Here is a 1,153,433-nt window from a genome sequence, read left to right as displayed (position 1 = left end):
TTTTAAAATTTAATTCTGTGAGAGCCATACAAGAACCCATGTACGTTATGCATTATCCAATAAAAATTTGGTGTTGTCCCGGAGGACAGCTGTGATTGGCTCCAGCCACCCGCAACCATGAACATGAGCGGTAGGAAATGATTGGATTGTAATACATGAGAATGTTTTATATTTTAATGTTATTATTATTTTTTTTATTAAAGATTTGTCTGCGAGCCAGATGCAGCCATCAAAAGAGCCACATCTGGCTCGCGAGCCATAGGTTCCCAACCCCTGTACTAGAGCAAGAGGGTGATGATTCCAGAGAGGCTAGTCAGGATGATCTCATCACAGAGCTGATTCTTGAGCGATACTTGAAGGTAGTGAGGAAATATGTCTGGAGAGGATTTCAGGCAGGAGAATCATCCAGGCAAAGCCAAAGTGGAAGAGTACCTGGTGGGTGGAGACACAAAGCCAGTGTGGCCAAAGTGATGTGATGGAGAAAGAGTGGGGATAAGGTCAAAGCAGCCCATTACAGAAGTCCTCGGGGCCATTGGTGGGACTCTGGCTTTTTCTGCAGGAAAATGGAAAGCATTGAAAAGGGTTTGGAAGCGATACAATATGACTTATGTTTTAAAAGTATCACTTTGGCTGTTCTATTGATATTAGGCCAGAAGGAGGGAGACCAGTCTGAATCGAGCTAGTGGGAGGTTTTTACCAGCAGGCTTGGAGGAGGTGCATCTCACATTTGCTCAAATTATCTTGGCTAGAACTCAGTCACATGGCCAAAACTAACTGCCAGGGTGGCCAGAGAATGCAGTCTAGATGTGTCCCAGAAAGAAGAGAACAGCTGACCCATCTCTGCTACCAAGGGCTTGCCGTGACTTAGGCACAAACTGATGATGGGAAGAAGCAAAGTGTTAATAGTGAAAGTTCGGAGAAGTTGTTGAATTCAGACTATATTTTGATGGTAGAGACAGTAGAATTTCTTGTAAGACTGGCTGTGTATTGTGAAAGAAAGGGGAGTCAACAAGGTGGCCGGCTTGAGCGTGGGCTCATCCAGCTTGAGCTCAGGATAACTGGCTTGACCATGGAATAGATGTGATCCCATGATTACTGGCTTGAGCCGAAAAGTCACTGGCTTGAAGCCCAAGGTCACTGGATTGAGCAAGGTGGCTCTGCTGTAGCCCCCTGGTCAAGGCACAGAAGAGAAAGCAATCAATGAACAACGAAGGTGCCGCAACGAAGAATTGATGCTTCTCATCTCTCTCCCTTCCTGTCTGTCCTTATCTGTCTCTCTCTGTCTCTCTCTCTGTCTCTGTGTCACAAAAAAAGGAGTCACAATACTGAGCTTGTGCAGCTGTAAGAACAGGATTCCAACTATAATGGGTAAGGTTGCAGGAAGAAAGGCTTTTAGAAGAAAGCAAGACTTTAGCTTTCTATATGTAGTTCAGAAGGATTATTAGACACCCAATGGAGACAGTGAGTGGACAGTACACAAGTCTGGGATTCCAGAGGTCTGGGCTGGAGTGTAAAATTGGGAGACTCAGTATATGAGTAGATTTAGAGTCAAGAAAATGCCTAAACCAAAAAAAGGATAAAAAACTAAGCCCCAGTGAACCATGATGTTAAAAAGTTGTAGAGAAAGAAGAAATCAGCAAAGAAGGCTCAGAGAAGCAACAGTGAAGAGGCAATCCTGGGGAATCTGGAGTCCTGGGAGCCCAGAGGAGGTGCCTTGGAGAGGAGGGAGTAAGGGACTGCTGCTGGCAGACTTGTCCCTGGCTAGAGAAGAGTGCAGTCAGCGAGAATGGGATGGGAACAAGAAAAGGTGAGAGGAGAAGAATCAGATACATCAGATATTATAAGTAAGTTTTTCAAGGAGCTTTTCTATAAAAAGGGAGCTAAGAGATTTGGTAGAAGTTGGTGGAGACTTGGACTCAAGGAAAGGTATTCTTGATGAGATGTAATAAAGAGATTTTATGTTGATGCTGATCCCATGGAGCAAAAATAAATAAATAATAGAACAAAAGAATTTCTGGAATAATGTTTCTGGGTTTGCCAGAGGTGTTGTTTTGTGTGAAGGTGTGGGATTGGCTTTGATAAGCACATAGTAAGGGAATCCATGATCATGGGTAGAAAGGCAGAGTGAGTGATAAAAATGACTAGCTAGTGTGGGTACAGTTATTTCTACAAGGAAATCATTATTTGTCTGCCCCTCACTATTGCTATAGCTACCCTCTGGGGGAGGATAGAGTTGGAAGGCAGGCATTGGCATTAATTGTCATCCCACCTGGAAAGTCTTCTTAGTTGTGCTTAGCAGTCTGTAATGGAGTCTGGGCTAAGGTTGTAGGATAAAGCACATTTGTGAAGGATGTCACCTCCAAACTGCATTATACTATATTCACCATGGGAGTGTGTGTACAGATGTGTAGTGCTAAACCTAAACATTTAAAAAGGACCACAGAATGTGTGTACAATTTTGGCATTTCTTTATTTTATCTTATAATTATTTAGGGTCTCAAGCACTGGAACTGGCTTGGGCCTCTCTCATCCTCAGAAAGGTCCCACCTATCTTTTCTTGTTTTTTTGTTTCTTTCTTTTCTTTTCTTTTTAAAAAATTTTTTTAAATTTTTTATTCAGTGAGAGGAGAGGAGGCAGAGACAGATTCCTGCATGTGCCCCAACCAGGATCCATCCTGCAAGCCCACTAAGGAGAGATGCTGTGCCCATCTGGGGCATTGCTCCATTGCTCAGCAACCGAGCTCTTTTTAGTGCCTGAGGTAGAGGCCATGGAGCCATCCTCAGTGCCCTAGGCCAACTCACTCCTATCGAGCCATGGCTGCAGGAGGGGGGAGAGAGAAAGACTATATGGGGAGGGGTGGAGAAACAGATGGGAGCCACTCCTGTGTGTCCTGACTGGAAATCAAACCTGGGACGTCCAGACATCAGGTCAATGCTTCATCACTGAGCCAAACGGCCAGGGCCTGTCCCACCTGTCCTAAATGCTAACCCGACCAATGTTCACTTCAGGATTTTCATAGCCATCGATGATTGCTGCCTAGACTCATTATTTCTTTTTTTTTTAACACATTTAAAAAAAGATTTTATTTATTCATTTTAGAGAGAAAGGGGGGAGGAGCAAGAAGCACCAACTCTCATATGCGCCTTGACCAGGCAAGCCCAAGGTTTTGAACCAGTGACCTCAGCCTTCCAGGTTGATGCTTTATCCACTGCGCTACCACAGGTCAGGTGAGATTCATTATTTCAAGAAGAGTTGTAAATAGGTAATTTGTAATTCTAATGTTCCTGCCCTATTAATAATTACTGATAGTGATTTTTCTGTAAGAAAATCATTTCCTCATCAACAACCTCATTGCCTTAAAAGAATTAGTGCAGGAAAAGTAGGATAAATGCTTCCTTCTTTTCCTTTGCTTGTCGGTCCTCAGAGCAGAGTCAGTGCCACTGCAATTTCCAGGAGGAGATAACCAGGGACTTTCTGCTATTTTTGTTTTTGTTTCCAATTCCGTTTTATTTTTTAAGGGGGAAGAAGGGATGCTACATTATTACAAACTCACGGATTTTTATATACTTGACATATTTCCATTTCAATAATTAATTATTGCTTCTTATTGAAATTGTCTCACCACTAGCCAGGGGGAGATCTTCAAGTTGATGCCTGCGTCCTTTGACATGACCTCAGTGATCTGGTGTTTGATTATTTCTTTTCTTTTTTAAGATTTTATTTATTGATTTTAGAGAGAGGAGAGAGTGGTGGGGGGAAGAGCAGGAAGCATCAACTCATAGTAGTTGCTTCTCGTACGTGCCTTGCCCCTCCAAGCCCAGAGTTTTGAACCAGTGACCTCAGCATTCCAGGGTGATGCTTTATCCACTGCGCCACCACAGGTCAGATCATTGGTTTTTTTCTTTCTCTCTCAATTTTTGCCCCAGATCTGGAAATGGCCATTTTTCTAAGAACCCCTAGTTCTTTTTGGTAGTGAAAGGTATTTAGAAGTCAAAATCCGAGTACTTGTAGAGTCTTCCAACTCATCCTCTGGGTTCTGCTTGCTCCTTCATGATCCACCACAGGTGGTTTTCCAGGTACATCTTCCTGAGCCCTGGATGACACATGTCCTTCTTCTGTCACTACCTTTTAATGAACTGTTACTGCCGCTCAGGTTAGCCTGGACTCAAGGCTCTTGCACCAGGCCCTGCTCTCGCCTCTCACCACATCTTGTCATGAACACTAGAGCGCAGCCAAGCCTCCAGCAGGCTCCTGGAGAATGCCGCGCCCATCTCCACCCCCATGTGTCAACCTCGGGCTGAGCCAGGAGGCTGGCAGGAGTGCAAGTGGTTGGACAGGCAGTGCGAGGAGCCAGCCAACAAAGGTGCACAGTGTGCTTCCTACAAGCAGGCGCCAGCAAACGTCTCTCTCGACTGTTTGCCAGCTGGGTGATTCCATCCAGCATGTCATCTCTCCTTGCCACCTCCTCATTTATAAAAAGGAGATGACAACACCAACCTCCTCAGGTCATTATGAAAACTAAAACCAAAGACTTACATAGGATACCTAAACCAGGATGTATAAAAACAATAATTATTACCTGCCCTTCTTTGGATCACTTACCCTCAGTTATATAATCAGATGGTTCAGAATATAAAAATCCTGAGATCTTCCAAAAGTGTGTCTGCTATTTTTACCTGTCCTTTCACAAAAGGTTACAGCCTGGTCCTGTCGTAGGGGAGAGGACAACCCTGAGTCACTTCCTCCCTCCCCATGCTGGTCCTGCTGTGCCAAGTTGGATGGGACCAGGCTGTTCACAGATAGCTGCCCAGGCCATGAGGACTCATGCTCGTTGACATTCAGGAGGGTTTTTGTAAAACCATGGGCCTGGCAGGAGACCAGCTGACCTCCCACTTCCTGAATTGATCATGCATCTTTACTTCCCTGACAACTTTTTTTCTGAAATTGATCAATGTTTCTCCCAAAGTAAGCGATGATTAGCAGGGGGTTGATAATAGAATTTGAGGCTGACATATTTGGACTCCAAACAAGTAATAAGACTCCTTTTTTTTTAAAGATGAGAATGAAGTATAGCTGTGATCCACAACCTTGACTGCATATCAGCAGAGCCAGAGGAGCTAAAAATGCTGATGCCCAGGGACTGATACAATTGGTCTGGAGTGTGGCCTGGACACTGGGGTATTTTATAAACTTCCCATGTGACAATGTGGTGAACGATGAGTGATATATGGTAAATGCTTAGACAAATGCAGTTTCTCGGTCTCCAAGGAGGTGTCCATCAGCTGGGAGCACAAAGTGAAGCTTACCTTTCTCTGGCTTCCAGAATTCTCCAATATGCAGGTGAAGCAAGAGATGGAAGGACTTGCCAAGTCATGGAAGGCTTCTGGGCCATGCCAAGGAGTCTGGGGTGGTTCTCGCTAAAATCCTTGTCGAAAGGTTTTTAGCAGACTGGCAACTTGGTCAGGTTTCCATAGGAAATGTTGCCTGGTAGCATTGGGGAGAATGAATGGGAGTGGGAATGGTTGGAGGAGGCCAGGAGACCACTGAGGTCCCCATGTGAGATGATGAGAGCCTGAAACAAGGCAGGAGTGATAGCAGATAGAGAGAGCATGGAGAGCAAAAGGAGAGGCTCCACCTTCTCGAGTGGGTGCTGGCCCAGGATGCCTGGCCTTCCTGCACAAAGCTCACTCTACCCATTGCCACTGGTTTGTTGATGCTTTGTAGGCTGGTTTCAGTGTCTTCGCTGAGTTATCTCTTAACCACAGTAATGATCCACATTTATTATGCTTTGGCTTTGGGTTATGCAGGTGGCTACATCTGTCTCACTCTACCATTAACAAAACTGAGGCTTAGCAAGTTTGTGTCCTGCCCAAGGTCCCATAACCAGTAAGAAGTGGAGCTAGATAGAGTCAGGTTTCTCACTTAACCTTTAAAACTACTGCTGTCTCACACTTCCCATCTGTTGTGCTCAAATGCCCCTCCTCCTAGCTGAAGCCACATCCTTCTGAATGAAGTCCCAGAACTGGTTGGACCCACAGGCTTCATCTGACTGTCCATCTTGGTTGTTTCTGTCCAGCCCAGTCTTAGGGTCCTGGGGAGAATCTAATTTGTGGTTACATCCATTAGACTGGTCAGCCTCTCTATTGCCCTGTTTTATAGTATTTCAACTTGTACTTACTCAGAACTAAAATAAATCCCCTACTTCTTTATGTTTTCCATATGTTATGGCACAGAAGCACCATAATTTCTCTTTTTCTTTTCAGAAAAAAATTTAAAAATAATGTTACTAATGACGCTAACCATTGTAAACAGTCAAAAGTTTCTATGTAAGACTTTGAGTGCTGGTAGAACACCTAGAGAAATCCAGAAGACGGAAGACTTACACTTTAAAAACATCTATATCTACAATGTTGGAAATACCACCTGGTCTGATGGTCACAACAATTGAAACTAACTTCTTAAGGCTTTGTCAGTTGCAATCACTGACCATTTACTTAATCTACGTTACATATTTTGTGGCTAACATTCATTGGGTACATATTATAAGGCAGTGGTTCCCAACGCCTGGGCCGCAGACTGGTACCGGTCTGTGGGCCATTTGATACCGGTCCGCAGAGAAAGAATAAGTAACTTACATTATTTCCGTTTTATTTATATTTAAGTCTGAATGATGTTTTATTTTTTAAAAATGACCAGATTCCCTCTGTTACATCCATCTAAGACTTACTCTTGATGCTTGTCTTGGTCACGTGATACATTTATCTGTCCCACCCTAAGGGCCGGTCCGTGAAAATATTTTCTGACATTAAAATCAGGTTGGAGATCACTGTTATAAGGCAATACTGGGCTAAGTACTTTATGTAGATTATCTCTCATTATGACATATGACAGGGAGGTTAACTTGTTCAAATATCCAACTTGGTATGTAATAGAAACCATATCTGATGTTAAACCTGTCTAATCTGAACACTATGCTTGCTCATAACCCTTTAACTATCTTATTAAGCCCCTTAATAATAAAGAATTATAGACTAATCTGTGTATTAATTAACTATACACATTACAGCTATTACCAACATGTTCTTAGGCCCTGGCCAGGTAGCTTGGTTAATTAGAGCATTATCCCAATACCCCAAAGTTGTGGGTTTGATCCCCTGTACATACAAGAAACAACCAGTGAATGCATAAATAAGTAGAACAATAAATAGATATTTCTTTCTCTCTCTAAAATCAATTTTTAAAATTTTCTCTGAGCTTTGTTTTTAAAACTTGTTCATAGAAGTGGTTTTTTTCCTATTACTGTGTTGCAGTATTGCTGTTAGCTACCTCATCTGTAAAATGACATCACTGGTCTGTTTCAAACAGATTTGCAGTCAGTGATGGTGAATGAACATAGGGGTAATGACTGGGGACCTGTTTCTTCTTGAAATCTTTGAGCATTGGCCATGTCTCCTCACCATGTGGTGCTGCAGGGTGTCAGTCATTTGAGTGGCATGTAACCAGGACTCTACTCAGATATTAAGTAAGTATTTTCTTCTCTGCTTGATTTCCTGCTCTAAAATATAAGGTGTCTCACAGCTCTAAACATCTGTGGTTCTCTCTGGACACTGGTTGGTAGTACACAAACAACTCTCTGCAGTCTTCTGGCTCTATAATTTTACATGGTCATTGTTGGATATCATATCATCCTCTTTTTAAAATGGAAACTCATCTATATTCTGCAGAATTCAGCCTATTGCATTTATTAACATCAACCTCTTGTTAAAAAGTTGATTCAATAGGATGTTTCTGGGGGAAAAAAATCAAAACTCAGATATTTAAACCCTCTGAAAAATAGGGAATTCAGTCACCTGATCACCAGTTGCCCCTGAAAATCCAGGCAACTTGGAGGGACACCCAAGTGCATTCATTCTGACTAACTGCATTCAGTCATCCAGTTCACCAAATGGCTTTGCTGGAGCCACCTGCTGATGGTATCGCTTTCTCTACAAACTTGATGTAACTTTAGTTTTGGTAATTAAAATCTCATCCATCACCAGTTTGAAAGAATTCTTTGGCTATTTGGGGGGAAAAGCTAAGAATTATTTGGTGATATGGATTATTTCCTCTAACTCTGTTTGGAGATAGGAATTTTGTGAGCTCTGTGTTATGACGATTGAGTTCCTCTACCACACTAGGGCCACCCGAGGGGGCTCACCTGTGCACAGGGCAAAACTCAAACTGTGCTTGTTAAATAAATGAGCAAATAAATGAATGCTTATGTTCCAGGATCCAGGAGGGTTTAACGCAAATTTCTTAACTTTTACTTTTTAAGAATCATTGAATTTCCTTGGGGGTTATATATACATAATTATCTTCTTAATATATTATGAACATATTCTATGTTTTATAGATCCTTCCAATACTGAAAAGGATAGGATGAGAGCCATTGTTTATGGTTGTTAAGATTTTCCAATTGAAGTTATTATCAGTGCATGACTTTCTTTAGTATAAAACTAATCTGTGAACAAACCATATAGGAGAAAAATAAACAGCAGAAGAATTTTCCTCCTTCATTTAGGTAAAACTGAAGGAAGAGTCTCTCCAGGTTTTATCATAAAGAAGAGTCTTGTAAACACTTCAGTGTGATATTTTATTGCGTTCACTTAAAATAATATAAAATTTCAATACACTTTAAGTATGCATAGTATCCAAGGAAAACATCCCTTACCTAGTTAAATGAATATGTAAATGGATCTACAAGTTTTATATAAGTTATAGAACTAACATAACTATCTGGGTGATTTCTAAAATTATTATTTACTAATTTTGAGAGAGAGAAAGAGGAACATAGTAGATCTGTTCCTGTCTGTGCCCTGACTAGGGATCAAACTAGTGACCTGTAACCAACTGAGCTATCTGGCCAGGGCTCTGGATGATTTTTAAATCCTATGAGTACCTTTTTACTTGCATCATGTTGAGAAGAAGCATGGCATGGTGGTGGCTGCTGTTTGGGAGTTTAAATAAGGGAAAGAGTGTGATGGGTTTTCTGCACTGTCTGTGTTCACCCAGCATCATCTCTGCCCCTTCTGTGTTGTCTTTTCATTGTTGGAGAAAAGTCTGTGATTTCTTTGCCAGTGTGGTTCAGAGTTAAAGTTTTCCAATGACACATGGAATAGAATAACTCGGTCAGCCACCTGCAATCATTTGCTGTAGTTTTACAAGGGAAGGGAGGTCTCCCCAAGAATGCACTACAGCAGCAGTTCTCAACCTGTGGGTCACGACTCCGGCGGGGTCGCCTAAAACCATCAGAAAATACATAATGCATATCAAGTATTTACATTCTGAATCATAACTGTAGCAAAATTACAGTTATGAAGTAGCCACCAAAATTATTTTTTGGTTTGGGGTCGCCACAACATGAGGAACTGTATTGCGGGGTCACGCACGGCATTAGAAAGGTTGAGAACCACTGCACTACAGGAAGGCAACTGAAATGGTTGGTAGCAGCTGCCCTTGGCTTTGTGATGCTCTCTTGAGAACCAGCTGCTTGTGTGCTTCAGGCACCTGGAGTCTAGGTGGCAGCTTCCCCATGATTTTGGCTCTTCCAAAATTTCAGAAAGCAGATTCTCCAGCCCTCCCTACTCAATAGTCATGAAGTTCCTTGAACTAAAATCTCTTTCTATTTGAAGTATTTAGTGTCTACTTTTTTCCTGGATGAATCCTAACTATTAAACCATTTTCACCTTTCTGGATATTTTAGGGAAAAGTGGGATTTTTAGGTCTGCATTGTCCAACCTCACTTCCAGGTGACCCTGAGTCCCAGGATTCCGGCATTGTAGGGGGGAGTGGGGAAGCTGTTCAGCTCCGGTGGGATAACAAGAGTCCCAACTAGGCAGATCCAAAGCATGTGGTCCAAGGCAGTGGGAGGGAGAGCAGACTGAAACCAGAGGGTTATGTTGCCACAGGGAGAAGAGGTGGCATGTATAGGCAAAGCTCAGGAAGTTCATCAGAAACAGTGGCTAGAGGGGAGGGAAGATATTTTCAGAGAGTCTCTGGGGGGAGAGGCTGGCTGTTGGGGTTGCTGGGTCAGTTTCACAGACACTGGCCATTAGAGGGCATGTATAACAAGAAAACAAACCCCAAAGCTGAGTAAATATATTGTCTTTATGAATAACAACATGCACAGATTGAACTTGCTCTGACGGAACTAGATCCATCTCTTTTATATAATTAAAAATACTATACTGTAAACATTTGTGATAATTTGAATTATTTGTCCTGTTTCTTCAACCCTAGGTAGTAGTGCTAGACAGTCACATTTGGCCATGGCCTCATGGTGTTTGAAATGTACTTTCCTGCACCTTGATTTTGGCCTGGCCATGTAACTTGCTTTGCTCAATGGAATGTTAGCAAGTGTTAGTGCAAAGAGATGAGTAAAGTGCGTTTATGTCATTGGGTTTATTCTCTTGTGTATCTGCTGTTACTGTGAGAGGGAAGTACCCTTGAGACCTAATGTCTCTCCAGCCTGGGACCCAGAATGAGGCACATGGAGCAGAAAGGCTACAATAGACCCACAGGCACATGAGTAATAAACATATGCTTACTATTTGTTTCCATGGAGATTGTGGGGGTTGCTTGTTATGCAGTGAATCTGTGGCAACTGCTATCCCATACAGGTTGCATACATCACTATCATACATAGTTTTTTATGGAAAAATTAAAGATTTTTCAAAGATAACTTTGATCACTTTCAATTTTCACAATCAATACACTGACTTTCAACTGAAATTCACATGTAAGATGAGATTCCATTCTACTTTAAATTATAACTTTTTTTCAGTCTTATTTCATAAGTAAAAGTTGTGCAACTTTTTGGAGCTTATATTGTAGCTGATTTCTTTACACAATGAACAACAGGCCTAGAATTTATGTCGGCAAAAATATCTGCATTTACTGATCTATAGAAGTCTATTTTTTTTCTTTTTTTTTTTAATTTTAATTTTTTTTATTTTTTTATTTTATTGACTCATTTTTAGAGAGGACAGAGAGAGGGAGAGACAGAGACAGAGAGAGAGAAAGGGGGAGGAGCTGGAAGCATCAACTCCCATATGTGCCTTGACCAGGCAAGCCCAGGGTTTTAAACCGGCGACCTCAGCATTTCCAGGTCGACAGGTCCAGCTTTATCCACTGTGCCATCACAGGTCAGGCTATTTTTTTTTTCTTTTTATCAGCATTTAAAACCTGTACTTTTAAAGATAATTTTATAATTGATTTAACCTTCCTTTTTGCTTAGTGAAATTTATAAAGCAGAGAAGTATCTAAGAATGAACAAATTTTTAAAAAGGCACCAACAAACTAAGAAATATGCATGATCATTTATTTGACACCATCTTCTAAAATTTCACACATCAGAGATAAACAAAATTAGTGTAATTCATCTCTTAAATTGCCTACTAACATTGTAAGTGAGCCAGAGCAAGAGGAAGAAAATTGTCGCTTTCGACAGGATATGGCAAGGCAAGCCTTCAGGTATTCCAGTGAACTGAGTGGTGCTGACAGACACCAGACCTGCTGACCCACCCTGACGGCACCTGGTGGGAGACCTGCACTGTCCCTCTCCACCCCCACCCACGTTCACCTTTCCTTACAACTCCAGACTCTGCATGGTCAAGGGGCAGTATTTCAGTCACCAGATTTCTCCACTGGCTGCTTTTTTTTTTTTTTAATTTATTTATTAAATTTAATGCAGTGACATTGATAAATCAAGGTACATATTTTGAGAGAAAACATCTCTAGATTATTTTGACATTTGATTGTGCTATATACCCCTCCCCCAAAGTTAAATTGTCTTCTGTCACCTTCTATCTGGTTTTCTTTATGCCCCTCCCCTCCCCCAACCCCTCTCTCCTTCTTCACCCCATCCCCCCTCCCTCCAACCCCACCCCCCACCCCTGTTGCCATCACATTCTTGTTCATGTCTCTGAGTCTCATTTTTATGTCCCTTCTATGTATGGATTCAAGTAGTTCTTAGTTTTTTTTCTGATTTACTTATTTCACTCCGTATAATGTTATCAAGGTCCATCCATGTTATTGTAAATGATCCGATGTCATCATTTCTTATGGCTGAGTAGTACTCCATAGTATATATGTACCAAAGCTTTTTAATCCACTCATCCTCTGACAGACTCTCCACTGGCTTTTTGCTACCCAAGTTGAATGTTAAAAGCAATTTTTTTTAAGATAACATTCTTCTTCCCATGAGGTAGAGATTGAGACATAACACAGTTGCTATGGTTATAACGTCTTCCTTGGGTTTGGATAGTTTCCCATGAGAACCCTGTTTATGTGAGCCCTATATTCCAAACACTTGATCTGGGCTGAGGAGTTTCCCCAGTCAGATTTGGGTCAAGGACGAACAAGAGGTACCTCTGAACTGGTTTCCTCACCTGACCCAACTTGACTCCACATGGCCCTGCTTCCCGTTTCATTCCAGCTCTTGTGTGGACAAAGTATAGTGTGGCTAAAATCACAGGGCAGCCTGGCTCTGGGTCCCTACCTCAGTCCTGCCTATTAGTTGCATAAATGTGGGCAGGTTACTTAACAAATTTAGACCTTAATCATTTCATCTGGAAAGTGGAGACAATAACAGTACCCATCTTATAAGACTATTGTGAGAATTAACTCAGGAAATCCTACTAAGGGCCTGGCACAGTCCCTGGCATGCTAAACATTTTCAATAATGTTAGCTGCTGTCACATAATTGAGAGTTATTCTTATGAAGAGAAGGTGTACGGAGTTTTGAATCCAATGACAGCAAGCAAGAGAGTTCCTCTCGCACCATCTCACCCTTATGTCAATTCTCAGCAACTCCGGGTAAGATGGCCAGCTATATGAGGATGTGGAATCCTGCACCCCTACCCCCTCACCAGTCTCCAGGAGAACCTTTTCATATTCATCAGGACTAGCAGGTCACAGCCCAAAGGCCCTGTCTCTCTCAGCAGTTCTGTGGCCGGGGGAGGGGGACGCCAGCTGAGGTTCACATGGTACAGGCCCGGCTGATTGCTGAAGGTGTGAATGAGAAGGCAGACGGCATCCCCAGCTCCCAGGGCTGGTTCTGATGTCTTATTTCAGCTCTACTGATGCTGCCCCACACTCCCCCGGGCTACTCTCTGTTGTGGTTTGACATGCACATCTGTCATTGGATACATGCCATGTGGAGCCACCGTGTGACAGGCGGGACCATGTCACCCATGAGCCAAGCAGCGACACTCTCTGTTATGAACCGCACGGAAAGCACGCGCACAACTCGCCTTTCAGTGCTTGGCTGTGTTCAGTGCTTGGCTGTGTTCAGCACCTGCCTCACCTTTCTGAGCTTCTGACGTTGGGGTTTGGAAGAGGTACATCTGCTCTGCTCTCGGTCCCGCATGCTCTGCTTTGAGGCTTCTCATTTTCTTTCTAAAAGCACTGAAGAAACTTCCTGTCACATGGTGAGTAGACGAACTTCTCCAAGCTTGGTTTGGGGACCCTCACCACACAAACCTCAGTCAACTTGAAAAGTCTGGCTTTGACCTTCTCTGACCCTTATCTTCATTGTTTTCAGACTGAACTGTAAGTTGTGTTTACTGGCCCTTTAATTCAAAGTGCCTTTGCAAGCTATTGAGATATGTGTTAGGGCACAGAGCCCTGCTGAGAAGGGACTGGCAGCCTGCGAGTGGGGGGGGAGGAAGTGACTAGTTGTCATGCAGCATAATAAGTGTCATAATGTAACGAAAGAGTGGAAAAAGGGGGAAGAGCAGACCAGGAAGTGCCCGACTCTTCCTAATGGTCGGCGGTGGGGAGAAGGAGGATGAGAAAAGATTACCCAGGAACTGACAGATGAAAAGGTTCTGGAAAGAATTCCCAACATGGAGAAAAAAAATGAAATGAGCAGGTGAGGATGGGAGAAAGGCTATTTCAACCTGAAAAACAAGCATAAGAAAGTCTGGGGCCTGAGAGACCAGGCATGGCAGACACCACAGGTTCTCTGGAGTGACTGGAACTCAGGGTGTGAGGAAGCAATGGTATTCAAAGGCTGGTAGGGCCAAAATAATGAAGCACTTTACATACTAAACTAATATGTTCAGGGAACGTTTGTAAATATTCTTCTATATAATATCTTCAAGACACACCTGAAAACCAGTTAGTTGTAGCAATTTCACATGGCACCAGAAGGAAGAAAGAACAGGAAAAAATAATAAAGGTCCCCTTTTCCTCAAGATTAACCTTTTTGCTGCCCTAGATGAAGGTCAAAGGCAACTGAACCTAAGGTATTTGTTTTTGTAGATTAAAAACCCAACTGTTATTTTTATGGGAGAAAAAAGTGAAGTCAGAGAAGTGAAATGTCTCGCTCCAGTCAACGAGAGAACTTAGCTATGAGCATAAGATACCTCATTTCCAGTCCCACTCAACAGATTTACTTTTACAATGTTAGAAGATAAGTCAGCTTGGGGAGTCGCATTTTGTAGCAGAGAAAATTGAGATTCTTCAAGTGAAATGAGGTATACAGCCTTAAAGCTGCCAATGACAGAGGTGAACTTGAATTGAGAACTCCCTTTGTGGTGTTTATCTAGTTAACTACACAAATGCCTTACTCCTCATCACTGCAGGAGAGCTACTCACCTGCTTCTTAAAGGAGATTAGTGGCACCATATTTATGAAGAAGAGTGTTATTATATAGAAGCTTAGAAAGGTGGAGAGGAGATTGACCAGCAAGGACGTGTGCTCCCTGCTGAAGACCCCCTCCAAAGCACTCACTGGAGATCCAGACCCGAGAATGATGACTCTGGAGCAGGATTTTCCAGCTGCCATTCTGCCAGAAATTTCATGTTGATCCTCAAAAACAAAATCTTCATACAACATCAGGTAGTTAACTCCTTTGTACAATGCTCTAGAAGATATTTCTCAGCCTTCTGCCTAGAACTTGGCAGTCTCATATCTCTCAAGCCCCTGTGTGCCATGTTCTGTGCTGAGGACCATCCTAAGGAGTAAGACAAACTTACAGGGTTACCTTCTGGATCTCAGAAGGGGTGTGTGAATGGTTTGGGGGAATGAGGCTTCAATCTCCCCAGCCTGGCACAAGCAGACATTGTCACTGGCTTTGGGTGACCCAGATTTCCTTTCTCCACTGCCACTGAATTTATGTATATTTTATCTTGTTCCTGTGTGAGTTTAGCTGTCTGCTTTGGTCTCTCAGCTTTTTCATGATGTGACGTTAGCTTTGGAGGGGAACATCGGCTTTCAGGGAGCATGTAAGTGAAACACCAGGGCGATGTGGCCTTGTGCCACAGAGGCATGTCTCTGACACAAGCTCCACAGACAGCCTCTCTGTAGTCCACAGTGGGATCTCTGGGAACCCATGCTAGCCGGCTCTCAAAGAGAGAGAAACGTGTGAGAGAAGAAAGGATTAGAAATATGAAGGCAAAGAGAGTTGAGTGCCGCAGGCACAGGGAGTCATAAATAGCATACGTCAAATGTCATTATCAGGAAACTCAATCAACTCATGCATTATGTGTTCTACAAACATTTATTGATCACCTACTTTGTGCCACCACCATGCCAAATGACATGCCTAGCTGAGCTAAAATTGCTGGCACCCCACGATCCAAAATCCCATAATGGAGGGGAAAGAGGATCTAAAAAGCCAAATCTTTCCAAATGCCAACCCTGAGGGAAACAGACTGTCTAGCCACCTCAGTCAGCCTCTCCACACACTGGCCTGTCACTTCCTGGTGGCAGTGGCTGTCCCCAGACACCTCAATCCTATTCCTTTCAAGGCTGAGTGGGTCATCTCACTGGGCACTTCAAATAGGAAAGCAACCTCCTAAATGTGTGTGTGTTTAAGTAAACTTTCTATTTTAGAATAATTTTAGTTTTTCAGAAAAGTTGCAAAGATGGTACCCATAGTTTCTATCTATCCTGGCATCGTTTCCCTGATGGTAGCATCTTTAAATTATTACCATGATATTTTGGTACATTATGATGAACTCAACTCTAGACCGTGTTTAGATTTGCCTAGTTTTCCTACTAACGAGGCCCATCTTCTGTTCCAGAATCTTCTTCAGGATGCCACTTTGCATTTAACAGAATTTTGTTTGGAGGCCCATGGTCCCTTAGAGAAAATCACTGCATGTGAATGTAAGTGTTCAGAATTAGGAACAGTGGTGGGATTCAGCCAATTCACACCAGTTTGACAGAACCGACACTTAATTTTTTGTTGAATTCGGCAAACCAGTTGTTAAAATGGCTTTTGTAATCAGGGTTCTCTCTAAGGTGGTTGCCTGGGCAGCTGCCCAATGTGGAAATCGCAAAGTTACATTCCTTACTCCTTTTTAATGTTCACCTGTGCAACAGCGTATTCTAAGAACCTATAGTAAATTTCATTCTGTCCATAGGTAAAGGAATGAGATCCTACTCCTACAGTAAAAAGATGGTTAAGGATAGATCACACAGCCAATAATACTCGAAGAAGAGCAAAAATTGCAAGCGAGGACACCAATCAAGAAAAATATTGAAAATGTCTTAAATGACAGTTTTATCGTTTTTTGTCAGGTATTACTTGATATTTTTTCATTAATATTTTAAAACCTTTTCTTATAATATAATCTAGTTTTGTGTACCTCTTTTATTGATCTTATTTAAGTATTAAATGCATGAAATAATAAACTACCTTTCGGTATATCTTTTATTTTACTTAAAACAGTCATTAGGACAGAGAACTGATTGTTAAATTATTTGAATCTCACCACTGATTAAAGGACTGGTCCACATTTCCCCCTTTGTCTTGTGTTTGTACATACAGCCTAAATAATCAGCAAACTGCTATTTCTAAAAGAAGATTTTAAGATTTTTTTTAAATTTGCATTTTAAAATGCATTTCTACTCCTGGCTCCCATTTACCAAAAGCAGCAGTAACTAACCTGTCTTGGTGAATACACAGAGATTCCCAGCAGGGCCAGAATTCCTGGAGTTCTATTAGCCCTGCAGGGGAGGGGAGGGTGCATTTTATGGAAGGAGCATGGTGGGAGTTTCTGCCTTCTAGCAAATGCTAGAAATCTGGCTCCCTAAAAACTCACACCAAGATTGTGGGCTAAAGATAAGGCAGATTTCCAGTTAAGAGCTCGAGCCTACACTTCTACAAAGTGTTAGCATTCGTGTGGCATCTGTTCACACTGAGATTCTGGAGTGGGGTGGCCAGAGGCAAAGTTCTATGTTTGAATTCAGAGGTGGGCATGTTGCGACCTCCATATTGACGTGCCCAGGGGTCTGGGGCACCTGCCAAACCCTTCCTTTGAGCAGACAGGCGTAGAAATGCCCACACAGTTGGCACTCCTCTTCTGATGAAATTTGTTTATCCCCATCAGATTGTGTTATAGCTGACTCATGTTTGCCACGAATTCTGCTTTTCCCCCTTTAGCTAACATATTTGATTATTTATCTATTGAGCAGAGGGGAGGTTTCAGAAGGTGATGGTAGTGACAATTGTCATTCATAGCATTTCACACACAGTATATGTGCATAGTAATACTTGTTACTTAATTGATTAGTGGCCAGGATGGATGAAAAACAATCTTGAAAGAGCACCAAACTTAAAAGAGCCCCTGTGGGTGACAATCTGTGTTATGCTGGCTGTGAGCAGGGCATAGAAAAGGCAGAGGGTGGCGAGGAGGGGTGAAGGAGGACCCTCACTTCACATAGAAGACCATAGACACTCAGGTCTGGGCATCTCCCTTTCTCTCCTGCAGCAAGCACTTTTCTCTACACACTTTTATTTTTGATTCATTCATTGTTTTCCAAGAAAAATATAATCTCAGAAAAACTTCCTTTAAGATTTTAACATCACTTCATCATATATTTCCACAGAATAAGAAAAACTCATTTTAAGTTAAAAAAACCCACATTTTTAAAATAACTGAGTGCATTATATGATTTTAACTACAACCTTTAACTACTCTGTCTTTTAGTATTTAATAAATGACCTTCTGAGCTTTGTCTTTTAGATGAATTATGCAATTATTTGTTAGCAAATAAACTACAAAATTGCCTGCATTATGTCTTTTTAATGTTATGTATATATATCGATAACTAACCACATGTTATAGCCTTAAAGTAGACAACATAAGATTATTTATGTAATTTTTATCTTTGTTTCTGAATTATAAGAAAAAAAGAAAGTTCTTCACCACAAATAATTCATTGCATGGTAAATAGTAGATATCTATGTAAACAAAGGTCATGTGTTTTGGTTGTAAAGTTAACTATTATATCATATAAAAACAACTGGCTAGATTTTTACTATGTATAAAGGTATGTTTGGGGTAACATGACTTAAAATATAGGCTTATGGTATAGACAAAATTCCATTTGGGCACATAAGGAAAACTGATAGAGAGCAGTAGACATTCTCCTATGTAGCAGAAACGGGTCCAGTTCAAGGACCCCATGATCACCACTCAGAAGTGACCTACCATCGGTATTAGGATAAACTAACCTCAAAAACTAAAAATAGAACTACCATATGACATAGCGATCCCTCTACTGGGTATATACCCCCAACACTCAAATACACTGGTACCTAAAGACACATGCAGCCCCCATGTTCATTGCAGCATTGTTCACAGTGGCCAAGACATGGAAACAACCAAAAAGCCCTTCAATAGATGACTGGATAAAGAAGATGTGGTACATCTAGTGGTACATAGTATACTATGGAATACTATTCAGCCATAAGAAATGACGACATCATTTACAACAACATGGATGGAACTTGATAACATTATACTGAGTGAAATAAGTAAATCAGAAAAAACTAAGAACTGTATAATTCTATACATAGGTGGGACATAAAAATGAGACTAAGAGACATGGACGTGTGGTGGTTACGGGGTGGGGGAGGAGGGCGAGGGAGGGAGGGAGTTGGGGGAGGGGAGGGGCACAAAGAAAACCAGATAGAAGGTGATGGAAGACAATTTGACTTTGGGTGATGGGTATGCAACATAATTAAATGTCAAAATAACATGGAGATGTTTTCTCTGAACATATGTACCCTGATTTATTAATGTCACCCCATTAAAATTAATAAAAAAATAAAATTAAAAAAAGAAAGAAAAAAAAGATGTGGAATGGAATGGTACACAGCAGTAAAAATATACTATGAAGTGTTATGCTGCAATAAAAAAGAATGAAATCTTAAAAAAATAAATAAATAAATAAACTGCACTGTCAAAATGGAAAAGCAATGATTTCAGCAATTAGCCAGAAATTAAAAATTGACAGAACAGAGTCAGCCTATTGCCAAAGTTAATTTGCGATGAAGTTATTGATACTTCTCACCTGGGAGCCCCAGGGCTGCTATTATGTGATCAGTAATAGACATTTATTTATTTCATGAAGAATTCTACAGATTCTAATAAAATCTAATTCTTGTACAAATTTTTCTGTGCAATATGGTAAAGTCATCCAGGTCCCGATAATAATAATAGTAAAATCCCAGTTGGATAAGATCATCATTTACATGTTGTATGTTTAACATTGGTATTTCACTGAGGTTCTTAGACACATATTCAGGTGTTGTGAAGAATTCTGATCAGACGACTACAACTTCAGACCCAGTATAGATTCTCTTGAGGCAAATTTGTGAATTAAAACCATCTTTGTCCTCATTATTCTGTTGTATTTCTCCATTAGTTTTTTATGCTTTCTGTTTAGCTAGTGGCCCACTGTCTGAATCACTAAACAATATTTGACAAAAATTACAAACAAATAATACCATATGCTGGTCAAGAACCTCAAAGCTGCTAGATGTGTCAGCTGAGCAATAAACCAGCTGCCAGAGTCACGAGCAGACTCCTCCACACATGTCTCCATCGGCACTCACATTCTTACATGGTTCCATTAAAAATGTACATATTGCCTGACCAGGCAGTGGCACAGTGGATAGAGTGTCGGACTGGGATGCGGAGGACCCAGGTTCGAGACCCTGAGGTCGTCAGCTTGAGCACAGGCTCATCTGGTTTGAGCAAAAGCTCATCAGCTAGGACCCAAGGTCGCTGGTTTGAGCAAGGGATCACTTGGTCTGCTGTAGCCCCACAGTTAAGGCACATATGAGAAAAAAAAATCAATGAACAACTAAAAAATGCCACAATAAAGAATTGATGCTTCTCATCTCTCTCCGTTCCTGTCTGTCCCGATCTATCCCTCTCTGACTCTCTGTCTCTGTCAAAAAAAATGTACATATTTACTTAATTTTGAATAAGGAAAACATTTCACATGTTCCAACATTGTAAAGTAAAAACCATAAAAACCATGTCATAAAAATTTGCCTTCTGATTCTAATAGCCTAGTTCTCCTCTGCACAGATAGCTCCCAATGGCTTGGTCTCCTTTCGGAGACTTATTATGCACCTATAAAAATATATATGCATATATTCATTTATTCATTTTGCTTAACAAAGTACAAAAAGAGATGCCTCATTCTTCTTAATGTCTACATTCAATTTGATTGTACGAATGGCTCCATAATTTATTTAAATTCTTTCCTATTGATGGATATTTAAGCTGTTTGTGACCTCTTGCTATTACAAGCAATGCTCTAATAGTAAATAAACTTGTACATCAATCATTTCTTATATTTCCAAACTCCTAGAAACTCCTAGAACTCAGAATATGTAGAAAACTAGAACTCAGAATCACTGGCTCTAATAACTCATGCATTTGACTTGGGATAAATAACGCTAAATTGCCTTTGTTTAGGGATTGTACAAATTTAGACTTCAAACAGAAAGACATGGATCAATTTTAAAGGCTGGATATGTTTAAATAATTAATTTTTTTATTTTCTAAAAAAAAAGGTGGGGATACAGATGTCATGGCCACTTCAGACTTCACAAACTCTACTGAGGCAGCTCTGCTGAAGCCAACCCAAGCCAACCCCAGCCCTGCCAGTCATTAGGGATGTAACTTTGGACAGGTTGAAGTTCCATCTGCGAATGGACACATCAGTGGGTTTACGTGCCCTCTGGCTTTCAGTGAGGTTCAGCTGGTAGATGGCTTGTCTGACACTCAGGTGTCAGACCTAGATTGGTGACCAAGAGCAAGAATAAAACAGATCTGGGCCAAGCATAGAAAGTGACTAAGTCCAGAGAGTCCCCAGAAATAATAGAAACAGTTAACATATGTGTGATTCTTCCCATCAACCAGGCAGTGATACAATTGTTTTTTATATGTTAATTCATTTAATTCTCCAAACAACACTAAAAACATGTATAATAATTACCTCCCTTTTACAGGTGATAAAATTGAGGCTCAACAAGGTTGCTCAAGTAGTGAGTGGCAGAGCAAGTCTGACCTCAGAGTCTACATCTCTGAGAGCACCAAAGACAAAAATATTGTAGGTCTGGGAAGCATCGATATGTCCCCTGCCTGGGTAGGGACCCATCTCAGCAAGAGCTCAACTAAGAGGTGGGTGCTCCTGACAGGATGAAGAAAAGAGAGGGTGGACTGACAGACAGATGGATTTAAACACACTCTTCCTTACATGTTTACATTAACCTAATCTTCAACTTGCAGGCGAGGTCCCTGCCTTGTGGTCTGGCAGTTTGTAGTGATATAATTCCAATTGTGCATGCATGGGACCAAATACCAGGAAGTTGCTGCATGTTGTTCCACCTGCCAGCATCTGAGAGGTGAAAAACCAGGAGAGCCATACATTTCCCCAGCCAGGGTTCTTATTACTTAGGTAGCTATTAACAGTAAGGCTGTTTAAATACCTGTCCTGCCTCCACTGGGCCTTGGAGATCAAAGATTGCTAGAGTTAAACCCATCTACCCAAGGACTTTTACAGAATGTTTGCTGACAGGACAAACAATCCAAAATGCTCACCCTCTTTAACTGAAATCAGAAAAATGTAAATGCCAAGGACAAGGAAGAAATGAATAACCAAATTATTCTAGAATTGTTTCCTCTTTTTTAAAGACTATCAATAGATTTTAAAAAAGAAGAAGAAAAAGAAAAAAAAAAAACAATACTGCCTAGCCTGACCAGTGGTGGCTCACTGGTAGAGCATCAACTTGGGACACAGAGGACCCAGGTTCAAAACCCCAAGGTCATCGGTTTGAGGTGGGCTCATCTGGCTTGAGCATGGGCTCACCAGCTTGAGTGTGGGATTATAGACAGGACCCAATGGTTCTTGGTTTGAGCCCAAAGGTTGCTGGCTTGAACCCAAGGTCACTGGCTTGAGCAAGGGGTCACTGGCTCAGCTGGAGCTTGCTCCCCAATCAAGGCACCTATGAGAAACAATCAATGAACAACTAAGGTGCTGCTATAAAGAGTTGATGCTTCTCATCTCTCTCCCTTTCTGCTTGCCTGTCTTTCTGCGTGTCTCTCTTTCACAAAAATAAAGAGGGAGAGAAAGAGAGAAAGGGAGGAAGGGAGGAAGGGAGGAAGGGAGGGAGGGAGGGAAGGAGGGAGGGAGGGAGGGAGGAAGGAAGGAAGGAAGGAAGGAAGGAAGGAAGGAAGGAAGGAAGGAAGGAAGGAAGGAAGGAAGAAGGAAGAAGGAAGGAAGGAAGGAAGGAGGGAAGGAAGAAGGAAAGGAAGAAGGAAGGAAAAGAAAATACTGTCTAGTTTTCTTTTAAGCACAGCTTCAGTAGAGTTGCTTAAATATTTGGTGAACATTTTGGATGTGTCATCCAGGAGGGCAGCCTGTTGGTGAGAATATCCCATCGGCTACCCCAAAAGCAGTGGTTTTCTGCTGGGGGATGAACTGAGGGACTTAGAAGAGAGGTCTAGAGGTGGACCCCACAAAGGATCTATATGGTGAATGTTTCCCTTACAGGGACCTTCAATAATATTGCAATATGCACACCAAAATACTCAGCATTTTGATGTCTGATCTACTGAGGCCATTGTCTATAATGCGATTTAATTTTTTTTATTGATTGATTTTAGAGAAAGAGAAGGAGAGAGACATTGATTTGTTGTTCTGCTTCTTTACACATTCATTGGTTGATTCTTGTATGTGCCCTGACTGGGGACTGAACCTATACCCTTGGCATATTGGGATGACACTATAACCAACTAAGCTACCTGGACAGGGCTTGCCATTACAATTAGAGACACTTGTTTCTTTCTTTATCTCCATCAACTCCAGCCCAATACCATGGAAACCCAGAGGGGTGGGAAAGGTCCCAGAATCAGACCATATTCTGACATCTCTGTTCTAAGGTGAGACCACAAGCTTTCCCACGCTCCAAGACCTTTATGTTAAAACCCTGCTGCTGCTGAGGGGAAGGGAACTGAAATTATATTTGAGATTGGAGGTTTAAACTAGATAAAGTTTCTGAAAACAAAAACAAATTTAAGTAGTTATGGAATCTCCCCAACTTCTCAATGGGGAATAAGAAAGAGAAATTTAGTTTGTCTTAATTTGAAGAAACAAGGGGAAATCCATTTTGTTTTCACTTTTCTGAGTTCAGACTGCTCCATAAACTGATTGTGAGTGTGAGAATTGAAATAACAGAGGGAAAGGTGTCATGTAAGTGGAAGTGTGAAAGTCCAGAGAAATTGTGGCACCTTTCAGGGGCAGAAAGAAGCTCTGTGAGGTTGAAACTTAGAGGCAGGATGTGAGGGTTGTTAGCAATGTGAGTGGTAACCAAATCCTAAAGAACATTGGAAGTCATAATTAGGAAGCTGGCAATAGCCTAAAGAAAACAGGAGGCCTGACCTGTGGTGGCGCAGTGGATAGGGTGTCGACCTGGGAATGCTGAGGTCGCCGGTTCAAAACCCTGGGCTTGCCTGGTCAAGGCACATATGGGAGTTGATGCTTTCTGCTCCTCCCCCTTCTCTCTCTCTCTCTCTCTCTCTCTCTCTCTCTCAAAAAAAACAAACAAAACTAAATAAAGTAAAAAAAAAAAAACAGGAGGCCGTGGAAGTATTTTAAAGTTGGTGGAGTAGGGGAAGCAAGATGAGACGTGGGTCAGAAGGAGGCTGTTGTACTAATCCAAGCAAGAGATGATGATGAACTGGCCCAGGATTGTTGGCAATGAGAACAAAGAACCTTGGAAAGACCTGAGATGTATATAAGAAGCAGAATCAACAGGATACATAGACAATAAAAGGTTGGATGTGGATAGCAGACAAGATGGAATAGAGTGTTAAGAAAAAGATAATACCGCCTGACCAGGTGTTGGCACAGTAGATAGAGAATTGGACTGGGATGCAAAGGACCCAGGTTCAAAATCCCAAGGTCGCCAACTTGAGCGTGGGCTCACCAGCTTGAGCAAGGGGTCACTCGGTCTGCTGTAGCCCCCTGGTCAAGGCACATATGAGAAAGCAATCAATGAACAACTAAGGTACTGCAATGAAGAACTGATGCTTCCCATCTCTCTCCCTTCCTGTCTGTCTGTCCCTATCTCTCCCTCTCTTTGACTCTCTGTTTCTGTCAAAAAAAAAAAAAAAAAAAAGAAAGAAAGAAAGATGATACCCAGGTTCTACTTTACCTGATCTTTAATTGGTGGTGACAGATGGACCTTAAATATTTTGCATCAAAATAAACTCATAGCTGAACTTAGAGCCTCTGAACACTGTTCAGTTCTACCAGTCCTAAAAATATATACTACCCATAGCCTAAATAGAATGCTTACACTCTTGCTAAGCAAACCAATTGTACAGACAAATTAAAAGGCAATGATTAGCTTGAGAATAATGATGAATAACAACTCCACTCCCGCCAACCTCAGTTTCTTCAAAGAGCATTTACTTATGCTTTTGGATCTGGAGTTGGCTTCTGGCAGCTCAGGTCGGCTGGGCTCCCTTGGGCATATTGTTTTAACTGGATCTGGCTGGAGTGGCTCTGCTCCGTATGTGTTCATTCTGACCTTAAGAGACAGTAGTCACCTTGAGAAAGCATGCCTCACAAAGATGGCAGAAACAAGAAAACAAGCCCAATCACAGAAGTACTTTAAGCCTTTGGTCACATCATGTCTGTTAACGTTACATTGATTAAAACAAATCCCGAGGCAAGCCCAAAATCAAAGGTCAGGGAAAGTGTGCCCGTGAAGGTAAAGGTAAGGGGGGCAATGAATATTTCCGGACAATAATCTGACCCACCACAGGATATCATAGAAGTGTTTTCTTGCTCCATTTAACTCTAACATACATCATTATAACTTGTGATGCCAGATAAAGGAATGAATGTACTACCTCAAGCACGATTGCTGGGAGATGAAGCAATATTCAAACCCAGTAGAGTGTGGAAAGAAATTCCAGTCCAATGGAAAGTTCCCATTATTTTATAAAGTCAGAGGTTGCAAGCCTTATCCTAAAAGGGCTTGTTATTTCTCTCTAGATGTTATGTTCAAAATTTCAATAGCTGCTACCGATTGAGCCATGGTACCTGATTTATGATCATGTGGACCAAATTGTTAAGTATGCAAATCACAGAGAGACCAGACATAAAACACAAAATTCAGTCATTCATAAATTTTCTACCAGAGTATAACTTCTGATTCAAATAACAGCATAAATATTTCACCTCTAGCTGTGGAGAAGTGATTTCATATTCAGATTCAACTGTTATTAATCACTATTTAATATAACTCCGGTTTTAACTTACAGACTTGAGGTTAGAAACCTTCAGAGATATGCATCGTTTTTATGCTGTCGAGTTTTCTTATAAAAACCCTTGCTAGTGACTTGCAATTTGCCATTTCCTTCAAATAATAACATTGTTCTCTTCTTCCATTGCCTTAATAAAAACTTTTCATGTGTGACAGCAAAGTGCCCACCTCAGAAAAGTTCTTGGGACAATGTTTTAGTAAGGTTTTAGATGGGCTGCTGGCTATTTAAAGTAGGTGAGATTTCAGCGTTTTCCTGAGCTGTAGGGAGATGCGGCTGGGCTGTTCTGGGCCTGCATTTGTAGGTGGTGAGAAAGGGCTGTGGCTGAGCAGTGCTGCCCCCTGCAGGCTGGGATTGCACTCTTCAGTTGGACCCCTCCACTTCTCTTTTAAGAACTGGCTTGGCCACTGGAAGCTTCCGTTGTCACCCCACCTTCCAAGATGCACCATCTTTTCATGAATGATGGCCTCTCTCTAATTTTTCTCTGTGCACAGCTTCCTCTTCGCCAACAGAGAGGAAATTGATCTGTCTCACCTCTCCCCCTCATCTGCTGCTCATCTCATATATTGTTCCAGTTGAGAAGACTGCTTTCCTGAATCAGCTTAGTAAAAGCCTGTGGTGGCTGCTTTTTAATAAAAAAAATCTCCAACCATTTGACTGCCGACCCCACTCTTTTTTTTTTGTAGCTTCTAAGTCTCAGTCTTAGTTGAAGTGTTTTGCGTAGAACATCCACATTTCTAAAGGTTATTCTCTGCTCTAGTGCCTCTAATTTACATTAAACAAGTTCTTAAATACCATTTTTATTTTCTTTCTAAGACATTTATAAAACCATGACTTTTTTCAGAAAAATTACATAATTATTTTTTTCACACCTACTTCACAAGTTTTTTCCCCTTCTGAAAACGTCCAAAGAGTTCCCTACTGAACAAACACCGATGATGGCCCCTTTGTGACCTTTCATGGTTTCTTCAAGCTACAAAAATCTTTGTCTTCTTTTATTTAGTTTTCCCAAATAGTCCAGTTCTCTACCCAAAGATTTCAAGGTGGATTCAAGAACAGTGATAAATGTAAGAGCAGCACGTCTCAGCTGTTAACTAAATTTTCTCTTACAACAAAGTAAGAGACCAAATCAATATAATTTTGAGGTAGAATGAAACAGACAGTGGAAAGTTATCACTCTGCCTTAGAAATGGAGGCAATTGCTTTTTTCCTGCATTGCCTGTCAAAGAACTCATATGTGTATGTGGTTGCCCATTGCTGCACCCCCAAGGGAGCCTTGTGAGCAAACCAAAGGCAATTCTAGAAACCCACCAAGTCACACTGACATGGAAACCCCTAGAACCCTCTCAAGCAGAAGCATAATTTAAGCAGAATAGACTTAATCTAGCTGTTTAGACATATTCCATGCTCCTGAAGACTATTTCTGGCTCTAGGCTTCATTATAAATGTCAAGACATGATATATAGTTATGATTAAAAAAGGCACTTTCATTAGAAGTCCTTCTTCTCAGACACTTGCAGGTTTTTGAACAAATTACCTTTTGAGATGAAGTTTCTTCCCATTCTCAAGGTAAAGTAGCATGGAAAGCAGGACAATTCCAGATTCTACTTTCCTTTTGGTATGATATAATACCAGTGTATAGGAAATGAATAATAACATATTAGAATCTCAGGGGACCCCAGCCAGTTGGTTCAGTGGTAGAGTGTGGGCCTGGTGTGTGGGTGTCCAGGGTTTGATTCCCAGTCAGGGTACACAGGAGAAGCCACCATCTGCTTCTCCACCCTTCCCCTTTCCCTTTTTATCATTCTCTTTTCCCTTCCCGCAGCCATGGCTCAATTGGTTCAAGGGAGTTGGCCCCTGGTGCTGAGGATGGCTCTCAGGAGCCTCAGCCTCAAGCACTAAAAATAGCTAAGTTGCCAAGCAACCAGCAAGGTGGGGCAGATAGGTAGAGCATCAGAAAGGGCTTGCCAGGTGGATACTGGTTGGAGATCATGAGAGAGTCTGTCTCTTTATCTCCCCTCCTCTCACTTAAAAAGAAAAGAATCTCAAGGGCACTTATTGCCAGAATCAAGGTAGGACCGCCTATTTGGCTGGTCTTAGTATTTCTAGGCTCACTGTCTATTTTATTCTTAGTCTAGTAGTGGGTTTAAGAAAAGGGAGTGTCAAAGAGAAGAGAAAGATAGGGTCTGCCTCTGTTACCCTGGTATATACATAGTCACTGACCTCTCCTCATGAGCACTGAAATTGGACAGCTAAGGTCAAAGGTTGTTTTCTGTAGGGTCAGAATTAAAACAGGGTGTCCTTTACCTTTACAGGTAGCAAGGGATGCTGAATGTTGAAGGGTTAGTGCAAAGCAAAAGTATGCAGGAGGAAAAGTCAAACTTTAAACACCAACTCCAGGAGGGCAGAGAAAAAAAATAAAAATTGGGAGTTAACTGGGGATAAACTGGAATGAAATATAGATTCGGGCAGGTGTTGATTGGGTGGGAGGGGCTGTTGTGGGCAGTCCCCTCAGCTTGCCAGGAGATATAGAGCTCTATAATGCTTCCCAGAAGGGTCACCACCAAAGTAGAGAGTATGAAAAATTGGCCAGTGATCTCAAGGATGTTTCCATGACCCCACCATGTTAGTGAAGAACTGCGAATGCTTGGACATCGATGTTACTGATGAGTCCTGAACATCTTGTCTGTCCCATGAGTTGAAAGTCAGAGTGGATATATAGAGACAGGTGTTATGCCTTCTGCATAACTGCCTGATTATTGAACTGCTTTATATTTTTTGGTTTTGGATGACAAATAATTAGTAACCATGACTGTCTCATATAATTACAACCAGTGTTTTGAATTAAGGGTTTTGTTGAGAACTTGAACATTTAAAAAATCTTGGGCTGTGTCTTACTCCTCCCCACTGAGTGATTGTAGAGAGAGGGGTTGCAATAGCTCTCTCAACATTACTCCTGGCAGTGTGTGAAGGGCTCCTTACTGCCAAGCAAGAAAAATTCCTCCTTTCACCCTGGAGGGTCTAATTTCTTCTATATTTTTCCTCCTGCCTTCCCTGCATGTGTGGATAAGTGATAAGTACCTTTGACACTTTTGAATAGACCTGTGTTAGGAATGAATCTCTAAGGCTTTTAAAAACCACCCACTGAACAAATAAAGGTTGCCCTTCTCACCCTGATAGAGATTTTCTAACTTTTTAATAAGGTATCAAGATATAGAATGGGGTGTACTTGGAGCCACAACACTAGTAATGAACGACCAAGGAGTTTTCCTTGGCACCTTTACAGCACCAATAGACATTTTGGGTCTTCAAATATTGTAAAAAAAGTTGACTTATTGGATATTTGCAATCCTTAAAGGATGTGGAAAAGGCAGCCTTCATTAAGTCTGGGCCCCTCCAGGGTCCAAACATCAGTTAGAAGTTTCCATGGCTGAATTGAACCCAACAACAGTGATAACTGAGCACCTTGCCAAAGGAGCAGAGAAAGGGGTTAGTGGGCATGTACTCCCATAATTTCAGTAGAAATTCTCTTTGACATAGGGATGATTTGAGCTACACTTTTGTGAAAAGGGGCTAGTGATAGTGTTGGAAGCATTTCGAGTCTGTTTCTTTAAAAACCAGTCTAGAATAATTAGGGAGAAAATAATTTGCAATTCTTTTCTGCAAAGACAATGTATTACTTTGAGTATCAAGTTGCTGATATGGCCTTGCTATGGTTGGAATGTTTCCATCCTCCACAAATTTCTTTTCATTTTTAAAAAAATATATATATTTTATTGATTTGAGAGAGAGAGAGAAAGAGAGAGAGATATCACTGTTTCTGTATGTGTCTTGACCAGGGATCGAACTGGCAACTTCTGTGCATTGGGACAATGCTCTAATCAACTGAGCTATCCAGCCAGTTCCACAAATTTCATATGCTGAGATTCAAATTCTCAAAGGTGATAGTATTAGGAAGTGAGGCTTTTGGGAAATGCGTAAGAGTAAAGCTCTCACAAATGAGATCAGTGCCGTGTGATAGAGATCTCCACAGAAGTCCCTAGTCCTTTCCACCATGTGAGGATGCAAAGAGAAGGCTAAGACCCAGAGGAAAGCCCTCACACAACCATGCTGTCATCCTCATCTCAGATTTCGACTTCTGGAACTGTGAGAAATAAATTCCTGTCATTTATAAGCTACCCAGAGTAGGGCATTCTGTTACAGCAGACCAAGTGGAGGATACTGGTGTTGTTGAGCCATATTAATAAATTTTCCAGCGATGAGTCAGTATTCTTTTTTTTTTTTTTTTTTTTACAGAGACAGAGAGAGAGGGATAGATAGGGACAGAAGACAGACAGGAATGGAGAGAGATGAGAAGCATCAATCATCAGTTTTTCATTGCAACACCTTAGTTGTTCATTGATTGCTTTCTCCTATGTCTTGACCGTGGGCCTTCAGCAGACCGAGTAACCCCTTGCTCAAGCCAGCGACCTTGGATCTAAGCTGATGAGCCTTGCTCAAACCAGGTGAGCCCATGCTCAAGCTGGAGACCTCAGGGTCTCGAACCTGGGTCCTCTGCATCCCAGTCCGACACTCTATCTACTGCACCACTGCCTGGTCAGGTGCGATGAGTCAGTATTCTGCCACAGGGTGAAGTTTATTTAGGACCAAGGTCTCTTTAGCTACCACCCCACGCCCCCATGGCAACTCCTATCCAATAAGCACCAAGATCTAATGCTTTCACACCAAAAAGTGGTGACTCCTAGTACTGTGTTCTTCTGACTCTTCCACCATAGAAGGGCTGCTCCCGTTATCCTGGCCCCAACTCCAGGCACACTGAATTCCAGCTCTCCTGGAATTCCTGAGCTCTCTGCCAGTATGGAACCAGGGTGATTCTTGAAGACTGAGCTTGTTCTCTGTCCTCAGGCTTTCCTGCCCTGACTCTAGTTCTCATCGCAGTTCTACTTTTCTGTTAACTGATGCTTCACTGGCCCTGGTCATCTGTTGTGGAATATTTGATGAATATGAGCCACCTCAACCAGGCTTGGTCTTGACAAGTGACTGAGCTGACACTGTCTGAGGAGGGCACTGAGAGTCCCATGTCCACCACGGCTACAAGCCCAGAACTGAGGATCTGGAAAGAATGGTCTAGTCACAGTTTTTTCTATCCCTCTCCGTATGGGAGGGGTCTCATGACAGGGTTCCTGATTAGCACTCTTATCCCTTGCTAGAATACCCACGCTATCCTTTGAGTTCTAAAAGGCTCTTGGAGAGCAGACCCTGCTTAAGGAAGACCCCAGAGGAAAAGGCATTTGTATCTGCATTAATGTTGCTTTTATTCTTTGCCTTACTTCAAATAACCAAGGCGCTAAAAAAAGCTCGAAGCCTTTCAACAATCTTTTGCTGAGCTTGTGTATGTTAGAGCCCATCCATCAATAGTGGGGTGGGAACATGGAGTAGGGTGAAAAGAGGGAGTTCAGAAGTGACTGATTTGTGTTTTCTGCCTTTGTGGGACATATCATGGACTTGAGAAAAATCACATAAATAGCTTAAAAGAGATATAATAAAATTGTCATGGATCACAGGGTGGGGGGTAGGAGAAAGCCACTCTAACTGAGAGGACTACAAAAAGCTTCTTCATAAGATATCATTTTAATTGAGTGTTGAAGCGTGAAAAAAGGACAATAGGCAGAACTAGAAGTGAAGGAAGTAATGTAATGTGTAGGGCCACAGAAAGAAAAGGTATGAGGGCATCAACAAGGTATCCTTAGGTCTGAAACCTTAAGTTGCTAAAGGGAGAGAAGTGGGGATAAACAAGACTGGAAAGAGGGGCTGTAATTAAGAAGTGAGGAATTTTGTTAAGAGATGTGACCTTGTGCCTATAAACCAGCTGCCCCATCCTTAGACCCTATACCTGGCCTCGGAGCCCCAGCACCCTGCACTGTCTGAGACCTAACTCCTGACCCGGAAGCCACTCCAAGTCCGACCTTTGTCTCCTGCACATTTCTTGATTTCCCTGTTACCCCTCCTGCAGTATCCAAGAGCAAGAGCTATGTGTTTTTTTTTAAATCTGCTTTCCCTCCAACATTATTGAAGTTATGTTTTAAAACAATTTAAAATAATGAGAAAATTGATTTATTTTACTTTAATTTATCTTATTGATAGCACTCTGTATTTTTTTTTATTTTTAGAGGGAGGACGTTTGCCATACATGCCTTGACTAGGCAGTTCAAGTCAAACAAGCTACCCCTGGCTCACACCAGCAATCTTGAGCTCAAGCAAGCAAAGCAACCTTGAGCTTCAAGCCAGCAACCTTTGTGCTCAAGCCAGCGACCTTGGGATCATATTGATGATCCCACACTCAAGCCAGCGACCCCGCTCTCAAGCTGCTGAGCTTGCTCTCAAGTGCAAAACTTGTGCTCAAGCCAGCAACATCAGATTTTCAAAATGGGGACCTCAACATTCTGGGTCGACTTTCATCCACTGTGCCACCACCTGCCAGGCAATACTTTGTGTTGATCCATATTGCTGTCTGGCACCATGTTCTTCCTACTTCAAAAATTTTATTTCAAGATTTACTGTAGCTGCTATCTTCTGGTAATGAAATCTTTCTATTTTGGTTTGGTTGTGAAGGTATTTTTCTTGCACTTTTGGAATATATGTTCAGTGGATATAGAATTCTGGTGTCATTTCATTGGCTTTGGCTTTTATTGCTTCTGTTGAGAAGTCAACTCTGGTACTTATTTTTGTTCCTCTATTGGCAATGTGTTTTTTTTTCTATGTCTACCATCAAGAGGGTACTGTTTTCAGTAGCTTGAATATGATATTCCTAAGTGCGTGGCTGTTTTCCGTGATTTATGGATCTGTGCTTTGGTGTCCATTCTTGGGAAAACATTGATCATAATTTTCAATACTTTTAATTTTGGACATCAGGATAAAATTGGTTTCTCTCCTTGTTTACTATATTGGACTATCTCTGACTCAAGCTGCTCTGGTAATTTGCTACTTAACTCACTTTCAATATTTAGCAATGCTGCCAGTTTTTAATCCACATTTACTTGAGCCCTCAAAGGAGATGCAGATACATGCTAAGTAGCTAGAGCTGTACTTGTCCGGCAGCACAGGAGCCATGTATGCTTTTTGAATAGGAGGTAAACTGAACAGCTATAGTTTACAAGAATATGACTGAATGCAGAGAAAGAATGGGCCAAAATTGGTAGAAACTGAAAACAAGGATTATAAGTAAGGGGCTGGGGCAACGGTCTAGGTAAGAGGGAAAGCACAGAGGGAGGGCAACAGGCAACTCTGTTAGGCTACACTTCTAACAGAATTTTCCAAATTAGTAATGATCAATTTTTGTGTAAAATACTAACAGGAGTACTGAGAAATATTGTATGGTTGAAAGTGTGAAACATTCTGCATTTGATGAAATTAAAACAGATTTTTAAATTTGTATTTACATAGATTCAAGTGTCCCACCAAATATATCTCCCCCCACCCCCTTATTCCCCTCGACCCCCCCCATGCCCTCTATCCCCAATGCCTTCACCCCTTTCCTCCAAGATTTGCTGTCCTGTTCTCTATAATGCTGTGTTATGTACATATAATTTCATTAATTTCTTTCCCTTCTCTGATACCATCTTCTCTTCTACATTCCCTCTGTCTGCTTTCTCTCTGGTCCCTTTGATCTGCCTCTGCCTCTGTTCCGTTCCTCAGTTCACATTGTTCATTGGATTCCTCAAATGACTGAAATCATATGATACTTTTGTTTCTTTGCCTGGCTTATTTCACTTAGCATCATAGTTTCCAGGTCCATTCATGTTGTTGTAAAGGTAATATTTCCTTCTTCCTCACGGCCATGTATGATAGTATTCCACTCATTCACTGATGGACACTTGGGCTGTTTCCAGATCTTAGCTATTGTAAACAATGCTGCAGTAACATGGGGATGCATTTCTTCTTTTGAATTAGCGATTTGGTGTTCATAGTGGAATAGCTGGGTCAAAGGGGAGTTCCATTTTTAATTTTTTGAGGCATCTCCATACTGTTTTCCACAGTGGCTGCACCAGTCTGCATTCCCACCAGCAGTGCAGGAGGGTTCCCATTTCTCCACATCCTCTCCAGCACCTATCGTGTGTTGTTTTGTTAATGTGCGCCATTCTGACTGGTGTGAGGTGATAGCTCATTGTGGTTTAAATTTGCATTTCTCTAATGATTAGTGATGTTGAACATTTTTTCATCTGCCTATTGGCCATCATTATATCCTCTTTAGAGAAGTGTCTATTCATTTCTTTTGCCCATTTTTTGATTGATTATTTACCTTTCTGGTGTTGAGTTTTACAAGTTCTTTATAAATTTTGGTTATTAACCACTTATCAGATGTATCGGCGAATATTCTCCCATTGTGTGGGTTGTGTTTCTATTTTGTTAATGGTGTTTTTGCTGTGCAAAAGCTTTTTAGTTTGATATAGTCCCATTAGTTCATCCTGTCCTTTATTTCACTTGCCCATGGAGATAAATCAGCAAATATATTGCTGCAAGAGATAAAGGAGAATTTACTGCCTATGTTTTCTTCCAGGATGTTTATGGTTTCATGACTTAAATTTAAGTTTTTTATCCAGTTTGAGTTTATTTTTGTGAATGGTGTAAGTTGGTGATCCAGTTTCATATTTTTGCAAGTACCTGTCCAATTTTCCCAACACCATTTGTTAAAGAGACTTGTCTTTACTCCATTGTATGCTCTTACCCCCTTTGTCAAATATCAATTGTCTATATAGGTGTGGGTTTATTTCTAGGTTCTCTGTTCTGTTCCATTGATCTGTATGCCTGTTCTTATGCCAGTACCAAGCTGTTTTGAGTACAATGGCCTTATAGTATAACTTGATATCAGGAAGTGTGATACCTCCCACTTTATTCTTCCTTTTCAAGATTGCAGAGGCTTTTCGTGTTATTTTTTGGTTCCATATAAATTTTTGGAATATGTGTTCTACATTTTTGAAGTATGTCATTGGTATTTTAACAGGAAATGCATTGAATTTATAGATTGCTTTGGGTAATATAGACATTTAATGATGTTTAGTCTTCCTATCCATGAATACAGTATATGCTTCCACTTGTTTGTATCTTCCTTGATTTTCTTTATCCTTGTTTTATAATTTTCCAAAAATAAAATACAAGTCTTTAACCTTTTTGGTTAAATTTACTTCTAGATACTTTGTTGTTGTTGTTGTTGTTGTTGTTGCATTAGTGAAGGGCAGTGGTCCCCAAACTCCGGGCCGCAGACCAGTACTGGTCCGTGGGCCATTTGGTACCAGTCTGCGGGCCATTTGGTACCAGTCCGCAGAGAAAGAATAAATAACTTATATTATTTCCGTTTTATTTATATTTAAGTCTGAACGATGTTTTATTTTTTTTTAATGACCAGATTCCCTCTATTACATCCGTCTAAGACTTACTCTTGATGCTTGTCTCGGTCACGTGATACATTTATCCGTCCTACCCTAAAGGCCAGTCTGTGAAAATATTTTCTGACATTAAACCAGTCCGTGGGCCAAAAAAGGTTGGGGACCACTGGTGAAGGGGATTGTTTTCTTAATTTCTCTTTCAGACAGTTCATTGTTGGTGTATAAAAATGACTCTGATTTCTGAATATTGATTTTATATCCTGCCACTTTGCTGAATTCATTTATCAGGTCCAGTAGTTTTTTGACTGAGACTTTAGGGTTTTCTATGTACAGTATCATATCATCAGCAAATAATGATAGTTTTACTTCTTCTTTTCCAGTTTGGATGCCTTCTATCTCTTCTTCTTGTCTGATTGCTGTGGCTAGGATTTCCAGAACTATGTTGAATAAGGATGGTGAAAGGGGGCACCCCTGTCTTGTTCCTGATCTTAAGGGGATATCTTTTAATTTTTGCCCATTGATTATGATGTTGGCTGTGGGATTGTCATAAACGGCCTTTATCATGTTGAGGTATGATCCCTGTATCCACATTTTGCTGAGAGCTTTGATCATAAATGGGTGCTGGATTTTATCAAATGCTTTTTCTACATCTATTGATATTATCATGTGATTTTTATCCTTTATTTTGTTTATGTGCTGAATCACATTGATTGATTGGTGGATATTGTACCAGCCTTGTCTCCCTAGAATAAATCCCACCTAATCATGATGTATAATTTTTTTTTCATGTATTGCTGGACCTGGTTTGCTAATATTCTGTTGAGAATTTTAGCATCTAAGTTCATCAGGGATATTGGCCTATAGTTTTCTTTCTTTGTGTTGTCTTTGCCTTGTTTTGGAATCAGTATTATGCTTGCCTCATAAAAGGAATTTGGAGGTCTTCCCTCCTCTTGAATTTTTTGAAATAGCTTGAGAAGGATAGGAGTGAGTTCTTCTTTGAATATTTGGTAAAATTCTCCTGTGAAGCCATCTGGCCCAGGGTTTTTGTTTGTTGGGAGTTTTTTGATAAGTGTTTCAATCTCATTTGATCAAATCACTCTGTTTAGATTTTCTGATTCTTCTATATTGACTTTTGAAGATTATATATTTTGAGGAATTTGTCCATTTCGCCTAGATTGTCTAATTTTATGGCATCCAGTTCTTTATAGTATTTTCTTACAATCCTTTGTATTTCTGCTGTGTCAGTTGTTACTTCTCCTCTTTCATTTCTAATTTTATTTATTTGAGTTCTCTCTCTTTTCTCCTTGGTGAGTCTGGTTGAAGGTTCATCTATCTTGTTTACCTTTTTAAAGAACAAGCTTTTGGTTTCATTGATCCTCTGTATTGTTTTTATAGCTTCTGTGTCATTTATTTTCACTCTGATCTTTATTATTTCCTTCCTTTTATTTTTCCTGGGTTTTACTTGCTATTTTTTTTCTAATTCTTTTAGATGCAGGTATAAATTTTTTATTTGAGCTTTTTCTAGCTCCTTAAGATATGCCTGTAGTGCTATGAACTTACCTCTCAGGACTGCTTTTATTTTGTCCCAGAAATTTTGAGTTGTTTTATGTTTGTTTTTATTTGTTTCAAGAAAAATTTTTATTTTTTCCTTGATCTCATTGCTAACTATTCGTTATTTAATAACACGCTATTTAGTTTCCAAGTGTTTGAGTATTTCTTAGTTTTTCTATTGTGGTTGATTTCTAGTTTCATGCCATTGTGGTCAGAAAAGATGCTTGATATGATTTTAATCTTCTTAAATTTATTGAGACTCATTTTGTGTCCTAACATATGGTCTATCCTAGAGAATGTACCATGAGCACTTGAAAAGAATGTAAATTCTGCTGCTTTAGGGTGAAAGGTTCTGAAGATATCTATTAAGATCTAGTATGTCCTTTCAGTCTGCTGTTTCTTCATTAATTTTCTTTCTTGAGGATCTATCTAGTGATGTTAGTGGGGTACTGAAATCTCCTACTATTATAGTATTGCTGTTGATCTTGCCCTTTATGTCCATCAAAGTCTGCTTTATATATTTAGGTGCTCCTATTAGGTGCATAGATATTTATAATGGATATATCTTTCTGTTAGATTGCTCCCTTTATCATTATGTAGTGACTTTTTTTATCCCTTACAATAACCTTTGTTTTAAAGTCCATTTTGTCTGATATAAGTATTGCTACCCCAGCTTTTTTTTCATTTCCATTTGCATAAAATATTTTTTTCCATCCTTTTACATTCCATCTATGTGCATCTTTTGTTTTAAGGTGTGTCTCTTGTAGACAGCATATGTATGGGTCCTATTTTCTTATCCAAACAGCTACCTTATGTCTTTTGATTGGATCATTTAATCCATTTACGTTTAAGGTTATTATTGATATGTAGTTGTTTATTGCCACTTTATTCTTTAAATCTACATTTCTCTTTTACTAGATTTTTTTCCCTCTTTTTTTTTTCTGTTAACAGCAGGCCCCTTAACATTTCTTGTAGCATTATTTTGGTTGTAATAAATTCCTTGCGGTTTTCTTATCTAGGAAGCTTTTTATTTCTCCTTCAATTTTAAATGATAGCCTTGCTGGATAAAGACATCTTGGTTGTAAGTTCTTGTTTTGCATTACTTTGTATATTTCTTGCCATTCCCTTCTGACTTCTAATGTTTCTGTTGAGAAGTCAGATGTCATCCTTACGGGCACTCCTCTGTAGATAACAGACCGCTTTTCTCTTACATTTTTTAGTATTCTTTCTTTATTTCTTAATTTTTGTTTTTAAATTATGATGTGTCTTGGTGTTGGTCTCTTTGGATTCATCCTTAATGGAACTTTCTGTGCTTCTTGAACTTATGTGACTTTTTCTTTCATCAATTTAGGGAAGTTTTCAGCTATAATTTCTTCAGTCATATTCGCTATCCCTTGTTTTCTCTTCTCCTTCAGGCACCCTTATGATACAGATGTTATTTCTCTTCATATTGTCACAGAGCTCTCTTAGAGTTTCCTCAGACTTTTTGAGCCTCTTTTCTTTTTGCTGCTTTGCTTCCGTACTTTTGTTTATCTTGTCCTCAAATCGCTGGTTCAGTCCTCAACTTCATCCATTCTGCTTTTAATTCCTTCTAGTGTGGTCTTCATTTCTGATATTGTATTTGTCATTTCTGACTGATTCTTTATTATTATTTCAATGTTCTTTTTTATACTTACCATCTCATTATTTAGGTGCTCATTATGTCCATCCATTGTTGCTCTAAGATCTTTGAATATCCTAATAATCATTATTTTAAACTCTGCATCCAGTGATTTGGTTATTTCCATCTCATTCAGATCTTTTTCTGGGGATTTCTCTTGTTGATTCATTTGGGTTGTATTTCTCTGCCTTCCCAGTTTATCTGTGTATAAGAAGGGTGGAGCCATAGAAGTCCAATGGATGTGACCTCTGTTTTCCCTAGATGTGGTCTGTCTGCAGGCCTGCCATCGCCTCTGCCACTGCCTTGGGTGTTGAGGCACGGGCGTTGCTGGTGCCAGCCCACTGCTGCAGTTGCTGCAGCTTCCACCTCACCTCTATGTGTGGGACTGTGCTCATGCATCCAGGCTGCAAGCCTTGGCTGGCCCCAGCCTTCACCCTGACCCTGCAGGTGGAACTGCATTCATGCATTTGGGCTGCATGCCCTGGCTGGCCCCCTGTCTCTGCCTCGCCCCTGCGGGTGGAACTGCGCTCCTGGATTTGGGTTGCAAACCTTGGCCTGCCCCTGCGGACAAGACTGTGCTCCCACATTGGGTTCCGCAAGCCTCAGCCCTGCAGACAGGGCTGCACTCCTTGGCTCAATCGCAAATCTCAGCAGGTTTTCCAGCTTTTGCCTTGCCCCTTTGGGCAGGACTGCAAGTGGGACCTTTCTTACATGCCTGGCCTGCAGCCGTGGGTTGGACCACTTTTGTGTGCCCCTTCCACAGCTGTGGCCGGCCCCCAGCCTCTGCCCCTGCAGGACAGGACTGCGCTCATGCCCAGCTCTCAGTCGCTGTGGGCCCTGGCTTCCACCCCCGCTGATGGGATAATGCTCCCATGTCCCACTGCCACCTGCCCTCCAGCGAGTACTCAGCAATGTGAGGGTGGCAATGAAGCTCAGACCTTAGCACTCAATACTGTATCCCTGATGGCTCCCCGCTTCTAAGTGATTCTTTGCTCCTACTGCAGCAGGAGAGCTTCTGTTTGGCTGGTTACCTGCTTCCCTTTGCTGGTATTGCTGGTTCCAGGAAAAATATTCACTTAAGATTTGAGGAGTGACTCAACCCAGGGGTTAGGGTGGCTGTCCTTCAAAGTGTTTCTCCCTGTGCCTCCTAGATTACACTCTTTTCCTGCTACTGCAGTCCTCTTAGCTCTCCCTGTCCCCTGGGTGCCTGGGTCTCCCCATCCCCTGGAGCACTGGGTGAGTGGTTGTGAAAGAGTTTTTCTGCGTGGACCCTTTAAGATGAATCCTGTGTTGGAGAAATCTGTCTCTTTCTTGCAAAAAGTATCCTGGCTTGTTTCCAAGCTAAATACTGTTCATACACCTCTTCTAGGCTCTGGGGCTGCAGGCTGGGGCTTCATACCCTTCCCTCTCTGCTAAATTTCCCTCTAGCCACACAACTCCTTCTGAGCTGCTGCTTGCTCCTCAGAACTGGGCAGCCCTCTTCGTATTTCCGCATTTCCACATTTCTGCTTTTCCTTTACCAGTCTCAGTGTGGCTTCTTCAGTGATCCTTGGCTAAAGAGTCCTCTTATTTTAGTCCAAAGTTGTTTTTTCCAGATGATTGTTCTTAAAATTAAGTTGTAAGCCACTTTGGTTCTGGGAATTGGAAGTTGGTACATCCACCTACTCCCTCACCATCTTGCTGCTCCCTATCAAAATTTATTTAAAAATATAAAAAGAAAATCATCTGTGGCTCTGGCCAGTTGGCTCAGTGGTAGAGCATCAGCCTAGTGTGTGAAAGTCCTGGGTTTGATTCCTGGGCAGAGAACACAGGAGAAGTCAAAAAATATTTTTAAATTGCAGAACTTCTCAGTGCCTTTAATATGTTAATATTCTCTGAAAAATCTCTAAAAAGGGACTACAATATGTAAAGTTGTTAAACTTACTGACTGATGGGTATGAATACTGTTCTCATAATGTTTCCAATAATATCTTTTGTTCTTCATAGAACATCATTTTGGGAAATTTATCTGAACAAAACTGCAAGCATTTGAACACAATATTAAAGAATTGAGAAGGGTGAGGGAGAGAGAGGAAGATGTTGACCACAATTCTCAGACTTTCATCCTGGGTTATTAACTGAATGATGACATCAACACTGAGCTAGCAACATGAAAGTAGTAGCAGACCTGGAGTTAAAATAAGAAATTCACTTTGGGGCACGAAAACACAGATACTGAAAAAAGAGGATGATTCTTTGATATTTCTTGCAAAACTGATTCATCTGTGCATATAAAATTTCTAACTGACTTCATAAAAAATAAACCTTACATTCCTAAGGCCATTAACTAGTCCAAAAATGTACCCACAAGTGGAAAGCTGAATTCTAAAGACCCGGTTTCAGTCCCTAAAATTCCCTTCCCCTTGGGCCACTCCATATTACTGCAACCACCACATGATGACCTTAAGGAAGCACCCTGCTCACCCTGTAAAAGAAATATCCCTCTTCCAAATGACTAAATATGACATTCTCATTAATACCCAATATCATGGACAGACAAAAAAAAACTCAAGGAATTCACTGCAACCAAACCAAGGCTGCAAGAAATGCTAAGGGACCTGTTGTAAACAGATCAAAGGAAAAAAAGAATACAAGAGGAATACAGTTTTAAAGAAAATAAAATGGCAATAAACAATTACATATCAGTAATAACTTAAATGTTAATGGATTAAATGATCCGACCAAGAGACATAGGGTAGCTGCATGGATAAGAAAACAGGACCCATACATATGCTGTCTACAAGAGATACACCTTAAATCAAAAGATGCACACAGACTGAAGATAAAAGGATGGAAAAAAATATTTCATGCAAATGGTAATGAAAAAAAAGCTGGGGTAGCAATACTTATATCAGACAAAATGGACTTTAAAAGAAAGACCAGCTTGACCTGTGGTGGCGCAGTGGATAAAGTGTCGACCTGGAAATGCTGAGGTCGTCGGTTCGAAACCCTGGGCTTGCCTGGTCAAGGCACATATGGGAGTTGATGCTTCCTGCTCCTTCCCTTCTCTCTCTATCTCTCTCCTCTCTCTCTCTCTCCCTCTCTCTCTCCTTTCTAAAATGAATAAATAAAATTAAATTTAAATTTAAAAAAAAGAAATGATTTTTTTAAAAAAAGAAAGACCATAGTTAGAGATAAAGAAAGTCACTACATAATGATAAAGGGAGTAATCCAAAAGGAAGATATAACCATTATAAATATCTACGTGCCTAATATAGGAGCACCTAAATATATAAAGCAGACTTTGATGGACTTAAAGGGCAAGATTAATAGCAATACTATAATAGTAAGGGATTTCAATACCCCATTAACATCATTAGATAGATCCTCAAGAAAGAAAATTAACAAAGAAACAGCAGACTTAAAGGACATATTAGAACAACTTGATTTAATAGATATCTTCAGAACCTTTCACCCCAAAACAGCAGCATATACATTGTTTTCAAGTGCTCATGGTACATTCTCTAGAAAAGACCACATGTTAGGGCACAAAAGTGGTCTCAACAAATTTAAGAAGATTGAAATCATATCAAGCACTTTCTCTGATCACAATGGCATTAAACTAGAAATCAACCACAATAGAAAAATTGAAAAACATTCAAACACTTGGAAACTAAATAGCACGTTATTAAATAACGAATGGGTTAACATTGAGCTCAAAGAAGAAATTTAAAAATTCCTAGAAACAAATGATAATGAGCATACATCAACTCAAAATTTATGGGACACAGCAAAAGCAGTCCTGAGAGGGAACTTTATAGCATTACAGGCATACCTCAGGAAGCTAGAAAAAGCTCAAATAAACAACTTAACCCTGCATCTAAAAGAACTAGAAAAAGAACAGCAAGTAAAGCCCAGAGCTAGTAGAAGGAAGGAAATAATAAAGATCAGAGCAGAAATAAATGACATAGAGGCTAAAGAAACAATACAGAGGATCAATGAAACCAGGAGCTGGTTCTTTAAAAAGGTAAACAAGATCAATGAACCTTTAACGAGACTCATCAAGAAAAAAAGAGAGAGGACTCAAATAAATAAAAGTAGAAATGAGAGTGGAGAAATAACAACTGACAAAACCGAAATACAAAATATTGTAAGAAAATACTATGAAGAACTGTATGCCAAAAAACTAGACAACCTAGATGAAATGGACAAATTCCTTAAATCATATATTCTTCCAAAAATCAATCTGGAAGAATCAGAAAACCTAAACAGACCAATTACAACAAATGAGATTGAAAGAGCTATCAAAAAACTCCCAAAAAAGAAAAGTCCTGGGCCTGATGGCTTCACAAGTAAATTCTACCAAATATTTAAAGAAGAACTAACTCCTATCCTTCTCAAGCTATTTCAAAAAATTCAAGAGGAAGGAAGACTTCCAAACTCCTTTTATGAGGCAAGCATAATTCTGATTCCAAAACCAGGCAAAGACAACACAAATAAAGAAAATTACAGGCCAATATCCCTGATGAACTTAGATGCAAAAATCCTCAACAAAATATTAGCAAACCGGATCCAGCAATATATGAAAAAAATCATACACCATGATCAAGTGGGATTTATTCTTGGGAGGCAAGGCTGGTACAATATTCGCAAATCAATCAATGTGATTCATCACATAAACAAAAGAAAGCAGAAAAACCATATGATAATTTCAATAGATGTAGAAAAAGCATTTGATAAAATCCAGCACCCATTCATGATCAAAACTCTCAGCAAAGTGGGAATACAGGGAACATACCTCAACATGATAAAGGCCATCTATGACAAACCCACAGCCAACATCATAATCAATGGGCAAAAATTAAAAGCAATCCCCTTAAGATCAAGGCAGGGGTGCCCCCTTTCACCACTCTTATTCAACATAGTTCTAGAAGTCCTAGCCACAACAATCAGACAAGAAAAATAAATAAAAGGCATCCAAATTGGAAAAGAAGAAGTAAAACTATCATTATTTGCAGATGATATGTTATTGTACATAGAAAACCCTAAAGTCCAAGTCAAAAAACTACTAGACCTGATAAATGAATTTGGTAATGTGGCAGGATATAAAATCAATACTCAGAAATCAGAGGCATTTTTATATACTAATAATGAACTGTCAGAAAGAGAAATCAAGAAATCAATCCCCTTTACCATTGCAACCAAAAAAATAAAGTACCTAGGAATAAATCTAACCAAGGAGATTAAAGACTTGTACTCGGAAAATTATAATACATTGATAAAAGAAATCAGGGAAGATACAAATAAGTGGAGGCATATACCGTGTTCATGGTTAGGAAGAATAAACATCATTAAAATGTCTATATTACCCAAAGCAATTTATAAATTCAATGCAATACCGATTAAAATACCAATGACTTACTTCAAAGATATAGAACACATATTCCAAAATTTTATTGGAACCAAAAGAGAACACGAATAGCCTCAGCAATCTTGAAAAGGAAGAATAAAGCAGGAGGGATCACACTTCCGGATATCAAGTTATATTATAAGGCCATTGTACTCAAAACAGCATGATACTGGCAGAAGAACAGGCACATAGATCAATGGAACAGAACAGAGAACCCAGAAATAAACCCACAGCTCTATGGAAAACTGATACTTGACAAAGGAGGTAAGGAAATACAATGGAGTAAAGATAGCCTCTTCAACAAATGGTGTTGGGAAAATTGGACAGCTACCTGCAAAAAAATGAAACTAGACTACCAACTTACACCACTTACAAAAATAAACTCAAAATGGATAAAAGACTTAAATGTAAGCCATGAAACCATAAGCATCTTAGAAGAAAACATAGGCAGTAAGCTCTTTGACATCTCTCGCAGCAATATATTTGCTGATTTGTCTCCACAGGCAAGTGAAATAAAAGATAGGATAAACAAATGGGACTTTATCAAACTAAAAAGCTTCTGCACAGCTAAAGACAATAAGAACAGAATAAAAAGACAAACTACACAATGGGAGAACATATTTGACATTGCATCTCATAAAGGGTTAATAACCAAAATTTATAAAGAACTTGTAAAACTTAATACCAGAAAGACAAACAATCCAATCCAAAAATGGGCAAAAGAAATGAATAGACACTTCTCCAAAGAGGACACACAGATGGCCAAAAGGCATATGAAAAAATGTTCAACATCACTAATGATTAGAGAAATGCAAATTAAAACCACAATGAGATACCATCTCACACCTGTCAGAATGGCGCTCATCAATAAAACAACACAGAATAAGTGCTGGCGAGGATGTGGAGAAAAGGGAACCCTCCTGCACTGCTGGTGGGAATGCAGACTGGTGCAGTCACTGTGGAAAACAGTATGGAGATTCCTCAAGAAATGAAAAATCGAACTGCCTTTTGACCCAGCTATACCACTGTTAGGAATATACCCCAAGAACACCATAGCACTGATTGAAAAGAAGAAATGCACCCTCTTGTTTATGGCAGCATTGTTCACAATAGCAAAGATCTGGAAACAGCCCAAGTGTCCATCAGAGGACGAGTGGATTAAAAAGCTTTGGTATATATGTACTATGCAATACTACTCAGCCATAAGAAATGATGACATAGGATCTTTTACCACAACATGGATGGGCCTTGATATCATTATACTGAGCGAAAGAAGTAAATCAGAAAAAATGATTCCATACATAGGTGGGACATAAAGATGAGACTCAAAGACATGGACAACAGGGGTGAGGTTACAGGGTGGGGGGAGGAGAGAGAGGGGGTTTGGGGGTGGGGAGGGGCACAAAGATCATGGCTTTTCAGCATTTGCCATATTCCCCCTTTAATCTATAGACAGACAGCAAATATTTACTTACAGTGTTTCCACTATAAAGACTGCTGTCTTAGGGACAAATGCTGATGAACTATTTCAGCAGTTCCTCCTTCTCCAAAGACTTATATGTCAACATAGAGCTCAGACATACTCAAGCTTACTCTATGCTCCCTGGAGCTTTAACACAAAGGAATGTCCTTTTTTTTTTTTTTTACTCTTTTCTTTTTTTTTGTTTTTTGTTTTTTGTTGTATTTTTTCTTTTATTTATTTGTTTTTTGTATTTTTCTGAAGATGGAAATGGGGTGGCGGTCAGACAGACTCCCGCATGTGCCTGACTGGGATCCACCTGGCATGCCTACCGGGGGAGAATGCTCTGCCCATCTGATGTATTGCTCTGTTGCAACCAGGGCCATTCTGGCAACTGAGGCGGAGGCCATGGGGCCATCCTTAGTGCCCGGGGTGGCTTTGCTCCGGTGGAGCCTTGGCTGTGGGAGGGGAGGAGAGAGGCAAAGAGGAGGGAGAGGGGGAGGGGTGGAGAGGTAGATGGGCACTTCTCCTGTGTGCTGTGGCCCAGGAATCCTGCATGCCAGGCCGATGCTCTGCTGCTGAGCCAACCGGCCAGGGCCTAGAATGCCCTTGTTGTTCAAGCTACCCAAAAGAAAATTATATGGAGCAACCATGACAGACTGAGCAAGTCAGTCTTATACATTAAGGTATTATTAAAGTGTACTCAGCAAACATTTTAAGGTCAATTAAAAAAAAACAATTTAAAAGGGGGTAGTCATATCCTGGAACTCCTACGGGTCTACCATATCATGCTTTTTACTTAAAAAAAAAATTTTTTTTTACATTTCTTTTGAAGGCTGATGAACAGGAGACACCAAATCTTTTTCACCTGCAAACTACTACCTTCTTTATTAGATCCAGCTAATAACACTGTTTTGTCTTTTTCCAAATAGCTCCAGATATATGGAAAAGATTTATATAGGCAGATGGGGATCCTCAAACCCCTCAGCGAGATCTTCTGAGCATGGCTTTTAAGATACCTAGAGGCAGAAAAAGCCCAATAGAGATCAGGGGAACTACCAGCTTTTAGGATACGCCCTTAAAGGCTCCAATGCCCCAAAGGGGTCTCCTAGGATGCCATCTGGGTCCTGCTTCAATAGTGGAAAGGAAGGTCATTGAGCTAAAGCCTGCCAGGCTTACATGCCTCTACTGTGAGGAAACAGGGACACTGGAAGGTAGGCTTTCCCCTCACTCCTCTAAGGGAGGGTTCAGTCTCTTCCAGCACTGCTCCAGCCACCTATGACCTAACCTTGCCCAGAAAGCTGGGGTTTGCCACTGAAGGCTGAAGGTGCCCAGGGCCGTCGGCCCCATCTACGACACTGTAGATGAGCCCAGGGTATTTGTTCCAAGAAGCAAATAAACTGATCTCATTTGCACAAAGGCCACTTAACTATGTTTGGCCTGAATAGACAGGCTTTTTATTCTTTCCTCAAAGATCTCTGTTGTGGGTGTTGATAGCCCTATGTTCTGCTGCTTTTCTTAATATATAGTGTTTCCTTTATCCCTCCTATCTCAATGCCCCACTCATATTTCAGGCTGGGACCTACTCCTAATTTAGAGCTCTCTTTCCCCCTTTTGCCAACTTCTATTATGAATCTACTTTTGCCACCTAGCTTAGTGTATCCCAAGGTTCTCTTTACCATGCCACAGTCGCAGAGCTCCAGGGAAAAGCTACCTGGTCTCATCTCTCCAGGCAGAGGAGAACAGAAGCTCCATATCCACGCATGCTGCAAATGGCTTCGCCAATCTACCTGAAGCATTACCAGCTAGAAGCAGCGGTCACTGGGACTTGGACATGAGCTGCAAAGTATAGAATGGTGACAACAATTCCAGTGCCATGCGGACTTTTCCTGGATGTGGACTTTTCCTGGACTCCTGCTTCCTGTGACAGATCCTACAGACTGAACTGTGGTTGGGTTGGGTTGCATTTTTCAGGGATTTGACATGGTGATGGGGCCAACTTGGACTTGGAGAACATGTTAAGGACACTACTCTTTTATGGATTCTTGCTGTATTGGCCAAGAGTTTGCTTAAAGGCTTTTAATCACTGTAAAAAAAAATAAATAGAAGGCTGGATAAAGAAGATGGGGCACATATACACCATGGTATACTAGTCAGCTAGAAGAAATGATGACATTGGATCACTTACAGCAGATTGGTGGAATCTTGATAACATTATGCAGAGCGAAATAAGCGAATCAGAAAAAAACAAGAACTGCAGGATTCCATACATTGGTGGGACATAAAAGTGAGACTAAGAGACATGGACAGGACTGTGGTGGTTATGGGGGGGGTGGGGGGAGGGAAGGGGGGAGGGGTTCAAAGAAAACTGGATAGAGGGTGACAGAGGACGATCTCTCTTTGGGTGATGGGTATGCAACAGAACTAAATGACAAAATAACCTGGAAATGTTTTCTTTGAATATATGTACCCTGATTTATTGATGTCACCCCATTTAAATAAAAATTTATTTATAAAAAAATACCCAATATCATGGTTGAGACAGAGTTGTAATTTCACTAAAGATGTTGGCTTAACAAAATAAATGATGTATAGGCAGTCACGATCTGATAACTGTCTATAAACTATTATTTCTTCACCTTCTTCTGTTTTGGCTCCTCAGCTTTCCCCCCTTCTCTTGTGAAGGCCATCACTATCAAGAGCTACCTAAATGTCAAGTCCATCTCCAAATCTAAACTCAAGAATGTGATGGTCAATGGTGCATGGTCCTTGGTGCATGTTATAGGCATTCAATAAATAACTGTTGAATTTAAACAAAATTTAGTTTAGAGAGAATCAGATTTTCTTTTCGTGCTACCAGAGGCTTGTCTTCTCCATTCAGGTTTCCTGTACAAGGACCAGCCCTATCTTCATGTGACTGAAAACATGACAACATATCGGGATTCAAAACACAACATAAATTACAAAACACAAACACCTCAGCCTTGACTGAATGTGCCCAGTGATTACCTGAAGGCAGAGGGTTATTCTGTTGCATGACATGCCAACTTACTTTAAGGACTTCAGCCTTGAAAAGACTCTGTTTGTAAGCAGTCTTACTGTGGTGGTGGTGGTAGTGGTGGTGGTGGTGGTGGTGAGATAGAAAGGGTGGGGAGATGACTCAAGTGCTGCTGAAGATCTCTAGTGTGCATTCAGGACAAAGTGTGATGGGGCCCAGGGACATCCATTGGACTTGTTATTTCCTTTGGGTTTGTCCAATCAAGTTTGTCACATACTATTATACAATGCAGGTAATATGTTACCTCCCTGTTTAGAATGAGGTTTAGGAGAGTGAATCCTCAAATAGTGGAACCTTCTGTGACTGTGTGTGAATCTAAAATCCTGGATGAGTAACTCCATAGAAGCCCAGAACCACATTTTAAGCTATCTGGACTCCTTTTGAGTGTTTATTTTTCCTCTCCTTTAACCTAGAGGTTGCTATCTGGTAGATTGTGGTTGAATCAAACACTCCAAGTGCTTTTAGGTAGATAGAAAGATGTATTGTTTTTATTTACATTAGCTGTTAAACTTTAATTTTCCAAAGAGTTTATACAAACATCCAGATATCCAACTTTTCATGGAAAATCAGAAGCTATGGCTACTCAGACCCTGCAATCCCTTATCAGCTAAGGCAGGGGTCTCAAACTCAACTCAGCATGTGGGCCGCAGAGCAAGATCACAGTTGTTCGGTGGGCCGCACTAGGTCTACAAAAGGCAACTGTTATGCAACACTTTTCTCACTGCAGTTGAAAACAAAAAAAAATCAGTACAACAAGCACAATCGTACATGCAGTTTACTCAGTGTCACAAAATGACCAGAAACTGTAGTTCGCATCACAACTGCTGTTAACTAAGCTAAGCCCTTAAGAAGGTTTCTGTCCGCTCAGCTGAGTGCGTTTGGCAGACACCAGACCGTCGAAGTTAGGCCTGAAGTTGTGTGTAGTCGCAAATCGCAAAGTTGCTTTCAGATGTTCGTCAGTCAGTCTCGATCGCAATGCTGTTTTGTTGATCTTCATTGTAGAGAAGAATTGTTCACAAACATATGTACTGCCAAACATCGCCAGAATTCTAGCAGCTCTGCAGACTAATATTGGAAACTTTTCTCTCGGAACGGACTTGTAGAAATCTGGAACGCCAACATCAGCGTACTTCTGTTTCAGAATAGTGTCACACTGCAAGTCCAGTAGTTCCATCTGGACTTCTTCTGGAACGCTCTGCACATCAACTGCGAATGGAGTGGCAAAAAGTGCAAAATGCGGTTCCAGAGCCGTGAATTCCTGAAAGCGATGTTCAAAATCATCTCGTAATCTGGTCAACATATCTGCATAGTCTTTCAGGCGTTGTAAATCGACAGCACCTAACGACTTTAGAGCAGAGAAATGAGCCATGTTGCCACCTGTCAGCTGGCTTGCCCACAAGGTGAGCTTGCATCTGAACGACTTGATGCAGTCAAACATCACAGTAATCAACTGCTTTGAGCCCTGCAGTTCTGAATTCAGTGCATTGAGGTGTTGTGTGACATCTGTCAGAAAAGCTAGATCCGATAGAAATGTTGGCTCACACAGCTCAGGAACGTCTCTGTCTTTCATTGCCATGAACAATGCTATTTCCTGCCTCAGAGCAAAAAATCTCTGCAGCACTTTGCCACAACTCAACCATTTGACTTCAGTATGATACAGCAACTCTCCGTACTCTGCCTCTAAATCGGCTAGAAATGACACAAACTGCCTGTGGTTGAGACCCCTTGCATGTATGAAGTTTACTGTCTTCATAACAACATCCATGACTTCTTTCAGTTGTATATTTTTGGCACAGAGTGCTTCCTGGTGCAAAATGCAGTGTATGGCTGCAAAAGGTCTGCTCAAACTGAGCCGATTCTGTTTGTCCTTCAACAATCCGACAACACCAGCCTTCTGTGAACACATTGCTGGAGCACCATCTGTGGCCACTGAAACGAGTTTGTCCCATGGTAGTCCACATCTGTCAATACAAGCTTCCAGTTCTTGAAAAATATCCTGACCCTTCGTTGTTCCTGTCATCGGTAGCATGTCCAATAACTCTTAAAAGACGTTGAAGTTTGCGTCAACCCCTCAGATGAATATGGCACAATACACGGTATCTGTTACACCAGTGGACTCGTCCAGTACAATGGAATACGCTTCAAAATTCTTCGCAACTGCAATCAGTTGCTGTTGTACATCGTCGGCTGACTCTGTGATCCTGCTGGCAACTGTGTTTGCAGACAAACTTCTACCTTCGAAGAGCATCTTTTTCTCAGGACAAATAATTTCACACGCCTTTATCATACATTCTTTTACAAACTGGCCTTCAGTGAATGGTCGTGACGCCTTTGCTATCATCTCGCTAACAACAAAGCTTGCCTTCACGGAATCTTCGCTTGCTGTGTTAACACGTTTAAAAAAGTTTCTTTGGTTGGCAAACGATGCCTTCAAGTGACGGACTTTTTCCTCGTGAATTGTGCCAGTCAGTGCAGCAAACTGTTGTCCATGCAGTGTCTACGCATGTTGTACTCCTTGGGCACAGAGATACATTGCAGACAAATCAGACAGTTGATTTTGTTGCCTACTTGCGTAACAAAATATAAATTTTCCCACTTATCCTGAAACAGTCGTCTTTCATCCGCAATCTTTCGCTTTTTAGAACATGACGATGACATTATTAAACACGGGGTGGACGGGACCAAAGAAAAATAGACCAGGCCATTTACGGCAACAAACCGCACTCAGCTGCAGCAGCTGCTTTCAGGCATAGCTAGCTTTGCTTTGTCTCATTCCAGAGCAAAGCTATAAATAGGCTATCCGCTATCGCCAGGCTTTGGGCGGGGCATCCACGGGAAAGCACCATAGAAGTAAGTAAGATGAATAATACAGTTTATTATCTAGCTAGGATGCTAGAGAAATGAAAAATACAAGTAGGCCCCTAGGCTTACTTAATTTTATCCAAAATATTTTGAACTTCGTGGATTAGTCTGCGGGCCACACAAAATTGTTTGGCGGGCCCGGGCCGCGAGTTTGAGACCCCTGAGCTAAGGCTAAGTAGTGGCTGCCCCTAGCAGATAGGCCTGCTGCTCTCCCATCTACCATACTGGGCCCTTCTGGCCCAGTGTAGTGATGTGACTTCCCTGCCTGGTCCTGAGCATCTGACTGTGTGACCCCTGGTATAGACAAGGGACTGTTGGGAGATTAGGGCTACACTAGTAAAGCCCACCTGTAGCTTCAGCAGTTAATGAGGAATTCTGCAAGGAGCCGGTTATTTCTACAAATTGCTCTCATGGTATTTCAGCAAAGCATGCCAGATATAGTTATGGATTTCTTAATGCAAAGTAAGCTGTTCTTTTTTATTTTAATTTTATTTATTTATTTTTTAATTTGAGGGAGACAGAGACAGTAAGGAAGAGAGAGGGAGGAGAGAGATGAGCAACATCAACTTGTAGATGCATCACTTTAGTTGTTCAGTGATTGCTTCTCATAAGTACCTTGTTAGGTGGGGGGGACTCAAACCAAGCCAGTGACTCCTTTGCTCAAGCCAGTGACCTTGGGTTCAATCCAGCGACCTTGGGCTTCAAGCTAGCAACATTTGGGCTCAAGCCAGTAACCTTGGGGTTTTGAATAGGAGCCCTCATCGTCCTAGGACTATGCTCTATCTATTGCGCCATCACTGGTCAGGCTAAAGTAAGCTGTTCTTTCATTGTAGATTTTGGTTTTATTTACTTTTGATTGCTATCTAGGCAACTTCTGCAGAAGGCAAACATCATTTCTGTGTGGTTCCATTTAAGACAGCACCTCTGTGCCAAGGCATTTCGTTGACTTGTGGTTGACTCTAGTGTAGTTCCAGTGAATTTAGAAAAACAATTCAATGACTTATTTTTAACTTCACAAGCAATGTGAATGAGAGTTGGGGTGGAAACAAAGCCAGGTGACACCATCGGGACCTTTACACTGGAGCTCTGGGCCTACTTTCCCGGGGGCGTGGGGAGGGGACTTGGGCGAGGCTGGACCTAGGAGGGTGTAGAGAAGAACATGGGGAAGCAGGTTCAGAAGTCACAGGGAGGCCAGGAGAAGGGAGCAGGAAATAGTGAGAGACCTCTAGGAGAAAAATACGGAAGCAGTCAAGAGAGGGAACCTTGGGGAAAGTCCTTTTGCTGTAACATACCTTTACAGCAGAAGTCACAAACTAACCTTCATGGAACTGGGCCTACAGTTGTGTCATAGTGAGCTTGTGCACTGTTTGTTTTAAATTTGACCTAGTAAGAATATTGTATAAATTTTTAAAATTCAATTTCTAGTTTTTCTTGGGGAAAACAAAAACAGTACAATACTAGGTAGGCATACCCACATGGCAGAAAGCTGCTGCCACTAAGCAGAAGCTATCCTGGCCTGTGTGCACAGAGCGCAGTGCATGAGGCCCGCCCCTTCCATCATTCCCATCACTGGCCCGCTCCAGGCAAGCATTTGGGTTGAGACCTCTGCTTTATACCATGGAAAAGCCAGAAAAGCACCAGACTGCAACTCAATTCAATCCTACTTGAATACAATCCTGGCCGGGTCACCATAGTCACTCTGTTGCGACCATGAGCAAGGTACCTTGGCAAAACCTTGCTTCTGTTTTGTCATCATTTCAATGAGGAGGTTGTATAGAAAATCTCTGAGGTCCTTCTCACTTCTAGCAATGATGATCTGCACATCTGGATAGAGCTGGGAGGGGTGGGGGGAGGATAACATATTTAAAAGCCTAGCAAATGCAAGTAGCATTTGCCTTCTAAGGTGAATGAAGGGCGTATCAGGGTAATGAATCTCGGTGTTCTATGTTGCCCTTGCAGAGACCGGTGGGGGCAGAAAAGCGGCGTTCTAAAGCGTCAGGCCCATTTGATAAGTAAAGGGAGGCATGGAGCCCAGAAATGGCTGAGGTTATTAATAAAGTGGAGCTCAGTTTTCACTTCTTAGTCATGCAGTGTTGTAGGATCGTCCCACTAGCTCCCGGCACTTGAGAAATGGCTTTATGCGAATGGGGAGGGGGTAGAAGGAAAGAAATTGGGATCTTCTGGCTGTCTGGGTCCTTGTAGCACATGTGCTGTAGGAGCTGCTGGCACAGGCAAGGAAAACCCATAAATGGAACTAACTCAGGAGAGCAGGACCAGGTGCCAAGGTGGTGAAGAAAACGTGAGCCCCTCCACCCCCTGCTTCTCCGGCCAGGAGAGCTTGGGAAGACACAGGGCTTCACCACAGGTGATGTGGATTTGAGCTTAGTCATTTGAATTTCAGAGCTGGGGTCAGTCCTGCAACCTGGGATGCCCCATAAGTGCCTGCTATGCCGCTCCTTCCCTGGACTGACATTTCCGACTAAGGCTGCCAATGGGCACAGTTATGAGGACCTTCTCTTCTTCTCCACCCAAGAATGGAAAGCAGACAGACTGGCTGCTCCGTTTGCTTGGGGGCATCAGGAAGGGAGGGCTGTCAGCAGCCAGAGCTGTGGCTCTTGGGTAACCTCCACTCTCATCAGGGCTTTATAGCTGACCAGAGGCCAGGAGTGTCCCCAAGTCCTATCCAGTAGCCTTCACCAAGCCATTTAAGAACATGGTGTAGGGCATGTATGTAAGGGCTGCCATGCGGGAAGCCCTGGGTATGGCTTTCCAAAATGGGGCTCTTTATAAAGATTGTTTAAAGAGTAGAGGCTAGTGTTGGGGTGTGGGCATGTGCTTGTGTTGTGTTTGTCCCATTTTCAGTCACCTGCCATTCTCAGGCCCTAACTCCCAGAGGCAGGAATTGTGTCATTTAAGATGAATTGTGAGTGTACCCTGAAGTGAGAGCAGACCAGCACTATGAGGCCGGAGGGAGGTGGCGTGACCTGCCACTGGGTGTGAACACACTGCTGCTGCCCCTGACTGAGGCTCCTGTTCCCACAAGAGTTTTCATTGCTCTTCTGTGGGACTAGCAGCCTGGCCTCGCACAGCCTTGCTCCTCCCTGACCCGGTCTGTCTCCAAGCTCTGTGCCCTGGGCAGTCATAAAGAATTTTGGAAGAGCTGTCTATTTCTAGGCCACCTAAAGGAAGAGAGAACTGCCTTCATCAGACTCATGCAAACACATGTCTCTTGAGTAGCCTCTGCATGCTAGCTTCTGGGGTAAAGCAGGTGCTAGGAGTGATATAGTTCTTTCTCATATTGACCTTATGTTCCTACAGATTTTAAATAACTAATTAGATAATTTGCTATTTATTACAGTTCCTGTAGGTGATGTAAAGAGACTATGGAATATAAGAAGGTTCCAAAGGATGGCCTGATTTGGTGTCAGTGATGGCTGCTCTTAAGAACTACTGTATTTTGTCTGACCAGGCAGTGGCACAGTGGATAGAGTGTCAGACTGGGATGCAGAGGACCCAGGTTCGAGACCCCGAGGTCACCAGCTTGAGCGCGGGCTCACCTGGTTTGAGCAAAAGCTCACCCACCAGCTTGGACCCAAGGTAGCTGGCTCGAGCAAAGGGTTACTCGGTCTGCTGAAGGACCATGGTCAAGGCACATATGAGAAAGCAATCATTGAACAACTAAGGTGTCGCAATGCGCAATGAAAAACTAATGATTGATGCTTCTCATCTTCCATTCCTGTCTGTCTGTCCCTGTCTATCCCTCTCTCTGACTCCCTCTCTGTCCCTGAAAAAAAAAAAGAAAAAGAACTACTGTATTTTGCCTTAACATGGCAGTGGTACTGTGGATTGAGCATTGACCTGGGATGCTGAGGTCCCAGATTCGAAACCCTGAGGCTGCCGGCTTGAGCGCCAGCTCATCCATCTTGAGCACAGGCTCACCAGCTTGAGTGCAGGGTCGCCAGCTTGAGTGTGGGGTCATAGACATGACCCCATGGTTATGGGCTTGAGTCAAAGGGTTGCTGGATTGAAGCCCAAGGTTGCTAGCTTGAGCAAGGGGTGGGTCACTAGCTCAGCTGCAGCCCCCTGGTCAAGGCACATATGAGAAGCAATCAATGAACAACTAAAGTGTTGCAACTACAAGTTGATGCTTTTTCTTTCTCTCCCTTCCTGTCTGTCTGTCCCTCTCTATCCCCCACCCCCCATCTCTTGCTAAAAAAAAAGACCCAAAAAACTACTATATTTCATTAAATTTGAGATGCCACTAATTGTAAGACACATGATTATTCTATGCAGACTAAGAAAGGAAAATTATGTTTTCTATGAAATATGACATAGGCTTTCTTGCAACTTAGAATATTTGTTTTTTATTTGATATAGACTTTTATTACATTTCATTTTGTGCATGAAACCAAGTGAGAAAATATAAACAAAACAGGTTCTTAAGAAATTCCTAAAATTCTTTATATTCCATGTCTACCTCTTAAGCACGTCCCACCCAGAGATGCTACCTATCTATGCCTTTCCACACATTATCACTCCTTGTGTTATCGAGAGCATTGGTGAGATGATATTTCCCAAAACAACCTATAGAAGAACTAAAAGCTATTATTACTATGCTCTGAAGTCAAATTTGCAATAATGTAGAGCTAACATCATTTTAACTCCTATTTAGGGAGTGTAGTGCTAAACATGTGACCCACCATTCCCCACTTGCACACCACAGTCATTGGCTCCTAGTGGTTAAGAGAGCACCAGGCACCTAACCCCATTCTTCAAGTTTTGATGCCTATGCCTTTGATGTGTGCACATGCATGCGTCGCAACTTGATGGAGTGCACAACAGCGTCGCAACTGCTGCCACCTGCAGCCAAGGCTCCCCAATCTGATGCACCCCAACTTCAGAGATGGTAAATGTGGAATATAGGTTTTAAAATCAATGCAGTGTGGTAGTTTCTAAGATGAATGAAATCTTATGGATACACAAGAAACAGCTAAGCAAATAAGAGAGTTGGAGGTGGGGGATGAGGTGGTCCTCAATAGAGGGGAGGCTCAGAAGTGGAAAAAGTGCGCGATCCCAGAAATTAAAAATGTCAATGTGGCTGACACCCAGGACAGAGGAGAGGTGACAGGGATGAAATTAACTGATAGGCAGGGCTTGTCCTTTCCTATGCAAGTGCTTGCAAATTGTGTTAAGGATATGGAATTTCATCATAAAAGAGCGATGGAAAGATTTTGAAATGATTTTGTGGAAATTATTTGCACATACAGTAGGGTATTTATTGCAAATACAGGAGGGTGAGAGGTAGATGCATTAGAGGAACTACTTCAAAGGTACTTATAAGGCCCTGGGTGGGTAACTCAGTTGGTTAGATATGCCAAGGTTGTAGGTTCAATCCCCAGCCAAGTTTATTCTTATACGAATCAACCAATGAATGCATAAGTAGAATAACAAATCAATGTTTATCTCTCTCTCTCTTTCTCTCAAGTCAATAAATAAACAAACAAATATATAAAAGGTATTTCTATTTAGAGTCCAGAGAATAGACTGGGTAGGTGGGCCCTGAGGGTATGTGAAAGATTAAGGATAGGCCATGGCTATAGCACCATTAAAAAACATCTTAACCTTGGCTCTGGCCGGTTAGCTCAGTGGTAGAGCATCGGCCTGGCGTGCAGAAGTCCCAGGTTCGATTCCCGGCCAGGGCACACAGGAGAAGCGCCCATCTGCTTCTCCACCCCTCCCCCTCTCCTTCCTCTCTGTCTCTCTCTTCCCCTCCCGCAGCGGGGCTCCATTGGAGCAAGGATGGCCCGGGCGCTGGGGATGGCTCCTTGGCCTCTGCCCCAGGCGCTAGAGTGGCTCTGGTCGGACAGAGAGACGCCCCAGAGGGGCAGAGCATCGCCCCCTGGTGGGCAGAGCGTCGCCCCCTGGTGGGCATGCTGGGTGGATCCCGGTCAGGCACATGCAGGAGTCTGTATGACTGTCTCTCCCCGTTTCCAACTTCGGAAAAATACAAAAAAAAAAAAGCATCGTAACCTTGTTATTGGACTTTGTAATTGGATTTGTGATTGACCAGATACAAGGTGGTGAGAAGAAGGGAGGGAGGGAGCAATCAAGGATGACTCCCAGGCAACTTCCTGGATGCAGGCACACTCTCACACATGACAGTAGAACCAGCTTTGGGGATGAGAATAACTCTAGTTATTTTTGGCCAAGTTACCTCTGAGGTACCTCTGAGACATCTAAGTGGAAACATCATACAAGCAGAAGGATCTATGGGTCTAGAGCTCATGGCTGGACTGCGAGGCTGAAGAAGTGAATGTGAAAGTCATCAGCAAATACCTGGTAACTGAAGGGATATGCAGAAAGGTGACTGCATCAGAGAGGACGGAAAGTGAGACACGACAAAGGCCCAGGGCTGCTCTTGGGGAACTTCAGCATTGGAAGTTGGGTGGAGGAGGGTGAGCTGTCAAAGGAGCCTGAAAGAAACAACCAGCAGAGGAGAGAATCCAGGAGAGTGTATCACAGAGGCTGGGATATTGTTTCTAATGACTTTTCAGAACCGGTGCATCCATGTACCTCTCTAAAGAGTTGGCCTTCTTAGTATTTCTACAGTGACTTCAACATTTGCCTTTTGATAAGGTATTTGCTTCTGACAAGCTCAGTTTCATCTGCCTTGCATAGACTATACACCTACCCCTAACCTGTCCATCTGGGCCATTTAGCCCTGCTCCCCGCAAGTTTGTCAGTTTGAGTCCTGTCTAGGAAACTGAGTGTTCCTGCAAAGAGGGAAAGGAGGCAAAGAAAGGGAAAAATCAAAGGAAAAAAAGGAAGGCCAATGTTTATTGAGCACCTGCCCTGCATCGTTTCTTATGTCTTTTTCAAAATGCTGAAAATGAGAGTATTTTCATTTTAAAGAGTCAGAGGGGTTAAATAATTGAAGTAAAGTCACTAAGATACGTGTGATCCAGGGCCAAATCTCCAACTTATATCTGTTTACTTGAAAAATATTTTTCAAGGGGCAGTCCCTTATAGGAAGTTTGTATGTGCTAGTGAAATTCAAGCATGTTATTTCAGAGGCAAATGGTTCTAGTAGAGGAGTAGGACTCCAGTGTGAAAAATAATGAAAGTTGACAACAGAAGTCTAAACGTGACCATGGTGAGAGACCCTCCTCCAAGAATAAATTTGTTTGTTTTTCCTTGTTTAGCAATATTGATGAATTTGAGGTCAGTAGAAATAGGTGGTATGGTAGATTTCTTGGTGGCAATTACAAGTAGAAAGTCTCCTCCACTGGTCTACTGTAATGAGAAGCACATTATTTGGAGGAGGCGTTAGTGGGGATGAGCTTATTTATTTCTCTGCCTTACTGGTTAGCTCCTCTCAACTCACTAGGAAACTACAATCTAATACATCCCAGACTCCTTCATAATTCTAACAAGGTGCTTCTTGTAGAACCTGGGCAAGGAGGGCACCACTGGGCTGTGACCATCCATCTTAGTTTCCTTGAGGAGGTGCTGTTTTGTGCCAATAGTCTGGAAATTAATGAATAACAAATGTTCTTAAAAATTAGCCTAATCATGCTAACTCCTGTCTCTCGAGCCCACCAGACAGGGTGGTCACGTGTAAAGGGAGAATGGCTGTTATCCATGCAGCTGCTTCTGAGCAGGACAAGTAACAGCCTCGGCCACAGTGTGGGACAGAGGAGGATGAATGACAAAGTGGCTGCTTCACTGTGTTGCTTGTTCCATGATCATTATTGGCAGTGTCATACTGACTCTCAAGGACAGCGTCTGTGACAGGTAAGCTTAGTTATTTAAGTGGGCAAAGGTGTGTCAATCTCCAAAACAGGCTTCTGTGGTGGCACCTGAAACCACATGATTAAGGGGGCTGAAGTGCAAACTGGCATATTCAGAGATTCTTGTGTCCCTGTTCACCATAGGCCCTTCTAGACGGACCTTTCCAGGTGGGAGTGAGGGTATAGAATAAAACAGAAGTGGGAATCACCAGAAAGGTGTCCTGTCTGCCCAGGGAACACACATTTCAGGTGATTCTTCTTCTCCCTTTTTCTCACTCCTCCCCCTCCAACAAACCCAGATGGAAACAGCAAGAAATGTAAATGAAGAAGAGATGCTGCTGACCAAGTAGATGGACTTACAGCCAAATAAAGGCTAGAGTGCAGGCTGTCTCAGTGGTTACCGCACTGGTTTTCCCTTCCTGGGCACGCAACTGTTCTACACTTCCCAGCCCCCACAGAGTTAGATGAAACCAAAACACATATTTTTTAAAACTTTATTTAGAAAGTTAAATGTAACAGGGTGACATTGATCAATAAGAGTGAATAGATTTCAGATAAATATTTCTTTTTTTTTTTTTTTTTTTTTTTTTGAGTATATATTGCATCATTTTATTTTTTGGGGGGGGATTTATTTATTTATTTATTTTTTTAATAAATTTTTATTAATGGTAATGGGATGACATTAATAAATCAGGGTACATATATTCAAAGAAAACATATCTAGGTTATTTTGTCATCAAATTATGTTCCAAACCCCTCGCCCAAAGTCAGATTGTCCTCCGTCACCCTCTATCTAGTTCTCTGTGCCCCTCTCCCTCCCCCTAACTCTCTCCCTCCCTCCCTCCCATATCCTCCCTCCCCCACCCACCCCTGGTAACCACCACACTCTTGTCCATGTCTCTTAGTCTCGTTTTTATGTTCCACCAATGTATGGAATCATGTAGTTCTTGTTTTTTTCTGATTTACTTATTTCACTTCTTATAATGTTATCAAGATCCCACCATTTTGCTGTAAATGATCTGATGTCATCATTTCTTATGGCTGAGTAGTATTCCATAGTGTATATGTGCCACATCTTCTTTATCCAGTCTTCTATTGAAGGGCTTTTTGGTTGTTTCCATGTCTTGGCCACTGTGAACAGTGCTGCAATGAACATGGGGCTACATGTGTCTTCACGTATCAATGTTTCTGAGGTTTTGGGGTATATACCCAGTAGAGGGATTGCTGGGTCATAAGGTAGTTCTTTTTGCAGTTTTTTGAGGAACCACCATACTTTCCTCCATAATGGTTGTACTACTTTACAGTCCCACCAACAGTGAATGAGGGTTCCTTTTTCTCCACAGCCTCTCCAACATTTGCTATTACCCGTCTTGTTGATAATAGCTAATCTAACAGGAGTGAGGTGGTATCTCATTGTAGTTTTGATTTGCATTTCTCTAATAACTAATGAAGCTGAGCATCTTTTCATATATCTGTTGGCCATTTGTATCTCCTCCTGGGAGAAGTGTCTGTTCATGTCCTCTTCCCATTTTTTTATTGGATTGTTTGTTTGTTTGTTGTTGAGTTTTATGAGTTCTTTGTAAATTTTGGATATTAGGCCCTTATCTGAGCTGTCGTTTGAAAATATCAGTTCCCATATAGTTGGCTGTCTGTTTATTTTGATATCAGTTTCTCTTGCTGAGCAAAAACTTTTAATTCTGATGTAGTCCCATTCATTTATCTTTGCCTTCACTTCTCTTGCCTTTGGAGTCAAATTCATAAAATGCTCTTTTAAAACCCAGGTCCATGATTTTAGTACCTATGTCTTCTTCTATGTACTTTATTGTTTCAGGTCTTATATTTAGGTCTTTGATCCATTTTGAATTAATTTTAGTACACGGGGACAGGCTGTAGTTGAGTTTCATTCTTTTGCATGTGGCTTTCCAGTTTTCCCAACACCATTTGTTGAAGAGGCTTTCTTTTCTCCATTGTGTGTTGTTGGCCCCTTTATCAAAGATTATTTGACCATATATATGTGGTTTTATTTCTGGGCTTTCTATTCTGTTCCATTGGTCTGAGTGTCTATTTTTTTGCCAATACCATGCTGTTTTGATTATCGTGGCCCTATAATATAGTTTAAAGTCAGGTATTGTAATGCCCCCAGCTTCATTCTTTTTCCTTAGGATTGTTTTGGCTATTCGGGGTTTTTTATAGTTCCATATAAATCTGATGATTTTTGTTCCATTTCTTTAAAAAATCTCATAGGGATTTTGATGGGAATTGCATTAAATTTGTATATTGCTTTGGGTAATATGGCCATTTTGATTATATTTATTCTTCCTATCCAAGAACAAGGAATATTTTTCCATCTCATTGTATCTTTTTCGATTTCCCTTAACAATGCTTTGTAATTTTCATTATATAGGTCCTTTACGTTCTTTGTTATGTTTATTCCTAGGTATTTTATTCTTTTTGTTGCAATCGTGAAGGGGATTATTTTTTTGAGTTTGTTTTCTAATATTTCATTGTTGGCATATAGAAAGGCTATGGACTTTTGTATGTTAATTTTGTATCCTGCGACCTTACTGTATTGGTTTATTGTTTCTAATAATCTTTTTGTGGAGTCCTTCGGGTTTTCGATGTATAGGATCATATCATCAGCAAAAAGTGATAGCTTTACTTCTTCTTTTCCGATATGGATGCCTTTTATTTCTTTGTCTTGTCTGATTGCTCTGGCCAGAACTTCTAGCACCACGTTGAATAAGAGTGGAGAGAGTGGACAACCCTGTCTTGTTCCTGATTGAAGGTAGAAAGTCCTCAGTTTTATGCCGTTTAATAGGATGTTGGCTGATGGTTTATCATATATGGCCTTTATCATGTTGAGATATTTTCCTTCTATACCCATTTTGTTGAGAGTCTTAAACATAAAATTGTGTTGTATTTTATCAAAAGGCTTTTCTGCATCTATTGATAAGATCATGTGGTTTTTGTTCTTTGTTTTGTTGATATGGTGTATTACGTTAACCGTTTTGCGTATGTTGAACCATCCTTGAGATTCTGGGATGAATCCCACTTGATCATGATGTATTATTTTTTTAATATGTTGTTGTATTCGGTTTGCCAGTATTTTGTTTAGTATTTTAGCATTTGTATTCATTAGAGATATTGGTCTGTAGTTTTCTTTCTTTGTGCCATCCTTGCCAGGTTTTGGTATGAGGGTTATGTTGGCCTCATAAAATGTGTTTGGAAGTATTGCTTCTTCTTCAATTTTTTGGAAGACTTTGAGTAGAATAGGAACCAAGTCTTCTTTGAATGTTTGATAGAATTCACTAGTATAACCGTCTGGGCCTGGACTTTTATTTTTGGGGAGATTTTTAATAGTTTTTTCTATTTCCTCCCTGCTGATTGGTCTGTTTAGGCTTTCTGCTTCTTCATGACTCAGTCTAGGAAGGTTGTATTGTTCTAGGAATTTATCCATTTCTTCTAGATTGTTGTATTTGGTGGCATATAATTTTTCATAGTATTCTACAATAATTCTTTGTATATCTATGATGTCTGTGGTGATCTCTCCTCTTTCATTTTGGATTTTATTTATTTGAGTCCTGTGTCTTTTTTCCTTGGTGAGTCTTGCCAAGGATTTGTCAATTTTGTTGATCTTTTCAAAGAACCAGCTCCTTGTTTTATTGATTTTTTCTATAGTTTTTCTGTTCTCTATTTCATTTATTTCTGCTCTGATTTTTATTATCTCCTTTCTTCGGCTGGTTTTGGGTTGTCTTTGTTCTTCTTTTTCTAGTTCCTTAAGGTGTGAAGTTAAGTGGTTTACTTCGGCTCTCTCTTGTTTGTTCATATAGGCCTGAAGTGATATGAACTTTCCTCTTATTACTGCTTTTGCTGCATCCCAGAGATTCTGATATGTTGTATTTTCATTTTCATTTGTCTGTATATATCTTTTGATTTCTGTGCTTATTTCTTCTTTGACCCATTCATTTTTTAGAAGTATGTTGTTTAGTTTCCACATTTTTGTGGGTTTTTCCCCCTCTTTTTTGCAGTTGAATTCTAGTTTCAAGGCTTTATGATCAGAAAATATGCTTGGTACAATTTCAATTTTTCTAAATTTGCTGATATTGTCTTTATGGCCCAACATATGGTCAGTTCTTGAGAATGTTCCATGTACACTAGATAAAAATGTATACTCTGTCGCTTTGGGATGAAGTGTCCTGTAGATGTCTATCATATCCAGGTGTTCTAGTATTTCGTTTAAGGCCACTATATCTTTATTGATTCTCTGTTTGGATGACCGATCTAGAGCCGTCAGTGGTGTATTGAGGTCTCCAAGTATGATTGTATTTTTGTTAGTTTTTGTTTTAAGGTCAATAAGTAGCTGTCTTATATATTTTGGTGCTCCTTGGTTTGGTGCATATATATTAAGGATTGTTATGTCTTCTTGATTCAACTTCCCCTTAATCATTATGAAATGACCATTTTTGTCTCTGAGTACTTTTTCTGTCTTGTAGTCAGCATTATTAGATATGAGTATTCCTACGCCTGCTTTTTTTGGGGTGTTGTTTGCTTGGAGTATTGTTTTCCAGCCTTTCACTTTGAATTTGTTTTTATCCTTGTTGCTTAGATGTGTTTCTTGTAGGCAGCATATAGTTGGATTTTCTTTTTTAATCCATTCTGCTACTCTGTGTCTTTTTATTGGTAAGTTTAATCCATTTACATTTAGTGTAATTAGTGATACTTGTGGGTTCCCTACTGCCATTTTATAAATTGCTTTCTGTTAGTTTTGTATCTAGTTTGATTCTTCTCTTTTGTTTTTCTATCGTTTGTTTTTGTTTGTTTGTGTTCCATACTTCTTTCCTCTGTTGCTACCTTTTTTAAGTCAAGTGTTTTTGTGGTGGTTTTTTTAAGGGTGGTTACCATTAAGTAATGAAAAGGGTACCTACCATATTCATTGTAGTACCCTATCTTATAAGTATTTCTGCACTTCATCATCCTTTGCTACTGTTAATCTCCATCCTCTCCCCCCTTTTTTTCCTTTGTTGTCACAGTTTAAGTTTGATTTTATTGTGTTCTTGGTGGAGCTGTTACTTGTGGTGTTGTTTTCTTTTGTTCTTTGAATCTGGTTGGAAAACCCCCTTTAGTATTTCCTGGAGTGGGGGCTTTCTGTTGATAAATTCTCTCATCTTTTCTGTATTTGTGAATGTTTTTATATCTCCTTCATACTTGAAGGATAGCTTTGATGGGTATAGTATTCTTGGCTGAAAGTTCCTGTCTTTCAGGGCTTTAAATATTGGGGTCCACTCTCTTCTAGCTTGTAGAGTTTCTGCTGAGAAATCTGATGATAATCTAATAGGCCTTCCTTTATATGTTGTACTCTTCTTTTCCCTGGCTGCCTTGAGAATTTTTTCTTTGTCATTGGTTTGTGTCATCTTTATTATGATGTGCCTTGGAGTGGGTTTGTTGGGGTTAAGAAAACTTGGTGTTCTGTTTGCTTCTTGAATTTGAGGCTTTAGTTCCTTCCACAGGCTTGGGAAGTTCTCGTCTATTATTTGTTTGAGTATATTCTCCATTCCATTTTCTTTCTCTTCTCCCTCTGATATACCTATTATTCTTATGTTATTCTTTCTGATGGAGTCAGACAATTCCTGTAGGGCTTTCTCGTTTTTTATTATTTTTGAGTCTCTTTCTTCTTCTCTCTGTTGTGCCTCAAGTTGTTTGTCTTCTATTTCACTAATCCTATCTTCAATCTGGGCTGTTCTGTTAGCTAAGCTTGTTACCTCATTTTTCAGCTCGTGAATTGAGTTTTTCATTTGTTTGATTTGTTTTTATAGTTTCAATTTCCTTGGTAATATATTCTTTGTGTTCATTGAGTTGTTTTCTGATCTCCCTATATTGCCTTTCTGTGTTTTCTTGTATATCTCTGAGTATTTTTAAGATTTCTATTTTAAATTCTCTGTCATTTAGCTCCAAGGCTTCCAATATGTTAAGTCTTTTCTCCATAGATTTTTCCACATCTATTTGTGTTACCTCTCTTTCTTTTGTATCCATAATATTCGATTTCCTCTTTCTTATCGGCATCTGAGGGTGGTCTTATTGATAGCACTAATTAGAATTAATAAAGAGTAAAAAGTAAAAAAAAAAAAAAAAAATGTAAAACACCCCACAAAAAAAAACAGTAATAATTTATTATTTCCCCCTTTTTTTCTCTCTTCTCTTTCCCTCCTCTCCCCTCCTCAGGGAAATATTGTGCCTATAATGGAGGGCCTGATTTGGGGTGAAGAGTTCAAAGGGCAAAAAAAAGGGAGTAGGGACCTACTAAATGCAAAAAAAAAAAAAAAAGGAAGAAAATCTTAGACAAGGATAAGATGATTTGCTTGTAAGTGATGGTCAACTAAGAGATATAATGAGAGGGATAAGAGGGAACCAGAAAAAAGGACCAAAAAAGAATAATAAAGAAGAAAAAATAAAAATAATAAGTAAAAATCTGTTGTATTAAGTGGAGCGAAGACTAAATACAATGGAGACCTTGGGTTGGGAGGACCCAAAATGCCACAAAAATAAACAAACAAGAAAAAAAAATAAAACCAAAAGCAAAAAAGAGAAATAAAGCCAAAAAAAAGCCTTGGGTCCCAAATTAACTAATTTGTTCGTGATTGAGGATTATATGGGAGGAAAGTAAAATGAGAAAAGAAAAAACGAATAGAAAGGAAAAAATAAGAAAAAGAGAAAAACGAAGGAAGAGATAAAATAGGAAGAGAAAAAAACAAAATAAAGCAAGACAAAAAAAAAAAAAAAAAACAAAAGAGGAGAGAGTGAGAGTTAAGTGTTTTGGAGTATAACCTTAAAGGAGGGTGAGGATGAAGAAGAAAAATAAAATGCAACACTCATGGGTAGTGTAGTTCAAGAAAGGGGAAGCATAAGATGGGCAGAGAATAGAAGAACCGAGGTGGAGGAAATAAAGGCAAAAAGATAGAAGAAACAAACAACAACAACAACAAAAAAAAATTAGTGGATCAAGTTGTAAAGTCTGTGGGTTTTTCTTGATTTTGAGAGGTTAACTTCTTCCTTTTTCTTTTCTCACCCTCTTCCTGGTCGGTGACTCTGTACCCCAGGCTCTGCCCCTGTGTCACTCTTATGTAGGGATTTGCAGTTGATGGGATTCTATGGCAATGTCATATAATTGGCTTTAGTCTTGCTGGAAGTAAAGGCTTGTTGGCGTTTGCAGGGTCCAACGATGAGAGAGTTTGCTTTCCTGGATTCTCTCTCCTAGTCCCCCCTTTCTGAATTAGCAGCCTGGTGATCCAGCTATAAGGCTGCAACTGCTTCTGCCTGGGGAGTAAGAGGCTCAAAGAGCTGGGAAATCCCCACTCTATCCCCACTCAGTGCAAGGCTTTGGGAAAGGCTCTGACAGTCAGGGCCTCCAGTGTAATCAGGCGGGGGTGGGAGTCAATTGTTGTCAAGGTGACTGTTCAGCGCCTATCATTTAGTTGGACCTCTCAACCCAGGCTTTCCACACTTTGTAGCCTGTTTTTGCAGGGAAGAAGAGGCACTAGTCTCTGCTTACGACTAGTGTAGTATAGACCTTATTATCTGCCAAGTCCTTCTTGTTAGCGTTTATCCCTGAATATGGAGGCTCTATCAATCAGAAGTTGCCCCCGCCCCTTTAGCAAGAGGCACTAAAAAATATCACGCCTCTTGTCTTGGATCGCTTAACTGAGAGAGATCTTATCAATTAGAACCGAGGGTGCGCAGATTTCATGGGTTAAGCTAATTTCAGTGATTGGGTCGCAGCTGTGCTTCCGAAGGTATTTTAGGCTGCCTGCGCGCGCCCCTCCCCCAACGCTTGATTGTTAGCTTGAGTGACTGGGTGAGGTGCCCCGCCCACGGAGAGAATCTCCCAAGCCTCTCCCGCTCGCCCCGCCGCTGGCGGCTGGACCACACCAGGCGCAGGATAATGGAGCCCCCTGGGTGTGCGGGCCAGCAGGGCGCCCTGGGCGCGTGGAATGCCCAAGGCACACACGCGAATGGGGCGCTCTGGGCACTGGTGGCCGGCGACCCCCACTCGCTGTGTGCGGGCCGCTGGGAACGTCAGCGGTGCTCAACCGGACCGGGCGCGTGCGGCTGTTCACGGCCGCTCACGGTGGCGGTTCGCGGTGGCCACTCGCGGCGGAGGCCTGCGGGGGCTCGCAGCGGCTCGCGGTGGCGGCTTGCGTCGGCCGCTCACGGTGGCTCGCGGTTCCCAAGTATATGGGCTGACTCACCACAGGCGCACTTCCTTGCGGTTTGAAAGAACGTCCCTGTGGTAGATTCCTCCACACCCTTGTCTCTCAGATTCAAGTGATAACAGTCCTTTCACTATCAGTTTGTGTGGAACTCCGGAATGCTCCGAGGATAAATTTTTCTGTTTCTAGTTGATAAATTTGTTGTGATTTAGGGGAGAGCTGTCGGACGCGCTGCTCACGGCGCCATTTCCGTGACGTCACTCAGATAAATATTTCTATAGCGTTTGAGTTGTTGATTGTGTTGTGTGCCCATCACTCAAAGTCAAATTATTTTCCATCACTGTGTATTTGTCCTTCTCTGCTACCCCAAGATTCCCTCCCCCAAAGCCTCCTCCACATAATAATCACTTCACTTTTATCTGTGTCCATGAGTCTCATTTTTATATCCCACCTATGTGTGAAATCATATAATTCTTAGCTTTTTCTGATTTATTTACTTCACTTATGATAATGTTCTCAAGATGCATCCATGTTGTTGTAGATGGCAATATGTCATTTCTTTTATTTTATTATTTATGTTACCATGGATTCAAGTGTCCTATTCAATACAACACCCTCACCCCCAAAAAACATGCCCCCATTATACTCCCTTTGTACCCCTCCCCTTGTCTCTCTCTCCCTCTTCCCTCTGGGATTTGCTGTCCTGTTATCTGTATCTATGTGTTATATATATATAATTTCACTAAACCCTTCACCTTCTCTGATCCCATCCCCTCATCCTCTTTCTCTCTGACAGCTGTCCCTCTGCTCCCTGTGACCTCGCCTCTTCCTTTATTCCATTCTTCAGTTCACCTTGTTTATTAGATTTCACATATAAATGAGATCATATGATATTTGTCTTTCTCTGCCTGGCTTATTTCACTTAGCATAATAATCTCCAGGTCCATCCATGCCATTGCAAAAGGAAAGATTTCCTTCTTTTTCACGGCTGCGTAGTATTCCATTGTATATATGTACCACAGCTTTTTTAATCCACTCATCCACTGATGGGCACTTGGGCTGTTTCCCAATCTTGGCTATTGTAAACAATGCTGTAATAAACATGGGGGTGCATATCATCATTTCTTATGGCTGAGTACTACTCCATTGTATATGTGTACCACATCTTCTTTAACCAGTGGAAAGTGGGCAGTGATATGTCCTGCCAGGCTGTGGCAGTTGAGAACGGGAGTGCTTTCTCCATCTCTCTCTGCATTGACCCTTGTCTGCTGTATGATGACAGAGTTTTTATGAGGCTGCAGGTTGAAGATGGCTGTGCCTCAGCATAAAAAGAGGTTGGCTCCCAGAATGACTATGTGGAGTGAAGCCCACTACCCACATTGAACTGTGATAAAAGCAAACAATAAACTTGCATTGTGTCAAATCACCAAGATTTCGAGGTTAATCTGGTATAGCAGTCAGCATTACTGCCCTTTACTGATATAGTCACACAGCCCTGGGTCACGATGTTCTCAGTAAGCCACCTTCTTACTCACTGCCTGAAGTCTTTAACAGTTTTAAAAAGAGAAGGGTTGTTTTTTGTTTTGTTTTGGTTTGTTTTAAGCTTTAATAAATTTGTTGAGGCAAAGGATTTGGTCAAAATCATAATACAGACCAAACCAATTTAGTAACTTGGTAATTAATTAATCATTCAAAATGAAAAATTGAACATTCAGCACCTGATATGCCAATTAAATAAAATTATGGAGATTTGTTTCAAATAGCCATCTAACATCGTAGAGAGGAAAAGTGCTCTTTGTATTTCCTTCTGAGTCTCCTTTCAGTTCTTACACTGTCCAATATTCCACATTAAGTCTTTGGAATATGTGTGCCGTGTGTCCTTTTCTGATGAAATGTCATAAGCTGCCCTTTGACATTAGCATTTCCCAAACTTGGCACCACAAGAACTCTACCTTTGTTCATTGTTATACAACTGTATTTTTTGTTCTCCTCAGCCTCCCTAAACCCTCCTAAATCTGTAAGATTTGGTTAATTAATTCCCTTATAAGACTTATAAGGTTTCCTGCATGGACCCTGAGAAGGTTAAAATTTCCAGATGCACAAAGAACATACTAAGTTTGTTCTTCCTCATTCCCCAGCATCTGGCACTGTACCTGGAAATTTTCAGATGTTTAATAAATATATTCTGAGTGAATTGATGGGATTGGATGAAAGAATAAATTTTGGGTCCTTCATTCTTTTAAAGTAACTTTAAATCATCAAAAAGGTTCTGGCTGGTTGGCTCAGTGGTAGAGCATTGGCCTGGCATGTGGAAGTCCAGAGTTTGATTCCCAGTCAGGGCACACAGAAGTGCCCATTTGCTTCTCTACCCCTCCCTCTCTCTCTTCTTTCTCTTCCCCTCCAGCACCCATGTCAAACAAGTTGGCCCTTCACGCTGAAAATGACTCCATGGGCTCTGCCTCAGGCACTAAGAAGAGCTCAGTTGCTGAGCAATGGAGCAATGTCCCAGATGGGCAGAGCATCGCCCCCTAGTGGGTTTGCCAGGTGCATCTCAGGCAGGGCACATGCAGGAGTCTATCTCTTTGCCTTACCTCCTCTCATCGAATAAAAAAAAAAATCAAAAAGAGTGGAAAGGAAGAGAGTTTCAATCTTCTCAAAATACATTCTGTCTGTACCACAAAATTTAGCAATTTATGAATTTAATGCTTGCTGACCATACCCAGAACCAGTAGTATTTGTTGCTATGTCACTTTGACAGTACTTCTAATTCAAATGACTAATTTTGGGAAAATAATCACAAATGACAGTGTCCACAATGGCTTCTGCCCAAAAAATTTAAGTGGGTGATTGTGTTCTTATATTAATGAGCCTCGAAGTATGATAAGATTTTAATTTTCTTTCTCTTTTATTTTTTAAAATAGCAGTATTTGTTGGTTTACATGACATTTGGATGACATGAGATTCTGTGTAACATGTTGGGTTTGATAGGTAGAAAAATGCTACCCTCTCCCAAAGAAGTCCATGTCCTAATCCCCAGAATCCGTGAAAATGTGTTACATAGCAAGGAGGAATTAAGTTTGCAGATGGTATTTAGATTGCTAATCAGCTGACTTTAAAATATAGAATATTCTCTTGGATTATTCAGGCAGTCCAATGTAATAACAAGGGTCCTTTAAAAGTGGAAGAGGGAAACAGAAGGCCCAGTGTCATGGTGATGCAAGTAGAGAAAGATCCAACTAGCCATTGATGGCTTTGGAGACAGAAGGGGGACAAAAGCCATGGAATGCTAACAGCCTCTCTGAACTGGAAAATGAAAGAAAATAGATTCTCTCCTACAATCTCCAGAAGGAACGTGGCCCTGAATCACACTGATTTTAGCCTGCTGAGACCCTTTTTAGGATTCTGATCCCCAGAACCATAGGATGACAAAAATGTACAGCAGTGAGCTTCTGTGTCTGTGGTCATTTGTTACAGAAGCAGAAAGAAACTAATACACAAAAAGGTCTCAATAAAAATAGACAGAAGAGGTACAGAGGCCTTTTACAATTTATTTTAAAACATACAATAAAAGCATTTTCTTTTCTAATTTTGTTCATTTATGTTTAGTTTTTCTTTCCAAACATTTCCCATTGGAGAGCCTGAGGCTTGGGCTCTTCTTTCAGGATTCAACACAGAATGATACCATACTATAGAAGGTGGCCAGTAAGCAATGGTAGGTTAAACAGTGGATAAACAAACAGGGTCAGTTACTCAGTGAAATGAAACTAAATTGGTGTTTTTTGAGGAACTTATTTGATAAAGGAGAAGCTCATGATGCTAAATAAAATGGTAATATAAACAGCGCTGTCCTATTGCCTCATGGTTTGGAGACACTAGGTCTTAGAGGAAGCATCATGGGTCCACGGCAATAGGAATAGGCCGGGGTGCAGTGCCCTCGACAGGGCATCATGTTAGTTTCCAGCTCTTGGCCCACCTGGCCTTTAGCAGAGCTGGTAATTGGTAACTCCCTGACAAGTGTGAGTTTCTGCTCCTCTCCCTTCTGTTTGCCGGGGGACACATTTATGAATGGAGGAATATCAGAAGAAGAGCGGGAAGAGGGAAAAGATGTGATGAGTTCAGGCCATTTTAAAACTTTGGGAGATGACGTCAGAGTAATGGCTTGGTAGGAAGCGATACAGATAAATCTGCCCCAAAACTCAACAAGATCTTCAACCAGAAACAGAAAAACCTATCCTTGGAGCCTCCAGATGTTTCACAATACACCCGAAGGTATGGTTGAGCAAAAAATTGGCTAAATATATAATCAAACCCCGAAGGAAATAGGGAGTAAGAAATGCTCCGCCTTCCTCACTAACCTAAACAGGGCAGCTTTCACTGGGAACTGAGAATATAGAAACTGAGGCAGGCAAAGAGGGTGAATAGATCTAGGCCGCGGCACAAACAGCCGAACCAGGCTGTGGCACAGAGATCCAAGCTGAGGAAAAACTGTTCCTGTGACAACCCGGGCAACACAGCTAACACTCGTGCCAAACCCAGACAAAGAAAGACAAGTGGGGCAGCCATTTTCCCCAATCTCCGGGTCGGCACGCACAGATAGTGGGCGAGAGATTCCTTCCAAAGCCCCGAGAGTGTGCGCCCGTGTTGTCCCACAGAGAGGCAGAGTCAGAGGCCTTTGTGTGGGCTGAAAGCGGAATCTCCAGGCCACCCCAGCGCCCTGGGAAAGCCGCACACAGAGAGGGAGTGAGAACTAATTCCAATGCTGGAACTTTTCCGTGCGGGGGGGGGATTCACTCAGAGGGTGAGGCAGCTAGCCTGATATGCTGGTCTGTGCGCATGGAGAGTGAGCAAGAGATTCCTCCCAGCACCTCAGGAGTGGGTACCCGTGTTACCCCACAGAGGGGCAGAGTCAGAGGCCTCTGTGTGGGCCAAAAGTGGAATATCCGGGCTGCCCCAGCGCCTTGGGAAAGCCGCGCACAGGGACGGAGCAAGAGCCAATACCAATGCTGGAACTTTTCCATGCGGCAGGGGGTTTCACTCAAAAGGTGAGGCGGCCGGCCTGATATCCTGGTCTGCACACGCAGATAGTGAGCAAGAGATTCCTCCGAGTGCCTCAGCAGTGCCCGCCCATGTTATCCCACAGAGGGGCAGAGTCAGGGGCCTTTGTGTGGGCCAAATAGCGGAATCTCAGGCTGCCACAGTGCCTTGAAAAAGCCACGCCCGGGGACGGAGCGAGAGCCAATTCCAATGCTGGAACTTTTCCGTGCGGGTAGGGGTTTCACTCAGAGTGTGAGACTGCTGGCCTGATATCCTGATCTGCGCGCGCAGATAGTGGGCGAGAGATTCCTCCAAGTACCTCAGCAGTGCGCACCCGTGTTATCCCACATAGTGGCAGAGCCAGAGGTCTTTGAGTGGGCGGAAGCCTCGCCTGATTATGCTAGCAGCTATGACTGACTGAGCCTTACCCAGAGCTCTGTGCTGAGTGGGAATAGAGTGGGGAGTTGCCAGCTCTTTGAGCCTCTTACTATCCAGGCAGAGGCAGCAGCAACCCCATAGCTGGATTATCAGGCTACTAATTGAGGAAGGAAAGACTAGGAGAAAGGCTCCAGGAACACAGACTCTCTCACTGGCAGAGCCTATAAATGCTAATGAGCCTCAACTGCCAACGAGACTGAAGCACAATACACGACATCGCCATAGAGACTTATCAACTACAAACCTCTACCTGAGTGTGGCAAAGGGGCAGAACCCGAGGTACAGAGTCACCGACCAGGAAGAGGGAGAGAAAAGAAAAAGCAAGAAGATAACCTCTCAAAATCAAGAATAATACGCAGACTTTATAGCCTATCCCATTTTATTATATTTGTTCGTTTGTTTCTCTTATCTTCATTCTTGATATTTTTTATTCCTCCTCCAATTTGGTCATTTAACTCTCTGCCAGTCTTACTCTTTCCTCTCCTTGAACTACACTACCCATAAGTGTTACATCTCCCACTATCTTTTCTTTCCTCTTCCTTTCTCTCTGTGAGGGTTGCACTCCAAAACCATTAACTCTCTCTCTCTCTCTCTTTCCTCTTTTTTCTTTTTTCTTCTTTTAGTGGTTCCCTTTTTTTCTCTCTCTCTCTCTTTCTTTTCTCCCTCTATATTAGTTTCTTCCTTTCTCCTTTATGTCTCCTCTCATTCAAACCTCAATAATGAACAATATCTTATCTGGGACTCAAACTTATGTTTGTGGCATTTTGGGGTTTTTTTTACTTCACCTTTTTAACTCACTAGCAGTGCTCCCATCCCTGGCTCTCCACTTTATCTAGTCCTTGTTCCACTAAATACAATAGTAATTGTTGAATTTGTCCCCCCATTTTCCTGTTTCCCTCTTATTCCTCTCATCATAACTCTTAGTCAACCAACACCTAAAAGCAAATCATTTTATTTTTGAACCAATTTTTTTTCTTATTTGCTTTTTGTGGATCCATACACCTTTTTTTTTCTTTTTTTTTTGCCACTTTATTACTTCTCCCCAATTCAGGCCCTCCATTACAGGCATTGTTTGTTCTATTTAGTACAATATAATTCACAGTTCACCACAAGATTTTCTCAAGAAAGAGGGGAGAGGAGAGGAGATAAAAAAAAAGGAGGGGGGGGAATAATTTTCTTTTTTTTTAATTTTATTTTATTTTTCTTTATTTCATTATTAATTTTTTTTTAAAAAAACAACTCTTTGATTTTTCATTTTTTTTAACTTTTTATTCTTTATTAAATCTCATTAATACTATCAACAAAACCACCCTCAGATGCCATTAAGGAAGAGAAAATCGAATATCATGGATACAAAGGAAAGAGAGGTAACACAGCTAGATAAGGAAAAATCTATGGAGAAAAAAATTGTATATATTGAAAACCTTGGAGCTAAATGACAGAGAATTTAAGATGGAAATCCTAAAAATCCTCCAAGATATACAAGAAAACACAGAAAGGCAATATAGGGAGCTCAGAAAACAACTCAATGAACACAAAGAATATATTTCCAAGGAAATTGAAACTATAAAAACAAATCAGAGATAAAAAAACTCAATTCACGAGCTGAAAAACGAGGTAACAAGCTTAGCTAATAGAACAGACCAGATAGAAGAGAGGATTAGTGAAATAGAAGACAAGCAATTTGAGGCATAACAGAGAGAAGAAGAAAAAGACTCAAAAATTAAAAAAAATGAGATAGCCCTATAAGAATTATTTGACTCTATCAAAAAGAATAACATAAGAATAATAGGTATATCAGAGGGAGAAGAGAGAGAAAATGGAATGGAGAACATAAACAAATAATAGATGAGAACTTCCCAAGCCTGTGGAAAGAACTAAAGCCTCAAATTCAAGAAGCAAACAGAACTCCGAGTTTTCTTAACCCCAATAAACCTACTCCAAGGCATATCATAATGAAATTGTCACAAACCAATGGCAAAGAAAAAATTCTCAAGGCAGCTAGGGAAAAGAAGAGTACAACATATAAAGGAAGGCCCATTAAATTATCATCAGATTTCTCAGCAGAAACTCTACAAGCTAGAAGAGAGTGGACCCTAATATTTAAAGTCCTGAAAGAGAGGAACTTTTAGCCAAGAATACTATACCCATCAAAGCTATCCTTCAAATATGAAGGAGAAATAAAAACATTCACAGATACAGAAAAGATGAGGGAATTTATCATCAGAAAACCCCCACTCCAGGAATTACTAAAGGGGGTTCTCCAATCAGATACAAAGAACAAAAAAACAACAAAGCCACAAGTAAAAGCTCCAAGAAGAACACAATAAAACCAAATTTAAACTGTGACAACAACAAAAAGAAAGGGGGGGAGAGGATGGAGATTAACAGTAGCAAAGGATGATGGAGTGCAAAAGTACTCACAAAATAGTGCGCTACAATGAACAGAGTAGGAACCCTTTTCATTACTTAAAGGTAACCACCATTGAAAAAACCACCACAGAAGCACATGAGATAAAAAAGATAGCAACAGAGGAAAGATGTATGGAATACAACCAAATAAAACCAAAAGATAGAAAAACGAAAGAGAAGGATCAAACAAGACACAAAACTAACAGAATGCAAGATATAAAATGGCAATAGGGAACTCACAAGTGTCAATAATTACACTAAATGTAAATGGATTAAACTCACCAATAAAAAGGCACAGAGTAGCAGAATGGATTAAAAAAGAAAATCCAACTGTATGCTACCTACAGGAAACTCATCTAAGTAACAAGGATAAAAACAAATTCAAAGTGAAAGGCTAGAAAACAATACTCCAAACCAATAACATCCAAAAAAAAGCAGGTGTAGCAATACTTATATCTGATAATGCAGACTACAAGACAGCAAAAGTACTCAGAAACAAAAATGGCCATTTCATAATGGCTAAGGGGACACTGAATCAAGAAGACATAACAATTCTTAATATATATGCACCAAACCAAGGAGCACCAAAATATATAAGACAGCTACTTATTGACCTTAAAACAAAAACTGACAAAAATACAATCATACTTGGAGACCTCAATACACCGCTGACGGCTCTAGATCAGTCATCCAAACAGAATCAAAAAAGATATAGTGGCCTTAAACAAAACACTAGAGCACCTGGATATGATAGACATCTACAGGACATTTCATCCCAAAGTAACAAAGTATACATTTTTCTCCAGTGTACATGGATCATTCTCAAGAATTGACCATATGTTGGGCCACAAAAACAACATCAGCAAATTCAGAAAAATCGAAGTTGTACCAAGCATATTTTCTGATCATAAAGCCTTGAAACTAGAATTCAACTGCAAAAAAGAGGAAAAAAATTCCACAAAAATGTGGAAACTAAACAACACACTTTTACAAAATGAATGGGTCAAAGAAGAAATACGTGCAGAGATCAAAAGATATATACTTTCTAATGAAAATGACAATACGACATATCAGAATCTATGGGATGCAGCAAAAGCAGTGATAAGAGGGAAGTTCATATCACTTCAGGCATATATGAACAAACAAGAGAGAGCCCAAGTGAGCCACTTAACTTCACACCTTAAGGAACTAGAAAAAGAACAAAGACAACCCAAAAGCAGCTGAAGAAAGGAGATAATAAAAATCAGAGCAGAAATAAATGAAATAGAGAACAGAAAAACTATAGAAAAAATTAATAGAACAAGGAGCTGGTTCTTTGAAAAGATCAACAAAATTGACAAACCCTTGGCAAGACTTACCAAGGAAAAAAGAGAAAGAACTCATATAAACAAAATCCAAAATGAAAGAGGAGAAATTACCACAGACACCATAGATATACAAAGAATTATTGTAGAATACTATGAAAAACTTTATGCCACTAAATTCAACAACCTAGAAGAAATGGATAAATTCCTAGAACAATACAACCTTCCTAGACTGAGTCAAGAAGAAGCAGAAAGCCTAAACAAGCCTATTGGTAGAGAAGAATTAGAAAAACCATTAAAAACCTCCCCAAAAATAAAAGTCCAAGCCCTGATGGCTATACTAGCGAATTTTATCACACATTCAAAGAGGACTTGGTTCCTATTCTACTCAAAGTCTTCCAAAAAATTGAAGAAGAAGCAATACTTCCAAACACATTTTATGAGGCCAACATAACCTTCATACCAAAACCAGGCAAGGACTACACAAAAAAAGAAAACTACAGAGCAATATCTCTAATGAATACAGATGCTAAAATACTAGCAAATCGAATACAACAACATATTAAAAAATAATACATCATGATCAAGTAGGATTCATCCCAGAATCTCAAGGATGGTTCAACATACGTAAAACGGTTAACGTAATACACCATATCAACAAAACAAAGAACAAAAACCACATGATCTTATCAATAGACGCAGAAAAGGCTTTCGATAAAATACAACACAATTTTATGTTGAAGACTCTCAACAAAATGGGTATACAAGGAAAATATCTCAACATGATAAAGGCCATATATGATAAACCATCAGCTAACATCATATTAAATGGCACTAAACTGAAGGCTTTCCCCCTTAAATCAGGAACAAGACAGGGTTGTCCATTCTCTCCACTCTTATTTAATGTGGTACTAGAGGTTCTAGCCAGAGCAATACAGTAAGGTCGCAGGATACAAAATTAACATACAGAAGTCAATAGCCTTTCTATATGCCAACAATGAAACATTTGAGAATGAACTCAAAAGAATAATCCCCTTCACGATTACAACAAAAAATAAAATAAAATACTTAGGAATAAACATAACAAAGAATGTAAAGGACTTATATAATGAAAACTATAAACCATTGTTAAGAGAAATCGAAAAAGATATAATGAGATAGAAGAATATACCTTGTTCTTGGTTAGGAAGAATAAATATAATCAAGATGGCTATATTACCCAAAGCAATATACAAATTTAATGCAATTCCCATCAAAATTCCAATGACATTTTTTAAAGAAATGGAGCAAAAAATCATCAGATTTATATGGAACTATAAAAAACCCCGAATAGCCAAAGCAATCCTAAAGAAAAAGAGTGAAGCTGGGGGCATTACAATACCTGACTTCAAACTATATTATAGGGCCACGACAATCAAAACAGCATGGTATTAGCAGAAAAATAGACACTCAGACCAATGGAACAGAATAGAAAACCCAGAAATAAAACCACATATATATATATATAGTCAAATAATTTTTGATAAAGGGGCCAACAACACACAATGGAGAAAAGAAAGCCTCTTCAATAAATGGTGCTGGGAAAACTGGAAAGCCACATGCAAAAGAATGAAACTGGACTACAGTTTGTCCCCCTGTACTAAAATTAACTCAAAATGGATCAAAGATCTAAACATAAGACCTGAAACAATTAAGTGCATAGAAGAAGACATAGGTACTCAACTCATGGGCCTGGGTTTTAAAGAGCATTTTATGAATTTGACTCCAATGGCAAGAGAAGTGAAGGCAAAAATTAATGAATGGGACTACATCAGACTAAGAAGTTTTTGCTCAGCAAGAGAAACTGATAACAAAATAAACAGAAAGCCAACTAAATGGGAAATGATATTTTCAAACAACAGCTCAGATAAGGGCCTAATATCCAAAATATACAAAGAACTCATAAAACTCAACAACAAACAAACAATCCAATAAAAAAATGGGAAGAGGGCATGAACAGACACTTCTCCCAGGAAGAAATACAAATGGTCAACAGATATATGAAAAGATGCTCATCTTCATTAGTTATTAGAGAAGTGCAAATCAAAACGGCAATGAAATACCACCTCACACCTGTTAGATTAGCTATTATTAACAAGACAGGTAATAACAAATGTTGGAGAGGCTGTGGAGAAAAAGGAACCCTCATCCACTGTTGGTGGGAATGTAAAGTAGTACAACCATTATGGAAGAAAGTATGGTGGTTCCTCAAAAAACTGAAAATAGAATTACCTCATGACCCAGCAATCCCTCTACTGGGTATATACCCCCAAAACTCAGAAACATTGATATGTAAAGACACATGCAGCCCCATGTTCATTGCAGCATTGTTCACAGTGGCCAGGACATGAAAACAACCAAAAAGCCCGTCAATAGATGACTGGATAAAGAAGATGTGGCACATACACACTATGGAATACTACTCAGCCATAAGAAATGATGACATCGGATCATTTACAACGAAATGGTGGGATCTTGATAACATTATACGAAGTGAAATAAATAAATTAAAAAACCCCAGGAACTGCATTATTCCATACGTAGGTGGGACATAAAAGTGAAACTAAGAGACATTGATAAGAGTATGGTGGTTACAGGGGGAGGGGGGAGAGGGAGAGGGAAAGGGGGAGGGGGAGGGGCACAAAGAAAACTAGATAGAAGGTGACAGAGGACAATCTGACTTTGGGTGGTGGGTATGCAACATAATTGAACGACAAGATAACCTGGAGGTGTTATCTTTGAATATATGTATCCTGATTTATTGATGTCGCCCCATTAAAAATAAAATTATTAAAAAAACTTTGGTCAAGAATAAGCATATATGTTATATCATACCCATACCTAAAAGAGTTTACTTTTCAAAGGGAGAAAGAATGATTAGCAAATTCAGGGTTCCATGAAAACTTGAAAATGTTTTTCTTGTCCTTTCCAAGCATTGATTTGTGAGCCCAGGTCCCTTTTCTGGAGTGGAATCTGGATGCAACTCCAAAACATGGCTGTGGACATTTACCTGTTCATAACATTAATGCTCGCTACTGCCTGGGTTTGTTGGAGGTTTCACTGAATCAGTATTTGCAAAGTGTTCAATACTGCCAGGCACACAGTAAGTACTGTGTAGGTGTCATTGCTTGTCATTGCTAAATCACAGTAAACCATTTGAGAACAGTGGCACAAAAACAGCATGGTTCTTTTTGTCTCTTTCTTTCTCTGCAATGACACACAACTCCTTAAAAAATGAGTTGGTGGGTCCTAGTAGAGTTTATATAGCTTCCCAGCCTAGGAAGAATAAAAGGAGCTGAGCCAGGTGACCTCCTCATGGAGGTGGGACAGCACCAGTGTCAGGAGCAGCACGTCGCCCTCTGTCCAGAGAGTCTGACCAAGCAGCCCAGCTCAGGTGTGAGTCAAGTCCCGTTTGGGAGCCACAGAGCTATGCTGTGACTCTCCCTGCATCTGCTGGAACATTCTGCTCCAGCCCTGGTAAATGTCTGTGGACTGAATGAGTGAATAAGCTGGATGAGTCACACACACACACACACACACACACACACACACACACACACACGGCCTCCATGTCCCATTTCTAAAATAAAAAGAATGAACTTCAGTAATTTTTAGGTAGCATTCTAGTGCTGCCTTATTATTTTTTAAGGATCTATAATCTTTCAGAGGAAAGATTATTTGAAAACAATAGGGGGATTTGTGTTTACCAAACTCACCGGCACTTACTCAATTGTCTTTTCCTTTACTGTTCAGACTTTAGGGGACACTCATGACAATAAGTGATATATTAGAGAACACAGTTCTATTTTAGGTCAGGATCCATGGGAACTGGTCTGCAGTTTACAGTAGGAAGTAAGTCATGGCGTGGTCTCAGGGTCTATACCCTAGGCAAACAAAGAAGCAAGGTTAGAGTGAGGAGAGGTTGAACTGCCTTGCAGCCATAACAAAGGCCTCAGTCAGCCCCACGGAGAGAAGAGCTTGGGTCCAGGTCTCCAGAGGCTCCCAGCTGGTGGCCAGCAAGCTGTGCCCTCACATCTCCCTGCCCCTGCCCCACTGACCACTCACTGGATCTGGCTGCTCCTGAGGAGGAGGGGCCATGGCCCTCAGAGAAGTGGATCTCTTTGGTTGGGGATAGTTCCCAAGAGGGACAAACCACCTACATCACAGAAGGAAATGAAATCTCAGTCCTCATATTAGTTATCTGCTGCTGAGTAACAAATTGCTACTCACTTTGCCTTTTAAAACAACAAACATTTATTATCTCCCAGTGTCCATGGGTCAGCAGCCTGGGCCTGGTGTCACTGGGTCCTCTGGTCAGGGTCTCACAGGCTGCAACTAAGTTTGATTTGGTTGTGTCTTTATCTGGAGCCCCAGTGGGGAATAACCCACGTTCAAGGTCATTTGGGTTGGTGGCAGAACTCATTTCCTTGTGGCTGTATGCCTGTGGGCCTGGCTTTGTGCTGCCTGTTCCTGGGGCCATGCCAAGGTCACAGAGGTTACCTATAGTTTCTAGAAGCCATCCACTTTCTCTGCCACGTGGGCTTCTTCAACATACCTGATGACTTCATAATGTCCACAGGAAAGTCTGTCTCCTCAGAGAGGGCCAGTGCTTCTTCTAAGTGCTCTCACTTGATTAACCCAGGCTCACCCTTTTGATTAACCCCAAATCAACTGATTTGGGACCTTAATTATACCTAAAAATACCTTTATTTTTGCTTTATTCTATGGGCTAGAGGCAAGTCACAGGGTCCACCACCTCCAGGGGTGGGGATCACAGGGCAGGAGCATCAGGGGGATCGTGGAGCCAGTGCAAGTCTGTCTGGGCAGTCCGGGTGAGGAAACAGGGGTTATGTACACACACACATCCACTATAATAGCTCAAAATATAAAATTTGGTAAACAAGATTTTCCAGTGCCAAGTGGGCAAGCTGACCCATTTTGCTGGCATCTTCAACTCTCTGGGTACAAGAACCAAGGTTCCGTGGCAACAAGGGAAAGCTAAATTTGTAGCTATCATTAGGAAAGTGGCAACTGAAGTCCCCTAAATGTCCGTGGACTAAAATTTGTTGAGATCGAGAGCTGTGCTTTCTGCTACGAGGGAGCCATTGGTCTCTCTGGTCAAGATCTGCTGCTGAATGTCCAACCACCCATAAGTGGCCAGACTGTCTGGGGAAACAGTGACTAAGTTTGAGTGCCTGTAGAAATCAATAGGAAGAATTTCCTTTTCAAGTGAAAATGACAAGGGAACTCAGGGAAATAAATCTACCTGCTATATAAATTCACTTTTAATTTAAAATATGTATGTAAGTTTCAATTAAAACATATTTTTAATAGAAACAGAGTAGAGGGAAATATAATAATTGATCTGAAGATGTGAGACAGATCCTGCAGGGACCCCAAATGGCCAATGAGAGTCATGTGCCCTGGCATTTTGACATAAAGCCATCCCAGCCATTAAACCTGTGTGGCTGATGGACAAGCCGAAAGAGAGAAAATTGTCTCAAGCAGAAACGGAACTAGCTTCTGAATTCTTTATGTAGATCATTGCCAGTTAATGTTTCAAGGTGGGCACAAAACATACTCCCCCTCGTTTTACAGAAGAGGAAGCAGTCTTTGCCCCCATGTGGTTGGGGGCAGTGGAGTGGGCACTCTGAGGGAGGAGGTGCAGGGGCTCTGGGCAGAGAGGGGAGCCCTGCAGCCGATAAGTAAGCGAGGCTTCCCAGTGAAGAGGCTGAGCTGGTGTGCTGTCTTTCCCTCATGGGGCAATGGGGGAGGAGGATGCCATGCATAATAGGAAAAGCAGCAGAAGGGGAAGCCTGAGACTTTGACTCTGCAGCTTTGCCTGAGGCCAGACTACTCCAACTCTTGTAGGCAGAGAACCTACAAGCTGAAAAATCTCTGTGTCTTACATGGAAAAGGATGTTTTTGGCTAGTTCAACTCACAGACAGAGAGATGGGAACAGGCTAGACAAACAGACTTACCTTAGAAATCTCATAAGAAGCCCCACTTAGGAACACAAGCTAGCTTCCTTCCTTTTGTTGAAGGTAATTTATCCTAAACATGGTTTCTAACAAGTCAGATGTCTCCTTTGATGAGTTTTGCAAAATCAAGCCCAAGCCATTCGAAGCTAAGGCTTAATAGATCCCCTCTCCCCTGATCCCAATCGGATCACTCCTCTCAATTAACTGTCTTCATTTCTTCATCTGAACACTTGGCCCCTCTTAGAGTTGACACATAATTAGGGTGACCATATTGGTGGAAGGGGACATGGTAAAGAGTGGAAGGACCACAAATAGTAATTACGCCAGGACAACATGCACACACTGGGGCCACTCTGGGTCGACCATCCCACTACCCATGATGAACTCAGCCCTGCTGACACTAATTAGCTGTAAAGTGGAAACAGAACTTCCCCAGAATTCTCAGCAGCTCCCATCGCTGGGTCACAAAGAGGAGGGAGGCCATGCTTCCTTCCCATTTGAATTACATGAGAGTGTTCCATGCTCTGTCTCTGGAGAATATTGTTACTGAGCAGGACTTTTGATGTCCCATGTGTAGGGAGGTCTGTTCCTCTTACAATATGAAAGAATGAGAGAGGAACAGATAATACTTTAAATATTAAGCTTGTTAAATGCCAAGATTTCAAGGAATACAGGAATATTTATTTTTAGAAAGCTCACATTTACTCCCTCAAAAAAATCTCCCTGCCCCACTTCAGAACTGAGAAAACAGGATTTTAGAGAGATGACTCTGGTCACTGAAGTCATTGTGTAGGGAATTAGACTGGAGAGCCCCTCCATGCTTTGCAATGAAATTAGTGAAAACTGATGAGTAATGGATGAGAGTCACCCAGTTATAGGAAAAACACATTCTAAAATATGATTACAAAATGTATGATTGAGAAGGCCTAGGAACCATGTAAGCCCAACTGGAGAACCAAGGGATATCTTTTGGGTAGAATGGAACTGATAAAAACAAACAAACAAACAAAAAAACCTGTAGCCTAATCAATTCAGGTAATATCTTTTAAAAATTTTTTAAAGATTTTATTTCTTGATTTTACAGGAGTGGAGGATGAGAAGTATCAACTCATGGTTGCTTCACTTTAGTTGTTCATTGATTGCTTGCTGTATGTGCCTTGACCGAGCAAGCCCAGGGTTTTGAACCAGTGATCTCAGCATTCCAGGTTGACATTCTACCCATTGCACCACCACAGGCCAGGCATCTTTAATTTTTAATTGATTTTTGAAGGAGAGAGTGAGAAAAACATTGACTTGTTGTTCCACTTATTTATGCATTCATTGGTTGATCCTTGTATGTGACCTGACTGGGGATAGAATCCACAGCCTTGTTTATCAGGACAATGCTCTAACCAACTGAGCTACCTGACCAGTGCTTAAAACAGACTGTCTTTACCAAAGAAGATTCTCTACATAGAGTCTGAAAAGAGAATCGGATGACTATGCATATGGAGGTGCTCACCCATCAAGGCCCTGGGAGGGAGGCAGAATCTTTCAAATGGAGATACCATGGCTACAAAAGTGGCTTTCTTTGTTAAGAGGCAAGGAAAGCCCCTTAGATTCGATATAGCTTAATTAAAGGGAACCCCTTAAACCTCCTAAAACACTTCTCAACACCCACTTCCCTTTCTTCTAACTCTAAAATTTCTGAGTAACCTCACCTCTTGAAAGACATTCTTCAAGCCTCTAAATATACTAATTATTCATCAAGAGTGCCTTGTGAGAGACTTCCTTATCAATAGTCATATCCAGAATCTGAAATTCTCCTAAAACATTAAGATTAAAGATGACAGTTTTAAGATCTAACAGTTTACATATAAAGCATCACAAAGAAATTCTCACATTAATTTAAATTACTAGAATTCAAAGAAAGTAGAAAGAAAAACCCTGAAAATTTAATGTTATTAGACTCAAAATGTATGGCATTCAACCAAACTTTCTAGCCCTTAGATAACTAACTAGTAAGGTCTGGATAATGTCTAACAAATGAGATACAGTGGCCAAGACAAGATTAATAAGGCATCAATGAAATGGTGAACTCTAAATGGTTCAAGAACTACCTCTTTTGACTGACCAGGCAGTGGCACAGTGGATAGAGTGTCACACTATGATGCAGAGGACCCAGGTTCAAAACCCAAGGTTGCCAGCTTGAACATGGGCTCACCAGCTTGAGCACGGGGTCGCTGGCTTGAGCGTAAGATCATAGACATGACCCCATGGTCGCTGGCTTTAGCCCATAGGTCAATGGCTTGAAGCCCAAGGTCACTGGCTTGAGCAAGGGGTCACTCACTCTGCTGTAGCCCCCGGTCCTGGCACATATGAGAAAGCAATCAATGAAAAGGAGACTAAGAAGTCACAACAAAGAATTGATGCCTCTCATCTCTCTCCCATCCTGCTTGCCTGTCCCTATCTGTCTCTCTCTCTGTGTCTCTGTCACAAAAAAAAAAAAAAAAAAGAATTAACTCGCAATTTAACAGGTCTATAAGTTCAATCTAGTGACTGTATTTAAGTAGAATGAGTTTAAGAAGCCTCTGGTCACATTAGCCAAGGGAGAAAAGCAACATATAAGCCAAAATGATATTTCATTATTCAGGAGTGGCTCATTTCTCCAGTGACTGGAACCAGTGGACTATCCTGTCAGTCTTGTATGAAGCCACTTTTTCTATTTTGGGACAACTTCCATGCATTATTGCTTCTATCTCTGGGAGAGTAGCAATGTTTAATCTCTCATCAAAATGAGATTTTCAGATTTTTTGCAACCAACTCTTGTGTACTTCTTAAATTATTTCTTCTCCAAGCTGAACATTCACAAGTTTTTCAGTCCTACCTCATTTGATTGGATGTTCTGGACTTTTTAAAATTTGTTCCACTTTTCAATGTCTGTCTGAAAATGCGATTCTCAGAACTTAACATGACATTCTGATGTGGGCCTGACTAGTAAAGGATAAAGGACAACTGCTGGTCTCTTGATTGATCCAGTTAAGGTCACTTAAATCCATGATTCAGAACTGTCACCAAGTCAACTAAGAAATCCATGACTTCTGTGTGTATGTTAGATTTTTTTAGCTGGAATTCAGCTTTTTTATTTTCAGATCATTGAAGATTCACATGCAGTTGTAAGAAACAATAGAATTCCTGCATAATCTTTACCTAGTTTCCTCCATTGGTAACTTCTTACAAAACTATAGTACAGCATGACAACCAGGATATTGATTGCTACACCGATACAGTCAAGATACAGAACACTTCCATCACGGTAAGGATCCCTCATTTGCCCTTTTATAATCACACCTTTTCCCCTCCAATTAACCCCTGGTAGCCACCCCTCTTTTCTCCATTTCTATAATTTTGGCATTTCAGGAATGTTAGAGAAATGAAGTCACAGGGTAAGTAACTGGGGATTGGTTTTCCTCACTTGGTGAAGTTCTCTGGAGACTCACCCTGGTTGCCGTCTGCGTCAACAGTCAGTTTTTATTGCTGGTGTGGGTATAATCATCCACATTGAAGGACAGCTGGTCCTTTCCAGTTTGGGACTATTAGTAATAAAACTGTTATAAGCATTCATGTCAAGGTTTCTGTGTGAACATAAGCTTACATTTTATGGGATAAATGCTCAGGAGTGCAGATGCTGGGTTGTATGGTAGTTGTATGTTTAATTTTCAAAGAAACTTCTGAACCATTTTCCAAAAATGGTTTCTACCTATTTTTTTAGATATATCTCAAATATTTTGTATTTTAAATTAAGTATATTTGGGGAACATTTGTTAATAATATTATATAAGTTTCAGATTTAAAACTTTATAACATCTGTATCCTCCATTGTGTGCTCACCACCCAAAGTCTAGTCTCCTCCTGTCACCATGTGTTTGACCCTTTACCCTCTCCATTCTCCCCCACCCTCCTTTCTCTCTGGTAACCACCATTCTATGACTTTGCTTGTTTGTTCTGTTTGTTGGTTGGTTGCTTATTTTTTGTTTTACATCCCACATCTAAATTAAATCATACAGCACTGCTCAACCATTAAAAAAATGAAGTATTGCCATTTGGGAAAACATGGATAGAACTTAAGAGCATCATGCTAAGTGAAATAAGTCAAATGGGAAGTTTCCACTTACCTTTGATCAAGATTCATAGTGAGGCCAGCATGCCTTAGTCTGACACCATAAGTATTTTATGTTTGTGTGTGTGTTTGTGTCTGTACACTTTTAGTTTTGGACCCAAATGCTCCCATAAATATTTTGTAAATGTCATCCAATATTCTAAGTCTTAAGATCATTAATACCTAATTTCTCTCATCCAGCATATTGACTAGCTTTCTTGACTTCATTTTATCTGTGCATTGTATAACTAGGTTTATTGAAACTTCATTCAGAACTTAAGAAAATTGAACAGGACAAAACCCTAAAGTAACCCACTGGAAACAAACTCTCTAACTGTAATGTCAGCTAATCTTCATTTTCCCTCCTATTAGGATAATATCAGTAAATTTTCCCAAGGATTTGTGAAATTCATTTTTAAAATGTTTTATTTATGTATTTTAGTGAGGAAAGGGGGAGAGAGAGTGAGAAGGGGGAAGGAGCAGGAAGCATCAACTCCCATATGTGCCTTGACCAGGCAAGCCCAGGGTTTTGAACTAGCGACCTCAGCATTCCGGGTCAATGCTTTATCCACTGCACCACCACAGGTCAGGCGAATTTGTGAAATACAGATTCTCATGTACATCATATTTCCATTCCTAACAATCTACATCCAAGTTCAGGCAAGAAAAGTTTATTAGGGGGTCATCTTCAAGGCTGACTCCTAAGGTGGAGATCAGCAACTGGTTCTAACAGATAGGGTGAAATAGGGGATTTGAGGGTGGGGACTGGTAGTCATTATGGGGGAAAAAAGGATTAACCATAAGTAAGCTAGGGGACCTTCCACACCCGGGTGAGGCAATCCAGATGCCTGGGGGGAAGTAATCTGGAATGTCCAGTTTTTTAATGTCCCTTCATCTACTTAGGGAGGAGGGTCATGGCCCCCAACTGCAAATCTATCAAGAGAGAGGCAGGGAGAGAGAGAGAGAGACAGGAACATCCAGCTGCTCCTGTATGTGCTCTGACCCGGGAGTCAAACCAGAAACCTCCATGCTCTGGGACGACGCTCCAACCAACTGAACTTTCTGACCAGGGCTTAATTTGTATTGATTTTTAGAGAGACAGAGAGAGGAAGGGAGAGAGAGTGGAAATGGAAGGGAAGCATTTGTTCCACTCAGTCGTTCATTCATTGGTTACTTCCTGTGTGTGCCCTGAACCAATATCAAACCCATAACCTTGTTTTTGGATGACACTCTTGACTGAACTAACCTGCCAGGGCCTACACATTTTATTTTAAGAAAGAAAAAGTTGGCGTGGCTGGTGGCTCAGCAGATAGAGCGCTGGCCCTGCATTAGGATATCCCAGGTTCGATTTCCGGTCAGGGCACACAGGAGAAGCAACCATCTGCTTCTCTCCCCCTTCCTCTTTCTCTTCTTTCTCTCTTCACCTCCTGAAGCCAGTGGCTTGATTGGTTCAAGCATTGCCCCGAGCCATAGCTCAGTCAGTTTGAACATCAGCCCCAGACGGGTTTGTTGGTTGGCTCCCAGTTGGGGCACATGCGGGACCTGTCTCTGTGTCTCTCCTCTTCTCACTTGGGAAAGGGAAATAGGAAGAAAGGGAGGGGTGGAGGGAGGGAGGAAAGAAGGAAGGGACAAATTCAAGTTTCTAGGTTACACTGTTTCACTGTGAATACACTTTAGTTCTTAGATAGACATTTTCTTTTCTCAATTAATAGAGACCGAAGACTTTAATAACTTAACTTTCCACATGCTGGCTTGTTCTTTTAACCAAAGGCTACATTACTAACTTAGGGCACCAAGATTGTGGCATCATGATAATGATATGATAGTGATTAGTGGCAGTAGTGATTACAGAGGTAGCATGTTTACTTGGTGCCAAATAGTTCTGATAACTATGAGATTCTGTGTCACTTTTATAACTATCTGTTTTTCAAATAATTATGCCATTCATGGGGAAAGGCAAAATGGGTCCTCTTTTTATCTTTTATTATTATTTTTTTAATTTTTTAATTTTTTATTTTTTGTATTTTTCTGAAGCTGGAAACGGGGAGAGACAGTCAGCCAGACTCCCGCATGCGCCCGACCGGGATCCACCCGGCACGCCCACCAGGGGTGATGCTCTGCCCACCAGGGGGCGATGCTCTGCCCCTCTGGGGCGTCGCTCTGCCGTGACCAGAGCCACTCTGGCGCCTGGGGAGGAGGCCAAGGAGCCATCCCCAGTGCCCGGGCCATCTTTGCTCCAATGAAGCCTTGGCTGCAGGAGGGGAAGAAAGAGACAGAGAGGAAGGAGGGGGTGGAGAAGCAAATGGGTGCCTCTCCTATGTGCCCTGGCCGGGAATCGAACCCAGGTCTCCCACACGCCAGGCCGACGCTCTACCGCTGAGCCAACCGGCCAGGGCCGGGTCCTCTTTTTAGATACATTGTATAGCTTAGCTGCCAGACACTATATTTTTAAGGCTTAGTTGGGGTTGCCTTTGAATTCATAGTGGAAAAAAAATTAGGTACTATATCCATGTTAACACAATAAAATAAAATCAATAAAAGAAATAGCTACAGAGTGACGTCAGAGAAATGGTGCCGTGAGGAGCGTTCCCAATACCTCTCCCCAAAATTTCCAACAAGTTCTTCAACTAGAGACAGAAAAAACAATCCCAGGAGCATCTGTAAGCCCCACACACTGAACAAAAAGGTATGATTGGGCAAAAAAGTGGCTAAATATATAATCAACCCTGAAAGAAATAAGACAAAGAACGGAACACTCTGCCTTCCTCACTGACCTGAGCAAGGGCTGCTTTCACTTGGAACTGAGAGAGAGTGGGGGCTGGGGGCGTGGAGGGAGCTGGGCTGGGGCAGAGATGTTCAAGCTGAGGAAAGAGTGTGCCCATGGCAGCTCAGCCCACATGAGCTAATGCTGGCGCCAACCCCCAGCAAAGGCGGGCAAACGGCAGCCTCCATTATCCCCCAATATCCTGGCCGAGGAGTGCGGACAGTGTGCAAGTGCTTCCTCCTAGTGCCCCAGGTGTGAGTGCTGGCATTCCTGGACAGAGGGGCAGGGTCAGCGACTTCTGCATGGGCTGCAACCAGAGTCTAGGTGTAATCCCTGCTCCTCAAACAATAGTGTGCAGGGTGTACGCAAAAGCAGACTTCCCTGCACCTGGACCTCTAAGGGTAGGTGGGGCGCCTCTGCCAGCCATTCAGGCTAACAAAGAACATTCCCAGGGACGAAAAAATATAGAAGTGCTAGGGGGAGGGGCGCACAGGCAGCTTGCAGACAATCTCTGGAGCAGATCCACAGATCCAGTCACTGAAATTAGCTTAACCCACAGTCTGCTCACTGCCCAACTGGCTTACATGGCTCTGGCTGACAAGGTCTTCTTTCTCAGGTCAGTGATCTAAGACAAGAGACATGATATTTTTCAGTGCCTCTTGCTCTGCACATAGTGGCGGGGGCAACTTCCTGCCAGTCAGTACAGGGTGAAAAACACATTCCTACCAAACAGACTTCAGAGATCTGCAGAAGTTGGGCAGGCTAGGCTATAGGCTTTTTAACAAGGGAGAAGCCTGCAGAGAGCAATCCCATGGAACACTAAGGCAAATTTAACTAGATATACCTGGGGAACCTTAGAAAGGAGCCTGAACAGAAGTCAACACATCCCCCCTACCTGCTTAAGCTGGTGGCTTTGATTGGCAGAGCTTTCATACTCAGGGCTGTGTGCTAAAAACAGGGACTTGGCAGCTTTTAAGACCTCCTGTTCTGCAGGCAGCAACTAGGGCATCTCCTTCCCAGCCAATACAGGTTACAAACTGCAAAAAGCCTGGGGAGAGTGGTCCCACAGAGTGCTGAGGCATAATAGACACACCTGGAGGCTCATAGAAAGACATCTTGAGAACAATTGGCTCCCAGCCCTGCCTTATTACACTGGTGGCTCTGACTGACAGAGCCTTACCCAGAGCCCTGTGCTGAGTGGGGATAGAGTGGGGATTTTCCAGCTCTTTAAGCATCTTACTCTCCAGGTAGAGGCAGGGGCAACCTCATAGCTGGATGACTAGGCTGCTAATTCAGGAAGGAGAGACTAGGAGAGAGGCTCCGGGAAAACTAACTCTCCCATTGTTGGAGCCTGCAAATGCTAATAATCCCCGACTACCAACAAGACTGTGGCCTAGAATATGACATTGCCATAGCAACACATCAACTGCAAATCTCTACCTAAGTGTGAAACAGGGGTAGAGCCTGGGGTAAAGTGCCACCAACCAGGAAGAGAGAGAAGAAAGAAAAAGGAAGAAGATAACCTCTCAAAATCAAGAAAAATCCACAGTCTTTATAACTTTTTCCACTTTCTTTTGTTTCTTTCATTTTCTTATGTTTATTTATTTTTTCTTCTTCTTCCATTTTGGCCCTTTTAACCTCTAATCATCTAATTCTTTTCTCTTCATCTTGAAATATATTACCCATAAGTGTTACATTTTTCATTTTTTTCTTTTCTTTTTTTCTCTGTATGAGAGTTACACTCCAAAACCCTTAACTCTCTCCTTTTTTTCTTTTCTTCTTTTTTTTCTTCTTTTTAATTTTTCTCCCTCTCTCTTAGTTTCTTTTTTTCTCTTTTATCTCATTTGATCCTCACTCACAAATTATTTTATTTTGGATTCAAATTTTTTCTTTGTGGCATTTTGTGTGCTTTTTACTTCGCTTTTTAACTCATTAGCATTCCCCTAACCTCAGCTCTCCATTCTATGTAGTTTTTGTTCCACTTATTACAATAGCATTTTTTTTCTTTTTCTTGTTTCCTTCCTATCTCTTTCACTGTATCTCTCATTCGACCATCGTTTACAAGCAAATTATTTTATTCTTGATCCAAATTTTTTCCTTTTTTGCTTTTTGTGGGTCCCAACCTCATTTTTTTGCCCCTTTGTCACTTGTCCCCAACTCAGGCCCTCCATTAGAGGTAGTCCTTGTTCCATTTAGCACAATATAATTCTCAGTTTTTCATGATATTTTCTCAAAGAAAAAAATAATTTAAAAAATTATTTTATTGTCTATTTTTTACTTTTTATTCTTTATTAATTCTCATTAGTGTTATTAAGAAAACCACCCGAGATGCCATTAACAAAGAGGAAATCAAATATCATGGATACAAAAGACAGAGATGTAGCACAGATGGATGAGGAAAAATCAATAGAAAACAATTTTAATAGATTGGAAAACATGGAGTTAAATGACAGAAAATTTAAAATAGAAATCATAAAAATACTCAGAGATATACAAGAAAGCACAGAAAGGCAATTTAGGGAGCTCAAAAAACAACTCAACAAACACAAAGAATATATTGCTATGGAAATTGAAACTATGCAAACAAATCAGAGATGAAAAACTCAATTCGTGAACTAAAAAACAAAGTAACAAGTTTAGCTAATAGAACAGGCCAGATAGAAGAGAGGATTAGTGACATAGAAGACAGGCAACTTGAGGCACAACAGAGAGAAGAAGAGAGAGACTCACGAATTAAAAAAAAATGAGAAAGCCCTACAGGAATTGTCTGACTCCATCAAAAAGAGTAACATAAGAATAATAGGTATATCAAAAGGAGAAGAAAGAGCAAATGGAATGGAGAACATATGCAAACAAATAATAGATGAGAACTTCCCAAGCCTGTTGAAAGAACTAAAGCCCCAAATTCAAGAAGCAAACAGAATACCGAGTTATCTTAACCCCAACAAACCTACTCCAAGGCACATCATAATGAAATTGGCACAAACCAATGACAAAGAAAAAATTCTCAAGGCAGCCAGGGAAAAGAAGAATACAACATATAAAGGAAGGCCTATTAGATTATTATCAGATTTCTCAGCAGAAACTCTACAAGCAAGAAGAGAGTGGACCCAATATTTAAAGTTCTGAAAGAGAGAAACTTCCAGCCAAGAATACTATACCCATAAAAGCTATTCTTCAAACATGAAGGAGAAATAAAAACATTCACAGATACAGAAAAGATGAGGAAATTTATCATCAGAAAACCCCCACTTCAGGAAATACTAAAGGGGGTTTTCCAACCGGATACAAAGAACAAAACAAAAGAAAACCACAAGTAAAAGCTCCACCAAGAACACAATAAAAACACATTTAAACTGTGACAACAAAAAGAAAAAAGCAGAGAGGACGAAGATTAGCAATAGCAAAAGACGATGGAGTGCAGAAGCACTCAGAAGATATTGTACTACAATGAACATGGTAGGTACCCTTCCCATTACTTAATGGTAACCACCACTGAAAAAACCACCCCAGGAGCACATGACTTGAAAAAGAAAGTAACAGAGGAAAGAAGTATGGATTACAACCAAACAAAAACAAATGATAGGAAAAAAAAAAAAGAATCAAACAAGATACAAAACTAACAGAAAGCAATATATAAAATGGCAATAGGGAACCCTCAAGTGTCAATAATTACACTAAATGTAAATGGATTGAACTCACCAATAAAAAGACACAGAGTAGCAGAATGGATTAAAAAAGAAAATCCAACTCTATGTTGCCTACAAGAAACACATCTAAGCAACAAGGATAAAAACAAATTCAAAGTGAAATGTTAGAAAACAATACTTCAAGCAAATAACATCCAAAAAAAAGCAAGTCTAGCAATATTCATATCTTAAAATGCTGACAACAAGACAGCAAAAGTAATCAGAGACAAAAATGGTAATTTCATAATGATTAGGGGGACACTGAATCAAGAAGACATAACACTTCTTAATATATATGCACCAAACCAAGGAGCACCAAAATATATAAGACAGCTACTGACTCACCTAAAAGCAAAAGATGACAAAAATACAACCATACTTGGAGACCTCAATCCACCACTGATGGCTCTAGATCATTCATCCAAACAGAAAATCAATAAAGAAATATTGGCCTTAAATGAAACACTAGAGCAATTGAATATGATAGACATCTACAGGACATTACATCCCAAAGTGACAGAGTACACATTTTTCTCTGGTGTACATGGAACATTCTCAAGAATTGACCATATGTTGGACCACAAAAATAACATCAGCAAATTCAGAAAAATTGAAATTGTACCAAGCATATTTTCTGATCATAAAGCCTTGAAACTAGAATTCAACTGCAAAAAGGAGGTAAAAAAACCCACAAAAATATGGAAACTAAACAACATACTTTTAAAAAAATGAATGAGTCAAAGAAGAAATAAGCACAGAGATCAAAAGATATATACAGACAAATGAAAATAACAATGACATATCAGAATCTCTAGAATGCAGCAAAAGCAGTAATAAGAGGAAAGTTCCTATCACTTCAGGCATATACAAACAAACAAGAGAGAGCCACTTAACTTCACATCTTAAGGAACTAGAAAAAAAAGAACACAGACAACCCAAAACCAGCTGAAGAAAGGAAATAATAAAAATCAGAGCAGAAATAAATGAAATAGAGAACAGAAAAACTATAGAAAAAATTAATAAAACAAGGAGTTGGTTCTTTGAAAAAAATCAACAAAACTGAAAAGCCCTTGGCAAGACTCACTAAGGAAAAAAGAGAAAGAACTCATATACACAAAATCCAAAATGAAAAAGGAGAAATCACCACAGATATCATAGATTTAGAAAGAATTATTATAGAATACTATGAAAAACAATATGCCACCAAATTTAACAATCTAGAAGAAATGGATAAATTCCTAGAACAATACAATCTTCCTAGACTGAGTCATGAAGAAGCAGAAAGCCTAAACAGACCAATAAGCAGGGAGGAAATAGAAAAAACTATTAAAAACCACCCCAAAAATAAAAGTCCAGGACCAGACAGCTATACTAGTGAGTTCTATCAAACATTCAAAGAAGATTTGGTTCTTATTCTACTCAAAGTCTTCCAAAAATTTAAAGAAGAAGCAATACTTCCAAACACATTTTATGAGGCCAATATAACCCTCATACTAAAACTTAGCAAGGATGGCACAAAAAAGAAAACTACAGATCAATATCTCTAATGAATACAGATGCTAAAATAAGAAACAAAATACTAGCAAATTGAATACAACAACATATTAAAAAAATAATACATCATGATCAAGTGGGATTCATCCCAGAATCTCAAGGATGGTTCAATATACGTAAAACGGTTAACGTAATACACCATATCAACATAACAAGAACAAAAACCACATGATCTTATCAATAGATGCAGAAAAGGCATTTGATAAAATACAACACAATTTTATGTTTAAAACACTCAACAAAATGGGTATAGAAGGAAAATATCTCAACATGATAAAGGCCATTTATGATAAACCATCAGCTAACATCATATTAAATGACATAAAACTGAGGACTTTCCCTCTTAAATAAGGAACAAGACAGGGTTGTCCACTCTCTCCACTCTTATTTAATGTGGTGCTAGAAGTTCTAGCCAGAGCAATCAGACAAGATAAAGAAATAAAAGGCATTCATATCAAAAAAGAAGTAAAGGTTTCACTTTTTGCAGATGATATGATCCTATACATCGAAAACCCCAAAGAATCCACAAAAAGACTACTAGAAACAATAAGCCAATACAGTAAGGTCGCAGGATACAAAATTAACAATAGCCTTTCTATATGCCAACAATGAAACAATTCAGAACGAACTCAAAAAAATAATCTCTTTCACAGTTGCAACAAAAAAAATAAAATACCTAGGAATAAACATAACAAAGAATATAAAGAACCTATATAATGAAAACTACAAAGCATTGTTAAGGGAAATTGAAAAAGATACAATGAAATGGAAAAATATTCCTTGTTCTTGGATAGGTAGAATAAATATAATCAAAATGACTATATTACCCAAAGCAATATACAAATTTAATGCAATTCCCATCAAAATTCCAATGACTTTTTTAAAGAAATGGAACAAAAAATCATCAGATTTATATGGAACTATAAAAAACCCCGAATAGCCAAAGCAATCCTAAGGAAAAAGAACAAAGCTGGGGGCATTACAATACCTGACTTCAAATTATATATATTATAGAGCCACAACAATCAAAACAGCATGGTATTGGCAGAAAAATAGACACTCAGACCAATGGAACAGAATAGAAAGTCCAGGAATAAAACCACATATATATGGTTAAATAATTTTTGATACAGGAGCCAACAACACATAATGGAGAAAAGAAAGCCTCTTCAACAAATGGTGCTGGGAAAACTGGAAGGCCACATGTAAAAGGATGAAACTTGACTACAGTTTGTCCCCTTATACTAAAAATAAAATGAATTCAAAATGGATCAAAGACCTAAATATAAGACCTGAAACAACAAAGTGCACAGAAGAAAACATAGGTTCTAAACTCATGGACCTTGCTTTTAAAGAGCATTTTATGAATTTGACTCCAAAGGCAAGGGAAGTGAAGGCAAAGATAAATGAATGGGACTACATCAGACTAAGTTTTTGCACAGGAAGAGAAACTAACAACAAAATAAACAGACAGCCAACTAAATGGGAGATGATATTTTCAAACAACAGCTCAGATAAGGGCCTAATATCCAAAATATACAAAGAACTCATAAAACTCAACAACAAACAAACAAACAATGCAATTAAAAAAATAAGAAGAGGACATGAACAGACACTTCTCCCAGGAAGAAATACAAATGGCCAACAAATATATTAAAAGATGTTCATCTTCATTAGCTATTAGAGAAATGCAAATCAATACTACAATGAGACACCACCTCACACCTGTTAGATTAGCTATTGTCAACAAGACAGGTAATAACAAGTGTTGGAGAGGCTGTGGAGAAAAACGAACCCTCATCCACTGTTGGTGGGAATGCAAAGTAGTACAACCACTATAGAAGAAAGTATGGTGGTTCCTCAAAAAATTAAAAATAGAACTACTGCCTGACCAGGCGGTGGTGCAGTGGATAGAGCGTCAACTGAGATGCAGAAGACCCAGGTTCGAGACCCCGAGGTCATCAGCTTCAGCATGGCCTCATCTGGTTTGAGCAGGGTTCACCAGCTTGGACCCAAGGTTGCTGGCTCTAGCAAGGGGTTACTCAGTCTGCTGAAGGCCCGCAATCAAGGCTCGTGTGAGAGAGCAATCAATGAACAACTAAGGTGTCGCAACGAAAAACTGATGATTGATGCTTCTCATCTCTCTCCATTCCTGTCTGTCTGTTCCTATCTCTCTCTCTCTCTTTCTCTCTGTTTCTGAAAAAAAACCCACAAAAAACAAAAAGAAACACAGAACTACTATATGACAGTAATCCCTCTACTGGGAATATACCCCCATAACTCAAAAACACTGGTACGTAAAGACAAATGCAGCCCCATGTTCATTGCAGCATTGTTCACAGTGGCCAAGACATGGAAATAACCAAAAAGCCTTTCAATAGAAGATTGGATAAAGAAAATATGGTACATATATACTATGGAATACTACTCAGCCATAAGAAATGATGACATTGGATCATTTACCAAAAAATGGATGGATCTTGATAACATTATGAGTGAAATAAGTAAATCAGAAAAAACTAAGAACTGCATGATTCCATACTTAGGTGGGACATAAAAATGAGACTCAGAGACACGGACAAAAGTGTTTTGGTTACAGGGGGGGGTGGGCGGGTGAGGGAGGAAAAGCGGGGAAGGGAGGGGCACAAAGAAAACCAGATAGAAGGTGACAGAGGACAATTTGACTTTGAGTGACGGGTATGCAACATAATTGAATGACAAGATAACCTGGAGATTTTTTTTTGAACATATGTACCCTGATTTATTAATGTCACCCCATTAAAATAAAAGAAATAGCTACCATAAAATTCATAGCCAAAGAAAAATTTTGTTTAATTAACAAATTATTTTAGGCATAACAAGACTTGAAAAGTGTGGTTACCTTAATTTCAATCAGTATGTACTATATAGCTTTAGATCATTTCATAACTCTGCCCTTTTCTGTTTTAGCTAACAAAACATTATAATTTAAAGTGATTAAAATAAGTTCAGTGAACAATACAGTATCTTATATATTTTATTGTTTACTTATTTTTCTTCTGATTCTCAAAAAAATATCGGGTTAGTGATCAATGATACAACAAAGAATATGCAGTTTAAAGAAGTAATTATAGAATGCTAAGAGAAAATAAGATGTAATTTGATTTATAATGTTAAGGGAACAGAGAGAAACAGAAGCTACATAATACATTGAAGCTTCATAACAATTTTGCTAATTTAATTGTTTTATTCATAGGGAAAAAAAGGCAATAAAAATCTTTTAGAATATTGAAAATCAGCCTGGCCTAAGAATTCTTCTGTACCAATTCAAACAGCCACAGGATTGAAAACCTGTAAAAGCAACATGTTCTACTCACATGGAAGCATATGACATTAGTTAAAGGCAAGAGCTCATGCTGTCTCGCCCTATAATGATATTCCAGAGGCAGAACGAGGAGTCAGTCCCAAAATGGGGTTTCTTGAAAAACAAATCAGATTTCAAAGAAAGTCTTGGTTGATAATACTCATTTACTTTGTTAAATCCAAAGAGTATTGAGTTACAGCAATCTAGATCAAGTCAGTTATTACCCAGGCAACATTGTGCTGGGTTTTTGGTTTTTTTTGTTTTGTTTTTTTTAGAGAGGAGAGAGAGAGAGAGAGAGAGAGAGCAGGGGGAAGAGCAGGAAGCATCAACTCCCATATGTGCCTTGACCAGGGCAGCCAGGGCCTCGAACCGGCAACCTCAGAATTCCAGGTCTCCGCTTTATCCACTGCGCCACCACAGGTCAGGTTTTTTATGTAAACCCCAAGCAATTGAAATCAGTAAGTTTGATCATAACACTGAGCTACTGAGAGGGAAAAGGATCCTAGTAGCTGAAAGCCCCTAGGACATTTAGTTGTTGATTTATTATCACACTGAAGAGCTGTTTCCAGTCATGTGACTGTGGCTGAGTTCCACTTAGCATCTCTGAGACCATTTCTTATTAAAAATGGTAAATAAAATAGCTGCCTTGGAGTGCATATGGCAATGGGGGGAAAGCTACTATTCCAGTGCTTGTATAATAAAAAAAGTGCCAGTTTAAGTGTACAGTTTTGTGGCATTAAGCACATTCACAATACAGTGCAACCATCACCATCATTCTTCTCCAGAAATTTTTGATCTTCCAAAACTGCATCTCCACCTATTTAACAGTAACATTCTCCCAACCTCCCAGTTCCTAGCACCCACTATTCTACTTTCCATTTCTATGAATTTGACTGCTCTAGGTTCTTCGAATGAGTGAAATCAGACAGTATTTTTTACCTGACTGCCTTACTTCACTTAGGAGACTTACCTGAAGGTTCATCTATGTTGTAGTGCATGACAGGACTTCCCTTTTTTTTCAGGCTGAATAATATAACTATTGTAAGTATATACCACAGTTTGTTTATCCATTCACCTACTGATGACAAAAAAATTTTACTTTTGATAAAGACCAATTTATCTGTTTTCTTTTACTATTTGTGCTCTTGGTTTCATATGGAAGAAATCAATGCCTAACTCCAAATCATGAAAATTTACTTCTGAGTTTTCTTCCAAGAGTTTTACCCCTCACATTTCAGTCTAGGCTCCATTTCAAGTTAGTTTTTGCATACAGTATGGTTATCCAGTGGTATCCGTATCATTTGGGGATAGAGGTGGGGGGGACCAACAACGATTATTTCCCAATTGAATTGTCTTAATTCCTTTGTCAAAAATTTATTAACCATAAATGTAAGGTGTTTTGTTTTTTTTTTCTGGACTCGCAATTCTATTTTCATTTCCTTATGTTTAAATGAGCAATTTTATCTAGCTCATCCCACATCTTCCTAGTCAGACTCACCTCTAGTGCTTGTAAAAATAGAGACTCTCAGCGGGCTGGGGTGAGGCTGGAACCCGCCCTTCCTCCAGTCTTCCTGGACTCAGTTAACAGCAACACATTTCACCTGGTTGCTCAGACCAAACACTAGAACGCAGCTGTGCTAGTTAATAAGCTAGTAACTCTCATTCCCAAACTCACCCTTTTCTACTCTGCTCTGATGCTGGTGCTGGGGCTCTGAAAGCCACAGTTCCCCTTTGCAGTTGTTCTATCCTGTCCTATTCTATTCCACCAATAGGAGATGTGAGAGGGAGACTAAAAGACTGAGGGAGGAAGCAGGACTTGCCCCACCCACTGGGTTTCCTGTGGCTTCCTGTCCATTGACATCAGTTTTGTGGGCATTGCCCTAACAATGCTTTTCACCCCAACAGCAGCAATTCCTTTTCATTACCACCAGCAATTAAATCTAGTTTTCTGTTTTAAAAACATTTTCAGAAACAGCTTTATTTAACTCCCAGCACAGACACCAGCACCAACCTGCAGGCACCCTGTCCTCAGATGTCTCTGTTCTGGGCCCACAGCTCACTCCTCCGAGCTCAGTGACACTGTAATTCCCTTGGCCAAGGCCAGACAGGTCCACATTGAATTTGGGCAGCCAGTGGAGGAACTGCAGAGTCGGAAAGTGTTAGCCTGTTCCCATTTATTGGAGTCTCTCAACAGCAGGCAAGCAAACAGGAAAACCGCCCCTTGCAGTGGCAGGTCAGCAATCCACCCACAGGAAAGTACGCGCAGCCTTACATAAGCTCTACACACGTCTTTCTGCCACGTGCTCATGCACGAATCATACAAAGTGCAAGCGAGCAAGCCTAGCACAGCTGTTTTCCCTACAGACACCAACATCAAGCAACCAGCACTTCCGCAGATGGCTCAGTTTAGCTCTATAGGACTCCTCTTCTAAGTTCCAAGTTTAAATAATTTTACTCTTCCCTTTGTTCTATGGACCCTAGTGTTGGTGGCTGCTTCCTGTAGTTGCTCCCTCCATAATACTTTAGCCTTTGCTTTGCATTCCAGTTACCTATATAACAATTAGCTAATAATGTTATATATTAAACTCTCTCTTTTTGGACTTTTACTACATAAAAGAGTAACTTGCATGGGAATTGCTTATGAGACAAGAAGCAGCCACAAGGCTGTGGCCCTTGAGAGAAGAGAAAGAAACAAAGGGAACTCTACGACTGCCCCAGCTCTCTGCCTGTAGGTAAGCCCCATCCACAGCACAGAGAGGACTAACACAGCAGAGGTCAGAGCTCTCACTGAGTTGAGGAAGCAGAGACACATGCTTGGAGATTCTGAACCAACCAGAATTTGCAGAGGAGAGGGTTACACAGAGAAAAAAGTTCTACAAATCTTCATCATAGTCTATTTTAGTCTTTGGTTGTATACTAATCTGGGCACACCCCATAAGGCCAGGTAAAGAAGAACTGTCAGGGAGAGAAAGGATAAACATTCCCAGGGCTGGGAGAGGGTTGATTCCAAATAGCCTGTGCGGAGAGAACTACTGAAACACCTGGGCCATTCAGTAAAGACATCAAAAGGTCACACCTTAACAGTTTAAATTATCCCCAGAGTAAGTGTGACTCTAGACATACACGAATGAAGTTTGAGAACAAGCCCTGGCATGGCCAAGCGGAACTGCAAGTAACTTAACTGTTTGCCAAAAGGAACTTTGGCACTCTTTAAAAGAAGACAACATACTGGGAGAAAAATGAGTCAATAGAAATCATGGTAATCTAGATTCTCCAAGAAGCTATCAAAATGAGGTTAAATGGGCAAGGATTTCATTAGGGAAAACATGTGTGTGCAAGAAAATGGGGAAGGAGCCAGATAAGGCAGGAGAGCTGTCAGAACAAAACGAAGTCTGACCCTGAGTGAAGGAAAGAGGGAGAGACAGAAAAAAGGGACAAAACCTCTATGACCTCTGGGACAGTCTTGAGTGACCTAACACATGTACAATTGGAGTCCCAGAAGGCAGAGAGAAAGAGGAGGGGCCAGAACAAATATCTAAAGAAATAATGGCTGAAATTCTTATAAATTGGATGAAAACTATAAACATACAGACCAAAAAAAGCACAATAAACTTCAATCAGGAAAACATAAAGAAAACCACACCAAAGCAGATCAGAATCAAATTTCTGAAACACAGTGAAAAAGAGACATTTTTAAATGCACCTAAACAAAAAAGGATATTCTATATACATACAGTAACAAAGATGAGAATTAGAACAGACTTTTTTTGTCAGAAACCATGCATATCAGAAGACAATGGAATGGCATCTTTTAAATTCTGAAAGAAAAATCTATCAAACCAGAATTTTATATCTAATAAAACTATATATTTTTAAAAGACAGAATAAAGATTCCTCCGACAAATCAACAAAAAGACGGAAAGGCTGTCACCAGCAAACCTATACTACATGAAATGTTAGAGGAAGTTTCACTACAAGAAAAGAAAGTTTTTCAGGATGAAGAAAATCATAGCAGGAGGAAACCTGGATCTACAGAAAGACAGAAGAGTGCAGAAAATGGAAAACATGGGAAAATATAAGAAACTACTTATATTCTTCAGTTTCCCTAAATTCTTTCTGTTCAAGTAATTGATGTGATTTCTGCCTCCTGACTGAACTCTGAGGCAGCGGCCTTATTTTCCTTCTCAAATTGTCCTATCAGCCCGGAGGGCTCTGTGCACTACAAAGTCACTGCCTTCTCAGGACTTCCCATTATTCTTTAAAAACTACAAAATGAGAAGAAAACTACCTCTTGTTGACTGCCTACCATCACACAAGCACTGCTTTCTCAGCATTTTCCTTAAAATCCAACCGCCTCACCATCTCTGATCTGACCCTCTAAGCTTCCCCCACTTCGGCCAGCCTATAAGTCACACTAGCCTTCTGGGTTCCTCAAACACACCAATTTGTTTTCACACTTGCAGTCCTTCTACCAGATGCTCTTTCCCACCCCCCACCCCAAATATTTACTTAGCTCATTCCTTATCAACAGGATCAACTGTTTGAATACCACATCCTCAGAAAGATGGTCTCAACCCCATCACCATCACCACCATTAAGTTTTTATTCTGTCACCTTGTTTAAAAAATTTTTTTTTTTGAGTGAGAGAGTGGGAGAGAGAGAGGAGGGAGAGAGAGACAGAGAGGCAGAAAGAGAGAGAGATGAGAAGCATCAACTCATAGTTGTAGCACTTTAGTTGTTCATTGATTGCTTTCTCATATGTGCCTTGACCAGGGGACTCCAGCCAAGCCAGTGACCCCTTGCTTAAGACAGTGACCATGGGGTCATGTCTATGATCCCATGCTCAAGCCAGCAACCTCAGGGTTTCGAACCTGGGTCCTCAGTGTCCTAGGGCAACGCTCTCTCCACTGCAGCACTGCCTGGTCAGGCTGTAACCCTTTTTTATTTTCTTTGAAACACTATGATTGGAAATTAATAGATGTACCTATTTTTTTTCACTAGACTTTTGGGGTCTCTGCTAGGCTGCATATTGGTCTGGGATGCCTCTCTGATCTCTCCCCAATTATTCCACATCTTGCTCCCCTAATAAGCTATTTCATGAATATTTGATGAACACATGGCAGAATGGAGTTTGGAGGAGGTTGAGATCAATGAGGCTGATGGTAATCAGGGCAGTATATGTGGAGGAAGTGAGAGGTAAAGAATCATTAAGATGTGGATGAAGGAAGAATAAGAGAAAGAGACATTTTAGGTCATGGAAATGACCTAAGTAAAGGTGTAATTTTATGCCTGACCTGTGGTGGCGCAGTGGATAAACCGTCAACCTGGAACACTGAGGTCACCAGTTCGAAACCATGGGCTTGCCTGGTCAAGGCACATATGTGAGTTGATGCTTCTTGCTCCTCCCCCTTCTCTCTCTCTTTCTCTCTCTCTCTCCCTTCTCTCTAGAAATGAATAAGTAAAAAATCTAAAAGAAAAAAAGTGTAATTTCAAGGAAAATGATCCTAGCCTTGTCTGTCCATTTGCCACATCAGTGGTGGCCCCTTACTCTGCTCAGTCTTCTGTAAGCCACCTCTGTGGCTTTGAGCTTCAACAGCCCAGACCTGAAGAGTTTATGTAGTACCTGCACTGAATGACAGTTTCACAGTGTTAGACTTTTATTAATGTTATACTTTTATATGTTAACAAATACTAAAGATTTTTTTACTAACAGCAGGACTAAATTATTTTTCTTTGCTCAGTAATGTTATATTAAAGTTGGATGTGTCGGCGTCTCCTCCTTTAGACTCCGAGATCTTTGTGTCATATTCATCTAGTTAGCTGTCCTCACAGTAGAGCAGAGTGCAGCACACAGATGTGAACAATGTTTGTGTGGGGGAAACGGCTGTTTTAGGCTTGCCCACAGGTTTACCAGCTGCAAGCACTTTGCCTGATTGGTGTGTGGGTGCGTGACAGCACCACATGTCTATGTTCTATGTAAGGCTGTGGGTGCTTTCCTTCAGAGACGAGTCTCCCAGATTGCTTACCTTAAGGTGTGGTTTTCCTTGCTCCCAGAGGTGGATTAAGGCCAGTCGAGGCCCCAGGTGCAGAAGAAAATATTGGGCCCCTTAAAAAAATGAGGGAGACAGGGAAAATAAAACTACATGTTAACCATATTTTTAAATAAATAAAAATATTATGTACTATTAATGTTAAAATTGCACATATAAAACCAAACTTGGTGTCATTGGAAAAAAGTGTAAAGATGGGGTTTTGCAGGGCCCTTCAGAAGTCCAGGCCCAGGGCATGTGCCCGGTGCACCCGACATTAAATCTGCCTCAGCCTGCTCCTTTGCCCTTACTGTGAAAAGCAGGTTTTCCTTTGTGTATTAGCCCTTTTCCATTTGTTGTCTATTCACTCACCTGTCTTTGTTATCCTCCAGTAAATGGGTATGGCCCAACACTTTCCAGCTCTGCAGTTCCTTGACTGTCTTCCTGAATTCAGTGAGAACCTGTCTGGCCTCAATCACCAGCATTACATCTGACGTAGTGGGCAGAATTCAGAGCTAATCAGTATGGAGCCGCCGACACCCTTGAATGGTGGGGTAGAGGAGTGGTTACTGTTCTCCAGCATATAGTTCCCTGTGGCTGTCCTTTTGGGAGCTATGGGCTGGGTGTTTTTTACAGCCCTGCAAGAGGAATCTGAGAGCTCCGTGAGAGAGGTGGCCCAAGGTCAAGAGCTCCAGGGTGAGCTGCAGAATGAGCAGCAACAACAACATGAGCTGGAATGGTCACTGGAGAAAGAGCTGCAGATCCAAGAACTGCAGGTCAGGTTGCAGGCTGAGAACCAGTGACGGTGTGAACTTGAGCGAGTGCTGAAGAGGGAGGGTGACCGAGTTTAAGAGCTGCAGTGTGAGGCGCAGGCTGAAAACCAATGGTGCCTGGAAATGGAGCAGTCTCTGGAGAAGAAATTGTGGATTCGTGAGTTGCAATTTGCTCAGGAAGCTGAACATTGGCAGTGACAACTGCTGGAGAAACAACTGAGGGTTTAGGAGCTCAAGTTTCAGCTTCAGGCCAAGATTTGGCAGCCACAGGAGCCAAAGCAGGCACGGAAGATGGAGCTGCATTCCTGCCAGCAGAGTGGCTCTGAATCTGCAGGAGCAGGAATTTCCAACTCTACTGAGGGGGAACTTTGAGCTGCAACTGCTGTCTGCAGACTTATAGCCTGGCTGGGGTCACTAAGAAGGTAAAGACTCAGTAGCCAAGAGTCCCTCAGGGACAGGCACAATCCCCTCCCCAGGTAGTGGAGCACTCTGTGGTCTAGCCTTACACTCAGGCAGAGCTGATGGAATTGGGGGTGCAATTCAGGCAGAAAACCACCAAGTCCCTGGCAGCTTGATTGCTGCAGTTATGGGACATGGGGGTGAATGGCATCATGCTTTCCAGAACAGAGATGAAGAAATTGGCCGCGATTACCACACACTCCTCCTTGAGGCAGCATCTTCAGAACTACCATGACCACCCAGGAAACCATACCCTATTAGAATGGGTGATGGCCGCCATTTGTACAGTCTGGCAGAATGCTGGAGACTTGCTGGGGATAGTGAGTCAGTGGCAGTGCTACAGTGAGTTAGTAAAGATCCTTCAGGAACTAGGTATGAAGAACTCTGCTTTCAACCCAGGTTCTCATGAGCCAGATGAGGAAGTGTTTACAGCCGGGATGAGGGATCTTATCCTCTGCAGTGCCCCATCAGCCCTTTTTGGGTCACTAGTGGCTATCCTGGGCCCCTATGTTGGACAGCCCATCAATGCAGTTACACAGGTGGTAGCAGATTTGGGGGAGATGGAGGCAGCACGGAATCACAAAGCTGTGAGGGCTGCTGCCCATGCTGCCCCCCCCCCCCCACCGACTAGCAAGAGGAAAGGGCCTGTGAAAATTACCCAAACACAGATGTGGGTAGATTTTATTGTGGCTGGGGCAGATAGGGAGAAATTGGATGGCAAGCCTAATAAGGTTCTTTTGGAGCTTTGGCAGCAGCTTAAACCAGGACAGAGGTTCCAGCTGCTGAGACAAATGGCCCCAGCAGCTACCAATAAAATGGTTGGTGTGCAGGCAGCATGGTTAAGAATTATATGATGGAGACTGCTGAGGGAGAGGAGGACCCCCAAGACCTGCTGTTCCAGTTTGAATAGGGGGAAGGCTGAGGGACCCGTCTAACAGGGATGGGCAGAGACCAGAGGCCCCACGTGAAACTGGCTATCTACTGCTCCCGTTCTAATGTACAGTGGGTGTTAGCCTTGATGGATACAGGTGCAGAATGTTCCCTCCTTTATGGGAACTCAAAATGGCTTGCTGGGACCCCAGTGGCCACTGACGGTTGTGGGGGACAAACTGTTCAAGTGAAGCCAATAGCTTTCCATTGGGTATACAAAGACTGCCTCCTAAGCCATATGAGGTATATGTATTTCCTATTCCTGAATATATTTTGGGGTAGATGTCTTACAAGGACTGTGGTTGAAAACTATAGCTGGGAGTTCCTTTTGCGAGTCTAGGTGGTGAAGGCAGTGTTGTGGGGACACGCAGCACATTCCCCCTTGAAATTACCATCCCTCAGCGTGTAACTAGCATGAGGCAGTACTGCCTGCCAGGCAGCTAAGAAGAAATAACTGAGTCTAGTCACCTATGTGACCTTAGAGTCAGGTGCAGGTGGGGCTCAGGAGACAGAACCTGAAGTCAGTCCCTACCAAGAGGGGCAAATGCCCATCCTTGAGGATGCCTGGTATACTGATGGTTCTAGCAAGGGCAACCTGCCAAGTGGATAGCTATAGCTTTCCATCCGGCCACTGAGACTATTTGGATGGACACAGGTACAGGCCAAAGCAGCCAATGGGCAGAATTAAGAGCCATATGGCTAGTTGCCCATAATGAACCTTCACCTCTGGTGACCTGTACTGACAGCTGGGCTATCTATCGTGGACTGACCCTTTCGATTGTTACTTGGAACATTCAGCAGTGGATGGTAATGCACCATCTACTATGGGGTCAGGCCATGTAGCAGGACTTATGGGAAATAGGATTCCAGAAGCAGGTGACAGTGTATCATGTGACAGGGTATGTCCCTCTAGCCCATCCTGGGAATGATGAGGCAGACACCTTGGTGAAGATGCAATGGTTGGAGATTGTGCCCACAGGTGACGTGGCACAGTGGCTCCACCGGCGTCTGCTCCATGTAGGACAAAAAACTGTGGGCTACTGTTAAGGCATAGAACTTGCCTGTGTCATATGCAGAGGTACTTGTATCTTGTGAGCAATGTGCAGTGTGTTCCAAGGAGCACCAGTGGAGACAACTGGTGTCTCCTGGACAGATCCAGAGAGGTTGTATTCCACTGACACGGTGGCAGATAGACATCATTGGACCCTTACCAAAGTCAGATGGATACCAGTATGCAGTCACTTGTGTAGATACTGCCACCGGGCTGCTTGTTGCTTCCCCCGCCCGTAACCCAGACCAAAGGCTGTCATACAGGCTCTGGACCACCTGAGTACTGCATATGGGTGACTGCTGATCCTTGAAAGTGACAATGGTACCCACTTCACTGGATCAATGGTGAGGCAATGGGCTCAACAGCTGGGGGTGGACTAGAAGTACCATGTTCCCTACCACCCCCAGGCTACTGGTATCCTTGAGCGGTATAATGGACTCTTAAAGCAGGGACTGCAACAAGAGGGGGGGGGCACTAGCTCCCTTATGGATGGACACGCCGCTTGTGGACAGTACTCCAGATTTTGAATGAGAGACCTCGACAGGGGGCAGGGGAGCCCAGCTCCAGTGGAGGCCCTCCTGCACCGGGTGCTGCTCCCATCCAGTTGCAGATATGCACCAAGGACATTTTACTCAAACCAGGTTTTGGACAGCAGGGCAATGTCTCCTGCCTGCCCCAACAGCCCTCCTTAAAGGCCAATGGCTTCAATGGACTTGGCCCTGAACTGTACAAGCCCTCCCTCAATTACGATGGGTGGCCTTGTTGGCACCATGGGGTTGGGGGCTGGAGGTGGACCTCCAGTTAACTCCCTGGGCAACCAGCATCTAGCCACCTAAGGCAGAAGTGTATTATCCCTTGAGTGCTCAGGGAGACAGCATTATGAAGGGCTCTTTGTAATTTCTCTATGGCCCATAATGAGTTCTCCCATTCCGCTGCACACAGAACCAACAGATTCTGGTGAGCAGGACAATAAGGTTTGGAATGCCCCCCCCCCCCGGGGCAGCCTCTGGTACCTGCTACTGTGCCGTCTGCAGACAGAGCTCTGGCCTGGATTCTGCCAGAAGGGAAAGATTTGCCTCTCTTGGTGCCACTAACCACCCTCTCATTTCGCCCATAGTTGTGTTTGTAATTCTCTTGCTGTAGACTCTACTGTAGTTTCTGTTCATGTTATGTACCTCACTCCCTGCACAGGGGCTGTCACGGAAGATACCTGTCGTGTAGATTGTGAGGGAAGTAACCCTAAAGTGGCGGGATGTGGGGAAAACAGCTGTGTTAGGCGCTCGTGGGTTTACCAGCTGCAAGCACTTTGCCTGATTGGTGCGTGGGTGCATGTTAGCGCCCCGTGTGTGTGGTCTCTGTAAAACTGTGGGTGCTTCCCTGGGCAGCAATTCTCCCAGATCGCTCTACTGCCACCATGAGATGCGGTTTCCCCTGCTCCCTTGCCTTTTCCTGCAAAAAGTAGATTTTCCTTTGTTTATTAGCTCTTTTCTTTTTGTTGATTATTTGCTTGCCGGCATTTGCAAGCCTCCAATAAATAGGTATGACCAGACACTTTCTAGCTCCACAGTTTTTCTACCATCTGCCCAAATCCTATGTGAACCTGCGTGGCCTCAACCACAAGCATTACAGTTTGGTTGATGGATAAATGCATGAGTGCCCAGCTTCTGACCCATTAGGGCCCCTAGATTGTTTGCAGTCACATCATACAAAAATACACTCAACACATGCACACTCAATTCAAGGTTTTCTGCTACAAAGCACATACTGTGACAAGCCGTGGTAGAACTAAAAATGTGGGCTAGCTGTGTCAGGTATCATAACTCCAAAAACAAGTCAACAGTGACCACACTAACAATAGTTGTTAGTCAGGAATTGTTCTAAAGTGCCTTGTATATAATTTACTATTTAGTCTACAATAGTTTTATCCCAAGGAGGATAGTATTATTAATCTCAATCTATAGATAAGGAAACAGAAGCTCAAAGGGATAAGTGATTTAACCAGCCACCCAGCTGGGAGGTGCAGGCAGAATGTGAAACCAGGGCTGTGCTCCTGTGTGACTTCAGCTGACTCAGATAGAACTAGGTGCTCTAACCAGGTACCAGTGAAAGCCTCTCTGTCTCAGGGTTCCCCTACACTGGTGCTGTAGGACATACCTGGAGTGCTGGTTAAATGCAGATTGCTGGGCCTCTTGCCTAAAAATGTCTATTCAGCTTCTCTGACATGCCTAGGGATCTGCCATGAAGATTTAGGTGCACATTGAAGATCGACAGTCTGCACTGCTTAGTCAATAGAGCAAGAGTTTTTCTTTTCATTCAGCTATACAGGTGGAAATAGCACCTGGTAGATGGGCATGAATGAACCTGACTTTGAAAAAAAAATCTAAAACCAGAAAGATCAATTTATGCCTCCATATCAGTTCAGCTGAGCAGTTCTATGGGAGACAGTTTTAATTAACTGTATTATTATGGAGAAAGCCAAATAGTTAAGAAAAAATTACCACAATATCTTTTGTATTTACTATAAGGCACTGAAAGAAATCTTGGTTTTCCCAGCCTCTTCAGAGCACACTGATTCTCCCCAATCTTCTGTGCGCCCGGGTGCTGCAGACAATGGCAGGCACATTTATCAGTTGAGGTCAGGTCAGGCACAGGGATGACGTCCATTGGCATAAACAATTTACTTGGATGATTTCAGCCAGCGTTTTTAAACCACCAGTCCACGGACAAGCTGCCAGAAATTTTGTGCCAATCCACAAAAGAGTATAAACCACCCTGGAGTTGTATGAAGATTACAGACCCAATGATTTTTGTCAAATTCGCTTATGCTCAGGGTGATTTCTCCTGTTGTTTTCACTAGTCCCCAAGTGTAAAAAGATTGAAAACCACTGATCTCGGCCACTTAATCTCTCAGCAGCTCCGTTTTCTCATCTGTAAAATCTGACGAGTAAAAGTGACATACTTAGAAATGTCCCTGGCACAATCATGCTTGCCATTACAATCTTGAGGCATGAAACCTGCTTGCATCAGCCATGGTCCAGTGTCAGGCCTAGAAAATTACTTCAGCTATTTTAAGGAAAGAAAACATGATGCATTGGAAGGGCTGCAGGGATGGCTCTCAGAGCATCTCTGGAACACAACCACCTGAGTGGAGATGCAGAGACCAAGACGCTCTGCTGCCACCAGCAGGAAGCTGAGGCTGGACAGTGTGGGTTGAGGCACCACAGCTACCAGGTGCTTCTCAGCATCCATGCAGACAAGGCTGGACCTGCTGCAGTATATTTCTTCTTATTAACCTGCTTGTTAATGAGAGCTTCCGGGTAAGCAGGACAACAGCTCCCACCTAATTTCTGCCTTTAGAATCTCTAGTGCCCGTGTCTGTGATCACCAGCCTCCAGGATGGTCCCCAATGACCCCTGCCTCCTGGTGTTTCTGTCCTGGTGTAGACCCTCCACTGTGGCACCAGGGGTGGTCTGTGTGGCCAATGAAACACAACAGAAGTGATGGTGGGTTGCTTCCAAGACTGAGTTGTAGAAGACACTGAATTCTACCCTCATTACACTCTCTCATTCTCTTTCTCTCTCAGGTCCCTTGCTCTAGGGAAAACCAGTTGCCTTGTCTGGGGGACATTCCCACGGCCCTGTGGTGAAGCCCATGACGTGAGGTACTGAGTTCTCCTGCCAACTGTGTGAGGGGCATGGGAGAAATTCCTGTAGCCGCAGAGATGAGGGTCTCAGAGGAAATCAGGCTGTGTGAGTGACCCTGAGCCAGAACAGCCCCGCCAAGTGGCCCCAGACACCTGACCCTCCTAGGAGAAGGAATAAATGTTTCCTGTGTTAGTGGTTAGGTTTGGAGTAATTTGTTACTTAACTACAGATAACTAATGCAGCGGCTAACTTGGAAGACTTCATTTACCTCCCAAACCCTAGCTGTAGGGAATAGGAAATCAGCTGTTGTCTCCAAGCTGTGTGGTGCAGAGAAGTATGCAGGACAGGCCGGAGGCTGAAGGGTTCAGTCCACACAACATGCCGCACCACACACACGAGGACACTGATTCGATAGTGTTTGTGCGGAACAGGGGATGGGAGAACGAGCCTGCCTCAGAGAATTCCACCTCACCCAAATCCACCTTTATTCACCACTAGCAAATCAAGTCCTCCTTTTGTTATGATTATTGACATCCACTGACAGTGATTCTCCCTCTTTGCCTCAGTTACACAGAGAAAGCAGAGTGCTACCATGTGGAGCTTTTACTAAGAAAGTCTCATGATTCCCCACTACATGGAGCCCATCCCTAGTCTAGGGGTTTATAGTAAAGTGCAAATACCACAGTGACTAAATAAGCCTATGGAAGTCAGCAGGTTGGGACACGGAGCCACTTTGGCTATTGTTGACAGGCTGATGAGCGAATCATTTGAGCCACACACTGTGCTGTAGCTCCTACCTGGTGGCAGGGCAGCTGGAGGAAATCCAGGTTATCAGGCTTAAAGCCAAAGTGGTTCTCTGTGGTTTTCAGAATGCCTCAAGGAAAAGGTTCTAAACTTTATAATAAGGACTGAATTGTCTTAGAAGGGTCCTACAGCAACGTAGATGTTTGCATCTTTGTTTTCCAGGAGCCATGAGGGCCATTTAGCAGAGAAGTGATGTGCTAGGATGACCATGGCTGCCCGGGAAGGGGGGCTGTGCAGAAAAGCCGCACACAGAGGAAGCACGACAGGCAGTTCTCACGGGGTGATAGCAAGGGTGCAAATCATCAACCATCTCTGAGCAATGAGAGTGAGGCTCAAACAGAGGAACAAGAGACTGAAAATACCCCCAAGTAGATGCACAAGTGAGAGACCTGAACAATGGCTGATTAAGTTGCTTTGTGAGAGCTAAGCCGGGTGGCAAGAACATTTACTATTCACTAAGGACATGTATGTTTTCAATAAGGATTATTGGGAGATGGACTTATATTTTTGTAAAAAAGTATTTATTTGGGGGAAAAGCAAAGGCAAATAAATACTATCTTAATTTCCTAGCTTTCTTAGACTTTTTCAAATAAAAGCTAAAAAAAAAAAAACCAACCCCAAAACACACTGAACATCAGTAGGGATTTACCTAGTGGTCACTGCTCTGTTCCTAACTAATGTGTGGTCTAACGTTATGCAAACCACACACACCCCAGCACTCACATCAGCTTATGAACAGACTCGCTGATGTGCTGTGCCCTTTGGCTTTGCCTGCCAGTTCCAGTTCTAGGGTGCTGCCCTCTTAGGTAATGGTGAACTTTGGCAGGGGAGTATTCTATTGCATTTGGACCCCATTCTGTTCTAAATCTGGTGGAATATGAAAAAATTATCATTGTAAGCTTCCCAAACCTAATATATTTAAAGTAAAACTAAAAACTACTGCATGATACAAATATAGTGAATCCTAATATTCAATCAGACACCAATTATACCTAATCTGTATGATTCTCTGTTCCATTTTGGAGTAAAAGAACAATATTGTAGAATAGTATTAGAAGACTGTGTGTGAAAAGCAAGTGTTGAAGAATTTATAAGTTTTTGATTTCCAGGAATGGAGCATCGATAGTATTGTTAGACTCTCAGAGAACAACAGGAACACGTTCTATGCAAATCCTACGGACCACTATGCAAACAAACTCTCCAGGAGCAGTTTATTCATGACCTGGCACCAACTGAGCACCCCTATTTCTTTTCAAAGGATTAAGATGTGGAACTACTGAAATTAATAGCTATAATTTAGAGGGGACTTCCAAGGATTGTCCTCACGATGCCAATAACAAACAGACCTGGACATCTTTATATCGTCCCTTTCTTCCTACTTCCTTTCTCTTCCCTTTCCTTCCCCCCACCCCTGCTCTAAATTTCAAACATATACTTTCCAAAATACACACACCCTCACACATATAGATATATGAAGATATAGGTATAGACAGACATGTACATATACATTGTAAAGTCTTCTGCCCACCTCTGTTTCATTCTAATCAAACAAGTTATTTAATTGGTAAAAGTTTAGAAGCTGTATAATGATAGAAAAGCATAGCTTGTGGGGCTGAGATAGAGAAATTACATTGCAAACAATGTCGTGTCTAGGATGGGTTCCTTCTTCTCTTTCTTGGCTCAAAGTAAACAAAATTGGCATTCCTAAGATCTGCTAGCATTTGAAAGTGTGCCAGAGAGAACAGATATCTGAGAAGAGGACTCAGACACTAATACATCCTTACTCTGTATCTCCCATTAACTCTTGTCTTCATCATGAAAGGAAGTCAGTATTTCTGGCCTGTGATGCATAGTTTTGACTAAGGGAAAAATGCTACACACACACAGACACACACGAGGTTCAAGTCACAAAGATGTTCATCATAGCCTATTTATAATGGCCAATAACAATGGAAAAAAATGAATAACTTGAATAAAAGTAAAAAAAAAAAATTCCCCATATAGTTACAGCTAAGAAAATTATGATGCTTATCAATTATTCATAGTATTTAAGATACTTTCAGTTCTAAGATTAACTCAAATCAGTGCAGCTAGGAAAGCTAAATTAAAATGTTGTTGGGGCCCTGGCTGGTTTGCTCAATGGTAGAGCATTAGAAATCCCAGGTTCAATTCCCAGCCAGGGCACACAAGAGAGGTGCCCATTTGCTTCTCCACCCCTCCCCTTCTCCTTTCTCTTTATCTCTCTCTTCCTCTCCCACAGCCAAGGCTCCATTGGAGCAAGGTTGGCTCAGGCGCTGAAGACGGCTCCATGGCCTCTCCCTCAGGTGATAGAATGGCTCTGGTTGCAACAGAGCAACACCCCAGATGGGCTGAGCATCGCCTCCTAGTGGGCTTGCTGGTGGATCCCAGTCGGGCATGCAGAAGTCTGTCTCTCTGCCTCCCTGCTTCTCACTTCAGAATAAAAAGTGTTGTTGCAGTGACAGGGCTGACATGACTGGCAAAGAATAGAAGCTAGAGTGGCCAGGCCTTGTGAGAAAGCAGCTGGGTCCAAGGCAGTTCCAAGGCTTGAGGGGGATGAGGTCAAAGATCTTCACTACACTATTCTGTCATTCATCAGTTTCAGCTACTTTCCCCTGTGCTGTTCCATTCCCAGTTTGCTCAACAAATCCAGCTTCCTTACCTGTCACCCAGAATCTCTTCTATCTCACATCTTCTGCTTTCCTCTATAGTTTCAGTTTATTTGTGCCATTCGTAGTTTTTTGTTTTTTGGTTTTTTTTAAATAATTTTCTGGCTTTTTTTTTTTTTTTTTTTTTTTGTATTTTCCGGAGCTGGAAACGGGGAGAGACAGTCAGACAGACTCCCGCATGCGCCCGACCGGGATCTACCCGGCATGCCCACCAGGGGGTGATGCTCTGCCCCTCCGGGGCATTGCTCTGCCGCGAGCGACCAGAGCCACTCTAGTGCCTGGGGCAGAGGCCAAGGAGCCATCCCCAGCACCCGGGCCATCCCCGCTCCAATGGAGCCTTGGCTGCGGGAGGGGAAGAGAGAGACAGAGAGGAAGGGGGGGTGGAGAAGCAAATGGGAGCCTCTCCCATGTGCCCTAGCCAGGAATCAAACCCGGGTCCCCCACACGCCAGGCCGATGCTCCACCGCTGAGCCAACCGGCCAGGGCCCATTCGTAGTTTTTGATTCTTATAACTTTATCTTGCCATGACCCACCATGATGATATTGCATCTGTCATTTAAACTTTAACTTTCATTAATAAGTGACAAATTTTGAGTTTCAGTTTGATACTTCTGAGAAGTTGACCAGTCTGGTGAATAGCAGTCTCTCCATTAAGGTTGAGCCTCTAGCTGCCTGGCCTTCTCATAGGTGCTGCTAAGTCCACAGGTTGCCCACCTTGGCTGTTGTCTCCAGAGAGAGTTGGGTATTATGTTATAGAAGCATGGTTATGTAGGCAGCCTTTTCAAAAGTAACTGGGATAAGCAATTCTTCTTCTTAAAGACACCAGATGTGTGCAGACACCATAATTGACATTTCTGGTACAAACTTGACACAGTGCTATGAGAATGTGACAGTGCCCACAGGGAGCCTGCAGACACGTCTATAGGGAGTCAATTAGTCCAACTTTTTAAGGAGAGTAATTGGCAATACATATCAAATAACAATATTACAGACATATAATGCTGCATCTAAGGTCTTCTACCAAGGAAATGATCAGAGATGAACCTAGAGATTTACATATAAGGATCTTCATCAGGGGATTATTTATATAGAAAAACTATTCAAAAAGGATATTAATTAGCCTATGCTATATACAGGGTGGTTATATATAGATATATGCTATCTATATATAATATAAAAGAAGGTTTATATTTGTTCATATGGGAGATAATTCAATAATTAACAAATAATAATACAAGAATAAACTCTGTTTTGTGTACTCACAACCGTAAACCTACTTTTGCACCATCCTGTATAGATGTAGTAGAATATTATACATGTATTAAAAATGATGGTGTAGATAATGTGTAATACATAGGAAGAATTGTCTGGACGTAAAGTGATCAAAACATTTAAAACAGTAGTATGATAAGCTGGAGGTCTCTGTGACAAAAATTTAATTATGGTTATTTCTAAAGGGTGTTTCTCTTATAAAGAGTTATTATTTTTATAATCAGAAAAACTTTACCTTTAAAATCAATGTTTACACAGAGTTTATGGTAATGCTCATTTTATAATGTTAAGTGAAAGTGAGAATACAGAACCAAACGTTGTAACATAAATACAACTATGTTAAAAATATGGAGCAAAAAGACAGGAAAGACATTTCAGGGTAAAGATGTCTCTCTCTGAGTGGTGAGCCTACAGACGACTCTCTTTTTTTACACTTAAGGAAACTTGACAATCAGAAAGATTAGAAGATTTATCCAAGGCCACAGTGTCAGTCAACAAGCCAGGACTGGAGGCTGGACCATCTGACGAGGGTATAGTGGACACAGCAACATGCTGCCACCCAGGTCCCCTCAGGAACAGCTGCTGGGAGTACTACTACAGGAGAGATATCAAATGTCAAAGAGAGCCTAAGCTGAAAAGCATCACCTTGCCCAAAGTCACACACCCTTTCAAAGGTGGCTGACCCCCAGTGAAGAATGGTGACAAAGTTGGAACAACTCTACAGGGCCATTCCAACTCCTTAGGGGAGCCATCTCACAGCTTGACATCTTTCTCTGCCCACTTCTGCTTCCTTCATCTCCCTTTCCTGCGTGTGGCTCCTCAGAGCTCTCCCAGATAAACAAGCTACAGAGTAATCTCCACCTCAGAGTTACCTCCCCAGGGACCCCGACATATGGTGGTTGGTATCAGGAGGAGCTGGCAAAATCAGACACTAAAATGCTATGTGAGAGCTGGACCACCTGCCACCAGACTGATGAAAACCCCTGGTAGGGGGTGGAGTCCAGATGCTCCTGGCACAAGACTGCTAGAACTGCACCATGGTGACGTGGGCTGGGAGGTAGGTGGTCGGAAATACATTAGCTGGTGGGGAATGCAATGCATCACACAGATGAGGAACGCAGGGGCAATCATTGCTATAAGGACAACAGGATTGAGTGGCTACTGCTGAAGTTGATGGACTTCTAGAAAAGGATAAAAGCTGAGAGTGATTAATTGGCAATTAAAAGAGAATTCTGAAAGCCAAAGGGCCTTCTTGGAAGGACCTAAAGAGGTTTCCATGTCCTGTGGCGGGAGGGCAGACGGGGCTAAGGAGAGGGCACAGGACATCCTGAGCAGAGCAGGTTACACTTTCTAACTAGGCAGGCCTACGCCCCACCACCAGGGCCCCGGCTGGGAGAGAACAGGACCCAAATACATGGGTGGAGACACCTCTGTTGTTGCTGGTGAGAATCCAGAAAGCCCCGATTGGGCCGACAGAAGTGACCCTCCTCCCTGGCGTGTTGCTTGAAGACAGGCAGAGACCCCTTCCAAGTGAACTATGTGCTGCTCTCAGACTCTGACCCACCTCACTTTTTGGCTACAAGTCCTATATTGAGGCTTAAGTTACAACATAACCAGCCAGGGATATGCTGGGCCTGGGAAAGGGATGGGGTGGGACCCTGAGGGTGCTGGAGTGACCAGGCTGAACATGAGGTTTGATAAAAGAAATGTTATTGGTTTGGGAGCACTCTCTGAGTCTGCAAGATGGGATCACAGGTCAGGGCCCCAGGAGATGGTGACTGAGCTGTAACCTAGTACATGTCACCAGGAAGGCCTCTTCTGAGAAAAGGACAGATGCACTAAAAGAGACAGAAAGCCAGAATTTCAGTGGTATGTGGTGGAAGAGGCAATGAGACCACTCAGAGGAACGCGCATGCTTAGGGGTACACTGTTTGAGCTGGGCACTCCGCAGGGTAACATGCCCCACAGGAAGTCCAGGGGTCCCCTGATCCCAAAGAACTAAGAGCTCCAACAGCACTCGGGGTTCTGTGGTGGCCCTGCAGAGAGGCTGCCACAGCACTGGGCTCCCCACAGGAAAGGGAAGGAGAGGACCCGAGACATCAGGGACCACTTCTGGACACTTACCACCATCAGAGCCCAGGTCGGGGCAGTTATCACAGTGAGTGTCCAGGTCAAAGGGGCAGCCAAGGAAATTGTTAAGAAAACACGGAACCCTTAGAGGCAAAATAGGTGGGCACCAACATAGCGCTCCATCTGTGCAGTCAAAGAAATCAAGAAATAGGCTGGAGGCAGAGGGAAGTGCCTCAGGTTTGCTGTTTCTAAACCTGACTGAGATTAGGACCCAGAGCCCACAGACTGAAGAAAAGCCTGGGTCCCCAGGAAGGAGAGAGGGAGAAAAGGAAAGAGGCAGGCAGGCCAGCCCTACTGCACCATGGCCAGTTTACATAGTAAAGACTCAAATCTTCCCCCAAGGGACCTATGGTCTTCACTTGGATAACTGTGCTAGAGAAAGACAGATGCCCAAACATTCCAAGGACTATCGGACACAGGGTCCAAGTTGACATTGTGGAGCCACAATGCCATGCCCACCCACCTAAATGGGGAGCATAAGGGATCTAAATAATAAATGGAGTCCTAGCCATAGCTCAGCTGACTGGGCTCAGAGGGTCCACAGAGACTCCTCCCACATCATCACTTCCTGGTCCTTAATTGTCTAATGGGAGAGACATGCTTGAAAGTGAGAACAGCATCCACACCAGCGCCTGTGAAGTACTGGTGGAGCTGAAGTTACTGCCCCTCCCCAGCAAAGCAAGTACAGATGGGCTGGCAAACTTTATACTAAGGTTGGGTAGTAAATACTTGAGGTTTTCCAGCCAAGAAGCAATATCCTCAACTCCTTCCTTGAGCAACTGTTTCCCCCACAATGCTAATAGTCTTGTTTACATTTTACACTTAAAAATGTAAAAGCCATTCTTAGTTCTCAGGCTATGCAAAAGCAGACAGAAGGCTGGAGACTCTATAGTATGGTGTCTGTCAAGTTCACCGTTTTTAGATCAAGCCCCAGGGGACTGTGGGATCCTTGGGGAGGTGCAAGTGAAATACACTTGTCTTTTGGATCAGATAGTTTCTGGGACAGTGGATTGTTGAATCTGCACACATCTAAAATGATTTTGCTTTTTTCCAAAGCTAAGAAATTTGTCCCCAGAAGAATAAACTTAGATCAAAAATATTTAAGCTGGGGGTCTAGTTTCTCCAGTCAATTACATGCAGAGTTCTGTGTGCAGGTGTGTAATTTTCTGTGAGAAAGTCCATGCACTGCTTTGTTCATGTGTTCAGAGACTGTGAGAACCTCTGGTGTGGTGGTGCCAAGTGTCACCTCAGTTCTGGCCATGTCCCTTTGGGATGGCTGCCTGGCTTCCCCGGCAATGATTCACTATCAACAAACAGTCACTGGGTTACCACCAGAGCCGAGGGCTTTGGACATCTGAGGGATGCAGGGGGAAAGCTGCCCCAGTCGATAAACTGAATCATTCAATAACTCATTTTACTGCTGAGGCAGTAAAATAAATACATAAGAACCTGGTGGGAAGTTGAAACTGTCCGTGTACAGTGAATCATGGAGGCTGACTTGATGGGATTTAATAGATTCGGTCACCACAGGACACAGGCAGACTGTCCCAACAGTGTGACCTCTGTTTCCTAGGTAACTGAACTTTAAATAAAATGATGGCTGGAACTGGGTACCAAATCAATTTGTTGGAAGTACGACTGGGGTAATGCAAACTTCATATAAGACCACAGACTGCAGAGTTTACCGTTTACTACCATTCACTTCACGTGTAGCTATGCTCACATCCCTCCCACTCGGCTTAAGCAGCCCCTTCTACCCACCACAGAGCCCTATCCCAAGCCCCCCCCCAAAAAAAGAAAGATCTCAAGTTCCAGTTGCGCTGTTATGATCCATAGGATGCTTCTGTTAGGAAAACATCAGACAGAAAGAGCCAATGGCGGATGTCATGGGCAAAGCTTGTGTGTTACAGGCTGTAGCAGTGCTTGTGTGTTACAGGCTGTAGCAGTAGGTTCTGCCTGAAGCAAGGCTCTAGAAGTTGCTGTGCCTCTGGGTGTGAAGAAACTGTCCCAGGCAGAGGAAAATTCCCAAGTACTCCAGTGGGTGAATCACCAATTCTTAGCCTTTGCCTGGCTTCAGGGTCAGGGAGTTAATGACATCAGTTACCACCTTGGCTAGATCAAGGTGGGGTAGAGACAAGGAAGACCATTCCCAGGCAGCTTGTATCACTCCTGCACTAACACATCACATGACATTGTAACTCAGTGTTTCCCAACCTTTTTTGTGCCATGCCCCACCTTAACCTTTCTAAAATTTTTATGCCCCCCCCATGTAACATACATAATTTTTAACATTAAAAAATTGATTTGTTCACTTAATAAACATAAATGATAGGTTCTAGGAAGAAATCACTATGAAATTGTTAACAAAACACAGTAAGTAAAATTTCAAAACATATAATGAAAAACAGAAATTTAAATTCCAAATAATTTTAATACAGATTTTTCTATATTAATTTATTATTTTAATTTAGTGTGATCCTTGCGCTTGATGCTTGCTGCACAGAGATTTTATATTAGGTTCCAATTTGGTTAGCTTTAGTCTCAAGTCTCCACGTTGTGTTATATATTCAGCTGATTTCTTTTTTTTACCAGTAAATCATTTACAGCACTAAATCCACATTCAGCTAAAAATGAAGATGGAAAAGGTAGCAATAGTTTTCTTGCACATTTGGTTGAATTTGGGTATTTGATTTCTGTTTCCTCACAAAGCCATGCCATCGCTCCTTTGATATTAAATAAAGCTTTAACTGACTCATCATTTTGCAATTCTGCGAGTTCTTCTTGATACTGCATATTTGATATATCAGACAAATCCACTAACATTGGCTGCATCATCCATGTTGGGAAATCAATTTGTTTTAAATCAGAAAATCTTTCTTTTAAATCAGCCGATGAAATATTCAAATGATTGACAATAACAAGTAAAGTGGTATCAGTTACTTCACATTTTTGGAGCCAATGAAACTGTTTAAAGTTTTTGTTGTTAATATGTTTCTGACATAACTCAATATTGGTAATGAAACCAAATATCTTTGCTTTTGCATCAACAAGAGTTTTATTTGCTCCTTGAAGTTGCTTATTTAATATATTTAGTTTTTCAAAGATATCGGCTAAATAACTCACAAATGCTTTATCATCTATTGTTAACAGATACTTCATTTCAGGTTTGTCGCTTAAAAAATTACTAAGAGTATCAAACAGTTCCATAAATCTTTTCAAACAGTTTCCTTTAGATAGCCATCTTACTTCAGTATGAAGTAAAAGTCTCACATGGTCTTCATTTTGTTCTTCACAAAATAGCTTGAAAAGACGCTCACATTTGGCACTAGCTTTAATAGCATTAACACACTTTATTACTGTATGTAATATTTCATTCAGAACAGGCGAGATGTTTTTAGCTACCAAGTTTTCCCTATGAATAACACAATGCACAAGAATCATTTCTGGATTCGCATCTTTCATCAATTTTAAGCAGCCATTTTTCTTGCCCATCATATTGGGAGCACCATCTGCAGCACAAGATGTTATATTTTTCATTGGTATATCATTGACATCTAAGTAGTTTTTTAGCTTATTATATATATCTTTGGAGGTAGTGGTGCTTTCTAATCTTTTACAAAACAACATTTCTTCAGCAAAATGTCCTTTATCAATATATCTTACGTAAGTTATCAATACTGCCTCACTGTCTCTCAAAGTTGATTCATCCATTTGCAAGGAGAATTTTCTTGTTTTCAGCTTTTCAATAAGTTGTTTTTCAATATCCTCACTCATTTTGTCTATTCTTCTGCTAACAGTATTGTCACTGAGTGGCATAGCTTTTACATCTTTGTCATCTTTTTCAAGAACCGTTTTAAGAAATGCTGATATTGACGATTTTATTAAATCCTCTCCTATAGTGTGATTTTCTCCAGTTTTAGCGATGAATAAAGAAATTTGATAACTAGCCTCAAGAACACGATTATTAGTTGAAGTATGAGCAGTAAATAGAGACTTTAATGTTCTTTTTTCAAAATTTTTCTTTAAAGTTTTAAAGTAACTCAAATCTGAATTAATATGAGCACTATGTTTCGCCTTCAAATGCGCCTCAAGATGACCTTGTTTCATTGATTCGTTGGTCAAGCATTGCTGGCATAAAAGACAAAAAGGAATCCGCTCATCGTGAACAGCGGTTAATTTGTATAAACCCAAATTTTAAATATTCCTCCAAATATTGATGAGTTTTTTCTTGCTTGCACCACTCATTTTACTATGGGCTATAAGAAATAAAAATAAGATCAATTAAAAACTAATATTAAAATATGTGTTAAAATATATTCAGTGTGACATAGAGTAAACGTATGCTAAAAATTCATATTTATTTAAATGTATATAACACATTTACTACACTACCACCACAAATCAAAAGGTATCTATATTTTTTCCACTTGACAAAATTTTCTGGAAAGTTATGCTTCTAAAATTAAAATTGTCGTGCATGCACTATTATAGCCTCAATAATATTTATAAAATATTAATGCTTTCTAGCCCCGATGCAAGAAGTACTTAATAAAGAGTTTAATATTGATAAAAATAAAATCAAATACTTACCAATTATATCTATACAATATATATATGTATATTTATTAAATCAACGAGCTTTTACAACAGTTTTGACTGACACTTATTTCAAATTATCACCAACTGAATGATGTGAAACACTACTGAAGTTGCGATGGGCCAATTAGGTGAGAATAACTGCGTTGTTTAGCGAGTTTTTAAAACGTCTGGGGTTCCCCGCGGCAGACGGCACGCTCCGCGGTGAACCCAGGACGAAGTTTACTTGACGACGCCAATCATCCAGTTGATATTTTGGTCTCGTCAAATGAAATTATACTTAATAATTATTTACCACAATTATTTAAGAATTGCATTTTTGTTAAATTTGGCACCGATATCTAGCATTGCATTTAAATGGCCCAGGGCGAAAGAGTTAAAGTCGTGTGGAGTCGATTTTCAAATTGCCCCCCTTAACTATCGAATTGCCCCCCTGTGGGGTGTGGGCCCCACGTTGGGAAACACCGTTAACTGCTTAATAATTTCTCTGGGCCACTGATTTGGCTATGGACTTAGTAAATGGCAGCTTACAGTGTGTTTGATGAATGAATTCATGACTGAATTTTAATGGATAGTGATGAACAATCCCCCAGCCCAGGCAGACCCCTGGGGTTTTTATTCTCTTGTCACAGCCTCCTTTCTACCCTGAGTCCTCATTTCTCAAACAGTCCTGAACCCAGAAGGTCCCAGGAAGAAAACATTCTTCCCAAGGCTGATGCATAATAGCATTTTATAATGCTGACCAATTCAGCTACAGTAAGTATCATGTAAAATAATCTGACATTATTTAAGAACCAGTTTTGGGCTGCTACCTTTTATTTTAGCAAATTAATAATTCAAAAAGCTTTCACTGAGTGTATCAATCAGATAGGCAAGCAACAGCTAACCCTCTCTTTAAAAAGCCAGACATTTTCTGCTTTCCAGGCCATGTGGTCTCTGTCACAACAATTCACCACTATCACTACTACATGAAAGTAACTGTATGGGCATATAATGGGTGTACATAACTGAGTGTAGCTGTATTCAAATAAAACTTTATTTACAAACACAAATAGGGGACCAGATTTGGCCCATGGGCAATAGTTTGCCAACCCATAAACTAGGTTAGGTTATAGTAACAAAAACCACCAAATTTTCAAAGGTATAGAAAGTTTATTTCCCCCTCATGCTATATGCGGTTGGCATCCAACATGGTTGGTGATGCGGAGGGGGCTTTGCTCCACCATCTGCACCATCAACACCACTATCTCTAAATGAGGGGTCAGTGTTCCCCACAGTGAGAGACCAAAGGCCAACAAATCAGACTCTGGGAAATTAATATCTTAGCCTAGAAGGGACACATGTCACAACTACTTTCATGTCTTGGTTCAGAACTTATCACTTGGCCATTCCTAAATTCAAGGATGTACAAAATTATAATCCAAAATGAGAGGAGAGGTGAATATGAGTGAGTCACAGTATTATCCATCACTATCTACTAGCAGAAGAAAGTGACTAAAGGAGGCCTCTACCTAACACTAGATGAAACATGGCACAAAGGGCTGATGCCAGGCGACCGTGAGAGCGAGTAGAGTTTACAGTCCCTTGAGCCTCAAACTCTGTAACCCAATCTATGAATGATAAAAACACAGCACATGGTGAGAGTATCAGGATCAAAGCTCTGATTATTTCCACATTCAGGTGACCAGTAGTCAGGCAAAGGATTCTTCCTGCCCTGTCAGCACCTCTAGCCTAGGTCTGGAGGTATAAGGAGCAGAAGAGAAGTGAGTAGACAGCCCTCTAGCAGGCAAGAATCACAATGTAAGTCTCAAAATAATAAAATAATTACCTGGGAAACTGTAGGTTACAAGGACAGATGTTTAACCCAAGCAAATTTTACACTGTATCAGCAACTGATAGCAGGGATCTCCCCTATTGAACATCTAGATATAATGTTGGGAGATGGGTTTGAGGGAGTCCCAGTCAGATTCATTTCCTAAGTAAGGAAAAACCTGAACTTGGAGAAGCTTGGAGTGAGGCTATCAGTGAAAAGGAAGGAGAGAGACAATCAATGAAGCAACATGTGGCACATGGTGCCGGGAGCCATCCCTGCCTTCCCGCCGTGGGTGGCATGGCACGTGCCTCAGCCAGCCCAGGGCAAACACGCTCAGAAGGTGGATGTAGCTCAGTGTTTAAGGGCAAGGTTTACCTCCTTAATGAAACTATGCATTTTGCAGTTCCCAAGAATGCTGACCTTCTCCCCAGAGACTTCCAAGAATTAATTAATACTAAATGCTTGTCAGGTCCTTAGCCAATGGTAAGGATTTGCTTAATCAGAAAGGTCAGAGTAAGCACAAATAGAAGACTTGAACTTTATTTGATAAATACCTCATCTGATGGCAAACATAAATGACCTTGCCTTGTGGAAACACAAGGGAGAGAGGCTTTCCTACTTAAAAAAAAAAAATGTCATTTTTACACCACACTTGCATGCACATAGCCAAATACCCAGTATATCTGATCTGTTACAATAATGTATGAACTGTTAGATGTTCAGCTAAAGACAAGAACCCTGTCATGCCCTCCAAGAAACATCTTTGACTAGTGGTGATGCCTGGATAGAGCATCGACCTGGGATGCTGAGGTCCCAGGTTCAAAACCCCAAGGTCACCAGCTTGAGCGTGGGCTCACCAGTTTGAGCACAGGGTCGCCTGCTTGAGTGTGGGATCATAAACATGACCCCGTGGTCGCTGACTTGAAGCCCAAGTCACTGGCTTGAGAAAGGGATCATTGGCTCAGCTGGAGCCCCCTGGTTAAGACACACATGAGAAGCAATCAATGAACAACTAAAGTGCCTCAACTATGAGTTGATGCTTCTCATCTCTCTCCCTTCCGCGCTCTCTCTCTCTCTCTCTCTCTCTCTCTCTCCCTCCCTCCTTCCTTCCCTCTCACAAAAAAAGAAAAAAGAAAAGAAAGAAACATCTTTGATATCTACAATAAGCAATACCCGCACGTGGCTATTTCTTGGCACTACAGTGGAACAACTGAGACACAGAACAATTCAAAGTTGTCTGTTTCTAGAAAAGGCACAGAGGTGGGGGTGGGGGTTGGGAGGCTTACCCAAGAGTTAGTCAAGCTGCAGAATCTCAGGGGACAGTCTCTACGTCCACCCTTGTTTCTGATACCACCTGCAAGTTCAAGGGGTTTCCGAAACTACACCCAGTTTCAACAGTTCATAGGAAGGACTCACAGAACTAACTGAAAGCTGTTATACTCACTGCTGTTTTACTTATTTGTTATAGGGAAAATGTTAGAACCAGCTAAAGGAAGAAACACAGGGAACCGAGCCCAGGGGATTCCAAACACAAAGCTTCCTTTGACCTCAGGTCGAATCACCTTTTCAGCATCAATGTACTTGCATGGAGTATTGCCAACCAGGGAAACTCACTCAAGTTATCGGGGCCACTGTGGCTGAAGTGGAGTGAGCAAGAGAGAAAGAGGGGTAGATAAGGGGAGGCAGGTGCCATAAGGCATATTGGTCACAGTAAGAACTTCGAAGTGTACTCAGTGGAAGGAGGAGCCTACTGATGGTTCTGGCCAGAGGAACACATGACCTGACTCAGGTTTTCAAATGATGGCTCTGGCTGCTGTGCTGAGAACAGGCTTAAGGGGAAAAGGTCAGAAAGGGGAGCGCTGTTAGGAAGATACTGCAATATTATGAGGGTGCCTCGGACGCAGTGGCAAAATTCTGGCTCTCTTGTGAAGGTAGAGCCAACAAGATTTGTCATCATATTGAATCTGGGTGTGACAAAAAGAGGTCAGAGAAAATCAGTCATTCTGGATCATGTGCTGGAGAAAATGCAATGACATGAAAAGATATTTGGAATATATTTCTAAATGAAAGAGCATGTTATAAAACTGTTTAAAGTGATCCCACTTTTGGAAGAGGAAATACATATGTGTGTATAAAAATACAATAAGCTTGAAGGATATCAACCAAACTGGGAGCAGTGTTTGCCTCTGGAGTAGGGTTACCAATAATTTTTATTTTCTTCTTTTTGTCTATTTTTAACTTCTACTCTTCAACATAAATACATATTGCTTTTCAATTAAGAAAAATAAAACAAAGCTTTTAAATTTGATCTTCCTCCCCATCCTCCTAACCCTGGGTCTGTCCATACAGGACCCTTATCCAGGTCATTTCATGGTTTTCTCTGTTTTCCTAATTGTAATTACTTAAGACATTGTAGCTCCAAAGAGGACAGTAAAAATTTAGAACTCCTTGATTTGTTTCCCAGGATCAAATAGATGGGGGTCTGTGCCTCATGAACTTAGAGTAAGCCGATGCTTGGGAAAGTTGTAGTGGCAAAATAAAGCACACTAATATTTGAGTTTTAAATTTATATCAAACTATTTAGCATAAATAAAGTGTCCAAAATGGTCTCAAGAATTATTGGGGACACTTATTGGAAGCATGGCTCTATCTTGGTGTTGAGAATCTGTTTTATGTTGTATTAAAAGAGGCAAGACACATGTGGAAAAATAAAGAAATATGTTATGTGGCTCAGACCATCAGCAGTACAATGAGGAGGCGGCGACATGCTGGCCTATTCGGGGGCTGCTGCATGGAGCTTCTGGGAACTGACCTCAGTCCTAAAGAAAGAGAAGGGAAGAATGAGGATAGTCTCAGAAAAGAGAGAATGTTACAGATTAAAGTAAGGATTTGTTATTTCTACAGTCATTTAGTAAATGACAGTGCCTCTGGAGAATTCCCCTGAGAAAGGTCAAGTCTCCTCTTCATAATGAACCTTGTGATTTCTGGTACATGTTCACCTGGTCTCTTTGTCCATGGAAATTTTCCAAGTTCCCTAAAAGAAAACTCTGTTAAAGTTAGGGTTATTAACTTTTTTTTCTTTTAAGTGAACAGTTAAAACTGAACCTTTTAAATTATGTGCTGTGCCTGATGATATTTATGTGTCTAAGAAATGAATTTCTTCAGCACAATAATTTTTAACATTGTCAATCTCACAGTTAATGACTAAATAAACAATTCTCACTTTTGGTAAGTACTTCCTTCTCTATTAGCATTTATTCTCTTATGGGAGCCATAGGCTGCATCATAAACTCAGCATGGAGAATTGTTTTGAGTTTATTTTATGTGTGATATTTAGCAGAAACTTTCTATAACATCCATTAGGAGAGATAAAGTGTTTCTTCCCTTGGATATAAAGTCTGTGCTCCTACGATAGCCGTAAAAGGAGCATTAATGCACTCTGGACCTGGGTCTACCCAAGTTGTCAAGTTGTGCAGATTTAGAAATGGGCACGAAGGCAATATTCTGCCATTCTGTGAACAGCCAGCATTGCCACTGCCTTCGCTGGACAAGGAGAATATCTGCTGGTGTGTGGGCGCCTGTGTCTGGGAGTCAGCAGGTGAACTGAGTCAGTGGACAGTGCCATATGTGACACAGGCTCACATGGCAGCAAGTTTACACGTTGTCCCCTCTGTAGCAACAGCATCATCAGCAACCACCACAGACAAAATCCATGGAATGCCAGGCTGTGAAGTGGAGACATGCAGTCTGCTATGTGCTCCTTGAGGGCAGGCTTCGTGCCCCTGTCACCAAGGTCAAGATTCCCATCTTGGGAAGGTTTCAACATCCCTCTTCCCACCACCTTCCCCCACACTTCTCTAGCATCCTTCCCTCCTCTGGATTTCTTCCTGATGTTCATGTCACCATCTGACTAACTAAATATTTACTTACTGCATCTTGTTTTAATGTCTGCTCCCTCCCTTATTATGCAATCTCCCTGACTATTTCATACAATACAGTTCCTCCAGTTACTAGTACAGGGTGACACTTAAAAATATTTAGTGAAGAATGAATTGCTTGTCTCCAGTGCCTAGGAAAACACCTAGAACACGATAAGTATGCAATAAATAGTTTTGGAATGCATGAGAGGACCCATGGGCTTACACATCTATCATTTAATCCTACATGATTGGCATTATTATTCCTGTTTGACGGACAAGGAAACTGAGACACAATGGGACTCAGCATCTTGTTCAGGGTCATATGAGTGGTTAACAGTGGAGAAAGGATGCAAACTTAATTCTATTTAGTGCCAAAGCTCTTATAATTATGCTAGACTGAACAAGATTGTTTAACATGGAATTTGAAACAGATCCATTGAGAATGCTCAGATTTATTGATATATACATGTACATTTAATTATAGCTTATAAACATTAGTGGCTTAGAGACAAAAATCTAAGATCTGACTCAAGTTCTCTTTTACAGCTACTCATTTATTCTCAGATGGCTTCTCAGATCATTACAATGTATTAAAAAATATTTACTGAGCAGCTATTATGTGTCAAGCACTGCTCTATGTGCAGATACATCAGTGAACAAAAACCACCCTGTCCTCCTGAAGTTTACAATCTTGCAGCGGAGAAATATAATAAGTTATAAATAAATACAATGTATATTATGTTATAGAGTGATCAATACTATGGAGGAGGAAAAGCCTAGCAAGGTGTGTGTGTGGGGGGGAGCCAACAGTGCCTGAGACATGCTGGGTGAACACCGGGATAACCTGGAAGTCTGTGCCAGAAAGAGCCAGGCAGGCAAACAGCCAGGACAGAGGCCTACGGCAGAAAAGTGCCTGGCATGTTTCAGGGAAGCAGGAGGACAGTGTGGCTGCAATGAGGTGACTGGGGGGACAGTGGTGAGAAACAGAGTCAGGAACATAACAGGCTCAGATGCTGCAGGGAAGGACCTTCTTCGCCTTTATCCTGGGACAAGTGGAAAGCCCTTGGGGGTTTTAGGAAGACCAGGGATATGACTAATGTTAGTCTTAAAAGGATCCTCTGGTGACTGTGTTAAAAAAAAAAAAAAAGACTTCAAAAGAAACAGTGACAGCAGGGGGATGAGGTAAAAGGATATACATTAACCCAGACAAGGGAAGATGGTGGCTTGAAATAGAGGGATGGCAGTGGTGGTAGAAAAAAGTCATCCACACTTTATTATCCAACATACCAATTATTTCTACCTGTATCCTGTAGCCACTACAGCTGCTTCCCTATCTCTCTTTTTCAACTTTTATTGAGAAGTGCATAAATCTTAAGTGTGCAGCTTAATAAATCCTGAAGTGAACACAATGACCACCCAGATGAGAATCGCAGAAGCCTCACTGGTGTCTCCTCCTAGTGACCACTATACAGACACTTTGGTGCCTGGCTTTTTTTTTTTTTTAATGACAACACAGTGTACAGCAATGGTTGGTTCATTTCATCAAATTTCCAGAAATTTTGTCCATTATTTACTCTATTTTCTTTATTGTTAGTCACAGGCACTTAAAATCAATATCTGATAAACTGCCGTATCTGTTCACAGTGAGTGTTTCTATTGCTTGTGCTTTCTCCCTAGGTTGAACGTTGGCGTTGTGCATGCAAAGTTGTAAAGGTACTGAGCAGTGCTTCTTCCTTCTGCAAAGATTTATTTGTTGGCTGGAGGACAGAATCAGGCAGAATACCTCAATCTAATCTGCAACAGAGCCGACTGGGAACACGATTTTCACCTGACAGGGTTGGTTGTTCCTCACTCACCCTTACTTCTGGAATTCCAGGTCCTCCTTCCTGACAGTCCTTGAATCCAACGTCTTGTCTTCCCAGTGCTATGAGACTGTTGAAATCTCTCTTTGGCTCCTCGGGCTCATAGCTGCCACCTTCTGCTGGTCTTCTTAGCATCGCTGCTGCCAATCAACTGGCAAAGAATTCAAGAGAAACACAAGAGCACACACAAGCTCATCTCTCTGCTTCCTCTAGGGTCGGGAACCTATGGCTCACGAACCAGATGTGGCTCTTTTGATGGTTGTATCTGACTTGCAGACAAATCTTTAATAAAAATAATAATAACGTTAAAAATATAAAACATTCTTATATATTACAATCCATTCATTTCCTACCGCTCATGTTCATGGTTGTGGGTGGCTGTAGTTAATCACTGCTGTCCTCCGGGACAACACCAAATTTTTATTGGATAATGCGTAACGTACACGGGTCGTTGTATGGCTCTCACAGAATTACATTTTAAAATATGTGGTGTTCATGGCTCTTTCAGCCAAAAAAGTTCCCGACCCCTGCTTTGGTCCCAAACTCTTTCCTCCTTAAATTTTCATCGCCTTGGTATTCTTAAAACATACATTTCTTCTCCACAGTCCTGGGAAGTTCTGGCTGGCTTTGTCCAGCTTCTCTGCCTCTTAGCTGAGGCTTTCTTCTGAGTCTCTCACCTCTTAATCTCACACAAGTGTGGGTGTCATCAAACGCAGCAAGAGGAAAAGCGGGGAGGAATACTTGGCTCACATCAGCTGTTTCTTTCTCTCTGGGATCTTGGTCCCTCAAGTCCTGGCCTGTTTGGTATCTGTTTACACCTCCAAGGGGTTTGTTGTTGTTGTTGTTTTGTATTTTATTCCTTTTTTTCTAGGTATTGTTAGAAGGAAGGCTTATCTGCTGTCTGATATAAGTCAGACCATTACAACTAGAAGCAGAAACCTCCTGCTTCTTCAAAAGCAGGCCATGTGTGCACTGCACATGTGGGTATTTCCTCACGCTGGGCAGGAGCTCATTCCTACATCATCCATTCCACAGTCATGTGCCTTTATCATCACCTTTTCTCTATTAACCATTCTCATAACACTCTGTACTGACCACCTTTCCCACCCTGACCAGTAGTCACCTGTAATCCTGGTGGCCGAGGCCAGGCAGGTTCACACTGGATTCGGGCAGACGGTAGAGAAACTGCAGAGCCAGAAAGTGTTGGGTTATTCCATTTATTGGAGGCTCACAAAGACAGGTGAGCAAATAAACAACAAAAGGGAAAGAGCTAATAAACAAAGTAAAATCTGCTATTAGCAGTAAGGGCAAGGGAGCAAGAAAAACCGCACCTCACGGTGGCGGGGGAGTGATCTGGAAGAATCTCCACCCAGGGGAAGCACCCACAGCCTTATACAGGCTCTGCACACGGGCCTCTGCCATGTGCTCACACACTAATCAAGCAAAGTGTTTGCAGCTGGTAAAGCCGCGAGCAAACCTAACAGCTGCCACACACCACCAAAGCCATGATGGCCTAACTCAGGGGTCTCCAAACTTTTTACGGAGGGGGCCAGTTCACTGTCCCTCAGACCATTGGAGGGCCGGACTATAAAAAAAACTATGAACAAATCCCTATGCACACTGCACATATCTTATTTTAAAGTAAAAAAAACAAAACGGGAACAAATACAATATTTAAAATAAAGAACAAGTAAATTTAAATCAACAAACTGACCAGTATTTTAATGGGAACTATGGGCCTGCTTTTGGCTAATGAGATGGTCAATGTGCTCCTCTCACTGACCAGCAATGAAAGAGGTGCCCCTTCTGGAAGTGTGGCAGGGGGCCGGATAAATGGCCTCCGGGGGCCGGATGCAGCCCGCGGGCCGTAGTTTGGGGACCCCTGGCCTAACTTAAACTATTACATCTCCTCATTCCTCTTGGCTTTAAGTGGATGATCTTGGTAAACTTACTACATATCTAAAGTGAGGTAATGCCACCTTGAGCCACTGCTGCCAGGAGAAATCACCTCTTCCTACAAAAAGAGGTTTGAACATCATCCTCTGGCGTGGTGGAGGCCATTCTGGCAGAAACCTATAGAATCAACACGTGGACACTGAATGCTCCAGGTAAAGTGAAGTATCTTCACAGCTCCCCCTGGATGAATCTGGTCCCTCCCTTGCAAAAGTGTCTGTTACCTGAGTACCACAGAAAGTCCTCACCTGAGAGGGCGCTCACTAGACACTGCCTATCCTTCACAAGGTTCATCCTCAGCACCTCTCATCTCCTCCAGACCACGAAGTAGGACCAGCTATCAGCTGAGCCTCAGAGAGAGAAGATGCAGGCCATATTCCAGGAGGAATTGTTTAGTCACCAAAGACCTGAACGACCTGTATGTAGCAGCAGAAATCAGAGCAATGCACATGGGAGAGAATGTGGGGAGTGCTAGGTCAGGGAGCAGCCGCACAGAGGAATGAGCAGGAAAGGCAGATTGATATTGTCCTATCTGATTCATGCCCGCAGAAGGACAGCTGCCCCAGTTCCGGTATGCCGATCGAAAGTTCTGAAGCTTGGATACAATGACGGCGTATAGTAGATAAGGAAAAACACCATATCTGCCTTAATGTGCAATGTGGAAATGAAGGGTTACTGTGTGTGATCAGACACCCTGACTCTGGTTCCTGGGCAGAGAGACCTAGGACACAGCCTTATAAAGGAGATAAACATGATGCAGAGGGGGCCACAGCATACCAAGAGCATCAGTGGTGGTTGTTGTCCACAGTCCATGGTTCATGATGGGAAATGCTGCCATGGAAACGAGACCCCTCACATTAACAAAGACAATTTTGAAGTGGCAGAGGCCAGGTGCATCTACCCATCAGAGGCAAGGCGATAGTGATGACCACAGGCAGCAAGGCCAGAGTGACAAACAGGGTCCTCAGGCACAGATGTCTGTGGCAGAGGCTAATAGGCCATGGTGTTTCTACAGCGAAGATAGATGAGCAGCCAATAAGGACATTTCTTAACTTGTATCATCAGAAAAAAATATTAAGAGCAGCAAGCAGAGAGCTCCTGTGAGCTGCCGAAAAGAAAAGTGATCATTCTTTGCTGCGTTTGCAAAAGCGGAGCCAGCTCTCAGACCCAGTGGCGGGGGTTGGGGATGGGGTGGGGGGAGGAGCAGCTAGGACCCCTCGAGAAAAGACCCTACAGTGTCACAAATCTTCCCTAAAGGACCCGTGTAACGTTACACTAGCAAAAGGGAATGCTCAGATGTTTCAGTGTACAGACTCTGAGCTGGCATGGATAGCTGTGAAACCTCACCTGGCACGGAGCCTGCCAGTTAGAACGAGGCGGGCGGAGGACAGGTGGTGAATGGGGCGCTCATCAAGCCTGGCCCAGATGTGGTTCTGAGGGTCTGAGGACCCACCCTTCAGCCATTTCCTCTGTCCGAAGACACACAATTGAATGTACAGAAGCTTACAGAATCCACACGTTGGTTTCTTGACCTGCGGAGAAACCAGCAAGAAAACAGAAAGGAACAAGTGGAAACTCTAAGAGTACCCTCCCCCCAAAAGGTGGAATGGCAAATCAAGGTGGAATGGGTAATCAAGGTGGAATGGCTAAGATTGCGACCCCCCCACCCAGGCTTTAATAAATGGAGGGATGGAGGTCTCCACTGTATTCCTATTCGATTTATCTCTACAGTCTCTGCAAAGGTCTGATGGATTTTCAGGAATTATGCTAGACTGCCAGTGATTCAAATAACAGTCCCAATTGTGGCTGCTGAATTAGATGTGGCATCTTCACTTGAACAAATCCTTTGGAACTGGGCTCTGGCTATCCAATTGCAAGTGAGTTCTTGTCAGACTTCCTCAAGAAAGATAAAAGCAGTTCTGTTTTACATTGAAAAGATAAAAATACATATCACTGTCTTTTCCCAGGGCTACATTCTCCTGCTCTCCGTCATCCTGACAATTCTGGAACACCATGCTGGTCCACTACCTTGTTTACATTATGCTAATAAGACACGGTGAACAGGAAGTAGCAAATACTTTGGATAACAAAATAAAGCAAATATGTGTCCATGGTGGAATATAAACTTTTCAATTTCAGAGTTCTGTTATATTGGTGAAGATTCTCAGAGTTCAGTGGTCTGGGGCATACCCTCTAAGATAAAAGACTAGCCCTGTTAGAAAAGATCCATGACCTGGTGGGCACCTGGGATGTTTGGGGGCAGCCTATATTGCACTTGAGATTATTTCTTTGACCCTTTTCTTGAGCGGCAATTTTGAACAAACCCCAAAGTACAAGCAGGTTCTACAGAAATTATGGGATTCAGTGCAACCCATCCCACTATTGAGAGCATATAATTCATCAGATCCAATAGCACCTGGGGTGCCTATTATAGAAAGGGATGCTGTGGGAGTCTCTGACAAGCCCTGATAGGAGACTTGCAGTGCAGAATGTCTAGGACTCTGGAGCAAAGTCACATGCACTCCATTTAAGAGACTATTTATTGTGTAGTTTATACGTTGTATTAGCACCCAGTATTTAAAAACCAGCTTCTGATGTGACAACGGGATCAAGCTAAACATGAAGCATCAAATGATGGTGTGACTGGAGCTACTAATCATGAAGTGGCCATTGTCAGATCTACCAAGTCAGTCAGGCCTATGATAGAAATGGTACATGTGGGATTCGGCCTGAGCAAGTCCACAGGGCAAAGGGTGGCCCAGGTTTTCATGTCACCTGCCTCTGTTGTCTTGACACTTATCTCAGCTTACATCTATACCTATGAGGAGAGGGGATGGGGCCTCTATGATTGAATGATGGAGGAGGAAAAACATAGCTACTCTCTGGTTCATGGATGAATTGGTTACACAACGATGGACCAACAATGGCAACACATTAAAAGACTCAAACATCACCAGGTACCAGGTAAACAACTTGGGTATGACCAAGGGTAAGAGAAATCTAGAAAGGGGGACAGAGAGGGAGAGAAGAATATGATTACAGTCTCAGAACCAGATGTGCTAATTGGTAGTTTAGCTTGAGGCATCATTTTAAGAGAGCATAGTCTGTCATCACCTTGAAGACTCAATAACGGAGTGTGTTTAGTGTAGATCATGGATCTGAGCAGTGCGAGGGGTGGATGGTCAATGTCCTTGTTGCCCTGCTTCACATCCTTTTGACCCAGCCCTAACTCCTGCCACAGCTACAGAGATAGCTCCATGCAAAGTCAGGAGCTGATTCTACTTTCTGCCTCCAGGTCACCTCAGAAGACCGTTCAGCTCATTTAGTCCATGCATAACACAGCTGAGAAGTAGAGGGGTATTACTATGCCAGAGGCAACCCTCCACCAGCCAGAAAGAGGAACCCCTGAGTAAATACTCCACCTGCCATCTCTCAGAGGGGCAACACTGTACGGCACCCTGTATACTTCTCAGAGGTCCCATCAGAATCAACGCCCTGTGGCTTACAGCTGCGACCTCATCGGGCACAGCTGTTTTACTTCTCCTGTCCTGAATTGCCTCCTCGCTCACTCTCCCACGTCCCAGTTCATCTCCCACAGAAAGCGGCTGCTCCCAAGCCCCCATCCCGGGCTCTGCCTTTAGAACCTCCTGAACTAAAGCTAGAGCTGCAGCTGCAAGAAGAGACCATCTGCTTATTCCCGAGATCAGTCAGAAAAACAAGATTCCATCCAAAGTCAGAGAAGAATCACCCAGCACAGTAATTTGGGTGTGTGGGTATGCATGTGGGCGGGAAGAAAACTAACTACTTGTTGATTTCACACCTACGAAGTCCAGTATTCAATCAGCCAGTGTTACAGGGACTTAGAGCTGACAATGTGAGGTGCAGTATTCAGGCTTAGAAAGGTATGGGTAGCCATCTGCCTTTCTCCTGTGCTTTGAGACACATGCTTTTCTGGTCTGCATGTGTACACAAGCACACACTCACATACACAACATGCGCACTGGACTATAAGAAAGAAATCACTATATCCATACAGGGAAAGCTGGCTATGGGCCATAAACACATTATCAAGTCATCACAAGTGGGAGGTAGACTAGTTACAAGCCAAAGACTCAAGAGGAAAATGCCTCTGGAACAAAAACATATCCTGATGAACCTAAACCCGAACAGGAACTGCAAAAACACAGGACAGAATAAGTCTTTTTTTTTTTTTTTCATTTAGAGAGTGAGGGAATTTGCAAATATGAATCACGTGTGCTGCTGTTCACACTTCAAGAACCACACATATCCTTGTGTGGCTACAAGAGTTCTGTGAAATATCATTTAAAAACCTGTGCTAATCCCTGTTCTTCTAGAAATGTCGCCACTCGACCCATCTCTGACACACAAGAGCCCTCTGCTTCGCTACAACACCCCAGAGAAGGGGGCCAGCGCAGAAGCCCCGTGAAGATATTGCAGTGCTCACCACTGTAAACACACGAGCATTGCCGGGATCCTTCCACTGCAGCTGAATCCTCATGTTTCTTGGCCTAATCTCAGGGCAAACAGTGAGAGGTTGCCATCATTCTATGATACCCTTTCCACACCTCAAGGGATCTCATGGTTTTTATATTGGATAGGGTCTATAATGAGTGGGAATTAGAGGGTGCTGGAATGTGTAAAGCAATTCTTATCTGTAGTAAGTTGTTCATTAAATTTTTGCCTCCCTGAGTATAGGATGAAGTTAAAATAATTTTTACTTAATGATACAGGTTGAATCGTGTCCTTCCCCCCACCACCACCAAAAATAGGTATCTTGAAGGCTTAACCCCCAGTCCCTTGGATGTGCCTTTATTTAGGAAAAAGGTCACTGCTGATATAATTAGTTAAGATGAGGTCATATTGGAACAGGGTGAGCCCTAATACAGTATGACTGGTGTCTTTGGTTAAGTGATGACAAAAATGCACACAGGGAGAATGCCATGTGATGATGGAGGCAGAAATTGAAGTTACGTAGCTGCAAGCCAAGGAATGCCAAAGGTTGTCAACAGACCACTAGAAGCTGGGAACAGGACCCTGCTGCACCTTGAGTTTGAACTTCCAGCCTACAAAACTGTGAGACAATAATTTTCTGTTGTTTTAAGCCACCCAGTTTGTGGTACTTTGTTATAGCAGTCTCAGGAAACTAGACACCTATTTAAATGGTTTCTCTTTGGTCAAGTATCTAAACATGTATTAATTAGGATGAAAGTGTGTCTCCACATTCCTCCCATTTCCTCTATTTTTGAGAGATTGTGGAAGCTTCCAAATTAAGAGTTTATTTTTTTTTAAGATTATTTTTGGGATTAGTAATATAAGTTTCAATTTTGGATGTATTTAATTGTAATTTATAAATGAGTAGTACTCCTTCCAAAGAGATCTACTTTTAATCTTTCTGGAATTCAAAGAGGTATTGAACTCAAACAACTTTCTACTTCCACAGTCCTTAATAGATACATAATTTTCTCTAAGAATAGCAGAGCATTATTCTAAAATTAAAATAATCACTAAAGCTGGGTGACAGAATACCTTTCTGTCAGCCTCTGCAGGCCTGGCTATGCCAGATTTAATTAAAGAGTTTTATTTACATCAATAAATTACTATCCAAGGTGAAGTAAAAGTTATTTGATTTGTTCATACTCAATTTTGTTTAGGTGTACAATTAGTGGTTTAAGTCTTTTGCAAAATAATTCAGCCAAGAAATCAATTTTAGTACCTACCAAAAGCCCAACCAGGCTATAATTACAATCTTCTAAATGCTAACTTCATACAGTTTTGGATAGGAAATACACATATATATCATCTTACTGTTTACCACCAAAAAATTATACTTGCATAAAACATGGAAAAAATGATCTTCTTTATTTACAAATAAAATCCTTGAAAGGCTAGGATGTTCCTTTTAATGCCTTTTTTGGATTGCTCCACATTATTAATTATTATTTGCCTTGGCTGTATGTGTACCTTTTCTTTTTCTTGTGCACCCTGAACTAAAATAGGTTGAGGCCAAGAACCTCATAATTGGAGGCAGTAGGTACCAGAAATCAAAGCAGACACTGGGACCTCAGGAGCAGAGCCTGGGTTTCTGGGGACTTTTGCTTGTCTGTGGTATTCTCATCCATAAGAGCAAAGGTCACAGTTGAAGGGTGAGCAATTAATGGGGTCACTGATGAAAACGATGCCATATTCCAAATAAGAAATTAGATATATGCTCCAGGCCATGAGGTAACCATACTTGGTGAAGAAGAGTGAGAAGTAAGCAACCTTCAACATGTTGTGCTGAGACTGACTAGCTTCTAAAGCATTCTGTCTCTAAAAATTCTGGGCCAATCATTTGGAGAAATTTAAGAATGCCAAGGTAGCACACATCTGAGTTGGGTTTTTTCATTTTGACAATATTCTCTTGTTATCTACCAAAGCCACACTTAAAAGTGACAACAATATCCATGTTTGTATAACACGTCACTACTGACAAAGATGCAACATGTGTATTTCTCCCTGGGAGACGGGTTTGGGTGTGACTATATGGCCCTGTCCACATTGGAGCTGAGGAGGACGCTTAGTGAGCTGAAGGGGAAACTGAGGCTGGCAGGAGTTGGGTGATTTTGTCATGACTCCACAGCTTTACTGAGAACACATCTTGAGATTATGTATTTTTGACATTTGCTTTTGACAGGCAATGATGAACACTACCGTCGATGGAAATTCATATTTTTATTTATTGTAAAGAGTTAGTCTGTATGTTATTTATAAACCACACAGTATCTTCTGGGATTTCGGAGGGATATTTTTTAATGTGTTAACACATAAGGAACTGTTCTCCTGAGCAGTGGAGCACTTATCCAGTCACACAGTCCATTGTACCTCTGGAGGAATGGGTGCATGTTCTCTGGGGTCACCTTAACTCCTAATAACACATATAGTATGTGTCTCTTCCAAGTGCCCAGGTTTTGAAAGAGAAATGCAAAGACTGATGCAGAGAACAAGGATAGGAAACACAGGGGGGATTGGTATAAGTGAGGGGGACAGTGAGATGTCAGCTTCCTAACCCTGATTGGTGCACTCATGAAGAATGTTGCATGACTCTGGCACTAAGTTTGAGGAGAGAGGATGACATATGCAGTGGTGAGAAGTCAGGGAAGGATTCATGTGAAGAGCTGTTTAAGGAACTGAGAGCATTTAGTGGAAACTGGACAAGCCTTGAGAAGCCATCGTGCCTGCATTCTACAATGTGGAGGGCCAGCATATTGAAAGGCAGGAGACATTTTGGTGGATGAAGAGAGCAGGGTGAGGCCCTTGGGAAAGAGTACCAGGAATGAAAGTTCAACTTAATTTAAGAAAAGGTACTCTAAAAATTGTAGCAAAACAAACAGTGGTCTGGGTGTCCTGTAAAATCTCCCATTCTTAACTGAGATTACGCAAGCAAAGACTGGATAGCCATTCAAAAGAGCACCATTTGGTTCAGCCAAATGGCCCTGGAGCCTCTTCCAGCCTGATGACTCTAAGAATAAGTCTGCTTTGCTATTTGGTTTCATTATTCCTTGGTGTTTGCTAGAGACCTCCCTACAGGGCAGTAATCCTTTCTACTTTCTATAATCTTAGGGCCTTTTAAAAATATTAAAATTTTTCTTTGGCTGGCCCCTTCTCTTACTTCTTGGCTCTGAACAGTAGTGCAAATCCTGAAGGAATCATATAATGATGATGAGAAATCTCTCTTAATTGATGATGTACTTCTTATCCAACTCAGTAGATTTTTGTGTCCTCTCAGTACCTCATAGTTTGTAGACATTCAATGAAGTTTTAATGGGTGAATAAATAAACAAATGAATGAATGAATGAATGTGTGAGTTTGAATATTGGCATAAGAGTTAATTATGAAAATAATATTCCAAGCTTCAAGGAGAAAAGAAAAGGGAAAGAATTCAGAAAAATATTTGGACACTTTAAAGCAGGTATAAGTTAGAAATTATTCAACAACAATTGTTTATGATTTTTTAAATACTCTTAGCAAAATAGCAATATAAAATTTCCTTAAAATAATTTTAACCTATAAAAATATATAACATATATCATATTAAATGGTGAAATAGTAAAACATGTTCTTTAAAATCAAATAAGACAAGGACATTTTCCATTGACATTTCTAGTGAAGAGTTAACTGAAGCTTCTAAATTGTGCAATAAGACAAGGAAAAGAAATAAAAGGTATAAGAACTACAGAGTAAAAAACAAAGTTGGCAAAATTTCCAGATATGATTTGTTATCCCAAAAAACCAAATGAACCTGAATTTAGTAAGGTTGCTAGATATAAAATTAATGTACAAAAGTCAACTGCATGTTTATACACCAGCAATTAACAGTAAAAATTAAAATTTACAAAAGCAACAAGAATATCAAGTTCATAAGAATAAATATGACCAAAGATTAAAAAGCTATTCAGTAAATAATTTTAAACTTTCTCTTTTGATAGAAGTGCAAATTCTTATAACCATTTTTGGAGACATAACATTGTCTAATAAGTACAAACATATTCTATGATCTACCAATTCCATTCTCAGTAATATAACACAAATACTTTTCCATGTACATCAAAATATATATACAGAAAACTTCATAGCATTGTGTAATGGCAAAATTTAAAAACAATATTCATCAACAATAGATGTACATCAACATCAAATATTCATCAGCAATAAGATAGATAAATAAATTATGGTATGGTTATTTCATGAAATTCTATACAGCCATGAAAATGAGTAAACCACAGCTACACACATTAGAATTAATTAATCTCAGAGGTAACACATGGAATGAGAGAAGAAATGGATTAAAGAATATACACAGTGGCCCTGGTTGGGTAGTTCAGTGAATAAAGCACTTACCCAGAGCACCAGAGGTCATGGGTCCAAACCCCAGTCAGGGTATGTATGAGAAGCAATCAGTGAGTGCATAACTAAATGAAACAACTAAGTGAAACAAAAAGTTTGGTGTTTCTGTCTCTTTATTTTTCTCCCCCCTTCCATCCCCCCTCTCTCCTTCTCTCTCTCTCTCTCTCTCTCTCTCTCTCTCTCTCGTCAATGAAAACATTAAAAAATAAATAAAAAGAAGAAGTAACCCCTGTCCAGTTCCTTAAAAAAAAAAAAAAGAAGGCCTTGGCCGGTTGGCTCAGCGGTAGAGCGTCGGCCTAGCGCTTGGAGGACCCAGGTTCGATTCCCGGCCAGGGCACACAGGAGAAGCGCCCATTTGCTTCTCCACCCCTCCGCCACACCTTCCTCTCTGTCTCTCTCTTCCCCTCCTGCAGCCAAGGCTCCATTGGAGCAAAGATGGCCTGGGCGCTGGGGATGGCTCTGTGGCCTCTGCCTCAGGCGCTAGAGTGGCTCTGTTCGCGGCATGGCAACGCCCAGGATGGGCAGAGTATCACCCCCTGGTGGGCAGAGCTTCGCCCCTGGTGGGCGTGCCGGGTGGATCCCAGTCAGGCGCATGCGGGAGTCTGTCTGACTGTCTCTCCCTGTTTCCAGCTTCAGAAAAATGCAAAAAAAAAAAAAAAGGAAAAAAAAAACAAAACACACACATGTAAAAAAGGCAAAATTAAACAATTTGTTATTTGTGGATACATACATATATGTATATATCACTTTATGTTTTAAAAGTGAAGATTAAGAACTGATCTGAGTAGATTATTTAGAAAGCATGTTATCTCTCATATTTAATAATATTGTAAGGCCTAGAGAGATCTCAGGTGGCATCTAGATAGTATCACAATGATATCACTGGTACTAACTGATAATCAAATTAAGGAATTATTGGCAAAATAATTGAGATTAATAATGTTCAGAATATGCCATCTCTTTATATAGGGGCCATTAAATGAACTACTCAGGATTCTTAATTGCACACAACAGGAAAGGGATTTTTCAGAAGACTCTGAAATAACTCATGGAACTGGGGGGAAAGCCTAGAGAGCCAGGTTCAAACACTAGAAAATGACTGATGGAAGCTTGTGATGGTCAGGTCCCAGAAATCAACTGCTAGGGCACATCTGCTTCTGCCACCGCTGCCTCCATAGCCATAAATTCTAAACCACCCCCATGTCCTTGTCCCTCTATCTCCTGATTCCAGGTCTCTGCTAGGAATATGCCAGTTTTAAGCCACACATCGTTGCCTTTGCTGCCAGGGTTCAAGGTGCACAAATGTCTGGTCTGTTTGACTTGTGGATTCTGTAAACTTAGGAAAGGAACATGAATGTTAGGCACCACAAGTGAAAGAAGGAAAGAAAAAGAAAGAAAGAAAGAAAGAAAGAAAGAAAGAAAGAAAGAAAGAAGGGAGGGAGGGAGGGAGGGAGGGAGGGAGGGAGGGAGGGAGGGAGGGAGGGAGGAGGGAAAGAAGAGAGAGAGAGAGAGAGAGAGAGAGAGAGAGAGAGAGAGAAAGAAAGAAAGGAAGGAAGGAAGGAAGGAAGGAAGGAAAGAAGGAAGGAAGGAAGGAAGGAAGGAAGGAAGGAAGGAAGGAAGGAAGGAAGGAAGGAAGGAAGGAAGGAAGGAAGGAGGGAAGGAAGGAAGAATAAATGAGTAAAGGAATGAATGAATAGAAAAGGGGAGAAGAAGGAAGGAGGAAGGAGTAGGAAAGAAAACAATGCAAAGAGCGAAAGAGAAAGGTTAAATTTTTTCTTCAATGCTTGTTTAAAAAGTTAGCTTCTGAACCCCAATCTAAGATGCCTGCATCTAAATTTCTGAAGTTGCAGGGAAGGACTCAACAGAAATCTTCCATTTGTTTAACCGGCATGTCAGGTGATATTTTAATATTTGTCATCACTGGCATAAGTAGTTATAGGCCCATAAATCTACTCATTTTTTCTGTGACTTTCAGTGACCTTGATTTTGCTATTTAAAGGTTGAAATATGTCCTAACATAATTTCAAAATTCTTTTCTTCCTAATTTTTTCTTTACTAATTTATTTGTCTTCATGTACATTTCTTAAAGATGCATAGCAGTTATTTCAATTTAAGAGTGAACAACTTCAGGCTCTGGCTGGGTACCTGGGTGGTGAAAGCATCATCTGAATATGCCAGGGTTGAGGGTTCAGTCCCTGGTCAGGGCACCTACAGGAACAGATCAACATTTCTATCTCTTTCTCTCTCCCTTCCTCTCTCTCTAAAATCAAAAAATAAATTAAAAAAAAAAAAAGAGTGAACAACTTCAGGATTTGAATACTTAGAACCCCAAGGAAATATTACTTGAGTATTTAAAATAAACAACAATAGTTATCACCCAATCAGCAATGTTTATGTGCCAGGCATTGTTTCAAACATTCTGCACATCTTATCTAATTTGTTCCTTCCACCAAATCCCATGAAATAAATCCCTGCACTTTACAGATGATGAAACGAGGTATCAAGATGTTAAATAACTCACCCAAACTAATGAATGGAGTAGCAGGGGACTTGAATCTAGGTAATGCTCCAGAGTCTCAGCCATGATCAAATACTGCCTTGGTAAATGTTGATTTCATCAAAGCAAAACATAAATTTAAAAATTCACTTATTGGCCATGAATAAATTAAACAATAAAAATACAGCAAAATAAACAAATAAAGATTTAGAACCACTGAAATGATCTTTTCTTAACGTGGCCTTCCTAACACTGTTTTATCTGCCATCAGTGGCCAACCAGCATGTTAACAAAAGTGTCCCACTCATTAAGTCCCAGGTTTGAGGGACTGAGGACTTCTCATTTCTGAGCACAGCCGGCCTCTCCCAAGCTCAGCCCACTTCCAGGGAGTAGCTATCTTATCTCCATCCTCACAAAGCAGCCCTCCATGAGGAGCCCATGGCATAACTGCTCTTCCCTGCCATGTGTAAGTCTCTATAATCCTCCTGTTAAGTCCTCAACCTGGATGAATATGGTTGCCTCACTTAAAAGAAGAATTTAAATCAAACTGAGTTTTTTCACACACCCTACATATTAAGTAATTATGAATAAAAAAATATGTTATGGGGTCAGAACAGATATGAATAAGAAAACAGGCATATTGAGGTAGTGATGTGGCTGGGAAAGTTAGCCCCCTAAGTGCTCACTGTGTCCTTCCCACGTGTTTAACATGGTGACCCACAAAAGAAAAGCAGGCATGGCCTCTGCCCACAGAGGTATCTGCCACAGTCAGGCAAGGGACATCAGCTAGTGTAACAGGGCAAAAGTAGGTAATCCATGCTAAATAGCTAGATTGAATATTCCCATAAACAGATAGGAAAAAATCTGGGCTGGATGACAGAGTGTTGTTGGGTAATTCACACATAACTGGTTGAACAAACATCTCCAGTGGGGCAGATTCATGAAAAAATGTCAACATATAGTGAGAGCTCTGTTGGCTCACCCTCATCCCAGTCTTGGCCAACATCTTTAAAAGTGATTCGGGTAAGAAGAGGGATAGCACAATTGCTCAAATATGCACTATCTTAAAATTAGAAATGATGGTAAATACTTTAACTAACAGAATCAAAATCCTAAAAGTCTGAGTGTTGCTCCAATCAGCCAGCTCGGTCAGTGGTATGATGTGCCCAACAGGGAGGGGATGCACCAGTCATGCCCACTGTGTTTACCACATCTGTGGGGGCTCCTGGGGCAACAAATTCCAAAAAGGGATTTTAAAATAGGACGGATTGAAGGCAGAGTAACCGGGACAATGTGACTTGAAGCCAGTGTAACTGAGGGGAGACAGGAAACATGCATACAGAAGATAGCCTATGATTTCACAATAGCCATTTCCACACATTTAAAAAACTGTATATGAAATAAAATAGGAATTCAATTTATTCCATGCCTTATATAGACATAGATGTGAACAAAATCAACTCGACCTCTGTGTCCCAGATTTTAAGTGTCATGCTTGACCTCTGACAAACATGACTGCCCTTAGCAAGCATATCAAATCTTTCTAGCTGATAATAATTGGTGTTCTTTAAAATGCAGTCATAACCTGATCAGGTGGTGGCACAGTGGCTAGAGCGTTGGACTGGGACACAGAGGACCCAGATTTGAAACCTCAAGGTCACCCGCTTGAGCACAGGCTCATCCAGCTTGAACACGAGCTCACCAACTTGAGCGCAGGGTTACTGGCTTGTGCATGGGATCATAGACATGACCTCATGGTCACTGGATTGAGCCTGAAGGTCACTGGCTTGAAGCCCAAGGTTGCTGGCTTGAGCCCAAGATCACTGGTTTGTTGGGGATTTTTGTTTTTTGGGGTTTTGGTTTTTTTTTTGTATTTTTCTGAAGCTGAAAACAGGGAGAGACAGTCAGACAGATTCCCGCATGCGCCCGACCGGGATCCACCCGGCACGCCCACCAAGGGCGATGCTCTGCCCACCAGAAGGTGATGCTCTGCCCCTCCGGGGCGTCGCTCTGTCGCGACCAGAGCCACTCCAACGCCTGGGGCAGAGGCCAAGGAGCCATCCCCAGCGCCCAGGCCATCTTTGCTCCAATGGAGCCTCAGCTGCGGGAGGGGAAGAGAGAGACAGAGAGGAAGGAGAGGGGGAGGGGTGGAGAAGCAGATGGGCGCCTCTCCTGTGTGCCCTGGCCGGGAATCGAACCCGGGACTTCTGCACGCCAGGCCGACGCTCTACCACTGAGCCAACCGGCCAGGGCCAAGATCACTGGTTTGAACAGGGGGTCACTCACTCTGCTGTAGCCCCCCCAGTCAAGGCACATATGAGAAAGCAATCAGTGAACAACTAAAGTGACGCAACAAAGAATTGATGCTTCTCATCTCTCTTCCTTCCTGTCGGTCTGTCCCTATCTGTCCCTCTCTTTGTCCTCTCTCTCTCTGTCTGTGTCACACACACAAAAAAAATGCAGTCATAAATATTTTTGTTACCAACAAGAATGGCATGACAACTGAGATAATGATCAAACTGGCAATAGTATGGATTATAAGCAATTATCTATCACAGACCATCAGGAGATATCGTACCTGCTGCTACTGCATTCATCGTCCCTTTCCCTCATCAATTATTAGTACCTGAGTTATAGTATAAAGACAGTACTCTCACAGGGGTCTGTTAGTAGAGAATAATCTGCACAGACGGCTGGCTCAACTTTTCTGGTCAGACCTGACCTTTTCATAAGTAAATTACCCTCTAATAAATTCTATTATATTCTATGAAGTTGCCTACTTCAATTTTTGGTCTGAAGATACCTTCTTGTTAAGGTGGCGACAGTACTTTTGCTCCTCCATCAGATACTATTTCACAAGGCTGAACAAAGACAAGACAAATTTTGACTTTATAGTATAAACCAGTGTTTTTCAACCACTGGTTTATAATCTCCATATATCAGTGTGGTTAATTCTTTCGTGGACTGGTTGAGAATCATTGGTATAAGCTATATAAAGGGAAACAAAAGAATATTTCTTTAGTATCTATCCAATGCCAGATACTGTGCTTACTATTTTGTATTGTCTTACCAACAACAAAATATGTATTTTTATCCCATTTTAGAGATTGTTCTGCTTATTCATTTCTGCACAACAAACTACTACAAAGCTTAGTAGCTTAAAACAACAATTTATTATTTTTACATCTCACCATTGTGTGGGTCAGTAATTTAGATAGTCCAGAGACAGGGCAGTTAGCCTCTGCTCATGATGTCTGGGCCTCAGTTGGAACGACTTGAATGACTAGGAGCTGTTCAGGAATTTCTCTCTGTCTCTCCACCTAGACTCTTCATGTGTGGGCTTCCTCCCAACATGGCAGCCTCAGGATAGAAGATTCTCTTACCTGGGGCTCAAGGCTCAAAAAGAATGAGGCAGATGCTGCTGCTTCTTCCATCCTCTTAGGTCTAGACCTGGGCCCAGCAGAGCATCACCTTCTCTAGCTTCCACTGGTCAGGACTATCATACGGCCAGCACATATTTGGGAAGAGAAAACAGGAAGAACATCAAAAAGACCTATAATTCATCACGAAGGTGATCTAGTACAGCATGGTAGGAAGTGGAAGAGCCAGGACTCAAACCAGATCTAACCAATTATGACTCCCTTCCCTTCACTCATCACCCTCAGACCTTTGGGAATGCATCTATGCACGTGGATTTAAGGGTATCCTCCGCCTGACCGGGCAGTGACGCAGTGGATAGAGCATTGGACTGGGATGCAGAGGACCCAGGTTCAAGAGCCCGAGGTCACCAGCTTGAGCGCTGGCTCATCTGGTTTGAGCAAAGCTCACCAGCTTGGACCCAAGGTCACTGGCTTCAGCAAGGGGTTACTTGGTTTGCTGAAGGCCCCATGGTCAAGGCACTTATGAGAAAGCAATCAATGAAAAACTAATGTGTCGCAACGAAAACTAATGATTAATGCTTCTCATCTCTCTTCGTTCCTATCTGTCCCTATCTATCCCTCTCTCTGACTCTCTCTCTGTCTCTGTAATAAACTTAAATTAAAAATAAGGGTGTCCTCCAAGATGACCTCTAATTGTGTATTTTTCAGCCTCAGCCTCAGTTCTAAGCTCCGGACCTTTATCTTCAAATGTGAACACCACATCTCCATTTGAATTTGTGATAGCAGTGCAGACTCGGCAGGAGCAGACATGAATTCTGAACTCATCACAAGGTCTCTCCTCATCCCAAACTACGCAAAGCAGAGGCCCCTAAGACCCGCAAAGTATGGCTGGCTTAAGCACCTCATGGTGACGCTGTCCCTGCTCTCTTCCTCATCTCCTGCATCTTGTATCTGTCACCAAGGCCTATGGATTCATGTGACCACAGACTGCGAGCTTGCTCAAGGACCTGGCCCTCCTGCCTCTCAACCCTCCTGCCTCCCAGCCCACCCCCACCCCAGCCACACCACCCTCTCCCCTGCCTTCATGTCTCAGACTCCATGTCCTCAGAGAGACCACCCTAGCAAAAAATAGCAACTTTCATCAGTGCTTTCATCGCTTGAGCTTGCTCTGTTCGACTCAAGGGCGCACCTCAGTACCTAAAATGGTGTGTTCACTTATTAGCTTACTCATTATAGTCCCTGTCTCTCACTGGAACAGTGCTGTCTCATAGGAATAAAGCATGAGCCACATATACTACAGGGTGTCCTCGGGTTACGACACAGTTCCGTTTCTATGACAGTGACATAACCCGAATTTTGGTGTAAGTTGAAACACATCCTAGCCTAAGTCACTTAACTATTCTAATACTGTTGTAAAATCATAATTTAGAACATAAAAATACAAGTAAGCCACAGAAAGAGGAAAAGAACATAAATATACTATAATGTGTGCTGTACTGCATATTCTTGTGCCATGCACAACCAAACTAGTTCACCTACATAATCTTTAAGTACGCTAATGGCTTAAGCTGAAACACTCGTGTCTCAATTTTTTAAAGTTTTTATGGGAGTGAGCATCATAAACTCAAAACATTGTATGTCAAGACTATTGTAACCTGAGGACCCACTGTACTTTACATTTGACAGCAGTCACATATAAAAAGACAAAAAGAAATAAGTGAGATTAATTTCAACAACATATTTTATTTACCCCAAGATATCTAAACTATTAAGATTTCAACATGTAACCAATATAAAAGTATTAATAAGAGACTCCACATTTCCTGGTCTCCAGTGTGAGTTTTGCACTTCCGGCCCTTCCCATTAAGACCAGGCACATGTCAAGTGGTTTGCAGCACCTGAGTGGCTATCCTTGGACAGCGCAGATCTAAAATATAAGCTCCATGGTGACAGTGACTGTGTACTCCTATTCACCTCTCTCTTCTCGGTGCCAGGCACAGAGTCCAGAACTTAGCAAATGTTTGTTAATCACATTGTGTACAAATACAATAGATTAAATGCATCTTTTGCTTTTGATTCTCTGCCTCCCACACCTGCTTCCTCCTCACCTTGTGAGTGGCAGAAGCCTCTTACTAATCAGCACCTGCAGGTGTGGCCAATAGCCGTGGGATGCTCTACCCTCGTCCCTCATTCTAGAGGCCCCCAGAAAGAGGCTCTAAGGGAGTGGCCTGGGCATTGTGCCCACACCTGCCATGAGAACTTGCAAGATCAGAGCTGCGGAAGCTTTAAAATACACCTGGTCTGGGGGACCAACCAACGGGCACCTGCTTACAGCCTCCTCCCTTCTCAGCCGGCTTGTCTGTGACTCCCAGCTCCTTGCCCTTGATCCTGAGCTCCACTGGGGAGTCCCCTCAGGGACACAGAAAGATCTTCAGTGCAGTTCAGGTGAGAACAGTGATATCCGATCTCATGTTTTTTAAGCAAGGCCTGCCCGGCTTGGACTTGACACCTGCTCCCTGAGGGCCCACCTGCTCTGAGGGCCCACCTGCTCCCTGAGGGCCCGCCTGCTCCCTGAGGGCCAGCCTGCCTGCTCACAGCTGCTGCTTCTGCGACAGCTGGGTGCCCGCCGGCTATCCTGCTCTTGCCCTGGCTGACAGTCCAGATCCTCTCATACCTGGATGGCCCATCTTGTGTGGCACAGAGCTGTCTGCTGGCATTGAGTTCCTCTCCTACTAGCTCTTTACCATAGCTGTATTGAAATACAATTCACACTCCACACAATTTACTCCTTTAAAGAGTATAATTCAGTAGATTTTGTTACATTTACATTTTTGCTATGCTATAGGCAAACATCACTGCAGTTCATTTAATTTATTTATTTTTCACTAGAAAATGCTTTTTAAAAAAATTGAGTTTGCAGAACCATACAGGTTTCAAGTGTACAATTCAATAAAACATTATCTGCACACAGCCTCGTGCACCCATTGCCCCAAGTAAAGTCTCTTTCCATCCCGTTTTCTCCTCCCTTTGCCCACCGCCACCTACTCCCACCCTCTTTCCCTTTGGCTATCTCCACACTGTTGGCTGTGTCTATGTGTGTTTTTTTTATTCATTCCTTCACCTCCTTTCATCCAGTCTCCCAAACCTCCTCCCTCTGACAGCTATCAGTCTGTCCCATGTGACTCTGCCTCTGTTTCTATTTTGTTCACCCCTTTATTTTGCTCATTTGACCCCACATATAAGTGAGATTATATGGTATTTGTCTTCCTCTGCCAATATCTTCTCCAAGGGCAAATGAAACAAAAGAAAACATAAACAAATGAGATTACATCAAGCTGAAAAGCTTTTACACAGCAAAGGAAACCATCAGCAAAATGAAAAGGGAACTCAATGTATGGGAGAACATATTCACTGATACATCTGAGAAGGGGTTAATATCTAAAACATATATATATGTATGTGTATATATATATGAAAAACTTATACAACTGATAAGGGAGCCCAAAAGTGAGAAATCCGGCTTTAGTAATAGTAGCTTTTCATTGTAATGAATAGGAGATATGTAAGGGTTAGGAAATAGTTAATCTGCTTGCTCTTCTCTCTTAATGGCTCCTTGCCCTTTACTTTGAAATGTAGTGAAAAGTTTACCTTTGCAGGACTGTAGGGGAAAGCTTACATTGGGGAGGAACCTAATAATTAGGGGAGCTTAAATCATAATAATTGTTTATAAAAACCCAGCCACAGGATTTACTGTGAAAAGTCAAGGCCTATAAATTAATTAGAAACTTAATTCACCAATCTTTAACCTTTACTCTGTATCCTGAGAAAACAGGGAGTCTTTTCATGGACAGTTCTAAGGCACCAGGTCCCAGTTGTTCCTGGGAGACACCTGTCCCCACTGTCTTGAAGATTCACCAAAGACACCAAATAGGACCATGCTGATTGGGCCTGTGTTACATCAAAAGGACTTGCAGAGGATATGTTCCTGCAGCTGAACCCTCACCTCCTACATATTATCACATGACTAACTGCATGGACTTTTTCTTTTCTTTTTTTTTTCTTTTGCCCCTTACACCATCACTAAGAGCCCCGGAATTCTGTAAAGACCAGCAGCACCAAGAGAGTGTTAAGGCAGCTTTGTGGACAGAGTTCTCCTGCCTTCTCAGGGCTGCTACTGGTTTCTGTGATCAAGACACACCTGATACCTACTCAGTTCTCATCGCTCTTTAAATTGTCAAAAGGGGTGATGGCTAACCTCGAGTCTGGCTTTTTTTTTTCTTGTTACACAACCACAGTCCATTTTAGATCAGTTTTCATTGCTGTGAAAGAAAACCCATACCCTTTAGTTATCATTTCCCTTCTCCACTCCCCTGAAGCCTTAGGTAACCATTAATCTATTCTCTGTCTCCAAGGATTTCTCTGCTCTGGATACTTCATATAAATAGAATTAGCAACATGTGGTCTTTGTGACTGGCTTCTTTCACTTAGTATAACACTGCCAAGGTTTTATGTTGTAGCTTGGATCAGTACTCCATTCCTCTTTCTTGCTGCACAATATTTCATTGTATGGATATACCCGTTCATCAGCTGGTGGACATATAGACTGTTTTTACCTTTTGGCTATTACAAATAGTGCTTTATAAACAGTCATGTGCAACTCTTACTAATTCTTTATTCATCTTGCTGCTAGGTTAATCTTTGGAAAATATGGAAGAGCCTCTCATCAGTTGGGGAAGGGGACATGACAGTCTTCAATCATGCTCTGCATTACCACTGCAGTCACACACATCTGAATAGTATTATCTGTCTTACTGCTCAAGTACCCCCAGAGTGACTCTTTTCATCTGTAAATGAGTAGGTTACTATAATAGCTCCAATTGCCTAGGGTTCTTTAAAATATGTGTGTAAGAACTTAAACTAGGCTGAAGCAAGGCAAGTACTCTGTGCATGTTAGCATTTACTTCTTCCCAGGAAGAACTCTTTGCTCTAGGGAGACCTTACCTGCCTGCACTCATTCCTGATTTGTAGCCTGCATCTTGATACTCCACTTAACCAAGCTCTGACTGTATTAGTTTCCTATTGCTGCTATAACAAATAGCCACAAACTCACATGTAAGTGGTTTAGAAAAACACATAAATTTATTATCTTACAGTTTTGGAAGTCAGAAGGCCAAAACTGATATTCCTGAGCTAAAATCAAGGTGTCAGCAAGACTGTGTTTCTTCTGGAAATTCTGGAGGAAAATTCATTTCCTTGCCTTTTCCAGCTTCTACAAGCTGCTTGCATTACTTGGCTCGTGGCCCTTCCCCCATCCTCAAAGCAGCAATGGGTTGGTTGAGTCTTTGTCTAATCACATCACTCCAACTCTCTGAGCCTTGTCACATCTCCTACTACTCTCCTTCCTGCTTCCGTCCTGTGATCACATTGGGTCCACCTGGATAACCCTGGGTAATCTCCCCTTTTTAAGTTAGCTCATTAAAAACCTCAATTCTCTCTGCCACCAGATCCCCCCCCCCTTTCCATGTAATCTACACAGTCACAATTCCAGGATACCAAGCATGGATACCTCTGGGGAGCATTCTCCTGCCTACTACACTATTCTTTAATGTTTATTCTGGTCTCCCCTCTGCCATCTGGGTCTTCCACAAATGACCTAGTCCTCTGTCTCTTTTCCTGATTGCCCATAAAATTTATCATCTGTAACCTTCATTTTATACATCTTTTAAAATATTTATATACTGTTCCTTAAGTTAAATGTGAAGTCTAGAAAGGAGTGACTTATGACTCATCCCCTTGGGGGAGAGAGCATGGCATAGCAGGAAACCTTGGGCAATTTTCTGAACATCCATAATTCTCATTTCTCTCTCTGTAAAACAAGGTTTATCCATAATTCCAGCGCTACTCATTGTAAGAGTCAAGCAAGATAAAGCAACATAACAACAAAAACAAACAACTCAATTTAGAACAAACAAATAATTTAAAGGAAAAGGACTTGAATAGGTATTTCTCCAAAGAAGTTATATACAAATGGTCAACAAGCACAAGAAAAGATGCTCAAGATCACTAATAATTGGGAAAATAAAAATGAAAAACAATGAGATATCTCTTCATATTCATTAGAATGGCTATTATCAAAAAGACAAAACACAAGTGTTGTGAGGATGTGGAGAAATTGGAACTCTTGTGTACTGCTGGTGGGAATGTAAAATGGTGCAATTGCTGTAAAATGTGGTACAACAGTTCTTCAAAAAATTATACATAGAATTACCATATGACCTAGCAGTTTCACTTCTGGTTAAACACCCAAAAGAAGTAAAAGCAGAGACTTGAACAGCATTATTCACTGTAACCAAAAGGTGGAAGCAACCTAGGTCTCCATTGACAGATGAATGGATAAACAAAATGTGGCCCACACACACAGTGGAGTATTATTCAGGCTTAACAAGGAAGGAAATTCTGTAACAGGTGGATGAACCTTGAGGACATGATACTAAGTGAAATGAGTCAGTCATAAAAAACCTGTATTGTGTGATTTTACATGAGTTTCCTAAAATAGTCAAGTTCATAGAGATAGACACTAGAAGGGTAGTTGCCAGGGGCTGGAGGAAAGGGGAAGAGGGAGTTAGTGTTGGACGGGTACAGAGCTTTAGTTTGGGAAGATGGGACATTTCCGTGGATGACAGTGGTGATAGTTGCACAACAATTTGAATAGACTTAATTTCAGAGTTGTATACTTAACAATGAGTAAGCCTGACCAGGCGGTGGTGCAGTGGATAGAGCATCAGACTGGGATGCAGAGGACCCAAGTACAAAACCCCGAGGTCGCCAGCTTGAGCGTGGGCTCATCAGCTTGAGTGCAGGGTCTTTGGCTTGAGGATGGGATCATATACATGATCCCAAGGTTGTTGGCTTGAGCAAGGGGTCACTCACTCTGCTGTAGCCCCCCGATCAAAACACATATGAGAAAGCAATCAATGAACAACTAAGGAGCTGAAATGAAGAATTGATGCTTCTCATCTCTCTTCCTTCCTGTCTGTCGCTGTCTATACCCCTCTCTCTATCTCTCTCACAAAAAAAGGAGGAAGATGTTCATTGTTATGTATATTATACAACAAAAATAAAGCAATGGGCCTGACCTGTGGTGATGCAGTGGATAAAGCGTTGACCTGGAACACTGAGGTCACTGGTTTGAAACCCTGGGCTTGCCTGGTCAAGGCACATATGGGAGTTGGTGCTTCCTGCTCCTCCCCCCTTTCTCTCCCTCTCTCTCTCCTGTATCTCTAAAAATGAATAAATAAATTAAAAAAATAAAGCAATGTAAGTAAAAGTGCTCTGTTGGCTATAACATTTACACAAATTGGAGGTGACATTATTCCTGATATTCCATTACCTCTCCCCCTCATTTACTCACCTGTGCACAATCCCAATAAATAGTTGTTAAAGCAATGTGGTGAGTCTCCAAGGGAAGACATGCTCCTCTCTTCCTTCCCTGCCCACCCTGCAGACAGGCATAGCTGACCATCTGACCTAAATATGTCTTTCCAACCCACCATATTTCTCAGGTACATGTTGAAGGGATGGAGAAAGCGAGGTGGAGAGAGAGAGGTGTGTGCTGTGAATTCACAGATGTAGGTTTATAATCTGATGATGTGGTTTTCAAAGTCTGCTAAAGCTGGTCCCGCCTGCTGGTGTTTTTGGTGACCTGAATATATGTGTGCACTCTCTCTTGGCTTAGTAGGCAGCACAGGGAGCTGTGCTGGTTCCCTACCGCCTTTCTGCAGCAGCAGAAGGGGAACAATGCACAGCACGTAAACCAGGGAGCCCGAAATCCCACTCCGCTGCGCTGCACAGAGCTGAGGAAGCAGTAAGACCTAATAACCTCACCCATCCTTCTAATTGCTTTCTTCTCCTCACAAAGAGCCAGACCAGCAGCTCTGGTGGCCCTCAGGGAAATCTCTGCTTGTTATGAGGCCAGTGGGCGATCCTTTCATCACTGTGAAATGCTGGCAGTTTGTGTCAACAAATCCAATTTCAGTCAATCAATAGACAACACGCCTCCTGCCTCCCCACAAGGTCTTCCCAGCTTGCAAGCCCAGAGCTGCCTCCCCTCCTTCCCCTGGTCCACAGGAGTCCTGGGACCCAGAATGCTCAGGCAGTGGGCCATGCTGCATGGAGCACAGAGCCACTGACAAAGATGGTCCTACAGCAAAGGGTCATAGCCCGCCACAGAGACACTGTGGTGTGTGGGTTAGAGGTGCAGCTTTGCACAGAAAGACTTAGATACAAGACTTGGCTCCACCCCGTTGCTGTATGGCCTCACCTCTTTGACCCCAACTGTCTTATTTCTAAAGCAGGATGCTAATAGTGCCCTCTTTCGGGACTGTTGGGATAAGTGTCATCATGCACATTAGGCATTTTGTCAGTTTCTGAATCATAGTAAGTAAAAAGAGAGAGTCCTTGGTGATTTGCCAAATCTTAGAAGCCAAATCAGGCAGTAAATAGGAGCCATTGTGGATTTTACAATCATCATCATTACCAATCTTGAGAATTGTATGGGAAACAAGTCAAGACTCTGCTGATGGGCTAGGAACCAGCCTGTGTGGTCCTACCAATACTGGGAGAGAGGCTTGGCCACTAATTCATGAAGGTTAACTAGGCAGAGATGCTCACTGGGTGTCATCAATGTCTACAAAAAGAAATATCCAAACTGTATTGTCCTCACGAGAAACCTGGCACCTGGCCTCAGGAAGGTCAGGTAGACATGCCTAAGGAGGTTTGCTCTATTGCGTGGCCAAACACCAAGTTGGAACAAGTTTGTGCTTAAACACACCTAGTCCCAAGAGTTGGGCAAAAGGGGTCCAACAGTGGGTCCCTGAGATTTCTGCTGGGAAAGCTGAGAAACAAAGCCCTGCCCACAAAGCCGCCCTCTCATTTGTAGACGTGAGATCATGACTTCATGGACCGCATGCTGCTCCCCTTTGGTGCTAGAGGTCCCTGCTGGGCAGAGAGAGTTAACACAATTCTACTTCTTGCCTGGACCACATACCTCATAAATTTGGAGGAGGAGATACCACTGCATTAGCGTGTGAACTCCCCTGGGGACAGCATCAAAGCCGTTCAGAACTGGATGCCGCATAGGGCTTCACATGGGATCCAGCAGCGCCTGACACGGACGATACATGATGTGTAACTAACTGAGAATGTGGGCATTCCCAGCAGGAATGATTACAGGCATGTTGCTGTGTGGCTGCCTTTGCTGTTTTGCGTAATTGGGGAGAGAAAGAGAACAATCAGGGACAAGGTTTTTCCTGAAGTCCCTCTTCGGTTTATAGATGGTCACCTTTTCATTGTGCCTTCACATGGTCATCCCTCAGTGTATGTGCACCCTGGTGTCTCTTTGTGTGTCCTTTTCTCGTTTTCTCATAAGGACACCAGTCAGATTTGACTAAAACCCACACTAACAGTCTTATTTTAACTTAATTACTTCCTTAACGGTTTTGTCTCAAAGTACAATTACATTCCAAGGTACTGGGAGGTTAGGACCTCAGCATATGAATGGGGGGGGGGGGGCACAATTCATCCCATACATTCATAGTGTCCAATTTTAGGTCAAACACTAATCTAGATGTCATTGTGAGGCTATTTTTTTTATGTGATTAACATTTAAATCAGCAGACTTTGAGTAAAGCAGATTACTCTCTATAGTGTGGGTGAGCCTCATACAATCACTTGAAGGCCTTAAGAGAAAAGACTGAGGTCCCTTGAAGAAGAGGGAATGCTGCCTCCAGGCACCTTTAGACTCAAGCTGCAACATCAGCTCTTCCTTGGGTTTGCAGATTTTAGACTTGCCAGCCTCACAACTGTATGAGCCAAGCTATTAATCTCTCTTTATATAGACACACACACCACACTGGTACTGTTTCTCTGGAGAACCCTGACTAACAACTGTATATCCCAAAAGACACCTGAATCATCAATAATCAACAAACAACAAGTGCTGGCAAGGGTGGGGAGAAAAGGGAACCCTCCTGCACTGCTGGTGGGAATGCAGACTGGTGCAGCCACTGTGGAAAATAGTATGGAGATTCCTCAAAAAATTAGAAATGGGACCTGGTCGGTTTGCTCAGTGAATAGAGCGTTGACCCTGCAAATGGATATTCCAGGTTCGGTTCCTGGTCAGGGCACACAAGAGAAGTGACCATCTGCTTCTCTCCCCCTCTCTCTACCCCTTTTCTCCCTCTCTTCCTTACACAGCCAGTGGCTTGGTTGATTTGAGTGTTGATCCCAGGTGCTGAAAACAGCTCAGTTGGTCCCAGCATGTCAACCTCAGTCACTAAAAATAGCTCAATTGAGTTGAGCATCAGCCCTCAACAGAGGTTGCTGGGTGGATCGCAGTTGGGGTGCATGTGGAAGTCCCTTCCACTCACTTAAAAAAATTAGAAATGAAACTGCCTTTTGTCCCAACAATTCCACTTCTGGGAATATAGCCTAAGAATCCTAAAATACTCATTTGAAATAATATATAAACCTCTATGTTCATTGCAGCATTATTTACAATAGCCAAAATCTGGAAACAATCGGAGAGCCTATCAGTAGATGAATGGATAAAAAAGCTGTGGTACATTTACACAATGGAATACTATGTGGCCATAAAAAGAAAGAAATCTTATATTTGCTATAGCATGGATGGACCTGAGAGCATTATGCTAAGTGAAATAAGCCAGTCAGAGAAAGACAAGAACCATATGATTTCACTCATATGTGAAATCTAATGAACAATATTAACTAACAAGAAAAATAGAGACAGATTCACACATAGACAGCAGGCTGACAGCTATGGCGAGGATAGTAAGGGGTGCATAAAGGAGGTGGAGGAATAGAACCAAAAAGGACAAAAAAATAAATAAAAATTCATGGACATGGACAAGAATATGGTGATTGCCAGAAGTGGGGGAGACAGAGGAGAGTATGGGGAGATAAATGTTGATAAATGAAGACTTGACTTTGAGGGGGGAGTGAACACGCAACACGATGTACAGAGATGTGTTATAGAATTGGGTACCGGAAGCCTCTATAATAATGTTAACCAGTGTCACCTCAATAAATTCAATTAAGAACATACCTGATAATACATGCACATGTCTGTTTAGAAGTAAGAAGTCCGGGACTAGTGTGATGTGTCCGAAGTGATCAGGGACCCAGGCTACTTCCATCGTGCCGTTCCATAGTTCTTAATCTGCCACCTCAGGGTCCGAGCTAGCTGCTTGAGCTGCAGGTAGCATGTCCCATTCCTGCCAGCAGAGAGAGGAAGCATGAGAAGGGACACACCTCCTGCATTTAGAAACACTTTCTGAAAGTTGATTGAACATGAACATCCTGTTGGCCAGACCTTAGTCACCTCCAGTTGCCAAAGAGCTCAGGAATGTAGTCTGTATCTCAGAACACATGTGCTCAGCTGAAACCAGGATGGTAGAAAGGGAGAACAGATGTGGCACTGTACCACAAATACCAAGTGGTGGGTGCCAGTGAGAAATTAGTTCTTTAGAAATTAAGCAGAGGTTAACGATGGGGGCAGGCAGAGATAGCTCCATAGGGGAAAAGGAACCTGGGCTAACTCTGAAGGAAGTGTTAATTCATCCCAGCACACCTGCCCAGGCTGAATGAACATGACCGCCACTGTAATAGCATCAGGGCAGTGGGCAGTCAGTCCAGGATCTGGCAGGGTGAGGCTGCACTGGAAAGCAAGCTTGTTCTGCAACAGGCAGGCAGCAGCTGCCAGCCAAGGGTGGTCAGTATGACAGGCGAATGGGGCCCACTGCCAAGGGCATCCTGGCGCTCCAGCACCTCTCCAGTCCTCTCCGGAGCCCTGGGGAAGGCGGATACTTGCAAACATCTCCTCAGGGCAAACCAGCCAATAGACAGCCTCACCGATGCTGTAATGCCTCAGCTCAGTATTTCATTGGCTAGCTCTCTTCCTGGGCTCAAACTGTTTATTCATTGTTTTTAAGAAATTGCAATTAGGCATAAACAAAATACAGCGGAGAAGGACTGAACGGCCGGCCAAGCCTCGATGGGTGGGAGAACACACACCTGACATGCAGTGCGGTACTGAGGACAGAAGCGGTGACAGCTTCCAAAGCTGTGCACAGGCCCTGGGGAGCCCCAGCATTTCTGCCAGGCACCTGCTTAACTTCGGGGTCAGCAGAGGGATTACCCCCATTATTTACAGTTTTACAGGTCATGTTTCTTGTTATAGGGTTGCTCCAAGCCTTAAACACACCAAAATGCACTGTGAAGTAAGAAGCAGGTCCCAAACCTGGTGGAAGGCAGAGATGAGACACTTAGTGTTGAGGGTGCCTTGCTCTGCCTTCCAATCACCCCTTTTTACCCAAGTTTGGATTCCATCCAATCAACAATGACAGAAGCCCTTCTCACACCAGCATCCTTGAGCACCAGACAGACTCTGCCCTCAGGCTGGTATCTGAGAGCACCAGAGACAAAACTAAGCAAGTCACTGCAATACAGTGCACTGGGTTCAAGAGTAAAAAGTCACTCCTGGTACAGTGGTGACTCGAAAGAAGGGAGTGATTGCTTTGCTTTGGAGAAAAAGATGGGAGGAGGTGGGGCACCAAGGAGAAGGGGGGCAGGCGGTGCTATAGACAGAGGTCTACTTCTGAGTTCTCCAAATGAAAACCGCACGCAGCCCAGCAGCCTCACCACTGTTCCTGTCCCAGGGGACCAGGTCTGGAATCTGAGAATCAGGTTCCACCTCCATGGGACACGGCCAGGCTGGCCAGTGCACTGGGAGTGAAAGGAATGCCCAGTGCCTGTGCAGAGGGGCCGTAAACCTAGACTGGTAAATGCCCGGGCCATACCCCATTCCCAGTCTTCCTATTACAGCTCCCAAAGCTGCTTGGTGCCACAGAGGGCGCTTCGGCCGGATGACGAAGGCCAGCGAGCTCCCTTAGCTCCCAGCAGGGTTGAGCAAACTGTATGGTGATGGTGTAGGGCCATGGGGTTGGTGGTGCGATGATTGTCCTTACAGATGTGGCACAGCGCTGACATGGCAAGAAGAGGCTGGGGACAAGATGGAACAGAAACTAGGGGAGGGAGGGAGAAGAGAGAGAAGGACACAGAGAGAGACTGATACTCTGGGATTAGGAGCTCTGCAGGCCACCCCACCTCGCCTTCTTACTGCCTGTGTGACCTTGGACAGGCCAGCTCTGCTCAGGACCAGCTCCCTTATCTGTAATGGCAGGTGGGGAGAGGAGCTTTGATTTCCAGAACCCCCTTCTCCTCAAGGTCATAATAGTCTCTTTTCTGGACAGTCCTTTTCCAACTGCAGCTGTCATCACTGAACAGGGACGGGCAGAGGGGTGCAGATGACACAGTGATGCTGATCCTGGAGTGGCAGTGCAGGCAGCTGCTGACTCAAAAGTGGTGCAGCTGCAGTCCGCCCTCCCTCTTCCTCTTCGCCTCCTGCCCACTGAACCCCCAGGACCAGCGACTTCTGTGATCCTCTCCTCCATCACCCTAATGGTCCTGCAGCAGCTTCTGTAGGCTACGCCTCTCTCTGCTGACTGCCAGCTGTGAGTTCAGAGGGAGAAGAGCCCTCTGCTCTGGGAAAGGTGGAGTCAGGCTCCAGAGTCATCCTAGGAGAGCGGCCCAGCTGCAGTTCCTCTGGATGTGGGCCTGTCCACAGCAAAGCTCACTGTTCATTGGCCCCACTGAATCCAAACAGAAGCATAGGGTCCCTCTTTGCTGCTCATACAATGCAGTGCCCTCTCCTGCAGCTGTTTCAAATTGTGTTCAGCTAAGAATCCCTTCTTTAAATGCAATCTCATGTGGACACATCTTATAATGAACACATTATTCAACAATTATTTTTTGAAATACGTATGTACAGCCTTGAGAACTGGGTATGGGATGATGGCCCCAATAGACTTGCTCTCTGCCTTCACAGAGCTGGACTCATTGAGTGAGGCTGACCATTAGCAAATAAATACTTAATGAGCTTTTGTGATCAATGCAGTGAAGGAGAAGAATGTGTGGATGGCTTTAGGTTGAATTGTCAGGAAGGATTTCTTGGGAAGGGATGGCCCTGCCTCTGGCTGGGATCTGTCAGTGTAGAGCTGTGGAAAGGGCCAGGTAGAGCCCTTGGTGGTTGACTACACTCGGAAGGAACAAGAAGCCTCCACACACAGTTAGAACAGTGAGACCCCCTGTCAGTAGCAGGTGCTGATCTTCCTCACGGTGCAAGGCCAGGTGATAGCTCCCACCCATGCCCCCAGTGACCTGCCAAAACCTGAGTGTAGGTGTAACAAGATGTAGCAAATATGGATGAATAGCTTTGGAAGATGTGAGATATATACATATATATATTATACATATATTATATGTAATATGTAATATGCACAACGTCATACAACAGAAACATAAAAAAAGGGTGAAATCTTGCCATTTGTGACAACATAGATGGATCTTGAGAGTATTATACTGAGTGGAAAAAGTCAGACAAAAAAGAACAAAAACCATATGATTTTACTTACATGTGAAATATAAAACAAAAAAAGAACAAATGAACGAAGCACTCAGACAAAACAAAACAAACTCATTGATTCAGCCACAGATTAGTGGTTACCAGAGCAGAGGGGGTGGAGGGAGAGCCAAATGGGTAAAGGGGTCAAATACATGGTGATGGATGAAAACCAGGCTTTTGGCAGTCAGCATGCTGTAGTGTTTACAAATGTCAAATTATAATGTACACCTGAACTTATGTGAACCAATGCTGCCTCAATCAGAAAAAAAGAAAAAAGAAAAAGCAAAACGATTCCTCCTTCACAGAACGAGCAAATAAAGAATGTATGTACACACACATGAACATGCATGCACACATATGCACACACACACTAAGATGACCAACCCTGTAAAAGATCATTAACAAATTTAACAAAAGAAAGAACTTACAACTAAGAGACTTGAGCTACTAGTGTTATTGGAACAGAAATTTTAAAATCTATACATTTAATACTTTCAGAGAGATAAGGGGAGGTATCTATACATCAAATGAGAAAAGATGGTTATGAGCCAAGAGCTGGAAATCATGAAAAGAACCAAGGAGAGATCTTAGGGATCACTGACTATGGCATGAAGAATGAATTGCTAGAGGAATATTTGCAGACGGGGTAAGAAAGGGTCCAGCCGTGGCCAGGGTAGAGGCAGAAGAGAGGGAGAGGAGCAGGAGGACTTAAAACAGATTTTGAATGAAGTGCCTGGAGGGCCAGTTTGCTTCAGACTTGGGGTGAGGATGGAGAAGCGGGAGCAATCAGGACTGATGTTTGGAGAAAACTCAGCCCTGCGCTGGGTAAAGAGTGCTCAGGATTGGAATCCTGCCCCCGTATAGACTGCCAAAGTCCCCTCACCATCTGTGTACCTCAAAAAGAAGTATCCATGGCCTTTGCACAATCCTTGAACTGTACCCTTTGAAGCTTTCTCCTCTTGTCCTTGACCTGGGGGCTTGGAAACAAGGGAGCGCTGAGCACAGCATGACTGCAGCCACCACTTTCATCATCCTCGCTGCCTTTGGGGAGCGTCCTGGCTGCCGAGGGAGAGAAATGTGACTGTTCCAGCTTCATCATCAAAAGCAGGCTCTGAGATGAGAAGTCTTTTGTGCAGCATGTTGATTAAGTAGTCGATGCTTGTGTAAGGGAGGAGAAGAAAAGAGAAGAAGGCAGAGAAACCTCTCATTCTGCGTGGACACCTTGTGGCCTTCTGTTTTGCCATCCACCCATTTTCTTCTAAGAGAATCTATTTTTGTTCATTCTCATCCAAGTTTCTGAGTCCTTCACTGAAATCTAGGCAATCCCCCTAATCAAGGATGAGAATGTGATGAAATGATTTCCCTTGCTGAATGACTGGTTTAAACATGGGCATGGGATGCAATAATGGCCAAAAGGCCTATGCAGGAAATGTACTGTTTGAGAAATCTAGGAAGGCTCACTTTGCAAAAAAAAAAAAAAAAGGTATGAAGGTTTGCTTTGGGTTTGGGGTCTGTGTATTGTTCCTGAAACCAAAGCAGTCATCTTGGGTCCAACAGAAGAGCAATCTATGAGGATAAGCCAAAACATTTAGAATGACAAAGAGAAAGATGAAAATAACCTATCTCTTTGAGACATGGGTGAGTTGGCAAATTAACCAACCCTGGAGCTGCTATACCTCTGGACTTCATTTTTGTTTTTCTTTTTATTAAATTCGTTTACTGGCACTATTAACAAAATTATATAGGCTTCAGGGGTACATTCTACTATATACTTTCTGTACACTGGATTGTGTGTTCACCACCCCAAGTCAAGTCTGCATTCACCACCATTTATACCCCTATACACCTTCCTCACATAATATACCTTATTATGTGAAATAATAAACTGCTTTATTGTTCATGTCACCATGAATTAGTGTTTCAATTATTTGCAACCAAATGCATTGCAACTGATTCAACTGCGACTTTGTTATATGCTCTATCAAGCAGAGCACAGAACAGTTGCTTTCCTACCACCCCTAACTTAGTGGCTCAGTTGGCTTTCTAGGTAGATCCTTGGCTGACAATGAACTGTTTTCCATTTCTCTTAGTCATGATTCCATGCACCTTAGCCCCTTCCTCTTATAGCAGGTTTCCAATGAACTACCACACGACAAGTCCCCAAGCTTCCCATCGGGTGGCCAGCTGGTCACTCTTATGGTCACAAGCAGAAGGTGCTGTGAGCCATGAGTCTTGACAATGCTTTGTGATGGGATAACAAGTGTTTCCACAGGTAATAGACATAAAAAGAAAATAAGCTCATTTTTCTAACATTAATTAATTCATACAAGGTCACATTTTACATTATTTTAATTAACTTTATTGAGTTCATGTTCAGAACAAGAATAAAGATTCATTAAAGTAAGTCATGAGAACTCCAGGTATAACAGCATGGGGTATTTAAACAGGATAGAAAATTGGAAATCTCTTTATTCTGCTCTGATGCATACTGGGGTTTCATGAATTCCTAACTTCTCTCAAATGTCTCTCCTTTGCTGAGGACAGGGTGAAGCTGACATGAAGGTATTAACTCTTTCGGGAAACCTTTCTCAAGACTTCTCACCCATTTCCCCCTCTTCTCAGCCCTTGCCTAGGTCTCCTTCCCTTCTAACACTTGGCAAACCTATGGCTTACCGTGACTATTTTGACATTATTTACTTTTTCATTTCTCCCATAATATTGTGAGCCTCTTGAGAGAAAAGCCTTGTATTATTTGTTTTTTCATCTTCTAGGAAGATACCTGACATAGAGTAGATGCTCAGTATAAGTTTATTGAATAAATAAAAGTAAAGAAAAAATTTTCTGGATTCATTGTAATTTAACAAAGGACAAATGTCTATATTGCACTGTGTAAAATGAAAATTTTAAGGGCAAGTCCCTCTATAGTGGTATCAAAGGGATGCAAGATCTGCTGCATGTGACAGGGTGGCAGCTGGAACACAGCTGGTGGATGAGACATTCTCTGAAATGCGGACTTAAGAAGAGTGCTGGTCCTGTGCTCCACACCTAAGAGTATAGGGGGAGAGTCTTTTTTTGAATTTAGAAAATTAAATTTAATGGGGTGACATTGATCAATAAGAGTACATAAGCTCCAGGTAAACATCTCTATAGCACTTGAACTGTTGTTGACTGCATTGTGTGCCCATCACCCAGAGTCAAATCATTTTCCGTCACTGTATATTTGTCCCTCTTTATTCTCCTCCTCCCTCCCTCTGGTAACCACTGCACTTTTGTCTATGTGAAAAAGAGTCTTAAAACATGCCCAGTGGCATCTCTGCACTAACCTGGGGGCCACCAGAAGGACTTTTGTTCTATGTTTCAAAAGTTCAGATTATCTCCAAATTAAACGAAAGCATTTTCTTAGCTGAGCTGATATTAATTTTTCAAAAAACGTCCTACTAACTCATAAGCCCTCCACAATTCATTTTCCAATTCTCAATAAGCCCTGGTCAGAGGAAATTTCATCCCATGAGTTCTAGGTGAGCATATGGATGTGCCCAGTTATATAACAGTCAAAGTGGAGGACAACAGATTCTCCTTGGCTGCCCAATTAATGTCCTTCCTCACTGTTCAGCAGCGACTTTACTCACTGTCCTTTTTATTCCAACCCCCATACACTGCCTTGCCTGTCCCCACTTGCCAAACTAGCATGAAACAAAACAGAGGAAAAAGTAATTGTCTTCTTAATTTTCTAGAGGAGACATGTAGAAGGGAAGTTTGAGGCTGAAGTTTACTTCCCTGTTGAAATTTGTAAATACATGTGTGACTTACTTCTAAGAAAACCCAATATTTAGATTTCTAAATATAAATTCAAACACTATTCACACCACAAAAGGATTCTCCCATTTCCAAAAGAACTGTCTTCTTTGAACTCCTACAAATCAATAAGACTAAGACAAATACCCCAAAAAATATTTTTTAAAAATTAACAAAGTGTTTAACAAGCATTTCTTTTGAAAGTTTATCAAAATGGCCATTAACATAGAAAAATATGGTCAATTTTATTATTCATGAGGCAAATGCAAACTAAAACCATAATCATGGCCCTGGCCGGTTGGCTCAGCGGTAGAGCATCGGCCTGGCGTGCGGGGGACCCGGGTTCGATTCCTGGCCAGGGCACATAGGAGAGGCGCCCATTTGCTTCTCCACCCCCCCCCCCTCCTTCCTCTCTGTCTCTCTCTTCCCCTCCCGCAGCCAAGGCTCCATTGGAGCAAAGATGGCCCGGGCGCTGGGGATGGCTCCTTGGCCTCTGCCCCAGGCGCTAGAGTGGCTCTGGTCGTGGCAGAGCGACGCCCCGGAGGGGCAGAGCATCGCCCCCTGGTGGGCAGAGCGTCGCCCCTGGTGGGCATGCCAGGTGGATCCCGGCCGGGCGCATGCGGGAGTCTGTCTGACTGTCTCTCCCCATTTCCAGCTTCAGAAAAATACCAAAAACAACAACAACAAAAAAAAACCATAATCAAATACCAATAGACATCTATCATCATGGCTAAAATACAAAACAGAAAATAGTAAGTATTGAGAAAGTTGTGGAGCAAGTAGAATTCCCATATACCACTAATGAGAGAGGAAATTGGTACAGCCAACTGTAGAAATCTCTGACAATATTTATAAAGATGAAATACACATAACCTCTGACTCAAAGCTGCTACTTTTAGATACATACCCCAAAGAAACGCATATGCATATCCACTAATACACATGTTCTAGAATGTGCATATCAGCCCTTTTTGCTGTAGAATCAATCTGTTTATTATTCAAATTCCAATTGGTGGTAGAATGGATACAAATAAATTATAATGTATTCACACAATGAAATATTCTACAGCAATGAGAATTAATCCACATGACATGCAACAACATGGGTGACATTTACAAATATAACATTAAGCAAAAGAAGAGAAACACAAAAGAGGATAAACTATGCATATCCCTTTAAATAAAAGAAAACCTGGCAAAATTAACCTATGTTCCTTCAAGTCAGGATAGTGGCTATTCTAAGAGGGTCAGTGACTGAAAGGGAACATAGGGAGGCAGCTTCTAGAGTTTTGATCATGTTCTATTTCTTGATCTGGTTACTGGTCACATAGGTGTGTTCAGTTTCTGACATGTGCATTTCTCAGCATGTGTATTATACCTAAAAAAATGTTTTTTCTTAAGGTATTATTCAATTTACAAAATTTCCATGCCATAGGCAACTTTCTAAAACATATTTGCTGTCTGGCATGAAATGTGAACCTATTAGATTGAGTAATTTCCCTCCAATCCTATCTTCACTATTGACCAGTTCTGCAAGGATGAGGAATTGAGTTAGAATTCAGAATAACTGTAGGCATAGAATTGGGTCATGTGTGTTTTGGTATTATTCTCTAGTCACACCATGCTCATGAATTCCAGTTGAGACCAGAGGACAGGAACCACTGTCCTTTCTCCTTCCTCTTCACACCACCCCTTCCCCAGTGCCCAACTGACCAGATGATTCTACAGGTCACAGTGCCAGGCCACCGAGGATTCCTTATTCCTCTAACTCAGCCTTCAAACAAGCTCTGAAGCCTGTCCTTTGAAGGAGCGTTTATTTGCTCACCACCCCCGTGCACACACTCCTTACCCCATGCCCATGTTACAGAGAAAAAGAACTGAGAAACGTCACCCAAAAGGCCCCCGCCCCGGGCCAGCTAGCATCAGGACCCAGCTGGCCCTCATCACTACACTGTACGCCTGGTGTTTCCTAGAGAAGGCTTACTCTGGGATTATAGTTCCCCGAGGGGCTACCTTCCTTCTGCTAGTAACTGACTGCCCTCAAGGGGACATTCTGATATCCTCTCCTCCATCCCAAGACCTGGGGCTAATCAATCAGGACTTACCAGCTAGAGACTGACTTTCCCAGATCTCAGCATGGCCCAGGAGAGTGCCATCAGACTCTGAACCTTACTGTTCCTTTGCTGCTAGAGAAAGAGAAGGCCCCAGAGCTCTGCTGGCTTCAAGAGGAGCCTCATCAGTACCCGGGAAGGCTGCTGTGGACACAGACCCTGCAGACACTTTCAGGGCTGCCCTGTGTACAGACAATGGCTGGCAGCCTGAACTTCCCCCAGGCAGCTTGATTGCCTGCCTCACATCACAGCCGGTTGTGCAGAACTCTCCTTCTGTATTGATCACACTGGCTTACCACTGCAGACACAAAACTGTGCTGTAATATGCTGGGAAGGCACAGTGCTACCTGGTGATGTGATTACAGCTCAGCTCTGGGAAATGAGCTGTTGTTCTGAGCTCCATAAACAGCATTTCTGCCACTCCAAGGGAAGAGTTCCCCAAGCATGCTGATCTCTCTCTCCCCAGTGCTCCACTGTTGTCACAGAAATCACTAAAGTCACCCTTGCAGACAATGGCCAAACTAGTATGTGTTGGGAGAGAGCAGGATACCCGTGATCTCTGTGTCCAGGGTCCCCACACTCCAGTCATTGGCCAGCCTCCAGTGACACTTTATGCACTTCACACCTCCCTCCTCATTGGAAGAGAAACTGCGGCATGATCCCAGCCTTGCTTTAGCCAGGACCTTGGAGGCCATCTGGTACTCATTTTACTGATGAGGAAACAAGCCTAGAGAAGTTAAGTGACTTGCCCAAAGTCACACACCTGTGCAGGTAGAAGAAGTATGGAGAAAATCCAGGCCTCCTGATTTGATGACCTCACATATCCCCAGCTGGAGTCTTAGAACTGAAGGGACTCTGCTAAACCCTGCATGGATTCAGGTGGCAGCTTCAAGAGTGTCTGCAGTCCACCTCTTCTAACTGCAGAGGCTAGAGAGAGCTGTAAAGGGACCCACCAGGGACGAAGACACAGAAGATAGCATGCCTAGTGCCCAGGCCACTTGAAGAAAAGTTGACAGAAGCTCAGGCTGTGTTTGGGCAGCGGTAGGAAGCAGTAATAGCTAGAAGAGCTGCACCAGAGCCAGTGGTTGGCTGCCTTGCAGGTCACCCCCACACACCGTCCGAGGCTCTGCCATGGAGGAGCAGTGTGTGCTGGGTTCCCACAGCAGCTGATGCCGGGCAGTGACGTTCATGCCATTCCCGCTGTTCTGCTCAAAGTATCACTTGGACTAAGAACGCCTTTGCCCCTTCCACCCAGAGGCTTGACATATAGACAACTGAGACATTAAAGGCGGACACTGGGTCAGTGAGTAGCCATCGTTCAGCCTCTGTGGTCACTTGCACAATTCAAAGATGTCCCAAGAATAATTGCACAATGGCTAGATGGCCGGTCCTGAGCTGACATCTGCTGCAATTCCTTCCTCTCTTCCCACCAGCCCCAGGTAAGGCCCACAGCCAGTTCCCTTTAGCCATCCTCTTTGCTCAGTTTTCTGGAGTTTCTTTACTGTGAAGATTCTCTTCCAGGCAGAACACAGTTTCCCTCCTTCCACAATGTTGGGCTGGGCCTGAAGCAAACAGCACCTTTCTGCTTGGGCCTTTGTGTGCTGTGCTGCGGTGGGAGGGAACTGAGGGTCTCCAGGGGCAGCAGGGTAGGGGGAGGTCGAGTGTTCTCAGGTTCAGCAAGTCTCAAGGGCTCTCTTGCCACCTTCAGGCCTGTTCCCTCAGGGCCCTCACCTGCCTCCCCCCCCACCCCCAACCCAGGGCCCTGCCCTAATCCTCCGCATTTCTTCCTTGCTCTCCCCCCACCCAGACTCTCCAGGCCTGTGGCCACTTTCTCAGGCCTGTCTGTGAAATAATTGTCTGGGTAATTGGGCCAACACATGAGGCTGATAATGGTAGCTGGTGACTTTCATAGTTTCCCAATTCTCACATAACTCCCAAAGCCACTGTGCCACCAGTGTCCACGCCCCAGCCAGGCTGCTTGCCCTCGGACCTTTGTTTCTACAATTAAAGCTCTGGGTCTTTGTAAACAAGAGCCACCAGGCCTCCCGTTGGTTTACTGCTATTGGTTCTTAGAAATGTTCCCGCTTTAATATATTTGTGCTCTGAATTCAGACTGAACAGCCCCAAGCCCAGCCTTGCCCCGCCCTTACTGCCTGCGCTGTCGTCCTCAATGTCCTCATCTGTATCATGGGGACAATAACAACATCAACCTCAACCTCATGGTTTGTTTGGCAGATTGAGATGCTACACAGGAAGCACTAAACCCAGCACTTGGCCCTGTGTTGTCCCAGTAAATGTGATATGTATTAGCATCTTGTTCCTACCCTGTGAAGAAAGGTGAGCATGTTCTAGCACCAAAATGGTACAGGCGGAGATGGAAGCCTGGAGAACAACCTGTCTAGAGCCTGAGGGGTGCAGGCCACACTGAGATAGGAACGGTAGAGGCTTCCCAAAGCTGCCTCCTCTCCATCCTTACTGCTGATGGTTGGTCCTCCACTCTTCTTGGTGGGTTTGGAAGGTGCAGAGTGAGGCCTTCTCATCACTCACAGAGTCCTGGCTGTGTACAAAAATCCCAGAATAAAAGCTCAGAGTTTGCCTTAATGACTTAGCTTATAGATGAAGAGAGGCCCAGAGAGGTTAAGTGATATACCTGGAGTCACACAGCTTATTCTCCACACCCTCCATCTCCATGCTTGGATGTGCTGTTCCTTCTGCTGACTCAGGGTTTGAACTAGAATGTCCTTGGCTTATTCATTCACAGATCTGGAAGAGGGGTCTCAGAAACCTACAGGAGCAAGCAGCCCCTCTTGAGCCCTGCCTGACCCGGCCTCTTGCCTTCTCCCAAGTCAACAGTCTTCTTCCAGTCAGGTTTGCCTTATTTTACACACATCTGCTGTAGTCTGGTAGTTATTCCTCTGCTCAGGCCAAAACAGGCCTTTCTATCAACAACACCTGGTAAGTCTGGAGTTGGGAAGAGGCCCCAGAGAAGACCATGGGGAGAGCAAGTGGGACTAGGGACTGGGCTCATAAGTGGCACACAGAAGGCAAGGGGCCTTCTGAACCACAAGGAAGATGAACCCAAGAAGTGGCTCTGCAGTGAGCAAAGTCCGACCTTCCCTGTGGTCCAAGCAGGCGCAGAACCACAGCCAGCTCCCCTCCCCTGCCACTGTCTGCTGTGCTGGCCTCTCTCCAGACTCTAGCTCCAGGCTTGTGAGGGCAGGACAGTGTCCTAAGCATCCAGGTGAGCAGATGTCACAGAGCCCAGCTCCTGAAGTGGCAGCTTCAGGCAGAGAACGGAGTTTGCATTTGCAGGTATTTGAAGTTCACCTTCATTAAACCCAGTCTGGGAGGTTCATTTTCCTGTCTGGCCCCAGGGGGAGGGAGGCCAGGGCAGCAAACCAAGAGAGGGTTCTGCTCTCAGGACAAGGTTTGAGGCTTGATGACGAGGATTGGTCAGCCTTGCTTTTGATGATGTTGAGGGGATTTGGGGTCCAACTCCAGTTTTTAGGAAACAAACACACCTTCAGGCCTTAAATGAAGCAAGGTACGTGTCTCGGCTCAGAGGAATTCGCACAATGAACTTGTGAATTCATTCTTAACTTTCTAAGGGGAAACCGAGACACTCTGCCAGGACCGAGCCCAGCTCCAGTGCCTCCACTGTAGCAATCCCCATCACGGCTCTGTTTGCTGCCCAGAAATGGAGATGCTCTCGGAAGTTATAGATGCTGTTATTACCACCCCCAACCCGGGAAATGGAGGAATGGTGGCTATGGTTGCAAAGCCAGCAAAAGGCCACACACTGCCGTGCCTGAAGGATAGGGATCTGACCGGCCCAAGTGAGCAAGAGGGAGGTAGCCTGTCTGTGTTCCTGTTGCCCTGTCACTCAGCCCTCTCTCTCAAGCACTGGAGACTGCCAGGTGAGATGGGCCCAGACCACCTTGTCACCGTGAGTCCTTGATGCATAGACACTGCACATCACCTGAGAGTCACTTTGCTGCCAGTATCTGCAGCCCCAAGCCCACCATCCTCAGCTGTAGCAGCAGCTATACTGGATTCATTTGGGTTTTTTAATTTTTCTTTTCTTTTTCCCTTTTTTTCCTTCCTTTGAGAGGCAAATGTTCTAAAGATGTGATGCTGTAATAAGGCATTAATTTCAATACTCACTTAAAAGCGATTGCCTGGGAAATGTCTCATTTTGCCATTAAATGCTGCAGAATGGACCTCAGGTGGCTCTCCTTCCTGCCTTGCTCACCCCCTCCTCCTCCATGCTCCAACCCCCGCCCTTCCTCCAACTACTCATTATAACCTGCAGATTATTTTAACTTCCCGGCCTAAAATTAGGCCCTGGGTAGATAAATGATTCTGTTTGGCTAATATATTTATTAGCCTCTAGACAGCAAATGCCTGACAGGCAACTGATTCTAAAGGAATCACACTGACAGGGCTTCCCTGGCAGCACAGAGCAGGTGGCTAATCGCATTGCACTTCCTCAAGCAGTCCGTTCTGGGTGCCGGGGGACTGGTGGGCACACTGGAGGGGCAGGCTGCCCTCTGAGGTCTTCCCTGGGTAATGGTATGAGGCTATGTGAAGACAAAGATCCCAAAGAAGACATGCCTTTCAAGCCCTTCTCTGGAATGTATGATCAGTGGGTTGGAGCCGGACAGACCTGGCTGACTTGAAAAATTGATTGTGTGTCTTTCACTCCAGATTGCAAGAGAAGTGGCTGCCTTCCTCCCTCTCCAGGCAGATCCCAGGGCTTGCAGAACTAGAGTCTTAGAGAGATGGCACTGGTGTCCCTATCTCGCTCTGCCCCTCCCCAGCCTCCCACGCCCTGACTCCCACCGCTCATGGGTCTTTCCTACAGGCTCTCCCGGTTCTGCTATTGCAGGGCCTCCCTCTCAGCTGTCATCTAATCTCCTTCAGCAAATATCCACCATATGCTCCAACCAGCCGTGTGCTCTTTTACAGACATTCCAATTATTATTATTAAAAATAACAGCTGACTATTACAGAGCCCTTTCAAGTGTGACAGACGTCCATAGGCCCGACTCCATCTACTCCTCTCTGTGACTGTGTGTGTGGGAGGTACCATCAGCCCCAGTTTACAGAGGAAGCGCTGAGGCCCAGACAATTTCTGTCATGTCCCCTAAGGTTATAGGGCTGAGCTCTGAGGATTTGAGCCCAGATCCTTCTAGCTTTAAGGCCTGAGCACTTGATCTCATGGGTACACTGTCCATCTCGAGGAAATCCATCCCAGGAAGGGAGTTTCCAGCCCCAGCTGTGGCAGAGGTGAGCTCTGCGGCAGGGAACCACAACCTTCTTACAGTTCCTGAGCTCTGGCACCTGTGGCCACTAGACACCAAATGACGAAAGACCAGCGGCCTATAGCCACCACAGAAAACACTACAGAGGGTCCTCAAAAAACTTAAAATAGAACTACCATATGACCCAGCAACCTCACTTCTGGGTATGCATTCAAAGGAGACAACATCAGTATCTCAGAGAGCTGTTTGCACTCTCACACCCACTGCAGCATTATTCACAGTAGTCAAGACATGGAAGCAGCCTAAATGTCCTCTAAGGGATGAATGTATAAAGAAAAGTTCATATACACATGCAATGGAACATTACTCAGCCTTAAAAAGAAGGAAATTCTGCCCTTAGCAACAACATGGATGAACCTGGCGGACATTGTGCTAAGTGAAATAAGCCAGCCAGAGAAAGACAAATACTTCATGATACTTTTGAATACATGGAATCTAAAATAATCAAACTCATAGAAGCAGAGAATAGAGTGGTGGTTGCAAAGGTTAGGGGGAGGGGGAAATGGGAAGATGCTGCCAGAGATACAAAATTTCAGTTATGCAAGATGAGTGAGTTCTGGGCAAGTAGTCAACAGTACTGTATTGTATGCTTGACATTTGCCAAGAGGGTCGATCTTAAGTGTTCTCACCACAAAAAGAAAGAAAATAAAAAAGAAAGAAAGAAAGAAAGAAAGAAAGAAAGAAAGAAAGAAAGAAATTTAAGTGAAGTGATGGGTTTTTTAGTTTGATTGTAGTGATTATTTATGCATATATATATATAAAATGTCAGTTGTATATCTTGAAGATATATAAATTTTATTCATCAATTATACCTTAATAAAGCTGCAAGGGCGGGGGCAGGAGCCAGCAGCTTTGCATACATTCCTCATGAGTCTCAAAACAAATCGATTCTCACTTTAAGGATGAGAAGTTGAGGCTCAGGGGGGCTGATTTAAATGGCGAAGTCACACAGATTTAAGGTCTTTCCTCTGGGTTTTAATGTGGTGTTCTGTCCCTCTCTATTCTTTGAGACCTCCTGAGTTGCTCTTCCTGGGTTTGGTACAGCCAAGCTCTTGGGACAGGTTTTACTCAAGTGTGATCTCAGAACCATGAATGCTGTCATTCTTCTGTTCACACACAGTCTATCCTAGCACTGGGGTGTGAAATGGTGATAGAAAGGGCCTTAATGTCCTGGTTCACCTGGCCACATCTGCAGAAGGCCACATGTGAGGTCTGGACACTGCCCAGGGCTGCGCCACTGCACACACAGTGTGACGCTGGGTTCCTGAAGCCATGCACACATGGAAAGGCAGCTTCTCACTCCAGGAGCAGCCCTGCTGCCCAGAGGAGCCTACGCAGCTGCTAGTCTGCCTGGGTTCAGGTGGAGCCTCCAGGTCTAATGTGTCCTCCAGAGCAAAAATTCAAATCACACTTAAGAAAATCTCATGCAAGCAAACATTTTTTTTTCCTTGTAAGTGAGAGAGACAGAGACAGAGACAGAGACAGACAGGAAGGGAGAGAGATGAGATGCATCAACTCATAGTTGTGGCATCTTAGTTTTTCACTGATTGCTTCTCATACGTGCCTTGACCAAGGGGCTCTAGCAGAGCCAGTGACCTCTTGCTCAATTCAGCGACCCCACGCTCAAGCTGGTGAGCCTAAGCTCAAGCCAGATAAGCCCACGCTCAACCCAGTAACCTTGGGGTTTCAAACCTGGATCCTCAGCATTCCAGGTCGACCCTCTATCCACTGTGCCACCACCTGGTCAAGCTAAAGCAAACATTTTTCTCCTTCTAGTTCCTGGGGTTGATGTCTGGCAGGGTGTTTGAAAGACTGACTTTTAAACAATGTATCTAGCAAGAAGTGAGGGTTTCTTACCTTTCTGCTGCCTGGCCAGCAAATGCCAGCCTCCCTAGTGGAGTGGCCAGAAAGTGCAATTGAGCTCCGTGACTTAAGGGATCCCAGGCACCCCAGGACAGCAGAGAAACACACTGTTTGGAGAACCCAGTTTCGTGTCTTCCATGGCCTCTTCCTGCCAGCGCTGTGTGGCCTTGAGGTGGATAACACAGCAATAGTGTCCAGTGGCCAGCCCAGGGTAGGCAGCATGGGGCCACGTAGTCAGTGCAGGAGAGCAAGCAGGAGAAGCAGAGACCTGACTCCATTGCTGTGCTCCCTACCTTCTTAGGGAAAGTGGCTAAGCTTCTTGGAACCTCAGTTTGTTCACCTGTACAGTGGGACAAAAGTGTCAACCTTGCAGGGCTAGTGTGACACCTAAATGAGAATCATAACAGGAGCCTGGAAACATTGTATCATAATGATGGCAGTTCTGCTGACCAATGACTTGATATTTTCTGAGCACCAAGTGTAGACTGAGCTTTGTGCTGGGCGCTTTGTATTAATTACCCCAGTTAGTTGTCTTACAACTCTAATGAGATCATACCCCCATTTCACAGATGAGAAAACTGAGATTCAAAATGGCTAACTAGGTTGCCCAGACTACTGTGCAAGGGTCGCAGAAAGTGAGAGTGAGAAGCAGAGGCACTGAGTAACCACTGTTCTCTCCTCCCTTTTTCAACCACTTGCTCAGTTGGTGGCTGTTCTTTCAGTATGATGAATACATCTGTTGCTTTCAAGTCCACTGGCCATTCTGACGTCCCCAGCACGTTTCATCTGTACATACAGAGGCGGATTTAATGGCAGGTGCACCTGGCACGCACCTTGGGCCCTGACTTCTGAAGGGCCCCGCAAAATCCCAACTTTACATTTTTTTTAATGACACTAAGTTTGATTTCATATGTGCAATTTTAACATTAATAGTATATAATACTTTTATTTAAAAATATGGTTAACATGCATTTTTATTTTCCCCATCTCTCTCTTCTTCTTTAGGGGCCCAATATTTTCTTCTGCGCCTGGGTCCTCAACTGACCTTAATCTGCCTCTGTGTACATATGCTATGAAATATGACAAGCATCTTTTTTCCTTTTCAAAATGAGGAAACAGAGGCACTGGGTGGTTAAGTCACACACAGCTAGCGAGTGGCAGAGTTGGAGAAAGTCTTTCTGCGCACCGACTGGGTGCCTTTCTGGCACAATGCTCATTTCAGGTCCTCCAGTCACACAAGCTGCCAGGCAATGTCAGTTGATGCTGGAATTCCATCCACTTCCCATAACTATAAAGAAGTCTGATGGCTTAGTTTATTTTATAGACAAAGAAACTGAGGCCCGGCATTTAATTAGACTGCCAAACCTGTTCACAAGAAGGAGAGGGTCTCCCTCTGCTTTTAAAGAATGGTGTATGACAACTCTGGTTCCCTCCTGAGAGCCAGGTAGATGTGAGCTCTGTGTCCATCCCACTTACCACCCACCCCAAGTCCCACAGGTGAGGCAGGGGCAGCTCCTGAGGCACTGGCTTCCCCACAGGGGCATCAGAACTTTTGTGGGTAGCCAGTAGGATCCCAGCATACGTGCTCATTACTCCCTTCTCTAACCCTCCCATGCCACCAAGGACAGGAGACAGCTGCGACGTCGAATCCCAGTCTCCAGTGGTGAAGGGACTTCCTGCACTCTAGTCTCATAGCAGCAGTTTCTTTTCATAGAAATGCACAGAACTACTGGGAGGGTGCGTGCTGCGTGGGGCCTCCGAGGATCCTGGAGAAAACAGTCAATGGCCAGTGGAGGTGGAGGCCGCCTGTGGTGAGCGTCCGCCCTGACCCTGCAAGGCCCAGGGTGTGCCCTGGTCAGGATCTCCCACATTAGACCCCATCTTTGTGTTCACTGCCAATATCAGTAAAATAATTTAAGGTATGCACCCAAAATGTGAGTAATTATTGATTAATAAATTCTATAAATATGTTACAGAGCTAATAAAAGCCTCACAAAGCAGACACAAAGGTTGACATTTTAACTCTAACTAGAATTCCTTAAATTTTTTAAAATTGATTTTTAGAGAGAGAGGAAGGGAGAAAGAGAAATAGAGACAGAAAGAAACATTGATTTGTTGTTCCACTTATTTATGCATTCATTGGTTGCTTCTTGTATGTGCCCTGATTGGGGATCAAACTGCAACCTTGGCCTATTGGGACAGTGCTCCAACCAACTAAGCCACCCAGCCAGGACCTTCTAAAATTTCTGATCTTTTCTCCTGCATGTTCAACAGATCCCAGTGTGGCCCTAATGGCTGGAGGCCACTGCTTTTGAAGCTTGACAGAGAGCTCACTGGGGACCTCTTCCAGGGCCTGTGCTGCAGGGAGCCCCTTAGTGAGGCATTGGGGAGCACAGACTTTGGGGTCAAACAGAAGTGAATTCCGAGTCCAGCTCCACCCCCAAAGAGCCATGCGGTCTAGGAAGTGACTTTACTTTTCAGAAAAATAAGGGAGACCACCACTCCTGCAGTTGATTAGGCAGTAACATGGCATATGTGTATGGCACATAGTAGGGGTTAACCAGCTGTGTCCCCACCCCTACTGGGGAGGGACGTAAGTAGCCTGTGTACCTAAAGGCCAGTCCTGAGGATGGAGTCTAAATGGGGAGGCCTGATGGCCCAGGAGAAAAGTGCCCAAGGTCCCCCTGGCTCTTGGGCGAGCCTCCCACTGGGAAACCTGTTTGTGTCACTCCAGGCAGAATTCCTCAAACAGAAACACACACGAAATTTTGATTTAATCCTGCTTTTGATGTCTTTCCAGATTTACTCACAAATGCCTGCAAGTCCCTTTGGCAACTTAGGAAGAAGAGTAGAACCACAAAAATAATTCTGGAGCAACAGAAATTTATTTTTGGCCTGGAATAGCCCTGTGGGTGTGAGACCTGTCCTGTCCCAAAATGAAGGCTGAACCCCTCCCCCGGGCCATTCAGCAGGACCCACACCACTCTCATGAGGCCACCAAAGAGATGGGATGGGACACCTCTCAAACTCCGAGCTCAGGCCTGAGTGGGAACTGCACGCGCCCTCCCTCCCAGGCAGCAGCAAGCCTCCTCCTGAATTGGCAGCAGACTTTCTGGGCACAGAGCTATCAAAGCCTTTCTTCCTGGAGCAGGACTCATGAAGATGTGCTGACTGCCCTGACCCAGCCTGGAGCTGCTCCATGGGTCTCCTGTGGCCAGGGACATGGCGTTTCAAGGAATTTCATCAGTCCAAGGCCAGGCAGTCATAAGACATCTCCCCTGGAAAAACTGCTTTCAGACCGCCACCACATTAAAGTCGCATCTCAGCAGAGAAGGATTGTTGTGGAAGGGTAGAATTCAGGAGAATTCCAGGGGAGAAGACAGGCAGGAAAGGGCTGCACTGCTTCCTTCCAGGGGTGGCTCTATCTCCCCTGAGATCCAAAGCAGTGTTCTCTATCTCCCCCAGGACCCAAAGCAGTGTTTTTTTCCCCATGTCTGAGCTTATGTGCATGTCTTAGATTCTACTGCAGCTGTGCAGCAGTGTTGGTGGACAGCCCAGCTGGGCTTTAAGGACATGTGTGGGGGGGGTGTCCTAGATCCCCCTAATTGCCCACTCTCTCTACCATTTAGCCTCAGTGCCATTGGCCTGCCTTCCCTTCTGAGTGAAAGTACTCCTAGTACCCCTTACTGTCCTTACAGAGCATTTAACACAAAATTGCGTAATTCTGCTGGTCTCTGCTCCAGCCACTGTGAAGACAGGATGAATTCATTTGCAAAGGACCAACCAGCACAAACCTCTGGTGCAAAAACAAATGCAATATACCACAGTAAATGGGAGCAGCTTTTTTTTTTAAAAAAAAAGCACACAATCCATTGGGGACCCCGTTGCCATAGGAACTGGTGTTATAGCTTGCCTCTGATAATTAATGGAGGGCTTTGCTATTACAGTATTCTTGAAACTTCACTCTCCCCTATGCTGCACTGCAGAATGCATCATCCTCTCCCCATTCATAAATATTTCATCACCACCAACTGCTGCGTTCCATCACCGCTGATGGAGCTCAGCCTGATCCACTCCTTGCCCAACTCCGTTGTCCTGTCAGAGTGCAGCGTCCATTTACGCCCTTCCTTCTGCAGTCGCCATTTACCTGACCTGGAGTTCTTTCCTCCCCTAGCTTAGAAGGGTGGCTTTCATTGCGGCTTTGTTTCCAGATCCTAACGCCTATTCCCTGGGCCTCATCTTTCCCCCTGGAAGTCAGGCTGGTCTCCCCACCCACCAAGCCAGGGTCCTGCCCAGGTTCTGCAGGTTCTTTGTGTTCCCTTTGATGGAATCCCAGGAGGCTTTCAGATACTGGTTCCGCAGTGCACGGTTCCTTCACGGTCTACAGAGATTGTGCCGTCCTGCAGGGCTGGGGAGAGGGTGAAACGAGATGCACCCTGCAGAGCACCGGGCCCCTCTGGCCCTGAGTGTGCTCAGAGGCCAGTGCTCTGGTTACTGGCACTGCTGTGTTCTCAGATTTCCTGTTCTTAATCTAGATGAAATAATATCCACATATTTTTTTAACTTTAGAAAAGGAGTTTGTTCCTCCTTACTGCCCTAGCTGAGGAGCTGCTTCTGGAGAGCATGTGTGAACTCTGGCAAGGACAGTCCCAGGGAGGGCCCTTCCCAGGACACTGGAGAGAGGCGGCACCACCACCTCAGAAGCACATCTACATGGACAAGAGCTGGGGTTGGCACTGTCTAAGGTGTAGGAAGGGCTAGGAGCTGGAGTTGAGCAGCATGGGTGCAGAACCAGCCTCAGGCTCACCTCTTGCATTTCCTAAGAGTATTTTAAGCCTGGCTCAAAGAACAGGCACCACTGGTGGGAGTAGAACAGGGTCCACTGCTCCTTCTGTTCAGGCATCAACATTGGGAGAGGATGTTGGAGGCTCAGGAGCTCAGGGGCTACTGGGTGCTGAGCACTGTCCTGGACATACCAGGAAATTCCCTGCAGGCTCAGGGCTTGTTTCCTTCCTGCCTCCCATGAGAATATGAACACTGCCTTGGCCCCACCTCCGGCCTCACCTTGTACAGCCGCTGGGACTTTGATAAGACAGTGTGTATCCCCCCACTCCATATTATGCCTTGCACCCAGCCTGCTCTGAGTCAGTAGCGCCTCCTTTGCAAGGCTTCCACAGACTACAGGAGAGGCGGGGACACATGCCTGCAAGTTGCTTGAGCACCCATGCTCCCATGGGCTGCTTTTCTCTCTGTTGCCTTCACAGGGCACAGGACCTAGGCAGGTGCACATGGAGCCACATCCCGGGAGGTGGGGCCTAGGACAGGAAGACCCAGAGGGTCAAAACTGGGGAGATCAAATCCTGACATGAAGTCCCAGGAAAGAGCTCAGGGAAAAGACAAAAGATGAGGCCAAGTGAGTTAGAACTGGTGGGACTGCTGCACGAGACGGTGAATGGGAAGCACAGAGCCGGGTGGGGCGGAGCACAGAAGGGTCTGGCCAACAAGAGGCAGGAACCCTCTGAGATGCTTTACTGAGGCGATCTCCACTGTGGGGTGGGGGGAACTTGGGGAGCCCAAGCAAGCTCAGTCTGGGTAAAGGTGTGAATGTGGGATCATCTCAGCCACTGCAATTGCATTTCTCTGACTGCTTTGAACTCTTTCTTCAAATCCTGCTCTGGTCATAGCTGCTGGCTGGGTTGGTGCTGCTGAGACCCAGAAGCCCCTCACCCAGGACCTGCTGTCAAGCCAGTGTAGACATGGGCCTAGTGGCTACCCATGGAGACGCTCCCCACAAACCCCCCAAGCTTCCTCCTTGAGTTCGGGACCCTCTCTGATGGAACTTCCAGCTTTCTTCTCCCTTGGAGTGAGAAGCTGGTCCAAGCTGCTGTGCTCACTCTGAAAGCCCCAATGTGCTGGTATCCTCTGATATTTCTCCTGCGATCCCATAAGTGACAAGGACAGGGATGTTTGCTGGAATCTGGCCTGTTGTGGTCCTGCCTGGCTCCATTGTCCATGTGAGCTCACCCCAGCCTGGAGGAACCCAGACCCTCCGCACCCAGGCCAGGTCGGGGGAAAGGGGGCAGGGGGCTCTGCAGGGCCTCTCTGGCAGCTTTCCTCTGTAGGTTCTCCTACTCTTGACCCCTACTCTTAGCAGTTCAGTGGTATTAGGAACATTCATGTTGTCATGGAACTGTCACCTTCATCCATCTCCAGAGCTTTTTTGTTTTCCCAAACTGAAACTCTGCGCCCATTAAACACTAACTCCCCACCTCACCCCATCCCAGTCCTTGGCAATCACATTCTACCCTCTGTCTCTATGAATTTGACTACTCTAGCTACCTTGTGTAAGTAGAATCATACATATATATCCTTTGGTGACTGGCTTATGTCACTTGCATAATGTCTTCAAGATTCCTCCATTGTGCCATATGTCAGAATCTCCATCCTTGTTAAGACTGAATAATATTATATTGTATGGGCACAGCATGTTTTGTTTATTCATTCATCCACCATTGAACATTTGGGTTGCTTCTACCTTTTGGCTACTGGGAATAGTGTTGTTATGAACATGGGGGTACAAATATCTATTCAAGTCCCTGCTTTTACTTCTTTTGGCTAAAATTGCCAAGAACTAAAATTGCCGAGTCATAGGTAATTCTGTATTTAACTTTTTGAGGAACCACCACAATGTTTTCCATAGTGGCTGAACCGTTTTACATTCTCATCAATACTATACAAGGGTTCCAATTCTTCCACATCCTCGCCAACACTTATTTTCTGTTATTTTTTAAAAATAATAATATTCTCAATACAGGTGAAATGGTATTTGGTTGTGGTTTAATTCACATTATGCTAGTGATTAGGAATGCTGAGCCTTTTATTGTGTGCTTGATGGCTATTTGTATATCTTCTTTGGAGAAATGTCTAAGCTCTTTGCCCATTTTTTAAGTCAGGATGGTTTTATTTTTATTGCTCAGTTGTTGAAGCTCAGCCTACTCTGGGGTTCTTTGTGACAGGCACTTTTCCTCTAAATGAGCCACACACTTTTCAGAGCCCTTTTTGAGCCTAGTCTCTACAATGATGTCTCCTTAATCAAAATGATCCTTTTTCTTTCTTTTTTTTTTTTTTAGTTTTATTTAGAAAATTAACTTTAACAAGGTGACATTTATCAATAAGAGTGCATTAGTTTCAGGTGAACATTTTTATAGCATTTGAACAGTTGATTATGTTGTATACCCATCACCCCACATCAAACCCATCACCTTATATTTGTCCCTCATTACAGTCTTCTCCCCACTCTCTCCCCCTCCCCATTCCCCCATGTCCCCTTCTCCCTCTCTCACATTCTTTTCCCCCTAGTAACCACATCACTTTTATCTATGTACATAATTAAGTCTCAGTTTCATATTCCACCTATATGTGAAATCATACCATTCTTAGCTCTTTCTGATTTACTTGTTTCACTTAGTATAATGTTATCAAGGTCCATTCATGTTGTCATAAATGTCACTATGTCATCAGTTCTTATGGCTGAGTAGTATTCCATTGTATATATGTACCACAGCTTCTTTATCCAGTCATCTATTGAAGGGCTTTATTATTGTTTCCATGTCTTGGCCATTATGAATAATGCTGCGCTAAACATGGGGGTGCATGTGTCATTACGTACCAATGTTTTCGAGTTTTGGGGGTAGATACCTAGTAGAAGGATTGCTGGATCACATGGTAATTTTATTCTTAATTTTTTGAGGAACCACCATACTTTCTTCCATAATGGTTGTACTAATTTGCATTCTCACCAACAGTGGATGATGGTTCCTTTTTCTCCACAGCCTCTCCAACACTTGTTATTACCTACCTTGTTGATAATAGCTAATCTAATTTGTGTGAGGTGGTATCTCAGTGTAGTTTTGATTTGCATTTCTCTAATAGCTAGTGAAGATGAGCATCTTTTCATGTATCTGTTGGCCATCTGTATGTCCTCTTGGGAAAAATGTCTGTTCAGGTCCTCTCCCTGTTTTTTAATTGGATTGATTGTTAGTTTGTTGCTGAGCTTTGTAAGTTCTTTATATATTTTGGATATTAACCTCTTATCAGAGCTGTTGTTTGCAAATACCATCTCCCATTTAGTTGGCTGCCTATTTGTTTGGTTGTCAGTTTCTTTTGCTGTGCAGAAGCTTTTTAGTTTGATGTAGTCCCATGCATTTTTTGCCTTTACTTCCCTTGCCTTTGGAGTCAAATTTATAAATTGTTCTCTACGGCCAAGGTCCATGAGCTTAATATTTCTGTTTTTTTCTATTTAATTTATAGTTTCAGGTCTTATATTTAGGTCTTCGATCCATTTTGAATTAATTTTTGTGCAGAGAGACAAACTTTAGTCAAGTTTCATTCTTTTGCATGTGGCTTTCCAATTTTCCCAGTACTAGTTATTGAAGAGGCTTTCTTTTCTCCATTGTGTGTTTTTAGCTCCTTTGTTGAAGATGATTTGTCCATATATATGTGGTTTTATTTCTGGGCTCTTGATTCTGTTTCATTGGTTTGTATGTCTGTTTTTCTACCAATACCATGCTGTTTTGATTATTGTGGCTCTATAGTATAATTTGAAGTCAGATACTGTGATACCTCCAGCTTTATTCTTTTTCTCAGGATTGCTTTGTCTATTCAGGGTTTTTTATGGTTCCATACAAACCTGGTAATTTTTTGTTTTATTTCTTTAAAAAATGACGTTGGGATTTTGATGAAGATTGCATTAAATTGGTATATTGCTTTGGGTAAAATGGCCATTTTAACTATGTTGATTCTTCCAATTCTTGAACATGGTATATTTTTCCATTTCATTGTGTCTTTTTTAATTTTTCAATAATGTCTTATAGGCCCTGGCCAGTTGGCTCAGCAGTAGAGCGTCGGCCTAGCGTGCGGAGGACCCGGGTTCGATTCCTGGCCAGGGCACACAGGAGAAGCGCCCATTTGCTTCTCCACCCCTCCGCCGCGCCTTCCTCTCTGTCTCTCTCTTCCCCTCCCGCAGCCAAGGCTCCATTGGAGCAAAAATGGCCCGGGCGCTGGGGATGGCTCTGTGCCTCTGCCTCAGGCACTAGAGTGGCTCTGGTCGCAACATGGCGACGCCCAGGATGGGCAGAGCATCGCCCCCTGGTGGGCAGAGCGTTGCCCCATGGTGGGCGTGCCGGGTGGATCCTGGTCGGGCGCATGTGGGAGTCTGTCTGACTGTCTCTCCCTGTTTCCAGCTTCAGAAAAATGCAAAAAAAGAAAGAAAAAATAATAATGTTTTATAGTTTTCAGTATATAGGTCCCTCACATCTTTTGTTAAGTTTATTCCTAGGTACTTTATTTTTTTGTTGTTGTTGCAATTGTAAAAGAAATTATTTTTTAAGTTCATTTTCCGAAGCTTCATTGTTGGCATGTAGAAAAGCTGTAGACTTTTGTATATTGATTTAGTATCCTGCAGCTTTACTGTATTGGTTTATTGTTTCTAATAGTTTTTGGTGGAGTCTTCGGGGTTTTCTATATACAAAATCATTTCATCTGCAAAAAGTGATACCTTTACTTCTTCTTTCCCTATATAAATGCCTTTTATTTCATTCTCTTGCCTGATCGCTCTGGCTAAAACTTCCAAAACTACGTTGAATAAGAGTGGAGAGAGTTGGCAGCCTTGTCTTGTTCCTGATTTTAGAATAAAAGCCTTCATTTTTTCACGATTTAGTATGATATTAGCTGATGTTTGTCATAGATGGCCTTTATTACATTGAGATATTTTCCTTCTATTCCAATTTTATTGAGTGTTTTAAACATAAAATGATGTTTATCTTATCAAATGTCTTTTCTGCATCTATTGATAGAATCATATGATTTTTGTTTTTTGTTTTGTCATTGATCAATTTCCTTATGTTGAATTCCTTGAGCTCCTGGAATGAATTCCACTTGATTGTGATGTATTATTTTTTTAATGTGTTGTTGTATTCAATTTGGTATTTTGTTTAGGATTTTTTCATCTGTATTCATTAGAGATACTGGTCTGTAGTTTTCTTTTTTTGTGTTGTTGATGCCAGGTTTTGGCACGAGGGTTATGTTGACCTCATAAAGTGTATTGGGGATTATTGCTTCTTCTATTTTTTGGAAGACTTTGAGAAGGATATGTACCAAATCTTCTTTGAATGTTTGGTAGAATTCACTTTTGTAACCATCTGGTCCTGGACTTTTGTTTCTGGGGAGGTTTTTGATAGTTGTTTCTATAATAAGAATCATCTTAACTGCCCTCATGGGAGCATCTCTGAGTCTCCTCCTTTGCTGGCATGACTGAGAAGCACATGCTGCATTTTCAGGTTTGGGTTCACAGTGGTTCTGTATTTATTTCTGTGACTTTCTTCTTCCTGTTGGCACCAGGGCCTCGCTGGCCTCAGACCCTGCAGCATTCTCTGTTGGTGACTCCTGGAGCTGTCCGCAGGGTCCCTCTATTGCTTTTTCCTGGTCAGAGCAGAACGCTCAGAGCCAAACAGCTCCTAATTATCGCTTCAAAGGTTCTGCACCGCATGCACTTCAGGGAAGCTTCAGGAGCGAGGAGAGAGGAGGTGTACTGTATAGCCTTTCCCTTCAGCATTACTGCTGTTATAAATGGGCAAGTTCTCCCCTTTCACATCCACAGTGATCATTGCAGGAGCAGCTGTAAGGAGCAGCACAGGGAGCCCGGGCTGGTCCCCAGATGCCTCCCCTGGAAAACTTCAACTCATTCCAGGTAGGCACGAAGTGTGAGTAGATTCTAACTTCTTCTGGGAGCAGGTTTTGATAAGAGAGAGCAGCTAAAGGGAAAGTTAAAGAGCACAAGGCTAAGAAGAAGGGTGTCTGCTCACCCGCCCCTGCATGAGTATTCCCAGGGCCAGCTCTGCAGGGGGCTTGCTATAGGGACAGCCAGTGGTCTCCTGCCAGCCCAGCTCCCAGCCAGTATACAGAAGGCTTGGCAGGCCCTGCCTTTTCTGGCCAAATCCACATCAGTGTCCATCTCCTGGGAGAGAAGCTGAGTGTGTGAGCAAGAGTTCTTGAGATCACCAACCAACTGCTAGTGACTTCACACTTGTTAAGAGTAAGGAATAGAATCCCTGTGGAAATCCACACTGACCTTAGTCTCGATTCCTCACTCTTCATTCTGCTTTGGGAGCCTTAGTTCTTGGAGAAACGATGCTCTTTGGGCCCTACACCCAGACCTTTTATGTGTCCCTTATGAACTATTTCTAACAGGGCCCCTATTGGTCTGTTTGGTGGCAATGACCTAATGGTAGCAGTGCTCCCGCAGCCTAAGGCTGAATTGTCCTGTATGATATTTTTTGTTTGCTTGTTTGTTTGTTTTCTTCTTTTCCAAGTAAGAAGAGGGTAGATAGAGAGACAGACTCCTGCATGCACTCTGACCGGAATCTACCCAACAACCTCTATCTGGGGCCATGCTCACAACCGAGTTATTTTTAGCTCCTGAGGTGGAGGCTCCACAGAGCCATCCTCAGCACCTGGAGCTGAAGTGCTCAAACCAATCTAGCCATGGCTGCAGGAGGGGAAGAGAGAGAGAGAGAAAAGAAGAGAGAAGGGGATGGGTGGAGAAGCAGATGGTCGCCTCTCCTTTGTGCCCTGACTGGGAATCAAATCCAGGACATTCACACGCCAGTCCGACACTTTACCACTGAGCCAACCAGTCAGAGCCCCTTGTTGACTATTAATTCCATGCATGGCACATGTAAATTTCAGACCTCCATGTGCACAGCACAAGGGAACGTACTTTGAGACTCACAGTCCAGCTGTCACCCACATTCTTGGAGATGTCAGCAGGGGGCTGGGATGCAGGTGCCAGCTTGTGCTAGAAGTGATAGCCACTCTGGGAAGGAAATCTGGGCTGCTCCCCACTGCAGGGAGAATCTTGAAGTGTAGTGAGGAAAAGAGCTTCATGTTTGAAGTCAAGAGACCTTCCCTTTCCACCTCTATGGTTTTGTTTCCTTAGACCTCAGAGTCTTCATCTCTAAGCTTGTGAGAATGCCTGACATGCCAACCATCGTGGCGAACCGTAAAGATCAGGTGGGGTGGAAACCCCTTAAAATCATATAGTGCTTCCTGGATATAAGGAGGTTATTGTTTGCTTGATCTGCACTGGCCCTCTGGGTGTAGGGAATGTGGTCAGTGTTCAATTCAATGTAACTTGCAGAGAAGTCAAGACACAGCACAGGTCATTGATTATAAAGGCCACCTGTGCCCATCTCTCACATCACAGATGCAATGAGTCTTTGGAGTTGCACAATATGTGTCTCAGTGGCTCCCAAAACAACCAATCCTTTGATATTAAATTTAAATACCTATATTTTTAATTTCTCATCAGAGTTCCTTGGGAATAGAAAGGTTTTATGTATGTGTGTGTGTGTGTTTCATTTTGCAGAAGTCAATTAATAATAACAGAGCCTGACCAGATGGTGGCACAGTGGATAGAGCATCAACCTGGGATGTAGAGGACCCAGGTTTGAAACCCTCAGGCCACCAGCTTGAGCACAGGATCCCTGGTTTGAGCATGGGATCATAGACATGACCTCATGGTCATAGGCTTGATCCCAAAGGTTGCTGGTTTGAGTCCAAGGTTACTGGCTTGAGCCCAAGGTTGCTGGCTTGAGCAAGGGGTCACTGGCTCTGCTGGAGCCCTCCATCAAGGCACATATGAGAAAGCAATCAATGAACAAATAAGTTGCTGCAACAAAGAATTGATGTTTCTCATCTCTCTCCCTTCCTGTCTGTCTGTCCCTGTGTTGGGCAGATAAAATATATTATGCTCACTTTGTTAAAGATGGCGCTGCCCACATGGAAGCCATTGCCCAGGTGATATTAATGTGTGTTGGGGGCGGGCTGTGGGCAAGCAGGATCCTTGTCGCCTGGGGCTTGGTTTTAGGACTAAGCCTTTTCCACCCTTTTTGATGTGGGGTGGTACAATCCATCATGCCTCAGATAAGTGACTTTGTATTAGAGACTTCCCTATTTTGTATATGGATTAAAGGTTTTGATTTCTGTACTATAAAGTGGGGCAGACCAGGAGCTTGCTCTCTCGGTTCCTGAGATAAGCATTAGAGAGGAGAGCAGAGAAAGGCCACATGGAGGAGGCCAGGAGAGGCAGCCAAGATGGCGGAGTGCTGAAGGAGAAGCCAATTTGTGCAGAGTTTGTGCAGGGAGAAGGAAGGAGGTAGGGAACAGAGGTGAATAAGTCTGATGAGCTAGAAACCTTTGATTCTAGGAAACTCGGATAAGTTAGTAGCTTTGTGAACACTGAATGAGTGGGTTTTGGAGCCCAGTGTGTGTTTTTACTTGCCTGCCAGGTGCAAGCTAGGATTAAAGGTAATGCCTCACCAGTTCTTGGCTCCCTTGTTTTTTTACTGACTGTCCGAATCCAATGCAAACCTGCATGGGCTGGGCAGCTGTGATGGTGGCCCTGGCTTTACACCCTGTCTGTCCCTCTCTCTGCACCATTTTTCTGTCTCTCTCACTTGCTAAATAATAATAATAATAATAATAATAATAATAATAAAATAGTTTAAAGTTAAAAAAACTGGTTCTGTGGTTAGACCCATTGTGCCAGAATGATTTGGCATTGTAGGGCCTAAGGGGCTGCCTGAGGCTGGTGCCCTCAGGAGGGAGCCTGCCACATTTGACAGCTCCTAGCCTCTCCAGAGACCAGTGCCTGCTTGAGAAAAAAGAGGAGCCCAAAGGGGTTTGTCCCTCACAGTTCCAAGGGTCAGCTGTCCCCACCAGCTAGCTCCCTTTGCTGCTGCTCTACACAAAAGGCACAGGACAACAATGTGTCTTTATAAACATCTCCTGCAACTCACAGACTTAACAGTTTAAAGAAACTCATTGGAAGAAACAGCAGCATTGCAATTCTGGCAACATTCTAGGGATTTTTTTTCTTTCCCCATTTTAACTGTTAAATTCATCTCCAACACTGCACACATGAATGAAATCAATAGTCTTATCAGATCCCAAATCCGTCAGCCAATGTCTCCCCACCACCTGGAGCCAAAAGCCTCTTAGCGCATGTAAGGACCAAGAAAAGATCAGAATGTTTAAAATAATAGGATGCAGGCTAGGCACTAACAGAACAGGGAACTTAAGTGTTACAGGCAGGCCCTGCTCCTGACCGTTAGGAATGCCATGCCCAAGGTTGTTCAAGATGCTGACTCACTGACCACAAAATAACAGTATATGTGTTTAGACTTGCAGAATTTTGAAAAATTCCATTCCATATTTGGGTTGTTATGCCATAAGTATGAATTAGCCAATAGCTAACCGCCACATTTACTTCTATGAACTGCATGCTTGCTCAGCTTATATAAGGACTTAGTTGTAAGCGCCAGGCGCAATTTCCGTTTATAGCTCCTTGTGGGTATGGTGTCTCTGGACATCAGGGAATTCACTCCTGCACAGGTTAAACTGGCCAATAAAGAAACATCTATACTCCTGGAAGTCTCTGACGTCTGTTCTCACACCCGGTGCATGCTACAGCGCACATGTAATAATAAGGTCCACTCATGGGGCATCTACCATATGCCAAGCATTTTATATATATATCATCTTGTGGGTATGTTGGGCAGATAAAATGTATTATGCTCACTTTGTTAAAGATGGTGCTGCCCATGTGGAGGCTGTTGCCCAGGTGATATTAATGTGTGTCTCTGTGGGCTGTGGGCAGGCAGGACCATTGTAGCCTGGGGCTTGGTTTTAGGACTAAGCCTTTCCCACCCTTTTTGATGTGGGGTGGTACAATCCAATCATGCCTCAGAGAAGTGACTTTGTATTAGAGACTTCCCTATTTTGTATATTGGATTAAAGGTTTGGATTTCTACACTATAAAATAGGGGCAGAGCGGGAGCTTGCTCTTGGTTCCTGAGATTAGTATTAGAGAGAGCAGAGAGCAGAGAAAGGCCCCGTGGAAGAGGCCAGGAGAAGCAGCCAAGATGGCGGAGTGTTGAGTGAGAAGCTAGTTAGTGCAGAGTTTGTGCAGAGAGAAGGAAGGAGATGGGGAACAGAGGTGAATAAGTCTGGTGAGCTAGAAACTTTTGATTCTAGAAAACTTGGATAAGTCAGTAGCTTTATGAGCACTGAATGTGAGTGGGTTTTGGAGCCCAGTGTGTGTTTTTATTTGCCCACCAGGTACAAGCTAGAATTAAAGCTAATGGCCCACCAGTTCTTGGCTCTGTTGTTTCTTTACCGACTGTCCTAATCCAATGCGAACCTGCATAGGCCAGGCTGCTGTGATGGTGGCCCTGGCCATGGCTTCTGGCTTTATAGGGTACTAATATAATTTTAAATAGTTGAATGGAAAATGCTCAGAAGTGAAGAAAACTTCTTGAGGTAGCCAAAGCAGTGAAGCCCCTGAACATTTTCTCCTTGACTTTAATTTAATTATAATGTTTGCTCAATAAATGCATTGAATGGATTAATGAATAAGTAAATGAATGTGTGACTGAATGACTGACTCTCTTTTTCCCCATCTATTAATCAGTCTGTGTGTCTTTCTGTCTGAAGACAGGCAGAGACTATGACTAAAATGAGCCTGGGGCCCTGGCCGGTTGGCTCAGTGGTAGAGCGTCGGCCTGACGTGCAGGGGACCCAGGTTCGATTCCCGGCCAGGGCACATAGGAGAAGCGCCCATTTGCTTCTCCACCCCCACCCCCTCCTTCCTCTCTGTCTCTCTCTTCCCCTCCCACAGCCAAGGCTCCATTGGAGCAAAGATGGCCCGGGCGCTGGGGATGGCTCCTTGGCCTCTGCCCCAGGCGCTAGAGTGGCTCTGGTCGTGGCAGAGCGACGCCCCGGAGGGGCAGAGCATCACCCCCTGGTGGGCAGAGCATCGCCCCCGGTGGGCGTGCCGGGTGGATCCCGGTTGGGCGCATGCGGGAGTCTGTCTGACTGTCTCCCCCCATTTCCAGCTTCAGAAATAAATAAATAAATAAATAAATAAATAAATAAATAAATAAATAAAATGAGCCTGGTGTGTGTTTTTATTTGCCTGCTGGGTGCAAGCTAGGATTAAAGATGATGGCCCACCAGTTCTTGGCTCTGTTGTTTCATTACTGTCTGTCTGAATCCAATGCGAACCTGCATGGGCCAGGCTGCTGTGATGGTGGCCGTGGATTCTGGCTTTATAGACAGCAAGTTGGCGTGTTTGTCACTCTCTCTGCTGCTGGCATCCCACACAGATGGACACAGAGGCTGCCTCAAGGCACGGACCCAAGAGCTCCTGCGAAACAGTGCAGGAGAACTCACTCAGCCTCATCTACTGAGCTTTTACTGTGCATGCAGCCCTGTGAAGCTCTGAGAGGGTTTGAAAGGAGATGGGAAGAGTGGACTGAGGTTCCTCATTTGTGCAGAGTGTGTGACAAAGGTAGATGCCCAAATGAGGGCCAGGGTCTTCAGGTAAGGGAGGGGTGGGCTCAGACTCATGGGCAGTAAAGTCAGGAGCACCTCCTTCCTCTCCTGCAGCCTTCATGCCTGGATCCCAGCACTATGAGGGTGCATAGCCAGAGCAGAGATGTTTTGCCTTCTTGTAGCATCTTTGCCTCAATAAGGCAAACTTTCACAGCTGCCTGGATGTGATAGAATCTACATCAACTGATGCACAGGGAGAGCAGACGAGCAGAGGCTGGTATGTCTGCCCACCCAGCCTTTCCAGTGAGAGCACTTGGTCCTGAACCCTCTCCCCCTTCCTAGGTGGAAGGCATCGTGTCAGGAGCAGTTGGAAGGACGGAACCTAGACGCACTGCCCCTGCTTGCTCCTCCAACATCCTCCAACAACACGTCCTCCTCTTCCTGGGTCCCAGCCCTCTCCTTGTCCTCACCCTTAGCAAGCACAGCCCTGAGGCTGCCTCTGAGACAGACAGTGTTGAGCAGATAAAATATATTATGCTCACTTTGTTAAAGATGGTGCTGCCCACATAGAAGCTCATCACTCAGTATTGGTCAAATAAGTTTGTAAATATGATATATATGTTTGCTCACTTATAGTTTGCATTGGGTTTGGGGGACAGGCTGTAAGCAGGTAGGGATGTTATAGCCTAAGGCTTAGTTTTAAGACTAAGCCTTTCCCACCCTTTTTGATGTGGGTGGTGCAGTCTCATGAGAAATCCCATTATGCCTCAGATAAGTGAATTTTTATCAGAGACTTCCTTGTTCGTATATTGGATTAAAGGTTTTGAATCTACACCAGGGGTCAGGAACCTATGGCTCGTGAGCCAGACGTGGCTCTTTTGATGGCTGCATCTGGCTCACAGACAAATCTTTAATATAAAAAATAATAACGTTAGAAATAACACAACTGAAAACTGGAGGCAGACAACACCAAGCCTAGACTCAACCAACTCTACAAATAAAACACCATTATGAGAAGACAAAGGAGTGCAACCCAAATGAAACCACAAGAGACACCTTTGAGAGATGAGCTGAGTGATATGGAAATAATCAAACTTCCAGATGCAGAGTTCAAAATAATGATTGTAAGGATGCTTAGGGATCTTAGAACAACAATGGAGGGGCAGTTTGAAAACCTAAATAAAGAAATAGCAAGTATAAAAAAGGATATTGAAATATTAAAAAAGAATCAGTCAGAGATGACAAATACAATATCAGAAATGAAGACCACAATGGAAGGAATTAAAAACAGGATGGATACAGCTGAGGATCGAATCAGCGAGTTGGAGGACAACTGGAATGAAGGCATAAAAGCAGAGAAGAAAAGAGACTCAAAAAGTCAGAGGAAACACTTAGAGAGCTCTGTGACAACATAAAGAGAAATAACATCCGCATCATAGGGGTTCCTGAAGAAGAAGAAAAAGAACAAGAGATAGAGACTTTGTTCAATCATATCATAACTGAAAACTTCCCCAAATTAATGCAAGAGAAACTCTCACAAGTCCAAGAAGCACAGAGAACTCCATTAAAGAGAAACCCAAAGAAACCTACACCAAGACACATCATAATTAAAATACCAAAGCTAAGCGATAAAGAGAAAATATTAAAAGCTGCAAGAGAAAAAAAAGTTATCACCTACAAAGGAGCCCCCATAAGGATAACATCCGACTTCTCAACAGAAACACTTGAGGCCAGAAGGGAATGGCAAGAAATATTCAAAGTAATGCAGAACAAGAACCTACAACCAAGACTACTTTATCCAGCAAGGCTATCGTTTAAAATCGAAGGAGAAATAAAAAGCTTCCCAGACAAAAAACAACTCAAGGAATTCATTACAACCAAACCAATGCTGCAAGAAATGTTAAGGGGCCTGTTGTAAACAGATCAAAGTTGGAAAAGAATATAGCAAAAAAAGGAATACACCTTTAAAGAAGAAAATGGCAATAAACAACTACATATCAATAATAACCTTAAATGTAAATGGATTAAATGATCCAATCAAAAGACATAGGTAGCTGCGTGGATAAGAAAACAGGACCCATACATATGTTGTCTACAAGAGACACACCTTAGAACAAAAGACACACATAGATTGAAGGTAAAAGGATGGAAAAAAACATTTCATTCAAACGGAAATGAAAAAAAAGCTGGGGTAGCAATACTTATATCAGACAAATTGGACTTTAAAACAAAGGATATAGTAAGAGATAAAGAAGGCCACTACATAATGATAAAGGGAGTAATCCAACAGGAAGATATAACTATTATAAATATCTATGCACCTAATATAGGAGCACCCAAATATATAAAGCAGACTTTGATGGATTTAAAGGGCGAGATCAACAGCAATACTATAATAGTAGGAGATTTCAATACCCCACTAACATCACTAGATAGATCCTCAAGAAAGAAAATTAACAAAGAAACAGCAGACTTATTGGAAACACTAGATCAACTCGATTTAATAGATATCTTCAGATCCTTTCACCCTAAAGCAGCAGAATATACATTCTTTTCAAGTGCTCATGGTACATTCTCTAGGATAGACCACATGTTAGGGCACAAAAGTGCTCTCAACAAATTTAAGAAGACTGAAATCATATCAAGCACTTTCTCCGATCACAACAGCATGAAACTAGAAATGAACCACACAGAAAAGCTCAAAAATTCTCAAACACATGGAAACTAAATAGCAGGTTGTTAAATAATGAATGGATTAAGAATGAGATCAAAGAAGAAATAAAAAAATTCCTAGAAACGAATGACAATGAGCATACAACAACTCAAAATTTATGGGACACAGCGAAAGCAGTGCTGAGAGGGAAGTTCATAGCACTACAGGCACACTTTCAGAAGCTAGAAAAAGCTCAAATAAACAACTTAACCCTGCATCTAAAAGAATTAGAAAAAGAACAGCAAGTAAAGCCCAAATGTAGTAGAAGGAAGGAAATAATAAAGATCAGAGCAGAAATAAATGACATAGAGGCTAAAGAAACAATACAGAGGATCAATGAAACTAGGAGCTGGTTCTTTGAAAAGGTAAACAAGATTGATGAACCTTTAAGTAGACTCACCAAGAAAAAGAGAGAGAGGACTCAAATAAATAAAATTAGAAATGAGAGAGGAGAAATAACAACTGACACAACAGAAATACAAAATATTCTAAGAAAATACTATGAAGAACTGTATGCCAAAAAACTAGACAACCTAGATGAAATGGACAAATTCCTTGAAACGTACAATCTTCCAAAAATCAATCTGGAAGAATTGGAAAACCTAAACAGACTGATTACACCAAATGAGATCGAAAACAGTTATCAAAAAACTCCCAACAAAGAAAAGTCCAGGGCCCGATGGCTTCACAACGGAATTCTACCAAATATTCAAAGAAGAACTAACTCCTATCCTTCTCAAACTATTTCAAAAAATTCAAGAGGAAGAAAGACTTCCAAGCTCCTTTTATGAGGCGAGCATAATTCTGATTCCAAAACCAGGCAAAGACAACACAAATAAAGAAAATTATAGGCCAATATCTCTGATGAATATAGATTGAAAATCCTCAACAAAATATTAGCAAACCGGATCCAACAATATATGGAAAAAATCATACACCATGATCAAGTGGGATTTATTCTGGGGAGGCAAGGCTGGTACAATATTCACAAATCAATCAATGTGATTCATCACATAAACAAAAGAAAGGAGAAAAACCATATGATAATTTCAATAGATGCAGAAAAAGCATTTGATAAAATCCAGCACCCATTCATGATCAAAACTCTCAGCAAAGTGGGAATACAGGGAACATACCTCAACATGATAAAAGCCATCTATGACAAACCCACAGCCAACATCATACTCAATGGGCAAAAATTAAAAGCAATCCCCTTAAGATCAGGAACAAGGCAGGGGTGCCCCCTTTCACCACTCTTATTTAACATAGTCCTGGAAGTCCTAGCCACAGCAATCAGACAAGAAGAAGAAATAAAAGGCATTCAAGTTGGAAAAGAAGAAGTAAAACTATCATTATTTGCAGATGATATGATATTGTATATAGAAAACCCTAAAGTCTCAGTCAAAAAACTACTGGACCTGATAAATAAATTCAGCAAAGTGGCAGGATATAAAATCAATACTCAGAAATCAGAAGCATTTTTATACACCAACAATGAACAGTCAGAAAGAGAAATTAAGGAAACAATCCCCTTCACAATTACAACCAAAAAAATAAAGTACTGAGGAGTAAACTTAACCAAGGAGACTAAAGACTTGTACTCGGAAAATTACAAAGCATTGATAAAAGAAATCAAGGAAGATACAAACAAGAGGAAGCATATACCGTGCTCATGGTTAGGAAGAATAAACATCATTAAAATGTCTATATTACCCAAAGCAATCTATAAATTCAATGCAATACCAATTAAAATACCAATGACATACTTCAAAGATATAGAACACATATTCCAAAAATTTATATGGAACCAAAAGAGGACACGAATAGCCTCAGCAATCTTAAAAAAGAAGAATAAAGTGGGAGGTATCACACTTCCTGATATCAAGTTATACTACAAGGCCGTTGTACTCAAAACAGCCTGGTACTGGCATAAGAACAGGCATATAGATCAATGGAACAGAACAGAGAACCCAGAAATAAACCCACAGTTCTATGGACAACTGATATTTGACAAAGGAGGTAAGGAAATACAATGGAGTAAAGACAGCCTCTTTAACAAATAGTGTTGGGAAAATTGGACAGCTACCTGCAAAAAATGAAACTAGATCACCAGCTTACACCACTCATAAAAATAAACTCAAAATGGATAAAAGACTTAAATGTAGGCCGTGAAACCATAAACATCTTAGAAGAAAACATAGGCAGTAAGCTCTCCGACATCTCTCGGAGCAATATATTTGCTGATTTATCTCCACGGGGAAGTGAAATAAAAGACAGGATAAACAAATGGGACTATATCAAACTAAAAAGCTTTTGCACAGCTAAAGACAACAAGAACAGAATAAAAAGACAAACTACACAATGGGAGAACATATTTGACAATACGTTTGATAAGGGGTTAATAACCAAAATTTATAAAGAACTTGTAAAACTCAACACCAGGAAGACAAACAACCCAATCCAAAAATGGGCAAAAGAGATGAATAGACACTTCTCCAAAGAGGACATACAGATGGCCAATAGGCATATGAAAAAATGCTCAACATCACTAATCATTAGAGAAATGCAAATTAAAACCACAATGAGATATCACCTCACACCAGTCAGAATGGCGCTTATCAACAAAACAACACAGAATAAGTGCTGGCGAGGATGTGGAGAAAAGGGAACCCTCCTGCACTGCTGGTGGGAATGCAGACTGGTGCAGCCACTGTGCAAAACAGTATGGAGATTCCTCAACAAACTGAAAATTGAACTGCCTTTTGACCCAGCTATCCCACTTTTAGGAATATACCCCAAGGACACCATAGAACGGCTCGAAAAGGAGAAATGCACCCGCATGTTTGTGGCAGCATTGTTCACAATAGCGAAGATCTGGAAACAGCCCAAGTGTCCGTCAGAGGACGAGTGGATTAAAAAGCTTTGGTACATATATACTATGGAATACTACTCAGCCATAAGAAATGATGACATCGGATCATTTACAATAACATGGATGGACCTTGACAACATTATACGGAGTGAAATAAGTAAATCAGAAAAAAAAAAAAAAAACTAAGATGAATCCATACATAGAAGGGACATAAAAATGAGACTCAGAGACATGAACAAGAATGTGATGGCAACAGGGGCGGGAGGTTGGGGGAGGGGGGAGGGGGTGAAGAAGGAGAGGGGGGTTAAGGGAGGAGAGGAGCACAAAGAAAACCAGATAGAAGGTGACAGAAGACAATAAAAAAAAAAAGAAAAAAAAAAAAAATAATGTGCCTGACCAGGCAGTGGCGCAGTGGATAGAGCATCAGATTGGGATGCAGAAGGACCCAGGTTTGAGACCCCGAGGTCGCCAGCTTGAGTGCGGGCTCATCTGGTTTGAGCAAGGTTCACCAGCTTGGACCCAAGGTCACTGGCTCCAGCAAGGGGTTGCTCGGTCCACTGAAGGCCCGCGGTCAAGGCACATGTGAGAAAGCAATCAATGAACAACTAAGGTGTTGCAACGCGCAATGAAAAACAAATGAATGATGCTTCTCATCTCTCTCAGTTCCTGTCTGTCTGTCCCTGTCTATCCCTCTCTCTGACTCACTCTCTGTCTCTGTAATAAATAAATTAAAAAAAATTAAAAAGGGATTTAAAAAAAATAATAATAACTTTAAAAATATAAAACATTCTCATGTATTACAATCCATTCATTTCCTACCACTCATGTTCATGGTTGCGGGTAGCTGGAGCCAATCACAGCTGTCCTCCAGGACAACACCAAATTTTTATTGGATAATGCATAACGTCCACGGGTCGTTGTATGGCTCTCACGGAATTACATTTTAAAATATGTGGCATTCATGGCTCTCTCAGCCAAAAAGTTTCCCGACCCCTGATCTACACTATAAAGTGGGGCAGACCGGGAGCTTGCTCTTTCTCAGTTCCTGAGATTAGTATTAGAGGAGAGAAAAGAGAAAGGCCATGGGGAAGAGAGGAGAAGCAGCCAAGATGGCAGAGTGTTGAAGGAGAAGTCAGTTTGTACAGAGTTTATGCAAAGAGGAGATGGGGAACAGAGGTGGATGCGACTGGTGAGGTTAGAAACCTTTGATTCTAGGAAACTCGGATAAACCAGTGGTTTTGGAGCCCGGTGTGTGTTTTACTTGCCCGCTGGGTGCAAGCTAGGATTAAAGCTAATGGCCCACTAGTTCTTGGCTCTGTTGTTTCATTACCGTCTGTCTGAATCCAATGTGAACCTGCATGGGCCAGGCTGCTGTGATGGTGGCTGTGGATACTGGCTTTATAGACAGCAAGTTGGTGTGTTTGTCACTCTCTCTGCTGCTGGCATCCCACACAGATGGACACAGAGGCTGCCTCAAGGCATGGACCCAAGAGCTCCCGGGAAACAGTGCAGGAGAACTCACTCAGCCTCATCTACTGAGCTTTTACTGTGCATGCAGCCCTGTGAAGCTCTGAGAGGGTTTGAAAGGAGATGGTAAGAGTGGACTGAGGTTCCTTGTGAATGGATAAGCAACCAGTGTTTGTCTGCATTTGATGGGTACCAGGATGTGTTGTAATCAGGTACAATAAAACATGCAGCCACAAAAATGATCATCATGAGACACAAACAGGAGGCATGGAGCACATGCTGGGCCATACTGGGAAGCACCAGGGTTGGTCAGAAAGCAGAGGGAGTGAGAGAAATGCGGGCAAGAGCCTTTATTGTGGTTTTGTAGGAAGAAATAGGTGAAGCAGGTGAGCAGGCTTAGGATTGGCCAGGCTGAATACTTTCAGTGGGTGAGGCATGGGTGCTGGCCCAGTTATCTGACACTTGGCCCTGGGGGGATTGGCCTGAAGTGTGAGAGCACCACAGAGGAGGTGTGGGGGGTGGGCTCTGGATCTGTTGGCTTATGTATGAAAGGTGATTTCAAAGAGGAGTTTGCTGTCTCTAGAAATTGGCTAACCCTGGCAGGGACAATCCCTCTAGGCCAGGGGTCTCAAACTCAACTCAGCATGTGGGCCGCAGAGCAAGATCACAGCCATTGGGCGGGCTGCACTAGGTCTACAAAAGGCAACTGTTACGCAACACTTTTCTCACTGCAGTTGAAAACAAAAAAAAATCAGTACAACAAGCACAATCATACATGCAGTTTACTCAGTGTCACAAAACGACCAGAAACTGTAGTTCGCATCACAACTGCTGTTAACTAAGCTAATATCTAGCTAGGATGCTAGAGAAATGAAAAATACAAGTAGGCCCCTAGGCTTACTTAATTTTATCCAAAATATTTTGAACTTTGTGGATTAGTCTGCGGGCCGCACAAAATTGTTCGGCAGGCCGCAAGTTTGAGACCCCTGCTCTAGGCCAATGTAAAGCCAGTAGCTATGTGCTGTGTGGAAATCTAATGTAGAGGGGCATGATATATCTGTCACTTTCTAGAAACAAGAAGTCCTGGAAAAGGGAGGAGTAGGGGGAGGAAGGAAGAAGGGAAAGAAGGCAGAGGAAGGGGTGGGGGAGAAAAGGGAATTTTTGATATTTATTCAAAAGAGTCGAAAACTTACATCCACACAAGAACACATAGATGCACATGTGTAAAGCCAGAAGCCATGGCCAGGGCCACTATCACAGCAGCCCGGCCCATGCAGGTTCGCATTGGATTCGGACAGTCGGTAAAGAAACAGCAGAGCCAAAAACTGATGGGCCATAGTCTTTAATTCTAGCTTGCACCTGGCGGGCAAGTAAAAATACACACTGGGCTCCAAAACCCAGTCACATTCAGTGCTCACAAAGCCACTGACTTATCCGAGTTTCCTAGAATCAAAGGTTTCTAGATCACCAGACTTATTCACCTCTGTTCCCCATCTCCTTCCTTATCCCAAATACAAACTCTACACAAACTGGCATCTCACTCAGCACTCCACCATCTTGGCTGCTTCTCCTGGCCTCCTCCACGTGGCCTTTCTCTGCTCTCCTCTCTCTCTCTTCTAATCTCAGGAACCAAGAGCATAAGCTCCCACTCCGGCCCCATTTTATAGTGTAGAAATCCAAACTCTTAATCCAATATACAAAATAGGGAAGTCTCTAATACAAAGTCACTTCTCTGAGGCATGATTGGATTGTACCGCCCCACATCAAAAAGGGTGGGACAGGCTTAATCCCAAAACCAAGCCCCAGGTTACAAGGATTCTGCCTGCCTTTAGCCCACCCCAACACACATTAATATCACCTGGGCGACGGCCTCCTCGTGTTATCTTTAACAAAGTGAGCATAATACATTTTATCTTCCCAACAACATGGATGTTTATAACAGTTTTATTCACAATTTCCAATACCTGGAAGCAACCAAGATGTCCTTTAGTAAGTGAATGGATAAATATACTTTATCCTGCTGTATCCTGTTTGTACATCCAGACATGGAATATTAATTCAGCACTGAAAACAAACGAGCTATCAAACCAAAAAAAAAGACATGGAGGGAGCCTTAGATGAACATTACCAAGTAAAAAAGCCAATCTGAAAAAGAATGCAGACTGCATAACTCCAACATATCACATTACAGAGAAGGCAAAAACTATGACGAATAAAAATATCAGCGTTTGCCCAGGAGTTCAAGAAGAGGAAGGGATGATTAGGCAGAACACAGAGAATCTGGGGGGTACTGAGCCTGTCCTGTGTTATACATGTGTCCAAACCCACAGAATGTACAAGACCAAGAGTGAACCTTAGTGTAAACTATGGATTGTGGGTGAAAATGATGCCAATGTGGGTTCATCACTTGCAACAAATGTCCCACTCTGGGGGGGAGATGTTGATGGTGGGGGAAGCTGTGAGGAAAGAGGTATATGGGATACATCTGTACTTTCTTCTCAATTCTGCTGTGAATCTAAAACTGCTGTAAGAAATTGAAGTCTATTTTTTCAAAAAAAGAAGAAAAGGAAAAGAGGGAGGAAGGAAGGGTTCTGCAGAGGATTGAAGCCCTGTTTCTGAAATCTTTTCTCCCCTTTTTTAGAAATACAATGACATTTATACTAGCCACCAACTCCCTAGCCACCTCCTGGCCCCCGGTGATTGAGATGACAGCAGTCTGGGGTCTGTGCCCCCGACTCAGTCATCCTCCTGGGGTCTCTGCTCCCTGTCGTGCTGGAGTTACTCCCCAGGGCCCATGGGAAACAAAGGACCCCTTGGCCTCCATGAGCAGGTGCTGGGGCTTCCCTGTGCCTGTCTGCTCTGAGGGGTGTATGAGCCCCAGCTTCTCCCACATGTCAGCTTCCTCAGGGTTCAGGGTTTGTCTTTCTTTGCTCTCACCCTACATGTACCACCCCTCTTATTCTTCTTTTGATGACACTCCTGCCCCCACCTTCTGGAAAAGGCTTTATCAAAGTTAAGCTCAGCTCAGAGCCCCCAGGGTCGATCAGGACTTCAGATGACAGACCCTCCACTTCAGTGCGTTGGGAGGGACTGTATGTGGGCACATTGGTTCATTTTTACTGCTCTTGGACTTGAATTTGAATGTGATTATCTTCATCAGTGTGATTTTTATGTTCTTTCTCTTTTTTAAAGCTTTCCCCCCAAAGCCTAGGGTGTATGCATATATGCTTATCCCCAAACATCCTAAAATGACATTTCCCTTTCCACCAAAATTTTTACTGAATCTTCTTCATAAATCAAAAGTTAACCCAGATAGTAGTTCCTCTTATTGGTTCTTCTTTATGCTTTTCATTTTATAACTAATTAAAAATTAATTTGAGCTGCCACTGCCGCCACTGCGCCTCACTCCGTGTGGTGCAGGGCCTGGGAACAGCTCCGCTGCCAGCACCCCAGGCAGCATGTGGCAGGCTGCTGACAATGATGTCTGCCCTTGCCCAATACATCCCATTGTCCACACATTCAGTGGGAAGTCCCTCCAGGTATAAGGTGGGCACCATGGCTGAGAAGTGTGACCGACGCTACTGCAGGGACCCCCTGACAAGAAAGAAATCCAGGGAGAAGGATGGCACACTGCTGCCTGAAGTGCTTTGACAAGTTCTGTGCCAAGACCTGTGCAGAATGCCTCAAGCCTGTGGTGAGGACTTCAAGGAAGTGCACTAAAGGAACTGCCACTGGCACGGCACCTGCTTCCACTCTGCCAAGCGCCTGCACCCCTTGGCCAAAGAGACCTTGGTGGGCAAGGATAATAACATCCTGTGCAACAAGTGCAGCACATGGAAGGACTCTCACAAGTGCAAGGGTTGCTTAAAGCTAACTGTGTCCAGAGATCAGAGCATGGAGTACAAGGGGACCACCTGGCACAGACTGCTGCACCTCTGCAAGCAAGGCATCTGGACTGGAAATTTCTTGCCTACAGGGAAGGGCTGCTATTGCGGGACTTGCCATAAGGTCACATTTGCCAAGCACTGCATGACATGCACCAAGAGTCTGGTAAAGGCTCCAGTGTGGTGATCCATGAAGGACAATCCTGGCATGACAACTATTTCCACTTCAAAAACTGCTCCGTGGCCCTGGCAGGTTGGCTCAGTGGTAGAGCGTCGGCCTGGCGTGCAGGAGTCCTGGGTTCGATTCCCGGCCAGGGCACACAGGAGAAGTGCCCATCTACTTCTCCACCCCTCCCCCTCTCCTTCCTCTCTGTCTCTCTCTTCCCCTCCCACAGCTGAGGCTCCATTGGAGCAAAGTTGACCCAGGGCGCTGAGGATGGCTCTATGGCCTCTGCCTCAGGCGCTAGAATGGCTCTGGTCGCAACAGAGCAATGCCCCAGATGGGCAGAGCATCGCCCCCTAGTGGGCATGCCGGGTGGATCCCAGTCGGGCGCATGCGGGAGTCTGTCTGACTGCCTCCCCATTTCCAGCTTCGGAAAAATACAAAAAACAAAACAAACAAACAAAAAACTGCTCTGTGCATCTGGCCAGCTAGCGTTTGTTTTCCATCAGGAGAAAGTGTACTTTCCCGACTGTGCCAAAAAGCTGCAAAGTGACATGGGCTACTGTCCTATAAATAGAATTGAGCCTTGTTCTTTGTGCCCTCGCCCCCTGCCCTGTGCCATCCACAGGGAAAAAGTGGCCTTTCACCTCTTCAAAGTCACTCATCCATCTTCTCTCCCACTTTGCAGTGTTATTCATATAAGGATCCTAATAGGATTTAGCAAAAAGCAACCCCACAGCAAAGTTAATTTTGCAACGGCTGCACTTAAAAAACGAACATTTAGGTAGAGTGACTCTTCTGTGTGTTTATCACAGAGCAGAAAAATGCAAGCCATTTAGCTACTTCATGATGTGAGCTAGAAGCCTTAGAGATAAAGCCCCCACTGAGATGGCCTTCCTGGCTCAGTTGAGACCCACTGTGTCATTAAGTGACACGCAGGAGCTGGGGTGGCTGCTCTCACTCACTGCTCACCCTATTCTACAAGCAAAAAGAGAACCTCCTGAAACACCTGGTTTAACGTCCTCATCAAAACCTTCCTTCTGTTCTTTTGTGCTTTCCATCGACTAATATGAATTTCTAGAAAATTAACATTGAACCTTAGCTGTGATTCTACATTGACCTTTTCTCCGTACTAACATTTGAGTTCCCCGTGTATCCTGTCTTCACAGCGTTCCTACTTTCAAGCATGGCACGTGTGGGTGATCTGGAAAGTGTATAAGGGAAGCATGTGGTAGGGTCGACACCAGAATAAGTAACACTCTGGCTTTTTTATTTCGTAGGAAACTCTAAATACTTGGGGAAAGAGAAATGAGAGCACCTGGAAGAAAATATAAAGAAAGAAAAGATCACACAGATTTAAAAAAAATAATACCCTTGCCCTTTCTACCATCCTGCAAACACAGGCATGCTTCTCAGAGAGGAGAATAAACCTCAAAAAGGCAAGAGCCTCAGGGTTGTCTAGCCCAGTAAGCCCAAAGGCAGCTGCGTGGGGTGTCTCTGCCCTGGGGGTCCCGGAGCAACACTCCATGCCCTCCATGGTCCCCTCAGCAGCAGCCTGGGTGTGTGGATGCCCAGGACCAGATGGAACCCCCCTGCAATACAAACACACACACCTCAGCCTGGCCATGAGCATTTTGTTAATTAACCTCAGAGCTGGGACTAGAGAAACCTTGGGAACAAGCCTGTTACACTACCTATGGGCTCAAGAGGAAGCATAATAGAAAAGTGAATCAGTCTGTTTCTGCATATTCTATCTGTGAGCCACAAGTCACTCTTGACACAATTCATTAAATGGGGGATTGTGCCATTATGTCTCATTAATGCAAAGCTGCAGCTAAGGCTGGTACTAGTCATAGCTGCAAACTGAAGAAGATGCCTTTGGGAAGCAGCCCCATCCTGCCTTTTGATCTCACAACCTCGTTCCCAGTGACTGACAGCGCCCCACCTCAGGGACCAGCACTCAGGCTCATGAGGCTGGCTTGCAAGTCTGCGTAGAGCCACGGGGAAGAGTGTGGTGCAGGCTTCTGAACTTGCTGTGAGAAGTCAGGAGCAACGAGTCCCAGGTCCTGAGAATCCCCACATGACAAGTCTGGTAACAACTAGGTCTTGGTGGAGATCGGGCATGGGCGTTTGAAACCCCTTGCTTCTGGTTTCTCCCTGACCATAATCATCATCCTATCATGCCTCCATGCATGTCCCATTGAGGCCCCAGGGCACTTGTGTGGCAGGGACATTTGACACTCCACAGGCTGTATGTAACTAAATGGGATGGAACACACTGATGGTTCTATCTTATTAAAGGAAAATGGAAATAAATTCACTTCAGAGAAAAGATCAAGCCATGATGTCACACAGAAAAGGGAACAGACCAGAAGGTTCTCTGCATTGTGCTTGTTTCTGGTTTCTTGGGTTTACAGTTAGATTGTCTTTTAAAGCCATTTTCCTTTTTTCTCCCTGTTTTGAACTAATTCTATCCAACCATCCAGCACAGATTTAGAACCGTTAACCTGGAAAAGAGGAGAAATGGGAGGTCGTCTTGGTAACTAGTGTCTGTGGGTGGCCCAGCACTCACTGCCTCTGATGGGTGTGGAGAGAAGGTTCTGGCCAGCTCTGTGGCTCTGCTCTGCCCCTCTGCCAGGCGCTGTTGGGAGGGGTGGGAAACGGGGCGGCAACACCTGTCAGGCCACTGCCTCTGCCTGGGCAACAAAGCCCCTGTTTTTTCATCAGGATTTTTTGTTATGCTTTTTAAAAAACATTTATTAAATTAATTGAGGTGACACTGAATGGGTTTGACACTCATGCTTGAAAAGAATATGGGTTTCAAGCATATAATTCTATAATGCATTATCTGCATGTTATTCAATACATTGTGTGTTCTTTAGCGTGTGTTGCAAATATGCCTTTTTCCCCATTTTATCCTCAAGCCTCTGTTTAGATCACCAGAAACATTTTATGAATTAAAATAGTACCCTTTGGCCCAGAAATTCCCACCTGGGAATCTAACCAAACAAACTAATACACAGTACAGGAATAGCTGCCTGCCTGAAGATGTTCAGTGCCACAGTGTTACCCCGTGACAGATGAACAGCAGCTTACATAGAGACAGTAGGAGGATGACTATGTAACTTGTAGTATTTACAAAAAATGTATGATTATGCAGGCAAAAAAATTACAGCTAACACTATGTGGAAACAGAGAAAGACACATGTTACAGTCTTGAGTTTAAAAAGAATACATTATACATATAGTAGGTAAAAAATATATACACAGGACAAAGGACACAAGGGAATGAACAGAATAGTATCAGTTACTGTGTTAGGTTAGTAGCTAGAAGCATGATTTCCCACCAGCTTTTATAATTAATAAAATAAACAACATCCCTAATTTCAAACATAAACCAACATCCCCATTATGTACAAAGGTCTCTTACCATTTTTTTTTTAACTAAAATTATTAGGTATGGACCCAGTGAGTCAAGAAAGATTAAAAGTTGAGCATTTTCAAACTTGGAAAAAGACTTATTTTTACCGAAGCAGTAAAACTGTTCTTTTTACCCCATTTTATTTTTGTTTCATTAGGTAAAATGCTTACTTTTCATTATCTGTTGACCTTATTAACCTTATTTAACTTATGACCTCATGCAACCTTTGGATTTCCAGGTAACTGCTTCCAATTGACCCCAGTACCTTTGCTGTGTCACTGACAGCTCGTCTCGTCGCTGTAGGGACCAGGCGAGTGTCAGATACATCTCCTCAGAGTTCTCACATAGCCATCCGTTGGGGTGGGCAGGCACAGCATTTTGTTTTCACTTCTTTAGTTTACTGAGTCTATAATTGTATAATAAGCCTAAGGCATTTATACTTAGTTTTATAGTGATATATATTTAAGTATCATTTCAACAGAAATATTTTCACTCAACACTTAGGGAGTATTTCTTTATAAGGGGCCAGTCCTTATTAAGTCTTCAATTATTTTCAACTGATAAGAACCCCGAGTCTAAGGAAGAAGAGTGATTGGGTCTGCTCCCTCTGGGGAAGAGAGCCTCGAACCTGCTCTCATGCAGGGTTTAGAAGTCCATCAGATTCCACATCACATGTCTAAGAGCTCAGTAGCACTTGTGGCTTCCCAATACTGTCTGGATAATGATGATCACATTTTTCTAACAGACTCAGGCCTCTCCTCCAAGCTCCAGATTGACATCTCTTCTTGGACATCTCAGACTTAACAGAACCCTCCCACTGAGAAGGACTCCCTCCTTGACCAAAGCTTGGAAACTTCTCCTCCTCCTCCTCCTCCTCCTCCTCCTCCTCCTCCTCCTCCTCTTCCTTCTCCTCCTTCTCCTCCTCCTCCTCCTCCTCCTTCTCCTTCTTCTCCTTTTTTTTCTTTTTCTTCTCCTTTTTCTCCTTCTTCTGTCAGAGACACGCAGACAAGGACAGACAGGAAGCAGGAAGGGAGAGAGATGAGAAACATCAACTCATAGCTGTAGCACTTCAACTGTTCACTGATTGCTTTCTCAAACGTGCCTTGTCCCAGGGACTCCAGCTGAGCCAATGACCCCTTGCTCAAACCAGTGATCTTGAGTTATGTCTCAAGCCAGCGACCATGGGGTTATGTCTATGATTATACGCTCAAGCCAGCAACCCCGTGCTCAAGCTGGAAGAGCCCATGCTCAAGACAGTGATCTCAGGGTTTTGAACTTGGGTCTTTGGCATCCCAGGTCAATGCTATCCAAGGTGCCACCAGCTGGTCAAGCTCACTGGTCAGGCTCAGAGCCCTCTTCTTAACAAGGCCTTGTCCTTGGCCTGTTGTCCTTGGTTTGCAGCCCAGGCTGACAGAGAGCCTGCCAAACCGGTTTAACAAGCATCCCTCATCCTTTATACATAATCCAGTTCCTCTTTCCAATTTTCCACTCCTGACCCCCTCACTCTGCCTGTTGGCTATAAATCCTCAGCTGCCCTGTTGTATTGGAGTTAAACCTCTCTCCACTATTGCAATAGTCCTGAATAGAGTCTTCTTTGCCTGTCCAATGCAATTTTTCTTAGACACCCCACACTCTACCCAAGTCTCTGTACCAGTTTTCTCCACCAACTTGAGCCATAAAACCCATGAGCCATCCTTAACACCACCCCTCCTCTTATTCTTTGCATCCAACCACTCCGTCTTCAGTATGTCCTTTTCCTCCTCTCTCAATACCCTGGTCACCATGATCTCTAGCCTACATGACTGCAGGCTCATCCAGCTGGTCTCCCACTTCCACTTCAGTCCCCCTCCATCTATTCTACATCAAACAGTAAGAGTGAGCTTCCGATAGAATAAATCAGATCATGACACTCTCCTGCTTAAAGCCTCCAAGGGCTTCCTATTCCTCTGAGATTGAAATCCAGACTCCTTACTGGCTACCAATTCGTGTAAGATTGGCCCAAGCTCTTCTTCTCAGCCTCATCTCATTGTCATGATTTGTCTGTTTCTCTGTGCACATTTCCCTTCCACTCTAGAATACAAGCACTATGAGGGTGGGGCCACATCCTTAATTCACTGTCATCCTCACACACCTGTGACTGTGCCTGGCATGTATACATTCTCAACCACAATTTGTTAAATGACTCAATTTAATCTTGTGTTAACAATGACTTTCCATTGTTCCACATGACATTCACATGTAAGCCAAAGAGCCTGATCTTCCCACTGGTCTCTGCGTCTTGGCTGCTCCAAGCAGTTCCCGCACCTCCCCTTCACAACAGCCCAATGCAGGCTGGTTTGTAGCAGGGGAACATATATCTTCATGTTAGCCTGAACACATCACCAAGAGTCCTTACATTTTATGTCACAAAGTATGTGTTTGTGTGTGTGTGTGTGTGGGGTGGTGTTACACCACATTGATGATGTGTGGGCCATAGGTAGATGGCCTTGCTCCATAGTCCACTGCAACATGTGTTCTGAGAAGTTAAAATCCACCCAAAGTGACATTTGAGAAATCCGATCCCTTTTCAATTCAACAGCAGAGAATTCCTGTTTTATTTCCATTAAAAAAGGTCACTAGGAATAGAATTATATGCAGTCCCCAGGTTAGGAATAAGATAGGTTCTGTAACTTTGCTCTTAAATTGAATTTGTATGTAAGTTGGGACTGTACTTTCACCTAGTAAATGCAACTTAGATAGATGTTTGTCTTAACATAGAATTTATTTTTACCTTTCTGTGCATATACTTAAACATTGTCAAACCTATAGAACCTGCTTCATTTTACTGCCTGTAAATATAAAAAGGAGGATTTTTTCCAGTTGTAACCAAAAGGCTGTTTAGTAGGCAATGCTTTTTGCTGAAAGTGGTTGTTTCGCGTGTATCTGGTCTTTGGGATCCCCTATGTAATATTCCCTAGCAGACCCCACCAGAAGTGGAGTGCAGATCATCAGGCAAGTCTTATGGCCTCAAAGCATGGCCTTACCTTCTTTTGATTAAACAGTTTTAAAATGTGGACATATCAGGCTTCTTAAACTGATAATAAGAGACAGGGGACAAGGGCAGAATGGACTCCCTGAGTAGGTGAGAGAGCGAGCACAGGCTTAGTTGAGTGGACAGGTGAATGACTGTTCTCCACAATGGGAGGTGAGGCAGGTGGGGGTGCAGGGGCTGGACCGGCGATGTGAGCTTGAGGAGCTCTCCTCTGGATGCTTCCACATCCCAGGTGAGTTGAGAATTGAGGACAGCTCCTGCGTGTGCGTAGGAGCACAGGTCTGTCGGGGGTTTAAAGGGGAGAGAAGGTGGGCAGTGATCTAGGAAAGGGAGAAGCACACTCACTAACAGAGGTAGTAGGGTGGTTTGACAGATCAGAGGGGCTCTTGAGGTTTGTGGTCATGAGTTTAGAATGCTACCTTTACCTCTAGGAACAGAAAGTTATACCTGCAGAATAGGTGAACTGACCCCAGCAACCAGGGGAGCGATTTTGCCAAACGAGCATGGTGAAGGCAGGGTGGGCAGCCAGGTTATGAATATTTGCCAGGGACTGAGTAAAATGAGGACACATGGGGTCTTTTCATCACAAGTTTATTTTAGTGCCATTTGCTTAGTTACTATGTCCATAACTGCTAATATTTTTAATTAGTAAAAAAGAGAAAAGTAAATGTTGATCGGATTAAGAATGAACCAGTTCAAGGAAAAACATGGTGAGGTAGCTGCGAGTCCACCCTCCACACCTGTCAGGTGTGTCCTTCTCACTCCTCCTGGGGAGCGCACTGCACCCCAACATGGGACTGAGCAGCCTACCCCAGAGTCTGCAGGGCCTGTGAGTGGCTTTTCTCATCACAACGTATCTAGCTCTCTAGGGACTGGCCTCCTCTCCTTCTAAGGTCAAGTACACTCCACGTCACTCTTTGTAGGTAAGTATATGCTAATATACCAAAGGTAGGTGGGCTGAGGGGATTCTCTGTTCTAAGTTAAGTTGTGCTCACCCCAACCTCTGCTGATTCATATATTGAATCTTAGTCCCCAGTATCTCTGAATGCGACTGTATTTGGACCTAGGGCCTTTAAAGAAGTGATTAAGGTAAAATGAGGTCAATAGAGTAGACCCTAATCCATTATGACTGGTGTTCTTTTAAGGAGAGGACTTGAAAAGTCACAGAGAGAAGACAGCCATGTGTATGTAAGCCTCAGAAAAAACCAACCATGCCAGCACCTTGATCTTAAACTTCCAGCGTCCAGAAATATGTGAATTACATATCTGCTGTTTAAGTGGCCTCATCTGTGGCACTCCATCATGAAAGCCCTGGAGCCCTGGCCGGTTGGCTCAGCGGTAGAGCGTCGGCCTAGCGTGCGGAGGACCCGGGTTCGATTCCCGGCCAGGGCACACAGGAGAAGTGCCCATTTGCTTCTCCACCCCTCCGCCGCTTTCCTCTCTGTCTCTCTCTTCCCCTCCCGCAGCCGAGGCTCCATTGGAGCAAAGATGGCCCGGGCGCTGGGGATGGCTCTGTGGCCTCTGCCCCAGGCGCTAGAGTGGCTCTGGTCGCAACATGGCGACGCCCAGGATGGGCAGAGCATCGCCCCTGGTGGGCGTGCCGGGTGGATCCCGGTCGGGCGCATGCGGGAGTCTGTCTGACTGTCTCTCCCTGTTTCCAGCTTCAGAAAAATGAAAAAAAAAAAAAAAAAGCCCTGGAAAACTAACATACCATCCAAACTACATAGCTATGTTGCTAGACTATTACTAAACTGGGTCAAATATTTTAAAATATTCTTATAAAATACAAGCTGAAATGTTTCAGCAGTGCTTCTCCTGTGCACAAGTGGATCACTGGTCTATGTACTCAGAGGTTTAAGCATGTGGTATCTGTTTTATTTTAGATAAATAAAACACTGAATTCTCTCATTGTTATTTATATTAATTTCCCAAAGAACTTCATTGAAAGTTAAGGAGAGATTATTAAATAATTTCATCAGATAGAGAAATAATTAAGTCAGGTGAAGCCAACTGAAATTGGAAGTCGTCATGTTGGGGTTGTTTGTTCTATTCAGAGAGACAGGGTACATTGTGAAATGGAACATAAGGGAGAAGTCTTCCTAATGGTGTGTGTATGTGTATAAACTTGGGACAAATATTTGAATCATAAACAATCATTTGAAGGCCCTGGAGAGTGGATGTGAACTGGCAGAAACTGGAAGGACGCTGACTGTGGGGTGGGCATTGGTCTGGTCTTTGCCCCGGACACTCTTGGCTGGCAGCTGGGATGCTGGGGCTTGGGCAGAAAGCATAGTCAGAGGATGGAGAGGGGGTGTCTGAATGGCTGGGAAGTTAAGGGAAGACATAAAATAGGAGGAAGCCAGGCAGGCGAGCCGTAAAATCTGCATATAAGTCCCCCCAGGTCCATGACTGACCTCTGAACTGCACATGCCTGCAGGGAGCCCAGGGAACCCAGAAGGAGGAGGCAGTAGAGTGCCATGGGGAGGGACCATAACATAAGATGCAGGAAATTTCAGAAGGTTGACTTCTAACCACATGTTCTGTGACCATCATGCAATTAAACTAGAAATGAACATCTTGAAGACCGCCATGTAGCTATAATTGGCATTATTGGGACAAATGAACTTTGACCATGGACTGAAGATTAAGGCAATATCAATGTAAAATTTCAAGATTGTGACAATTATACTGAAGTGATATAAAAGATTGTCCTTCTTCCTAGGAAGTATATGTTGGGGTATTTATAGCTAACATGGAGCAGTCTAAGGGAGAGACGGAAGAGCAGAGGGGGGAGAGAGAGAGCAAGAGAGGGAAAGGGAGAGAATAATAAGGCAAATGGATACGTGAAGAAGTGGTGAGTCTGAGTAGAGCTCTATTTGAGTTCCTTGTATCATTTTTGTAACTATTCTGAAAGTTTAAAATGTTCCCCAAATATATAGAAATATTTTAAAAACCTAAGTCTGGTCCTAGCCATCTCCTTCTTGAGTGGTCTGTATCAGAGCTCTGAGGCAGGACTCCCACAGCACATCTTGTGTCCTCGTCACCATGGTGCGGTGGTGCCGAGGTGGGACTGCGCTCCAACAGCAGGTGTTTCTGTCACCGCGTGGAGGACAGACATGGTCCCCACCGCTGAACACCTTCTCACTGTCATTCATCTTCTAAGTGGCCAGGCCCTTGTGTTAACTGCAAAGTGAACACAGAAAGCCCACGGTGAGGATCAGTGTCCACTAGTGGCCAGCTGCTGTTGTCATCTTGTTCAAAGGGTAGAAATCTCTAGATAAGGAAAAGGAAAGAGCAGTGCCTGAAAAGTGACCAGTGGGGGTGGGGTGATAGGTGTGGAGAGGGGGATAAAGAGGGAAGGTAAGTTGACTTACACCATGAACCGTTTAAACAGCAACATGTACTTTGTGACATGCTTCTAACTGGTGCCCCACAGAATGAGGGACAGGAGTCCCGGTATTTCCTGCACGTCCACCGTGTCCTGGGCTCTTCCTACCTGTTCTTCTTGGGTTTGGGAAGTAGGCTTTGACTCCCTGACTTGTCATTCTTCCTTTTTTTCTTTTCCAAGTGAGAGGAGGGGAGATAAGAGAGACAGACTCCCTCATGCATCCTGACTGGGATCCACCTGGCAACCCCTGTCTGGGGTCAATGCTCTGTCCATCTGGGGCCATGTTCACAATCGAGCTGCTTGTTTTAGTGCCTGAGGCGCAGGCTCCATAGAGCCATCCTCAATGCCCAGGGCCCATGTGTTTGAACCAATCAAGCCATAGCTGCAGGAGGAGAAGAGAAAGAGAGAGAGAGAGAGAGAGAGAGAGAGAGAGAGAGAGAGAGAGAGAAGGGGGAGGGAGACGGGTGGAGAAGCAGATGGTAGCTTCTCTTTGTACCCTGACCAGAAATCACACCCAGAATATCCACATGCCAGGCTGACGCTCTACCACTGAGTCAACTGGCTAGGGCCTGGATTGTCATTCTAAACCATCTGTCACCTGCCTTCCTGTGTGTGGGGGGATATCACGTTGGTGTCTCAGTGGTCTGATTCTCAGCCTGGAACACAAGATGCCAGGGGCTCTCTTCCTAAGCTCACCTTACAGCGCTGGGATAGATGTGGTCCAGCCTCCCCCAGTCAGACACCCCTGGCTGCAGGAATCAAGGCCCTGGGCCACAGGGCAGGTGACCGTTGTAGTAGTTGTGGTTTTGGATGAGGCTGTGGGTGTGTCTCCCAGCACACCCAACCATCCTGAGACTTACCTAGCACCATTTTTTCCCATTTCACTGTATGTACATTTTTATATTGTGGTAAGAGATACACAATATAAAAATCACCATTTTAATCGTTTCAAGTGTACACCTCACAGCACTCAGTACTTTCCCAATATTGTGCAACCATCACCATTACCTAGTTCTAGAATGTTTTCATCACCTCAAATGGAAACTCCACACCCATTAAGCAATTACTTTCCACTCCTCACCTGCCCACCCCAATCCTGGCCAAGAACAATCTACATTCTGCTTAGTGGATTTGCCTGCTCTGGATGCTGCACATGAAAGGAATCACATGCTCCATGTCTCTGGTGTCTGGCTTCTTGTGCTCAGCAGGCTTTCAGGTTCATCCACACTGAAGACCAGTATCAGAGTGGGTCATTCCGCTGTGAGCAGGTTCCCCTTTTTGGCTATCCACTCACCTATTGATGGACATTTGGGTTGTTTCCAGTTTTTGTTACTACAGCTGTTGTGAATATCTGTGTACAAGTTTTTGTGTGGGTACCTGTTTTGAATTCTCTTGGATATATACCTGGGAATGGAATTGCTGGGTTATATGATACATCAGAGGTCCCCAAACTACGGCCTGTAGGCCGCATGCAGCCCCCTGAGGCCATTTATCCGCCCCGCCGCACTTCCGAAGGGGCACCTCTTCCATTGGTGGTCAGTGAGAGGAACATAGTTCCCATTGAAATACTGGTCAGTTTGTTGATTTAAATTTACTTGTTCTTTATTTTAAATATTGTATTTGTTCCCGTTTTGTTTTTTTACTTTAAAATAAGATATATGCAGTGTGCATAGGGATTTGTTCATAGTTTTTTTTTTATAGTCCAGCCCTCCAATGGTCTGAGGAACAGTGAACTGGGCCCCTGTGTAAAATGTTTGGGAACCCCTATGATACGTCTATGTTCAACTTACTGAGGAAGAGCCAAACTGTCTACCCAGCAAACTTTTAATATACTCTTCTCTGCTTTATGTGGGCGAAGTTTGTTTCTCTTGCATGCATCTAAGATCCCTAATGACCTCATTCCTGTGTTACTGATGGGAAAACTGAGGCCCAAGGAGATTGAATAGTTTGGCTAGGGCTCTGGTTAGTAGGAGCTTGGTCCAGGCTACAAATCCTTTAATAAGTTAGTGGTAGGACTCTGGGACAGGGAGGTTTCCTTTGCATTTCACTGCCGGAATGATATAGTGTTGTGGTTCCCATTTGGGGTCCCCCGAGGCTAAGGTCGCCATGAATTAGTGACAGCAGCCTGGGAGCTATTTTGAATATTTCACAAAGCTTAATGAAAAACTTCCACTTTCCCATAATGAGGCTGCTTAGGCTATCTAAAATGTCAAGTTTCTTTGCTTTTGGCAGGAATTAAATCAACCCAGGGTGGTAATAAGGGTTATCTTCTGCTGATCAGAGACTCTGGCTGGAAGTTATGTATATCTTTGATTAATTTAAAAAATGGGGAAATGAATAAATTATTACTTGATAAATGTAGTTGTTTAGCAGATGAAAATCTCTTAAAACATGGGGCCCTCGGGGGGGGGAAAATCACAAATGAGTTTCTTGGTGGTAAAAAAACAAACACACGTGGAAAGCTTGGCCTAGTGGCAGAGCACCCCGCACAGGAGGGGTCCTGGGTCCGGCAGCTTGGCTGCAGGCTGGTGACTGCCGTGAAGGCCTCAGTCTCCTCTCTGTCACAAGGGTGACTTATGGGGCAGCCTGTGGTTCTGACCACTGACAAGAGAAGGGGGCAGTGAAGAGCAGGAATTCATCTCTTCTAAAAAGCTCTAGAGCAGTCTGGCCTCCCAGGAAGCCAGAACCTGGGCACGGCCTCCCCCAGTGTTTCAACAGGAGCAGAGATGAGAGATCCTGCAAACAGTGAACATCCGAAGACAGAGGACGCCACCATCCCTCTGAACCCCTTCTCCTGCTGTGTCCTCTGTCTCGGTGGTGGGCACTTCCCTTCTGCCCACCCATCCATCCACAGACCTTAGTCTCTGCCTCCGGCCTCACCACTACGCTGTGTCCCATGGCGACCGTGCTGGCCCTCACAGCCATCCCCCACGCTTCTTCCCCACAGGTGTGCTCATGTCAGTGCTGGGCATCTACAGCAGCCACAACTCCTGCTCTCCCCAGTGCACGTCTCACCACCTGTCTTCCCAAACCTGGGCCCCAGCCACGAGGAGCTAAGCTGCACATGGCCCCAGAGGGGACTGACCGTCCCCCACCTCCAGACTTTTGGGTCATCCATAACCGCTTCCTTCACATTTAGCTCAAAAAAGTAACAAAGGGCTTAGCCTTCTGATTTCTGGTGATACCTACTACCCCTGACCACAACTACAGAAAGCCCCAGAGAATCAGGAGGTAGCTTTTGTGTGAGTTGAACCAGTCCCCTCACCTGTCTGGTCCTGATACTCTCATCACAGGGAAGGATGGATGCCATCTCCCTAACTACGGTATGGACATAAATAAATGACCATGTGTAAAGAGCTTAGAACTACTAGAATGAAAGGTACCCGGCAGCTAGTAAACACACTTCACACAGAGTCAGTTCCAGAGGGCAATCTTTCATGAGCTGAATAACAGTGCCCTTGACTGACCAACCCACAGACCCATGCCAGCCTCTCCCAGGACAAACGTTCTGGCAGACAGGTCTTGTGGGGTGACCTCATGGGAAGCCCATGGTGCTCTCAGCAATGGGGAAGCCCCACGGCCTCACCTGGCCTGGCCTCGAAGCACAGGCTGTTCAGTTTGGATTCCAGGTTTTGGTTTAATGAGTCCTCTGGCCAGGGACAAGTTCCCCTTTCCTCTGCCCATCACCACAGCCCATGGTTACAGCCTGCTCAGAAACGAGGCAGCAACACAGAGGAGGGAAGATCTGGGAACCACACGGGCATGGAACCAAGAGAAAGGGCGCCGGTCTGGTTGCTGCAGCTCCTGGTTGCCAAGCATCTGAGCAACTCGGGCCAAGACACGGTTGGCAGCCTATAAAACAGCACTCGCCACTGCCTACACTCTTCCTGGTAGAGACTTTTCCTGCACCAGAGGCTGGAAAGGCCAGAATAATACTCCCTCTTCCAGGTTTTTATTTTCATTTTATTATTTTTTCAGAGAAGAGTTTGGTTTATTACTTCAACAGCAAAGAGCTGAAAAAAATGTCAGGTCCCCAGATGACGTCAGAGTAATGGCGGGGTAGGAAGCGATACCGATAAATCTCCCCCAAAACTCAACAAGATCTTCAACCAGAAACAGAAAAACCTATACTTGGAGCTTCCAGATTCTTCGCAATACACCCAAAGGTATGATTGAGTGAAAAATTGGCTAAATATATAACCAAACCCCGAAGGAAATAGGGAGTAAGAAATGCTCCGCCTTCCTCACTAACCTAAACAGGGCGGATTTCTCTGGTAACTGTGAATATAGAAACTGAGGCGGGCAAAGGGGGTGAATAGATCCAGGCCACCGCAGCACAAACGGCCGAACCAGGCTGTGGCATGGAGATCCAAGCCGAGGAAAATCTGATCCTGTGGCAACCCGGGCAATACAAGCTAACACTCGCACCAAACCCAAACAAAGAAAGACAAGCGGAGCGGCCATTTTACCCGGTCTCCTGGTCGGTGCGCAGTTAGTGGGAGAGAGATTTCTTCCTAAGCCCCGGAAGTGGGTGCCCGTGTTGCCCCACGGAGAGGCAGGGTCAGAGGCCTTTCTGTGGGCTGAGGGCAGAGTCTCTGGGCAGCCCCAGCGCCCTGGGAAAGCCACGCACGGGAGCGAGTGAGAACTAATTCCAAAGGTGGAGATTTTCCGTGCTGGAGGGTGTTTCACTCAGAGGGAACCGCGGCCGGCCTCATATCCTGGCTTGCGCGCGCAGATAAGGAGTGAGCGATTCCTCCGAGTGCCTCGGCAGTGCGCGCCCGTGTTATCGCACAGAGGGGCAGAGTCAGGGGCCTTTGTGTGGGCCAAAGCGGAATCTCGGGCCGCCCCAGCGCCTTGCAAAAGCCGCGCACGGGGACGAAGCGAGACTCAATTCCAACGCTGCAACTTTTCCCTGCGGTTGGGGGTTTCACTCAGAGCGTGAGACTGCTGGCCAGATATCCTGGTTGCAGACAGTGAGTGAGAGTTTCCTCCAAGCGCCCCGGAAGTGGGCGCCCGCTTGTGTTACCGGATAGAGTGGCAGAGCCAGAGGTCTTCGAGTGGGCGGAAAGCCCGCCTGATTATGCTAGCAGCTCTGACTGACTGAGCCTTACCCAGAGCCCTGTGCTGAGTGGAAATAGAGTGGGGAGTTGCCAGCTCTTTGAGCCTCTTACTATCCAGGCAGAGGCAGCAGCAACCCCATAGCTGGATTATCAGGCTACTAATTGAGGAAGGAAAGACTAGGAGAAAGGCTCCAGGAACACGGACTCTCTCACTGTCGGAGCCTATAAATGCTAATGAGCCTCAACTCCCAACGAGACTAAAGCACAATACATGACATTGCCATAGAGACTTATCAACTGCAAACCTCTACCTGAGCGTGCCAAAGGGGCAGAACCCGGGGTACAGAGTCACCGACCAGGAAGAGGGAGAGAAAAGAAAAAGCAAGAAGATAACCTCTCAAAATCAAGAATAATCTGCAGACTTTATAACCTATCACATTTTATTATATTTGTTCGTTTGTTTCTCTTATCTTCATTCTTGAGACTTTTTTTTCCTCCTCCAATTTGGCCGATTAACTCTCTACCGGGCTTACTCTCTCCTCTCCTTGAACTACACTACCCATAAGTGTTACATCTCCCATTATCATTTCTCTTCTCTTCCTTTCTCTCTATGAGGGTTGCACTCCAAAACCCTTAACTCTCTCTCTCTCTCTCCTTTCTTTTTTCTTCTTTTAGTGGTTCCCTCTTTTTTTTTCTCTCTCTCTTTCTTTTCTCCCTCTATATTAGTTTCTTCCTTTCTCCTTTACATCTCCTCTCATTCAAACCTCAATAACAAACAAATTATCTTATCTGGGACTCAAACCTATGTTTGTGGCATTTTGGGGGGTTTTTACTTCACCTTTTTAACTCACTAGCAGTGCTCCCATCCCTGGCTCTCCATATTATCTAGTTCTTGTTCCACTAAATACAATAGTAAGTTTTTAATTTGTCCCCACATTTTTCCGTTTTCCTCTTATTCCTCTCATCATAACTCTTAGACAACCAACACCTAAAAGCAAATCATTTTATTCTTGACCCAAATTTTTTCCTTATTTGCTTTTTGTGGGTCCATACGCTCTTTTTTTTTTTTTCCTTTTTTTTTTTTTTTTCTTTCTCTCTTTTTTGCCCCTTTATTACTTTTCCCCAATTCAGGCCCTTCATCACAGGCATTGTTTGTTATAACTCACAGTCCACCACAAGATTTTCTCAAGAAAGAGGGGAGAGGAGAGGAGAGAAAAAAAGGAGGGGGGGAATAATTTCCTTTTTTTAAAATTTTTTATTTTATTTTATTTTTCTTTATTTCATTATTAATTTTTTTTAAAAAAAACAACTCTTTTCGATTTGTTATTTTTTTATTTTTTTTAACTTTTTATTCTTTATTAAATCTCATTAATACTATCAACAAAACCACCCTCAGATGCCATTAAGGAAGAGAAAATCGAATATCATGGATACAAAAGAAAGAGAGGTAACACAGCTAGATGAGGAAAAATCTATGGAGAAAAAATTTAATATATTGGAAACCTTGGAGCTAAATGACAGAGAATTCAAGATAGAAATACTAAAAATCCTCCGAGATATACAAGAAAACACAGAAAGGCAATATAGGGAGCTCAGAAAACAACTCCATGAACACAAAGAATATATGTCCAAGGAAATTGAAACTATAAAAACAAATCAAACAGAGATGAAAAACTCAATTCACGAGCTGAAAAACGAAGTAACAAGCTTAGCTAATAGAACAGGTCAGATAGAAGAGAGGATTAGTGAAATAGAAGACAAGCAACTTGAGGCACAACAGAGAAAAGAAGAAAGAGACTCAAAAATTAAAAAAAATGAGATAGCCCTACAAGAATTATCTGACTCCATCAAAAAGAATAAGATAAGAATAATAGGTATATCAGAGGGAGAAGAGAGAGAAAATGGAATGGAGAACATACTTAAACAAATAATTGATGAGAACTTCCCAAGCCTGTGGAAAGAACTAAAGCCTCAAGTTCAAGAAGCAAACAGAACTCCAAGTTTTCTTAACCCCAACAAACCTACTCCAAGGCATATCATAATGAAATTGACACAAACCAACAGCAAAGAAAAAATTCTCAAGGCAGCCAGGGAAAAGAAGAATACAACATATAAAGGAAGGCCCATTAGATTATCATCAGATTTCTCAGCAGAAACTCTACAAGCTAGAAGAGAGTGGACCCCAATATTTAAAGTCCTGAAAGAGAGGAACTTTCAGCCACGAATACTATACCCATCGAAGCTATCCTTCAAATACGAAGGAGAAATAAAAACATTCACAGATACAGAAAAGATGAGGGAATTTATCATGAGAAAACCCCCACTCCAGGAATTACTAAAGGGGGTTCTCCAATCAGATACAAAGAACAAAAAAAAACAGAGCCACAAGTAAAAGCTCCAAGAAGAACACAATAAAACCAAATTTAAACTGTGACAACAACAAAAAGAAAGAGGGGGAGAAGATGGAGATTAACAGTAGCAAAGGATGATGGAGTGCAAAAGTACTCACAAAATAGTTCGCTACAATGAACAGGGTAGGGACCCTTTTCATTACTCAAAGGTAACCACCATTGAAAAAACCACCACAGAAGCACATGAGATAAAAAAGATAGCAACAGAGGAAAGATGTATGGAATACAACCAAATAAAAACAAAAGATAGAAAAACGAAAGAGAAGGATCAAACAAGACACAAAACTAACAGAAAGCAAGATATAAAATGGCAATAGGGAACTCACAAGTATCAATAATTACACTAAATGTAAACGGATTAAACTCACCAATAAAAAGGCACAGAGTAGCAGAATGGATTAAAAAAGAAAATCCAACTGTATGCTGCCTACAGGAAACTCATCTAAGTAACAAGGATAAAAACAAATTCAAAGTGAAAAGCTGGAAAACAATACTCCAAGCAAATAACATCCAAAAAAAAGCAGGTGTAGCAATACTCATATCGGATAATGCTGACTACAAGACAGGAAAAGTACTCAGAGACAAAAATGGCCATTTCATAATGGCTAAGGGGACACTGAATCAAGAAGACATAACAATTCTTAATATATATGCACCAAACCAAGGAGCACCAAAATATATAAGACAGCTACTTATTGATCTTAAAACAAAAACTGACAAAAATACAATCATACTTGGAGACCTCAATACACCGCTGACAGCTCTAGATCGGTCATCCAAACAGAGAATCAACAAAGACATAGTGGCCTTAAACAAAACACTAGAGCACCTGGATATGATAGACATCTACAGGACATTTCATCCCAAAGTGACTGAGTATACATTTTTCTCCAGTGTACATGGATCATTCTCAAGAATTGACCATATGTTGAGCCACAAAAACAACATCAGCAAATTCAGAAAAACTGAAGTTGTACCAAGCATATTTTCTGATCATAAAGCCTTGAAACTAGAATTCAACTGCAAAAAAGAGGAAAAATATCCCACAAGAATGTGGAAACTAAACAACATACTTTTAAAAAATGAATGGGTCAAAGAAAAAATAAGTGCAGAGATCAAAAGATATATACAGACTAATGAAAATGACAATACGACATATCAGAATCTATGGGATGCAGCAAAAGCAGTGATAAGAGGGAAGTTCATATCGCTTCAGGCATATATGAACAAACAAGAGAGAGCCCAAGTGAACCACTTAACTTCCCACCTTAAGGAACTAGAAAAAGAAGAACAAAGACAACCCAAAACCAGCCGAAGAAAGGAGATAATAAAAATCAGAGCAGAAATAAATGAAATAGAGAACAGAAAAACTATAGAAAAAATTAATAGAACAAGGAGCTGGTTCTTTGAAAAGATCAACAAAATTGACAAACCCTTGGCAAGACTTACCAAGGAAAAAAGAGAAAGAACTCATATAAACAAAATCCAAAATGAAAGAGGAGAAATCACCACGGACACCGTAGATATACAAAGAATTATTGTAGAATACTATGAAAAACTTTATGCCACTAAATTCAACAACCTAGAAGAAATGGATAAATTCCTAGAACAATACAACCTTCCTAGACTGAGTCAAGAAGAAGCAGAAAGCCTAAACAGACCTATCAGTAGAGAAGAAATAGAAAAAACCATTAAAAACCTCCCCAAAAATAAAAGTCCAGGCCCTGACGGCTATACCAGCGAATTTTATCAAACATTCAAAGAAGACTTGGTTCCTATTCTACTCAAAGTCTTCCAAAAAATTGAAGAAGAAGCAATACTTCCAAACACATTTTATGAGGCCAACATAACCCTCATACCAAAACCAGGCAAGGATGGCACAAAAAAAGAAAACTACAGACCAATATCTCTAATGAATACAGATGCTAAAATACTAAACAAAATACTAGCAAATCGAATACAACAACATATTAAAAAAATAATACATCATGATCAAGTGGGATTCATCCCAGAATCTCAAGGATGGTTCAACATACGTAAAACGGTTAATGTAATACACCATATCAACAAAACAAAGAACAAAAACCACATGATCTTATCAATAGACGCAGAAAAGGCTTTCGATAAAATACAACACAATTTTATGTTTAAGACTCTCAACAAAATGGGTATAGAAGGAAAATATCTCAACATGATAAAGGCCATATATGATAAACCATCAGCTAACATCATATTAAATGGCACTAAACTGAAGGCTTTCCCCCTTAAATCAGGAACAAGACAGGGTTGTCCACTCTCTCCACTCTTATTTAATGTGGTACTAGAGGTTCTAGCCAGAGCAATCAGACAAGACAAAGAAATAAAAGGCATCCATATCGGAAAAGAAGAAGTAAAGGTATCACTTTTTGCAGATGATATGATCCTATACATCGAAAACCCCAAAGAATCCACAAAAAGACTACTAGAATCAATAAGCCAATACAGTAAGGTCGCAGGATACAAAATTAACATACAGAAGTCAATAGCCTTTCTATATGCCAACAATGAAACAACTGAGAAGGAACTCAAAAGAATAATCCCCTTCACGATTGCAACAAAAAAAATAAAATACTTAGGAATAAACATAACAAAGAATGTAAAGGACTTATATAATGAAAACTATAAACCATTGTTAAGGGAAATCGAAAAAGATATAATGAGATGGAAGAATATACCTTGTTCTTGGCTAGGAAGAATAAATATAATCAAGATGGCTATATTACCCAAAGCAATATACAAATTTAATGCAATTCCCATCAAAATTCCAATGACATTTTTTAAAGAAATGGAGCAAAAAATCATCAGATTTATATGGAACTATAAAAAACCCCGAATAGCCAAAGCAATCCTAAAGAAAAAGAATGAAGCTGGGGGCATAACAATACCTGACTTCAAACTCTATTATAGGGCCACGGCAATCAAAACAGCATGGTATTGGCAGAAAAATAGACACTCAGACCAATGGAACAGAATAGAAAGTCCAGAAATAAAACCACATATATATAGTCAAATAATTTTTGATAAAGGGGCCAACAACACACAATGGAGAAAAGAAAGCCTCTTCAATAAATGGTGCTGGGAAAACTGGAAAGCCACATGCAAAAGAATGATACTGGACTACAGTCTCTCCCCCTGTACAAAAATTAACTCAAAATGGATCAAAGATCTAAACATAAGACCTGAAACAATTAAGTACATAGAAGAAGACATAGGTACTCAACTCATGGACCTGGGTTTTAAAGAGCATTTTATGAATTTGACTCCAATGGCAAGAGAAGTGAAGGCAAAAATTAATGAATGGGACTACATCAGACTAAGAAGTTTTTGCTCAGCAAGAGAAACTGATAACAAAATAAACAGAAAGCCAACTAAATGGGAAATGATATTTTCAAACAACAGCTCAGATAAGGGCCTAATATCCAAAATATACAAAGAACTCATAAAACTCAACAACAAACAAACAAGCAATCCAATAAAAAAATGGGAAGAGGATATGAATAGACACTTCTCACAGGAAGAAATACAAATGTCCAACAGATATATGAAAAGATGCTCATCTTCTTTAGCTATTAGAGAAATGCAAATCAAAACGGCAATGAGATACCACCTCACACCTGTTCGATTAGCTGTTATTAGCAAGTCAGGTAATAGCAAATGTTGGAGAGGCTGTGGAGAAAAAGGAACCCTCATCCACTGTTGGTGGGAATGTAAAGTAGTACAACCATTATGGAAGAAAGTATGGTGGTTCCTCAAAAAACTGAAAATAGAACTACCTTATGACCCAGCAATCCCTCTACTGGGTATATATCCCCAAAACTCAGAAACATTGATACGTAAAGACACATGCAGCCCCATGTTTATTGCAGCATTGTTCACAGTGGCCAGGACATGGAAACAACCAAAAAGCCCATCAATAGATGAGTGGATAAAGAAGATGTGGCACATATACACTATGGAATACTACTCAGCCATAAGAAATGATGACATCGGAACATTTATAGCAAAATGGTGGGATCTTGATAACATGATACGAAGCGAAATAAGTAAATCAGAAAAAAACAGCAACTGTATTATTCCATACGTAGGTGGGACATAATAGTGAAACTAAGAGACATTGATAAGAGTGTGGTGGTTACGGGGGGGAGGGGGGAATGGGAGAGGGATAGGGGGTGTGGAGGGGCACAAAGAAAACAAGATAGAAGGTGACAGAGGACAATCTGACTTTGGGTGGTGGGTATGCAACATAATTGAACGACAAGATAACCTGGACTTGTTATCTTTGAATATATGTATCCTGATTTATTGATGTCACCCCATTAAAAAAATAAAATTATAAAAAAAAAAAAAAAAAAATGTCAGGTCCCACAAAGGTAAAGAACCTGCCCCAAGGCCTGTGACAAATATCATCCCCACACCTCTGGGGGTGTGGCTGTCCCAGGCAGCAGAGAGCGGGGCGGGGGGTGGGGGCTGCTCAGGACCTGCTGAGTGGCCAGAGTGGTCCCAGAAGGCTGAGGTGCAACCCCCAGCAAAGAGACTTAAAGGAAGGCTGAGAAATGCCTTCCTTATGATAAAAAGAAATCTGTGAAGAGAAGCACACCCCTGCCCTCTCGCTTCTGCTTCTGAGGTGTGTGGAGATGTCATCTCTGCACTGCAGCTGGCAGAGCACAGAGGCAAGAACCACCAAGCCCTGCCTCCTCCCAACTTCCTTGTTTTGAGGTAATTACGTCAGTCACTCTAGATAGGTGTTCTGCTTACAGGCGAAATCATTCAACTAACTCAGAAAGTCACTTCATCTGTCTGAGCCTCACCAAGTCATCTCTAAAATGAGGCCACTGCATAAATGATCTCTGAGGTTCCTATGTGTTCAGACTTCCAGGATACCTGGAAGTGTCACATTGTTCTGGACGGTTCCCAGATCTCATAAGCCCTCCAGCTGGGACTGTGGCCATCCCCGAACCCACAATGAGGCTTGCTTTCTCCTTCCATTGTTGCTCCCCAGGCCAGGGGCAGCTTTGCCCTATGCTGGGTCGCTTAACATTCACTAGCCGTGTCCCAGCCTGCGGCTGTGCTCAGTGAGGTCAGGGGTACAGACCTCAGGGCCCCGCATTTGGATTTGTATCTACCTGACTCCAAAGTCCAAGTTCGTAACCCCTTAACCAAAGTGCCTTTGTTATTTTGAAAACGTGTTTTAGGCAACTCTGTTCAACAGTACTCTTCAAGCCCTGAGGCCCACACACAGCATAAACCTCAAGAGTTGACAAACAGTCGTGGCCTTACCAGCCAACACCTCTGAGAGCCTGCTAGGGGGCCCGACCAGGACAGCTCTGAGGCGTGATGCAGGGCAGCCCGCGTGGTTTGGCTTCCTCCTTGCTGGAGTCTGTCGGTGGCCCCTGAGTGGGGCCAGAGAAGCTCAGTGAGCTTGTTCTCTTGGTGCTGCTGGGAGGCCCTGCTGCTGCACCCAGCCTGGGCAGGCGATTAACGCACAATAATGGGAGAATTGGCTGCTACCCTCCCTGGGAGCGGCAATCTGCCAGGCACTACTTCTCATCATAGGCAGTGAGCAGGTGGGCAGGTGAGCAGATGAGTAGGTGGGCAGGTGAGCAGGTGAGCAGGCATGCTGCGTACCCTTTGGTGTGAGCTGTGGCTTTATTCTCCTCATCCAGATCTGCATTAATCCAGACCAGAGTGGCCTTCTCTCCGTGGGTGGGGCAGAGGCAGATGGAGAGGGGAGGGAATGAGGGGCTTCCATCCTGTGGCCTGAGGCAAGGCTTTCTGCAGGGCGGAGGAGAAAAGGGTGGGGATGCTACTTGGATTATCCGGAATCCTATGCCACGACCAGGACTTCCTTTGCCTGGACAGACTTTGGGAAGCTATGGCTGTACCTGGCTGCAGGCACAGTGAAACCACCTCACAGAACCACGCGTGACCTCCTACCGTAGCCAGGGCTGCACCAGGGGCCCGTGCTGGGGCCCTGGCCGTCTGTGGCTCAGTCGGATTCCCGCTACTCCACTTCTCACTGAGGGCAGAGTCTTAGGGAACGCAGAAGACTGTCACGGAGAGTACAGAGAGTATTGCTCCCCCTCTTGTCATGGATGTATTGGGCACTCCATGGCCCCTCTATCTCTCATGCCCTGCTGGCTTTGGGCACTGAAATCACAGGTTGGTAGAACCCTGTGGTCTTAGTCCTCTCTGTGTGGACAGGTCCTCCTTAGATGGCTGGCTGGGAGACCCCTAAGTCTTGGGCATGAGTTCTGGGTTGTGAAGCCCACCTACTGGCTCTCAACTCAGGTGCCCTCCCAGTCCCCCCCCCCCCCCAAAGGGCCTGCAGGACACCAGAGTGCAAGGACACTGAGAGAAACTGAGCTGGGAAAGCTACAGTGATGACTGCCCTCCATCTAGACATACCACAGCCCTGTTACTAGCTGTGGTTATTCCCTTGGTAGATACGAGGCCTGCCTGTAAAGTCACCCTCCTTTCGGAGGCCTAACAGGAAGGGGGGGTGGTCCTTCTGCCTTGGGGATCTGTGTTAATTTCCTAAGGCTACTATGATGAAACACCACAGACTGAGTGGCTTCAACAACAGAAATGTGTTGTTTCACAGTTCTGGAGGCTAGCTGGGCCGTCCTCCCTCTGAAACCTGGCAGGGTATCCTTCCTGGCATCTTCCAACTTCTGCAGGACTGTCAACAGCTCTAGTGTTCTTGGCTTACAGCTGCGTCACTCTAATCTCTGTCTCTGCCATCACGCATTCTTTCCATGTCACTGTCCGCATGTGGCCATCTTCTGACCAGGACACCAAGCACGTCGGATAGGGCCCACCGCCTCCAGTATGACCTCATCTTAACTAAGTACATCTCCTTCGACTCTGTTGCCAAATAAGGTCATTCTCTGAGGTGCTGGGGATTAGGACTTCAACATCCCTTTCCTAAGTGGACTGCAGTTCAACTCATAAAAGGGCCCTCAGGGATCTGAGAGATGGACCTTTCACACATTCCTTCTGCATCCTGGGTTAGATTAATGAAGAGCAGTTTGATTTTCCTTGCTTTGAAAAGAACGTGTCACTCTGGCCCCAGGCTGCTCTCAGATAGCCGCACATACCACACAGCTGAACCTTGTTAAATGCAGGTCTGCGGCAGACCCGGGACTCTAACAATATCCTGAGCAACGCTCGTGCTTCTTGGTTGAATAGCCTTATGTTCCATAGCAAGGAAGAGGTCCATGGAGCCTTCCTGAGGAGGTCAAGTACCAGCCCCTTCTTCCCTGGGGAGAGGAAGGAGGCTGCACAATGGTATCCATGACAAACGTGTGGCCAGATCTCCTGCAAGCCTGCGCTGTAGCTTCTGCTGCATTCTTGGTGGCCAGTGTGGGGACGAGCAGAGCAAGCTGCCGCTTCCACAGCTGGCGCCTCACTCAGCTAGTCTCCATACTGGCCCCCCAATTCAGTAAAGTCCTATGTTTTTATTTCTCTTGGAAAACACCTTAGGAATGGGATTCCTGGGTCACATGCTAAATGCGGACTTAACATATTTTATAACAGCTTTACTGAGATATAACCAGAGAGTTCACTTTTTCAAAGCTTACAATTCAGTAGACTTTAGCATATATTCACATAGACAAGCAACCATCACCACTGTCTAATTCCAGAATATTTCCCAATGTGGTCTTTTAAGAAAAATACTAATTCATGTGTAACAACATACGGAGCTAAAAACTAAGAGCATCCCATGCCTTAGTGCATTTAATCATCATCACACTCTGTGAGTGTGGTCGGCATCCTTGTTTTGCCGATAAGAAAATGAGTCAGGCACTCCTCCAGGTCACCTGGCTCTAAGTGACAGAGCCACAGTCATATCCAATGCTCGAGGCGCCTCTGACACTCAGCAGGGCCTCAGGCTCCTCCCAGTGTGTGTGGCTGGTCATTGTCCAGTTCAGATGTGATACACAGGGAGGGAGGGGCGCTGCTGGGCACAGTCAGGCTCTGGTTCAAGAGTGGGTGCTGGTCTGCTTGCCCCACTCACCTGGAAGAAGGCTGGTGGCTGGTCCGGCAGGTGGCCTGAGAGCAGGAGGACAGTGTTGTGGGGTCTGATGTCTCACCAGGCCACACTTCTAACCTCCCCCGAGGTGGGAGAGAGCTGCTCTGTTGAGCCAGGAAGCCACGGGCAGCTGTCCTGGCTTCACTGTGTGATCACTGTGTGAGTCCCCCTGGGTGGGAGGTGGACACAAGATGTGCTTTGTCATAAGCCCGACACCCCCACCTGGAGCAGGAACAGCCTGGTGACGTCTGCCAAGCTGCTGTGGCTCAGAAGGATTTGGGGACTTTGGGAATAAGTTGTGTGAAAAGCAGAGGTTCCACCTGTAGCCCTAGGTCTTGCCTTTCCCCTTCGTCTGTGCTGTGGTGTCCACTGCAGCCTGTCCCCAGCATGCCCTGCTGTGCAGTGAGCAGAGCCCAAGGACAGCACTGTGGGTGGAAAGCTGGGGTCGGCAGGGCCCCCTTGTTCCCCTCCGTGTCCTTTGCTGGCCTGTGCCTGCACGGTTGCCCCTCCAGAGTCTCTGTCTCCCTTCCATGGGCCGCCACTGTCCAGGGGAGAGCTGCACACCCCGAGTGTGCCATGAGCTCAAGGACCATCTTGCCCCCAGGGCCCCACTAGACTCCTCTCCGCCTATCTCTCCTGCAATCCCTGCTCCCTCGGTGTTGAGCTGATGCCTCCACTTTGCAGCTGGAGTGCTCATTTGGTTGTGAGAGGCAGCCTGTGTGATTTTTCTCACTTTTATTGTGGTATCATTTACATGCAGAGGGAAGCATAGATCTTAAGTGCACAGTCTGATGGGTTTTGACAAATGCATTTGTCTTGTGAGCCACACTCATAATAGGTTTAAAACATCTCTATCACCTAACAATTCCTCATGTGCCATCTCCTCCTGGGCCAGGCAACCTCTGGCTTGCTTTTCCCCACTAGAGAGTAATGCTGTCTGCTCTATAACTTCGTACATGCATTTCTCTGATGACTAACATTGTTGAGGACTTTTTCTTCTTATTGGCCCTTTATAAATCTTTTATTTATTTATTTTTTGTGGTGTTTGTTCATGTCTTTGCCCATTTGTTTCAAAAAGGTTTGTTTTCTTTTTAATTATTATTGAATTGCAGGAATTCTTTGTATATTCTGAATAGAAATCCTTTGTCAAATATGTGTCACAAATATTGCCTAAAATCTATGGTTTGCCTATTCATTTTCTTAATGATGTGCTCCAAAGTACAAGTTTAAATCTTGAAAAAGTCTAATTTATCATTTTCTTTCTTTACTAATTCTTATTCTTGTGTCCCAAGAAATCTTCGCCTACCCACATTGTGAAGACTACTTTATACTTTCTTCTGTAAACCTTGTAATGTGTTTTTGGATCTTGTATCTAGGTCTGTGCTCCATCCCGAATGGGTCTTGTGAGGAGTGTGATGCAGGGGTTAGCCTCCTCTTCTCTCCCATGATATCCGGGTGTTCCAGCACTGTCTGCTGAGAACACTTCCCTTTCTCCACTGAAGGGGAAAAGTCACCCGAGTGACTTCTTATTACTGATCAAGTGTAGATGACTGCCAATGACTCACTCTTGACAGATTTGAAGCTGTTAAAAATAGATTTCAGGCCCTGGCTGGTTGGCTCAGTGGTAGAGCATCGGCCTGGCGTGCAGGAGTCCCGGGTTCGATTCCCAGCCAGGGCACACAGGAGAAGTGCCCATCTGCTTCTCCACCCCTCCCCCTCTCCTTCCTCTCTGTCTCTCTCTTCCCCTCCCGCAGCCGAGGCTCCATTGAGCAAAGTTGACCCAGGCTCTGAGGATGGCTCTATGGCCTCTGCCTCAGGCGCTAGAATGGCTCTGGTTGCAGCAGAGCAATGCCCCAGATGGGCAGAGAATCGCCCCCTGGTGGGCGTGCCGGGTGGATCCCGGTCAGGAGCATGCGGGAGTCTGTCTGACTGCCTCCCCGTTTCTAACTTCAGAAAAATACAAAAAAAAAAAAAATAGATTTCAAAGTTTCCTGTATAATAATGTCAGACTCATGTCCTTGTGTCCTGAAACCCTTTCTTGATTGGAGAGAAGGGGGTGATACTTCATAACCAGTGAGCCATGACTTGCACAGAGCCTTGGGTGCCCCTGGGTCCTGCCTATGAAATTCCAGAAGCCCAAGAGGTAGAAGGGAACACGGGCCAGACGTGCTGCTGTAGAGTTCACCAACTGGCTTTCCAAAGCAGTTGTGCATTGAAAGAGTCTCAAGTGCCCTTCTTGATGTCTCTGGTTTAACGCGCTGTGGCCAGGCCGCCCCTGTCATTTTGCTGTGTGAGAACGCCACGCCTTCTCCAAGGCTTCTGTGCGGAACACATGCAGACACACACCCGTGCTGGCCCTCCATTTGGGATAGCAGGTTGTGATGGGTGCTTCCTGGGTCACACCTGAGAATGCAGAGGACCGGGCACCGTCATCGTGTCTTCGTCAATCTTCATTAGCGGCAGACACCTAGAAAGGGTGGGGGTGGGGGGGAGACGAGGGCTATAGACTTGCAGAGAGGTGGCCTTAAATTCTAGCTTCACCAGCTGCTGACTATAGGGCCTTGGGCTCAGAGTCTGAGTTCTGGTCAGCTTTCCTAGAGCTTTTGTGAGGCTAACACGAGGTGCTTGAGAGTTTTACACATGATTTTCTCACTCTTTGCTGAGCCATTCATGCTCAATCTGAGGTAGGAAGGGCAAGGATCATCACCTCCATTTGAAAGCAAAGACAATGAAACTTCAGGGATCCCAAATGATTCATCTGTGGTGGAACTGAGTTTAGACTCTGACCTCAACTCAGTCTCGGGCTTGGCCCCAAGCTTCATGGGGCTTCCTGCTCTCCTCTCCTCCTGAGAACAGCCCCCAGGCCAGGAGTGGGCAAGGAAATGGACCAGAGGGCAGTCCTGCCTTTGAAGAAGGCACTGGCTTTTTTTGTTTGTGTGGTGTTGCTCCCCACTCCCTTTTAAAGCAGTGGGCCTTTTGGGGTACAGGAGCCACTGGAAAAGTCAGAGCCAACACCGCCAGGAGCACTGCTGCCAGGACACACCTTCTGGAACAGGGGTTGTCCTCGCCGGGCCCTAGACTGAGCAGTTTTTGACTTTCCCCCGTCACGCAGCAGCTGACTTGCCAGGCTGTGGCAGCTGGGGTCGCACGTGGACATCTCTTGCCTGCTCTGAGCATCAGAAGGTAAAGAAGAGTTTCCGATGGTTCTGACATGGAGCCTATCGTAGCCGGTCCTGAGGGCCCACATCTTGTGCCTCAGCTCCTTATTGAGAGGGTCCTGTGGCTTGTCTGTGGCTGCCTCTGCTGCCCTGCCGGCTGGAGCCCGTGCGGTTGATGTGGCTACAGTGGCCTTTGCCGCAGGAGGCACCATTCAGAGCACAGGCTTGCAATCGAAAGGACTTCCTCTTGCTCTGGCTTTGCACAGTTCTAGAAGCCTGTTGCTCTGACATGGAGATGATAGTGGGAACAGCCACAGGGCATTTGAAGGTGGGCTGAGATGACGGTGGTAAGCTCCGCAAGAGCTGCCTGGCCTGCTGCAGTCAGCACAGTGGCGGAGTGAAAGCACTTGAAGTGTCTGGGGCGCCAGGAGTGCCGGCCCCACTGCCCTGTGCTCCGCTTTACGACATCGCACGTTGCAATGATGGCTTTTCACCAACAGGGACAAAGACCCGCCCCCAGCACCAGCAAAAAAATGGACTCTCTGAGGGTTCAGAGGGTCATTAGCGTTTTTTAGCAATAAAGTACTTTACCTTGAATTATGCACTTTGTATTTTAGACATATACTCTTGCAGTCCTAATAGCAGTGGTCGGCAAACTCATTAGTCAACAGAAACAAATATCCACAGTACAATGATTGAAATTTCTTTTGAGAGCCAATTTTTTTTTTTTTTTGTATTTTTCTGATGTTGGAAACGAGGAGGCAGTCAGATAGACTCCCGCATGCGCCTGACCGGGATCCACCCAGCATGCCCACCAGGGGGCGATGCTCTGCCCATCTGGGCCATTGCTCTGTTGCAACCAGAGCTATTCTAGTGCCTGAGGTGGAGGCCATGGAGCCATCCTCAGCGCCCGGGCCAACTTTGCTCCAATGGAGCCTTAGAGAGCCATATTTTTTAAACTTAAACTATATAGGTAGGTACATTCCTTATCAAGGTAGCACGCGCATGTGATATTTTGTGGAAGAGTCACACTCAAGGGGCCAGAGAGCCGCAGTTTGCAGACCTACAGTGTAAACACGATTTTTATATGCTCTGAAAAGCCAAATGTTCCTGTAAATCACTTTATTGCGATATTTGCTTCATAGTGGTGGTCTGGAACTGAACCTGAAGTATCTCTGGGGTCTGCCTGTATGTGACCTGTGGACGGGGAGAGGCAGATGGCCCTGGCTGCTGGCTAAGTGCCAGTGGAGTGATTATGGTCAGTGTGGAGACTGGAGGACGCCTGTTGTGGGAACAGGACCTGATGTGGCCACTGAGGTGCCTGGGCAGGTGACACCTGCTGTGTGGACACTGTGAAGCTGCCATACAGTCTTGAGTTCACTCATTTCCAGTGTTGAAGGGTTTCTTTCTTTTTTCAGGTCTTATTGCTGGACCAGCACTGTTGGGCTGTCCTGACCAGTTCCAGAGCTGAGAAGCCAGAGAGCACAGCATAGAAATTGGTTTGACAGCAGGAAGACAGGCAGGCAGGGGACAAAGGCACAGTGGCTGCAGAGCCCCAACCCCGAGGCTACAGCTGCTCACAGACCTTACTGCCATGACATTGAGAGTAGCCAGTGCCCACTGACCGCAGTCTGGCCAGCATCCTGACAGGCCTGCTCTCAGAGACAGGTAATATACATGGTCTTCAGCTGCAGGACAGGGCTGCTACCCCAGCCCAAACAAACCTTCCTGACTCTTAGGAGTGACCCAGCTCTTGGTGGGTCTTACACTGGAGGACATCCTCAGGGAGTCCAGCCGATGTGCTGCTATGAGAAACAGCCCTGCAAAGCCTGTTCTAGGCTCAGCTCTGTCGTAGTTCGCTGTGTCCTCAGTAAGTCAGTCTGTCCCTTTGGACGCCAATGTCCTCACATACAGACAAGGGGAGACGTGGTTGCCCCCCCCGGACGTGTTCTCGCCCTGACATCTCATGCTCTGCCCTCCCTCCCCCGCCCTAAGTCAGAGTCAGGGCAGCCGTCACTGCCAGTTTGTTAGGTTCTGGCTTCTCTGCCAAGTGCAGCACACAAGAGGTATCATTCTGTCCTCACCACCACCCACTGGGCAGGTTTCATTATTGTGCCTGCTTTGCAAAGGCGGGGACCGAACCTCCCACAGGGTCACCATCCTCTACCTGAGTGGAACGGGACGTTCCTGAACTACAAAGTGCTGATCATATCATGATTCCATTACCTGTGTCATTTTCTCTTTTTCATTACTTATTCTCCTGTGGGAACAATGTTGGGAGCTGGATGTCCCAGCTCCCTAGTAAGACTGGCCTACTTTTGCCATGATTGCTAGCCAGAGTGAGCAGCGTGGGGAGCACCTATACAAGCTCCCCACCCCACAGCTGAAGTTCTTACGGAAACAGTACAAAGGCTCAGAGAAGCAGAGGGAGGTGCAGACCCTATAACCAGCCAATATCCACTGAGATAGAAGTTCTCAATTTGGAGGCAGCAGGCCTGAGTGTGAGGCCCGCCACCCACTGGCTGTGTACCTGGTCAAGTCCGTGGCTTCTTTACACTCAGTTGCTTCACCTGTAAATTTTCGGTAACAGTTGATTATAGAGCATGGAGTGTTAGCAATAATGCTCAGGAAAGCCTCCTGCAAACCCTCTGGAACGCCAGCCCTGCCCAGGACCTGGTATATATGGGTAGACACAGCATAGCGACTGGCAAACATTGGCTCAGGTTGTGAGCCCTGGGGTGGGGTCACGGCTTTCTCGGTGTTATCCCTGCCCAGCTCATTTGAGAATATTGATGACAGTCTAACTGGTCTTAGGGATAAAGGGTATCCGGACATGCAGCCCGAGGCTGGGTCAGGCATGGTCTGCTAGGCTGGAGAACACCGCAGAAGAAGAGATTACTAACCACACCGTGCAATTCCACTCAGACCTACCCACTTGAGAAGTTGCATCCAGTGGACTGTAAAGGCCAGACAATGATTTGGATCCAGGCATGGGTGTGGGACTTGGGGTACAGTTTCCTTAATCTCCTTGATAATTCAAGGGACAAGTCCAAATGTAGAATGCCCTGAAATGACAGAAAAGCCCACTCTTCCCTTTGGAAGCAGCTGCCCACCCCTCATCAAATACTGATCCTAGCACTGACAGCCTGCACTAGCCTCTGGCACATGCCAGGGACAGGGTCTAATTATCAAACTGGTCAGGAGTGCAGCCGGCAGAGTACAAAGAGCCTGGACAGAAAGGGGAACATCAAAGCCTCACATTCTTCCTTAAAGGTCGCCTCTGGAAGCAGGCACAGGCCCCCTGTGAAGAAGCAACACTCTCGTGGGTTAAGGCCCCGACACCTGTGTGCCTTACAAGCCTCTGGGGCAGTTCTCTCTCCTTTCTCTCTGCTCCATTGGATAGAAGGTGGCTAAACTCCAGCTCTGGGGCCAGAGGCAGGTGAACACCTCTCCCAGTGCAGAGCTGTGACTCCTTTGCTTCTGAGGAGAACCCTGAAATTTCATCAGTGCCCTGTTTGAAGCCTGCCTTTTGCTGGACAGAGAAGGAAGAGAGGTAAGAAAGGACTGGAAGCTGACTTTAAAAGCCAAGGGCCCTGGCCAGTTGGCTCAGTGGTAGAGCGTCAGCCCAGCATGTGGAAGTCCCTAGTGATTCCCGGCCAGGGCACACAGGAGAAGTGCTCATCTGCTTCTCCACCCTTCCCCCTCTCCTTCCTCTCTGTCTCTCTCTTCCCCTCCCACAGCCAAGGCTCCATTGGAGCAAAGTTGGCCCAGGTGCTGAGGACGGCTCCATGGTCTCTGCTTCAGGCCATAGAATGGCTCTGGCCACAATGGAGCAACGCCCCAGATGGGCTGAGCATCGCCCCCTAATGGGCATGCCAGGTGGATCCCAGTTGGGGACATGCAGGAGTCTGTCTGACTGCCTGCCTGCTTCTAACTTTGGCGGGGGGGAAGCTTCCAGTGTCTAGAGTCTCTGATATCCCTTTGTGTGGCCTCACTCATGACATGGGGGAAGGGGGGAGGGGGAGTCTGGCAGCAAGAAGTCATGCCTGTGTGTACACAGTGTGCAACCCAGGGCCCGATTAACCATACTAAGTACCAGCGGCCAAGCTTTTCTCAAAAGAAAGGAGAAAACTCAGACATGATTACCCCCTTTTCACCCCTTTCCCAAAATAAAAGACAAATGCTGTGTCAGCAGTTTCTCAAGAGTGAGCCTTTATTTTCAGAAAGTCCTAAAACTACTGACCCTGGCATCAAAATGTGACTGATGACCATTCCACAAACAACATCCTTTTCTTCCTTCAGCAAATCCCAGAGACCCGAGGGGCCGTGGCCTTGGCTGCCATGGTAACATCAAAACCTGCCCTCCACGGCCAGCAGCCGCACAGCTGCCTCCTGCACAGCCTGGTGGATGTCCGTCACCTCCCGCTGGGACAGGGTTCGCTCCATGTGGCGGTAGGTGATGCGGTAGCAGTGGCTGATCTTGTGTGTCCTAGAGAAGAGAAGAGAAAGGCAAGTGTGTGAGGGACACGCATGTTGGCCACCTGCAGGAGAAGTACCACCAGCTCTGGCTGGACCTCCCAGCCCCAGTGAAGAACTGAGGACAAGCTCTGGGGACCAGCAACATGGTACAGCAGAGCTGTGACTCCCGCCAACAGCTGCTTCTTTTGCAGACATCAGCGGAGGTGGTGGGCAGGGGATCACGGGCTCCCACTGGACCAGATGCATCCAATCCCCTGGGAAGGAAGCTGCTTACACATCTGATTTCCTGGGCCAAACTCTGGAGCTAGTAGTGTTTCAGCAGGTTGGAGGTGGCTCTGGGTTTCCTGGCTTTTCCTAGGCTGCCAGGGGCTTCTGAGAGGCAGATGGGGCTCGGGACCAATGCCAGCATCCCTCTACCTTCTCATGTCCTAGAAAATAACCATGTTTGGAAAGTACACTGCCGTGGCATTGAGGCCCAAGACTGGCCCCTGGCCCCAGCAGACCTGGCACCCAGAGAGCTCTGGTGTGCTACAGTAACTCTCCCAGTAGCCCTGTGGGACATGGGAAATGCATAGACAACCATAGATATGCTATGTAGACCATATGTGCCATCTCTGTGCCATGCAGATAAGCACATCAAACCTCTGCTTTCACCAGTGGTGGTGAGTGATGTTCATAGAACAGCTGGGGGACTCTGAACATGCAGACACAGAGCAGGAATGCCTCTGTTTGCATGATAGTTGTTAGGAAATGTTGGCAAGCAAGAGCTCAAAAAAAACCTCAGGGCAACAGCGGGCAGAGCCGGCCCTCTGGGAGCCCCTTAGTGGCTGTGTGGCTGGGGTCTGACACCGCCCCTCTGGGCGCTTCTGTTTCTCCTCTTCAGAGACACATATACTCCTCCTGCCCAGCACTGGCACAGGGGTCAGTCCCTGCCCCTCCCCACTGCAGACGAAGGGGCTGAGGCAAACCCTGTGCATCCAGGCAGAGTCCTCTGGATGACATCAGCCACGTGTCAGCCTGGCCATGTTCTCGCCCACAGGTGAGGCTGTGCTGGGCCTTCAGCAATGCAGACCCTTGAACAAATGGGCTTCTGGTGGGATCCCTCCTGGGCCACTCCCATGCTCCACTGGTCCCCATTGTTGCCCCCTGTATCCAGAACCTTCTCTCCAGAGGACTCCTGATGCTTCACAAACTGGCTCTCAGTGGGTCCCTGTCTCCTCTTTCCCCTCTCCTGCCTCTGCTTAGTGCCAGACTCCTTGCTGAGTAGAAGACACCAGATCACTGAAGCATGTGCCCCAGGCTGAGCTTCCCTAATGAGCTCCTTTACCTCCTCCCAGCGTTTACTAGAAGGAGGAGGCCCAGGTGGTCAGTGACCTGGTGACTGACCTGGTGACCAAGCAAAGTTGTGAAGATGCTTCCCTGCAGAGAAGGGCACTGCCCTAGGCACACTGCAGGGCTCTTCCCCCGCGGGACCAGGAGCATTTCCTCCCTGCCCAGTCCCTGGGGGGCCCCGCCCTCCCTCCCTCCCCACACAGGAGCGGCTGGGAGTTCACAGCCCGCAGTTCTGGCACAGGCTGTGTACACGTCTCATTGAGGCAACTGTTGTGTTTTTCCATTGGTTTGCTCTCAGTTGAAAAGTTTATAAGATGGCCACACTGCTGGTTCAGATTTCCAACCAAAGATGAATGGGGGAAAATTATACTCTTGTTTCAGTGTGTTTCAAAGACGGCTCCTGAAAGGATTCTCGGGATTCAAACCACTTTTACAAAACATTTTGATGAGTTAGGTGTAAATGAATCCTAAATATATGGATTAATTTTATAAATTGAGAGAGGAATATTTGGTGATAATCCAGTAAATTCAACTGATAATCAACCAGGTTTGCTTTTTCTGAACATCACTGAAAAGAAAAAGGAGACTTTTATTTGTTTTCTAGATGTTTCTGTTTGGAGCTTTCATATGGTGGGGTGTACGCCTGTCCTTCTGTTTGCTGGAAACTGGTCAGGAGGGGACCCAGGACTACCTGCTCCTGAGCAGTGGGCTGTCCATGAAGACCACAGAGCTGAGGGCTGCGGCTCATTGACAAACAAGAGGATGGATCCCTCAATGGGAGGGCCCCGGTCAGTGCCCAGCCACCTGCCCATGAGAGAGCTCTTATGATTCTTTTCTGTTACTTGTGCCACCTCTTGTCGACCACAAGCTTCTCACCTTTCCTCTGCCATGACCCCCACTGGCCCTCTATAACCATAGCAACAGCAGACGTTCATGTAGCTTATTACGTATGAGGGACCGTTCAAAGCCTTTGCACATGTCAGCTCATTTAAGTGTCACAACCTCACTTTATATATATATATATATATATATATATATATATATATATATATATATATATATATATATAGCTTTACTGTCCCTGTGAAACCAATAAGGAAACTGAGGCACAGAGAGCAGAAGTAATAGGACCAAGGTCATGCAGCTAGTGCACGGCAGGGCTGGATTCAACACAAGGCACTCTGGTAGGACCATACAATGGCACCACCGCTGTGGTAAAAGTTAAACGTTGAGTTACCATGTGACCCGGAAACTCCATGCCCGGGTATACACCCAGAAGAAGTGAAAGCGGGTGTTCAAGAAACCCTTGTTCAAGAGTGTTCACTGCAGCCCTGCTCATAACAGCCAAAGGTGGCAATGGCCATGAGTGGATGAATGGGTAAACAAAATACAGTACATCTGCACAGTGGGTCTGGAATATCCTTCAGTCATTCAATGAATGAAGCACCAATACATGCTGCAATGTCAGTAAGCTGCAGAGACAAGCTAGGTGAGAGAAGCCATCACCAGACGTAACACACCACATATTGTATGATTCCATTTATATGAAGTGTCCAGAATAAGGAAATCCGTAGAAATAGACAGGACATTGGTGGTTGCCAGGGGTTGGGGGAGGGGAGATTGGGGAGAAACTGTTCAATAGGTACAGGGTTTTCTTTTGGGGGTAAGAAAAATGTTTTGGAACTAGACAGAGGTAGTGGAGGCACAACATGTACTAAATGCCAATGAATCTTATACTTTAAAAAATGGTTAACTTTATGTTTGTGAATTTCACCTCAAAAATACACACACACACAGGCAATTTAGCTTCAGAGCTCAACTCTCGACTCCTCCACATTCCTCATTGCCTCCCTTTCTCAGTCCAACCTCCTTCTTCTGCCCCAACCCCCCCTGGGAAGCAGCAAGGTTTACAAACCAATGAGAAGGATGTAACTTCTTGTAATTGTTCTGCTCAAGAAAGAGATGAACTGGGCCATGTTCCTTTCTAGCCCTGCCCTTTGCTAAGGGGAGGCATGGTGGAGCGGAGGGTACCTTAGGTGGAGGGGGAGCACTGCACAGGGGGGCTTCAATCAAGTCTTTCCTGCTCTAAAGGCCTTTAAAAGTGGCTGGGAAGCTAAGTAGCTGGGGAAGCAAGAGGACTGCAGGGAGACCTGGGGGCTGGGCTGGGGGCTCTGTCCACTCCTGTCACCCCCAGTGGGCTGTAGCCCTCAGAAGCTACAACCTTCAGGACAAGAAGCCTTCCCTGAAGGAGATAACAGTCTGCATGACAATATGGGGTTTTTAAAGGCAAATAAAAGTTTTTTTTAATTAATTAATTTGTTTTAATGTACTTTACAACTTCTACTCATATGCAAAGTGAATGAGAATGCCCATACTGAGTGTGAGAAGCCAAATTTTATTACAATGCATTTGAAGAGAGATTCTAAACTTTATTTGGTGTTGGAATTTCATTACCTTGGGATATTGGCTAAAATGAATTGGTTGCTGGCAACTGCCTAAATTTTTTAAAAGTTTTCCATTGATGAGAGAGAGAGAAAGAGAGAGAGAGAGAGAGAGAGAGAGAGAGAGAGAAGCAACAACTTGTTCCACTTAGTTGTTCCATTTAGTTGTGCACTCATTGATTGTTTCTTATATAGGCCTTGACTGGGGATCGAACCTGTAACCAGCACACAGGATGACAGTTTAACCACGGAGCACCTGGCCAGACCCAGAACCTGAATTTCTAACAGAGACTCTAGTGTGAAAACCTTAGGATGGCTGGGTTTCCAGGGCTTCAACTGTCACTAGTTCATTCACAGGTTCATTTAGTTGTGTGACAAAGAGTAAGCGCCGGGCTCTGAGTAGACACCCAGAGCCAGCCAGCTCACCCTGCGGCCAGTGCAGCACTGGGGGACCTGCATGGAGGCCAATCCCAGTCCCCTCAGAGCCAAGACCGGGTCTGGCCAGCACGGCCACACCAACGCTGTCACAGTGACACCTCAGTGCCCACTCCAACCTCACACCCTCCTGAGGTTCTGCTCCTGCGGTAAATGCCTGTTCCCTCTGGTGCTCCCCCACACGCACTGACCTGGGGCTGTTTGTCTAGCACAGTGCTGGGTGCCAAGAGAATGCAAAAGGGACTTACTGTACTTCCCCAAGTTTAAGAAGCTCCCATGTATAAGATGCGCCTTAATTTTGGGGCCCAAAATTTGAAACAAAAGTATTACATAAACTTATTGAACTCAAGTTTTATTTATCATAAAATTCATGCAACTCCTCATCACTGTCAAAACTCCCATCCATTAGCTTTTCCTCATCTGTGTCTGATGACGAATCACTGTCTTCAACAATGAGCGCAAAAACATGCGCGAAAAAGTGGGAAATGCAAGTAAAAAATCTACAACCCCTGTATAAGATGCACCCAGTTTTTAGAACCCAAATTTTTGGGGAAAAAGATGCATCTTATACATGGAGAAACATGGTAGCTTATCCTTAGAGGTATCTTATCTCTAAGGAAGAGAAAACAGGACAACACAGCCCAGATTCACCATAAAGAGCTAGGCACGACTGACCACAGTGCACGGCTCTGCCCCTGCCCCTTCCTCACCTGCTTCCAGCCAGCTCTCGGTGTGAGCATGGCTCACAGCCTGGCTCAGGAGACTGGAAACCTAACTCAGACTCCTGAAATTTACTTCCATTTGGACCCTCTCCCCTGTTCTGTCTGGTGTGACCATCACATCCACCCAACCCTACCGTCATGTGTATGTCCAGCTGCTCAGGTCCTAACAGAGAGCCAGGGCCAGAGGGCGGCCCTGTGCGGGCAGATGAGGGAGCTAGGAGGGCGGTGGCCACAGCAGCGGCAGGATTCTGTATTTTGATGCCTCCTTCTCCCAAAGTCCCAATCCGAGGCCTTAAGAAAAGGGTGTATAGGGCTGCATGTAGTCAAGTCTGGATCAGTAAAGGGTTGCCAACAGTTTAAATGTTTAAAAGGGATCCTGTCCCAGGTATTTCTTTTTTTTCCTTAGCAACTAAGTGATAAAATTAACAAGTTTCATAGTATCACTGCTCTCCAGTTCAGTACACGAGGAGAGACTTTCTTTCTTTCTTTCTTTTTTTAAATAAATTTTTATTTTAATGGGTGACATCAATAAATCAGGGGAGGAGAGACTTTCTGAAAGAACTCGGGACTTTGGAAAGTGTCACTGGGCAGAAGGAACAGTGGTCAGACTGCTAGTGAGGGCTGGAAGACTTGTATTACACAACCACTTAGTTTACCCTGGCACCCACACAGGCTCTGAACTCAAAATCAAACCCTCCATGGGATGCAGCCAAAACCCAGCTCCTACAACAACCACAGTGATCTGCTTCTCCATCTGTGACAAGAGCAGCTACTTCATGTTCTTGGATGGTGTACTGGACGCCTCCCAGAATAGATGGGTTAGGACCAGCAGTTGTTGCAGATGCCAGCTATTCAGGCAGGGATTTCTCAACAGGAGGGAAAGTGCTATTGTGGGGCAAGTTCCATTTTCCGAGTAATGAAAACAGGATGTCCAACTCACTCTTAGTTTGTCTCCTGCTCGTGTGGTGGGAGCTAGTCAGAGCCTCATGAGGCCGACAATTGGTGTGCCCAGAGCTCCAGGAGGGTGAGACCTGCAATGCTTCCACAGGCAGGGTTTCTGGCAGCAAGAGGAATAGTGTGATGAGAAAGGGTGAGGGAAGGGAGCTCTTGCTCAGGGCCATCCCAGAAACTGCAGAAGGAGGCGTGGTGGAGTGGGGAAGAACCCAGAGGTTGCGTCAGAGCCCTGGGTTTCAATCCCCATGCTAACCTTCCACTGCATCCACTGTCTGTTTTCCTACCCCCGTGAAGTGAGGATGGGAACATCTGCCTCCTAGGGTTTGTGCTGCCTGAGGGAGGGTTGCTGAGGCTGAGCCTGGCGCCCAGGATGGGCCTGTCACATCTTCCCCTTTTACTTATGGGGCAAGGGTGGGGAACTTGTATTTCCCATGAGTTTCTTTTAACTGCCCTTAACAGGCTTGGTATCTGACTGAGTGTCCCTCCCTGAGGGCATGAGCACGGTCAGCTTCTGCTGGAAAGGGACGCGAGGCATGGAAGTCAGGGAGAGAGCTCAGGACCAACCACGACTTAAAGGAGAGCAGTCTGGAAGCTGAGCAAATTACCCTCCCCTCCATCCCCATACTGAAAAAAGGAAAACAAAAAGGAGAGAGTGAAACTCTGGTAAGACCTAGGCTCCAATGACTACACTGCTTCCCCTAGTGGCCCGCTTTGGGGTGTCCCACACAGAAGGCTCGCTGGTTTGATGGAAGGAAGGAACAGCCCGGGAGGCAGGAGACAGGCCCCAGTCCAGGCCCCAGCAGTGTCTCTGGGCAGGTCATTAACTTCACCCTTGGGAGGGCTGGACTAACTGGGCTCGGAGGCTCCTTCTGGCTCTCATGTCAGTCCGTGTCAGTGTGAGACGGGTTCTAAAGTGAGTGCCCCTCTGCAGAACGGCCAGCGGCCAGCCATCCTCTGCCAAGCCTGCACAGGTGAAGGAGGAGGGGCTGTGGTTCGGGGGAGTTTTCACACAGGCCAAAGCACAGATACAAGACGCACTAGTGACAAAAGCAAGAGGGTAATGGTCGGCCTAATGAGGGGGGTCACAGCTTGGCAGGGCCTGCCTGGGAAGCCCCCTGTGGAAGGCATCTCCAGCTATAACAGACGCTCTGGACATCTGTTAGTCCCTCTCCACCAGACTACTTTCACTCCAACCCCCGCCCTCGCCGCAAACACTCATTCTCTCTGAAACTGTGAGGTTTGCCTTCTCATCCTCAGAATGGCCTGTCTGAGGCCTGCAGTTCCCCGTGGGCATTCTGAGCACCCCTGTCTCCCCCCCCCCTTCACAGCAAGTGTTGGAGGCACCTCTCACTGCTGCTGTGAGAGTTGCCATCTCTTTCCAGAGGGACTTCTGCTCCTTGGAGTCAGTCACAAGACACCACACCAGATGGTTCTCTGACAGTTACTGCCTTGGGAAAGATGACTCCACTGTAGGCCATGATGGGGGGACGGAGAGGAGCCAGAGCTGGAAGGAGAGCTTGCCTAGTGCAGCTCAAGTAGTCTCATTTCCGAACCTGAACTCCCAGCCATCGGAACATTGGCAACTTCAGAGTCCTCAGAGACACATTTTGCAGGAAAGAAATGCCTCCTCACATCAGATGCTTGCCAAGACCTCTGCAAAGTTTCAAAGCCCACCCCCCCCGGGTCTTTGCCCATCAATCCCAGCAACTTTCCCGGTACTCCTGAGTTAGCGTCTCATGCTGCGCACCTCAAGAGGAAAGAGTTTGTGCTCTTGCCTCCTGGAAAGCGGCCACTGCTCCTGGTCTCCACACGCTGGTATACAGGAAATGACAGCTCTGGGGAAACCTTCCAACAGACTTTCCTACGGAGAGGTCTGGGGCACAGCTGCGCTGCTGCTGCTCCTTCTCGGCCTCAGCATCTTGGGCCTGATCTTATTCTCTGATCCCTGCTCTCATTCTAAGATACAGATAATAAACTCACAGGATTTCTGAAAGGACTGAATGGAAAAAAAAAATACATACAGGCAGTCCCTGGGTTATGAATGAGAGAGGTCCTGCAGGTTTGTTTCAGTTGAATTTGTATGTAAGTTAGAACAGGTACACTTACCTATTAAATGCAACTTGGATGTTTGTCTTCACATAGCATCTATTTTTACCTTTCTGTACACATAAATACTGAAACATTGGCAAACCCACAGAACCTGTCTTGTTCGTAACCCGGGAGCACTTGCAAAGTGTCTGTGTGGCTCAGGCTGACAGCAGACAGTTGGTATTATTATTTACATAGCTAGAGATTCAGGACCTGAATAACTTTAGACAAATTACCTGAACTTCATCTTCCTCATCTGTAAGAATGATTACTAACATAATATTATAACGTGGAGAAAACCTGAAGACATTATTAAATGAAATAGGCCAGGCATAAAAAAACAGTCAAACATTACAATTCCACTTATCTGAGCTACCTAGAGTATTCAGATCCATAGAGACAGACAGTAGAATGGTGGGTGCCAGGCAGGGGTTGGGGAGCTATTGTTTAATGAGAACTGAGTGTCAGTTTAGAAAGATGAAGAGTTCTGGAGATGGACAGTGTGACGGGACCCGAACAATGTGAATGACTTAATGCCATTCAACTGTACACTTAAAAATGGTTGATGTGGTACATTTTGTTATGTATTTCTTCATCACAGAAAAAATTTGAGGATTGCTGACCCAAAAACCTAGCTGACTATTACTAGAAATGAATGGAAACACACATTGATATTAAAATAAAACCAACAAAAACAACAGCTTCGCCCTCTCAGGTCACTGGTATGCATGTGGCCAGACTGCTGCTACAAGGGTGTAATGTGACTGGTTTCCATCCTCCCCAGGTAGCTGTCGCCCTGATTTCATTAAGTTAGCAACTAAGCTGCCCTGCAGTTTCTGCAAGCAATTTATTAAGACCCTTTGCTCATAATGTTGTAACAGGGGGTTTGACCAAATTTGAAACATTCTTTTCAACTATTCCATCATCTTCCCAACCACCCTTTTACATTTCTAACAAAGTTGAAGTCAAGTCTCATTTTGCACAGATTGCGAAGCTCTGTGCTTTTTGGTTGTGTAGAAAATTTGGAAGAAATGTTATTTTTCTCCCTGGCAGAGTGAACCAAGCCAAAGTCAACAGAACTAATGAACTCTGTATTGTTTGCGGGCAGTTTCCCCAGCATGCGGACCCTGGCGGGGAGTCAGGTCACAACAGGAGACTGTGATAGGAGAAGTGCTACATTTCCAGCCCTGTCAATTGATCAGCAATTATTTATTCTGTACTAAGGTAGGTTTTGTGAGGAATGCAAAACAGAATATGAGTTGTTTAATCAATACATAAATATTCATGAAGTGGCTGTTCTGTGCACAACACAGTGGCAGTGTGAGGGGGAAGTATCCCAAAATAGTACAAAGGAGGGTTAGGCTAAAGTACCACCTATTTGGGGGTTAAGACATTTATACATGAAAAGAGAGCTAACATGACAAAGCCATTAAGGCTAAATAGTAAATGGATTACAAAGACTGTAAATAACTGACTTATCAGAACAGACTGGTAAGGGAGATGAGATTAGATCTAGAGCTTAAAGCAGTGGTAGTCAACCTGGTCCCTACCGCCCACTAGTAGGCGTTCCAGCTTTCATGGTGGGTGGTAGTGGAGCAACCAAAGTATAAATAAAAAGATAGATTTAACTATAGTAAGTTGTTTTTATAAAGATTTATTCTGCCAAACTTAGCGAAAATCCGACATAAAGTACTTGGTAAGTAATTATTATTATATGCTTTAACTTGCTGTAACTCTGCTTTATAAATTTTATGAAGTAAAGTTACTTCCTTACTTTATAAATCATCGTTACTGTGGAACCTGTGGGAGGTTAGAAAATTTGATTATTAACAGATATATAAAAGTGGCCGGTAGGTATAAAAAGGTTGACTACCCCTGGCTTAAAGGATGTATAGGATTTCAGCAGTTGAAGGACATGCAGTGCCTTCGACTATGTTGGCAGTGCAGGGTGTTCATTGTGTTTTTTTTTTTCTCTTCTATTTCAACAAAGAACTGTTGAGTGAATGTCCTATAAATGGGTGCATGGACAGCTGTCCACAGGATGCAAGATCTTCCAGAGAGGGTCGTGTACAATTATATCTGGAAGTCGGCTTTGGTCATGGTGAGATCAGGAAGGACTGACTCTGCCTGGGGGAAACCAGAACAGTCTCACCATCCAGTGCCAATGGAACTGAGGCTCGGAGTGTGAGACATAGTTTGGCATGTGGATAAGTGGTACAGGGGCAAGGCCATTCTGCAAAGGCACAGACAGGATTGTGAGCACACACAGGAGGCTGAAAGAGGGGTGAGGAGTTCAGAGTGGCTGGTATGGGTGGGTAGAGAACAGAATAGAGAAATGGTGGGCAGGGGGCTATGGGCCGAGTGGGCTTACAGAGGCGGGCCTCAAATACCTGGTTCTAAGAACCCTCAGCTGAAAATCCATCATCAAGCACAGAGCTGAAGATCAGGTCCCTACAGCATCCTATGAAAGGCTGGCAGGGCCTTGCTTTAAAATAGCTGCATCTAGAGGCTAGTCCTCAGTTAATTTCACATCTCATTCCAAAATAATAGAGAGTTACTGAGATATTATGGTATCTGGTATGAACAGCCACCCAACGAAGGAGTATGTTGTATCTATCCTCTATTCATGAGTAGAATGACCCAGGATTGTTTTATGTTGTATAGCTTTTTCTTTAGCAAGTAATGAATGAAATAGGCTAATAACTCAGTGTCTAGTTAATTATGAATAAATTACATATTAATAAAGAGAAATTTATATACCTTTCCAATGACATCATTATTTTACATATACTTTTGAGGAGGGACTCTCTCTCTGGGTCTAATTAATAGCACCATCTCTTGACAAATAGTGAGAGAAAGTGACAAAATAGGGACTTGGCTGGCAGAATTTCCTTATCTACAATATTCGAGGCTGAAATACAGCAGTGATATCTTGATTAAGTATTCATCATACAAGCAACATATTTATGGAATCAATGAATTCCAAGATAAGGGACTCTAAAGATTTTCTGGTCCATGCTTGAGTATTTCTACAAAGCCTTACATTGGTTTACTTCTGGGGCCACTGCAGGCTGAGATGGAGCTCCCTTTCACATTGAGTTGACCTGTGCTTCCTGTCTACTTGTTGGTTCTGGGTCCAGTCCAGTCCTTCTCCCCCGTGGCAGCCCTTCAAATTCCTCAACTCACTATCAGAAGCAAAGCAGCATAGTGGCCTTCACTGGGGACTCCCAAGACCACTGCTGGTTAGAGTAGGAAGGGACCTTGGAGGCAGCACATGTCATTATTAACATCACTGCCTCCAAGTTTAGACAGCCATCTGTCTGTCCATCTGCCCATCACTCACCCATTCCATTCATTCATTTGTTCATTTCATTCAACAAATGAAGTGAACATCTATTATATGTCATGTATTCTGCTAGGTCTCTTTCTAGAAGAGAAAACAAAACAGAACAAAAACAAAAAATTGTGCCGACCTCATAAAGCTTGCAGTATAGCATAAGTGACGGGCATTAATGAAAGAATTATAAGGAAATCTAAATTGCAACTATGCTAAACGGTTGGAAGAAGAGGTACAAAGAGTACTGAGGCTATATAAAAGGGCAATAACTTAGATGAACAGGTCAGAGTAGGTTCCCTGTGTAGGTGTCAGTGAGCTGAGATCCACAGAGGGCAGGAATTAGCGAGGTAACAGGTGAGCGGGCTGGTGGTGGGCAGGATTCCTGGTCAAGGGAATGACATGGATAAAGGCTTGTGAGCTGAGCTCAAATCCTAATTTCTCCTCCTCTGAGCTGCATAATCTTGGTTAGACTGCTGATCTTCTCTCTAGGTCTCGGTCTCCTCATTTATAACATGGAGAAACCAATCCTGCATGTCCAGCAGGGGAAGCCATTCCCAGCTCAATTTAGGGTAGTCACTATGAGCACCGTCTCCTGAGGATCTCATGGTTTAGGTCTTTCTTTTCTTTTTAAGCAATAGAATACCAGTCTCTCTCCTATGTGACACCCTTCAAGTTCCCTCTAAATTCCACAGTATATATAGCATAGCTCAAAGCAAGGCTGCTTTAGTAGAGGATGATGTGAGGTCCTACCCACCAGCCTCGGCTTCCTGCCCACAGCCCCAGCCCAGCAGCTTCTCAGAATCCCCTGGCCTCTGAAGAAGGCAATTTCAAAACCACACCACCTTCTGCAATAAAAAAACGCAAAGCTCAGAGAGGCCATGAGTAGTTTGCCTGCATTCATCTCAAAATTTACAAATCCAAGTGAAATTTGTGTAAAATATGATTGGAGCTCATTTAGGGGAACACGTTCTTCTAAATAAAGAGAAATTCTTGCTCCCATGGTGCGTAAAGGCAGCAAGATACAGCAAAGAGTAAGCAGGCCGAGGAGATCAGAAACCTGGAATTTCACCCTAGAAATCCCTTTATAAAGCAAGTGACTTAGGACAAGTCCCTTAAGGGCTCTGAGCCTCAGTTTCTCTATTTTATAGAGGAGGTGATAATTGTCCTGCAGTGTTAATGAGAATTATCAAGTTTTTAAAGCACTTTGTAATTGTAAATGACTATTTAAATTTAACATGATAAAAGAGAGATTTTAATTTTATAATTTATTGTGGTGACACCGGTTAACAAAACTATACAGGTTTCATGTGTATAGTTCTACAACACACCGTCTGTACAGTGTTGTGCGTCCACCACCCCAAGTCAAGTCTCTAATCATGACCATTTTATAAACAGCCAAACAACATTTAGGGCTAAAATTGGTGAGGAAATGATCTAAGTGAATAATATTCCATATGTATTAAAAGAAGGTACAGCATAAAGTAATAAAATACATTTTCTGATGTGGCTTATTGTTGGTCTTATACAAAGTCTTAAAAAAAAAAAGGATGTCCAATCAGCATTTGAGAACAAAGCAGTATCACACAGCCTTCGACTCAGAAGCTGCTGGAATGACCACACTTACTACTTCTTAGTCAGACCAGAGTCACGGCTCAGTCCTAATGGTTCCGTCTACCACTGAGAGAAGCACACGGCTGTCCCACACCACCTCTTCCCCTGAAGAGCTAACACGAGGAGACCACACTTACAGAAACTTGTCCCAGAACCTTGTGCAACTTGTATACAGAAACAATGTTTAAATTCCAAATATGGATAAAATTTAAAGAAAGCTTTGGGCCTTGCCATCACATACTCATTGCAAATTAAAAATACTTTGTTAATAATAACTAGCAATGAGGGATGGGATGGGTGGAGGTGGAGGAGAGTATGGGGTGATAAATGGTCATGGTTGGAGACTTGACTTGGGGGGGGTGGACGCACAATACAGTGTACAGATATGTGTTAGAGTTGTGCACATGAAACCTGTATAGTTTTGTTAACCAGTGTTACACCAATCAATTCAATAAAAAGAAAAAAAGAACAACAGTAGTGACAATAAAGAGAATTAATGGTTATAAGTTATGCAGCTTCCAGAACACTGTACCCACACAGTCTTGTGGTTACGATCCACGGGGACATCCTGAGGCAGAAACTGTCACCTCCTTTTGCAGGGCAGGGAACAGGCTCAGGAAGATGAAGTGACTTAGTGAGGCCACAGCTAGAGTACGACCCAGCTGGGACTTTCTTCACTTCCTTCTCATTAAACTCTGCTCCTCTTTTTGTCCAAGGTACTCTGTTAGCTTATTAATGCCCACAGCAGTCACTGTTAATTGCTTTTAAACCAGGTGCCACAGTCAACAATCATTACTTACCAATTAAATTACAGAATATATTTAGAGATATGACTATGACTTGATTACACAAAGGGAAAAAAATAAGTTCACTAGCAAATATTTCTTAACGAACATGCAGAAAGTATAAGCAAAGCGAAGGTCAAAGAAGAGAGAAAAGGTACTTTAAAGGGAAGAAATGCACATTAAATGCTAGACACCTTACTGTATCTCATTTTATCCTCATCATTAGTAGAAAATAAGGGGAAGAAAAGCCAGGAAGAGCAAAAATATAAGGTTAATGAAGACAAAGTTAGAGCTGGGAAACAGAGAACACACATCTGCAGGTTGTGGGTTGAATGAGTGGGCTCAGAAGCTTGATTAAGAACTCATAACCACAGTGCAAAGAAACCTGGTCACCTCAGTGGTTTGCGTCGCCTCAGAAGAGAAGAGGCTGTAGCTCTCTAGGGCAGCAGAACTTACCCAAATATAATGTTCTAAAGGAAGTTCTCAGGTGGAGTTTCACACAGCAAACTTTAACAATGGCTGTGATTTATGGGTCACTTATGATGTGTCCAAGGTGCTGAGCTGAATTATATTCATCTCTCATTTAATTCTTATTATAATCTTATCAATAATGGGAATTACGTCCTATATTTTGCAGGTGAGAAAAACCATAGTTCAAACAGGATAACAGTGACTTGCCCAGGTCACTCAAGTAGCAAGTAATAGAGGTTGGATTCTAACTTAGGTGTCCAACTGCCTCCAAAACTATGCTTTTAATCCTGGGCTGGGGATATCACCTGGTATTCGAGGCCTTATCATTTAACTGTATCACTATTGTAAGGTAGTAGTGGGTTTCATAAGGCTGTTCCCTTGATGAAACTTGAGGGAATAGTCCTAAAATGTACTTCTATGAGAAAGCAATTTTGCTTGGGGCCAAGGGGATGGTTATTTCCAAGTACCCAGCTCCTTTGATGGTCTGGCTATCTTTGTTACTTGGATAAATCTGTTGACCTCTCCAGTTCTCAATAAAACAGAAGTAATGCTATTTGGTTTTAACTAGTCCCTCAGTTAGAAATATACTGAAGTCATATGAGCAAAGCATGGTCAGCAGCTTGGAAGAAAGTACTAATAAAGTAAAAGTCAGAGTCAATAAACCATTTCAAATATTATTGAATTGCTCGTGTCCATTTTCAAACTCAGTGAAAAGAACTGTTCTCTTTTTGGTATTTTCCAACTTCAAAAAAAAGATATCAAGTTTACATTTCTGGTATACTGGAGGAAACAATCAATTTTCTGAAGTTCAATCCTGCCCATTATAAATGCTTAGGCAAGATTCAATAAGACTGCCCATTAATTAACTTCAAAGGCAAAGTATCAAGACACCTCAATCACTGGATTGAGGGGCATTGTGACACACTGTCATGTCTTGAAGAAACTAGTGGTGTGGTCCAACACCTTCAGACTCTCTCACTTTATGCTAACTTTTTCACTGGGTAAAGGTATGACTGCAGAGTTAGGCACTGTGTTTTTAGGAATGATTGCTGGAACAGGTGATCAAAGGGCATGTCTGTCTCTTTCCCTACCATAAACTGTTCCATGTATGAAAATTAGCTCAGAATATGGTAGTAGTGAGCTAAGAAGGTTACAGAATTATGGAAGACTAAGATAAACAGAAGAGCCTACTGTTACATCGTCCCAGTTGTGCTGAATTACGTATAAGAACAATGCATTAAAAATGAATACATAATATGAAAGCAAGAGGACCTCTCCAGGTGAAAAAAAGTAAAGAAAAAATTGCAACCATAAGTGCTTGATGCTTTGGCTGCTTATTTCTTTAATTGTTCTTCTGTAGGAAGAAGCAGCATCAGTTACTATAACCTAAAATTTAGACTTTAACATCCACCTGAGACTAGAAGATGCAGACTTTGTTCCACCTGAAGCAAGGACTTGGAATTGAGATTCTTGCACAAAACTGGTACCCTAAAGAGCTGTATCCTTGCTGTTAACAGTAGACTAATATATACATATGTCACAGAGAAGAGAAAAGGAATCTTATTTTTTCCTGATTCTGAGAACATTGAAAAGGAGTCTACCTTGAGGGTCAAAATCCCAGGTCCATATTGCAGGTGGATTTGAGTTCCAATGTACAGTACCTCAGACTCTTAAGCTGAGAAATCAATGTAAAATTGGTCCTGGAATTGTGATTGCCCTAGGATATTTAGAATGCCTGGCGGAGGAAAATGTAGAACAGCCTTGGAGAGAAGGCTGGTCACATGGGGTCACCAATGAACACAATCTCACAGTCAAAAATTACAGAACACATGGAAAAAAATCCATTATATGCCAGAGTTATTTGACATAAAACACAGAAGAATTAGTACCCCTAGAATTTCAGATGGCAAGAATAATCTAAAAAGTGTTTAAAATTATTATATATTAATTTAAACATTCAAACATGTATAAATAGACATAAAAGCACCATATAGAATAACAAAATAAAAAAAAGCAGGTCTGAAAAAGACCTATTTAAAAAGTATAAAAATAAAGATATAATATAAAAATGAATGCAAAGTGTTATACAACAGATTAGATACAGCTGAATGGAGAATTAGTAAGTGGAAGACAGATCTGAGGAAATGTTTAGAATGCAGTAGAGAGAAGTACAGAAATGGAAAAATATGACAGAGGGTTAAGAAAAATAGGATAAAGTATGAGTACCAGAAGACTATAGAAAGAACTAAGAGAAGCATTATCTGAAAATATATAATGGATTAAAAATTTCCAGAATTAATGAAATGCTCACCCAGGAAAGCAAAATAAATTCCAAATGAGATAAAACTGCAGAACATCTAAGAAAAACAGATGATCCTGAAAACAACTAGAAATAGGAAAAATAGAGAACTAACAAAAGAATAATTAAAGAAATAGGTGACTTCTCGATATCTATAAAGAGGTCAGTAGGTAATGGAATAACACTGACATAATGTCTGCCTATAATAATTAAACTGAGCTAAACTGTTATTCTAGAATAATGGTAATATAAAAGCATTTTGAAACCAAGTAGACAAATGAGACAATTTATCACTCAACATCTTCAGTGAAGGACTGATAAAAGGTAGATTTCAGGAAAGAAAATGAACTCAAAAAGAAGGAGTGGCTCTAAGAAGCCAGCTACAATAATGTGAAGGCTTAGGTCGCAACCTGGTAAAGACTAGGTTTATGCTCCATCAGAACAGTTTTTAAAGCCATGGTTTCAGATACCCTGGTTTTCCAGAGATAGTCTTTATCTTAGATTATATTCCTGGAACTGCCCTTGGAGCAAATAGCTCAGGAAAACTGATCTGTCCTTGTCATTACCATCAGTCCCAGGCTTCCACGGAAACAGACTGTGAAGCATTGCTGTGGGGGGTGGAGGGAATGATACCCAGGCTCTGGGCATGCAGACCTGCTTTTGGCACACAGTAGGTCTGATTTCTTTCTGGCAAGTTACTCTCTCTCTCTCAACTTACTTTTTGACACCTTTAAGTGGGGCTAACACAACAAACATCAATGTAAGTGCTTAAGATCTGAACATAGTGCCTGGCACAAGATAAATATGCAACTAAAGTTAGCAGTTACCATTACAAGCTTTTGCTAATTAATTTGTCTAATGAGCAATGCATATATTTATTTAGAGTAAAAAAAGTTAATGTGTCCCCAGATTTACTTAAAAAGAAAAAAATAAACTAGAGCATAAACATGAACTGAAAACTTACAGAGTGGTAGTGCTAAGCGCCGTATACTCTCCTAACACTCCGTGGTCTGTGAGTACCACTACTGCATGACTTCTAACAGGTCCTCTGTTAGCAGCACATGGTTCTGGTCTAATGTGGGCTGCTGGTTTTCCTGAACACTGTAGGGAAGAGGCTGGTGAGTTTGTCGCTGCAACACTGTGTTGACTATACTTGATTGAAGACATAGCTGGTTAGTTTTGTTTTTTAAATCACTCTGCAGTTATCCCTGGCCACAGGATAAATCAAAATAGAGCAGAGAGAAAAGACAGATCTGCTGTTCACTTTTCAACAGCTGGACAAAGCCACAAACCTTACAAGCATTTTAACATGGGAGGTGATAGGTCGTGTTGGGAAAACAGCTGTGTTAGACTTGCTCATTTACACTTTGCATGATTAGTGCATGAGCACGTGGCAGGGCCACGTGTTTATAATCTATGTAAAGCTATGGCTGATTGGGTGGGGGGGTGGATTGCCTGCCTGCCACTGCGAGGGGCCGTTTTGCTATTTGTTCACCTGCTGCCGTGATTCCCGTGCTGGTTTTCTCGTCTGCCATTGTGAGACTCTATAAGCGAAATGGCCCAATGCTTTCTGGCTCCACAGTTTCTCTACCATCTGCCCGAATCCAATGTGAACCAGCCTGGCCTTGGCTGCTGGCATTATGGGTGGCAAAACAAAGACCTGGATTACCGACAGCTCTATGCTATAGTTGATCATTTTTACAATTCAATGAAAAAAAAAAAAAAGAAAAAAGAAAGTATTCACCTTAGCCGCTAGCTACAGATATCTGTATTCCAATGACAACAGCAACTCAAAAGACACTGGCAAGTGTCCAGGAGCAAAGCTACAGAGGGACCTAACAGCTTGTTGTAGATACTGGCAGAGTTCTACGGCCAGAATAGAGGTACAAGTATACATTCTGGTCCCTCAAGAGAATGCCAGAGAGGGTACCCATTCTCTCTGTTGTCAACAGAATGAACCGATGTCCACAGCAGGGTTCCCTCTGGCCTTCCTTTTTAGTGTTTGCAGGAGTGACTTGCTTCATACTATTCTCATATAACATGTGTTCTCTCCCTCTGTCTCCCTTTCCCTCCCTCTGCCTCAATGCCCCCAAATCAAGACTGAAGGGACTTTTGGTTGCTGAGTTTCTACTTTGTTTTGGGCACTTTTATTAAACTATCTTACATACTTCTCAAAACTCTTTTACATAGTATTCTTCCCATGGCAGCAATTAGGAAACTGAGAGCCAGAGGGACCTCTCCAGGACACACAATGGCCACCTCCTAAGATGTGGCTCTGGTAAGAGACGTGGGGGAGTATGGGGAAGGAGGGACATGTGGAGTGTCAGGAGGTTTGGGTTCCTGTGATGCTAGCCTTCCTCTAACCACGTGGGGAATTGTGAGTAAGCCCCCAGCACCACTGGCCTCCATTCCTTTATGTGGACTAGATGGTGCTAAGATCTCTGGCTCCTCCATTCTAAGAGTCTCCAAATGCCCCTGGCCGGTTGGCTCAGTGATAGAGCGTTGGCCTGGCATGCAGGTGTCTCGGGTTCAATTCCCAGCCAGGGCACACAGGAGAAGTGCCCATCTGCTCTCCACCCCTTCCCCTCTCCTTCCTCTCTGTCTCTCCCTTCCCCTCCCACAGCCAAGGCTCCATTGGAGCAAAGATGGCCCGGGCACTGAGGATGGCTCTATGGCTTCTGCCTCAGGTGCTAGAATGGCTCTGGTTGCAACAGAACAACACCCCAGATGGGCAGAGCATTGCCCCCTGGTGGGCATGCCGGGTGGATCCCGGTCGGGCGCATGCAGGGGTCTGTCTGTCTCCCTGTTTCCAACTTCAGAAAAATACAAAAAAAAATAATAATAAATAAGAGTCTCCAAATGCTTCTATGTCAATCACAGGTAAAGACAGATGAAAACCTGGGATTCAGAAGGAAATGTTTCTAACTCACTGGGGCACCCAGCATCTGCTCTGTCCACCCCAGCTATGTTATATACTGCTCACAAATATTATGGGATATTTCAAAAATGATTATGAAGTGATAAAAAAAGAAGCATTTAATTCTTTTTTATTAAATAAGAACATCAGGAAAGCAAACGACAATTCAAAGAAAGTCATTCGATTATGCAAATGAGATGCAAAACCAACTTGTATTTCATTGGTGAAAATGCACTATACAAAAGGCTGAAAGTACTGGAGCACGTTCCCTGATCCCCTAATTTTTGTGAGCAGTGTATAATTGCTGATAACAAGCAGATCATGGGCTGAGAGATTGGGCTGTTTGCAGCGTCTGAAGACAGATTTTACTAGAGCTGTTCAGAATAAGTAGCTACAAAACTGCTAATTGGATTTAGCAAGTTGCTGAGTCACTGTAGGTAAGATCAAGTTGCTCCACATTGATAATGAGGCCCATCCTGTCAGCAGCTGAGAACATGTTCTTTGTGATGAAAAAGAACAGGAATGTGCAAAGATGTGCCCTGGGTGGGCTTTCAAAATTACCATGAGTAATTAAAAACTAACAGACCACAATTAGAAAGCATCCACCCAACATTATTTTGCCATTTGTCTTTTAATTAAATATGTCTCATAATTTAGCTTTAACTCTAGGACCAGGGTGGAGGAGAAACAGAGCTCCTGGGGGACGTGATGGACTGGGTATGACATCTTCTTGGTGGATATAAAGCCAGTAGCTGCAGCCACCATCACAGCCGCCTGGACCGTTCAGGTTTGGATTCGCATTTAATTTGGATCGATCATAGAGAAACAACAGAGCTAAGAACTGGTGGGCCATTTTCCTTTATTCCTGCTCGCAACTGGCCAGCGAGAAAATACACACAGAGGGAAAACACTTCCCTTTCCATTCAGGGCTCCCAAAGCCACTGACTTTCTCCAGTTTTTGCTAGAATCAAAGGACTCACTTAGTCCCCTCTGCATATCTCCATTTTGGCTAGCTCTTCCACGTGGCCTCCCTGCCCTGCTACAACATGGTCTCCTTCTCTCTACAACAACTGGTTTCTCTTCCCCAAAATGGCCTCCTAGCTCCTCCTTTTAAAACTTTTTGGCAGGACAATCCCTCCCCCAGCACAAATTAGCATAACCAAGCCTCTTCCTAAGCAAGAAGGCAATCAGTCACCCCACGTGGGCAGCGGCCGTCTTTAGTAAAGTGAGCATAAAATTACACTTTACAAACTTATCTGCCCAACAGTGGAAGTGGGTGGAAAGAAGGCATACAAGGGTTTTATATAAATTACCAACCGTTCCCTTCTGGACATCTTTGCATATCACGACAGAGATAAAAGCAAGCCTGGCCCTTCCCAACATTACCCCTGGACACACAAAGGTTCAGGAGCACCCCGCCAAGAGGAAGAACTGGAGCAAGGACTTTTTTCCAGCACTGATAGGGCGATAAGTAGGGGAAATGTACCATCTTACCATAAAAAAAAGAAATGTCAGATAAAGTTCTTTGACACAAAATGGGGTAGATAAATAATTTTCCAATGGAAGAAATTTAGAGACAGTCCCTTTTTGTGACACCAAAGGCTTATCACAAATGAGCAGCAACTTGATGGAATCAACAAGGGCGTGGGGAGTGAGGGCCCTAGAGGTACAGATGGCCTTCCTGGGCACAGCGGGCAGAGCTCAAGGCCACGTCCAACCTCTACTGGGCTCAGCCTTGGGGCCTGAAACAGGGAAGGGAGACAAATTTATTCATCTGCCTTGTCCTCTGGAGCTGAGTCGGGAGATATTCTACTCTAGAAGCCTCAGAAAAATCCATGATGGAATTAGATTTACTGACTCTGTTAGAGCAGTGGTCCCCAACCCCAGGGCTGCAGACCGGTACCGGTCCATGGGCCATTTGGTAACGGTCCGCAGAGAAAGAATAAATAACTTACATTATTTCCATTTTGTTTATATTTAAGTCTGAACGATGTTTTATTTTAAAAAATGATCAGATTCCCTCTGTTACATCTGTCTAAGACTCACTCTTAACGCTTGTCTTGGTCACATGATACATTTATCCGTCCCATCCTAAAGGCCGGTCCGTGAAAATATTTTCTAACATTAAACCAGTCCGTGGCCCAAAAAAGGTTGGGGATCATTGTGTTAGAGGGTTTCTTACCAGAATGAATGCTGGTGAGACAGAGTTGCAGGCAGTTCACATAATGGATCATGAAGTTTTCTTTGCTGAATAGAAAATAATTGCCCATTTTTTGCTCAAAATTGCTGCATTTTATTATGCATCAACCATCAAGTGCCTAGGACTGTGGCACCTGGTCTCCAGGTGGGAAGATGCCATTTGCCTGGAAACTAGAGACTAGACAGCTCGTGTCTATTGGCCTGAGTCACGTCGTTAGCTACTCTTGGCTTTCTCCCTAGGTTGACCCACCAAGGAGGTTCAACTTCTTCCATGATTTCCTGAAATTGTTAAAATCAGTGAGGGAGGGTCCTTAATAGATAGTTAGGTTCCCAAATACCGTTTAGAAGATGACGAGCTTGTACCTAGAATGAATGCTCCAACCCAGAAACAACACCGAACGTGGTATTAGGTATCTAGCCTGGCTTCTCAAACTTTGTCTGACTTACCATGTTGGTGTGTGGGAGACTGCAAGTGGCAAAGCCCTTTGTAGTTCGAGGCTTATCAAAAGGCTAAGTTCTTCCCCCACCACCTCCATATTGGCTAAGAAGCTGAGTATTTGTACTCATCCCATCCCCCCACTTCTCTTGCTTGCTTAAGTTGCTAGAAGCAATTTACATGCCCTTCCTCTCACGCCTTGTTTGTTCTGATGTTGCTTGATTTCAGTTATTCAGGGTAGAGGGTTTCTGGAGGGTTGCTGCACTTGGGAGAATTCTTGGGTTGCCTTGGAGATGTGTGACTTTGTATCAGAGACTTCCTCATTTGTATAGGCTATATAATAAAGCAAACCCGGGACTGTTTTGCTCTGTTCTTGCCATTAGCTTGCAGAGGCCTCCCGATCCCATCCATTACTCTTTAAGTCTATTTTCTTCATTCAGTATTGTTCTCACTCAGGACCTGGAATTACTAGCCATGGGTTCGTGGCATAAGTGGAGTTTACCTTAGCATGGAAAAACACAGCAAAATGGTCTAGCTTCAGTTAATAGGGTATCTGGCAAACAATATCTAAATGGTGACTAAAAACTTGGAAATCCTCTAAGAATGGCTGACCAAGAGAGATACTAAGAGACGAGTTAGAAAGTTGAAAAAGCCTCTTTTGAGTCATCTTTCAAATGTTCTTGCCTTTCTTACCTGACAGAAATAAGAGGTCACCGAGAAACCCCCCCAATTTCCTGACTCCAAATCTACAACTGCACAGCATTCACAGCAGCCTTCCTCCTCTTGCTCCGTCCCTCCTCCTGCCTGTCCAAGGCTAACCCCACGTGGCCATGCACATTGCACTGCTTAGGGCCTATGTCCTCTCTGGATCTGCAACACCCCTCTTTGAGCCTCCCACCTCTGTTTAAGTGAGCCTAAGCCTACTCCATCTGAAAGAAACTTAAAAAAAAAACTCTCTTGACTGGCCTTCATTTCTGGTTACCATTTTCATCCTTCACAAACTTCTGGAAATATCTGTCTCACAGCTCCCTGCCCTCTCGCCCCACTCACTTTCCTGTCCACGGCATCTTGTCTGACCAAGGAGGGAAGCAGGGGAAGTCCAGCTGGCACTGAGTTCACCACATGCCTCCTGCGGGACAGAGGGAGATGGCCACCACCTCCCACGAGGGACTTCAGGGGCTGCCAAGATGCCCTTCTTTTCCGTCCCCTACATTCTGTCTCACGCCCAACTTTCCATTTCCGTCATCCCCACACACTCCTCAGGTTTCTGCTTGGAAGTCACTCCATTGGGAACTTTCCTCTGGTTTGCCTCATCTCCATGCAGCCCTGGCATCACTGTGCTGCTGGGCTGTGATGCTCTGTTGCTTGTTCGTGCTCCAACCCCTGGTCCCCACTAACTCTGAGCGGGCAGGGCCTAGTCTTTCCTTTCACTAGTAGATCCCGTGCACTCAGCATGATGCATGGCCCATAGGACAGGCTCAATAGATACATTATTTGACAATTAACTAAAGAACAAACTTGCTTACCATTGGAATGCTTGTAAGGGTTAATTGGGCCTATAGCAAAACTCACCATATACTTGAAACCCTCAGCCTTGGCCATGTTTATGGCAGCATTGAGGGGAGTCCACATGCCAGCGTAGGCCCTGGTGTCTCTCCTCAGCAACAATCCCACAGTCCCAGTGCAGGGGCAGATGAGCACGGGCAGCCTTCCAGCAGCACGCCCAGGCTATGGCTTTGTGATGGGAAGAGAGTCTCTCTATGGCCTTTTTGCTTCATAAACTCTAAAAATGCCAGAATGAAGAAGTCTGCATGCTGGTGATGAAGCTCAAAGAGAAAACCTTTCACAGAGGCCCACAGCTCACGGCACTCAGCGTATGGTAAGGACTGGCGCAGCCCGCTGGTGTTCTCATGGCTGATGCAGCCCCAGCTCCTGCTTCTCACAGTCTGCTGCATCTGCCCCAGCTGGTCAGCACAGTCCTGAGAAGGAAGCCAACAGAAAGAGGCAAGAGCAGAGGGCCCTCACTGGCTGCACTCTCACCAATACTCTGCCCTGTCTCCCTGTGACTGGTCCTCTCTCCACCACCCCATCATTTCCCATCACAGCTCGTGTGATTGCTTCAGAGTATAACCCTGGCCCTGCTTACAATGCTTACTCAGCCTGCTGCCACCCCTGGGCACTTCCCTCTTCTCACCCCTCCCCTTGCCCTTTCTTCTAGCTTGCTCGGTTTGTCTCCAAGGCCTGCCCCCAGGCTACCCCTGCCTGGCATAGTCCCACACAGGGGGGATTGGTCTGAAGGGGAGACAGCAGGGCTCGCCTTCCTGGGGTTCCCCTCTTGAATGGCCTTTCCTCCAGGTGTGTGCCCATCCACAAGGCAGGGAAGGTACATTAGGGGCCCGAATGTGCCTATAACGGGAGCCGTATCCTCTCATTTCCCTATATCAGTACCAGAATGTGTTTGATCTTCACCTGACTCCTATCTACTTCTCAATGACGTGTGAACTCAGTGGAGAAGAAGGATGCCATTTATGGGTCCATCTCAAAATGTGAACAAACCCAGTATGTCAGTGTTTCAGGCTGACCACAAGTAAGTTAAAAAGCAAAGCAGTCAGCTTCCCGTGTTGGCCCAAAGGCGAATTTGCACTTGCTGAATGGGTGAATGGAATGTATTCATACCGGTAACCAATAGCTGAACAGACTCATTGCTGGGCTACTGATCCAGGCTCTGTCACTGACAAGCAGTATGTCCTGGAATAAGTTACTCAACCTCCCTGAGCCCCAGTCGTGCTATTAAGACAGAATGATGGCAGTGTGGTGTGCAGAGCACATGGCAACCCGTCTGGCACACAATAATAATCATGGCTAGCTCTTTTTAATTTCAGCTTCACACTTCCTCCTGCCCCTGCCTGTGCCCATGATGGCAGGTGCAAGGCCTCTGCCTGGCCCTCACTATTCCTGGTGAGGAAAAGGCTCAAGCTCTCACAGCGTGAGTCTGAGGACTGTCACTCCCAAGCTCTCAGGGTTACCGTCCCTCTGTTTCCCGCATCTGCGCTGGCGGTGCCCTTTGTTCTAAGCATACCCTCCCTTCCACTGTAATGAGTCCTGAGCCACCCTTATTTCTTCCTTTCGCACAAAATGGGAGGTGTTGTTACCCCTCTTGGTTAACTATGAAAGAAAGGCTCCAGAATGTTGACAGTAAAGGTTTTTGGGGAGAAGGCCTAGCCTCTGGGAGGCTCAGGTCCCTGCTCCCACTCTAGGAGTGAGAATGGGAAGACAAAGGCAGGGCCGGGGGGGGGAGGGTAGGAAGGGTGAGGGAGGCAGAGAGGGTTCTAATGGGAGCTTTCTTGTAAAGCACAGAATATTAAAGAAAGAAATGAGCTTAGAGTAGGAGGAAACAGAGGCTTTAGATAATGATTTTAAGAATAAGCCATCTGTAAATTCGATAACTAAGAAAGAGTGGCATCTTAGGAGTATAAAATGAGATATAACCCAAATATTTTAATCATCAATGAGAAAAAATTATTCAGTGACAAAGTGAAGGCTGATAGGTCACTGCTGGCCCACTCTGTCCTGAACCTCAAGGTCATGTGTGCAGTTTTGGCAGGGACTTAACTCCTCTGAGCCTCACTGTAGGGGACACCGGTGGTGGCCTCTCTAGCACCCATTCCACCATCCCACACTGTGGTCGTCCAGCCTCTAAGATGGTCCCCAGTGACTCCTGCAGCCTGCATTCATGCCCTGTATAATACCCCCATCATTCCAGATTTGGCTTGTGTGACTATCAGAGTATGAAGACATGACAGGGGTCACTTACTTTCATACCCCACATCTAAACCAGAAGCAAATCCTACAGGCTCTCGCTTCAGAACACACCCAGAATCTGACCACTTCTCACTACCACCATCACTGCTCTCTCTTGTCTGAATTACTATGAAAATCTCACTGGTCTCCCTGCTTCCACCCCTACCTCTTTAGAGTAGTCAAAATAATGCTGTCAAAGCATAAGTCACATCATGTCACCTCTGCTCAGAACCTTCTAAAATCTGCCCACTTCATTCAGAGTAAAAGCCAATGTGCTTTCCAATGGCCTACCAGACTCCGTGTGACCCGGCTCCCGCTTGCTATGCAAGCTAATCTCCTGCAACTCTCATCACTCATGCTGCTGTAACTACTCCGGCCACTCTTGGCCAGTGTCCACTGTGCCACCCACTCCTCAAACTCACTTCCTTGCTTTTTCTCCACTTATTACAATCTAAAACCACAGCATATGTGATTCGCTTTATTGCCTCTCCCCACTAGAATATAAGCTGTATGAGGACAGGGCTTTCTCTTTAGTTTAGTTCACCACTGTAGTCTCTGAGCCTGACAAAGAGCAAGGTGTTAATGCACACTGGCACATCTCGGACACTGTGGGACTGGTCCAGACCACCACAATGAAGTGATCATCTCAATAAAGCGAGTCACATAAATATTCTGTTTCCCAGTGAACATGGAAGTTATGTTTGCCTTATATTGTAGTTTATGTGCAATAGCATTATGTCTAAAACAATGTACATACCCTAATTAAAAATACTTGATTGTCAACAAAGACATAGTGGCCTTAAACAAAACACTAGAGCACCTGGATATGATAGACATCTACAGGACATTTCATCCCAAAGTGACTGAGTATACATTTTTCTCCAGTGTACATGGATCATTCTCAAGAATTGACCATATGTTGGGCCACAAAAACAATATCAGCAAATTCAGAAAAATTGAAGTTGTACCAAGCATATTTTCTGATCATAAAGCCTTGAAACTAGAATTCAACTGCAAAAAACAGGAAAAAAATCCCACAAAAATGTGGAAACTAAACAACATACTTTTAAAAAATGAATGGGTCAAAGAAGAAATAAGTGCAGAGATCAAAAGATATATACAGACTAATGAAAATGACAATACGACATATCAGAATCTATGGGATGCAGCAAAAGCAGTGATAAGAGGGAAGTTCATATCGCTTCAGGCATATATGAACAAACAAGAGAGAGCCCAAGTGAACCACTTAACTTCACACCTTAAGGAACTAGAAAAAGAAGAACAAAGACAACCCAAAACCAGCCGAAGAAAGGAGATAATAAAAATCAGAGCAGAAATAAATGAATTAGAGAACAGAAAAACTATAGAAAAAATTAATAGAACAAGGAGCTGGTTCTTTGAAAAGATCAACAAAATTGACAAACCCTTGGCAAGACTTACCAAGGAAAAAAGAGAAAGAACTCATATAAACAAAATCCAAAATGAAAGAGGAGAAATCACCACGGACACCGTAGATATACAAAGAATTATTGTAGAATACTATGAAAAACTTTATGCCACTAAATTCAACAACCTAGAAGAAATGGATAAATTCCTAGAACAATACAACCTTCCTAGACTGAGTCAAGAAGAAGCAGAAAGCCTAAACAGACCTATCAGTAGAGAAGAAATAGAAAAAACCATTAAAAACCTCCCCAAAAATAAAAGTCCAGGCCCTGACGGCTATACCAGCAAATTTTATCAAACATTCAAAGAAGACTTGGTTCCTATTCTACTCAAAGTCTTCCAAAAAATTGAAGAAGAAGCAATACTTCCAAACACATTTTATGAGGCCAACATAACCCTCATACCAAAACCAGGCAAGGATGGCACAAAAAAAGAAAACTACAGACCAATATCTCTAATGAATACAGATGCTAAAATACTAAACAAAATACTAGCAAATCGAATACAACAACATATTAAAAAAATAATACATCATGATCAAGTGGGATTCATCCCAGAATCTCAAGGATGGTTCAACATACGTAAAACGGTTAATGTAATACACCATATCAACAAAACAAAGAACAAAAACCACATGATCTTATCAATAGATGCAGAAAAGGCTTTCGATAAAATACAACACAATTTTATGTTTAAGACTCTCAACAAAATGGGTATAGAAGGAAAATATCTCAACATGATAAAGGCCATATATGATAAACCATCAGCTAACATCATATTAAATGGCACTAAACTGAAGGCTTTCCCCCTTAAATCAGGAACAAGACAGGGTTGTCCACTCTCTCCACTCTTATTTAATGTGGTACTAGAGGTTCTAGCCAGAGCAATCAGACAAGACAAAGAAATAAAAGGCATCCATATCGGAAAAGAAGAAGTAAAGGTATCACTTTTTGCAGATGATATGATCCTATACATCGAAAACCCCAAAGAATCCACAAAAAGACTACTAGAAACAATAAGCCAATACAGTAAGGTCGCAGGATACAAAATTAACATACAGAAGTCAATAGCCTTTCTATATGCCAACAATGAAACAACTGAGAAGGAACTCAAAAGAATAATCCCCTTCACGATTGCAACAAAAAAAATAAAATACTTAGGAATAAACATAACAAAGAATGTAAAGGACTTATATAATGAAAACTATAAACCATTGTTAAGGGAAATCGAAAAAGATATAATGAGATGGAAGAATATACCTTGTTCTTGGCTAGGAAGAATAAATATAATCAAGATGGCTATATTACCCAAAGCAATATACAAATTTAATGCAATTCCCATCAAAATTCCAATGACATTTTTTAAAGAAATAGAGCAAAAAATCATCAGATTTATATGGAACTATAAAAAACCCCGAATAGCCAAAGCAATCCTAAAGAAAAAGAATGAAGCTGGGGGCATAACAATACCTGACTTCAAACTCTATTATAGGGCCACGACAATCAAAACAGCATGGTATTGGCAGAAAAATAGACACTCAGACCAATGGAACAGAATAGAAAGTCCAGAAATAAAACCACATATATATAGTCAAATAATTTTTGATAAAGGGGCCAACAACACACAATGGAGAAAAGAAAGCCTCTTCAATAAATGGTGCTGGGAAAACTGGAAAGCCACATGCAAAAGAATGAAACTGGACTACAGTCTCTCCCCCTGTACAAAAATTAACTCAAAATGGATCAAAGATCTAAACATAAGACCTGAAACAATTAAGTACATAGAAGAAGACATAGGTACTCAACTCATGGACCTGGGTTTTAAAGAGCATTTTATGAATTTGACTCCAATGGCAAGAGAAGTGAAGGCAAAAATTAATGAATGGGACTACATCAGACTAAGAAGTTTTTGCTCAGCAAGGGAAACTGATAACAAAATAAACAGAAAGCCAACTAAATGGGAAATGATATTTTCAAACAACAGCTCAGATAAGGGCCTAATATCCAAAATATACAAAGAACTCATAAAACTCAACAACAAACAAACAAACAATCCAATAAAAAAATGGGAAGAGGATATGAATAGACACTTCTCACAGGAAGAAATACAAATGGCCAACAGATATATGAAAAGATGCTCATCTTCTTTAGCTATTAGAGAAATGCAAATCAAAACGGCAATGAGATACCACCTCACACCTGTTCGATTAGCTGTTATTAGCAAGTCAGGTAATAGCAAATGTTGGAGAGGCTGTGGAGAAAAAGGAACCCTCATACACTGTTGGTGGGAATGTAAAGTAGTACAACCATTATGGAAGAAAGTATGGTGGTTCCTCAAAAAACTGCAAATAGAACTACCTTATGACCCAGCAATCCCTCTACTGGGTATATATCCCCAAAACTCAGAAACATTGATACGTAAAGACACATGCAGCCCCATGTTTATTGCAGCATTGTTCACAGTGGCCAGGACATGGAAACAACCAAAAAGCCCATCAATAGATGACTGGATAAAGAAGATGTGGCACATATACACTATGGAATACTACTCAGCCATAAGAAATGATGACATCGGAACATTTACAGCAAAATGGTGGGATCTTGATAACATGATACGAAGCAAAATAAGTAAATCAGAAAAAAACAGCAACTGTATTATTCCATACGTAGGTGGGACATAATAGTGAAACTAAGAGACATTGATAAGAGTGTGGTGGTTACGGGGGGGAGGGGGGAATGGGAGAGGGATAGGGGGTGGGAGGGGCACAAAGAAAACAAGATAGAAGGTGACAGAGGACAATCTGACTTGCGGTGGTGGGTATGCAACATAATTGAACGACAAGATAACCTGGACTTGTTATCTTTGAATATATGTATCCTGATTTATTGATGTCACCCCATTAAAAAAATAAAATTATAAAAAAAAAAAAAAAATACTTGATTGTGAAAACATGCTCTGAGCCCATTGGGGAAATGGCTCCAATAGACTCGCTGGGCACGTGGTTGCCACAAACCTTCAGTTTATAAAAATGCCGTATCTGCCAAGTGTAATAAAACAAAGCCCGGTGAAACAAGGTCTGCCTGTATTAACAGACACTGATATTGATTACTATTAAAAGATATGCACTGGACAGGATGAGTAAGACCTGACCCTGCTATGAGGACACCTCCGCACACCAGCCACTTGGCCAGCTTCCTCCTGCCCATGACACTGGTCTCTCCAGCCAATCTGGCTGCTGCCTGCAGGCTGGGTTGCTATTCACTGAAGCCTGGGGGCTGTGAACAAAGTAGGTGCTGCGTACAAAGAACTTTTGTTTGAGAAACTAAGAGCACTCTGCCACCCGGCTTGGCTGGGGGCTCTGAAGGACGGGAGCGCAGTGACAAGGGACACAATAAGCCACTGTCTGGTTTATAGGTACTCAGTGTGTGAATCAACACATAGCAAGCCGACAAGAACCTGCCCCTGTCCAACATGTACACTAGATACCATGGGTATGGAGGATGTGTGTGTGTGTGTGTGTGTCCTCTGCCACGTACCACCTCAGGACCACGTCCTTGTCCACAGGGCCGTCCCTAACTTCTAGAAGAAAGCTTGCTGGGCTTTGGGTCTCAGCTGTGTAAACAGATAATTAACTGCTGGCTGCCTGGGAAAGTACGATACCAAATAGATCACATTAGTAATTAAAGTAAGAAGGTAGTCATCAGGGCTAGAAGACATTTTTTGTCTTTTTACTTGAAGACTATGAATAAGGGTTAAAATGTGAATTGGAGAGGATTTTGTCCTCATTAATCCTTCTCATAACTAAAAGGCATGCCAATTGGAAGCTCATCTCCTCATCCTACACTTCTGGGTTCCTTTGAATAAGGGCTTTCCCGAGAGTTCTCCTCTGACTCTACCACATAGGGTCAGAGGGCGCATGTTGGCATAGAATGTAGCCAGAAAGGCCCATTGATCTATTCTCTTATTTGTAGCAATGAACCTTCTGAGCTTTCTTCAAACTGACCTTTTTATTCTACTGTCTTTGAGAAGAGGCAATAAAGAATCAATTACAAGAAATTGGTATTATTTAGGTGGGATAGCTGCTGAAAAATAAAAAAGGATCATTAAGCCACAGGTTTCCACAGTGAAATGTGTCACTTAAGATCACCCAACCGCTGCTCTCAAAGGGCACCCTGCTCTCAAAGGGGGGGCTCAGCCCTCACCAACAGGAAGGAAGCAGGGGAGGCCCTGGGGCGGGGGCATTGCTGTCTCCTCCCCAGAACCGTGGAAACCACTCTGTAACTTTGGGTTTCCAGGAAATCTCTTTAGAGGCCATTGTTTTCCCCTGAGAATTTGGCATCACAAGAGCTGGAAAGTGGAACAGGGCTAATAATTTTATTGCTGTGATAGTGGTAATTCAGAAACTCAAGTTTTATTTTTTTAATGGCTCTTTTCTAGGATATCATCTTGTGGGTATATTTGTGGATGTTAATTACAGCGTAAATGTTATTGACTGGCATGGGCACTATTACTTTTCCTAAAGAGTACCAAACACTACAGATAAAATTAATGATACGATTAGGCTGGGGAGAATGACTTTGATCATCATATCTACTTTCTTTGCTATCAACATTTAATTCAAATAGATCTTGATTGGGGTATTTTCTTTATGATTGTTCATTATACAGTGTATTTATGTTTTATGCACTTTTCAGCATGTGTTATATTTGGCAATAAAAGTACAGCAATTTAATATGCTGCCTACTAAGAGTTTTCTGTGGCTATGGCCTAATGGGACTTCCTCTTAGGGCTTGGAGGGGCATTGCAGAAGCCATTGAGCACTTGCCTTAGGCTCTGGCATTGATTCACTTTGGTTCGAAAGCAGAGAAGTGGTGTATTTCCTACTGTTCCCCAGAAAGTGAGTGCCTTCTGATGAAAAGCTGGTTAGGATATGGGAATGGAGGGAAACCATGGCAGGGAAGCACAGGCTTAGGAATTAGACAGAACTGGGTTTGTCTGCATCCTTGCCCTGCTACTTACTAGTCCTGTGACCTGGACAAGTCACTTACCCCCTCAAAGCTTCTGCCTCCTCATCTATATGACGAGATGCTCTAAGAGTACCAATCTCAGATCACTGTTGTAATAATTTGATAACATATGGACTCAATCAGGATACTGATGGCTGTGGGGTACAGAACCCCCAATTTGAACAGGCTCACGGAATTCAGAAACATGTTGGGTCACACTGTTCTTTTCCAAGTAGGGCAGATGACAGTCCTGTCTGTCCCACAGCAGGGGCTCTGACTCAGTTTCTCAGCCTCTCGCTCAGCTCTGCTCTCTACATATGCTAGGCTAGTGTCAACATGTCCAGACTTCTCATTCACACGGAAAATAACCTCCCCAAGTTTGTCCCTTAAGAATGAAGAAACACTCCCAGAAGCCTACAGATGTCTCACACCTCTCCCTCACAAAACACTGGTCCCAAGTGGGTTATCACCTGCTCCTTCCCCAACCCCTGTCACATGGGAAGTACCATGCACTGACTGGCTTAGAACAAAATGACCACCAGTAGCTGAGATCAGTTACAGACCTCCTCAGAGCTGGGGTCAGTGCCCCAGATGGAAGGGCTGCTAGATAACTTGTATGGGTGGAAAGATGCTGAGCAGAAACACACAGTGAGTATTACACAAACACAAATGTTCCTAACATGTAACTAGCCCTTGGTGAATGGAAACAATTATTGCAGCACTTGTTTCAATAACAGACATTTATTAAAGTCTTTTTGATAGAATACATGTGTTCTATACTTCCTCAAAGGAGATTGAAACAGATAACTTTAAACTCAGTGTTTTCAACGAATATGCTTTCTCAGCTGCCATTCGCCCATGCTTCCAACTCCCCCAGACCACCGTCCGTACCGGCAATGATCTCCTTCACGAAGCCACCCTAACAAGAAAGCAATTTCAGTGCAAGGGTGAGCCTTCAACAGCAGCATGATTTTGTTTTAAGCCGGGCTTGTTCCTGATCAAATAAAACTTTCATAAGGTTATTACAGAGCACGGCTTTCACCTTCTAATATTCAACTTGTTTTGTACAGCTGCAGAGACAATAAAACCAGGAGGACTGATTAAGTGCTTCTGTAGATCAATACAAACACTGTAGCCTTTTAACCACTGTAAGAAAGGTAATGTGTGATCTTGGCCTCATCTATTACCCTCCAAAGCTTATGGTCAGTGTCCCTACAAGAAGGACTACTGCTATGGATTTCAGTCTTAGGTTTGGGGAGACAAAGGGTTTCCATGTTTTGCAAGTGATGGATCAGTTTAAAAGATTAAGGTTGCCAGTTTAAGGCTGTCCCATGGAACGAATAATAGAGATTAAAAAAGTGAAAGTTTCAAAAGGGAGCATAAGTTGCCATTTAATAAGCTATGGGAATCCCTAAAGGATATTTTCCAAGGTTCTGAGGAAGGTGCAATTACAGCCAGGAGAACTCTCAAAGTGCAGACAACTAGTCATAGCCTCAGTTATAATGTTACTGATCTACTGGATTACCTATGTATACTCCCCTCCCGCCACACACACACACACACACACACACAAACACATATGCACCTGCTGACAACTTACTGGCTTTTAGGCAGAAGCATAATTTTCCTTAATGGTACTGTGAGCCCATTTCTCAGCAGGGCTGTGGGCTTCTGCTTCTTTCTTTCTATATCCAAGAATACTTTCAAAGCCCAAGACTTTTTTTTTTTCTTTTTCTGTTTAAAGAAACCCTTATGGAATAAGAAGTTTACCTGTTTAGAATAATATTACCAGATTTCTTTTCCTTGTTTTCAATACCCTCAAACATATATTTTCCCCTGCAGACATTCAAAAAGCAACAAGCAAGGGAGAAAGGGGAAGTGGTGGTAGAAGTTGTGAGGGTAACAAAAAGCAACCAGCCAATCAAGCTGGAAAATGAAACAAAACAAAATAACAAAAGAAAAATTCTGCCAGATAAAAAATAAGAGGAAACTTGGTATAGGTTAAAAAAAAATCTTCTAACTCTTCCAAAGGCTTTCCACTCAGCAAAATTCTCATTGAAGTTAATGCTTAGAAGGTACTACATAATAATGGGAAATAATAAAATATACTTCGTAAAAAAACCCAGCATTTTTCTCCTTCTCCTCACCCTCATCCCTTGGACAAAGTGACTTGGTTCTTTTGTAGAAACTATGTTCAGAATCAAAGAATAAGAAATCTGGGAAGAGTAGCAGTACAGGACGAAATAAGATGATGATTAAAAGCTAAATTGTGGGAGGGTAACAACCTGTATCCCAAATTGGATATGTGGGGAATGAGGCATCAGCAAACTCTCCACAGCAAACTCCCCATGAGCCTCACTGCATGGGGAGCATCTTGGTAACCAATTCTAAAAGAAGATTTGGGAACAAGCAAATTAATTTTAGTACACGGGGACAGGCTGTAGTCAAGTTTCACTCTTTTGCATGAGGCTTTCCAGTTTTCCCAAGACCATTTGTTGAAGAGGCTTTCTTTTCTCCATTGTGTGTTGTTGGCCCCTTTATCAAAGATTATTTGACCATATATATGTGGTTTTATTTCTGGGCTTTCTATTCTGTTCCATTGGTCTGAGTGTCTATTTTTTTGCCAATACCATGCTGTTTTGATTATCGTGGCCCTATAATATAGTTTAAAGTCAGGTATTGTAATGCCCCCAGCTTCATTCTTTTTCCTTAGGATTGTTTTGGCTATTCGGGTTTTTTATAGTTCCATATAAATCTGATGATTTTTTGTTCCATTTCTGTAAAAAATCTCATAGGGATTTTGATGGGAATTGCATTAAATTTGTATATTGCTTTGGGTAATATAGCCATTTTGATTATATTTATTCTTCCTATCCAAGAACAAGGAATATTTTTCCATCTCATTGTATCTTTTTCGATTTCCCTTAACAATGCTTTGTAATTTTCATTATATAGGTCCTTTACGTTCTTTGTTATGTTTATTCCTAGGTATTTTATTCTTTTTGTTGCAATCGTGAAGGGGATTATTTTTTTGAGTTCGTTTTCTAATATTTCATTGTTGGCATATAGAAAGGCTATGGACTTTTGTATGTTAATTTTGTATCCTGCGACCTTACTGTATTGGTTTATTGTTTCTAATAATCTTTTTGTGGAGTCCTTCGGGTTTTCGATGTATAGGATCATATCATCAGCAAAAAGTGATAACTTTACTTCTTCTTTTCCGATATGGATGCCTTTTATTTCTTTGTCTTGTCTGATTGCTCTGACCAGAACTTCTAGCACCACGTTGAATAAGAGTGGAGAGAGTGGACAACCCTGTCTTGTTCCTGATTGAAGGTAGAAAGTCCTCAGTTTTATGCCGTTTAATAGGATGTTGGCTGATGGTTTATCATATATGGCCTTTATCATGTTGAGATATTTTCCTTCTATACCCATTTTGTTGAGAGTCTTAAACATAAAATTGTGTTGTATTTTATCAAAAGGCTTTTCTGCATCTATTGATAAGATCATGTGGTTTTTGTTCTTTGTTTTGTTGATATGGTGTATTACGTTAACCGTTTTGCGTATGTTGAACCATCCTTGAGATTCTGGGATGAATCCCACTTGATCATGATGTATTATTTTTTTAATATGTTGTTGTATTCGGTTTGCCAGTATTTTGTTTAGTATTTTAGCATCTGTATTCATTAGAGATATTGGTCTGTAGTTTTCTTTCTTTGTGCCATCCTTGCCAGGTTTTGGTATGAGGGTTATGTTGGCCTCATAAAATGTGTTTGGAAGTATTGCTTCTTCTTCAATTTTTTGGAAGACTTTGAGTAGAATAGGAACCAAGTCTTCTTTGAATGTTTGATAGAATTCACTAGTATAACCGTCTGGGCCTGGACTTTTATTTTTGGGGAGATTTTTAATAGTTTTTTCTATTTCCTCCCTGCTGATTGGTCTGTTTAGGCTTTCTGCTTCTTCATGACTCAGTCTAGGAAGGTTGTATTGTTCTAGGAATTTATCCATTTCTTCTAGATTGTTGTATTTGGTGGCATATAATTTTTCATAGTATTCTACAATAATTCTTTGTATATATATGATGTTTGTGGTGATCTCTCCTCTTTCATTTTGGATTTTATTTATTTGAGTCCTGTGTCTTTTTTCCTTGGTGAGTCTTGCCAAGGGTTTGTCAATTTTGTTGATCTTTTCAAAGAACCAGCTCCTTGTTTTATTGATTTTTTCTATAGTTTTTCTGTTCTCTATTTCATTTATTTCTGCTCTGATTTTTATTATCTCCTTTCTTCGGCTGGTTTTGGGTTGTCTTTGTTCTTCTTTTTCTAGTTCCTTAAGGTGTGAAGTTAAGTGGTTTACTTCGGCTCTCTCTTGTTTGTTCATATAGGCCTGAAGTGATATGAACTTTCCTCTTATTATTGCTTTTGCTGCATCCCAGAGATTCTGATATGTCGTATTTTCATTTTCATTTGTCTGTATATATCTTTTGATTTCTGCGCTTATTTCTTCTTTGACCCATTCATTTTTTAGAAGTATGTTGTTTAGTTTCCACATTTTTGTGGGTTTTTCCCCCTCTTTTTTGCAGTTGAATTCTAGTTTCAAGGCTTTATGATCAGAAAATATGCTTGGTACAATTTCAATTTTTCTAAATTTGCTGATATTGTCTTTGTGGCCCAACATATGGTCAATTCTTGAGAATGTTCCATGTACACTAGAGAAAAATGTATACTCTGTCGCTTTGGGATGAAGTGTCCTGTAGATGTCTATCATATCCAGGTGTACTAGTATTTCGTTTAAGGCCACTATATCTTTATTGATTCTCTGTTTGGATGACCGATCTAGAGCCGTCAGCAGTGTATTGAGGTCTCCAAGTATGATTGTATTTTTGTCAGTTTTTGTTTTAAGGTCAATAAGTAGCTGTCTTATATATTTTGGTGCTCTTTGGTTTGGTGCATATATATTAAGGATTGTTATGTCTTCTTGATTCAACTTCCCCTTAATCATTATGAAATGACCATTTTTGTCTCTGAGTACTTTTTCTGTCTTGTAGTCAGCATTATTAGATATGAGTATTGCTACGCCTGCTTTTTTTTGGGTGTTGTTTGCTTGGAGCATTGTTTTCCAGCCTTTCACTTTGAATTTGTTTTTATCCTTGTTGCTTAGATGTGTTTCTTGTAGGCAGCATATAGTTGGATTTTCTTTTTTAATCCATTCTGCTACTCTGTGTCTTTTTATTGGTAAGTTTAATCCATTTACATTTAGTGTAATTATTGACACTTGTGGGTTCCCTACTGCCATTTTATAAATTGCTTTCTGTTAGTTTTGTATCTAGTTTGATTCTTCTCTTTTGTTTTTCTATCATTTGTTTTTGTTTGTTTGTGTTCCATACTTCTTTCCTCTGTTGCTACCTTTTTTAAGTCAAGTGTTTTTGTGGTGGTTTTTTTAAGGGTGGTTACCATTAAGTAATGAAAAGGGTACCTACCATATTCATTGTAGTACCCTATCTTATAAGTATTTCTGCACTTCATCATCCTTTGCTACTGTTAATCTCCATCCTCTCCCCCCTTTTTTTCCTTTGTTGTCACAGTTTAAGTTTGGTTTTATTGTGTTCTTGGTGGAGCTGTTACTTGTGGTGTTGTTTTCTTTTGTTCTTTGAATCTGGTTGGAAAACCCCCTTTAGTATTTCCTGGAGTGGGGGCTTTCTGTTGATAAATTCTCTCATCTTTTCTGTATTTGTGAATGTTTTTATATCTCCTTCATACTTGAAGGATAGCTTTGATGGGTATAGTATTCTTGGCTGAAAGTTCCTGTCTTTCAGGGCTTTAAATATTGGGGTCCACTCTCTTCTAGCTTGTAGAGTTTCTGCTGAGAAATCTGATGATAATCTAATAGGCCTTCCTTTATATGTTGTACTCTTCTTTTCCCTGGCTGCCTTGAGAATTTTTTCTTTGTCATTGGTTTGTGTCATCTTTATTATGATGTGCCTTGGAGTGGGTTTGTTGGGGTTAAGAAAACTCAGTGTTCTGTTTGCTTCTTGAATTTGAGGCTTTAGTTCCTTCCACAGGCTTGGGAAGTTCTCGTCTATTATTTGTTTGAGTATATTCTCCATTCTATTTTCTTTCTCTTCTCCCTCTGATATACCTATTATTCTTATGATATTCTTTCTTAGGGAGTCAGACAATTCCTGTAGGGCTTTCTCGTTTTTTATTATTTTTGAGTCTCTTTCTTCTTCTCTCTGTTGTGCCTCAAGTTGTTTGTCTTCTATTTCACTAATCCTATCTTCAATCTGGGCTGTTCTGTTAGCTAAGCTTGTTACCTCGTTTTTCAGCTCGTGAATTGAGTTTTTCATTTCTGTTTGATTTGTTTTTATAGTTTCAATTTCCTTGGTAATATATTCTTTGTGTTCATTGATTTGTTTTCTGATCTCCCTATATTGCCTTTCTGTGTTTTCTTGTATATCTCTGAGTATTTTTAAGATTTCTATTTTAAATTCTCTGTCATTTAGCTCCAAGGCTTCCAATATGTTAAGTCTTTTCTCCATAGATTTTTCCACATCTATTTGTGTTACCTCTCTTTCTTTTGTATCCATAATATTCGATTTCCTCTTTCTTATCGGCATCTGAGGGTGGTCTTATTGATAGCACTAATTAGAATTAATAAAGAGTAAAAAGTAAAAAAAAAAAAAAAAAAAGGTAAAACACCCCACAAAAAAAACCAGTAATAATTTATTATTTCCCTCTTTTTTTCTCTCTTCTCTTTCTTCCTCTCCCCTCCTCAGGGAAATATCGTGCCTATAATGGAGGGGCCTGATTTGGGGTGAAGAGTTCAAGGGGCAAAAAAAAGGGAGTAGGGTCCTACTAAATGCAAAAAAAAAAAAAAAAAAAAAAAGGAAGAAAATCTTAGACAAGCATAAGATGATTTGCTTGTATGTGATGGTCAACTAAGAGATATAATGAGAGGGATAAGAGGGAACCAGAAAAAAGGACCAAAAAAGAATAATAAAGAAGAAAAAATAAAAATAATAAGTAAAAATTTGTTGTATTAAGTGGAGCGAAGACTAAATACAATGGAGACCTTGGGTTGGGAGGACCCAAAATGCCACAAAAATAAACAAACAAGAAAAAAAAATAAAAACAAAAGCAAAAAAGAGAAATAAAGCCAAAAAAAGCCTTGAGTCCCAAATTAACTAATTTGTTCGTGATTGAGGATTATATGGGAGGAAAGTAAAATGAGAAAAGAAAAAACGAATAGAAAGGAAAAAATAAGAAAAAGAGAAAAACGAAGGAAGAAATAAAATAGGAAGAGAAAAAAACAAAATAAAGCAAGACAAAAAAAAAAAGAGGAGAGAGTGAGAGTTAAGTGTTTTGGAGTATAACCTTAAAGGAGGGTGAGGATGAAGAAGAAAAATAAAATGCAACACTCATGTGTAGTGTAGTTCAAGAAAGGGGAAGCATAAGATGGGCAGAGAATAGAAGAACCGAGGTGGAGGAAATAAAGGCAAAAAGATAGAAGAAACAAACAACAACAACAACAACAAAAAAAATAGTGGATCAACTTGTAAAGTCTGTGGGTTTTTCTTGATTTTGAGAGGTTAACTTCTTCCTTTTTCTTTTCTCTCCCTCTTCCTGGTCGGTGACTCTGTACCCCAGGCTCTGCCCCTGTGTCACTCTTATGTAGGGATTTGCAGTTGATGGGATTCTATGGCAATGTTATATAATTGGCTTTAGTCTTGCTGGAAGTAAAGGCTTGTTGGCGTTTGCAGGGTCCAACGATGAGAGAGTTTGCTTTCCTGGATTCTCTCTCCTAGTCCCCCCTTTCTGAATTAGCAGCCTGGTGATCCAGCTATAAGGCTGCAACTGCTTCTGCCTGGGGAGTAAGAGGCTCAAAGAGCTGGGAAATCCCCACTCTATCCCCACTCAGTGCAAGGCTTTGGGAAAGGCTCTGAGAGTCAGGGCCTCCAGTGTAATCAGGCGGGGGTGGGAGTCAATTGTTGTCAAGGTGACTGTTCAGCGCCTATCATTTAGTTGGACCTCTCAACCCAGGCTTTCCACACTTTGTAGCCTGTTTTTGCAGGGAAGAAGAGGCACTAGTCTCTGCTTACGACTAGTGTAGTATAGACCTTATTATCTGCCAAGTCCTTCTTGTTAGCATTTATCCCTAAATATGGAGGCTCTATTAATCAGAAGTTGCCCCCGCCCCTTTAGCGAGAGGCACTAAAAAATATCACGCCTCTTGTCTTGGAACGCTGAATTGAGAGAGATCTTATCAATTAGAACCGAGGGTGCGCAGATTTCATGGGTTAAGCTAATTTCAGTGATTGGGTCGCAGCTGTGCTTCCGAAGGTATTTTAGGCTGCCTGTGCGTGCCCCTCCCCCAACGCTTGATTGTTAGCTTGAATGGCTGGGTGAGGTGCCCCGCCCACGGAGAGAATCTCCCAAGCCTCTCCCGCTCGCCCCGCCGGCTGGCAGCTGGACCGCACCAGGCGCAGGATAATGGAGCCCCCTGGGTGTGCGGGCCAGCAGGGCGCCCTGGGCGTGTGGAATGCCCAAGGCACGCACGCGAATGGGGCGCTCCGGGCACCGGTGGTCGGCAACCCCCACTCGCAGTGTGCGGGCCGCTGGGAACGCCAGTGGTGCTCAACCGGACCGGGCGCGCGCGGCTGCTCGCGGCGGCTCGTGGCGGCCGCTTGCGGCGGCTCGCGGCGGCGGTTCGGGGTGGCCGCTCGCGGTGGCGGCTCGCGGTGGTGGCTCGCGGTTCCCAAGTATATGGGCTGACTCACCATAGGTGCACTTCCTTGCGGTTTGAAAGAACGTCCCTGTGGTAGATTCCTCCACACCCTCGTCTCTCAGATTCAAGTGATAACAGTCCTTTCGCTATCAGTTTGTGTGGAACTCCGGAATGCTCCGAGGATAAATTTTTCTGTTTCTAGTTGATAAATTTGTTGTGATTTAGGGGAGAGCTGTTGGACACGCTGCTCACGGCGCCATTTCCGTGACGTCACTCTTCAGAGCCACTGATTTTTAAACATATAGCTCAACTACCTGGTACTTAATTTTGATTAGAGATAACCGTGGCACAGGCTTCTGCTTCCATAGACTTAAGAAATCTCCATTGCTTACTTACTTCCTTGGGAAAACCCAGTATGGCTTCAAAGGTCCCAGGTGTTCCTTCCGAAACCACCAAGGCAGGTGGGAGCCCCACACCTGGAGCACCCCCCCCCCAAGCTTAGTGCTCAGTTTTTTTATTTTTAAAGAATAGCTTAAAGCAGGGATACCCAAACTTTTTACACAGGGGGTCAGTTCACTGTCCCTCAGACCGTTGGAGGGCCGGACTATAAAAAAAACTATGAACAAATCCCTATGCACACTGCACATATCTTATTTTAAAATAAAAAAACAAAACGGGAACAAATACAATATTTAAAATAAAGAACAAGTAAATTTAAATCAACAAACTGACCAGTATTTCAATGAGAACTATGCTCCTCTCACTGACCACCAATAAAAGAGGTGTCCCTTCCAGAAGTGCGGCGAGGGCCGGATAAATGGCCTCAGGGGGTCACATGCGGCCCGCGGACCATAGTTTGGGGACCCCTGGTTTAAAATTTCACTTGTGTATTTTATCACACCCATGATGTCGGGGGACCTTAAGACTTCTAGTGCCGCCCCAGGCCCATGTTCTCTGCCAGTACACGGAAGGCAGGCGCTGGTGTATGTCGGGGTGCCTGCTTCTCACTCTGACCAAAATAATTTGGTGATTAACAGCAAGAACTCTGGCATCTTTTAAACCTTAGTTCAAGTCCTGGGTTTGCTAGTTGACCTTAGAGAGTTATTTATTTTTCCTAAGCCTCAATTGCTTCAACCTGTAAAATGGGGTCAGCAGCAGTAGCTCTTGTGCAGAGTTGAGAGGATTAATGCACTTAGCAGAGCAGCTGGGACATCAGAGGCCCGAGAACAAAGAGATCAAGGTCTAGACCTAGCTCCCCTCCCTTGCTTTTGCTCCAAGGTACCTTGTGAGCATGTGGGTCACAGGGAGCCTCCTGTCCTGACCCGCTGTCTGGGCAGGACACTCACACCCTGCCCTCCTTGGTCTAAAACAAGGATTACAGAAGCAGACCTAGATGGGAGAGCTTTTTAAACAAATACTCTAGTTTTTTTGAGACCTGATGTGGTCAATTTAGCCAAGAAAAATGTGTCTGTTTTGTAGCTGTTATATACCGAGCTAGTTCCATCTCCTACACACAAGCTCAGGGACCCCAAGGGCCCAAGGCCAAGTTCTTCCTTCTAAGCAATTTATACTTGACTCTCAACGTAAACAGTAATGCTTTGGTTACTGCCTGCATGGGAGGGATCAAACAACAGGCCAGGGTTCCAGTTCTGCCCAAGCTGGAAATAACTGAGTTAGAAGTTAGGATTCTTGTTATTTTGATACATGCAAGAACTTGAAAGGGACTCTAGGGCATTATGCTGAGTGAAAAAAGCCAATCTCCAAAGGTCACATACTGTATGACTCCATTTATATAATATTCTTAAAATGACAGAATTTTTATCAAGATGGAAACTAGACTGGCGGTGGCTGGGGCTGGGGGTGGTGGGGAAGCAGAGTGCATGAGGTTATAAAGGAAAGTGCTTCTGCATCAGATGGTGGCGGGAGTCACAAAAATCTATACATGCACACCCACACCCTCATGCACACACATGCACATAGCTAACTCACTGCTTTGCCTCTCAGGGAGCTATCATACAGTTATCATGCAAACACAGGCCAGTGTCCAGATCTTCAGAGTTGGAAATTACTGAGCTAATGGTTAGTTATTTTGTTTTTGTTGTTGCTGTTTTTTGTGGGAGGGGTAGGGTGAGGCCATCTTCCAATGTATCTGAAATCAAGGCATTACCGTCCTTTAAAAACCAAACCAAACCAGGGCAGAGATAAAAACCACTCAATCTGATCCACCCCCTGGGAAATCAGCATTCTGCCAATTCCATGAAGACTAGATTGTAAGTCAGGGGTCCCCAAACTACGGCCCCCTGAGGCCATTTATCCGGCCCCCGCCACACTGCTGGAAGGGGCACCTCTTTCATTGCTGGTCAGTGAGAGGAGCACATTGACCATCTCATTAGCCAAAAGCATGTCCATAGTTCCCATTGAAATACTGGTCAGTTTGTTGATTTAAATTTACTTGTTCTTTATTTTAAATATTGTATTTGTTCCTGGTTTTTTTTTGTTTTTTTTTTACTTTAAAATAAGATATGTGCAGTATGCATAGGGATTTGTTCATAGTTTTTTTTATAGTCCGGCCCTCCAACGGTCTGAGGGAGGGGACCCCTGTTGTAAGTGATTATGAATAGGATGTGCATGATGAAAATACACATCAGCACACAGGGTCCCCTGTCCCGAGGTTTCCCAACGACTGACGTTCAAGACTTTGCACAAAGCACAACGCTTGTCGCTGTGGCCAATGTCTGTTTTGTCAGTATTCAGGCTGTACTGGCTGTTAAATATGTATTTTGAAAAGAAGTTGGTGACGTCACGAAGATGGCGCCGTGAGCAGCGCGACCGACAGATCTCCCCAAAATCTCAACAAATTTGTCAACTAGAAACAGAAAAATTTATCTTCGGAGCATCCTAGAATTCCACACACACACTGAAAGCAAAAGGACTGTTGCTGAGGAGGGAATACGCCTGTGGTGAGTCAACCCACGCGTGCAGCTGCCCGCGCCCCGTCCTGGGGAGTGCCAGCAAACACCAGCCTGCTCTGAGAAGCCGCACGCCCCCCGCACTTGCCGTGTCCCGGGGAGTGCCCACAGCCGCGGGCGTGCTCTGAGAGGCCACGCGCCCCCCCCCCCAACCGCGTTCTGAGGGGCCGCGCGCGCGCGCGCCCCGAGCGGCCACATCCGTGCCGGCGACCTCCGGAGTGCTCTGGGAAGCCGCGCGCGCGCCCCGAGCGGCCACATCCGTGCCGGCGACCTCCGGAGTGCTCTGGGAAGCCGCGCGCGCGCCCCGAGCGGCCACATCCGTGCCGGCGACCTCCGGAGTGCTCTGGGAAGCCGCGCGCGCGCCCCGAGCGGCCACATCCGTGCCGGCGACCTCCGGAGTGCTCTGGGAAGCCGCGCGCGCGCCCCGAGCGGCCACATCCGTGCCGGCGACCACCGGCGTGCTCTGAGAAGCCGCGGGCCCCGTGCCATAGTCTGGGAGGGGCGCCAAACCTGTCTTTCCTAGTCAGGAGATTCTCTCCGTGAACGGGGCACCTTACCCAGCCATTGGAGCTATCAATCAAGCGTTGGGCGAGGGGCGCGTAGGCAGCCTGAAATACTCTCTGGAGCACAGCGGCGACCCAATCACTGAAATTAGCTTAACCCATAAAATGTGCGCACCTTCGGTTCTAATTGATAAGATCTCTCTCAGTTCAGCGATCCAAGACAAGAGGCGTGATATTTTTTAAGTGCCTCTCGCTAAAGGGGCGGGGGCAAGTTCTGATTGATAGAGCCCCCATATTCAGGGATAAACGCTAACAAGAAGGACTTGGCAGATAATAAGGTCTATACTACACTAGTCGCAAGCAGAGACTAGTGCCTCCTCTTCCCTGCAAAAACAGGCTACAAAGTTTGGAAAGCCTGGGTTGAGAGGTCCAACTAAATGATAGGCGCTGAACAGTCACCTTGATAACAATTGACCCCCACCCCCGCCTGATTACACTGGAGGCCCTGACTGTCAGAGCCTTTCCCAAAGCCTTGCACTGAGTGGGGATAGAGTGGGGATTTCCCAGCTCTTTGAGCCTCTTACTCCCCAGGCAGAAGCAGTTGCAGCCTTATAGCTGGATCAAAAGGCTGCTAATTCAGAAAGGGGGGACCAGGAGGGAGAATCCAGGAAAGCAAACTCTCTCATCGTTGGACCCTGCAAACGCCAACAAGCCTTTACTTCCAGCAAGACTAAAGCCAATTATATGACATTGCCATAGAATCCCATCAACTGCAAATCCCTACCTAAGAGTGACACAGGGGCAGAGCCTGGGGTACAGAGTCACCGACTAGGAAGAGGGAGAGAAAAGAAAAAGGAAGAAGTTAACCTCTCAAAATCAAGAAAAACCCACAGACTTTACAACTTGATCCACTAATTTTTTTATTTTTTATTTTGTTGTTTGTTTCTTCTATCTTTTTGCCTTTATTTCCTCCACCTTGGTCCTTCTATTCTCTGCCCATCTTATGCTTCCCCTTTCTTGAACTCCAATACCCATGAGTGTTGCTTTTTTTTTTTTCTTCTTCATCCTCACCCTCCTTTAAGGTTATACTCCAAAACACTTAACTCTCACTCTCTCCTCTTTTGTTTTTTTTTGTTTTTTTGTTTGTTTGTTTTTTTTGTCTTGCTTTATTTTGTTTTTTTCTCCTCCTATTTTATTTCTTCCTTCGTTTTTCTCTTTTTCTTATTTTTTCCTTTCTATTCGTTTTTTTCTTTTCTCATTTTACTTTCCTCCCATGTAATCCTCAATCACGAACAAATTAGTTAATTTGGGACTCAAGGCTTTTTTTTTTTTTTTTTGGCTTTATTTCTCCTTTTTGCTTTTGTTTTTATTTTTTATTTTTTATTTTTTTTTCTCTTGGTTGTTTATTTTTGTGGCATTTTGGGTCCTCCCAACCCAAGGTCTCCATGGTATTTAGTCTTCGCTCCACTTAATACAACAGATTTTTACTTATTATTTTTATTTTTTCTTCTTTATTATTCTTTTTTGGTCCTTTTTTCTGATTCCCTCTTATCCCTCTCATTATATCTCTTAGTTGACCATCACTTACAAGCAAATCATCTTATGCTTGTCTAAGATTTTCTTTCTTTTTTTTTTTTTTGCATTTAGTAGGTCCCTACTCCCTTTTTTTTTTTTTTTTTTGCCCCTTGAACTCTCCACCCCAAATCAGGCCCTCCATTATAGGCATGATATTTCCCTGAGGAGGGGAGAGGAGGGAAAGAGAGGAGAGAAAAAAAGGGGGAAATAATAAATTATTACTGTTTTTTTTTTTTTTTTGTGGGGTGTTTTACCCTTTTTTTTTTTTTTTTTTTTCTCTTTATTAATTCTAATTAGTGCTATCAATAAGACCACCCTCAGATGCCGATAAGAAAGAGGAAATCGAATATTATGGATACAAAAGAAAGAGAGGTAACACAAATAGATGTGGAAAAATCTATGGAGAAAAGACTTAACATATTGGAAGCCTTGGAGCTAAATGACAGAGAATTTAAAATAGAAATCTTAAAAATACTCAGAGATATACAAGAAAACACAGAAAGGCAATATAGGGAGATCAGAAAACAACTCAATGAACACAAAGAATATATTACCAAGGAAATTGAAACTATAAAAACAAATCAAACAGAAATGAAAAACTCAATTCACGAGCTGAAAAACGAGGTAACAAGCTTAGCTAACAGAACAGCCCAGATTGAAGATAGGATTAGTGAAATAGAGGACAAACAACTTGAGGCACAACAGAGAGAAGAAGAAAGAGACTCAAAAATAATAAAAAATGAGAAAGCCCTACAGGAATTGTCTGACTCCATCAGAAAGAATAACATAAGAATAATAGGTATATCAGAGGGAGAAGAGAAAGAAAATGGAATGGAGATTATACTCAAACAAATAATAGACGAGAACTTCCCAAGCCTGTGGAAGGAACTAAAGCCTCAAATTCAAGAAGCAAACAGAACACCAAGTTTTCTTAACCCCAACAAACCCACTCCAAGGCACATCATAATGAAGATGACACAAACCAATGACAAAGAAAAAATTCTCAAGGCAGCCAGGGAAAAGAAGAGTACAACATATAAAGGAAGGCCTATTAGATTATCATCAGATTTCTCAGCAGAAACTCTACAAGCTAGAAGAGAGTGGACCCCAATATTTAAAGCCCTGAAAGAGAGGAACTTTCAGCCAAGAATACTATACCCATCAAAGCTATCCTTCAAGTATGAAGGAGATATAAAAACATTCACAAATACAGAAAAGATGAGAGAATTTATCAACAGAAAGCCCCCACTCCAGGAAATACTAAGGGGGGTTTTCCAACCAGATTCAAAGAACAAAAGAAAACAACACCACAAGTAACAGCTCCACCAAGAACACAATAAAACCAAACTTAAACTGTGACAACAAAGGAAAAAAAGGGGGGAGAAGATGGAGAGTAACAGTAGTGAAGGATGATGAAGTGCAGAAATACTTACAAGATGGGGTACTACAATGAATATGGTAGGTACCCTTTTCATTACTTAATGGTAACCACCCTTAAAAAAACCACCACAAAAACACTTGACTTAAAAAAGATAGCAACAGAGGAAAGAAGTATGGAACACAAACAAACAAAAACAAATGATAGAAAAACAAAAGAGAAGAATCAAACTAGATACAAAACTAACAGAAAGCAATTTATAAAATGGCAGTAGGGAACCCACAAGTGTCAATAATTACACTAAATGTAAATGGATTAAACTTACCAATAAAAAGACACAGAGTAGCAGAATGGATTAAAAAAGAAAATCCAACTATATGCTGCCTACAAGAAACACATCTAAGCAACAAGGATAAAAACAAATTCAAAGTGAAAGGCTGGAAAACAATACTCCAAGCAAACAACACCCAAAAAAAAGCAGGCGTAGCAATACTCATATCTAATAATGCTGACTACAAGACAGAAAAAGTACTCAGAGACAAAAATGGTCATTTCATAATGATTAAGGGGAAGTTGAATCAAGAAGACATAACAATCCTTAATATATATGCACCAAACCAAGGAGCACCAAAATATATAAGACAGCTACTTATTGACCTTAAAACAAAAACTAACAAAAATACAATCATACTTGGAGACCTCAATACACCGCTGACGCCTCTAGATCGGTCATCCAAACAGAGAATCAATAAAGATATAGTGGCCTTAAACGAAATACTAGAACACCTGGATATGATAGACATCTACAGGACACTTCATCCTAAAGCGACAGAGTATACATTTTTCTCTAGTGTACATGGAACATTCTCAAGAATTGACCATATGTTGGGCCACAAAGACAATATCAGCAAATTTAGAAAAATTGAAATTGTACCAAGCATATTTTCTGATCATAAAGCCTTGAAACTAGAATTCAACTGCAAAAAAGAGGGGGAAAAACCCACAAAAATGTGGAAACTAAACAACATACTTCTAAAAAATGAATGGGTCAAAGAAGAAATAAGCGCAGAAATCAAAAGATATATACAGACAAACGAAAATGAAAATACGACATATCAGAATCTCTGGGATGCAGCAAAAGCAGTAATAAGAGGAAAGTTCATATCACTTCAGGCCTATATGAACAAACAAGAGAGAGCCGAAGTAAACCACTTAACTTCACACCTCAAGGAACTAGAAAAAGAAGAACAAAGACAACCCAAAACCAGCCGAAGAAAGGAGATAATAAAAATCAGAGCAGAAATAAATGAAATAGAGAACAGAAAAACTATAGAAAAAATCAATAAAACAAGGAGCTGGTTCTTTGAAAAGATCAACAAAATTGACAAACCCTTGGCAAGACTCACCAAGGAAAAAAGACACAGGACTCAAATAAATAAAATCCAAAATGAAAGAGGAGAGATCACCACAGACATCATAGAAATACAAAGAATTATTGTAGAATACTATGAAAAATTATATGCCACCAAATACAACAATCTAGAAGAGATGGATAAATTCCTAGAACAATACAACCTTCCTAGACTGAGTCATGAAGAAGCAGAAAGCCTAAACAGACCAATCAGCAGGGAGGAAATAGAAAAAACTATTAAAAATCTCCCCAAAAATAAAAGTCCAGGCCCAGACGGTTATACTAGTGAATTCTATCAAACATTCAAAGAAGATTTGGTTCCTATTCTACTCAAAGTCTTCCAAAAAATTGAAGAAGAAGCAATACTTCCAAACACATTTTATGAGGCCAACATAACCCTCATACCAAAACCTGGCAAGGATGGCACAAAGAAAGAAAATTACAGACCAATATCGCTAATGAATACAGATGCTAAAATACTAAACAAAATACTGGCAAACCGAATACAACAACATATTAAAAAAATAATACATCATGATCAAGTGGGATTCATCCCAGAATCTCAAGGATGGTTCAACATACGCAAAACGGTTAACGTAATACACCATATCAACAAAACAAAGAACAAAAATCACATGATCTTATCAATAGATGCAGAAAAGGCTTTTGATAAAATACAACACAATTTTATGTTTAAGACTCTCAACAAAATGGGTATAGAAGGAAAATATCTCAACATGATAAAGGCCATATATGATAAACCATCAGCCAACATCCTATTAAACGGCATAAAACTGAGGACTTTCTACCTTAAATCAGGAACAAGACAGGGTTGTCCACTATCTCCACTCTTATTCAACGTGGTGCTAGAAGTTCTGGCCAGAGCAATCAGACAAGACAAAGAAATAAAAGGCATCCATATCGGAAAAGAAGAAGTAAAGCTATCACTTTTTGCTGATGATATGATCCTATACATCGAAAACCCGAAGGACTCCACAAAAAGATTATTAGAAACAATAAACCAATACAGTAAGGTCGCAGGATACAAAATTAACATACAAAAGTCCATAGCCTTTCTATATGCCAACAATGAAATATTAGAAAACGAACTCAAAAAAATAATCCCCTTCACGATTGCAACAAAAAAAATAAAATACCTAGGAATAAACATAACAAAGAACGTAAAGGACCTATATAATGAAAATTACAAAGCATTGTTAAGGGAAATCGAAAAAGATACAATGAGATGGAAAAATATTCCTTGTTCTTGGATAGGAAGAATAAATATAATCAAAATGGCCATATTACCCAAAGCAATATACAAATTTAATGCAATTCCCATCAAAATCCCTATGAGATTTTTTAAAGAAATGGAACAAAAAATCATCAGATTTATATGGAACTATAAAAAACCCCGAATAGCCAAAACAATCCTAAGGAAAAAGAATGAAGCTGGGGGCATTACAATACCTGACTTTAAACTATATTATAGGGCCACGATAATCAAAACAGCATGGTATTGGCAAAAAAATAGACACTCAGACCAATGGAACAGAATAGAAAGCCCAGAAATAAAACCACATATATATGGTCAAATAATCTTTGATAAAGGGGTCAACAACACACAATGGAGAAAAGAAAGCCTCTTCAACAAATGGTGTTGGGAAAACTGGAAAGCCACATGCAAAAGAATGAAACTCGACTACAGCCTGTCCCCATGTACCAAAATTAATTCAAAATGGATCAAAGACCTAAATATAAGACCTGAAACAATAAAGTACATAGAAGAAGACATAGGTACTAAAATCATGGACCTGGGTTTTAAAGAACATTTTATGAACTTGACTCCAATGGCAAGAGAAGTGAAGGCAAAGATAAATGAATGGGACTACATCAGAATTAAAAGTTTTTGCTCAGCAAGAGAAACTGATATCAAAATAAACAGACAGCCAACTATATGGGAACTGATATTTTCAAACGACAGCTCAGATAAGGGCCTAATATCCAAAATTTACAAAGAACTCATAAAACTCAACAACAAACAAACAAACAATCCAATAAAAAAATGGGAAGAGGACATGAACAGACACTTCTCCCAGGAAGAGATACAAATGGCCAACAGATATATGAAAAGATGCTCAGCTTCATTAGTTATTAGAGAAATGCAAATCAAAACTACAATGAGATACCACCTCACTCCTGTTAGATTAGCTATTATCAACAAGACGGGTAATAGCAAATGTTGGAGAGGCTGTGGAGAAAAAGGAACCCTCATTCACTGTTGGTGGGACTGTAAAGTAGTACAACCATTATGGAGGAAAGTATGGTGGTTCCTCAAAAAACTGCAAATAGAACTACCTTATGACCCAGCAATCCCTCTACTGGGTATATACCCCAAAAACTCAGAAACATTGATACGTGAAGACACATGTAGCCCCATGTTCATTGCAGCACTGTTCACAGTGGCCAAGACATGGAAACAGCCAAAAAGCCCTTCAATAGAAGACTGGATTAAGAAGATGTGGCACATATACACTATGGAATACTACTCAGCCATAAGAAATGATGACATCAGATCATTTACAGCAAAATGGTGGGATCTTGATAATATTATAAGGAGTGAAATAAGTAAATCAGAAAAAAACAAGAATTACATGATTCCATACATTGGTGGAACATAAAAATGAGACTAAGAGACATGGACAAGAGTGTGGTGGTTACCATGGGTGGGGGGGGAGGGAGGACATGGGAGGGAGGGAGGGAGAGAGTTAGGGGGAGGGGGAGGGGCACAGAGAACTAGATAGAGGGTGACGGAGGACAACCTGACTTTGGGCGAGGGGTTTGCAACATAATTTGATGACAAAATAACCTAGACATGTTTTCTTTGAATATATGTACTCTGATTTATTAATGTCATCCCATTACCATTAATAAAAAAAAAAAAAAAAAAAAAAAAAAAAAAAAAAAAAAAGAAAAGAAGTTGTAGATCTTATAAGACTTTATTTTGTAATCTAGAGGATAAAAAAGAAATGAAACAAATGCACAACTCTTTGATGAAAATTTTATACTTTTGGGAACTTGGAACTTGCAATTTTATTTTTTCTAAATGCAGGGTCTGTGATAAGTGTTTTGAATTTACTGTTGGAAAGAAATCTGTGACTAGCTTCGTGACTTGTAACTAACTCTTCTTGATGTTACCATATGGTGTTTCCTTTAATAAAAAACATTTTGCAGAAATAATGATAAAAATTACTTTAAGCTTTTATAAAAGTTGGATGTTTCTGGCAATAAAAACACTCTGAATAATTATGTAGATAACTTTGTATCTGGTAAACAGGAAACATTCTACTTTATTGCTAAGTAAAAATGATGCATTTTCCTGTGTCATTCATCCTTAGACATTTGCTGAATATCTTACTCAATGACCTCTCTTTAGATTGCAGAAATGTACATTCAGGAACCCTGTTCTATTTGTGTCTCTTTTAGGATCCCATTTCCTTTAACTATTTGCAACAGAACAATAGATTTTATCACCTCAGAGCTCTGAGCCAGAACTGTGTGTCCGTTCTGACGAGTTGAGCTACATGCAACCAAACAAGCAGACCTGTTGTAAACACATGAAATGACTTCTTGAGGTGTGCAGACCGGAGCATGACAGCATGCGGGATCTGGGCCCTTTCTTCTTTCCTTAAGGCCTCTGTACTTAGCCAACAGGCTCTGACTGCCTATGAGTTTCCTGATGGTTGCAAGATGGCTGCTCCATCTCTAAGCCTCACATCAGCATTGTAGACAGAGAGATGGAAGAAGGGCTGGATGGTAAAAGGCAAAAAGCCTTCAGGAAACCTCATCCAGAAATTTCTGCTTATTCTTTGGCCAGAGCTGGATTAGTCAGTGATTTCTAAACCAAGGATAAGAGAGCTATGGATGAGGGTTGGGTCAGTCAACCAGTACCATCTGCTGCTCACACTGCCGCAGAGCAGGAGGAGGGGCTTGCTTGCCTTCCCACAGGATCTTGTTTCTGAACTGTATTCTACTCCTCGTTTCCCCCACTACTCTTAGGATCCATCTGAGAGGTTCTGTGAGTACACAGGTAAGGTAATGGCTGCTCAATTTTACCTTCATAAGCATTAACTCTGTGATCTTCCCGTATGTGAACCTGATGTGTTGCTAATGTATGGTACCCGTGAAGTTTGATTTCCTTTCCTTACATCAATTCATAGGGGAAAGTAAAAGTAGAGAAAAGTTAAAATCAATGTGTGTACCCAAAATAATCTGGTTTAGTGTGGAGGGAGGGTATAACCTCATGTACTAATGGAGATGGTATGGACAGAAAAGAGATAAATGAGAGAGGAATGCAAATTTTTCTATGTTACAGAGGCTGCAGCAGTAAATGGTCTGCTATGGATTTAAACATCAGTCTGGCTAACTCTCCCCACAGGGGCTCTGGCTTAATTGCATAATATAAAAAAAAAATCAGATCAGAGTGCAGGGCAGACTCTCTACAGTTTTGACACCAAGTCCAGTGCTGGGCTACTACTCTTTCTATGTTGTTGGGCAAAAGTAGTTATATTAAAGATGGGGGAATCGAGGTGACTACTCAGATCAAGGTGTGGCAATGGGAAGAGGGAAAAGAAAAGGGATTATGACCCCACCTGGGTCTATGAAATGATTTTGGTATTTTAGAACAAGTATCAATGGTTAGGATAGGGGTAAGAAAAACCCATCCTTAAGGGTAAAAAAAAGAAATATGCTATTTAAGGCCATTGTATGACAAAGGTTAAAGACAATGTATCATGAGACTAGTCTCTGCTAGAATTTGAAATGATTCAGGACACATTCCACTGAGATTGAGAAATGAACACCATGTGACTGACAGAGCTTCAATTTCCTCTGCTGAAAAACCAAATCCTGTTTTCACTTGTAGGTATTCATTCATCTTTGCTTTTATAATTACATAGCAGAAAGTGCTACTGTAATATCTTCCCTGTGTAACGACAGCATTATTCATCAAAAAACTTTTAATTTTATACAACGATTACTTCTCTTCAAAAATATGATTTCAATCTCTTCAGAGGCAGAGGGTATGCATTTTGACCTTAGGGTTAATTATCTGCAAATAAGTTAAAATCACACAAAACCTCTTCCTGAGGAAGAGAACCCAGGCAGAGCCGTCCTGTTACCTGCCTGACTCTCAGCAGTGGTGCAGAAGGCCAGGGGGCGGGCAAGTCCTCCCTGCAGAGGTCCGGTCTGTTCCGCCAGACTGTGCCCCTCAAGACGGGTGGGTTGTCTTGCTCCCAGCTGTATTGTTAGAGTCTCATCTAGTATCTGGCATACAGGAAAACGTGATAAATATTTGAGAAGGGATTTGAATTGAAGGGAAGGTAAATGGAGAAATAGGCTTTGAAATATTCCTGATTAAAAAATAAAAAATAAAATGTATGAAAAGGTCCTATTTCTGGAGGAAAAAAAAGAAGGGAAGCAATGAGGAGACTCACTAGAGGCCAACAAGGGACAGTGGCTAAGGCGTGTGGAGTGTGGCCACACTGTGGGAAGGCAGAGTCATGTGCCCGTGGGATCCAGTCTCTTCTTCCCAGACTCCCCCTCCCAACAGCATACCAACAGCATCTGCTCTCTCTCCCACTTCTCTAGTTCTCTCTTGATGGGCCCAATGTCCACTGATTCATTTGCTTTATTTTAATCACGATTCATTTCTGAACACCATATGTATATATGGTTTGATATTGGAATTTGGGGAACTGGGCTGGAAGGGAGCACAGCCACTACGGTAAGAATGACAAACTAATCTGTGTTGAGTGCTCACCAAGTGCCAGGCTCAACTGCACGCATTTCTAAGCATTGACCCACCGAGTCGTCCCTGCACCCCTGAGAGCTGGACACAAGGGGTCCTGCCCTCTGAGTTGGCTGTCATGCATCACCACCACAGCCTCCATGATGCACCTCTTCCTTATACTCAGGTCTTATCACTACAGCCATTTATTAATATGTCTGTCACTTTTAAAAACTGTTCAATCACTTCTGCATCCCGACACTGAGCACAGTGGCTGGCATGGACAGGTGCCAAGCAATGTCAGCCGTATTATGTAAGTGAATTCTGATCCAGTGACAAAGAGGCACATTAGACCACCAACTTACACTACTCACAAAAATAAATTCAAAATAGATAAAAGACTTAAATGTAAGTTGTGAAACCATGAACAACTCAGTAAGCTCTCCGACATCTCTCGCAGCAATATATTTGCTGATTTATCTCCATGGGCAAGTGAAATAAAGGACAGGATGAACAAATGGGACTATATCAAACTAAAAAGCTTTTGCAGAGCTAAAGACAATATGAACAAAATAAAAGGACAAACCACACAATGAGAGAACATATTTGACAATACATCTGAAAAGGGGTTAATAACCAAAATTTATAAAGAACTTGTAAAACTCAACACCAGAAAGATTAATCCAATCAAAAATGGGCAAAAGAAATGAATAGACACTTCTCCAAAGGGGACATACAGGTGGCCAATAGGCAGATGAAAAAATGTTCAACATCACTAATCATTAGAGAAATGCAAATTAAAACCACAATGAGCTATCACCTCACACCAGTCAGAATGGCATTCATCAACAAAACAACACAGAATAAGTGCTGGCGAGGATGTGGAGAAAAGAGAACCCTCTTGCACTGCTGGTGGGAATGCAGACTGGTGCGCCACTGTGGAAAACAGTATGGAGATTCCTCAAAATCTTAAAAATGAAACTGCCTTTCGACCCAGCCACTCCACTTTTAGGAATATATCTAAGAATACCAAATCACTGATTCAAAAGAAAAAATGTACCCCCATGTTTATGGCAGCATTGTTTACAATAGCCAAGATCTGGAAACAGCCCAAGTGTCTGTCAGTGGATGAGTGGATTAAAAAGCAGTGGTACATATACACAATAGGATACTATGGGGCCACGAAAAAGAAGGAAACATTACCTTTTGTGACAACATGGATGGACCTGGAAACTATTATGTTAAGTGAAATAAGCCAGGCAGAGAAAGAAAAATATCATATGACCTCACTCATTTGAGGAATCCAATGAACAATGTGAACGGAGGAATGGAATAGAGGCAGAGGAGGGATTAAAGGGACCGGAGGGAAAGCAAACAGAGGGAAAGGTGGATGAAAGGATAGGATCAGAGAAGGGAAAGAGATTGGTTTAATTATATATACATAACACAGCGTTATAGAGAGCAGAAAAGCAAATCCTGGAGGGAAGGGGGGAGGGTGTTAGGGGGAGGGGGGCAAAGGGGATGTTGAGGGGAACACGGGGGTGGGGGGATGTATTCGGTGGAACACTTGAATCTATGTAAACACAATAAATTTAAATCAATAAATAAAGAAAACAAAAAGCAATGTAAAACTGTGTAGAGAGGGTGGCAGAAGGTAAAGCATGGGCAGGGGCCAGAACCAATGACACACACTGGTACTTCAAGAGTGGAGGCATAGCTCTGAAGTTCTGTCTTAGTGATGGGGTCAGGTCAGGAGGACCCCACTGGAGGACAGCAGGACAACAGGAGGAAAAGGGTGTGTGGGGACAGGTCTGACCTCCACCCAGAGGCGCTTGTAGCATGGGCTATGGGAGGGTCCAACATGGCCTGGTCACAGAGAAGCCCTCCTGCTGTCATCAGTCAGATTAGGAAATTGAAAAGGGAAAGTTCCCAGCCATGGCTAGCCAATGTAGAGTCCAGAGAGGGACCCAGGTGCCCTATTTTTATGATCTTCCATTTTTGATGGGAAAAATTATCTGACAAGATGGACATTAAAAGTGTGCCACAAACTGAAAGCCCTGCAGACATCAGGCGACACTCACTGTAAAGGGGTTCTGTACACACTACAGCCCAGCCCCCCGCCCCCCCCCCAGGGTGCAGCACTGCCCACAGGAACTGCTAGGGTGGGGCAGATTGTGTGTCATTCCTTGACAACCACACTCTTGTGTGTGGGCATGCTCTGCAGGTACGAGCTGTGGCTTCCCACCCGGGGCACAGGAGCACATGGCATGCGTGCAGAACGGAGGGCACCAGGAGGGTCAGGGAGCAGGGGCACCCAGGGTGTGTGGACACTTGCACCGCCAGAGCCAGGCTGCAGCCCAACAGAGATGCAGTCATGTTTTGAGGCTACAAAGGTTTGTTTTGAGGCTGTATGGAGGAAGGGGGGACCACAGGGAAGAAGAGGAGGGGAAAAGAGGAGGGAAGAAAGGATAAGGAGAAAAAAGGAAGGAAAGGGAAACGGAGTTATCTTCCTCTGAGTGGTGGTCCCTACTATCTGTCAGACCAATGCAGCCTCACATCCTGGCTTCTTCATGCCTTTAAAAGAAACCCAATTCCCAGGCTCTTTTAAATGCCCGTTTGTCACCATCTCAGATCAACAGAGATTCCAAAAGCCATCCCCTCATCTGGGTGGTGTGGTGTCACACTCCGTGCCCCAGGCTCAGTGTTCTCTTCAGACAATGAGCACCGGGTTGTAGGGCCTGTGCTCTCAGGTCCAGGTTGCAGGGTCTGCATTCCAGCCCTAGCATCCAGGACCTGTGTGACATGGGGCAAGTCATTTAACCTTGCTGTGCTTCAGTTTCCTCATCTTTAAATGACCTCTTAGAACATAATAAGTGCACAATAAAATTACTAATTCACAATGAGTAGGGGGAGTAGAATTACTACTAACAAGAGGACCATTTAATTAGAGTGAATAAGTGAAGACTTAGCTCATAATAACCTGTAGGATTGCCAACTCCTGTATAATCCATCCTTTGGGAAGAATCTTTCTGCCACCTGCTACTCCACATTTACCCATCCAGACCTTTTTGAGCCTGTCACATCGACCCCATCTTCCTCTCTGCCTTCTGCCACCCTGCACTCCTAGAAATCATAATAAGCTTTTAATTGCTGCCTTTTGGGCTCTGAATATGCTCCCTCTCTCCACCTCCTCACCCTTGCATTCAGAATCTCTGCTGCCAGTCTTTCCCCCACTCGAACCCATTGTCCTCTCCATGAAGCCCAGTCTAATCCCAGCCTTGCTCTGTTTCTCACGAGAGGGGAACTATTTTCTCCTCTTCTGTAGATGATAGGAGTGAGGCTCAAGGATGTTAAGTCTAACTAAGGTCATGTGGACAGTAAGTAGGACAGTCAGGACTTACATCCATGTATATCCAGCTACAAAGGCACGACTATTCTATGGATGGAAAGATGGTTGATTGGCTGGTTAGTTGGCTGCACAGATGGATGAATCAATGGGTAAATAGGTGAAAAATGAACAAATAATAAACAGTTTAATACTGAGGATGACCCACCATGCCATATGCGCTGGTATATGTTTAAAAGGGGTGGGCTGCTTTGGCACGAGTCCTACAGAGCAGTGGTTCTTAGCTGGGGAATTGTGCTCCTTGGGGGACCTTTGGCGATGTCTGGAGACATTTTTGACTGGCACAATTGGAAGGGGGGGTTGTATATTGCACTTGGGATCCAGTGGGTAGATCCTGGGACACAGTAAACATCCTACAAAGTGCAGGACAGCTCCACAATAAAGAAGGATCTGGCCCCAAGCATCAATAGTGCTGAGGTTGAGAAACCTGTTTGAGTGATTTCTTTCAGGTCAACCCCTGGGGGCACAGGCAGGTGTTTTGCAGGTAAATGAAGGCATAGTGAGTAATTTTATATTTGAAAAACATGTGCTTCAAAAAAAAAAGCAAAGGACCTGACCAGGCAGTGGCGCAGTGGATAGAGCATCGACTGGGACGTGGAGGACACAGGTTCAAAACTCAGAGGTCGCCAGCTTGAGCACGGACTCATCTGGCTTGAGCGCAGGCTCATCAGCTTGAGTGCAGGGTCGCTGGCTTGAGCATGGGACCATAGACATGACCCCATGGTCACTGGCTTGAAGCCCAAGGTGGCTGGCATGAGCCCAAGGTCACTGGCATGAGCCCAAGGTCGCTGGCTTGAGCAAGGGGTCATTTGCTTTACTGTAGCCCCATGGTCAAGGCACATATGAGAAAGCAATCAATGAACTAAGGAGACTAAGGAGCTGCAACAAAGAATTGATGCTTCTCATCTCTCCCTTCCTGTCTGTCCCTATCTGTGTCTCTCTCTGTCTCTGTCACACACAAAAAAAAGCAAAGAAAAAAACAAAACAAAGCAGGGAAGCCTGTGCTTCAGAGGATGAGGGCACAGGCACTTGTGGGTGAATGATAAGCCCGCCCCTCAGTAGGAAAGAAAGAGATAAGCTGAGGACAGAAACACAACTCTGAGGACAGAACTGAGAGAAATACCAAGTATTGTGATCCATCCTAAAAACTGCCAAAGAGGAAAAAAAACTGAGCATATACTTCATCTTTGGGAGATACACACAGTTGGATGCGTGTTGCCTTTTCTGAACAGCCTCCTCTGCTCTAAAACTGTGTGCCTACCTTGCTTCCTGTCCCCCCTTTTTGTTGACAATCCTCTCCAATCTGCCCATCTCCACACTCCCTGTGAAGACCAGCCCAGCCCCAGGGCAGGCTCTGAGCCCTCCTTGCCAGGCTGGAGCTCCAACTTGGCATGGGCTCAGGGTGCCTGGCCCAGGCAATGGACCCTCATTGGGCACTGCCAGAGACTGAGGGGTTCCGCGTACCCCTCATCACTAGCACAGCTAGTCATTCATCTCGGTTAATCCTGAGAGGGAACGGGGTCAACACACACTCAAACCAACTCCAAACACCCGCTGCACAGGGCCTGGCTCTTTCCTGAGGCAGGAAGATTGATTTTGCCTGGGACTAACTGCCTGCTTCACTTAAGTGCCCTTTTCAGTTAAGTTGTGAAAAATGGAAGAAACAGCCCTCTGTAGTACGAGTAGGCGCCACAGATGCTAAGAGCCGTAGGGACTTATCACCAGCTTCCTGGTGGCACGGTGTCCTCACAGGCTGCAGGGCAGGCCACTGTCACAAGTTAGGGACAAAGGACACTGCCCCCTTCTCGGCACCTTTCAGAGTTAATGAGAGGGGCGCTGGTGAGCCCAGGCTGGGTTGCAGGTGGGATAGCTCAAACACAGAAGGCTCCATGACCCCTACAATGCAGAGTCCCCGAGGGAGGGCCGGGTCACGGCAGAGAGGGGAAAATTTTACCTAAAAGCACAGCTCATGTTGGGCAAGTACCTAGTTATTTCCTGAGGAAGCCCAGCCACACGAGGCTCGGGTCTGGGCCTGACATGTCTACTGCTGCCAACGAGCCTCCATCTCTCTCTAGCGAGGTTCTCCGGTGATGTGCACATTGGGCTTTGTGATTTAAACCAGTTCACCTCAGTTATCGCTATCCACTGTGTGCAAGGCATTTTTACTGTCACTTACTGCAGGGGGAGAGTCATGTGAGCATGTTCCCAGCTTTACTAACAGCAAAGATCATTTTGAAGAAGGCATTCTTCCTAGATGAGTAGAATTATTATTCCTGATTCCTCCTCATCCCTTCTCCATCACAGAGAGTCATTTCAGCTTTAGCAAAACAGGCAATTAAAAGAAATGATAAAGCTATAATGCTCTAAAACCCATAACTCCCCTCAAAATGTCACAATGGAAAAGTACCTGAGCCCCTTCTAAGCAAATCAGCAGGCCACAGTGGGCCATTCCTAGCTTTAGGCTATTTTGAAATAATCCCAAATCATTGGGTAGAATGGTAGGTCAGGCATAATTCCTCTACTTAAGTTTGTCATGAAACTATAGCCCTGTAATGGGAAACCCTTGCTACCATTCAAAATTAACAAAAGATGCAGACACTGTTGATGAAACATAAATGACCAATTTGCAAATGTTCTAGGACCTCCTTAGTTCACCACGGGTTCTTCAGTGTAGCGTTCACCTGTCTCTTGCTTTATTCTTTCAATTATTTAGCATCCATTAACCACCCACAGTAATCTGAGCTCCAAACAACCTTTCACCCACGTTCTTCCCCCGACAGTTTCGTTCACTCTGCAGTCCTTTTAACTGCACAGCCAATTGACCTTTGCCTTAAGGCAGGAAGCTCATTTAGAAATCATTCTCTGGACACCCCTGCTTTATATTTCCAAGTGCTGAGGACACATAGCAATGACTGTGATAGGATAAGAGGCTCGAGGGACTCTTCTGGGTTCACCCAGTGCATCGGAGGGAAACGGACCTGAATATGAGATCCAGTGGTACCTCAGTCTGTGAATTCTTCAGACCTACCTTAACTGGGCGTTATTAATTCAGCCATTTAGTAAATACTTACTGAGTGCCACTGCCTCAGTGGGTGGCAGACCTGTAAGCAGATAAGAGTAATACAGAGTACTCACAGCTGCAATGAGGGGCTGATCATAGTTATGGAGTCACCACCATGGACACAGAATACAGAACCATGCAGGATGGAGGACTTGGGGGATATGGAAAGGCCCTCCTCCTTTCAAAGGACCCTTCCCCACAATGTCTGTTACTGACTCAAATGCATCCTGAGTTGCCAAACTTGAGTCTAGAAGTTTCTCTGAGTGCACTTTCCTCCGATTTCCTAAAACCAACTGGGGCAGGATTTCTGGTCTTTACTGAAGCAGCAAGTCTCTGCACTGGCCTTTCCTCCGTTCTGGCAACTCAGCACCTCTGAAAAGTGACAAAGACATAAAGAACACACTAGTGCCCCCATGTCACACTTCCCTCCCCCCCTAAGTTGAAGCCCATGCTGTATTTCTGACTGAACCTCAGAGTCTGGAAGGAGCAGTTCCGGAAGGGTATTCTTTTGCATCGCTTCCTGCTAGGGTCTCTGAGTTTTTGAAGGAATAGTGTGAGCATTTTTTCTCTTAGGTACAGTTTTTTAGAAATTATCCTTCTTGCAAGAATTAAAACAAACAGATACATATTTCCACTTCCCTTAGGCTCTGTCAGGCCTCATTTATTACTAAACCTACCCTATCTTTTGGGCTAGCGTGTACCCCAACCTGAAACGCAGGGAACAGATCAGGGGCCAGTTCTAAGAAGCCCTCTGAACAGAGGTAGGAAACTGCCAGGCTCCTTATCAACCTGTAAGGCTGGTGGCCATGGCCATGCAGGTTCCCACTGGATTCGGGAAGATGATGAAGGAACTGTGGAGCTGGAAAATGGCGGGCCATTCTGTTTATTAGTCTTCCAACGGTGGACAAGCAAGCAGGCAGGGAAAACTGCTTTCCTCTCTGGGGGCTGACGAGCAAACAGGCCAGGCAGGGGGAGCCCCTTCTCTGGCAAACAATAGCAAACAATGTCCCCTCTTAATGGTGGCAGGTAATCCACAATCTATAATCTGCCACCCTGAGGGCAAGCACCTGCAGCCTTACATAGACTATACACAAGTGGTACTGCCCTGTGCTCATGCACCAGTCAGGCAAAGTAGAAGCAAGCAAGCCTAACACACTTGTTTGCCCAACACAACCCCACCCAGGGCTTTGTACACTTAGGATCTGATCCCAACGGACTATGGCATGACTGGTACTTTTTACCTGGTATTCCTCTCATTTAGAAAAATATCTTATTAAGTTTCCAACATGGTCCTTAGCTTCTTAGAGGCTGACTTATACTTTACTTTTCTTTATATTTTCTTCAGTGCCTTGTATAGCATCTGCCACTTAATAGCTATTCAATAAATGTTTGATGAGTGAATAAATGAGTTTTCCCAACAGGACCAATATGATAAACATATGAAGAATAAATTAATATAAAAAAGAATACTCATTAGAAATGCTAGCCAGTGAAATAAGGCAAAAAAAAAAATGAGACATATGAATTGGAAAGAAATAAAATTGTTATACAGAGATGACATGATTTGCCTACATAAGACAACCCCAAGTAATCTATTTTAAAAGTATACTAAACTTAATAAGGTAGCAAAATACAAGGTCAATAGTCAAAAGGTAGCAAAATACAAGGTCAATAGTCAAAAATCAACTGTATTTCTATTAAAGTAGTAATGAATAATTGGAAACCTATATATAATAAAAATAATACCATTTGCAATAGTATCAAAAAATAAATCTTAGATAAGTGCCAGATATGTACGCTTAAAAGTACAAATATTGATGAAATAAATTAAAGAAGATGTAATTAATGGGTGAGATATACTATGGTCATGTATTGAAAGACTATATGATATCAAGTCATTCCAGACTAATCAATACATTCTGCACAACTCCAACCAAAATCTGAGCAGAAGTTTTTATAGAAATCAATAAGCTGAATTTACATTCTTGTATAAAAGCAAAGGAATAACCTAAACAATTCTGCAAAAGAACAAAGTTGAAGAGCTTGCACTACTGGTTTTCAGACTTACTATAAAGGAATAGTAACTAAGCCAGTGTAGTATTTCTTTTTTCTTTTTGTGACAGAGACAGAGAGAGACAGAGACAGGGACAGATAGGGACAGACAGACAGGAAGGGAGAGAGATGAGAAGCATCAATTCTTCATTGTGGCTCCTTAGTTGTTCATCAATTGCTTTCTCATATGTGCCTTGATGGGGGGGGGGCTACAGCAGACTGAGTGACCCCTTGCTCAAGCCAGTGATGTTGGGCTCAAGCCAGTGACCTTGGGCTTTAAGCTAGCGACCATGGGGTCATGTCTGTGATCCCACGCTCAAGCCAGCAACCCCACGCTCAAGCTGGTGAGCCCGCATTCAAGCCAACGACATCTGGGTTTCAAACCTGGGCCCTCCGCATCCCAGTCTGACACTCTATTGACTGTGCCACCACCTGGTCAGGCTAAATCAGTGTAATATTATAGAAAGAATATACATAGATAATATGAATAAATAGAAAATCCAAAATAGAAATCCAAAATATGACACATATGCATCAACTGATTTCTGAAACAGGTAAAAATGCTATTCTGTGGAGCAAAAGGAGTCTGATATTGAGCATGATGCTGGACCAGTTGGATATCCAGAAGCAAAAAGAGAAAAAGTAAACCTGCTTTACATCTTTCACCTGCTGAAACAATTAACTCAAACTGAATTTAAGTGTAAAACCTGAAACTATGAAACATTTAGAAGAAAATCATTGTGATTTCGAATTAGGTAAAGATTTCTTAGATAGAGCACCAAACATATGACCCATATGAAAAAATAATTGATAAAATGGACCTTAACAAAAAGGAAATAACTCAATTTTAGAAAACAGATAAAAGATATGAACAGAGAATTCAACAATACAGGTGGCAAATAAGCACGTAAAAAGATACTTAATATCACCTGCTAATTTCAAGTGATAATGGAAATTTAAAGCACAATAATATATCACTACATCTACTAGACAAGCTGAAAAACAAAACCAAGAGACAAAACATCTGTCACTACCAAGTGCTGATGAGGATGCCGAGCCACTGACACTGTCATACGTCGCTGGTGGGAAAGTAAAATGATTCAGCCACTTTCCAAGAGAGCATGGAAGCTTTTTATGAAGTTAAACATATACTTATCATATGACCCAGCAATCCCATTCTTGGTACCTACCCAAGTGAAATGAAAACTTGTGTTCACACAAACGCCTGCATGTAAATGTTTATAAAGCTGCTTTGTTTCTATTTGCCTCAAACTGAAACAACCCCAATATCTGTCACCTTGGAAATGGATGAACAAACTGTGGTTCATTCACACAGTGGAACATTACTCAGCAATAAAAAGGAACAAGCGACTGATACACACAACATGGATGAATCTCAAAGGCATCATGCTAAATGTAAAGGAATGAGGTTCAGAGAGTTATATGTCATTTGATTCTGATAATATGACATTCTGGCAAAGGTGTAGCAGCGGTCCCCAAACTTTTTACACAGGGGGCAGGCAGTTCACTGTCCTTCAGACCATTGGAGGGCCGCCACATACAGTGTTCCTCTCACTGACCACCAATGAAAGAGGTGCCCCTTCCGGAAGTGCGGTGGGGGCCAGATAAATGGCCTCAGGGGGCCAATGTGGCCTGCAGGCCGTAGTTTGGGGAGCCTGGTAGGGTTAGAAAACATTAGTGGATGCCACAGGCTGAGAATGGGATGCCATAGGCTGAGAATGGGAGGCAAGGTCACCTTAAGGGGCCATAAGGTGAAGGGGATTTTCGGGCAGATGGTGTGACTGCTCTATATCATGGTTGGTAGTGATTACATGACTGTGTGTGACTGTGAAAACTTGTAGAACTGTCTACAAAAGGATGATTTTTACTGTACATAAATATATCTCAATTTAAAAATATTAAAATATTACGTTAAAGGAAAATTTAAATTCACTGGATGCTTGAGACACAAGTCCAATTTGGCATTGGTCCACCTGATAATTTTAGAAAAATGTGTTTTGTTTTGTTTTTAGTCACTTAAACCCTACTTTGGCAGCATTTATGGAAATTACCCATGGAAATTCACTGAACTGGTGGTCTCTTTTGCTTGTCCACTGCTCACACTGACAAGTTTCCCACACTACCCTAGCTCTCTTCTTCCTCTCTGAAGACCCCAAACTCCTCCTTACATCCCGGATCCATAGCTGCAGCACGGGAAGCCTCCTGACCACGCAACTTGATGTGATTACTCAGCCGTGAATCGCCATGCACTGAGGCCTCGGGCATCACATTCTGCCTGATAAGCCTTGCTGGTCCCATCTTAAGGTACATGTGTACTAGTAATATTATAATAAGATTTCAGAAGACACATTACTGAACACCTACTACATGCCAAGTGCAGTGCAGGCACTTGACATCAGATTTGCCTGGCAGCAATCCAACGAGATGAGTAGGTAATATTCCCATTTTGTCAATGAGTACACTGGGGCTAAACCTGCCCAGGGTGGTCACAAAGTTCTTCACACTGGGCTTCACTGTCTGCACAGCTTCTACCACAGCACCTGCCAAAATGTGCTGCGTCAATGAATGTCTGAATTCCAAAAAGGGGCACATGTATCTTGTGTTAGTTTTGATCTACGGAAGTTCTGGGGACGCGGATTTCAACCAATATGAGAAGCAATGTTCCCTAACAACGAAGGCTGTTCTAAAATACAAGAGGCCACTGCGATTCAGGGTGCAGCCTGGAATGTCTTTGATGACCTCTAAAGTCCTTCCATCAAGGGCATTCTGGACGCTGACCTGTCACCTGGCAGGGCAGCACTCAGGTGCAAGATGAGCTGTGCTCCTGCTGGACAGCCTAGGGGCCCTCCCTCTCCACTGAGCTGTGGCCTCCCTCCCTCTCCCAAACCCTCTCCTCCTAGGAGTGGGGAGCAGCCCAGGGACTCCGAGTTCACCTTTCAGATGCAGCTGGTCTCGGGCAGTCCTGAGACCCACACCACGAAGGCATCACCGCTCCATGCTCATGTTTTTTTTTCTGATGACCACAAAGGGATGGCGTGATGGCTGCAGCAATGGAGTTCTGCATCATTTCCTGCATGTCAGTGCTGTGTCTGCTCTTTGCCCCTGGCAATAATGAGAGGGACTCTGCTGTAGCCCACACTGCAGATGAAGACAGAGGCTGGAGGCGGCAGTACTGTGTCCTTAAGGCTGCACAGTTGGTGTGCACAAGGCTAATGTTTGAACCCATACTCTTACCCAGGACCCAAGCTCTCAATAGGAGGCTACAGTGAATATGTGCATAGCTATGGTCACAATAAATTGAAGTTGCCTTTTGTTGGAGAAGAAACGAGAGAGCTGTGCTCCTGCTGTTAGATTTGCTTCTTTCTATATTAAACCCAGGTGCACACACCTGAGTCAGCCATGACCTGTGACTCCTGGCCGTATCACCTTTCATCTCTGCTCCATCCCCTCCCAGTCTCCATTGACTTTAGGATAAAGCCTAGCTCCTTTCCTTGGTCTCTGAGGACTAATTTGGTGTGGCCCTTGACTATCTTGCTGACTTCCTCTCTCACCATGTCCTGCTCACTCACAATGCTTAGCATGTGGTCCTCTTTCTGTTCTCTGAACATTCCCGCTTTAGAACCTGAGCTAGCTGTCCTACTCCATCTGTACTAAAGATTCAACTTAAATGTCACCTTCTCTGAAAGACCCTTCCTGACCACCCAGCATGAAACAGCCCCCAGCCACAGCGCCCTGTCTTCCCCTCTACTAGAAGAGAATCACGTGCAGGCCAAGCTGTGTACCTATGCAGACCACTGTGAAACAGAGATAACCATGGCTCTTGGGTGGCCATACAACACAGAACTACTAGAGCCCACATCCAGTTCTTCTTTCTTTTTTGATTGATTTTAATTTATTGTGCTTACATAGATTCAACTGTCCCACTGAATACATCCCCCCACCCTGTGTTCCCCTCAACATCCCCTTTGCCCCCCTCCCCCCAATGCCCTACCCCCTTCCCTCCAGGATTTGCTTTTCTGCTCTCTATAACGCTGTGCTGTGTATCTATAATTTCACCACACTCTTTCCCTTCTCTGATCCCATCCTCTCATCCCCTTTCCCTCTGTCCACTTTCCCTCTGGTCCCTTTGATCCCACCTCTGTCTCTATTTGATTCTTCACAGTACATATTGTTCATTGGATTCCTCAAATGAGTGAGGTCATATGATATTTTTCTTTCTCTGCTTGGCTTATTACACTTAACATAACAGTTTCCAGGTCCATCCATGTTGTCACAAAAGGTAATGTTTCCTCCTTTTTCGTGGCCCCATAGTATTCCATTGTATATATGTACCACTGCTTTTTAATCCACTCATCCACTGACAGTCACTGGGGCTGTTTCCAGATCTTGGCTATTGTAAACAATGTTGCCATAAACACGGGGTCCATTTCTTCTTTTGAATCAGTGATTTGGTGTTCTTAGGATATATTCCTCAAAGTGGGATGGCTGGGTGAAAAGGCAGTTCTATTTTTAATTTTTTGAGAAATGTCCATACTGTTTTCAACACTGGCTGCACCAGGCTGCATTCGCACCAGCAGTGTAGGAGGGTTCCCTTTTCTCCACATCCTCGCCAGCACTTATTCTGTGTTGTTTTGTTGATGAGCGCCATTCTGACTGGGGTGAGGTGATAGCTCATTGTGGTTTTAATTTGCATTTCTCTAATGATTAGTGATGTTGAACATTTTTTCACCTGCCTATTGGCCACCTGTATGTCCCCTTTTGAGAAGTGTCTATTCAATTCTTTTGCCCATTTTTTGATTGGATTGTTTATCTTACAGGTATTGAGTTTTACAAGTTCCTTATACATTTTGGTTATTAATACCTTATCAGATATACTGTCGAATACGTTCTCCCATTGTGTGGTTTGTCCTTTTATTTTGTTCTTATTGTCTTTAGCTGTGCAAAAGCTTTTTAGTTTGACATAGTCCCATTTATTTATCCTTCTTTTATTTCGCTTGCCTGTGGAAATAAATCAGCAAATATATTGCTGCGAGAGATGTCAGAGAGCTTACTGCCTATGTTTTCTTCTAAGATGCTTATGGTTTTACGGCTTACATTTAAGTCTTTTGTCCATTTTGAGTTTATTTTTGTGAATGGTGTAAGTTAGTGGTCTAGTTTCAGTTTTTTGCAGGTAGCTGTCCAGTTTTCCCAACACCATTTGTTAAAGAGACTGTCTTTACTCCATTGTATGCTCTTACCTCCTTTGTCAAATATCAGTTGTCCATAAAGGTGTGGGTTTATTTCTGGGTTCTCTGTTCTGTTCCATTACTCTATATGCCTGTTCTTATGCCAGTATCAAGCTGTTTTGAGTACAATGACCTTGTAGTATAAGTTGATATCAGGAAGTATGATACTTCCCACTTTATTCTTCTTTTTCAAGATTGCTGAGGCTATTCGTGTTATTTTTTGGTTCCATATAAATTTTTGGAATATGTGGTCTATATCTTTGAAGTATGTCATTGGTACTTTAATAGGAATTGCATTGAATTTATAGATTGCTTTGGGTAATATAGACATTTTAATGATGTTTATTTTACCTATCCATGAACATGGTACATGTTTCTACATGTTATAGCTTCCTTGATCTTCTTTTTTAAAGAGTTTTTACTATTTATTTATTGTTGTTATTAGCATTCCATGATTTTTTAAATTTAATTAATTGTGTTTACATATTCTAGTGTCGCCCTCAATGCAGCCTACCTCTCCCGTATTCCCCTCAACATCTCACTTGTCCCCTTCCCCATAGTGCCCTCCCCCCTTACCTTCAGGTTTATCCCATCCTATCATCCCCTTTCCCTCTGTCCTCTTTTCCTCTGGTCCCTTTGATCCCGCCTTTGTCTCTATTCTGTTTCTCAGTTCTCACTGTTCCTTGGATTCTTCAAATGAGTGAGGTCATATATTTTTCTTTCTCTGCTTGGCTTATTTCACTTAACATAATAGTTTCCAGGTCCATCCATGTTGTGGCAAAAGGTAATATTTCCTTCTTTTTCATGGCCCCATAATATTCCATTGTGTATATGTACCACTGCTTTTTAATCCACTTGTACACTGATGGACACTTGGACTGTTTCCAGATCATTGCTATTGTGAACAATGCTGCCATAAACATGGGATGCATTTCTTTTTTTCAGTCGGTGATATGGTGTTCTTGGGATATACTCCTAAAAGTGGGATGGCTGGGTCAAAAAGCAGATCAATTTATAATTTTTGGAGGAGTCTCCATATCTCCATACCGTTTTCCACAGTGACTCCACCGTCTGCATTCCCACCAGCAATGCAGGAGAGTTCTCCTGTCTCCACATCCTCACCAGCACCTATCATGTGTTGTTTTGTTAATGAGCACCATTCTGACTGGTGTGAGGTGATAGCTCATTGTGGTTTTAATTTGCATTTCTCTAATGATTAGTGATGTTGAATATTTTTTCATCTATCTGTATATCCTCTTTGGAGAAGTGTCTATTCATTTCTTTGGTCCATTTTTTGATTGGATTGTTTGTCTTCCTGGTGTTGAGTTTTACAAGTTCTTTATAAATTTTGGTTATTAACATTTTTAAAAAATATTTTATTTATTGATTTTTTAGAGAGAGAGGAGAGAGACAGAGAGAGAGAGAAGGGGGAGGAGCAGGAAGCATCAACTCCCATATGTGCCTTGACCAGGCAAGCCCAAGGTTTCGAACCGGCGACCTCAGTGTTCCAGGTCGACGCTTTATCCCACTGCACCACCACAGGTCCGGCCGGTTATTAACATCTTATCTGATGTTCATTATTAGTGCATAAAAATGCCACTGATTTCTGAATATTAATTTTATATCCTGCCACCTTGCTGAATTCATTTATCAGGTCCAGTAGTTTTTTGACTGAGACTTTAGGGTTTTCTATGTATAGTATCATGTCATCAGCAAATAATGATAGTTTTAATTCTTCTTTTGCAATTTGGATGCCTTTTATTTCTTCTTCTTGTCTGATTGCTGTGTCTAGGACTTCCAGAACTATGTTGAATAAGAGTGGTGAAAGGGGGCACCCTTGCCTTGTTCCTGATCTTAAGGAGATTGCTTTTAATTTTTGCCCATTGAGTATGATGTTGGCTGTGGGTTTGTCATAGATGGCCTTTATCATGTTGAGGTATGTTCCCTGTATTCCCACTTTGCTGAAAGTTCTGATCATAAATAGGTGCTGGATTTTATCAAATGCTTTTTCTGTATCTATTGATATATTATCATGTGATTTTTCTCCTTCCTTTTGTTTATGTGATGAATCACACTGATTGATTTGTGAATAGTATACTAGCCTTGTCTCCCCAGAATAAATCAATCATGATGTATGATTTTTTTTATGTATTGCTGGATCCGGTTTGCTAATATTTTGTCAAGAATTTTAGCATCTAAATTCATCAGGGATACTGGCCTATAGTTTTCTTTGTATTGTCTTCGTCTGGTTTAGGAATCAGAATTATACTTGCCTCATAAAAGGAGCTTGGAAGTCTTACCTCTTCTTGAATTTTTTGAAATAGCTTGAGAAGGATAGGAGTGAGTTCTTCTTTGAATATTTGGTAGAATTTGCCTGTGAAGCATTCTGGCCCAGGGCTTTTGTTTGTTGGGAGGTTTTTGATAACTGTTTCAATCTCATTTGTTGTTATCGGTCTGTTTAGGTTTTCTGATTTTTCCAGATTAATTCTTGAAATATTATGTTTCAAGGAATTTGTCCATTTTACCGAGGTTGTCTATTTTTTTTGGCATACAGTTCTTCATAGTATTTTCTTACAATCCTTTGTATTTCTGCTGTGTCAGTTGTTACTTCTCCACTCTCATTTCCAAGTTTATTTATTTAAGTCCTCTCTCTCTTTTTCTTGGTGAGTCTGGTTAAAGATTCATTGATCTTGTTTACCTTTTCAAAGAAGCAACTGTTGGTTTCATTGATCCTCTGTATTGTTTTTTTTAGCATCTATGTCATTTATTTCCACTCTGATCTTTATTACTTCCTTCCTCCTACTTCCTCTGGGCTATACTTGCTGTTCTTTTTCTAGTTGTTTTAGATGCATGGTTAAGTTCTTTATTTCATCTTTTTCTTGATTCTTAAGGTATGCTTGTAATGCTATGAACCTCCCTCTCAGGACTGCTTTTTCTGTGTACCATAAATTTTGAGTTGTTGTATGTTCATTTTATTTGTTTCAGTGAAATTCTTGATTTCTTCTTTGATCTCATTGTTAACCCATTCATTATTTAATAACATGCTACTTAGTTTCCCAGTGTTTGAGTGTTTTTCAGTTTTTCCATTGTAGTTGATTTCTAGTTTCATGCCACTGTGATCAGAGAAGATGCTTGATATGATTTCAATCTTAGATTTATTGAGACTTGTTTTAGGACATAACATGTGATCTGTCTTAGAGAATGTACCATGAGCACTTGAAAAGAATGTATATTCTGCTGCTTTAGGGTAAAAGGTTCTAAAGATCTCTATTAAATCGAGTTGATCTAGTGTGTCCTTTAAGTCTGCTGTTTCTTTGTTAATTTTCTTTCCTGAGGATCTATCCAGTGATGTTAGTGGGGTATTGAAATCCCCTACTATTATAGTATTGCTGTTGACCTCGCCCTTTATGTCCATCAAAACCTGCTTTATATATTTTAGTGTTCCTGTATAGGCACATAGATATTTATAATTGTTATATCTTCCTGTTGGATTCCTCCCTTTATCATTATGTAGTAACCTTCTTCATCCCTTACTATAGCCTTTGTTTTAAAGTCTATTTTGTCAGATATAAATATTGCTACCTCAGCTTTTATTTCATTTCCATTTGCATGAAATATTTTTTCCCATTCCTTTTCTTTCAGTCTATGTGTATCTTTTGTTTTGAGGTGGGTCTCCTGTAGACAGTATATGTACGGGTCCTGTTTTCTTATCCATTCAGCTACCCTATGTCTTTTTTTTTTTTTTACAGAGAGAGAGATAGAGAGAGAGAGAGATAGGGACAGACAGACAGGAATGAAGAGAGATGAGAAGCATCAATTATCAGTTTTTCATGTGGCACTTTAGTTGGTCATTGATTGCTTTCTCATATGTGTAACCCCTTCCTCAAGCCAGTGACCTTGGGTCCAGGCTGGTGGGCTTTTTGCTCAGACCAGATGAGCCTGTGCTCAAGCTGGCGACCTTGGGATCTCAAACCTGGGTCCTCCACATCCCAGTCTGACACTCTATCCACCACGCTCCTGCCTGGTCAGGCTACCGCATGTCTTTTGATTGGAACATTTAATCTATTTACATTTAAGGTTATTATTGATATGTAGTTGTTTATTGCCATTTTATTCTTTAAATCTACATTCCTCCTTTACTAGATTTTCCCCCCTTTGTTCTGTTTACAACAGGCCTCTTAACATTTCTTGCAGCATTGATTTGGTTGTAATGAATTCCTAATTTTTTTTTTTTTTGTCTAGGAAGCTTTTTATTTCTCCTTCAATTTTAAACAATAGCCTTGCTGGATAAGAAAGTATTGGTTGTATGCTCTTGTTCTGCATTACTTTGAATATTTCTTGCCATTCCCTTCGGGTCTGAAGTGTTCCTGTTGAGAAGTCATATGTTATCCTTATGGGGGCTCCCTTTTAGGTGATTGACTGCTTTTTTCTTGAAGCTTTTAGTATTTTTTTTTTTTTACCACTTAGTGTTGGTATTTTAATTATGATGTGTCTTGGTATAGGTCTCTTTGGGTTCCTCTTTAATGGGATTCTCCATGCTTCTTGAACTTGTGTGACTTTTTCTAGCATCAATTTAGGGAAGTTATTAGCTATGGTTTGTTTGAACAAGATCTCTATCCCTTGTTCATCTCTTCTCCTTCAGGAACCCCTAGTATATGGATTTTGTTTCTCTTCATGTTGTCTCAGAGCTCTCTTAGAGTTTCCTCAGACCTTTTGATCCTCTTTTTCTATTTGATATTCTGCTTCTGTGCTTTTGCTTATTTTGTCCTCTAAATCATTGATTCAGTCCTCTGCTTCATCCAGCTTGCTTTTAATTCCTTCTAGTGTAGTTTTCATTTCTGATATTGTGGTTGTCATTTCTGTCTGATTCTTTTTTATCATTTCAATGTCCTTTTTGATGCCTGCTTTCTTTGTTTAGGTGCTCATTTTGTCCATCTATTGTTGCTCTAAGATCCTTGAGCATCCTAACAATCATTATTCTAAACTCTGCATCCAGTATGTTGGCTAATTCCTTCTCATTCAGTTTTTTTTCTGGGGATTTCTGTTTTTGATTCACTTGAATTGCATTTCTCTGTCTTCTCATTTTGTCTGTACAGACTGCTCCTTTGCATGTGTTGTTTGTATAGCTAGCTGAGTATAGGGTTGGTGTTGTCTGCCTCCAGCTTTCAGTTGTGTTGTTTTGAGATCTTCTTAGGTTGGCTTCAGCTGTTTGTATTCCACTATGGCTACTTGTCTGCTGCTACTGCTCTTTTTGCTGTTTGTGACAGTATTTTCTATGACTTAGCTGAGGCAGATGTGAGGAACCTTTCCTTATGATACCACTCTAACTAGGTTGTTAGGTCCTGACCTGATGCTCTCCATATCTGGCCACTGGATGGATGTGCCAGCCCTGGACCTCCCTGGCTGGAACTTGGCGCAGATCAGTGGGGGTCACTGCTTTTGACTGGCCCTTAGCAAAATTCTTGAAGCTACAGGAAATCCAGAGTTTGTGGTTGCCTCTGCTGGGCCCTGATACTGTTGTAAATATCAGCTGCACACCTAGGCTGGCTTTTATCTACTCTTGGCCAGTGTGTGTGGCCTCTCTATTCCTGAAGTGAGGTCTTTCCGCTGGCACTCCCTTTCTGCCTCCGCTTCCTTGGGCACTCACCCCGGTGCGGAATCACAGGTCTCAGCTCGGGCAGTTCCGCAGGTGTGGGTGTCTCCTCCCCTCGCTGGGCTTCACACCCCGTGGTCTCAGAACCCCTCATGGGCATGAGGGATACCTGTTCGGGCTCTACCCCTTGCCTTCAGTGCACAGCCCGCTATGCTCTGCCACCTGTGGAGTGGGCTGCCTCTCTGGGCTCCACCCCGTAACAGCATGCGGGATGCCTCTCTGGGCTCTGCCCCTTGCCGTCCCCACACAGGCCACCTGGTTCTGAACCCCACAGGCATGTGAGACCCCTCACCAGACTGTGCCTCCTGCGGGCACCCAGGATGCCTCGCCTTTTAGGGGTCCGCCCAGCACTCCGGGGCAGTGGATGCCTTGCCCAGCAGGTTTTCGCACCCCAAGGTCAAGCAGGCTGCTCTCTGGGCTCCAGCCCCTGCCACTGCAGCAGGGGCTGCATCGCTTATCCAGCTCTTTTTTGTACTGAGTCCTGAGAGGATGCCCGCCTGTAAGTACTCTGACTGTGCATTCATAATTTGCTTTGCCTGGGTTTTCTGAGAAAGGGAATTTGATTTTCAAAATCTCACGTTAGCATTTAAGGTCTTTCCTTCAGCCAGAGGAGCCTTTTTCATCAGACAAGTAAAACTAAGCCAGTGGTGTGGGGATAGGAGTTGAGAGACAAATGTCAGAAATTGCACTTCTCTGACGATGACAGAAATGATGTGTTCTGATCTCTCCAGCTCCAATCAGCACAACAAGACACAGCTGAAAACAGGAAGTGGGGAGTAGGGGCAGTAACTCAGGTCTCCATAGGTCTCCTGTCTACAGAAGCAGAGAAAGCAGCCTGCCCACAGAGAGAGTAACTGGCACACCAGGACTTCAGAGTCTCAGGTTACACCCATTGCATTCCTGGATACAGTTTCAAATAAGCCCCCAGCTGAGATCAGTAAACAAGACTACTGAGTCCTGAGACCTAGATAAGATACCTGAGAAGAAAACAAAGAAATCAAGACTTCAAAGAGGCTCTACTAGAAAAGCCAAACCCGACAGTGGATTAAAAACAATAGCTGATGCCAACCCAAGAAGACGTAGAAATAACACAACTGAAAATTGGAGGCAGACAACACCAACCCTAGACTCAACCAGCTCTACAAACAACACACCCAAACACACAGACATAATAAGAAGACAGAGAAGTGCAATCCAAATGAAACTACCAGAAAAGGAACTGAGTGATATGGAAATAACCAAACTACCGGATGCAGAGTTTAAAATAATAATTGTTAGGATGCTTAGGGATCTTAGAACAACAATGGATGGTCATTATGAACACCTAAATAAAGAGATAGAAATTATAAAAATGACATTGAAATATTAAAAAAGAATCAATCGGAGGTGACAAATACAATATCGGAAATGATGACCACAATGGAAGGAATTAAAAGCAGGATGGATAGAGCTGAGAATCGAATCAGGGAGTTGGAAGACAAGATAAATGAAGGCATGGAAGCAGAGCAGAAAAAATAAAAGGGACTCAAAAAGTCTGAAGAAACACTAAGACAGCTCTGTGACAACATGAAGAGAAATAACATCCACATCATAGGGTTTCCTGAAGAAGAAGAGAAAGAACAAGGGATAAAGACTTTGTTTAATCATTTCATAGCTGAAAACTTCCCTAAATGGATACAAGGAAGGGTCTTATAAGTTCAAAAAGAACAGAGAACTCCAATAAATATAAACCCAAAGAAACCTACACCAAGACACATCATAATTAAAATACCAAAGCTAAGTGATAAAGAGAAAATGTTAAAAGCTGCTAGAGAAAAAAAGGCTATCACCTCAAAGGAGCCCCCATAATGTTGACATTTGACTTCTCAACAGAAACACGTGAGGCCAGAAGGGAATGGCAAGAAATATTCAAAGTAATACAGAACAAGAGCCTACAACCAAGACTACTTTATCCAGCAAGGTTATCATTTAAAATTGAAGGAGAAATGAAAAGCTTCCCAGACAAAAAAAAACTCAAGGAATTCATTACAACCAAACGAATGCTGCAAGAAATGTTAAGGAGCCTGTTGTAAACAGAACAAAGGGGGAAAAAATCTATTAAAGAAGGAATGTAGATTTAAAGAATAAAATGACAATAAACAATTACATATCAATAATAACCTTAAATGTAAATGGTTTAAATGATCCAATCAAAAGATATAGGGTAGCTGCTTGGATAAGAAAACAGGACCAGTACAAATGCTGTCTACAAGAGACACACCTTAAAACAAAAGATGCACATAGACTAAAGGTAAAGCGATGGAAAAAAAAATATTTCATGCAAATGAAAATGAAAAAAAAAGCTGGGGTAGCAATACTTATATCAGACAAAATGGACTTTAACACCAAGGCTATAGTAAGAGATAAAGAAGGTCACTACATAATGATAAAGGGAATAACCCAACAGGAAGATATAAACATCATAAATATCTATGCACCTAATATTGGGGCACGTAAATATATGAAGCAGACTTTAATGGATATAAAGGACGAGATCAACAGCAATACTATAATAGTAGGGGATTTCAATACCCCACTAACATCACTAGATAGATCCTCAAGAAAGAAAATTAACAAAGAAACAGCAGACTTAAAGGACACACTAGATCAACTCGATTTAATAAATCTCTTCAGAACCTTTTACCCTAAGGCAGCAGAATATACATTCTTTTCAAGTGCTCATGGTACATTCTTGAGGATAGACCACATGTTAGGACACATAAGCAGTCTCAACAAATTTAAGAAGACTGAAATCATATCAAGCATTTTCTCTGATCACAATGGCATGAAACTAGAAATCAACTACAACAGAAAAAGCGAAAAATATTCAAACACATGGAAACTAAATAGCATGTTATTAAATAACAAATGGGTAAACAATGACATCAAAGAAGAAATAAAAAAAATTTCTAGAAACGAATGATAATGAACATACAACAACTCAAAATTTATGGTTCACAGCAAAAGCAGTCCTGAGAGAAAAGTTCATAGCACTACAGGCATTCCTTATGAAACTTGAAAAAGCTCAAATAAACAACCTAACCTTTCATCTAAAAGAACTAGAAAAAGAACAGCAAGTAAGGTCCAGAGGTACTAGAAGGCAGGAAATAATAAAGATCAGAGTAGAAATAAATGATATAGAGTCTAAAGAAACAATACAGAGAATCAATGAAACCAAGAGCTGGTTCTATGTTAGGATAAACAAGATCAACGAACCTTTAATGAGACTCATCAAGAAAAGAAGAGAGAGGACTCAAATAAATAAAATTAGAAATGAGAGTGGAGAAATAACAACCAACACAAAATATTGTAAGAAAATACTATGAAGAACTCTATGCTTAAAAATTAAACCTAGGTGAAATGGACAAATTCCTTGAAAACATAATCTTCCAAATATCAATCTGGAAGAATCAGAAAACCTAAACAGACCAATTACAACAAAAGAGATCAAAACAGTTATCAAAAAGCTCCCAAAAAACAAAACCCCTGGGCCTGATGGCTTCACTGGTGAATTCTACCAAATATTCAAAGAAGAACTAACTCCTATCCTTCTCAAGCTATTTCAAAAAATTCAAGAGGAATGGACACTTCCAAGTTTCTTTTATGAGGTGAGCATAATTCTGATTCCAAAACCAGGCAAAGACAACTCAAAGAAAGAAAATTATAGGCCAATATCCTTGATGAATTCAGATGCTAAAATCCTCAACAAAATATTAGCAATCTGGACCCAGCAATACATGAAAAAAATCATACATCATGATCAAGTGGGATTTATTCTGAGGAGGCAAGGCTGGTACAATATTTGGAAATCAATCAATGTGATTCATCACATAAACAAAAGGAAGGAGAAAAACCACATAATAATTTCAATAGATGCAAAAAAAAGCATTTGATAAAATCCAGCACCCATTTATGATCAAAACTCTTAGCAAAGTGGGAATACAGGGAACATACCTAAATATGATAAAGGCCATCTATGAGAAACCCACAACCAACATCATAATTAATGGACAAAAATTAAAAGCAATTCCCCTAAAATCAGGAACATGGTAGAGGTGCCCCCTTTCACCACTCTTATTCAACATAGTACTGGAAGTCCTAGCTACAGCAATCAGACAAGAAGAAGAAATAAAAGGCACCCAAATTGGAAAAGAGAAAGTAAAACTATCATTATTTGCAGATGATATGATACTGTATATAGAAAACCCTAAAGTCTCAATAAAAAACTACTGGACCTAATAAAGGAATTCAGCAAGTTGGCAGGATATAAAATTAATACACAGAAATCAGTGGCATTTTTATATATGAACAATGAACTGTCAGACAGAGAAATTAAGGAAACAATCCCCTTCACTATTGCAACAACAACAAAAAAATAAAGTACCTAGGAGTAAATTTAACCAAGGAGGTTAAAGAATTGTACTCAAAAAATTATAAAACATTAATAAAAGAAATCAAGGAGGATACAAACAAATGGAAGCATATACTGTGCTCATGGTTAGGAAGAATAAACATCATTAAAATGTCTATATTACCCAAAGCAATTTATAAATTCAATGCAATACCAATTAAAATACCAATGACATACTTCAAAGATATAAAACACATATTCCAAAAATTTATATGGAACCAAAAAAGAACAGAAATAGCCTCAGCAATCTTGAAAAAGAAGAATAAAGTGGGAGGTATCACACTTCCTGATATCAAGTTATACTACAAAGCTATTGTACTCAAAACAGCGTGGTACTGGCATAAGAACAGGCATAGGCCCTGGCCGGTTGGCTCAGCGGTAGAGCGTCAGCCTGGCGTGCGGGGGACCCGGGTTTGATTCCTGGCCAGGGCACATAGGAGAAGCGCCCATTTGCTTCTCCACCCCTCCCCTCCTTCCTCTCTGTCTCTCTCTTCCCCTCCCGCAGCCAAGGCTCCATTGGAGCAAAGATGGCCCGGGCGCTGGGGATGGCTCCTTGGCCTCTGCCCCAGGCGCTAGAGTGGCTCTGGTCGCAGCAGAGCGACGCCCCGGAGGGGCAGAGCATTGCCCCCTGGTGGGCAGAGCGTCGCCCCTGGTGGGCGTGCCGGGTGGATCCCGGTCGGGCGCATGCGGGAGTCTGTCTGACTGTCTCTTCCCGTTTCCAGCTTCAGAAAAATAAATAAAAAAAAAAAAAAAAAAAAAAAAGGAAAAGAAAAAAGAACAGGCATATATATCAATGGAACAGAACAGAGAACCCAGAAATAAACCCACATCTTTATGGACAATAGATACTTGACAAAGGAGGTAAGAGCATACAGTGTAGTAAATACAGTCTCTTTCACAAATGGTGTTGGGAAAACTGGACAGCTACCTACAAAAAAATGAAACTAGACCACCAACTTACAATGGATAAAGAACTTAAATGTAAATCGTGAAATCATAAGCATCCTAGGAGAAAACACAGGCAGTAAGCTGACCGACATCTATCACAGCAATATATTTGCTGATTTATCTCCACAGGCCAATGTAATAAAAAACAGGATTAACAAATGGGACTATATCAAACTAAAAAGCTTTTGCACAGCTAAAGACAATATGAACAGAATAAAAAGACAAACCACACAATGGGAGAACATACTTGACAATACATCTAATAAGGGGTTAATAACCAAAATTTATAAAGAACTTGTAAAACTCAACACCAGGAAGACAAACAATCCAATCCAAAAATGGGTACAAGAAATGAACAGACACTTCTCCAAAGAGGATATACAGATGGCCAATAGACAGATGAAAAAATGTTCAATATCACTAATCATTAGAGAAATGCAAATTAAAACCACAATGAGATACCATCTCACATCAGTCATAACAGCACTCATCAACAGAACAACACAGAATAAGTGCTGGCGAGGATGTGGAGAAAAGGGAACCCTCCTGCACTGCTAGTGGGAATGCAGACTGATGCAGCCACTGTGGAAAACAATATGGAGATTCCTCAAAAAATTAAAAATGGAACTGTCTTTTGACCCAGCCACCCCACTTTTAGGAATATATCTAAGAACACTACATCACTGATTCAAAAGAAGAAATGCACCCCATGTTTATGGCAGCATTGTTCATAATAGCGAAGATCTGGAAGCAGCCCATGTGTGCATCAGTGGACGAGTGGATTAAAAAGCAGTGGTACATATACACAATGGAATACTATGGGGCCATGAAAAAGAAGGAAATCTTACCTTTTGCAACAATATGGAGGGACCTTGAAACTATTATGTTAAGTGAAATAAGCCAGGCAGAGAAAGAAAAATATCATATGACCTCACTCATTTGAGGAATCCAAGGAACAATGAGAACTGAGGGACAGATTAGAAACAGAGGAGGGATCAAAGGAACCAGAGGAAAAGAGGACAGAGGAAAGGGGATGATAGGATGGGATAAACCTGAAGGGAAGGGGGGGAGGGTGCTGTAGGGAGGTGGGCAAGGGAGATGTTGAGGGGAATATGAGGGAGGGAGGATGCATTCTGGGTGACCCTAGAATCTATGTAAACAGAAATGATTAAATCAAAAATATATAAATTAAAAAAAAAAAGAAATGATGTGTTCTGCACATATTGCAAGGGGTAAGGCTCCATGTGATGAGAGTGGGCAGGCTCCTGTGGTCTTCCAGAGGACGGTTGGGAGACATACTGGTTTAGAAGAACCAAAGATTCAATGTTTTAATAGTAAGATCCTAGATAAAATATCCCTGTGCTTGCAACACACAGACTTGAATGTAATAAACTAGAATTTAATTAAAACGTTTTATTTTTCAAATCCAAGAAAGAAGCCACATTGCCGTGGGCTAGTCAGATTTCACCAGCTGAGCAGGAATAGGCTCGAGAGTCATTAACTATTTGGTTAGGAGAGCAGAACCAGGGCCATGAACCAGGGAGCATTGGGGGTGGAGGGAAAATAACACATTTTTTGGTTCAATAAAATAAAAGAGGTTTTGGTTAAAAGAAAAATGCAGCAGCCCTGACCAGGTAGCTCAGTAGGTTAGAGCATTGTCTCAACATACTGGGATTACGGGTTTGATCCCTGGTCAGAGCACATACAAGAATCAACCAATGAGTGCATAAATAAGTGGAACAACAAATTGATGCTTGTTTTTCTCTCTCTCTCCCTTTCTCTTTTTTAAAAAATAAATGCATAGAAAAATTTAAATGCAGCTTACATTCTGAATTGGCATCCTTGAATATTCCAAATGTGTCAGATTGTATACCCACACATTACAGCCTGTTTCACCTGCTTTACAGTTCAAAAGTGGTATCATTTGAAATCTTCAGAAGAGGCTACATAACAGTGAGCACATAATATGCACCACTCACTCACTATCTACTCAGTAAGTGCCTCCCATAGGCCAGGCTGGGTGGGTGGGCACTGGGGACCCTGAGGACCCAGTGGTGGAAAACAAGACAGAACTGCCTGGTTCCTGCCCTCAGGAAGTTTTTTAGTCTAGCACAAATGAGTTGAGTAAAGTATTACACAGTTCATACGAAAAACAGAATGCCCCCTTAATTACCAGTATGTCCTCGTTTTCCTTCCTTTGCAATATACGGGAAATGGAATGTGGTAGAAAGAGTACTGTTGCATTCTTGGGAGGCATTTGACTGGAGAGATCAGGACAGCAAGTTTCCCTTCATGAATAATGGATCTAGGTGATGTTCACCAATGGCAAAAAGCATTAGGTAAAAAGTTGATGGGGGAACTGTATCATAGATATATTAAGCTGACAACACCTCAATCTACTGACTACTCGTAAAAGAAAAGAGAGGGAGAGACATACAGAAGTACAAAACACCACTCATGAAGGAGTTTTGTCTCCCTCCCAAAATCAAACTTAAATCTGAGTAAGCCTCTAGACTCAGTTACCAGTTGTAGGAAAAACAAAGAACAGTAAAAATTTTAAATGACACCACAGGGATACAACTGCAAATTTTTAGAATGTGGGCAACTGACAAACAACCCAATGTTTTCAACAAAAGAAGTTACCAAAGGAGAGGGGGAGAGAAACAGACTAAAAGGGACATCAGGGTAATATCAACAAAGTGCAAGTGTGAGCCCTGTTCGGATATGGATTCAACCAGTGGGAAAAGAAAGTATGAAGCACCAGGGAAAGCAAGAAAATATGCCCTGACTGCACATCTGATATCTAAATGTTTTTAAATAGTGATAAAAAACATTGTGGTTAAGTTTTGAAAAGTGCTTTCACTCAGTTATATGTAGGTAGATGAATGTTTATGGATGAAATGGAATCAGCTTCAAAAGAATAGGTGAGGAAATAAATACATAAAAAATGTTCTACATTATTGGCATTATTATTATTCAGCAATAAATGAAATTAAGTCCTAACACATGCTACGACATGGACGAACCCTGAAGATATTACATTAAGTAAAAGAAACCAGTCACAGGGGACCACATGTTATATGGCTCCATGTATATGAAATGTCCAGAACAGGCAAATCTACAGAAACAAGCAGATCAGAGGTTGCCTAGGGCTGGGGGTAGCAGAGAAAGATGATATTGGGGGGTGATAGCTAAGAGTTCTTGGGTTTCTTTATGGGCCGATGAAAATATTCTAAAATTGATTTGGTGAGAGACGCACAACTCTGTGATTATGCTAAAAGCAACTGAATTGTACATTTAAAAGTTAAATCTATGTAGGGAGGGAGTGGGTAAGGATATAGGTGAAATATAATAGAACATGTGTTGTAATGGTTTTAAATGTGTAGGTTCTGGTGTCAGACCCTCTGGGTCAAATGTTGGCTCTGCCAATTACTAGATATATGACCTAGGGTAAGATATTTAACTTATCTGAACCTCAGTTTCCTTACATGGAAAATGGTAGTAGTACAGGTTTGTACAGATTAAATGAGGTCGAGATATTTAAAGCACACAGTGTATGGCATATTTAAAATGCTCAATAAGCAGTAACTTTTATTATTCTTAACATATTTTCCCCCCTCATACCAGCTCCTTCAGGAGGAACATCTTTCTTCAGCATCTGCTTCAGAAATCACAGGAATTGTGACTAATCCTGAGGTTTGGTTGGCTTAGTCCTTTTGCATTTTTATGCTTTTCTTTAAGAAAGCATTGTTCTTCAAAGGCTCCATTTTGGTTTCAGGCTACAGACAAGGATTCAGGAGGAACAGCAAGAGATACAGGAGACCAACAGTAGCCACATCAGTCAACTGTGCTGAAAGGCCTGTTCCCCCCCCCCCCCCCCATCCCCAGTATGGCCACAAATGCTGGAGGAACAAAGGCTAAGTTTCACAGAGGAGGCTTTCAGACCCCTTTCCTTTGGTGGTGACTTTGGGATATGGTTGGTGCGACCCAGAAGTGGCCACTTTTCACTGCTGACATGATCAGACCTGCCAATTTTTCTTCTGGATTCCACCTCCGTTCAGCTCTTTCACCCCCACAATGGCCTCCTGAACTTGCAAAGTGCTTTGGCTCTTTTTCAATAACAGAGGCTCTACATGAACCTAAATCAGTGAGACTATGATAAATATTTTATAAATGGCACTCTGAAAGCACAGCTCAGACAAACATACACACACATTGGGATTTATACGCTCACACACGCTCACCACACAGAACTGCCGCATTTTCTTCCATTCAAGTTCACTTCAAAACAGAATTAAAACAATTTTTGTTTTGTTTTACTATACTATCAACTGCACAAGGCAATCAGTCAAGGAGAGATAGAAACATATGGACTAAATTTCATGGCGTTGAAAAATAGTAAACAAAAACAGCAATGTGCTCTTCCACTCTGCTCTCTGGGACCCTCACTCGGCAGCCACAGGCCCAGCTTGCATCAAATTCATCCCAGGGGGGCTCCCATCTTTGCAATGACTTGTTCAAACACTCAAAGGTTCTTTGAAGCAATGTCTCAGAGCAGTGCTAGTTAGCATTCTCTCCACCTTGGAAAATGCTTTTTTGCATGCCAGGCCTTCCCCACGGACACACTAGGACGTCCGAGACAAGCAACCATGCTGAGTACTGTGGGTGGGTGTGGTTATGAGTGTGCAAGACTGTCCTGCACACTGAAAAGCAATGGAAAGTGAAGGTAATAATCAAATTTGTTTTCCTAAGTATTGATTTTTCCAGACCTCCATTCCATCTTAAGGTGAGCAAGTATGCTCTACCAAAGAATGAGCCAAAAAAACCCCCCACCTTTATTTTATTGTTATAATATCTAGACTTGATACCTTTTAACGTTTGCTAAAATGAACAGTGTTCTTACAATTCACTGCATAATTTCTGGCTTCCTCTGGCTTGCTAATTGAAACAGAAATGTGTATTGGGTTATTTACTCACATACAACACTGACTGCGTGTCTTGTTATCAAAATGCTGCCACCTCTGAGAACACAATGTATTCTCATCTACCATGTATATAACTTGCCCTCTTCCTTGTCAAATTGTGTCCATTCCCAGGTAAAGGTGTAGAGAATAAAAGTAAAACAAAAACAAAAACACACAACCAGACAGTCGTACTATAATGGCAAACTGCAATGAGCACTTAAGTGTTGTGGTTGCTCACTAAATGTCAGGATACGATCAGGCGCAGATTATACACTATAGCCTGGCCCTTTCCCTTCCTTCCAGAAGGCTAACTGGAACAGAAGTATCACAGTGGTGACGGCAAGAGTTCCACGGTACACTGTTTACATGCCCCACTTCAGGGAGAGGTGCTGGAACGAGCACAGGCACGTGTCTGGAAGGCACGACCTTCGGGACCAAGATGGTGAATCCTAGCTTCCCCAGTGCCTGCCCATGTGTCTGTCTGGGACCAAGATGGTGAGTCCTAGCTTCCCCGGTGCCTGCCCAGGTGTCTGTCTGGGACCAAGATGGTGAGTCCTAGCTTCCCCGGTGCCTGCCCATGTGTCTGTCTGGGACCAAGATGGTGAGTCCTAGCTTCCCCGGTGCCTGCCCATGTGTCTGTCTGGGACCAAGATGGTGAGTCCTAGCTTCCCCGGTGCCTGCCCATGTGTCTGTCTGGGACCAAGATGGTGAGTCCTAGCTTCCCCGGGGCCTGCCCATGTGTCTGTCTGGCCACAGCTGCCATGGAGCCGTGATGCGGCAGCTATGCAGCAGCAGCTCCCCTGGCTCTTGTTCACCAGTTCAGGATCCCAAAGCACTGACGGGACTGGTGGCACGGCGAAGGGACAGGCAGGTGCCGCCGCAGAGGCAGTGGCCTTTACAGGCCAGCAGGTTTGCCTTGGTCTGAACTGTGGTGTTGGCACTTTCTAGCTGTGTGAGTGGGGGTGTGAACTCACTTCTCTGGGCCTCCAGTTTCTCATGTGAAAACCAGGGTTGTCCCGATTTCAGAGTTGTCGAAGAGATGGGAAGGAAGAGCAAGTGCTCAGCGGGGCCAGCAGCGAGGCGGGAGCAGAAGGTGGCCAGGGTGAGGGTGTGTGGCCTGCACAATTCCTGAAGGACCACTCAGCTGTGAACGTCCAGCCCTACTCTCCTCTGACCCTGCTGCCCCCACGCTGTCATGGTGGACAAGGAGGCTCGCAGACAGTAGGGCCCTCAGGGACTTATGGTTTATCTCAAGAGGTAATTCAAGCTGAAAGTATTGCTTGGCCTGGTTTGTTTTCATAATTAGGTGATTCAGGTTTTTATACCTAAATTTATCATATGATTTGAAATCTGTGGAGCCACAAACATCTCTTGCAATGTCAGGAATGGCTGTCATAGTAAGAACAGGAAGGAGGAGAAGGGACAGTTGCGTGCACTGTGCTGGACATTTTATTTTGATACTTTTTAATATTCCAAATGATGTTGGGAAGTAAATAAATGTTTTTGAATATTTATCGCCTTTATTTGAAATGTTATTTAGTTGTGAGTTTAATTGTTTTCATAAACTAAGAAGAGTTATTGTAATATTTGGGAGGATTGCAAAGATAGCAGAGTTCCCCTAGCTCTACACACCCCATCGCCCCCATTAACATCTTCTGTTAGTCTAATGCATTTGCCTCAACTAATGAGCCTATATTGACACATGAAGTGCACAATTTATTTGAATTTTCTTTGTTTTTGCCTCCTGCCCGTTCAATGTCCCAGGATTCCATCCAGGACCACACATACATTTAGCCGCCATCTCTCCGTAGGCTCCTGCAGGCAGTGCCTGTTTATTAGATTTTCCTTGTTCTTGAAGACCTTCACTGTTTTGACTAGTACTGGTCAAGTATTTTGCACAATGTCCCTCAACTGGGGTTTGTCTGATGCCCCCCGCCTCCTGTGATTAGACTGGGAGTATCATTTTGGGAGGAGGACCACAGAGGTAAAGTGCCATCGCATCACATGGCACCACCAAGGGCACATGCTATCAGCATGACCTTGACGACTGTGTGAGGCAGTGTCTGTCAGGCTGTTGCCTTCCTCCCCACTGTCCTCCGTGGAAGGCCCATACACCCTGCACACTCCAGGGGCGAGGAGATGCTCCACCTCTTTGACAGTGAAGTATCTACATATTGTATATTATTTGGGATTCTGCTGCATAGATTTTTCTGTTCTCTATTTATTTAAGTATTTTTATCTAATAATTTATTTACATTAACATAGAATCATGAATATTTATTTTATAGTTTAGGTTATAAGCGAACATTATTTATTTTGTTTCTTTAACTGTTCTGACTTGGGCCATTGAGAGCTTTCAGTTAGTGCCCAGGCCCCTTTGAACAGCCCACCCCGCCCCCAATACAGTGACCTTTTTTTAGCACTTACTCCTTTTCAGGCACTACAGGATCCTGCAAGCTCATCTCACATGTCCCCTGTCCAGTTCTACAGTCAGCCACTTCTCCAAAGAGCCCTGGAGACTTGTTTTTGAGCTCTTATCGGTTGGGCCAGGGCAGCCTGCCATCTGGAGCTGTTTTCCCTATGGCTGAGGTGCTGCCCTTCGTACTACTAGACCCGAGGTATGCCTACACTGGCTAGTGGGAGCACACTCTTTCCTGCCTGCATGGCCTCAGAGACTGCTCTGCTTGTTCCCTTATGGTGGTGCTTCCCTCAGCCACTGGAGTCTCCTCATTCAAAGTGCTGAGGACAGAGGGGACCCCCACAAGTCTTAGAGCTCACTGTCGGGGCACAGCCTTCTCGGGGACTCTGCCTTGTGGATTCCAGCGCTGTGGCTCCTCGGACCCCTAACTCTGTCTCCTCAGCTTAGATTCCTAGGCTCTGTCAGGTCCCCGTGCCTGCGCCGTGGCCTACGAACCTCTCCAGGCAGAGAGCTGGGAGAATAGCAGGGCTCACACCATTGCGTCCCCCCTGTGCTATTTATGTCCTAGGTCTGAATACCACTGTTCCAAATATTTTGTTTAGATTTTTACTTGTCTAAGGCGGGAAGGTAAATTCAGTTCCTATTATTCCATCTTGGCCTGAGTAGAAGTTCTGAAGTTCACTATATATTGGGTCTCATTTGGAAATGTGATTGAATTCCCTGGATATAAACAGTCTGCCATAGTCAGTGACTACAGTGAATCATCTCCCAGACAAGTGAGGGACTTTGACCGCACAGCATCGTGTGGCTGAAGTAATGGAGCAGGGTTAGTCTGTCTATATCACATGCGAGGTCGTTGGGGGCTCTGGAAGCCTCAGTGCCTTCCTGTGAACACTACTGGATGATCAGAGAGCTGCCTGGGGAGGGCACATCACCAGGTACACCTGCTCTTCTCAGGACACAAGTGACCAAGGATTTTAAATGAAGATAGCCCACATGAGTGAAATGCACATGTTGAAGCAGCCTTCAAAACCCACAGAATGTCTGAATTCACAGGACCTTCCTCATCCCAGGCAAGCCGAGAAGGGCTGGTTAATAGGCAAACTCACCAATAGCTTGAAAACGCTCTCAGTTAACATGGGTAGAAAGTGGAAGGTCATGGCTAAAAAGGCCCCCCTGGGGTTTATTTACTCCAAGCCTTCCGTACATCTCAACTGTTTCATAGGAGTCTCATAAACACACACACACACACCCTTGTGAAATATAAACTGAGTCATAATTTTCTTCTGGATCTCTCAATTTCACTGTTTTTGGTTGGATCTTAGAAACCTTACTCCCAAAACAATGAGGCAGGCTTTAATGATCTAAAACCAAATTTTTGAAATCTAGGAACCTTACATCTAAGGAGTGAACACTTTCAGCTGTGAGTGCCTCCATCACTGTAAATCAGAGATACTTCAGAGGGAACTTTCTTCACACAGCTCATCATGCACGTCTGTGTTCCTCAAGTGGTGCATCTCCCGCCATGCACTGCTGGCACACTCTGTGTGCTCCTTCAACCACAGGTGGGTAGTTGCATCTTTCCCTACTCTACTCGAAACCAAACGCCAGGCCTCCTGCATGTCCTTAGCGTGAGGCCAGCTCATGGCATCTCTAGCCTCACATCCATCTTCTGCCCCCCTCCATACCTCCCATCACCCACCCCTTCTGGCCCAGCAAAGCGCATGGGCACTTAGAAACATGAAAGTGTGTATCCTCATCAAAGACTAGAAGGCTCTTCATTACTGAAGGGGCCATAAGTGACCATAGAATTTTTTGCTCCATGGGTTTCCTAAAGAACTGCGAGTTAGGAAGTAAGGCAGAGGGGGTGAGTGACCTGGTTTCAGAGTAATTGATATGCTCATCTTCAAAAAATGAGGGGTGTGTGGGGTGCAAAAAGATGGAGAAGTACAACATCCACGTGCCCCACCATGTGAAGAGCTACGCTCTGTGGCTTGAGCAGAATGCCAAGTAGGTTATCTGCAAATGGCGCACAGAGTGAGTGCCCCTCCCAGTGAGCACGGTCCAGAGGGGCAGCCTCGGCACTGGCCCTGCGGAGGGATTTTGCTAGTATCATATCACTCTGCTTTTCTGCTGATCGTGTTAAGTTGAAACATGGGTTTTCTAATATTTAACATTTTGGACTTAAAAAGTGGCAATTTCCTGTTTTTGAAATACCTACTTCATGGTTTACCTGGCTAGACTGTAACTTATATAGACTTTTGCAGCCATGAGTGACACAGCTGCAGTTCTGGTCACTTTCCACCTCTACAATGCTGTACCGTAAGCACTACTATTTTCAGTTATTCTGGGAAAACTAAATTATCTTATAGAGACCGCTGCTATAACTTCATGTTAATAAGGATTTCAATAGTAACTATAACAATAACACAAATAGCACATAAGTATATACTTTAGGTATATACACTATATATACTGCTCACAAAAATTAGGGGATATTTCAAAACAAACATGAAGCAATAAAATATCCTCTAATTTCAGTGAGCACTATGCATTAACTCTTTTATTCCTCATAACAAACCTGAGGTATGTTCTGTTACTATTTCCATTTACAGGAGGAAAGCAGTTACCAGGATTCCACAACCTGCAATTACCAAGACCAGATTGAATGGTTCCCAGTGCAAACAAATTCAATGTATTCAGTGTTCATTATCATAGCTCCTATTTGTAGCCCCTGGATGTTTCCTTTCTGTCTGCTTTTGAAAAAAATCATTGCATTTGATACCAACAATCCATAGCACATTAGAAAACTGTTAACAATTATCATTTGCATTTTGAATCGAGTTCTAAGATTCATGTATTATTCTCCCTTTTCCTTGGATTTCACCAAGCCATCCGAACTATACATCCAACCACTGATGAAAAGGCATATTTCATATATGTAAATATTAACATGTAAATGAGACAAAAATACATTCGTAGATAATTATACCCTTTTAATTGAATGTTGGCTGAGAAGTAACCAAGACAGTCCTTATAGCACATGTTCAACATTTAATACCTTTTACTACTATGACATATTAAGAAAAATATCTGACCAGTGTTAAAATAATTTTTTAAATTCTGACCATCACCACCAACCATAGGAAACAGAACCTAGCATTGTTTCTAAAGGCCACCTAATGGAAATGACACAGGATTGCCCAGGGAAGGAAGCAGGTGGAAGGGAGGAGAAGTGCTGGATTAGGACAGATTCAGAGGCACAAACCCAGAAAGCACCAAGGGTTTGAGAATTCTGAATGAAGGGGAAGCTAGTGGCCGGAGCCTGCATAGCATCTCCTCGGGGTGGCAGGAGCTCTCTGGGAGAGCTCAGGGACACTGGGCAAACAAAGAACCCAGAGCTGGGAAAAGACCCTTGCCCAGCTCGCACAGAAGCAGAGGACCTGTCTGCCTTCCAGGGGCAGCAGGCTTGGACATGGAGCACATCTCAGATGTGGCCAGTGTGGGCAAGCTGAGTGCTCTTTCCTTAGCCTCAAGGCAGTCACCCAACCTGGGGTGTGTGTGTGGGGGGGGGGGCAGGGGAGAAAATAGCACGAGACAGAGTAAGCCAAATTTAAACAAATAAAGAAAGGTGTCACCCCTCACACTTAGAGCTGTGGGAGAAAATGTACACAGCTCTAATCCTATTTGAGAATCCAATAGGATATCTGTAAATATCTCAATTCATCTTCTATTTTACATTTCCTCTAAAATTCTCAACTGCCTATAGACCCACCAGTTTCCCCTCCAGAGACTGCAAGGGGTCCATGGACCTGTTTTACAGAACAGTGCACTCAATCTTAAGGTACATGAGGGCAGGGCTCTGTCAGCACCAATCAAACAACAAGCATACAACAAAATGAGTTGAACTGAATTGCTGTTGTTTGATTTTAGTGAAGTTTATGTCCTCAGAATCATTACGCATTATGAAAATCTCTCAGTCCAGGGGCTACCATAGGTTCACCATTCTTTGGAACCATAATATACAATCCAAGACTTGACAGTTATATGTATCCACTTTTGATTGACTGCGAATTATATTAAATGAGAATTAAAAAAAAAAATTTTCCTGTGCAACTGTTTTCTTCATGCCTCCTTCCCTCCTTCACTCCCTCTACCTTTAAAAAATTTTGCCGGCCCTGGCTGGTTGGCTCAGCAGTGGAGCATCAGCCCAGCATGTGGAAGTCTTGGGTTTGATTCCTAGTCAGAGCATACAGGAGAAGTGACCACCTGTTTCTCAATCCTTCCTTCTCTCTCTCTCTCTCTCTCTCTCTCTCTCTCTCTCTCTCTTCTCCTCCCACAGCCATGGCTCAAATGGTTTGAGTAAGTTGTCACTGGGTGCTAAGAATGGCTCCATGGCCTCGCCTCAGGCACTGAAATAGCTCAGTTGCCAAGCAATGGAGCAGTGGCCCCATAGGGGGCTTGCCGGGTGGATCCCAGTTGGAGCATATGCAGGAGTCTGTCTCTCTGCCTTCCTAACTCCCCACCTCTCATTTAATTAAAAAAAATTGCCTATGGATATTTTCAAGCTTGAGAAAATCCCATTTCACTTTGAAGCAGAAGGATTTCATAAATACTGAAAAGCCGATATCCATAAAACCAAACCAGTACATGTGGAAGTTCTGCCAAAGTCCCTCTATGTGAAATTTTCTGGTGTCCCAAGGGGTGACTGGGAGGATGCTGACATCCCAGAGGGTACAGGAGAAAGAAGCATATGTGGCCCTTCTTGAACTGCCACTCTGCTGTCGGAGGCTCCATGAGTCCTCCAGCTTAGGCCTCCCAAGCCCTCAGTTTATAGCCCTCATTATTTGGGGGCCTGACACTGTGTAGAAAAGAAGGGAAAACAAAAAAAAATTTCACCAAAACTCTTAATTAACTAAAATCCAAGTAAGCAAAATACTCAAAGCTTGTTTTGCTGTTTTAACTTTAGATGATTTAGACAAAGTATTTGATTTTGAACAAATAAAACAAAAACTTCTTAAATATGACTTAGGGACAGTCTAACTTTAGACTAGAACTCCCTTCTAGAGTTTTACAATAAGAATTGACCCACACAAATTCATTAAATTAGTGAATGGCCTTTCCTCCAAGTTCTAGGAATATTTGTAATCATAGCCCATTAGAAAAACATTTCAATTACCAAAGTGAGTTAAGCTAAATTTTACCTACTCTACACAATTAAGGCAGAAAGCACACATATCACTATAGAACGATAAATATAGGAATGGAAACTATAAGGACTGTCTAAATTAATTCTCATCCATAAAAATATTAAACTGACCAGAACATACACCTCATAGAACATTCTAGTTAATTGACGCTGATCAAAATGGATGCCATTATTTCTGCAGAAAATGCCCTCCCCCCAATTTACTTCTTTTTCCAACATTGAAGAAAAATGCCACCAGACATCTGGTTAAGTATATACTTTGCTATAAGAACATTATGAAATATTCACTTTCTGGTATGCCAATTAATCAACAGTTCAAATGGTATAGAGATGTTCACCTGAAACCTATGTACTCTTATTGACCAATGTCACCCCTTTAATTTAATTCTCTAAATAAAATTAAAAAAATAAACCCAAAATAAAATAAAACTAAAAGTATAAAGCACAGTTTCTCAAAGAGAAAAAAATGTTAAGAGTGTGTTTTTTTTCTTATTTGTTTGCTTACTCTGAACGAAACATTTAAAAAAGGACATATATTGCCTGACCAGGCGGTGACGCAGTGGATAGAGCATTGGACTGGGACACAGAGGACCCAGGTTCAAAACCCTAAGGTTGCCAGCTTGAGCGTGGACTCATCTGGCTTGAGTGCAGGATCACCAGCTTGAGAGCGGGGTCACTGACTTGAGTGTCCCCCATGACCCAATGGTCGCTGGCTTGAGCCCAAAGGTCGCTGGTTTGAGCCCAAGGTTGCTGGCTTGAACAAAGAGTGACTCACTCTGCTGTGGCCCCCCATTCAAGGAACATATGAGAAAGCAATCAGTGAACAACTAAGGTACTACAATGAAGAATGGATGCTTCTCATCTCTCTCCCTTCCTGTCTGTCTGTCCCTATCTGTCCCTCTCTCCGACTCTCTCTCTCTGTCTCTGTCAAAAATAAATAAATAAATAAATAAATAAATAAATAAATAAATGTATATATACCATTGGCTTTCAAAAGTTCCCAATTTCTGGATACATTTTGCAAGTTTTATGAAAATCCTAATTTTGGAGGGACATCAAGACAGCAGCAATAAAACAGAAATCAGTGAAAGGCTGGGTCAGACTGAAAAGGAGCCAACATGAAGGTGGAAATGGGGTAAGAACACATGTTCACACATACTATGGTATTTTGTATTTGACAAGTCTGTCATCAATTTTCCAGCTACTTTATTGCTCGCAAGATCTACTTTAATATTTATTGAATGTGGTATAAACATGGGCAATGAAGAGAACTGCACCTCCGTCACAAGTCATCAATCACCCATTAAGGCACAAAATGAACTACAAATGAAAAGTTCTTATTAGAACACTGAGAATTTCAATTAGCCTTTTTATTTACTAATATCATCTTAAAGTTGACATAAAGTTAACTGCTCCCTACTTTTAATTTATTTTATTTAATGATACTTCTATTATTGTTTTAGGAATGATGCCAGTGTAAATGGAAAACAGAATTGCCAGCTCTGTAACCATTGGTTCTTGGTATCAGCACTTAAAACTGTGCAGCTCTCTGTGCCGACAGCGCCTCCACTGGCAAACATGGCAAACACTCCTAAAACCCGCTGGAGTTTCTATAAGAACACAATGTAGCACAGTACAAGAAGGGTGAGGATTCTCTGCAGGCGCAGGGACCGTGGCATTATGACAGGATGCAGAGCAGCTACGGTGCGTAGACTAAGCCGGTTTTCCACAAAAAGGCTAATGCTACAAAGAAGACTGTGCTGAGGCTTGAATGCGTTAAGCCCAACAGCAGAGCTAAGGGAATGGTGGTTACTAAGAGATGCATGCATTTTGAAGTGGGTGGAGATAAGAAGAGAAAAGGCCAAGTGATCTGGTTCTAAGCTTCTTATTTGGTTTTAAATGACGATACAATCTTGAGAATAAAAAAAAGAAGTAAGAGAGAAGCTGCTATTCTGGTTTCTGAAGTGTCACTGGAGTCCTCTATTCTTCATCTGTCCAGTGGCTGCTGTGTGTGAAGTGTCCGGTCCCAATAGGAGCCCAGGAGGAAGGCCACGGTACAGGCTTCCATATTCACAGTCATCCTTTATATTCATATTAGGATACTATGAATCTTCATTGACATGCTTCCCCAAGTGGCGTGGGCCCAGGCCTCCAGGCTGTGCAGCACCCGGCCATGCAAAGAGTACAGTTCTGAGGGCAGTGTGTGGCAGCCCCAAGGGACAAGTGACTTATGGTGGCTCAGGCTGGCAGACAGCACTAATACCAGGTCTTTGTAGAGAGGGGTCACGTGGGGCTCTAACTCTCTAAGGGCCAGTAGGGGCAGAGCCCAGGTAATCCCGATGAATTAGAGAGGCCCCTGCCTCCCAACATCAGGGTCCACAGTGACCGCAAACCTGTCACAGCCTGGCAGCCCATCTGTCTGTCACCCACCAAATCCCACTTATCCTCTGAGCCCTGGTGGTAGGCTTTTGAGACCCTGAATCTTACTTAATGTCCACATGAAAAAGCGACTGCTGCTTGCTGAGCCCATAAATGTCTGGTTGAAAATTAACACCTTGCTCAAATAAAAGCACAAAGTAAAGTGTCCTCTTGTGGGGCCACTGGGAAGAAAACAACATAGCCATGAGCAAGGTTCTATGACAGGCATGTGGTGACAGGCATTCCTCCCAAAAGGTGGGACTCAAACATGTGAGCCACAGGCCTGTCAGGCACAGCCGTGTAGATGTCTGTGTGTCTGACATCCTCATTTTGTTCAGAAAGGTAACCAAAAGGTTTCTCAAATATGTGTCACCAACCACAAGTTAAGTGAGTTGGAGCAGTGAGCATAATTTGAAAATTACCACAGCTATTGCTACATGTATTTCTTAAAAGGCCTCTCAGTTTATGACCCTCAAAGTTAACAAAACAAAATGAAGCACAGTTTTCCCAGTATCTACTGCATTTTTATTGTTCGATAAAGAATAATACAAAAATAGAAAACATGATAACATAATAAGATATCCTTATGCTGTTGTCTGGGGTTGTCAAGTTTTAAAATCTACTAATCAGGGCCCTGGCCGGTTGGCTCAGTGGTAGAGCGTCGGCCTGGCGTGCAGGAATCCCGGGTTCGATTCCCGGCCAGGGCACACAGGAGAAGCGCCCATCTGCTTCTCCACCCCTTCCCCTCTCCTTTCTCTCTGTCTCTCTCTTCCCCTCCCGCAGCCGAGGCTCCACTGGAGCAAAGATGGCCCGGGCGCTGGGGATGGCTCCTCGGCCTCTGCCCCAGGCGCTAGAGTGGCTCTGGTTGCGGCAGAGCGACGCCCCGGAGGGGCAAAGTATCGCCCCCTGGTGGGCAGAGGCTCGCCCCCTGGTGGGCGTGCCAGGTGGATCCCGGTCGGGCGCATGCGGGAGTCTGTCTGACTGTCTCTCCCCGTTTCCAGCTTCAGAAAAATACAAAAATAAATAAATAAATAAATAAATAAAATCTACTAATCAGGAAAATGCTTTAAATGTAGTTTAGTAAATAACTGTGTTTGGACCTCTGTAAATTGTAGTCTGTAGCTGTGCTCACCTAAGACACATCCAGTCATTAGAAGAGATACCTATGATGCTTGGTGGTTGCTGGTAATGGACTAAAAGGGCACTTTCTATAAAAGACTAGAAAATATTTTGGGGTTGAGGGTCAGTCTGACATTTTTAGAAAATGGGAAGGTTGAGGGGCACACTAGAGGTGGCTGTGAATGTCACTTGGGTTCTCAAACTCTGCTGCACAATGGGAACACCAGGGAGCTTTTAAAAGTCTTGGTGTAAGGTCTCATTTCGGACCTGCAGACTGGGTATTAGCATTTTTTAAAAAAGATTTTATTTATTTATTTTAGGGAAGGGAGAAAGAGAAAAAGAGAGAGAGAAGAGGGGAGGGGCAGGAAGCATCAACTCCCATATGTGCCTTGACCAGGCAAGCTCAGGGTTTCAAACCAGCAACTTCAGCGTTCCAGGTCGACACTTTATCCACTGTGCCACCACAGGTCAGGCCTAAGCAATTTTTAAAGCTCGCCAGGCAATGCGCATGTGCTGCTACATTTGAGAACCAGAATCAGTGCTATGGACAGGTGCTTTTCAAGTTGTAATGTGCACACGAGTCCCTTGGCTCTCCTTAAGGTGCGGATTCCGGCTGCGGAGGTCAGCAGTGGGGCCCTGAAAGGCTGTATTTTAACAATACCCCCCACCCAGTGCTGCTGCTGCCACTGCTGCTGCTGGCCCATGAGCTAGTTTAACAACAAACCATAGACAATGAGAAACCACCAGAACTTTCCTGCATAAGCAGACTGAAAGGGAGGGAATGAAGTAGGAGATGAGTAAAGAAGCGACTGAAGGAGACGGAGTGGGTTAGAGAAGTCCAGAGGAATCCTGGCAGCAAACTCAGTGAGAAATGACCCTGTCATATTCAAGGCCACACCATAAGGGACTAGCAGTCGCTATGGGGTGGACTTGTAAAAAGCCCTAATAGGATCTAAAAGACCATACATATAAAACTATATTCTACTTTGGTATATGGCCCTTGCCAGCAGTCTGAGCAATAGCAGAGCACCTTTGCCTTCTCCTTCTGAAAAAGACTTTGCTGCCCCTACCACCTCTCTCTCCTTCCAGGCACCTGGGCAGATTGCCAGTACTTGTCTACGTGCAGCTGAAAGGACCCATCACTGGGTCTGAGCAGTGCTTACCCATGCCTCCCTCTATCCACTGCCCGGTAACAACTGAGAGACGCAGCCCAGCTTCCAATGGAAGAACGACATGGACAGTGCCCATTGACAGGCAGACAGAATGTGAAATACACTGTTGGGTTAAATGGCAGAGATTTTCAGGTTATTTGTCACCACAACGCTGGCCAGGCCAATCCCGGCTGATAGATCAAGTGCCTTTACCCCACCAGGGGCCAGTCCAGAAACCTGGCAGAGGTGACTGGAGGCTCCTAGTGGCCTGCAGAGTCTGCTGACCAACTGCCAGGATTCCATTTAGGATGAGGAATGTTGCTCGAGGACCCTGGCCCGAATGACTCCCATAACCCATAGGACCACCAGGGAAGCTCCACATATCTCAGAAGGGTTTCCTAAGCCCCCAAAGTTTTTTTTAGTAAATAAGATACTTCAGAAATGTGTTCATCCCTCCTCAGTTCCCCCACACCATGGCTAGAGAGACCCTGGTGTTGTTCGGGTCTCATCTCTTCTCTCTATTTCAATCCAGACTCCCTCGAAGCTCCTTCTATATTCAGAGTTTTAACTAAAGAGTGTAGCACAGTCCTTTTGTTAAAAAGATTCAAGTAATATTGGATGATTTTTTAAATAATAATAAAAAAATAAGTGCTGCTTTTAAGTTGAGGATTTAGCTTGCTCTGCTTCTCAGACCCTGTATTTCACACCAGACCAAAGACAGTTCAGAGGGTGCTAATGTCACCCAGCTAAACCTCATACTAAAATTAGATATCTGAAGTCTGTAAATGAATGTAAAACAGGCTCTGTGTGAACACAGTATTAAAATAATGTCCTAGAACCACCTCAAAGGCAAAGTATCAATTTTAGTTGTATCTCAAGATTCTGTCTTTGTTTACTGAAAGCAATACTTGTTTCCCAAGTGAATAATGAGCAATGTCCTAAGAAGGTATTTTTTGTATCACAGTACCAGAAAGTGGGAAGAGCATTATTAAATTGGGTATTTGATAAATATTTAAAAAATAAAATTAGTAAATAAACTGCACTCAAATCTCAATTATAAAATGGACTTAGATATCATCTTTTCATCTCCCAAGTTTCATGCAATGCTGGTATAGGATTTCCTTCACTGGGGAATGTGACCCTACCTTGGCTGGAAACTTGAGTGTTTCTCAAAGAATGCCTTCAGTTCTACTCTCAGACTCTTAAACACCCTCCAATTCTCCACCCATTAGTCTGTTTCCTTTACTTCTCATATAATTCAATTAAAACAAAATTCAAAATTCATTCTCACCAATCACCAGTCCAGTGATGAATTTGCTCTCTTTGCTTAGAAATAATCTTATTATTGTTATCCATGTCTACATGTACAACCCGTCAAAAGCCAAGCCCAGGCCCTGGCTGGTTAGCTCAGTTGGTAGAGCATCATTCCAAAACACCAAGATTGTGGGTTCGATCCCCGGTCAGAGCACATATAGGAAACAACCAATGAATGCACAGCCAAAATGGAACAAATGAATGCTTCTCTCTCTCTCCTCACTTCTCTCTGTCTCTCTCTCCCGTCCCCTCTATGTCTAAAATCAATCAATAAATAAAATTTAAGTAATCAAGCCCAAAAGCCCAAGTAAGATTTAAATTTTTTTTCTTTGACCTTATTGCTAGTTTCTAAATTTGACACTTTGGTAAATATGAAAAAAAATATTAAAATACTTTGGAGTTAAACAACATCTCAGAAAGTGTCCCTGCCCCCTCCTTTCCCTCCTATTTCAGTCAGTTTTGCTACAATTTTTATTGCATTGGTTGTTTATTAAATAACCGATATCTGTTCTCTTCGGTTGGGTAAATTATGTCTATCAATATGGGATGATCCACTTATACTGGCTGTTTCTTGCAAACTGAGCCCTAATTAATGAATGTCTTCCACACTGGATTTTAAAAAATTATTATTTTATTTAAAAATATATGCTCATAAGAAAATTATAAATTGTACAGAATGAGGTATGAACTGAAGAGTAGAAGATATCCCTTCTTTCAGTCCCTTGTTGCAGAGATAAGTTATTAACAATTTTCTTTTATCATTTTAGATATTTTTCATGCACCAAAAAGTCTGCATCCTTATAAAACCAGAAAATGAGATGATAATCTATATAAGATTGTACACGTTGGTTCTTTCAATATGTCCTGGGCATCTTTTCTTATTGGTCCATGTAATACTTTATAATGACTGCTAGTATTTCACAGTATGAACATTCTATAATTTATATAATCAATCTTTTATTGAAAAAGTTTTTGGCATAAAATGAAACACTGCAATGAACATACTGGTATGGTAATCTTTGAATACCTGAACTGAGATAGTTGTGGAATAAACAAAATCTGGGTCAAAGAGTATGTATATTTTAAATTCTAAACAACATTGTAAAACTGCCTTCCTGAAGAATCGTGCTGAATTGCATGTCCTCAAATAGTGCAGATAGATAATATGTTATTCCATACATTTGAATATTAGCACTAAAAAGATAATTTGTAGTACTCATTTGTACTTCTATAATCATGAGAACGATGAGCACCCTTTCCTAGATTTACCAGCAGACTATTTCTCACTCAGCTGATACAAGCTCTAGGTTACAGTAAGAAAACTGGTCTTTTATTATGGCATGGAACATTTTCCTCCCTATTCCCCTACTTTGTTAAATGTCCTTGATTCAATATTTTTTGGTACATTCTGATAAGCAGAAGCTTTAAATTTTTATGCAGATAAATTCATCATTCTTTTTCTTTATGACTACTGAGTTTCCTATTAGGTTAATTTTTCCAAGAAAGGAAGAACTGCTTCTAATTTAATCTCTCTAAACTGCTCAAAGTAGTCAGAGAGGCTGGCTCCATTAGTTACGTGTCGTGTAACCTTCCACAAGTTACTCATTCTCCCAGAATTTCAATTTCCCCATCTGTAAAATTAGGATAATAAAAACTACCTCCAAGGATTGTTGTTAAGACAAATAAAATAATGTAGGTATGTATGACTCAGTGCAAGCACATAGGAAGTGTTCAATAAATGGTAGCTTTGCTTCCCCCAGACTTGAGACATCAATCACTTAACCGCACCAGTGAATGAGCAATAAATAACCCTGTGGTGACCGCACACTTCCCTGGGAGGCAGACAGGCTGGGGATCCTAGCACATTGCTCACAGGCCCAGGCCCTGGCTGCCTGAGCTACTGTCACATATGCGTAGATTGAAATTCTTAGCACAGTTCTTAGAGTACTTTGGGGTCTAGAGTTTTTTTTTTGTTTGTTTTTTTATCATTTTGGGATCAGAGCTCACGAAAAAGGCCCAGAACTACTTACTGCCAGTGATATCTCCGTGGACACACGGCTTTTGGGTAAGTGCAGCATCTTCACCTTAACTTTGAAAAAACAAAAAGAAAAAATTGCTCCAAAGAACAGAATTGACAAGAATTTAAAAGTTTAAAAACTCTGACATTTCCCATCATCCTCTTCTGTTAAGTGAAAATTCATAAGCACTACACAGGTTGGCAACCTCAATGAGAAGAGAAACATTTATGCACATCTAATTGAAGGGAAATGCTACATATTCACATCAACCTCTTATCTGATTTCATCTATCATGGCTAAGTGGATTAAAAAATAAAAAATTCTTCAACAAAGTCAATTATTTTTAAAATATATTATTTTAAAAGTATGGAGTCAAATCTTAATCCATTTTCATATGAGGGAATCTACTTGTCCCGTGCATTCTCATTATAATAATACTATATTATTGTTGTTCAAGAAAAAAGGTAACCTTGATCTAAGGTGTCATAATAAAATTGTTCAGAGTGGCAGTAGCTCTTTGGTTACATTTTAAGTTTTGAGTACCTGATATATTCATGTTGGCTCTCCATTGTTAATTCAGCACTTGGGCCTATCATTCAGGTCCCAGGATGCTAGTCATATACTGCTTGCAAGAAAAACTACAGTAACCATAGTCCCATAAATACATTTTCAGCCGTGTTTAGCCAGCCCCCTACTCATTCATGACTTATGGCATTCTTCACACGGAATGTGGCACAGTCTCTTCCTCAAACCTGGAAGCAACGATATATCCCACCCTACACGCTTTTCCTCTGATCTGACCTTGACAATTCTACTTGAGAGGTGTGGGCTATGTCTTCTCCCCTAGCGAACAGAGTGGCTTTAATGTCTGCTCAAGCCCTAGCCACCACCAAGGTACACTTGTGAGTGAAGATGCCTCACTTCAGCCCCCATCAGGCCACTCCCAGTTTTTGTGTCTCCCCAGACAGGGCCCCAGCAACGCAGAACAGAGATAAGGGTGCCTGAGTCAGTGCTCTGTGTCACCAAGTTTTGGGGGCAGTTTGTTACACAGAAATAATTAGATTTTTACTCTAGGTTTATGTGAAAAAGACATTTTGCAACTGGTAAGGATGAATGGTTCCCCAAAGCACTGCAAAACTTCCGCAAGAACTATGCGAACATATTAGCCGCCCTGCCCATTAATATCCTGCTAAACAGCCACACACCGGGAAGCAGCCGTCCATGTCTCACTCCCTGCGTAACAGGCAAAGGATGGAGCCCCCATAAATCATCAGCTGCTCAAATATTAGTGGCAAAGGGGCAAATCTGGTGAGGGTTTTCCAAATAGAAAATAAAATATATAGATCATCTTGCTCTTCAGATGCTGCATTTTTCTCTTCCATTGATTCCAGCTGACAATGTTTGACAGTCATCTAAATGGCTGTTTAAGCTGAAAACCATCCATTCTAAGAACATTAAAATGAATTCCAGGTTGGATTTGCTGTATGCAAAAGTACACTAATAGAATGCTACTGTGTCCAAAGAGTACAATAACTTAGTATTATTGTTAGTATTTATTTTGCAAAACAGGTGAAATACAAATTTTCTGATAAAGAATCTAATGTAAAACTCTGGGCCTGACCTGTGGTGGCGCAGTGGATAAAGCATTGACCTGGAAATGCTGAGGTCGCCGGTTCGAAACTCTGGGCTTGCCTGGTCAAGGCACATATGGGAGTTGATGCTTCCAGCTTCTCCCCCCTTCTCTGTCTCTCTGACTCTCCTCTCTCTCTCTCTCTCTCTCTCTCTCTCTCTCTCTCTCCCTCTCTTCTCTAAAATGAATAAAAAAAAATTAAAAAAAAAAAACTCTGGATGGGGAACAGAATATACAGTATTAACTTGAATCTTTAAGAAGCCTCTTTTCTGGTGGCAAAGGGGGGTAGGCTGAGCTAAAGAGTTAGAAGATCACAAGGCCTGATAGCAGGGCCACTGACTTGGTGCTGATGACATGATCTAAATATACAATATACAAGGTATGAGTGCAAAAGAGCCATCCATATACCATATCTCACTGTTCACGTGTCGTAACTTCATTATATTAGTATACATATATTTTCATGTCAGCATCTATTATAGAGTTTCTTGGGTACATTATAAAAATAATTTAGCATTCTTCTTCCTAATGCTTGTTAGCAGTAAATAGGTTAAACTTACTAAACATTCAGTGTTAAATTTTTTAAGCCTGTTAGCTTCTGCATGTACATTTTACTTTCTCTAGGTTTTCAAAAATTTCAGTATCAAAGTAAATTCTTAACATGACTTCCCAGTGCCTAGCTTAGGGCGTGGTGCAAAGTTAGTGCTCAGCCAATAATATCTAATAGAAAAGAGGCCAAAAGAGTTCTCAAGGCTTGCCAAACTATATATATCAATGGCCAGTTAAAACATGAAAAGCTTTAGTTGAGATGAATTTTAAATAGCCTGAAAGGCTTATAGAAATAAAGATTTCTATCACCAACAGGATCAATCCTGCATGACTTCCACAGGCATCTGCTGAGCACCCACTACAGCAAGCTGTGCTTGCTGATGCAGGAGAAACAGATCAGTCTCCTTGCCTGTCACAGTCTTCCTTAGGTGTGCTTCCAGGTGCCACCAACTCAACCCAGGTGCCACTTTCACCATTTTATATGGGAATCCTGAGAAAGTGTTTTCAATGTCTACCACGTAGCACTGTGGAAACTGTATTTTAAAGTTTTTCAATCTAAATAAACTTCTTTTAAAATTACAGTCTATTCTTCTCGATAGGGCTTTTTCAGCTGAAAATATGAGAAAATAATATCAAGGCAACTAGACTTTCAAACAGGAAGTAAGAGACCCACTATGAGTCTCTTACAGGAAGCCTTGTGACCTCACTCTGGTCCTAAGCACGGCCTGTAGAGACCAGTCAAGGGACTGTGTGGCATACTCCTTTTACCCTTGGGTCCAGCCCCTACAGCCAAAATCTCAGACACACCACTCTCTATAAGTAGAATGTAAAATGCCTTCTCCAGTCCAGGGAGTCTCTCTACCTCAAACTGCTCCCAAATGAAGTGCTTCCTGTTCTCTGCACAGCAGAGTTGGACAGGTTGGCAGAAATGTCACTCTTTACACAGCACTCACCCATCTGGATCACTTACATTTGAATTAAAGCTACCCCGTTACAACAGTGACTTGCAGGATGTTGCAAAGAGGCCTGTTTACCTCAGTGCGTTCAATTGCAGCTGTATGAAGGGTTGGACAGGACAGTTTTGAAGACAGCCATTGGATCTATGAACCCTAATTGGATCAATACTTGGGTCTAGGGAATAGTAGGGGGAGGCATACAAGAAGCCAAGGGGGGACTCTCAGCTCCTGTACCTGGCTCAGGAACAATGAATCTTTTTTTTTTTAAATTTATTTATTTATTCATTTTTTTAGAGAAGTGAGAGAGAGACAGAGAGAGAGAAGGGGGGGAGGAGCTGGAAGCATCAACTCCCATATGTGCCCTGACCAGGCCAGCCCAGGGTTTCAAACCGGCAACCTCAGCATTTCCAGGTCGACGCTTTATCCACTGCACCACCACAGGTCAGGCAACAATGAATCTTTTTTGCAAAGTAATTATACATATGAGAGAAAAAATCTTCCCCCTGAATGGCAGAAATTAAGAAATTATTGATTGGTTTTGTTCTGAGACCACAGGCCCACTTCTCGTTTGCTTTCAGCCTGCACCCCGGGCGGGCCTGCTCCCTTCTGGGCAGTGAGGTGCCTTCCGAGCCAGCCTGCTTCCTTGCACACTCACATCTTTCTCTTTTTTTTTCTTTAAGTAATTTAAACCCCCCTTTCGAGTGGTGGGATTCAAATAATTCAACAATCAGTTCTCTGCCCTAATGACTGTTTTAAGTATAAAAAAATAATATATTGAAAGGTAGTTAATTATTTCATGCATTTAATACTTAAATAATAACAATAAAAGAGGCACACAAAACTAGATTATAAGTCTTAAAAATATTAAATAATACCTGACAAAAAACAATAAAACTGTTATTTAAAGTATTTCCATACTGCACCCTAGCCAGTTGGCTCAGTGGCAGAGCGTCAGCCCAACGTGTGGAAGTCCCAGGTTCAATTCCTGGTCAGGGCACACAGGAAAAGTGCCCATCTGCTTCTCCACCCCTCCCCCTCTCTTTCCTCTCTGTCTCTCTCTTCCCCTCCCGCAGCCGAGGCTCCATTGGAGCAAAGTTGGCCTGGGCGCTGAGGATGGCTCTATGGCCTCTGCCTCAGGCGCTAGAATGGCTCTGGTTGCAACAGAGCAATGCCCCAGATGGGCAGAGCATCGCCCCCTAATGGGTGTGCCAGGTGGATCCCAGTTGGGTGCATGCAGGAGTCTGTCTCTCTGCCTCCCTGCTTCTTACTTCAGAAAAATACAACAACAACAAAAAAGATATTTCCACATTGCTTCTTGATTGACATCCTCACTTGCAATTTTTTTCACCTATGGATGGAATGAACATTAAAACTGGCGCTTAGAATACACTATTGTGCAGATGAACGTTAAAAAACAGCAAGGAATGTAAATTTCTGATTTCCACACTGGGCAGCTGCCCAGGCACCCACCTTAGAGAGAACCCTGATTAAAAGTTTCATTTTAACAACCGGCTCCACAAACTCAACAAAAAATTAGGTATAGTTCTGCCGAAATGGTGCAAACTGGCTGAATCCCACCACTGCTCCTTTCCCTCTAGCTATCACTTCATTGTTGTTCACACATCTTTTGAAATGAGCTCTTGTCACTGTTGTAAGTTTCCATGAATGTCACAGTGTTTTGGTTGAAGGATCATTGAGGGTCTTCAAGAAATTATAAAAGGCTCCATTTAATTTTTTAAAAATTGCTATGGATGAAGATTGAAATATTTCCCCTCTAGCTGGTGAGCCAGCAATCTGAATGTCCTTAGAAATTTAAACTGAGTACTAGGAGCCAAAGAAACCAGTCTTAAAAGAGTGCTTTCGCAGATATAATGAAATTAGGCTCCTGTTAGCAAGAAAAACATCTCATGGTTTAGATAAGCTCTCTAAATTGTCCTTTCCAAATCTCCATTCTACTTCTCCATGCCATGTATTGATATAAGATGTCTCCTTTAGGTGATAGGTACTTTTAAAGATGGTATTTAAGAGGGTGAAAGAAAAAAATCTAGATGACTAGAACTATTAGGCAGAACTGGGAGGGAAGAAGTTAGCTTCTTGCTGTGATTTCTCATTTATACAGCTGGCTTATTCTAGGGAAGGCTGCTGGAAAGGTCCTCAGAAATAGAGCACAGCATGTGCTAACGCAGGAGGGCAGATAATAAAAACAGACCAACCATCCACGTGGGCAAGCATCTCAGAGAATGAAATGCAAATTTAATCTTCTGGACACTAAGCGATTCATCAGAATATGCCTTTGTGCTCTTGCTAAGCCATTTGTTTTGGGCTCCAGTGCCCAGTGATTGCTTGGCACATGATGGGTGCGCAGCACGTGCCGGGTGAGGGGCCAGAGTGACTCGGTGGGCTGCACTAATAGAGCCAGGACATGCGGGGAGATCCTCTAACGACCTGGCCTTTCACATATGGTTCATGTCACCATTCTAAATAGGAATGCTCTCTTACAGTAGTACTGATAACAATAAGGGCACCATTATGTATCTGTATTCAACTTTAACTGGTTTGCAATGCTCTGAAAGGCAGGTGGGGCAAATATTCAGGGAACTGCAACTCTGAGAGGTGAAATAGTTCTGTCCTGGACCAAACTGCTACTTTGTAACAAGTTTCCCAGCTCCTAGGCTGGCGGTCTCTCCACTGACCTATGGAAACCCTTTCCCTGCCCTAAAGATATAACAGTGGAATTCAGAGAATTAGAAAAACAGCTTCCAGCCTGACTCAGCACACTTAGGTCAGATCTAGGTAATTTTTTTCAAGAAATAATAAAACTTATTACTTCTCCCTCTCTGAAAAGTCATCCCCATTCACCTGGTGATTCAGTCCCAAACCTAGGAACTAGGCTTGTTTCCTGCCCACACCTGCACGTCCTGCATGCTCTGCCATCAGCAGAGCCCGAATCCACACCTATGCCTACCCTCCCAGGCCGAGCCACCTGGACCCTCATCTGGACTGCTGAACCTCTGTTTCTCCTCCTCTCCGACAGTCCATCGTCTATCAAGAAGTAGGAAAATCTGCTCACACCTTCAAACTTGTCATCCTACTTTGAATAGTTCCTTTCTTGTGGCCTACAGAGCCCTGTGTTTCTTGGCCCCACCCACTTCTTCAAACTCATTTTGTCTTACAAATATACCAAACTTATTTCTGCCTCGTGCCTTTGCACACTGTTCCCTCTACCTGCCCCAGACTTTGTATGGTTGTTTCTTCACTTTCCACTTTCTCAGTGGGGTTTTCCTTGACTCACCTTAAAATAAGCTACCACTTTCCACATTACTCTCTATTTTTGTACTTTATTCTCCACTGCAGGTATCACTACTTGAAATCCACTGCCAATGAACTTATTTCTGATTTAGTGTCTGTCCTTCCCAATAGCCTGGAAACCCAATGAGGTCCCTGTGTATTGCCTACACTTGAAGAGAACCTGGCACATAGCAGGCCTCAGTGCATTAAAGAGTAACATGCAATGGCAAGGGAGAAATCTAAATATAGGTCACTAAGAATTAAATAGACATATCGAGTCAGGCAGAATAAATTTTACATAGATTGAGTGTAGAAAAAAATGGCATATTAAGGGTCCCTTTTAGATACAGTCAACACTTTCCATAGTAACATCTTTGAAGATGAGTTCCGACAGCTCCACCCTACATTTCTTTAGAATTTAAAATATTCTACAACTACATTTTATGTTTATTTTTTGATTTTTTTTTCTTTGTTTGTTTTTAAGAGAGAGAGGAAGGGGAGAGGTGAGAAGTATCAACTTGTAGTTGCGGCACTTTAGTTGTTCATTGGTTGATTTTTCATATGTTCCTTGACCGGGGGGCTACAGCAGAGTGAGTGACTCCTTGCTCAAACCAGTGACCTTGAGCTCAAGCTAGTGACGTTTGGGCTCAAGCCAGTGAGCCTGCACTCAAGCCGGTGACCTTGGGAGTTAGAACCTGGGACCTCAGTGTCCCAGGTAGATGCTCTATCCACTGCACTACAACAGGTCAGGCTATACATTTTAAAAATAAATAAATAAAATGGGCTTAGCACAGTGTATGGCATAAAGTGAGTATTCAATACACATTTATTGCTGAGTTGAAAAAAGTATTTTATCATGTGACAGCAAATTATTTTCATTTTTTCCATGCTTCCTCTATTTCTTTTTAATACATTATTGTAAGCATATCTAGGTATTAATTTGTTTTACAACACTTTTTAATAATTTTCTTTTACAATACTTTTTGCTGTCACAGGCTTGTCTTTGTAATTTTTTAATTTTTTTTTTTGTATTTTTCCAAAGCTGGAAACGGGGAGGCAGTCAGACAGACTCCTGCATGCGCCCGACCGGGGTCCACCCGGCACGCCCACCAGGGGGCGATGCTCTGCCCCTCCGGGGCGTCGCTCTGTTGCGACCAGAGCCACTCTAGTGCCTGGGGCAGAGGCCAAGGAGTCATCCCCAGCGCCCGGGCTATCTTTGCTCCAATGGAGCCTCGGCTGCAGGAGGGGAAGAGAGAGACAGAGAGGAAGGAGAGGGGGAGGAGTGGAGAAGCAGATGGGCGCTTCTCCTGTGTGCCCTGGCTGGGAATCGAACCCGGGACTTCTGCACGCCAGGCCGACGCTCTACCACTGAGCTAACCGGCCAGGGCCTGTCTTTGTAATTTTTAATGGCTATGTAATGTTCCCTCAAGGTGATGTACTGTAATTTACTTATCCATTCTTCTCTTTGGGGGCATCAGGGTACTGAAAGTTCACTAAAAGTAAAAATGCCACACAGACTGAGGTAGTACTGGAAGGTCCCTTTAGCAGAACGAAACCATACTCTGACCAGGGTGGAGTGTGCATCATGGTCTGTCACCAAGCAGCCTTAATTCCGACTTTTATTCACATTAGTTTATTAGAGCAAACTGTAGGTTGTTGGAAAACTCAAATTGCTTCACAGATTATTTATGAAAGAATGACTTCAACCACTGATCAAATGTAGCCAGCCTCAACTAACAGTGTCAAAGGAGGGGGAGGAAGAGGAGGGAAAGTGACAGCTGTAAGAGACCTGAAAAGAATTTAGTAAAGGCAGTGTCAGAGCCTGTTTTATTTCTTTCATCTCTTGAGAAAATAGTTGGCAGCTTGTTAGCAGATGGACTGTTTAGTCAGAGAGGAGGAGGGGCTTGTGTGCCCCTGGGACTTCCCTATCTTGCTGTGTTAAATGCTTGATGAGCTGTTGCAAAGGAGCGAAGTGTTCTTTTTCTTCTTTATATAACTTTCCCCTCTTGTATGCAAGTGAAAGCTTCCCTCATTGAAAATAATTTGGGAGATAATGGAAAGTCTAAAGAAGAAAGTAAAAAGCACCTGTAGTCCTGTGATAACCATTGTTATGGCAGAATCTGTTCCACTCCTCCTTCTGGAAGCATATGTAAATGTTTATAAAATTAGAATTAGAACACATATTCTCCTCCTTACTCTTTAAACCTATTGCTTTATTATGAACATTTTTATTTCAATGACCATAACAGTTCTTTGGAATGTTTTAAATGTACCTAAAAGAGTTCATTGCTCAGATGATTAAAGCTTGATTCATTTGTTTCTTGATGGGTATCATTACATTGGTTTTCAAATTTTTACCTTTATAAATAAGTCTCTGAATTCTTCTCGGATAAATCCCTGAGCATGCATTTTAAAAGGAAGATTACTGGATCAGGGTATGGCACTCTCAGGCTGACCTATACAGCCCTGGGATACTCAGAGGGTCCCACTCACACCAGCCGTGGACAAGGGCTGTTATATTACTCCCTTCTCACCAGAAGGAGATATTATTGTTTTTATATTTTAAACTGGATGAAAATGAAATCATTATTTTAAATTGCATTTTTTTTACTGCTGCTGAGGTTAAACTTTGAAAATTTGTTTTCTGGCTATAAATTTAGATAGACTATTTAGTGAAGTGTTTTCTATTGAACTGCCCATTTTTCTATTTGAATAAGAAAATTTCTTCACTGACTGAGCCACTATAATAATATTACTTTGTAAGTGCCAACAAAAATTACATACATTTTAACTGACTTTGCAAAAGAAGAAACAAGATTAGAAGGAAATACACCAAATGTTCACCACGCATTATCTAGGAGTGCCTGCCGAATATTCTAGAGGAAGCATAATAAAAAGGTAACAAGAGATGGCTTCCATCTGGGCTGCCTGTGGTGATGGTGCCAGGAGAGAGGACAGATGTGTGTGAGCAGAGGGGAGTGTGTGGTGATACAGAGCGGTCTGCTTCTCTTTTTAGACTCCAGTTTCCCGTCATTGTCATTTAACACTTTCCCTAGTGTGGACGAAAAAGGGGCCACACACTAAACCTGACAAGCTTAGGGGAGGCCTGCATGGTGGCCTTCTAAACACAGACTGAACGTAACCACATAGAATAGTCTCAAAACTTCCTCACTAAAAGTGAGCCATGGTGGGTAGTCCTGTCCTAGGGCAGCATCTTCCTTGACAAAGGTCAATCTTTCCCTTAACTGAGCCTGTCTATTGTCTTTCTGCATCTACGATAACCTACCTTTGCAATGTAGGGGGGGGGTCACTCTGTCAGTGACCCCCTTTTCTGGACTCCCAGGGCACATCCTCGCACCAGGACACAGACCCCTCATTGCTTTCTTGTTCTTTGCATATCACACCTCTTCATTTTGCTTCTTACCCAATTGGAGATTCCCCACTTTGCTTTCTCCTGCCTCCCTAATCTATCAGCCTGGATTTCATGTCACCTCCTTACATCTCCCCCTATGACTGTGATGTGTAAAATAAGGTACAAAACTGCCATTCTCCGGAGCGTTTTCTTAATTTGTTGAGATTATGCTTCCCACAACTGTTGTCAGTTTGACTCAAATAAATTCATAAAAATTTTTAAAGGTTTGGACATTTATTATGTCGACTGATAGAGGTACCTGCCAGATATCCTTTTCTATCCGATTATGTGGATGAACACTGGCCGGTGATACCTGGACAAGCTGGAGGACGGGATGAGTGTGCACAGCCCGTGGCTACTTTTGCTGTTAGAGCTCTAGCCTTGTTTTTCTGTCAATTTGTACCCCCCTTGAAAGGGCACCTTTACTCAAGGCCACGGACTGAAACACAACTTGGCCTACATTTACACAATGTCCAAGCACAGCCCAAGTGCTCTGACCACACAGTGGTTCCTAATGAACTCATGAGCCTCAGTGCCAGAGCTACACTGTAATGGTGGCCACCAAAGAGTTGCTGGAATTAGATTTTCAATCTGTAGCAGAAAGAAAAAATTGCTATTAATCTGCACCTGAATGCAGCTATTTTCACACTGGGTTAGGAGGATAAAATCCAGTTTTAGAGGGAGAATGACTTTTTAGTTTGCAAAATCACTAAAATGAATTTTCTTTTTTATAATGAAAAGTAAGGCCTTCAGGAATGGGAAAGTTGAAATGGAGGAAGCTAAATTGCTCTACATATGATAGGTAAAAAGATGTTACGGAAGGAGATCATTATGAAGTAAACTGATTTGTGAGGGTTTTCTTGGGCCAGGCCAAAGAGATGGCAATTTTGGGAACAGTCACCCAGGAGAAGCTAAGAAATGAAAGAACTTTTCCTCTAAAGAGATAGCTGCTTCCTGTAACTTAGGAAAAGACAAACGATAACCAGTCAATGATTCATTGTGGTGACAAATCACTGATAAACTGTCACATCTGTGATGCAGAAACTCAGTTTTAGCTTCCTCTCCATTTCCAATCCCTTTAAAAATAGTAACATTATATATAGTTTCAGGAGTACAACATGTTTAAATATGTGTATATATTGAAAAATGATCACCACAATAAGTCTAGTTAACATCGTCACCATACATAGTTACAGAATTTTTTTCTTAGGATGAGAACTTTTAAAATTTACTCTTAGCAACTTTCAAATATGCAATACGACAATATTATTAACCATAGTCACCATGCTGTTTGTTACATCCCCATGACTTTTTTTTCTTTTTGTATTTTTCTGAAGTTGAAAATGGGGAGGCAGTCAGACAGACTCCCATATGCGCCTGACCGGGATCCACCTGGCATGCCCAGCAGGGGGCGATGCTCTGCCCATCTAGGGAGTTGCTCTGTTGCAACCAGGGCCATTCCAGCATCTGAGGCAGAGGCCATGGAGCCATTCTCAGTGCCCAGGCCAACTTTGCTCCAGTGGAGCCTTGGCTGCAGGAGGGGAAGAGAGAGACAGAGAGGAAGGAGAGGGGGAAGGGTGGAGAAGCAGATGGGCGCTTCTCCTGTGTGCCCTGGCCGGGAATTGAACCCAGGACTCCTGCATACCAGACTGACGTTCTACCACTGAGCCAACTGGCTCATATTTATGTAAATGTTTTGCTAATTTAAATATTTTTTTCTTTTGTGATTCCACATATATGGTATTTGTCTTTCTCTGTCAGACTTACTTCACTCAGTATAATGCTCTGGAGTTCCACCCATGTCACAAATGGCAAGATTGCCTTATGTTTTTATTGGTAAACAATATTCCATTGTGTGTACATTTGTGTGTGTGTGTGTGTGTGTGTGTTACAATTTCCTTATCCACTCACCCATCAATACACATCTAAGTGGCTTCCATATCTTGGCTGTTGTAAATAACGCTGTGATGAATGTGGGGGAGCGTATAGCTTTCAAGTTAGTGTTTTTGTCCTCTTCAGATAAATACCCAGAGGTGGAATTGCAGTGTCACAAGGTCATTTCATTTTTTATTTTTTTCAGAAACCACCACACTGTTTTCCATAGTGGTTGCTCCAATTTTATATTCCCACCAATCGTGCACAAGGGTTCCACTTTCTCCACATTCTTGCTAACAAGTTATTTCTTGTCATCTTGATAATAGCCATTATAATAGGTGTGAGGTGATATCTCATTGAGGTTTTGGTTTGCATTTCCCTGATGATTAAGAATGTTGACCATCTTTTCATGTGTCTGTTGGTCTTCTGTATTTGTTCTTTGGGAAAATGTCTATTTAAAACATCTGCTAATTTTAAGAATCAGATTGCTTTTTTGTTGTTGTTTTTTGCTATTGAGTTAAATGACTTCTTTATATATTTTGGATATTAACCTCTTATCAGATATATGATTTGCAAACATTTTCCATTCAGTAGGCTTTGTTTTCATTTTGTTGATGGCTTCCTTTGCTGTGCATTAGCTTTTTAGTTTGATGCAGTTCTAGTTGTTTATTTTTGCTTTTGTTATTTTTGGTGTCAGATTTTTAAAATCATCATCAAAACCGATGACAAGGAACTTACTGCCTATGTTTTTTTCTAGGGGTTTTATGATTTTAGGTCTCATGTTCAAGTCCCTAATCCATTTTGAGCTAATTTTGGGGTATGATGTAAGATGGTGGTCTAGTTTCATTCTTTTACATGTGGCTGTCCTGTTTTCCAAATAACATTTATTGACAAGACTGTCCTTTTCTGCATTGTATATTCTTGGCTCTTTTGTCATAAATTAATTGAGTATAAATGCATAGGTTTATTTCTGGGCGTTCAATTATGTTCCATTGATCTATGTGTCTACTTATATGCCAATACCATACTGTTTTAATTACTATAATTTTGCAATATATTTGAAACCAGAAAGTGTGATGTTTAGCTCTTCTTTCTCACAATTGGTTTGGCTATTTTTGTTGTTGTTGTTATGGTTCTATAAAAAAATTAAGAGTATTTGTTTTATTTCTTTGAAAAATGAAACTAAACTTTTGATGAGGATTGCATTAAATCAGTAGATTGCTTTGGGTAGCATGAACATTTTAATAATATTGACTCTTCCAATCCCTAGCATAAAATATCTTTTCATTTACTTGTATGTTCTTCAATTTCTTTCATTAATGTTTTGTAGTTTTCAGTATATAGTTTTTCACTTCCTTGGTAAACCCTTTGAGTAGTGAGTTTTTTTCATGCTTGCTGACCCCCGGGAGTGAGGTGTTTTTTTTTCAAAAAATGAAATTAGTTCCAGTTCCAGTTTTATTAACTTAAAATCATGTTTGTTTGATAACCAATTTATGAAAACAAGAAGAACACACCTTTGCTTTTTAATGTTGCCTTACACATTTTTAAAATAAAAATTTTTGTACAATTATACTCTGGATTTTCAGAAGAAATGAGGACATACATGAATGTTCGTACTATTCAAAGGGTTAAATTTATTCCTAGGTATTTTCTTTTATTTATTTGATGCATTTATAAGTGAGATTGTTTTCTTCTCTTTCTGCTAGTTCATTATTACTATATAGAAACACAATGGATTTTTTGTACGGATTTTGTTTCTTGCAACTTTATTGAATTTATTAGTTTTAACGGTTTTTGGGTAGAGTCTTTAGAGTTTTCCATATAAAGTATCATATAATCAGCAAACAGCAAAAATAGTTTAACTTCTTCCTTTCCAATTTGTATGCCTTTTATTTCTTTTTCTTGCCTAATTGTTCTGGCTAGAACTTCCAATACTATGTTGCATAGAAGTGGCAATTGTTGGACTCCTTGTCTTATTCCTTAAAACCTTAGAGGAAAGGCAATCAGTTTTTCACTGTTGAGTATGACGTTAGCTGTAGGAAATGTCATATATGACCTTTCTTATGTTGAGATGCATTCCCATTTGGTGAGAGCTTTTATCACAAATGAATGTTAAATTTTGTCAAATGTTTCTTTCTGCATCTACTGAAATGATCACATAATTCCAATTTTTCACAAGTCATTGCATGGTTTAGGGTGCCCTGGGGAATAACAGGGGTGAGACAATCAATGCTGTGGGGAGTCAACAACCTGCAAATTGTTGATAAAGCAGTAGGGGTGATGGAGAAAGTATCCAGGAACAAAAGTCTAGAACTAGAGGAAATAGTAGGACATAAATACCCCCCAAAAATCTGCAGAAACATTCAAAAGGGTATGCTGGTTAAGCAGAACTTAACCATTTTCTTTGGATTTTAGGGAAAGAATGAGAGAAAACTCATGACCTGAGGGTATATTTGGTTACAGTTATTTTTCAGAACCAGTGAGCACTCATTTTATGGGCCTAGTTTTACAGATAAGTCTCTAAGGTTAGAGAGGGTATCAGTACTTAAAAAAAAATAGCATAGCCTGAAGGAAATATTAGAAAATAAATGGTTCGCTGTGTCACCTCTGCTTCTGGGTTTCAGCAAAAGGTCAGTTGCAGCATGTCATCTCTTCACTAGCAAAAATACCTGTGAAATTCTTTCCTGAGGCCTCTGGCACAATGTAGCTAGAGCTTAGCTTACTATTCCAACCACAAATCAATGTGTCTCAGACATTCCTTCTGATCCAACGGGCACTACTTCTGGGTTAAGACAGGACTGCAGCCTCATCATTGAGATATCAGACAATGGACCAAAATCTCAAGGAAACACATGGTAGATATCTCTGCATTCTGTCATCTGGTAGGACTTTTAAAGAAATCCTTGGGAAATATAGAGTTCATTCTGATACTTTGAAGAATGTGGGACTAAAAATTGAAAATGAATTATTTATGATACTCTCCTTATAACTCACAGACTTGAACTAGCATCCATCAGGTTCTTTTCCTCCTAGCTTATGTACTACCAGCTACACAGCCCCTGATTCAGCATATCTAAAGGATATAGGAATGAGACATGGCTGTTTGATGTTCCAGAGGCTGTAAGACAACAGAAGCAGTGTCCAAGCAGCCCTCGTGCTACAGAGAGTAGCTGGGTATAAAATGAGGAAAATCTCCCTCAGAAATAATTTGTTTGGAAATTAAGAGGCTATCTACACTAGCGGCTCTGGGCACAGAATTTATAACACAAATTGTAAGAAAAAGTGTATCTTCTCTGTTGTGAACCTAGTCCCACTGAAGGTGCCAAGGCCTGAATGGCCAACCCTTCCTGGCAATTTGCCTCTTAAAGAATGGACTTCCATTGGTCTAGGGAAGCCTTCTCCTTGAGACAGGCTTTCCCTATCCTTCATCTCCTCTGCTCCTAAGTCTACAAAGGACAGTGACCTTCAACAATTGAGAGGAATGTTCTTTACAAGATGTACGCCTGCTAGGCCTATAGAATAGTTTTATTTTCCCCTCTGCTAACAAGTAATTTACCTGAAAACATATTTCCAGGAAACTGAATGAGGTTTGGTAAGGGAAGGAGATGTCAGAGGCCAGTAATGGTGGCACATTTTAGAGACTATTTTATTTTTCTTAAGTGAGTAGTGGGGAGGCAGAGTGAGAGACTCCTGCATGCACTCTGACTGGGATCCACCCGGCAAACCCCCTACTGGGCAATGCTCTGCCCATCTGGGGCCGTTGTTCTGTTGCTCAGCAATTGAGTTATTTTAGCGCCTGAAGTGAGGCCACAGAACTATCCTCAGTGCCAGGTGCTAACTTGCTCCAACCACGCCATGGCTGCTGGAGGAAAAGAGAAAAAGAGAGAGAGAGAGAGAGAGAGAGAGAGAGAGAGAGAGAGAAGGGAGAAGGGGAGGAAATGAGAAGCAGATGGCTGCTTCTCCTGGGTGCCCTGACAGGGAATCAAACTTGGGACATCATACGACAGGCTGATGCTCAACTGCTGAGCAAACGGGCCAAGGCCTAGAGCAGGGGTCGGGAACGTTTTTGGCTGAGAGAGCCATGAACGCCACATATTATAAAATGTAATTCCATGAGAGCCATACAATGACCCGTGTACATTATGCATCATCCAATAAAAATTTGGTGTTGTGCCGGAGGACAGCTCCAGCCACCCACAACCATGAACATGAGCGGAAGGAAATGAATGGATTGAATTTTGTCATTCATTCTACAGCCATTCACTACATGTCTCTCTGGTGTCAGGCATAAGACATAACTTCTGCCCCCAGGAATTTTACAATCATATGAATGAAACAGACATGTAAACAAACATTCCAAATACGTGCAAGGCAGAATGAGAAGTGTTAGAAATGTGCGTATACTCTATTATATAAGCACATGGGGAGAAAACATGACTCTGGGCTTTAGCAATCATCCCTTGGGAGCTCACACCTCTCTGTCCTACTCACTGAAGCCATGTTCATTTCCCAAAGCTGTGTTGCAGACTACTGTCACTAACAGGGATTCTCACCCAGTGCCTATAATAGTACTTCTTTTCACATAGGTACACTGAGTACTGAAGACAGCTGCTTGTGTCTTTGTGCTATGCTCCAATTACTAAAAAGTGTTTGTAACAGACCACTTAAATGTTCTGTCTTCAGAGAAGTCTGGCTAACAGAATTTTATTACATTGGCTCATTGATAAGTTCTTAACAGATATTATGGGATGAAAGGGCAAGGCACCTACCAGGCTATGCTCTGCCCATCTGGGGCACTGCTCTGTTGCTCAACAACTGAGCTATTTGTAGCACCTGAGGCGAGGCCATGGAGCCATCTTCAGTTTCCGGGGCCAACTTGCTCAAGCCATTTGAGCCATGGCTACAGGAAGAGAAGAGAGAGAAGAGAGAGAAAGAAAAGAGGGTAGGGGTGGAGAAGCAGATGGCCACTTCTCCTGAGTGCCCTGACTGGAAATCAAACCTAGGACTTCCACACACCAGGCCAATACTCAAGAGTTGAGCCAAGCTGCTAGGGCTATGGACCAGTCCTTTTTTTTTTTTTTTAATTATTTTATTTTATTTTTTGTACTTTTCTGAAGCTGGAAACGGGGAGAGACAGTCAGACAGACTCCCGCATGCACCCGACCGGGATCCACCCGGCACGCCCACCAGGGGCGACGCTCTGCCCACCAGGGGGCGATGCTCTGCCCCTCTGGGGCCTCGCTCTGCTGCGACCAGAGCCACTCTAGTGCCTGGGGCAGAGGCCAAGGAGCCATCCCCAGCACCCGGGCCATCTTTGCTCCAATGGAGCCTGGGCTGCGGGAGGGGAAGAGAGAGACAGAGAGGAAGGAGGGGGTGGGGTGGAGAAGCAAATGGGCGCTTCTCCTATGTGCCCTGGCCAGGAATCGAACCCGGGACCAGTCCTTTTTAATTACAGTTGCTTTGATTCTTAGCATTTATATTATGCTCATATAAAAAGAAAGCCAGACACATAGTTTGATAAAGATCTTGTTTTGATTCACAAATTTATATCAAAGCTTTATAAAGATACAAAATAATAGAGAAAAATCTTAGATGCGTGGGCATTTTAAATATACATATGCATCTATATTTAAAATAGATTTTCAAAGAACTATTTTGGTAACTCTTATTAAAGTAAAGCAGGGCAAATAATTCTTTCCAACAGTAATAACCATCTCTTGGTTGTTCCAGGAATGACTATACTTTGTGGTTTTCTCAAATAGAATTTTTTTTGTATGAGGTAAATATTGAAACAACATTTAAGTTGGCTCAAGTCTGTCTATATTGACTTCAGGAAACAGCGAATACCATGGGACAATGTAAGAAAGAGTAAGGGAGGAAATCTTTTAGTTATTACCACCAAGGCAAGACAGGGCACACACTCAAGAACTAAGATTTTCCCTTATGAATATAGAATAACAGCAAAGACTAAGCACTATTAAGTTTGTGAGCATTTAATAGATAATTAAATAAAATGAGACTTTTCACTCAGAGATACAGTTCCATATAGAATTTTTAACTGCTTTGAGCCTTTTATATAGAAAATCCTATTTGTAATCATTAAATATATTATTATAAGGCACATGGCACACAGTCTACCTTAATGTGACAAGGTAAATGTCCTTATGGCTCACTCAGCTCTTTGCAGTAGTTCTATTAGGATGTTATTGAGAATTTAAGCAAATCCCAAACTGAACAAGAGAGGCATATACAATAAAATATATTGTTAGTCTCATGATTTAAAAATGGGAGATAACGTAAATGCATATTTCTAAATATGTATCTAGTATAATATGTGTAATATAATTTGTATTTAATGAAGGCAAAATCCAATTGAATGCATAAGAGCCTAACAGGAGAATTGAGAATAGAAAACGAATCAAATAAATAAAATCATCAATAATAGATAAGCAGAGAAGCCCCAGGTTCACCTAATGTTCCACTCAAGTGAGTTTCCTTGATACTGAAGCTGACATCTTTAGGTACCGTTAAGAAAATCTTCTTCAGACTTAAATGGAACGTGTTAAATTAAAAATTTCTATACCAAACTTGAGTCAGATTGCTTTGACTGCTATTTTATTATTTTTTATATGAACCCAACCAAATTCAAGGGTAGTTATCTTTATTTTAATTTATACTAGAGATGCCTCCTTCATTCAATTAAAAAAATAGTGAATTTCCTTCAGGTGGGAGAAAAAAAATGATTTTCACCATAGTTTCAAAGTAGCATATGCCAAGATTATGACCAAGATGCTGCTCAATATGTAGTAAGGTGATTAAGATGACACATTCTATGAGTTAGAAAATAAAATAAAATTAACTTCCTGCTGGATCTGCCAACCAATGGAAAACAATGTGCCCTCTATAAGGTATCATGACTTAGTCCACATTTATTTTATTTACCTCTGAATTTTTCACTGTACTTTGGTGAAGATTAGATCTTTGGTTAATGTTTTATAAGTTACTCTTAAAAATAAGGAATGAGAAACTTGGAAATTCAAATCCAAGACAAAGATATTCTGTACAATGACTGGGTAATGTTCTTACTACACTTGCTCTGTTATTATCCTAATTTAACAAGTCTCCTGCCACTATATTTGGCCCATGTGAATGGGCAGGCAACATATCTAATCACTGAATAAAGAGTTACTGTAGGCAATACTTGAGTGGTATCAAAACACAAACATATAGGTATGTATGGCTTGCTCACCTTTGGCATTCTGCTAGGTTTTCACTGAAAAGAAGTATATTTTCTCTGTGTCCTATAACTCTTTATCATTCTTCTTCAGAGCTTCTTCCTCTGAAGAGAGACATGTACACTTGGGACACATCATAACTAAATCCTGGTGCTGACCGAGAACACACATGCTATTAACAGATACATGTTAGCCGGTACCTAATCTGTTTGTCCATCGACCTACGTACCAACCTGCCTGCCTACCAATCTACCAATTTATGTATGTAAATGTGCCATTTTTTATTTACTTAACATGTGAACATACGCAAGTATATCAAATACCGTTGTCACCAAGTATTTATTGACTACCTATGTTGAGCCAGGTGCTGTGTTTTTAAATTCCCCTCCCCCTAAAAAATGCAGATTAGAAAACATTGTTTTCTAATAATAGAAATTCCCCCAAATTGTGAACTCTTAGGTAAAAAGTACAAAACATTAGAAGTAGTAAAAAGAGAACTAGGCTCTGGCCTCAGGCTTGCCACTAGTTGGGACTTGGAGCATTTTCCTTTGACTGTGTTAGTCTCAACTTTTTCATTTATATCATGAAGGAACTGAACCATACAATCTCTTTAAAAATCCTTTTGAGTATAAAATGCCACAGTTCCAAATAGGGAAGTATTTTATACTGTTGGAAACTGGCAAGAATAGTACTTCTGGAAAAACTTATATATTGATCTCATTTAGGTTACAGGCATTCCAATGTGAGAAGGCAAATATTGTGCCCTCTTAATCCTGCTTAAGAATCTGAGCCTAGGCAAAAAGAAATTAGACATTCATAGAACTATTGTGAAGAACACAAATTTGAAAGACCATAAATATTTTACAAATGTAACATACCATAAAATACAATTATCAAATAAATCAATACTCCCTATCTACAGGCACTGGGGATGTGGAGTAGGAACAGGAAACAAGATGTCTCAACTTCTAGTTTCTTGCATTGGTGGTTTCTGTACCTTCCAGGGGTCAGCCACCAGGGTCTTCTGCATTTTGGTCAATTAGAAGTAACATCCGACCAATAGGCTTTTCTCTTAATATTCATATAAACACATCCTTAACAGGAAGTTAACTTTCTGAGAATATCTACAAATGGAGAAAGTTTGGGCTGTTACCTAATATTAAGTTTAGATGCAAAAAATGGTGTGAATTCATCAACATGCAGTAGTTTCTCTGATTTATGACATCTACTTTTCCATTTTTTTTTCTGAAAAAGCATTCACTGATGAAAATAGTCATTTTTAAACTGACAAAAAAAAGGAGGACATATATTCAGAACAAGTAGTTCCTAAGTCAGTGTTGGAATAGAATATATACATAAATTTTGGCTGGACCACCAAACCTTGGAAAGTCTAATTTCAACATTTTGGTTGGTATTTGGTTGATTTTAAAAAATCACATGATTAATTTATACAAGAAAATTAAAAATAAAACTTAACAAGTAAAATATATTAACTGCCATAACCCTATTTTTCAGAGATGAGCAGTTACCATTTTGTATAACCTTCTAGTCTTCCGAAATGCATATATACTATACTGCTCACAAAAATTAGGGGATATTTCAAAATGAATATGAAGTGATAAAATATCCCCTAATTTTTGTGAGCAGTATATATATCTATATATCAGCATACATTTGCTCCTCAACTGATGATAAGGTATGTCTGGATAAAACCACTGTACATTAAAAATACTGTTAAGTCAGAAATGCATTTAATATACCTGACGAACAAAAACATCATTGCTTAGGCTAGCTGGTTTCTACTAAATGCATATCTTTCATACCACCATTAAGTTGAATCAAAAGTTGGGGACCATCTGTATACAACCCACTCCATACTGCAGACATACCCGGATGTCCCAAGAACTCGAGACCATGCTGGTACAGGCACATGTGTGCATCTGTGTACTAAGGTGCACCTTCTGAGAACCTCTGTTCCACATTTCCCATAAGCTTGAGTTTATCTGAAACAAGCACTGTCAGCATCGCAGAGAAGCAGCTTTGTTTCCTGGAAAGTCCCCATGCTTCTTATAGTTGCCCCTCACTTCCAAAGAGCTGGCCCAAGTCCAACTAGTATAAGTTTAGCCAAATTCTGCACAAATGCAGGGACCATAGAATTCTTTACTGCCAAGTTCCACTTTTAAAATAAAACTATTATAATTACATTCTTGCTGACGCAGATCTCCTCTCCCTGTCCCAGACACTTGCATAGGCCGGGCATGCTCAAATGTGTGCCCTCTGAAGGGCATGGAGGAGTGGCGTGCCGGCCGAGTCTTATTATAGATGGAGGCCAGCAGGTGCCCGCAGGCAGTACCAGTTCACTCTGTCCCAGAAACATGACTGACCACCCCCCAAATATGTGCCAGACATTATGCACAAGACATGGCTTTTGCCCTCAAGGCACACCTGGTTTGAAACAGACACACACATGATTAGAGGCAACATGGGAACAACAGGCTGCTGCTTTCATTGGTTGTGCTTCCCCAAATTTCTTTAAGGCAGGGACCACATCCATTCGATCCTCTGCCTCTCTGGATGGGAAGCGCAGTATGGGGCACAGCTGGGCCACTTGCTGGTAGGCTGACTTGATATTAAGCTGCAATGGTAGATGAGATACATTTCTTGCCTGGCTATAGTCTCCATAGGTCTTTGGCTATGTTAATTACACATACCTTCCCTTAATAAGCGGCTAGGAGTTCTATGCATCACAGCAGGAAGGTCCAGAGGGTACACTCACTGCAGTGGCCCATCTCACCCATTACTACTGCCATGCAAAGGTATCTCTACTCCAAAGGCAAACTATGGTGTCAAAAAACTCCAGGGAAAGAACAGAAAGAAACATATGTTGTCAGTGGCAACCAAACTTAGCTTCCATCACGAACCACTGTGGCCTCATTCTGACAGATCCAGTTGCAGCCTAGCCCTAGATCACACCAAACAGTGGCAGCTACGATTAGACTTCAGATGCTTTCTTTAAGGGGGGGAGCAAGGAACAGCAGAGGTACTGAGAGGCTGTATTATGTCCTTCCGAATATGGATAGTCTAAACTAAACCTTCACTTTGGTACCAGAATTCCAGAAAAATTAACCTGCCCCTGACATTATGTAACTTATACAGCTTGTTTTTCATATCACAGCTTGCCTATTATAGTCAAACCATTCGCATGGCCAACATTTGTTTGATCAAAATGGAAAAGGGGAGTTTTCAGGAGAGTCTGGGCCCATGGGAAGCAACTGGGATACAGTGGAAGGAACACGGGTCTGGGAGGCAGAAAGCTCAGTCTTTGTAAGCTGAGTCACCCTGGGACTGAGTGGTCAGGAAATGACCAGGGTTAGTGAGGCTGGGCCAGCCGCACAGATGGAGTCATAGGGAGGGCCTCTGGGCACAAGTGGGCGTGCCTCCCCTACTATTTCTGCGCTTTAGACTTGAGGAAGAAAACTGTGCCCTGACCTGGTGAACCTGCATTGGATTCCACATCCTTGAATGCTATTGTCTTATTCCTGTCTTCCCACTGAGGGGCTTTGCCGGTTTCTAACTTCCACGCAGCCACCTACAGACTCATGTGTCCAGTCACTCATCCTTCTCCAGATGTCGTCCAGCTGCCACTTTTTCATGAGTTATTAGAATAGTGCATATAATTCCAAAGTAGATACAGGATGTTTTTATGGAAAAGTAGGACAACGTTTCCTTGAAATCCTTGTTCTTCATGACGATTGGAATTTTGTTTACTCTCCTGGCATTGCCCGTCTTGAGGAAAACAGTCTACCTGCAGTAATTCTTAACTTTCGTTCTTCAACAAAAGCTGATGGCTCACGCATCTTCGTGTCTTTCTCAGTGCCGGTCTGTCTTCTCCTGGGGAATCCCGCCAACATCTTTGGTAGAGTAAGCCACCTAACTCAGGAGAGCGCTCACAAAGTAAATTCTATTCTAAAAAGTTTTCATTCAGTGGAAATGTCTTTAAAAGGTTAAACTAACTTCTGGTTTGGTTCTTCAAGGAAGCTCTTCTCTTATATTTTTTCCCAAAGCAAACACTCTTCCAGACTGAAAGGCCCAGGAAAAAATAACCCTTGTGGCCTTAGGATTGTGAGAGGAAGGAGCCATGAAAGAAGGGAGCCCAACCAGCCCTGGCTGGTTGGCTCAGTGGTAGAGCATCGGCCTGGCGTGCAGAAGTCCCAGGTTCGATTCCCAGCCAGGGCACACAGGAGAAGCGCCCATCTGCTTCTCCACCCCTCCCCCTCTCCTTCCTCTCTGTCTCTCTCTTCCCCTCCTGCAGCCAGGGCTTCATTGGAGCAAAGATGGTCCAGGCACTGGGGATGGCTCCTTGGCCTCTGCCCCAGGCGCTAGAGTGGCTCTAGTCTCGACAGAGCGACGCCCCGGAGGGGCAGAGCATCGCCCCCTGGTGGGCAGAGTGTCGCCCCCTGGTGGGCGTGTCGGGTGGATCCTGGTCGGGCGCATGCAGGAGTCTGGCTGACTGTCTCTCCCCGTTTCCAGCTTCAAAGAAATACAAAAAAAAAAAAAAAAAAAAAGGGAGCCCAACCATTCACAGAGAAACTGCTGTCACTCACAGTGACTCTGGATATAAGGGTTTTCTGTCACTCTAAGTTCCAAATCCAAACAGAGAACTGCGCAGAACTGCACTTGCACGCTGAGATTTCCTCTAGCTGCACCACATTAAGCCAGTGCCTGACTCGCTCGTTACTGACCCATCCAACTCTGGGGACAGGAAGAATGGAGGCAGAGTCGGAGCAGCTCTGACATCACGTTCTGAAAGCTTGGGCATGGGCTTCATTTTTCCTTCTGAGGAACTCATGGACCCGGAAACTTCCTCCTCCTTAGCTGTTGGCCAGCTAAATTAGTTAAATTTAACTGTAATAAACATGAGGTAAATGAATTATATTTAACTGTAACAGCTACCTCAGGGTTCATCTTGAGATGGAATAATTTTAGCTTATTTTACTGTAAGTCCCCTAACTAAAACAGAAAGTAATTACCTAAGGATTTACCATAATGAGTTCACTGACACTCATTATTTATTTACTATGGTGTGTGAACATTCAAATCTTTTTTATAGTCAGGCACGGACTGCAGACTTCTGAATATATAGTCTAGGGTAGGCATAAGAAGGACCCTAAAAATAAAAATGTTTCAGGCAAATATAAATTCAGTAAAGCTACCTGACCTCAGTCTTTACTAAAAATTAGTAACAATTTGTGACGAGTCGTGGGTGCAACTTCACACTGACAATAGGCTGGGGCCTGCTAAGAGCATGAACAATGTAAATCAGATAATCAGCTTTTTGGGAGGATAAGCTGCAGAGAAATGCTTTAAAGTGTGTTTATATTTTAAAATGTATAATGGGGCTTCAGTGCAGTACATGCTAATGAGAAATCATGCTTATCTAGTAAAGTAGGATCTTACTCAGTAGCATTTGGTGAGGGGAACAGTTTGTGTTTCTGAAACCTACAAGTCATAACAATTTGTCCAAAATGCCATTCCTTGGTATACTCTGATACTCTGCATTTCATTTATTCTGAAAAATCCCCCCATTTAAAATGTTTTCATTTATCCATTCATCCCTTATGCATCTATTATGCACCAGTTGTGGGCCAAGTACCGTGAGTGTAAAGGACAATGAGCCATGGTGTCTGGTCTCTAGAAGCAGTGGGTTCAGTAGGAGATACAGCTGTGTGAGTAAACGGCTTCCTACAGTGTGTGATCTGCAGTGGTCAGTGAGGTCCACTACCTGTTCACCAATTAATTCGTCAGCACTGACTTATGTGATTTGAATATAAACATTTAAATATGACTTGACTAATGAACACACTGCCAACGGCTGGCCCCGGCCACTTAACACCCTTTTTGTATGTGCACATTTGGGAATGATCATCCATAGGTAGGTGCTACATTTAATTTATAGATATGTATATAGGTGCTTGTGCGTGTGTATATATACATATGTATTTGATCTGGAAGCTTTGTATTTTATTTATTATTTTTGTTTAGTTTTGTTTTTTTGTATTTTTCTGAAGCTGGAAACGGGGAGGCAGTCAGACAGACTCCTGCATGTGCCCGACCGGGATCCACCCGGCATGCCCACCAGGGGGCGATGCTCTGCCCATCTGGGGCATTGCTCTGTTGCAACCAGAGCCATTCTAGTGCCTAAGGCAGAGGCCATAGAGCCATGCTCAGCGCCTGGGCCAACTTTGCTCCAATGGAGCCTTGGCTGTGGGAGGGGAAGAGAGAGACAGAGAGGAAGGAGAGGGGGAGGGGTGGAGAAGCAGATGGGCGCTTCTCCTGTGTACCCTGGCCAGGAATCGAACCCGGGATTCCCGCACACCAGGCCAACGCTCTACCACTGAGCCAACTGACCAGGGCCGAAGCTTTGTATTTTTTTTTTACATCTTGCCTCAGTCTTTAAAGGATTTAAGGAGGCTTACAAAAGAAAGCACACAGTTAAATAATGTTTGAATGTGAATAATAATTAAGACTCAATAAGGGGTGGGATGTTACCGACACCTCTGTCAATACAGACTCATGTCTCCCCACCCCGCCCCATTCCCCTTCACAGTCCGGAAGCCATGCGAGGGGTCATAAAGTGATCTGAAGGCTGGACACAGAATGAGGTCTGAGTGTGCTTCAGGCAGCTCAGTCCCTCTTCTCCTTCACCAGTTCTGGACTGGGAGGTGCTCCGGAAGTTAACATAATGCTACCCTGGGAGCCCCTCGGCTATGTTTCACTCTCTGTTTGATATTTTCAGGAGCATGTGATGGGCAGGAGTGACTTGCAAGGTAGGATTGGAGAACTCTTGAGTGTGGCTGAGATACCATCAAGCAGCATCAAAAGACAGGACCATATGGGGAATATGAAGAGTGAAAGCACTGAGGTCAGGAAGAGGGCAGTGCACCAGCATGTTGCAAGGGCTCCAGTGTGCACGGCTGAGCTTCCAGTGAGGCTCTGAGCCTCTGTGAAAGGGAACACGGTGAGTTACACGACTCTTAAGATTAAATTTACCTGTACCTAGAGGCAAGCTAAGTTTCTCTTGGTAGTAAATTTTTTTTTTTTCCCTGAAGCTGGAAACGGGGAGAGACAGTCAGACAGACTCCCGCATGCGCCCGACCGGGATCCACCCGGCACGCCCACCAGGGGCAACGCTCTGCCCACCAGGGGGTGATGCTCTGCCCCTCTGGGCCGTCGCTCTGCAGCAACCAGAGCCACTCTAGCGCCTGGGGCAGAGGCCAAGGAGCCATCCCCAGCGCCCGGGCCATCTTTGCTCCAATGGAGCCCTGGCTACGGGAGGGGAAGAGAGAGACAGAGAGGAAGGAGGGGGGGAGTGGAGAAGCAAATGGGCGCTTCTCCTATGTGCCCTGGCCGGGAATCGAACCCGGGTCCCCCGCATGCCAGGCCGACGCTCCACCGCTGAGCCAACCGGCCAGGGCCGGTAGTAAATTTTTAAGACATTTCTCATGAAAGGTTTTAGAGAATGGTTGCTGTGAGATGTAATGGACAAGATCCTCAAAAATTTTCCAATCGTACATGCGAGGACCTACTTCACATGGCTGCTTCTTTTGGGAGCCAGTGGTGGATGCTAAGCACATCGCATCCCACTCACGTGCCCATCAGCGAAGGTGACAATCTGGGAGCCAGAATGACACGGTCCACCTGCTGTTATGAAATGACTCCCATTTATCCATCTGGGATTATTCTTTCTTAGGAAGACAGGAATGAACGTTTGTTTGCTTCTTAGGTACTGTGCTAGGTATACCTTTTAGTTATTATTAAAATAAATCACTCTTGAAAACACTCTGCAGTCATATTACCGTCCCCATTTTCACAAGTGCAAGGGCTGAAGCCCAGAGACGTTAAGTAACTTGCTCACGGAACACAGAACTGAGGAAATATCAGGATTCAAACTTATGGCTTTGAAGACATATGTCTTTGCTTCAGCTGTTTCTGCACCGAGAACAACAGACTGAATTTTTTGTATGAGTAAACAGAAAAACCCTCTAACAATCCATTTACTTAGTTAAGTTTTAGAAATGCTTTCTCCCCACTGGTTTCTGCTTGTCTGACTGAAATGATCAATCATTTAGCTCTTTCAGTACCAGACACACATTTGGGAAACCCTAACTGTGAGCTGGGCACCCACTGAGCTTTCCCACAGGCGGTTCCACACTGGATGCGGCACAACACCATTCACACTAGCTGTTGCTATCCACCAGTGTGAGAGTGAAAGGAACTTAAATGTTTGCTTATGTGGCTTCATAGGAAATACATGTAAAACAGAAAATAAAACTCACATCATATGCGAGTCTTCACTATTTACAAGTAAATTCAACATAACTGAAGCTACGAAACCCTACATTGTCCCTTGGGGGGAAAAGCCAATTTTAAAAACTTCTCATGTGTTTTCAGACCCACTATCCACTGTCAGTGCGCAGATACTTCTGAAGGAACTGAGATGACGACAAGTAGAGAGAAACTCTCTGATGATGGGCATTAAAGGAACGTGTGTTATGAAGGAATAAAGCAGGAGGTTGTGGCAAAGTTCAACAGCTCAGGAAACTCGCACACTACAGATCTATTTCCTCATCAATGCCAGAAAGTGTTCTCCTGCTCTAAGAGTTGGACATCAGCAGCCAAAACATTTGGAGAAGAGATAGCATTGGTCATCATCAACCCACTAAAGTTAAGGTATATGTAACCACTGTAAACGCACCCAGAAAGAAGTGTAAACTAAACAGGGCTGGTATCTTCACCTCCCTTTGCTGGGTCTCCAGTTCCCCATCTCTAAAATAGACTGGGACCGATTGTTCCAAGGGCTCACCTAGCTCTGACATTCTATACTTCTATGGATTCAGAATACAATGATGTTTATTTTTTTAAGGGGTTATTTTTAATGCAAAATAATACCTTTTTTTTCTCCCTGATTTTGATTTTGATGATGGTGATGATCTAAATCACATTTTCATTATTTTGTTTCTTTGTCTATTTTTGCATCTCCAGTGTCTAGCACTGCATATGCCTGGTACATGGCAAATCTGCATCGTGTACTAAATGCTGATCAAATTCCTCTCTTTCCTTTCAACTGTCAGGTCTCCTGGAGCTCCCAGCACCAGATAGGAGAGGACGATGCTGTTATGACACAGTCAGGCAGGCTGTTCTCCACTCAGAAGAGTCACTCACAGGGCATCAAGGTGGTACCACTTTCAACTCAAAACATTCTGGGATCTTCAGAGTTTACTGAGCACATTAACATGTCTTGCTCTGTATTGCTTTTTAATAGTGGCTCTTAGTTGTGCTCCTTTTCATTAGGAACTAAATTTCTAAGTTAGCTGAGGTAGTTTCTATATTCATCTTTATATAGCTTACCACTCCTATTACAGGGGCTACACATAGGCAGGTACCCAGCTTTTGGGGGTTAACTGAGTTCAGTGAACCAAAAAGCACCATAGCCTTTTCAAGCACGGCATCCTACCTTCTGTGACTATGAACCATCCTTTCTCCCTTCCAGATCTTACCACAGAGCCAGGTATACATTCCCTTTTCTTTTTTGGGTCCTTTCAATGCCAATGCCTCTACAATTATAGCCACCTCTTTTACAAATCCCTTGTGACACTCTGGATATCACCAACTCCTTCCATTCCGAAGAGTGGCATTGCCGTAGAGAGAAAGCAGGAAGCTGTCGTCTGCTGCTGACATGCTACCCATGAGCTGGCTGTTGACTGGATTTTCTCTTAACCTTTTTAGTTCTTTTAGAATCTGTTTTGTGAAAGAATTAAAAAGAGTAATACTATATAGTTAAATGTCAAAGGAAATAGTTAAAACAAAGAAAGTAGCACAATTTCCATTATCTTTCCAAATGGTTAAAAGTATTTCAATCCTTTATGTTTCCAGAAACTGTGTGTATATATTTCTGTATTCCAGGTCACTGAAATGCCTTCCTTAGCTACGTGCTTCTGGCTCAGATATCCTAATGTAGGTGAAAATGAAAACAATAGAAATATAAAACTTACAACCATACTGTCAAGCAGACAGAAACCACACACCTGTGCCTCTGTGCCTCCTTGACATTCTCATCTCAAACCCCCCAGGAATGAATGAGTACAAATCTCCATGACATTCTGTCTGTGCTGACAGCAGGGTGCGTTACTCCCGACATGCCACCCCATCAGCTCTCCACGTGTTCTCGCTGCTGTGCCCCAAAGCTCAAGCAACATGGTGAACTGTCACTCCATGCACCTGGAGAGGACCTGAGGAATCATGAACCCCTGTTCACCCACTACACTCCTCCAGTCCTATTTGTCAGCTGAGGTTCCAGACGTCCAGGCTGCAGGGGTCTCCCAGGTCAGTCATCGACCAACGCTTTGGCCAGCTGAGCCTTGGGGCAGGTAGGCATCCCCAGGACAACAGCTTTATGTTGACCACCAGCTTCTGTTTAAACACATTCAGTGAGAGGGGACTTGCTCCTTCACGAATAGGCCCCATTGTTAGGAAGCTCTTTGTGTGGAGTTGAAATAAATCTTTTATAATTTTCTCCCATTGGTCTTAGTCCTGCCCCTGAAACAAGGCGTAGTTCCCTTTTCATCATGAATTGTCTGTTTAAAACAATACATATAAAACAAAAGGCTTGCATCATCGTATGTGGAAGAATACAGAAAACCAGGTGAAGAGAACTTTAGGGTCAAATCGATAAAGAAAAGTATCTTTGTGAAGCCAGTTAAAGAGCAGTGAAAATGACACCTCATCTCTTTGGACCCACGGTCCTTCAACTACCGGGGGCAGACCCAGGTGCTCTCCAGAGGGCACAGATATAAAATTCAATGAGGGTATAATAAGTGCACACTCTGACGAAGCCTCCCCGTTTGTGCTGAAGGTAGAGATGGGGTTCCAGTCTCAGCATCTCATGTGCTAACAGCAGAACAGGTAGGTTTAGAACTAAATATAGTATTTGTCCTCATAGTCAAAGAATGTATGTATGGTCATGGAATTATGGGTTACTTTGTACTTACAAGATAACACTGTTTAAGAATTAATCATTCACTGACCAGGCGGTGGCGCAGTGGATAGAGCATCGGACTGGGATGTGGAAGGACCCAGGTTCGAGACCCCGAGGTTGCCAGCTTGAGCATGGGCTCGTCTGGCTTGAGCAAAACTCACCAGCTTGGACCCAAGGTCGCTGGCTCAAGCAAGGGGTTACTCGGTCTGCTGAAGGCCCGCAGTCAGGGCACATGAGAGAGCAATCAATGAACAACTAAGGTGTCGCAACAAAAAAACTGATGATTGATGCTTCTCATCTCTCCGTTCCTGTCTGTCTGTCCCTATCTATCCCTCTCTCTGACTCTCTCTCTCTCTCTGTAAAGTAAATAAATAAATAAATAAACTAACAACAACAAAAAAAAGAATCATTCATTTAAAACAGAAGTGGAGGAAACCAAAGGAAATCACTGGTTCATGACCAGGGAGAAACATGAAGACTCCAAGGGTCATAAAGCCATGTCTCAGGCTTGGGAGACAGCTTTGTGGGTGAGAGGTGATGCCCGTGGCTCCACTATGTGGACCTCAGCACAAGGCTGGCTATCCTGAGGGCCAGGTCAGCCCAAAGGACAATTTCTAAGTGGGACTGAATTGAGGGGGTTCATTTGGCTCTCAGCCACTCAGACAGTCTTTAATTTCTAGCCCTTTCTCTCCTCTCTACTGCAGAAGAGTTCCTATTTTCAGCACTAAATTAACATAGATATGAAACCCATTTCACGGGATATATAGTAAATTGACACAGGAGACATTAAGTTTTTTGTTTTGAAAATGAAAGTTTTCCTTTTTCTTTAAGATCCCAAGACTGGCACTTCATTTGTGCTCAGACTGTATTTCCACTACTGAGCTGCTCACAGGGCAGCAGAGCTGAGACAGGCAGAGGAGGCAGAGGAAGGCCTAGGGAGGCAGAGCAGGCGGAGGAAGGCTGAGGGAGGCAGAGGAGGCGGAGGAAGGCCGAGGGAGGCAGAGCAGGCGGAGGAAGGCCGAGGGAGGCAGAGGAGGTGGGGGAAGGCAGCAGCTAAGGCTGTGAAAAGAGCCATGTACCGTGGGGACATGTTAAGTGCCTGCAGGGCATGGTTCTGGGCAGCACATCCACAGTCCCTCCTTTGTGGCCCCAGGAGACACACTGACATGGCCCAGGAATGAACAACAGTGCTGAATAAATCTGTTTTTGAGATCTGTAGGCCCTGGCCCACCTTCACTTCAAGTCTGGCTTCCTTTCCATCATTTCAAAGACATCTTCCTTGTTCTTTAAAACAGGACTTCTCACCGTCTCTCTTCCCACAGGAAAACAATTTCTGAGTAGCCGGGCTGGGCTAAATGACCAACCTGCTGGGGAGCTAACCCGGCCCTGTCATCCACTCCAACATCTGTCTGTTTTTAGGTTTTCTCACACCCTTCCTCTTCCCTTTGTAAGCTCTCCAGCTCTCTCCATATTTTCTTCAGTGGATTGCTCCTGAGCTCTTCAGAAAACATTCTGAGTCCTTCACAACACAAGACGCTAAGGAAAACTGTCTTCTGGTGGCCCCAAAGCCAATCTCTCTTCAATGTCAATGTCAGGGCTCTTCAATTAAGGGAGCACAGGCGGCTCTTAGGAATATTGCATCTTTATAGCAAAAGACGCTATCCAAACAGACTTAGGAAGACTCTTTTCTTGAAAGGTCAGTCATCGGATTCCTGTTACATAGTTTTAAAGAGCTGAAAAAGAACGCTTTCATCTGTGCCAAGCTGGCTGAAGACATTCCCTGTATCTGAGAGCCATACAGTGTCCCAGGGGGAGGGCAGGTTGTTTTTAATGCAAGGGGAATAACTATTGTTTACTACATATATGGGAGACGATAAATCAACATTTATATAATAGAAAATATTATTGCTATGGCTCATATTAATTTAGACATTGTGAAAAATCAGACATACAATAACCTACTTTAGAACTGCATGTGACAAAAAACTAAGTATTATCTAAATGAAATTGCCAAATGGAGGCAATAGAAGATAACAGACTTCTGAAGTACCATTATAATACTTAAAATAATAGGATTTATTAAGTACTTATTATGTGGCAGGCATTGTTCTAACAGCTTTGTATGAATTAACTCTTTTAATCCTTATAATAATCCTATGAGATAACAGTATTAGCTTTATTTTATGGAGAAGTAAATTGGAGCACAAAGAAGTTACAACCGCGCCAGGCAATGACACAGTGGATAGAGCATTGGACTGGGACATGGAGGGCCTGGGTTCGAAATCCCAAGGTTGCTGGTTTGAGCATGGACTCATCTGGTTTGAGCAAAGCTCACCAGCTTGAACCCAAAGTCGCTGGCTTGAGCAAGGGGTTACTCAGTCTGCTGTAGCCCCCCGGTCAAGGCACATATGAGAAAGCAATCAATGAACAACTAAGGTGCTGCAACAAAGAATTGATGCTTCTCAACTTTCTCCATTCCTGTCTGTCTGTCTGTCTCAAAAAAAAGAAAAAAGAAAAAAACTTACAACCTGCCCAAGGTCACACATGGCCAGCAATGTTTCCAGGCAGTCTGACCTGAGACACTTCCCTATGAGGACTACACCACCAGTATTATGTCGCTAGTTTCTTGTGAAAGGACCTAAAAAATGACAAATTGACATTACTTCTTTTTCTCTCCTTTTTTCTAAGTGAGAGGAGGGGAGATAGAGAGACAGACTTCCACATGCACCCTAACTGGGATTCACCCGGCAACCCCTTTCTGGGGATGATTTGTGAATTAACCAAGCTATTCTCAGTGCCTGGGCCATTTGAGCCACTGACTGTGGGAGGGGAAGAGAGAGAGAAGCAGGAGAGGGAGGAGGTAGAGAAGCAGATGGTCACTTCTCCTGTGTGCCCTGATTAGGAATCAATCCTGGGACATCCATAAACTAGGCCAGTGGTCGGCAAACTCATTAGTCAACAGAGCCAAATATCAACAGTACAACAATTGAAATTTCTTTTGAGAGTCAAATTTTTTAAACTTAAACTATATAAGTAGGTACATTCCTTATCAAGGTAGTGCCCACACATGGTATTTTGTGGAAGAACCACACTCAAGGGGCCAAAGAGCCACATGTGGCTCACAAGCCGCAGTTTGCTGACCAGGGCACTAGGCCAATGCTCTATCCACTGAACCAACCGGCCAGGGTGGTATCACTTTCTTAGGTAATTATAATTTTAATTAACAAATTAAAGTAGAATTATGTATCTTTACATACATTTGAATTAATCTAGAGACATCAATCCCTGAGTTAGTTCAAACGGTAAATGGCAGAAGTGGAAATGGCCTCAGTAGGCAATACTCCCCTCCATGGCTCCATCCTGAGAACAGTCAGGGGAGGCTCCTTCTAAATACAAGAGGCAACAGGAAGCTTCAGAAGCTGACCGCATAGGTAACTACTTCTACGTTGCTGTTTGAGTGAGTTTAACATACAGCACAGACATGTTATGAGAATGATTGTCATATTTCAAATTGTGTTCTGCTATTCACAGGGAAGTCCCTGAGAAACTAAAGTAATAACAAGCACACAGAATGGCAGTAATAACACTGTAAGCAACAGAGTGTGAGAGTGGGGACAATATAATAAATGAAAAGCATGATCTGTAATAAAAGGAGGGGACAAAAAACTTGAAAAAAGGTTGTGAATTAAAAAACCCACTGAAGCAGAAATACCCATGGTAAGAAGTCAATATAAAGTACAGTGACCTAGATCAGTGTCCAAGAGAAACCCAAGCAGAAAATCTAAGCAAAACAACAAAAAGTGTTTTCCCTTTTCTTTTTCATTCAATGTAATATATCTTTCTGTCCAGTTGAACATACCAACTTCTCAAGAGATGACTTCAGACTAGGTTTCCCCACGAAGAAAGAAGGTAGGACTGTGTCAGCACAGTGGGACACTTAGGAAGGAGCTGTGCCTGAAGCCACACCACTGGGGGGCAGTCTTAGCGTCCTCCCCAGCACCCATGCCATGCAGTGTGGCTTCTCTCCTTTGCCTCCTTTCCCTCTCCACCATGTCATTTCAAATGTTCTCCATTATCCTCAAACTGCCCTGCTCTGACACCCTTTCATTGTCTTGGAAAAAAAGTAAAGAGAAGTCGCTCAGGTGGGAAATCCATTAGCTTCCAGTTGCTGAATTGAGAAGCACAGTTACATCTACCCACATCTCCATCTCTCCTCCTTTCTGTGGTCAAGTCCATCCACCCTCAGCTCTGGGTCCCACGGTGTCCTGCCTCCTCTCAGGAATATTGGACCATTGGGCACCCCTCCTCTCTGTTTCTGTTCTCTTGTATAGCCAATCTCTCCTCTACTGAATCCTTCTATTGACTTTTTATAAACAAACAAACAAACGTTATTTCCTAGAGCAGTTTTAGGCTGACTGCCAAACTAAGAGGCAGTACAAAGATCTCCCACACAGCTCCTCCCTCACACACAAACAGCCTCTTTCATTGTCAACATACCACTAACCTAACCACAGTGTCGACTGTCAATCAACCTACGCTGACACTCCAAAATCCAGCTACTACCTTGTCTTTCTCCTTCCTGTGAGTTATTTCTACTCACTAGTGCCATTTCCTCCTCCCCATTCTAGCCTTGCTTCATAAAGATAAATCTACACATCACTCAAACTGATCATTTCTCATGAAGATCACCAGTGATCCTCATGTAGCTGAATACAATGGCTCCTTATTAGTCATTAACAAAATTATTAGTCTTTCAATACATTGTAATATGTTGGCTTGAATGATTATTTTCTTGAACTCTATATATCCCTTGGCTCCCAAAGCTCAGCGCCTCCTGGCTCTCCCCAGTCCCATACAGCTTTCCTCTTTACCTGGCCACTTACTGACTGAGCTCCACAAGTTTACCGAAAGCCCCTGGTTCCTCTCACTCCACACTTCTGGTTAATCTTATCCATACCCTGTTTCAAAATCATCTTGAATGATGATGGTCCACACATCTCTACTCAGGTCTCTGGGTCTCCTGCATACTCCAGAATATTTCAAACTACCTAGACAACATTTTACCTCAGCATCTTAGGTAACAAGTCACATCCTTTTCAACAACAAACAGTGACACAGTCCATCCAGTTCCATAAGCCAGACACTTGGTGCTATCTCTTATAACTTCATATTCTTTGAAGTAGAAAGTTCTAGAAATTTTAGGTGCTATTAAATCTTGATATCTGTTCACTTACTTACATCATTCCCTTGACCACAGCCTCAGTGCCAGCTTCTATCCTCTCTGGTATAGCCACTGCAGTAAATGATGAGGCTACAGACCCACATACCTATACTTTGGCTCCACTTTCCCCATCCAATCTACTCTCCATAGAGCAGCCAGAGCAGCTCTTTCTGAAAACCAAATCTAACTATGCAACATGTTTTTTTCTGAAAACATTTCAGGGGCTCCCTGCTGCTCTTGAACAGAGTGAGAGGTCCTTACACGGTCTGGCCTCACCCCTCTCTGCCTCATTATCATTGACCCTTTTGTGCAGCCACACTGACTCTCTACTGGGTCCACGATTTACAACTTTCTTCCTGCCAGAGCCCTGCCTGTACTGCTCCTGAACTTCTAGTGGCTTTTCTCTCCCCCAGCTCACATTCTGCCTCGATTCCAGTGTCTAGCTGTCCTTAGTGCATCATGTTGATAACACATATTCCAGTTGTCATTTCACTTTTGTCTGTGTGATTATTTGATTAATATCAATTTCTCCAGCTAGTCTAGACCAGTGGTTTCACCCTTTTTACATTTGGGAGAGAGTGACCTAGCTTGCTGGAAATGCAAACATGCAACGAGTAACAGTTTCATCTTACTGTTCATAGCAATGCAATGCAGTACAAGCTGGTGCTTGATTCCAAACTCTACATGTCTGAAGCTTTGACTACTACATAAGTTTTCCTGAAAGCTTTCTGTCTACTGTGCATGATTTGCAAATGCTCTACACAGTGCAAAAAGTTGTTCAAACGAGCCTATATGTTCCAATGCTGTCTAAGACAACCTCAATAGTATTTTCATTAATACAGGCTGATAAGTGTCCATCCCTTGAGCACAAGTGAATGTGACTAAGATCATTAGGTCTATAATCTTCATACAACATCAGAGTGGTTAACTCTTCCACAGACCAGCACGAGATTTTTGGTGGACCAGCAGAGGTTTATGAACCAGAGGTTGAAAAACACTTGTCTAAATCCTAAGTTCTTTGAGAATGTCAGCCATGCCTGTCTTTGCTTCTCATCGTGCTGATGGTCCCACGCACTCAGTAGACATTCAGTTTAATAAATGAATGAATGAATGAATGAACTAATGAATGGAAGGAGTAACTAGATCATGGACCAGGGAGTGCATGATTGATGAATGGCATTCTCTTGCCACAGTGGGGTACAGATGGATGGTGATGCCTGGAGCACACTGCTAGGTCTGCAGGCAGGACCTCTTTCAGAAATGACATATTCTGGACACATTCCCCAACCCAAGAGAAAGGAAAGGGACAGAAAGAGGAAAGATGATAGAAAAGCAGGATTCCCAACCTGCTTTAAAATGTGAATGCCCTTGAGAGCATACATTCTAAAGTTCATTCCATTAACTACACATGAGATTCCTGTGAACCCTTAGGAGGGTTCGGCAGGACTGAAACTGTGCCTTTGATATACCTCGCCATATTTATATCACAGTTCTTTTTAACATATCTCTGTACTTTTTTCTTTGTGTGACTGTCTTCCTCAACTAGACTATAAATTACCTGCAGGTCAGGACCATGACTTTCTTTCCCTGGTATGTAGCATTAAAGTGACTGTGGGGTCCAGCACAGCTCAGACACTGATGAGTGTTTCTGATGAAAGACAGAAAAATAAATGGTTGGATACATTTATAGACAGGCATGAAAAACAAAGCTGACTTTACCATTGTACAGATGGACTAAAACAGTATTTACCACTAATTATACCACCCTGACACAAGCACACCAGAGTACAGGAATGACCATGGGCTGGAAATCGGAAGGCAATCCTGTAATTACTTACTCAATACATTGTCACCTTACTAAACTCCTAGTTCATCAAGGGATGGTGACTTTGTGCAGAGAAGTGTGAGTTTTCTTCTCAACCCCCTTAATTCAGTTACCAAATGAATCAAAGTCTAGTGATAGCTCTCAAACTAACTAGTAGGGTTAGTTTTGGCTGGAGAAGTTTTACCTCTCTGGGTTCAATAATATCAACAGTAAAATGACATAGGAGGACTATATGATCTTTGAGATCTTTCTCTCAGCTCTAACATTTGATCAATCCATAATTAACCATCTGCATAAGCAGAGAAGAGTTTGGGACAGCCAGGCCCTCAGCAGCTGTACCGATCACAATAAATCACATGTGACTTACAAAAAAACCCTCTGTATTGCTGCTAATCAGATCAGGCATTGCCACCAATGGTTGCAGTAAAGAAACGCCTGCAGCCCACTGTAGAAAATGTGCACTGAAGTCTCCAGATGCACTGCAGGGAGGACATCACTGCTGAGTAGCCTGGCAGCTCAGGGGGCAGTCATTCAAATAAAAAGTAATCCAATCTGAAACTGGATATGAGCACATATAAAATTTTACAATTGTTATCAATTGGTATCTACGGGAAGGATGATTAAGCAATTTGGCATGAATTTAAAATTATCTAATAACTTGGTTATATATTGGGGGAGAAGTACTTATTTTCTCCCAAAATTCATCTCCTTGAAAATTTCTGACAGAAACTCCTGTCATATAATTTATTAACAATGTATCTATCTCATTCTGGAAAAATTTAGTTGTTTAATGAAAAACTGTTGGCAATATCCTTCTAGTTTATACAATGAAGGTGCCATCTTGGCGATGACAATGATATGCTTTGCAATATGTATTTCTTAAAGAAGCCTCAGAAGGTTACATTTGCAAAGCTCAATGTTGACTCCCTTGAAGCAGCCACATGATTTTTTTGGTTTTAACTCTTGAGGATGAAAATTATTAAAAAACATGTTATGCTTCCAATCTCTTCAGAGTAAAAGTAATAAGTTAGTAAGGATAACAGACACCAATGTATACTGAGTACTTTGTACTAGTCACTGTCTCGAGTGCTTTTATGTGTTAACTTGTATAATCTTCACAACAACTCTGAGGAAGGCACGATATATTACTACTGTTTCCCACCTCACAAATGTGGAAACTGAGGCATAGAGAAGTTAAATAGCTCGCCAATAGCAATATGGATGGTAAGTGGTAAAGCCAAGACTGGAACCGAGGTGGCCCGTCTCCAAGCCCATATTCTTAAGCACAACTTGAGTCTGCACCTTTATAAACTATTGACTATAATGTACACTTTTATTACAAACTCAGGGTTATAATTCTGAACCTCAGCTTTTGAGAATTACTCTGTGTTCCCTTTCAGTATTTCCTACTTTGAAAAACCATAACTGCAATTCAGGTTGCATGCAGCTAAGTGCACATAAATCCCAGGGAGCACCAATAACCAAAGCCCCGTTGAGGCCGGACCTTGTTTGTAAGCATGGAGGACTCCAGAGCAGCCCAACTCCAGGACTGATTTTATCATTGCCCCTTCCGCATCTTAATGGTGGAAGCCTCTGGGTCCCAGAGCACGTGGATGTCAGTGAGCGCAATATCTAAGTGACTTCCCACATCTGATCTTCCATGCCATTTCCTGTTCTAAGCTTGACTGGGTAACCTGACCAGCACATCAAAGTGCAGGGGATGCCTGCCCTGAGCCGAGGGAGCCTTTATCTCTGCATGGCCAGCCGGGGGTTTTTAACCTCTTAGGCCCTCACTTGGATAATGGGTGTCTGACTAAAAAGATACAGGGACCAGTCTTCAAGCTGAGGGGGAGCTGGTACCTGAACAGTAATAAAGTGCTCTTCTGCCCTGGCCGGTTGGCTCAGCGGTAGAGTGTCGGCCTGGCGTGCGGGGTCCCGGGTTCAATTCCCAGCTAGGGCACATAGAAGAAGCGCCCATTTGCTTCTCCACCCTCCCCCCCCTTCCAAGGCTCCATTGGAGCAAAGATGGCCCGGGTGCTGGGGATGGCTCCTTGGCCTCTGCCCCAGGCACTAGAGTGGCTCTGGTCGCGGCAGAGTGACGCCCCGGAGGGGCAGAGCATCACCCCCTGGTGGGCGTGCTGGGTGGATCCCGGTAGGGCGCATGCGGGAGTCTGGGAGTCTGTTTGACTGTCTCTCCCCGTTTCTAGCTTCAGAAAAATACAAATAAATAAATAAATAAATAAAAATAAAGTGCTCTTCCACTTTTTAAAAATAAAATATGTCCTACAAAAATTAGAAGGAAAGCTGCCCAAACATCTCAAGTGCAGTGGTTGACAGCATCCAGTTTACAGGGTAGTACAGGGAGTATGTACACATCTTCCGCACAGTATTTACAATGGCTGGAATGCCACCCTCGCCATTTCAGGTCCAGTTCTCAAGACTGGTATTGTGGGCCTCCTTACAAGACCTTCAGTCAATCCTAAGGGGCAAGGCAGTAGTACCCCACCCTAGGCAAGTAATGCAGTCTGTTATTCACAAAGGATGTGTCAGTCTGACAACATCTTCCTTTGAAGGACAAATATTTTAAACAGCAACTCCAGGAAACCATTTTAAAATTCTGATTAAATCTCTCTGACATTATCAGCTAACACTGAAGAGAGCGAATGGGAAAGAGCTGGCTGACTCACGATCTGGCAGGAGGAAACACATGGGCGCAGCAGCAGGAATGTCCCAGAGAGGAGGCCATGGCCCATCAAAGCAGACCTGTACCCTACTATGACCCAGCTGGGCTGGGGCAGCCCTGGCTTTCACAGTCAGCCTGCTCCTGTCTTCCCCAGAGGGCTGGAGGGCTCTGATTCCATGGCAAAGGAGCCAAGGGAGGAGCTCTGCCTCTGATGGGCACTGCTCACTCCACTATGATGCTGTGAGTGCTCTCAGAGAACCAGGGCACTGCTGGTAGTGGACTTACATGTAGCATGTGTGTTACACCTAGCACCCTGAGACCACCAGGAACTGTCCAACCTTGCTGAAGGTTAATGTCCTGTGCTTCAGGAGGGACACTTCTGAACAGTCATGGAATGCTAGTGTGTCAGAGTAGAGGAGCTGCAACCTAGCCTTTTCCAACTTCTGAGGCAGAGGTTCCAGCTGTACCCTGCACTCCATGAAGAGGCTTTGTCTTGTTCACTGATGTACCCCCAGTGCCCAGAGGGGCATCTGACACACAGTATGCACTCATATTTGTGGAATGAATAAATGAATGAATAAAGGGAAGCTGTAGATGTGTTTATTTTATAATTACAATATGGAAAATCCCTAACTCAACTCATATTGCAACTATTCTCCAAAATAAATTATAAAAAGGCTCAGGACTGATCCTACCTCACCCATCTTTGTATCCACCACAGCCAGCCAATGCCTTCCATGAAGTAGGTGCTCAATGAATAGCAATAGATTGGAATCAGTAAAGCATTGTGTCTCCAGTTTTTTTTCGGAAAGAGAGGGTTGGCATGTAAAGGTCATCTGGATTACAGAGTAGAGGATCATAGCAATTCAATATACTTTAAAAAAACCTTCCTAATTTCTCTATAATAGGAAGAATACTATAAAAAAAGTGATCCTCCAACAAGAGGACCTAGATTTATCAATATTCAAGGTTTTGCCAGAAGTGAGAAGCATTTTAAAATCAATTAATACAAAAACCTTATTAAAATAGACATGTGCATACATATATATAGGATTTACTAATTCATAGGATTTATCTTTGAAGTGAGAAGAGATAAAAATAAAATGCATATTGCATTGAACAAGTGGCATATGGCATGATTTATAAATACATACTTTGTTTCTGCCTTTCAGGTACTGGCCTCTTGCCTTGGTTTGAGGAGCCCAGACAGAACCCTTTAGGATCTCTGATGCCATCCTTCCCTTACAGACTGACTAAGGGGGAGCCTGTCCTCCCCACCAGTCCGGAACCTCACTGGATGTCCGTTCCTCAGAGCGCAGTGAGATGCTCTTACTGCCCTTTCCCACTGAAGCGGGAGGTTTCTCTAACCACACAGGTGACATCTCAGATCTGGGTGGCTGAGCTGCCTTTTGTTCCACGTGCCCAGTAAGGGTCCAATGCTAACAAGCACTGGTCAAAGTCTATGCAAACAGAATCTCCTGCTTTTCTCTTCTTTGCTGGACAGTAGTGACTGAGAAATGAAAGGGCTGAAGGGTAGCTGGGCAGTTTTGAGAGAACAGTGGTCATCCAACATAGCCACAAGCCAGTCTTTGATTTCTGCAAGTGCCTTGAAAGGAAAAGGAAGGAGGAAAACTAATATTTATTGAGTTCCTAGCAAGATAAATATATTTATAACAGTACTGCAAGATATTCCTTTCTAAGATTTAGGGGTTTTTTTGTTTGTTTTTTTTACTTCTAGCAAAGTTATACTTGCATATATTTGAAAAGTCAAGTAATGGTAAGGCTTGTTCTGAAGTACAGCAACCCCCAGCCCCAATTCTGCCACAGTCAGGTCTCCAGGGGCAACCTGATTTCAACTCTTCTGGTCAATTCCTATAGTATTTATCCATGTATCTTCAAATAAGATAATTTTATAGCCACTTCTTGGGATTTTGTTTATTTTTTAAATTTTAGTTATTACGTATTAACTCTCCACGTTACAAGAAAAGCACTTGGGAGCCTGACCTGTGGTGGCGCAGTGGATAAAGCATCGACCTGGAAATGCTGAGGTCGCCGGTTCGAAACCCTGGGCTTGCCTGGTCAAGGAACATATGGGAGTTGATGCTTCCAGCTCCTCCCCCCTGTCTCTCTCTCCTCTCTGTCTCTCTTTCTCTCTCCTCTCTAAAATGAATAAATAAATAAATAAAAAGAAATAGTCTCTGAAATGAGAAACATTTAAAAAAAAAAGAAAGAAAAGCACTTGGCTCTCCGTTCCCATCTCACTCCCCCACACCACCCTTCTCTGCAATAGAAGTTCCATCATCATCCTAATAAAGGTAGGCTGAGATTTCGTCAGCTCACCCCTCAGTGTTCACACTGTAATGTGTGAATGCAGAGACTAGGAATATTTTTCCTTTTCTGTGCAAGTGTTTTTCTCCTGAACTGTAATAACTGCGTTGACTTTTCATCTGTGTTGTTTCCATAAATGTGTGCACCCCCACGCTCTTCTTCTGGCTAAGAGAGGAGGAAGGCACGGAGCAGTGCCACCTGTGTGTGCTGCCACTTACTAGATACATGACTTTGGACAAAGTACTTAACCACTGAGTGCCTTAATCCCCTCATTGGCACAAGGAAAATAATAATTGCCTATCTGATAGGGTTACTATTTGGATTTAATTGTTAATGCATGTATTCTCAGAACTGTGTCTGACACAGTGACTTCTCGGTATATAGAAATGGTGATGGTCAATATTAGATCTCCCCTGGAGCCTTCTGACCTGCTTCAGTCTAGCGAGGCCCTCTGCAAGGATGCACCACAGCTGAGGCGGGCACGGCAGTCTCCTTCATCCCGGAAATGCCTGTGCTTCTCCTTTATGTTGGATTTCCTGCTTGGGGATCTTGTTTTGGCTGACTTCTCTTTTTGGTGAACATGTCCTCTAGCAGTCTGAAAGTATCATTCTTCTACCCTCAGGTTTGATCGACAGTATGACTGAGCATTGGATTCTAGATGGAAAGTTATTCTTGTTCAAGCTTCTAAAGGTGTTACTCTTCTGACTTCTCATGCTCCTACAAGACATGACATCATTCTGACTCCTGATTCTCATTCTGTCCTCTCCCAGCTTTCAGGACTTTCTCTTTGTCTCCGTCACTCTGGCTGCCCCTGAATTCTGCTGTGGTTCTGGTTTTATTCAGCACACTGGGTACTTAGCGAGTCCTTTCAATGTGGAAATGTATGTCCTTTGGTTCTAGGGAATTTTCCTTCATTATTTCTTGGAATTCCTCTCTACCTTTCCTCCCTTCTCTCTTCCTAAAACACTTCTTATTTGGATGCCGGACTCACTGCACTGAACTCTGATTTCCTGATGTTTTCTCTAAAATTTCCTTTTTCTTTTCAGGAGAACTCAATGTTAGTTTTCAACCTTCTAACTTTTACATTTCTGCTATCAGATTTCTATTTTTCAAGAATCCTTTCTGGGCCCTGGATGGATAGCTCAGTGGTAGAGTGTCAGCCTGGCGTGTGGAAGTCTCGGGTTCAACTCCTGGCCAGGACACACAGGAGAAGTGTCCATCTGCTTCTCCATCCTTCCCCCTCTCCTTTTTTCTCTGTCTCTCTCTTCCGCTCCCGCAGCCAGGACTCCATTGGAGTAAAGTTGGCCTGAGAGCTGAGGATGGCTCCATGGCCTCTGCCTCAGGTGCTAGGATGGCTCTTGTTGCAGCAGAGCAACGCCGCAGATGGGCAGAACATCGCCCCCTAGTGGGCATGCTGGGTGGACTCTGGTTGGGCACATGTGGGAGTCTGTCTGCCTCCCTGCTTCTCACTTCAGAAAAAAAAATTCCTTTCTGTTCTCTGAATGTTCCATTTTTTTAAAATTTATTTATTAAATTTAATGCAGTGACACTGATAAATCAGGGTACATATGTTGAGAGAAAACATCTCTAGATTATTTTGACATTTGATCGTGCTATATACCCCTCCCCCAAAGTTAAATTGTCTTCTGTCACCTTCTATCTGGTATTCTGTGCCCCTCCCCTCCCCCAAACCCTCACTCCTTCTTTGCCCCATACCCCCTCCCCCCAACCCCCACCCCTCTTGCCATCACATTCTTGTTCATGTCTCTGAGTCTCATTTTTATGTCCCTTCTATGTATGGATTCATATAGTTCTTAGTTTTTTTTCTGATTTACTTATTTCACTCCGTATAATGTTATCAAGGTCCATCCATGTTATTGTAAATGATCCGATGTCATCATTTCTTATGGCTGAGTAGTATTCCATAGTATATATGTATCAAAGCTTTTTAATCCACTCGTCCTCTGACGGACACTTGGGCTGTTTCCAGATCTTCGCTATTGTGAACAATGCTGCCACAAACATGGGGGTGCATTTCTCCTTTTGGAGCCGTTCTATGGTGTCCTTGGGGTATATTCCTAAAAGTGGGATAGCCAGGTCAAAAGGCAGTTCGATTTTCAGTTTTTTGAGGAATTTCCATACTGTTTTCCACAGTGGCTGCACCAGTCTGCATTCCCACCAGCAGTGCAGGAGGGTTCCCTTTTTTCCACATCCTCGCCAGCACTTATTCTGTGTTGTTTTGTTGATGAGCGCCATTCTGGCTGGTGTGAGGTGATATCTCATTGTGGTTTTAATTTGCATTTCTCTAATGATTAGTGATGTTGAGCATTTTTTTATATGCCTATTGGCCATCTGTATGTCCTCTTTGGAGAAGTGTCTATTCATCTCTTTTGCCCATTTATGGATTGGATTGTTTGTCTTCCTGGTGTTGAGATTTACAAGTTCTTTATAAATTTTGGTTATTAACCCCTTATCAGACATATTGTCAAATATGTTCTCCCATTGGGCAGTTTGTCTTCTTATTCTGTTCTTGTTGTCTTTAGCTGTGCAAAAGCTTTTTAGTTTGATATAGTCCCATTTGTTTATCCTGTCTTTTATTTCACTTCCCCATGGAGATAAATCAGCAAATATATTGCTCCGAGAGATGTTGGAGAGCTTACTGCCTATGTTTTCTTCTAAGATGCTTATGGTTTCACACCTTACATTTAAGTCTTTAATCCATTTTGAGTTTATTTTTGTGAGTGGTGTAAGCTGGTGATCTAGTTTCATTTTTTTGCAGGTAGCTGTCCAATTTTCCCAACACCATTTGTTAAAGAGGCTGTCTTTACTCCATTGTATTTTCTTACCTCCTTTGTCAAATATCAGTTGTCCATAGATCTATGGGTTTATTTCTGGGTTCTATGTTCTGTTCCATTGATCTATATGCCTGTTCTTATGCCAGTACCAGGTTGTTTTGAATACAATGGCCTTGTAGTATAACTTGATCTCAGGAAGTGTGATACCTCCCACTTTATTCTTCTTTTTTAAGATTGCTGAGGCTATTCGTGTTCTTTTTCTGGTTCCATATAAATTTTTGGAATATGTGGTCTATATCTTTGAAGTATGTCATTGGTATTTTAATTGGTATTGCACTGAATTTATAGATTGCTTTGGGTAATATAGACATTTTAATGATGTTATTCTTCCTAACCATGAGCACGGTATATGCTTCCACTTGTTTGTATCTTCCTTGATTTCTTTTATCAATGCTTTGCAGTCTCCTTGGTTAAGTTTACTCCTAGGTACTTTATTTTTTTGGTTTTAATTGTGAAGGGGATTGCTTCCTTAATTTCTCTTTCTGACTGTTCATTGTTGGTGTATAAAAATGCCTCTGATTTCTGAGTATTGATTTTATATCCTGCCACTTTGATGAATTCATTTATCAGGTCCAGTAGTTTTTTGACTGAGACTTTAGGGTTTTCTATATATAATATCATATCATCTGCAAATAATGATAGTTTTACTTCTTCTTTTCCAACTTGAATGCCTTTTATTTCTTCTTCTTGTCTGATTGCTGTGGCTAGGACTTCCAGGGCTATGTTCAATAACAGTGGTGAAAGGGGGCACCCCTGCCTTGTTCCTGATCTTAAGGGGATTGCTTTTAATTTTTGCCCATTGAGTATGATGTTGGCTGTGGGTTTGTCATAGATGGCTTTTATCATGTTGAGGTATGTTCCCTGTATTCCCACTTTGCTGAGAGTTTTGATCATGAATGGTGCTGGATTTTATCAAATGCTTTTTCTGCATCTATTGAAATTATCATATGGTTTTTCTCCTTCTTTTGTTTATGTGATGAATCACATTGATTGATTTGCGAATATTGTACCATCCTTGCCTCCCCAGAATAAATCCCACTTGATCATGGTGTATGATTTTTTCCATATATTGTTGGATCCGGTTTGCTAATATTTTGTTGAGAATTTTAGCATCTATATTCATCAGAGATATTGGCCTATAATTTTCTTTCTCTGTGTTGTCTTTGCCTGGTTTTGGAATCAGAATTATGCTTGCCTCATAAAAGGAGCTTGTGAGTCTTCATTCCTCTTGAATTTTTTGAAATAGCTTGAGAAGGATAGGAGTTAGTTCTTCTTTGAATATTTGGTAGAATTCTGTTGTGAAGCCATCGGGCCCCGACTTTTCTTTGTTGGGAGTTTTTTGATAACTGTTTTGATATCATTTGGTGTAATCAGTCTGTTTAGGTTTTCTGATTCTTCCAGATTGATTTTTGGAAGATTGTATGTTTCAAGGAATTTGTCCATTTCATCTAGGTTGTCTAGTTTTTTGGCATACAGTTCTTCATAGTATTTTCTTACAATCCTTTGTATTTCTGTTGTGTTAGTTGTTATTTCTCCCCTCTCATTTCTAATTTTAGTTATTTGAGTCCTCTCCTTTTCTTGGTGAGTCTAGTTAAAGGTTCATCAATCTTGATTACCTTTTCAAAGAACTAGCTCCTAGTTTCATTGATCCTCTGTATTATTTCTTTAGCCTCTATGTCATTTATTTCTGCTCTGATCTTTATTATTTCCTTCCTTCTACTACATTTGGGCTTTACTTGCTGTTCTTTCTCTAGTTCTTTTAGATGCAGGGTTAAGTTGTTTATTTGAGCTTTTTCTAGCTTCTTGAAGTGTGCCTGTAGTGCTATGAACTTCCCTCTCAGCACTGCTTTTGCTGTGTCCCATAAATTTTGAGTTGTTGTATGCCCATTGTCAGTCGTTTCTAGGAATTTTTTTTATTTCTTCTTTGATTTCATTCTTAATCCATTCATTATTTAACAACCTGCTATTTAGTTTCCATGTGTTTGAGAATTTTTGAGCTTTTCTGTTGTGGTTCATTTCTAGTTTCATGCCGTTGTGATCAGAGAAAGTGTTTGATATGATTTCAGTCTTCTTAAATTTGTTGAGAGCACTTTTGTGCCCTAACATGTGGTCTATTCTAGAGAATGTACCATGAGCACTTGAAAAGAATGTATATTCTGCTGCTTTAGAGTGAAACGTTCTGAAGATATCTATTTTTTTTCTTTTTTTTGGGTATTTTTCTGAAGCTGGAAATGGGAAGAGACAATCAGACAGACTCCCGCATGCGCCTGACCAGGATCCACCCGGCATGCCCACCAGGGGCAACGCTCTGCCCACCAGGGGGCGATGCTCTGCCCCTCCGGGGTGTTGCTCTGCCGCGACCAGAGCCACTCTAGTGCCTAGGGCAGAGGCCAAGGAGCCATCCCCAGCGCCCGGGCCATCTTTGCTCCAATGGAGCCTTGGCTGCGGGAGGGGAAGAGAAAGACAGAGAGGAAGGAGGGGAGGGGGGTGGAGAAGCAAATGGGCACTTCTCCTATGTGCCCTGGCCGGGAATCAAACCCGGGTCCCCCGCACGCCAGGCCGACGCTCTACCACTGAGCCAACCGGCCAGGGCTGAAGATATCTATTAAATCCAGTTGATCTAGTGTGTCCAATAAGTCTGCTGTATCTTTGTTAATTTTCTTTCTTGAGGATCTATCTAGTGATGTTAGTGGGGTATTGAAATCCCCTACTATTATAGTATTACTGTTGATCTCACCCTTTAAATCCATCAAAGTCTGTTTTATATATTTGGGTGCTCCTATATTAGGTGCATAGATATTTATAATAGTTATATCTTCCTGTTGGATTACTCCCTTTATCATTATGTAGTGGCTTCTTTATCTCTTACTCTATCCTTTGTTTTAAAGTCCAATTTGTCTGATATAAGTATTGCTACCCCAGCGTTTTTTTCATTTCCATTTGCATGAAATGTTTTTTTCCATCCTTTTACGTTCAATCTATGTGTATCTTTTGTTCTAAGGTGTGTCTCTTGTAGACAGCATATGTATGCGTCCTGTTTTCTTATCCACGCAGCTACCCTATGTCTTTTGATTGGATCATTTAATCCGTTTACATTTAAGGTTATTATTGATATGTAGTTGTTTATTGCCATTTTCTTCTTTAAAGGTGTATTCCTTTTTTGCTATATTCTTTTCCCACTTTGATCTGTTTACAACAGGCCCCTTAACATTTCCTGCAGCATTGGTTTGGTTGTAATGAATTCCTTGAGTTGTTTTTGCTCTGGGAAGCTTTTTATTTCTCCTTCGATTTTAAACGATAGTCTTGCTGAATAAAGTAGTCTTGGTTGTAGGTTCTTGTTCTGCATTACTTTGAATATTTCTTGCCATTCTCTTCTGGCCTCAAGTGTTTCCGTTGAGAAGTCGGATGTCATCCTTATGGGGGCTTCTTTGTAGGAGATAACTTTTTTTCTCTTGCAGCTTTTAATATTTTCTCTTTATCGCTTAGCTTTGGTATTTTAATTATGATGTGTCTTGGTGTAGGTTTCTTTGGGTTTCTCTTAAATGGAGTCCTCTGTGCTTCTTGGACTTGTGAGAGTTTGTCTTGCATTAATTTAGGGAAGTTTTCAGCTATGATATGATTGAACAAAGTCTCTATCGCTTGTTCTTTTTCTTCTTCTTCAGGAACCCCTATGATGCGGATGTTATTTCTCTTCATGTTGTCACAGAGCTCTCTAAGAATTTCTTCTGTCTTTTTGACTCTCTTTTCTCTTTTCTTCTCTGCTTTCATGCCTTCATTCCAGTTGTCCTCCAACTCACTGATTCGATCCTCAGCTCCATCTATCCTGTTTTTAATTCCTTCCATTGTGGTCTTTATTTCTGATATTGTATTTGTCATCTCCGACTGATTCTTTTTTATACTTGCTATTTCTTTATTTAGGTGTTCATGATGACCATCCATTGTTGTTCTAAGATCCTAAGCATCCTTACAATCATTATTTTGAACTCCGCATCTGGAAGTTTGATTATTTCCATATCACTCAGTTCATCTCCTGAAAGTGTCTCTTGTGGTTTCATTTGGATTGGCCTTCTTTGTCTTCTCATTGTGTTTTTGGGTGTTTTATTTGTAGGGTTGGTTGAGTCTAGGCTTGGTGTTGTCTGCCTCCAGTTTTCAGTTGTGTTATTTCTAGGTCTTCTTGGGTTGGTATCAGCTGTTATCTGTAATCCACTTTCGGATTTGGGCAGCTCTGAAGTCTTGATTTGTTTGTTTTCTTAACAGGTGATAGTCTTGTTAATGATCTCAGCAGGGGGCTTCCTTGAAACTGTATCCAGAAACATGATGGGTGTAACCTGAGACTCTAAAGGCCTCTTTAGTTAACTAATGTCACTGGGGCAGGGTGTTTTCTCAGCTTCAGTAGGGGGAGGTGTATTTCAGATCTCCCTGGAGACCTGAGTTACTTCCCCTCCTCCCTGCTTCTTGTTTTCAGCTGTGTCTTGTTGCGCTGATTGGAGCTGGATAGATATCCGGAGATCTCTGATCCGGAAGCAATTCAGCTCTGTTTTGTGAAAGGTTCAGTCCCTCCCCTAGCTATGGCCACCTCCAGCATGGATGAGTCAGCTTTTTTAGGTCATCTCCTGCATTCCTTAGCCCCTCACAGTCTGTCCCTCTGTCTTTCCTTTCCACTTGGGAGATAAGCTGGTCTTTTCAACACACCTCACTCCCTGGTCACTAGGCAAGTGGCTGTGAGCAGTAGTTTCTGCTCTTTTCCCTTGTGTGAGAACCCCTCTGGGCTCTCAGCCTCACCCTCCCTCCTCCATTCATGTAAGCAGGGGAGATTCAGGCGCTCCCTACCAGGTTTGTTGTGGCTTCTTCTTTGCTCCTAGGTTTTTGAGATCTGTTCTTGCAGTTCAGAGTTGGTTTTTCATGCTGATTTTTTCTAAATTGATTTGTGTTCCAGTTTTGTGGTGAGAGCTGGGTGTCTGTGCATCTGCCTACTCCTCTGCCATCTTTTTCTCCTCTGAATATTCCATTTTAATGGGTCTTTTCTTTGCTTTTGTTAGTAAATACATTTCCTTTCTTACTTCTCTAAGAATTGTGAAGGCAAAAAAAATAAAAAAATTAAAAATTAAAAAAAAAAAAAGAATTGTGAAGGCAAGTTCTTTCATGTCTTCTCCCTTCATAGTTCCATTAAGCTGCATTTACTGAGTTTGTTTTTCCCTTGATCTTACTTTGTATTTAGCTGGCACTTCTTGGATGCATGTTCATATTTCAGGGTGTGCTGCTGGAGTCCTATGCATTTGTGGGCATACAATCCACCTGCATGGAGAAGGCTAAGGCTGACTGAATACAGGGCTCACTGGAAAGGAACGTGTGAACTGTTTCTGGAGAAACCCCCAATGTGAGTATATTAAGCTGTTTTCTTATAGGCTGATGAGATCCCCAGAGTGGCTATTCCAACCTCTCAGGAGGCAACAGTGAGGGTGATCATCCTAGTGGCCAGGATTCAGGGAGGCAGGTCAGTGAAAATGGCAGGGCATCTCAATATCCAGCTAGTCACTGCAACCCCAATACCAGGGGTCTTCTGCTTTGTCCCCTCCAGAGACAAATCTTCAGACTTCTACCAAGGTAAAGGCTTGTTGGTCATTGGGTTGTCACAAGTATGTGACACAGAATTGGGGAGAAAATCTTGGGTTCAACTGATAGTCCTATTTAGACCTGCATTACCCTACTCACAAGGTAACTGGTACTACCAATTCCTGGATCTATGGAGGATCCTGCAGTGTAGGTCACATTGCTCCTGGACTTTCCCCACTGCCAATCTGGATGTCAGCTTTTTGGTCTCTGCTTAAAGTGGTTTCCACTTCTCCCTCTGCTTTTCAGCTTCCTAAGTTATATAGCTGATGCCTCCTCTCCCACTGACTTAGTTCTTGATTAATTTATGCCTCCAAAAACAAAAAAACAAAACCCCTTTACTGTTACTGTAATAGCATTTTGAGAGGTAACTGAGGTTAATGCTTATGCTCAATCTGTCATCTTTAATCACAAATCTATTAACTTTACTTCTTAGGTAAGGTAACTAAGGTACCAGGAGAATTTGTTGAAGTTCATAAAACCAGTAGGAAATAAAATCAAAACTTGAACTCTGGTCTGCCTGCTCGTATAGCCCAACCCCTCCCATGGGAGCACCCTCTGGAGGTTGTGGGGTTCTTCCACAGTTGCTGTCTAGTGGAGACAGGCTCTACTCTGGAATCAGGACCGGAACAAAGATCATGAAACCCTGAAAATTCGGGTGACATCTCTCAGACTCCTGCTGCTGCCACACCCCTTCTACACCTTGTCCTGAATGGCCCACACTTTTGCTCCAATAATTCTACCAAAAGCCCAGGCTTAGCCTTCTGACCTTAGTTTGAAAGAATGCCTAATAGGGAAGGGAATGGTCCTAACAGTGCAGCCCTTGCCCAACAATGTGAATACCAACTTACCTTTTCCAGTGATTGAAATACTTCTGATGGCTTGTTGCACAGAACAAATAGATGCTGACTATATACCTTTCACATTAGCCATAACTCAGCAAGACTCCTTAATTCAAGGAGAGTAACCAATCACCACTGTAATTACAGAAATTAACCCCCTGACAAACTGGGCTATGTTGTGTTTCAGTGACTTAAAAAAAACAAACCCAAACATTTTGTAGTAAGACTGTTGAACAGAATAATGATCAGCTCCTAAATGCCAGCCTTGACTATTAACCCACAGACAAAAATATATAGGACAGTGTTGTTTAAATAGCATTTATTCATTTAGCAATCATTGACTGAGCACTTACTGAGTGGCAGGAATTATCTGGTCCTTGGGAATACAGAATACAAAGTTCTTATTTCCATGGACTTTGTTTGCTCGGAGACACTATGCCAATAAATAATACTTTTATAGATCTAAAAAATGCTATAAAGAAAATAAAAATGGGTAGTGGGTTTGAACTATATACTTAAATAAAGAGAATTGAGTAAAAAGAATCTAGCTTTTAGGATTTGAATTCTTTGAAGGGTAGAAAGAAAGACAGAAAAGAAAAAAAGAAGGCAAAGATTAAAAAATAAAGCATCAGAAAGGAGGCAAAGGAGATCTGGTGCTCATATAGGCAGAACTAAGGAAGGACGCTCACCTAGAGATCCTAGGTCCAAAAGACCATTTCCTTCTCCCTGCCTTCAGCTCTGTGAGTGGGTTCCAATCGGTGGGAAGGGAAAGGCAATGCCTGGCTCCCACTCCAGGCACCCAGAGCCCTGGCGGACAGCACCCAGGCAGGGAGGAAAACGCTGCTCCTGAACAGCTCGATGGCACTGGGGTTTAGAAGCTCAGCATGGCATACAGACGACATGGAGATCTGGGGACAGCTCATATTTTTGCCAGCAAATGAGAGCAGGGACTAAAGGCACCACTTAGAAAGTCAGTCCTGTTTCTGAAGTCTGAATGAGGCACTGACATTAGTGAGTTGAGGAAAGAGGCTGGCTGGCTACTAAGAGGTGTCAGGCTTGGCATTTAACTTGGTGAAATCTACCCTGGTTCAGCATAGGTGACTTTACTGAAGGGAATTTCTCTGAAATTATCTCATGTCTCTCAGACTACTTATAAACCAAACAATAGTATATTCATTTACAATGAGAAATAAAACTGTGTTGAGATCAGAAGCCAGCATGCCTGGCACTTGACATACATTCATTCATTTAATTCTCTCAACAGTCTGAATGTAGTAGGAACTATTATTACTCCATTTTACAGACCAGGAAACTGAGGCGCAGACAGCTTTAAAATAACAGCACATGAACGCAGAGCTGTAATGCAACCCAGGTAGTCTGGCTCCAGATTTCATGCTCCTAATTAGTATGTTACAAGCTAATTGCAGGAGCCGCAGAAAGAAGGAGAATGCAGAAGGTTGTCTGGGTCACTGGACGTGTGCGGGTATCATTCATGGATTATTCTGTGGAAGTCAAAGCACACATTTCTATTTTACCTGAATTTAATTCTAGTCATTTCACCATCTGTCCCTTCTATCAGAGACATTCTGCTTTATTTTTAACCTGTTTTTGTTCTGTTGTATTCAAGGAGTGGTGCTTGACATATAAGGGACATGCTTCTCTAAATTTCTGGATGAAGAAAGCTGGGATTTTGGTTTGATAGAATAAGTTATACAGTATTTTCCAAGATGCTATAGATCAGAAGTGATCAACCCATCACTAGAACTTTTTAGATCATGCCAGTCAACATTTATTGAGGTCCAGATGGTAAATGTGCTCACGCTTTATTTTCTCTAGCTTATAACGTTAATTCCATTTTATGTTGAGGACATGGTGGATTATATTAAATTCAAGTTTTAATTCCAAGTATTCCTTCGCATCTTCTTTGCCTTGTTTCTGAACCAATGCAGTCAGCAAATATATTTTGATTATCTGCTATGTGCCAAATACTATGCTGAGGGTAAAAAGATAAATAAGACATTGGTGCATACCAGGAAGGAAGGAAAAGAGGAGGCAGGAAAAGACAGGTAGGCTGTGAGTGAGGAACACAGCAAACAAAACTAAAACAAAAATAAATCCAGGTCAGTGTTTTCATTTTGCTACTCCAAAATCCCAAACTCAGCAGTGAGAACAAAACAAAGGAGACATGGAGGGTTGAAGCCCTGGCCGGTTGGCTCAGTGGTAAAGCATCGGCCCAGCATGTAGATATCCTGGGCTTGATTCCCAGTCAAGGCACACAGGAGGAGCGACCAGCTGCTTCTCCACCCTTCCCCTCCTTTCTCTCTCTCTTCCTCTTCTGCAGCCAAGGCTCAACTGATTTGAGCACATTGGCCCCTGGAGCTGAGGAAGGCTCTGTGGAGCATCCACCTCAGATGCTAAAAATAGCTTAGTTGCGAGCATGGCCCCAGAAGGGGGTTGCCAGGTGGATCCTGGTCAGGGTGCATGCGGGAGTCTGTCTCTCTATCTCCCCTCCTCTCACTTGGAAAAGAAAGGAAAAGAGAAAGACTTATAATTATGGTGTTTCATAAAATATTGCTAAAAATAAAGTGATCCTCAAACTTGAAGAAAAATGAATGACATTAAGAAGTCATAAGTCAGGGCTAAAAGTAACTCCCAGGAAAAGTGTACCCTTCTCATCCTGTTTCCCTGCTGTGCCCTCTCTGTCCTCAGTTCAGGCTTCTTATTCCACTAGGAAACTCATCTTCCTAGTCTCAGCTTGCCAAACCATGAAAGACTTACATTTAAAAATACCAACTAAAGCCTGAAAACAGGATGGCTTCCTGGCATCATCCTATTCCCGTACTTTCATTAAACCCTGAGAAAAACCACGTGAAAATGCCTTACTTTTTGAATGTAGTGTGAGACAACCAATCACCACAAGGCACTAAAAAAAATGATAGCGCTGAAAAGCTTCTTTGTTTAAATACATGGTTTATTTATCCTATAGCCTAAGGAAACATATGAGGCCTGTGCAATTAATTTTAATACTTCACACCTGTCAATTATCTGAAGGACCAGGTCACTTTAATGTAGCAGAACACAATTGCTGAGACTGTAGCACAATTCAACAGGACCGATCTGCCCTGCCCCCAGCCCCTTCTTCAACTTGAAAGCTTCCACACACATCAGCTTTACTTTTGCTGCAGTTCACACTCATGGAGGGAACTTCAGAAGACAGTAAAGCAGGAAAATGTCTACATGGCACCAAGCAAAAGGCTCTTGTCCTTCATAAATGAATCTGTGAAGCACAGCCTGACTGTGGGACAAAGGGCTGAATCTGGCACTCTTCTTTCCTGGTCCCTCAGGGTCTGCTAATCTTATTCTCTTCCAAAGTAATATTCAGATCAACTGAGCCACACAGCTCAATTTACTCTGCTCGGGACTCTAATTGAATAAATTTAAAATAACAACAAACATACTGGCCCAGAGCCTTGGCTAAATTCTTCTTTAGACACAACACATTGTGGATGTTCAATTCTCCTTGCCAGCAGGTAAAGGCGCTCTAGTGCAGTCCCTGATTTTATTTTATTTTTTAAGTTTTCCAATGATAGTGGACATTCAATATTATATTAGTTTCAGGTGTACAGCATAGTGGTTAGACTTTTATGTACCTTACAAAGTTATCCCCCCATGAATCCAGTACCCACCTAGCAACATACAGTTATTACAATATTATTGACTATACGTATTCTTTATGCTGTACTTTACATCCCTGTGACTACTGTGTAACTGCCAACTTGTATTTCTTAATTCCTTCACATTTTCCCCCCATCCTGCCAACACCTCTCATCTGGCAACCATTAGTTTGTTCTCTGCATCTGTGAGTTTGTTTCTGTTGTGTTTATTCTTTTATTTTGTTTTTAGATTCCCTCCTAAAATAAGGAGTGAAATCATAGGGTATTTGTCTTTCTTGTCAGGCCCTGATATTACACCACAAGTAGACTGACTGTTATTTGCTATTTTTGAGGTTGCTAATATTGCTAATATTCACTGATGGGTGAAGGGCTTACAGGATAATCCAGGAAGAATTTAAGCACCCTTGAAGGTAGGGGAGGCTATCTTATCCAAGTCAGTTAGTTTTTAATGCAAAGATTTTCAGTAAGGTACAATTCTGTGCTTAAATATCACTTCTTCAGAAGCATGAGATCTGAGTCAATTACAGGAGTTTGTCTATTTTCTAAGTTACATTAAGGTGAATCCTCAATGATCCTGAGTTTGTACCCATTCCCATTTGTAAACATATTCAAAGAACAACCAATATAATAAACCTTCCACTCATTTTAGCTTCTCTCAATTCTTTTGCAAAGGGAAAAATTTAAGAACTATATTATTACCAACTGGTAGTAGGAATGCAGAATAAAGCCTCAGGAACATCATAAGATAAGCAAGGTTACTGATACTGAGCTGAAAACTGGTAGGTCAAACTTTGGAGCCTGCAAGTTTCTCTCTGGGGAGGAGCATCATCTGTAATACTGGTGGCTGAGGTCATGCAGGTTCTCACTGAAATTGGGCAGACTGTAGAGTAACTATTGGGCAGAGCTGGAAAGTATCGGGTGATTCCATTTACTGGAGGATCCCAAAAACAGGTGGAGCAAATAAACAACAAAAGGAAAAGGGCTAATACACAAAGGAATATCTGCTTTTCGAAGTAAGGGCAAGGGAGCAAGGAAAACTGCATCTCAAGGTGGCAGAAGAGCGATGGGAGAAATACCACCGAGGGAAAGCACCCACAGCTTTACATAGACCATGCACACGGTGCTGTTACGCACCCATACACCAATCAGGCAAAGTGCTTGCAGCTGGTAAACCTGCCAGCAAGCCTAACACAGCTGTTTTCCCCACACCTCCCATGAATGCTTTCAAGGGAATCACTGGTTAAGCATGCTGAGTGGCTTTTTAAGATCAAATGCATAGAAATGCTGACATTCATTTGGCTCTTTGAAGCTGGGCTAAAAAGAAACAATACACATGATTGGCACCTCTCAAGGAAGGAAGGAGCTACTCAGACTAAGTGTGGAGGCTTGCTCTGACACCCACATGTGGGTTCCCTTACTCAGTAAACATCTCCTGGCTGTTGGCAGCAGCATTGATGATGGCAGCAGGGTGCTGGTCACTTAGCACATGTCTGTGTTGTGGCTAAATGGTGATCTTATTGTGCAGGGATCCTCTGTCTTACAAACCACAGTGACTTTCTCTGTCTGACCCTGCCTCACAGTAGGATGGTTATCATAATAAACATTTCTGCTTCCTGGTGTGCCTGTGTTTTCATTATGTGCTCATTGTACATTCTTAAGAGTTTGTAAACTCTCATGAGGTCAGTAAATGCCCCAGCAAGCACTTTGGGTCAAGGACCTCTTCTCTCCTTAACACAGTGGCCGTCATCTTCTCAAAAACCACACCACGCACCTGACCCTAGCTTCTTCTTAAGTTTTTCTTCCACTGGTAGAATCATTCCAAATTTGTATCCCCTTTTTCAGGCCCCTATGTCTCATCTTGGACTAATAAAGCCCAGGTCCCATCAATACTCAGGCTGGAGACTGTGTACCAAGAAGTCCATGCTGAATACTCACCCCTAACCCCAGGGACACCTATGATACAGGTGTAGTAATCCAAGTGCCCCTCTGCTACCAGAAGACCTCTGAACTTAAGCTCAAGCTTTAATGAGAGTCTGCTGGTCTTATCTTTGTCTATAAGAGCAGCATGTGCTAAGTGACCAGCACCCTGCTGCCATCATCAATGCTGCCACCAAGAGCCGGGAGATGTTTACTGAGTAAGGGAACCCACATGTGGGTGTCAGAGCAAGCCTCCACACTTAGTAAATACCCGACAGCTCTGCTCTCAGCTCCTATTTGACATTTCACCTTCTTGTATTTGTCTCCAATCACAGCTCAGAGTGAAATCTGTGTCAGGTAACTGCTCCTCGGTGCGCTGTGGTAGCTCATTGATTAGAAATCATTTTCAGAAGGAAAGTTGTAACAAAGAGTTTTGATCAAAGCGAGATTATTATTTCAATTCTTTATCTCCCGCACATACATTTGCTCCCTCCTCCTGGAAAAAAATTGTGTTTGTGAAGATAGATCATAGGAGTTAAGAGCTTTTCTTATAGGGAAGCTATTTACTTCCTTAATTATATAAATGTAAAAAATAAATATTTCTTGGCCCTGGCCGGTTGGCTCACTGGTAGAGTGCTGGACTGCCGTGCAGGAGTCCTGGGATCAATTCCCAGCCAAGGCACACAGGAGAAGCACCCATCTGCTTCTCCACCCCTTCCCCTCTCCTTCCTCTCTGTCTCTCTCTTCCCCTCCTGCAGCCAGGGCTCCATTGGAGCAAAGTTGGTCCGGGGGCTGAGGATGGCTCCGTGGCCTGCCTCAGGCACTAGAATGGCCCTTGTCGCAACAAAGCGACACCCCAGGTGGGCAGAGCATCGCCTCCCGGTGGGCGTGACGGGTGGATCCCAGTTGGGCACATGCAGGAGTCTGTCTGACTGCCTCCTCGTTTCGAACTTCAGAAAAATATAAATAAGAAGGCTAGCAGCCATTCCTCGAGTGGGCTCCTCCTGCAAGGGCAGGACGAAAGCCCGGAAACAGGCGGGGACCCGCATCTGAGCAAAGGTGCTCGCCAGTGCCCTCAGGACCAAGCATAACGTCACACACGGGGATGGGGCAAAGGCCAAGGCCACCAACGCTTGTGCACCTGAGCACGTGATCACAGCCACTCCCGTGAAGAGAAAATGCGGAGGCAGAGAAATACAACACAAATAAACCAAGAGAAATCCCCAGAAAAGGACCTACGTGAATCAGATATAACCAAATTACCAGATGCAGAGTTTAAAATAATGATTGTTAGGATGCTCAAAGATAGTAGAACCACCATAGAGGGCCATTATGAAAACCTAAATAAAGAGATAACAAATATAAAAAAGGACATTGAAATAATAAAAAAGAATCAGTCAGAAATGACAAATACAATATCTGAAATAAAGAATACAATGGAAGGAATTAAAAGCAGGATGGATGAAGCAGAGAATCAAATCAGTGAGTTAGAGGACACGATAAATAAAGGCACGGAAGCAGAGCAGAAAAAAGAAAAGAGACTCAAAAAGTCTGAGGAAACTCTAAGAGAGCTCTGTGACAACATGAAGAGAAATAACATCCGCATCATAGGGGTTCCTGAAGAAGAAGAGAAAGAACAAGGGATAGAGACTTTGTTCAAACATATTATAGCGGAAAACTTCCCCCAATTAAGGCAGGAAAACATTTCACATGTTCAGGAAGCACAGAGAACTCCACTAAGGAGAAACCCAAAGAAACCAACACCAAGACACATCATAATTAAAATACCAAAGCTAAGTGATAAAGAGAAAATATTAAAAGCTGCTAGAGAAAAAAAAACTATCACCTAAAAGGAGCCCCCATAAGGATGACTTCTGACTTCTCAACAGAAACACTTGAGGCCAGAAGGGAATGGCAAGAAATATTCAAAGTAATGTAGAACAAGAACCTACAACCAAGACTACTTTATCCAGCAAGGCTATCATTTAAAATCAAAGGAGAAATAAAAAGCTTTACAGACAAAAAAAAAAAAAAAAAAAAACTCAAGGAATTCACTGCAACCAAACCAAAGCTGCAAGAAATGCTAAGGGACCTGTTGTAAACAGATCAAAGGAGAAAAAGAATATAGCAAAAGAGGAATACAGTTTTAAAGAAAAAAAAATGGCAATAAACAATTACATATCAGTTATAACCTTAAATGTTAATGGATTAAATGATCCGATCAAGAGACAGGGTAGCTGCGTGGATAAGAAAACAGGACCATACATAAGCTGTCTACAAGAGACACACCTTAAATCAAAAGATGCACACAGACTGAAGATAAAAGGATGGAAAAAAATATTTCACGCAAATGGAAATAAAAAAAAACTGGGGTAGCAATACTTATATCAGACAAAATGGACTTTAAAACAAAGACCATAGTTAGAGATAAAGAAGTTCACTAAATAATGATAAAGGGAGCAATACAAAATGAAGATATGACGCCCTGGCCGGTTGGCTCAGCGGTAGAGCGTCGGCCTAGCGTGCGGAGGACCCAGGTTCGATTCCCGGCCAGGGCACACAGGAGAAGCGCCCATTTGCTTCTCCACCCCTCCGCCGTGCTTTCCTCTCTGTCTCTCTCTTCCCCTCCTGCAACTGAGGCTCCATTGGAGCAAACATGGCTCGGGCGCTGGGGATGGCTCTGTGGCCTCTGCCTCAGGCGCTAGAGTGGCTCTGGTCGCAACATGGCGACGCCCAGGATGGGCAGAGCATCGCCCCCTGGTGAGCAGAGCGTCGCCCCACGGTGGGCGTGCCGGGTGGATCCCGGTTGGGCGCATGCGGGAGTCTGTCTGACTGTCTCTCCCTGTTTCCAGCTTCAGAAAAATACAAAAAAAAACAAACAAACAAAAAAAAAAACCAAAATGAAGATATAACCATTATAAATATCTACGCACCTAATATAGGAGCACCTAAATATATAAAGCAGACTTTGATGGACTTAAAGGGCAAGATCAACAGCAATAGTATAATAGTAGGGGATTTCAATACCACATTAACATCATTAGATAGATCCTCAAGAAGAAAATTAACAAAGAAACAGCAGACTTAAAGGACATATTAGATCAACTCGATTTAATAGATATCTTCAGAACCTTTCATCCTAAAACAGCAGAATATACATTTTTTCAAGCGCTCATGGTACATTCTCTAGAATAGACCACATTTTAGGGCACAAAAGCGGTCTCAACAAATTTAAGAAGATTGAAATCATATTGAGCACTTTCTCTGATCACAAGGCATTAAACTAGAAATCAACCACAATAGAAAAATTGAAAAACATTTAAACACTTGGAAACTAAATAGCACGTTATTAAAAAACGAATGGGTTAACATTGAGATCAAAGAAGAAATTTAAAAATTCCTAGAAACAAACGATAATGAGCATATATCAACTCAAAATTTATGAGACACAGCAAAAGCAGTCCTGAGAGGGAAGTTTATAGCATTACAGGCATACCTCAAGAAGCTAGAAAAAGCTCAAATAAACAACTTAACCCTGCATCTAAAAGATCTAGAAAAAGAACAGCAAGTAAAGCCCAGAGCTAGTAGAAGGAAGGAAATAATAAAGATCAGAGCAGAAATAAATGACATAGAGGCTAAAGAAACAATACAGAGGATCAATGAAACCAGGAGCTGGTTCTTTGAAAAGGTAAACAAGATCGATGAACCTTTAACGAGACTCACCAAGAAAAAAAGAGAGAGGACTCAAATAAATAAAATTAAAAATGAGAGTGGAGAAATAACAACTGACACAACAGAAATACAAAGGATTGTAAGAAAATACTATGAAGAACTGTACGCCAAAAAACTAGACAACCTAGATGAAATGGACAAATTCCTTGAAACATACAATCTTCCAAAAATCAATCTGGAACAATCAAAAAACCTAAACAGACCAATTACAACAAATGAGATTGAAACAGCTATCAAAAAACTCCTAAAAAAAAAAAAAGTCCTGGGCCTGATGGCTTCACAAGTGAATTCTACGAAATATTCAAAGAAGAAATAACTCCTATCCTTCTCAAGCTTTTTCAAAAATTCAAGAGGAAGGAAGACTTCCAAACTCCTTTTATGAGGCAAGCATAATTCTGATTACAAAACCGGGCAAAGACAACATAAAAAAAGAAAATTATAGGCCAATATCCCTGATAAACTTAGATGAAAAAATCCTCAACAAAATATTAGCAAACCGGATCCAACAATATATGGAAAAAATCATACACCATGATCAAGTGGGATTTATTCTGGGGAGGCAAGGCTGGTACAATATTTCCAAATCAATCAATGTGATTCATCACATAAATGAAAGAAAGGAGAAAACCCACATGATAATTTCAATAGATGCAGAAAAAGCATTTGATAAAATCCAGCACCATTCATGATCAAAACTCTCAGCAAAGTGGGAATACAGGGAACATACCTCAACATGATAAAGGCCTTCTATGACAAACCCACAGCCAACATCATACTCAATGGGCAAAACTTAAAACAATCCCCTTAAGATCAGGAACAAGGCAGGGGTGCCCCTTTCACCACTCTTATTCAACATAGTTCTGAAAGTCCTAGCCACAGCAATCAAACAAGAAAAAGAAATAAAAGGCATTCAAGTTGGAAAAGAAGAAGTAAAACTATCATTATTTGCAGATGATATGATATTGTATATAGAAAACCCTAAAGTCTCAGTCAGAAAACTACTGGACCTGAAAAATAAATTCGGCAAGGTGGCAGGATATAAAATCAATACTCAGAAATCAGAGGCATTTTTATACACTAATAATGAACTGTCAGAAAGAGAAATCAAGGAATCAATCCCCTTTACCATTGCAACCAAAAAAATAAAGTAGGAATAAATCTAACCAAAGAGATTAAAGACTTGTACTCGGAAAATTATAAAACATTGATAAAAGAAATCAGGGAAGATACGAATAAGTGGAGGCATATACCTTGCTCATGGTTAGGAAGAATAAACATCATTAAAATGTCTATATTACCCAAAGCAATTTATAAATTCAATGCAATACCGATTAAAATACCACTGACTTACTTCAAAGATATAGAACATATATTCCAAAAATTTATATGGAACCAAAGAGAACATGAATAGCCTCAGCAATCTTGAAAAGGAAGAAGTAAGTGGGAGGTATCACACTTCCAGATATCAAGTTATATTATAAAGCCATTGTACTCAAAACAGTATGGTACTGGCATAAGAACAGGCACATAGATTAATGGAACAGAACAGAGAACCCAGAAATAAACCCACAGCTCTATGGAAAACTGATATTTGACAAAGGAGGTAAGGGCATACAATGGAGTAAAGACAGCCTCTTTAATAAATGGTGTTGGGAAAATTGGGACAGCTACCTGCAAAAAAATGAAACTAGACCACCAACTTACACCACTCACAAAAATAAACTCAAAATGGATAAAAGATTTAAATGTAAGCCGTGAGACCATAAGCATCTTAGAAGAAAACATAGGCAGTAAGCCCTCTGACATCTCTCTCAGCAATATATTTGCTGATTTGTCTCCACAGGCAAGTGAAATAAAAGACAGGATAAACAAATGGGACTTTATCAAACTAAAAAGCTTCTGCACAGCTAAAGACAATAAGAACAGAATAAAAAGACAAACTACACAATGGGAGAATATATTTGACATTGTGTCTGATAAGGGGTTAATAACCAAAATTTATAAAGAACGTGTAAAACTTAATACCAGGAAGACAAACAATCCAATCCAAAAATGGGCAAAAGAAATGAATAGACAGTTCTCCAAAGAGGACACACAGATGGCCAATAGGCATATAAAAAATGTTCAACATCACTAATGATTAGAGAAATGCAAATTAAAACCACAATGAGATATCACCTCACACCTGTCAGAATGGCGCTCATCAATAAAACAACACGGAATAAGTGCTGGCGAGGATGTGGAGAAAAGGGAACCCTCCTGCACTGCTGGTGGGAATGCAGACTGGTGCGGCCACTGTGGAAAACAGTATGGAGATTCCTCAAGAAATTAAAAATTGAACTGCCTTTTGACCCAGCTATACTACTGTTAGGAATATACCCCAAGAACACCATAGCACTGTTTGAAAAGAAGAAATGCACCCCCATGTTCATGGCAGCATTGTTCACAATAGCAAAGATCTGGAAACAGCCCAAGTGTCCATCAGAGGACAAGTGGATTAAAAAGCTTTGGGGTGTGTGTGTGTGTGTGTGTGTGTGTGTGTATACACACACACACACACACACACACACATACACACTATGGAATACTACTCAGCCATAAGAAATGATGACATAGGATCTTTTACAACAACATGGATGGGCCTTGATAACATTATACTGAGCGAAAGAAGTAAATCAGAAAAAACTAAGAACTATGATTCCATACATAGGTGGGACATAAAGATGAGACTCAGAGACATGGACAACAGTGCTGGGGTTACAGGGTAGGGGGACGAGAGGGAGGGGGTTGGGGGAGGGGAGGAGCACAAAGATCATGGTTTTTCAGCATTTGCCATATTCCCCCCTTAATCTATAGACAGACAGCAAATATTTACTTATGGTGTTTGCACTATAAAGAATGCTGTCTTAGGGACAAACGCTGATGAACCATTTCAGCAGTTCCTCCTTCTTCAAAGACTTATATGTCAACATAGAGCTCCATGTTTCATAGGACATACTCAAGCTCACTCCATGCTCCCTGGAGCCTTAGCACAAGGGAATGCCCCCCCCCTTTTTTTCCTTTTTTTAAAAATTTATTTATTTTTTGTATTTTTCTGAAGATGGAAATGGGGAGGCAGTCAGACTCCCGCATGCGCCTGACCAGTATCCGTCTGGCATGCCTACGGGGGGGGGGGATGCTCTGCCCATCTGCGGTGTTGCTCTGTTGCAACCAGAGCCATTCTAGCGCCTGAGGCAGAGGCCATGGGGCCATCCTTAGTGCTCGGGGTGGCTTTGCTCTGGTGGAGCCTTGGCTGCTGGAGGGGAAGACAGAGACAGAGAGGAAGGAGAGGGGGAGGGGTGGAGAGGTAGATGGGCGCTTCTTCTGTGTGCTCTGACTGGGAATCGAACCCGGGAATCCTGCACATCAGGCCAATGCTCTACCACTGAGCCAACCAGCCAGGGCCTAGGAATGCCCTTGTTGATCAAGCTACCCAAAAGAAAATTATATGGAGCAACCATGACAGACCGAGCAAGTCAGTCTCATACTATTCATCATCAGAACACTGCAGCCCGGTGTAAACAGTTTCAACTTTCTCGGGAAGCAGCACGGCAGATTGGGAAATCCTGTCCAAGGGGTCCTATACTGCCCCTTCATTTGGAGTTAACCCTCAAGGACCCCTACCAGGACAACTTTGGCAGATGGATGTTACTCATATACCTTCATTTGGCAAACAGTCGTATGTCCACATTACAATGGATACCTATTCCGGATCTATAGTAACCTCTGTCAGAACAGGAGAGGCTGCTAAGCATGTTATAGCTCATTGTCTGTATGCATTGTTCTATTATTGGATTTCCTAAACTGGCTAAACTGAAAATGCTCCTGCATATGAAGCAAAAGCATTTACTGTATTTTGTCATGCTTACAATCTTTAAAGTTAAGGTATTATTAAAGTGTACTCAGCAAACATTTTAAGGTCAATTAAAAAAAATTTAAAAGGGGTAGTCATATCCTGGAACTCCTACAGGTCTACCATATCATGCTTCTTACTTAAAAAAAAAAAAATTAACATTTCTTTTGAATGCTGATGAACAGGAGACACCAAATCTTTTTTGCCTGCAAACTACTACCTTCTTTATTAGATCCAGCTAATAACACTGTTTTGTCTTTTTCCAAATAGCTCCAGATATATGGAAAAGTTTTATATAGGCGGATGGGGATCCTCAAACCCCTCAGCGAGATCTTCTGAGCATGGCTTTTAAGATACCTAGAGGCAGAAAAAGCCCAATAGAGATCAGAGGAACTACCAGCTTTTAGGATACACCCTTAAAGGCTCCAACGCCCCAAAGGGGTCTCATATGATGCCATCTGGGTCCTGCTTCAATAGTGGAAAGGAAGGTCATTGAGCTAAAGCCTGCCAGGCTTACATGCCTCTGCTGTGAGGAAACAGGGACACTAGAAGGTAGGCTTCCCCCTCGCTCCTCTAAGGGAGGGTTCAGTCTCTTCCAGCACTGCTCCAGCCACCTATGACCTAACCTTGCCCAGAATGCTGGGGTTAGCCACTGAAGGCTGAAGGTGCCCAGGGCCGTCGGCCCCATCTTCGATACTGTGGATGAGCCTAGGGTATTTCTTCCAAGAAGCAGGTAAACTGATCTCATTTGCACAAGGGCCACTTAACTATGTTTTGCCTGAATAGTCAGGTTTTTTATTCTTCCCTCAAAGATCTCTGTTGTGGGTGTTGATAGTCCTATTTTCTGCTGCTTTGCTTAATATATGGTGTTTCCTTTATCCCTCCTATCTCAATGCCCCACTCATATTTCAGGCTGGGACCTACTCCTAATTTAGAGCGCTCTTTCCCCTTTTGCCAACTTCTATTATGAATCTACCTTTGCTACCCAGCTTAGTGTATCCCAAGGTTCTCTTTACCATGCCACAGTCGCAGAGCTCCAGGGAAAAGCAACCTGGTCTCATCTCTCCAGGCAGAGGAGAATATAAGCTCCATATCCACGCATGCTGCAGATGGCTTTTCCAGTCTACCTGAATCATTACCAGCTAGAAGCAGCGGTCATTGGGACTTGGACATGAGCTGCAAAGTATAGAATGGTGACAACAATTCCAGTGCCATGAGGACTTTTCCTGGATGTGGACTTTTCCTGGACTCCTGCTCCCTGTGACTGCTCCTAACAGACTGAACTGTGGTTGGGTTGCATTTCTCAGGGATTTGGCATGGTGATGGGGCCAACTTGGACTTGATGAACATGTTAAGGACACTACTCTTTTATGTATTCTTGCTGTATTGGCCAAGAGTTTGCTTAAAGGCTTTTTATCACTGTAAAAAAAAATAGAAGACTGGATAAAGAAGATGGGGCACATATACACCATGGTATACTATTCAGCTAGAAGAAATGATGGCATCGGATCACTTACAGCAGAATGGTGGAATCTTGATAACATTATGCAGAGTGAAATAAGTGAATCAGAAAAAAACAAGAACTATAGGATTCCATACATTGGTGGGACATAAAAATGAGACTAAGAGACATGGACAGGCGTGGGGCGGTTACGGGGGGTGGGGGGAGGGGAAGAGGGAGGGGGGAGGGGGAGGGGTACAAAGAAGACTGGATAGAGGGTGACGGAGGACTATCTCTCTTTGGGTGATGGGTATGCAACAGAACTAAATGACAAGATAACCTGGAAATGTTTTCTTTGAATATATGTACTCTGATTTATTGATGTCACCCCATTAAAATAAAAATTTATTTATATAAAAAAAAGAAAAATACAAATAATAAATAAATAAATAAATAATTCTTTAAAAAGCTACTTATTAATCAAGCTTTTTCCTGAAGCCCAAACACCAAGCCCTTAATGTCATTGCATTCTATCCCATCTCTGGGATGAGGCCATGTTCACATTGGGATGCCAAGCACTTTAGGGACAGACCAATCAGAGACGGAGCAAGCGTGGTTCATCACAGCTGCCGGGCGCCAGGTCTCACGAGGACACAGAGGCATCTCAGCAGACACAATGTGGGCTCCACACAGTCTGATGCACCCGGTGAGTTTACTCACAGACCCCATCTTTCTGTGCCTGCCCTGCCAGCTCAGCAGACCCTGAAATGATCAGCAGCGAACATAGCACAATGCATTTCAAATATATCCTTAAGCTGTTTCCAGCTGTGCCGACAACTGTCCTCTATCCTGAAGAGCAGGCATCAAGGTCTGCAACAGAAGCAGGAGTAAGGTGCATGAGGAAGTGCTGGGATTTTTATCTTACAATTAAAAATCTTTTTGCATTATTCTTCCTGAAGTGCTGGGATAGATTTCACACGCATGGACAAACACAGGATATGCTGTAATGTCAACTCTCAACTGTTTTAAATGAGGAAAGACATCTTAAGACAGTCTAAAAAGTTCTAAGTAGAGAATTTTTCTTTTGAGTAACAGTTTTATCTTGCAGTAAAGCATCATTAGTCCTTAAACTAAACAATCAGAAGCTTAAACAATGGACAAGTGACTTAAAGACACACCGAAGGTTTACAGTGTTCAGAAGAGCACATGCATGAATTGTTTTTCTATAGCAGTGGTTTTCGACCACCAGTCAGCTGAAAACCACTGTTCTATAGAATTGTTCTTGCCCCTCCAAATGATAAGCTATAGGTGTCTAAAATATGTATTATATGTGTGTATACTTACATGCATGTATGTGTTATAATCCACATATACCTACACACTTATACATACACATATGCATGTATGTGGGTGTGTACATATGTAGTAGTGTGTCTCCCTAAGGGGAGCTTATTAATTCAGTGAATGTTTATTAATTGTTCAATTATAAGGTAAACACTGAGGAATATAAATCACTAAGACAAAATTCCTCCTTTTGAGAGTATAGTCTAGTGGAAGAGACATGAGAACACTGTGCAATAAAATGTCAGTGGCTCTTTGATTATACACATATAGGCATAGTGAAAACCATAGAGGAACAACTCCTCCTTGGAATACAGGGGTATTGTAAAAAGGTTTCCTTAAAGAGATCCTTGAATTGCACTCTGCCTTCCAGACCCAGAAAACCTTAGGAACACGGGACTTGACGGCCCTTTGTATCCATCTTGGCCTTCCATCCCTACTTCCCTCTATGGATCTGCTGGGCTCTCTCCCCTGTAGACAGCTATTCTTTGCCTCTCTAGATGCTCAAGGCAAACAGCGATGTGAAAGGTACCTCTGTCAAGAAAGCCTCAAAAACACTGGTACGTAAAGACACATGCACCCGTCTTCATTGCAACATTGTTCACAGTGGCCAAGACATGGAAACCATCAATGTGTCCCTCGATAGAGGATTGGATAAAGATGGTGTGGAACATATATGCAATGAAATACTACTCAGCCTTAAGAAATGATGACATCAGATCATTTACAACAACATGGATGGTCCTTGAGTGAAATAAGTAAATCAGAAGAAAAAGCTAAGAACTGTATGATTTCACACATAGGTAGGATATAAAACTGAGACTCAAGGACACAGATAAAAGTGAAGTGGTTACCGGGGGGATAGATGTGGGGGAGGGAGAAAAAGACTTGAGTGAATGGGGATGGGGTGCAGGAAGAATGTAAAGAGGAACAAATATAAGGTAACAGGAAATGATTTGACATTGGGTGATGGGTATACAACACAATCAACAGCTCAAATGGTATAGAGATGTTCACCTGAAACCTATGTATTCTTATTGACCAATGTCACTCTGTTAAAGTTAATTTCCTAAATAAAATTATAAATAAATAACCGAATTTCTGTTATCCCAATTGTAAATTTTCTTCGTGGGTCAACTGTGTGACTGGGTCCAATCAGCTGAGACTGAGGGGCAGGGTTTGGGGGAGAAGCTGAAGAAAGGAAGCCTCACTGCACAGCATGGCTGCCATGGCCCACTGTTCCACTCTGTATTGAGAGACAGCTTAGTTCACAGAAAGGAGAAAGTACTGGGAGCCAGGCAGATACCCCAGAAGGTAACCACTGTCCAATCAGGCCTCAACTGTAAAAGCTCAGGGTTCTAGGGTCAAACTCACTATCACATGGACTACACATCCTCACAGTGATTTTTACTTTTAATCTTTCTTCTAAGTGTTGCCATATTCTTAGTTACATCTAGTGTTATGGTTTCACATATGATTTTGAATTTTGGAATGCTGATTAGACATCTCCAAACAGAAATGCTGATCAACCCCCTCCCCCCCAAAATATAAAACAAACAAACAAAAAACACACAAGCAAACATATCACACTCTTTTAAAATTCAAAAAGAAACACAACTGCTTTTTGTAAATTAGAGAAACAATGCTATTTTAAAATAGATGTCTACTACTTGATATGTGTGGAAATGAGTTTACCATGAGATAGATTTTTAAAACACCAGTAGATATTAGCAAAATAATGTCATCTCCTAAAAATGATGGATATCCTTTCTTTCAAAGACTCTGACAGCACCTATTTGGTATTCGCTTACATTATCAATTCAATACTCACTAAATTCCAAACTAGAGTACAAGGTGCCTTTTGTCTACTGCAGGATCCCTCTGCTATATAGACACCACAGAGGAGACGTGGGGCCTGAATCAAAACCTGGGGAAACAAAGATGCAGGGCCTGTCCAGACTGGGAATCTCATCAAATACTGTCCTGCAAGCATGTGTGCTGGCTGCAAACTCCAATTCCACTGTTTCTTACCAAAGGGTATCCTCCTCATCTCCTCTCCTGTACTTACCTACCAGCACTTGAAATGAGATATCTTATTGTTTTAAAAACCACAACAGAAAATGTGGACAAAGTGCTTGAAGAATTAGAAGAGGAATTCAAAAAGTTAACCATAGAATTATCAAATGACTCAGCAGTTCTTTCTATTCCTGTGTATATACCCAAAAGAATGAAGAACAGCCACTCAAATAAATACATTTATACACGTTTATAGGAGGACTACTTACAATAGCCAAAGGGGGGAAACAATCCAAATGTTCACTGAGAGATTAATGGATAAACAAATTGTATATATGCAATTTTTAATTCAGCCATAAAAAATGGAAAATTATTCAGCCATAAAAAAGAAAGAAGTATTGATGCATGCTAAAAATGTAAATAAACCTCAAAATCAATATGCTAAGTGAATGAAGCCAGACACAGTATGATCCCATTTTATATGAAGTATCTAGAACAGAGAACTGGATAAAGACAGAATGCGGAGGGCTGATTGCTGGTGCTTTGGGGTGTGGGTGGGGTGTGGGAAGCAGTGTGTAAAGGGTACAATCTTGGGTTGATGAAAATGTCCCGTGTTCCTGAAACTAGATTACCAGGTAGAGGTGGTGGGTGCACATTGTGAATGCACTGACTGCCACTGAATTACTCGCTTGAAAATGGTTGAATTTTTCATGCAAATTTCACCTTATTAAAAATAGTGTAGAGTAGCCCTTCTATGTGGACACCATTTAAATGGAGACTGATCTTAAAAAGCCTCGACAACCTGAAATGAGAGGCTCTGGATGCAAAATGAAACGCAACAGAGCAGGAACACCTGGGAGGATGCTTGCCTCCTTGCCGCTATGGGTTATTGGATCCCTGTTTTCACAAAGCCCACTCATGTGACACTTTAACAGATGCAATTTCTTTATTTTTATTAGGGAGTGAATATCTGGTTTCAACAACATAATGCAGAGGAGATTCCAAGATGGCAGCAGAGTAGGCAGACACAGACTGCCACCTCTCACGACCAAACTAGATTACAAAATAAAGAACAATCATTGTGAAAAACCAACTTTGGACTAAAAGAACAGGACTCGAAAACCAAGAAGCACTGAAGAATCCACACCAATTCCTGGTAGGGAGTGCAAGGGTGTGGTCCAGAAGGGCTCTCATTGCAAGGAGAGAAACCCTGAGAGGTAGGGGTCCTCAGTCCCAGGACCAGAGCCCCAGCCTAGAAACCCAGGGACTGGAGGAGACAGCCTGACAGCATTGAGTGGGGAAAAAAGTGAGAGTTCTGACTGTGGGAAGCAGCTGGTGAAAGAAAGTGCAGCCTTAAAGGGCCAGCACAGAAAATATTGCTCACAGCCACTTGCCTGGGGCTCCGGGCACAAGGTAGGCTGATAGAACTGGACTTGCTTGAGGAGAGTGGGGAGATTGAGACATGGAGACACAAATGGTCACAGGGAGAGGAGAATCTGAGCTGACCTGAGTCATTCTCCAGTGCTGAGGTGGTCACAGTTGGGGGATGGGTTTCTCCCTCCTCCCTGCACAAGCCAAGCGTGGAACCAGATGAACCACCTCCAAAAAGCTCTCCAGCTCCAATCAGCATGAAAGGTTGTTCAGAAAGGAGGAAGTAAAGAGGAGGGGCAGTGACTCAGGTTTCCAGGGAGACCCGAGCTACACCTCCCCCTTCATAATGAGAATGCATCCCACCCTTGGAATGGCACCGGGGGGGGGGGGAGAACACACCTTCAAAATCTCAGAGGTCACACCCACAGCATTCCTGGATACAGTTTCAACTAAAAACAAAACAAAACAAGATATACTCACTTCCCCCCTCCTAAAGACAAAAGCCCCCTGCTGGAATCACAAAACATAGAAGCTTCCTGCTGGGATCAGCAAACACAGACGCTTCCTGCTAGACTCAGCAAACAAACAGCAGGGAAATTAAGACTTTTAAATGGCTCTATTAGTTGAGGAGAATTAGCATACAAGCAACAAGCAGAGGCTGAGGAATAAAGTCCTGGAGGAAAAGCTACATTCCATAAACCAACCTCAGACCCACAAGTCTAACAAGCTTGCAAACCACACACAGAAAGAATGGGAAGACAGAGGAATGTAAACCATATGAATCAACAAAATAAATCCCCGAAAAAGAACTGAATGAGATGAAAGTAATCAAATTACCGGATACAGAGCTTAAAATAATGATTGTTAGGATGCTTAAGGATCTCAAAGCTACAATGGATGGACTTAATCAGCTCCTAAATAAAGAAATTGCAAGCATCAAAAGGACACTAAAATAATAAAAAAAAGAATCAATCAGAAATGGCAATTACAATATCAGAAATGAAGACTACACTAGAAGGAAGCAACAGCAGACTGGATGAAGCAGAGAATCAAAACAGCAAATTATGAGACAAGATTAATAAAAACACAGAAACAGAGCAGCAAAAATAAAAAAAAAAGAGGCTCAAAAAGTCTTAGAAAATTATAAGAGAACTCTGTGACAATATAAAGAGAAATAACATCTGCATCATAGGGTTTCCTGAAGGAGAAGAGAAAGAACAAGGGATAGAGAACCTGTTTGAAGAAATCATAGCTGAAAACTTTCCTAAATTAATGAAGAAAAAAGTCACACAAGTTCAAGAAGCACAGAGAGTCCTGGTAAAGAGAAACCCAAGGAGGCCTACATCAAGACACATCAAATTAAAATACCAAAATTAAGAGAAAAAGAAAAAATACTAAAAGCAGCAAGAGAAAAGAAGTCAATTACCTACAAAGGAGCCCCCATATAGATGACATCCGACTTTTCAACAGAAACACTTGAGGCTAGAAAAAAATGGCAAGAAATATTTAAAGTAATGCAAAACAAGAGCCTACAACCAAGACTTCTTTATCCAGCAAGATTATTGTTTAAAATTGAAGGAGAAATAAAAAGCTTCCCAGACGAAAAAAAAAACCAACTCAAGGAATTTATTACAACCAAATCAGTACTGCAGGAAATGTTAAGGGGCTTGCTGTAGAAAGAGCAAAGGAAAAAAGAAATTGAGAAAAAGAGGATTATAGATCTAAAGAATAAAATGGCAATAAACAACTACATATCAATAATACCCTTAAATGTAAATAAATTATATGCTCCAATCAAAAGACATAGGGTAAGCTGCATGGATATGAAAACAGGACCCATACATATGCTGTATACAGGAGACCGACCTCAGAAAAAAAGATACACATAGACTGAGAGTAAAGGGATGAAAAACAATATTTCATGCAAATGGAAAGAAAATAAAAGCTGGGGTAGCAATACTAATATCTGACAAAATAAACTTTAAAACAAAGGCTATGGTAAAAGATAAAGAAGGACACTACATAATGACAAAAGGAGCGTTACAACGGAAAGATATAACTACTATAAATATATATGCGCCTAATATAGCAGCACCTAATACAATGTGTTCGTAAAGTCATGGTGTACTTTTGACCAGTCACAGGAAAGCAACAGAAGACAATAGAAATGTGAAATCTGCACGAAATAAAAGGAAAACTCTCCCAGTTTCTGTAGGATGATGTGGCAGTGTGTGGACATGCGCAGATGATGACGTAACACCATGTATACAGCAGAGCAGCCCATGGCCATGCCAGTAGAGATGTGGACAGTACAGAGGAAAGTTCAGTGTGTTCTGTGGCTTGCTAAATTTGAATCCATGACCAAAGTGCAACATGAATATTGGCGTGTTTATAACGAAGCATCACCACATAGGAATAACATTACTCGGTGGGATAAGCAGTTGAAGGAAACCGGCAGTTTGGTGGAGAAACCCCGTTCTGGTAGGCCATCAGTCAGCGACGAGTCTGTAGAGGCTATACAGGATAGCTACCTAAGGAGCCCTAAAAAATCTGTGCATGAGCCCACATCAAACTGCATTGAATAGATATGAAACTGGGAGAGTTTTCCTTTTATTTGGGGCAGATTTCACATTTCTATCATCTTTTGTTGTTTTCCTGTGACTGGTCAAAAGTGCACCATGACTTTACGAACTACTGTATATACAACAGATGTTGATGGACAAAAAGGGCGAGATCATGTAGCCTGACCTGTGGTGGCACAGTGGATAAAACGTTGACCTGGAAATGCTGAGGTCGCCAGTTTGAAACCCTGGGCTTGCCTGGTCAAGGCACATATGGGAGTTGATGCTTCCAGTTCCTCCCCCGTTTCTCTCTCTCTGTCTCTCCCTCTCCTCTCTAAAATGAATTAAAAAAAAAAAAGGACGAGATCAACAGCAATACTGTAATAGTAGGGGATTTTAATATCCCACTAACATCAATGAATAGAACCTACAGACAGAAAATTAACCAAGAAACAGAGGTCTTAAATGACACACTAGATCAACTGGATTTAATAGATATCTTTATAACCTTTCACCACAAAGCAGCAGAATATACATTCTTTTCAAGTGCTCATGGTACATTCTCAAGGATTGAACACATGTTAGGACACAAAATAAGTCTTAATAAACTTAAGAAGATTGAAATAATATCAAGCATGTTCTCTGACCACAATGGCATGAACCTAGAAATCAAATACAATAGAAAAACTGAAAAACATTCAAACACTTGGAGACTAATAGAATTCTATTAAATAATAAATGGGTTAACAATGAGATCAAGGAAGAAATAAAAAAATTCCTTGAAACAAATGAAAATGAACATAAAACTACTCAAAATTTATGGGACACAGCACAAGTAGTCCTGAGAGGGAAGTTCAGAACATTACAGGTATACTTTAAGAAGCAAGAAAAAAGAAGACAAGATGGCGATGGAGTAGGCAGACGTACCAACTTCCACCTCCCAGAACCAAAGTGGATTATAAACTAATTTTAAGAACCATCATTTGAAAAAAACAACTTTGGACTAAACTAAGAGGACTCTTCAACCAAGGAACACTGAAGAAGCCACACTGAGACTGGTAGAAAAAGCAGAAATGCGGAGAGGGCTGCCCAGCTCCCCGGAATGAATGGCAGCCGGGAGAGACTTGTGTGGTGGGAAGTGAGTTTAGCAGAGAGGGGAGAGTCCTGAGTCTCAGGAACAAAGCCCCAGTCTGCAGTCCCAGAGCCTAGAAGAGGCGTATGGACAGTATTTAGCTGGAAACAAGACAGGATACTGTTTGTGAGAAAGAGACTAATTCCAAAGACCCAGGATTCTTCTTAAAGGGATCGCACAGAAAACGTCTCTCACAACCACTCACCCGGGGCTCCGGGGGATGGGGAGAGAGAAGAGGACCAGAGTGGCTGGAAGAGAGTGTAATCTAGGAGGCACAGGGAGAAACATTTTGAGAAACAGCCACCCTAACCTCTGGGACGAGTCACTCCCCAAATCTGAACTGAATATTCTCCTGGAACCAGCAATACCAGCAAAGGGAAGCAGGACAGCAGCCAAACAAGCTCTCCCACGGCACTCAGAGCAGAGTCGCTTAGAAGGAGGGAGCTACCGGGACTACAGTAGTGAGTCTTAGGGTCTGAGCTGCAGCACCCCTACCCACATGGGTGAGGGCTCGCCTGAAGGCAGGCGGTGGCGGCGGGACGCGGAAGTACGGTTCTGTCGGCAAGGGCAGAAGCCTCCTGGACACCACTAAGGCCCAGGTATAAGCTCAGTCTTGCCTGGCTGGGGAGGAGGGGATGTGCAGAAGTGGTCAAGCCCAGCTGCAGGCCACCTGCAATCCAGCCTGCGGGAGAAGGGCAGGAGCCCCGGAGGGGGCAGAGATCCACCCTTGAGCAAGGGTGCAGGAGCACAGCCCTGCCCCACTTGCGGAACCAAGGCTTGTGGCCTGACTTGGGAGCCGGCTCCTCCCACGGGGGTGGAGCCAAAAGCCCAGAACAGGCAAAGTCCTGCTACTGAGCATGGGCATGCAGTCCTGCCCGGTCTATGAAGCCAAGGCTTGTAGCCATCCCATGAGCGATCTCCTCCTGCAAGAGCAGGGCAAAAGCCTAGAATCAGGGAGAGACCTACAGCTGAGAAAAGGTGGTCACCCCTGCCCTCAGGGACAAGCATAACGCAATTCGCAGGGGTGGGGCGAAGGACAAGGCCACCCAGGCTTGTACACCTGAGCACGTGATCACAGGCATTCCCATGAAGAAGAGGCGGAGACCACAGCAACAGCCCCAGTGGGCAGGCACTGGCAACACCCATACCTGAACGCCCTAGGCAGCAACAGTAGAGGGAGTGGTGGGCCTACAGAAAGACCACACCTAGGGAACACAGAGGAAACACATAGTGGACTCCAGAGGCCAAACCCTTCATTTACACAGACAAAATGAGAAAGCAGAGAAATGCATCATAAATGAATCAAGAGAAACCCCCAGAAAAGGACCTGAATAAGTCAGATATACCAAATTACCAGATGCAGAGTTTAAAATAACAATTGTTAGGATGCTGAAAGATATTAGAACAATAGATAGTCATTATGAACACCTAAATAAAGAGATAGCAAATCTACAAAAGGACATTGAAATGATAAAAAAGAATCAGTCAGAAATGACAAATACAATATCAGAAATAAAGAACACAATGGAAGAAATTAAAAGCAAGATGGATGAAGCTGAAAATCCAATCAGCAAGTTAGAGGACAAGATAAATAAAGGCATGGAAACAAAGCAGAAAAAAGAAAAAAGACTCAAAAAGTCTGAGGAAACTCTAAAAGAGCTCTGTGACAACATGAAGAGAAATAACATAGGCATAATACGGGTTCCTGAAGAAGAACAGAAAGAACAAGGGATAGACACTTTGTTCAAACATATCATAGCTCAAAACCTCCGTCAATTAAGGCAGGAAAACATCTCACAAGTTCAATAAGCACAGAGAACTCCATTAAAGAGAAACTGAAAGAAATCCTAACCAAGACACATCATAGTTAAAATACCAAAGCTAAGTGATAAAGAGAAAATATTAAAAGCTGTTAGAGAAAAAAAGACTATCACCTACAAAGGAGCCCCCATAAGGATGACTTCCGACTTCTCAACAGAAACACTTGAGGCCAGAGGGAATGGCAAGAAATATTCAAAGTAATGCAAAACAAGAGCCTGCAACCAAGATTACTTTATCCAGCAAGGCTATCGTTTAAAATTGAAGGAGAAATAAAAAGCTTTCCAGACAAAAAGAAACTCAAGGAATTCACTACAACCAAACCAAGGCTGCAAAAAATACTAAGGGGCCTGTTGTAAACAGGTCAAAGGACAAAAAGAATATAGCAAAAGAGGAATACAGTTTTAAAGAATAAAATGGAAATAAACAATTACATATCAAGAATAACCTTAAATGTAAATGGCTTAAATGATCCGATCAAAAGACACAGGGTAGCAGCGTGGATAAGAAAACAGGACCATACATATGCTGTCTAAAAGAGACACACCTTAAAACAAAAGATGCACATAGACTGAAGATGAAAGGATGGAAAAAAATATTTCACACAAATAGAAATGAAATAAGAGCTGAGGTAGCAATACTTATATCAGACAAAATGGACTTTAAAACAAAGAGTATAGTAAGAGATACAGAAGGTCACTACATAATGATAAAGGAAGTAATCCAACAGAAAGATATAACCGTTATAAATATCTATGCACCTAATATAGGAGCACCTAAATATATAAAGCAGACTTTGATGAATTTAAAGGGTGAGATCAACAGCAATACTATAATAGTAGGGGATTGCAATACCCCACTAACATCACTAGATAGATCCTCAAGAAAGAAACTTAACAAAGAAATAGCAGACTTAAAGGACATACTAGATCAACTCGATTTAATAGATACCTTCAGAACCTTTCACCCTAAAGCAGCGGGATAAACATTCTTTTCAAGTGCACATAGTACATTCTCTAGGATAGACCACATGTTAGGGCACAAAAGCAGCCTCAACAAATTTAAGAATATGGAAATCATATCGAGCACTTTCTCTGATCACAACGGCATGAAACTAGAAATCAACCACAACAGAAAAACTGAAAAATACTCAAACACTTGGAAACAAAATAGCATATTATTAAATAATGATTGGGTTAACAATGAGATCAAAGAAGAAATTTAAAAATTCCTAGAAACAAATGATAACGAGTATACATCAACTCAAAATTATTGGGACATAGCAAATGCAGTTCTGAGAGGGAAGTTCATAGCATTACAGGCATACCTCAAGAAGCTAGAAAAAGCTCAAATAAACAACTTGACCCTGCATCTAAAAGAACAAGAAAAAGAACAGCAAGTAAAGCCCAGAGCTAGTAGAAGGAACAAAATAATAAAGATCAGAGCAGAAATAAATGACATAGAGGCTAAAGAAACAATAAAGAGGATCGGTGAAACCAGGAGCTGGTTCCTTGAAAAGGTACACAAGATCGATAAATTTTTAACCAGACTCACCAAGAAAAAAAGAGAGAGGACTCAAATAAATAAAATTAGAAATGAGAATAGAGAAATAACAACTGACACAACAGAAATACAAAATATTGTAAGAAAATACTATGAAGAACTGTACGCCAAAAAACTAGACAACCTAGATGAAATGGACAAATTCCTTGAAACATATAATCTTCCAAAAATTAATCTGAAGAATCAGGAAACCTAAACAGACAGATTACAACAAATGAGATTGAAACAGTTATCAAAAAACTCCCCAAAAAGAAAAGTCCTGGGCCTGATGGCTTCACAAGTGAATTCCATCAAATCTTCAAAGAAGAACTAACTTCTATCCTTCTCAAGCTATTTCAAAAAATTCAAGAGGAAGGAAGACTTCCAAACTACTTTGATGAGGCGAGTATAATTCTGATTCCAAAATCAGGCAAAGACAACACAAAATAAGAAAATTCATCAACATCCTGATGAATTTAGATGCTAAAATCCTCATCAAAATATTAGCAAACCAGATCCAGCAATATATGAAAAAAATCATACACCATGATCATGTGGGAATAATTCTTGGGAAGCAAGGATGGTACAATATTTGCAAATCAATCAAAGTGATTCATCACATAAACAAAAGGAAAGATAAAAACCACATGATAATTTTGGCCTGACCTGTGGTGGCACAGTGGATAAAGCGTTGACCTGGAAATGCTGAGGTCGCCAGTTTGAAACCCTGGGCTTGCCTGGTCAAGGCACATGTGGGAGTTGATGCTTCCAGCTCCTCCCTCCTTCTCTCTCTTTGTCTCTCTCTTCTCTCTGTCTCTCCTCTCTAAAATGAATAAATAAAATAAAAAAAAAACCCACATGATAATTTCAGTAGATGCAGAAAAAGCATTTGAAAAAATCCAACACCGATTCATGATCAAAACTCTCAGCAAAGTGGGAATACAGGGAACATACCTCAACATGATAAAACCCATCTATGAGAAACCCACAGCCAAGATCATACTCAATGGCAAAAATTAAAAGCAATCCCCTTAAGATCAGGAACAAGGCAGGGGTGCCCCCTTTCACCACTCTTATTCAACATAGTTCTCGAAGTCCTAGCCACAGCAATCAGACAAAAAATAAATAAAAGGCATCCAAATTGGAAAAGAAGAAGTAAAACTATCATTATTTGCAGATGATATGATGTTGTATATAGAAAACCCTATAGTCTCATTTAAAAAAACTAGTAGACGTGATAGATTAATTCAGCAAGGTGGCAGGATATAAAATGAATACTCAGAAATCAGAGGCATTTTTATACACTAACAATGAATTGTCAGAAAGAGAAATTAAGGAAGCAATCCCCTTTTCTATTGCAACCAAAAAAATAAAGTACCTAGGAATAAATTTAACCAAGGAGATTAAAGACTTGTACTTGGAAAATTATAAAACATTGATAAAAGAAATCAGTGAAGATACAAACAAGTGGAAGCATATATTCTGCTCATGGTTAGGAAGAATAAATATCATTAAAATGCCTATATTACCCTAAGTAATTTATGAATTCAATGCAATACCCAATAAAATACTAATGACTTACTTCAAAGATATAGAACACATATTCCAAAACTTTATATGGAACCAAAGAGAACACGAATAGCCTCAGCAATCTTGAAAAGGAAGAATAAAGTGGGTAGTTTCAGACATCCTGATATCAAGTTATACTACAAGGCCATTGTACTCAAAACAGCCTGGTACTGGCAGAAGAACAGGCATATAGATCAATGGAACAGAACATAGAACCCAGAAATAAACCCACAGCTCTATGGAAAACTGATATTTGACAAAGGAGGTAAGAGCATACAATGGAGTAAAGACAGCCTCTTTAATAAATGGTGTTGGAAAACTGGACAGGTACCTGCAGAAAAATGAAACTAGACCACCAACTTACACCATTCACAAAAATAAACTCAGAATGGATAAAGCACTTAAATGTAAGCCGTAAAACCATAAGCATCTTAGAAGAAAACTTAGGCAGTAAGCTCTCCAACATCTCTCACAGCAATATATTTGCCGGTTAATCTCCACGGGCAAGTAAAATAAAAGTCAGGATAAACAAATGGGACTATATCAATCTAAAAAGCTTCCGCACAGCTAAAGACAATAAGTACAGAATAAAAGGACAAACTACACGACGGGAGAATATATTTGACAATACGTCTGATAAGGGGTTAATAACCAAAATCTATAAAGAACTTGTAAAACTCAATACTAGGAAGATAAACAATCCAATCAAAAATGAGCCAAAGAAATGAGTAGACACTTCTCCAAAGAGGACATACAGATGGCCAATAGCCATATGAAAAAATGCTCAACATCACTAATCATTAGAGAAATGCAAATTAAAACCACAATGAGATATCACCTCACACCAGTCAGAATGGCGCTCATCAACAAAACAACACAGAATAAGTGCTGGCGAGGATGCGGATAAAAGGGAACCCTCCTGTACTGCTGGTGGGAATGCAGACTGGTGCAGCCACTGTGGAAAACAGTATGGAGGTTCCTCAAAAACTTAAAAATGGAACTGCCTTTTGACCCAGCTATCCCACTTCTAGGAATATACCCTTAGGATAACAAATTACTGATTCAAAGGAAGAAATGCACCCCATGTTTATGGCAACATTGTTTACAATAGCCAAGATCTGGAAACAGCCGAAGTGTCCATCAGTAGACAAGTGGATCAAAAAGCTGTGGTATATATACATATACTCAATGTAATACTACGTGGCCATGAAAAAGAAGGAAATCTTACCCTTTACAGCAACATGGATGGACCTGGAGTCTATTATGTTAAGCAAAATAAGCCAGGCAGAGAAAGAAAAATATCATATGACTTCACTCATATGAGGAATCCAATGAACAATGAGAACTGAGGAACAGAAGAAAGGCAGAGAAAGGGTCAGAGTGCAGAGGGAAAGGGGAAGAGAGGAGGGGATCAAAGAAAGGAAAGACATTAGGGAAGTACATAAACATAACACAGAGAGATAAAGGGCAGGATAGTAAATTATGGAGTAAAGGGGGAAGGTGGTGGAGGAGGGGGCGAAGGGAGTATCAAGGAGAACAAGGGGGGAGGGGCGGAGATATAGTTGGGGGTACACTTGTAACTATGTAAACACAACAAATTAAAATCAGTCAAAAAATAAGGTAAAAATAAAAACATAATGCAAAGGCCCAATTGATAAGCAGACATAAAGTTTTGAAATTATTAATACTGTTCAACTTTATTTTTCACATTTATTGATAATAAAGAACTAAAACCACCATCTGACTAAAGTGATCAGCCACATAAGGCAGCATATCAACAGATCACAACAGTTATTTTTCACAGCGGCTTAAAAGTGTCAGAACAACGATTGAACATACTTTTTTTTTTTCCGAAGATTCCTAAGGAGAAATTTTTTTTTAATTTTTTTTTTTTACAGGGACAGAGAGACAGTCAGAGAGAGGGATGGATAGGAACAGAGACAGGAACGGAGAGAGATAAGAAGCATCAATCATCAGTTTTTCGTTGTGACACCTTAGTTGTTCATTGATTGCTTTCTCATATGTGCCTTGACCGAGGGCCTACAGCAGACCACGTAAACCCCTTGCTTGAGCCAGCAACCTTGGGTCCAAGCTGGTGAGCTTTTTTGCTCAAGCCAGATGAGCCCGTGCTCAAGCTGGTGACCTCACGGTCTTGAACCTGAGTCCTCCGCATCCCAGTCTGATGCCATCCCAGTCCACCGCGCCTCCGCCTGGTCAGGCTGAATGTACTTTTAATTAAACAAATTTGCAATTAAGAGTACAATTACGAGAGTGATATCACGGAAATGGCGCTGTGAGCAGTGCATCCGACAGATCTCCCCAAAATCACAACAAATTTATCAACTAGAAACAGAAAAATTTATACTCGGAGCATTCCGGAGTTCCATACAAACTGAAAGCGAAAGGACTGTTATCACTTGAATCTGAGACGAGGGTGTGGAGGAAGCTAACTACCGCAGGGACGTTCATTCAAGCCGCGGAGGGAGTGCGCCTGTGGTGAGTCGGCCCACACTCAGGAGCGACGAGCAGCCGCCGGCGTGCGCTGGTCCGGTTGCAGAGCAAGCACCGCTAACGTTCCAAGCGTCCTGCGCACTGCAAGTGAGAGTCCCCAGCCACCGGTGCCCGGAGCACCCCATTCGCGCGCGTGTCCTGGGCATTCCACGCGCCCAGAGCGCCCTACTGGCCCGCACACCCAGGGTGCCCCATTATCCTGCGCCCGGTGCGCCCCAGCCGCCAGCGGCGGGGCGAGTGGGAGAGGCGCCAGGGCGGTCTTCCCTACTTGGGAGATTCTCTCCGTGGGCGGGGCACCTCACCCAGCCATTCAAGCTAACAATCAAGCGTTGGGGGAGGGGTGCGCAGGCAGCCTGAAATACCTTCGGTAGCACAGTTGCGGACCCAATCACTGAAATTAGCTTAACCTATGAAATCTGCGCACCCACGGGCTCTAATTGATAAGATCTCTCTCAGTTCAGCAATCCAAGCCAAGAGGCATGATATTTTTTAGTGCCTCTTGCTAAAGGGGCGGGGCAACTCTGATTGATAGAGCCTCCATATTCAGGGATAAATGCTAACAAGAGGGACTTGACAGATAATAAGATCTATACTACACTAGTTGCAAGCAGAGACTAGTGCCTCTTCTTCCCAGCCAAAACAGGCTACAAAGTGTGGAAAGACTGGGTTGAGTGGTCCAACTGAATGCTAGGCGTTGAACAGTCACCTTGACAACAATTGACTCCCACCCCCGCCTGATTACACTGGAGGCTCTGACTGCCAGAGCCTTTCCCAAAGCCTTGAGCTGAGTGGGGATAGAGTGGGGATTTCCTAGCTCTTTGAGCCTCTTACTCCCCAGGCAGAAGCAGTAGCAGCCTTATAGCTGGATCACCAGGCTGCTAATTCAGGAAGGGGGTACTAGGAGAGAGACTCCAGGAAAGCAAACTCTCTCATCGTTGGACCCTGCAAACGCCAACAAGCCTTGACTACCAGCAAGACTAAAGCCAATTATATGACATTGCCATAGAATCCCATCAACTGCAAATGCCTACCTAAGGGTGACACAGGGGCAGAGCCTGGGGTACAGAGTCACCGACCAGGAAGAGGGAGAGAAAAGAAAAAGGAAGAAGTTAACCTCTCAAAATCAAGAAAAATCCACAGACTTTACAACTTGTTCCACTAATTTTTTTTTGGTTGTTGTTTGTTTCTTCTATCTTATTGCCTTTATTATTAGTATTTCTATTTCCTCCACCTCGGTCCTTGTATTCTCTGCCCATCTTATGCTTCACTTTTCTTGAACTACACTACCCATGAGTGTTACATTTTATTTCTTTTCTTCATCCTCACCCTCCTTTAAGGTTATACTCCAAAAACACTTAACTCTCACTCTCTCCTCTTTTGTTTTTTTTGTTTTGCTTTATTTTGTTTTTTTCTCTTCCTTTTTTTTTCTTCCTTCGTTTTTCTCTTTTTCTTATTTTTTCCTTTCTATTCGTTTTTTCTTTTCTCGTTTTACTTTTCCTCCCATTTAATCCTCAATCACGAACAAATTAGTTAATTTGGGACTCAAGGGTTTTTTTTGGTTTTACTTTTCTTTTTCGCTTTTGTTTTTTTTTTGTTTGTTTGTTTATTTTTGTGGCATTTTGGGTTCTTTTTATGTTGCTTTTTAACACACTAGCATTCCTCCCAACCCAAGGTCTCCATTGTATTTAGTCTTCGCTCCACTTAATACAACAGATTTTTAATTATTATTTTTAGTTTTTTCTTCTTTATTATTCTTTTTTTCTCCTTTTTTCTGGTTCCCTCTTAACCCTCTCATTATATCTCTTAGTCAACCATCACTTACAAGCAAATCATCTTATGCTTGTCTAAGATTTTCTTCCTTTTTTTTTTTTTTCATTTAGTAGGTCCCTACTCCCTTTTTTTTGCCCCTTGAACTCTTCACCCCAAATCAGGCCCTCCATTATAGGCAGTTTTTGTTCCATTTAGCATAATATAATTCACAGGTCATCACGATATTTCCCTGAGGAGGGGAGAGGAGGGAAAGAGAAGAAAGAAAAAAGGGGGAAATAATAAATTATTACTGTTTTTTTTTTTTTGTGGGGGTGTTTTACCTTTTTTTTTTTATTTTTTACTCTTTATTAATTCTAATTAGTGCTATCAACAAGACCACCCTCAGATGCCAATAAGAAAGAGGAAATCAAATATTATGGATACAAAAGAAAGAGAGGTAACACAAATAGATGTGGAAAAATCTATGGAGAAAAGACTTAACATATTGGAAGCCTTGGAGCTAAATGACAGAGAATTTAAAATAGAAATCTTAAAAATACTCAGAGATATACAAGAAAACACAAAAAGGCAATTTAGAGAGATCAGAAAACAACTCAATGAACACAAAGAATATATTACAAAGGAAATTGAAACTATAAAAACAAATCAAACAGAAATGAAAAACTCAATTCACGAGCTGAAAAAAAGGTAACCAGCTTAGCTAACAGAACAGCCCAGATAAAAGATAGGATTAGTGAAATAGAAGACAAACAACTTGAGGCACAACAGAGAGAAGAAGAAAGAGACTCAAAAATAATAAAAAACGAGAAAGCCCTACAGGAATTGTCTGACTCCATCAGAAAGAATAACATAAGAATAATAGGCATATCAGAGGGAGAAGAGAAAGAAAATGGAATGGAGAATATACTCAAACATATAATAGACGAGAACTTCCCAAGCCTGTGGAAAGAACTAAAGCCTCAAATTCAAGAAGCAAAGAGAACACCAAGTTTTCTTAACCCCAACAAACCCACTCCAAGGCACATCATAATAAAGATGACACAAACCAAAGACAAAGAAAAAATTCTCAAGGCAGCCAGGGAAAAGAAGAGTACAACATATAAAGGAAGGCCTATTAGATTATCATCAGATTTCTCAGCAGAAACTCTACAAGCTAGAAGAGAGTGGACCCCAATATTTAAAGCCCTGAAAAAGAGGAACTTTCAGCCAAGAATACTATACCCATCAAAGCTATCCTTCAAGTACGAAGGAGATATAAAAACATTCACAAATACAGAAAAGATGAGAGAATTTATCAGCAGAAAGCCCCCACTCCAGGAAATACTAAAGGGGGTTTTCCAACCAGATTCAAAGAACAAAAGAAAACAAAACCACAAGTAACAGCTCCACCAAGAACACAATAAAACCAAACTTAAACTGTGACAGCAAAGGAAAAAAAGGGGGGAGAGGATGAAGATTAACAGTAGCAAAGGACGATGAAGTGCAGAAATACTCATAAGATAGGGTACTACAATGAATATGGTAGGTACCCTTTTCATTACTTAATGGTAACCACCCTTGAAAAAACCACCACAAAAACACTTGACTTAAAAAAGGTAGCAACAGAGGAAAGAAGTATGGAACACAAACAAACAAAAACAAATAATATAAAAACAAAAGAGAAAAATCAAACAAGATACAAAACTAACAGAAAGCAATTTATAAAATGGCATAGGGAACCCACAAGTGTCAATAATTATACTAAATGTAAATGGATTAAACTTACCAATAAAAAGACACAGAGTAGCAGAATGGATTAAAAAAGAAAATCCATCTATATGCTGCCTACAAGAAACACATCTAAGCAACAAGGATAAAAACAAATTCAAAGTGAAAGGCTGGAAAACAATACTCCAAGCAAACAACACCCAAAGAAAAGCAGGGGTAGCAATACTCATATATAATAATGCTGACTACAAGACAGAAAAAGTACTTAGAGACAAAAATGGTCATTTCATAATGATTAAGGGGAAGTTGAATCAAGAAGACATAACAATCCTTAATATATATGCTCCAAACCAAGGAGCACCAAAATATATAAGACAGGTACTTAATTGACCTTAAAACAAAAACTAACAAAAATACAATCATACTTGGAGACCTCAATACACCGCTGACGGCTCTAGATCGGTCATCCAAACAGAGAATCAACAAAGATATAGTGGCCTTAAATGAAATACTAGAACACCTGGATATGATAGACATCTACAGGACACTTCATCCCAAAGCGACAGAGTATACATTTTTCTCTAGTGTACATGAAACATTCTCAAGAATTGACCATATGTTGGGCCACAAAGACACTATCAGCAAATTTAGAAAAATTGAAATTGTACCAAGCATATTTTCTGATCATAAAGCCTTGAAACTAGAATTCAACTGCAAAAAAGAGAGTGAAAAACCCACAAAAATGTGGAAACTAAACAACATACTTCTAAAAAATGAATGGGTCAAAGAAGAAATAAGCACAGAGATCAAAAGATATATACAGACAAATGAAAATGAAAATACGACATATCAGAATCTGTGGGATGCAGCAAAAGCAGTAATAAGAGGAAAGTTCATATCACTTCAGGCCTATATGAACAAACAAGAGAGAGCCGAAGTAAACCACTTAACTTCACACCTTAAGGAACTAGAAAAAGAAGAACAAAGACAACCCAAAACCAGCCGAAGAAAGGAGATAATAAAAATCAGAGCAGAAATAAATGAAATAGAGAACAGAAAAACTATAGAAAAAATCAATAAAACAAGGAGCTGGTTCTTTGAAAAGATCAACAAAATTGACAAACCCTTGGCAAGACTCACCAAGGAAAAAAGGCACAGGACTCAAATAAATAAAATCCAAAATGAAAGAGGAGAGATCACCACAGACATCATAGATATACAAAGAATTATTGTAGAATACTATGAAAAATTATATGCCACCAAATACAACAATCTAGAAGAAATGGATAAATTCCTAGAACAATACAACCTTCCTAGACTGAGTCATGAAGAAGCGGAAAGCCTAAACAGACGAATCAGCAGGGAGGAAATAGAAAAAAACTATTAAAAACCTCCCTAAAAATAAAAGTCCAGGCCCAGACGGTTATACTAGTGAATTCTATCAAACATTCAAAGAAGACTTGGTTCCTATTCTACTCAAAGTCTTCCAAAAAATTGAAGAAGAAGCAATACTTCCAAACACATTTTATGAGGCCAACATAACCCTCATACCAAAACCTGGCAAGGATGGCACAAAGAAAGAAAACTACAGACCAATATCTCTAATGAATACAGATGCTAAAATACTAAACAAAATACTGGCAAACCGAATACAACAACATATTAAAAAAATTATACATCATGATCAAGTGGGATTCATCCCAGAATCTCAAGGATGGTTCAACACACGTAAAACGTTTAACGTAATACACCATATCAACAAAACAAAGAACAAAAACCACATGATCTTATCAATAGATGCAGAATAGGCTTTTGATAAAATACAACACAATTTTATGTTTAAGACTCTCAACAAAATGGGTATAGAAGGAAAATATCTCAACATGTTAAAGGCCATATATGATAAACCATCAGCCAACATCCTATTAAACGGCATAAAACTGAGGACTTTCTACCTTAAATCAGGAACAAGACAGGGTTGTCCACTCTCTCCACTCTTATTTAACGTGGTGCTAGAAGTTCTGGCCAGAGCAATCAGACAAGAGAAAGAAATAAAAGGCATCCATATCGGAAAAGAAGAAGTAAAGCTATCACTTTTTGCTGATGATATTATCCTATACATCGAAAACCCAAAGGACTCCACAAAAACATTATTAGAAACAATAAACCAATACAGTAAGGTCGCAGGATACAAAATTAACATACAAAAGTCCATAGCCTTTCTATATGCCAACAATGAAATATTAGAAAACGAACTCAAAAAAATAATCCCCTTCACGATTGCAACAAAAAAAATAAAATACCTAGGAATAAACATAACAAAGAATGTAAAGGACCTATATAATGAAAATTACAAAGCATTGTTAAGGGAAATCGAAAAAGATACAATGAGATGGAAAAATATTCCTTGTTCTTGGATAGGAAGAATAAATATAATCAAAATGGCCATATTACCCAAAGCAATATACAAATTTAATGCAATTCCTATCAAAATTCCTATGAGATTTTTTAAAGAAATGGAACAAAAAATCATCAGATTTATATGGAACTATAAAAAACCCCAAATAGCCAAAACAATCCTAAGGAAAAAGAATGAAGCTGGGGGCATTACAATACCTGACTTTAAACTATATTATAGGGCCACGATAATCAAAACAGCATGGTATTGGCAGAAAAATAGACACTCAGACCAATGGAACAGAATAGAAAGCCCAGAAATAAAACCACATATATATGGTCAAATAATCTTTGATAAAGGGGCCAACAACACACAATGGAGAAAAGAAAGCCTCTTCAACAAATGGTCTTGGGAAAACTGGAAAGCCTCATGCAAAAGAATGAAACTTGACTACAGCCTGTCCCCGTGTACTAAAATTAATTCAAAATGGATCAAAGATCTAAATATAAGACCTGAAACAATAAAGTACATAGAAGAAGACATAGGTACTAAAATCATGGACCTGGGTTTTAAAGAACATTTTATGAACTTGACTCCAATGGCAAGAGAAGTGAAGGCAAAGATAAATGAATGGGACTACATCAGAATAAAAAGTTTTTGTTCAGCAAGAGAAACTGATATCAAAATAAACAGATAGCCAACTAAATGGGAAATGATATTTTCAAACAACAGCTCAGATAAGGGCCTAATATCCAAAATTTACAAAGAACTCATAAAACTCAACAACAAACAAACACACAATCCAATAAAAAAATGGGAAGCGGACATGAACAGACACTTCTCCCAGGAAGATACAAATGGCCAACAGATATATGAAAAGATGCTCAGCTTCATTAGTTATTAGAGAAATGCAAATCAAAACTATAATGAGATACCACCTCACCCGTTAGATTAGCTATTATCAACAAGACGGGTAATAGCAAATGTTGGAGAGGCTGTGGAGAAAAAGGAACCCTCATTCACTGTTGGTGGGACTGTAAAGTAGTACAACCATTATGGAGGAAAGTATGGTGGTTCCTCATAAAACTGCAAATAGAACTACCTTATGACCCAGCAATATACCCTCTACTGGGTATATACCCCAAAACCTCAGTAACATTGATACGTAAAGACACATGTAGCCCCATGTTCATTGCAGCACTGTTCACAGTGGCCAAGACATGGAAACAACCAAAAAGCCCTTCAATAGAAGACTGGATAAAGAAGATGTGGCACATATACACTATGGAATACTACTCAGCCATAAGAAATGATGACATTAGATCATTTACAGCAAAATGGTGGGATCTTGATAACATTATATGGAGTGAAATAAGTAAATCAGAAAAAAACAAGAACTACATGATTCCATACATTGGTGGAACATAAAAACGAGACTAAGAGACATGGACAAGAGTGTGGTGGTTACCAGGGGTGGGGGGAGGGAGGATATGGGAGGGAGGGAGGGAGAGAGTTAGGGGAGGTGGAGGGGCACAGAGAACTAGATAGAGGGTGGCGGAGGACAATCTGACTTTGGGCGAGGGGTATGCAACATAATTTAATGACAAAATAACCTAGACATGTTTTCTTTGAATATATGTACCCTGATTTATTAATGTCATCCCATTACCATTAATAAAAATTTATTAAAAAAAAAAAGAGTACAATTACTCCCTTGCCATTTTTACATTACTGCATGTGTTAGGAGAAAAAAATACCCTCCTTGTATTGCCAGCAGAAAACTGAAGTATTATTTAAAAAGTTAAAACAGCATAATTACAATATATAAATGAATAAAGCTGGTCCTATGTAAACCTGGACCCAATTTCAGGTCTCCCTTTGTCTAAGCCATTGGCTGAGAAAAACTGCCTGAGTGGCAAGGCAGCACCCAAGTCCCTGATGGCGAACCTTTTTATAAAAACCGCCCACTTTTGCAGTGCTGGTCAACCTGGTCCCTCCCACCCACTACTGGGTGTTCCAACTTTCATGGTGAGCCAATCGCAGCGCCACTTGGTTGCTCTGCTACCGCCAGCACTGGAAAAGTGGGCGGTTTTTATAAAAAGGTTCGCCATCACAGCCCTATCAGGGGTCCCCAAACTTTTCACACAGGGGACCAGTTCACTGTCCCTCAGACCCTTAGAGGGCCACCGCACACAGTGCTCCTCTTACTGACCACCAATGAAAGAGGTCAATGCTGCAGGAGCAGGATAAGTGGCCTCAGGGTCCGCATGTGGCCCGTGGGCCGTAGTTTGGGGAAGCCTGCAAGAGGCAGGTGTCAGGACTTGGCACAGAAGGCCATGGAGATGTGGGGGAGCTGGCTGGACCACTGCGTCTCCTCACCCCAAAATCAGACATTTGTTTTCTGAAAAGCACTATAACAGCTCTGCTTTGAAAGTTTGGAGGGACCTTGAATTTTAGTTTTCTATTAACTATTAGGATTTTTCCATCTTGAATATCTATATTGATCTCCTTTACTTAAACTATGCTAAGAATAGCTTCTATTCAGACTAGTCTTTTCAAGAATTTGATCTATTTAATATTGCCAGATAGAGTCCTATATCAGACATGATATAACATTATTTGGGATTCATATCCAAATAAATTCTTTGGCAGTAAGAATTCTGAAATGGAGAAGTTCAGTGCATAGGTATTCATTGATTCAATTCAGGTTAAAAAAAACATTCTAAATATAATCAGCTCTTCTCTGTTTCCCTTGCAATATGTTCTGCACACCTTCCTCTTCTGGCCTTACTTCTTTCATTTTGGGGAGGCAATTTTTGGCTTGAGAGGTGAGTGGAGGTCAGGTCTAATTTCAAAAACCCTGTGTACCTTATATTGTATTGCACTTCTGTTCCTGAGAGGTAGACTTGTCCTTCAGGGTAGGAAGTCCACACAGCAAGTGACAAGATTCACCCTCCCCCACCCCAAACTGAAGAAGTATAAGCAACTTTAAGGGGTTTTTCCCCACATGTGCTATTTTAAGAAATGCTAATCAAAGTATTGTTCAAATTCCAAAGCCCATTCGTATTTTCAGGTCTTGATTTGTGTGCCCTATTCTTTCTTAAGTTAGACACACTGAATTCAATGAGGCTTGTCTTCCATGCTGGGAGGGACACTGATCTCATCTGCTTCTCAGAGAAATCTCCCAGCTGTCTCACTTCGGCCCTTCACTGAACTACACAGGGAGGGGAAACACAAAGAAGTGAGACGCAGACAAATGAAAGTTCTCTACAGCACTGTTCAGACTGAAAATGATCACACACACAGCTATGAAAAGGCAGGTCCAGTTACCAGAGTTAGTACATTTTGTTTGCTCACTCACACATCAACCTTCTGTATACATCCATTAAAGCAAGTATTCTCTAATTACTATTATTATTACTACTATTATTATTATTATTTTGTGGAATAAATATAAGTGAAGGCACAACAGAGGGGAGATGTGAAGAAATATGGTGATCCAGAGCATTTATATCATTGAACTTGACACTGAAGCCTTCCTAATGGCCAAATCTATGTGGTGGTGGCATATTGCCTGCCTGCATGCAGCGTTCTCAGTCCTGTGAGACTGTACCCTCTGTGGCATTCATCCCTGAGCCTCTGCTTCTCCACCTGGACGTCCTGGGTCCCCCTTCTGAGTTCCTTCACTCACTTCTGTCCCCTAAACCTTCCCGGGGCTTTTTCCTCTACCTCTTCTGTTCCAGGCACTTACTCAGCATCTCAGTGTTGCCTGGAGTCCCAGCTGTCAAGTATACACCTCTCTCTAGGAGCTATCAGATCAACATTCTGTGTCCACTTAAAACTCAAAAAGTTCAAAAGTAATCAAATTGTCCCCACCAAAGCAGTGCTCCCCCTACTTAGTCCCTATCTCAGTGTCAATCACCATCCTCAAAGTCACACAAGTCAGGACTCTGGGACCTCTATTCGTTCCTCCTAGCTCTATGTTCTCCTTCCCCCAAGGGGCCTCCCTTTCTCTGGATTTTAACTCCCAAATATCTTTGCATTAGTCAGTTTCTTCCTGCAAGGCCCCTTCCTGTCACTGTTTCAGCTCAGCCTCTCACCCCGTCTCGCTCAGATGACTCAGACGCGCTCCTACACCTTCCCTACCACCAGCTCTGTGCCTGGCAGACACTTTCATCACAGGTCATTAATAAACTATTAACAGTTGAATTAGCTCAGAGGTTCCCCTGGATGTTCTACTGGGTGAGTCCATATTGAATTGCAAATATCTATGTGCACTGACTTATCAGACTATAAGCTCCTTGAAGACAAGAATTCATTTTTATATTCGTGACCATAAATATCATGAATAGCACACTGCCTCTCCCATGGGAAGTGTCCAATACATGTTCATTGGAGTGAATAGTCACAACTTGAAACAGCATTAATTTTTAGCTACTATAGCTAAGAGAAAAACAAACGTTTAAAATTCACTCTGAAAAGAAACTCTTAGAGCCTGAGGGCCAAACCTCATCCCTGGTGCTCCACAGTTCATCCACGTTGATCACTTCAGCATGTTCCTACTTCCTCCTTGCTCTTGACCAGTGCCAAACATTTGCAGTTACATGTGTCTTTAAACTCACTTGGTCTCAAGCAATGGAAGCCCAACAAACCATCAGGGGAAATACTCACGGAATCCGAGAGGAGTGAGCACCGAGCTGTGGGAGGGGCAGGTAGCAGCGGGGCCTCACGCAGAGGGGCCCAGGGACTCAGCCACACCAGCACTTTCTTTCCACCTCACACCTGTGTTGCTGCTTCCCTCTCTCTCTGCTCACTGCATTCTCCCAGCTATGGGAAACATGGCCAGAGATGGCATATAGCGCTATCACTTTAAGCCCTCTTTCATTTTCCATCCAAACATTAACTTATTTGACTAGCTTTGTTGGGTGCCTACCCCTGGACAAATCAAGTATGCATGCTCCCCTATTAACACACATGTGAAGAAGAAGCTGCATTTGGAAAAGGATGCCACAGCCCATGCCTACTATTCCGATTACTCTGAACCGGATGGCTTAGTGGTCTGGGGACTTCTATTCAAGAGATCTGAAGTTTCTGTCTTCCTTTCATGTTACTTTCTTTCAAAAATTGTCCTTCTTCCTCATCTTGTGGCAAACAAACATACCTACAAATACCTTATAATGTGACTCCCTGAATTTCTATCCAATCCTGTGACTTCCTCTCTTCCAATCTGAATAAGATGGAGAACGGAGTAGTCTGCTCTCCTCACTGACCTAAGCAAAGGCTGCTTTCACTTGGAACTGAGAGAATGTGAGGGCTGGGGGAGCAGAAAAAGCTGGGCTAGGGCAGAGACATTCAAGCTGAGGAGAGAGTGTGCCCACGGCTCAGCCCAAACAGAGCTAAAACCAGCCGCAGACCCCGGCAGAGGTGGGTGAGCAGTTGCCTTGTTTACTCCTGGTATCCCAGTTGGTGAGTGCGGGCTGTGTGCGAGTGGATCCACCTGGCACTTCGGGCATGGGTGCCCATGTTCCCAGACGGAAGGGCTGGGTCAGAGACTGTCAGTAGTGACCCTCTATGTGGGCTATGACCAGTTTCTGAATAACCCCAGCTTCCCAAACAGCGCGGGGGAAGTGCACAAAAGCCGGCTTCCCTACACCTGGACCTGTCTGGGTACGGCACCTCCGCCAGCCATACAGGTTAACAAAGCACACTCCTGGGGAAGAGAACTGCGGAAGTGGTAAGGGGAAGGGTGCACGGGCAGCTTGCAGACAGCCTCTGGAGAGCACTCCTGCAAAGTGCTGAGGCATACTAGACATGCCTGGAGGCTAATAGAAAGACACCTAAAAGGCAATCGGCTCCCAGCCCTGCCTGATTACGCTGGCAGTTCTTGCTGGCAAAGCCTTACCCAGAACCCTGCGTAGAGTGGGGACACGGGATTTGGCAGCACTTGGAGCCTCTTGCTCTCCAGGCAGTGGCTGGGGCAACTTCACAGCTGGGTCCCACGCTGCTGGTTCAGGAAGGAGAGATTTGGGGAGAGGCTCCGGGAAAACCGACTTTCCCATTGTTGGAGCCTGCAAACACTAACAAGCTGCACCTACCAACGGGACTGAACTCTCTGTCTAAGAGTTCCATGGGGCAAAACTAGGGGTACAACGCCACCAGCCAAAAAGAGAGAGAAGAAAGAAAAAGGAAAAATATAACTTCTCAAAACCAGGAAAAAAACCACATTCTTTATAACTTTTTCCATTTTTTTTCTTGTATTCTTTATCCTTTTTTTTTCCTTTCACCTTGGTCATTTTATCCTCTTTCCATTTTATTCTTTTATTTTAATTTTGAATGTTACCCATAGGTGTTCTAGTTTCCTTTTTTATTCCATGAATGTTACATTCCAAAATATTAAACTCAATTATTTTTACTCTCTCTCTCTTTTTGTTTCTTCTTTCCTCTTTCACTTTATCTCTCATTCAAATCTCACCCACAAACAAATTATTTTATTCTGGATTCAAATATTTTCTTTGTGGCATTTTGTGTGTTTTTTATTTTGCTTTTTATCTCTTTAGCATTTCCTCCAACTCTGTCTCTCTATTCTATAGTTTTTGTGCCACTCAATACATTAAAATTTTCATTTTTCACTGTATTTTCTTCCCTTTTTTTTCCTCTTACACAATTTCTCTCATTCAACCATCATTTACAAACAAATTATTTTATTCTTGATCCAAACTTTTTCCTGTGGCATTTTGTGGGTTCTTGCCTCGTTGTCACTCCTTCCCAACCAAGGTTCTCCATTCTACATATTTTTGTTCCAGTTAGCACAATAGAATTTTCAATTTTTCACTGTATTTTCTCAATATTTTTTATTAACTCTTATTAGTGTTATTAACCATACCACTCTCAAATGCCATTAAAGAAAAAAGAAATTGAATATCATGGATACAAAAGACAGTAATGTAGCTCAGATAGATGAGAAAAAAATCTATATAAAAATTTCAAGAGCTTAGAAACCGTGGAGTTAAATGACAGAGAATTTAAAACTGAAGTCCTAAAAATACTCAGGAATATACAAGAAAGCACAAAAAGGCAACTTAGGGAGCTCAAAAAACAATTCAATGAACAGAAAGGATACTTCACCAAGGAAATTGAAACTATGAAAATGAAACAGAGATGAAAAATTCAATTCATGAACTGAGAAATGAGGTAACAAACTTAGCCCAGAGAAAAGGCCAGATAGAGGAGAGAATTACTGACATAGAAGACAGACAACCAGAGGTGCTACAGAGAGGAGAGAAGAGAGACTCACGAATTAAAAAAGATGAGATAGCCCTACAGGAATGGTCTGACTGCATCAGAAAATGACATAAGAATAATGGGTATATCAGAAAGAGAAGAGAGAGAAAATGGAATGGAGGACATATTGAAACAAATAATAGACAAGAACTTCCCAAGCCTGTGGAAAGAACTAAAGCCTCGAATTCAAAAAGTAAACAGAACACCAAGTTATCTTAACCCTAAAAAACCTACTCCAAGGCACATCATAATGAAATTGGTACAAACCAATGACAAAGAAAAAATTCTCAAGGCAACCAGAGAAAAGAAGAATACAACACATAAAGAAAGTCCCATTAGATTATCAATAGATTTCTCAGCAGAAACTCTACAAGCTAGAAGAGAGTGGACCGCAATATTTAATGTTCTGAAAAAGAGGAACTTCCAGCAAAGAATACTATACCCATCAAAGCTATCCTTCAAATACGAAGGAGAAAAAAAAACATTCACAGATAGAGAGAAGATGAGGGAATTATCACCAGAAAACACCTACTTCAGGAAATACTAAAGGGGGTTTTCCGACCAGACACAAGGAACAAAACAAAACAAAACTACAAGTAAAAGTTGCATCAAGATCACAATAAAAACAAGATTAATCTGTGACAAAGAAACAAAAAAGGGGAGAGGACAAAAATTAACAGTAGCAAAGGAGGATGGAGTGCAGAAGCACTCATGAGATATGTACATGCAATGAACACGATATGCATGCTTTCCATTACTTAATGGTAACCACCCCTGAAAAAACCAACACAGAAGTACATGGCTTGAAAAAAGAAGTAACAGAGAGAAGTATAAATTACAACCAAACAAAAACAAATGATAGAAAAATAAAAGAGAATACAAAACTATCAGAAAGTAATATGTAAAATGGCAATAGGAAACCCTCAAATGCCAATAATTACACTAAATGTAAATGGATTGAATTCACCAATAAAAAGACACAGAGTAGCAGAATGGATTAAAAAAGAAAATCAAACTGTATGCTGCCTACAAGAAAAACATCTAAGCTACAAGGAAAAAAATGAATTCAAAATGAAAGGTTGGAAAACAATACTCCAAGCAAATAAGATCCTCCCCCCCCAAAAAAAACAGGTGCAGCAATACTCATATCTAACAATGCTGACTACAAGACAGCAAAAGTAATCAGAGACAAAAATGGTGTAAAGCCAGTGGCCAAGGCCAGGGCCACCATCACAGCCGCCTTGCCCATGCAGGTTCTCATTGGATTCGGACAGTCGGTAAAGAAACAACGGAGCCAAAAACTGGTGGGCCATTATATTTAATCCTAGCTTACACCCAGCAGGCAAGTAAAAACACACACTGGGCTCCAAAACCCACTCACATTCAGTGCTCACAAAGCTACTGACTTATCCGAGTTTCCTAGAATCAAAGGTTTCTAGCTCACCAGACTTATTCACCTCTGTTCCTCATCTCCTTCCTTCTCTCTGCACAAACTCTGCACTAACTGACCTCTCACTCAACACTCCGCCATCTTGGCTGCTTCTCCTGGCCACATGGCCTCTTTCTGCTCTCTGCTCTGCTCCCTCTGCTCTCTCATGCTAATCATCCCAGGAACCAAGAGAGCAAGCTCCCGTTCTGCCCCTATTTTATAGTGTAGAAATCCAAACCTTTAATCCATATACAAAATAGGGAAGTCTCTAATACAAAGTCACTTCTCTGAGGCATGATTGGATGGTACCGCCCCACATCAGAAAGGCTTAATCCCAAAACCAAGCCCCAGGCTAAAAGGATCCTGCCTGCCCACAGAGACACACATTAATATCACCTGGGCGACGGCCTCTACTTGGGCAGTACCATCTTTAACAAAGTGAGCATAATACATTTTATCCGCCCAACAAATGGTCATTTCATAATGATAAAGGGGACATTGAATCAAAAAGACATAACACTTCTTAACATAAGAAGCACCAAAATATATATTAAAAAAGCTACTGACTGACCTAAACACAAAAACTGACAAAAATACAATCATACTTGGAGACGTCAATACACCACTGACGGCTCTAGATTGTTCTTTCAAACACAAAATCAATAAAGAAATATTGGCCTTGGAGGAGACTTGAAGATGGCAGCGGAGTAGGCAGATGCACAGACTTCCAGTTCACACCACAGAACTGGATTATAAACTAATTTATGAACAATCAGCGTGAAAAACCAAATCTGGACTACAAGAACAGCTTTCAAAAAATAGGAGCAAAGAAGATGCTACAACAAACGTGATAGGGAGTGTTGGGCGGATAAAATGTATTATGCTCACTTTGTTAAAGATGCCGTCACCCAGGTGATATTAATGTGTGTTGGGGGCAGGCTGGATCATTGTAGCCTGGGGCTTGGTTTTGGGATTAAGCCTTTCCCACCCTTTTTGATGTGGGGTGGTACAATCCAATCATGCCTCAGAGAAGTGACTTTGTATTAGAGACTTCCCTGTTTTGTATATTGGATTAAGAGTTTGGATTTCTACACTATAAAATGGGGACGAAGTGGGGGCTTGCACTCTTGGTTCCTGAGATTAGTAAGAGAGCAGAGGAGAGCAGAGAAAGGCCACTTGGAGGAGGTCAGGAGAAGCAGCCAAGATGGTGCAGTGCTGAGTGAGATGCCAGTTTGTGTAGAGTTTGTATCTGGGATAAGGAAGGAGATGGGGAACAGAGGTGAATAAGTCTGGTGAGCTAGAAACCTTTGATTCTAGGAAACTTGGATAAATCAGTAGCTTTGTGAGCACTGAATGTGAGTGGCTTTTGGAGCCCAGTGTGTATTTTTTACTTGCCCGCCGGGTGCAAGCTAGGATTAAAGACTATGGCCCACCAGTTTTTGGCTCCATTGTTTCTTTACCGACTGTCCGAATCCAATGCGAACCTGCATGGGCCGGGCTGCTGTGATAGTGGCCCTGGCCTTGGCCGCTGGCTTTACAGGGAGCGCCTGAATCTCCCCTGCTTACAGGAACAAAGGGGGGAGGGGGAGGCTGGGCTCTCAATTCCAAGGAAAAGAGCAGTAAATACTGCTCACAACCACTTACCTGGTGACCAGGGAACGAGGTGTGTTGAAAGGGCCCGCTTGTCTTCCAAAAAGAAAGGAGAAAGAGAGAGACGGATGTTGAGGGGGATAGGAATATAGGTGATGACATAAAAAGCTTACTAATTCAGTGCTGGAGGTGGCCATAACTGGGGGAGGGGCTGATCCTTCCACAAAGCAAAATACAAAAGTGCTTCCAGGTCACAGAGATTCAGACATCTCTCCAGCTCCAATCAGCGCAACAAGACACAGCTGAAAACAAGAAGTGGGGAGGACGGGCAGTAACTCAGGTCTCCTTGGAGATCTGAGATACACCTCACACCTACTGAAGCTGAGAAAGCAAGCCACCCCCAGAGAGATTAACTGACAGAAGAGGACTTCAGAGCCTGAGGTCACAACCACCGCATTCCTGAATACAGTTTCAAAAAAGCCCCCTGCTGAGATCAGCAAACAAGACAATCACCTGTTAAGAAAACAAACAAATAAAGACTTCAAAGCAGCCCAAATCCTAAAGTGGATTACAAATAATAGCTGATGCCAACCCAAGAAAACTTAGAAACAACACAAATAAAAACTAGAGGCAGAAACACCAAGCCTAGACTCCACCAGCTCTACAAAGAAAACACCCAGACACCCAGGCACAATGAGAAGACAAAGAAGTGCAATCCAAATGAAACCACGAGACCTACAGGAGATGAACTGAGTGATATGGAAATAATTAAACTTTCAGATGTGGAGTTTAAAATAATGACTGTAAGGATGCTTAGGGATCTTAGAACAATAATGGATGGCCATCCTGCACACCTAAATAAAGAAACAGCAAGTATAAAAAAGGATATTGAAATATTAAAAAAGAATCAGTCGGAGATGACAAATACAATATCAGAAATGAAGACTACAATGAAAGGAATTAAAAACAGGATGGATACAACTGAGGATAGAATCAGCAAGTTGGAGGACAACTGGAATGAAGGCATGAAAGCAGAGAAAAAAAAAGAAAAGAGACTCAAAAAGTCTGAGGAATGCCCTGGCTGGTTGGCTCAGTGGTAGAGTGTCAGCCTGGCATGAAGAAGTTCTGGGATTGATTCCCGGCCAGGGCACACAGGAGAGGCGCCCATCTGCTTCTCCACCCCACCCCCTCTCCTTCCACTCTGTCTCTTCCCCTCCTGCAGCGGAGGCTCCATTGGAGCAAAGATGGCCCGGGCGCTGGGGATGGCTCCTTGGGACTCTGCCCCAGGCACTGAAGTGGCTCTGTTCGCAACAGAGCTACGCACTGGAGGGGCAGAGCATCGCCCCCTGGTGGGCAGAGCGTCGCTCCATGGTGTGCGTGCCGGGTGGATCCTGGTCGGGCGAATGCGGGAGTCTGTCTGACTGTCTCTCCCCATTTCCAGCTTCGGAATAAAAAAAAAAAGTCTGAGGAAACTCTTAGAGAGCTCTGTGACAACATAAAGAGAAATAACATCCGCATCATAGGGGTTCCTGAAGAAGAAGAGAAAGAACAAGGGATAGAGGCTTTGTTCAATCAGATCATAGCTGAAAACTTCCCTAAATTAATGCAGGAGAAACTCTTACAAATTCAAAAACCACCAAGAACTCCACTAAAAAGAAACTCAAAGAAACCTACACCAAGACACACTATAATTAAAATACCAAACCTAAGTGATAAAGAGAAAATATTAAAAGCTGTGAGAGAGAAAAAGGCTATCACCTACAAAGAAGCCCCCATAAGGATGACATCAGACTTCTCAACAGAAACACTTGAAGCCAGAAAGAAATGGCAAGAAATATTCAAAGTAACACAGAATAAGAACCTACAACCAAGACTACTTTATCCAGCAATGCTATCATTTAAAATTGAAGGAGAAATAAAAAGTTTCCCAGACAAAAAAAAAAAACAAACTCAAGGAGTTCATTACAACCAAACCAATGATGCAGGAAATGTTAAGGGGCATGGTGTAAACAGATCAAAGTGGGAAAAGAATATAGCAAAAGAGGAATACAGCTTTAAAGAATAAAATGGCAATAAGCAACTGCATGTCAATAATAACCCTAAATGTAAAGGGATTCAATGATCCAAATAAAAGACATAGGGTAGCTGCATGGATAAGAAAACAAGACCCGTACATATGCTGTCTACAAAAGACACACCTTAAAACAAAAGATGCACATAGGTTGAAGGTAAAAGGATGGAAAAAAAATATTTCATGCAAATGAAAATGAAAAAAAAGCCGGGGTAGCAATACTTAGACAAAATGGACTTTAAAACAAAGAATATATTAAGAGATAAAGAAGGCCACTACATAATGATACAGGAAACAATCCAACAGGAAAATATAACTATTATAAATATCTCCGCACCTAATATAGGAACACCTAAATATATAAAGCAGACTTTGATGGATACAAAGAAAGAGATCAACAGCAACACTATAATAGTAGGGAATTTTAATACCCCACTAACATCACTAGATAGATCCTCAAGAAAGAAAATTAATGAAAAACAGCAGACTTAAAGGACACACTAGATCAACTCAATTTAATAGATATCTACAGAACCTTTCAACCTAAAGCAGCAGAATATACATTCTTTTCAAGTGCTCATGGTACATTCTATAGGGTAGACTACATGTTAGGGCACAAAAGTGGCCTCAACAAATTTAAGAAGACTGAAATTATATCAAACACTTTCTCTGGTCACAATGGCATGAAACTAGAAATGAACCACAACAGAAAAGCTCAAAAATTCTCAGACACATGGAAACTAAATAGCAGGTTGTTAAATAATGAATGGATGAAGAATGAGATCAAAGAAAAAATAAAAAAAATCCTAGAAACGAATGATAACGAGCATACAACAACTCAAAATTTATGGGACACAGCAAAAGCAGTACTGAGAGGGAAGTTCATAGCACTACAGGCACACTTCAAGAAGCTAGAAAAAGCTCAAATAAACAACTTAACCCTGCATCTAAAAGAACTAGAAAAAGAACAGCAAGTAAAGCCCAAATGTAGTAGAAGGAAGGAAATAATAAAGGTCAGAGCAGAAATAAATGACATAGAGGCTAAAGAAACAATACAGAGGATCAATGAAACTAGGAGCTGGTTCTTTGAAAAGGTAAACAAGATTGATGAACCTTTAACTAGACTCACCAAGAAAAAGAGAGAGAGGACTCAAATAACTAAAATAAGAAATGAGAGGGGAGAAATAACAACTGACACAACAGAAATACAAAGGATTGTAAGAAAATACTATGAAGAACTGTATGCCAAAAAACTAGACAACCTAGATGAAATGGACAAATTCCTTGAAACATACAATCTTCCAAAAATCAATCTGGAAGAATCAGAAAACCTAAACAAACCGATTACATCAAATGATATCAAAACAATTATCAAAAAACTCCCAAGAAAGAAAAGTCCTGGGCCAGATGACTTCACAAGTGAATTCTACCAACTATTCAAAGAAGAACTAACTCCTATCCTTCTCAAGCTATTTCAAAAAATTCAAGAGGAAGACTTCCAAGATCCTTTTATGAGGCAAGCATAATTCTGATTCCAAAACCAAGCAAAGACAACACAAAGAAAGAAAATTATAGGCCAATATCCCTGATGAATATAGGTGCTAAAATCCTCAACAAAATATTAGCAAAACGGATCCAACAATATATGGAAAAAATCATACACCATAATCAAGTGGGATTTATTCTTGGGAGGCAAGGCTGGTACAATATTCGAAAATCTATCAATGTTATTCATCACATAAATGAAAGAAAGGAGAAAACCCACATGATAATTTCAATAGATGCAGAAAAAGAATTTGATAAAATCCAGCACCCATTCATGATCAAAACTCTCAGCAAAGTGGGAATACAGGGAACATACCTCAACATGATAAAAGCCATCTATGACAAACCCACAGCCAAGATCATACTCAATGGCAAAAATTAAAAGCAATCCCCTTAAGATCAGGAACAAGGCAGGGGTGCCCCCTTTCACCACTGTTATTGAACATAGTCCTGGAAGTCCTATCCACAGCAGTCAGACAAGAAGAAGAAATAAAAGGCATTTAAGTTGGAAAAGAAGAAGCAAACCTATCATTTGCTGATGATATGATATTGTATATAGAAAATCCTAAGGTCTCAGTCAAAAAACTACTGGACCTGATAAATGAATTCAGCAAGGTGGCAGGATATAAAATTAATACTCAGAAATCAGAGACATTTTTATGCACCAACAATGAACAATCAGAAATAGAAATTAAGAAAACAATCCCCTTCACTATTACAACCAAAAAAATAAAGTACCTAGGAGTACATTTAACCAAGGAGACTAAAGACTTGTACTCGGAAAATTACAAAGCATTGATAAAAGAAATCAAGGAAGATACAAACAAGTGGAAGCATATACCGTTCTCATGGTTAGGAAGAATAAACATCATTAAAATGTCTATATTACCCAAAGTAATTTATAAATTCAATATAATACCAATTAAAATACCAGTGACATACTTTAAAGATATAGATCACATATTTCAAAAATATATATGGAACCAAAAGAGAACACAAATAGCCTCAGCAATCTTAAAAAGGAAGAATAAAGGGGGAGGTATCACACCTGCTGATATAAACGTATACTACAAGGCAATTTTACTCAAAACAGCCTGGTACTGGCATAAGAACAGGCACATAGATCAATAGAACAGAACAGAGAACTCAGAAATAAACCCACAGCTCTATGGACAACTGATATTTGACAAAGGAGGTAAGGAAATACAATGGAGTAAAGACATCCTCTTCAACAAATGGTGTTGGCGAAATTGGACAGAATCCTGCAAAAAAAATGAAACTAGACCACCAACTTACACCATTCACAAAAATAAACTCAAAATGGAATTATAGACTTAAATGTAAGGTGTGAAACCATAAGCATCTTAGAAGAAAACATAGGCAGTAAGCTCTCTGACATCTCTCACAGCGATATATTTGCTGATTTATCTCCACAGGCAAGGGAAATAAAAAACAGGATAAACAAATAGGACTATATCAAACTAAAAAGCTTTTGCATGGCCAAAGACAATAAGAATAGAATAAAAAGACAAACTACACAGTGGGAGAACATATTTGACAGTATGTCTAATAAGGGGTTAATAACCAAAATTTATAAAGAACTTGTAAATCTCAACACCAGAAAGACAAACAATCCAATCAGAAAATGGGCAAAAGAAATGAATAGACACTTCTCCAAAGAGGATATACAGATGGGCAGTAGGCATATGAAAAAATGCTCAACATCATTAATCATTAGAAAAATGCAAATTAAAACCACAATGAGATATCACCTCACACCGGCTAGAATGGCACTCATCAACAAAACAACACAGAATAAGTGCTAGCGAGGATGTGGAGAAAAGGGAACCCTTCTGCACTGCTGGTGGGAATGCAGACTGGTGCAGCCTCTGTGGAAAACAGTATGAAGATTCATTAAAAAATTGAAAATTTAACTGCCTTTTGACTCAGCCATCCCACTTTTAAGAATATACCCCAAGGACACCATAGAACGGTTCCAGAAGGAGAAATGCACCCCCATGTTTATAGCAGCATTGTTCACAATAGCAAAGATCTGGAAACAGCCCAAGTGTCCGTCAGAGGATGAGTGGATTATAAAGCTTTGGTACATATATACTATGGAATACTACTCAGCCATAAAAAATGATGACATCGGATCATTTACAATAACATGGATGGACCGTGATAACATTATACGGAGTGAAATAAGTAAATCAGAAAAAAAACTAAGAACTATATGAACCAATGCATAGATTGGACATAAAAATCAGACTCCGAGACATGGACAAGAATGTGATGGTAAAAGGGAGTGGGGTGGAGGGGTGGGGAAGGGGCGAGAGGACAGGGAGAGAGTGGGGGGAGGGTAGGGGCACAAAGAAAACCAGATAGAAGGTGACGGAGGATGATTTGACTTTGAGTGAGTGGTATGCAGCATGATCAAAGGTCAAAATAATCTGGAGATGTTTTCTCTCAACATATGTACCCTGATTTATCAATGTCATTGCATTAAAATTAATAAAAATAAGATAAAAAAAAAAAGAAATATTGGCCTTAAATGAAACACTAAAACAATTGGATATGATAGAAATCTACAGAACATTTCATCCCAAAGTGCCAAAGTATACATTTTTCTCTAGTGTACACGGAACATTCTAAAGAATTGCCCATATGTTGAGCCACAAAAATACCATCAACAATTTCAGAAAGATTGAAATTATACCAAGCATAGTTTCTGATCATAAAGCCTTGAAACTAGAATTCAACTGCAAAAGAGAGGTAAACAAACCCACTAAAATGTGAAAACTAAACAACATACTTTTAAAAAATGAGTGGGTCAAAGAAGAAATAAGCACAGAGATCAAAAGATACATACAGGTCAGAGTAATGGCGTGGTAGGAAGCGATACCGATAAATCTCCCCCAAAACTCAACAAGATCTTCAACCAGAAACAGAAAAACCTACCCTTGGAGTCTCCAGATGTTTCACAATACACCTGAAGGTATGGTCGAACGAAAAACTGGCTAAATATATAATCAAACCCCAAAGGAAATAGGGAGTAAGAAATGCTCCGCCTTCCTCAGTAACCTAAATAGGGCTGCTTTCACTGGGAACTGAGAATATAGAAACTAAGGCGGGCAAAGGGGGTGAACAGATCCAGGCCGTGGCACAAATGGCCGAACAAGGCTGTGGAACGGGGATCCAAGCCGAGGAAAAACTCTTCCTGTGGCAACCGGGCAATACAAGCTAACCCTCGCGCCAAACCGAGATAAAGAAAGACAAGTGGGGCAGCCATTTTCACCGATCCCCTGGTCGGCGCACGCAGATAGTGGGCAAGAGATTCCTTCCAAAGCCCTGGAAGTGGGCGCCCGCATTATCCCACAGAGAGGCAGAGGCAGAGGCCTTTGTATGGGCCGAAAGCAAAATTTCCGGGCCACCCCAGCACCCTGAAAAAGCCGCACACAGGGAGGGAGCGAGAACTAATTCCAACGCTGAAATTTTTCCGTGTGGGTGGGGGTTTCACTCAGAGGGTGAGAGACAGCCGGCCTGATATCCTGGTCTGCGTGCGCAGATAGTGAGTGAGAGATTCCTCTGAGTGCTTCGGCAGTGTGCGCCCGTGTTATCCCACAGAGGGGCAGAGTCAGGTGCCTTTGTGTGGGCCAAAAGCGGAATCTCCAGGCCGTCCCAGCGCCTTGAAAAAGCTGTGCACGGGGACAGAGCGGGAGCCAATTCCAATGCTGGAAGTTTTCCGTGCAGGTGGGTGTTTCACTCAGAGTGTGAGACTGCCGGCCTGATATCCTGGTCTGCGCATGAAGATAGTGAGCGAGAGTTTCCTTCAATCACCCCGGGAGTGGGCGTCCGCCCGTGTTACCGGACAGAGTGGCAGAGCCAGAAGTCTTTGAGTGAGCAGAAGACCCGCCTGATTATGCTAGCAGCTCTGACTGACTGAGCCTTACCCAGAGCCCTGTGCTGAGTGGGAATAGATTGGGGAGGTGCCAGCTCTTTGAGCCTCTTACTATCCAGGCAGAGGCAGCAGCAACCGCATAGCTGGATTATCAGGCTACTAATTGAGGAAGGAAAGACTAGGAGAGAGGCTCCAGGAACCTGGACTCTCTCTCTGTCGGAGCCTATAAATGCTAAAGAACCTCGACTGCCAACGAGATTGAAGCACAATACATGACATCGCCATAGAGACTTATCAACTGCAAACCTCTACCTGATCATGCCAAAGGGGCAGAACCCGGGGTACAGAGTCACGGACTAGGAAGAGGGAGAGAAAAAGAAAAAGCAAGAAGATAACCTCTCAAAATCAAGAATAATCCACAGACTTTATAACCTATCCCATTTTATTATATTTGTTCGTTTGTTTCTCTTATCTTCATTCTTGATTTTTTTTTTCCTCCTCCAATTTGGTCATTTAACTCACTGCCGGTCTTACTCTCTCTTCTTCTTGAATTACACTACCCATAAGTGTCACATCTCCCATTATCTTTTCTTTCCTCTTCCTTTCTCTCTATGAGGGTTGCACTCCAAAACCCTTAACTCTCTCTCTCCTCTTTTTTCTTTTTTCTTCTTTTAGTGGTTCCCTCTTTTTTCTCTCTCTCTCTCTCTCTCTTTCTTTTCTCCCTCTATATTAGTTTCTTCCTTTCTCCTTTATGTCTCCTCTCATTCAAACCTCAATACCAAACAAATTATCTTATCTGGGACTCAAACTTATGTTTGTGGCATTTTGTGGGCCTTTTACTTCACCTTTTTAACTCACTAGCAGTGCTCCCATCCCTGGCTCTCCATTTTATCTAGTTCTTGTTCCACTAAATACAATAGTAATTTTTTAATTTGTCCCCCCAATTTCCTGTTTCCCTCTATTCCTCTCATCATAACTCTTAGTCAACCAACACCTAAAAGCAATGCATTTATTCTTGACCCAAATTTTTTCCTTATTTGCTTTTTGTGGGTCCATACGCACTTTTTTTTTTTGCCCCTTTACTTCTCCCCAATTCAGGCCCTCCATTACAGGCATTGTTTGTTCTATTTAGTACAATATAATTCACAGTTCACCACAAGATTTTCTCAAGAAAGAGGGGAGAGGAGAGGAGAGGAAAAAAGGAGGGGGCAAAATAATTTTGTTTTTTTAAATTTAAATTTTATTTTATTTTTCTTTATATCATTATTAATTTTTTTAAAAAAAAAACAACTTCGATTTTTTATTTTTTTAACTTTTTATTCTTTATTAAATCTCATTAATACTATCAACAAAAGCACCCTCAGATGCCATTAAGAAAGAGAAAATCGAATTATCATGGATACAAAAGAAAGAGAAGTAACACAGCTAGATGAGGAAAAATGTATGGAGAAAAAATTTAATATATTGGAAACCTTGGAGCTAAATGACAGAGAATTTAAGATCAAAATCCTAAAAATCCTCCGAGATATACAAGAAAACACAGAAAGGCAATTTAGGGAGCTCAGAAAACAACTCAATGAATACAAGAAATATATTTACAAGGAAATTGAAACTATAAAAACAAATCAAACAGAGATGAAAAACTCAATTCATGAGCTGAAAAACGAGGTAACAAGCTTAGCTAATAGAACAGGCCAGATAGAAGAGAGGATTAGTGAAATAGAAGACAAGCAACTTGAGGCAAAACAGAGAAGAAGAAAGAGACTCAAAAATTTTAAAAAATGAGATAGCCCTACAGGAATTATCTGACACCATAAAAAAGAATAATATAAGAATAATAGGTATATCAGAGGGAGAAGATAGAGAAAATGGAATGGAGAACATACTCAAAAAAATAATAGATGAGAACTTCCCAAGCCTGTGGAAAGAACTAAAGCCTCAAATTCATGAAGCAAACAGAACTCCGAGTTTTCTTAACCAAAACAAACCTACTCCAAGGCACTTCATAATGAAATTGGCACAAACCAACGGCAAAGAAAAAAATCTCAAAGCAGCTAGGGAAAAAAGAATACAACATATAATGGAAGGCCCATTAGATTATCATCAGATTTCTCAGAAGAAACTCTACAATCTAGAAGAGAGTGGACCCCAATATTTAAAGTCCTGAAAGAGAGGAACTTTCAGCCATGAATACTATACCCATAAAAGCTATCCTTCAAATATGAAGGAGAAATAAAAACATTCACAGATACAGAAAAGATGAGGGAATTTATCATCAGAAAACCCCCACTCCAGGAAATACTAAAGGGGGTTCTCCAATCAGATACAAAGAACAAAATAAAAATAAAGCCACAAGTAAAAGCTTCAAGAAAAACACAATAAAACCAAATTAAAACTGTGACAACAACAAAAAGAAAGGGGGGGGGAAGGATGGAGATTAAAAGTAGCAAAGGAAGATGGAGTACAAAAGTACTCACAAAATAGTGTGCTACAATGAACAGGGTAGAAACCCTTTTCATTACTTAAAGGTAACTACCATTGAAAAAACCACCGCAGAAGCACATGAGATAAAAAAGATAGCATCAGAGGAAATATGTATGGAATACAACCAAATAAAAACAAAAGATAAAAAAATGAAAGAGAAGGATCAAACAAGACACAAAACTAACAGAAAGCAATATATAAAATGGCAATAGGGAACTAACAAGTGTCAATAATTACACTAAATGTAAACGGATTAAACTCACCAATAAGAAGGCACAGAGTAGCAGAATGGATTAAAAAAGAATATCCAACTGTATGCTGCCTACAGGAAATTCATCTAAGTAACAAGGATAAAAACAAATTCAAAGTGAAAGGCTGGAAAACAATACTGCAAGCAAATAACATCCAAAAAAAAGCAGGAGTAGCAATACTCATATCTGATAATGCTGACTACAAGACAGCAAAAGTACTCAGAGACAAAAATGTCCATTTCATAATGGCTAAGGGGACACTGAATCAAGAAGACATAACAATTCTTAATATATATGCACCAAACCAAGGAGCACCAAAATATATAAGACAGCTACTTACTGACCTTAAAACAAAAACTGACAAAAATACAATCATACTTGGAGACCTCAATACACCGCTGACGGCTCCAGATCGGTCATCCAAACAGAGAATCAACAAAGACATAGTGGCCTTAAACAAAACACTAGAGCACCTGGATTTGATAGACATCTACAGGACATTTCATCCCAAAGTGACGGAGTATAGTTTTTTCTCCAGTGTACATGGTTCATTCTCAAGAACTGACCATATGTTGGGCCACAAAAACATCAGGAAATTTAGAAAAATCGAAGTTGTACCATGCATATTTTCTGATCATAAAGCCATGAAACTAGAATTCAACTGCAAAAAAGAGGAAAGAAATCCCATAAAAATGTGGAAACTAAACAACATACTTTTAAAAAATTTCTTCTTTCAAAGAAGAAATAAGTGCAGAGATCAAAAGATATATACAGACTAATGAAAATGACAATATGACATATCAGAATCTATGGGATGCAACAAAAGCAGTGATAAGAGGGAAGTTCATATCACTTCAGGCATATATGAATAAACAAGAGAGAGCCCAAGTGAACCACTTAACTTCACACCTTAAAGAACTAGAAAAAGAAGAACAAAGACAACCCAAAACCAGCCGATGAAAGGAGATAATAAAAATCAGAGCAGATATAAATGAAATAGAGAACAGAAAAACTATAGAAAAAATTAATAGAACAAGGAGCTGGTTCTTTGAAAAGATCAACAAAATTGACAAACCCTTGGCAAGACTTACCAAGGAAAAAAGAGAACTCATATAAACAAAATCCAAAATGAAAGAGGAGAAATCACCACGAACACCGTAGATATACAAAGAATTATTGTAGAATACTATGAAAAACTTTATGCCACTAAATTCAACAATCTAGAAGAAATGGATGAATTCCTAGAAAAATACAACCTTCCTAGACTGAGTCAAGAAGAAGCAGAAAGCTTAAACATACCTATCAGTAGAGAAGAAATAGAAAAAAACAATAAAAACCTCCCCAAAAAATAAAAGTCCAGGCCCTGTCAGCTATACCAGCGAATTTTATCAAACATTCAAAGAAGACTTGGTTCCTATTATACTGAAAGTCTTCCAAAAAATTGAAGAAGAAGCAATACTTCCAAACACATTTTATGAGGCCAACATAACCCTCATACCAAAACCAGGCAAGGATGGCACAAAAAAAGAAAACTACAGACCAATATCTCTAATGAATACAGATGCTAAAATATTAAAGAAAATACTAGCAAATCGAATACAACAACATATTAAAAAATAATACATCATGATCAACTGGGATTCATCCCAGAATCTTAAGGATGGTTCAACATACGTAAAACGGTTAACTGAATACACCATATCAACAAAACAAAGAACAAAAACCACATGATCTTATCAATAGACGCAGAAAAGGCTTTCGATAAATTACAACACAGTTTTATGTTTAAGACTCTCAACAAAATGGGTATACAAGGAAAATATCTCAACTTGATAAAGGCCATATATGATAAACCATCAGCTAACATCATATTAAATGGCACTAAACTGAAGGCTTTCCCCCTTAAATCAGGAACAAGACAGGGTTGTCCAATCTCTCCACTCTTATTTAATGTGGTACTAGAGGTTCTGGCCAGAGCAATCAGACAAGACAAAGAAATAAAAGGCATCCATATCAGAAAATAAGAAGTAAAGGTATCACTTTTTGCAGATGATATGATCCTATACATCGAAAACCACAAAGAATCCACAAAAAGACTACTAGAAAAAATAAACCAATACAGTAAGGTTGCAGGATACAAAATTAACATACAGAAGTCAATAGCCAACAATGAAACATTTGAGAACGAATTCAAAATAATAATCCCCTTCACGATTGCAACAACAACAACAACAAAATACTTAAGAATAAACATAAGAAAGAACGTAAAGAACTTATATAATGAAAACTATAAACCATTGTTAGGGAAATCGAAAAAGATATAATGAGATGGAAGAATATACCTTGTTCTTGGTTAGGAAGAATAAATATAATCAAGATGGCCATATTACCCAAAGCAATATACACATTTAATACAATTCCCATCAAAGGTCTAATGACATTTTTTTTAAAAAATAGAGCAAAAAATCATCAGATTTATATGGAAGTATAAAAAACCCCGAATAGCCAAAGCAATCCTAAAGAAAAAGAATGAAGCTGGGGGCATTACAATACCTGACTTCAAACTATATTATAGGGCCCCAACAATCAAAACAGCATGGTATTGGCAGAAAAATAGACACTCAGACCAATGGAACAGAATAGAAAGTCCAGAAATAAAACAACATATATATAGTCAAATAATTTTTGATAAAGGGGCCAATAACACACAATGGAGAAAAGAAAGCCTCTTCAATTAACGGTGCTGGGAAAATTGGAAAGCCACATGCAAAAGAGTGAAACTGGACTACAGTTTGTCCCCCTGTACTAAAATTAACTCAAAATGGATCAAAGATCTAAACATAAGACCTGAAACAATAAAGTACATAGAAGAAGACATAGGTACTAAACTCATGGACCTGGGTTTTAAAGAGCATTTTATGAATTTGACTCCAAAGGCAAGAGAAGTGAAGGAAAAAATTAATGAATGGGACTACATCAGACTAAGAAGTTTGTGCTCTGCAAGAGAAACTGATTACAAAATAAACAGAAAGCCAACTAAATGGGAAATGATATTTTCAAACAACAGCTCAGATAAGGGCCTAATATCCAAAATATACAGAGAACTCATAAAACTCACCAACAAACAAACAAACAATCCAATAAAAAAATGGGAAGAGGACATGAACAGACACTTCTCCCAGGAAGAAATACAAATGGCCAACAGATATATGAAAAGATGCTCATCTTCATTAGTTATTAGAGAAATGCAAATCAAAACTGCAATGAGATACCACCTCACACCTGTTAGATTAGCTATTATCAACAAGATAGGTAATAGCAAATGTTGGAGAGATTGTGGAGAAAAAGGAACCCTCATACACTGTTGGTGGGAATGTAAAGCAGTATAACCATTATGGAAGAAAGTATGGTGGTTCCTCAAAAAACTGAAAATAGAACTACCATATGACCCAGCAATCCCTCTACTGGGTATATACCCCAAAAACTCAGAAACATTGATACGTAAAGACACATGCAGCCCCATGTTCATTGCAGCATTGTTCACAGTGGCCAGGACATGGAAACAACCAAAAAGCCCGTCAATAGATGACTGGATAAAGAAGATGTGGCACATATACACTATGGAATACTACTCAGCCATAAGAAATGATGACATCGGATGATTTACAGCAAAATGGTGGGATATTGATAACATTATACGAAGCGAAATATTAAATCAGAAAAAACCAGGAACTGCATTATTCCATACGTAGATGGGACATAGAAGTGAAACTAAGTGACATTGATAAGAGTGTGGTGGTTACGGTGGGAGGGGGGAGAGGGAGAGGGAAAGGGGGAGGGGGAGGGGCACAAAGAAAACTAGAAAGAAGGTGACAGAGGACAATCTGACTTTGGGTGATGGGTATGCAACATAATTGAATGACAAGATAACCTGGACTTGTTATCTTTGAATATATGTATCCTGATTTATTGATGTCATCCCATTAAAAAAATAATAAAATTATTTAAAAAAAAAGATACAAAGAGGCAAACGAAAATAATAATACAACATATCAGAATCTCGGAGATGCAGCAAAAGCAGTAATAAAAGGGAAGTTCATATCACTACAGGCCTATATGAACAAACAACAGAGAATCCAAGTAAACCACTTAACTTCACATCTTAAGGAACTAGAAAAAGAAGAACAAAGACAACCTAAAACCAGCAGAAGGAATGAATAAAAATCAGAGCAGAAATAAACAAAATAGAAAACAGAAAAACTATAGAAAAAATTAATAAAACAAGGAGCTGGTTCTTTGAAAAGATCAACAAAATTGACAAATCCTTGGCAAGGCTCACCATGGAAGAAAGAGAAAGGACTCATATAAACAAAATCAAAAATGAAAGAGGAGAAATCACCGCAGATATCATAGATATAAGAATTATTGTGGAATACTATGAAAAACTATATGCCATCAAATTTACCAATATAGAAAAAATGGGTAAAATCCTAGAACAATACGGTTTTCCTAGACTGAGTTATGAAGAAGCAGAAAGCCTAAACACACCCATAAACAGGGAGGAAATAGAAACAGCTATTAAAAACCTTCCAAAATAAAAGTCCAGGGCCAGACGGCTATACTAGTGAATTCTATCAAACATTCAAAGAAGACTAGGTTTCTATTCTACTCAAAGTCTTCCAAAAAATTGAAGAAGCAATACTGCCAAACACATTTTATGAGGCCAACATAACCTTCATACCAAAACCTGGCAAGGACAACACAAAGAAAGAAAACTACAGACCAATATCTCTAATGAATACAGATGCTAAAATACTAAACAAATACCAGCAAATCGAATGCAACAACACATTAAAAAAATAATTCATCATGATCAAGTGGGATTCATCCCAAAATCACAAGGATGGTATATGTAAAAAAGTTAACGTAACAGACCATATCAATAAAACAAAGAAAAAGAACTATATAATCTTATCAATAGATGCAGAAAAGGCATTCGATAAAATACATCATTTTATGTTTAAAACACTTAACAAAATGGGTATAGAACTAAAATATCTCAACATAATAAAGGCCATCTACGATAAACCATCAGCTAACATCATTTTAAATGGCAAAAAACTGAGGACTTTCCCACTAAAATCAGAACAAGACAAGGTTGTCCACTCTATCCACTCTTATTCAACGTAGTGCTGGAAATTCTAGCCAGAGCAATCAGACAAGAGAAAGAAATAAAAAGCATTCATAGTGGGAAAGAAGAAGTAAAGGTTTCACTTTTTGCAGATGATATGATACTGTACATCGAAACCCCCAAAGACTCCACAAAAAGACTACTAGAAACAATAAATCAATACAGTAAGGTCGCAGGATACAAAATTAATATACAAAAGTCCATTGCCATCCTATATGCCCACAATGAAACATCAGAAAACGAGCTAAAAAAAAAAAATCCCCTTCATGGTTGCAACAACAAAAAATTAAATACCTAGGAATAAACATAAAGAATGTAAAGGACCTATATAATGAAAACTACAAAGCATTTTTAAGGGAAATCAAAAGAAATATAATGAAATGGAAATATATTCCTTGTTTTTGGATAGGAAGAATAAATATAGTCAAAATGACTATATTAGCCAAAGCGATATATAAATTTAATGCAATTCCCATCAAAATTCCAATGTCATGTTTTTAAAAAATGGAACAAAAAATCATCAGGTTTATATGGAACTATAAAAAATCCCAAATAGACAGAGAAATCCTAAGGAAAAAGAATGAAGCTGGGGGCATTACAATACCTGACTTCAAATTATATTATAGAGCCATGACAATCAAAACAGCATGGTATTGGCAGAAAAATAGACACTCAGAAAAATGGAACAGAATAGAAAACCCAGAAATAAAACCACATATATATGGTTAAATAATTTTTGATAAAGGGGCCAACAACACACAATGGAGAAAAGAAAGCCTCTTCAACAAATGGTGCTGTGAAAACTGGAAAGCCATATGCAAAAGAATGAAACTCGACTACAGTTTGTCCCCTTGTACTAAAATTAATTCAAAATGGATCAAGGACCTAAATATAGGACCTGAAACAATAAATTACATAGAAGAAAACATAGGTACTTAACTCATGGATCTTGGTCATAAAGAGCACTTTATGAATTTGACTTTAAAAGGCAAGGGAAGTGAAGGCAAAGATAAATGAATGAGACTACATCAGACTAAGAAGCTTCTGCACAGCAAAAGAAACTGACAACAAAACAAACAGCCAACTAAATGGGAGATAATATTTTCAAACAACAGCTCAGATAAGGGCCTAATATCCAAAATATACAAAGAACTCATAAAACTCAACAACAAACAAGCAAACAATCCAATAAAAAATGGGAAGAGGACATGAACAGACACTTCTCCCAGGAAGAAATACAAATGGCCAACAGATATATGAAAATATGCTCATCTTTATTAGCTATTAGAGAAATGCAAATCAAAACTGCAATGAGATACCACCTCACACCTGTTAGATTAGCTATTATCAACAAGACAGGTAATAGCAAATGTTGGAGAGGCTGTGGAGAAAAAGGAACCCTCATACACTGTTGGTGGTAAGGTAAAGTAGTACAACCACTATGGAAGAAAGTATGGTAGTTCCTCAAAAAATTAAAAATAGAACTACCATATGACCCAACAATCCCTCTATTGGGAATGTACCCCCAAAACTCAAAAACACTGGTATGTAAAGACACATGCAGCCCCGTGTTCATTGCAGCATTGTTCATAGTGGTCAGGACATGGAAACAACCAAAAAGTCCTTCAATAGATGATTGGATAAAGAAGATGTGGTACATATATATTATGGAATACTACTCAGCCATAGGAAATGATGACATTGGATCACTTACAACAACATGGATGGAACTTGATAACATTATACTGAGGTTAATATGTAAATCAGAAAAAACTAAGATCTATATGATTCCATACATACGTGGGACATAAAAATGAGACTCAGGGACATGGACAAGAGTGTGATGGTTATGGGGGGTGAGGAGGGGAAGAAAGGGGTGGGGTGAGGGGAGGGGCACAAAGTAAACTACATAGAACAGTAGTTCTCAACCTTTCTAATGCCGTGACCCTGCAATACAGTTCCTCATGTTGTGGTGACCCCAAACCAAAAAATAATTTTGGTGGCTACTTCATAACTGTAATTTTGCTACAGTTATGATTCAGAATGTAAATACCTGATATGCATTATGTATTTTCCGATGGCTTTAGGTGACCCCGCTGGGGTCGCAACCCACAGGTTGAAAACCGCTGACATAGAAGGTGACAGAAGACTATATGACTTTGCGTGATGGGTATGCAACATAATGAAATGTCAAAATAACCTGGAGATGTTTTCTGTGAACCTATGTACCCGGATTGATTAATGTCACCCTATTAAAATTTAAAAATAAAAAAAAAGGAAGATAATGAACAGTTTCTGCCAAAAGAACTTTACTCTGTCCATCAAGCCCTTTGTTAAGATAGGTATGCTCTGCGGGCAGGGTAATCATTGGCATAGCTCCAAAATGACAGGCCTTAAATGTCTGCTTAACATCTATTTAAGAGCCAGTAATATCAGTGCCAGTGAGAAGTATATTTTTTGGTGAGCTGTTTGTTTCCAAATTTCCCATAAAAATAATTGTTTCCTTTGAAGGAACTGGACAAATTCTCCTCTCCCCAGTTAGTATGGGGTGCGTGTGGACCTCAGTCAATACAGTGTTCCTATCCAGCCCTGTGATTTTATTTTTAATGGACTGTCTGTCCGTTTGGTCTGTCCCTAGGTCCACAGGACCCTGAGACGACCCTACTCCCCCTGCAGTCTCTCCAATAAACATGCCCCTTCCAATTACCCTCATCAATTACTACATCCAGGGCAGTAACATCCCACAGTAACCTGTAGGTGCTCATAATCTTCAACCAAGAAAGGCTGCTCATCTCATTTTTAACACCGATGACACAGAGGAAGAGGTGGATGTAAAGCAATATCAGGAAGCAAGAGTAAAAGATTAAGAATGGATTCTGAACCCTTGATTCCAGAAGGTGATCTGCATATTAAACAAGGATGAAGAACAATGACAAGTCATGTTCTTTTGGCATATCAGTTAGTACTTAGCAATAAGTCTTATTCCCATACATTTCCTCCTCTTCAAAAGTAATTATTCAAAAAAATAATAATTCTCCAGAATTGCAGTATCAACATTAAACTCTTGTAAATGTACTTCTCACAGGAAAGCCCAAGGCTGGATGGCTACTCTGTCATGTCAGGAACCCAGGCTACCCTGTGCATTCTATTTCCTATAAAGTTAGGAGACAGGCAGTATTCACAAGCTCCAAAATATATTTAAAGCTGCCCAAAATAGCCAAAATCAAGTATAAGCCACATAAGAAGAAGCAAAGAGGCCCTGGCCAGTTGGCTCAGCGATAGAGCGTCGGCCTGGCATGCAGGAGTCCCAGGTTCGATTCCCGGCCAGGGCACATAGGAGAAGCGCCCATCTGCTTCTCCACCCATCCCCCTCTCCTTCCTCTCTGTCTCTCTCTTCCCCTCCCGCAGCCAAGGAAGGCTCCATTGGAGCAAAGATGGCCCGGGCGCTGGGGATGGCTCCTTGGCCTCTGCCCTAGGCGCTAGAGTGGCTCTGGTCGCAGCAGAGCGATGCCCCGGAGGGGCAGAGTGTCGCCCCCTGGTGGGCGTGCCAGGTGGATCCTGGTCGGGCGCATGCGGGAGTCTGTCTGACTGTCTCTCCCAGTTTCCAGCTTTGGAAAAATACAAAAAAAAAAAAAAGCAGCAAAGAGAAAAAACACATAGCACGCTATGTTCTCGAGGACCAGCAAAAACATATTTCTCAGCACTAAGCGTTAGAATCTGAAGTGCAAAATCTGCATTACCACTGAATAATGAAACTGGAGTTAGCAAAGGGGCATCTTCTGTTTTTAACAGGTTAAACTGGGGAGGGGGGCAGACTGACACAAAGACTCAAAGAGATGAATGAGCCATATTTAGAGAAAGAATTGGTTTCTTAGCAGTGGGGAAAAAGAAAGCCTTAAGGTTATAAACACAACTAGCCTGAATAACTACTAGCCCCTCCCTGCCACGTTAAAGCTCAACCCTCAACCTTGTGTAAACAGCTGGTTCAGGAAATCCTATACATTCAAATATGGCTGACAATAAGGCAATTGTACACATACCACTGACACATCAATTAAAAATAGGAAAGAATATGAAAAGTAACCGAGAAGTCACAGAAAGACATTGCCAATGAATCATGAGAAGTTTCTAGCCAAATATTTTACAATGAATTTTAAAAACCAAATCAAGCCATTTGGCTATAAAGGAAAATCACAAAGCAGAAATAACTCAGGGATAAGGAAGCTGGAAAACATGAATTGAAACGTGAGCTTGCAGAATTCAGAAAAGGGGGAAAAACAAGGTAATTAAAGATGGAAAAAGAATATGTGTAGGAAGCACAGTGAGGGGCAAAGAAGATAGCAATGAGGAAATGCTTCAAACAAAGGGGAAATATTTAAAATGTAAGAGTTTGAAAACATCGAGAGGAAACGGTAGGTAGAAGTCAGATGCAGGAGAGCCACCCCATGCCACACTGGAATCCGTCAAGAACAGAACGATGGAGCAATATAAATCCTTAGAGATGAAATTCAAGAAAAACATTTCTAAAACCAAAGAAGAGTTAAACCTGATTAGTGGGTGCATATACAAACACACACGCCCCAGGCAGAATAAGTCAAACTGCAATGTGTCCTGTTATAGTTAATAGACTTATTATACAGTTATTAATGTAGATTTTGGCTTCTGACATGCTTAGTAAATATTTATCTAGCAACTAACAAAACAGTCTCTTCTCCACAAACCCGTCTTTCTGTCTTATCCTTGATTCTTGGGATGTGACAGGCTACAAAATCACTTCCAAAAGCAATACTGAAAAACCCCAAGATCTTTAAAACCTTGTTTTGTATACATTCTTTACTAAGGCAGGAAAGATAAAAAAATGCATTTTAGAAAGACTTTCAGAAAAGATTGATATGAAAGGCTTTTCTGATAAGCTATATGTTCACTATAAATTCAGAAGATATTTTGGATTTCCACAAAATTTTATTATATGTTTCCGTACTCCATTTGTCACATAGAGAGAAAAAGGGATAAAATCAGAAAGTTTTTTTTACTTACCTTGGATGCTCAAACTTGTCTATAAGGTCAACTTTTTCCACCATGTCTCCTCCAATCGTTCGAACCAAGTCATAGAAATCATTTTCCATGTAGTTCTCAGAGGGCAACCAGAATGAAATGTCATTTATCACAGCAGGGTATTTGCTAAAAGGCTAACAATAGAAGAAAAGATAGATTGATTTGTTAGTTGGATGAGAATATTTAAACCTTTCATGAAAAGTTATACTTGGCTAATGAGAAAATGTTAGAAACATTATTTCAGCACTTGAATTTCCAGGAACAAAATGAACAAAAAAGGTAAGTCAATATTCAAAATTGGCAAATTCCATTATGAATCTTATAGATTCTTATCACATTCATGTGTAACACTACCATTTATTATAGTTATATCACTATCAATGTTCAATTTAGTAGGAAGCAATTTGAATTTATTACAATTCAGTTTTTTCCATTTGAATACCAGGAGAGAGAAGTTCAAACTTAATTAACAAGCAATTCATTAACTTCTTGTGATACTTTCAGGAAGCCGTTTTATGGAGTAATAAGCAAGGGCTTGTCAAAATTGGTATTTCAATTAACAATGTCATTATTTGTTACTATTTCTAATTATTAAAATAAAGAAGTGAACTTTAAGTAATCATTTAGGAAGTTATTTTTCAAATTATGCCTCTAAGGATGTAATAAACATAATGTAGCCATTTCCTCCATTTCCCCATTTTTTTTCAGTTTATTAGAGTTCACTAGTTCATTATTATTTTGGATAGACATTTAAAATTAAGTAATTTTAGAAGTTATTGTATTTGTTTACATGGCTACTTTAGATTTATAAATTGTAAAAAATGTTTTATTAATGTTTCATTATATAACTATGAAGTCCTAAGGGAATATCTGCTAACGCTATAAATTTGTTAGAAGGGCAATTTACAAACTGATTTACACCAAGCCTGATATCACTATTAACCTTTTGGCGACTAACCCATAAGAAAATGTATAAAGTTTTGGTTTTTTTTTTAAGTGGGCAAAGAATTTGTGTGTTTTTTTAAAATTAATTTTAATGCAGTGACATTGATAAATCAGGTTACATATGTTCAGAGAAAACATCTCCAGATTATTTTGACATTTGATTATGTTGCAGACCCCTCACCCAAAGTCAAATTGTCTTTTGTCACCTTCTATCTGGTTTTCTTTGTGCCCCTCCCCCCCACAATGTATAAAGTTTTTAAAATAGCAACGCCTCTGAAAATCCAAAACTCAAACAGAAAAGATTATTCAGCTTGAAATAGCAATCAAGTTGTCTAACAAATGCATCTGTTTAGAATACACATTTCAAATGAACATCATTAAGCTGCTATCCAGGTTCTCCTGCCAAAGTACCAGAACTCCTGAAAAGCATCCATGTTTCCTTTTCTTCGGTCAAGACACCATGGTAAGTAATCCCTGGGTTACTGTAGCAACTGGAGACAACAGGAGTTTGGTGGTACATGAGTTGCTTGTCCTTTGCCAGCACCCTTTTGCCAACACCTTTTTGCACCTTAATCAATATAGAAATTTAGAAAAATTATATAAAAGCCTGGGATTGCCAAGGTTAGCATGAAATCTCCTTTTCAACTGATCAAGCTGAGGTGTTGAGCTCTGACGTGAGACAAGATGACAGAAACAGGAGCATCTACAGCAGCAACCCGTTGACAACAGTTGGCGTAAGAACACAGTCGGCCAGACTCTAGGCCCCCAAACATTAAAAATCCATATTACAATAAATACAGTTTTGTTTTTTTTTTGTTTTGTTTTGTTTTGTTTCATTTTTTCTGAAGCTGGAAATGGGGAGAGACAGTCAGACAGACTCCCGCATGCGCCCGACCGGGATCCACCCAGCACGCCCACCAGGGGCGACGCTCTGCCCACCAGGGGGCGATAATCTGCCCATCCTGGGCGTCGCCATGTTGCGACCAGAGCCACTCTAGCGCCTGGGGCAGAGGCCACAGAGCCATCCCCAGCGCCCGGGCCATCTTTGCTCCAATGGAGCCTTGGCTGCGGGAGGGGAAGAGAGAGACAGAGAGGAAAGCATGGCGGAGGGGTGGAGAAGCAAATGGGCGCTTCTCCTGTGTGCCCTGGCCGGGAATCGAACCCGGGTCCTCCGCACGCTAGGCCAACGCTCTACCGCTGAGCCAACCGGCCAGGGCAATAAATACAGTTTTTAAAATCATAGAGAAAAGCTCAGACCATTCTACTGCAAACCTAGCTCAAGTTAACAAATTATAATAAGGTTAAAGACTAAAAGAATCAATCATTATACCAATTAGTATGTCAGATGTGGGATACCTACTCTACTAGTGATTCTTGCTCTTTTTTTTGAGGGGACAATAAAATTTTGTTTTGAAAATAAGAAGATAGCTACAGATCTTCAGGTTACAGAAAGGTAGGCTTCCTGGTGCTTTACCAGAGGTAGTGTTAAAAACCATCCAGTGGCTTTCCATTGCTCTTAGGGTAAAGATCCCAGTTCTTAAAAGGCTCTACCTCTTTCCAACATTCTCCAAAGCTCAGAACAGTCCAGCTTATTTGGTTTCTTAAACACACCAACCTACAAACTCCATATACCAGTGCCCACCCTCCCTACCCTACTTCTGGTTTTCAGCTACAGTGCTCATTTATTTTCCTACACTCTGTTAGTCCCTTGTTATGTTACCCTATACTTCTCCTTCATCACTGCAATTGTTTGAGTAGTTATTCACTTAGTTTATGTCTTCCAGGATGCTACAATCTTGAGGGTGGGATGTGTATCTTTGTTTCACCTCCAAATATCTATCATCTTGCATAGTCCCTGTGACACTGTGGGTACTAGGAATGAATTGCAGAGCTGCCTATGTGAGCAATGGCTACATCACAATGAATCAATTCAGCTGTTCTTCCTAGCTGGGCCAGCTAATGGGCATATCAACTAAGTCAGGTATGGAATGGACTTGCCTCCATCCCAGGCTAGGCTGTGATGAGGAGATAGTGACAATGTGCAAAGACAAAGAGGCTACAAGTGGACAGGCCAAGTGACATGGTAGGGACTTGCTATTCCACAATCACAGAATCAGGAATTTTAAAATTAAAAGGGAACTGACAACCTAAATAAAGAGGTAAACAGAGGCAAGCTCAAATTACAGAAATTGAGTTTATTTGGGTATAGCAGAGAAATTACAATTCATGAAACACATGCTGTAATGAGCCACAGGTGGGTCCACTGAAGGTTTTGGGCAAGAAGTACAAAGAGGGGGAGAGCCAGCCTGCACTCAAGCAGTAAGTTCCTCAGATGGGGAGAGGTTCTTCATGATTTTCACTGGCAGAGGATAAGTCCCGGTCTTGTGGCAATCAGGCATTTACCGAAAATCTGCCTGTTAGTTCTTCAGCTCTGAGGGTGCACAGGCGAGAATCTCCATTTCATATTCTTTGGTTCCATTTTAGAATGAAATCCTTTTACAGACCTTAAAGAGCATTTAATATTATTTGTATTTTCTCATTTCTTTTCTTGATCTATTTCATTGTGTATGTTACATGCTGTTAAGTTGGCACTGACTCATGGTGACCGTCCACAATGTCCTGACCTCAGCAGCCCTGCTGAGCTCCTGTGGACTCATACCTATAGCTTCTTTTATAGAGTCAATCCATCTTATATTTGGTCTTCCTATCCTTATGCCTGCTATTTTTCCCCAATATTATTGTAGTTTTATCAAATAACCAACTACTGATTAGTTCTTTTGAGAAGAACTAATTCTATAATTCTTGTTTGTTTTTTTAAAAAATTAGAAAGGGAATCAAAACTATAGATATAACAGACTTTTAAAGTCACAAGTGAATATTATGAACTATTTAATAACAACGAGTTTGATAACTTGGATTATATGGGCAATTTTCACTCAAGACAGAAATTTAAACCTATGACTGTACCACATTGGGTTATCAGTCCAATCTTACATAAGTGCCTGACTCAGATGACTAATCATACCACCTTATCAAATATTTAATGTAAAGGTAGTTGCTTTCGTACATAAACTGTTTCATGAAAACAGAAAAGGAGGAAAACACAACTAATTTTATGAGAACACTATAAATTTTAAGCCAAAGCTGGACAAATATAGTATATTTCATTAAAAAGTTGTAAACCGGCCCTGGCTGGTTGGCTCAGTGGTAGAGTGTCGGCCTGGCATGTGGAAGTCCCGGGTTTGATTCCAGCCAGGCACACAGGAGAAGCGCCCATCTGCTTCTCCACCTCTCCCCCTCAACTTTCTCTCTGTCTCTCTCTTCCCCTCCCGCAGCCAAGGCTCCATTGGAGCCAAGTCGTCCCAGGCGCTGAGGATAACTCCATGGCCTCTGCCTTAAGAACTAGAATGGCTCCACTTGCAGTGGAGTCAGTCTGTCTGACCCCACCCCCACCCCCCACTTCTCATTGGAAAAATACAAAAAGAAAAAGTTGTAGACCAACAACTTAATAGCATATTAACATAGTATTACAAAATAACCAAGTAAGGTTTTCCCAAAATAATGAGAATGATTTAAAACCAAAACAATCTGCTAATTTATATCTAGTATAAAGAAAAAAAATTGTGACTTTTCAAAGACAGGAAGCATTTGATAAATGCAATGTTTATTATAAAAAATTTTGGTAAACTATAAATAAAAGAAAAATAACCTTAACAAGGTATTTAACAAGAACCTACAGCAAACATATTTTTTTTTTTTGTATTTTTCTGAAGCTGGAAACAGGGAGAGACAGTCAGACAGACTCCCGCATGCGCCCGACCGGGATCCACCCGGCACGCCCACCAGGGGCGACGCTCTGCCCACCAGGGGGCGATGCTCTGCCCCTCCGGGGCGTCGCTCTGCCACAACCAGAGCCACTCTAGCGCCTGGGGCAGAGGCCAAGGAGCCATCCCCAGCGCCCGGGCTATCTTTGCTCCAATGGAGCCTTGGCTGCAGGAGGGGAAGAGAGAGACAGAGAGGAAGGAGGGGGTGGGGGTGGAGAAGCAAATGGGCGCTTCTCCTATGTGCCCTGGCCGGGAATCGAACCCGGGTCCCCCGCGCGCCAGGCCAACGCTCTACCTCTGAGCCAACCGGCCAGGGCCTACAGCAAACATATTTAATGTTAAATATTTTTAGGAGCATTTCAATTACAATCAAGAGTAAGATAAGAGTATCCACTCTCACCTTTCCTCTTTCTCATTATAAATCCTAACCAGGCAATAAACAGAAAAAGCTGTGAACTAAGTGATTGAAATGAGATAGGCAGAGGTTGTGATTCTAAATTTAAATCTTTCTTACCAGGTATATGACTTGGACAATCTCTGCTTTCAGTTTTATCTAAAGAATGGAGGCATTTTAATATCTGCTTCAAATAATAATTACTTTTTCATATATAGTTATACACACAATACATAAGATTTAAAGTGAATGAAACAGAGATACATATCACTGGCTAAAATTTAAAAACATGTTGAGTTTTTTAAAAATATAAGTTTTCTTAAGATATATACAGTATGATATTTATACGAAGTTAGAAGACAAGATAATAATATATGTATAAATTATATTAAAACAGATGTGGGAAGACTATCTATACTAGACTTTAGAACAATAATTACCTCCGAGGAAGGAGGGGAAAGTATTCAAAAAAGGGTATAAAAGAAACATCAACTTTATTTTTAAAGATACAAAAGAGTCCAGGTTCAACTTAGATTTGTGCAGCAAATGCACCGAGTGACTTCCGCACACTAGAGGTGTTGGCTGGGTTGGGGCAGAGGTGGGTGGTACTCCCCAGTAAATAAGGTCCGCCCAACTTATACAGTGGTACCTTCGTGCAGTTTGAAGGTAAACATCCTTGTCACTCTGTCTTCTCATTAGAGGCTAGTAAAATATGCTACCCCAGAATCCACTACTTTGGGATAAGGATTCTTTTGAGCTGAGGACAATTGAGAAGCTGATACAAGAAAAGCACTCACCTCTCCCAGATTTGCCTGAGAGTGGCACCTAGCCCCAGCACAGAGCCTAGCTGGCAAACACCAGTTGAATCTTGTTGAACTGACCGCACTAGGGGCTTGTGTTCACATTTTCCAAGGTTTCCTGGAATTTTTGGATTTTTAAAAATAATAATTATGGTTCCAAATAGAGCATTTTTCCATGTCATCTGGGCCACATAAATTTGATTTCCAAAGATGTTGCTATTCTTCCCCTTTCCTTTCCTTTGAAATAGATTTGTTTATGAAGTTTGACTCCCATACCACTTTCCTCTCCCCAGGGCTTTCTCCTCTTTTCCTTTCAAAGGCTCAGATCCCCCTTCAGACCCGAATCTCCAGACTTGCAGCTGAAGTGCCTGAATCCAGCTACTTAACAGTGTCATGTTTAATTGATTTTATTCTGCCCTTTCTCCAGATTGTTTAGATAAAAGAATAACTCATGTATTTGAGGTCTTCTCCCTTTTTTTAAAAAAAGCAATTAAGGCTATAAAGGCTCTTCTATGTACCTCTTTACTACTGCTCACAAAAATTTGGGGGATATTTTCAAACTGAATATGAAACAATAAAATATCCTCTAACTTTTGTGAGTGGTACATATCCCACAAGCTTCTTCTTTCAATAAGTTTCTCCTTTCTGGCATTCTATTTGGGCTGATCAATATTTTAAAATATTTTAATATTTTCCCTCCTTAGTTTAAAAAGCTGTAAGTTGTATTTTCATTCTACACACACACACACACACACACACACCCTTTAATAAATATTCTAAAGCCTAACTTTATTTAGGGTCTCTATTCAGCTCCTAAGTAACATAGGAACCTTAGTTTCTTTTAACAGCTTTTCTCCCAACTATTAGCTTTATCTTTTAAAAAGCACACACAAAGTAGTTATCTAAAGCAACAGTTAACCTTAAGTTAAAAGTTGTTTTTTAATTCTATAGTTCTTATTTTTATCCCACCTCTTTATTGGGAGACAATTCTCCATGGAATTTCTACACAACTTGTAACCGCTTGTACAACAGCCTTGGAAGACAGAGGTGTCCCGGGGAGCAGAGAGCAGGTTCGTCTCCACCAGGATAATAAAGACAATGTTTTCCTTAGGTGTACAGATTGTGTGGTGTTCTAACAATCTCTTTAAAAGACTGGCAGGAAAACAAGCAAACAACACAATTGTACAAACTGAAGACTGAAGGTTTTATAAACTCCAGGGTTTTCAGCTGTGCTCTAAGCCCAGTGTGTGGCCAGTATCCAGCATCCTCGGGGTTTTGGGGGTGAGAAGAACCAATGTGAATAGGAAACTCCTGCTGCCTCTGTGCTGTGCTGTGCTGTGCGTTATAAAGTCTCTGACCCAGGAGGCTCACGTCATTCTGCCAGCAGCCATGACATGTGTGGCAGGGTCCCTTGCTCACTTGCAACTATGGTAAAACCTTAGACCTTTCACGGTTTCTGACACAGCCTTCCTTCCATTTTGCTTTTGTTCTTGCAGGTGAACACCCTTTAATAGTTCTTTCAGTGAATGTATGTGGGAGGGAAAACCTCTCATTATTTATATGTCTGAAATCCTCACACAAATGATTTGGCAGGGCACAAAATTGTAGGTTTATAGTTGTCTCCCCTCTGCACTTTAAAAAATATTTTCCTGCACCTGTTAGTAATGATGACAAGTCTGCCGTCAGTCGGTGCTGTTTCTTCCTAGGAAATCTGTCCTCTTCCTAGCAGTTTTAGAGTGTTGTCTTGATCCTTGAGGCTCTGCACTTTGATTCTGATTAGGTCAGGCCTGCTTTTATCTTTCTTCTGCTCCGTACTCAGTGTGCTCTCAATCAGAGGATTCATGTCTTGTTCCCATTCAGAAACTTCCAGCCACTGCTTCTCCGCCATTCCTTTCACTGTCTTTTTAAACTGCAACAAAACATATTGCAGAGCTTCTTGACCTATCTTCCATTTTTCTTAACTGACCTGTTTTAGGTTTTTAATCTGTACTGTGTTTGTGCTGTCCTCAGGGTGAATTCCCTAACAGCTTTTCAGTTTCTAATTCTCCCTTCAAGTGAGCCTAGTTTCATGTGTTGTTTTCTTCTTTGTTTCAATAAATCTATTAATCATTTCTGATGTTTCTTTTTTCATATCTATTTACATTTCAGGCTTGCTTGTTTTTGCTCCTTATTCAGAAATTCCTATTCTTTTTCTTGTTCTTTTTTTAATGGTTATTATTCTTACACTGATCTCTTTGAGGACATTAGGCATTTTTCAAAAAGAATGCTTTCTAATTTTGCTTTAACCCCCAGTGAATTCAGATTCTGATTGATTTGCTTGGCTGACATATGGTTTGCAATGTGGGCGTGTTGGCCTACCCTCTATGGGAGATAACTGCTGACATTCTCTCACTAATCACCCCTCCTTGGTTAGAGGTTTCTACCTGTATTCCTAACCCAAGAATGAAGCTGGTAGTGTTGTCTGGGTTCCTGCCCAGTGGTGATACTGAGGATGCTGCAACTGGGGTGCTTTATCTCAGTCTCTGCTAAAGAGGGCACGTCTCTGTCCCGTTGTCTTCTAGGCATCAACACTTCCTGTAAGCTAGAGGTCACAGCAGGCAGCAACTGCCCAATGATTACTGCCTCCCATCCACAGGGAGGCTGGACCACCACCGGCCTTAAGCTTCAAGTAGAGCGTGTGCTCTGGCCCTTTCAGCCCTGACACACCACTAAGCTAAACGGGTTCCCTCTCTACTTATGACCCTGGAGCCCCCAGTGTGTCTCCCGTCTCACTCTCTGCTTTGTGTTTGTCCCTTGTCTATTGATAAAAATCTTTTTTAGGGAGAGAAGGGGAAGGTATGGGTCTGACTTTCTCATGTTCTTTTCTGAGATTTTTATCTATCACTGCTGTGTGTATGGAAGAGGTAAAGACAAAACAATACCAACTTGACTCGCCATAATTTCTTACACACTGGTTCTTAACTTTGTGGGGAAGGGGACACAGACCACTCTGAGAATATGATGAATGAGTGAAACCCTTGTTTCAGAACAGTACTTGTTCTTAGGAACAGAAATTTTTGTACAGAATTTCTAGGATTAGACCCAGTAAAAGTCATTCAAGGAGTCATAATAAGGACCCCCATATTTGATCCATATTCAAAATTATGTCAATAGTTCAAATATAGACAAATGAGATTGTACTAAGGGTGCTAAAAATACCAAAAGCATTCTTTACTAACATAAGATATACATGTGTATGTATGTATGTATAATTTATGGTAATAAAACCCTATGTGAAGATATCATTGCTTGTCTGTGGTAGCTTGAAATGCAGTCATATTTATATAAATAAAAGTCTCCTTTTTTTATGGGCTGGACTAAGAAACCCCGTACTTGAAGCCGGGGACAACGCTGAACGGCCAACCTCGTTTCAGAGCAGCCCGAGGGTGGCCAAGGCCTTTGTTGTACAGCACCAGAGGCCCACTTCTCCCTCTGTCCTACCCTGCTTCAGCCCCTTCCATTCCACAGTGACAGCACCCGACAATACCCTCCCAGCATGCTAACCTCTGTGTCAGAGTCTGCTTTCTGGGGAGAACTTGACCTAGACATCAACAAAATGTCAGCAACCAGATCACAAGACAATTTTGTGTGTCTAGGGGGATAGTAAACATCAAGGATCTTATGTGTAGAGTGAGGCAGGTCTGGATTAGAACTGGGTCCCTGTTGCCAGGTCTGTGACATATAGCAGTGGCTCTCCCATGGCACCTGGCAACCTTGCACGTGACCTACACAGGCCACACAGACAAAGAGAACCACAGCTCACCCCCATCTTGGCAGGATGCCTTGTGATCCTCCTGGGGATGATGAGAGGTCTGTGAGAAGCTGCTAAGAGGCCATCTCTTTTCCACCTCCTGCCCTCCTACCCCTGGAAGGCTACCCTGTGGCAGTTCCTCACCACCTGCGAAGTTCTTTCAGCCTCACACACCTCAGGACTCAGGACAGGCCTGGAGATGAAACTCTAGCTACAGTCAAGAACTGGCTCTGCAGCAAGGGATGCTGGAACTATCCACGCTGTTGCAGAATGAACCATGACCCGTCACCCTGGTACAGATTTAAATGTCAGGGTGCTAACCCCAATAACTCAGAACAGAGTCTTACTCGGAGAAAGGTCTTTACAGAGGCAGTCAAGTCAAATGATGTAATTAGGGTGGGCCCTGATCCGATACGACTGGTGTTCTTATAAAAGGGGAAATTTGGACACAGAGACATATAGACAGGGAAGAAGCCATGTGAGGATGCTTCTACAAGATAAGGCCTGCTGATGACTGTCAGTAGACCACCAGAAGGTAGAAAAAGACCTTGGCCAGATTCTTCCTAACACCAGATGGTTCCTCAGAAGAAACCAACCTGCCAGCCCTTGATCCTGAGCTTCCAGCCTCCAGGACTGAGACAATGGATTCTGTTGTTTACGTTCCGCAGCCAGTGCTCCTTTGTTAGAGCTCTAGGAAACCGGCAGAGGCCTTGTTGTTCCAGGATCATTGTCCTCTGGTGTGTGGGCGAAGAGCCATGGGGAGCTGGCATCTTTCACTACTCTTCTTTCTACAGTCTGTGTATGTGACAAACTTCAAGGTGGTTCACTGGGTCTTTACCCGCCAGATCAGCCAAGTACGGGAGATAAACCCTGGGCTTTGGCCTGCTTGGGATGTTCCCATGCCTGAGGCACAGTCACCTACCTCAGTGTCTTCATTCATGAAATGGAGATAGTACCTACTTCAGCCAACGGCAGTGATGATGACATAAAGTGACTGTGGGGAGGGGAGGGGTGGGGTGGGGTATCTAAGTAGTGAGATTCTGTTTAACAAAATCCCATCCTAACTGACCTCTTGCTCCAGGCTCACCCCTACCCCCCATATTTAAAATACAAATATCTCCATGTACCTTTTAAGGTCAAAATCCTCAAATGCTCCCTTCTAAGCCTTTATAAAGCCAGAATTCTCAGCCCCTCTGTACCTATTCATAAATATCCTCAAGGAAGATGATCTTAAACTGGGTAACACAACCTGGTATGATAGTACTTTTATTCCAGTGAAGTTTGTTTCTACATCAGAATCTTCTTCTTAGCTCAAATGTTCTTTTCTCTTTGGACATTTCCGAGGCGGGATCACAAGAGCATCACCCTCCACAATGCAGCTTTGCTGCACTAGGCCAGGCCAGTGTTATTAAGTCAGTCTCTTTCTTCCTCCATTTAGGCAAAGCTGTTTCATTTATTTATTTGGAGGTTTTAAAATTATTTTGGCAGTCACTCTAATGGGAGAGTAGCTTCTTCAACAAGTGCTCCACAGAGTTCTGAAACTGTCAAGGTGACTTCTAGTCAGCTTTTAACCAAAGCCAAATTTAGGAGGATCATTTTGTAGTCCCCTGGGCATTGTTTCTCGTTCTAGATTAAAACACACACCCCCTTGGTCCTTATTATAATAGTATCATTAACAGTTACCTTCCATGGGCACTCACTGTGTGCCATGGGCTGTGCTTGGCACTTTCTATGGGCCATCTTATTCATGCATGGCATAAATAACACTAATGGGAGATGACCACTATTACTATGCTCACTGTGGCCATGAGGAAACTGAGGGTTACAGCCCGAGGTCAAACAGCCAGGAAGTGGCAAAGCTGACAGCAAGTGCAGGGCCAGGTTATGCTGTCGACCGCAATGCTTTAAGGCCTCCTATTTAAAACTAAGGGCTCATGGCCCTGACCAGTTGGCTCAGTGGTAAAGCATTGGCCTGGCGTGCGGGAGTCCCGGGTTCAATTCCCAGCCAGGGCACTCAGGAGAAGCGCCCATCTGCTTCTCCACCCCTCCCCCTCTCCTTCCTCTCTATCTCTCTCTCCCCCTCCTGCAGCTGAGGCTCCATTAGAGCAAAGTTTGCCCGGGCGCTGAGGATGGCTCCGTGACCTCTGCCTCAGGCGCTAGAATGGCTCTGATTGCAGCAGAGCTACGCCCCAAGATGGGATCACCCCCTGGTGGGCATGCGGGGTGGATCCCGGTCAGACTCATGCGGGAGTCTGTCTGACTGCCTCCCCGTTTCCAAGTTCAGAAAAATACACACACACACACACAAATTAGAAAATACGTGCCGGGTGGATCCCGGTCGGGCGCATGCGGGAGTCTGTCTGACTGTCTCTCCCTGTTTCCAGCTTCAGAGAAATACAAAAAAAAAAAAAATTAGAAAATAAAACTAAGGGCTCACAGGAAATCGGTTCCTATCACCTTTTCCAGAAGCATCATTCAGCCTAATTAACAACTGCGTAAGGAAGGCCAAATCTAACATTTAGCCCCATGGTGCTTTTGATGACATTGCCTTTTCAAATGACTCACTGAGCTTTTTAGGTTAATTATCTTGATTTATAAGCATATCCAGTCAATTTAAAGTCCATCTGATTGTTTTCTTATCGAAATTAACTCAGAAATCAGTTTTATTTATGAAAATAGTATGCTTAACCAATTACTTTGCTCTATATTCAGATGTTTGACGGTCCTTACTTTAATTCCATCTATTTATTTTATTTTTTAAAACCCTTAAATTATTTTTATTTATTAATTTTTAGAGAGAGAAAAGGGGAGGAGAGAACATGGGGGAGAGAGAGATTGATTTGTTGTTCTGCTTACTTATGCATTCATTGGTTGCTCCTTGTATGTGCCCTGACTGGGGATGGAACCTGCATCTTCAGTGTATCAGGGTGATGCGCTAACCAACTGAGCTACTGGCAAGGGCTCCATCTGTTCATTTTAAAATAAAGAACTGCTTATGACATTTAGCTGGCAGGTGGGGAACTTTGCAAATTCAGGTTGTTCTAACTCATGATTGCATGCAGCCTTGATGTTACACATTTTCTCTCCTCGTTCCAATCTCCTCTTTTGTTCCTCCTTAATGTCACTGAGTGCCAGGAACATGTTGAATTGATCAGAGGCAGGCACACATCATACTCAGGCAGATTTAATACTTCACCAGGAAACCACAAGACCGACCATGTTCTGAGCATCCCTCTAAACTTTAAGGAAATTCCCCATATTTGTTCTTAACTTTTAATAGAATCTGAGTTCTGTTTGAAGAGTCACAGGAAATGGAGTATATCCATAATTAAAATCACATGGAACAATCATTTTGACACCTTGTACTGAATTAACTTACCATAAACCATGGCCCCCACAATCATCTACTGAACTCAAGAGCAGAAACAGCATTTTAAATACTTTATAATCTTCTCAAATTTACTTTAAAGCTCTGGAACTCTGTTTAAAACAAATCCTGTATCACCATGCATTAGAAGGGTAAAGACATACAAGGTAGCCAGTTAAGCAAAGCAGGCACGGGAAGCTCCGCCCACATTCTCCAGGGGCCATCAGGGTCAGCAAGGGATCAGGGCCTTAACCAAGGGTAATGGTTTTTAACTTAAGAAAAAAAAAAAACAACAATGCAATCCTCAGAAATCTTTGTTCAAGTAAAATATCATATGTGCCTTTGGTTAAGGCATAGCAGAAAGGGTGGAGGCCTGCAGCCCAGACGACTACCATAGAGCAACGGCTGACTATTTTACATGGAATACAGATTCTAAAGATAAAAGAACATCTTTTGGGGGTGAAAAAGTGTTCTAAAATTGACTGCAGAGATGGCTGCACATAAGTTGTGAATATACAAGACTGCTGAATCCATTAAATGAACGAATCGTACAGTGTATGGATTATGTCTCAATAAGTTATATAAATAATAAATGAATAAACTTACTGATGGAAGAAATAAAGGCCTCTAGAAATGGAGCATTGCTATTTTCTATTCAGTGTCTGTTTCCTCTTTGGAATTTATCAAAGACTTCATCTCTACAGTTCCATTTTTCAGAGTAAATAACTTAGCCTTTCCAGAGTCAGCATTACTCCTGTGGTCTAGTTTTTCCTCTCACAAGTAAAATATTAGAAGTTCGCCCAATCATCTAAATCTTCCAGGAACTTCCTTGTCTGTATTTTCACAGCCTTACACAATCACGGTATTTTGTGAGATCGCATATAGTTTTATGATTATAATTTTTCCCAGTTAGTTATATTTAACAGAAGACAGAGATTTCCCCTCCATATGCCTCAATATGTGAACGGAGGCTCTAGATTTAACAACACATCATAAGAAACTAGGTCTGTTAGCCCTCAATCACAAATTTAACCTCAAAATGGTCTGTTTAGAGCATGCACCCCATGAGCTGGTTTGCAATGTCCTCATTCATTTTATGTCACTGCGATCTGTACAAGCCCCATTCTGTCAAGGACTGTGTGCCTAAGACAGAACTGGGGGCCAGCTAGAGAAAGCATCCAAACCTGCCGAAATTCATTCAGGGCTGGCCTTCAGACTGTTTCAGTGTTAGAGGACAATGAGCAAAACAAAAATTAAGTTGACGGGCTTAAGACATTTGCTTTTCAAAGGCTTGTTAAAAATTGGAATAAAGGTAAGACATTTGACTCTCACAGACAGGAAGCCTTTTACTGAGCAAACCCTTGGGTTTGAACTTCTTTCTTTCTTCCTCACTCTACCCTCTTCCCCCAGACCCTGGCCTACTGGTCCTTTTAGACCAGAACCCTTATGCTATACGTTTTAATACTTCTTCCTGACCTCCATAATGCCAAAGAATCAACACTGTTTCAGTTGCTTCTCAGCAGAAGACCCCACTAGACAGAAAGCCCTCCAGTGTCTGGGGTCTAAAGCTTTGTTCTCCACCCTGTTTGGTGACCAAGGTGCCCAGGGGAGGTGGCTAGGCTAATTACTTTTAAAAATATTTATTGATTTGATGTTTTCTAGAAAACAGTCCAATATCAATTCTCAGCCACAGGGTAGGTATGGATAAGGAACAAAAAGCTAACTGCAATCGCCTTAATTTTTAGGAGAAAATATTGAAGCAGTTTGAGCAAGGAGAGGGAGGCATGGAGCTGGGATGGGGAGGAAGCCCATGAGATAGAAAGTCCCAGTAAGATATCACAGTTGGGTGGTGGCTTCATGGGCATCCCTGGCATTATGTTCATAACTTAAGCACATTATATTCCTAATACCAAGTATAAAAAGAACATTAAGCAAAGAGGAGATCAATGCTTAGTCATTTACTTAGAGAAATGAGGTAATGGGAGGAAACACTGGCTCTAGTTTGTGCATGCGCATGTTAAAAGAAACTGCTTTTCCTTTAAAATTCCAGCTGTTAATATTATATTGTAGTTCAACAAATGAAGCAATGTGTTCTACTTCCCACTTTAGGGAGAAATTTGAAGCATTATTTTCTTCTACACCAAGTACAAAGGAGTTCAGCCAAGTCCAGAGGGCAGATGTAATACCTGAGTTAACAGTAAAGGGAATGTGACCACAGGGTCCGACTGAAAGACCCTGATCTCCTGGAGCCTGCAGGACACAGGCATGATCCAAGCAGAGGACCAGACAACTCACATTCACCGCTCACCTGCTCTGGGCCTTGCATCTGGCTGCTCTGTGACTTAGACAACATTCCTGTCATCAAAGAGCTCACAGACCAGGGGCAGGGAGACCACAAAAAGCAGTACATACAAAATGTGGTGAGTGCATGGAAGACCCCATGTGGTGTGAGAGCAGACACAGTCATCTTTGTACTTATTGCCAAAAGCCCGAATGGGGTCATTAGACTACCTACCCATTCCCAGAGGAAAACACACCTTCTATCCATTAGGTAAAAATCTCAGTAAGGTAAGTTCAATAAAACTATAAAACGGAGACCATATGAATTTTTTGGCCACCTGTCTGGTTCGAAGTCAGACCTGAGAGGAAGGGAAAGATGGTGCCTAACTACTTTCTGGAGAAGATGCTGCCCACTGTGCAGAGGCAAGAGTTCCAGAATTCTGCTTCTAACCATGGACAAACTGCCAGCCCTTTGCACCCACGTTTCCTCATCTGCCAAAGAAGGCAAGAAGGCACTTGGTATCTCATATGCTATTGTCTCATCAAAACTGTCCCACAGGCTGTCGTGAGGGTACCATGAAAAACCTGAGCCATTGTCAAGCATATCTGAGAAATGCTGGGTTTGATCCAGCTGGGCAGGGGGAACCTGATAAAGATTACTAGTGGGGCCTGACCTGTGGTGGCACAGTGGATAGAGCATCCGACCTGGAATGCTGTGGTTACTGGTTGAATCCCTGGGTTCGTCTGGTCAAGGCACATATGGGAAGCAACTATATACTACGAGTTGATGCTTCCCGCTCCTCTCCACCTCCCCTTCTCTCTCTCTAAAAATCAATAAACAAACTCTTAAAAAAGATTACTACAAGGTTTGATCCTCATAAAAGTTCAACCAAAGGACAAAGTGCAACCCAAATTTTCTATTTCAGTGGTTTCCCGGGCCATGCTACCTGCCTCTCAGAGGCCACAAGCGAAGAGGCAGGACATTTGGTGAGAGTGTCTGCTTCCTAGCTTCCAGGGTGCCTGGGTGTCCCCTCCACTCCAGTTAATTCCTGCTACTCCAAATGACCCTGCTTTCTCACCAGTTTAAATTTTAACTATTTAGAGCTGGAAAAACTAGCTCTTCAGAGTTCCATCAAATCATCCTTAGGCAAAGTTGCTGAGGCTACGAGCAAGCACAATTTTATCACTCAAGAGGTAGCAAGCAGTCCATGTTCATTAATGGTTAATTTCCCATATACAGAGCACATCACAATGTTTCTGTGCACAGGATCAGCCATGAAACCAACTGTTGGTATTTCTTCTTTACTCCAGTAACTGGCATTTATGCTGGTTACCTGCACATGACATAAGGTTTTCACCTTCCTTTAGCTACCCTCACAGTGGGGTAAGGCAGGAAGTGCTGTCCAGATTGTCTGGTATCTGAGTACAGGTAGGTGCACACGACTCCCAAATCTCTAACTCACCGACCATATCACACCACAGCTGTGAAGGGCCCCTCAAGGCCTCCCTCACTATGAGAGTCCACAGTGGTTGTGCTGCCCTTCTTGTGTCTCTTAGAACCCCTCTATCCCTTTTTGAGCTGTGGCATGTCCCTGACCTCAATAGACTCCTCTGTAAACAGAAAAGCTATCCTTACCTCACTGAATTATTATGAAGGTTAAATGGAATAATATATATTAAAAACCCTTATGAATTACAAAACACCATACAAAGTAAGGTAAGATTAATTATCCCTTCTTTTTTGTTTTGTAAGCTTTAAAAAAAAATCATCAGATTAACAACATAATAATGGTCACCTTTAGTTAGTGCTTACCTATGCCAGGCACTATGACCTCATTTCATCTTCAAATGAAACCTATGAGGGAGGTCACTCAGCTGGTACAACTCAGCTCCACCACTAACTATGTGGCTGTGACCATGGCGATTCCCCATCCCTCTGCCTCCCATCTGCAGTGTGAGGTATGGGTACGTTGCTACAGGGATTGAAGGCATTAGTACACGTAAGGCACATAGCAAATACCTGGGTGTTCATTGCTTGATTGCCTGATCCTGCATGGCCAAACCGGAACTGAATGCAGGACCAGCTGACTGCCTCCACATGCTGTGGCAGTTACTATGGTCTATAATCTGGGAGGAGTTTAGTTATCTCTTTGTGTCACCTGATTAAACAAGTCTCCAGGGCAGGGACCATGCTTTCTCCTCCTTTATATGAAGCGCAGTGCCTGGCACACACTGGAAATAACCACATCCACGGAACTGAATTAGAAAGTCTGTGGCTCTTTCTCAGTTTAAGCCTGTTTCCCCAAACTTGATCTGGCTGTAGTGCCAGGGACACAAGGGACATTGGTCCTTGGGGCAGTGAAGCAGAAAAGGGGCCAGGAGGGCCAACAGGGACACACTGAGAGGAGAGAAAAGCCACTGTGGGAGACAGAGCTGAACAGCACCTCCTACTGTGGTACATATATCAGGGGATTGCGGCTAGAGCCCTTGTGGCAGAAGGGATGAAGGAATTATAAACTGGACATGTGGGAATGCTGAGGGCCTTTTCAGACTTTGTTCTGGAAAGTTACAGGGTCAAGTGTGGAGCGAGAGAGGAAGAAACAAGAACAGGAAGCTCAAGGCTCAGAGTGACTAGAAAGACCTCCAATTTCCTCTTAGGTTAATGAAGCACTTCACCATGCATGCCAGTTACCAGGCCCCTGCCTCCCATCTCCAAGCCCGCTCCATGCACTCTGCTGCATGAGGCTGAGTTGGCCTCTGCAAACCTCACCTCTGCTTGGCCAGGGGCTCTCTGCAGGGAGGCTGCAGTGGCAGGAAGAACTGTCTCCTCCCTGCTGGCTTCCTGCAGGGATGGTCCCAGCAACACTGCTTCTGTGCCCCAATAATGCCAGTTTGACCAGTACCAGCAGCTGAATCCACGATGCAGTTTCCCTAACAGTTGCAGAACCAGTCTCATGCTCTCTGGAGGCCAGCACCCCCCAACCCCAGCACAGCTGCTGGTGCCCCTGCTCAGAGTCCCAGCCCCTGGGTGCCTCCTCTGAGCTCAGAGGCACCTTCCCTTCCTCCTCTGCAGAGGTCTCAGTTAGCTTTCAGGAACCCACCACCAAGCTTCTAAGTTGCAGAAATTCCAACTTCTTCTGATGCTCCCTCGGCCTTAGAAGGAGCAGTTGGAGCCTGCGGTCCCATATCCATGAAACCTCGTGTTTTCCTTTTCAGTTACCTCCCTTAAAGGATAACATTTCTCTAGAGCAGCAATGTTCAACCTTTTTCATCTCATGGCACACTTAACTAATTACTAAAATTTCACAGCACATCAAAAAATATATTTTGTTGATCTGATAAAAAAAAAAAAGTATAATTTTGACTCATTCACATCAGTCAGCTATGGTTTTTGTTGGCTGTCATTTTTTAAATCAACATCTATGGGAAAAGAAGTCAGTGCACCAGACTAAATAGTCAGGTATTGCATGTTCTAAAAACTCTTATAGCACATTGTTTGAAAATCGCTGCTTTAGATCAACTTCTCATTTTTCAGGGATTTGGCATGGTGATGGGGCCAACTTGGACTTGGGGAACATGTTAAGGACACTACTCATTTATGGATTCTTGCTGTATTAGCCAAGAGTTTGCTTAAAGGCTTTTAATCACTGTAAAAAAAATAGAGGACTGGATGAAGAAGATGGGGCACATATACACCATAGTATATTATTCAGCTAGGAGAAATGGTGACATCGGATCACTTATAGCGGAATGGTGGAGTCTTGGTAGCATTGTGCGGGGTGAAATAAGCGAATCAGAAAAAAACAGGAACTGCAGGATTCCATACATTGGTGGGACACAAAAGCGAGACTAAGAGGCATGGACAGGAGTGTGGTGGCTATGGGGGTGGGGGGAGGGAAGGAGGGAGAGGGGGAGGAGGAGGGGTACAGAGAGAACTGGATGGAGGGTGGCGGAAGACGATCTCTCTTCGGGTGATGGGTATGCAACAGAACTAAATGACAAGATAACCTGGAAATGTTTTCTTTGAATGTATGTACCCTGATTTATTGATGTCACCCCATTAAAATAAAAATTTATTTATAAAAAAAAAACACAAAACAAACCAAAAAAAAAAAAAAAAAGAGGAAAGAAAAAACTGGTGTGGTTTCTGTCTCCTGCCTGGATGCTGACTGACACTCCTAGCAAGGAAGAAGAAAGAGCTGTACCAAGAATCTGTGGTTCCTACCCTGATACCAATGCCAGAACCTCATAAACTACAGAAGTGAGATCCAGAAGAACCAACTCACAATATAAATCTAAACAAAGCAAGGAGGGGAAAGGGTGCTGATAAGTTGCTCAGAGAAAAACAAAGTTGCTTTGAGCAAAGATTCTCTGCTTATTTAGGGAAACTTCTAAGGTTCCATTCAACACCCTAGACCAGTGGTTCTCAACTTGTGGGCTGCCACTAACTGTGCTTGATGAATAGCACTGAGTCAGAAAATAGCCCTGTCCTCTCATCAGCCCTGGATTCCACCTCTGCTCTTCTGTCCCCAGTGCCTCTCCTCTGCCCCGCGATGTCCTAGAAATTCAGCCTGAGCCTGAATGGAACAGAATCGAACATTTTCCCATATAGGCTATTCTTCAATGACTTCCACTCCAGACAACCTGAGGGTTCAAATGGCTCTCAATGCCCTCCGGTTACCCTCCCCTGACCAGTGAAGTAGAGACCCTCTGTCCCTACGAAAGGTATAAGAACTTGAATTTGACCAACCGGATAGGAGGTAGTTATATCTTGGCCCCAGACAACCTGAGGGTTCAAATGGCTCTCAATGCCCTCCGGTTACCCTCCCCTGACCAGTGAAGTAGAGACCCTCTGTCCCTACGAAAGGTATAAGAACTTGAATTTGACCAACCGGATAGGAGGTAGTTATATCTTGGCCCTTTTCCTAGGTTCTGAATTTCTTTTATTTAATTGTTTATTTTTTGGAGAGGGAGACTGGCGGGGTAGGGCTAAGAGAAGATGACCAGCTCCTCCTTCCGGCTGGAGGGCCGTCTTTTTGCGCCACATCTAGTCCCTCACTTGCATTGCCTGGCCCCAGAACTACAATGGTAACTGTGCTGCTGGGCTCGATCCCCATGTGTGACAAGGTGCTGGCAGAGGCTGGGAGAGGGCAGGAGGTGCCGCTCCTGCACAGAGGTGCTCCAGTACTGAGCCTTCTGAGAGAAACTGCAGAAGAGTGAGCTGTATGACCTTGAACTTCCCTTGAGCTGATACACTTGTTAGCGGCTCACTGTCAGGCAGGGCAGTGCCGTCCTCCCCACCTCACTTGTTCTGTGTGCTGCTAATGAGCCAGAACCAAGGCAGTGCTCTGGAAGGCTTTGGCTGGCTCCCCCTCTCTCAGACTGTGACAAGATCAGGCAGAGAGCAGAGATGGGAGGAGGGAAAGGGCCAGACGGAGGATCTTACTGCTGAGGCAGAAGAGAGAAGTTGCCCGAAGAGGCTGTGAGCAGCAGGCAGGCAGTGCTGACTGACCGGTGGTGGACCGGGAAAGGAGGGAGACACAAAGCAGGATGCGTCAGCGTCTCAGACACTCTTACTGCCTATTGACTGTGGGTGGCTGAAATATGGGGTCCCTCTGGGTGACTGGCAAATGCCCTCTCAGCTCTAGGGAAAGGTACCAAGTAAATCCAATGAACAGAGTCTGTGTGGCAGCGGAGTCTATTTCAGGGCTCGTGGTTGGTGAATTTTCTACTGCTAGCACTCACTACTGTTTTCAACTGTCTTAAAAACATTACAAGTGATAGTAGAGGCTGGATCTCTTAAAGTCTGGAATGAAAGTGAAAACAGTACATTTTAGAAAGGCTAGGGAAGGGAAAGAAAAATACAAATGTCTACAAAATGTATTGTCTGCAAATGCTTTGGCATCAATCAACCCTTCTTTGTCAGTCTTTCTTTTTTTCTTCATTCATTAATTCAATAAATATTTATTGAACAAAAAAATGTTACTGAACACTGTGCAAACAAAACATGAAAGGCAGGTAAGAGACACAAAGATTAGTAAAATATTCTTTTTCCCAAGAAATTTATCTGATAGGGAGATAGGTATGGGCTAATTTAAATATTTAATTTAAACATTGGTTAAGTTAGTCAGATAGAGAAGGGAGAGACTATCTGAGCCTCGTGATTGTACAATGTCTTGAGTGGGAGGGAGATGGAGATCTTCAGGGCAAGAAAGCTATCTCCAGAAAAGATATTTTATCAGAAAACCTACAAGATGATATCCGAGGTTCCTTTAAGTCCCAAATGCTAAGAACAGATGAACTATGCTTATGAGTATGCTGAATTGGAAGCACCATGAGGACATCCAACTGGACATGGCTACTAGGCAACCGGACTGCCCATCAGGAGGAAGAGAGGGTGCCTGGCGAGAACAGAAGGCAAGTCTTGTGTTTTTGAGGTCTTCCCCACAGTCATAACGGAATGGCTGCTCAGAGGAGATAATGTAACTTGTATAAGGTAGCCTAAGGTCTGTTGTCTCATTCAATCAACTATCTAATACAAGAAATTGATCACTTCGTTTAGGATCACTTGGTTTCTGGTTCACCTCTTGCCTATTGCTGTTTGGCTTTAGGTAGTGTGACTTTTAGACAACTAAATTTGACATAAGTATGATATTTTCCCAAATGCCAGGAAGTTAATTTATATTTATATTTAAAAAGGAAATTTATTATACTTAAAGAGGCCCTGGCTGTTTGGCTCAGTGAATAGAATGTCGGTCAGGCATGCGGATGTCCTGGGTTTGATCCCCAGGACACATAATGAGAAGCTGCTTCTTGTCCCCTCCCTTGCCCCTTCTCTCCCTCCTCCCCTCTCGCAGCCAGTGGCTTGGTTGGTTCGAGTCAGTCTCAGGTGCTGAGGACAGCTCGGTTGGTCCAAGTGTCAGCATCAGGCGCTGAGGACAGCTCAACTGATTTGAGTATCAGCCAAGACAGGGGGTGCCAGGTGGATCCTGATAGGGGCGCATACAGGAGTCTGTCTCACTATCTTCCCGCCTCTCTCTGTTTATTTCCACCTCTCTCTTAAACAAAATGGTAAGGTTTTCTTTATCTGAGTTTCAATAAATAAATGGAAGTGCAAATTTATTGTGAAAGTATAAAGTTTAATTTGTCCTTGTTCTCTCAGATCTACTTTTTTTTTTTTTTGTATTTTTCCGAAACTGGAAACGGGGAGGCAGTCAGACAGACTCCTGCATGTGCCCGACCAGGATCCACCTGGCACGCCCACCAGGGGGCGATGCTCTGCCCATCTTGGGGCATCGCTCTGCCGCAATCAGAGCCATTCTAGCACCTGAGGCAGAGGCCACAGAACCATCCTCAGCGCCCAGGCAAACTTTGCTCCAGTGGAGCCTTGGCTGCGGGAGGGGAAGAGAGAGACAGAGAGGAAGGAGAGGGGGAGGGGTAGAGAAGCAGATGGGCGCTTCTCCTGTGTGCCCTGGCTGGAAAACGAACCCGGGACTCCAGCACACCAGGCCGACGCTCTACCACTGAGCCAACCAGCCAGGGCCTCAGATCTACATATTTTTTTAGTTGTAGTTCATTTGGACAATTTAATGACCCGAGAATAAATCTTCAAAGCTAATCTTGACGATTGGTTACTAGTTTTCATGGCTAATCCAATTCTCCTAAACTTTTACTCTATGCCTACAATGTGTAAGGCAGATATTAAGAAACTTAAAATGAACAAGATACAGAGATCTTCAAAAGAAACTTAAAATTTAGGCCTGACCTGTGGTGGCGCAGTGGATAAAGTGTCGACCTGGAAACGCTGAGGTCGCCAGTTCAAAACCCTGGGCTTGCCTGGTCAAGGCACATATGGGAGTTGATGCTTCCAGCTCCTCTCCCCCTTCTCTCTCTCTGTCTCTCCTCTCTCTCTCTGTCTCTCCCTCTCCTCTCTAAAATGAATAAATAAAAAAATAAATTAAAAAAAGATAAAATTTAAAGAAACTTAAAATTTAGTGAAAGAGAAAAGTATAGCAGTGCTTACAATATAAGACATTATAGGCTATGTGCAAAAGTGAAGCAAAATCTTTTTTCCCCTCAAAAAAAATCTAAGTGCTGACCAAGTCAGTGCAATTAACAAAGTTCCTCTGACTAATATAAACGCTAAAGAACAGGTAGAATGTACAGGAGGTTTTGGGGGGAAAGAGGACCATGTCTGCTGTATTAGACCTCTCTCCTACCTAAATTCCCATCAGCAGATTTTATGCTGAGAATATTTTCTCAGAGGTGAGACTAGAGCTGAATGAATACTGGTTCTCTCAGCCTGTTTCTCATCACAATGTACATTTCTGTGCTATGTGACACCAATGTACAATTGCAATAAGGGCTGCTCAAGTGGCCATGGCCATGACCGCAGTACCCATGGAACATGGGCTCTGGCCCAAGGGTTCTCGATTCAGAGGCCTGGGTGCCCTAGCCCCTAACCAATGGAATCAATGCCTCTGAAGGTGGGGCCTGGCACGGTTCTATTCTGAGAGCTCCCTAGGTGACTCTGAATAATACAGAACAGTGGGGACCACTACTCTAGTCTAAAGCACTTCTTCTCTCACTCTTAAAAGAATTGTGGTCAACCATGCATCGCTCTTCACTATTGTGTTTGCCCACACTGAGACCCAATTCAATAGCTCTGTCGATTTGAAATTTATTATCTAATCATTGACTGAGCCCTTACTATGTGCCAGCATTTACTAGGTACTAGCTGAAGACCTTTCAACATTTAGACATTAAAATTTATTTTTTATTTATTGATCTTAGAGGAAAGGGAATGGAGGGAGGGGGAGAGAGAGAGAGAAACATCGATTTGTTGATTCCCTTATCATGCCTTCATTTGTTGATTTTTATATGTTCCCTGACTGGGGTTTGAACCTGCAACCTTGGTGTACTGGGATGATGCCTAATCAACTGAGCTATCTGGCCAGGACCCATTTTGACATTTAATGTTCAAAAACAACTTTAGTAGCAGTTTTGTAAGTACTATTGGTTTCCCAGTTTATAGATGAAGAAACTGTAACTTACAGAAGTGACTTACTCAAAGCCACACAGCTATACAGGATGGAGTCAAGATGTGGACCCTGTCTGCAGGACATTAAAATTTGTGTTTTTAACCATTATGATACACCAGCTTACTTAGATGTATGAGATAGGCAGTTATTAAAATTGTGTTCTGCATCTATGCACAAAAGGCTATTTGATACATATTTATACACAGAAAGGGAGAAACACAAAATATCTATTTGAAAATGATTTTCCAAAAGGATATAAACATTCAGCATCCATATTCATAAAACATTTTGCTGGTTGGTGTCTGGAATCTTAAAAGGACCTCACTAGTGCTCCCAGGGATGGCACGTTCAGGGCTTCACCCAGCATATCAGGCACTGTGACAGGCATAGAGATTATAAATATTAAAATCAGCTCCTCGGGAGTTGGAGAAACATACAACTGACAACAGAAATAGAACAGCGAGAGCCAGTTTCCATGTAAGTTTAAAGGAGCAACATAGTCAAGACTAAAACTAGCAAGACAAGTTCAGTCTGATGGAGTATTAATTTTTGGACAGTGGTCCCCTAAGGAGCTGGTCAGCCATGCGATGCTGTGACTATAGAGAAAGGCAGAGAGAAAGAGGAGAAGCAGCCATGACTCAGACCTGTAAGGACCTTCCCAGGCTACCACCAGGATCACAGGGCAGACAGCTGGGCTCCCACTAGGAACTACCCAGAGAGCTTGGCACCAATGGGCAATCAGTGAACAAGTGCTGATTACTGCGCATGGACGACTTGGGGAAAGAGAGTCCTACAATGACGAGAGAACCCATAGGCAGAACCAAGGGAATCCATTAACTTAACTTAAAAAAAGGGTTTCCTTCCTTTTAGCAAGGGGAAAGGGCAGGTGTCAGAGCACAGCTAAAAAGGGGGAAAGATGACAGGACAGGGAGAATGCAGCACCCATAATCTATCAGCAGTTGCCTGCAAGCTTGCTTTTAAAGCAGGGGTTGCAAAACTGACCACTCATAGGTCAAATGGTGGGGTGTTTTTGTAATTTTTAATGTTTATCATGTCTTTAAATTTTTTTTAATTCAGTTTAATGGGTTGACATTGATTAATAAAATTATACAGGTTTCATGTGTACAATTTTATAATATAATACATCAACTATATATTACATTGTATATCCACCACCCCGAGTAAAGTCTCCTCCATTACCGTCTGATCCCCACCCTCCTCCACCTCCCTCCACCACTTTCCCTCCTACAATCCCCACACTGCTGTCTGTATCTATAAGTTTTTATTATTTACTTAGTCCCTATACCTTTTCACCCTACCCCCTGACCCCCATCCCCTCTGACAGCTGTCAGTCTGTTCTCCATATCTACAAGTCTGTTTCTATTTTGTTTGTTAGTTCATTTGTTCATTAGATACCACATATAAGTGAGTCATATGGTACTTGTCTTTCTCTGACTGGCTTATTTCACTTTCCTTTTCTATGGCCACATAGTATTCCACTGTGTAAATGTACCACAGCCTTTTCATCCACTCATCTATTCATGGGCACTTGGGCTGCTTCCAAATCTTGGTTATTATAAATAATGCTACAATGAACTCAGAGGTATATATATTATTTCAAATTGTTTCAGGTTTCTATGGATATATTCCCAGAAGTGGAATTGCTGGGTCATTAGGCAATTCCATTTTTAATTTTTTGAAGTAATTCCTTACTGCTTTCCACAATGGCTGTACCAATCTGCATTCCTACCAATAGTGCATAAGGGTTCCCAAAATGGTGTGTTGTTTTGTATTTTTAATCTGAATAATCTGTGTATATTTAAAAATCAGAAAATTTAACATCATCTGGAGTTCTAATTATCTCTTTAAAGGTAGAAAATTGGTGACACTGGGCTCAAACTTCCATAAGACCACTCAGTTGGCCCTTTAGAAGAGGTAGGAAATACCCTATTGCCTACAACACAGACCACTTCCCCATGACCTTTACACTGAGCCTCTTAACCTCATTACATCCCCATGGGTACACATTTGAATTGGTGACCTCAAGTTCAGATATCTAGAACAGGAGGTCATAAGATTGCTCTGGGAATAAATTCAAGCCATGCTTCACAGTAAGGGGAAGACTTATAAAAAGACCAGGCTGTGGTCTTCATTAAGGAATAAAAAGCCAATGAGGACCACCAGTCATTAAGTGGTTCCAGCCTCATCTCTAGCCCCATGTTTACATGTTTATAAACCTCTTATCTCATAACTCACATATAGTACCTCATTTAATAATAAGTATTAAGGACACATGTTATCTATCTCATTTAACAACCCTATGATATTGATATTATTACCCCCTTTGGAAATTTGAAAATATTGAGTCTCAGAGAATTCAGTAATGAACTGAAGATCATGTGACTGAGATGTGCACACAGGCAGTCTACCTCCAGAGCTCCTAACCTTGAGACCATAGTGGGGAGGTTAGACCTAAAGAATGCTAATAGTCTCTCTTTAAAAGGGTTCCATGGTCAAACAAGTTTGGGAAATGCTAGCTTCAGGTTTCTTACTCAGGATATTTAAAATGCTAGTGGGTTGTGACTCTCCAAGTCAGGGAAACCATGTCCCCAAGTTTAGTTCTGAAAATCTTGTTTCAAGGAACTCAGTATGGAATACGTTTTGGTGGAAAGGACAGGTTTGGGAGTCACATGAATGAAATCTCAACATTATGAGTTGGGCAATATAGATTTTTCTAAAACAAGTCAACTGTTTGCAAATCTTATTTTTTGAAAATAATATTTTATTTGTAGAAATCTATTAGTTTATGCTTTCACCTTTTTTCTCACTAACCTGAAATCTCCTCCCTTATAATAAATCTTGTTGTTCTGATTCTATTAATATAAAATTCTATTAACCATCACTGCAGACACCTATAATAGGAAGATAATAAAAAATAATGTTACATGTACAGGATATTTTGACATTTATTGCTTCAAATATTCTTCAATACTACTTTGGTAAAATAGGATTCACTGCATTCCCATTTCAGTGATGAAGAAACTGAAGCCGAGGATGACGTCAGAGTAATGGCGGGGTAGGAAGCGATACCGATAAATCTCCCCCAAAACTCAACAAGATCTTCAACCAGAAACAGAAAAACCTATACTTGGAGCTTCCAGATGCTTCGCAATACACCCAAAGGTATGATTGAGTGAAAAATTGGCTAAATATATAACCAAACCCCGAAGGAAATAGGGAGTAAGAAATGCTCCGCCTTCCTCACTAACCTAAACAGGGCGGCTTTCTCTGGTAACTGTGAATATAGAAACTGAGGCGGGCAAAGGGGGTGAATAGATCCAGGCCGCCGCGGCACAAACGCCCGAACCAGGCTGTGGCACACAGATCCAAGCCGAGGAAAATCTGATCCTGTGGCAACCCGGGCAATACAAGCTAACACTCGCGCCAAACCCAAACAAAGAAAGACAAGCGGAGCGGCCATTTTACCCGGTCTCCTGGTCGGTGCGCAGTTAGTGGGCGAGAATTTCTTCCTAGGCCCCGAGAGTGGGTGCCCGTGTTGCCCCACGGAGAGGCAGGGTCAGAGGCCTTTCTGTGGGCCGAGGACAGAGTCTCTGGGCAGCCCCAGCGCCCTGGGAAAGCCACGCACGGGAGGGAGTGAGAACTACTTCCAACGGTGGAGATTTTCTGTGCTGGTGAGGGTTTCACTCAGAGGGAACCGCGGCCGGCCTCATATCCTGGTTTGCGCGTGCAGATAAGGAGTGAGTGATTCCTCCGAGTGCCTCGGCAGTGCGCGCCCGTGTTATCGCAGAGAGGGGCAGAATCAGGGGCCTTTGTGTGGGCCAAAGCGGAATCTCGAGCCGCCCCAGCGCCTTGCAAAAGCCGCGCACGGGGACGGAGCGAGACTCAATTCCAATGCTGCAACTTTTCCCTGCGATTGGGGGTTTCACTCAGAGCGTGAGACTGCTGGCAGGATATCCTGGTTGCAGACAGTGAGTGAGAGTTTCCTCCAAGCGCCCCCCAGAAGTGGGCGCCCGCTTGTGTTACCGGACAGAGTGGCAGAGCCAGTGGTCTTTGAGTGGGCGGAAAGCCCGCCTGATTATGCTAGCAGCTCTGACTGACTGAGCCTTACCCAGAGCCCTGTGCTGAGTGGAAATAGAGTGGGGAGTTGCCAGCTCTTTGAGCCTCTTACTACCCAGGCAGAGGCAGCAGCAACCCCATAGCTGGATTATCAGGCTACTAATTGAGGAAGGAAAGACTAGGAGAAAAGCTCCAGGAACACGGACTCTCTCACTGTCGGAGCCTATAAATGCTAATGAGCCTCGACTCCCACGAGACTAAAGCACAATACATGATATTGCCATAGAGACTTATCAACTGCAAGCCTCTACCTGAGCGGGCCAAAGGGGCAGAACCCGGGGTACAGAGTCACCGACCAGGAAGAGGGAGAGAAAAGAAAAAGCAAGAAGATAACCTCTCAAAATCAAGAATAATCTGCAGACTTTATAACCTATCCCATTTTATTATATTTGTTCGTTTGTTTCTCTTATCTTCATTCTTGATACTTTTTTTTCCTCCTCCAATTTGGCCGATTAACTCTCTACTGGTCTTACTCTCTCCTCTCCTTGAACTACACTACCCATAAGTGTTACATCTCCCATTATCTTTTCTCTTCTCTTCCTTTCTCTCTATGAGGGTTGCACTCCAAAACCCTTAACTCTCTCTCTCTCCTTTCTTTTTTCTTCTTTTAGTGGTTCCCTCTTTTTTTTCTCTCTCTCTCTTTCTTTTCTCCCTCTATATTAGTTTCTTCCTTTCTCCTTTACATCTCCTCTCATTCAAACCTCCATAACAAACAAATTATCTTATCTGGGACTCAAACCTATGTTTGTGGCATTTTGGGGGGTTTTTACTTCACCTTTTTAACTCACTAGCAGTGCTCCCATCCCTGGCTCTCCATATTATCTAGTTCTTGTTCCACTAAATACAATAGTAAGTTTTTAATTTGTCCCCCATTTTTCCGTTTTCCTCTTATTCCTCTCATCATAACTCTTAGACAACCAACACCTAGAAGCAAATCATTTTATTCTTGACCCAAATTTTTTCCTTATTTGCTTTTTGTGGGTCCATACGCTCTTTTTTTTTCTTTTTTCTCCCTCCCCCCCTTTTTTTTTTTTTTTTTCTTTTTTGCCCCTTTATTACTTTTCCCCAATTCAGGCCCTCCATCACAGGCATTGTTTGTTATAATTCACAGTCCACCACAAGATTTTCTCAAGAAAGAGGGGAGAGGAGAGGAGAGGAAAAAAAGAGGGGGGGAATAATTTCCTTTTTTTTTAAATTTTTATTTTATTTTATTTTCCTTTATTTCATTATTAATTTTTTTTTTAAAAAAAACAACTCTTTTCGATTTTTTATTTTTTTTTAATTTTTTTAAACTTTTTATTCTTTATTAAATCTCATTAATACTATCAACAAAACCACCCTCAGATGCCATTAAGGAAGAGAAAATCGAATATCATGGATACAAAAGAAAGAGAGGTAACACAGCTAGATGAGGAAAAATCTATGGAGAAAAAATTTAATACATTGGAAACCTTGGAGCTAAATGACAGAGAATTCAAGATAGAAATACTAAAAATCCTCCGAGATATACAAGAAAACACAGAAAGGCAATATAGGGAGCTCAGAAAACAACTCAATGAACACAAAGAATATATGTCCAAGGAAATTGAAACTATAAAAACAAATCAAACAGAGATGAAAAACTCAATTCACGAGCTGAAAAACGAAGTAACAAGCTTAGCTAATAGAACAGGTCAGATAGAAGAGAGAATTAGTGAAATAGAAGACAAGCAACTTGAGGCACAACAGAGAGAAGAAGAAAGAGACTCAAAAATTAAAAAAAATGAGATAGCCCTACAAGAATTATCTGACTCCATCAAAAAGAATAACATAAGAATAATAGGTATATCAGAGGGAGAAGAGAGAGAAAATGGAATGGAGAACATACTCAAACAAATAATAGATGAGAACTTCCCAAGCCTGTGGAAAGAACTAAAGCCTCAAGTTCAAGAAGCAAACAGAACTCCAAGTTTTCTTAACCCCAACAAACCTACTCCAAGGCATATCATAATGAAATTGACACAAACCAACAGCAAAGAAAAAATTCTCAAGGCAGCCAGGGAAAAGAAGAATACAACATATAAAGGAAGGCCCATTAGATTATCATCAGATTTCTCAGCAGAAACTCTACAAGCTAGAAGAGAGTGGACCCCAATATTTAAAGTCCTGAAAGAGAGGAACTTTCAGCCACGAATACTATACCCATCAAAGCTATCCTTCAAATACGAAGGAGAAATAAAAACATTCACAGATACAGAAAAGATGAGGGAATTTATCATCAGAAAACCCCCACTCCAGGAATTACTAAAGGGGGTTCTCCAATCAGATACAAAGAACAAAAAAAAAAACAGAGCCATAAGTAAAAGCTCCAAGAAGAACACAATAAAACCAAATTTAAACTGTGACAACAACAAAAAGAAAGAGGGGGAGAAGATGGAGATTAACAGTAGCAAAGGACGATGGAGTGCAAAAGTACTCACAAAATAGTTCGCTACAATGAACAGGGTAGGGACCCTTTTCATTACTCAAAGGTAACCACCATTGAAAAAACCACCACAGAAGCACATGAGATAAAAAAGATAGCATCAGAGGAAAGATGTATGGAATACAAACAAATAAAAACAAAAGATAGAAAAACGAAAGAGAAGGATCAAACAAGACACAAAACTAACAGAAAGCAAGATATAAAATGGCAATAGGGAACTCACAAGTATCAATAATTACACTAAATGTAAACAGATTAAACTCACCAATAAAAAGGCACAGAGTAGCAGAATGGATTAAAAAAGAAAATCCAACTGTATGCTGCCTACAGGAAACTCATCTAAGTAACAAGGATAAAAACAAATTCAAAGTGAAAGGCTGGAAAACAATACTCCAAGCAAATAACATCCAAAAAAAAGCAGGTGTAGCAATACTCATATCGGATAATGCTGACTACAAGACAGGAAAAGTACTCAGAGACAAAAATGGCCATTTCATAATGGCTAAGGGGACACTGAATCAAGAAGACATAACAATTCTTAATATATATGCACCAAACCAAGGAGCACCAAAATATATAAGACAGCTACTTATTGATCTTAAAACAAAAACTGACAAAAATACAATCATACTTGGAGACCTCAATACACCGCTGACGGCTCTAGATCGGTCATCCAAACAGAGAATCAACAAAGACATAGTGGCCTTAAACAAAACACTAGAGCACCTGGATATGATAGACATCTACAGGACATTTCATCCCAAAGTGACTGAGTATACATTTTTCTCCAGTGTACATGGATCATTCTCAAGAATTGACCATATGTTGGGCCACAAAAACAACATCAGCAAATTCAGAAAAATTGAAGTTGTACCAAGCATATTTTCTGATCATAAAGCCTTGAAACTAGAATTCAACTGCAAAAAACAGGAAAAAAATCCCACAAAAATGTGGAAACTAAACAACATACTTTTAAAAAATGAATGGGTCAAAGAAGAAATAAGTGCAGAGATCAAAAGATATATACAGACTAATGAAAATGACAATACGACATATCAGAATCTATGGGATGCAGCAAAAGCAGTGATAAGAGGGAAGTTCATATCGCTTCAGGCATATATGAACAAACAAGAGAGAGCCCAAGTGAACCACTTAACTTCACACCTTAAGGAACTAGAAAAAGAAGAACAAAGACAACCCAAAACCAGCCGAAGAAAGGAAATAATAAAAATCAGAGCAGAAATAAATGAATTAGAGAACAGAAAAACTATAGAAAAAATTAATAGAACAAGGAGCTGGTTCTTTGAAAAGATCAACAAAATTGACAAACCCTTGGCAAGACTTACCAAGGAAAAAAGAGAAAGAACTCATATAAACAAAATCCAAAATGAAAGAGGAGAAATCACCACGGACACCGTAGAAATACAAAAAATTATTGTAGAATACTATGAAAAACTTTATGCCACTAAATTCAACAACCTAGAAGAAATGGATAAATTCCTAGAAAAATACAACCTTCCTAGACTGAGTCAAGAAGAAGCAGAAAGCCTAAACAGACCTATCAGTAGAGAAGAAATAGAAAAAACCATTAAAAACCTCCCCAAAAATAAAAGTCCAGGCCCTGACGGCTATACCAGCAAATTTTATCAAACATTCAAAGAAGACTTGGTTCCTATTATACTCAAAGTCTTCCAAAAAATTGAAGAAGAAGCAATACTTCCAAACACATTTTATGAGGCCAACATAACCCTCATCCCAAAACCAGGCAAGGATGGCACAAAGAAAGAAAACTACAGACCAATATCTCTAATGAATACAGATGCTAAAATACTAAACAAAATACTAGCAAATCGAATACAACAACATATTAAAAAAATAATACATCATGATCAAGTGGGATTCATCCCAGAATCTCAAGGATGGTTCAACATACGTAAAACGGTTAATGTAATACACCATATCAACAAAACAAAGAACAAAAACCACATGATCTTATCAATAGATGCAGAAAAGGCTTTCGATAAAATACAACACAATTTTATGTTTAAGACTCTCAACAAAATGGGTATAGAAGGAAAATATCTCAACATGATAAAGGCCATATATGATAAACCATCAGCTAACATCATATTAAATGGCACTAAACTGAAGGCTTTCCCCCTTAAATCAGGAACAAGACAGGGTTGTCCACTCTCTCCACTCTTATTTAATGTGGTACTAGAGGTTCTAGCCATAGCAATCAGACAAGACAAAGAAATAAAAGGCATCCATATCGGAAAAGAAGAAGTAAAGGTATCACTTTTTGCAGATGATATGATCCTATACATTGAAAACCCCAAAGAATCCACAAAAAGACTACTAGAAACAATAAGCCAATACAGTAAGGTCGCAGGATACAAAATTAACATACAGAAGTCAATAGCCTTTCTATATGCCAACAATGAAACAACTGAGAAGGAACTCAAAAGAATAATCCCCTTCACGATTGCAACAAAAAAAATAAAATACTTAGGAATAAACATAACAAAGAATGTAAAGGACTTATATAATGAAAACTAAAAACCATTGTTAAGGGAAATTGAAAAAGATATAATGAGATGGAAGAATATACCTTGTTCTTGGCTAGGAAGAATAAATATAATCAAGATGGCTATATTACCCAAAGCAATATACAAATTTAATGCAATTCCCATCAAACTTCCAATGACGTTTTTTAAAGAAATAGAGCAAAAAATCATCAGATTTATATGGAACTATAAAAAACCCCGAATAGCCAAAGCAATCCTAAAGAAAAAGAATGAAGCTGGGGGCATAACAATACCTGACTTCAAACTCTATTATAGGGCCACGACAATCAAAACAGCATGGTATTGGCAGAAAAATAGACACTCAGACCAATGGAACAGAATAGAAAGTCCAGAAATAAAACCACATATATATAGTCAAATAATTTTTGATAAAGGGGCCAACAACACACAATGGAGAAAAGAAAGCCTCTTCAATAAATGGTGCTGGGAAAACTGGAAAGCCACATGCAAAAGAATGAAACTGGACTACAGTCTCTCTCCCTGTACAAAAATTAACTCAAAATGGATCAAAGATCTAAACATAAGACCTGAAACAATTAAGTACATAGAAGAAGACATAGGTACTCAACTCATGGACCTGGGTTTTAAAGAGCATTTTATGAATTTGACTCCAATGGCAAGAGAAGTGAAGGAAAAAATTAATGAATGGGACTACATCAGACTAAGAAGTTTTTGCTCAGCAAGAGAAACTGATAACAAAATAAACAGAAAGCCAACTAAATGGGAAATGATATTTTCAAACAACAGCTCAGATAAGGGCCTAATATCCAAAATATACAAAGAACTCATAAAACTCAACAACAAACAAACAAACAATCCAATAAAAAAATGGGAAGAGGATATGAATAGACACTTCTCCCAGGAAGAAATACAAATGGCCAACAGATATATGAAAAGATGCTCATCTTCTTTAGCTATTAGAGAAATGCAAATCATAACGGCAATGAGATACCACCTCACACCTGTTCGATTAGCTGTTATTAGCAAGTCAGGTAATAGCAAATGTTGGAGAGGCTGTGGAGAAAAAGGAACCCTCATACACTGTTGGTGGGAATGTAAAGTAGTACAACCATTATGGAAGAAAGTATGGTGGTTCCTCAAAAAACTGAAAATAGAACTACCTTATGACCCAGCAATCCCTCTACTGGGTATATATCCCCAAAACTCAGAAACATTGATACGTAAAGACACATGCAGCCCCATGTTTATTGCAGCATTGTTCACAGTGGCCAGGACATGGAAACAACCAAAAAGCCCATCAATAGATGAGTGGATAAAGAAGATGTGGCACATATACACTATGGAATACTACTCAGCCATAAGAAATGATGACATCGGAACATTTACAGCAAAATGGTGGGATCTTGATAACATGATACGAAGCGAAATAAGTAAATCAGAAAAAAACAGGGACTGTATTATTCCATACGTAGGTGGGACATAATACTGAAACTAAGAGACATTGACAAGAGTGTGGTGGTTACGGGGGGGAGGGGGGAATGGGAGAGGGATAGGGGGTGGGGAGGGGCACAAAGAAAACAAGATAGAAGGTGACAGAGGATAATCTGACTTTGGGTGGTGGGTATGCAACATAATTGAACGACAAGATAACCTGGACTTGTTATCTTTGAATATATGTATCCTGATTTATTGATGTCACCCCATTAAAAAAATAAAATTATAAAAAAAAAAAAAAAAAAAAAGAAACTGAAGCCCAATGAGATTAAATGAAGTGACAAAAGTCAGAGACCTACCAAGTCAGAACCAGTATCTGAACCCACTCTTTCCATAGGAACATATTCTAAATCCCCGTCAGATGGTAATGTGCTCATTAAACACTATTTTCAAGATAGCTTTTGTAGTAAATGCATTTTGTTTCTTATCTATCAGTCATTTTAAGATGAGTCATCCGGCTCTCAGCCACACATTTTGATAACTCCATTCCTCAGTCATGGTGATTTACAGACACTGGCTCTATCACCACAAGGCTTCTCAATAATTTGGCTTAGTCATATTATGATTACTAGGACTTTCATACATTAAGGAGCCAATCCTAAGGACTGATAGACTTCAAAAAAGAAATATGAAAGGTTTTTATTTTTATTCTCAAAGTAAATATATATTTATTTTCCCCACAAAGCTAGGCTTTCTTTTTATATACAGTTAGTTCTAAATATCTCTAGCACCCTGTTCTGGTATGAAAAAGAATATGGGAAGGAGGATATTACAATAATGAAAATAATGTATTTTTCTTCCTTCTGCTGCCTCTTGTCATTTAGTTTCCATGTAACCTAGTTCTTATTCTGATCAGAGAAGAGGGAACTGAAACCAGGATTTTATTAACACCATCGATATGAAGCCTGCTCAGGCACATGCACAAACATAGTCCTCTGGTTTCTAATTATGCATTTTTCAGATGAGCTTCCCTGGCTGCCCTCCATGCAGATGATGAATAAAGTAGCTTTTGTTTTCAGAGATTTATTTCAAAGAACTCTTCATTAAATGCTGTTTAGGGGTACATACATATTGATGGACGGTTTAAAAAAAACATGCTGATAAAATAACCATCAAGGAAATGTGCCACTGCCAGAACCTAAGATGGTCTTCCTACAAAGGATACATGTAAAATACACACACACACACACACACACACACACACACACACACAGGCCTGCACTATATGAAATTCCTATTCAGAAAGTATCAAGCACTTAAAGACATAGTTAGAAAATGGACGGCTGCTTGTTTGCTTGTTTTGATGTTAGATGTTGGGGGAAGGAGGAGATGATGATATTGCAAAAATTGCCCAATTCTTTCCAAGAGTCTGGTGAGTTCTGCTATTTCTATCTTACAGCTTGGACGAATAGGTTTATGAAAGTAGAAGAAAGAGGGAAAGTAGAATTCTGATAAGGGGGTGGCATCAACAGTTAAAGAGGAGGGAGCTGACCCTGTCTCTTACCTGGACAGCTGGACAGGCAGGAACTCAGGCCTGTGGGTGCCCTCATCTGCATACTCAAGGTGAGTGGGGGGTGGGGAGGGTATGGAAGGTCAGGGAGGAGGAGGCGGCTGCCTCAAAACAGAAATCGAGGTGTATCCTGAAAAAACTCTGCCTGACTTCTTTTGAATTCCACCACAAGTTGGATGAAAAAGCCATTTAACTCTTAGGCAGTCACAATAATTTTCTCAAGAAATAAGTGCAAAGTGCTTCACATTTCACAAAAGAGAACCCACCCACCACAGACTTCCCCAGTGAACAAAGCCACCTGCCTGTGTAAAGAACAGATCAGCCTTCAGGGCTGTTGTGTGCACTCATCAAGAATGTGAACCAGACAATCTGCATTCAAATCTGGCTCAGCCACTGGCTGCCAGAGAATGCGGCCATGAGCCTGTTATGTGACCTTTCTTAGTCTCGGTTTCCTCATCTGTATTATGGTTTTTATGTAAAATGTTTATGTGTAATAGGTTTTTATGTGAAATGTTTAGAACAAACAAACAGATAACTAATTGTAAAGATAGGACAGAGTGAGTGAGCTGGTTTCTGTTACTGGACAATTTTACTAAATAATATTTTAAATGGCACTCATGTTTCACTGGAAGTTTAAGTTGTCAAACAAATGAAATATCTTGGAAGTAGAGCTGCCTTCAGTCATTTTACAAATGAGGACACTGAGACACCAAGAGGGCATGTACAACTCTTCTGCAAGTTCTGCCAAGTGCTCCTCATCTGGATGTATCCACAGCAGGGGCCCTTTAAACACTGTGGTCAGAGATTTAACCAGGGATGTAACTGAGACAGAAACATTCATTATTCTAATTTCATTCCTTTTATATTATCAATTCTAAGGAAGAACAATGACACCTTTGTTATCCTGAACCGTTTTGTTTTTACAATGGCATTTTTTAAGCATGAGAATTATGTATTGGGTGTGGGGAACACTCATTCATTGGTAAGACATTTGTTTAAAGAGTGTCACCAGTACCATGATGATCAACTGCACGGGAAAGCACCAGACACGGCTGCACTTTTACTTCTTAAAGCCCATTAGGCCTTGGCTAAGCTCTCCTCTAATATGCCTCAGACATCTCTAAGTGTGTGTCACTGGTGACCCTACTCTGAAAAAGAACTCGAGCCAGCAAAAGGAAACCAACACAGGTCATCACAGAACCAGCCAGACTGAGCACGCTTTGCAGTGATATCACAAACTTCATTATTCCATGTCTCTAATTTTTAACAGGAAGGAGTGATCTATTTTAAAGAAAGATAGTGCAAAATATATTTTTAACTTTGGCAAAGGTCATGTTTTTAAAAGATGAAACCTGATGAAGAACTGAACTAGTCGCGGCAGTTATACACCACGGCGTACACACACACTGACAGCCTGCTGGTAGGCAAGACCCTGCCACAAACTATCAGATTGAACCACAGGAAACTGCTAATAACTGACTGTTTCGACCTGCCTTAAAAAGTTTCACATGGTTCAACCTGATAGCTGTGTAACAGAAAAAAATGTCTAAATTCTCTACATCTCAGTTTCCTCATCTATAAAATAAGGATACTCTTTACTTTCTTTATGGTGTTACCATAAAGATTATAGAAACTATATGAAAAGTACTTAGTTAGCATAGTCACTGTGGGCACATTAGTGCTTAGTAAAAGTTACTCATTACTCGTAGTAGTAACATAAGTCTCTGGCTCCGATGCTGAGGTGCGGAGTCAGGTTGACCAGGAGGCACCCTCCCGTGGCCCTGGGGAAAGGGAAACATGAATCCTTCAGAGGAAACACTCACCCGCCATGTGAGTGCACACACCTCGCTAAGGCCTCTCTTTTTCTCTCTCCCCCTGCAGCATCGCAGCAGCAGCAGCAGCAGCAGCGGTGCTCATAAAGCAGCTGTCAGCTGGGGCAGGTCTGTAACTCAGACAAGTAAGCATGCCCCACATCCCTCACACACCTGGTGGGGGAGCACTGCCCCTGCATGATGCTGAGAAACGGTGCCTGGGGGACACTGTTCAGCAACAAAGCTGGCTGCTTCAGCAGCAGCACTAGCAGCCTGGGCTTTAAAAAAAATAAAAACCGAAATAGAACCTATATAAAGGTTTTCTGAAATCCACTTTACTGCCACTATAGCCTAACTTCCTTTCTCCTCCCTGTTCTTTGTTGTGGTTTCTTTGTCTCATTTTAAATCCTTTTGCGTTCCTAGGGGGGAGAGCACTCATGTGTTCTGAAATTGTTTCTTGTGCATAGGTTCCTCTCCCGCTACCCTGGATGCTCTGTAAGGCAGGGGGGACCCTGGTGCTGGGCACACACCAGGCTCTCAAAAAAGAGTGCGTGAAGAGTTAATGCTGCAAATCCTGTGTGAGCATGGCTCCTCCCCTCTGTCATTGTCCACACTTTCAGGCTGCAAACCTTCAAAACAACAGCCACATATGTATCTGGCTTCTTATAAACTCTGCCATGCTGCTGTAATTCCAAACACGTGACTTAATAATTTCATGCACACCAAGGGATAATGTTCCAGAACCAATAAATATACAACTTTCCCAATGTATCTGCTACCTTTATACCAAACAAATGTGGGTTTTGGTAACCTACGTTCTCCACTAACTGCACACATGAACAGATATTTCAAGTATCCATGAATTAACAGAGATAGAAATGAGTACTCTGTTTGGAAGTGAAGAAGGCTACCTAGAACCCTAAAGGTGAAGTTCTTTCCCGGAAAATGGCTGACATTGTGATAGCATTGCCTAGCACTATCCCTGTACACAAAGTGATTTTGCATGCAAGGACTCAGTTACTCCTATCATGTAAGTGGGGGAAGTGTTGTGCACATTTTACAGAGTAAGAAACCAGCGTTTAGAAAGAGTAAGCATCTGGCTACATAGCCAGTGGCAGAGATTGCTGCGGCCATTTGGCTCTCTGGGTTTGGAATGCCTAAAGACTGTGGAGACAAGGCTACTTTGTTTCTGTGTAGTTAGTTGGCTTTCTGGTCCTAGTACAGTAAAAACTCCTTGGAGCCTCAGTTTCATCAAATGAAAAATGGAGAAAATACAATAAAAAAAAGTGTCTTAAACTTACACTCCACCCTTTCTTTCTATGGGCCCTATGTTCTGACAAAGAAAAAGTAGATAAAACCAACAACAGGGAATAAAAAGAAGAGAAAGAAAGAAAAGATAAGTATTTGATCTCAAATGGGCAGGCAATATTAAAAAATGCTATTTTATTTTTAAGTAGCTTTTCAGGTATATGTTAGTCTGATTTGTTTTATCAATGAGAAACAATGCTGCCATGGTGGTTACTACTTCTCTGTATAAGTAACAGAAATAACCATAGAGAAATTACCCAGTAATTCAATAAGGCACAAAGTGCTGCTCACAGACTATCAGGGGCGCACAACCTTCACACAGGATGAAAGAATGTTCAAATGGGCCTTGGCTAGTTGGGTCAGTGGATGGAGTGTCAGCCGGTGTATGGATGTCCCGGGTTTGATTCTCAGTCAGGACACACAAGAGAAGCGACCATCTGTTTCTCTCCCCCTCACTCTCCTCTTTCTGTCTCTCTTCCCCTCTCACAACCAATGGCTCAATTGGATTGAGTGTTGGCCCCAGGTGCTGATGATAGCTCAGTTGGTCTGAGCACATCACCCTCAGGTGCTAAAAATAGCTCAGTTGATTTGAGTATTGGCCCAGACAGGGTTTGCCAGGTGGATTCCAGCCAGAGTGCATGCAGTAGATTCCAGTCAGAGCGCATCCTATCTTCCCTCCTCCCACTTAAAAAAAAAAAAAAAAGAAAGAAACACATTGGTTTGGGAGGAAAACAACTTGGTCCTTCTGCTGAACCCAGAGAAGAGGCATTAAAATCTGTATTTCATTTTGGTGGACAAAGTCATTCTGGTATAAAGTAAGAACTGTAAAAATAAATAATTTTGGTACATTCATTCTTACCCTAAAGTAGATATAGTAACTCCTAACACAGTAAGAAGAGATGGTTTTATACATAGCACTTAAAATACTCATTTAAATACATTATTTAATATACTGACATGGACATTACAGCTATCATAGTTAAGATTTAGTAAAACATTTATGTCAGGCACTGAGCTAGGGATTTTATATATATTTAAATTGATTGATTCTTTCAAAATTATCCTATAAATAGGAATTAATATTATCCCCATGTTATAGGTGAGGAAACCAGCCCAGAGCAATCTTACAAACAGTAAGTAATCTTACAAACCAGTAGAGCTGGGATCTATTAAGGCGGTCTGGCTCTAGAGGCCACTATTTTGTTTATCTCTGTACCTCCCTATTAAAGAGCATCCACTTCCCCTGACAACCCCACACACACCCTGTGGTCATGTATTTTTTCATGGCCACTACACGTGCAGTGACAGGCCAGCCAAGTGCTGTGTAGGGATTTGTTTGATTCCCACCAGTCCAGAATTCCCAACCCAGGTGGTGGATCTCCAGCCTTGGCCAGTGAGAACAGGCCATGGCCTGCACTGACCCGGGGAAGGGGGGGACCGTCAGTGAGCAGGGTGCTGGACACTGGCTGAGGACTTGCTCTAGGAAGCTAGAAGCAAACGTGCTGAGGAAGAGGGAGCTGGGCTGCCACCAGAGGACCTAACCCCTGTTCATTCTTATCTAAATGGAATGGAGGTGTTATCAGATTTCAGGAAACAGCAACTAAGATTAATGGCTGCAAAAAAACTCTTTGAAAGATACAATGGCAATAAATTTATTTATTTTTCTTCTAAAGCGACTGCTCCTTACTAGTATATCCTGCTTTCTGAATCTATGATTAGCAAAGGGGTTCTGTGGTCTTGCTTCCCTATAGATTTAGTGGAACTTCTTTATGCAACTCTACTTCCTGAAATATACTCAAAGAAATCCAAAGGACTCATTTGAAAGAATATATGCTCCCCTCTGTTCATTGCAGCATTATTTACAATAGTCAAGATTGGGAAGCAGCCCAAGTGCCCATTAGTGGATGAGTGGATGAAAAAGTTTTGGTGCATTTACACAGTGAAATAATACTTGACCGTAAAAAAGAAGGAAATCTACCTTTTGTGACAGCATGGATAGACCTGGAGAGCATTATGCTAAGTGAAATAAGCCAGTCAGAGAAAGACAAGTACTATGAACTAACAAAGAATACATTCATAGATAGAAAGAGGCTGACAGCTGTCATTGTGTTGTGGCGCTGAGTGAAGTAGGTGAAGGGATTAAGCAAAAAAATAAACAAAAATACTTTTAGACACAGATAGCAGTATGGTAATTACCAGAGGGAAAGGGGAGCAGAGGAGGTAGAAGAGAGTGAAGGAAGAATAAGTGGTGATGGAAGGAGACTTGACTTGGGGTGATGAGCACACAATACAATATACAGATGCTGTATTATAGAATTGTGCACCTGAAACCTATATAATTTTATCAGACAATGTCACCCTGATAAATTCAATAAATTTTTTGGAAAAGATTAAAAATAAATAAATTAATTAATAAGAAAATACATGTTAAAGTATTTAGGAGGAAAGAGCATGTGAGTGCTACGTGATCTCAAATATTAGGAGGAGGTACATATATGTATATCTACTTATATCATAAATACTATATATAATACTCATTATGTATCTCATAAAAGATACATATAATATATATATATATATATTCAATACTTATTATTCACAGATTCTGTATTTGGAAAATTGCTTACTCCCTAAAACATATTTGTAACCCCTAAATCAATACCCTTGGCATTTTCACGGTCATTTACAGACATAAGCCGGGTAGCAAAATATCTATGGATGTTCAACAAGGCAATGCTCTGGCTTCTTGTTTCAGCTCTCATACTGCAAACATGTTGAGAAAGAAGAGAGAGAGATAGAGAGAAACATCAACTCGTTTCACTTAGTTGTGCCATTGATTGCTTCTTGAATGTGCCTTGAACAGGATCTCCAACTGGCAACCCTGGGGGCCAACCTAATACCCTTGGGATTGAGTGGGCAACCTCAAGATTGGCCAGTGACCCCAGGATCCAGCCCTGAGGATCCAGCCAGTGACTTTGGGATCAGCAACCCTGGGCTCTAGCTGGTGAACCCAGGCTCAAGCTGGCGACCCAGGTGACCTCGCCACTGGCCAGGACCAAACATCCTTTTTAAAGTCTAATTAATTCCATGTTTTTCCTATTTTTGTGCTTTGTGTTGGTGGTTTAGATATTTAGCCACCAATTTTTATACTTAAAATTGTCCCCAAGTGCTGTCTAGTGTTCTTAAGTGCAAGAAGGCTGTGATGTGCCTAATGTAGAAAATCTCTGTTTTAGATAAGCTTTATACAGGCATGAGCTATAGCGTTGTTGGCCATGAGTTTAACATTAATGAATCAAGTATATATTAAACAGGTGTCTTAAACAGAAATACACCTAAAACAAGATTATGCACTAATTGGTTGATGAAAATGTAATCAGAGTCTGAACGTTTTGTTTGGCATTCAGCATTCAGGGCAAGTTTATAGAACCTTACTACTATAAATAATGAGAATCAACTGTACACACACAGACACACACCCCTAATCTTCATAAAGGGTATTTGAGTGTTCCTGGCACTATTTTTGTAACTCTTCTATAAGTTTGAATTTATATAAAAGTTAAAAGTTACAAAAAAAAAATCACAAGTATAAAACAGCCAAAAATACAACATATACACATAGCAAATAAATGAAATGTTATAAGGGTTATGATGTAAAAATGATGTCTCCCCCAACCTAGATAGACCTCTAGTCACTTACCCCTCCCCAAATGCAAACACTATTAAGAGTTTCTTGTTATTCTTCTAGGGGTTTTCTGCAGATGGTATATATTTTTATTATTTTCTAAATCCAAGTGGGAGCATGTTACAGCTACTGTTTTTCATTTTACACACAGAGCTATCTTATTCTTTTGCACTGCAATATAACATTACTTTTACAAGTGTTCCACAACTAATTTAACCAATCTCATCTACATGGAGGTCTACGTTGTTCTCAATCTTCTAGCATTACAAATATTATTGCTCCCGACATTAGCTCTATTTTTCTGAAGATACTCTCCTAATGATTCTAATAAAGTAGCTGAGAAGCATATGTAATTAGCATGTTCATCATTTAAACACAAATGCTGCTATTAAAGAGTCTCTGTAAAAAGTGTGTCAGCCTTTACAGTATAGCTGGCTAAATATTCTCCTATTTCACCAAGATTTTAGTTAGCAAATACTTCTAGACACAGACTACGTATAGGAAATGCTCTGCTTTGTTGATATCATTCACTAAACATTATGAACTGTTGCTTTGATCCGCACGTTGTGCCTGTGTTATGTAGAGCACCAGCTCTGAGCACCGAGGCAGATAGAATACAACTTCCCAGTGGATTTAGGAGTCTCCTATGTCCAGAGCCAGAGAGAAAATAATCAACCAACGTAATACTTGGAAAGTGCTATAATTAAGCCTAGTGTGGAAAAGGCACTTACATTTTTGTCGAATGTTTGTTGAGTAAACAAAGCATTTTGTGGAAACAGTAAAATAAAGGTGGGGAGGGAGGGTGTAGGGCTGGGAGGACTGTAGAGTGGAGGAAATGACTGCTGTGCCGGGAGCAGGGGCAGTGGAACACCGAGAAGAAAAGTCAAGCTCCAATCAGGACAGGGTTCCAAATCCGAAGTCTGCTTCTCTCGGCCCTGAAACTCTAAGCTGCAAGTGTCTGCACTGGAATAGGGGCGCATCGAGATAATAGCACCAATGGGCCCATGGTAAACATTCCATAAAAGTTGGTTATCATTTCCCATGAGAGAGATGGGGAGGGCAGGGCCTTTTGAAAAGAAGCAGTGGAGCAGAGGCATGATGGGAATCACAGGGTGAGCAGGGACTGTTTAGTTAGACACAAACTAAACAGCTGAGTCCAGAGCCTGGGTCATAACAGACTCAACAAAAAGTTATGAAATCACTGAGCCAATAAATAATTGACTTCAGAGAGCTGAAGTCCTACATGACTGTCAGAAGGAGGAGAGGAGGGAGACAAGGGCAGGAGACAGACTAAGAATGGACAATTAATGTACAAAAACTTGACTATCAAGCTAAGGAGTTCAAGAGCCATTCTTTTTTGCAGTGGGGACTATTGAAAGTGTTAAAACAAGACAGTAACATCAAATGTGGATGATGGCTGGAAATGGGAAGAACCAGAGTCAGAGGTTGTTATTTTAACAGTGGTTGCTAGAGGCTCCACATGCTAAGCTTCCCAAGCATCGCTGGGAACATGCTAAGAAGCAGATTTCTAGATCCCATCCCTAAAGATTCTGATGGGGGAGATCCGGGATTGGCAGAGAAGTATTAAAAAACTGAGGAGTGTAAAAGAAGGAAGAGAGGAGATGTTAGCTTTTTCCAGGGACAAGAGGAGGTTATTTGTTTAAGGTTGGGGGTGAGGGAAGCTGTGGCACAAATCTAGAGACCCCCATCAGAAATCATTCATTTGTAGAGGGGTCAATCAGCTCAGCCATGCTAATTCTATTTAGGCATGTTCAACACGGGAACAACACATTCAAACAGGAAAGAGGAATTTGGGAGTTAACATAGAAAAGGGCTTGACTATGTAAGCTGGCAGGAAAAAGGAGGGAGGGGAGGGAGCGTGCTGGTGAGAGAAGAGGGAAGCCCTTGACCACGGGCTTGGTCTGGACCTGATGGGGCAAGAATGCGGCCTGGGAAATGCAGGCAGACCCACAGACTGGGCAGGAGAGAGGGTGAAGAGGAAGCTGGAGAGAGGGTTTGATGAACATGTGGAGGTCAAAGGGGCAGAACAGAAGGCTGTGCTGGGAGAGAGGACTTGAAGAACAGTGGCTGGATGACCTAGGTGTGGCTGTGAAGTTGATTTGTGGAGTCAAGTAGAAATGCTTTTGTCTGGTTTACAGAAATTGCTCCCAGGCTGATGGAGGGAAAACCCAGCCATCGCCAGAGCCACTAGGCAATGTAGTAACCAGATGATGACGGCAAGAGGGATGGGAAGAGGCCTAACCTGAAGGCTCATGATCCAAGTCATCTCTGAAAGGCCAAACATGGAGAATTCTAACCAAGGCCTCATGGTGTCTCAACTTCTCTTGCTCTAGGGCAGGATTCTCTATGCACGTGACTGTGAGAATGCTTTCAAATAGGATCTAACAATCTTTTCCATTAAATTACCTGTTATTCTTTAATAGCTGTGCAAGCATCTAAATCACTTTTAAATGAAGGTATTACACCCCTATGTCACAAAAGAGGCATGAATTAAGTAAGATCAAAATGATATCAGTATGTGTTTATATTAATGCAAGTCCACCACCCACGGTTTTACACATTCCTATAGGTTTTCCTCATTACAATAAACTAGTCAACAAATAATGTTTGAGGCTCTATCTCATTGCTTCAGTGCCCAACTTCTGTTTCCATACTAATGATTACATAGTTGCCTTTAAAAGATACACTATGTAAGAATAACTAAAATAAATAAATAACCATTTAAGTGTTACCATGTCTTCATGAGAAACATACATAAAAATCACATAGCCAGTGATTCTATTTCTTCTATACTAGGAACAAAAGGTGATCAATGATGCAATGATAAAGAAGAATTATTTCAGAGCGCCTTAGTAATGGAAGTGCTTCTTCCACAGGGATATGTACAGAAACTGGTGGAGAGAACAGTTTATTCACCAGGCTTGATCTCTGTCGCTGAAACTGGAAATGCACACCTGCAAGTGACAGTGCAGACGTCCTCCTTGATCCCAGGACCTGTCAATCACCTTTCCTTTTCTACTTCTAGAACCTCTTAAATAACCTGGTTCCCCCCTTCGGCAGGCACGCCAAGGCTTCACAATCAGAGACTTATTTTGAGGCTGAATGAGCCATTAACAAAGTGTGCTGTCCATTCTCTCTTTTTCCTTTTAAAAAGGTTAAATGGCACAATACCATTTTCTGTGCAGCAGGCGTGTAGCTAATAAGGTGATAATTAGGAAACCATGAGAAGGAAAAAACCCTATAAAACTAGAAATCTGTATGTCTGAGAAGAAGGCAACTGAATTACCTTTAGAAGATGCAAAATTATGGTAATACATGCTAAAGATGCAAATTGAAGTCCATAAAAGTGAAAAAAGAGCTTACAGTTTTCATCATTCCACTAAAATACAAGTATATCATATTCAGGACTGTCGAAGTTTTAAACAATAACACAAGCCAACTTTCAGTATCATCCTCTCCTCTCATTTCCTTACATTTCCAACAAAATAAACAAATCAGAAAGCTCTTTCAAATATTCAAAATGTGGATAGCATTTACTAGAATATTTTATTCTAACTTTTCCTTTCATTTTATAGTCTTTGGTCAAAAAAAAATTTTTTTTCCTAACTATCATACAGAATCATTCCTGAAGAAGAAATCTCTAAAAGCTTAAAATAACTGTGATTTCTCTCTCTCTCTTTTCAGTAATAATGTGACATTAGCCTTCAACAATGACTGGCATTTATCTAACAGTCCTTAGGCAAGCAAGGTTCAAGAGTCATAGCAGCTCCAAGGAGCCACATCAGCCAATGCACTGAGCTGAGCAGGCAACAAAGACTGTGTGTCTGACCCTGCCCCCCTCGGCTCTCCCCACCCCACTTCTGCTCATGTGGCCCTCTGGTCTGCAGGAAGCTTCACCCAACTCTCATCTGTTGGTCCTTGCACGCTGTCCTCTTCAAACAGTTCCTTAACAGCAACCCTGGTCCCTGCTCACCACCACATCTTGTTTGGCAATGATATGCATACCCCAGCTTTAGCCTGCCTGGACCACCTTCTCAGAGCTCAGCTTTGACTCGTCCTCTACAATGAACAGCCCTGTTCCAATTTCCAGTCTCTGCCTTGGCCTGAGATATCACTTGGGCACGGCTCCCACCTGCTACCATCCACTCATCTGAGGACTTGCCCATGCCAAGCAAAATATATGAAACAATACACAAAACAATGGTGAAGACAACCACAAAACATCACGCAAAGGTGACATCCATGAGCCCTAAGCTTAAAATTTTCCACTTATATAAATTCTCCAAATCTGATTTTTACTCCTGTTTCCCATCCATCCAGCCCCAAAAGCCAGACACCTGGGAATCATTCTCTTTCTCACTTATCTTTGCCTGAAGAGTTGAAATACCCAGTTTGCCCAGGTGTGCATGTGCAGGTACTTCCACCTCTCAGAGGGAGCCCATCTCTGCGAAGATGATAAGCTATACGGTCATTTTATTTCTGCTGACACCAGGCTCCAAGACCTTTCAGTTTTGTCACCTAAACTGTCTTGGCCCCAAAACCTACCTTCTAGTCTTTCCAGTTCTGCTCTCTTTAGTATCCTGTCAGTTCTTCCCCAGACCCTATACGAGGCCTAGAGTGGACTCCAAGTCTTGTGGTCCCCACTGTCTTTCATATCACCAGAACTGGGATCTAAAATGCAAATCTGAGTGACATTCATTGTCTTTCTAGCTGCCTTCCAGATAATATCCGAACTCTAACCTTCTGTCCTATAATTTGCTCTTGTCCACACTTCCCCCTCCAGCTCAGAACACTCCCCTATAAACACTCTAAACAGAACCTCAGATTATGGCAGGATCATGCTTCCTGGCCTGTGTCCTGGCTCCCCCCCACCCCATTATTGGCTTGATTGTCTCCCGCTCAGTACAAACTTCCATGGGCCACCTTTACCAAAGCACTTATCCATATTAATGTCCCCTCTGCCAGAGTTGAACAAAAGTACCCTTCAAGTACTAAGCAGGATAAATAAAGATAAATCCACACCAAGATGGATCATAGTAAAATTGGAGGACTTCACATTACCCAAGAGAAAAGGCATCATTATCTACAAAGGAATAGCAATTCGGTTAACATCAGACTTCTCAAAAACAAAGGCAAGAAGTAGTATATACAATGCTTCAGGAGAATGACTGCCTTTCTAGAATTTTATACCCCACTAAATTATCATTCAAAAATTAGAGCAACATAAATGCTTTTTTAGACATATACAAAGACCAAAAGAGTATATCACTTATAATCACTCACATTAAAAATATTCAAAGGATATTTAAAAAGCAAACTCAAAAAGAAAGTTTAGTATATAAAAATGGAGAGCACAAAGTATTAATAAATGTGCTTAGTTATTGACTAATTAAAAAGTTTTTAAAATAATTTTTTAAAATGTCAATGTAAGACAATATTATAAACAACATCATGCCAATACATTTGAAAGTTAGATGAAATGGACAAATTCCTAGAAAAAAATGCAATTCATTAAAACCAACAGTAAAGAAAACAAAATCTGTATAGTCTAATAACTAGGGAAAATTTTAATCTATGGTTTTAAACTTCCTGTAAAGGAAACTCCAGGCCCAGAAGACTTCACTGGTAAATTTGATCAAAAACTCGAGAAAGAAATAATGCCAATCTTTAAAATAGTCTCTCAGAGAACAGAAAAAAGAAATACTTCCAAATTAGTTTTATGAGGACAGCATAAGCTTAACATCAATCCTAAATATCTTCAAATCAAATATAGAAATATGTATATAAAAATAATATATTTCAATCAAGGTATGTTAATGCAAAAAGCAATCACTATATGTCACTATATTAACAGAATAAAGCCAAATAATGAGATCATCTCAAAATATATGGAAGGGCCTGATCAATATTAAGTCATTTATGATAAAAACTCTTAGCAAACCAGAAATAGAAGAAAACATGCCTAATTTGATAAAAGGCTTTACAAAAAACCTACAGCAACCACTTTTAAGTACTAATTTCAAAATTTCCAAGATCAGACATTTAATTAAGTTTTAATTCTACATTACCATAGTTCATTTAGTTCTATCTCCCCAATTCAATTTACTCCAATAAGAATCAAAGATTCATTCATCGTAAAATGACTTTATCAAAGTCAGAATAAATTGGCTTTCAAGTTTAGATCTACAAATACCCTTGAACTCACTTCTGAATACTCAGAATAGCATTTCATTTTTCCCATATGGATACTCAGCTACCCCTCCTCTGCGGGCACAGAAGGCTCTCTTGCCTCTCCGTTCCCCAGAGCAGGTGCTGTAAGTCTGGCATAGCATGGAGGTGGGTTCTGGGCTCCTTTTGCATTCCGTGGGCCTATGTGTCTATCCTGCATCCGTTCTACATGCTCCCAACTATTGTAGCTTTTAAAGGACATAAAATTAAGAAAATCTTTTTTTTTAATTGGTTTTTACAGAGAGAGGAAGAAGGAGAAAGAGAAAGAGGAAGAGAAAGAGGAAGAGAAAGAGAAAGAGAAAAAGAAAAAGAAAGAGGAAGAGAAAGAAACATCAATCTGTTTCTGTATGTGCCCTGACCTAGGATTGAACTGGCAACCTCTGCATATCTGAACAATTAAGCAAATCTTTCAACTTAGTTATCTGCCTATTCCTGGCCCTCTGTATTTTCATATTAATTTTAGGATCTCCTCATCAAACTTCTCATAAAATTCTTGAATTTATATTTTTTAACTATTCTGGCTATTTAATATACACCTTGAAGCAACCCTACAAATTGTTTTGGGATATATACAAATAACATGAGAATGGTAAGCATCAAACTGAAGTTAGGGGTCACCTCTGGGGAGGAAAGCAGGAAGGAGAATGTCATCAGGGAGGCCTAGGTTTGTCACTTGCATTTCCTCTTTTCTTCTTCTTCTTCCTTTTTTTATTTTTCTGAAGTGAGAAGTGGGGAGGCAGAGAGACAGACTCCCACATGTGCCCGACCAGGATCCACCCGGCATGCCCACTAGGGGGCAATGCTCTGCCCATCCGGAGCATTGCTCCACTGCAGTTGGAGCCATTCTAGCACCTGAGGCAGAGGCCATGGAGCCATCCTAAGCACCCAGGACAACTTTGCTCCAGTGGAGCTTTGGCTGTGGAAGGGGAAGAGAGAGAGATAGAAAGGGGAAGGGGAAGGGTGAAGAAGCAGATGAGCTCTTCTCCTGTATGCCCTGGCTGGGAATCGAACCTGGGACATCCACACACTGGGCTGACACTCTACCACTGAGCCAACCAGCCGGGGCCTGTCACTTGCATTTCTAATGCTTTTAAAAGAGCCTGTGGTAAAATCCTACCATATTTGATAGAGGTAGACAGCTGGCTGGAGGAAAACAGATCCATAATTTGTTAGCAATCAAGTCAAGGAATACATGTATGCATGTTTAAAATATTTCATAATTTTACAAATGAATAAAAATAAATATAAAATAGCTACTTTGTATGCAAACACCAATTAACATGGTGTTCAATCTCTGCCAAATGGACTGCACAGGGGTCATCTATTTATAATTCCCTACCTGATGGTAGTGAATTATAGCCTATCTTGTAATTTATAAATCTCATAGGAAGGCCCTTTAGAAAACAAATTCTCCCCTCTTATTGAGAGAAAACATCTGATTCATTACTTAGCCAAGTGATAGAAAGAATAATTAAGCTATCCCACTATATAAATTACTGCTTACTTTAACCATTCTTCATTTTCAAGATCACAAGATTATGCATACAAAAGGCCTACACAAATGTACCATTCAAAAAGCTGGACAATAATGCCACTGCAAACCGATTCTCATTCTCCGTCTACACACAGGCTGGCTTCACGTCCTAACTGCCATGAACCTAACTCCTCCTCTCAGCCTTGGTGTGAAGAAGCAGTGCACACCTCTAACGACACAGTGGAGAGAGCCATTTTTCCCCTTGTACAGGATGAGGTCAATTTAAAGACACACAACAATGACATTGATCTGTCTAGACTAAGAATATAGTATGTTAAATCATATTAATTAAATTGGCCACCAGATCATGAATATAAACCTTGAATTTTCCATTTGTATTGGCTCTAATCAACATCATAATTTTTGATAACTTTGAGGATCTCATTCCTAAGGTAAGTAATCCTGAGGTTAGTATTTTGGCCCTTTGCTACAGTAAACTTGGCTGGAGGTGCCATGACAATTCTAATTTCTATCCTCAATTTCAGATAAAAAAAATGCTCATAGCCACATACAATCTAAGAATATCATCCAGTTGTCCTAAGAAAGTAGGCATGGCCAGTTCTAGGCATAAGGACTATTTTACATTTGACTAGAGATCAAAGCATTAAACTAAAGGAAGCAAATTCTAATGTATGATTTCCAGCAGAAGACAGTAGAAGGTAAAAAATTTTAGAGTGGAATAATTATTCTAGTAGCCCCATCATCCCATTTCATAAGTGATTGTTCATAAAATGTACAGTTAGAAGAGACACTTTGCCTGATCAGAGGCGCAGTGGATAGCATGTTGGACTAGAAAACGAAGGACTCAGGTTAGAAACCTTGAGGTCACCTGCTTGAGTGTGGGCTCAGTGGCTTGAACGCAGGGTCACTGTCTTGAGTGTTGGATCATAGGCATGACCCCAAAGTCACTGGCTTGAGCCCAAAGGTCTCTGGCTTGAAGTTCAAGGTTGCTAGTTCAAGCAAGGGGTCACAGCAGTAGCCCCCCAGTCAAGACACATGTGAGAAAGTAATCAATGAACAACTAAGGTGCGCAACAAAGAACTGATGCTTGTCATCTCTCCTTTCTTGCCTGTCTGTCCCTATCTGTGCCTCTGTCTCTGTCACACATACACACAAAAGAAGAGACAGCTTTGCCTTCAGGACCTAATTGAACACATCTGGCATTGTTGGGGGTAAAACAATGCAAAAGCGTAAGTCTTACTGATAAAAGTTCAGTATAAAGATCAGAAAACACTAGGCTAATTTCAACTATCTCTAAAATGAGATGTAAAGGCAGCCTGCTGAGGACTTCTGGGAAATGCTTCCCCACACTTGATGAAGGAAACAAGGGACTACTCTGCTTTGGACCTTGTTGTAGGAGGTGATGCTTGATCACCCTGCTGCCATCTTCAAGACTGAAGGGAAACATGCTCAGGGTTTTAGAGCTCTGGCACCATTTGGGCTTCCTGACATTTTGTTCTTATTTAAGCCATCTGAGTTTGGTCTTTTTTCGTTAACCAAAAAGCACCTCTATTGTTATCTTGTAAGAATTACTTCCCATAATCACACCTGGAAAAACTGTCATTGACTTACCTATCATTGCTTAATTGACATGTTTTTTCTTCCCACAGCAGGACCTTCAGAACTCTTTTTAAGTGTCTGGTCATTATTCTGATGATATCCTTTCAAAACTATAACTTTTTCTCCCCAGCTTTATGGAGGTATAACTGACAAGTCAAAGTTTTGTCTATTTATATTATACAACATGATGGTTTGATATACCTATTATGAAATGATTAGCAAAATTATAACTTTTATTTTTATGATCCATCACCTATTAACACCTGGTTTTGATGATTCTGTAGTATTAATATATGCCTGTGATTCCAGAGATAAGAATACCAAAACCTCTTCTAGTCAGGTAGATGATTCTTAAAATATAATACTTATAATTTGTCAAATTTTATAGATGTTGGCAAGATTTATGGTTTAATGTGTTGTCTATAAATAGAAAGTTATTGTGCATTTCCATAAAGTTAATAGCCAAGAAAATGTAATATGGGCATTGAATGTATGTACATATAAAGGTCACATAATACATATCCTTCCAATCTACACTACAGAAAAGCTGTGGAGGTAGAAGCTAAGGACCTCCTTATTTAAAAAAAAGTACCTTAAACCAGGGAGAAATTTGTGGTAGCAATTCTGTAGATATGTAAATATATCATAGACCGTCTGCTTTCACAAAAATACAAAGCAGTCATAAACCCGCAGGCCTCTGATGAAAGAGACTCTAATAATGGGGCCACAATCCATGGGACTCTAACTATACCATGGGTTCAAAGAAATGTCCTAGCATCATAGGGCTGGGTTTACACAGCACTGGCATTAGCAAAGAAAGCTGAAGACGGACAGTGCAGGCACGCAGGACCTGGGAACATGAAGACTGTGTGTGCTGTGCTCAGAACAGTGAAAGTTTAGTAGATGTCACAGTGATGGCGCTGACAGTAAGAGCAGTGGTGGTGGTAGAAGTGTGAATAATCATTAACATGGATGAAATGCTTACGGTGTAATAGGCCCTGTTATGAGTGCTTTCCATAAAAGCACCACAATGATTCCCAACAGAAACTGGTCCATTCTCTTGCTCACTGTGTCTCTCCTCACTTGGCAGTCAACGACGATTACAGAGCATAGATAAAGGGTTTTAGAGTTGGTCGTCTTCCCCACTTCTTCCTCTGCCTCTTTCTATTAATTTCTTCTGGGATAAATATCCATTTTCCAGCAAAATAAAAATACTTATTTCCTTTTTTTGTGTGAGATGGGAAATATCCACATGGAAATAGTGGGGAAAAAGAAGTAAGATTCATATGTTAACTTCATTGCATCGCAGTGAAGCTGATAGGATTCTCATAGCTGAATTTATTTGGGAATAGAATGATGATAACAGAATAGAATAACCCTGCATTAAATTTCTATCAGACAAGATTTATGCTAATGAAAACAATATCTAGGAGCTACTCCAAGCCATGGAGATTAGCAAGTGATCAACGGCTCAAGTTCTAATACAGTGGTACCTTGAGATACAAGTTTAATTCGTTCTGTAACCGAACTCATAAGTCAGTCAACTCGTATATCAAACAAATTTCTCCCATTTAAAATAACTGAAATAGAGTTTATCCATCTCAGCCCTGTGAAACATCTCCAAACCACCCTAAATTATGAAAAAAGACATGTTTTTAATTAAGAAACACACATGTATACTTTACCAATGCATAACAAAATATATGAAAGGAAAGAAAAAAGTGTTATTTAGTACTGTATTCTTACCTTGGAGACTGATGAGTGCAGCTAACAGAGGTGAATAGTGGAGGGAGGAAGGGATGCAGGCATTGTACACACGTAAACTAAAACTGCACTTTCTTAACACTAAATGTAAACTAAAACTGCACTTTCTTTACTTAAAATGAAACCACAAAAACTTAATTGTAAAAAAATGCATTTTTTTTTTTCATTTTTCTGAAGCTGGAAACGAGGAGGCAGTCAGACAGACTCCCGCATGTGCCTGACCAGGATCCATCCGGCATGCCCACCAGGAGGCAATGCTCTGCCCCTCTGGGGCGTCGCTCTGTCGCATCCAGAGCCATTCTAGCGCCTGAAGCAGAGGCCACAGAGCCATCCTCAGTGCCCGGCCCATCTTTGCTCCAATGGAGCCTTGGCTGCAGGAGGGGAAGAGAGAGACAGAGAGGAAGGAGAGGGGGAGGGGTGGAGAAGCAGGTGGGCGCTTCTCCTGTGTGCCCTGGCCAGGAATTGAACCCGGGATTCCCGCATGTCAGGCCAACGCTCTACCGCTGAAAAATGCACTTTCTTAACTTTAAACTTAACCTAAGCTTAACATTACGTATTTATCAATTAATCATCACCTGTTTTTGCCTTTTTGGCTGCACTTTCAGCACTTTCACTTGCAGGACTTTTGAATAAAAATCTTTCCAAAGAGGTTTGCTTTTTCCTGCCTTTTAAAATGTTATGGAAATGTGACAAACAAGTGTCATTAAAAAGTGCTGAAGCATGACCAATTGAAACTTTTTCTGGGTGTTTCTTTTCAATGAAACTTGAAAGCTTCTCCCACATTGCCAGCATGTCTTTAATTTCACTTGTAGAAATCACCTCCTCCGACTCTACCTTCTCCTCACTACTAATCTCTTACAGAAGCTCCATATGTTGCATCATCTATAGCTCCTTCAACTCCTCAGTTGAGAGTTCCTCGTCATGTTCCTTGACGAGCTCGTTTACGTCACCCTCATCTACCTCCAGACCCATTGACTTTCCAAGGGACACAATCTCCTCCAATGCTTCTACCTCAGTCTCGGTCTCTGGTTCAAATCCTTCGAAGTCCCTGTCTGCAGCAACATCAGGCCATAACATTTTCCATGCTGAGTTCAAGGTTCTTCTTGAAATCTCTTGCCATGCCAAGTCAATAATGTGTAAACATATCACAATGTTGTAGTGATCTTTCCAAAACTCTTGAAGGGTTAGAATTGTATTCTCAGTCACCTCAAAGCAGCGGCAGAACAAGTGCTTTGTGTAAAGCTTTTTAAAGTTGGAAATGACCTGCTGATCTATAGGTTGCAAGATTGAAGTTGTGTTGGGTGGGAGGTAAGGACTTTCATAAATTTAAACTCATCGAGAATGTCATCTTCAAGACCAGGTGGGTGGGCTAAAGCATTATCAAGGATTAGTAATGCTTTCATCGGAGTTTATTTTCTTGAAGATATTTCTTCACCCTGGGACCAAAGACGAGATTTACCCATTCAATAAAAAACTGCCACGTAACCCATGCCCACGTAACCGTGTGGCATTGGCGTGCCACATAAGCTACAGTTTTTCTTTAAGAATCTTGTGAGTCTTACAGGCTTGAGGATTTTCAGAATGATACACTAGCAGTGGCTTTACTTTATAGTCACCGCTAGCATTTGCACAAAATGCAAGGGTCAGATGGTGCTTCATGGGTTTATGGACTGATAGCTTCTTCTCCCCTGCAGCGATGAAAGTCCTCCAGGGCATTTTTTTCCAAAAACAATCCTGTTTTGTCACAGTTGAACACTTGTTGGGGGATGTAGCCTTTCTTTGCAATAAGCGCAGCAAAATGTGCAATGTACTCCTCAGCTGCCTTAACGTCAGCACTCTCAGCTTCACCATGCCTCATCAATGACTGGATGTCATATCTCTTCTGGAAATTCTCAAACCAGCCATGACTAGCCTTAAACGTATCTTCTGCTGCCTCTTTTGAGGTTGATGGTTCTTTCTTCTTCAAGTTGCCATAAATAATACGTGCCTTTTTGCATATTACAGTCTCTGTCACTGTGTCTCCTGCCAGCTCCTTTCTCTTTCACCCACACCAGCAGAAGCTTCTCCATTTCTTCATGGATATTTGTCCTTAATTGGGATAGAATTGTAGTTCCTTTCACTGGATTTGTGCTTTTGATGGCATCCTTCTGTTTAAGGATGGCACAAATTATAGATATATTGTGGTTGTACAGCCTTGTCAGTTCAATCACTCATACATCACACTCATGTTTTTCTATTATTTCTTTCTTTACTTCTATTGACATCATTCTCTTCTTCTTCTCATCACTGTCCTTTACACTCACTTTCTTCAGCCCCATGATAGCACACAGAAAAAGTTAGTAAATAATACAAAAATGATGCAAGAACAAATACAGAGCACGAGATTCGACTTGATTCTGCAGGTAACACAAGACAGAACAAGATGCTGGTGTTTTGCTGCCGATACTGGACCCATGCACCAACGCGTCAACTAGTGGCAGCTTCCTAAATCATGACTTGTATCTCGGAATTTATTTTATTTATTTTATTTATTTATTTATTTTTATTATTATTTTTTTTTGTATTTTTATAAAGCTGGAAACGGGGAGACAGTCAGACAGACTCCCGCATGCGCCTGACCGGGATCCACCTGGCACGCCCACCAGGGGGTAATGCTCTGCCCATCTGGGGCGTTGCTCTGTTGCAACCAGAGCCACTCTAGCGCCTGAGGCAGAGGCCATAGAGCCATCCCCAGCGCCCGGGCCATCTTTGCTCCAATGGAGCCTCGGCTGCAGGAGGGGAAGAGAGAGACAGAGAGGAAGGAGAGGGGGAGGGGTGGAGAAGCATATGGGCACTTCTCTTGTGTGCCCTGGCTGGGAATCGAACCCGAGACTTCTGCATGCCAGGCCAACGCTCTACCACTGAGCCAACCGGCCAGGGCCGTATCTCGGAATTTAACTCAGATCTTAAACAAAAATATGGACGGTGTCGCAGCTCATATCTTAAAAAATTTGTATATTGGTATGCTCATATCTCAAGGTACCACTGTACAATTCTGGACGAACATGGAAGAGCTTAGAAAATTCACTAGCAAATAAAGGATTAAAAAAAAAGAAAAATTTGCCTCCACCACATGCATCGCTCAGTATCAGCAAAATTCTACATTTACCCTATGTATTGCTCCATCATTGTATCTCCCTATTATTTTACAATTATCTCTTGATAAATGTAGATTTGAAGAAAATAACTTAAAGTCAGGAACTTTCATTTTCATGTTACTGACTCCAGAACAGCACATCAGTCTAACAGTTTGCTAGTTCATTATTAGGAGCTCTCTGGAGTGGTTCCAAGCCTCAGTTTCATCATATATAAAATGGGTTTATACTACTACTCCAGTGGATTGCGATGAATGGAAGCTACAATATAGGCAAAGTATGTACAATAGTTCAGTGACTTGGACATATTACACAACAAATGGCAAGTGTTATAAGGTACTAAACAAATGAATGTATAAAATGTATAATGCACTGAACTATGATTGCCAGAAGACATAAAATATGAAAAATGATCAGCCTTGGACCAACCCTGGTCTTGAGAAACTCCCAGTCCTCATATAACACAGCACTCACTGCTGATGCAGGGTACTACAGGCAGAGCAAGGATCAACCCTGACAGATTCCCCTGGGGAGTCTATCCATGACTGACCTCAGAGATGAACGAATTGATATAAGAACCTTTTATAGTTACTGCCCTGAAGATGCCCACCAAATTCTCTGTGCTTTCAGTCCCATCTTTCATCATCTCTAGTTCTATTTATTTCTAATTTAAATATTAATACTTTCTCTTCATAAATTACCTAAAGTATACAAAACCATCTGTGACTTAAGCTGAATTTTTAAACATGTATTTAAACCATATGACTTTATTTCCGCAGTCCCGTCACACTGTCAAATAGAAAAGAACAAGTGAATGAATAAGCAAAAAGAAATTAATGAAGAAAGAAGAAAAGAAAGGAAGAGGAAGGAACAGCTTAGTCAGTTCATAAAATCCAAAGTACTGCAGTCTGAAATTCATGGTAACAAAATATAGGACAAGAAGAAAGAAAACACTTTTGAGATTAGTGCAAAAGGTATCACAAATGATAGACCTGCTTATAGTGATGGTTATGGCAAACTGAAGTTCACCGTGCAAAGAGGAGAAAGTGACTGTAATCACTTGGGAAGACTCCTTCATTTATCATCTCATTTTACAGATGAGATAACAGAGCTTTGACACATAAGATGATTCTGTCCATCATTATGTAGATTTGAAGTGTGGTCCATGGACCAACAGTATCAGTGTTACCTAGGAATTTGTTATAAGTACAGAATCTCAGGCCCCCATTGAGCATACTCTGAATTTTAACAGACTCTGAATTTTAATAAGTCTTTATGTGGTTTATCCGTACATTACAGTTTGAGAAGCATAATACAGATAACTTGTTACCAGAAAGTTCATAAATTAGATAATTTAAACTCAGTGCCTTGTTTTCTATAAATTATATGCTTATCTTTGGACTTGTCAGAAAAATTTAAAACCTTTAGCTCTGAATAATCAGTATTTTATACTCAAAACTTCAACAAATGGCTCTTCGAAGCCCTGAATAAACAGACTGTGCTACTGCCCAGTGACCAATCAGCTACCATCTCTTCATCTGTAAAATGGAGAGAGTAATAGTAACTAAACTTAGAGGGTTGTAAAGAGGGCTGAGTTAAGGCAAGTAGAGCATTTAGCACAATGCTAAACACAGAGTAAGGCTTAAATGAGTGCTAATCACTAGCGATGATGACTGTGATCTTGCATAGGGTTTGACATGACAGGTGTACAGGTCACTAGCCAACCATTCTCATCTATTCCTGCTGCAGTGAAAGGATTTGTCATGTTATCCAGAGTTAGGAATAAATATAGTCTATGTCCACAAAAGACAGCCAGCAGAAACTCCTTCCCTGGGAAGAAAGATAATAATCATCACTCATGAATTACTTCATCAAATTGGGATTAACTTTGTGAGCAACTATAGCCACATAGAGAATTAATAACTTTTAAGTAAAATATGTGAATAAAATTGACAATGTTGATTAATATGTAATTATCAATAACAAGTATTATTCTGTGTAAGACTATTGATTCACAATTCAGAACTGTTTAAAGAACATTTAAAAAATTAACAAATGTTAGATTATTGAATAGTCAATTCAATGCACTGACAGTGAATTTTACTTTGTGGGAGGTGGCAGACATATACACAAGAGCACAGAATGAGCCCAGCTGGGGGAGCTGGAGCAGGGGACACATATCTCTTGTGCAGAATAAGACAACGCTTGGATGATAAAGACACCAGCTTGCTCATTCACTTATTTCAAGCACTGATACAGGTTGGGTAAAGAGAGCCACAAAAAACAAGTATTGAAGACAAAATAAAAAAAAAAAGCCAAGAATCAAAATCACACTATAACTTGAGTTTCCTACTTATTACATTTAAACAGTAGTCTTCAAGGTATTTAGGAGAGAATGGCAAAGATGAGGCCTTGGGTGAAATAAATCAACTAGCACCTAGAAGAGGGCCATCACAGCTAACTGGATGGAATTACAAGACCACGGAGACTACGCAGAGGAAGATCCCAGAGAAGCCAAGAGAGCCTGAAGCAGTCTAAGAGGCACTGAAGGAGATGAGAGAAGAGAAATTTCTGCCTCCTGCCAGTCCCACACAATACGATCCCAAACGGCACCCAGGGACGCCACAGCGCACAGTTGCTGGCAGACCTTTTCCCCAACACTGGTTCCCTCCCCTCCACTCTAGGGAAGAGTCTGCATAGTATTATAATCATGTTAACTATTCTTCTTAAGACAGGCCAACACTTAAGTGAAAAAATGAGTCTCTTATTACCCTCATATACATAACCATGACCACAATAGTTAAAACTTGCCAACATTTTCATACTATCTATATCACTTACAACTAATAACAAAATCTGTTCTGTTATATCTGAAGGCAAGCAATGTGCCATGATGAAAATGAATATATAAAGGTGCGTGTGATAGGCTGAATAATGGCTTCCCAATGGTACCTATGTCCTAATCCCTAGAACCTATAAACATATGACCTTACATTCAAAAAGAATTTCACAGATGCAATGAAGAAAGGATCTTGAGATGTCAAGATTATTTTGAATTATCTTGGTGGGTTCCATGTAATCACAAGAGGCCTTGTAAGAGGGAGAAAAAAATTCAGGGGGAAGGTGATGTGACACAGAAGGAAAGAGAAGAAAAAAGGCAGAGCTCTTTGCAAGGAACAAGGACAGCCCTTGGCTCAGTGGTGGAGCGTTGGCCTGGCGTGCAGGAGTCCCGGGTTCAATTCCCAGCCAGGGCACACAGGAGAAGCACCCATCTGCATCTCCACCCCTCCCCCTCTCCTTCCTCTCTGTCTCTCTCTTCCCCTCCTGCGCCAAGGCTCCATTGGAGCAGAGTTTGCCCAGGCGCTGAGGATGGCTCTGTGGCCTCTGCCTCAGGCGCTAGAATGGCTCTGATTGCGGCAGAGCGACGCCCCAGATGGGCAGAGCATCACTCCCTGGTGGGCATACCGGGTGGATCCCGGTCGGGTGCATGCGGGAGTCTGTCTGACTGCCTCCCGGTTTCCAGCTTCGAAAAAAATACAAAAAGAAAAAAAAAAAAAAAAAAGAAACCAGCAAAGGCGGGGCATGGATTCTCCTTGAGCACCTCCCAAAGGACCCGGTCTGTTGATACCTTGACTTGAGCCGGGTCAGACTGGTTTTGAATTTCTGAGCTCTACAACCGTAAGATGATAAAGACATACTTTAAACTGCTAGGGTTGTGGTAATTTGTTAAATCAGTAATAGGAAACTAACCAAAAATATAATTAATAGACACTAATTATAGTATAAGTGAATAATTAGGAAATGGCTTTCTGTGACCTACAAAAGACAAAGTATTTTGCAGATATATACTTTTTTCAGCAATCAAAGCTGAACTGTCCTGCCAGAAGTCTTTAAGTTTATTTTACAAGAGCAACTATATAAATTATAGAACAGTGCACTGATTTTCAACTTTGAAGGCAGAAAAGATTTTTAAAATGATACTTCATACAAAAGACCCATAGTCTATTCCTAAAGATCTCTGTGTCTCCTAAGAGAAGGCAATGTGAGTACAGTGAAAACTGGACTTCAGCCACTAACGTGTGGCAGCAGCATGCTCCTCACCCACGCTGCCCAGCACACTGCAGGGCACACTGCTTCGTGCTATGCTGGCTGCTGTCCCATCCATGTTTGACGATTACACAAATGACATTAAATAAAAAATTAAATGAGAAAAACTTAGATGCTTAGCTGGGTTTTACTTTTGATTATTTAGATGAAATATTATTCTAAATTTACCTAGGAGGACCTGGTACTAGATTAAAAATAAATAGTTTACATTTTTAAAAATGGGATATTTAAAAAGGCCATTAAAGATGAAACTAAAAAATTAAATTAATGATAGGAAGTTCCAGTCTTGAAACAAGTCAGACAGAGAACGAAAAATACCGTATGATTTCACTTATATGTGGAATCTAAAACACAAAGCAAACTAGAAACAGGCACACAGACATGAAGAATAAGCTGATGGTGGCCAAAGAAGAAGGGGTGAAAGAGATGAGAATTAAAAACAAAAAGAAGACTATTAAAATAAAAACAAAATATTATACTGATAAGAGGCCCACTTTCGGTTAAGATGCAAAAGGTTGTAAAAATAAAAATTCAGTCCCACTATAATAATGAAAAAAACCAATAAATTAAAAAATATATCAATATTATTAGTCATATAATATATTGAAGAGATCTGAACACCAGTCTAAACAAATGGAACTCTGAAGGGAGATGAGCTCTTTCAGGGTGAACAGACATCAGGGCTGCTTTCACCACTGGGGCCTGCTCTTGGTAAAGAAAATTCGCAGGAATAAGGAGAAATGAGCCAAACTTTTATCAGCCAATCACTGGCTGGTGTGGCAAATTGGAAAATGGAGAGACAGCCCGCACTGCAAGCCCATTCTTCATAATATTTTTGCTTAGCAAGTACTAGTGTGGAAGGAGCTACCAACTGAGTGGAAAGCAGAGAGAGAGAGATCTGATAACCTCACGTGCACAGATCCAAAACTGCTGCAGGGCCAGATCTCACCATCTCAACAAACCAGATGTGAAAACCAGCTCCTGACTAGAAATAAGAGATCTGGCCTAATCTCCTTGGTTGTCTGACAGGAGAAAGGGTAAAGCTTTCTGAGAAAAAACATTATCTACCTCAGCTTCTGTATTTTTTTAAACATAATTTTAAAAGTAAGACAAGTGAAAACGCAAAAAAGTGTGACCCATAAGAAGAATAAAGAATACAAAAATAATAAATAATTAAATGCCTAAAATAGAGGACTTGAAAATAACTATTATGAATATGCTAAAGAATTTAAGGAAAAATGTATAAAATGGGTGAGAACATGGAGAATTTCATCAGAGTAATAAAAACGCTTAAATGAAAACAAGTAGAAATGGTAGAATTGAGAAGTACAACATCTGGAATGATTAATTCACTGAACAGGCTTAATGGTTAACTGGACACAATAGGAAAGGTTAGTAAATGGAGATAAAAAAATAAAAACTGTCCAAAATAAAGCACAGAGTGAAAACAATGATTAAAAAAACAACAACCAAAACACGGCCCTGGCCTGTTAGCTCAGTGGTAGAGCGTCAGCCTGACGTGCAGGAGTCCCGGGTTCGATTCCCGGCCAGGGCACACAGGAGAAGCGTCCATCTGCTTCTTCACCCCTCCTCCTTTCCACTTCCAAAGAGGAAGCTCTTTGTCTTTCTCTTCCCCTCTCACAGCCAAGGCTCCATGGGAGCAAAGTTGGCCCAGGCACTGAGGATAGCTCCATGGCCTCTGCCTCAGGTGCTAGAATGGCCCTGGTTGCAATGGAGCAACACCCCAGATGGGCAGAGCATCACTCTCTGGTGGGCATGCTGGGTGGATCCTGGTCGGGCGCATGCGGGAGTCTGTCTGACTGCCTCCCTGTTTCCAACTTCAGAAAAAATACAAAAAAAAATACAAAAAATAAAAAAACAAACAAACTTGAATATGAGTTCTATGGAATAATACCAAATGGTCTGACATACATAAAGTTGCAGTCTGAAAAATTTTTTTAAACATGGAGTACAACTGTTGGAAGCTGTACAGTAGATGAGAATTTTCCATGGCAGTTGAAAGACAATGCAACACAAGCTGGGTAACAGACAGAAAATTATACATAGGTCAAACTGCTGAACACCAAAGTGGAAGATAAAGGCAGTAAAAGGACATCTTTAACGAGCTGAAAGGAAAAAAAAATAATCATAAAAATTGGCCACCTAGACACCTATATTCATTGAAAATATTCTTAAAAAATAAAAGCATTTCTAGATAAAACAATGCTGAAAAGAAGTCATGTTGTATTGCAACAACTATTAAAAGTGCTTCAGATTTATGGGAAATGAACACTGCTTAAATTAAGGTCAGAAGAAAGGAATAGTCAGTGTGGAGCAGACTTACAAGGAAATACAGAACAATATAGTTATAAATTTCTTTAAAAGACAATTGGCTATATGAAACAAATAGAGCAATATATGATGGGGTTAAAATATATGAAGAAATAAAATATGATAATACAAATAAAAAGGAGGCATAAAAAGAATTACACTATTGTAAGGTTGTTAATTGAATTTGTGTAATAGTTACTCATGGCAAAGTGAACCGAATTAACAACGCATATTATAATCTAGAATAACCACTTAAAAATAATACAAAATGGTGAAACTAATTAACAGTAAGAGTACTAAAATGGAATATAAAAACAAACATCTCCCCCTAAAAACTGCAATTTCCAAATAAAGAAATAAAAAATAAAAGGGAGAAATAGGGGAAAAAAATAAAAGGATAGATAATAGAATTAAGCCCAAGAATATCTCACATAATTATATTAGATATAAGATGTATTTAACACTCAAATTAAATATGAGTTAAAAAAAGGACTCAACTTAATGCTGTTTTATAAGAGATACACTTTTAATAGACACAGTGACGGTAAAATGTAGAAAAAGGTACACATTACAAACCCTAATCATAAGAAAGCCAATGTCTATATTAGTGTCAGAAAAACTAAACTTTAAAAGTATGATCAGATATAAAGATCAATATTTCATAATAATAAAATAGTCATTAACAAAGCCCAAACTGGTTCTCTGCTTAGACTAATGAGCTTGATAAATCTTTTTTTCCCACATATAATTTCTGAAGGTTTATGAACTCCTGTGGGGTATTTCTGGACCTCTATATAAAACCTCTTTTCAAATTCACGTTTTTGGGGGTTTTTTTTGTATTTTTTTCTGAAGTTGGAAACGGGGAGGCAGTCAGACAGACTCCCGCATACGCCCAACCGGCATCCACCGGGCACGCCCACCAAGGGGCGATGCTCTGCCCATCTGGTCAGTTGCTCTATTGCAACCAGAGCCATTCTATCTCCTGAGGCAGAGGCCATGGAGCCATCCTCAGCGCCCTGGCCAACTTTGCTCCAATGGAGCCTTGGCTGCGGGAGGGGAAGAGAGAGACAGAGAGGAAGGAGAGGGGGAGGGGTGGAGAAGCAGATGGGCGCTTCTCCTGTGTGCCCTGGCCGGGAATCGAACCTGGGACTCCTGCACGTCAGGCCAACGCTCTACCAATGAGCCAACCGGCCAGGGCTAATTCACATATTTTTTAATCCAGTAATTTTCTTTTCAAGTACATGACCCCTTCAATTCTTAAAAACCATTTTTACTGTTATTTACTTGATTCTTACAAGTCATTTTACCTGAAATTTCACCTTCTGGTTGATATCAGACAAACGGAACTGCTTCAAGAATCGCTCATCCTCACTCCAGAAGAGGCGGATGTCAGGTATGTCATAGAGGATCATGGCCAGTCTTTCTAATCCTAGGCCAAAGGCCCAACCAATCTTATCGTGAGCACCAGCTACAATTGGGAAACAAAACAACTGATTTAAAAAAACCATAGAGTTCACAGGTATCTAAGCAGTAACATTACTGAGTGCCTCCTAGTGGCCAGGCACTGGGGGGACCTTGCAAGAAGACAGCCACTCTTAGATTCTTCCTGTTCCCCATGTTCTTTACTTCCCATATTGAGGTACTTTGGAGTCATACTGTCCCTAATATTGACTTCTTTAAAAAATTAAATTTATTTGGGTGACATAACTTAATAGAATCATATAGGTTTCAAGTGTACATTTCTGAAACTTTATCTGTATATATTGCATTGTGTGCCCACCACCCAAAGTCAAACTGTCTTCTAGTTACCTTGTAGGCTCTTTTAAACCTTGTTCCTGCCTCTAATATATATGATTTTTCTGTAATCCTTGTTTGCCCTGATTCAAACATAACTATGCTCATGTTACAAAATCCCTAAGTGGCTTACTAGTAAGCAGATGTGTTCAAAACATGCCACTGTGGACTGTTAACATTCAGAAAATGAATGACAGGCCTTCAAGAACTGTCAATAACATTAAAATACAACTCAAAGTAGTCTTAGAAGAGCTACCTCAATAATACATAGAAAGTGGGCAAGCCAAGATGAAATACATATCTTTACCACTCACTCCTAAGATAGTAGTGTGTTTGTTCAGATTACGTCAAAGCCTTGAACACTAAGCATTTATTTCACTAATCCAAGGCAGAGTAAGACAGTGATATACACTGCTGTAAGAAGGTGAGAGAGTAGTTCATACTGCTGGGAAGGCTGCTGACAAGAGCTCGTGAAAGGAACGTAATTTCAGCTGCACAAGGATGGGTTGGACCCTGGGGAGGCTCAGATGCCTCAGGATTCCTACCCTTGATGCACATGCGCTGTGTAGATCCCTCCCTTTGAGTGTGGGTGGGACCTGTGAATTACTTTACTTCACATATGAGTCCACCTACGCAAACTAAAGAGATTCTCCTGCTGACTAGAAGTGAGCTGACATGAGGAGAGAGGGCCACCGGGTAGGACGAGGCCTTAAGGAGCTGACCGAGATCCCGAAGCCAGCAAGGACATGGGAACCTCACTCCCACAGTCACAAGGAAGTGAGTTCTCCCAACAGCCCAGTTCTCTCTCATTCCCTCTTAAATTTAAAACAAAACAAACCAAAAAAATGAGACAGTTGCTGCTTTTAGTTTTGGAAATCCTGTCACAGACTTTTATAATAACAATATTCCATTGAATGGACATAGAATAGTTTATTTAATCAATTCCCTGTTGGTGGACATTTGGGTTACTTATAATCTTTTGCTATTATAAACAATACATCAATAAATGGCTTTATACATTTATAACTTACCATAATTAGGATACATTCTGGTAGTTACAGTAACAAGATGGCACATGCATCTTTAATTTTGATAGTTACTCCTTAGGCGAATAGATTAAAACCCCACACATGAACCTGCAGCAATGTATGAGAGTGCTTGTTTTCCTTTGGTTTTGTTCACAAATGTTATTTCAACAGACGTTTTTATTTTTTCCAATATGGTAAGTAAAAAAATGATAACTTGGTGCATTTTTATCTTGCACTTTTCTTTAAGCAAGCTTTTCACTTGCTTAAGGATCATCTTTCATTCTTTTGTGACTGACTTAATTCGCCCAATTAAAAAATTGTATTGCTGCTCGTTTTCTTACCTACTTCCATTCTTGTTCTTGATTTAAAAAAGCTTTCTGGTTACAGAGAAGCAAATGAGGGTAACTGATGACAGAAGCAAAAAAGCTAAATGTTAAGTAAGATCAAATTCCCTAAATCTACTCTTCATTCTGTTACTGGCTCTAAGTGAGTGATTTTATCTAAATTTTTATAAGATCTAAATGATTTAATAATCAAAGAAAAAGCCTCACTCATTTTTTTATTTTAAAAGTCTATAACAATTACAAAAAGAAATGTTTTAAAGTTGTTTTAAAACTATTACCCATTATAATCTTTGAACATCACATTTTGTTTTTATCTTTTACAATGTAATTCTTATTTGTACCTTATGCCAACTATATCAACTATTCAACAAGCTACATGAAATGGACAAACTCCTCAAAAAACAAACAAACTACTCAAGCTTATTAAGAAGAAACAGATACCCTATATCAATTAAAGATATTGAATATGTAGTTAAAAATCTTCCCACAAAGAAAACTTGAGTCCCAAATGGCTTTACTAGTGAATCTTGTCACAATGTTGACAAATAAATAGTACTCATTCTACAAAACTCTTCCAGAAAGAAAATAAAAATTTATGAGGCTAGCATTGCCCTAAAACCAAAGCCAAATAAAGACATTACAAGATACGTCATGAGCATACAAAACTAAAACCAAAAAACTAAACTAAAAACCTTTACCAAAATATCAACAATCTCCATCTAGTAATACATGACAGGACACTGCATCATGAGTGGATTTATTCCAGGAATGCAAGGCTAGCTCACCTATGAAAATCAATCAATGTAATTCACTATATAAGCAGGTTAAAAAAGAAAGCATATGATCATCTCAATAGCTATGGAAAAAGAAAGTGACAAAATTCAACATACATTCATTATAAAAACTCAGCAATTGAGGAACATAGGGAACTTCTCCAATCTAATAAAAGACACAATAAAAAGCAAACAGCTAATGTGATAATGTTGAAAGACTGTTGCTTTACCCTCAGGGTTAGGTTGAAGACTAGGATGTCTATTTTCAATACTTATTTCTATTAACCTGTATTCTAAGCCTTTGAAAAAAAAAAGTAAAGCAAAAACAAAAACATTAATAAACTGGAACGGAAAATGTAAAACTATCTTTATTTGTAGATGACATTGTTGTCTATATAAAAATTCCTAAGGAATATATTTCAAAAGTAACTAAAATGTGAGTTTAGTAAGGTCACAGTATAAAAAAATCCATAGCATGCATGACTATGAAGCCTCCTGGCTCTTAGGAGAGCCAGGCTGAGACCCTCTTCTGAAGATAGGAGACTGGCTCTACCTGAGAGGATCCAATGCTAAGGCCAGTGAGTGGGCCCCATCAAGTACCCGAAATCCTAACCTTCTTGTGCATCAAAGCTTAAGAACTAGACTTTCATTAGGAACAGGGATCAGCTGGACTCCAGCTTCCTGCCACCTTTCCAACCTTTTGATTCTCATAGTCATTCTTATCAAAAAGCTTGCTTGTTACAATCAGTTTCCTTGAAAAGTTACAAGAAAGAATATGGATTCAATTTGCTGAGCTGTACCAAATTCTACCTTTGAAACACTTTGGCTTGGTCCATCAAGAGTTGCTTCTGCCTTTGAAACACTTTGGCTTGGTCCATCAAGAGTTGCTTCTGAACTGTACCCCTGCTTTGTACAGGGTACTCCTCATCAAGGGTGCTTCATGTAATTAATCACAGTAAGGCTTCATGAAATAAACTGAAATTGGATCTAAGAGAATGCCTAACGAAGTGGGAACAACTGGACTGTTTTCCATTTTAAGGATACCCTGAGTTACATAACAGATCACAATTCATGCCTTACTTGGAGCCCATGGAAGCTAAGAGCTGACTGCAGGTCACCTCGACAACTGTACAAGTGCCCAGGGTACATCTCTCTTGTGACTCTTGTTCCAGTTTTGTTTTATCCTTATTTCCTTTGTCCTAGTTATCTCAACTATTTATTTTATCCTCTAGTACATATTTCCATACAGCACTTCAAACTCTTTATGAAAGCAAGTGAGCCATAAATCAACGACACTAGAAGAAAGTGTCAGCCGAGGCAGGTGTAACTCTCAGGTCATAGGCAGCACTCCTCAGCTGTAACTTGTGGCTAGGTGCCTAAGAGATGACAGGGTTTTCAGCAGCATTTTTTCCCCATTCCAATATTAGAGAGTCCCAGTGAACTGGAGTCCATAGAGGAGAAAACGGACTGTAAAGAAACATCTTCATGATATGATCCTATACATCGAAAACCCCAAAGAATCCACAAAAAGACTACTAGAAACAATAAGCCAATACAGTAAGGTCACAGGATACAAAATTAACATACAGAAGTCAATAGCCTTTCTATATGCCAACAATGAAACAACTGAGAAGGAACTCAAAAGAATAATCCCCTTCACGATTGCAACAAAAAAAATAAAATACTTAGGAATAAACATAACAAAGAATGTAAAGGACTTATATAATGAAAACTATAAACCATTGTTAAGGGAAATTGAAAAAGATATAATGAGATGGAAGAATATACCTTGTTCTTGGCTAGGAAGAATAAATATAATCAAGATGGCTATATTACCCAAAGCAATATACAAATTTAATGCAATTCCCATCAAACTTCCAATGACGTTTTTTAAAGAAATAGAGCAAAAAATCATCAGATTTATATGGAACTATAAAAAACCCCGAATAGCCAAAGCAATCCTAAAGAAAAAGAATGAAGCTGGGGGCATAACAATACCTGATTTCAAACTCTATTATAGGGCCACGACAATCAAAACAGCATGGTATTGGCAGAAAAATAGACACTCAGACCAATGGAACAGAATAGAAAGTCCAGAAATAAAACCACATATATATAGTCAAATAATTTTTGATAAAGGGGCCAAGAACACACAATGGAGAAAAGAAAGCCTTTTCAATAAATGGTGCTGGGAAAACTGGAAAGCCACATGCAAAAGAATGAAACTGGACTACAGTCTCTCTCCCTGTACAAAAATTAACTCAAAATGGATCAAAGATCTAAACATAAGACCTGAAACAATTAAGTACATAGAAGAAGACATAGGTACTCAACGCATGGACCTGGGTTTTAAAGAGCATTTTATGAATTTGACTCCAATGGCAAGAGAAGTGAAGGAAAAAATTAATGAATGGGACTACATCAGACTAAGAAGTTTTTGCTCAGCAAGAGAAACTGATAACAAAATAAACAGAAAGCCAACTAAATGGGAAATGATATTTTCAAACAACAGCTCAGATAAGGGCCTAATATCCAAAACATACAAAGAACTCATAAAACTCAACAACAAACAAACAAACAATCCAATAAAAAAATGGGAAGAGGATATGAATAGACACTTCTCCCAGGAAGAAATACAAATGGCCAACAGATATATGAAAAGATGCTCATCTTCTTTAGCTATTAGAGAAATGCAAATCAAAACGGCAATGAGATACCACCTCACACCTGTTCGATTAGCTGTTATTAGCAAGTCAGGTAATAGCAAATGTTGGAGAGGCTGTGGAGAAAAAGGAACCCTCATACACTGTTGGTGGGAATGTAAAGTAGTACAACCATTATGGAAGAAAGTATGGTGGTTCCTCAAAAAACTGAAAATAGAACTACCTTATGACCCAGCAATCCCTCTACTGGGTATATATCCCCAAAACTCAGAAACATTGATACGTAAAGACACATGCAGCCCCATGTTTATTGCAGCATTGTTCACAGTGGCCAGGACATGGAAACAACCAAAAAGCCCATCAATAGATGACTGGATAAAGAAGATGTGGCACATATACACTATGGAATACTACTCAGCCATAAGAAATGATGACATCGGAACATTTACAGCAAAATGGTGGGATCTTGATAACATGATACGAAGCGAAATAAGTAAATCAGAAAAAAACAGGGACTGTATTATTCCATACGTAGGTGGGACATAATACTGAAACTAAGAGACATTGACAAGAGTGTGGTGGTTACGGGGGGGAGGGGGGAATGGGAGAGGGATAGGGGGTGGGGAGGGGCACAAAGAAAACAAGATAGAAGGTGACAGAGGATAATCTGACTTTGGGTGGTGGGTATGCAACATAATTGAACGACAAGATAACCTGGACTTGTTATCTTTGAATATATGTATCCTGATTTATTGATGTCACCCCATTAAAAAAATAAAATTATAAAAAAAAAAAAAAAAAAAAGAAAACTAGCTAGAAGGTGACAGAGGACAATCTAACTTTGGGTGATGGGTATGCAACATAATTGAATGACAAGATAACCTGGATATGTTATCTTTGAATATATGTATCCTGATTTATTGATGTTACCCCATTAAAAAAATAAAATTATTAAGAAACATCTTCAATTAAACAGAATATTCAGAATGGGCAGCAATTAGGTATTCGTATCGATGCAGTTTTTTACTAAATTGAGCATCCCATGCAGGAAGAAGAAAAAGGTTTTGTTGTTGTTGCTAAAAATCTTTCTAAGAAGGTTAGCCTGACCTGTGGTGGCGCAGTGGATAAAGCGTCGACCTGGAAATGCTGAGGTCGCCGGTTCAAAACCCTGGGCTTGCCTGGTCAAGGCACATATGGGAGTTGATGCTTCCAGCTCCTTCCTCCCTCCTTCTCTCTCTCTGTTTCTCTCTCTTCCTCTCTCTCTCCTCTCTAAAAATGAATAAATAAAATTAAAAAAATAAATGCTTTAAAAAAAAAGAAGGTTAACTCATATAGAGAAGAAAACTAATGTGAGGTAAGAGACCAGTGATGGGAAAGAAGAGGAAGAAGAGGGAGGGGGCAATAAAAAAGGTGAACAGTAAGAAATAATCAGTCTGAAAGTGGAGAAACTGAATTGATCTTGGAGCCTAAAACCATCTAATCCTCTGATTTGTTCCTTCTACAGTAGATGGCCCTCCTGGCTCTGCCTCAACAGCTGCAGAAGGAGAAGCACTAGCCATGCATGTAGCCTCTGCTCTGCATCTCCAAACAGAAACCCTGTGGGCATGGGACATCTCAGAGTAAGGAGGCTAGACTGGCAGTGGGTTGCAGTGGGGAGCAAACAGCACTGGAGAACAGGCTGAAAATGGGTGCTGCTGCTCCACACGCCACCTTGGAAGGCACAGGACATCTGCGCTGTCTCTGGAAGTCACTGGGGGTGTGTTGGGGTAGACAGTTTTCAAGCCTCCATCTGAAAGGTCCTTAGAAAGATCACTGTGCCATACAGAAAAGATCACATCACGAAACATGTAACAGGATTGAGAATGGGCAGCTGTTAGTTATGAGACAGCTCTATAACAATCAAACAAGTATTTGAGCTGCACCAAGGCAAGTGAAGCCAACATGCCTTCATATCAATTGTGTGATGACCTTGAGCTACAGAGAAAAGGTAACATCATAAAATGATGCTTTTGTCAGGCAATAAAAGAAGATGAAGAATTTGAAGAAAATTTTAAAAATTTCAAATGGTATATCTTATGTTTAAGTGATTATCCCTCAATTTCCAAGAAAACATAATTAATCTTTTCTGAAAGTTAGAAAGCATGCAGTGTTTAACACTCATGAATGAATAACAGAAACTCTCATTCATTGCTGATGGAAATGTGAAAGGGACAGCCACTTTGGAAGACAGTCAGGTGGTTTCTTATAAAACTAAACATACTCTCACTAAAAGATTCAGCAACTGCATACCTTGGTATTTACCTAAAATAACTGAAAAACTTATATCCACACAAAAACCTATACACAGATATGTATAGCAGCTTTATTCATTACTGCCCCAAACAGGAAGCAACCAAGGTGTCCTTCCATAGGCAGATGGACAGATAAACTGTGGTATATCCAGACAATGGAATGTGACTCACTGCTAAAAAGAAATAGGCCATCACACTATGAAAAGACATGGAGGAAACTTAAATGCATATTACTAAGTGAAAGGAGACAATTTGAAAAGCCTAAATACTGTATGATTCAAACTACATGACATTATAGAAAAGACAAAACTATGGAGACAGTAACAAGATCAGCAGCAGGCCAGGCCTAAGGTGGGGGTCAGGGATGATTAGGTGGAGACAAATACTCAATATGATATTAAATGACACATACCTGTCGTCATACACTTGTCTCGACTCAGATAGTATACAACTGCTAGAGTGAACCCCAAGGTAAACCATGGACTTTGGGTGATTATGATCTGTCAATTTAGGTTCATCAATTGTAACAAATGTACTACTCTGGTGGGGAATGTTGATAATGTGGGGAGCCGAGTAGGAGCAGGGTTGTATGGGGGATCTCTGTATCTTACTTACAATCTTTCTGTGAACCTAAATCTTCTTTAAAAAAATAGCCTTTAGAAAAAGAATGGGGGAGAAAAAGAGAGAAAGAGAGGGTGAGAAAAAAAATCCACAGAATGGGAGAAAAGATTTGCAAATCATGAACCTGGTACGAGTTTACTCTCCAGGAACAGAACTCCTACAGCTCAACAAACAAACAGACAACCCAATTTTAAAATAGGCAAAAGACTTGAATAGATATTTTTCCAAAGAAGATATACAATGGTCAACAAGCACATAAAAAGATGCTTAAAATCAATAATCATTAGGGAAATGCAAACCCAAACCACAATGAAATACCACTTCACGCCTGCTGGGATGGCTATAGTACCAAACAAACTAACAAATAACCCAGAAAGTTTTCACCAATTGGAGCCCTTGTGCATTGCTACTGGGAATGTAAAATGGTGCAGCTGCTATCAAAAATGGTTTGGTGGTGCCTGACCAGGTGGTGGCGCAGAGGATAGAACGTCAGACTGGGATACGGAGGACCCAGGTTCGAGACCCCGAGGTCGCCAACTTGAGTGCGGGCTCATCTGGTTTGAGCAAAGCTCACCAGCTTGGACCCAAGGTCGCTGGCTTGAACAAGGGATTACTTGGTCTGCTGTAGCCCCACGGTCAAGGCACATATGAGAAAGCGATCAATGAACAACTAAGGTGTTGCAACAAAAAACTGATGATTGATGCTTCTCTTCTCTCTCCGTTCCTGTCTGTCTGTTCCTATCTATCCCTCTCTCTGACTCTCTCTCTGTCTCTGTAAAAAAAAAAAAAAAAGTTTGGTAGTTATTCAAATAGTTAAACATAGAATTATCATATGACCCAACAATTCTTATCATCTATCTATCTATCTATCATCTATCTATCTATCCATCTATCTATCTTATTGATATAGCTATATAGAAATATACAGAGATATTTATAGACACATAGCTATATACACATATATCCAAAAAGAATTAAAGAAAGGAACTCAAGATAATTGTATACAATCTTCACAGCAGCATTACTCAAAATAGCGAAAAGGTGGAAACAACTCAATTCTGTTAACAACAGGTGGATGGTATATACATACAATGGAATGTTATCAACTCTTAAAATGGAATGGAGTTTTGATACATACTACAGCATTGAGGAACCTTGAAAAAGATATGATAAGCGAAGGAAGCCAGACTCAAAAGTATACATATTATATGATTTCACTTACATGAACTATCAAGAATGCGGAGTTATAGCTTAAGGAATACATAGTTTTCTGTATGAGGGGACAAAAACACTTTGGAAATAGTAGTGATGATTGCACAACATTGTAAATCAATAAATGCCACTGACTTGTATATTTAAGTGTAGTTAAAATGGCCAATTTTGTATTATTTCTATTTACCACATAAAAATAAAATTTTGAAGGGGCTAAAGATTTACAATATTTGGAAAAAGAAAAATTCTGCGTTCTTCATTTTCTAAAAGGAAAACAGCATTTATTTTTCATTACCGCATCCATCTCCAATGATAATTTACTAATTGATCCACTTTTGCAGCCAATTATTTCAGTGGTCTTCATAAAATGAAAAAAACAGCAATAATAGAGCATTTCAATTTCCTTACAACTTTTAACAGTTTAGGATTTGGCTCATTTTAGAAGTTAACTAAGATTTCACTCTAAACTTTCAATGAAATATAAACTACTGCAAAATAATTGTTTAATATTTAATAGCATAACAAAAGATATCTACCAAATGCCCTCTGCTCTAACCACCTGGTCTTCCTTGACCCTTCAGAAGTGCAGGTATACTCAACTCTGCACCCCCTGCTGGGCCAGTAAAGTGCACCGGGAATGGTCTTCAAATGTCCGCTTCTCAGTGAGGCCTCCTGACTTCCCACCTAACAACTGTAACCTCTCACCCATCTAGGCTTCCAATCCCCTTACTTACTCTGTCATCTTCAGAGAATATCATACTCCAAGATACTGCAAGTTTCCATATTTATTTATTGTTTGCTGTCAGACTCTGCTGTTTGCTGATAATCCATGAGGTCAGGATCTTTGCTGACTTTCATTACTAGTTTATCTCAAGTGGCTGAAACAGTGTCTGACATATAAGCAGGTGCTCAGACATCAGCAAGAAAATGAGTGAATGGTATGATGGCAAGGTTTATAGGTTTTTCCACTTTATAATTTACTTGCTTTATTTAAATGAGCAGTAGTGTGAAGAATTTCATACTTAAAGTTTTCAACACAGGCAGTGCCTATTTAATTTTATATGTATGAGAGATATTTTTCTATCACATTAAAAGGTGATATTTTAACAGTGGTGCTATTACAGATAAATTTCTGAAGAGATCTCAGAAAGGAGAAACCTAGAACACAGCAAAGAAATATTCTATTCTGTTCATTCATCATAACCTTCATCACTGTTCACTGAGCTTTCTCTACACAGGGCAACAGCAGACACAGGGTCACATCATCCTGGAGACTAGAGACACTATAACTGCTTCCGGGTCAGTATTCCTTCTGTTTTCATTTTCTTCCCCAGTGACTGAACTCTTGAAATGTAGACAGCTCCTTTATCCTGAGGCTTCCTCTCATGGGTTGCTTTGTAGCACAGCCAAGCGTCAAATTAAAACTTTAACCTTTTACGTATCAAAAAGAAATTTTAAAAATTATATTAAGTACGTTTTTCCTTCCTTGTCAATAGGGGGTGATTTCTAGGAATTCTTGACTTGATGAACTGACACTTCCCCCCAATAATTGCCACTAGTAATACTGAAACAACCTAGCTTTTAACATCCGTTATTATAGAAAATTAACAATTACAAAGCATTTCACTTATATTATCTAGATTTTGATTCTCACAATGATCCCATAGGTAATGTCAGACTGGTATTTTTATCCATGCTTAAAAAATAAACACCATCTAAGCAAGATAATGTCTAAGCTTGTTTACTTCAAGTAAACAAGGGAATGCTTGCTCAGATGCATGTTCAAATGTTAACTTAGGGAGGCTGTCTTCAAAGTACTGCACAGCATCAGAAAGTTCACTTCTGTCCCTGAGCTTTCTTCTTTGTAATTGCCAATTTCCTGATCAACTTTATCATTACTCCATGAAGGCTAGTAAAATGGCTTGCATAAGCACATGCTCAAATATATCAGCTGACTTTTCTGAGTGTGGGGTTTCATCACTTCAAACACATCTTTCAAACTGATGTTGACAGAGAGTGAACCGATGGGGCTTGTAGTTAGCAGTGGTATTGAACAGAAGCTTCCAGTTCCCTTGGTCATCAGTTACGATGACAGCCACAAAGGAATAGAAGCCCCACAGTAGCCCAGTGTGACACTGCACATCCAGAGGCAGGCCGAGAAAGGCCAGCACAGCTTCATAAATTCTGATTTTTTTCTCTTTCCACCACTGACTTAGTCCTTGATCCCTTGCTTTCCAGCTACAATTCTTGAACTGCTTCCTCAGAGACTTGCCTGGATGATGGACTTTGCAAGCTGTGCCCGAAGATCAATCTACCTGAATAATTTCTCTTGTATATATCCTTGGTCCCACATCTGTCAATAAGTCCTTCACACGATCCAAACACAGACCTCTTTTAGAAGAACCTTCCCAGGATCAGATTCCACAAATCATGAAAACAGGGGTCCTTGATGCAGTCTGAGCTAGGATTGAGTTCTAATCAACTTAAATAATACCACCACAAACCCTATAACACCAATCTTAAAAAAACTCACTTTGGATCATCCCCTCTTCTTCCTGGGCTCTAGATTCAGTTTTCTGCAGTTTAATAAGGAGATAGCAGTCTCTGGGCATACACTAATGAAGAGTACATAAAACAATTTCCAATGGTCTTGTCCACTGAGGCTCTTCCTTACAGATGTCTCCAGTTTCCCTTAGAGATCTATGCCCTAGGAATGTGCATCCTCCTGCTTCTTGGGCTTTAATTGTGGACAGTGTTGGCTGCCTTCCCAGCAGTCACTGTCTTCTCTGCAGTTTGAATAGCAATGTACCTAACCCAAGTGGAGGCTTCCCCTATTTATCAATGACTGGTCTATGGAAAGGCATGGCCAATGAAATGCAAGTGGAAATCTGCTAGGATGTTCAAGGGTGAAAGTCTCCTCTTGGATTAAGGCCCTAGGGACCTTCCTCTGTGCATTAGATACTATCAGGAGAATATGATGCCTGGAGCTACAGCAGCCAGCACGTGACCAGGAGGTAGCAAGCTCACAAAGGAAAGCCAATGTGTTGAGGAGAAAGGAGGGGGCAAGTTTAAAGTGCCCAGATCTCTCAAAGCCAGCCCTGCAACCTAGAGAGTAGGACTTCATAGTTTTTTAAACAAGCCAAAAGAGTCTGACTTAAACTACTGCCATCTATGATTTCTGCTTCTCGCTGCCAGATGCCAGAAACAGGCTACACAAAGAATAGGGAAAATTTAGAGAGCTACTTGTAAAGCAGTCCCTGTTGGGGAGACAAGGGTAATTTTAATGCATAAAATCTGGTCTCCTTAATGCCTTCTCTCAGGCTCCAAACAAATAGCATTTTTAAGCTTTTATGTGGGTCTCAGGTTGCCTTCTTTTAAAGTCTAACTAACAATCATGTATCAGTGGGAGATGTGTACACCCAGGGTTTAAGTTCAGGATTCTAAGTTCCAGACATGGAAATTAGTATCTTACTAAAGTGATGAACACTCTAAAATAACCAGTGAAAGTAGATTATAAATCCTATAAAAAATTCCAGAAAAACTAAATCAAAAGATGATACAGAGATTCATCCCAAAAGTAAATAAAGACTAACATAGCAATTGGCACTACTGATAGAGAAGTATGACTTCAACCCTTATCAGAGCAAGAAAGTGACCCTGACAAGATAGCCATACATAACAAACTTCAATTATTCCTTCAATAGGTCTAGCAACTAGTATGTGCAGTCATCTGGCCTGCATGCAATAATGCAGACATCTCCACATGCGGAGTTAGTATTACCATCTGTCAGGAAGGATATTAACACAGCTATGTCTAGTCATAAACTTCCTTAAGGAAGGGAACTGACAAGCACACGTTTCAGTTCAAGTGCACAAGAAATCAATGATGTCAACAGTCAGAGCAGAGGCACTAAACTCCCAGTGGAAATCACCCTACAGGAGAAAACAGCAGCTCCTAGTGTCAGTGCCTTGATATCCAGCGTTGAAAATTAGTGACTCTGATTTTGGTTTCTCTCTTTTAAGATCCAAGGGACTCACATGAAATGTTCACTTTGAGCACAGCAAAAGTTACCATCTACAGAAGAGTGGGAACATTTCCGTAGAATAAAAATACTTTATGTAGTCATAGCACAGTTATCAAATTTATGAGATTTTTACATCAATGTAATACTCATATCTGAACAGTAGCTAACATTTAAATGTTGTGAATTGTCCCAGTAATGCTCTTGCAGCATCTTCCCTTCCAGTACAGGATCCAGTCTAGGGTTACATCTTGCATTTAGATACCATGTCTCCTTCATCTCTTTTAATCTGGAGCAGCTCCTTAAACTTCCTTCGTCTTATAAGACAGCAATATTTTGCAGAATCCTGACCAATTACTTTCAGAATGTTCCTTATATTTGGCATTGTCTAATGCAGTGGTTCTCAAAGTGTGCACTAGGGTGCACTGGCGCAGCCTAGAAGATTTCCAGATGCACCCTATGGTATTCCAGAGAAATATGTGCCTGTTGGGGACCAAAACACCAACAGGGTTTTTGGAGTTTAGATTTTGGGGGAACAGAGGTGTGGGGAATTGGCTGTAAGCTGACAGTCTGCCCAACCCCCCACCTCACTTGCCTTATTAGGTTGCAAAAGGCTGTTATGCTGTGTTGCTGGATTGTTTACACTACCCCCATGTTCCCGGGAAAGACTGGAGGCAAGTTTCTTCTATCCTTTGTTTGGTGTAAAGTTAAGATGATATGTATGGTGGGGGTTTTCTGCACTCAACACAATTAAGAGTAAAAAGAGAGGAATTCTTCAATGTATTGGAGAGGAAATGAGAGTTTGCCTTTCAAATATATGCCCAAATACTGAAGAAATCACTAGGACACATCAGGCTCATGTTTCTCATGTACACAAGAATGAAAAAACACAATCATGCTGGGACCTGCCGAATTTACTAAATCTTACTAAGAATTTTTCTATATATATAAAAAGATAACTTTTTTGTTGTTTTTAAATTTTTTAACCCTTCTTTTTTATGAATTCTAAAAAGCCTAACTCAAATAATGTAACATAAAAATATTTTTTAATGTCAGAATAAATTTAATTTTGTCATATTTATTTCTTTTAATTACCATAAAAGCATGCTTGGACTTTATTTTTTTCTTTAATATTTGACTTAATTATTATAACATATTTCTTAGAAATCTGTATATAGTGTGCCTACAATTATTTGTGGAATTTTAAATGCACCCCAACTTCAGAAAGTTTGAGAACCACTGGTCTGATGTTTCTTCATGATTAGATTCAGGTTCTAGAACACAGTTGGAAAAGTGGCATCACATAAGTGAAATGGGGACCTGGCCATGTAGCTCAGTTTCTAGAGTGTCATCCCAACATAGTGAGGTTTTGGGTTCTATCACTGGTCAGGGCACATACAAGAATAAAACAATGACAGCATGAGTAAGTGGAACAACAAATTGATGTTTCTCTCTCTCTCTCTCTCTCCCCCTTACTTTCTTTATAAAAATCAATCAATAAAATTTTTTTAAATCGGTGTGGGTTCTTTCTCTGCCCCTCTAGGTATCACACCTAGAGACACGTCACCCACCTACCCCTGCACCAGGGGTTCCCCAAAGCACTCTTATGTCAGCTATTTCTTGCTGCATAACATACCACTGCAAAACTCAGTGGTTTAGGACAGATATTCATTTAGTTCAATATTGGTTATCACTTTGAACTTAGGAGAAAGTTTTTTCTGTTCACTATTGGGTTTTCTCATGCACATGTGGCCAGCTGGCATTCACATCTGGTGTTGGTGGCCTGTCGGCTGGGACACTGTAGTTCTCTCTCATCAACAAGCTAGCTCAGGCTCATGAACATGGTGGTCATAGCAATCCAACTGTACTAAGAAGACAAGTTCCAATGTGCAAAGTCTTCGAGCTTCTCCTTGCAGCAAATTTACTACAATTCTGGCCAAGGCAAACAAATGACATGGCCCAATTAAATTTAAAGAGTAGAAAGAATTAATTGTAAGGTAAGAATTTTTAAACCTACTACCCTCATGGAAAATTGATTTTATTGCCCAGAGTTGTTTTTCAAAAACTTTCTTCTCCTAGCTATACCTTGGATTATCAGAAAAATTCCTACTGCACCATCTATTCAGGTATGTAGAATGCCACTATAGCAGCTTATCTTGCAAAGTCTGTTTGACTATTTTATTCTGATGATCATTTTGTTCACTCAACAGATATTCATTTGTACAAAACCATTCAGCATATGCTTCCAGATAAATAATATCACATGAAGGAAGGAGCTGAGAGAAACAATTATCAGCTCACCATGTGTCAGGAAATATTGTCTCATTTAATCCTCACATCAACTCTGTCAGGTCACTATTATTAGTTCCGTTTTATAGATGAGAAAACCAAGGTTTAGAGAGCTTACCTAATTTGTCCATGATTACACATCTATCCAGAAAAGCTCTGGCTGCAAGCTACAGATAATATTCTTAAGAGTGGCCTGAATAATAGATGTTTCATTACCATAACAAGGATCGTCAAGGTGGGCATTCCCAAATTCACTACAGCAGCTCAAGGATGGTGTCAAGGAACCTTGTTTTGTTTTCTTTTTCCTATCTTTTTACTCCACCATTCTTAGCTTAGTGCCCATCCTTACTATAGAGATTTCATAACTATAAAATGGCTTGTCCACCTGTAGTCATCACATTCCAGATAAAAGGAGGGAAGGTGTAGTTGTAGGGAGCATTACTCTCATGCCTGTTGCTTTTATAGGAAACAAAACCTGTCCCAAAGCCCCCTAAACTGCTCCTTACATTTCATTGCCCAGAACTGTGTCACTTGGCCACTCCTATATGCAAGGAAAGGACTGTCTGGTTTCTTAAACTATAGTGTTACATGTCCAAGGGAAGACGGGGCTGGGAATGGCTTTGGGTTGGTCACACAACAACTAATAACTACCAGATTTAGAATACAATAATGTGCAATCCACAGTTCATGTCCTCAAGGAGTGTATACTTTCAAAGTAGAGCGAGAAAAATCTATAAATATCTATGTGATAGGTCCCATGAGTGACAGAAATTAGGTTCTGCAGAACCACAGAGAAAGGGAGGTCACTTCAAGATAGGCTGAACAAGAGTATTTTGGAAGGGACAGGTGAGGATGGTCTTCTACAATGACATGGAAGGTCTAAAAAGATCTTCCAACAAGGAGAATAAATTAAAGCAAACACACAGAAGTAGAAACACAAAATAAAGTTGACCAAATTGACAATAGTACAAGGTAATTAAGATCTTTTCAAAATAAAGAGGGAATAGTCATGCCTTGCTTAGCATTTATTAACAATTGAAAGCTAAATATATGGACTTAAACAGAATCAGTCAAGACCTCATATCCCACCTCTGATATATCCCTTTGACTAGACTGCCCCAAATATAGAATTTATATCTTTCCCCCTTTACCTCACATTTCAATCTAATATTCTAGAACTCAAGAAAATTAAGTACTGTTATGCAGTACATTGAAAATAAAATGTCGGCCCTGGCCAGTTAGCTCAGTCGGTTGACAGCATCGTCCTGAAACAACAAAGTTGCAGGTTTGATTCTCAGTCAGGGCACACATGGGAGGCAGCCAGAAAATGTGTGACTGAGTATAACAACAAATACTTCCCTTCCCTCTCCTTCCTTTCTTCTATCTCTCTAAAAATCAATAAAAATTTAGTGCTAGCCAGATAGCTTGGCTGGTTAAAGTATTCTCCCGGAGCTCAGGGGTTGCTGGTTTGATTCCCCAGTTGAGGCACACACAGGAATAGTTCAATGTCCCTGTCTCTCTCTCCTTGTCACTCTCCAAAAAAGAAAAGAAAAGTTCTCATTCAGCAAAAGTTATTTTTGCTAACAGTTTACTAGCTTTGAACACTTTCCATTTTTGTGATTAAAAATTGCTTTGATTATCACATTTTATTTTTAATTGCTTAAATTACATACAAAGCTTCAGATAACAATACAGTGCCCAAATTTTCAGGTAAGGCCTTTTAAAAAACAATCTCATTTTAAGTGGACTAAATATGGTCAGTCATGAATGCAATAACCACATTCATCTAAATGTGGACCCTTCATACACCCCATAAGGTGAGTTATATCCATAGTAGGTAATTAAGAAAACTATCATATGCTGTTCAGAGTTGTTAGGGTTGAGATATGTTTCTATTTAGTTCAAATGTATCATTAAGTTTCCTTATTAACAAGAATTATCAAAACAGAGCCACAAGCAAAAAACTAACTAGAACAGAGAAGCATTTCAGGAAGAAGGAAGCAGAAATGGAAGGAGGACCAGTAAATTCTTTGAGCCAAAACTATAGGAGTACTGTGGCCCGAGGAGAAACCTATAGATGAAAGGGTCAGCACAGTCCTTCTCACAGATACCATTGGCCCTTTCTTACTCTGAGTCCAGCTACCATGAAACACAGACTTACAGGGTCAGCACCAACGCGAGAGCCACATGGGCCAGCCCCTCGCAACCGGAAGGAAAAGCGCCATTGCTACAGGACTTGCATAACCATTTGGAAAGACTCCTTTCTTTCTTTCTGTATGTGAGGGACAGGAAAACCCACTGATGCACCTTTAAACATCTTAACCTGTAGCTAAAATTCCTGAAGTGCTAAGTTAGGTGTACTTGTTTGCTTCTTTCTGTTGTGAAAACAAGGGGTAATACTCGCTGCCTTGTAGATTGAAAAGTGTGCTTTCAAATCGCAGAAAAATTGCTTGCCAGAATAAAAGTTAATAGCACTCTATTTCTAGTTACACTGTTATAATTTTTTTAACCATGAAGGGAACTTAATTTAGGGTAATTCCACTGTCACTTAAATATATGAATGATAAAAGAAATGTCAGCTATTCTAATTCCATAATTCCCAAGTAATGACAATTAATGAAACACTCTTTACTAGTGGGAGTTGTTTTAAGCAGTAGATAAAGAAGCCAGTGAGCCTTTTAAGATTTACTCTCATAACCGAATTGCATTTTTCTTCATCATTATCCAAAATATAATTAAAAGATGACATTTAAAACAAACAAAAAATCAAACTGCATCCCACCCCCAAAGGAAAAGCAGCTGAAAAGCAGCAACTCTACCTCCACAGAGGGCTGACAGTCTCCCAGATAAACTCCTGTCACCAGAGTATAGCTTTTGTGTAAACCTGGAACGTCAATCTCACTTGTCAATACAAAAAGTTCAACAATATTATCATTGAATAATATTGAATAGATGTTAATTGGCTTGTTTCACTTCTGGGGAAACATTCTTTGCCCATTCCAGAAAGAAGACTAATCAATAGGAGTATCTTGTAAAGACTTCCATTTTCTACCTCAGTTTGTTCCAATAGTCTAAAATTTATTGCTATGTATGTGTGACCTTGACTGTTTTAGCATAACTACTTTAGCAACTGCCTACACCATCCTCTAGGGTGGCCCACATAACCTCTTGCCAGAAGTCACATTAATTATCAATACATAAGAAAAAAATTTAAAGCAAAAGTTAAATAGCTTGATCCAATCTATTCCTAAATATCTCAAGGACAAATTAACCAAAACTTTCTAGGCAAGCTCTTTGAACCACATTTTCTTCCTTATTTTTAAATATTCACCTCCTGTTCTCTGTCCCTCACTGGCACCCCTACAGTTTTCTTTATAGGACTTAACTCTAGCAGAGTGTTTGGTACTACTGGGCACAGCCCTAATGAAGCCAAAGTAAAGGGCTGATTGGAGGCACGGTGTCAGTGTCCACTCCAGAACTCTTCAAGACCTGAGTCTCTCAGTTGTGTGCAACCACTGATAGCAAAACCTGAAAAAGCATGAATTGTAGTCCTAAATGCCATTGTTCATTCACTTTGTAAAGAAATATATATATACCTGGTACATTACAAAATGCCACCTTCTGGTTTCCCACTGCAGAAAAGCCAGGGATATAATAATAATTCAACTGTAGTGATATTAAGCCTCTAATAGTATTAAAAATACACTGAATGGCCTTGGTTGGATAGCTCGGTTGGTTAGAGCTGTGGTCCCCAACCCCCAGACCACGGACTGGTACCGGTCCGTGGGCCATTGGTACTGGTCCGCAGAGAAAGAATAAATAACTTACATTATTTCTGTTTTATTTATATTTAAGACTGAACGATGTTTTATTTTTAAAAAATGACCAGATTCCCTCTGGTACATCTGTCTAAGACTCACTCTTGACGCTTGTCTCGGTCACATGATATATTTATCCGTCCCACCCTAAAGGCCGGTCCATGAAAATATTTTCTGACATTAAACCGGTCCGTGGCCCAAAAAAGGCTGGGGACCACTGGGTTAGAGCTTTGTCCTAAAATGCAAAGGCTGTAGGTTTGATCCCAGTCAAGGCACATACAGGAACAGATCAATGTTTCTGTCTCTCTCTATCTTTCTTCCTCTCTCTCTTTAAAGTCAATCAATAAAAAAATTTCTGAAATATACTAGATGAATTTTTTTTCCACCAACATATGATATATACCAATCCAGAAGTTTTTAGTGGTAAGAAAATGAGATAAAGTCAAAACAACCATAACCCCAAGAAGTCAAAAGCAAATCTACCAAGTGTCCTTCAACAGGTGAATGATTAAACAAATTGTGGGACATCCACACCATGGGATACTAATCCAAGCAATACAAAGGAATGGACTAGTGGTAGATGCAACAATTTGGATGAATCTACAGTGTACTAAGCCTAGTGGAAGTATTAATTCCAAAAGGCTATATACTAGATACTTTCCTTTCTATAAAATTTTGAAACAACAAAATTTTGGAAATAAAGAACAGATTAATGATTTCTAAGGGTTAGGGACAGCAGAGGGGTGGATACAGTTGTAAAATGACAGCATGAAGAATCATGGTATCTTTACTTTGGTGGTAAATACATGATAAAATAGTACTGAACTAAACACACACAAAAACAAAGTAAAACTGGGGAATCTGTGTAAGATCAGTGGATTGTGTCAATGTCAATAACCTGAGTGACACTGTACTATAGTTTGGTAATGTGTGTTACCATTGCACAACATGGGATAAAATATATACAAGATCTCTGTTTTTATAACTGCATTTGAATCTACAGTTATCCCAAGAAATTTCAATTAAAAACAATAAAGCTCCCTGACCAGGTAGCTCAGTTGGTTAGAGCATCGTTCCAGAATGCCAAGGTTGTGGGTTTGATCCTGGGGTAGGGCACATATAAGAATCAACCAATGAATGCATGAATAAGTGGAATAATAAATGCATGAATAAGTAGAACAATGAATAGAAGTTTCTCTCCCTTTATCTCTTTTTTCCTCTCTTCCTCTCTCTTAAAAATTAAAAGAATAAAAAAACAATACAGCAACTGCAGCTATACACATTTGAGAAGGGAAAATTCTGCCCTCCCCCATGGTATCTGGTAAAACCCTTTGTAACAAGGCTGCTGACCGTTCTTACAAGTCAATAGATAGAGATTCTCCCCAGAGCCCTGAAACTCACCTGACGGGGGCCTGTTAGTGCACCATTCTGTAACTTCTTGCCCTCTCATTCCTTATCCAATCATCCTTTCCCCACTAAACCTACTTGGGTTACACTCAACTATTATTTATATACCAAGACACATTATTAATAAATAGTCACTTTTTAATTTGGTAAACAGTATTCCTGGATCCCTGAATGAAGCTACTTTTCCAGTCCTTTCTTCCCAATGTAAATCTGAGTTCTCTTGGGGAAGGAGCCCCACCTCCTGCCTTTTCCTGAACATCTCTGGGCTCTCAGAACTCAACAGAGAAGAGGGGCTGGGCCAGGAACAGACCGCTTTCTGGATCCGGGCAGTTTCTATGTACGAAGAGTTCTCTTGTAGGGGCAAAGTGGTTCCACTTGCTGGGAAGAATGCAAGATTGAGCAGAGATCAATCTCTCAGTAGGTAGAGGCTGGTATTACTTTTCTAGAAATTCCCCAGGAGAGTGTGTGGCCAGAAGATGAATAAAGCCTGGCCCTAGCATATTCCACAGAGGCTGCCCCGCGCCAACCCTGGGGCCTCCGGCTGCTCCTAGGTGGTGCACAGAGATCTCAGGCCAGAGGCAGAGAACTGGGCTGACCGGCCCTTCCTCTCCCCTTGTATTCCTCAAAGAAAGATGCTCTAAGGAAGCTGCAGCCATTGCTATGCAGTTAGCTTAATCACACACTTCATGATTAATCTAAGGAAAAGACAGGTTAAGAGCACGGATTCTGGATCTGACGACCCTAGTGGGCTGACCAAGCTATTAACCTCTCTCTGACACCTTCCCTATCTGTAAAATGAGGCGAATTAACAGTATCTGCTTCATGGAGCCACTGTGAGGTGTAAATAAGTTATTACAGATAGGGGCTCAGCAGAAGGCCTGGAACAAAGGAAAGGCCCAAGAAAGCTTGTAAGATCTTTATACGGTTTGAGGAGGTAAAGACAGAAAGGAGCAATGAATATACTCCACTTTGAACTTGTGCTTTGCCACAGAGCCTTTACTGTGAACAAACAGTTCATATCATATACTAATAAATCCTCTCATGTTCACATAGGATATCACTGTTGTTTCAACAGAGGTGAATGTGAAATAGAATGTTAAATGGAGTACTTCTCATTGTTAGGAATAAAAGCTAAGAAAGACACAGACAGCGAGATAAATGTGCTCATCAACCCCCTCCATATTTATTAGTAAAAGCTAAGAATTCACTGTGTCCTTAGAGAACTACCCTCTTTGGAGAGTTATACTGGATAACTACCTTTCCTTCCTCCTAGTGGAGACATCAAGGAAGTGGGGAGATTTAAGAAACTATCTAGACAACCTGGCATCAGATATGACATCGCCCATTCCTGGGGCGTTCAGTCACTAGTGGGAATCTCTAAGGAAACCACAAAAGCACCCCCATGAGAAAAAAGTTAGCATCTGGTTATTGGTCACACCCAGAAGTCATCAATGGCAGACTCCAAGTCTACCAGTGATAGAAATCCTGCACTGGCCCCACCTCACTTCCTTCTCCCTACGCAGTCCTCCAGCCCTTACTCCCTGCTTTACCATCACCACACCTCACGTTCTAGGACTCTGCCCCTGTTCTGAGCGGAGAGATGGAAGCTTTGCCATTAGACTGCACTGCACTTGAAAATGACCTGGAAAGTTACAGGACCTGCTGATATTTCACTCTGGATGAGGAAGAATGATTAGACAGAACTGGTAGAAGGCAGTGTGGGAAAAATAAACCCATTTTAGAAGATTAGCTCTACTGAGTCCAGCTCCTCAAATGCGATGCTATGAATACGTTTTACTTGGGCTGTTCCTCCCCTTACCCCTCATTCCAAATGGCCTCAGTCAGTTCCCTCTTCCCGTGAGTTTTCACGAACCAGCACCTACTTTTGCTTCCTCTATATGCCTCTGCATAACAAATAAATAATTGACCCTGGCCGGTTGGCTCAGCGGTAGAGCGTCGGCCTGGCGTGCAGGAGTCCCGGGTTCGATTCCTGGCCAGGGCACACAGGAGAAGCGCCCATCTGCTTCTCCACCTCTCCCCCTCTCCTTCCTCTCTGTCTCTCTCTTCCCCTCCCACAGCCGAGGCTCCATTGGAGCAAAGATGGCCCGGGCGCTGAGGATGGCTCTGTGGCCTCTGCCTCGGGGGCTAGAATGGCTCTGGTTGCAACAGAGCAACTCCCCGGATGGGCAGAGCATCGCCCCCTGGTGGGTATGCTGGGTGGATCCTGGTCGGGTGCATGCGGGAGTCTGTCTGACTGCCTCCCCGTTTCCAGCTTTGGAAAAATGGAAAAAATAAATAAATAAATAAATAAAATAAATAATTGAAATATTTAAATATTTTACTCCTGACCCAAATTAGAGTAGCATATAATGATAAACTATATAGAAACAATGAGGAATAGAAAAGGGCAATAGAAGAATAGATTAGATGTGATCAATTTCTCCATTCTTATTCCCTTTTCTTCTAAAGTTAAATCTTACACAGAATTCATCCATTTAGTCAGGAAAATAGCTCACTCTTCCCAAGAAAATCCAATGCATTTTTTAGCCATGGCTGTGGAACAGAAGAGATAAAACAGATGGAGGGTAACTTTAAAGGACACTGGAATAGAGTTGGATAAAAATAAACTATCAGTTGGCAAACCTTAAAACACAATTCCATGGGTCTAAGCACATGAAACTTCTATAACATAATGTGTTAATCAGAGAGACCAAAGTGATAGAGTTTATCTTAGAACAATGATACAGATTGTCACTTTCATCAACAAACTTTGTCAGTTCACATCTAGGTCAGTAAGAATAATCTATGTGGGAGAAAAGGCTATGTGAAAACCAAACCCTGCTTCATTCTTTTTTTTTTTTAATGTTTATTTTGTTGATTTTAGAGAGAGTGACAGGAACATCAATCTGTTCCTGCGTGTGCCCTCATTAGGGATCGAACCGACAACTTCTATGCTTCAGGACGATGTTCTAACCAACTGAGCTATTCTACCAGGGTCTTATTTTCCTGATAAGGAAGGTAAATATGTATCCCTACACTCACTGCAGAGACTGGGGGCCATGTGACTGTGCTCTTGTTAATGGGATCTAAGCAGGCAGAACCTGCCCCCACCCCAGGTCTGAGTCTTGGAGACCGTCCAGCTCTCTCTCTTCATCTGCTGCAGGGACCTTGGTCATCACAAGTTCTACATGTTATAACTGTGGACGAGGACTCCGACTGGTCTCTGTCTGATTGAGAAACTTTCAATGGATTAAGCCACTGAGATTTCATAGGATTTCTCTAAGAGCATGGCATGGCCCAGTTTATCCTGCATATTAATCAGCCCTAAAATTTGATATGCTAGGGAAATCTGGACTTTAGGGTTACCTAACCTCTGCTACCAAACTCTTAGCATAAATGCCATTTTTCCTTACCCTAAAAAAATAATTTTGCTAACTCATAAACCTTTCATATAACCTCTGGGGAGATTTGTTGAGTTTAGACCACTTCTAAAAGTAAATGATGTTCCTCCACTGTGCAAAGGTTCAGTAAGCAAGAATTTGGCTAAAATATATTCTTTTTTTTTTTTTTAATTTTCTAAATTTCTCTTCTTTTCGAAGCTGGAAATGGGGAGAGACAGCCAGACTCCCACATGCGCCCGACCGGGATCCACCCAGTACGCCCACCAGGGGCGACGCTCTGCCCACCAGAGGGCGATGCTCTGACCCTCCGGGGCACCACTCTGCTGCGACCAGAGCCACTCTAGCGCCTGGGGCAGAGGCCAAGGAGCCATCCCCAGCACCCGGGCCATCCCCGCTCCAATGAAGCCTCGGCTGTGGGAGGGGAAGAGAGAGACAGAGAGGAAGGAGGGGGGGTGGAGAAGCAAATGGGCGCCTCTCCTATGTGCCCTGGCTGGGAATTGAACCCGGGTCCCCTGCACGCCAGGCTGACGCTCTACTGCTGAGCCAACCGGGCAGGGCCTAAAATATATTCTTTAAAATCCTCAAATGTCTAAGGAACTAAGCACTAAAACATGTTACCCAGAGAAGCTGTGCAATCATGGGTTTTGAAAGTCTCTATAATTCAGACTGACATCACCGCCAGTCTTCCCTGTGTCAAACTTGTAGTCAGTTCCTTGCCTTGCTAGAGAGTCAGGACTTGCTCAGAATACTCAGAAAGCTTTTCCAGCTTCATAATTCTTTATTCAAGCAGGATCTTTCTATTACAGAAAGAAAATAAAGGGAACCATGGTGTGCATACAACCAATAGCTATTTAGTGAGTACTACCTATGTGCACGTCAACACTGCATGCACTATAAGAGAACAGGGACTGGAGGAGACCCCATCTCTCCCTCATAAATTAATAATCCAGTGGCATTATAAGATACCCCCACAATTTTTTGGTAGGACAAGATCAGCATCATATGTTGAACATTGTTCCTTAACTTCAGTGTGGACTGTCAGCTTCTATTCTGAATATCGAATGTTACAAAATGTCAATGCACAATCTTCCCAGTGCCTGTCATCACCAAAACCCAAAACTTAGGTGAAAGGTGCAAAATCATTGCAATCTTCTTCAAGCCTCTAGGAACTAGTTATTTCAAAAATGCTTATTTTAATAGTGTGAGAGACAGAGAAGCAAACAAATTAGGAAACCAAAAATAATTACAAAAAGAAAGAAAGGATTTCTAAGAATGTTAAAAAGTATGTAAAAAAAAGCTAAGAATCAGAGCGGATCTTTGGTGTGACTTCATCAGGAAAGAAGCTGATCCCTGGCTATCACTCTTGTTAAATAATACCTGTCAAAAGAAGCCCACCCTGAGAAAATAGCCAAAGCCCCATTCAGTAACCAATCAAAATCAAACAGGATGTTCAAAATATCTGATTCACTAACATACAGATATGTCGATATTTTCTCATTCTTTACTTTAATAAATTTATCATGTTTTATTTCCTTTTTGGGCTATATTTCTCTGAGAACTTATCCTCCATGTTACCTATTCTTAGGAATTCCAAGGATAATTTGAAAAACATGGTTTCATTATTTTTCACTCATCAAATTGGCTAACATTTCAGTTTGACAATGAAAAATGTTGGCAAGAAGGTGGACAAACAGGACATTCATACTCTCCAGGGGCAGGAGAGATACAGTGGACTTCAGTTGTATCTGTGATGTCTTATTTCATGAGTCTATGGTTTGAATGCTGCATCTACTGTGTTATATTAGTCTCTATATTTTGTGGAATGCTTGAAATTTTCCTTTATAATTTTTAAAAAATGTGTCCTGTAAGGGCAGGGACAGAACAGTTCACTTCCTTTACACAATGCCAAATACAAAGAAATAACTATGCAAGTGTAGTCTAGGAAAGCAACGGACACAAGTACTTCTCTAACTGGCAGCTTTGAACTGGAAGTGCCTATTCCCAGCAAGGTCCAGAACTGTGACAAGACATCTGGATTTTGAACAGCAGCTGCAACCACAGGCTCTTCTTAAATGCCTGTATTCAGGCCTGACAAACGTAGAAGTAAAAACAACAACAACCAATCTACCACGATGCATCATCTCTGAACTAAATTTATCATCCTTGCGTTTTTCCCACCAAGGGCTGGTACAGGATCCTCTAATACACTTGATTTTAGTCAAGAACAAGTACTGCTGTCCATTTACCCTGAAAACTGCTAATAGTCTGGCATTGTGGGGAATCGACCATAGCTGTCTGACAGGGAGACCCCAATCTTAGTCACTCTACTTGACAGAAAGCAAAACTGAATTTGAAGGAAGTCACCTAAGGTTATGGCTAACCTTCATACTTCCGAGCTTGAATTAACTCTTCTACTCTGATTTACCCATTAAAAGCAACATAATAAAATTATGAAGAGACATTAAGACAACACCTGGATTCATCTAGTGAGATATAATGGGATAAACACTCCGATGGTATCAACAACTAGAGGACTAAATTTGATAACACGATGAGACTCTTATGTTATTTCATTATTTTTAAAAATTATATAGAAGACTAGGATCAGAGAGTCAAATTGTCTTTAAAAGTATAGTGAGGAAAAATAAAAAACACTTGGAATACAAAGAGACTCTTTCATTAGATATTTCTCCATCCTTGACCTTGTGGGAGGTTCAAGCCTGATGGAGAAATGAAAAGCATTACAGGAGTCCTCCCTCATCCGTGGGGTGTACATTCCAACATCCCTAGTGGATGCCTGAGACAGTGGATAGTACCAAACCCTATGTACACCATGGCTTTTCTTATACATACAAATGTATGATAAAATTGTTTTGGATTTTTTTTTGTATTTTTCTGAAGTGAGAAGCGGGGAGACAGAGAATCAGACTCCCGCATGCGCCCAACTGGGATCCACCTGGCATGCTCACCAGGGGGCGATGATCTGCCCATCTGGGCCCTTGCTCCATTGCAAACAGAGCCATTCTAGTGCCTGAGGCAGAAGCCATGGAGCCATCCTCAGTGCCCAGGCCAACTTTGCTCCAATGGAGCCTTGGCTGCAGGAGAGGAAGAGAGAGATAGAGAGAAATGAGAGTGGGAAGGGTGGAGAAGCAGATAGGCACCTCTCCTGTGTGCCCTGGCCAGGAATTGAACACAGGACTTCCACATGCTGGGCTGACAAAATTTAATTTATACATTTGGTATAGTAAAAGGTTAACAATATCTAATAAAAAATAAAACAATTATCATGATATACTTTCATAAACTTATGTAAATGTGGTCTCTCTCTCAAAATATATTATTGTACTGTGCTTACTTTCTTCACTTGATAATGTGAGACAGTAAAATGCCTATGTGATGAGATGAGATAAGGTGAATGAGACATTATTAAGTAAAATAAGGGCTACTTGAACACAAGCACTGTGCTACCACAGCAGTCAGTTTAGTAACTGAGACAGCTACCGAATAACTGATGGGAGGGGAGCATGCAGAGAAGATTTGCTGGACAGGGGGAAGACTCATGTCCTGGGTCAGATGGAGCAGGACAGCCAGAGATTTCATCACGCTACTCAGAACAGTGCTCCATTTAAAACTCATGAATTACTTTGGGAATGACAGCATTTAATATTTTTGTTTTTTGCTTTTTTAATTTACTTTATTGGAGTGATTAGTTAATAAAATTATACAGGTTTCAGGGATACAATTCTCTAATACATCATCTGAATATTGTATTGTGTGTATGCTACCACAAGTCATGTCTCCTCCCATCACCATTTGTCCCCCTTTTCCCCTCTTCTATCTCTGGACTGTGGCTCACCGCAGGTAACTGAACCCATGGAAAGCAAAACCACAGAGAAGAAGGGGAAATATGGTATTTTTGTGCCACAACCAAGCTTCGCCCACCAAATTGTTCCCAAAATCATGACCCTTCTCTTCAACCAGTCAACATGTTTAAAGCTCTCCCATTAAAACCCTCTGTGATATGCTTGTAGCTTATTTTACTTCTTCCTTTATTTTACTCCTTCTGGACAAGCTTCTTAAACGAGTAGCCTACACTCACTGTTTCTACTTCCTCAAGTCCTGTTCACTCTTCAAGACAAGTTGGTTAACCTGCGAGGTAGTTGCTTCTACCTCACTATTCCATCCAGATTGCTTTCACGAGCATGGACAAGACCCCTTAGCCAACAAATTCAAAGCTGTCTCCTGCAGCCAATTCGGCTGTCTCCTAAAGCCACAATGCTTTGCATTTGATATAGAATTCTGAGTTGTTATGTCATGTGTTATCAGAATTTTATAAGTAAAATTTTATCTTAAATACCCATTCTTATTTTTTGCAAAGATGATTCCTTAATAAATCGCAAGTATTATATCAATTCATATTAATTTGAAAATCTTCTAAACCTACAGCAAAATTACAAGTGCTAATATTCCAACTGCTACAAATTCTTATATTTTATTAGGAATTAGTTCTGTTACTAATATTAACAAAATCAGAAACTAATCTTAAAAGGTATTAAAAATTATTAAAAATTATCAAATTATCAAAATATATATTTTTTGCATGTTGCCAACACTGATATTACTATTAACAGGAATATACTTTTAATATTAATTATAATAATAAAAGTGATCTTTTATAGAATCAATTATGGTCATACAGCAGGTCTTCAAATAGTGTCATTTCATATAATGTTGATGAGGAAAAAAATGATCTTAACAATGATGTTAAGTGAGCACTTACTGTATATATTTTTAATTACAAAATTAATTACAACTGTTTTTATTTGTATTTTTTTCCTCTGGTCTGTCTTTAAATGTTGATGCTACTCAGGCAATCATGTCTGCCTCCAATGCTTCTCACCCTACATATTCTGTAGGTAATCACATAGAAGCCTGTCATTTATCCACCACCAGGTCACCCCCAAACCTACTTCTCTGGTCCTGATCTCTTTCCAGAGCTTCAGATTCATATACTCAAACCTCTTTTGAATGTGCCACAACAAAGTCACATTAACATTTCTAAAACTGAGCTCACTGTTATCCTCCCCAATGCATAGCCTACATCTCTAAAACTCAAAATATCATATTGTGACACAAGCACACACTAGTCATCCAAGACAGAAACGCGAGAGTCGCCCAGGCCTCCTGGTCCCAGCACTCTAAGACCCGATCTCTGTGCTTACTGCCACTGCTCTCATGTAACCCTCATATCTGACCCCCTGGTTACTCAACAGCCTTCAGGCCAGTACCAGCCTCCATTCTGGAGCCAGGCACTGTCACCCACGTAGCCCAGATCTAACCAAAATACAGCCACGACCCGTGACGCTACTGCTCAAGTTCTCCAGTATAAACAGTTAAGATAAAACTGCTTAAAGAATATCATCCAAGACCCTTCACACCAAGTGACTTTCACTTTATTCTTCCATTTACACATTCTCCCGCTCCCAAATTTGGAGGCAGAACATGATGCAAACTTAGCCGTCTTGCTCAGAACCTTTACCAGTTCTATCAGTTTCTCTTTCCTAATCCCCCAATCCATCTCAGGCTCCCTGTCCAGTTGTTCTGGGGATAAGAGAACAGAGCAGAGAAACAAGACTGAGCTGACTCTCACCAACCCCTCACCCCCAACTATAAGAGAGCAGGCCTGGATAGAAAGGGTAGAGGTTCCAGTGAGAAACAGGGGCCTCTTTCCAAGGCACAGGGACCACCTCAATGTGACCACTGGTTTGTTTAGAGTTGGGCAGTGTGCTGGCCTGGAGCTGGGGGTTGCAGTGCTTCAAATGACCAAGAAAGAAAAAGGAATGGGAGGGCTCTGCTGGGGCTCTGCAGCATCAACTTCTGCCATGGATTCCTTCACGGGTTATGCCCTGGAACAGCCCTTCCAACAAAAATATTACACAAGCTGCACATGTAATTTTAAATTTACTAGTAGCCACATTAAAAAAGGGGAAAAGGCCCTGGCCAGTTGGCTCAGTGGTAGAGAGTCGGCCTGGCGTGCAGGAGTCCTGGGTTTGATTCTCAGCCAGGGCACACAGGAGAAGTGCCCATCTGCTTCTCCACCCCCACCCCCCTCCTTCCTCTCTGTCTCTCTCTTCCCCTCCCTCAGCCAAGGCTCCATTGGAGCAAAGTTGGCCCGGGCGCTGGGGATGGCTTTGTGGCCTCTGCCTCAGGCGCTAGAGTGGCTCTGGTTGCAACAGAGCAACGCCCCAGATGAGCAGAGCATTGCCCCCTGGTGGGCATGCCAGGTGGATCCCAGTTGGGCGCATGTGGGAGTCTGTTTGCCTCCCCATTTCCAACTTCAGAAAAAAATACAAAATAAAATAAAATAAAAAAATAAAAAAGGGGGAAAAAGGTTATATAAATTAACACATTTTTACTTAACCTATAATACATCTAAAATACTCATTTTGCCATGCAATCAATATTTAAAAAGTATTAATGAGATAAATCACATTCTTGTTTTTAACTAAGTCTTTGAAATTTTGAATATATTTTACACTTAAAACAAATCTCAATTTGAACCAGCCATGTTTTGAGAGTGCAACAGCACGTGTGGCTGGTGGCTAACCGGTTGGACAGTGTAGCTCAGCACTATCAGATGCTTGAGGCTTTTCCCCATATGCCATGCTGTCTTATGCCTTTGTTCTTTCCCCCAAACCTGTTCATATTCATACTCTGAGATTCCCTCCCAAGCTGGGACAAGTACAGGCTCATATTCCATGCATTGCTTGTGTAATCCATCATCAGCACACTGAACTCATCTTATACATATCTGTCCAAAGTTATAATACTACTTCCTCCAAAGCAAAATGCTTGTACATTATAGCAGACAATTAAATCTTCCCTGAATTAAAAAAGAATCAGAACAGCATGTACACCTCTGAAATCAGAATTGCAAGTTTAAATTCTGGGTTCCTCAATAAACATTTTATATCTTTGGTCAACAACAACAACATGCAAGGGAAATTGCAAACATATGCAATCTTGTGTTTGGTTTTCTTTCAGTGCAGAACTTACTTATTACACCATTATACCTTTGTTACAGTTTGAGTAGAACAAAGAAACTTAAATTTTGAAGTTATAAGGTATCTTAGATATGATCTAGTAATTTTACAAATGAAGAAAAAATAGGCGAGTTTAATGATTAACACAAATTTAGAAAACTAGTTAGGCGGAACTAGCACCATAACCATGTGCCCAGGTCCCTGTAGTTTTCCATTACACCACTCTGCTTGTGTGGTGTGTCAACTAATCACATTAATCAAATACAATTTGTGATTAAAATCTACTTAAAGTTAGAGCCAACTTGTACAATTGCAAATCTAGTTGTTGGTTATTACTGATGTCAATTCCACTCAAGACATCATGACAGAATATACCACTCGACAAATATTCCTGTGCTTCTCCTTCTGGTCATGCTGCAGGTGCCCAGGGCTATGTGATTAGTTCTAGACAAGGAAACTTGTGGAAGTGGCACAGGCCCCCTCTGGGCATGCCACCTCCACACATCTGTCCCTGGACACTAGAACCAGGATGGAGAAGACATGGGTGAGGCTAGAAAGGGCGTGCTAGGCTGAGCTGCTGAATGGAGGGGTTGGCCTGACAAGAACAAAAAATAAACTGTTTGTGCTTAGTCCCTGAGAGGTCCAGGCTGTTTTTAAGTGGCAGCCACTCATGCTAAATTACCCTAAATAATAATCAACAGAAAACTAAATTATACATCTAAGGAAATGTCTTGAAATGGGAGTACTGTGGCAAATGTAATTAATATTACTCTAAATTACTTACATACAAGCCTAGTTTAAAATATTTTCTGCTGTTTTTATTTTTAAATGGTATAATAAACTATACACTAAATTGCAGATGTATCGGGTATAAAATCCTGTTAAAGACATACAATTATCAATGTAGAAAAACATACAGATAAAATCAAATGCTGAATCAAGATTTTAGTACTGACTGCTTTTTCTAAAACGGGCACTATCTTTATGAAATGGCTACCAGGGGTCCCCAAACTTTTTACACAGGGGCCAGTTCACTGTCCCTCAGACCCTTGGAGGGCCGCCACATACAGTGCTCCTCTCACTGACCAATGAAAGAGGTACCCCTTCCGGAAGTGCGTCGAAGGCCGGATAAATGGCCTCAGGGGCCTGCATGCGGCCCATGGGCCATAGTTTGGTGACGCCTGCTAGACCATCTGTGTTGCTGAATCTAAGACCTAGAGTTTCCTTCCTACATGGGACTTGATTCCATGGGCATTCCTATAGACAAATTATCAAGGGACTTCAAGGAGGCCTCGCTCAGCGCCCTGAGCAGTATTACTCCATCATCTTATTTCTGAAACCTCATTAAAAAAGTTTTCATTACTACAGTTAGAGGTTACCTTTTTAAATTCTCCCATCTATACATATATTACAATATAATTTTTTAATTGAAAGCCACAGCTCCATTTTGGAGAGAACGGACAATGTATACTTTGAATCTCCTGACTGTGGATACAGGGCTGCCAGTATAAGGATGTACTGGAGCATTTGGAAAGAGTGAGCTAGCACCAATTTTACAAAAAATACTCTTTGCCAAGAGCTGCTTACAGTAATAGTTATTTTGCAAACTGAAAGCATGATTACTTTGTGTTCAATCAGAAAAGTTTCAGCCAATTGTGGCGTGAATTTCCTGAATGTCTGAATTTTAAATTCATACTGAAAAACATTTAAACATCTAAAGCAGATTTTCATAGATGTTTAGACTTAAAAAATGTTTTTTAATTTACTGATTTTAGACAAAGGGGAAGGGAGAGAGAAAAAGAGAGGAACATCGATTTGTTATTTCATTTATTTATGCATTCCTTGGTTGATTCTATATGTACCCTGACCAGGGATGGAGCCCATAACCCTGGTATATCAGGAATAATGCTCCAACCAACTGAACTACTCAACCAGGATATACTTAGACTTTTAAAGGCTGCCATACCATTCTAAATAATGAATTAAACTAGGTAATTCCTAATTATTATTTCAGAATAACTATGCAAGGCAAGGCTACTCACATCTCTGAGATGATCAAGATTTTGGTCTTTTTAATGTTCCTCTGAAGTATATTTCCTTCCATTAAAAATATGTCCTTGGAAAGAATTTCATTATAATTCACACAACTTGTTTTAACTACATGGTTGGCAGATCACTTGTACTTCATATTTAAGAGTTTGGCTGAATATTGTGAATTTGCAATACACAGAATTTTCTAAGAATCAAAATATATCTGGGATGTTCCTTGATTCACTTTGTCTTATATTTTTCCCTATCCCTCATTTTTATTTTATTTTGTTTTGTTTTACTGTACGATGTGTTCTCCTGTAAGCATCCTCACACCTTCTGTGTAATGTGGGAGAACACAGAAAACCACATAAAGAAAGAAAATATCACATCTGACCTAACAATAGATTTTTAGAAAATCTAAAATGTACCTCAGAGAATTATTTCTTCTTGACTGTTAGGATTGGCAATGGGTTCTAGAGCCTACCCATCCTGGGGTCCCAGAGGGATCCTCATGGAGCCTAAGTGACAACTTCAACAGCAAGAAGCCCTAAGGATGCAGTGCTCATGCTTTATGGCTGAGGGCTGGTACAGCAAAACCGTTTAATAAATGGTAGTCACTATGGCAATCATTATCATTATCATCACCCTAGTCAACCCACCGCCTCCCTAGACAGACAGAGGAGGCTCCAGGAATAGAAGTTCAATAGTCAGAGCCAGAAGAGGAGAGAGGGTAGAGGCAGCACCTAGAACAAAAGACCAGGTGAACCCCAGATGGAATTTCAGAGTCACAGACAAATTCATTACCAAGTTCCACCTTAAGCTAAATATCACTCCTTCCGGAGGCCTTCTGTGACCTTCTTGGATGAGGATGAGATCCCTTTCCAATACTGCCACAAAACTTTTGTATTGACCTTGCTATATCCAGCTTATCACTCAAAAAATATTTAATGAGCACTTTCTCTGAGCCAGGAACTACTCTAGGTAATACGGACACAAACTGAACATAATCCTGCTCCTTTCCTTGGAGTTTCAACCTCAGTTAATGATCTCACCGCTCACTCATGTGCCCAGAATCTGCTTGACTCTGTTCCCTCCCACCCTCCTTGCTAATCTTGATCTCTGGATTCTCCCTGAATCTGGCTTCTCCCCAACCCAATCACCACTGTCTACCCAGTACAGCTTTCTGCCCTCTCCCCTGGGAACTATTTCCACAATCTTCAGTTCCCACCCTCTCCAATGCCACCTACAAACCAACTGGAGCTCCTAAAACAAAAGTCAGACCATGATGCTCTCTGCCAAACACGTCTAGGGTTTCCCCACTGAACCTGGTGGTTTCCCTTGGTTCCCATAGTTTCCTACATGTACCCTGAACTTCTATTATATTAAATGATTTGCCATTCCTCATATATGTTTTACTCTTCTATGCTTACCAATGACACCTAACATGATTCTTGGCACCTACTACTTGTTAAATACATGCTCTGACTAAACGAATGAACAAATAAAAGTATTCATATTTGTACACTTATTAGGCCTTCTGCTTCAATTTTCTTCTGTCTCCAATTCTCAGTGTGTTCATCACACCTGCATCCTAAGTGCCTAGCACACCATCTGTGGAAATGCTAAATAATGTTTGCAGGATGAGCGGACAAATAATTGCTGGACAAATCATCAACCTTAGCTTATGACACAGAGTGGAATATGATGATGTAGGGAGCAATGGTTTCTCTTTCATAAGGAATCCCAAAAGCTTTTGCTGGTTTCCTTCAGGAAATGAATTGTGCAGGTCTTGAGAAGTAAAATTAGAATATTCTCTTAGAGCAATGCTGGGAGGAGACATGCCCTTCTTCTTTTCTTTTTGCTTTTAATTCAGCAGATATTGATTGAGGTACTGTAACAGTAGCACCATATAATGGAACCAGAACTGCCCTGGGAGCCAGAGCACCTCAACAAATTCTGGTGTTGACTCCATCTCTAATTAGCTGTGTGACCTGGATCCAGCTGTATCAGAAGCCAGCCCACCCCACAGACCCCCTATTTATGTAAGCAATCAAAATCCCTTTTTCTGAAGCTTGAAACTAGGATTGCTAATATCCTGTTCTTATTGTCTCTGTGTAGGTAAGCCCCAAAATGCCACAGATAAAGCATATTTAGATTATAGTAAAGCATGTGGCTTAAGTCTCTTAAGACATTCTCATAGAGGGCTCAGTTGGATGGATCAGAAGCTTGTTGAACCTATATGTAAAAATGTTCTGATTAATAGGCACCCACGCAGAGAGGTCTCTGGTGTCATTTTACAAGCCCTGAATTGCCTCATTTCTGTTTAAGGTTCTCAGCAGGTACTTGGAGGACTGAGGCAGCTTCTCAGACTTCTAGGTCTCTCAAAGCTGGAAGAAATGGTTAACCTAATAGATGTATGAGTCAAGATTCAATGGCCTGAAGAGGCTCAAGAGGGTGAGCTTACTAAGGAAGACAGAGAAAAGGCCCACTTAGGGCCAGAGGCCTCTGAAATGACTCTTATTCTGTTTTTCTCCAAATACATTTGGAGATTATTACCTACCCTAGGAAATGAGACTCTTCTGTTTTCCTTTTTGACTTTTAATGCTTGTAATTAAGTTTCTTGTATTAGAGCACTTTTATCCTACTTTGTAGATAGGGTATTGTTTCTTAATTGTACTATTCTTATAGTTATTTGACAAAGTTGTCCATTTGTGATTAATTAGGTTTTTGAATATTTTCTGTTTCCTTTGGGCATATGCACCTGAAAATTAAAACTTAGTAATGTTAACATAATGAAATCAAATTGATTTTATGTAACTTCACAATTTATACTTATTTGGAAAGTCAGTTAAGTACAATTTATAGGTTATTCCCTACCAGCATAAGTGCTTTCACTCTCCTCATTTTCACCTATGAGAAAATCTCAAGATTTCTTATATCCCTGCTCATGTAAAACATCTTCATCTTGCCATCCATTATTCTTTCTTGTCAGTGCTTCCATGCCATGCCTTACTCTTCCTCTGATTTACTGGCTTCGAGCAGCAAGTCTGGCCCATTTGGGGTGGGCATGTGAAACACTTTTATTTCCTTGCCTTTTGCCCACTGTGTCATTAGAGGGAAGGGACCTCAGTCCTCTGTGAGCTCAAGGGAGAGTGCAACAAAGAACTCCGGCTCCAATCCTCCTGCTCGCACTAGCTGTGGGAGGAGAGGAGATAGGAGAATTTACGTTGGATTCTAGCCCCAAGCAGGCCTACAGGAAAAGCCCTGCACACATGGAGGGCTCTAGGCTTGCCCAGCCATAAATAAAGAGCAGCTCATTTTTCATGGGGATATTATTTTTGCGAGTTCCGCTCCCCTGGCAATGAAATTCTAAAAGATCATGAGGATGGTTTGCAGGACTCAGGAATGAAGCTCAGAACCCATTCTGCTACATATGTAGTCAAGTTTATTGCTGTGTTTCACCATCCACACATTTACTCATCCAGCAAACACTGATTAACGTGCCAGACTCTCTACAGGGCACAGGGATTAGAGATAGGTAGACACAGGCCCTGCACTCAAACAGTTCAAATTTCTCCCATTCATTCTGCAAGGCCCCATACACATGGCTTTGGAGGACTTCAGAAGCTTAAAGACTAGGAGGAAAGACCAGGCTACGCTGTGCCAATGGAAAGGTTCAAAGAAAGTGCTCTTCGAAGGCTGAACAAGGAGGAATGCTTCAGCTCCATGGCTGTGAGAGGGTTTCAAGGAAGGAAGCTGGACAAGATGGGATCATGCAGGGAGAAGGCAAAGGGGTCAAGCGAAGCCTCCCTGAAGTGATCGCATTTGCCATCCCTGAACACAGGACAGCTCCGCTTAACCTCTTTAGATAACTATAGAAGCGCTGAATTATAAAAGGAAATAAAATGAGTTACAATCTCTGTTTAAAAAGAAAAGGGAGGGCGAAATAAACGAACCAGCCTATCCTGTGCCTCTCCTGTAAAACTTCACGGTACAGCTCCTCCTTGTTGTCTATAGAAATCTCTGACATCCCCAACCCAACACTGGAAGGCCTCACAGAAAATTAAAATCGCAACACTAGACAGAGCTTCACATTAAATAAGAAAACAAAATTGAGAGACGTAATGTATGTTGAGTAAAAGGAAAATAAACCAGAAACTGTGTGTGTGTGTGTGTGTGTGTGTGTGTGTACACACACACACATATATACACATATATACATATATATATATAAACAACAGGGAGAAATATATGTGTGTTATGTGTTGATATATATAGATAGTGTATTGTGGATAGTGGTCTTCCCAGTAACCTGTTTAAAAAAAAAAAAAGAAGTACGTACACTGCAGCAGGTACCCACAGAAAGAAACCACCCACTTTCCGAAAACAGCCATGATGCTCTGCCCACCCTCCGTATGTCCCACTACTTACAGCTCCAGCATCAAGCTTGATACACTACCCTCCTGACATCCTTTCCTCACTCACCATCTCCTCTCTGGAAAAGCAGGTGACTTAGAGGTTACAAGGACCCCTGCCCTATCATTAAGGACCTACTTTCTGTGCACATGCACCCTTCTAATCTGTCCCTCATTTTCTGAGCTCCATCTAGATTGTAAAAACCTGGGCCAATTTTGTTCTGTCACAATCAACTCATTTCATCACTATGCTTCCTGAAATTTCTCTGTGACATTTTTATCACTATGTAATGTAAGCTAGAAACCACTCAGCAGACAGAGGTCCAGCTGAAGCAGTGGGTTATCCGGCAGCTCTGTGCTAAAAGAGACCACAGTAGGTGGGACTGGGCGATGCTTGAACATCTGGTATCTTGGGAAGAAAGTGCTCCCAAGTTGGTTGGATGAAATAAAGTCTTGGTTATGGGGTTCCCAGTCTGTGTCCAATGTCCATTTCTATTCCCTAGGGCTTAACAGGTGTTTTGCTTTGTTCCATCCCTGATACCAGGGATTGGAAATTATGGCCCTCAGGCCAAATCTAGTGATGCCCACTCACTGTGTACTGTCTGTAGCTGCTTTCAGACTACATTGATAACAGAGTTGAGTAGTGACAAAGACTAGCTGGAGACAGGCCCACAAAACTGAAAATATTTACTAACTGGTCCTTTACAGAAAAGATTTGTTGATTCCTATCTTATATTTGTCACTTATATCACTATTTTGTTCCTCCAAAAGACTTCTTACTTTAATAATGCCTTCTCATTTCCAATGATGGCACTGTGACTTAGGCTCTCTTTGCCTCATGGTGTGGGATAACTTCCCACTCCTACTAGCCTGCACATCACTGCCTGGCTGATCCTCTGCTCACTTATTGAATCCTCTCAAACCCACGCCTGAGAACCTACCTCCTCTTACTTGCCACCAAGCTAATTTCCTAATGGTACCTTCCAGGGCTCCCAAGTGAGACATACGTCTCACTATGCCTCTGCCCCATCAGCACTGCCCATACCCCTGAACTCCACTCCACACGGCAGGCTGTGATCCGGCTCTGCCCCCACTCCCTCCATGAGGCCCTCTCGTGGTCCACAGCTTCCCTACTGGGCACTTCACATTCAGCCCTTTGTTCAGTTCTTGCTGCCAAGTACTCACTCGCACCCGGTTCATTTCTTGCCAAATTATCTGTTCACCTTATAGATTCTAATGGCGACAAAAAATAAATTAGGACAAAGACTACACGAGAGGTTCTGCTGAGAGAAATCCATCTGGAAAATGAGCCTCTCTTAGATATGGTTTCCAAATTGACACCAGATTTCAACATGTGGACCATCTAAACTCCAGGCAAAAAAGGTTCCTGTCTCCATGCACAGGGCATGTACGGCTTATATCACATATGAAAAAACAGAACTTTGAATCACTTGCTTACCAGATATTGTGAATTTGGGAAGAAAAGGGCAACTCCTTCACCGGAGCGCAGTCTGGGCATGTCTGTTCCGTTCGGACACCCATTTGGACAGTCGGGTCTCTAAGAGACTGAATGCTTATAAATATATTGCTCTGAGAGCTACTGTACTTTCAGCAAAGTAACAAATCCAGCTTTAAAGTCCTGAGAAAAAAAGGCTAAAATATCTTCTCCTTGCTTTGTGCTTCTGCTTTGTTCCTCTGCTTCGCTTTCTCTCCACATGTCCCCATGGTAGGCCACTGTCCCCCTCAGAGCCGACCCGAGAGTCGGGCCAGGTCACTGCAAAACAATCCTAATTTTAAAAGTAAGCTCCAAGTATAATCTCTGTTTTCCTTCAAAGATATTGCCATATTCTCTTAAAACCATTGTGAGCCTGTTTTCCACCCCAGCCCACCAACTCTCACTCTTGTCTGGGCCTTTCACTTCTGTTTTTTCAAACAGAAATGAAAGTACTAAAAACTAATAGCTAAGAGAAGAGATGAAAAGGAATAAGCTTCAAACCCATTTTTGCCATTATAAGTCAAAAGGAGCAAAATGTCAGCCTTTTGGGGGAAAAAAAGGAGCATTTTTTTTCTATGACTTGGAAATGATTCCTCAAACCTCAAATGGGATTTGAACATACACATTTCAGTGTGTGGAAGTCAGTGTTAGACAGCGTGGCCACACTCTGAGCAGCAGAAAAGCTGGTCAGGCACAGCGGAGGCAAGTAACTGCTTTCATCAACCACATTGCTAATGTGTGAGGTCCCATCAATTTGTGGCTGCCAAATTATGAAACTTCTGTCTTTGAAAGTCTGCAGGCACCATATTCTCAGAGAAGGTAGGTGGCAGAAAAAGGTTGGAGAGGTTAGGTGTCTGTGGGAATCAGTTTTTAAAAAGATCAGAAACTCTTAAACAGCAGTGTGTGTGCACTCAAATGTGCAAAAGAGGAAAAAAGCAATCCTGGGTAGACAAATCAAAGCCATTTACAAGAGATACATGTCCAGGAAAGAGGAACAGTCTTTAACTATATAGTTAGCTTTTCAGCCTCTCTCTGAGGAAAAGTCTGGATCACCAAAAGCGACACCAAAGGTTTATTGTTATAGTCAGATTTCTCCTGCTGTCTTATGGTTCAAAAACTTTCAGAAGAATTTTTCTAGCAGTTTCCACAAATGTCTACATGATAAACCACTGCAACAGATGGCTTTTCTCACGTGTTGCCACATCTAAATCTGCTCTGTCCCCTCCCCTCAAAAGCAGATTACTACTAGGTCCAAAGCATCACCAGTAATGTTATTATCAACAAGTATTAAACAATTCTAGCTGACCACTTGGTAATGCTAGTTGTAGGATGATACATTAGAAATCTTCAGGCAATGGTGGGAGATGCTAGAGACAAAAACACAAGGGTGCTTACAGAATTGTAAAAAGAAAACAGCTATTACAACAGGTGGCCAGCTAGGGATTGGCTGGATTAGCTGGTCCTCAGCCTTACTTACCCCTGGCCCAAGATCTCTACCTGACCATTTGAATGCTGGCATTCATTAAGCTTGAGAGTTTAGGTTCAGCTTTTAGTTCAGACTTGTGGTGGGGTGCCCTTCTTTCTGCTGGCCTTATGTTTCTTTTGCAAAGGAATTTCCAGTAGAGCAACCTGTGACTTACTCTGCCCATTACTGAACCTTTATTGAAGGAGTAAGTTGCCCAATTGGTCCATATTTCTGGATGGGGTAGAGCTAATCTATTAAAAGACCTCAAACAGTAGCAATTTGCTTTTCACCTGTGTCCAACTCAACCAGATGAGAAGCAATGCCTGTCATGCCAACCCCACCATTCCTAGGGTGGCTGGAGAAGAGGGGCGCAGGTATTAGGAAGTGATAGTGAGTCTACCTGGATGGAGATGTAGAACCAGGTTGTCCAATGAGTTAGGAGAAATCAAGTTGACATTCTGTTTGCTCCATCTGCTTTGGTGTCTTATTCTTAATTTGTTTTAAAATTGGGAGGGTATGAAATGACTCTTTTGGTTGTAATTAATAGCAATTAAATTTGAATTCACAAAAGAAAAAGGTTAATTTACTATAAAAATGTTCAGGTGACTAGTGGAACCTGAGGGGAGCCTCATGAAAAACTCCACCTGGTAGATTAAATATTATCCTGCCTCTAATTCTACATCTGCTTTCCTCTTTTTATTCTCTCTGCTGACTTTCAAGTTCAAACTATGAAATATCCCTGGCTTCTCATATTATAGATTCAGGTACTGAAAGGAGACTGTAAAATCTGTTGTCTTAAATCCAAAATCCTCGGGCAAAATGTGTTATCGCCCCAGCCTGGGCAGGGGACCAATCCAGTCAACTGTCAAGGATAGAGTGGAGCTACCAATTATGGACAAGAATGTGGTGGAGCAGATTGGCTAACCACAACTAGACTGAGTACTAAGCTGGACGGGTGAAGGAAGACCCGAGGAAACGAGTTTCTGTGATAGCAAACCCTTTACAACCAGGTCTGAACATGTTTCAATCCTAAAGGGTCACCAAAGCTATTAATGAATAAAATATCCGTATAATTTATCATTCAAACCAAGTCCTTTTTGAGAGTAAAAATAGGTTTGACAAATAATTAAACTTATTTTTAAAATAATTACTATTAACGAACTAGTTTTCTTATACTAATGGACCTATAGAATCACTTTGATATAAAACTGGCACAATCCCAACTGTTTGTAAAGTTCTCTCGCTAATAGAGCTAAGATTTTAACAGTTACAAGTACAACGAGTAAAACTGACTTAAAACAACAGTTATTTGATCTAATGAAAAGCTATTCTTTAAAAAGCAATATGTAAAAATGTTACATATGTTGAACTCTCATCTTTAGAATTTTTGGGATAGTTACCAATGCTTCTGCAATAGATTTTTTAGTTAGAGGTTTCTTGTGGTCAGTGATAATGTTATGGCCCTCATGTGAATAGTCAATGTTGACATGTTAGACAATTAATATCAACTTTCTTGAAAAATGGAAATCTAGTAATTCGTTTTTTTGTTTTTTTTTTTAAAAAGGGATCCTTTTTTTTTTTTTTTTTTTTGGTGGGGGAGGCAAAATTGCTACTAAAGGGTTTATTTAAAAATAAATTTTTAGGTTCTGGCCTGTGGCTCAGTGGATAGAGCATCAGCCTGGTGTATGGAAGTCCTGGCTTCAATTCCTGGTCAGGGCACACAGGAGAAGCGACCATCTGCTTCTCTCCCCCACTCTCTTCCCCTTCTCTCCTTCTTCCACTCCCACAGCCAGTGGCTTGATTGGTTCAAGAATGGTCCCAGGTGCTGAGGATAGCTAGGTTGGTCCAAGCATGTCAGCGACAGGCACTAAAAATAGTTCAGTATTGGAGAATCAGCCCCAGACGGGGTTGCCGGGTAGATCTGGTCAGGTGCATACGGAGTCTACCTCACTATCTCCCTTCTCACCTATAAAAAATAAGTTACTAAAAAGTAAAACAAATGAATAGCTTCAGATTTATATCCTATACAATGTACTAAACCCCTGCAGCAAGCACTACTCTCTGTATTTATAGGTGTGCCTACAGAGTTGTTTGCCTCTTTCCTGCACACATTTCAACCTATAATTTGTTACAATCTCATTGTCCAAGCTGACTGAAGGCCACTACCTTGGAGAGGCCGTCCTAGATCCCAGAACAACCCTTGTTCCCATCCTTGAGGGTTCACAGTTTGAGTCCTTACTAATCCTGTGATTATTCAGTGTCCTTTTAATACATTCTAACCCAGCAGCTTTCACTTTAAGTTAAAGGTGCTTCACTTGCAGGCGTCCCCAAACTACGGCCCGCGGGCCACATGTGGCCCCCTCAGGCCATTTATCTGGCCCCCGCTGCACTTCCGGAAGGGGTACCTCTTTCATTGGTGGTCAGTGAGAGGAGCACTGTATGTGGCGGCCCTCCAACGGTCTGAGGGACAGTGAACTGGGCCCCTGTGTAAAAAGTTTGGGGACCCCTGATTAGAGCCAAAGCACCCTGACTCCCTGACAGTGAGATCCAGGTCTGTCTGACCCCGGCCTGTGCTCTTAACCACAGTAGCCTGCTCTCTCCCTGTACCACCACCTGGCACCAGACAGGCCCGCACCGCACGTGTTCTGCTCTGATGGGAATACCCTGCCAGGAAACTGCATAGCTCTCTGGTTAGCAAGCCGCCACCTGAAGCTCCTGGCTCTGCTCCAGTCTTAGTTGGTTCGGTGAGTCTTGATTTCCCCAGGGTTGTCTAGGAAAGGTACTTTTTCATGTGTTATATTCTTCCTTATATCTTACTTAGTCTGCATTCTCCTTCAACAGAACCACAGGCTATACTCAGCCTAGAGAAAGCAGGATTTCTATGAATACTTCCTCAGCTGCCACATCAGCCCCTTTCTCAGAGATACAGAAGGAAATGCCTTACTCAAGTGGTCAGAATCTCACACTGTACCACACATGCTCTTCCAAACTGGAGAAAATAGTTTCCAGGGGGGGGGGGGGGGGCACGCAGCTGAAACACAGAACTGGATCACAGAGCCAACGGGCTTTTAAAATGATGTCAAGTGGCAAAACTGCTGATGCAAAGCATCAGGTATCTTCATAAAACAACACATTCGCAAAGGACACTGCCCTAGAATTGCTACCTCAGCTAGGTACAACTGGCATTTGCTTCTGCCAAAATTTCAGACGCCCCGTATAATCATTTATGCAGAAGGAAGAGAGAAGGCACTGAGAAGGAAACAATCATCGAGGAAGCTGAAACAACGCAATGTGAACAAGGAATACAGCTTATTGTTATACCCAAAGTTTGAGTAGCTAGTGACTAGTATTTGAGTCAGACTTAGTTTTTAAAAGTTAAAGAGCAACATACGATCTCATCAAAGATATTCTGGCACACAGAACTGGATGAATAGCTTTGTACCCATTTTCTATTTCTGCACACAATGACATCACCAAGCCAAAGGGAACCAAACTGGGAGAAAATGATCCCAAAGGCTGAACTACAGCAAACACTGAAAACTATGGGTGAGTTGGGGGAACTGTGAATTGTCTGTATGCGTATTTTCTAAATACACAGACTCTAAGAGCAACAACATTAGTTATCAATCCATTTAACTCACTCATCTTACAGATGAGCATGGTGAGGCCCAGAGAGATTAAATAACTTGCTCCAAGGTCACAGGACCAATCAATTAGTCATTGATCTGAGATTAGAAATCAAGCCTGGTCACTCCATTCTCAACCATGCTGTCCTTTCACCGTGTTGCCCTAGTTCACCTGAGTTAGGTGTGAAGATCTCTCACGTGTGGTCTTCATCTCATGAAGTAAAGATGTGCCCACACCTCTCTAACAAAGCCACCAGGAATATACCAGACTGTCTGACTTGCATCACCTTTTTCTAACCCCAGACACTTCACTCTAGCCAAGGTGTTTGCTCTGATCTCTCAGATTCCTTGGGGTTAACTTTGGCCAGAACCAGGTGAGAGAATTGCCAGTGAAATCTGGATGCAGCCCTAATCAATGCACAACCTCACCCAACACTCTTTCAATAAGAAAAGGGCACCACTTGCTCAATAGAAATGCAAATGCCACATTTAAATTTCCAACATCCTGGTACATTTACATTCCAGGTTCTCTCAATAAAACGGAGCCCCTCTACTTAACTCACTAATCCTAACCTGACCTCCCTGCTGCCATTCTGCTGTGAACAGACAGGAACTCAACATGAGAAGCACCCAGGCAGGAGAGGTCCAATGAAAGCTGTTCGAGGACAGCGGAAGGGGTGAGCTGCAGGCAAGATAAAGCCAAGTTTATTTTTTGTGGAAATTGACAACAAAAACTACATGGATCATAAATCTAATTCAAAAATCAACTGGACAACATCTGCTGAATGCCTGGGGTGGGTGTATCTCTCTGCTGTTAGGAACACAGAGGTAAACAGATTCCTCCCTCAGGCATCCAGAGCAGTGGTTCTCAAACTTTGTAAAGTTGGGGCACATTAAAAATCCTACAAATAATTATAGGCACACTATATACAAATTTCTGAGAAATATATTATAATAATTAAGTCAAATATTAAAGAAAAAAATATAAAGTCCAAGCATGATTTTATGGCAAATGAAATAAATACAATAAAATTAAATTTATTCTGACATTAAAAAACATTTTTGTTATATTGTTTGAGTTACGCTTTTTTAGAATATATAAAAAAGGGGTTAAAAATTTTAAAATGACAAAAAAGTTATACACACACACACACACACACACACACACACACACATTCTTAGTAATATTTAGTATATTTGGCAGGTCCTGGCATGAATGTGTTAAGTTTTTTCATTCTTGTGTTTATGAAAAATATGAGCCTGATGTGTCCTAGCGATTTCTTCCATGTTTGGGCATATATCTAAAAGGCAAACTCTCATTTCCTCATCAATACATTGAAGAATTCTTCTCTTTTTACTCTTAATTGTGTTGAGGGTAGAAAATCTTAATTCACATAAATAGAGTGTTGAAAATTGTAGTAAAATGTTCAAAGCTTTTTTAGATATTGTCACATATTCTTTTATAGAAATCCAAAAGGTTTCAAAAGACAATTCCTTATGTTTAATCATCAATCCATGATCAGTAGGTATAGCGGCCAGTTCTTCTGTTAATGTTAAACCAAAATCACTTGAAGCTTGCATGAATGGGTTTCTAATCCAATCATATTGTTCAGTGTTATGGAAATGCTATAAATTAAATTCTGCCCATCAGCCTTCAAGTCCTATTTTATTTACACTTAACTTTAGCTCACTTCCAGAGTCATATTCTTCAATATCACACTTCTTTTTGAGAAATCTATCCATTTTATTTGGGTGTATTTATCTAAAAATAATATAATGATGTGTTAATAAATATAATAATGATGTGTTAACAAAAAGAGCAGTATTTCTGTAATGAAATGGTATAAGAGTAACTATAATTATTTTTATATCTGGGCACATGCCATGAACCAGCACAGCTAAGTAATTCCAGGTCCCCAAGTGGGTATGGTGTGAAATTAAGAAAATACAGGGTCAGGAGGGCCCTGTAATTGCTGCTGCCAAAAACAAAGCATGCCCCAAAACTGCATCTTGCTTTATTTATAGGGCAAAGTGAGGCCATTAGCAAATCAATGGTCTCTGATCACATTTCCAAGGCAACCAAAAAATTTTACCAAGTGCAGAAAACCCCCACCATACATATCATTTTAACTTTACACCAAACAAAGTATAGAAGAAACTTGCCTCTAGTGTTTCTGGGGAACATGGAGGGTAGTGTAAACAATCCAGCACCACAACTTAACAGCCTTTTGCAACCTAATCAGGCAAGTGAGGTGGGGGGTTGGGCAAACTGTCAGCTTACAGCTAATTCCCCACACCTCTGTCCCCCCAAAATCTAAACTCCAAAAACTCTGTTAGTTTTTTGGTCCCTAACAAGGACATATTTCTCTGGAATACCATAGTGCACACCTGGAAATCTTCTAGCACGCACACTTTGAGAACCACTGATCTAAGAGTGTAAAGAAGAAACACAGAAGCCAAAAGGTCTCAACACTTTAACTTTATCAGAAGTAAAAGAAACTCCATCAGACTTGTCAAACAGTCAACTTGGCTGGTCTGGTTTTCACCTTGGCATTGCTTTACCCTGTTGGCACTCTTGAGTAATAATTGAAAAACAGAAAGCCACAAGCTTGATGACAATGACAAAAGGAAAAAATAAACAAACAAATAAAACCATCTACCACTGAAATACACATATCTTATAAAATAATCTAGAACCAACCATTTTAAGATCTGAGGAGGCTGTATTCCCAGTTTAGAACTCTAAAATATTTTCTTAAAAAATTAATCACTTCTTACCTTTTAAGATTTGTCCTTAATCCCATTCAGAGAAACTGTAAGTACTGTAGTATCAAATTATCTACTCAACAAATATTTAATCCTAAGTACCTCCAGGGGAACCCCAGACTCTGTGGTCCCCAGCACAGCAGCTGAAGCAGACATGTTTAACAGAGATTTTTATCCCTTGCAAAACTGGCTCTAGAGCTGTATAATTAGCCACATAAGCTCTAAATTATAGCAGTTTGGGGAAAAGGGACTGAATACTATGTGTTTGTTCACAATGAGCTACAACATAAAACATTTAATTGGTTTCATATGCTCTTGCTCCTATTACAATGAAAAGTTAATGAATTATTTGGGGTAGAGAAAAATTAAGGGATTACATCTTTAAAGCAGACATTTTCAAAAATTCTACTTAAAGTAAAACTAAGAGTAATAAAATTACCCACATCAATAGTTCTCAATCACAATAACTTTGTGGAAAAAGTTTCAAATATATTTAGGAAACTGTAAGAAGTTTGAGTGACACCACTGGCATCCATTTTCAATGTTAATACCTTACTTACCTTGGTAATAGTTGATACAGGCTTTTTACTGAAGGTATGAAACAATGTTTGGTAAAACACTTTTATTTCAATTGCCAAGAAAAGAACACAATGTTCCTTTTACTCATTTTTCTGACATTTAATCCATGTCAATCATTTAAGATACTGTTCAGTTTGTCCTTCATCCCGCACTAAGAATTTCACTCTCAATGGGCTTGGCAAAAACACCCACTCTTTTTTTTTTTTTTTTTTTTTTTTTTTTTTTTTTTTTTTTTTTGCATTTTCTTTTCTGAAGCTGGAAACAGGGAGAGACAGTCAGACAGACTCCCGCATGCGCCCGACCGGGATCCACCCGGCACGCCCACCATGGGGCGACGCTCTGCCCACCAGGGGGCGATGCTCTGCCCATCCTGGGCGTCGCCATGTTGCGACCCTCCTGGGCGTCGCCATATTGCGACCAGAGCCACTATAGCGCCTGGGGCAGAGGCCACAGAGCCATCCCCAGCGCCCGGGCCATCTTTGCTCCAATGGAGCCTCGGCTGCGGGAGGGGAAGAGAGAGACAGAGAGGAAGGCGCGGCAGAGGGGTGGAGAAGCAAATGGGCGCTTCTCCTATGTGCCCTGGCCGGGAATCGAACCCGGGTCCTCCGCACGTTAGGCCGACGAAAAACACCCACTCTTTAGACCTGCTCAGAACTCAGCAGAGGTGCAGTAGTGCTCTGCCTGCCCTGCCCTCAAGTGTGTGATTTCTGCCTCTGTATGACCTGGTTTCTCTGAGACTCTGGGAAAAGTGTCATAAGTTGAAACATTTTCATTTCTAACATGGATTCAGCCATTTCAAATAACATTATCATTTTTTATATAGTAATAATCACTATATTTACTGTTATATTATATAACAATGATAAATGACAATGTCATTTGTTAATTAGTAGGAATTTGCAGTTACTAAAAGCTCCACATACAAATCTTCATTTAATTCTCAGTACCAACCTATAAAGGAGTTATTTTTCATTTCATATTTCCATTCAGCCATAAGGCTAGAGTTATGGGCTGAATTGTGCACCACCCTCAGTCATATGTTGAAGTCCTAACCCTTGGTACCTCAAGTCTGACTTCATTTTGAGAGGCAGGATCTTTAAAGAGATAATTAGGCAAACTGATGTCACTGAAAGAGATTCAAATTCAACAGTACTGGTGTCCCTATAAGAAAAGATTAGGACTCAGACAGGCATAGAGGGAAGACTATGTAAAATACAAGCTGAAGATGACCAGCTATATATAAGCCAAGGAGAGAGGCCTCAGAAAAACCAACCCTCCTGACACCATGATCTTGGACTCCCGAGCTCTGAGGAAATGAACTTGTTTTTATAGCTGCCCAGTCTGTGGGACTTTGTTATGGCAGTGCAAGCAACCTAACACCCCCTTATCTTGTATGCTATACAAATAGCTTCAGCTTTAGGTAAAGCAATTTCATTACCTTCCCCAAACTCTTCCTACTTTGCTGAAAAAACATTCTGAATACTAAACAACTCATAAGGTCTCACTTTTAATAATCTTACACTTACTCCTATATAATAACACCCAAATCATCATCTAAAATCATCTAAGTGACAAATGACCCACTTGAGCAACATGCTCTGCTACATAATAACCAGAAAAACACACAATATATTCAAAAACTGGATATTAAGCCAAGTGGAATCAACAACTCCCCCTCAAGAAAAAAAAGATTAAAAAGAGAAATATACAGTTTCAGAGGTGATCTCAGCAATTCTTACAATTTAAAAAAGGTACCAGAGAATAAGCATAAGACGGTTGGTCACCGGTCTTTTTATGTCATTTATTCATGCTAGCCCTAGCCCCTCCTCCTATAGGTAAGTGGCCAGTGGTTTCAGGACTGAATCAGTCCTATGCCCTGTCTATCCCAATATCAAGGTATAACCTGTACCTAACATTCGAACTTTAAAGTCAAAAGAATAAAACCTGAATGTTTAAAAGGTTCTCATTTCATTCATTCATTCATTCATTCATTTATTCATCAAACACCTACTGAGTGTTTAAAATGTGCCAGGCACAGATCTAGGTGCTAAAGATGAAATAGTTAAAAGAAAGACATGTTGCTTGCCCTTGTAGAACATAAAGTCTAATTTGTATAATGCAATAGTGTGCAAGTTTAAATAAAGGTAATACTGGAGTTAAGGACTGGTCAGCTGCTCAGATAGGGCCTAGCAATGCTGCAATATGTTAATAGGATTGCCAGTCTAGTCTCTGTAATCCTTTTCAGCTCTACACTCTGGGCAACCAGTCAATTAGGGCCGATACATGAGTTGTAATCTATTTACTGTTCCTGCTTAGAGCATGAGAATTTAATAAAGATCTCAGGTTAGAAACAGTTCTATGTAAGTTTCTGCTCTTGATTACTTCACCTGGGGAGAAAATTAGTGTGGATTTGGCTAATTCTGGATAAAATTTATCAGATGACTTCTGACCCAAATAAAAAAACAAATTTGTAATAGATAACCCAAAGGCCTAAGGGTTTAAGTTCCATTAGGAACTGTTTACCCTGAATAGAGTGCTTCTACTTTCTATTCCTACCTCCAGATTCTTTTTTGTTTTTTGCACTTTTTTGTGTTTCTATTAGAATAGAACCCAGAAGCACTGACAGAATAGAAGCAGTATTCACATTTCCAATTCAGTTTTAATTACAGAAAACAGTTGGCAAAGGATCAAAACCCCATGTACAATATCTTTTAAGTTCCACTGGGAGCACAGACTTACCAAGAGAGAATAATAGAGAAAAATAATAAGTTAGAGAATTATGACCATGCAGAAAAGAAAAGAAAGGATAAACTAGGCAGACGATGATGACAAACTTACATTTTCCAGCTGGCACACTGCCTTGGATCAAGACCTAAAAATGCGTGAGCTATTAAGGTGGCTACAGTTTTTACTACACTTAACCTGAGTCACATTGTTCACCACTACAGACTCTATAGTTGAAAAAAATGTTATTATTTGAAAGGGTAGAAAATGAAGGTGATGAAAGAGAGGGAGGGAAAACGAGGTTCTCCACACCTGCCAACCTCTATCACCCCGAATGCATAGCCTCTGCAGGTAGTCATTTTAAGCAGTATGTTCCAAAGAGAAGAGCAATTACCCCTTAACCAGGCCGACATGTTCATTTGTCTGAAAAGGTCAAAAAGAAGGAAGAGATTAAGCTATGTGAATTATATGAAAGCAGGCTGTCGAGTTATTCTTCATTTCTGTTTCCTCACCCAGTTTTCTTTTGACGTTTCAGACCATTTGAATAACTTGCACACTTTTTAGCTTTAGAGGAAAAGGGGAAAGGCAACAGAAAAAGAAGAATGATATAACCTCTTAGTATAGACTGTGCTTGAAATTTCATTCATCAAATGTGTGAACTCAGGCAGGCAATATGGCAAGGGAGACACTGGGAAAGTGAGAAAAGATAAATGTAAAAGGTACCACGGAGGGGAACACCTGAAGCCAACAGGATGGTAGTGGAAAGAGGAGGGTTAGCAGGCGTGAACCTAACTAAAGGTTCACCCATCTGCTAGAGGGCCACCATCCCAAACACAGGAAATAAGTCTCAACAGGGAAAACCAAGCTACTTAGCTCCTATCACTACTAGGAAGACACAAAGGGAATGAGAGCAGGCCCTGGTCACAGAGATACAGCAGGAGTGTTTTTTTGTTTGTTTTGTTTCTTTTTTTCATTTTTTTTTTTTCATTTTTTCTGAAGCTGGAAATGGGGAGAGACAGTCAGACAGACTCCCGCATGCGCCCGACCGGGATCCACCCAGCACGCCCACCAGGGGCGACGCTCTGCCCACCAGGGGGCGATAATCTGCCCATCCTGGGCGTCGCCATGTTGCGACCAGAGCCACTCTAGCGCCTGGGGCAGAGGCCACAGAGCCATCCCCAGCGCCCGGGCCATCTTTGCTCCAATGGAGCCTTGGCTGCGGGAGGGGAAGGGAGAGACAGAGAGGAAAGCACGGCGGAGGGGTGGAGAAGCAAATGGGCGCTTCTCCTGTGTGCCCTGGCTGGGAATCGAACCCGGGTCCTCCGCACGCTAGGCCAACGCTCTACCGCTGAGCCAACCGGCCAGGGCCCAGCAGGAGTGTTAACATGTGAAGCCTGCTGAGAAGCAAAGTGGGCAGTGTGGAGTGGCAGGAAGCACCACTGGGATTCCAACCCAGTCCTGTGGCTATGCAACCTTAGGCAGCCTTCTTGAACTTTCTGAGCCCTGTCTGTAAAATTAAGAATGGTTGCACTGTGTAATCACAAAGTTCCTTCTATTTTCTAAAAAAATTATGATTCAAATACTAATTCAAAAAAATATTTGCATCCTCATGTTCACTGCAACATTATTTACAATAGCCAAGATATAAAAGCAGCCCAAGAACCCTTCAGTAGATGAATAGATTAAAAAGAGCTGTGAAACATTTACAGAGTAGAGTACTATGCAGCCATAAAAAGAAGGAAACCATAGCCTTTGAGACAGTATAGATGGACCTGCAGATTATTATGATAAGTGAAATATGCCAATCAGAGAAAGATAAGTACCATATAATTTCACTCGTTTGTGGAATCTTATGAACTAACAAGCAAAATAGAAATAGACTCATAGGTAGAAAGCAGGCTGACAGTTATGGGGGGCAGAAGGGGGAGGGATGGAGCAAAAATTAATACTTATTTTCAAAAACACTCATGGACATGGACACAGCGTGGTGACTGCTGGGAGGTAGGGGGAGGTGGAGGAGGGTATAAGGGGAATAAATGGTGGTGAACAGACTTGATCTGGGGTGGTGAAAGCACACCGCAGTGTACAGAGATGTGTAGAATTGGGCACCTGCAACCTGTATAATTTTGTTAACCAATGTCACCCCAATAAATTCAATAAAAAGAAACAAAAAAACAAATCTGACTCAAATAGTAGTCACTAACTGCTAAAACTTTGAGTATAGCCCCAAATCTTAAACCATCCCCAAAAAGACAGCTTGGTACCACAGAAAAAGAACAAAAAGAAACAGAAAACAATACGATGAATAAGTAATGTTGGTGCTCATGTTTTATAGATAAGGAAACTGAGGCCAAGTGACACTGAATGACCCACCCAAGTTTGCAGAGCTAGTTGGCAATACAGCTAGAAATCAGAGCCCCAGGTCCTGGCTTAAAGATCTGGTGGACTCTGGCTGAGTAGCTCAATTGTTTAAGCATTGTCTGATATGCCAAGGTTGTGAATTCTATCCTTGCTCAGGGCACATACAAGAATCAACCAATGAATGCATAAATAAGAGGAGCAACAAGTCTCTCTCTCTCTCTCTCTCTCTCTTTCTCTCTCTGCCTGCCTCTCTCTCTAAAATATCAATTAAAAAAGAAAAAGATCTGGTGGAGACCATGGTCTTGACTAGCCATCTCCTCAAAGGCCCATCTAACACAGCCTTGACCTAGAACACAACAAAAAGTATTTATTCTATTAAGATATTGTCAGATCCTTATTTCATTTTAAAAAGTAGTTTGTAAATGCTCTTCTGTACCTAGCACTATGCTAAGAGGTCTGATGATCCCTCCTTTCAAGAATATTAAAATCTTACCAGAGAGATGAGGAACAAATGAAACAAATTAAGATTAAAAAACTGCCTAACAGTTAAACAAGAAGAGAGCAATATGTGGCTCCTTTCTAATGAGAAATATACAGAACACAGGGCCATAGGAGAAAAAAAAAAGAGGAATTTGTAGGTGGCTTTGTGTACCACTGAGACGACGTTAATAGGAAGATTAGAGGCAAAATTCCACAAAGACACACTTTTAAAGTTTAAACCCTTAAAGCAGTGAGGGCAGGGCAGGAGTGTGCTTTGCTGAACCTAATGCAGTGCCACCAGGCTACAGTCACTAAGTAAATTATATAAGCAAAAGGTTGCAAGGAGAAAAAACAAATTGGTTTAGCAATACATAATTTATCAAGTTAGAATAAAGCATCTTTTTAGGCTACATCAATTTAGGTTCCAATTACATAACACAGACATTGAACTAATGAAATTACATAGCCCCAAATGCACTTAATAATCACCAAAAAAAAAAGAAGAAATGCACTAATAAAGTTAACATAAATAACCTGGGTCAATGCTGAGATAAAGAAAAGAATAATGAGTCACAAAAATAAAATAGAACAATACCAGAAGGTACGTACTGTCCTAGCCCTCTGAAATCTGTTAAATTTTGATTCCGACAGCACCTTGCCTTCCACAGTAAGGACAGAAAAGCACATGGAAACTTTCTGTACTTTGGTTATCAGAAATACCTCTGTGTATTGCCGTATCCTGCACACTCTGGAATGTCCTTTCCTTACCCTATGTGGTAAACTCCTATTAGCCCAAAGGAAGCCTGTTCTGGGATACCCAGTCAGAATGACCTGGTTCTCCTAGAAGATGCCTCTGTGCTTGGCATGGGCATTTCCTGTTGCACTTAGAACGGCCACATGGGGCTTCCAGCCTCCATGTATGCCTCTCTAATTGGGAGCTCCTGAACCGTAAGATTCTTGGCTTACTCCTTTTCATAGATCTACTGCCTAACACCGTGCACAGAGCATGGGCTTGATAAATACTTGTTGAATAGAAAATAAATTGTAATTCATAGAAAATACGCCAAGTGGCATTTGACATTTACAGAGCTAGTCCAATGCTTAACAGATAGCAGGTAATAATAAATATTGGCTGATGTTTTATTTTATTGTTTGAAGAATTTAAAATCTGAACTTAACATAAATTAGTGAGGAAATCTTCATTTAAACAAAGCCAGCAGTAAATAGTAATGTTTTAGTAATATTTGCAAAATATATTTTACTTTTTCAGAGTTGATCCTTTGGATCATCTCAAAGTAGGAAAGTCAAGATATACACTATCTTTTCAAATCTTTACAACCCCGTGAGAACTCTGCTAATAAGACTGAAAACCAGTCTGTCCTAGAATTCCCTATTTCTTGTACTTAATTTTGAGGTTTTAAAAGAATAATATTATTCTATACATTTGGAAAATACAAAAGCAGTAAATGTTAAAGGGACTAGTGAGAAAAAAGATCAGATCATGATGGAAACAAAAATTGGGGGTGACTGTAAAATATGAATCAGGTAAGAAAATGATGTATGTTGCATATGTGTTTGTGGAATGAGGCAGATAACAGGTGAAGAAATGTCAAGGGCAGAGAAGGAAATATGGAAAAAGTACTGTGTTTATGCAATTCTCAGTAATTGGCATGGAAAAGATTTTATATGGTGGCTAGTGAATTGGCTTCAATGGTGCATGGTGATTAACTCAATGTCACTCCAGGAAAAGACAGAGAGATTGAGAACTTAAGGCCATGTATGGTCAAAATGCCACTCAAAAATATTATTGCAAGGCTATTAATTCTGCTCAGCGGTAATTGCAGAGACCAGGTAGGTAAGGACTCTCATGTTCTGTGGAGACAATGTAACAGATTTTCAGGAGAAATATTTTACAAAATGACAAGCCAATTTTTAAAATGAACAAAAGTAGGAATGGATACTTTACAAAAGAATATAATACAAATGGCAATTAAAAACATGAATTGATGCTGAACATTATCAGAAAAAAATAAAAATTAAAATCAATGAGACATCACTAGAATCACTAAATTTAAAAGACTGACAATGCCAAATATTGCCAAAGATATAGAAAAACTAGAACTCTCATTGTAGTAGTTATCTATGGCTATCTAAGTAAGTATCCCCAAAACTTAGCAGCTTAAAACAACAAACATTAATTCTCTCACAGTTCCTGATAACCAGGAACCCAAGAGTAGCTGAGCCAACTAGTTCTGGCTCTGGATGTAATGTACCTTATAACGTTAAACATACAGATCCCATAAGGTTGCGATCAAGATGTCTCCCAAGACTGCAGTCATCGGCGGTATAACTGGGCTGGGATATCGGCTTTCAACCTCACTCACATAGCTGTTAGTGGGAAGTGCTGCCAGAGGCCTCAGTTCCTCGCCATGTGGGTCTCCACAGAGGGCTGTTTCACAACATGGCAGCTGGGTTCTCACAAAGTGAGTGATTCAAGAGAGAGTAAGCAAACAAGATGAAAGTTGCACTGTATTTTATAACATAAGCTCAGAAGCAACATATAGTCACTTCTGCTGTACTCTATTGATCACTTAAACCTACCCCAATACAATACAGAAGGGGAGAACTTCAGAAAGCCAATCATAGGGGACCATCTGGCAGGCTGGCTACCATAGCCAGACGTGTTGGTGGGAATACAAAATGGTAAATCACTTTAAAAAATAACGTAATGTACCTTATAACGTTAAACATACAGTTACCAAATGATGCTTCTTTCTCTCACAGTCTGATTTACTCAAGAGAAAGGAACAAATGTGTCCACACATGTATGCATGGGTGTTCACTGCAGCATCATACATGACAGTCCCAAATTGGAAGCAATACAAAAGTTTACCAGCAGAATATAAATAAACAAATTGTGATATAATTACTCTATGGAAAAAAACAAAACATTAATACATTCAACATGAATAAATCTCAAACACTTTGTAAGTGAAAGAAAGAGCATTATATGAAATTCTAGAAAAGGCAAACTATAAAGACAAAAAACGTATTAATGATGCTTGAGGCTGGAGTAGAGAGAGGCTCTTGTAAAGGGTCAGGAGGATGCTTGTTAGGGTGAGGACACTTTGAATATCTTGACTGTGTAGTTACATGACTGTATGTACTTCCCAAAATTCATCACACTGCACAATTGAAATGGATGTTTTATTATGTACATGACATTATTGTATGTTTCTCAACTTCAAAGAAAACAACAAAAATCCACTGAAATGTACAAAAGTTTTATAACCTATTTTTTTCAGACATATGTTCAGTATACAAATGCAAAAGCACTTTTATATGCCATCAATGACTAATCAGAAAATCAAATTTAAATGAGACTAGTGAATGAATGGTAGGCCCATCTGGAGATTAATGTAACTTAAAAAAGAGAATGATAAAACCCTGAAGTAATAGCACCATGATGGTGAGACAGCATAGATGGAAGTCATGCCACACAGGTTGACCTCGTTGAATTCGCCAACTGATTGGAGGGGAAGGAAACTCAAAGGAGACACCAAACATGACTGACTACTGAGAGGATCATGATACCATTAAAATATCAAATATCCCCTTTCCAGCGAGGCATGGGCTGACTGCTATTTTCCACTGAAATAATGTCACCTACCCCTCTCATCAGAACTTCCATTCTCCTTCCCTGCTTCAGTTTTCACTGTATCATGTATGATCTCATGAATGACACAAGACACTAGTAAACTATATAATTTGCTCATTCACTTTGTTCGCTGTCCACTCCCAACAGACCATGAGCTCCACAAAGGTATCGTTCCATTCTGTTTTGTTTACTGCCGTACAGAGCCTAGAAAGGTATTGCTACACAGTAAGAGCTGAGTAAATATTTACAAAATAAATTGAATGAAAAAATTAGAAAAAATAAGAGAATCAGGAAAGGAAATGGGTGTGTAAGTATGAGTATTTGAGGAGAGCAGGAAGGAATGACGAACTTGAATTCAGAGATGCAGAGTGAGTTATTTAACAGCTAAAGAAGAGCCCGAGGCTGCAAGAGAAGATCAGTTAGATATTTTCCCAGAGACAAAGGCCAGAGCTCTACAAAAACATGCAGCCTCCAGGAGGCACTTCCAATTCCACAACTAAATTCTTAGGTTCCATTGATCTTGCTCTCTTTCAACAAAGGGATCCATGGCAAACAAAAATCTAAACCACTGTCCACAGCACTGCACTCCACTGTGCTGTAAATATGTTCATCTCTCTGAATGTGGACAGAAACACACTGCAGGGACGACTGTGTTGTTGGATATTATTACAGAGTAAATAATCCTGTGGAAGTGGTCAGTAGACATTTTAGGCAGTGCCTAAACCTCCTAACTAGGTAAGCCCCGAGAGACAGGTAGGAGCCTGGTGTTTAATATACACAGAATCTGGGAAAAGGTTCTTGACAAGGACGTGAACCACAGCCTGACTGAAGACAGCCTTTTAGGTGCCACCATGAATATAAGGCTGCCCTTTCGTTCCTGGAGCTGGAGCACTTCAACCACTTTTGTGTCAAGGAAGGCTGGGGGGAGGTGTGTACCGGGTTCAGAAGGAGAGTTAAAGGAAGGTCAGAGCCTGACTAACACAGAAGTTGAAGATTAATTCCAGGGCACAGAGAAAAAAGCTCATTTTTCCCAGGACACACTTGATGCTGCCATCTACTTCCCAATGCAGAAGAGTCCTAAAGAAAGTGTCCTCAAGCATGATGAACATGGCCTCGAGGAGAGGGTATACTCCAGAACAAGCACTCCCCCTGGAAGCCTGAGCACAGGACCTGCAGGTGGGGAATGCTGCAGAATTTAATTTATCCATTCCGTACTTACCGAGACTTATCACATGCCACAGCGCACAGGCCTTTCTTGAGCTCAACTGATACAAACCAGTAAAGGTGCTAAGGGGAGACTGAGGATTCTACGACATAACACAATCATAGCTGGTGGTGACACTGGTTAATAACATTATGTATGTTTCAGGTGTACAATTCTATAATATATCATCTGTACATTGCATTATGTGCTCACCACCCAAAGTCTACTCTCTCTCCATCACCATAAATTTGAGCCATGTACCCTCTTCATCCTCCTCCACCCAGGGGTGTAAATATTAAAGGAGATGGCTGAGCTATGTTCTGACCTGGGGCACCTGGCACAGAGCTGCTGAGTGCTCAGTGCATATTAGCAATCACAGTGCCAGCTGGTCCCACACCTTCCCTGGTTCTGTTTGTGGGTAGTAGAGACTGATTCTCACAAGTTCTGCTCCAGGACTGAGAGCCACTGGGTCACTGTTTAACTCAATTTAGGAGCCTGTTGGTCTAGATTCAAGAAACCACAGTTCCTGAAATTTGTCACCCTGCCTAAGTGCCAGTCCCTAACTGCTCAAGTACTTTGCACCTGTTGACTTATATAAAGAGGTAAACTGAGGCAAGCTCAAAAGAATAAGTTTATTTGAGAATAACAGAGAAATTGCCATTTGTGTTACACAACTGTAGCAAGCTATAGGCTAGTCTGTTGAGGATATGACGTAGATGTATTTATGGACAGGAAATGTAAAGTCAGGAGAGCTCACTGAGTCAGTTAAAATTAAAAAACCAAAAGGAGAGCAGCCTTGAAAATTTCCCAAGCAGAGAAAAGCAGTGCAGTCCAGTCACACAAGCAGAGTTCAATTTGGCTTACTTGTGAGATTTACCTGACCTGGGCCATCTCCTATCCATGCTGCTGGCAGAACTTCCCAAGGTTGCTATGAAACAACCTCTGACCAATCCCCGGTCTACCAAGAAAATCCCAACACTATCAAATATTCTGTAAATCAAGCATTTATTGGTAATCAGTCTTTTAGTCCTTAAGTGTCATCTTCCTGAAGACTCAGACCTGAGATTTTATACTTTCTATGCTCCAGTTTTGTTTTAGGGTGAAAATCCTTCACACTAGGTACCCCACTTTCTGTCTGTCCTCCGTGTGCAATCAGCACTTCTCCACCCCAAGCTCAGAGGCAGGGTGTGCCACATGCTGACCCTGAGTCCAGGAATGGCTGATGGGGCCCCTGTCCCACCCACAGCCTGCTCATGATAGAAAGAAGTCTTATCTATGTAGTGAACACAGAGGCTCAGGCACACAAATAGAACTGACATCTTGGGAAAACAACAAAACATCTTGATGTGCAAACTGGAAACAACCATATGCCTTTGCTGTGGAAGCACTGTTATTTCAGCTGGGTGTGGTATTCCTTTTTATATACACTTCACTTGGTAACTTCCTTAACATAATCTTTAATACCCCTGGACATGATCAACCAACATTCAACACCTGCATGTCTGCTAATGGAGGGACGCACATAGGATTCTAATGTATGATGTAGATAGCACACACACACAGCCCTAATGACTGAGTCTGTAAATCATACAATTCAATTGATCCACAGTTCATTTGCGATTACTATAATATTACCATTATCAGCTGATAACATCAGCATGTAAGACCTTGACTTCTCTTCAGCAAGGACAGAAGCAGACCATGCTGCATGGAAAGGCGAAAGCTTAGCTCAGAGAGGCCTGTGCAAACATTCACGTGATGTAACATGGCTGACAGCTGCCCACGGAAAACTGAAAGAGAGGAATGCCAGGCTTCAGAAGCCCATGACCCCACAAGCTGGCCTTCCAACTCCACATGTGGTTCATTACAATATATGAAAGAAGTCTTGTTGCTCAGCAACAAGTAATACACTATCATTAAAGGAGAAGATGACCAATATGGTGTTGGCTAGAACTCCCTCATAAACAAGAGTAAAACAGTAATTTACCTTGAAACTCTGATTGCAGAGTATTCTCTGTAAGCTAATCTTTGTCTCTACCCACCACTAAACTGAACAGATAGTTATTATGGATTTTTCATGAAATTACCATAGGGTGAGCCCTAACTTGTATCGAAATTTAAATTGAAAACAAGTCACAGAAATGACAGACAAGAGGCACTGTTCTGAATGGTATCACTGTTCAGGACTTAGAACCATACTTCTCTTCACTGGGCAACTACTAAAACCAAAACCAAACGCCATCCCAGACTTCATAAATATCCTGTAAGAAATGATGATAATGCCTTTCTCCAGATGTAAATTTTAAGAAGATAAGCTCTGTTAGAATTAACAGAAATGTGGGTGCCTTTATCGTATTAGTAACTAACATTTACTGAGCTTAAGCCAGGCCCTGTCCTAAGTACTTTATATTCATTAAATCTTTACCAAATTCTTGAGTAGTGATGTTATAACTTCCATTTTATAGTTTTATGAACAGGAGGCTCAGGAAGAACAAATAACTAGTCTCAGTCCATCAGGCTAGCTGATGTCCAGGTTAGAATTCCACCTCATTCGAGGGTAGGATGTCTGACAGCACTTTCTGTGTGCTGGAAACACTCGGATTTGTGTGGGCCAATTCAGCTGCCACCAGGAACATATGGCCACAAGGCACTTAGAATATGACTAATGGGAATAATTAATTAAAATTTTAATTTTAGTGAATTTAAATTTACCTACCCACATGTGGCTAGTGGCTGGACAGAGCAGCTCTAGAGCAGTGGGCCATATTGGGCTGGACAGAGCAGCTCTAGAGCAGTGGGCCATATTGGGCTGGACAGAGCAGCTCTAGAGCAGTGGTCATCAAATCATAGGCTTCAGGCCAAATCTGGCCAGGGACTGTTCTTGTACGACCATGAGCTAAGAATGTGTTTTAAGCAACAGAGATAGCATACAGCCCAAAGCCTAACATGTTGACTCTCTGGGCCTTTCCGGAAAGTCAGTAGGCCCTGAATTGACTATCCTCTCAACCACCAAGACCACCGCCCCTGAGAGAGAAGTTCCAAACCCAGTCTCCGAGGTTAAGTCTGAACAGCATGAAGAGGACGGCAAGATCATGTCATGTGACCACTTTCCTATGTTCCATTATAGTATTTAAGTCAGAGTAAATGCAAAAAACGCTGACTAAGACATGCCCTAATCAAGTCCTGTACAGTTAGCCACCAAAATAACATTTCACACTTACAAACTGCATTTGCACTTACTACATTTTATTTAAAATGGCCTCATGACCAAGAACACCCATTTGGCAAAGGAGAAAGTAGATACAACGGGGCTCAATGCTACATTGGAGAAGTGGTAACTCCAAGCCCACTGATTTACCTGTGAAATAAGACTTCTCTAGATGCTGAAGAAGAATATGACGCGAAGAAAAACCAAACGGTACAAGTGTGTGCACTCCGCATGTTCAACGGTTCAAGCAGAATAGCTAAGGCCATAGGTTTTCTCCCCGTGGGAGAAACAGCCTCTATCCTTCCACCAAGTGAAGTGAATGTAAATGGCAGAGGTGGGGACAGGGCTCCTCCACGGCTGCCCCCAGTCTCTGGAACATGGCAGACTCTGAAGGATAGCATGGCTTTTTCACAGGAGATTCTAAAAATCAAGGAACCCCAGGAGCCCTGGCCCCCTCAAAACTGTGAGCAGCTCTGCCCCTCCTACCCACCCTCAGGTGGGGCACGCGTCAGGAAGGATACCACTCTTGCAGGAATAACTGAAACCCTCTGAAAAGTCACTGTGCCCTCTCAACAGTGAGTAGGTCTTGTCTCTGACACACCCCTCCTGCGATTCCTGGGACCTGAGGTACCTCTGAGACATACAGTGTGTGGCAAACTGTACTGTGTTGTTCTGAGCCTACTGGCTGTGCCAGAGTTTCCTGCAGGTTACATGTGGGCCTTTGGTGTTTTGTGTACTTTTCCTATGCTCTGTGCTTACTGCATTGTCCAATGAGATAGTCAATGTGGCTGCATGGGGCTATTTCAATACAAAATGATCAAAACTAAATAATATTACAAATCTAGTTCCTCAATTACATTCATGTGCAGTTCAAGCTCAACTACTACATGTTGTTAGCAGCTTCCATGATGGACAGCACACAGAACACTTCCATCAGCACCAAAAAGTCCACGAGACTGTGCTGCAGTCTAAAACCTAACAGTCACACTGCGCTAGTTACTAGGCACACATTGGTAACATTACTATTGCCATATAACCGTGACGAAATCATTTCCATTAACTACTAATAAAATTCAGCACCATAAATTCAACTCCTTTGTGATTATTTTTTGAATACTTTCTTCCATATGTTCCCCTTGGCCCACCTGACAACTGCATCATTTACTAACATGTTTTTCTGCATGTTTACTTGGCAACTTAAACTTCCAAATCTCCTTTCTCTCCTGGGGTACTCTGGCCTTGACGGTTTGGATTACACCTGTTGAGACAGTGCACTAACATGAATCATGGAAGGCGCAGAGATGCATGTGGACACTTCCCTTCTATCTGTTAGCTCTCAGCTGCCTTTGATAACAGCCTCTTCTTCATCTTTTGGGTCCACTTTGTTGGCCAGTTTAACAGCATGTTCTAAATTCCCTCCACACAAGCTTTAAGGAATTCTACAAAATCCTCTCAGTAGTGAATTTATTTGGGTTGTCTAAAAGCAGAGCTGAGAAAACACTTTGTTGCAGGTAAGTTTTGGTGCAAGTGGATCCTAGAAACATGAGAGAATGCAAGGAGAGTGATGAAGGCAGGGTGTGTTATGATGCTGCTCCTGTGAGCAGTAGGATCTCAAAGCTGCCACACAGGACTGCTAAAAATTGTCAGCCTGGGGCATCTATCCACCCCCTTAGAACTACCACTCCCTTATCTGAGGGCTGTACTTAAGAGAGACTATGGATGGGGCTGCACAGCACCATAGCTCTGGAGAAGTTTCTGGGTCAGGAGGTGGAAAGGCACTCTTCAACAGCAGAGGGGAGTCTGAGTTTGCCTGATTCTTTCCACTATAGTTATGGCTGAACCAACAGCCAGGCAAAGGCAGGGACCCAAGGCTGGCTTCTCTGCAAAAAAGAACAAGCACGATTTCCCCTATTGTAATTTCTTTTAAGTGCCCACTGTGAACTTCCCTTGCTAACAAGTCATCATCCCTTAGGACTCAGCCTGAGTGGTTTCTTCCTTGAAGCTTTTCCTGCTCTTCTCGCCCCCCACTGAGCTGCAGCTTTTTCTCTATGCTCTCCCAGGACCCTGCAACATTCGTCATAGTGACTTTTAAGTGTGTTCTTGGTCTGTCTTCCTCCAATAGATTCTGAACTCCCTCAGGGCAGAAAGTGTCCGCCTCTAGGACTCCTGCTCCTAGTATGCTGCTGGGTGCATGGGTGCCCCATACCTGTACCTCCTGTGAAGAGACAGAGACAGGAGAAGAGGAAGAAATGAGCATACTCAGACATCAGTTACAAAGTAAAGATGCCAAATCTCTTCCCATGTTTATCTCCCCATTAACAGAGCACAAGGGAAAGGACCCAGTCCCAAAAAAAGTAAATAGGAATTCGTAGAGCTTTGCCCTCCTCATGCTACTTAGTATGAGCTAGCATCAGCTCTGGTCAAACCATACCTCGTCCAACCCAAGACATCGTTGATTAGAAGATGCTGCATTATTATTATTTATGTACCATTAGAAAAGAAAATAATACTGCTCAAATACTGGAAGGATGATACTGATTGTTAAAATGAATACTGACTTCAGATGTACAAAACTGTGTGCATGGGGAGGAGGACTCTTTATTTCCTAGAACTTTTGAAATGTGATATTTACTTATTTCCCATATGATTCCAAATGGTTGGCAATCCTGTGAGATAAACATTATTATTCACATTTTACCAATTAAAAACAGAATTCTAAGGGAGACAACCCGTGTTTCCTTGGCATTCCTCCCTCTCCCTTCCATGAGGCTCGTTCCTCACACTGGAGGAACCTCCACTGGAAAAAGTCTCTTGTGAACTCGCCCATGCCAAGAAGGAACTTACAGGGATAGTCTCCCAGGGATATCCATGGCTGCTTCACTTCTTACACTCCGAGCAGAACAACAAGAAGCCACCACTGAGGGCTGCACCCCCATATGGGCCATGGGCATCACGAAGCAGCTGGGAGAGGGTATTTGGAAGCAGGGGCTGTTCTCTACAAAGCCCGCCTTCCAGACCAGCCTAGGCACCCCTGTCAGAACACGCACTAATAAAGCCACTTCAAATTCCTGGGGAAAAGAGATTGCATAAACTGAAGCAACCAGTGAGAAATGGAAAAGTCCCTTCTTGCAAAGCTGTGTGTGGCTAAAGCAGGAAATAAACAAGACGGTGATTCTGAAAAACAGTGGAACTGGTGGTGGGAGATAACATCGTAGTTTTATTTTCTTTTGAAGAATCTATTTATTTTTTATTTATTTATTTTAATTTTTATTTTTTATTAATTTTAGAGGAGAGAGAGAGAAGGGGGGAGGAGCAGGAAGCTTCAACTCCCATACATGCCTTGACTGGGCAGGCCCAGGGTTTTGAACCGGCAACCTCAGCATTCCAGGTCGACGCTTTATCCAGTGCGCCACCACAGGTCAGGCCTGAACAGTCTATTTAAAGGGTACAGACCCTGGGCTACAGATGACAAATGGCTGGTCACCTTTTCCACACCCCAAACCTAAGAACAATGAACTCAGGGACCCAAAGAGAAAGGAGGAAGAGAAACTACCAGTAATTACAACTCCCACTCTGTATCCAACTGACAGCTTGCAATATGCCCTATATCTTTTATTCTCCCTTCATTAACACCACAGGCAGCCTTTACTAGCTAAGAAACAGGTGACAGTGGCTAAAGGCTCTGATGCTTCAGCACTGCCCCTCCCCCATGGGGACTCTCCCCATCTCCCCAGCCTATTAGCAAGTAGGTCTGGCACAGTGTCCACATTACCATGTGGTGTGCCTGGCCAGGAACACAAGGAGGGCTCCCCTTGGCTCTGGAGGCAGGTGGTAACCGTTCTAAACAGAGACGATAAAAAGATGCTCGTGCCAGAATATTTTCCTTTCCAAAGCGAAGAGAGGGAATTGAAGGGAGGTGTAAGACATGAGTACAGGGCTGACTTGCCTTTCCTGCTGCCAGTAAACACTGTGCCGCAGGCTAGCTGAGAAAGAGAATTTTTGAAAGAGTGCCTCCATTTTTAATTTTGAAAAATAGATTCAAGCAATAGACGAGCACATGTGCACACACACAATGTTGTTTTCATTTTTAAAGGCCATATAGGGCCTGCAGAAGCCAACCTTACAGATAGAACCATTAAAAAAAATTTTTTTAAATATTTATTTATTTTTTACAGAGACAGAGTGAATCAGAGAGAGGGATAGACAGGGACAGACAGACAGGAACGGAGAGAGATGAGGAGCATCAATCATCAGTTTTTCATTGCGTGTTGCAATACCTTAATTGTTCATTGGTTGCTTTCTCATATGTGCCTTGGCCATGGGCCTTCAGCAGACCGAGTAACCCCTTGCTGGAGCCAGCGACCTTGGGTTCAAGCTGGTGGGCTTTTCCTCAAACCAGATGAGCCCGCACTCAAGCTGGCGACCTCGGGGTCTTGAACCTGGGTCCTCTGAATCCCAGTCCAATGCTCTATCCACTGCGCCACTGCCTGGTCAGGCTCATTAAAACATTTTAATTTCACAATACAGTTCAACATGGAGCAGAGAGTCGAAGTAGATTTTTGTCACTAAAAATGTAAAGACTCATTTGTTTTGGTAGCTTTGTTGTAAGTAACTGCGGTAAGCAATGTTTTCATTTCAGGGTGGGAGTGGGTGGCCAAGAGCCCAGAGGAGACAGCAAAGGGCAGGGCTTTCTCTAGATTTTTAATAATTTCCCAAGATGTGTTTTAAAATAGTCATTTCTCCATATTGGGTAATTTATCCAAAAGTTTTATATCTCACCTTGGAATAAAATATTTTCATTCAACTCATTCAAATAGACATGTCATTTAGTAATCTCTGCAGCCCAGAGTATCTCAGGCAATGGAGGGATTATTCGAGACAGTCATCCAGGAGTGGTCCATCCACCTATTACCTCCCTTGAACTGCACACTGTGCTTCTACAATATCATCTATATTTTTCAATGGCCCTACCATAAGTTAACTCATACTGAATTTGTGACAAGTTACATCCTCCACTTCTCCCCACCCTGAAGTTGTGTAATTAATTTTTAAGCCTAATTTAAAGACTTTATCTTACAATTTTTCACCCTGTTATTTTTTTCTGGTACATCATTTCAGATTATCAAGGGGTCTTGACTCAGGGTCAAGTCACAAATCATATTAACTGTCCCTCCCAGGCTTTTGCCAACTGCCAATTTGATAAATATGTCTTCATCAAAGTCATTGGTAAAAACCGTAAGCAAGACAAGTCTGAAAGCAGAGCTTTGCATCGCTCCACTATAAATATCTTTGCAGGTTAACAACAGACTGATAGTCCATGCTCTGTAAAGACCAGTCCAAATAAATATAAATCTAAGTAAATGAATTATTCTGCTCAATAATTTCTCCATGGTACTTAACAAGGGCCCCTAGGGATATTTTATTAAAGGCCTTGTGGATATCCAGATTATACAGCATGCTATGTGGTCTCTATCTGCTGTTAGATAAATTTAGGTACTACCCTCAGTGAAAAGGGAGAAAGGAGAAGGAAAGGAGAAAGAAGTTTTCAGAGAAGTCTTGGCAGCACTACGGCTCTGACACCCCAGTCACAGCTGCCCAGGCATCCCCCAGTCCCAACGAAGTAGTTAGTACCCACGACCTCCCCTTTTCACCCAGAACTTCATCTGCATTAGGGAATGATAATCTGATGGCTTTTATACTCTCGTTAACAGAGGTTTATGAACTGCTGGGTTAAAAACCTCAGATTTCCTTAGCTTTAGCAACAGCATGGGTGGACCTGGAGAGCACTGTGCTGAGTGAAATAAGCCAGTCAGACAAAGGCAAGCACCATATGATTCCACTCATATGTGGAGTCTAGTAAACTAACAAGTAAAACAGAGACAGACTCACAGATAGAGCAGCAGGCTGACAGCTGTCAGGGGGCAGGGAGAGCTGGGTGGCAGAGGCAGAGTGATAGAGCAAAAAAAAGCAAAAATAAAAAAATCATGGACATGCCTGAGCAGGCAGTGGCAGAGTGAATAGAGCATCATACTGGGACGCAGAGGACTCAGGTTCGAAACCCTGAGGTCACCAGCTTGAGCACGGGCTCATCTGACTTGAGCGCAAGCTCACCAGCTTGAGCGTAGGGGTAGCTGGCTTGGGTTTGGGATCATAGACATGACCCCATGGTCACTGGCTTGAACCAAAGGTCACTGGCTTGAAACCCAAGGTCATTGGCTTGAGCAAGGGGTCACCCGGTCTGCTGTAGCCCCCTGGTCAAGGCACATATGAGAAATCAATCAATGAACAACTAAGGAACCACAATGAAGAATTGATGCTTTTCATCTCTCTCCCCTTCCTGTCTGTCTGTCCCTATCTATCCTCTCTCTGTCTCTGTCACACAAACACAAAAAAGTTCATGGACATGGACAAAGTTTGGTGACCACGGCAGAAGTTGGGGGAGGTGGTAAAGGTTACAGGGGAGATAAATGGTGATGGACAAAAACTTGACTTGAATGAGTGAACACAAAATACAGTGTGCAGAGATGTGTTGTGGAATTGGGCACCTGAACCCTGTAGAATTATATTAACCAGTGCCACCCCAATAAATTAATTAAAAAAAACCCTAAGATTTCATCCTCAGAAATAGAACAAATTAAATGCAAAACCTGAAGTTAACTTTTATAAAATCTGACTCAAACAGTGAAAGCACAGAACACAAGTCTTTGGCGGTGTCTTTTCCGCCATGTGCTTGAGGTCCTACATTGGAAGTGGCACTGAATTGGATCTCAATAGATATATCCCCAGAGCTGCCAGCAGGTGCTCTGGTGTCCCTGGTCCCATCATTTGTCTTCCAGAATGTAACCATCTTCTCTGTAAATAGAGGGAGCTAACTGCCATAGGAGTCCCCCAGCTGCAAGGCCCTCTTCAATTCTACATAAATCATTATCTGCCTTTATTCAGCCAGGTCCTTATAGGTTTAGGAGCTAAGGCTTAAGTGGTGTGTGTGTGTGTGTGTGTGTGTGTGTGTGTCATGTGTAGGCATGCATGAATCTGTATCTGTGTGCATGTGTACCTTGTATTGGTATATGCTTGCTTTCTACAGTAGGGAGGAGCCACATAAACAGATGTGAGAGAACAAGCTACTGGCCCTAATTGTTCCATCGCCCTTCCCTCCAGCTCTTGGGAGTGAAGGGCTGTACTAGGACACGGTGCATCAGGAGGACTTGCTGCCGTCAACCGCAGACTGGTGTACTCAGATGTGACTGTGTAGGCTTTGTCTTAACTGCCTTACAATTGTCACTTAGCCTTTGAAATTAAGCAGTAAGGTAGTCAATACTATTAGTTCAAACCGGAATGCTATTCTGGAATATATATATATATATATATATATATATATATATATATATATATATATCACCTGAACTGGGTCATTGCACAGGGCTTTGGCAATTGTTTTATTATGCAGAGATTTGAGATATAATAGCATTTATTATAAGAGGCTATAACTTTTATAGATATCGTATGCAAAAGTAGAAGTTGGGAATCAAAAAAGGTGAATAAAATGTAAAATATAAACAACTACATATTGGAAATGTTCTTATCCTTCTGGGACACAAAACTAGATGAATATCTAGAGGTTTTCCTGTGCTTGAGTTTTCAGGATGAGACTACCCCATGGTGACACCAGAGGAAAGTAGAACTCAACCTCTGGTCCAGACTCCTAAACGTATTCTGTGTCATGTTGCCTCTCTCGTTGTGGTAATCTAATGGAATAGAAGATAAGAGATTTTGAATAGGATGAGTAGAATATAGCTATGCCCAAAAAAACCAAAGAGCAAAGAAGACTTAACACATTTTGTAGGGACCATACATATACAGCAGCCCCAATGAGGACAAGTGAGAAGATCTGCACACAGAGCAGCACACATTCCCCAGAAGCCCAGACTTCTTTAATGTGGGTACAAGGCTTGTCCAAGTAGGTCCAAGAGGTGCAGATTCACTGGTTGAGTATGACAGAATCCTCAAAAGCCACCATTTCACTATATGACATATACTTTTTAAGTATTTTTATATATGAAAATAAACACAAATATACAATGGTATCAATAATTTGTATATTTTATAGTCAAGAAAAGACCAGAGATTTCTAGAAATATTTGCATGTGTAACAAGCATTTGGGACTCGGTCTTACTCACCTATGGGCCTACACACCCTCTCCATGGCTGAGAGTGGGGACAATCCTGAGGAGTATACGACCTCATGGCCACCAACAGTAAATGTCAAACACCTGGCCATTCAGTCACTCAGACTAGTCCTTGGTCGGCAGACCATGGCTCACGAGCCACATGCGGCTCTTCCACAAAATACCACGTGTGGGCGCTACCTCAATAAAGAATGTACCTACCTATATAGTTTAAGTTTAAAAAATTTGGCTCTCAAAAGAAATTTCAATCATTGTACTGTTGATATTTGGCTCTGTTGACTAATGAGTTGGCCGACCACTGGACTAGATCATGAGACAGCCCAAACTGGCACCAACTTAGGGGGTTAGATGGAAAAGCTACCCAGATGAACCGTTTTAGTGGTGATGGTTGTTGGCTTCTACACTTGCAAGTTGGGAGTCCTCAGTCAACTGGAAAGAACTATGGAGGTCTGAACACTGTTACTTCGCCTAGGCTTCTAGGTATTTATTCTATTCAATACTTGGCATTGGTAGCAGAGTCTGGGATTAAGAGATGAACAGTCCAGCCAGGGGCTAGGAAACAGAGGCTACTCATGCTTTGGTTATTAATATTAGAACACTTAACCACTCTATCCCTAGGTATCTTGTTTCATAAAATGGAAATGAAAGTCCCTGTTTATTCCCAAAACAGGCCTGGATCAGAGAGTAAGCAAATAATTTGTAAAAGCACCACATAAGTGAAAGATGTTTTCATCTAAAAATTATTTCTATCTCTAACACCCTAGAATTATATTTAAAATGGGGAAAAGCTACCAGTGGACAGACAGGCTGAACAGTATCAGCTCACGGAACAGGATAATGAAGGAGCTGAAGCCTCTGCTGTTACTGCCACAAAAACCTGTGTTCTTGCAACAGATTCCACACATATCTTTTTCATGGTTTCCTTTTTAGCTATTCCCCCCCCCATCGTTAATGTGGTATAATTGTCAAGTAAAAATTGTATACACTTAAGGTGTACAACATGATGTTTTATACACATATACATTGAGAAATGATCACCACAATTAAGCTAATTAACATCTATCACCTTACATGGTTACTGTTTTCTTTCTGTGTGTGTATGGTGCAAAGATTTAAGATTTACTTTCCTAGCAAATTTCAAGTACACAAAATACAGTATTTTAACTACAGTCATCACACTGTGCATTAGAATCCCTGAACCTACTCCTCTTGCATAAGCAACACTCTGTAGCCCTGATAAACATCTCCCCATCTGCCCTCCCTCAGCCCCTGGCAACTACCATTCTACCCTCTGCTTCTGTGAGTCTGACTCTTTTAAATTCTGCATATAAGTGAAAATGAGAAGTATTTTACTTTCTGTGTCTGGCCTATTTCACTTAACATGATGTCCTCAAGGTTTATTTATATTGCCCCAAATGTCAGGACATATTTCTTTTTAAGGTTGAATATTATTCCATCGTATATATCAATTCATTTGCCATATAGGACATATAGGTTGTTTCCATATTTGAGCTACTGTGAATAATGATGCAATGAACATGGGAATGCAGGGAATCTTTCTGATACTGGTATCATTTCTTTAGGATACATACCCATAAGTGAGATTGCTAGATCATAAGGTAGTTCTATTTTTAATTTTTTTTGAGAAAACTTCATATTGTTTTCCATAATGACTAACCAATTTACATTCCTACCAACAATGTACAAGGGTTTCCTTTTCTCTGCATCCTTGCCAACACTTTTTTTCCTTTAAAAATAGCCATTTCTGACATGAATAAAATAGAATCTAATTGTGGTTGTGATTTGTTTTCTTCTGATGATTGGTGATGTCGAGCACCTTTTCATATACCTGATGGCCACTGTATGTCTTCTTTTCAGAAATGTCTATCCAGGTCCTATGCCCATTTTCAAAACTGGGCTCTTTGTCTTCCTTGTCATTAAATTATATGAGCTCCTCATATACTTGACATTAACCACTTATCCGATAATGTGATTTGCAACTATTTTCTCTCGTTCCATATGTTGCCTGTTCGCTCTAATGACTGTTTCCTTTGCAGTGAGAGCTTTTCGTTTTGATGTAGCCCATTCTCTATTTTTCTTTTGTTGCCTGTGCTTTTGGCATCATGTCCAAAAAACTATCACCAACACCAACGTCAAAGAGCTCTTTCCTTATGTTTTCTTCTAATAGTTCTACAGTTTCAGATCTTATGGTCAAGTCATTAACCCATTTGGAGTTGATTTTTGAATATTGTGAGATAAGGGTCCATAAATGAGGACAGGAAAGAGTGGCCAATAGAGTCAGATAGACAGGCAGGGGCTAGACATGCAGGGCCTCACAGGCTGTGGACTGGAGCTGCCACTCTACCTGCAGCTTCACGGGAACTTTTACAAGTGTAGTCAGGAGCACGACCAGGTCTAAAATACGCACGCTTCACAAAATGTCCTTTCATCCACTTTTATATATTATGACTCAATTCATTAACCATAAAATGAAATAAAACTCCTCGGCTGAGCATTTCAAGTCCTCCTCCATAAGCTGGTTCCAACAATTATTTCCATATCATACATTCAAATCAAATTCTGTTCCTGTGTTATGTCCTAAATAGTACTACACACATTCTTGCACATAACTAGAATATACTGCTCTTCAAGCCTACACATCCAACCTGATACTTTCCAAGGACTAAGGAATTTAGTCTTTTGACCATGGAATATGAGTGACTCTCTTCAAAGACCAAGTAAAATCCCACAAAACCTTCCAATACCCAGAGGAAAGCAATTTCTCCCATCTGCAAACAGTCACATCACTGTGTCTAGTTTTCCCCTTGTGGAACTTGCCAATTTCTATATTACATATGATTCTTTTGGTATATATTTTATCTTTACATCTTCAGCATAAAATACATCTTTGAGTCTTCCCATCTCCACCTGAAATACCAAGCACATGGCCTGTCATATTTCCCTTATTGTGTAAATAATAAATAAATGCAAGGATGGGCCTGGCCAGTTGGCTCAGCGGTAGAGCGTCGGCCTTGCGTGCGGGGGACCCGGGTTCGATTCCCGGCCAGGGCACACAGGAGAAGCGCCCATTTGCTTCTCCACCCCCCACCCCCTCCTTCCTCTCTGTCTCTCTCTTCCCCTCCCGCAGTCAAGGCTCCATTGGAGCAAAGATGGCCCGCGCGCTGGGGAGGGCTCCTTGGCCTCTGCCCCAGGCGCTAGAGTGGCTCTGGTCGCGGCAGAGCGATGCCCCGGAGGGGCAGAGCATCGCCCCCTGGTGGGCAGAGTGTCGCCCCTAGTGGGTGTGCCGGGTGGATCCCAGTCGGGCGCATGTGGGAGTCTGTCTGACTGTCTCTCCCTGTTTCCTGCTTCAGAATTAAAAAAATAAATAAAAATAAATAAATGGAAGGATGAATTAACAAGCAAATGAACAAACAGGGTTGGCAGGTTGCTCATTAAGGATCCAAGAGAAACAGACACGGTAGACAGCAGAATGTGCCATTAGAGGACACAGAAATGAGATCGTGGCTCATAGAGTATGCACAGGGCAGGTACTACAAATACCGGGGGAACACTCTGTAAAGTACATGACCACCCAACCACTATGCTGTATACCTGAAACTAAGAGGAAATAATACTGAATGTAAACTGTAGTTGAAAAAATAAAATTACAAAAAAAAAAAAGCATGCAGTTACTTTAGTTTGGTATAAAAGATACTTCATGAATGAATTGTTTTCCTAACTTTATGTTAAGTCCTGGCAGAACTGAAGGCCTGGTTATTGGGAGGCTAACATGGTAACACAAATTTGGCAATGGGGGGATCCTGAGGTTCCCACACCATCCACAGCTAGACTAGTTTTATTGACTGGTGCTCCAAAAAGTGGTGATTTCAGCAGTTATAGATGTAGGCTGCTAGGGTATCTAACAGGGTAATGCTGTGCCACCAAGGAGGTAAGACATGTGCTTATGCTGATTATTTTCATTTACTACTACGTTAAGAGATAGTGACAATCACACCACAAACAGACCCTCTACCTTTATATCCCTGGGTAGATCAGGTTAAAAAAGCAAGTAACAAAGATAATCTACCTTACTCTGCAAATTAAAAAAACAAAAAACGGCCCTGGCCAGTTGGCTCAGCGGTAGAGCGTCGGCCTGGCGTGCGGGGGACCAGGGTTCGATTCCCGGCCAGGGCACATAGGAGAAGCGCCCATTTGCTTCTCCACCCCCACCCCCTCCTTCCTCTCTGTTTCTCTCTTCCCCTCCCGCAGCCAGGGCTCCATTGGAGCAAAGATGGCCCAGGTGCTGGGTATGGCTCCTTGGCCTCTGTCCCAGGCGCTAGAGTGGCTCTGGTTGCGGCAGAGCGACGCCCCAGAGGGGCAGAGCATCACCCCCTGGTGGGCAGAGCGTCGCCCCTGGTGGGCATGCTGGGTGGATCCCGGTCGGGCGCATGCGGGAGTCTGTCTGACTGTCTCTCCCCATTTCCAGCTTCAGAAAAATACAAAAACAAAACAAAACAAAACAAAACTGAGCCTTCTACCAAAATCACTATGAACAAGAGCAACAGACCAATCCTAAGGAACACTGAGAAAAGAAAAACCATCCATGTACATAAAATTCAGTGTTTTCTAAAGCTTTAGATTCCCTCTCATGAATTAGGAGTGGAGTATTCTTAACTCACACATGCATGCAAGGAATAGGAGCTACATAGCATGAAGCTTTGCTTATGCTGGTTTGTGTTACCACCTCCTCAACATTATTTAAATGCAGTGTTTTGTACTCAAATATAAAGAACACCAAAAATAACATCTAAAACAAAAGTAAATTAAGAACAGAACATATTGGTTAATCATAATCCCATATATAAACATATCTGTGGACTATGAGCATTACTTTTCTATGCTATAAACATATATTTGCAGACAGTTCATCCAAATATTAACACTGTTTTTCTCTTGTGCACAAAATTTGTATGTGACATGTACTAGGTTTAGGCTTCTTTTACTTAATAAAGTTGTGTGTATATTCTATTTCTTCTGCCCAAATAATCAACAGATTGACATCACAAAGCTTCCTTTTAGCAGAATACTGAGCAAACAAATATTTATTCTGGGTTACTCGGCTGTGACATATAAGGGATTCATGACATACTATATCTGGTGCCTGCTTAGTGTTTACGAGATAATTGCACTGTGAACAACCTAAGACATTGCATTAAATCGACAGACCTGATTTAAAACTTTTAAAAACATGGAATGGGCAGAATTTAATCAGTCATGCCTCCATAAAATTAAGGGAGGTATAAATAAATGGGCAATAGAAAGGTGCAATAAAACCAGGATTAATCTAACTGTGATTAATTTGGGATCAGATTAAGAGCGAGCATGCCAGCTGTATCAGGCCCATTCTTCAGTGTTTTTCTCTCCTGCTCCTTGTTGCTCCCCCTTTCTTCCTCCTCCTCATTCCCCTCTGCTTTCACCCCCAGGGCACCCTCCTTGGTGGATAAACCTGCAGGAGAGTTAATTGTCACATACATGGGTTTAATCACATTGTCCATCACATTTGGAGCCCTGCCTTTAGCGATCCGTGACTAATTGTTGTGGTAATTTTTCAATCATTAACAGCGGCGCATATGCTGCAGACAAATCCCAAGGTGCCTACTAAACCCCAGTGACAAGCTGCACACAGGCTCCAGAAGGGCCGGCACACCCCCTGCCCGGGTCCCCATCCCCAATCCTATTAGTCATGCATCATCATGAATATACATCCACTCCAAGGTTGTCAGGCTGAGATGAGGTCAGAGGGACCTGCCTGTATTTCATAACATAGCCTTGTTTTCAATCTATGCTTAGAAAAATGAAGAAGAAGAAAAAAAAGAAAATTAAAACTCCATGTGGGATAACTAGCTGAGGGGCTATTCTAAATTCCACTTGTTCCTCATTCATTTTCAGTCTGGCTTCTGAGCTGAGGCAAGTGCCCTTTCTTTGAGTTTCGGCAGTATTAGTGATCTCCATGGCAACCACCAGTGCTCATCTGCTGCACCACACTGCAGCCTCCCTGGGCTCAATTCTCAAGTCACTCTAGTGTCAGATGGGGCACACCATGTGCACTGGTGGGACCAGACCTTGCCTTGGGGAATCCTCCAGCTGACTGAAGCCCTGCTCTAATCACCACATAATATGAGTGAATAAGATCACACAATATATGATCTGCCTGCATGGTTTCCAAGAATGCTATTTATCTTTCATTTTCTTTTTTTTAAGGATCTTTGTTGGTTAAAGGCAAAGAGACACTAGACTATACTAAAAAAAGGATTACTTTTAAAATAGGCATACAGTGTTATGGAAATGTGATTTATTTAAAGCATACATTTTACAAAAAAAAAACATTTAAGAGACTATATATAAGGTAAAAAAGATAAAAATAAAGCATACATCTTATATACCTTGCATTAAAGGAACTGCTCAAGAGGAAACTAAAACTCCTAGGCTTTCCCTTTGGTTCTTCCTAAATGAAGAAACATTTATGATATTGGTCAGAGTAGGGAAAGGCAAAAGGATTCCTGGATTATTACCGAAATTCTGACTCTCTATGGAGTCTTGGAAATTCCCTCATATACCCAGTTTCCCCAAGATTAAAATAATATTTACTTATTTTCGACACTTAGTACTGGATCACTGAGCAAGGTCCTGGCAAGACTTAATTAATATGTGCAATTCATTTTTAGCTCCTCAAATGAAACATGTTTGACGGAGGCTCCATTATTATGAAATGAGGGTCCCAGCGCCCTCTACTGCTGCTTCTAAGTCAGTCTCTCAGTGTCTGAAATCCCATCATGGTGTTCACTTATTCTTAACAAGTTTCTTATACTCTGGCTTGGAAGGCGTTTATTGATAAAGCAGAAAGAAAGGTGCAAGGAAATAGGAAGAGAAAAGAGCTAACAACAGGCTGTTACTGTGGAATATCCTTGTTCCGAGACCATTCAAGGTACCTAAGGTGAATTAAAGCAGAGTGAGAGAAGTCTAGAAAAATTCAGAGAGCTCAATTTTGCATCATGAGCAAACATTAAAAGGATAAAAAGAGTGACGTCACGGAAATGGCGCCGTGAGCAGCGCGTCCGACAGCTCTCCCCTAAATCACAACAAATTTATCAACTAGAAACAGAAAAATTTATCCTCGGAGCATTCCGGAGTTCCACACAAACTGATAGCGAAAGGACTGTTATCACTTGAATCTGAGAGACGAGGGTGTGGAGGAATCTACCACAGGGACGTTCTTTCAAACCGCAAGGAAGTGCGCCTGTGGTGAGTCAGCCCATATACTTGGGAACCGCGAGCCGCCGCGAGCCGCCACCTCGAGCCGCCGCGAGCCCCCGCAGGCTGCTGCCGCGAGCCACCGCGAGCAGCCGCGCGTGCGCCCGGTCCGGTTGAGCACCGCTGACGTTCCCAGCGGCCCGCACACTGCGAGTGGGGGTCGCTGGCCACCGGTGCCCGGAGCGCCCCATTCGCACGTGCCTTGGGCATTCCACGCGCCCAGGGCGCCCTGCTGGCCCGCACACTCAGGGGGCTCCTGAGCCTGGTGCGGTCCAGCTGCCAGCGGCGGGGCCAGCAGGAGAGGCTTGGGAAATTCTCTCCGTGGGTGGGGCACCTCACCCAGCCATTCAAGCTAACAATCAAGCGTTGGGGGAGGGGCGCGCGCAGGCAGCCTAAAATACCTTCGGAAGCACAGATGCGACCCAATCACTGAAATTAGCTTAACCCATAAAATCTGCGCACCCTCGGTTCTAATTGATAAGATCTCTCTCAGTTCAGCGATCCAAGACAAGAGGCGTGATATTTTTTAGTGCCTCTCGCTAAAGGGGCGGGGGCAACTTCTGATTGATAGAGCCTCCATATTCAGGGATAAACGCTAACAAGAAGGACTTGGCAGATAATAAGGTCTATACTACACTAGTCGTAAGCAGAGACTAGTGCCTCTTCTTCCCTGCAAAAACAGGCTACAAAGTGTGGAAAGCCTGGGTTGAGAGGTCCAACTAAATGATAGGCGCTGAACAGTCACCTTGACAACAATTGACTCCCACCCCCGCCTGATTACACTGGAGGCCCTGACTGTCAGAGCCTTTCCCAAAGCCTTGCACTGAGTGGGGATAGAGTGGGGATTTCCCAGCTCTTTGAGCCTCTTACTTCCCAGGCAGAAGCAGTTGCAGCCTTATAGCTGGATCACCAGGCTGCTAATTCAGAAAGGGGGAACTAGGAGAGAGAATCCAGGAAAGCAAACTCTCTCATCATTGGACAATTGATGCAAACGCCAACAAGCCTTTACTTCCAGCAAGACTAAAGCCAATTATATGACATTGCCATAGAATCCCATCAACTGCAAATCCCTACCTAAGAGTGACACAGGGGCAGAGCCTGGGGTACAGAGTCACCGACTAGGAAGAGGGAGAGAAAAGAAAAAGGAAGAAGTTAACCTCTCAAAATCAAGAAAAACCCACAGACTTTACAACTTGATCCACTAATTTTTTTTTGTTGTTGTTGTTGTTTGTTTCTTCTGTCTTTTTGCCTTTATTTCCTCCACCTCGGTCCTTCTATTCTCTGCCCATCTTATGCTTCCCCTTTCTTGAACTACACTACCCATGAGTGTTGCATTTTATTTTTCTTCTTCATCCTCACCCTCCTTTAAGGTTATACTCCAAAACACTTAACTCTCACTCTCTCCTCTTTTGTTTTTTTTTTTTGTCTTGCTTTATTTTGTTTTTTTCTCTTCCTATTTTATTTCTTCCTTCCTTTTTCTCTTTTTCTTATTTTTTCCTTTCTATTCGTTTTTTCTTTTCTCATTTTACTTTCCTCCCATATAATCCTCAATCACGAACAAATTAGTTAATTTGGGACTCAAGGCTTATTTTTTTTTGGCTTTATTTCTCTTTTTTGCTTTTGTTTTCATTTTTTTTCTTGTTTGTTTATTTTTGTGGCATTTTGGGTCCTCCCAACCCAAGGTCTCCATTGTATTTATTCTTCGCTCCACTTAATACAACAGATTTTTACTTATTATTTTTATTTTTTCTTCTTTATTATTCTTTTTTGGTCCTTTTTTCTGGTTCCCTCTTATCCCTCTCATTATATCTCTTAGTTGACCATCACTTACAAGCAAATCATCTTATGCTTGTCTAAGATTTTCTTCCTTTTTTTTTTTTTGCATTTACTAGGTCCCTACTCCCTTTTTTTTTGCCCCTTGAACTCCTCACCCCAAATCAGGCCCTCCATTATAGGCACGATATTTCCCTGAGGAGGGGAGAGGAGGGAAAGAGAAGAGAGAAAAAAAGGGGGAAATAATAAATTATTGCTTTTTTTTGTGTGGGGTGTTTTACCTTTTTTTTTTTCTTTTTACTCTTTATTAATTCTAATTAGTGCTATCAATAAGACCACCCTCAGATGCCGATAAGAAAGAGGAAATCGAATATTATGGATACAAAAGAAAGAGAGGTAACACAAATAGATGTGGAAAAATCTATGGAGAAAAGACTTAACATATTGGAAGCCTTGGAGCTAAATGACAGAGAATTTAAAATAGAAATCTTAAAAATACTCAGAGATATACAAGAAAACACAGAAAGGCAATATAGGGAGATCAGAAAACAACTCAATGAACACAAAGAATATATTACCAAGGAAATTGAAACTATAAAAACAAATCAAACAAATGAAAAACTCAATTCACGAGCTGAAAAACGAGGTAACAAGCTTAGCTAACAGAACAGCCCAGATTGAAGATAGGATTAGTGAAATAGAAGACAAACAACTTGAGGCACAACAGAGAGAAGAAGAAAGAGACTCAAAAATAATAAAAAACGAGAAAGCCCTACAGGAATTGTCTGACTCCATCAGAAAGAATAACATAAGAATAATAGGTATATCAGAGGGAGAAGAGAAAGAAAATGGAATGGAGAATATACTCAAACAAATAATAGACGAGAACTTCCCAAGCCTGTGGAAGGAACTAAAGCCTCAAATTCAAGAAGCAAACAGAACACCAAGTTTTCTTAACCCCAACAAACCCACTCCAAGGCACATCATAATAAAGATGACACAAACCAATGACAAAGAAAAAATTCTCAAGGCAGCCAGGGAAAAGAAGAGTACAACATATAAAGGAAGGCCTATTAGATTATCATCAGATTTCTCAGCAGAAACTCTACAAGCTAGAAGAGAGTGGACCCCAATATTTAAAGCCCTGAAAGAGAGGAACTTTCAGCCAAGAATACTATAACCATCAAAGCTATCCTTCAAGTATGAAGGAGATATAAAAACATTCACAAATACAGAAAAGATGAGAGAATTTATCAACAGAAAGCCCCCACTCTAGGAAATACTAAAGGGGGTTTTCCAACCAGATTCAAAGAACAAAAGAAAACAACACCACAAGTAACAGCTCCACCAAGAACACAATAAAACCAAACTTAAACTGTGACAACAAAGGAAAAAAAGGGGGGAGAGGATGGAGATTAACAGTAGCAAAGGATGACGAAGTGCAGAAATACTTATAAGATAGGGTACTACAATGAATATGGTAGGTACCCTTTTCATTACTTAATGGTAACCACCCTTAAAAAAACCACTACAAAAACACTTGACTTAAAAAAGGTAGCAACAGAGGAAAGAAGTATGGAACACAAACAAACAAAAACAAATGATAGAAAAACAAAAGAGAAGAATCAAACTAGATACAAAACTAACAGAAAGCAATTTATAAAATGGCAGTAGGGAACCCACAAGTGTCAATAATTACACTAAATGTAAATGGATTAAACTCACCAATAAAAAGACACAGAGTGGCAGAATGGATTAAAAAAGAAAATCCAACTATATGCTGCCTACAAGAAACACATCTAAGCAACAAGGATAAAAACAAATTCAAAGTGAAAGGCTGGAAAACAATACTCCAAGCAAACAACACCCAAAAAAAAGCAGGCGTAGCAATACTCATATCTAATAATGCTGACTACAAGACAGAAAAAGTACTCAGAGACAAAAATGGTCATTTCATAATGATTAAGGGGAAGTTGAATCAAGAAGACATAACAATCCTTAATATATATGCACCAAACCAAGGAGCACCAAAATATATAAGACAGCTACTTATTGACCTTAAAACAAAAACTAACAAAAATACAATCATACTTGGAGACCTCAATACACTGCTGACGGCTCTAGATCGGTCATCCAAACAGAGAATCAATAAAGATATAGTGGCCTTAAACGAAATACTAGAACACCTGGATATGATAGACATCTACAGGACACTTCATCCCAAAGCGACAGAGTATACATTTTTCTCTAGTGTACATGGAACATTCTCAAGAATTGACCATATGTTGGGCCACAAAGACAATATCAGCAAATTTAGAAAAATTGAAATTGTACCAAGCATATTTTCTGATCATAAAGCCTTGAAACTAGAATTCAACTGCAAAAAAGAGGGGGAAAAACCCACAAAAATGTGGAAACTAAACAACATACTTCTAAAAAATGAATGGGTCAAAGAAGAAATAAGCGCAGAAATCAAAAGATATATACAGACAAATGAAAATGAAAATAGGACATATCAGAATCTGTGGGATGCAGCAAAAGCAGTAATAAGAGGAAAGTTCATATCACTTCAGGCCTATATGAACAAACAAGAGAGAGCCGAAGTAAACCACTTAACTTCACACCTTAAGGAACTAGAAAAAGAAGAACAAAGACAACCCAAAACCAGCCGAAGAAAGGAGATAATAAAAATCAGAGCAGAAATAAATGAAATAGAGAACAGAAAAACTATAGAAAAAATCAATAAAACAAGGAGCTGGTTCTTTGAAAAGATCAACAAAATTGACAAATCCTTGGCAAGACTCACCAAGGAAAAAAGACACAGGACTCAAATAAATAAAATCCAAAATGAAAGAGGAGAGATCACCACAGACATCATAGATATACAAAGAATTATTGTAGAATACTATGAAAAATTATATGCCACCAAATACAACAATCTAGAAGAAATGGATAAATTCCTAGAACAATACAACCTTCCTAGACTGAGTTATGAAGAAGCAGAAAGCCTAAACAGACCAATCAGCAGGGAGGAAATAGAAAAAACTATTAAAAATCTCCCCAAAAATAAAAGTCCAGGCCCAGACGGTTATACTAGTGAATTCTATCAAACATTCAAAGAAGACTTGGTTCCTATTCTACTCAAAGTCTTCCAGAAAATTGAAGAAGAAGCAATACTTCCAAACACATTTTATGAGGTCAACATAACCCTCATACCAAAACCTGGCAAGGATGGCACAAAGAAAGAAAACTACAGACCAATATCTCTAATGAATACAGATGCTAAAATACTAAACAAAATACTGGCAAACCGAATACAACAACATATTAAAAAAATAATACATCATGATCAAGTGGGATTCATCCCAGAATCTCAAGGATGGTTCAACATACGCAAAACGGTTAACGTAATACACCATATCAACAAAACAAAGAACAAAAACCACATGATCTTATCAATAGATGCAGAAAAGCCTTTTGATAAAATACAACACAATTTTATGTTTAAGACTCTCAACAAAATGGGTATAGAAGGAAAATATCTCAACATGATAAAGGCCATATATGATAAACCATCAGCCAACATCCTATTAAACGGCATAAAACTGAGGACTTTCTACCTTAAATCAGGAACAAGACAGGGTTGTCCACTCTCTCCACTCTTATTCAACGTGGTGCTAGAAGTTCTGGCCAGAGCAATCAGACAAGACAAAGAAATAAAAGGCATCCATATCGGAAAAGAAGAAGTAAAGCTATCACTTTTTGCTGATGATATGATCCTATACATCGAAAACCCGAAGGACTCCACAAAAAGATTATTAGAAACAATAAACCAATACAGTAAGGTTGCAGGATACAAAATTAACATACAAAAGTCCATAGCCTTTTTATATGCCAACAATGAAATATTAGAAAACGAACTCAAAAAAATAATCCCCTTCACGATTGCAACAAAAAGAATAAAATACCTAGGAATAAACATAACAAAGAACGTAAAGGACCTATATAATGAAAATTACAAAGCATTGTTAAGGGAAATCGAAAAAGATACAATGAGATGGAAAAATATTCCTTGTTCTTGGATAGGAAGAATAAATATAATCAAAATGGCCATATTACCCAAAGCAATATACAAATTTAATGCAATTCCCATCAAAATCCCTATGAGATTTTTTAAAGAAATGGAACAAAAAATCATCAGATTTATATGGAACTATAAAAAACCCCGAATAGCCAAAACAATCCTAAGGAAAAAGAATGAAGCTGGGGGCATTACAATACCTGACTTTAAAGTATATTATAGGGCCACGGTAATCAAAACAGCATGGTATTGGCAAAAAAATAGACACTCAGACCAATGGAACAGAATAGAAAGCCCAGAAATAAAACCACATATATATGGTCAAATAATCTTTGATAAAGGGGCCAACAACACACAATGGAGAAAAGAAACCCTCTTCAACAAATGGTGTTGGGAAAACTGGAAAGCCACATGCAAAAGAATGAAACTCGACTACAGCCTGTCCCCGTGTACTAAAATTAATTCAAAATGGATCAAAGACCTAAATATAAGACCTGAAACAATAAAGTACATAGAAGAAGACATAGGTACTAAAATCATGGACCTGGGTTTTAAAGAGCATTTTATGAATTTGACTTCAAAGGCAAGAGAAGTGAAGGCAAAAATTAATGAATGGGACTACATCAGAATTAAAAGTTTTTGCTCAGCAAGAGAAACTGATATCAAAATAAACAGACAGCCAACTATATGGGAACTGATATTTTCAAACGACAGCTCAGATAAGGGCCTAATATCCAAAATTTACAAAGAACTCATAAAACTCAACAAACAAACAATCCAATAAAAAAATGGGAAGAGGACATGAACAGACACTTCTCCCAGGAAGAGATACAAATGGCCAACAGATATATGAAAAGATGCTCAGCTTCATTAGTTATTAGAGAAATGCAAATCAAAACTGCAATGAGATACCACCTCACTCCTGTTAGATTAGCTATTATTAACAAGACAGGTAATAGCCAATGTTGGAGAGGCTGTGGAGAAAAAGGAACCCTCACACACTGTTGGTGGGAATGTAAAGTAGTACAACCATTATGGAAGAAAGTATGGTGGTTCCTCAAAAAACTGAAAATAGAACTACCTTATGACCCAGCAATCCCGCTACTGGGTATATACCCCAAAAACTCAGAAACATTGATATGTAAAGACATATGTAGCCCCATGTTCATTGCAGCACTGTTCACAGTGGCCAGGACATGGAAACAACCAAAAAGCCCGTCAATAGATGACTGGATAAAGAAGATGTGGCACATATACGCTATGGAATACTACTCAGCCATAAGAAATGATGACATCGGATCATTTACAGCAAAATGGTGGGATCTTGATAACATTATACGAAGCAAAATAAGTAAATCAGAAAAAAACAGAAACTGCATTATTCCATACGTAGGTGGGACATAAAAGTGAAACTAAGAGACATTGATAAGAGTGTGGTGGTTACGGGGGGAGGGGGAAAGGGATAGAGAAAGGGGGAGGGGGAGGGCCACAAAGAAAACTAGATAGAAGGTGACAGAGGACAATCTGACTTTGGGTGATGGGTATGCAACATAATTGAATGACAAGATAACCTGGACTTGTTATCTTTGAATATATGTATCCTGATTTATTGATGTCGCCCCATTAAAAAAATAAAATTATTGAAAAAAAAAAGAGGACAAGATAAGCAAAAGCACAAAAGCAGAACAGCAAAAAGAAAAGAGGATCAAAAGGTCTGAGGAAACTCTAAGAAAGTCCTGTGACAACATGAAGAGAAACTAAACTGCATAATAGGGGTTCCTAAAGAAGAGCAAGAACAAGGGATAGAGAACGTGATTCAAAAAATTATAGCTGAAAACTTCTCTAAAATGATCTAGAAAAAAGTCACACAAGATCAAGAAGCACAGCAAATCCCCTAAAATGAAACCGAAAGAGACCTACACCAAGATACATCATAATTAAAATACTAAAGCTATGAGATAAAGAAAAAATACTAAAAGTTGCAAGAGAAATGCAGTCAATCATCTACAAAGAAGCTCTCATAAGAATGACATCTGACTTCAAGAGAAACACTTGAGGCCAGAAGGGATTGGCAAGAAATATTCAAAGTAATGCAGAACAAGAAACTACAACCAAGACTTCTTTATCCAGCAAGGCTATCATTTAAATTTGAAGGAGAAATAAAAAGCTTCCTAGACAAAAAGCACTCAAGGAATTCATTACAACCAAACCAATGCTGCAAGAAATGTTAAGGGGCCTGTTGTAAACAGAACAAAGGGAAAAAAAATTAGTAAAAGAGGAATGTACAGTTAAAGAATAAAATGGCAATAACCAACTACATATCAATAATAACCTTAAATGTAAATAGATTAAATGCTCCAATCAAAAAACATAGGGTAGCTGCATGGATAAGAAAACAGGATCTGTACATAAGCTGTCTACAAGAGACCCATCTCAAAACAAAAGATACACATAGACAAAGTAAAGGGATGGAAAAAATATTTCATGCAAATGGAAATTAAGAAAAACTGGGGTAGCAATACTTATATCTGACAAAATAGACTTTAAAACAAAGGCTATATAGTAAGGGATAAAGAAGGTCACTATATATAATGATAAAAGGAGCAATCCAAAAGATATAACCATTATAAATATCTATGCACCTAACATAGGAGCATCTAAATATATAAAGTAGATTTTGATAGATATAAAGGGCAAGATCAACAGCAATTCTATAATAGTAGGAATTTCAATACCCCACTAACAGCACTGGATAGACCCTCAAGAAAGAAAATGAACAAAGAAACAGCACACGTAAAGGACACACTCAATCAACTGAATTTAACAGATATCTTCAGAACATTTCACCATAAAGAAGCAGAATATACATTCTTTTCAAGTGCTCATGGTACATTCTCTAGGACAGACCACATGTTAGGGCACAAAACGAGTCTCAATAAATTTAAGAAGATTGAAATTATATCAAGTATCTTCTCTGATCACATGGCATGAAACTGAAATCAACTACAATAGAAAAACTGAAAAACACTCAAACACTTGGAAACTAAATAGCATTTTATTAAATAATGAATCAGTTAACAATGAGATCAAGAAAGAAATAAAAAAATTCCTGAAACAAAGGAAAATGAACATATAACAACTCAAGATTTATGGGACAGAGCAAAAGCAGTCCAGAGAGGGAAGTTCATAGTATTACAGGCATACTTTAAGATGCTAGAAAAAGCTCAAATAAACAACTTAACCCTGCAGCTAAAAAAACTAGTAAAAGAACAGCAAGTAAAGCCTAGAAGAAACAGAAGGAAGGAAATAATAAAGACCAGAGTGGAAATAAATGACAGAGGCAAAAAACACACACACACATACAAAAAAACAATACAGAGGATCAATGAAACCAAGAGCTGGTTCTCTGAAAAGGCAAACAAGATAAATGAACCTTTAACCAGACTCACCAAGAAAAAAGAGAGAGGACTCAAATAAACAAAATTAGAAATAAGAGTAACAACTAGAAGTAACAACTGACACAGCAAAATACAAAGGATTGTAAGAAAATACTATAAAGAACTACATTCCAAATAATTAGACAACCTAGGTGAAATGGACAAATTCCTTGAAACATATAACCTTTCAGAAATCAATCTGGAGGAATCAGAAAACCTAACAGACTGAATACAACAAATGAGATTGAAACAGTTATCAAAAAACTGCCAAAAAACCAAAGCCCTGGGCCAGATGGCTAAACAGGCGAATTCAACCCAAATATTCAAAGAACTAACTCCTATCCTTCTCAAACTATTTCAACAACATCAAGAGGAAGGAAAACTTCCAAGCTCCTTTTATGAGGCAAGTATAATTCTGATTCCAAAACCAGGCAAAGACAATACAAATAAAGAAAACTATAGGCCAATATCCCTGATGAATTTAGATGCTAAAATTGTCAACAAAATATTAGCAATGAAGATCCAGCAATACATGAAAAAAATCATACACCATGATTGGGGGAGATTTATTCTGGGGAAGCAAGGCTGGTACACTATTCACAAACCAATCAATGTGATTCATCACATAAACAAAAAGAAGGAGAAAAATCACATGATAACAACAATAGATGCAGAAAAAGCATTTGGTAAAATCCAGCACCCATTTATGATCAAAACTCTCAGCAAAGTGGGAATACAGCGAACATACCTCAACATGATAAAAGCCATCTATGACAAACCCACAGCCAACATCATACTCAATGGGCAAAAATTAAAAGCAATGCCCTTAAGATCAGGAACAAGACAGGGGTGCCCCCTTTCACCACTCTTATTCAACATAGTTCTGGAAGTCCTAGCCACAGTAATCAGACAAGAAGAAGAAATAAAAGGCATCCAAATTGGAAAAGAAGAATTAAAACTATCATTTTTTGCTGATGACATGATACTGTACATAGAAAACCCTAAAGTCTCAGTAAAAAAGCTACTGAACCTGATAAATGAATTCAGCAAGGTGGCAGGATATGAAATTAATATTCAGAAATCAGAGGGTTTTTTTTTATTTTTTTATAGAGACAGAGAGAGAGAGTCAGAGAGATAGATAGGGACAGACAGACAGGAATGAAGAGAGATGAGAAGCATCAATCATCAGTGTTTCGTTGCAACACCTTAGTTGTTCATTGATTGCTTTCTCATATATGCCTTGACCGTGGGGCTACAGCCGACCGAGTGACCCCTTGCTAAAGTCAGAGACCTTGGGTCCAAGCTGGGGACCTTTGCTCAAACCAGATGAGTCTGCACTCAAGCTGGTGACCTTGGGGTCTTGAACCTGGGTCCTCAGCATCCCAGTCCGGCACTCTATCCACTGTGCCACTGCCTGGTCAGGCAAAGAAATTTTTTAATCTGGATTTTATTTACTGATTTTTTTAGAGAGAAAGAGGGGGGAGAAGTGAAAAGCAACTACTTGTAGTAGTTGTTTCCTGTATGTGCCTTGACCGGGCAAGGCCAGGGTTTTGAACCAGCAACCTCAACATTCTAGGTCGATGCTTTATCCACTGCACCACCACAGGTCAGGCCAGAGGTATTTTATATACTAACAATGAACTGTCCGAAAGAGAAATTAAGGAAACAATCCCCTTCACTATTGCAACAACAACAACAAAAATAAAGTACCTAGGAGTAAATTTAACCAAGGAGGTTAAAGAGTTGTACTTGGAAAAGTATAAAACATTGATAAAAGAAATCAAGAAAGATAAAACAAGTGGAAGCATATACCGTGCTCATGGTTAGGAAGAATAAACATCATTAAAATGTCTCTACTACCCAAAGCAATTTATAAATTCAATGCAATTCTATTAAAATATCAATGACATACTTCAAAGATATAGAACAAATATTCCAAAAATTTATACGGAACCAAAAGAGAACATGAATAGCCTCAGCAATCTTTAAAAAGAAAAATAAAGTAGGTGGTATCACACTTCCTGACATCAAGTTATACTACAAGGCCATTGTACTCAAAACAGCCTGGTACTGGCATAAGAACAGGCATGTAGATCAATGGAACAGAACAGAGAACCCAGAAATAAACCCACACCTTTACGAACACTTGATAGTTGACAAAGGAGGTAAGAACATATAATGGAGTAAAGACAGTCTCTTTAACAAATAGTGTTGGGAAAATTGGACAGCTACCTGCAAAAAAATGAAACTAGACCACCAACTTACACCATTCACAAAAATAAACTCAAAATGGATAAAAGACTTAAATGTATATTAGGAAACCATAAGCATCTTAGAAGAAAACATAGGCAGTAAGCTCTGCGACATCTCTCATAGCGATATATTTGTTGATTTATCTCCACAGGTAAGTGAGATAAAGGACGGGATAAACAAATAGAACTATATCAAACTAAAAAGTTTTGCACAGCTTAAGACAATATGAACAAAATAAAAAGGCAAACTGCATAATGGGAGAACATATTTGACAATACGTCCAATAAGGAGTTAATGACCAAAATTTATAAAGAACTTGTAAAACTCAACACCAAGATAAAACAATCCAATCAAAAAATGAGCAAAAGAAATGAATAGACACTTCTCCAAAGAGGACATTCAGATGGCCAATAGGCAGATGAAAAAATGTTCAACATCACTAGTCATTAGAGAAATGCAAATTCAAACCACAATGATATATACAACACAGAATAAGTGTTGGCAAGGATGTGGAGATAAGGGAACCCTCCTGCACTGCTGCTGGGAAAGGAGACTGGTACAGCCACTGTGAAAAACAGTATGGAGATTCCTCAAAAAATTAAAAATCGAACTGCCTTTGACCCAGTCATACCACTTTTAAGAATATAACCGAAGAACACCATATCACTGATTCAAAAGAAGAAATGTACTCCCATGTTTATGGCAGCATTGTTTACAATAGCCAAGATCTGGAAACAGCCCAAGTGTCCGTCAGTGGACGAGTGGATTAAAAAGCAGTGGTACATATACACAATGGAATACTATAGGGCTATGAAAAAGAAAGAAATCTTACTTTTTGCTACAACATGGATGGACCTGTTAACTAATATATTAAGTGAAATAAGCCAGGTAGAGAAATAAAAATATCATATGACCTCACTCATTTGAAGAATCCAATGAACAATGTGAACTGAGGAACGAAATAGAGACAGAGGAGGGATCAAAGGTATCAGAAAGAAAGTGGACAGAGGGAAAGGGGATGAGAGGATGGGATCAGAGAAGGGAAAGAGATTGGTGAAATTATATACATATAACAGCGTTATAGAGCAGAAAAGCAAATTCTGGAGGGAAGGGAGGAGGGCAAGGGGGATGTTGAGGGGAACATGGGGGAAGGGGAGGATGTATTCGGGGGACACTAAAATCTATGTAAACACAATAAATTAAAATCAATAATTAATAATAGGTGACCATCTAGAGAAAGAATCATTATTAATTTTAAAATCTTAAGCTGCACAGAGAAACATCTCATTTAACTTAAATAAACTAATCTTTTTAAATATACATTTTAACAACCAATAAATTAGTGATTAACTATTCAACTTATAAAATAATTCACTACCAGTATCCTGTTTTCATTTTATAAAACTCATACTTGTATTCAACTTTTCAGGGACATATCTGTTGCATGAACTGAGGAATATGTGCCCCTCACTATTCCTGCCAAAAAGGTCCCTGGCCTTGTTAGTGGAGAAATAGGCCATTTCAGCATGACTGAGGTGTCCATGTCCTCATGGGCAGCAGGGAGCCCAGAGAGCAGCTAGTAGGAGCCTCTAAACCTGGCACTTCTCAGAGGGTGGCTGACAATTACCTGTACAGAATCACCAGGCTGCTGCTCCTGGCCACAGATCCCAGGTACCCAGGATATGACTTGAATCCAAATCTCAGAGGGACCTGCACTTGTATCAAGCTCCCCAGATTGGACTCTCATGCAGTAAAAATCTGTATATAACTTTTGACCCACTCCACCAAAAAACATAACTACTAATAGTTGACCAGAAGTGTTACCAATAACATAAGCAGTTGATTAATACATATTTTGTATGTTTTTTATATTATATATTATATTCTTACAATAAAGGTGAAGAAAATAAAATGTAAAGAAAATCATAAAGAGGAGACAAAAAAAAAAAGGAGGGGGGCGCTGGGGATGGCTCCTTGGCCTCTGCCCCAGGCACTAGAGTGGCTCTGGTCGCGACAGAGCGACGCCCCGGAGGGGCAGAGCATCGCCCCCTGGTGGGCGTGCCAGGTGGATCCCGGTCGGGCGCATGCGGGAGTCTGGCTGACTGTCTCTCCCCGTTTCCAGCTTCAGAAAAATAAAAAAAAATAAAAAAATAAAAAATAAATAAAGAGGAGAAAATACATTTATAGTACTGTGTGTACTCACTGAAAAAAGTCTGTGTCTAAGTGGACCCACACAGTTTAAAACCCATGTTGTCAAGGGTCAAATGCACAAAGAAAGGCCCCACGTTGGCCTGTGACAGGAACAGGAATGGGAATTAAGGTTAACAAATACAGGATCTGGGGAGACTTTGCAAACAAGAGGTTAAAGGGAAGAGGGTTGAGGGTCAATTTTTAAGGATGAGAAGAAATTCTAACGGGAGAAAGGACAAAGGGGAAGGGGACTCTGAGCAGAAGGAATGGCATGTGTGAAGTTACAGAAGCAAAGAGAAAACGAACAATCAGGGAGCTAGACATTACCCATCAACTTCGAAACAAAAAATAACTATATAGGAGTAATGTAAGAAATGAGGTCTCTCAGATATGAGGTCTCTCAGATATGCAGGGGACAAAAGAGAAGCAGGTGCATCCTGCTAAAGGTCACTTACCACAGGGATAATGAGATATGTTAAAAACAAGGATAACATTGATTCATCTATAAGGAAGCATTAAAACCCTGGGAAGAATATGGACAGGAGTCTCTCTATATATACTACTCACCAAAATTAGGGGATATTTCAAAATGAATATAAAGCTATAAAATACCCCCTAATTTTCCTGAACAGTGTGTGTGTGTGTGTGTGTGTGTGTACAAACACACACACACACACACACACACTTAAATATGGCTGTGAAGAGGTCTTTATGACATTTGGATTAAAATTGAAAAAAATGCTAATGATGCTTACACTAAAAATCATGCTATTTGAAAGAGAAAAGGTATCTCCTATTGCTTGTCAAATAATTTTCAACAAATATAAAAGGATAAAGGGCTGGTTCTCACAGACACACTTAAGCTAAACAGCTGTAGAAATTACCAGCAAATTGAGAATCAGAGGTGCGCCCAGCTTGGTGGAGCTCATGTGAATAAAACACATTAGTGGGAAGACTTACTGGGGAGGGCTCTGAAAAGTCACAGGTGAGGACAGAAAGTCAATGGAGGATGTGGTCTGAAGCCAGCACAATAGCCCCAATACAGAGCCACGGTGCTGCGTTGATCCAGTTTGAGTTAGAAGTCAATGTGTAGGATTCTAAACGAGCTATATATAATCTGCAGATGAGGCTGAAAGGTTACCCAGACTAAGTTAATGTTAAATAAGAGTTAACATAAAATGAAGAAATGAACAAGCAGAAAAAACAAACACTCCTGCCCCTGCAACAGTGACCTTTCTAATTTTGTTGTCAGCATTCTTCTCCATGCTTCCACTGCTTCTACTGTCAGAGGCCCTGAACTGTGACTGCCACTGAAATGATATATATTTAATCCCTACCCTAACACAACTGTAAAAAAAGTCGTTAAAAATCCAGACTTTTCCCCTTCCTATTGCGTTTAAATAAACAGCTGTTAGACACACCCAGGGTTATAATTCTTATTAGAAGATATTCCAAAAACCTACAACTTTCAAGAAGGCTATGCCTGACCAGGCAGTGGTGCAGTGTCGGACTGGGATGGAGAGGACCCAGGTTCAAGACCCCGAGGTCACCAGCTTGAGCACGGGCTCATCTGATTTGAGCAAAGCTCACCAGCTTGGACCCAAGGTCGCTGGCTTGAGCAAGGGGTTACTCAGTCTGCTGTAGCTTCACGGTCAAGGCACATATGAGAAAGCAGTCAATGAACAACTAAAATGCCACAACGAAAAACTGATGATTGATTGATGCTTCTCATCTCTCTCCATTCCTGTCTGTCCCTGTGTATCCTTCTCTCTGACTCTCTCTGTCTCAAGAAGAAGAAGAAGAAGAAGAAGAAGAAGAGGAGGAGGAGGAGGAGGAGGAGGAGGAGGAGGAGGAAGAAGAGAGGAGGAGGAGGAGGAGGAAGAAGAGAGGAGGCGGAGGAGGAAGAAGAGAGGAGGAGGAGGAGGAGGAGGAGGAGGAGGAGGAGGAGGGGGAGGAGGAGAAGAAGAAGAAGGAGGCTATGTTTAAAACACTACCAGGAAAAGAAAATCTACTCAATAAATTTGAAAGTTTCTCATCCTCTTATTAACTCAGTTCAGTCTTTACCAACCTCCACAGGCTAGAGCTCCCCTTACATTCCACCTAAAGCCCTCATACTATAGTTTGCATAATTCCTGTATTCATATGTTCCCGACTCTAGAAAAAACATGCCATCTTTATAAAAAGATGGTCATTTTGTGATTGTCAGTTTGTTCAGGATAAATAATTCAAACACATGATTAAATCACTGACCTCTCTGAAATAAGTTGTGTTTTATGTCTAGCTTTTTGTGTGGCATTTTTTTAATCTACAAAAGAAGTGTTTTTCTCTGGCTTGGGGTTGCTGTCCATTTTGAAAATGTCTAAGCATTGTAAAAAGCTAAGGGATAATGGCACTGCTGCTGCTCTCACAGTGATTTGAGAATACTACACACTATCCCAGTTTTTTTTTGTTTTTTTTTTTTTGTATTTTTCTGAAGCTGGAAACAGGGAGAGACAGTCAGACAGACTCCCGCATGCGCCCGACCGGGATCCACCCGGCACGCCCACCAGGGGCGACGCTCTGCCCACCAGGGGGCGATGCTCTGCCCCTCCGGAGGGTTGCTCTGCCGCGACCAGAGCCACTCTAGCGCCTGGGGCAGAGACCAAGGAGCCATCCCCAGCGCCCGGGCCATCTTTGCTCCAATGGAGCCTTGGCTGCGGGAGGGGAAGAGAGAGACAGAGAGGAAGGAAGGGGGGTGGTAGAGAAGCAAATGGGCGCTTCTACTATGTGCCCTGGCCGGGAATCAAACCGGGTCCCCCACACGCCAGGCCGACGCTCTACCGCTGAGCCAACCGGCCAGGGCCTATCCCAGTATTTTAAGAGGAAAAGTAGATATGTAAAAAGGTTAAGAAAAAGCTGAGCAGTTGTAAGAAATGTTCTCATCAATGACAATGAAATAAAGGGGGGGTGAACTAGAAATAGAGATGGGAGAAAGTGACCTGATGGTGCAGCAAATCCTGATGGGAGAGGCTCTTTCTACCCCATTATATTGCCAATAATGAGGAAAATTTGGGGTAAACTGGAAAATCATCCAGGATACCCAATGACTCCACCCTGAATGCCCTGATGGACTTGGACAATGACCTGAGAAATGCCCAAAGTTATGACTGTACAGTCGTGGGAGTGAGGGACTTGCACATATGGTGCAACCAGCTGCTGCCAACCCAGCTGCTCTGCTGAGTAAGAGCCCATTCCTCGGGTTCAGTAGGGTGGCAGTATAAGAAACGATTTATTTCTCCTCCAAATAGAGCCCTTTAACAGGGCTAACTTTTCTTTGTGTTTCTAGGCATTAGCACATAGCAGGTACTCAATAAATGTTGCTTAATAAATTAATGAACTGATTAATAAATTAAGGTATGAACAAATAAACATTCACTAAAATTAGACTCCATAAGACATAGACAGCGTGTTTCCTATCACACACCTGAACAGAAAGATGGAGAACCACCAGATGTGCATGCTTAAGGTCAGAGCTGAATCCTGGACCATTCAGTGGTGTTGGGCATGAGTTCTCTGCTCCCACAAAACCTCTTTTACCTCAATATGGCTGCATTACCTTATTAAAACTTTATTAATGACTTTTCCATTCCCTCCCTTTAACAAGGCCTTTCCCAATTTGATATTATTGCAGAAATGCGAAGGAGTAAATCAGTAATATAAACAAAAAGAAAAATGAAAGCAATCGAGGACCAAAATGTGCTATTAAGAGAGTTTATCACGAAGAATCAGTAAAGCAGTATTTGTGCACAGAAGCAACAGAAAAAATGGCACATGTGCTGCATTTTTTTAAGTAAACAAATATGCTCATAAATAGCACATACCTAAACAACCACACTTTGCAAATGCTGTTTATGTATTTATGCCACAGGCATAGAAATGAATCTACAGATAATTTGTATTATTAAAGTTTTATCACATCCATTATTGCTGTAAATTTTTCCTGTATTTTCAGCAGAGACATACTGTGCTCTTCTATTTTTCCTTACAATGACAAGCAACAAAATAAACCCTTTAAACTCAAGGAAGCAATTCCTCTGTTAGTTTTCTAAAGACAACAGGAAAATAGGCCCAACATAATAAATGTAAGTGGTCCCATGCCAAGATGTGTAATGCGGAGTTTCAGAACACAGGGACAAAAAGAAAAGGGGTTCCTAAAAAGCCCCAAGAAATCCTTCTAGAACCGATACACAAATTTGGCAAGGTAAAAGAATATAAGAACATTATATAAATATCCATAATATTTTTATTTACTAACAATGAATAATCTGAAAATAAAATTTAAGCCTGACCAGGCAGTGGTGCAGTGGATAGAGCAGCGGACTGGGATCTGGAGGACCCAGATTCAAGATCTCGAGGTCACCAGCTTGAACGCCAGCTCATCTGGTTTGAGCAAGGCTCACCAGCTTGAACCCAAGGTTGCTGGCTCGAGCAAGGAATCACTCTGCTATAGCCTCCCCCAACCCCCCGGTCAAGGCACATATGAGAAATCAATCAATGAACAACTAAGGAATTTCAATGAAGAACTGATGTTTCTCATATCTCTCCCTTCCTGTCTATCTGTCCCTCTCTCTGACTCTATTTCTCCCACAAAAATAAATAAATAAAATAAAATAAAATTTAAAAGGCAATTTCAGCCTGACCAGTGGTAGTTCATGGATAGAACATCGACCTGGGACATTGAGTTCCCAGGTTGGAAACCCCAAGGATGCTGGTTTGATAGTGGGATCATCAACATGATCCCAAGGTCACTGGCTTGATCCAAAAGGTCACTGGCTTGAGCAAGGGATTACTGGCTCAGCTTGAGTTCCCTAGTCAAGACATATATGAGAAGCAATCAATAAATAGCTAAAGTAACACAACCATGGGTTAATGCTTCTTTTTTTATTTTTAATGAAAAATTTTTAAAAAATTTATTTATTGAATTTAGCAAGAGAGTAAAGGAGGGAGGGAGAAAGAGAGAGAAAAAGAGAAAGGAACATGGATCTGTTCCTGTGTGTGCCCTGGCCGGGGATTGGACCAGCATCCTCTACACTTCAGGATGATGCTCTAACCAATGGAGCCATTCAGCCAGGATTAGTTGATGCTTCTTATCTCTCTCCCTTCCTCTCTCTCTCCTCTCTCTCTTTCTCTCTTTCTCTCTCTCTCTCTCACACACACACACAGAGCAATTCCATTCACAATATTATCAAGAATAAAATATATAGAAATAGCCCTGGCCGGTTGGCTCAGCGGTAGAGCGTCGGCCTAGCGTGCGGAGGACCCGGGTTCGATTCCCGGCCAGGGCACACAGGAGAAGCGCCCATTTGCTTCTCCACCCCTCCGCCGCGCTTTCCTCTCTGTCTCTCTCTTCCCCTCCCGCAGCCAAGGCTCCATTGGAGCAAAGATGGCCCGGGTGCTGGGGATGGCTCTGTGGCCTCTGCCTCAGGCGCTAGAGTGGCTCTGGTCGCAACATGGCGACGCCCAGGATGGGCAGAGCATCGCCCCCTGGTGGGCAGAGCGTCGCCCCTGGTGGGTGTGCCGGGTGGATCCCGGTCGGGTGCATGCGGGAGTCTGTCTGACTGTCTCTCCCTGTTTCCAGCTTCAGGAAAATGAAAAGAAAAAAAAAAAAATATATATATATATAGAAATAAATTTCATAAAATAAATATAACATTGTAAACTCACTACTATAAAAAATGCTGAAATTAAAGATGATCAAATTAGAGGTCCACAATCTATGGCCCATAGTCCAACAGTCTGTTTTTGTAAATAAAAGATAATGAGATCTCAGTTCACTGTCCATAGTATTTCCCTACTACAATGACAGAGGTAAGTATGACAGAGACTGTATAGACCACTAGGATAAAATGTTTACTGTCAGGCTCTTTAAGAAAGAGTTTGACAATCTCTGATCTAAATAAATGGAAAGACATTCCATATTAATGCAATACTGTTAAAATGGCAATTTTCCTCAAAATGATCTTCACATTCAATGTATTTCCTATCAAAAATGCCAACGGGCTTTCATTGTAAAATTGACAAGCTGATTCTAAAATTTGTATTAAAATACAAAGAATTAAAGCAGACAAAAGAATTTTGAAAAAATAATAAAGTTTGAAAGCTCACATTACCCAATTTCAAAGATGCTATAAAGCTACACTTATCAAGACTGGGTGGTATTATATATATTTTTCAACAGATACAAAGGTAATTTATTGAGGAAGAAATAACCTTTTCAACAAAAGTCTGGGACAGCCTGACCAGGCAGTGGTGCAGCAGATAGAGCATTGCACTGGGGCGCAGAGGACCCAGGTTCAAAAACCCAAGGTTGCCAGCTTGAGCATGGGCTCACCAGCTTGAGCATGGGCTCACCAGCTTGATTGCCATTCACTGGCTTGAGCATGGGATCATAGACATTACCTCATGGTCACTGGCTTGAAGCCAAGGTCGCTTGCTTGATCCCAAGATCAATGGCTTGAGCAAGGGGTCGCTCACTCTGCTGTAGTCCCCCAGTCAAGGAACACATGAGAAAGCAATCAATGAACAACTAAGGTGATTAAGGAGTCGCAATGAAGAATTGATGCTTCTCATCTCTCTCCCTTCCTGTCTGTCCCTCTCTCTGTTTCTCTCTCTCTGTGTCACAAAAAAAATAAAATTAAAAATAGTCTTGGACAAATAGATATCCACATTCAAAGAGATTAATTGAAAATACTTCCTTACATCATAAACAAAATTTAAATCAAAATGGATCATATACCTAAATACAAGAAGAAAAACACTAAATTTCTAGGTGAAAATAAGAGCTCTTCATGACTTGGGTTAGCCAAAGAGTTTTTAGGTACAACACCAAAAGTATGATCCACAAAGGAAAACAAAATTTATAAGCTGGGTTTTACTAAAATTAAAAACTATTTCACTTTAAAAGATACCACTTAGAAAACAAAAGACAAGCCACACACTAGGAGAAAATATATTCAAAATATTTATATATTTTTCATATATATAAGACAAAGATCTTATATTTGGATTATATAAAAAATTTTACAACTAAATAATAATACAACCCAATTAAAAAATGGTCAAAACATTTCACCAGAGAAGAAATGCAAATGGCCAATAAGTACATTAAGAGATGCTAAAACATCATTATTCATAAGAAAAATATAAATTACAACTATAATGAGATACTTGTACACACTCACTTAAATGATTATTATAAAAAAGACAAACACTACAAAGTGCTGGTGAGGATGTAGACAAACTAAAATCCTCATATACTACTGGTGGGAATGTAAATGGTACAGTCACTTTGGAAAACAGTTTGGCAGTTTTTTCAAAAGTGAATCCTAAGCCTACATACAATCAGCAACTCTACTCCTGGGTATCCACCGATGAGAAATGAAATCATGTGTCCACACAAAAACTTGTGCATGAAAGTTCATTATAGCATCATAATAGCCCCAAACTGCAAATAATGCAAATGCCCATCAACTGGTGAATGGGTAAACAAAATGCCTACGATCCTATTCAACAACAGCAAAGGACAACCTACTTTGACACACTAATATTATGAACTGCAAAACATTGTGCCAAGTAAAAGAATCACATGCTGCCTGATTCCATTTATATGAGACATCCCGAAAAGAGATCTATAGACTGAAAGGAGAACAGTGGTTGTCTGGGGCTAGAGATGACCAGCTGCAAGTGGACACAAGAAAACTTTTTGGGATAGTGGTAATGTTCTAAAAGTGGATTGTAGCAATCAATGTTCACAAAACTTTATAAATTTACTAAACAATGCTTGAATTACATATTTGTGATGGGTGGGTAACTTTGTTATGTGAAATATTCCTCAATAATACTTTAAAAAATATTAAGTCCCAGGGAGAAAAAAATGGTAAAAAAAAAAAAAAGATCAGAAATTAAAATGTCTTCAAAATTCTAAACAGAAGCACTGGAATCTACAAGACAATGTTCATTCTAAAAGAAAAAGATTTTCACAAAAATTTTATACCCTGAGCAAATTACCAGACAAATGGGAAGACAGAGTAGAGGACTTAGAAATGCAAAGACTCAAGGAAATTGCTTCCAATGGATCCTTTCTCAGAAAGGCACTGGAGGATAAGGTTCATAAAAACAAGGAGTAAAACACATAGCCAAAGCCCAGTGTGGTGTGTATGGTGGAATGGCACTCAGCATTCATTACCACTTCTGTGCACCTTTCTGTACGGTAGAGATTGCAAAGCTAAACCACTACTCTCCCTGACCTTCCTTCAACTGGGTTCTATGAATAAATTCAGTTCCTCCAACTAGATGTGCTCCAGTAAGATTTGGAATATGGCAGTGGAGGACACCCTCCTGCAGCTTTGGCTTTCTCTGCTTGTCAGCATGGCAGGGGGACTATTGGGCTTTTCTCTAAGTGTTCCGTGTCAAGCTGTCATCAGCTTCATGGCTATCAAGAGACAGTGGCTTTAACTGGTTCTGACTCTTACACTACAGCTTCAGCAGAAGGTTCTTGAAGTGAGAAATCCCAGTGGTGGTCTCCCAACTCCTTCCCATCCTGATGTGGCCACCTGACTCCTTCCCATCTTAATGTGGCAAAGGATGCAACATCTTTGGCAGGTCAGGGTAGCTATGTGGTTCAGGGGCATTCCCAGAGGCCCAGCCTCAAGCCCACTCCTCCAGTAATTCTAATAATCTCTATTTAAAATCCTTTTGTGTTTAAAATAGTGTAGTTTTTCTGTCCTCCCACTTAGCCACTAAATAATATAATATACAGGAAGACACAGGGAGCAGTATATCCCACACAAAAGAGGGGTTAAGGGCATTTCCAAGAGTATGGCAAAGAGAGATAGCAAGATGGCCACTGAGTGCCAAGTATAAAAATTGACCTGCCCAGAAGGTTCTGAGCAAGATATCTCCAAAAGATGAAATCAAAGGGAGACAGATGCATGTGAATATATGAAGAGTAGGCTCGGACAATTTGAAGAATATGGTTTTGGATTAGTGAAAAGCAAGCAAACAGCCTGACCTGTGGTAGCGCAGTGGATAAAGTGTCGACCTGGAACGCTGAGGTCGCCGGTTCAAAACCCAGCACTTCTGGCCCTGGCCGGTTGGCTCAGCGGTAGAGCATCAGCCTAGCGTGCGGAGGACCCGGGTTCGATTCCCGGCCAGGGCACACAGGAGAAGCGCACATTTGCTTCTCCACCCCTCCGCCGTGCTTTCCTCTCTGTCTCTCTCTTCCCCTCCCGCAGCCAAGGCTCCATTGGAGCAAAGTTGGCCCGGGCGCTGGGGATGGCTCTGTGGCCTCTGCCTCAGGCGCTAGAGTGGCTCTGGTCGCAACATGGCGACGCCCAGGATGGGCAGAGCATCACCCCCTGGTGGGCAGAGCGTCGCCCCATGGTGGGCGTGCCGGGTGGATCCCGGTCGGGTGCATGCGGGAGTCTGTCTGACTGTCTCTCCCTGTTTCCAGCTTCAGAAAAATGAAAAACAAACAAACAAACAAACAAAAAAACAAAAAACCTGCACTTCTCTGGTCAAGGCACATATGGGAGTTGATGCTTCCTGCTCCTCCTCCCTTTCTCTCTCTCTCTCCCCTCTCTAAAATGAATAAATAAATAAATAAAAATTTAAGTAAAATGTTCTCTTAAAAAAAACCCTGTAGCTCCAGTGACAGAAGATCAGGCACTAAAACAACATTTCAGTATACTAGGGTGGGGGGGGTCAAATAGAAAAATCATACATTCACATGTTTTCAGAGATAAATGAAATACCTGAAATAAGTATCAACTGTCTCTACCTAAAACAGTTGCTAAAATACCAACATTTTGAGCTAAAAATTAAACCAAGTGCCTAAATTCAAATTTGCTTCTGAAGTATAAAAGTCATGAGTTCCAGAAATATATAAAACTAGCTTCTTGGCCTTGGAAGTAGTATGAGTATAACAACAGACCCATTAACTGCTCAGCCAATCACACTTCCCTCCCTACTGTCCACATGGACAACAGCTCTACCAGTTCTGGTAAACATTATGTGTGCTGAGTCAATGCAAGTTACAAAGCAACACATCCAGCAACAAAATTTCATTTGTACAAATTAATAAGTTTAATTTTTTAATATTTAACCTAAGGCATCTGAGAGCACAAAAGAAAAACCACTACCAGCACCTCTGTTAAAAGTTATCTTCAGGGTGCAACTGAACCGTTTATTCAGGCATGGCCCTTCTCACCACAACAAATAAATTTGCACTTGTCTGACAGAAATTTCATTCTTACTAGAATCAAATTGCTACCAGCAGGTTGTGAACACTATAAATCTGCCCATGTTGATTTTGGAAATGAAAAATATCAAGGGAAATAATCATCCATTCCCTGCCATTCTTAGGTATAAGAAACAACAGACATCTTGATTAGGAAGAAAAAACTATAAAACTGTCCTCACTGAGCAGGACAGTTTTGGATTGAAAGTGTCAGCCTCAGTACCATCCATGTGTCCTGTGTGGGTTATGTAACCGTCTAGGGCTGATGGGTCTGAGATCTACAGAAAAAACAAAATCCTGACATTGTGCTATTAATAATACACATAATAACAATTATTATTAGCAGTTATTTAGCATGGAGGTAAAACCCAGATCATCTCTCTCTCCTTCCACTTGCAAATCCATGTGCCAATTTAAAGAGGGCCAGGGTCTAGCTGGCCAAGGAGTGGAGAGCGCTCCCCTTGTGGAGAGTGGTGCTCCATATCCCCAGGCAGGAAGGCCGGCGTTGCCAGCCAAGCTTCTTCCTAGCTGTGTTGGGCTTCAGGTATTTTAGACACAGTACAGCCAACTACTCTTGTCCAAGCCCCTTTCCCACCAAGACAAGGCTGCATTTCCAGTCATGGACAGCCCTTGCTCTAAATAACTACAAAGGACTAAACCTAGACAGCCCCGAGGAGGAGAAGGCAGAGCCGGGCCAAACTGGAGTCAAAGGGAAGGAAGCTAGGGGCAGAAGATTGGCAGCAGAAGACACACAAGCTGTGCCCTGGATCCCATTGTAGCCTGCACAGGAGAGTGATGGGCAAGGGACCCATGACAACCACAGGGAAGACACACCAGAGTAATCCAGGGCCCCTCTCCACATTAAATCAAGGACATCACTGATGCCAAAGCATCAGCCTTTCTGTGTCAGAAGGCTTTTCAGCAAACAGCATAATTTGTATAACAGATCTGAGTGTGAAAGGTAGGAGACACTTCTAAACTAAGGGAGAGATCTGGAAGCTTTTCAAAATTATAATGTTTTTTGACTGCTCAATTTCTATCTCTCAGCAACATCCCAACCTTTTCAGCACTGGATGAGACAGCTCTTGGGTTAGTTTCTCTTTGACGCAGTTTCCCCCAGAGAAATAGGAATGAAATGCTTAATTCCACCTCTCAAACTCAACTATCTAAAAATTCAATTCTATTTCAGGATAAAATATTTATTCATTGAGTCAGGATCCAGGTGCTTTAAGGGATAAAAAAAATAAATATAAATAAAATAAACAAAGGCCTTGCTCTCACAGAGCTCAGCTTCAGGTTAAAAAGAATGCTCAAGTAATCATACTATGATGCACAGCACTGAAGAATATGTAAACAGTCTGCTCGACAACGTCTGCAGAGCTGGTCTGTGCTGGCATTGTGTCAGGTATGAAGGGTAAGACTGATAAAGGTCAGCCAGCCTCTCTTCTCAAGGTGTGGACAGAGCAGTGGGCTTGCAGGATGGGAAGTGGTTTAAGGAGGAAGAAATACTGCCTGGTCCCAGGGGTCACGGGTCCAGTGGGAGGGATCAAGCAGGCTATGGCAGCACTGCTGTCCCACATCATAGTATGCCTGATTGTTGGTGACTTTGGCCCCCATCGATGGTGAGACAATGCTGTGAGCTCAGCACACAGCACTATGACCTAGTGGTAGGAGCACAGGCACCTTGAGGGCTAGGGGTCACTGAGCACCGGTCCAGTACCGAGGGCTCCAGAAGGAAAAGGCGAGGACGTGGTTTGGAGCTCACTGGAATAGCAGGGGTTCTTACTCCGTCTTGTAGGCAGTAGAGGCTCACTGAGTATTTGGAGTGTCACAAATGGAAACTAAGTTGAATAACTGGAAGGGACAGAGACCCTTCCATGACCTGACCACTGCCAGACCAGTCAAATAGATCCTGGCAGAACAGACTGTTCCCCCAAAATCCCTTCAGAGACTATCTGATGGGCCCTCCCCTGTCCCCTGGACAGGCTGGTGCTTGGATAGGCCACTGCCATGCCCAAGGTAAGTATGCAAAGCATGTTCCCCTTACCTGGGGGCCAGTGTGGGTGTCACACCCCAGTACTTCTATCTATCCTGCCCTGTCCTGTGTAACAAACACAGCACGAAGGATATCCACATCACCTTGACACAACCCATGATGTGGCTTGTACGGCTGTTCCCTTAATAGACTCTTAATTTAATAATGAAGTTGGCAGCCTCTTTATTTGGCCTCTGGGCCCTGAGAAATTTTTGGTAACATAAAGCTAAGGCAAGAGGGATGCCCTCAGTCTCCCTTTCCTCCCTGTTGTGAGGTTGCACATTTGCTAGGAAGTGGGGCTAGATACAGACCGGAACAGGGATGTTCTGTCTTTCCTGCTGACATTCTAGGCACTACGAGAAATGCCCTGTCTTCATTGACCACACTCTCTAGCCACACCCTTTTCATCCCACAGAACTGTAATAAATCAATACTGAATAACATTAAACCCTTCAAATGCCCCAGGAACCCAAGCTCCATCAGGGCAAGGGGTTCATTTGTTCACATTCTTGGTATCTAAGAACCTAGAAGAGTCATTGACACATAGTAGGTGTGGAATAAGGATTTGTTAAATGAATAAGCAAAATGATGCATTGTAGGTGAGTATACACTGGGATTATAAATAATCTTAAATATCATCTTTAAACTCTTCCTTTCATAGAAGAGGAAATAAAGGTGGGGAGATCTCAAAAAATTGCCCTCAACTCACACAGTCCAGTAAGGGAACTGAATCAGTTAGTTGTAAAACCACAACTATTATCCAGGTCACCTGGTACTGAGTACAAAGCTCTATAACTGTCCTACATTACCCCAGTTTTTTGCATTTTCAGTGTCCTATACTTAAGAGCAATGAAATTAGAAAGTAGCAGTTTATAGATCTTCAAAGAATTTTAGTTTGAAAATGTTAAGAACCTTCATGACACAGCATGTAAAGGTAATAAAAACCATTTGGGAGCAGAATGGGAGAAACATCCAGATTTCAGGTCCATGAAACAAAAGCAGCACACTCTCTGTGCTTTTAAAACACTGCTGCTTAGAATTTCTGAGGTTGCCACCATCACCCTGCTTTGAAATTGCCCAGTAAACCACATTAAACATTACCTGAATAACACTTCCACAATCTGGCCTTCCCCACAGGCTCCCTGGAGACTAGAATACCCAAGCTTCGAAAATCTTCCCTTGGCACTGAAAGTGTATATATTTTGAAAGGCAACAAATAGAGGCTTGTGTCAGCTTTGAAGCAGCTTTTGGAATCTACTACAAAGATTTAAATTCAAAAAGGTACTTGGTAACCATCTGTAGGGCAAGAATCAAATAAATGAGCTATAATCCAGAATAAAGACAGAGAAGGTAAGCTCACAATGACATATTGTTCGAAAATAAGTACCATATTTCTCCATGTACAATATAAGACACTCCCACATATAAAATGCACCTTAATTTGGGGGCCCGAAATTTGAAAAAAAAATGTATTACATAAAGTTATTGAACTCAAAATTCATACAACTCCTCGTCACTGCCAAAACTCCCATCCATTAGCTTGTCCTCATCTGTGTCTGATGACGAATCACTGTCTTCAACAATGAGCACAAAAACAAGCGGGAAATGCAAGTAAAAAAATCTACAACCGCCCTGGCCAGTTGGCTCAGTGGTAGAGCGTCGGCCTGGCATGCGGGGGACCCGAGTTCGATTCCCGGCCAGGGCACATAGGAGAAGCGCCCATTTGCTTCTCCACCCCCCCCCCTCCTTCCTCTCTGTCTCTCTCTTCCCCTCCCGCAGCCAAGGCTCCATTGGAGCAAAGATGGCCCGGGCGCTGGGGATGGTTCCTTGGCCTCTGCCCCAGGCGCTAGAGTGGCTCTGGTAGCGGCAGAGCGTCGCCCCGGAGGGGCAGAGCATCGCCCCCTGGTGGGTAGAGCGTCGCCCCTGGTGGGCGTGGATCCCAGTCGGGCGCATGCGGGAGTCTGTCTGACTGTCTCTCCCCGTTTCCAGCTTTAGAAAAATACACACAAAAAAAATCTACAACCACTGTATAAGACACACCCAGTTTTTAGACCTCAAATTTTTCAAAAAAAGGTGCATCTTATACATGCGGAAATCTGGTATGTGTGACCATGAGCTTGGCACCAGGCATTGCTAGATGCTAGGGGTCAACTGTGAGCAACCAACGGGGCCCTTGTCCTCATGGCACTGACAGTCTTGGGAGGGGGGCTAGAATCAGAGATGTCAAACAAAGACACAGTCACCATCAGTTCAGTGCAGTGGGATGCTTGCCATGAAGGAGGCGTGCGGGTGCTAAAACAGGGTCTCATGGGGCCCTCGGCCCAACCAGGGCAGTCCCAGCAGAAGGGTATATACAAAGTCTGAGCAAGAGAAAGAACTGAATGGTCTACATGGCAGGAATGCCAAGTGCCAGGGCAAAGGGACTTGGTGCTGCTAGAGAGGTGGTCAGGACTAGAGCTAGAAAAGGCACTACTTAGAAGGGTACATCAACTAAGAGTTTGGGAATTTGCCCTCAGAACACTGAGAAACTATAGACTATAAAGAGATTATAATGACAAAGTCCTGACTTTTTAAAAGTTTATCCTTGGAAAAACAAGTGTTTATATTTTCAGGACAGTACAAACCACTTGCAAAAGAAAAATGTAAATTAGGACATAAGAATGGTCCGTCCAGCTCTGAGGAGTCCTGGCAGAAAGCGGTCCAGGGCTCCATGGAGCGGAGGACATATTAGCACCTGAAACATTACTCAGGAAACAGCTGGGCACACTTCTTTGGGGAAAGAAAAAAAGGGGTGGGGGCACATGATATTTCTAAAGACTATTAAAATTCAAAATTTATTAGAAGAATCAAATATTAACTCCATTTTCAATTTAGTGTATAAATAAAAATAAAAATATAAAAAATTATTCCTGTTTCTGAAACCTCCCTTGGCCATTGGTCTCGTCATCTGCATTCACAGACACCACCTAATGCCTCGGCATGCAGACAGCAGTGGACCAAGACTGCTCTGCTCTCGCTCCTGGACGGTTCTTATTCAACCCTTGCATTTAACACACTTTCCATGTGCTTATAACTAGACAGGCCACAGAGACTGTGAGTTCCTTAAGAAATTCCTACATAACTTTTGTACCATCAAGGTACCTGGCAACATGCCAGACACACAGGAGCTTGCCATTACTGACTCATGAAGGAACCAATCAGTAAAAGGCAGAAAACAGGGTCTGAAAATAATCTGTAGATCTGGATTATGGAGATCTTTCACAATTCACGTCATTACATTTTAAACATATAATGTTTAACAAAGCAAATCTAATCCTATCATATTGGTAAGAAAAGACTAAGAATGTAAAAAAGAATATTAAGAAATTCATTTGTTTTACAGACACTGTGCTTCACAGATAGGGAGGATTTTCTATCAGATTTCCCTGAAAAATAAAAAATGAGCACTTTTTTTTTACCTTGCAGATATTATAGACAGTATTAATTAATTAATTATGTTTCCCTCTTCCCTTTCAATATTAGGCATCCAAAGCCAAATCTATATCTCCTTATAGCAACTGAGATAAATGTGCATTTCTTTGTTGCAATTTTAACCCAGTTTCATTTTCCTAATTTTATTTTTCCTTTACCTTTTGTCCTATGATTTTTGTTTTATCTAGATATATTTATATCTATAGGTGTTGCTATCTCATAGCCTTTGTAGAACTGTGTTGTGATTAAATCTAAATAAATTAAACAATTAAGCAAATGATGCTTTAGTGCTTCATGATTTAATCTACTGTGCAACCTTCAGTAATAGAGATTTTCATACCAATACAATTAATCCCCAATTAAGCTGACTTCCAATCAGATCTACAGAGAATGGCTTTCCCATTCCCCAATGACACATCTGGAGAGGGAGAGGATCAGCTGCATTTTGGGAGCCCGATCTTTGCTTTTCTGCTTTCCTCGGCTTTTCACAACACCTATTTCATCTGTTGCTCACTGTCAGCTCCACTTTCCGGGGTCTCCAGAATCCATTTCCTCCCTTGAATTTCTACTGTACAGATATAATTCATTCTCACAGCATGCCTTCCCAGGCTGTTTAGTGTACAGTGCTTTTAGCCAGCCTCACTGCTTCCTATCTCTGCCCCATCCAATCTATCTTCCAGTACAGAGATGGGGGTTTTGTGTCCATCCACGTATTCGATAAACATCTACTAAGTACCTACTAAAAATTAGGCATGTGTGAAGCACTAGTGACAAAGAAATAAAGAAACCTGGTGTCCTCTCTTCAATAGCTCATGAATAGTAGGGAGACAGAGCAATAAACAAACTACAGTACATTCTGACAAGCAGTGCTAGGACTACCTGACGCTCTGTCAGGAAACACTGAACCTGCTGCACATGACACATTCAGGAGCTCCTCGGAGCATGGCATATCTACAGACAGGAGTGGGAGAGAAAGCTAGGGTGTAGGGAAAGGCCAGGTCAGAAAGGACCAAATATGACACACTGAGCTCCAGTGGTTCCCCATTCCCAACCCCTAATATGGCCTCTGTGCCTCCTGATCTTGGCCCCAACCTACTTTTCCAATTCATTCTCAACTTCCAGTCCTGTGCCTCACCCACCTACTCCTTGCTCCTCAAAGACTTCAAACAACTAGACAGCCTGATTCAAATCATTACTGGAATGAATAAACCCGACTCATCTCTGCCTGCTGAAAACCCCACTTAGCATTTCTTCAATAATTTTTAATATTGCAACCACTAACAAGTATGAATTAAGTATGGCTCTTACCCTCAAGGAGGGTAGAGTCTTGTGGAAAAAAAGGATAAATTGAGTAGCTATCACCCAGATTACAAATAGATTCTATGTATAATAGATTCCAAGATAAAAGATTAATCATGTAGATAGAGAATTATCTTTCACTTTACTCCTCTTAATTTTAAGAAAAACCCATTAGGAACAGTAGCTCATTATCAGGTCTACACAACAGCGACAGGTGTTGCCCATGACCCTAAAAACAGGGTCAGGGCTGTAACAAAGAGCCAGATCTCCATGGATTATAAAAGCAAGCAGTGAGCACAAAATACAAAATCCAACACTATGACTGACTGTTCAAGAACCATCAGACTGACTTACTTGAGAATTAACTACTAAGCAGAACATATCTCCTGAAGACAGGAATAATTGAATTTTCATGAAACATAATGCAATGTTTGTTCATTCTATGTAAACAAATACAGATCGGGAGTAAGGCTAGATTAATTGCCTCAAAGCACACTAGATTTCCACAAACATAATGAAGCTGTCTGTGGTAATAAAGTCTTAGAAGTCAACATTTGAAGACTTTTTCATTTATTTTTCTCTACCTGAAGTGGCAGGATAAAAACGAGATGAAAATATAGGACTTTTACATGTAAATTAGTCCAAAAGTAAATTTTCCAGAAAATACACAAACAGCTCAGAATGGAAGCAAACTCTGTATGCATACACAGGAATCAGTAGTGACCTAGGAAGTCCTGAGGCACGTATATCCCCTCCAACCATATCTAAAATACTATGTTACTGTCAGCGGAGAAGAATTTTCCCCCAACACTTCCTAAAGGGTCCTTGCGTCAAACAAAGCAGACAATGAGGGGATCTCAATTACTTTCATGGAGAATTCACTGAGTGTTATTCAGAAGAACACAGAAATAATGAAAGAGGTGGCCCAAGGAGGTCTATCCAGTGATTGCATGCAGGCTAGCTTGGAGCCCTGGAGGCAAGCAGACCAGGATATTACAGAAGCCCCACTGTGCTATCTCTTGCTCTTGACCTTTGAATATGCTGTTCCTCTTGCCTAAATCAAGAGTCAGCATCCTATATTCTGCGAGCCAAATCCAGCCCCACCCCGTTTCTGTACAGCCTGCAGGATAAGGATGAATTTTGCATGTTAAAATGGTTGAGAAATACCAAAAAAAGACTACTGTTTCATGCCACATGGAACTTATATGAAATCTGCAGTGTCCAAAATTAAAGTTTTATTAGAATACAGCCACACACATTTATTTACCTATATCTATTGCTGTTCTCACACTACAATAGCAAAGTTGAATCACTACAGAAGAAACCATATGGCCGGTCAAATCTAAAACATCTGGTCCCTTACAGAACAAGCTTGCCGCTCCTGTCCTAGAACATGCTTCCTCTTCCTCAGTCCCTTTCAGTACTACCTCTCAGTCATGCTTCCTGTCTCAGAATTGGAGGCTTTTTGGAAGAGTTACTCCAGGTCACAGTCAATGCCGCCTCCTATTATTTCCTTCCTCACAGCAAGCATCATACTATGTTACAATTGTACGTTCACCTGTCAAGATTCTCCATATGACTGTAAAATCCATGAGGATAAGGACTATTTCTAGCTCTATACTTCTATCCCTACTGTAGTACCAGTTGTTCAATAAATATTGAATGAATGAATGAATGAATGAATGAATGAAAATCAGAACCACATGGAAACTCTCCCTTTATGTCAACGAACTCAATAGATAAAGCAACCCCAGAGAATATTTATTTTTCTGAAACTATAGATTTCTTGGACTTTGTCTTCTTTTTCTAGGATTATTTTCTTACATTATCTTAATTTTATGACTTTTAATAGCATTGATGATGACAAAATCTCCTACAAAGCTCTCCTACACTTTCTAATATTTTATGTCCAACTATCTCCTAGACATTTCTACCGTCTTACAGGCACTTCTGACTTAAGAGGTCCAAAGCTCTATACCCTTCTGTCTCCAGCTGATGCAATGGCAGTATGAGTCACTGAAGCAAAACTTAGCATCAGCCTCAACATCTCCCTTTACCATGCCCATCCAAACCACATAGAAATACAGCTGTTTTGCTCTAGAAATATCCCTGGAACCTACCTTCTCTTCTCCATCTCTATTATTACTGCTGAAATTCAAGCCATCATTGGATTAACAACAGTTTCTATCTATTCTTCCTATCACCACCATTCTTCACTGTTCTAGAATTCCCTTGAGGGGAAAAAAAAATCTCTGCTTATATCATTTCCCTACTTTAAAATGACTACTGGAAAAAATAAGCAAAAGGAATGAACATTATTCATAGAATAAATATGTCTCTTAACCACATGAAAAGAAAATACAAATAAAATAAATAAAATATAAAATATATAAAAATAACAAATAAATAATAATATAAGTAAATAATAAATAATAAAAGAAAATACAAATAGAAGAAAACCAATCATAATGACCTTTAGATACAGTTTTCACCTGTCAGATCAGCAAACACCCAATGCCTGGTCAACGTGCTGGCAGGGCATGAGGAAACATTACTCTCACACATCACAGGGGGCAACGGACGCAGGCAGGACACAGTGGTTTATCAGGTCTACCTGATAGGCATGTCTATAAAAATTATAAACACATATACTCTTTGATCTAGCAATTCTACTTCAAGAAACAAATTCCACAGAGATACTTGCATATAGAATGTGACATGTGTGCACAGTTATTCACTGAAACATTGTTTTTAACAGCAAAGGACTGCAAACAAGAGAAAATTCCCATCAACTCAGAATTGGTTAAATACATTATGGTTCACACACAGAATAGAAAACCAGGCATCTGTGAATATGTGTGAGCATGCTCTCCAACATATAAAGATATCTAAAATACACTGTAAGTAAAAAAAGAGAAAAGATATAAAATAATATATTACCTTCTTTTTTTAAGAAGGAAAAAGAACCTATATTTCTATTTGTATTATAAAAAATTGAAGGAGCCCTGGCCGGTTGGCTCAGCGGTAGAGCGTCGGCCTGGCATGCAGGAGTCCCGGGTTCAATTCCTGGCCAGGGCACACAGGAGAGGCGCCCATCTGCTTCTCCAGCCCTCCCCCTCTCCTTCCTCTCTGTCTCTCTCTTCCCCTCCCACAGCCGAGGCTCCATTGGAGCAAAGATAGCCTGGGCGCTGGAGATGGCTCCGTGGCCTCTGCCTCAGGCACTAGAATGGCTCTGGATGCAACAGAGCGAGGCCCCAGAGGGGCAGAACATCGCCCCCTGGTGGGCATGCCGGGTGGATCCCGGTTGGGCGCATGCAGGAGTCTGTCTGACTGCCTCCCTGTTTCCAGCTTCGGAAAAATGGAAAAAAAAAATTGAAGGAATAGGTCCCTAGTCAATTAGCTCAGTCAGTTAAGTGTGTCATCCTGAAACAAGGTTGTGGGTTTGATTCCAAGTCAGGACACACATGGGAAGGGAACAACAAATGCACGACTGAGTGGAACAACAGATGAATACTTCCTTTCCCCCACCCCTTTCTCTGTCTCTCTGAAACAATAAATCAAAAGAAATTAAGCCCTGGCTGGATAGCTCAGTCAGTTGGAGCATCATCCCAGAGCACGAAGGTTGCTGGTTCAACCTCCCGGTCAGGGCACACACAAAAACAGTTTGATGTTCCTGTCTCTCTCTCAAAGAAAAAGAAGAAGCAAAAGCAGAGGGATCGTACACACACTGACCCATTCCCTCAAGTGAATGAGCTACCTAAAAAATAAATTTACACGGTAAGTGAACAGGCTGCCTTCTTCCACTCTGCCACTCCCTTGCCCTCCCAGTGGAGCCCCTGCTGGCTGCAGTAATCGTAGGACCAAGCCCACACTCACTCTCCCCCACCACACACACATACTACCCCAATCCCATCAAAATTCTGTCCTCAAACATTCCGGATCTTTTAGAAGTATATACCTGTGAACATGCTTCCCCCTCTGCATAAAAGACTCTATACCTTCTCTTGTCTTGGCAAAGTCCTAAGCATTCTTCAAGACCAAGGTCAAGTAACACATCTTCAGGGTAACTTATGTGGAACAACTTCCTGACTCCCAGAGATAGCACAGGTTGCTGAACCTACCTGTCACCTGGTGTGATAACCTATTTTTCTGGGGCTCTGTGTGTGACTACATCCCTCATTAGATCCTCAGCCCCTTAAAAGCAGGAGCTCTGTCTTATTCGTCTTCACTTGCCAAGTATATAACTTTCCAACTAACGCTACTTGCTGCCTTCATCACCCTTTCTGCACTAAGCATCTGATGAGTATTTTGCCCTCCTGGGTAATAAGCACCTTCATCTGATAAATGGCACTTATATCTCAACAAAGTCCTTAAGGCAGACAGCATTATTGTCAGGAGCTGTTCTGTGCCCCTCAAATCACAGCTGCATTGGTTTTTCTGTCACATATATCTAACACTGCCCCATTAAAGAACTCAAATTCCTCATAAGCAAAATAAGGTATTAACTAGATCAGTGGTTCTTAACTTTTTTAAGTCAAAGAACTCTTTGATAATCCAATGAAAACTACAATCACTCTCCCTTTTCTTGCCATCCACTGTCCCAGACCCACCCTGAATGCCCGTACACAAATAGATGCAAAAGTTGACGTGTCATTTCAGGGTATTCAGAGTTAATGACATCTGAAATTATTTCTAACTTTAACAATCTAGAAGGATGGAAGTGCTAAAGAGAGAGAACTATTTGACTGCTATGTTTATGACTTCATCATCATGCCAAGAACGTGGGCTCTGTGCACACAGAGCCAGCTCACTCCTAAGACTCATTCCAGTCTGACCCCTCTCTCCCTCCTGCACTACTTCAGCTCCCACTCTCACCAGTCAGTCGGCACTGTCTGCCTGGTCTCTCTCCATTAATGTCAGTTCCCAAAACACAAAGCTGATCGCATCTCTCTCCTACTTAAAATCTTTCAGTCATGAACCACTGAGGGGGTTCTCAGCTTTTCCCACTTGATTCCCAGGCTCCCTGGTTGTCCCAGCACTCCACACTCAAGTCTCCCCAGAACAAGCTGTGCTGCTGCCTCCCACTCTGTTCTCTTTGCATAAGCTACTCTGCCTGGAAAAGATCTCTTCTTCACCTCACCCGCCTCGTCTAACCTACATAATATGTTCTGCTCAGTTCAAGCATTATAATCTCAGTGAAGCCTTGCCCCGGCTCTCAAGAAACCATTTACTCCTTCAACTGTTACCACACTACTACGGACACAGAAGATGACCTGTCAGCCTCTCCCACGGGACTGTAAGTCCCTCGAAGGCAGAAATTACCTCTCTATCTGCAGCACCTAGCATGGTGCCTGCCATAGAATACTTGATAAAAGTTTGTTGAAGGAATGGACAAAGAGAGTTAAGGTGATTCTAAAATACTGAAATAATGAATAATGTATTTTGAGAGCTTTTCCTTCCTAATGCCGTCAAAGTCCACAAACCCTCAATTTCCAGAGCTCCACAAACAGTCTAAAATGCTCAAGGAGTGTTCTAAATTCTGTTTGTTAGTATCAGCTGCTTCCCTTCCTAATGAAGGCACTCATCAAGGTATACTTTAAAAAGAATATCTTACTATCCATGGTTGTTACTTCCACAGATATTACTCCTCCAATACCACTACACAGAATTCATTTATTTCACGTGAATTCATGTATTCACCGTTAATACACTTCCCTTTGCCTCCGATTTGACTGTCAACTCATCAGCCAATGGACAAGCATTTTCCTGAGTGTCCTTCTTAGGAAATAGTCTACAAAAATAATTTTTTTCATAAAGAGATTCTGAGGTCAAGTTTGGGAAATGCTGCTCATCCTATTCCTGGCACAGACGAGTTCTTGCTAGCTCAGAGAAGCTTTCCAGTCAGGAGAGCAACAGCACTTTCTCAACCCCTTAGTATTTTTCACACTTGGTTGAGTATCAAATCTTGTCCATGAAATACCTAATAGCTAGTATTCTATGTCGTATACATTGAGAAAGGCTATACTTGACCAACTCCTGAATTACACCAATTAAAATCCACAATTTGAAAATCTGGCATCAATTTAGCCTAATGACATTATTTCATTTTATCCATGGCCCTAACAAAATGGCCATTTCATGAAGATGTTGCTTCCAGCCTAACATACAGAAATAGATCTTGAAAAAAATGACACAAGAAAAATAACTTAGCAGATTGTGTTTATCCCCACAGTACCATAAATAATCCCTAAACTTCTAAACTGCATTTTTGCAAGGCAGAAATAAAACCGAGCCACTGCGGAACACATCACTACCTGCCTACAAAGCTGCAGTGACCCCGTGAAGCATGAGCTTCATAAACAGTTTAAATAAAATTTAATTATATGTGCATCCTTTTGTTTTCTTCTTTAAGGAGGTGTAAGGAAGGGACCTGATTAACCATATACACCGAAGTCTGCTGCTATGCAATTTTCCATGTGGTTCTATAAAACAAAACTTCTCCTGCAGGCTTTACTAATATTAAAATCTCCAGTTGAGGGAGTCAAATCACGAGGTCTGAGAGCCAAAAAGAAGTTTGGAGATTATAACACCTAGGTCTCTTATTGTGCAGAGAAGAAGCTGACAGCCCAGGACTTGCCCAAGGTCTCCAGCACAGTATGTGGCTGGGCCTGCCTACAGGCAGAGGGTCACTCCAAGGCCCCTGTGCTTCCCACAGCACCTCTCTGTTAACTTGGGGACTCTAGCGGAGAGCAGTGGCCAAGGGCCAACCCGGCAAACTAGGGCCATTTCCCTCCATATTTTACTGCCCCAGCACTCCTGGAGAAAGAGTAACAAACATCAGGTTGAGGAAGGTGGCTCCACCGACTTGTGTACTCATCATCATTGTCTACTCTGCATACTGAGTGTCTATGAGGTGACAGGCACTGAGCTGGGAACTGGGAACAGGACAGTGAGTGATCAAAACCAGAAAAGTCCCTGGTTTCATGAGCTTACATTCTAGTGATTCTTCAGTTTTCTACCTGAGACTGATTAAAGTCAAACACTCGCACTAAAAACTGTAAAAAGGTTATACTGAGAATGCAGGAGCACACGTATGCACATGCAACATTCCATGTCCACAGCATTCCCAAAATGCAATAGGGACGACATTCTAGATAAATCCCACCCTCGATCCCTGTCCAGTTTAGGGAACAAACCACTATACAAACTAAAGTACTGGGAATCTATTTCAAAGACTGCTTGAGGGAGGGAGGAAATTAGAAAAATCAAGCTCTTTGACTTTCATTTTTCTCCCTAAGCTAGAAAGGGAGGCGGTGAGGAAAAGTTCAAAAGAAATAAATGAAGTTCTGTGTAATGGTATTAGAGGAGGAATGTAAGCACATTGTGAGCCCTGGGTAGGCTGAAAAAGAATATGCAAAACAACCATAACGTGCATTTTATCAAAGTTCTACTGTGCATGGACAAACCACACAAAATCCCAGGGGTGCACAACAACCACACATCTATGGGGTTGGGGCTCAGCTGGTCTAGACTGGGCTGGACTTCAAGGCTCCGAGCTGATTCAAGTCCACTCCACATGCTTCATACTGTTCTATAACCAGCAGGCTCTGTGTGGGGAGAACCGCTGTGTTAGGCTTCCTTGTGGCTTTGGTGCGTGGCTGCATGTCAGCACCACATGTGCATGGTCTGTGTAAGGCTGTGGGTGCTTTCCCTGGGCGGCAATTCTCCCAGATCGCTCTCCTGCCATCATGAGGTGCGGTTTTCCTTGCTCCCTTGACCTTACTCTGAACAGCAGATTTTCCTTTGTTTATTAACTCTTTCCAGAGGCAGATTACGGTCAGTTGAGGCCCTGGGTACAGAAGAAAATATTGGGCCCCTTATAAAAAGAGAGACAGGGAAAATAATAATACATGTTAACCATATTTTTAAATAAATAAAACTATGTACTATTAATGTTAAAATTGCACATAAGAAACCAAACTTGGTGTCATTAGAAAAAAGTGTAAACTTGGGGTTTGGCTGGGCCCTTCAGAAGTCGGGCTGAGGGCGCGCCCGGTGCACCCACATTTAAATCCGCATCTGGCTCTTTCCCTTTTGTTGTTTATTCGCTCACCAGTCTTTGAGCCTCTACTAAATGGGAATGGCCCGATGCTTTCCGGCTCCGCAGTTCCTCTACTGTCTGCCTGAATTCAATGTGGACCTGCCTGGCCTCAGCTACCGGCAGTACACTATGTGTGTTCATATCATAACAAAGGTGGAAAAAGACAAAACCAATACCAAGTACATTTCTAGTTTCTGCTTGTATCACATCTGCTAACACTCCTTTAGCCAAAGTAGTCAGGTAGCCAGGCCAAAAATCAAGGCAGCAAAGAAGTATATTCCTTCCACAGAGGAAAGTGCTCAAAGTAGCAAAGTACATCTCTCTCCCTTCCTGTCTGTCTGTCCCTGTCTCTGTCTCTCTCTCGCTCACTTAAAAAAAAAAGTAGCAAAGTACTGCATGGGGGGCAGAACCGGAAACAGTAATAGAGTCTAATAAAAGAAATGAGCATTCTCAATAAACCAAACTTGCCAAATTTCCACTTTCTTCCTAATCTGAATTTCCACTTTTTTCTCTGGAAACTCAAACTACTCCATCACCTTCAAAGTGTCAAAAGCTAATGGTTGGTTTGTTTTATTAGGGTTACTGTTTCATGAATGGGAAAGGAAATAGGAAAAAACAGTTGAAAAAAATGAAAAATTCAGTTTGTATTTATGGAGGAAGGACTGAGTGATTAAATGACAATTGCCTTATATTTTCCAAATATGCAAAAACTCAGATATGGAAAATAATATACAGAACAGAATCTCTGCTTTTCAGAAGGTTCCCATGTATAGAAATCATGCCACAGATTGTATGTAACACAAATCACAACAGCTGTGAAAACATCAGACATGTATGCACATAGCACAACTTGAATCAAGCTGCCACATTGCAATAACAGAAATATTGAGCAGGATTAGAAAGAACTAAAAAATATACCAGGAAACAAATCAAATTTTGTGCAAGCAGTATAACAGGGATTCCCCAAGTAAGCCCCAAGCTACATTTCCTATTCAAACAAGTGCATCCTAAAACACACCTTCCCAATCCAGAGAAACTGTCAGAGAGGGTAGCACCAAATCTGACAGAACATTAGGAGAGGGTAGATGCTTGAGGGTCATTAAATATTTAGAATCCCCATGCTGAAAATACGATGATATAGCAATAACATTGGAGATTTAACCTACCAGAAGCAAGCATGACAAGCAGAAGGCTTCTTGTTACAGAACCTGTCAACTTCCACCCACTCACATTCCCTGACAAAGTGACTTTTTTTGAGAATCATGTTATATACAGAAACTTAAAGCTACACCAATAAGAAATATATATATTTCTACATCTATATATCTATAGTTTTACTTATGAAAGAGTGACATAGGGGAGAAAAGGAAAGACACAGTCTGGAGAATACCACCGTAATACATGAACATGACAAATGATTAATACAGCAACCCTCCCTCAACCGTTGTTTCATTCTCTGTGGTTTCAGTTACCAGCAGTCAACCATGGTTCAAAAATATTAATTGGAAAATTCCAGAAATAAACAATTCATAAGTCTTAAATTGAGCATCATTCTGAGTAGTGTGGCAAAATCTCTTGTCATGACTCTCCGTCCCGCCCAGGATGTGAACCATCCCTTTGTCCCACGTATCCACGCTACAGACATTCCCTGCCCCTTTAGTCACTTAGTAGCTGTCTCAGATATCAGACTGACTGCTCAGTAACCCTTATTTTACTTAGTAATGGCCCAAAGCACAAGAGGAGTCATGCTGGCAATTCAGATATGTCAAAAGAAGCTAAAAGTGCTTCCTTAAAGCACAAAGGCGAAAGTTTTTGACATGATATGGCTTTTTACCATCTCCACTTACCATCATCATCAGAAGGGTGAATACAGTAAAATAAGATACTTTGAGGGAGACCACATTCACACAACTTTTATTACAGTATACTTTTGTAATGTTCTATTTTATTATTGTTGTTATTAATTACTATGTGGCTAATACATAAATCAAACTTCAACATAGGTATGTATGTATAGGGAAAAACATAGTATATATAGGGTTCGGTACCATCTGGGTTTCAGGCATCCACTGATGTTCTTAGACATTATCCCCTATTATAAGCAGGGACTAATATATCCAAAATAAATCAATTTAAGAAAGAGTTGAAATGAACAAAAGAAAAACTATGTGTCAGATAAATATATATAGATGTGTTCATCCATAATAGTGATTACGTAAAAACAAATAAAACCATGGTAAGATACTATGTTAAAACTCCTCAGATTGGCAAAATAAGTTGAACAAAGTTAAATGTTGAAGAGGATGTAGAGCAACAAGAACATGCCGACAGGCTAAGTCATTATACACTGGCCCAAATGCCAACTGAAAAAATATCCAGTGCTATCCAATAAATCTAAAGATATTCATAAGTATTGGCTTAGCAATTTCACTGCTAAATAAAATATACCTTGGAGAAATTCATATCTATATATACAGGAAGTACAAGAAGTTTCAACAATAGTATTTGGAATGGCAAAAAAATAAAAATGGAAACAATCAAATGTCTACTAAAGAATGGATGAACTGGCATATTCATCCAATACAATTTAAGTAGTGAAAAATAAAAGAACTAAAATACACATATGACAACAAAGATGGACTTCACAATATTGCACATAAAACAGAAGTCACAAAAGGATAAGTAGCATAATTTCATGTTAAAGTTTAAAACCCAATGAAAGTTAATTTGTTTTACAAAATACATTTTAACCCTGTGAGTAGTATGAACGTTCGTGTACATCCGCGTGCCTCCTGACCACCCAGAGTATGATCAATTTATTTTTAAAATGTGTAAGGTGTTCTTCTTGTTTCCATAAATTGGTCATCAAACAAACACGATTTTAAGTTAATAAAACTGTAACTGGAGCTAATTTCATTTTTTGGAAATAAACTCACTACTGGGGGTCAGTGAGCATGAAAATAACTCACTTCTCAAAGGGTTAGAACTATAGTAAAAATCAAAGTAATGAAAAAAAATTCAGAATAGTAATTGCTTACAGGAAGGAAGAAAAGATGGTAGGTACTAACAAGAAGGAATACATAGGGAATTACAAATGCATAATGTTTTATCTCTTAGGCTGGGTGATGGATTCAGGATTAATAACTAAAATAAAGGATTGGAAGGCCAGATAGATAGATAGATAGATAGATAGATAGATAGATAGATAGATAGATAGATAGATAGACAGACAAGTGGATAAAGTATAAGGATACAGTATTTCAATGAAAAAATTTAAAGAAAAACATATTTTTTTAAATGAGAAAGATTTGAGCATGTTTATGGCAAAGAGTGAAAAATAGAAGAACAACAAAGTTGGAAGGCTCACACTTTGCACACACGAAGTTTGCTGGCTTGAAGCCCGAGGTACACTGGCTTGAGCAAGGGGTTACTGGCTCGGCTAGAGCTCTCCAGTCAAGGCACGTATGAGGAAGCAATCAATGAATAATGAGGGTGCCGTACTCTGCGGTGATGCTTCTCATCTCTCTCCCTTCCTGTCTGTCTGTCCCTATCTTTCTCTTAATTAAAAAAGAAAGAAAAAAAAGAAAAGAAAAAGGCCTAATCCAGTTAGAAGCAAGTGACCCCTTGCTGACGCCAGTGACCTTGGATTTATGTCTATGATCCCATGCTCAAGCTGGCTACCTCAGGGTTTCGAACCCAGGTACTCAGCATCCCAGGCTGACATTACCCACTGAGCCACCATCTACTCAGACAGAACTAACTTTGTGTGTGTGTGTGTGTGTGTGTGTGTGTGTGTGAAAAAGACAGAGAGAGAGTCAGAGAGAGGAACAGATAGGGACAAAAAGGAAGGGAGACAGATGAAAAGCATTAGTTCTTCATATATATTTACGAGTTTCCCCTAAAAGTGTCAATTTTTTTTAATCAAGTGAGAGGCAGGGTGGCAGAGAGATAGACTCCCACCCCGACCAGGATCTACCCGGCAAGCCCAGTCTAGGGCTGATATTCTGCCCATCTGAAGCCGCTGATCCATTGCTCAGCAACCGAGTTATTTTAGTGCCTGAGGTGAGGCCTTGGAGCCTTAGGGCCTGGGGCCAACTTGCTCATTTGAGACATGGCTGCAGTAGGAGGAGAGAGAGAAAGAGAGAGGGAAGGGGGAGGGGCAAGGATGGAGAAGCAGATGAAGACATAAGGAAGGTGGGTCCAATTTTTAAAAGTTATTGTCCAGCCTGACCAGACTGTGGCGCAATGGATAGAGCATCAGCCTAGGATGCAGAAGACCCAGGTTCGAAACCCCCAGGTTACCAGCTTGAGTGCGGGCTCATCTGGCTTGAGTGTGGGATCATAGGCATGATCCCATGTTGCTAATTGGAAGCCAAAGGTTGCTGGGTTCACAAGGGGTCACTGGCTCAGCTATACCCCCCACCCTGTCAAGGCACACATTAGAAAGCAATCAATGAACTAAAGTGCCGCAACAAAGAATTGATGCTTCTCATCTCTCTTCCTTCTTGTCTGTCTGTCCCTATCTGTGTCTCTGTCTCTCTTGCTTAAAAAAAAAAAAAAAGCTTTTGTCCACTATAGAGACTTTTCTCCCACTGGCCTATGTACAATCTTCTAAATTTCACAGTGTCTCAATAAATGGTAAATTCCTTCCTGGAACAATCACCACCCATAGTCACTTCGGTGATGGTTTTAGATGTTCACGCTCCACATACTATCTGAAAAGACATTCCTGAGTCCACCCAATAAAAAACAAGTCTCCAGTATTTGGGGATGTGACACCTTACTGTCCTCAAAAAATCTCCTCAAGGTAAGAAACAATCACATTATGACAATGGGCACCACCCATCACACAATTACTAAATGTAAGGGTTTGAAAGCCATGGTAAAAACACTATCACTTAAAGAATTAAAGTAAAATTCTATAAGCTATCTGGAAGAAACTTATTCTGTGCACAAAAACACAAATATGCCAGAGTCAACTTAAATGTGCAATTAATTTCCTTGACTGTTCAAATAGCAATCTAATCTCATGCTATTAATTCTATGTACTCTACCATAGGAGATAATAGACATGGTGACACATCACCCTTCTACAGGGGTAACAACTACAGAACAAACAGAGTTAGTTGTGTTTGCTGCTATTTGTTTCATTTGGCGGCAGTTCTTCATTCTAAGTGAATATTTGAAATAAATTTCTAGGCACTAAAAAATCACGCAAATTACTATTTGGGTAGCACAAGTAGGTAACTTGTCAGAAAGACTTGGGCAAGTGCATTAGCACTATCTCATCATTTGATCCTGATCACCATCCTCAGGCTCTGTCAAATGGGGATAATGACAGCTCTAGCTCAAAGCCTTGTTATGAAGATTAAATAAAAAAAAAGCATCTAAAGTAGTTAGTGAGATACTGGCAGACATTAAGGGCTCAACTGATGTCTGCTAGTATCACTGCTACACCAGCTGCATTGATTTCCAGTTATTTCCTCATTTGCCTGCACCTCTATAAGAACTTTAAGGAAGGAGAATCTATAGCCATCAATTTTATTGTTTCTTGGAAGTTCTAATTAAAAAGGCAGGCAATGGGAGGGGAGAAGAAGGAAAGGAAAAAAAATGCAGGAGAATCAGAGGAATAAATTGTACATAGTCTGCCCCTATGTCATAGAAACTCAGAATAAGAAATTAAGCTGCAGTTACAAATACTGTCTGTGGTTACTGGTTGCCAGGCACACAGTTTAAAATTTTAACTATATATGTCAAAACACATTTGAATCTGAGAACACAGAACAGAACTTTGTCATAACAACTGGAAGTTCAAACAGCAAAGCCTCACAGATAAAACCATTTCTTCTTCCTTGTCTTTAGTCTCTCTCTCACAAGATATTTAATTTGAATTTTATGTGAACAATTTCTTAGCAACTTAAAGGATATCCTACCACCATTGTGGCTCAAACATTTTTCCATCTCAGATGTCCTCATTTTTTTTTCACTTTGCCATTTCCTTCAAGAATACCTGACATGCTGATCTAATTATAGAACAGCGGTCTCATTAATGTGCAATGATTTGAAAAACTGTTTTCAAATAACTACATTCAGCAAATGACTGTGAATGAACCTCATAAAACCCCACCAAAGCTATTAAAAATGTACAAGGAAGCACAATTCCCAATGACAACTGATACATAAGCTGCTCACATACTGATTTACTTTCTTAGTTCTGGCCCCTGACATCAAGCACTTCTGGGAGAAGGACACCTAGAATTTCTACAAATCTTTTGTATGTGTGTGTGTGTGTGTGTGTGTGTGTGTGTGTGTGTGTATATATATATATATATATATGGTCCCATTTATTTTTGCTTTACTTCCTTTGCCTTTGAAGTCAAGTTCATAAAGTCCTCTCTAAGACCAAGGTCCATAAGTTTAGTACCGAAGTTTTCTTTCATGTAATTTATTGTTTCAGATTTTATATTTAAGCCTTTGATCTAACAGATATATGACAAAATGCTCAACTTCACTATTAAGGAAATGCAAATCAAAACTACAATGAGATACTACCTCACACCTATTAGAATGAGTATTATCAACAAGACAAATAATAACAAGTGTTGGAGAGGTTGTGGAGGAAAAGGAACCCTCATCAGCCTGACCAGTAGTGGTTCAGTGGATAGAGTTTCAACCTGGAATGCTGAGGTTGCTGGTGGAAACCCCAAGCTTGTGAACTTGCCCAGTCAAGAAGAAACTACAAGTTGAGCCCTCATTCACTGGGTGGGAATGTAAACTGGTATAGTCACTATGGAAAACAGTATGGAGATTCTTCAAAAAAATAAGAATAGAGGCCCTGGCCGGTTGGCTCAGCGGTAGAGCGTCGGCCTGGCGTGCGGGGGATCTGGGTTCGATTTCCGGCCAGGGCACATAGGAGAAGCGCCCATTTGCTTCTCCACTTCCACCTCCTCCTTCCTCTCTGTCTCTCTCTTCCCCTCCCGCAGCCAAGGCTCCATTGGAGCAAAGATGGCCCGGGTGCTGGGGATGGCTCCTTGGCCTCTGCCCCAGGCGCTAGAGTGGCTCTGGTCACGGCAGAGCAATGCCCCGGAGGGGCAGAGCATCGCCCCCTGGTGGGCAGAGCTTCGCCCCTGATGGGCGTGCAGGGTGGATCCCGGTCAGGCACATACGGGAGTCTGTCTGACTGTCTCTCCCCATTTCCAGCTTCAGAAAAATACAAAAAAAAAAAAAATGTAATAAAAAAAATAAGAATAGAGTTACCATATGACTCAGCAACCCATCTGGGTATCTATCCCAAAAAATTGAAAACATTTATTCCTAAAGATATAGGTTGGGCAAAAGTAGGTTTACAGTTTTGCATAGAAAAATATAGAATATAAGAATAAATAATAAGGCCCTGGCCAGTTGGCTCAGTGGTAGAGCGTCGGCCTGGCGTGCAAGGGGTTCTGGGTTTGATTCCCGGCCAGGGCACACAGGAGAAGCGCCCATCTGCTTCTCCACCCCTCCCCCTCTCCTTCCTCTCTGTCTCTCTCTTCCCCTCCCGCAGCCAGGGCTCCATTGGAGCAAAGATGGCCCGGGCGCTGGGGATGGCTCCTTGGCCTCTGCCCCAGGCGCTAGAGTGGCTCTGGTCGCAGCAGAGCGACGCCCCGGAGGGGCAGAGCATCGCCCTCTGGTGGGCAGAGCGTTGCCCCTGGTGGGCGTGCCGGGTGGATCCCGGTCGGGCGCATGCGGGAGTCTGTCTGACTGCCTCTCCCTGTTTCCAGCTTCAGAAAAATACAAAAAAAAAAAAAAAGAATAAATAATAATACACGAATAAACTCTGTTTCACATACTCACAACTGTACATGTAACCTTACATTCATTGCAGAATTATTTATGGTGACTAAAACATGAAAACAATTAAAGTGTCCTTTGATAGAGGATTGGATAAAGAAGATGTAGTACATACATACCATGGAATACTACTCAGACACAAGAAAAGGTGAAATACTGCCATTTGCAACAACACAAATGGATCTTGAGAATATCACGCTAAGTAAAATTTAAATCAGACAGAAAACGTCAAGAACCATATGATTTCACTCATATGTGGGATAAATAACTAAAAGCAACAAATGAATGAAAAACAAGACAAATAAACAACACACAAAAATTCATATAGATAAACAACAGTGTGGTAGTTACCAGAGGAAAAGGGGTGAGGAAAAAGTAGAAAAGGGTAATAACGTGGGTCAAATAGATGGTGAATGAAAGTGATTTGATTTTGCGTGGTGGGCACACAATGCAATATACAAACAATGATGTATTAAAGAGTTGTAGTATACTTGAAACCTGAATAATTTCATTAAATAGTATCACCCTAATAAATTTAATTTAAAAATAAACATAAGAAGTGAAAGCAAAACTAAAAAAAAATGCAATAACACCACAGAAGTATTAAGTTAGCTTCTACTCAAGAAGAGATTAAATATTTTATAGTTGCTCCCAGTATTTTGTTTTCTATTAAGATGCATTTACATCTATTGTTCTTTCTGTTTCTTAATATTCCTAATTTTCCTGTTCCCTGTAAAATCAATCACTCAATCTAGAATCAGGGATAGTGAGATAACTAAAATCAGAGGTAATCTAATTCAAACTGGTTATAAATCATTTCTTTGATATTCAGGACAGCCTCTCTTTAAATATTTCCTATTAAAGAGACTCTGTTGATAAAGAGCTCTAATCATTTCAAAAATTTTTTAATTATCAATTAATTTTTATTGAATGCTTACCAGATGCCAGACCCTGTACTAAGCACGTTACATGTATCACCTCCATTAATCCTCCTAATAAAACCGTGAGGAACATATAACTGTGCCCATTTCAATGATGAGAACATCAGGATTCAGGGTGAAGCAACCTACCTGAAGACACACTGCTGTCAACTAAAAGGACCCACACTCAGACCTCAAAACATTTACTCACAGGCCCTAATTTGTGACCTCTGCGCTCCCTCTTCTCTAATACAGAGCTACAAATGTTTGAAAACTACCTCAGAAGCATTTGGCAATGTGCTGGGCTTTCCCCAAGGCCCCCTTGGCGGAGTGGAGAGGAATCTGGGAGCTGACTGAGTCCAGGCCCTGCAAAAGGTTACTAAGAATAGGAAAGGAAGGCCAGGTCTCTGATCTTCCAGCCCAAACAAACCCTGTACTTCATAGCACCTCATTGCTTCCATCGCACTCCGCCCTTGCTCTCTAAACCACAGCCTTATCTGTGGTCTATCCACGTTTCCAAACACAAGGGGGACTGCTATTCTCTATTCAGCTGCAGGAAACCCTGGGACCAACCTGAACCCGAGCCACTGCCCTCCAACACCACAGAGTAAATGCCCCTCTGTCGGAGCTGGGTAGGGCTGAGGGAGCGATGCGGGAGAGTGCACTGTGCAATGTGCATCACTTGCACTCCATTTCCTGCATATGCAATGAACCCCTACGCTAATGTGTAGCCTCAACTGGTTTCCGAGGGTTTACACTCTGAAACATACATGTTTTCAACTGAATTCAGACAGTGACATTTTTAATATTTTGTTTATTTGTAATAGAAAGACTCTTCTAAGCCATTTTAATTACTGGTTTTGATAAATGACTTATCACTCTAAAACATGCTCATATTGATATCCAGGTATTCAAGTATTGTTTTATGTTATAAAAATAATTATCTATATCTACTTTTAGATGACTTCAAACCTGCTTCTAATGACACTTGTTAGGAAAGAGAACTTGAAATTGGCAAAGATGAACAGATGACAATAACTCTGCCAAATATAAAAGTATTAGTATATGTTTCGATTAAAGAAATATTTTTGCAAGATTTCCAATTAATTAATTAATTGTTGATTTTTTTTTGTTTTGTTTTTTGCTCTGGTTGACTTTAGGATTTCGTTTTTTTAATTTTTCCTGGGTGTTTTTTGTTTTGTTTTGTTTTTGTAATTTAAGTATAAATGACTTAAAAAACTCACAGATCTGAAATTAAGTTTAGAAATAACTATTTTTATTCAGCAATGGGCCTGCAGAGAAGAGCTAGAAATCTTTCTCAAGCACCTATAGCTACAGATAGAAACTAATCAGAGAATCATCTTCAGACTATCCTCAATCAGGCGGCACTGCCGAACCCCAGGGCCTCAAACAACTAAACATTATTGCCCTAAGTGCTTTTGTATTGTGTTTTATTGTATTTATGATATACCTGCTGAGTTTGGGGCACTCTTCTAAATGCAATACAAACAGAAAAGGATTAAACATTGGCTTTGTTCTTAAATAGCTGAGAAGAGTAATGGCACTCCTATGGTATGCATCAAACACCTATGGGGAAAATATAAAAGCAACATGCCAACAAATACAAAATCACAAAGTACAAAACCAACAACTAAGTGCTGACAAGGAAGTACTCTAAAAACAAGAACCATCATAAAATTAGGTGTGAGAGATTAAGTTCTTCCAGAGTTAGGTGTCAGAAATAAGTCTGGAGGGCACTGTGAGGGAAGAAGGTGTAGTTATTCCTATAGGATGAGATAAATGCATATTTGAATTAGTATGTAAATGAGGTTAAATGAGAGGAGTTTTATAAGAGAGTCTGTAAATAAAATGTTGGATGTTTCTCTACCTGAATCGACCAGCTGTTGTTCCATCACGCCACAGCCAAGAACTTCTAGCCATTCTCCATGGAAGTTGATCTCCATCTCAAAGGAAGGATGAGTAAAAGGGAAATAGCAGTCCACCCACCTAATGTCCAGACCTGCAAAGATACCAAATAAAAAAGAGTGTTGAAAGGCAGTCTACCCTTTCTTGTGATCAAATTTGTCCTTCAGCTAATGACACTAGGTTCTACATTCTGAGCAAAATAAAGCTGAGCAAAATAAATAGCAAACAAATGAATTTGCAACATGTTAGGGGGAGACAATAAATCTTAAAACTTGTGAAAAACTGGGTATGTCTCTTCTAATATGAAAAACATTTTGTGTAGTTCTAGGACTCTCGAAAACCAGATCAATCACCTGCTAAATCCCTGCAACTAACTGGCAGGGTAAAACATAAGGTCAAGAACATGGCAAAGGAGGTAATTCTACTACTTTCCATAAGTAAAAATGGCATCTTTTCAGAGCTAAAGAAAAAATATTTCACTATATTGTCCCTCAAAGTTATATATATTAGAGCTAATAGAAAGTTAATATAAGATCAGCTAAATTTAAGTCAAACATTCAAAAAGTCAAACATTTTTTTCTACAGATGATTGATAAATATATTTCCTTCCAAAGAAACAAAATACATGCTAAATGCCAGAATGAATTTCTCAACAATCAATCATAAATATACTACTTATAAACAATGACATTATTATTTAACAAAGGAAAATAATGAATTCAAAACAGGGTCTGCAAAGTGCGGAAGTTATTAAAAGCAGACACCAGATGAGAAGGTCACCTAGTAGCTAGATGCCCATTGTGAAGAACACACAAAACAATAGGCACTGGGCAAATCACCTATCACCTCCACTCCAAGTTCCTTTCACACAGTGTAGTGATCTTTCTCTTCTTTGAGGCAACACTCCTGATTGTGCTTCACCATGGTAAAATGCCCCTTGGTGAATTTAAAATACCATGTTTTCTTGTCTATGAATATTTGCATTTTAAATCTAGTAGAAATCAGAATGTGACATAAATAAAAATAATAACAAACATTGCTTCCATTTATTGAGCACTTACTAATGCCTCTATCATCTCATTACTCAGGTAGGGAAAATACTATTAGAAAGGTTAATTTTCTTGCCCAAAGGTACACCTTCATAATGGATCTCATGTAAATATAATGCAATATTTCATTTCCTTGATTCATTAAGGGATTCTACCTCTGTTTCCCATACCCCTTACATTTAAAGATGGAACTTTGCTATCAGAACCACCTCCCAGAGGTGTTGGAATCTAAATTGTGAAAGATTAGTGGTCCAAAACTAATTTCGGATATCCTACCAAGGCTACTCTCCACTGAAGCAGAAAAATTTTTAAATTGATTATGCAATTAATCACTGGTGTTGCACATTCATTTTCAAAAGGTTTTCCCTCCACTACATCAAGAAATAGTAGAAAGTAGTTCTCTAATCCCAGTACTCGTGCTTTCTGCAAAAGGATACATGTTACTGTATAATAATAGGTCATCAGTGAGAAGTCTCACATCCCTGCCCCACCCCTCTCCTGAACCTTTATGGGTAAAGTTCTAGAGCTTCCTTGTTGCCAGATGGAAGCAAATGCAGACACGTAGCTCTCCTTTCTGTCCATTCTTAGATAATAGACAAGATCCTCTGCACATTATTCTGCACCATGCTTTTCTAACTTAAAGACATGCTCTGGAGGCCTCTGCAGCTGAACACACACAGCACCTCTCCGTTCATGTTCTCACTCCTGCATGGTGTTCCATCAGGTGGCTATGCCATGTTCCTATAATACGACTCTTACTGATATATATTTGGACTATATCCAAGTATTTTGCTCTGAAAAATGACGCTAAAAGAAACTAGCCAGATGGGTCAAAGAGTAAATGCTTTTATAATTTTAATAAATATTGCTCTATAGGAACTGTAGAATTTTGCACTCCATCATCAAGGGGGTCAAGGCCACACACACAACTAATTAGTGAAAAAGTTAGACTAGAGGTCAGGTTCCAGGTAAAGATTCAGGGCTGTGCCGATAAAAGACCTTCCCACTTGATGTCTATAAACAGGTCCCTCTTAGTTAATGCGTTAGCTGGGTACCCAAGGACCAGCTTCCTGCTGTCTTCCTCACCCTGGCTGTCAGTTTGCACCTCTTGTTTCTCCTCCAGTAAAGAAAATGAGTGTCTTCCAGGCTGAGTAAGTGCATGCCTGGCAGTGATGAGAAAGAGGAGGCACATGATAGGCCTGAAGCACCAATGTGGGACTATGAACACTGATTTCATTTCCAAAGCCCACCTCACAAGTAGCACAGAGTCATTCACAACTAGCAATTCATTCCCCACCTAGGGCCTTACAAGCCTGTCAATCTTACCACTGTGACTCTTTAGTGCACCATATCTATACTGTGTCCACACAGCCACGTACTCTTGAGTCCAGTACTGCAGGTTGCTAAATGGAATAAAATAATTTCAACTACAAAGTTAATGCTAAATCTATCTTTTTCCTCTTGTAGAGGGAAAGAGGATAATAAAGTCTTCTGGTGTGGGACCTCCACAACACACAGTGAAGATGTTAGCACTATTTTAGTCACAATGGCTCCCTTTGTTAAAACATACACAAAGTTTGGGGAAAAATAAAAGACTAGCAAGTTCTCTCACGATTGGCGATGATGTAACTGATGCCATAGTTATTAGTCCTCCAGTGTGGGAAAGTTGTTATTTCAGACTGTTGCCTCAGGACTCCCACACACAGGAATCCTCTTGATTAAGGCTTGAATCTTAAGATATTATCATTTCTCCACTTCACAGTGGTGTTAGAAATGAGTGTAGCACAGTTTAAAAGACCATCATCGTAAATCTGGGAATGGTATACTGGCACTAAGTTAAGTGACCACTCTCTGGTTATATAGTGAGAGGAAGGGGGCAGCTTAACAGCACTCTGGCGTGGGTGTGAGCCACAGCTCCAAAGCCTCTGGTCTTCAATGCTTCCTCTCCAACTCACTCACAAAGGGTGGTTACACAGACAAGACTTGTAGACAGGAGGCTCACATGGCATTCTCCACAAACTGGGTCACAGAGACTTGGGTGGGTTAGAAATAATTCTGGGCATAATTACAGCAATCATAGATCTAAAATAAAATCCAACCTCTAACCTATTCAGCCAAGCAACTTCAAGAAAGTAATTTAGCCTGACCAGGTGGTGGCGCAGTGGATAGAGTGTCAGACTGGGATGCGGAGGACCCAGGTTCAAGACCCCCGAGGTCAACAGCTTGAGCACGGGCTCATCTGGTCTGAGCAAGGCTCACCAGCTTGAGCTCAAGGTTGCTGGCTTGAGCAAGGGGTCACTTGGTCTGCTGTAGCTCCCCGGTTAAGGCACATATGAGAAATCAATCAATGAACAACTAAGGAACCACAATGAAGAATTGATGCTTCTCACCTCTCTCCCTTCCTGTCCGTCTGTCCCTATCTGTCCCTTTCTCTGACGCTCTCTGTCTCTGCCACACAAAAAAAGGTAATTTCACCTCTCACTGCCTCAATTTTGCTTAAATTAAAAATAAGACTTATCAAGTTTTGGTGACAATTCAGTAAAGTGGATAAAAATCTAGCACAGTACCTGGCACCTAATAAATACTCACTGGCTGATTTTCGAATTGAATGTCACTGAAAATCAATCATAAACTAAAATGTATCTTACCTTTTTATAAAAATATGAAGGAAAATAAACATTTTCTAAATTGCATTCCTAAAGTAATCAACATCTGTTATTAATGTACTATGGCACTGTGCTAAAATACTTTACATGCTTTCAATAATTAATCCTTACACTGATGAAAGGCTGGAAATAACACTGCACAATAATTATCACTGATCCCACCTTACAGATAAAAGAACGGTGGCTGAAACAGTTTATGTATCTAATCTAAGTTTATAGCTAGTAAATGCTAAGATCCAGAATTCAAACTGCAGTATGTCAGACAACAAAGCCCTATGCTGCCCTCCACTGGAACAGACAATGAAGATTCAACACTAATACAGTTTCTCGCACAAAGTGCCCTTACTAGTCCAAAATGGCACTGTCAGTCTCCCTGTTGTTCTAACACATAACAATGACAGCTGTGATAAAAGAGAGAAACAGAAAGAGGCATAGTCTAAATTCAAAAATTTAAGAGAAATACCTCAACAGACCAAAAACAGAACAGAAATGCAAAAACGGTCAGACTGAATAGAGCACATGATTGCAGGGCATATACTCTAAAACCAGAAAGAGGAGACAGAAGCTTATCTTCTGCAGGATAATATGCTGTTTGTTGGCTTTGGATTGAAGGAGGTTAAATGGTTGAAGTCATACATTGGATGAAGTAAGCTCCATGCATATAAAAGAAGGATGACAAAAACTGTCATCAAATAGAGCCTAGGACTGTAGCTCTGAAAAACAATAGGCTTAGAGATCCACTCAACAGGGATTGGGTCTGCCCTAAATCAGGACTGCTCAGTACATCTGCCAGATCCCTGTAAAAACTTGTTCTGGATTTCAAGCCTACAGAGATAGGTGAAACCAACTGCTAAATGATAGAAGCAAAGCAGGTAGAATAGGAGAAAAGAAAAAAAAACAACAACAGAGAAACGGAGGGGAAAAAAATCTATCAAATATGATCTTGCAAATAAAAATTTCAAAATACATAAATAAATCTAATGCCGAGACAGCCAACAAAACAATTGAACATGAATTCACTTAGAATTAAATTAATTATATAAAACAACCTCAGATTTTAAAATATCAATAAGTAGATTTCAAATACCCTAAGAGACATGTGAAAGCACAACTCACTGATTTGTTGTTTTTCTTTTAAAGATAGTATGGCAATGTTCTATAACTAGACCCGCACAATACACCTTTAGGATTTCATCCATCTCCCAATCAAATTCTGTTTTGAGAACACAGACATCAGCTACTTGTTTCAAGGAGTTCCTGTCACAAACATTAGCAGTATCAGAAAGGAAACTAAAGAAAGGGATGAGAGGTATAAGAAAAATGTGAAGAGAAAGAAGTTAGAAAAGTGAGAAGTATAATGGGAAAAAATGGGAGGAAAAACATATCTACAAAGAATGGTAGTCAATAGTGTTAAATGAAATAGAGAGCCTTCCATATCTGGACAAGACAAAATAGCATAACCCAAAGTCAGATCATTTTCCGACACACAATACTATCAACAGTGCAAATGCTATAAATGTTTACTTGAGACCTATGTACTCTTATTGATCAATGTTACTCCTTTAAATTTAATTTTCTAAATACATTTTTTTTTGCAGAGACAGAGAATGAGTCAGAGAGAGAGACAGACAGGGACAGACAGACAGGAAAGGAGAGAGATAAGAAGCATCAATCAGCCCTGGCCGGTTGGCTCAGCGGTAGAGCGTCGGCCTAGCGTGCGGAGGACCCGGGTTCGATTCCCGGCCAGGGCACACAGGAGAAGCGCCCATTTGCTTCTCCACCCCTCCGCCGCGCTTTCCTCTCTGTCTCTCTCTTCCCCTCCCACAGCCAAGGCTCCATTGGAGCAGAGATGGCCCGGGCGCTGGGGATGGCTCTGTGGCCTCTGCCTCAGGCGCTAGAGTGGCTCTGGTTGCAATATGGCAACCCCCAGGATGGGCAGAGCATCGCCCCCTGGTGGGCAGAGCGTCGCCCCTGGTGGGCGTGCCGGGTGGATCCCGGTCGGGCGCATGCGGGAGTCTGTCTGACTGTCTCTCCCTGTTTCCAGCTTCAGAAAAATGAAAAAAAAAAAAAAGAAAGGAAGAAGCATCAATCATTAGTTTTTCATTGCATGTTGCAACACCTTAGTTGTTCATTGATTGCTTTCTCATATTTCTTGACCGTGGGCCTTCAGCAGACTGAGTAGCCCCTGCTGGAGCCAGCAACCTTGGGTTCAAGCTGGTGAGATTTGCTCAAACCAGATGAGCCCACGCTCAAGCTGGCAACCTTGGGGTCTCGAACATGAGTCCTCTGCATCCCAGTCCGATGCTCCATCCACTGCGCCACCGCCTGGGCAGACTAAATACATTTTTTAAAAAGATGAAGTAATAACCCAGTTTTACTCTTCCACATGAAAAACAAAAATTATAATTAAAATTTAAAAACAGATAAAATATTTGGATTGGAAGTGGTGTGCTATAGAGAGCTGACAAGCAATGTTATCTCTTCTGAGAAATAACCAAGAGCTTTAAAAGGAGAACCTGGGGTGTAGAACCAAGATGGCAGCACAGTAGGCAGGCACACAGACTCCCAGCTCACACCACCAAACTGGGTTATAAATTAATTTAGGAACAATCAGCATGAAAAACCAACTTTAGATTAAAAGAACAGGTTTCAAAAACTAAGGAGTGAAGAAGAAGCCACACCAACCCAGTAGGGAGCTCTGAGCTGCAGTGGGGAGGCCCCCTGCTTCCAGGAATGAAGGAGGGGTGAGATTGAGACCCAGAAAGGCTCTCATTACAAGGAAAAGAGCAGAGAATATCACTCACAGCCACTTGTCTGGGGACCTGGGAATGAAGTGAGCTGAGAGGGCTGGCTTGTCTTCTAAAAGCAAAGTGGGGAGAGAGAGACAGACGTGACGGGCAGAGGAATGCATGGGATGACCTGAGAATCTGACTCATTCAGTGCAGAGGCGGCCATAGCTGGGGGAGGGGTTGACCCCTCAACAAAGCATAAGCCTAAAGTGGTTCCAGGTGACCCACCTCCAGAAAGCTCTCCAGCAACAATCAGAGCAACAAGACACAGCTGAAAACAGGAAGTGGACAGGAGGGGCAGAAACAGGTCTGCATAGAGATCTGAGATACACCTCTACCTACTGAAATGAAGAAAGCACCCCACCCCCAGAAAGAAGCTGGCAAATCGGGCCTTCATAGTCTCAGGTTACACCCACCTCATTCCTGGATACAGTTCCAAATTAGCCTCCTGCTGATATCAGTAAACAAGACTACAACTGAGTTAAGAAAACTGAGAAGAAAACAAACAAATCAAGAATTCAAAGAGGCTCTACTAGGTAAGGAGAGCACAGCTGGAAGAAGCACACAGGTCATCGAGAATAATGGGTAGGCAGAGAAGCATGTCATATACTTCAACAAAATAAATCCTCTGATAAAGTCTTGGATGAATTGGAAGTAATCAAATTGCTGGATGCAGAGTATTAAATAAGGATTTTTAGAATACTTAAAGATCTCAAAGCTACAATGGATGAACTTAATGAATATTACAGTAAAGAAATTGAAAGCATCAAAAAGGACATGAAAATCAAAAAGTAGAACCAGACAAAAATGAAAAACAAAATTTCAGAAATGAAGACTACCACTGGAAGGAATTAAAAGCAGGCTGGATGAAGCAGAGGATCGAATCAGTGACTTAGAGGACAAGATAAATGAAAGCATGGAAGCAGAGCAACAAAAAGAAAAGAGACTGAAAAAATCTGAGGAAACTCTAAGAGAGCTCTGTGACAACCTAAACAGAAACAACATCTGCATCACAGGGGTTTCTGAAGAAAAAGAGAAAGAACAAGGGTTACAGACCTTGTTCAATGAAATCATAGCTGAAAAGTTCCCTAAATGGATGTAGAAAAAAGTCACACAAGTTCAAGAAGCAGAGAATTCCATTAAAGAGAAACCAAAAAAAATCTACACCAAGACACATCATAATTAAAATACCAAAGCTAAGAGATAAAGAGAAAATATTAAAAGCAGCTAGAGACAAAAAAGGTTATCACCTACAAAGGAGCCCCAATAAGGATGACATCCAACTTATCAACAGAAACACTTCAGGACAAAAGGGAATGGCAAGACATATTCAAAGTAATACAGAACAAGAGCCTACAACCAAGACTTCTTTATCCAGCAAGGCTATCGTTTAAAATTGAAGGTGAAATAAAAAGCTTCTCAGAAAAAAAAAAAAAACAACTCAAGGAATTCATTACAACTAAACCAATGCTGCAAGAAATGTCAAGGGGCCTGTTGTAAACAGAAAAAAGGGAGAAAAGAATATAAAAAAAGAGGAATATAACTTTAAAGAATAAAATGTCAGTAAACAACTACATATCAATAATAACCTTAAATGTAAATGGATTAAATGCTCCAATCAAAAGACATAGCGTAGCTGAATGGATAATAAAACAGGACCCATACATATGCTGTCTACAAGAGACCCACTTCAAAACAAAAGATACTCATAGACTGAAAGTAAAAGGATGGAAAAAAATATTTCATGCAAATGGAAATTTAAAAACGCTGGGGTAGCAATACTTATATCTGACAAAATATAATTAAAACAAAGACGATAGTAAGGGATAAAGAAGGTCACTACATAATGATAAAGGGAGCAATCCAACAGGAAGAGATAACCATTATAAATATATATCCACCTAATATAAGAGCACCTAAATATATAAAGCAGATTTTGATGGACATAAAGAGAGAAATCAACAGCAATACTATAATAGGGGATTTCAATACTCCATTAACATCAATGGAAAGATCCTCAAGAAAGAAAATTAACAAAGAAACAACAAAAAAGAAACAATAAAATTAAGGGATACACTACATCAACTGCATTTAATAGACATCTTCAGAACCTTCCAACCTAAAGCAGCAGAATATACATTCTTTTCAAGTGCTCATGGTACATTCTCTAGGATAGATCACATATTAGGGCATAAAACAAGTCTCAACAAATTTAAGAAGATTGAAACCATATCAAGCATCTTCTCTGACCATAATGACTTGAAACTAGAAATCAACTACAATAGAAAAACTGAAAAACACCAAGTACTTGGAAACTAAACAGCATGTTATTAAACAAAGACTGAGTCAACAATGAGATCAAGGAAGAAATCAAAAATTTCCTTGAAACAAATGAAAATGAGCATACAACAACTCAAAATCTGTGGGATACAGCAAAAACAGTCCTGACAGGGAAGTTCATAGCATTACAGACAGGCATACCTTAAGAAGCTAGAAAAGGCTCAAAAAAAACCCCAACTTAATCCTGCAACTAAAAGAACTAGAAAAAGAAAAGCAAGTAAAGCCTAGAGAAAGCAGAAGGAAGGAAATAATAAAGATCAGAGCAGAAATAAATGACATAGAGACTAAAAAACAATGCAAAGGATCAATGAAACCAAGAGCTGGTTCTTTGAACAAGTGAACAAGATCAATGAACCCTTAGCCAGACTCACCAGGAGAAAAAGAAGATGGACTCAAATAAACAAAATTAGAAATAAGGGTGGAGAAGTAACAACAGACACAGCAGAAATACAAAGGATTGTAAGATAATACTATGAAGAACTGTATGCCAAAAAATTAGACAACCTAGGTGAAATGGACAAATTCCTAGAAAAATTTAATCTTTCAGAAATCAATCAGGAAGAATCAGAAAACCTAAATAGACCAGTTACAACAAATGAGATCGAAACAGTTATCAATAAACTCCCAACAAACAAAAGCCCTGAGCCAGATGGCTTCACAGGCGAATTCTACCAAACATTCAAAGAACTAACTCCTATCCTTCTCAAGCTATTTCAAAAAATTCAAAAGGAGGGAAAACTTCCAAGCTCCTTTTATGAGGCGAGCATAATTCTGATTTCAAAGCCAGGCAAAGACAACACAAAGAAAACTATAGGCCAATATCCCTGATAAATTTAGATCACGGGCAAACAACCTTTTCATACCTACCACCCACTTTTGTATCTCTGTTAGTAGTAAAATTTTCTAACCACCCACCGGTTCCATAGTAATAGTGATTTATAAAGTAGGTAAATTACTTTACTTTACAAAGTTTATAATGCAGAGTTACAGCAAGTTAAAGCATATAATAATAATTACTTACCAAGTACTTTATGTCGGATTTTCACTAAGTTTGGCAGAATAAATCTTTATAAAACAATTTACTATAGCTACATCTATCTTTTTATTTATACTTTGGTAGCTCTGCTACAGCCCACCATGAAAGCTGTAACGCCCACTAGTGGGCGGTAGGGACCAGGTCGACTACCACTGATTTAGATGCTAAAATTCCCAACAAGATATTAGCAAACCAAATCCAGCAATACATGAAAAAAAATCACACACCATGATCAAGTGGGATTTATTTTGGGGAAGCAAGGTTGGTACAATATTTGCAAATCATTCAATGTAATTCATCACATAAACAAAAAGAAGGACAAAACCACATGATAATATCAATAGATGCAGAAAAAGCATTCGATAAAATCCAGCACTGATTTATGATCAAAACTCTCAGCAAAGTGGGAATACACAGAACATACCTCAACATGATAAAGGCCATCTATGAAAGGTCAAAAGCCAACATCATACTCAATGGTCAAACGTTAAAAGCAATCCACTTAAGATCAGGAACAAAGTAGGAGTGTCTGCTTTCACCACTCTTATTCAACTTAGTTCTGGAAGTCCTATCCACAGTAATCAGACAAGAAGAAGAAATAAAAGGCATTCAAATTGGAAAAGAAGAAGTAAAACTATCATTATTTGCTGATGATATGACACTGTACCTAGAAAACCCTAAAATTGCAGTAAAAAAACTACTGGACCTAAAAAAACAAAAAAAAAACAAAAACAAAAACAAAATAAACAAAAAAACTGGACTTGATGAATGAATTCAGCAAGGTGGCAGGATATAAAATTAATACTCAGAAATCAGAGGCATTTTTATACACCAACAATAATCTGTCTGAAAGAGAAATTACGAAAACAATCCCCTTTACTATTGCAACAACAACAACAACAACAAAATACCCAGGAGTAAATTAAGCAAGGAGGTTAAGGACTTGTATTCGGAATATTATAAAAAATTTATAAACGAAATCAAGGAAGATACAAACAAGTCGAAGCATATACCATGTTCATGGCTGGGAATAATAAACATCATTAAAATATCTATATTACCCAAAGCAATTTATAAATTCTATGCAATTCTATTAAAATATCAAGGACATACTTTAATGATATAGAATAAATATTCCAAAAATTCATATGAAACCAAAAAAGAACACGAACAGCAATCTTGAAAAAGAAGAATAAAGCAGGTGGTATCACACTTCCAGACATCAAGTTATACTACAATTTCATTGTACTCAAAACAGCTTGGTACTGGCATAAGAACAAGCATATAGATCAATGGAACAGAACAAAGAACCCAGAAATAAACCCACGCCTTTATAAATAATTAATATTTAACAAGGGTGGTGATAGCATACAACGGAATAAAGACAGTCTCTTTAACAAATGGTGTTGGGAAAATTGGACAGCTACCTGCAAAAAAATTGAAACTAGACCAGCAACTCACACCATTCATTAAAATAAACTCAAAATGGATAAAAGATTTAAATGCAAGTCATGAAACCATAAGCATCTTAGAAGAAAACATAGGCAGTAAGCTCTCTGACATCTCTCGCAGCAATATATTTGCTGATTTATCTCCATGGGCAAGTGAAATAAAAGGCAGGATAAACAAATGGGACTATATCAAACTAAAAAGCTTTTGCACAGCTAAAGACATATGAACAAAATAAAAAGGCAAACCACACAATGGGAGAATATATTCGACAGTATGTCTGCTAAGGGGTTAATAACCAAAATTTATAAAGAACTTGTAAAACTCAACACCAGGAAGATAAATAGTCCAATCAAAAAATGGGCAAAAGAAATGAATAGACACTTTTGCAAAGAGGACATATAGATGGCCAATAGACAGATGAAAAAATGCTCATCATCACTAATCATTAGAGAAATGCAAATTAAAACCACAGTGAAATATCACCTCACACCAGTAAGAAGGATGCTCATCAACAAAACAACACAGAGTAAGTGCTGGTGAGGATGTGGAGAAAGGGAACCCTCCTGCACTGCTGGTGGGAATGTAGACTGGTGCAGCCACTGTGGAAAACAGTATGGAGATTCCTCAAAAAATTAAAAATTGAACTGCCTTTTGACCCAGCCATCCCACTTTTAGGAATATAACCCAAGATACCATAGCACAGTTTGAAAAGCAGAAATGCACCCCATGTTCATGGAAGCATTGTTTACAATAGCCAAGATCTGGAAATAGCCCAAGTGCCCATCAGTGGATGAGTGGATTAAAAAGCAGTGGTACATATACGTAATGGAATACTATGGGGCCATCATGAAAGAAGAAAATATTATTTTTTGTGACAACATGGATGGAACTGGAAACTATTATGTAAATGAAATAAACCAGGCAGAGAAAGAAAAATATCATATGACCTCACTCATATGAGGAATCCGACGAACAATAAGAACAGAGGAATGAAATAGAGACAGAGGCGGGATCAAAGGTTTCAGAAGGAAAGCGGACAGAGGGAAAGGGAATGATAGGGTGATAGGATGGGAAGAGAGCAGAAAAGCAAATTCTGGAGGGAAAGAGGGAGGGTGTTATGGGAGGGAATTAGGGGGGATGTACTTGGGAACACAGGTGACATTAGAATCTATGTATACACAATAAATTACTATAAATAAATACAGATAAAATATTTGAACAGTGCCACAGAAGACATTGTATGTTAGGTGACCAAAACCACTGATACCTGAGAAGTGGTCCCCTGGCATTCCCCAGGAAGGTAGAGCATAAGAAGAGCCAGAAGTCTTCCCTAGTTGAGAAGTCAGAACTGGGAGTCCAGAAAGGTCAAAGTGACTAGAGTTCACAGGACTAAGAGAAAGAGAGACGAGAGTTGTACTTTTTTCAATCTGTTGGATTTTTTAATTGGAAAGTCAACTGTGATCTCAGCAGTAACAGTTAACATCAACATGATGTGGGTTGAGCAGAAATAGAAAGATACACGTCATAGGGTATGGCTGGAAAGCAAAGGAGAGCACACTTCCAGAGAAGGAAAGTGCTATGATGGCATTTGTTTGTTTTATTTGGAGACGATAGAGTCTAGAACATATTTTAAACTGATAATTGAGAAAACAAAATTCTGGAGAAAATAATGGAATGGGAATCAAGAATGGGACCCAGAGACCAACTAAGCACAAAGTTCACAACTAGTGACCTCAATTCTCTTCATAAACGAGATGAGCTTGACAAAGACTAGGAACAATAAAACTTCATGATCTATAATAACTGAGACAGGGATTTGTACACTGAACCGACCAAAATAAGAAAACACATCCCTAGCAACCCTGATCTGGCTAAAGTGGCAGATCATAATTGCAAAATCTGAGCAGACAGGATAAAGCAGGAAGAGTAGATTTGGGTATGAATTCAAGGCTAGTTCTTTTCAAGGACATTTCTTTAACTAGTAAGTAGGGCAAGTCAAGGTTTCAAAGTGACTGATAACAGAGATTTAGATAATCCTGTGTTGGTTATCTAACCCTCGATAGGGCTAGAGAAGAGGCCAGACAAGAAGTGACAGGAATGAATCAAGCACAGCTTTCTACAAACCAAAGGAGTAGAAAAATCTTAGTTTCGCAGGTGACCTGAAAGACTGACACGGGAAGAAAGAGCATGCATGAGGTGCAATTCTTGGTACAGTAATTGTCTTGATGCAATACCCCTAAAATTTTTTAAGTACCTTTTTATTACTGTACCTCAAGGCCCAATAATTTTGTTTCATTTAACATAAAACCCTCAACAATTTCCAACTTCTTTAATAGGAAATCTATCTGCTATCCCTATCCCAACAGCCATAAAATCATGGACTTTAGGCTTCTTCTATATATTCAGTTCAATTCAACCATTGCTGTATCAAGCTTTCTCCCAAGATATTTCTTGGTACCAACTCCTTACCAGAGAGATCAACTCATATTTTCTCCACTCACTTGACATTAAAGAAAAGTGGGTCTTACATGTCTCTTCATATGATTCCAAAGATGATGTCCTATTTTTACTGAGAACTTCTACAATGCAAAACATTTTCTATCCCAATTTCACAGCTAATGATCCCAAGGCTCAGAGAGGTTGAGTTTGACAGTCACTTTTCACTTGGAAGTATAGGCTGTTTGAACTACACCCCAAGCCATAGTGAGCGGAGGCAACTCAGCATTGCCTGCGCACAACTGCATTGCACACCCTCTGGGAGTACCCTGAGCAGACAGCCCTCTTCAAATCAGACAACACCAGACAGCTCAAAAGACCTAATTTACAAATTATTAAAGTAACATGCTGCCCCGGCCGGGTGGCTCAATTCATTAGAGCATCATCTCGATATGCCAAGGTTGAGGGTTCAGAACCATCACAGCACCTAAAAGAATCAACCAATGAATGCATAAATAAGCAGACCAATAAATCAATGTTTCCCTTTCTCTCTCTCAAATCAGTAAAAGAAAAATAAATTTAAGGCCCTGGTTGGTTGGCTCAACGGTAGAACGTCAGCCCAGCGTGTGGATTTGATTCCCGGTCAGGGCACACAGGAGAAGCACCCATCTGCTTCTCCACCCTTTCCCTCTCCTTTCTCTCTATCTCTCTCTTCCCCTCCCGCAGCCATGGCTTCACTGGTGCAAAGTTGGCCCAGGCACTGAGGATGGCACCATGGCCTCCACCTCAGGAGATAGAATGGCTCTGGCTGCAACAGAGCAACTGCCCAAATGGGCAGAGTATCGCCCTTTGGTGGGCATGCCGGGTGGATCCCAGTACGGCCCATGCAAGAGTCTGTCTCTCTGCTTCCCCACTTCTCACTTCAGAAAAATAAATTTAAAAAATAAAAAATAAAACAAATTTAATAGAATAAAGTAAATGCTCAATTGTTTTTAATTTGTTGATTTCAGGAACAAAGTAGAACTAACAACTATGAACCTAATTATTATTCTCAACCACTTTCATTTGTTTGTTTGTTTAAGTGAGAGCAGGGGAGATACAGAGACAGACTCCCGCATACGCCCCAACTGGGATTCACCCGGCAACCCTCGTCTGGGACTGACGCTGGAATCAACCAAGCTATCCTTAGCACCTAAAGCCAACGCTCTGACCAATAGAGCCACTGGCTGTGAGAGGGGAAGAAAGAGAGAGAAGGGAGAGAAGGGAGAGAAGGGAGAGAAGGGAGAGAGGGAGGGGAAGAGAAGCAGATGGTCGCTTCTCCTGTGTGCCCTGACTGGGGATCAAACACAGGACATTCACACGCCGGGCCAATGCTCTACCCATTGAGAGAAACTGCCATGGCCTCGTTTATGTTTTTATAACTTTTTTTTTTATTTTTAAATGACAGGTGACATATAATATTATATTAGTTTCAGGTGTAAAACACAGTCATTAGATATTTATATAACTTAAAATCATTTTATTTATATTAACAGGGACTCACAGATAAAGAAAAATATGAAATGACATGGAAAAATTCTGCCTAGAAGAACATTTGCAGTAAAGAGCTCAGAAATATTTTGGTTGAATGGGACCATATATAGGTCCCTGTGGGGGCTAGGTTGACAAAAAGGTTATTTTGGGGGAATCAACATCTAAGGAAAGGAATAGGATGGCAGCAGGTTGGGCGGAGGGAGAAGAACTGCAATCAGGCCCACAAACCCCTTCCCCTCGCCAGAGCTCTGGAATTGAAACAGCCCATCAGAAATGCCTGTGCTGAGGTGGTGACGTGTTAGGCCAAAATGCAACCAGTCTTTGGATGTGGGCAGCCCTTGGAAGGGCATGCCCTTAAGCAAGAAGGCTGCCCACAGTGAAGGCAAGAACTGAAGGGGCAGGCAGCTGGAGGTCGTTTGCATCCCATCTGCAGGGGTCTTGGAGGGGACGCTGGGAGATGCAGCTCAATGAGCACCACAGCCTTTTATATGCTGTATTTCTCCATGTATAAGGTGCACCGTTTTTTGAAAAATTTGTGGTCTAAAAACTGGGTGCGTCTTATACAGTGGTTGTAGTTTTTTTTACTTGCATTTCCCACTTTTTCGTGCTTATTTTTGTGCTCATTGTATGTAGATATATGAAGACTGATTCGTCATCAGACACAGATGAGGACAAGCTAATGGACGAGAGTGTTTTTTTTTAATTTGTTTTTTAGAATTTTATTTATCATTTAGAGAGACAGAGAGAGAGAGAGACAGAGAGAGAGACAGAGAGAGAAAGGGGGGAGGAGCAGGAAGCATCAACTCCCATATGTGCCTTGACCAGGCAAGCCTGGGGTTTCAAACCGGCGACCTCAGCATTCCAGGTCGATGCTTTATCCTCTGCGCCACCACAAGTCAGGAAACCACCACAAGCCTTTTTTGCTTTGAAATAAACAGAAAGAAGCACAACTTGCCCATGGAGATATATCTAGTCAACAGCAGAGGATCATGATATATTTCCTCTTCATACTAGTTCATCGACCGAGCTATGAGGTAAGAGCTTTATAAAGGGAAATTGCAATGTTTAGTAGAAAGATTGTGCCAGAGAAGGGGTGTAAGCCCTGAGTGATAGAAAGTGAAACAAAAATGTTAGGAATCCTAACCCCCATCTTAGTTGCTCTGAAAGAAATGATCTACCAATATAGTACAAAATATAGAAAAAACAATTTACAAATGTTAAAAATGACAACAAATTCTACAGTATCAAAATATTCTAAAGGTTGTTTTATTTCCTTCTAATTCTAAACCAATAACCTCTCATGTAACAGCCTTAGGATGCTGGTGCAATTGAAATGTTAGCAGAAAAATAATAAACTGCTTTGGAGAGGGTAAAAGAAAAAGAAAAAAAACCCTGAAACTATATAAAACATCTCTAATAACAACAAACCGCCACAAGGAAATAGTGTGTTCTAATTTTTAATTTTGCTTCTCAAGAACAAAGGGATCTGACACTAATAAGGTTAAAAAGTGAAATGCTTAGACAAATGTATAAAAACAAATATGAAAAGAGTTGTTGAATAATTCTGAGGCCCGCCATGACCATTTCTATTCTTTAACTACAGTAATTAAAGAAAGACTGAATTTGAAGTTTTTAAATAATCTTTGGTACCCTACATGTAACTGAATATGATGTACAAATAGGGTTTTACCGCACGCTAGGGATAGCAAGTCAGAGTAAGAAAAGAGTTGGAAGGCAAAACCTAAAAAGTTTTTGTAGGCCTCACAGTCTAAGGAATATGATTCAAATGATTTCTTTCTATCCTTTCCAAAGCGCTGATCTCTAACATGGGCTTGGAAGTCTGACTGGCTGGGCTGAAACTGACACATACATCCCAGCTGTGTGAGCTTCACCAGCACTTTCTCTGTCTCCAGGTGCCCTTCTCTGAAAAATGGAGATTATAATAATACATGTACCATAGGCACAGGACAAAACCAAAGAACTCCTTGTCAGAGTGGTCAGTGCAGTGTTCCTCACCGTGAATACCGTCCCTGTTATTGTTATCATCATTACTGTATTTGTACAGTAGGTTAACCAAGACAGTTTTCAAAAATGAGCACCCCCACCAAAAAATAAAACACCTGAAATGACCCTCTGAAATGCCTTAAGGACAAAGCACTTCTCTTCAGAGTGCAGAACAGTCTTGAGAGTTGTTAACAGCCATTTGATACTATGTGAACACTAGGAGAGCACACTGCATCTGTTTTCTATAATATACACACCTCACTCACCCTTCGAGTTCATAAAATGGACCTCAGTTTGGGTCACAGTCCCAACTGCTTAGTATCTCCCCTGAGAAGCATCTTACCAGATGTTACAAACATGCAGACAGACCTGGGACAACCTCACACACCCACTCACACAACTGCTCCCTCAGCAATACTCTCACCAAAGATGCATGGCGGCTAGGCAAAAACATGTGGCTCATGCGTCTTTAAGGACTTCCAGGGTGTTTGGCTACTGTGTGAACAGGGTAAAAATTATCTAATGGCTGAAAAGAAAGAAAAAAATAAAAAGGCTTTGTTCGCAGATAGATTTTAGTGCATGTGAACAAAATCCATTCTTCAAGCAGGTGAGTTTTTTACTTCAATGTCATTCCACAATAAAGGAAATTTGAAGATTTATAAAATAGCAACTCTGACCTGTAATGAAATCTGAAACCTGGAAGCCTTAGGCCAGTAGTATATTAAAAATAAAACACACATTTGCTTGAAGTAGAGAAGCTACAACTTCATTGAAATTTCAAGTAAAGATTAATTCTTGGCCATGGGCATAATGAGTATCACAGTCAGAAAAATCATATACTGTAAAAATGGTTTTTATAAGGAAAACTGCTACATAGTAACTTTCACTTCAATGCATGGTTTTAAGAAATATTCAAATACAAATATTGAAAATAATAATACAAAGAAAAGTCCAGGATCACGCTCAGAAAGATGTATATCCTCAAAGCCCTTGGTAATGTTTTCATAATCTCTACGGTGTCCAGCATATTGTATACTTTTAAAAAATATTTGCTGGTGCTTGGAGAGAATGTTAATTTAAAGCCACCATCAACACCAATTTGAGGGCGATGCCATATTCTGATGTAAAGCTACATCTCATTTCATTAGAGAAGATTAAGACAAACCAGCCCTAATTATTGTTCTCCTTCATTTGCTCTCTGATTTTATTGCCTTGTCATAATTTTCCTTCCCTTCCTTATTTCTTCATTTGAAAAATATTTACACATTTATTTAATATTTTCTCTTTACAAGACACCTTAGAAAATTAGAAATGAGGCCTAAAGCACTAAATCACCTGTTCAAGATTTCAGAGTAAGTAAATGAAAGAGAATTTTAATATTTTCCAACTGCACACTACTGCTTCTCAGTGGTTGTGAGATTCCTCTGTTAACCATTTTTTTTTCCTTCCTTCTTTTCCTTTCCTCATTCTCCAGACTGTATGGCTTTAGGATGGTGTCAGCTCTGACGCTCCCGACGGAGACTGTTCCTGAGCCCCTGCTAAGCACTGGAGGAGGCACCTCTCCGGCGAGCTCCATGACACACTAAGAATCTTAAGATTCATGTCTCCTTGTAGACAGGGGTCATGTCTAGCTTATTGAATACTGTGATGCCTGCAATGTGGTGGGGGTGGGGGAGAGGAATCCAGTGGGGCTTCCTGCTCAGAAAAGTAAAGCCCACTTTCAAGTACAGCTCAGATGACCACAAAAAGGCACCATTCTCCAGGATTCGGCAAGAGCTTCATGTAGGAAACAGCCCTGGTGGGAGGACAGAGAATTAACCAGGTGAAGGAGCTGCTGGCACTAACTGGCAGTGTGGCAGGGAGTGAAGAGAGGGTTGGGGTGAGGGGGACTGATGAAAAATAACAAAGAGGAGAAACAGAATACCAGTCATTTGAGAAGTAAGCAACCTGTCTATCCATAACCACTGAGTTCTCGATGAAGCAGCTTCTAAACCTCACAAACAGCATTTGATGATAACAATGTGTATGGTGAGACACAAATAAGGAGAGCTCGACAAGTCTCTGCATAGATTGACAATAAAAGAATTCAAAGAAGCCTGCATCTCTTTCTAAAGCTGCTAGAGATAGAACACTATCTCCTGGAAATACCAGGAATCCCTTCCATCAAAACCTGCTTCAGCCTGACCTGTGGTGGAGCAGTGGATAAAGTATGGACCTGGAACACTGAGGTCCCTGGTTCAAGGCCCTGGGCTTGCCTGGTCAAGGCACATATGAGCAGCAACTATGAGTTGCTTCCAGCTTCTCACCCTTTCCCTCTCTCTCTGTCTCTCTCTCTCTTCTCCCTAAAAATTAATAAATAAAATCTTTAAAAAGAAACAAAAAAACCACCTGCTTCAAAAATGGCCTGAAAACACAATCCATCTGCCTGCATTCCAGTGCTAACTATATTATATTTCTTCTAAAAATATCATAATTCTTTTCTTTTATCATGAAAGTAAAGAGAAACTGGCTATAATAAAATTTTCACATCAGCAATCTCTATCTGAAACCTATTTCACCATTACATTATATCATTTGAATATGAAATATTTCAAACCAAAAGACAGAAAAAGAAAATAGTAAATATCCATGCAACCACTATTCAGTTTTATCAATCATAACATTTTTATATTAAACTTATTTTTTATTTTAATAAAATACTATGAACCTGCTTGAAGTCTGGTTTGTACCTCTTTCCTAATGCCATTCTCCATCTCCTAGATAAACACACTAGCATGAAGCTGATATACATTTAAAAAAATGTATACACACACACATGCACACGCACACACACACATATATATAATATAGAATTATATAGTGGTTTCTTAAATATTACCTGGACTATGCATTTGAGAATATGGAAGTCTACATATTCAAACAAACCTTACTAAAACACAGCATCAGAAACTAAGTAAATTATAACAAGAATCCTTCCCAATACACATTTGAGTTCACATGTAAGCAGGGGAATCAGGAGGTGTGAATAAAACAGAGGTGAATCAGGAGGGAGTGAGAGATCAAGTTCCAGCTAGAGTGGTGGCTGAGACTCCTAATGGGACCAGGACTTTGTACTATGTCTATTTTTCTATATCGTTGTCAGTACTTAAAAATGTTAGATTTTTAAAAAATATTTATATATATAAAAAATGACAGCCTAACTGGGTGATGGCGCAGTGGATAGAGCATCGGACTGGACTGCAGAGGATCCAGGTTCGAGACACTGAAGTCGCCAGCTTGAGCGCAGGCTCATCTGGTTTGAGCAAGGCTCACCAGCTTGGACCCAAGATCGCTGGCTTGAGCAAGGGGTCACTCGGTCTGCTGAAGGCCCACGGTCAAGGAACATATGAGAAAGCAATCAATGAACAACTAAGGTGCCACAACGAAGAATTGATGTTTCTCGTCTCTCTCCCTTCCTGTCTGTCTGCCCCGATCTGTCCCTCTCTCTGACTCTCTTTGTCTCTGCCAAAAAAATAAAAAAGAAAAGACAGAGGATAGCTTATGGTGGTTTTCACCTGCTTTCCCCTGATCACTTTTCATGCAGGCCATTCAGAGGTTATGAACGAGATAGGTTGTAGGTTTGTTCTTAAAGGTAAATTTGTATGAAAGCTAGAATAGGTGCATTTACCTGTGAAGTGTAACATAGACAGATGTCTGTCTTAACATAGTATTTATTTCTACCTTTTTGTGCACATAAATATTTAAACATTGTCAAACCTACAGAACCTATCTTGTTCATAACCCAGGGACTGCCTGTATTCCTTAGTCCACTAGCTACATCATTTGTCACATTCATGTTCATCCATTTCTCTCTTAGGTTGATTTTTGATTATTTGGAGTTCTTTAAATATGCTGAATGCTTATCTGACATACCACTACACTCCCGTTGAAATGCCTAAAAATAAAATGACTGACAATATCAAGTGTCACTGAAATGTAGAGCAACTGGAACCTTAACACACAATTAGGAGGAATGTAAATTGCACAACCACTTCAAAAAACAAACAGTTTCTCAGAAAGTTGAAATATAACTACCATATAATCTAGCAATTACACTGCTGGTATTTACTGAAAAAAAAAAAAACATAAGTCCATAGAAATAAGCTTTACTTGTAATAGCAAAAAACTAAAAATAATCCAAATGTCTATCAATAGGTGGATGAATAAACAAACTGTGGAATGGAATGCTTAACAACAAAAAAGTAATAAGCTATTGTATCTGACCTGTGGTGGCGCAGTAAAGTGTCAACCTGGAATGCTGAGGTTCCCCGGTTGAAATCCCCGGCTTGCCTGGTCAAGGCACATATGAGAAGCTTCCTGCTCTTCCCCTACCCCCTTTCTTTTTCTCTCTCTCCTCTACCTAAAGTCAATAAATAAAATCTTTAAAATAAGCAACCCTGGCCAGTTTGCTCAGTGGTAGAGCATCGGCCCAGCATGTGGATGTCCCAGGTTTGATTCCCGGTCAGGGCACACAGAAGCATCCATCTGCTTGTCCACCCCTCCCTTTCTTGCTTCTCTCTCTTCCTCTTCCCTTCTCCCAGCAATGGCTCAATTGGAGTGAGTTGGATGGATCTTCAAATAATTATGATAAGTAAAATAGGTCAAGCCAAAAAAAAATGTACACATTATAGAACTCTATATAGATAAATCTAAAAGGTGCAATCTAACCAATAGTGAAAGAAAGTAGTTCTCTGGTTGCCTGGGGTGAGGAGATTTAGAGAAGGATGAGAATGAGAGATTATCAAGGGATAGCAGGAAAAAATTGGGGGTGATGAACATGTTTAATATCTCGATTCTACTGGTGGTTTCACAAGTGCATATCTATGTCAAAACTAATAAAATTGTGTAAATATGTTCGGTTTCTTGTACGTCGACTTACCATACTATAAACTTTAAATATGTATAGTTTACTTTTTGTCAATTATATCTCAGAGCTGTTCTTTTTAAAAGCTCAAAAGAATAAGAGTTTGTTTCACTTCTGACTTCCAAACATTTTTAGCCCTAGCCAATTGGCTCAGCAGTAGAGCATCAGCCAGCATGTGGAGTCCTGGGTTCGATTCCTGGTCAAAGCACACAGGAGAAGCAACCATCTACTTCTCTACCTGTCCCCCTCACCCCCCTCTCTCTTCCCCTCCCACAGCCACAGCTAGAATGGTTTGAACAATTTTGCACCAGGGGATTAAGGATGGCTCCATGGCCTTGCCTCAGGTGCTGAAATAGCTCTATTGCCAAGCAACAGAGCAGTGGACCCAGATGGACAGAGCATCGCCCTGTAGGGAGCTTGCTGGTGGATCCCAGATGGGATACATGTGGGTGTCAGTCTCTCTGCCTCCCTGCCTTCCTGCCTCTCACTTAATAAAAGCAATAAAATGAAATAAAATAAATAAAAATTAAATAAACATTTTTAAATTGTAAGTCACAATTTTTAAAAATCTCCGAACCTTCTCTTTATAGCTTTCTAAAAACAAACAAAATATTATCTCAAGAAAGTTAGAAATAATTGGAAGGGGGTACATTACAAATAAAAATTTTCTTAAAAAAATAATTGAGGGCAAGGAACTAAAGTGAGAATCCAGATCTTAAAAATATTTTTCTTCCTCCAGGAAATTCACTGTTAATATTTTTCCTGTTGACAGTAGTAATCACTATATAAATATGTAAAGTTTTCCACTGGTTTCACTCAACATGGTTAAGAATCTTGCCCTATACAGATAGACCTAAGGGTACCATGCTAAGTGAAATAAGTCAGTCAGAGAAAGACAAATACCACATGATGTCACTCAAATGTAGAATCTAAAGAACAGAATAAACAGATTCATAGATACAGAGAACAGACCAATGCTAGTCAGAGGGGAGAAGAGTTGGGTAAAAAAGATAAAGAGATTAAGAAGTACAAACTGCCTAACCAGGAGGTGACGCAATGAATAGAGTGTCAAATTGGGACACAGAGGACCCAGGTTCGAAACCCCGAGGTCACTGCCTTGAGCAAGGGCTCATTGGCTTGAGCACTGGATCATAGACATGACCCCCCCCCCATGGTCGCTGACTTGAACCCAAAGGTCTCTGGCTTGAAGCCCAAGGTCACTGGCAGAGGGGTCGCTTGCTCTGCTGCAGCCCCCCAGTCAAGGCACATATGAGAAAGCAATCAATGAACAACTAAGGAGATGCAACAAAGAATTGATGTTTCCCATCTGTCTCTCTTCCTGCCTGTCTATCCCTATCTGTCCCTCTCTTTGTCTCTCTCTATCACACACACAAAAAAGAAAGTACAAACTGTAGTCACAAAATAGTCATGGAGATGTAAAGTATATAGAGCACAGGGAATGTAGTCAATAATATTATAACTATATGTAGTGTCTGATGCGTACAAGACTTACAAATTACTTTGTAAGTTATATATATATGTCTAACCACTATGCATATACCTGAAACTAATAGAATATTGAATGCTTCTGTAGTATAAAAATATTTTCTAAATAAATAAATAAAATAAGAAAAGAAAAAGAATCTTGCCCCATCATCAAGTCTGATCTAATATAATGACAATCTGATTAGAGAAGAACACTAATCATCAGTCTATGATGATTATGATGATAATCATCAGATGATGAATGACCTGATCTTAATCCATTATCACACCTATCACAGGATATCACCACTTTTTCTTTCTCTAGATAATTCTATTTTCATATCCTGCTCCTCACATGGAATGAACCACGAAATCCTTAAGTTCTATCTCACTATGGACCTGAACCATTAAGCCATAAATTAGCCCAAAAAATCTAGACACAATTTAAGGATTTCAGGATTATTGAATATTTAAGCCCTCCAAAGCAGAGGCATCTGAGTACTTACCATCTCCAAAAAGATGTGCCACAAGCCTGGTAAGTGTTTGCTTAAGGTCAAACTCTACGAGCTTCATGGCCTCCATCGTATGCGCCTCTTGTTTATGGGCAGAGCGAGAACTCTGTTCAAAGAGCTGCAGGCTTTCTCCATCCTTTACGCCAGCGAATAACTATAAACCATAAGAAATAATATAAATAAATAAAAATAGTATCCTGAACAGTTTACATAAAAAAAATAATGTGGTAATACAATCCATTGTCTTATACCTGATGAACATACTAAAATTAACACTCATTTAATACCAAGTTCAAATAAAAGCACAATGCTACAGTGTTTAGAGCAGGCATGGACAACATACAGCCCACGGGCCGAATCCGGCCTGTATAATGAGTTTATGCGGCCTGCGGTTAAATTTTTAATATTCTCCACTACTTTAAAATCTCAGCTACTCAGAAGCAGAAGCGTCTTTGATTATTGGAAATCGAGATATTTAAGAAGATAGTGATATGTGGAAAAGAATTCCACATGTGACTAATCTAGGGTTAACTTCCAATAATTGGTCAAATGGATTAGCGATACTTCTTTATTTTTTAAAAAAATTCCATTATAAAGATTTACAACTTTTGTACTCGTCTGTACTCAATATGAACTGTTTGATGTTTAGCAGCAGTGATGTGAAATCCACATTCTTTTAGGCGGAGTTGCCAGTGCGTACCCAAGGTCAAACAATTCGTTATTTTTGTGGTCAAGTGTGCTGAGTCAAGTGGCACTGTAGCATAGACAATAGCTGCAGTTGATAACCGAAAATGTGTTCAGGCTGTGTGTAAAACGAAATAATTGTTTTATTTGTGATATAACCCTTTCAAGCTCATTCTACTAATAAAATATTGTTTTGATTGATTGCGATACAGTTTAGATATTTATATGATATGTAATTATATTTTTATTAAAATATATTTTCATTAAAATAATATTGTATACTAAAATTTTTTTCACATTTATTCATAAATTACATAATAAAATTTTGTTTACTTAAACAAATCATTTTTGTATTTAACATTTTTTAATTTTAATATTTCGTTCGGCCCATGAAAAAAGTTTTCTTTCTAATCTGGCCCAGGGGCAAAACTGTTGGCCATGCCTGGTTTAGGGAATTAAAAGCACTGTTCTGCTCTTTACTGATTTCTCCATTTTACTTTTACTTGTAGTCATTTCCTCACAAGAGACATTATCTTCAATGCTAATGGAAATACAAGTGAATCAGGCTTTTAAATTCTAAAATTGTATCCCTCCCTGACCATCCACCCCACAGGGTCTTTAGAGTGTGTCCTAAGACTAGGTAGAAAGTGTGGTCTAGGAGTTAAATCCTGTAAAGTCCATAGAGGCAGAAGTACACTGGACGTTGCTAACCCTCTATCTCCAAAGCCAGGGACCAAGCCTGAAGCGTATTTCTGCCACGTGCTCTCCAGGCAAACTCAGGCAAGTGACATGGCAGCTGAACCTCAGGTAATGCTTTGTAAAGTAGGAACAAAACACTAAATGAAGACACTTTGTAATAATTAAATAATACATGAAAAGTAGAGTACCTAGCACATTGTAATTAATGGCTAAGTAAATTTTCCTCATTATCATCACAATCATAATTATTATTCATAAGCTGCTTTACCACTAAAATAAACTGCCCCCATCTTGAACAAGGCAGATCTTTACTTGCTAGAAAACTGACTCAAGAATGAGCAAATGAATCTACTATTCTTTCCACCTGTTGTCTTATGAAATCAAAAAAATTTTTTAATTTTAATGTAATAATAAATTAAAAGCATCAAAGAAGTAACATAATGAAAAGCACAAAGCCAAAAGAAAAGAAAGAAATAAAGCCCAGCACAGAGCCAGAGAGAAATGCCGAGACCATGTGCCTACCCCTGGTTGGCAAACCGTGGCTCACGAGCCACAGGCAGCTGGCTCTCTGGCCCCTTGAGTGTGGCTCTTCCACAAAATACCACGTACGGGCACTACCTCGATAAGGAATGTACCTACCTAGATAGTTTAAGTTTAAAAATTTTGGCTTTGGAAATCTCAATCGTTGCACTGTTGATATTTGGCTCTGCTGACTAATGAATTTGCCGACCACTGGCCCAGTGTATCAACTGAAAACTGAACATTGCTTGTGGCAGCTAGTGAGCCAAAGAGAAAGACCACAGTGTCTGACCAAGCTGGGTGTCAGATAAACAGCCCTGAAGGACGACATATCCTCATGATAAGGATGAATACAAAAATAAACCTATTTTTGTATAGACAGCTAGTCAGGTGTCAAATTACCTGAGCACAGAGAGAGAACCTCAGGCTCTCTGAAATGAACTATGGCAACTGCAGACTAGTAATTCCTCTAAGTGTCCAGCAAAATCAAACATATTGAATTCTGGGAGTCCACTTTGCACTATAGGCTTCAATTATTCATAATGGGCAATAGAGTTTAGTAGATAATCAGAAGCAAAGGCATGTCTGTGCAAGTAGGGAAAACGTACCAAAAATATTAGGAGAGAATGAGGATGGCTGAATGAACAAATCCAAAACTACCAATGTTTCCCAAAGAGAAGCACACATTCTATTAAGAAGATTTAGAAGACATAGGAATAAAAACCTTATTGTAATATTTTTGTATTAATTTAATGTGGCCTAGAAAAATATCCCATCTCAAACACATAATTAACAGAGTATAGCTCAAAACATTGCTAAGTAAAAAAAAAAAAAAAAGTCAGTCACTTTATTTTTTAAAAAAACTATTTAGAGAATAGACTATACAACATATAGAGATATCCAAAAAATGCCTGTCACATACACTAAAGACTAAAGTTCAGAAAACTCTGAGAAAAGAAAAAGCAGTAGTTCATTAGGCCATCCGCACAACACAACACAGAAGAATAAGACCATGAAAACAAGTAAAACTATTATTTCTAGAGGAAATACATATTAGAGCTGGAAGGGATGTTAGAGATCAACTAAGTCAACCTCAAATAAGAAAATGAAATCCAGAGAGGTGACAATCCAGAGAGGCTGAGATCATTCAGCCACTTAGTCCCCAATCTGGGACTAAAACACACCCCATTTTTTATTCCAGGGACCTCTAACTAGCTGCCTCTCACTTAGCTTTACGTTTGAGAGACATCCACTGTTGATGAAATTAAATTAGATATCCATTAATTAAATACAATAGGCTGTATCATTTGTTTTTCCACTAGGATTTCTTCTACTCTTCTGACATTTTCTCAAGTGTCTTTGCACAAACCCTAATAGCCCAGGACACAAACTCCATCCCAATTGCAACTGCTGATAGAAGCTAGGGCAAGTAGTTCCCAAATGAAAAATGCAGGTGCAAAGAATTAACTCTAACCAGGCTTAAATTTAAAAGTGGATTACGCTTGATGTTTGACCAGGCGATGGTGCAGTGGATAGAGCGTCAGACTGGGATGGAGAGGACCCAGGTTCAAAACCCTGAGGTCACCTGCTTGGGCATGAGCTCATCGGCTTGAGCGCAGGCACACCAGCTTGAGCGTGGGGTCACTGGCTTGAGCGTGGGATCATAGATGTGACCCCATGGTTGCTGGCTTGAAGCCCAAGGTCACTGGCTTGAGCAAAGGGTCACTCACTCTGTTGTAAACCCCCCCCCTCCCGGTCAAGGCACATTTGTGAAAGCAATCAATGAACAACTAAGGAGCCACAACCAAGAACTGATGCTTCTCATCTCTTCCTTCCTGGATCTCTCTGTCTCTCTGTCTCTGTCACAAAAATAAACAAATGAACACACAAACAAATAAAAGTGGGTTGCAAAACCAATTAAATTTAAAATTTAGAATGCCAAAGAAATTTTTCAAAATGGCCCAGATTTAAAATACACAATTCAAAAGCAACTAAAAAAGCAAATGGTCAGAAGAATAATGCACACCTATGTAAAATCCTGTGAGTGGCCAAATGTACATGGGTCTGGGGTGATAACAAAATTTCAAGAAGTTACCGAGGACCTTCCAAAGCAGTCATTTTTCTATTTGGCCATTTAAAGATATCCACTAGTCACTGGTTTGATCAATAGAGCCTGCCTTCCATATGAACGCTTAATACCCACCCTGTCTTCCAGACTTCCTGTGACAGAATGGTCTGTGACAAACTTTGCTGCTGCTGCTGCTGCTGCTTGCAGGACTACGGCTAACGGTTATTGATCATTTACTGTATCTGCTACCTTACTGAGTGCTTACCTTGCTTACTACATGGTTTCACTTAATCCTCACAATCCTTAATTTCCCCATTTTCCAACTAAGAAATGTAGGGTTTAGAAAAGTTAAGTAACTTGGCACTATTACACAATAGGTTGTAGAGCCTGAATCCAACCCCAGCTGACTCACTGCATGTTCAAGGTTCCATGATCATTTCCAGGGCAGCATACATATGAGCATCTCTCTGGCTTCTGTGTGGAAAGCATCCAGAGTTAGATGAGTGGGATTAAGAAATGGTCATAAAACTCGGAGAGGTGCTATAGTGGTTTCACACAGTGAGACAGCTTCGGGCACTCTACATAACATGGTGATGGTTTATCCTAATCAAATTACTATTGCACAAGGTAAACAAACCTTCAACAGTGATAATTAAGGTGTGCTTTTCAAATGTGTTAATACGTGCAATTACATCAATGTGAACAGTTATTTGAGGAGGACCGCTTTGAAACCAAACTGAGTTACAACAATGTTCTGCATCATTAACAGGAAGGCATTGTGCGGTAGAGGTCATGTGGAGTCTAGGGAGGCTGATGAGTCTATGGGCTGTTATGATACCAGAAGTCAATGCAGGTTAACTCAGTCCTTTCCTCCTTAATTAAATGAAAGAAGAGAACCAAAGAAAAACAGTAGAAGGAATGTGGAAAATAAATATTTGAAAGTTGAACAACAAAATACCCTTCATACAGGTGAGAAAGCAGAAGAAACACTGCTCAGACCTGAAGGTGGTCCAGAAGAAAACCTCCAGAGGGAAAGGCATGGCTTTCTGATGTTGCTGTTTCATTTTATAAAGCTCTAAAAGGTGACATGGCAGAGAAAATAATCAGGCTAGAACCTTCACTTAAGTAGTCCCAGTGGTAGCTGAGGGCTCATAAAAGTCAAGGCGCTTCAAGGGTGACCAACAAGAATATTTTAAGCACATGAGATGTGTAGGAGCACAAGCTGATTACATTTCAAATTAATCCTTGCAGATGAAATAACTCCACCTTCCAGCTGGAGACATCTGGGCCTGGGCAACAGGTGTAAGGGTTAGCTCACAGTGAGGAAAAAAAAAAAACTATGCTTGCTTTCTGAATCACCTAAACTGGAATAATAAAAATGTGGTAGCAGTGTCAAGATAACATTTAGAAAGGTAAAATAAAAACAGATGTAATGTTTACAAGTTACAAAGCATTTCTGCACTATAACATCAAAACACCAAAATATGATAAGGTCACTTCAACAAGATTTGAAATTTTAACCAGTTCATAGGCCAATGAGCCATGACTATATCAGCAATTCAGTTAATTTTAGGCTCATAGTCAATTTTTGCCTGAGGTTATAAAGCAAAAGTCTAAAGCCTATGGGACAGACCTTAATAGCACATTGCTCTGAACAGCATCAATGCAAGTACAAGTAACATGAGTATTGAAGAGATAATCCAAGATAACGTTAATGGAAAATTAGGCTGAGTGATACAACCAAACAAAATAGTTTAAAGACGTTTAGCACAAGAAAGAAATGAGGTCATAACTGTGAATTCAGGCTGTGCAAACTAGCATTTTAATAAAGGAGAGGAGGAGGGAAGTGGAAGAAGCAAGCATAGCAGAAAAAGAAAGAGGAGTAAGAGGAGGAGTGAGAGGAGGAGGTAGGAAGGAATAAGAGGAAGGGGAGAAGCATGGGGAGGAGGAGGAGGAGGAGGAGGAGGAGGATGGGGAAGGGGAGGAGGAGCTTTGAAACCTCAAAATGGTACCCAAATGACATTTTGGTATTGATGTGCTTTGTCTTAGAATGAAGCTATACCTACAGTCATAAAAATATTTCTGCAAACCGATATTTTTAAATGTTTAATTTAGCTGTATGACTTTCATAGAAAGAATCTGACTCAAGAGATTACCAGCTTAATTAGATGGAAAAAAATTTTAAGAATAGTCTCTGAGTAACAAGTAAAGAGAATTCTTGGGTGGCTGGGAGCTTGGGGAAGATGTTGTGGAGGGACAATAATAGAGCTGGGAAGTGAAAACCAAAAGTTGCCCATAGACTACAAGACAGTGGTTAAACAGCTTCTTTTCAAAGGATTTTGAAATTTCCTGGGGCTGGAAAGTGGATGCCAGAAAAACAGAAAAGGGGATTTGGAGAGAAGAGATGGGCTCATTTAAAAGTGTTTCAGATCACTGCAGATCACATGATGCAAATGCTTTCTTCATTCTTCCTTATAAAATTATCAGTAATTCCACAGCACTCATAATGACTTTGTTATGAATGGACTCGTACAGCAAATAAAAGAGGTTCGTAATTCTGTGTTCTGCTAGGTGGGAAATGAGGACAGACTGCACTGGGAAACATAAATGTGATGTTAAGTGGAAGAGACGACTTCATTCCAAATTATATAGCTCAAAAGTGATAGGCGCCATCTAGAGGCAAAGAGGACAGGGAACTGGTGATGGTCTAAGATCTTTTTTCACCAAAAACCACTTCTTCCATTATTTATTCCTCAGGAACCCACTTTAAAAATATTTTCGTCTAACAAACTATGTTTACTAGATAATTTTTATAAGGCACATTAACTGACACCAGGGTTATACTGACATGATGAAATTAGAGTTGGTTATTATTTTTCTCTGAAGCCTCTTACCCACTCAACTATGTGATTTCTCAAAGAGAAAGGAAGTAGGGATTAAGATAACATGATCTGAAAGACAGTAAGAGAGTCTGTTCGAAGTAATGACTCAACTCATGTTTCTGAATTATCAATAGACAAGGGCAACCCACACCAGCAAATATAACTGAAAAGACCACAGCAAGATGATTTGGAAATACAAACAAAAATAAATATAGGTAATAATACATACGATTGGGTCACAAATTAATATACATAACTAGTGTAAGATGTTAATGATAAGAAAAATTGAGTGTGGAATACACAAGAATTCTTTGTACTGTCTTTCCAATTTTTCTGTAAACCTAGAAATATTCTAATGTAAAAAGCTTATTAAAAATTGAATTATGGGAACCATATAATCCTCTAATTGAGGTCAGTGTGCTCAAGAGACACTAATGCCCAACAGCAACATTTCAAACTCTTATTGTGAAAGAAGACAGGCTACTATGATTTTTAAACAATTTAGGAGCAATAGAAAAGGGCTCTGCATCACAGGTGTAACCTCAAGAGTAAGGAACATCATCACAGTGCCTTGAACACAGCAGATACTTTGCTCATTTCTTCTTAATTCCTTAATTAATTTAGAACTGCCTCTCTAAGCACATGCTGAGTCAACCAAATCTCAGAGAAGGAAGTATTCGTTTTTCTCTCCAATTAACTTCAGAGACTACTCTAATCAGGGATTTCACTCCTGAAAATGTCTATCCTACCTAAACTGCTTTCACTGGGAGGGGGGGATGTAAAATTGGTTCTGCCTTCTTCCTGAGCAAAGACATGTCATCAGATAAGACAACATCCAACATCCAGCCTTCCATTCCCATTCATAAATGCATTTGCCTTCGTAGTCATGCTTCAACCCTTCCTGCCCCTCTTAATTTAGGAAAAGAAATAAAAAAAGTGTATCTTCCTCTGGTCAGGCTCTAGACCAGGGGTCCCCAAACTTTTTACACAGGGGGCCAGTTCACTGTCCCTCAACTGTTGGAGGGCTGGACTATAAAAAAAACTATGAACAAAACCCTATGCACACTGCACATATCTTATTTTAAAGTAAACAAAACAAAACGGGAACAAATACAATATTTAAAATAAAGAACAAGTAAATTTAAATCAACAAACTGACTGGTATTTCAATGGGAACTATGCTCCTCTCACTGACCACCAATGAAAGAGGTGCCCCTTCCGGAAGTGCAGCGAGGGCCGGATAAACGGCCTCAGGGGGCCGCATGCGGCCCGCGGGCCGTAGTTTGGGGACCCTTGCGCTAGACATTACTAACCCCACTCCCAATGACTTGAATACATCCTATCCCATCACTTTCCATCTCCTCAAAATTCTTACTTAGATATCATCCGCATCTCCTGTACCTTCAATCTCTCTTCTGGCTCTTCTTTTCCTCATAAACATATTCAATTCTTCCCTTTAAATAAATAGTCCACAATACAAACAAAATCCCCACCAATCCCATTTTGTGCTACAGACTACCCTTTGTCCTCCTCACAGTTACGTTGGTCATTCTTCATAGCTCCCTCTCCTTGCTTTTCTGTCACTAAATAGTTGTATTCCACAGGCCTCATTTTTAGCTTTGTACCCTTCTAACTATGCTTGCTTTTCCCTAGTTAAAATCAGCTAACCTCATAGCCACAGCAACCATTTGTAGGCCCGTGGATTGGAATCTCTTCCATCCTTGATGACTGTGCCAGGGCCCAGATACACATATGCACCTGCCTACTGGACATCTCCATTGGCAAATCTTCCACCTAGATGTACTGCACACTCCACTATCCTCCTCACCCCTTCCCCAAAACACATCTCTCTTCCTTGGATCCCTAACCTTGGGAATGGTACCAAGAAAGCAAACCAAGACTTATTTTCAAATGCTTTTTTCCTTTTCTCACCTTTTCCCAAATGCAGCCACCAAATTCAGTGGAATCCACCTCAAGACTCTTGGGTTCATCTTTCCGTATCTGTCACCCGCCATTTCTGTCTTGGCCTGCACTGGTTTCTTGGATGATTATAAATGATCTTCTATCTTGGTCTCATCATCTACATTCTTTCCCTACACTGCTTCATTCCATGGGCTACTCTGCAAAATTCTTTTCCTAATGTGCCAATTTCACTGCATTACTCTTATGCTTAAAAATTGTCAAAGTCTTATTTTTTTTCAATTAAAGCTCAAATTCCTTAAGGTTACCTATAGCAGTTTACACATCTCTCTAACTACAGTTCCAATCACCCTATCACTGCCCCCTGCTCAGCCTCTCCCCAGCCCACAGCCCAGAAATTTGTCATGCTCCTTTGTGTCTTCATGCCTTCAAACCTGCTGCTCCCACTATTTGGGTCACAGCACCCTTCCTCTTCTGGATCACTTCAAATTTCTCTTTAAGATTCTTTAGTAAGTCTTCCATTATTATTCCCAGGGATGATTTCCTTCTTCTGTGCCTTGGCATAACTCTTTCATTGTACTGATTATGTGGTATGAAGTTTCCAGTTTATCTGTCTCTCTCACTACACTGTAAACAAAAGAAACAGCACATGGGAACTTATTTTACAACACTCCTGTTTAGGATGAGTTTTCTAAGAACACATAGTAGCTAAACAGAAAGGCAATCTATATCCAATTCAGCTAACCAAAACTTGTCACTAAGCGGATCACCTCTGACCCCAGTCAAGTGGGGTGACAAGCCAGTCATCTGGAGAGTGACAGATAAAGCTTATAACTCTGACAAATGCAGGCTCATCTATTTGGCAGACTCACTTTATTAATTCTTGGTTCACCACAGAGAAATAAGTAAAAATCACTTATAAAAAAAGCACATTCACATATTTTACCACAGGAATTCCCAAGCCTTCATTTCCCCTAATACAACAAGCAAATTCAATTACGTTATTTAAATCCAACTAAAGCATTTCAGCAAATATTAAGTATCCATATCACTGTGGAGGAAGGATTGGATGTCTTAGTGAGATGAATAGACAGACTTATTAAATGGATAGCTGGCTCATCCAAGTGGATTTCAGCTGCTAATTTCCAAAGTTTTTAATTTCTTTAAACAACTGGCTCTAACTGAGATCTTCTACAGTTCATCATTTGAGAAGACTTGTTTTTGAAAGGGCCCAGTTAAATACAATTCTGTCCTAGGGCCTCTGTGGGAAGTCCATTTCTGTTTTAGCTAATTGATATTGAATCAATTTTGTCATTCCCTGGATTTCTGTAACACACCACATGCCAATTAATCAAGTTACAGAGATTAACACGGTGAGGGTGCGGGGAAATGCATTAAAGCTCCACACTGCAAAAGTAGACTTTATTTTCTCCCGGCTGCTTTGTCTTATTCCCCCTCCTTGACATGAAACTTGGTGCGAGTGAACTAATAGTAAGAGATTTGAAACAGTCAATGTTCTATGGTGAGAGATGCAACAAACACACACTGGTGGTTGAAACACAATTTTTCTGGCTGTTCAAGGATGCTATACAAGACAAGAAGCTTATGTCTCAAGTAGACAAGTTCTGATGGCTTCAGCAGTTCTTAGGGAACTACCATGCTAGACCCTCATTTACAAACTCAAACAGGTCCTGCTGGATTACAGGGTCTTTCCAAATCTCCCTTTGCTTAAGCCTCTAAGACAGAACCCTCAAGTTGAAGATATCATATCATAGAGGCTACTGAGCTCCTTGCTTAGTGACAAAAACCATGTTCCCAAGAAGCCAGGATCAGGAATATACTCAGAACAGTCAGCTGGCACCCATGTGACCCCCACGACTGATTTCCTGGCAGCAATAATGGTGGACTGTCAGTGATTTCGCCCTCTCCCATGCTCCAAAGTCATTGCCAAAGGCTTCTGGGGATCTGCAAAATCTAGTCACTTGTTTTGCCTGCTTTTATCAACTCTTGATATATTGTGACAAGTGTATTTTTCAACACTTTTCTTCCCTTGGATTATTCCCAGGAGTACCAATGGGAAAAAGAAGTGGGTTAATATTCTGCCAACCTCTAGCCTATACAGAGAAAACATCAGAAACTTCTAGGCATCGAAGCAAGGAAGTTACATGAAGCTGTACACAAACTACATGAGATTCAGGGTCTGGATAAGTTCAGGCAAAAAGTAACAATGGCATCAATATAGAACGCCCTGTCCTGGTGTGAACTCATTCTCATGACAACCAACACGTCATCCATTTCACTGTCAAATTTAAAATTGTGATCTCTTGTCATCCTCTTCCTAGGCCATGATGACAGATAAAACAGAGAAAGAGATTGCATTGTTTCCTTCAGGTAGCGAAATAGCTCATTCATGGTGCCAGTAGGTGAAATGTAACAGGACCAAGACCCAGCTAAATTTTATGTCACCTATTCTTAAGGAAGGTTGGACAGAAGGCATATTATTTACCAAAAGAAAAGATAGAAGTAGTTTAAAAAAATAGATCAAACTTAAAAAGTAAGACCCACAAGATACCTGATTCATTGGACGATGCATAGGTAAATAGATTATTCTGAACAGGAATTGAGCAGACTTCTATTTTCAAAATAAAAATAGGCCCTGGCCGGTTGCCTCAGTGGTAGAGCGTCGGCCTGACGTGCGGGAGTCCCAGGTTCAATTCCTGGCCAGGGCACACAGGAGAAGCGCACATCTGCTTCTCCACCCCTCCCCCTCTCCTTCCTCTCTGTCTCTCTCTTCCCCTCCTGCAGCCAAGGCTCCACTGGAACAAAGTTTGCCCGGGCGCTGGGGATGGCTCTGTGGCCTCTGCCTCAGGCGCTAGAATGGCTCTGATTGAGGCAGAGCCATGCCCCAAGATGGGCAGAACATCGCCCCTTTGTGGCCATGCCGGGTGGATCCCGGTTGGGCGCATGCAGGAGTCTGTCTGACTGCCTCCCCGTTTCCAGCTTCGGAAAAATACAAAAAATAATAATAATAATAATAATAAGGGTGTGAGTAGGGGAGCTAACAAGTGCTGAACATCTCTTGCTCATAGTGTATCGAGCTAGGTTCTTAAACAACAACTCAGGAGTTGTCCATGCTTTAATTAAGGAAATTGAGATTCAAAGTGGTTAAATAATTTATCCAAGGTCCTCCACGTGTAAAATTCAGAGCCAGAACTTGACTCGCTTCTCACCAGCTCAAAATACAGTGTTACTGCCAGAACAGCACCACTACTGAAGCCTTTCCCACGTATGACACCACAGCCCCGGGCGTGCAGGCTCCCAGAGCCAGCAACCCACTGTTCAGGGCTTTTGTTCAGTCCTGAAAAGCAAAAGTGCAGAACTCCTTACTTTAACTCTTTTATGTCTAAATAAAGGTCATTTACTAGTAAATGACTGGTTTAGTAGGAGTTTCTAAAATGTGGCATCCATAGAACAAAATTAAGGCACTGTTAGAACTGATGAGGACTCTCAGTGTTCCACTATAAAGCCTGGCTGCCCAAAGACAGTATGATGGTTAATATTATGTGTCCACTTAACTGGGCCATGGGTTGCCCAGATATTTGGTTAAACATATTTCTACATGTGTCTGTAGAGTGTTCTGGGTAAGATTAACATCTGGATCAGTGAACTGAGTACAGCAGATTGCTCTCCACAGCTTGACTGGGCCGCGTCCAACCTATGGAAAGCCTAAATAGATTAAAATACTGTGGAAGAAAAAAATTTTCTCTCTGCCTTTCATTTGTTACTTTATGCTTTATTTTATATTTCATATTACAATTCATACTTATTTTATATTTTGTTTTCTACTTTTTATTTCCTCAAGCTGTGACACCAGTCTTCCACTCAGACTTGGATTCCTACTAGAAAGTCACCACTGGCTCTCCTGCTGCTCAGGGCTTGGACTCAGACTGAAACTATACCATCGGCTCTCCTTGGTCTGGATTTCTCAGCCTCTACAATCACGTAAGCCACTTCCTTACAGTAAATCTCTTTATATAAAACATATAGGTACACACACACCCCTACACACCTATCTTATTCGTTTCTTTTTTCTAGAGAATTTTAATGCAAACAGACTACACCAAAAAGCTCCTATAGACTTAAAACACAATTTAAAAGTTGGAATCTCCACAATTCTTAAGAGGAAAACCACCTGTTGTATCAGTCTCTTCTGTGGCATCTTAGGCTGCCTATAGATTTCAATTGCTGATATAGCATTTTAACAATAAATCAGTTAGCTGTATCATTATGAATGAATTTTTGTGGGTTACTTCAAAAATGATACAGTATATACTTATGTATGATAGGATCAACACTTAAAAATGAGATTTTAAAATTGTATTTAAGACACTATAGTTCAAATGAGAATCATTTATACCACTACTGCCAAAGCAGACAGCTACATGTTCTACATGGTCCTACCACCAAATTCCCTGAAAAATAACACACCATTGGCATCACAGAGTTCTTTTCACACTAAAAAGGTGAAATAGTTAGGGCAAGTGAACTGAAGAGTCATTCACCTCATCTAAGAGTCTGTATTACACTGAGAAACATCACCCTGGAAAAGGTAACCCAAATTCCCTTTGAAACAGTCTCTCACTCCCAATTCTTATGGTGAGAAAGTTATTCTTTCCATTTGTCTAATGTAAATCCTTCCATGTTTTGATTTAAGACAGGATCATAAACCTTAAACAATACATACAACAAATTCTCTAAACCCCCAACACATAACAGGCCTCCAAGAGTAACCTAAGTAGTAAGCTCTGCTCCCCACAAGATCTGTGCTATCCAACTCTGTAGCTGTGTCCCATCTCCAGGGAGCTCTGTGCCTTACAGGATTTCTAAACATAGAACAACTATTTCATTTCTTGAATCTAGAAGGGATCCTACTCAGGTATGTCCCCTACCTCAGGACAGGCTCTCAGACTTGACAGAAACTGTTCCCTTGGCTTCCCAAACATATTCAACTCATCTTCCTGTTCTTAGACAATCCCTGACTCCTAGCTCTTGATTTTTATCTCCAACCACAAATCACCCCAGTAGTTGACAACTAATCTTTTCCAAGTTAGGTAGCTTCTCTGCCTTTTTATAGTTAAAATAACCCTAAACTCTGCTGCTATTTATGTAACCCACTACCAAACACAATCCCAGTTTAGTTCCCAGTGTGAGACAAGAGAAGTATTATGAAGAAGAAGAAGTGGGAAGAAAGAAAATTGCTAAGAGAATAGAGAACAATAACTTACCAAATTTACTACAAACTCAGGCTGGAAATACTAACAAAGAGACAGAACAAAGTCCTTGACAATGACTTCTAATCTCATAATCTAATACAAGAGCATGTAATAGTCCTTAAACTATATATACTGCTCACAAAAATTAGGGGATATTTCAAAATGAATATGAAGCTATAAAATATTGCCTATTTTTTGTGAGCAGTGTATAATATCCTACATATGTGGTGGGGAGTATCCACACCACTCAGAGGAGTCTCAAATGGTAAAAGAAAAAGGTTAGAAACCATTGCTATAATGAAATGTTATCAATCATATACAACATAATATAAAGCCTATATATACCTGAAAAATATCTCTGTGTTTAGATGACAAATTAGGGTAAGAACATTCTATTTTTGTCTTTCAAATTCATTCATATTCACAAGTTGGCAACTTCACAAAGAATTACCACAAGATGAGTCAAGAGGATGACATCAGACAGTAAATTCAAGAACAAAGCCTCAGAAGAAGATACTGAAAGTGCCTCTAAAAGGGCACATTATCAGTCACCCGGTAGGAGTGTCATCTTTTACATTTAAGAGTGAACCAGGCATCTAAACATACAATCAACAGGATGTGTGCACACAGATTGCTAGCTGGTTCTGAAGCTCACTAGAAAAGAAAACTCTGATTACCACTGTACATGCACCTACAAGGCTGAAAATGTGAATTATGCCACTCCATCATGCAAGTAGCTTTCAGTAATGTGCACTAGGCAAAGAAATGAGGTCTCTACCAAGGTGTGAAGTCTGCTGTGTAATAGCATATCACTGTGAAAATATTTTTGCTACTTTCATACTTCACTTCAGCTAGTACAAAAAATATTGTGACTGTAATTATGTGGATTCAGTGAAACCTTAATGAGGCCCTCTGGCCTCTATCAGCAGATGTTGGATATAAATGGTAATAATTTTCCTGAGATCGTGGAGGAATGACATATAAAGAATATCCATCTGTTTTTCTCTGGATACTATATTGGTACAGAAGCACAAACTTTTACCCTTCAAAATATCCTCTATCCTTTGTGTATCCCATGTACTAAGCCAATATCTAGAGAGCATCCGCGCTACCTAAATTATATTCTGAAATTTTAAATCAGAATCACGAACAAATGTTTTTCTCTTCCTAAATGTGACTTCTGCAATCAACCCCTGTACTGGATTAATAACAAGCCATCTCCCTAAAGACTTATAGATATTCAGGACAAAGAGAACACAGATCGTGCCAATTGCCTCTGAGCCAAAAAAACAATCCTTCATTGACTGCTCTGTGAAAATTGAGTTAGGCCCTTTAAATATTTTTCCTTTGCATAGCTCTGTCAGTACAGGTCACTGGAAACACATTACAAAGGGATTCTTGCTGGATCCCAGGTGCCCTGCAATGTAAGCAGCAGCACTCCACTCCCCAGGTGCCCCACAATAGCCAGTTGCTTCCCTAATTACCCCTCTTGGGCAGTTTCACAGCAGAGTGCTTCCTGCAACACACCCCACTAGAAGCAGCTTTACCTGAAACCTAAAGAGCAGATTCACAGCAAATGCTAGCATGTGGCTATGCAGCAATTCCACCAGCACTGACGCCACAACCACCGCTGTGTCATTCGAGATGCCTGGATACGGGGCAGGAAGGGGTTCTTCCTTGGGGGCTCAGTATCAGTCCTAGGGTAGCAGCTGCTCCTCCTATATCTATTTGTTCTGTATCCTCCAGAGTTCTCTTCTTATTAGCCAGTCCTTCCTTCATTACTCCAGTTCTGTGTTATACTTAATAATTCTCTCCCTGATCAAGTTATCGTGTGGCTTCTGTCTTACAATCAAGCCCTGATGGATACACCTGCTCCTCTAGAAGACTGGAGTGTGAGAAACGGTTGAGAATGCCCAGCCAGAAAGGCTGAGACGTGACCTGTCATGCAGTTAACTACGTTAGCTGCCATCTTTTACAGAGTGGAAGTTGGCAGATTAGAAAAAGGGGGACATCCAAAGGCCACATCTACCAACTGCTACTCACTTCAGGATCCTGGGTTAGAGAAAAGAGGCACAAAGAAGACAGAGTGACATCCTTAAAAAACTGACTAACCAACTGGAGATATCATACCAGACAAACACAAAGCAACCATGCCAACAATTCAAGGCAGTAAGTGCTGAAAGATCACTGAGGCTTCTGGGCAATAATGTTATAAGTACGTGGCAAGGTCTCAGGCTAAGAGGCTATTAGTTTCTATATTGTCATAGGCAAGGTGATCTGAAAAAGCCCTGTACCACAGAAAACAGAGACTGGCCTCTCTTTAAATGGTTCTCTAAACCCTGCTTTGTCCTCTAATAATTGAGTATTACTCAAACCCAATATATTGTAGACTTCTGGCTGTGACCACTTCACTTTCACTTCACTATCAAGAGACATACCTAAGAAAACATTTGGGGAGAGAAAAAGAATTTTAAAAATTAAAGCCTTTTCAATTTAAGTATGTATTTAACAGGTGAAGTCCTTCCTAAAAGATTTCAAAAAAGAGATTAGGAAAACATGGTGACTATAATCTATGAAGGCCAAATAAAAATGTCTTCAATAAAGCCTCTCTGCATGAGGCTATTAAGGAAACCCAATAACCACATGGTAGAGAATAAAATTCTGTCATTTACTGAGAGAGAACAGTGAGTCGGGACAGAAAGCAGGAATAAAGAGGCTACCTTTGGAAACGACACCAGAGTAACAGTGGGAAAGCTTAGAAAAGGAAGCCTGAGAACAGGAGGGTTCTAATGAACCATCTGGAAATGGGGGAGACACTCAAAAGGAGCAAAGAGAAATTTTCTAATGATAAATGAGAGCAGTTTTTTAATAAGGATGACTCACAAAGAATTTCAAAGAGGTTGTTCAAAATGAAGGACGACCACTCCACAAGGATGGCATCAACACAGGCAAGGAGCACAGCCTATGCAAAGGGCCCTTAAAACACACTCCGTCAGGAGAAAAGGGTGCATCATGATTATTATTTTTTAACATTTTTTTATTATTAATTTTAATGGAATGACATTGATCAATCAGAGTACATAGGTTCAGAGAAAACATCTCCAGGTTATTTTGACATTTGATTATGTTGCATACCCATCACCCAAAGTCAAATTATCTTCCGTCACCTTCAATCTGGTTTTCTTTGTGCCCCTCCTCTCCCCTCACACCCTCCCTTTCCTCCCCGCCCTGTAACCACCACACTCTAGTCCCTGAGTCCCATTTTTATGTCTCACCTATGTATGGAATCATATAGTTCTTCATTTTTTCTGATTTATTTATTTTACTCAGTATAATGTTATCAAGGTCCATACATGTTGTAAATGATCCGATGTCATCATTTCTTATGGCTGAGTAGTATTCCATAGTATATATGTACCACCTCTTTATCCATTCATCTATTGAAGGGCTTTTTGGTTGTTTCCATGTCCTGGCCACTGTGAACAATGCTGCAATGAACATGGGGCTGCATGTGTCTTTACATAGCAATGTTTTTGAGTTATGGGGGTATATTCCCAGTAGAAGGATTGCTGGGTCATATGGTAGCTCTATTTTTCATTTTTTGAGGAACCACCATACTTTCTTCCATAATGGTTGTACTACTTTACATTCCCACCAACAGTGGATGAGGGCTCCTTTATCTCCATAGCCTCTCCAACACTTGTTATTACCTGTCTTGTTGATAATAGCTAATCTAACAGGTGTGAGGTGATATATCATTGTAGTTTTGACTTGCATTTCTCTAATACCTAATGAAGATGAGCATCTTTTCATACATCAGTTGGCCATTTGTATTTCTTCCTGGGAGCAGTGTCTGTTCATGTCCTCTTCCCATTTTTTTATTGGATTGTTTGTGTGTTGTTGAGTTTTCTGGGTTCTTTGTATATTTTTAATATTAAGTTCTTATCTGTGCTGTTGTTTGAAAACATCATCTCCCATTTAGTTGGCTGTCTTGTTTTGTTTTCGGTTTCTCTTGCTGTGAAAAAGCTCCTTAGTCTGATGTGGTCCCATTCATTTATCTTTGCATTCACTTCCCTTGCCTTTAGAGTAAAATTCATAAAGTATTCTTTATAACCTAGGTCCATGAGTTTAGTACCTATGTTTTCTTCTATGTAATTTATTATTTTAGGTCTTTGATCCATTTTGAATAAATTTTAGTACAAGGGGATAAACTGTAGTCGAGTTTGATTCTTCTGCATGTGGCTTTCCAGTTTTCCCAGTTGAAAAGGCTTTCTGTTCTCCACTGTGTGTTGTTGGCCCCTTTATCAAAATAATTGGACCACATATATGGGGTTTTATCTCTGGTATCACTATTCTGATCCATTGGTTTGAGTGTCTATTTTTCTGCCAATACCATGCTGTTTTTATTATCGTGGCTCTATAATATAATTTGAAGTCAGGTATTGTAATGCCCCCACCTTCATTCATTTTCCTAGGATTGCTTGAGCTATTCAGGGTATTTTATAGTTCTATATAAATATGATAATTTTTTGTTCCATTTCCTTAAAAATTGACATTGGAGGCCCTGGCCGGTTGGCTCAGTGGTAGAGTGTCAGCCTGGCGTGCAGAAGTCCCTGGTTTGATTCCCGGCCAGGGCACACAGGAGAAGCGCCCATCTGCTTCTCCACCTCTCCTTCCTCTCTGTCTCTCTCTTCCCCTCCTGCAGCCGAGGCTCCATTGGAGCAAAGATGGCCCGGGCACTGGGGATGGCTCCTTGACCTCTGCCCTAGGCGCCAGAATGGCTCTGGTCGCAACAGAGCGACGCCCCGGAGGGGCAGAGCGTGGCGCCCTGGTGGGCGTGCCAGATGGATCCCGGTCGGGCGCATGTGGGAGTCTGACTGTCTCTCCCCGTTTCTAGCTTCAGAGAAATACCAAAAAAAAAAAAAAAATTGACATTGGAATTTTGATAGGAATTGCATTAAATCTGTATATCACTTTGGGTAATATAGTCATTTTGGTTACATTTAAATTCGTCCTATCCAAGAACAAAGAATATTTTTCCACTTCTTTGTGTCTTTTTCGAGTTCCTTTAACAATGCTCTGTAGTTTTCATTATATAGGTCCTTTACGTTCTTTGTTATATTTATTCCTAGGTATTTTATTATTTTTGTTGCAATCACGAAGTGAATTATTTTTTTTAGTTCGTTTTCTGATGCTTCATTGTTGGCATACAGGAAGGCAATGGATTTCTGTATATTAATTTGGATCCTGTGACCTTACTGTATTGGTTTATTGTTCTAGTATTCTTTTTGTAGAGTCTTTGGGGTTTTCGATGTATAGGATCATATCATCTGCAAAAAGTGAAACCCTTACTTCTTCTTTCCCAATAGAAATGCCTTTTATTTCTTTCTCTTATCTGATTGCTGTGGCTAGAACTTCCAGCACTACGTTGAACAAGAGCACAGAGAGTGGACAACATGTCTTGTTCCTGATTTTAGGGGAAAACTCCTCAGTTTTATGCCATTCAATATGATGTTAGCTGATATTTTATCATAAATGGCCTTTATTATGTTGAGATATTTTCCTTCTATACCCATTTTGTTGAGTGTTTTAAACATAAAATGGTGTTGTATTTTGTCAAATGCCTCTTCTGCATCTATTGACAGGATCATATGGTTTTCTTTGTTTTGTTGATATGGTGTATTTGTATTACGTTAAACACTTTGTGTATGTTGAACCATCCTTGTGATTCTGGGATAACCCACTTGATCATGATGAATTAGTCTTTTAATGTGTTGGTTTATTTGATTTGCTAGTATTTTGTTTAGTATTTTAGCATCAGTTTTCATTAGAGATATTGGTCTGTCATTTTCTTTTTTTGTGTTGTCCTTGCCAGGTTTTGGTATGAGGGTTATGTTGGCCTCATAAAATGTGTTTGGCAGTATTGCTTCTTCTTCAATTTTTTGGAAGACTTTGAGTAGAATAGGAACCAAGTGTTTTTTGAATGTTTGATAGAATTCACTAGTATAGCCGTCTGGCCCTGGACTTTTATTTTTGGGGAGGCTTTTGATAGTTGTCTCTATTTCCTCCCTGCTTATCTGTCTGTTTAGGCTTTCTGCTTCTTCATGACTCAGTCTGGGAAGATTGTATTGTTCTAGAAATTTATCCATTTCTTCTATATTGTTAAATTTGGTGGCCTATAGTTTTTCATAGTATTCTACGATAATTCTTTGTATATCTATGATATCTGTGGTGATTTCTCTTCTTTCATTTTGAATTTTGTTTATATGAGACCTTTCTCTCTTTTCCTTAGTGAGTCTTGCCATGATTTTGTCAATTTTGTTGATATTTTCAAAGAACCAGCTCCTTGTTTTATTAATTTTTATTACGGTTTTTCTGTTCTCTATTTCATTTATTTCTGCTCTAATTTTTATTATTTTCTTTCTTCTGCTGGTTTTGGGTTGCCTTTGTTCTTCTTTTTCTAGTTCTTAAAGATGTGAATTTAAGTGGTTTACTTGAGTTATCTCTTGTTTGTTAATATTGGCCTGTAGTGATATGAACGTCCCTCTTATTACTGCTTTTGCTGCATCCCAGAGATTCTGATAAGTATTGTTATTTTCGTTTGTCTGTATGTAACTTTTGATTTCTGCTGTTCTTTCTTCTTTGACCCACTCATTTTTCAAAAGTATGTTGTTTAGTTTCCACATTTTTGTGGGTTTGTTTACCTCTTTTTTGAAGTTGAATTCTAGTTTCAAGACTTTATGACCAGAAAATATGCTTGGTATAATTTCAATCTTTTTGAATTTGTTTATGTTATTTTTGTGGCCCAACATATGGTCAATTCTTGAGAATGTTCCATGTACACTAGAAAAAATGTATACTCTGGCACTTTGGGATGAAATGTCCTGTAGATGTCTATCATATGCAATTGTTCTAGTATTTCATTTAAGGCCAATATTTCTTTATTGATTTTCTGTTTGGATAAATGATCTAGAGCCATCAGCAGTGTATTGAGGTCTCTCCAAGTATGATTGTATTTTTGTCAAGGTTTTTTTTAGGTCAGTCAGTAGCTGTCTTATATATTTTGTTGCTCCATGGTTTGGTGCATATGTATTAAGAAGTGTTATGTCTTCTTGAGTCAATGTCACCTTTATCATTATGAAATGACCATTTTTGTCTCTGATTACCTTTGCTGTCTTGTAGTCAGCATTGTTAGATATGAGTATTGATATACCTGCTTTCTTTTTTATGTTATTTGCTTGGAGTATTGTTTTCCAATCTTTCACTTTGAATTTGTTTTTATCCTAGTAGCTTAGATGTGTTTCTTGTAGGCAGAATACAGTTGGATTTTCTTTTCTAATCTATTCTGCTACTCTGTGTCTTTTTATTGTTGAGTTCAAACCGTTTACATTTAGTGTAATTATTGACACTTGAGGGTTTCCTATTGCCATTTTATAGATTGCTTTCTTTTTTTTCTTTTTTTTCATTTTTCTGAAGCTGGAAACAGGGAGAGACAGTCAGACAGACTCCCGCATGCGCCCGACCGGGATCCACCCGGCACCCACCCGGCACGCCCACCAGGGGCGATGCTCTGCCCACCAGGAGGCGATGCTCTGCCCATCCTGGGTGTCGCCATGTTGCGACCAGAGCCACTCTAGCACCTGAGGCAGAGGCCCCAGAGCCATCCCCAGCGCCCGGGCCATCTTTGCTCCAATGGAGCCTTGGCTGCGGGAGGGGAAGAGAGAGACAGAGAGAAAAGCGCAGTGGAGGGGTGGAGAAGCAAATGGGTGCTTCTCCTGTGTGCCCTGGCTGGGAATCGAACCTGGGTCCTCCGCACGCTAGGCCGATGCTCTACTGCTGAGCCAACTGGCCAGGGCTATAGATTGCTTTCTGATAGCTTTTTACCTTGTTTGATTCTTTTCCTTTGCTTTTCTATCATTTGTTTTTGTTTGGTTGTAATCCATACTTCTTTCCTCTGTTGCTTCTTTTTTCTTTTTTTATTTTTTATGTTTTTTGTATTTTTCTGAAGCTGGAAACGGGGAGAGACAGTCAGACTCCCGCATGCGCCCGACCGGGATCCACCCGGCACGCCCACCAGGGGCAACGCTCTGCCCACCAGGGGGCAATGCTCTGCCCCTCCGGGGTGTCGCTCTGCCACGACCAGAGCCACTCCAGCGCCCGGGGCAGAGGCCAAGGAGCCATCCCCAGCGCCCGGGCCATCTTTGCTCCAATGGAGCCTCGGCTGTTGGAGGGGAAGAGAGAGACAGAGAGGAAGGAGGGGGTGTGGAGAAGCAAATGGGCGCTTTTCCTGTGTGTCCTGGTCAGGAATCGAACCCGGGTCCCCTGCACGCCAGGCCGACGCTCTACCGCTGAGCCAACCGGCCAGGGCACTTCTTTTTTCAAGTTATGTGCTACTGTGGTGGTTTTTCAGGGGTGGTTATCAGTATGTAATGGAAAGGATACATATCATGTTCATTGTAGTACATTATCTCATGAGTGCTTCTGCACTCCATCCTCCTTTGCTACTATTAATCTTTGTCCTCTCCCCTTTTCTGTTTTTGTTGTCACAGATTAAACTGTTTTTATTGTCATCTTGATGGAACTTTTACTTGTAGTTTTCTTTTGTTTGTTTTTGTATCTGGTTTGAAAACCCCCTTTAGTATTTCCTGAAGTGCGGGTTTTCTGGTGATAAATTCCCTCATCTTTTCTGTATCTGTGAATGTTTTTATTTCTCCTTCATATTTCAAAGATAGCTTTGATGGGTATAGTATTCTTGGCTGTTCGCTCTTTCAGAACTTTAAAAATTGAAGTCCACTCTCTTCTAGCTTGTAGTGTTTCTGATGAGATATCTGTTGATAATCTAATGGGCTTTCCTATATATGTTGTATTCTTCTTTTCCCTGGCTGCCTTGGGAATTTTTTCTTTGTCATTGGTTTGTGAAAATTTCATTATGATGTACCTTAGAGTAGGTTTGTTAGGGTTAAGATAACTTGGTGTTTTGTTGCTTCTCGAATTCAAGGCTTTAGTTCTTTTCATAGGTTTGCAAGTTCTCGTCTATTATTTGTTTGACTATGTCTCCATTCAATTTTCTCTCTCTTTCTCCTTCTGCTATAACCATTATTCTTATGTTGCTCTTTTTCACGGAGTCAGACAATTCCTGTAGGGCTTTCTCATTTTTTTTAATTCATAGATCTCTCTCCTCTTCTCTCTGTACTGCCTCTAGGTTGCCTGTTCTCTATGTAACTAATTCTCTCCTCTATCTGGCCTGTTCTATTAGCTAATCTTGTTACCTTGTTTTTCAGCTTATGAATTGAGGTTTTCATCTCTGTTTGATTTGTTTTCATAGTTTCAATTTCCTTGGTGATGTGTTCTTTCTGTTAGTTGAATTGTTTTTTGAGCTCCCTAAACTGCCTTTCTGTGCTTTCTTGTATATCCCTGATTATTTTTAGGACTTCAGTTTTAAATTCTCTGTCATTTAAGTCCAAGGTTTCCAAGCTATTGAAATATTTTCCTATATATTTTTTCCTCATCTATCTGAACTACATCTCTGTCTTCTGTATTCATGACATTCAATTTGTTTTAGGTTAATGGCATTTGACAGTTGTATTGTTAATAACACTAATAAGAGTTGATAAAAAAATAAAGAAATTGAAATAAAAAATTAAAAAATTGTTTTGAGAAAATACAGTGAAAACCTGAAAATTCTATTGTTTTAAGTGGAACAAAAAACTACATAGAACGGAGGACCTGAGTTGGGGGGAAGTTACAAAGAGGCAAAAAACAAAGTAAGAACTCACAAATTGCTACAAGGAAATAATCTGGATTAAGAATAAAATAATTTGTTTGTAAATGATGGTTGAATGAGAGATATAGTGATAGAGAAATAAAGAAAAAAGAAAAAGAGAAAAAAATACAGTGAAAAATGAAAATTTTATTGTATTAAGTGGGACAAAAACTACCTAGAATGGAGAGCCAGGGTTGAGGGGAATGCTAATGATATAAAAAGCGAAGTAAAAAGCACACTATATTCCACAAAGAAAAAATTTGAATCCAGAATAAAATAATTTGTTTGTGAGTGAGGATCAAATGAGAGAAAAAGTGAAAAAAAAGAAGAAACAAAAAAAGAGGAAAAAAACAGAAAATAAAATAAAAAGGAGAGTTAAGGTTTTTGGAATGTAACACATACAAAAAAAGAATGGAAAAATGTAACACCTATGGTTAATGAAGTTCATAATGAAAAGAATAAAACAGAAAGAGGATAAAATGACCAAGGTGGAAGAAAAAAAAGATTAAAAAATGAAAGAAAAAAATGGATAAAGTTATAAAGACTGTGAATTTTTCCTGGTTTTGAGAGGTAATATTCTTCCCTTTTCTTCTTTCTCCCTCTCTTTTTGGCCAGTGGTGCTGTACCTCAGGTTCTGTCCCTGTGGCACTCTTAGGCAGAGATTTGCTGTTGTGTCGCTATGGTGATGACATAAACTAGGCCTCAGTCCCGTTGGTAGGCGGGGCTTGTTAGCGTTTGCAGGCTCCGACAATGGGAAAATCCAATTTCCCAGAGCTTCTCCCCAGATCTCTCCTTTGTGAACCAGCAGCCTGGGACACAGCTGTGAAGTTGCCCCAGCCACTGCCTGTAGAGCAAGAGGATCTAAGAGCTGCCAAATCCCCTTTCTATCCCTGCGCAAAGCAGGGTTCTGGGTAAGGCTTTGCCAGCTAGAGCCACCAGTGTAATCAGGTAGGGCTAGGAGCTGATTGCTTGCTGATAGGAAGATGCCCCAGTCACTGCCTGCAGAGTAAGAGACCCCAAAAGCCAACAAGTCTGTTCAAAGGACAGTTCTGGGTATGAAAGTTTTGTCAACCATAGCCACCAGCTTAAGCAGGCAGGGGAGTGAGCTGACTTCTGGTCAGGCTCCTTTCTAAGGTTCCCTGGGTATGTCTAGTTAAATTTGCCTCAGCACTCCACAAGTCTTCTTCCTTGTTGGCAAGCCTACAGCCCAGCCTGCCCAACCCTGCAGTGTTCTCAGAGGTCTGTTCTGTGGGAATGTGCTATTTAACCTGTATCGGCTGGCAGGAAGTTGCCCCAGCCACTGCCTGCAGAGCAAGAGGCCCTAAGAACTATCAAGTTCCTCCTCCGGGTCCGCTGAAATCACAGTCCTGGGAAAAAATGCTTTGTCAGCAAGAGCCGCCAGCATAAGCCAGCTGGGCAGTGAGCAGACTGTGGGTTAGCTCCTTTCAGCATTCTGCGGATCTGCTCTCCAGAAGCTGCCTGCAAGATGCCTGCGCACCCTTCCCCCATCTCTTCCTCAGCTCTCTTCCGCAGGAATGTGCTTTGTTAGCCTGTATGGCTAGCGGAGGTACCCTGCCCCAGACAGGTCTGGGCATAGGAAGCCGGCTCTTGCGCACTTCCCGGGTGCCCGTTGTTCGAGGAGCCGGGATTACCCAGAACCCCTGGCTACAGCCCACGTGAAAGGCCACTGCTGACAGTCTCTGATCCAGCCCCTCCGTCTGGGACCACAGGCACCCACACCCTAAGCGTCAGGTGGACAAACCACTCGCACACTGCCTGCGCTCGCGGACCGGGAGACCAGGAGTAAACAAAGCCCAAAATTGCTCTGGTTGTCAGTCTCTGCAAGCAACCCACTCGTCCACCTCTGCTGGGGTTTGCTGCTGGTATTAGCTCTGCGTCGGCTGAGCCACGGGCACACTCTCTCCTCGGCTTGAACGTCTCTGCCCTAGCCAGCTTCTTCCCTCTCCCCTAGCCCTCCCTTCCTCTCAGTTCCAAGTGAAAGCAGCCCTTCCTCAGATCAGTGAGGAGATGATTATTTTTTATAAGGGGGCTGGGGGTAGGCTGGAATATGAACTTGACAAATATCTTGATGAAGCAGTATTTTAGTAATGTGTTGTGGTTAATATTATCTCAGAAGTTTACTTTTCTGTACACATACCTCCAGTAATCTTTTCTATAAAAACATTCCACATTGTTTCTGAGCAAAGAAAGGAAGGCTCATCACGAATAAACTTAATTCAGGAGGAAGAATGGTGTGCATATGTGTGTAGGTTAGAGAAAGAACCTGGATAAAACGACCCAGAGGAAGTCATCAAAGGGGAATGAAGACTCTCTCAGGAAATATGGGCTGCAGCTGAGAGTAAAGGACAGACTACAGCAGGGGTCCCCAAACTATGGCCCGCAGGCTGCATGCGGCCCCCTGAGGCCATTTATCCGGCCCCCGCCGCACTTCCAGAAGGGGCACCTCTTTCATTGGTGGTCAGTGAGAGGTGGTCAGAAGATGCATCCTGTGCTCCTGAAGTACTGTATGTAGTGGCGCCGCAAAGCGCAGCATCGCTCACATACAGTAGTACTACTTCTGGTGATGTGGGATGCACGCGTCACAGCTCTGGAAGTGCGTCATATCACTTGTTATGGCTAGCACTGACAAATATGGAATCGGACATTGGCCATCTCCTCAGCCAAAAGCAGGTCCATAGTTCCCATTGAAATACTGGTCAGTTTGTTGATTTAAATTTACTTTTTCTTTATTTTAAATATTGTATTTGTTCCCGTTTTGTTTTTTTGCTTTAAAATAAGATACGTGCAGTGTGCATAGGGATTTGTTCATAGTTTTTTTATAGTCCGGCCCTCCAATGGTCTGAGGGACAGTGAACTGGCCCCCTGTGTAAAAAGTTTGGGGACCCCTGGACTACAGGGTGCTGCCTCCCACCCAGCCCCTCAGTGCATCGCTGGGACCCTTACACAGAGCACAGACAGTGAAACAAGAAAAGGCATCACCAGGGACAAAAGGAAACTACGGCTTCTTTGAACACTGGCCTAGGTACACAGTTTTTAATTAATATTTTTAAATCAGATTAAATACATGATTTGTATGTGCTCCCTCTGGTGGGTCTGTCAAACACATGAAATCTGCTACTCTTTACAGAATAAATTTTCCAATAACTGTTTTATAAAAATTTAGTTTCGAAAAATTTAGTTTCGAAGCTATAGAATGATGCTTCTCAAACTTTTTAATCTCAAAAAAATTCTTCTAGGCCCTGGCCGGTTGGCTCAGCGGTAGAGTGTCGGCCTGGCGTGCAGGGGACCCAGGTTTGATTCCCGGCCAGGGCACATAGGAGAAGCACCCATTTGCTTCTCCACACCCCCCTCCTTCCTCTCTGTCTCTCTCTTCCCCTCCCGCAGTCAAGGTTCCATTGGAGCAAAGATGGCCCAGGCGCTGGGGATGGCTCCTTGGCCTCTGCCCCAGGCGCTAGAGTGGCTCTGGTGGCGGCAGAGCGACGCCCCGGAGGGGCAGAGCATCGTCCCCTGGTGGGCAGAGCGTCGCCCCTGGTGGGCGTGCCGGGTGGATCCCGTCGGGCGCATGCAGGAGTCTGTCTGGCTGTCTCTCCCCGTTTCCAGCTTCAGAAAGTCAAAAAAAAAAAAAATTCTTCTATGGTCCAAAACATCATAACATTGTGTGTCATTTGCTAATAACGATGACTGATGCCAGATGCCATTCACCCTCCCTTTACCTCACAGGTGGTCACTGTCTGGACTGGTGTTTATCACTCCCATGTAAATTTTCACACCTACCTACATATTTATTCAACAATAAAAGTCTGTATGTTTCGTGTGTGTGTGTGTATTTGTGCACATATGGAGGAGGAAAGAAAGCTGAGCAAGCAACACAGAGAGAAAGACAGAGAGCATGAGCAAGTCCAGTGAGAGCATGTGGTGGTGGGCATATTTTGAAATACCTATAAAAAGATATCATTGTTTAATATCCCTCAATGTATTTCTCTCTCAACATTGTATTAAAACCTCATCCACTGACAAAGGTACTTCTAGTTTACTTATGTTGCATGCCATAAAGTATACAATGTACATTGTTCTTTTTGAATATTTTTTTAAAGAATGCCAGATCACAGAGCATACAATTTTTTTAAAAAATAGGAAAGCACAACATATCTATATAAGATGGTGGCAACTATATACACTCCACTAGAAAGGTGTAAGATTTATGGTTCTGCCTGACCAGGCAGTGGCGCAGTGGATATAGCATCAGACTGGGAAACAGAGGACCCATGTTCAAAACCCTGAGGTCGCCGGCTTGAGTGCGGGCTCATCTGGTTTGAGCAAGGCTCACCAGCTTGGACCCAAGGTCGCTGGCTTGAGCAAGGGGTCACTCGCTCTGCTGTAGCCCCCAGTCAAGGCACATATGAGAAAGCAATCAATGAACAACTAAGGTGCCGCAACAAAGAATTGATGTTTCTCATCTCGCTCCCTTCCTGTCTGTCTGTCTGTCCCTATCTGTCCCTCTTTCTGTCTCTGTCTCAAAAAACTAACAAGCAAAAAAGATTTATGGTTCTTTTAGATACCTGGTATTGTCAGGATTATTAAATTTTGCTAATCTAGTAGGTTTGAAACAATATCTGATCATTTTAATTTGCATTTTCTTGTTCACTGATAAAGCTGGTCCTTATTTACTGGCTGATCACGTCTCTTCTATCAATAGGCTATTAATGGTCTTCGCCCATTTTTCTTTCTTTAAAATAAGTTACACAATAAATCATCTATTAAAAGTGTATAAGAATATTACTGTTAAAAGAATAACAGAAGCACACACATGCATGCTCACCACCCATGCCCATTTTCAGAAAAGAGAACAGTACCAAAAACTCTGCAGGCCCCTTCTTTCTCCTCCTGATTGCAATCGTTGCTGTTCCTCGTGGAAGTAAATATACTAAACTTTCTATTATTCCCTTGATTTCCTTAACTTTCCCACAATTTTTTCCATTAAGGATTTTTCTTCTTTAGAAATTCTCAGTTTAAGATATTATATTTTACCCCCAAGGTGATAATGATAATCTCTTTATTTTCCTCTTTAACTTTTATTAAAGATTTCCTTTTGGCCCTGGTTGGTTGGCTCATTGGTAGAGCATCAGCCCAACATGTGGATGTCCCAGGTTCAATTCTGGTCAGGGCACACAGGAGAAGTGACCACCTGCTTTTGCTCCCCTCCCCCTCCCCCTCCTGAAGCCATGGCTCAATTGATTCAAGCATGTTGGGCTGAGGATGGCTCTGTGGAGCCTCTGCCTCAGGCTCTAAAAATAGCTCGGTTCTGAGCTTGGGCCCCACATGGGCAGAGCATCAGCCCAAGTCAGGGATTACTGGGTAGATCCCAGTTGGGGTGCATGCAGGAGTCCATCTCCCCTCCTCTCACTTTCAAAAAAAACAACCAGACTTCCTTTTCACAAATGAACTGTTAATCCATCCAGAACCAAATTTTGCATTTGGTGTGAAGTAGATTTTTTTTTTCTATATAGATAACTATGTCTCAGCAATTCATAGAGACTCCATTATCTCTCCATTTATTTAGCATCATCTCTATTTTATAACAGGATAATAAATTCCCAAGCAAGAATAGAGCTGTTTCAGAGTTCTCTATTTGACTAACCTGTGCCATCTTATTTGACTAACCAAACCATCTTAATAAATGTGGCAGTATATTCTTGATGCCCCTTACTCTGGTGCTCTTAAAAATTGTTCTGGTGCCTGAACTGTGGTGGCACAGTGGATAAGGCATTGACTGGCAATGCTGAGGTTGCCAGTTCAAAACCCCTGGCTTGCCCGGTCAAGGCACATAGGAGAAGCTGAAAAGCAAAGACAAGTTGATGCTTCCTGCTCCTCCCCCACCCGCCTCTCTCTCTCTCTCTCTCTCTCTCTCTCTCTCTCTCCTCTCTCTCTCTCCTCTCTTTACAATCAATAAATAAAATCTTTAAAAAATATTGTTCTGGCTATACATAAACTTGTCCTTCCTATGAATTTGAACATCGCTCTTTTCAACATCTCTAAAATACCCAGTGGAAATTTTTATTAGATTTACACTTGAATTTGAATTTGTAGATTGATGTTGGGCAAACTGACATATTCATAACATTGTTTTCCTGCCTATGAATCTACAAATATGGTTCAGCTCTCCTTTTTTTCTTCTCCTTCTATGTCTTTTAACAACATCTACTAATTTTATCTATAAATGTCTTAAACATCTTCTGCAACAACTAGTCTTCAAAGTTTTAGTTGATATTGTGAATGAAATCTTTATCTATTGTTTTCTAATTGGTTTTACTTGTGATTAAGGAACATATCTATATTGTCTTTGTACCCAACAACTCTGCTGAACTGTCTTATTAGTTCTAATAGTTAACCTGGATATTCTATTCAATTTTCTAGATAGACTATCATATGATCTACACATGAAGCAGCTTTTTCTCATGTTTTCCATTGCTTATAACTTCTATTTCTCTTTCTGGTTTACTGCATAAGCTGGAACTTCTCACACAATGATGAACAGACACAATGAAATAATCCTGAAACGTTGCTAACTTTGATAAAAATGTTTACAATGATCCATACAAATTATAATGTTTGCTATGAGTTCTTGACAAACTAATTTATAATGTTAAGGAAGTTCCCTTCTACTCCCAGGTTGCTAAAAGTTTTGTCTTGAGTCATTAATGCCATCAAATGCTTTTTTAATATCATAAAACATTAAATGCTAAAAAATTACTACATCTACTGAGGTGATCACATGCTTTTTCTCCTTGTATCAGTTAATACGTTATATTATACTATATGTAAAATAACAATGTGGTAGGGCATAATACATCAAATCAATTACATTTCCTCAGCAATTTCATTTAATAAATCTACATACTTGTGCATTTAAAAAGAATATATGGGGCCTGACCTGTGGTGGCGCAGTGGATAAAGCGTCGACCTGGAAATGCTGAGGTTGCCGGTTCGAAACCCTGGGCTTGCCTGGTCAAGGCACATATGGGAGTTGATGCTTCCAGCTCCTCCCCCATGTCTCTCTCTTCTCTCTCTCTCTCTCTCTCTCTTTGTCTCTCTCCCTCTCTCTCTCCTCTCTAAAATGAATAAATAAAAAAAATTTAAAAAGAATATATGTTCATAAAGATGAAGCTTCTAAATTTTTTTAATCTACCTTGTATATTAATTAGCATGTCTAACCTCAAAAACTAAGCTTGACAGGTCTCTTTTTCTATGCTCTGAAACAGACTGTACAAGTCTGTCAAATTTGGTAAAAACTCATGTAAAATCATCTCAGATTGATGGAAGAGATGCTGTTAATCTTAGATTTAATTGGTCTCAGCTTTCTATTGTATGCAATGTATGCTTTTATGCTTAATACTTCCTGTCTCCTGGTTTTTGTGTTGTTTTTTAATCTTAATATACTGCTCACAAAAATTAGGTGATATTTCCAAATTAATATGAATCAATAAAATATCCCCTAATTTTTGTAAGCAGTGTTGTCTTCCCCAAGAAACTATGGATTATCTCATGCCTATCAGATGCCTTCTTACATTCAGCACCCAGTGATATTCAGTATGTTTTTTTCTTGATTGACTGACTAATCACAATGTTTCCCTGCAGTCTTTTTCTTTAGCCCTTTACTAGGAAGTTTTCAAATAGATGCAAAAATAGAGAGAGTAATGATTCCTCATGTAGCCAACACTCAGCTTCAATAATTAACAATTCATGACCAATCCTCTTATATTCTTCCTCAAATACCTACTCCATATTAGTTTGGAGAAAATCTCAGACTTCATTATCATACCTTAAAAATAAAAATAAAAAAAGAACTCAAACTCAAATATTCAGTAGGTATTCAATTTCCAATGGTCTCAATTACTTTTCTTTAAAACTGTTTTCTATTGCCTGACCAGGCAGTAGCACAGTGGACAGAGTATCAGACTGGGACATGGACGACCCAGGTTTGAAATCCCAAGGTCGCCAGCTTGAACATGGGCTCATCTGGCTTGAGCATGGGCTCACTAGTTTGAGCAAGGGATCACTGGCTTGAGCGTGGGATCATAGACGTGACCCCACAGTTGCTGGCTTAAACTCAACGTTGGCTTGAGCCCAAGGTTGCTGGCCTCAGCAAGGGGTCACTCGCTCTGCTGAAGCCCCCTGGTCAAGGCACATATGAGAAAGCAATCACTGAACAAGTAAGGAGCTGCAATGAAGAATTAATGCTACTCATCTCTCTCTCTCTTCCTGTCTGTCTCTTTGTCCCTAACTGTCTCTCTCTCTCTGACTCTCTCTCTGTCTCTGTCAAAAAAAAAAAAAAAAGTTTTCTCTCAAAGGGATCAACACACAGTGATTCCATCCACACTTTTGTGTTTTTTTTACAATCTATTAGAAGAAATTAATCATTTATCCTGTAGAGCAGTGCTTCTCAAACTGTCTATACTGAGAGTTTTAGATTTCCAATCAGTCTAGAACTGACACATGGTCCTACTATGCATAACTACTAACAGACTGAGCACATGCAACTTACCAAGAGCGTTTAAGAACACCTAAACCACCATATGCTATTCAACAAATGAGGCCCACCAATATGCTGGCTTAAGCATTTCTAAACATTAAACATTGCTTACACATTCTAGGTGCTTACCGTACTTTTGATTCTTTTATTAATTTAATTATGCAGATCACCTTTTGGGCACTACTGCCATAGAATTTACCACAGGCTGGGTTTTGCCTCTTACATCTGCCTGGTGTAGTTTAACATGTTTCCTCATCCTCTGTACTGGCTATAAATTTGGTAGTTAGCTCTAGATTTTGATCAGACTGAATTCCAAAAATCTCAGCAAGACTTTACAGGCAGCATTCTTCCATCCAGAGACACGAAGTCTGGCTGCCCCTCTTTCCGTGATGGAAATAGTCATTGGTGAACACTTTATTACTAGTACTTGATGTCAAAGCCTTTAGTAGATTTGTCCCAAGCCTGTTCTGAGAGACTCTCAGGCAGCCACCTCTTCCCAGGCTCCCGGCGTTCCTCTGCAACCTCACTTATGACACAATGCAGAGCTCCCAGCTGTCAGCTGTGAGTTCCCAGCCATTCGTGATGATCTTAGTGAGATCTTCTCACCCAGCTGTCATACAGAGGTTGCCTATGGTTCTGGATTTTACTATTTCAGTTGCTGTATCTGTTTTGTAAGACTTGGGATTATTAAAAACTATACAACCCACCTACCTTGTAATTTTTTAGAACAATGGTGCTTGCTTATAAGCATCTTAAATTGAACAGGTAATTTATTGATTTTCAGAATTTTTATAAATTTAAAAATAAATATATTTAAAACTAAAGATATTACAGGTATGTTTTTAACTACATCCCACCATTTTGCTTAATTAATGTTAACTGTGACCTTATGATTTAAAGGGGCCTACCAAGTTTCTACCTAATAAAGTTAGGTTGGACTTAGAAGCAAGACCTTAGTTAGGGCCAGGAATTTAAAAAACACCACCCTTCTCCCCAACACCATTTTTGGAATTGAAGTACCACTTCGGTTATGAGCAGGTTCCACTCACAAAGGAGCTCCATGAGAAGCAACAGAATACAGTAGAACAGGCAATGAACTCAAAAAAGTCTGAGTTAATTTTTAGCTTTGCCACCAAAGGGTTGGGTAACCTCAAACAAGTCATTAATCCTTCTAGAACTTCAGATTCCTCACAGTTGATGTGGAAATAATTTGTCACACAAAGTTTTTATTAAGAGAAGTAAATGAACATGGAAGTGCTTTAGTGAAGTATAACTTTAGATATATACATATGTATAAATAGGTGTTTTTTTAAACTGTAAGGCAGAATATACAGTAACATCAGATTATATTACCATGCCTCCTACCCATGGAATCGGGCTGGACGCAAAACAATTATGACACAAGATAAGACGACGCAAAAAAAAATATGACACAAGATAAGAATTAATTCCCCATCTCTCTTCCTATTTTCCATCTTTGAAGCATTTGTGATTTTTCCTGCATTAAAATGCTAGTGTGAGTCTCACAGCGTCCAAGGCCACTTTCTTGGCACAGAGGCTTAAAAGCAGCAATCTGCTTTTCTGTTTTTTTTTTTGTTGTTTTTTTTTTTAAATAATTTTATTTTTTTAATGGGGTGACATCAATAAATCAGGATACATATATTCAAAGATAACAAGTCCAGGGTATCTTGTCGTTCAATTATGATGCATACCCGTCACCCAAAGTCAGATTGTCCTCTGTCACCTTCTATCTTGTTTTCTTTGTGCCCCTCCCCCTCCCCCTTTCCCTCCCCCATTCCCCCCTCCCCCCCCGTAACCACCACACTCTTATCAATGTCTCTTAGTTTCACTTTTATGTCCCACCTACGTATGGAATAATGCAGTTCCTCGTTTTTTCTGATTTACTTATTTCACTTCGTATCATGTTATCAAGATCCCACCATTTTGCTGTAAATGTTCCGATGTCATCATTTCTTATGGCTGAGTAGTATTCCATAGTGTATATGTGCCACATCTTCTTTATCCACTCATCTATTGATGGGCTTTTTGGTTGTTTCCATGTCCTGGCCACTGTGAACAATGCTGCAATAAACATGGGGCTGCATGTGTCTTTACGTATCAATGTTTCTGAGTTTTGGGGGTATATACCCAGTAGAGGGATTGCTGGGTCATAAGGTAGTTCTATTTTCAGTTTTTTGAGGAACCATCATACTTTCTTCCATAATGGTTGTACTACTTTACATTCCCACCAACAGTGTATGAGGGTTCCTTTTTCTCCACAGCCTCTCCAACATTTGCTATTACCTGTCTTGCTAATAATAGCTAATCGAACAGGTGTGAGGTGGTATCTCATTGCCGTTATGATTTGCATTTCTCTAATAGCTAAAGAAGATGAGCATCTTTTCATATATCTGATGGCCATTTGTATTTCTTCCTGGGAGAAGTGTCTGTTCATATCCTCTTCCCATTTTTTTATGGGATTGTTTGTTTGTTTGTTGTTGAGTTTTATGAGTTCTTTGTATATTTTGGATATTAGGCCCTTATCTGAGCTGTTGTTTGAAAATATCATTTCCCATTTAGTTGGCTTTCTGTTTATTTTGTTATCAGTTTCTCTTGCTGAGCAAAAACTTCTTAGTCTGATGTAGTCCCATTCATTAATTTTTGCCTTCACTTCTCTTGCCATTGGAGTCAAATTCATAAAATGCTCTTTAAAACCCAGGTCCATGAGTTGAGTACCTATGTCTTCTTCTATGTACTTAATTGTTTCAGGTCTTATGTTTAGATCTTTGATCCATTTTGAGTTAATTTTTGTACAGGGGGAGAGACTGTAGTCCAGTTTCATTCTTTTGCATGTGGCTTTCCAGTTTTCCCAGCACCATTTATTGAAGAGGCTTTCTTTTCTCCATTGTGTGTTCTTGGCCCCTTTATCAAAAATTATTTGACTATATATATGTGGTTTTATTTCTGGACTTTCTATTCTGTTCCATTGGTCTGAGTGTCTATTTTTCTGCCAATACCATGCTGTTTTGATTGTTGTGGCCCTATAATAGAGTTTGAAGTCAGGTATTGTAATGCCCCCAGCTTCATTCTTTTTCCTTAGGATTGCATTGGCTATTCGGGGTTTTTTATAGTTCCATATAAATCTGATGATTTTTTGCTCTATTTCTTTAAAAAACGTCATTGGAAGTTTGATGGAAATTGCATTGAATTTGTATATTGCTTTGGCTAATATAGCCATCTTGATTATATTTATTCTTCCTAGCCAAGAACAAGGTATATTCTTCCATCTCATTATATCTTTTTCAATTTCGCTTAACAATGGTTTATAGTTTTCATTATATAAGTCCTTTACATTCTTTGTTATGTTTATTCCTAAGTATTTTATTTTTTTTGTTGCAATCGTGAAGGGGATTATTCTTTTGAGTTCCTTCTCAGTTGTTTCATTGTTGGCATATAGAAAGGCTATTGACTTCTGAATGTTAATTTTGTATCCTGCGACCTTACTGTATTGGCTTATTGTTTCTAGTAGTCTTTTTGTGGATTCTTTGGGGTTTTCGATGTATAGGATCATATCATCTGCAAAAAGTGATACCTTTACTTCTTCTTTTCCGATATGGATGCCTTTTATTTCTTTGTCTTGTCTGATTGCTGTGGCGAGAACCTCTAGTACCACATTAAATAAGAGTGGAGAGAGTGGACAACCCTGTCTTGTTCCTGATTTAAGGGGGAAAGCCTTCAGTTTAGTGCCATTTAACATGTTGTTAGCTGATGGTTTATCATATATGGCCTTTATCATGTTGAGATATTTTCCTTCTATACCCATTTTGTTGAGAGTCTTAAACATAAAATTGTGTTGTATTTTATCGAAAGCCTTTTCTGCATCTATTGATAAGATCATGTAGTTTTTGTTCTTTGTTTTGTTGATATGGTGTATTACGTTAACCGTTTTACGTATGTTGAACCATCCTTGAGATTCTGGGATGAATCCCACTTGATCATGATGTATTATTTTTTTAATACGTTGTTGTATTCGATTTGCTAGTATTTTGTTTAGTATTTTAGCATCTGTATTCAATAGAGATATTGGTCTGTAGTTTTCTTTTTTTGTGCCATCCTTGCCTGGTTTTGGTATGAGGGTTATGTTGGCCTCATAAAATGTGTTTGGAAGTATTGCTTCTTCTTCAATTTTTTGGAAGACTTTGAGTATAATAGGAACCAAGTCTTCTTTGAATGTTTGATAAAATTCGCTGGTATAGCCGTCTGGGCCTGGACTTTTATTTTTGGGGAGGTTTTTAATGGTTTTTTCTATTTCTTCTCTACTGATAGGTCTGTTTAGGCTTTCTGCTTCTTCTTGACTCAGTCTAGGAAGGTTGTATTTTTCTAGGAATTTATCCATTTCTTCTAGGTTGTTGAATTTAGTGGCATAAAGTTTTTCATAGTATTCTACAATAATTCTTTGTATATCTACGGTGTCCGTGGTGATTTCTCCTCTTTCATTTTGGATTTTGTTTATATGAGTTCTTTCTCTTTTTTCCTTGGTAAGTCTTGCCAAGGGTTTGTCAATTTTATTGATCTTTTCAAAGAACCAGCTCCTTGTTCTATTAATTTTTTCTATAGTTTTTCTGTTCTCTAATTCATTTATTTCTGCTCTGATTTTTATTATCTCCTTTCTTCGGCTGCTTTTGGGTTGTCTTTGTTCTTCTTTTTCTAGTTCCTTAAGGTGGGAAGTTAAGTGGTTCACTTGGGCTCTCTCTTGTTTGTTCATATATGCCTGAAGTGATATGAACTTCCCTCTTATCACTGCTTTTGCTGCATCCCATAGATTCTGATATGTCGTATTGTCATTTTCATTAGTCTGTATAAATCTTTTGATCTCTGCACTTATTTCTTCTTTGACCCATTCATTTTTTAAAAGTATGTTGTTTAGTTTCCACATTTTTGTTGGATTTTCTTCCTCTTTTGTGCAGTTGAATTCTAGTTTCAAGGCTTTATGATCAGAAAATATGCTTGGTACAACTTCAATTTTTCTGAATTTGCTGATGTTGTTTTTGTGGCCCAACATGTGGTCAATTCTTGAGAATGATCCATGTACACTGGAGAAAAATGTATACTCAGTCACTTTGGGATGAAATGTCCTGTAGATGTCTATCATATCCAGGTGCTCTAGTGTTTTGTTTAAGGCCACTATGTCTTTGTTGATTCTCTGTTTGGATGACCGATCTAGAGCCGTCAGCGGTGTATTGAGGTCTCCAAGTATGATTGTATTTTTGTCAGTTTTTGTTTTAAGGTCAATAAGTAGCTGTCTTATATATTTTGGTGCTCCTTGGTTTGGTGCATATATATTAAGAATTGTTATGTCTTCTTGATTCAGTGTACCCTTAGACATTATGAAATGGCCATTTTTATCTCTGAGTACTTTTCCTGTCTTGTAGTCAGCATTATCCGATATGAGTATTGCTACACCTGCTTTTTTTTGGATGTTATTTGCTTGGAGTATTGTTTTCCAGCCTTTCACTTTGAATTTGTTTTTATCCTTGTTACTTAGATGAGTTTCCTGTAGGCAGCATATAGTTGGATTTTCTTTTTTAATCCATTCTGCTACTCTGTGCCTTTTTATTGGTGAGTTTAATCCGTTTACATTTAGTGTAATTATTGATACTTGTGAGTTCCCTATTGCCATTTTATATCTTGCTTTCTGTTAGTTTTGTGTCTTGTTTGATCCTTCTCTTTCGTTTTTCTATCTTTTTTTTTTTTATAATTTTATTTTTTTAATGGGGTGACATCAATAAATCAGGATACATATATTCAAAGATAACAAGTCCAGGTTATCTTGTCGTTCAATTATGTTGCATTTTTTTTTAATTTATTTATTCATTTTTAGAGAGGAGAGGGAGAGACAGAGAGAGAGAAGGGGGGGAGGAGCTGGAAGCATCAACTCCCATATGTGCCTTGACCAGGCAAGCCCAGGGTTTTGAACCGGCGACCTGAGCATTTCCAGGTCAACGCTTTATCCACTGCGCCACCACAGGTCAGGCGTCGTTTTTCTATCTTTTGTTTTTATTTGGTTGTATTCCATACATCTTTCCTCTGTTGCTATCTTTTTTATCTCATGTGCTTCTGTGGTGGTTTTTTCAATGGTGGTTACCTTTGAGTAATGAAAAGGGTCCCTACACTGTTCATTGTAGCAAACTATTTTGTGAGTACTTTTGCACTCCATCGTCCTTTGCTACTGTTAATCTCCATCTTCTCCCCCTCTTTCTTTTTGTTGTTGTCACAGTTTAAATTTGGTTTTATTGTGTTCTTCTTGGAGCTTTTACTTGTGGCTCTGTTTTTTTTTTTGTTCTTTGTATCTGATTGGAGAACCCCCTTTAGTAATTCCTGGAGTGGGGGTTTTCTGATGATAAATTCCCTCATCTTTTCTGTATCTGTGAATGTTTTAATTTCTCCTTCATATTTGAAGGATAGCTTTGATGGGTATAGTATTCGTGGCTGAAAGTTCCTCTCTTTCAGGACTTTAAATATTGGGGTCCACTCTCTCCTAGCTTGTAGAGTTTCTGCTGAGAAATCTGATGATAATCTAATGGGCCTTCCTTTATATGTTGTATTCTTCTTTTCCCTGGCTGCCTTGAGAATTTTTTCTTTGCTGTTGGTTTGTGTCAATTTCATTATGATATGCCTTGGAGTAGGTTTGTTGGGGTTAAGAAAACTCGGTGTTCTGTTTGCTTCTTGAATTTGAGGCTTTAGTTCTTTCCACAGGCTTGGGAAGTTCTCATCTATTATTTGTTTGAGTATGTTCTCCATTCCATTTTCTCTCTCTTCTCCCTCTGATATACCTATTATTCTTATGTTATTCTTTTTGATGGAGTCAGATAATTCTTGTAGGGCTATCTCATTTTTTTTAATTCTTGAGTCTCTTTCTTCTTCTCTCTGTTGTGCCTCAAGTTGCTTGTCTTCTATTTCACTAATCCTCTCTTCTATCTGACCTGTTCTATTAGCTAAGCTTGTTACTTCGTTTTTCAGCTCGTGAATTGAGTTTTTCATCTCTGTTTGATTCGTTTTTATAGTTTCAATTTCTTTGGACATATATTCTTTGTGTTCATTTAGTTGTTTTCTGAGCTCCCTAAATTGCCTTTCTGTGTTTTCTTGTATATCTCGGAGGATTTTTAGGATTTCTATCTTGAATTCTCTGTCATTTAGCTCCAAGGCTTCCAATATATTAAATTTTTTCTCCATAGATTTTTCCTCATCTAGCTATGTTACCTCTCTTTCTTTTGTATCCATGATATTCGATTTTCTCTTCCTTAATGGCATCTGAGGGTGGTTTTGTTGATAGTATTAATGAAATTTAATAAAGAATAAAAAGTTAAAAAAAATAAAAAATAAAAAAGAGTTTTTTTTTTTAAAAATTAATAATAAAATAAAGAAAAATAAAATAATAATTTTTAAAAAAAGGAAATTATTCCCCCCCTCCTTTTTTCCTCTCCTCTCCCCTTTTTCTTGAGAAAATCTTGTGGTGAACTGTGAATTATAACAAATAATGCCTGTGATGGAGGTCCTGAATTGGGGAAAAGTAATAAAGGGGCAAAAAAAAAGAAAAAAAAAAAAAAGAAAAAGGGGGGCGGTATGGACCCACAAAAAGCAAATAAGGAAAAAAATTGGGTCAAGAATAAAATGATTTGCTTTTAGGTGTTGGTTGTCTAAGAGTTATGATGAGAGGAATAAGAGGAGAACAGAAAAATGGGGGGACAAATTTAAAAAATACTATTGTATTTAGTGGAACAAGAACTAGATAAAATGGAGAGCCAGGGATGGGAGCACTGCTAGTGAGTTAAAAAGGTGAAGTAAAAACCCCCAAAATGCCACAAACATAAGTTTGAGTCCCAGATAAGATAATTTGTTTGTTATTGATGTTTGAATGAGAGGAGATGTAAAGGAGAAAGGAAGAAACTAATATAGAGGGAGAAAAGAAAGAGAGAGAGAGAAAAAAAGAGGGAACCAGTAAAAGAAGAAAAAAGAAAGGAGAGAGAGAGAGTTAAGGGTTTTGGAGTGCAACCCTCATAGAGAGAAAGGAAGAGGAGAAAAAAGATAATGGGAGATGTAACACTTATGGGTAGTGTAGTTCAAGGAGAGGAGAGAGTAAGACCGGCAGAGAGTTAATCGGCCAAATTGGAGGAGGAAAAAAAGTATCAAGAATGAAGATAAGAGAAACAAACGAACAAATATAATAAAATGGGATAGGTTATAAAGTCTGCAGATTATTTTTGATTTTGAGAGGTTATCTTCTTGTTTTTTCTTTTCTCTCCCTCTTCCTGGTCGGTGACTCTGTACCCCAGGTTCTGCCCCTTTGGCACGCTCAGGTAGAGGTTTGCAGTTGATAAGTCTCTATGGCAATATCATGTATTGTGCTTTAGTCTCGTTGGGGGTCAAGGCTCATTAGCATTCATAGGCTCCGACAGTGAGAGATTCCGTGTTCCTGGAGCCTTTCTCCTAGTCGTTCCTTCCTCAATTAGTAGCCTGATAATCCAGCTATGGGGTTGTTGCTGCCTCTGCCTGGATAGTAAGAGGTTCAAAGAGCTGGCAACTCCCCACTCTATTCCCACTCAGCACAGGGCTCTGGGTAAGGCTCAGTCAGTCAGAGCTGCTAGCATAATCAGGCGGGCTTTCCGCCCACTCAAAGACCTCTGGCTCTGCCACTCTGTCCGGTAACACAGGCGGGCACCCACTTCCGGGGTGCTTGGAGGAAACTCTCATTCACTATCTGCGCGCGCAGACCAGGATATCCGGCCAGTAGTCTCACGCTCTGAGTGAAACCCCCAACCGCATGGAAATTTGCAGCGCTGGAATTCGCTCTCGCTCCGTCCCCGTGCGCGGCTTTTGCAAGGCGCTGGGGCGGCCCGAGATTCCGCTTTTGCCCACACAAAGGCCCCTGACTCTGCCCCTCTGTGTGATAACACGGGCGCGCACTGCCGAGGCACTCAGAGGAATCGCTCACTACCTATCTGCGCGCGCACACCAGGATATGAGGCCGGCCGCATTTCCCTGAGTGAAACCCTCACCAGCATGGAAAATTTCCACCGTTGGAATTAGTTCTCGCTCCCTCCCGTGCGCGGCTTTCCCAGGGCGCTGGGGCTGCCCAGAGATTCTGCTTTCGGCCCACAGAAAGGCCTCTGACCCTGCCTCTCTGTGGGGCAACACGGACACCCACTTCTGGGGCTTAGGAAGAGATCTCTCGCCCACTAACTGCGCACCAACCAGGAGAACGGGTAAAATGGCTGCCCCGCTTGTCTGTCTTTGTTTGGGTTTGGCGCGAGTGTTAGCTTGTATTGTCCGGCTTGCCACAGGAACAGTTTTTCCTCCGCTAGGATCTCCGTGCCACAGCCTGGTTCGGCCTTTTGTGCGCGGCCTGGATGTATTCACCCCCTTTGCCCGCCTCAGTTTCTATATTCACAGTTACCAGAGAAAGCCGCCCTGTTTAGGTTAGTGAGGAAGGCGGAGCATTTCTTACTCCCTATTTCCTTCAGGATTTGGTTATATATTTAGCCAATTTTTCACTTGACCATACCTTCGGGTGTATTGTGAAGCATCTGGAGGCTCCAAGTATAGGTTTTTCTGTTTCTGGTTGAAGATCTTGTTGAGTTTTGGGGGAGATTTATCAGTATCGCTTCCTACTCCGCCATTACTCTGACGTCATCCTCCTTTTCTGTTTTTAATGAGGTAAGCTGAGCTGAGCACCTGCCCGCTGCAGTGACCTGGATGGCACATTACTGGCAGCACACCTCCTCTAGCACATTAATTACAATGACATTCTATCACTTGGTTATATTTCTGAGATTTTGATCTGCCTTTGTTCATTTCCTAATAAATCTGTATCCTTACTAATAGTTATTATTCCTAACTCAGAAAATAGCTCTTCCAAGCAGTAAGAATGCTCATCTAAGGAGCTCTGAGATCACACTTGGATGGACTTTTTGTAGACAAGTAACCTATTGTTGGATTAGCAGAGATTCAAAGGAAAACAACTTTCTGCAACAAAAAGTTGTCTCCCACAACATTCAATGCAATAAGGCAATGGTCACTGATTAGCCTAAGCGTCCTACTATACTAGTCCTTTTCATGTCCAGCACACATTAGCTTCTGTGGGCAGGAGGGAGTTTTATCATAATAATTATTCCTCCTGTTTCAATGAACATATCTCAAAGAAATGCTAATGGAGTAAAGTAAAAATATTTCCTGTGCCTCATTTAATTCCACGTATTTCTTAATAAACAGAGATGGCTTAAAGTATATGAATAAAAGATAAGCAGTATTGCAGATTTTTAGGAAATAGACTCAAGCTTTTAGGGATTTTCATAATTTTCCAAAAAAAAACAAAGTGGGGGGAAGGAAGGGAGGGAGAAAGGGAGAAAGGGAGAAAGGGAGGGGGGGAGGGAGGGGAAAAGGAGGGAGGGAAGAACACATACACACAATACATTACTATATGAGCTAGCAGATGGAATGAGTTAGGTCTTTTGAGAATAACCAGAATATCAGATTTCCCAATCAAAAAGGCTCAATACATCCAAACACAGACAATTAAGACATCTCACAGAGAAAAAAAAAAATGTAAAGCATCCAGAAATGTAAAAACCCAAGGAGGTTAAGGAAAGAGCTTAGTAACAAGAACACAGTTTACAGTCTAAACCAGTAAATCATCAGTTCCCTCTACTATAGGATAAGAAATCCATTAATCTCTAACAACATGAATACATAACTAACTTCTACTAATTGAAAACTGGAATAGACCTACCACAGCTTTCAGTACTGTATGTTTGGCCACTTTGGACTGAGGGTGAATTAGAGTCACTGACTGTTCTTAAGAAACCCAGAGAAAGGTCTCAGTTTTGAAAGGTTAAGGACAGGCAAGAGAAAAGAAAGGCCTACCAATATCTGTAATTACTAATACAACGAGTCAGTCAAAAAATATTGAGGCTCGACCTTTATAATGAATGTCATCAGAGAAGGGTAACTCACAAATGCAAAGAGCAATTGTTCCAGTTTCACTGAAATAAACTCGAGTGACCTCAAGAAGAATATCCATGCCTTCAGTAATGAAAACTGTCTTGAGACTCACCTCGTGCTTGGAGAAGAGCCGCACGGCCTCCAGCTGGTGGAAAACAGGGTAGTGTTGGGAGTCGATCTGGTCACGCCGGTAAACGTCACCCACCACAAGGAAGGCGTCCAGCCCAGCGTGCAGTAGGTCCCACTGGTGCGCAGACGTGTGCGCACGGAGCATGTGAGTCTGATTCAGGTAATAGTTATCTCCCTTCTTGCGGCTGGGGTGGTCGGCTGGGATGAGCAGGCTGTCAAAGTTCTGCCAGGTCGTGACCACTGGAGAAAAGTCATCATAGACCGAGAACAGCGGAGTCCCAGAGCGGCCCACATATTGCTTGTAGAAGTGCTCCTTCACCCTCTCCTTGATCAGCCAAAGTGGGTGATGTTGCTGGTTGTGCAGATTCCTGCCAACCCTGGAGAGGACTTTCTGGGAGAGATTGCTGTGGTCATCCTGAGGGTAGAACTGACCCAGAAGTTCCACCGCACTGCCCAGAGGTCCTCGGGCAGCAAAGTCTGAAGCAGAAGGCCTTGAGCCCAAGACTGGGTGCTGATGGCCTCTGGAGACACTACTGGCCTTCCTCACCAGGTAGTGCACATTTCTCCTGAGAGCTAAATAAACCATTGTAGAAACTTCTTTCATGGATTCTACAAAGAGCACACATGCAAAGCACAGGTTAAGATTCACTCTGAGGAAAGTAAATGTCCTGTCTCCCACAAGTTCCCCCACCATCTCCTCCACATAAATCAGTGGTCCCCGACCCCCGGGCCACGGACCAGTACCAGTCCATGGGTCATTTGGTACCAGTCCGCAGAGAAAGAATAAATAACTTACATTATTTTTGTTTTATTTATATTTAAGTCTGAACGATGTTTTATTTTTAAAAAATGACCAGATTCCCTCTGTTACATCCATCTAAGACTCACTCTTGACGCTTGTCTCGGTCACGTAGTACATTTATCCGTCCCACCCTAAAGGCTGGTCCGTGAAAATATTTTCTGACATTAAAGCGGTCTGTGGCCCAAAAAAGGTTGGGGACCACTGACATAAATGATCCATATAACAAAATCTGCAGACAAGCACTTAATATTCACTGCTCTAAATCAAAAGAATCTTGAACATCACTTTTAGATCCCTAATCTCTAGATGCCCTTCTCTTGCTATTTAGATCCTTGAGTTTAAAGAACATTTCCATTATCACATCATATCACATTCTGAACCACTCATGCTGAATAAAACTTTAAATGCAAAAACTTCCTTTTTTTAGAAGGGGGGAGAGAGGCAGGGAGACAGGGAACATTGAGCTGCCTCTGTTTGTGCCTTGGCCAGGAATTGAACTGGCAACCTCCATGCAAGGAAGTCACTCCAACCAAACAAGATATCCAACCAGAGCTTTTTATTGATTGATTGATTGATTTTTAGAGAGAAAGGGGAGGAGAAAGGGAAGTATTTATTCATTGTTCCACTCAGTTGTGCATTCATTGGTTGCTTCCTGTGTGTGCCCTGACTGGGGATCACACCCACAGCCTTGTTGTTTTTGGATAACTCTGTTAACCGACTGAGCTAACCGGCCAGGGTCACAACTTCCTTTTATTTCGACTACATTCTATAACCAAAAAACTTCAGATGGATCATGTAAAAGACAGAACTTAGCTGAACCTTAGCAGGGCCTTTACTTAAAGAAAGCACCTGATTACAAACATACACCACTGAAGTATAGCAAAAGAAGTGATATTGGAAAAAGCTCTCCTGCACATTTCTGCCTTTCTCCCTCATAACTACAAGTTCAGCTTACCTTTGACAGAGCATGACTTCTGGATTATTTCATTATATAATACAAAATGGCATTAAAAACATTTCTTTTGACAGTTCAAATAAAATATACTAGGGGTGGTTATTTTAATTTAATGTTTTAAAAAATAAAAGTGAGACACAAGGAAATAGCATACAAAGTGATAGACTATAGCAATGGATAGCTGAGATTATTTTTATAAATGCATATCCTTTCTATCCTCACATCTGGTCATGTCATTTAAACTTAATACCATGGCAGCATCCCATCATTTATATTTTTTCTTTTGTAAATGAGCACATTTCTACTCTGTACCCACAATAAACCAGGAGGAAGACAAAAGTTACTTGAGAACGAAACCAGAGCAGCTAGAAGACAGAGTACTGAGCAGAGCTTAAAAAAAAAAGCCTAGAATTTAATAAGAGCACCAAATTCCACAGGTGAAAGTCACCACAGCAGTCACCTAGTTTAGGCCATTCATGTCACAGAAGAGGTGACAAAGACCCAGGTACAGCTGACCAAACTCTGAGGCACTGGGAAAGATAAGGCATCGTTGAAAAACTCTGAACCACTTAACATAGCATTCTTTCCCCACTGTCACAGAAACAAGTTTTAAGTTGACTCAGGGATCTCAGTTGTATAAAAATCTTTAGATGTAATATCCCTATGTTCATAAAATATTTACAATAAAGTTAAATCACCCAAATCCACCTTTTACATTTTGAAATTTTTACCAATTGGGAGATTTTAAAGCCCAATTTAGTAAAGTCAACTATGTAAAAAAAAAAAACTACGTGGTATTTTATTTTAAGGGCCTTACAATTATACCAAAAAATATGAAACTTCATGATATTAAGCTGCATTAGGAGAGAAGTATAAGGCTCCAGGTAACCATCAAAAGCATATCGAGTATGGACCCGGGCAGTATAGTCCATCCAATTAAAAAAATGGAACTGAGACTATCTAGCTCCAAGTTATATTAAAGTGTGCATGACTGCGTATTAGAAGATTGTGCATAGCATCTTTTTCTGACTCTGCCGTCATGTGAGAGGTTTTCAAAGACACCCAGGAACTCCCTGGATTTATTCATTTATGGAACTGTTTTGTCAAAGTCGTTTCAAAAATTGTTTTTGGCTCACTTTCAGCAAGACTGTGTCTTCCCATCTACAGTGCTCAGTGGCTTGTCACTGTAAGAGATATGAGTTTTAAATATGCATGGGCCACCTTATACATCTTAGCGCAATGTCAGGCTGTTAGGTTGTCAGCTACCCTGCTCAGCATCCTTGGAAAGAAGCTTTGAAAGTCTTTCTCCCTTCCAAAGGCAAATGCTGTTAGACAAAGTTGAGAGTTCTGGAGAAGGTGATTCTGATGCACATACTCATACATTACTGCCTTCCCTTTCCTCAATTCCTAGCTCTTCACATAGCCAAGCTCCCTTCCAGGTTCTTTTCCCATAAACGGGCCCCCTCCTTACATTCCTTCTTTGTTCTCCTCACCTTACCTCTCCATAGTAAAGGAAAGTTTCGTTTCTTGTCCTCTTTTTCAGACTTTTTATCTATCCACTCGGCCCCTGCATACACACCCCACTGTCATTTCTCTCCATCCAAAACAATTGTTTTTTCCTATTATCATCTTTTACAGAGAGAGAATAATGATAGCTTTCCCATTTCCGTCTGTAAAGTAAGTTCCTTTCTTTTTGCAGTTGCAGAGTTTCTCTCTAAGAATTAGTTCACCTGGAAAATACAGGAGGCCAGGAAGGTAATGCCAGCACCAAGGGCCATTCTTTTACTATGGAGTCAGAGCTGAATACCTGCCACAGACCTAAAATACTCATTATATTGTCCTTCATAGAAAAAGTTTGCTGAGCCCTATTTTAGCTTAACTCTAAAAAGTCTCTTTCCCACTATTAAGCATATCTTCTTAGTCACAAATATATGTAGATTATAGGTCCACTAAAAGTAACATAAGTACAAATGTGGATATTAAATGTGCTAACACTGACACAAAAGAGACTGTGAGAATAATGAGATGAATCAATACAATAGGTGGGGAAAAAAAACACACTCAGCAGAAACGTCCATGTAGATGTGACTCAAAGCCATCCAGTTAGGCACTGTGTATCATCCTTGGACACATCAATTGACCTTTCTGGCCCTCAAATTTTTCATGTATAAAATACAGAAAGTAATACCTACCGCATAATACAAAAATTACACTTGATCCTGTTCATAATGCATTTAACTTATTACTCAATTGAGAAACATAATTTTATTTTATTTTATTTTGAGTCAGAGAGGGATAGATAGGGACAGACAGGAACGGAGAGAGATAAGAAGCATCAATCATCAGTTATCCATTGTGACACCTTAGTTGTTCATTGATTGCTTTCTCACATGCGCCTTGACCGTAGGCCTTCAGCTGACGGAGTAACCCCTTGCTCAAGCCACCGACCTTGGGTCCAAGCTGGTGAGCTTTTGCTCAAACCAGATGAGCCCATGCTCAAGCTGGTGACCTTGGGGTCCCGAACCTGGGTCTTCCACATCCCAGTCCGATACTCTATCCACTGCACCACCGCCCGGTAAGGCATCAATTGGGAAACATAATTTTAATTGTATTTAATTTTACTTTAATCACTACATGTAACTAGGAGCTACCACATTGGACAAGACAGATCTATACTTTCATGTAAGAAAAATGGGAATTCTATATCCAAAACAATCAAAACTAATTCATGAGATTATATTATAAAATATGCGTAGATTTCATCTTCTATATAAACAAAGCAAAATAAAACAAAAAAAAAGAAAGAAAAAGAAAACTAAAGCTTGACTGGTGGTGGTGTAATGGATAAAGCATTGACCAATGAAAAAGAAATTGAGTGTGGGATCACCAACATGATCTCAAAGGTCGCCAGGTAGAGCCCAAAATGTCCCTGGTGTAGAAAGCCCAAAGTCACTGGCTTGAGCCTAAAGGTCACTGGCTTGAGAAAGGGATGCTGGCTTGGCTTGAGCCTGAGGTTCAATCCCCAGTCAAGGAACATACTAAAGGCAATCAAAGCACAACTAAAGTGAGAGCAACTACAAGTTGATGCTTCTGACACTCTCTCCTCCTTCCCTCTCTCTCTCCCCCTCCCTGTCTTTCTCATCTCTCCCTCCCTCTTCCTCTCTCATCTCTCTCTCTAAAATATAATATATGTGTATACGCATACATACACACACACACACACACACACACACACACACATAAACTAAAAAACATATCACTAAAAGGCCCATAGAGGTCATTTAGTCCAAATCTCACATTTTATATTCAGTGTGTCCGAAAAGTCACGGTGCACTTTTGACAGGTCACAGGAAAGCAACAAAAGATGATAGAAATGTGAAATCTGCCCCAAATAAAAGGAAAACTCTCCCAGTTTCATACCTATTCAGTGCAATTCAATGTGGGCTCATGCACAGATTTTTTAGGGCTCCTTAGGTAGCTATCCCGTATAGCCTCTACAGACTTGTCAGTGACTGATGGCCTACCAGAACGGGGTTTCTCCACCAAACTGCTGGTTTCTTTCAACTGCTTATCCCACCGAGTAATGTTATTCCTATGTGGTGGCACTTCGTTATAAACATGCCGATATTCACGTTGCACTTTGGTCACGGGTTCGAATTTAGCAAGTCACAGAACACACTGAACTTTTCTCTGTACTGTCCACATCTTGACTGGCATGGCCGTGAGGTGCTCCGCTATATACACGGTGTTACGTCATCATCTGCGCATGCGCACATGCTGCCACCTCATCCTACAGAAACTGGGAGGGTTTTCCTTTTATTTCGTGCAGATTTCACATTTCTATCATCTTTTGTTGCTTTCCTGTGACCGGTCAAAAGTGCACCATGACTTTACGGACACACTTGTATAAGGAAACCAAGTCACAGATTACTTGTATTCCCAAGAATGTGCAGACAATCAATCATACCCTAAGGTTATAATAGAACCAGTGGCCTGATGCCCAGATAAATATTCTTTCTACTTCAAGTTAAATACAGTTAAGATCTCACTTATATGTGAAATCTAAAAAAGTTGAATACAGTACATAGAAACGAAGAGTAGAAAGGTAGTCTCAGGGATGTGAAGGTGGAGGAAATGGAAAGGTGTTGGCCAAAGGGTACAAAGCGGTAGTTTTGAAGATGACCAGGTCTAGAGACCAAAAGTACAGTATGAGGAATACAGTTAATAATACTGCACTGAATACTGGAAATTTACTAAGAGAGTAGATTTCAGGTGCCCTCATTAGACACAAAAATAATGGTAACTACATGAGGAGATGCTACATTAATGAGCTGTAGAAATCATTTCACTGTGTATAAATGTATGAAAAAGTAAGTAACTATCTTGTATATTTTAAATATATGCAATTTTATTTTAAAGTTAAGTTAAATTTAATTAATTAATTAAAATGAAAAGGTATCTGAAGCAATCTGTTATATTGTAATGAATTACCTTAGATTCTTTTGTTGTTTAAAGGCTACAACAAGACTACAATAAACTCACCACTATAAATTTACTACAATGACTAGAACTAGTAAAACACCGAATAATTATTTGTAGTGAGGATGGATACATTTTTTGTTTCAACAGTCTTTCTTTCAATCTCCCCCAGTTTTTGTTTTTGTTTTGTTTTGTTTTGTATTTTTCTGAAGCTGGAAACGGGAGAGACAGTCAGACAGACTCCCACATGCACCCGACCGGGATCCACCCGGCACGCCCACCATGGGTGACGCTCTGCCCACCAGGGGGTGATGCTCTGCCCCTTCGGGGCATCGCTCTGCCGCCACCAGAGCCACTCTAGCGCCTGGGGCAGAGGCAAAGGAGCCATCCCCAGTGCCCGGGCCATCTTTGCTCCAATGGAGCCTTGGCTGCGGGAAGAGAAGAGAGAGACAGAGAGGAAGGAGGGGGGGAGGGTGGAGAAGCAAATGGGCGCTTCTCCTATGTGCCCTGGCCGGGAATCGAACCCGGGTCTCCCGCACGCCAGGCCGACGCTCTACCACTGAGCCAATCGGCCAGGGCCAATCTCCCCCAGTTTTGAGTGTAAAGGAGAAACTAAGCAGTGAGTGAACTCCCCTAGACAGAAAATTGCTCTAACACACAACAGCTTTCTGGAAAGTGCCACAGTAAGCAAACATGACCCATGAACGGTCACAACCATTAAAAGATCTGGCGCATTCCATTAACCTCCAGATGCAGCACTTAAAATCAGTTTATACCAAGAAAAATTAAGTTTGACTCTGTTAACAGTTTGCACATTATACACACAATGGAGAGGGAAAGAGCCAAATGACCACTAACTTTTACTCATTAAAGGGCAAGGCAAGAAGCAGTTCCCAATGTTACTGTGGGTGCCACTGAGGCAACCTTTCAAGAAAGCAATTCAGACCTAAAACTGTTCATACCCTTTGACAGGGTAATTACCCTTCTAGGAATTTATCACAAGAAAATAATGTAAATGAAGATAGAAGTTAAACACAAAGTAGTTTCATTACAGTATGACTGATAAACAAAATTACAAACACGTAAAGATTTCTAACAAGAGAATGATTAATTATACTAGAACCATAAAATACTATGCATTCATAAAGTATAATGGGTGCAAAAAGTTTCAATGATATAATTTTACATTTATAATGTAGTAAATAATGTATTTATCTATATATCTCTCTATAAATACATGTATATTATATTTAGAAACCTTGGAAAGAAACATGTAAGGTTTAATAAATATTATCCCTGGTCCTTACCTTATATTTATACCTTTATATACCTAAATTTTATAAATAGATATTTATTATGTTTTAATTAAACATTTATGATAAAATAACTGAATTATTATTGTAAGAAAAGTTACTTAAAAATATCTGTCATAGACAAATGGCACCATAAGGAGTGCACCCAATACCTCTCCCTGAAATTTCAACAAATTCAACAACTAGCGACAAAAAAAACAATTTCAGGAGCATCTGAAATACACATACAAATATTGATTGACTTATGACCTATGCAACTTACAAACATTTGACTTTACGACCACAATCGCTAGCCACGACTGCTCTGCATGTGGCAGCGCAAGCGTTGCCCAGCTGGGCGAATGACAGTGCGGACCAGCTTCCAGCAGCACTACCATCTCTGCGTGCACCATTTCAACTGTTATCCCAGACTCGGTACAGCAATTTGTGTTCTGTGTCTTGGATATTTTTCATCAAACCCCTCCCAAGATGTCTACCAAGAGGAAATTGTCTTTGCAAAGATTAAACCAGCTGTACTGGTAATGCAGTGTTTTACTTAAACCTGACGAATGTAAAAATAAGAAACAAAATGGTGTAGAGATGATACAAATGTCATAAAATGAATAAAGAAAATAATGATATATAACAATAAAAAATTATAATAAAATTTGACTTAAAGATTTCTATAACATCATTTCACAGTACTACACATATAGCCTACTCAATTTACGACCAAATCGTGTTACGACCAGTCTGTTGAAACCAATCGTGGAAGTTAAGACGAGCAATAGCTATACATCAAACAAAGGTATGACTGGGAGAAAAGGTGGCTGAATATATAATCCACTCTAAGGAAATAAGACAGAGAACGAAGTATTCCACTTTCCTCACTGATCTGAGGAAGGGCTGCTTTCACTTGGAACTGAGAGGAAGGAAGGGCTGGGGGAGCGGCAAAAGCTGTGCTAGGGCAGAGACATTCAAGCCAAGGAGACTGTACCCGTAGCTCAGCACACGCGGAACTGAAGCCAGTGGCAGACCCCAGCAGAAGTGGGCGAGCAGTTGCCTTGTTTGCTACCTGTGTCTCGGTCAGCAAGTGCGGACAGTGTGCAAGTGTATCCACCTGGCACTTCGGGCATGGGTGCCCGCGTTCCCGGATGGAGGGGCAGAGTAGGTGACAGCCAGTAGTGACCCTCTGTGTGGGCTGTGACCAGAGTTTCTTAATAATCCAGACATCCCAAACAAAGGCACATGGGAGGTACGCAAAGGCCAGCTTCCCTACACCTTGACCTGTCTGTGTGCAGCACCTCAGCCAGCCATACAGGCTGACAAAGCACACTCCTGGGGAAGAAAACTGTGGAATTGGTGGGGGGAAGGGCGCGCAAGCAGCTTGCAGACAGCCTCTGGAGAGCAGACCTGCAGAGTGCTGAGGCATACTAGACACACCTGGAGTCTCATAGAAAGACACCTGAAAGGCAATCAGTTCCCAGCCCTCCCTGATTACACTGGCGGCAATGGTTGGCAATGCCTTACCCAGAACACTGCATTGAGTGGGGACAAAGGAAAGATTTGGAAGCTCTTACAGCCTCTAGCTCTCCAGGCAGTAGCTGTGGCAACTACACAGCTGGGTCCCAGGCTGCTGGTTCAGGAAGGAGAGATTGGGATAGAGGCTCAGGGAAAACAGACTCTCCCATTGTCAGAGCCTGCAAAAACTAACAAGCCCCATCTACAAACGGGACTGAAGTATAGTTTATGTCATCACCATAGAAACATAACAGCAAATCTCTGCCTAAGAGTGCCACATGGACAGAACCTGGGGTACAGTGCCACCAGCCAAAAAGAGAAAGAAGAATAAAAAAGGAAGATAACTTCTCAAAACCAGAAAAAATCCACAATATTTATAACTTTTTTCATTTTATTTCTTGTATTTTTATTTGTTTTTCCTTCCACCTTCGTCATTTTAGCCTCTTTCCATTTTATTCATTTCTTATTATTTTGAACAAATTACCGATAGGTGTTACATTTTCAATTCTATTATTTTCTATGAGTGTTACATTCCAAAAAAATTAACTCAGTTTTTTTCTATCTCTCATTTTGTTTCTTCTTTTCTTTTTCACTTTTTCTCTCATTAGAATCTCAACCACAAATTATTTTATTCTAGACTCAAACTTTTTCTTTGTGGCACTTTGTATGCTTTTGACTTTACTTTTTATCTCTTTAGCATTTCTCCAACTTCGACTCTCCATTCTATACTTTTTATGCCATTTAATAAAATAGAATTTTCATTTTTCACTGTACTTTTTTTTCTTTTTTCTCTATAACATTTTTTTCTTTTCTCTTACACTATTTCTCTCATTCAACCATCATTTATAAACAAATTATTTTATTCTTGATCCAAAGTATTTTCTTGTGGCATTTTGTGGGTTCTTGCCTCATTTTTGCCTCTTTGTCACTCCCCTCAACCCAGGCCCTTTGTTCTACGTATCTTTGTTCCACTTAGCACAATAGAATTTTCAGTTTTTCACTGCATTTTCTCAAAAAAAAATTTTTATCAACTCTTATTAGTGTTATTAACAATACCACTCTCAAATGCCATTAAAAAGAGAAATTGAATATCATGGATACAAAAGACAATAATGTAGCTCAGATTGATGAGAATAACTCTATAAAAAATTTCTTTTTTTTTTTTGTATTTTTATGAAGTTGGAAATAGGGAGGCAGTCAGACAGAGTCTCGCATCCACTCGACCGGGATCCACCCGGCATGCCCACCAGGGGGCGATGCTCTGCCCATGTGGGCATTGCTTCTCTGCAACCACAGCCATTCTAGGGCCTGAGGCAGAGGCCATGGAGCTATCCTCAGCGCCCGGACTAACTTTGCTCCAATGGACCCTCAGCTGTGGGAGGGGAAAAGAGAAACAGAGAGAAAGGAGAGGGGGAGGAGTGGAGAATGAGATGGGTGCTAGAAAAAATTTCAATAGCTTAGAAACCTTGGAGTTAAATGACAGAGAATTTAAAATTGAAGTTCTAAAAATATTCAGGGATATACAAGACAGCACTGAAAGGCAACATAGGAAGCTCAAAAAACAATTCAAGGAAATGAAAAAAGACATCACCAAGGAAATTGAAACCATGAAAACTAATCAAACAGAGATGAAAAGCTCAATTCATAAACTGAAAAACAAGGTAACAAGCTTAGCCAATAGAACAGGACAGATAGTGGAGAGAATTAGTGACATAGAAGACAGACAACTAGAGGTACTACAGAGAGAAGAGAGAGACTGACTCACGAATAAAAAAAAAAAATGAGATAGCCCTACAGGAATTTTCTGACTCCATCAGAAAGAGTGACATAAGAATAATGTATATCAGAAGAAGAGAGAGAAAATGGAAGAACATATTCAGAGACCTGAAGATGGCAGCAGAGAAGGCAAACACACAGAAGCCCAGCTCTCATCACACAAACTGAAATACAAATCAAATAAGGAACAATCAGCATGAAAAACCAACTCTGGACTACAAGAACAGCTCTCAAAAACCAAGGAGCAAAGAAGAAGCCACAACAAACCTGGTAGAGAGCGCCTGAATCTCCCCTGCTTACAGGAACAAAGTGGGGGGTGAGGCTGAGAGCCCAGAGGGGCTCTAACTCCAGGGAAAAGAGCAGAAAATATTGCTCACAGCCACTTGCCTGGTGACCAGGGAGCAAGGTGTGTTGAAAGGACCACCTTATCTTCCAAGTGGAAAGGGGAGAGAGAGGGACAGACAGTGAGGGGTAGGGGACGAACTGAAAGCTGACTCATCCAGTGCTAGAGGTGGCCATAGTTGGGGAAGGGAATGATCCTTCCACAAAACAAGGCTACATTTCTTCAGGATCAAAGATCTCAAGACATCTCTCCAGTTCCAATCAGCGCAACAAGACACAGCTAAAAACAAGAAGTGGGGAGGAGGGGCAGTAACTCAGGTCTCCATGGAGATCTGAGATACTCCTCCCCCTATTGAAGCTGAGAAAACACCCTGCCCCCAGAGAGATTAACCAGAATATAGAAGAGGCCTTCAGAGTCTCAGGTTACACCCACCACATTCCTCGATACAGTTTCAAGGAAGCCCCCTGCTGAGATCAGTAAACAAGACTATCACCTGTTAAGAAAACAAACAAATCAAGACTTCAAAACAGCCCAGATCTGAAAGTGGATTACAAATACTAGCTGATACCAACCCAAGAAGACCTAGAAATAACACAATTGAAAACTGGAGGCAGACAACACCAAGTCTTGACTCAACCAGCTTTACAAACAAAACACCCAAACACAGACATAATGAGAAGACAAAGAAGTGCAATCCAAATGAAACCACAAGAGAAACCATCAGGAGATGAACAGAGTGATATGGAAATAATCAAACTTTTGGATGTGGAGTTCAAAATAATAATTTTAAGGATGCTTAGGGACCTTAGAACAACAATAGATGGTCATTACAAACACCTAAATAAAGAAATAGTAAGTATAAAAAAGGATATTGAAATATTAAAAAAGAATGAGTTGGAGATGACAAATACAATATCAGAAATGAAGACCACAATGGAAGGAATTAAAAACAGGATGGATACAGCTAAGGATCAAATCAGCGAGTTAGAGAACAACTTGAATGAAGGCAAGGAAGCAGAGAAGAAAAAAGAAAAGAGAGTCAAAAGTCTGAGGAAACTCTTAGCGAGCTCTGTGACAACATGAATAAAAATAGTATCCACATCATAGGGGTTCCTGAAGAAGAAGAGAAAGGACAAGGGATAGAGACTTTGTTCAATCATAACAGCTGAAAACTTCCCTAAATTAATATAGGAGAAACTCTTAAAAGTTCAAGAAGCACAGAGAACTCCATTAAAGAGAAACCAAAAGAAACCTACACCAAGACACATCATAATTAAAATACCAAAGTTAAATGATAAAGAGAAAATATTAAAAGCAACAAGAGAAAAAAAAGCTATCAACTATAAAGGAGCCCCCATAGGATGATATCTGACTTCTCAACAAAAACACTTGAGGCCAGAAGGGAATGGCAAGAAATATTCGAAGTAATGCAGAACAAGAACCAACAATCAAGACCACTTTATCCGGCAAGGCTATCATTTAAAATCAAAGGAGAAATAAAAAGCTTCCCAGACAAAAAAAAACAACAAACCAAAACTCAAGGAATTCATTACAACCAAACCAATGAATGCTGCAGGAAATGTTAAGGGGCCTGATATAAACAAATCAAAATGGGAAAAGAATATAGCAAGAGAGATCAACAGCAATACTATAACAGTAGGTGATTTCAAATACCCCACTAACATCACTAGATAGATCTTCAATAAATAAAATTAACAAAGAAACAGTAGACTTAAAGAACACACTAGATCAGCGGTTCTCAACCTGTGGGTCGTGACCCCGGTGGGGTCACCTAAAGCCATCGGAAAATACATAATGCATATCAGGTATTTACATTCCGAATCATAACTGTAGCAAAATTACAGCTATGAAGTAGCCACCAAAATTATTTTTTGGTTTGGGGTCACCGCAACATGAGGAACTATATTGCGGGGTCACAGCATTAGAAAAATTGAGAAACACTGCACTAGATCACCTCGATTTAGTAGATATCTTCAGAACCTTTTACCCTAAAGCAGCAGAATATACATTCTTTTCAAGTGCTCATGGTAAATTCTCTAGGATAGACCACGTTAGGTCACAAAAGTGGTCTCAACAAATTTAGGAAGATTGAAATCATATCAAGCACTTACTCTGACCACAATGGCATGAAACTAAAAATCAACCACAACAGAAAAGTTCAAAATTTCTTTAACATATGGAAACTAAATAGACAGTTGTTAAATAACAAATGGATTAAGAATGAGATCAAAGAAGAAATAAAAGAATTCCTAGAAATGAATGACAATGACCATACAACAAGTCAAAATTTATGGGACACAGCAAAAGCAGTACTAAGAAGGAAGTTTATAACATTACAGGCACACTTTAAGAAAGTAGAAAAAACTCAAACAACTTAACCCTGCATCAAAAAGAACTAGAAAAAGAACAGCAAGTAAAGTTCAAATGTAGTAGAAGGAAGGAAATAATAAAGATCAGAACAAAAATAAATGACATAGAGGCTAAGGAAACAATACAGAGGATCAATGAAACTAGGAGCTGGTTCTTTGAAAAGGTAAACAAGATCAATGAACCTTTAACTAGACTCACCAAGAAAAAAGAGAGAGGTCTCAAATAAATAAAATTAGAAATGAGAGAGGAGAAATAACAACTGACACAATAGAAATAAAAAATATTGTAAGATAATACTATGAAGAACTGTATGCCAAAAAAAAAAAAAACCTAGGTAAAATGGACAAATTCCTAACATACAATCTTCTAAAAATCAATCTGGATAAATCAGAAAACCTAAACAGACCGATTACACCAAATGAGATTGAAACAGTTATCAAAAAACTCCTAACAGAGAAAAGTCCAGGCCTGATGGCTTCACAAGTGAATTCTACCAAATATTCAAAGAACTAACTAACTCCTATCCTTATAAAGTTATTTCAAAAAATTCAAGAGGAAGGAAGACTTCCAAGCTCCTTTCATGAGGCGAGCATAATTCTGATTCCAAAACCTGGCAAAGACAACACAAAGAAAGAAAATTATAGGCCAATATCCCTGAAGAATATAGATGCTAAAATCCTCAACAAAATATTAGCAAACAGGATCCAACAATATATGGAAAAAATCATACACCATGATCAAGCAGGATTTATTCTGGGGAGACAGGCTGCTACAATATTCTCAAATCAATCAATGTGATTCATCACATAAACAAAAGGAAGGAGAAAAACCACATGATAAGTTCAATAAATGCGGAAAAAGCAGTTGATAAAATCCAGCACCCGTTCATGATTAAAACTCTCAGCAAAGTGAGAATACAGGGAACATACCTCAACATGATGAAAGCCATCTATGAGAATCCCACAACCAACATCATGCACAATGGGCAAAAATTAAAAGCAATCCCTTAAGATCAGGAACAAGGCAAGGGTGCCCCCTTTCACCACTTTTATTCAACATAGTCCTGGAAGTCCTAGCCACAGATATCAGACAAAAGAAGGGATAAAAGGTATTCAAGTTGGAAAAGGAAAAGGAAAACTATCATTATTTGCGGATGATATGATATTGTATATAGAAAACGCTAAAGTCTCAGTCAAAAAACTACTGGACCTGTTAAACGAATTCAGCAAAGTGGCAGGTTATAAAATTAATACTCAGAAATCAGAGGCATTTTTATACACCAACAATGAACAGTCAGAAAGAGAAATTAAGGAAACAAATATGGTCTTTCATAATGATAAAGGGGACATTGAATCAAGAACACATAACACATCTTAATATATATGCACCAAACCAAGGAGCACCAAAATATATACGAAAGCTACTGACTGACATAAAAACAAAAACTGAGGCCTTGGCCGGTTGGCTCAGCGGTAGCGCGTCGGCCTGGCGTGCGGAGGACCCAGGTTCGATTCCCGGCCAGGGCACATGGGAGAAGCGCCCATTTGCTTATTCACCCCCACCCCCTCCTTCCTCTCTGTCTCTCTCTTCCCCTCCCGCAGCCAAGGCTCCATTGGAGCAAAGATGGCCCGGGCGCTGGGGATGGCTCCTTGGCCTCTGCCCCAGGCGCTAGAGTGGCTCTGGTCGCGGCAGAGTGACACCCTGGAGGGGCAGAGCATCACCCCCTGGTGGGCAGAGCATTGCCCCTGGTGGGCGTGCCGGGTGAATCCCGTCGGGCGCATGCGGGAGTCTGTCTGACTGTCTCTCCCCATTTCCAGCTTCAGGGAAAAAAAAAAAAAAAAACTGACAAAAATACAATCATACTTGGAGACCTCAATATGCTCCTGATGGCTCTACATCGTTCATCCAAACAGAAAATCAATAAAGAAATATTGGCTTTAAATGAAACACTAGAACAATTGGATATGATAGACATCTACAGGACATTTCATCCCAAAGTGCAGGAGTATACATTTTTCTCTAGTGTACATGGAACATTCTCAAAAACCATATGTTGGGCCAAAAAACTAACATCAACAAATTCAGAAAGACTGAAATTATATCAAGCATTTTTTCTGATCATAAAGCCTTAAAACTAGAATTCAACTGCAAAAAAGAGGTAAACAAATCCACAAAAATGTAGAAACTAAACAACATACTTTTGAAAAATGATCCTGACCAGGCGGTGGTGCAGTGGATGGAGTGTTGGATTGGGATGCGGAGGACCAAGGTTCAAGATCCTGAGCCCCCAGAGCACGGGCTCATCTGGCTTGAGCAAAAGCTCACCAGCTTGGATCCAAGGTTGCTGGCTTGAGCAAGGGGTTACTTGGTCTGCTGAAGACCCGTGGTCAAGGCACATACGAGAAAGCAATCAATGAACAACTAAGGTGTCGCAACAAAAAATTGATGATTGATGCTTCTCATCTTTCTCCATTCCTGTCTGTCCCTATCTATCCCTCTCTCTGACTCTCTCTCTCTGTCCTTGTAAAAAAAAAAATGAGTGGGTCAAAGAAGAAATAACAGTAGAGATCAAAATATACATAAAGGCAAATGAAAATTACAATACAACATATCAGAATCTCTGGGATGCAGCAAAAGCAGTAATAAGAGGGACGTTCATATCACTGCAGGCCTCTATAAACAAACAAGGGAGAGCCCAAGTAAACCACTTAACTTCACATCTTAAGGAAATAGAAAAAGAAGAACAAAGACAACCCAAAACCAGTAGAAAAAGAAAATAATAAAAATTAGGGCAGACATAAACAAAATAGAACAGAAATACTATAAAAAAATAATAAAACAAGAAGCTGCTTCTTTGAAAAGATCAACAAAATTGACAAACCCTTGGCAAAGCTCATAAGAAAAAAAGAAAAAGGATTCATATAAACAAAATCCAAAATGAAAGAGAAGAAATCACCACAGATAAGACAGATATACAAAGAATTATTGTAGAGTAATATGAAAAACTACATGCCACCAAATTTAACAATATAGAAGAAATGGATAAATTCCTAGAACAATACGATCTTCCTAGACTGAGTCATGAAGAAGCAGAAAGCCTAAACAGACCCATAAGCATGGAGGAAATAGAAACAACTATTAAAAACCTCCCCAAAAATAAAAGTCCAGGGCCAGATGGCTATACTAGTAAATTCTATCAAACATTCAAAGGAGACTTGGTTCCCATTCCACTCAAAGTCTTCCAAAAAATTGAAGAAGAAAATTGAAGATTTTATGAGGTCAACAAAACCCTCATACCAAAACCTGGCAAGGACAACACACACACAAAAAAAAACTACAGACCAATATCTCTAATGAATTCTGATGCTAAAATACTAAACAAAATACTAGCAAATCAAATACAACAAGACATTTAAAAAATAATTCATCATGATCAATTGGGATTCATCCCAGAATCACAAGGATAGTTCAACATACGTAAAATGGTTAACGTGATACACCATTTCAACAAAACAAAGAACTAAAACCATATGATCTTATCAATAGATGCAGAAAAGGCATTTGACAAAATACAACATCATTTTATGTTTAAAACACTTAACAAAATGGATATAGAAGGAAAATATCTCAACATAATAAAGGCCATTTATGATAAACCATCAGCTAACATCATATTAAATGGCATAAAAATCAGGACTATTCCCCTAAAATCAGGAACAAGACAAGGTTGTCCACTCTAACCACTCTTATTCAACATAGTGCTGGAAGTTCTAGCCAGAGCAATCAGACAAGAGAAAGAAATGAAAGGCACTTCTATTGGGAAAGAAGAAGTAAAGGTTTCACTTTTTGCAGATGATTTGATCCTGTACATCGAAAACCCAAAAGACTCCACAAAAAGACTACTAGAAACAATAAACCAATACAGTAAGGTCACAGAATACAAAGTTAATATAGAAAAATCCATTGCCTTCCTATATGCCAACAATGAAACATCTGAAAACGAGCTCAAAAGAACAATTCCCTTCATGATTGCAACAACAACAAAAAGAAAATACCTAGGAACAAACATAACAAAGAATGTAAAGGACTTATATAATGAAAACTATAAAGCATTGTTAAAGGAAATCTTTTTGATATAATAAAAAAATGGAAAAATATTCCTTGTTTTTGGATAGGAAGAATAAATATAGTCAAAATGACTATATTACCCAAAGCGATATACAAATTTAATTCAATTCCTATCAAAATTCCAATGTCATTTTTTAAAGAAATAGAACAAAAAAATCATCAGATTTATATGGAACTACGAAAAACCCTGACTAGCCAGAGCAATCCTAAGGAAAAAGAACGAAGCTGGGGGTATTACAATGCCCAACTTCAAATTATATTATAGAGCCATGACAATCAAAACGGCATGATATTGGCAGAAAAACAGACACGCAGACCAATGGAACAGAATAGAAAGCCCAAAAATAAAACCATATGTACATGGTCAAACAAACACACGATGGAGAAAAGAAAGCCTATTCCACAAATGGTGCTGGGAAAACTGGAAAGCCACAGGCAAAAGAATAAAACTCGACTACAGTTTGTCCCCTTGTACGAAAATTAATTCAAAATGAATCAAAGACATAAATATAAGACCTGAAACAATAAATTACATAGGAGAAAATATAGGTACTAAACTCATGGGCCTTGGTTACAAAGAGCACGTTATGAATTTGACTCTAAAGGCAAGGGAAGTGAAAGCAAAGATAAATGAATGGGACTACATCAGACTAAGAAGCTTTTGCTCAGCAAGAGAAACTGACAACAAAATAAACACACAGCCAACTAAGTGGGAGATGATATTTTCAAACAACAGCACATATAAGGGCTTAATATCCAAAATATACAAAGAACTCATAAAACTCAACAACAAAGAAGCAAACAATCCAATAAAAAATGGGAAGAAGACCCTGGCTGGTTGGCTCAGTGGTAGAGCGTCGGCCTGGCGTGTGGGAGTCCCGGGTTTGATCCTCGGCCAGGGTACACAGGAGAAGCGCCCATCTGCTTCTCCACCCCTCCCCCTCTCCTTCCTCTCTCTCTCTTCCCCTCCCGCAGCCAAGGCTCCATTGGAGCAAAGATGGCCAGTGCACTGAGGATGGCTCTGTGGCCTCTGCTTCAGGCGCTAGAATGGCTCTGGCTGCAACAGAGTGACACCCCAGATGGGCAGAGCATCGCCCCCTGGTGGGCGAGCTGGGTGGATCCCGGTCGGGCGCATGCGGGAGTGTGTCTGACTGCCTCCCCATTTCCAACTTCAGAAAAAAAAAAGAAAAGAAAAAAAAAATGGGAAGAGGACATGAACAGACACACTTCTCCTAGGAAGAAATACAAATGACCAACAGATATATGAAAAGATGCTCATCTTCATTAGCTATTAAAGAAATGCAGGTCAAAACTACAATGAGATTCCACTTCACACCTGTTAGATTAGCTATTATCAACAAGACAGTTAATAACAAATGCTAGAGAGGCTGTGGAGAAAAAGGAACCCTCAACCACTGTTGGGGGGAATGTAAAGAAGTACAACCATTATGGAAGAAAGTATGGTAGTTCCTCAAAAAATTAAAAATAGAAGAACCATATGACCCACCGATCCCTCTGGGAATATACCCCCATAACTCAAAAACACTGGTACGTAAAGACACATGCAGCCCCATATTCACTGCAGCATTGTTCACAGTGGCCAAGACATGGAAACAACTAAAAAGCCTTTCAATAGATGACTGGATAAAGAAAAGGTGGTACATATATAATATGGAATACTACTCAGCCATAAGAAATGATGATATAGGATCATTTATAACAACATGGATGGACCTTGATAACATTATACTGAGTGAAATAAATAAATCAGAAAAAACTAAGGACTATATGATTCCATACATAGGTGGGACATAAAAATGAGACTCAGGGACATGGACAAGAGTGTGGTGGTTACCGGGCGTGGTGAGGGGAAAAGGGGGCTAGGGGAGAGGAGGGGCACAAAGAAAACCAGATAGAAGGTGACGGAAGAGTATATGACTTTGGGTGATGGGTATGCAACATAATCAAATGTCAAAATAACCTGGAGATGTTTTCTGTGAACCTATATACCCTGATTGATTAATGTAACCTCATTAAAATTAATTTTTAAAAATTCTGTCATGTTGAGGTGAAGCCAATTTTATGGCCTATTTTAAACCCACTTATAATTACATCAAGAATAAATGCCAGTAGAAAGATAACACTGCCATAGATAGTTTAATTAATTGCATTCAGTGATCAGCTAAGCAATTATTATTTTTTATAACAATGCAGATGTAATGCTTTGCCTTTCCAATTTTCTTTCCCTCTCTATAAATCAACTGTCCTAAGCACAATGCAAATCACTCAATGGTATTTTCCCAAGATATTCAAATTTTCTAGGAATCTGATTAATATCAGTTTCTACACCAAATAAATATTTACAATTATACCCACTAATGAATTTTATAATACATGTTAAAGTTAAAATGTTACATTGTATTTTAGTTGAAAATTTTTCTTATTTCTAAGGAAAATATTCACTCAATTTAGTTCAAATTAAGCTAATACCTATGCTGCTATATATGCAACTCATTTTATGGGGCTGCCAGAAGATCCCATAAAAGTAAGGCAGTACTGATATCAATCATACCACTGCTTACTACATTACTAGTTATTACAAGAAGATATAACTCAAGAAGAGCTTAACAGAAAAGATGCTTAGGGTGAAGTATCTGGGAAAGGCCAAGGTACTTTCAAACCCTCTGGGCACAGTAACTTCACATGTTCACCAACCCTGAGGCTCTTTGAACTGTTCTGTTAGATTTTTAGGAAAGCTTCATTATGAAGGCATAGTTGATTAAATCACTGGCCATTAGTGACTGAGTTCAATTGCCAGTTCCTCTATCCATCCCCAGAGGTCTGGCTGATTCCCCTGGCAATAAGCCCTCATCCTCAGATTATGTAGGGGCAAAAATGACCTCATCAACATCAATTCAGTGTGGCAGAAAAGGGCTTGTTATATGAATAACAAGATATTCATTTCACCTTACCCCATGGTTCTGCAGTAAATTTCAGGAACTGGAAGCAAAATTAAATATTATAACAAAAGATATCTCTTAGTTACAATTGCAAGGGTTATAAGTATAATTAGAAAGTACATGTTATTTTAAGAACTTGTGCTAGAAACAATGGATAAAAACCAAATATATATTTCATGATATAATCACATCATCACAGGTGTTGATAATATCATCATCATCACTACTCTCCTTATGTTTGTCTAAATTTAGTATCATTTCAGCAATTTCCCCATCATTCAAGAAATATATAAGAGGTACAATGTTATCAAATTCAACATTTATTCAACTTATTTACTACTTGATGAACTTCTGACATAAGTAGAGAAGTGTGACATAATCTTTTCACTAGTAGCATGAATTCCTTCAATGTCTTCTTTGCAGGTTCACTTTTTTTTTTAATTTATTCATTTTAGAGAGGAGAGGGAGAGACAGAGAGAGAGAGAGAGAAAGAGAGAGAGAGAGAGAGAGAGAGAGAGAGAGAGGAGAGACAGAGAGAGAGAAATGGGGAGGAGCTGGAAGCATCAACTCCCATATGTGCCTTGACCAGGCAAGCCCAGGGTTTCAAACCGGCGACCTCAGCATTTCCAGGTCGACGCTTTATCCACTGCGCCACCACAGGTCAGGCTGCAGGTTCACTTTTAAACATCACTGTGGTTCAAAGTCAGTGCCAAGGATTTGTTGGTATTGATTTTTTTTTTTTTTTTTTTTTTTTTTTTACAGAGACAGAGGGAGAGTAAGAGAGAGGGATAGACAGGGACAGACAGACAGGAACAGAGAGATGAGAAGCATCAATCATCAGTTTTTCGTTGCGACATCTTAGTTGTTCATTGATTGCTTTCTCATATGTGCCCTGACCGTGGGCCTTCAGCAGACCAAGTAACCCCTTGCCCAAGTCAGCGACCTTGTGTCCGAGCTGGTGAGCTTTTGCTCAAACCAGATGAGCCCGCGCTCAAGCCGGTGACCTTGGGGTCTCAAATCTGGGTCCTCCACATACTAGTCTGACGCTCCATCCACTGCGCCACCACCTGGTCAGGCTGGTATTGATTTATCAACCTCATTTCATGCATTAGTAACTGTTATAAATAATTTTTTTTTCTTGAGTGCTGACTCCCCAACCTGCTCCACACAAAAGCAAAACATGATTCTACAACTTGAAAAAGCACTCAGACAGGAAGGGAGCCAGTGACAGAAAGGAAGAAACAGAAACGGGGAGACCTGCAGGTACTTGCAGTAGGAAGCAAAGTGAATGGGGATTGCTCCCCAAACTTACAGGTAAAACTTAATTACTGGGCAGATACAAGCAGAGTAGAGATAGAGTCTGCTAATAGGAGAGTTACTTAACCTCTCTTCATTTCGGTTCCCTTATCCTTAAAATCAGGACTATAATGCCTCTTCCTCATAAGGGAAATGTGAGGATTAATAAGTTAATAATGTATCTGCAGGATTTAAGAGAGTCAAACATGCTCATCTTTAATCTTTTCCTATTTTTTTATTTTTATTGTTTTGTCCACTCAGCTTAAGACTCATTTTGCCCTTAATCAGTATCTTTGCAAATCTTTTTAAAGCTTTCTCATTTTTCCTAATGCTATGTTCTTTTATTTTTCTTGACCATGTACCCACCTCCTTCCCCTTTAGAAAACTATTAGCTTGTTCTCTGTATAGATCAGTCTGTTTTTGTTTTGTTTATTCATTTGTTTTTTGGGTTTTTTTTAGATTCCACATATAACTGAAATCATATGGTATTTGTCTTTCTTTGTCTGACTTATTTCACTTAGCATAATACCCTCTAGGTCCATCCATACGTTGTCACATATGGAAGAATTTCATTCTTTTTATTGCTGAGTAATATTTCACATGAAATATATCTATATATGGAACACTGTGTGTGTGTGTGTGTGTATCTTCTTCATCCATTCATCTATCAATGAACACCTAGGTTGCTTCCATATCTTGGATATTATAAGTAAGACTGCAATGAACATTATCTTTTAGAATTAGTGTTTCTGTTTTCTTTGAATAAATACCCAGAAACGGAATTGGTGGGTCATATATGAATAGCATCTTGAAGTAAGTTCTTTTAGGTCTTGGAACCTGAGGTATCTATTAACTAAAAAAACCCGCAGTTTTGTTCTATTTTTTAATATGTGTATACTTTTTCTTTAGGAGATATAAAATTTCTTCATCACCAGACTCCATTACAGATGTCAAATTATTCGGTAGGCAAGTGTCAAAACATTAATTTTTAACAAGAAATAAAAAACAACAAAATCCTACATTTCTTTTAGTCCAGCTTATCAATATTGAACTATAGGGAAGGTACACAGTAGTAAAGAACTGGTTAGAAAATATTTCTCTGGTTACCTCTGCTTTCTTATAAAAATATTAATGCCTAAGTATACTTCATGTACCTTTCACTTCTTGAAGTAAGTTTTCTCCCACTGTCTGCCAACTTTACGTGCATTGTGCCTGCAAAACCAACATAGCCGAGAAGAATCCAGCCAATGGTTAGCTTCCTTAAATCAGTTAGTGCTTTCTATTGGTCATCCTTAATGTTTCTAGAAACCTAGTCCCAGAATAATGCTATTTAATCTCCAGTACAAATCTATTATAGATTAAGGTTTTCAATAAATACTATCTTAGCAAATTCATCAATATGATTTTTAAACTAGCCTTTGGTGAACAAAGCTTTTCATCATAGGTTTTCAGATACTTTCCACCATGAAGCTGCTTAAATGTTTGCTGCCAATCTCTGAATATTTATACTTGCCTGTGACAGTTTCTATGGTACATTCTAAGTTATTCCATGACCAAGAAACCACACTTCCAATTCCTCCCTACTACTGCAGTCAACATCTGCACATTTTTTGCTCTGTAATATTTTCCTATGTGTCACTAATTCTTGGTCATCACTGTCCTTGTAAAAATTCCACAACTTGCCTGTTTCTTTATATTGTATATGGTGGGGGTCCCATATATATAAAATACTTCACAGATATGCCACAATCAGGTTTATAATAATTCAATTATAGGTTGTAATAATAGCAATAGATGCTTACAGTTTTTTTGACAGTGTCAGGGCCCAGAGCAGGCTGCTCCCAAATATCCCACAATGATATATTGATTACTTGAAACTAAAGTTACTTGTCAAGCAGCTGGATGCAGAGGACACAGAGATCCTCCCTTGTCTTTTTGAAGGCAAGGAGTAAACGTCCCCTGTGAAACGTCCCCTTGCTCCAAGGGAGAGAGACACTCATGGCTCAAGTTAAGCCATTCAGGATCAAAAGAGCCTCTATAAACAAACTTTGCTGCCTCTTTGCTAACTTACTACCCAAGTTCAAACTTTGAATTCCTCATGAATACCCAAGTTTGCTTAGAATCCTTATTAATAATAGGCACGAACATATTCTCTGTCTATTCAAGTCTTCACAAATTTATTATTTCTAAGGTGAACAAGTTTTTTACAATGAAAAGGAGGACAAAAATAAATTGAAGAAAACAGTATCATAAAAAAAGAAACATTTCATTCATTGCAATAATAATACACTATAATATGATAAATGCATAATAAAAACATTTGTAATATTTTATATTATAATTATGCTTACATGCCTATTAATTTTTAATATAATTGTAAGAATAAAGGACTCATTCAGATACAAATACGTCATATCACATGCAATGGATCAACTCTGCATTGATCGAATACAGATATTTACAGATTAGTCTTCCAATATCAAAAAGAGGACATGTAGGAGGATAGTTTTCGAGGAAGGACGGAACTTACAAAAGAAGAACTGTCCTCCCTAACAGAGGACGATTGGTCACCTTATTATTTCTTTGTTTAAAGGGTATCTAAACTTGTCTCGTTCATCATTTCAGAGAGCATCACTTATGATTCTCATGTGCACACATATTAAATTGTTTTGTCTCATGTTAATCTTATGTCAATTTTATTATTAGTCCAACTGTAAGAATTTAAGAAAGATGGGGGGGGGGAACTTTGCCCCTCCCTAATAACAGTGATCCACAGGGCTGTCTCTAAATCTTTTTTTTTTAACATTTCCAAAGTGCAATTAAATCCAGTTGAACACAAAAACAAAATAGTGGAATCAGCAGAGACTATCATGACCAGTGCCAGCACTGACAATTCACACACAAAATCAATCAATTCAGATTATATAGACAAATGAGTTTTGTCACCACACTTTTATTTTTCAGAGCTTTTTCAGATTTTGTAATTGCAAACAAGAGATCGTAAGCCCAGATTTCCCTTGGCCTAAATTCTATCATTTCACCGAAATTGGCCTCCAATCAGGCCCCTTCCCTCAGCTTTTCTACCTTTATCTCGTTTGTAATATGCATTTAAGGATGCCCCTTTGACATATAGATGTGAACATATCAGTTCTCTTTGGGAAACCTTTAACAATCCACAATATTAAATCTAGGTTACATTACAATTCAATCACAAACTATCCTGCCCCCTCCTGGCTTCTTTTCCAGAATACTTACCATGTTTCAGCTCTCTGGCACTTATGTGTTGGGAATAATCCCAGGATTTTGAGTCCCTCAAAAATAGCATTTTCTTCAATTCTAATATATCAACATAGGCATGTTAACAGGGGTATTAGAATTTTAATTACATGGCAAAACAATAATGAGGTTCAATAACAGTGGTTTCACCTCCCGCACTGTATAGGTGACATTGAACAGAAGGGAAATGCAATTCTTTTTTTTTTTATTTTACAAAGACAGAGAGAGTCAGAGAGAGGGATAGACAGGAACATACAGACAGGAACAGAGAGAGATGAGAAGTATCAATTATCCCTTTTTCATTGTGGCACCTTAGCTATTCATTGATTGCTTTCTCATATGTGTCTTGACCGTGGGGCTACAGCAGACCTAGTAACCCCTTGCTTAAGTCAGCAACTTTCGGTTCAAGCTGGTGAGCTTTTTGCTCAAACCAGATGAGCGCGTGCTCAAGCTGGTGACTTTGGGGTCTTGAACCTGGATCCTCTGCATTCCAGTCCAACGCTCTATCCACTGTGCCACCGCCTGGTCAGGTAGAAGGGAAATGCAATTTAAAATATTAGAGAAATAGGCCCTGGCAGGTTGGCTCAGTGGTAGAGCGTTGGCCTGGTGTGCAGGAGTCCTGGGTTCAATTCCCAGCCAGGGCACACAGGAGAAGCGTCCATCTGTTTCTCCACCCCTACCCCTCTCCTTCCTCTCTGTCTCTGTCTTCCCCTCCTGCAGCCAAGGCTCCATTGGAGCAAAGTTGGCCTGGGCGCTGAGGATGGCTCTGTGGCCTCTGCCTCAGGTGCTAGAATGGCTCTGGTTACAACAGAGCAATGCCCCAGATGGACAGAGCATCGCCCCCTGGTGGGCATGCTGGGTGGATCCCGGTCAGGCGCATTTGGGAGTCTGTCTGACTGCCTCCCGATTTCCAGCTTCAGAAAAATACAAAAAAAAATATTAAAATATTAGAGAAATAACATATATCGTATTTCCTCATGTATCAGACATTCCCATGTATAAGACGCACCTTAATTTTGGGGACTGAAATTTGAAAAACCAGTATTATATAAACTTATTGAACTCAAGATTTATTCATCATAAAATTCATACAACTCCTCATTACTGTCAAAACTTCCATCCATTAGCTTGTCCTCCTCTGTGTCTGATGACAAATCACTGTCTTCAACAATGAGCACAAACAAGAGCAAAAAAAGTGATAAATGCAAGTAAAAAATCTATAACCACTGTATAAGACGCACCCAGTTTTTAGACCCCAAATTTTCAGAAAAAGGTGCATCTTATACATGAGGAAATACGATATTATTGTATGTTATTAGTAGATGCCTGTTTTGAATTTAGAGAAATCTATATCAGAACATTTATACATTTTAGAAAAATTGGTAAGACTAGGCTACAGAAACTTTACATCACCTAAACCAAAGGAGTTAGAGAAGCAAAGAATGCAGCTGAAATATGGTCCGGTTCTTACAGATTAAAATTCACCATTCCAGCTCCTAGTCCTGGTGCCACAGCCATAGTTCATTCTAACTGAGAATAAGATTATAAAGGAAAACTCTACATCTAAATGAAGTCAATCATCAAAGACAACGCCATGCATTACCTAGCTAGCTTTAACTAGGGAAAGTTATTCTGGGAAGGGTTTGTTCAATACATAAAGAATAAAATTGCTAACAGTCCAGCTTCAATGTGCAGAAGAACAGAAGATACTGTTTCTACAAATTCTGGATTCAGCTAGGCATAAGGAAAACATTTCCTGCTGGTTTGTTTGAAAACAGTTTAAATAACTTAGATGTTTAAATTAGAAATATCAGACTTTCACACCAAATGAACCTATAGTAATTATGTGTGAACATAACCAATATATCAGGGGTTGGGAACCTATGGCTCGCCACCAGATTTGGCTCTTTTGATAGCTGCATCTGGCTCACAGACAAATCTTTAATAAAAAAATAACGTTAAAAATATAAAATATTCTCACGTATTACAATCCATTCATTTCCTACCGCACATGTTCATGGTTGTGGGTGGCTGGAGCCAATCAAGCTGTCATCCAGGACAACACCAAATTTTTTTTGGATAATGTGTAATGTACACGGGTCGTTGTGAGGTCAGGAAGTAAAATTCCCTCCTTTTAATCAAGTAGTCAGCTAGCTAATTGCAGAAACTCCTTTGATGAAGAAGATGGCTAAAAGAAAAAAAAGATGAAGAGTATTGTACTTTTCAGCAGGAATGAACAGAGGAATTCGCCTTTGTGGAGAGAGCAGGTTCTGCAGTGTGTCTAATATGCAATGATAAAATTGCATCGATGAAATAGTCAAACATAAAGCGGAACTTCAACACACGCCATACTACATTTGCATTGAAATATTCAGCTGGGGACAGCAGGAAGAAAGCATGTCAAGAGCAAAGCATGCAGAGTGCAAGCTAGTCAGCAGCAACTTTGTGTTTGGACCCAACATGGTGACTGGAATTTGGCTAGCTTTGCTGGTGCTTTAACAATTTTGAGAAAGGGAAAGCCATTCACAGATGGGGAGTATGCCAAAACATTTATGCTTGATGTTGCCAATGAACTTTTTGACTTTTCGGATAAAGACAAGATAATCAAACAAATAAAAGACATGCCTCTGTCGGCAAGAACTGTTCACGATCATGATGGCAAATCAAATTGAGGCAACACAAGTGAAGGACATAAATACAGCACCATTCTTCTCTCTCGCTTTGGATGAGTCAACAGACATAAGCCATTCATCCCAGTTCAGCGTGATTGCAAGGTATGCTGTCGATGACACACTACGTGAAGAAAATCTTGCTATTTTGCCTATGAAAGAGACAAGAGGGGAGGATTTATTCAAGTCTTTCACTGAGTTCACTAAAGAAAAAAATCTACCGAGGGATAAACTTATTTCGGTGTATAGTGATGGTGCTCCGTGCATGGTGGGGAAAAACAGAGGATTCATAGTGCTTCTTTGTGAACATGAAAAGAGACCCATCCTAAGTTTTCACTGCTTCCTCCATCAGGAGGCGCTTTGTGCTGAGATGTGTGGCGAGCAGCTTGGTGAGGTGATGTCGCTGGTCATTCGGGTGGTCAACTTTATTGTTACCTGAGCTTTAAATGATTGCCAGTTTAAAACACTGCTGGATGAAGTTCGGAATAATTATCTTGGTCTGCTTCTGCACAGCAATTTGCTTTGGTTGTCAAGAGGAAAACTACTCAGCTGTTTGGTGGCTTGTCTGAGTGAAATCTGGATTTTTCTTGAAATGAAAAATGTCGAGCATCCTGAGTTAGCTAACACTGAGTGGCTCCTGAAGTTCTACTATCTCGTGGACATAACTGAACATCTAAACCAGCTCAATGTGAAAATGCAAGGCATTGAAAATATAGTCTTATCCCTTCAACAAACAGTGCTTGCATTTTAAAACAAGCTGGAACTCTTCTTCATTGCCAACATTAAAACAGGTTGTTTATTACACTTTGAAAAACTGGGAGAGTTTAAAGATGCATGCACAGCAAGTGACCCTGCTCAACATCTTGATCTCCAGCAGCTAGTGGGCTTCACATCTCATCTCCTGCAGTCATTCAAAGCGCACTTTGGAGAATTTCGTGAGCGCACTCGTCTTTTTAAGTTCATCACCCATCCACACTAGTGTGCAGTAAACAGTGCCAATCTGAGTTACATCCCCGGTGTCTCTGTCAGAAATTTTGAGCTACAGGCTGCTGACCTGAAGGCCTCAGACATGTGGGTGAATAAGTTCAAGTCACTGAATGAAGATTTGGAAAGACTTGCACGACAGCAAGCAGAGTTGGCGAGCAAACACAAGTGGGGAGAAATGAAAAAATGTCAACCCACGGACCAGCTGATTGTCAAAACTTAGAACGCGCTTCCCGTCACATATCACACACTGCAGGGTGTGAGTATTGCTGTACCGACAATGTTTGGCTCTATGTATGCATGTGAGCAGTCTTTCTCACATCTAAAGAACTTTAAGACCAACCTACGATCACGTTTAACAGATGGAAGTCTCAATGCCTGCATGAAGCTTAACCTTACCATGTATCAACCAGACTACAAAGCCATCAGCAATACGACGCAGCACCAGAAGTCTCATTAATGGTAAGAAGTACTTTATTCATCATTGGTTAGCAACAGCATGACAATGTTATTAAAGAGAATTCAGAGACTTATTGTACTTTAAAAGTGTTGGTCTTACATAAAATGCACACATTTACTTGTATTTAGTGTTAAACATATTGTATGGCTCTCACGGAATTACATTTTAAAATATGTGGTGTTCATAGCTCTCTCAGCCAAAAAGGTTCCCGACCCCTGTAATATAGGATCAAATGGACACTGTATTCTGAAATCATTAATTTACAGTAACATGAAATTCCTAGGACATGATTTTTATACACAGAGAGCATCCCATACTGTTTCTTTGAGTTTTGTCCACTTTAACACCATTATTATTTTCCACAGCAGCTGGTATTCCTAATTCCCAGAAATAATCATAGACCCTGATAACAACAACCTTGCTTTTCTACCTTGAGTATTTTAGCAGAGAATAAAGTGAATATGTTCTATTCTCCAAGGATTCACCAAGAAGTGTTTTTCTAATTGATTCTACAGCCTGAACATAACAAAAAGAAGGCCCCCAAGACAGGAAGTGGCAGCTCCCACACACAAAAGGGTCTATACCTCAAACACCAGCAGCCCCTCACCATTCAAATAAGTTCTTCTCTTAAATGGATAAATGTAAGGAATACATATCTCAAATGACTATTTATCCATTATTGATTTCAACAATGTATTTAAGGCATGACTTTAAGCCACCAGCAAGAAAGTGGCAGTGAACTTTGTCTGGGGTACATGGCTTCCCCGAGTTGGAAAAGACCCAGTTGCAATATTAATGAGCACGCCATTTTTCCAGACAATTATGCAAGAACTTGGCAGCAGCCATGGAGGGCAAGCCCAATGAGAGACAGTGCCAGAGAATGCAGATCAGAGACCAAAGAAATCCCTAAACCAACCTTCTTTTGTAACAGTTTCATTTTGGGTAGATAATTTCTATTAAAATTAAGTTTAAAGGGCGGTGGAATGTAGCAGAAAAAGCTATTCTAAACACCATCATTATTTGAATGAACAATGCCATGTTCCCATTCAGAAAAAATGTCTTTTCATCACTGTAATTCAGTTGACAAATGACTATCCTAACTATTCTTTGCTAAGAAATGAAATATTTTCGAGAATAAAGAATTTCAAGAATAAAGGAGTACTCAAGAGAAAAGTATCTTGTGATGCACACAAAATTAAATGGAAAAATACAACATTTTAAAGGTCATTTTTTTAACGCAAATCATTATGCCAAGTTCCCAAAAAAATCAGTGTGGCTATCATAAGTTAAAGATTAAAATCTTAATTAAATGCCTCAGGGAATGACTGTAGATCAAAGACCCTCCAAAATTAATTTGAAGATTGATTTAATAAGTGTCTAAAGATATTATCATATTTTAAATTACAGGTGGACTCCCAACTACTCTTCCACTAAAGAAAACTATCATCAATTAAAATTAAGTTCATGTTACCAATATTCATTAGTATCAATGAATACTTTCCTAAGTATGCAAGGGAAAAACTCCTCTCGTTGCATGTAATAGGAAAACATACACACACACATACAAATAAATAAAGTACCAAATCATTCTTTATGCTTTCTAGCATCTCCTCAAAGTCAAGTAAAACATCAAAATTGCTAATTTCAAGTTAGATCAATCCAGTAGTCAGGCTCTGGCTGGTTGGCTCACCAGTAGGCTCAATGGTAGAGCGTCAGCTCAGCATGTGGATGTCTCACCTTCGATTCCCAGCCAGGGCATACAAAAGAAGAACCCATCTGCTTCTCCACCCTACCTCCTCTCCTTTCTCTCTATTTCTCCCTTCCCCTCCCACAGCCAAGGCTCCATTGGAGCAAGGTTGGCCCGGGCACTGAGGACGGTTCCATGGCCTCCACCTCAGGTGCTAGAATGGCTCCCATTGCAGCGCGGAGCAGTGCCCCAGATGAGCAGAGCATCACCCACTAGTGGGATTGCTGGGTGGATCCCAGTCTGGCAAATGCGGGAGTCTGTCTCTCTGCCTCCCCACTTCTCACTTCAGAAAAATAAAAAAACTTTCATTGCTTTGGAAAGGGAGAATTTTTTCCTGAAAAAATGCTGTGTACTTACAAAAAAAAATCCAGTAGTCATCATTTATTTTTGCTATTAATGAAAGGTACTTGCCATAGTCCTACATATTCCATATTTGGAGACTCACAGGGTAATTATCTATACCCTAAATTCAGCATTTAAAATAATTGTATAATAATCTTATATGTGCGTAACAGCTTAAAAAAGTATTCAGCAAGCTGACAGTTGGTGGCACAGTGGATAGAGCATTGGACTGGGACACAGAGGACCCAGGTTCAAAACCCAAGGTAGCCGGCTTGAGCGTGGGCTCATCCAGCTTGTGCATGGGGTCGCTGGCTTGAGCGCAGGATCATAGACATGAACCCATAGTCGCTCACTTGAGCCCAAGGTCGCTGGCCTCAGCAAGGGGTCACTCGCTTTGCTGTAGCCCCCCTGCCCCCTGGTCAAGGCACATATGGGAAAGGAATCACTGAACAACTAAGGAGTCAATGAAGAATTGATGCTTCTCATCTCTCTTCCTTCCTGTCTGTCTGTCCCTGTCTGTCCTTGTCTGTCTCAGTCACACACACATAAAAAATATGCAACTAATGAAGAAAAAAATAAAGTTTTCACCAAGAAATAATTTAGCATGCTAGATGATAATGGCAAGTAAAATTAAAATGTTTTAAATCGAATCACTAAACTGCATATTAAAAACTATTTTAAGCAATTAGAAATATTACTTTACATAGAAGAAACAGCCTCCGAGTTAAAAATTCTCTTCTAAATATGCTAAATAAATTTATTTTATTTAAGATTCTCCAAATAAAGTCATTGTACATAAAATCCTAGAGTCCTGGCTAAGTGGAGGAAAGAGTGAATTACAGCACACAAAGACTGCCAGGCCTCAGCTGCACTATTATTAAGTAGAAGTTAAAAGCCTTAAAACTTTCCTTACCTACAAGTGCATAATGCGATATCACTCTCTCTCTCTGAAGACTTGTTTTATTCTTTCTTTCATTTAATCTTCATGAAATCACTGTGAAAGGCATAAACTAATTTGCCCAAGCACAAGCCTACTGCCTGAAGGTGCTGAACAGCAGCATCAGGATTCAAGCCCAGGCCATCTGACTCCTGCCAGGTCTTAATCTCCCCTCTGCCCCTGCCATTCCCATTGCTTGCCCTGCCCTGATAAATACTGGCCTACCTTGGTTTTCCAATAGAGTCATCATAAGTGCCTTGTGAATTTTTTAAATGCATCATCCCATGGACATGATTCATAATTCCTGAGATATTTTATCCCTATGAAATCATGCTTTGTTTCCCATAGTTTCCTCAGAACTGACCCAGCTCTTCTTTCTTCCCAACTGTTTCCTGTACACGCATATTCATTCACACATATAAGATTCTCGCTGCACTCGTGGGTTAGGATACTAGTCCATTTACTAGATCTTAAGCTACATGAGTATAGGAACAATGATTTTGTCCTTAAAAGGAATTTTGTTCCAAGTCAGAAGGTGTAAACCCCATTACAAAAATGTATATGCTATATATGTATTTCCACATTCTTGTTTCACTGAGAAGATATCATTCAGTAATTTAGTGATATTTCCACTGCTCAAGTCTCTCCACACAGCAGATCTAATGACAAAGTAGTTTAAAAACCAAAGCATAGCACTGAAATTCATTTAGCAAGTCACTTACAAGAAAGGAAGTCAGGCCCTGGCTAGCTGGCTCAGCAGTAGAGCGTCGGCCTGGCATGTGGAAATCCAGGGTTCGATTCCCCAACAGGACACACAGTAGAAGCACCCATCTGCTTCTCCACCCTTCCCCCTCTCCTATCTCTCTATCTCTCTCTTCCCCTCCTGCAGCCAAGGCTCTACTGGAGCAAAGTTGGCCCGGGTGCTGAGGATAACTCATTGGCCTCCGCCTCAGGCGCTAGAATGGCTCCAGCTGAAATGGAGAGACGCCCTGGATGGGCAGAGCATCGCCCCCTGGTGGGTGTGCCGGGTGAATCCCGGTCGGGCGCATGCGGGAATCTGTCTGCCTCCCCGCTTCTAACTTTGGAAAAATACAAAAAGAAAGAAACTCAAACAATACTCTTTAATTCTTACTTCAGAGAAGGATGTTATATGCATGCTAAATCTTATACTTAACATATTAGCAAGATGGCAAAAGAGTGAAATTTAGGTCCACATATGAGGGTTCCATCAGCTTCCATGAGCCCCAATCAGTCCCAATCATATTAGAAGTTCTTGTGAAAAATATAGTTCTGCATTTCTCTATAAGCTTTGTTAAGTTCTAAGGATTAGTTAGTAAGTGCAAGTATTTTGTTGAAATTTCAAAATATACAGGAAATGAAAATGTTAATACACAGTTAATTCTCATTATTCATGGTAGTTATGATTTATAACATCTCTGAGAACACTGAATTAGTGAGACTAAACCACTGTTCTAAAGAAAATACATTTTGCTTTCTTGAGTTTCTAGTCACATTTTTTTGTCAACTAATCAACAGATAACCTTGTTTTACGTGTTTCTGTTTAAAGAAACTCTGTTTAATATATACTGCTGGTTCATTAACACTGAGCTGAACGCACAGCCGACAGCGCTACAACTCCTGCCTGAACAAAGCTCATATATCAGGGATTTTCTGCACGAGACACATCACAGCCTTCTTGCACTTAGGAACACTACACAGCATGTCAGCAGTACATGTTTGCTGGGGCCACTTAAACAGCAAAATAGCCAACCAAAATTACAAAAATGTAAAAAGTATGGCACTAAATAGAAAAAGAATACTTGCTTATGAAATAAGAGCTGAAACAGGAAGACAGAGTGTTTACGATTCAATCTCAGGTGAGAACTTCAGGTGAAGGGAGAATAAAAATCTTTGATGCTCTGCACATATCCTCCAATGACCTTGAAAGCCCCACAAGTATTGATTTTGAGGTCATAAATAAATTTTACGAACTAAGCAAATTCACAAATACAGAGTCCATGAGTAATAAAGACTGCTTGCGTGTCAAGAAGCTGGTAACATGCCTGACCTGTGGTGGCGCAGTGGGATAAAGCATTGACCTGGAAGTGCTGAGGTCGCCGGTTCAAAACCCTGAGCTTGCCTGGTCAAGGCACATATGGGAGTTGATGCTTCCAGCTCCTCCCTCCCTTCTCTCTCTCTGTCTCTCCCTCTCCTCTCTAAAATGAATAAATAAAAAAAAAAAAAAAAAAAAAAAGCTGGTAACACCAGCTGCCTCCCGGGAGGAGACCTGGAAAGCTGGGAGATGCAGTGGGAGAGTCTTATTTTTTTTACCTTATAACTTTTTAATCTTTTTAATTTTGTAGTGTGCATGTCACTGAAATTTTCATGACCTTTGCTCAGAGAAAATAGTATTAAACTTATTAATACCTAAAAAAGAAAGTATTATTAAGCTTTGGGTTAAAATAGTAAAGAGACAATAAAATTAACAATAAAGAATGAAAATAGAAAGTGATTAAAAAACTATAAAAATCACATATATTTGAAGTTTCCCTACATTAAGGAAACAAAACAGACTCTCACAAAAGGGAACAGAACAGAAAATTATTTAAAATCAGAGGAAAAAAAAAACATGACTATAAGCTCTCAATTCCTACCAAAGAAGGGGCCATGGGGAGTAAGATACAAAATGAAGGTATTTTAGAAATAATTACGTAGTGAGAAATGAACTTTCCACATAAGTTAATTTTTCCAGGATATTCAGATTTATTATTTTAAACAACATTTAAAATAATTTTGTACATTGGTTTTCAGCATGGTCTTAGGCCCAGCAAGATCAACATCAATAGAGTAGCTGTCAGAAATACACTCTCAGGGCCCACCCTAGACTCAAGAAATAGGGTCTCTTGGGCAGGGGCACCAGTCAGTGCCCTAAGGAGCCTGGAGGGTGATTCTGATGCCAGCAACAGTATGAGAACCACTGGTCTAAAAATACTTCGAGATATTACTATACCATTAAATAGAGGCTATAAATAAAATTTAAACTTTTCTCAATGATGACAGTCATCCTGTAGTAAAAGCTACTGTTACTCTGTGCCTCTTTCTTTGATTTCAGTTGGCCAGCAGGTCCCCGACCACTGTTCCAAGAGTGGAACAGAATCCTGCTCCCTAAGCTGGAGGCTTCCACTCTGTTATGAACTATCAAGGAGAAAAATAATTAAGCTCATTAGAGTTGAATGCTATGCATCAATAAGGCTGGGCACAGACATAAGTAATAAAGTGCCTAGTTTTAGTGCAGGAGGATTGAAATGGCCATTCTTTAATTTTCAGAGACTTTTAATTCCCAGACCTAGGCTGTGTACTAAAGAATGACATGGGTAGAAAATTAATCTCTAGAAAAGACAGAGATGTTAACATACTGAGATTTGGAAAATAGTTTATCACTTAGAATAGAATGTATGTCTGTGACTGTAGGTACAATAATTCACTTAAACACACACACACACACACACACACACACACACACACACACACACACACACACAAAGCTACAAAGAGGAAACACTCCAGAGACTGGTTCCCCCTCCACTTTGGGCCCCATTCTTTCAGGACATCTCCATTAGAAACAGTGGTTCTCTTTCTGACTAGTTAAGAAGTAGTTATATTCCAAAACAAACTTAAAATGCAAAATCAGAGGAAACTTGCAGATGAACTAGAGCAACCACATTATTTAACAGAGGAGAAAACTGAGGACTGACACGGGCCCACTGCAGACCAGGCGTCCCACTCGCCTTAGTCGCACCAGGCACCCTCCCACAGCCCCCCAGGCATTGTCCTGTGCACAGAGAAAGCACAAGCACAGACACAGTGGCAAGCACAAACATGAGCAAAGTAATTGTTGCACACTTTAATCATATAGATTTTAGAGTATAAAAATCAATACTAATCTTCTGAAAAAAGAGTTCTGTGGGGTTTTTTTAAGGCCACCTCCCTCCCAGAAATCTGTGTTACCCTCAAAGTTCACCATGGCAAGTTGTGGAACTATCACAAAAATGGGGAAAAAGTTGTTTTTCAAATTTTCACTGCCAGAAATTTAGTCTGTTAGACATGGTGTCATTTTAGAGATTGAAAAAGTATACTGCCTCTAAATGATTGATGAAAGCAAAACAAAGAACAGTGAGTATTCCCATTTGGAAACAAGTTAAGTGCTCGATTCTAAGGGGTCCATGAAATAAATATGGTATAATGAAGTGAGAGAAAATAGCAATTAGAAATATTTTGGGAGGGGTATAAATGTTTTGGGGTTTTTTTCGGAAAAATATTGAGGAAGGAGGAGCAGGCCTCCTCTTCTCTAAAAAGGAAGAAATGAAAACAATACAAGGGAAAGGAGCTAGAAGGGGTAACTGAGTCAGCCAGTGATAAATTAACTATGTATATATCCCATAGTTCTCTAAATGGGTGTTTAGAGTCACAGTACAGAGCAAGAATAACAGGATCTGTATGTAACTATGAGCAGTGATCTGGAAACCTCTTCCCCCTTGCTGATCCCACCAAAACTTTCCCTCCCCTCTCCTTGCATCCTGGGAAACCTTAAACAAAGAAATCACATGCCCAATGCTTAGATACTATAGAGGTATATAACCTGTAAGAAAATCAACTTCAGGGAGCCCATGTTTTGAAGCTACAATCCCATGTGTTCCGCCAGCTTTAATAAATCCTACTTCCTTCATCAAGTGGTCTGGGCATTTTTGTCCTCCTTTGATTCCTGCAATAATATTTTTGAGATGAAATAGAAAAGGGCAGCTGAAAATGACAGAAATAAAATTATACTATCTTTATTTTGTATATGTATGTGTCTCTTATTCGAGGAAAACTACTGGAAGAGCCTGTAAGGAGTGGAATTCACAGTGACTTTTTGGGTTATGGCATTTCCTGATTCCCCCACCCTGCTTTTCTGCACTGTTACTATAACAGGGAAGAGGAGAAAGGTAGTTTGTCAAAAAGAATCAGTTATTCCCTGTATATTTTCTGGCAAAGTACTTCTGAAAATCTTCCATAAGCTATTATAAAAAACATATCAGAAATAAGTGTTTTTCTGTGTTTGCTAAATTTCAGGTATCCCTTCAATTTAAGATTTTCAATATGACAAGGGGCCATATTTGGATGTAGAGTGTTCTAAATCCCATCACATTCGTGCAATCAGGCATCCAGCATATTTGCATGAAGTGGCCAGCTACAGAGGCAGGTACTTGGAACATAAACATAAATAAATTCTGGTCCCATATACATCTCTCAGTCTGACAAAGAGAGCTATGTGCAATTCATACAACACAGTGAAACAAGTATGATCTTGACATTCTCTGAAACTCCAGTATCTTCCCTGAAAAATGACCCACCATCTATATGCTCCTGAATCCAAAATATTTATATCTAGACTTGTCCTCACTTTCTATATTTTCAGAACCTAGTAGTGAATTATACAAAAAGTAGCAACTTAATAAATGAGTAAAGGTCAAATATACAAAAGGATACAAGACAGTCTAGTTCTCCAAGAGAATTAGCTCTTAAGGTGATTTTTAAATTAAACATTTAATTTTAAGATAATTACATATTTACCATATTTTTTGCTCCAAAAGATGCACTCTTTTTTTCGCCTGACCAGGCGGTGGCGCAATGGATAAGAGCGTCGGACTGGGACATGGAGGACCCAGGTTCGAGACCCCAAGGTCGCCAGCTTGAGCGCTGGCTCATCTAGTTTGAGCAAAGCTCACCAGTTTGACCCAAGGTCGCTGGCTCAAGCAAGGGGTTACTTGGTCTGGGTCAAGGTACATAAGAGAAAGCAATCAATGAACAACTAAGGTGTCGCAGCGAAAAAGTGATGATTGATGCTTCTCATCTCTCTGTTCCTGTCTGTCTGTTCCTAAACAGACCTCTCTCTGACTCTCTCTGTCTCTGTATAAAAAAAAAAAAAAAAAAAAAAAAAGATGCACTTTTCCCCCAAAAACAGTGGAGAGGAAAATGCCCATGTCTTATGAAAAGAAAAATGCGATATTTTATTAAATATTTTAACACACCATTTGGTTCAGAATATCTTTTTCTTATTTTCCTCCTTAAAATCCTAGGTGTGTCTTATGGTCAGATGCATTTTATGGAGCGAAAAATACAGTATATGCAGTTGTAATAAATAATAGAGAGATCCCATGAACTCTTTACCCAGTTTCTCACCAATGTAACATTGGACAAAACTATAATACAATATCACAACTGTATCAGTGTCAATGTACTGACACTGATATATTCAAAACGCAGAACATACAAAGAGCCCTCATGCTGCCCTTTCATAGCTACACTCACCTCCCCACCCCCATCACATCCCACCCAGGGTAACCAGTAAATCTGTTACTACTTCAGTAATTTTAGAATTTAAAGACTGCTATATAAATGAAACCATTCGAGATTGAACCTTTTAGGATTGGCTCTTTTTACTCAGCTTAATTCTCTGGAGACTGATCCAGGTTGCTGCGTACATCAATACTTTGTTTCCTTTTACTGCTGACTAGAATTCAGGTACTGGTGTATTAAGGTTTCTTTAACCATTCATCCTTTAAAGAACATCTCAGTTGTTTCTGGGAATTGGCTATTAATAAAAAAGCTGCTACAGACATTGATGTGCAGATTTTTATGTGAACATATGATTTCACTTCTCTGGGATAAATGCCCAAGAATACAACTGCTGGGTTGCATGGTAGATGCATGTTAAGTGTTAGAAGAACAGCCAAACTATTCTTCAGAGTTGCTCTATCTTTTACTTTCTACCAACAATATGTAAGAACCTAGTTTCTCTACATCCTCACCAGCATTGGGTTGTATTTTCTATTTTAGCCATTTTGATAAGCATGTAGTGATAATTCATTGTTGCCTGAATTTGCATTTTCGTAATGGATAATAATGGTGAATATCTCTTCATGAGATTCTTTGTCATCTCCAAGTTGTCTTTGGTAAAATAACCATTCATGTTTTTCGTCCATTTTCTTTATATATATTTATATATACCTTCAGTGTTGTCTTTTTTGTTTTTTGTTGTTTTGTTTTGTTTTTTTTTAGATTTTATTTATTCACTTTAGAGAGAGGAGACAGAGAGAGAGAGAGAGAGAGAGAGAGAGAGAGAGAAGGGAGGGAGGAGAAGAAAGCATCAACTCCCATATGTGCCTTGATCAGGGAAGCCCGGGGTTTTGAACCGACCAGCAACCTCAGTGTTCCAGATTGATGCTTTTACCCACTGTGCCACCACAGGTCAGGCCACGTCCATTTTCTAAATGAAGTATTTTGCATTTATTTAACTGTTGAGTTTGAATGTTCTGTATATATTTCAAAAGCTGGTACTTAATCAAATACATACTTTACAAATATTTTCTCCCAGTCTTGTAGCTTTCCTCCTCTTAACAGAGTCTTTAGCAGACGAAAAGTCTGTAATTTGATAAGGTCCAATTTATCATCTTTTCACTTATAGATCATACTTTGAGAGTCAAGTGTGAGGGTTATTTGTTAAGCTCTGGAACCCAAAAATTTTCTTTCTGTTCTAAAAGACGTATAGTGTTACATTTTAAAATTAAGTACATGATCCATTTTCAGTTAATTTTTATATAAGATATGAGGAATAAGCCAAAATTTATTGTTGTGTCAATGGATGTCTAATTGCAACAGCACCACTTTTTTTTAAGCTAGCCTTCCTCTATTGAATTGCTTTTTCTAGATTCTTTATCTTGTGTCTAGCCCTCCACCAATACCACACAGCCTTAATTTACTGCAGCTATAGTAGGCTTTCCTATCAGGTAGAGTGACTTCATTGGCTTTATGCTTTTTCAAGATTACTTTAACTATTCTAGTATATGTGCACCTTTCCACATAAATTTTAGAAAAATCTTGTGTATCCTGACTGGTGGTGGTGCAGTGGATAGAGCATCAACCTGGGATGCTGAGGTCCCAGGTTTAAAACCCCAAGGTAACAAACTTGAGCACGAGCTTACCACTTTAGCATGAAGTCACCAGCTTCAGCATGGGATCATTGAAATGATCCTATGGTTGTTGGCTTGAGCCTGAAGGTCACTGGCTTGAAGCCCAAGGTTGCTGGTTTGAGCCCAAGGTTGTCGACTTGAGTGCGGGCTCACTAGCTTTATCTGGAACCACTAGTCAAGGCACATATGAAAAACAATCAATGAAAAACTAAAGTACCACAACTACAAGTTGATTGTTTTCATCTCTCTCTCTCTTTTCTCTCTAAAAAAAAGGGGGGGGGGGAACCTTGCTAGTTCCAATGAGTACAGTAGGAAAAGGGGGGAAAAAGAATCACTTAACAGTGGAGAAAACTGAAAAACACCACCTCAGCCAGGTGTTCAAAGTCAACAATTACCGTAAAAGATATGTTGGTAATAAGTACCCATGACATAATGTGATGAAAATGACCCTTTGCCACTGTGATTGCTCTCTTAAAAATATCTATATCATCGTACACTAATCATAAGAAAAACACTACACAAGTTCCAATTGAGAGATATCCTACAAAATTCCTGAGAGGTGTAGGGAATCACCCATCTAACCTTGAACCCTCTATGACTTAGATTGGGGAACTTTAGTTAAGAGCCCTGAGTGAATGTCTCTTGGATGCAAACACCAAGAAACCCTGTGAGTGACCTTTGTGCAGAAACAAAGGAATGCATGTGAACGGGCTTTAGCAAATTAGCCTAGAGGTTCTAGATTGCCCTGTCCTTTGTGCTTGTTAATTAGCAAAAGAAAAAGAATGTACTGACCCAAAGTAGCCCTTTCTCCATGTCAGCAAAATAGCCATTAGTCATTCTTTCCCCTTATCACCTGGTCTTCCTCCCTTGTAATCCTGTTACCTCTGCTCTGCTTCTGCTCAATAAAAACTAAGAAAGAAAGAAATTCAGGAGGTCTTCTTTGCCTCCTTTGGCAGGCCTCCCCCTCTTCCTCTTTACATTAGTTTGTGTCTTGAGTAGGTTTTCTCCACGTGACACTGGTAGTTCCCAGCAGGTTGAAATGCTACAGATAGATACTCTTCAAAACTGTCAAAATTATCAAAAACAAGAAACGTCAAACTATTATAGCCCAGAAAAAAGTGACTAAATGTAATGTAAATTCTCAGATGAAATTCTAAAACAGAAAAAGGATATTATTATTTAAAAAAATCTAAATAAAGCATGGTTTAATCATATAGCCTGACCTATGGTGGCACAGTGGATAAACTGTGGACCTGGAATGCTGAGGTCGCCAGTTCAAAACCCTGGGCTTGCCTGGTCAAGGCACATATGGGAGTTGATGCTTCCTGCTCCTCCCTCCCCCTTCTCTCTCTCTCTCTCTCTCTCCCCTATCTAAAAATTAATAAAAGTAAAATTTTAAAAAAAGAGACATTCTTTAAAGGCCCTGGCTGGTTGGCTCAGTGGTAGAGCGTCGGCCTGGCATGCAGGAGTCCCGGGTTCGATTCCCAGTCCAGGGTACACAGGAGAAGCACCCATCTGCTTCTCCACCCCTCCCCCCTCCTTCTTCTCTGTCTGTCTCTTCCCCTCCCGCAGTCAAGGCTCCATTGGAGCAACAGATGGCCCAGGCGCTGGGGATGGCTCCTTGGCCTCTGCCTCAGGCGCTAGAGTGGCTCTGGTCGCAACAGAACGATGCCCCAGATGGCAGAGCATCGCTCCCTGGTGGGTGTGCTGGGTGGATCCCGGTTGGGTGCATGTGGGAGTCTGTCTGATTGCCTCCCCGTTTCCAGCTTCAGGAAAAAAAAAAAAAAAAAAAAAAAAAAAAAAAAAAAAATATATATATATATATATATATATATAAAAATCATATAACAATATTGGTTCATCTATTATAGCAAATATGCTAAATGTAAGATGTTAAGCACAGGGGAATCTGGGTGTAAGATACATAGAAACTCTTTGTATTATCTGCCCCATTTTTCTGTAAATGTGAAACTGTTCTAAAATAAAAAATTTATATATACATATACAAAAGCGCACACACACATACCTATACACATACATATTTCTAAAAAGACAAGTGAGTAAAAATTTAAATTTATTAAGATTAACAATTGTAATTACTTCATCAAATATGTTTTTAAGTGAAAACAAAAATCTTGCTGGGATTTTCATTGCATTAAACATATAATCAACTTGGGAAGAAGTGACAGCCCCACTGTGCTGAATCTCTGATCTGTGAGCACAATATGTATCTCCATTTATTTAGGTCATATTTGATTTCTTTAATCAGCATTTTATAATCTTTAGCACATTGATCCATACATGTTTTGTTAAATATATTCCTAAGTATTTTATTATCTTGAGAGTGATTGTAATTGATTTTGTGTTTGTGATTTTGGTCTCCACATGTTCGTGACCAGTAAACAAAAATGCATTAAGTTTTTACTTGTTAACATTATATCGTGTCACCTTGCAGAACTCACTCATTAGCTTTGGAAAGTATTTTGTTTGGGATATGTTCTTTGGGATTTCCTGTATAGACAATCATATCACCTGCAATATTGATACTTTTATTTCTCCCTTTCCAATCTGTATATATTCAGTAGATTCATTCCAATACAATGCTGAATAATTATTTTTGTTTGTTTGTTTGGTTGGTTGGTTGTTTGTGAAAGGAGGAAGAGAGCACCCTGCACCCTCCCACATGCACCCTGACTGGGATCCACATGGCAAGCCCACTAGGGAGTGATGCTCTGTCCATCTGGGGTGTTGCACCATTGCTCAGCAACTAAGCTCTTCTTAGCACCTGAGGTGGAGGCCATGGAGCCATCCTCAGCACCCAGGGCAAACTTGCTGCAATCAACCCATGGCTGCAGTTGGGGAAAAGAGAGAGAGAGAGAAGCAAGAAGGGAAGGGTAGAGAAGCAGATGGGGACTTCTCCTGTGTGCCTTGACCAGGAATAAAATCCAGGACTTCCACATGCTGGGCCGATGCTCTACCATTGAGCCAACCAGCCAGGTCCAGAATAACTATGAAAAACAGACATTCTTGCCTTCTTCCCAATCTTAGAGAGAAAGCATTCAGTTTCTTAGCATAAGATGTTAACTAGACAATTTTTATAGATGCCCATTATCATGTTGAGGAAGTTCCCCTCTATTTCTAATTTGGTGAGAATTTTTTATCTTGAATAAGTATTGAATTATGGTCAAGTGTTTTTTCTATATCAATTGATATGATAACATGACCTACTTTTGCCTACTGATATAATGGTAGATTACATTAACTGGTTCTGAAATATTGAATTAAGGTGAATTTTAAAGAATAGGACTTCACAACCATAAAATCAATGTATTGATTTGCTTAATATCTATTTACCCTTACTAGAAGACCAGCTTGATAGTGGCATATATTATTTACTTTGTTCAAAACTATATACCCAACTGACCATGCAATGGCACAGTGAAGAGAGTGTCAGATTGGGATGTGGAAGACCTAGGTTCGAAACCTCAAGGTCTCCGTCTTAAGCATGGGGTTACTGGCTTGAGCGTAGAATGACAGACATGACCTCATGGTAACTGCCTTGATGCCCATGGTCACTGGCTATGTAAGGGGTCACTCACTCTGCTGTAGCACCCCTGGTCAGGGCATATAAGAAAGCAGTGAATGAACTAAAGGTGCTGCAATGAAGAATTGATGCTTCTCATCTCTCTCCCTTCCTGACTATCTGTCCATATCTGTACCTCTCTCTGTCTGTCAAAAATAAATAAACTATATACCCATTACCAAGCCTAGCACCTAGCACACAATAAGCACTCAATGAATATTCATAAAAAGAAATGAAGAAATAACAGAACACATGGCCTGACCAGGCAGTGGCGCAGTGGATGAGGCATCAGACTGGGATGCAGAAGGACCCAGGTTCGAGACCCCGAGGTCGCCAGCTTGAGCGCAAGCTCATCTGGTTTGAGCATAAAGCTCACCAGCTTGGACCCAAAGTCTCTGGCTTGAGCAAGGGGTTACTCGGTCAGCTGAAGGCCCGTGGTCAAGGCACATATGAGAAAGCAATCAATGAACAACTAAGGTGTTGCAACAAAAAACTTATGATTGATGCTTCTCATCTCTCTCCATTCCTGTCTGTCTGTCCCTATCTATCCCTCTGATTCTCTCTCTGTCCCTGTTAAAAAAAAAAAAAGAACACACAAGTACACTATCATGACAAGTCCACAGGGTAACAGAAGCAGAGATTATGTTCGAAAGTGGCCGAAAGGCAGAGTCCCTACCTAAGGGTATGCATAAATTAATCAGCATTCATCAAGGACTTGAACATAAAAACAAATGACCTAAACATAAAACTTCGAAAAAAATGTCTGAGAATATTTTCATAACTTAGAGTGGACAAAAATTTCTTAGAGTATAGGAAGAAATAACCATAAAAGAAAATATTGATAAGATAATTTTTTTTAATTAAAATTTTCTTTTCTTCAAAAAGCATCTTTAAAAAATGAATAGGGAGGACAAAGACTGAGAGAAAATATTTGCAAAACATGAATATGACAGTTGTCACACACAAAAAATTCTTACAATTCAATAATAAAAACAGAATCAGCCCAGCTAAAAAACAGTTTTCAACAAATACTTCAGAGAACATATACAAATGGGTAGAAGGAACATAAAAAGATTCTTGACAGCATTAGTCAGCAGGGGAATGCAAATAAAGGCCAATGAAATATCACTGTTATTATTTATTATTATATACCAGTAGAATAACTAACATTAAAATGACTGATAACACCAAATGTTGGCAAAGCTGTGGAACAACAGAACTCTCAAACCTTTGTTGGTGACAGTGTAAAATGATACAACATCTTCAAAACTAAAGTCTGGTAATGATTATAAAACTAAACATATAGCTAACCCTATAAATCAGCAATTCCAATCATAGTATTTAACAGAGAAACATGTCCAGAAAGACTTGTGTTAGAACATTCATTGACAGCACCAAACCAGAAACAGCCCAACTGTGCTTCAGTAGAATAATGGGTAAACAAACAGTGGTATACTCATCATACAAGGGAATACCATGACATAAACACACACATGACTACATGCACAATAACATAAATATCTCTTAAAAACATTATGTGAGTGAAAGAAGGCAATCACAAAACAGCACGTACTGTTATGATTCCTTTAATGTAAGGTAATATAACAAATAATCTAATCTATAGTGGAAAAAATTTAAAATAATGCTTTTTACTCTGGAAGGTAGGAGTGAAGACTGATCTTAAAAGGGGCGGCCCTGGCCGGTTGGCTCAGCGGTAGAGCGTTGGCCTGGCGTGCGGGGGACCCGGGTTCGATTCCCGGCCAGGGCACACAGGAGAAGCGCCCATTTGCTTCTCCACCCCCCCTTCCTCTCTGTCTCTCTCCTCCCCTCCCACAGCCAAGGCTCCATTGGAGCAAAGATGGCCCGGGCGCTGGTGAAGGCTCCTTGGCCTCTGCCCCAGGAGCTAGAGTGGCTCTGGTCGTGGCAGAGCGATGCCCCGGAGGGGCAGAGCATCGCCCCCTGGTGGGCGGAGCGTCGCCCCCTGGTGGGCGTGCCGGGTGGACCCCGGTCAGGCGCATGCGGGAGTCAGTCTGACTGTCTCTCCCCATTTCCAGCTTCAGAAAAATACAAAAAAAAAGAGGGGGGGCATGAGGGGCTTCCTGAGGTACCAGCAATGTTTTGAATTACATACGTGTATACATTTTTAGAAGTCAGTAAATGGTATACTTAAAATTTAAAAACAAAAACAAACTGCCTGACCAGGTGGTGGCACAGTGGATAGAGAGTCAGACTGGTATGCAGAGGACCCAGGTTCAAAACCCCAAGGTCGCCAGCTTACGTGCAGGCTCATCTGGTTTGAGCAAGGCTCACCAGCTTGAGCCCAAGGTCGCTGGATTGAGCAAGGGGTCACTCACTCTGCTGTAGCCCCACGGTCAAGGCACATATGAGAAAGCAATCAATGAACAACTAAGGTGCTGCAACAAAGAATTGATGCTTCTCATCTCTCTCCCTCCCTGTTCTGTCTATCCCTATCTGTCCCTTACTCTCTCTCTCTCTCTCTCTCTCTCTCTGTCATGAAAAAAAAACCAACTCATGGACACAACGACAGTGTGGTGATTATCAGGGAGGTAGGGGAGGTGGAGGAGGGTATAGAGAGGATAAATGGTGATGGAGGAACACTTGACTTGGGGGGGTGAACACATGATACAGTGTACAGAGATGTGCTGTAAAATTTGGTACCTGAAATCTGTATAATTAGGTTAACCAGTGTTATCTTTTTTTTTTTTAACAGAGACAGAGACATAGACAAGGACAGACAGAAACAGAGAGAGATGAGAAGCATCAATCATTAGTTTTTCATTGCGCATTGCAACACCTTAGTTGTTCATTGACTGCTTTCTCATATGTGCCTTGACAAGGGGCCTTCAGCAGACCGAGTAACCCCTTGCTCGATCCAGCGACCTTGGGTCCAAGCTGGTGAGCTTTGCTCAAACCAGATGAGCCCGCGCCCAAGCTGGCGACCTCAGAGTCTCGAACCTGGGTCCTCCGCGTCCCAGTCCGACGCTCTATCCACTGCACCACTGCCTGGTCAGGCCAGTGTTATCTTAAATAAAATTCAATTTGAAAAAATCTGTGCATTTCACTGAATGTAAATTTTAACTATTAAAAACATGTTTTAGTATATGCATTTAGGGAAAGACTACAACCTACTTTGAAATCTACCCTTCCAAAAAAAAAGAAAAAAAATGAAAAGCATAGGAACATGTTAATCATAAGAACCAGATGGTGAATATTTGGAGGTTCACTGTAAAATATTTTAAAACTGTATTGTATATTTGAAATTTTCCTGATAACAGAAAAATTGGGAGAAAAACAAGAATGGGACTGGATCGAGAGTACAAGGTACACATAAAAGTATAAATGTTACCCCATCTTTCTAGTTGTGAAATCCTAGGGCTCCATGAAAGTGACTCAGTAAATGCTCCGCGGTAAAAATTATATTAGAATGTGGGGCCACAGCAGCTCCACATATATAAACTGGCACTTCAGGCAAAATAATTTTAAGGGCTTTAGTGATGCAAAGAAACACAAACACAACAGAAAACCACTGGTAGAGGTGAAAATGAATTGTATCCACACAGCACCATGGGCCCCAGTGAATAACAAAATACCCATATCTTTCTCAATGGTTAAGTAAAATATGCACAGTGGGGCCATATATATATATATACATATATATGTATGGCCATATATATATAAATGTATATATTACACACACACACACACACACACACATATTCTCAGAGAAATAGAATACTCGAAAGGATACTAAAGACCAAACTGGTTTAGTATCTTAACTTTCCATGGGAGAAACCTGGGTCCAGCTAAGGAAGAGATTGCCAGGTGACCAGTCATCATTGGAGTCAGGAGTCATCTCTGGAATACACGTGCGGTGGGCTGGGCCCGGGCTCATCAGGCACAGCAGTCTAGGCTCACGGCTCCTCCCGTGGTGATCCCCAGCATCCCTGAAGACTCTCTAAGGAGATTTTCCAGCTATTTCGGTCACAACATACTTGAAAAATAAGGCCTGCGCTTCATATGACAAAATGCTCCAAAAACAGAAAGTCCGTTTTCTTCATAGTTGTCTGGGAAGGAGTACAGATCTATTTTCTGCTTTTGACATTTATTTTAAATTCAGATTCTATTGTACAACCTAATATGAGCTGCGAAGATAATTAATATAAATGGGAAACTCCGGGTGAAGTAGGAGAATGGAAGAAATGAAGTATTCTTAAAGTTCAAGTCACTTTCCTGCGCCACTTCACGGCATTTAATTGTCCGCTATCATCAAATACAAAATTCAAACATGAGCTGAAATTAGTATCCTTTATAAATCTCAATTACCTTTTCTGAACAAAGAGCATGTGGACCTCTTCGACACATGCATGTCTGATAACCTGTGGGTAAACTCTACTTAAAGGAGCACGATAGCTGAGCTTTTGGTTTAGCTTCTTAATTTACCTGGGGGAGGCATCACTGTCAAAAACACTGGTAGGCTACCAGTTTTACAATCTATGCAGTCCTGGGTCTAATATGTACCTTTAAAATCTCAAAATAGCACCTTTCCTTTAAGATTTTTCACCTTTATAGCAGAGCAAATACACACACACACACACACACACACTCATAAATATAAGGTCTACTGGAAAGTTCTGTCCATTTCTATCACAAGTTTCGACACGTAAGTACATGTTTATTTGGCGCATGTGTGCCTCTCTATTTTTATCACTTAATGTATACATACTGACGTAGCAAATTAACTAAAACAAACTTGATTCACATTAGTCTTATGTGTGAAGTGATAGTATACCCATGGCTACTGATAGAGTTCATTTACGCCACTGTAATTTTTACGAATTTCAACAAGGAAGAAATGCTATAGAAGCATGTCTTTCGCATCCACCATATTCCTCAGACTTAGCACCCTCCAACTATCACTTGTTTTTGTCCTTACAAAATTTATGGAATGGCAAAAAATTCAAAAATGAAGAAGATATCAAATAAGCACTGGTTCAATTTTTCGCATCAAAAGAGAAAACATTTTTCAAAAATGGGATATACAAATTGCCCTCATGTTGGCAAGAAATCATTAATAATAATGGCAATTATATTATTTAATAAAGTTTATTGACGGTAAGAAAAATTTGTATTTTGTTTTATTCCAAAAACAGACAGAACTTTCCGGTAGACCTTATATTTAAAAGCTGTTCACCTTTTTAGTAATACCTCTTGTAATAGGTCTGGTGGAAGAACAGATGAATAATAAAAATAGTAATAATGGCATTATTATTTTTTGAGTCTTTGGCAGAGTACGTCACATATATTATCTCATTTAGTTATTATCACAATTCAAGATTGATATTACTTTATAGAAAAGTAAAATGAGGTTCTACAGTTACATAGCAAAAAAAGTGGTCATGGTAAGGATCAGAAGCCCAGGTTTAATGCCAATGCCTACACTTCTGCCACTGAACTAGGAGGTTTTGTAAGGTACCAAAAGGATGAACACTGATATTGATATTCTGGGAGGAAAGGTCAAGCTTTCCTATCAGGCTTTCCTGTCCTGTCCCTCCTTTAGGGAGGAGAGGGAGAAGAATGTACAAGTTTCTGGCTTGCAAGAAAAATAGGTCATTCAGTTTTAAATCTAAAATAAGTTAACCCAGAAACTTCTCTTTCAATAGGAGGCAGAATTTACATGCCACCTTGCATTGAGTGTAGTAACTTCCTTCTCCTGGAATCTTGAGGCAATACTTCTAGGCTAGTGAGAGAAGAGGAACCCTGACAGATTTATAAATGTCTTTGATTGTGTTACCTTAAGAGACTTAATGTTTCTGTGTATACCCTAAACAAATGTTGCCAGCTTGTATGTGAAGTCATGCTCTCCCCCGCCCCTGTGTGATCAAGGGTATATAAGCAGCCCCTGAACTATTTTTGGGATTACACGATTTGGGCTTGCAGATGCACCTGCCAGCCATATGCGGCTGGTACATTAATAAATCTCCTCCTCTAATAAAATTCTTCAAAATTCATCTGGACTGGGTGTCTCTCGTGAACTCAATGAAATGAGGTACAGTGCCTTTCAGAATCTGGGGTGTGATACTTTATAACATTTGGGGACTCACCTGGGCTACAGTGTTTAGCTTCACAGAATCAAGACACCCCGAAACAGACATAAGCCAAGCTGAGCCTATTGGTCCCGCTTGAATCTCGAGGAGACGCTCGCCACCTGGGACTTTCCAGAGCTCCCGGTCTTCCTGTAGGGTCCAGACAGTTCTATGGTAGACACCTCCAGGTTCCCAAATTCGACAATTTGGATAATTCGGCAGAGAAAATTGAGGAGGTAGGTAGAGCAACTTTTTCTGCTTCACTGAACTTTTTGGCTTCCCTTTGAACTCTTGTTTTCGCTTTTATGTTTGTAACTAGTTTATAGTCTGTGTTGGACTACAATGAAGGTAGAGTAGTTTTGGGGGCTTTGCTGAATTGTGACTTGTAAAGCCAGTAGGCACGGCCACCATCACAGCAGCCTGGCCCATGCAGGTTCACATTGGATTCGGACAGTCGGTAAAGAAACAATGGAGCCAAAAACTGGTGGGCCATTAGCTTTAATCCTAGCTTGCACCCAGCAGGCAAGCAAAAACACACACTGGGCTCCAAAACCCACTCACATTCAGTGCTCACAAAGCTACTGACTTATCCAAGTTTCCTAGAATCAAAGGGTTCTAGCTCACCAGTCTTATTCACCTCTGTTCCCCATCTCCTTCCTTCTCCCTGCACAAACTCTGCACAAACTAGCTTCTCACTCAGCACTCCGCCATATTGGCTGCTTCCCCTGGCATCTTCCACGTGGCCTTTCTCTGCTCTCTGCTCTAATGCTAATCTCAGGAACCAAGAGCAAGCTCCTGTTCTGCCCCCATTTTATAGTGTAGAAATCAAAACCTTTAATCCAATATACAAAATAGGGAAGTCTCTAATACAAAGTCACTTATCTGAGGCATGATGGGATTGTACCACCCCACATCAAAAAGGGTGGGAAAGGCTTAATCCCAAAACCATGCCCCAGGCTACAAGGATCCTGCCTGCCCACAGCCTGCCCCCAACACACATTAATATCACCTGGGCGCCCTGGCTGGTTGGCTCAGTGGTAGAGTGTCGGCCTGGCGTGCGGAAGTCCAGGGTTCGATTCCCAGCCAGGGCACACAGGAGAGGCGCCCATCTGCTTCTCCACCCCTCCCCCTCTCCTTCCTCTCTGTCTCTCTCTTCCCCTCCCGCAGCCGAGGCTCCATTGGAGCAAAAGATGGCCCGGGCGCTGGGTATGGCTCCTTGGCCTCTGCCCCAGATGCTAGAGTGGCTCTGGTCATGACAGGGCGACGCCCTGGATGGGCAGAGCGTCGCCCCCTGGTGGGCGTGCGGGTGGATCCCGGTCAGGCGCATGCGGGAGTCTGACTGACTGCCTCCCGTTTCCAGCTTCAGAAAAATACAAAAAATATATATATATAATATATATATTATATATTATATATATATTATATATAATATATAATATATATGTAGCTCACCTGGGCAACGGCCTCCACATGGGCAGTGCCATCTTTAACAAAGTGAGCATAATATATTTTATCTGCCTAACATGACTCCAGGAATGTGGAACGCTGGTGGGGTAGGTAGGGCTTTCAAAACTGCTTTGCTGGTTGTCACTAGTCTATAGTCTTTATGTTTTGATCTGGAACTGCCACGAAACAGACCAGACATGGTTGTAAGTTCACGCAGGCTCTCCAAGACTGAGACGTTGGTGGGGAGTTTTAGTGGTCCTGCTTTGGGTTTTGCTAGGAGAGGGACTTCTTGTTATGCTCTGGAGGGATGATTGGTGGGGACTGGGTCCTGCTTCAGGCTCTCAGGGATATCTGCTCGTACTTTAGAAGGACATTAATGGGAACTGAGTGGACCAGGTCCTCCAGTTCTGCAGCGGGCCTTCAGAGACGTCAGTTTCTCTAACAGAGGTATTAGTAGGAACTTCATCCTGCCCAAAACTTTCAGAGGTATCTAGTTGTGCTCTCGGTAAAACGCCAGAAATGGAGACATTGCATCTATCTCTAGGAAGGCTAGTGGAGGTTAAGTTTGTCCAGATTTAGTCAGTCTCGCATTGCACTGAATCAGAGTAGGCTGAGCTAACCTGGATTGATTAATCTCAACCCAAGACTTCCAAGAGACGTCCCTGTGTTTGTAGAGATCTCAGTCTTTATTTTAATGTTTCTGTTTCTAAACCCCTGGTTAAGAAATCTCTGGTCCCGAGACCTGCGTGCACCTGAGAGGCCTCAGGGGGAGCTCTTCCCTCGTCTATGAGGCTTTCTCTGTTTATCAAATTATCTGGTATTATTTAATTGAAGTAGGCACACATTGTTTGCATATAAATTCTTTGTTTAATGTCTAAACATGTCTGTTTTAAGGCCTGTTTGAGTCTTTTGTGTTAAAATTGGAAGCTTCTGACTAAAAAGCAATCTTAAGTAGCGAACTATTATTCTCTTTGTTCTTAAATAGTAGCTCCAGGACACCCTAGAATAGGCAAGCCAAGGTTTCTCCCCTGAAGGAAATTATTCTCCTCGGTTGGCTTCTTCCCCTTGTCTTGTGTAATAATATTTCTATAGTCAAACACCTTTTATTCCGGGTGCTAGTTAACTATCTGTCTTATATTTTTGTTTTACTGGTGCACTAATTTCTGGATTTTTCTGAAGTAGTTTTAACTTTGTAATTAGTAACCTTAGCTATTAAATATGGGAGGAGGGGCCAGTTCACAGAAGACCCCTTTAGGTTGTCTTTTAAAGCACTTTCAAGAAGTTTATGAAGACAACCGCGGGTATAGAACTAAATGGTCCAAGAGAAGGCTTCGCACTCTCTGTGAATCAGAATGGCCTGCTTTCAGGGTTAAGTGGCCGAAAGTTGGAACTTTTAATCCCCAGATAGTAAAAGCAGTCTGGGATATAGTAACTGAGGATCCAGACTAGCCTGATCAGTTTCCATACATTGACCAATGGCTAAATTTAACATTAGATCCGCCACAATGGCTAAAAGTTTGCTCGATGCAAAGAGGGTGCCACGTCTTCCTAGTCAGGCCAGATTTGAGTCTGGAACAGGATGAAAGAATAACTAAAATGACAGTAGCAGTGCTCCAAGAGACGAACTCTTTTAAGGATGAGGGATCCTCAAAGGAGCAAAATAGAAAAGGGAGGAATTCAAAACAGAATAGGATTCGGCTAGGAAAGAATCAATGTGCTTATTGTAAAAATAAATGTCCGTTGGAAAAATAAATGTCCCAAGTTACAAGCGGCCATGGGGAACAGAGAAAAGTGGAGCCCACAAATATAAAGTCTTTCTCCAAACTCTGGAGCAAAAGGACTAGCGAGTAAGCATTTTGAGTAAGAGTAAAAAGCCAAGCAGGGACACACAGTTTGTGGATGAATAGGGTGGGGTTCTGGCAAAGGAGAGGCAAATGTACACATGCCCCCTCCCCTCTCCATCGTTCCCAAGTCTCTGCCAGCACTGCACCCGATCGGAAGGCAAACAATCAAGAGCAAACCTAGAGACAAACCGCGCTACCTTCAAGAGCACAGTTAGGTTAGGATTCAGCTTGCTGTGTGCGGGGTGACTGGAAAGAGCAATAAAGTAAGGATAAAATAACTAAAATGTAGAATAGAAATTAGTTTCAAATATCCACTGGCAGACCAAAGGAGGATTTGCCCATTTAGAAATTACAGGGTAGGAATTAAAAATTAGAACTTTGCTTTAAAAAATTGTAAAGTAAAAAGAAAGAATTTAGAAATTAACAAACCGTAGATGTGGAACATGCTAGTTAATTGGCAGTTTCTTAAATTAAATTGCAATTCCAGAAGGAGTGATAGAATCATAAGTAATAGAATTATAGGGAATAAAATGAAAAATAAGCTCTCTGTGGGTTAGGGATGATGGCTTGTTGCCATCCACAGGTGTAAAAATTAGAGAGGAATTCCAGCACTCTCACGCGGGCAGACAGGGTGTTGGATTCTCCTCCAAGTCTTTCAGTTTCGTAAAAGACATGAAGTTCATAAGGAAGAACCAAAGCATTAACCATAATGGTAAAAATTTTAAAAAGAATTTTCAGGGATTTGCAGGAAAAATTGGAAACCTCATATAGCCTAAAGCAACTCACTATTGGGAAAGTCATTTTCTACAAATTGTATTTAGCTGCTCAAAGCAAGGCAGTTAGTTTACAGGTGGCAAGTTGATTTGAGTCCTCCTTAGGAGAAGCCCCATTGTCTTGATAAGGGGCTAAACTGCAGGAAAAAAAAGGTAAAAGCGGCAAGCTCTCAGTTCTTGGAGTCTGCTTCTCCCTCAGGAGTCCATCCCGCCCCTCATGATTGAAATTACTGTAAGTCAAAAGGAAGTTAATATCTCATTGCCAGCTGGGTAGTTTATACCAAGGATCCCTTATTGTATAAAAGTATTTTCCATGTTAAAATATGTGTTGTTTAAAAAACCTTTTGTTAATTATTTTATTTGCTGTTTTATAGTCCTGTAATATTGAAGTCTTAATTTAAATATTGGAAGTTGTTAATAATGTCTTCTATGTAATGTTTAGTTTATTATTATTTTGAAACAATATTGTTCAATACTAAGTCATATCTTGGAATTCCTGCAAATCTATTTTATCATGCTTTTGTTAAAATTTATTTTGAATGCTAATGTACTGAATTATTTAGCAGTGAAGAGACTGGCATTCTAAAGGAGATACCCAAACCTATTTTCTTGAATTGATCCAGCTAATGACATTGCTTTTGTCTTTTTCGAAAAGTTTATATAAACAAATACGACCCTCAAGCCCCTCAGTGCGATCTTCTGAGCATGGCTTTTAAGGTCTATAACGACTAAAGTAGTAACAGAAAAGGCAAATAAGGCCCAAAAGAGGTCAAGAAGTACCAGCTTTTCGCATAAGCTCTAAAGTCTCCAGCGCCCAGAAAGGGCTTCATAGGATTCCATCAGGGCCCTGCTTCAAGAGTGGAAAGAAAGGTCATTGAACTGAAGCCTGCCAGGCCTCACGGCCCCACGGGGAGACATGTCTTTGCTGTGGAAAGGGACACAAGAAGTTAAGCTGGCCCCTTGATCCATGGAGGGAAGGTTCAGTCTCTTCTAGCCTTGCTCCAGCTACCTGTGACCTGACCTTTTCTAGCAGCATACCACTGAAGGCTAACAGGTGCCAAAGCCGACCATTGGCCCCATCTCACGACATCATTCACAAGCCTAAGGTCTTTCTTCCAAATAGCAGATATACTGATCTCATTTCTTGTGAACACAAGGGCCATTTCCTATTCCTTGCCTAAATATTTGAGTTTTATTTATCCCTCGAAGATCTCTACTGTGGGTTATTGACAGTCTGATTTTATTGCTTTATTTAATGTATACTGTCTCCTTCATTCCTCTTGACTCAATGCCCCATGCCTATTGTAACTTCAAATTAGTTTCTAATTCCAGCTAGAAGCAGTGGTCACTAGGACTTAAACTCTAGCTGCAAAGTGTAGAAATGTGACCACAACTCCAATGCCTTGTGGACTTTTCCTGAATATGTGTAACTCCTGTTCTTTAGGACATTTCTCAGACTTAGTGAAATTACGTTAACAAGTTAAGAACATTTGTGACTGTAAGAATTTTATTTTGAATCCTGTTACATTGGTTAGAACTTTATTTTTATTTAATAATCTAGTAGGCTTTAATCATTTTATTGTATTAAGATGCTTGTTATAGTATTTGTTAACATTGGCTATTTTAATTTTTAGTTAATTGTATGTTTTTCCAGTCTGCCTCAAAATCGGAACAGTAATTCAAATGAATAGATGCCACCCAGAACCAGTGGGTCTTGGGACCCTTATTGCCAAAGGTTTATTCAAAACTAATTAGACAAAGATTTGGCCAGTAGGAAAGAAACCCAATATTAATTAGAAACTAATTTGAAGTTACATTGTGCCCACAAGTACCAAAAGGTCAAGGCAAGTAATATGCATGAATGAAATAGTAAAAGAAATGTAACCACCCTTTCCCTAAGTACATGCAAGATTTACAGGTTACTCAGCAAACTGTTGAAAGACTGTCCAAGAGGCGCTTTCAGCATTTACATCACCCAAGAACTGACTCCCACGTGGACGGGTCCACACACCCTGATCCTGACAATTCCCCCTGCTGCTAAGGTAGAAAAATGGCATGCCCACTCCAACCACAAACCGGAAGCTGGTTGGTCTATGTACGGCGAATGTATGAAAAACTTACTAGGACTTCCTTTTATCAGACTCTGGGAAAAGGGAAACTAGGGTAAAACAAAAGCCAGCTTAATTGTCACTAAAAGTTAAAAGATTTAAAATTTAGAGTTCTGGCTAAAGGTAAATTGTTATAAAGGCCAATTAGTTTTATATAAATTGCAAAAGGAAATTGTACAGGCTATAGAAAATTAATCAGTAATATTTATTTCTTTAGTGAACTGTAATCTATTAATTTTGTCTGTTAAATATCTGTTACATGTTATAAGTTAATAAGCCTAGACAACATACTCTTCAGTAAACTAAGTCAAGGATTTGACTTAGGAAATAGAACCAGTGGGGAATGTGGTAAGGTACCAAAAGACTGAACATTGATATTGATATTGATATTCTGGGAAGAAAGGTCGGGCTTTCCTATCAGGTTTTCCTGTCCCGTCCCTCCTTTCGGGAGAGGAGGGAGAAGAATGTACAAGTTTCTGGCTTGCAAGAAAAATAGGTCATTCAGTTTTAAATCTAAAATAAGTTAACCCAGAAACTTCTTCTCTTTCAATAGGAGGTAGAATTTACATGCCACCTTGCATTGAGTGTAGTTCCTTCCTTCTCCTGGAATCTTGAGTGTAAAATACCTGTAGGCTAGTGAGAGAAGAGGAACCCTGAAAGATTTGTAAATGTCTTTGATTGTGTTACCTTAAGAGTCTTAATGTTTCTGTGTATACCCTAAATAAATGTTGCCAGCTTGTATGTGAAGTCATGCTCTCCCCTGCCCCTGTGTGATCAAGGGTATATAAGCAGCCCCTGAACTATTTTTGGGATTACACGATTTGGGCTTGCAGATACCCTGTGTCAACCATATGCGGCAGGTATATTAATAAATCTCCTCCTCTAATAAAACTCTTTGAAATTCATCTGGACTGGGTGTCTCTACGTGAACACGATAAAATGAGGTACAGTGCCTTTCAAAATCTGGGGTGCAGTACAGTTGGGCAGACAAAATATATTATGATCACTTTGTTAAAGATGGCGCTGCCCACATGGAGGCCCATCGCCCAAATGATATTAATGTGTGTTGGGGGCGGGCTGTGGGCAGGCAGGATCCTTGTAGCCAAGGGCTTGGTTTTAGGACTAAGCCTTACCCACCCTTTGATGTGGGGTGGTGCAATCCCATCTTGTCCCAGATAAGTGACTTTGTATTAGAGACTTCTCTATTTTGTATATTGGATTAAAGGTTTTGATTTCTACACTGTAAAATGTGGTCAGAACAGGAGCTTGCTCTCTCAGTCCCTGAGATTAGCATTAGAGAGGAGAGCAGAGAAAAACCACATGGAGGAGACCAGGAGAAGCAGCCAAGATGGTGAAGTGCTGAGTGAGAATCCAGTTTGTGCAGAGTTTGTGCAGGGAGAAGGAAGATGGGGAACAAAGGTGTATAAATCTGGTGAGCTAGAAACCTTTGATTCTAGGAAACTCGAATAAGTCAGTAGCTTTGTGAGCACTGAATGAGTGGGTTTTGGAGCCCAGTGTGTGTTTTTACTTGCCCACCAGGTACAAGCAAGGATTAAAGATGATGGCCCACCAGTTTTTGGCTCCGTTGTTTCTTTACCAACTGTCCGAATCCAATGTGCACCTGCATGGGCCGAGCGGCTGTTATGGCAGCTATGGATACTGGCTTCACAGATACTTAATAACAGAGGATATTGGATAAATACCAGTTATGCAGACAAGGTCCCTCACTGTCCTTGGAGAGCTACCAGTAGGTAGAGCAAAGTGTATCATTTGGTGCAGCGTGTCCTTTACCACAGATGGAGGCTTCCAGGCGAAGCACTGCCTGTGTCTACCCACTCTAACAAAGCACCACCTCCCCCTGACCACTGGCTTAACTGCCAATACTTGGCTTTTCAACCCAGCAGAGCAGGGAAGTAGAGTGTACTCAAGCGGACACCACAGGCTACTCGAGACAGGAAGGAGGCCAAGCAGGTACTGTGAACATAAAAGACTTGCTCTCAACCTCAGGGCCCTCCTTCATGTCAGTTCTATGGGTTAAAAACCCCCTTTATTTCTTCTCTGGGCCCGTGATGCCTTGACTGCCCCTTCCTGCCTCTATCGCCATGCCCTACTCCTTTGCAGCTATGGAAGCAAGGAGTCTGCAGAGGATACCAGGTCCTTGCCCACAACATCCAGTCTCTCCTCAGAAGGTGGTTGCACAGGCATTTCTGAATCACAAATTTAGATAAACTTGACCTGGAGGCCACTTGCTTTGAAGTCATGGATAGGTAAAATGGCTACTCAGCCACCATTTTCTTAGAAACAATGCAGGCCTGAAAAGAAGGACTTGCTCTCTCAATAATCCGGCTCAGACAGAGCTAGATGGTGATAAGGGACAACTGGATTAGGACTCAGACAATTTTGAGGAACTGTGGCACCACTCCCAACCACGAACAGAAGAAGCTATCTTGCAGCTGCCTTTGCCCAAGGCCCTTTGATGAATCCATATAACCCCTGGCCCATCCCTCCATCAGGGCTGACACTCTTTGCTGGACTCAGCCCGCCTGCACCAGGCCTTTTTAAAATAAACTTTACTTATGGGACATACAAGCCTTGTTTTTTTGGTTCGGCCCCCGGTTTCAGCCTTTCAGTCATCACACAAAATACAGTAGCCTCTGTAATGTTCACTGAAATTAAATCTAGTCGCCCACTTCAGTGACCTCATACCTAGAAACAGAGAGGACGATTTCTGTAAAGGAGAGGTGGAAGGACAGAGCCACCACGCTGATCATGGCAAGAAAGAGAGGGTATTTCAGGAGAGAGCTATGCTCATGCATCCAAAAGGACCACATTTCATTTATCTGAGCTAACAAACCATTTATTATTATTCTCTCACAGGGACGAGGGAGATGAATTTCATGTTGAAATGCTTAAGGGGTAAACATGACACCACAGTCTTCAGAGGAGAGGAATGAGAATCTGCAAAGCCAAAACCAGAGACAAAGGCCTTCCACCTCTGTTGGGCAGATAAAATGTATTATGCTCACTTTGTTAAAGAGGCCGTTGCCCAGGTGATATTACTGTGTGTTGAGAATCCTTGTAGCCTGGGGCTTGGTTTTGGGATTAAGCCTTTCCCACCCTTTTTGATGTGGGGTGGTACAATCCAATCATGGCTCAGAGAAGTAACTTTGTATTAGAGACTTCCCTATTTTGTATATTGGATTAGAGGTTGTGAAGCTACAATATAAAATGGGGGCGGAACAAGAGTTTGCTCTTGGTTCCTGAGATTAGCATGAGAGAACAGAGAGAGTAGAGCCAGCAGCGGAAGGAAGCCACGTGGAGGAGGCCAGGAAAAGCAACCAAGATGGCGGAGTGCTGAGTGAGATGCCAGTTTTTGTACAGTTTGTATCTGGGATAAGGAAGGAGATGGGGAACTGAGGAGAATAAGGCTGGTGAGCTAGAAACCTTTGATTCTAGGAAACTCGGATAAGTCAGTGGCTTTGTGAGCACTGAATGTGATTGGGTTTTGGAGCCCAGTGTGTGTTTTTACTTGCCCGCCGGGTGCAAGCTAGGATTAAAGACTATGGCCCACCAGTTTGTGGCTCCGTTGTTTCTTTACCGACTGTCCGAATTCAATGCGAACCTGCAAGAGCCGGGCTGCTCTGATGGTGGCCTTGGCTTCTGGCTTTACAACCTCACAGAACAGTCCCCAGATGGGCTCCAGGCACCACAGCCTCCCCACAGTCGTTGACCCTGCCTCCCTCCACCTGCCCTCTGCCCTCAGCATTTGTCAACTTTTGGCACAGTTCTTCTTTTCCATTATTGTTTCTTTTTCTCTAATTTGTCCTTCTTATTTTTAGTTTTATCATAACCTCTTACATCATTGCTATAAGCTGCCTTCAAGTGTCTCAGTTAAGAAAAAGATAAAAAATAACTAATAAATCCCAGTTTCCAATCTATACCTGGTTGGGGGAAAAAGGTAAATACAATAAACTTGTTCAAATCTGTGAAGCCAGTACCCAGGGCCAGGATCACAGCCGCCTGGCCCATGCAGGTTTGCACTGGATTCAGACAGATGGTAATGAAACAATGGAGCCAAAAATTGGTGGGCCATCATCTTTAATCCTAGCTTGCACCTGGCAGGCATGTAAAAACACTCAGTGGGCTCCAAAACCCACTCATTCAGTGCTCACAAAGCTACTGACTTATTCAAGTTTCCTAGAATCAAAGGTTTCTAGCTCACTAGACTTATTCACCTCTGTTCCCCAACTCCTTCCTTCTCCTTGCACAAACTCTGCACAAACTGGCTTCTCACTCAGCACTCTGCCAACTTCCCTGCCTTTCCTGGCCTCCTCTACGTGGTCTTTCTCTGCTCTCTCCTGTCTTCTCTAATGCTAATCTCAGGAACCGAGAGAGCAAACTCCTGGTCTGCCCTACTTTATAGTGCAGAAATCAAAACCTGTAATCCAATATACAAAATAGGGAAGTCGCTAATACAGTCACTTACCTGAGGCATGATGGGATTGCACCACCACACATCAAAAGGGTGGGAATGGCTTAGTCCTAAAAGCAAGCCTTAGGCTATAAGAATCCTGCCTGCTTACAGCCTGTCCCCCCACACCCAATACAGACTATAAGCAAGCAAACATATATATCATATTTAAAAACTTATTAATGACCAACAAAAACCTACCTAAGAAAAAACGCCCATTTCTGTGTAAGGATATGACTATCCCAAATAGAATCACATCATTACATGAGAAAAGAATTTTGAGGACCATATTTGATCATTCTGCAAAAGAGAAAACAGACCCAGAAAATATTAAATTTAACAGAGATCACAACACTACTCACGGGCACTCTACTACTTTTCAGCATGACTTTCATGCCATCAGCACTACAACAATAAAAAGAGATATATTCAAATCACCTTTTCTGAGCCTAATCAAGATGTCCAGGCATCAGCTGATGAACACACACATCCCACTACTCCATCACAGTAATCAATAATTCTATGCAATGCTTCTTTGTGCAATGATACAAATACTGAGTCATATTTACATATATTAGTTTCTAAAAATGAGTGTAAATGGAAGAACATAAGTGCTGATACTGACAATACAACTGAGACAAAGGACACAATTAAGCATATAAAAGTGATGGCTCATGGTCAAAAGGACAGTTACCGAAAATAAGCTGATCAACTCAGCATGCAAAGGTAAGGGGGGAAATAGTAAAGCTATCCCAAATACCAAGTTCACAGTGTCTAAAGATTGATAAGGGAACGTGATAGAAAATTCAAGAAGATCAGAAAACTACAGAATAAAAAACTAGTATCAAAAGAACATTCTAGCCTGAACAGGCGGTGGTGCAGTGGATAGAGCGTCGGACTGGGATGCCAGGACCCAGGTTCGAGACCCCAAAGTCACCAGCTTGAATGTGGGCTCATCTGGTCTGAGCAAAAGCTCACCAACTTGGATCAAAGGTTGCTGGCTTGAGCAAGGGATTACTCGGACTGCTGAAGGCCTACAGTCAAGGCACATATGAGAAAGCAATCAATAAACAACTAAGGTGCCGCAATGCGCAATGAAAAACTGATTGATGCTTCTTATCTCTCCGTTCCTGTCTGTCTGTCCCTGTCTATCCCTCTCTCTGATTCTCTCTCTGTCTCTGTTTAAAAAAAAAAAAAAGTCAATAAATTTTAAAAAAATAAAAAATAAAACATTCTAGTAACTCAAATATAGAAAAGGAGTTCATGGGTCTGTTCACAGGTATGTATCTTCTGTAGAATCACTTATCAAGATTGGGCAGCTAGTTCCTTAATTAAAAACAAAGGGTTCTGGCCCTGGCTGGTTGGCTCAGCGGTAGAGCGTCGGCCTGGCGTGCGGGGGACCAGGGTTCGATTCCCAGCCAGGGCACATAGGAGAAGCGCCCATTTGCTTCTCCACCCCCCCACTCCTTCCTCTCTGTCTCTCTCTTCCCCTCCCGCAGCCGAGGCTCCATTGGAGCAAAGATGGCCCGGGCGCTGGGGATAGCTCCTTAGCCTCTGCCCCAGGTGCTAGAGTGGCTCTGGTCACTGCAGAGCGACACCCCGGAGGGGCAGAGCATCGCCCCCTGGTGGGCAGAGCGTCGCCCCTGGTGGGCGTGCCGGGTGGATCCTGGTCGGGCGCACGCGGGAGTCTGTCTGTCTCTCCCGTTTCCAGCTTCGGAGGAATACAAAAAAAAACAAAACAAAAAAAAGAGTTCTTTCATTCTCCTTTTCAATTGCACTTTCAGTACACTTTGAATAACTGTACTCTAAATAAACAACTGCATTATAATTGTTATAAACATTGATTTTTAAAAAACGAAACAAAAAAAATCTGAACTGACAATTTTGCCATTCCAAAGATGTTATGTGATACTAAATAAGAGGAAGACAATTCCCTGATACATTTTCAGAATTTTATTTAAAGTTTGCTTCTGTTCAAATCATTTTCTCGCCTGACCAGGCAGCGATGCAGTGGATAGAGCATTGGACTGGGATGCAGAGGACCCAGATTTGAAACCCCAAGGTCACTGGCTTGAGAACAGGTTCATCCAGCTTGAGTGCAGGCTCACCTGCTTGAGCGTGGGCTCACCTGCTTGAGCGAAGGATCGCTGGCTGGAGCATGGGATCATGGACATGAGCCCAAAGGTTGCTGGCTTGAAGCCCAATGTCACTCGCTTGAGCAAGGGGTCACTTGGTCTGCTGTAGCCCCCCCCCCCAGTCAAAGCACATATGAGAAATCAATCAATGAACAACTAAAGAACAACGACGAAGAACTGATGCTTCTCATCTCTCTCCCTTCCTGCTTCTCTGTCGCTATATGTCCCTCTCCCCGTCTGTCTCTGTCACACACACACACACACACACACACACACACACCATTTTTTCACTCTGGAAAACCTAAAACATGTAGTCCAGGTTACATATTTGAAGATATTATTAAAATCCACCAAAAAATAAAAATGAATATTGGAATCTTAGTGAAGAAACCCAAGGCAGAAATACAAAAAAAAAACAAAAAAAAACGGAAAGGTGACAGCACAAGAGTCTCATTAGGGATACTGGGAACACAACACTAACAGGCAGCCAAACTCTATCCACTGTCTCCCAGGAAGAGCACAGCTTCCCTCACAATTCTCACATGGCCACTAACAGGCAAATGAAAATGAAACAACATGTACATACAGAATTCAGTTCATAAAAACATTCCTCATCCATTTTGTGTCTTCTATTCCCTCTCAGGTCTCCATGCAAAAGCCAAAGTCCAGTTAATTTACAGCCATAGCAATACCTGGAGTGCTAAATATCACAAAAAGTACTATAATATGCCCAGGGACTCCAGGAACTAGCATCTGGAGATTATCAGAGACAGTCTAACCAAAGAGGTGAACTTTTGAGGCAATATATGGGGCTTCTGGGCTCAGGTCGGAGAAAGGGAAGGGAAGCATTCTGGAGCTCATGAAAAAGCAAGCTGCTGCTGCAGAAGCTTCTAGGGAACAGATCTTGCCAGTCCTAAATGAATTCTGTAGGATAGCTAAAAAGCTAAGGACAAGACTGCTGAGGAGAAAAGACAGACAGACAACATATATCAGCATCTGGGCAAAGTAAACACAGCGAAGCACACCTGCTAGGTTGCTTCAGCTTTCGGTGATGGAAGGGGGACAGTCCATGAGTCAGACAACAGCACACCAGGATGGCAAGGTAATTAATAAGAAAGTTACATGCATAATTTTAAAGTAAAGATAACTGTTGAATCTACTAAAATTATAAGCTATTTTATTTTATTTCACATAAACAATATACCCATTAAAACAATTATGTATATAAGCTGAATTTTACTGTCTCTCATGCCCAATATCACCTAGTTTCCCCCTAGAAAAGTAAAGACTAAAAATACACAATAATCAATTTAAAAATCTGCTTTGAATAAGTTTGCAAGCATCCAATTCTAATAAGTTTTCCCTAAAATTATAATTGTTACAAAGAAAATATGAACAGATATTACTGACTCATTATCAAGAAAATTTGACAATTTCCCAAAAAAATTTTTCATGGTAAAAGTTAACTTCTACTCTGTCAATAAGTTGCAAAATCATTTATAACATATAGTAGATACTTTACAACCAATAATTTTTTTTAAAATGTAGGACTTTCGCCAATATAAGAGGATAAGACAGAAAGGAATAGAACATGACCACTGGGAAGGAGAACCAAAAGTATTATTGCCACAATATAACTGTCTGTCTAAAAACCTTAAATGAAGCAACTGATGAACTGCTAGGACAAACAGTTTTATGAATATTATAAATTTTTTAAAAATTTAAATCCGTAGCATTTTTTAATAACCAATGGGAAATAAAGTTATAATGAAAACTATCCTTCATAATAACAGACATATGAAGGGGCCTGTTTGAAGTAAATTAAAAAATTTTACTAAGGACCATGAAAGAAGGTCAAAATACATTTAAAAAAAAATACACCTTGTATGAAAAGATCAAATGGTATAAAATCCCAGCTCTACCCAAATCATTTTAGTGTAATTCCCAATGGAAATTTCTACAGGGGGGAAGGGGAAGATTAGAAGAAGAATTTTACAAAGAATGCCAAAGTCCATTTGAAAAATTAAACAAGTAACAGAAGCTAAGAAATCTCTGAGAAATAATAACAAGAAAACAACAATAATAAAAACTGGCACAAGAACTGACAGCATAAATAGATTGAGATATTTTAAAACAATATATATTTGCATAAACCAATGCAGAAATGAAATATATAGAAATAGCACTAAAATTTTTTCTAACTATTTAGGAGAAAAATAAACTGATCTTCACTTCATGCCATGTGCTGAAACAGACTGTACAGAGTTGTGTAGAGTTCTGTTATATGTTTAAAACAAAAACAAAACAAAATACACTGCTCAAAAATTAGGGGAGAAGACCTGAAGATGGCAGCAGAGTAGGCAGAAGCACAGACTCCCAGCTCACACCACCAAACTGGATTATAAACTAATTTATGAACAATCAGCATGAAAAACCAAATCTGGACTACAAGAACAGCTCTCAAAAACCAAGGAGCGGCCCTGGCCGATTGGCTCAGAGGTAGAGCGTTGGCCTACCATGCAGGAGCCCCAGGTTCGATTCCTGGCTAGGGCACACAGGAGTAGCGCCCATCTGCTTCTCCACCCCTCCCCCTCTCCTTCCTCTCTCTCTCTCTTCCCCTCCCGCAGCTGAGGCTCCATTGGAGCAAAGATGGCCTGGGCGCTGAGGATGGCTCTGTGGCCTCTGCCTCAGGCACTAGAATGGCTCTGGATGCAACAGAGCGATGTCCCAGATGGGCAGAGAATCGCCCCCTGGTGGGGGCATGCCGAGTGGATCCCAGTCAGGCATACACGGGAGTCTGTCTGACTGCCTCCCTGTTTCCAGCATCGGAAAAATGAAAAAAAAAAAAAAAAAAAAAAAAAAGACCAAGGAGCAAAGAAGAAGCCACAACAAACCTGGTAGGGAGCGCCTGAGCGCCTGAATCTCCCCTGCTTACAGGAACAGAGGGGGGGGAGATGAGGCTGAGAGCCCAGAAGGAATCTCACTCCAAGGAAAAGAGCAGTAAATACTGTTCATAGCCACTTGCCTGGCCACCAGGGAACGAGCTGTGTTGAAAGGGCCAGCTTGTCTTCCAAAAAGAAAGGGGAGAGAAAGAGAGACAGATGGTGAGGGGAAGAGGAATGCAGGAAATGAACTGAAAGCTGACTCATCCAGTGCTGGAGGCGGCCATAGCTGGAGGGGGGGAGCTGATCCTTCCACAAAACAAAATACAAAGTGCTTCAAGGTCACGGATCTCCAACCATCTCTCCAGCTCCAATCAGTACAACAAGACAGCTGAAAACAAGAAGTAGGGAAAAGGGTTAGTAACTCAGGTCTCCATAAAGATCTGAGATACACCTCCCCCTACAGATGCTGAAAAAGTAACCCGCCACCAGCGAGATTAACTGGAAAAGGAGGACTTCAGAGTAACAGGTTACACCCACGCATTCCTGGATACACTTTCAAATAAGCACCCTCCAGATATCAGCAAACAAGACAATCACCTGTTAAGAAAACAAATCAAGAATTCAAAGTGGCCCAAATCTGAAAATGGATTACAAATAATAGCTGATGCCAACCCAAGAAGACCTAGAAATAACACAATTGAAAACTGGAGGCAGACAACACCAAGCCAAGACTCAACCAGCTCTACAAACATAACACCCAAATACACTGATATAATGAGAAGACAGAGAAGTGCAATCCAAATGAAACCACAGGAGAAACATCCAGAAAATGAAATGAGTGATATGGAAATAACCAAACTTCCAGATGCTAAGTTCAAAATAATGATTGTAAGGATGCTTAAGGATCTTAGAACAACAATGGATGGTCATTATAAACACTTAAATAAATAAATAGCAAGTATAAAAAGGATATTGAAATATTAAAAAAGAATCAGTCGGAGATGACAAACACAATATCAGAAATGAAGAACACAATGGAAGGAATTAAAAACAGGATGGATACAGCTGAGGATCGAATCAGCAAGTTGGAGGACAACTGGAATGAAGGCATGAAAGCAGAGAAGAAAAAAGAAAAGAGATTCAAAAAGTCTGAGTTAACTGTTAGAGAGCTCTGTGACAACATAAAAAGAAATAACACCCGCATTACAGGGGTTCCTGAAGAAAAAGAGAAAGAACAAGGGATAGAGACTTTGTTCAATCGTATCATAGCTGAAAACTTCCCTAAATTAATGCAGGAGATACTCTCACAAGTTTAACAAGCACAGAGAACTCCATTAAAGAGAAACCCAAAGAAACCTACACCAAGACACATCATAATTGAAATACCAAAGCTTAAGGGATAAAGAGAAAATATTAAAAGCTGCTAGAGAAAAAAAGGCTATCACATACAAATGAGCCCCCATAAGAATGACATCAGACTTCTCAACAAAAACACATGAGGCCAGAAGAGAATGGCAAGAAATATTCAAAGTAATGCAAAACAACCTACAACCAAGACTACTTTACCCAGCAAGACTATAATTTAAAATTGAAGGAGAAATAAAAAGCTTCCCAGATTAAAAAAAAGAAAAAACTTAAGGAATTCATTACAACCAAACCAATGCTGCAGGAAATGTTAAGGGGCATGGTGTAAACAGATAAAAGTGAAAAAAAGAATATAGCAAAAGAGAAATATAGCTCTAAAGAAGAAAATGGCAATAAACAACTATATATCAATAATAACCTAAAATGTAAATGGATTAAATGATACAATCAAAAGATGTACGGTAGCTGCATGGATAAGAAAACAGGACCCATACATATGCTGTCGACAAGAGACACACCTTAAAACAAAAGATGCACATAGATTGAAGGTAAAAGGATGGAAAAAACCATTTCATGCAAACGGAAATAGAAATAAAGCTAGGGTAGCAATACTTATATCAGACAAAATAAACTTTAAAACAAAGAATATAGTAAGAGATAAAGAAAGCCTCTACATAATAATAAAGGGAGCAATCCAACAGGAAGATATAACTATTATAAATATCTACATACCTAATATAGGAGCACCTAAATATATAAAGCAGACTTTGATGTATATAAAGGGCAAGATCAAAAGCAATACTATAACAGTAGGGGATTTCAATACCCCACTAACATCAAAAGATAGATCCTCAAGAAAAAAAAATTAACAAAGAAACAGCAGACTTAAAGGACACAAAAGAACAACTCGATTTAATAGATATCTTCAGAACCATTCACCCTAAAGCAGAAGAATATACATTCTTTTGAAGTGCTCATGGTATATTCTCTACGATAGACCACATGTTAGGGCACAAAAGTGGTCTCAACAAATTTAAGAAGATTAAAATCATATCAAGCACTTTCTCTGATCACAATGGCATGAAACTACAAATCAGTCACAATAGAAAAGCTCAAAAATTCTCAATCACATGGAAACTAAATAGCAGGTTGTTAAATAACGAATAGATTAAGAATGAGATAAAAGAAAAAAAATTCCTAGAAACAAATGATAATGAGCATACAACAACTCAAAATTTATGGGACACAGCGAAAGCAGTATTGAGAAGGAACTTCATAGCACTACAAGCACACTTTAAAAAGCTAGAAAAAGCTCAAGTAAACAACCCTGCATCTAAAAGAACTAGAAAGAGAACATCAAATAAAGTCCAAGTGTAGTAGAAGGAAGGAAATAATAAAGATCAGAGCAGAAATAAATGACATAGAGGCTAAAGAAACAATACAGAGGATAAATGAAATTAGAAGCTGGCTCTCTGAACAGGTAAACAAGATTGATGAACCTTTAACTAGAATCACCATGAAAAAGAGAGAGAGGACTCAAATAAATAAAATTAGTAATGAGAGTGGAGAAATAACAACTGACACAACAGAAATACAAAATATTGTAACAAAAGCCTTAAGAAAATCCTATGAAGAACTGTACAACAAAAAACTAGACAACCTAGATGAAATGGACAAATTCCTTGAACATACAATCTTCCAAAAATCAATCTGGAAGAATTAGAAAACCTAAACAGACTGATTACTCCAAATAAGATCAAAACAGTTATCAAAAATCTCCCAACAAGGAAAACTCCTGGGCCAGATGGCTTCACAACTAAATTTTACCAAATATTCAAAGAAGAACTAACTCCTATACTTCTCAAGCTATTTCAAAAAATTCAAGAGGAAGGAAGACTTCCAAGCTCCTTTTATGAGGCGAGCATAATTCTGATTCCAAAACCAGGCAAAGACAACACAAAGAAAGAAAATTATAAGCCAATATCCCTGATGAATATAGATGCTAAAATTCTCAATAAAATATTAGGAAACAGGATCCAACAATATATGGAAAAAATCATACACCATGATCAAGTGGGATTTATTCTGGGGAGGCAAGGCTGCTACAATATTCGCAAATCAATCAATGTGATTCATCACATAAACAAAAGGAAGGAGAAAAACCATATGATAAGTTCAATAGATGCAGAAAAAGCATTTCATAAAATCCAGCACCCATTCAGGATCAAAACTCTCAACAAAGTGGGAATACAGGGAATATACCACAACATGATAAAAAGCCATCTATGACAAACCAACAGCCAACATCATACTCAATGGGCAAAAATTAAAAGCAATCCCTTTAAGAACAGGAACAAGCAAGGGGTGCCCCCTTTCACCACTCTTACTCAACATAGTTCTGGAAGTCTTAGCTACAGCAATCAAACAAGAAGAAGAAATAAAAGGCATTCAAGTTAGAAAAGAAGAAGTAAAGCTATCATTATTTGCAGATGATATTGTATATAGAAAACCCTAAAGTCTCAGTCAAAAAACTACTGGACCTGATAAATGAATTCAGCAAAGTGGCAGGATATAAAATTAATACTCAGAAATCAGAGCCATTTTATAAGCCAACAACGAACAGTCAGAAAGAGAAATTAAGGAAACAATCCCCTTCACTATTACAACCAAAAAAATAAAGTACCTAGGAGTACATTTAACCAAGGAGACTAAAGACTTGTACTCGGAAAATTATAAAACATTGATAAAAGAAATCAAGGAAGATAAAAACAAGTTGAAGCATACACCGTGCTCATGATTAGGAAGAATAAACATCATTTAAATGTCTAGATTACCCAAAGCAATTTATAAATTCAATGCAATACCAATTAAAATACCAATGACATACTTTAAAGATATAGATCACATATTCCATAAATTTATATGAAACCAAAAGAGAACACGAATAGCTCAGAAATCTTAAAAAGGAAGAATAAAGGGGGAGGTATCACACTTTCTGATATCAAGCTATACTGCAAAGCCATTGTACTCAAAACAGCCTGGTACTGGCATAAGAACAGGCACATAGTTCAATGGAACAGAACTGAGAACTCAGAAATAAACCTACAGCTCTATGGACAACTGATATTTGACAAAGGAGGTAAGGAAATACAATGGAGTAAAGACAGCCTCTTTAATAAATGGTGTTGGGAAAATTGGATAACTACCTGCAAAAAAAAAAAATGAAACTAGACTACCAACTTACACTATTTCCAAAACTAAACTCAAAATAGATAAAAGACTTAAATGTAAGCCGTGAAACCATAAGCACCTTAGAAGAAAACATAAGCAGTAAGCTCTCCAACATCTCTTGCTTGCTGATTTATCTCCACAGGCAAGTGAAATAAAGGACAGGATAAACAAAAGAACTATATCAAACTAATAAGCTTTTGCACAGCTAATGACAATAAGAACAAAATAAAAAGACAAACTACACAATGGGAGAACATATTTGACAATACGTCTGATAAGGGGTTAATAACCAAAATTTATAAAGAACTTGTAAATCTCAACACCAGGAAGACAAACAATCCAATCAAAAAATGGGCAAAAGAAATTAATAGACACTTCTCCAAAGAGGACATACAGATGGCCAATAGGCATATGAAAAAATGCTCAACATCACTAATCATTAGAGAAATGCAAATTAAAACCACAATGAGATATTACCTCACACCAGTCAGAATGGCGCTTATCAACAAAACACAGAATAAGTGCTGGCGAAGAAGTGAAGAAAAGGGAACCCTCCTGTACTGCTGGTGGGAATGCAGACTAGTGCAGCCTCTGTGGAAAACAGTATGGAGATTCCTCAAAAAATTGAAAATCGAACTGCCTTTTGATCCAGCTATCTCACTTTTAGGAATATACCCCAAGAACACCAGAGCACTGTTCCAGAAGGAGAAATGCACCCCCATGTTTATGGCAGCATTATTCACAATAGCAAAGATCTGGAAACAACCCAAGTGTCCGTCAGAGGACGAGTGGATTAAAAAGCTTTGGTACATGTATACTATGGAATACTACTCAGCCATAACAAATGATGACATCAGATCACTTATAATAACATGAATGGACCTTGATAACATTATATGGAGTGAATCAAGTAAATCAGAAAAAACTAAGAACTATATGAACCCATACATAGATGGGACATAAAAATGAGACTCAAGAGACATGGACAAGAATGTGATAGTTACGGGGTGGGGTGGGGGTGTGTGGAGAAGGCCAGGAAGGAGAAAGGGGAGTGGGGGAGGGAAGGGGCACAAAGAAAACCAGATAGAAGGTGACGGAAGACAATTTGACTTTGGGTGAGGGGTATGCAACATAATCAAATGTCAAAATAATCTGGATATGTTTTCTTGGAACATATTTACCCTGATTTATCAATGTCACTGCATTAAAAAAAAGGAATGCAGCAAATATCAGAACTTTAAAAAATTAAAAATTAAAAAAAATTAGAGGACATTTTATAGCTTCATATTCATTTTAAAATATCCTCTAAATTTTGTGAGCAGTATATATTAGTAATTCCTTAAGTGATTTTTAGTTAGGAATGACTGTTCTACAAAAGAAGTATATGCAATAAAAGAAAACTATATAAAATTGATCACATGAGCCTGACCTGAGGTGGCACAATGGATAGAGCATCAACCTGGAATGCTGAGGTCGCCAGTTCAAAATCCTGGGCTTGCCTGGTCAAGGTACATATGGGAGTTGATGCTTCCTGCTCCTCCCCCTGTTCTCTCTCTCTATCTCTCTCTATCTCTTTCTCTCTCTAATAAAAATGAATAAATAAAATCTAAAAAAAAAGTAAATAAATAAAAAATAAAATAAAATAAATTGATCACATGAGAATTTAAGACTATTGATGTCACATGAGAATTTAACTCTATTGATATTTACAAACATCAAAAATGTGCAGGGTTAAATAAGAAACTGGGAAAGCTTCTGCAGTGAACAAAGGAGTCTGGGCCTATTTACTGGAGCTCTGAGAGAAATGATAAGCTCTTCAAAATGCTGATGGCCTTCTCAACATTCTACACCATATAAATAGTTCTTTGGATCACTTTAAATAAAGATCTAGGAAACACAAACATACATTTTTATTTTAAGAAAAACCTAGGTTTTGAAATAAATTGTTTATTTAACAGAGATCCCACATATGTGAAAATATACCTTTGGTTTTAGAAACAGTTTGATTAAGACTCATAGCTTCTGTTTACTTTGGTATTAAATAAAATCTCTGAGGCCCTGGCTGGTTTGCTCAGTGAGTTAGAGCATTGTTCTGAAACATCGAGGCTGTGGGTTTGATCCCCAGTCAGGGTACTATGGGAAGTCACCAATGAACACACAACTAAGTGGAACAACAAATGAATGTTTCCCTCTCTCTATGTGTTTGTCTCTCCCTTCCTCTCTCTGGGTCAAATAAGAATTATTTATTTTGCCAAGAAGAAGCAAATTTGTAATATCTGCTCTTCTATATTCCTTAGAACTGAGCCACTATGGTTTTTAATATAGCTCATTCCCTGTCATGAGTCTAATCAGCTTTCAAAATATGAGCATTTCCCCTCCTTGCCCTTCACACATTATCACTAGCTGCTCTGTCACAATATCATAGGCAACATACTAATAAATGCACATAATATTGTCCTTTTTTCCTTCATTTTTTCTCTGACTCTAAAACATACTACATTCAACATAACACAGGTGTGTACTTCAGGTGCATTAAAAGTGGGGTTCCCTGAAAGAATATGGTTTCAAGAAAGCAATTAGAGTTCATCTGAGTAGCAAAGCTACTTATCGCTTATCATCAATCATCAAAACCAGCCAGAAACTGCTAGAGTAGCATTTTCCTAACATCACATAAATAAATCTGTAGGTTTCTTAACGTTCCATGTTTTCAATTACCCTTTCTAGGGCTCTGCTCATTTTTTATAACCATATACGTCTTCTCGTTGATTCTTGGCACTTCATAACCTAATATAATGCAATGCATTTATGCAGAGCTTTTAATTAAGTCGTTTTGGAACCTCTTTAGCATTCCAAAGAAGATGATGTGTTCTCTGCCATAAGGAAAGGGTAGTTCAAATTTCTTTGCATTTCCAGTGCCCAGCCCAGTGCTTGCTGCACAATAAGTGCTCAGTGTCTATAACAGGTTACCAGGTGGCACAGTCCTGGGTTTAAATCCCAGCTCTGGTTCTTTCCAAATCTAACCTAAAGCCTTAGCAATCATGTTACCTCTCAGGACCTCAGTTTTGTATCTGAAAATGGGGATAAAGAATATCCATTTCAGCCTGACCAGGCGGTGGCACCTGGTCGAACTGGGATGCAGAGGACCCAGGTTCGAAATCCCGAGGTCACCAGCTTGAGCGAAGGCTCATCTGGTTTGAGCAAAAGTTCACCAGCTTGGACCCAAGGTTGCTGGCTCGAAAGGGGTCACTTGGTCTGCTGTAGCCCCGTGGTCAAGGCACATATGAGAAAGCAATCAATGAACAACTAAGGTGTCGCAACGTGCAATGAAAAACTGATGATTGATGCTTCTCATCTCTTTCCGTTCCTGTCTGTCTGTCCCTGTCTATCCCTCTCTCTGACTCTCTCTCTGTCTCTGTAAAAAAAAAAGAATATCCATTTCACAAAGTTTCTGTGAGAACAAATTGAACAAAATACAGTATTTGAAGTCATTAGCAAAGTAATTGTCACATAATGACTGAAGAAACTATAGATGATTTTCACTAAACTACGCACACATCCTCATGCAAGTTCTCTCTGAGACCATAAATTACGCAGATAATGCTGGACAACTGGTTCAGAGTAACACCCTCTTTAAAACCAGTGACTATAAAGGGGTGGGACTAGGCCCTAAGAAGCAGCAAATGTCCTCTGAAATATGCCTTGACCCACACCTTGTTTCATGGTCCAGTTCCGTCATACTTCCTCTAAACATAACCCTACTATGACCCTGTAACCAATAATGAGCCCCAGGACAGTTAATTCCCAGTTCTAACTTATATATGTCTTTCCTTGTATCTAACCTTTTTTTTTAAAGATTTTAATTTATTTTTATTCATTATAGAGGGGGGGGAGAGAGAGAGAGAGAGAGAGAGAGAGAGAAGGGGGGGAGGAGCAGAAAGCATCAACTCCCATATGTGCCTTGACTAGACAAGCCCAGGGTTTTGAACTGGCAACCTCAGCGTTTCCAAGTTGACGCTTTATCCACTGTGCCACCACAGGTCAGGTTCCCTTGTATCTAACTTTTAATATTCCACTACTAAGCCCAATATTCCAAAGAACAATAGAAATTAAGGTCAGTACTTTTAACCTTCAGGGTACAATAAAAGAAAATGCCAGCCGCCAGGAGAACACTATTTTGAGCCCTTGTCTGTGGCCAGAAAGAATAAGAGATATAACAGCTATAACATGGAAGATTGGACACAAGAGAAGCATGAAATGTAATGCTCTGGGAAGATTTGAAACATGGTTCTGGTTTATCTCTCATTGTTAGTATCTAAATACAAAACATTTTAAACTACAAAGCATTAGTCTAGTAAATACACCTTGAAAAGGACAATATTAAATGAAGAATACCAAGATTAATTCAGACAAGCAAAATAAGAGAGAAAATTAAACATTTTATCCAAAGACCACCTACAAATAAACCTGAAAAATTTATAGTCCATAAGAAATAAGAGTCCAAAAATATTTGAAATATGATTATCAATCAACAAATGTTGACTTAATGTCTCCTATAATAATACTAACATCTGTAGTCTTTTAAAAGTTAAAGTCTATTCAAATACTTACATTTTTTTCTACCCAAACCTAACTACTCCATCAGAATAATTGGAATAGGATAAATGAATGTATCTCCAGGAGAGCCTGGAGGCATAATCCAAAGAGATCTAGATGTTAATGAACATGAAATTCTTTTCATGACACGTTTCTGAATTTCCTTCTAATCCGTAATATCCCTGTATTGGCTATAAACATACCTACATAATAAAACATCCATGAAAAAAAGTAAATTGCAAAGTGATGGGGTTCAGAGAGCATTCAGTTGGTGAATATATCCAGGTGTGGGGAGGTGGCATGCCCTGAGAGGCTCAGCCTCCCCACTTTACAATCTCCCCATACACTCCCTGGGCATCTCTTACATTCAGCGTTTGCTGAGTGGTATCCTTTATAATGTACCAATAATAGTAAGTAAAGTACTTTCCTGAGTTCTGTGAGCCAATTTAACAAATTACTGAACCTGAAGAGGGAGTTATGAGTACTAAAGATTTATAGCTGCTTGGGAAGAAGGGCAGGTGTCACCCATAGATGGTGACTAGTATCTGAAGTCGGGAAGTATAGTGGGACTGAGCTAACTCTGGATAGTTAGTGCAGAACTGAATTTAATTGTAGAAAACCTAGTGTCTGGGGAGTTGGAGAATTGGTTAGTAAGTATTAACTTGGTATCAAAAATGTTAAGAGTAGCCCTGGCCGGTTGGCTCAGCGGTAGAGCGTCGGCCTAGCGTGCGGAGGACCCGGGTTCGATTCCCAGCCAGGGCACACAGGAGAGGCGCCCATTTGCTTCTCCACCCCTCCGCCGCGCTTTCCTCTCTGTCTCTCTCTTCCCCTCCCGCAGCCAAGGCTCCATTGGAGCAAAGATGGCCCGGGCGCTGGGGATGGCTCTGTGGCCTCTGCCCCAGGCGCTAGAGTGGCTCTGGACGCAGCATGGCGACGCCCAGGATGGGCAGATTATCGCCCCCTGGTGGGCAGAGCGTAGCCCCTGGTGGGCGTGCCGGGTGGATCCCGGTCGGGCGCATGCGGGAGTCTGTCTGTCTCTCCCCGTTTCCAGCTTCAGAAAAAATGAAAAAAAAAAAAAAATGTTAAGAGTAAAACAACTGACTGGCACCCAACCACGGCAGGACAACAATTATAGTCAGTTAAGAGACACTGGTGACTTTATTGTAGATTTCACTCACTCATAATCTGGAAAGCCCACTGTCACATTGGGAGAAATTGAATAAGGTAAAGCACATGACTAGTTTTAAAAATCAGAATGCTATAGAAACTTAAAAATATTGTACCAGGTAGTCCAGTTCAAGTGACAAAAAAATTAGATGCTTTCAACTTGAAGTTGGAAGCCACACATTTTTTTTTGACATCTCTATACTGTTTTAATGATTTAGCTTATATTCATTTGAAACTTAAATACATAGTAACAGTAATGATTAACAGTTACACTTATCATGGCATGAGTTTATAATAAACTGTAACTCACTCTAGATGCCATCTGCTATAGTGCAAAATTCAGTAGAGCATAGATGTTCAGATTCTTTTAGATTATAGACATTAATAACAAACTAATTTGTACCAAGCAACTGAGATACAGCCATTTCATTATTTAAGAATTAGTATATAAAATATATTCTATTAGATATGTTTATATAATATAAACATAATGTATGATTTAAAGAATTTGAACATAAAAAAACATAATCCTTATACATTTTATAAAAAATAATTAAGTCTTCCTTTGCTATTTTCTGAAACATTCTAATTGCTTCAATCTTTTTTTTTAATTAATTAATTTATTTATTTTTTACAGAGACAGAGAGAGAGTCAGAGAGAGGGATAGATAGGGACAGACAGGAATGGAGAGAGATGAGAAGCATCAATCATTAGTTTTTTGTTGTGACACCTTAGTTGTTCACTGATTGCTTTCTGATATGTGTCTTGACCGTGGGGCTACAGCAGACCAAGTAACCCCTTGCTCGAGCCAGAGACCTTGGGCTCAAGCTGGTGAGCTTTTTTGCTCAAGCCAGATAAGCTCTTGCTCAAGCTGGCGACCTCGGGGTCTCGAACCTAGGTCCTCCGCATCCCAGTCCAACGCTCTATCCAATGCGCCACCTCCTGGTCAGGCAAGGGTCACTCTTTCAAACACCAACTATCTATATACAGCACAGCATCTCAACTTAATTTGTGAAGATAAATAAATATTTTTTTTCTGTATTCTGGGCAACCCAGTCCCATATCCTATTTTTTTAATAGAAACAACGTTCACTAGAGTGTTTGGAAATCTATCAGGCCACCATGTAACTGAATTATAGTACTAATCAAGATTTTACCTACCCTACAATCTACCCACACCAGAATCCACCAACCATATAAAACAGGACCATTTTGGAAAGAGATCGTAGCACTAGAAACTCCCGCCCTCTAACTTCTCAGATAGGGCACTCTCTCAGATCAAGGGCAAAAGTGGCTAATTTTACCATGGCTGCCTCCACCACCAAAGTTGGCTATGAACTTTATAAGATAATGTCTGGAAGCAGTACAGGGGAAAGAAGAGCTCTTTAGCACAGAACTGTGTTGTGAACTTGCAGTAAGTAAACTTCCCCATTGTTGGCATTCAGGTTCACAGAACAACAAAGTTCTAGGCCTTGGGGCTGCAGTGGAAAAGATGTCCCACAAGCAGAATGGCTTAGAAGTCATTCTTTCTACAAAAGAATTCCTAACAACCGCATGTCATATCTTGAGCCAAAAGAAAGAAAATACGAAGCACCAACACACCTTAAACACACTTTCATCAGTTATACTTCAAAATTACAAAACTAACATAATAAAAAGAGGTAGATTTGGTGTACCTCACAGGTGTGATGCACCAGAGAGACTCAGTAAACTGAGGCAGACATTCCCCATGGCCCTATAGCAGGGGTCGGGAAACTTTTTGGCTGAGAGAGCCATAAACGCCACGTATTTTAAAATGTAATTCCGTGAGAGCCATACAACAACCCGTGTACCTTACACATTACCCAATAAAAATTTGGTGTTGTCCTGGAGGACAGCTGTGATTGGCTCCAGCCACCCGCAACCATGAACATGAGCAGCAGGAACTGAATGGATTGTAAAAATGAGAATGTTTTATATTTTTAACGCTATTATTTTTTTTTATTAAAGATTTGTCTGTGAGCCAGATGCAGCCATCAAAAGAGCCACATCTGGCTCGCGAGCCATAGGTTCCTGACTCCTGCCCTATAGAAACTCTTAGAAAGACAGTTCAGCCAGAACCTGAATCTTAATCTGTTAATTGTTTACAATTGTCCATGAACAGATTGGCATGAAGATACTAATGTAAAAAGGGAGGTGGGAGGCCACACCATTATTCTCCTCTAGACCATGATCTCAAATAACTATGCCCACAGTGAATGTGGAGTGCAGGATATGAGGAAGTGTGAAGCCAGTAGCCACTGCCACCGTCACAGCCCCCTGGCCCATGCTGGTTCGCATTAGATTCAGACAGATGGTAATGAAACAACAGAGCCAAGAACTGGTGGGCTATTACCTTTAATCCTAGCTTGCACCTAGCAGGCAAGTAAAACACACTGGGCTCCAAAACCCACTCATTCAGTGCTCATAAAGCTACTGACTTATCCGAGTTTCCTAGAATCAAAGGTCTCTAGCTCACCAGCCTTATTCACCTCTGTTCCCCATCTCTTCTCTGCACAAACTGGCTTCTCCTTCAGCATTCCTCTATCTTGACTGCCTCTTCTCTCCTCCACGTGGCCTTACTCTGCTCTCCTCTCTGCTCTCTGCCCTCCTCCTAGAACGTAATCACTCTTCCCCTGGAACAACTTGATCTTTCTTCCTTTAAAAACCTTTAGATGTGAAAGCCTTCCCCCAACACACATTAATATATCCACGCCCATCCCAAGCAAGAAGAGCAAATAATATTATCACCTGGACAACGGGCTTCCATGTGGGCAGCACCATCTTTAACAAAGTAAGCATAATATATTTTCATCTGCCCAACAGGAAGAGAGACTGAGTAATCTGCTAAAATTAAATCATTTCCCTACATAAGTAATAAAAACCTGAGAAATAGGTAGACTCTTCCCAATTTCTTTTCTTACATTTTGGGGAGAGAAAAACCCTTAATGCTGGCCTACACTATAATGTAGTATTAATGGTTGTCTGATTTAAAATTAACAAAAACAAAAGGTAAACATTTAGATGTTTTAAAGTCTTTTAAGTTCAGTTACTTTAAGCTAATCTGCAAAGAGTAACATGAATTTAAAAGACTCTTTATATGGCCAGTAATCATGGCCATCATGGCCATTCACAGGCAGGTTCTCATTGGATTTGGCAGACGGTAAAGAAACAGTGGAGCCAAAAAATGATGGGCCATTCCTTTATTAAAGTCTCACACAGGCCAATGAGCAAACACACAGGGCTCCCAAAGCCACTGACACATTCTTTGATTCTACAACCAGGAGACTCTTCTCCAGTTTCTCCAAGAAGCAAAGGCCCCACCAGTCTTATCAGAGCTCGCAAAGCCCCTCAGCTCTGGTTCTCCATCAGCACACCTTCTCTTTCCCTGCCAACATGACTTCTTCTTTAGCACTGCATTCTCTCTGCTCACACTCTGCAAACAGGGCTTTTTTCTTTGCCGCTTCTCCTTCTTCTCTGCTCTTTTCAAAACTTTCTGGCTTGAAAACTTCTCCTCTGGCAAACATTAGCAAAACGGCCTAACCAGGCGGTGGCGCAGTGGATAGAGCATTGGACTGGGATGCAGAGGACCCAGGTTTAAGACCCCGAGGTCGCCAGCTTGAGCGCAGGCTCATCTGGTTTGAGCAAAGCTCACCAGCTTGGACTCAAGGTCACTGGCTCAAGCAAGGAGTTACTCTGTCTGCTGTAGCCCCACAGTCAAGGCACATATGAGAAAGTAATCAATGAACAACTAAGGTGTCGCAACGAAAAACTAATGATTGATGCTTCTCATCTCTCTCCGTTCCTGTCTGTCTGTCCCTATCTATCCCTCTCTCTGTCTCTGTAAAAAAACAAACAAAAAAACATTAGCAAAATAGCCCTTCCCAAGCAGAAAGGTAATTTACAATTTCACAGACCACATATACCTGGCACTGCCCAGCCCCCAATGCAAACTATAAGCAAGCAAAGAAAAAAGTCATATTTTACAAACTTATTTTGTAGTAAGGTACCAAAAAGCTGCAAAATTAATATTGATATTCTAGGAGGAAAGGTCAGGCTTTCTGGTCCCATCCTTCCTTTGGGGAGGGGAGGGAGAAGAATGTAGAGGTTTTTGGTTTGCAAGAACAATGGGTCATTTAGTTTTAAAGGTTGTTTGAGGAACTTCTTTCCTCTTTCAATAAGAGACAGAATTTATATACCTCCCTTCCTGGAATCCTGAGAGTAACATACCTCTAGGCAAAGGAGGGAAGATGAACCCTGAAAGATTTGTAAACATCTTTGATTGTGTTACCTCGAAAGTCTTAATGTTTTTGTGTATCCCCTAAACAAATGTTGTAAACTTGTGCCATGATGTCATGCTCCCCCCAGCCTGTGAGTGATGTAAGAGTATATAACCAGTCCCTGAGATGTATCTGGTGCACATGATTTGGGTCTGCAAATGCCCCGTGTCAGCCATATGTGGCCGGGATATTTAATAAATCTCCTCCTTTAATAAAACCCTTAAAAACTTATCTGGACTTGGTGTCTCTATGGAAACCCACAGAAGTGAGATACAGTACTTTTCAGCGTCTGGGGTACGGTACTTTTCAACAATTTAACCAACATTCCTGTACTATTTATGATCAGATCTCTTCTATCCCATTTCTGATGTTTGAAGGGGTAAAATTTCCCAAAATGCTACTAAAAGTCAGCTGTATAAAATGGCAACCAACATAAGGTGAGGGGCAGAGCAGGTGTAGCTGTGCTTCCTACTAACTTTCTATTCCCAAGAGAGGCAGGTTGTGGCCTGCCACTCCCAGAGTAAAGGGGTAAAAAGGAGAAAAGGAGGAAAAAGTAGCTTAGGGCAGAGGCACTCAGTGATGCAGGTGTACACTGAAGAACCCCTGCGCAGTTTCCACACTCACAAGGACCTGTCCTGTGTGTACTTGTCATCAACCACCATCACACACTACACAGGCATTGGCTTAAATAATGGAAAAAGTGTGCATCAGCATAATGCTTATTAGATGAAATACAGTAAAGAAATGTTAGTTTCCTTTCCTTTCTTGCTTTCTTGGGGGGGGGGGGGGTGAGAGTTATGTGAGCTGACTCTTAGGCACAATTTCCCAAGAGAATGTTAATTGATATATCACTCTGGCATGAGGAATCAGGGCAAAGGAACAGCTGCATGTGTGAAGAGCCTAAGCTGACTGACCATTAATTATCATGATTATGTTTTTACAAATATACTCAGTATTTCATGTGTGTAATGCCCTTAATATGGAATTTGGCAACAGAAATGGTTAGCTGCACTAATTAGCTGAATTCATAGAAGAGAATTTGGAGTTAATGGAGGCTGATATGTAAATCAATGCAAAGTGGTTATCAGCAGGTCAGTGTTGAGTAAACAATTGGTATTTTTATGTTTGCTCACTTGTATTGGGGCAGGCCATGTGTGTATAGTCTATGGAAGGCTGTGGGTGCTTGCCTTCAGGGCAGCAGATTGCAAATTGCTGATTGCCATCATACTTGGGAGGGGCCATTGTTTGCTAGTGTTTGCTGGGGAAAGGGTACTTTCCCCCAGCCTGTTTTGCTGGAGAGTGCAGAGAGAACTGAGGGGCTTGGGAGCCCTGAGATATCAGCCTGGCCTGTTTGGGGAGTGCTGAGGCTGGTGGGGGGGCCTGTGAGTCCAGGTAGTCCAGAATGCTGAGGGGCTTAGGAGCCCTGCCTGTTTGCTCGTCCGCCATTAAGAGAGTTTAATAAGTGGAATGGCCCACCATTTTCTGGCTCCACAGTTCCTTTATCATCTGCCCGAATCCAGTGGGAACCTGAACCTGCCTGGGCCCAGTGACAGACACTGGCCTTACAGTTAGAGATATCAATGCTGCCTCTTGGGAAAAAACAATCCACAGCACAAGTGTGTTGTGTGCTCCCCACACTCACTGCTCTGAGCATCAGCAGACATGTGCACGTGGAGACACATCAGTGATTACAGAGCACTGTAGCTCCAAGTGAGGGCACACTGGCAGCTCCCCTGTGCTTGGATGCTCCACACCCAGGTGTCTAATAGGAGTGGAGGGGCAGGTGGTAAAGGACTGAAAAAAGGGAGGGATAGGAGGTGTTGGGCAGATAAAATGTATTATGCTCACTTTGTTAAAGATGACGCTGGCTACCTGGAGGCCATTGCCCAGGTGATATTAATGTGTGTTGGGGGCAGGCAGGACCTTTGTAGCCTTGGGCTTGGTTTTGGGATTAAGCCTTTCCCACCCTTTTTGATGGGGGGCGGTACAATCCAATCATGCCTCAGAGAAGTGACTTTGTATTAGAGACTTCCCTATTTTGTATATTGGATTAAGGGTTTGGATTTCTACACTATAAAATGGGGGCAGAACAGGAGCTTGCGCTTTTGGTTCCTGAGATTATCATTAGAGGAGAGAGCAGAAAGAAGAGAGCAGAAAGAGGCCAGGTGGCCAGGAGAAGCAGCCAAGATGGCGGAGTATTGAGTGAGAGGCCAGTTTGTGCAGTTTGACGCTGGAGAAGGAAGGAGATGGGGAACAGACGTGAATAAGTCTGGTGAGCTAGAAACATTTGATTCTAGGAAACTCGGATAAGTCAGTAGCTTTGTGAGCACTGAATGTGAGTGGGTTTTGGAGCCCAGTGTGTGTTTTTACTTGCTCGCCAGGTGCAAGCTAGGATTAAAGACTATGGTCCACCAGTTTTTGGCTCTGTTGTTTCTTTACCGACTGTCCGAATCCAATGCGAACCTGCATGCGCCGGGCTTCTGTGATAGTAGCCCTGGCTTCTGGCTTTACAGGAGGTAATTGTCATGGCAAAAAAATATTAATAATGTATGTGTAATCTAAATTGTAAAAACATATAGGCAAACAGCCACACAAAAATATTGTACCTCTAAATGTTCCCGATAGTAGATGAGAACTCAACACTTCCTCCCTGACATTGAGTACTGTTGAGTTTTTGTCAATTCTGCCAATTAATGCTTAAGAAGATATATTTTGATTCATTTTTTATACTATTTGTGATACTTAAAATGTTTTCATATTTTTATTAAACCCTTGTACTTTTTTCCTTATAGGCAATTCTTGACTTTACTACAAGAGTGATGATTGCTTTGTAATAATCCGAGCATCTCATATGTTGCATATGTCAAAATTATTTGTTATTTGCATTTCATCCTTTCTTGTGATGCTTGATAAGAAAAGTGATCATTGGAATAAATTTATCACAAAAACTGTGGCACCTTCCTAAATAGTAGACAATTTTTTTCATGGCTAAACTAAAAATACATGCCAAATGTTTCTAATACTTGTGTTTTAGAAACCTGTTGCTTGGCTGTAGGAAGACTGCACACTCTACCAAAATGCAGATGCTCCTCCTCTTGAGCCACTGAGCAATCCTCACATCGCTGAAGCCTGGAGGCCGGACACAGCGAAAACCAGCCCCCACACAGAGGGGCAGACAAAGCCAGGTGGCCATGCCAGTCCCTGCCTCCTGCTGGATAGCAGAAGGGGCAACACTTGGCATACTCCTTAGGTGCACTTAGCATTAGGAAGCAAACCATTAATATTGTATCACTCTGGCAATTTCCTTAGCTGCGATATTCAAGCTGGAAACAGATTTGCTTCAAGCACTATCTTAAGCAGAATTCAGCAATACCTCTTCCTTTTGACAGAGAGGAAATAAAGCAGGGGTTTTTTTTTTTTTGGTTTTTTTTGTATTTTTCTGAAGCTGGAAACGGGGAGAGACAGTCAGACAGACTCCTGCATGCGCCCGACCAGGGTCCACCCGGCACGCCCACCGGGGGCGACACTCTGCCCACCAGGGGGCGATGCTCTGCCCCTCCGGGGTGTCGCTCTGCCGCAACCAGAGCCACTCTAGCGCCTGGGGCAGAGGCCAAGGAGCCATCCCCAGCGCCCGGGCCATCTTTGCTCCAATGGAGCCCTGGCTGCGGGAGGGGAAGAGAGAGACAGAAAGGAAGGAAGGGGGGGTGGAGAAGCAAATGGGCGCTTCTCCTGTGTGCCCTGGCCGGGAATCGAACCTGGGTCCCCCACACGCCAGGCTGACGCTCTACCGCTGAGCCAACCGGCCAGGGCCTAAAGCAGGTTTTAAAACATCTACACAGCTGCCAGTTTACAAAGGGACGAGCTACCCAAAAGATGCTATGCCATGCAACTATGGCGTAAACAAGCAATGTAGAAACATTCTTTTCTAACCTGAAAAGACTAACCAAAATTAAAAGGAACATTTTCAAAAGAGAAAGCCATATTTGATAAAACCTCAAATTTCTTGAGATCTGTCCCTGTGAGCTACATAGAAAATACAAGGAACCAGATGTGTGCCAGTGCTTGCTAATGAACTATGTCCTGCTGCAAGATGGTATGTCTCTCGCCATGACAATCTGAGGAAGCTAGGAAGTGACAATGGAAATCTCTGATCTGTTCTCCATGGAGAGCCTGTCTGGCTCTCCTTCAGCTGAACACAGTATGACTGCACATCTTTCCACAAGAGGGATTCCATCTCAGGTCTCCAAGCCTTGCCTGGAAAGGCAGAGGAAATGCTAGATTTTATCATTTCATCACAGTGTTAGAATAAACAGCTACAATTCTTCACACACTGTTTGTACATAGTTTATTCTATACTTGTTTCGAGTCCCTGAACATGTACTCCTCATACATTTGTAAATGAAAATCATTTTGCAAAAATGGTTCAAATGCTCCTTCACCAATGTATTCAAAACACAAGAAGCAGAAGTGTGAAAGGGAGGGAAGATGTTCAGAGGTGGGAGGAGCCATAGTTTCATGTAACAGCAGAAAGGAAGTGTAACAAACACTTCAGTGAAAAATGAGTCTCTTCCCTGCAGTTATCTCTGAAAAGGGCAGTGATTAGAAGCAGGTAAGAGACAGAAAAGTAGAATCAATTATAAATTAGTTGGTGAAGAGAATAAACCCCAGAAGTAAATGCCAACCAGTTTTAAGAGGAAAATGTATAAACATTATCCTCATTCTTTTCTGAGTAATTTTACAGTCCTGTACAATAGGGGCTGCTGTCAGTGCAGAACCAGGGTCAGCTGTGGAAAAGTCCATGGTAAGACCAGCTTCCTACCAGCTATTCCCCTAAGCCCAGCAATGATCAGACCTTCATCAACCTGGTCATTCTGCTCTGTCCTCCCAGGTGGCTGGCAGGAAACCCTGGTGGAGATTCTATCAATAGATGACAGCTGCTTTCAATGCTAGATATTCATAACATAACAGAAACTCGTACTGAAAAGTCTATAAGAAAAGCATGACTCACTACTTGTATAGTTTGGGATGTAAAGAAAGCTGTCAGAAACACTTTAAGCATCTCTCATGACGTGAAAATAACCCTATCTCCTTAAGGACAAGCCTTGGTGTCTGTATTGTGCAGAGCAAGGTAAATCCAAGATGTCATGAAAAACAAGTTGTTGGGCAGATAAAATGTATTATGCTCACTTTGTTAAAGATGGTGCCACTGCCCACGTGGAGGCCGTTGCCCAGGTGATATTAATGTGTGTCTCTGTAGGCAGGCAGGATCGTTGTAGCCTGGGGCTTGGTTTTGGGATTAAGCCTTTCCTACCCTTTTTGATGTGGGGTGGTACAATCCAATCATGCCTCAGAGAAGTGACTTTGTATTAGAGACTTCCCTGTTTTGTATATTGGATTAAAGGTTTGGATTTCTACACTATAAAATGGGGGCAGAACAGGAGCTTGCTCTCTTGGTTCCTGAGATTAGCATTAGAGGAGAGAGCAGAGCAGAGAACAGAAGGAGGCCACGTGGAGCAGGCCAGCAGCCAAGATGGGGGAGTGTTGAGTGAGAGGCCAGTTTGTGCAGTTTGTGCCGGGAGAAGGCAGGAGACGGGGAACAGAGGTGAACAAGTCTGGTGAGCTAGAAACCTTTGATTCTAGGAAACTCGGATAAGTCAGTAGCTTTGTGAGCACTGAATGTGAGTGGGTTTTGGGCCCAGAGTGTGTGTTTTTACTTGCCCGCCAGGTGCAAGCTAGGATTAAAGGTGATGGCCCATCAGTTCTTGGCTCCATTGTTTCTTTACCGACTGTCCGAATCCAATGTGAACCTGCATGGGCCGGGCAGCTGTGATGGTGGCCCTGGCCGTGACCACTGGCTTTACACAAGTTGTATGCAATATTATCCTGTCCATTAAAATTATGTCAGCTTAAATGACTGCGTGGGTCTTTAAAATAAGTGACAGAACATATAGGGAAAAAAAAACTTTGTTGAGAGGAAAAAATTATGACAGATTAGAGGGGAAACTTCTGGAATTCTTACACTTTATGACAAATTACATGCTGTATTCTATCCTTATGGTTATATCATCTGTGTCTCCATAATAAATACTTTTAATTTTCTCCTCAAAATTGCAGATGCTTTAAAAAGAAAACAAACAAAAAAATCCCACCTAGAGACAGAAGTATCATTGTCTTAAGTTGACAAAAGTAATAACACTTAACACTCCAATGGTTTCCAAGAGAAAAGTTTTCAAATAAAACAACAATTTTCTGTAGGTATTAGTGAAGATGGGACCCATCTCTCATAAAATAGTAGAAATAATCACACAATCCAGATTTGATTAAAAACACAGGAATTCAGTCAGATAACGAGGAGTACAGACATCAGAATCAAACTACCATCATTAGGTCTGGAAGCATTTCTCAAACTTTCCCTTAGGACACAAGTTTTGTCCTCAAAAATACCAGACAAAACCAAACCAAAATAAAACAAACAATGGACAGAGGAAGATGAATCCTGCTTGGGCAGACAAAGACAGGAATCAGTGCCATAGGTCACATCTCCAGGAGCCCAGTGGGATGATGGCTTTCACCAGGCCCACCCTGGTCCCACGAAGCAAGAAGAATCCTCAGTGACATTAGATTACTTCTCCATAATATCAAAACAAAAATGAGGCCTGACCAGGCGGTGGTGAAGTGGATAGAGCATTGGACTAGGATGCAGAGGACCCAGGTTCGAGACCCCGAGGTCGCCAGCTTGAGCGTGGGCTCATCTGGTTTGAGCAAAGCTCACCAGCTTGGACCCAAGGTCGCTGGCTTGAGCAAGGGGTTACTTGGTCTGCTGTAGCCCCACGGTCAAGGCTCATATGAGAAAGCAATCAATGAACAACTAAGGTGTCGCAAAAAAACTCGATGATTGATGCTTCTCATCTCTCTCCGTTCCTGTCTGTCTGTCCCTATCTATCCCTCTCTCTGTCTCTGAAAAAAAAATGAAACAATAAACACAGAAATAACTGTTTACAGTTAGATGATGTTATACAATGAAAAAACAAATCTACTTTCCACCTGGGAAAACCAGTACTATTTAATGAGAACATGCTCGATTTTTCAATCTCATCACTGGGAACAGCCACTGTTCAAGGTGCTATATAACCAGCATAGGCAAACATGCATTTTTTTAAAATAAGATTATACTTTCATAGTCCCATTTTTAAATACCCACTGTTGCTGCAACCATTTTACTATTCTTTGAAACAATTTCAAAGACTACATTACATTAAATGGAAAAATAGCAAGTTGTAATTTATTGCACCACTTTCCCATTGAACATTTAGGTCTCTCTCCGTGTAGATTTCTATTTATTTACAGGATTACTTGAAGATTTGTCTTGCTCACTAGATTGCAAATCATGTGTTTGTTTCTTGTCAGTACTCATTCCATAGCAGTACCGAAACCATACCAGGTGGAGTACAGCATCCAGTGAATGAATGAGGAACCTATCCTTTGATTCTTAGCTCTAATCAGCCTCATCTACAGACTATTCCTGGTCTACCTCAGCTGTACACAGCGGCCTCTCTCCTGAAATTTCCCTGTAATTCCATTTTTGTGATTCCCTTGAAGGGAAAAGAGAAAAAATTCTATTTCTTTTCTTTTTTTTTTCTTTTTTGGATTTTTCTGAAGCTGGAAACCGGGAGGCAGTCGGACAGACTTCTACATGCGCCTGACCAGGATCCACCCGGCTTGCCCACCAGGGGGCGATGCTCTGCCCCTCTGGGGAGTCGCTCTGCCTCAATCAGAGCCATTCTAGTGCCTGAGGCAGAGGCCACAGAGCCATCCTCAGCGCCCTGGCAAACTTTGCTCCAATGGAGCCTTGGAGGGAGGGGAAGAGAGAGAGAGAGAGGAAGGAGAGGGGGAGGGGTGGAGAAGCAGATGGGCGCTTCTCCTGTGTGCCCTGGCTGGGAATCGAACCCGGGACTCCTGCACGCCAGGCCAATGCTCTACCACTGAGCCAACCAGTCAGGGCCAAAATTCTATTTCTTGAGCACCGTTATATACCAACCACTGTGCTAGTCAAGTCAACAAGAAAGTCTATGCCAAGAAGGGTTGTCCCTCAACCTAAAGGGCATGCCAAAAAACTGACCATGAAATTTTCAATCAAGGGACCCTCTAGAACTCTTCTGTGTCCTCACCAAGAAGTCTGGAAAAAGCTGAGGTCCCACTCTAAAAGTCATCTCTGTGCCCTACCCATTGGGATGATCTGAGAGAGGACACTGCACACCGCAACTCAGGGGATGCGCCGCAGGGCTGACTCCAGGGAGGGAGATGTGGCCAGCAGCTCAGGAGTGGGGCACTAAAGTGAGTTTAAATAGCTCTGATTTTATCAAAGAGGGGAATGAGCAGATCTTTGTGATAGCATCTCCAAAGACAGGGGAAAATGTAAAGGAGAAATCCATAAGTGATAAGTCATTAATCCACTCTGGAGAAAGAGAGTAGAAAGTAGGAGCCTGAGACTTTCTTGCCTTGTGAACATACTGTAATTATTCCCATAGCTACCTTCCCAAAATAAAGACGTCACTGTGCCGCCACCACCCCCTAAAAAAGCAAGCCAGAAACTGAGGTATGAATAATAATGTGAATTATATTCATAATAATATGAATGAGGTATGACTCATTCAAGTCAACAAAGGCCTGTATTTTCTTCAACCGTGACTGTTGGGCAGATAAAATGTATTATGCTCACTTTGTTAAAGATGACTCTGCCCACATGGAGGCCACTGCCCAGGTGGTATTAATGTGTGTCTCTGTCGGCTGTGGGCAGGCAGGATCCTTGTAGCCTGGGGTTTGGTTTTGGGATTAAGCCTTTCCCACCCTTTTTGATGTGGGGTGGTACAATCCCATCGTGTCTCTGATAAGTGACTTTGTATTAGAGACTTCCCTACTTTGTATATTGGATTAAAGGTTTTGAATCTATACTATAAAATGGGGGCAGAACAGGAGCTTGGTCTCTTAGTTCCTGAGCTTAGCATTAGACAGGAGAGAGCAGAGAGAAGAGCAGAGAAAGGCCATGTGGAGGAGGCCTGGAGAAGCAGCCAAGATGGCGGAGTGTTGAGTGAGAAGCCAGTTAGCGCAGAGTTTGTGCAGGGAGAAGGAAGGAAATGGGGAACAGAGGTGAATAAAGTCTGGTAAGCTAGAAACCTTTGATTCTAGGAAACTCGGATAAGTCAATAGCTTTGTGAGCACTGAATGTGAGTGGGTTTTGGAGCCCAGTGTGTGTTTTTACTTGCCCACCAGGTGCAAGCTAGGATTAAAGATAATGGCCCATCAGTTTTTGGCTCCATTGTTTCTTCACCGACTGTCCGAATCCAATGTGAACCTGCATGGGCCATGGCTTCTGGCTTTACAGTGACACTTTTAAAACTAATAAATTTCTAAGGCTTTTACTTCACATATGAAAAACAAGCCACAAGGTTTCAATACTAATGGTTATTTTAAAATATTGCAAGACACTTACTTTACTGAGAGGCCATGAGAGGGAGAACCCAAGTTTTCCAGCCAACAGCTTGCACCATGACACCAGGTTGGTGAGAAAAGCCATCTCGGGCCTTTTAGTCCAGCCTAGCAGCAGTGTGAAAACCACCACATGAGTGACATCCAACACTATGTGTAAACCAACCATAATCCCACAGAGTAGTGAGAAATAATCAACTACTTGAAAGCTTCCTGAAAAACAAGACATTTACTTTCTTTCACATCAGATATTTTGAGTAGCTGTACTTTTTGTGCTATACCTCACATCTTTAAGCAGCTGAGCAAGTATCTAATGACACTGTATGTATTATGCTTCCAGGAAAATACTACGGCACTTCCTATACACATCTCTAATGACTTCCTAAGACAGCCATTGTGTGTGCAGGATTTAGGGGTAAGAGACGAGAGGGAAAAGTGGTTGTTGGAGGTTCCAACACCAAATCAGATCTGTTTTAGAGACAGGCTAACTTTCAAAAGTTAGGCTATTTATACAATAGATTTCTATATGGGTGATAAATGATTCCAGAGTATACACTAAACACAGAAGACATCTACCTAATGTGGGTGAAGTAGATATATCAAAGCCTAGCACAAAATTTTGCTCTCTATGCAATGCCCTCACCTCACCAACCTTTCACTGTCCTAACTTTGTCTCATTCAAGGCACAGAGGACAGGGATCCATTATAAGAGGCAAATATAAATATATACAAGAACATCAAACTTCAACACTCCCACACTCCCACTCCATCTCTACTCACATGGCTTCTTCCCCTCTGCTCATGTCCGGGTCCCGCCTTAAAGTAAACTTCTACAAACTTCAAGGGCACATCAGGCCCAATGCATGATCCTACATCATCTGTTAAGATCATTTTTTTACACAAGATTTTAAAAGAGTATGAGCACCATGAAAAATACAAATCATATAGCTTACTGAAACTAACACTAATGTCAGGAAAAGAATGAGGCAATGGTCTTTTTGTCCAGGTGACCCAAGAGCAGGAGAAATCTATTACTTTTTCTCCCTTTGGGACCCCAGAGCAGGTCAGATACTCTCTGAAAGAACAGCTCTCACCCATAATTCTGACATTTCCAATACAGATGAGCAATGACTCTTACAGTAGCTTTCACTAAAAGGAAACTTAACAAGCATCCTTTGACATTAAAAACTAGAATTCTTAAAAAGCACAATTTTCTCAAGTTTTAAGAGATCAAATCAATTTCCCAACCTCTCCTATCCCTATCAAGAATTTTTACTTTCTCCCAACTGCTACTCTATCTATAAAAATGGCTCTTGACTTTAATATCCATGTCAATCTCGGTACAGCTTTAAGAGGTCAGGAGAATGCAAAGACATGAAAGAAGGCAGGAACAAATGCTTTTCTGCCATAGCATAAAGCTGGCACTTTGGAGAGCTAAGAGCTTAAAATACCCAGTACTGAAAAGAGAAGTGGGTTAAATTGAAGGTCAGTTAACTGGTCAGCTGCTTTCACTGTTGGTCAACTGCTTTCACTGTCCATTTGTAGGTCACCTATCACAGCACTTCCGCAGCTGCCTTCCTCCAACCTGCCTCAAGCTGTGCTGACCTCTGGGAGAACAGCATGTCTTCAGGGAGAATAAAACCCATGAGGCCAGTCTGGTAGCATCCATGCCACTTGGGGGCTGACACAGCATTTTCCAGAATGTACTCTGAACACTAATTTCTCAAGATGTTCAGGTGGAAAAGCTTCCCAAACCTTCTGGAAACAGCAGGCTTTACCCTCCCTAAAGATTCATCATGGATATTTGTATTTTCTGAACCAATTTGACCTTGGGACCTATTTATCACGAGGCATTTGTTAACATCAGGGCATCTTATGTTCTAAAGAACATCTTTTGGAAAGGGCTTAGTCTGTGCATCTGAAGTCATCTCAATTAGTTTCTATGTTCTAGGCAACCCAGGAAAGTGGGTACAGACCCTGGCTGGTTGGTTCAGCAGTAGAACGTCAATCCAGTGTGTGGAAATCTCGGGTTCAATTCCTGCTTAGGGCATACAGGAGAAGCAAACATCTGCTTCTCCACCCCCACCATCTATCTATCTCTCTCTTTCCCATCTGCAGTCAAGGTTCCAAAGGTTCGAGCAAAGTTCGCCCTGGGGCACTGAGGATGGCTTCATGGCCTTGGTCTCAGGCACTAAAATAGTTGCCAAGCAATGGAGCTTCAGCCCAGCCAGGCAGAGCATCGCCTGGTAGGGGCTTGCCAGGTGGATCCTGATTGGGCCACTTATGGCAGTCTGTCTCTGCCTCCCCACCTCTCCCTTAAAAAAGAAAAAGTGAGTACAACATGCTGTCTGCCTCTGCTGGCCCCAACAGCTGGAAACTTACTTCTTTGGCCTCCCTTTCAAGGTGAAAGGATTACTGTTTTCACCACACACATGGCTCACTGCTGAACTGCACATTTGCTATCGTTCTCAGGTCCAGATCTGTGAAGGCCCGCCCTGCCCTCTTCCTCCCTCAGCCAGCTAACTTCTACCCATCCACCCATTCAACCATCATTTCCTTTAGGAAGCCTCATCTTCCCTCTACTTTCCAGAAGCCCAACCTCTCTCTGCCCCAGGATGGATTAAGTGCCCACGCTCTATAATTATCTGCTCCATTCAACAACTGCAAGTAAAGAGATGCTACTTTATTACTTGCTGGAGTAAAGCAGAAAATAAATACTTGTGAATAAATCTCCAACTACTGCTTGCTCCTTGAAAACAAGTTTTATACTTTATTTAACTTCCTAACTCTCTAGCACTATTCAGGTACATAATAGCTGCCCAATAAATACATTTCTTTGACAAATATTATACATATTGCATACCTATCCAGCTCCTAATATCCCTTGAGGAGTCCAAAGATGAGTTACTTGGATAAATCAATTTGGTATCAATAAAAAAGGATAGAGCTAGAGAAAGGGGCTCTTCTACCTGACCAAGCAAATTTTAAACATATAACATATATTCAACCAGAAATCATCACTCCACTTAGGACCTCTCTTAGCTCCTACGTACTTTGAAAAGAGGCAGGAAAGGAGAAGAAAGGTCATCCTGCTAGCCAGGACCCCCTGGTTTAGATCTGGATTAGGGTTCTCCAACATCTGAAACACCTCAGAGGCTAACCTGCATGCTACAGGCCCGAGAAGACCCCAGCCCTTGGGATAAATGGGGTTTTCCATATACCCTTAGTGCTTCCAGCACTCTGAAAAGCTTCATTTTCTTTCACATTTTCAAGGTGGATTTGTACTCAGCACAGTGCCCTGCTTGTGCAGAGAAGACTTAGGGGACAACAGACAAATTAAGTCACAAGGTGCTCTGAAAAGTGGCACACTAAATGGCTGGTTATCTCATCTCTCGTATGACTGAATTATCCATTTAAGAGACAGTATAACCAATCTAAAAAGGATGCCAAGAAAGAGTGGACTAGAAGCCACAGACCTGAGCCTAGGGAGGCCACAGATCACCGGGGTTGAGTGCACAAGCTTACGACACATGCTCTGCCACTCACCAAGTCCATGATGTCAACAAGAGGGTTAACTTCTCTCAGCATTCACTTCCTAATCTGCTAAATGGGCATTTGTGGCTAAAATAAATTGGAATGGTACAGAAGTCTCTGGACAATAGTAAATGCTTGTAATTTATTGGTGTTATTGTTATACAATCTACTCAGGGAAGTGAGAGTCCTATATTCTCTAAAACAAACATACATTTGAACTATTCAAATTAATAATCCCCTCCCACAATCCATCATTAAAAGGAACTAGGAAAATAAATTATTAAATGCTTACCCATTGAGATGTTTTGTTTCTTTATTTACATAGAATCCTTTCCCTCCCCATGAACACAGGAGAAAAGAGGGAGAAGAGCAAGGAAGGAGAGATGCTCCAGGAAAACAGTCCAGCTCTCCTCTTACTTCCCAGGGTGTCATGGACTAGTGCCACTAGTAATTCTACCAAGTCCTGAGTGAGAACAGTGCGGAATGAAGAAATAAACTCAGAGAGAAAAAGGATGGAATCAGGAGGTCTCTGCAACATCTTTAGCTTGCAACAGCCTGCAAGAGTCCAGCAAAGCCCCCGGTCTGCTTTATTATATAGTGCAGAGCCATATGCAAATAAGGAAGTCTCTGATACAAAGTCACAAATAACTGAGGCATAAACCGTAATCTTCAGAAGAATGCACCCCCCCCCCCCATCATGCAACAGTCAAGGGCTTGGGGAAGAGCTTAGTCTTAAACTAGGCCCTAGACTATAAGGACTTTGTCAGCTTATAGCCTTTCTCCCACATATCCTCATTTTTTTTTTTTTTAATTTTAGCTTATGTGCAGAGATTTGCACTCATCTGATTTCCCAGATTCAATTCAAAAGCAGATTGGAAAAATACAGAATAAACACAAAATTAGTATAGCAAATATTAACAGATACCAAAACAAGTTTCTTAATACATTAAAGGGATTAAAGCCTTTTATATCATAAAGCAAATTCTTAGCCAATATAGCAGGATCTATAATAGAGTTTTGTTGTTTTGAATGTCCTTAATATGTTCACCAAGTCCATGTTGACACATCACCGTTCCACATTCCCTGCAAATGCAACCCAACTCCACTTCAGTCCCATTGAAAACTGTCACAAGGAGCAGGAGTCACACACCTCCAGGAAAATTCCGCATGGCACTGGAACTATTGTCACATTTCCACACTCTGTAGCTAGCTTCGAAGTCCCATGACCACTGCTTCTAGCACATTAAGCTTTTATCTCAAGCTTAATATCAATTCTGGGTTTCTGGCCATGATTCAGGTAGACTGGAAGGTACCTCTGTAGGCATGTGTGGAGGTGGAGCTTTGTTTTCTTTAACCTGGAGAGACGAAACCAGGGAGACTTTTCCTGAAGTTTAGCAGCTGTGGAGGTGGTGAGGAGAACCTTGGGATTCACTATGCTGGGTGGTAGAGGTAAATTTGTAACAGAAGGGGTAAAATGTGGCTGGCCTAGAGAAGCAACAGGCCAATTTCAAGGACGGGAGATGAAGGGAGAGAAAGGCTCTAAATTTGGAGAGTAGGTCTTGGCCTAAAATAGGGTTGGGGCATTGAGGCAGGAGGAGAAAAAAGTGTGTAAAGGAGACACTATGTATTAGACAAGGCAGTGGATCTATGGCAAGCGAGGAGGAAAATAAGACCATCAACACCCACAACAGAGATCTTTAAGGGATGAGCAGGACCCAAATATTCAGGGCAAGGCAGAGTAAGTGGCCCCCATATCTATAAGAAATGAGATCGGCTTACCTGCTACTTGGATGCTCACCCTAGGCTCTTCAATGGTGAAGTAAGATGAGGCAAATGGCCTGGGGCACCTTCAGTCTTCAGTGGCAAGTCCCAGCAGGCTGGGCAAGGTTAGGTCAGAGGTGGCTGGAGCAGGGCTGGAAGAGACTGAACCCTCCCTTGGAGGAGTGAAGGGGCAGTCTGCCTTCCAGTGTCCCTTTTTCCCACAGTGAGGATATGGCCCTGGTGGGGGCCGAGGACCCAGACAGGCTTCTGCCCAATGACCTTCCTTTTCACACTTGAACCAGGGCCCTGATGGATTCTTAAGAAGCCCATTAGAGGGTTGGAGCCTTTAAGGGTGGCTGCCAAAAGCCATCATTTTACCTGATCTCTTTGGGCTCTATCTGCCTTCTCCTGTTCCTATCAGTCATTATAGACCTTAAAAGCCATGCTCAGGAGATCTCATTGAGGGGTTTGAGGGCCCTCCTCTGCCTATTTAAGCTTTTTCCGTATATAAGAAACTGATTGCAAGAAGACAGAGGGACAGCAGAATTTGCAGGAGGAGGCTTACAGTGTGCTAAGAGGATTTAATAGGTGGACAGGTTTGACAGAGAAAGGGACGAGAGCAGAGTAAAATAAGCCTTATACAATTGCTCTTGTGGAGTAAGTCTCTCCTTCTGGCTTAGGGTGTCTCACCAAACATTCAGGAACCCACCAAGGAGCCTCAGAAGACCTAGGAAAAACACAAACATATCCTTGGCCCCATAAGAGAACAGGGTCATGTTGCCAGATTCCTGTGAGCGGGTCCTTCTATCGCACTTCAGGGAAGACTTTCCTTGTTGGATTCCAGAGTCTCTAAACCACTGAATGGCCTTGTATATCAGCATTCAAAAAATTTTTAAAGTAAAAAGAGAATGATAAAAAAGATTTACAGGAGTTCCAGGGTATGGCTCCCCCTTTTTTATTTTTTCTAATTGACTTTTAAGTGTTTGATGGGCACACTCTAAATCTGATTAATCCTAATACCTGAGTTGCTATTTTGCTCTCAACTCAGAAAACAAAAAACACACCTTACAAAGCACCAACTAAATTAGCAAGTCTTTAGGATCTACATTCCATTCTATTTAAATTTAAATGAGTGCTCCTTACATGTTCCAATTTTAAAACAAAAATGTAGAGATGAAACCATTTTATTTTTTCAATATAAGAGCCAGCATTTCTTTTTTTTTCATGCAAGAACTCAATTTAGGCCTTAAAAATCACATTTTAGACATCAGACAAAACTAAACAGAAACTAGAATCAAACAAACTAGAGAGAAATCTGGGATTTCAGAGAACACCAGACTAGAAAGATGCCTGCCTGATCTTTTTAGTCAGGGCATTTTCTGACAGAGGGACTGAAGGATAGGACTAAACAAAATCTCCCCAAGAAATTTGCTCTTGGCAGCTGCACAGGAAATTTTGTAGTCAGATCCACCAGGGGTCCCCTGCCTAAATTTCCAGTCAAAGAATAGGAAAGAAACTAAATAACACTTCAGAGGATTGTTGCTAAAGCATTAAAGAAAATCAGACAATAACAGGAAAAGCTATAACTTTAATAACTGAGTCTCCTAACCATTCTGAAATTCCACAAATGCTATAACTGGCAACTCAGGCTGACCATAACAAGACTTCTACTCTACCTCAATTTCAGCTGAGCAGTAGTCTAAGCAGCCAGAAAGAACTAGGAGCAGCCGCCCTGCCATTGCTCGGGATAAGTGGGCAATGTTTGGCCTGCTGGAATCAGAATTTGCTGAGGAAACACTGACACTGCCCCTACTATTTGATGGGGCTGGGGAAGGCCCCGTTGTCCCTTTCCCTGAATCACCTGCCTTTCGGCAGTATACTTAGATTTACATTCATTCACCCAATGTTTCCCTCTCCTGCAGCACTGGCAGAGGCTAGGAGCTTTAAGAGCTGGCTGCCCTTGAGAGGGTGGCTGAGACTAGTATCTGAGTGCAGTAGGGCAATTTTTAGCAACATGCCCTAAACTCCCACATTGGAAACAAGATCTACTGGCAAAAGTATTTCCCTGGTCTCCCCTCCTTCGTTTGTTCTGCCATTTATCAAAGTATTGTCCTGAAGTCCTCCCCTGAAGTGCTGTGGCAATAGCCAGACCTTGCATGTATGAAGGCCCAATATAAGCGCATATTCCAATGTAGTCCTTTTTATCTCCCTTCTTGTGGTAAGGCAGAAGTGCAGCCTAACAGGAAGAATTAGCATTTTCATAGGTTAACTGTTTTACTAAAATCGTTCCTGCTTCTCTGTCTACCACTATTCTTTCAACTGCCTGAATCAGCCATGAAACAAATTCTTGAAATAGTTCATCAGCGCCCTGCCTAATTTAGCTCAATTTCTCCGTTTTGGTCTTGTAATAAGCAGGTGTCTCTATGACTGTGTGGCTATCTGGTTAACCATTTTATAAGCAATTAGTTGATACTCTAATTGAGCCACCATAGGAGCATATTGTCCTTTTCCAGTTAACATATCAGTGGTAACTACAATCTGCTGTTGCCAGTTTCTTTCATCCTGCTCAACAGCTTCTTCATAAAATTCTGATTTCCACACCAAATGATCACCCCAGGAGAGACAGGCACGAGCAATTGCCTTCCAGTCATTTGGGGGAAGAGCCTTTGTACTAATAGTATCTAATAAACTGAGTGTAAAAGGGGCAGTAGGCCCATACTGAACACAAGCAAGTTTAAGTTGTTTCAGAGTTTTAAAAGGCAGAGGTTCATGCTCTTGCACTCCATTCCCTTGATCGTCCTGTCTTTCTATGACAAGAGAGCATGCAAAGCCATTCATTGTTTCCCCAACCTCGAGCCTAATCTAAAGCTTGTTGGAGCGGGGATCTCCAAAGGTGTGAGCTAGAGACTCTGGGAGCAACCCGATAAGGGTAAGGAGGAGCAGAGGGTTGGGCATAAGAAGGAGCAGAAGGCGGCGGAGGGGCCAAGGTTAAGGCAGCCATAGCCACAATACCCTTATCTCCTGAGTCATCCCCAGACTCCAAGGACTTCTCATATTTACATTACTCCATTTTTAGCTCACTCTGATACTCCTTAGACAATTCTTCCTTATATGGCAATATTTTTACAAAAAGGTCTCTCACTTTTGACCCTAACTGTCCCATAATTTATTACTCCCGACTATACTTTCCCCAAAAACTTGACTCACTGTGCCCACTTGGAGAGTTGCGTCACCTGCCTTTAGTTTAGTTTTCTCTTCTTCAGGTCCCTGTTTGGATGCCACTTGCCACAGACCAGCACAGCTAGTAACTGTCCAGGTCCTGAGTGAGAACAGTGCAGAATGAAGAAATAAACTCAGAGAAAAAAAGGATGGGATAGTGAGGTCTCTGCAATGCCTTTAGCTTGCAAAAGCCTGCAAGAGTCCAGCAAAGACCCTGGTCTACTTTATTATATAGTGCAGAGCCATATGCAAATAAGGAAATCTCTGATACAAAGTCACACACAACTGAGGCATAAATAGGATTCCTCATAAAAGTGAACCACGCCCACCATGCAACAGTCAAGGATTTGGGAAGAGCTTAGTCTTAAAAGGGTGTGGGGAAGATCTTTAATCTTAAAAGGGTGTGGGGAAGAGATTAGTTTTAAACTAAGCCCTAGGCTATAAGGACTTTGTCAGTTTACAGCCTATCTCCCACACAGGGGCTCCTGGTAATCCCATAAACTCAAGCTTCATCACAGTTATTTTTGTCATAATGCTTTTGAATGACATGGAGGTGCTAGATACCTTCTTAACTGCCATGGAAAGAATCCCACATCAGTTTCCATGCCATCGTCCACCAGGCAAAATCCTCCGGCCTGGCCAGGCCATGCATATACAGCAGAGGGAAGCTGGATGTGCCTGAGGCTGCACCACCATTGCTGGTATTGCAGGTACATGCACAGACCACAGAGTCATGGTGGGGCTGCGCGTGAGTGGTGGGCCAGGTAAGGGATTTACAATCACTTTGCTGCTCTGTTGGCCTTCCCCCCCCCGACTCTTGGTCCTCATGCCACTGATTTTCTGCTTTAGAGAACAAAGTAAAGGTGGGAATGTTTACTTTGGCTGACAGAGACCTTAAGATCCATCTCATGGATGAGAAAGGGCTGTAGTAGTTGGTGGGATTATTTGTAGGCAGAGAATTCATGGATGATGTAGCCTTCCAGCTCGGGTGCTGGTAGCCCTGAAGCCAATAGCTGGTCATTACTTTGTCATGCTTTAGGCCCATCAGTGAGTTGTGACTATCCTTGCACTTACAGCCCACATACAGCAATTACTCAGTCTGCCAAGGGCCCTGATAGTCAGGGAGTGGCTAGTTTTAAGGTGTCAGTTTCTTTTTAGGGCCCATGTATATCCATGGGTCCTTCATGATTTCCTCTAAAATGCCTTTCTCACTGGGGTGGAGGATCTAGAATTTCTTAAGCAGGTTTTTACTCTCTATGGACATGCAGAAAAAGCACTGGGAAAAAAAGAAACACTGTATATTCTGAATTCCTCTCTTTCAAAAGGCAAGGATCAGATGACTATCATAAAAAAAGAAAAAGAAAAAAAGAAATTCCAAGGCTCCATAACTCTGGGAAGGGGCCATCACAGACGACTCTGGAAGAGTTCAGGTTATAGTAAGTTAGGTACTGCCACAGAAAATGTGCAGTTTATTGACATAGGCGAATTCATTCCTTAAGCCAAGGTCTGCAATACTGACGTGAAGGTCAACATCAAAAAGGTCTCTGGCTGTGGGTCCCTATAGACAATGCCCTCTGGTGGCAGCACTACACAGCTGACACTATCTGGTGGAGTTTGCTACAAGCCTCTTTCTCATTCATGTAGCCATGGCCCTACAGGTAATAAAATGTCTCTCTTCCACAAGCATACACCATGAGCAGATAGAGCAGGCGTCCCCAAACTACAGCCCACAGGCCACATGCGGCTCCCTGAGGCCATTTATCCAACCCCCCACCCGCACTTCCGGAAGTGGCACCTCTTTCATTGGTGGTCAGTGAGAGGAGCACTGTATGTGGCGGCCCTCCAATGGCCTGAGGGACAGTGAACTGGCCCCCTGTGTAAAAAGTCTGGGGACCCCTGAAGAGTGTTTCCTGCATCTAGGTCACCTCAAAGAGTTTCACAATAATAGGGTAATTCAAGGTTTTCATGCTTTGGACTTCAAGGAATAGTCTGAAAGCTAGAAAAGCTCTCCTGGCTCTTGTTAATGACCTCCACAGCCACCTCTGTTGCACTCATGATGTGCCGGCCAAAATCACCTTGGTGAGGCTTCATCGGCCCTGTCCTGAGCAGCTGGAAACTGTCAGTGCAGATTTCCTCATCAGAAGAGATGGCTATAAGGCCTACTGGCATGGCAACCTGCTAACTACCCTAATAAAACAATTTTAAAAATTATAATATGATGTAAAAAATAAAGAAAAAATAGAGAAAAAATGGGAAAAAGAAAAAATGAATCTAAGAATAAAATCACAAAAATAAAATAACTCAAGTAATAAAAAAGTGATAAAAAATAAATTTAAGAAAATTAAAATGATAGAATAAAGAAAAATAAGAAAATAAAAAAGGAAAGAGGACAATAAAGAAAAAGTAAAAAGAGAAAATTTTAAATAGCAAAAAATAAGAAAGCCCTGGCCAAATAGCTCAATTGGTTCAAGTGTTGATCCACTGCACAAAGCTTACAGGTTCAATCCCCAGGAATGGCACATACAGGAACAGATGGATGATTCTGTGTGTATGTGTGTGTCTCTCTCTCTACCTTCCTCTCTCTTTAAAATCAATAAATAAAAAGTTTTTTTAAAAATTAAGGAAAAAATAGAGGAGAAAATAAAAAACAAAATAGACCAAAGCCAATTGTGGTCAAAGTCCCTTAAATCAACAAAAATCATCTTCCTCGGCAACAGGACCAAAAGTTCCAGACCCAGCCAGGGACTCATACTGGTGCTTGGAATTCCCATTCCTTATTGAGTTCATAGCAAGAAATAAACCCATCACAGCTGAGGGATAATCTACAGTGGTTTTGTACACTTTTTAAGTTTCAAGAACCCTTTATTCTTTTTTTTTTTTTTTTAAGGGAAGGGGACTATCCAGAAAGGCATTTGGTGCATGAGAACAATCTATATTTATCTTATTAACATTTAAAACATACGGGATGCTTCAATGGCCTTTTCATTGCTAGTTTGAAAAGTTGTAATAATTTTTGGCTTTTAAAGAGCTCATAGTGTCTACACAATATAATCAATTCCTTTTAATTTCTCAAAATGATGCTACAACTCAACAGGCTAGATAATAAAATAACAAAAATGTTCTGTTGCCTAAGACACAGTAGTGTGCGTTATTAACATCTATGAAGTCAAAGAGAAGATGGCTTTCATCAATTTTAATTTTCTTTTTAAGTGAGAGGAGGGGAGATCGAGAGATAGGCTTCTGCATGGCCCTGACTGGGATCCACCTGGCAACCCCCATCTGGAGCTGACACTTGAACCAATTGAGCCACTGGCAGTGAGAAGGGAAAAGAGAGAGAAGGAGGAAAGAAGCAGATGGTCATTTCTCATGTGTGCTCTGACTGGGGATTAAACCCAGGACATCCATATGCCTGGTTGACGCTCTATCCAGTAAGCCAACTTGCCAGGGCCCATTTTCATTACTTATTTGCAGTTTTGCCCAGAGTCTTTGGAGGAGATGCCTTTCTACCATGGGACAGAGAACTCGCTATGTCCATTTCAGTTATTTTTGAATGCAGAGGTTGCAGTTTCAGTTGCAGGTTGAGAAAACTACTCTTTCTTTTTTAAACCAACAAGCAAGCCATCATAATCCGTGTCTGTAATGGGTGGGGAGTGGGGGCATGTGTGCTGGATGCTGGACATGGTGCGAATACTTCAAGGGAAAAAAATCCAAAAGTCCTTTTATTTCTTCCCTAACACTCTCCTTTTTTCCCCCCCTCTTAGCAGGAGAAAAGTTTTATTCCTTTAAAGAACAATTTAAACCACTTCTAAGGCCTTAACAGAAACAGACCAAAGTAGCCATTGAAAGCATTAGATATTGAGGTATGAGACATACAATGGGGGAAATGCTTTGCCATATTAAGCTACAACAAACTTGGCTCCATCAACAGCTGAGCTCTGCTAGTGCTTAGGTGTTACTGCAGAACCAAAGAAGAACAGCTGTGCTCTTCAAGTACTGAAGCATTTCAGACTTCATTGGTAGGGATATATTTTGACCATGAAAGGAAGAGGGGAAAAAAGCTAAGTCCCTTCTTACAAGGCATTAGGTGGCTTTGTAGAGGGCCACGGCAGAAAAGTGGACTTCCCCTTGCTCATGCTTATTGAATTCTCTACAGATGTTAGCACGTCCTCTGAACTGGTGTCAAGGTTCACTGGAAAAGGCATTTGCCCATCAACTTCATAAAAGTGGCCATCCCCATTGTTGAACAGCATGAACAGAAATGAAAGTTCACTTTGTCATCTACCTGAGCCTTTGTCATCACTAGCATTCCTGAAGCAGGCTTCACTGGCTGCCTGATGGCCTCATTCTTTTCAAGCATTTTGCTCTGTCTTTAGGGGATAACTTCCCCACTTCAGGCAAAAACTTTCAAGGCCGACCCATCCTCAAATTCTAGTTTGTCTTGATTACTGGCCACAGCATGTGTAAGTTTGATCATGCCACAGGAATTCCCAATGGTCTGCTTCATGTAGTCTACTTCAGGACTGACTTCTTGTCCCTTTGCTTCCTCTTTTGTTTTATCCTGACGTTTTCATGCTGGGCCTCCTCCTTCAGCCACAGCATGGCCACAAGGAGCCCCTGGCCAGCACCCTCCACCCAGGCCAGCACTTTGTTCAGCATCTGGGGTTAATCTCCATCAGTTAGAGCTTAATCTCACGAACCATGGAAGAAACCACAACCTAGAAATGAGGAAAAAAGCTCTTCCTTCATGTAGATCCAAGGTTCTGACTTACGTCATTTCCCTTCTGCCTGAACAACTTTTTAAACTTCTTGCCAGGATGGTGACAAATTCCCTCATTTTTGTTGGTCTGAGAAAGTCTTTATTTCTCTTTTTACTTTTGAAGGACAATTTTGCTGAACATAAAATTCTAGATTGATTTTTCTTTTATTTTTCCTGCTTACATGGTTTCTAAAGACAGGACTGAAAAAATCCTTATCCTTGTGCCTTTACAGGTAAGGTGTTTATTTCCTTTAGCTTTCTTCCTCTTCATCTTTGATTTTCTGCAGTTTTAATATCAGATGTGTAGATGTTTTGGAATTTGCCTGTATAGTGTTCTTTGAGATACCCAGATTTGATGTTTGTCATCAAACTTCTCAGCCATTACTACTTCATACATTTCTTCTTTTGCCTGGCCTGTGGTGATGCAGTAGACAGAGCATTGACCTGGAACACTAAGGCTGCTGGTTTGAAACCCTGGGCTTGCCTAGTCAAGGCACATATGACAAGCAACAAGCAATCAGTAACAACCAAAGTGAAGCAACCACACTTACACTTCTCACTCCCCACTCCTCTTCTCTTTCCTATCTATGTAAAATCAATAAATAAAATCTTTAAAGGTGCATTTCTTCTTTTCCTTTCTCTGTCTCTTCTTTTGGTATTCCCATTACCTGTCTACTACACCTTTTGTAATTGTCCTACAGTTCTTATTCTGTTCTGGTTTTGTTATTCTTTTTTCCTTTTGCTATTCAGTTTGGGAAGTTTCTTTTAATAAATCTGCAGGCTCACAAGCTGTTTATGTGGCCCAGTGGTTTACTGATAAGCCAGAAGGCATTCTTCACTTCTGCTACAGCAGTTTTTTATTTCTAGCATTAACTTTTCATTATTCCCAGAGTTCCTATCTCTATACTTTAACCCATCTGTTTTTGCATTTTGTCCACCTTTGACATTAGAGGCCACAGCATATTAATCCTACTTATTTTAAATGCCTGATCTAATAATTCAAAAATCTGTACCATATCTCTCGTTCTGTTGCTTCATTTGTCTCTTCAAATTGTGTTTTGACTTTCATCATGCCTTGTAATTTTGTTGTTGTTGAAAGCCAAACATGATGTATTGTATAAAAGGAACATAAGCCTTTAATGTAAGGTTTTTCATTTATCTTGCTGTGAGTTGGGCTGTTCACTATTTGCTGTAGCTGTGGATGTCAGAAGCTAAAACTTCCTGTACTTCCTGTACATATCCTTGTCTATGTCTTCCCTGTTGCCTCTGGCTTTCCCTTTTAATAGAGTCTGAGCCTTGCAGTTCTTTCAGCTGTAATCCTCTGTCATTATCCAGGAACCTGATTGATGTGGTGGTAAGGTGTTAGGGAGGAGAAGCCCTCTACAGTGCTATGATTAGGTCTCAATCTTTTAGTGAGCCTGGGCATCTGGACCCTGGACTGTGACTTTCACAAGTGTGTCTTCCTTTCTTTCTCCCTCTTAGGTGAGATCAAAAGTTAAAGGGAGCATGAATTGGGTATTTCTCATCCCAAATCAGCTAGGATCCGATAAAGCCCAAATCTGTTAAGCTTTGGTAAATTAATTTAAAAGCAGGCTTTTGTTAAGGAAAACAAAATGCTTTGGCTATATTTTGAAATGGGTACCTTTCTCCTCCAACTACCAGAAAAAGGAGAGGACTTTTCTGAGATCCCTATGGGATTCCTAAAAGTAAAATTCATGACAGCACAGAACTTTCCAACCTCCCCCCACAAACACTAAGCCCTGTGAGTTTTTAACTCTCAAGCCTCCAACAATTTATCTATTACAATTTAACTGTTCCTACCAATCCTGGTGGTGTGTATGGGGGTGCAGGGCAGGGGTCTGCTCCTGGACTTTGGCTTCTAGTAAACTGGGATTTTGGGTATCTACCTTTCACTCCATTTCACAGCATAGCAGTTTACCCTGTGACCTCATTTATTTTGACATATCTAGTAAGATGTGTTGATTTTCAGTTGTTGAGCTTCTTATTGTGAAGATAGGAGTGTAAACTTCCAAGTTCATTATATGTTGTCCTGTTAAGTTTTTTTATTTATTAATGCATTGTTCCGACAGTTTTATAGTACTATTTATCATGTTCAAATCTTCAAATATCAATGTTTATTTGAAGTGGTTTGCTTAGAGCATGCTGTCTGAAAGTACTATTTACATATGGGAAAAATACACTCAGCACATACAAGTGTTTGGAAAGTAGCTTATCTGTCCTACAGTGCCACTCACCCTAGATGAATCTTGAGCTGCAACTCTGCTATTTAAATCTCTCTCACTATTTTGACTACAGCAATCTTTTCTTTATAAATAACTTCTAAAACCTGATGTCAGCCAACATGAATATGGCTCCATTTGTCGGTGAAGACTGCCAGTAAAGTATCTGGATAGCTACCAGCATCCCTCTCTCTAATGAAGCCCTAACAGGATGACAGAGTGAGAACCCACAGTATCTGCTGCTTTACTTTTCAGCCACAGCTCCTGTGTTGATGCTATGCAAGGTGGCAGGAAGAGGGGAACAACTTCATTTAAATAAAGCATTGTTCTGTAGGTTCTTTATCATGGGCATTTCTGGGAGACAGCAAGCTGGCAAAGCCCTTGCAGTTTAAGGCTTAGCCAAAGGTTAAGTTCTTTCCCCACACCTCCATATTGGCTATGAAGCTGAGTATTTCTGCTCATCAAATCTCCCCACCTCACCTGTTCGATTAAGTTGCTAGAGGCAATTTACATGCCCTTCCTCTCACTCTTTGTTTGTTCTGATGTTGGTTGATTTCAGTTTTGCATGGCGGAGGGGATTCCTGTTTATGCCTCAAATGGATTCCTGTTCATGCCTTAAATCAGGGGTCAGGAACCTATGGCTTGAGCCAGATGTGGCTCTTTTGATGGCTGCATCTGGCTTGCAGACAAATCTTTAATAAAAAAAAAATGTTAAAAATATAAAACATTCTCATGTATTACAATCCAATCATTTCCTACCGCTCATGTTCATGGTTGCGGGTGGCTGGAACCAATCACAGCTATTCTCCGGTACAACACCAAATTTTTATTGGATAATGCATAACATACATGGGTCATTGTATGGCTCTCACGGAATTACATTTTAAAATATGTGGCATTCATGGCTTTCTCAGCCAAAAAGTTTCCCAACCCCTGCTTTAAATGGATTCCTGTTTATGCCTCAGATGTGTGACTTTATATCAGAGACATCCTTATTTGCATATGGCTCTGCACTATATAATAAAGCAGACTGGGGGCTTTGCTCCACTCTTGCAAGCTATCTTGGCATTGCCAAGGATCCCATCCTTTCCTTTCTGAGTTTATTTCTTCATTCTGCACTGTTCTCATGCAGGACCTGGACAATTACTAGCCGCACTGGTCCACAGCAGTCACTTGCCTCTGAACACGCATTTACAACCAGCACAGCACAACTGTGTTAGGTATTCCGGTGCCCTCTGTTCTCTTCTTCTCCAAAAACCAATCTACACTTTAAAGATAAAATAAATTCTTTTCAAAATAATATGTTGCTGACAGTAAATCTTGATATTTTGGGAAATACATGTTTTATTACTAGTATATTATTATTCTTTGAACAGTAAAAGAGAGACATTACTTCCCTAAAAATACTTAATGTGAAAGTCTTACTATTTTTCAGATTGCGAGTTGGTTTTTTTTTTTTTCACGTTACATATTGAAAATTTCTCTTTGTCCTTTAACTCACCATAAATGAATTTTCCCATCTACCCCTATGATTTTTGGCTTCAAAACCTACTCATTTACCTAGATAAATCTATAGTGATATCACTACATATAATTTCTGATGCTAGACTCACGTTCATGTCAAGAGACCCAAATATCACATGCAGGTTTCATTTCACTGTGCAGGCGCAGCATGCAAGGAAAGAGACGGAGCAGCCTTATATCATATAAAAGCTGTGGTGACGGGGTGGTCAGACAGCTCATTTGTAAAAGAAGATTCTCCTTGTCTGACACTATCTAGCATTATGTGAGGGCAAGGGGGTCTTAATCCTTCCTCAATATCGAAAATGTCTCTATGGAAAAAATCCAAGTACCTCAGAATGATTATAAGGCCTTCATAAATTGGCTTGCAGGCTCCCAAATTGGCCACACCTTGAAATCTGAGAAGCTATACCATTCTCACACCCCAAACCATTCAAGTCACAGAAGCAAAGTATAGCAGTAATTTAGGAAGTGACTGAGTGACCAGAACTAGCTGATGATGGCAGTCTCCCTGTTTAGCACAGCAAGAAAGGTCGAATCCTGCTCACAGCTCTCGGCATGCAGGCAGCCTGGGACCTGCCTGGAAGGACTGTGCAGCATACTCTAGCCAAGAGATTTGTCCCGTGCTCTCTTCGGCAGCACATATACTAAAATTGGAACAATACAGAGAAGAGATTTGTCCGGCATATCCCTCCCAGATCCGAGGAGAATGAACTTGCAGCATGGGATTTAGATGATCCTTTAACAAACCATTATTTGTGTAAATAATGCTGAGGTTTATTTTTAAGGGGTTGGTTGTTTGCATTTTGCTGCTAAATTTGCTTTGTACTCCAGCCACTTTCAAATACACACACACACACACACACACACACACGTACACTCACTCACACATTCACACTCTCCAACTCAGAATCCTCAAATCTGGGTTAGAAGCCATACCTATGCACTCTCTGGCAACCTGCACTTCCCCTAATATGGCAATAAACACAAGGTCTGCCTAGTGAGCTGACAGTAGACCCCATCAACACCAAGTTCTCTGGTAGTAGGGCCATGTCCTCCTAGGCGACCATGAATCCCAAAAGGAAGTCCAAGGTAGAAGCTCCCAAAGACAGGGGTTGTGTCTTTCCTTTTTTTTTTTTTTTTTTTTTTCATTTTTCTGAAGCTGGAAACAGGGAGAGACAGTCAGACAGACTCCCGCATGCGCCCGACCGGGATCCACCCGGCACGCCCACCAGGGGCGACGCTCTGCCCACCTGGGGGCGATGCTCTGCCCATCCTGGGCATCGCCATGTTGCGAACAGAGCCACTCTAGCGCCTGGGGCAGAGGCCACAGAGCCATCCCCAGCGCCCGGGCCATCTTTGCTCCAATGGAGCCTTGGCTGCGGAAGGGGAAGAGAGAGACAGAGAGGAAAGCGCGGGGGAGGGGTGGAGAAGCAAATGGGCGCTTCTCCTGTGTGCCCTGGCCGGAATCGAACCCGGGTCCTCCGCACGCTAGGCTGACGCTCTACCGCTGAGCCAACCGGCCAGGGCCAAGACAGGGGTTGTGTCTTTGCTGATCAATACTGGTCCCCAGCACTTACATGTTAGGCACATGACTTTTTATTTAAGCCCAGGTTAAACTTCTTAAAATTGATAAATCAATACTTGGCACTGTGGTCTGAGAGAAGATTCTTTAGGAAATAGCCTGAAAAAGTGGTGGCGCAGTGGATAGAGCATCGGACTGGGACGCACAGGACCAAGGTTCGAACCCCTGAGGTCACTGGCTTGAGCATGGGCTCATCTGGTTTGAGCACAGCTCACCAACTTGAACCCAATGTCGCTGGCTTGAGCAAGGGGTCACTTGCTCTGCTGTAGCGCCCCAGACAAGGCACATATGAGAAAGCAATCAATGAACAACTAAGAAGATTAAGGAGCCGCAACAAAGAATTGATGCTACTGATCTCTCCCTTCCTGTCTGCCTGTCTCTATCAGTCCCTCTCTCTGTCTCTGTCACACATAAAAAAGGGGGAAAAAAAGAAATAACAGCCCAAAACGGGACAAGAAGAAAAAGTTCCATGCTTTATAGCACATCCTGATAATAACCCTATTTTTCAAATCCTTCTCACACTCACAGCAGCTACAGAAATGAGTTAAATCATTTAAGTTTTGATATTCCCTTGGTTCTTTCCAGCTGTCTTCCTCTTTCTGTACCATTGTTAACATAATTTCTAAGTTGCCAATATTGTCCTCAAATGTCAAAAAATAAGTCCTCAGATAATAAAGAAAATTCCCACTCTACTTCCTAGAGCTGTTATGAAGCATAAGTGAGAAAGTATAAAACTAAAAATTCTTCTGAAACACACAAAAAAACTACACAAAAGTAAGCTAAGAGGCTTGTTATAGATTAACAGTAAGCAAAGCCCCAAAGAAATTCTTATTGAAATTTTTATACTTTAATTTCTGGTAATAAATGAATGCTATGAATGAAACTGCCATCCTTTTGAAATAACAGAGCATTCAGAAGGATTACAGCTTCATTCATAATCTAAACTGCTTCCAGAAGATGGTCCCAAGTTATTTGCTTGTTTCTAAATTACCCACAAGTTTCAGACATTGCACATATCTAAAAAGCTCATTAGAAGTCAAAAGAACACTCAGACCAATGGAACAGAATAGAAAGCCCAGAAATAAAACCACATATATATGGTCAAATAATCTTTGATAAAGGGGCCAACAACACACAATGGAGAAAAGAAAGCCTCTTCAACAAATGGTGTTGGGAAAACTGGAAAGCCACATGCAAAAGAATGAAACTCGACTACAGCCTGTCCCCGTGTACTAAAATTAATTCAAAATGGATCAAAGACCTAAATATAAGACCTGAAACAATAAAGTACATAGAAGAAGACATAGGTACTAAAATCATGGACCTGGGTTTTAAAGAACATTTTATGAACTTGACTCCAATGGCAAGAGAAGTGAAGGCAAAGATAAATGAATGGGACTACATCAGAATTAAAAGTTTTTGCTCAGCAAGAGAAACTGATATCAAAATAAACAGACAGCCAACTATATGGGAACTGATATTTTCAAACGACAGCTCAGATAAGGGCCTAAAATCCAAAATTTACAAAGAACTCATAAAACTCAACAACAAACAAACAAACAATCCAATAAAAAAATGGGAAGAGGACATGAACAGACACTTCTCCCAGGAAGAGATATAAATGGCCAACAGATATATGAAAAGATGCTCAGCTTCATTAGTTATTAGAGAAATGCAAATCAAAACTACAATGAGATACCACCTCACTCCTGTTAGATTAGCTATTATCAACAAGACGGGTAATAGCAAATGTTGGAGAGGCTGTGGAGAAAAAGGAACCCTCATTCACTGTTGGTGGGAATGTAAAGTAGTACAACCATTATGGAGGAAAGTATGGTGGTTCCTCAAAAAACTGCAAATAGAACTACCTTATGACCCAGCAATCCCTCTACTGGGTATATACCCCAAAACCTCAGAAACATTGATACGTGAAGACACATGTAGCCCCATGTTCATTGCAGCACTGTTCACAGTGGCCAAGACATGGAAACAACCAAAAAGCCCTTCAATAGAAGACTGGATAAAGAAGATGGGGCACATATACACTATGGAATACTACTCAGCCATAAGAAATGATGACATCAGATCATTTACAGCAAAATGGTGGGATCTTGATAACATTATAAGGAGTGAAATAAGTAAATCAGAAAAAAACAAGAACTACATGATTCCATACATTGGTGGAACATAAAAATGAGACTAAGAGACATGGACAAGAGTGTGGTGGTTACCAAGTGTGGGGGGGGAGGGAGAACATGGGAGGGAGGGAGGGAGAGAGTTAGGGGGAGGGGGAGGGGCACAGAGAACTAGATAGAGGGTGACGGAGGACAATCTGACTTTGGGCGAGGGGTTTGCAACATAATTTGATGACAAAATAACCTAGACATGTTTTCTTTGAATATATGTACCCTGATTTATTGTCATCCCATTACCATTAATAAAAATTTATTAAAAAAAAAAAAAAAAAGTCAAAAGAGCTATATGTATCTGAATTTGGATCACAGATGAATGTATGTGTACTGCATAAAACCCATAAACAGTCAGAAGAGCCTATTATGCATGAAAAGTTATTTAAACTAACCTTTACTCCAAAAAAATCTACAGTGGGTAAATTCATAAGGGTCTCAGAGTTGTGGCCATGAAATATGCCTCTTCGGGATATAAATTATTTAAAGCTGGTTATTTTTAAGAAACAAAAGACTCAGGAAGAATCTTTAATCTTCCTCTAACTGCCTAAAAGAATTTAGACAGAGGACCTGCTCTCATCTAATTTTAACATGAACTAAGTATAACAGACAGAATCCCAAGAAGTCTACTTGCAAAAATAATCTCTACTCTTTCTATATGGATCATAATGAGAGTTTTATTAGGATCACAGTAGTGGCACATAGACACTCAAATCACATACCATAACTAACACTGGACATTCTTTTGAAATAAAAAAAAAAGTTTATATTCAAACTTGCTGAAAACACAAAGCCGTAACTTCGCATGGAGTTGAATTCTGATCCCACTCTATCTCTTAGCACAGAACAAATTCCTAGGCCAGGGGTCAGGAACCTTTTTGGCTGAGAGAGCCGTGAACACCACATATTTTAAAATATAATTCCATGAGAGCCATACAACGACCTGTGTACCTTTCGCATTATCCAATAAAAATTTGGTGTTGTCCCGGAGGACAGCTGTGATTGGCTCCAGCCACCTGCAACCATGAACATGAACAGTAGGAAATGAATGAATTGTAATACATGAGAATGTTTTATATTTTTAACGTTATTATTTTTTTATTAAAGATTTGTCTGCGAGCCAGATGCAGCAATCAAAAGAGCCACATCTGGCTCACGAGCCATAGGTTCCCGACCCCTGCTCTAGGCCTTTACTGCACTTGACTATTTCCATCAAGGTCACAATTTCTAAACATTTTTATGCAGCTACAAAAGAGGATAAACGTGTGTGTGTGTGTGTGTGTGTGTGTGTGTGTGTGTGTGTGTGTGTAAGTATATAGCCATCCAAATATACATCTGTTGAGGGCTCGGGAGACAGGACAGGAAGGAGTAGCAAAACAAGTGCCTCAAATTCTCCCAACATAGCATAGTGGAAAGAACACTAGATCAGAAACCCAAGATCTGAGTTCCCAATCCTGGCCTCTATCTGTAAGACCTTGGGGAAGACACTCTTACTGGGCTCAGTTTCTTCATCTGTCAAAACAGATTATCCCACAGATGATCCAAAAGGTAATATACTGTATTCGAGTCAAGGATCATTTCTGGCATCACTCAGCTAGAATTTTCTCTTTCTTTTCCCCTGTGACAACTGCTGCTGGTTTTTACACATGAGCACAAGAACTGTGGGACCCCATACTTAGCCACATGGCTCTGCTAGAACTCCTGGGAACATGAGGATAGAGTATCACTTTTCCTCATTCATTCATTCATTCCTCATTCAATCAGATGACACAAAATCACCACTTACATAACATACAAAACAACATGCTAAACACTTTCAGGAGCCAGATATCATTTAAAATGAAAAATTAAATTCATTTTAACAGGTACAGTCCCTACCATAAAAAACTTAATGATACAATGGGCAATATAAAGAATTGATGAAATTTTCAATGACAAAGATCTAGCATTACTAATTAATCACAGTACTGTTCCCACAGAGCCTAGATGGGACCTCAAAATCCTTCTCAATGCAAGCACTCCATCCAGGAATCTGAAAAACTCGTGTTACCAGCAAGGTTATTTCTGCTGCGGAGGTCAGGCATGCTCCTGAGCAGACGCCCAGCTCTCCCACCACCTGTCCTAGCAACCTCCCTCTCCTCGCCCCTCCACAGCACTGGGTATTGCTGAGAAGCAGGTGGCACTGAGAACCTCATCATAACGGCAACATGCTCTCATCAATTCACATTCGCCAACTTTTTAAAAATTTCAAACTCCACACGCACATGCACACGCGCACACACACATACACACAGCTCTCCTCTTCCCCCGAGGCTGCATGCCTAATCCTAGCAGACCATCTGAGAAACAAATGACTTTGTGATAGCATTACAAATTGGTTATACTCCTCTGGAAAGCAATCTGGCAATATGTTTTAGAAGCCATAAAATTGTTCCTACTCTTTGACCTAGTAATGACACATCTGGGACTCTATTATAAGACACTAATTCAATATATGGAAATAGCTACATGCACAAAGATATGCCTCCCCAGGACAATCTATAATTGTCAAAAGTTGGGAGCAATGTACATGTCAACAACAGAGCTAAATAATTAATAGTTTACTATCACAACAGAAGATTATGCAACCATTAAAGTGGTAATGATAGACATAACATAGCAATAAGGCAAAATACAGATATAAAACAACAGGTACAACTATGTAAAAATCATGGAAGAAAAGTTTAAAACCTGGTAATCTTTGTGCTAGGATAGTGAATGGGGGTGTTTTTCTCTTCCTAATTCTTCATTTTTTGTAATATAGTTCTGATGCTTCTATCCTTAAAAAAATAATCTTTTTTAAAAAACGGAATGTAAGCCTTTGATCGTGAAGATAAAAAGGAAAGGGGCCACAGCAGACAACAAACCTGCTCCTTACCCAGGAAGGGAAACAGCAGCATTCCACAGCACATGGAGGACTGGGAGCATGGGCACGAAGCAACTTCACAGAACGGCCGTATACTTGTCAATAATTGCCAAAAATGAGCAGTGCCCATCTGTTAACCCTAGTCAACTCCTTCTTCTATGAGCATCCCGAGGCAGAGAACTCTGGGCACACCACACATGCTGTTAACTTAGTTATCTGTTTAAGTGATTTATATGGGGTCGCACGTAGCAATAAGATTACTTGTTGGTAGTAAATAAGCTCAGATTTTCACATTTATAGCAATGAGAAATGTCTGTGGCAAGAATAGAGACCAGGGGAAGAAAACAGAAACCATTTTGTGCTTCTGGGAAGCAGGAGTCAAAGTAAGGGCAGGGCTGGCTGATCAGGGCTAACTCGGGGCTGATGGATACAGGAGAACAGACAGAGTATTCCATCTTACCATAACACACATTAATCATCAAATGGAAAGTGATTTAAACTTGGCTATATCAATGAGCTGGCCAACACAGGTACCAGCCCTACAAAGAGGGATCTTAAAGAGCTCCGAGCCAGTTTTTTTTTTTTTTTTACTTTATTTATTAACTTTAATGCAGTGACATTGATAAATCAGGGTACATATGTTAAGAGAAAACATCTCTAGATTATGTTGACATTTGATTGTGCTGTATACCCCTCCCCCAAAGTTAAATTGTCTTCTGTCACCTTCTATCTGGTTTTCTTTGTGCCCCTCCCCTCCCCCAACCCCTCTCTCCTACTTCCCCCCCTCCCCCCTCCCCCCACCTTTCCACTCCTGTTGCCATCACATACTTGTTCATGGCTCTGAGTCTCATTTTTATGTCCTTTCTATGTATAGTTTCATATAGTTCTTAGTTTTTTTTTTCTGATTTACTTATTTCACTCCGTATACTGTTATCAAGGTCCATCCATGTTATTGTAAATGATCCGATGTTATCATTTCTTATGGCTGAGTAGTATTCCATAGTATATATGTACCATTGTTTTTTAATCCACTCGTCCTGTGACGGACACTTGGGTTGTTTCCAGATCTTTGCTACTGTGAAGAATGCTGCCATAAACATGGGGGTGCATTTCTCCTTTTGGAGCTGTTCTATGGTGTCCTTGCGGTATATTCCTAAAAGTGGGATAGCTGGGTCAAAAGACAGTTTGATTTTCAGTTTTTAGAGAATCTCCATACCGTTTTCCACAGTGGCTGCACCAGTCTGCATTCCCACCAACAGTGCAGGAGGGTTACCTTTTCTCCACATCCTCGCCAGCACTTACTGTGTGTTGTTTTGTTGATGAGCGCCATTCTGGCTGGTGTGAGGTGATATCTCATTGTGGTATTAATTGGCATTTCTGTAATGATTAGTGATGTTGAGCATGTTTTCATATGCCTATTGGCCATCTGTATGTCCTCTTTGGAAAAGTGTCTATTCATCTCTTTTGCCCATTTTTTAATTGGATTGTTTGTCTTCCTGGTGTTGAGATTTACAAGTTCTTTATAAATTTTGGTTATTAACCCCTTATCAGACGTATTGTCAAATATGTTCTCCCATTGTGTAGTTTGTCTTTTTAATCTGTTCTTGTTGTCTTTAGCTGTGCAAAAGCTTTTTAGTTTGATATAGTCCCATTTGTTTATACTGTCTTTTATTTCACTTCCCCGTAGAGATAAATCAGCAAATATATTGCTCCGAGAGATGTCCGAGAGCTTACTGCCTATGTTTTCTTCTAAGATGCTTATGGTTTCATGGCCTACATTTAAGTCTTTAATCCATTTTGAGTTTATTTTTGTGAGTGGTGTAAGCTGGTGATTTAGTTTCATTTTTTTGCAGGTAGCTGTCCAATTTTCCCAACACCATTTGTTAAAGAGGCTGTCTTTACTCCATTGTATTTCCTTACCTCCTTTGTCAAATATCAGTTGTCCATAGAACTGTGGGTTTATTTCTGGGTTCTCTGTTCTGTTCCTTTAATCTATATGCCTGTTCTTATGCCAGTACCAGGCTGTTTTGAGTACAATGGCCTTGTAGTATACTTTGATATCAGGAAGTGTGATACCTCCCACTTTATTCTTCTTTTTTAAGATTGCTGAGGCTATTCCTGTTCTCTTTTGGTTCCATATAAATTTTTGGAATATGTGGTCTATGTCTTTGAAGTATGTCATTGGTATTTTAATTGGTATTGCATTGAATTTATAGATTGCTTTGGGTAATATAGACATTTTAATGATGTTTATTCTTCCTAACCATGAGCACGGTATATGCTTCCACTTGTTTGTATCTTCCTTGATTTCTTTTATCAATGCTTTGTAATTTTCAGAGTACAAGTCTTTGGTCTCCTTGGTTAAGTTTACTCCTAGGTACTTTATTTTTTTGGTTGTAATTGTGAAGGGGATTGTTTCCTTAATTTCTCTTTCTGACTGTTCATTGTTGGTGTATAAAAATGCCTCTGATTTCTGAGTATTGATTTTATATCTTGCCACTCTGTTGAATTCATTTATAAGGTCCAGTAGTTTTTTTACTGAGAATTTAGGGTTTCTATATACAATATCATATCATCTGCAAATAATGATAGTTTTACTTCTTCTTTTCCCACTTGAATGCCATTTATTTCTTCTTCTTGTCTGATTGCTATGGCTAGGACTTCCAGGACTATGTTAAAGAAGAGTGGTGAAAGGGGACACCCCTGCCTTGTTCCTGATCTTAAGGGTATTGCTTTTAATTTTTGCCCATTGAGTATGTTGCCTGTGGGTTTCTCATAGATGGCTTTTATCATGTTGAGGTATGTTCCCTGTATTCCCACTTTGCTGAGAGTTTTGATCATGAATGGGTGCTGGATTTTATCAAATGTTTTCTCTGCATCTATTGAAATTATAATATGGTTTTTCTCCTTCATTTTGTTTATGTGATGAATCACATTGATTGATTTGCGAATATTGTACCAGCCTTGCCTCCCCAGAATAAATCCCACTTGATCATGGTATATGATTTTTTTCCATATATTGTTGGATCCTGTTTGCTAATATTTTATTGAGGATTTTAGCATCTATATTCATCAGGGATATTGGCCTATAATTTTCTTTCTTTGTGTTGTTTTTGCCTGGTTTGGAATCAGAATTATGCTCGCCTCATAAAAGGAGCTTGGAAGTCTTCCTTCCTCTTGAATTTTTTGAAATAGTTTGAGGAGGATAGGTGTTAGTTCTTCTTTGAGTATTTGGTAGAATTCCGTTGTGAAGCCATTGGGCCCCAGACTTTTCTTTGTTGGGAGTTTTTTGATAACTGTTTCGATCTCATTTGGTGTAATCGGTCTGTTTAGGTTTTCTGATTCTTCCAGATTGATTTTTGGAAGATTGTACGTTTCAAGGAATTTGTCCATTTCATCTAGGTTGTCTAGTTTTTTTGTATACAGTTCTTCATAGTATTCTCTTACAATATTTTGTATTTCTGTTGTGTCAGTTGTTATTTCTCCTCTCTCATTTCTAATTTTATTTATTTGAGTCCTCTCTCTCTTTTTCTTGGTGAGTGTAGTTAAAGGTTCATTGATCTTGTTTACCTTTTCAAAGAACCAGCTCCTAGTTTCATTGATCCTCTGTATTGTTTCTTTAGCCTCTATGTTATTTATTTCTGCTCTGACTTTTATTATTTCCTTCCTTCTACTACTTTTGGGCTTTACTTGCTGTTCTTTTTCTAATTCTTTTAGATGCAGGGTTAAGTTGTTTATTTGAGCTTTTTCTAGCTTCTGAAATTGTGCCTGTAGTGCTATGAACTTCCCTTTCAGTATTGCTTTGCTGTGTCCCATAAATTTTGAGTTGTTGTATGCTCATTGTCATTCGTTTCTAGAAATTTTTTTTATTTCTTCTTTGATCTCATTCTTAATCCATTCATTATTTAACAACCTGCTATTTAGTTTCCATATGTTTGAGAATTTTTGAGCTTTTCTGTTGTGGTTCATTTCTAGTTTCATGTTGTTGTGATCGGAGAAAGTGCTTGATATGATTTCAGTTTTCTTAAATTTGTTGAGAGCACTTTTGTGCCCTAACATGTGGTCTACCCTAGAGAATGTACCATGAGCACTTGAAAAGAATGTATATTCTGCTGCTTTAGGGTGAAAGGTTCTGAAGATATCTATTAAATCCAGTTGATTTAGTGTGTCCAATAAGTCTGCTGTTTCTTTGTTAATTTTCTTTCTTGAGGATCTATCTAGTGATATTTTGGGGTATTGAAATCCCCTACTATTATAGTATTGCTGTTGATCTCACCCTTTAAATCCATCAAAGTCTCCTTTATATATTTGGGTGCTCCTATATTAGGTGCATAGATATTTATAATAGTTATATCTTCCTGTTGGATTACTCCCTTTATCATTCATTATGTAGTGGCCTTCTTTATCTCTTACTATATCCTTTGTTTTAAAGTCCAGTTTTTCTCATATAAGTATTGCTACTCCAGCTTTTTTTTTCATTTCCATTTGCATGAAATGTTTTTTTCCATCCTTTTACCTTCAATCTATGTGTATCTTTTGTTCTAAGGTGTGACTCTTGTAGACAGCATATGTATGGGTCCTGTTTTCTTATCCACACAGCTACCCTATGTCTTTTGATTGGATCATTTAATCCATTTACATTTAAGGTTATTAATGATATGTAGTTGTTTATTGCCATTTTCTTCTTTAAAGGTGTATTCCTTTTTTGCTATATTCTTTTCCCACTTTGATCTGTTTACAAAAGGCCCCTTAACATTTCCTGCAGCATTGGTTTGGTTGTAATGAATTCCTTGAGTTGTTTTTTGTCTGGGAAGCTTTTATTTCTCCTTCGATTTTAAACGATAGCCTTGCTGGATAAAGTAGTCTCGGTTGTAGGTTCTTGTTCTGCATTACTTTGAATATTTCTTGCCATTCCCTTCTGGCCTCAAGTGTTTCTGTTGAGAAGTCGGATGTCATCCTTATGGGAGCTCCTTTGTAGGTGATAACATTTTTTTCTCTTGCAGATTTTAATATTTTCTCTTCATCACTTAGCTTTGGTATTTTAATTATGATGTGTCTTGGTGTAGGTTTCTTTGGGTTTCTCTTTAATGGAGTCCTCTGTGCTTCTTGGACTTGTGAGAGTTTCTCTTGCATTAATTTAGGGAAGTTTTCAGCTATGATATGATTGAACAAAGTCTCTATCCCTTGTTCTTTTTCTTCTTCTTCAGGAACCCCTATGATGCGGATGTTATTTTCTTCATGTTGTCACAGAGCTCTCTAAGGTTTTCCTCTGACTTTTTGAGTCTCTTTTCTCTTTTCTTCTCTGCTTTCATGCCTTCATTCCAGTTGTCCTCTAACTCGCTGATTTGATCCTCAGCTCTATCTATCCTGTTTTTAATTCCTTCCATTGTGGTCTTTATTTCTGATATTGTATTTGTCATCTCTGACTGATTCTTTTTTATACTTGCTATTTCTTTATTTAGGTGTTCATAATGACCATCCATTGTTGTTCTAAGATCCCTAAGCATCCTTACAATCATTATTTTGAACTCCGCATCTGGAAGTTGATTATTTCCATATCACTCAGTTCATCTCCTGAAGGTGTCTCTTGTGGTTTCATTTGGACTGCACTTCTTTGTCTTCTCATTGTGTTTTTGGGTGTTTTATTTGTAGAGTTGGTTGAGTCTAGGTTTGGTGTTGTCTGCCTCCAGTTTTCAGTTGTCGCTCCGAGCCAGTTTTAAATGGCTAGCACTGAGGGAATCCTGAGATTCTCTAATTTGGCACTCTTGTGTTCTCCCCTTTGTCCCTGTAGCCAAGCACCTCTTTATACTGCAGTGTCAACAACCAACAACCAATTCCTGATCTCCCCAACATCTTAATTTCTTTCTTTTATTTTCTTAAGTGAGAGGAGGGGAGATAAAGAGATAGACTCCCATTTGTGTTCCAACCAGGATCCACCCAGCAACCTCTGTCTGGGGCCAATGCTCAAATCAACCAAGCTATCGTCCGTGCCTGAGAATGATGCTTGGACCAACCAAGCTATCCTCAGTGCCAGGGCCAATATTTTAATTTCTGCTCCAAGTCGCTGCCCAAGGAGGCAGCAGAACAAAAAGAAATTCAGAAACAGATTTTTTGTGTTTTTTTACAGAGACAGAGAGAGTCAGAGAGAGGGATAGACAGGGACAGACAGACAGGAACGGAGAGATGAGAAGCATCAATCATTAGTTTTTCGTTGCACATTGCAACACCTTAATTGTTCATTGATTGCTTTCTCATATGTGCCCCTACTACGGGCCTTCAGCAGACCAAGTAACCCCTTGCTCAAGCCAGCGACCTTGGGCTCAAGCTGGTGAGCTTTTGCTCAAACCAGATGAGCCTGTGCTCAAGCTGGCAACCTCGGGGTCTCAAACCTGGGTCCTCTGCATCCCAGTCCGATGCTCCATCTACTGCGCCACCGCCCAGTCAGGCCAGAAACAGGTTTTTAAATCAGACAGCACTGACTTAAAATTCAAATTATGCTAACTTCCTCTGTGCTGATCTTAGGAAAATTAGTTAATCTCTTTAAACCTCAGTTTCATTCTTCATCTATAAAATCTGTACCTATGTCATGAAATCATTATACGGTTTAACTGAAATAATGAATGTAAACCCCAGATGCTTCATAATGTTCAGTAAAAACCTGCGATGTGCGCCCTATTGCTTCTCAGCTACTAGCAGCCTGCCTGTCTCTCTTTCCCCCACTAACCCCGTCCATTAAACTTGAACAGCACAACTCCACTCTCTATTGCAAAACCCTCCTGATCCTGACCAACACCTATACTCAACTTACCTTCCGGAACCACCCCACCACCCAAACCAAGACATTCTTATTTGTTAACCATGACCTGACTCCACTTCCCTACAAATGTAACACCTCAGACACAGAAGACACACAGCAATCCTTTCAAAGCTTGGGCACTGAGGCCATACTGCCTGGGTTCAAGGTCCTGCTATTTCACTTGTTGGTTAATGTAACTTGGGCCAATCTACTCAACCTCTCTGTGCCTCAATCTCCATAACTGTGAAACAGAGATAATAACAGTGCCTGCCTCATAGAATTATTGTGAGGATCAAGTGTAGTAATGAATCTGAGAGCTGCATCTAGCACATAGCAAGCAGGCCCTTTTATTTTGAGTCCCCACGAGAATACTTAGGCCAGAACTACTTCGTTAGCAACCTATGCTACCCATATTATCAGAAAAGCAAACATCTTGGCTACTCTCTGACACTGGAGGAGATTAAGCATAGGATCTCCATAGGAAAGCCTTGATGACCCCAGCATGACCCATAGGCCAGCACTCACACCACATGGGAGCATGGGAGCTCATCAGAAAGGCAGATCCTCAGGCCCCACCCAGCCCCACTGAAATGGAATCTGCATGTCACCACATTTTGTAAGTCCGAGTGACCTGCATTCCTATTAGAACATAGATCTGAGGTGTGAGTTGGTGGGGTGGGGGAAGCAGGAGTGCACCTTGAACTACTGTGTCCCAGGGCCAACATGGGGCAGAGGTGCCCCTAGGAAAAGAGTACTACAATCCAAAGAGGCAGTGTGCCATGATGTGAGAAAACTGTCACCCTGGCATCTGGAAGTACCTAGGAGGAAGAAGGTGTGACTGATCCTGAGAGGGTGAGCCCAGGTCCTACCCAGCTTCGGTTCTCAACCTCTAGAGAATGCATGACACAGAGGAGGAGCTTCACTGCAATCCTCTGACACTATTTTTACCTTCGTGTAAAAGTTATCCCCTTTTTCAATAAAAATGGAATTTTGAGTTTTACAAAAAATGCAGTTGTTTTGTGGTTCTATTAGAGGACGCCCCTCTCCACCCTACCATAATGTATTTGATTCTATGCTTCCTATGGGAAGCCGACACACATGATCATTGATACAAAGGAAGCACTTCTGAGTTGTTTCTCCCAGTAAAGATGTTGGCCTTGACATACAGTACCCAGAAGGTGGGGTGGGGTGGGGTGGGGTGGAGTCCGATGGTGTGCAGGCAGTAAGAGGAACTGGCAAAACGTCCTCTACAAAATAATGGGCTACGTTTTCCAAGAGAATTTGCTGATACCTCATTCTCTTTTTCATTTCAAACATCCATCATGTTAAAACTAGAGTAAGGTGACAAAAAATTAAGTGCCCCATTTCTCTACTAACCCCTGGCCTTCTCCTAGAAACAGGTGTAACTAATCAGCTCCTGGAGGTCAACACCAGGGAACAATGAGAGGGAAGAAGGGAAAACAAATGAGGGTAGAAACTAGAAAAATTGTACCAACTGATCCATGAACCCCCTAAAATCCTTCCTGAGGAGCACAGCCTTCCTTTTCTAAGACATCAGAAATGACTAAATGCCCTTACCTTTCATCAAAGCAATCTGTCCCTCTCATCCAACAGTGCTCTTGCTCTACCTCTCACTCCTAGACACACCTGTCACCAAGGTAATTAACAAAGGGGAGAAAATGCATAAATGTGAAGAGAGCTATCTTCCCAGTCCAGTCCCCATACTATTATGAAATTATCTAAATGTGAATGCCAGATCAAACCCAAATGAGCCTGTCTATGAAAACACCAGGAGGATCAATGGCAGATGGCCCTAGGAGAATTCCCTCTACCTCACTCAGAATCAGTAGCTATGTATGCATATAAGCGGGCATAACATTGATACACATAGTACACATATGCCCACACATATACAAGGATGTATTTCTCTGCTCAGCCTATGTATGAAAACGTTTGGAGTGGGGAAGGAAGTCTTTGTCCTCCACTAATAGAGTACACAATCATTTTCTGCCCTTAAGTCTCTAAAAAGATACACAGCAGGAAAGCCACCAGAGATCATACCTCCTTTCTGCAACTGCTGACAGAGTGCTCATAAATAGCACACACATATTCCCTGCTTTTTGAAAAGTTCACATTAAAAAAAAGGAAGTTTATGATATGCTCTTTTGTTCCTGTGAAAGACCTTCATTAGTATCTTTTCACAAACCAACAGAAATTCAAAGAAAATAAATGTAATTGGGATGTAACATACAGCACAAGGAATATAGTCAATAATACTATAATAGCATTGTATGGTGACAGGCAGTAACTAGACTTATCATTCCACAATGTATATAAATATGCAATCACTATGAGGTAAACCTGAATAGGTGTAAACATCTTTCAGTGTCTGAGACGTTATGGAGGCAGTGTGTGCCTGAGCAGCAAGTCAAACCTTCTAGCTCCGTCCCCAGGAATTCCACTCAGCATCTTTGCATCAGGACATGGCTCTGAACTATCTGTAACCATCTGTGCCCTATTTCAGTTCATTATGTGTATCCAATGGCAAAATGTGTCCTAAAAAATCAGAAAAACCTGCCCTGGCTGGTTGGTTCATTGGTAGAGTATCAGCCTAACATGTAGATAGATGTCCTGGGTTTGATTCCTGGTCAGGGCACACAGGAGAAGCACCGATCTTCTTCTCCCCCTTCCTCCTCTCCTTTCTCTCTATCTCTCTTTACCCCTCCCACAGCCAAGGCTCTATTGGGGCAAAAGTTGGCCCAGGCGCTGAGGATGGCTCCATGGCCTCTGCCTCAGGCTCTAGAATGGCTCCAGTTGCAATGGAGCAACACTCCAGAGGGGCTGAGCACCGCCCCCTAGCAGGATTTCCGGGTGGATCCTGGTCGGGCGCATGCAGGAGTCTGTCTCTCTGCTTCCCCACTTCTCACTTCAGAAAAATACAGAAAAAAAAATCAGAAAAGCCTGAGAGAACTCATGAAAGTGTTACACTTAGCATAAAACTGAAAATAACTAGGCATTTTTGGTATGACTTGGTAGGTTATTTTCAGTGTGGAAACACTCACAACTTTTCCATATAAATCAATGGTAATTGTTTCTTTGCTTTACACCATTTGGGCATAAGAAAGGCTTCACAGAACACCCCACTTTCAGATAAGAGGATCGTGGTGGGAGAGGGGGGGCAGGGACTGTTACTACAAACAAGGACAAAGTTTTAAATTTTTACATCTAAATACTGATTTTAAAAATTAAATCAAAGCAAGGATAACATTTGTTTACCCAAACTCCAAATCTCATCTATAAACTTTGATGAACTTTAAACCAAATAATCTTAAAGCCATAGTCCAACAAAGAGAGGACAATGCCAGTCAGACAGATAATTGTCTTATTAATAAACTCCCACAGGGCCCAGGAGAGGCTAAGACAATTCAGTCCTCAAAACTAAAGAACCCTGGATTGACAATGTAGTTTACTCAAAGACACAGCCAGCCCTTGCTAGGTGGCTCACTTGGTTAGAGCATAGACCCAAGGTTGCATCAGGGTTGCAAATTGGATCTCCACTTGGGGCACATGCAGAAATCAACCAATGGATACGTGCATGGGTGGAACAGAGGATCAATGTTTCTCTCTCTCTCTCTCTCTCTTTCTTTCTCTATGCCCCTCCTTCTCACTCTCTAAAATCAATAAATAAAAATTTCTTAAGAAAAGATGGCCTGACCTATGGTGGTGTGGTAGATAAAGCGTTGACCTAGAACACTGAGGTTGCCAGTTAGAAACCTCAAACTTGCCTGGTCAATGCATATATGGGAGTTGATGTTTCCTGCTCCTCCACCCATCTCTCTCCTCTCTAAAATGAATAAATAACATTAAAAAAAAAAGATATAGTCAGATATCCCAAAGTAATCATTTGGCCAAGTGTTTAAATGATGCACAGCATGGCAAGAACTAGAGGCAGCAAGGGTACAAACAAAAAGCCTTCAGGAATTGCAGAAATGGCAGCTCAAATGCCATCAGACTTCAATTTATAAATGAATCTGCCATTAGAACTCAGAAACTTGGCCCTGGCTGGTTTGTTCAGTGATAGAGCATCAGCAGGCATGTGGATGTCCCAGGTTCGATTCCTAGTCAGGGCACACAGAAGTGCCCATCTGCTTTTCCACCCCTCCTCCTCTCTTATCTCTCTTTTTCTCTTTCTCCACTCCCCCCCCCCCTCACACATACACACAAGCCAGGACTCGATTGGAATGAGTTGGCCCAGGGTGCTGAGGATGGTTCCATGGCCTCCATCTCAGGCAGTAAAAAATGTCTCTGGTTGAAACGGAGCAAGGGCCCCCTAGTGGGCTTGCTGGGTGGATAAGTCAGTCTCTGCCTCCTAGCCTCTCACTAAAATAAAAAAATAAAATATTTAAAAAGAACTCAGAAACTTATCTGGAGCTTGCACAGAAACTTAGGAGAACAAATAGTTATCCTGCCTCTATATCTAAACTCTTCAATGTTCACCATTAAAACCATCCATTTAAATCTGGCTTTAGATAGTTTTGCTAGCTTTTATTTGAAACTCTGGCAGGAAGAGATAGTAAATGTATTTAAAACGTCACAAGAATCAATATGGATTTCTTCAAAACATTTAAAAGCAAAATTTTACCCCCCAAAATTAAAGGGAAATCAAACATATTGCATACATTTTAAAGATATTTTAAATAACAGAACAGTTTAAAGCATAAATTTAGAGAAGCAGGAAAAAATACATAAATCTATTCAAAAACTATTTTTCTATAAAAATATGGCATTTTTTAAAAGAGCAATTTTAACAACAGAAAAAAAGAAAAGGGAGAAAAGCCAACCTCTAAATCTAAGACAACATGAACTCTGAGGGCAGGCTGCCTGGGTTTGAATCCAGGCTCTGACACTATATTTGAAATAGTGCCCTTAACACATCTCTATGCCTCATCTTAACTGTATATCAAAGATTCTGGAGTCAGACTGTAGGGTTCAAATTCAGAGCTGCACATGTTAGCTAGGTTAGCTCATTTAACCACTCTATATCTCTTCCTCCTCTGCAACATGTAAATAAGAACAGTACCTACCTTCTACTTGGAGAAATTGGAATCCTGGTGCACTGCTGTTGGAAATGTAAAATGGTACAGTCACTGTAGAAAACAGTGTGGCAGTTCCTAAATATATTAAACACAGAATTACCATATGATATAGGAATTCCATTTCTGGGTATATACACAAAGGAACTGAAATCAGGAACTCAAGCATATCTATACACCCCTGTTCATCTCAACAAATGTATTCCCAATTGCCAAAATGAGGACACAACCAGTGTCCATTTACATATAAATAGATAAAACATGCTATATGCATATAACAGAATATTATTCAGCTTAATAGGGATGACAACTCAAACACATGTTACAACATGAATGAACTCTGAGGACATTATTCCAGTGAAATAAGCCAGTCTTAAAAGGACAACTGTATGATTCCACTTACATGGGGTACTTAGAGTAGTCAGATTCAAAGATGGAAAGTGGAATGGAGCTTGCAGGGGACAGTGGGAGGAAGAAATGAGGAATTCGTTTTAATGAGTGCAGAGTTTTAATTGGGGAAAATGAAAAAGTTCTGAGATGGATGGTGGTGATACTTTACAAAATAAAGTGAAAGTACTTAATGTCACTGCACTACGCATGTAAAAATGATTAAGAGAGTAGTTTTTGTCTTGTACACTTTACCACAATAAAATAAAAAAAATAAGAAAGAATAGTCCCTACCTCCTACATTGTTGTAAGGACTAAGTATGTTACGTGTTTAGAGAGTGCCCAGCAGAGAGTAAGCTCTCCATAAAAATTAGCTACAATCTTATTTTACTGCCTGTGTGGCTCCCTCCTTTGTAACATCTATGCTATGATTAGATTCTGACCCTCCCTCTCAGAGCAATATTCCTTGTGCAATGAGATAGTTCCAGCCTTGGGCTTCCTTCTAATATACTGCTCACAAAAATTAGGGGATATTTTATCACTTCATATTCATTTTGAAATATCCCCTAATTTTTGTGAGCAGTATATTAGATCATTTTGACAGTAGTATGGAGAGCTGCTCAGAGCCACATGTGTTGATTGGTGACAGAGAACTGCATTTGTGCACTACTGTGGAAATCTTAGTGAGAAATTATCAAGGCCTGAACTGGCTGCAGGGGGAGATGAAGCAGGAGGCACAGATCCTATAGATTTGGAATTTAGAAGTAGTAGGGCCTGGAAGCTGGTTGAATATGAAGAATGAGAAGGATGCCTTCCACTTTTCTGGATTGAATAATTAGGTGGTAGCAGCATTCACCTATATAGTGAATGTATAAAGTAGTATTAGCTTCTGGATATGTTGAGTTTAAGGTGCCTAAGAAACAACAAAGTAGAGACAGGAGTTAGAAATACAGAGATTTGCAAGACCATGGCATGTAATTGACAACTGCAGTCAATTATGTTCACAAATCGTTGGGACCAAGGAAGGGTAAGTAGGAAAGGGAGAAGAGAACAGGGCCAAAGATGCAGCTCTGGGGTCACTGATCCATCAGGGATGACTGGAGGATGTGGGTCTTGAAGGAGACTACGTAAGATGTTCAGAGAGGTGGGAGGAAGGCCAGAAGTGAGGACATAAAAACTGAGGGAAGGCCGTGGCCGGTTGGCTCAGTGGTAGAGTGTAAGCCCTGCATGTGGAAGTCTCAGGTTCAATGCCCGGCCAGAGCACACAGGAAAGGCACCCATCTGCTTCTCCACCCTTCCCCCTCTCCTTCCTCTCTATCTCTCTCTTCCCCTCCCACAGCCAAGGCTCCATTGGAGCAACATTGGCCCGGGCACTGAGGATAGCTCCATGGCCTCAGCCTCAGGCGCTAGAATGGCTCCAGTTGCTGAGGAGCAACGCCCCAGATGGGCTGAGCATCGCCCCCTGGTGGGCATGCCAGATGGATCCTAGTCGGGCACATGCAAGAGTCTGTCTGTCTGCCTCCCCCCATCTCTCACTTCAGAAAAATACCAAAAAAAAAAACCAAAACAAAAACTGAGGGAAGACAGTTTCGAAGACGATGTGACCAATAGTGTCCAATGTATTTTTCGATGGCTTTAGGTGACCCCACCAGGGTCACGACCCACAGGTTGAGAACCACTGGTTTAGAGCCAATTTTGACCACAGAAAAATGACTGTGAAGGCTGAAGGTCAAGAGTATGATAGATTGGGTGATTAGAGTTCCTTTTAAAACAAATTAGCGGTGGCAGGTTTCCCAGTGGCAAAAGTGTTGCAAAGAAATACCGTATTTTTCCCTCAATAAGATGCACTTTCTCCCCCCCCAAAAGTGGAGGGGAAAATGCCCATGCATTTTATGGAGCGAAAAATACAGTATTTTATTAAATATTTTAAAACACCATTTGGGGCCCTGGCCGGTTGGCTCAGTGGTAGAGCGTCGGCCTGGCATGCGGAGGTCCCGGGTTCGATTCCCGGCCAGGGCACACAGGAGAAGCGCCCATCTGCTTCTCCACCCCTCCCCCTTTCCTTCCTCTCTGTCTCTCTCTTCCCCTCCCGCAGCCGAGGCTCCATTGGAGCAAAGATGGCCCGGGCGCTGGGGATGGCTCCTTGGCCTCTGTCCCAGGCGCTAGTGGCTCTGGTCGTGACAGAGAGACCCCCCAGAGGGGCAGAGCATCACCCCCTGGTGGGCAGAGCGTTGCCCCCTGGTGGGCATGCCGGTGGGTTCCGGTCGGGCGCATACGGGAGTCTGTCTGACTGTCTCTCCCTGTTTCCAGCTTCAGAAAAATACAAAAAAAAAAAAAAAAAAACACCATTTGGTTCAGAATATTTTTTTTTATTTTCCTCCTTAAAACCCTAGGTGTGTCTTATGGTCAGGTGTGTCTTATGAAGCGAAAAATACGGTAAATCTCATCAGCATATAAAACTTCTCAGATCATCAAAAAAAGTGTTTGATGTGTAAAATACAAATGCACATGCACAGGAATGATCTGCATAAGGATTTCTGTTTGTGATATTTTACAATGTAGTGTCTAGCCTGAATTTTCTGAAAAATAATATGTAGGCACTAGTATGTTTTTAATTTTTAAATTAGGTACTGGTACACTAAATGTTAAGTGCAGTTATCATTCAATTTATCTACTTTCTGTATTTGTCCTTGTATTTGGGGACTTCTGGATAATTGGATTTACAGTAGGAATTTGTTTTGGGATCCTCAGCTTTTTTTATGACGAAGCAAAGGAGATAGAAGGGGCAGGATCAAGCAAGGATCAGTGCTTAGAAAAGGAAGGGGGGAATAAGAGACAGAGAATGACTAAGGATATGTTGTGTGTTTGGGGGATCTGCTGTGTGAGGCAGTAGAATGAACTGGTAGTCTGTAGAGAACTAGCATTTCTCAGGAACATAATACAGTGGTCCCTCGTCTATCGTGGGGGTCAGGTTCCAGAACCCCCTGCAATAAGCGAAAATTCTCAAAGTAGCAACCTTATATTTCTTTTATTATTTATATATGTTTTAAGGCTTTATAAACCCTCCCAATAGTCTTATAAACCTTTCCCACACTGTTATTAACCTTTCACACATATATTTTGCTTATTTTACTGCAAAAGTAATTAAAATAATAAATATATAAAAATACCTATATACCACAAAATCCCGCAATATAGCAAAAAATCCATGATACAAAATTAGACATGTACAATTTAATACTCCATGTTACAGTGAGACCATGAAAAGTGAATCGCAACATGGCAAGGGACGACTGTGCATGTTGGACACCAAGCTATGTGTTTTCATGTGTGTATATCCTTCCAAAATCTTGTCAAGGTAGATATAGAAATTATTTGTAGTTTCAAAGGGAAAATTTAAAGGAAGGTAAGAAGGCATCAAAAAAGAACTTCTGAAGGTAAAGAAATCTCGTGATGATGATGATTGTTAGAGATGAGTATTACTTAAATGGTAGCTGTTGTGGTATCTTTATTCTCATTTTGGGGGCTATGGAAGGTAGAGTCAGAAAGGTTAAAGTTGGTTATTAAGTCAGGTACATCGAGGCTAGTTGAGCTTACTACTTTTGTGTGTGCTTGGAAATTTTTATGATAAAAGTTTTTTTTATGACAAAGCAAAGAAGTAAAATAGTCTTGGTTGTAATAAAAAGTTAAATATACTATAAATAAGTTTTATAAGGTCATACTTCTTAAAATTCGTCAGAAAAATTTAAAATCTTCTATCTTCATAACTTATTTCCTGACTATCTAACCTACCTCATGATTCATCATCATCTACCTCCCTATACACATAACCAGGCAGAAGCACATGTACATGCAAACATAGCTCCCACTCTCTTTGCTTGGTTAACTCCTGCTCATCCTCACAACCCCCCGAGAAAACCTTCTCCGACTCAACTTGCGTATATTCAGTAACTCCATTCTGCTCCCAAAGTGCTGAGTACTTATCAGAGCTCTGATCACACAACTGGTGTGTGTATCTAACACTGATCATTCATGTTACAGATTTTATGTTATATTTGTTCACGTGTGTGTCTCTCCCACTAGAATATTCACTATTTGGAGGGAAAAATGTAACTTGTTCTACAGTACATGTACAACTATCACATATTTGCAAAATTAACAAATAATATTCATAAGAAAGGTTTATTTGTGAACAAATATATATACGTTATAATTCCAAAAATGAAAATGATAGACAAATCTCTGACTAAGTATCAGCATCAGAGAGAAGAAATGTTATGTTTCTTTTATTTATTTTTTATTAAGTGAGGCAGAGATAGACTCCTGCATGCACTCCAACTGGGACCCATCCAGAAAGCCCCCTCCTGAGCGATGCTCTGCCAATCAAGCGACACTGCTCCGTTGCTCAGCAACCAAGTTATTTTAGCATCTGAGGTGAGTCTATGGAGCCATCCTCAGTGCCCAGGGCCAACTTGCTTGAACCACTGGAGCCATGGCTGCGGGAGAGGAAGAGAGGAGGAGTGGCGAGGCAGATGATCGCTTCTCCTGTGTGCCCTGACTGGGAATCAAACCCGGGACTTCCAAATGCTGGGGTGATGCTCTACTGGTGAGCCAACTGGCCAGGGCCAAAATGTTATGTTTCTAAATGGAGAGTTCAGAATTCATTTTCTTATGAATTATAAAAGTCAAAGGGTCAACAGTGCAGAGCCCTCCAATCAAATGCCCAAATCCTGGTTTGTGTGAGTGTGCTAAACTCTGCTGGCCTCACCCTGGTGACTCCCTAAGACCCTAACCACCACCACCACCACAAAGGTGTGCATGTACCAAATAGGTGGCAGCTAGACTTGGCATACCCTGGGACATTTGCTGAGTAGCCTCAGAACCAGCACTGGCACCAAGTTTAAACCTATGTACATAGATCTGGTGAACATCGCTTGCCCCAACCTGGTGACTCACTGTGAACCTACCTCATGCAACTCAAGTGTGGTCAGAGGCTCTTTCAGTGACTGACCCGACCAGGCAGCCTGCAGGCGGAGTCAGGTGGGGGTGAATCTCAGGGTTCCTTTGGACTTTTGCTGACCTGTCCCGGGCATGATGCTGATAAAAGATAACCAGCAGCTTGATCCTTCCTGAGCACACCCAAGCCCAGGAGAAGTAGCCACAAACCATGGATCACTTCGTAGTTCAAAACAGCTCGCCCAGTGCCAGTCACAGACAGCATCTGACATTTGCCTGCACCAGAGTCCCTTCCAAGAGGCCCCAGAGCAAACACACCCAGGGAGCAGCTTTAGACAACTTCAGAGCAAGATCCAAGTAGCTTCACAAGTGGCACGACCAAAGGGATATCCTCGCAGGTACCAGACCCTGCTGAGAGAAAGTATGATCCATGGGGCCAGCATTTGCATAGCAGCCCCACTCTGTGGCTGGGGTTGATCATCATAGTCAGCCAACTTACGGGTCAACACCACTCACAAACAGGAAAACAGCAATCAAGACTCAATTACAGCAGGAGGGCCCACATGACCCACACAAGTGACATTCTAGGAGCACCCAACTCAGATGATCAAAGAGACTGTACCTCAGAGTCCCACAGGAAACCCACTATACAAGGCCACCCTTACTTGGAGTTATAGATCTACCTAACACATAGAAACTAATACAAAGAGGAAGCAAAACTAAGAAGAAAAAGAAACATGCCCCAAGTGAAAGCACAGGAGAAATCTGCAGAAAAAGAGCAAAATGAAGTAGAGGCAAGCAATTTACCAGACATAGAGTTCAAAAGGATGATTATAAAAATGCTCAAGGACTTAGTGAGAATTACACAGAATAAAAAAGGATGTAGGAACCACACATACACAAAAATAAAACTGGTAAGAAAAGAACACAATATCTGAAACGGAAAATACACTAGAAAGAATAAAAAGTAGGTTGGATTAATCAAAGAATCAAATCCGCAACTTGAAAGACAAGGTAGCAGAACATACCCCATCAGAGAAGAAAAAAGAAAAAAATTTTAATAAAGATAGTTTAAGGGACATTTAAGACATCATGAAGTATACTAACATCATATCATAGGGGTACCAGAAAGAGGAGAGAGAACAAGGGATTGAGAACACATTTGAAGAAATAAAGATTAAATACTTCCTCAACCTGGTGAATGAAAATGATACACAAGTCCGGGAAGCACACAGAGTTCCAAACAAGATAGACCCAAAGAGGCCCACACTAAGATATATCATAATTAAAATGCCAAAGGTTAAAGAGAGGATCTGAAAAGCAAAAAGACAAAGACAATTACCTACAAGGGAGCAACCATAAGACTGTCAGCTGATTTCTCAACAAACATTTCAAGTCAGAGGGCTTGGTGTGAAATATACAAGATGACAAAGAGCAAGGACCTATGACCAAGACTACTTTACCCAGTAAGACTATCATTTAAAGTTGAAGGAGAACTAAAAAGCTTTCCAGAAAAGAAAAAGCTAGAGAAGTTTGTTACCATCAGATAAGAATGACAAATATGTTAAAGGGTCTACTTTAAAAAGGAGAAAAGAGGAAAAGAAAAAACAAAGAAACATGGTTAAAAGAATAAAGTGGCAATAAATACATACCTATTAACATTCACTTTAAGTGTAAATGGCTTAAATGCCCCAATCCGAAGACATAGGGTAGCTGAATGGATAATAAAACAAGATCCACACATACGCTGTCTAAAGAGATGACCACAGAATGAAAGACACACATAGACTAAAAGCAAAGGGATGGAAAAGGATATTTCATGCAACTGGAAATGAGAGAAAAGCTGTGATAATAACATTTATATTTGACAAAACAGACTTAAAAATAAAGATTACTGAGCCCTGGCTGGTTGGCTCAGCACGTAGTGTGTTGGCCCAGCGTGTGGAAGTCCCAGGTTTGATTCCCGGCCAGGGCACACAGAAGAAGTACCCATCTGCTTCTCCGCCCCTTTCCCCTCTTCTTTCTCTCTGTCTCTCTCTTCCCCTCCTGCAGCCAAGGCTACACTGGAACAAAGTTGGCTCAGGCACTGAGGATGGGTCCATGTCCTCTGCCTCAGGTGCTAGAATGGCTCCGATTGCAATGCAGCAACACCCCAGATGAGCAGAGCATCGTCCCCTAGTGGGCATGCTGGGTGGATCCCAGTTGGGCGCACTGGGAGTCTGTCTCTCTGTTTCCCTACTTTTCATTTCAGAAAAATATCAAATAAATAAATAAATAAATAAATAAATAAATAAAGATTACTGTAAGATACAAAGACAGACACCATATAATTTTACGGGAGCAATCCAACAACGGGATATAACCCTTGTAAACATTTATAAATCTAACATAGGAACACTTAAGTATATAAAGCAAATCCTGATAGACATAAAGGGAGAGAGCAACAATAATACAGTCATAGTAAGGAATATTAATACCCCACTGGCATTAATGTATAGATCTTCCAGACAGAAAATCAACAAGGAAATGGCAGCCTTAACACACTAGATCACATGAATATAATTGATATCTTCAAAGCATTTCTTCACAAAGCAGAAGAATATACATTCTTTGCAAGTGCACATGAAAGATGTTTTTAGGATAGACAAGACTACATGTTAGGACACAAAACAACTCTCAATAAATTTAAGAAGACTGAGATCACATCAAGCATCTTCTCTGACCATAATGGTATGAAAGTAGACATCACAAGGAAAAAACTGAAAAACAGATAAAGACATGTAGGCTAAATAATATGGTACCAAACAATGAATGGAATAACAATAAGATCAAGGAAGAAATCAACAGATACCTTGAAAGAAATGAAAATGAGAACACAAAAACCCAAAATCTATGGGATACAGTAAAAGCAGACCTAAGAGAAAAATTCATAGCATTACAGGCCTATCTCAAGAAATAAGAAAAATCTCAAATAATCAAATTTTACAACCATGATAAAGAACAAAGGCCAAAGTGAGAAGAGAGGAAGTAGTACAGATCAGAGCAGAAATAAACAAACTAGAGTAAAATAAAAGGTCAACAAAACCAAGAGCTAGCCCTGGCCGGTTGGCTCAGTGGTAGAGCGTCGGCCTGGCGTGCGGGGGACCCAGGTTCGATTCTCGGCCAGGGCACATAGGAGAAGCGCCCATTTGCTTCTCCACCCCCCCTCCTTCCTCTCTGTCTCTCTCTTCCCCTCCCGCAGCCAAGGCTCCACTGGAGCAAAGATGGCCCGGGCGCTGGGGATGGCTCCTTGGCCTCTGCCCCAGGCGCTAGAGTGACTCTGATCGCGGCAGAGCAACGCCCCGGAGGGGCAGAGCATCGCCCCCTGGTGGGCAGAGCAACACCCCTGGTGGGCGTGCCGGGTGGATCCCGGTCGGGTGCATGCGGGAGTCTGTCTGACTGTCTCTCCCCGTTTCCAGCTTCAGAAAAATACAAAAAAAAAACACAAAAAAAAAAACAAAACAAACAAACAAAAAAAACAAGAGCTGGTTCTCTGAAAAGATAAACAAAATTGATAAACTTTTACGTAGATTCATTAAGAAGAAGAAAAAAATAGAGAATCCAAATAAATAAAATCAGAAATGAAAGAGAAGTAACAACTGACACCAAAGAAATACAAATGATTATAAGTAAATACTATGAACAACTATATACCAAGAAATTGAACAACCTGGGAAAAATAGATAAATTCCTAGAATCATACAATCTTCCAAAACTGAATCAAGATAAAACAGGAAATATGAACAGACCAATTACAACCAATAAAATTTAAGAACTTATCAAAAAATAAATAAAAACCACCCTGAATGGGTAGCTCATTAGAGCATCGTCCCAAAGCACAGAGGTTGCTGGTTCAATCTTCAGTCAGGACACATACAAAAGCAGATTGGTGTAACTGTCTCTCTCTTCCTTCCTCTCCCTAAATCAATAAAATAAACATCAAAGAAAAGTCCTGGACCAGATAGCTTCACAGGTGAATTTTACCAAACATTCAAAAAAGAATTAACACCTATCTTTCTCAAACTATTCCAAAAAATTGAAGCAATGGGAAAACACCTAGGCTCATTCTGAAAGACCGCATTATCCTAATTCAGCAGTTCTCAACCTGTGGGTCGCGACCCCGGCGGGGGTCGAACGACCAAAACACAGGGGTTGCCTAAAGCCATCGGAAATACATATTTTTTGGGTCGCGACCCCGGCGGGGGTCGAATGACCAAAACACAGGGTTCGCCTAAAGCCATCGGAAAAAATATGTATTGAGGTTGAGAACCGCTGTCCTAATTCCAAAACCAGACAAAGGCACAACAATCAAAGAAAATTCTAGGCCAGTATCCTTGATGAACATAGATGCAAAAAGCCTAAACAAAAAGCAAACAGAATTCTTCACTACAGTAAAAAGATCATGATGAAGTACAATTTATTCCTAGGATGCAAGGTTGGTACAATTATCTTCAAATCATTCAACATGACACACCACATAAACAAAATAAAAGATTTTTAAAAATCATATAATATCAATAAATGCAGAAAAATTATTTGACAAAGGCTAGTATTTATGATAAAAACTCATAGCAAAGTGGGAATAGAGGGAACATAATATACGATAATGTAATAAAGGAGTATATAACAAACCCACAGCTAATGTCATACTCAAATGTGAAAAATTAAGTGTTTCCCTTAAGATCAAGAACAAGACAGGGATGTCGCTATCACCACTCTTATTCAACATCGTACTAGAAGTCTTAGCAACAGCACCCAGACAAGAAAAGATAATAATTCCAATAATACAAATTGGAAAGGAAGATGTATAACTGTAATTACTGTCAGGTGACATGATGCTGTATATAAAGAACCCTAAAGATTCTACCAAAAAACTCCTCTTGACCTTCCCTGTCCTTCATTGCCTACATTCAAATTGTAAAGCCTGTGAATTCTTTTTGGCTCTCTTTTTTACTCTTACCACAACCAACATAATTAAAAGACATTCAAATATCTTTCTCCAAGATAATTAAGCAGCCTTTAGACCAGGGGCCGGAAACCTTTCTGGCTGAGAGAGCCATGAACGCCATATATTTTAAAATGTAATTCCATGAGAGCCATACAACGACCCGTGTACGTTATGCATTATCCAATAAAAATTTGGTTTTGTCCCAGAGGACAGCTGTGATTGGCTCCAGCTACCCGCAACCATGAACGTGAGTGGGAGGAAATGAATGGATTGTAATACATGAGAATTTTTTATATTTTAACGTTATTATTTTTTTTTATTAAAAATTTGTCTGCGAGCCAGATGCAGCCATCAAAAGAGCCGCATCTGGCTCATGAGCCATAGGTTCCCGACCCCTGCTTTAGCCACTCTCCACTTGAATGATTACCTTCTCTGATTTACCTTAGGTATGTACCATGCCTGGACTTACTCTTTTATTCCTATTGATTTGAGAACAAGGGACAGACAGAGAAGGAGAAGTAGATGGAGACAGGGACAAAGATACAGAGAGAGAGAAAAACATCAAGTTATTGTTCCACTTAGTTGTGCACCCACTGATTATTTCTCATACATGTCCTGACTGGGGCTTGAATCAGCGACCTTGGGACCAAGCCAGCACCCGTGGGATCTAGCTGGTGATCCCAGGATCAAGCCAACAACAATGGTGCTCCAAGACAATACTCTATCCCCTGCCCCACCGGCCAACGCCAAGAATTACCCTTTTAAAGCATTATCTTTACTAAACTTCAAAAGGTCTAAATTCCATTTGACCTATCACAGTGCTCCCCACAGGCCCAAGCCCCTCCTGTCTCCTGGACTACATCTCACACATCTGGACAGAAATGTTCCCAAGGACCAGAACTACAAATGCTTTCCCCACCTATAAGTCTGCATCCTGGTGGTCTCCTCCATCAGTTTTGCCCCATTTCATTCATGTTTCCCTTCCTCACATGTAACAGCTAAAATGGTTCAAGGCCTTCAACACCCTCTGTTCTATAAGCCACTTACCTCAGGAAACCTTCCCTAATGTCCATTCAGGATGTGACTGCACAACTGTGTGTATCTTTTAAGGTAGCCCTCACATGCATGCCCACTCTGCTGCTGTCTTCTGAGCACCTGTGCCAGTGTTAAGTAACCCCCTGGGGCTGCACCTCCTTTTCATTCCTTAGTCTCTTGAGTATAGTAATGTGCCCACAGCAACAAAGAGCAAGTTATCCGATGAAGGTAACACTTCCCTTCAAATTCTCGAAATTGCTATTGCTCATTAAACAACTAAAAAGCAAACTTAAATCCGTAAGTTTTTATGGCCTTATTTTTGCAGGTTGCCCAGTGTTAACAATGATATTATACTGATAAGTTAGGAGGTATTAAAAATATTAAATAATTGCTCCTGATTCTTTTTGCCTTTCTTACATGAGTAAAAAGTCTGGAATACCAAGCACATGAAAACACACATTCAAGAAAGTCAATTTTACCATCTGTCATTTAAAAGTAATTTTCTAGAGTTATTTTTTTTTTTAATGAGAGAGATGATCTTTCTCAGGGTGAGCATGTAAGGTTAGTGATGGCTAGGAGCAGTGACTTAATTGGATGGTTTCAAGTCCTTACCAAGAAGTGTCTAGCATTTCACAACATAAGGCAATTATGCAATAAGTTACATCAAGGTCCTTTAAAAGAGAGGATCCCTGTAGACAGATAGAAATTGGTATTATATATTGGTTTGAACAATGACTATGGAGTTTTATGGAATGAAAAAATTAATCATCAAATTCATATAAATAGAAAGTAGAATAGTGGGTACCAAGAGCTACAGGGAATGGAGAACGCAGAGTAATTGCTCAATAGGTACTGAATTTGAGATAATTAAAAAGTTCCAGAGAATAGATCATGATGATGGTAGTTGTACAACAATGACCACTAAACTATATGCTTAAAAATGATTAAAATGGTAAATTTTATAAAAATATTTTAGAATAATTTAAAAAATTCACCATGAAGCATAACTTTTAAACATTTTCTAGAAAATGTTCTAAAAACTGATTTAGTGAATTTTATAGTTGTCTCATTAAACCTCGAACACCAAGCAAAGCATTTATCTGACATGCGAATCTATTCCAATTGAGAATTTAGACAACAGTCCATCTATTATATGAGGCAGTTCTTCTTCTCCCTCTAAATTACCTGCCTTTTTGTCATTTCATTTCTTGAAACACTAATTTCCAGGTGGGCAGGTACAGAAAGAGCAATTAATTTTGTTATTTCTTAGCAGAGGAAAAATGTGCTTAAGTGAGGTTTCTGAATTACTGTAAATTTTAGCTAACTATGTTCTTCCATGCCACTGTTAACATGGGTAATCGAGATATCTCCATCACAAGTTGAGCAGTTTCCATTTGAGGGCCAGCAGTCGTGATTTCTGCCGAAGGCAACAAGTCACACAGACTTCCAGCAGCAACATAACAAACTGGGTAGCTGATTCTTTTCCCAAAAAATGCAGCGGGAACCACTGTCTCTCAGTCACTGCCCCAGACAGCTCACAGGTAAGGAACTGAAAACACTCCAACCTTCAAAAGACAGGACTGAGCGGAAACTCCAGACAAAGAACTCCCTCGGAGCCTCTGCAGCTCAGGACCACTGAACACCTCTGCCCAGCAACTCACCCCATGCACACATGCCTTGGCATTCTATTATCTTTTCATCTTTTTCACACAGCCTTTTCAACTCAAGTTGCTTCCCAATAGCAGGCCTCTGGCTGTGTACATTACAACCCAGTTTCCCTTTCAGGAGCTACACAAAGCAACTGCAGGAGGCACCGAAGACCTCTGGACAGAACTGAAGCAGGAGGGCCATGAGCTGGGGCCATTTGTTCTCTCATGCACATATGGTCTCCTAAGGATGATGAGAAGACATCACTTATCTTCCTCTCATACTTAGTGGGGGCCAAACTACCTAGGCAGTTAGAGCCAAACTATCTAGGCAATAAAAATATGATTTTGCAAAAATAGTAAGATGAAATACTGGCCATTTTCAAGACTATTGAAATTATCTTCATACCTTTTATGAAAGTTTTGCTAATACGAGATCTGATAAGATATAAATTCAGGTCTTTGTATATGCAAAACTAGATTTTGCTTTATTTTGCTGTTAAGATTTGAAATAATAAAGCACAAAAAACTGGTTAAATGGGATAGCAATAAGTCTTGGTGTAATGTTAACTGTCATATATTTCAAGATTATGGGTAGGATTAATTCTAAAAGCTGCTTAAGGGAGAAAAAGTTTAAGTACAGGATTTATTTTCCCTTAAGGGTAGGCTCTCCCTATAAAAGGGGCTAACTGAGGGAAACTTTGAACACACCTAGCACTGTCATCTTAGTTGTCCCTGGGGCATGTGGATATGGGGATGTGAGGTGACAATTATTCTTCCTATGGCATTGACATCATCATACTGAAGTCAGGGCCTCCCCAAAGCAATAATGCTAAGAAACAGCAATGACAACCCTATATGGGCACAGCACACATGAATGAGCACCTCCTGCTATTCCAGTCAGATATCTGATATCTGACTTGGGTCTGATGACAATGGTCCTCTATCTTGGTGGCACATCTGAAATTGATAGAGGAGGCAGTTAAGCATGAGCCAGGAACAAGAACCAGGAACGACAGGCCACGTATGGAATGTCACGAGGACAGAAAGATCCAAGTGACAACAATGGGCAAAACTAGAGAAACAACTATTACAAGCTGGGACCTGACATGTCACCATTCACGCATTTTTGACCCCCTAACCTTTCATATCAGTAGTCATGTGGTTTAGACCCCCTTAGAGGGGAACATATGAAGAATAGCTTACGATTTTCATAAAAGTAAAAAAAAAAAAAAAAAAAAAGCTGGAGCTGCAGCAGAAACAGTAGTAGTATATGAAGTGCTTATTCCTAGAGAGGCAAGGACTATAACAGGATGCTCCAAAGACCAGAGAACTTTCAACCTAGCCACCACATGAATTCAGTAATCTCTCAACGATCACTGATTGAATAAAAACTGGAGTAAGTATTCTTAGGTGCAGCTCATACCTGGTTAGGAAGGCTTTGGGATCCCATTGCTACTATAAAATATCTATCATGACATGTAAGCATGAAAGAATAGGTGCTTTTGTCAGTTAACTGAAGATATTTGTGTAACCAGCTTCCCTTAATTAGGTTTTATTATTAGTTCATGTTAGTAAACTGGATGTTCTTCAAACCTCCAGATAACCTAACACCGTTTTCCAAACACTCATACATGAAACTAGGCCAAGAAAACCACCTTGAAGAAGTGAAAGGAAAACAGCTGTGTGATTTATTTCATTTGGCTGAGTTAGATTTCATTACAGAAAAAGCACCTATAAGGACAGCATCTCAGATGGACTTTACATAGTGCTTTCTGCTCTGTAAATGATCAATATCAGTTTAGCCTCATTCCTTTGGCCAACTCAGAACACAGAGTGTGTTTAAGATTTCTTTCTTAAGTTTGCACCATTGACCAGGTAGCTCCTTCTATAATTTGCTCATGAGTGAGAAGGTACTCTAACCTTTTGTCTGATGCATCAACATTTAAAAATGTATTCTGTGAAGGAATACCTCTAGGATTAATGACATGGCTGAATGCCTCTGCTTGTTTTATAAAAATGTATTCAAAGAAAGTCTTTAAATATCTGGATGGCTTTTTAAAGAGTCTTGTGCCATCTATTTCCTTAGTAGCACCCTAATATCTAAGATGCCAAGATTACTTAATGTTAAAGTACTTCAGGTTTAGGTTCCCTATTACATTTTCTTACTGTATGTATGTAATGCCGGTGGCCAACGGCAGGCAGGTTCACATGGGATTTGGGCAGATGGTAGAGGAACTGCGGAGCTGAAAAGCGTTGGGTCAGACCCATTTATTGAAGACTCACAAAGACAGGCGAGCAAATAAACAACAAAAGGGAAAGAGCTAATAAACAAAGAAAAATCTGCTATTCACAGTAAGGACAAGGGAGCAAGAAAAACCACAGTTCACGGTGGTGGGAGAGTGATCTGGGAGAATCGCTGCCCAGGGGAAGCACCCGCAGCCTTACACAGACCACACACATGTATGTGGTGCTGACATGCACCCACGCAACAATCCAGCAAAGGGCTTGCATCTAGTGAACCTGCAGTCAAGCCTAACACAGATGTTTTCTCCACAATGTGCACTTAGTAGTACATGAAATCCCTTTTATAATTATTATATGCCATATATTTATGCCTATTTAATAGAACTGGGAATAGTATTTTAAATTAGTGCAGACTCTTTTAAAGGTTTGTTGTTATTTTTACATTTATGATATACTGATGTTAGACCAGTGATTTATTTGAATATTGAATTCTAGTACAGGAATATAACCCCATATATATATATATATATATATATATATATATATATATATATATATATATATTTTTTTTTTTTTTTTTTTTTGTATTTTTCTGAAGCTGGAAACAGGGAGAGACAGCCAGACAGACTCCCGCATGCGCCCGACCGGGATCCACCCAGCACGCCCACCAGGGGCGATGCTCTGCCCCTCCGGGGCGTCGCTCTGCCGCGACCAGAGCCACTCTAGCGCCTGGGGCAGAGGCCACAGAGCCATCCCCAGCGCCCGGGCCATCTTTGCTCCAATGGAGCCTTGGCTGCAGGAGGGGAAGAGAGAGACGGAGAGGAAGGGGGGGGGGGTGGAGAAGCAAATGGGCGCTTCTCCTATGTGCCCTGGCCGAGAATCGAACCCGGGTCCCCCACACGCCAGGCCGACGCTCTACCGCTGAGCCAACCGGCCAGGGCCATAACCCCATATTTTAACATTGCTTTTCTATGGAAAAATATAATCAACTGTATGTTTTCCAGAAATTGTCAGTAATGGAAAACTTCAACATAATTGTCTTAAATTTTATTTTATTGATATATAAAGTGAATTCCTTTAAATTACATTACAAAAAGGATAACCCCTCAGTGTGCTCTTCCTCCTTTAAAGTTTTTTCTGTTGGCCTGACCGGTGGTAGCCCAGTGGATAAAGTGTCGACCCAAAATATGGAGGTCACTGGTTCAAAACTCAGCAAGTCGCTGGCTGAGCACAGGCTCATCAGTATGGGGTCACTGGTTGTTTTTTTGTTTGTTTTTCTAGCATTTTTTTTAAAAAAATTTCTTTTTAATTTATTCATTTTAGAGAGGAGAGGGAGAGGGAGAGGGAGAGGGAGAGGGAGAGGGAGAGGGAGAGGGAGAGGGAGAGGGAGAGGGAGAGGGAGAGAGAGAGAGAGAGAGAGAGAGGAGAGACAGAGAGAGAGAAGTGGGGAGAAGCTGGAAGCATCAACTCCATATGTGCCTTGACCAGGCAAGCCCATGGTTTCGAACCAGCGACCTCAGCATTTCCAGGTCGACGCTTTATCCACTGCGCCACCACAGGTCAGGCATGGGGTCACTGGTTTGAGCAGGGGAATCGTCCACATGATCCCAAAGCTCACCAGGTTAAACCCAAAGTTTGCTGGCATGGAAAGCCCAACATCACTGGCTTGAGCAAGGGAATACTGGCACAGCCCTGGCCAAGGAGGCACTCACAAGAAGCTCAATGTACAACTAAAGAGAAAGCAAATGCAAGTTGATTCTTCTCACTCTCTCCCTTCCTGTCTCTTTCTCTCATTCTCTCTCTCAAAATAAAAAAAAAAACTTGTATCATCTTTGAAAATTTTTTTTTATTTTTTCTGTTAAATATGCAGTTACTTATTTATTAAACAAGTATTTTGTTATTAAAAAATAAAAGTCTACTTGGAATTAGTTAATGAATGAATATAAAGGTTCTCAGATGCCTAATGTAAAGCCAGAATAGAGAACCAGTGAGCTAATAAAACGAAAAGGCAATCCATCTATCAGCTAATGTGATCCTGGAACAACTGAAGGGATACAAGCTCAGGTGAAGCCAGGTCTGATCTCTGAGCTTGTTGAGACAACTCAAATTCACATCTCTCTCCTACATATCAGCTCAAGGGGACAATGACTGTGAGGCAGAGCAGAGCTGAAACTTACAGTCAGGCAGACAAGAGCAGATCCCAGGTTCATTTCCTAGCTGTGTATCCTTGGCTCATCCGTGCAAGTTCTTTCAGCCTCAGTTTCCACAGATTAGAAAATGGCACTGTAAAGCCAGTGGCCGAGGCCAGGCAGGTCCACATTGGATCTGAGCAGATGGTAGAAAAACTGCGGAGCCAAAAAGGGTTGGGCCATTCTGTTTAATAAAGTCTCACAATGGCAGACAAGCACACAGGCAGAGGAAACCACTTCTCAGGCAAACAAACAGCAAAGTACCCCTCACAGTGGCGGGCAAGCAATCCATGCACCCACAATCCTCAATCTTTCTTGAGCACAAGCACCCATACCCTTCCATAGGCCATACACATGTGGCGCAGCCATGCATACACGCACCAATCAGGCAAAGTGCTTGCAGCTGGTAACCTCATGAGCAACCCTAACACAGCTGCCCCACAGCACTCATTATATCTCATCAAGATTTTACCAAAATTAATATGAATAAGATGTAAAACAACTAGTACAGTTTGGGTTTCATCCCTTTTGTCAGCAGTCTGGGCTTGTAGGGCACCCAGAATCGAGGTTCCAGACCCTGGCCACAAGATGAGACACCTGGAGTTTTGAGAAGTGAAACAGTCAGTGAGGCACAAAGCTAATAAAGTAGCAGAGCAGGGATTTGAACTCAGATTTCCCACCCCCAAATTTCTGATCAGTATTTCCCCATGTATAAGACACACCTTAATTTTGTCCGAAATTTGAAAAAAATGATTTACATAAAGTTACTGAATTCAAGTTTTATTCATCATAATATTCATACAACTCCTCATCACTGTCAAAACTCCCATCCATTAGTTTGTCCTCATCTGTGTCTGATGACGAATCACTGTCTTCAACAATGAGCGCAAAAACAAGCGTGAAAAAGTGGGAAATGCAAGTTAGAACTCTACAACCACTGTATATGATGCACCCTGTTTTTAGACCTCAATTTTTTGGGGGAAAAAGTGTATCTTATACATGGGAAAATACGGTAAGTGCATGGAAGCAAACCCATAGCAACTTTTTAAAGCACATCATTGAATGACCAGTTGTAGTAAAACTAAATGTAGCCTTGCAGATGGAAGAATATGGAAATAGACTGCTAAAAAGTAAGTGGGTACATTTATTTGAGAAAATGTGTTCTGTGCACATAAGCACACAGAAGAGAAGGACGTGAAGACATTAAGAATACTTTTTATACTCCACTTCCCCATAGGCACAAAAGGGGTTTATTTAGGTGCAATGGCCTGGGAGAATGGGGGACTCCAGTCTCAAAGACCATCTCTACTTGGTTCTTTTGTGATATAATTTGTCCTATTTCATAATAGTTGATGATTTTTCACTGATATGTAAGATAAATGTATAAATTGTGAATTTAATTGTAAAGAATTCTTTCATATATCAGTTTCAGTCATTTTCTTTTATTTCTATGTCAGTGTGCAGAATACAAAGACAATTTTGTTAAGGAAATCTGTTTCTCTCTACATGATTTTTGACTTAAGTTTCAAGCAATGTCATTTGATGTGATGCTTTACTTATTCAACTGACTAAAATAATGCATGTGATGATAATTAAAGCAGTTTAGAGGCCCGGGCCAGGCAGTTCAGTTGTTCACAGCATCATTCCCATACACCAAGTTTGCAAGATTGATCCCCAGTCAGGGCACATACAAGAATCAACCAAGGAGTGCATTAGTAAGTAGAACAACAAATCAATGTTTCTCTCTCTACCTATCTCTCCCCCTCTCTCTCTTATTCTCTCTCTAAAAATCAATCAATAAAATATTTTTAAGTAAAAAAAGAAACCTTTTAGAGATAACCTTCTTTAAAAATAAATATATAAATAAATAAAACAACTAATATAGAAAGTATTAAAAAATGAGAGCTGGGTGAACTCCTTTCTAAGCAAGCCATTGGCAATAAAGAAGAAACAACCTTTAGTTCATCTCTTCAAACATGAAACATAGTACATAATTTTTCAAACTTCATATTTTTCTGAAGCCATAAAGATCTCTTCATGGCCAACTAGTGGAAAAGATCACAACTTAATTAGCAAAACAGCTATAATACCTAATTCTAAAAAAAACCTTGATGAATCTGGATGTCATAACAAAGAAGAACAGTTTATGAGCCTCACCCCTACTTCCAAAAATAAAGAAATACTTAGCTCAGGGGCAAATAAGAAACCCAAATCCTAAACAAACATACCTCTATGACTTTACAGTCACGGGCCTTAGGTTCAAATTCTAGCTTCAACATTTCTGGTAATCACACATTTGTTAAGCTTTAATTTATTCATCTGTCAGATGGAAATATTCCTGTGCCATCTTAAAGTTCTCATAAAAACTGAAAATCGTAATGTAGGTAAAGTATATATATAGCACAGCATGGATTTTATTTCCCTTACTCTTCCTATATTTTGATTCCTAGTCATGAAGTTTCTGACAAATTACCATATGCCCCTGAAATATTTCTTCTTCGTGAAGCAAACAACTCTCAAACCCAGAGAGCAAAAATTCACAGACAACTCAATGAAAAGACACTAGAGAGAGTGACATCAGCAGCATGGCTACCTGGAAGGACCTCCAGGTCACTCCACTTGCAGCTACAAGTTGAACAGCTATAATTCAACAAAGAAATTCTGCTCAACTCACAAACATGCATGAGAAATACACACTATGAGACATCTGTGTGTGGACATATCAGGGCAAACAGGGATGCAGGACAGAGGAAAGACAAAAACAAAAGCCACGAACAGTCTACCTCTTGCCTAGCCCACAGCAGATGCAATAGCAATGAAGGGTTGTGGTGCAAACCCCCACAGTGCAAATTGAAGGGGCAGAAATAACAGTCAAGACTGGGTGGCCAGCACATATTGAGGCTGGGCCCAGGGTCAGCAACAGAGAAGCACTGCAAAGGGTTGCATCATTCAACAACCCACCAGCACCATGCAAATGACTCTGCTGATATGGGACCCTATCCACCCACCTGTGGCCAGTTCAGCTATAAAATCCTCACTCTGAAAATAGTGAAAGGGCTAGAAAAACACTTTCTAGTTTAACTGGTCTGTATTCTCCAGGAAAGTACAAAACTCCAGACACATGAACCCAATCTTCCTACCGCCAGCCCACCCCTCCCCAACTGAGTGTAGCAGAACCTAGTAGAGGTAGCTGGGTCAATGCCAACAGTGTGGCTCTACAGGTAGCTTCAGACTACAAAAAGGCAGTGCCAAGAACACACAGCCCAGGAAACCCGTAGTCTGCCACTTACAACCCACTGGAGTTATATGGCCAATAGCCAGGGCCACCATCACAGCCGCCTAGCCCATGCAGGTTCACATTGGATTCAGACAGATGGTAATGAAACCATGGAGCCAAGAACTGGTGGGCCATCATCTTTAATCCTAGCTTCCACCCGGCGGGCAAGTAAAAACACACACTGGGCTCCAAAACCCACTCATTCAGTGCTCACAAAGCTACTGACTTATCCGAGTTTCCTAGAATCAAAGGTTTCTAGCTAACCAGCCTTATTCACCTCTGTTCCCTATCTCCTTCCTTCTCTCTACACAAATTCTGCACAAACTGGCTTCTCACTCAGCACTCAGCCATCTTGGCTGCTTCTTCTGGCCTCCTCCATGTGGCCTTTCTCTGCTCTCCTCTCTGCTCTCCTTCTAATGCTAATCTCAGGAACTGAGAGAGCAAGCTCCCAGTCTGCCCCCATTTTATAGTGCAGAAATCAAAACCTTTAATCCAATATACAAAATAGGAAAGTTTCTGATACAAAGTCCACCCCACATCAAAAAGGGTGGGAAAGGCTTAGTCCTAAAACCAAGCCCCAGGCTACAAGGGTCCTGCCTGCCCACAGCCCACCTCCAACACACATTAATACAATCACGCTCATCCCAAGCAATCACCTGGGCAACGGGCTTCTATGTGGGCAGCACCATCTTTAACAAAGTGAGCATAATATATTTTATCTGCCCAACAGGAGTGGTGTCCCAAGACGAAGTCCACCAGGTTGTAAAGGAGACACTCACTCCTTGGAGAATATGGGATGCTTTCCATAGCGACGACAACATTGCCTCGTAGAGAAACCAGAAGCCCCAATAGAGCAGATTAGAGAAAATAAAAAATTACTCTTCAGCGTCACCTACTGGGAAAAAAAAGAAAGATTGCTATTTCAACCTGCTAAGCAGTAAAGAATCCAACACTTAAAAAACAAGACTTCATTCTCACAAATACCCAGGCAGAAAAATAATCCATCAAGTGCAATAAGTAACCAAGGAAACAAAAGGATTCAGAAAGAAATTTTTAAATCTCCAGAGAATAAATTTAAAGACATGGAATACTGTGATTTAAATGACAGAAAATTTAAGATTGTAGTTCTGAAAAAAACTAAATGAGATAGAAGAAAGGTCAGAAAAGCAATTCAACGAGGTGAGAAATAAAATCAACAAACAAAACAAGTACTTCACCAAAAAAATTAAAACTGTAATACAGAACCAAACAAATTCTGGAGTGAAAGACTCAATAAATGAGATGAAGAATGAACTAGAGAACTTAGAAAATAAAGAAGACCAATTGGAGAATAGAACTATTGATATCAACAACAAAAATCTAAAAAGGGCTCAGGTGGAAGAAGAGAAAGAACTGAAAAAGAAAAGAAGTAACTCTCTACAAGAACTATTTGACTCCTTTACAAAGAACAATATAGGAATAATGGGTATACCAGAAAGAGAAGGGTGAGAGAACAGAAAGCCTACTCAAACAAATACTCAATGAGAAATTCACAAAGTTATGGAAAAATACTACATCCTTGAATCCAAGAACCTAACAGAGCATCTAGTTATCTCAATCCAACGTGCCTTCTCCAAGACACATTATATTAAACCAGTCAAAACTTAATGACAAAGAACAATTCTCAAGCCATACAAGGATAAAAAGATAACCTATAAAAGAAACTCTCATGGAATTTTTTAATGGGAATCCTACAAACTATCAATAGAAAAGAGTAGAATGAAATATTTGAATTATTAAAAAAGAAAAACCAACAGCCAAGAATCATATACGCACCAAAGTTATCCTTTAAGTATGAAAGAGAAATATTCCAGACATATGAAAGCTAAAGGAATTTACCACAAGACATGTATTATATGAAATACTAAAAGAAGCTCTTCTACCCAAAACAGAAAGACAAAACAACACAAAACTGTAAGTTAACTAAAAAAGAGACAAGCAGGGAATTACAATCCTTGTCCAGAACAGGATATTAAACACTTAAATATAACAGAGACTAAAGGAAGTAAAAGCTTTTAAAAAAAAATAGCTACTGCAATTTGTAAATGAACACAGCATAAAAAGGAATAGTTTGTGACAACAAAAATGTAAAGGAAGGCCCTGGCTGGTTGGCTCAGCAGTAGAGCGTCGGCCTGGCATGCGGGGGACCCGGGGTTCAATTCCCAGCCAGGGCACATAGGAGAAGCGCCCATTTGCTTCTCCACCCCCCCTCCTTCCTCTCTGTCTCTCTCTTCCCCTCCCGCAGCCAAGGCTCCATTGGAGCAAAGATGGCCCGGGTGCTGGGGATGGCTCCTTGGCCTCTGCCCCAGGCGCTAGACTGGCTCTGGTCACGGCAGAGCGACACCCCGGAGGGGCAGAGCATCACCCCCTGGTGGGCAGAGCGTGGCCCCTGGTGGGCGTGCCGGCTGGATCCCGGTCGGGCGCATGTGGGAGTCTGACTGTCTTTCCCCGTTTCCAGCTTCAGAAAAAGAAAAAACAAAGAAAAAAAATGTAAAGGAAAGGATGGACAGACTAAGCTGACAAGGGGAATAGATATAAAAGGCAATCAGGCCCTAGCCGGTTGGCTCAGTGGTAGAGTGTTGGCCCAATGTGTGAAATTCCTAGGTTCAATTCCCAGTCAAGGCACACAGGAGAAGCACCCATCAGCTTCACTACCCCTCCCCCTCTCTCCTCTCTCTCTCTTTCTCTCTCTCTTCTCCTTTTTTGCAGCCATAGCTCAATTAGAGCAAGTTGGCCCTAGGCACTGGTGCCCTCCACCTCACGTGCTAAAAAATGGCTCCAGTTTCAACAGAGCAAGGGCCCAAGATAGGCAGAGCATTGGCCCCCGAGTGGGCTTTCCAGATAGATCACGGTCAGGGTGCATATGGGAGTCTGTCTCTGCCTTCACTCCTTTCACTAAAATAAAATAAAATTAAAAAAAAAAAAAGCCTGACCTGTGGTGGCACAGTGGATAAAGCGTCGACCTAGAAGGCTGAGGTCGCTGGTTCAAAACCCTGGGACTACCTGGTCAAGGCACATACGGGAGTTAATGCTTCCTGCTCCTCCCCTCTTCTCTCTCTCTCTCTCTCTCTCCTCCTTCTCTCCTCTCTAAAATGAATAAATAAAGTCTTAAAAAAAAAAGGGGCTACTACATATATGAAAATTTCTTTGGCATATACTTAATGGTAACTACAAAAAAAATCTAGAACAAGACACTATATGAGAAAATGGAGGGAAAAAAATCATAGAATAGCATCAAACTAAAATAACAGACAGAAACACAAGAAAAAAAGAAACAATGAAGACACAGAGCTACCAGAAAATGAATGATAAAATGACTACAGGAAGTACCCATATATAAATAATCATCCTAAATGTAAGTAGACTGAACTCACCAATTAAAAGGTATGGAGTAGCAGGATGAATCAAAATACAAAACCCAAAGGGCCTTTGGGAGAAACATGTCAGCTGTGAGACAATCTCACATGCAAAGTGAAAGGGTGGAAAATTATACCTCAAGCAAGTGGCATCCAGAGAAAAGCAGGTATAACCATACTTATAGCCGACAAAATAGGTTTCAAGATAAAAAAGGTAACAAGAGACAAAAATGCACTATAATGATAAAGAAGCAGTTATTACATCAAGAAGACATACTACAATACATATAAACCGACCCTGAAAGCAACAAATTCATAAAACAACTACTAACAGAACTAAAGGGAGAAACTGACAGAAATAAAATTATTGTAGGGGGTCTAAATACCACATTGACAGCAATGGATACAGCAGCCAAACAGAAAGTTAATAAGGAAATATCAGCCTTAAATGACACATCAGACCAAATAAACATGATCAATATTCATGGAGTTTTTTCATCCCAGAACACTAGAATATACATTCTTCTCTAGTGCACATGGAACATTCTCAAGATAGAGACCATACCAAGCATACTGTCCAACCAAAATGGTTTGGAATTGGAAATCAACTTCAAAGAGAACGCTGGGAAAACCACAAATGTATAAAGATTAAATGAGATACTAAATAATGACTGGATCAAAGAAGAATACATACAAACAAATAAGAATAACAATATGACATATCAAAGTTTGGGGGGATACATCAAAAGCCACACTAAAAGGGAAGATTATTACATTACAGGTCTACCACAAAAAACAAGGAAAAGAACTAACATTTCAGCTTACAGAACTAGAAAAAGCCTGACCAATTATGGTGCAGTGGATGATAGAGCATTGACTGGGAATGCTGAAGTCACCAGATTGAGCCTAAGGACACTGGTTTGAGCAAGGGGTCATTTGTTCAATTGGAGCCCAAGGTCACCGGACCAGTGCCCGGTCAAGGCACATATGACAAGCAATCAATGTGCAACTAAAGTGAAGCAATGAGTTGATGCTTCTCTCTCTCTCCCTGTCTCTCTCTCAAGGGGGAAAAAAATACAAAAACTGGAGCACAAACTCAGCAGAAAGAAGGAAATAATAAAAATTAGAGCAGAATTAAGCAAAATAGAGAACAAAAAGACAATAGAAAAATTGATGTCACAGATAGCAGTTCTTTGAACAGAGTAATAACATTGACAAAGCTCTATCTAGACTCACTAAGGGAAAAAAAAGATTCACATAAACAAAATCAGAAATAAAAGAAGTTACGATAGCAGAGAAATACAAAGAGCTATACAAGAATACTATGAAAGATCTTATGCCACTAAATTCAATAACTTAGAAAAAATGAACAAGTTCTTAGAAATATATATCCTTCCTAGACTGAATTATGAAGACCTGGAAAATCTAAATAGACCAATTAACAGTGAGAAAATTGAAAAAGTCAACGAAAACTTCCCAAAAAGTGAAAGTTCATGATAAAGTGGCTTCACTAGTACATTCTACCAAACATTCAGAAAGATTAACTCTTTCTCCAGCTTTTCCAAAATATTAAAGACACAATACTTCGTTAACACATTTTATGAGGCCAACAGGTATGATGCCTGATATCAAAACCTGGGAAAAACAACAAAAAAAGAGAGAAAATTACAGACCAATACCACTGATAAATATAGATGCAAAAATCTTAAACTAAATAGTTTAAGATTTATAGTGTATCAAAGTTTGTATCAAACTGAATACATATACTATATTAAAAGATAATACATCATGATCAAGTGGGATTCATTCTAGGGGCATAAGGATGGTTCAACATAAGCAAATCAATCAAAGGAACACATCAAATTAATATCAACAAAATAAAGGATAAAAAATCATATGATCATATCAATACATTCAGAAAAAGCATCTGACAAGATACAACATCCACTTAGAATAAAACATTCAATTAAATGAGTATAGAAAGAAACTATTTCAGCATAATAAAGGACATATATGACAAAAATCTCAGCTAATATACTCAATGGTGAAAAATGAAAGCTTTTCCTCTATGATCAGGAATAAGACAAGAATGCCCACTCTCACCACTATTTTTCAACATAGTACTAGAAGCCCTAGCCAGAGAAATCAGGCAAGAGAAAATAATAAAAGGCATCCAAATTGGGAATGAAGAAGTAATTATTGTTCTTTTTACAGAAGACAAAATTCTTTATAAAGAAAACCCTAGGGCCTGGCCTGTGGTGGTGCAGTGAATGGAACATCAACCTGGAACACTGAGACTGCCAGTTCAAAACCCTGGGCTTGCCTGGTCAGGGCACATATGGAAGTGGATGCTTTCTACTCCTCCCCCTTCTCTCTCTCACTTCTCCCTAAAATGAATAAATAAAATATTTTTTTAAATTATAAAAGGAAAGAAAACCTTAAAGACTCCACCCAAAAAAACTATTAGAAATAATATACAAATATACTAAAGTTGCAGGATATGAAATCAATGTGATAAACTCCACTGCATTCTTATATATTAATGATAAAATATTAGAAAAATCAAGTTTAAAAATTCCATTTGCAATTGCATTTAAAAAAATAAAACACCTAGGAATAAACTTAACAAAGGATGGGAAGAAATCCCCATACACTGAAAACTAAAAAACATTATTAAAATAAATTGAAGAAGACACAAAGAAATGGAAAAACATTCTTTGTTCATGGACTGGAAGAATCAATACAGTTAAAATGGCCATATTACCTAAAGCAAAATTCATATTTAATGCAATCCTCTTCAAAATCCCAATGGAAAGAAGAAACCATCAGATTTATATGGAACCATAAAAGACATGGAATATCTAAAGCAATCCGAAGAAAAAAAGAACAAAGCCAGGGATTTTTTTAAAAAAACAAAAAAACTCTGATTTCAAATTATAATACAATACAATAATCAAAAGAGTATGGTATTTGCTGAAAGACAGACTAATAGGAGAGGCCTGAGAGCCCAGAAATAAACCCACATTAATATGGACAACTAAGTTTTGACAAAAAAGCCAAAAACATAGAGTGGAGAAAGAAAATCATCTTCAATAAATGGTGTTGGGAAAATTAGGAAGCCACATGCAAAAAAATGAAACTAGACTGCTATCTGGCATCATACACAAAATTAACTCTAGATCTGAACATAAGATGTGAAACAATAAAATACATGGAAGAAAACATTGTTATTAAACTTATGGACCTTGGTCTCAGAGAGGATTTTATGAATTTGACCCTAAAACAGGGGAAGTAAAATGAATTAATGAATGAAACGACACATCAAACTAAAAAAGCTTCTTCACAGAAAAACAAACAATCAACAATAACAAAAAAAGGCTACCAACTTAATTAGAGAAGATATTTGCAAATAATACCTCCAAGAAAAGGCTAATATCCAAAATATATAAAGAACTCATACAATTCAACAACAACAAAACAATTCAATTTAAAAAATGAGCAGAGGATCTCAACACTTTTCCCAAAAAGACATACCAATGGTCAACAGATGTATGAAAAGATGCTCAACTTCACTAACTATAAGGGAAATGAATATCAAAACCACAATGAGATACCACCTCACACCTTTTAGAACAACTATTATCAAGACAAGAAATAACAGTAGTTGGAGAGGACATGTTGAAAAAGAAGCCCTCATACACTGCTGGTAAAGATTTAAATTGATATAGCCATTTTGGAAAACAGTATAATGGTTCTTCAAAAACTTAAGATTACAGCTACAATATTACCCAGCAATCCCTCTTATGGGTATCTACCCAAAATAATTTAAAACATTTACTATAAGGATACCCTATGTTCACTGCAGTATTATACATGGTAGCCAAGTTGTGGAAATGATCTAAGTGTACTTTGATGGATGATTGGATAAAGAAAATGTGGTAAGTATATACAATGGAATATTAATTGACCATTTGCAAAAACATGGATAGATCTTGAGAGTATCATGCTAAGCAAAATAAGTCAGATGGCATTGACTTATTTAAGGCCAAGAACCATATGACCTCATTCATATGTGGGATATAAAACAAAAAAGAATAAATAAACAAAGAAAACAAACTCTTAAACACAGGCAACAGGAAAGTGGTTACCAGAGGGAAGCTAGGTGGGGAGAGGATGAAAAGGGTATTTATGATGAAAAAGGGAGACTAAACTTTGGGTGGTGAGCACACCACACAATATACAGAATTGTACAATTGATTACAGAATTGTACACTTGAAACATATAATTTATAAAACAATGTTACCCAAATAAACTTAATTAAAAAAGAAAACAACAAGAAGACATTAGGAACTTATCTTTTAGATGGTAGTTTCACTTTTGGAAGTGGGGAACTTCAAAGAGAAGAAGAGAGCATGATATAGATTGAGATACAGCCTATTTCTGCTAAATACCAACTTCAAGTTCTATGTAACATTTCCAATGTCTAAACCTCAAAATTACTACTAATATATTAAGGAAAAGGAGTAAGAATGATAATGGCATAGGCTTATTTCTTACCCTGTAGTTTATAATAATCTATAATATACTCTAAATTCCAGGGGCTGCCATTATCTGACCAGGTCCCAATGGAGGTATAGATGAATTACTAAGCAGCAAACAAATCATGTTAAATTAATGATACTCATATAGGAAATCTGTATCAAATACTTTTCCAAATACAAAAGCTGAGATATATAATCAACTCACAAACAAATGTCATTGATTAAAAGGAAAAAAACAGCCAGTTGTCTACCTAATTTATATAACTTTTAACCTAACAACTTGTGGATGACTACATACCATTATTATCATGACCAAAATAAGTATGAGAAATAGAGGTATATAAGAAAATAATACATATACATTGATGACTTTTCTTATTTTTTTTACTGCTTTTTTTGGTTTTTTTACTTACTTTTCTCAATAAAAACAATAAGTCTTTAAAGACCCATCTACACGCTCCGATCTGAAACACCACAACCAATATCACGGAAACAATGATTTGGCCACTTAAAGACTTACTGAGTATCTGACACTAAGAATTGATCATACCCTTCGAGGAACGCATGCACTACCAAATAACCAGACTGACAAAACTAAAACTAAACTCAAGATAATGTGGCTATTAGAGGATGCTGGAGGACATGACTAATGCTACAGTGTGTCCGTAAAGTCATGGTGCACTTTTGACCGGTCACAGGAAAGCAACAAAGGACGATAGAGCCTGACCAGGTGGTGGCGCAGTGGATAGAGCGTCGGACTGGGATGCGGAAGGACCCAGGTTCGAGACCCCGAGGTCACCAGCTTGAGCGCGGGCTCATAAGGCTTGAGCAAAGAGCTCACCAGCGTGGACCCATGGTCGCTGACTCCAGCAGGGGGTTATTCAGTCTGCTGAAGGCCCGCAGTCAAGGCACATGTGAGAAAGCAATCAATGAACAACTAAGAAGTTGCAAAGCGCAACGAGAAACTGATGATTGATGCTTCTCATCTCTCTCCGTTCCTGTCTGTCCCTGTCTATCTCTGCATCTGTAAAAAAAAAAAAAAAAAAGATGATAGAAATGTGAAATCTGCACCAAATAAAAGGAAAACCCTCCCAGTTTCTGTAGGATGAGGTGGCAGCATGTGCACATGCGCAGACGATGATATAACACCGTGTATACAGCGGAGCAGCCCACGGCCATGCCAGTCAAGATGTGGACAGTACAAAGGAAAGTTCAGTGTGTTCTGTGGCTCACTAAATTTGAATCCGTGACCAAAGTGCAACGTGACTATCAGTGCATTTATAACGAAGCGCCACCACATAGGAATAACATTACTTGGTGGGATAAGCAGTTGAAGGAAACCGGAGTTTGGTGGGGAAACCCCATTCTGGTAGGCCATCAGTCAGTGACAAGTCTGTAGAGGCTATACGGGATAGCTATCTAAGGAGCCCTAAAAATTCTGTGCGTGAGCCCACATCGAACTGCACTGAATAGGTATGAAACTCGGAGAGTTTTCCTTTTACTTGGTGCAGATTTCACATTTCTATCATCTTTTATTGCTTTCTTGTGACCTGTCAAAAGTGCACCATGACTTTACAGACACACTGTATGTTGTGGACCGTTAATGGCAAAAAGCCATTATAGATTCCAGGCTTAGCAAAAGGCTAAGTTCTCCTCCCTCCATCTCCATATTTGGCTTTGATGCTGAGTATTTGCACCCACTCCACTTGCTTCCTTGGGTTGCTGGAAGCAATATACATGCCCTTCCTCTGACTCTTTGTTTGTTTCCGATGTTTGTAAATTTCACTAATGTATCCTGTTTTTACCTTGGGAGAGTTCCTGTCTTAGCCTTGGATGTGCAACTTTGTATCAGGGTCCTTGATTTGCATAGGTCTATATAATAAAGCGAACTGGGGCTATGAGGCACTCAGATACTGCCAGGCAGTTTGAGGAGTCCTCCCGGTCCCATCATTTTTGTTTTGACAAAGTGTGTTTCCTCAATTCCGCACCGTTATTAGGAGCTGCGCTGGTCCGCGGCAAGTGGCGCCCAAACAGACGACCTGAATATGAGTACAAGGAAACTAAAACTGAAGGAAGGTGACGGAACTCCCCAAAGTGAAGTGTGCACAGTGAGTAAAGAAAGTTTTTGGGGAAAGTGGAGTTGGGAGTAAAAGAATATGGGACAGATAGGGTCAAAAATAAGGGACCTTTTTGTAAAAATGTTTCCGTATGAAGACAAATTGTTGTCTGACGAGTATCAGGGTGAGCCGGAAATAGAGGGATGTGAATATGAGGATAACTTGGAATCTGAGGATGACAGGGGGGATGAAAAATCCGTGGCTATGGCTGCCTTAGCCGCAGGGCCTCCACTGCCCTCAGCTCCTTCCTACATTCAACCCTCTGCACCTCCATTCCCTTATCGGGCTGATTGCGGAGTCTATAGCTCAAAATCTGGGAAATCTCCCCTCCAACAATCTATAGACCAGGCTCAAAATGTAGGGGAAACAATAAATGATGGCTTTACCTGTTTTCCTGTTGTAGAAAGACAGGATGATACAGAGAGATTAGTGCGAGAACATGAACCTGTACCTTTTAGAACTCTGAAAGAGCTTAAACTTGCTTGTGTTCAGTATGGGCCTACTGCGCCTTCTTCACTTGGTTTATTAGATACCATTAGGGCAAAGGCTCTTCCCCCAAATGACTGGAACGTGATGGCTTGTGCTTGTCTCTCCGGTGGTGATTATTTGCTGTGGAAGTTGGACTTTCATGAAGGGGCTGTTGACGTAAGAGAAAAATCTCAGCATAGTCAACCTGAGCCACTGGTTACAGCAACTATAGAATTTGAGAATGAATAAAAGATTCAGGTATTAGAAAAGTTACAGCTTTTCCTGTCATGATCTGTTTTTCTTTAATGTTTTAACTATGATCTTCTGAACTATCATTTTGTTTCTTTCTTATTCTTTGCCTGGAGGTTGAGGCAGGGGACCTGTGTGTTGGATCTGACTACAGAATCCCAGCAGCTGCCGAGAGCAAATTTTCTCGGGGAGATTTTATTTAGTCACATCCTTCAGTCTCTGTCTGAAAATGCCCTTATTGATATCAGGCAGGTATCTTTCTAATCTGGATGTGCTCTGAAATCCCGGGTTTCTCTCTGGTTTGTCTGGTTCGTCTAATTCTTGTTTCTGTTTAGTCTTTGTTTAGTGTTGTCAAAATGTGTCTGTTTTTAAGGCCTGAATTAAGTTTTTTTGCATGCAAAAATTGGAAATGCTGGCTCTAATATTTAGAAAAAATAAAATGTTTTTAGAACTTTTAAGGAGCGCTCATTTAAATTTAAATAGAATAGAATGTAGATCCTTAAGACTTATTGATTTGGTTAGTGCATTGTGAGGTGTGTTCAGTTAGGAGCCAAATAGCAACTTAAGTATTAGGAAACTCCTGCAAATCTTCTTTCTCATGCTCTTTTTACTTTAAACTTTTTGAATACTGATGTACAGGGTCATTCAGCAGCAGAGAGACTCTGGAACCCTGCAAGGAAAGCCTTCCCTGAAGTGCGATAGAGGGACCCACTCACAGGAATCTGGCAAGAGCCAGACCCTGTTCTCTTATGGGGCCGAGGATATGTGTGTGTTTTTCCTAGGTCTGCTGAAGCTCCTTGGTGGATCCCTGAACAACTGGTGAGACACCATGATTCTAGATGAGAGACTCACTTCACAAGAGCAATTTCATAAGACTTATTTTACTATACTCTCTTCCCTTTCTCAATTATTATTATCTAATTTTTTTAATGTTTTAGATCATTTTATTTTCCTGCTCCATTGCTTGAAAAAAGGGCAAAAGGGGGGCCTGATTTGGGTGTTGCTGAACAGAAATCTCATACAGCCGTCTTGAGATTTTTCGAGAGATCTCTGTTTAGTATATATCCTTATTACGTTCCTATTAAGGTAGCCCTACTAAGATCAAGCAGACCATAGTTTAATCTCTAAAACCCCGGGTTTCACTCTTGATTTGTGTGATTGTATGTGAAGTCTTTGTTTAATGTCTAAGTGTCTTTGTTTATAAGGCCTGAATTAAGTCCTTACATGAAAAGTAATAATAATAATAATTTTGGAAATGCCAGCTCTAATATTGAAAACAAAATAAAAATAATTTCATTTCCCTACATAAATATAATTTTGTTTGGAATAAGTAAGGCACGCTCATTTTGAATCCAAAAGACTTGCTGGTTTGGCCAGGCTGCTCCAGGCCACAAGTGAAAGGCTTGAAGCAGCATAGATTTACATAACAAAGGTGTAAAAATTTTTTTTACTATAGGAGAATAATGAAGATCACACTGGGATTTTTCAGTTTTGATATGTCCTCTTTAAGGTGCCTGTTAATTAATATTAAGGGGGTGTTTTGATAAGCGTGGGAATGTTGCTTGAAGGTGCATTTACTCTATTTTTGTTAAAAGTTAACAAAGTCAAGAATTTCTTGCAATCTTTGAAGTCAAAATATTGTAAAGTGTGCTTAACATTTGCTTGAAGATTCAATTGTAAATAATATAAAAAGAAAGGGAGGGAGTCCTCCTGGAGCTCCTGCAGGTCTACCCTGTCATGCTTTTTACTTCAAACAATTTCTTTTGAATGCTGATGTATAAGAGATGCCAAATTTTTTTGTCCCGCAAACTACTACCTTTTTTATTTTTATTTGATTCCAGCTAATAACACTGTTTTTTTGTTCTTTTCTGAATAGCTCCAGATATATAGGCAGAAAGGGACTCTCAAGCCCCTCAGCAAGATCTTCTGAGCATGGCTTTTAAGGTACCAAGAGGCAGAAAAAGCCCAAAGGAGATCAGGTAAAATACTAGCTCTTGGCATATGCCCTCACAGGCTCCAACGTTCCAACTGGAACTTCATCTGGGTCCTGCTTCAATAGTGGAAAGGAAGGTCATTTAAGCCAAAGCCTGCCAGGCTTACATGCTTTTGCTGTGAGGAAGAAGAGACACTGGAAAGTAGGCTTCCCCCTCACTCCTCTAAGGGAGGGTTCAGTCCCTTCCAGCCCTACTCTAGCCACCTGTGACCTAACCTTGCCCAGAATACTGGGATTTGCCACTGAAGGCTAAAAGGTGCCCAGGGCCGTCGGCCCCATCTATGACACTGTGGACGAGCCTGGGGTATTTCTTCCAAGTAGCCAGTAGACTGGTCTCATTTACACAAGGGCCACTTAACTATGTCTTGCCTGAATACTCAGGTTTTTTATTCTTCCCTCGAAGATCTCTGTTGTGGGTATTGATAGTCTTGTTTTCTACTGCTTTGTTTAATATATAGTCTTTCCTTTATTCCTCCTGCCTCAATGCCCCACTCATATTTTAGGCTAGGACCTACTCCTAATTCAGAGCTCTTTTTTTCCTTTTTTGCCAACTTACAAATTTACCTCTGCCACCCAGCTTAGTGTATCACAAGGTACTGCTCACCACCCCATGGCTCTAAAGCTCCAGTATAGGACCCCTGGGTTCATCTTTCCAGTTTAAAGAAAATGGAAGCTCCGTCTTCATGTGTGCTGCAGATGGCTTTTCCAGTCTACCTGGGTCATTGCCAGCTGGGAAGCAGCAGTCATTGGGACTTTGATGCTAACTGCAGAGTGTGGAAGTGTGACGGCAATTCCATTGCCATGTGGACTTTTCCTGAATGTGGACTTTTCCTGGACTCCTGCTCCTGTGACAGTTTTTGATGGACTGAACTGGGGTTGGGTTGCATTTGCAGAGATTTGGAATGGTGTTGGTGCCAACTTGGACTTGGTAAACACTTTAAGGACATTACTCTTTTATAGATTCTTGTTGTATTAGCTTAAAGAGTTTGCTTAAAGGCTTTAATCGCTGTGATGTATTAGTATACTGGTTTTGGGTATCTGTTAGCATTGGCTATACTAATTTTGTGTTTATTCTGTATTTTTTTTATCTGCCTCCAAATTAAAATCTAGGAAACTAGGAAATCAGATAAGTACAAATCTCAGCACACAAATTAAAAATAAAAAAGAAAAGGGGGATATGTTGTGGACCTTTAATGGCAAAAAGCCATTATAGATTCCAGGCTTAGCAAAAGGCTAAGTTCTCCCCCCTCCATCTCTATATTTGGCTATGATGCTGAGTATTTGCACCCACTCCACTTGCTTCCTTGGGTTGCTGAAAGCAATATACATGCCCTTCCTCTGACTCTTTGTTTGTTTCCGATGTTTGTAAATTTCACTAATGTATCCTGTTTTTGCCTTGGGAGAGTTCCTGTCTTAGCCTTGGATGTGCAACTTTGTATCAGGGTCCTTGATTTGCATAGGTCTATATAATAAAGCGAACTGGGCTATGAGGCACTCAGATACTGCCAGGCAGTTTGAGGAGTCCTCCCAGTCCCATTGTTTTTGTTTTGACAAAGTGTGTTTCCTCAATTCCACACTGTTATTAGGAGCTGCACTGGTCCAGGGCAACTGTACATGAGGGGAGAGCAGAAAAGACTTCATGGAGAGTGCTGCAAGGCACATATGGGAGTTGATGCTTCCTGCTCATGTCCCCACTTCTTCCGCTCTCTCTTGCACTCTCCCTCTCTCTACTCTCTAAAATTAATAAATAAAATCTTTAAAAAATAAAATGAGGCAAAATAAACTAAATGACACATACTAAAATCTAGAATTTACAAAGAAAATTAGTGAAAGTCATTCATACAACTCTAGGACTAATATCAGTCCAAAGATTCCAAAAGAGTAGACAAAGAGTAGAAAAAGAAGAGATTTTTATGAGGATTCCTTAAAAAAAAAAAAAAAAAAGCTTTTGTGCAGCCTCTGGCCTCATTCATTACCTCTAAGGAAGGGGAAAAGATGTCACAGCCTCCTTAATCTCAGGGAGTGGGAACTTCAAGGATCACTCCCCTAAGAAAGGGCTAACGGTACTGAATGCAAGAGGGAGACAATGAACGTGCATCCAACTTGTATTGAGAAACTCTAGAAGCCAGAAGCAGGGCTGGGAAGAGCGAGGGCAAGAGGGCTGTGTTTAGGAAGCTACAGGGCCTGCCAGGGGTAGGATGTCTCATGAGCCACAAGAGGACTGCGGGGAAGAGAGCCAGCACCGAACCATTATAAGTTTTGCCAAGAAGAGCACCTGACAGGTTAATTGAAGGCGACAATGAATGTTCATTCTGCGGAAAGAACCTTAGAAGATCCAGAGACCAAGGGGAGCATAGTGCAACCTCAAAGGTGAAGAAAAAAACTGAGCTATCAGAGCAGAGCCACACACATTTTAAAATTCACATTGCTTTGTGTCAAATACAAGAATCCTGCAGCATGAAAGAAATCCAATTTTGAGGGAAAATAAGAAAACCAAGGGCCATTAGTAAATCCTGAAACTGCAGGACTAGTAGGATATTCCATTGAATTATTGACCAGTCATTTGGCAAATATTTATTAAGTTCTATGCAAAGTACAATCAATCGAATAATTTATTTCAGCATCTATATGCTAATAATATTGTTTGGCACATTGATAAAATTACAGTCAGATAAGAGATGAAATAGATGGGCTTGATGGATTGCTTATATTTACATAGAGGGGTGGGAGCCAAGGATGACCTGACCCAGAAGAATGAATGTCCATTGAGTGATAAGAGAACATGCTTCTGCCACATGCAGGCACTACAAATGTGTCGGAAGACATGGAAGGAAACATGACAGTAAACAAGGAAGAAATGTCCTGGCATTATTATGACCTAAGCAGGAGTACCCAAACTATTGCAGTTGAGAATTAATTCTAACTTTGAAATATTATCCAATCTCCACAAGATCAGACATAGTTTTCATGTCTGCTGTACAACTCAAAATTACTTAAAAGCACAATTTGAGTCACAGTAACTTTTGATCATTGCATATTTTTCCAGTCACTGTATATGTTTCAAAAATAGGACAGAATATGACAGAAACATAGGAATTCATACACCTATTCTTTCTGTGGCTCCTACAGTTGTCTAGCACATAGACTGAAAAACACTTCTTTTTTTGAGACAGAGAGAGAGACAGGAAGGGAGAGAGAGGGTGAAAGGGTGGGATGCATCAACTTGTAGTTGGATCACTTTAGTTGTACACTGAGCTTCTCATATGTGCCTTGAACAGAGCTGTGCCAGTATCCTCTTGCTCAAGCGAGCAGCCTCGGGCTTTTCATGCCTGTGATTTTTTTATCTCAAGCTGGCAAGCTTTGGGATTGTGGGGACAATTCCCCCACTCAAGCCAGAGACCCCACGTGATGAGCCCACACTCAGAACCAGGAACCTCAAGGTTTACAACCGTCAACCTCAGTGTCCAGGTCAATGCTTTATCCACTGCGCCACCACCGGTCAGGCTGGAAACTCCTGTTCTAACCAACTGAACTGACAGGACCATGAATCTATGAAATTTAATATTCTCGATCTTAAACTGCAGAACCTGTAATATAGCAGTTCTAGGGGGGAAAAAACTGATACTACAATTGAAAAAAGGTTTAGAGAGATTCTAGCAAAATACAAAAACAAAGCACAAATTTTATCGAATTACTGATTATGTAGCAAATATTCATTGAATACATTTTTATGCAGAGTAATGTTCATTCACTTTAATCATATTTATTTAGGCATTTATACACTAATTATACTTTTTCAAGCACAGAAACAAACAGAATGGAAAATAGCCTAACCTTTGGACAACCAGGGCTTGAAAACGAACGCTTACCCTGAGGTAAGCCAGAGCACACTGTAGAAGGATGCTAATCATTGAAAATAAGAATTTAATATAAGTTATTTAATTTCTCAAGGCTGCTTTTAGGCTTCATACCACCAAATCAAATGTGGCATAACAGAATTTGGAAAATACAAACATTTTAGAAACAAACAGTCCCACTTCAAGTATCTAATCTGCCATGTGAATTGGGGCTACTTATTTAAATTCTCTAGTCCTCAGGGTTTTAGTTGCGCAAATGAGTTTGTAAAATATGATTTTTGAGTTTTCTTATTTTATTTTAATAATTTTATTTTTTTAATGGGGCAACATCAATAAATCAGGCTACATATATTCAAAGATAACAAGTCCAGGTTATCTTGTCATTCAATTATGTTGCATACCCATCACCCAAAGTCAGATTGTCCTCTGTCACCTTCTATCTATTTTTTTTTTTTTTTTTACAGAGGCAGAGATAGACAGGGACAGACAGACAGGAATGGAGAGAGATGAGAAGCATCAATCATCAGTTTCTCTTTGCGCGTTGCGACTTCTTAGTTGTTCATTGATTGCTTTCTCACATGTGCCTTGACCATGGGCCTTCAGCAGACCAAGTAACCCCCTGCTGGAGCCAGCGACCTTGGGTCCAAGCTGGTGAGCTCTTTGCTCATGCCAGATGAGCCCGCACTCAAGCTGGCGACCTCGGGGTCTCGAACCTGGGTCCTTCAGCATCCCAGTCCGATGCTCTATCCACTGCGCCACCACCTGGTCAGGCGTCACCTTCTATCTAGTTTTCTTTGTGCCCCTCACCCTGCCCCCTTTCCCTCTCCCTCTCCCCCCTCCCCCCATAACCACCACACTCTTATCAATGTCTCTTAGTCTCACTTTTATGTCCCACCTACGTATAAAATAATGCAGTTCCTGTTTTTTTCTGATTTACTTATTTCACTTCGTATAATGTTATCAAGATCCCACCATTTTGTTGTAAATGATCCGATGTCATCATTTCTTATGGTTGACTAGTATTCCATGGTGTATATGTGTCACTTCTTCTTTATCCAGTCTTCTCAATAAGGGCTTTTTGGTTGTTTCCACGTCTTGGCCACTGTGAACAATGCTGCAATGAACATGGGGCTACATGTGTCTTTATGTATCAATGTTTATGAGTTTGGGGGCTATATACCCAGTAGTGGGATTGCTGGGTCATAAGATAGTTCTATTTTCAGTTATTTGAGGAACCACCATACTTTCTTCCATAATGGTTGTACTACTTTACATTCCTACCAACAGTGAATGAGGGTTCCTGTTTCTCCACAGCCTCTCCAACATTTGCTATTACCTGTCTTGTTAATAATAGCTAATCTAACAGCTGTGAGGTGGTATCTCATTGCAGTTTTAATTTGCATTTCTCTAATAACTAAAGAAGATGAGCATCTTTTCATATATCTGTTGGCCATTTGTAATTCTTCCTGGGAGAAGTGTCTGTTCATGTCCTCTTCCCATTTTTTTATTGGATTATTTGTTTGTTGTTGAGTTTTATGAGTTCTTTGTATATTTTGGATATTAGGCCCTTATCTGAGCTGTTGTTTGAAAATATCATTTCCCATTTAGTTGGCTTTCTGTTTATTTTGTTATCAGTTTCTCTTGCTGAGCAAAAACTTCTTAGTCTGATGTAGTCCCATTCATTAATTTTTGCCTTCACTTCTCTTGCCTTTGGAGTCAAATTCATAAAATGTTCTTTAAAACCCAGGTCCATGAGTTTAGTACTTATGTCTTCTTCTATGTACTTTATTGTTTCAGGTCTTATGTTTAGATCTTTGATCCATTTTGAGTTAGTTTTAGTAGAGGGGGACAAACTGAGTCCAGTTTCATTCTTTTGCATGTGGCTTTCCAGTTTTCCCAGCACCATTTATGGAAGAGGCATTCTTTTCTCCACTGTGTGTTGTTGGCCCCTTTATCAAAAATTATTTGACTATATATATGTGGTTTTATTTCTGGGTTTTCTATTCTTTTCCATTGGTCTGAGTGTGTATTTTTCTGCCAATACCATGCTGTTTTGATTGTCGTGGCCCTATAATATAGTTTGAAGTCAGGTATTGTAATGTCCCCAGCTTTATCCTTTTTCTTTAGGATTGCTTTGGCTATTCAGGGTTTTTTATAGTTCCATATAAATCTGATGATTTTTTGCTCCACACAGAAATAAAAGGCATCCGTATCCGAAAAGAAGAAGTAAAGGTATCACTTTTTGCAGATGATATCATCCTATATATCAGTTAGAACCGGGAATGTAGGCCGGCGGAGACCCCCCACCTGGACAGTGCCTGGACAGTCTCAGTTCCAGGGATCCCAGCGTTTGTGCTTGTTCCGTGCTGGTGGTGGAGCTGGGAAGGCACAAAGAGGCTGGAAATAGCACATGCAGATGTCTATCACTGATAATCTCGGGTTATGTCCTCCAGCTACATGAGTGTGCATGCCCACGCCAGTAGCACCAGGTGGAGACACTCGCACACCATCCGGGTTCATTGAGCCAAGAGCACACAAAGCATCGAAAACCTCAAAGAATCCACAAAAAGACTACTAGAAACAATAAGCCAATACAGTATGGTTGCAGGATACAAAATTAACATACAGAAGTCAATAGCCTTTCTATATGCCAACAATGAAACATTTGAGAACGAACTCAAAAGAATAATCCCCTTCAAGATTGCAACAAAAAAAATAAAATACTTAGGAATAAACATAACAAAGAATGTAAAGAACTTACATAATGAAAACTATAAACCATTGTTAAGGGAAATCGAGAAAGATATAATGAGATGGAAGAATATTCCTTGTTCTTGGTTAGGAAGAATAAATATAATCAAGATGGCCATATTACCCAAAGCAATATACAAATTTAATGCAATTCCCATCAAAATTCCAATGACATTTTTTAGAGTTTGCTTATTTTAATTGTTAAAAATGGTGCTGGTTACATCCAAGAGTGATGTCAGAGAAATGGCGCCGTGAACGGTGCTCCCAATTATCTCCTCTTGAAATTTCAACAAATTTAACAACTAAAGACAGAGAAAAAAATCTCAGAAGCACCTGAAATATACACACACCAGACAAGTTACGATTGGACAAAAAGGTGGCTGAACATATAACCCACTCTGAAGGAAATAAGACAGAGAATGTAATACTCTGCTTTCCTCACTGATCTGATGAAGGGTGCTTTCATCTGGAGCCGAGAGAAGCGGAGGTCTGGGGCAGAGGGAAGAAGCTGGGGTAGGGTGGACGATCAAGCAGACGAAAGACCACGCTAACTCTGCCTAAGATTGCGGGCACGGGCAAGCACGGGCGGCAGGCTCTGACAAAGGCTACGGGTACAGGGTGCCTGTGGGAACCAGCACCAGCACCAGCAGCTTTGTGTGCTCTTGGCTCAATGATCCCAGATGGTGTGCGAGTGTCTCCACCTGGTGCTACTGGCGTGGGCATGCACACTCATGTAACTGGAGGACGTAACCCGAGACTATCAGTGATAGACATCTGCATGCGCTATTTCCACCCTCTTTGTGCCTTCCCAGCTCCACCACCAGCACGGAACAAGCACAAACGCTGGGATCCCTGGAACTGAGACTGTCCAGGCACTGTCCAGGTGGGGGGGGTCTCCGCCGGTCTACATTCCCAGCTCTGACTGAGACCACTGGCGCTGTTCACCTAAGTGGGCGGGTGCAAGCCTGCGTGTGCACTACTGAAATCGTGGGGGCTGGGCGTGCAAGGGGTTTGCGGCAGGCTACCAAACAGTGCACAAGGGAGGAGCCTGTGGAGATTAGACCCCGGAGCAGGGATGCACACTAGACATGCCCTGGGGCCCTTAGAAATGCACCTGATCTGCAGTAGGCTCCCAGACCATGGCACACTGAGACATGCTAGACCTGTCCCCCAGCCCTGAGAAAGGCACTAGATCGGCAACTGGCTCCCAGCATTGCCTGCTCTTGCAGGCGGCTCTGGTTGACACAGTCTACCCAGAACTGTGCTTTGAGCAGTACCGGAAGAAGGACCTGGCTGCTCTTAGAGACTCTTGCGCTGTAAGCAGTGGCTAAAAGGGACAACCTCACAGCTAAGTCCCCAGGCTCCTAGCTCCAGAAGAAGAAACATAGGGAGAAGCACCTGGAAAACTGAGTCTCCCACTGTCAGAGCCTCTGAGCGAGACAACAGCAAACCTCTGATCAAGAGTCCCACAGGGGGCCTGACCTGTGATGGCACAGTGGGATAAAGCGTCGACCTGGAACACTGTGGTTGCCAGTTCAAAACCTTGGGCTTGACTGGTCAAGGCACATATGGGAGTTGATGCTTCCTGCTTCTCCCCTTCCTCTCACTGTCTCTCTCTCTTCTCTCTTTCTAAAAATAAATAAATAAAATATTTTTAAAAGTCCCACAGGGGCAAAAACTATAGTACAGTGCCACCTGCCAAGAAAAAAGTAGAAAGCTAAATCTGAAAACACACAAAAAAAATTACATTTTTATAACTTTTTTTTTCCATTTTGGTCATCTTATCTTCTTTGCTCTTTACTCTTTCCTTTTCCTTTTGGGCTTCATTAACCATACTTGTTCCATTTTTCATTGTTGTTTTTTATGAGGGTTTCATTTCAAAAAACTTTACTTTTTTTCTTTTCTTTGCTCTCATTTATCAATAAATAATTATATTCTGGATTCATATTTTTATTTGTGGCATTTTGTGTGCCTTTTTACTTCATTTTTTTATATCTTTTGTACTCATTCTTCAGTTCCTGCTCCTGTTTGTAGTTTTGTTCCACTTATCATTATAAAATTCTTACTTTTTCACTGTATCTTTTTAATTTTTATTTTATTTTGTTAATTGTCTCTTATTAGTGTAATGAACAATACTACTCTCAAAGGCCATTAAGGAAAAATAAACCAAATATCATGGATACAAAAGACAAAGATGTAGCTCAGATAGATGATGAAAACTCTCTAGAAAAATATTCCAGTTGCTTGGAAACCTTGGAGTTAAACGACAGAGAATTAAAAACTAAACAAATACAATATCAGAAATGAAGAACACAATGGAAGGAATTAAAAACAGGATAGATAGAGCTGTGGATCGAATCAGCAAGTTTGAGGACAACTTGAATGAAGGTAAAAAGGCAAAAAAAAAAAAACAGACTCAAAAAGTCTGAGGAGCCTGGCCGGTTGGCTCAGTGTTAGAGCATCGGCCTGGCGTGTGGGAGTCCCGGGTTTGATTCCTGGCCAGGGCACACAGGAGAAGCGCCCAACTGCTTCTCCACGCCTCCTCCTCTCATTCCTCTCTGTCTCTCTCTTCCCCTCCTGCAGCTGATGCTCCATTGGAGCAAAGTTTGCCCGGGTACTAAGGATGGTTCTGTGACCTCTCTCAGGCGCTAGAATGGCTCTGATTGCAGCAGAGCTGTACCCCGGACGGGCAGAGCATCGCCCCCCGGTGGAAAAGCGGGGTGGATCCCGGTTGGGCACATGCGGGAGTCTGTCTGACTGTCTCCCCGTTTCCAACTTCGTAAAAATGCAAAAAAAAAAAAATAAGTCTGAGGAAAATTAGAGAGCTCTGTGAAAACATGAAGAAAAATAACAGCTCCATCATAAGGGTTCCTGAAGAAGAGGAGAAAGAACAAGGGATAGAGACTTTGCTCAATCATATAATAGCTGAAAACTTCCCTAAATTAATGCAAGAAAACTCTCACAAGTTCAGGAAGCAAAGAGAACTCCATTAAAGAGAAACGCAAAGAAACCTACACCAAGACACATCATAATTAAAATACCAAAGCTAAGTGATAAAGAGAAGATATTCAAAGCTGCAAGAGAAAAAAAAGCTATCACCTACAAAGGAGCCCCCATAAGGATGACATCCGATTTCTCAACAGAAACACATGAGGCCAGAAGGGAATGGCAAGAAATATTCAAAGTAATGCAGAACAAGAACCTACAACCAAGACTACTTTATTCAGCAAGGCTATCGTTTAAAATCAAAGGAGAAATAAAAAGCTTCCCAGACAAAAACTCAAGGAATTCATTACAACCAAACCAATGCTGCAGGAAATGTTAAGGGGCCTGTTGTAAACAGATCAAAGTGGGAAAAGAATATAATGAAAAAGGAATACAGCTTTACAGAATAAAATGGAAATAACCAACTACATATCGATAATAACCTTAAATGTAAATGGATTAAATGATCCAATCAAAAGACATAGGGTAGCTGCATGGATAAGAAAACAAGAACTGTACATATCCTGTGTAAAAGAGACACACTTTAAAACAAAAGATGCACATAGATTGAAGGTAAAAGGATGGAAAAAACATTTCATGCAAATGGAAATGAAAAAAAAGCTGGGGTAGCAATACTGATATCAGACAAAATGGACTTTAAAACAAAGGCTATACTAAGAGATAAAGGCCACTACATAATGATAAAGGGAGTAATCCAACAGGAAGATATAACTATTATAAATATGTATGCAACTAATATAGGAGCACCTAAATATATAAAGGAGACTTTGATGGATATAAAGGACAAGATCAACAGCAATACTATAATAGTAGGGGATTTCAATACCCCAAAATATCACTAGATAGACCCTCAAGAAAGAAAATTAACAAAGAAACAGCACACTTAAAGGACACACTAGATCAATTTGATTTAATAACTATCTTCAGAACCTTTAACCCTAAAGCAGCAGACTACACATTCTTTTCAAGTGTTCATGGTACATTCTCTAGGATAGACCACATGTTAGGGCACAAAAGTGCTCTCAACAAATTTAAGAAGAATGAAATCATATCAAGCACTTTCTCTGATCACAATGGCATGAAACCACAACAGAAAAGCTTAAAAATTCTCAAGAACATGGAAACTACATAGCAGGTTGTTAAGTAACAAATGGATTAAGAATAAGATCAAAGGAGAAATTTAAAAATTCCTAGAAACGAATGACAATGAGCATACAACAACTCAAAATTTATGGGACACAGCAAAGCAATACTGAAAGGGAAGTTCATAGCACTACAGGCACACTTTCAGAAGCTAGAAAAAGCTCAAATAAACAACTTAACCCTGCATCTAAAAGAATTAGAAAAAGAACAGCAAGTAAAGCCCAAATGTAGTAGAAGGAAGGAAATAATAAAAGTCAGAGCAGAAATAAATAACATAGAGGCTAAAGAAACAATACAGAGGATCAATGAAACTAGGAGCTGGTTCTTTGAAAAGGTAAACAAGATCAATGAACCTTTAACTACACTCACCAAGAAAAAGAGAAAGAGGACTCAAATAAATAAAATTAGAAATGAGAGAGGAGAAATAACAACTGACACAACAGAAATACAAAATATTGTAAGAGAATACTATGAAGAACTGTATACAAAAAAACTAGACAACCTAGATGAAATGGACAAATTCCTTGAAACATACAATCTTCCAAAAATCAATCTGGAAGAATCAGAAAACCTAAACAGACCGATTACACCAAATGAGATCGAAACAGTTATCAAAAAACTCCCAACAAAGAAAAGTCTGGGGCCCAATGGCTTCACAACGGAATTCTACCAAATACTCAAAGAAGAACTAACACCTATCCTCCTCAAACTATTTCAAAAAATTCAAGAGGAAGGAAGACTTCCAAGCTCCTTTTATGAGGTGAGCATAATTCTGATTCCAAAACCAGACAAAAACAACACAAAGAAAGAAAATTATAGGCCAATATCTCTGATGAATATAGATGCTAAAATCCTCAACAAAATATTAGCAAACCGGATCCAACAATATATGGAAAAAATCATACACCATGATCAAGCAGGATTTATTCTGGGGAGGCAAGGCTGGTACAATATTTACAAATCAAACAATGTGATTCATCATATAAACAAAACGAAGGAGAAAAACTAGAAGATAATATCATTAGATGCAAAAAAGCATTTGATAATATCCAGCACCCATTCATGATCAAATGCTCAGCAAAGTGGGAATACAGGGAACATACCTCAACATGATGAAAGCCATCTATGACAAACCCACAGCCAACATCATACTCAATGGGTAAAAATTAAAAGCAATACCCTTAAGATCAGGAACAAGGCACGGGTGCCCCCTTTCACCACTCTTATTCAACATAGTTCTGGAAGTACTAACACAGCAATCAGACAAGAAGAAGAAATAAAAGGCATTCAAGTGGGAAAAGAAGAAGTAAAACTATCATTATTTGCAGATAATATGATATTGTATATAGAAAACCCTAAAGTCACAGTCAAAAAACTACTGGACCTGATAAATGAATTCAGCAAGGTGGCAGGATATATAAAATTAATACTCAGAAATTAGAGGCATCTTTATATACCAACAATGAACAGTCAGAAAGAGAAAGTAAGGAAACAATCCACTTTACTATTACAACAAATAAATAAAGTACCTAGGAGTACATTTATCCAAGGAGACTAAAGACTCATACTCGGAAAATTATAAATCATTGATAAAAGAAATCAAGGAAGATACAAACAAGTGGAAGCATATACCGTGCTCATGGTTAGGAAGAATAAACATAATTAAAATGTCTATATAACCCAAAGCAATTATAAATTAATGCAATACCGATTAACATACCAATGACTTACTTCAAGATATAGAACACATATTCCAAAAATTTATATGGAACCAAAAAAGAAAACGAATAGCCTCAGCAATCTTGAAAAGGAAGAATAAAGAGAGAGGTATCACATTTCCTGATATCAAGTTATACTACAAGGCCATTGTACTCAAAATAGCTTGGTACTGGCATAAGAACAGGCATATAGGTCAATGGAACAGAACAAAGAACCCAGAAATAAACCCACAGCTCTATGGACAACTGATATTTGACAAAGGAGGTAAGGAAATACAATGGAGTAAAGACAGCCTCTTTAATAAATGGTGTTGGGAAAATTGGACAGCTACCTGCAAAAAAATGAAACTAGACCACCAGTTTACACCATTCACAAAAATAAACTCAAAATGGATAAAAGACTTAAATGTAAGCCATAAAACCATAAGCATCTTAGAAGAAAATGTAGGCAGTAAGCTCTCCGACATCTCTCACAGCAATATATTTGCTGATTTATCTCCAAGGAGAAGTGGAATAAAAGACAGGATAAACAAATGGGACTATATCAAACTAAACAGCTTGTGCACAGCTAAATACAATAAGAACAGAATAAAAAGACAAACTACACAATGGGAGAACATATTTTACAATATGTCTGATAAGGGGTTGATAACCAAAATTTATAAAGAACTTGTAAATCTCAACACCAGGAAGACAAACAATTCAATCCAAAAATGGGCAAAAGAAATGAATAGACACTTCTCCAAAGAGGACATACAGATGGCCAAAAGGCATGTAAAATAAATGCTCAACATCACTAATCATTAGAGAAATGCAAATTAAAACCATAATGAGATATATCACCTCACACCAGTCAGAATGGCACTCACCAACAAAACAACACAGAATAAGTGCTGGGGAGGATGTGGATAAAAGGAACTCTCCTTCACTGCTGGAGGGAATGCAGACTGGTGCAGTCTCTGTGGAAAACAGTATGGAGATTCCTCAAAAAATTGAAAATCAAACTGCCTTTTGACCCAGGTATCCCACTTTTAGGAATATACCCCCAAAACAAATGCACCCCCAGGTTTGTGGCAGCATTGTTCACAATAGCGAAGATCTGGAAACAGCCCAAGTGTCCATCAGAGGACGAGTGAATTAAAAAGCTTTGGTACATATATACTATGGAATACTACTCAGCCATAAGAAATGATGACATCGGATCATTTACAATAATATGGATGGACCTTGATAACATTATACAAAGTGAAATAAGTAAATCTGAAAAACTAAGAACTATATGAATCCATAGATAGATGGGACATAAAAATGAGACTCAGAGACATGGTCAAGATTGTGATGGTAATGGGGGTGGGGGGGTAGTGGGGGATGGGGCAAGGAAGGGGACAGGGGGTAGGGGGAGGGAGGGGCACAAAGAAAACAAGATCAAAGGTGAAGGAAGACAATTTGACTTTGGGTGAGGGGTATACAGCATAATCAAACGTCAAAATAATCTGGAGATGTTTTCCCTCAACGTATATACCCTGATTTATCAATGTCAGTGCATTAAATTTAATTTTTAAAAAAGTTAAAAAAAATAGAAACAAAAAAGAAAAAAGGCCCATTTGAGTACCATCAGATTTCTCAGCAGAAACTCTATAAGCCAGAAGAGAATGGACCCCAATATTTAAAGTACTGAAAGAGAGGAACTTCCAGCCAAGAATACCATATCCATCAAAGCTATCCTTCAAATATGAAGGAGAAATAAAAACTTTCACAGATATAGAAAGGATAAAAGAATTAATCACCAGAAAACCCCCACTTCAGGAAATACTAAAGGAGGTTACCCAGCCTGACCTGTGGTGGTACAGTGGATAAAGCATCAACCTGGAACACTGAAGTTGCCCGTTCAAAACCCTGCACTTGTCTGGTCAAGGCACGTATGGGAGTTGATACTTCCTGCCCCTCCTCCCTTTCTTTCTCTCTCTGTCTCTCTCTCTCTCTCTTTCTCTCTCTCTCTCTCTGTCTCTTCTCTAAAAAAATGAATGAAAATTTTTTTTAAAAATAAATAAATAAAGGGGGTTACCTGACCAGACACAAAGAAAAGAAAATCACAAGGAAAAGCTTCAACAAGATCAAAATAAAAATGAGATTAATTTGTGACAACAAAAACAAAAAGGGGCAGAGGACAAAGATTAACAGTAGCAAAGGAGGATGAAGTGCAAAAGCACTCAGAGATAATGTACCACAATAAATATGATATATATCCTTTTTCGTACTTTAATAGTAACCACCACTGAGAAAACCACTACAGAAGCACATGGCTTAAAAAGAGAAGAAACAGAGGAAAGAAGTATAGATTACAACAAAACAACCACAAATGACAGAAAAACAAAAGAGAATAACCAAACACGTTACAGAGCTATCAGAAAGCAATATATAAAATGGCAATATGAAACTCTCAAGTGTCAATAAATACATTAAATGTAAATGGATTGAACTCACCAATAAAAAGACACGGAGTAGCAGAGTTAATCAAAAAAGAAAATCCAACTGTATGCTGCCTTCAAGAAACACATCTAAGCTACAAGGATAAAAACAAATTCAAAGTGAAAGGTTGGAAAGCAATTCTCCAAGCAAATAATATCCAAAGGAAAACAGGTGTAGCCATATTCATATCTAAAAATGCTGACTACAAGACAGCAAAGGTAATCAGAGAAAATATGGTCATTTCATAATGATAAAGGGGACATTGACTCAAGAAGACATAACACTTCTTAATATATATGCACCAAACCAAGGAGCAACAAAATATATAAGACATCTATTAACTGATCTCAAAATAAAAACCGACAAAAATACAATCATACTTGGAGACCTCAATACACCGCTGATGGCACTAGATCGTTCATTCAAACAAAAAATCAATAAAGAAATATTGTCCTTAAATGAAATACTAGAAGAAATGGATATGATAGACATCTACAGGACATTGCATCCCAAAACGCCAGCATATACATTTTTCTCCAGTGTACACAGAACATTCTCAAGAATTGACTATATGTTGGGCCACAAAACTAACACCAACAAATTCAGACAGATTGAAATTATACCAAGCATATTCTCTATCCACAAAGCTTTGAAACTAGAATTCAACTGCAAAAAAGAAGTAACAAACCCAGAAAAATGTGGAAATTAAACAACATACTTCTAAAAAACGAGTGGGTCAAAGAAGAAATAAAAGCAGAGATCAAAAGATATATACAGACAAACGAAAATGACAATTGGACATATCAGAATCTCTGAAATGCAGCAAAAGCAGTAATAAGAGGAAAGTTCATATCACTACAGACTTATATGAAAGGACAAGAGAAAACCCAAGTAAACAACATCACATCTTAAGGAACAAGAAAAGGCACAAAGGCATCCCAAAACGAGCAGAAGAAAGGAAATACTAAAAATCAGAGCAGAAATAAATGAAATAGAGAACAGAAAAACTATAGAAAAAACCAATAAAACAAGGAGCTGGTTCTTTGAAAAGACCAACAAAATTGATAATCCCTTGGCAAAACTCACTACGAAAAAAAAGAGAAAGGACTCATATAAACAAAATCTTAAATGAAAGAGGAAAAATCATCACAGATATCATAGATATACAAAGAATTATCGTCGAATACTATGAAAAACTATAGGCCACCAAATTTAACAATGTAGAAGAAATGGATAAATTCCTAAAACACAATCTTCCTAAACTGAGTCATGAAGAAGTAGATAACCTAAGCAGACAAATAAGCAGGGAGGACATACAAACAATTATCAAAAACCTTCCCAAAAATAAAAGTCCAGAGCCAGACAGCCAAACTAGTGAATTCTATCAAACATTCAAAAAACACTTGGATCCTATTCTACTCAAAGTCTTCCAAAGTATTGAAGAAGAAGCAATATTTCCCAACACATTTTATGAGCCCAACATAACCCTCATACCAAAACCTGGCATGTACAACACAAAAACAGAAAACTACAGACCAATATCTCTAATGAATACAAATACTAAAATCGTAAACAAAATACTAGCAAATCGAATACAGCAACACATTAAAAAAATAATTCATCGCCCTGGCTGGTTGGCTCAGCGGTAGAGCGTCGGCCTAGCGTCCGGAGGACCCGGGTTCGATTTCCGGCCAGGGCACACAGGAGAAGCGCCCATTTGCTTCTCCACCCCTCCGCCGGGCCTTCCTCTCTGTCTCTCTCTTCCCCTCCCGCAGCCAAGGCTCCATTGGAGCAAAGATGGCCCGGGCGCTGGGCATGGCTCTGTGGCCTCTGCCTCAGGCGCTAGAGTGGCTCTGGTCGCAACATGGCGACGCCCAGGATGGGCAGAGCATCGCCCCCTGATGGGCAGAGCGTCGCCCCATGGTGGGCGTGCCGGGTGGATCCCGGTCGGGCGCATGCGGGAGTCTGTCTGACTGTCTCTCCCTGTTTCCAGCTTCAGAAAAAGAAAAAAAAAAAAAATAATAATAATTCATCATGATCAAGTGGGATTCATCCCGGAATCACAAGGATAGTTCAACATACGTAAAACAGTTAACGTTATACTGCCATAACAACAAAACAAAAAACAAACACGATATGATCCTATTAATAGATGCAGAAAAGGCATTCAAAAAAATACAACATCATTCTATGTTTAAAACACTCAACAAAATGGGTACAGAAGGAAAATATCTCAACATAATAAAGGCCATTTATGACAAACCATCAGCTAACATATTAAATGGCAAAAACTGAAAACTTTTCCTCTAAAATCAGGAACAAGACAAGGCTGTCCACTCTCTTCACTCTTATTCAACCTAGTGCTGGAAATTCTAGCCAGAGCAATCAGACAAGAGAAAGAAAAAAAAAGGCAGTCATATTGAGAAAGTAGAAGTAAAGGTTTCACTTTTTGCAGATTATGTGCTCCTATACATCGCAAACCCAAAGATACCACAAAAAAGACTATTAGAAACAATAAATAAATACAGTAAGTTCACAGGATACAAAATTAACATACAGAAGTCTACTGCATTCTTATAAGCCAACAAGGAAACTTCAGAAAATTAAAAAAAAATAATCCATTTTATGGTTGCAACAAAAAAAATACCTAGGAATAAACATAACAAAGAATGTAGAGGACCTATATAATAAAAACTACAAAGCATTGTTAAGGGAAATCAAAAAAGACACAATGAAATGGAAAAATATTCCTTGTTTTTGGATAGGAAGAATAAATATAGTTAAAATGACCATATTACCCAAAGCATTATACAAATTTAATGGAATTCCCATCAAAATTCTAATGTCATTTTTTAAAGAAATGGAACAAAAAATCAGGTTTATATGGAACCATAAAAAACCCTGAATAGCCAAAGTAATCTTAAGGAAAAAAAATGGAGCTGGGGGCATTACAAGATCTGACTTCAAATTATACTACAGAGCCACAATAATCACAACAGCACGGTATTAGCAGAAAAATAGACACTCAGACCAATGGAACAGAATAGAGAGCCCAGAAATAAAACCACATGTATATAGTCAAATCATCTTTGATACAGGAGCCAAAACACACAACGGAGAAAAGAAAGCCTCTTCAATACATGGTGCTGGGGAAACTGGAAAGCTACGTGCAAAAGAATGAAACTTGACTACAGTTTGTCCCCTTGTACAAAAATTCATTCAAAATGGATCAAAGACCTAAATATAAAATCTGAAATAATAAAATACATAGAAAAAAACATAGGTACTAAACTCATGGACCTTAGTTACAAAGAGCACTTTATGAATTTGACTTCAAAGGCAAGGGAAGTGAAGGCAAAGATAAATGAATGGGACTACATCAGACTAAGAAGTTTTTGCACAGCAGAAGAAACTGACAACAAAACAGTCAACTAAATGGGAGATGATATATTCAAACAACAGCACAGATAAGGGCCTAATATCCAAAATATACAAAGAACTTATAAAACTCAACAACAAACAAACAACCCAATAAAAAAAAATGGGAAGAGGACATGAATAGACACTTCTCCCAGGAAGAAATACAAATGGCCAACAGATATATGAAAAGATGCTCATCTTCTCTAGCTATTATAGAATTGCAAATCAAAATTACAATGAGATACCACTTCATACCTGTTAGACTAGCTATTATCAACAAGACAGGTAATAACATGTTTTGGAGAGGCTGTGGAGAAAAAGGAACCTTCATCCACTGTTGGTGGGAATGTAAAGTAGTAAAACCATTATGGAAGAAATATGGTGGTTCCTCAAAAAATTAAAAATAGAACTACCATATGACCCAGAAATCCCTCTACTGGGTATATACCCTCATAACTCCAAAACATTGGTACGTAAAGACACATGCAGCCCCATGTTCATTACAGCATTGTGCACAGTGGCCAAGCCATGGAAACAACCAAAAAGCCCTTCAATAGATGATTGGATCAAGAAGATGTGGTACATATATACTATAGAATACTACTCAGCCATGTGAAATGATGACATAGGATCATTTATGACAACATGGATGGACCTTGATAACATTACACTGAGTTAAATAAGTAAATCAGAAAAAACTAAGAACTGTATGATTCCATACATAGGTGGGACACAAAATTGAGATTCATGGACTTAGATAAGAGTGCAGTGGTTACCAGGGGGAGGGGAACGGAGGAGAGGGCATAAAGAAATTCAAATAAAAGGTGACGAAGGGCAATTTGACTTTGGGTGATGGGTATGCAACATAATCAAATGTCAAAATGATATAGAGATGTTTTCTCTGAATCTATGTACTCTAATTGATCAATGTCACTCCATTAAAATTGTCTAAATAAAATTTTTAAAATATGGCGCTGGTCTATGAAATTGCTAATTACCTTGTTGCTTGGGAAGGGCCATTATTATGCTAACGTTTGCTGGGGAAGGGGTTTTCACACCAAAATGTTTTAAAAAGAAGGAAAAGAAGAAGGAAATCAAGATGGCAGACTGCCAAAGGAAAAGCCAGTTTGTGCAGAGAGGAGAAGGGAAAAGGGAGAAGGTGTGCAGATGGGGAACCAGAGGTGACTGTCACTGGTGGGGCCCTTTGATTCTAGGAAAAACCGGAGAAGATTCTCCTGCTTGTAGAACCAGAGAATGTTTGAGTGGGTTTTGGAGCCCTGTGTTTTCTCGTCAGCCGGTGCAAATCTTGAATAAAGAAATGGCCCACCATTTTTTGACTCCACTGTTTCTTTACCATCTGCCCAAATCCAATGGGAACCTGCATGTGAACAGCCACCACAGCAGCAGCTCCTGGCCCTACAGTTTTGTTTAGTTTTCTTTTTGGTTAAATTGGGATAAAATGCCTACTTCATTCAATTAATATAAGAAGCAAGTAAGAAAGTATGTCAGATATTTTTGCAATATCTAACAATGGACAAGAAAATGTTTGGAAAAAAAGAGGACTCTAAGCACTGTCTGTGACCCTCAGGAAAATCTGGTATGAGACTTGGGACCATATAACACTGACATGTGTTCATTCATCCTTTTCATGGGGGCAGACTGAGTTAACACACTGTTACTGTCTTAACCCAGGTAAGGCAAGGCTGTGGCCCCCACCCAAGGACAGGCTGCAGAGCTGCAAGAGGAAAGACTAATGGGAAAGTCTGCAAATCTCCTACTCTGAAATTCCTGATTGCTTAATGTCCATATTAGTACTCAGAAGCTTTCTCTTAGAAGCCCAAATACAAAATAAGATTGTGATTAGATATAACCACATGCCCACAGCTTCTCTATTTGTGAAAGAATAAAAGTAGAACCCTTCCCTTCCTCCCACACCAATTAGTGATTCACAGAGATTTGACTCTAAAGCACAAAGAACCCTTTTGCTGAGTCACATCTGAATCCCAATGCCCAATCTCCTATTGAGATGAAGCCACAGCAGATTGGGGATCTAGAACACTCCAGCTTATTAAAGAAGCCAAATTCTGGGCATCTATGCCTTTATAAACAGAACAATCTATGGCCTTGTCATAAGAGGAAGGCCTCTCAAATTTTGCAAGATCCTAAAATACAAGGGTATACAGATTAACATCACCATCACAAACTATTGTACCAAAGAGGATAACCATACGTCTCAGTTTCCCCCAGACAGGTCAGGTATGCCTGTTTTCCAGCATTATCGTTTAACAGCAGCCATTTTCAATGATCTCAAAGCGTCCTGATTTATGAAATAAATTAGATGCACCCAAATGTTAAATGACTTCCCTAAAATTATACAGAAAAGCTGAGACAGCTGAGAAATGTAACCAAAATGAAACATCCTAGTAAAGTTTTCTACCTTACTATCACATACATACAGCATTTACAATCATTTCAAAAAAATTCATATTAAATCTCCCTAAAAACAGTAAAACTGTTATCACAATCTAGGACTACAGCCTGCTGAAACTAAATTTCTTTTTTTAATTTTTTTACAGAGACAGAAAGAGAGTCAGAGAGAGGGATAGACAGGGACAGACAGACAGGAACAGAGAGATGAGAAGCATCAATCATCGGTTTTTCGTTGCACACTGCAACACCTTAATTCAGGGGTCCCCAAACTACGGCCCGCAGGGCACATGCGGGCCCCTTAAGGCCATTTATCCGGCCCCTGCTGCACTTCCGGAAGGGGCACCTCTTTCATTGGTGGTCAATGAAAGGAGCACATTGACCATCTCATTAGCCAAAAGCAGGCCCATAGTTCCCATTGAAATACTGGTCAGTTTCTTGATTTAAATTTACTTGTTTTTTATTTTAAATATTGTATTTGTTCCCATTTTGTTTTTTTCCTTTAAAATAAGATATGTGCAGTGTACACAGGGATTTGTTCATAGTTTTTTTTATAGTCCGGCCCTCCAATGGTCTGAGGGACAGTGAACTGGCCCCCTGTGTAAAAAGTTTGGGGACCCCTGCCTTAATTGTTCATTGATTGCTTTCTCATACGTGCCTTGACTGCAGGTCTTCAGCAGACTGAGTAACCCCTTGCTGGAGCCAGCGACCTTAGGCTCAAGCTGGTGAGCTTTTGCTCAAACCAGATGAGCCCGAGCTCAAGCTGGTGACCTCCGGGTCTCGAACCTGGGTCTTCTGCATCCCAGTCCGACGCTCTATCCACTGCGCCACTGCCCAGTCAGGCTAAATAATTTTATTTAAAAGAAGTCCCACTGTAAGTCAATAACTTGTGTTAATAATTCATTCGGCCTCTCCTGAGACTATTATTTTATCTTTTTTTTTTTTTTGTATTTTTCTGAAGCTGGAAACGGGGAGGCAGTCAGACAGACTCCCGCATGCGCCCGATCAGGATCCACCCAGCACACCCACCAGGGGGCGACGCTCTGCCCATCCGGGGCGCCGCTCCATCGCGACCAGAGCCATTCTAGCACCTGAGGCAGAGGCCAAGGAGCCATCCCCAGCGCCTGGGCCATCTTTTGCTCCAATGGAGCCTCGGCTGCAGGAGGGGAAGAGAGAGACAGAGAGGAAGGAGAGGGAGAGGGGTGGAGAAGCAGATGGGCGCCTCTCCTGTGTGCCCTGGCCAGGAATCAAACCCGGGACTTCCGCACGCCAGGCCAACGCTCCACCACTGAGCCAACTGGCCAGGGCTGAGACTATTATTTTAGAAAGAAAATAAATTCTAAATGCAATTTTAAATAACATGCCTAGTAACAAAGCACAATAATAATCTGCTAAAATAAGAATCATTTCCATACTTCCAGGGTTATCCAAAACACAAAATAAAAATGTTCACTACTAGAGGCTCTTCACATGAAATTAGAAAAATAGTGCCAATAAAGCTTGTTTTGAGATAATGCAAAATTCTAGGAGAATAAATCCTGACACAAGAAAAAATGTATCCAAAATACTTACCACTTTTCTTTTTTTTTTTTTTTTTTGTATTTTTTGTATTTTTCTGAAGCTGGAAACAGGGAGAGACAGTCAGACTCCCGCATGCGCCCGACCGGGATCCACCCGGCACGCCCACCAGGGGGCGATGCTCTGCCCCTCCAAGGCGTCGCTCTGTTGCGACCAGAGCCACTCTAGCGCCTGGGGCAGAGGCCAAGGAGCCATCCTCAGCACCCGGGCCATCTTTGCTCCAATGGAGCCTTGGCTGCAGGAGGGGAAGAGAGAGAGAGGAAGGAGAGGGAGAGGGGTGGAGAAGCAGATGGGCACTTCTCCTGTGTGCCCTGGCCAGGAACCGAACCCGGGACTTCTGCACACCAGGCCGACGCTCTACCACTGAGACAACCGGCCAGGGCCTACTTATCACTTTTCTAAAGAAAGTTCCAAGATGCTTGCTCAGTGAGTATGGTGAGGACCACACTACTCCAATTATAAAGTCTAAACCTAAACCATGACCAGCAGGGAACAGTGTCTTCCAATCAAATGAAACAAACTCTGCTGTGGCTGAAAAGCTCATATTAAATCTAAAATTGGTGGTAGTGGTAGGACAAGAAGATGGAAGATGCAGAAATCTAAGGATTTTAGTCTTACTTCTTTCATTCAGCCATTCAAGAAATACCTACTGAGTACCCTGCAGTGATGAACACAATAGACATGGCCCCTGCCCCCTTCTGCTGAGAAATCAACATGAAACCAGTAATGTACAATTGCTCAGGTATATAATTTTAAATGATAAAAAATTAAGGTAAGCCTGACCATGCAGTGGTGCAGTGGATAGAGTATCGGCCTGGGACTCTGAAGATCCAGGTTCAAAACTCTAAGGTCTCCAGCTTGAGCACAGACTCACCAGCTTGAGCACGGGATTGCTAGCTTGAGAGCAGATTCGTGAACATGACCCCATGATTGCTGGCTTGAGCCCAGCCCAAAGGTTGCTGGTTTGAAGCCCAACATCACTGACTAGAGCTCAAGTTCACCGGCTTGAGTAAGAGATCACTGGCTTGGCTGGAACCCCCCAGTCAAAGCACATATGAGAAAGCAATCAATGAGCACCTAAGGTGCCACAACTATGATTTGATGCTTCTCATCTCTCTCCCTTCCTATCCATCTGTCCCTGTCTATCTGTCTCTCTCGCTCTCTAAAAAAAAAAAAGAAAAAAGTTAAGGTAAAAAATAAAATGCTATAAGAAAAAAATAATAAAATAAGAAAGGTTTAATTTAAACTGTGGCTAGGGAACTTCTTAGTGAAGATGGGACAGTAGAGCTGAGTAGTGACTAGTGAAATGAAGAGTATAGAGAAGACTGATTATACCAGAGAATGACCTTCATCTTCAAAAGTGAAAAATAGCTACACTGTATGTACATTCAACAGATTTCTATTGTATAAAGAAAATACATGAGCCTGACCAGGTGGTGGCGCAGTGGATAGAGCATCAACCTGGGACCCAGAGGACCCAGATTGGAAACCCTGAAGTTGCCAGCTTGAGTGCAGGCTCACCAGCTTGAGCGCGGAGTAACTGGCTTGAGTGTGGGATCATAAACATGAACCCATGGTTGCTGGTTTGAGTTCAAGGTTACTGACTTGAGCAAGGAGTCACTGGCTCACACACCCACCCCCATCAAGGCACATATGAGAACGCAATCAATGAACAACTAAAGTGCTGCAACTATGAGTTGATGCTTCTCATCTCTCTCTCTTCCTGTCTGTCTGTCCCTGTCTGTCCTTCTCTGTCTCTTTCACTAAAAACAAAAACAAAAGCATGAAAACATCCTGCTTGTGTCAAGGCACTCAGAGATTTGAAATGGATAACGATGCCCATACCTCAGAACATCAAGGAGGGAAGTACTCTGCCTGGTAAGCTTTCTTGTATATCATGACTTCTCCATTCCACCTGCCCCTGCACTCCAGAATTCCAAGAGCTGCTATAAAGATAATCTTCCCAATAAGCGGATCTTCATTAACTGAAGCTAATGCTGTCTGCCAGTATTACTGTAATTCATTTCACACAAGCCAGGCTTATATTACTCTTAAATATTATTAGTTAATTCAAGCTCATAATTACACACACAGGACACAGGTTTGCCAAGCTGAATTGCTTCAATTGTTCTCAGTAAATAAATTTTTATATTAAAAAGTTATAAAATGTTAAACCATATAAAAGTACTCGCTATAATGAAGTAATCATGAATTCTGTTTGGCTTCTGTACTAGCATTCTCTAGTACTACAATGGACTACCTAAATACTTACGTTCCCCCAAAATTCATGTTAAACTCCTAAGTTAAAAACAAATGGTATGAGGAGAAAGGGGCTTTAGGAGGTGATTAGATCATGAGGCCTCCTAAGGAATGGGGTTAGCACCCTTATAATAGAGACCCAAGAGAGATCCCTCTTCCTTGCCCCTTCCACCATGTGAGGACCCCAAGAAAAGCAGACCCTCTATGACCCAGGAAGTTTTCACCAGACACTGAGCCTCCTGGCTGGACCCTGCACTTCCCAGACTGCAGAACTGTGAGAAATCAATTTCTGTCATTTATAACCTATGTAGTGTATTGTTTTTTACTATATAAAGTAGGCCAAACAATGACAAATATCAAAATTGTGAGATAACAGAAAATTATATATACATGGCACAGAGCTCCTCAAACCTTTGTAATTTCCTAAGTGATAAGAACACTAGGAGGATCTCTTATTCTATTGATAATATTTGTCCTTGACCTCATCCCTGACACAAGGCTCCTAAAACTCTTGTACATTCCTAAGTGGTAGGAACACTAGGAGCATCTTGTGTTCTAATGAGGTGACTCTTGGGTGAGCTCCTACATGGGGGCTAGTCACCAGAAAGACCAAGCCATGATTAGAAGCTTGAAATTTTTAACCCAGTTCCCCCCGGCCCCCTCCCAGTTCTCTAGAGATGGAAATAAAGTCAATAATTTTGAGATATTTTAATTTAATTTACCAGAGTGACATTGGTCAATAAAATTATACAGGTTTCAGGTGTACAACTCTATAATACATCACCTGTATATTCTATTGTGTGTTCACCACCCCAAGTATAAAGTTAACTGATGATACCTATGTGAGGAAGCCGCCATAAAATCCCAATAGTAGAGGGTTCAGAGAGTTTCCAGCTTGGTGACACATACACACCAGGCAGGTGATCTACCCCAACTCCAAAGGAAAACAAGCCTGTGCCTCCCAGACTGCTTCCTATGCATCTCATCTGGCTGTTCATGTGCATCCTTTATCACATCCTTTAACCCAGTGTTTTTCAGCCAGTGTGCCGCGGCACACTAGTATTTATCCGGCCCGCCGCCAGCCACCTCCATCCGAACATAAACATTCCCCTCACAATCCATCCAGCTATCAGCGACAGGAAAAGTGGAGGCACAGGGAATGCTCACTGACCAATCACCTTCTAGGATTCCTCCCGACCACTAGCGATGAACCAACAGTAGGCCACCTCTCATCCACACCCAGGAAGGTCCCCGCTTGGGCTGCCGCGCACTTGTCATTGTGTGGCCCCGGCAAGTAGTTGAAGCTGCTACTCCTCCTCATCGTCCTGATTTCTAATCCTGGTCAGGACTGGAGGTAAATGTTGCCACCACTAGATGAAGCCTCAGCCTCAGCTGGTTATGTCTATCCTGATGGTGTATATAGATATTTGACCTTTTTCTTTTTAAAAGAGGCCCCCGCAGAGGGTGATATACAATGCATCACAATGTTATCTAACTTTAAAGCTAAAGTTTGCTGATCTTCCTTTGGATAGTTTTTGGTTATCTGCTGCCAAGGAGTTCCCCATTCTGGCCAACAACGCTATTTTTACATTGCTCCCGGTTTCAACCACATATCTATGCCAAGCTGAGCTTCTTAAACTTGACTGCGATAAAAATTAAAAATAGAGAAAGACTGAGAACTGTTGAGGAAGAGCTTCATGTGTGTCTTTCTACCATTCCTGCCAGAATATCCCTTTTGTGTTCATCAAAACAGGCCCAGGTTTCACAGAGTATAAATACATTTAGAAACTATATTATTAACTATATGTATAATATGTACTGTGTTAGAGTGTCATTTTGTGTCATTTTGTTAGGTGGTGTGCCCCAGGATTTTGTAAATGTAAAAAATGTGCCACGGCTCAAAAAAGGTTGAAAATCACTGCTTTAACAGACCGCTCAGTGTGCTTCCCGAGTTATGTGAGCCACTCTGACAGGTTCAGCAAGCCTGAGGAGGGGATTCATGGGAACCTCCAGTTTGTAGCCAAATTAGGCAGGGATCTCCTACTTGCAAATTGGCATCTGAATGGGGAGTAGGGGGAATCTGGTGAAATCTGATAATGCCAGAATTGAGTTGAATCGTAGGATACACAACAGGGATTCCAGTGAATTCCTTGGTGTGAGGGGAAAAAAACAACAACAAACATTTGGTGACCAGAAATGAAATGTTCCAGAGGCACAGGAAAGAAGCACACAGTAAGGAATAATCGCAGGTTTTCCCTTTACAAAGGACAATGTTTTTCCAAGAGATGAGGTAACTTCACAAAACTCAGTATCGTGTATCTTGAGGTAATGACAAAGTGTTTTGTACGTGATTAGCAAAACACAAGCTGTTTCTTTCCTAAACAAAGAATCCACATTGAGAAACCTCAATGTTTTCTATAAACGACCAACTGAACTGAATGAACAAGAGATGGCAGCTATTGCTCTCCATCAAAGGAATCAGTCAGTACTTCAAATTTGTCTTCAAAGAATTACTGAAATGAGATGTTTCTGAAGTGCCCGGCAAAGCTCCTGGACAAGAAAATTAACTCTAAATAAATAAGTTATCGTTATCATCAAATGTACCTAGTCTGATTAACAAATCATTCTAAAATATCCAGACAACATAAAAACAGTTCTAAAGTTTATCCCTCATAACTAGTAAGAAAAAGATGAAGGTAATCAGAAATTTACCACATACTACATTGTAAAAGAATTGCCATGTTAGTGGGAATTTGTACTAAGAAAAGATGGTTTCTGTCCTTTAGAAGGCAAAGAATTAGAAAAAATATCCTCTAGAAGTGACATTTGATACACTCTACAAAAAAATCAATTGTCAATCTTATTGCTTCTGCCCACAAGTAAGGGAATCTTTAGCCTCCAATCAATGAAGCTTTCTAACCTTTTCAGAGAAGAGATTTTCTTACATTTGAAAAGAGCTTGCACAGAAATTTGTCTCAGAAAATTCCCCAAGAGGAAATATTTCTCTCTCACACACACAAACACAGAACCTAAAAAAAGGCACTACACTAAGTCTTTTCAAAGAAATGTTAATAGGAAAAAAAAATGTAAATTTATCTTAAAAGACTAAAAAGCTAGCATAAAAATCAGCATTTGAGATTCTCTGAATATTTATAATAGTTCCTATACAAACCAGTTAGCTTTACAAATAAGTGAGAATCCAACAAATTTTTTTTCCTTCCTTTTCCAAGTGAGAAGAGGGGAGATAAAGAGACAGACTCTCACATGTGCCCGCACCGGAAACCACTGGGCAACCTGTTTGGGGCTGATGCTCTGCCTATCTGGGGTCATGCTCACAACTGAGCTATTTTAGTACCTGAGGTGGAGGCTCCACGGAGCCATTGCACTCGAACCAACTGAGCCATGGCTGTGGGAGGAAAAGAGAAAGAGAGAGAGAAAGAGAAAGAGAAGTGGGAGGGGGAGGGGTGGAGAAGCAGATGGTTGCTTCTCCTGTGTGCCCTGAATGGGAATCAAGCCTGGGACATCCACATGCCAGGCCAACGCTCTGCCACTGAGTAAACCAGCCAGATTAGATTCAACTAAATTAAAATTTAAATATGCCTAAGAAAAATTAATTAACTTCAGATTCCTGAAGTTGGTACTGAAGACCTTCTGTGAAAGTGGAGCATCATAGCTGGACAGATCACCTCCTGGGCCCATGCCCACCCTCACTGCTTCCTAGCTGTATATACCTCTGGCTAAAAGACCTAATCCAGTGGTCGGCAAACTGCGGCTCACAAGCCACATGTGGCTCTTTGGCCCAAGTGTGGCTCTTTGGCCAGTTTAGGAGTACCCTAATTAAGTGAATAACAATGTATCTACCTATATAGTTTAAGTTTTAAAAATTTAGCTCTCAAAAGAAATTTCCAGCCCTGGCCGGTTGGCTCAGCGGTAGAGCGTCGGCCTAGCGTGCGGAGGACCCGGGTTCGATTCCCGGCCAGGGCACACAGGAGAAGCGCCCATTTGCTTCTCCACCCCTCCGCCGCGCTTTCCTCTCTCTCTCTTCCCCTCCCGCAGCCAAGGCTCCATTGGAGCAAAGATGGCCCAGGCGCTGGGGATGGCTCTGTGGCCTTTGCCTCAGGCGCTAGAGTGGCTCTGGTCGCAACATGGCGACGCCCAGGATGGGCAGAGCATCGCCCCCTGGTGGGCGTGCCGGGTGGATCCCGGTCGGGCGCATGCGGGAGTCTGTCTGACTGTCTCTCCCTGTTTCCAGCTTCAGAAAAATGAAAAAAAAAAAAAAAGAAATTTCCATCTTTGTACTGTTGATATTTGGCTCTGCTGACTAATGAGTTTGCCGACCACTGGTAGCTTCCCTTACCTTAAGGCAGCGGTTCTCAACCTGTGGGTCGCAACCCCGGTGGGGGTCGAACGACCAAAACACAGGGGTCGCCTCTGATGGCTTTAGGCGACCCGTGTTTTGGTCGTTCGACCCGCGCCGAGGTCGCGACCCACAGGTTGAGAACCGCTGCCTTAAGTGAAGATAACAGCTTTCCCATTAGGTCTCCAAAAGATTAACTAAGATCCTGTAAGGCAGTGGTTCTCAACCTTTCTAATGCCGTGACCCCGCAATACAGTTCCTCATGTTGCGGTGACCCCAAACCAAAAAATAATTTTGGTGGCTACTTCATAACTGTAATTTTGCTACAGTTATGATTCGAAATGTAAATACCTGATATGCATTATGTATTTTCCGATGGCTTTAGGCGACCCCGCCGGGGTCGCGACCCACAGGTTGAGAACTGCTGCTATAAGGACTCCACAGGTCTGTCTACCAGCTGTCACCTCTCGTACTCACCCTCATGTGCTTTCCTGCTATAGGTAAGGCCCTCCCATGTTTCCTAGGCCAAGATTTTTCCCTAGACTTTACTCAAGCCCTCTCCTTCACCCTGTCCCAGGGTAAATCTTCCTGCAATAGCCATCTTACCACCACATCCACACATCTAAATCCTTCCCTTCAAGGGCTAGCTCAAGCCTAAACCCTCTCAAGCCCAATGTCAACACTACCTCTTCCATAAAGGCCCCTAATTCCCACAGATCAATTATTTCTGTACACTGGCTTCACTCAATCCCCTGGGGAATAAAAACTGAAAGTTCCTGAAAGCTGGGCCTCAGCCATGCTTTGTTGGTGTGAGTATGGTCCAGGATTCAGCCATAGAAGTGACCTCTTAATGCTCTTGCACCCCCGTAGCACTTCAGAAGTACTGCCTTTGCAGGATTTTGTACCGTCTATCCCAAATTTTAATTAAATATAATTGTATTTAAACTATAAACTCTTGAAAAAGAGGATCAGTATTTATGTCCTCAAGTATACACAAGAACAGTGACGTGAACTGTCAGGCTGGCCAACTATCTGTTGAAGGTGGAGGTAAAGAAAATATTTTAGTACTCCTCAAATACATGATTCAAAAATATGATTTGAAAAAGCCTACCAACACCAGGAAAACTAATGTATATTTCAGAAACTCAGATGTTAACTTCTGCTTGACTTACGTGAACTAGCCAATATATAAAGGAAGAAATGACATATCCCCAAAGCAGAGGAAATATTATTAAAATAAAACAGGTACATGGTGAATCCTGGCTATGGTCTCCCCACACGTCCCACTGCTTCAAATTCCCAGAATGGATCATACTCCCTTTGATTGCATGCTTTAAATGTACACTACAATCTCTAATGTACCACATTCTTCATCTGGGTCTTACAACTCACTGTGAAAATACTTTCTATGATGGAAAGCATTACCTTAGGTCAAAGCCCTAGTTTAATGTCCCTCCTCTGTATTTTCCTAACACTTGGTAACATGATCCCTATCGAAGCACCTGTCAAAACTTAATTATTAATCTGCTTATCTAGGTCCCTATTGGTTTCTGGGAGGAGAGGGCATCATTGTAACTCCATCATCTTATATAATGTATAGCACTCAAGAAGTGTTCAATAAATGTTGAATGAATGAATGAGAAAAGGACTTTAATTTGTTCATCTGTAAAAATGAATCAGTTGATTTCCAAGGTCTCTTCCAGCTTCATATTCTACTGGAATGAAGAATCAATAAAATCAAATGATAGTTATGTATAACTAAGAGTTGCATCCATGTTTGGGGTAGAATAATTTCTAAACCATATCACAAGTTGCCAATTTATAGAAGATTTTCTTTACACATCATTTTAATATTTAAGCGTAAAGACAATAAATTACTGTTATATTTATATTGCTTATTATGGTTGGAGAAACTTCTCTTCACAAAGCATTAAGTGCTCATAAACAATCCTAATTTAATACAAGGTAATATATAGTTTTACCTAGGTAGGTAAATAACTATAGATATTTCATAACTATGGGTAGGTGAATATTAAGAAAATATTTACACTGAGGCCTAACCAGTAATAACTGGGTCATTACCCATGACAATACTCAACTCAGAATAAATTCATATTAAATACATATCAATAAGGTCCATCCAGTTTCAGGCCCAATTCCACTTTCAACCTCAGAGCTATTATTGAAAATAGTTATCTCTGCAATGAAAATGTAGAAAATTAGAGATTTGGCTTTGGAATTTGATTATTTTTATTAGTTTTTCAAGGCAATAATATATAATATTTGGTAAATTATTTCAAATGAAAGTATTTTTGTGAAAACTTAGCTAACAAACAACTGGGAAGTTATATTCCTAACCTTGTACCAACAGGTAATTTGGCTATCCATACAAACTAAATTTTATATATTTATTTGGAAAGTTTTATTTAATTACAACAAAGTTAAAGTCATTAGGATACATTAATTGTACACATTAATGATTAAATTGCTTGATAATTAAATATAAACAATTGTACAAAATAATTATTCCAACTTTATTTTCTAGACAAAAGCAAAATATAAAATGCAATCCCCACTATTTTTTTTAAAACTAACAAGAAGTAAAATAGTTTACCCATAAGCAAATGTTACATTTTAATAAAAGCACCGTATTTTCTATTATATTAACAAATTACACAGAGGAGCAATTTAAAAAATGGATTCAAACTACTGGTTCCGACAGCCACGAACACTTATCGAAATCACTTGTGGAGGTTTTAAACATAGTTCAGTCTAGGCCTCATTCCTAGAGAATGGCGCAACAGGGGTCAGGACCCAGCTGTTTGTCAAAGGCTTTACAGGCAGCTCTGACTTTTCCTCCCAGTTAAGTCACTACGTTTAAGTCGAGTGGAGCACTTTGGGTTTTTCGGCAATATTTTGAGGGAGTGAGGAGTTTTTCTTGCAGATTTATTAGCTGTGGTAAAGAACTTGGCCTCTGGCTTTTTGGGTTTCTGTCTTGGATCTTTCTTCCCCAGTGGAGTTTCTTTCCTTCTCTGCCTCTTCTTGGATTCTTGGCTTCTTCCCTGGGCCTTTACCTGGGGTCTTCGGCTCTGCTGCTTGCAGAACTCTTTTGTGGAGACTTTTTCCCTGTAGCATGCTTCTGTATCTCTACATTTTCTTTGGCAGGAGTTTTTCCTATTGAAACCAGTAATGGAATTTCCTCTTCGGATTTGTTTTGCACTTTATTTTGGGTTTTTACTTTGCGGGTCTCTTTCTTCTCAGGCTTGGGGGTCCCTTCCTTCTGGGGTTCAGGGTTCTTCACTGGACAGCCATTAGTTTTAGATGCCGACTCCTCTGTAGTTAGGGCTAATGTGTAGCCTTTCTAGCCTTTTCTATTGGCTTTTTGTTTCTTTTCTTCTCCTTTTGCTTTTTATTATACATTTTTTGTTTTTGCATTTTCTTTGCTTTTTTTTTTGTTCTTACTAGGAGTGCACAGTCCTTTGGCTTCACCCTGACTGCTGACAAATGAAGAAAAGACCGGAAGGGCAACTGATCTCTCAGATTTTACATACAAGAGTTTCACACTCTCCCACTTCTTCAGCAATTTCTGTGACAGCCCTTCTGCGACAATAACAATGTTTTCAGTGATGTGCTGAACCTGCATTCCAGTGTGAGCAATGCGTATAGTGCTGCAAGAACCACTTTTAGAGATGTTTAATACAGTTCCACCTATTGATACATTAATTTCTTTGGTAAGATTCTTCGCTTTGAGGTTTACAGGTACTGAAACTTTCTTTCTCTTATAGAAATGTCTCCCGAGGTGTGAGGGTAAAAGCCACCTGATTCTTTCATCAGTCAAAACTACTCAGGAGGCGGTGCTTTACTTCATAAGCTTTATACTGCTTTTATAAAGTTTGGAAGGGGATAATCAGAGAAATGGTTTTAATTCCATTCTTGTTCAAGAGCTTCTTATAAAAACGTTCTGTCTTTTCAGGAGTTAAATTGGGTTCGTCCTTAGTAAATAAACAGAAATCTGCTAAATGTGACCGAATACTGTGAGGCAAGGACAATCTGACCCTCAGTTCTTTACTTGGAATTTTTCATAATACCACCATTAAAAAGAAATTTTCATTCTCATTCAAAAGCACTCCTTTTGCATTTTTCCTGGGCCTGCAATGTGTCAACAAGGCTTCTACTGCCTTTCTGATCTGCCCTTTATCCAGCTGTTTCAGTGATGCAGGGGTCGCTGAGGTTGAGGCTGTGGTTGAAGTCGAGTCCTCCATTTCTCTCTAATACCCACTATTTTTAAAAGAGGCAAAATAATTATTATGTTCTTTTCTTCTAACTTTGATAGCTTTGCTTTTTGCATTTTTAACTTACACTGTAGTTTTCCACAGTGTTGCACAGCATTTTGCATCATCAGCACTCAACAGTGTGTCAGACTAAAAGAAAACTGCTCTGGATCTTATTCTATAATTATGTGCAATTTCCTTGGTCTTAAACCTTTTAAGTGATGCCAAAGGATAAAATCAAAATATTAACAGCCTTTTCAACAAAACTCATGGAAGGACTTGCCCAATGACTTGACAGAAGTTCAGCTACCCTATAAAAAAAAACCTTCTTTTGAGATTTACATGGAGTATGAGATCTTTAAAAATAAATCAAATAGGAAGCTTAAAAGGATTTCAATAAAAGTATCTTCTCTTCCATGCCTCTTTAAAATTGTCATTGTATTCTATAATATAACAAGTATACATGATAAGTGTGGTAAGGTCAGAGAAGTGTTTCCTGCCCTTAAAGTTCCTGAAAATACGAGGTTGCTGTGACATAAAGCAAGTACCATTTCAAAATCAGATAAACTTAGAAAGATGAAACAAAACCATAATTCAGCGGTTGGATTAAGATGGATGTTAATGCAAACTTGTTTTTTATGTGCAAAATTACCCCTTTGTGTATTCTGTATAAGAAAACTGAGGCTTTTTCCTGACGTTGACTACACAAAGATTCCAGAAACAAGTGCTTTGCAAACATAGAACAAGAACTAGATTAGGCTTCCCCGCGCCCAGTCCTACGTTCAAGGACCACAACGACCAACTTTATCCAGCACGGTAGTTCAGAAAAGTTGACGTCTTCAGAAAAAAAAGGCCACGGGAGAAAACTCAGTCAATGAAAAGCTTCGAGAGAAAATTTGCCAAGCAATAGAGTGCTTGGATCCCTAAAGTTTCCTCAATTAATCACCCATGCCTACATCCCAGACTAGCCCCCACGTTTTGTACACTTTTACTTAGATGAGAAAACTCTAAAGGGCTTGTAACTCAAACGCAAAACCCCAAAAATTCAATAAATACCCCATAAATCCATGACCAAAGTAACTCCCTACCACATCAACCGCCCACGTCACACCCCATGCTTCAACGAGACAGGCACTCACCCGCCGCTCACCCGGAAGACAGACCTCGGGCATTTAAAATCTGGAGCGCAGTAGGCTCGCTTACTTCTCGGGAAAGGCTCTTACGGCCACGTCAAAGCCCCCTTCGGATCATGCTGGGCGCTGCCATTTCCACAAGAGGACCTTGCCCCGGAAGCCCAATAGCCGGTAGTCTTAAGCGGAGCCAGAGCGTTTTGGAACCCTGGACCAGTCGGCTCCGCGCCTCCCCATACCTTTGTCCCAGCATACAGTAAGTTGTCCGCATTCGGGGCCCACCGAAAGAGAGCGACCGAACCAAAGACCTAAGCAAATGGACCCAATAATTCCCGCACCGCCTATCAGGCAAGGCCGAAGGCGGCCTCAGCCTGAGGGGCGGGACACAGCGGCCAGGGTAGACGACAGCGCCGGGGGCGGAGCATCTGCAAGGCACGCGCTCGGTTACCCGGGCAACTGCAACTCACGCCTCGCGGCGGTGCAACCTGGCCCAGCCTACGCTGGGAAACTCAGTGTCCTAGCCTTGACCCGAGGCTGTTCGCGAAAGCATTCTTTAGCCCGCTGCACGTCCTGTTCTCGAACCTCCGACCTGCGACCCCGGCAGCGTGGCTTGGTGCACTAGCGGGACCCAGATCCCATCCCCAGGGCCTACCTGCGTCCCCTCGGCGCCCCCTTCCGCTCCCCACTCCCAGCACTGCTACACGCGTAGCCTCCTCGGCAAGGCGGCGAGCGGGAGCGCCTTCCCCGTGGGCGCCTCCCCCTTAGCTGCCCCGAGCCCGCCTGCGCCCGCCTCCGAAGCCGCGAGCCAGGCCGGGCGCCGTCCGCAGCTGCCCGAGGCTGGGCGGCCGCTCACCCAGGCTGAGGCCCGGGCCCGCTAGCGAGCCCAAACGGCGTTGCATTTTATTTCCGTCGTGGTTTTGCATAGGCTAAAATTTTGTGGTTGGGTTAAACTCGGGACCTCCGCGAAGAGGACCCACTTGGGTGTTTTGTTTTCTTTTCTTTTCTTTTCTTTCCAACATGGCAGCCTCCAGCCGCGCGCAAGTGTTAGACCTGTACCGGGCGATGCTGAGAGAGAGCAAGCATTTCAGCGCCTACAATTACAGGTGACCCGACGGGCGGCGAGGGCCGGGAAGTGCGGGAGGGCCGGGGCGCGGGCTACCGGGAATGTCGTGGGGTGCGAGGAGCCCCTGTCCCGCGCCGGGGGCCTCGGAACAGTGGCGGAAAGGGATCACCACGGGTAAGTGTACACCTGCTGACCGACCAGCGTGGCCGCTGGAGCCTCGCGGGGCCGAACGGGGGGCGTCCCCCTTTTTGTCAGAGAAAAGAAATCTTGTGGTTTTCCCCCAGTTCGGATACCGTTTTTCGTATCCTGGGAGCATAGTTAGTGGTGTGCTTCTGCCATAGCAAGGATGGACGTGCTAGTTGCTAGTGCTTAAGACCAGTTTCTTGCACATGTAGGACTTCCTGCAGAACTGGAAGAGTTTATGAAAGTGACCAGTAAGTAGCACATGTCCACAAGCTGAAGGCTCTCTCCGGCTACTCTTCTCATTTCTTAGGTGTCTTAACTGGCTTTTTTAATCGCGAAAATCAAATCCATTCTATTTGTGATAATTGGTGGCAGCTGGAGTGAGGGACCTGGAAGGAGGAGATACGACGAGTAAAGGAATAAAGGTTTAAAGGTTTAAAAAGAAGTGCAGGAGCGTTTGTCGCGGCCTCATCAGTTGTGGATCCAGCTTTTATGATCTTAGCAGCAGAGTGAGAATCTCTTACATCCATTCTGTAGCACCCAACTTTTTCCATGCCTGCCCTGTTCTCCTATTTGCTTTTGATCCCCTTATTCTTACTCTTTACTCTCTTTATCTTTTATGCACTTAGGAGCTTCAGCTTTATATTGCACTTCCTTATAACTTCTGACCCATTGCTGCAGTATGTATCTTAAGGACTTTTCTCTTTGCATCCTTTTAGATTTGATGTCTTCTAGTAATTACCTGATCCTCTCTGCATTTGAAATATATTCCCAAAGCAAGACTCTGATAAGACCAGCTCATTATATACACCAGGTCTCAATTTTGGTTATTAGCCAGACTATGGATTTGATTTCCTAAGAGCAAAACCTACCCCTAGGACAGACTTAGTTAGGTAGTGCCCCCACCCCCTTCTGTTTGAGCTGGCTGGCCCTGTGATAGGTAGACCAGTACAACTTGACTATCCAATGGACCACTAAACCTCTCAAACAATGACTTTAATTTTTAAATACCTGCATAGAAAGGGAACTAACTCATCTTGTAAATTTTCAAACAATATCTAAGTCACACTCATAAGGTTATATTCACCTGGTTAAGTAGTTAAAAGAAACATTTCTTGGGAGTACATTGTTTTGGCTTTAGAAAGTAGTGTTTGGAAAATAGTAGTAAAATTAACCAAGTCTGGGGAAGGAATCCACAAAATATGCAAGTGAATGAGTGGAAATCAATATTTTTTACCTGTTTGAAGGAAGATCCTGTGTCGTTTAAATTTTCTAAGAATCAACTAGAACTGGGAATCAGCACACAGGTCACACACTGAAGAGACAGCAGCAGGGCAGATTGGGAAGCACATGGTAGAAAAGTCAAGGGGGAGCTCTCAGAGTATAGACCCTTGGACAAGTCTCACTCAACCTAAGTAATTCAATTTTCTTGCTTGTAAAATTAGCCTGTTTGGACTAGGTAATTTCTAGGGAACCTTCCATTTGTAAAATTCCATTTGGAAATGACTTACGAGCCAGATGGTGAAATTTATATAAGGCAAAGTTTTTTCAAGTGAATAAATGCCAAGTCAATGGGTGAATTGCAGAAAGTCACTCAAGTCTGTACCTGGTACACAGAAAATTGAAAATGAGTTTCAGTATGAGGTACTGTAAGGTAATACACGTTTAGAAAATAATTGTTCAAGTAATGCTATCTGGCAATCATTTTATACTGTTTTCCCAAAATCATTGACATAAAACTTGAGAGTCCCATTAGTATTATCTCCTAAGACAGTGGTCAGGAAACCGCAGCTCGTGAGTCACATGAGGCTCTTTGGCTCCTTGAGTGTGGCTGTTCCACAAAATACCATGTGCGGGCGCTACCTCGATAAGGAATGTACCTGCCTATATAGTTTAAGTTAAAAAAATTTGGCTCTCAAAAGAAATTTCAATCGTTGTACTATTGATATTTGGCTCTGTTGACTAATGAGTTTGCTGACCACTGTCCTAAGATAATATGCCTACTTGCTATAAAACATGTTCTTCTTTTGTATTAATGCTCTATGTTTTATGGCTTTTGAAGACAGTCTCCCTCCCTCCCAGTACTCTTCTTTGTTTGGAATGCCTTTTAAACACCCTTGTCTTGAGTTTCTCCTCTTCCTTTGAGATTTAGTTCAGTCATGACCTTGGGACAAATATTTTCCTGATTCTTCTCATTCCACACCCCCAACCCAATCTAAATTAGTTCTGTTCTTATGTATTCTTTTACTTTAATTCTTCCAAAACACTCACCTGAAGGCTACTTTGCTCAATGCCATACCAGACCCTAGAGATAGAAAGATGAGAGAGCATTGGACTCAGCAAGGGACTTGCCATCAATGGCTTCTTTAACAACTTCTGTGGGACACTCTTATAGAAATCCATTTTCACAAACTATGGTAAATGCTCTAATAGGCATGCACAGGGTGTAGAATCAAGAACGCTTCCCAGAAGATGACAGTGGATCAAAAGCATGAAGTAGCATAGTATGCTCAAATAATAACAAACAGTAGAATACTGCTAAAGAGTACATACAGTGTGACTCAAGGGGTGGTAGAAGACAAGACGGAGGTTGGAAAGGGTCATGTAGTCGAGGGGTGAGGGCCATGCTAAGGAACCTGGATTTTACTCTTAGTTAACACAGTCAAGAAAGAGCTGTAAGAAAGAACTGTGGGCCGTAAAGTGATGTGGCCAAATTTGTACTTTTGGTAGATCACTCCAGCAGCAATAAAGAGGATTGTTAGATATGATGATACCAAATGGGGTTGGTTACAATAGTGCCAAGGAAAGATTAGAGACCTAATGAGGTCAGAAATATTGGAAGATAGAGAAAACAGATGTTTGATTAATTAGAAAGTAAAATTGTTGGGACTGGAATAATTGGATTCAAGAAAATTCAAGCGGAATCTAGAATGACGTTTAGATTACCAGTTAAGCTGGGGCACAGAGAAGTTAATTATAAAAGTCCTGCCATTAACTGACTTAAGAAATACAGAAATAGCTGGTCTTGTGGAGAAAAGACTTTTGATTTTATTTTGAGGGCATCTTGAGTGAAATGTCACCTGAGATGCCCAGCAGAGGTAGTTATTCACAGGAGTCTAGAGCTCAGGGTATCAGGGCTAGAGTTGTCATCAAACTGACTTGCTTTATGACCCTGGGCGAGTCACTACACTTCTCTATTTTGCAGTTTCATAATCTGTAAAGCAGAGGTATTTATTTATCTCTTGAAGTGGTGAGACTTAAATAAGTTAGTTTGTGACAGATGCAAAAAGTGGAATTTTATAAGTAGACTTAAAATCTTGTTAGATAAAATTTCCAGGAAGAGTATTTAGGGCAGTGGTTCCCAGTCAGGGCAATTTTATTTGACATTGCCTGGAGGCGTTTTTGATTGTCGCAGCTTTGGTAAGAGGATACTTATGTCATCTACTTGTTAGTGGCCAGGGAGGCTCATATGCACAGGACAGTCCTAAGAACAAAGAATTATCTGACCCAAAATGTCAATATTGCAAGATTGAGAAATTCTAGTTTATGGTGAGATGAGCGAATTTAGGATGCTCTTCTAGAGAACATCAAATTTTAAGGGGTTGACCAAAGAAAAGCCCCTAATGGAGACCAAGAAGACACAGTCTTAAGAATGTGGTCCTCAGAATTATTGATCTTGTTACTAGCAATGTCAGCTCTTGGCCTTTGAGTTCATCAAAGAAAAAATCTGGATCCAAAAACTCTAGCACAAGAGGAAATTAATTAAGCATGCAAACCAAAAGTACACCTAAAGAGAAGATTCAAGCAGGCTGCTCAGAGAGTGGCCTTGGTGTTTTAGAAAGGAAGTCACTGATGCAGAAAAAGTGAGCCAGCTGGGCTGTGTGAACTCAGGAAACAGGTTACAGAGGCAAAAGAAAGGCCTGTGGAAACAGGTTCAAGGGTTTAGCTTTGGATGAGCTGCTTTTGCCTGCTGTTCCCCTGGTTACAAGTCTCATAGGGACCCTTAGATCTTAGGAGAAATAAAGCAAAGAGACGTGCCTCAAGAAAGAAGGCATACTCTAGAGCGGTGTTTTCAACTGCCAGTTAGCCATAAATGCCATGCCATTCCACAAAAGAGTTAACTACCGTGATGTTGGGTCCACAAAAGAGTTATGATGATCAGGGTGGTTAACTCTTTTATGGACAGGCACAAAATTTCTGGTGAACTGGCACCAGCCTGTGGACTGGCAGTTGAAAAAAACTGCTCTAGAGAGAAAGCATGTGCTTGGTCCTTTGTCTTAAGTGTTTTTATCTGTTTTCTAAATGCAGCAATTTTAGGGGAGATTTCAGGAGGATTTCAATATAATATTCATCTGTTCTCCAGGTATGTCCTTTAATATGCTGATTCATCAAAGTGAGCATATAGGGTCAGGGTCCTAATCTCTACTGATTGGTTGGCACTAGGATAGGGATCATGGGTCATTGCATCTGGTGCTGATGTCAGCCATGGCATCCCTTCTGATTTTGCAGCTTATTTTGGGCCCAGAGCTGAAAAACAACTGAGGCCTCAAAGTTATCTCTAGTTTGACCAAAATTCTGTATCTGCAGTCAACAGACCAGAGGCTTTATTCCTAAGATTTTTTGATGCTGATTAGACCCTCATTGTCCTGAGGTCTTAATGCTTAAGAGAGTGGTCCTATGAGGGGGAAGGAGGCCGGTGAATCAGAGTGCTGGGCGAGGCCAGATTAAATTTGCAATCTCTCTCTGTTCCACTTACCCAGGGATTTTCCTAGCTTCTTACTATCTTGCCTCCGTCTCAAAATCCTTTTACATTGTTATATGTTACTGGATGCTCCAAAAAGTTTATGTAAGGCATAATTATCAATACTTATCATATCAGAAATTAAAACTAAAAGATTTTAAAACACCTATTTTTAAATGAATAAACTCATTACATATTAACATAAATAACTTTTTTATGAAGAATGATCATTTTTCTTCCCCACTAAAAAACATCAGACAAGAGTGACATTGACATATTTGCAAATGGTGTTAAAGAAACGATATACCAATATTTTCTCAGTCATATTTATACAGATACCCTTAAAATAACACTGTTAATTTTCTAACTGAAATTTCCATTTCAGTTTTAACTTCATATATTCTCATTTAGAATCCTAAAATACTTAAATATATTCCTTTTTTTATTATTTAATTTTTAATTGATTATTTTTTTTGTAATGAGACAGAGGAAGGAGGAGAGAAGGGAGGGAAGCATTCATTTGTTGTTCCACTTAGTCGTGCGTTTATTGGTCCCTTTCGTGTGTGTCATAATTTAGGATTAAACCCAGAACTTGTCATTTCGGGATGACACGCTAACCAGCTGAGCTAACCAGCCAGAGAAGGGGTCAGGAACCTATGGCTCGTGAGCCAGATATGGCTCTTTTGATGGCTGCATCTGGCTCACAGATCTTAAAAAAAATAATAATAACGTTAAAAATATAAAACATTCTCATGTATTACAATCCATTCATTTCCTACCGCTCATGTTCATGGTTGCGGGTGGCTGGAGCCAATCACAGCTGTCCTCTGGTACAACACCAAATATTTATTGGATAATGCAAAACATACACGGGTGGTTGTATGGCTCTCACAGAATTACATTTTAAAATATGTGGCGTTCATGGCTCTCTCAGCCAAAAAGGTTCCTGACCCCTGAGCCAGAGCCTTAAATATATTCTTCATTTTAATAAATGGAACTCCAACCTCCCCATTGGTAAAGTCTTCAATTCATTCTTAAATAAAACTGTCTTTAACCAGAAATTGCAGATATGTGGAAAATTTCATCCTTTTGTTCTTCTTCGTCTTTTATCCCTTGACTCAATTTAGAGCTACACAGAGGTATCACCTGAGACAGCTATCCAACAAATAAGCATAAAATGTTGCATTTTACTTCACAGTATTGTAAACAAGATTGTCTTTTTTTCTCAGTAAAATATTTTCCCTTTTGTTACCTCTTGAAATGCATACATACAGTATGAGGAATTGAAGGAACTATAAAATTGTGTTATAAGCAGCCAAATAGGAGTTTTGTTCACCATAAAATGTTGAACAGATCATACCTTTTTGTGAAAATCACTTTAACTTTTTTATTATAGGCTTTGCAAGAACACAAAGAAGGAAGAGGGAACAAAATAAAGGAAAAGACTACTGTTACTTTTCTAACTTCTTCTCAAATTGTGTCTTAAAATTTTCCAGAATTTATTCTATTGAGCTAATATATAGCCTGTGGCACTTTTTAGCACTTTGACTACCTGATTTCTTTCTTCTACAAAGCCCCACATCTAGAAGCAATTTATTTGTATTTAAAAAGCAGGTTCTTAGACTTGAAAAATAGATTATCATCATTAAATATGCATAAATGTCAAAAAAATTCTCCTGGTTACTAACTTTCATTATTTTGAGTGATAATGGTTTTGAAAAATGAGATAAAATTGTATTGTTAACTTAGAGGAGAAAACATTTAATATATTCAGCATATCTTAATTTGTGGAAGAAAATAACAATTTTTACTCTTGACAATAGAGCAAAATGTTAAAAATTATCAGATCTGTGTGTCATTGCTGATTTATTAAGTTAAGTTTCAATGGGTTTTCAAATTATACTTGTTGTATTTATACTTCACCCTGGCCCCTAAAGCATTTTAAAAACTTATAAGAATACATACAATAAAATAAAGTAATTGTAATATATTCAAATATAATAAATGAGAGAATCAGAGCAAAGAGAAAATAAAGGCAGAGTAAGTATAAGAAAGTGGAGGCCCTGGCAGATGGCTCAGTGGATAGAGTGTCCACCCAGCATATAGACATCCCAGGGTCAATTCCTGGTTTCAAACGAAGACACAATTGGTGCTTCCGGTTCATGAAGCATAATGGACTAAGTATGCATACATACACCAGACTTGTCCAAAAGATGCCTGAAAGCTATGAGCAGAAGGTCCTTGAATTTTGTTGTTTTGTCATCAGTTTGACTTGGGATATGGACAAATTCCCCCTTTAATTTGATGTCCCAAATAACAGAACTGCTGATAAGAAGGGGGTGAAAACTGTAACTATAAAGACAAGTGGACATGAAAAGAGCCGTTACACAGTTCTAGCTTGTTGTGCTAGTAGAACCAAGCTGCCTCCTATGCTGATTTTCAAACGCAAAACAATGCAAAAAGAAGACATTCCTCAAAGAATGATTGTCCACGTTCATTACAAGGGTTGGATGGATCAGGATGGGATGCAGAACTGCTTTGAGAAAGTTTGGGGAAGGAGATCAGGTGGGGTGGGCCCTTACACAAACCTGCCCTATTGGTGCTTGATCAGTTCAGGACAAACATAACAAAAAAACACAAGATTGTTGCAGAGCAGAAAGCAAAACTTGCCGTCATACCTGGAGGCTTGACATCCCAGCTCCAACCACTTGATGTTAGCATTAACAAACCCTTCAAAGCTGCCATGAGAAATGAATGAAACCAACGGATGAAGTTTTCTGGGGACAATTTGACACCAGCAGGAAGAGTGAAGAAACCAACTATAGGAGTAGTTTGTACCTGGGTGAAAAGATCCTGGGATAATATCAAGATTGAGATTGTTGTCAAGTCATTTAAGAAGTATTGCATTTCAAATGCCATAGATGGAACTGAGGACGAGGCAATAAATAAAGACAGGGATTTGTCATCAGACACAGATGAGGACAAGCTAATGGATGGGAGTTTTGACAGTGATGAGGAGTTGTATGAATTTTATGATGAATAAAACTTGAGTTCAATAACTTTATGTAATACATTTTTTTTTCAAATTTCGGGCCCCAAAATTAAGATGCTTCTTATACATGGGGAAATACAGTAATAAAGGCCATATATAACAAACCGACAGGCAACATCATATTCAATAGCAAAAACTACAAGTATTTTATAGAAAGGCCACTGCATCCAAATGTGTCTGGCCTATGTGCAGCTGAAAGCAGAGGCAAGACCCTGCTCGTCCGATGGTGACCTGGCAAGGTAGGGCCACCAAAACAACTTGGAGGCTGTTCATGGTATTGACACCAGAGCAGGGCAGCATACACAGTGCAACCACAGACTCAACATGTTCTGATATGCTTGTAGGATAGAGCATCATGTAGTTTTAGATCTGAGGTTATTACCTCCACCCACCCCCCAGCACAATGCCCTTTTGTTTAAGCATATAAAATAGATGGGTTTTCCAGGCTTCGAGGCCATTATGTCTCCACCCAAGCAGTGTTCCACCTGGTCCAAACTCTATCTATGTCTTCGTGTTTTCATTAATCTCCATTGGCCCCACTCAGGTCTACACTTCCCCATGCAGGCCACAACAGTATTTCCCTTAAGATCAGGAACTAAACAGGGATGTCTGCTACTCTTATTTAACATCATACTAGGAGTCTTAGCCACAACAATCAGACAAGAAGAAGAAATAAAAGGCATTCAAATTGGACAGGAAGAAATAAAACATTATTTGCAGGTGTCATGATAGTGTATATAAAGAACCCTAAAGATCTCACCAAAATGTACTAGAACTAATAAATGAATTCAGTAAAGTAGCAGGATACAAAGTAAATATTCAGAAATCAGTTGCATTTTTATACACCAATCATTATTGGTGTATAATCAGAAAGGGAAACCAAAAAAACAATGCCATTCACAATTGCTTCAAAAAGAATAAAATTGCTAGGAATAAATTTAACCAAGGAGGTGAAAGACTTGTACACAGAATATTATAAGACACTGAACAAAGAAATTGAAGAAGATACAAACAAGTGCAAGCGTATACAATATTCATGGATTGGAAGAAGTAACAATTAAAATGTCCGTATTACTCAAGGCAAATTATAGATTTAACACAATTCCTATCAGGTGGTGTATTTTGCAGAACTAAACAAATCCAGTAATTTATAGGGAACCACAGAAGTCCCCAAATAGCCACAGCAATCTTGAGAAAGAAGAACAAAGTTGGGGCAATCACAGTACCTGCTATCAAACTAGACTACAAGGTAATAATAACCAAAACAATGGTACTGGTACAAAAAGAGACATGCAAGTCAGTTGAACAGAATAGAGGCCAGAACTCAACCATACCTATATTGTCAATTAATATTTGACAAAGGAGGCAAGAACATACAAAGGAGACTGAAGACAGTCTATTCAGTAAATGGTGTGGAGGAAATTGAACAGATATTGTACAATAAAATGAAACAACCAGCTTCTTACACCATTCTCAAAATAGACTGAACACTTAAATATTAGGTATGAAACAAAAAATATCTCAGCAGAAAACATAGTAAGATTTTGGACATTTCCTGTAGCAATATTTTTTCTGAAATATTTCCTCAGGCAAGAGAAATGAGAAAGAAAATGGGATTACATCAAACTAAAAAGTTTTTGCATAGCAAAGGAACCCATAAAAAAAAGTTAACTCACTGAATAGGAGAACATACACCCCTATTCACTGATAAGGTATTAATATCCAAAGTTTATATAAAAAGTAAAACTTAACACCAAGAAAACAATCCAATTAAAAAATGGGCAAAGGACCTGAATAGACACTTTTCTAAAGAAGGCATACAGATGTCTAACAGACATCAAAAAGGACACAACATCACTAATCATCAGAGAAATGCAAATTAGAACCTCAATAAGATACCACTTCATACCTGTCAGAATGATTATCAATAAATCAACAAACAACAAGTGATGTGGATGTGAAGAAAAGGGAACCCTTGTTTGTGCATTGTTAGTTGGAATGCAGATTGGTACAGCCACTATGGAAAGCAGTATGATGTTATCTGAGAAAATTAAAAATGGAACTGCCTCTTGACCGAGCAATCCCACTTCTGGGAATATATCCTAAGAATCCCAAAACACTAATTCAGAAGAACATATGCACCCTTTTATGTTCATTACACTGTTTTTTACAATAGTCAAGATCTGAACACAACCCAAGTGCCCATCAGTAGATGAGTGGATAAGAAAGCTGTGGTACATTTACACAATGGAATACTACATAGTCATAAAAAAGAAGGAAATCTTACCCTTTGCAAAAGCATGGATGGACCTGGAGAGCATTATGCTAAGTGAAATAAGCCAGTCAGAGAAAAATAAGTACCATATGATTTCACTTACTTGTGGAATCTAATAAACTAACAAGCGAAATAGAGACAGACTCATACATATGGAGCAGGCTGACATCTATGGGGGGTGGGGTGGGACAAGGGATGGAGCAAAAGACAAAAAGAGGGAAACTTGTGGACACAGACAACTGTGGTGATTGCAGGGGGGCAGAAGGTGGAGGAGGGCATGGAGGACATAATGGACGAGGATTGATGTGGGCAGAGTGAACACAATGCAGTGTACAGAGATGCCTTGTGTAATTGGCATCTGCAATCTCTTTAATTTCGTTAACTAGTGTCACCCTAATAAATTCAATTTAAAAAAGAAAATTGCTATAATCAGCATCATATAAAATTGCCTCTTAATGACTCCCATCAGCAGCCATACGCATCCTTTGTTGTGGATAAGTGATATCCTATGTCCTCTGTGACCCTTTTCTTGACACTGAGTCCTATCTGTCAAAAGAATATCACATATTAGGTTTTTTTCTTGTCTTAGCATTTATTTTCTTAATTCACTGGCACCTAGCTGATTTAGAAAAATTCTAACCTTCAGAAACCAAATTAAAAACTAGAGAAGTTAACCAAGCTGAATTTCTAGGTTTAGCAAGATTCAGCTAAATAAAGATGGGTTCTCCTGGCTTTTGCCTGGATTAGTAATATGAATGCCTTGAACAGGGTTTCTTCAGCTGGTCTCTACCACCCCTGTTGTAAGAAGCAGATTTAAAATGGCCAGTTGTGCCCTGGCCAGTTGGCTCAGCGGTAGAGCGTCGGCCTAGCGTGCGGAGGACCCGGGTTCGATTCCCGGCCAGGGCACACAGGAGAAGCGCCCATTTGCTTCTCCACCCCTCCGCCGCACTTTCCCTCTCTGTCTCTCTCTTCCCCTCCCGCAGCCGAGGCTCCATTGGAGCAAAGATGGCCCGGGCGCTGGGGATGGCTCTGTGGCCTCTGCCCCAGGCACTGGAGTGGCTCTGGTCGCAACATGGCGACGCCCAGGATGGGCAGAGCATCGCCCCCTGGTGGGCAGAGCCTCGCCCCTGGTGGGCGTGCTGGGTGGATCCCGGTCGGGTGCATGCGGGAGTCTGTCTGACTGTCTCTCCCTGTTTCCAGCTTCAGAAAAATGAAAAAAAATAAAAATAAATAAAATGGCCAGTTGTGATATAATAATATATTTTTGTAATAATATATCTTCATGATACCTTGATTATCTGTGTGGCTTCATAACCACTCATTATTGGAGTTCTACTTGAAAGTATAATTTTTTTAACTCAGGATATTTTGAGATTTAAGAAAAACAGCTCACAGAAATGATCTTTTATGATAAATACAACAACAAAAGTCTTAGTAACTTGATGCTACTTTCTCTGTCCTTTGTACTCAAAGCACTGCGTATGTACTGCTGCTATAATTCATAATGTGTCCCCGAAACCAGAAGCTTTGTAGAGCCTTGGCCTGTTTCCATTTCAGTCTTTACTACTTAACACAGTATCTGGTGGCTGAAAATATGAGTGGATGGATGAACAGATAAACGAACAAATGAATTTCTTTTAAGTAGTAAGTACGTCTCGCAAAAGTATTTCTCTACATTTCAGGGATATCAGATATAAAACAAAGTATATTTTAAAATAATAGTGGGCCGCCTGACCGGGCAGTGGCACAGTGGATAGAACATTGGACTGGTATGCGGAAGACCCAGGTTCGAGACCCTGAGGTCGCCAGCTTGAACACGGGCTCATCTGGTTTGAGCAAAAGCTCACCAGCTTGAACCCAAGGTCGCTGGCTCCAGCAAGGGGTTACTCAGTCTGCTGAAGGCCCACGGTCAAGGCATGTATGAGAAAGCAATCAATGAACAATTAAGGTGTTGCAATGCGCAACGAAAAACTAATGATTGATGCTTCTCATCTCTCTGTTCCTGTCTGTCACTGTCTATCCCTCTCTCTGACTCTCTCTGTAAAAAAATAATAATAATAGTGGGCCCTGGCCGGTTGGCTCAGTGGTAGAGTGTCAGCCTGGCTTGCAGAAGTCCCGGGTTCGATTCCCAGCCAGGGCACACAGTTGAGAAGCGCCCATCTGCTTCTCCACCCCTCCCCCTCTCCTTCCTCTCTGTCTCTCTCTTCCCCTCCCGCAGCCGAGGCTCCATTGGAACAAAGATGGCCCTGGCGCTGGGGATGGCTCCTTGGCCTCTGCCCCAGGCGCTAGAGTGGCTCTGGTCACAACAGAGTGACGTCCCATAGGGGCAGAGCGTCACCCCCTGGTGGGCGTGCCGGGTGGATCCCTGTCGTGCGCATGCGGGAGTCTGTCTGACTGTCTCTCCCCGTTTCCGGCTTCAGAAAAATACAAAAAATACAAAAAATAATAGTGAACAATCCCCTAAAACTAATACTTCAAATATTAAGCAGTGGTAAATTTTGTTTTCTTTTTTTTTTTTTTTTTTTTAATAAATTTTTATTAATGGTAATGGGATGACATTAATAAATCAGGGTACATATATTCAAAGAAAACATGTCTAGGTTATTTTGTCATTAAATTATGTTGCGTACCCCTCGCCCAAAGTCAGATTGTCCTCCGCCACCCTCTATCTAGTTCTCTGTGCCCCTCCCCCTCCCCCTCTCTCCCTCCCTCCCTCCCATGTCCTCCCTCCCCCCACCCCTGGTAACCACCACACTCTTGTCCATGTCTCTTACTCTCATTTTTATGTTCCACCAATGTATGGAATCATGTAGTTCTTGTTTTTTTCTGATTTACTTATTTCACTCCTTATAATGTTATCAAGATCCCACCATTTTGCTGTAAATGATCTGATGTCATCATTTCTTATGGCTGAGTAGTATTCCATAGTGTATATGTGCCACATCTTCTTTATCCAGTCTTCTATTGAAGGGCTTTTTGGTTGTTTCCATGTCTTGGCCACTGTGAACAGTGCTGCAATGAACATGGGGCTACATGTGTCTTCACGTATCAATGTTTCTGAGGTTTTGGGGTATATACCCAGTAGAGGGATTGCTGGGTCATAAGGTAGTTCTATTTGCAGTTTTTTGAGGAACCACCATACTTTCCTCCATAATGGTTGTACTACTTTACAATCCCACCAACAGTGAATGAGGGTTCCTTTTTCTCCACAGCCTCTCCAACATTTGCTATTACCTGTCTTGTTGATAATAGCTAATCTAACAGGGGTGAGGTGGTATCTCATTGTAGTTTTGATTTGCATTTCTCTAATAACTAAAGAAGCTGAGCATCTTTTCATATATCTGTTGGCGATTTGTATCTCTTCCTGGGAGAAGTGTCTGTTCATGTCCTCTTCCCATTTTTTTATTGGATTGTTTGTTTGTTTGTTGTTGAGTTTTATGAGTTCTTTGTAAATTTTGGATATTAGGCCCTTATCTGAGCTGTTGTTTGAAAATATCATTTCCCATTTAGTTGGCTGTCTGTTTATTTTTATATCAGTTTCTCTTGCTGAGCAAAAACTTTTTATTCTGATGTAGTCCCATTCATTTATCTTTGCCTTCACTTCTCTTGCCATTGGAGTCAAGTTCATAAAATGTTCTTTAAACCCAGGTCCATGATTTTAGTACCTATGTCTTCTTCTATGTACTTTATTGTTTCAGGTCTTATATTTAGGTCTTTGATCCATTTTGAATTAATTTTAGTACACGGGGACAGGCTGTAGTCGAGTTTCATTCTTTTGCATGTGGCTTTCCAGTTTTCCCAACACCATTTGTTGAAGAGGCTTTCTTTTCTCCATTGTGTGTTGTTGGCCCCTTTATCAAAGATTATTTGACCATATATATGTGGTTTTATTTCTGGGCTTTCTATTCTGTTCCATTGGTCTGAGTGTCTATTTTTCTGCCAATACCATGCTGTTTTGATTATCGTGGCCCTATAATATAGTTTAAAGTCAGGTATTGTACTGCCCCCAGCTTCATTCTTTTTCCTTAGGATTGTTTTGGCTATTCGGGGTTTTTTATAGTTCCATATAAATCTGATGATTTTTTGTTCCATTTCTTTAAAAAATCTCATAGGGATTTTGATGGGAATTGCATTAAATTTGTATATTGCTTTGGGTAATATGGCCATTTTGATTATATTTATTCTTCCTATCCAAGAACAAGGAATATTTTTCCATCTCATTGTATCTTTTTCGATTTCCCTTAACAATGCTTTGTAATTTTCATTATATAGGTCCTTTACATTCTTTGTTATGTTTATTCCTAGGTATTTTATTTTTTTTGTTGCAATCGTGAAGGGGATTATTTTTTTGAGTTCGTTTTCTAATATTTCATTGTTGGCATATAGAAAGGCTATGGACTTTTGTATGTTAATTTTGTATCCTGCGACCTTACTGTATTGGTTTATTGTTTCTAATAATCTTTTTGTGGAGTCCTTTGGGTTTTCGATGTATAGGATCATATCATCAGCAAAAAGTGATAGCTTTACTTCTTCTTTTCCGATATGGATGCCTTTTATTTCTTTCTCTTGTCTGATTGCTCTGGCCAGAACTTCTAGCACCACGTTAAATAAGAGTGGAGAGAGTGGACAACCCTGTCTTGTTCCTGATTTAAGGTAGAAAGTCCTCAGTTTTATGCCGTTTAATAGGATGTTGGCTGATGGTTTATCATATATGGCCTTTAACATGTTGAGATATTTTCCTTCTATACCCATTTTGTTGAGAGTCTTAAACATAAAATTGTGTTGTATTTTATCAAAAGCCTATTCTGCATCTATTGATAAGATCATGTGGTTTTTGTTCTTTGTTTTGTTGATATGGTGTATTACGTTAAACGTTTTACGTGTGTTGAACCATCCTTGAGATTCTGGGATGAATCCCACTTGATCATGATGTATAATTTTTTTAATATGTTGTTGTATTCGGTTTGCCAGTATTTTGTTTAGTATTTTAGCATCTGTATTCATTAGAGATATTGGTCTGTAGTTTTCTTTCTTTGTGCCATCCTTGCCAGGTTTTGGTATGAGGGTTATGTTGGCCTCATAAAATGTGTTTGGAAGTATTGCTTCTTCTTCAATTTTTTGGAAGACTTTGAGTAGAATAGGAACCAAGTCTTCTTTGAATGTTTGATAGAATTCACTAGTATAACCGTCTGGGCCTGGACTTTTATTTTTAGGGAGGTTTTTAATAGTTTTTTTCTATTTCCTCCCTGCTGATTCGTCTGTTTAGGCTTTCCGCTTCTTCATGACTCAGTCTAGGAAGGTTGTATTGTTCTAGGAATTTATCCATTTCTTCTAGATTGTTGTATTTGGTGGCATATAATTTTTCATAGTATTCTACAATAATTCTTTGTATATCTATGATGTCTGTGGTGATCTCTCCTCTTTCATTTTGGATTTTATTTATTTGAGTCCTGTGCCTTTTTTCCTTGGTGAGTCTTGCCAAGGGTTTGTCAATTTTGTTGATCTTTTCAAAGAACCAGCTCCTTGTTTTATTGATTTTTTCTATAGTTTTTCTGTTCTCTATTTCATTTATTTCTGCTCTGATTTTTATTATCTCCTTTCTTCGGCTGGTTTTGGGTTGTCTTTGTTCTTCTTTTTCTAGTTCCTTAAGGTGTGAAGTTAAGTGGTTTACTTCGGCTCTCTCTTGTTTGTTCATATAGGCCTGAAGTGATATGAACTTTCCTCTTATTACTGCTTTTGCTGCATCTCAGAGATTCTGATATGTCGTATTTTCATTTTCATTTGTCTGTATATATTTTTTGATCTCTGCGCTTATTTCTTCTTTGACCCATTCATTTTTTAGAAGTATGTTGTTTAGTTTCCACATTTTTGTGGGTTTTTCCCCCTCTTTTTTGCAGTTGAATTCTAGTTTCAAGGCTTTATGATCAGAAAATATGCTTGGTACAATTTCAATTTTTCTAAATTTGCTGATATTGTCTTTGTGGCCCAACATATGGTCAATTCTTGAGAATGTTCCATGTACACTAGATAAAAATGTATACTCTGTCGCTTTGGGATGAAGTGTCCTTCCTGTAGATGTCTATCATATCCAGGTGTTCTAGTATTTTGTTTAAGGCCACTATATCTTTATTGATTCTCTGTTTGGACGACCGATCTAGAGCCGTCAGCGGTGTATTGAGGTCTCCAAGTATGATTGTATTTTTGTTAGTTTTTGTTTTAAGGTCAATAAGTAGCTGTCTTATATATTTTGGTGCTCCTTGGTTTGGTGCATATATATTAAGGATTGTTATGTCTTCTTGATTCAACTTCCCCTTAATCATTATGAAATGACCATTTTTGTCTCTGAGTACTTTTTCTGTCTTGTAGTCAGCATTATTAGATATGAGTATTGCTACACCTGCTTTTTTTTGGGTGTTGTTTGCTTGGAGTATTGTTTTCCAGCCTTTCACTTTGAATTTGTTTTTATCCTTGTTGCTTAGATGTGTTTCTTGTAGGCAGCATATAGTTGGATTTTCTTTTTTAATCCATTCTGCTACTCTGTGTCTTTTTATTGGTAAATTTAATCCATTTACATTTAGTGTAATTATTGACACTTGTGGGTTCCCTACTGCCATTTTATAAATTGCTTTCTGTTAGTTTTGTATCTAGTTTTATTCTTCTCTTTTGTTTTTCTATCATTTGTTTTTGTTTGTTTGTGTTCCATACTTCTTTCCTCTGTTGCTACCTTTTTTAAGTCAAGTGTTTTTGTGGTGGTTTTTTCAAGGGTGGTTACCATTAAGTAATGAAAAGGGTACCTACCATATTCATTGTAGTACCCTATCTTATAAGTATTTCTGCACTTCATCGTCCTTTGCTACTGTTAATCTCCATCCTCTCCCCCCTTTTTTTCCTTTGTTATCACAGTTTAAGTTTGGTTTTATTGTGTTCTTGGTGGAGCTGTTACTTGTGGTGTTGTTTTCTTTTGTTCTTTGAATCTGGTTGGAAAACCCCCTTTAGTATTTCCTGGAGTGGGGGCTTTCTGTTGATAAATTCTCTCATCTTTTCTGTATTTGTGAATGTTTTTATATCTCCTTCATACTTGAAGGATAGCTTTGATGGGTATAGTATTCTTGGCTGAAAGTTCCTCTCTTTCAGGGCTTTAAATATTGGGGTCCACTCTCTTCTAGCTTGTAGAGTTTCTGCTGAGAAATCTGATGATAATCTAATAGGCCTTCCTTTATATGTTGTACTCTTCTTTTCCCTGGCTGCCTTGAGAATTTTTTCTTTGTCATTGGTTTGTGTCATCTTTATTATGATGTGCCTTGGAGTGGGTTTGTTGGGGTTAAGAAAACTCGGTGTTCTGTTTGCTTCTTGAATTTGAGGCTTTAGTTCCTTCCACAGGCTTGGGAAGTTCTCGTCTATTATTTGTTTGAGTATATTCTCCATTCCATTTTCTTTCTCTTCTCCCTCTGATATACCTATTATTCTTATGTTATTCTTTCTGATGGAGTCAGACAATTCCTGTAGGGCTTTCTCGTTTTTTATTATTTTTGAGTCTCTTTCTTCTTCTCTCTGTTGTGCCTCAAGTTGTTTGTCTTCTATTTCACTAATCCTATCTTCAATCTGGGCTGTTCTGTTAGCTAAGCTCGTTACCTCATTTTTCAGCTCGTGAATTGAGTTTTTCATTTCTGTTTGATTTGTTTTTATAGTTTCAATTTCCTTAGTAATATATTCTTTGTGTTCATTGATTTGTTTTCTTATCTCCCTATGTTGCCTTTCTGTGTTTTCTTGTATATCTCTGAGTATTTTTAAGATTTCTATTTTAAATTCTCTGTCATTTAGCTCCAAGGCTTCCAATATGTTAAGTCTTTTCTCCATAGATTTTTCCACATCTATCTGTGTTACCTCTCTTTCTTTTGTATCCATAATATTCGATTTCCTCTTTCTTATTGGCATCTGAGGGTGGTCTTGTTGATAGCACACAGGCGCACTCCCTCACGGCTTGAATGAACGTCCCTGTGGTAGCTTCCTCCACACCCTCGTCTCTCAGATTCAAGTGATAACAGTCCTTTTGCTTTCAGTTTGTGTGGAACTCCGGAATGCTCCGAGGATAAATTTTTCTGTTTCTAGTTGATAAATTTGTTGTGATTTAGGGGAGATCTGTCGGACGCGCTGCTCACGGCGCCATTTCCGTGACGTCACTCTGAAAATTTTGTTTTCTTAAATAACAATGAGATTTGTTTTTGAGAGGTGTGGTGGTTAACATTATAGAAAATATATGTTACAGGCTGTTTTAAGAAATATAGCTTTAAATTAGAATCAAAATAGTGATGGCCCTTCTTTAATCAAGTAAGTGGTTAGAGGTGAGAAGTGAGGAACAAACCGGGACAGGAGCCGCAGAACGCCAGCCTGATAGACCCGGTTCTGCGTCCACATCCACGGGTCACTGTCTTCTCAGAGGGCCACTCACAGTCCAGAGCAATTCCTAGACCACTGTAGGGAAGGAAAAACGTTTATTCTGCCCTTTTATGTTCCTTGCCTAGAGCCCTTGAATGGAACCATCAAATGACCAACAGGAGAAATGCATATGAATTTTATTTCATGTTAATATTTTTATATGGCTGGGTATTGGCGACTTCACATAGGAGTGAAAACCCCAAAGATAAAGTTAGCCTTGGGAACATATATATCATTTTAACAAAGGACGATAAACTGAGAAGTGACTAGCAAAGGAAGGAGATTTGGGTGTACTGGCAGAATATTGTGGGGAAATTGAATAGGAAATATAGGGAGAAATTAATGGAAGGTAACAGTTATTTTAGTATGGTTTGTTTAGCAGACTCATCTCAGCATATAATCCCTATCTCTGGTAATAAGAATGTCCCCTTCTCGGAACTGAAAGTCACCTTTGTCACAGGAAACTTACGACCTATTTTTAGGCAGAAAGGAGGCCAGAGAGCCCTTGCAGCATCTGTTGTTTCTCAGTTGCCCTCAGTTCAAAATACCAGATGCCATAGTGGCATATTTGGGGGTGGAATATTCTAATCCCCTTCATTACCATGATCTGACTTTGGACTTGGCTGTGGGTTCCGTATGGTAGGGAGCCTTTGGGGAGAGAGGTGCAACTATATTGAAGATGTATGCTATTACTAATGGGAGCTTGCCTATGTAGAACAACTGACATACTTCCTAGGCTGTTGCAGAGGGGTTAAGGAAGATTAAAGTAACATGTAAAGCTGTGCCTGATGTGTAGTAAGTGTGCTGCATCAATAAACTTTTGTTTTGAGAGAAGGGTTTGAGGTTGGTTATGATGCTCTGTAGATAGCCTTTAATGAACAAGCAGGACTTGCCTGTGAAAACTGTTGCCACAAGACCTGGGACCTGCACATTCAGCCTGCAGCCTCTGAACCATTAAGAGCTGTCTGGATAGAAGACCGTTGTAAAGGGTGTTATTGGGAGCGGACAGAGGTTCAGAATGAATTTAGATGCCTAACTTTGGATTCTCCGATTTCAGGGTTTCTTCATACAAATATTCTTTGTAACTCTTCCTAAGGGAATGCTAGTATTTTCACATAGCACATCGTCGTAAATGGTGGTCCACATGTCAGATTGGATTTTCACCTGCTTTAGACTATTAAAGCAGAGCAAAGTATTTGGAAGGCCCTCCACTCATCTGTCAAATCACCCATTTTCTGCCAGCCATTGTGGATCATATACATAAGACATCCTTATTTCTAGGAAACATGTTTACAAAAGAATGCAGTAAGGAGCGCTCCCTGGCTGACCCTCTGTGTGGGACACAGGCTGAGAGGGTATGGCTTCTCTTTTTGTGTTAATTCATTGTGGTAAATAGAGTTAATCAACTTGTGTTCATTTTAACTCAAGGTGAACAATTTTTAAATTTCAGCAGGTTGTTTCAGCAGATGAAACTCTTTTAACTGTATTAAAATGATTGTTACATACCTACTGTGAATGTACCAGAGCTTATTGGAACATGGAATAACAAACAATACTGAAGCCAAATACCTTCTTGCTCTGACCATTTATGTATTGTACATTGCCTTAGATATAGGCCAAATAATAAAAGTTTCATGCAACTCAAAATGGAAATGAGTTGAAGATTTCTGATCTCTGAGGTTCTTTGTGCTAAAATAGAAGTGGTAGTAACAAAGCCCTTCACATTTACTAGTCAGCCCTGGTAGCTACAAGTTATGGTCATTGTCCAAAGAACAGCAGTTGCTGGGACCTTGGACCTAAGCAGAAGAATATCAAATTTCAAAAGAAAAAAATTCAGTGGTAAGTTGTGAAGAGTTTTATTAGCAATGTAGTGCATTCTACTTTATCTTGGTTCCTATCAGTGAAATGACACTCAGTTTTGCCTGTCTTTCCCATGTCTTCTAACCAAGGCATGCTCACCACCTTTGAGAATCATCTGTATCCCAAGAGAACTTCCAAGAGCTGGGCTGTCCAGTCAAGCAGGCAGTTTGGGCCCAGGGACTCTATGTAGGGACCACAGATATAGAAGGTTATAGGCCAGCCCATGGCCAGGTTCCTTCAGCTACAGTGTGCCAACAGGAGCGCTGTATGCCCACAGGTGAAGATTCCTGCTGCCACTCCTGTGGCAGAATGAAGAAAATTAGGTTTATACTAATCATCAGAGTTTATTTTATGGCCTCATCTTTTTATTTGACCCTACCAAGTATACATTTTGTTTTAGCAGATAAATGCAGTGTTCTGATATCATTTAGCCAGTATTAATAAGAAAAAGTAGTATGATATAAACTAACAGAATTTGTAAATGCAAGTGTTAATTCAATTTTCTTCAGCCTTAAAGTCTCCAAGTTCTTTAAATCTTAACACTCAAACACCTAGATGTTTCACAGAGATGTTATAGAAATAAATTATGTAGTGCATGAAAATATTTTGACCTACTTGGAAGAAAGATGCAATAACAAGTTATTTGTATTATAAATGGCCAAGCAAATAAACTTTGTTTTAAGACAATACAGCACTAAAATCAAAATAAACATCCATTTATTATAGTGCCTGGTCTTCCCGGCTGCTCATGACATCCCAAGAGATACAGAGGTTAATTGCATTTTTAAAGGCATAGAATTTTAGACTTGAGAAGACTTTAAAGATTCTTCTTCTCCATGAAAGGCAAAAATTAAAGCTCTCCAAAGGGGAAAAGGGCTACCAGATTTTGTCAGTAAATCCAGGGATGTGATTATATGTTGATTTGCATAAATTTACATATAGAGTTCAGAATCCTTTAACTCCAAGCTGGCAAAGTTGAGTTCCCTAATAGGCTCCCTTGCCCTGGATTCAATCCTGTATTCAGTGATTGAGGGAACAGAGACCCAATTTATCCTTGGAGTGCCCAGTGCCAGTACATTCCAAAAGTGCACCAAGATTCTGACTAAACTTTGCAACCATGAATTCAGGCCCTGCAGCTTTTTTTATTTATCTCCTCATTCCTAGATTCTTTTTTGAGTGGGTGAGGTTACCATACATCTGAAATACTTTCATGTAGATTGTTTTTTTCCTTCTGAATAACCCAGCAGATATTCTTCTATTTTACACATTCAGGGAAGGGAAAGGGAGAATTGCTTAGCATTTTTTTATATGAATTATTCTTTTTTTTTTTTTTTTTTTATAATTTTATTTTTTTAATGGGGTGACATCAATAAATCAGGATACATATATTCAAAGATAACAAGTCCAGGGTATCTTGTCGTTCAATTATGTTGCATACCCACCACCCAAAGTCAGATTGTCCTCTGTCACCTTCTATCTTGTTTTCTTTGTGCCCCTCCCCACCCCCTATCCCTCTCCCATTCCCCCCTCCCCCCCGTAACCACCACACTCTTGTCAATGTCTCTTAGTTTCAGTATTATGTCCCACCTACGTATGGAATAATACAGTTCCTGGTTTTTTCTGATTTACTTATTTCGCTTCGTATCATGTTATCAAGATCCCACCATTTTGCTGTAAATGTTCCGATGTCATCATTTCTTATGGCTGAGTAGTATTCCATAGTGTATATGTGCCACATCTTCTTTATCCAGTCATCTATTGATGGGCTTTTTGGTTGTTTCCATGTCCTGGCCACTGTGAACAATGCTGCAATAAACATGGGGCTGCATGTGTCTTTACGTATCAATGTTTCTGAGTTTTGGGGATATATACCCAGTAGAGGGATTGCTGGGTCATAAGGTAGTTCTATTTTCAGTTTTTTGAGGAACCACCATACTTTCTTCCATAATGGTTGTACTACTTTACATTCCCACCAACAGTGAATGAGGGTTCCTTTTTCTCCACAGCCTCTCCAACATTTGCTATTACCTGACTTGCTAATAACAGCTAATCGAACAGGTGTGAGGTGGTATCTCATTGCCGTTTTGATTTGCATTTCTCTAATAGCTAAAGAAGATGAGCATCTTTTCATATATCTGTTGGCCATTTGTATTTCTTCCTGGGAGAAGTGTCTATTCATATCCTCTTCCCATTTTTTTATTGGATTGTTTGTTTGTTTGTTGTTGAGTTTTATGAGTTCTTTGTATATTTTGGATATTAGGCCCTTATCTGAGCTGTTGTTTGAAAATATCATTTCCCATTTAGTTGGCTTTCTGTTTATTTTGTTATCAGTTTCTCTTGCTGAGCAAAAACTTCTTAGTCTGATGTAGTCCCATTCATTAATTTTTGCCTTCACTTCTCTTGCCATTGGAGTCAAATTCATAAAATGCTCTTTAAAACCCAGGTCCATGAGTTGAGTACCTATGTCTTCTTCTATGTACTTAATTGTTTCAGGTCTTATGTTTAGATCTTTGATCCATTTTGAGTTAATTTTTGTACAGGGAGAGAGACTGTAGTCCAGTTTCATTCTTTTGCATGTGGCTTTCCAGTTTTCCCAGCACCATTTATTGAATATATGAATTATTCTTAAAAATAATATTGATCATAAGTGAGATCACTTATCTGTGTCCCCTGTCCTGTGTCCTCTGTTCCTCATTTGTTCTTGCTGGTTATTAGTGGCAGGAGTAAAGGATAAAACAAATGGCATTTTATAAGGTCTACCAAAAAGTTCTGTCCATTTTTGGAATAAAACAAAATACAAATTCTTCTGACTTAATTCATGTAGCACCCATCTTGAATATTTCCACACCAATCCTATCTTCCGAATATGGTCCAAAATGGTTTGCTGAGCTGAATTAAGCCTTTCTGCGATCTCCGATTTGTCAGAAAAGGATCTTGCTCCAACATGGTCTTAACAACATTGTCATCGATCAAAGATGGTCGCCCAGAACGTGGCTTATCAGAAAGGTCGAAATCACCTGTTTCGAATTTTTCAAACCATCTTCTGCATGTCCTATCAGAAACTATACCTTCACCTTTCACTTTCAATAAATTTCTACATGCTTCTGTAGCATTTCTTCCTTGTTGAAATTCGTAAAAATACAGTGGCATAAATGAACTTTATCAGTAGCCATGTGTACAGTATCGCTTCACACATAAGACTAACATGAATCAACTTTGTTTTAGTTAATTTGCTACGTCAGTATGTATACATTAAGTGATAAAAATAGAGAGGCACACATGCACCAAATAAACGTGCTTACGTGTTGAAACTTGTTGTGATAGAAACAGATAGAACTTTTCAGTAGACTTTATATTTGGCTCCTTTTTAGTAGCACTAGTATGAAATGAAAGTTTAATGAAGAAACTTGATTGTAATGACCAAGAGGAATTTCCATTGTCCGTATTTTATTTTGACTTCCATAAAGTGGAAAGCCCAGAATTAATTGAATATTCTACCACAGATAGTTACTATCCATAAATTTTCAATCATTTAAAGGTCATGTTTGATATTAGCTAGTTCACAAAATAATTTTAAAATTAAATTTTAAAAATTAAATTCTTCAACCTAACTTTTAACCCTTGTTACATAATGAAAGCATGAACTTGCTTTTTTGATAGTAGGTCAAGGTCACTTCTGGTAGGTAAAAGGAAAAAGAAGTCAGAAAATTCCCTTCTAACACAAGAGCCTTTATGCCAGTGATACTTTTAATAGGAATATAACCTATCCATAATAAAAAGCTATGTAGATGTGAGCACAAGTAATATTTGAGTATGATCTTTGTTTTGCACCTCATAAGAGTAGCTTGCAAAACTTCAAGTGGAGAACATGTTCACCTTTTTGTCCAGGAATTGGTGAGGAAAGGACGGTGAATCTGGCCACAGCCACCCAGGCTCCAGCTTGTAGCGCATGGCACTTTCTAAACAGCCACATCTAAAACTACTTGATCTGTATGCCTTCCTGCAAAAGAGCTAGACAACGTTTTATACATGGCCTTTCCTTTGATAAATTGGTTTATACTTTGAAAAATCTTGTTTCCAACAAAATGTCAGTGGCAACGAGGATAGATCCAAGTGACAATTAGAAGTTTAATTTTGTTGAATTATAGGTTAAAGATCTTTAATGTGTTTTTTGTTGTTGTTGTTGTTTTTGTGTTTTTTTTGTATTTTTCTGAAGCTAGAAATGGGGAGAGACAGACAGACTCCCGCATGCGCCCGACCGGTATCCACCCGGCACGCCCACCAGGGGGCAACGCTCTGCCCACCAAGGGGCGATGCTCTGCCCCTCCGGGGTGTCGCTCTGCCGAGACCAGAGCCACTCTAGCGCCTGGGGCAGAGGCCAAGGAGCCATCCCCAGCGCCCGGGCCATCTTTGCTCCAATGGAACCTCAGCTGCGGGAGGGGAAGAGAGAGAGAGGAAGGAGAGTGGGAGGGGTAGAGAAGCAGATGGGCACTTCTCCTGTGTGCCCTGGCCAGGAATCGAACCCAGGACTTCTGCATGCCAGGCCGACGCTCTACCACTGAGCCAACCGGCTAGGGCCTCTTTAATGTTTTTAAGCACCATAAAGGAATCTTGGACAGAAATACTCCTGAACTTTTCCTCTAGGGCCTGAGGGAGGCATCTGCTACCAGATGCTTGTGCCTTTCTTTCCACTATTTTATTAGTTGTGTTGAGGGTTTGTTTTTACAAGACAATTACTTTTTAAAAATTCCCATGGAACCTTGCAGAAATTCTGTAGTTATTATATAAACTATTTTTTAGGCCCTAGTGCTTTGGATATATTTTTTATTTTCTTTTATTTATTTATTTTTATTTAGTGAGAGGAGGGGAGGCAAAGAGACATACTCCCACATGCTCCCTGACCGGGATCCACCCAACAAGCTCCTTGGGGTCCCAGATGCTCTACCCATCTGGGGCCGTTGCTCTGTTGCTCAGCACCGAGCCATTTTTAGCACCTGAGGCAGAGGCCACAGAGCCATCCTCAGCACTCGGGATCAACACATAATCAGTCAAGCCATGGCTGTAGGAGAGGAAGAGAGAGAAAGGGGACGGGACAGATGGTAAAGCAGGTGGTCAATTCTCTTGTGTGCCCTGACCAGTAATTGAACCTGGACATTCACATACCGAACCAACGCTTTATCACTGAGCCAACCAGCTAGGCCCTACTTTTTCTTACTGGTACATGAGTTTCATATGTATTATTTTAATAGATATAACCCGTTAATTTACCATCGTTTATTTGGTTGTTTATTTTTGGACGTTTAGACTAGGACTTGAATCCTACAAAGGGGAATTGAGTGGGGGAATACCTTAGGTTCTGAGAACTGGGACTTTTCAGGAGTTTCTTACCTTGGGGAGAGAAATTCCTGGCAACATCAGCTTTGAGCTCTGAAAGTGTTTTCTCTCTCCTTGCCCTATGTTTTACTCATCTGACAAAACTACCACTGTGAGTTTACTCAGACATCTGTCTTTTTCATAACTCTACCCAATCAAACACAGCTGGAGAAAAACCACCCAGTTTGGCAAATTGGTCTTACAATTCTGGGTTACCAACTTCAACTGGCTCTTTTCAAACTCAGTAAGGTCTGGAGTCTGCTCATGTTCTCAGTTTCTGAAATGTTTGTTTTAAACCCCTCTTCCCAAACCTGCAATCCTCCTCACACTGTTCTCTTCACTATTTTGTTCTCTTCACACTATTTTGTTTTCTGATAGATACCCCGGAAGCTGTAACATGAAAGAACAAACTCAGTTGTCTTAGCTAATTCCACTTTCTTTTCACTTTTAATTTTTGTCACTTTTTAAAATATCTTGTTTCCTATATTCTCGTGGGCTGTTATTTTGCCATTCTCAAATGTTAAGAAGTATTCTTAGTTTATTAAATTCTTTCATTCATTATTAATAAAGCTGTACTAGCCACTGGTTTTCATCTAAGTATGACTTCAGCTACATTCTAAAGATCTTGTGTGTTACCTTTGTCATTATTTTAAAAATATTTTACTATGTAGTGAACTTTTTTCCTAGGCCCAATGACTATTTGAATTTATTTTCAAATATTAAGGGTTTTTTTTTTCATACATTTACTACGCCATAGTCAGTAAGTATGTGCTAATGTTGTCCTTGTTAAAACTCCTAATGTCATCCTAATTGCTAAATTTATTGGGACTCTTTTCAGCTTCTCTATTATCCTTTCTAGGATGTGTACAATCTTATCTACTCTGCCAGTAACATATGCCTTTTTGTCTCCTGCCTCTCCAGCCTCTCCTCTGACCCCTCTGCCTGATCATGAATATTGGTGTTATTTCTTCAGGGCTCTGAGCAGGGTTGACTTCTCTTTTCATTTTCCTGCTCTCCGTGGAACAAACTCATCTGTCCCCACCACTTTGTTTTACTCTTCCTTGTCAATGATTTTTCTTAAGTTTACTGCAACTCTGTATTTTTTCACTTAAGATTCAAAACCATATTTCCGGTGGCCCACCAGACATACCTACTTTGTTATCCTATTGTTGCCTCAAAATAACCTTTCTGAAAATAAACTTTTAGAAGAGCCTACTGTTTTATCTACTAAAAAGTTCTTGAGCCTTTTTCTCTTTCTCATGACTCTGCTTTAGTCTAATTCTCTATCATGTATCTCACCTGGCTATATGTATTTATCTCAGTATATTTCCTTTTGTAATTTCTTCTCACACAAATTGAACCTTTTCTAATGCTGATTTTTCTTTATTGCAGTATATTACTGATTTTATTACATCACTAGAACTTAACAATTACTAAGAAATAATGATTATTGTAATAATTTAGAAAGCATAAACCCCAGTAAACAAAAGGAATTAATAACATGCCATATTTTCTTCTAGTTTTTCTATATGTATATTTTTCATAATTAAGATCATACTGAATATAAAGGCGCATCCTTCATTTTAAAAACTTAACGTGTTCACCTAAAATCTATGCACTCTTATTGATCAATGTCATCCCATTAAATTTCATTTTCTGAATAAGAATTTTTTTTTTTTTTGTATTTTTCTGAAGCTGGAAACGGGGAGAGACAGACAGACTCCCACATGCGCCCGGGATCCACTCAGCACGCCCACCAGGGGCCACGCTCTGCCCACCAGGGGGCGATGCTCTGCCCCTCCGGGGCGTCGCTCTGCCACAACCAGAGCCACTCTAGCGCCTGGGGCAGAGGCCAAGGAGCCATCCCCAGCGCCCGGGCCATCTTTGCTCCAATGGAGCCTTGGCTGCGGGAGGGGAAGAGAGAGACAGAGAGGAAGGAGGGAGGATATGGAGAAGCAAATGGGCGCTTCTCCTATGTGCCCTGGCCGGGAATCGAACCCGGGTCCCCTGCACGCCAGGCCGACGCTCTACCAGTGAGCCAACCGGCCAGGGCCTGAATAAGAATTTTTTAAAAAACATTAGTGGGTAAACTTTGATTCATATTCAACACCTTTTACTAAAATAAATTCCAGAAAGATCAAAAAGTAAACAAAAAGATAAATCATAAAAATTCTCGAGACTACATGGGTGAGTGGTTTTATGACCTCACAGTACAGAAATTTTTTGTATATATGATGTATAACCCAGAAGCCATAACTTAAGAAATGATACACTTCACTACATAAAAACTGAACATTTCTACATGACAAAAATACACCAACACTGTAAACAAAGCCAAATGACAAACCAGAGAGAATATTGCAACTCCCTTCAAAGGGCTAACTTCTTAAACACTTTACTTAGGTCTTACAAATAAGTAAAAAAATTACTGAATTAAGAAAAGGTAAAGGATACAAACAAAAATACAAATAGCTTTAAACTTCTGAAAAAGTGGTCAGTAGCACTCAGTAAGAAAAATGTAATGAAAAGTTAAAAGAGAGGCCCTGGCCAGTTGTCTCAGTGGATAGAGCATCCGCCTGGCATGCAGACACCCCGGGTTCAGTCTCTGGTCAGGGCAAGACTGAGAAGCTACCATCTGCTTCTTTTCCCCTCCTTCTCCTTCTCTCTCTCTTCCCTTCTCACAGCCAGTGGTTCAATTCGTTCCAGCGTCAGCCTTAGGCACTGAGGATAGTGCAGTTGATTCAAGCATCAGCCCCAGAGGAATTACTGGGTGAATCCCAGTCAGGGCATATGTGAGAGTCTTATTTTCTATCTCCCCTCCTCTCACTTAAAAAAAAAAAAATGTTTAAAGAGATACTGTTTTTTACCTGTTACATAAGCAAAAATCAGAAAGTTTGATAACACTTTTGGCAAAGGTGTTAGGAAATGGGCACACTTATAAATTGCAGGTGGGAACATAGATTGGTACCTCTACAGAAAATTTTGGCAATATTTTATTTTTATTTTATTTTATTTTTTTTTTTTTTGTGGCAGAGACAGAGAGAGAGAGGGACAGATAGGGACAGACAGACCGGAATGCAGAGAGATGAGAAACATCAATTCTTCGTTGCGGCTCCTTAGTTGTTTAGTGATTGATTTCTCATATATACCTTGACCGGGGCGGGGAGGGGGGTGGCTACAGCAGACCGAGTGACCCCTCACTTGAGCCAGTGGCCTTCGGCTCAAGCTGGTGAACCTTGCTCAAACCAGATGAGTCCGCGCTCAAGCTGGCGACCTCGGGGTCTCAAACTTGGGTCCTCCACATCCCAGTTCAACGCTCTATCCACCGCACTACTGCCTGGTCAGGTGGCAATATTTTATTCAAACTGTAAATACATATATCCTTTATTCTACCAATTCCATTCTTAGGAATTGACTCCACAGAAACAGTTACATGTGATGCTATAGTAAAGAAGGATATTGATTACAGCATCGTTTGCAGTAGCAAGATTGGAAACAACCTAAACATAAATAAAGGACTGGCTAAATAATTCATCCATACAATGGAATACTGTACAACCATTTATAAGTCAGTTCCATCTGTATTGATATGAAATGATCCCTAAGATATATTTTAGTTTAAAAATTACATATGTGCAGTATGTTTAGAATGCTACCACTTGTGAAGTTAACATATACACATAGAGGTTTTAATGTGAATCTAATATCCATATAAGAAACTGCTAGCTGACTGTCTAGAGCTAAGGAACAGGAAGGTGGTGTCTGAGGCACAAGAAAGGGAGGGAGACTGCTGTTTTATTTACACCTCTTTGTGCCTTTCACTTTGAAACCTGAGACTTCATTTCTTTTTTGCAACATCTATTTTAGAAGCTACATAATGTCATAATTTATGTAGCCACCTCTCACTGTTGAACATTTAGGTTGCTTCTATTTTTAATGCTTATAAATAATTCTAAAATTACCATTTTCTGTATGTATCTCTGTACATATTTGAAGTTATTTCTGTAGGATCACCAAAAGTAGAATTGCTGGACAAAAGATTAGGATTGTTAATATGCATTATTATGCTGTTTTCCCAAAATAAGTGCCAGTTCATACTGCCACCAACAGGATGTACATGCCCTTTAAAAAAAAAATCGGCCAGTTTGGACAGAAAATTATACCTTGTTTTAATTTGCATTTCTTTGATTATGACTAAGGCTAAACCCTTCAATTTTTCTATATTTATTTACCCATCTATCTTTCTATCTCTCTAAATTTAGTCATTTTTTAAAATTTAGTCACTCTTTATGCTCATTTGTGAGTTATTGTTTCTGTCTCTTACCCATTTATTGACTCTGTTCCTTTTTACTAGATTTACATATGCTATTTGTATGCTAAGGATATTAGTAGTCTTTTGCCATATTTGCTTCTAACTGGATTAGGCCCTTTTTTATTATTAAGAGAATGATAGAGGGGGACAGACAGACAGGAAGGGAGAGAGATGAGAAGCATCACCTCATAGTTGTGGCACCCTAGTTATTCATCAGTTGCTTTCTCATATGTGCTTTGACTGAGGGCTCCAGCTGAGCCAGTGACCCATTGCTCAAGCCAGTGACCTCAGGGTTTCCAACCTGGGTCCTCAGCGTCCCAGGCTGATGCTCTATCCACTATACCACCACCTGATTAGGCTGGATTAGGTCTTTAAGGACAAGTAGGAGTTAGCCAAGAAATTAAACTGGAGATGGACATTTTATATATAGAGAGAGAGAGGCCTAAAGCAGAAAGAACTTAGAAAACCCCAAGTCATCCCATGTGACTGGAGTTGATTCATATGGAAGTGGGGCCTGATGGAGTGGGATCGAAAACAGGAGTGTACAATTCATTTGACCTTCATCCTGAAAATCATGGAAAACCGTGAGGGAATTTTAAACAGGGAAGATGTAACAGGTTTTATTTACAGCTGCCCAAAAACTGAGAAGCTTTGGTCTCCAAAGTGGGTTTCTTGATAGTAACTTCATCTCCTCACTACACAACCCTTCTCACTGGTAAGACAACTAAACTGAGTCACTTAACTTACGCTTACTTCTTATGGCAATAGCTCGTTCTCTCGTGAAACTCTCAGCTGCTTGTCTTAAGACATGCTTGGCTCTTGAAGTATTTATAGAAACGCTTGAAGCAGTGTTTAGAGATTCTATGATCTTTTTAAACTTTATGATACCAGAGACAATTTTTAAAAGCCTTTATAAATATATAACAATTGGCTTATACTAAGTACTTATCAAAAATTGGAAAGAGTTTATCAATTTGTGGAGGAGGCATAGGTTGGAGTTGAAAATCACAGACTCGGTGGTCAGCTGAGTTCAGAACCTAATTCTACCAGTTACTGAACATGTGATCTTGACCTAAATATTTTAAATAACTCTGGGTGATAATTTGTGAGGATTAAATGAGATAAATATATACAGTACTTAGCACAATACCCTGTACATTGCTACCTGTGCCATAAATGATAGATATTATTTTGTTATCCCCTTGGACCTTCAAAGCAGCACTATAAGTGATTGGAAAGCAGTCCTTTCATTCATGAATTTTGAAAATAGAAATCTGAGAATATACTTAGCCATATTTCATTCAGTACTATCTACTTGAAGTTCTTTTTTTTTTTCTTTTTTTAGATTTTTAAAATTGATTTTTAGAGAGAGACAGTGAAGAGGGGTGTAGGAGCAACTACTTGTAGTAGTTGCTTCTCATATGTGTCCTGACCAGACCACTCTGGGCTTTCAAACCAGAGACCTCAGCATTCCAGGTCAACACTATATCCACCGCGCCACCACAGGTCAGGCTGCTTAAAGTTCTCTCTCCTTTCTTCCTTTTTTTTAATTGAAATTATTGGGGTAACATTGGTTAAAAAAATTATATAGGTTTCAGGTGCAGTACATCATTTCATTGTGTGCTCACCGCCCCAAATCAAGTCTCCATCACTATCCCCCCACCTTTATCTACCTCCCTCACCCTCCTTTCCCTCCTGCAATCCCCACACTGTTGTCTGTGTCTATAAGTTTTATTTTTATTTGCTTAATCCCTTCACCTTTTTCACCTAGCTGTCCTTTCTTAAGGTACTTTTTCTGTGACTCTGGAGTTCAGGGTTTTATAGGTAAATATATTGGGATTATCCTTTCTAAATCTCAGTGAGTCCTCTCAATTTTTTGTAATCACTTCTGGGTTTTCTTTCAGTGTAACTTTAATTGCTTAGTTCAGTTTGTTCACATCTATTATTCATAGGTTATTTACCTTTGCTTGTTCTGAAAGTTAATTTTTTAACGTATTTCTTATCAATTCATTTAATTTTTCTGTCTTTTATGTTTTATTTTCTACTTTGCTTCATTCTGTAACTGTGAATTTTTACTTCCTTCAGCTACGTACATAATTATTCTCTAGGATTGCAGTCTCTGTTTTGTGTTTTCTTTCTCCTCTTTTGCTTTTTTTTTAAGTGGGCAGATATAACTCCTACACTATGCATTTTTAAATTTTCTGTTGAGTAATAATTTACATACAATTAAATGCATACATTTTAAGTGTACAGTTTAATGTTCTGCAAATATATAGGCCTGTGAAAACATCGCCTCAATCAGTATAAGAACTGTTACTTTACCCCCTAAAAGTCTCATTAGCCTCTTCTGTCCGCTTTGACCTCTATTTCCAGTTTCATCTCTCTGTACATGGACTTCATACCCCACTGGTCCCTGTAGCCAATAACCTTATTGGTCTCCACTGTATTCCCAGCACCTCCCATAATGCTTACATAAAACGCATTCAATACCTATTTCTGCAAAGAATTCTCATGGCAAATTTTGTAATCATTGCCTTTCAGAGATTATTTCAGTCTTTGTGCTACAAACCATTTTTTTTCCAGTTTCTTATCCTTTGTTGTGCTTTTCTTACTGGTTATTGGTATTTTTCTTGAGGTCTTTTTTAGATTGCCTATGACATTTTGATAAGTTTATTAATTCAGTAAGTATTTATTGAGCACCATCTCTGAACCAGGCACTTTAAATCCAGTGGTAAACAAGAAGGATAAAAGTTCATACTGTGTGGGTCTTACATTCTGGCAGGAACTCTTGTAAGGAAGAAGATTTCTGCTCCCTTCCTCACTCTGTTATCTACCCAAAGTACCTTTGACCTTCAGAGCCCTTAGAGCTTTGTCTCCATTGATGTTACTATCCATTTTAATATGCACCACACACATCCCATAATTCCAAGGCTGCTGTCTGAGAAATAAGAGCCTGGACCAGGATATGGACTAAGGATTTGGAGAAGGGAAGGTGACTCAGAAGGGATGTAGAAGATTGGATGAATATAAGGAATTAAGGGGAAGGAGGAATTTAGGATGAAACCACAAGTGTCTGACTTGGACAGTTGGTTGTACAAAGGCACTCCTACCTAGAAACAGAATTTTGACCATTGGAGGCAAAGGGAAAGGAAAATGGTGACCTCAGTTTTTAAAGTGTTTAGTGGGAGAATCTGTAGTGGGTATAGTGGGTACCTTTTGTTGGCAAGTCCAAAAGGCAGTTAAGTCGTATGTGTGTGGAACTCAGAAAAGAGGCATGGGCGTGAGAAAGATTTGGTACCCAATAGTATACAATATATATGCTATATAGTATATATGATAGTTGGGCACAGATGCAATAACGAGGAGATTTTAGTAAAAAGAAAAGAGCTACATTACAGATTCCCAAAGAATACAACATATAAGAGGCAGCAGAATAAGTTTAGCCCACAAAGAAGACTAGGAAGAAGCAGCCAGTAGATCTGAAGACCAAGAGGAAAAACCAACTAGCTATGGAACTCTCCATTCAGTGAGCAAATATAGATACCTCAGTAAAACACTGCAAACTCTGTCATCTAACTCATTATAAAAATTACTTTAAAATATATTATTTGTATTAAAAATTAGGATAATTTAAATTACCAAAAATTGTTGGCTTATATATGCACTGAGTGTCCTCTAGGTCAGTGGTCCCCGGCCCGCGGACCAGTACCGACCCGTGGGCCATTTGGTACGGGTCCATAGAGAAAGAATAAATAACTTACATTATTTCTGTTTTATTTATATTTAAGTCTGAACGATGTTTTATTTTTAAGAAATTACCAGATTCCCTCTGTTACATCCGTCTAAGACTCACTCTTGACGCTTCTCTCGGTCACATGATACATTTATCCGTCCCACCCTAAAGGCAGGTCCATGAAAATATTTTCTGACATTAAACCGGTCTGTGGCCCAAAAAAGGTTGGGGACCACTGCTCTAGATATTAAGGCTTGATGAATCTTGAGAGTTGACCTCAAGAAGTGAGCAGATAACAGCATTATCGAGACATACAACATGCTTGCATTAAGTAACACAGCCCCAAAGATGTGTAGGGGTGAACAGGTGATCCAGAAGCCACCCACAGTAGGATCCAAAACACTGGTACTGTCATCTCAGCCCTGTGGAATCTAGAGGCATGGCAGAATTAAGCAGTTTTATCTTCGTGGCTGTGAATGAAGCACTGTCTTCAGGGGCAAGACGCGTGAGTTAAGGCAAGTATATGGAGGTTATCTCCTTTCAAGCAATTAAAGTAGTTTGACCAGTAGTAAGAGCTGAATTGTTTGGTTACTGGGATACTTGACTTGAGGTTGGAGGAAGGAGGAGAAAGCACGCATGTTTTTTCAGGATGGATAAACAAGCAAGCACTAAGGTGATGATGAAAGATGACAGAAATAAGGGATGTTACCACAACCTGTTTTCAGATTGCACCTTTTGAATGTGAAAGCCAATGTGAGCCTCCACATGCCAGGGAGGCTGTGAGTATTATCACCTGCAATTTGGCTGACAGTTCTGGGAGAAAATGAAGTAGGGCCTGAGATACTGCAGCGCTCTCATCCCCTCCTGCTGTGTTGCTTTGCGGCTGGAAAATTGGAACAGTGAAAAAATCTCATAAAGGAGTTTAATCCTTGCAATGATGACAGGATAGCCAGTAGAAGAACCTGTGGACACTTGGAGGTCTGATGGCAGGCAGACAGGCAAAGACGGGTGGAGAAAAAAAGCCAAGTGGGAATTTCCTGCACTAAGAAGTGCTAAGAAATTCTGCAAAGCTCAGGAGGATAGAGGGAGAACAATGATTTGTGTGAGAGGCACAGTTTTGCCGTGCACTTTCTCATGGTTGGTAGCCGTTGCTGTTCCGTTACCCTTTAGGTGTTGATTTTTCATGCCTTATTTGAAACAGCATCTGACTCCTATTAAGATCAATCCTAATGCAAGGCATTGTGTAGCAGCTGACTGCCATTTTCATTGCAGTATCTGCACTTTTTTTTTTTTTTTAATGTTCTTGCTCACAGTCAAGAGGCTGATAGCCAGAATATGTTCAAGGATGAATGGTTTATTTTAGTAATAGTGAAAAAAATTGCAAATGATAAAAATCAGGGCAAGGGCAAAATTGAAATAATTGGTGGTTCAACCTCTCCTACATAATTAGAAAATTCAGCCATCTGTGTGACTACCTTTACAAAATTATGATCATTTGAAATAAGAATTCAGGCAACTGAAGAGTTGTTCATACATTAGTGGTTAGTTTTATCATTCTGAGCCAATGCATTGTCTACTCTTATGGCAAAAGGAACACTTCGGGTTTTAGACACTGGAGAAGGAAGAACAGCAAGAAGGAGAGGAGACTACTATTACATCATTCATGTCAAAAGTGTATCCAGAATTTGAACAGCACCTTTTGATTGCTGTAGACACATTAATTTGAAGCTCTAGATTCATTCCTTTAGGTATGGACTTTGGGGGTTTGGGTAGACAACAAGGATGCACAGGAAAATATTTAGAATGCTGGACCTTGAGCTCAAGTGATACAAACTGTTCATTGTAAGCAATTTTTTTAAGTCCATATCTCAGTGTTCTTTAAATTTGTTGGGGGGGGGTTAAAATGTTTATTTTATTGATTTTTAGAGAGAGAGAGAAAGATGAACATCAATCTGTTCCTGTATGTGCCCTGACCAGGGACCTGACCAGCAACTTCTGTGCTTCGGAATGATGCTCTAACCAACTGAGCTATCCGGCCAGGGCTATGTTTTTCTTATGAGTGAGGCTAAATACATTTTCATGTTTATAAGGTATTTGATTACCATTTTCTGAGAATTGTCATTTTATATATCCTTTGCTGACTTTCCTATTGGATTATTGATAGTTTTATAATTTCTTAGAGCTTTTTAAATGTTAAGAGAATTACGCATTTATGATATAACTTACAAAAATGATCTCGAAATTAGTCTATTTCCCACCTGGCACTGTACATAGTTATTATAATATTATTGACTGTATTCTCTGTGCTGTACTTTACATCCCCGTGACTATTTTGTAACTGCTAATTTGTACTTCTCAATCCCTTCACCTTTTTCACCCAGCTACCTAAACCCCCTCTTATCTGGCAACCATCAGTCTGTTCTCTGAATCTTTGAGTTTATGTTTTTATTATTCATTTATTTTGTTATTTAGATTCCACATATGAGTGAAATCATTTGGTATTTTGTCTTTTTCTGACTTATTTCACTTAGTGTAATACCCTGTAGGTCCATCTATGTTGTTGCAAATGGTAAGATTCCATTCTTTTTGTGGCTGAGTAATATTCCATTGTGTATATGTACCATGTCTTCTTTATCCATTCATTTGTTGATGGACAGTTAGGTTGGTTCCATATCTTGGATATGAAATGTTAAGTGTCCTTCTTTGTATCTCATTATAGCCTTTGTTTTAAAGTATTTTGTCTGCTGTTACTATTGCTACCCTAGCTTTTTGCTTGTTTGTTTCCATTTCCATGAAATATCTTTTTCTATCCTTTCACTTTTGGTCTGTGTGTGTGTCTTTTATTAGATCTGACGTGGGTCTCTTGTAGCCATCATATGTATGGGTCTTAACATTTCTTATAACACTTGGTGGTGTTATGGCTTGGTGGTGATGAACTCCTTCTTAAGCTATTTTCTAATTTCCTTAAACTTTCGAAGAACTTAGGTCTTAATATTGTAAGCCATACTCCCTTTTCCTTAGCTATTCTTACCTAGTCACTAGCTTTTAGAAAAATGAATTTATTTTAAGGTCAATAAGTAGCTGTCTTATATATTTTGGTGCTCCTTGATTTGGTGCATATATATTAAGAATTGTTGTGTCTTCTTGATTCAGTGTCCCCTTAGCCATTATGAAATGGCCATTTTTGTCTCTGAGTACTTTTGCTGTCTTGTAGTCAGCATTATCAGATATGAGTATTGCTATGCCTGCTTTTTATTGGATGTTATTTGCTTGGAGTATTGTTTCCAGCCTTTCACTTTGAATTTGTTTTTATCCTTGTTACTTAGATGAGTTTCCTGTAGGCAGCATACAGTTGTATTTTCTTTTTTAATCCATTCTGCTACTCTGTGCCTTTTTATTGGTGAGTTTAATCCGTTTACATTTAGTGTAATTATTGATACTTGTGAGTTCCCTATTGCCATTTTAAAGATTGCTTTCTGTTAGTTTTGTGTCTTGTTTGATCCTTCTCTTTCATTTTTCTATCTTTTGTTTTTATTTGGTTGTATTTCATACATCTTTCCTCTATTGCTATGTTTTTTATCTCCTGTGCTTCTGTGGTGGTTTTTTCAAGGGTGGTTACCTTTAAGTAATGAAAAGGGTTCCTACCCTGTTCATTGTAGCGCACTATTTTGTGAGTACTTTTGCATTCCATCCTCCTTTGCTACTGTTAATCTCCATCCTCTCCCCCCCTTTCTTTTTGTTGTTGTCACAGTTTAAATTTGGTTTTATTGTGTTCTTCTTGGAGCTTTTACTTGTAGCTTTGTTTTTGTTTTTTGTTCTTTGTATCTGATTGGAGAACCCCCTTTAGTAGTTCCTGGAGTGGGGGTTTTTTGATAATAAATTCCCTCATCTTTTCTGTATCTGTGAATGTTTTTATTTCTCCTTCATATTTAAAGGATAGCTTTGATGGGTATAGTATTCGTGGCTGGAAGTTCCTCTCTTTCAGGACTTTAAATATTGGGGTCCACTCTCTTCTAGCTTGTAGAGTTTCTGCTGAGAAATCTGATGATAATCTAATGGGCCTTCCTTTATATGTTGTATTCTTCTTTTCCCTGGCTGCCTTGAGAATTTTTTCTTTGCCGTTGGTTTGTGCCAATTTCATTATGATATGCCTTGGAGTAGGTTTGTTGGTGTTAAGAAAACTCGGAGTTCTGTTTGCTTCTTGAATTTGAGGCTTTAGTTCTTTCCACAGGCTTGGGAAGTTCTCATCTATTATTTGTTTGAGTATGTTCTCCATTCCATTTTCTCTCTCTTCTCCCTCTGATATACCTATTATTCTTATGTTATTCTTTTTGATGGAGTCAGATAATTCTTGGAGGGCTATCTCATTTTTTTTAATTTTTGAGTCTCTTTCTTCGTCTCTCTGTTGTGCCTCAAGTTGCTTGTCTTCTATTTCACTAATCCTCTCTTCTATCTGGCCTGTTCTATTAGCTAAGCTTGTTATCTCGTTTTTCAGCTCGTGAATTGAGTTTTTCATCTCTGTTTGATTTGTTTTTATAGTTTCAATTTCCTTGGAAATATATTCTTTGTGTTCGTTGAGTTGTTTTCTGAGCTCCCTAAATTGCCTTTCTGTGTTTTCTTGTATATCTCAGAGGATTTTTAGGATTTCTATCTTGAATTCTCTGTCATTTAGCTCCAAGGTTTCCAATATATTAAATTTTTTCTCCATACATTTTTCCTCATCTAGCTGTGTTACCTCTCTTTCTTTTGTATCCATGATATTCAATTTTCTCTTCCTTAATGGCATCAGAGGGTGGTTTTGTTGATAGTATTAATGAGATTTAATAAAGAATAAAAAGTTAAAAAAAATAAAAAATCGAAAAGAGTTGTTGGTTTTTTTTAAGAAAAAATTAATAATGAAATAAAGAAAAATAAAATAAAAATTTAGAAAAAAAAAAGGAAATTATTCCCCCCCCTCCTTTTTTTCTCTCCTCTCCTCTCCCCTCTTTCTTGAGAAAATCTTGTGGTGAACTGTGAATTATATTGTACTAAAGAGAACAAACAATGCCTGGAATGGAGGGCCTGAATTGGGGAGAAGTAATAAAGGGGCAAAAAAAAAAAAAAAGAAAAGAAAAATAAGAAAAAAAATTGGGTCAAGAATAAAATGATTTGCTTTTAGGTGTTGGTTGACTAAGAGTTATGATGAGAGGAATGAGAGGGAAACAGGAAAATGGGGGGGGGGGAATTAAAAAATTACTATTGTATTTAGTGGAATAAGAACTAGATAAAATGGAGAGCCAGGGATGGGAGCACTGCTAGTATGTTAAAAAGGTGAAGTAAAAAACCCCCAAAATGCCACAAACATAAGTTTGAGTCCCAGATAAGATATTGTTCGTTATTGAGGTTTGAATGAGAGGAGACGTAAAGCAGAAAGGAAGAAACTAATATAGAGGGAGAAAAGAAAGAGAGAGAGAGGGAGAAAAGAGGGAACCACTAAAAGAAGAAAAAAGAAAAAAGAGGAGAGAGAGAGAAAGAGTTAAGGGTTTTGGAGTGCAACCCTCATAGAGAGAAAGGAAGAGGAAAGAAAATATATGGGAGATGTAACACTTATGGGTAGTGTAGTTCAAGGAGAGGAAAGAGTAAGACCGGCAGAGAGTTAAATGATCAAATTGGAGGAGGAATAAAAAATATCAAGAATGAAGATAAGAGAAACAAACGAACAAATATAATAAAATGGGATAGGCTATAAAGTCTGCGTATTATCCTTGATTTTGAGAGGTTATCTTCTTGCTTTTTCTTTTCTCTCCCTCTTCCTGGTCGGTGACTCTGTACCTCGGGTTCTGCCCCTTTGGCACGCTCAGGTAGAGGTTTGCAGTTGATAAGTCTCTATGGCGATGTCGTGTATTGTGCTTCAGTCTCGTTGGCAGTCGAGGCTCATTAGTATTTATTGGCTCCGCCAGTGAGAGAGTCCGTGTTCCTGGATCCTTTCTCCTAGTCTTTCCTTCCTCAATTAGTAGCCTGATAATCCAGCTATGAGGTTGCTGCTGCCTCTACCTGGATAGTAAGAGGCTCAAAGAGCTGGCAACTCCCCACTCTATTCCCACTCAGCACAGGGCTCTGGGTAAGGCTCAGTCAGTCAGAGCTGCTAGCATAATCAGGCGAGGCTTCCGCTCACTCAGAGACCTCTGGCTCTGCCACTCTGTGGGATAACACAGGTGCGCACTGCCGAGGCACTTGGAGGAATCTCTCGCCCACTATCTGCGCATGCAGATCAGGATATCAGGCCAGCAGTCTCACACTCTGAGTGAAATCCCCACCCACACGGAAAAGTTTCAGAGTTTGAATTGGCTCTCGCTCCGTCCCCGTGCGCAGCTTTCCCAGGGCGCTGGGGCGGCTCGAGATTCCGCTTTTGGCCCACACAGAGGTCCCTGACTGCCCCTCTGAGGGATAACACGGGCGCCCAACTCCTGAGGTGCTGGGAGGAATCTCTCGCTCACCCTGTGCGCCGGCCAGGATATCAGGCCAGCCGCCTAACCCTCTGAGTGAATCCCCCTCCCGCACGGAAAAGTTCTAGCGTTGGAATTAGTTCTCGCTCCCTCTCCGTGCGCGGCTTTCCCAGGGCGCTGGGGCGGCCTGGAGATTCCGCTTTCGGCCCACACAAAGGCCTCTGACTCTGCCTCTCTGTGGGACAACACCGGCGCACACTCTCAGGGCTTTGGAAGGAATCTCTCGCCCACTATCTGTGTGCGCCGACCAGGAGATCGGGGGAAAATGGCTGCCTCGCTTGTCTTTCTTTGTCTGGGTTTGGCGCGAGTGTTAGCTTGTATTGCCCGGGTTGCCACAGGAACAGTTTTTCCTCGGCTTGGATCTCCGTGCCACAGCCTGGTTCGGCTGTTTGTACTGCGGCCTGGATCTATTCACCCTCTTTGCCCACCTCAGTTTTTATATTCTCAGTTCCCAGTGAAAGCCGCCCTGTTTAGGTTAGTGAGGAAGGCGGAGCATTTCTTACTCCCTATTTCCTTCAGGGTTTGATTATATATTTAGCCAATTTTTCGCTCGACATACCTTTGGGTGTATTGCGAAACATCTGGAGGCTTTAAGGATAGGTTTTTCTGTTTCTGGTTGAAGATCTTGTTGAGTTTTGGGGGAGATTTATTGGTATCGCTTCCTACCGCGCCATTACTCTGACGTCATCTCAGAAAAATGAATTTAGTAATGGCTGTTCATTTTATATTTTCCAAACAGCCTATGCAACATCCTGAATTATGAATCAAAACAATGAATGATTCCCTGAGGTTAATTTCTATTTTAAAATCAATCTGCATATTAAACAAAATATTAGATTTAAGTTAGTTTGTTCCCTTTCTGCTCCTGTTTTGGAGGAGTGTGTGGGTGTGGAGAAGAGTGATTCTGTGTCATATAAATAACCATTACGCTGTGCAAGAAAGTACACTGGAAATTGCTTTTAGCTTATATATCTGCTAAATAATATCTTGTTAAATTAGCTTCCATACATGAAGAAAATTTATATGTAAATAAGTCTATTAGTAAAGTCCTCCCATATACCTTCATAAGTGAATGACCCCCAATTGTTATAAAGTATCTGCTGGTAGAAGGATTCCATTTCCAGTTAGTGTCACCCCAAGAGAAGCTCCTCCACAGATACCCCCATTGGTTCACGTAGGATGAAGATGAAAGCCTTAGCAGTGGCTTACATCCTAAAAATGCGAGTTCCTAAACTGTCTCCCTTTCTTCTTTATGGTTCTTAGCATTACAAGATTTCATTTTACTCTTCCTTTTAAATGCAAATAGACCTGATATTTGCATTTTTCATTTAATGTTTCTTTTTACTTTCGAACGTTTACCTAAAACAAATTAGTCCTCTTTAAAATAAGGTTCCCCAGTAAATTGTGTCCATCTCCCAATGTCCACCCACCCCAGCTCCCAGGGAAATAATATTCCCGTCCTCATTTCTTTGCCTCTGTTTCCATTCTTCTATCTCTAAACTAAACATTACTGGTAGTTTCACATGGATTCTACAGCTGGTGCTCAAAGTTAAGAGAGGAGCAATCTGAGATAATCAAAAGACTAAAGAAAACTGTGTCTGATATGCTTGACTGAGGCTGCTGCTTCTTATGCCCTGTCTTTACTCTGGTGTAAATGAGTGGGCCTGGGGGTCAAGGCCATGATTCTCTGAGTATGGCAGTTTATTGGGTTAAGGACTCTTGACACTTCTGTTATGGCTAGTTTCCTAGACCAACTTCCCTCTGTACACACACTGTGGTATGACAGTGAGGTAGTACTGATGTGAGGAAAGGTAGATGCTAACTGCAGTAAGGAATAGCAAGAAGAGTTTCCGTTCATTGGGTCTGTTTTCTTTTTTTGGACCAAGTTCTATGCCAGATTCCGGATGCTCCTTATTAAGCTTAACCCTCCCAGTAGCCCTGAGTGGTAGAGAGGATGATGCCTGTCTGACAGATAGGAAACAGTGGGAGCTAGAGCAAAAGTTCAAACCCAGGTCTGTCTAACTTGAAAGCCTTGATCTTGAACCACTATCCTGTACTGTGTGTACTTTATATGGGGGGAGGCCAATGTTGGACATGTGCACACATGGGTATATGTGCATACTTGGAAGCATTGTGGTGTAATCTCTACTCTGGACTGACATAGGATGTTGATGTGCATTCTAACATGTCATGTTTTACGAGAGGAAGAAACTGCCAAAATAGGGGATGAGACTGGAGAGCTGCCCCCTACATGCAGCTTAGATCACTGTCTTGGTGTGTGTACATGTGATACATCATTTCCCCTCTTAGTTCTTGCTTTGTCTCTATACATTAAAGGTTCGGTTTTCTGTGGAAATGGAGGGAAGCCATATGTGAATAACTCTATCAAGAGCCAGTAATCTAAAGAGCATTTCAGTAGCAGTTTTTCATTTATATATGACTTGTTTGGTGTAGATTATATCCCTAAATGTGTTTGCTTAGTCATCCCAGAATTGCAATGGATGGGCCTGTCCCAAGAGCAAATATCAAGGTGAATTATCCATAGGACAATATCAGACAGTTCATTCCTAAGGAAAAGCTTTTAGATTCATTTAAAAGCATAGCTTCAGAGATGCTGACACCTTTCTTTTCTTTCCTCTGAATTTATTTAGAACTTACGCTATCAGGAAGATAAGAGATGCCTTCAGAGAAAATAAGAACGTAAAAGATCCTGTAGAAATTCAAACTCTAATGAATAAAGCCAAGAGAGACCTGGAAGTGATCCGCCGACAGGTAAAAGAATTCATTGATGGACTATTTTTCATTAAGAACTTAAAGCTTTGACACCCACCCCTTGTTTGGACATCACTGCTTTTGATGTTCATGATTTACACAGACACATGATGCTCTGTTCCTTTTACTCATGTGGACATACAAAGAGACCTGTTATATACTGTTGAATTCAAGGAAAACATCAACTTTCTCGAATTTTCAGGGACTGCATCCTTTGGGAAGCTGACACTTTAAGTATGGGAAACTTCAAAAAAAAGTGTTGTCTCTTTGTAAGATATATTGCACATTTATACATGAGCATATGTCAAAGAGTATAAATGTATTCTACTCTCCTTAGTATTTTAAAATCATAGTTCAAAATAAGATTGCCCTTTCCTGAAGACATTGTCATTAGTGAAGCTAGTTTTGTTGCCATGTGGAAGGTGTATCTGCAAGTGCAGTTGGTGTAAGCAGCTGCTTTCGAATTAACCCCATAAACGACCCAAGGAAGTATTTTTGTTTTCATCTTGTAGATTAGTGCTTGCCTTTCTCTTTCTCTCAAGGTAGAATGGAACATCTGCCACAGCGTGGTCTTTTGGGTCATATGATATGTGATATCTTTCTGCAAAATTCTTTAAAAAGCCAAAGGTTAAAGCAGCCTGCTAACAATCCATTTTCTCACTCTCTAAAAAAATTATACTCTTCATTCACTATTTTCTTTGGATTTAGCACCAATCACACCATAAGCTTGATTTCTGCTTCTATTTGTTTTTCTCTCACACATGCAGTAAATTTGTTTATAATGTATGGAAGGAAAGCCCCTTACAGTTACCTAATTTCTGCTTGTGTTTTGGGAAGAACTTTTGTAGCATCATCAGAAGATGCCAGCTTGACTAATGTTTTATCATATCATAATATATTAACATATATTCTTCATGTTTGACTCTAAACAAAATTCAAAAGAAAAGCAGTATTAAAAATCATAGTTTAGTTTATGTCAAAATTAAAAGTCTTGTCCTAATGCCTAAATAATGAAACAATCCCTTCTAGAATAACATTTCAGATTCTGATGACCCTCCTTGAGTTCTGTAGTTATCTAACAACAGATTAACTTTGCCACATTCAGACAAGCCTAGGAAATGATCTTTAACTAAAAGAAATGAAAAAGTAATAGGATAAGCCCTGGCCGGTTGGCTCAGTGGTAAAGCGTCGGCCTGGCGTGCAGGAGTCCCGGATTTGATTCCCAGCTGGGGCACACAGGAGAAGCGCTCATCTGCTTCTCCACCCCTCCCCCTCTCCTTCCTTTCTGTCTCTCTCTTCCCCTCCCGCAGCCCCAAGGATCCATTGGAGCAAAGTTGGCCCGGGCACTGAGGATGGCTCCATGGCCTCTGCCTCAGGCACTAGAATGGCTCCAGTTGCAACAGAGCCACGCCCCAGATGGGCAGAGCATTGCCCCCCGGTGGGCATGCTGGGTGGATCCCGGTTGGGCGCATGCAGAAGTCTGTCTGACTGCCTCCCGTTTCCAACTTCAGAGAAAAAAAAAAGTAATAGGATAGTCATAAAAAGAAATTGATCTGCATATTTGCATATCCTTTGATTGTAGCAGCTAAATGAGTTACATTTTGAAAACTAGAACGATGGCATTTTCCAGCCATCAGTGGTTGAATTTTATGGGATCCTTTAGCACTGGAACTTGGAAAAACAAGCAACCTAAGTCTTTATTTTGCATAAACTCAGAAAGATTTAATTCTTTGGCATTTTCCCATGTAAAAGTTGCCAAGCATCTCCAAAACAGGCTGGTTTTATCTTTCATTATAAGGTTGCTCAGAATAGAAAATGCTTAGAAAAGGGTACTCTGGTAGAAATCTGTTTCACCATTTTGCCTTTATCTTTATTTTGAAGTGCTAAAACTATCCCTCAAAAAAAAAAAAGGATTAGATGGGCTGTCATCAGATATCCCCAGTGAGTCCACTTAAAGCAGACTGAAAACACAGGCACCTCTGAAGATATGCCAAGGCCGGCACCCTCCCCAGGGCAGCCTGGCAAGTGCCCAGGGCTTCCATATGAACTAGTAGAGCAGCAAGTGATTGATGATGTGGTGGTCCCTGAAGACCCAGCTCAGACAGGCCCTGACAAATGAAAGCATTCTCATTCCATCAGAGAACTAGTTAGCCAGTTATATGTCAGCAACAGGGAGGCTTTCTTTCCCTTCCCCTTCACATCAAGATACTTCCTGAGTTCAAGAATAACATTTACCACAGTTAACTTATGAGATATAGTGGACTCCTGGAGCCGCCTCCCTCTAAGCCAGTATCAGTCGACCTTGTGAAAAGGCCTAACATAAAGTAGCCTCTGTATTTTCTTCTGGCGACTGCAATAGCCTCTGACCTGCCTTCCTGACTACATCCCTTCCAAATGTTCTATTCTCTACACACTGCCAGAACGGTCTTTTTATAGAAAAATCAAAGCAGGTTACACCCCTGGTCAAAACCATACAGGGATATCATAGCGCCCTGACAATGAAATCTAGGTCCTTATGAAGTCCTCAAAGGTCCTCCATTGCTCCTGTCTCCTTCGTTCTATGTCAGTACCTTCTTCATGTCCCTGGTTTGTCCTCAACTTGTTCCCTTCTCAGAGTCTGCCCAGAAGAACCTCTCGCCAGACCTTCCAATGGCCCAATTCTCTCTGTCACTCAGACTCCACCATCACTGAGGCCTTCCCTGGCCACAGAATCTATAGTAGCTTCCTTCCTTCTGTCACCCTTTCACTTTACCCTACTTTAGTTTTTATTAGAGCACTTATCAAACCAAAAATGACATGACTGTTGGCCTTATCTGTTTTCTCCTTCTCTGTGAGCACAGAGATCTCACCATTGTGGTCATTCCTACCTAATATGCAAGAGCATGGGCCATGGTACCAGCTTGCCTGAGTTCAGATCCTGACTCAACTTATTATGGCCTTGGGCCAAATATCTAACCTCTAGATGCCTAACATAAAGTATAGATGACAACAGACCCAATGTCATGGGTTATGGTGAGGATCAAATAAGCTAACATATGTAAAGCCTTGGAAAGATGCTAGCACATAGTAAATGCTTACTGTTGTTATAGAGAGGATCTAGAATAGCCCACGTGCAGCTGGCTCTTCATAATTATTTGTGGACTAAATGAATATACAAAGCGTTTGGTCCTGAGATCATATGCTGCAGTCAAGAAGTCTGTGCCACCCAAATCCTAGTACTGTATCTTGCTGGCCGCCCAAAACCTCTCTTCAGAGAGTGAACTCTGAAAGGAAAGTGGAAATCTAATGAGGATCTTGAGATAGTACCCTCATGAGTGGTACTGTCCTTCATATCAGGTCCCTCTTTCACTTTAGTACTTGGACCCAGAGACCGTCCACCAGGATGCACCTCGATACCAGCATGACTGTTCCGCAGATGAGAAAGCCCACAGCTGCCAGCTGTGCACATCTGGAAGGCCACTCTCAAACTGAAGTCCTCCACCAGACTTTCTTGGCTCTCAACACTGTACCCTACCTCCCTACATTCTAGTCAGTCTTTAAAGTGGATCTTCTTTCTAATTCTTCAGTCACTTCAGTCAGCTGTGATGTTAATGATACAGCTTTGTGCATGGTGAGATTTTGCAGTTCTTAAAAAGTCTCTCTGCAAAGATATTCTTCTTTCAGGGGAGCAGGTAACCAAGGTGCAAGAAAGCTGGATGCCTTGTCCATGTCTACATGACCAGATCTGAGCTCACGTCTTCTAGTTCCTTAAACCAAACTCAAAAGTTCAAGAATGTGAGTGCCTGAGTCAGTAGAAACTGAAGGATTAAGCCAGTCTTAAGTCAGCACCCAATTTTGTTCCTAAGATATTTAAGGACCACATCAACCTTGTTCCACCTCTCATCCAAGTCATTCTTCCTTTATACCCTCAATGCACAAAGATATTTAGTCTTCATTGTGGCAACCCTGGAGGGCTCTAGAACAGTGGTTTTCAATCCAGTAATGATAGATTCTAATTTTCATCCAACTTCAGCATGGTTAATGCTTCCATGGACCGGCAGTTGAAAACCCTTGTTGTAGAGAGCATCAGCATTCCTTATTGGCCTTTTACACTGTTCCTAAGGATTACTCTGATTTGAAGAAGTAAAATGGCAGATTGTTTTTCCTCTGTTATGGGCAAGTCAGACTCCTTTGGCTCCTCCATGGTTTTGGTCCACTGAATAGAAGCCTGACATACCTGTGTTCTTTCTTTGACATTTTTGAACCAACTCTCTCCCTGAAAAGTATCATTCAGTATGGCAATCTGAATTTATTTTCAGCTGCGTTAATCGTCTTTAACATCATAACTAGCAGAGACATTCTTCCACCTTTCTGTAAACCTCCACTTGTTTCCGTATAAAATGGTTCTGTAAAGACAGATTTACCCTGGCAGCTTATATGAGTTCTCTCTCCTGAAAGCAAGTTCTGGACTAACCTCCACTAAGCTGAGCTTTACTGTCTGCTTCCCAAGTAGGATGCGAAAAATTGGAGAGGCCTTTTGTGTATGTGTCCAATGGTGCCAGAAATGATACCCAGCAGTGGGGCTGTGCAGGGCTGGGCAAACAGCTCTTCCACAGTCTGGGCGGCAGAGCAGCCCCTGAGGACTTGCTACTGCAAATTATAAACAGGCTCCTGGGGTATTTCATATTAGAAAGAGAAACAAGAAAGTCAAACAGTCTTTGCTTTTGTCTTTGCTCTTTATTTTTAATCTTGCCATTCTAAAGATATTTTTTCTGATTCCTATTTATAAGACGTTAATTAGAGCAGTGGTCCCCAACCTTTTTTGGGCCACGGACCGGTTTAATGTCAGAAAATATTTTCACAGACCGGCCTTTAGGGTGGGATGAATAAATGTATCACGTGACCGAGAAAAGCATCAAGAGTGAGTCTTAGACGGATGTAACAGAGGGAATCTGATCATTTTTTAAAAATAAAACATCGTTCAGACTTAAATGTAAATGAAACGGAAATAATGTAAGTTATTTATTCTTTCTCTGCGGACCAGTACCAAATGGCCCACAGACCGGTACCGGTGCACAGCCTGGGGGTTGGGGACCACTGAATTAGAATAACTTTCAGTTAATCACCCTTACTTATTATAGCTCTGCAGTTTGTCAGCCCCTTTGTTTTTTTATCGACAGTTACTTTATTGACTTTATTGGGGTGACTTAATAAAATCCTGTAGGTTTCAGGGGTATAATTCTATAATACATCATCTGTATATTGTATTCTGTGTTCACCACCCCAAATCAAGTGTCCTGCCATCACCATTTATCCCCGCTCTAATCTCCTTTCCCTCCTGACCCCTTTCCCACTTTGTTACACCCTTTGCATGGTAAGCAGCCATATCATGCCTTGTTTTGTACCGGTGCTTCCCGAGTATGCCAGCCTGATGTCCAGGGGTCCTCTGAGGCCCACAGTGTCAGCATCCCTCCATGTGTCGTTCACAGAGCTTTGTGTTCATCAAAGAGAACACATCTTCCAAGCCTCTTGAAATAGAGCTGTAATCTTTGTTACACACCTAGTGTAACGGCCACATGTTCATGAGAGAAGAAATAGAAGAGACCACTGGAAATGGCAGGCTCTAGAGAGCTCTGGCAATGGGGTTGTTACTGCACCTATATTTCTGTACTGTGATGAGAGTTCCTTAAGTGTGTGACTGATATTTAAGAGAGTAACTAAAGGAATATTCAGTTGATTCCAAAATGTAGAGCAATTTTTCTTGAAATCTGGTGAAAATTACTATACCTTTGCAAAGTTTGGGTTTATTCACAGCTATGTGATGCTGTGAGTTTCCATTAGTGTGCCTTCTGTGAAAGTAACACCCTTTTGTTCTTCCAGGTTCTCATAATAGAGCAAACCCAGGTAACAGGAGGTGTGTGTGTGTGTCTCTAAAGTTATATTTGATCCCCTTTCCTAGGTAGTTAGCCAGGTAAAAACCTTGATCTCTAGGAAAGGAACAGCTGTTCCACATTTGAGAAGTTCCCAACCACTGACTGATGTATGCTGGTGAATTTAGTTTGGTTACCCTACCAGTGATGGGCTATATACATGTATCAAGGTAAGGACTGGATCCAGCAAAACAAGGTTTATCTGTAACTTAAGTGTTTGGATAGAGAAATATAAAGTGTATTGTAGAATGTAATTATACAGTGAATGGATAAACAATGTTTTCTAATTCTGGATAATGACAAAGTTTTATAGTCATACCAGTGTTGCCAGAAGCTTTTCAGTGATGACTATTTTAAACTACATTGGCTGTTTTTAAGCTAGTGTTATTTTGTTTTTGTTTTGTTATGTTTTGATTTTAGTAAAGCAATTCCAATAATATATGTATCAGCCCAGAATTATGAACCTGCAGTTGTTAACAATTAGAGCAGATATTATGTATGGCCATTAAAGATAATAAGCAAGGGGTTGACATTACAGGTGGCACGCATTTTTGTTAACCTAAGTGTGTATGTATGTGAGGTGAAGCATTTTCAGTAATTTCTTGGATTATACTTATTGCCATTCTTGTAAATCACTGAAAGCAGAGTAATGTGCCTAATTTATTTGAATTTTGGATGGTGGTAGATGAGACTCTGAAACCATATTTTTTACTTTTATTTGCTATTTTACTATTTAGTCTTTAAATGACCATTGAATAGAAATGTCCACCAGTAACTTTTTTGATGTGCCTGTTGAGAAATGAGAAGCTGGTGAACAATGACTATCTTTTCCCACATCAATCACTGTAGTATCCACTCTGGTAGCCTAAATACTGGATAAAGCTTGAGTTAGAATTGATATATTGCTCACAGTTCTCATCTTTTACAAAAGGTAGAAGCATTTTAAGTCCTTTTGTGGAAAAGTAATAGTATACTCTATATCTTTCCTTGTATACATTTTAGCTTAAGTATCATTTTGATCATTTGGGGAATCTCTAAAGCAGGGGTCGGGAAACTTTTTGGCTGAGAGAGCCATGAACGCCACATATTTTAAAATATAATTCCGTGAGAGCCATACAATGACTCGTGTACGTTATGCATTATCCAATAAAAATTTGGTGTTGTCCCGGAGGACAGCTGTGATTGGCTCCAGCTACCTGCAACCATGAACATGAATGGTAGGAAATGAATGGATTGTAATACATGAGAATGTTTTATATTTTTAACGTTATTATTATTTTTATTAAAGATTTGTCTGCAAGCCAGATGCAGCCATCAAAAGAGCCACATCTGGCTCACGAGCCATAGGTTCCCGACCCCTGTTCTAAAGTATACTTGGCAGTTGTTTTGATGGAGCATAGGAGTGTCAGTCCTTACTTTAGAGGCATTTAAAATAGATGAAGAGGATTATGCACCATTCACACTAGCCAAGAGGTAAAAGCAACCCAAATTTCCACTAATGGATGTGAGACATGCATACAATGGAATATTATTCAGCCTTATAAAGGAAGGAAATTCTGTCACATGCTACATGAACCTTGATGATATTGTGCTAAGTGAGATAAGCTACTTATATGAGGTCCCTAGAACAGTCAAATTCACAAAGACATACAGTAGTGTGATTGTTGTCAGGAGCTGGAGGAAGTGGGGAAAGCAGAGTTGTTTAATGGGTAGAGTTTCAGTTTTGAAGGTTGAAAAAGTTCAGATTTGTTTTAAAACAATGTGAATGAACTTAGTACTGAACTGCAGATTTAAAAATGATTAAGATGGTATGTTTTTTTATCACAGTAAATAAAAACTCCCCTCCCAGAATTATATAGCTAGTCATCAGTTTGTTTTTTTTCTTAACTGTGAAAAATGAAATGAAATGCTTCAGACACTGGTATTTGAAGGTGGGAGGCTTAAGTCATTTGAAGCTTGAACAAGTGGATCTATCTCTGTGAGTTTTCAGTTTCTTATCAGTAAAATGTAAGGATTATACTATGATTTCTAAGGCTACTCCCAGTCCTAAATTTCTGTGATTCAACATTACACATAAATATCTGCCTCATTTCTTTATTTGCAGAAATGTACTGATACATTTTAGAGTGAATTATTTCAGGTTTAGCTTTCTTTGACCATTTTTCACCAAGTTCTTAGCTCTAGTTTAGGCTATAAATGAGCAAAACTATAGCCAGTTATATACAGGATGGGGCAAAAGTAGGCTTTCAGTTGTATGTACAGGAAACACAGAGTTCATTCTTTTACTATTATCAATTATTATTTTCCATATGAACAACTGTAAACCTACTTTTGCCCAACTCTGTATTTTGAACATCATGAATTCCAAAACCGTCTCTTGACCCTAACCTTTCTGCTACGAGGAAAGTAAAAAAATTAATTTTATTCATGTTGCTAGCACCTCTGTGGTTCACTTTCTTCTTTCTGGTAGGTTATACATCACTAATACTGGCACTTATCTCTAAGCAAAACATTTTCTTTCAAAGAAAATGAAATAGCATTTAAAAAGCAATAATGTGCCAAGAAAGATTAAAATGCTTTCCTCAAGCCCCACCTTAATGTTAATGCTAGCTGCTTCTTAATTTGACTTCTTCCTGTTCTCTGACTGGCTTCTTCACTACATTAAACACAATCTGCTCAATAAATCAAATGCACTATATATATTGCAATTCTGTGCCCACAGTCGTACCCTAAATATTTATTGAACACCCACTTCATCCCATATAATTATGAATTGACCTTTTAAGGTTTTTGGAGGCAAAGTTGGGGTGGAATTTTGATGTCCATCAAATTCTTGTAGAGTTCTTCACTCTCGTTGGAGACAAACTCCTTGTCTCCATCCTAGAGCTCATCTATTATTCACTCATTTAGTAAAACAAATATATAGAGTTTAAAAATATATCCCAGTAGTACTTTCGCCTATACTTATATAGATCAACTACAATTAGATCAAAGCATCAATCAATACATTTAAAAATTAGTAAGGCAGTCAGACACAAAGGAAATTTATGTATTCTATCTTAGACTTTAATAAAAATCCTTAGGAAAATCAACATTTTGAATTTATATATAGTGACCAGATTGCCCCCTAAGTGAACCCTATATCCTTTGATATATGAATTCCTACAATAGGAATGAAAAATTTCTCAGCCCCCTGTCAAAGTATATATAACAAAGCAGGGCAGTGAGAGGCGTTATTTAGTTTTATAGCTTGGCCTATGTGTGACATTCATTTTGTCAGTCTGTTCAATATATGGTTTCTTACCAGCTATAGAAAGACTTCTTCATACAAGAATTTAAACAAATGTCCTTCCTCTCTGTTTTTTCTAGAAATTTCAGTAAAAATCTTCAAGTTGAGGCAATAATATTTCCAAAACTGGCATTCTTATAGAAGAAACATCTCTCTGTTGAAGATTTCCCATTAAATGTATTTGATCCCTCCAAGGTTGACATGCACAAGACAAGAATTCATTTCCTTTCTATAAGAAGCCTTTATCATCTCTGCAGTCTTCCTATCTGAGAAGAGGTCTGCATATTTTCATGTTTAGAAGTAAGTGCTCATGAAGAAGGCACTAGTAATGCTATTCATAGAAAGCTTTTACATGAGTTTTATTTGGGAATTTTTATTATCTTCCCATTTATTCTATAGCTGTTCACTCTTGAATTCCTTGAACTATTTTGTTGCTGAAACATCTAAAATGGAAGTAGACAATGATACCTTCAACTCTGGAGCAGAAGAAAGTGATCTCATAGGCAAGAGGTGGAAGTTTTCATCTCAGCTCTGATAGTCATTTACTGCATGATCTTGGGCAAGTTGCTTATTTGCCTAACTTACCACATCTGTAAAGAGATGATTTTATTGATGAAGGTGGCAGTGGTGGTGGTGGTGACAAAGTGTGCTTGTGTTCAGTGTGGGCTAATTATGCCCTCTCTATGCTCCAACACTATGAAATAAACACTTTGAATGTGTTTTTTTAGTTTCTCCTAACAGCAGCCTTGTATGAAACATGCTACTATCCTTAGATGACAAAATTTAGACTTGGCATGTTTGCATAGTTTTCCCAAAGACACACGATTAGAAGACTGGTGGGTCCACATCTGTTCTTACATTTTAATCAGTTCTTAGAAGAGGTACCACATTGTGGGTGGCCTTAACTTGACACAAGGTAAACAAGACTTTGGAGATGGGAGAAGGAAAGATTTCTATTTCTTTTTTCTAATTGTTCATTTAGAACTCTTATTAGAAGCTAACAGCTTATCTTCTATAGTATTATGAATAGTTAATCCCAGGGTCTGGTCTCTTTTATCATTTCTCAAAAAAACACTTTCACTCTCTTTGCCTTCAAAAGAAAAAATAATACAAAAAGCACTGTCTGAAAATGTTAAAGTTCAGCCACCTTATTAAAGAAGAATTTGCTAAGAATTTCCCCATAGATCTGAAGGCTGCAGCTCCAATTGTGCTTTTCTGACAAGCCATCGCTGAGGTGCCCTTCAAATAGGAACCTTTTGATGCCTTAGTGCTTGGTTCATCCTTTCAAGCAATCAGAGTTAATTCAAGTCATGTTAATGCTGAAGATCTTCTCCCAAGATGACAAAGGAACAATGTCACATCTTCTGAGAAGGGCAATAGAAGGAGCTCACCCTGTTCATTTGTGTTTTCCATACCACATCCTCTGAGATGCAGGTAGATATTAATCCCCTCCTCCATGTCTAATGTGTGTGTATGAGAACATGTACTCATTTCCTGAGCATCTGATGTCTGCAGTTGGGTTTTTTTTAATTTGATGGTTTTTATCTGTGAATATATATATATATATATATATATATATATATATATATATATGGAGGTAGTTTTATTGTTCAATTCAAAAGATTTCTCCTAATGGAATGATTCTCAAAGTGGGCACCAGGGCGCACTGGTGCACCCTAGAAGATCTCCAGGTGTCCCCTATGGTATTCCAGAGAAATATGTGCCTATTGGGGACCAAAAACCCAACAGGGTTTTTGGAGTTTAGATATTTGGGGGACAGAGGTGTGGGGAATTGGCTGTATGCTGACAGTCTGCCCAACCCCCACCTCACTTGCCTGATTAGGTTGCAAAAGGCTGTCAAGCTGTGGTGCTGGATTGTTTACACTGCCCCCCATGTTCCCCGGAAAGACTGGAGGCAAGTTTCTTCTATCCTTTGTTTGGTGTCAAGTTAAGATGATATGTATGGTGGGGTTTTCTGTACTTGGTAAAAATTCTTGGCTTGCCTTGGAAACATGACTAGAGACCATTGATCTGCTAATGGCCTCACTTTGCCCTATAAATAAAGCGAGATGCGGTTTTTAGGCACACTTTGTTCTTGCCAGCAGCAATTACAGGGCCCTCCCGACCCCATATTTTCTTAATTCTATGTATTTTCTTAATTTCACACCGTTCCCACTCAAGACCTGAATGACTAGCTGCGCTGGTTCACAGCATGTGCCCAGATATAAAAATAAATATAGTTACTCTTATACCATTTCATCTCAGAAATACCACTCTTTTTGTTAACACATCATTATTATATTTATTATTAACACATAATTATATTATTTTTAGATAAATACACCCAAATAAAATGGATAGATTTCTCAAAAAGAAGCATGATATTGAAGAATTCGATTCTGAAAGGGAGCAAAAGTTAACTAAATAAAATAGGACTTGAAGGCTGACGGGCAGAATTTAATTTATAGCATTTTCTATCACTTAACACTGAACAATCCAATTGGATTAGAAACCCATTCAAGGAAGCTTCAAGTGATTTTGGTTTAACATTAACAGAAGAACAACTGGCAGCTATATCCACTGATCGTGGATTGATGGTTAAACATAAGGAATTGTCTCTTGAAGCCTTTGGGTTTCTATAAAAGAAGACTATATGGCAATATCTAAAAAAGCTTTGAACATTTTACTACAATTTTCAACATCCTATTTATGTGAGTTAGGATTTTCTACCCTCAACATAATTAAGAGTAAAAAGAGAGGAATTCTTCAATGTATTGATGAAGAAATGAGAGTTTGCCTTTCAAATATATGCCCAAACATGGAAGAAATCACTAGGATACATCAGACTCATGTTTCTCATAAACACAAGAATGAAAAAACTTAACACTTCACGCCGGGACCTGCCAAATTTACTAAATCTTACTAAGAATGTATCTATATATATATAAAAAGATAACTTTTTGTCATTTTTTATTTTTTAACCCTTCTTTTTCACAAATTCTAAAAAGCATAACTCAAAAAATGTAATATAAAAATGTTTTTTAATGTCAGAATAAATTTAATTTTGTCGTATTTATTTTGTTTAATTACCATAAAAGCACGCTTGGACTTTATATTTTTTTCTTTAATATTTGGCTTAATTACAGTTTGTCCGTAAAGTCATGGTGCACTTTTGTCCAGTCATAGGAAAGCCACAAAAGACGATAGAAATGTGAAGTATGCACCAAATAAAAGGAAAACCCTCCCAATTTCTGTAGGATGATGTGGCAGCATGTGCGCATGCGCAGATGATGACATAACACCGTGTATACAGTGGAGCAGCCCACAGCCATGCCAGTCGAGATGTGGACGGTACAGAGGAAAGTTCAGTGTGTTCTGTGGCTCGCTAAATTCAAATCCGTGACCAAAGTGCAATGTGAATATTGGCACGTTTATAATGAAATGCCACCACATAGGAATAACATTACTCGGTGGGAGAAGCAGTTGAAGGAAACCGGCAGTTTGGTGGAGAAACCCCGTTCTGGTAGGCCATCAGTCAGTGATGAGTCTGTAGAGGCTATACGGGATAGCTACCTAAGGAGCCCTAAAAAATCTGTGCATGAGCCCATATCGAACTGCACTGAATAGGTATGAAACTGGGAGAATTTTCCTTTTAATGGTGCAGATTTCACATTTCTATCGTCTTTTGTTGCTTTTCTGTGACTGGTTAAAAGTGCACCATGGGCCCTGGCCGGTTGGCTCAGCGGTAGAGCGTCGGCCTGGCGTGCAGGGGACCTGGGTTCGATTCCTGGCCAGGGCACATAGGAGAAGCGCCCATTTGCTTCTCCACCCCCACCCCCTCCTTCCTCTCTGTCTCTCTCTTCCCCTCCCGCAGCCAAGGCTCCATTGGAGCAAAGATGGTCCAGGCGCTGGGGATGGCTCCTTGGCCTCTGCCCCAGGTGCTGGAGTGGCTCTGGTCGAGGCAGAGCGACGCCCCCTGGTGGGCAGAGCGTTGCCCCCTGGTGGGCGTGCCAGGTGGATCCCGGTCGGGCGCATGCGGGAGTCTGTCTGACTGTCTCTCCCCATTTCCAGCTTCAGAAAGAAAAAAAAAAAAGTGCACCATGACTTTATGGTCACACTGTATTATAGCATATTTCTCAGAAATTTGTATATAGTGCGCCTACAATTATTTGTAGGATTTTAAATGCGCCCCGACTTCAAAAAGTTTGAGAATCACTGTCCTAATGACACATGTATCAGCCTAAAATACTGTTATTTTCTTTAGAGATAATAACTGTAGTTGGTAAGAGAAGAGGTTTTGAGCAAGGTACACCTACATTTAAATTCTAACACAAGGATAGTAACTCTCTCTTCTTGATCATGATATTTAATCTCTCTTAAAACAGTATCATCATTCAATTTTCCTACTAAAGACAAAAGAATACCATTCTTACATTAACGGTAGTTTTGTACTTGCTATGTTTCTGAAATAACAGAGCCAAGTGGTGTGTGTCAGAAATTTTACTTCTTCCTCTATCTAGTAATTAAGGTTGTCATTTTATGGATTGGTAATCAAGAAAAAAACCTAAAAATTCTCTAAGATACGATACTATAATAATCTTAGTTTTCTTAAACTTTGGTAGTGTACAATTAAATCAGTATTTTAAATGTTTTCCTTCTCTTCGTTTTCACTTCATACAGCACTTCTCTTCTCCCCACTCATCTCACCTCCTTTATGTAGTGAAAATAGCACCAACCCCAGGGTCACATGGATTCCTCTTCAGAGTCTGTCACAAATTAGAGAGTGCATCACAAGAAAGTCCATGACCCTTTAAACCTCATCTATAAAAAGTAAGAAATTGGGTGCATTGATTCCAAGATCTCTAAAAGTACAAGAATTTTAGCAATTTAAGGAATCCACTATATTTAACAAACCTGAGTTTAACTGCCTTGTTAAGATTAAACTGGGTTACTCCTGAATTTCACTAATAACTGAGTACATTCCGGACTTGCCTGCAAAGTGGTAAATTTGCCATCAGAGACCAGTGAGGACTCAATCACTGAGTGCTGGCTGGCCCAGGAGCCAGCAGAGGCAGGCACTGGGATGGCAGCTGGCAGGCCGTCCTCATATGCGAGGTTCCTCCAGCAGACAAGGAAGAGGCTGTGCTGTGTCTTGCTAAGATCCCTCTAATGCCTGACATTTTCTGATTCTGAAAATAATTGAAAATGACCATTAGGTCCTAAAAACATATCTGTAAAGGTTGGCTTTTGACCAAGGGTGAGTTATGTCACTGATCTTCCCTGTTTACTAAACTAACTTTCAAAAGAAAATGTGATACCATGTTTTGTTGAGCGTGGGGGAGTAACCAAGTTACATAATGCTGAGTTATGTAATGTTTGCTCTTCATAGCCTCAGCAGGGGAACCAACTGGAGAAGAGCTTTTGGCAGATACTTCATAAAGCTTTTAACACCCAGCAATGGCAGAAATGTTACATGGGTCATGGTGAGGAACAGAAAGAAACTGCCCTTTTATACAGGTGACAGGCAGTGGATACCTTATTTACAAAAGAGGTTTTGTTCACAAGGACTCAGTAAACCTGAGACAGAGTGGGATGGGGAAGGGGAGAGAGTAGAAAGAGAAAAAAATCAGATTCTTCTCTTGCTTTGAATTGGGTTCTGTCTTAACAGTGCCAAACTTAGTATTTTGCTTTTCTCTGTAATTTTCAGCTATTATTTAGTTAGCAGCTATTTTCAGCTATCTTTATAGCTGTATTTTTATAACATTAAAGTACTTTTCTTACTGGCAATACTTCTTTAAACTGAGCTCATTTTCTCCTACAAGACAGTGACCACTCTTTTGTTCTCTTCTAGCAGTTGAGGGAACCATTAGGAACAAGCTTGCTCCTGCCTGTGTCTGTCCCATGCGGAGCCTATCCTATCAACTGTCCCGCCTTTGTGGCATTGCGTTGCTTCATGACTGCCTGTGACTCCAGTGCCCTCTGTCTCCCTCAGCAAGAGTTATGAGGACTTCTCTTCTCAACACTGGAACCCTAGACTGGGGGTCCTAGAATGGGGCAGGGACCCCTTGCTCCTCTAGAGGGACCTTCGCAGCCAGGGTATCCCTCCTGATTTTTAGCTGCCATGTGTAACCAGTCCATTCTATAATACATCTCCACCCATCCTACCAGTGTAGATGTGGCTCTTTTATATCCTTAGTTGTAGGACTTCATTCAGCTAGATTTTAGAGGGTTCTGAATGGTGGTTGCTCTAGTTTAGTTGTTTTCTTGTTTTTTAATTTAGTTGTATTTTTTATGTGGTTGTGTGAAGATGCAAATACTGCATTTTCAAGCCATATTCTAAGATACTACCCTAAAACCTACAATTTTCTTTAGATTCTGACTTGCTGTATTCTCCTGATTTATATAATCAGGTCCAACCCACTCAGACACTTGGGTCACTCTTTAGGCAAGTCAGTGTGTCACGTTCCTTGACTCCTCTTGAATACTTTCCTTGTTTATCTATCATGAGTCACTAGTAAGCATTCTGTTTTTTCTGTAGAAATTTGTTTGCAATTCTGTTAGATATTCCTGTTGACCAGATGCTCATTTGTTTAAATAATCTTACTTTAATGTGAAAGTACCCTTTGTTTCCTGGCAGCCTAATTTCCCTCGGTGTTTATAAAGGTTAGATGTGTATTGATGAGCACTACTCCCTAACTGCCTGAGTCAAAGCACTGTGGGAGGTTCATCAATCTTGTGCTTTTTAAATTGACATCAGTAATGTGCTTGCATTTATCAATATTTCCTAATTGCTAAGTTATAACACAGGAACTTGTATAATAAATCATGCCCACAGGTATCTTCAGACATTAGGACATAAGGTTTCTATCAATATTTTGATGTATTATAAATTGTTATTTTGAGGATTTTTCTCCTATGAGAAAGGGGGAAATGTGCAACAAGAGACAAAGAATTGAGTCAGTGTCACCATATATTGCCAGTAAGAAGTATTGCCAGTAAGAAAATTGAGTTAAAGAGTGAAATCATTTTGGTAGACATAGAAGAAAGCTATTTCCCAAGCCATTAAGAACACATTGCCATAAAGTTCAGCATCACCATCCAAATGAATATTAATGTGTCTCTCAAGAGTGATGTGTTGGCTGAGGCCCTTCTTGAGAAAAAAATGTGGATGCAAGGACAGTAAGAACTCCTATGAAGAAGGAACTGTTAACTCATTTTTCAGAAGAGGAAACTGAGGTTTGGTAAGCTGAGATGCTTGCCCAGAGTGAAACAGTGACTTTATAAGGCTGAGACTCAAACCCAGGGCTTTTGGAGTCCATAGCTAGACTCTTTACCTTTCAGGGACAAACTTGACCAAACCCAAACAAGAGGGAGACCCAGGTGTCTGGGGGCTGAATTCACATCATCTGTTAAGCAACTGAAGGCTTTAAAATGGCTTCTTTAAAGAAGAGATGAATGTGAAAAGCCCAGGAAGTTTGTGCCTGAAAGACCATCACATGCAGGAGGGTTAGGTGTTGTCTTCTGTGTGTCCATACTGCAGCAGTGGGACCAGTCCTGTGGCCTGATGAGAGGCAGTATTGCAGAGTAGATAAGAGTGCGCCCTGAAGCCCTACTGTTTCAGGCAAATTTCATCCCAGCCACTCACCATTCTGCAGACTCAGATACTAGCTTTAATTCTTGTAAGGACATGCAGACCTCGGACATAACCCTGGTCAGTGTCAGACCACTGCAATAGAGCAAGTCACATGGATGTTTTAATTCCATAGTACATATACATTTATGTTTGCACCATACTATAACCTATAAAGTGTGCAATAGCAGTATGCGTAAAAAATTTACACACCTTAATTTAAAAATACTTTATGTATAAAAAATGCTAATTATCATATGAGTTTTCAGCATGTGGTAATCTTTCTGGTGGTGGGTCTCCATTGGCGTTGAAGAGAACGCAATAGCTTCAGGGCACAGTGCAGTGGAGGCGAGGTCTGCCTGCAGTTGTGAGAGCATGAGAAGCTTTCTCCAATATTGGTTGATAAGAAATAATTATGATAGCATCGCAGATTTTCATTTCTCAGTAGTGTTGGGATATTTTATATTCATAATCAGTTCCTGCAGCTTCTCCTGTAATCCTCAGTACACAGTGCCTGCTTCACAACTCACGTGTTTGTTGTGCTCCATAACTAAAATGATAGTAAGTATAGGGTTATGGAAATATTTAGAATGTCACTTGGGGTTTGAATTTTTCCTAACCAGAGTTACATCAATTCAGTTGTTCTATTTTAAATTAGGGAAACTGACTTGAAAGTTTTACACTGACCAAACCATAGCACTGGTGTATCATTCTCATTTTAGATCCTAGACTTTGACTCTTGGGACTCTAACCCAAAAACATCCCCACAGTAGGAATTGCAACCCAGACATTTTTTAATCTTTATTTTTGCTAAGATGAAACATAAGGCCGTTGAGAATTCAGTGGCCTTTACTGAGAAAACAATTGGGCTTGTGAGCTCACTTAAGTCCACAGCTGACCTTCCACCTTGCCTTTAAAACATTGGGATTTTAATTTACACTGTCTGATTTGTTTTCTCCAAGTACTCATTTTTGGACAACTGAGACATGGCACAGAGATTTTTTTTTAAGGTTTTATTTATTCATTTTAGAGAGGGGAGAAAGAGAGAAGGGGGGAAGAGCAAGAAGCATCAACTCCCATATGTGCCTTGACCAGACAAGCCCAGGGTTTTGAACCAGCGACCTCAGTGTTCCAGGTCAACACTTGATCCACTGCGCCACCACAGGTCAGGCGGCACAGAGATTTCTAACTGTGTTATATCCCAGGAACATCTGACCCAAGATGCTTCTAAAGCTGTCAGAAGAGGATGACTGATTTAAAATGATGTTTTCTAGAATTAGATGTTTTTAGTCACATGAGAGATGGCCCAGTTATCATATTGTGCATGTGTGTATTTGCATGTGTATATTGGGGGGGGGTGATTTTAATTAAATAAATAACATTCTATTAAACTTTCAGTGTCAGAGCCTATTAGAGCTATCACATTCAGAATTTACTCTCCCTTAATATAGTTCAGAAATTGAGCTACTACAGAATAACAAATCAATTTTCTCCTAAGTAACTTTCCTAAGCAGAGTTACATTGTGCTAAAAAACATTGATTATATAAGGAGAGCATTTAGAAGTCATAATTATTAAAAAATGTTGAGCATTCTCAGTTTGAGCCAAACTGTTAAAAAAAAAAAAGAACTAGGAAATCAATTACTTTGAATCTATTAAAGAATTTACTGTGACTCCAGTAATATCTGCTCTGGGTGCTCAGTGTAATACTTTATAATTCCAAAATGAACGCAAAACTAATTTCAGGAAACCCCTGTGAAGACATTGAAGTGAGGAGGAGTGTGATCCCTCTGTGTGAAATGTGAGGTAGATTAGAAAGCGGAAGACTGAACTCATTTCTGCTTCTGCCATTAAATCTCTGAAGGACCTTAGAAAAATTATGTAAATGCTCTGTTTCTACCTACTAGATGAAGATGCAATAATAGTCTTCTTTTCTAGCCCAGATATAACATTCTTTGGGTCACATAGACTTTTCTTACTTAGAGAATTATTAAGCACAGTAGTACTCTAATGAAAATGTCTAGATTTCGAAGCAACAGTGATTAGATTCCTAGGTTAAATAAAATGTGTATTGATTTCGGAGACAGGTAGTTTAGCCACCTTTATGGGTTGTTTCTTTTTTGTACCTTTTGAACAATTATCACTAACTATGGTAGACAAATTTTAAATCTTCTTAAGGAAAGTTTGTGATCTTTAACAGAATTGAGTTATAAATGGCTCTATGCTTAAAGTACCATGGGGAGTAATGGAGAACTTCGTGGTCCCTAATGCCTGGGATTTTACAGCTGACATGAATTCATGTCAGAATATAGAGGCTGGTGGGCTTGTTTCTCCACAGACTGCTGTGATAGAGGAGAAACTTGAAATCAGAAGATCAGGGGTTTGGCTTGTGATCTTAGGCTAAACACTTAATTTCTCTGAAAGTTGGTCAAAATGGGGCTGTTGTCAAATTGAGATAGGATAATAATGTTCTATAATCTAAAAAAGCAAGAATCAAGTAATAATTGTATGTAATAGGGCATTTGGAACACTGCAGTGTGAGAGTTCTACTAATGATAATAGATCACATTTTCTGAGCACTTACTTTGTACCACGCTCTAAGCAGTTTTCCACATAAGCTTTTAACCAGTACTATACGTGAGGAAACTAAAGGTTAGAATGGTTAATCAACAGATGCACTTCATCTAGTACAACGGTTCTCAACCTGTGGGTCGCGACCCCGGCGGGGGTCGAACGACCAAAACACAGGGGTCGCCTAAAGCCATCGGAAAATACATATTTCCGATGGCTTTAGCTGCTGAGAAGCCGCGCTACCATCTGCAGCAGCGCTATTCAGCTTGAACGTATGCCATTATGGACATGCGTTCCAAACTGAATGCCTACGGTCTTGCACAGATGTGATTGCATCATCCGTCTGGGGCCTAAGGGGCGGGGGAAGCCCGGGGGGGGGGGGGGCGCGCTCCACAGTCCATAGCGCGCTTGCTGACCTCATCAGTGGGTGGGTGCAGCAAGCGCCCGAGGACAGAAGCCTAGGAGGCGGAGAGGCAATGAGAATACATAATGCATATCAGGTATTTACATTCTGAATCATAACTGTAGCAAAATTACAGTTACGAAGTAGCCACCAAAATTATTTTTTGGTTTGGGGTCACCGTGACATGAGGAACTGTATTGCGGGATCACGGCATTAGAAAGGTTGAGAACCACTGATCTAGTAAGTAAGGGAGCCAGACCTCACACTCAGCCTGAAAGCCCAAGCTCTAAGCACTACTTGGTATAATTATCATTACCACATGGTTAAAAGAAAGAGGAGAAGATAACACAATCAATAATGCCCCTGTGAGTTACAAATTGGATAGGTTACTTTTTTAAAATTTACATTTATTTACTTGAAGTTTCTTAATCAAAATACTACATTCAGATAAAAAAAATTTAAAGGCGAAAAGAAAGTCCTTCTCACCCTCTTCCCCTCACTCTATTATCTCCCATCCCACATTAAGATCCTTACATATGCTTCCAGAAATTTTTTGTGCATTTAGAGATTGTGTGTGTGTGATCACTCTTGTTTAGCACAGATGCCATTACACTGTAAATTCTCTTTTATAGCTTCCCCCCACCTAACACAATCTGCCTTGTATGTTTTCCCATATCAGAACATACAGCCTTTTTCTTTTTAATACCTAAATAGTAATCCACAGTTTGAATATTTTGTAGTTTAATTAACAGGTCCCTTAATGGGAGACATTTACATTGCTCTCAGCTTTTTGTCATTAGGAGCAGTACAGTAGTAGACATACTGCTACCTGTGTTGTGTGAGATTAAGGCCTAGAGGCAGAAGAACTTAGTCAAGGGCACGGCACTGGCACTGAAAACGTAGACCAGCGTTACCAAACGTTGCCACATGCCCAGCAGTTTACCAACTGGCGGTCCTCTCCTAACCCACACTCTCCAGCCCTGAGAGTATCAAATGGTTTCATCTTTTATCCAGTTTGTAACATGTGGTATCTATCTCTCTAGTGATGGTTCGAGTTAAAGGTAGTTTATGTCTATTAGCCTTGTGTTTCTTTTCTATATTTATTTTCTGTCTCATTGTTTCTTGTTGTATTTATCACAAATAAATTCTTCCCCAGTTGTCATTTATTTTTTTCCTGTTTACTGTATTTTTTTCATATGGAAGATTTTTATTTTTATGTAATTACATTTACTTTATTGAATTCTGCATCCTGATAAATGCCCACTCTAAGATTACAAAATTTCTCTTTTGTTTTCTCTTCCTGTGCTTTCATAAATACATTTTTAGGTTTAATTTTTGCTACATTTAGAATTTATTTGGTGTAAGAATGGAGGTAGGGGTTCAGATTAACTTCTTCCAAAATGACAACCTCTTTTTCCAGTACCATTCATTAAATGAGCATTTTGTCTTAATCAAACTTACGAGGTTGAAAACCTTCATTTTCTTCCATTCATAAAGAAGCTACCATCATTTTTACCAGTTACTGGTCCTGCTGCTGTGCTCTCTCCTACCTCCTGTGAAGCTGCTGAGCCTGCTCCTTTAGTCATCCGCTGTGCTGCCCCCTCCCCCTCCCTCACCGCCTATTGCCTCCCCTCCTCCACCCCCTTCCCCACTCCACCCCCTTCCCCACCCCTACCCCTCCCTGGCCCTAATGCATGTTCCTTACACCACATTCCCTTCTCCCGCATCCAGAAATGCCTCTGCTTCTTTGCTACCAGGTCTAGCCCCTGTCTAGCTCTTCCCTCTCACAGCTGCAGGCTGCTTGCACCCATGAGCTTCTCTTCCATGCCAGCTGCATCGTAGCCCACTGACCACTAAAACAGCTCTGGCGAAAGTAACCAGGTCCCTGATTGCCACAAACAGCGTGTATGTCCTTGTCCTATTAGACATCTCAACAGCGTCTGAATGCTCTGACTGGCCCCACTCCTAGTGGTGCACTCCCACCCCCCTCCTGCCAGCCCTGGCCCCCTCCTCTATCCCTCCAGAACTCTGGAGTGCCTCCAAGTTCCATCAGAAGCCACACTCTCTGAGATTATATCTACTACCATGACATGTCTGTAACCTTGAGGACAGCTCTCAAATCCATCCCCAGTCATTACCTCTCACCTGAGCACAGACATGGAACAGATAAACCTTTGTCTAATTAGATCTCAGCCATGTGATCCTTAGGAAGCCTCCATGTGGATCAATCCTCCTGGACTGGGGATTTCTCATGGGCAGAAACTAGATAGTATTGTTTTGTATTATATTTTTTGTTAGATTAGATTCTGCCTTACCAGGTATTGTACTGTCAACTTTATGTGGCTTATCTCTGACAAAGTAGGTGTGTGTTTGAATTCACTTTCTACCAGAGATATTTGAAGCCAAAACCCATCCCTCCCCAATATCTGTTGGCATGTCTCCAGAAGCTCAGGCTCTATCAGAAAGGCAGGCTGTGTTGCCTAGTAAATCCCCTCTGCAGCCATTGGAAAGGCCTGTTCTTTCCCTCCACCTGCACCTCCGGCTCAGTCAGCTTCCATCCCTGCTGGCCCCGAGCCTGAGGCCAGCACTCCATCCTGTCAGTGTCTCCTACACACAGCTCAACTTCCCTCATTCCTTCACAGACAGGTATCCTTCCTGCCACATGCAAGCATTAGGAACTCGGTGGTGTTAAGACACAGACTCAGCCCTCAGGGTGAGAGGCAAGGAGGAAGGGACAGTTTGCAGCAAGGCTGTCTGAAGCACTTGCCAAGGAGCAAGCTGGAGTTAGCCAGGTGAGGGCAGGGCACTAGTGATGAGCAGTAGTGTTTGTAGAGATAAGCGTCAGAGATAATCAGGGGCCAGAGACTGGTGGGACCTTGGCTGCACCCAACATGTGGGCTTTCTCCTGAGGGAGGTGCCCTTCAGGGTTTCATTGGAGGTGCAACTTTCCTACTTTCAGCTCCCTGTTTTTCTGCTCATTTCTGCATAAATCATGTTTATTTGTTGCCCGCTGGTAGTGCCTTAAGAACAAAGACTGTTTCTTTAACACTAGAACCTAGAATAGTACCTGGCCCTGGAAGGCACTCAGCATGGGTTAATGGGTAAATGAACAAATGAATGTTAGAGTACAGAGCATATGGTCAAAAGGGACTCCTTTCTCTTTTTTTAAGGCACAAATAAAAAAAAAATACCCCACGAACTCAAGAGTTATTTAGATCTTTATTTTCTTTGGAGAACCAGATACATTTCCTAAATACCAGATGGCTTAAATAACTTCATTAAAATGTAAATAAGGTTGATCTTTATAAAGTATAAGCAATTCCTTTTTGTTTTCTTAGGATTTTTAACAGCAACTCCACAGAATAATATCAAGTCTTAATAGAAGTGTGAACACCCAAGTCAGTTAATATCTCTTGCCTTTTAAAGAGGAAAAAGTATAACTTTTTTCTTTTAAAGAGATAGCTCTTTTGAAGGAGGGAAGAGTATCCAATTATAACTTTAAATCTATTTAGAGTGATATTCCTCGCCACTCACCATTTGTATCATGTTTTAGATTTTTGGAATTTATTTTAATACACAGTGCCTACGATTTGGACATTTAAGAAGATAAATGAAAAACCTTTTGTCTTCAATGCGGGCAAGTCTGAAGACAAGAAAATGGACGGGTATCCTTGATCCCTTCCACAAAAACTTTGATACACATGAAAAGAAAATAAGACTTTTGATTCTTATTATTCTTAACAACTCAAACAAAGCCTTAAGTAAGATCCAGGCTTTCTTATTGTCAGATTCCTTTCTGCCTATTTTGTGTATTTCTGGTTACACAGCCAAAAAGATGAGAAATGACCACTTCTGTACCATGTACTTGATTTAGTGGATCTGAAGGGGGAGGAGAAGGGTGTGCGAGTAGAGGGAAATGATGTCTGATGTGAAACTCAGAATAGGAAGTTGTATAGGCTAAGCAGTATTTCTCAGTAGTAGGCTTATTTTCCAGAAATTTTTAACAAATGGAATCTCTTAGAATTATATTGGCACATACTGTTGGTCCCTTTGAATGGAAGACCTTTGCTTCGCTAAATAATAATTCCAAATATAATAATAGTAACAACAGCTACTATTTATTGGTTTCTTATATGCCAGACACTATATAATTTATTTTCACTGAATAAGATTAACAAGGAATGATGCCTGCCACTCAAAGCTGCAAACCCCACAGACGAGTATTAAAAATTACTGCCCGAGCTGCAGAGAAAAAAATGCCATACAGGGTGGAAAGTGTAGGGAACCTTTCCTTCGTACATCATAGGAAAGGACATAAATTTCAGAGCAGCATGTTTTATTTTCTCTTTTTCTTGTAGCCATTACCCATGAGCTCTGGATTAGCTAGCAAGAGACCGGACTCCTAAATGTCTTTCTAGATAAATGCACATTAGCTGCAGGTTAGCATTCCTCCATGTAGAAACTAAACTAGAGGAAAGGCAGAGAGAAAGCGAAGCCTTTGGTAATGAAATAGTGTTGCACTTAGAACCTAAGATTTGTGCTTTCATTATAGTCTCTACAACTGTATCTGGCAACTGCTAGATTATAAAAACAAAGCATACATGCAGACTCAATCTTTTTACAATAAAAATCTGTTACATACAATATTCCTTACTCTTAGGTTATGGCCTCCTTTAAAATTGGTGCATTTCAACTAAAGAATATAGAAGGCCCATTGATATCAAGCAAATGTGGCTCAAGTAGTATTTTAAGTGTTACGTGGCCACACTGGTTAAAAGAATCTAAACAGTGGTTCTTGAATAGGTCACATCTCAGAAATACCTCTTTAAATTATACATAGTCAAGTTTATAGTTCTGAGAACCAGGGCTTCCTAAATAAAGCCATGACTAAACCACTAAATAGAGACATGTATGGCATACCTGTAAAGTGTGTGTTAGCTTTTAATATCGAGGGGGCTTATGGCCATGGATAAGTTTATTCTCAATTTAATGATCTATTTATTAATCTTATATATCCAATAATTAAAACTTTAAAATGTATATTTGCAAACTCTTAAGCATTGAATAAAAGCTAAACTATATTTCCTTAACCAATTTAAAAACCAGTCGCTAATCTAATATAGCTGCTTCCTTTAAACTCTTCAAACACGTTAAAACATAGCTAAAAATTGCAAAAGTAGTTTTTACAAAACTAATGACTACATTTATACTTCAGCCTAAAATACCAACACATTTGGTTTAATTCAAGTATTCATTATGTTACACAGCATTCTAGGGTTTCAGAAATGTCACATTCATTAATATCTAACTCAGTTGTAATAGTAAAGAAAAATACCTGAGATACTACCTGATTCCCAGTCAGCACCCTGAGTCACTAATTTGAGCTGCATTTTCATGAGTCAGGTTCAAGTGTCATCAGTGCGACTGTGTGTGTATATTGCTTTGATCAATGGGAATGCCATTGGCAATAGGAAACAAAGAGGACCCATGTGAAGAAAGGAAATGTTCTCTTGAACATATACCAACAAACCCTAAGCAAAATGAGTGGTTCAGAACTGACATTTAAATCATTAAAGAAGTACATTCCTGTGTACAACACTGCCCCTGTGAGAGGATCATGTGATAAGCAGCTTGGGAAAATAGGAGGCTTCAGAAGTAACACCTCTGTCCTCATGCCAATATGGATAAAATTCTGTCCTCCCACTTCTGGGAATCTGACATATTCACCAAAACTTTAAGTCACTGTGAAATAGATAATCAGCTGACGTTATTCTTGTTTTCAGTATTTAAGATGGAAACTTCATTTTCAGAGGCAAATCTGTCAGATCATAACATTAGCAAACTTCTTTTGGTGCTTTAACCCTCAGGCACAGAACAGCCAAGAATGATCTATAAACCACACTACCTATCAGAGTGAAAACTATGAAAACTTCTTTCCCACTGGCTCCTGAGAAGTTGAGGAACAGACTGCAGACTATTGAAAATTCAACTTGAAAATTTCAGAGGAGACTTACAACCCAGCAGAGCCTAATAGACAGTAGCATTTATAGCACAAAAGAAGCCATTTCAGATATAAGAAAATATATGGTGTTCTACAGGCCCTATTCCAATGATCTATCACTACCACCAAAACTGAACAGTGTAAAACAACTACCATTTTTATTATACTCACAAATGGATCAGGAATTCTGATGGTGTGCAATGGGAGTGGCTTATCTCTGATCCATGAGGTTAGTCTCAATTGGAAACTGGCTGGGAGCTGGAACTACCTGGGGGCTTCGCCACACAGGTCTGGTGCCTCTACTGGGACCATAGTTGGGACCAACTATGACTGTGGAACAGAACATTTCTATGTGGCCTCTCCATGTGGCTTGGGCTTTCTCACAGGGCAGCCTCAGAGTTCTTACATCATGGTTGGAACTACAGAAGAAAGTGTACCAGAGTATAAGACACCAACACATGGCCTTTTATGACCTAGCTTGAAAGTCACAGGGCAACACTTCTGCCACAGTCTATTGGTCAAAGCAGTCACAGGCTCAGATTCCAGGGATGGAGACATAGGATTCCCCTTCCCCCAATTCTCATTGGTAGGAGTGTCACAAAATTTGTGGCCATATTTTAAAACAACCACAGCATAAGGCAACATTTTTCAACCACTGGTCTGTGGATTGGTCTGCTGGAAATTTCATGCAGGTCTGCAAAAGAGTTAACCACCCTGATGTTGTATGAAGATTATAGACCCAATGATCTTAGATTTTCTTATGCTCAGGGTGATTTCTGCCTTAGCAGTTCCCAAAATAATCCTATTTTCACCAGTCCCCAAGTGTAAAAAAGGTTTAAAACCACTGGCATAGGGAATATAGTCAATAATAATTATAATAACTATGTGTGGTGTCAGATAGGTACTAGACTTGGATGGGGGGGGTCATCACTTTGTAAGTTATATAAATATCTAATCATTCTGTTGCACACCTGAAACTAATATAATAGTCAACTGTAATTGAAAAAATTTAAATACAAAAAATTTTTAACTCACCAGTCCCTTCTCCTTAATATTGCAACAGTCCTTTGTCCTGGAGTCCTCAGAAGAATTATGATTATCTCAATATACTGCTTACAAAAATTAGGGGATATTTCAAAATGAATATGAAGCAATAAAATATCCCCTAATTTTTGTGAGCAGTATATATTCTAATTATATTCTCTCTTACATTTTCTCCCCCATCAGTTGTTCAAGAAGGTCCTAGGAGTTCTACCTGCATCCCAGTACTTCTTGAATCACTAGATCAGGCAGGAAAGAGAAGGGTGAACAAACATGTAAAGTATTCAAGTGGAAGGAGCTATGGCTTACTGCAAAGCTTGTGGACATTTTAACAGAACAACTGGAATGAAGTTCTTGTATTTCTAGAACTTTTTGACAGCGTCTAATTTTTGACTCCTGTGTCCCACAGAGGTATCTGGGTTTATGCTATTATCTATGAACTTTCTCAGAATCCCTCTCCAAAGAGCCAAAACTCATAAAACAAGGCAGTAGTTAAGATTGCACAGTTACATATAGCCACAGTAGTTTCCACACTGGAGTCTGGAATGCCTTTAGTCCAGAATCTAGGTTCTCGGTAAGTGTGGAAGGCAGTCTTCCTCTATCTGTAATTAGCACATGAATGGCAGCCTTTTAGTGCATTAATTATGTGTATGATGTCTTCAAGCCCAATTGGCTAAGAAGCAGAGCTCTAATGAGTAGCTGTAAAAAATTGAAAAATTGGCTTGTATTTTATATTCTTAACTCATCAATTTTTTTTTAGAATTTAAACTTGTCATAAAGCATGATACTTATTTAAAAGAGAGGGAGAAAAATTCACCACAATTTAATATTTGGGACAATTACCAACTATAACTCTGAAGATAAAATAAAAATGATAGGAAAATAAAAAGACCAAGAAAATATTTAAGAAAGCTAAAGCTTTATTTTCCTTCCTCCTCTCCTTGAACTAATCATTAACCGAAATTATAAGTAACTCCCTCCTTCTGTGAACCAGAATGCCCAAATGACACTAACCAGGATGAAGCACACTGAGTGATCTTGATTTTCATTTTTGTAACTTGGGTCTTTGTGAAAACTTCCCTGTGTAATATATGTCCCTTGGGTTCTATTCATTACCACTTCTGGGCAAAGCCAGGAGTGGGAAGAGGTGGATATATTCCTTATTTTAACCACGATCATCGATTTTAAAGGTGATGCTCTCCTTAGTACTATGGCTGGCACCCTGAAGGGATGAAATTAGTGGCTTTTCTATTAATGGAAATAGAATTTTCATGACTTTTTAATATCATATAGAGCTCTCCATCATTGCTCCCTGTGCAGATGCATTGTACGGTCTAACCAGTGGCAGCTGCTAATGGGAAATTCTATTTCTCCTTTACTCTAACTTACGAAAAGAAAGAAAAGAAGAAGAAGAAGCCAGGAATATTTCCAAAGAAGCCATTATGGAAAACATCAGGCCTGACCTTAGAGAACTGAAGAGAGGATGCAGCCTCTCCAGCTTGTGTATTGGGTCACAGCTCTCACAAAACCTGGAACTTGGGGCCAGAGGTAATGCTACTGGTCACCAGGACCTCCTTGGACCTCGGTTTCCTGCAGGCCTCGGAATAGGCCCTTCATCTGTGGCTTTCCAGTATCCCTCACAGGTCTCCTCATCCCACAGCAGCCAGTGCTGCCAAGAATCTGCCGCTGTCTCCAGAACTTCCTACTGAAAGCAACTCTAAAAGCTGGATACTATATTCTGAAAGGTGGTTTATTGCTATTATCAAATTAATTTCCTTTTTTTGTGTATGTATTTAAACAGGAGCCCTACATTCAGTAAAAATGACCATGCAAAGTGACTAGCCCATAATAGATACTCAGTAAATTGTAAATTTTTAGATTAAAAAGGGGGTTAAAATAGACATGATGTATTATGATCACTCTTATATCCATTAATTGCTCTTTGAACAATATAATTTAATGGAATTTCAAACATGTTAACGTAGTTATTGTTAATTTGATAGGAAAGGATTGCAGTTTTAGACATTATAGTATGGCATTTTCAACACTGCTAGTTGTTGTTCTAGGACTGATTCGGACCTCGTGATTCACTAGCCCTACACATCTTGGAAACATACCTGAACATACTGCTACCCAGGTTAAAACCTTGGCTCAGCTCAAGGTGTAGCTTTGGAAAAACTTGGAAGCAGAAGGTTCTAGTTTCTTAAGCAATGCCCAGAGCATAGCTCCAAATACAGTGTGTGTGACAATGTTGGTATGTTTAATTGCTGTGCTTGATATTTACAAATGTGTAATGGCACAAAGCACAAGAAATTTCATTACATCTCGGGCAAATTCATATTGAAAGAAAGACAGACAGATGGTTAAAAACAGCTATAAAATATCCTATTAAATGTCAGCAGAAATCATTAGACAGTAGTTAAAGAGGTGTTATTAATGGACCATATTCACTTGGGGAGTCATGTTTCTAGAATGCACATTAAAGCGAAGATACTTCAGGTATTTTAATGTTATCAGGGCCAAAGACAAACATGTCTTTCTATGTAATTAGAAAATAGATTTATTGACAGTAGAGAAGCTGCTCTGCAGCCTGGCTCAGTATCATTGGAAGAGTTATTGTTTCTATCTTCCAACACCAAGGAATAAATATAACTGTTGGGTATGAGCCCTGTAGGTCACTGAAATAATACATTATTGTTTTATTGATATATTCTGGGGAGATGGAGAAGGGGTAAAATTATTATTTCTGAAAATCGTCAAAAGCCCATTTTTAAAAAGTCATGGACAACTAATCAATTTGTGAACTATGAATGAATAACTTTAATTTCCCAAGTGCTTTAATACATCCTTTTAGAATTAATACAAACGTCAGCATTTTGACTTAGTGAGCATGAGAATTATTTTGGTATATGTTTTATGTCAACGTGACAAACAGTGTGTCTTAGAGTGATGGAGAGCCCTTCGGGGCAGGTGCTGTGACTTGGTGTGGTCCCCGCTCCGCAGAGTAGAACTTTCAGCTGCTTTATCCAGAACATTGGAATCAGTTTCTCCCTAGGACCTCTCTCATGGCAAAACAGGATCAGAAGCTGCCGAGTGAATTTGGCGTCAAAGCAAAAGGAATGAAGGTGTTCATGAAATTGAGATCATTGTCCTTGGATAGGTCAGGGCTTCCTCTCACTCTGAGTGTTTGGAAATGCTCTTTTTCCCAGAGAAGCTCTTCCTCTGTGCTTTCTGTAAATTGCTGCTCTTCAGATGGGGTGATCCACACAGGAGCAGCCCATGTTTCAGGATGCTTTTCTGGCATGTCAGAATGTGTGGGTCTGCAGCACATTCTCACGTGTTACCTTTTAGACCAGCATCCAACCCATAGCTCCCAGGTAGGCTGTAATCATGTAGTTAGTATGTTTCCAGAGTCCATTTTGGACACGGGTAGCGTCTCTTTACACAGCCCACAATGCTAATTTTGTGTGGACTCGAAGTGCCTTTTCTAACATACACGACCTGGAGCTACAGTCCTGGTGACGTCCCCATGGCTGTGTGAGTGCCACTATAGGTTTATGGACCCTACTCCAACAGAGTGGTGATTTACAGCTTGCTGTACTAGAAACTGGTTACCTCTGAGTAGATTTACCCCCATTCATAACTCTTCTCTATCCCTTCAACCTAAAAATAATAAGAATGAACCATGTAAACATGCTGTATAAATCTTCCATGTTTGATCAAAGCAGGGGGACATCTCAGCAGCTGCCAGGACAGTAGCACAAAATCCTCATGATCTGCTGAGTTCCCAGCACAAAAACAAGTGTTTTACCATCACTTTGAGCTCTTAAAATGTTTGTGTAGTGGTTAACAAGCATCAGCTATTGATTCTTACATTATGGCTGTAGAATGTCTAAACTTCTGGATTTAGTCCTAATTATAAAATAAGCCTTGGCTATCTTTTAGCATTCATTGTCACCCCCTCCCATCATCCATTTTTGACGTTAGCATGTCTTTCTCAGGCAACAGGGATAAACTCTGAACTGGAATAAGTCTTCCAAGTGCTAAATGCTTAACAACTTCAGTGGTGCCTGCTTGTAAACGCAAGGAGCTGAGCGGTGGCGGACTCTTGTGAGGCAGCGGTTTAGTGTTGTGCCTGGCAAGGAGAGTGAGCAGGAGCTAGAGATAAATATAATGTTGGTGACTAATTAGGGGTTTTGTTGGCATTAGGAGGGTTGGTTCAAAGTATTGCTTTTTTTTATTATATGTATAATCTATAAGTATAATATTTGAAGGGAGAAAGAAAAATTGTTCATAATTCTTCTATCATGAAATACTGTTATTTTCATGTATAGCCTTCCAGAATGTTACTTCTACAAATGATACATATGAATGGATATTTTTCATTCACTGGAATCCTGCTAATTATTTATTACTTAACTTCCTGATCTTCTAGTTAAAATTTACCATTTTTTCAAGGCAGTGAAAATATGCATGCATATCATTTCCAAGTGGACCCAGGGGTGCCACTGAGTGCGTCACCATCATCGCCTTGCCAGCCCTGCATTGGACCTGTAGCTCGTTTGCCAAGTTTGCTGCTCTAAACGGTGCTCTGGTGAGAATTCTTTGTTCATTTATCTAGCTGTTCATTTAGGACAGGTTACTGGAAATAAACTTGATAGGTCAAAATTTATACCCAACCTAAGAAGATTTTATACATGCTCAAGTAGGAAGACTGAGATGTGTTCACTTTTAATATTCGACTACTGTGTTAGCCCTGTGCTATGAGGTTAGATGAAATCTTGTTCTCCGTGTGGCCCAACTTAAAAGGAATAAAATGAGAAAAGCTGTTTTATAACTACTTTTGGGGTGACAGACCCTTTGTGAAACTAAGCTTTGGATAGTCCCTTTTAAAACCGCATGTATGTGTATATACAATGCCAAGGAGTTCATCAGCTCTTAAACCTGATCAGTGGCTTCCAGTGAAGGCTTTGACTTACAGCTACTGCCTAGGCTTTTGTTTTTGTTTTTATGATTATCACTTTCACACCAGTTAAGAATGAAGTTAATTTATTTTTTCTGTTCAGGTCTAGTAAATATCTTTATTCTCCTTCGTATATAGACTCCAGAAAGACTCTGCCACCTCTACTCTGGGCTTATATTTGGCAGTGAATTACCAAAGATTTATTTCCGCCATTTGGATGAGACCACATTTTAAATATATAGGATGTGATGTTCACATGCTTCACTTTACCCCATTTGTTTATACATTTTTCCTGCTTGCAAGATTTATCTGATTGTCTTACTGTCCCATTCGGTGTGACTAGAGCCAAACTTACAATTTTTCTCTCAAAACATGCTCCACCTCCTTGTATCCAAATCCCTGTTAATTGTACAGCTTCTCTCCCTGTCACTCATGGTTGAAACTTTAGGTTCCAGTTGAGTCCTTCCTTACCCGATATATTAATCAGGACTCTCCACAGAAACAGAACCAGTAGGAGAGGGAGGAGGAGAGAGAAAGAGAGAGAGAGAGAGAGAGATTTGTTATAGGAACTGGCTCACACAATATTGAGGGCTGGCAAGTCCCAAGTTCTGCCAGTGGTTTATTTGTAGTCCAAGTCTGAAGGCCTGAAAACCAAGAGAGCCAATGATTTAATTCCAGCCCAAAGACCAGCAGGCTGATCCAGGAAGAGTCTTTGTGTCAGTTTCAGTCCAAAAGTGGAGGAGGGGGGGAGCTGATGTTCCTCATTTTTTGTTCTTGTTTTGTTTAATTGATTTTTAGAGAAAGTGGATGAGAAAGAAAGAAACATAGATTTGTTATTTATGCATCCATTGGTTGATTCTTGTATGTGCCTTGACCAGGGGTCAAACCTACAACCTTGGCATATCTGGATGATGCTCTAACCAACTGAGCTACCCAGCCAGGGATTATGTTCCTTTTAAGGTCATCAGGCAGGAAGAATTCTCTCTTACTCAGGGGAGGGTAAGGCTTTTTGTTCAATTCAGGCCTTCGACTGAGTAGATGAGGCCCACTCACATTATGAAAGGCAATCTGCTTTACTTAGTCTACCAATTTAAATAATACCACCCAAAATCCCCTCACAGGAGCACCCAAAATAATGTTGGACCTAATATATGGACACCTTATGGCCCAAGCAGTAGAAACATAAAATTAACCATCATACTCAGCATATCTACTTACTAATTGGCCCCCATCTCATATTCATTCTTCCTGTCTGGTGTCTCTTTATTTCTCTCTTATTCTTTCCATCTCTAGCTCTGCCTGCTTAGTCAGAATCTTCTAAACCCAAGACTATTACAGTAATCTCCCAACTGACATTTTTGCCTTTATCAAATGGTTCTCAAGCTTCTTGCCACCAGTACCCGTTTCACTATTTTTTCCTATAAATCCTAGGTTCTGAAGGAGTCTTGTCAACCAAGCTAGCTATTTTGAGAATACATTTATTAAAACTAGAGACAGTGTAACAAGGAAGGGCTTAGGATAGAAGAAGCTTCAGGACAGAGCCAAGGCCGAGCTGTGCTGGCTCGCTGAGAAGTCAAAGGAAAGGGGGCCTTGGAGACAGGCTCAGGACTTAGCTCAGGATGAGCGGCTGCTGCCCATTGTCCCCTGGTTGCAAGTCTTGTGAGGAAGGACCCTTAGAGTTTAGGAGATGCACGCCAGTGGGGGAAGGAAGAGGGAGGGGAAAGGAACAGCAAGACACAGGTGTGCTCCTGAGAGGGGGAGCACTCTGATTTGCCATTTTTAGTAATCACAAAAACATTTATAGTTGTCAGTGATAGTAAGTAGCATTTATTGAGTGTTTACCATATACCAGGCACTGTCTGGCCTTTCTGTAATTTATATTATTTGTATAAAGTGTCACTCAATAAGGCAGATACAGTGCCATTCCTAGTTTATTACGTGGAAACCTAAGCCTAGGGGGCTGTTTAAACAGCCCAGTGTTCACAGCTAGTCATATGGTGGGGCAGGATTCCAGTCCGGGAACTATGACTCCAGAGCCCCTGACCTTCACCCCACAGCCACACTGACTTCAGTGCAGTGCTGTGAACAACGTGAAGTCATTTGTGTTTTGTCCTTGCAAGTCTGTAGAATGCCAGCTAACACCAGAAGGGTTGACGGTTGAATTCAGTTGTTTGCTTTATCATGGTTCAGTATATTATTTACATTAGGCTTTCTGGAGAAACAATGAAAGCTCTTGCTTTCAAATAAAGAGAATATGATGTTGGCTTTTACCTTGCCCCTTTCTGAGATCCAGACTCTTTGACATTCAGAGCTTCTGGGTGGGAATCATGTAATCTCTTCTTCCTTCAACCTGCACTGCGCATCACAACCAAATGCATCCTTTCTTCTAAGATTCTGCTTCATGACCACTGTTGACCCCTTAAAGTTCAGCTCCTGCAGTCTGCCCAGTTGTTGGTTGCCACTCCTCCCAGACATGACCCTGAGCTATGGGCATGTTAGTCCATTGTCCCTGAATGTATTTTCTGGCCATTCCTTAAAAGTTTATTTCTCTCAAAGCTAGAAGGTATTCTTGGTCTTGGAACTTTCTCACTGGGGTCATCTCTCCCTCCTCCAAACCTAGAAGTCGCACCATAAATGCAGAGGACAGGTCACATGATGAAAGAGAACTGGTCTTTTTCCTCTGGGGCTTACAGAATAGTGAAACAGTTGGTAAAAAGGCAAGCAAATAAATTGGCATACAATTATATATAAATTGTGAGTTGCAACTCTAGATACAGGAGTCACTTTCAATGTTGAAAAAATCTTAATTGACAAGGAAAGTATGTCTGATGTGTAGGTATGAAAATAGGTATGTATTTCATATGCAGTTGAACCTCACTATTTGCAGACTCCATATCTGTGACTTACCTACCCTAGCACTTTCATCTGATATAATTATCTGTTTAGTTCCACATATTTAATTATGCTGTTCACTGGACCCAGTGTAATTCTCTATTTTTACAAGGGACACCTGCTAGAGGATACTCTCATGTGACCTGACAAGTTTTGCTCATTACTTCATTATATTCTTTTGGGGTGGGAGATGAAGAGGGTTCCTTATATTATTAAAAATTGACCAATTTTATCTCTCCTTTGAATCCCAGAGTGATCAGATCTGACTGCTGTCATATAAGTGAAAAGATTTGGCATTCAAGCAAGAGAGAGCCAAAAATACAAAATAAAAGTGAAAAAAACAACATAGTAATAACCCACATGCCCTCATCCTGACTGACAGTTAATATTGACCACACTTGCTCTCTTTCACTCATATGCAACCCTCTTGCTCTCATCTCTTTCTTTATCACTATCACTATATATTTTTTCCTGAACCTTGAATGTAAGTTGCACACATGCTGACATTTTACCCCTAAATTTTTCAACATGTATCTCTTAAGAAAAAGCACATTGTCTTACATAGCCACAATACCAATATTACATCCAGGACATTTATCAATGATGCAGTAATATTATCCAGTGGTGTAAAATACAAACTAATCCATACCCACTTTATACTCCTCCCCCTCCCCATTCGCCTCCCATCCAGGCTACAATAGAGTCAACTCAGTAACTCACTTTTTTTTATCTCCTTGAATCTGGACTACCACCACCTCTGTCACCATCACCCCCTTGCCTTTAATCTTTTGTGACATTTCCGTTTTGCAGAGTCCAAGCACTTTTCCTTTTCTCCTCCCTCGCTCACTCCTCCCCCTATTTTGGGGGTATCATTATAAACCCATACATTCCTTTTTATTCAAAGTATTGTTATCTGTTACCATCATTATTCCTTTTGGTGCTTACATTGTCCCACTAACAAATTCTATCCATGTTCTATGTCCCTTTGACGTGGTACATTAGTCTTTGAGCTCTTCCTGCTTTCTGACCTAGTGTTTTCTTTCTAATATGATAGAAGGTACAATTATTTTCAATCCATAGCTATATTTTATCAGGAAAACCAACAATTTTTTAAAAGCAAACAGGAAAATAAATTTTATCTCATTCACAGCTAAAATTTCTGGATCAGAGCTCAGCAACTAATCCAAATAAGCAGGTTCTTCCCCTTGCTGAAGAGCAGGCCATTAAGAAATATCTGACTTGGCATTGTTTGTGTGTACAAAAGCCTCTTGGAAGACAGCAAGAACAGGAGGAAGATGAATTGTACTTAAAATTTAGAGTGTAACAGCCTTGCCCCGTCCACGGAACTGAGGCTTGTGGCTTGACTTGGGAGCTGGCTCCTCCTGCAGGGGTGGAGCCAAAAACCCAGAACAGGCAGAGTCCTGCTACTGAGTGTGGGCACACAGTCCCACCTGGCCTGTGGAGCCAAGGCTTGCAGCCGTCCCACGAGGGGGTTCCTCCTGCAAGGTTGGGGCGAAAGCCCAGAAACAGGCGGAGACCCACAGCTGAGCAAAGGAGCTCGCCACTGCCCTCAGGGCTTAGCATAACACCACCCAGAGGGCAGTGCAAAGGCCAAGACCACCAAGGCTTGTACACCCGAGCATATGATCACAGCCACTCCCGTGAAGGATAGACGGAAACCACAGCAACAGCTCCAGTGGACAGACACCAGCAACACCCATACTCAAACGCCCTGGGCAGCAACAAAGAGGGGGGCGGCAGGCCTGCAGACAGACCATACCTAAGGAACAGAGGCCACACCCAGTGGACTCCAGTGGCCAAAGCCTTCCTTTACACAGAGAAGATGAGAAGGCAGAGAAATGCAACACAAATGAATCAAGAGGAATCCCAGAAAAGGACCTGAATGAGTAAGATATAACCAAATTACCAGATGCAGAGTTTAAAATAACGATTGTTAGGATGCTCAAAGATATTAGAACAACAATAGATGGTCATTACGATCACCTAAATAAAGAGATAGCAAATATAAAAAAGGACATTGAAATAATAAAAAAGAATCAGTCAGAAATGACAAATATAATATCAGAAATGAAGAACACAATGGAAGCAATTAAAAGCAGGATGGATGAAGGTGAGAATTGAATCAGCGAGTTGGAAGACACGATAAATAAAGGCACGGAAGCAGAGCAGAAAAAAGAAGAGAGACTCAAAAAGTCTGAGTAAACTCTAAGAAAGCTCTGTGACAACATGAAGAGAAATAATATCCACATCATAGGGGTTCCTGAAGAGGAAGAAAAAGAACCAGGGATAGAGACTTTCTTCAAGCATATCATAGCCGAAAACTTCCCTCAATTAAGGCAGAAAACATCTCACATGTTTAAGAAGCACAGAGAACCCCATTAAAGAGAAACCCAAAGAAATCAACATCAGGACACACCATAATTAAAATACCAAAGCTAAGTGATAAAGAGAAAATATTAAAAGCTGCTAGAGAAATAAAGACTATCACCTACAAAGGAGCCCCCATAAGGATGACTTCCAACTTCTCAACAGAAACACTTGAGGCCAGAAGGGAATACTCAAAGTAATGCAAAACAAGAGCCTACAACCAAGACTACTTTATCCAGCAACAACCATTATGGAGGAAAGTATGGTGGTTCCTCAAAAAACTGCAAATAGAACTACCTTATGACCCAGCAATCCCTCTACTGGGTATATACCCCAAAACCTCAGAAACATTGATACGTGAAGACACATGTAGCCCCATGTTCATTGCAGCACTGTTCACAGTGGCCAAGACATGGAAACAACCAAAAAGCCCTTCAATAGAAGACTGGATAAAGAAGATGTGGCACATATACACTATGGAATACTACTCAGCCATAAGAAATGATGACATCAGATCATTTACAGCAAAATGGTGGGATCTTGATAACATTATAAGGAGTGAAATAAGTAAATCAGAAAAAAACAAGAACTACATGATTCCATACATTGGTGGAACATAAAAATGAGAGTAAGAGACATGGACAAGAGTGTGGTGGTTACCAGGGGTGGGGGGAGGGAGGACATGGGAGGGAGGGAGGGAGAGAGGGGGAGGGGGAGGGGCACAGAGAACTAGATAGAGGGTGGCGGAGGACAATCTGACTTTGGGCGAGGGGTACGCAACATAATTTAATGACAAAATAACCTAGACATGTTTTCTTTGAATATATGTACCCTGATTTATTAATGTCATCCCATTACCATTAATAAAAATTTATTTAAAAAAAATATATTGAAGGAGAAATAAAGAGCTTTCCAGACAGGGAATATACCTCAACATGATAAAGGCCATCTATGACAAACCCACAGCCAACATCATACTCAATGGACAAAAATTAAAAGCAATCCCCTTAAGATCAGCAACAAGACAGGGGTGCCCCCTTTCACCACTCTTATTCAACATAGTTCTGGAAGTCCTAGCCACAGCAATCAGACAAGAAAAAGAAATAAAAGGTATCCAAATTGGAAAAGAAGAAGTAAAACTATCATTATTTGCAGATGATATGATATTGTATATAAAAAACCCTAAAGTCGCAGTCAAAAAACTACTAGACCTGATAAATGAATTCAGCAAGGTGGCAGGATATAAAGTTAATACTCAGAAATCAGAAGCATTTTTATACACTAACAATGAACTGCCAGAAAGAAAAATTAAGGAATCAATCCCCTTTACTATTGCAACCAAAAATATAAAGTACCTAGGAATAAATTTAACCAGGGAGATTAAAGACTTGTACTCGGAAAATTATAAAACATTGATTAAAGAAATCAAGGAAGATACAAACAAGTGGAAGCATATACCGTGCTCATGGTTAGGAAGAATAAACATCATTAAAATGTCTATATTACCCAAAGCAATTTATAAATTCAATGCAATACCAATTAAAATACCAATAACTTACTTCAAAGATACAGAACACATATTCCAAAAATTTATATGGAACCAAAAGAGAACACGAATAGCCTCAGCAATCTTGAAAAGGAAGAATAAAGTGGGAGGTATCACACTTCCGGATATCAAGTTATAGTACAAGGCCATTGTACTCAAAACAGCCTGGTATTGGCATAAGAACAGGCATATAGATCAATGGAACAGAACTGAGAACCCAGAAATAAACTCACACTTTTATGGACAACTGATATTTGACAAAGGAGGTAAGAGCATACATTGGAGTAAAGCCAACCTCTTCAACAAATGGTGTTGAGAAAATTGGATAGCTACCTGCAAAAAAATGAAACTAGACCACCAACTTACACCATTCACAAAAATAAACTCAAAATGGCCCTGGCCGGTTGGCTCAGCGGTAGAGCGTCGGCCTAGCATGCGGAGGACCCGGGTTCGATTCCCGGCCAGGGCACACAGGAGAAGCGCCCATTTGCTTCTCCACCCCTCCGCCGCGCTTTCCCTCTCTGTCTCTCTCTTCCCCTCCCGCAGCCAAGGCTCCATTGGAGCAAAGATGGCCCGGGCGCTGGGGATGGCTCTGTGGCCTCTGCCCCAGGCGCTAGAGTGGCTCTGGTCGCAACATGGCGACGCCCAGGATGGGCAGAGCATCGCCCCCTGGTGGGCAGAGCGTTGCCCCTGGTGGGCGTGCCGGGTGGATCCCGGTCGGGCGCATGCAGGAGTCTGTCTGACTGTCTCTCCCTGTTTCCAGCTTCAGAAAAAAATGAAGAAAAAATAAATAAATAAACTCAAAATGGATAAAAGACTTAAATGTAAGCCGTAAAACCATAAGCATCTTAGAAGAAAAAACAGGCAGTAAGCTCTCTGACATCTCTCGCAGCAATATATTATATTTGCCGATTTGTCTCCACAGGCAAGTGAAATACAAGACAGGATAAACAAATGGGACTTTATCAAACTAAAAAGCTTCTGCACAGCTAAAGACAATAAGAATAGAATAAAAACATAAACTCTACAGTGGGAGAATATATTTGACAATGCATCTGATAAGGGGTTAATAACCAAAATTTATAAAGAATTTATAAAACTTAATACCAGGAAGACAAACAATCCAAACCAAAAATGGGCAAAAGAAATGAACAGACACTTCTCCAAAGAGAACATACAGATGGCCAATAGGCATATGAAAAAATGCTCAACATCACTAATCATTAGAGAAATGCAAATTAAAACCACAATGAGATAGATATCACCTCACACCAGTGAGAATGGCGCTCATCAACAAAACAACACAGAATAAGTGCTGGCAAGGATGTGGAGAAAAGGGAACCCTCCTGCACTGCTGGTGGGAATGCAGACTGGTGCAGCCACTGTGGAAAACAGTAGGGAGATTCCTCAAAAAATTAAAAATCGAACTGCCTTTTGACCCAGCTATACCACTTTTAGGAATATACCCCGAGAACACCATAGCACTGTTTGAAAAGAAGAAATGCACCCCCATGTTTGTGGCAGCATTGTTCACAATAGCGAAGATCTGGAAACTGGAAACAGCCCAAGTGTCCGTCAGTGGACAAGTGGATTAAAAAGCTTTGGTACATATATATTATGGAATACTACTGAGCCATAAGAAATGATGACATCGGATCATTTACAACAACATGGATGGACCTTGATAACATTATACTGAGCGAAATAAGTAAATCAGAAAAAACTAAGAGCTATATGATTCCATACATAGGTAGGACATAAAAATGAGACTCAGAGACATGGACAAGAGTGTGGGGGTTACAGGGGGGGGGGAGAGCGATGGTGTTGGGGTAGGAGAGGGGCACAAAGAAAACCAGTTAGAAGGTGACAGAAGACAATTGGACTTTGGGTGATGGGAATGCAGCATAATCAAATGTCAAAATAACCTAGAGATGTTTTCTCTGAACATATGTACCCTGATTTACCACTCACCCCATTAAAATTAATCAAAAAAATTTAGAGTGTAAAATCATTATTGTATCGGTGTTTTTATAGTCTGCATATGTGCACAGCACTGTGCTAGATGCTACTGTAGATATGAAGAGAATTGTCTTAGAAAAGAGGCACAACTAGTTGAGAAACAGAAATGAGCAATAGCGTGCTTATTAATGTTACAAGAATTAATAGGGGAGGAACCCATATGTGAGGGAGCTCACAGCAGAGGTGAACTTTGAATTGATGGCTGTGTTTCTATGAATTTTTGCAGCATAGAACAAGACATTTTTTTCATGTTATATCTTTATGCGAATATATTATTCTTATAATAAAAAGACAAATTTAAGATTTTTTTCATTAAAAATGTTTTACTTGGTGGATAAAGGGACTCTATGCCAACTGCATAAAACACCTCAAGCTCCTGACATAGATTAGGTTGAGTAGTGAGAGTAGCATTAGAATTGATTTTTTTGCCTGACCTGTGGTGGCGCAGTGGATAAAGCGTTGACCTGGAATGCTGAGGTCACCGGTTCAAAACCCTGGGCTTGCCTTGTCAAGGCATATGTGGGAGTTGATGCTTCCTGCTCCTCCCCCGTTTCTCTCTCTCTCTCTCTCTCTCTCTCTCTCTCTAACTCTCTCTCCTCTCTAAAAATAAATAAAATAAAATAAAGTTTATAAAAAAAAACTTCTATAAAACAAAAAAGAATTGATTTTTTTTTTTAATTTTTTAAAATTGATTTGAGAGAGAGAGACGAGAACATCCATCTATCCATTCTTGTATGTACGCTGACTGGGGATCAAACCCACAATCTCTGGGCTTTGGAATGATGCTCTAACCAGCTGATCTGTGTGACTGACCAGGGCAGAACTGGTTTTGAAATGAAGGAGGACTGCTGGGAGGTGGTGGCAAAAGTAGACGTGCTTTAGGAAAGTAATTGGCACACATACAACAGGTTTCTTGCCTTTATTTAGGAGTCACTTTATGGCTATTAAAATCAAGCCTCATTACTTCTAGGTCATTTAAAATATACTTTGATATGTATTTGTTCAAGTAGAGTCATTGGGATGTCTTTTGAGTAAGTTAAGGTATACCTGTATATATTATGGACTTTTTTTTTTTTTTCATTTTTCTGAAGCTGGAAACAGGGAGAGACAGTCAGACAGACTCCCGCATGCGCCCGACCGGGATCCACCCGGCACGCCCACCAGGGGCGACGCTCTGCCCACCAGGGGGCGATGCTCTGCCCATCCTGGGCGTCGCCATGTTGCGACCAGAGCCACTCTGGCACCTGGGGCAGAGGCCACAGAGCCATCCCCAGCGCCCGGGCCATCTTTGCTCCAATGGAGCCTTGGCTGCGGGAGGGGAAGAGAGAGACAGAGAGGAAAGCGCGGCGGAGGGGTGGAGAAGCAAATGGGCGCTTCTCCTGTGTGCCCTGGCCGGGAATCGAACCCGGGTCCTCCGCATGCTAGGCCAATGCTCTACCGCTGAGCCAACCGGCCAGGGCTATATTATGGACTTTGAAGCATTTGTTTTCATTTACCATTTCTGAAATTGCACTCATCAAAATCTGGCTTCTGTGGCTTCACTCCAACCATTTTTTTTTAAGTTGCCACAAAGGTTTTCATGCCAGTGATCATATATCTACATATGGTATCATCTTGAAGTAATCACTCAGGATAAATACTTTTTGTCCAATTCTAATTGTGTAGCATGTGGGGACAGGATGCTACAGTAAGGTGATTTTTGCGGTTAATCAGTTTTGTACTTCTATACTGAGTTGCTTTCAACCATGGATTCCCCTTATTCCTCAGACTACACTATCATTAATGCCCAAGTAAGCATGAGGGACCTATCTGTAGGAGACATGGCCTCCCCCTTCTCCACTGTAAGGCTGTGTTTCCAACCACAGAGTTCTTTGATTTACTTTGATTTGGTTTGAATGGTTGTGTTTTTTTTTTTTTGGGGGGGGGGGTGTTGTTATTTTTTTAAGCTTTTTATTTATTCATTTTAGAAAGGAGAGATAGAGAGAGAGAAAGGGGGGAGGAGCAGGAAGCATCTGCTCCCGTATGTGCCTTGACCAGGCAAGCCCAGGATTTCAAACCAGCGACTTCAGCATTCCAGGTTGATGCTTTATCTACTGTGCCACCACAGGTCAGTCAAGTTTTTTGTTTTTTGAGGGATGTTTTGTTTGTTTTTGCCTTCCTAGAATATTACGAATTATACCCAAGAAAAATTATCATTCTCAAGATAAATTCAACCTTTATTCACTCAAATACAGATGGTCCCAATAGTGAATAATTTATTCATCCAAGTGAGCTTTTTTAAATGATTATTTTATTCCTCCTTATTCTAAACCATTTCTCTGTCACTTTTCCTTCTCTGTTCAGATATATATAAGCTTATAAAACTCAGACCAGTATTTTTCTGTACCTGCACTTAAGTCTTGTATAGTGGTGGTGATGGCAGCATATATCCCAGTATGTTATTTATGAAGTAAAAGAACTTGTATTTTTCTCTTCTACTCTCAGACAGATATCCTGCAACAAAAGGGGACAAATAGGAAATGGCATAAGTATGACAACATTCTCTACACCACTTCCTGTCCCAACCCCAAAATCAACAGAGGCAGTAAAACACCTTTTAAAAAATGAATAACTGCGTGATATATATACATCTTAATAACTGCCATAGTGTGAGTTCCACACTGGTTAGATCATCATATGATTATATTGGGTAATTTCTATGCTTTCTAAATAAAACTTTTAAATATTTGGTTTGGTTAAAAAAGACGACTTCCAACATTATCACAGATCTCTGTGTATAGTGGTAGTTATTGCAATGTATTCCTTAAAAATTCTATTTTTAAAATGTATTACCAAAGCTGAGGTAAATAAAGATAGAGCAGAATATGCCTCAGATAGCTCTTTCATAACACTTGCTTTTCTAATGAGTGAGAATTTATTTTCTACCAGGGTTTTTGTTATTTTTGTTAAAACTTGAATTATAATTACAATTTTATAATTTTTAAAAAAAATTAAAATTGTCCATTTTTTTAGTGTTGTTACTACTTTTTCCATAGTTTCTAGTTTCCTTTTAAATTTTCATTTAGTGAATTAGAAATGTGTGGCTAAATCTCAGTAGCCAGTTTTTTAGAAATAGGCTGGATGGAAATAAGCATTTGTTGCAAGTTTTTTGGAAAATTCTGTTTTATATCTAAAAATGAGTCAGTCTTATGGAATTCTGTAATTGCATCCACTGATTAGTTTAGTATTGACAGAAAACTAGAGAAAAACAAGCTATAAACAACTGGATGCTAGCATAACTAATCTGCAGAAAGATGGCTAACAGGTCCCTTAAAGATGCTCTTTATTGTTCATGATATTGCATTTCTTTGAAAAATAAACCCAGGCATACATACATACACTTGTGTTCCTGCTAAAGCTATTGCTAAATCATTATAATGGGTAAGTGTAATAGTGATGATAATGGGGAATTAAGACAAACTCATTGAAACTGGAAGTGTCTCATAACTATTATTTCTCCATTTTCTCATAAGAAAAAGTAAAGAAAATGTTTCTAATTAGATGCTTACAGAGTTTAGCATGCTCAGTTTAAAGATATAATACCCAATAGTACTGTATTTAGACTTTTAAACTAATTACCAATTTTGAAAGCTGCTGTATACACTTTCAGTCTTTTATATTTTAGTATTGTTTTTAATTCCTTTTAGATTATTTATCATATAAGTTCTCCAGTGGGAGGAGGGGCAAACTGGGAGAAACTAATCAAAAGTGAATCTGTTTTTTACAATTATTAAATGATTATCTACAGTGTTTTTTTTAATTAACTTCAAGTGTAACAACTGAAAGTGAAATGCATGTTTATTTTCTATTAATAAAAATGAATTTTGACAATAAAATGAATTCATTTTTAAATGAAAAACCCAATTATGTATTCCTTTAAAAACACTTTTTAAATATATATATAAACAGTGCAATATCATAAGAATACAAATGAATGTGTTTTTATAAACTGAAGACATCATGTATTCAGAACCTCCATCAACCAGAAGAACTTCATCAGCATTCCCAGAGCCCCTCGGGCTTCATTGCAGTCACTGTACCCCACTGGGGGTCACCACTATCCTGACCTCTCACATAGATTGGTGTTTCTTACTTTGAACTATCTATAGATGAAAACTACCTGCTCTCATTCAGTATTGTTTGAGATGTGTCCATATAGTCGCATGCTGGTGTGGATGTCTCAGGACTATTTTTTTTTATTGTGTGAATATACCATAAAATTTATTTATCCTTTCTGCTACTGATGGACATTTGGATAGTTTCCATATTTTCAACTGTGCCAGTATGAACATTCTGGTACTTGTCTTTCAGTAAATGGTCATTCTAGGAATGAAACTGTTAGGTTGAACTTTACAAAATACTACCAAGCAGTTTTCCAAAGTAGATGATGCATCAAATTGTGTTTCCATCAACAGTATATATTGTCATTGTCCCACATCCTGTCCAATACTTGGTATTTTCTTTTTTCATTTTAATCATTATAGTACATATGGTGAATTTAATTTTAATTTTTTCTAATGACTCATACAGATGACTCCCTTTTCATATATTGTTCATGGAAGGATAGATATTTCATGTGTGTAGTACTATACTATAAAGTTGTCAGCATAATCCATGTTAATGTGTAAATATAATGCATTCCCAGTCAAATTATTAGCAATTTTTTCTTGACAGAAACTGAGAAACTCATTAAGCTATTCACATGGAAATACAAAAAAACAAGAATAGCCAAGGCATTCTTAAAGGAAAGAAGACTAAAATACTTCCACTGCCATCTACTAAACCTACCCTAAAGCTCTGGCAGTTAAGATGGTGTCATTCCTGCAAGGCTCCACTCAGTGATCAGGGGAACAAAACAGAGTTAGAAAGAGACTCACTTGTTTACAGCCACCTGATTTATGGCGAAGGTGACATTGCAGTGGGAAAGGGACAGCCTTTTCAGTAAATTGTGATAAGTCAGTTACTCTTTGGAAGGAAAAGTATCTTGACCACTTCCCCATTTCATACAAAAAATGGATTATAAATTTAAATGAGAAAGATTTTTAAAAATTGAGTTTTAGAGGAAAGCATCTTTATTACCTTGGAGTAGGCAAAGATTTTGTAAACAGGATGCACAATATGAATCATAATAGAAAAAATTAATGCATTTAATATAATATTAATACTATATTAAAATTGTGATGTCAAGAGCATCATGATTAAGAGGATGAAAAAGCAAAGTGGGAGAAATATCTGAAAAAAGATTCACATCCAGAATATATAAAGAACTGCTACATGACCTGACCTGTGGTGGCGCAGTGGATAAAGTGTCGACCTGGAACGCTGAGGTCGCAGGTTCAAAACTCTGGGCTTGTGTGGTCAAACACATATGGGAGTTGATGCTTCCTGCTCCTCCTCCACTCTTTCTCTATCTCTCTCTCTCCTCTAAAATGAATCAAGTCTTAAAAAAAATTTTTTTTAACTCCTACAAAAGACAGCAACCAACTTTTAAAAATGAGTTTAGCCCTGGCCAGTTGGCTCAGTGGTCGAGCGTCGGCCTGGTGTGCAGAAGTCCGGGTTCGATTCCCGGCCAGGGAACACAGGAGAGGCGCCCATCTCCTTCTCCACCCCTCCCCCTCTCCTTCCTCTCTGTCTCTCTCTTCCCCTCCCGTAGCCGAGGCTCCATTGGAGCAAAGATGGCCCGGGCGCTGGGGATGGCTCCTTGGCCTCTGCCCCAGGCGCTAGAGTGGCTCTGGTCTCGGCAGAGCGACGCCCCCTGGTGGGCAGAGCATCGCCCCCTGGTGGGCGTGCCAGGTGGATCCCGGTCGGGCGCATGCGGGAGTCTGTCTGACTGTCTCTCCCCGTTTCCAGCTTCAGAAAAATAAAAATAAAAATAAAAATGAGTTTAAAATTGACATTTCACAAAAGGGAATATTCAGATGGCCAGAGAATAGGTATGTCATTCACATATTCAACTATACTACTGACACTCTAACACAGCATGCTTATGGAACATCAGTGGACTGTGTGATTACAATAAAGCACAATGTTATTTATGTTGATTTTAGCCTCCTGGTATGTTGATGCCATGACATATAAACAGCCAGAATCTAAAGTGTGCAACAGCAGGAACCACCAGATGGTTTCACACATACTTATAACCCTAAAAATATTAGTTTTTCTATTACCATGAAATGCAGATAAACAGATCTCCCCCGCTGCCTGCTCACGCTGCCTCCCCCCCTGCCCCCACCACACTTGCACGCACACACAGTCTGATCTTTGAGCTGAGGCTATCTCACCCCTGATCCAGAACCACATCAGGCTCACTATTGCTAGTCACTAGTGTCATCTTTAGGGAAATAACAAAGGGGCCACATAGTGGCAGAGATAGTTGAAGTAAGGAGGCATGTTGTATATGCTCTGTTTGGGAATGTTTTTAAGCTTAAGATTTAATGGTTTGATTTTTCTGTATTTTTCTGAAGCCAGAAACGGGGAGAGATAGTCAGACTCCCGCATGCGCCTGACCGGGATCCACCTGGCACGCCCACCAGGGGGCAACGCTCTGCCCACCAGGGGGCCATGCTCTGCCCCTCTGGGGCGTCGCTCCACTGTGACCAGAGCCACTCTAGCGCCTGGGGCAGAGGCCGAGGAGCCATCCCCAGCACCCCGGCCATCTTTGCTCCAGTGGAGCCTCGGCTGCAGCAGGGGAAGAGAGAGACAGAGAGGAAGGAGAGGGGGAGGGGTGGAGAAGCAGATGGGCGCTTCTCCTGTGTGCTCTGGCCGGGAATCGAACCCAGGACTTCTGCACGCCAGGCCGATGCTCTACCACTGAGCCAACCGGCCAGGACCTAATGGTTTGATTTTTAGGGAAATGCAACAGGTGTGAACTTGACACAGACCAAGTCAAAATTATTTACTCTAATACATACTCATTAATTAGAATCTTCTGAGGAGCACTAAAAAGTTGCTAATAGTTAGTGTCTGGGGTGCAGCCTGGATCCTCCAAGGCTGAAAACTTCCCTGGGTAACTGATGTGCAGATATGGTTGAGACTTTTGCTGGCACTTGAGTCGGGCACCGTTAAAATGGAAATGCCTTGATTGCCCTGAAGAGTAACCCATTTGCGTATTTGTGTTTTGGCTTGATAGGGTGGAGGACTACTTGTTCTTTTTACAATTCCTTCAGGGATTATGAGTCCCAGGAATAACTAATGGGAAGTGGTAAAACTGTCTTTTCAAGAATATACTCACAGATTTTCTAAGGAGAAAGATTTTCTTCCCTTCCTTATTACCCCTTGAGCACCTCACTGAAGATAATATACACAAAGTGTTAGCTGAGCAGAGGCTGCTGTTGCCAACAAGGAAGGCCTGGATTGTCAGCACAGTTGGCTGGCCTCCCCCTTTCCTTCCCATCAGCCCACTACACTGATGAAGAATTCATGAGTGTAACTCAAGTATGGCAATTCTGTGAAAGCACAAAGCTCTGGCAGTGTTTTCCAATGAGAAACATGGCTGCTTTAGTTTTTTTTAAAATGCTGTTGTAAATACAGATAAACTGTAATGAAAATACATCACTAATTTGTACATAACGTGGTCATTTGTACTTGCTTTTTTCAGATTAGTCTCTTACTTTCAGTAACCAAAAATAATTGATGCACTATATTTTAATATTTTCATTATGCTGCTTTAATTGATTTCATAAGTTATTCCAAATGCTGACCACTAAGGTTGTTTAGTACTCACCTAATCTATTTAATGTTGTGATATGTTAGGGGTGGTAGGAGGTAGAAGGTTATACAACTGTTTGAAGACAGTTCAATGGGAAAGTCTACATAAAAGCAAATAAAGGAAAAAATTTTAAATACTACTAATTTATCATTTAGCTACCCTCACCAAGGTCAGCAATGACCTCTTCATTGTAAATACAATGAATAAATTTAATAAAATAATACATATTTTCCATCTTTTCTTGCATGAACTCTCTGTTATGATAATATGTTGACCTATTTCTCTTAAATACTCTTTTGCCCTGTTTCTTAAAATACCCTCACTTTTCCTGCTTCCCTTTCACCATTACTCAGTTCCCTGTGTTCCTTTGCTCATCCTCATCACAACATTACCATAGTCTCGCCCCCTCACCCCCAGCCCAACTCATTCCTTCATCCTTTTCAGATCTGACCTGAGTGGCAACAACACCCAAATGCAGGTCTCTAGGCTGCACTTCTCCTGATCACACACTCCTCTGCCTTCCTATTCAGAGCTTCCCCTGGATGAATGTGACAACGGCTGTCAGCCTTGCCCTTTCCAACCTGGCTGCTGCCCAGACACAAACCTGGTCCTGCCCCCTACTCCCTGTTGGAAAGTCTTCCATGACTAGCTTATGCAGTGGCATTAAAACTTCTCAGCTCTCCACTTCCTGATGCGTCCCAGCCGAGTGTCACATTCTGAACTTACTTACACAATAAGGGTACCAAGGTCTTCCTACCAACATTTCACTAATATTATAGACCTTTAAAAGTCTCCTGCTCAAGCCAATGGGTATGCTTCCACTGGAAATCTTTGTTTCTTCCAGTTTGACCCTCGACTAACCTAGCAAAGGCAATGGCAGTGATCATTTAGATTTCTGTTTGATGAGTATGTCCTCAATCAGGAGCTGCAGGCCAGAGTAAAGAAACCTTCATAGAGCCAATTTATCTCACTCTGTGGCAGGTGCTTTGGAAAAGAATATTCTTATTAATGCTGGCTTGTGGCGTTGTGTTTAGAGTAAATTTTCATTGCCAGAAGTATCTGCCAAAGGTTTTTCTGTCCATATTTGCTTATGCTTCTTGAAGTAATTTGAAATATTGATTAGTTACTCTAACATCTGTATAAACATACATATATGTGGGTGTATATGTATGTACATACATAATTCACACATACACATTTATATACAGATGGTCCCCAACATCTGATGGCTTCACTTATGATTTCTTCAACTTTATGATGGTGCAAAAGTGATATACATTGAACAAAAGTCATACAGCATATCATCGAATAATCTCATTTCATTCAAAGTCATTTTATTATAATGTGTGTAAGAAAAAAGATAATAATCGATTCCCACCCGGGGCTGTTGTCTTTGTGGAGGGTATACGATCTCCCTCCCCATGTCTGCATGGGTTTTCTCCAGACTCGAGTTTCCTCCCACATTCTAAACATATACACCTGGGAGTAGGAGTCTCCGTTGTCCCCGTCTGGGTGAGTGTGTGTGTGCACGCGCGTGTGCATGCACACATGCTCTCTGTGACTGTCCTGTTCAAGGTGGATCCCACCTTGTGCCTGAGCGACTAGAACCGGCTCTGGCCACCCTTGACTCTGAAGTGGAATAAGTGTGCAGAAAAGAATGATCATATTTGTTCTTATTCATCCTAACTGTACATATGGCTCACCTTTACTAAAGTGTTTAATGTCAGAAGTTTTTGGGTTCTTGATCTACGACTATGATGATTTTCTCATGACCAGAAATATGCCATTGGAACTTAGTTCTTTTCTACACCAATTAACTTATGGTAAAATTGGTTTCAGTATATGTCATTTCCTTTCAAGTCACAGTTTCCAGGAACCTGTTGATGACGTTAGGTGAGGACTCACTGTACTTTAAATTTTGATCTTTTCCTAAGCTAGCAAAATGTGATACAGTTCTCTTTCATGGTAGAGCCATGGCTCCTAGTCAGCCACATAGTCACAAGGGTAAAAAAAAAAAACTAATACTCTATAGTGTATTCATAGTGTTAGATGATTTTGCCCAACTGTAGGCTAATGTAAGTGTTTTGATCGCATTTAAGGTAGACAAGGTATGATGTTCAAAAGGTCAGGTGTATTAAATGCATTTTTTAAAATTTTATTTAGAAAATTAATAAATGCATATTTGACTTAACACTATTTCATCCTAAAATGGGTTTATCAAGATGTTACCCCATAGTGATTGAGGAACATCTGTACATGCAAAATGAACACGAATGCACACATACATACATAAACACTCACCCATAAATACAAGCACACTCACATATAAACATAAATATATATATAAATTAGGGGGGACTATTCTTTCTTTTCTCTCTTTCTCTGATTCTTTCCCACTAGTAGACAGTGGGGTTGCTTTGTGTTGTTGCTGCCTTGCAGTTTAGTGCTGTGACCCTCTTTTCAAACACCCATGTCCTAACCTCACCAAACCTCAGGGGTGGCAGCAGGGCCTGCCAACCTGGCTGCCACGGGGGTGCTCGCACTACAGCCTCTGCCCACAGGCTCGATTTAAATACAACTCGTGTGCCCTGCTCTGGCTCATGCACTGGTAAAATTGAGAGCTACATTCAATTTTAAGCAGGAGCAAACTAAATCTGTGTTCTGAAGAAAGCAGGAACAGCCTGCTCTGGCATTCCTTTAAGCGGATTAATATGTTGATCTTGGAGGAATCGGGAACCATTCTTTGTTTTCCTTATTAAGCCAGGTGAATTGAAAACCAAACCTCACTGCTAAATGCCACCTCTGGGACTTTTGCTGTATGGTTTCTATTTTAAAGTAACCCGAGGGACTTCTTTTTTAGTTAAAACATACTGTTGTAAACATAAATTTGCAGTATTTTTTTAACGTTAGACACTTCAGTTGCTTCCTGTTTACAGAGCTCATACCAAGAACATTTTATAATGCTAACCGGCTATGACTATCTAATTGTAAGAAATCATTGCTATGGATCTGTCTTCACATATTAAAGAAATTGCAACCCGAGCTTGGCAATAAAGTACTAATTATTGGAGTGATGCATCAGAGTCCTTAGCAGATACCTAAGTTCTTACTCACTTAACTGTTCGTTTTTAAATGTAATTATCAGTCATAAAATGTAGGCATCAAGTGGTAACTTTTATCATACTAGGTTATTACGCTATTAGGGAAATACTTTCCCATATTGCAGGCTTTCACTCAATAGCTATCTAAATAAGCAAATATCCATGATTTTTCAAACAAAAGAGCTTTTCTCAGTTTTATATGGGCCGCACACTCTGGCCACACAGTTCTGTGCTGTTGATCTGACTTTAAAGGGGGAGGTCTGGACGGCGGATTTAGCATTACTTTACTCTTATTCACAAGACAGGATTCAAAATGCTGGAACGATGTTTCTAATCTTCCTTTCAAAAAGATGGCATTAGGCTGGAGTGAGAAGTTATAGGAAAGTCATCTGACACTACTGTGACATCTGCCGTGATTCAAAACCCTTAATGGTCTGCAGCAGCTGTGGAACTGTTTCTGAGAAGTCAGGATTTCTCTGCCTCGGGACACAGAATGTCTTCTTTTTGCATGAAACAGATAATAAGAAGCTCAGGAGTTTGGGTTGCATAGAACAGATCTAGGATGGGGTTCTAACAACACCTGGAGAAATGAGGCAACCCCACAAAGAACTCCAACAGTGCACCCGTGCTGGCTTGCCAAGACAGAAAGTCCTTCAGGGTATGGTGGCAGCTGCTGAAGTTCACTTTGGCTCCCATATTTGCTTGTCCCTCCTCATTCTGCTACCATTGGTCCAGCTTACCCAGTATCAAATCATTGCTTTCATTCCCCCGTTTTGGAACACCTCTGACCCAATGGGTGGCGTTCCTGCACTTGGCCCCCAGAGACCTGGCCATTAGCAGGTACTTATAATCAAAGCATCTTGACCTAGCTGGTTGGCTCAGTAGTAGAGCGTCAGCCCAGTATGTGGATGTCCCAGGTTCAAATCCCAGTCGGCACACAGGAGAAGCGCCCATCCGCTTCTCCACCCTTCCCCCTCTCCCTTCTCTCTCTAGCTCTCTCTTCTCCCACAGCCATGGCTCGGTTGGAGTAAGTTGGCCCCGGGTGCTGAGGATGGCTCCATGGCCTCTCCTCAGGTGCTAAAATAGCTCGGTTGCCAAGCAATGGAGCAGCAACCCAAGAGGGCAGAGCATCACCCCATACGGGGCTTGCTGGTGAATCCTGGTCAGGGCACATGCAGGATTCTGTCTCTGCCTCCCCGCTTTTCACTTAAGAAAAATTAAAATAAAATGAAATAATCAAAGCATCTCTCCCAGGGCATTCAGCTGCCCTGGGCATTGTGTGCCACTCAGCAGAAAAGGGCCATATGCCCTGGCTTGTGAACAACTGCCTCTCATCTTGAGTTAGGCTGCCTCTGTGGGGCACAGTCTTCCTCTTCAGAGCTAGCAGTGTAGCTTTGTTGTCTTGGATTTGATATGTGTTTTTTAACATCTGTCTGTGCCTCCTATTTTGGCAAATACTTTTGAATATAGGTGTTATGGTCCTACCAAAGAATTCACTGTAAAATTCAGTAAGAATTCACAATGAATGACCAGGATTCTAAATCTACATATGCTGGAGAACTCCGTGTGAAGTAAATACATCTGACTTGTCCAGCCTGCCTCCAAAGATCACTCAGGACTTTTCTCTCTGCTTTCCTTAGCCATAGAAATCAACTGATGTTTATTTCACAGGGAGTGTGTGTGATACGTAGTGACATACACAATCTGAGAGCTGTAACGTACCAAAAATCTTCGCTGTACTTCACTTAATGCTTTACTTGCCTAAGTGCTCTCCTGTACATTATCATTTTAACCTTCAGGTTAGCTAGGAGAGGCTATTATCTACCTTTTGCTGCTAAGAAAACAGGCTTAACAATACACAAGGTAATGGCAGACCAGTATTAGAGCCCCAGTTTTCTAGTAGCTTTCACAACGTCTTGATATAAGGGTTATGATCGCTAAGTGATATGTGTATGCATGATTTTCTCCTCCCAAACACACAAACACTCAGCCATTAAGATTCAGTTATTGAAAAATGATAGAATTTATCAGCATCAATAACTTCCATTCTGTATATGTGGTCTTGGTAGCTAAGAAAGTATTAGCCTGATAAAGATGGAGTCTGAAAATCTATCCTGTGTGTCTGTGATCTTGTTAGCAATCAGTCTAACAGCAGGCAGTGAGGGGGTGCAGTGATTCTGTGCAGAATAAAGCTGATTTTGCACATCACTTCAAAGATCCCAGCCCTGGCCGGTTGGCTCAGTGGTGGAGCATCGGCCTGGCGTGCGGGAGTCCCAGGTTCGATTCCCAGCCAGGGCACACAGGAGAAGTGCCCATCTGCTTCTCCACCCCTCCCCCTCTCCTTCCTCTCTGTCTCTCTCTTCCCCTCCCACAGCCGAGGCTCCATTGGAGCAAAGTTTGCCCGGGCGCTGAGGGTGGCTCTGATGGCTCAGGCGCTAGAATGGCTCTGATTGCGGCAGAGCGATGCCCCAAGATGGGCAGAGCATCGCCCCCTGGTGGGCATGCCAGGTGGATCCCGGTCGGGTGCATGCGGGAGTCTGTCTGACTGCTTCCCCGTTTCCAACTTCGGAAAAATACAAAAAAAAAAATATCCCTTCCACCAGCCATCCTGTTAGAGGAACGCTGTAGATAAGAAGCCCCAGACCTGGGGTGAAGAGACCTGAATTCTGATGCCCTCATCTGACATTAAGGATATAATCGAGTTAAGTCACTACACACTGGAAAATCTGATGTTTTTAATCTGTAAAGTGAGGTGTCAGGGTTTTGTTTTCTCCTGTTTCATCTGTGTGCACATGCTCTTAGGTCCTACACTCTATTTTCTGTCTCCTAAATCATCCCCTTCCATCACCTCCCTCCCCACCCATACCAGGGCTTGCGGACTGGGGAGGGAGTGTCACTGAGATATTAAAAATCTCCTTTGTTTAGACCCAGTTTGCAGATGTTATATGGAATTCTTGCTGCTGTTTAATTTCACTGAATTACATTTTTATGTTAACTTAATAACCTAGGTGATATTTATAAACTTACAATATTGAATGTATAGAACAAAATCAATATTTCTTATAATAATTTGATGGAAGTGGGAAGGTTCAGTAGAAAGTCATTTAAAATTCCAGACTGATAATTGATTAAAATTAGTGGCTTAAAAGTTTAGAATATCTTATTTATAAGGTTTTTTGTTTATTTGTTTATTCTATAACAGGTAACGATTGTAGCCCCAGCATTTATAACAGTTTGCAGCTACTGAGTAACAGTTAATGGATTTAGGAAAGAACCAGCAGTTTAGAATCAGCATTCTGTGTATCCCTGCGTAGTGTGCTCTCAGGTTTTATTGTGCTAAAACTTAGCATTTTTATCTGGAATGTTCTCTTTCTACAGGATAAGCTCTCTGCCTTCTCTTTTGGAATTATTAGCATCTTCCTTTTGTATCTTCCTATATTCACGGACTATGTGGTCAGTTCATTCAGGTATTCATGAATGGCTCTGGCAACGTCATTAATTCCTTATATTTATTTTTTTTATTTTTTTATTTTTTGTATTTTTTCTGAAGCTGGAAACGGGGAGAGACAGTCAGACAGACTCCCGCATGCGCCCGACTGGGATCCACCCGGCACGCCCACCAGGGGGCGATGCTCTGCCTCTCCCGGGTGTCGCTCTGCCGCGACCAGAGCCACTCTAGCGCCTGGGGTAGAGGCCAAGGAGCCATCCCCAGTGCCCGGGCCATCTTTGCTCCAATGGAGCCTTGGCTGCAGGAGGGGAAGAGAGAGACAGAGAGGAAGGAGGGGGGGTGGAGAAGCAAATGGGCGCTTCTCCTATGTGCCCTGGCCGGGAATCGAACCCGGGTCCCCCGCACGCCAGGCCGACGCTCTACCGCTGAGCCAACCGGCCAGGGCCTCCTTATATTTATTGAGTACTGTGTTCCCAACTCTGACTACTAATCAGAATGTATTTTTTTAAGACTACAGAAATAACTTTTGGTGAGCATTCTTATTGAAAGCCATAAGTTTACCAAGAGTGGCAGGTTATATTTCACATGGTTTTATGTCACTCATTGTGAGGAAGGAAACACAAGTATTATTGATGAACCCCAGTGTCACTGAGAAGAAACTGAGGCTCTCAGGTTAAATGAGTTGCCCAAAATCATACCTTGTTGTAACACTTCATCTACTTATATGCCCAATGCCAGCTTCTCCACCAAATTTCTCCATCAACATACTGTGTTGCGACCTGGAATCTTAGTCATGTTTCCGGATATCAAAGGTTCAACGGAAACTAAACTGACATAGTATGTTGTGACAATGGAGGGACCACAGAGAGGCAGAGTTAGGCAAACATTCCCCTCACTGAAGGAACCTGAAATCCTGCAGGTCTTAAGTATCTCATTAAGGACATACCACATGTAGTTACATATATCATCTAGATGTAAATAAAATACTAAGTAATTTTATTATATTATATAATAAGTTCTTTATGCCTTTCTCCACCCACCAGCAAGTTCATTGTTATAGGGCAGTGGGTAGAGCCGTGGCCCGGCCACATTGCATTAGATTTCTGACCTGGCCTGAAAAGCCCCACCCAGCAATTAATGGCATGGACCGAAAGAGGAGGGCTTTCTCCAGAAGGACACAAGTAATACCTCATTCCCTGGGTACAATTCCCATTAGCATGTTGGTTTTAACTGGGTTATAAGATTTGGTAGTCATCAACTCTGGCAGAGAGGAAACAGGACCTTCTGAAGGGTGGGACCATGGGAGGAAGGGTGCAGACAAGAGGTGGGCAGCATGGCAGCGCGAGCCACAGGAAGGACTCCTCTTCATGCCTTCACTTACTGCTGCCAGCCATGCCTTGTGAGTGGACGTTTATGCCAAAGGAGATAATGTGGGATACACTTGTTCTAGATTAGAAGGATGAACGATGATTAAAAGCCAGTTCTGTTTCCTTGTTTAATCTAGTATGTCATGAAAGCACTGAAATACTACGGACATGTTGTCACATTACAAATTGCTTGTTTCCTGTGGATGTTTCCCTGAGTGGCATGAGTTATATGGGTGGTAACATTTTCCTAAGAAAGGCTGTCAGCCCCACACCTGCCTGCAGTGTCCCGTTGAGCCCTGAAGCAGCATGGTGGAGTGGGAAAGCACTGAGCCAAGGGAGGGTTTGTCGCTGCTCATTCACACCAACCATAGGCTGTCAATTTCCATCTTTGGATTCCACGGTTTCCTCATCTATAGAAGGGGACTGTGAGTAGTTTGTGTCTGAGGTCCTTTTCAGTTCTCCTTCTCAGTGATCCTAGTTGCCACAGGTAGTATCACCATACCTCCCTGCATTTGTTAAGTATATGTGTCACCTTCTGTGTCTAGCAGGCTGTGCTGACACCATGGGAGTATGGCAGTGAGTCCCACAAGGAACTGCCCCCTGGGGCCTCCCATCCAGCCAGGGAGGCGGAATATCCACACACAAGAACTCCCAGAAAGCTCAGGTGGTATGTATCAGGTGACGAGGCCATGGACAAATATCCTTTTTTTTTTTTTCCTGAAGTTGGAAACGGGGAGGCAGTCAGACAGACTCCCGCATGCACCTGACCGGGATCCACCCAGCATGCCCACCAGGAGGTGATGCTCTGCCCATCTGGGGCGTTGCTCTGTTGCAACCAGAGCCATTCTAGTGCCTGAGGTAGAGGCCATGGAGCCATCCTCAGCGCCCAGGCCAACTTTGCTCCAATGGAGCCTCGGCTGCAGAAGGGGAAGAGAGAGACAGAGAGGAAGGAGAGGGGGAGGGGTGGCGAAGCAGATGGGCGCTTCTCCTGTGTGCTCTGGCCAGGAATCGAACCCAGGACTCCTGCACGCCAGGCCAACGCTCTACCACTGAGCCAATCGGCCAGGGCTGATATCTTTATTTCTTAAGCCTCTCTGCATTCCTCATGGCCTCTACTTGATACTTTATGTACATTTAATTTAATTACCACAATATCCCTGTGAGGTCGGTGTTACTACCATCCCATTTTGTAGATAAGGGATCAAGCTTTTAAAGAACAAGTCATCTTCCCCTATTTGTACAGCTAGTATATTGGACCAGGATTTAGAAATAAGCATTTCTGATTTTAGAGCCCATGTTTTTTTCTGATAGATCATGTTGACTCCTAATAAAATACTAAGGGAATTGGCCTGACCTGTGGTGGCACAGTGGATAAAGCATCAACCTAGAAATGCTGAGGTCGCCGGTTCAAAACTCTGGGCTTGCCTGGTCAAGGCACATATGGGAGTTGATGCTTCCAGCTCCTCCTCACCCCTTCTCTCTCTCTCTGTCTATCCCTCTCCTCTCTAAAATGAATAAATAAAAAATTTAAAAATAAAAAAATAAAAAAAAAGAAAAAGAAAATACTAAGGGAATTGATCACGAGATGATACATTCCATTTGGGGCAGGATAAGCACTTTCTGTTGGAAGAGCCATTGCTCAAGGACTTAGACATGGGTAGGATTGGCTTGTGTGAGATAGGGAAGCTGTTTCCAGCAAGGACCTGGGAGGTGGGGAAGAGGACAGGTCCGAGCTGCTAAATATGCCCCGCCCACAAGCAACACCTGTGCTGAAGCAGCTGCGTGCTGGTTACAAAGGCGGGGGACCAGGTGGGAACAAGAAAGTTATTGAAAAGGTGTTTCAGAACTACACAAAGTTTGGGTAGGAAGTTAAATGAAGACAGGACCCATGCCTGACCAGACGATGACGCAGTGGATAGAGCATCAGACTGTGACGTAGAGGACCCAAGTTCAAATCCCCAAGGACGCCAGCTTGAGCGTGGGATCATAGATATGACCCCATGGTCACTGGCTTGAGCAAGGGGTCACTCGCTCTGCTGTAGCCCCCTGGTCAAGGCACATAGGAGAAAGCAGTCAATAAACAACTAAAGTGCCGCAACGAAGAATTGATGCTTCTCATCTCTTGTTATAAAGTACTGTGCCCCAGATTCTGAAAGGCACTGTACCTCATTTCATCGAGTTCATGTAGAGACACCCAGTTCAGATGAATTTTGAAGAGTTTAGTAGAGATGGAGAGTTATTAAATATGCCGGCCGCATATGGCTGACACAGGGCATCAGACACAAATCATGCAGTCCCAAAAATAGTCCAGGGGCTGCTTATATACCCCTGATCACACACCGTCAGGGGAGAGCATGACATCATGGTATAGGCTGGCAACATTTGTTTAGGGGATACACAGAAACATTAATAAGACTTTCAAGGTAACACAGTCAAGGATGTTTACAAATCTTTCAGGGTTCATCTTCCCTCACTAGCCTAGAGGTATTTTACTCTCAAGATTCCAGGAAAGGGGGAGGAACTACAGTCAATGCAAGGTGGTATGTAAATTCTGCCTCCTATTGAAAAAGAAGTTTCTCGTTAACCTTTATTTTAGATTTAAAACTAAATGACCCATTGTTCTTGCAAGCCAGAAACTTTTACATTCTTCTCCCTCCCCTCCCGAAAGGAGGGACAGGACAGGAAAGCCTGACCTTTCCTCCCAGAATATCAATTTTCAGCTTTTTGGTACCTTACAACACTCTCTCCCTTCCTGTCTATCTGTCCCTGTCTGTCCCTCTATCTCTCTTTCTGTCTCTGTCACCAAAAAAAAATAAAAAGACAGGTCTCATCTAGCCATGTTTTATGAAGATCCTTGTGGACAGGGATGGGAGAAGAGTCGGCTAGCCTGGTTGGGGAGTGACTGCTAGAATGCAGTAATGAGCTGATCAGGGTGTAAATTTAAGATAAAAAATTGGAAAGGGGAGAAGGAGACACTGGAGAGGATGCAGTGGCACTGTCATAAAGGCTGTGTCAGCAGCATGCCAACCCAAAAACAGAAGCGGACTCGAGAGATGACAAGGGCTCCAATTTTAGTGAACCTGAGATGCACATAATTTTTTCAGCTGTAGTTCTAGAACTTGAGAGAGCTGTCAGCCTGAATTGGTGGGATTCATGCTTTGTAGGGGGACCCGGGAACTGGGAGCTGAGGTGAACTAGTAAGTATCTGTGTACAAAGCACATACGCATTTGGTACCTCATGCTTTTTGCTATGGCCATAGAAAATACCACAGAGAAACTATAGTTATGCTTATAGCTAACTGTTATTATGTGCTTCCTGTGTACCAGGGACTGCACAAGGTTTTACATACCTCAGTTCTTACAGTCCTGTGAGGTGGGTCATTATCTCCATTTTACATAGGAAGGAGCCAAAGTGAAGTTACATAACTTAGTGACCTAGTAAGTGGCTTGAGCCCAGTCCAATAGCCTGTACATCCCCAGTACTGCTTAACAGATAAGGGGAAGAAATATTGCCATCTGGTAAAATCGGACTTCAGAAAGAACAGCAAGGAATGCAGAAATGGTTGCTTCCTGTGTTTACTACTTTGCCATTAGTTTGCAAGGCACAAGCTGGTTCACCACCATTGACAAAGCCTCCCACAAAGTCTGCATATTGGGCTTTTTCTGATATGCTGGGATTGTCCATACTCAGAATAGAACAGATGGGCCGGGGCACGTTATCGCCTCTCAGTCCCCCATACTGCTATGGCCTGAAGAAAGTCAGCAAGGACTCACGGAGGCCAGGGGCATGCGCTGTGCTTGTCGGCTTCTATGTTTGACAGTTAACTTTGTCCTTTTCTGCATTGATCCTACAGCTCTAAGCATTATTTTTAAGTAATGAATGTTTTATGTATAAGAAATCATCAGTAAGAATGACAAACAGTACAGTGAACGTACACACATGATTTTTAATGTAATCGTGTGTCTGTTTTTTTACATTTTAAATATTTACATTTAATTTTAGAGGAATATTGGCTCCAAACTTTCCATTACCTTATAGTTTTATTATTTCAATCATAGCTGTGGGGAAAGCTTATTTGAAACTGACTACTCACCCAGCTTGCTTTAATATGTAAGAAGCCCTGTGATACCCAGCCCTCACAGCATTAAAAGACTGCAGGGCTACATTTTTCATAAGACCTACCAAGATTTTTAGATTATTTTCCCTACCAACCTTAATGTATCTCATAATCCTGTGACATTTAATAGCCAAATAGATAAGGTAAATGGCTGTTGATGGTTTCTTCAGAGTTTCTGGTTTTGTTCTACCCCATCCCCCAGACAGCACTTGGAGAATGTCTGGAGAGACAGTAAGGATGAACTGTTGACTTAACCCTGTGGAACCTAGGATCTAAGAAAGTTGCTGTGACATGCTCTGATGTTGGTTAAACCACCTACTGTCTCCCTAGTCTCCATGACAGTGTCTGAGATGATGAGCCAGACACCAGTCCCTGACACCTATGTTCCCAGCACCTGGGAGAATTAGTGAGCTGGTGCCATAAGATACTCTGAGAGGCTCGGAGTGAAGGACCGCCCACAGGGAGATTACAGTTGTACCTGCTTCTGCGTCAGCAGCCTTTCCTATAGCTGCTTTCCTTCAGGTTCTCACTGTATTATCCTCATTTTATATATACCTGAAATACTGTTTAATATCACCACATTGGTACCTTTTTTACTTACTTCTTTGTAAACCTGAATATATCACAGATATTAAGTTTTCCCTGAGTTACTAATGAGCACTCAGGACTGTACATCCAGCAGAAGGCCAAACGTGACCCACTTATTTATCTGAAATATGGTGTTGTCCTACAACCCTAAAAATGTAATAATTAATATAAAATTTCAGTTTAAAGTGCAATTTTGTTATATCAAACAAGTATTGGGTCAAAAATGAAATTTTGTTGAAGGTGTTATAACAGGTAATTTAGAAATGAAACTTGAGTTCTGGAAAAAAAACCAAAACTTAAATTAATTTTATACTTGGAAGTACATTATAAGTGAGGTGGTATATGTATACTTATCGGTTTAATTAGTGATTATTTCATTATATATCTCCCATGTAAATGGAAAATGATTTCAAATAAGAGACTGTCATTTTCAATAATTATTGTTGTTACAGTTTTTGGAGAGTTGTTTTCTTGGTTGCCTTAAAGTGTGTGTGTGTGCACGCGCGTGTGTGTATACTTCCTCACTTGGTAAAGGTTATTACCTGTTCAGTAATTTGAAAGTTTTTCTTATATTAAAAATTACCTTTTCCATAACTAGTTTTCTCATTTTTTCATCTCTGTTTTGTACTTGAGAACATGTAGTCACAGTGACTTGTTCAAGGCCACAGTTCAAGTATACACACAGATCAGGACTAAGGTCAGAGTTCTAATCTCAGGACCCACTTCAGCACCATGAAATCACCCCCCTGTTAAACTGCAAGTATCTGATAGCCTTGGGCTTTTAAAGGCTTGCGCTTCTCCTTTGTTGTTTCATATTTTCAATAAATGCCTGCTCAGTATAGTGCAAGGCATGAAGTGAATGACAACAGGTGTGGTCCCTAACCCCAGGACCTTGCTCTCTGGGAGAACAGACATTAAACAGATAAGCACCCAGATGGATATATATATTAAGCAGAATTAAGGAGTGCTGTTCAGGAGTGCTGCCTGAGAAAATGACCAAGGATGCCAGTCAAGGACATCTTCTCTGAGTAAGTGACATTTAATCTGGGACCAGGCGATGAGTAGAGGTGAATTAAGGGGAAGTGTGGGGAAGGTCATGTATTCTGAGGGAGATAGACTATCCAGAGACCTTGAGGGCTAAAGAGCTTGGCACATTCCAGGACCTAGAAGAAGACAGAGATTGTTTTCTTGCATTTAGTCCAAGGGCCACTAAAAAGTCCTTCATCCTGGCTTCCACATTCCAAGCCACTCTGTTCACATGGGAAGGAAATCTTTACAACCTCAGTTGTGAAATGATTTATGACAGTGCAGCTCATTAATGAGACTTGGAACTTCCAGAAGAATTTGGTTTAACAAAGTGGCATGCTGCTGTTTCTTTGGAAAAATAAAAGAGCAAAGAGAACTGAGACAGAAAGGTATAACTTATCCCCCAGGTCAGTGGTTCCTGAGGTCACTTATGAGCACAGAGAATTATGTACTGGGGAGAGGTGAACAAGCCTTACTTCTCTGCACTGAAATATTTTATGAATGTGAACCTTTGTACCTTTGTCTCCTCTTTCTTCAAATGAAGATTAAAAGCAATCTGTTGCTTCCCGGTCAGGGAACCAAAAAAAGAAAAAGAAAAGAAAAAAAAAAAAAGCAATCTATTTATGGCCCTGGCCGGTTGGCTCAGTGGTAAGAGTATCAGCCCAGCATGTGGAAGTCCCAGGTTCCCCAGGGCACACAGGAGAAGCAACTAACTGCTTCTCCACTCTTCCCTCTTCTGTCTCTCTCTCTTCTGCTCCCACAGCCATGGCTCTATTGGTTTGAGCAAATTAGCCTGAAACACTGAGGATGGCTCAGTGGCCTCTGTCTCAGGCACTAAAAAAAAATGGCTTCATTGATGAGCATCAGCCCCTATTGGACATGCCGGGTGGATACCAGTCGGGATTGCAGGAGTCTGTCTTTCTGCCTCCCCTCCTCTCACTAAAAATTTTTAAAGAAAAGCACTCTATTTATAAAACAGTCATATGAGCATATGTAAAATATAACTAAGCAAATCCAAGGACTCTTTTTTGCTCAACCTAGGCAGTATGTTTTGTGGATACTGCTAACCCACACTTTAAACCATAACTTTGTATTGATTCCCAAACACTCTTACACTTGTGCACACTGGCATTCTGGGTGAAGTCCTGAGTGATTGTTCATCAGTAGCTTAATCAAGTAGTCAGGCCCAAGTTCAGGTTAAAATGTTTAACATCATCAGAAAAAAGAAAAAGAAAAATGTTTAACATCAGCTAGACTCTTGACTACCGATGTTTATTTCCTGGAAGATGTTTAACTGGTTAAAGAAAAGGAAATCTCACATGGGTCCTTGTTTGGTTAAGGTAATAAAAAGAGTTCACATAGAACATGAATATATGTTTACATTGCTAAAACAAACTTCATCATAGCAAAGCTTACCTGTCACTGCATCATTAAAGTGTAAACCTCAAATCTACTTAGTAATATCCATGATTACATTTTCTTGAAGACCATAGGGGTTCATCTGCCAACCAGGTGAAGCCACTGCCTCTTGGAGGAGAAACAGTGGCAAGGTCATCCCATCAGTCTTCACGCTGTCTTCCCACATGCCATTCCATTTTTTGGTAATTGATCCAGAATGACCATCTCAGTTGGTCCCTCTCTTCTTGCAGGTCCCTGACATGAGAATATGTTGCAACAACTTGATATAACAAGTCCAAGGCTGGTTAATCCAGTTGCCCAGAGACCTCCTGGCTCTAATTTGGCAACGTCCAACCATAAAAAAATTTTAAAAAATAAAATAAAGGCAAGTCCCTGACTCATGGTTGTTTTTTTGTTGTTGTTGTTGTTTTTTTGAGTGAGAAAACCTTTTCCAAAGGCTCCAGCCATCCTCCCTGCTAGTCATATTGTCCAGAACTGTGTTATATGACTGTCCCCACACCGTTCAGTAAGCAGAGAGACTGAAACCTTCAGTGTCATCAGTGAAGACTGACACCATGGGACTGGAGAGAGACTGGCCTCCCCTGAGGCTTACAGGATGCTGAAGCACTTGGGGCTTTGATTTGAGGGAAGGAGATGAAGAAGGGGCAGCCGGGAATGGGTGACCACTGGTCTCAGCCACAGCAGGTTTAGTATGTGGATCCTGAGAACTTGTGTTTAACAAGTTCCCCAGGTGTTGCCTGGTGGTACTGCTGAAGTGCACTTGGGTTTGCATCCTGGCTCTCCTTTACCAGCTCTGTGACTAGATAAATTACCATGTTTAACTTTTCCGCATTTCTCACGGAGAAATAGTGAGGCTAAAAATACCTACTTCAGAGATAACATGAGATGTTAGATAATATACAAGCCTGTCCTTCAATCCAAGTAAAATCAAATCTTCATAAGGACAGGATGTTAATAAGGGGCCTCTCAGCACTGTGCGCAGTTCGTTTGCCTCCCAGTCTACTAGGGCTGACTGGGGAAAGGCTCCTAAACTGCTGCTGAGCTCACAGGCCAGCAGCAGAGGAGTGGATGAGATACCCAGTGCTGGAGCAGCCGCAGTCTAATGAGGCAGCAGGGACAAGTGCACCGTACGCAATGAGAGCAGACTCGGATGATTTGGGGGTGAAGCCATAGTGTCAAGCATATGCGCTAGAGGGATTACGGTAATGAAAAGAACTGTACAGTTTGATAATGGAGCCATATGTGCAGGTAGAATATCTAATTCAACAGAGATGATTGAGGGCCGTAGGAAGGGCATGACATTGGGAGTGGGAAAGGACATGGTACTCTGCTGTGTACAGAGCACATGTGCATGTTGCCTCATGCTTTTTGCTATAGCCAAAGGGGAGAGCACAGAGAAAGAACAGTTACGCTTATAACTAACAATTATTATGTGTTTGCTGTGTACCAGGGATTGCTCTGGAGAGAATTTAAAGGTTGAATATGCTGGTTTGAGGGCTCAAGAGATACGTCAGGTCTAGAGGTACAGATTTAACAGTAACTACTGTCTTGGTGTGAGTATAAATGAGAGCACAGGCAGTGAGTATTTATTCAGGACACATTGGTGGCCTTGCTGGTGTTTTGTACTGTTCATATATCAGTGTGCATAAGGAATGAAGACATGTAACATTTATTCTTCCTTGGCAGCCATCTCTTCTGTGACTTTTTCTATTTTCTTATAAAGACTAGGGTCATACTGCTTTCCTTTCAAATGAAGCTCTTTTTTTTTTTTTTTTTTTTTTTTTACTTCGTGGGCAGGAGGGCCTTAGCCATTGCAGAGAAAGGCCATGCCCCATACATGGCCCTCACCATCACAGTGATGGGAAGTGTGGACTTTGGTGTCAGACTCAGGTTTTGGTTCCGGCTCCTTTTGGTCTTGGCTCTATCGCGTATCAGCTGTGCAAAATTGAGCACATTTCTTAATCTCTCTAAACCTACTTTTCTTCAAGATGAAAATAATATCTTCATTTATTATAACTGCATTTTTCTTTCCTTCTTCAAATGGAGAGACAAAAGGGGAGACAAGTATGAGAAAGAGCAGGGAAAAGCGTGCCTCGGACAAAAACTAACATGATGTTTCAGTGACTAAAGCTGGAACACCAGCATATTGTGTGCTTAAAGTGTCGCTAGGCATTCCCCCCAGGACTGCTTGTCTCTTGGTCCAGGACTGCTTGTCTCTTGGTCCTTTCCGTAGGAACTACGTGCCTGAGGCTGCCATTCTGCCTCTCAGACACATTCCCGATGCATGGTATTTCCCTCTCTGGGGGCCACCCCCTTGAGCCGAGTCACACCGTGGGTTTATGCTAGCAGTGTGGCTCATAGAGCGTCACTATGCGTCAGACCGCAGAGGCCTCGGAAGTCACGGGGCGCAGCCGTGCTGGGGGCGTGCGGGAAGGGACTGCACGAAGGACCGCAGAGGCCTGGCCAGAAGTGGTCAGTCAGCAGTGGGAGCAAGCCCCGCCCATGCCGCTTTCAGCTCCTTCTCCCAGCTCCTTCTAGCTCGGTGTCTGGGATGCTGAAGGGACTTCCGACATGGACTCTCTTGAAACGGGGTAAAAAAAAAAAGCCATGATTAAAACCCCTGTATGAGAATTTCCTTTTTAATCTAGTTGACTTTTTTTTTTTTTTTTTTTTTTTTTTACAAATAAGCCGTTCCTTTTCCTTTTCCAAGCCGAGGCTAGTCCCCTACCCCGACCTCACACTGAAGACGGAGTGCGGGAGTGCTGAACAATAGGATGAGGGGGAAGGCCAGGGAATGCAGTGGAAGCTCAGGGAAGCCCTGCGTAGCTTCGTCTGCAGGACTCCAGCTGACAGACGTGTGTTTTCCCTAACACATGCGTGTAAGCCACTTCCGTGATGTCACGTCAGATGTCTCTCGCCCTAAGCATTTCTTTTTCTGGGGTCTGAAGCAGCTATTCTGGGAGGAAAGCAATTTGATGTCAGGGGCTCCTTTGAGCTTTGGGAATTGGGGCTCAGAAGCTTGGAATTGGAGCTCAGCTGCTAGTGGAAAATACACTGTGAATGTTTTATTAAGTAATGCATATATAACATTGAACAGAATCCAAATACATAAATCACTTATACAAAGAGGCTACCTTCCAGCATTTCAGAGCCCGGTTGCCACAATTGCTCACAAAGTCCTCTGTTGCCATCTGCTGGTGAAACATTTTATTATGCTGTTAAACCCCATTGTATATATTTTTAGTTCCCTTTTCCCTCTTCGTAGTCCTTTGGCATGCAGGTTTTTCTAGTGTAAGATTTGCCCCCACCAAAACTGAAATGCCTGTGTTTTTGAGGATTTCCCAGGAGAACTATACTACTCTTTAAAACTCAGTCAAGACAAAGAGAACAGGATAGACAGAGGTGATAAAGCCAGTCTCTTCATCTTGGCTTTTAACAAGTCTTTGTGGATGTGTAGGTACTCTGAAGTCAGGCTCCAGGTTGGCCTGCATCTCAAGGCCAAGTACCCAGTCCTCAGTTGGTCTTTACAATGGGTCCTATAGACCCGGCTATCTAGCTCCCAATGCCTGTATACCACAATTAAGTAGGAATTACTAGTATCACCATTATAACCTGCCCATAAGTCAGTATGAGCTCACATGAATTGCAGTAGAAAAACCTTACCCTGGGGGTTGCCATGAGTCACCAGAGCCAAATGGTAAATTCATCCACCTGGATGACACATAGTTAGATAATTATTGGGTCTCTTTGACATCAGTTCAAAATGGCCATTATATCCTGAATGACAATGGTTTGCCAACAAGGCATCAGACTCTAATACAAACAAGATATTCCATATGGCCATGAGTCTCGGAGCACTATCATGTCACCTTCTTAAGTGAGTTGTCAGCATCACCTGAAGTGGCATCACTGCGGTCTCACCAGCTCTGAAACAATACATAGGACATCTCAGCTCCTTGAAGTTTCATGAAAGGTTGGATAGAGAATACCCACTTGGTGACTCAGACAGAGGAGTGCTGACAGGACACAGTGCCTGCTATGCAGCCACAATATGGATGTTCTGTGAAACGTGGCAGGCAGGCAGAGGGCCACGATCAGAGATGATAGTGCTCTTTTTAGGCAAAAGTGTTCCAAAAAACGAAATTAAGAGCAGAGTTGCTAAAGCATTCTGGGTTCTTCACATCTGGGCATGGCTGTAAGCCCCCAAAAGATGTTGTCATTTAGCATTGTCTCCCAAGACACTGGTGAAGTTGTGGGTGGGGGTCATGTTTGAGATTTAGAGGGAAAATTTTAAAACAGAGTCCTTTACTTTAACTATAACCTACAGAAGAGAATGTGGAATGATAGAAGATTAGACATGAAAACCAAGAAGTTTAGTAAGGACTATTAACCCAAGGACTTTATTTATTTATTGCTACACAATTAATCACCTCCAAAATAGTGACTTAAAACAACAATCTTCACTTTTTACAACTCCCATCTTCTGTAAGTCAGTAGTTCAGACCAAGCATATCTTGTAGAGAGTGCTGCCCAGCGACCAGGCTTCAGCCTAAAGCATCGAAAGCCTGGGGTGGAATCACCCCACCCACTCGCCCGTCTGGCCCTTGTTGGTGGCTGTCAGCGAGGGTAATCAACCACAACGTACACTCACAGTACCATGGAGCCCAGGTTTCTTCAGAACATGGTATCTGGGCTCCAAGGACAACAGTCCCCAAAGAAAGAGATGAGCAGAAATCATATTGCCTTTATGACTTAGCTTTAGAAGCCATGCCATTGTCATTTCCACCATCAAGATGTATTGGTCAAAATAGTTCAGAGCCTTCCTTGGTTTAAACAGAAGGGACTTAAATTCCTTCTCTAATGGAGAAATCTCTGGAAAATACCATCTGCCATACCTGTCTTAATTTGTTGTCTATAAGCCCATCCTCACATGTGTACAGCAACAGAGTGTAGCATGTTATATGCCCTCGGTGACCATTATACAGGTTTGTGGTGGATAAATAGGAGGGTCAGTGGGCTGGGTCTAGTTCTTATTCTCTCTTCAATTTACAGTTGGACCTGATCTTAGATTCTCTGGAGCAGTTTTCCTCTCCAAGAGAACAAAAAGACAGAACTCTAAATCAGTGATTATTTGTTTTTGTTTTTTTAAATACCCTGATACACATGCTTCAGTGGTCATGGGGTTTGCTACAGCAGTAATTCTGAATGAGAAGGGGATGGTAAAAGTTTTGAAAAACGCCTCAAAATTTTTAATTTCCTGTCCACCTTTGAGAATCCTAAATTAGCGATCTCTAAAATTTCTTTAGCTCTGATCTCTGTGTGCATCAAGACCTTAGACACATCCCTTGGACCTTTTAGGTTTTAGTTTCTTGCTCTAAAATGAAAGATCTGTGAAATGATGGGTTAAACCTTTCTCAGCTTGCAGGTGTTTGGTTTTGGTATTCATTGGGACATGACGAGGTTCCTGCCTACACACCAATTCTGCTTTGCTGTATGGATACATGACACTACAGAAGAAGTCCTGTGTTAACAAGTTCCTGCCCCCCTTATGGTTATCTGAGATGGTTTCCTTTCTGTGGGATAAACTGTACAGTGGCTTTTGTAGGAATCACTGGACTCTCCATTTAACAGAGAGGCCAGGTGATTCGTCCAAGGTCAGAGGGCATATTGGTCAGGGTTCTCCAGAGGAACAGACCAATTGGATGTAAAAGGGTTTATTATGAGGAATTGGCTGAGTGAGAAATCCCACAGTCTACAAACTTCAGACCCTAGAAAGCCAGTGGTGCAATTCTGTCTAAGTCCAAAGGCCTGAGGAGCAGGGGTGCCAGTGTTACAAATCCCAGTCCAAGGATAGGAGAATAGTAGGTGAGATGTCCCAGCTCAAGCAATCAGGAGAAAAGGAGTGAATTCTTCCTTCCTCCACCTTTTTTCTCTTCAGGCCCTCAACACTGGGAAGGCAAGCCCATGACTGAGGTCACCCGTTAAAATGTTGCTGTCACCTGGACATACCATCACAGATACCCAGAAACCGGTTTTAGTCTGGGCATTCTTTGACCTGCTCAGACTGACACAACTAACCACCACAATAGCAGAGTTAAGTGGCCAATCAGGCAATTACCTGAGGCAGCATACTTTACTGTTTGTGTGAGATCATTCTTTTCATAGAAAAGATGTAAACATGAGACCTTAGATCATATCACCACTTCACCTCTACCATCTCCATTGTTCAAGGATGGGCCTGTTCCCTAGACAGTGCCATCTGCTTTTTTTGTTCCACAAATATGACAAATGTTAATTATCCTTATGAGGATAAACTTTTCAGACATGGAAAATATAACCAAAGGTAATCATTATTACACATGGAGATTCTTTAGTATGATACCTGGAAAGCAACAGTGTTTGAATACATGTAGAACTACTTGTTTTAAATACAAGTTAACAGGTTTTTTTAATCTACCAGGTTAGTTAGGAGGTAGAAGGCAGCAGAAAGAAAACTGGACTGCTACATTTCCATGTAGGAAAAGAGAAAGGGCCCAGATTTTGTTTCAAATTTCCCTCTTTTTTTAGTTGTAGTAAGATACACATAACATTTACCATCCTAACCATTTTTAGACATACGTGTTATATTTTGAACAGACTCTTAAGTGAGTAATAATATGAGAAATGCTAGGTATCCCATGCTCACAAGCAAATCAAGCTGAGGCACAGATAACCTTTCTCAGCCCAACTACAAGCTCCATGCAGGTCCCCAACCACAAATTGAAAGTGCCTGTGAAACCCCAGGAAGTACATTTGCTAGCACATCGAAGTTTGTCTCCACCTACATGCTGATCTCCTTCAATGCTAAAGCCCCAGATAGTTTGGATATACTCATCACATACTTACAAATTACTCTTCCTCCAGACATTTTTTAAGTTTTCTCACATTTTAGTTAAGCTTTATTTGTTTAAACAGCATCTTGTATGCCTGACCTGTGGTGGCGCAGTGGATAAAGTGTCGATCTGGAACGCTGAGGTTGCTGGTTCGAATCCCTGGGGTTACCCCGTCAAGGCACATATAGGAAGCAACTACTACAAATAGATGCTTCCCGCTTCTCCCCTCTCTTTCTCACTCTTCCTCTCTTTCTCTCTCTCTCTTTCCCCCTTGTAGGGCAGCTGTGTTAGGCTTGCTCGCTGTTTACTGGTTGCAAGCCCTTTGCCTGATTAGTGCGTGAGCACATGGCAGAGGCATGTGTGCAAAGCCTATATAAGGCTATGGGTGCTTGCGCTCGAGAGAGAGAGAGATGGGGAAATCACAGATGTATTGCCGGCCCACTGCTGTGAGGGGCCATTTTGTTGTTTGTTTGCCTGAGAGGCGGTTCACCTGCCTGTGTGCTTGTCCGCCATTGTGAGACTTCATTAAACAAAATAGCCCAAATCTTTCCAGCTCCACAGTTTCTCTACCATCTGCCCAAATTCAATGTGGACCTTCCTGGCCTCAGCCACCAGCATTACATCTGGCATAGTGGGCAGGATTCAGAGCAGATGGGTATGGAGCCGCCAACACCCTTGAAGGGTGGGGTAAAGAAGTAGTCACTATTCTCCAGCATATGGTTCCCTATGGCTGTCCTTTTGCAGACCGTGGGCTGGCTGTTTTTTACAGCATTGCGGGAGGAAACCAACTGCTCTCTGTGTGAGAGGCGGCTGAGGTCGAGAGCTCCAGGGTGAGTTGCAGACCCAGTGGCAGCAAGGGCTTGAACTGAAGTGAGCACTGGAGAAGGAGGCTGAAAGGGTCCATGAGTTGCAGTTTGCCCTGGAGTTTGAACGTTGGCAATGGCAGTTGTTGGAGAAACAACTGTGGGTTCAACTTCAGGCCGAGAGCCGGCAGCTGCAGGAGCCGAAGATGGAGCTGTGCTGGCAGAGTGGCTCTGAGTAGGCGGGAGCAGACATTTCCAACTGCTCTTCTGAGGATGAGGAGGCTTGGGCTGAAACTGCTGTCTGCACACTCAGAGCCCGGCCGGTGGTCGCCAAGAATGTAAAGACCCAGCAGCCAAGCGTCCCTCAGGGGCAACCACAGCCTCCTCCCCAGATAGTGGAGCACTCTGTGGTCTGGCCCCACACCCAGGCAGGGCTGTTGAAGTTGGGGGTGAAATTCAGGCAGAAACCTATTGAGCCCCTAGCAGCCTGCTTCGTGGATGGCATAGGGGTGGATGGCATCACGTACTCCAGAACAGAGGTGGACCATAAGGCTGTGAGGTGCCCGTGCTGCCCTTCTGACTAGTAAGGGAAACTGGCCTGTGAAAGTTACCCAAACACAGGTGTGGGTAGATTTGATTACAACTGGGGCAGATAGGGGGAAATTAGATGGCAAGCCTAATAAAGTTTTGTTGGAGCTTTGGCGGCAGCTTGAGTCAGAACAGAGGTTCCAGCTGCTGAAAAAGTGGAGGAAGCAGGTGGTCACAGCATCTGCCAGGAAAATGGCTGGTGTTCAGGTTACAGGACCCCCAAGACCCATTGTCCCAGTTTGAATAGGGAGAAAGGCGAGGGACGTGTCCAATAGGGGTGGGCGGGGTCCAGTGGCCCCATGTGTATTGGCAATCCACTGGTCCTCTTCTAATGTGCAGCAGGTGTTGGCATTAGAAGGTATAGGTGCTTTTATTTACAGCAGCAGCAGCTAAGAGAACTGTTAAGGTGACACAAGCCTTGAATGTGTTTGACCCCGCCAGGCCCTGTGAGCTTGTTGAGGGATTTGGATGGAGCTGTGGCAATGGATAGCACACTATGGAAAGGTGCTGAGGTCCGTATGGCTAGTTGCCTATAATGGACCTTTACCTTGGTGATTCGCACAGATGGCTGGGCTGTCTATTGTGGATTGACTCTTAGACTGTGACCAGAGGGGGGCACCGGCTCCCTTGATGCATGGACACATGACTCATGGACAGTACTATAAGAGACTCTGATGAGGGGGGGGCAGCTCTGGTTGACGCCCTGCTGCACCAGGAAGCTGCTCTCATCCAGTTGGACAGATGCACAAAGGACACTTTAAGGTTCAGTGGACATGGCCTGGACTGTATAGGCCCCCCACCCAAGATGGGTGGCCTTGTTGGCACTGTGGGGTGGGGAGTTATACATGGATGGGCCTCCAGTTAACTCCCTGGGCAGAGTGCTCAGGGAGACATTGTGAAAGGCACCTTTGTCATTTTTGGAATGTATGTAATGTATCTATTGTGAAGCGAGCAACCCTAAAGGGGTGGAATGTGGGGCAGCCTTACATAGGCTTGCTCTCTGTTTACTTGCTGCAAGCACTTTGCCTTATTAGTGTGTGAGCACATGGCAGAGACACTTGTGCAAAGCCTATGTAAGGCTATGGGTGCTTGTGCTCTAGAGATGAGAGATGGGGAATCACAGATGCATGGATTGCCTGCCCGCTGCTGTGAGGGGCCATTTTGCTGTTTGTTTGCCTGAGAGGCAGTTTCCCCTGCCTGTGTGCTTGTCCAACGTTGGGAGACTTTATTAAATGGTAATGACCCAATGTTTTCAAACTAAACACTTACTGTTATGTAATTCTCCTCAGTCTCCTAACTCCAGTTTGTATTTTGGCAAATACAGTGTAAACACGTCATGAATTGAACTTGCTATTCTGTTGCCTAACTTTGAAGTGTATTGTTGATCAAAGTTCTAGTGATGATACTTTAGCCATGTTTATAGAGTCCTGGTGATGCGACAGTTTGAACTTTGACTCCATTTCCCTCAGGTGTTGGGCTGGCAGCATGACCCAAGGCTCTGCAGTTCACTAGCTCCTGTTATTTGGAACAGGCTGCTGGCCTCTCCTGTCTTCCTATCACTACAGCAGGGATTGTCATACCCATTTCCTAAGAATGTCACCCAGTTACATGCCCACAATAGGTGCCTGAAACTTAGCACTCAGTGAATGGTATTGTTCGTCTTTGGGGACCAAACTCTCTCAGACTTTATCTGTAACAACCAACTTTGAGGTCCTTCTCCAGTTGTCAAAGTACTATTTCTTTTAGACTTGGAAATATTAACATGATTACAGAAAGCAAAATTTCTGTGTCACTTCTATTTAAAACCTCAAAGAACTTTTACTTTCTGTTAACTGTTAACTGTCTTTTTTTGTTAACTGTCTTTTAGTTTTCTCTTGTTTACCCCTAGACTAAGCCCAGAGTCACGTGTGCCAGCCGGTTTGTCTTCTGTTGCATCTTGGTGTTTCCTTGAGTTTTGAGTGGGGTTATGTTCAGATGCCTTATGCAGTATACAAATGTCATAAATAGATTTTTTGTGATGTGGTCAGCAAATCACTCATAAAAACCCTCATTATTCTTATAGCTTACTGATTTACATTTCTGAGAAAGATAATTTTTTCTGTATATAAAATTTTTGGCTGAAATTTTTCCTTTCAGCATCATAACATTTCTCTGAGCCCCTTCTCCACCATCAGTCTTTTTTGAATCCTTTTTTAATTCCTGAGCTAGCACAATTGTTTCTCTATGTGTAGTTTGTGGGGCCACCACCATGCCCAAGGCAAAATTAAGTCTGCATTCCTCAAGTGTGTGAGTAATACAATTGGGAGAGGTCAGATATTAGACAGAAATATGACATTTTTTCTGCAACTAATGTGAATGATGAGCCTCCTGTGTAACTTATTGCTGGAAGGAGAAAAAAAGGTGGGATTTGCAGGAGGAATGCTCCACATCCTCCCTCAAAAATGTATGTAATTTGGTTGCTGGTCCCCAAGGCCACTTGCAAGGACAAAGCCTATCAACTTTTTTTTCCCCCACTGATATGAGAGAAGAAGGGAGAGGAATAGGGGAAGGGAGGTGGGAAGGAAGAGAGAGAAAAGCATCAACTCACTGCTTCACTTGGTTGCTCCATCCAGTTGTGCACTCATTGATCGCCTCTTGTACATGCCCTGACCAGGGGTCAAATCCATAACCTGTGGCATGCCAGGTTGACACTTTATCCACTGAGCCACCAACCAAGGCAAAGCCCTTTTTACTCCAGTTTCTGACTAGAGTGGATATATCCAAAGAAGAACAGGAGTTTTGTCTCTTTTGAGAAGAGGTCAGTCAACAAACAAGTAAGTACTTTTAATTATAAGAAGAGTAACAGGACATTAGATGTAAAATATTTAACTGTCTATCTTCCAGGGAAAATTATTTTAAATACAATTGGACATACAAAGGAATACCACCAGCCAGGTAGCAAAGTCTATATTTAAGGGACACTAGATTTCTCAAAAGAAGGAACTTAAAGAAGATGCTAACTGTTTTTATACACCAACAATGAACAGTCAGAAAGAGAAATTAAGGAAACAATCCCCTTCACAATTACAACCAAAAAAATAAAGTATCTAGGAGTAAACTTAACCAAGGAGACTAAAGACTTGTACTCGGAAAATTACAAAGCATTGATAAAAGAAATCAAGGAAGATACAAACAAGTGGAAGCATATACCGTGCTCATGGTTAGGAAGAATAAACATCATTAAAATATCTATATTACCCAAAGCAATCTATAAATTCAATGCAATACCAATTAAAATACCAATGACATACTTCAAAGATATAGAACACATATTCCAAAAATTTATATGGAACCAAAAGAGGACACGAATAGCCTCAGCAATCTTAAAAAAGAAGAATAAAGTGGGAGGTATCACACTTCCTGATATCAAGTTATACTACAAGGCCGTTGTACTCAAAACAGCCTGGTACTGGCATAAGAACAGGCATATAGATCAATGGAACAGAACAGAGAACCCAGAAATAAACCCACAGTTCTATGGACAACTGATATTTGACAAAGGAGGTAAGGAAATACAATGGAGTAAAGACAGCCTCTTTAACAAATGGTGTTGGTAAAATTGGACAGCTACCTGCAAAAAAATGAAACTAGATCACCAGCTTACACCACTCACAAAAATAAACTCAAAATGGATAAAAGACTTAAATGTAGGGCGTGAAACCATAAGCATCTTAGAAGAAAACATAGGCAGTAAGCTCTCTGACATCTCTCGGAGCAATATATTTGCTGATTTATCTCCACAGGGAAGTGAAATAAAAGACAGGATAAACAAATGGGACTATATCAAACTAAAAAGCTTTTGCACAGCTAAAGACAACAAGAACAGAATAAAAAGACAAACTACACAATGGGAGAACATATTTGACAATACGTCTGATAAGGGGTTAATAACCAAAATTTATAAAGAACTTGTAAAACTCAACACCAGGAAGACAAACAACCCAATCCAAAAATGGGCAAAAGAGATGAATAGACACTTCTCCAAAGAGGACATACAGATGGCCAATAGGCATATGAAAAAATGCTCAACATCACTAATCATTAGAGAAATGCAAATTAAAACCACAATGAGATATCACCTCACACCAGTCAGAATGGCGCTTATCAACAAAACAACACAGAATAAGTGCTGGCGAGGATGTGGAGAAAAGGGAACCCTCCTGCACTGTTGGTGAGAATGCAGACTGGTGCAGCCACTGTGGAAAACAGTATGGAGATTCCTCAACAAACTGAAAATCGAACTGCCTTTTGAGCCAGCTATCCCACTTTTAGGAATATACCCCAAAGACACCATAGAACGGCTCGAAAAGGAGAAATGTACCCGCATGTTTGTGGCAGCATTGTTCACAATAGCGAAGATCTGGAAACAGCCCAAGTGTCCATCAGAGGACGAGTGGATTAAAAAGCTTTGGTACATATATACTATGGAATACTACTCAGCCATAAGAAATGATGACATCGGATCATTTACAATAACATTATACGGAGTGAAATAAGTAAATCAGAAAAAAAACTAAGATGAATCCATACATAGAAGGGACATAAAAATGAGACTCAGAGACATGAACAAGAATGTGATGGCAACAGGGGTGGGGGGTGGGGGAGGGGGTGAAGAGGAAGAGAGGGGTTAGGGGAGGGGAGGGGCACAGAAAACCAGATAGAAGGTGACAGAAGACAATTTAACTTTGGGGGAGGGTTTTACAGCACAATCAAATGTCAAAATAATCTAGAGATATTTTATCTCAATATATGTACCCTGATTTATCAATGTCACTGCATTAAATTTAATAAAAATAAAAAAAAGAAGATGCTAACTGTCCACAAAGCAAGATTATAAACTATACACTGGGACAGCTTTTTAAGGCTCACTGAGTGGTGCCAACCCTAGGAGTTTGGTTTCTGACAGTCTGGTACTCTCCTGACAGATCCTGGAAGAAACAGTTCTATATTGGGCTTAAAAAGAAGAGGCAATATAATCTAGTAATTCTACCCCTAGGTATATACCCAAGATAATGAAAACACATGTCCACACCGAAAGGTGTACAAGCATATTCACGGCACACTATGGGCAATAGCCAGAAGGTGGAAGCAACCCTATACAAATCAGTCGATGAATGGATAAACAGAAATGGGTACCTCCATACAGTATTATTCAGCCATAAAAGAGTGAAGTACTGATACATGGCACAATGTGGATGACACATGAGAATATTATACTAAGTGAAAGAAGCCAGATAAAAGGGCATATATTGTATGATGTCGTTTTTATGAATTCACCCAGTAGGGAAACTCACAGAGACAGCAAGGAGGTTATAGTTGCCAGGAGCTAGGGAAGAGGGGAGATGGGGTGTAGGAGACGACTAATGGGTACAGATTTTCTTTCGGGGGGTAATGATAAGAAGTGTTTGGACAAAATGAAAATTGATTATAATAGACAACTATGAGTATACTAAAAGCCATTCGCTCAAACACTTTAAATGAGAAGATTTTATGGTATATGGGTTATATCTCCATAATTATACCCCAGGAAGAGACAGAGTTATTTCTATGCATAGCTTTTTACAGCAAGAAATTAAGAAAGTGTAATCAGTCTTCCTACAGGTGTTATTACCTTGGGCAGTTTAGCATGTTTTCGCAGAGGGCTGTACTTAGAACCTATGGGACTCACCTTAATGTAGGCACCACTTTTCTAGCCAACACCAGGACTCCTTAAACGGAAGTAAGTAATCTAGTTAATAGAAGTCATTCATGGAATGCTGTGCACCAAACATTGTTTCAAACATTATCAGCACTAATTTATGTAAGAGTCATATTATTTCCTGCTCTAGGCAAGGAAATTGAAGCTGCAAGTTTAGGTAATATACCCAGGGTTTTAGAGCTAGTGAGTGGCAGAGTACATAAACCACATTTGTCTTAGGACAAAGCCCAGGATCCTAACTGCATATTATCTTGCCTTCCCTCATCTCCACCTCCACCCAGCCTGTTCTAAAAAACAGGAGGAAACTGTGGGCAAGTTGTTATTTAGAATATTGATTTGGTTTTTAAAATACCACATGATCTAGCAATTCTACTTCCGGGTATATGCCCGAACTAATTGAAAGCAGGGACTCACACATATTTGTACGCCAGTGTTCTTGGCATTATTCACAATTGCCAAATGGTGGAAGCAACTCAAGTGTTCATTGACAGATGTATAGCTAAACAAAATACAGCGTATACAATAGCATATTATTCAGCCTTCAAAAAGAAGGAAATTCTGACATGTGTTACAACGTGGATAAGAGATAGAAGCCAGACACAAAAGGGCAAATGTTATATGATTCCATTTACATGAGGTAACTAGAGTAGTCAACTTCATGGACAGAAAGTAGTATGGTGGTTATCAAGGGCTGGAGAGAACAATGGTGAGTTGCTGTTTAATGGGTACAGAGTTTGGGAAGATGAAAAAGTTAAGATGGATGGTAGTGGTCGTTACAAAACAATGTGAATGTACTTAATACCATGGAACTGTATACTTAAAAGTTGTTAAAATGGCAAAAATTACATTGTGTGTATTTTAACACAATAAAAAATTTGATGCCCTGGCTGGGTAGCTCAGTTTTTGGTTAGAGTATCGTCCCTATATGCCAAGGTTGCAGGTTTGATCCCCAGTCAGGGAACATACAAGAAACAACCAATGAGTGCATAAGTAAATGGAACAAGAAAAAGTCCCCCCCCCCCTCTGTTCTTCTTCTTCTCCCTCCTAAAATCAGTTTTAAAAATTATTGGGTTAATTTCAAATTCTAGATCTGGAAAGTTTTTTTGAATGGGTTCAGTGGGGAAACTTAAAATCTTGTCCTTGAAGGATGCAAGCCTGAGGCATCCAGAGTGAACCCAGCCTAGGAAGCTGATTCCATTACCTTAAACACTGCACTTGGAGTGAAGCTGCACTTTGTTCCAGTCCTGATAATTGACAAATAAGAAATGTATATATTTAAGTGCAGTGTGATATTTTGATATATTGTGTAACTATTACCATAATCAAGCTAATTAAATATTCATCACCTTAGTTATCTTTTGTGTGTGTGTGTGTGATATATTACCATTAACTACAAGATGGGGCAAAAGTAGGTTTACAGTTGTTTTGCATAGTCACAACTGTGAACCTACTTTTGCCCCACCCTGCCCATTAAATGTCTAGAAGTAATTCACCTTATAAGTCAAAGTGTGTACCCTTTGTTCAGTATCCCTCTCCATCCCCAGCATTCTGCTCTCTGTTACTAGGAGTTAAACTTTTCTTTTTCTACCCAAATATGTGAGATCATGCAGCATTTTTTGTGTGTGTGTCTGGCTTATTTTACCTAGCATAATGTCCTCCAGGTTCATCCATGTTTTCACAAATGGCAGAATTTCTTCTTTTTAGTGGTCTAATAAGATTTTTAGTGTGTGTGTGTGTGTGTGTGTGTGTGTGTGTGTGACATTTTCTTCATTCATCTATTGATAGACACTTAGGTTGTTTTTATATCTTGGCTATTATGAATAATACTGCAGTGAATGTGGGAGTGCAGGTATCTTTTAAGATACTGATTTCCTGGATCACTGGTAGTTCTAGTTTTAATTTTTTGAGGAATCTCTCTCTTGTTTTCCATAATGGCTATACCAATTTGTTTTTTTTACTTTTTATTATGGAAAAGTATGAACATATACAAAAGTAGACATAATAGTATAATAAGTTTCATATATCCATCATCCACCTTTTATAATTATATACTTATTGCCAAAGGTATTTTATATATATGCCCTCCCATACTATTTTGAGAAAAACTATATTTATATGAAACTATTTTAGTATATTTTTGAAAAAGGTAGATTCTTTTTTAAAACAATTATAACATTATCATGCTTAGCAAAATATTTCCTTAATATCATCAAATATACAATGTTAAAATTTCAAATTACATCATGAATATAATATTTTTAACTGTGTGTCTATGTATGTGAATTAGGATTCAAATACATAAGTCCTGGATGACATGCCTCTTAAATTTCTTTTCATCTCTAGGTTTTCCCATAATTTTTTCTCACTCTTGTTTTTCCCTGTAATTCAATTACTAAAGAAGTAAGTTCTTATGCTTGTATTTTGCTGATTTTATTTTTGTTTCCTCAATTGATAAATACTAATAGTTGGATTGTAACCAACTGGGCCCTTAACCTTGGCTGGATGTCAGAATCACCTGGGAGCTGTAAAAACCCTGACTTGCGGAGACAGTTTGGCAGTTCCTAAATAAGTTAAACATAAAAGTGCCATGTGACCCAGGAATTTCACTCCAAAAGAATTGAAACAGTTGTTTAAACAAAAACTTGTACACAAAATTGCGTAGCAGCAATATTCACAACTAAAAGGTAGCAACAAGCCAAATGTCCTTCAACTGAAGAGTGAATAAACAAAGTACGCTGTATCTGTGTAATGGAATTCAGCCTTAAAATTAAGGCAGTTCTGATACATGCTACAACTTGGCTGAGCCTTGAAAGCGTTATGCTAAGGAAAAGAAGTCTGACCCCAAGGATATGTATTGTATGGTTCTATTTATATGAGATATATAGACTAGGGAAATCCTGAGACAGAAAGCAGATGAGTGGTTCCCAAAGGCTGGAGGGATAAACCATGACGAGTGACTGCCTGATGAGTATGACATTTTTTTTTAGGGTGATGAAAAATTTTTGGAGCTAGATAGTGGTGATGGTTATACAACATTGTGAATGTCACTATTGCCACTGGATTGTACACTTTAAAGTGGCTTAGTGGTAAGCTTCATTACATATTTTACCACAAATTTTTACCAATTCTAAAATGTAGCCCACTAAACCAAGTAAATCATAATATCTTAGGTGTGGTTTAAGCACCAAAATATTCTAAAGCTCTCCACAGGATGCCAATATACAGCCCCGGCTGGATTTCAAGCCTTCTTTGTGGGTGGCAGTAGTGGTGCTGTGATACATTTAAATTTGTGCCAGTCTGCCTGACCAGGCGGTGGCACAGTGGATGGAGCGTCGGACTGGGATGCGGAAGGACCCAGGTTCAAGACCCCTAGGTCGCCAGCTTGAGCGCGGGCTCATCTGGCTTGAGAAAAAAAAAACAAACTCACCAGCTTGGACCCAAGGTCACTGGCTCAAGCAAGGGTTGTTACTCGGTCTGCTGAAGGCCCCTTGTCAAGGCACATATGAGAAAGCAATCAATGGACAACTAAGGAGTCCCAACGAAAAACTGATGATTGATGCTTCTCATCTCTCTCCGTTCCTGTCTATCTGTCCCTATCTATCCCTCTCTCTGTAAAAAATAAATAAATAAAATTTTTAAAAAAGGATTTTAAATTTGTGCCAGTCTATTCACTTTCTCTAGGGAATAGCCTTGTCTCTCTGGCTCCTATCAGACAGCAGATGCTGTCAGAAAATGGCTGTCTAGAGTCATGCAAAATGTTATTCCTTCCTTCAGAAAATAAAATTTCAAAAAGCTGTGAAGAAAAAGACCATCTTGCAATGACCTGATTTTTTTCTGTTAATATGAGAAAAAGGGCCTCTATTTCTAACTGCCGTCCAGATGTGTAAATGGTGGCGTAGCCGACAAGATGGTAGCGTGGGGATGAGTGGCACCTTGGGCTGCCCAGCACAGGAGCCAAGGCAGACTCAGGTTCCGCTCTGGTCATCTCTCAAGAAAGCCTAGGGGAAGAGGCCAGATAAGCAGTACTGACTCCTCAGGAAAGGCAGTGAGCTTTCTTGTGTCATGTTTCTGATTCAGAGACGGCTGGCGCTGCCACCAGTCCTGTGGAATCTCAGCAGTGCTTGCCCCCTGCCACAGGAAGGAAGAACAGGCCATTCCTCAGCAAGGGTCGCTTCTCATGAGTGCAGATCAGAGCACAGCCACGGCTCTGCAGTGGCTTTGGCAAAGTTGCAAATAGGTTAGATGTGGAGGGGCGTTCTACTTCTTTGTTTCAGCCAACTTCCTTTTCTGGCAAAATCTGAATAAACTCAAAAACACTGGACAAGTGGCTCCCTGCTCCCCGTGGTGCCTCGCAGAGCTCAGTTCTGTCTGTGATCCAGGAAGTGGGCGGCTCTCGGGTTTCTCTGCACAGTGCTCTGCAGTTCTCACCCTACAGTTCCATTTCGGAAAAGACGTGCTCCTGAAGTGGAACTGCACATTAAACTTGGAAATCACACTTCATCTTTCTCAGCTTTCTATAGCCCAGACGAAGTGGCCAAAGGACTCTGCTGTTTGAATACCATGGGATTCCATTTTCAATATTAATTAGAAAACCAGCAGACACTTTTTCAGAGGAAGTACACTGTAGTAAAAAGATCATAAATTTTATTCTGACCCAAATTCCCTCACCAACCCTCTTTCTAGAGTCATCTCCAACCCAGGAGCTTTGATGTGCTTGTTTAACTCTAATAAAGTAATAAAGCTCAGTTTTGGAGATATATATAAATATATATATATAAATATATATATATATATATATATATATATATATATTTATATATATATATATGATTGTAGATTTTGGAATCAGAAGACTTGAAATGGAATATATCAGCTCCAGAATTCATTTGCCAGTTGTAAAAATGTAGACAGGTTACTAGATTTCTCTGATTCTATTTACTCATCCATAAGATGTATGTGAATATTAAGTATTACACAGAATGTTTTTACAAGCTCAGTGAGGAGCTAAAAGCACCTAGGCCTGGCACATGCCCAGTAAATGCTACTTTTACAAATGTGTTGCTAAATTCGTAAAGCAAGTGACCCTCAAACTTAGTTCCAGAAAGGGGAATAGAGTGCAAACATGCCTTCTTTCTTCACTATGGGGATGCCCTAAAAGCCACAAGAGTTGAATACAGTCATGGAAAATTGCTCAGGGTTAAAACAGATTAAAGTTAGGATCTGATCATAAAACTTGATCTGTCGACTAGGGGTCCATGCCTGGTTGAAGATAAAGGTGTAAGTTAGGGATAAAGTTATGGGGCCAAGGCGTATAATGATTGCCTCTTAATCATGAATTATATCCTGCTTTTATTTCCAATTTAACATTTATTTTCCAGGTAATTAAGTATTTTTCTACAATGTCATTTTTAATAATTACGTAATAAGAATATACTATAATCAAAAGTTATAGGCAGCTGTGAGGCAGCTAATTCGAAAATCTAATATAAAGTAAATTAACCTGAGAAATGGAAAACTTTTTAATATTTTCTTTGGCCAAGCCTTTGATCAATTTTTTAATGCTTATTGTTTATAAATACTTTATGGACAAATTTTTAAAAAATATTTACTGGCCTGACCTGTGGTGGCGCAGTGGATAAAGTGTCAACTCGGAATGTTGAGGTCACCAGTTCAAAACCCTGGGCTTGCCTGGTCAAGACACATACAAAAAATACATATATATCTTTTCTTTGAGGATGTATGTGTATTTAGCTTGTTTATCACATTATGCAAATCCTTCTACATCATTACCTTTTTAAACATACTACTTTTATTCGGTTTTGAAAAAGGAATATCAAAGTTCCCCAATATAATTTTATTTTTAGCAGTTTCTCATTTCAAATACTTTAGGCTTTATATATTTAGCTACTGTCTTACAAGTTTTGTGCTTACAAGTTTATGACTGCGGCATCTTTTTTCTAAATGTTGTTTATTATTCAGTTTAGTGCTGTTAGACTTAACTCTGCCTTGTCTAATGTCAGTATAAACTGGTATTTTTCCCCAAATGTGCTTAGTATATCTTATCTCTTGATTTTCAGTCTTTATCACTCATATTAAAGTTGTTTGTTAGTCCATTCACATTTCATATAAGAGCTGATAGAGTTTATTTCTTCCATCTTATTCTGTTATTATAGTTTATTTTCTCTTCCTTTATTCTTAGTGGTTTTATCAAATAGCTATTAATTTCTTTTCCCCCTCTTTTATTAGTTTGGGAATTCTATTTTTCTGTGCCCTTGATGATTGTCTTCTGTAACCTAATGCTTATCATTAGAAGCATACTTTATTTTTACTATTATTTGAAAAGGGATACCTGTTTTTCCCATCAAGACATTCTGTTTCCCTACGTATATAAATTTCATAAATGTGTTGGTCGCTTAGTTGTTTCCACCAGCATCTCTGTCAGTGCTCTTGCTGTGCCTCCTTGTCCACCTCTCCCGGCAACTTGACTTTAAGGAGCCTCTTGGGTCAGCAGTCTCTCTGGCTCCTAGATTCCCTTAGGTGCATTGTTATTTTTGTCATCTCACTGGGATTCAAGTCTCTGGTTGTTAAAGTGCCCTAAAGGGCTGCAGTTTGACAAGTGATGAAGGGAAGGGTCCCCTCCTCCTGGGAACCAGGGGATAGCAGTGAGGCAGCAGCTCCCTGTCTTCCTGTACCCAGGTTCCCTTGGGCAATCTCAGCCTCCGGACCAGGCACCATTGGCCTTGCTCTTCAGCCCCTCCTTGACTGTTAAAACCCACTTATGAGAAGCCAGTGTCAGCCAGATTCCCAGGGTCCACAGACCTCCTCCAGTCGTACTCATCCCAGAATCCCCAGTGCTGGTCTGCAGGTCCTGCATGGTCCCTAGAAAGCTCTCATGAACTCTTCCTACCACGCCCCGCTCCCCAGCCCAAGACCTGCCTCAGCAGCCGCATACCTCTCAGAGAGGCAGAGGGGATGGATTTGCTAGTGGGGGAAAGCGTAGCATATCCCGCTCTCCAAATTCCCAGAGTCCCTCTCTCTAGTATTCTTAATAGATTTCAGATTTACTTTCTTTTTATAGTGAGAACCAATCAATGTTTAGAACATAATATATATATATAAGAAAAGCATATTCCAAGTACTTAACCAACTTAGAATCAAGACCTTTTAGAGCATGACCTCTCTCCACCCCTATTGGTGTCTTCTCAGTGCTTGATCTTGTCACCTTCACCTTGGCCTTTGTGGGTTATCTTGTGCTGTCACTTCTCCCATCCAAGTACTAACCAGGCCCGACCCTGCTTAGCTTCCAAGATCAGATGAGATCAGGCGCATTCAGGGTGGTGTGGCCTTAGACGGGCTGTCACTGCACAGACGGGCTGTTTGTGCAGTGTGTCTGGTAAAGTAAGATGGACCTAGAGCTGTGTTTTCACATTTCCTACAGTAAGATATGTTAAAGTTTTAAGAATTTTGTTTTCAATGAAAACTATAAAGTATGGTAGGCTGAATAATGATCCCCAAAGATGTTCACGTGCTAATCCCTAGAACCTGTAAATGTTACCTTTTATGGCTACGGGGACTTTGCAGATATAATTGAGTACGTATTTAAGATGGGAGATTAGCCAGGATTTTCCAGGTGAGCCCTCATTGTAATCAATGTCCCTATAAGAGGAAGACAGAGAGAGAGTTGACTACAGAAAAGGAGATGTTATGACAGCAGAGGCTGGAGTAATGTATTTTGAAGATGGAGAAAGCAGCCGCAAACCAAGAAATATAGGCAGCCAATAGAAACTGGAAAAGGCAAGGAAATGGGTTCTCCCCTAGCACCTCCAGAAGGACCCTGTCCTGCTGATGCTTTTACTTCAGCCCCGTGGAACTGAGTTTGAACTCCTGGCCTCCATAGCAGTAAGAGAATGTGGTGTTAAGCCCACCAGTTTGAGGTAATTTGGTACAGCAGCAATCAGTACACAAGGTAATTCTTGTGCTCATGGAGAGCCATTTGCCATTCAGTGCCACTATCTCCTGCATCCCTTGTCCCCAGGAAGGAGTGGCATGGACACACACACAGCTATGCAGTGGCCTTTGATATTCTGGAAGCGCAGCTGCAGGGTGGGCAGGGTTGAGGCTGCTTGTTGCCTCTAAGCCCTTAGAGAGGGAGCTGATGTAGAGGTCATCTCCACTTAAGACCCAGAGAAGTCCTTTGTGAGGAAGGAGCAGGTGTGTGTGTAAGCCACACATCAGAGGCTATAGGAGGCAAAGCCCACAAAGGAGCACGAGCTGTCAGAGAACTCCAGGCCCCATCCGTGCAGGAGCACCTACTTCACCTTGTCATGCCAGTGAGATGGGGCCTCACTCAGCCATGTAAGTAAGAACAAGATTGATGAACTTGGTCACCCCACATCGCAGTTCACTTCCAACATTGTGTAAAACTGTCTGGAAGTGTGGGCAAAGAGAGGAGAACAAAAGACAACAGTGAGAAGGCCCATAAGACAAGTGCACAAAATGGGGTGGGAAGAGGGGAGAGCATGATCTCCAAATCCACTAATTTGTAGTAGTTCATTAAAAATGGCTCCTGAGATCTTCAAATAGGATTCCTTTTCCTGAAGAGGAACAGATAGAGGTGCCTCCTTTTCATCTGCTGCTGGTCAGCCAGGCAGCCCCGTAAGTTTGACTTTCCCCAAGGAAGTGTGTTCACTACCAAGTCTGGCAGCTTAGTTTAGCCGGTAATGATTGGTGAGCTATTGAAGAGACTTCTGTCGACAAGGCCACAGGTGCCCATATTTTGCAACTCAGTGGCTGTGCAGTTGCCCCCCCACACACACACACACACTTTCAGCAAGGAGCGGGGCGGAGGCGGGGGGAGGGAGCAGCTAGCAGCTCCCGGCTCTCGTAAGTGGATGTGATAGCCACAGTATTCTTCTTGGAAACCCAGGCTGTGTTTCTTACAGAACATCTCAATTTGGGCTAAATAGCTGCATGGCCAACAGGACAGTGTAAGTGCAGACAGGATTGAGGCTATAAACACAAATCTTTAATTTTAGTCTTTTAACATCTTTGAACCTATTTAGATTTACATATCTTACAATTCACCCATTTAATGTGTATAATTCATTGGTTTTAGTATATTCAGATGTAAACAACCATCATCATAATCAACTTTAGAACATTTTCAGCACCCCAATACCCACTAAGAGTCACACCACATTCTCTTCTACTCACCCTCCCCCACTCCCAGCCCTCAGCAACCACTCATCTACTTTCTGTGTCTATTTTGGATTTTCCTATTCTGGATATTCCATATATATGAAATCTTACAGTATTTGGCCTTATGTGTCTGACTTCTTGCACTTAGCATAGTATTTTCAAGGGTCATCCATGCTATAGAATGTGTCAGCCCTTCATTCCTTTCTACAGCTGAGTACTATTCCATTACATGGGCCCATTGTATGAATAGGCCACCTTTTACATATTCAACAGTTAATTTGACCCTGTTGTTTCGACCCTGTTGCTATTGTGAGTAGTGCTGCTGTGAACATTCTTGAATACCTTTTCGTGTGGACATATGTTCTCATTTCTCTTGAGGGCATACCTAGGAGTGGAATTGCTGCATAGACTCATTGTTGCACTGTGCTTTAGTTAATTTTTTATGCATTTTCTTTGGCCATGTGTGCCTGTTGTTTGCATTCTTAAAATAACTAATCATTTTTAGATAGCAGCTGTGCTGCTCACCTCCCTGTGGTCTTAGAGGATTTGTCTCTGTTCTCCTGAGCACTAAGTCGGTGCTGGTGGCTCAGCTTTGTCCAAGTCACCACCAAAGGGACATAAAGAGCTTCTGTCACTTTACTCCACACTGTCTGTATAAAATTGTGTAAAATATCTTTAACTTAAATGAGTAGTAGAATGTTTTCCATGGTCATGTAATAATATTGTTTATGAACATGCATGTCAATAAAAGTATAAGGAATTAGGTGGGACTAAAAAAATAATAAAATAAAATAAAGGGCTCAAGTTTGTGATAAACTCTCCGGTTTTTAATAAAAGATTTACAAAGCTGAGTGCTAACAGCGCATCACTCTCAGTAAGCAGCTATGTGGAAAGGAAGGGAGAGACGTGAGGCCCTCTCAGCAAGCTACAGTACTCTAACAGAGGGCACTGTCCCGTATCCTCAGACTAGAGTCAAGACTAATGGCTCTTTCATGTGAGTGAGAAATTAATCATCTACTTTGTTTGAACTGAAAAGCAAATCAGAAATTGGTGCAAAGGAGAGGTTCTTCAGCAGAGGCTGACTGAGGTGCCATGCCCAGCACTGGGGATGACTTACGGAGGTGTTTGCTCACAACCTGGTTCACGGCTCAGACCCCGGCTGCTTAGATGCAAGGTTCCACCAAGATTCCACGTTGAGACAACAGGCACAAGTGATTGGCTACTTAGTTGCTTTGTAGGGGGTAGACTTAGCTGCCAGATACAGAGATTCGGCATGAGTGAATCAAGAAACCAAGGAGGTTTCTATGCCAAGAACCTGCATGTGATCCGTGAGGAGCACACTGAGGTGGCGCAAGGGCCCTTTGTCCTTGCCATGATTATGCCAACCACATCACAAGGCACAAAACATAGCCCATAGGTCTCATCTAATGAGGACTAGCTTCCAGACTCACAGGAAGGAAGCTAACTCCACACTGCTAGGTGCTAGGTTCATGAAACAGACATAGCCCAACTTCAGGAGCTCACAGCTTCATGTCGGAGACAAACGCACAAACTACATAAAATACAAAGGCTAGTGCCATTGACAGAGAGCACCTAGACCGTAAGTCCATGGAACCGTTTCTCCAAGCATGAACTTACTCCTTGTGCCAGGTCTGCTAATTCATAATCTCTGGGGGTTGGCAAAGAGCCCTCTGGTAAATCTCAACACACATCAAAATATGAGGCACCAGCATAGTGGGCGTGCTTTATGCCCACGTTAGAGGGAGCCAGGCAAAGACATGGGTCCTGGAATACTTCCTAGATGGAGAGACCCAATCTCAAGACCAAGTCAACCAGGCTGTTTATTTCACATTAATTGGCCTCTTTTATACACTGTTGCGATTACTTAAAGTGCACCCTTATTTTTCTGTATTAAAATAATTATCTCTTGGAGATCCCATCTCTGAAGGATGTATATTTCTAAAATAATACTTTTAGCCCAATCGGATATGCAAGTAAGGAGGAAAGAGATAAGAGTAGAAAATAAAGGAAAAGAGGCAAAAGAAACAAACTCATTAATGTATTTTCTAGGAAAATAATCTTCAAAATTTTTAGAAGGGTGGGAGGGATGGAAATAAACAAACCTTATCCTACAATTGATAGCTTTCAGCTGAGCTATTTGAAATGATACCAACAGCAGCAGATCTGTTGAAATACACTTTAACATTTAGAATTGTAAAAACTAGAAATTTAGGGAAATGTGATGCCACTAGAATTCTAGATTAGTAATACCAGATAGTATATGTACATGATTGTTTGTAAAGAGTGACTTTTAGCTTTTCATTTATAAACATGACAAAGTCAGTATGCAAAAACAAAAAGTCGATTTGGGGAAGTGGGATTATGGTTATTTTTTATAAAAAATAATTTAATACTGTTTCTAGAAATCCACACTGTATTCACAGAATTAACTGAGATTTACAGAATTAGAATTTAGAGAGCCGCTTCAAGTCAGAGTAAGAAGTGTTAACCCTCTGAGACCATATCTCTTTAAGTGTAAAATACACCACTCACAAAAATTAGGGAATCAGGAACATGCAGATACTCCAGTACTTTCAGCCTTTTGTACAGTGCATTTTCACCAGTGAAATACAAGTTGGTTTTGCATCTCATTTGCATAATTGAACAACTTTCTTTGACTTGCTGTTTGCTTTTCTGATGTTCTTAATAAAAAAAAATCAAATGCCTTTTTTTATCACTTCATATTCATTTTGAAATATCCCCTAATTTTTGTGAGCAATTATAGGTAATGATACCGACTCTGCATACCTTATATGGATCAGATTAGCCAATAAATTATATAAATACTTTGTAAACTTTCAAGTGGTAGTCCATTATTAATTATTGCTGTAATTATTACACACAAGTATGAGGTTGTCGTGATCTTACTAAAATGGCTTTAGTATGGTTTCACTGAAGAAAATAAAAGTGAAGTATAGGCCCATCTTGCCAGATTGCACTTGCCCCAACAGAACAGAGTGTCACAGGATCTTTTTAAACTCAGCCATGGCAAATAGTTGGAGGCAGAGATGAATTTCCCTGTACTAAAAATGACCATATTTAAAGAAGCAGCCCCCATCCAAAGAGAAAGGCCATTATTTGTACATCGCATCTTCCACTGTGTCCATTTCCTGGGGGGGGGGTGCGGCTGCAGGACCTCCTTCCTGGGGAAGCCAGTGGAGCACCACCATGGCGCAGGGGGGGCGCTCTGCGCCAGGCTTGCTGTGGTCCCCGACACTCAGGTAGTCTGGCCTGTGCCCTGGTGCCTACTGCTGCGTGCCCTGCTCTGCAGCAAGTGAAAGCAGGGCCTGGGCAGGAGAGCCAGAGTCCCCTAGCCACTGCTGTTTACTGGCATGGTGGGGCATCCACAACTTGTGATTCTGAGGCCTGGTTTCTTCCCCTGGCAGGGAGTCTAGCTGGCAGTTGGCCTCTTGAATGCCGATTCTCTCAGCAGGGCATTCGGGGACTTGTTTCATCTGCCAGCAGAACCCCATTTATGGCAGACTTTAAGTCTGTCCTGTCTGTTCTGTGATGGAGGACGGTAGTGAGCACATCAGCTGCATAACAGAAGAGGTACTGACACTGACCTTGGTCCTCTTGTTTGGGGGCAGGAGAGCCACCTGGTATTGGTTCTTTGCTTCCTGGATGTTGTGTTGGAAAGTATGTTCCAGAACTGGGCTTCATGGCCAATGCTAAGGCTGTGTAAACTGCGACAGATTCCTCACCTCCTACAAGAGCCCAGGGACCGGGGAAGCGGGCTTGGTAAGAGAGAAAGCTCCCCAGCCCTGTCCCTGACCCTGTGAGCACTGAGGAATACCAAGGAGCCGCCACACTGGGCTCGCACCAGAAAAAAGGCACTGCGCTCAGTGCAGAAGCCTGACTCATGATGGCACAGCTGGCAGTTTGCCTGAGTTCTTGATGTGACCATCCCAGAAAAGTGCCAGGTTTCATTCTGACGTTATGTTTGGATCCTGAGTTCTGCCCAGTTCCAGGAAGGTCACTGAGTTGCAGTGTCGCTACCATCCAACACATTGTGCTTGTGCACCTGGGCATCTCCTCTCAGAGCCTTGGTTATACAATGCTTCACAACCAGCCCCAGAGGACTGGCCAGCTCTGTGCCCGTCCCTCAGGTGGGGGCGGACAGCCAACATTTGTCTCCTGTTTTAACACTTGTCTGCCCTCCCTGAGCAGTGGTCTGAACCAAGAGATAGAAATCATCCACAATGCCCAGTACCTAAACAACAGGTTGTAGAGGGTCAGAAGATGTAATCCCTGGTCCGCTGGCACTGTGGCATCTTAGAACAACATTATAAAGTATGAGGACACTTCCCCCTGCTCTGGTCTTGTAGCTGCACTCAAGTGCACCTGGTGGATAAATACCTACTTTGGTCTTTTTGAAAAATATTCACCCACTACAAAAGAAAAAATACTGATAATAATTTTAAAATAAAAATAATAAAGGCTCATCCTGAATCCTCTTAGATCAGTGGTTCTCAACCTTTCTAATGCCGTGACCCCGCAATACAGTTCCTCATGTCACAGTGACCCCAAACCAAAAAATAATTTTGGTGGCTACTTTATAACTGTAATTTTGCTACAGTTATGATTCGGAATGTAAATACCTGATATGCATTATGTATTTTCCGATGGCTTTAGGTGACCCCGCCGGGGTCATAACCCACAGGTTGAGAACCACTGTCTTAGATTAAGTGCTCTTCCTCACAAGCAAGGGAGTGAGGACATCCATGGAACCACCTCCTCACCTCCTTGATAGGAAACACCCTAGGTAGGGCCAGGGCCACATGCATCCTGAACAGCTGACCCTGTGGTTTTAGGGCCCAGCCCTTGTTAGGAACCAGCACCTTACATGTATTATCTCTTCAAAAAGGAAGTATGCTTCAGCCCTGGCCAGTTTGCTCAGTGGTAGAGTGTTGGCCTGGCATGTGGACGTCCCAGGTATGATTCCCAGCCAGGGCACACAGGAGAAGCGCCCATCTGCTTCTCCACCCTTCCCCCTCTCGCTTCTCCCTCTCCCTCTCCCTCTCCCTCTCCCTCTCCCTTTCCCTTTCTCTCTCTCTCTCTCTCTCTCTCTCTCTCTCTCTCTCTCTCTCTCTTCCTCTCCCTTCCTCTCTCTTTCCTCTCCTCCTGCAGCTATGGCTTGATTGGAGCAAGTTGGCCCCAGCACTGAGGATGGCTCCATGGCCTCCACCTCCACCTTTAGGATGGCTAAAATATGACTCCTGTTGCAACAGTACGCCCCAGAATCAGGCAGAGCATCACCCCCTAGTGGGCTTGCCAGGTGGGTCCCTGTCAGGGCGCATGCAAGAGTCTGTCTCTACCTCCCCTCCTCTCAATAAAAATAAAAAGAAATATGCTTCTTGGAATGGGAACCCCTGCCAACTGCCCACGACTTCAAGTTCCTTTGTGGTCACAGTTCTCTGCGACCCATTGATTTGCTTTACTCTAATGGCCTGGAATACAAAAGACAGAGGCCATCCCATGGTGGGCTTTTGTTTATGTGTTTTTTAACTGAACATCAGATATGCAGAAAACAATGAATGGCCCAGAAATCTGACAACAGTGGGTAAGAGGCAACCAAAAAACTGATCCCCCAAAAGGAAACATTGAGAGTAAAGAAGGCTCTCACAGCTGTGGGTGTGACTTGGTGCATTAACTATTTCTGTATGTTAAGATCTGGCTTCTAACTCTCCATATCTGTTCATTGCTCTCTTCTTTGGCCAGTGCCACACAGTTTTAATTGTATCTCAAAAATGCTTTAATATCTTCCTTTTCAAAGTATTCTTTCTCATTCTCTGCTTTGTATTCATTCAAATAAAATATTATTATTATTAATTTTAATGTGGTGACATTGATAAATCAGGGTACATATGTTCAGAGAAAACATCTTCAGGTTATTTTGACATTTGATTATGCTGCATACCCATCACCCAAAGTCCAATTGTCTTCTGTCACCTTCTATCTGGTTTTCTTTGTGCCCCTCTCCTCCCCACACACCCTCCCTCTCCTTCCTCCCCCCGCCCTGCCCGGTAACCACCACACTCTTGTCCATGTCTCTGAGTCTCATTTTTATGTCCCATCTATATATGGAATCATATAGTTCTTAGTTTTTTCAGATTTATTTATTTCACTCAGTATAATGTTATCAAGGTCCATCCATGTTGTTGTAACTGATCAGATTTCATCATTTCTTATGGCTTAGTAGTATTTTTTTTTCTTTTTACTTTTTTTAATTAAATTTAATGCAGTGACATTGATAAATCAGGGTACATATGTTGAGAGAAAACATCTCCAGATTATTTTGACATTTGATTTTGCTGTATACCCCTACCCCAAATTCAAATTGTCTTCTGTCACTTTCTATCTGGTTTTCTTTGTGCCCCTCCCCTCCCCCACCCTCTCTCTCCTTCCTCGTCCCATCCCCCCTACCCCCACCTCCCACCCCCTTTGCCATCACATTCTTGTTCATGTCTCTGAGTCTCATTTTTATGTCCCATCTATCTATGGATTCATATAGTTCTTAGTTTTTTCTGATTTACTTATTTCATTCCGTATAATGTTATCAAGGTCCATCCATGTTATTGTAAATGATCCAATGTCATGATTTCTTATGGCTGAGTAGTATTCCATAGTATATATGTACCAAAGCTTTTTAATCCACTCGTCCTCTGACAGACACTTGGGCTGTTTCCAGATCTTTGCTATTGTGAGCAATGCTGCCACAAACATGGGGGTGCATTTCTCCGTTTGGAGCCGTTCTATGGTGTTCTTGGGTATAACCCTAAAAGTGGGATAGCTGGGTCAAAAGACAGTTTGATTTTCAGTTTTTTGAGGAATCTCCATACTGTTTTCCACAGTGGCTGCACCAGTCTGCATTCCCACCAGCAGTGTAGGAGGGTTCCCTTTTCTCCACATCCTCACCCAGCACTTATTCTGTGTTGTTTTGTTGATGAGCGCCATTCTGGCTAGTGTGAGGTGATATCTCATTGTGGTTTTAATTTGCATTTCTCTAATGATTAGTGATGTTGAGCATGTTTTCATATGCCTATTGGCCATCTGTATGTCCTCTTTGGAGAAGCGTCTATTCATCTCTTTTGCCCATTTTTTGATTGGGTTGTTTGTCTTCCTGGTGTTGAGATTTACAAGTTCTTTATAAATTTTGGTTATTAACCCCTTATCAGACGTATTGTCAAATATGTTCTCCCATTGTGTAGTTTGTCTTTTTATTCTGTTCTTATTGTCTTCAGCTGTGCAAAAGCTTTTTAGTTTGATATAGTCCCATTTGTTTATCCTGTCTTTTATTTCACTTCCCCGTGGAGATAAATCAGCAAATATATTGCTCCAAGAGATGTCAGAGAGCTTACTGCCTATGTTTTCTTCTGAGATGCTTATGGTTTCACGCCCTACATTTAAGTCTTTTATCCATTTTGAGTTTATTTTTGTGAGCGGTGTAAGCTGGTGATAGGGTTTCATTTTTTTGCAGGTAGCTGTACAATTTTCTCAACACCATTTATTAAAGAGGCTGTCTTTACTCCATTGTATTTCCTTACCTCCTTTGTCAAGTATCAATTGTCCATAGAGCTGTGGGTTTATTTCTGGGTTCTCTGTTCTGTTCCATTGATCTATATGCCTGTTCTTATGCCAGTACCAGGCTGTTTGGAGTACAATGGCCTTGTAGTATAACTTGATATCCGGAAGTGTGATACCTCCCACTTTATTCTTCTTTTTTAAGATTGCTGAGGCTAATTGTGTTCTTTTTTGGTTCCATATAAATTTTTGGAATATGTGGTCTATATCTCTGAAGTATGTCATTGGTATTTTAATTGGTATTGTATTGAATTTATAGATCGTTTTGGGTAATATAGACATTTTAATGATGTTTATTCTTCCTAACCATGAGCACGCTATACGCTTCCACTTGTTTGTATCTTCCTTGATTTCTTTTATCAATGCTTTATAATTTTCCGAGTACAAGTCTTTAGTCTCCTTGGTTAAGTTTACTCCTAGATACTTTATTTTTTTTTGGTTGTAATAGAGAAGGGGATTGTTTCCTTAATTTCTCTTTCTGACTGTTCATTGTTAGCATATAAAAATGCCTCTGATTTCTGAGTATTGATTTTATATCCTGCCACTTTGCTGAATTCATTTATCAGGTCCAGTAGTTTTTTGACTGAGATTTTAGGGTTTTCTATATACAATATCATATCGTCTGGAAATAGTGATAGTTTTACTTCTTCTTTTCCAACTTGAATGCCTTTGATTTCTTCTTGTATTATTGCTGTGGCTAGGACTTCCAGGACTATGTTAAATAAGAGTGGTGAAAGGGGACACCCCTGCCTTGTTCTTGATCTTAAGGGTATTGCTTTTAATTTTTGCACATTGAGTATGATGTTGGCTGTGGGCTTCTCATAGATGGCTTTTATCATGTTGAGGTATGTTCCCTGTATTCCCACATTGCTGAGAGTTTTGATCATGAATGAGTGCTGGATTTTATCAAATGCTTTTTCTGCATCTATTGAAATTATCATATGGTTTTTCTCCTTCTTTTTGTTAATGTGATGAATCACATTGATTGATTTACGAATATTATACCAGCCTTGCCTCCCCAGAATAAATCCCACTTGATCATGGTGTATGATTTTTTCCATATATTGTTGGATCCAGTTTGCTAATATTTTGTTGAGGATTTTAGCATCTATATTCATCAGAGATATTGGCCTATAATTTTCTTTCTTTGTGTTGTCTTTGCCTGGTTTTGGAATCAGAATTATGCTCGCCTCATAAAAGGAGCTTGGAAGTCTTCCTTCCTCTTGAATTTATTGAAATAGTTTGAGAAGGATAGGAAATAGATCTTCTTTAAATATTTGGTAGAATTCAGTTGTGAAGCCATCAGGCCCCAGACTTTTCTTTGTTGGGAGTTTTTTGATAACTGTTTCAATCTCATTTGGTGTAATTGGTCTGTTTGGGTATTCTGATTTTTCCAGATTGATTTTTGGAAGATTGTATGTTTCAAGGAATTTGTCCATTTCATCTAGGTTGACTAGTTTTTTGACATACAGTTCTTCATACTATTTTCTTACAATATTTTGTATTTCTGTTGTGTCAGTTGTTATTTCTCCACTTTCATTTCTAATTTTATTTATTTGAGTCCTCTCTCTCTTTTTCTTGGTGAATCTAGTTAAAGGTTCATCAATCTTGTTTACCTTTTCAAAGAACCAGCTCCTAATTTCATTGATCCTCTGTATTGTTTCTTTAGCCTCTATGTCATTTATTTCTGCTCTGATCTTTATTATTTCCTTCCTTCTACTACATTTGGGCTTTACTTGCTGTTCTTTTTCTAGTTCTTTTAGATGCAGGGTTAAGTTGTTTATTTGAGCTTTTTCTAGCTTCTTAAAGTGTGCTGCCTGTACTGCTATGAACTTCCCTTTCAGTACTGCTTTTGCTGTGTCCCATAAATTTTGAGTTGTTGTATGCTCATTGTCATTCGTTTCTAGGACTTTTTTTTATTTCTTCTTTGATCTCATTCTTAATCCATTCATTATTTAACAACCTGCTATTTAGTTTCCATGTGTTTGAGAACTTTTGAGCTTTTCTGTTGTGGTTCATTTCTAGTTTCATGCCATTGTGATCAGAGAAAGTGCTTGATATGATTTTCATCTTTTTAAATTTGTTGCGACCACTTTTGTGCCCTAACATGCAGTCTATCCTAGAGAATGTACCATGACCACTTGAAAAGAATGTATATTCTGCTGCTTTCGGGTGAAATGTTCTGAAGATATCTATTAAGTCCAGTTGATCTAGTGTGTCCAATAAGTCTGCTGTTTCTTGGTTAATTTTCTTTCTTGAGGATCTATCTAGTGATGTTAGTGGAGTATTGAAATCCCCTACTATTATAGTATTGCTGTTGATTTCACCCTTTAAATCCATCATAGTCTGCTTTATATATTTAGGTGCTCCTATAGTAGGTGCATAGATATTTATAATAGTTATATCTTCCTGTTGGATTACTTCCTTTATCATTATGTAGTGACCTTCTTTATCTCTTATTATATCCTTTGTTTTCAAGTCCAATTTGTCTGATATAAGTATTGCTACCCCAGCTTTTTTTTAATTTCCATTTGCATGAAATGCTTTTTTCCATCCTTGTACCTTCAATCTATGTGTATCTTTTGTTCTAAGTTGTGTCCCTTGTAGACAGCATATGGACAGGTCCTGTTATCTTATCAACGCAGCTATGCTATGTCTTTTTATTGGATCATTTAATCCATTTACATTTATGGTTATTATTGATATGTAGTTGTTTATTGCCATTTTATTCTTTAAAGCTGTATCCCTCTTTTGCTATATTCTTTTCCCACTTTGATCTGTTTACAACAGGCCCCTTAACATTTCCTGCAGCATTGGTTTGGTTGTAATGAATTCCTTGAGTTGTTTTTTGTCTGGGAAGCTTTTTATTTCTCCTTCGATTTTAAACAAAAGCCTTGCTAGATAAAGTAGTCTTGGTTATAGGTTCTTGTTCTGCAGTTCTTTGAATATTTCTTGCCATTCCCTTCTGGCCTCAAGTGTTTCTCTTGAGAAGTCAGATGTCATCCTTATGGTAGCTCCTTTGTAGGTGATAGCTTTTTTTTCTCTTGCAGCTTTTAATATTTTCTCTTTATTGCTTAGCTTTGGTATTTTAATTATGATATGTCTTGGTGTAGGTTTCTTTGGGTTTCTCTTTAATGGAGTCCTCTGTGCTTCTTGAACTTGTGAGAGTTTCTCCTGCATTAATTTAGGGAAGTTTTCAACTATGATATGATTGAACAAAGTCTCTATCGCTTGTTCTTTTTCTTCTTCTTCAGGAACCCCTATGATGAGGATGTTATTTCTCTTCATGTTGTCACAGAGCTCTCTAAGAGTTTCCTCAGTCTTTTTGAGTCTCTTTTCTTTTTTCTTCTCTGCTTTCATGCTTTCATTTCAGTTGTCCTCCAACTCGCTGATTCGATCCTCAGCTCCATCTATCCTGTTTTTAATTTCTTCCATTGTGCTCTTTATTTCCGATATTGTATTTGTCATCTCTGACTGATTCTTTTTTATACTTGCTATTTCTTTATTTTGGTGTTCATAATGGCCATCCATTGTTGTTCTAAGATCCCTAAGCATCCTTACAATCATTATTTTGAACTCTGCATCTGGAAGGTTGATTGTTTCCATATCACTCAGTTCATCTCCTGAAGGATTCTCTTGTGGTTTCATTTGGATTGCACTTTTTTGCCTTCTCTTTGTCAGTGTTTTGTTTGTAGAGTTGGTTGAGTCTAGGCTTAGTGTTGTCTGCCTCCAGTTTTCAGTTGTCTGAGTAGTATTCCATAGTATAGAGGTACCAAAGCTTTTTAATCCACTTGTCCACTGATGGACACTTGGGCTGTTTCCAGATCTTCGCTATTGTGAAAAATGCTGCCATAAACATGGTAGTGCATTTCTCTTTTTGGAACAGTGATATGGTGTTCTTGGGATATATTCCTAAAAGTGGAATGGCTGGGTCAAAAGGAAGTTCCATTTTTAATTTTTGAGGAATCTTCATTCTGTTTTCCACAGTGGCTGCACCAGTCTGCATTCCCACCAACAGTGTAGGAGGGTTCCCTTTTCTCCACATCCTCGCCAGCACTTATTCTGTGTTGTTTTGTTGATGAGCGCCATTCTCACTGGTGTGAGGTGATACCTCATTGTGGTTTTAATTTGCATTTCTCTAAAGATTAGTGATGTTGAGCATTTTTTCATATGCCTATTGGCCATGTGTATGTCCTCTTTGGAGAAGTGTCTATTCATTTCTTTTGCCCATTTTTTGATTGAATTGTTTGTCTTCCTGGTGTTGAGTTTTACAAGTTCTTTGTAAATATTGGTTATTAACCTGTTATCAGATGTATTATCGAATATGTTCTCCCATTGTGTAATTTGTCTTTTTATTCTGTTCTTATTCTCTTTAGCTGTGCAAAAGCGTTTTAGTTTGATATTCATGTTTTTCATGCCTTTTATTTCATTTGTTTTTCATCCATTTGTTTTTCATGCCTTTTATTTCATTTGCCTGTGGAGATAAGTCGGCAAATATATTACTACGAGAGATGTCGGAGAGCTTACTGCCTATGTTTTCTTCTAAGATGCTTATGGTTTCACGCCTTACATTTAAATCTTTTATCCATTTTGAGTTTATTTTTGTGAATGGTGTAAGTTGGTGGTCTAGTTTTATTTTTCTGCAGGTTTATGTCCAGTTTTTCCAACACCATTTGTTGAAGAGACTGTCTTTACTTCATTGTATGCTCTTACCTCCTTTGTCAAATATCAGTTGTCCATAGAGCTGTGGGTTTATTTCTGGGTTCTCTGTTCTGTTCCATTGATCTGTATACCTGTTCTTATGCCAGTACTTGTTTTGAGTACAATGGCCTTGTAGTATACCTGGATATCAGGAAGTGTGATACCTCCCCCTTTATTCTTCCTTTTAAAGATTGCTGAGGCTATTCATGTTCTTTTTGATTCCATATAAATTTTTGAAATATTTTTTCTATATCTTAGAAGTATGTCACTGGTATTTTAATTGGTATTGCATTGAATTTTTAAATTGCTTTGGGTAATATACACATTTTAATGATGTTTATTCTTCCTAAACTGAGGACAGTATATGCTTCCACTTGTTTGTATCTTCCTTGATTTCTTTTATCAATGTTTTATGTTTCCAAGTGCAAGTCTTTAATCTCCTTGGTTAAATTTACTCCTAGGTACTTTATTTTTTTGATTGCAGTAGTGAAGGGAATTGTTTCCTTAATTTCTCTTTCTGACAGTTCATTGTTGGTATATAAAAATGCCTTTGATTTCTGAATATTAATTTTATATCCTGCCAAATTGCTGAATTCATTTATCAGGTCAAGTTTTTTTACTGAGACTTGAAGTTTTCTATGTACAATATCATATCATCTGCAAATAATGATAGTTTTACTTCTTCTTTTCCAATTTGGATGCCTTTTATTTCTTCTTCTTCTCTGATTGCTGTGACTAGGACTTGCAGAACTATGTTGAATAAGAGTGGTGTAGCAATCCCTCTACTGGGTATATACCCCAAAACCTCAGAAACATTGATACGTGAAGACACATGTAGCCCCATGTTCATTGCAGCACTGTTCACAGTGGCCAAGACATGGAAACAACCAAAAAGCCCTTTAATAGAAGACTGGATAAAGAAGATGTGGCACATATACACTATGGAATACTACTCAGCCATAAGAAATGATGACATCAGATCATTTACAGCAAAATGGTGGGATCTTGATAACATTATAAGGAGTGAAATAAGTAAATCAGAAAAAAACAAGAACCACATGATTCCATACATTGGTGGAACATAAAAATGAGACTAAGAGACATGGACAAGAGTGTGGTGGTTACCAAGGGGGGGGGGGAGGGAGGACATGGGAGGGAGGGAGGGAGAGAGTTAGGGGGAGGGGGAGGGGCACAGAGAACTAGATAGAGGGTGATGGAGGACAATCTGACTTTGGGCGAGGGGTTTGCAACATAATTTGATGACAAAATAACCTAGACATGTTTTCTTTGAATATATGTACCCTGATTTATTAATGTCATCCCATTACCATTAATAAAAATTTATTAAGAAAAAAAAAAAAAAAAGAATAAGAGTGGTGAAAGGAGGCACCCCTCCTTGTTCCTGATCTTAAGGGGATTGCTTTCAATTTTTGCCCATTGAATATGTTGTTGGTTGTGGGTTTGTCATAGAGGGCCTTTATCATGTTGAGATATGTTCCTGTATTCCCACTTTGTTGAAAGTTTTGATCATGAATAGATCCTGAATTTTATCAAATGCTTTTTCTGCATCTATTGAAATTATCATATGGTTTTTCTCCTTCTTTTGTTTATGTGATGAATCACATTGATAGATTTGCGAATATTGTACCAGCCTTGCCTCCCTAGAATAAATCCCACTTGATCATGGTGAATGATTTTTTTCATATATTGCTGGATCTGGTTTGCTAATATTTTGTTGAGGATTTTAGCATCTAAGTTCATCAGGGATATTGGCCTATAATTTTCTTTCTTTGTGTTGTCTTTGCCTGGTTTTGGAATCAGAATTATGCTCGCCTCATAAAAGGACCTTGGAAGTTTTCCTTCCTCTTGAATTTTTTGAAATAGCTTTAGAAAGATAGAGTTAGTTCTTCTTTGAATAATTGGTAGAATTTACTTGTGAAGCAAGCCATCAGGCCCAAGACTTTTATTAGTTGGGAGTTTATTGATAACTGTTTCAATCTTATTTGTTGTAATCGGTCTGTTTAGGTCTGTGATGGCAAAACGTTTTATAAAAACTGCCCACTTTAGCAGTGCTGGTCAACCTCACCCTTCCACTGTGGGAGAGGGACCAGGTTGACCAGCACTGGAAAAGTGGGCGGTTTTTTATAAGAAGGTTCACCATCAGAGGTTTAGGTTTTCTGATTCTTCCAGATTGATTTTTGGAAGATTGTATGTTTCAAGGAATTTGTCCATTTCATCTAGGATGTCTAGTTTTTTGGCATACAGTTCTTCATAATATTTTCTTACAATATTTTGTTATTTCTGTTGTGTCAGTTGTTATTTCTCCTCTCTCATTTCTAATTTTATATATTTGAGTCCTCTCTTTTTTTCTTCATGAGTCTAGTTAAAGGTTTATCCATCTTCTTTTCAAAGAACCAGCTCCTGGTTTCATTGTTCCGCTGTATTGTTTCTTTAGCCTCTATGTCATTTATTTCCGCTCTTATCTTTATTATTTCCTTACTTCTACTACCCCTGGGCTTTTCTTGCTGTTCTTTTTCTAATTCTTTTAGATGCAGGATCAAGTTGTTTATTTGAGCATTTTCTAGCTTCTTAAGATATGCCTTTAATACTATGAACTTCCCTCTCAGTACTGTTTTTGCTGTGTCCCATAAATTTTGAGTTAATGTATGGTCATTATCATTCGTTTCTAGGAATTTTTTTATTTCTTCTTTGATCTCATTGTTAACCCATTCGTTATTTAATAACATGCTATTTAGTTTTCAAGTGTTTGAGTATTTTTCAGTTTTTCTGTTGTGGTTCATTTTTAGTTTCATGGCATTGTGATCAGAGAAAATGCTTGATATGATTTCAATTTTCTTAAATTTGTTGAGACCATTTTTGTGTCCTAACATGTGGTCTATTCTAGAGAATGTACCATGAGCACTTGAAAAGAATGTATATTCTGCTGCTTTCAGGTGAAAGGTTCTGAAGATATCTATTAAATCCAGTTGATCTAGTGTGTCCTATAAGTCTGCTGTTTCTTTGTTAATTTTCTTTCTTCAGGATCTATCTCGCAATGTTAGTGGAGTATTCAAACCCCTTACTATTATAGTATTGCTGTTGATTTCGCCCAGTACCAATATTGATCGACTTACAACCAATGCAACTTACGACCATTTGACTTTTTTTTTTTTTTGTATTTTTCTGAAGCTGGAAACGGGGAGAGACAGTCAGACAAACTCCCGCATGCACCCGACTGGGATCCACCCAGCATGCCCACCAGGGGGCACACTCTGCCCACCAGGGGGCGATGCTTTGCCCCTCCGGGGCTTCGCTCCATTGCGACCAGAGCTACTCCAGCGCCTGGGGCAGAGGCCAAGGAGCCATCCCCAGCGCCTGGGTCATCTTGGCTCCAATGGAGCCTTGGCTGAGGGAGGGGAAGAGAGAGACAGAGAGGAAGGAGAGGGGGAGGGGTGGAGAAGCAGATGGGCTCTTCTCCTGTATGCCCTGGCCGGGAATCGTCCCCAGGACTTCTGCACGCCTGGCCGATGCTCTACCACTGAGCCAACCAGCCAGGGTATGACCATTTGACTTTACGACCACAATCGCTAGCCACGACTGCTCTGCGTCTGGCAGCGCAAGTGTTGCCCAGCTGGGCATACAACAGTGCAGACCAGCTTCTGGCAGCACTACCATCTCCGCATGCACCATTTCAACTGTTATACTAGACTCAGTACAGCAATTTTTGTTTTGTGTCTTGGATATTTTTCATCAAACCCCTCCCAAGATGTCTACCAAGAGGAAATTGTCTTTGCAAATATTAAACCAGTTGTACTGGTAATGCAGTGTTTTACTTAAACCTGATGAATGTAAAAATAAGAAACAAAATGGTGTAGAGATGATACAAATGTCATAAAATGAACAAAGAAAATTATGATATATAACAATAATCAAAGAAAATTATGATAAAATATGACTTAAAGGGTTTTATAACATTATTTTACAGTACTGTACATATAGCCTACTCAACTTACGACCAAATCGTGTTACGACCAGTCTATTGGAACTAATTATGGTCATCAGTCGAGCACTAGCTATATATCCATCAAAGTCTGCTTTATATATAAATATTTAAGTGCTCCTCTATTAAGTGCCTAGATATTTATGATGGTTATATCTTCCTGTTGGATTGCTCTCTTTTTTTTTATTTATTGATTTTTTAATTGATTTTTAGAGAGAGGGGAGAGAGAGAGAAGGGGGAGGAGCAGGAAGCATCAACTCCCATATGTGCCTTGACCAGGCAAGCCCAGGGTTTCGAACCGGCAACCTCAGTGTTCCAGGTCGACGCTTTATCCCACTGCACCACCACAGGTCAGGCCCTGGATTGCTCTCTTTATCATTATGTAGGTGTCCTTCTTTATCTCTTACTACAGCCTTTGTTTTAAAGTCGATTTTGTCCGATATAAGTATTGCTACCCCAGCTTGTTTTTCATTTCCATTTGCCTGAAATATTTTTTTCCATCCTTTTACCTTCAGTCTATGTGGATCTTTTGTTTTAAGCTGTGTGTCTTGTAGACAGCATATGTAAGGGTCCTGTTTTCTTATCCACGTGGCTACCCTGTGTCTTTTGATTGGATCATTTAATCCATTTACATTTAAGGTTATTATTGATATGTAGTTGTTTATTGCCATTTTATTCTTTAAAGCTGTATCCCTCTTTTGCTATATTCTTTTCCCCCTTTGATCTGTTTACAACAGGCTCCTTAGCATTTCTTGCAGCGTTGGTTTGGTTGTAGTGAATTTTTTGAGGTTTTTTTTTTTTTGTCTGGGAAGCTTTTTATTTCTCCTTCAATTTTAAATGATAGCCTTGCTGGATAAAGAAGTCTTGGTTATAGGCTTTTCTTCTGCATTACTTTGAATATGTCTTGCCATTCCCTTCTGGCCTCAAGTGTTCCTGTTGAAAAGTCGGATATCATCCTTATGGGGGCTTCTTTTTAGGTGATAGCCTTTTTTTCTCTAGCAGCTTTTAATATTTTCTCTTTAGCTTGGTATTTTAATTATGTTATGTCTTGGTGTAGATTTCTTTGGGCTTCCCTCTAATGGAGTTCTCTGTGCTCCTTGAACGTGTGAGACTTTTTCCTGCCTCAATTTAGGGAAGTTTTCAGCTATGAGTTGATTGAGTAAAGTTTCTATCTCTGTTCTTTCTCTTCTTCTTCAGGAAACTCTATGATGCAGATGTTATTTCTCTTCATGTTGTCACAGAGCTCCTCTTAGAGTTTCCTCAAACTTTTTGAGTCTCTTTTCTTTTTTCTGCTCTGCTTCCATGCCTTTGTTTATCTTGTCCTCTAACTCACTGATTTGATCCTCAGCTTCATCCATCCTGCTTTTAATTCCTTTCATTGTGGTCTTCAATTCTGATATTGTATTTGTCATTTCTGACTGATTCTTTTTTAATATTTCAATGTTCTTTTTTATATTTGCTATCCCTTTATTTAGGTGTTCGTAATGACCATCTATTGTTGTTCTAAGCTCTTTGAACATCCTAACAATCATTATTTTAAACTCTGCATCTGATAATTGGTTATATCTGACTCATTCAGGTCCTTCTCTGAGGATTTCTCTGATTCATTTGGGTTGCATTTCTCTGCCTGCCCATTTTGTCTGTGTATAAGAAGGGTTTGGCCACTGGAGTCCAATGGGTGTTGCTTCTGTGTTCCCTAGCTGTGGTCTGTCTGCAGGCCTGCCACCCCCTGTGCCACTGCCTAGGGTGTTTGGGTATGGGTGTTGCTGGCGCTGTCCTGCTGCGGCTGTTGTTGCGGTTTATGCCTCTCCCCCACTGGTGGGGCTGTGTTCACATGCCCAGCTCTACAAGTTTCGACCAATCTTGGCCTTCGCCCCGCTCCCATGGGTGGGGTTGAGCGCCAATCAAGGGCCGCAAGCCTCAGCACCAAGGGTAGGGGCGAGCACCTTTGCTCAGCTGCAGGTCTCCACCTGTTCCCAGGCTTCGGCCCTGCCCCCGTGGTCAGAGCCGGTTCATGCATCAGGCCACAAGCCTTGGCTCCACCCAAATAAAATTTTAGTCATTTCTCAACTACGAAACTTCCTCGTGTATAAGATACTCCATGTATAAGATGCACCTTAATTTTGAGGCCCAAAATTTGAAGAAAAAAAAACGTATTACATAAAGTTATTATTATTTTTTTAATAATTTTATTTTTTTAATGGGGCAACATCAATAAATTAGGATACATATATTCAAAGATAATATGTCCAGGTTATCTTGTCGTTCAATTATGTTGCATACCCATCACCCAAAGTCAGATTGTCCTCTGTCACCTTCTATCTAGTTTTCTTTGTGCCCCACCCCCTCCCCTTTTCCCTCTCCCTCTCCCCCCTCCCCCCATAACCACCACACTCTTATCAATGTCTCTTCATCTCACTTTTATGTCCCACCTACGTATGGAATAATGCAGTTCCTGTTTTTTTCTGATTTACTTATTTCACTTCGTATAATGTTATCAAGATCCCACCATTTTGATGTAAATGTTCCGATGTCATCATTTCTTATGGCTGAGTAGTATTCCATAGCGTATATGTGCCACATCTTCTTTATCCAGTCATCTATTGACAGGCTTTTTGGTTGTTTCCATGTCCTGGCCACTGTGAACAATGCTGCAATAAATATGGGGCTACATGTGTCTTTACGTATCAATGTTTCTGAGTTTTTGGGATATATACCCAGTAGCGGGATTGCTGGGTCATAAGGTAGTTCTATTTGCAGTTTTTTGAGGAACCACCATACTTTCTTCCATAATGGTTGTACTACTTTACATTCCCACCAACAGTGAATGAGGGTTCCTTTTTCTCCACAGCCTCTCCAACATTTGCTATTACCTGTCTTGTTAATAATAGCTAATCTAACAGGTATGAGGTGGTATCTCATTGCAGTTTTGATTTGCATTTCTCTAATAACTAAAGATGAGCATCTTTTCATATATCTGTTGGCCATTTGTAACTCTTCCTGGGAGAAGTGTCTGTTCATGTCCTCTTCCCATTTTTTTTATTGGATTGTTTGTTTGTTTGTTGTTGAGTTTTATGACTTCTTTGTATATTTTGGATATTAGGCCCTTATATGAGCTGTTGTTTGAAAATATCACTTTCCATTTAGTTGGCAGTCTGTTTATTTTGTTATCAGTTTCTCTTGCTGAGCAAAAACTTCTTAGTCTGATGTAGTCCCATTCATTAATTTCTGCCTTCACTTCTCTTGCCTTTGGAATCAAATTCATGAAATGCTCTTTAAAACCCAGGTCCGTGAGTTGAGTACCTATGTCTTCTTCTATGTACTTTATTGTTTCCGGTCTTATGTTTAGATCTTTGATCCATTTTGAGTTAATTTTAGTACAGGGGACAAACTGTAGTCCAGTTTCATTCTTTTGCATGTGGCTTTCCACTTTTCCCAGCACCGTTTATTGAAGAGGCTTTCTTTTCTCCATTGTGTGTTGTTGGCCCCTTTATCAAAAATTATTTGACTATATATATGTGGTTTTATTTCTGGACTTTCTATTCTGTTACATTGGTCTGAGTGTCTATTTTTCTGCCAATACCATGCTGTTTTGATTGTCATGGCCCTATAATATAGTTTGAAGTCAGGTATTGTAATGCCCCCAGCTTCATTCTTTTTCTTTAGGAATGCTTTTTCTATTCAGGTTTTTTTATAGTTCCATATAAATCTGATGATTTTTTTCCATTTCTTTAAAAAATGTCATTGGAATTTTGATGGGAATTGCATTAAATTTGTATATTGCTTTGGGTAATATGGCCATCTTGATTATATTTATTCTTCCTAACCAAGAACAAGGAATATTCTTCCATCTCATTTTATTTTTTTTGATTTCCCTTAACAATAGTTTATAGTTTTCATTATATAAGTCCTTTACATTCTTTGTTATGTTTATTCCTAGGTATTTTTTTTGTTGCAATCATGAAGAGGATTATTCTTTTGAGTTCGTTCTCAAATGTTTCATTGTTGGCATATAGAAAGGTTATTGACTTCTGTATGTTAATTTTGTATCCTGCGACCTTACTGTATTGGCTTATTGTTCCTAGTAGTCTTTTTGTGGAGTCTTTGGGGTTTTCCATGTATAGGATCATATCATCTGCAAAAAGTGATACCTTTACTTCTTCTTTTCCGATATGGATGCCTTTTATTTCTTTGTCTTGTCTGATTGCTCTGGCTAGAACCTCTAGTACCACATTAAATAAGAGTGGAGAGAGTGGACAACCCTGTCTTGTTCCTGATTTAAGGGGGAAAGCCTTCAGTTTTGTGCCATTTAATATGATGTTAGCTGATGGTTTATCATATATGGCCTTTATCATGTTGAGATATTTTCCTTCTATACCCATTTTGTTGAGAGTCTTAAACATAAAATTGTGTTGTATTTTATCGAAAGCCTTTTCTGCTTCTATTGATAAGATCATGTGGTTTTGTTCTTTGTTTTGTTGATATGGTGTTTTACGTTAACTGTTTTACATATGTTGAACCATCCTTGAGATTCTGGGATGAATCCCACTTGATCATGATGTATTATTTTTTTAATATGTTGTTGTATTCGATTTGCTAGTATTTTGTTTAGTATTTTAGCATCTGTATTCATTAGAGATATTGGTCTGTAGTTTTCTTTTTTTGTGCCATCCTTGCCTGGTTTTGGTATGAGGGTTATGTTGGCCTCATAAAATGTGTTTGGAAGTATTGCTTCTTCTTCAATTTTTTGGAAGACTTTCAGTAGAATAGGAACCAAGTCTTCTTTGAATGTTTGATAAAATTCGCTGGTATAGCCGTCTGGGCCTGGACTTTTATTTTTGGGGAGGTTTTTAATGGTTTTTTCTATTTCTTCTCCACTAATAGGTCTGTTTAGGCTTTCCGCTTCTTCTTGACTCAGTCTGTGAAGGTTGTATTGTTCTAGGAATTTATCCATTTCTTCTAGGTTGTTGAATTTAGTGGCATAAAGTTTTTCATAGTATTCTACAATAATTCTTTGTATATCTACTGTGTCCGTGGTGATTTCTCCTCTTTCATTTTGGATTTTGTTTATATGAGTTCTGTCTCTTTTTTCCTTGGTAAGTCTTGCCAAGGGTTTGTCAATTTTGTTCTTTTCAAAGAACCAGCTCCTTGCTCTATTAATTTTTTCTATAGTTTTTCTGTTCTCTATTTCATTTATTTCTGCTCTGATTTTTATTATCTCCTTTCTTCAGCTGGTTTTGGGTTGTCTTTGTTCTTCTTTTTCTAGTTCCTTAAGGTGTGAAGTTAAGTGGTTCACTTGGGCTCTCTCTTGTTTGTTCATATATGCCTGAAGTGATATGAACTTCCCTCTTATCACTGCTTTTGCTGCATCCCATAGATTCTGATATGTCGTATTGTCATTTTCATTAGTCTGTATATATCTTTTGATCTCTGCACTTATTTCTTCTTTGACCCATTCATTCTTTAAAAGTATGTTGTTTAGTTTCCACATTTTTGTGGGATTTTTTTCCTTTTTTTTGCAGTTGAATTCTAGTTTCAAGGCTTTATGATCAGAAAATATGCTTGGTACAACTTCGATTTTTCTGAATTTGCTGATATTGTTTTTTTGGCCCAACATATGGTCATTTCTTGAGAATGATCCATGTACACTGGAGAAAAATGTATACTCAGTCACTTTGGGATGAAATGTCCTGTAGATGTCTATCATATCCAGGTGCTCTAGTGTTTGGTTTAAGGCCACTATATCTTTGTTGATTCTCTGTTTGGATGACCAATCTAGAGCCGTCAGCGGTGTATTGAGGTCTCCAAGTATTTTTGTATTTTTTCAGTTTTTGTTTTAAGGTCAATAAGTAGCCGTCTTATATATTTTGGTGCTCCTTGGTTTGGTGCATATATATTAAGAATTGTTATGTCTTCTTGATTCCGTGTCCCCTTAGGCATTATGAAATGGACATTTTTGTCTCTGAGTACTTTTGCTGTCTTGTAGTCAGCATTATCAGATATGAGTATTGCTATGCCTGCTTTTTTTTGGATGTTATTTGCTTGGAGTATTGTTTTCCAGCCTTTCACTTTGAATTTGTTTTTATCCTTGTTACTTAGATGAGTTTCTTGTAGGCAGCATACAGTTGGATTTTCTTTTTTAATCCATTCTGCTACTCTGTGCCTTTTTATTGGTGAGTTTAATCCGTTTACATTTAGTGTAATTATTGACACTTGTGAGTTCCCTATTGCCATTTTATAGATTGCTTTCTGTTAGTTTTGTGTCTTGTTTGATCCTTCTCTTTCGTTTTTCTATCTTTTGTTTTTATTGGTTGTATTCCATACATCTTTTCTCTGTTGCTATCTTTTTTAAATCATGTGCTTCTGTGGTGGTTTTTTCAATGGTGGTTACCTTTAAGTAATGAAAAGGGTTCCTACCCTGTTCATTGTAGTGCACTATTTTGTGAGTACTTTTGCACTCCATCTTCCTTTGCCACTGTTAATCTCCATCCTCTGCCCCCCCCCCTTTCATTTTGTTGGTGTCACAGTTTAAATTTGGTTTTATTGTATTCTTGGAGCTTTTACTTGTGCCTTTGTTTTTTTTTTTTCTTTGTATCTGATTGGAGAACCCCCTTTCTGGAGGCTCCAAGGATAGGTTTTTCTGTTTCTGGTTGAAGATCTTGCTGAGTTTTGGGGGAGATTTATCGGTATCGCTTCCTACCGCACCATTACTCTGACATCATCTCACATAAAGTTATTGAACTCAAGTTTTATTCATCTTAAAATTTGTACAACTCCTTATCACTGTCAAAATTCCCATATATTAGCTTGTCCTCATCTATGTCTGATGACGAGTCATTGTCTTTGTATATTGCCTCATCCTCAGTTCCATCAATGCAGGGGTCAGGATCCTTTTTGGCTGAGAGAGCTATGAACGCCACATATTTTAAAATATAATCTCATGAGAGCCATACAATGACCCATGTACGTTACACATTATCCAATAAAAATTTGATGTTGTCCCTAAGGAGAGCTGTGATTGGCTCCAGCCACCCACAACCATGAAAATGAGCAGTAGGAAATGAATAGATTGTAATACATGAGAATATATATATATATTTTGTATTTTTCCGAAACTGGAAACGGGGAGAGACAGTCAGACAGACTCCCACATGCGCCCAACCGGGATCCACCCGGCATGCCCACCAGGGGGCGACGCTCTGCCCACCAGGGGGCGATGCTCTGCCCCTCCAGGGTGTCGCTCTGTTGTGACCAGAGCCACTCCAGCGCCTGGGGCAGAGGCCAAAGAGCCATCCCCAGCGCCCGGGCCATCTTTGCTCCAATGGAGCCTCGACTGCAGGAGGGGAAGAGAGACAGAGAGGAAGGAGAAGGGGAGGGGTGGAGAAGCAGACGGGCACCTCTCCTATGTGCCCTGGCCGGGAATCGAACCCGGGACCCCTTGCACGCCAGGCCGATGCTCTACCACTGAGCAAACCGGCCAGGGCCGGAGAATATTTTATATTTTTAACATTATTATTATTTTTATTAAAGATTAGTCTGCGAGCCAGATGCAGCCATCAAAAGAGTCACATCTGGCTTGCGAGCCATAGGTTCCCGACTCTTGATCTATGGCATTTGAAATGCCACAATTGCTGTATAAGATGCACCCAGTTTTGAAGACCCCAAATTTTTTGAAACAGGGGTGTCTTATACATGGAGAAATACGGTGCCTGAAAAAAAATCCCATTCAGATTTAATTATCATTGTGTTGGGTTAAACATAAATTAATTTGGCAAAAGATTGACATTTTTATGTGACTTGATCTCTCCATTAACATTGCATTTTCTCATTTTATTCAAACTTATCTAATATTTCTAAATTTTATAGTTTTTTTTTCTAAATATCACCCACATTTTTTATTAAGGTGATATCTCAGTATGTTGTTGTGACTGCTCTCGCTGTCTCTCCTCCTTTCCTAGTGTGACCCCCTGAGATGTTACCTCTCATTTGTGAGGCAGACGGGAGAGCCAGTCTGAGCAGTCACACTCCTTCAAATGTGGAGAGTAAATCAGATGGAGTCTGCATGTAAAAACCTGTAAATTGATGATGATGATAACAGTATCTTCCTATAAAGTTATTGAGAGATTAAAAGAATTGAATACATTTAATTTATTGACTTAATTAATTATATGCTTAGAATAGTGCCTGCCATACAGTGAGTACTCATTAAATGTTAGTTGCTTTCATTATCATTATCATATTACTATTTTTTAATGGTTATAGTATAATCATTACAATGCCAAGGGCAAGATTTGGCCCTGCCGCCGCCCCCCCACACACACACACACACACACACTGGATGAGGCGTCATCCCTGCCTGGTGGTTTTCCCATTCTTAGAAAAGGAAGAGAGCAGGGACAGTGTCCCCTTAGTTCCAGAAGCACAGCCAGATGTCAATATTTGTCCCATAGCTTTCCTTACAAACAGCATATCCTTCTCACACAAGACTACTCTGACCAGCTGAAAACATTGTGGGCCTTTCCTGGGTAGGAAGCTATGCCCTTTGACTCTAACAGCTAGAGAGTGTGATGAGCCTTGGATATACTTGAGGTCAGGATCCGAGATCCTGTGGTATTCAGCTTGACAGCAGATGGGCCATGCACATAAGTAACATTTACATTTAATGAGCCCTTACTGGTAATATTCTTATTTAATACTCCCAAGAGTGTGAAGATATTGAATATATCTGGATTCCAGGAAGTACATGGGGCAATTGGTTCATTTTCTTCAAGTCTAGTCTGTCATTTGATTCTCATAACAGCCCAGTGAAATGGGCAGACAGTAGCAGAGGCGCCACTTCAGCATCCCCACTGCCCCCACCCCAGGCCACTGAGCCCAGCTCCTCTGAGCCTAGATCAGATTGAGTGTGCTGACCAGGACATAGCACATTGCTTCAGATGCGTAAGCGGTGAAGATCTGAAAGATATATGACATTTATTTTCTCATATCCTCCTCCGTCCCCTAGCAGGTCATTTGTCTGTGAGTCTCAGCACTCATTAAGTGTTACTGGGCCATCCAGGCATCCCATCTACTTGCAGCTAAATAATCTGTGTATTCTCCTAATGGACTCCAATGTCAGCTCCTGAAGTTTGTACAGTAGAAGCATGATCAGCTTTAATGGCCAGTTTACTCATGGCAATAGTCTGACTGGCTCAGTCATTTTGGGATTCTGAAGGGACTGTAAATTGCAGCTGTTAATTGCCCTTCCTCACTCCCATTGACCAACCAGTTCTTCTCACCTGCAGCTCAGAAGTGACATGCTCTGTCATTGGTACTGCTGCGGTCATCCCCAGCTGGCCCCTAATGTGTGACAACACATTTTATGGCCCAAATAAATGCAACAGAACCATTACACAAGCATTTATTGCCTCATGTCTATTGTTTTGGTTGAGGTAACATTTTAATATTTCTTCCCTTTGTGAATTGAATGTTTTTCCCTTGCCTCTTCTGTAATTGGTCTAATTAATCCCATGTAGCCTTGGGTTATAACTGTCAACCTTCTCCTGAGCCAAATTTAAATCATTTGATTCTGCTTAACAGTGAGTGGGTGAACATTCTTGTTACAATGCATTGGTCCTGTCATTATTTTTATTGACTTGCCTTAGTATTTCCATATTTCCTGTAGGAGCTCACCACCAAAGCTATTCATAATCACTTGGAGATCTAGGATTTAGAACTAGAGGAACAGTTAATGATGTAAGGATTATAATACAAAGTTAATTAGTAAAAATTATTAAAATATTGTGAGTTTGTGTGCATCGACTCCTCATTGAGCACTTTCTCCTGTCTGGCAGAGCCCTAAGGCATGTCAAAGGCAGCCGAGGCTTTCTTCTGCTCTGTCTGTCACTGAGACTCAGACAGAGGAACTGGGACAGGCCAAATGGTGACAGTACAAGGCCAAGCCAGTGTCACATGGCTAGCACAGATATGTGTAATGAGTGTTTCCGAGAGGGTGGGAACCCAGGGAAGCTTCTACCACTGGCCCAAAGTGTGGGGGGCTTTTGCTTTGCAGACATTAGGTCTTTCCTGGCAGAACAAAGACATAGACGCTAAGGAGGGCGGCAACTGTCAAGCTATAAATCCCAGACTATGGGCCTAGACAGGTGAAAAGAATCTTTACGCCCCCTTGAAATCATTAACATTAAGATCTTACTTCATTCTTCCCTCTCCCCTTCAGTCAGCCATAAAAGTGTTCTATCTGAATGGAATTTTAAAAATTTATTGCATACTCTGTCAAACTGGACTGTAAATTTGAAGGTTTATTTTACATTTTCCAGAAGTTGAGTTTTGCATCACCCCCTTTTTCTTCATTCTGCATCTTCCTTTGGAGCCTTTCACATGGAGCTGACTGGGACTAGGTCACCCATATCACAGCTGCATTTCCTGCAAGTGATCATCTGTCCCCCAAAGGTCCCATCCTTCACTGATGGACTGTGAGAAACAAATGCTATGTTACAACTATGTTAGAGGGGGCTTATGTCAGGACCACAGCAGAAGGGCCACAGAGCAGGAGAGCCCTGTGTTCTCAATGTTGCCTGCCTATCCAAGAGGTGGCCGTCAGCACACATGGCGTGCACACCATGCCTCTGTAGAAGGAGGTGTGCTCATTCTGTGCCGAGCATGCAGGCCAGCCTTCACATGGTCCACCAAAGGGATGTCAGTTGGACAACTGAATGAACCTTTTTGAAAAGTTTTGTGAGATCTATTAGGAACATAGACATAAACATATTCATTCAGACCTGTTTACCCAATAATTCCATTTCTAGAAAACTTTTATAAGAAAAAGATCAGAGGTGCAATAAAAGATTTATACTTTTATAAATGATATAAATGAGAAAGTTGTGATACATCTTTACAACGGAATGTTATGCAGTTATTAAAAATATTCTTTCAAAGAACAGTTAATGATGTAAGGATTATAATACAAAGTTAATTAGTAAAAATTATTAAAATATTGTGAGTTTGTGTGCATGCACACTTACATTTTCAAAGAGATGGATACTGAGTGGGCCCCAATATACATGTGTGGTTACCTCAGATTCTAATAGATATGCTATTGCACCCTTTATTGAAGTTTTTGTGATTACTACAATGGTGTGACCGTGACATGAAGGTCATGTAAAGAAGTCAGCATTGGTCAGGGAGCAGGTAGAGGAGCAGCATTTTGGAGAAAACACTGGGCAGAGGTTAGAAGCACTGGCCAGATTCATATCTCTGCTCCTCTGCAGTTGACTTCTTTGAGCCTTCTTTCCCCGCTGAAAAATGTGGGCACTGATTCTTATGTCTACACCAGTTGGTCTTGGTCTTACTAGTGTTTGATTTCCCATTTTATATGTCAACCAAGCAATTCTCTGGCCTGCTCCTCTGTGCACTCCTGTCACCTGCTTAGTTCAAGCCAAAATCGTGTCTCACCTGCACTCTTGCTGAGTTCTTGCCTTCACACCAAGATAAAGTGATCTTTAACTACAAGTCTAAGCCCATCTTCCATTTTTAACATTTTAAAATTTTCCTCAGGATAAGTCAGCATCCATGATTTGGTCCCAGCCTATTCTTTACTCTCTGTCTTCTCTGCCCGTCCCCCTCCACACTTACTGCCCATGATGTCTTGGACATTCTTCCATAAGCCCGAATGCATCGTGTGCCTTCTCACCCACAGCCTCCGTGGGGGCCATGCCCTCTGCCTGGGATATACTTCTCACCCTCCCCTGGCTCCCACTTCTCAGCCTGCTGTACTCCTGAGGCCTTGCTAAGATCTGCCTCCTCAGAGAGGTCTTCCTGCTAAGTTCTGAGGGCAGGAACCATGTCTTCACATTGTGGAGTGCAGTACCTGGCACAGCAGCTCTTCACTGCCTATCTGCCCAAAGATGAAGGGCTGTTGGCTGCCCTTCCAGGCCTCCTAGATGATTTGATGGACTTTTCACCCAGCAGGTACTTATTCATTGTCCACAGCCTTTCTTTTGAAAGAAAGAATCCTGCCCTGTCTCTAGCTTCACTGCACAGCCACTGGCTTACTGGTACCTCCAGCTAGCTCCAATGTGCAAGGCATTATTAGCAAAAGCAAATCAGGTGACTACACTTTGCCCACAGTGCAGTTTCCAGAAGGGAAGAGCCCTGTGATGGCAGACAACATCTAAATGTTAGAAATGCTCTTTCTGAAGTGACCATCTGCTTCTCTCCCCCACCCACTTCCCCTTTTCCCTCTTCCCCTTCCACAGCCAGTGGCTCAGTTGGTTCGAGCATCGGCTCCAGGCGCTAAGGATAGCTTGGTTGGTCTGAGCATTGGCCCCAGGCGCTGAGGATAGCTCAGTTGGTCCAAGTGTCAGCCCCTGGCATTGAGTATAGCTTGATTGTTCCGAGTGTCAGCCCCAGGCACTGAGGATAGCTTGGTTGGTCTGAACATCGGCCTCAGGCACTGAGTATAGTTCAGATGATTTGAGCATTGGCCCCAGATAGGGGTTGCAGGTGGATCCCAGTCGGGGAACATGCAGGAGTCTGTCTCACTTTCTCCCCTTAAAAAAATGAAAGAGAGAGAAAAATGTTCTTTCTGACCTTTCACAGCTAATGGAATCCCATGGTTCTTGATTTGTGCCTTTTTTTTTTTTTTTTGCCTTCAGGTCCACATTGGCCAACTGTATTCAACTGACAAACTTATCATTGAGAGTCAAGAGAAGCCCAAGACCTAAAGACCACACTCAGCAGCCACCAGCAGCAACCATGGACCACCTTCAGCATCCATTCTGCACTTGGGATGGGGCTCCCAATAGACCATGAGTGGCCTCTTGCATCAGCTTAAAATAATAAGTAATAACCCCTTGCTCAGCCTGCCTTGTAGGAACTGATAAATTGAATAAGGTTTTCATTATTCTGCAGCCTTAGTGAAAAAAGAAGGCTGTCTCTCTGTTCAAATGAAGAGGTGGTGCTCACTCAGAATAATGCTGTGTATTATTGTGTCTCCTCTCCACCCCCCGTCTTTAGTAGCTCATCGCCACTTGTACTGAGCGTCTCCAGACTTTGGTTCTTAGTCCTCAGCAATAAACAGAATTGTCTCTCTGAGCTTGCTACACCAATACATTCATCCTGAATGCACTTGCATTTCCTGTTGCTGCAGGTCCTGCAGAGGGTACCGGAGGGACCAGGAGGGAGGCCTTAACCCTGAGCCGAGTCCTCCCTTTGCAAAAGCAAGTCCAGGCACTAGAGGAGATTTGGGGGACAGCATGGAGGAGGGCAGGGCTGAAGGGACAACCACAAGGAAGGCAGGTGGGTGGATACACACCTAGGGATGGGGCACTCCATACTTGGCTGCTCAGAGAGGTCTGAGAGTTGGCATCACCTAGGAACAGAATGCCCAGCCCATACCAAACCTTTTGAGTCAGAATGGTTCGTCTCACACTGGTGGTAATGCCCCGCACAGGAAGTTGGCAAGGCGCTGCATAGGCAATGCTTCCCAAAGTTGGCTCCATAGGTCCCCTCACTGAATCAGACTCTCCTGGAGATCCAGAGAGTTTTTAAAAAGAAATGCACCCCTGCCCTTGGATTCTGACTCAGTATAAGGTGAAGCACAATAATTTATGTGTACATTTTTAAGCTCTCCTAGTATTTTTAATGTTTATCCAGCTCATGAAACTGCTCTTTGGATATACTACAGGTTAAAAGAAAAAAACATTTGTATGGATTTATCCTTGGAAATCAACCTGTTCAAAACATGGGGAGTCAGTTACTTGACTTCTGGAGAATTTATGAAGGACCCAGACACTGAGTATTTTTTTGTTTCCCTTTGTAAACAGTACTAAGTAAATTTATTTCTTATGTGTATAGGTTTGAGACAGACTCCATAAATATTTACAGGTTCTAAAATAGTGGTGACCATGTCACTGACATACCGCTGAACTGCTCCTCCACCATCATTTTAATTCACATGAGTCAAGCATGGGTAGTCTGGGGCCATGTCCTCATGCTCATGTTGAAAGATAATGTCTGCCCATCTCATCTATGGATTGTAGGTGTTGTAACTGTGCATTGAGATGGATTCTATTTGTCAATAGAGCTTGTTACTTCAGAATGCTTTTGCCCATGGTTAATGTCTTACGTACCTGTGAGATGAAGCAGTTCTTAGTAGATCCTGGATCTGTGACCCCTTGAAACAGTCCACACAGAGACTCAGGGCTACAGTGTGAGAATAAACATTGAACAGATGGCCAATGTCAGTAATGTGGGACATGTTGTCTCCCCCTGCCCCTGACTCAGTGGGGTTGGTCTCCCAGCCCCCCGATGCGAGGCTCTGGGTCAGTTCCCACTCTGCATCAGTAAGGTTTATGGCCGTTCAGCAACAGCTTTATCCAACAATGGTGCTAGCTAACGGACATCACCTCTGATTTGTACTTAATTAAGCAGCTGCTACTTGGAAGCCTCTAAGTCTACATACAAACCTCTTTCCTACAAGTCTCTAATTTCTAGCAGGCTAACAACTCCGGAGGAGACTTTTTCCCCAGATTTTAGTCATGGAGACATTGGACCCAGCAAACTTGACTTGTTCTGCAGGCCTTTAACCACAGGTTGCTTTTATGTCAACTAAAGCACAGTAATGGGCTTAAACATGCCTGAAGCCTTAATAAGCAGAGCTGATTTTTGTAACTCAGATTAAAATTAACCATGCATTTAGAATCTGTGGGGAAAAGTGAATGAGAATTCAGTGACATAAAGCCATGAACAGAGGTCTTAATCTTCCCTCCAATTTCAGGTGCAGGTGTAGCAGGCGGAGCCTTGTTCTGAGTGTTTTCTAATTCAGAGGATCCCAAGCTGGTTTGAATAAAGTGACATTCCCATGGGACAATCACTTGTGTTTCTGTAGCCAAGCATTCCACTTGCTTGATTGACTAGCCCCCCCCCCCCCCACTGGGGCACCAGGGGTGAGAGGACTTGCGTTCAGCCTCACAGAACTCTGGAACATGCAATTGTTCTGAAGGTGGTATTGCGGCTGCAGTCTAGAGATTACTTTCCAGTGTCAACATTTAGCAAGTAAGAAAAATCCGCTATAAGTTGACTTCTCCTGTGACAAAAACCAGTAGGGAAGCAGGGCTATTTCGTAAACCTTCAGAATCAACATTTTATTGGTCTGACTATAACACTTTGCTACCTGGGAAACCCTAAATGGCCAAGGGCATGACTGTTTTCCTGGTGCCTGTTCTCTGGAGTGTGGAACTGAAAGGTCATCATGGAATTGACAGTTTGCTTTACATCTACTCTGCCGTGCCACCAAGTAGCAGACCTCTAATTCCTTCACCATAGTCACTCAGCATCTCTAGTCCCTGAATACAACAAAAATACTGCCTGGCATGCAGGAGCACAGTGGGTAGACTGGGATGAAGTCTACAAAGATGACAAAATGTCAGAGCTGACATATTGAAGTTTACCTAGTCTAACCCCCTAGTCTGCAGATGTGAAAACAAAGATCCTAAGCATCTCCAGATCATTTGCAAATCCAGGCTCTTTCCCCAACACCCATTTCCCTCATCTTTTAATTCATTCAGTGTTGACCGAGCCAGCTGATGCCAGGTGTCAGGGAGAGACCAGTGAACAAGACACAGCCTCTGCCTTCACAGAGCTTGCAGTCTAGCAGGAGGGTTAAATGAGAAAATGACAAGCCTAAGGAGTGTTACAAAGGGTGAAATACAGGAACCTAGGAACTGATGATGAGGCCCTGGCAGGCTGGCTCCATGAATAGAGCGTCTGCCCTGCATATGGAAGTCCCGGGTTCAATTCCCAGTCAGGGCACACAGGAGAAGCGACCATCTTTTTCTCCCCACCCCTCTCTCACCCTTCTCTCCCTCTTCCCCTCCCACAACCAGTGGCTCAGTTGATTTGAGCATCAGCCCCATAGCAAACCAAAGAGTATTAGGCAAACTGCCAGAACTGATCTCCTGTGTAGGGCCATTTCCACAAGTATCTTCAAAATGCAAGCACAGAGTGCAAGTGTTGTGTGTCTTAAGGACAAAGGGCTGCTAACTACTGGACCCATTAGGGTGAACATTTAGAACAAAACAGGACCAAAAAAAGAAAAGAAAATAGAATCAGCAGGACTTGGTGATTGATTGGATATGACTTGTGCAGTGGATATGAAGAGGAGTCCAGGTTTGAGGCCTGAGCAGACACTGGGCCACCAGCTAAGACAAGGCAGGAGGGGACACTGTCTAGCTTTCTCCTCTGGCCAAGTTCAAACTTCAAGTTCAAGCAGAAAAGCTAGTGTCTACAAATTAATCTGTTACTTCCAAAGGTTGAAAATATTATTTGTTTACTCATTTTACCAAAAAATTCCACTGAAATAAAGCAATCTGAAAACCCCTCAGAAAGAGGTTTTGCCCATACCTCTAAAAAACCGATCTCCCCTCTATAGGGAAAGCCTATAGATATGAACCATCAATGAGGACAGGAACAATAGTGGAAATTTTTCTATATTGAGCAAAAGGTGATCTGAAACTTTGAAGAAAACCATGAGGAAGGTTGGTTTACATACTCTAAGTTTCTTAGAGTGAAACTAAAGTGCACAGTAAGATATCAACAAGGGTATAGAAAGTCACATGTCATAGCACAGTGAGCTGCTTTCTTTGCTAAGTACCTGATGCAAACGAGTATTTGCTTTCTAGATTAAAGGCCATCTCAGGTACTGAGGCCAGGCCTACACAGAGCAGAAGTGAAGAAATGGTAAGCACTCAAAAAGCAGGAGATGAATGCGCTTCTAAACCAAGGCAACGTTCTCTTTGATTGGAAACTTCTGGATTTACCCACAGTCATGGGTGAGAAATTCCTTGATGAATATTCTCTGAACCCAGATGACCAAGTCTTTTTCTTTTTTTAATTTTTATTAATTTTACTTTATTGTGTAAAATGACCAAGTCTTGACTGAACACACCCAGATAGACTGCTTGAAGAACATTTTAAAGATTCAAACTGTTGGCCCTGGCTGGCTGGCTCAATGGCTAGAGCATCAGCCAGGTAATTAGACGTCTCAGGTTTGATCCCCGGTCAGGGCACACATGAGAAGCAACCATCTGCTTCTTATCCCTTCCCTCTCCCCCTTCTCACTCTCTTCCCTTCCCACAGCTAGTGGCTTGACTGGTTCAAGCATTGGCCCTGGGCACTGAGGATGGCTCATTGGTTCCAGCGTCAGCCCCAGGTGCTAAAAATAGCTCAGTTGATTCGAGCATCAGCCCAAAACAGGGGTTTCCAGGTAGATCCTGGTTGGGGCACATGTGGGAGTCTGTCTCACTTTCTCCTCTCCTCTCACTTAAAAAAAATTCTAATTGTTAAACTATGCTGGTGGCTTCATGACAATAACCCATTGTGTGATTCAGAAGTCACAGGAAACAATCACATTGTCTGTGTCATTCATATGGACACGTATCGAGGTCACACAGATTAAGGCAATGAAGCCCACGAAGATGTTCATTATACAAACAAATGGGACAACCAGCAAGAACCTGACATCATACCTAACCAGGTGAACAGATGCCTCGTCACTCATCTAGTATTTGCCAGTTATCACAACATAATCTGGACAAAAGCTGGAACTTGTCAGAGAAAGTAATGATTTATGAGCTAGCAGGCTTTTCTCTGACAGTCACCCAGCAGCTCCATGGACAGTAGCTCATCTTGCCTCTGAGGACAATAGCATCTTCATGTTCCGATCTTCCTGTGGCCCTAATTAGTACTTCAGGGAACCCTTCGTGATAATTGGTTGAAGTTTCATTTGGGGAGTAGAACAGATGCTCTTGCCTTTGCCCAACAGCAAAGTTTTAAGTCTAAAGAGCCTGAAGAGAGAACCCACGAGAACTCTTAGAAGTGAATGGACTGTGTTCTTTACCGAAGGGACCACTCATACTGAAATGGTGATAGCAAGCAAAGTTGGTGTCTTGTCTGGAAATTAGACCACAAGCAATGTTGACATCAGTAGAGCTGGAATCACACTTGTCCTCAGACTCCACATATCTGCTGACCAGTGTGACCACGTCAGGAAGCGTTCTGGCTACACCTTCCAGAGAAGCCCAACTTCCAGGGGTCTTTCAGCAGGAAAGCAAGGTGAACAGCTTCCTATAAATGATCTGCACCCTTTCCTACTAACATGATGAACTTTCTCAGGAAAATCAGTGATGCTAAAAACTGTTTTCTCTCATTAGCCAGAAAATTATTTTGAGGCATCACTTAAATGTCTGTTAAACATTGTTAAAACATTTTAGTAGCACTTCCTTACTAAATGAACTTATGTGATTTCATCTGTCTTGGATACAGACGGTTGAACAATATAACTGGTTCTAGGTTTGAAAGGAGTATTTCATGATGACATCAGATCATTTACAGCAAAATGGTGGGATCTTGATAACATCATACGGAGTGAAATAAGTAAATCAGAAAAAAACAAGAACTACATGATTCCATACATTGGTGGAATATAAAAACGAGACTAAGAGACATGGACAAGAGTGGTGGTTACCAGGGGTGGGGGGAGGGAGGACGCAGGAGGGAAGGAGGGAGAGAGTTAGGGGGAGGGGGAGGGGCACAGAGAAAACTAGATAGAGGGTGACGGAGGACAATCTGACTCTGGGTGAGGGGTATGCAACATAATTTTTTTTTTTTAATTTTATTTATTCATTTTTTAGAGATGAGAGAGAGAGACAGAGAAGGGGGGAGGAGCTGGAAGCATCAACTCCCATATGTGCCTTGACCAAGCAAGCCCAGGGTTTCGAACCGGCGACCTCAGCATTTCCAGGTCGACGCTTTATCCACTGCGCCACCACAGGTCAGGCCATGTATGCAACATAATTTAATGACAAGATAACCTAGACATGTTTTCTTTGAATATATGTACCCTGAACTATTAATGTCATCCCATTAACATTAATAAAAATTTATTAAAAAAAAAAAAAAAAAAAAAGAAAGGAGTATTTCATGTAGATGCAATAGGTGCTCTACACAGCACTTGTAAGATAGTGACCAAGGACCACAGTGTCACGTAATGCTAAGTATCTTGTGAAGATTTGCCAGATATACTCTTCCACTCATGCTTCAAACATGCAACATTTAGGATAATTTGCCAAAATTTAGCATGTGTTTACCGCAAAAACACAGCCTTACACTTCCTTATAACACTATAAATAGAAGCTTGTTCAGAGGGGGAAACAAGATATTGGTAACTGAGATTACAAAAAAAGAAAGCATTTTTTTTTTAAGTTGAGAGAGGCCCTGGCCTGTTGGCTCAGTGGTAGAGTGTCGACCCAGCATGTGGATGTTCCAGGTTCGATTCCTGGTCAGGGCTCACAGGCAATGTGTCCATCTGCTTCTCCACCCTTCTCCCTCTCGCCTCTCTCTCTCTCTCTCTCTCTCTCTCTCTCTCTCTCTCTCTCCTGCAGCCATGGCTCAATTGGAGCTAGTTGGCCCTGGGTGCTGAACCCAGGGGCAGATGATTCTATGGCCTCTGCCTAAGGCACTAAGAAGAACTTAGTTGCTGAGTAACAGAGCAATGCCCCAGATGGACAGAGCATCGCCCCCTAGTGGGTTTGCTGTGTGGATCCTGCTCAGGGCACATGAGAGAATCTGTCTCTGCCTCCCCTCCTCTCACTGAATAAAAAAAAAAAAGTTGAGAGACAGGAATATAGTGTGATGAGAGGAATGCGGATAGTGGGAACAAACCAGCATGGGACAGCTTGAGACCTAGGGATGCCATCATCTATGCCATTATGTATGCTCTAGCTGAGCCACTAATTGCTGTCATCTAGTCCCATCAACCTTTGCTCCTTCTGGGCAGATCCCAGGATCTATAATGACCTTTCTAGTTCTAAAAGCCAGAAGTTCCAGTTAAGCCAAAAGAAAAGAAACCATTCTCGAGACCCTCTATTAGTTTTTGGACTAGTTAGCAGGATATCTTTAGGACCAGCCCTGGCATTGGGTCTTGTCTTGTGTGGAGGTTTGGTGCTATTTTAGGTGGACCAGAGCTATCAGCCCAGCCTGAAGTTCATAAGAGCCCACATCTGGGACTCCAGCTAAGCCAGCTGACCCCTGTGCCAAGGCACAGGGGACCCCTGGGGGCCCTTGCCCCTTTGGAATCCTCAACAGCCTCTGGTCCAGGGTCTGACCTAACAAGTGTGCTTCTAATTTTTTCTGAACTGAAAACTTTTTTTCTTCCTGGTTCTGCTGGCTTCTGAAATTCCTAAAGCAGAGTTGGACTCTCCTGAAAAAGAAAAGGGATGTCTATCTCTTGTCTACCAGCAACAACTTTCCCCTTACATGTCTTCCCAACAGGCACGTGGTTAAGAGTTCTGAATGTACTCAGAGAAGAGAAAACAGTCTTGGCTGGAGGCATATTGTGGGGCAGCATGAGACAGGGATCCCTGTCCCTGAGAATCTAGTTTCATTGTTGGAAAACCAGCTAAAAATGTGTTAAACAACTAGAAAATGAGCCTGACCAGGTGGTGGCGTAGTGGATGGAGCATCGGACTAAGATGCGGAGGACCCAGGTTCGAGACCCCGAGGTCGCCAGCTTGAGCGCGGGCTCATCTGGTTTGAGCAAGGCTCACCAGCTTGAGCCCAAGGTCGCTGGTTCGAGCAAGGGGTCACTCGGTCTGCTGTAGCCCCCCCCCCCCCGCCCCCGGTCAAGGCACATATGAGAAATCAATCAATGAACAACTAAGAAGCTGCAATGAAGAATTGATGTTTCTCATTTCTCTCCCTTCCTGTCTATCTGTCCTTAACTGTCCCTCTCTCTGACTCTCTTTGTCTCTGCCAAAAAAGAAAATTAGAAAATGATCAAATGCTGAACCAGCCAAGAGAGCCTGAGAACAGCATGGCTTCAGAGAAACTCACAAAGATCCTTGGGTCTGAGTAAGCCTCAGAGGCGAAGTCAAGTGTTAGGTAAGGAGACAGACAGCTTACCTGTGGGAGGGCTGTGGGAGGCACACACCAAAGCAGGGGGTAAACCTCAGTTCCCTAGAGCTTCCTGTTGGGAAAACAAGGACAGGTCTATTGGTAGCCCAAGCTATAGACAGCCCCAAAAGCCTTCATCTTCCAGCTCTGCCTACCTGACGGTGAGATCTTGGCCTATTTGCTTCTCTAAACTTCTGTTTCCTCATTTATGAAAAGGTGGACTAACATACCTGCCTTACAGAGTAGCCATAAGGATTGTAAATGCATAACACACACAAAGATCTTCTACCATGTTTGATATAGAGTAAACAAGCCATAACCATTAGTTCCGTTATCATTCACTTAGAAACTGTGTAAGACTCTTTAGGGATGGAAAAAATGCAAGTGTCAATTCTTTCCTTAATTACAGTACATTTAACACTCTATTTAAGACAGTGGACCCCAACCCCCAGGCTGCGGACTGGTACCGGTCCGTGGGCCATTTGGTATCGGTCCACAGAGAAAGAATAAATACCTTACATTATTTCCATTTTATTTATATTTAAGTCTGAATAATGTTTTATTTTTAAAAAATGACCATCCGGCTAAGACTCACTCTTGATGCTTGTCTTGTAAGTTCGACAATTATATTTTTAAATACCACAGTTTTTATGCCAGTCGCATAATTTTATTTTGTGCATTTATCTGTCCCACCCTAAAGGCCGGATCGTGAAAATATTTTCTGACATTAAACTGATCCGTAGCCTAAAAGAGGCTGGGGACCAGTGATTTAAGACACAACTATAAACAGCTTTTGAAAGTTTAAGGGAAGAAGTTACCTAGCAGAGGCACAGGTAAAATAGGGTTAGAAGGGGAAGGGGTAATGTACGGAGGAGGAGAAATTACTTCTGCCTGAGCCATAAACTCTCCGTTTTATTGTTGGGAAAGGTGGTATGCAGTAGACTGACTGGGTAGTGACACAAAAAATGCCCATGAGTGGACAGCCCACCAGGAAACTGTTGGGGTAACTTAGACGCAAGAGAGCCAAGGCCATACAAATTGGATGTAGACAAAATACAATCTAAATGAGACTTGAGAGAGTAGATATGCAGAAAAAAGAATGGCGGTAAAGCAAAGATGACAGGAATACTTTGATCCTGAGAGACTAGCAGAATGGGGTTGCCCCTTGCTAAAATAAGAAGATGTAGGCCAACATCACATTTTCGTGGATGCAAACAAATACTCATCTACGTACACTGCATTGCTGTGTCTGCATTTTGTGCACACACGTGTTTGTGTATGTGTGTGTGTGGGGGGGGGGTTGTTGTAGAGATGCTGGGATACCTGCCTATCTCAAGAGCCTTTTTTGCTCCCTCAGGCCTCAGGAGCTCTTGACCATTGTGCATGATACTCCTTCCCCCACTTCCAGCCACAGGTAATGGAACAGAGATGGACACCCAACCCAAACAGACTCAAATTTTTTTCTCTTAGGAATGTAGAACTGGGAGTGAGAGCTCTAGTTCTATCTGCTCATTCTTTCCTGAGTACACTGAGAACTAGTTCTATCTGAGCTGTTTCTGGAACTCATGTGACATGGACTGGGGTGGTACACAACAGCCATCTACCATCTGTCACATAGACAGCGAAGAGGTGAGATCCCATCTGCAGGGAGAGAAAACTGCAGAACATAGCAGACGAGAGGCAGAGAGTCCCTCCCAGTTCCAATAGTGTCACAATTCTTGGCTTCCAGGCCCTGGAAAGGCCCAGCTGCCCTTAGAACCCACACCTTCCCCAGTATCCATCAAAGCAACTGGCCTGTTTGCTCAAGCTAGGTTGAGTTAGTTTCTGTAACTTAGTTTGGAACATTGAACAATGCTGTGTTTTATGAAAATAGGGGGCCAAGCTGAGGCCTTGCAGAAACTTAGTTCACATTGTTTGATATGTAAGTTCCTCAGTGAAAAGGAGACCTAGTCCCACTGTCAGTCCCTCAGAGGAAATGAGTAACTGGAACTTTGATTACAGGACCTAGGTAGGGGGAGAGAGAGATTGAGCTCTTACCAGATACTATGAGGTCTAGATGTCTTGCACCCTCATGAGAGACCAAGGAGGAAAGGAGGAACCCAGCAAAACCTCCTTTCTTCCCTATGGATGAACTGCAGACCCACTGTCTTCTCTGTGTTTGTATTGGTTGTAACTTCATATAGTTAAGAACAATGGATCTGGGATTGACTGTTCAGGGTTCAAATCCAAGCTCAGTCTCTTTCTCACTGGGCACATTACTCAACCTCTCTGAGACTCAATTTCTTCAGCTATAAAGCAAAAGCAACACCTAATCTCACAGCATTGTGTTGGAGCTTCTAAGGGAGGACATTTAATAGCACCCAAACTCTTCCCAACCCAAGTATTGTACCATTTAGGAAATAAGAAAAATGAGGGCGCCTGATCAGGTAGTGGCACAGTGGGTAGAACATCAGATTGAGAGGCAGAGGATCCAGATTCAAACCCCAAGGTCACCAGCTTGAGTGCGAGCTTATCCAGCTTGAGTGTGGGGTCTCTGGCTTGAGAGTGGCATCATAGACATGACTCCATGGTCACTGGCTTGAAGCCCAAGGTTACTGGCTTGAGCCCAAGGTCCCTGGCTTGTGCAAGGGGTGACTTGCTTTGCTGTAGCCACCTGGTAAAGGCACATATGAGAAAGCAATCAATGAACAACTAAAGGTGCCACAATGAAGAACTGATGCTTCTCATCTCTCTCCCATCCTATCTGTCTCTGTCTCTTTCTCTCTCTCTTTGTCTCTGTCACAAAAAAGAAGAAAAAGAAAAAAAAATGAGGGTCAGTAGAGACAGATGTCATCTTTAAAGTCAGTGTAGGCTACTCACAACACTGCCACTTGTGAGCGTCAAATGGGTTAAAGTCCATACTTGGTGGAAACCCTCCACACCAGGGCAATATGAGTCTGTAGTGCCCAGGCAGTGACCTCCAACTAGTGTGACAGGAGAACCCCCTCAGAACCTGTAAGAGATGAACTCCCCCGCCAAGGGCTGCCCCTCCCAGGTCACTGTGGGCAGCCATGAGGAGTAGGGTAAGATACCACAAGTGTGAGAGAAATCCCTCCAAGCAGTTAGGAGTAGAGACAAAGTGCCTCCCACCCCATCCCCCAGTGATAGTTGTTCAAATTGAATGAAGTAATCCAGGCACGCGGCATGCCATGCTGAGTGTTAAACCAAATAAAAATCAGCCATTCTTCTTAGCAACAGAGAGACATAATTGACAAGTTAGGATACAAGGGTTCTGCCCACCACAGCGCTCAGTGGGTGCCTCACTCAGGGAAATGTGAGTGGGACACATGGCTCTGTAGCTTCCTCTCCACTGTCCACCCTGCCCCAGAGGGGATGTGAAGATCTCCACTTGTGGGCTGGGACTTCTGAATGCGTTGTTTCTAGTCTTTGACTATTACACACCATGCTGCTATAAACATTCTCGTACATGTCTGTGGATACCCATAAACACACACTTCTGTGCATATGTAGAATTTCTGATCAGGGTGCTATATGTATAGTCATCTTCAGTAGAAACTGCCAAACAGGTTTGCAATGTGATGGTCCCACTCCTTGAAAGTCTTTAGACATACTTGTGTGTAAGAACAGGATTGGTGTAAAGGGTTAGGTGGCCCAGGCTCGAGCCTGAGAAGCAGCTCTCTGCCATGCGAGGCAGCAGCCTTTGTTCAAAGACAGCCCTCCACCCTCCACCATGAGGGAGGCTCACCAAGGGAAACAGAAGCAGAGCCACAGAGCCTACTGGCCCTATCCTAGCAGAGACTGTTTGGGTACCAATCCCAAGGACTCTGAGGGTCAGATTGAATGAGGAAAATGGCATTTTCTACATGTGTGGAGCTGGGTGGGGTTTGGAGAAGAAAGGAAGGTGGAGGGCTGAATGTAGAGAATGTGCCCATGAAGGTAGATTTGGGGTTGTCCACATAGAGGTTTGACTGTACCAAATGCAAGCGCCATAAGAGTCATACCCCTGGCACATCCTAACCCCCACAGATTCCAATGCTGTGGCCATGCCTACTGCACGGAAGGAGCTCCAGGCCACTTGCTGGACAAATGAATAGATTTCCAACAAAGTGACTGAGGAAACGCCAGCCACTGCAGAGAGTGTAAAAAGAATTGGACATGGTTTGATAAAAGAGCAGAGAGTTAAAGTTTTTTTGGAGTACAGATAATGGACAGGAGAATCAGCCTTAAGAGAGACTGACAAGAAGCAGCTTGCAGGGGGAGGTCAGTCAGGAGAGGGCAGTCACATTCACAAAAATGGATGTTCTATGATACCAAACAGCAGTCAACAAACAGGAGGCCCTCCGATAGTTTCTCGATAGGGTGGATAGTTTTTGCAGAAGCTATTTCAAGGAAATGTAACAGCTGTGAGTCATATAAACATATATATGGTATACCCTTACGTCCTAAAAAACATGTATATAAAACACACGTCCCATCATAGCTACACAGGCAATAAGTAGCATGTCCGCTGTCCAGGTAACAACAATTTGTCTGGTTGGTATACTGGGGCCAGTGTAATTTTCCCCCCAAATTGGAAGATTTGTTTATTCTTCATACATTCTAATGAAGTCAGACACCATTTATCCTCAGATTAGAATCAGTAGAAACCAGCTGGCAGAGGACAGAGGGAAAAGATAAAGAGAACTAAGGATGCCAACACTTCTCAGCTAAACTCCCTCTGCGTCTACAGCGATCTGGTTAGGCAGCCTTACTGTCCCCAAATGTAAAAGCATGTACTCGCCAGGCAAGGGGGCTTGGCTGAAAGCACACAGACACCAGGGCCAAGCAGGTGTCAACAGCAGGCCTGGCCCTGGCACCTGTGTGCATACCTATATCATGCCATCTGCCCTGGCAGCCTCTTCACCAGCACAGCACCAACAATGCTTAAGTTTAGACACTTCTCAAAAGTAGGTTTTCTTTTAAAAAAAAAAAGTTTAATTTAATTTTAGGATTATTACAACTTTTTATTTTGAGATGGTTTGCAACTCACAAGAAATTGCAGAAATAGCACATAAAATTTTTATGTATCCTTCCCACAGACTTACCCAATGATGATATCTCTCCATAACCTTAGGAAATTGTCAAAGCCAGGAAATCCATGTTGATACAAGACTGTTAATTCAGGGTTTTCAACCTCAGCACTGAGTGTGTTTTTGTTTTGTTTTGTTTTGTTTAGAGAGAGAGAAAAAATCAGATAGGAATAAACAGGAATGGAGAGAGATGAGAGGCATCAACTCATCAACAAATAATTGCATCACCTTAGTTGTTCATTTATTGCTTTCTCATATGTACCTTGACTGGGAGGAAGGGGGCTCCAGCTGAGCCAGGGACCATGGTTTCGTGTCTGTGATCCCATGCTCAAGCCAGATGAGCCTGCACTCAAGCCGGCAACCTCGGGATTTCCAACCTGGGTCCTCAGCATCCCAGGCCGACGCTCTATCCACTGCACCACTACCTGGTCAAACAGCACTGAGGTTTTAGGCCAGACAATTCTCTGCCCTGGGGGCTGTCCTATGTACTGTAAGATTTTAGCAACATCCAATGGATGCCACTAGTGTGACTACCAAAGATATTTCCAGATCAGTCATCGCTTTTAAATGACCAAATTGCAATCATCACCATTTTTTAAGATATAAATAAATTACTAGTGTTCCTATCTTAATACTTTAAAAACCATGTCTCCTGGCCCTGGCCGGTTGGCTCAGCGGTAGAGCGTTGGCCTGGCGTGTGGGGGACCCGGGTTCAATTCCTGGCCAGGGCACACAGGAGAAGCGCCCATTTGCTTCTCCACCCCCCCCCTTCCTCTCTGTCTCTCTCTTCCCCTCCCGCAGCCAAGGCTCCATTGGAGCAAAGATGACCCAGGCGCTGGGGATGGCTCCTTGGCCTCTGCCCCAGGTGCTAGCATGGCTCTGGTCTCGGCAGAGCGACGCCCCGGAGGGGCAGAGCATCGCCCCTTGGTGGGCATGCCAGGTGGATCCCAGTCGGGCGCATGCGGAAGTCTGTCTGACTGTCTCTCCCCGTTTCCAGCTTCTCGGGAAAAAACAAAACAAAACCATGTCTCCTACCACCTCTTCACATACTTTCTCTCCTCTTCTGTTACATTTTCATTCTCCAGCATGTATTATTACACACAAAGTGAATCCTGAGGGTATTGTCTTGAAGGTTAAAGAAAGCTTTCTACTTTTTCCCTGAGTTTTAGAAAAAAGATAACATGCTTTTTTTTTTTTTTGAAGAGTTCACTGACACATAGGTCTGTGAACCTGCTCCCAGAAATGGATTTGTTTATGTGAAAACCTATTTCTTAGATTAGACTATGTCAACATAAACCCTGGAAATACAGCAAAGCCTCACACAGGAAGCACTAATGCTGGTCTCTGTGGAACTCTGGGTCACAGGGATGTCTTATCTTCTCCTGAATGTTTGGTTTCCCAGAGAGATCATTATGTGACTGCTCCCCCTTGACTCCTCTGTGTCCTTCATAACCCCCCAACCCTTTCTTACTACATGTGCCTCTGAAACAATTCACCTTCACTGGGTCAAGGACCTTAATTTCTTTGTCACTAGAGTCCATTTAGAATTTGGAAAGAGAGCCACAATGAAAAATCCATGAAAACCAGAAACAAGGCATGGTTGATTTAAGGTCTGGGATTTCAGCCCTGGCTGGTTGGCTCAGTGGATAGAGCATCAGCCCGGTGTATAGATGTCCCAGGTTCGAGTCCTGGTCAGGAAGAGAAGCAATCATCTGCTTCTCTCCCTTCCTCTCCCCCTTCTCTCCCTCTTCCCCTCTTACAGTCAATGGCTCAGTTGGTTCAAGCATCAGCCCTGTCAGCCCCGGGTGCTGAGGACAGCTCGGTTGATTCCAGCATCGGCCCTAGACAGGGTTGCTGGTCAGAGCATATGCGGTAGTCTGTCTCACTATCTCCCCTCCTCTCACTTAAAAAAATAAAAGATTTTTTTAAATTTAAATTATAAAAAATATGAGTTTGGTATCTCTGTTATATTTTCTAGAATTAAATGGAAAAAAAGATTTTGGCCAAATATGAATATGAATATGCTGACCTTTGGTTTTTCTTTTTTCCTCATCATGTGATTACTTGAAAGAAAAAGAAAGAAAGAAAGAAAGAAAGAAAGAAAGAAAGAAAGAAAGAAAGAAAGAAAGAAAGAGGGAGGGAGGGAGGGAGGGAGGGAGGGAGGGAGGGAGGAAGGAAGGAAGGAAGGAAGGAAGGAAGGAAGGAAGGAAGGAAGGAAGGAAGGAAGGAAGGAAGGAAGGAGTCAGAAGTCAAGCCTGGAAAAATAAAGTAACAAATTGCTTTACATTCTTTATTCAAATTAGAACATTAGAATGTCGAATTCAGCTATTGTTTGTTTGTTTATTTAACACACATAGAAAAATACCATACAACAGAGCAGCAGACAGAAAGGTTTCTTTTTAATCCTCAGAATTGAAAAGACATTTGCAAACCACAAAGATATAACTATCCTTTTGGGTTTTGATACAGTAGTTTTCAGATTAAATAAACACTTCCAAAGCTCACATTCATAGAAATGTATTACTCATCACAAACTTCCCACTGGGCATGTTTCTCAAGCAAATCTTAAAAACGGAGGTTAATGAGCTTATTTCCTCACATTATTATAAGGAACTGTGTAAATGTGGTCATATAAAATGTACTTGCTGCTGTGGTCCGGCAGATCGAGGAGCCCTGAGCCCCCTGGTTTCACTAAGGAGGCAGATACTGTGTGACAATAGCTGATGGTCATCTCCCCTCTGGCTCTGACAGCCACGCCCACCGGAGTCAGGGCTGGGGGCCTCATCAGCTTCCTTTGGCAAGTCAGAATCCTCCATAGCGGTGTCCCTGGAAAGCTCAGGGATTCAAGACACACGCCTGGTTAGGCTCTGTTTTACAGTCAGACCCTGGAGAAATGACTTAGACACTGCAGTGACCTTACAGCGGCAGCAGATCTTCACAGCATTGGGCTGTGGGCCAACCCAAACTCCATCATCACTCACAAGGAGCCACTGCCCATAAGATGGGTCTCCCTGCCCTACAATCCCAAACCTCTGCTGTCACATAATGCATCACTTACCACACCTGTCCATCACTGCCTCTTATACCTGTGCCTATAGAGACTGTTACTAAACCATTTGAGAAACTATTGGCTGTAATGCATTTATCTGGATAGGAAGATTCCATTTGTAAGATCTGAACTAACTAGATGTTGTCTTCAACCTCACCACAGCTGTTAGCACACTTCTGCCCAGGCCAGAGTCTGCAGGGATTGGAGGAGGACACATCACTGGAAGCAGGCGTTTCATGCAGGGCGATGCCTTTACTACCCATTTTAAAGATGTTGTTTTCTCTGCCAAAAAAAATAGTCTCTCAGGGCACATTGCACCAATACATAAATTTATTTTTAATAACTTTCTGGCAAACATCTAAGTCCAAAATAACTTGGGATCTAGAAATAGAAGCAGATGTCAGTGGCTAGTAGGCAAAGGTGGGGGATTCACAGAGCTTTCTAAATATATACTGTTTTTGTTTGGGTTTATTTTGCAAAAGAACACATTATGTATTTCATTGTTAAGCACTTGTGTGTAATTTAATATCCATTTATAGCTGCAATTATGCACTTAATATAAATTTATAGATATCCCAGAGACCTTCAAACTCAATTAGATTTATAAACTCACAAGTCTAATGCAACAAATAGACCTCACTAATCTTGCAAGCCTGCATGTCATTATGACATGGGTGACATGACACATAGGCTTTGAGATGTTCTGGCTAAAAAAGGTAATATCAAAAGAAACATTCCTGAAGTCTGTGCATAAAGACACAACTTCCCCTTAACCAAACTGAAAGGAACATACAGATAGAATGCTGTGGACTAAAGTGGTTCTGAACAGAAACTCATGTTTTTTTAATCATCTAAAAATTAAGAAAAAAACTAACTCTTTCTGAGAAATAGTAACCTCTTTCACCTACTTAGGGTATTCAAAGATGCCACTTCAACTGCATCACAACAGCCTCTTAAGACAAGGGTTCTTTCCTCAGAGATGACAAGACCCGAGCTGTTGGGACCACAGTCCAGGCAACACTACAAGGCAGCCCCTTTAAAGACTGTTAGTTTCCCGTGGCCATAAACTTCTAATCTGCTGGAATGGATTCCTGAATACAGCATGAGCATTGCTATTTGCAGGAAACTCTTCTGCCAGATGTGCTCATTGATTTTTCAACTTGAAGATGCAATGTTTTGAGCTTAGTTCCCAAAATCCACCTGCTCAATCTTCATTCAATTCAGATTTTCAGACCAAATTTCTCATTTCAAGACACATTAGGATGCTGTTGACTCTCCTGAGGAAATAACTTCAGAGAACCAGTTTCAAAGGATCTGAGCAATGCCAAAAATATGAATGGGATGAGTAGATATAATCATGGAGAAAATATATGGCTCTAATTTCTTTAATTATCTGTAAGTTATTCTAAAGTATATTTGCTTTCCAGAGATGTTGGTAGCTTTCCCGGTTGAACTGTCTCTGAACTCCTGATTTAAATAGATTTCTATTCTTCTGTTGGATTCTGTAGGCAAATCTCACCAGCACATCTGAAAAGTAAGCCCTTGATCTTTGCCATCTCAAAAAAATCTACATTCAGCTGAAATGCGACTGTTCTTTTCTTGCCAAAATTTGTCTGCTTGTCTGCTCACAGACGGTCGAGGGCAAAGAACCAAACTTCACAAAATGCAAATGCAAAGTCAACCAAAAAGATTCAAAGGAGTTCAAGTTTTAATAGCTTAATGTATAGTATTTAGCAGTCCGACAACTGGCCCTTGGAGAACTAAAAAAGCATTTAGGGCTATATTGTGATAGTCTCCCCAATCAGTGAAAGGTAGTCTATAGAAAAACAAGAAAACATTGCAGGTCACCTAGCAGAATGTGTCTATTGTGTAGTCCAGAAGAGAAACCTGGATCAGCTTCTCACTGTGGGCTTCCAGGCATAGGCCTGCTTATCTACAAGATAGCCACTTATCATGTCTGTAAGAGGAAAGGTGAATCATTGGGCTGAGCCTAGGTTGTTAGGTTCCACCCTGCTCCCAACCCCTTGACCTTGTGATTACAAAGCGCACATCCCTGACCCCTGGAGATTATCTAGGTCCTGGCATCATGGTAATTGGCTGGGGAAAAGCTGGACTGCAGAAAGCTCACTGTCAAGGTTGCTTGTGTACATTTACACAATGGGATACTACACAGCTATAAAAAAAAAAAGGAAATCTTACCTTTTGTGACAGCATGGATAGATGTGGAGACCATTATGCTAAGTGAAAAAAGCCAGTCAGAGAAAGACAAGCACCATATGATTTCACTCATATGAACTAACAAGCAAAATAGAAACAAACTCATACGTAGAGAGCAGGCTGGCAGCTCTCAGTTGGGGGGCGGGACTCGGAAAGGGAGGTGGAGGGATAGAGCAAAAAAGGACCAAAGGAAAAAACTTCATGGACACGGACAATGGTGTGGAGATCGCTGGAATGGGCTTGATGGAGTGGCGGAGAATATAGGGATAATAAATGGCGACGGACAGAAACTCGACCTGGGGTGGTGGTGATGGTGGTGGTAAACACCAAATACGGTGTGCAGAGACGTGTTATAGAATTTGGCATCTGAAACCTGTATAATTAGATTAACCAGTGTCACCTCCAATAAATTCAATTAAAAAATAATAAAAGAGGAAAACAAAAACAAAATGAGAGCAGGTGTCTGCTTCGCTGTGTGCTAACATGTGTGTATGCGGTCAAAAACCACAGTATCCAAGCAAGCCCCACCCTGATTGGGGCCAATGTGTGGGCAGAGCAAGTTGGGCGTGCTCAGGGAGAAGCCCACTGCCTGACAAGAGGATGTTCCCCTGCCCCTAGGGCCAATCTTGTCCCACTTCGAGGGCAGCAGGAAGGCTGCTGCTCGTGGACCGAGATGCCTCAGTGTCCCCAAAGCTGGGTGGGCTCCCAGTGTCCTTCTCCCACTCCCTATGGTAGGATCCTGGCCTTTCTAGTTGGATCTTGGAACCAGCTAGCAACTATGATTCATAAACCTGTGCTGTGAGGGAACACTTGTTTCATATGTCACTCAGCTAAAGAGGTCTCTCCCACTAAATGCAGAGCTGAGCCAAACACTAACCGCTGCGTTTTGCAGTAGAGAAATTAAAGCAGTTTATTGGTAGGGCACCAAACCAGGAGAACCAGCACTCAAAATCCAAACTCTCAAGATAATTTTTAATCAAGGGTTTTTAAAGGCAGAGATTGGGGGTTAGGGGTTAGGGGTTGAGGATGAAGCTGACTGGTTAGTTCTTGTGTAAGCCTTCAGCAGTTTGCCTCAGTCTGATTGGTTCAGTTCCTGATGCCTTCCTCACAGTGGTCAGGTGGTCTAACTGGTCCAAGAACTAAGATTCAGTGAACTATCTCATGATTGTACATTATTAACATTATCTTTAGAGCAAAAGACAAAAACTAAATAAATGTCTTGTGACCATTTTTATTGTTTAAGATATTGTTTTGTGTTTAAAGAGCTACATTTTTCTATTATATCAGCAAAGTATACTTTTTATATAAATAAATTTTTATTAATTTTAATGGGGTGACATCAATAAATCAGGGTACATATATTCAAAGAAACATGTCCAAGTTATCTTGTCATTCAATTGTGTTGCATACCCATCACCCAAAGTCAGATTGTCCTCCGTCACCTTTTATCTAGTTTTCTTTGTGATGCTCCCCCTCCCCCTCCCCTCTTCCTCCTCCCCCCCCCCCCATTATCACCACACTCTTGTCCATGTCTCTTGGTCTCGTTTTTATGTCCCACCAATGTATGGAATCCTGTAGTTCTTGGTTTTTTCTGATTTACTTATTTCACTCCATATAATGTTATCAAGATCCCACCATTTTGTTGTAAATGATCCAACGTCATCATTTCTTATAGCTGAGTAGTATTCCATAGTGTATATGTGCCACATCTTCTTTATCCAGTCTTCTATTATTTTTTTACAATGATTAAAGCCTTTAAGTAAACTCTTGGCCAATACAGCAAGAATCCATAAAAGAGTAGTGTCCTTAACATGATCACCAAGTCCAAGTTGGCACCAACACCATTTCAAATCCCTGAAAATGCAACCGAACCCCAGTTCAGTCCATTAGGAGCTGTCACAAGGAGAGGAGTCCAGGAAAAGTCCACATGGCACTGGAATTGTTGTCACCATTCTATACTTTGCAGCTCATGTTCAAGTCCCAATTACCGCTGCTTCTAGCTGGTAATGATTCACGTAGCCTGGAAAAGCCATCTGCAGCATGTGTGGAGATGGAGCTTCTGTTCTCCTCTGCCTGGAGAGACGAGACCAGGTTGCTTTTCCCTGGAGCTCTGCGTCTGTGGCATGGTAAAGAGAACCTTGGGATACACTAAGCTGGGTGGCAAAGGTAAATTCATAATAGAAGTTGGCAAAAGGGGGAAAGAGAGATCTAAATTAAGAGTAGGTCTCATCCTGAAATATGAGTGGGGCATTGAGGTAGGAGGAATAAAGAAAACACTATATATTAAACAAAGCAGCAGAAAATAGGACAACAGAGATCTTTGAGGGAAGAATAAAAAACCTGACTATTCAGGCAAGACATAGTTAAGTGGCCCTTGTGCAAGTGAGATCAGTTTTCCTGCTTATTGTAAGAAATACCCTAGGCTCGTCCACAGTGTCGTAGATGGGGCCAATGGCCCTGGGCACCTTCAGCCTTCAGTGGCAAACCCCAGCATTCTGGGCAAGGTTAGGTCATAGGTGACTGGAGCAGTGCTGGAAGAGACTGAACCCTCCCTTAGAGGAGCGAGGGGGGAGCCTACCTTCCAGTGTCCCTTTTTCCTCACAGCAAAGGTATGTAAGCCTGGCAGGCTTTAGCTCAATGACCTTCCTATTCACTATTGAAGCAGGACCCAGGTGGAATCCTATGAGACCCCTTTGGGGCATTGGAGCCTTTAAGGGCGTATCCTAAAAGCTGGTAGTTCCTCTGATCTCTATTGGGCTTTTTCTGCCTTTTGGTACCTTAAAAGCCATGCTCAGAAGATCTCACTGAGGGGTTTGAGGATCCCCATCCCCCTATATAAACCTTTTCCGTATATCTGGAGCTATTTGGAAAAAGAAAAAACAGTGTTATTAGCTGGATCAAATAAAAGAAGGTAGAAGTTTGCAGGAGAAAAAGATTTGGAGTCTCCTGTTCATCGGCATTCAAAAGAAATTTAAAATTTTTTAAGTAAAAAGCATGATATGGTAGACCCGAAGGAGTTCCAGGATATGACTTTTAACTTTTTTTAAATTGACCTTAAAATATTTGCTGGGTACACTTTAATAATACCTTGACTTTAACAATTATAAGAAATACCCATAATTCGAAAGCTTTGACAAAATACAGTAAAAGCTTTTGCTACATATGCAGGAGCATTGTCAGTTTAACCAGTTTAGAAAATCCAATAATAGAACAATGCATACAGACAATGAACTATAACATGCTTAGCAGCCTCTCCTGTTCTGACAGAGGTTACTATAAATCCAGAATAGGTATCCACTGTAACGTGGCCATAGGACTGTCTGCCAAATGAAGGTATATGAGTAACATCCATCTGCCAAAATTGTCCTGGTAGGAGTCCTTGAGGGATAACTCCAAATGAAGGGACAGATTGTAGTATAGGACCCCTTGGACAGGATTTACCAATCTGCCATGCTGCTTCCCAAAAGTTGAAACTGTTTACACAGGGCTGCAGCATTCTGGTGATGAATAGTATGAGACTGAATTGCTCAATCTGTCATGGTTGCTCCAAATAATTTTCTTTTGGGTAGCTTGATCAACAACGGCATTCCCTTGTGCTAAAGCTCCAGGGAGTATGGAGTGAGCTCGAGTATGTCTTATAAAACATGGAGCTCTATGTTGGCATACAAGTCTTCGAAGAAGGAGGAACTGCTGAAATAGTTCATCAGTAGTTGTCCCTAAGACAGCAGTCTTTATAGTGGAAACAACCATAAGTAAATATTTGCTGTCTGTATATAGATTAAAGGAGGAATATGGCAAATGCTGAAAAGCCATGATAATGGCATATAATTCTAGTCTTTGAAGTGATTTTAAGTTGACTGTTTCAGTATAAAGTTGTCCATTGATTTGCAAACGCAATTTGCCATTTAGTGGAAGTTTCCCATAACCATTGTTGTTGATCCTTTGAAAAAAGGAACAACAATAATTTTGAGGCTCAAAACCTATAAACTGTAAGGGTCGCCTATGCCCCTTGATAATCCAGGAAGCGACAAGATTAAAATATGGAAGTGTATTCCATGGGCTATTAAATGGTTCAATGTGCCCAAGGTGTAGCTGCTCTTGTACCAGTTGAGCAGCTGCCCTAAGTTTCTCCTGAGAAAGGGGCCATTGGTCTACCCATACAGGTTTTTCTGATTTCCAAGTAATTGGGTCTGCACAATGCATTATTGGGGTAGCAGGAGCTACCAAGGCCCCTATGCTAAATTTTGATATCCTAATCCACACCTTCTGGTATTGGGTGCCACTTCTATGGGGGTGAGAATTCCGCGCTGTTCTTTCCCTAGTCCCTTAGTGGGCAAAAATCCCCGATCAAGCATCTGAGTACTGACTAGACCCTTAGGACTGACAAGCAACGCTCTCATATTTTTCAAAACATCTCAACCCCACACATTAACTGGCCATCCAGGGAGCACATAAGACTTTAAAAATCCAGAATGACCTTCTTAATCTTCCCAATGTAAAAAACTAGAACTTTGTTGAGGGGATTTACTCTGCCCTATTCCTTGTAATTCTGTGGCTGCTGCATGAGTGGGCCAGGAAGGAGGCCAATGTAGCTTAGCAATAACAGATACATCAGCTCCAGTATCTAAAAGTCCTTTAAATATATGCCCATGTATTGTTAGTTCCATTTCAGGGTGTTCCTGACCTATTTTTTTTAATCCAATTGACAAAATCAGAGGAGCCAAATCACCAATTTTCTTGGGGCCCCTTTTGCAGGATGTGGCCTGAGAAGCAGAATTAGGATCCTTATAATATTCTTCTAACTGCCTGAATTAGCTGTGAGACAAATTCTTTTTTTTTTTTTTTGATTAATTTTAAAGGGGTGACATTGGTAAATCAGGGTACATATGTTCAGAGAAAACATCTCTAGGTTATTTTGACATTTGATTATGCTGCATTCCCATTGCCCAAAGTCCAATTGTCTTCCATCAACTTCTAACTGGTTTTCTTTGTGCCTCTCCCTCCCCCAACCCCCTCCCTCTCCTTCCTCCCACCCTGTAACCCCCACACTCTTGTCCATGTCTCTGAGTCTCATTTGTATGTCCCACCTATGTATGAAATCATATAGTTCTTAGTGTTTTCTGATTTACTTATTTCGCTCAGTATAATGTTATCAAGGTCCATCCATGTTGTTGTAAAAGAACCGATGTCATCATTTCTTATGGCTGAGTAGTATTCCATAGTATATATGTACCAAAGTTTTTTAATCCACTCGTCCACTGATGAACACTTGGGCTGTTTCCAGATCTTCGCTATTGTGAACAATGCTGCCATAAACATGGGGGTGCATTTTTCTTTTCAAACAGTGCTATGGTGTTCTTGGGGTATATTCCTAACAGTGGTATAGCTGGGTTCGATTTTTAATTTTTTGAGGAATCTCTATACTGTTTTCCACAATGGCTGCACCAGTCTGCATTCCCACCAGCAGTGCAGGAGGGTTCCCTTTTCTTCACATCCTCGCCAGCACTTATTCTGTGTTGTTTTGTTGATGAGTGCCATTCTCACTGGTGTGAGGAGATATCTCATTGTGGTTTTAATTTGCATTTCTCTAATGATTAGTGATGTTGAGCATTCTTTCATATGCCTATTGGCCATGTGTATGTCCTCTTTGGAGAAGTGTCTATTCATTTCTTTTTCCCATTTTTAGATTGGATTGTTTGTCTTCCTGGTATTAAGTTTTACAAGTTCTTTATAAATTTTGGTTATTAACCCCTTATCAGATGCATTGTCAAATATATTCTCCCATTGTGTAGTTTGTCTTTTTATTCTGTTCTTATTGTCTTTAGCTGTGCAGAAGCTTTTTAGTTTGATATAGTCCCATTTGTTTATCTTTTTATTTCACTTGCCTGTGGAGGCGAATCGGCAAATATATTGCTGCGAGAGATGTCAGAGAGCTTACTGCCTATGTTTTCTTCTAAGATGCTTATGGTTTTACGGCTTACATTTAAGTCTTTTATTCATATTGAGTTTATTTTTGTGAATGGTGTAAGTTGGTGGTCTAGTTGCATTTTTTTGCAGGTAGCTGTCCAATTTCCCCAACACCATTTGTTGAAGAGGCTGTCTTTACTCCAATGTATGCTCTTACCTCCTTTGTCAAATATCAGTTGTCCATAAAAGTGTGAGTTTATTTCTGGGTTCTCAGTTCTGTTCCATTGATCTATATGCCTGTTCTTATGCCAGTACCAGGCTGTTTTGAGTACAATGGCCTTGTACTATAACTTGATACCCGGAAGTGTGATACCTCCCACTTTATTCTTCCTTTTCAAGATTGCTGAGGCTATTCGTGTTCTCTTTTGGTTCCATATAAATTTTTGGAATATGTTTTCTGTATCTTTGAAGTAAGTCATTGGTATTTTAATCGGTATTGCATTGAATTTATAAATTGCTTTGGGTAATATAGACATTTTAATGATGTTTATTCTTCCTAACCATAAGCACAGTATATGCTTCCACTTGTTTGTATCTTCCCTGATTTCTTTTATCAATGTTTTATAATTTTCCGAGTACAAGTCTTTAATCTCCCTGGTTAAATTTATTCCTAGGTACTTAATTTTTTTGGTTGCAGTTGTAAAGGGGATTGATTCCTTAATTTCTCTTTCTGATAGCTCATTGTTAGTGTATAAAAATGCCTCTGATTTCTGAGTATGAATTTTATATCCTGCCACCTTGCTGAATTCATTTATCAGGTCTAGTCGTTTTTTGACTGTGCCTTTAGGGTTTTCTATATACAATATAATATCATCTTCAAATAATGATAGTTTTACTTCTTCTTTTCCAATTTGCATACCTTTTTTTTTTCTTGTCTGATTGCTGTGGCTAGGACTTCCAGAAGTATGTTGAATAAGAGTGGTGAAAGGGGCACCCCTGCCTTGTTCCTGATCTTAAGGGGATTGCTTTTAATTTTTCTCCATTGAGTATGATGTTGGCTGTGGGTTTGTCATAGATGGCCTTTATCATGTTGAGGTGTGTTCCCTATATTCCCACTTTGCTGAGAGTTTTGATCATGAATGGGTGCTGAATTTTATCAAATGCTTTTTCTGCATCTATTGAAATTATCATGTGGTTTTTCTCCTCCCTTTTGTTTATGTGATGAATCACATTGATTGATTAGTGAATATTGTACCAGCCTTGCCTCCCAAGAATGAATCCCAATTGATGATGGTGTATAATTTTTTTTATATATTGCTGGATTTGATTTGCTAATTTTTTGTTGAGGATTTTAACATCTAAATTCATCAGGGATATTGGCCTATAATTTTCTTTCTTTGTGTTGTCTTTGCCTGGTTTTGGAATCAGAATTATGCTTGCCTCATAAAAGGAGCTTGAAAGTCTTCCTTCTTCTTAAATTTTTTGAAATAGCTTGAGAAGGATAGGAGTTAGTTCTTCTTTGAATATTTGGTGTAATCACTTGTGAAGTTATCAGGCCCAGGACTTTCCTTTTTGGGGAGTTTTTTGATAACTGTTTCTATTTCATTTGTTGTAATTGGTCTGTTTAGGTTTTCTGATTCTTCCAGATTAATTTTTGGAAGATTATATGTTTCAAGGAATTTGTCCATTTCATCTAGGTTGTCTAGTTTTTTGGCATACAGTTCTTCATAGTATTTTCTTACAATATTTTGTATTTCTGTTGTGTCAGTTGTTATTTCTCTACTCTCGTTTATAATTTTATTTATTTGAGTCTTCTCTCTTTTTTTCTTGGTGAGTCTCGTTAAAGGTTCATCGATCTTGTTTACCTTTTCAAAGAACCAGCTCCTGGTTTCCTTGATCCTCTGTATTGTTTCTTTAGCCTCTATGTCATTTATTTCTGCTCTGATCTTTATTATTTCCTTCCTTCTACTAGCTCTGGCCTTTACTTGCTGTTCTTTTTCTTGTTCTTTTAGATGTAGGGTCAAGTTATTTATTTATTTATTTATTTATTTATTTATTTGTATTTTTCTGAAGCTGGAAACGGGGAGAGACAGTCAGACAGACTCCCGCATGCGCCCGACCGGGATCCACCCGGCACACCCACCAGGGGCGACACTCTGCCCACCAGGGGGCGATGATCTGCCCCTCCGGGGCGTTGCTCTGCCGCGACCAAAGCCACTCTAGCGCCTGGGACAGAGGCCAAGGAGCCATCCCCAGCGCCCGGGCCATCTTTGGTCCAATGGAGCCTTGGCTGTGGGAGGGGAAGAGAGCGACAGAGAGGAAGGAGGGGGGGTGGAGATGCAAATGAGCGCTTCTCCTATGTGCCCTGGTCGGGAATCGATCCCGGGTCCCCCGCATGCCTGGCCGACGCTCTACCGCTGAGCCAACCGGCCAGGGCCTGGGTCAAGTTATTTATTTGAACTTTTTCTAGCTTCTTGAGGTATGCCTGTAATGCTATGAACTTCCCTCTCAGGACTGCTTTTGCTGCATCCCATAAATTTTGAGTTGATGTATGCTCATTATCATTTGTTTCTAGGAATTTTTTATTTCTTTTTTTATCTCATTGTTTACCCATTCGTTATTTAATAACGTGCTATTTAGTTTCCAAGTGTTTGAGTATTTTTTAGTTATTCTGTTGTGGTTGATTTCTAGTTTCATGCCATTGTGATTGGAGAAAGTGCTTGATATAATTTCCATCTTAAATTTGTTGCGACCACTTTTGTGCCCTAACATGTGGTCTATTCTAGAGAATGTACCATGAGCGCTTGAAAAGAATGTATATTCTGCTGTTTTATGGTGAAAGGTTCTGAAGATATCTATTAAATCGAGTCGATCTAGTATGTCCTTTAAGTGTGCTGTTTCTTTGTTAATTTTCTTTCTTGAGGATCTATCTAGTGATATTAGTGGGATATTGAAATCCTCTACTATTATACTATTGCTGTTGATCTCACCCTTTAAATCCATCAAAGTCTGCTTTATATATTTCGGTGCACTTATATTAGGTGCTCCTATATTAGGTACATAGATATTTATAATGGTTATATCTTCCTGTTGGATTGCTCCCTTTATCATTATGTAGTGACCTTCTTTATCTCTAACTATAGTCTTTGTTTTGAAGTCCATTTTGTCTGATATAAGTATTGCTACCCCAGCTTTTTTTTCATTCACATTTGCGTGAAATACTTTTTTCCATCCTTTTATCTTTTGGTTTATGTACATCTTGTGTCTCTTGTAGACAGCATATGTATGAGTCCTGTTTTCTTATCCTTGCAGCTACCCTATGTCTTTTGATTGGATAATTTAATCCATTTACATTTAAGGTTATTATTGATATGTAATTGTTTATTGCCATTTTATTCTTTAAAACTGTATTCCTCTTTTGCTATATTCTTTTTCTCCTTTGATCTGTTTACAACATGCCCCTTAGCATTTCTTGCAGCCTTGGTTTGGTTTCAGGGAATTCCTTGCGGGTTTTTTTTTGGGTTTTTTTTGTTTGTTTGTTTTTGTTTTTTTTTTGTCTGGAAAGCTTTTTATTTCTCCTTCAATTTTAAACGATAATCTTGCTGGATAAAGTTGTCTTGGTTGTAGGCTCTTGTTCTGCATTACTTTGAATATTTCTTGCCATTTCCTTCTGGCCTCAAGTGTTTCTGTTGAGAAGTCGGATGTCATCCTTATGGAGGCTCCTTTGTAGGTGATAGTCTTTTTTTCTCTAGCAGCTTTTAATATTTTCTCTTTATCACTTAGCTTTGGTATTTTAATTATGTGTCTTGGTGTTGATTTCTTTGGGTTTCTCTTTAATGGAGTTCTCTGTTCTTCTTGAACATGTGAGATATTTTCCTGCCTTAATTGAGGGAAGTTTTCAGCTATGATATGCTTGAACAAAGTCTCCATCCCTGGTTCTTTTTTTTCTTCTTCAGGAACCCCTATGATGCAGATGTTATTTCTCTTCATGTTGTCACAGAGCTCTCTTAGAGTTTCCTCAGACTTTTTGAGTCTCTTTTCTTTTTTCTGCTCTGCTTCTGTGCCTTTATTTATCATGTCCTCTAACTTGCTGATTTGATTCTCAGCTTCATCCATTCTGCTTTTAATTCCTTTTATTATGTTCTTCGTTTCTTTTTTTTTTTTTTTTTGTATTTTTCTGAAGCTAGAAATGGGGAGAGACAGTCAGACAGGCTCCCGCATGCACCCGACCGGGATCCACCTGGCACACCCACCAGGGGGCGACGCTCTGCCCACCAGGGGGCAATGCTCTGCCCCTCTGGGGCATAGCTCTGCCACGACCAGAGCCACTCTAGCACCTGGGGCAGAGGCCAAGGAGCCATCCCCAGCGCCCGGGCCATCTTTGCTCCAATGGAGCCTCGGCTGCAGGAGGGGAAGAGAGAGACAGAGAAGAAGGAGAGAGGGAGGGGTGGAGAAACAGATGAGCACTTCTCCTGTGTGCCCTGGCCAGGAATCAAATTCAGGACTTCTACTCACCAGGCCGACACTCTACCACTGAGCCAACCAGCCAGGGCCTTGTTCTTCATTTCTGATATTGTATTTGTCATTTCTGACTAATTCTTTTTTATTATTTCTATGTCCTTTTTTATATTTGCTATCTCTTTATTTAGGTGTTTGTAATGACCATCTATTGTTGTTCTAATATCTTTGAGCATTCTAACAATCGTTATTTTAAACTCTGCATCTGGTAGTTTGGTTATATCTGATTCATTTATGTCCTTTTCTGGGGATTTCTCTTGATTCATTTGTGTTGCATTTCTCTGCCTTCTCATTTTCTCTGTGTAAAGAAGGTTTGGCCACTGGAGTCCACTGAGTGTGGCCTCTGTTTCCTAGGTATGGTCTGTCAGCAGGCCTGCCACCCCCTCTGCTGTTGCTGCCTAGGGCGTTTGGGTATGGGCGTTGCCGGTGCCTGCCCACTGGGGCTGTTGCTGTGGTTTCCACCTCTCCTTCACAGGAGTGGCTGTGATTACGTGCTCGGGTGTACAAACTTTGGTGGCCTAGGCATTTGCCCGGCCCCCGTGGGTGGAGTTATCCTTGGCCCTGAGGGCAGTGGCGAGTACCTTTGCTCAGATGCAGGTCTCTGCCTGTTTCTGGGCTTTCACCCTGCCCTTGCAGGAGGAGCCCGCTCACGGAATGGCTGCAAGCCTTGGCCCCTTAGGCCAGGTGGGATTGCATGCCCATGCTCAGTAGTAGGACTCTGCCTGTTCTGGGTTTTTGGCTCCATCCCCGTGGGAGCAGCTGGCTCCCAAGTCAAGCCACAAGCCTCTGTTCCATGGGAAGGGCAAGTCTGTGCTCCTGCACCCTTGCTCAAGGGCTGGTCTCCACCCCTTCCGGGGTTCCCGCCCTTCTTCCGCAGGCTGGATTACAGGCTGTCAGCAACTGGGCTTGGCCGCTTTTGCGCACCCCTCCTCCCCAGCCGGGCAAAACTGAGCTCACACCTGGGCCCAGCTTCCGCCCCTGCCGACAGAACTGTGCTTCTGCATCCCACCACCGCCTGCCCTCTGGCGAGCCCTCAGCCATGTGGGTGGGGGCACTGCAGCTCAGACCCTAACACTCACTACTGTGGTCCAAAAGCTCCATCCTTCTAAGCGACTTTGCTCTGAGTGCCGCAGGAGAGCTTGTTTGGCTGGTGTCCTGCTTCCCTTTGCTGGTATTGCTGTTTCCAGGGGAAATATTCACTTCAGATTTGGGGAGTGACTCATCTCAGGGGTTAGGGTGGCTGTCTCCCAAAATATTTCTCCCTGTGCCTTCTAGATTACACTCTCTTCCTGCTACTCTGGGACTCTCCTCTCTCCCCGTCCCCTGGAGCCCCGGGTGAGTGGTTGTGAGAAAGGTGTTCTGCGCGGTCCCTTTAAGAAGAATCCTGGGTCTGAGAAATCAGTCTCTTTCTCACAAACAGTATCCTGACTTGTTTCCAGCTAAATACTGTCCATACACCTCTTCTAGGCTCTGGGGCTGCAGGTTGGGTCTTTGTTCCTGGGACTCAGGACTCTCCCCTCTTTGCTAAACTCACTTCCCGCCACACGAGTCTCTCCCGGCTACCGTTCGCTCCGGGGAGCTGGGCAGCCCTCTTCGTGTTTCTGCTTTTCTACCAGTCTCGGTGTGGCTTCTTCAGTGTTCCTTGGTTGAAGAGGCATCTTAGTTTAGTCCAGAGTTGGTTTTTCCAGGGGATAGTTCTTAAAATTATTTTGTAATCCACTTTGGTTCTGGAAGATGGATGTTGATACGTCCGCCTACTCCAGCACCATCTTGTCTTCCAAGCAAAGTATACTTTTAAACATTTCTCCTGAGACTTGCTTTACAGGCAGGCCTTCTGAATAACTAACACATTTTCTTCATCTTTGACTATGGGCCAAGTGACAAGCAAAGCATTAGAAAGCCTAGCTCAGTTGGTTAGAGCATCATCTTTATACACCAAGGTTGTGGGTTCAATCCCCCATCAGGGCACATACAAGAATCAACCAATGAATGCATAAATAAGTGGAACAAAAAATTTCTGTTTCTCCCTCTCTCTTTTCCTCTCTCCCTCTCTAAAATAATAAATTTTTAAAAATTTTAAAGCTTAGACCTACACCTCTGGACTCTTATGATCTAACATCTAAACATGTTTACTCTTGATGGTATCACATACAGACTGCTCATTCCCAGCCACTGCTTCAGAAACTCTTCAGATAGGCGACACACATCCCATTTAACATCCCCAGACCCAGTGATCCATAGACCCACTTGCCCAACTGAAATCTATTTGGTGTAGGTCAGGGTCACTAAATGAGCTGAAAACTTGGTTATTGATCCCTAGAACTGGGCAAGACATATAAGCTATTATATTTATAAGCAGAGGTATATTTATAAGTTGAGGTAGATATTACTGAAAAAAACAAAACAGTAAGTCCCCTCATTGTGGAAATTTTGCTTTTGTGGTGAGTACGTGTGTTTTCATTCCATTCAGAAAATACTCTTGGATATTTCCTTACTCTGGTATGGACCCTTTTTTTAAAACTAACTTTTCAAAAACAAAGCCTACTCTAACTTCCTCACATTTTGTTACTAAATGTTTGCTACTAGTTTGTAATGAAAGTTGGCACTTCATAAAATAAGTTGACATTTAGAAAATTACCAATTCTAGTTCTTTGAAAGGTGGTAACCAGGTGCAGAAAGACTGGGCTGTTCAAAATATTTTACATGATTCTGAATCCCACATAGGTGGGATATGAAACTGAGACTCATGAACATAAATAAAAGTGAAATGGTTACCTCGGGGGAAGGAAATAGGGAGGAGGGGAGTGAAGAAGGACAAATATATGGTGATGGTGAGGGAAAATGATTTGACTTTGGGTGACAGACACACACACACAACGCTATCAGCAGTTCAAATGCTATAGAGATGTCCACCTGAAACCTATGTATTCTTAGTGATCTATGTCAGCCCACTAAATTTAATTTCAAAATAAAAAATAAAAATAGGCCTGACCTGTGGTGGCGCAGTGGGATAAAGCGTCAACCTGGAACACTGAGGTTGCCGGTTTGAAACCTTGGGCTTGCCTGGTCAAGGCACATATGGGAGTTGATGCTTTCTGCTCTTCCCCCTTCTCTCTCTCTCTCTCTCTCTCTCTCTCTCTTTATCCCCTCTCTCTAAAAATCAATAAATAAAATATTTTTTAAAAATAAATAAATAAAAATACATGAAATATAAACTTAAATAAATGATAAATTTAGAGAATTTTTATGTTATAAAAAAAAAGCTATTCTTGCCCTGGCTGGATAGCTTGGTTGAGTAGAGCATTGTCCCCGTATGTGAAGGTTGAGGGTTCAATTCCCGGTCAGGGCACATGCAGGAACAGATTGATATTTCTGTCTTCTCTCTCTTGCTTTCTTTCTAAAACTCAATTAAAAAAATAAATAAAAGCTGTTCTCCAAGATTTAGGGGAGACTAAAGCTAGATTTCCTTTCCTGACAGCCATGTTTGACTTCATTATATATATTACGAAGTAAGTTCATTTAAAATTAATGGTTTGAATCCCAAAATATACTTTTAAAAATCAGTAGCTTTTTATGAGAATAGGAATGTTGTAAAACATGCCTCCTAAAAACCTATTTCATATCTATTATATTCTATATTTAATGAGTAACCATTTTTAAAAATACCAGACAAGAAAATATTTTGAGCATTATATTGGGAACCTAATTTCATCCTAATTTAATTTTAAGTATTCCAAAACAATCCAAAATAATGCACTATTATATTACCATATAAACCAGCATTTCAATCTGAGTTATAGGCTATATACATTATCAATACTTTTTAATGAAAATGTATTCATAAATACACAAGAAAAACATAAAATGTATCTAGGTGTTGTTACTATGCAAAAAGGCACTATTCAAAAAGAAATGGTATACCAGACCCAGTACCAAAACTTGCATGAAAAGATTTGACTACTTTTGTATTTACTAACAAAATATAAGATAATTTTGATAATTGTTTATTTTAATTGTTACAGTTTTTATAAATATATGTGAATTAAGAATTCATTATTTCATCTATGTGATCATTTTTTAATGTTTTACCCCAAGTGTAAAATCATAATTAACATCAGGTGTCTTTCCATTAATAAGTTACTATTTTAAAATTCTCCATGATCTATTATTACTTTAACAAACACTGCTAAAGTCAAAAGGGATGTCTCTAAACCAGAGTTCAAACAAAATAATTCTATGGCTTAAGACTTCCATTTTAAGGCACAACAATATCTTAGTTTTTGTAGCTTGATGTTAATTCAGATTGGTGCTATATTTCAGGTGCATTGATTTATTATTTCTTAAATGTGCCAAAAATAATAATAAATAGAACCACTTTAAAGTGAGGCCAAGGCTGCCATGCCAAAAAACAAAAACAAAAAACTGCACTGCGTGTGTTATACCTCAAACCTAAAATATTAAAACAAAGCAAAATAACCTTGGACTTGGCCTAAAGCAACATTATGTCCCAAAGAGTTCTTTGCAAAGATATCAAGAAAGCAGATAATATGACTATCAGACTGATGACTACCAGACTGAAAACTAAAAACATTGTTTAGAATTAGCATGGCTATGTTAGCTTGTCTGTACCAACAGAAATGCCTTTCTTCTATTGATGTAATTGTTTTCCTTTCCTTTCTCATAAATACCCTTGCCTTTGTCTCCTAATTGGAACGCTAATTGGGCTTTTGCCTAAATCAGTGCATCACAAATAGCTATTCATTGATTTCAAATAAATGCTTGTTGCCATTCACTTTGAAAGGTCTTTTTAGTTTTAGGTTAACAGATGAAAGAAAGCAACAGATTTATTCCCCTTCCCAGTACGGTAATAATTGTACATTGGTGTCATAGTATTGTATATATTCTCACCAAGATTACTAAGAACATTGTAAACAGTTCTACCTTTACCCAAAGGAAGTATTATTCAAGTGGCAAATTTTACTAAAAGTTCAACTGCTTTATTAGGTATAACTCAGCATGTGGTGTTTAAAAAATAGAGCAGGAATGGGCAAAACTTTCTATAAAGATTCAAATAGTAAATAGTTTAGACTTTGCCATATGGTCTCTGTTGCATCTACTCAACTCTGCTCTTGTAACAGAAAAGCAGTGGTAGATACATGAAAATGAATGTTCATGGCTGCATTCCAATAAAACTTTATTTATGGACACTGAAATTTGAATCTCATATAATTTTCATGTATCACAAAATAGTACTCTTTTGAATTTATCCAACTGTTTAAAAATGTAAAAATTAAAAAATATATATATATATATACAGTGTGTCCATAAAGTTATGGTGCACTTTTGACCGGTCATAGGAAAGCAACAAAAGACGATAGAAATGTGAAATATGCACCAAATAAAAGGAAAACCTTCCCAGTTTCTGTAGGATGATGTGGTAGCATGTGCACATGTGCACATGATGACGTAACACCATGTATACAGCAGAGCAGACCACGGCCATACCAGTCGAGATATGGACGATACAGAGGAAAGTTCAGTGTGTTCTGTGGATCGCTAAATTCGAATCTGTGACCAAAGTGCAATGTGAATATTGGCGTGTTTATAACGAAGTGCCACCACATAGGAATAACATTACTCAGTGGGAGAAGCAGTTGAAGGAAACCGGCAGTTTGGTGGAAAAACCCCGTCCTGGTAGGCCATCAGTCAGTGATGAATCTGTAGAGGCTATATGGGATAGCTACCTAAGGAGCCCTAAAAAATCTGTGCATGAGCCCACATCGAACTGCACTGAATAGGTATGAAACTGAGAGAGTTTTCCTTTTATTTGGTGCAGATTTCACATTTTTATCGTCTTTTGTTGCTTTCCTGTGACCGGTTAAAAGTGCACCGTGACTTTACAGACACACTGTATATAATAATAAAATAAAAGCATTAAGTCTTTTTAGCTCTCAGGCCCTAAAATTACAGGCTACAGGCTGAATTTTGGCCCATGGGCTGAACATGCCTACCCTTATTCAGTAGTGAAACCATCGCTCCCGTTACAAAGCAAATTCATTGTACTAGTCATGTGCAGGCAAACATGAAAACTAAAGAAAAATTATCAAGGGATGACCAAGGTGTAAAGGACTCAAGTCCTCATCCAGGATGCCCACCTGTCCTGCTCTTGCATGGCCTGAATCAGTGTATCCAAAGCCATCAGCAGTGAGTGAGGGTAACCAGCCCTCGTGCCCTCAGTCCTGCTGCGTGCAGGGCACCCATGTGGTTCTGAGCAGCATTTACTTGCTGGGCATGTTCCATAGTCCATCGAGTCACTACCACCCGCTGTGACTCCGAGTGGGACAGACAGCCACCTTTTCATCCCTCATCTACTGCCCTTGGAGTTGAGCTCCATGGACTGCTAATGGCTCAGAGAAATCTAGCAGATGTATGTGCTCTGCCTACACAAACGGGGTTGGGGATGCATGGCCAGCTCCTGGGGCTCTGGCGTTTGGATTCACCAACTTCCTATTTGGGAGGGGTACAGAACCCTCCCACAAAAAAATTTTAAAGAATACTTTTGCCCAACCTGGGAAATTTGGGCCTTTACAGTAGACAGAATGGACCAAAGAAAGGAAATTTGGAAATACCGTTGTTTTTTTCTTTATTCATTTTTTTTAGAGAGGAGAGAGCGAGGGAGAGAGAGACAGAGAGAGAGAAGCGGGGAGGAGCTGGAAGCATCAACTCCCATATGTGCCTTGACCAGGCAAGCCCAGGGTTTCAAACCGGCGACCTCAGCATTTCCAGGTTGAGGCGTTATCCACTGCGCCACCACAGGTCAGGCACGGAAATACCGTTGTTTACAGTTAAACTGCACACATCAGCTGAGGAAGTTCTCCTGTCTGCTAGAACCTCCCAACCCCCTAGGGGCTGAAATACAAAATGCAACGTGAAAGGGTATGCAAGCAGCCTTTACTTTTTCAAAGGACATTTGTACAAAGGCACAAGTAAATAACATCAAATCTGGGCAAACATCTCCCTGAGTCCCGGTAAGAGAAAAGGACAGTGGGCCAAAGCACCACCCGCTTTTCTCTTAGAAACAGCGCCCGAAGGAAGGCTCCCACGTGCATCTAAGTCCAGCACTTCCTTTGGGGCGATGTAGCGGGATGCTTCATCCGTTCCTTAAGACCTGTGGGGTCTCCAGCAAGCTGCAAAGGTTAAACACGATGTCTACAGTTAAAAACACATCCCAAGGTCTTACAGCCTCGTTCAGGAGTCAGGAGCCTTTTTCTTGGAGAAAACTAGTCAAAGTCTTCAGGATTTCTTCCCATTCTGACGCTAGGGCAGAATTCAAGAGGCCGGCTAGTAAGGCCTGAGACGAGAAGATAGACCGGGAGGTTGGGTGCTTTGCCCGAGCTCACCCTGCTTGCTCATGAGATCCGTCTGGGTGTGACTTTGCAACTGAGTGGCTCCCTCCTTTCTTTCCACGCTCCGCTCACTCCAAATAGACAATGCTCAGCAAAGCTTCGGGGCAAGTCCCTCAGCGCGGCTCCCTTCCCACGATCCCTCCAAGAGTCAGAGGACGTCCGCGGGACGCACGTAGCGCAGCGTATAGTTGGCCCCCGCGTTATTGTCCCAGTACTCGCCTTGGGCGCAGCGGTAGCAGACCGCAAAGTGGACGGCGACGTCTGGCGCGTTTATATCCTCCCCCTCCTTGGGCTGCAGACCCGGGGGTAGGCACAGAGAGAAGTGGAAGCGCTCGGTACTGTGCTCCTCCTCCGCACGCCCTGGCCCAGGTTCCCCCGACCGCGCCTCCTGCCGCTGGAGCGAAACTGGCTCACGCTGCAGTTCCGCGGCCACGTCCAGAAAGGAGCGCCATTCGGTGAATGTGTAGCGGACTGCCACGGCCCTCGGCCCGGGGCAGCCCAGCACCCGGCCGGAGCCTGTTACCTCCGCGCCCCAGGGCGCCGAGCAGTGTACGCGCTCCAGGCACACGCGCTGCCGCCGCAGGAGCTCATCCACAGCGCCCGGCCCGGGAAGCTCGAAGACAGGACGGAGCTGCGGAGGAGGCGCGGCGAGGGGCGCGGAGGCCGCCGCCAGCAGGCTCGGAAGCTGCTGCAGGTCCCCGGCGCTCATGGGAAAGCTGCGGAGGCGGGAGAGCACGGCTGAAGGCACCTGCGGCTCCTCGGCTTCGCTAAAGTGCTTAATGCTGGCCAGGCTCAGTCCTAGCGCGTCCGCGAACTGCACCCGCTTCTTGCACTTGGCGCAGCAGCTATCCGCGCTGTGCGGCGCGTCCTCGGCCCTCTCGTCGCCCTCCGCGTCCAGCCCCTGGCCAACCTGCTGTCGCTGCTGCAAGAACTTGGCGGCCTGCAAGATTGGGTCAGCGGGCAGCGAGAAGGAACGCGCGCGGCGGCGGCGGCATTCCAGTAGCTCCTTCTGCTCCTGGAGGGCAGCCTGGTCCTCCGGGGACAAGGGCACGGCGTCGGGGTCTCGGAACTCCGCTCTGCCGCCGCCGTCCCTGCCACCCTCCATACAGAGGACCCCCGCGGTGGGCAGCGCCTCGGCTGGCGAGGGGTCTCCAAAGGGCGCTGGTCCCTGAGCCTCTAGTAGCTGCGTCCCCTGGGGTTCCATGAAGCCGTCTGGGCTCGGAATCTATACGGGTCTCGAACCCCCGGCTCAAAACTCTTTTGGAGATTTAAAACTTTGTGTCGTCGTTGACAGCGTGCAGCGCACACCCCGGGCTCCAGAGTAGAATGCAGTTCCACGTGGGTGCCTCGGGGTTTTAGCAGCAGTGGGAGGAGGTTGTGGGGCCGGCTCTGTGTCAGGCCGCCTTGGCATTGAACCTGCCGGTGACGGGGAAGGGCCTGCGGCGGGGAGGCGTGGCTGTGGAACACCTGGAAGCAAGGCGGAGCCGGGCTGGAGCGCGCGGGCGGGGTTTCTGAATACTCTTGCGGAAAGTGGGAGATGGCGTTCTGCCTGCCGGGGGCTTCTCTTCACTTCCCTCCCACCCGGCGGGTCCCGCGTCGGCCCTGCCTCTGGAACTTCTGGATGAACTCGCGCTCAGCTTTCGTAGACACTGGCATGAGCAGTCTTCTTCCGGCCCGTACGGTTAGCCTACAGGTCCTGACCGGTACTCCTTCGGAGGGTCGCAGAGCGGGCTCCTCCCAGCTGTCGCACCGGCCCAGGAAGTCCGCCGGGCAGTGGCGCAGCCCGCCACGGGGAAACAGAGGGGCGGCCCGGCCAAGCGCTCCGAAGCCTAGAGCGCCTCCCTCTCGTCCTCTTCTTTTCTTCCAAAAAACCTCAGGGCTTTCCGGGCTGCAATCCCAGCTGGAAGCCTGACCTGGCTCGCTTGCCTTTCGGCGCTTCCGAAAGCCGCGCGGCGTGGGGCCTGGGCTGAGTCTGGGCGGGGAAGGTGCGGGGACCGCAGAGGAGTGGACAGAACAGCGAGCCGAGAGCTGACGGAGGCCATTAGCTTGGGGCCTGGGAGCACGTGGCCATCCTCCCCTCGTCCAGCCCGCCGACGCTCGGAGTTCCGCGCGCACCGCCCCCACCGCGGCGGGACACCCGCGCCACTGTCCGCAGCTCCCCCAGCGCCCCTCCTTGCCCGCGGGGCCTAGGGGCCTGACGCGCGCTGGGACTGCGAGGTCGCCGCCCTGCCGCTCCGAAGCTGTGAGAGTCCTTCCCGGAGCCTTCTAAGGGAATGAGAAATCTGGGGATTGGGGAGACTTCAAAAGTGTCTTTTTGTTGTTTTTGTTTTTTAAGGCTACTTTGATCTAAGTAAGTAATTCTCAAAGTGTAGCACGCATCAGCATCACCGGGGGCAGTTGTGAAAACATTGCTGGGCCACCCTGGAGTTCTGATTCCGTAGGTCTGACGTGGTGCCCCCTAGTATTTCTTACAAGGGCATAGTGGTGCGGGGATCTATACACGAATTTTGGAAACTACTTAAAACACCTAGGTGGGTTTAAAACGTTGGAGATTCTAGAAACAGATCTATCTCAAACAAACAAACAAACAAAAAAGCAAAGCCCACTTACCCAGGTCATTTAACAGAGGCATAATAACTAAAGTATGATCTTTGGCTGCTCTTATTTCTATGCCTATTCTCCCTCTTGTGGTAGTGGCTTTGTGGCCCATCCTTTCATTTCTCAGGTCACTCACTCATCTAGCATGACCCTCCTCCAAGCCACTGGCATAGCCCTGATGGAGAAGTTTTACCAGATCCTTGCTTTGACACCAACTATGTACATCTACCAACTATGTTCTAAACACCTCACCTTGACATAATCTGACTCTAGGCACTTTTCCATCCCTCCTCCCCTCTATTTAGGAAGTCATTTTCTGCAAAACGCCCCTATAAGCCTTATGGGCAGATGTGAGCTATAACATCAGTGCCCCAGGCCCCCTGCTCCCAATCTAGCTGAGAAACTGGATTTTTATCTGTTTGACACATTGGAATTTCCCAACATTTCATTTAAGCAAAGAACTCCACAGCAAAACAACATCACTGTCATCACTATCATTATCACCATCATTGTCACCATCATCACCATTGTTAATGTGAGAAAGGTCCAAACCTGTAGAGACATTGTATAAGAGTTTATTTGAGGCCCTGGCCGGTTGGCTCAGCGGTAGAGCGTCGGCCTAGCGTGCGGAGGACCTGGGTTCGATTCCCGGCCAGGGCACACAGGAGAAGCGCCCATTTGCTTCTCCACCCCTCCGCCGCGCTTTCCTCTCTGTCTCTCTCTTCCCCTCCCGCAGCCAAGGCTCCATTGGAGCAAAGATGGCCCGGGCGCTGGGGATGGCTCTGTGGCCTCTGCCTCAGGCGCTAGAATGGCTCTGGTCGCAACGTGGCGACGCCCAGGATGGGCAGAGCATCGCCCCCTGGTGGGCAGAGCATCGCTCCATGGTGGGCGTGCCGGGTGGATCCCGGTCGGGCGCATGCGGGAGTCTGTCTGACTGTCTCTCCCTGTTTCCAGCTTCAGAAGAATGAAAAAAAAAAAGAGTTTATTTGAGCCAAACTGACAACATGCTGAGGAACAAGATCTCAAATGCTCTGGAGAATGACAGTTCCGCAGCAGTTTTGACACATTTGAAATTGAGGGAATTAAGATTAGATGAAGGTAGGAGAAAACAAAGACAGTTAAGATTATGCGTTCCCTTTGGAGGTGGTTACACCTCCCTCTGCAAAAGGGGACTACTCTGTCATTTCAAAGGTGTGTTAATCTAGATGCAAGAACCATAGACAGGGCTTGCTTAAGACAAAGAGAAACCTTTTTATAAGCCTCAGGGGTGTGACCTGCCCAGTTAGGTATTTTCTATTTATTATAGCATCCCTTTTTCTTCCATATTTCCTTTTAGTCATAAATTAATCTGAAGAATACATTGATGACCAACCTTTCAGGCAGGTAGTGTAGTTTTACTGTATTAGGAAGGCTCATTCCTAGCAATTCTCAGAATCAACATTGTCTTGTTGAAATAGTGGGTCATTGGGCATGGGCAATATGTAAGTAACTATGGTATGTGAGTGGAGGCCAAATCTTCACAAGATGGAAAGGCAAGTAAATGGCAGTCAATGCTATGGCCTTCATTGTGAATAAACACTCTGGGTCATTTCTATCCTGTGAACTGTCATAATCCTAATTTTTCCATTAATTTCATTTTTCTGTATTTTACATCTAGTATAACATTTATATAAGCCATAAAAAGTATTAAAAGGGCCCTGGCAAGTTGGCTCAGCAGTAGAGCATTGGCCCAGTATGTGGAAGTACCGGATTTGATTCCTGGCCCGGCACACAGGAGAAGTGCCCATCTGCTTCTCCACCCTTCCCCCTCTCCTTCCTCTATCTCTCTCTTCCCCTCCTGCAGTCAAGGCTCTGCTAAAGCAAAGTTGGCTCCGGTGCTGAGGATGGCTCCATGGCCTCTGCCTCAGGCACTAGAATGGCTCGGATTGCGCAGAGCAACACCCCAGAGGGGCTGAGCATCCCCCCCTGGTGGGCATACTGGGTGCATCTGGATCCCGCACATGCAGGAGTCTATCTGCCTCCCCTCCTCCCTTCCCCCTTCTCACTTCAGAAAAATACAAAGAATAAAAATAAAAAGTAAATTTAAAAAAAAGAAAAAAGATTGTGTCAAAAAAATTTTAAATGGTATTAAAAGTATCTTATACATGTTTGATAATCATAAGCAGTGGACTAGACAGAAAAACCCAAAGAACAAGTACAACTTGTTATGATTAACATCAGTAGGCAACAGCTAAAGAAAATCAAACAAATGGCTTCTGAGTTCAATATCAATCTGTGGGTATACAGGTCTGTCAGGATCTTGGGGTAGCTGACTACCTCTTGTGTCAGTGGCTTCTCATCCTTGAGGAATATTGTTGTCCATTGTAGGTGGAGATGAGTGTCAGAGACAGACGGAGATGTCCATTTGTATTTGGGTACCTGATAAAGTCTCTTTCAATGAAGTTGGAGATTTTCTTTATATGATGTCCTTTCCAATAAAAGAAATATCTTGGTGACAGTCAATGACCTTTAAAGTCTTTGTCTCTTGGGAACTCACTGTGAAAGGACGTGGTTACCAATTTGGCATTTTCTTGAAGTGACTTGATCAAACCTTGACAATAGTGTAAGATGTCTCCTTTCAATAATGTCAGTTCCTAAGTCCCTTCATCGAACTTAAGTCCAGTTAAAAGCACTATGATGCATAAAGGAACACAAAACCTAAAAACGGTTTTGCCAGGGAGCCTTTAAGAGAAACACGCGGCCATCTTGGGTTCCCCAAAGTCCTAACTAGTTATTTAATTTACAACTGCTGTTTAGCCATCCAATATAAATTAGGAATTTTCTTTATCACTTATTTTATAATGCTTCTCATGCCATTTAACATAAAAACAAATCTTTTGAGATGTTCCACCGTCCCTTCTGGAACACAGCAGTTATTTCTACATATATTGAGATTTTTAATCCTTAAATCTTTGATTTCTAATGAAAACTAAGAAGTAAGCAATTAGCATTCTTTAGCTTGCCAGATTTATAAAGACATTTATAACCTCTAGAAACATAAGCTCTTGTACTACAGTGTATCTGTAAAGTCATGGTGCACTTTTGTCCGGTCACAGGAAAGCAACAAAAGATGATAGAAATGTGAAATATGCACCAAATAAAAGGAAAACCCTCCCAGTTTCTGTAGGATGATGTGGCAGCATGTGCGCATGTGCAGATGATGACGTAACACCATGTATACAGCAGAGCAGCCCACAGCCATGCCAGTCGAGATGTGGATGGTACAGAGGAAAGTTTAGTGTGTTCGGTGGCTCGCTAAATTCAAATCCGTGACCAAAGTGCAACGTGAATATTGGTGCATTTATAACGAAGGAATCGGCGCCACCACATAGGAATAACATTACTTGGTGGGATAAGCAGTTGAAGGAAACTGGCAGTTTGGTGGAGAAACCCCGTTCTGGTAGGCCATCAGTCAGTGATGAGTCTGTAGAGGCTATACAGGATAGCTACCTAAGGAGCCCTAAAAAAATCTGTGTGTGAGCCCACATTGAACTGCACTGAATAGGTATGAAACTGAGAGAGTTTTCCTTTTATTTGGTGCAGATTTCACATTTCTATCGTCTTTTGTTGCTTTCCATGGTGCATTATTGAAAAGTGCACCATGACTTTACAGACACACTGTATTAAATACATTTCATACAAAGGACAGAACATTTTATGAACAGATTTTTTATCTTTTACTTTCTTTGTAATAAGAAGCTAAAAATAAGTAAAAAGTAAATCTATGTTTGACAATTAATAACTTTTTTTTGGTAAACTTAGGTAAAATAAAGATATGTTTGTTTTGCCTGACCAGTGGTAGCACAGTGGATAGAGCATTGACCTGAGAAGCAGAGGTCCCAGGTTCAAAACCACTAGATCGCCAGCTTGAGCATGGGCTCACCAGCTTGAGTGTGGGGTCGCTGACTTGAACATGGGTTCATCAATATGATCCCATGGTCATTGACTTGAGTCCATAGGTTACTGCTTGAAGCCCAAGGTCACTGGCTTGAGCAAGGGGTCACTGGCTCAGCTGGATCTCACTGGTCAAGGCATGTATAAGAAGCGATCGGTGACCTAAGGTGATGCAATTATAAGTTGATGTTTCTCATTTCTCTCCCTTCCAGTCTCTCTCTCTCTCTCTGTCTCTCTCTGACTCTTGCTTTCATCACACAAAAAAAGTTTCTTTTACTTAAACCAACAAATTTAAACTAGTTTTTATTTACTAAAGATTAATTTTAGATAGATCGTGTGATCATGAAAAGGTTTTGAGTTATTTTCTAATTTCTGAGAATTTTTAGAATATTCAATATTTATAAAGGCTTACCTTTGAATCAATTAATTTTTATTTATTAAATTAATTTTAACAATAGCATCTGGAGATAGAAAATGACCTCACATTTATAATATACATGTATAGACACACACACACACACACACACACACACACACACACTCACACAGAGCTTTTAACCATGAGAAAAACTCATTAGTTTATAAACAAAACAGTTGGATTCAAATTTGATTTTGGCAGTTGGTATAAGAAGACACATAATTTGTACCCGTCCCTGACAAGTCAAGTTCCAAATGACCTCCCCCTTTAAAAATAAAGCCAGATGTTTGTTTGTTTTTAAATATGTAGTGCACCCTGGCTGAATAGCTCAGTTGATTAGAGCATGATCCCCATATGCCAAGGTTGCCGTTTGATCCTTGGTCAGGGCACATGCAAGAATGAATCAATGAATGCATAAATAAGTGGAACAACAAATTGCTGTTCCTCTCTTAAATCAGTAAACAAAATTTTTTAATTTAAAAAATATAGAACATTTTACAAATTTGCATGTCATTCTTGTGCAGGGGCCATGCTAATCTCTGTATTGCTCTAATCTTAGTGTATGTGCTACTGAAGCCAGCACGGGTCAGCAGTCTTTACTCTTTCAAAGAATTGGGTTGCCATCTAAACTACATCATTGATGATCCATTTATCTAAATGTTTTGAAGCTTCAAGAGACCAATTAAGTATGCTTTGTATTCATTCTGCCTAAATTTATAATTAACTTTTCCTAATTGTGCATGTAAAAGATTCCTTTAGAAGTATCAAAGGAACCTCATCTCAGCCATCTTCCTGCTGCAGTATCAGTGGGAGGCTGACTATCATAGGCTTGTTAGCCTTGGAGGCATGATTTTTCATGATAATTTTAGTTTTCCTTTGCAATCTATAGAGTCCAAGAAAACTTCTAGGAAAAAACCAAACTTTGCCTGTAGGTCTCTGGATAAGCTACATACCATGAATCTCCATAGAGGACCATTTCTTGCCCGAGGAAATTTTTCCTCAGGCAACCCCACAATATTCTTAGTTACCTAAGAATACCCAAGCAAGGGCCAGGACCCCCGCAGTGCTTTCAAAGGCACAGACCCCTCTGTTGGGGCAAGGTTTCAGGGTGCCCTGCCCTTCACAAAGAACTCATTTAGCTTGCATTACCACACTGACATCTCCCAGCACCCATCTCCAGCACTCCTGAGGATCTGCAACAAATGTGATAAGATGCCAAGGAATAGCAAAAATTATTAACGTTAGTATTTTAAAAGGAAGAGTCAGGCCCCTTTACCCCTCCTTTCTGAAGAGAAAAAAACCCTAGAGAAAGATTAAAGGGGCAAAAGTTAGTTAGTAACTAATCATAGTTTAACTATAGTTCCCAGGAAGGACTGAGGCCATTTGCTAGACAGCAAAGAAGGTAAAACTTATCTGAAAACTTCCTATTCCCCTTCCTTAAGAGCCTTTAGGAGACAATGTTTACATATCATTTTATTTTTTTTAATTTATTCATATTTATAGAGAGGAGAGAGAAAGAATAGAGAGAGAAAGAGGGAGACAGAAGGGGGGAGGAGAAGGAAACATCAACTCCTTGACCAGGCAAGCCCAGGGTTTCGAACTGGAGACCTCAGTGTTCCAGGTTGACACTTTATCCACTGCACCACCACAGGTCAGGCTACATATCTTAATTAAAAATTCCTACACTGATTCTAACTCTTTCTCTCCTCCTGGAGTCCTGAAAGTGACGTATACCTGTAGACCAGAGGTCCCCAAACTTTTTACACAGGGAGCCAGTTCACTGTCCCTCAGACTGTTGGAGGGCCGGACTATAAAAAAAACTATAAACAAATCCCTATGCACACTGCACATATCTTATTTTAAAGTAAAAAAACAAAACGGGAACAAATACAATATTTAAAATAGAGAAAAAGTAAATTTAAATCAACAAACTGACCAGTATTTCAATGGGAACTATGGGCCTGCTTTTGGCTAATGAGATGGTCAATGTCTGGTTCCATATTTGTCACTGCTAGTCGTAACAGGTGATATGACGTGCTTCTGGAGCCGTGATGTGTGCATCCCACATCACCGGAAGTAGTACTATACGTGAGCCATGCTGCGTTTTGTGGCGCCGCCACATACAGTATTTCCGGAGCACAGGATGAGGATGGATCCTGTGCTCCTCTCACTGACCACCAATGAAAGAGGTGTCCCTTCCGGAAGTGTGGCAGGGGGCCGGATAAATGGCCTCAGGGGGCCGCATGTGGCCCACTGGCCGCCGTAGTTTGGGGGCCCCTGCTCTAGACAAAGGGATCACAAGCTCACTCCCCTTGCTTGAAAAACCTGCATTCTGTAACATTTTATATGCTTTCTAATAATCATCCCTTTTGAAATTCTTTATATAAGGATATATATAAAACTTGTAAACTGAGCAAAGAGGGACTAGCTTATTAAGTTTCCTAATAAGCTAGCCCCAACACTTTTAGCATAGGTAATTTTATTTAGCTTCTCTCCTTATTCTAAGCTAACCATTTCATTGTGGAGACAGGGATGGGTATGGCATTAGATTTGGATAGACGGTAATGAAACAACGGAGCCAAGAACTGGTGGGCCATTAGCTTTAATCCTAGCTTGCAACCGGCAAGAAATGTAAAAACACACACTGGGCTCCAAAACCCACTCATTCGGTACTCACAAAACTACTGACATATCCGAGTTTTCTAGAATCAAAGGTTTCTAGCTCACTAGCCTTATTCACCTCTGTTTCCCATCTTCTTCATTCTCTCGGCACAAACTCTGCACAAACTGGCTTCTCCTTCAGCACTCCACCATCTTGGCTGCTTCTCCTGGACTCCTCCACGTGGCCTTTTTCTGCTCTCCTCTAGCATGGGCTCCTCATAGAACATAATCACTCTTCCTGGAAAAATGTCATCTCTCTTCCTTTTAAAACCTTTTGGTTTGAAAGCCTTCCCCCAACACATATTAACATAATCACACCCATTCCAAGCAATCACTTGGGCGACGGGCTTCCATGTGGGCAGCGTCATCTTTAACAAAGTGAGCATAATATATTATCTGCTCAACAGTGGTAGACCCTAGAAGATTTGGGAATGTCTATGCTGGGTATGTAAAACATTTATTACTTCTGTGTTATCTTGTGATCTTGATATGTGGGAATGCTTTTTTCCTTTAAATAAACCCTATAGATAAATGTTGTAAGCTTATCATTAAATGATTTTTGTATCATGCTCCCCCTCCTTTCCCCCTCAACCAGTATGTGATCATGCCTATATAACCAATCACAGGACTATAATCAAGGCTGCACAATTTGGGTTAGCTATACCCCATGTAAGTCATATGTAGTTGGCTTATTAATAAATCTCCTCCTAAAATTTCTCCTGTATCCTGCCTTGGTGTCTCTATGTAACCCACGGATTAAAGTACAGTACTTTATAACAGAACTATCATCATCCCAGTGGCTATCCAAGTTGGGAAAACAAGTGTCCTTCCTCTTTTGGAACTAAAGAGAGTTCAGTGTCTTGTTTAACCAACCAGCAATGATTTTGTTCAGACTTTCAATATGCAACCTAATAAAAAACCAAAATTAAAAGCAGCCATCCATTTTTCTTCTCTTTTCCCTAGGTTATCTCAACCTTTATATACTTTGAAGATTTTCTAAAAACAGTTCAAAGTCATCATCATCACCATCATCATCACTATCACCATCACTATCATCATCACCATCACCATCATCACCCTCACCATCATCAACACCATCATCATTATTGTCATCACCATCATATCTTAAAACCAGTGCCCTAGAGAAACTCTTCCAAAATCTCTTCCCTTGGATGCTCTTGTTCTGTTCTCATTGCCTGGAATGTACTTCCCCCACCTGCATTTATTGAAATTACCTGGTCTTAAGGCAGTTTCCAAACTTACCTTTTTTGTGTTGTCTTTCTGGATCAACCTAGTCAGTAATGATGACTTCTGCTCAGAGACAGATTTTTGGTGAAACTACTGAAGCTTAAGTGCTCTTTGACCCCATTCTGATGTAAAATTTACAAAAGCAAGGCAAAAACACTTGTTAAGGCCACTCATGTGAGGTGATGTTGGAATGGAACTTTTGGGATTTAGGTGAGGGGCAGGTGAGTTGGGACATAGTTTGTTTTTGTTGTTGTTTTTTAGTTTAATGGAGTATGTTTAGGTGGTTTGCAGTAATTTGCATTTCTACCTATGGTGATAGATACCTAGTGTCAAAATGGCTTTCAGGACGTTCCTGTGGCCCACACTACCCACTTAGCCAGAGTCATGACAAAAAGGTACATGAAGATGTCCTATGGCGCTGTGACTGGCAGCTCCCAAGTGGCTCTAGGGATCTCCCTGACTGTCACACGGTAGAGAAAGAAAAGAAACTTTTCCTCTGTCCTGGTTTCTGTCGCTGGGGCCCTAAAAATTAAACTGTCAATAGGTGGAAAATGGGAGAAAACAGTTTATTTACATATGCAGCACAGCATTCACACAGAGAAACCCAGTGATAAGTAACTCAAAGGGATAATTAAAATTTGCGTTTTTACATCATCTTTACAAAGAAGAATACATTGTAAAGAAGTAACAAGGCAAAGGAAAAGAGGTTTATATTTAAGAGTGGAAAACGGGGGAGGTAAACATACAGGGGAAACTAATGAAAGACAAGGGGTTTTCATAGTCCAGTTTGTCATGTAGATTCCTTCAAAGCTTTCTAGAGCTGGTGAGAGTCTAGGGTCCTCTCTAGTGATTAAAAGTCCAATAGTTCTCCTCTTCCTCCTGGTAGGGGGAAGAGAAGCCTTTACCAGTGGAATTCTATGCTCTGTGTTTAGTCAGATAGGAGGAAGGCAGAGAGCTTTTCCCTCTGTATACCACTCAAAATAATCCTCATGCCAAGGAAGTATATTCTAAGGTAGTGTATTCTGATCCCCTCCAATGTTCTGTGTGAGTCCGTGCCTGGGCAGGGCTCTCCTACTGAATAGTGACAGATGTTTCTTCTGTGATTAGGCTCCTACTAACACCCTGAATAAGTCAGCTGTCATGTTGTGAGATGCTCTAGAAAGGCTTATGTGCAATGAAACACTTTTTTTTAATGGTAATCATGTGAAGTAGAATTGATCAGATTCCTGTGTTTATAGGCATATATATAAAATATAATTGATAGGGGATTTCAAATTTTTCTACAAGAATATATGGAAAAGGTATTGTAAAGCATTTCAGGTAATTAATCAAAAATTATGTTTTTTGGATTTTTGTGGTATTTGGCATAGGTTAGGTTTTAAATATTTATACTTTGTTGTTACTTATTTTCTTATTCTAAATAAATATTTGTTTTCTTACCTAATTTTGACTTGAAATTTTATAACCTTTTTTTAAGTGAGAGGAGGGGAGATAGTGGGACAGATTCCTGCATGAGCCCTGACTGGAATCCCCCAGTAACCCCCATCTGGGGCTGATGCTTGAATCAACTGAGCTATCCTTAGTGCCTGAGGTCAATGTTCAGACCAACCAAGCTATCCTTGAGGAGCCACTGAGCCATTTCACCCGCAGGTGTTGTAAAGTACCAAAAGCTGCAATTAATATTAATATTTTAGGAGGCTTGGAGAACATTTTATTAATTTGGGTTAAGGTGTGCAGAGAAATTGTGAGAATAGTCTCTGTGCTGTGTGATTGGTATAACCAGGATGGCCCTTGGCATTGTATTGTAAATGCAAGGGGAGGAAAACATGGATTCCCAGACATTCCACCACACCTGTGGGGAAAGGGGTGAATGGCTAGCCAGGTGCAGGAAGAGAAAAGCCAAAATAAATCTTTTCTTATAGCAAGGAGCCATTTGCGGGCATTTGTCCCCACAGAAACTACCTCTCCTATGTAAATGCACGTGGTTAATACATCTGACTCTGGACAGAGAGATGGCGGATGAACACTAGAAAATATAGGAAGGCCTTTTAATATGTAAAGAGACACCTTTCTACCATTGTGTTGATTTGTAAATTTTGTTTTCTCCAACATGATGTATGGCTTGCAAAATTGAACATGGTCCTATCATGTTAAAGGACATATGACTATAGCCAATAGTGGTAAAGGGCTCCTAATTACAATTTTTGCTTCTGTACTCCCCACTTACAAAACTATAAAAACTAGGTAGAACAAAGGGCCGGCGCGCTCTCCCTCAGATTTCTGTTGGAGCTGCTGCCGCTTGGCCAAGCTAGACAATAAAGCTTTGATGTGTAAACGACGGACCTTGTTCCTGTCTTTCATGTTTTGGGTCCCTCCGCATTTGGCTTAACATCCTTAGCACCTGGGCCTGTTGTAAAGTACTGTACCCCAGATGCTGAAAAGTACCATACCTTACTTCTGCGGGTTTATGTAGAGACACCAAGTCCAGATGAATTTTGAAGGGTTTTATTAAAGGAGAAGATTTACTAAATATGCCGGCCACATATGACTGACACAGGCATTTGCAGACCCAAATCGTGTGTCCCAAATACATCTCAGGGGCTGGTTATATACCCTTGATCACACAGGCTGGATGGGAAGCATGACATCATGACACAAGCTTATAACATTTGTTTAGGGGATCCACAGAAACATTAAGACTTTCAAGGTAACACAATCAAAGATATTTACAATCTTTCAGGGTTCATCTTCCCTCCTTTGTCTAGAGGTATGTTACTCTCAAGATTCCAGGAAGGGAGGTATGTAAATTCTGTCTCTTATTGAAAGGTAAAAGTTCCTCAGTTAACCTTTATTCTAAAGTTAGAACTAAATGACCCATTGTCCTTGCAAGCCAGAAACTTCTACATTCTTCTCCCTCCCCTCCCCAAAGAAAGGATGGGACAGGAAAGCCTGACCTTTCCTCCTAGAATATCAATATTAATTTTGCAGCTTTTTGGTACCTTACTACAGGCCAATGCTCAGACCAATTGAGCCACTGGCTGCAGGAGGAGAAGAAAAAGAAAAGGGGGAGAGAGAGGGAGTAAAAAGCAAATGGTCACTTTTCTTGTGTGCCTTGACCAGGAATTGAACCCAGGACATCCATACATCAGGCCCACACTCTTTCCACTGAGCCAACCAGCCAGGGCCTTATAACCTTTTTCCTTAAAAAAGACTCTCACCCTCCACTATTACATAAATTGAAGCCTCATATAACAGGGATCTACCTTTTCTTTTTAATGGTTCTGTTTTTATTTAAAATGTTGGTGTTTTCTTTCTCCTAGTTTCCTTGCATACATTTGATTTTTAAAATATTATTTATTTTGATTGCCGATTTTTTTGGTGCCCCCTTATTTTGATGCCTGAAGCAAGTGTCTAACTTGCCCTGCCTAAGGCCTGGCCCTACTTTTTGGAGGTCACTGGAAAGGAATCTGACATACGGTTCCTTCCTCAGTTGGCCTTTCGTGACTCCTTGGGTTAAGGTTTAATTTAATGTGGTTTAATAATTTTTTAAATATAAAAATATTTGCTGATATACACATAGAGTATCATCAAAAAGTTACTCCCCCCCAAAAAAACTTTAGGGGAGGCAATTTGGAATGACAAGAAAAGCCTTGCCTGAAAGATTTGCCTTAGAAAATGTATTTTTAAATGTTTCCCTTAGGAAAATTTCTTAAAATTAATATATATTTTTCTTTATTACAAAAGCAATACTTGTTCATATGGGAAAATTAGAAAATACAGGTGACGTAGGAAACAGAAAGTATACATATTCTTATTGTTGGTCAAATAAGTTTGTAAATATGATATATAGGTTTGCTTGCTTATAGTTTTCATTGGGTGTGGAGGACAGGCTGTAAGCAGGCAGAGTTGTTATAGCCTAAGGCTTAGTTTTAAGACTAAGCTTTAACCACCCTAAGTGACTTTGAATCAGAGACTTCCTTGTTTGTATATTGGATTAAAGGTTTTGATTTCTACACTATAAAATGGGGCAGCTCGGGAGCTTGCTCTCGCTCAGTTCCTGAGATTAGCATTAGAGAGAGAACAGAGAAAGGCCACGTGGAGGAGAGGAGAAGCAGCCAAGATGGCAGAGTGCTGAGGGAGAAGCCAGTTTGTACAGAGTTTGTGCAGAAAGAAAGAGATGGGGAACAGAGATGAATAAGTCTGGTGAGCTAGAGACCTTTGATTCTAGGAAACTCGGATAAGTCAATAGCTTTGTGGGCACTGAATGAGTGGGTTTTGGAGCCCAGTATGTGTTTTTACTTGCCCGCCTGGTGCAAGCTAGGATTAAAGATGATGGTCCACCAGTTCTTGGCTCCATTGTTTCATTACCGTTATCTCAAATCAAGTGTGAACTTGCACTGGCCAGGTGGCTGTGATGGTGGCCATGGCTATTGGACATACACTTATCATTCAACAATCCTGTTAGTTAATATCTTAGTATTTATCTTTTTCCATCTGCCTCACTTTCATTTCTGCAAACTCATCAAGTTGATGGCCTGCTTCTCTGGGGCGGTTTTCACCCTTAGGTTCTGACTTGTTGGCTCTCCCTTATTTCCAAATCTTATCCATGGCTATGCTTGGAGAACAGGGACTGTGTCTATCTAACTGGTCATTGTAGCCTTCCTGGTGTGTGAGGTAGGAGGTTTAGTCTGAACTAAAGACCTGGGATAGAGATGCCCTGAGTTTAAACACAGGTGCCACCATTTCTGCAAGTTACATGGCCTCTCTGAGCTGCAGCTTCCTCATAAGTTAAATGGGATAATGTTAGTGCCTACCCTAAGAGGAAAACCCTTATACAGGGTCCAGCATGTATGCATGTACAGTACAGGTAATTGTTTTCTAATGTTAACTATCAGCATAGTGCTTTCATCATTAATCCAACACATATTTACTGCATGCATACTTCACATCAGACCCTCTTCTAAATTCTGGGGACACAGCAGTTGACAAAAGAGACACAAATTCCTGCTTCAGGGAGCTCATATTCTAGTGTCTGGCAGTGGAAGACAAAAATGACACACACAACAACAACAATGAAAACAGAACCATAAAATACAAGCGTGCATGCTGACAATACACATTATGGGAGATATAAAGCTTTGCTCATGGAAAGCATTCAGACTCATTGATTGAGTTGTTTTTATTCCCCTAGCCTCCCTTTGTCCCCCACATTCTCTCTGTTCCAAGTCCCCTTTCCATTGTGATTACATAATGTCTATGGCACCTGAGCCCTCAGATTGGGCTGTGGTTCTGGGTGTACAATGGCAAAGGGCAGCAGCATGGAAGAACCAAGCCTTGAGGTCATGAAACATTTGTTCCTATGACATGGGAAACACCAGAGGTGTTTTGACGTGAGTTTTTTTCAGGATGATCACACTGTTGTAATCTAAAGTTTGCACTCATTTGTGATCAATATCTCTGCTCTATGAAGTCAGGACAGTAAACAGAGGCCCTTGGGTGTGGGGGAGGAGGAGGGAGGCACTGACCTGGCTGCACTGGTGACCCCTGTGTGCTTGTGTGTATGCCTGCAGGCGGTGTCTCCTGTCCTAGACCTATGTTTATCTTTCTTCTGCTAACCTCCTGGAAACTCTGACGTGGTGTATCAAAACCCACTACAGCCTCCACTTGGACCACTGCCAGTGTGCGGTCCAACAGACACTATTGTAAGGCAAACATCAGTTTGAAAATAATCCGAAGACCAAGGCCAGCAGTCAAATGTATGAGCCCAAGCTTAGTATAAATCAGAGTGTGGGGAACTGGGATTTAAAAAAGAAAGAAAGAAAAATGTAGTAAAACTTAGAGTATATCCTTGATCTCATTGTTGATCCATTCGTTATTTAATAACATGCTGTTTAGTTTCCAAGTGTTTGAGTGTTTTTCAGTTTTTCTATTGTAGTTGATTTCTAGTTTCATGCCATTGTGGTCTGAGAAGATGCTTGATATAGTTTCAATCTTCTTAAATTTGTTGAGACTCATTTTATGCCCTAACATGTGGTCTATCCTAGAGAATATACCATGCGCACTTAAAAAGAATGTATATTCTGCTGCTTTAGGATGAAAGGTTCTGAAGATATCTATTAAATCGAGTTGATCTAGTGTGTCCCTTAATTGTTCTGTTTCTTTGTAAATTTTTTTTCTTGAGGATCTACCCATTGATGTTAGTGGGGTATTGAAATTCCCTACTATTATAGTATTGCTGTTGATCTCTCCCTTTATGTCCATCAAAATCTGCTTTATATATTTAGGTGCTCCTATATTAGGTGCATAGATATTTATAATGGTTATCTCTTCCTGTTGGATTGCTCCCTTTATCATTATGTAGTGACCTTCTTTATCTCTTACTATAGTCTGTTTTAAAGTCTATTTTGTCAGATATAAGTATTGCTACCCCAGCTTTTTTTAATTTCTATTTGCATGAAATATTTTTTTCCATCCTTTTAATTTCAGTCTATGAGTATCTTTTGTTTTGAGGTGGTTCTCTTGTAGACAGCATATGTACAGGTCCTGTTTTCTTATCCATGCAGCTACCCTATGTCTTTTGATTGGAGCATTTAGTCCATTTACATTTAAAGTTATTATTGATATGTAGTTGTTTATTGCCATTTTTTTCTTTAAATCTATATTTCTCTTTTATTATATAAATATATATTTATATATATATTTATATAAATATATATATAAATATATATATATATTTCCCACTTTGTTCTGTCTACAACAGGCCCCTTAACATTTCTTGCAGCATTGGTTTGGTTGTGATAAATTCCTTGAATTTTGTTTTGTCTAGGAAGCTTTTTATTTATCCTTCAATTTTAAATGATAGTCTTGCTGGATAAAGAAGTCTTAGTTGTAGGTTCTTGTTCTGCATTACTTTGAATATTTCTTGCTATTCTCTTCTGGCCTTAAGTGTTTCTGTTTAGAAGTTGGATGTCATCCTTATGGGTGTTCCTTTGTAGGTGATTGACTGTTTTTCTCTTACAGATTTTAATATTCTTTCTTTATCTCTTAGCTTGGGTATTTTGATTATGATATGTCTTGGTGTGGGTCTCTTTGGGTTCTTTTTTAATGGGGTTCTCTCTGCTTCTTGAACTTGTGTGACTCTTTCCTGCATCAATTTAGGAAAAATTTCAGCTATAAAGAGCTCCTCTAGTCCTTGTTCTTTCTCTTCTCCTTCAGCAATCCCTATTATGCGGATATTGTCTCTCCATGTTGTCACAGAGCTCTCTTAGAGTTTCCTCAGACTTTTTTATCCCCTTTTCTTTTTGCTTTTCTGCTTCCATGCTTTCACTTATCTTGTCCTCTAAGTTGCTTATTTGATCCTCTGCTTCATCCAGCCCGCTTTTAATTCCTTCTAGTGTACTCTTCATCTCTGATATTGTGTTTGTCATTTATGTCTGGTTCTTTTTTATGATTTCCATGTCCTTTTTGATGCTTACAATTTCTTTATTGAAGTGTTCATTAAGTCCATCCATCGTAGCTTTGAGATCCTTAAGCATCCTAACAATCATTATTTTATACTCTGCATCCGGTAATTTGATTACTTCCAATTCATCCAGGACTTTTTCTGAGGATTTATCTTGTTAAAGCATATGACTTATGCTTCTTTGACTTCCCATTTTTCTCTCTGTCTGAATTGTAGGCTTCTTCCAGTTGTGGTCTCTTTACCTAGTACAGCCACTTTGAAGTCTTGATTTGTTTGTTTTCTTCTCAGTTTTCTTAACTTGGTGGTAATCTTGTTTACTGATCTCAGCAGGAGGCTTATTTGCAATTGTATTTAGGAATGCGGTGGGTGTAACCTCTGAGACTCTGAAGGCAATAATCTGCCAGCTACTCTCTGGGGGTGGGGTGCTTTCTCAGCTTCAGTAGGGGGAGGAGTATCTCAGATCTCCATGGAGACTTGAGTTACTGCCCCTCCTCCCCACTTTCTGTTTTCAGCTGTGTCTTTTTTTTTTTTTGTATTTTTCTGAAGCTGGAAACGGGGAGAGACAGTCAGACAGACTCCCGCATGCGCCCGACTGGGATCCACCCAGCACGCCCAACAGGGGCTATGCTCTGCCCACCAGGGGGCGATGCTCTGCCCCTCCGGGGCGTTGCTCTGCCGTGACCAGAGCCACTCTAGCGCCTGGGGCAGAGGCCAAGGAGCCATCCCCAGCGCCCGGGCCATCTTTGCTCCAGTGGAGCCTTGGCTGCGGGAGGGGAAGAGAGAGACAGAGAGGAAGGAGGGGGTGGGGGTAGAGAAGCAAATGGGTGCTTCTCCCATGTGCCCTGGCTGGGAATTGAACCCGGGTCCCCCGCACGCCAGGCTGACACTCTACTGCTGAGCCAACCGGCCAGGGCCTCAGCTGTGTCTTTTTGCAGTGATTGGAGCTGGAGAGCTTTCTGGAAGTGGGTCATCTGGACCCACTTTAGGCTTGTGGTATGTGGAGGGATCAACCCCTCCCCCAGCTATGGCCTCCTCTGCACTGGATGAGTCAGCTTCTCAGGTCATCCCATGCATTCCTCTGCCCATCACTGTCTGTCTCTCTCTCCCCACTTTCCGTTTGGAAGACAAGCCAGTCCTCTCAGCCCATCTCATTCCCAGGTCCCCAGGCAAGTTGCTGTGAGCAATGTTTTCTGATCTTCTCTTTGTAATGAGAGCTGTAAAGCCAGTAGCCGCAGCCACCATCACAGCTGCCTGGCACATGCAGGTTTGCATTTGATTCGGACAGACAGTAATGAAACAATGGAGCCAAGAACTGGTAGGCCATTAGCTTTAATTCTAGCTTGCAGTCAGTGGGCAAGAAATACACACAATGGGAAAACACTCCCCTTTCCATTCAGGGCTCCCAAAGCCACTGACTTATCCAAGTTTCCTAGAATCAAAGATGTCAACCTCACCAGCCTTATTCACCTCTGTTTCCCATCTCCTTCTCTCTGCTCTACCTCAGCACAAACTGGCTTCCCCTTCAGCACTCCATGATCTTGGCTGTTTTTCCTCTCTTTTCCACGTGGCCTTTCTCTGCTCTCCTTACAGCCTGTCCCCCACACCCAATGCAAACTATAAGTGAGCAAACATATACATCATATTTGCAAACTTATTTGACCCACATTCACTGTGTGTATTTCTTGCCTGCCAGGTGCAAGCTAGAATTAAAGCTAATGGCCCACCAGTTCTTGGCTCTGTTGTTTCATTATCGTTTGTCCAAATAAAATGCGAACCTGCATGGGCCAGGCAGCTGTGATGGTGGCCGCGGCTACTGGCTTTACATTTGGCATAGTCTGTGGCAGGATTGAATACAGATTGGTATGGAGCCACCACCACCTTTGAGTGGTGAAATAGAGGACTGTCTGCTGTTATGGTTCTTCATGGCTGTCGTTTTGGTGACTGTAGGCTGACTGACTTTTACAGCCATGTGTGAGGAAACTGAATGCTCTGTGGAAAATGCTGCCCGGGACCTGCAAACCAAGCAGTGGAAGGAGCCGGAGCAAACATGCGAGAAAGAGATGCTGACCCTGGAGCTGGAGCAAGCACTGGAGGAGGCCGACTAGGTTCATGAGAGTCTCTTGGAAATGGAGCAGCCACTGGAGAAGGAATCACAGGTTTGTGAGATGCAGATTGCCCTGGATGTTGTAGAGAGCCGGCAGTGGTGGGAGGCCGGGGCTGCAAGGCCTGTGGAGCAGAAGGCAGCAGCAGCCCTGGGCTCGAGCCTGGCAGTGGGAGCTGGTGTTTTCAGTTCCTCTTTGAAGGATGAGGAGAATCAGGCTGGAGTTGTGATCCACAGTCTCTAGAAGATGAGAGCCCAGCAGGGGGTAGGTCTGTGATTTTGGGACATAGGAGTAAATGCCATCATGTTCTCCAGAGCAGAGATGGAAATGCTGACTGCCATTGCCACATGCTCCTCTTTGGGACAATGTAAGACCTGCCAGGATGGCAGGGATGAGGGGGGTGGCTGAGGCCCCATGTGTGTGGACTGATTCCTGGACTACGACCAAGGTTGGCACTAGCTCCTTTGTTGGATGGACTTACGGATTTTGGACAATGTGAAATACCCTGATGGGGGGTGAGGGACAGCTTTGCTGGAAGCCCTACCCCTACCCCAGGAAGCTTTTCCCATGGCTAGAAAGAAGTTCGAGGACATTTTGCGCTTTTGGAAAAGTGTTTAGAGACTGATGAAGTGTACCTTTGTAATTGTTGAAATTGTATGATTTGTCATGTTGTAATTTGTGTAATATGTGTAATTTTCTTGTGCAGGAATAACTGTGCTTTAGATTGTAAGCAAGCCAAAGGGGTGGAATGTGGGTCAAATAAGTTTGCAAATATAATGTATATGTTTGCTCGCTTATAGTTTGCATTGGGTGTGGGAGACAGGCTGTAAGGAGAGCAGAGAAAGGCTATGTGGAAGAGAGAGGAAAAACAGCCAAGATCATGGAGTGCTGAAGGGGAAGCCAGTTTGTGCAGAGATAGAGCAGAGAGAAGGAGATGGGGAACAGAGGTGAATAAGGCTGGTGAGGTTGACATCTTTGATTCTAGGAAACTTGGATAAGTCAGTGGCTTTGGGATCCCTAAATGGAAAGGGAAGTGTTTTCCCACTGTGTTTATTTCTTGCCTGCTGGGTGCAAGCTAGGATTAAAGCTAACAGCCCACCAGTTCTTGGCTCCATTGTTTTATTACCGTCTGTCTGAATCAAATGTGAACCTGCATGTGCCAGGCAGCTGTGATGGTGGCCACGGCTACTGGCTTTATAAGAGCCCTTCTGGGCTCTCAGCCTTACCTCTACTTCACTGTTGTAAGCAGGGGAGCCCCCACTGCACCTCCACGCTCCCTACCATGCTCAGTGTGGCTTCTTCTTTGCTCCTTGGTTTTTGAGACCTGTCCTTTAGTCCAAAGTTGGTTTTTCATGCTGATTGTTCCTAAATTAATTTGTAATCTAGTTTGGTGGTGTGAGCTGGAAGTCTGTGCATCTGCCTACTCCACTGCCATCTTCAATCTCTAGAGTATATCCAGCACTATGATTAATGTAGGATGTTTTTATGAGAAGATTTTAAATGTGTAGACATTAACTTATTATTCCAATATTCCTATATCCAAGTGTAATGTATTTATTAGTTCACACAAATTTTAAACCTTTATAATATATATTCATATTTTATATTTTTATTATTCCATTATGAGAGTTAAAAATCCTATATACAAAAACACAAAGAAATGAAAAAAAAGGGGAAAAAAAAGAAAAGATAAAACTTCCTCAATATAGATTGTTTGCTACAAACTGGCATTGGATTTGTTTTAATATTGCTTACTTTGTGTGTATTAGTTAGCCTTGAGTTGACTAAAATTTAAAGTTTTTCCTTTTCCCAAATATAAAATTTTCCACAAGAACCATAATACAAATCCACCAATTGTTCTGTAGGGCAGTCAACTTCCAAAACAGTCCCCAGTGACTGGCCTGCTATTCCTGCTCTTCCCATAACCTGTGTAACTAACAAGAGACTGTGAAGGTAACCATGTGGAATTTCTGTGGTTAGGCCACACAGGACACACTGACGGTTCCTTTTCTCTCTCCTAAGTCATTTGCTTTGGGGAAGCCAGGCCCCTGGTTGTGAGAACACTTGGGCAGCCCTGCCGAAGGTCCAGTCTCACTTTGCTGATGATGTGGGCTAGCCTCCTTGGAAGTGGATCTAAGCCTTCAGATGACTGTGAGCTTCTTCCCTCCAATCTCATGAGAAACTGAGTCAGAACCCACCAACTTAGCCACTCTCAAATACCTAGCACTCAGAAATTATAAAATATTGTTTATAATTGTTTTATGCTACTAAATTTGAGATAATTGCTACTTAGCAATAGTTAATGCATTCTATGTACATAAATGTCTATAAATGCACAAAAAATGTCAAGAAAGATGCACATGGGGAATGTGGTAAACTTGGAGGAGGTGGAGTAATAACAAGGAAATGAATACTGTTATGTTTCTATATAATTAAAAATAATTTGCCTGACCTGTGGTGGTGCAGTGGATAAAGCATCCACCTAGAAGGCTGATGTCGCTTGGTGGAAGCCCCAGGCTTGCCTGGTCAAGGCACATATGGGAAACAACTATGAGTTGATGCCTCTCTCTCTCTCTCTCTCTCTCTCTCTGTTCTTTCTAAAAATAAATAAATAAATAATCTTTACAAAAAAAGTAAGTAAATAAAAATAATTTCCCCCCCATTAAATACATGGCTTTTACTGCATCTTTAAAATATCACAAAGAAGTCTGAGGAATCAGCCAGCATCATGCTGTTTCTAGAGCTGGACAACTTAGATTTTACTCATCAGCCTGCTGAACTGTTCCTTTTTCAGAAACATAAATACCAGCCAAAAGTTTTCTAATACCCTTGTTTTTAACTGCTGTGGCTTGCTGAATCAAAACAGTTTCATCTGATACAAGTTCAGTGTCCTTACTTTCCAGATTAACTCATCTTTCTGGGTTTGAGATACTGAATGAGCAACACCTGACCTTGTCTGAACCCTGCAGGTGTATTTTTCTCCCAAGAAATCTCTGATTTCAACAAGAGAACCATTCTCCTAAATAATGACATTGAGGGAGGAGTGAGCACACATAGACCTCATCTTGTAATGGACACCCAGTGTAACTCTCTTGGTCACGTTTGGTACACGACTGCAGGTAGTTTGAATGGTGGCTGGTTCCTTTCCATTTCCCCACCATTTGTTAACTCAGAGCCTTTTCTTTTTCTTTCCAAGGAGACTGAGTTCTAAACTGAAATGCAGTGTGCCTCTGGGGCTCTTCACAGTAATTGTGCGTCCCTTCAGAATGTTGTCCACATTTTCTGGAATGTCCATAGTCTGATTGTTTAGAATTATCATCATCCTTATAGTAGATGTAGCAAGTAGCTAATTAAAAATAAATTTAAAGGCAAAATTTGAAATCAACCAAGATGTCCTACAATAAGTGAGGGGATAAATTGTAGTATATCCACACAATGAACAATTATTTTTAAAAAGAAATAAAAAATAAACTATCAATCCACAAAAAGACATGAAGAAACCTTAAATGCATATTGCTAAGTGAAAGAAGCCAACTTGAAAAGGCCACGTACTATGATTTCAATTGTGTGACATTCTGGAAAAGGTGAAACTATGGAGACAGTAAAAGATCAGTGGTTGCCAAGGATTGCGGGGGTGGGGGTTGAGTAGGCAGAGCATAGAGGGTGTTTAGGGCAGTGAAACTACTCTGGGTAATATTATGATGGTGGATACATGTCATTATATATTGTTAGAGTTCATAGAATGTACAACACAAAAAATGAACCCTAACTTAAACCATGGCCTTTAGTTAATAATAATGTGTGAGTGTTGGCTTGTCAGTTGTAACAAATGTGTCACATTAATACAAGATGTTAATAATAGGGAAAACAGGGCAGGGAGAGGGGAGCAGGAAACTATTTTTTACTAAATTTTTCTGTAAACCTAAAACAGCTCTAAAAAATAAATTCTATTTAATATTTATAAAATTAAATCCATTTTAAAAGACAAGTAAAGATAAATATATAAATGCAGATATCATGTCTAATTTGCCAGGGAACTAAGTCAGGGCGAACTGGAATAGCAACTTCTCTGAGCAAGGTAAGAAGGTTGACTTATTGTCATCATTATTTCTACTGATATTATTTTTTAGCCAGCACACAAGAATGGAATGAAGAATGTTCTAACATTTGGGTCCCAGAGGCATGTACTGTTAAACACCCCCAAAAAACCAATGATTGAGAATGAACTATTAAAATGTTCCAGGAGGCTCCAGGCTGGAAAAAGTCCACCAGATCTGAAAGAATGTGGCCACTGGCCTCACAGCATAGCTTCAGATCATTGGAGAAGCATCTCTCACTGGGCCACTGCCTGGCAGGTCAAGTTCCTTCTCTGAGAATCTAGACATGACATCTCCTTGGTAGGGTTACCAACATGCTGACATGAACAGAGAGATGAAGAAGACTGTTCCAAGTCAGAAGAAAGTGGAGCAGCCAGAGGGCACAGCCTTCCCATCGTCAGTAGAGTACCAGGGGTGGTGTCATCTAGAGAGGTTGGGCATTGATGAAGAGATCTGCTTAGGCATGGGACATGGCTCCCCCATTGTGGCCCACCGTGGTTCCCACTGTGGTGAAATCTGGCAGGAGAAAGTGGCATGCCATTAATTATTCTGTGAATGTTGCTCACATACCACCATTTGCCTGGCACAGAGCTGGTGCTGGAGTACAGAGGTGAGCCAGGTCCAGTTCCCAGGAATGTCGAGTTTACATTCTGATAGGGTTTAGATCATGTCAAGACACACGTGTGGGCCAAGTAATGTCCTCCGAGGATGATAATTGCTATGAGAAATATAAAGTAGTAAAAGAAGTGGGGAACATAGGTCAAGGGGAGGGAGCCATGATGGAAAGAGAATCAGGGAAGTTTGGTGGGCTGAAAACAAGTGGATTAATGTGCCTTCTAGGGACTCCAATCTCTCCAGAAAAGCACTTTGTTCTCCCTCGGGAGTATAGCAGATCTATGAAGGCCAGCCTCAGCCATCTCCCACTGTACTAAGATATCTCACGGGATTAGGACTTATGGGCTTCATGGGTCTCCCTCTTTCTTTAGATGGTGCCATTCTACATGCCATCCAGGAAAAATCTCAGCTTACCCCATTTCAAAAATTCTGCTCAGCATGACTCTCTATTGAAGAGAAAGTACCTATAGAGATTCTGCCTGTACTATTGAGAAGGAAGACAGAAAGACAATAATGATCTTATTGGAGGCTGGTTTATGGGCAAGCAGTACCTGAGTCCTGGTAGTGGACTGGCCATGCCCTCCTCCTCCATGGTTCTCTTGACTATGGGACCTCAACCCCACATAGGTCCTACCAAGGTCCCACCCTGTGTGGCTTTCTCCTTCCCCTCTTTTACTGTATGCAGCAGGCTTTGTTATGCCCCAAATCCAGCAGTTATACTCATTAGAGACCACAGATTCTGAAATGTGACACTTATGCCAGGATGCTACAATTTAGAAATCAACTGATGGAGCCAGGAACTCCTGTGCCATTTACACAGAGATTCACCTGGGACTCGGGAGGTGGCAAGTGAGGGTGTTTTTGTTTTGTTTTTGTTTTTTTTTGCCTATTTGTGTGTGTGTGTGTTTAGAACCATCCTTACAAAGGATGAACTTTCAGCAGAAGACAGGATGAGGTGCAGATGGGCAGCTCAATGGCAGCATGGTCAGCAAAACTTCCACCTCTCCTGTTGTGGTACCTTGTTCATACCTCTGGCCACACTTATCTCAGGTCCTTCTTCAAAAGAAATGGTAAATTAAATAAAACAGTGATGGAGGGAGAAAAACACAAAGAGGTCATGACATTAAGGAGAAAGAATAATTAAGATATTAAAATAATAGTATTTTAAACCAAGAGAATAAAGAAAAAAAGAAAATGATCAGTATTAAACACTCTACTTTTATACAAAAGTACCAGAGTTAATTATACAAAAGTTGAGCAAGACACAGATACAAGAGAATTCCATTTCCAGCGAATTACAAATATTATAACATCCACAATTATGGTATAAATACCTAGTTTCTAGTGTTGATTCAGAGTGTTCATTTCCCCAATAGGTTTGTAATTCTTTGTGTGTGAACTCATTTTTGTGGGAGTTCTGTGAGCCCTGGTTGGTAAGAATGTTGCTACATACAATACAGAAGAGCATAAGGTTTCCTTCCGCCAGCACCTCTGGGAATTTCTACCATGGTCCTATATCTGCTTTTGTGTTAATTTCTCAGGTTTCAGTTCCTGGACCATGCAGGTAGTTAGATCAAGATCCCATCCACCTCACCATCACATAGGGCTCAGAGGGCTCATAGTTTCTCCTCCAGTGAAGCTCAGGAGAACGGGCACGCTACCTAAGCATATCCAGATGATGGACCATGAACGACGCCTTTCACATCTGGGGCCTTGGCTGCAGCCCCAACTCCTGCCTGAGCCACTTTTTACCATTTGAGTTCTGTTTTCGTTTTGTCTGACACAAAGGCTTAGGTTTCATTTGTTCAAACTTTGTTATGTAATAACAAGAAGTGGAATTGTGGTCTTCTTTTCAACTTCAAAAAATCAACTCTATACACTTTGTAAAGTATATCATTGTCTAACCACTATCTATACACCCAAAACAAATACAAATTAATATTGGTGTAAACTGTAATTAAAAAATAAAAATAATTGACTTTATGAGGTATAATTTACAGGCACTGTGTGTGTATTTTGTCCGTGATAAATCCGTGTGTTTCTAGCAAGAGAATGGCTGTCTGCACCATCTTCATTTGTCAGATTACTGGAAATTTCAAAGAAAACACTATGATCCTGGTTTCCTCATCTGTAATATGAGAAAAAGAACAGATCCAGCCTCACAAAGCTGAAATGAAGATTCTCAGGGTGCAAGCACTAGGCTAGGGAACCACTGATTTGACTGGGACTTCCTTGGATGAACCTTGAAAATATTATGCTAATTGCAAGAAGCCAAACACAAAAGACCACAGACATCTTTACTGAGTATAATTCACATATTATATAATTCATCTATTTAAAATGTAAAAGTCGACATCTTTCAGCATATTCACAGATATGTGGATCCATCACCACAGCTAATTTTAGAGTATTTTCATACTTCAAAACAAAAACCAACTCTTACCCTTTAGCTACTGTTAATGAACACACATTTGACTTGTTTAAGCCTAGCAAAAAGTTTGGGACACAACTAATATTTCTATCTTTGTTTCATTTGTGTTATAAATAGAATGAACACTCTTTAGTTTAGAGTTGTTCCTTATTTTATATTAAAAAGGGCAAAAATAAGGCCCTGGCCAGTTGGCTCAGTGGTAAAGTGTAGGCCCGGCGTGTAGATGTCCCGGGTTCAATTCTCAATCAGGGCACACAGGAGAAGCACCCATCTGCTTCTCCACCTATCTCCCTCTCCTTTCTATCTCTCTATGTCTCTCTTCTCTCACAGCCAAGGCTCTGTTGGAGCAAAGTCGGCCGGAGCACTGGCCTCTGCCTCAGGTGCTAGAATGGCTCCGGTTGCAATGGGGCAATGCCCCAGATGGGCAGAGTATCGCCCCCTAGTGGGCTTGCTGGGTGGATCCCGGTTGGGTACATGTGGGAGTCTGTCTCTCTGTCTCTCCACTTTTCACTTTAAAAAAATACAAAAAAGGGGGGCAAAAATAGAATAAAATATTTAAATAATTGCAAAGTCATCTGTACAGGCAGAAGAGGCAATTTGGTCAGGCCTGAGCTATTGACTGAAAGTCAGCCTCATGCAGAAGATGAGATGTTTGTTCATTCCCATACATGAACGGTGGTTTATGGGAGACAGTGGACAACACAGAAAGTACACGTTGTACTTTCTTGGTACAAAAAAATTGACAACTGCTTGTAAACCATGTTTAGGATAAAGAAGGCAAAAAGCTAAAGACTGAGGAATAAGTTAATATTATGAAATAGAATATTGAAGGGTTAACAATGAATCAAACATTAAGGAGCTAAAAGTAAAATAAGACCAAGATAATACCAAAAAAATAAAGATAATTTTGTTTTAAATCATGAAAGTGAAAATTTAGGCCAAGAGAGATTGACTATTGAGTGGAAGAAATATTTAGTTTAGTAAAAGCTACAAAAGGTATAAAATACCTACAAATAATGTGAACAAGAAAAACAAAGGTTGAGTGACGTCACGGAAATGGCGCCGTGAGCAGAGCGTCCGACAGCTCTCCCCTAAATCACAACAAATTTATCAACTAGAAACAGAAAAATTTATCCTTGGAGCATTCCGGAGTTCCACACAAACTGATAGCGAAAGGACTGTTATCACTTGAATCTGAGAGACGAGGGTGTGGAGGAATCTACCACAGGGACGTTCTTTCAAACCGCAAGGAAGTGCGCCTGTGGTGAGTCAGCCCTTATACTTGGGAACCGCGAGCCACCACCGCGAGCCGCCGCTGCGAACCGCCACCGCGAGCGGCCGCCGCGAGCAGCCGCGCGCGCGCCCGGTCCGGTTGAGCACCGCTGACGTTCCCAGCGGCCCGCACACTGCGAGTGGGGGTCGCCGGCCGCCGGTGCCCGGAGCGCCCCATTCGCGCGCGTGCCTTGGGCATTCCACACGCCCAGGGCGCCCTGCTGGCCCGCACACCCAGGGGGATCCATTATCCTGCGCCTGGTGCGGTCCAGCCGCCAGCGGTGGGGCGAGCGGGAGAGGCTTGGGAGATTCTCTCCATGGGCGGGGCACCTCACCCAGCCATTCAAGCTAACAATCAAGCGTTGGGGGAGGGGCGCGCGCAGGCAGCCTAAAATACCTTCGGAAGCACAGCTGCGTCCCAATCATTGAAATTAGCTTAACCCATGAAATCTGCGCACCCTCAGTTCTATTTGATAAGATCTCTCTCAGTTCAGCGATCCAAGACAAGAGGCGTGATATTTTTTAGTGCCTCTCGCTAAAGGAGCGGGGGCAACTTCTGATTGATAGAGCCTCCATATTCAGGGATAAACGCTAACAAGAAGGACTTGGCAGATAATAAGGTCTATACTAGACTAGTCGTAAGCAGAGACTAGTGCCTCTTCTTCCCTGCAAAAACAGGTTACAAAGTGTGGAAAGCCTGGGTTGAGAGGTCCAACTAAATGATAGGCGCTGAACAGTCACCTTGACAACAATTGACTCCCACCCCCGCCTGATTACACTAGACTACCAGAGCCTTTCCCAAAGCCTTGCACTGAGTGGGGATAGAGTGGGGATTTCCCAGCTCTTTGAGCCTCTTACTCCCCAGGCAGAAGCAGTTGCAGCCTTATAGCTGGATCACCAGGCTGCTAATTCAGAAAGGGGGGACTAGGAGAGAGAATCCAGGAAAGCAAACTCTCTCATCGTTGGACCCTGCAAACGCCAACAAGCCTTTACTTCCAGCAAGACTAAAGCCAATTATATGATATTGCCATAGAATCCCATCAACTGCAAATCCCTACCTAAGAGTGACACAGGGGCAGAGCCTGGGGTACAGAGTCACCGACTAGGAAGAGGGAGAGAAAAGAAAAAGGAAGAAGTTAACCTCTCAAAATCAAGAAAAACCCACAGACTTTACAACTTGATCCACTAATTTTTTTTTGTTGTTGTTGTTGTTTGTTTCTTCTATCTTTTTGCCTTTATTTCCTCCACCTCGGTCCTTCTATTCTCTGCCCATCTTATGCTTCCCCTTTCTTGAACTACACTACCCATGAGTGTTGCATTTTATTTTTCTTCTTCATCCTCACCCTCCTTTAAGGTTATACTCCAAAACACTTAACTCTCACTCTCTCCTCTTTTGTTTTTTTTTGTCTTGCTTTATTTTGTTTTTTTTCTCTTCCTATTTTATTTCTTCCTTCGTTTTTCTCTTTTTCTTATTTTTTTCTTTCTATTCGTTTTTTCTTTTCTCATTTTACTTTCCTCCTATATAATCCTCAATCACGAACAAATTAGTTAATTTGGGACTCAAGGCTTTTTTTTGGCTTTATTTCTCTTTTTTGCTTTTGTTTTTATTTTTTTTTCTTGTTTGTTTATTTTTGTGGCATTTTGGGTCCTCCCAACCCAAGGTCTCCATTGTATTTAGTCTTCGCTCCACTTAATACAACAGATTTTTACTTATTATTTTTATTTTTTCTTCTTTATTATTCTTTTTTGGTCCTTTTTTCTGGTTCCCTCTTATCCCTCTCATTATATCTCTTAGTTGACCATCACTTACAAGCAAATCATCTTATGCTTGTCTAAGATTTTCTTCCTTTTTTTTTTTGCATTTAGTAGGTCCCTACTCCCTTTTTTTGCCCCTTGAACTCTTCACCCCAAATCAGGCCCTCCATTATAGGCACAATATTTCCCTGAGGAGGGGAGAGGAGGGAAAGAGAAGAGAGAAAAAAAGGGGGAAATAATAAATTATTACTGTTTCTTTTTTGTGGGGTGTTTTACCCTTTTTTTTTTTTTTTTTTTTACTTTTTACTCTTTATTAATTCTAATTAGTGCTATCAATAAGACCACCCTCAGATGCCGATAAGAAAGAGGAAATCGAATATTATGGATACAAAAGAAAGAGAGGTAACACAAATAGATGTGGAAAAATCTATGGAGAAAAGACTTAACATATTGGAAGCCTTGGAGCTAAATGACAGAGAATTTAAAATAGAAATCTTAAAAATACTCAGAGATATACAAGAAAACACAGAAAGGCAATATAGGGAGATCAGAAAACAACTCAATGAACACAAAGAATATATTTCCAAGGAAATTGAAACTATAAAAACAAATCAAACAGAAATGAAAAACTCAATTCACAAGCTGAAAAACGAGGTAACAAGCTTAGCTAACAGAACAGCCCAGATTGAAGATAGGATTAGTGAAATAGAAGACAAACAACTTGAGGCACAACAGAGAGAAGAAGAAAGAGACTCAAAAATAATAAAAAACGAGAAAGCCCTACAGGAATTGTCTGACTCCATCAGAAAGAATAACATAAGAATAATAGGTATATCAGAGGGAGAAGAGAAAGAAAATGGAATGGAGAATATACTCAAACAAATAATAGACGAGAACTTCCCAAGCCTGTGGAAGGAACTAAAGCCTCAAATTCAAGAAGCAAACAGAACACCGAGTTTTCTTAACCCCAACAAACCCACTCCAAGGCACATCATAATAAAGATGACACAAACCAATGACAAAGAAAAAATTCTCAAGGCAGCCAGGGAAAAGAAGAGTACAACATATAAAGGAAGGCCTATTAGATTATCATCAGATTTCTCAGCAGAAACTCTACAAGCTAGAAGAGAGTGGACCCCAATATTTAAAGCCCTGAAAGAGAGGAACTTTCAGCCAAGAATACTATACCCATCAAAGCTATCCTTCAAGTATGAAGGAGATATAAAAACATTCACAAATACAGAAAAGATGAGAGAATTTATCAACAGAAAGCCCCCACTCCAGGAAATACTAAAGGGGGTTTTCCAACCAGATTCAAAGAACAAAAGAAAACAACACCACAAGTAACAGCTCCACCAAGAACACAATAAAACCAAACTTAAACTGTGACAACAAAGGAAAAAAAGGGGGGAGAGGATGGAGATTAACAGTAGCAAAGGATGATGAAGTGCAGAAATACTTATAAGATAGGGTACTACAATGAATATGGTAGGTACCCTTTTCATTACTTAATGGTAACCACCCTTAAAAAAACCACCACAAAAACACTTGACTTAAAAAAGGTAGCAACAGAGGAAAGAAGTATGGAACACAAACAAACAAAAACAAATGATAGAAAAACAAAAGAGAAGAATCAAACTAGATACAAAACTAACAGAAAGCAATTTATAAAATGGCAGTAGGGAACCCACAAGTGTCAATAATTACACTAAATGTAAATGGATTAAACTTACCAATAAAAAGACACAGAGTAGCAGAATGGATTAAAAAAGAAAATCCAACTATATGCTGCCTACAAGAAACACATCTAAGCAACAAGGATAAAAACAAATTCAAAGTGAAAGGCTGGAAAACAATACTCCAAGCAAACAACACCCAAAAAAAAGCAGGCGTAGCAATACTCATATCTAATAATGCTGACTACAAGACAGAAAAAGTACTCAGAGACAAAAATGGTCATTTCATAATGATTAAGGGGAAGTTGAATCAAGAAGACATAACAATCCTTAATATATATGCACCAAACCAAGGAGCACCAAAATACATAAGACAGCTACTTATTGACCTTAAAACAAAAACTAACAAAAATACAATCATACTTGGAGACATCAATACACCGCTGACGGCTCTAGATCGGTCATCCAAACAGAGAATCAATAAAGATATAGTGGCCTTAAACGAAATACTAGAACACCTGGATATGATAGACATCTACAGGACACTTCATCCCAAAGCGACAGAGTATACATTTTTCTCTAGTGTACATGGAACATTCTCAAGAATTGACCATATGTTGGGCCACAAAGACAATATCAGCAAATTTAGAAAAATTGAAATTGTACCAAGCATATTTTCTGATCATAAAGCCTTGAAACTAGAATTCAACTGCAAAAAAGAGGGGGAAAAACCCACAAAAATGTGGAAACTAAACAACATACTTCTAAAAAATGAATGGGTCAAAGAAGAAATAAGCGCAGAAATCAAAAGATATATACAGACAAATGAAAATGAAAATACGACATATCAGAATCTCTGGGATGCAGCAAAAGCAATAATAAGAGGAAAGTTCATATCACTTCAGGCCTATATGAACAAACAAGAGAGAGCCGAAGTAAACCACTTAACTTCACACCTTAAGGAACTAGAAAAAGAAGAACAAAGACAACCCAAAACCAGCCGAAGAAAGGAGATAATAAAAATCAGAGCAGAAATAAATGAAATAGAGAACAGAAAAACTATAGAAAAAATCAATAAAACAAGGAGCTGGTTCTTTGAAAAGATCAACAAAATTGACAAACCCTTGGCAAGACTCACCAAGGAAAAAAGACACAGGACTCAAATAAATAAAATCCAAAATGAAAGAGGAGAGATCACCACAGACATCATAGAAATACAAAGAATTATTGTAGAATACTATGAAAAATTATATGCCACCAAATACAACAATCTAGAAGAAATGGATAAATTCCTAGAACAATACAACCTTCCTAGACTGAGTCATGAAGAAGCAGAAAGCCTAAACAGACCAATCAGCAGGGAGGAAATAGAAAAAACTATTAAAAATCTCCCCAAAAATAAAAGTCCAGGCCCAGACGGTTATACTAGTGAATTCTATCAAACATTCAAAGAAGACTTGGTTCCTATTCTACTCAAAGTCTTCCAAAAAATTGAAGAAGAAGCAATACTTCCAAACACATTTTATGAGGCCAACATAACCCTCATACCAAAACCTGGCAAGGATGGCACAAAGAAAGAAAACTACAGACCAATATCTCTAATGAATACAGATGCTAAAATACTAAACAAAATACTGGCAAACCGAATACAACAACATATTAAAAAAATAATACATCATGATCAAGTGGGATTCATCCCAGAATCTCAAGGATGGTTCAACATACGCAAAACGGTTAACGTAATACACCATATCAACAAAACAAAGAACAAAAACCACATGATCTTATCAATAGATGCAGAAAAGGCTTTTGATAAAATACAACACAATTTTATGTTTAAGACTCTCAACAAAATGGGTATAAAAGGAAAATATCTCAACATGATAAAGGCCATATACGATAAACCATCAGCCAACATCCTATTAAACGGCATAAAACTGAGGACTTTCTACCTTAAATCAGGAACAAGACAGGGTTGTCCACTCTCTCCACTCTTATTCAACGTGGTGCTAGAAGTTCTGGCCAGAGCAATCAGACAAGACAAAGAAATAAAAGGCATCCATATCAGAAAAGAAGAAGTAAAGGTATCACTTTTTGCTGATGATATGATCCTATACATCGAAAACCCGAAGGACTCCACAAAAAGATTATTAGAAACAATAAACCAATACAGTAAGGTCGCAGGATACAAAATTAACATACAAAAGTCCATAGCCTTTCTATATGCCAACAATGAAATATTAGAAAACGAACTCAAAAAAATAATCCCCTTCACGATTGCAACAAAAAAAATAAAATACCTAGGAATAAACATAACAAAGAACGTAAAGGACCTATATAATGAAAATTACAAAGCATTGTTAAGGGAAATCGAAAAAGATACAATGAGATGGAAAAATATTCCTTGTTCTTGGATAGGAAGAATAAATATAATCAAAATGGCCATATTACCCAAAGCAATATACAAGTTTAATGCAATTCCCATCAAAATCCCTATGAGATTTTTTAAAGAAATGGAACAAAAAATCATCAGATTTATATGGAACTATAAAAAACCCCGAATAGCCAAAACAATCCTAAGGAAAAAGAATGAAGCTGGGGGCATTACAATACCTGACTTTAAACTATATTATAGGGCCACGATAATCAAAACAGCATGGTATTGGCAAAAAAATAGACACTCAGACCAATGGAACAGAATAGAAAGCCCAGAAATAAAACCACATATATATGGTCAAATAATCTTTGATAAAGGGGCCAACAACACACAATGGAGAAAAGAAAGCCTCTTCAACAAATGGTGTTGGGAAAACTGGAAAGCCACATGCAAAAGAATGAAACTCGACTACAGCCTGTCCCCGTGTACTAAAATTAATTCAAAATGGATCAAAGACCTAAATATAAGACCTGAAACAATAAAGTACATAGAAGAAGACATAGGTACTAAAATCATGGACCTGGGTTTTAAAGAACATTTTATGAACTTGACTCCAATGGCAAGAGAAGTGAAGGCAAAGATAAATGAATGGGACTACATCAGAATTAAAAGTTTTTGCTCAGCAAGAGAAACTGATATCAAAATAAACAGACAGCCAACTATATGGGAACTGATATTTTCAAACGACAGCTCAGATAAGGGCCTAATATCCAAAATTTACAAAGAACTCATAAAACTCAACAACAAACAAACAAACAATCCAACAAAAAAAATGGGAAGAGGACATGAACAGACACTTCTCCCAGGAAGAGATACAAATGGCCAACAGATATATGAAAAGATGCTCAGCTTCATTAGTTATTAGAGAAATGCAAATCAAAACTACAATGAGATACCACCTCACTCCTGTTAGATTAGCTATTATCAACAAGACGGGTAATAGCAAATGTTGGAGAGGCTGTGGAGAAAAAGGAACCCTCATTCACTGTTGGTGGGACTGTAAAGTAGTACAACCATTATGCAGGAAAGTATGGTGGTTCCTCAAAAAACTGCAAATAGAACTACCTTATGACCCAGCAATCCCTCTACTGGGTATATACCCCAAAACCTCAGAAACATTGATACGTGAAGACACATGTAGCCCCATGTTCATTGCAGCACTGTTCACAGTGGCCAAGACATGGAAACAACCAAAAAGCCCTTCAATAGAAGACTGGATAAAGAAGATGTGGCACATATACACTATGGAATACTACTCAGCCATAAGAAATGATGACATCAGATCATTTACAGCAAAATGGTGGGATCTTGATAACATTATAAGGAGTGAAATAAGCAAAGCAGAAAAAAACAAGAACTACATGATTCCATACATTGGTGGAATATAAAAATGAGACTAAGAGACATGGACAAGAGTGTGGTGGTTACCAAGGGTGGGGGGGGAGGGAGGACATGGGAGGGAGGGAGGGAGAGTTAGGGGGAGGGGGAGGGGCACAGAGAACTAGATAGAGGGTGACGGAGGACAATCTGACTTTGGGCGAGGGGTTTGCAACATAATTTGATGACAAAATAACCTAGACATGTTTTCTTTGAATATATGTACCCTGATTTATTAATGTCATCCCATTACCATTAATAAAAATTTATTAAAAAAAAAAAAAACAAAAAAACAAAAAAAACAAGATGGGTAATAGCAAATGTTGGAGAGGCTGTGGAGAAAAAGGAACCCTCATTCACTGTTGGTGGGACTGTAAAGTAGTACAACCATTATGGAGGAAAGTATGGTGGTTCCTCAAAAAACTGCAAATAGAACTACCTTATGACCCAGCAATCCCTCTACTGGGTATATACCCCAAAACCTCAGAAACATTGATACGTGAAGACACATGTAGCCCCATGTTCATTGCAGCACTGTTCACAGTGGCCAAGACATGGAAACAACCAAAAAGCCCTTCAATAGAAGACTGGATAAAGAAGATGTGGCACATATATACTATGGAATACTACTCAGCCATAAGAAATGATGACATCAGATCATTTACAGCAAAATGGTGGGATCTTGATAACATTATAAGGAGTGAAATAAGTAAATCAGAAAAAAACAAGAACTACATGATTCCATACATTGGTGGAACATAAAAATGAGACTAAGAGACATGGACAAGAGTGTGGTGGTTACCAAGGGTGGGGGGGGGGGAGGACATGGGAGTGAGGGAGGGAGAGAGTTAGGGGGAGGGGGAGGGGCACAGAGAACTAGATAGAGGGTGACGGAGGACAATCTGACTTTGGGCGAGGGGTTTGCAACATAATTTGATGACAAAATAACCTAGACATGTTTTCTTTGAATATATGTACCCTGATTTATTAATGTCATCCCATTACCATTAATAAAAATTTATTAAAAAAAAAAGAAGAAAAACAAAGGTTCAAGTGTGTCCATTGAGAAAAACTATAATTCTACTGAGAGACACAAAAGAAGACAAAAATAAATAAAAAGACATACCCTGTCTTTGAATCAGGAGAAGTGCTAATGGAAGGATATTAACTTTTCCCAAAGTCAATCTACAAATTTATTGTGACCTCTATAAAATAAAGACATTTTTGAGAACTATATACTAAAATTCATATAAAAATAATTAGAGAAATTTTGAGGGGAAAAAAAGAATGAGGAAAAGGTTGGTCCTACCACATCAAGTATATTTGAAAGATGCTTCCTTAATAGATAGGTACTGACATGCGAATAAGCAATCAGATCAATAGAACCAACTAGAGAGCCTAGAAATACATGCCAATAGCTATGGGACCTATGTGATGAAGGTGGCGTTTAAAGTCAGCGGAGAAAATGAATTGCTTAGTAAATACTACAGGTAAAATACTACCAGTTGGCCTATGGAAAAAAATTAAGTTCTTCCTCAATCCTAATTCTCAAAATAAATTCCAGAGAGATTATAAATCTTAATGTAAAAACTGAAACCAAAAGAGAATAGAAGGAAGCATAAAAGAGTTAAAAAATCTTAGTCTAGAAAATACCTAGGTAAGCAAGAACAGATATCAAAAGCCTTATATGAATTTACCCACAGAGCATTAACAATCACTCTACCTGCATGAAAACCCATCATTTCTTCCTGTCAAAAACAACTGTTATAAACCCAAAAGGAAACACAGAGGGAACGATACTTTTAGCACCTATGACAGAGAGCATTGTCTTTGGAGGGCAATGTAATAGTACCTATCAATATTCTCAAAACAAATAGTGTTGACTTAACAATTCTACTTGTAGAATGTAATCCCACACTCTCAGGTATATGTGCATATTTCACTGAGGTACTGTTTATGATAGGAAAAGATCAGAAATAACTGGCAATCTACGGAAAAGAACAGATTCAATACATTACTTACTTCCATAATTCATGTTATTTGTGCAGCTCTCACAAATATTGGGGTAGCTTTTTGTGTGCTGACATGAAACAATCTCTAAGATACAAGGTTCAGAAGAAAACAAAAAGGTCCAGATCTGCATGCACAGGAAGCTTCTATTGGTTCCATAAAAGGGTAGGCATGTGCTTGTTTTGTGCACAGATTATTTCTAGAAGGAAACAGATGCTGTTAACATTGTTGCCTCCTGAGACAGGGATTAGGAAACCAGAGGTCTTACTTGCTTTTTCATTGTATTCCCTTTTATTATTTTCCATTTTCATTACATGATTTGTTAATTTTCCAATTTAAAAAATTAAGGACAATAGCAGATGATTTTTACCTTATACATAAAGAAAATTAAAGTAGATAAAATGAAAAACAACAGACATAAAAATTGATATACTTGAAGATGGAGATACAGAGCTGTAAAACCAAGTATGACTTTGGTAAAACAGGAAAAACAACAGGGAACTCAGGAAAAGGAAGGCAAAAGATAAAAGCCAGAGGCAGACAGAGCTGTGAGTCGCCTGTGGAATCCATAGGTTGAACATGGGACGCCCACTGAGTCCCCAACAAAGATGCCTGAAGTTGAGTGACACACAGTCCAGGTGACACCCAGAGGCCAAAAGGACACTGAGGTCAGAGAGAGTCTAGGTTGTGATAGGACCAGCTGTAGCAAGAGTGGGAACTCCTCCAGGCCAACTGAACCTGAAATCAGAGATCAATAGCTAAGTATGGGGGGGGGTTCATTACAGACTGTGTCCTTAAAGCACCCTGTTTCCATGGAGAGAGTGAGTTTAGACTGGTTGTTCAGGGTGTGGGTGTGGGGAGAGAGCTGGTAGCATCAGGGAGCAGCCTCTGTCACACTGTGCAGGACCTGTTTTTAACAGTGACTCTATTTGTCATAGAGCAGTGGCTCCCTCTTCTCTCTCCAAACACACAGAGCCCCACTTGGACCTTTCATGTGGGTGGAACCCTTAAGAAGGAGACTCCGAATCTTGGGTAATTGGAACCATAAAAAAGATGTATTGTATTTGAAACTTAATGTAGATGAGTGAGTCATATAATAGCTTAATGAACAAAAGTGAAGGTATCCTCCAGAGGGAGAGAACTTTAGGCTTTAAAGTTAGGGTTCCTTTGGGTCTTCCAGATTGGCCCCTTTGGTTCCTAGGTCAGGGTGGAGGGTGAACAAGGGAGAAGAGGGGAAGGCTGGGGAGGAAATCTGGAAAGCCTGGAGCTCCCCCTTGAGGTTAAAGCACACAGCACTTTTCAGCAATTATTGCAGGGTAGGACAGCAGTGCACTATGTTCTAAGAGTCTAAGGAAGGGAATGGGGGTTCATAATGTTGAAACTATTTTCATAACAATTTTAAGACATTATTTGCCTTTTCACTCTGTGGACATTAGCACAACCCTTGAGTACATGGCTATTAATATTCTATGTTACAAATGGAAAGTATCCGAAAGCACTTCTAATACCCAAGTACAGTGCTGCCCTGAGGAAAAGCACTGGGGTGGTTGTTGAGTTGTGAGTTCAATTTGCTGTTCTTTCTATGAAACACCATTTTTAAAAGAATGGCTGATAAACTATGAACATTCACACTTGGGAATTTAGTAGGTGTTTTCTTGCAAATCATTGAAGTGAGTCTCTAACCTTAAGAAAACAATGTTATTAATTTTTAAATCTGAACTTTGAACAAAAAAGTGATAATTTAGGAATATTTAATATCTTCTCAATGCTTAAAGACTTTTAAAAATTTTTATTTATTCATTTTAGAGAGGGGGGAGAGAGAGAGAGAGAGAGAGAGAGAGAGAGAGAGAAAGGGGGAGTAGGAAGCATCAACTCCCATATGTGCCTTGACCAGGCAAGCCAGGGTTTTGAACCAGCAACTTCAGTGTTTCCAGGTTGATGCTTTATCCACTGCACCACCACAGGTCAGGCCCATAAAGACTCTTCTGATGAGGTCAGCAGTGAACCAAACATAATTTTTGATAATGGATAATAAAAGGTATGAACATTTGAAAGATCTGCATATCTCAGTGAACTCACATTTTCCAAACATTTTTGTATGGTGTTACAAAATCACCTGTAGGGAAAAGATCCATGCAAAATAAACCAGTTGTAATGTAACAGTCTGAAAAGTTCATTGGCAAGGTTTCAGGTTCCACATTGTAACTACCTGAAAGAAACTATATCTAGTTGAACTTCAGTGTAGTATCAATAAGAAAGTCTATAGTCATCTGAAAAAGCTATTAAAAACACTCCTCCCTTTTCCAACTGTGTATCTATGTGAGGCTGGATATTCTCCATAACGTTCAGCACATGTCACAGCTGATTGAATGTAGAAGTAGATATGAGAATCAGCTGTTCTTCTTTAAGCCAGTCATTAAAACATATGCAAACTATGTAAATCATTGCTACCTTTCTGACCAATTTTCTTTTGCTTTGGAAACTACAGATTTCTTCCATAAAAGAAATTTTCTGTGTGTGTGTGTGTGTGTGAGTTAATGTTAACCTGTAATTGTTTCTTAAAATCAATGAATAATTAAATAAATTCATAATTGGTACCTTGAGATATGAGTTTAATTCGTTCTGTAACCGAGGTCGTAAGTCTGTCAACTCGTATATCAAACAAATTTCTCCCATTTAAAATAACTGAAATAGATTTAATCCATTCCAGCCCTGTGAAACATCCCCAAACCATCCTAAATTATGAAAAAAGACATGTTTTTAATTAAGAAACACACATGTATACTTTACCAATGCATAACAAAATATATGAAATAAAAGAAAAAAGTGTTATTTAGTACTTCTTACCAGGGTATTCTTACCTTGGCGACAGACGAGTGTGGCTAATGGAGATGAATGGTGGAGGAGGAGGGAGGGAGGAAGGGATGCAGGCACTGTAGACATGTAAACTAAAAATGCAGTTTCTTTTTTTTTTTTTTTTTTGTATTTCTCTGAAGCTGGAAATGGGGAGAGACAATCAGACAGACTCCCGCACGTGCCGGACCGGCATCCACCCCACATGCCCACCAGGGGGCGATGCTCTGCCCCTCTGGGGCATCACTCTGTCGCGACCAGAGCCACTCTAGCGCCTGGGGCAGAGGCCAAGGAGCCATCCCCAGCGCCCGGGCCATCTTTGCTCCAATGGAGCCTCGCTGCGGGAGGGGAAGAGAGAGACAGAGAGGAAGGAGAGGGGGAGGGGTAGAGAAGCAGATAGGCGCTTCTCCTATGTGCCCTGGCCGGGAATCGAACCCGGGACTTCTGCATGCCAGGCCGATGCTCTACCACTAAGCCAACCAGCCAGGGCCAAAACTGCACTTTCTTAATACTAAATGATAGCACACAAAAAAGTTAGTAAAAAAATGCAAAAATGTTGCAAGAATGAGTACAGCGCACAAGATTCAACTTGATTCTGCGGGTAACACATGAGAAAGAATGAGATGCTGGTGGTGTGCTGCCAATACTGGACCCGTGCGCCAACGCACCAACTAGTGGCAGCTTCCTGAATCATGACTCATATCTCGAAATTTTGCTTGGATCTTAAACAAAAATACCGACTGAATTGCAGCTCATATCTTAAAAAATTTGTATGTTGGTCTGCTCATAACTCAAGGTACCACTGTATTTTGGATTTCTCTGTTTTAATTTCTATTATGGTAAATATCAATAGATATAGCCCAAATGAAAAAAAGCTCCTGGGGAGTAGGAGGTGATCTTCAACAACAACAACAATAATAGTTGTTATAACAGAGATCCCAGGACCAAAAACTTTAAGAACCACTGGTCTGAGAGTAATGCCAGTAGGTCCATCTGATAGGATGTACATGTCTTTCAACTGTTCCAGGGTTACCTTTGAGTAGGTCTCCTTTGGCTCTGCCCTCCTCCAAGTTCCCTGAATTGAAGCCACAGCCTGAAATACTGAGTAGATTTTAACATGGTGGCCAGAGACTTACTTAGCTTAGGATACTTTCTGCCCACTTACAAGATTTCTGCTTGGGTAAGGTGAGGCAGAGGGAGGCATGGTAGACTATGTGCAGTGTGAGATAGCAGTTTCCCCACCTAGAAAGTGGATATAGTAACACCAGCCTCTCAGAGTTGCTGAAACAATTGCTCACAAACACATGTGGAAGCATAGGGCACAGGACAAGGCATCCCACAATGAGTATAGATTTCTGTCCTTGTTTTCCCACTTTCTCTTTCCCTCCTGCAGAGACACTCAGACTAGCATTCCAGTCATGACCACATGACTTCTAAGAGGACAGAGTCTTCATGGCTTTAGTTCCTGGGTGACGAACGTAAGAAGTTAACTAGTCTTAAAAACACAATGTATGTGCAATCTGTAAATAGCCATTTCAATTATTTTCTGTTAGTGGTAAGTTAGTGAGCACATAGGCATTGCGATAAAGTTTGAGGTAGGATAACCAGGACAAATAAGCCCCGGTTAAGGCATATTCTGACAAGCAGGGCTCTACCCTTGGGACTTCATGAAAAAAACAAAGGGATTTGTTGAAAATGGCCTGAATTCCTTCAAATAGAACAGGAATGTCAATGTCTGTACATTTACCATATTTCCCCATGTATAAGATGCTCCCATGGTATAAGATGCACCTTAATTTGGGGACCCAAAATTTGAAAAAAAAAGTATTACAAAAGTTATTGATTTCAAGTTTTATTCATCATAAATTCATACAACTTCTCATCACTGTCAAAAGTCCCATCTATTAGCTTGTCCTCAACAGTGTCTGATGACGAATCACTGTCTTCAACAATAAGCACAAAAGCAAGCATGAAAAAGTGGAAAATGCAAGTAAAAAACCAACAACCACTGTATAAGACGCACCCAGTTTTTAGACCCCAAAGTTTTTGAAAAAGGGTGTGTCCTATACATGGGGAATACAGCATGCCCCAGCTAGTGTCCTCTTTCTCCTCTTTTTCTGTCTTCTCTCTCCTTCTCTTCCCCTACTTCTCCTCCTTCCCGCTAGCTGTCCCTCCTGATGCCTCCCCTTTGCATTATTGGCTCAGAGACAAAAGCCAGAATCTTGACCCTGTTGTCAGCCATTTCTATTTCTTTAGTTCTGTGCTTTGTGGAACTATTAGTGAACTGGGATGGAGGAAAGGATTTATCTAGCTAACTCTTTGGTGGGAAAAAAACTTTCTGATTTGGGAAAGGAGATGAAAATGAAAACACATTCCATCAGAAACAAAGTCACCATGACATTCCCTGTTTAATACCAATAAACCCCTCCTCCCCACCCCGCTGCCCCATCCTCTGCAGAGGCTTCAAGGGGATGACTGCTTAACCATTTCATGTTTGGAATGGTGAGTATAATAAGCAGGCACCAAAGTAAGTAGAAATGCCTTGCCTGTTTTTACAGTAGTACATATACTCATAAAATGACTTTCAGTTCGTATGGCTTTTAAGGTCAAGAGGCACCAGCTGGTAGTATGGTCTTTTCAAAAATTACCAAAAGAGAGATAGGAATAAAAAAACATTGCTTTTTCTTAAGAGGAAGCATCTCATGGGAGCAAATAACTCTCTGCAGAAGTGAAGTAGACAAGAGTGAGGACAGAGAAGAGGCAGGAAAAGAGTCTCCTTGGAAAACATAAGATGCCTTGTTCTTTTTTTATTTAAAAATATTTATTTTTTAAAAAATTGTGATAAAACACATGTAACATGAAATTTGTCATTTTAACTATTTAAATGTTTAGGCCAGTGACACTAAGCACAGTCACATTATTGTGCGGCCATCACCACCTTCCAGCCCCGAATATCTTTCTTACAAAACTGAACATCCTAAATTTATAACAGTTTGATTTGACTTTATACCACCTTAATTCCAATAGCATATAAAAATCCTCCTCCTATAAAGCTCCCATACCACCCCCTGTTAGTTATGATATCACAAAATTTCACATTTATGCATGTGATCAAAAACATGGACTAATAATTGTTTTTTATTCGTTAGTTTCTTAAACCACATAGAAAAGAAATAGTGGAATTATAAACCAAAGTTACAACAATACTATTTTATGATTGTCCAAATATTTACATTTACCTTTTCCAGATATCTTTATTTCTTCATTTAGATGTGTCATTTGTGGAGGTAGTTAATGGTGCTTCTGTATGGTCTAAAGATGGTCACTATGTATGTTGGTTCTGGGACCTCTTGGGAGGGGCTCTGGTGTAGGCCAAGGTCAGCTATTGTTTTTGCCCTGCCTGGAGCTACTTTGTATGAGTTACAAGGTGACCTGCAGATGGTTGCCTCTTATGCTGGGCTTTGAGGTGTCTGGGACAAGCTAAGGTGTGAACTGAATGAAGCCAGTTGCTATGAGTGCCAGGCTTGGGCCTGCTTAGCAAGAGGTACAGGGCCCACTGAATCCAGATGCTACATGTTTGGGGTTTATGAACCTTTGAGAGATTTTAGAAAAGTTTGCACAATGAACCAAGACAGGCCATTTCAATGGAAGTGGCTTAGATCAGTCTGCAAATTGGGTGGGGTGAGATCTCATAGAATCACCAGAGCAGGATAAATGGTGTTAGCTAGATTGATGGGGACTCAGAAGACATGGTGCTGCCTGTTTATATAGGTTGGGTTGGGAGAGCTCAACAAAGAAATAATGGCTTCTGCCAGCACTTTGGGAGAAAGCTGCCCCACCAACCCTCAACTTAAAGGCAGACAATACAGTTTCTGCCCACACGTTTCTGGTGCCTTTCAAGGTGCTGCCACAATGCTGGATTTCGGAGTGAATGAGTCCAGTTTGTCAGAGAGCAAGTCCATGTATGGACCCTTTAAAAGGGATGCCTTCCATTTTAAAGGGAATCCAGCAGCCTTCACCATTTCACTTGGTTACAACCTCTTCTGGTTTTGACAGCCAGAAATTATGAGGACTTCTCTTTCCAGCCCTGGAACCCCGGGCTGGAGAGTCCAGTGTGGGACTAAGACTGCTCCCTCCTCTGAGGGGACTTCTGCAGCTGAGACATTCCTCCCCATTTTTAGCCATGACACTGTGGGTATCGCACCGTTCTGCATCTTTTCCCCTCCTACCAGACTTGTCATGGCTTAATCTGTATATCCTTAATTATAGGACTTTTACTCATCTAAACTTCAGGTATTTCTCAATGATGGCTATTCTGTAATTTAGTTCTAATTTTGATGTAGTCATGGGAAGAGGAAAGCACACTGATTACCTACTCTGCCATCTTGACTGTAAACCTCTAACTGAGGTTTTTATCTTCATATGTTTTCTTATCACTAGTTTCTATCTTTTTATTGTAAGACCAATTTAATGGTAATGAATTCTTTTGGTTTTTGCTTGTCTGGCAAACTATCTTCTTTAATTCAGAATGATAATCTTGCCAAGTATTTTTGGTTGAAACTCTTTTCCTTTCAGGATTTTAACTATAATTATGCTACTCCCTTCTGGCCTGCAAAGTTTCTGCTTAAAAAATCAGCTGATAGTGTTATACAGTTTCCCTTGTACTTAACAAGATGTTTTTCTCTTGCTACCTTAAGGTAATCTCTTTATTTTTAACTTCTGACATTTTAATTACAGTGTATCTTGGTGTGAATCTCTTTAGATTCATCTTATTTGAAAAATCTTTGTGATTCCTGGACCTAGATGTCTATTTTTTTTAACCAGGTTAAGGATGTTTGCAGTCATTGTTTCTTCAAGTAAGTTTTCTACCCCTTTCTCTCTGTCTTCTTTTTCTGGAATTCCTATAATGCAAATGTTATTCCACTTGATATTGTCCCTTAGCTCTCTTAAGCTATCTTCAATTTTTTTAAGTCTTTTTATTTTTGCTGATCTGTTTGGGTGATTTCCACTGCCCTGTCTTCCAGGTTACTGATTCATTTTCTACTTCATCTAATCTGTTGTTGAACCCCTCTAGTGTACTGTTCAGTTCAGCTATTGTATATTTCATCTCTATAACTTATATTTTGTACTTCCTTATATTTTCTATTTGTTGAATTTCTCATTATGTTCATTGTTTCTTATTCTGGGTTCAGTGAGCATCTTTATGACCATTACTTTGATCAGGCAGATTACTGAGGTTTTTATCCTATTCTTTTATTTGGAACATATTTCCTGGCATCTTTAGATAGCAATATACAACTAACATATTGAGTCATGACTAAAGCATACCACTAAACTAGTGCAAGGACAATGAACACTGAAGGAGAAAAATGCATTGTCTGTGTGAGTGCATGAGGTTCAGCTTTAGTGATTATTGGCTGACTTAATGTTACTAGGATTTTTGCTTTGGAAGTGAAAACTCTCTTTCTGGTTACCCAGGAGAGAGAATAAAGCATGTGGCAGAGTAACAATGGTTTATAAATTAAATTCATAATTATGTGTTAATAAACAGGAAAGACTACTTTGTGTTTGTATTCAGATTGGGCAGACAGTGAAAATGTTCCTTCCACAAACACAATACAAGAACCAAGTTTGGAAAATCAGAAGTAATAGGGTCAAGTCAGTATTGCAGAGTTGAGAACTAAAAATTATTAATTGGTCTTGGATTTAAAACCAAACAAGATAAGCTAAATTCTCACTGTTGTTGAAGTTAATTAGGGATGAGGAAGAAAAGGAACAAGTCAAATCTAGGTACTAGGGTGCACTTAAGGATCCTGAAGTGAGGTTGGTAAGCCTCACACTTTTGAAGTTGGGCCCCGACATTGCTAGTAGGTATGAAAGATTTTCTAGCTCTTTCAAAAAAAAAAATGTATTAATAGGGAAGTTGAAGTATACCAAGGGCAACAGATCATTACATGATGGCCATTGAAAAGATAGTTTATTATTCACAGTCCCCAAGAGAAAGGAACATGTGCCATGCCATGGGAAGCCACATGGGAAAGTGCTGAGGCTGGTCAGGAGGGAAAGGGAAGAACTGTCCAAAAGAGCCTTTATTGTAGTTTTTGTGGGAATGAATAGAAGAGACAGGTCCAGGATAAGTGGCACTAATCCAGTGACACCTCCACATTTCTCAGACTTTTAGGAGTTGTGATGTCTCCTCATTGGCTCTGGTTGTGCTAGCTTGAGTTATTCAGTGGACAAAGGTCCCTGAAAAAGAAATGAAATAAAATAAAATAATAAGTGTAACTTTTTGTCATCTTGCTAAACACAGAGACCCTGGAGGAGGAAAGAATTAATTCCTTAAGATAAAAGTATCTTTGCTCCCTGGTTTGCAAAAAGAAACATTGTTGAAACTCCCTAGGGAGTGTCTTCAGAGGTCTTGGGAGGAATCTGGTCAATTACAAGGAGAAAAAACAAAAGTAGGGTTAGGGCTAAGGTAAAATACCTCTGGGGGGTACAATAAATGTTTTTTTTCTTGGAAGAAGCCCACAAAGGTTAAATAAAGGAAGAATGTAAAATTGTATGCATATGCTTTTGAACCTTTCTCTCTCCTCTCTCTTTTTCTCCCCTCTCTCCTGCCACCTCCCACTTTCTTGTAAGATTACTTCTGGGTTCTTGGGATATAATTTGTTCTAAGAAAATAGAATCCAGAAAGAAAAAATGGATGAATAGCATATAGAGATAGCAAGAAAAAGAGGAAGGAGGGATGTAGAGGAGCCATGTGATCTGGGTATCAGATGGTTGATGGTGTCAGAAGTAAGGTCCCTGAAAGCTGTAAAGGGTGAGGAAAGAGAAAGATGAAGAAATACAACCTTTTATAGATGTTTTACTGTGGCTTAAGAAAAAAAATGTTTTCTCTTTAAAGTTCCCTAAAAAGCCTACTTTTATGTCAGACTGTTATTTCTTGGAAGGTGACACCATGCCAGGACTGGATGATATTGGATTCCAGGTTTATATGTGTTATATTGTATTGAGTTGTGTGTTTTTATAAATTATAGTCAGTGATGACTTCACTACTCTCACTTTTTATACAAAAGCATAAAATATTTTTGGCTTTTATATTTTAGGACAGAAAAAAGTCTAGGTATCACTCCTGAAGCTGCAGGGGTTGGGTGTTCTGATTTCATCCCTTTTCCCCAGTGTGCAAGTCAGACCATCCTATTCAGGTATGGAGCCCAGAGGGAAACAGGGCTCCCACCCCCCACCCCCCCAGGAAACAGCTACACAATGCCAAACTAATTAGAGGAAAAGTAAACAGTGAACAGCAGTTGTTTGGTCTGAGGACTGCACGATGACCAAAAGGGATGGTTTGGCTCATTCTTTTTTTTTAATCTTATTTTTATTAATTTTAATGCAGTGACATTGATAAATCAAGGTACGTATGTTCACAGAAGACATCTCCAGATTATTTTGACATTTGACTATGTTGCTTACCCAAAGTCAAATTGTCTTCCATCACCTTCTATCTGGTTTTCTTTGTGCCCCTTCCCTCCCCCCACCACCCACCCCACCTCACCCCCCTCACCCCCCATTACCATCACATTCTTGTCCATTTCTCTGAGTCTCATTTTTATGCCCCATCTATGTATGGATTCATATAGTTCTTAGTTTTTCCTGATTTACTTATTTCACTCGTATAATTCTTTCTGCTTTATTCCTTGGTTTTCCTGTCACTTAGTTGTCTTAATTTAGTCACTGTTTTAGGTTTAAAGTGGAGTACAGAGTCTTAGTGACTTTTCTCAGCCAGAGAGATTTGGGCTTGTTTTGAATAGCCATATTGTTGTGCTAGATGGAACTTACTTCTGGCAAATGAGACAGCTAATAGATGAATTCAGGATGGGAGGCCTTGTGCAGGAGACAGTGCAAATGAGAAGGAAAATGTGCTAAGTGTATAAATAGTTAAGCCCACAAGGAAGCAGTTTCTGGCACCTCTGATGGAAAACTTCTGTTGAGAAAGAGACAACCCCACCCACTGCAGAAATTTAAAGTCAAAAGAGTAACCGCTTGCTACTTTTTATGTTTAACTCTGAAGAGATCAATTGAGCCTTCAGATCGCATCCCCCAAGGTCCTGATCCAAACCTGCTGACTCAGGAGAGCCAGGCAGCACTCCATCCTGGGACAGTAACACTTCTTTTTTTTTTTTTTTTATAAATAAATTTTTATTTTAATGGGGTGACATCAATAAATCAGGGTACATATATTCAAAGAAAACATTTCCAGGTTATCTTGTCATTCAGTTCTGCTGCATACCCATCACCAAAAGAGAGATCGTCCTCCGTCACCCTCTATCCAGTTTTTTTTGTACCCCTCCCCCTCCCCTTCCCCCTCTCCCTCTTTCCCTCCCCCCACCCCCCATAACCACCACACTCCTGTCCATGTCTCTTAGTCTTGCTTTTATGTCCCACCAATGTATGGAATCCTGCAGTTCTTGTTTTTTTCTTTTCTTTTTTTTTTTTATTTTTTTTTATTTTTTTTATTTTTATTTTTTATTTTTATAATTTTATTTTTTTAATGGGGTGACATCAATAAATCAGGATACATATATTCAAAGATAACAAGTCCAGGTTATCTTGTCGTTCAATTATGTTGCATACCCACCACCCAAAGTCAGATTGTCCTCTGTCACCTTCTATCTTGTTTTCTTTGTGCCCCTCCCACCCCCTATCCCTCTCCCATTCCCCCCTCCCCCCCGTAACCACCACACTCTTATCAATGTCTCTTAGTTTCACTATTATGTCCCACCTACGTATGGAATAATACAGTTCCTGTTTTTTTCTGATTTACTTATTTCGCTTCGTATCATGTTATCAAGATCCCACCATTTTGCTGTAAATGTTCCGATGTCATCATTTCTTATGGCTGAGTAGTATTCCATAGTGTATATGTGCCACATCTTCTTTATCCAGTCATCTATTGATGGGCTTTTTGGTTGTTTCCATGTCCTGGCCACTGTGAACAATGCTGCAATAAACATGGGGCTGCATGTGTCTTTACGTATCAATGTTTCTGAGTTTTGGGGATATATACCCAGTAGAGGGATTGCTGGGTCATAAGGTAGTTCTATTTTCAGTTTTTTGAGGAACCACCATACTTTCTTCCATAATGGTTGTACTACTTTACATTCCCACCAACAGTGTATGAGGGTTCCTTTTTCTCCACAGCCTCTCCAACATTTGCTATTACCTGACTTGCTAATAACAGCTAATCGAACAGGTGTGAGGTGGTATCTCATTGCCGTTTTGATTTGCATTTCTCTAATAGCTAAAGAAGATGAGCATCTTTTCATATATCTGTTGGCCATTTGTATTTCTTCCTGGGAGAAGTGTCTATTCATATCCTCTTCCCATTTTTTTACTGGATTGTTTGTTTGTTTGTTGTTGAGTTTTATGAGTTCTTTGTATATTTTGGATATTAGGCCCTTATCTGAGCTGTTGTTTGAAAATATCATTTCCCATTTAGTTGGCTTTCTGTTTATTTTGTTATCAGTTTCCCTTGCTGAGCAAAAACTTCTTAGTCTGATGTAGTCCCATTCATTAATTTTTGCCTTCACTTCTCTTGCCATTGGAGTCAAATTCATAAAATGCTCTTTAAAACCCAGGTCCACGAGTTGAGTACCTATGTCTTCTTCTATGTACTTAATTGTTTCAGGTCTTATGTTTAGATCTTTGATCCATTTTGAGTTAATTTTTGTACAGGGGGAGAGACTGTAGTCCAGTTTCATTCTTTTGCATGTGGCTTTCCCGTTTTCCCAGCACCATTTATTGAAGAGGCTTTCTTTTCTCCATTGTGTGTTGTTGGCCCCTTTATCAAAAATTATTTGACTATATATATGTGGTTTTATTTCTGGACTTTCTATTCTGTTCCATTGGTCTGAGTGTCTATTTTTCTGCCAATACCATGCTGTTTTGATTGTCGTGGCCCTATAATAGAGTTTGAAGTCAGGTATTGTTATGCCCCCAGCTTCATTCTTTTTCTTTAGGATTGCTTTGGCTATTCGGGGTTTTTTATAGTTCCATATAAATC

At 41.1% G+C, this 1,153,433-nt stretch overlaps 3 protein-coding genes, 4 non-coding genes and 4 pseudogenes across 19 annotated transcripts; 5 read left to right on the top strand and 6 right to left on the bottom strand.

The window, feature by feature from the left end:
• The first annotated feature begins 200,975 nt into the window (after positions 1–200,975).
• On the top strand, positions 200,976–203,504 carry LOC136329954 (four and a half LIM domains protein 1 pseudogene; annotated as a pseudogene).
• A 30,740-nt stretch (positions 203,505–234,244) lies between these two features.
• On the bottom strand, positions 234,245–906,757 carry FARS2 (phenylalanyl-tRNA synthetase 2, mitochondrial). Of its 9 annotated transcripts, none has more exons than XM_066268413.1 (9): positions 906,670–906,757; positions 838,135–838,221; positions 712,672–713,297; positions 669,197–669,356; positions 644,960–645,091; positions 518,498–518,658; positions 453,098–453,249; positions 371,341–371,430; positions 234,245–234,538 (listed from the first exon to the last, which is right to left on the bottom strand). In XM_066268413.1, the coding sequence occupies exons 3-9, from the start codon at positions 713,290–713,292 to the stop codon at positions 234,400–234,402; spliced, it is 1,455 nt and encodes a 484-aa protein (XP_066124510.1). In that variant the 5' UTR covers positions 713,293–713,297; positions 838,135–838,221; positions 906,670–906,757; the 3' UTR covers positions 234,245–234,399. The 9 variants fall into 9 exon arrangements, 8 of the variants coding, with proteins under 8 accessions (XP_066124510.1, XP_066124511.1, XP_066124512.1 ...); XM_066268414.1 differs by lacking the exon at positions 906,670–906,757 and adding an exon at positions 906,257–906,392; XM_066268415.1 differs by lacking the exon at positions 906,670–906,757 and adding an exon at positions 906,051–906,248.
• TRNAV-GAC (transfer RNA valine (anticodon GAC)) lies at positions 516,339–516,414 on the top strand. The gene has a single exon. It is a non-coding gene; the product is annotated as a tRNA-Val (tRNA).
• Positions 591,091–591,166, top strand: TRNAA-UGC (transfer RNA alanine (anticodon UGC)). The gene has a single exon. It is a non-coding gene; the product is annotated as a tRNA-Ala (tRNA).
• On the top strand, positions 778,000–778,075 carry TRNAG-ACC (transfer RNA glycine (anticodon ACC)). Its single transcript has one exon. It is a non-coding gene; the product is annotated as a tRNA-Gly (tRNA).
• On the bottom strand, positions 815,142–816,199 carry LOC136329953 (ubiquitin carboxyl-terminal hydrolase isozyme L1-like; annotated as a pseudogene).
• LOC136330882 (ribosomal L1 domain-containing protein 1-like) lies at positions 902,861–906,157 on the bottom strand (annotated as a pseudogene).
• Positions 906,758–906,805: 48 nt separating the features above from the next.
• LYRM4 (LYR motif containing 4) lies at positions 906,806–1,066,402 on the top strand. 5 transcript variants are annotated; one of them, XR_010730404.1, is made up of 4 exons: positions 906,806–907,120; positions 950,182–950,302; positions 981,604–981,739; positions 1,065,964–1,066,402. XR_010730404.1 is itself a non-coding variant. In XM_066268422.1 (3 exons), the coding sequence occupies exons 1-3, from the start codon at positions 907,035–907,037 to the stop codon at positions 1,014,034–1,014,036; spliced, it is 246 nt and encodes an 81-aa protein (XP_066124519.1). In that variant the 5' UTR covers positions 906,808–907,034; the 3' UTR covers positions 1,014,037–1,014,151. The 5 variants fall into 5 exon arrangements, 3 of the variants coding, with proteins under 3 accessions (XP_066124519.1, XP_066124520.1, XP_066124518.1); XR_010730405.1 differs by lacking the exon at positions 1,065,964–1,066,402 and adding an exon at positions 1,013,998–1,014,150; XM_066268422.1 differs by lacking the exons at positions 981,604–981,739; positions 1,065,964–1,066,402 and adding an exon at positions 1,013,998–1,014,151 and having other exon boundaries at positions 906,808–907,120.
• A 35,499-nt stretch (positions 1,066,403–1,101,901) lies between these two features.
• On the bottom strand, positions 1,101,902–1,104,640 carry PPP1R3G (protein phosphatase 1 regulatory subunit 3G). The gene has a single exon (XM_066264924.1). It carries the CDS (start codon positions 1,103,627–1,103,629, stop codon positions 1,102,574–1,102,576), a length of 1,056 nt encoding a protein of 351 aa, XP_066121021.1. The 5' UTR covers positions 1,103,630–1,104,640; the 3' UTR covers positions 1,101,902–1,102,573.
• A 5,213-nt stretch (positions 1,104,641–1,109,853) lies between these two features.
• On the bottom strand, positions 1,109,854–1,109,957 carry LOC136332701 (U6 spliceosomal RNA). Its single transcript, XR_010730863.1, has one exon. It is a non-coding gene; the product is annotated as a U6 spliceosomal RNA (small nuclear RNA).
• Positions 1,109,958–1,125,606: 15,649 nt separating this feature from the next.
• LOC136328951 (large ribosomal subunit protein uL6-like) lies at positions 1,125,607–1,126,175 on the bottom strand (annotated as a pseudogene).
• Positions 1,126,176–1,153,433: the final 27,258 nt, after the last annotated feature.

The sequence above is a fragment of the Saccopteryx bilineata genome, chromosome 3 (genome assembly GCF_036850765.1).
Source record: "Saccopteryx bilineata isolate mSacBil1 chromosome 3, mSacBil1_pri_phased_curated, whole genome shotgun sequence".
Lineage (NCBI taxonomy): Eukaryota > Metazoa > Chordata > Mammalia > Chiroptera > Emballonuridae > Saccopteryx > Saccopteryx bilineata.
Note: the sequence above shows the minus strand (reverse complement) of the source record. Positions and strands in the feature narration are given on the sequence as shown.

Excerpts from the sequence above, each read along its gene's own strand:
- FARS2 (XM_066268413.1), bottom strand. The coding sequence starts at position 713,292 with ATGAAAGAAGTTTCTACAATGGTTTATTTAGCTCTCAGGAGAAATGTG. Across the intron at positions 453,250-518,497 it reads ACCAGAAGGTGAAATTTCAG|CCTTTTAGCAAATACCCTGC; the intron begins GTAAAATGACTT and ends TTCTATTGTTAG. Across the intron at positions 234,539-371,340 it reads GTCATGGTCCTGACCTGCAG|GACACACAAGATCAGCCACT; the intron begins GTAATTTATAGT and ends TCTCTTCTCTAG.
- PPP1R3G (XM_066264924.1), bottom strand. The coding sequence starts at position 1,103,629 with ATGGAACCCCAGGGGACGCAGCTACTAGAGGCTCAGGGACCAGCGCCC.
- LYRM4 (XM_066268421.1), top strand. The coding sequence starts at position 907,035 with ATGGCAGCCTCCAGCCGCGCGCAAGTGTTAGACCTGTACCGGGCGATG. Across the intron at positions 907,121-950,181 it reads TTCAGCGCCTACAATTACAG|AACTTACGCTATCAGGAAGA; the intron begins GTGACCCGACGG and ends GAATTTATTTAG. Across the intron at positions 950,303-1,065,963 it reads TGGAAGTGATCCGCCGACAG|GTCCACATTGGCCAACTGTA; the intron begins GTAAAAGAATTC and ends TTTTGCCTTCAG.